This window comes from Sceloporus occidentalis, unplaced genomic scaffold (assembly GCF_023333645.1).
Source record: "Sceloporus occidentalis isolate IW3139 unplaced genomic scaffold, rSceOcc1.0.p SCAF_2, whole genome shotgun sequence".
Classification (NCBI taxonomy): domain Eukaryota; kingdom Metazoa; phylum Chordata; class Lepidosauria; order Squamata; family Phrynosomatidae; genus Sceloporus; species Sceloporus occidentalis.
In genome coordinates this window covers 266,039,979-267,119,910 of record NW_028316982.1, presented here as the reverse complement: position 1 = coordinate 267,119,910, position 1,079,932 = coordinate 266,039,979, and the positions used below count along the sequence as shown (strand labels likewise).

The following is a 1,079,932-nucleotide window of genomic DNA, read 5'->3' as shown; positions in this document are numbered from 1 at the left end:
ATTCACTGCCTGGGATCCTGGGGCTCAAGGAGACCCACAGGCTCAGCAAGGGTTGCAAAAGGGGAAAGTGCACAGAAACTAACTGGCTTGGAAGGAAATGAAAGTGTCTGGACAGGGAGCCTCATCATCAGGATCTTGCCTGGATCCCCTGCTTTCTTGATGGATTGCATTCACTGGCTGGGCTCCTATGGCTAAAGGAGACCCATAGAGTCAGCAGGTTTTGCAATGGGGAAAAACTCCTGCAAGCTGGCTGGCTGGCTGGCAAATAAATAGAAGTGTTTGGAATAAAGACAGGGAGCCTCCCCAGGACTTTGCATGGAGCCCCTGGTTTCTGGACAGATTGAATCCACAGGCAAGGATCCGGGCTAAAGGAGACCCATTGCAAAGGGCAGAAATGCACACAAGGCGGCTGGCTGGCTTGGAAATAAATAAGGTTTTTGGAAGGGTGACAGGAGGCCTTATCAGGATCTTGTTTGGACCTCTGGTTTCTGGAGAGATTCAATTCCCAGGCTGGGATCCTACGGATAAGGAGACTCCGCAGGATTTGCAAAGGCCAGACAGAGGCACAGGAGGCTGGCTTGGAAAGATGATTGTTTAGCATTCTTACTACTAGTAGTATCATCATCATCATCACATACCCCCAGCCTGTTCTGATGAATCCAGCCTCCTCCCACTTTTCCACCAGCTTATAAAATTGTATCCCCCCTTTCTCAGCAGCTTCCTTCGGTTGCTGCAAACTGGACTCAGAATCCAAGAATACTCTACTTTGCATCCAGTTAACTCATGGCAAGGGGAAGAGGGGGAAGTTTTGCCCTTTCCATGAGGCTCAGGCAAAGCAAACTGCTGCACCCTCTCTTGGCTTGGAAGTTAAATAACTTCCATTAACTGAAAGAAAGAAGTTGGAGTGGACTCAAGGCTACTTCCCCAGATGCATTTGGTGAATCCAAATGCTGGCTGAGTCCAGAAGCATCTGAGGAAGTAGACTGAAGTCTAGGAAAGCTCATGCTGCCAACTTGTTTCTTTCATTTAGTCTCAAAGGTGCTACTAGGTCTCTCTAAATACGGATTCCACAGACTGACACAGCAATCTCTTTGAATTCTAATTTTCATGAAATAACTTGTCATCTTGGCCGCTCTCTGATCTTGCCTGGACAATATTATTATATTGATTTAAGTCCCACTTCCTCCCCGAAAATTGGGACACAAAGTGGCTTACAATTTAAAAGAACAATATGATTAAAAACATAGAAAAGTGAGCACAAAACAGAGTTATCTAATACAGTAGAATGCAATTATCTTGCATTAATAAGTGATAGACTCATTCAATTCACAGGAGCAAATCCTATTACTAGACTACTACAACAGGCCTGTTCAATCCACAGCATTAGGCTGGTTTCCAAAACCCAAATATGGACATGATATACCTTGCTCAGAAAGAAATTTTGTGTAGAATAAAACCTAAATTGTAAAGGGTTCTTTAGTTCAGGATTCCCTGATACTTGTAAAGCATGTATTTATACCATTTTCCAGACATTTTAAAAAAATAAATATAATATTTATTATCTGAAGTCGAAGGCTTTCATGGCCAGCATCCATAGATTTTTGTGGGTTTTTCAAGAGTTTATTCCTGACGTTTCGCCAGCATCTGTGGCTGGCATCTTTAGAGAAGATTTTACCAGCATCTGTGGATACTGGCAAACGTCAGGAATAAACTCTTCTAGAAAAGTGAAATGAGGGTGGATTCATCAGAACAGGCTGGGGGTATGTGATGATGATACTACTAGTAGTTCCTGCATGGCAGGGGGTTGGACTGGATGGCCCTTGGGGTCTCTTCCAACTCTACGATTCTATGATTCTATGGCCATATAGCCCGAAAAACCCACAAAAATCTAATATTTATTATTATTCAGTCATTCATCCATTTTACAATCTTATCTTTTACAGCATTATTATCACCATCACCACACTTCCACCTCCTGTCACCATCACCAATAGTAAAACCTAACCTACCAAGCGCTAATAATCTTAATATAATAAGTGTTTTAATTTATAAAATACATACTTCTCCTTGAGCCTATACCTCCATCTTAAACCACTACCTAACTCCATCTATAATAAAAACTCTCCTAACACACAGGCCTATCTATCTATTTATCCCATACATACTCCTTCTCTACATTCATTCCTTCTCTATTACTATTCTACCCATCTTCTCCCTAATCTCTCCTATCTCTTTCTGTTTTCATCTCTTCCCACTTTCCTCCTCCTCCTCCTCATCCATCTCTCTCTCCTATCCACTCTCTCCTTCATCTCTTCTCCTTAGTGTCAGCCCTCCTCCTACCATTCAGATATTTTGGAATATTCTATTATCTTCTAAGCAGCGCCATTTTTGTAACCTTGCTATTGTGATCCTGTCTATGATGATTTAATTTGTATGTTTCAACAGACCATTTGGAATTGCTCCCCAGTAGTATTGGAACCACAGTTGTTTTCTTCTCCCAGAGGTCCTGCATCTCAATTTGAAAATAATAATAATAATAATAATAATAATAATAATTTCTAAAGTGACCATCAATATATTAGGAAGGACGTGCTCTACATGCCAAGGAGCAGAGAGCTTGGAACATTGCGCTCTGCAACTCTCAGAATCCTCTATGTTGGTTGGGAGATTCTGGGATCTGTAGTCCAAAGCCAACTTTTCGACACACAGACTGGGGCCATTTTCACACTCATGTGCACACAGAAAAAGCCTGTTGCAGACTTATTTCCCACAGCAGGTCTACAGAGGAAGTTCTGATGTGTGCTGGCTCTCTCTCACCTCATTTCCCCATCTTGGTCCTGTCTCTTCCTGACAGTTCAGCAACCCACCAATTGCTCAAGTTTCAAGAAGTCAGTCTTCTGAGTATAGTAGTTTCCTCTCATCAAATCACTGATACATGGAACAGCCTTGGGAATCAGGATGTCTGAGGATTCACTTGCCAACCCCTTAGTTTAGCCAAAGGCTAAACGGCCTTGTAGATCATAGAAGCAAAGAGTTGGAAGAGACCTGAAAGATCATCCTGGTGGTGCAGGAGTTGAATGCTTGTACTGCAAGCCGCAAGTTTGTGAGTTCGATCCCAGGCAGGGCTCCAGGGTCCACTCAGCCTTGCATCCTTCCGTAGGTTGCTAAAATGAGTACCCACCTTGTTGGGGGCAATTGGCTTACACATTATAAACCGCTTAGGGAGTGCTTAGTTCACTGATAAGCGGTATAGAAATGTAAAGTGCCATTGCCAAGTGCTATCCAGTTTAGCATCATTCTGCTTTGCAGGATTACACACTCAAAGCACTCCCGCGAGATGGCTGTCCAGCCTGTTTAAAAACCTCCAAAGAGGGAGACTCCACCACACTCTAAGGGAGCGTATTCCATTGTTGGAACAGCTCTTACTGTCAAGAAGTTCTTCCTAAGGTTTAAGTGGAATCTCTTTTTCTAGATGTCGCTGGACTACAACTTCCAGCAATCTTGGGTAGCATAGTCAGTGGTGAAGGATGAAGAGAGTTGCAGCTCAGTCACATCTAGATGGCCATAAATTTTCCATCCTTGTTTTACATCCTGCCTGTAAAGTGCCATTGGGGTACTAGAACTTTGAAGTGGCTTTTTGGGGATGGGGAACTACAAGGGTTTTTTTTTTGGGGGGGGGGGGCTGCTGCCTGCTGAATTCTGGGAGCTGTAGTCCTTTTGCAAGCCCTGGTGAGTACTTTGTGTACACAATCTGTGCAGTCTATTTTAAGCAGGATTGATACTGGATTGATTGATTTTGATACTGTGCCTTCAACATCCATTTCAAGGACAGTTTACAGACTGAAAGCATCCATCTGACCAAAATGACTAACAAGCCAAATCTAAATCTTAGAAAAAGCTTTTTCTCAGGATGATGATGATGATGATGCTAGGAAGACAGAATAGCAGCAGTTGCTGCTATGCTGGCATATCACCCAACATTTCCCAGATGAAAACCAGGATGTGTGTAGCCAAATGGTAACAGTTATTGTTGTGTCTCTTCAAACCGTTTTCACTTATGGTGACCTTAAGGTAAACTTCTCACGGGGTTTTCTTGGCAAGATTTGTGCAGAGGAATCAGAGTTGGAAGAGATCGCAAGGGCCACCCAGTCCAACCCCCTGCCATGCAGGAAATCTCAATCAAAGCATCCTCAACAGATGGCCATCCAGCCTCTGCTTAAAGACCTCAAAGGAAGGAGACTCCACTACACTCCAAGGAAGTGTGTTCCACTGTCAGACAGCCCTGACTGTCAGGAAGTTCCTCCTAATGTTGAGGTGGAATCTCTCTTCCTGGAGCTTGCATCCATTTTCCGGGTCCTGTTCTCTGGAGCAGCAGAAAACAAGCTTGCTCCCTCCTCAATATGACATCCCTTCAAATATTTAAACAGGGCTACCATATCACCTCTTAACCTTCTTTTCTCCAGGCTAAACATCCCCAGCTCCCTAAGTCGTTCCTCATGGTTTCCAGAACATTCACCATTTTAGTTGCTCTCCTTTGGACATGCTCCAGTTTCTCAACATCCTTTTTAAATTGTGGTGCCCAGAACTGGACCCACTATTCCAGGTGGGGCCTGACCAAAGCAGAATAGAGTGGCACTATTACTTCCCTTGATCTAGTTACTATACTTTTATTGATGCAGCCTAAAATTGCATTGACCTTGCTAGCTGCCGCATCGCACTGTTGACTCATGTTCAACTTATGGTCTACTTGGACTCCTAGGCCCGTTACAAATGGGCATAAAGTACGGACTAGGTCCACATTAGGATTGGAACGCCCCTAACCCTAATACGGATCGAGTCCGTACAAAATGGCGGCGCCCGTTCCACACGGGGCCGCCATCTTTATGTAGCGGATGCGCTGCGTCTGCACATCGCACAGCGCATATGATGCTGCGAGTGCGCCATTGGCGCCTAGCGGCGTCATATCCGCACCGCAAAGAGAAGTGCCATTTTGACGCTGCTTATTTGCAGCGCGGAGGAGCCTTGCGGTTTGGACGCTGGGGCTCGTCCGCACTGCAAATGAAGGCGGTGGCAGACCGCCCCTTCTGGGCGGTCTGTAACGTGCCCTAGATCCCTTTCACACATAGTTTCATTCAGCCAGGTCTCCCCCATCCTATATCTGTGCTTTTCATTTTTCTGCCCTAAGTGCAGTACCTTACATTTCTCCGTGCTGGATTTCATTTTGTTAGCTTTGGCCCAGCTTTCTAGTCTATTCAGGTCATTTTGAATTTTAATCCTGCCCTCTGGGGTGTTAGCTACTAATTTGGTGTTATCTGCAAATTTGATAACTATGCTCCCAATTCTGTCATCCAAATCATTGATAAAGATGTTGAATAGCACTGGGCCCAGGACAGACCCCTGTGGGACCCCACTGGAGGTTTCCCATAGTCTTCCTCTGAGGCTGAGAGCATGTGACTTGCCCATGGTCATCCAATGGGTTTCCATGGCTGAGTGGGTGTTCGAACCCTGGTCTCCAGAGTTGTAGTCCAATGCCTAAACCGCTACACCATGCTGAATTATCTGCCTGAAATGTCAAGTAAAAAGCAACATGGGGCGCAACAGACAGGCAGATCCGTGCCATCCTTGTTTGCCTCACATTGTTATTGCAGCCACCAAATGGTGCAGCAATGATGCGCTCCCTCCTGGGAACAAAAAGAAGCTGCCTAAAGCAGATTCCTGGAAGGGGTGCAATTCGTGCCAGCGCCATTTGTACTGGGCCTAAAAGTGCCCATTTGTACCAGGCCAAAATGCCCATTTGTACCGGGCCTAAAAGTGCTTAATGAGAAAATTAAGACTCTGGAAATGTGCAGAAGTAAAAAATAGTTTGCATTACAAAGCTAAATCACAGAGATCCAAGCTGGTCCTTTGTTGCCACCAGGTTGGCTTTGTCTTATGGTAACCGTATGAATAAGAAATCTCAAAGAAATGCCTATCATCAACAGCCCTATTTGGGTTTCTGGCTTCCTTGGTTGAGTCTCTTTATCTGTAATATGGTCGATTTATGTCATACCTTAGAAATTTTGTTTGATATTTTGGAAAAGGCCACTCTGAGTCACCAAGACAACATCTACCACACCTGTTAACATTCCTAACAGATTACGCCACATGATCTCATAATCATAAGGGATGATCGAGCAAAAAATTAATTGCATACCTGCGTGTATCAGTGTGAAGACTGTAATGAATATGGCAGAAAGAGCTTGCTGGAGAAAAAGTCCCATGGCATTTTACATCCAGCTGAGTCAGCTAATGAAGCAATATGGGCAAGCAGAACAATCTTATAAGCATATTAAGGACTGATTCTTGTACCTTTTTTGAAAAATGTAGTTGTGCCATCTACTGGAGGAAGGCAGGCATTTCACAAGCAAAATCGTGTTAGAGTAAAATAAAAAAACATTATAAAACACAAAAGCAACTGTTAAAATACAATACTATAAATCTATTAAAATATACTTATATAATACAGTCTTTAAAATGGACCAATTAAAAGAATCATAATTATTTTAATCTCTGATTTAAAGGGCCCTGCCTAGTTTCTACAGCTAGTGAAACAAAGATTTTTAAAATGTTCAAAATAACAAAGCAAGAACCCATTTTGCAGAATACGAAGATTGTGTACAGTTGCTTAAGTATCAAATGAAAGATTTGTTGTTGTGCACCTTGAAGTCGTTACTGAATTATGGCAACCCTAAGGTGAATCTTGGCATGATTTGTTCAGGAAGGGATGGCCATTGCCTTCCTGTTAGGCTGAGAGAGTGTGACTTGCCCAAGGTATGGGATTTCCATGTCCAAGGGGGGATTCAAACCCTGGACTCCCAGAGTCCTAGTCCAACACTTGAGACCATACCAGCTCTCTATGCAAGTAGTGTGTTGTGTGTCTTCAAGTCATTTTCAACTTATGGCAACTCTAAAGCGAACCTATCATGGGGTATTCTTGGCAAGATTTGTTCAGAAGCGGTTTGCCATTGCCTTCCCCTGAGGCTGAGAGCATGTGACTTGCCCAGTGTGATTCATGGTAGAGTGGGAATTGAACCCTGGTCTCCAGAGTTGTAGTCCAGCCCTCAAACCACTATGCCACGCTGGCTTTTTTATCCAAGTAGTAACACTTAATTATTTTAATTCCAGCTCACAATCTGAATTACCTTGTTGGAGACACTCACATCTCCAACATTCCCAAACACAGAATACACAGAAACACAGAATCCTATAGTTGAAAGAGACCACAAGGGCCATCCAGTGCTACCCCATTCTGCCACACAGGAATACACAATTAAAGCACTCCTGGCAGATGGCCAATGGATTCCTGCAGCTTGAATCCATTGCTCCAGGTCCTATTCTCTGGAGCAGCAGAAAACAAGCTTGCTCCATCCTCAATGTGATATCCCTTATTCCACCTCTTAACCCTTCCTTCCCCAGGCTAAATATACGCAGCTTCCTAAACTACTCCTCATAGGGCATACTTTCCAGACTTTTCACCCTTTTGGTTGCCCTCCTCTACACATACACATAGGACTTTGATTGAGTGTTGCTAGGATGAAGCCCTCGTTGAATGAAACTTTTAGCACTACCAAAGTCAGGTCACTTATCTTTCCAACAAACCTCCATTTTTAGTTTTTTGTGGGGTTTTGGGGCTATGTGGCCATGTTGTAGAAGAGTTTATTCCTGATGTTTCATCAGCATCTGTGGCTGGCATCTTCAGAGAAGGAAACATCAGGAATAAACTCTTCTAGAACATGGCCACATAGTCCACAAAAAACTATGGATACCGGCCATGAAAGCCTTCAACTTCACAAATCCTCCATGTTCCTTTTCCATAGCCTGCCCTTTCCCTCCCAACTTCACATGGGAGTCCTGCTTGGGATGGATGGGGAAGAACATGGCAGATGTCAACGTTCCATTATTTCCTACCTCATTTTTTAAAACAATGCAAATGAATCACATTTATTGAATCACAGCATTGGAAGAGACCACAAGGGCCATCCAGTCCAACTCCATTCTGCCATGCAGGAATCAAAACATCCAGCCATCCAGCCTCTGTTTAAAGACCTCAAAAAAAAAAAAAAACAAACAAAAAAAGAGGATGAAAGAGACAGGAATATAAAATACATAAACATGGGATTTTCTGTATGAACATGGAAATTTCTCTCCCTGCCTCATCTTTCACCACCAGATCATAATATTGGCATGCCTTGGCAATTAAGGTGGTTGGCATCTCTTCCTCATCAAGAAATTATTATTTTTTATTTTATGAGAAAAGAACGGAGAGAGGTCATTTACTGAGCTGCGTTCCAGGAACATGGTCCTTTCCTTCTTCCAACTGTAGTATGAAACGAAAGGCTTTGCTTGCCAAAATTCTCTCTTAATTAAAAGTTCTACCAACAATGACTTACATCATGGTTTTATATCTTTATCTTCCCAATGCAAATGAGGAAACTAAGGGAGAGGACAATTAAGCAATCATCTTAATTTAACAGCATGATGGAAAAAAACAACAACTGAGGCCTAGGACAACTCCTCAATTGCTCATGGCAGTATCGTCTATGAGTCAAGAGGCACCTGTTGTTGTTCAGGGCGCAACGTAGCCACTAAGGGATTTGGACCATCTGACTGGTAAACTCAATGGCAGATGCTCTGGAATTGAAGGAACCGAGTTCTCATTTCCAACCGTACCTGCCAACTCATATTTATGTTTTTAAATTCCAAATGGGATTGACTGTTCTGATACCTAAATTTTTACCACAGGAGGAAAAACACATTATGGTGCTGCACAGAATGCCAAATTGTTTGTGGCATTTAATCAATTTCTATATCTTGATTTTGTTGGCTTTTGTTGAAGCATTCAGTGGGTTTTCAAAAGACCATCCTGTTATATACAGTGATTGGCATGTGATGGGGACTTAATATTAGAAGTCTAATTAAGCAAACTGGATGGTGTTCAAAGGCTGCAGCCTCAAAGAAGCAACAATAATACGTACGTCTTTTGCAGGTGTCATGGTTGACTATCCCTATTCCTTTACCTTCAAAATGAAATCCTATTGTTGATTACTCAGAAATGTGCAACCAAAATAATCAGGGGACTGGAGCAAGTATCCTGTGAAAAAAGGTTACAACATTTGGGGCTTTTAAGCATACAGCAGGAGGAGGAGGAGGAGGAGTTAATAGGGTGGGACATGACAGAGGTGAATAAAACCCTGTATACTGTGGAAAAGTTGGGGAGGACGTTTTCCCCCTTTCTCAATATAATAACCCAGTGGGATCATCTGCTGAAGCTGGATGCGGGCAATTTCAAGACAGATAATTACACTGTGCAATTTGAAAGTGTAATTTAGTGCCACAAGATGAGTGTTAAATTACACTGGCCTCTTTCAAGGGCAAATGATCCTCACTTTCACATCTATTCTATCTGAAAAGCCAAATTGCATGAGACACTACTAATGTAATTAAGCAATTGCATGAACATCTTTTTTTTAAATTGTGGAGGACCAAACCCATTATGAGGACTCTGGCCTGGGAGGGTGTTGTAGGAGGGACTTTACACCCTTTGCCTCTCCTGCTGAGATCCCAATCTGGATTAGGAAACTCCATGTCTAATATCCTGACTGGAGAAATTACCTGATGCAGTGAACAGACATATGTAAATGGAAAAAAAATGGATTAAATCTGGATTGGGCTTGCAGTATGTATGCATGGAGTGTGGAGGAATATTATGGGTTGAAGCCTTACCCACATTTATACCACAACCCTGACCCAAATTTGTCCATCTGTAATTTACTTGGTGCAAAATGAAGAATCTCATGTTCTCACTGTTTGGAACAACACTGTCCTAAATCTTTCTGGTGTGTAGCAAATGAGTCTCACTTCCAATACCCATTTAAGCTTGAGCTGAATTTGGGTGTGTGTGTATATATATGGGAAAGGGATTTCCCCTTGTTATGTTGTTAACCAAGCAAGCATATAAGAAACATAGTAATAGTATGTAATTATTTCACTGCAATTCAAATCATGCAATATTGCATGATTGTCTCATTACGTTTCTGATCATACCTGTTTCAGAGTCATGAAAGCAAAAAACCCCATCTTGCAGATGAATAAATTTCCAGGGAAGTTTATTGATTGTAATTATGGCCAGGATTTGGCCAGATGATTTTCAGAGGGAACAAAGATCTCTGCAGGTGTTGAAAACTTTGTACATGAATATAATACAAAATTAGTCCCAGCTTCAAAACTTCAGTCAATCTGAACAAAGCTGAGCGCAACATTATCCAATCCTGAAACATGGAATGGGGAGAATCTGATCGTCTTCCCAATGGTGCAGTATTTCTGCCATCCAACCATGTCTTGACTTTTTAAAAAAAGTAACACAGCAGAGTCACATCCTCAGGAGACAAGAGAATGTACTACAAGATGCATGAATGGGGAAATCGTGGGAATGGGATGACATCTTTGATGTTTTCAACTCCCAAGATGCACCGGAGGTAACGCTCAAACCCCATTCCAAATCCTCCATGAGGTGTTGATCCAAACTGACGCAGCTCTAGATACCTGGAGGGTGAAAAAGCAGATCTGTTACATCTAATAATGTTTTCCATTTGGGGATAAATCCCTTTTCATTGAACCTCCACTATCAGACCTTCTTGTATTTCTGCAAAGCCTAGTCCCTATCAAACTTTTAACATTCATCACTGTCTTCTTAATGTGCTTTACATTCTGCCACCAAACCAGGACTGGCCTAAGGATGTAATTCTTTGCTGATTTTCATCTTGAAGGAAGCAATGAATAATTTGAGCAATTTCTTCCTGTCAAGAGAAAAATCTTTAAAAACTGAGCAGTTTTTGAATACTGTCTGATGTTTGGGACCTAATTAATTCTGTGCAAAAACCACACCTGTGTGCTTGTTTTTTGCAGGAAACAGCATTTCTTGCACAGTAAATATTTACTGTACTTGCTTGCTGAGTCACTGATAGATGTGCAGATATCACAGAACACACAGCAATGCCTGCTGAAATGGAGACAAAATGGTGGGCTCCCATCTCTGAAAACATCAGAAAGGCATGTAGCTCAGCTATTGCTTCCCTGGTCTTGTAATGTATCTCACATACCTATGGAAATTTGACAGACATTGTCATAGATACACAACAGAGCAATTCTGAGCAGATTCACCTTTGTAGATTTGGAAAGCAGGGGCTTTCCTGTGTTAGTGGGGGCAGGATTCTTCTCTGGGTTTTAGCTTCATTTTTAAAAATAGCTATCCAAGGTGCTGGTTCTATTCTTGGGGGTAGGGTTTGGCCCCGTGACACACCCCATTTAAAGTTCACACTAAAACCCACAATGGATTCAATGCCCCACTGACATGGGAGCCACCAGCTTCCACTGTTAGAAAGCAAGGAAAAATTAAGTCATGGGGTCATAAAGCAAGATAAAACCATACAAAATATTGAACATGATGATGCGGATTTTTTTGTTTAAATCTAGTTGGTTCTCTAGTCTTGCTTCTGAGCTTTTCAGCCAACATTTCCAACACATTTCCAACACAAGTTTTCTTGCCAGGAGGAATGAAACAAAGGCAAGGAACATGCCACATGCTGATCCCTGCCCATTTCTATGACCTTCTATCCCCACCTGCTACCAAAATTCAGCAGTATTGCTGTAGTAAGAGGGGAGATAATACTATTTGGTTAGGCCAGGGTGGGGAAAGTGAAGTTCTGTGGTCCCATGCACCCCTACAAGACTGCTTTTACAGTCTTCAAACACTCTCAACCAACCATTGTTGTTGTGTACCTTCAAGTTGTTTCTGACTTAAGGCAACCCTAAGGTGTACCTATCACAAAGTTTTTTTTAGCATGTTTCTTTAAAGGGGGAAGGATGCCTTTGCCATCCTCTGAGGCTGAGACAGTGTGACTTGCCCAAGGTCACCCAGTGGGTTTCCATGGCCAAGCCAGGATTTAAACCTAGGTCTCCAGAGACATAGTCACAGTGCTCAAACCACTCTAACATAATGGCTCCCAACCAACCATTGTCTAACCAAAAATAGAAGGTGAACTGCTTCATTTAGAAGATGGGTTTCAGCCCTCCCCTTATTATTTAACATGACAAATAAGTAAATAAGTGCCCATTTTTCAAAACCAGAAGTCTATTTCCAGCCACTTTCTGCTTTTCATTCTGGGGGTAGTTTTTGGCAATCCATGTGACCCCTTGAGTAGATCTCAGCACAGAAAATTGTGCACCAGATCTATTGCAGTAGGTCCAGATCCCATCCTAGGGTTAACTTGCTAGCCAACCAGCCGAAAAAGTTGTTTAATGCCTGCAAGTGTTTACAAATATGGACAGTGGATAAGGGTCGATCATATATACAAATCTAAAAATATAACATGGCGATGAAATGTATGTAGGAGAGGCCTTAAGAACTTCTTCAAAAGGTTTGGTGAAATTTAGCTCAGCTGAGTTGTAGCAACTTTCTGTAAACGAGACAAATCCAAATGGTGCTACTGCCACCTTGAAGTTTGACTTTCAGTGTTATGAAGAGAAGGAAATCAAGTGGAACAAAGTTGTCTGATGAGATCTAATGTATAATGGAGTTCTCTAACAGCAGCTGAGCTCTGATTTAAAAAACAAACAAACAGAAAAACTCCTAGCTCACCAAAACTGAAGAGCAATATTGGATTCTCCTTCAAACAACCTAGGCTGTTTTTTCTTGCCTCTTGGACTACGGCAATTTCAAAAAACCAAACCAGACACAAGAAAACTCATCAGTTTTGAGTGCTTGATGATGCTTGAAAGAGCTGCTTTCTCCAAAATGTATTCAACTTGGCAAAGAAGTCAAGATTTTTTAAACAAGTTCACAGACCATCCATAAGATAAAGGCTGGAATCCTGCTGTTAGACCCTACTGTTACTAAATCAATGGGATTTACATTAGCTGTTGAATGGTGTGTCAACACTTGATTCAATTGGGAGTACTAAGAGGACTTCAGCCAGTGGCTGGACTCCTGTTGGTTAGTCCCAACTACAGTAGCCCCATAAAATCAACTGAATTTATTTATAATGTTGACCCACCGTCTCCCCATTCAATGGGTCAATCGTAGCTGAGACTAACCAATCCTACTGGTGGTCCCAATGAATGCAGACCCATTGAATCAACTGTTGCGAATAGTGAAACAATGCTTATGCAAACCATATGGATTTAATGAGTCTACTCCTGTTGGGATTATCTATGGGATTCAAGCCAATGTTTGCTGGGAGGGTTCACAATAAACATGACAGCACCATCACCATTAACCATACATTGTATAGGCTGGGAAAAATGCAAAAAAAAATTGCTGTGCCCCAAATTGGGATTGGAAAGTCTTGACATTTCACAATCATTTATTTATTTTTAAAACTTTTTCTGTCCTGAAGGTGAAATTATGAATTTTGGTAAGCTCATGAAAAATGAACCAAAGCCATATTCTCCCCCATTTGTGTTACTGATATCCAACAGTCACAGTGATTTCCAGCATGGATAAGCCATACTGTACCTGCATGCCAATAAGTATTTAAGATGAACAGCCTGTCAAAGAGAGAGAGAGAGAGAGAGAGAGAGAGAGAGAGAGAGAGAGAGATAGAGAGAGAGATGGCAACCCTTCTTCAGCATCACATACAAGGGTGAATTTACACGGGGAATCAAAGCCAGATATCTAAGAGTTAAATGCTCAAAGCCCTGACCTTGGATGGATGAATCTGAGGCTTTCAGTTTCTGTTTCAAGTTCTTTTCATCTTCTGGATGAAGTTAGTAATTAAAAAAAAATACTTATGACAAACAAAACTTCAATGAAATGTACATCCATACCTGGCCTCTACTGGTGCAAAATATAAGAGGAACTACCAAAAACTTAACTGTTACCCCCTCAAGACTTCAAGAAGTATCTGTTCCCTCTCTACCATCTTGTTGCCACCAACAGTTAGGCAAATCCATTCGATATTGATGATCCCCTAAACATGTCAACATAATCACAAGTGGTACTTTAGTGTGTCTTACCATTGATAGGTGTCTTCAAGTCCCAACCTGTGGAAATCAACAAAAGAAACTCTTCTCAGTAGATCTGCAGTGCTGGAAGATTCTAGAGAGGTAGTCCTGTTCACTTATTGCAAGATAAAATGGCAAGAGTCTTGTGGTAATAATAATAATAGGTTTTATTTATATACCGCCCAATCACTGGGTATCTGAGCGGTTTACAACAGAGGGGATAATAGACATTACATTATGTAATGTAATGGTACATTACAACTGGGGGGGGGGTGTCTCAAGGTGGAAATGCACATGGACAGCAGCTGGGATGCCCTATTGTGCCATGTTCCACCATCAGATGGCTTGTTTTTATCCAAGTTCATTTAGTCCTGTGCTCCCCACAACAGTCTGAAGTGCTGCAGCTCAAGTATAGGCTTAACATTTCTAGTCTGAGATCTGCAAGCACACCTATGCTACACCTGTGCTCTCAATACTCACTGGACTCAGCTATGTGTCCGAAGCCATACACAGAATATGAAGTTGAAGGCTTTCATAGCTAACATCCATAGTTTTTTGTGGGTTTTTTGGGCTATGTGGCCGTGTTCTGGAAGAGTTTGTTCCTGACGTTTAACAAGCATCTATGGCCGGCACATGCCAGTATTCTCTGAAGATGCCAGCCACAGATGCTGGCAAAATGTCAGGAATAAATTCTTCCAGAGCACAGCCACATAGCCCAAAAAACCCACTAAAAAACTATACATACACAGAATGATTACACTGTTCGCTGAGATTTGCTGAGGTCCTCCAGAGGTCTTAGTGAACGCTGAAAGCATTCTGCATCTTGCTACAGGGGCATAGATGTTTATTTAATCCCCTTGCTTACTACCAGAATGGCTGTGAGTGGAAGACTGCGATAGCTAAATGGTAAATCGGTGGGGGGAAGAAGCCTGGGTTGTTGCAGAGAGAGGAAGAGAACATCAACTTCCCTAACAACCAAAAAAGACATTTACATGTGTTAAAGTGGACTTAGCCATTTTATGCCACTAACATGATGCCATTCACAATGAGAATGGAGCCCTGCATTGGAACGATAATTTTAGTCAACACTAAGGCAGAGGAGTAGCATAATTACACACTTTGGGAATTACTGGAATAAGGAGTTAGAGATGGCCATCTGTCAGGGATGCTTTGATTGGGAGTTTCTGCATGGCAGGGCATTGGATTGGATGGCCCTTGTGGTCTTTTCCAATTCTATGATTCTATAAACTCTATTCAGGCAGGAATAGCTCATCTTTCCACCCTCTCAGTGCACTCTGTCTCTTCTGTTATGCCACAACTCCCTATATTTTCCCCCTGGTGACAATATTGCTAGTCTTTTGCTTTCTCACTCACTCCAACAAAACCAATAGCCGGTGTTTCTTTAGGCAGATATTTCTGTTTTTATGTGTGAGAGTTTGGGTTTTTTTTCCTGCACATAGTACCAAAGTGAACTGAGAACCAGCCTTTTTAAAATGGCATGCTAAGATTTCCCAATCCACTCTGACAAAGTAGCTCCCCACTCCATAATCCAAACTTATGTGAGAAAGGAATGTTTTAAGATTCTTTTGGATCCTTGTTTTATAAGAGAATTGAGGAAATATCTAGGAGGAGGAGACAGATTACATACAGGAGACTGGAACACCATGAAACACATCTCCAAACAAGCATCTGTTCTGTCTGAGTGCCCTCCCTCCCCTCCCCTCCAATTATTGGTGTCCTTAGCAAACCTCTCTTGACCAACTGTCAAAATGTCCTCCCCCTCAAATCACCCACAAAGCAGCAGACATTCTTTTGACCTCTGTAGGCGGGACTGAAGAAAATCCAGTCGGTCTTCTCTCAAGCTGCCTCCACAAAGTTCCCCAACTCCTGATACCAGAAGATCAACGGCTGCAACCTTAAAGGAAAGGGGAAAATACTTGGAAGCACTGCTCCAGTCAAGTGTTCCTTTTACATTCATGTCTCCTTTTTACAATTAGAGTAAAGGCTTAGACCAGCCTTCCTCAACCATTTTACCTTGGAGGAACCCTCGAAATAATACCCAGGTCTCAGGGGATCCCTGCATAAAAATATTATATCTACAGCTAAAAAAGTTTCTATTTCTTAATCACACTCTCTTGTGGAACCCTAGCATTCCAGAAAATCTGGGTTGAGAAATCTTGGCTTAGACATTATAAAGCTTCCTGCAGGCCTCTAACCATATTGCTAGTTGATATCAACTGAGGCTCAGGGAAGACTTCTTTCATCCAGGAACATTTTAAAAGCAAGAAGCCAAGGGCCAACATGTTACATCCCACAGGGATTTTATCTGAAGCTCTTACCGTGTGATGGACACTATCTTCATTGTCCCGCATATAGAATGGTTTAAGGTCATAAGGGTAGTTAAAAATAAATACAGGGATTTCACCACAGTGTTTCACCAAGTATCTCTCATGTTCACTTTGGAGATCGTGACCCCACTGGTGGAAAAAAAAGACAAAACAAATTGCAAAACAATTATCATAATCACTGATGGAACATCCTAAAATTCAAGTTAGAAGGTAAGAGTAGGACCCAGAATGCCTGGTTCAAATCCCTGTTGCGCCACAAAATTCATTGGATGTCCTTGGGCTTGAAACTATTACTTAAGTCTAACCTACTTCATAAAAAGAGCATAAAAAAGCAAGCCAGGGTGAGCGGAGAGATCCAGGCATGCTACTGTGAACTCCATGAAGAAAATGGGAGTGAGGGAAAGAGAGACAGAAAAGCAACATCAGAGAGATATCTGTTTGCACACTCCTAAGGTGAAAAACATGTACATGGACTGGTGTCATGTGTGAACAGATCCTAGCTTGAAACTGTGAAAATTGGATCTCTATAGGTTGTGTTGTTTAAATGTAAAGTTTCTGGTAGAGGTTTTGACTGGCTAATGTACAAACAGGGTTTGAATCCCGGCTGAGCCATGGCAACCCACTGGGTGATCTTGGCCAAGCCTCAGGGGAAGGCAATGGCAAATCCCCTCTGAACAACTCTTGCTAAGAAAATCCCATGACAAGGTTGCCTTAGGGTCGCCATAAGTCAGAAATGACTTGAAGGCACCCAACAACAACAACATTGCGCTTGAAATATCTTAAAATCATCTATGAAGTGAGTTGGGTTTCTGCCATCAGGCAGATGGGTTTTGGAGTCTTTGTTAACATCATGGTGAAACATAAAAGCTCTCCACTGGTGCAGAAAATGTTAATTTGTACAAATGACACTGTTCCATTTTTTTTAGCATTAGTTTTCTGCTGGAAGAAGATCTGAAGGCTGAGAATAGTCTAGGGGAGTGAATCGTCCTCTGTTGGTAACCTACTCAAATATTTTTCATTGCAGGGGAAGATGTGTTGTCCGTGTACACTTGAATTTTCTTTGTTTCTGCAATGTACAAAAAGCTTCCACCAGCCATGCCTGGGGTAGGGGTTTGCATGTTCCCCAACCATGGGGAATTGGAATGAATCAGTTGTTTAGGGACCCAGTTCTGCCAGTGGCTGTGAGGGGATGCTGCACTCCATCAGCAAAAGGACTGGAATGCTTCTCTGCTACATGCCACCTCCTGCATCATTTACCAAATAAAGCTTATCTTGTGTGTAGAGCTCAATAATAAAAGTTTTGGGGAGGTCTGGAACGACACCCAGCACCAGCACAGAACAACCTGTCTGTGACAGAATCTATTTTTCAACACTTTAAACGGGGGGTGGGAATTTTGTAGACCTTGGGATGAATGTGGCCCCGAGGGGCTTTTGTAGGACCCTTAGGGACCCCACTGACCACTCTAAGCACCCAAACCCCCTTCAAATCAATCCCTTCAGTGATTTTTGTTTGAAATGAACACTTTAAAACAGTCAATATTATTTAAATATGATGTTTTGGGAGTTCCCATACCCTCTAACTGTCCTGATTTTGCAGGAAAAGTCCTGATGAATCCTCTGTCATCCTCTTCTTTCAGTTCTTGCAAAGTTAAAAGTGCAAAAGCAATCTGCACTCAGTTAACTCAGTAGTAGCAAGAAAAGGGGGCATAATCTTGCCCTTTCCAGTAGACTCAGGCAAAAGCAAGCAGCTGCAGCCTCTCCTAGGTTGTGTGCTCTTCTTCATTAATAACATTTGCCATCTTGACCATACTCTGATGTTGCTTGGCCCCAATTTTCATCTGTGAAATGTTGGAGGGTATGGAGTCTTCTACCCTGAAACATTAAACAACTCCCCCATAACTTGAAAGATGATTTGGAGTGATGCAACATCACATCCAGTTGCCAAAATGGAAGCTGCAAAGTTCGAACTGTGGCCTCCAGAGCTTCCAAAGTCAATGGTTGAGCCCACCAGGCTCTGGCACATGCTCACCTCTGTTCCAAATGCTTGAGGTCTGCAACTCACACCCACCCTCAAATACCACCACACAGGGGGAAAAAAAACACCTCTCTCCCCCAAACACTCGCAAATGACTTCAGTAAAGCCCTCACAAATACTCACCTCTGGTTTGTAAGTGAAGACTTCACGAGCTTGTTTTAAAACTTCTATGGCTTCAGTGTATGGCATTCTAGAAGAGGAGTAAAAAAGCCACTTTGGATTCATTTACAAACACATTATTTTAGGACATAACATGTGTTTATTTTAAATATTTGTACCCTCTGCTTTAGGAGAGCAACCTCCATCTGATCACTAAGGTCAGAAATAATCCAGTTTGAGACAGCTTTAACTGCCCTGGCTCAGTGCTAGGGAATCCTGGGAATTGTAGTTTATTGTGACACCAGAGCTCTCTAACAGAGAAGGCTAATTGTTGCACAAAACTACAGTTCCCAGAATTCCCCACCATTGAGCCAGGGCAGTTAAGTGGTCTAAAATTGTATTAGTTCTGCAGTGTGTTTTGGACCTAAGTTATTTATTCGGAGAGGGACTTTAGCTCAATGTCTGAGCATATAATTTTCCTGCAGAAGTGTCCAGGTTTGGTATCTGGCATCTCTAGTCAAAAAGGACAAGGCAATGGAAGAGACAGCAAGCATCCTTGTCCCAGTTCCTGGAGACCTTGTTGGCAGTCGAAACAAACAAGAAGAGGCCTTGAAGTCTGAACAGATATAAGGCAGCTTTGTAATCTTAGATAAACTGAAATGGCTGCCCCAAATTAGCCACACTATTTGCAAAGGGTGAGTTGGGTCCAGAGCTTGGAAAAGGCACTTTTTTGTACTACAGCTTCCAGAATCAACTTATTCGCATGGCCAACTACTGACTGGGGGTTCCTGGTAACTGTAGTCTAAAAAAGCAACTTTCCCTAAACCAAATCAAACTTTATTTGCATCAAGCCAGTGGCTATTGGAATTATAACAAATACAGTACATAGCAGCAAACATGCTTGGCCCCTGTTTTCAATGGTGAAGTGTTGGAGGGTGTGGGATCTTCTCATAAGTCAGAATCGACTTGAAAACACATCACAACAACAACAACAACAACAACAACAACAATGAGTGTGGTTGGGGAAGGCCTCTCCATGCAGAACTACAGCTCCCATGATTTTTTTTGAAAAGGGGAAGCTGTAGAAATGAAGACAACAAAAGTTCATTTATGCTGCCCTGAGAAACCTTTCATGGTGCTTTTAAGAGATAGAGAGCTAAAGACTTTCTTTCCTCAGAGGCTTTTAAAGTAGTGTTGGATAGCTAGTTGTGAGGAATACATTGACAGGAGGTTGGACTAGCTAATCCTTGGGGTTTCTGCCACATCACAGAAAAACAATTTGATGGGTGGTGACAGGGAAGAAAAAAAAAAAACTTACTGAGCCACATACTACAATGAAAAGGACCCGTACATGTTAGACCTGATAAATTATTACAATTGATTCCTGTACTTGTCAGTGCATAATGTTCCTTCACAGCCCATTACATATTACATGCAAATGTATGGAAAAGAACTAAAAGTGTGTACAGTTTTTGTTTTGTTTGTAAGAGAAAAGTGTTTGAATGGGCCAGGAGACGCTTAATCAGCCTCACTGTTGCTGCCTCTTTGCTCTAAATTACCCATTCTGAAGCAGTCTCTGTTTTTCCACCAAAAAAAGCTGCTTTGATAATTCTGTTACATATTTGCATGTAAATGTTTATTCTGTTAGGTCCTCTTTCATCTCACAAGAGATCTGCAATGACAAGACACCACTCAGTATGGGAGAAAATGCTTCCTGCTCATATTTGTTATTGAACAGAAGCAACAAATAAGAAGATTGCAGAGATGTGTGGGCTGGCTTGGGAAATTATGCAGATTTTGTTTTAGAGTACCACTTCCAGTATCCCTGCATCAGCATGTTAGCTGGCTATGTTAGCTGGGGGATTGTGGGAGTTGTAGTCCAAAACAGAAACTTCCCCAAGCTCCGGACTAGTCCCGATCCTGATAATGTGCTATAAATGTATAAGACAACTTTTCTGAACTTCATTCTCCATCTAAGGCTGAATCTGCACTACAGAAATAATGCACTTTGACACCACTTTATCCATCATGGCTCAATGCTAGGGAATTCTGGGATTTGCAGTTTTCTGAGATATTTAGACTTCTCTGTCAGTGTGCTCTGATGCCAAAAAACCACACAAATCCTAGCATTTCATTGAGCCACGGCAGTTACTGCAGTGTCAAACTGCATTAATTCTGCAGTGTAGATTAGACCAAAGTTTGATGGTTACATTAGGCAGGAATAACTTAACAACAGTAGTCCATGTACTGGTAACTTCTTAATTAGATTACTGTGATACACTTTAGGTGGGGCTGCCCTTGAAGAAGACTTGGAAACTACAGCTAGTGCAAATGTGGCAATAAGACTGCTGAGCAGCATACCATACAAACAGCACATAATTCTGTCTTAAAGAAGCTGCATTGGATGGCAATTTGCTGCTGGTTTGAATTCAATTGATGGATGACTTCTAAAGCCGTAAATGGTTTAGGAACTTGACACTTGAAGGAGTGTCTCATCACGGACTTGGAAATCCACGGAGTGGCGACCGCCATTAATATGAATGGGCACAGGCCCATGGCACACACACCGCATGCACACGCCCCATTCAAGCCTATGGGGCTTAAATATATGTGCATTTTGGAACTCACGGGGTTTGTGTGTGTCCGGAATGAATCCCCCACAAGTTCCAATGGCCAACTGTATTTCTTTCAATTTTATAAATCACTGTGAGTCCCAGTTTTAGGCAGGACATAAACAAATTGATAACTACTACAACAACACATGTACATAAACAAATCTGAAAAATACTTGCTTACGTTATAAATTGATTATTCAGCATCTTTTCTAACTTGGCCTTAATGGGGAGGAGAGAAGGGAGAGAAGAGAAAAACACACACATTATTCTCAGTTGCTACTAGAAAGATCTTGTTTGCATGTTTTTCATAACAACAACAACAACAACGATGATGATGCTGTTCCACTCCACCCCCCCAGAACTAGGACTCAAAAGTGGTTCACAATTTAAAAGAACAATACAATTAAAAACATAAAAAGAGAACATTAAATAGAATTAAACTATTTGCAGTAATAAAACACTTCAACTGCAATAAAATAATAAAATGCAATTAACAGGATTTAAACACTCTTTAAAACAGTTCAGTTAAAACAATGAAGCACCCCCTTTAAAAACTTTCTATGTCAAAAGCTTGTCTGAATATCTAAGCCTGAAGATGGAAGGACAATAAAGAGGGGGACATTCTGGCTTCCCCGAGAAGGGAGTTCCAGAGACTAAGGACAGCCACCAAGAAGGCCCTCTCTTGCATCCCCACCAACTAGACTGAGAGAACAGCTTTTCCTACTGATCTTAGTGGCTGGGAGCTCAGACAGGGAGATACACTCTGGGAAATAGCCTGCACCTGAACCATACAGGGGTATGGCAGCCAGATTAGTCACCAGTTAATCAAGAGCTGACCATATAACACCCATCTTAAAATCTCTTCACTGGCTGCCAATCAGTTTCCAGGCACAGTACAAGGTTCAAGATGTTGGTTATCACCTTTAAAAAGCCCTACATGGCTTGGGCCCAGCTTACTTATGGGAGTGCCTTCCTCCTTATAGTACACCCCACACAGGTCCTCTTGGAGGAACTTATTGCACACAATGAAGATCAGATTGGTGGCTGCTTCCCAGAGGGCCTTCTTATCTGCCGCTCCTAAAGTGTGGAATGACCTGCCGGAGGAGATCAGTCATATTACCACCATAAAAGCTTTTTAAAAGACTATAAAGATGGAGCACTTCCGACAGGCCTTCCCAAAGTGACCCCCCCACTCCAGTATTGATTGCCCTCCTTACCCTAAACTATCTTTTTTTCAATCTGCCTTTTTAATTATTTTAGTCAGGATTTTTATGTGTTATTGTTTTTCCCTTGGTGGGAGGGAATGGGAGATTATGCTTTGTTGATTCTGTTGTTTATTTTATTGCATTATATATGTTATGATTTATTGCATTGTATTCTGTAACCCACCTCGAACTGTAGGGAGAGGTGGGATATAAATTATTCTTGGGATGACAATGCCCAGAATCCCACCCCAGTCACTGGGGAACTCTTGGGAGTTGTAGCGTCAAAAGTAACCTTTCCAAATTTTGGATGAGACCAAAGGTCCTCCTAGTCTCACACCCCATCTCTACAAGTAGCCAATAAGATTCCCGGAATTAAGACATGAGAAGTGGAACCCCCCACGCTGTTCCTTCTCAGTAGCTAGTATTCAATGGAGCAATGCCTCAACAAAATAGGGGTTTCCATTTAGCCATTGTTACTACCTGCCACTGATGAATCTCTCCTTCCTTCCATGAATTTTTCCAGCCACTTTGCCCTTTAAAGCCATCCAAGCCAGTAGCAATTATAGTTTGAAAAAGTTACCAGTGGCCACAATTCCTGGGAGGATTCTAGGAATAACAACTCAAAAAAGTAACTGTTCAGAGTTCACCAATCTCCCCATAAAATTATGTGCTCTGTGAAAAAGGACTTCACACAAAACGATGTGCACACATACACAAAGTCAGATAAGAAAGTAGACTCAGGAACAGCACAGTGGTTGTGGCTCAGTCTGTTCCCTGGTCATAATGGCCCCAGCCACTTGGTCACACTTGAAATGTGACAATATGCCAAGAAATTTACCACTTTCAAAAGGCAAATAATAGGAAATATTTTAAAGGGATTATGGGAAGAAGAATTAGGATGTAAAATAAATGACAAGGAATGGGATAGAATTTGAGAACAAAGACATCTGAAAAAGTTATCAGTTCGGATAAAAGAAAATTATTATAAGTTGATTTGGAAATGGTATCTGACTCCAGTGAGATTACAGAATATTAATAAGAATAATTCAAAAAATTGTTGGAGAGGTTGTCGAGAAGTAGGGTCATAGATGCATCTGTGGTGGCAAGGTAAATATGGACAAAATTTTTGGGAAAAAGTGATACTAGAAATAGAAAATGTTATGAATATAAAAATAGATAGAAGACTGAGTATAGTTTTATTATTGTTATATAACTCAGAGAAATGGAAAAAAGAAGAAAAAGATTTGGTAACAAGTTTGCTTACAGCAGCGAGATTAATAATAGCAAGGTGTTGGAAAATGAAAATAGATATAGAAGTGGAGGATTGGTACAAAGAGGTATGGAGATTAGCCATCAATGATAAATTGACATGTAAACTCAAAGTAAAAAAGGACTATGGAAAAGAAATGACTTTGAAGGGATTTGGAAAGAATTTATTGAGAAAGTATTGAGGTGGAACATTACCTCCACAAGACAAACTGAAATTTTGGATGCAATATAAGGATGCAAATGGCTCCAGGGAAGGGGGGCACTGAGGGGAATATAAAATAATCTGTTAAAATGTAATAGAATAGAATGTAGGGACATATTTGCATATGGAAATATTATAAAAAATTAAATAAATAAAAAAATCAAAAGGCAAATAAGCTATTATCTTTTTTTACCTCTTGTCCAGGGGCTATGTGTTTATGAAAAAGTTCAACATCCCGAGGGCATTTGGAGAGAACCATGTCTGTCACTCTCTTGAAAAGGTCTTCCATAACCTAAGCAAAGTTGGTGGGAAAAAGACAGATCTGTAGGAGCACACTATACTAATACAGATAAGCATGCCATTCTTATTAACCATATCTCCCACCTTAGGCTGAAGATAATTTACAATAAATAGCAGCATTCACCATTCATTGTTATTGTCTGCTTTCACATTGTTTTCAACTTATGGTGACCCTAAGGCAAACCTATGATGGGGTTTTCTTGGCAAGCTGTTCAGAGGATTGCCATTACTTTCCCCTGAAGCTGAGAGCATATGGCTTGCCCAGGGTCACCTAGTGGGTTTCATGGTTGAGCTGGGAATCAATCCCTGGTCTCCAGAGTTGTAGTCAAACACTCAAACCATTCTGCCATGCTCACTCTCTTATCATTCATAAACCTTTTAAAATACTCTAGAACTCTTAACATACATTCCGTTATGACATCCTCCCAAACTGTTTGAAAGGTAGGGCATACATCTGAACACAGCTCTTTCAGATAAGTATGCATTATTACTTTCATAGTGCATTTTAATGCGATAGTCCATCTCCTGTGTTTTAAATGGATACATTTGCTTTTTAATCGATATAGAGTATCCCTTATCTGAAATGCTTGGGACAGGAAGTGTTTGAATTTGTTGTTGTTATTGTTGTTATTTTTATTAATCTTGTTTGGATTTTGGAAAACAGCACGTCCAGGCCATAGGTGAGCTTCCGCGCACGACAAGCCTGGGGAATTAAAATTAAAACTATGCAGAAGCAGAGTTAAGAAGAATAAACTCTTCTAGAACATGGTCCAAAAAACCCACAAAAAAACTATGGATGCCAGCCGTGGAAGCCTTCAACTTCACATTGAAACTAGGATGGATTAAAATTTTTGGGCAACATGGTATCCATTTAGTCAGCATGTAAATACAATATATAGAAATAATAGGACTACCACCAAGTCAGGTTACTCATCTTTGGTTAAGATATTTTTTGTAATATATAAAAATAGTTGTAATGAGCCCAAGATCTAGAGAAGAAATAAGAGTCAGAAAAGAAGAGGATTGGTAAATTATAATGAATTGCGCACAAGATTCAGATGCAATGTCATAATGTTTTTATGGTTCTTTTTTGTGCCTTTGTTGTTTCCTTGTGTTTGTCTTGGTTGAAATGTGATATTGTTTATCTTTTGTTTTATTCATGTAAAATGAAAGTACAATAATTAGATAGAAAAAACAGACGCTGCCTCTCTGAGGTTTTGTTAAGTGATAGCTCTCCCGGAGCGTGGAAAAAATATGCATCTCATGCCACCCACTTTTTTCCCATGCAAGAGAAAGCTGTTTTACTGTTGCGTATTGTGGGAACTTAATGGTTAGTTCATGGCTAAGATGTGGTGACACAAGCAGGCTTGAAAACCAGGACAATGCTTTCGTTTCCTCGAAAGAGGAAGCTTTCCCCTATGTAACAAAGCTTGTGCAAGAGTGATGACTACACAGTGTGGTGACTGCAACCAAGCATTTCGACTTCTGCTTATTCCAAGTAACTTTATTTTTTTTAAAAAAGAGACTATTAAATTGCAATGTCTGAAACCCTCACTTCAGATATCCTATCTGATATTATTGTGGTGGGCAGAAGTTATATTTGGATCCCTTTATTGATCTATGAGTGATGTGCAGTAGGCTGGTAAACGTTTCTCATTCCTAATTGTTTAATAATAATAGTAGCAACAAATAATTCTTCATCTTTACTTAAATTATGATATTGAGATAAATGAAGTTGGGATAAATAGGAATGGGCTTTGGTGCAGTAGGGGCCCTGTTCGTCATTCAAGTTCTGGTGTTTTAAATTATCTCAACTTCTATCATTCAAAATTTGAGATCCTATTAACGTGGGCAAAGAAGGAAGTCCTGCCAACATAATTATGCAGATGCTTCTGCAATTCTGGGAGCTGTAGCCCCCAGACATACTTTTTCCAAACTCTGATTGGAAAGCAGACACTATTCCCACATATTTACTAATGGAAATAAAGAATGAATGAATGGCCCCAAACACCCTTTCCACCATGTTTTTGAGCCTCTATGAATCATTTTACGCCTAGGATATATTTTTAATGACAAGAAAGGAGTCAAAGTCACTTCTTCTTTCAAAAAAGGCCTCTCCTGGGCCAAAACATAGTGGAAATGTCTCCCACGCTCCATTGAAGGACATTTGGTGTTTGTGTGTGTGTGTGTTTGTAATTCTTTAATCCCTGACCCACACCTCCTATAGGGTGTTTTGGAGCATTTTTAAATCCCGGGGGCCATAAAAATGGCACTGGAGGTTGTATGGCCATTTCTTGGGGGGAGGGGTGCTTTGATTGTGAGTTCCTGCATGTCAGGGGGGTTGGACTGGATGGCCCTTGTGGTCTCTTCCAACTCTTATGATTCTATGATCCTATGTTGCCCACAGGCTGCACTTTGCCTATCCCTGATGTATTTGGACTGGCAGCAGATCTTCAAAGTCTCAGGCAAGGAAAGACATTTCACATTACCTATTCATTTTTCCATCTAGAGATGCTGTAGACAGCCAGTGTGGTCTAGTGTTTGGGGTGCTGAGACTTGAGCTCTGAGAGACCATGATTTGAATTCCTGCTTGATCATGGAAACTCACCTTGGGCAAGTCACGCTCTCAGCCTCAAAGGGAGGCAATGGCAAATCCCCTCTGAAAAAATCTTGCCAAGAAAAAAACTTGATAGGTTCACTGAACCTGTCAGAAATTATTCAAAGGCACACAACAACAACACAACAGAAATGGTGGGCATTGAACCCAGGACCTTTAGCTTGCAAAGGTGGTGCTCTATCACTAAGTTATAGTTCCTACCCATTGAAGAGACTCATAGAATCATAGGCCTGTTACAGACTGCCAAAATAAAGCTGCTTCGGGTCTCTTTGGAGGTATGCTGTTTAAATGATGCATGCATCCTAAGAATCCAGAAGCTGCACCAAAGCTGCCCTCCAGTGCTTAGGAATGGAGTGTGGCTTTGGTGCGACCTCTGGACTCTTAAGACCCATGCATCATTTAAACAGCATACCTCCAAAGAGACCCGAAGCAGCTTTATTTTGGCGGTCTGTAACAGGCCAGAGAGTTGGAAGAGACCACAAGGGCCATCCAGTCCAACCCCCTGCCATGCAGGAAATCCAAATCAAAGCACCCCTGACAGATGGCCATCCAGCCTCTGCTTAAAGACCTCCAAGGAGGGAAACTCCACTCCACTCCGAGGGAGTGTGTTCCACTGTCGAACAGCCCTTACTGTCAGGAAGTTCCTCCTAATGTTGAGGTGGAATCTCTTTTCCTGTAGCTTGCACTCTTCCAAGGTGACCATATGTCATAATTACAAACGAGGACAAAGCACTGTAAAATGTAAGACATTCAAGAAAAATGTAGGACATGACCAAATAAAAGTTAAAAACACCAATATAAACATAAATGTATGCTTCTTAGTCATGGTCAGAATGGAGGGCATTTTGGAATTCCTCCTGGACAGAAGGGTGAAAAGGAGGATGTCTGGTCACCCTGGACTCTTGCCGTATCTCTCCGTCCCGACCTCTGCAGAAAACCTGCCCTTAGTTCTGCATCTCTTTGCAACGCTTTTGTCCTTCCAAAGTCCCTATTTTGGAAGAGGCCAAGTTTCTGTTTGTCAAAATGGTTGAGCAATTCATATAAAAATAGAATCAGAGCTGTGCTTAACATCTCAATCAAATTAACAGTGACACAAACCGCACTCTCCCATTCATACAAAATGTAGTTGGTAGCTCAGTACTCTCATTCCATCCTCTGCACAGCTTGACCCTTCCCCCATCCCAAATACCACTGCCCTGGCCTGGGAGGGAAAGAAGAACCAGCAGACTCTGCTGGACCTAATCTCTTCCCACACTGCCATTCCTTTTTCCTTGTGTGCTGTGACTTTTTTAGATTTAGCCTTAGGGCATGGAACGGTCAAATTGGCATTGTACAAGCCTCTATGAGAGCCTTTGTGGCTGAAAAGCAGGGTATAAATATGTGTGTGTGTGCCTTCAAGTCACCTGTGACTTATGGCAACTCCATTAATTTCATAGGGTTTTCTCAGGCAAGGAATACTCAGAGTTCCCAGTTCTTTCCTCCAAAATCTAGCCTACAGCACCTGGTATTCGTTGGCAGTCTCCCTCCCAAGTACTAACCAGTTGACCTTGCTTAGCTTCCCAGATCAGGCAGGATCTGGTGCCTTTAAATAAACAAATTAATAAATAAAGCTACTTGATCTTTTTCCCCCTTTTTTTTTGGCTACAATTTCAAGAATTCCCCCAGCCAGTGTGAGCAATTTGAAAATACAGGAGCTATAGTTTTAAAAATAACTTTTCCAGGTTTTGACAGGAGAGTTTTAAGAAATATCCCATACTGGAGTCTCACATGCACTTACAATGAGGAAATCTTACTTACATGCTATCTCAAAAGCTGATAGAGTAGGTTTATTTAATCAGTTGTAAAATGGCAAGTCAATAAAAGATAAATCCCACTGATTCAAAGTGGCTGTTCTAATCAGGTCTAACAACAGTATTTACACAGTGGTTGGTTTGGGATAGTGGTTTGAGTGTTGGACTATTACTCTGGAGACCAGGGTTTGATCCCCAGCTCAGCCATAAAACTCTCAGCCTCAGAGGATGGCAATGGGAACCCCCTTCTGATGCAACTTGCCAAGAAAACTCCTTAGGATCACCATAAGTTGGAAATGACTTGAAAGCACACAACACACACACACACACAGTTTAACAAAACATCCAGCATCATACATACACTTGATGGCAATCAAGTTAGGGAAGTAAAACTGCAATGAGAGGATCATTCACTTGAATATACAGTGCATCCTGCTGGTGGAAAATCTGTAGCCCATAATGTAGACTCGAAGGCCAATTTTCAGACCTTCTCCCAGATCCTACACACCCACACATAAAGCCTGCAAAAAAGCAGAAGGGCATTGTTGTTCTTGGAGGCTTCTAGGAACTGGACTTGAAAATGCGCTGCATATACTTTTAACACCAAAAAGTATCTGCTTTTTACAATTAGAAGTGGACCTTCAGATACCTCTGGTTGGTCTATGTGGCCTAGGAAGGTCTCAAGGACCTACAACTGGCCCCCAGACACACCAAAGTTGTCCATTCTTGCTATAATGGTAGGATAGGCTTCATTGCACAGGTGTAAAATATGAATAGCTGAGATGCCAAAAACAGAAAACCATGCCAACTTTCCATTCTCATTGCTTACCTGCATGATATCCTGTAGGCTTTCAACAAAGGCCAGCTCTGCCTCCACCATGTAAAATTCTGCCAAGTGCTTACGACTTTGCGAATTGTCTGCTCGGAAGGTTGGACCAAAAGTATATACTTTGGTAAATGCCCTATAATGAAAGCAAGGGAAAGTTATAGTCTTAAGACAAATCAGCTGTGATGAACAGGGCTTTCTCAGTAGAGGCACTCCTGTTAAGGAACTCCATTCCATTAGAGATCAACCTATTCTCCTCCCTTCTTTCTTTCAGGGGCCACTTAAATCTCATCCTATAAATGGAATATTTTACTTCCTCAGTTTCATGGTCTGATGCAGAATTCACATTGTAGACCTACAGAGTAGGAACTTTGTGACGCTATCACCTCAGGAGCTTAAAACAATGTCCTCAAGTTTGAGTGTTTTTAACAGACAAAAGAAAAAACAAAATTGTACAAACAAATCTACTGGCTTTTGCCATTAAGGGCACTTTTTTATCCAACACAGTGTAACACACTGGGCACTAGCATCTTGTGGTTTGGCGGGCCAGGATGGTGCAGTGGTTTAAGCATTGGACCATGACTCTGGAAATCAGGGTTCAATTCCTGGCTCAGCCATGAAAACCACTGGGTGACTCTGGGCAAGTCACACCCTCTCAGCCTCAGTCGATGGCAATGGCAAACCCCTTCTGAAGAAACTTGCCAAGAAAACCCCATGATAGGTTCACGTTAGGGTCACCATAAGTCAAAAATGACTTGGAGCCATACAACAACATCAAAAACAACAACAGTCTTGTGATTCCCATGTCCCTGGAGTGGTGAATCCACTCTGGGTTTTAATCCAGACTTTGAAGAAGCAATTCATGTATCCGAAGCACTGAACCTATTTTGGGAATAGGCTTCAGGATGCTAAGACCAGTCATGGCTAGTGGCATTCATGTCAATAGGATCACCAGATCATTTAAAGTTCATTCTAAAATGCCAGGAACCCATTGACATGGATGCCACCAGCTATACCTGATGTGTGTGTTGTGTGCCTTCAAGTTAGTTCCGAGTTATGGAGATCCAAAGGTGACCCTATGATGAGGTTTTCTTGGCAAGATTTCTTCAGAGGTTTGCCATTACCTTCCCCTGAGGCTGAGAGCATGTGACTTGCCTAAGGTCACCCAGTAGGTTTCATGACCAAGCTATGAATCGAACTCCTGTCTCCAGGGTCATAGTCCAACACTCAAACCACTACACAACACTAGCTCTCTACTGGGACAAAAATAATGTCCCATGAGTTTTGTGGTTGGAACATGATGTGGAAAAACACATCATGCTTACGTGAAAAACAACTTAAAGGTTTTTTCATGCTTAAAGGTGGGAGGGAAAAAAAAGTCCTATCCACAAATGATCCAAAAAGGACGGTTTTATAAATTCAGTCTGCTTGACCTGTGAATGGGGAAAGTACTGAAAACAAGAAGGCATTCTGAGCGTATGGACATGAGATTTTTAAATCAATGTTCTGACTAAAATTTATGCAATTAATCCACTCGCTTTAAGTCTGCTGACAGGAAAACAAAGTCTCCTTGAGCCAACAAGACATGCTAAATTCATTCAATTTGGGTAATCCCGCACTGCTGCTGATGGCAGTACTTGTTAGCGGCTAATAATGCTAATGGCATATTGAGGGATGAACTGGGGGTAAGTGGGAGAAACCACAACAGAATACACACACACACACACACACACACCCTCCCTTAACTTCTCTGAGAGTTACATTTCCTTGGTTTGCCCCCCAAGCACAACAAGAGCATGAAATCACTCCTCAATGTAGATTCCTATTTGCTTCAGCCTCCAAGCCAGCCTTTCCATGTTCTGAAACAGAGGACAAAGAATAAAGGAAAGACAGGGTGCCAAAAAAAGAATAGAGGTTGTGCCCACCCAAACTGTTCCCCAGGCTAGCCTGGCACAGAATTAGGTAACACACTGCCCTAATCCAAGTCGCATTGTTAAAGGCTTAGCTTCCACCCGCTGAAGCCACGAATGCTCAGATACGCAAACAGTATTTAAGCCTAAAAGATTCTTGTGTATCTGTATGTTACAGATAAGAAAAATTAAGGAAGAAGGTTTTTTTTTGGGGGGGGGGGTGAGTGAGGGTGGGTTAGGGGTTCAGGCAGCAGCATTTTATGCCCAGTCTTTTCAAAGTCAAAAAATACAGAATCATGGCTGTTAACACTCCACTCCTGAAGAATCCACATCTAGGCAGATAGGGCATAAAATAATAGAGTTCCAGTTATGTTTTGTTGCAGGATTTACACAAACATACAAGGCAAGCATTTTATGGCATTGTCGCCTAAAGATAACACTGTCCCAAACATCAAACATCTGTCACACAAGAGGGTGTTTTTTTTGGTCTTGGACAAAAAATGTCTAAGTAATGTTCCAGCAAATTGACCTCACTCAGAATTTTTGTGTGTGTGCAAATAAGAACAGGAGTCGTTATGTGTATGTGCGCTCACACACACACAAACACACCCCTCTCTCTTCTATGCCAGCATTATCTGAAGATGCCAGTCATAGATGCTGGCGAAACATCAGGAATAAACTCTTCTAGAACATGGCTACATAGCCCAAAAAACCCACAAAAAACTATGGATGCCAGCCATGAAAGCCTTTGACTTCACATCATCCAGAGTTTTCATGGCCAAGTGGGGATTTGAACCCTGGTTTCCCAGACTCAAAACAAATATCTCACTTCATTTGAACATGCATTTTTTTTTTTTTTTTTTTGCCTCCAGAGATTTGGCTATCAGGGAATGCCCTCAATTCTACATTCCTAATCATAGGGTGGTTTTATACACCACCATATGTGGAATTCTCATTGGTGCCATAAAAATACCCAGATTAAGGGACTCCATGGAGGGTTTTTTTTGTTTTTTTTTAAAAACCTGCCTGGATGAGGATTAAGCAAAAATCACACAAACACATCACACACCACACCAATTTAAGGCATTGATTCAAATCTTCTTTCCCACGTCCTTGAGCAAACTGTAATTTTCCACAAGAGAGTGAAGCTGAATGCCCTGCTGATGTTAATTAAAAACCAGTAGCAATCTTATTAAGCCAAATAACATACACTCTGTCTGCCAAGTAACTCCAGAACTGTTGCTGTGACAAAGGAGACTGCAACAGTATATTAGACCTTAGTCTACACAGGTGGGGAGTACTATGTATTGCTTTAGTAGAGCTTGGAAAAGCTTCTTTTGCTGTTGTTTTTCTTTGTAGTGCAGTCTTCCTCTTTTCCTACTGCAGCATTGTCGCCTTTTCCAAGCATTATCATCTTTTCCAATGAGCCATGTCAGCTGCATTTAACCTGCAGAAATAATGCAGTTTCATACCACTTAAATTGCCATTACTCCATTCTACAGAATCCTGGGATTTGTAGTTTTGCAAGGCACCAGCCCTCTTTGGCAGAGAAGGCTAAAGACCTTGTGCCTTGTACAAATTCCAGGATTCCATAGGATGGAGCTACAGCACTTAAACTGTACTTACAGCACTTATAGTAATGCTAAACTGCACTATTTCTACAGAGTAAATGCACCACCCATCATGTCATGTTATGTCCCATGTATGACAGCCTCACTTTAGTTATCTTCACGTCTAGCAAGAAACCATGTCTGATTTGCTCTAAAACTCATTCATTTGTCTTTTTTTCAGTAGCTATCTGTAGAACTCTCCTCCAACACCGCATTTCAAATAAATTTATTCTCTTCCTATCAACTTTCTTCACTATCCAGCTTTCACAACCATACATAAAAACTGCAAATGCTATGGCCTGAATAATTCTAACTTGGAGTCATAAATCCAACTCTTAGTTCAAGTTAGAGTAGACAAACTGAATCAATAAAACATAAATAAATGTTGATTTTCCACTGATTCAAACGGTCTAGTGTAATGTGGATCAACTGTTATACAGTATTGGACTAAAACTCTCAAAGCCACTGACCCCACTTCCAGACCAGGATAATTAATTACACTGACTGAAAGATTCTGAGAATTGTCATCTGAAAAGTAACTTTTCCAGGTTGTGACTGTTAGTAATCTGAGACAACAGAATGAGCCATACCACTTCAGATTACAGATGGGAATGGGGTGTTCATATGAGATGTTCCAGAGGGAAGGAAGGAAGATACAACAAGAAAAAAGTACTACATTTTGGGATACAGAATCTCTTTGGCTTATCCTCTGCATTTTGTTCTTCTTTTACATTTTCATTCACTTAATTCAGTTTTCCAGCATCTGATTCCACTGCATGATTAGATCTGACCTTTTTTCATATGAGACACCAGTTAGGCCTGCTGGACATTACTATTCCCTTTTTAAAGAATTTATGGGACATTATAAAATGCCATGACAATCTGTAATTTTACGGAATTTTGGCTTACTGTGAATAAACCAGTGTACTGGTGCATGCAAGCAAACAGCTTCAATGCAAGCAGAAGCAACCAAAGTATAAATCGGAAGCATGTGGTCCGTCAGATGTTGTTGGACTAGAAGTCCCAGCATTCTATACCACTGTCTAGGGTTACTGGGAGTGGCAACTCAACATCTGGAGGACTGCATGATTCCCACACCTAAAGAAATCACAGGTGTTTCTTCTGTGAAATACAGTTGTCCCTCCATATTTGCTAGGGTTAGGGGAACAAGACCCCCATGAATATGGAAAAACCGCAAATAACAAAAACACTGGCGGGGTACATACCGCCACTTTGCGGCGCTCTGCCGCCGCCGCCAGTAGGTCCGCGGGGGAGCCGGAGCCTTCACACGGCCCGACTCCCGCGCGGACCGAAAAAGAAGCTCCAAAATGGAGCTTCTTTTTTCGTCGTGTTTGCGACGTAGCGAGGCGCCAGGGGCGCGCTCGCTACGTCACAAGCGGCGCGACGCGTACGGACGCTCAGCGTCCGATACGCAAAGATGGCGGCGCCCATGTGGAAGGGGCGCCGCCATCTTGTACGTATTCTATACGTACTAGGGTTAGGGGGGTGCGGAAGCACCGCCCCTTCCTAACCCTAGTACGTATAGAAGACGTACTAAATGGCGGTATGTATCCCGCCACTGTTTTTACCTGAAGGACACCTCTCTAGGAATCTCTATGTCCTCCAGTGCAACTCTGTGGTCAATGTCCAACATACCCTGACCATAGAATGGCACTGGAGTAGCTACAAATGGTCTTTCAGTGCAACTTTTAGTTAAAGTTGACCACAGAGTTGAACTGGAGGACCTAGATAGTCCTAGAGAGAACATATTAATGAAATCCGTGAATAATCAAATTCGCAAATATCAAAGCCGCAAATATGGAGGGCTGACTGTATATTCAGGGGTAGCTGTGTTGGCCATGCAGTAAAATACAAGAAGACCCAATATCCACAAAAGAGTGATACCCATATTGGCCAACCAAAATGCAGAAAATACATCAAGTAAGAAGTAGTATCTGCCTCCACTGAGTTCCTTCTTGAGCATCTCATGGAAGGAAACAACCATTGCTACAACATTGCGAAGGACCAAATATCACTTTCATTGCATGAGTGGCTATCACATCTATTTTTTACAAAATTGTAAACAGGAAGGTTTCACTGAGAAGATAAGATCTGTCTCTAAACCCTTCTGCAGCTGTGATCTCAAAGGAATCCTGGGGTTTGTAGTCTGAGAAGTCAGTGGAGCTCTCTGGCAGTGAATTCTAAACATCCTCTCTAAACATCCTCTCTAAACTGCAAATCCCAGCATCCCCTGAGATGTTGCCATGACAGTTAAAGTGGAATGTATAATTGTATAATGTGAGCAGACCTCTGGATAAAGGTTCTGCAGCAGTAAAAAAACAAAAACCTTATGGATCTCTCTTAAAGAAATGGATGTGCCACAACATTTGATTGTGCTGGTGTGTAACCTGTGCTCAGGACATCAGGCTACTACCATCAGGACAGAATACAGAGAAACAGAAGGGGTTTCAGTTGGCAAGAGGGTCAGGCAAGGCTGCATCTTATCACCCTGGAAAAGTTACCCAAATGAGCCTGTCGTACTTTGGCCACATCATGAGAATGCTTAATATAATGGTTAGTAAGGAAAAAGCTAGTAGGAAAAGAGGAAGACTGCATTCCAGATGGAAAGACTCAGTTAAGGAAGCCATGGACCTGAGTCTGCAAGACCTGAGCAAGGCTGTTGATGGCATGGGGTCTTGGAGATCTCTCATTCATAGGATCACCATGAGTTGATGTCAACTCAAAGGCAGCCAACAGCAACAACAGCAATGTTTCCTTGCTACTTTTCATAATTACAGTGGGCCCTTGGTATCCACTGGGATTTGATTCCAGGACCCTTTGTGGATACCAAAATCTGTCGATGGTCAAGTCCCATTAAATACAGTGGTGTAAAATGGTGTCCCTATATAAAATGGCAAAATCAAGGTGTGTTTTTTTTATTTATAAATTTTTGAATATTTTCAAGCTGTGGATGCTTGAATCCATGGATAAAGAATCCATGGACGCAGAGGGCCAACTGTACTTCTAAAGAGAACTTTTTCAGGTTTAATGCCTTGCTCTTATCAGTCCTAAAGATCCCTCCACCACAGAAAAGTAATGTAAAAGTAACAGGCAATGCAATAATCAATGTTACAAGTTTCTTGTTCAATGCAGCATCCAATAACAACAAGAAAACAAGTTTTAAAAACACAATAAATAACAGGACTAGACTACTTTCTTAAAGTAACGTTCAAAGTTCTGTTCTACTGGGAGAGCTTGAAAAACATATTTATTCTTCATCAACCACCTTTAAAACCTCATTTAAGCAACACAGTTATTGAAAATGGCTGCCAATGTCAACTGAAAGACACAGTTTTAAAACTCAGATTTTTTTTTAAAGGAAGCATTGTTGGAAGCAAAGCCCCTGACGTTTTGCTGTAATCCGTTTAAGATCTGGTTATCAAGCCCTTTTGAAGGCTGAAAGTTTGGAATTCCATTTTGGCTTAGAGAACAAAAATTTCTTTACAAGGATAAATATAGCTCGTCTAAACTTAGTTTGCATTTGATCCACTTAAAATGCCTGGTGTTTTTTTTAAAAAAAACAACAAATAAAAAAGAACATGTTATTGAAGAACAAAGTGTAAAGCAGTAACATTCTGTCCTGTACAAGGAGAGGCCTGGCTGTTTATTTTGCAGGCTGATGGGCGAGGGAACAAAACAGAGCTAAATGACATCATAACAATACTGTAATTATTTTGAAGACACGACCCTGCCTTTTCCAAATTTATACTTATGCATGGTTCCAACATACAGTACTTTAAGCTCTTAAGAAATAAGGTCCTATTTAAGAGAGCAGGGTATCATTTTAATGCATTCTCCCTGTTTGGTTTACCCCTGCATGGGCAGTGGGCATTATAATATTTTTATAAGGATCATAGAATTTATACAGTTGGAAGGGGATCAAGACTCCACCTGTTAGAGTATCCCCAGCAGGTTGCTGTCCGGCATCTTTTTGTAGACATCCAGAGAAGGAGACCTTCCAATGACTAAACCCTTGGAGGTCTCACACTGCTGAAAGTTGAAGCTGATGTGACAGGAAAAAGCATCAATAAATCTAGTTCTACAGTGGAAAAGGCTACCTGCTAGCCATTTAGTGCTCCTTTTGTTGTTGTGTGCCTTTAAGTCATTTGAGACTTACAACATCCCTAAGGCAAATCTATCTTGGCACGTTTCTTGGCATGTTTGTTCAGAGGAGCTTTGCCATTGCCATCCTCTGAGGCTGAGAGTGTGTGACTTGCCCAGATTTATGCAGTGGGTTTCTGTGGCCATGTGGTCATTGAAACTCTGTTCTCCAGAGCTGTAGCTCAAACCACTATACCACACTGGTTCTCATTTAGTGCCCTTCCTAGCTATAAAATCAGCTGCTTGTTACAAAAATGGACACAACACAAATCTACTGCTGCATCTTGTACAGGATGTCAGCCAACTGTTGAAGATTGTGCAGTTGCATTGCCACCCCACTGGGACTTTGAAAGGTCATCACCTCCATCACAGCCAATGAAAAAAAAAGTTTGCCCCCAAATGCCCCCAGGATACATAGGGAGCAATTTCACTATACAGTGGGCCTTTGGTATCTGCTGGGGTTTGGTTCCAGGAACACCCTTGGATACCAAAATCTGTGGATGCTCAAATCCTATTAAATCCAGTGGCATAGTGAAATGGTGTCCCTTATATAAAATGCCAAAATCAAGGTTTGCTTTTTGGATTTTTTGGGGGGAGGAACACTTTAAAGCGATGGATGGTTAAATCCAGGGATGCAGAAAACGAAGGCTACGAAGGACCAAATGTATTATTGTCCCTCCCTTGTATTTCAGGACTATTTTTCCAACAGGAAGGGATCTGGAAGATTACTTCCAGGTCACTTCCTGTTGGACAAATGGCCTCCTTTGAACTAAAACAGTCCTGAAGGAGTGCACCAAAATTACTTCCCATACTCCCTTTGGGTCATTTTAGGGCAATGCCTTTGGTCCTGCACTAGCCATTTTTAGATAATTTTTAAGGATTACAGTCGACCCTCCATATCCACAGATTTTTTATCCACAGATCCAACCATCCACGGTTTGAAAATATTCCAAAAAGATATAAATTCCCAAAAAAGCAAACCTTACTTCTGATATTTTATAAAAGGGACATCATTCACTATGCCATTACTCTCATGGGATTTGAGAATCCATGGATTTTAATATCCATGAAAAGAGGGTCCAGAAACCATACCTCTGTCGATACTAAGGGGCTGCTGTATTAGTATGTTTTAAAAGTTGAAAAGCTTTTATTTTATACATGGCAACTCCCAGCAAGAAGTGCAAGAGAAATTATTCTATTATTAAGGCTACAGTTTCTGGTCCCATAACTACAAAAAGCAGCTGGTCCAGTCTTCACCGATAAGGAAATCCCATGTCAGTGGGCAGAGCTGCACAAAGAAAGGTGCAGTGAATAGAAACATATTCACAAGTTACATAAGTGTAAGCATGGAGGACAGGAAAGGATACATACATATTAAATGTGTGACTTTCATCCTTATTTCTTTCAAGTAAGAGGGAACGTTTACAGCCAGGAAACAATTGCATTCATGTAAACCTGAAAATCAGAGTTCCAAATCCTCCAATAGTTCTGATTTGGCAAGGAATGTCTTTATTAATCCTCTGTCTTCCCGCTTTTTCAGATGCTTTAAAAATGCCTCAGTTTATCTCTCCTCCTCCCACCTTCATCCTCTCTTAATTCAATAACTGCTAACTGAGTTCAAAGTGCAAAAGTAATTTGCACTCAGTTAACTCACAGAAGGGAGAGGATCACTGTATCTTAGCTGCATCAGCACTACAGAAATAATCCAGTGTGACACCACTTTAACTGCCATAGCTCAGTGTTATCGAATCCTGGTATCTGTAGTTTGTTGTGGCACCAGAGCTCTCTGCTAGAGAAGGCTAAATGTCTTATAAAACTACAGTTCCGAGAATTACATAGCGTTGAACCATGGCAGCTACAGTGGTGTATATATATATTCTCAGCATCCCAGTACTGTCCTTTGTTTCTTTATACACCCTTCAAAATTGAGACCATCCCAGCTCATTTCTTCATTTCTTTTTTCTTCCAAGGTCCCTGCTCTCCTTTCTTGGTACAATTTCACCTGTAACTGGGTTTCTAGCCCCATCTATAGGCTGCCTCCTATGGTTACTTTCAGCAATTCAGTTCCAATTTTCCTATGGTGTCTACTTAAACAAACAAACAAATACGCACACACTTGAACTATAAAATAAACTAATAAATACATACCCAGCCATCACTTCCAAGTGGAGTTGCCCCGAGACTGTGAGAAATGCAGGAACATTGAAAAAATAAGGGTTTTCTCCAGATTCTCCAGCTTCCTTTGGGGGCTGCAAAAGGTCAGGAAAGAAAATTATGGATTTTGGTGTTGTTATATGTCTTTAAGTCTACTCTGATTTATGGGACCCTATCCTAGAGGTTTTCTTTTTAGCAAGATTTCTTAGAGGAGGCTTATGACTGCCTTCCTCTCAGGCTGAGAAAGTGTGATTTGCCCAAGGTCACCCAGTGGATTTCCATGGCTGAGTCTCCCAGAGTCCTAATACAACATTCAAACAGTGGATTCAAATGTCTTAACAAGAGAGACATTAGCAACCTTTAATAAGTGTGCCATTAGCTATTATTGTTCAATATTTCTGTAAATGAGCCAGTGTGGTTTAGTGGTTTGAGCATTGGACTACAACTCTGGAGACCAGGGTTTGAATCCTGGCTCAGCTATGGAAACCCACTGAGTGACCTTGGGCAAGTCACAATATCTCAGCCTCAGAGGATGGAAATGGAAAAACCCCTATGAAGAATCTTTCCAAGAAAATCCCATGACAGGTTTGCCTTAAGGACTCACCAAAAGTCAGAAACAACTTGAAGGCACACAACAACAACAAAGTAACATATAGGTTTTGCTGTTCTTTGCAATGCCTGAAGAGATCTTGAGGGAAAAATATATATATTGAGTGGAGAGATGTTTGGACTCTTAAGAATGGAGAAAAGAATGTTCATATGAACCTGCCAACAGTATTATGGTCTGACAAACACTTTGTATAAAGCAAGTCCCAGGTTCCATCCCTGACATTTCCAGTTACCGTATCTCAGCCAGCAGAGGGGGGAAAAACCTCTACCTCAAGCCCCACGGAGCTACTCCTATGAGAGTATTAGGACAGATGGACCAACTACATGGTTTTGGATATGGCAGCTTTATATGCTAACTTGACTTGCCCAAGGTCAGCCAGTGGATTTCATGGCTGAGCAGGAATCGAACCCTGGTCTCCAGAGTTGTACCCAACATTCAAACCACTATGTCACATTGGCACTAATTCAATCATAATAAAGATAAGGATGATGCCCAACAACATATCCATAAAGGTATAGCTGTTTATATACGCAGTGTCCTACAGCTTATGGAAGTTACTTTTGTCCCCCTCACAGCTCTTTGAATCCACAGCCTAAATGCTGGGGACTCTGCTCTTTGGGGGAGTCTGAGAGTTGTGTTCCCCCAAGAAGCTTTTCCAAGTGTCCATATTTCCTAGTTCATAATTACAAGGTCTGTACAGATTCCAGAAGAGACACGCAACAACTGTTAGCCCAGGAAGCTATGTAACAAAGAAATAGCTAGAAGGAAAACCACTACTGTGGTGTGCATTGTCCTCTCTCCCTGCTGCTCCACATCTGAATTTCCTTTTGAACCGCTCCCATACTAAGCACCCAAACTGAATTTAAACTCAGACTTTAAACACACTGTTGGGAAGGGAGCGGGAGGAAGTCTCTGGAAACACCTGATGATAAAGAAATAGCTCTTTGAAAATCCACAGGTGCAGTTCATAGGCACTGAAGATGGAATCTATTTATAGGCAAAGCTGGAAGTCAGTTTGGCAAGGAATAAGAGGCTTTGAGGCAACATCAAAACATCTGGCATGCCAGAAAATGCATCAATTGTCATTAGAAACACACACACACACACACACCCAGAAGCAACATCTTCAACAGCTCCTGTTCTAGAAGGAGATTTATTTTATTTTTGCAATAGCCTCAGGTAGAGATTTCAAACGTCTATTCAATTTCTTCAACAAAGCAAAGGAAAACAAAGACAGGACCAGAATGGACACATAAAAATTGCTTGGGTTCTTTTACTTTGACTAAAAAGGAGCAAGACAATATAATAGAGTTATAGAATTGAAAGAGACCACAAGGGCCATCCAGTCTAACCCCCTGCCATGCAGGAATATAATGAAGTTTCAAGAGTCTATATTAAAGGAATTTGCTCTTTCTCCAGTGGTGTGGGGATAGAAGAAGGCATTAAAATGAGAGCATTGCCTCCAAATAAGAATTCTGCCCCCCAACCTAGTGAAATTTACATTCAGTCCCCAAATTTCTAGCATTACAATAACATAAAACTTCAGCTGAGCATTTGGAAACACATTTTAGGCATCCAAAAAAAAAAAAAAAGGGGGGGGGGAGAGAACAATTTCTAAAGGAATACAAGAATACAGTAAGTGTTTTAGGAGGGGAACTTGCATAGAGAGAAAGACATTGGTAGCACAAGTTGTTTCTGACTTATGCCAACCCTTGGATGACCTTTCTTGGCAAGATTTATTCAGAGGAGGTTTGCCACTGCCTTTCCATGAGGCTGAGAGAATGTGACTTGCCAAAGGTCACCCAGGTGGTTTACATGAGTAAGCTGAGAATCAAACTCTGGTCTCCAGAGTCACAGTCCAACACTCAAACCACTACGCCATGCTGGCTCCCTCTCTCTGGTAGCTACACCCCTGCATTTCTCCTATTATGCATTTGAACAAAACCTTACATTCAGTGATAACCCTTAATCTTCTGGGGCTTTGTCTACATGGGTGACTTACCCCAAGTTTCCCCACACTTGGGCTCATTGAGTCCTGCTTACACAATGTGGGGCAAAACCCTGAATCATGTCTGGACTGTCTTCACAATGCCTGCACCCAATTCAGGGCTTCTTACCCCTGACCCATATTTAAATAATTCACCGTGTGTTGTAGGTTTTCGTCAGGTTTTCAGCAGCAGCAGTGGCTGCCTTTTCACTCTAGGTCCCTGCCAGTTGCCCAGGGATCTGAGGTCAGAACAGGTGCCCAGCAGTGATAGCATGGATTGGCACCTCTTTCTGACCTCAGCAGAGGCAATGGACGATAAGTGGGGACTGTGGGACAAGACATCTGCTTGTCACTGGGGAAGAGAACCAAAAACCCACAAGGTAAGGGGCAAATTCAGGGCTAGAATACTCCAGGAGAAACCCAGAGTATTCTGGCAAGTGTAGATAAGCTCTGAGATACCTACAGAGAAAATAGTCAAGGGAGTACTGTCCAGACCCCTTTCACTTTCTCTATGAGAGATTTATAGCCAACCAGGAAAGGTAAAGGAGCCAGCATGACGTATGGTTTGGGTTTTGGACTAGAATAACTAGCAGACCAAGGTTTGAATCCTGCTTGGTCATCCACTGGGTGGCCTTCGGCAAGTCGCACTTTCTCAACCTCAGAGGAAGGCAAGGGCAAGCCCCCTCTGAAGAAACTTGTAAAGAAAATCCCATGATAGAGTTGCCATAAGTTAAAAATGACTTGAAGGCACACAACAACAACAAAGGAAGGTTACAAAGCATTGTCTTGCTGTGGCCTCAGAGGGAGAGAAGAATAGGTAGGCACAGCTTCATCATACCTAGGTTTAGTCTGTCTAGCTCCTGTCTTGCTGGAAGTTTCTTTTAGCTGCATTACTATTGTAAGGATAGCAAAACAGTGCTGGAGAAGCACAGGCTTTCAGTGCCAGGTTGCTGAAGCAAGTCTGCAGAAAACAATGCAATAGAGCTTGAGCTGGGAAAGAATGCTGTGTGTGCCTGCTTACAACACACAAGGTAAACTGCAGTTACCTCCAGGATCCCTTAGTAAAAAGGTTTGAATAGCAAAATAGAGAAAAATAGGGAGAGCAGATAAACCAGCCTCACCAGCTATCATCAGCATGTTTTAAAGAACATAACAGCTGCTCCAGAAAATAGGACTCACAGCAATAGATATAAACTATAGGAAAAGAGATTCAACCTCAATATTAGGAAGAACTTCCTGAGGATAAGAGCTGTTCAACAGTGGAAAACGCCCCCTCTGAGTGTGATGGAGCCTCCTTCTTTGGAGGAGAGAGGATAGATGGCCATTTGTCAGGAATGATTTGATTGTCTGTTCCTGAATGACAGAATGGGGTTGGATTGGATGACCCTTGTGGTCTCTTCCAACTCTGCGAGTCTATGATTTGGCCACCAAAATGGAAATCATAACAAGGGTAGAAGCTGAGGAAAATTATTGTCATCCCTGGATCCCTCTTGGAAGAAGCTTTCCAGTGGTCTCTAGAAGGTTTCTGTTAACTTACGAAAAATTTATCTGACCTGGTAGTTTCATTTCAGATGCGGCTATTGTGGGCCTATTGTTAGTTCTGAATAAAACTTTTGCTGAAACAGGTTGAGTGGCTATCTCCTTTTATTCTCCTAGATTCTATTTCTATTCTTTGCATGTTATCTCTGCCTCTGGTACCAAATCTCCTGTTAAAGAAATAATGTCAAATTTCACTACCTGTATGTTGCTATGATTCCACTTTTGCTTTCGTAGCTGAATCCTACAGAATCATGGCTTTAGTAGCATGGCAAGGCACCAGAGCTCTCTGGCAAAGAATTGTAAGTGCTGTGTATACTCATGTATAAGTCTAGAAATTCAGGGTAAAAAACTGACCCAAAAACCTAAATTGACTTGTCCATGGGTCAATGTCAGTACTGTATTTTAACTCATATTATATATATATATGGTGAAAAGCAAGTGTTTAGTCTGCCCTGGAAGCACTGACCCCCCTCTACTCTCTCATCCATCCAGCCTTTAGGATGACCACAAATAGTTATGCGCTGCTGGAATTTTGTAAGTTCTTTGGCATTTGCATCGGCCTTTACATCCTTCATTACCTGCCCCCTAAGTTTTACTCCCGACTTACCTATGGGTCATATCGAAATCTATAATTTTTGCCCCAAAAACTGCCCTCGACTTATATATGAGGTCGACTTATAGTCAAGTATATACGGTACGCCAAAAAATACAAATCACAGTTTTCCACAGGAAGGAGTCGTCAAAAAATACAAATCACAGGATTCCACATGGCAGCTGAAGTAATACCAAAGTAATACCAAAGTACCATTATAATACTTTGTGACTATTCTGATTATGTATATTACTTATATCCCTTTTTCACTATGTGAAAAAAGACTATGCTCCAAAAGAGTACATTTTTTTCAAGCTCTGCATTTTGGGGGTGAAAGCATCTTCAATACACAGAGGCTAAAGAGTCTTTGTAGCCTAACCTTGAATGTAAAGAGCAAATGGACTCAATACCTGTTTTGTTCTTCCTTTTAAGGGATGTAACAAAGCTTCCTTTTGATGGCACGCCTCACTGTTCTCTCCTTTAAGCTCTCGGAAGTCATTTGGCTTTAGGGCTAACAGAATACACCATTTGCTACTAAACAGTTGTATTTACTGCCGGAACTGTGTCCGGAACTGTACAGCGGAGCTGCCAACAGAAGCACACGATTGCAATTCACACAGAGACACATAAAAGGTGCCTGCAACAAAATGCAGCCAGGGTAACAACAGTTTACTTTTGGGAAGACCAAATACTTTTGTGCACCAAGGGCGATTCTGGAAAAGAAGGTCATCCTAGTGACGCAGAATGGGGGCCTCTTGTTCAAACTATTCTGAAGCTTGCTTAGGTTTCAAAACCAATTGTAAAAGGAACAAAATAAAACTTGAAGAAAATAATTAGGCAGTTTGCTTAAAAGCCTTTGGAGAGACAAATGAGTTAAATGGTTCTTTGAACCCTAGCCAGGATCAACTGTTTGAGAGTAGAAAGAAAAAGTTAAACCACTTGCTGTGTTTTTGTTTTTGAATAAAATGGCAACTAACATGATAGGCATATGATAAAAGAATTATGACATTATAAACATATGGAAAATATTGGGGGGGGGGGGGGAGAATCACAGATCAGGTTTGATCGATGCCTGAAACTGGTCAATAATGAGATTTAGACAGACAAAATGAAATCTCTCTCTCTCACACACACAGTGCGGGTTTAAATACAGGGTTTGCTGCCAAAAGATGTTGCAACAGATGCTACATTAAAAAGAGGATTAGATAAATTCACAGGAGGTAAGCCACTCTTTGTTGGTTTATTAATTAAAATTTCTAGTGCGTCTTTCTGCACTAAGTGCCCAGAGGTGTCTCATGGCAACTGCAAAATTATAATAGAAATCCAATTACAATACGATAAAAGAGATGAAACAGACCGAAAAACAGCAGGCACGTAAATTAAAACCGCCAACCAGCAAAAAAAGAAGAAATAATAAACAAGTTGACAGGCCCAAAGTCCTATCTGAAGCAACAAGGCCTGCTGGGAAAGAGATGACTAGAAAGGTCTCCTTTTTGGAAGAAGTTTCTATATGCAGTTCCCACCCAATATTCCTCTGATGTTGGGAGGACTTTGGCTGCATCTGCACTGCAGAAATAATGTCGTTTGACACCACTTTAACTGCTATAGCTCCATGCTATGGAATCCTGGGATTTGGAGTTTGTTGTGGCACCAAAGTTCTCTGACAGAGAAGGCTAAATGTCTCACAAAACTACAAATCCAAAATTCCATAGCATGGAGTCATGGCAGTGAAAGTGATGTCAAACTGCATTAATTCTGCAGTGCAGATGCAGTCTCAGAGTGTACCTTTACCCACTTTTATATCTGTTTGATACCACTCTGTCATGGCTGCATCCAATAGGACCTGGGATTTATAGTTTTATAGGGTACTTTGCATTCTCTACCAAGGCCCTCTCCAAACTACAAATCCCTAGATGGCATAGGGCAGTTGAAGAGGTATGGAACAACTATACTTGTGCAATGTAGACACAGGCTCAGAGGAAGACAGGACACCTCAACAAAACCATTGCACTGAGAGGTAACATGTAACTGAATACTAGTTGTAGGTTAAATTATGTATTTAAATGATAAATTTTAAAGGTACAGTCGGCCCTCCACATTTGCTGCTTTGGCTTTTGCGGTTTCGAATATTTGCAGATTTGATTAATATGTCCTCTCTAGGAATCCCTAGGTCCTCCAGAGAGATTCTGCTGGAAAATGACCATAGACTTGTGCTGGAGGATCTAGAGATTACTAGAGAAAACATTTCTCTAGGCATTTCTAGGTCCTCCAGCATTCTATGGTCTATATTTGGCAGATGTTGACCAGAGTTGTGCTGGAGGACCTAGTGATTCCTAGATAGGTGGTCTCTCAGGTTTAAAAAGTAGTGTTTTCTTATTGTCTGTTTTTCTACTTTCATGGGGGCCTGTGCCCCTAACCCCAGTGAATGTGAAGGGCCCACTGCATATTGTTTTAATATGTGTATATCTTGTCCTTAAAACTGTATACATGTCCATTTAAACTGATGTGCATTTTAATTAAAATGTGTTTTAACTGACAAGGTGTTTCTGTTAATTGTAGTTGTTCTCTGCCTCGATCCATGCGGAGAGGCATGTAAGAAATAATGGTGATGAAGATGATGATGTATTATTATTACATTTCAGATTTGTGATCAATCTGTGATAGGTTACTTTTAAAAACTAAGTTTGCAGTTATCAAGGAGCTTACCTCTACTTGAAAGATTTCGCCAGCGCCTTCACAATCATTTGAGGTAATTATTGGCGTATGAATATGCGTGTATCCATGATCCTAACAGAAATTGGGGGGGGGGGGGAGATGACAAATCGTGAATAGATGACAGAGGGCATTTCAGACTAGCAAATATTATCATTAATGGGTTTTTCCCCTCCTGAGGGAAGGCAAAAGATGGAGGAAGCTGGGGGGGGGGGGGGAGAGCATTGCAAAATAAGAGAATATTGCATAAAGTTGTCACCACCCCAATTCAGCAAAGGAGCTGAGTGAGGACGTGAGAAAAGCTTCATCCCCAAACCACTCAAAGGTCTAATCTGCATTGCAGAAATAATACAATTTAATACTGCTTTAACTGCCACGGCTTGATGCTATGGAATTCTGGCATCCAGAGCATGAGAGACTCTGGACAGGAATATTTTGTTGTTAACTGCCCTTGAGTTGAAGCTGCTGATGAGACATCTCCAAGACCCTCTACCCTCCACTGCTCTGCTCAACTCTTGGAAACTCACACTTGTGATCTCTTTGGTAGAGTCCATCCATCTTGCATGTGGCCTTCCTCGCTTTCTACTTCCCTCTACCTTCCTAGCGTTACTGTTTTTCCCAATGATTCATGCCTTCTCATGATGAGTCTAAAGTATGGCAACCTGAGTTTTGTCATCTTGGCTTCTAGGGAGATTTCTGGCTTGATCTGCTCCAGGACCCATTTGTTGGTCTTTTTGGTTGCCTGTGGAATCCTTAGCACTCTTCTCCAGCACCACATTTCAAATAAGTGGATTTCCCCCCCATCTTCCTTCTTAACTGTCCAGCTCTCAGATCCATACATGTCAATAGGGAATGCAATGGTTTTGCAACTTTTGTGCTCAGTTGTATATCCACGCATTTTAGGATCTCCTCTTGTTATTTCATAGCTGTCTTTCCTATTCTTAATCATCTTCTGATTTCCTGGCTGCAGTCTCCATTTCTATCAATATTTGATCCCAGGTATGAAAATTCTTTTACTATTTCTATTTCTTCATTGTCTAATTCAAATTTGTGTAGGTTCTCTGTGGTCATTCTTTCTGTTTCGTTTATGTTCAACAATGAGCCTGCCTTTGCCCTTTCTTCCTTGATCTTTCTTAATAGTTGAAATTACAACTAAAATTGCAACAGAGAAAATTTAAGTTTGCTTATTAGGGCAAACTCCCTAACAGCAACAGCGGTGGAGCAGAAGTGCCTCAGAAAGTGGCTGGTTATTCACTTGTGGTAGTTATGAAGAAGTTGAATGGCCACCTCTGTTAACTGCAAGGCACTGCCAATGAACAAATGTTTATCTAGATTTTGGGAGTAGGAAAGAGTGTGGACTATAGGATTCATGTGGTCCCCTTCAGACCTTGGCGGAAAATAAAACAGGGTCGGCAATGGGGGCATTTTCAGTACTCAAACTCTCCAGGAATAGCAGTTTGGACCTTCAACAGGTCAACATTGCCTCAGGTTTCCCCTTCAAATCCTTAAATTCCCATCAGCCAAAATCAGAAATAGACTCACAGGCATGGTTTTTTGTGAGTTTTTCGGGCTATGTGGCCATGTCCTAGAAGAGTTTATTCCTGAAGTTTCGCCAGCATTTGTGACTAGCATCTCCAGAAGATGCCAGTCACAGATGCTGGCCAAATGTCAAGAATAAACTCTTCTAGAACATGGCCACACAGCCCGAAAAACCCACAAAAAACTATGGATGCCGGCCATGAAAGCCTTTGACTTCACATCTGATCCCCAGGTAATTCTAGGTTTGATTTTTTTTCCCTGGATGATCTTCAAGGTTTCTTCCAAGATGGACCTATTAATCTTCAATTTATCTTGGTTCATCTCATCTCTGAGACAGTATGGCTTCAGGGGTAGGACTTTCTGACTGATGAGATACAAAAGAGACCTGTAGCACCTTGGAAACTAACTGAGGAAAGGAAATTTTATGGCGTCCACAAAACCTAATGTCAGAAATGTAATTGAGTGCCTCTACACTGTAGAAATAATGCACTGTAGAAAAAATGGTGCAGCTACACCATAGAAATAATGTAGTTTGACACCCCTTTAGCTGCCATGGCTCCATCCTACAGACGCCTGAGATTTGTAGTACTGTGAGGCACCAACACTCTTGGGCAAAGAAGGCTAAAGACCATGTGAAACTAAAGATCCCAGGATTCCATAGGAAGGAACCACAGCACTCAAAGTGGTGTCGCACTACATTGTTTCTATGGTGCAAATGCACCAAACAAACATGGCCGTGGAATACTGACAAACTAATCTTAAAGAGACTTGGGCTGAAATGGAAACTCATCCAGGAGACTCCCTCAGTAATCTAGTACGGTTGCCAGACGGAAACCTAGAAAAGGCTCTTGTGCATTTAATGGCTGTGCAGAAGAGGGAGCTTCAGCAGGTTTTGCTCTGTTGAAATTCCCTTTTCTACACAACTACAAAAGTTACAAGAGCCCTATCCAGTTTTTATTTGGATAACTCTATGGTCTTGCTGACCTGACAGGAGTATTGTCAGGTTAAAATGACAGAATGGACCATATAAACTACCAGGAGCTCCTTGTAGAAAGGGCAGGATACAAACGCCATCAAATAAATTAATCAGTTTTTCATCTAGTTAGATTTATAGGCATGCAAATATTGCCACCTAGTGGTCACAACCTAAATGTTCTGAATTGTGTGCATTCAAGCAATTTCTAATTTATAGTGACCTATCACAAGGTTTTCTTGGCAAGGTTCCTTCAGAGGTTTGCCATTGTCTTCCCTGATAAACTTCTCCTCCATGAATGTGTCTAATTTCCTTTTATAAAGGCATCTAAGTATGATGGCCATCACTCAAGATATCTTATGGGTGCCATTCCACAAATATTGGGGTACCTTGAAAAAGGAGTGGATCGCTCCAGTAGCTTCGCTGCGTATCCTCAGAAGGGCACCCAGAGAATTACTTCGGCATCGCATATGGGGAAACTGCCTGAGGTATTCTAGAGACTGACGTGTTTTGTACTTCACAGGGAATGCCTGGATGAGAACAGGGTGAAAGGAGAGGAAAAAGAATACAATACATGTTTAGTCAAAAATACAGCCTAGTGAGGTTAACTGAGCTGCATTCAGACTATATAGTTACAGTAGACCCTCCCAATTTGCAGGGATCCGTTCCGGACCCCCTTGTGAAAATGGCAACTTGCAAATATTCAAGTCAGATTGAAAATAATGGCACACGTGCCCGAGGTGTACATGCAGGGCCGCACGGTGGCGCACATTGCCATTTTATCCTTCCCCACTTGTCCTTCCTGTGAAGAGTGAGACTGTGGACTCGAAGTCCGTGAAATGGGAGGGACAAGTGTACATTGCTTTCATACCACTTTAACTGCTCTGGCTCAGTACTGTGAAATCCTGGGTCTGATTGTTTCATGAGCTACATGAGAATTCAAAGCCCAACACTATGACTTCATCCAGTTTGACACCAGTTTTACTGCCATGGCTCAGTGCTTGCTATAGCCCTAGAGCTCTCTGATAGAGAAGGCTAAATGCCTTCCCAGAATTCCATAGCACTGAGTCACGGCAGTTAAAGTGGTGTCAAACTGGATTATTTCTGCTCTGTGGATGCAGCCTAAAAGTTAAGTGCTATCAAATTGCTGTTATTGCGCAGTATGGATATACCTTCATATGAAATACATTTGAGACTTTGTTGTTCTTATCTACTGTCAATTTGACTTATGGCAACTGTATATGAGTAAGAGATCTCCAAGTTCACCTGTTAGCAACAGCTCTTCTCAGGTCTTGCAAACTCAAGGATGTGGCTTCCTTGATTGAATAATGTGGTCTTCCTTGTTTCCTGTTGCTTCTATCTTGCCAAGCATTACTGTCTTTTCTAAGGATATGTCAAAAGTATGACAGCCTTATGTTCTAGGAAGAATGATTCTATGATTTGCTCTTAGGACCCATTTATTTGTCTTTTCAGCAGTCCACGGAATTTGTAAACCTCTCCTTTAGGAACATATTTCAAATGGGTTGGTTCTCTTTCCATCAGCTTTCTTCAATGTCCAACTTTCACAAACACACACAGAAATGGAAAATACAAAGCCATGTGTGAGACTACAGCCCTAATATCTTACAAAACTCAGGTACAGTGGTGTAGAGATATGTTTTATCATGTATTGCTTTTATTTTATTGTTTTAAAGTTCTGTCTGTTTGAAATGCATGACATTTTAAATCTTTTTAAAAAGAAAAGCATGATGGTGGTAGTAGCAATGATGCTGATAACACAAAATGGGTGCTGCCCTTACCACAGCATCACAAGGTCCCACGACACGAATATTTTCCGCTTTCAGCTCCACATTCTGCTTTTTGTGAGGGCTTTTGATCAGTTTCCCCTGCACTTCCACAGAACTTCCAAAAGTCAGTTCCCTGGAATATAAAGCACTGGTCAGTTTTAGTTTCCTATAAGAATCCCTTCGCTGAAGTAAAACAGATGTAGATCCATACCTGTATGTACATTACAAGTTTTGTGGACTGAAAGCAGCATTTTCTACAGTGAAATCAGCATTATTGCATGGAAAATAACTTTTCTGTCCAGAAAATACTGTTTTTAGGTGAGAAAACTGCACAAAACAGACCAATTAGAAATTCCAGCATCAGGGTGCATGCCGCACACTCCGACTCTGTCCCAATGCCAGCGTCACACTGAGCAGCTGACCATATGGCAGGAGGCATCATGGCGCTCCTTTGGCACAGCATTTATACACGCTGTGCCAAAGAAATGCTGAAAAACTGGCGCTGCGGCGGCAAGGGCAGATTTTGCCAGCTCTAACAGAAGAGGCATTTTGCATTTCTTTTTAAGAGCTGCCAAAGTGCTGGATCGAGGTGCGGCATGCAGTTGCCATGGCCCTGATCCGCCACTGAAAGGGGTGGTGGAAAGCCACTCCTTTGGGGCCGTCTGTCGAGCCCCTAAGTCCCCAACTGCAGTCTCTGAAAAGTACACCATTCACCCTCCTCTGCACATGCTCCAGCTTGTCAATTTTTTTGAACTGTGGCAGCCAGAACCAGATACAGTTCACCTGCATACCCTGAATGTCAACCCACTGCCACATATAACTCTCACAGGGTTAAAAAAAAAAAAAGACTGCCCAAACCTTGTGTAGCTAAGTCTCACTTCAATATGCTTCAAGCACCATTGGTGGGGATGCAAGAGAGGGCCTTCTCGGTGGCTGCCCCTAGATTCTAGAACTCGCTTCTCAGGGAGGCCAGAAAGGTCCCCTCCTATTATTATTGTTGTTGTTGTTGTTGTTGTTGTTGTATAAAGCATGGGATGAGTCCTTCCTGAATCTACGTTCACGAAGAAAAGCCAGAGAGATGATGATGATGATTATTCAGACAGACTTTTAAAACATAAAGCATTTAAGTATGTGCTAGGGGATGCTGTATTGTTTTAATTGAAGTGTTTAAGACCGTTTTATCTTTTCAATTGCATTTTAATTTTTTAACTTGAGACCGAATTGTTTTAATACTGAACAGTTTAATTTGTTTTTAATTGTACTGGTTTTTTTTTAAAAAAATTATACTGTGTATAATCATGTATGCATCTAGAAATATAGGTTAAAATATTGACCCCATAAACCTGAGTCAACTTATCCACAGGTCAATGTAAGTACTGTACTTTAAATCACACACACACACACACACACACACCCATCCCCTGATGAAAGGCAAAAGTTTAATCTGCCCTGGAAGCTCTGACCCCCTTCTATGCTCTCATCCATCCAAGCTTTCATATGAGCACAAATAGTATCCCTGTTGGAATTTTATAAGTTCGTTGGCATTGTTTTCCTTTACTTCATCCTTTACATCCCTCATTACATGCCCCTAAGTTTTACCCTTGACTTATCCATGGGTCATATAAAAATAAACACCTACCCTTGACATATACATGAGGTCGATTTATATTCGAGTATATACAGTATATACTTTTTATTAAATCTAAACACAACCACAAAGAAATTTGATACATATATCTAAAACAAGTATAAGCAAACAATAACAAAACAAACTACTAAACAAAAGCAAGCATACAAAACTGACCCACACCACAACTGATGAATATATACCACTATTACTTTGCTACCTCATATATGTATGAAACTATGGCCCGAGATAGATGGGCGGGAAGCGCCGTCGTCCGGCTGAAACTTGGGTTCAGGAGCGTGCAGTGTCTGCATGCTCCTGAACCCTATAGCACATGGCGGCGGCACCATCATGGCAGCCACCCATCCACATGGGGGCAGCCATGATGATGTAAGTAAGGGGCAGCGTCCGCACGTCACACCGCTGTGCTTGCATCATGGATGCACCACAGTGCGCTAATGCCACACTGATGGTGGCGTTCGCGCATGCCAAAAAGAACCCGGTTTTAAAGGGTTCTTTTTGGTGCAGAGGGAGCCTGCATGGTTTGGTTGCTGTGGGCTCCCTTGGGAGCAAAAATGGGCAGCTCCAGACCACCCGTTTTGGGCGGTCTGTCGAGCCCCTATATTTATGCTTTTACGACATGCAAGCTCTATCTGTTTTACAAAAACCACACCTATTCATATCTCCAAGGAGATTACAAATGTGTGATAAACAATTTGCAGTCTTTCTTAAAATTATTTGAAGATTTTTCTTTAAATGACGTTGTCAATTTACCCACATCAGCTTGTTCTTTTAAACTGTGAGCTGCTTTATGTCCTGATTTAGTGGGGAAATAAGGATACAAATGAACCTAACAACAACAACATGAATTACCAACCTGGGCTCGAGTCTTGGGTCTGCAACTACTTGGAGGCTTTCCAAAGAGGAGCCATCATTGACGTGTATAAAAAGAACTTCTTTCTGCGAACGGACAGAACGGACCCAACCCTGAAAGACAGAAAAGGTCTCATCAGAAGCTTGCATTGACCTTACTATCAGCTGGTGAGGGACTGAGATACAGACCTAGAGCAGAAGACAAGAGGTTGGACACATTCCTTTTTTAGCAACCTGCTGGGTGTGGGAATTATAGGAGTTGTGAGCCAGTGTAGTATAGTGATTTGAACATTGGACTACAGGTCTGGAGAACGGGGTTCACACCACTCCATTTGGCCATGAAAACCCACTGGGTTGCCTTGGGCAAGTCACACACTTTCAGGCTTAGAAAACGAATCTCTGAACAAATCTTTCCAAGAAAACCTTCTGATAGGGTTGGCATTAAACAGAAACAACTTGAAGGCACACAACAGCAATAACAATCCAATGAAGAAAGATTTCCAAGCTCTGCAAAAGACAGCTCTAGGAGACCAGTTAGGCCAATTACTGTATAGTTTTTGCCACACTGGCTGGTAAATTCTGCAAGGCATTAAATGTTTGAAACTGCTGTTTTAACTGTATCAAAACTAGATACTAGGATTGTTTTTAGACTGCTTTTAGAAGTTTTTAAAGAGTACAGCACGCCCACACCACAGGCGGGTTTGCCATACACTGATTTAAGCTTCTGCGCATGGCAAGCCGGAGCACATACCCATAGTAATCAACAGGACTTGAGGTCCTGCGTTTTTTGCCATACGCAGGAAGGTCTGGAATGGATCTTCCACATATACAAAGGGTCCATTGTATTTTAATGTGTTTTAAACATGGTTTTATCTTTGTATTGTTTTAATAGGTTTTATTTATTTATTTTTTACATTTGGTTGGTGTTTATTTAACACAAATGTTCAGAAATACTCTTCTGAATCATATGAGCAAGCTAATGATCTATGTAAGAGCCTTAATCCTGCTCCTAACAGTACAGAATAGAAGTGCTTTTTCTATTTTTTTCTCCCTAAAATCATATGAAGATTTCTACAACCATAAGAAATCATACAATGGATCAGTAACAATCCACAGAACAAAATGAAAACCAAAAGCAGTAACAGTTTTAACAGTCCATTCTGTTCAGCCTACAGTTTGAATGTTGCGGAGGTCTGTGACATGCCATTGTAAATGCAGGTGTTATTAAAAATGATGAATTGTTTTGTAATGATTTTCACAACTTCCTGAGCAGCAGCTCCTCCCAAAAATGCTGCAGTAGTATGTGGCTCAGCAGCTCCATAACAACAGAATTCATAGACATAATCATCCTTTCCAGTTACAGGCAATCCATATTCCTGAAGAAAACTATTGAGGCACGATTTAAGTTTTCCAATATCATCCTCCACTTGGTAGTTATAAATACCTGGGTATCTACCATGGTGTTTAAAGAATCTATCCAGAGCTTGTAACATTAAGTACAGCACCATCTTGCTATCTGGATTATCCATATGAGAAACAATCTCATCTTTGTTTGCAGTATTCGCTCCATACTCTTCAGAAAGAGATCTACACCACACTACTTGAAGAAATGCTGAATTACTACAAAGCAGTTTCAATTCTTTCTGAGAAATGAATTCTGGTGCCTTGTCCACTGACTGCAGTAGCTTGGCAGCATAGTTGGCCACAGCTTCAGCATCTTTCTTGGCTTTAATAGGTTTTATTTGTTCATCATTTTGGAAGCCCTTGGGACCAAGGAGGGGATACAGAAATATTTAAAACAAACAAACAAATCTGGTTGCTGGCCATTCCTGGAGATGTCTGATCTGGCTAAGGTAACACATGCCTTGAATGCATCCCATCTGGATATACTGTAAGGTTCTCTGCCTTTAAAAAGTGTTTGCAAACTGGTTTATCTAATTAATTTTTGCCTCACTTTTTCCCCAGCACAGGACCCAAAGAAGCTTACAACAATTTAAAGCAAAATCTTATTTGACAAAAGTTAAAAATCAATTAAAACAAACACTTATATTTTTAAAAGCACATGGATAAAAATGGTAAAAAACATATTTCAAACATACGAAAAAGTACAGCACACCACTTTCAACCACCCTTCTGTCACATAAGAAAATCCTACTAGCTGAAAGATAGCACAGAGGGAGGCACCTGAATCTCCCATGAAAGGCAGTTCCACAGACTGGGATCAACCACTGAGAAGGCTCTCTTTCTTCGTGGCTGCTCCCAGCCTGTGGATCTCCCTTTCATAGGAAACTAAGCTGCCCCCCTCTCTATTTACCTGCTATTCATTCAGTTTATTCAAGCAGATTTTTGGCCATTAACTGGCTGTTGACTTTTAATGGAATGGGAAGGTTCTGCACTCCTCCTATTAGTTATGATGATCCATTTATAAACTGTTTTAACTGTATTAATCTGATGGATAATTTAATTGTTAGTTACTGTTATGATTGAGTTTGTAGCTGTCTGGAGTCCCACACTGGGAGAAAAGTGGGCTATAAAGAAAGTTAATCAATCAATCAATCAATCAATCAATCCTCCAAAGGTAATATATCAATGCTCAGCAAGAGACACCTCTTGTGAACTGGATAAGACAATTATGGTTTTGCCAGACTTCTAGAAAAGAACAGCACAGGCCATCAGTCAGCATCTCCCTAGGTACTGTAGATACTCATGTATACATCTAGAAATTTTGGTCACAAAAATGATTTTAAAAATCTGGGTCAACTTATCCACGGGTCAATGCAAGTAATATACTTTAACTCTTATAATGAAAAAGGAACCATCTCCTGGTGAAAGGCAAGAGTATAATCTGTCCTGGTAGCACTGACCCCTCTTTATTTTCTCATCCATCCAGCCTTTAGTATGAGCATAAACAGTTATGCCTGCTGGAATTTTGTAAGTTATTTGGCATTGTTTTCCTTTGCTTTTGGATTCTTTGTTACATGCCCATAAATTTTGCTCTTGACTTATCCACAGGTCATATCAAAATCCATAATTTTGACCCTCAAACCTGCCCTCGATTTATACATGAGATCAAATGGTGAAGGGTCTGGAAGCCATGCCCCTATGAGGAACGACTTAGAGAGCTGGGGCTGGTTAGCTTGGAGAAGAAAAGGTTAAGAGGTGATATGACAGCCCTGTTAAAATACTTGAAGGTGTGTCATATTGAGGAGGGAGCTAGCTTGTTTTCTGCTGCTCCAGAGAACAGGACCTGGAATAATGGATGCAAACTACAGGAAAAGAGATTCCATCACAACATTAGGAGGAATTTCCTGACAGTAAGGGCTGTTTGACAGTGGAACAAACTCCTTCCTTGGAGTGTAATGGAGTCTCCTTCCTTAGAAGTCTTTAAGTAGAGGCTGGATGGCCATCTGTCGGGGATGTTTTGATTGAGATTTCCTGCATGGCAGAATGGGGTTGGACTGGATGGCCCTTGCGGTCTCTTCCAACTCTATGATTCTATGACTTATAGTCAAGTATATACAGTAACTCTCCCAAGTTGCTTTGTATAGGGTTTGGAATTTCTAGAATTGGTGAGGTGTAAGTTAGCACCCATGGAGGTGTTTCGTACGCTTGAGGAATGCATTATAGTAACTAGGCATTTGCTAGTTAATCAAGCATACCTATAGCAAAAATAGTAGTATGAATGTGGCTTTAAGCAATTGCATTTTCTCTAGCAGGCTGAACAAGATTAGCTAATGCTGAAGGGACAGATAAGAATATTTAGATCTTTGTATGCCCAGAAAGATATTTCTTTGTTAACTGGGATGGGATGATTTCCCCCTTCCTCCCTTGAAAAATGTCAGCACTTTCTCTAGAATGAGAAAGGAAGGGTATTTAAAGATTAGGAGAGATCAGATAATTGGTCTGGTCTTATGTGTGTGTCTCTGTGTGTGTGAGAGAGAAGAGAGCAGTACTCCAGCCTAGAAAACTAGTCCATTCTGTCAGGAGTTGCAGATGCATCATTCCTGCCATAAAATATTGGGAAGTTGGTATGATGCATTAGCTTTGCCTTGGGATTTATTGCTGCATCCCTTTTGATATCTGCAGGTGATCAATAAACCATTGTTTTGGTGCATGTGTGACTACATTTTATTTTACCACACCCTCAAGCCTAAGTTGGCCTAGGACTGAATGGATCTGGACCCTGGAACATCCTCTCTTCTCTCTGGACTACCCACCTGAACTTTAATGCAATTCCCAGTTGGGTCCTGGACTTCCAGAGCTTCCTGAACACGGAGTAACTTGGGAGCCACAACAGGCTTAAGACCTGGAGCAGAGGAACAGCAACGAAGCACCAGGCGCATGCAACGTGCCCCAAACATCTTTGGTCAATGCCTTATTGAAACTGCATAACCTGTGGACAAGAGACAAAGACGTAAATCCAGGAGGTGGAAGTTAAATTGGTTATGCAAATATGGATGTACCCAAGAACAGTGCCCAAAATGAAATTTTTACATATCCTATTGCAAGAGAATGAAACACTTTCATTACGAGCATGGAAATAAAAATCTATTGCTAGAGTAAATGGATGCTGGTAGACATAAAAGAGCTAATGGAAATTGATATGCTTATGAATTGCACCAGAAATGCTATCTATTAAAAATATAATAGCAGCTTTGCATGTCTGTACTAAAAGATCCAGGTAGTTTAGTATCTACTGGGATATACTGTAGTAGGCTCTATTTCAGAGGAAAGAACTGGCAAAACTGCCTCTGAGTATTCCTTGCCTAAGAAAACCCTGTGAAAGTCATAGGGTTGTCATATGTTGACAGGTGACTTGAAAACACACACACACACACACACCCATGTGATGTGTGCTACTGGTTAGCATGCTGAATTAGGACTGAGCGAACCTGCGTTCAAGTTCCAGGTTGGCCCTGAGATTCACAAAGTGGCCTTGGTCCAATCCCTATTCTCATCCATGCTAGCTCACAGGGACATTAAAAATTGAGAAGATCACCATGTACACTGCCTTGAGATCCTTGTTGAACCCAGGCTTGCTTAATCCCAATGCAGAATGCTAACCAATAGTGCATCACATGTGTGGGTGCGTGCCTTCAAGTCGTCTGTCGATTTATGACAACCCTATGAATTTCACAGGGGTTTCTGAGGCAAGGAATATTCAGAGACAGTTTTGCCGGTTCTTTCCTCTGAAATAGAGCCTACTACTACTACTACTAAATTTATTTAGGGCCCGCCTCTCCCAAAGGATCGAGGCAGGTTACAATCAGAAAATACATCAATAACAATATCAATATAATATATATATATATATATATATATATAAGATAAAACAACACAATCCCTATTTCAACTAACCGACAACAATTATAAAATACAATTAAATTAATAAATTATACATACTATTTTACTACCATGTAAACTTACAGCGCTTTATAAATAAAGTTTAATAATTATAATAATAAAGTATATCCCAGTAGATACTAACTACCTGGATCTTTTAATCCAGACACACAAAGCTGCTATTATATTCTTAATAGCAGTTCTGGTGCAATTTGTGAGCATATCCATTTCCATTAGATCTTTTATGTCTACCTGCATCCATTTACTCTAGCAGTGGATTTTTATTATTTTTGTCCTGGTGAGAAAAGAGTCCCATTCTCTTCCCAACAGGAGATGCAAACAATGCATTTTGGGGTACTTTTCTTGAGTAAAACAAGTTTGTAAAACAGGTTCAGGGGGCTCTGGGTGATAAGGTGGGCTGCATCTACTGCTGCATTTGTGGGCAGCTTGGGCTGATCTGGAGGTGAACAACTGCCTGGAAGTTGTCATGCACAGAGGTGTCAGCTTCCAGAGCTGCTGTTGCACATTTTAGCATCTCTACCCCCCCAATGGCCACCCACCAACCCACTTTTCCTGACCCCCAACTCACCTCTTTTTACTACCTTGCAGCAGAGCAATCCTATGCATCCCAAATCACAGAGAAGCCGAGGAAGAGGAATCTGCTGCAAGCATGCATGGCAATGCAATGCAAGCCTTTGCGATGGAGCAAAACCTAGACACCAGTTCCTTCTCCACCCCCAGCACGTGTCTCTGCGCAAGCAAGGCTTAGCCAATCAGAAAAGGAAGTGCCAGTTCTGTAATCCAAATGCATTATGGGACTTGTAGTTCAGGAACAAACAGAGTGACTCCTATGAAGATCCTGCACCGCATGACTTTTTAAATCTTTGGTGCACTTGATTGCAAGGGAAGAGAGGTCACTTGCTGTTTTGGTATTCCTAATGGCTCTCTTGCACCCTATGGAGGGTTTCTTTATTTTTGGACTATACATCCCACAATTTGCTGAAGAATTCTTGGTTGCTGTAATCCAGATAACTTTCCTATAATAATTTTTTAAAGGACTAACTTCCAGTGCAGTCGTTGATTTTGTTTGTATTTGTTTTGGTATGGTATAGCTGCGTGTGCCAAATACCTGTAAAGTAAAACGTTTTTGGAAATGCAAAATGTATTGGCTGAATCAGAGAATCTTGGAGTGTAACCGCACTGCAAAAATAATCTGATTGACACCACATTAATGCTATGGGATCTTGGGATTTCTAGTTTGTTGTGGCACCAGAGCTCTCTGACAGAGAGGGCTAAATGTCTCACAAAATTCCACAACCCATAATTCCATAGCATTCAGCAAAAGCAATTAAAGTGGTGTCAAACTGGATTATTTCTGCAGCCATAGAGTCATAGGATGCATCCGCATTCCAGAAACAACCTGGTTTGACACCACTTTAACTGCCATGGCTCAAAGCTATGGAATACTCCTCTGCAAAGCTATGATGCCCCACCAAACTGCTCTTCACAGTATTCCCTATGAAATCCTGGGATTTGTAGTTTCTTCTTATATCAGTGTTCACTGATAGAGAAAGCTAAATATCTCACAAAGCTACTAAGCCCAGAAGTCCATAGCATGGAGCCATGACAGTTAAAAGGGTGGCTACCTACTGTACATTGTTTCTGCAGTGCAGGTTAGGCCTAGGACTTCATAGGATGCCACAATGGCAGATAAAGTGGAATTTGAATTTATAAAACTAAATCCACACATGAGGATGTGTGTGTGTGTATGGTGGTGGTGTTATTTATTTGTTTACTTTTTAAAAAATCAGTTTCCGTGCCACAAATCCCAGAATAGGCCACAGAGATGCCGAAAGGAGAATGGGTTTTGGGAACTGTCCAGGGTCCCAGCCACCTTAAATGTAGCCATGCTCTGAGGATGCTTGGGGTCTACCAGGCTGTTATTATGGTCCCTGAGCCTTTCATTTACTCTGGACCATCCTTTTTCTACCTAACCTATACTTCTTGGAAACTTTCAGGACAAGCAATCTATTCATCCTTTTATTTATATCCCATCTTTGTTCTCTCCGCCTAAATCTATGAGGAGAGGCAAGAAACATAATATTTCTTACCTGCCTCTCCCCATCATGGATTGAGGTGGGGAATGACAATTAACAGAAACACCGCATCAGTTAAAACACATCCGTTAAAATAACATCAATTTAAAAGGACACACATACAATTTAAAAGGCCATACTTACAATTTATATTGTGTGTATGACCTTTTACAATGTAAAAGGACAAGATATACACATATTAAAACAATCCATATTTAAAATTCATCATTTAACATTCACAAGATGATGATGATGATGATGATGATGATGATGATGATGATGATGATGATGATTTTAAAGAGGAATGGTGACTAGAGGGGGCCATTCCCAAGTGTCATCACTTCACTTTCTGTTCTGAGTTTTGACTTTTTACATTTTTGGGATGGGGAGCTTGGGAGCTTCTGGGGTGAAGGGGATCCAAACCGCTATATTATTTGTATAATTTGGATCATTTTTAGGCTGAAAAAATCAAGAAACAAAAATAATAAAATTGAGGGTGGTTTGTTTTTTTTTTGGGGGGGGGGGTGTTAAGGTTTCCTGACAGGGGCCATCTGGGTGCTGGGGTATACTTATTCCACCTCTGCTTTAAAGCTGCATCTCATGGACACATTCGTGTATAAGTCAAAAAATTAATCCAAGAAACCTGATTAGACTTATCCATGGGTCAGTGTAAGTATGGTACTTTAACTCTTATGTATATATAAAAGAACCATTCCTAGGTGAAAGGCATGAGCGTAATCTGTCCTGGAAGCACTGATCCTCCTCTACTCTCTCATTCATCCAGCCTTTAGGATGAGCAGAAGCATTTATGCCTGATGGAATTTGGTAAGTTTTTTGGCATTGTGTTCCTTTGCTACATCCTTTAAATCAGTGGTTGTCGCCAAACTGTGCCCTTTAAGAGATTTTGGACTTCAGCTCCCAGAAGCCTCAGCCATGTTGGCCAATAGTCTGGGATTCTGGGAGCTTGAGTACACTTAAGCACTCCCTAAGCAGTTTACAAAGTGTAAGCTAATTGCCCCTAATAATCTGGGTACTCATTTTAGCAACTTCAGAAGGATGCAAGCCTGAGTCGAGCTTGAGCTCGCAACCTTATGGTTTGTGAGTGGCTGCAGTAAAGGCATTTAACCAATGCGCCACCGGGGTTCTTCTGTTTTAGATCCTTTGTTGTAACATGCTATTAAGTTTTGCCCTCGGCTTACCCACGGGTCATACCAAAATTCATAATTTTGGCCACAAAACCTGCCCTTGACTTATACATGAGGTCGACCTATTGTTGTGTAATCAAATGGTAATCAAATGTTGTGCTTCTCTTCCAGCACCGCTCAGTGCGAGATTTACCTCCCTGCCTGGAGGTAGCCTTGCCATTCCCTGGCATCTCCGATGGCACCCCGAGACTTGGCAGCTCACATTAAATGCAGGAGACCAGCTCTATCCGTTGATGACACAACCACGATTCCATGGTGGGGATCCATCTTTTGCTGATGGAGCAAGCATGAAATACTATTATGAACAAGGCAAGGAGAGAGTGGAATTAAAGACTGGGGGAATAATAGTAATCACCTTTATGGAAAAAGGGAACAGAAGAACAAAATGTGTTCGTTTCAAGCTTTCATTGCTAGCAGGGAAGCTTTTAGACGAGCAGAATAGGTTCAGAGATTAAAAGCACAGGGTGCGCCCTCGAGCGAATAGGAAAACAGTGGCATCGTATTTTAGCTGTCTTCCCAAACTTAGGAAATGTAAAAAAAAATGTATGTGTGTGTATGTATGTGTGCCTTCAAGTTGTATGTCCACCTATGGCATCCTCTTGAATTTCATAGGGTTTTCTTAAGTAAGGAATGCTCAGAGGTGGCTTTTGCTAGATCCTTTTGCTGAAAGAGCACTTGGTATTCATTGATGGTCTCATCCAAGTACTAAGCAGGGCTGACTCTGCTCTAAGAGAATGTTTTCATCTGGCTAATTTTAAAACAAAATGTGCGGGGACTGGAATTAGATTAGATGTCACCTGTTTCTCTCAGTTATGGAAGGCAAGTTCTTCCCTCTAACATTTCCTAACTAAGAGCCAGTGTAGAGTAGCGGCTAGAGTATGGAACTGGGACTTGGGAGATCTGGATTCTAGTCTCCACTCTTCCTTGAAGGCAGTGTTGGCTGGTGGCTTCTGTTTCGATGGCATATTGAATCTATCATGGGATTTAGTATAGTCTCCAACATTCAGCACTTTCAATAGCTCATTTAAAGCTATAAACCCAGCATCCATCCATGGCATGGGACTGCAATCTGGCACTGATTCTTCAGCAAGATACTTGTGTCATCTGTTACAGCATTACCTGCAAAAAAGTACTTTTGGAATGTAACAAAGACACTACAGTGCTCCTTTGGTAAATGCAATACGACCCTTGTATCCGCAGGAAATATGTTCCTGGACTTGCTGTGGAAACACAAAACCATGGAAAATAGCGAACCCTATTGAAATAAAGGAGAGCCAGCATGGCATGGTGGTTTGAATGTTGGACTACAATTCGGGAGACCAGGGTTCAATTCCCTGTTAGGCCATGAAACCCACCTTGGACAAGTCACACTCTCTCAGCCTCAGGGGAAGGCAATGGCACCCCCCACTGAACAAATCTTTTCAAGAAAACCCCTTGATAGGTTCTTCTTATGTTCGCGCTAAGTTGGAAATGACTTGAAGCCACACAACAATAACAATTGTAATAATGTCTTCCAGCAGACTTTGATCACAGAGTCGCACTTGAGGTTGTAGAGATTCCCAGAGAGAACACCTCTCTAGGAATTTCTAGGTCCTCCAGTGCAACTCTATGGTAAACTTGTACCAGAAGCATAGCCTGGAATTACAATGGAGGACCCAGAAAATGCTTAGAGAGAATGTATATTTTTTGGCCAAGGATAAGTGAAACTGTGGATACCAGTCCCATGGATACACAGGTCATACTGTAATAATAAGTTTTATTTATATCCCACCTCTCCAGAAGAATTGATGTAATGTAATGACTGATAACACTGTTATTTATTTATTTTTTCCTATGCAAGGAGTAATTTTTCCTTGGGACATTCTGAGGGATTCCTCCTCTCCATTTTTAGCTCCTTTTCTTACATTTTAAAAGAAAGATTTGGCTTCTTTTTACAACATCCATTGTTCTTTCCAATTGGCTATTCTGGCTGGGGCTGCTGGGAGCTAGAGTCTGGCGGGCCAAAAGTCCCCCATCCCCATCTGCTCAAGTGAACAGAGGAGACTTGACTGCTTTTTTAAAAAATGTACAACTGTTTATAATTTTCATGACATGAGATACTGGAAGAGATCCGTGCCATCGAAATGCACCTGCTGCCTTTTGAGCAACATCATAAAGCATTCACTGGTATTTTTAAACATTTACAACAGACTTACTTATTCGTAGGTAGGCATTTCATTAGATAGCTCTGCTTGAGTTTTTCTGAAATGATGTCTCCTGACACAAAAAATATACAATCGGATGCTATATATTGTGACTGCTCCATATTGAGTTGTGTCAACAGAGCATCGATAACTATCTTCTTTTCCTCTTGGTTCTGAATGTTAGAGAAATACAATGGAAGCTGAAGTGCTAATATCCTCGGCAAGATGTTGTTATCTCTTTGCTCTTTTCTTGATTTGCACAGGTTGTTTTGGGTGAAGCACCACCTTTCACTTTTGTATCAGCCACACGGCTACAAATTCATCAATTTCTTTTCTCTGTGCCACACACAATTAAGTCAAAGTGGAAGCACCAGGCAGTTTCCCTTTAGAAACAGAAACAATGACATGTACTCTCACCATCAAATCATTCTTATTTTATTTTACTTTACTAGAGATTTTTCTAAAAAATAAAAATCACTCCATCCTCATAGTTCCCAGGGTTGTTGTTGTTGTTGTTGTTGTGTGCTTTCAAGTCATTTCTGACTTATGGCAACCTTATCACAGGGTTTTCTTAGCAAGATTTGTTCAGAGGAGATTTGCAGTTGCCTTCCTGAGGTTGAGAGAGTGCAACTTGCCCGTGGTCACCCAGTGGGTTTGATGACCAAGCTCAGAATCGAACCCTAGTCTCCAGAGACATATCCAACACTCAAACCACTACGCTACACTGACACTGAAGTTCTCAGGGTAGTGACTAACATAGGCCCGTTACAGACCGCCCAAAAGGGGCAGTCTCAGGCCGCTGCCGGTTGCAGTGTGGAGGAGCCGCAGCAGCCAAACCGCGCGACTCCTCCGCGCTGCAAAAAAGGAGCGCGAAAATCGCGCTCCTTCCGGCAACCCAGAAGAGACGTCGTAAGTGCCAAAGCGCGCACTCGCGACGTCTCTTCCAGGTTGGGACGTGCGGATGCAGAGCGTCCGCTATGTCAAGATGGCAGTGCCCATCTGTATAGGGCGCCGCTATCTTGACGTATCGGTTACGCGCGAGGGGCAAGGCGCGTCTGGAAGCGCTGCCCCTCGCGCGTAATCGTGGCGCAAGGACGGCACCTCTTAGGCCCGTCTGTAACACGCCATAGTCAGACAATGCCATGGCTAAAGTCCTGGTTGGAGAGATGTAGTGTTAAGTAGTGCCCACTCCAAATGACCCCACGGGGGTGCATCTACACTGTAGAAATAATGCAGTTTTACACCACTTTAAATGCTGTAGCTCCAACCTATGGAATTCTGGGATCTGTAGTTTAACAAGGTCTTTAGCCCTCTCTGCCAAAGAGTGCTGGTGCCTCACAAAATTACAAATCCCAGGCTGGATGACCAGGTGTCCTACCCACAAAGGAGGACAAGGCACTGTAAAATGTCGCGCATTCAAGAAAAATGTAGGACATGGCACAATAAAAGCTAAAAACACTCACTGAAATACAAACTCATGCTTCATAGGCACGTTCAAAATGAAAGATTTTTTGTAATGCCTCATGGACAGAAGGCTGAATTGTAGGGCATGTCTGGAAAAAGGACATCTGGTCATCTTGATCTCAGGATTCTTTGGTTGAAGTGGTGTCAAACTGCTTTATTTCTACAGTGTTGATGTGCCCCATGTCTTCCCTCTTTCAGTACTCACCTTTGTCCTGTAGGTAGCCACCATCCACATGTGAGAGGTTTGGTTGGCTCCTCTATCTCCTTTCCTTTCACACAATAGGCAAAGATCTTTTTATTCAAACAGGCCTTTGGCTTAGAATTTATGTGTCAAAGGCTGCATTTACATAGACGAAATAATCCAGTTTGACACCACTTTAACTGCCATGGCTCAATGCTATGGAATTCTGGGGAACTGTAGTTTTGTGAGACATTTAGTCTTCTCTGTCCGAGAGCTCTGGTATTCCAACAAACTACAGTCCCCAGAATTCCACAGCACTGAGTCATGACAGAGATGAGTTGGAATCTGGAAGCATCTTTAGGGCACAAGGCCCAGGAAATCTGTTGGTGCTATGAATCTCAGTCTGTTCCCAACATGCATGGGCTATGTGTGCTTCATTTAAAAGTAGAGTTGCAGTTCTGCCATGCATCCACAGTTTCCTTGTTGGGGTTGCGGTGAGTAGGTCTCTGGCTTTCTTTGTTTTGGTGATGCCATATTACCAAAATTTGGTTGCATGATGGAAAATATGGCAGGTGGGAAAAGGAGTAGAGACCACAGATAGCCCAATCCTGATTGAAATAAACAAAAGCATATCATTAAAATATGTCCTTAACCTCCCATACTTTAACCTAAGGAAATGGAAGTCTTGCATCTCTTTTCACTATTTGGAGAATCAAACAATCAGGGTGTATCTTTATAGGAAGCCATATGCATCAAATGAGAGCCAGTGTGACATAGTGGTTTGAGTGTTGGACTATGACTCTCAAGACCAGGGTTTGATTCCCAGCTCAGCCATGAAACCCACTGAGTGACCTTGGGCAATGTCATGCTCTCAGCCTCAGGGGAAGCCAATGGCAAACTTCCACTGAACAAATCTTGCTGAGAAAACCTCATGATAGGTTCGCTTTAGGGTCACTAAAAGCTGGCTGCTGCATGAATATGCAAGAGGGAGAGGACCAAGGGGGAAAGGAGAAGAATCACAGTCACTCATACTATACAACTGCCTGAGAAAAGAAGCAGAGTGACAGTCGAAGGCGCCTATTGCCTGAAAGCAGTAATAGAATCGCAGCAAGATTTAGACTAGAGCCTGTTAATGGGTTTTGCTTTCAATGAAAAGGTGCACTATAGTAACGAATGGCATGCAAGGTAGTAGTAGGACGGACACAATGTTGTGTGATAAGTACTGGCCAAAGATGCTCTTACCCTGTTAAAATCCCACCTTTTAACCTTATGTGATAAAGTCCTAAGATGAGGCTGTCATATTTTGGGCATATCATGTGAGGATGTGACTCACTGAAAAGTGAGTTATATATATTTTAACCATGTTTTTACTATTTAATTTTATACTTGGGAGTGAGGGTTGGTTTAAGGTCTTGTGGGTTTTGTTGTTTTTATCACTGTGTATTGTATACATTTACTGTTACCCGCTTCAGTCCCCAAAACGGAAGACGCGGCATATAAATAAATATTTCATTCATTCATTCATCCATTCATTCATTCAAAAGGACAATAATTCTCAGTAAAAATAGTAGGAAAAGAGGATGTATCAAATTGATCAAGGAAGCTACAGCCCTGAGTTTGCAAGGACTGGACAAGACAACTGAAGACTCTTGCAGGTCTTTTGTTCATGGGGTTGCCATAAATCAAAGTCAACTTGATGGCAAATAACACCAACAACAATGAAGAAAAGCAACACCTAAAGTTTTGAATGTCAAAAGGTGGAAGTCAGGTGCATTATGTGCAGGATAAAGTATGTGCTTAAAATGCATATAGTTATGAATTACCTTGCTAATCAAGACCAGCCATTTGTGTACATTGGATGTGGGCACTGGCTGTTTAGAACTGGAGCAGGTGGAATCATAAGCTACTTAGTGAGATGTGTTTGCACTTTGCGACTAATCCCATCCTGTCTAGGGCTCCATTAACACCATATCTGGTCAACTGATAACACAACATTGTTTTGATGATGGATTTAAAAAAAAAAAAAGCCACCAAAAGGGAGATTAGCCCAATGACTTTCCAAAAACGAAATTTTGTCAGTGCATTCTTTGGGTCTCTATTTATCTGCTATTTCTTGTGGAAAATCTTGCTATTTCCCTATCCAAGGAAATGGAAGTCGTGCACCTCTGGAGTTCTCATTGTTTGGAGGATCAAACTGTTGGAAGTGAACTGGCATCAATGCTTGTTTCTGCAGGAAATAGGTGTATTTAGGGCCATGAATAAGGAACCAAAATGAAGCCGCAGTTTATGGCAGAACTAATTTAAACTTGGATTTTAGTCACATTTCTCAACAATGAAGTGGCATAGATATTGTGTGGTGTTTATCCAAAGAAAGTTAGATCAGTTAGTGGGCAGGAATCTTCTGGATGTCTTGTTGGACTGCCACACCCAGCATTCTTCAGTATAGATTGTGCCGGCTGGGTCTGCTGGGATTTGTAGTCTAATATCTGCTAGCCCCAGTATTTCCACTCCTGGATTAAGACAAATGGGGGGGAGGGTTACCACAAGAAGAGCGAGAACTTTTCCTGGAATGTGTTGGTCTATGCATAGCAATATCCAGTCATCATCTAGATTTAAGCATAATTAAAATTAATTGAATGTATGAATGAGTTGCCTTTATTTCAGTTAACAACAGATTTTCTACCATTACCAATAGAGTAATGGCAAGAGTAGTGAAAAAATTAATTGCAACTGATACTAGTCATGGAGTTAGCTGTGTTGTTGTTGTTGTTGTGTTCCTTCAAGTCATTTCTGACTGGAAATGGGGCTTTCTTGACAAGTTTCTTCACAGGGCATTTGTCACTATTATCCTCTGAGGCTGAGAGAGTGTGACTTGCCCAAGGTCACCCAGCGGGGTTTATGTTGCTGAGTTGGGATTCAAAGCCTGGCCTCCAGAGGCATAGTCGAACATTCAAACTGTGAATCTAAGGGAATTGATCAAAAACTCAATTTAGGAAACACTAGCCTAAATCATATTGTTCACCTCAAGTGGAGTAGATCCATTAAATCAATGGAATTTACCTATGTGCTGGAACACCATTCAACAATTGATTCAGTAGGTCTACTCTAGTTGACACTAACCTATAGGATACAGGCCATCTTCAACTTCTCCGATGCAACTACTAGGGATTTCAGATGCAGCGTTAGCAACGTATCCTCAGATCTAATCTTTCTAAGTGCTCTGCCCTGTCTTTGGCATGAGCGTTGAAGTCTTGAGCTATCCATCTTACTTCTTTTGTTTTATAAATATACTTTCCAATGAACTGAACCATGTGTGCTTTGTTAATCCTCAAAGAGTGGACTGATAATCCAGACTTTATAGATTGTTTGGTTAACATGTCACTGAGGAGTAATGGAGCTGCTACTCTTGCTGGAAATTTTTTCAGTAAGTATGTTAGCCATTACACTTTCAATATCACAGAAGGTTAATTGATTGGAAATTGCCTATCTAGGGATAGCGAAGAGAGTGAGAATGTAAAAGGGGCCTCCAGGTAGAAGGACCATAAGGGAATAGTGATGCTTGATGCATGAGCCTTATGGATCCAGTGTTACCCAAAGGTTCTTAGGACCAATACTTGAGAACTATATTTACACCTGAATGGAAGCTATAATAATATCCCTGTGAACCAAAGGATCTGCATTTGTGACTCAGGCGAAGTGGAGGACCCAAAGTACTATCTTTGGAAATGCTCTTTCTATATATTCCCCAAACAAAAGTTCTTAGGTTATATCCTCCATTCCTTTGCTAATTGCCCAAAATTGAACAAATTTGTGTTTTATTAGTGGGCAATATATATATTACTGAGATGTTGGCCAAATCAAAATAATTAATAAAGGATTTTATCATGTGGTAAACATAATAATGCTTTAAATTTGTTAAATTTCTATACTCCTGGATTTTTTCTTCCTTGTTTCATTACATGCTTCTGTGCTAAATTTTAACTGTTAATGTACTATCTGGTGCTTTATTTAAAGTATATGGAATTGTGATATCTTACAGCTGTTAGCAGTAAAGTTTCACTCAGAGGCTGTACAGACTGGCCATTAAGGTTGGCATGGGAGTGGATGCCATGCCTCGACTCCGCTCCTAGGCTGGTGTGATGCCACGTGCCACACCACACGGCCGGTGGCATCGTGGTGCTCCTGTGGCAATGTGTCTAGATAAAAAGCTGAAAAGCTGTGGGGCCGGCGGCTATGGTGCCCTTTCCATGGTGCAGAAAGGATCCACTTTTTGCACTATGGAAAGGTGAGATTGCGGAAAGGCTTTTTTTATCTGGCATTAAAAAGGGCAGTCTGTACAGCCCCTCACTCACTAACAGCATACAGATCTGGGAATGGGGCTATCTTGCAAGGTAACAAAGGCTTGATGCTTCTCCCAGGAAGTGACAATGGAATTCCCGACGGATTGATGGCTTCAATTTTAATGTGACAAAAACAATGACTGGATTAGGATAACCCCAGGATGGATGGATAGGGAAGTTTAGGGTGTCAGGGATGCGGTGAATCAACTTAGGGGTTTATTTGAAGGAGAATTTATCCAGTTTTGGGTTCAAGAATGGAAGCATAATGAATTGAAGACAGCAGTTTGGAGACACAGTGCTGGTCCTGATGTCAGCACCACAGTTGAGCAATCTTCCACCAACACAAATATACACCTTATCATTTATAACAATTTGGGAAAATAGGCCTAGCAGCAGCATATAACAATGTATAGTCATTTATAGGTAGGTGTGTGTGTGTGTGTGTGTGTGTATTTGCCTTCAGGTCTTCTGTCAATATATGGTGATTATATAGAGGTGGCTTTGCCATTTCCTTTCTCTGAAATATAGGCCACAGCACCTTGTATTTGCAGCAGTTTCCCATCCAAGTACTAACTAGAACTGGCGCTGCTTAGTTTCCAAGATCAAAGGGGATCTGATGTCTATAGGGGACAGAGTTGTGTTAGCCAAAAAATGAAACTGCGGTCATTAAGCCATGATGGATAATTACAATGCAAGCACCACGTAAAAACTATTCATGTTGAACCCTTTCCTTACATTTCAGATTGTTATTAGTAGAAAGTACAATTTAGTCAGTGATAGGATCAGAATGCTTTAGAAGTGCTTAATCTGCTTTTCTTTGATATTCTTAAGTATTTTACAGTTCTGTAGCTTCTAAATTTTTTCCTTGATGTAGAATACTATTCCTTTAGTATTATATTCAGATGTTTTGGCCTAATGGTCAAATGGTCTCTGACCTTTCCCTTCATATTCTATAAACTGGGAATCTAGCAGCCCTCCAGATATGCTCAAGCCCCAGCTCCCATCATCCCCAGACAACATAGCCAATGGCGAGGAACAGGAGCTCATCCAACCACATCTGGAGGGATTCAGTTTCCATTCCTATTTAAGGACTTTATTATACAGGTTTGTAAGGCATCACAATTGCATCAAAACCATTCCATTTGTCAAAATGCCGAAGCATTAGAGAAAACTACCTAAAGATGGCCTATAGATGGCACTTGACTCTGTTAAAACTGTCAAAGGGGATGTTCTCACTTAAGATTTGAAACGGTTTAAGATAAAACGGTTTTAATAAAATCGATTCAAAAAAACATTGTTCTTATCCCGCTTTCCGAACCGCTTTTTTTATCGTGCCCATCTGGCAATTTAAATCGATGTATTTACCTGCAAGCGTTCCTACTTGGCATGAAATCGGTGTTTAAATAAAGTGGTTTTTCTCCTCCATACCTTATTTGGAGATGTCAATCAATAGTACGTCAGAATGACGTAACCTTAAACCGGATTATTTGGAAGCGATTTATCTTTTGGCATCGTTTCCACATGTTTTGACCGTTTGTAAATCGATTTATTTTTGGCGTTTTTTTTTTAAAAAGTGGACCAATCAGGGCGCTTAATCGATCAAACGTCATAAGCGCTGTTAGCCTTATATACATTTCCCTCCTTCCCCTCCCACTGGTACCTGATTTACCTTTGCTCGACATCTCAGCAATCATGGATCGTCGTCAGAAATTTGAGTATATGTTTTCCTTGATCATATTGCTTATAGAGAAACTTATGGTCCAATGCGGAGCTGTTTTGACATTGTGTGACAGCGGAAAGCATGCTGCAGAAATGAGAAGTTATCTTTTAATTTTGGATGAAATGCTTCCTTTCTTTCGGCAAGGCGCCCAGATCTGCTTTCAGCCGATGGCTAGAAGGTGGTGGATATACCCCAAGACTGATGTGCACTGGAACGTCTATGCTAGAACTGTCTGGTCTGACTCTAATTGGAAGCAGTTCTGCAGAATGCCACGCGCGGTTTTCAAAATGATTGCTGACGAGCTGCGTCCCCATCTTTCCCGGCAAAACACATGGTTCCGTAAGGCAGTTCCTGTAGAAAAGCAAATTGCCATGGCGATAATGTACCTGGCTCATGGTGGCTCATATGCCACAGTTGGAACTTTTTTCGGTGTTGGAAAGTCAACAGCATACAAGGCTATCATTGAGGTGTTCCTGTGTATGGAAATGGTTCTACTGCGGAGGGCTGTCTATCTGGGAGACTATAGAAAGGTTTGTCTATCTATCTATCTATCTATCTATCTATCTATCTATCTATCTATATCAGTCTGTCATTGTCTCAGCTAGTTTGTCATTGTCTCAGCTAGTATCTCTGACTGTCTGCCTGCCTGTCGTTATGTCTTTTTATCCATCCATCTATCTATCCATCTATCTATCTGCTTAAATATTTTATTTTAGATGAGTTAAAACATGTACTGTGATTATTATATTACTAATGTTATATTTATGGTCTCTTTTGCAATCACAGAATATGTCTGGCTTTGAAGCGCTGGGGTTTCCCCAGGTGATTGGAGCAATTGATGGATGCCACATCACGATTAAGGCACCTGCTCACGAGGGACCGCAGTACATAAATCGTAAACAGCAACACTCTATGATTCTACAGGCAACATGTGATCACACTGGAAGATTTATTGATCTTTTCTGTGGACATGCAGGAATAAATCACGACAGTCATGTCCTGCAGGAATCCCCTATCTACCACGCATTAAAAGCTGGACTGTATGTTCCCGGTTGTCCGACATTGACAATTAAAGGGCAACAGGTCGGGCCGCTTCTTTTGGGCGATGGTGGATATCCCATAAAGCCTTTCTTGCTCATTCCGTTTAAGATCGAGCATTCCAGGAGGGAGGGAGTTTATAATAAGAGATTATCTCGAGCTAGGATCGTGGTTGAAAGATCATTTGGGCGTTTGAAATCTAGATTTCAAGCACTGCTTAAAGGTCTAGACCTGTCTCTTGAAAATTTACCTTCTGCCATTTTAACTTGCTGTATTCTGCATAACATAATAGAGAGCAATGGAGATGTCCTACTGGGACAAAACACTTCTCCTGAGACATATGTCATTGACCCAACTACTTATATGACTGATCAACAGGAGAGGGAAAAGGGGGAAAGGATTAGAGATGCCTTTGTGGAGTATTTTAATTCATAACATCGTTTAAAGTATTAAAAATGTTTCATTACAGTTTAATTAAACTGATAATCTCCTCGTATAGTGCATTTTCACATATTTCTGGTCATGAAAATAATGTTATGTTCGTAATCGCAAGTTGTCTGAAGAATTAAATATCTTATATTTAAATTTACTTAAGCAAAAAAATATTTCAGGTGCTGCCTATGATAATCTCCTTGTATAGTCCATTTTCACATATTTCTGGTCATGAAAATAATGTTATGTTCGTAATCGCAAGTTGTCTGAAGAATTAAATATCTTATATTTAAATTTACTTAAGCAAAAAAATATTTCAGGTGCTGCCTATGATAATCTCCTTGTATAGTCCATTTTCACATATTTGTGGTCATGAAAATAAAGTTATGTTCGTAATTGCAAGTTGTCTAACTTCATTGAACTATACATTTAGTTACAGCTGTTACACATTGCAGTAAGAGTTATCCATACTTTCTCCATAGTTTTAATAAGGACTAGTAGACCACATGTACACGTCAACATATATCTATCCAACCACCCATCCATGCTTGCAGCCCACCTCTCCTCTCCTTTCAAAAGCATCATGTCCCTCGCGGCAAAGCCAGCAAGCGCCGCGCTTTACTATTGGTTACACACACTATCTGTTGGAATGCAACGGGTCAATGGTCGCTTAATCTCTTATGGGATGAAGCACCTCATACATATTGCTTTGTACTTTCATGAACCCTATGTTAACAACAGCACACCTGTTAGCACCATTCCAATATGTGCTTTATAGCTTCATATTCTGCACTTTCAAGAGCCTTTATAATCTGTTTTGCAGCAATTAATTCTCCTGGAACTAGGAGCACCAACATCATAACAATTCTTTCCTCCCAGGCAGCGCTGCAAGGCGAAGTTGACCCATTACACATTAAGTATTGCCTTTTCGGCTACCTCCTGCTGTTTTCCCTGGGGAGTATATAAGGGGCTGTTTCCAGGGTCTGGACTTGTGGGTAGTGAAGATGGCGGCGGAAGGAGTGAGGAGGTTGATGTACTGGAGGACGGAGGAGGTAGAATTGATGCTTGGTATCCTTAGGGATACCCCAGCAGTGGTTCCTCAGCTCATGCAGTCCACTCCACGGAAAAATATACATATTTTCCGGAGAGTGGCTGCTGGGCTGAGGACACAGGGAGGGTATGTGCGGGACGCGCACATGGCCCGACGAAAATTTAAATATTTAAAAGGGGCATTTTATGCCCTTATAGATCGGTTTGGGCAAGACTCTCCACCCTCTGAGCTTCAAAAATTCCCTCATTTTCAAAAGATGAGGGAATTGTGGGAAATTGCGGGGAGACCTCATCCAAGGGAGAGATTTCCTGTAGGTAATTTTTTATAATAATATTTACAGTTAATTAATAATGATTAATAAGATTAGATTGATTAATAACTTTTTCTAAATTGAAGTAGAAGTTCAAATTTAATTTAATTACTTCTACTTCAACTAATTTCATTTCTTTTAGTACATTGAAATAATTTTCCTTGGGGCTTTAAATTTGCACTGATATAGTAATGTAGATATATATATATATATATATATATATCATCACATACACATGGTTTGGATCAATATTGTTTACAGAAAACAATTATTATATCATTATTGATAATTGAATGTGCTTTTACCAAGCACATGATTTAAGCTCATCTACTTAATATTATTATTAATATTTTCATTACTAATAATGAAAATCAAGTTACTATCCTTATTGATATCTTCAATTATAATTATTTCTGTACTAAAGACATCACTAGATTACAGTATTTTTTTAAAACCACAGACCATTAAATACATTTCACATGCTGTCCCTACATTTATTAGGAAACATAGCCATGTTATTCGCTGTCTGTTCCTCCAATTAGAGGACTACATATCATCAGGGTCACATAGTCACGGCCTATGCAGATTTATTTTAATTTATAAAAATTGCATTACATGAAAACCATATATAACCTCTACAAAATTTCTTACAATGCAGGGAGGAATGCATCTCCACCTCCTCCCAGGGCTCCTGAGGAAATTCCTGAGGGAGACTTGGGTAAGTTATCCTTCTCTTTAAATTGTTAAATTTACAAATAATCCAAAAGTTAAATCCTACATTATAAATTAGAAATAAAATATACATTCATTGCAATATTAACAGACAACAATGTTCCTGTATTCAGAACTTTAACATTTACATATGTGTGAGTGTATTTGTGAGTGTATATTAATTTTCCAAAAAAAGAGGTGAAATATATATTAGGTTATGCTAAATTACATTGGCTGTTTGAAATATAAGTTAGGAATCATACTCACCTTACAGAACTTATAATGTTGTTTACTAACTTGTAGATAGCATTCATTATTGATTTAAAAAATGTGAAGTTATTTCCTTTTGATCAAACTCATGATTATCATTCCTATGTAGAAATGAGTGATGAGCAGCATCCTTCTCCCGCCCCATCATCCATCCCAGCTTTGGAGGATGATAATGGTATGTTTTTTAATTGATATTTCACATAGACCATGCATTAATGGTATTGGATTTTAATGCATATATACATACTCCTATCATTAAAAATATTGGTTAGTAGTGTTGTTTCATTACTTTGTAGAACATAATGCAGTAGTTCATATTTTAAGCAAGGACTGTCTTGGTAACATTTCATTTTAATGCATATATGCATATTGCTATTTATATAAATATTGTTTAGTACTGTTGTCTCATTATTTTCCATTACATTATACATGTAGGCCTGATAGGATCACTTTACATTGTTATTTTATTTTCCAATCCTTCAATTCCTGATAAAGGTCAGATTAGGGCCAACATGACATTACTAAATTGAAATATGCCTAAGGCAGGGATTGCAAGAATCAACATTTAAACCATTACTAATTGCTTAAATGGCATGACTCCTGACCTTTGCAGGCTTACCTATGCAGTGGACAAAGGTGACCATTGTTTTGTGTAACTTCTCCACAATGATACATTGTAGTGTGAATATATGCCATTGTAACATGTAATAAACATTGCATATTATACATCAACATGGGTTAAATTGTTTTCATTGTTATCTAATTGCTTTCTGGTTATCATTGGCATGGAGTCCAGCAAGCATGCTACCTCTTTTGTCATCTCATTGCTGCCAGAGGGAGGAATGCCTTGCTTGGCCATTAATTGGGGAAAATATCCATTGGAAAATGTTGATACTACCAACCTGCTTGACCTTCTGTGGCTTCCATTTCACAAAAAAACAAGGCCAGCATGACCTGTTGCATGACTTACAGAATGTTCACTTGTTCAGTTTTGCTAGTCAGACATCTATCAATGTTGTTAATAAAAAACTGAATTATTTTTTTATTTTGTTTAATATGTGTAGGCTTAATCATAACATTGTATGCTTTCTTCAGATTTGGAGAGAAGAGTTGCAGTGATGGAGACTCAGGTTTCCAGTCCGGGAAATAGCCGTGAGTATCAATCTGCACAGGATATTAATGAATGAAATATTGCTGATTCAAATGTAGTAGACTTACTTATATATCATTGCCACAGATATGACATTGGAGCAAAGAGTCCAGGCACTGGAGCAACATATTGCGATGTTGCCTTCCCCTGAAACTTGTACGTATTGTTTACTCATAGCCATTTTTACATGTAGAATATAACACGATGGGTTGGCGAGTACTTAATTGTTAAATTTGTACTGTTCTCCACAGTCAGAAAGTTACAGGAGGAAGTAGACAACCTGAAGACCTGGTTTGCTGCCCACACCCTGGCCAGTCTTGCTAATTGAAAATGTTGTCATGTTACCAAAAGTTTTTTAATGTTAACGTTGTTACTGTTGATAGTTGTTTATAGGTTTTATGGTTTGCAATGTTATTTCACTTACAAAAAGTTAGCTGTTGTACTAGTTTTATGCCAAGCCAATGTTTAAAAGCTATGCTGCACTATGTCTACCAGAGGTGGTAGATTTCTTGTTCTGATCAAACTGTGTCAATGTCTGGTTAGGACATGTCACAGACCTTGTTTCAACAGCAAGGTTTCATTTAGTTAGTTTGCTATCAGTGTAAGATTTGTGGAGCACTTTGGATAGTGTTCACAGTGACTGCACTACCTCTATGCCAAGCCAATGTTAAAAAGCACTGTTGCACTATGTCTACCAGAGGTGGTAGATTTCTTGTTCTGATCAAAATGTGGCAATGTCTGATTAAGACATTTCACAGACCTTGTTTCAATAGCAAGGTTTCATTTAGTTACTTTGCTATCAACGTATGATTTGTGGAGCATTTCGGATAGTGCACACAATGACAGCACTACCTCTATGCCAAGCCATTGTTTAAAAGCACTATTGCACTATGTCTACCAGAGGTGGTAGATTTCTTGTTCTTATCAAAATGTGGCAATGTCTGGTTAAGACATGTCACACACCTTGCTTTTAACAGCAAGGTTTTAGTTAGTAGATTTGCTATCAGCGTAAGACTTGTGGAGCACTTTGGATAGTGCTCACAGTGACTGCACTACCTGTATTCCAAGCCAATGTTAAAAAGCACTATTGCACTATGTCTACCAGAGGTGGTAGATTTCTTGTTCTGTTCAAACTGTGCCAATGTCTGGTGAAGACATGTCAGACACCTTGTTTCAAGAACAAGGTTTTAGTAAGTTATTTTGCTATCAACGTAAGAACTGTGAGCACTTTGGATAGTGCTCACAGTGACTGCACTACCTCTATGCCAAGCTACTGTTTACATATGTCTATCATAGATGGTAGATTTCTTGATCTGATCAAACTGTGGCAATGTCTGGTGAAGACAAGTCACAGACCTTGTTTCAACAGCAAGGTTTAAGTAATGTTGCTATTAAAGCAACATTTGTGTAGCACTTTGGATAGTGCACACAGTGACAAAACTACTTCTATGCCAAGCCAATTTTTAAAAGCACTATTGCACTTTGTCTACCAGAGGCGGTAGATTTCTTGTTCTAATCAAACTGTGGCAATGTCTGGTGAAGACATTTTTTCAACAGCAAGGTTTTAGTTAGTTATTTTGCTATAAACGTAAGATTTGTGGAGCACTTTGGATAGTGCACACAGTGACAGCACTACCTCTATGCCAAGCCAATGTTTACATATGTCTACCAGAGGTGGTAGATTTCTTCTTATGATCAAACTGTGTCAATGTCTGGTTAAGACATGTCACAGACCTTGTTTCAACCACAAGGTTTGAGTTCTTTCTCCTATCATAGTAAGATTAGTGGAACACTATTATGTATAACAGTCTATGTCAATCTCAGGTAAAGACATGTCACAGCCCTTGTTACATTACAGATGCTTGTTGTTATGTATATGTCTCCATCTTTCTTCCTAAAACTATATCAATGGTTTGACAGGGTAAAACATGTTAAGAATATGATATAAACTTGTACACATTTTACTGCGCTGAACCATTGTTACTTCCTTGGTGCCAATACAAATGTATATTCTAATTGTTTCTTTAAAAATCTTACTGATGCAGTTGTTTAATAAAGTTAATACTTTGTTCCTGTAACATTTTCACCAACATTGTGATTTATTTTTAGTGCACAACAAATGGTACAACTGTTGTCTCTACATTCCGCTTCTTTGGCTCTAAATGAAGTGTTCATAAAACCAAACATAAAACATCTAAATCCTACAGCACACAAACTAACACAAAACTCTAACACCTCTGCTATTACCTATGCACTAGTAATTTTTAAACTTAAATCCAAAAATAACTGACATGCATTTCCTAATCGTAATGTTAACAGTTAAATCATGGTGAAAAAGGTACAGGCTTCTTAATAACTCTAGGAGCCCGGAATTTTCTAGAAATTTCCAAGGCATTACTTGGCCCGGGGTTGATTGATTGATCTTGTGAACACTGTGATGTTTTGTTTTCTATTGGGCCTGCATCTAATTCATTCATAGGAAGCTGTTGCTCTTTGCTTTGTACATTTTGAGCAACCTTTCTCTTCACACGCCTAACAATCCTGACTGGCTTTGACTCTCTCTTTGCACACTCCTCCTTGTATGTATTGGTAAACGCCTTTAAAACTCCAATTAACTCCTTGAAATTTGACCTCGTTTCCTCTAGATATAATTTTTTCCATTGCATTTCTTCCTTAAAATGCTCATTACTGTTTTCCAGTAGACTCTCCACATTTTTCCTAGAGGTTTCCATCAATTCGCGCCCCAACAATTCATAATTCGATCTCTCCTTTCTCTCTCTCTCCTGAGGCCGAGATGACAGTTGAGGAGGGAGGGGCCTCTTCCTTCAGGCAGTCCCCGATGTTGCTGGGTCTGCATGATGGCTCCCTCTGAGGCCGAGATGACAGTTGAGGAGGGAGGGGCCTCTTCCTTCAGGCAGTCCAAGATGTTGCTGGGTCTGCCTGATGACTCCCTCTGAGGCCGAGATGACAGTTGAGGAGGGAGGGGCCTCTTCCTTCAGGCAGTCCCCGATGTTGCTGGGTCTGCATGATGGCTCCCTCTGAGGCCGAGATGACAGTTGAGGAGGGAGGGGCCTCTTCCTTCAGGCAGTCCAAGATGTTGCTGGGTCTGCCTGATGGCTCCCTCTGAGGCCGAGATGACAGTTGAGGAGGGAGGGGCCTCTTCCTTCAGGCAGTCCCTGATGTTGCTGGGTCTGCCTGATCTCTCCCTCTGAGGCCAAGATGACAGTAGAGGAGGGAGGGGCCTCTTCCTTCAGGCAGTCCCTGATGTTGCTGGGTCTGCCTGATGGCTCCCTCTGAGGCCGAGATGACAGTTGAGGAGGGAGGGGCCTCTTCCTTCAGGCAGTCCCTGATGTTGCTGGGTCTGCCTGATGGCTCCCTCTGAGGCCGAGATGACAGTTGAGGAGGGAGGGGCCTCTTCCTTCAGGCAGTCCAAGATGTTGCTGGTCTGCCTGATGGCTCCCTCTGAGGCCGAGATGACAGTTGAGGAGGGAGGGGCCTCTTCCTTCAGGCAGTCCCTGATGTTGCTGGGTCTGCCTGATCTCTCCCTCTGAGGCCAAGATGACAGTAGAGGAGGGAGGGGCCTCTTCCTTCAGGCAGTCCCTGATGTTGCTGGGTCTGCCTGATGTCTCCCTCTGAGGCCGAGATGACAGTTGAGGAGGGAGGGGCCTTTTCCTTCAGGCAGTCCCTGATGTTGCTGGTCTGCCTGATGGCTCCCTCTGAGGCCGAGATGACAGTTGAGGAGGGAGGGGCCTCTTCCTTCAGGCAGTCCAAGATGTTGCTGGTCTGCCTGATGGCTCCCTCTGAGGCCGAGATGACAGTTGAGGAGGGAGGGGCCTCTTCCTTCAGGCAGTCCCTGATGTTGCTGGGTCTGCCTGATCTCTCCCTCTGAGGCCAAGATGACAGTAGAGGAGGGAGGGGCCTCTTCCTTCAGGCAGTCCCTGATGTTGCTGGGTCTGCCTGATGTCTCCCTCTGAGGCCGAGATGACAGTTGAGGAGGGAGGGGCCTCTTCCTTCAGGCAGTCCCTGATGTTGCTGGTCTGCCTGATGGCTCCCTCTGAGGCCGAGATGACAGTTGAGGAGGGAGGGGCCTCTTCCTTCAGGCAGTCCAAGATGTTGCTGGTCTGCCTGATGGCTCCCTCTGAGGCCGAGATGACAGTTGAGGAGGGAGGGGCCTCTTCCTTCAGGCAGTCCAAGATGTTGCTGGGTCTGCCTGATGGCTCCCTCTGAGGCCGAGATGGCAGTTGAGGAGGGAGGGGCCTCTTTCTTCAGGCAGTCCAAGATGTTGCTGGGTCTGCCTGATGACTCCCTCTGAGGCCAAGATGACAGTTGAGGAGGGAGGGGCCTCTTCCTTCAGGCAGTCCAAGATGTTGCTGGTCTGCCTGATGGCTCCCTCTGAGGCCGAGATGACAGTTGAGGAGGGAGGGGCCTCTTCCTTCAGGCAGTCCCTGATGTTGCTGGGTCTGCCTGATCTCTCCCTCTGAGGCCAAGATGACAGTAGAGGAGGGAGGGGCCTCTTCCTTCAGGCAGTCCCTGATGTTGCTGGGTCTGCCTGATGTCTCCCTCTGAGGCCGAGATGACAGTTGAGGAGGGAGGGGCCTCTTCCTTCAGGCAGTCCAAGATGTTGTAGGGCAGATTACTACCACCTCAAGAGCACCTTGGTGAGATGGGATACCAGACTTTCCAACATGGAATCCGGAAATGCTGTACTCATGATATCAAATGCGACAGAAGGGAGGAGATGTGTAGCGGCCTTTGAAAGCGATGTAAACAGCAGGCCGGGAGAAAGCGCCAGCGACGGCCAGCAGAACGTAGCGGCCTTTGAAAGCTATGTAAACAGCAGGCCGGGAGAAAGCGCCAGCGACGGCCAGCAGAACGTAGCGGCCTTTGAAAGCGATGTAAACAGCAGGCCGGGAGAAAGCGCCAGCGACGGCCAGCAGAACGTAGCGGCCTTTGAAAGCGATGTAAACAGCAGGCCGGGAGAAAGCGCCAGCGACGGCCAGCAGAACGTAGCGGCCTTTGAAAGCGATGTAAACAGCAGGCCGGGAGAAAGCGCCAGCGACGGCCAGCAGAACGTAGCGGCCTTTGAAAGCTATGTAAACAGCAGGCAGAAGGCAGGGAGAAAGGCGCAGTTCTTTTTGAAGCCGTAACGCAATAAAGCCCTTAACCAGATGATCTGTGTATGTCCTTATTTAAAAACCCACTTCCTTAGGTACATGTGTTTTAGAAGCTAAATAAAAAAATAAAAATTTGGAGCGAAGAACCGTATTGTTAAAAGATTATGGAAGGCCACAACAACTGGGAACACTAGCGAAAATTTACGCCGTGGACCCACTCCTCGAGGCTCTTTAGGTAGGCCTCGTTACCATAGCAACGGTCGAGCGAGGCAAATCGACCAATAGGAAAAAGGCATAGCCTTTGACCGAATTCGAGAGAGTGTTGCGAAAAAGGGGCGGGGCTAGGGAAATAACCCTACATTTCCCCCCCTCCCTTCCACAGTTTGTGTGTTTGCAAACGTCAACCAAATAAAGAAGGGCGGGACCTGAGCGGGGCGCAACCAATCAGCGCAAGCCTCACCGCCACGCCAACCAATCGTAACAAAGCGTGTCGTAACAGTGACGCAAGCGGCGGCAGGGGACCAATCAGGACGCGGATTGGGGGGACGTGTAACCAATGGCGGCTCGCCCAGCGAACAAAAGGGTCCCTTGCTAAGCCCCTCCCTTGAAGACCAATTTCATATGACGCAGCGGTTGGAGCCGGAGAGGAAGGAGGAGGAGGAGGAACCCGCCAGCCGTGGCCGCCATTTTGTGCGTGTCTGTTCTGCGAGGAAGCGGCGTCCGGAGAGAAGCCGCGACGAAGACGACGGCAACAGGGGCCAGAGGATGAGCTCCGGCGGGAACTAAGCGCAGCACCGGCGGCGGCGGAGGAGGAGGCTATTGCAACGACAGCCGGGGGCGGGAGGAGCAAGGAGGAGGCAGGAAGGAGGCAGGAGGGTGGTTCTGGTTCGGTGCCTTCTCCCTCTCCTCGGCGGGAGCCCAGGATGTCGGGCGGCGGCAGCACTTCTTGATATATCTGTCAAAGATATACAAGAATAAAGATAGCAAATGGTGCGAAAGCGACTGGTAACTGGCTTCATATGTGGTGGACCTGCAGTAAGATTAAAAAATAAATGGGAAAAAGATTCACATGAAGATTAAAGATATACTAGAGGCAAATTTCAATATGCTCCCAGAAATTTGCCTTTTAAACATGATGAATAAAATTATGGATCATAATGCAAAGAAGTCCCCATCTTCAAAAAGGGGGAAAAAAGAGGATCCCAACAATTATCGTCCAGTTAGTCTGACATCAATACCATGAAAGATTCTAGAGCAGATCATTAAACAGAGAGTCTGTGAACATCTAGAAAGCAATGCCATAATCACAAAAAGTCAACATGGGTTTCAGAGAAAGAAGTCATGCCAAACGAATCTGATATCTTTCTTTGATAATATTACCAGCTTGTTAGATGAAGGGAATGCTGTGGATATAGTATATCTTGATTTCAGTAAGGCTTTTGACAAAGTTCCCCATGATGTTCTTGTAAACAAGCTTGTAAAATGTGGGCTAGACAAAGTAACTGTTACATGGATTTGTAATTGGTTGACTGGCCGAACCCAAAGGGTGCTCAACAATGGCTCCTTTTCATCCTGGAGAGAAGTGACCAGTGGGGTCCCACAGGGCTCTGTCCTGGGCCCATTGCTGTTCAACATCTTTATCAATGACTTGGATGACAGAATTGGGGCATAGTTATCAAATTTGCAGATGACAACAAATTAGGAAGAATAGCTAATACTCCAGAGGACAGGATGAAAATTCAAGATGACCTGAACAGACTAGAAAGCTGGGCCAAAGCTAACAAAATGAAATTCAACACAGAGAAATGTAAGGTACTGCACTTAGGGCAGAAGAATAAAATGCATAGATATAGGATGGGGGACACCTGGCTGAATGAAACTACATGTGAAAGGGATCTAGGAGTCCAAGTAGACCACAAGTTGAACATGAGTCAACAGTGTGATGCAGCAGCTAAAAAGGCCAATGCAATTTTAGGCTGCATCAATAAAAGTATAGTGTCTAGATCAGGAGAAGCAATAGTGCCATTGTACTCTGCTTTGGTCAGGCCCCACCTGGAATATTGTGTCCAGTTCTGGGCACCACAATTCAAAAAAGACATTGAGAAACTGGAGTGTGTGCAAAGGAGGGTGACTAAAATGATGAAGGGTCTGGAAACTAAGCCTTATGAGGAAAGATTTAGGGAGCTGGGGATGTTTAGCCTGGAGAAAAGAAGGGTAAGAGGTGATATGATAGCCCTGTTTAAATGTTTGAAGGAATGTCATATTGAGGAGGGAGCAAGCTTGTTTTCTGCTGCTCCAGAGAACAGGACCCGGAACAATGGATGCAAGCTCCAGGAAAAAAGATTCCACCTCAACATTAAGAGGAACTTCCTGACAGTAAGGGCTGTTCGACAGTGGAACAAACTCCCCCAGAGTGTAGTGGAGTCTCCTTCCTTGGAGGTCTTTAAGCAGAGGCTGGATGGACATCTGTCAGGGATGCTTTGATTGTGATTTCCTGCATGGCAGGGGTCAGACTGGATGGCCCTTGTGGTCTTTTCCAATTCTACGATTCTATGATTCTAAGCAGTGGAAAATAATACTGTATATGATTACCGCCGCTAGAACTCTAACAGTGCAAAACTGAAAATTAATTGATTTACTCACAATAGACAATTGGCTATTAAGAATCTTAGACAACATAGAAATGGATAAATTAACCAACTGGGCAGAAAGGAAATCATTTAAAACAACCAGTTAAGATTGGGATTCTATAATGGAGTATTGCAAGAAAAGGTGGTCATAGATAACACACCATCCAGAATACAAGATAACCCCAAAACAATTCAAAGAAAACATGAAGCTTTATGTTTGACTGAGGTCACCGAGAAACAAAGTACAACAATAAGGAACTGTTTTCTTTTGCATTTTTATTGCTTGACTCTTCAGATTAGACAAAAGGAAGTCAACTTATTTTTTAGAAATTACAAAACCTGTAAGAATATGAGTCCAAAACTAAAGAAAATATACAGAAAGAAAATTCTTATAAGCTAATATATCATGTACATAACACAAGGAAAAATTTGAAAAATGTAACAATATTCATGAACAAACCGTACTAATCTTTTTATATGAATTTTAAAAAAAGTACGGCCACAGATGCTACTATCCTGTTATAATTCCTCTGTTCAAACCTCATGTGATAAAGTCCTTAGACTTTCAAGGAATATCCCAGGTGCTAGATGGCAATTTGAAAGCCTGGAATAAAACCCAAAGTGGATTTGTCACTCCACTGACATGGGAACCATCAGCTGCCCATGCTAAAGGACATACAGCCTTCCACATTTGTTGTCCAAAAAATAACTTCTTCCCATGTTCTTTTCTAGGACAGTGCCTCTCAAAGAGACAATCCGTAGACTGATGGCAGTCTCTGAACCACTCTTTGCTGATCCCTGTAAAGCATTGGTTCCCAAACTTTGGTCCTCCAGATGGTTTGGACATCAGCTTGCAGAATTCCTGACTGTTGTCCAAGCTGGCTGGGGCTTCTGGGAGCCCAAAACACCTGGAGGACCAAAATTTGGGAATCATTGCTGTAAGTTTCTAGGACAGGAAAAACAAAACAATTGCAGCCAACTGGAAGAAACATGATACCAGTCCCTGGCATATTAGGGGACAACATTGCCAGTCCCTGACATTTGACAGATCAGGAAGCATTGCTTTTGAACACTCCGCAAACCTAAAAGCCAGCTTGGTGTGTGTGCAGACCACAGGTGTGTGTGAATGTGTGTGTGTGTGGAATGGAAACATCACTTTGTATGACTTGTTTCCTTGAAGAAGAAACAGGGAGGGGGAACCAGCAAATGTGAGCACTGAAAATGGCCCTTGCTTTTACCCTGTTATTGATTAACCCGAGGAACTAGCCGAGTGCATTAGATTGCCAGCATTCAGCCCTGCGTATGGTTCGTGAAAGGTACACACTGCATGGCCTTGCCCGCATTGTGCAGCTAATGACACCAGTAATCAGAAAGTGTTATATTTAGGACTGAATTACTGTAAGAGGTATGGCAGCCGTACGTCATATGCTTTCTGCCAGCTCCTTGGAGTGCCATGTTGCTAATACCCAAAATGGGTCTGTTAGCAACAAAACGTACACAGGGTGCTTTATGCCTTCCAGAAAGTGAAGGAAACAATGGGGCTATTGATCAGCAGCAAGGTACCACCAGAGAGTAGATGGAGGGAGGGGGAAGGAGGGATGGCATTGAGTCGGAGGATAAATCAACCTTCCATCAGCTGAATGTAGGGTGAGAAGTATCTTCTTCCATCTATAGAGATGAAGACAGAACGAAAGAAAGTTATGATGGATGGACAAGTGTCTATCCACCCCCCTTGGTAAGTAACTAAAAGGTTTGTTTTGAAGTAATGTTACAGTTCTTCTTGATCTCACACATGCCATAAGAGAAGTAAGACAGTGGTTGTGGAACTCTTTTGTGAGTTGTCGGCAACACTGCCAATTTCAAATAGGCTTTTCCAACAAGAGTTCCCTGGAAGTCTAGGGTTCTCTGAGAGGGTTCTGGGTGTTCCACGAGAAATCGTAATTGAAAACAACATGTACAAACATTTTCTTTGGGCCAGAGATATAATAATTTTTATGCAGGGGTTCCCTAAGTCTTGAAAATTATTTCAAAGGTTCCTCCAGGGTAAAAAGACTGAGACAGGTTGGTCTAGACTCTAGGGACTCTAACAGCAATCAGTTATGAATCCTGGATTGTAGTCCCATCTAGAGTAGAGCTGTGAGCTAGCATGGTGGAGAGATTTGAGCATTGGACTATGATGCTGGAGAACAGGTTTCAAATCCTTGCTCAGCCATGGAAACCCACTGGGTGACCTTCGGCAAGTCACACTTTCTCAGCTTCAGAGGATGGCAATAGCAAAAACCCCTCTGAAGAAACTTGTCAAGAAACCCCATGATAGATTCAATTTAGGGTTGCCATAAGTCAGAAATAACTTGAAGGCACACAACAAAAGAGAAAGAGCCGTTTGAGCTGTTGTTGAGTGGTGAATCAACTAGAATAATAAAATCATAGAATCATAGAATTGGAAGAGACTCCAAGGGTCATCAAGTCCAACCCCCTTGTCATGCAGGAACACAAAATCAAAGCACTCCCGACAGATGGTCATTCAGCCTCTGTTTAAAAACCTCCAAAGAAAGAGACTTCACCACTCTCCAAGACAGCATCTTCTATTGTCAAAAAGACCTTATCATTGGAAAGTTCTTCCTAATGTCCAGGTGGAATTTCTTTTGATGTAATTTGAATCCACTGCTCCATGACTTGTCTCTGGAGAAGCAGAAACCCAGTTTACTCTTTCTTCCACCTGAAACTCTTTTGAATATTTAAACATAGTTATCAGGTCACCTATTAACTTTTTCTTCCCCAGGATAAACATACTCTGTTCCCTAAGTCCCTCCTCTGGGGCATTGTTTCCAGACCTTTCACCAACATGCTCTCAACATGCTCTAGTCCTTCTTGAACTGTAGTGCCCAGACCTGGACACAGTATTCCAGGTGGACACAATAAAGTGCCGCTATTACTTTCTCAATCTAGACACTATATTCCTATTGATGCAGAGTGGTATCACATTGGCTTTTCTAGCTACTGCATCACACTGCTGACTCATCTTCAGTTTGTGGTCCCCTTTTGCATGCACTGCTGAGAAGTCACCTCCTAGAGTTGAATGGGGGCAACAAGGCCACCTAGTTAATAGTAATCAAAAATGACCATTAAAAATGGTGACAAACCTAGAGTATGTGTCTGTACACAAAACATGTCACAGTTAAGAAAAAACAGCCAGTATCCTGTTGGGTACTTACATCTGTGGGGATTAGAATCTGGCAGTTCCATAGCATACGTATCTACTAAAGGGCTGCTATTACAATACTATGCAGGGAAGCCAACAAAGTGACTGATGGACATTGCGACCAAGGTACAATGGGATCAAGGGACATGGCGACTTTGGTGAGTGAGTGCTGGTGCATCACTAGAGACCAATGTGCCTTAAGCCACTCTCGCCAGTACATTGTTGTTGTTAGCCCTTAAGTCAAGCTGAAGTAATGGTGACCCTGTGTATCAGACATCTCCAACCCCCCCCCCCCTCGCCAATCATCCACTGCTCTACTTAGGTCTTCTAGATTCAGGCCCATGGCCTCCCTGATTGAGTCTAACCATCTGGCATGTGTTTTGCCTCTCTTTTTGCTGCCCTTTACATATCCTAGCATTATTGTCTTGTCCAGTAAGTCATGCCTTCTCATGGTGTGGCCAATGTATGACAACCTCAATTTAATCATTTTGGCTTCTGGCAAGAGTTCAGGCTTGATCTGTTCAAGGACACATTTGTTTGTCCTTTTGGTTGTCCATGGTATTCTCAGTACTCTTCTCCAGCATCCCATCTCAAAGGAATTAATTTTCTTCCTATCTGCTTTCTTCACTGTCCATCTCTCACATCCCTACATGGTGATGGGGAATACAATGAACTGGATGATTCTAACTGTAGTGCTCAGTTCAATATCTTTACTCTTTAGGTTTTTGTCTAGTTCTTACATTGTTGCCCTTTCCAATCCTATTCTTATTCTTATTTCTTGACTGCAGTCTCCATTTCATTATGCATTGTTGCAATTCACTAACACGGTTTCTTAGGGTCTCTGCTGTGTTGTTAAGTATGCATAAAGTCAAGTAATGTGCAGTGTGCTAGTGGATTCAGACCACGCTCCTTAAATAAACTCTGTGGGTGTATAAAATGTTCTGTGTCTTGAAGTCCCATTATGTCAGAGGTGCACTGTTCAAATGTGCCCAACAGATGGAAGCACAGCACAATAAAAGAGAGAGAGTTGTGTCATTCAAACGGCTCTGAAAGGACATTTTCTCTGTGAAAAGGTTTGTTTTGACTTTTTGAAACTATTTCCACCCCTATTTGAAAGCCGATATTTGCCCAGCCAAATCTCTTTGCAGAATTGTTTCAGAAACATAATGCGCTCATTTATGTTTCCTTTTATTCTCTTAAATAAAGCATCGCTGGACATGTCAGAAATTCTCTTCTTTGCCAATCCTTACCCATACAAATATACTGCAGTTTCCACAATTTAAACAACAACAGCAGCAGCAGCAGATTTTGATTTTCATGAAATAGAAAATACAATGGAATTAAACTTTCTTGGGCCAATCGCTTCATGCAGCAAATTATGTTGTTGCCAGTCTTAAAATTGGAAGCAGAACCTTCCATTACAAGAAATACAAACACCAAGCGTGTTCACTTAACATCTGAGCCAGGACTGTCTGAAGAATATAATTTGTAGGTTTAATTCTAGGGCTATTTGCCATTTGAGGATAAAAGGTCATCTTTGTTTCATCTCCTTAAATGACAGCAGGACTCACAGTTACATCATGAAATCAACATATTTCTTTACTTTAGGGGTGCAGTTACTTTGGCTAAAGGGATTGGAGGAATATTAATTGGAAAAACTGAATCGAAAGGCAAGTGACAGAATAGGACCAACATGTCTGAAAGGGTCAACATTAGAAGGATCTGGGTTCAGGACAAAATAACAGGGCAGAAACAAAGGGAAAAAACTCCAGAAGATTATGATGCCAAAGTAAAATCTGGGAGAACTCCTGTACCTTTAATGGTTGTGTAGAAGAGGGGAATTCATCAGCTATTGCTTGTTACCTGGATGCATAGCAAGGGACACATGATTAAAATAAATCTTCAACATAAACATTAAAACATAGCCGTGCTAATCTGTAGAATCAGTATGTAGAGAGATCTTGTAGCAACTTTGAGACTAAAGAAAGAAGTTTTTATTCTATTGTACCTATTTTATATGCTGTACACCGCTTTGATCATAGGAAAAACGGTCTATAAATAAACAATTTATTATTATTATTATTATTATTATTATTATTATGTTGTCAGCATGAGTTTTAATTGACTTCAGTCTACTTCCTCAAATGCATCTGAAGAAGTAGACTTAAGTCTATGAAAACTCATGCTGACAACTTCTTTCTTTAGTAAGTCTCAAAGGTGCTACAAGATCTCTCTACATAACTATTAGAGGTATAGATGCCCTGTCCAGCAGTGGCGTCACTAGGGTTGGCGTCACCAGGTATGGTAGCACATGGTGTCACACACCCTTCTCCATTGACCTCCTCCCATACAACACCATACAGAATCCTTAGTACCTTTTTTCTTACTAATGTTACTCAGAAATCTTAATTCCTGTACACTGCTGGAGATAATGGGAACAGTCATGGCATACACAACTAGCAAAAATAAAATTATACAGTACCTTTAAATTTCAATATCATATGCACAGCCAAAATGTATTTACACATTGTTTCATGTGGATAAAATGAAAATTTGGTAAGATGTGATCCCTCCTGCCTTATCTCAACTCCATTGTGGCTTAGCCAAAGCTACTGTCAGTGGTTTCCAATTGTGAGTGGTACAAATTGTGAGTGGCATGCCAAAATTTCACGGATGAAAACTGACACATATGGCCAAGCAATATCAGTATGGTCAAAATTATAAAGGTTATTAATGAGAATGAACACACAAACTAGGAGAGGCTGCAGCTGTTTGTACTTCCCTTATCCATCTGAGGAGTATGATTCTCCCCCTTCTCTCCTCCAGTTTTTTTTAAAATGTACAATCCTTGCCAGTGATATCATGTATAGTACTGTATTATTTTCTTATGTTTTTCTTCTGACATTTTACCTGTTTCCCAGCTGCTTTTGAAATGTCCCAGTTTCCATTTCCTCCTCCATTTGCCTCCTTTGTCCTGCACTTTCTTCATTTGCTGCAAACTGAGGGCCCAAACAGACAGGCCAAAATAAAGCTTTGGGTCACTTTGGAGGTATGCTGTTTAAATGATGCATGAGTCCTAAGAGGCTGGAAGCTGCACCACAAAAAGGACTGGAGCGCAATTTTGGCACAGCTTCTGGCCTCTTAAGATAGGTGTGTCATTTGTACAGCATACTTCCAAAATGGCCCAAAGCAGCTTTATTTTGGCCTGTCTGTTCAGGCCCTGAGTTCAAAATGTAAAAGTAGTTTGCACCCATCCCCTCCACCATTCTAAAGATGGAAACTGGGACACATGTGGCCAAACAATGCCAGTGTGTGATCAAGATGACAAAAGTGATTAATGAGGAAGAGCATACAAGCTAGGAGAGGCTGCAGCAGGTTGATTTTCCGGAGCTTTCTGGGAAGGGCAAGATTCTGTCCTCTCTGTCCTCTCCCCTCTGCTGAGTTTATTGTGTGAAAGCCACTTTGCACACTGAACTCAGTTTGCAGCAGCTGAAATAAGCTGAGGTCAAAGGGAGAAAGTAGGAGGAGGAAAGAGAATCAAACATTTTAAAAACAGCTTAAGAAGTGGGAAGACAGGATTAATTGGAACGTTCCCTGACAGATTGGGATAGTTGGAGGGTATGGAGATCCTGAATCATCAACACAATGGCAGAGCTCCATCATCATAGTTACCTCTGATGATGCCACTTCCCAAAGAACTATCTTTTGGTCTGGCAGCATCTTGATCAAACTATTTCCAAGGTGCTGGAGCCTGGGGCACTAGTGAATGATGTTTTCAGCACTCTCTCAGTTGTAGGGCACATTGAGAACAGGCAGCTGTAGAGACCCCTCGGGGTCATGCCACAACCGCTTATCTCACGGCACCCTGCAACAGGAGGAACATTGTAGATGCAATTTCCTCAATCTCCAGCAGTTCAGAAATGTTTTGGTTGGGGTGCTGCCATACTGCAAAGGCAGGTTTTGGAGGTTGTGACAGTACATGCCGCCCTGATTGTGCTAAGAGAGGTGGGATAAAAATATATTATTATTATTATTATTATTATTATTATTATTATTATTATTATTAAATCCCCAGCATTTATGAGACTGTAAGTCTATTTTAGGATCTTACAGCTGCTGAACAGGATACCGTCCTATGTGTATCTGTTTAGAATGTATGTTTCAATGTAACCATTAAGATGTGAAGCCGAAGGCTTTCACAACCAGAATCCATAGATTTTTGTGGGGTTTTCAGGCCATGTGGGGGCTTTGGGCTATGTCTGCCAGTCACAATGCTGGTGAAACGTCAGGAATAAACTCTTCCAGAATGCGGCGACATAGCCCCAAAACTAAAAATAAAATAAAATAAAAAATAAAATAAATCATCATCATCAATTATCTTGTTTTTTCTCAGCACTGGAACTCAAGGTGGTTTATACATTTAAAAGATTATAATTAAAACAAAAAAATCAACATTAAAACTGAATTAAGGGTATTAACCATGTTAAAAACATATACTTTTAATAAGATTTTTTGTGGGGATTTTCGGGCTATGTGGCCATGTTCTAGAACTCTTCTTGAACATGGTCACATAGCCTGAAAAACCCCACAAAAAAACTACAGATGCAGGCCATGAAAGCCTTTGACTCCACATTTTAAAAAGATTGTTGGGTAATTGGGGATCTTTAGGACGGGGAAGAGAAAACCGAGAGGTGGCCTAATAGCCACTTTCAAATATCTAAAGGGCTGTCATGTATGAGTAAGATGGTCTGAACTTGTTTTCTGGAGATCCAGAGGGTAGGATCAGAGCTGAAAAGAGATTCTGACTAAAGTTTAGGAATAACTTCCTGATAGTAAGAGCTGTTTGACAGTGGCTTAGACTTCTTCAGCAAGTGGAGGCATCTCTTTCTTTGGAGGGCTTTCAACAAAGATTGGATGGCTGTCTCTCACTGTTTTCCTTCATAATGGGGGATTGGACTAGTTGAACCTTGCAGTCCCTTCCAACTCTATGGTTTTATGATTCTAAGAATGTACAAAATCGCCTTGCAAGGCTATAGTATGCTATTTTGGGGGCCTCCATGCACTAAAATTAACCTGTTCAACATCATCATCAACAACACATCAGTTTAAAAGAAAAACTCAGACACATAATGTACATATTAAAATAATCCAAATTTAAAATTCATCATTTAAAATTCACATTTTAAAAATGATCTGGATAAGCCTGATAGAAGAGATTGGTCTTCACTGCTGTTTTAAATCTGGGCAGTATATTCAGCAGCCAAACTTCTTTTAGCAGGTCATGCCACAGTCTAGGGGTGGCTGAAGAAAAGGTCCTCTGGCTGACAGTTGGCAGACAGGTTCTGGCTGGTTGAAGTAAATATTCCCCCAGAGGATTTGAGTGTTTGGGGCTGATTATATGGGAGAAGGCAATCCTGTAGGTAAACTGGACCCAAACCATGTAGGATTTTAAATGAACACTTTGTACTTTGCTCAGAAACAGACAGCCAGTGGAGTGATTTTAATAATAGTGTAATATGATCACTCCTAAAAGTATCAGGAACCAATCTGGCTGCCATGTTTCGAACTAACTGAGGTTTTTCAACTTGGTACAGAGGTAGCCCAATGTGCAGTGCATTGTACAAGCCTAGCCTTGAGGTTACCAGCATGTGCACTACCGTCTTTAGGTCCTACAGCTCTGGAAGGTCACAAGAGTGTGTGAGACAAAAGTAAATGACTGAGTGTAACTTCCAGTTGCACAAAATGGTGGCTTCAGTGCCTTCAGGAGTTCCAGACAAACCAAAAAATTGGGCCTTGTAACCCTCTAGGCTCTGGAATATGACCATCCCTATGCTGAACAGAAGTCCTTCTTCTGCAATATCCTCACCTTTCTCACTCTGTAAAATGGGAATGACAATATGTGATTTTATACATAAAACACCAAAGACCTTTACTCAGTGGGAGCTTTTAACTTTGCAGAGGCCTTTGGTTCCATTCCTTATGCATTCCTGGGCACATTCAAGAGACAGCATCTAATGTGTAGCTAGTCTATAATGCTCAACGTACCATGAAGCCATCATGAGTTGGTTCCTAAGAGTTAATTCATACATCCATTATTAATGTGTGCCTGGAAATTCAATTTACTCTCATTAAAGAGTGATTAATAGTAAAGATTCGGCAGATTACGGTCATGCTGCCACAGCTCTTCCAGTACACTCAACTTGACAAATGCAGCTTTAAAAAAAAAGAAATCTAGCAAGTTCTAGTCATTTTGAGGTTGCCTGGATTTTATCTTCGGGCTGAAAATATGGCATTCCCATTAGGAATATTTTATGACCGAAAGGAAGGAAGAGGGGTAGGATTTTAAATCATTAACATGTCACCCTTTTTCTTGTACCTTTTTGGCATTTGCTCCTTCAAAAGTAAGCACAGATGGCACAACTGAGCAGGAACTTGGGAAAATACAAAAAGTTGGATCGTCATTGCTTTGGTTATGATTTTGGGTAAGAAACTAGAATTTCTCTACATGTGGAGTTACACCTTGACTGCACTACCCAAGCTGTGTGTTGAATGGCTATACCTTTATCTGTCCCAATTTGACAGGGACAGTCCCAATTCATCTTCTATCATCCCACTTTTCTAGCTGCTTTTAAAATGTCCCAGTTTCTCTTTTCTCCTCCATTAACCCCTTTGTCCTCAGCTTACTTCAGTTGCTGCAGATTGAGTTCAAACCGCAAAAGCAGTTTGTACTCATACCTCCCAACATTTTACAGAGGAAAACCAAGACACAAGTAGCCAAGCAATATCAGTGTGTGTTCAAGATGACAAAAGGTACTAATGAAGGAAAACACACCAAGGCCCCATTCCCACTTACAGATAAATCGGTGTGCGATCTGAATCGATGGATCGATTCGACAGCAGAGTGTGGTTCCTACTACATTTGCCCTGCTTGCATTTTTCCCCTCCAAAATAATCCAGTTGTGGTTCCCATTCACAAATGAATCGATTCAAAATTATTTGCTTCCAGCTGGCTGAATGGGAAATTTAAATCGATTCCGATCCACATGCGGTTCACACTTGCGCAGATTTATCAAAAAAGAAGCAGAAAAAAATCAGAGTCAAAAAGACTTGGGTTAAATGGGTCTAGTGCATGTAGGGTTGCCATACCTGAGGACCTCCAAACCGGGACAAATGTAGGACAAGGTTTGAAAATGTAGGATTTTTTTTTTAATTTCCTGGCCAGGAAATTAAAAAAAAAGGTCCTACATTTTTAAACCTTGTCCCCCTCCTCCTCCTCTCTGCCTTGGGAGGAAGCCTTGGCCTCCTCTTAGGCCGAGAAGGGGCGCGGGGGCCGCTTGGCATCACGGCGATCGCCGCGGTGCCAAGCGGCCTCCTCCTCCTCCCGGCTTGGGAGGAAGCCTAGGCCTGCTCCCAGGCCGGGAAGGGGCATGGGGGCCGTTTGGCATCGCAGCGATCGCCGCGGTGCCAAGTGGCCTCCTCCTCCACGGCCTCGTGGAGGCCTTGGAGAACCCCGCGATTGCAGAGCCGCCTCCAAGGCCTCGCTGGGGCCTGGGAGGGAGCGTCTCCATGGCCGGAGCTCCGACCGCGGAGAGCGCTCCCAGGCCTCAGCGAGGCCTTGGAGGACCCCGCAGCGCACGCGGGGGCGGAGGTGGCCGCAGGTGGTGCCATCCCGGTCTTCGCGCCAAACCGGACCGGGACCGGGACGGCATCGCCCAAAGCGGGATTGCCCCGCCTACAGGCGGGATATGGCATCCCTAAGCGCATGCCCCCCCCCCCCCCCCCCAGAATTGCTTCAACGATTCAGATTAAGTGGGAACCTGAGTTGTTTGAACCGGTTCAAACTGATTCACGATCCGGTTTGCAAGGTAGTGGGAATGTGGTCTTGCTAGGAGATGCTGCAGTGGTATGCTTTATCCTGAGCCTACTGGGAAGGCCAAGATTCTGCCCCCTCCTCTCCTTTTCTCCCACTTTTGCACTTTGCACTCACTTTGTAGCAACTGAAGTAAGCTGAGGACAAAGGAGGGAAATGAGAGGAGAGAGAAACTGGGACATTTTAAAAGCAACTGAAAAAAATGGAGGCAATAATTAGAGGCTGCCCCTTGTAAAATCAATCTGATGGCATCACAAAAGGTCACACCTAGGCCTCAAGTTTTGCACCCAAATCTCTGGTTCTTGGATAGTTCAGACTGGCAAGTGTAACTAAAGATCTCCTTATGCAAGTCGGTAAAGCATACAGTTGGCCATCTGCGTCTATGGATTACTCATCTGTGGATCCCATGGCTTGAAAATATTTTAAATATATATATTTAAATTCTAAAAAGCCATTTTGCCATTTTATATAAGGGGCACCATTTTACTATGCTACTGTATTTAATGGGCCTTGAGCACCCTCCTATTTTGGTATCCACACATTCAAATTCAAATCAGTGGATACCAAGGGCCAGCTGTACAACCACTTGCACAACTGGGCATTTTTATAAGTGTATAGCCAGAATGGGAGTGTGGTATCTGTCACAAGTGCCCAAATAATTTAACTAGTTCTGAGTACTCATTTCCACTGAGTCTTTAAAATTATTATTTAGGAGTTACAGTCAAAGTGCTTAAGTGTTTTAGCATTACAATGGGCCCTTTCTATACATGGGAGATCGATTCCAGACCCCCCCCCCCCCCGCGTATGGGAAAAAATGCCTATGCTGGAATCCTATGTATTCCTATGGCGGTGCGGTCCAATGTATGGCAGCATGTGCTCACCTGCGACAACCACACTATTTTGTCTACCGGGGCTTGCCGTCCTTGTGAGCTCAAGTCCGTGGATGGCAAGCCTGCGTAGGGCACGGGCAGACTGTATTATACTAGTAATGCATTAGGATCATTTTGTTTTAGTTCTAACATTTGTCTTTCCCTCACTTGACTGCTGTAGAATGTGTCTCCTGGAAACAATTGCTGTGTTTACTGGCCTTCTTTACTGCTTCTGAAATAGTGCTAACACACAGGCAGGTAAGGATATGGTTCATTTGGGAAAGTATTGGACTACAGTTAGCCCTCCACATTTGTGGCTTTGACTTTTGCAGATTTGTTTTTTCATGAATTTGATTAATATGTTCTCTCTCGGAATCTCTGGGTCCTCCAGCTTGACTCTATGGTCCATGTCCAGCAGACGTTGCGCTGGAGAACCTAGAAATTCCTAGAGAGAACACTTCTCTAGGCATTTGTAGGTCTCCCAGCACAATACTATGGTCATCTTCTGGCAGATGTTGGCCACAGATGTGTGCTGGAGGACCTAGAGCCATGGTGGCAAACCTATGGCATTTATGCCCTCTCTGTCATGCAAAGCCATTTCTGAGGGCACATGGAGAGAAGGTGGGGCAGGGAAAGAATAGGAATGGGAGCATGCCTCAACCTCCCATGCCTTTAGCTGCTTCTCTGGAGGCAACTTAGAGCCCAGGAGGGTGGGGAAGAGGAGTAACAGGCTTAGGGAATGAAAATGAAAACTCCTTGGTAATGGTAGGAGCTCCCAGGAAATACTTCAGGATGAAGAAAATGTCACGTAAATCTCCAAAATGAATCCAGTTTGTAAAGGAACAAAACCTGGGCCTTCCAGGGATTTCTCTTCCCCCCCATCTTCTGGAGGTGCTCTTTGTTCTTCTGTAAGCTATGACCTTTTGTTTTGTCCTGACTCTCTCACCATTCAGTTTCATTGAGCAACCCTGGTTTCTAGTATTCTCAGAATGGACGAACGAGGAAGAAACAACATGTTACATAAAGGAGTTTCTGATATGAACTTGTTGAATTAGAAGTTGCAAGGAAGGAGTTTGTCACTTGAGGCTAGTAAAGTGCAATTGCAGTAGGATAATATAATCTTTGGCAGACACTTATTACATGGCGTTGCGTCTCTCCTGTTGCTTCTTTGCATTTCAGTCCTGCCTCTCTACATCCAGAGCCTGAAAAAGTTATTTCTGAAACACAAAAAAATGGCCACAGAGGTGTTCTGCTGAGAGTTGTATCAGAGTTTAGAAACATTCGCCTAAATTCTGTTGTAAGCCTTGAATAGATTAAACCCATTGAAACAACTGTGTTTTTATCACCATTAAAAAAATACAGTTGTCCCTCCATATTCGCTATGGTTAGGGGAACAAAAACCCTGTGAATATGGAAAAACCGCAAATAACAAAAACACTGTTTTTACCTGAGAGGACACCTCTCTAGGAATCTCTAGGTCCTCCAGTGCAACTCTGTGGTCAATGTCCAACATACCCTGACCATAGAATGGCACTGGAGTAGCTACAAATGGTCTTTCAGTGCAACTTTTAGTTAAAGTTGACCAGAGAATTGCACTGGAGGATCTAGACAGTCCTAGAGAGAACATATTAATGAAATCCATGAATAATCAAATCCCCAAATATCAAATCCGCAAATATGGAAGGATGACTATAATTTATATATATATATATATATTTCAGTTTCACAGAGAATACTAAATCAACAACAACAAGGAAATGTTCAAACAGGTCTAGGATATGAGTTAACAGAAAAACACATATAAGGCTGCTTAACAGACAATTCATTAGGGTGGTTATCTGGATGGCATTTTACTGTTAGTATGAACACGTTTAATTTTTTTTTTAACAATTGATCATTTTTATTAACCTAACAGTTTAATCCTATTTTAATGGTCAATTTTGTAAAATGTTTTTAAGCTGTAAGCCACTCTGAATCCCAATTTTTTGGGGAAAGTAGGATATAAATAAATATAATAATAATACGTATAATAACACAAAAGTTCACTGAGGGAGGCTTTGACGATGGGGTTGCGTTCAAGCAGAAAGTGTCTCTCCATTAGTCGGCAGTTCCTGATGGTGGTTTGTGCAAATGTGAGGTCGCACTAACATAATCAATAAGAGTTGATCAGTTCTCCCGTCTTCCAGAGGGCAGCTATTTAAGTTCTTGCAGCAGCTAGAAGAAAGGCGAGAAGGTTTCTATGTTTCAGAGAAATGCCAGCCACAAATGCTGGCGAAACATCAGGAATAAACTCTTCTAGAAAATGGCCACATGGCCCCCAAAAGCCACAAAAAACTATAGATGCTGGTCATGAAAGCCTTCAACCTCACATTAAACAAACTGCCTTTGCCTTATCCTGCTGCTGGCTCTTAAGGGAGCCTGGAGTGGCATTTATGTAGTCTTAAATTAAAACTGTGGTTGCATCCACATTGTGGAAATAATGCAGTTTGACACCACTTTAGCTGCCCTGGCCCCATTCTACAGAATCTTGGAATTTGTAGTTTTGTGAGGCACCAGGCCTCTTGGGCAGAGGAGGCTAAAGACCTTGTAAAACGACAAATTCTGGGTTCCCATAGGATGGAAACACAGTGGGGTCAAGCTGCATTATTTCTGCAGTGTAGATGCACTCTGTGTAGTGTTGCTGTAATACAGACCAATTAAGAATTTGTAACTCTAGGGCTGCATCCGCACTGTAGAAATAATACAGTTTGACACCACTTTAACTGCCATGGCTCAGTGCTATGGAATTCTGAGTTGCAGTTTTGTGAGTCATTTAGCCATGTCTGTCAGAGTGCTCTTGTGCCATGACAAACTACAGTTCCCAGAACTCCACAGCACTGAACCATGGCAGTTAAAGTGGTATCAAACTGGATTATTTCAGCAATGTGGATGCTGCCTGGCATACAAAGCCATAAGTGTAATACTGAATGCCAGCCAAAATCTTTAAGTTACCCAAATATTCTTGGGTGTTTTTGTTCTCTAACCTTGTGTCCTCTAGACTGTCCAAGAATGAGAGTTGTCGTCGGCTAACTCTAAATGACATTAAGTTGAAGACGGCTGTTCTAGTGAAGTTCTCATATTTTGAAGTCAAGGATATTAACCTGTGAGTGGGGAGGTCCCTTTTGAAATGAAGGCCATCTGTGGAAACACCACTGTGCCCTCTATGGCAGCTGTTTTCCTTTTGGTTAGGAAGAAAAGCCCCTTTCCACCAGCAAGACTTGTTGCTTTAGTTACACACACATGTGGGGAAACACCATTGCAAATCATGCTGAAAATCAGAGTTGGCAGGATGGCTCAGAAACTTCTTTGAAAGGTTATTGAGAGCAGAATGAAACATTTACGTCAGTCCCCAGGGTGAGAAAGGGCGGCCGAGTCCCAGAATACCTTTGCCTTTGGGGTTTTCTCACCTGTTCTTTCTTGAACCCATTCATGCTCTTTTTATTATGATTATTATTTTTAAAAAGTAGTAATAATAATAATGATGATGATGATACGGCACTTAGATCTCCCAGGTAACTCATGCCATATGTCTACTGCCCTTCAAACTGAAGCGAGACCAGAAAGTTCACATTACTCTCGCCTGTTTTCCCAGCGTGCAGGGGTTTGTTAGAAGTAATTTCAGGTGCTTTCATAATTTCCAAAAGCGGCAATTAGATCACGGTCCCAGACTGGCTCTGGCAGCGAAAATAAGCCCATATTTCCTTTACTTCACCTAATGCTAATAGCTTGGAATCTGTGATGGCTGCTATCATTCTCCTTGCCTTATCCCTCAAGGGTAATTATAGCATTTTGCAGGCTAGGTCAATATAATCACATTTACAGGAGCCAGGGTGAGATTTAACTGTTCCTTTTCCTAGCCAAAACCTAACCCACCGTATATGCCCAGTTTCTGTCTTGCAGTGTTTTAAATGCTTTTGAGTACAGTCATTCCTTAGTATCCATGAATTCTTTATCCATGAATTCAAGCATCCACAGCTTGAAAATATTAATATATATATAAAAATTCCAAATAGCAACGCTTGATTTTGCCATTTTATATAAGGGACACCATTATATTCATATAAGGGACACCACTGGGTTCAAGGACCCCAAGTAGATACCAAAATCTCTGGATGCTCAAGTCCCGTTATATACAATGGCCTAGTAAGATGGTGTCCCTTATGTAGAATAGCAAAATCAAGGCTTGCAAAACCAAGGTTTGCTTTTTCAATTTCTTGTAAAAATATATATTTTCAGGCCACGCATGGTTGAATCCCTGGAGACAGAATCTGTGGATACAGAGGTCCGATGGTAGTGTGTATCTCTGTGTGCGACTAGATGATTTAAAAGCAAATATAACTTCTTATAAGTTTGTTCTTTAACTGCATCCCACTGAGATAAAGAAATCTCTGTCTGTCTATGAGAGATTAACAAACAGAACGAAATAGTTCAATTAATTAGAAAAGTGTTTTGGTTTGCATACATCCTCAGTTGCTTAAAATAAACCTTTTGAAAAGTGTGTGTGTGCATGTGTGTCTGCATTTACTTCCCCATTACTTGGACTTGCTATTTTTCTTTAAAAAACCAATCAAACAATGAGTGATATACTTCATGTACATGTAATTGAGGCTTCATTTATTGTGCTTAGAAACATCACCAGGGACTGCCCCTTGTAGCATCACTGTCATATCATCATCAGGGCCTCATCTCTTGTGCCACTGCAAGACGTCTGCCTTCGGTTTCAGGTTTTGGCCCTGACTTGGCAACCCTTGTACCAGGGCTAGGCAGTAGTTGCCCCTCCGAACTCACGGATCTGAGGTCTGCAACCTTGAATATCTGCGGAGGGGCGACTTCTGCTATCTTCAATGGCGCATGTGCCCAGCACACAGGGGCGCACCCCATTCAAGCCTATGGGGCTTGAATATGCGCTAGCTTCTATTTTCATGCATGGGGGAGGGGTTGCTACCACCAAACCGAGACAAAACGTAGACAAATGTAGGACAAAATGTAGGGCCAAATGTAGGACAAATGTAGGACAAAATTTGCCTGAAAATGTAGGCCATTCAAGAAAAATGGAGGACCCAACCAACTAGAAGCCAAAAACATTAATTATTTAAAAATACAACAACATAAATCCTTATTTACAAAAAAAAAAAAACAAAAACCAATCAAAATGGAGGAGATTTTCACATTCTTCCTAGACAGAAGGCACACAACTAGGGTTGCCATAACCCGGCTGCAACCGGGCTTTTCCCAGTTTTGGCGGCACCTGCCCGCTCACGTCACGGGTGCTGCCAAAAACCTGGAAAAGCCCAGTTGCAGCGGGGTTGCGCTGCAACCCGTGGGGCCTTGCTGCCCTCCTCCTCTTCCACCTCGCATGGCCGCGCGGAGGAAGAGGAGAACAGCGAGGCCTTGGGCGGAGGAGGCGAAAGGGGAGGCGGCGCCTCCTGCGCGCGGCCGCACCACCCTCCCCGCCTCCCTGTGGCCCCGCGCCCTCCTTCTCGGTCTTCTCGGAGGCCAAGAAGGAGGGCAGGCCCTGGCGATTGCCAGAGGCTCCGTGCCCTCCTTCTCGGTCTCCTCGGAGGCCGAGAAGGAGGGCAGGCCCTGGCGATCGGCAGAGGCTCCGCGCCCTCCTTCTCGGTCCCCGAGTAGACCGAGGCCGCTGCAGAGGCCGGGAAGGAGCGTGTGGGGCCACCAGCGATTGCATTATGAAATATAGGACACGTTTTTTTTTAAATGGAGGCTCCATTAAAAAAAAAAAGTGTCCTCCATTTCATAATTTTGTCCTACACTTTTCCCGGTTTGGAGGTCCTGAGTTATGGCAACCCTACACACAACAACAAACATAATGCATCTCAGGAAGTAGAATTCAAAGATACCGAGATCGTACCCGTGACTGTGAGACTAATGCATCCAAGGAAGTGGACTTTAGTCTAGGAAAGCTCATGCTACCAACTTCTTTCTTCGTGCTGCGGTGCCCCTGCTGCCGCCGGAGGAGGCCTTGCCATGGCGGCCTCCTTTTTTGTGACCTAGCCGGTGGGCCAGGCCCTTTGCGACTCTCCAGAGGCTCCGGAGAAGGATGTTGCTGCAGCAGTGGCCTCCTCTGGGGTCTAGCCAGCTGGCCAGGCCCCTCGTGGCTCTCTGGAGCTGCCAGAGAAGGCTTCCTCCTTTGGGGCCTAGCCCCGAGCCCTGCTCTGCCCCGAAGCCCTCCTCCCAGCAAGCCCTAGCATGACAGCTAGGCCTTGCCAGTGGGAACCGGGGCTGATGCCAACTCAGGACGGGACACTCCAAATGGTTGAAAAACTGGGAATGTCCTGCCAAAAAGCAGGATATGGCAACCCTATTCGGAATGGATCCCCCTGTGAAAATGGAAGGCCAACTGTATTTGGGAAAGTGTGGGATATACAGTGGACCCTTGCTTTACGGGGAGGATCCGTTCCGGATGCCCCTGCATAAGGTGAATTCTGCCTATGCTTGAGCCCCATTCATTTGAATGGGGCTCGTGTGTGTGGCAGTGCAGCGGTGTGCGCGCGCCATGGGTGCGCGCCCTTTCATCTGAATGGGACGCGACGCCCCTTGTGACCTGTGTGCTCCCCGCGGCTTAAGCGCATGTGCTCAAAGCCGTGTATAGCGTGCCCACATGTAACACGGGCACACTGTACAGTGGTCCCTTGGTATTTGCTGGGGTTTTGTTCCAGGACTCCCTGTGGACACCAAAATCTGTGGATGCTCAAGTCCCACTAAATACAATGGCATAGTACAATGGCAAAATCAAGGTTTGCTATTTGGAATTTATACTCTGTGTGTGTGTGTGTGTGTGTGTGTGTGTGTGTGTGTGTGTGTGTATTCAAGCCATAGATGGTTGAATCTGTGGATAAGGAATCCATGAATACGGATGGTTGACTGTAAGCTTTACTGACTCTTTAATTAAACTTTCCAAACCCTGAGATTTTGGGGACAAACCCTAAGGCCAAGGGATGACCTCCTGTGATATGACCCGGGACAAACTTTAGTGCTGCCAATAGGATGATGTTAGAAGGGGCAAAGCTCTAATGCCACAACAAATTACAATTCCCAAAATTCCACAGCATGGAGCCATAGCAGTTAAAGTGCCGTCAAACCTGATTATTTCTGCTGTGAGGATATAGTTATATAAATCTTCCAGACCTAAGGTCCAAGACTGAAGAGAACAAACCATTTATTCAGAAGGTGGCACGTGCTAGTTAGAAGAGAGGCTGCGGGGCAAAGAAAACATGTTTGGCAAGAGATTGCAGGCTATATCATCACAGGTAAAAAATTGACCACCTGCCTGTGGATTTTAAGATTAGACAGCTTGATCCCTAATGTTGTTCTCTCAGCTAGGAAGGAGGAAACGAATTTTTCAAATTAGGAAGCAGACAGCCACAAAACAGGTAAGGATTTAGGTTGTTGCGTATGAACACACAAAGGCTTCCCAGCCCTGCTACCTGTTCTGGTTTGACAGAAAACATAATTTCACATCCCTTGTGGATATTTTATCTCGGTTGGTGCCATTCTGTAGCTGGTCCACACGACGCAGCAAAACTAATTCTTGTATCATCAGAAGCAGAAGAAAATCTGCGGACAGCAAAAGAGAGGAGAAGAGTCCCCTATCTGAACGATTTCTTAATCCCCTGTCGCTGCAATCCCTGCTATCGCCAAATTCGTGACGTCCCTGCCATATTGCAGAACAGAAGATAACATAATTCTAAATCCCTGTTACAGTTTGGGCTTGGCAGCACGATGTTTGCTTTTCCACTTTTTTATTTCAAGCCGAGCCTATTGCATCAAACAAATTGCAGCTGGTGCGTCTGTTTCATAACGCTGTATCAAACCAAATCCTCCAAGGTTTCCCTCTTGTGTTATTTTCTAAGGCAAAGCTATTTTTACCCCCCCCCCCCTCACTTTCCCTTGCAAAGTAATGCGCCATTTTTAACATTGCCATGTGCACAGGCCTGGCTGTTAACAGGCACCCATAAATACTGAGATGTGTTTTCCCTCTTACTAAATATTTCTGATTTATTGGTAGGAAAGAACTACACATAATGGTTCCAATATGTCGTTACATGCTTATATAATGTAAAACGGTTGCCAGACTCAAGATAGCTGATTGTTTAATGCTTTGGACCCTTCAGCTCTTATCTGAAGCCACAAATACAATGGTAGTAACTCTGTCCTACATCAACACATTGGATTTGTGGGAAATCTGCGTTTTTATTTTCCTGGGAAATGTGGAGGATTCCCCCACCCTGGGATTTTACCATTTCAAACTATTCTATAGATGATTTGCTAGGTAATGCACTCCCATCTCAAGCAAATCCATCATACATGGATAATACAGTTGGCCCTCCACAGATTCACTCATCCATGATTTGCAAATACAGTAGACCATCCACATTTGCTGAGGTTGGGGGTACAGGACCCCCCATGAAAGTGGAAAAACTACAAATAAAAAACACTATTTTTTTATCTGAGAGGTCACCTCTCTAGGAATCTCAAGGTGCTTTAGCACAACTCTGTGGTCAACATCTGCCAAAGATTGGCCATAGAATCATGTTGGAGGACCTAGAAATGCCTAGAGAAGTGTTTTCTCTAGTAATCTCTAGATCCTCCAGCACAACTCTATGGTCAATTTCCAGCCGAATTTCTCTGGAGGGCCTAGACAGAACATATTAATCAAATCTGCAGGTAATCAAAACCATAAAAATCAAAGCCGCAAATGTGGAGGGCTGACTGGATTCCACAAAGTTATAAATTCCAAAAAGCATACCTTGATTTTGCTGTTTTATTTAAGGAACTCCATTTCACCGCACCACTGTATTTAATGGGACTTGAGCAACCATGGGGAGTTGGTATCTATGGCGGGTCCCGGAACCAAACCCAAGCAGATACCAAGGGCCCACTGTATAAGCATGGGTGGGATAGTGTTGTGGTGTTGGCTTAGGATTTGGGAGACCTGAGGCCCTTTCACACTAAACCATTATAGCACCGTGACTCTACTCTAACTACCATAGTTTCTTCCTATGGAATCCTGGGATTTGCATTTTTTGGTGTTGTTGTGTGCCTTCAAATCATTGTTGGCTTAAGGTTACTCAAAACCAAATCTATCATGGGGTTTTCTTGGCAAGATATGTGCAGAGGGGGTTTGCCATTGACTTTCTCTGATGCTGAGAGACTGTAACTTGTGTATGGTTATCCAGTGCGTCCCCACGGCTGAGTGGGGATTTGGATCCTGGTCTGTAGAGTTGTAGTCCAATGCTCAAACCATTACACCAGTTTAGGGAGGGGCATGTAGGATTACCAGGCAGAAAAATCATGTGCTTTCCCCACTTACAAACCCCAAGTGCCCATAGGATGCTACCATGACAGTTGAAGTGTGAAGTGGCATCATACAGTCCACCCTTCGTATCCAGAGATTCTTTATTAACAGATTCAAGCTTCCACGGTTTGAAAATATTAAAATATATATATCAAGAAACCTCAATTTTTCCATTTTATATAAGGGACATCATTTTACTATCCATTGTATTCAATAGGACTTGAACATCCACAGATTTTGGTATCCACAGGGGGCCCTGTGAGTCATATTAGTCTCATCATATGAGAGCCACTGTTTCATCATCTTGGCTTATAGTGAGGGTTTAAGCTTGATTTACTCTAGGACCCATTCATTTGCTTTTTTAGTGATTCATAGTATCTCCAAAATCCAGCACCAAATTTCAAACATTTCTTCTTGACAGCTTTCACAACTGTCCATAGGAATCAGAAATAATATGATGTGCTTGATACTGCCTTTGGTATTTAATTATATTTCTTTACACATGAGTATCTAATCAAGCTCCTTCATAGCTGCTTTTCCAGGTTGTTTCTAGTCTGTTGTTGTTGTTTTCTTTTTGGTTGGCAGACTTTTAAAAGAATTTTAACCTAAGGGTGACTCCCCACTGTAGAAATAATGCAGTTTGACACCACTTTAAGTGCTGTAGCGCCATTCTACCAAAGACCCTACTATCCTATTCTACCAAAGAGTGCTAGTGCCTCACAAAACTACAAATTCCAGGATTCTGTGGCTGCTGTCTGTTAAAAGGGGATTGCAAGACTTTCACAGCCCCTATGTATTCCCTAAACTAAGGACTAGGTGGGGATCCTGAATACAAAACTGTCATAAGCATGTAACTCTAGGTTACACATTTGTAGCTGCCCAACAGGATTATGGCCAATGTTTCCAAATTCTGCAGATGGAGATTCAAACTATGGCTGCTGTATATTTAATGCAGTTTGACTCGCATGGCTCCATTGTACTGAATCTTGGGGTTTGCAGTTTGTTGTGGCACCAGAACACTCTGACAGAGAAGGCAAAATCTCTCACAAAACTACAAATCCCTGAATTCCATTGTAATCAACTCTGAAAAAGTATTTCAAGCATTTAGGAATTTTAAAATTTCTGGGTATCTTAGCCATTCAACAGAGCCAATGTGGCTTAGTGGTTTGAGTGCTGGACTGCAACTCTGGAATCCAGGGTTCAAATCCCTGCTCAGCCATGGAAACCCACTGGTTGACATTGGGCAAGTCACATTCTCTCATCCTTAGCGGAAGGCAATGGCAAATCTTTGAAAAAACATTGCCAAGAAAACCTGTGATAGGTTCGCCTAATGGTTGCCTTATGTCAGAAATGACTTGAAGACACACAGCAACAGCAACAACAACAACAATGCCATTCAAAATGAAATCACTCTCTGGGTTAAAATCTTTGAATCCATTTTTGAGTCTGTCTCACTGGCTTTCTGCAAACTGCTCTAACTGCAACAACTGTATTCAGGTTCAATGTCACAAATAAGGTAATAAGAACAATTTTGAAACGGACTGTCCTGCCCTAAGAACATCCATTCAGTCACAGAAATTGTGATGTTACAAAAAACTCTGTTCTCTTTAGAGATAAGAAATGACACACATGCAATAAAGTGAAAACATTAGGTTTGTTCATGTGCATTTTCATCCTGTTCGCGTAACTCTCAAGCCTGTATAATAAGCTTCTTTGAATTAAAGTTTATGTATCAAAGGCATTACTATAAATAAATTGAACTGAAAGCAGTTTTGTTTTTCTGTGGATCCTTTGGTTAAAGGCTTTATGTGGTACCTTCCTATCCAGGTTCAGAGCTTAATCCAGCCAGGGCGAACAGACATCCTCCTTTTCCAAGACATGCCCTCCTTTTCAACCTTCTGTCCAGGTGGAATTCCAAAAAGTCCTCCATTTTGAGCATGATGAAGGAAGATGAATTTACATTTGTGAGAGTGCTTTAGATTTTATTTTGCATTCTCCTGCATTTTTCTTGCATGTCCTACATTTTGTGATGCCTTGTCCTCTTTTTTAGTTAGGACATCTGGTTACCATGAATCCAACTCTGTGTCCTACTCAAAAGATACGGTAAGGCTAATTATCCATGGACAAATAACATTCTCTCAGCCTCATGATAGGTTCGCTTTAGGGTTGCCATAAGTCATAAACAACATGAAGATACACAACAACAACAACACCTTAGTCCAAGCCAACAGAACCATGACAGTTAAAGTGGTGTCAAGCTGCATTACTTCTGCAGTGTAGTGCACTTTAAGTCTTAATGCCACCTCCTAGAGAGGAGTTTTTCCATCAGAGGTATCTTCCATTTCAGCTAGGGAGAAGGGCTTCTCAAAATGTCAAATGGAGCCCTGGTGGCGTAGTGGTCAAATGCCTGTACTGCAGCCGTTCACTCGAAACCAGAAGGTTGCGAGTTCAAGACCAGCAAAAGGGCCCAAGCTCGACTCAGGCTTGCATCCTTCTGAGGAGGTCGCTAAAATGAGTACCCAGACTGTTGGGGGCAAATTAGCTTACTTGCTAATTAGCTTACTTGCTGTTCACCGCTATGATTTTTGGAATAGCGGTATATAAATAAAACATATTATTATTATTATTATTATTATTATTATTATTATAAACCATCAAAGCAAAAGAAAACACTTTGGGGGGAGTTGTGATGTGAAGTGATGTGAAATGACAAGATCTCTCCGGGAAAAGGGGAAAGGTAGCAATCTACTTCTCTCTTTCAGAGGCCCTTTGGTTTCAACACAGGTCACTGATTTCTGGTCCTGTGGGATTTTCAGTTGGTGCCAAGGAGATCGATACTTCTCCTTTGATCAGTTTCTTTTAAGAGAGGATCGCTAGGTTTGAAAATCACATCCTATTTCTGCTAATAAAATGATTCCCAAGAGCTATTGCATTGACATGAACCTCGCTCAAGTTTTGAACATTTGTCTAGATTTGTGGGAAACCACCCTTTGTTCACACTGAGGACAGCACTGAATATAGCTAAAGCAAGACAAGAAGCAGCCTTATGGTGCAGTCTGAGCCTGATCTACATGGACCTTTCTTGCTCATGCAAAGTCAGTACACATACAATGCCATTTTACAATTCTCTAAGGGCTAGGTGGCTTGAACATTACCAATAGGGTGGAATCTTGAATCAATAACAATGCATTCCTAAACTCAGGTGCAGATGGGAGAGCGATCTGAACCACGTCTGCCTTGGGTTAGCTTTGCAGTAGCAAAAAGGCCATTGTTGTTGTTGTTGTTATGTGCCCTCAAGTCATTTCTGACTTATGGCTACCCGATAATGGGGTTTGGTAGGCAACTTTCTTCAGTGGGGGTTTGCCGTTGCCTTCACAGGCTTAGCACATGTGACTTGCCCAATGTCTTTCATGGACAATCTGGGAATCGAAGCCTGGTTTCCAAAATCATAGCCCAACACTCAAACCACTATACTACATAAAGACATATGGCTCTCATAAAGGCCATAGAATCATGGAATAATAGGACATTATCACACAAGGGACTTACCGCTGTCCAAACATTGCTGAAGCGCCAGAGGTGGGATCATCTGTCATGCTTCTCTAACGCCATTGAGACTTCCCGCTTTCCTTCCGTTGTGGAATTATTCACAGAGAAGCCTCGGAGAAGCCATTTTTTAATAATGGGATCTTCAGTTATTAAAAAATGGCTTCTCCAAGGCTTCTCTACGCACAATTCCACAACGGAAGGAAAGCGGGAAGCCTCAATTACGTTAGAGAAGCACAACGAATGATCCCACCTTCGGCGCTTCGGCAACATTTGGGCAGTGGTAAGTCCCTTGTGTGATAAGGTCTATAAAGTTGGAAAAGATCCCAAGGGCCATGCAGTCCAACCTCTTGCTATGCAGGAACTCACTATCAAAGCACCCAATAGATGGCCACCCAGCCTTTGCCAACAACTATCAGGTCAGAATGCACAGAGAAGCGATTGAAATCCATAAACACCTGGACAACTTCAACAGGAAAGAAGAAACTCTTAAAGTAAACAAAGTTAGGCTACCGGTCCTGAAAAACACCAAAATCAAGACTCAGCAAATGCAAATGAAAACTGTCCAGGGAGAGGGGGATTCCTAGCAGACAATGGATCATTAAGTCAATAGACACCTTGAGGCCTTGCCATTCAACAGCAGAACAATACACAGGTTAATATGCAAACTGGTTCCTCTCAACCAACAGTATATATACCCCACTCTCTTCAATGCCAGCATTCTCTGAAGATGCCAGTCACAGCTGCTGGTGAAACGTCAGGAATAAACTATTCCAGAACATGGCCTCATTGTTAAGGAAAATGCAACATGGGATATACAGTGAATGAAATAAAACATGTATGTGAGAGTCAGGATGACTCAGCAGAAGCAATTAGGAGCCACACAGGTGTAAAAGGTAATGGAATTAACAAGTCCTAAATGCCAAGGACAGAAATGCAAAGTGGATAATTGAACACACCTGAGAATTGTTAAGTGGTCAAGGCTGAAATGATGAAATCATTAATTGTGGGTTGAACCAAGAGAACCAATGAAAGTGGTTGTACACGCCCACTGGGTGGAAACAGACAACAGTGGGTGGTATTTTCCAATGACTATAATAATGGCTATGAATCCCAATGTATTTTGTGGGTAGTAGTGGATAGTAGTGAGGAGTTGTATTGGATAGTTTTGGAGCTGTATATAGTAGAATAAAGTAGATCTTTTATATAAGACTACTGAGTTGTCTGGTGTCTTGGGTGAAGATACAAGAGCCAGCTGGATCCTGAAGAAGTGGGAAGACTTCTGTGGAAGCAAGAGTGAGAAGGCTTGGAGAGTTTGTCAGGGTCTTCAGCCTATTCTCTGTAACTCTGCTGCTTTAGAGCAAAGCTTTAACCACTGGCCAAAACTGGTCAGCGCCGGTGCGTAACAAGGTGGTGAGTTTGAGCCTGAGGTGAAGAGCTACAACTCCCATCATCCCTGACACTCATAGCCTGAAAAACCCACAAAAAACCATTCAGCTTCTGTTTAAAAATATCGAAAGAAGCAGCCTCTACCACTTGCTAAGGGAGTGTGTTCCACTGCCAAACAGCTCTTACTGTCATGAAGTTCCTCCTAATGTTGCACTGGAATCCCTTTGCCTGTAGCTTGCATCCATTGTTCTGGGTCCTATTCTCTGAAAACAAGCTTGCTCTATCCTCAGTGTGACATCTCTTCAAATATTTAAACAGGGCTATCATATTACATCTTAACCTTATCTTCTCCAGGCTAAAAATAATAATATGGCCTGGCTGCCATATTTTGCACTAGTTGAAGTTTCCGGACTAGACACAAGGGTAGCCCCATGTAGAGCACATTACAGAAATCAAGTTGTGAAGTTACCAGTGAATGTACAACAGTTTCTAGGTCCTTTACTTCCATGAAAGGGCGCAGCTGGCGTATCAGCCAAAGGTGATAACAGGTGCTCCTGATCGTCGTATTCACCTGATTTCTCATGTGAAGCGACGGATCTAGGAGCACCCTCAGACTGCGAACACAGTCCTTTGTGGAGAGTGTGACCCCATCCAGGACTGGAGGTTGCAACCCTATACCTGGTTTGGGGGGCCCTACTGTAAGTACCTCCGTTTTGTCTGGATTCAGCCTGAGTTTGCTTTTCTTCATCCAGCCCATTACCGCTTCAAGACACTGAGGGGAGAAATGCCATCTGTTGTCATAGCTGCTGATCGGGACATGGAGAAATATATTTGGGTGTCATCAGCATACTGATAACACCCTGCCCCATGTCTGCAAATGGTTTCTCCCAGCGGCTTCATATAAATGTTGAATAGCATCGGGGACAGTATGGAGCCTTGAGGGATGCCACATTTAAGCTCCGTTTTCGAGGAGCGAGTGTCCCTGAGCATCACCCTCTGGAATCTACCCGAGAGGAAGGACCGGAACCACTGGAGTCCTGTGCCACCGATTCCTAACTCTCCCAGGCGTTCCAAGAGGATGTGTGATCTATTGTGTCGAAGGCCGTTGAGAGGTCTAGAAGCACCAACAGGGTCACGCTTGCTCTGTCAATGCCTAGACGAAGATTGTCAGTTAGAGCAACCATGGCCGTCTCCACCCCATATCCTGTCCTGAAGCCGGTTTGAAATGCGTCTAGATAATCGGTTTCATCCAAGATGACTTGGAGTTGAAGGGCAACAGCCCTCTCGATCACCTTGCTCAAAAATGGAAGATGGGATACAGGCCTGTAGTTCTTCATATCCAGAGGGTACAGGGAAGGTTTTTTCAGGAGCTGTCTAACAACCGCCTCTTTTAAGCAAGTTGGAACACAACCTTCCCATCTCTAAGAAATGCCATCAAGGCATCACCCCCCTGGACAGCCAGCCATGATGCGCAGTGATCGAGGGGACATGTCGTCTTCTTCACATTTCCAAGGATCTTGTCTATGTTATCGGTATTCACAAGCTCAAACTGATCCAGTTTAACCTCAACAACGGGTTCACTGGACACCTCATCAGTTGATTCTGCTGCAGTCCCGGCATCCAGGTCGGCTCTTATCTGAGAGATTTTATCTGTGAAGTAGTTGTTAAAAACATCACAGCAGGCCGTTGTCGGGTTAAGCAAAGGGTTCTGCACAGGTGGAACCCGTGTCAGTTCCCTTACCACCCTAAACAGCTCTGCTGGACAGGACTCCGCAGATGCGATATGTGCAGAGGAGAAAGATCTCTGCGCTGCCTGTATCACCTCTCTATAGGTAAGAAGAAATTTACTATGATGAGTTCTGTCAGATAAGAGTTGAGTGTCACGCCAGTCATGCTCTAGTCATTGTCCAACCCGCCTGCTTCATTTTCCTCAGATCTTCAGTGTATCATGATTTACGATTAGGAGCGGGTTGGAAAGGACGCTTGGGAGCAATTGTGTTGATGGCCTTGGTGAGATCGCTGTTCCAGGTATTAACCAAAGCTTCAACAGAATCACCGGCATTACCAACCAAGGAACCCTCTAAGGCTTTCTGGAATCCAGTTGGTTCCATTAACCTTCGAGGGCGGATCATTCTACATACCCATCTCCCTAAGCCTCTGCTCATAAGGCATAGTTTCCAGACCCTTCACCATTTTGGGTGCCCTCCTTTGGACACACTCCAACTTCTCAACATCCTTTTTGAATTATGGTGCCTAGAACTGGACACAGGTTATTCCAGATGGGGCCTGACCAAAGCAAAATAGAGCGGCACTATTACTTCTCTTCATCTAGACACTACACTCTTATTGATGCAGCGTAGTTATTTTATTTATTCTTGTTTATTTGTTATATTTACAACTTATTTTTCCTCCAATGAGCTCACAGTGGGTGCAGCTTGTGAATGTAGTCGGCCCTCCATATCCACTAATTTTTTATCCACACATTTCAGCTTCCATGTCTTGAAAATTTTTTGTAAAATATATAAATTCCAAAAAGCACACCTTGGTTTTTCTGTTTTATATAAGGGACACCAATTTACTATCCACTGTATTTAATGGAACTTGAACATCAACAGATTTTGGTATCCACTGGAGATCCTGGTACCAAACTCCAGTGGATATCGAGGCTCAATTATTTACATAAAGGCTTCTAACAATATTCTGGCTCTTAAAAATAGGAGGTTTCCCTTGAGAGTGGAATATATATGGATCTGCAATTCTGAGTTTTTGCTTCTGATGAGAATGGGGAAGACCTGGCATGGTAGAAGCTTCTATCTTCTGCCAACTCTAAAGGAAGGGTTAATCCTTGTGTACTAGCCAAGGATGAAGACTGAATGTGTTGAAACAAGTTTGGCTTGTGGAATACATTTGCATCTGTCATAAAGGTGTTTTTTGAGGGGTAACCTATGAAATGTCTATATGCCTCTTTTGTATGTTTGTCTTGAGCATCCATATTTGTACTAATTTATGTAAAGTTGTTTTAAATGTTTGCATTTCTCTTTTTGGCAACATGAGCCATGCAAGCTTTGTAGGAATGATTTTAAAGCGTATGTATATAGCTGCTCCAGTTTATGATAATTTGGTTTGGATTAATGATGATTCACGTTTAGCTATTTTTATCCTGTTGTTAGTTCCTACTAAAATAACCCTTTTGAAATCAATGGGCTTTACCTATGTTTTGACCCACCATTCAACAATGGATTAAACAGGATTACTCTCTGGAAGCTAATCAATGGGATTCAGGATGCAGGATTCATTGTTATTTTCCTGACTATTTTTGTTTTGTCGGCTGCTAATTTTGGAAGCAGATTTTATTCCTCTTTTGGCTGCGTCTGCACTGCAAAAATAATGCATTTTGACACCGCTTTAACTGCCATGGTGCCGTCCTATGGAATCCTAGGATTTATAGTTTGTTGCAGCAGCGGAGCTCTCTGACAGAGAAGGCTAAATATCTCACAAAATGATAAATCCAGAATTCCATAGCATGGAGCCATGACAGTTAAACTGCATTATTTCTGCAATATGGATGCAGCCCTTTGTTGCCCTTGACATACTTTGTGGACACAGAGTGGAAGCTGGTGACTTCCATGTCAGTAGGGCAGTGAACCCATCTCAGGATTTAGTTCAGTTTTTAAAGGAGAGAGCCAAAGTGCTGAACCTTGTCCCCAACGTAGGTACAGATTCTTTAAAAAATTGTTCTAAAATTTGAGGAGGATTCCTTCTCCCACTGACATGGAAACCATTAGCCACTGCTGGAACCACAGCCAGAAAAGAAATGTACAGTACCAGTCCTGCCATTGGATAAGTGTGGCAGCTATCTTGAGCAGCAGCTTATGGGTTAAATTAAAGGGCAGCAGTTTTTTTTTTTAAAAAAGATCTTTTTTTAAAATTGCAGTTTTACTGTGAGAGATGAAGAGAGATGCTTGGGGGATTATCTGCTCATCTACCAAAATAATGTGATTGGTTTTGGGTATCATGCCTGTTGAGCTGAGTTGAGTGGTAGAGCGGCTGGAATGAGATGCTATTTGTCTAGTCTTTTTTTTGTGTGTGTGTGTGGCAAAAAGTCCTGGGGCAGCCCTGGAGGTGCAACATGCAACGAAGTGCATGGTGACTGCAGCATTCCCATGCGTCCTTAGCATTTAGCAATAGCATTTCCACTTCTGTATTACGTATCAGTGAACTCAGCACTTTCTAAGTAGTTTACAATCTGTAAGCCAATTGCCCCCCAACAAGCTGGGGACTCCTTTTACTACAAAAGGATGGAAGGCTGAGTCAACTTCAGAGCCCTGCGATCAAACTCACAACTTTGTGGCTGCAGTATCAGCATTGAACCACTGTGCCACCAGGACTCTTGCCCATTGCACTGCAGAACTCCGCCTGTGCTGATACTTTGTTGTTGGTTGTTGTGTGTCTTCAAGTCATTTTCAACTCATGGCTACCCTAAAGCGAACCTATCACGGGGTTTTCTTGGCATGTTTCTTCAGAGAGGGTTTTCCATTGCCTTCCCCTGATGATCAAGCAAGCTCACATACATACATCTGCCTGTCTTCCTGGGATGTGAAGGACCAGACACACCTCCATCACCAACTTCATCCACAGCAAGACACACACACCTTTAAGATCTCATCAGTGCATGTGTACACTTTCATACACGCCCATACCCATGAGACAAGACAGAAAACACATGGCATACCCTGTAATGCATGCAAAAGTGCACAAAAAGAGTACTGAGCAGAGAGGCTTCCAAGCACAGAGGTTTATCTACGGCTGCAGAGCACCAATTCCAAAATCCTGGAACATTTCTGATGTTTCCTACCATCCAGCAAATGGCATGTATGACCTATATACATCTGCACTTCAAACTCAGTTTGCAATACTGAGAGCGTGTGACTTGCCCAGGGGGTTTCTGTTCTTCAGTGAGGACTTGAATATTGGGTCCAAAACACACGGCAGAAGTAATCCAGTTTGAGACTGCTTTAACTGCCATGGCTCACTGCTAGGGAATTCTGAGAACTGTAGTTTTATGAGACATTTTACCATTTTTGTCAGAGAGCACTGGTGCCACAATCAACTACAATTCCCAGGATTCCCTAGCACTGAGCCAGGGCAGTTAAAGCAGTCTCAAACTGCAGTATGTTTAGTGCAATCCTGGGACCTTGGTCTGCAGAGTTGTAGTCCAAAGCTCCTGCCTCCTGCCAATGCCACCAGCTTGAGTCCCTACATTGGGAGAAAGGTGGGGTATGTATAAATAAATAAATAAATAAATAAATAAATAATGCTCAAACCACTACACACACTGGCACTGTCCCTGCCAAACTGGGATAGTTGAGGGATATGATAGCTACTTCTCCCAATCTTGGCATTAGACTCTAAATTTTGCAGCATTTTGTTTTCTTCTGGCTTGCTGGGAGGTGGTGCATTAACTTGGTACAGTTGTCCCTTCATATCCATGGATTCTGCATCCACAGATTCAGCAATCCCTGGCTTGAATATATATATATATATATATATATATATATATATATATTCCAAAAAGCAAAGCTTGATTTTACCATTTTATACAAAGGAGACTGTTTTACTATCTCATTGTATATAATAGGATTAGAGCATTCATGGATTTTGGTATCAACCGGGGGCGGCGCGCGGGGGGGGGGGGGGCTGGAATCAAAACCCAGTGAATACCAATGGCTCACTGTATAAGATTAATTTTTTGGAAGAAAGCAAGTAGAATTTTCCATTAAAGAGGTTGTTTAACTTGTTCGGTCAAAACCTATCATAGTCTAGAGTTCTATTTAGCCCTTCAGGCCTCCTGAGTTTCCTACTTATTGGGAACAATTAGAGTTGGTTATGTAAAATATACCAGAGGCTCTGCAAACACTGTCCTTTAGTTTAAAGATAATAATGCAGTGTTGGGTGAACATTCTCATTTCCTTTATTTAAAAAGATCAGGGCCCATGGTACTAGCTTCATTTGTTGAGACTTTTTATATTGAGAAATGTTTTAGATTAAAAAAAATACCACAAGAGTACTCCAGTAAGGGTCTCAAGGTAAGATTCCCAGAAATCAAGGCCTTAGGGCAAGGGGGAGGAAGTCGGGGCAAGGGTCCTGGCTTGGAAAGTGTGTGTGTGTGTGTTTCTCAAGCATTAGACTTGTTTTTTATTGAATACATATGCCATAAAACTATGGATGATGCTTAATGCAGTGTGTTCAATAGCATCACCAGGACCCCCTCCTGGTAATATGACCTCTGCAGCTTCACCAGGACCCAACCATTCACTAATTGGTACCCCAGGATCAGGCCCTCAATTTCCCTTCTCATATTTGATATCAACGTAATATTAAAAGGGAAATTGTAAAGGCAATCCCAAGACGGAAACATGGCCACAATCTGGTTGGGTGCAGTAAGGGAGTAAGCAAGGAACACATCAAAATGAGATCACCCAAGATATCAGCATAATCCTTTTATCTATGGATGATGATAATGGGATTCTGGCCGAAGGAGATGGCTGTGCATACACAGACAAAGGACACTTTTTCACCAGGAAGGGATTCGCTTTGTCTGAGATATTCACACCAATTGTCCAAACATTTACAACAGCTTCCAACCATTCTTATCCACCTGGAAAACCATTTGGCAGAAAGTTAATCTATTCATCCTGGAGAACACTGCCCCAGGACATGATTTTCAGTGTACAGTGCGCCCGCATTATATGCGGGCGTGCTATACGCAGACTTGAGCATATGCACTCAAGCCACGGGGAGCGCGTGGGGTGCAAGGGGTGGTGCATCCCATTCAAACAAATGGGGCACGTGCCCGTGGCGCCCAGCGTGCTCTTGTGCCACCGCACCGCCGTGCACATGAGCTCCATTCAAATGAATGGTGCTCAAGCATATGCGGAATTAGCCTTACGTGGCGGGGGGGCAGAACGGATCCCCCGCGTAAGGCAAGGGTCCACTGTATATACAGTGCCTGGACTCTAGCAATGCAGTCTAGTTTGTAACCAGGCAGACACTGTCAGTTTCACTAGGCTCCTCAACAAGCGAGCCACCCCACTTGCCTTGGGATTATGGATACCCATTGATTTGTTTGTAATTTAACTTTTGTAGTTTGTGAATCACATTTCCAAATTCCTTTCCTTGGCATTATTGTTTGCCTTAGTACTTCAGTATTCCCACCTGGAAATATTAGTTCAGGTATGGTTGTGTGTGTTGTGTGCCTTCAAGTTGTTTCCAGTTTATGGTGACTCCAAGGCGAACCTATGATGGGGCTTTCTTGGCAAGTTTTGTTCCGAGGAGGTTTGTCATTGCCTTCCCTTGAGGCTGAGAGAGTGTGACTTACCAAAGTTGAACCCTGGTCTCCAGAGTCATAGCCCAACACTCAAACCACTATGCCATGCTGGCGCCTTCCCTTATATATGCAGCAGTGAAAAAAGATGTAAAGCATTCTGTTTGACTGCAATCTCCTTATCTGCCTCCAGAATTCCTTTAATGGTATGGTACTCCAATGGTTTCAACTACCTCATTGGGTGGCTTTTGCTCCTGAAATATCTAGACCCTGAATAAAAGGCATACTCCCGGCAAAGTTGCGCGATTGCATTGAAGATTTTCAGACACATTGTACTTATTCAGGACTTCTCCCATGAAGATCCAGGAATGCTCCAGCAACAAACCATTCACAGGGAAGTCCTGGAAATGGTTTTGTTGCTGGAGCACTCATGGTTCTTCCCAGGATATGTCCTGGATAAGTGCGACGTTGTCTGAAAATTTTCAGTGCGATCATGCAATTATCCCAGGAGTATGCCTTTTTGTTCCCTGATTTTCCCCTGTCTGATAATCTTCTTCATCTTCACTGAATTGAAGTAGGTTGAAGAAGTGGATTAGCAATTTTGGAGATTCTATGCCTAAAACTTAGTGGGAGATCCAATATACATCCATAAAAATTGCTTGCCTTAGTAATACACCAATGTTAAGAGATCAAGTTAAACACTTGTAGGATAATCATTTTGGTATGTAGGTTGTTTTTTTTTTTTTTTTTTTTTTGCTATCCCTTTGTTAAAAACAACACCGCTAGTAACTCATTTCTTCCAGTGCACCCTTTACAAAAATCTAAACTACTCAGATACAGGTTTGAGCAGTTCCTCTCTTTTTATCATTGGTAGACTGCACCTGGATCTAGAGGCAACTTGAACAAATCTTGGCTTATCCCAAGGCACCAAAAACCTTCTCCACTCTGCTTAAACACAAAATATTCTTTTTATTTGTCACCGAAGGCTACACATGGTCACTTCTGTTCTGAGATATTTTTTTTACCGTTTTGATTTTTGTTTTCTAGAAGGTATCTACATCTGCACGTATTTACAGGCTCGTCTTATTTACACAGTCAAGAATACAGTGTTAGAAACACAAAGTGTCAAGAGAGAGGGAGGAGGGGGGAACCTTTAAAAAAATTAGTTCCAGACATCAGGAAATTACACACAGTAATGAGAACGAAATTTTGCAGTGCTGGGATAACATGTGTGGTTTTGACAGCAAGTCCTTCTCAAATGGGTAGCTGTGTTCAGAACTTTTCATGTCATATAAAGCATTTTTTTTTGTTTGCCATAGGGGAAAAAGTGTTTGGCTATTTTGCAAACCCCGGTAGCACTGTGGTGGTTTGGAGAACTTGCTTTCTTTGGAATAACAATTCCCAGAACCCTCAAGCTAGCATGGTTGGCTGGGGATTCTGGGAGTTGTCATCCAAATAAATAACACTTTTCTGCTCTAGAACAGACTGTTCACTCCATGTGGAAAAATGACACAAAGGGTTACCAATGATTTGAGGTCCAATATAAGGACTGGATCAATTCTTCTAACTCCTTGCACTCTGGAGTACCATTTAGGAAACGTCTATTGCGGGTCAGCCCAACTGAAATGAAGGGAACCTATATGTTTAACCATTCACTATAGTTTAACTGATTCCAAAGCTATGCAATTATGGCTAACTCTTTCAAGATCAAGGGATAGTTTTCTATCATTCTGTCTTTGGTGGGGCAGAAGAGAGGCCATAGTACTGAGGATATCTTGCTATACTTCTGGATATTGAACCAAATTAAGAAAGGCTTGGAGGAGAACAAAGGCAGTAATGAAATCTTCTGTCTACATTTTAAAGATCCTAGTTGTGCTATAATGGTTGCACTATGTTTCCATTCACCATCCCCTGATGATCCTTTATTACCATTTTCTCATTTAATACCTCTCACCAAGTCACCATTCTCTCCTTTGCTCTGGGCTCTCATGTCAGAAAACTTGGGCCATATACATAAAATTATGCCCTCCAAAATAATGATAAAAAGTTGGATATAAACAATCTCCATGCATCTAAAGAAGTAGACCAGGTCTACGAAAGCTTAGGGTACAACTTCTTTCACACAGTTCGGCCTCAAAGGTGCTACAAGATCCCTTTGTATAATGCAAGTAAGGCATGCTAATTTAGCACATCCCATTATCATGTGAAAAAGTTGTACATGTATGGCTTCCCATCTTCTTGCTTTGGTGTTGCCCCTATTTTGAAAATCTTCCCGTGACAATCCTAGGTCCTGCATGCATTAATGTATGTTACCGGGTGCTGAGGGCATACTCTTGAAAGACACACAGCTGAGACTTCCTAGTGGCAGGTTCTCACTGCTCCACAACACATGTGCATCAATATGTGGAATTATCTCACAGACATATAGAAAATTCCACCCCATTTTAAAATTCATTAACCAATACAGGATTAAAAAAAGGAAAGAAAACCCACAATAATCTTTTCAATCACACACACACAAAAAATCTGTTCGGATGTATTCCAGAAGTTAAACACCCCGGCCAATGTTCCGTTGCTATAAATTTGTAAGTCTGTGAGTGTAGTTGTGTGCTATTTAACACTTTTAAAAACTGCGTAGTATAATCAAGGAATGGAGTAGTGAAAAACCTTTTAGTTCTAAAAAACAAGCATCTGATCAAGTAGACTTTATGTCTATAAAAGCTTATGCTACAAACTCAGTCTCAAAAGGTGCTACAAGATTCCTTTGTATCCTAAAAACAAGGCTGTTATAATACTCAGTAAAAAATTCAATGGATGAATTTAGCTGTTGGACATTCCTAATCGAAGTACTGGAGATACTTTGCCTGTTATCAAAGCCATCAAAATATTGACAAACACACTGTTGGGTAGCATTCCCATACACATTTATCTGTGACTAAATCCTATTGTGAATTCAGTGGGCTTACATCTGAGTAGACATGTATAACCAAGTTATATTAAGAGTATTTTTCAAATTATGTTCAAGGAAACCCTCTTGTTCTTTGGAAGCACACTGTGAATTCCTCAATAAAAAGTATCACTCAAAGACAACTTGCCCACCACTAATACTGAATTTTTCGTGCCATATTATAAGGACAGTGTTTGGGTATGCTCCAGGGTTCTGCATCCAATTTAGTTGTGAGGCCTAACAGATCTGACCAGAATCCTGACTGAATTAAGATTATCCTTTGGCGTAGAATGTGACCCAGAAACCTGTGTATACCACAGGTTTCTGTGATGGTGGCACAGATATTCCCTAGCACATGGCTGTATGTGAACATTACTAATCTGTAAGAGGTGTGAAAAACAATAAATCAAAATAACCCATTTGATTCTACTATTGAGAGGCTGCAGTAGACACCGTACTAGATGATAATTCGATGGTTTTCCTTAGCTCCTTAATACAGTTATCTTATATTCTCACCTATGATTGCAACTATATAAGACACCAAATAGAAATAGTCTAGCTCTCAACAACTACCATGTTTAATTCAGTCTTCTGTTACATTTCCATCCTGCTCTTCCTACTGCTCAGTATCTGATTTGAAGCCATGTATAGATGTATCTCTAATTCCATGAATATGTGTGATATGTGATGCCACCAAAGTCCCAAGTCAGCAGTTAAAACCCCAATTTTAAACCTTCTTTTTCTCTCTTAAAAAAGAATTTAAAAAATAAAAGAAATGGCCAAGGACAAACGAACAGTATGGCATTTGAGTCCATGAAAGTTGCCAGGCCAAATTTATCTTGTTTCTTGGGACAGCTTTGCATGAATATTTAATAGCCTGCACATTTCTGCCTATATGTAGGTGGCTCCAACACATGTCAGTGAGACATGACACATTATTGGCAATGATAATGTCATTCTAACACCCTACAAGCGCTGCCTTTGGGTCATTTGGGATTTGGAGGCAAGAGAGACTTATCTGGTAGTACAATTGCCCTGCTGTGCCCTGATCACAATGTCAGAATGCACACATTAATGAACAAACACCAACTATATGTTGGAGGAACTGTGTTCTGGGTGAATTGCAGCTTGGATATCTTTCTCTCACCCTCCCCAGCAAACATAACCAGGTTGGCTCACTTTGCTAGAGAACATGGTGTTAGTATCTGCCTGTGCTGCTATCCTGAGTATCAAGAACAGCCAGGAACGAGGTTCAGCAGTGCCCAGGAGTTCCTAGGGTAAGGACTACTAGCACAGATAGAATTTATTTCTGTTTATTTCTGATTTCTGTGAGCAGTTCCAACTGGAGTAGGCCCAGTGAATCAACATGTATGTAAATCCCACGGATATTATGAGTCTGCTTTAGTTGGGATTACCAGTAGAATTCAAGCCCCAAGAACTCTGGAACCAGCTTGTGCCCTGCTTTCTTCTGGGACACTATAGTGGTGCCATCTTCTTACTTTCTTGGCTGCACAGTCATAGTGCATCCAGCACTTGTCCCTCTCTGGCTCTTCTAGAGTAGAGCAGATGTAGCCAACTACTGGGTGTAGGGGCCATATCGGCCCACCAGGAGAGCTTCGAGGGCTTCATCCCTCCCACTGAATCACACTGCGAAAAAGATTTAGTCTCCCATACATCTTCTAGGTCCAGGAGGAACCTTATCTTTTTACAACACCTCTGAATAGCCACCCTTTGGCCTGGAGGGAATGTGTGGGGGCATAAAACAGCACAAGACCAGTCACAAACATGAGAAAAAATGTCCCCCCCCCCCACTCACAGGCATGGGTAGCAATTGTTTGGTAGCAATTTTTAATTATTTTTCTTTAAAAAGATTGGACCATTGGGTGTCACAAAAACAGTGTGGGACTACATCTGGCTATAGAGCGCATTTTCTTCACCCGTGCTGTAGACCCTGGCCAATTACAAAAAGCCTTCATGCACACCCAGCAGTTATCATGAAGGGCTATCCTGATCTCTCACTATGATGGTGTGGCATTGCAGGAACACATCAACAGAGAAGAAATATGGAGCAATGTGGTCACATTAATCTTCTGCTCACCTCATGCACATGTTATGCAAGTCAGCACTTGGAACAGACCCTATGGCTAAGGTTCCTGCCCCTCAAGGCTGATGTCCAATTGCTTCATCCTCGCTCTTTGGGACAAATTCTATTTGCCTTCAAATTCACATGGTTACCCATATTTAGAAGTGTGTGTTTTATTTAATTTGACTTTGAGTTAGATTTGGTCCCATAATCTGACAACAGAATAATTTGCTCAAAAGCTTGCGTGTATTCCATATACAGATTCTGTCTTTCACAAATTGTGGTGAGCAATGTGAAAATATGATACTGAGATGCTTCAGTGGGTTTGTAAATTTAAGGAGATGAGTTTCCTTGTCTTGTTTAAGAGGCTAATACACTAAGAAGCGTATTGCACAAGGAAAGCAGAAGTTCAGCTGGATAGTAGCACTTTTCTAAGTGCCTTACCGCATGAACTTTTGTCTTTTGTCAAACTGATTTTTCCAGCTAGAAAAAAATTCTTGCTTTTACAATCATCTCTTGCGGGAGAAAACCAGAGCACTACAACATCACATGGTAAGGCACATAGAAAGGTGCTACTATCCACCTGAACTTCCGCTTTCTTTTCTTGTGCGATAAACTCCTTAGTTCTCAGTTACAATTTCCCTGGGGTCTGTTCCTTCAATTCACCTGCTGTCAATCTCCACAACTTTCTATTCTGCCACCCTTTCCAAAATATAGCTAGTTCTCTGGAAAACTCAGTCTTGGGAGGAGAATGTGCTGCGTAAAAGAAACAAATGTAGGCAAATTTGCATAACACTATTTGATAGAAGAATCTGGATTTCCATTGCACAGAAATGGGCTATACTAGTGGGACTTCTTTGTACAAAGCACTTATTAATAGCTTTCTAAGACTGGACATTATGTTACTCATAGCTTTTCTTATTAATTACTTTCTAAGACTGGGCATTATGTTACTCAGTGGAACTTTGTATTTTCTCAGCTTCCTGCTCTAAATTTGATTTTTGGCAGTGCCAATGGCAAAATCACATAAATTCCAAAGAAACCGTTTCCCCCATGACTAAGACTTCTTCCTGTGAGCTAGAATAGATTGCCCAGGGTTAGATAAAGTAATGTTTTGGCTTAGTATAATCACCAAGTAGATGCGATTTTGTCGACATGTGGAGTGTCTTTTCATGGTTTTGTTTTTACTGCAATATGACCACAGGAGGTTCTGAGATTGATCTGGGCAGTGGTTGTGATATGTATCTTTCTTTTCTATCAGGAAAAAGACACAAAGGCCTGATATCTTTACAGTTTGAGGAAGAAAAAACAAATAGGGAGATTGGAATTAGGAAAATGGCCCAATAAGAAAGAGTTAAGAACCCTATTTCCCTTGCTGTATATAACCAAATTCTGCACCTCACCAAATCCCATTTCCTGCATCTTCAAGAATCTGCCCCTGCCCCCGCAAGAAAAACCACTGTAAGATGCTCCATCTGTATTCCACATCAACATCTACTTTAGTTATCAGGTACGTTATTCTTAGGAGGAACTGGGAACTTTTCACCATTAATGGTGAGCCTATTGCTAGAAAGTTCTCACTTTCTCTTCTTTTAAGCTATGAGTTTGTATCTTCAAAAGAAGATTGTTAAGACACTTGACCTGGTGTACAGAAATACTATATATTTAAGGAGGTTTACCATTGACAAATTTACATCATTGGTGCTTTCCATCGAACAGCATGTGCAAGAAACGTTATTCTAATAGAGTGTGAATCTCCCCTACCCTGACCCCACCCCAGATAGCTGTAAGGGGGTTTCAAACTAAAAGAGAGAGAGAAGTTTTTGCAGCGATACGTACTCTGTCGCACTCACACACACAAAAAAACAAAAATCAAACCGGTGAACAAAATAGCCTATTGTAGTAAAAAAGACTCCTTTTAAAAAAAAATAAAAAAGATTATTCCATCTCAGAAAGGGAAAGACTCATCATCTCACAAGTCTATAAGATGCAGCTATTTTGCCTCGTTCTGCCACTTCTGAGCCACAGGATTGCCCAGAAACTGTGAAATGTGACAAATGACCTGCAAGTTCTCCTTTAGAGGCTCGCAATTCGTTAGAAGGATCCCGTTAAAAAGATTTAAAACAGTCTCCAGCTTCTTCTCCTGTTTTTTTTCACTTTGTCCTTTGTGTGCACTGCAGGATGTCGTGAACTTGCTTTCCCCTCCGGCTTCCTTCTCAGAAATCCTTTTTTTCTTTTCCTTTTCCAACCCAAGTACGAAGGGTTGGCACAAACTTAATACAGAGACCTTTTCCTCACCACATAAAGAAACCTATGGATTTATATGGACAATGCCCTGATTTTCTTTGAATGTTGCACAAGTGGGGGTGGGGCGGGGCGGAGAGAAAGGAAGGACAAAAGAGACACAAGATTTCACTGTACTAGCGCAGCAGTGAAATAGACTTTTTTGGTCCCATGGGATGGGGGTGTGTGATAACAGGTGAGAAAGCCAGATTTTTTTTTGTAAAACAAGAAAAGGATGTTGCATGAGTTACAGTGCAACCGTATTATCACTCCACCCCAACCTTGTTCCTTATAATTTCTGTTCTTGTTGTGTGTATGTGTGTGTGTTTTAAAAAAAGGATTGAATACAACATAGTCTGTTAGGCGGCCACAAAAGAGTAGCTGTCTTTGGCAAAGAAGTCAACGCATCGACCCTCTCTGTCACCTTCTGCCCATCTCACTCTGTCTCATAAAATGGATGTTGTTTGTGTTGTCTGAGAGTTCGGGATACTGCTCCACTGAGATCACAAAGTAGCCATCATAGCCCTGCACCCGCCCTGTGTTAAGCAGTTGTTGCTTCTCCCCTTCTGTCCAGGAGCGGGTGCCCTCCTCCCCATCCCGCAGTCTCTGCTGCTCCCGTGACCAGGCTTGTGCCACGGCACGTTGCCTGGCTAACTCCAGCACACGTGTCTTCTCCTCATCCAAAGTGGTCCCATAGCGGGTGTTCAAACATAGTGCCCCATGCTGGAGTTGGATGTCTGTGTAACGTCTAGTCCTTCCATTGAGCACTGTGTTGATTTGTGAGACAGTGACATTGACGCCATTTTCCAAGGTTCTCCTCCCACCGCTGAGGCCCAGGATGGACAAGTCACTGTCTGAAGGTCCTTGCTTGACAAAATAGTGGGTGTCCATGCCTTCAATAGTGAAGTGTAAGTTCTCCAGGTAATGAGCATTGTTCAATATGGCTGCAATCCTCCGTCCGTCCTCATTAGCTGTGCTGATGATATCAGTGGCCACCCTTCCGTCTTTCATGGCGAATTTGACCCCTTTGCCGATGACGGAGCCTCCTGAAGCAAAGTTATTGCTCTCCTTGACTTCATGGCATCCAGCAATACTGGAGCTGTAGATCTGCTCAAAGCGCTCCAGGGTGACAAAAGCCTTCAGCTGTTTCTGGACTTCACACTGCACTCCTAAGATTGACTGAGCAGCAAGAAAGATAAGGAAAGAGAAACTCATGTTAGCAAAAGAGGCAGGTTGAAATAAAAGAACCAACTCAATGACACCTTAAAGACTGACAGATTTAATCTCTCTGGCATAGGCTAATTTTGTTACGCTGTTAATTTAACTTAAATCTTGCCGTTCTCCCAGCACAAGAAGATCCCATTCCAAAGAAGCATCTCAGAAGGATACATTGATTGATGGTCTCGAAAGTCGCTGAGAGGTCCAGCAGAACAAACAAGGAAACAATCCCACCCTGTTAATTTCCCAACACTGGTAATCCACCAAGGCAATCAAGGCTGCCTCTGTCCCAAAGTCAGTTTGGAATGTATCTAGATAATCTGTTTAATCCAGGAATCTATTCAGCTGGGAAGCTCTAAAAATCCTGCCTGTTTTTTTGTGACACAGCCTAACACAGCTACCGTTCTGGAACATACTGAATGAACAATAACAGTACTATCTCAGCACAATGGAGAAATATCTATAAGTAATCAGCCCCAGACCTTTGGGAAGGATAGGTAACATATTTGATTAACTTTTAAGTACATTTTTGGTTTGCTTTACATTGTTGCTATAGGATGTTGTACCTAAATGACCCTTGGGTGAGTTTGTACATAATGCAAAACCATAAATGAAAGGATGAACAGGAATGTGCCTGTGCAAAGCCTTGTGATCAAACACTCTCCACTTCCATTACTGTATTCCACAAGGAGGAATTAAACCAGAATTTTGTTTTACTTCAGTTAGGGGCTGTACTTAGAATGTTATGTACCTACGTACTTCAGTTAGCAGCCTTTCCTAGCTGGATCGGGCTGCGGCAACCTCAAGCTGCAGCCACAATCTGGCCTTTCCATGGTGCAAAAAGGAGCCGCAAAAAGTGGCTCCTTTTTGTACTGCGGAAAGGGCACCACAGCTGCCATGGCTTTTTGGTGCTCCTTTAGTGCAGCATGTGTACATGCCACATCAAGGGAGCACTGTGATGCCTCCCACTGTGCAGTGGGATGCGTGGTGTCATGCTAGCATGGCTGCCCGGATGCCAGCCTTTATCTCCAGCCTGTACAGCCTCTTAGAATGTTATGTACCTAAATCTTATTGTTAGTCCCAACTAGCTGGATTTATCTCTTTACTGACCCATGAGTCAATGATTGAGTGGGCCTGCTCTAGCTGGGACTGACAAACAGGATTCCAGGCCTGGAATTAAACAGAGTAATAGAACTGTAGAATCTTAGAGCTGGAAGGGGCTTCTAGGATAATCTAGTCCAGTGAGTCCCAAACTCTGGTCTTCCAGGTATTTTGGACTCCAGCTCCTGGAATCACAGACTATTGGCCAGCATAGCTGTGGCTTCTGGGAGTTGAAGTCCATAACACCTGGAGGACCGAAGTTTGGGAATCACTGAGCTAGTCCAACTCCATGTCATGCAGGAATATAGAATTAAAGCATTCATAGAATCATAGAATTGGAAGAGATCTCAAGGGTCATCAAGTCCAAACCTCTGACATGCAGGAATACACATGCAACCTCTTTTTAAAGTCCTACAAAGAAGGGTTCACCCCCCTCTGAGGTAGCCTATTCCACATTTGAGCAGTTCTTGCAGTAAAAAAAAATCTTCCTAATGTTTTGATGGAAACTCTTTTCTTGGTTTCTGTGTCTCTGGAGTGGCAGAAAACAAGCTTACTCCATCTTGTTGTTGCTGGTGCCTTCAAGCCATTTCCAACTTATGGCAATCCTAAAGCAACCCTATCTTAAGATTTTCTTGGCAGGATTTGTTCAGAAGAAGATTGCCATTGCCTTCCCCGGAGCCATGTGACTTGCCCAAGTTCACCCAGTGGGTTTTACGGTGGAGTAGGGAAATTGAACCCTGGTATCCAAAGTCGTAGTCCAACACTCAAACCACTACACCACGCTACTCCATCTTCTACAACAGTGCTATTTAAAGTAATGGTCATTGGACTATCTTCTATTCCTGGCAAATTTTCAGGAAACAAAAAACTGTAGACTTTGGGTACAACTTTAGAGCTGGTTCCTGGCACATAGAGGGTGAAAATTGCCAGTCAGCCATATCTGATATCTTGAGAAGCACTGTTCTACCTGACATCCTTTCAGATATTTAAAGATGGCTATCAAAGTCACTTTTTAATTGTTTCAAATAAACTCAGTTCAAGAACTATACCACCCTCCTTCAACCTATGGCTTGTTTAGCAAACTATAGCTTGTCTTTAATGACAGCATCTACATATACCTTTGAAATATTTCCCGATTCATTCATTGACATATTTAGTGCAGGGTTTCTAAGGGCCAAACTAAATATAATATGGACAGATCCATGAACAGGATGAAAAATCCACATTGAGATGATGCTGTATGTTTTCTGTGTGCATAGTGAACAAGAGTGTTTGCTTGTTTGGTTTGGCAGTAGTAGTGGAGGACCTTTTTCAGTCCAGAAAATGGTGGAAGGGGAAAGGGTTAACCCAGCCACCTGACCTCAAGCAATAATCCTGACCAGAATTCAGATTCTGTTTATCTTCTCTTTCATGAATGCTAAAAGGCAACCACATTTTCTACAAGACACAAAGTGTGACATCCCTGGAGTGTTCCTAGCCCCACTGCGAAGGGCTTCGGTACGTACGGTGCAATGTTATCAACAAGAACCGCATAATCATAATTAAAAAAAAACCCTTCTCCATTATCTCAAAATAGGTCCTGTGCCTTTGAAAAGCTGCTTAATTTTAAGATCTAACGACCTTGAATACACCCTTTCAATAATCAAGTAATGCATTTGGGAAGACTGCTTTCTTCTGAGGAAGAAAAACAACTTGTGGACTCTGTGGCTGTGAAAATAAAAGGAAGGGACGCCAACCAGATTATGCAGAGTTCAAAGAGACTGAGCATCCTGCCTTTGAAATTTGCTATCCATTCTGTTTCATCTTCCATCGCACATTTTCTACCCTAGATGAACCAGCAAAAAAGAGAAATAGGAAATGCCATTTGAGCAGAGGAGGTAGGCCTCTGATAACGCCAAAGCTTTCCGCAAACTGGTGAGATAGAGGAATGGCTGAAAATCCAAAGAACTATAGATAGAGGAGAGAGAATTCATATAGTCCAGGAGATAAGAATGCTGGACTTAAACCTGAGATATTGGAGTCCCAGCTGATTATTGGACTGAGAATGGCTTTGCTTGATTCAAAAGCACCTCTGCCAGGAAAACACTAACCACCTGCGTGTGGATTGTCAAATGTGACTACCACATCCCATGAGGAAGGATTTCAGACCTAAGAAAGGGTAAGAAAGAAAAAGTTTCCCTCACTTTGTGTGTGTGTGTGAACTTTTACCTCCATCTATTTTATGGGTTATATCCCTGTACCAGTGAAGGGAAAGGGTATGTGCATGTGTGCGTGTGCAAGCACACATTTGTGCCCTTTTATATAACCCTTCTTGGTTTGGAAATCTTGGCTAAGATCCAATAGTTATGCTGCTAGTGTAATTCTCTGCTAGTGCAGCAGTGCTGGTGATTTGGGGGATGGTGTTTCCTTTTCCTAGGTGTGCAAGAGCAGCCAGAAGCAGCTGGCTTAGCCTTGCTGGTTGGACAGTGAGCCTGGGAATTGTCTGCCTGCTCCTGTGTAGCCAGGGAAAAACAAGAAGCTGGTGTTGTCCCCAACCAGACAAGAGACTTTTTTGGTCCTGGGTGTGCAAGGTCAGCCAAATGGGTTCTGGACACACCCTCAAGACCAATCAGTGTGGGCTTTTGCAAGGAGGTACAGGATCTCATCCTACAATGGCTGTGTTATTGCTGTTGTTGTGTGCTTTCCAGTTGTTTTTGACTTACGGCTACCCTAAGACAAACCTAGCACAAGGTTTTCTTGACAAGTTTCTTCAGTGGGGGATTGCCACTGCCATCCTCTGAGGCTGAGAGTGTGTGACTTGCTCAAAGTCACACAGATGGGTTTCATGACTCAGCTGGGATTTGAACTCAGGTAACCAGAGTCATAGTCCAACATTCAAACCACTATGCCACAATGGCCATAATGCCAATGTGTGTTATACCAGGGTAAGTCAACTAAAGAATTCTGATCTTTGGTCTGAATCCTACTTATTCCCCCACTACTGTGTATGCACTGATTAAATGGGACTGCCATAAGTCAGGGTGGTCAACAGTTAGTATGTAAGTGGTTGCATTAGCTCTGCAGGAGACACTGAAGGCCTACAGTCCCCATACAAAAAGAATTACAAACATTCTTCACCTAAAGGACTAAGTGCTCTCTGGGAGACATTTTCACCACAATTTGCCCCTACTTGGCCATTTGAGAATCCTTTTTTTGCAACAGGAGGTTGACTCAGAAGATCACTTCCTATTCACTTTCTGTTTGTTTTTTAAAAAAGGCCTCTATTATTATTATTATTATTATTATTATTTAGATGTCTAAAGTGTTGGGAGGAAAATTTGTGAAAGCAACCACTGCTCCTTCTGGTTGGGGAAAAAGAAGTGCAGTACTCAGAAAGTTGGAAAGCCGTAGAGAGGATTTAGGAATAGATGCTGATGCTATAGACTGGGATACCAAGCTTGATAGACTACTACTTCTATTAGCCATAAAAGGGTAGCATTAAAAATGCTACATCAGATTAAAGCAGTGATTGGGAAAGTTTCTTGTTGGGTTTACAGCTCCCAGAATCCCCAGCCAGCGTGGCCAGTGGCCATTCTTACTGGGGGATACTGGGAATTGTCCAGACTTTTCCAATCAGTGGCTCACTGTCCAGGAATGGAAACTGTTCTGGCCAGGGAGTAAGTAAGCAATGCATCCATGGGAGGCAATTATGACTAGCTATGGAGAAGCAGATCACTATCTCCTCTGCACCTTGAATAAATGGGCCCTATAATCATTTAGTGAAAGCCTTGACAGATGATCTTCTAAAATGCACAGAAGTAGAAAGTGCATCAAGGTCTGATGAACTACCTTGCTGTTGTCCCATTCTTGGGTTTTTAGCTGGGTGTGGATGAGTTCATAGGAAGGTTCCACAGCATCCATGTCAGGCTTAGGATAACCAGGGATGACATTGTGCAGTTGAAAACCAAAGGTAAGCAACCAGCTGTTGACATCTGGAACAGAGAAAACCAAAAGGTTAGAAAATGAATCCAGGCAGACAACTGAAAACACAGCCCAGCAACTTGCATTTTGGTGCTAGTTACGAAGATCACATAACTTGTTGAAACAGCTTCACTGGTTACCAGTCCATTTCCAGGTAGAATTTGAAGTGCTGGTTATGACCTTTAAAATGCTATACAGCTAGGATGCAGACTAAAAGACCATGTCTCCCCATAACAAACAGCCTAAGATCCACAGGGGAGGGATTTTGCTTGGACCCACCACCTTCATAGGCACGGTTGGAGAAGACACAGGACAGAGCTTTCTCAGCGGCTGCTCCCATACTGTGGAATTCCTTTCCAAGGAAGGTCTGCTTAGCTCCCCCTTCCTTGTGCTCTTTTCACCCACAAGTTAAGACTTCTCTATTCAAGCAGGATTTTGACATATTTTAATCATATTGTAGAATCATATTCAAGTGATATGTTATATTTTTATTTTATATGTTTTTAATTATGCTCTAAATCCATGTCAAAATTGTTTTTAACAGAACTAGTTTTTAATATTTTTAAACATGTGTACTAGTATGCTTTTTAAGTACAATATTTTCATTTTTAATTCTGCAAGCTGCCAGTGTGGCATAGTGTTTTGAGTGTTGGAGACTCTGGAGATCAGAGTTCAATTCTTCACTCGGCCATAAAACCCCTGGGCGACCATGGGCAAGTCACATGCTCTCAGCCTCAGGCAAAGGCAATGGCGAACCTCCATGATAGTTTCGCCTTAGAGTTGTCCTATAATGGAAACAACTTGAAGGTACACAACAACAAGCAACAAGCTGCCTTGGGTGCCTTGAGAAATGGAAGTTGGGATATAAACTGAATAAATAATATTAATAAACAAATAAAGGAGGAAGATGCCACATTCTTCTAAAATGAAATGTGGGGGCACTGGAGATATGCATACATTTATTCATGTAATAAGGTCCAGCATTCAGGGTCAGCATGGTTGCCATCTGCTGAGAGCATCTGCTGCAATGTCCTCTTCACCACTTCTCTCTCAGAAAACCATGGTAGTGTGAAGGTAGGCAACAGAAGGGCCTGCTCACAGCTTCTATGCCAGGTGAACCAAGCAGAAGAAGAAGAGAAGGAGCTAGGAACTGTGCCACTGAGAAGATAAGCTCACCTAGTGAGGGAGGCACAAAAGCTGTTTTGCTCAAGTAGGCAACACTGCAGGAATTGAGATAAATTAAAAACTATTCATTGTCTAGAATCATAGAATCACAGAGTTGGAAGACACCACAAGGGCCATCCAGTCCAACCCCCTGCCATGCAGGAAATCTAAATCAAAGCATCCCTGACAGATGTCCATCCAGCCTCTGCTTAAAGATCTCCGAGACCCCACTACACTCCGAGAGAGTTTGTTTCACTGTCGAACAGCCCTTACTCTCAGGAAGTTCCTCCTAATGTTGAGGTGGAATCTCTTTTCCTGCAGTTTGTATGTGGCAGTAGGTAGGCCAAAATTAAAACAGGCTAAACTTCTTTGGGCTGCAGAAAGATTTTAATCAAAAATTAAACTTCTTTGGACTGCAGAAAAATTTTAATCAAAAATTAATTAATTAATAATATTAATCAATAATATTATTTAGAATTAATATTAATTCCACTCTCCTCTTCCTCTACCTGGTCCTCTCTTCTGGAGAAAGCTGAGTTGCAGAGGAGCCTTGCCTGTCCTTCTCCTGAGTACAAGGCTGAGCAACGGAGGAGCCTTAAGCATTTGCCCATCTTGCTCTTCTGCCACCTGGCCTTCTCAGGAGAAACCTGGGTGGAGGAGATGCCTTGCAGATTGAGTGTTTGCCTGTCCTCCGCCTTCTCTTCCTTTACCCATTCTTCTCAGGAGAAAGCCAGGCAGCGGAGGAGCCTTGAGGGGCAAGCTTTTGTCTGTCCTCCTCCTCCTCCACCACCACCTGTCCTTCTCCTTGAGAGAAATCAAAGTAGTGGAGGAAACTTGGAGGGTGAATATTTGCCCATCCTCTTCCTCCTCCTCCGCCACCCATCCTTCTCCTCAGGAGAAAGCCAGGTAGCGGAGGAGCCTTGCAGGGCCAGCGTTCACCCTTCCACCTCCTACTCCGCATGGACCTCTCCTCAGGAGGAGGCCAAGCAGCAGAGGAGCCTTGAAATCATTCCACATTCTTACAGGCCACTCAAAATCCTTTGGTGGGCCGCATGCGGCCCCTGGGCCAAATGTTGTGCAGGCCTGGTCTAACACGCCTTGGAAAGAAGCCATGTGGTAACTCCACTGTGCCAGCACTGGTTTTTCCTTGTGAGATTTGTTTTGCCAAAGAGGAAAGAAATTCGTTTTAAACCAATGAATGGGTGGAATAACCAGTTAAGTCAGTTTATGATCCACAAGATCAAGAATTGGCTTCTAGGAAAATGTGAGCCCAAATCACACAGCAAACCATTCACTATAGAGCTTTGGGTAAATTACTTATCCACCAAGGCCTCCATTTATAAAAGAATGGAAATGGTTGGCTTTTTATTAATGTCTATTAACAAGCGAAGGTATTCTTCTCCTTGCTATATTCAGCCGAACTCCATGTTATCCACTAATGAGCCGAGATAAGAAAGATGTTCCAAATCCATATCCATTTGCTGGTATTCAGGGCACGGAAAAACAGTCCATTCTGCACCTTTGAGAATTTGAAAGACAGACGGCAGTGCTTTTTTATTATTTTATAAAAACTTGGCTTTAAAATAAAAAGCACCTTGCTCTCATTAGTGATTCATCCACTATACTAATAGGAGCAATGATCAGATTCCTCTTGGCTTCACGACATGATCTTTTAGTTAGGGAAAAAAATCTGCTGTGTCTCTGAATAACAGAAAGCTTAGTCTTTCATAGCACCAAAATAATCTAGTAGAACTTGCTGCCTCAAGGAAAAATTCTTCACACAGAGGTCCCTCTTTAGACATCACTCTCCAACACTAATCACCCTATAAGTTAAAACACATTAGCCTGAAAATTGTTGCTAGTCCCAGTCGGAATAAACACAATGAATCACTGAGATTTATCAATATGTTGAGTTGACTCACCATTCAACAGTTGACTCATTGGTGCTACTCTAGCTCAGATGAACCAACTGGGTTCAGGCCTTTATGTTTGGTTTCTCCCACTGGTCCAAATAAATGAATATCTGGATGTACAGTAGAAGATGCAGTTTGCCCACTTCTGTCCAAAAAAAGACTACTCTTTCGAATTTATGTATTTTTAAAAAATATTATGGGTGGGTGACAAAAAGGCCCTTTGGGTGATTAGAGAAGGACAAACCCTGGGACTACATGAACACAGCCCACAAGCTGTTTTTACCATCCCTGAGCAAACCTTGATTTTACCATTTTATATAAGGGACATCATTTTACTATGCCACTGTATTTAATGGGACTAGAACATCCATGAATTTTGATATCTACGGTTGGTCCTCCAGTGGAAACCAAGGACCCACTCTACCATGCTCCTGGCTCCTTGCAACATTTCCCATCCATTCAAGTTTCTAGTACTTCCTTTTAACACACTTTCCCCCCTTCCACTTGCTTGGTTTCACTCAAACTCGTTTCCTTTTCTTCTTCATATAAAAAACAAAACAAAACATAAAACTGCTTTTGATGTAGTTAGAAAGATCAACCTGGCTTGGTACTTTGCCTTCATCACTCAAAGAGCTATCCCAAGTCTTCTGCATGAGTTCTTTTAACCATTTGAGCCTAAGATCAGCATGTAAAATATACACTCTACCACTGTGTTATGGCTTCTGTGTGCTTTCATGGCCCACTCTGTTCCCCCTGCCTCTTCTTTAGCATGTCATTCTCTTTCTCCATGGATGCTTCCACACTGCACAATTGTAGCACTATGATTCCCTTTAAGTGTCATAGCAATATCCTATGGAAGTCTTGGGCTTCTAGTTTGAGGAGGCAGTAGAGCTCTCTGGACAAGTCTTCTAAATATGCACCCTCAACTGGAAATCCCAGGATTCCATAGGACATGCTGCCATGACAGTTAAAGTGGAATCACAGTGCTATAATTGCGTTGTGTGAAAGGGCCCCAAGTTCTTAAAGAGCCAGCAGTCTGACACCAATGGACTCACCCTACCTCATTTCTCCTACTGTTCTGCCTATCATTGGGCAATGATACCCTTTTCTCCCCAACACACACTTCTTTGACCTTCAAAAACACATACTCCAAGTAATTCTGTTGATTCCAGTGGAGTTTAGTTTGCTCAGTCAAAGGCTGTGGTCTCTCTGGTCCAGCCTATATTGAAGGCACGCAATACTTGTTTTCACTAGCCCTTAAATAGCAATTTACAGGGATGAATTAACACTTAATCGCATTGTTATTTTTAAAAGGCTGGATAAAAAGGTCATGATTAGAAGGGATTTGGTTTTTACTCTCTTGGAGCAAAGATCCTTAATGCGGTTTATTTAGATGCAATTTAGAATCTGGGCTGCCAGCTGATGCACACAGTGATACCTCTGTGCAACCGATAGGGAATCAGAAGGACATTAATCACCCTTTAATCAGCAGGAAGAGATGTGTGAGGGAGTAGGAAAAGGCGAAGAGGGGAGAGGAATCATTCCCAAACAAGCTATTTAGCTTACAGCAGTGGCTCTCAAATGGTGGGGCAGGAACCCTCAGGGGGAGCATGAGAGATGTTCAAAGAGGGGTGCAAGACTTGGAAACCCGGATCTCTCTTTCTCCTCTTCCCAAACTTTTTTATGTGTACAATGTATACATGAGTCGAGTTATATACTGAATTTACTTAAATAAAACTGTTCTAATTTGAACAATTTTGTTGCAAAATGTTAAAATATGAATATACACGAATGAGCAAATGTAAATTTGCACCACAAATAAACACATGTTAATTCATATACTATGTCAAGTGGGGAGAGGGTGCAAAGTCTGCATGTAGATGTAAAAAGGGGTCCCAAGGGTAAAAAGTTTGAATACCACTTATAGTATTGTGGTGCATTAGAAAGATAATATGGTAGGTGATATGACTAGGACACAGGAAGCTGCATTATACCAGATTTCTTGTCCATGCAGCCTAGTGAAGGGGACATGTCAGAAAAACTGCATTCACACTGCAGAAATAATGCAGTTTGACATTGGTTTAACTGCCATGACTCTGTTCTATAGAATTCTGAGAAATGTATTTTGTTGTAGCACCAGAGTTCTCTGACAGAAAAGGCTAAATATCTCACAAAACTACAGTTCCCAGAATTCCATAGTATTGAACCATGGCAGTTAAAGTGGTGTCCACCTGAATTATTTCTGCAGTACGGATGCAGCCAAGGTGACCATAAGGCCTACGTGCGATGGAGCCATGTTGAAGAAAACGGTATGAATATTTTAAGGTTCTAATGATTTCAAATTAATTTAAACATGTACAAAACATTCTTAGCCATGTCTCAAAACATCCTGACATGTTCTGCTGATACAATAACATCTAAGACACTGAGATAAGCTATAAAGCACAACTGTGATGTACATCATTGAAACAGTGCTGGTTCCTTATTGGTGAAAATGTATGTCATAGTTTTTTGTTGGTATTCAAAGACATAGCTGTATTAGCCTGGATCAGTATGCAAAGTGATTTTGTCACACCTTTGAGACTGACTGAGAGAAAGAAGTTGGGAGCATAAGCTTTTGTAGATGAAAAGACCTTACCACGCGAGCCCAGTTATCATTATAATTTTGTTAGTTAACAAAAATGGAAATATACGGGTTTGAGAGCAGTCATTATCACACATCTCTGCAATTGCACAACTGGGGCTGTTTCTGCCATTGCAGTCTCTTCTGCACTCCCCTCAATCATGCCTCCCAGCCCTAGCTCAGGCCGCTTTTGGGTTTTAAAATTTTTTGTTTGCATTTCTTTTTATTTTCACTTTTTTTTTTTTTTTTTTTTTTTGCAATTTTGGAGTTCTGCTACTGTGATGATCAAGCCTGAAATCTCCCTGGAAGCCAAGATGATCTAGTTGAGGCTGTTGTTCTTTGGACATATCATGGGAAGCATTAGAAAAGATAATAAAGCCAGGAAAGGTGGAAAGACGTAGAAAGAAAGGAAGACCACATGCCAGATGGATAGACTCTATTAGGGAGGTCACGGGTATGAATTTGCAGGACCTAAGCAGAGCAGTGGAGGACAAGGAACTTTGGGGATGTTTTATCCACAGGGTTGTCAAAAGCTGGGATCGACTCGAGGGTGGTTAACAACAACAACAACCTACTGTGATTTAAATTAAAAAAAATAGAAAAAACGTAAATAGAATCAGCCTGCTTGGAAATAGCAAGGGGGAAGGGAGACAAAGGGAGAGAAGGAGACAGCAGTGACATTTTGCAGCTGAGGACTAATGGGACTGCAGCACAGTTGGGAGTTTATTGATGGGTTTTCCGTGTCAATGAAAATGAAAGATTTATGGCGCTTTATAAAAAAATAATAATAAAGCTCTAACCATGCTTCGGAGACACAGGAGCTATGGGTCGGAGGTGACATAGTGCAATAAGTATTGCCAAAGGCACTTTCCCTCCCAATTCTAATTGCTGTTTAAAAGCTGCATGTAGTAATCTCCTAAATCCACTTCATCTGATCATCTGATGCAGCAGATTTAGTCTCCAAATGCTTATGCTATCACTTTCTTTCTCTCAGTTTCAAAGGTGCTACAAGAACCCTTTGCATCGTTTTATCCTGGCCAGTTCCTGCCACTGTATGTTTCTGTAAGCATTCTATATAAAGTTGACTTAACTGCTTATTCTATACAAAGCTGGTTTAATCACTTTGGCTTTTAAGCCAAGGTCCACTCAACACTGCATCATTAAATAAGTTGTTGCTTTCAATCTATTATCAGGCTCCATTTGTGAACCTTAAAATAGTTAAACATTTCCCCTTCTGTAGAATGTCTACTCTGAGTGGCAGTGGCTCTTGAGGTTACAGGCAGAAAGAGGTCTTTCTCAACAGTTGATCTCTGCTGCTTTTAACTGGAAATGCCAGAGATGGGACTCAGAAACTCAGTCATGCAATGCATGTAAACAAAAAAACAAACAAGCTTCATTTATATACCGCTTCATACCGCCTAAGCAGTGTCTAAGCGGTTTACAACTGTAAGCTAATTGTACTGAAATGTAGTTCCCATTCTAAAGATAAGCAATAAAACTCAGTGGTGAAGCACATGCTTTACATGCAAAAGATCCCTTGTATCAATGTGGTGTAGTGGTTTGAGTACTGGACTATGAATCTGGAGATCAGGTTAGAGTCCCCACTCAACCATAGAAACCTACTGGGTGACCCTGGATAAGTCACTCTCAGCCCCAGAAAATCTTGTGATAGGTTCACCCTAGGGCTGTCATGGGTCGGAGACAACTTGAAGGCATATAACAACAACAATCAATGTCTGACAGATGGACAATTGTCCAATAATGTATGTTACCTGTCATATAGCACTTGATATCCTGAGAGTTACTAATAGGGTTGTTATTCTTGAACATGTAAAGATTGAAAGGCATTATGTTGTTGCTGCTTAGACGTTTCCAAATGTCATGGTCTGGGCTGGTCCATCGGCCGGCTAGAACATCATAGTCTCTTTTCCCCATATGTATGAGCTTGGTGAGGGGGTCATACAGGCCTCCATGGTAGCCAATTATGATTTGAAAGTTTGGGTTAGTGTCCATATAGATCTCTCCATAAGCGGTGTACAGGATCTGCTTGATCATCAAGCCTGTTCCACTGAAGACAGCCAAAGGAGTCCCAATATTGTCACAAGCAATGTAAAATTCATCTCCACTGCTTAACTCCATGGCAAAGAGATGGCCTTGAAGGTCATAATAGAGGGATGTTATCTCAGAACTGGAGTGATTGTACAGATGGGTGACTTTGGTGGGGTTGGTGAGATCTGCATAAAAAAACTGCAAATGATGGCCATGGATGGTTTTGCTTGAAACCCTTCTTCCAAGTCCATCATAACGATATTTTACACTCCAGCTGCTGGCTTTGTTGTATGCCTTGATGAGCAGCCCGGCAGAATTGTACTCAAAAATGTCATTTCCCCTTTGTCTCAAGAAGCCATCTTCATCCATTTTATACTGCACATCACCTAATCTTGTAATCCTGTCCCTGAGATCATATCTCAGTGGAGTGAGGCGGGCACTGTTGCCAGGACTCAGCAAATGGAGATTCCCATTGAGGTCATAACTGTACCGCCAAAGGGGCTTCTCATTGATTGACACAGTCTGCAGCTGACCATCAGCATCATACTCATATGAATATCTTGTGGTGTTTGCATAGGGGCCAACCTTCAATTCTTTTTTCACTACTCTCCCCATGTTGTCATACTGTACAGTCATCCAATACATGAGAGACCTGAATATCTCATACTGCACTTCCTTCATCCTACCGTAGGCATCAAAATGCTTAGTGTGGGTCATAACAGCTGTAGTGATGATTTGATTGATGTCATAATAGATAACCCCAAATTTGCCAAATTGTTCTGTTTTACCTGATACATCATCATACCGGTAGAGGTCAATGGGTAATGGGGTCTCATTGATCACGGCTTGCATGCTGGTTACCCGGAAGCTGTTATCATAATTGTAGTCAAAGCGGGCATTCACCATGCCTTCTTCTGTGAAACGGAAGATCTGCCGATCAATGAGAGGTCCAATCTGCCGGTAACGGATGGTGCAGGTGAACCCTTCATTTTGCAGGTTTATGGTCTTCAGCATGCCTGCAGTTTCATCATAGGTGAAGCTGATTTTGGTTGTGTCATAAAGCATTTCAGCCAGTTTTGACAGTTTGCCATACTTATAGATGACACGCCGCCCCGTTCCCAAATGATAAGTATGCAGGAGCTGCCGTTCCTCATTGAAATCCTCAACGACCGAAGCATTACCCTCTGGGGGACGATAGATGTTTCTATAATAGCCAATGGAGCGGATGGTTTCCAATGTCTGTCGGGCTACGTTGGGCATGGTCACGGATGACAAGCGGTCATTCTTATCAAATTCAAAAATATACTGCCGCTGGCTGTGAAGGAGCAGTACCATGGACTGTAATCAGGAGAGAAAAAAATAGTTAGAAATGGTCATTTTATATTGATTAGAAATCTGACCCTTTTCAGGCAGGAACATTTTAAAAACACTGCATGAGATCACTGATCGTTACATAGGTGCGGAGCAAATGGCTGGGAAGGAGTGGTCTCTGGCTGCTTCGGACATGATTAAGTTGGAACTGCAGCGAGTGCATGGCCTGCTCACAAAGCTGGCTACTGCCGCAGGTTCCAAGCATCATGGCCAGGAGCTGGTTTTTTTTCTGCTCCTTTGGACCAGAGCGCAGCATCAGGGCAACCTCTGTCTACTTTGGAGGCATGCGCTGTTTGAACACCACACACCCAAAGCGGCTTATTTGGCCAATGTTTTGGGCCTTAATTAAATATAATATCTCCTGGCATGACCCATCCACCATCCTGCTTTACTTGCCATCAAACAATAGATCTCTTTTCTCCTGTCAGTTGAGACACAGCAGACTGACATCCAACATAGCAAACAATTTCTGGTGCGACAATCAAAAGCAAGTTTCCTGTTGCAATTCCTCTTCACACTGGAGATTGCTGGCAGGACTATATGGAAATATCCGAATGCTGTGCCCTGTTTGCCAAGAGAACAGACCTCCACCATTCACAGCAGCTGTAAAGCAGGATTGCAATTGTACCAATCATGGCACAATCATAAATACTCAGGACATTATCACACAAGGCTAAAAGATGAATTTTTAACAGGATAAAAGTATCTTTGGCCAGTACATCTCACATGACATAGTGTCTGTCCTGCTGTTGCCTTGCACCTTCTAATGGACAGGCAAAACCCATCAATAGGCTCTCAGTCTTACTGCTATTCCATTACTGCTTTTCTCCAATAGGTTCCTTCCGCTGTGCTGCAGTTCCACTTCTCAGGCAGTCACATGGTGTGGCTGTATTCTGCTCCCCCTCTCCTCCTTCCCACACAGCAGCTACAGCCCACAACAGCTTCCCAAAGCAACCGGCTTCAGGAGGTGGTCAGTGACCATGATTGCTTGTGTGGGACTGCTGCATGAACCTCCATACTTTGGGAGGGGTGGAGGAGGAATGATCGCAGCTGGCAATTGCCTCTCAAAGCCAGTTGTGTGCATATTCACACGGGAGAAAGCTGGTGGCTGCAATCGCTTCCCCCCCACTTCCTCCTGGAAAGTGGCATTTGGCCAAATTTGGCATTTGGAAAATTTCACATGACCACAGAGCATTGTGGGGAAAAGTGTGATAAGAATTGGTGCCAAACTGGTAAGCTTCCATTCTTAAACTAGCAATATTGTGGTGGGACAAAGTCCTCACAGACCATGAATACAAATTAGTTAGGAGTCCATAACTTTGGGATATACATTTGTAACTACAAAAGTGACTTCCAGTCATTACAACATCTTGTAATCTTTGACAATTTCCATTTCCCCCCGGTTTATGGAACTAAAAAGGGTGGAAACATATCCAGGGAGGGGGCAAAATGAGGGCACTTGCTTTCCATATAGTGATTGTATCCCCCCATGAAATTTTTCTTCAGTTCCCAAATTTCCAGCATTTCCGAGATGCTGAAAAGCATTCACACCTGAAACTCTTCTCTGTGCTGTGTCAGCATTCCCTTGGTCACTCTGCTTGACCCTTTTCTTTGGATGCCTAAACTGTACAGTTGGCCCTTCCCTTACGTGGGAGATCCATTCCAGACCCCGCCACGTAATGGAAGTTCTGAGTAAGCTCAAGCTTCATTGGAAACAATGGGGCTCATGCCCGTGGCTCGCACCCGGCATGCTGTGGGGTGTGCGCCACTGGCGTGCACTCCATTGTTCCTTCCGGGGCGTTGAAGAAGCTTTTCCGGAGCGGCTCCCAGCTGGAAGCCGAGTACAGCGCGGCCGCGTATAACGTGGGCACACTATATTTCTAAATGCTACATTTTACATTACTCCTATGTCTTAAATTGGGAGACTGAAGGCAAATTTCATTTTGCAGGACAGAATTCTTGTTTGGGTGGGGAATGCCCTCTTTTTGCCCCCTCCTGTAGTTACACAGCTAGAAATATCTCCTGGTTTTTTGAGCACTGAAAAATGTCTTCTAGACTCTGGCATTTTTATTCTCCTTCCTATGCTCTTGCCTTAAAATTTCACTGAAGCAATAAATCTAGATTCTGAAACAAGCACATTTTCCCAGATTCATATTAACTCAATGAATGTGCAGTTGACTGATAATCTATTGGTGACAATGAATTATCCAAAAAGCTAGAAGAAGGGGGAAATTATTCCACTCAAAATTAAGAATACACGGATTTACTGGCAGACAAATTCTATCTTTCTAGCTTGTGCAGGATATGACTGATGCTCACTACACTCATGACCAGAATCCTCTTGATACTATTACAAATCAACTCTGAGATTAAAGTGCTGGTTATGGCCAATAAAGTCCTATATGGCTTAGGTCTAGACTATTGGAAAGCTTTTCTCTCCCCATATGAACCTGTCTGAATCTTCTAATCTTTACATGTGTGGGGGGCTTTCTCTCCATCCCACTACCCTCTCACCAACTCAGCTGATGAGAACACAGGAAAAAGCCTTCTCAGTACTTCAGTAACTCTCTCCCAAGGGAGTCTCAGCTGACCCCCTCTCTTCTCTCTTTTCACCAGCAAGCAAAGACCTTTCTATTTAGTCTTCAGCCGTTAAATGGTTGAGTTAGAAGATTATGCAATGGATGTGTTTTTTTAAAAAAAATATGTGCTTAAGGTATTTTTAATTGTTTTAAATTAATATTTCATTTGAATTACAGTGGGTGCCCTTATTATCCGCTGGGTTTTGGTTTCAGGACCCCCGTAGATACCGAAATCCATGCATACTCAAGTCCTATTAAATACAGTACAGTGGCATAGTAAAATGGTGTCCTTTAAATAAAATGGCAAAACCAAGCTTTGTTATTTGGAATTTATACTTTTTTGAAATATTTTCAAGCTGTAGATGCTTGAATCTTTGGATAAAGGATCCATGGATACAGAAGGCCGACTGTAATTATTTAATACGTTTAAACTTTTGTACTGTCTACTGTTTTAGCTGTTTTGCTTTAACCTATATTGCAAAGTACTCTAGGTCCCATAGTGGGAGAATATTTCATGGATGAAAACTGAGACGCATGAGGCCAAGCAACATTAAGAAGGCAGAGGTTATTAATGAGGAAGAATACATATGCTAGAAGAGGCTGCAGCAGTTTGCTTTTGCTTGGGTCTACAGGGAAGGGAAAGATTCTGCTCCCCTCCTGTGTTTCCCCCTTGCTGAATAAATGGAGTACAAATTACTTTTGAACCTGAACTTACTTTGCAGCAACTGAAGTAAGCTGAGGACACAGGAGAAAGTGGGAGGAGGAGACAGAAACTGGGACATTTTAAAAGCAGCTAGAAAAATGAGATGACAAAGGATTAATTGGGACTATCTCTGCCAAACTGGAACAGATGGAGCATAAGCACCAGTTTTTCAGAATATTTTTCAGAAGTGCCATTCACCTTCTCTAAATAGGTGTAGCTCCACGATTTGCCATCAGCAAAAATTCGGGATGTAATCCTTCCAGATTGGTCATATTCCATCCTTTCTGACATGGTTCCCCTTTGGATCCCAGCAATATGCCCACCAGAGGAATATGTGACATTCACACCATTCAGCCGGCTGCTCGGAGACCAAAGACTGGGCCGGCCAGCCTGGTCATACAGGATCCTCAGGGTGAATTTACGATGGTCATCATAGATCTTCTCTGTCCTTGTCACACGATCAAAGTCAAGGGACAGCAAATTTCTGTTGTGAACCTTCAACAGAAACAGGACAAGAATAAGAACGTGAAAGCCTGAGAGGGTAAAATATTAGTCACATTTTAAAACAGCTAACCAGTTTTTCTGAGGAAGGTGATAAATACTGTAGATTTTTAGGAAGAAAATAATAAATGAAGAAGAAAAGTAAAACAGTAATTAAAACACACAGCTCAGTCCTCCAGATAGATTCATTAAGTGGTTTATAACAATTACACAAATAGATTCAGTAAGTGGTTTATAACACGTGCAACAATGGCTTGAACAGTACACACACAGAGCGAGAGATAAAGGTGCATCTACACTGACACCACTTTAAGCCCCGTAGCTCCATACTATGGAATCCTGGGATTCAGTTTTATAAGGACTTTAGTGTTTTCTGCCAAAGAATGCTGGTGCCTCAAAAAAAAAAAAAAATAAAAAAAAAAAAAAATAAAACCTAGAAAAACCCAGGATTCTGTAGGATGGAGCCATTGCAGTTATAGTGGTGTCAAACAGCACTATTTCTACAGTGTAGATGCATCCTTAAAAATAATCTAAAATTCTAAAAATTCCTCTTTTGCACTATAACACTATAACTCTTTTCTTTTTAAGGAGAAGAAAATTGCCCTTCACACTATCAGTTTGTCTCAGCAAACTTTAAGAAATCTTTTGGAAGAGCCCTAGTGCTGATCAAAAAAACCTCTACAAACTGACACCCAAAAGAATGGGACAAATTGATGTGGAGGCAATAACAACCAGGAAAACCTGGCAAAACTCTACAAGCTATTTTGTGAGAACTCACACATTTAAAGACAGCTTGGAAGAACCCAGTGCTGTATCACACTCTCCCTCACCATGAAGGTTTCCAGACAGGAAAATAAAAACATTATTTCCCTTTTTATTGCCTTATGCATTTCCTTTTGCACTCAGCTGCTGAAAGGACCTATGGCTTAGTCTGCATGTGCACTGCAGAAATAATCCCCATTTTAACTGCCATGGCTCAGGGCTACAGAATCCTTGTTGTGGCACCGGAGCTCTCTGACAGAGACGGCTAAAAGTCTCAAAAAACAACCACTCCTGGAATTCTGTAGCACTGAACCATGGCAGTTAAAGTGGGGTCAAACTGGATTATTTCTGCAGTATGAATGTAGCTGTAGTGCAACACAAAGAATGGCCCACTTGGGCAGCAATGCAAGCTATCATGCCTGAGAGGGGGAAAATGGAGATTTGTACCACAGAATCTACACTGAGAGCCCAAAAACATCTTGTAGTAAGTGCTTATGCTTTAGGAGTAATGAACCACAACTGCCTGGCTAAATAAACACCACAAGGCCTGTGGTGTGGTTATATTTTTGTGGCAAAAGAAACTAAATAAGTTGCTTGAAGCCTGGCTTTGGAGGTGCAGAGCGATAAGGTTAGGATGCTCCAATTAGCCAAGCAGTGGCTTAACAGTTGGCAATGAATCTCTGTGGGCACAATGGTACAATCTGTCATTGTGACAACCATGGCGGCTCTCTTGCTGGCAGACGCTGGACGAAATATTGAGGCAAGCCTTCGCTTGCATGTCCCAGGTTAAATAAACAAAAGTAATGACTCTGGCAGCTCCATAACTGTGAAGGCATCATTTGCGCTCCCCAAGTGAGAGGTGGCTTTATCCATCATGCACTTAGAGGTCTGCATTTGCGTGAAGGAGCTGGCGTTATCTAAAGCAGGGTTAAGAGCAAGCGGTTTTTGATACAGAGAAGGCCCAAAGCAGAACTGCTCATTATGGATTTTTAACCCAGCTGAAGAGCAAGGCGATCAATCTGTAACAGGCAGAGGACCAATTAGAGGTACAGAAATATAGGAAAGCTGGCAAGGCTATTTCAAGGTGTTTGCAAGCCTGCAAAATGGTGGGACTGGGTGCATTAAAGCCCAAAGAAGTGTGTCAAGAAGTCTGGGGAAATTATGGAAAGAGTGAAGACAATTGTGAGGGGCAATGCTACCTCCTTATGTCTATTTTTGTGAGCCTTCCATGTCAGCCTGGTCCTATTCATATTGTGCAAACACTACTTTTTTGGGTGACAATTCTGTAGTTTCTCTGCTCATGCTAGCTTAGAGATTCTGGGAGTTGTAGTCTAAACAAAAGAGCTAGTTTTCTTAGCTCTGGTCTTATTGATCCTGTCTGCCCAGATGAGAAATCCCTGCCCTCTTTGGCCAAGAATAGCTTGTGATACCTGGGCTTAATGCTCAGTTACAGAACAAGAGATAATTCTCATGAAGTTCCTGTGTGTCCAAAGGAAGCTATAAAAACAGCATCAAGAGGAATTTGGAAGAGGACATTCTCCCCAATCACTCTAATGCCAGTTGTGTTGAAAAAGTGTCAATTATCTGGATGTACGTCTAGCTGAGGATGGACATTATGCAGATAAGCAGAGAGCAGAGTCATTACAGCAGTTGCTCTCTGCAGTTTTTATCTGTCACCCATGGTTGTATGAATTCACTCTTTTGTTGGCATCCTGTTAGTGGCATATGCAAATGTAATTCATCTGTCTGTGGGTCTGTGTGTATCACTGCAGAGACTGGCATTCCTTTCCTCCCTCTGCAATAAACAAACTCTCTTCAGTACCTACCGTGTCACTGTGATAGCTGCCTCTGACAGCCATTACACTACTGGTGGAGATTTGTGAAGCATCTGGCTATGTTTCTGTAGTGAGGCGCAGAGTGATAACACCATCTGTTGAGGCCTCTTGGTGTAAGAAGTCCTTAGTCTGTGCCTCACTAGCCATATGCTTCTTGAATCTCCCGCAAGGAAAAGTCCCTGTGCTCTCTATCCCATATATGCTAGAGAAATCAAATTTATAGTTCTGTCAGCCTGAATATTGCTTCCCCAAAAGGCCAGATCACCCATGAACTCACTATGTCTTGTGCAGTTTAGCCCACAAGTCTTCAAATTCTTGTTCTTGAAGGACACTTCAAGACATGGCCCCATTTCTCACCTTACTTTGCTATAGTAAAGTCCTCATGGAGGGTTGTTTTCTCATCAGAAAGAAGATTCCATTTCAGTCCACCCTTGTGCAATTCCCAGGGTGACTAAAATAGTTGTAAGATACTGGATGGAGAGATGTAGTGGAAAGTTCTGCTCAAGTGGAACTACACCACATCTCCCATCTAATAGGACTCCATTTTATCCTGTGGGCAGTCAAGATCCACAGCAATAGATCTTGCAATGCAATGGCTGGCAGAAGGTAGGCAGTATTTGAGAAGCTGCTGGCTGTGTCCCTATAGCCAGACATGCAATGATGACAACATCCTTGGAGTACAGCGTCCAGATAGAGAGAAGTCATGGTACCATTCCATTCTGCATTGGTTAGACCTGATGTGGAATACTGTGTCCAGTTCTGGGAACCATGTTACAATAATGGTATTGACAAGTTGGAAAGAGGGTGATCGAGATGATTAAAAAAAAAAAATCAAGACCTGTGAGGAGCAGCTCAGTGAGCTGGCCATATTTAGCTTGGAGAAGAGAAGATGGTGTGGTAACTATCTTTAAGTAGCTAAAGGAATTTTACAAAGAAGATGGAGTGAGATTCCGATAAGAAACAATGGATTCAAATTACCAGAAAGGAGATTTCATCTGAATATTAAAAACAATTTCCTCACAGCAGAGATATTGACTCAGACTCCAGTTGGATTCAACTCACTTCAATGAATCGACTTGGCTTGACTTGGGAATAAATGTACTGCCTTGACTCGACTCATAACTTCTCAGTTTTTAGCGACTGATTTTGCTGGACTAACTTCATCCAGAAACAGCAAAAATGTTAAGCAATGGGTTTGAGGTGGGGGTTCAGTTCTACTCCGCAGCCTGTCCCCATTGATGATTGGAGGAGCCTTCTAAAGCTTTTCAAGAACTTTAGAAGGATTCTTCTGCCTCAAGCTCATTGCCTAATGCATTTGCTATTCCCCTCTGGGATTGTTTTACCTAGCTTTGTACACAAATTTGTGATTTTCTAGTTACTAACCCCCCCCCCCCCCCCCCCCAATATACATCTCTCCATCACTTCCTTCTTTGCTGTTTAATTTGGCTCCTAGACTTGAGACTCAACTTGAGATTTGACTTGAAAGTATTTTGCAAGGGCTTGAGGCTTGACTTGAGACTTGAAGGTAGAGACATGGAGTAAAAGACTTGAATACATTACTGCTTGATAGTATGAGCTGTTCAACAGCTGCCTTGGTCTTTGAAGATCTTTACGCAGAGATTAGATGGATCTCTCAAGACTACTTTAGCTGTCTGTTCCTGCATAGTAGGGAATTGGACTTGGAATCCCTTCCAACTTTATGATTCTGTAAGTACCAAATAAAATGGTAACAACAGCAGAACTTGGTAATAGTCACTTTTTGGGACTACAGTTCTTAGAACTATAGGCCAGAATTATGGGAATCTGAGGCAGGCACAGCTTGATTTTTCCACTCACCCTCAGCCTGCGTCCAAATACTGTGATCTGGCCCCTTGCTTGTTCTTTGCGCTGCCTCCACTCAACCAGGTTAAGACCGTTGTCAATGGGAAGGGTAACATTCCTCTTCCCCACAGTAGGGTTAACTGTGCCAGCCAGCAGGTGAGGTTCGGTCTGCAGTGCTACTTCCATGCCATTCGCCAGCATGAGCCGGAGGGAGCCATCCGCACCGATGTAATAGCTGTTTCGCACTTGGTCTGTAAGAAGAGGAAAAAAATGGCTCAGAGGGCAAAATTCTGTAGCTAAAATAATTTCTGCAAATTAGATATAAGGTAGGAGAGGCCCACAAAGAAAAATATCTTAGCATCAACAACACAGTAATAGGGTTTTTTTTGTGTTTTTTGGGCTATGTGGCCATGTTTTAGAAGAGTTTCTTCCTGACATTTCGCCAACATCTGTGGCTGGCATCTTCAGAGAAAGATGCCAGCCACAGATGCTGGTGAAATGTCAGGAAGAAACTCTTCTAGAACATGGCCACATAGCCCGAAAAACCCCCAAAAAACTATGGATGCTGGCCATGAAAGCCTTTGACTTCACAGTAATAGTCTTTTGTCTCTGGCAATTACTAGGTTGAGTTTATATTGATAACAGTGGTTATTTGAACTGTTATAACTGATTTGTGTTTTCTCCCTCCTTGCCATTTTAGAAGGACTACAGGGGGAAAGCAGAGATGTCCACTTAGGGCTCATTCACACTTCCTTTTTTGTAATGATAAGATCTGCATCTCTGCACCCATTCAGAATCGGTTCAGTGTTCCCACTATGTTTTATGCCACAGATTCTCTCTGGGGTATTTAAACTCGGTTGCTGTTCCCACTTGCCACCATTTTGGATCAAAACCGAGGTGCCTCCATTTCTGGAACGGTGGCAGTACAATCCAAATCGATCTGATAGCTTATTCACACTATTAGAGATGCAGATCATTGCAGTTCTTAAAAAAAGAACTGGTAATGGACCCGGTGTCAAATGCACCAGTCGCCCCCTGCAAACTGCACCAAGTGCAGTTGGGGCAAGTGCGAACTTTGTGGAAATAAACTGGTTCCACATTGGTTTATTTCTGTAGTGTGAATGACCCCCTAAACAGTTACATGTCATCTCATGATTAAATCTGATCAGCGCTAAATGAAGATGGTAGTTTTGATTAACCAGAAACTTTACTTTTTAATAAGGCAGAGATCATCTCTCTTTTCTGTTCTGCACAGAGCCTTCCATGGCACTGCTAGTACGATAAGAGAGGGGAAAAAACACTTTAACTAGAAGAATAACCTCTCTTCCTTTTTGAGTGTGTCTACTTGTCAAGTCATCAAAACCTGGATACACACAGGTTTTATAAGGTGGTGTTGGTGGGAAGTGCATTGACACATGGTCCTAGTGCTGGGGTGGGCAAAGTGTGCCCCACATACATTTCAGCACTTTCACTTCTAGTATGCTTAGCATGGCTATGTTGGCTTGGGTTGATGGGAGCTGCAATCCAACAACATCTGAAAGGCCACACATTTCCCCAGTCCTGCCCTAACACACCGTGAAACATGATGGTGCATGATATGGCAATGTTGCTGAAATTATGCTGGCTTGTTGTTAGGCTTTTTTCTGTCACTGTTTGGATAGCAACCCACTTGGGGACCCCAATTATGCTTCCTTGTGTTCTGTTGTGCAAGAGAGGTGCTTGGAATATAAATCAACTGTACAGAAGAGCTAACTTGCCAGGAAGTTTTAAGCAAAGTTCTCTGTCTTGTTTAATTAGATGTGCTAATTAAAAAAATAAGAGGGGGGGGGGGAGGAGAAAAGGAAAAGAAACTGGCCGTAACTTAAAAGCTTTCTATTAGGAGATGAATTTGAAACAGGGCTGGCTTCAGAAGCTGTTAATAATGCTGGGTGTTTGCATGGGCAGCCAATGAAGAGGTTATCACCTGAAAAATGCTATCAATAGCACTTGGTATGTGAGATAAGGAATCCTGGTTTGTGTATTTTTCTCTTATAGGTTAAAACAGGTCCACCACCAATGCCTTACTTCTCCCCTCTCTGACTCTGGATTTGGAATGACGCACCCCATGCAGCTTTGTTGATCGGCTGAATATTGAAATGCTTGACCATAAGACAATGATTAGAGACCCTTCCTCTCTGGCTGCAGAAATCGCAGCAGTCAATTAATTCCCTTGCGAAGCCCCGACCGGCAGTTGCTGCAGCTTAATTAGACTCCCGAGGTGGGGCCAAAACTCCCATCCCAGCATTTGCCAGACAATTTAATGTTCCTTAAATCCAGCTGGGCCAATTAGGAATGGGCTTTGGCTTGGAAATAAAAGCACTTCCTTCAACTCCTTCTGCAAAATCCACCTTCCCCACCCCTTTTTTGTTACCAAGGCTAAATGTGTATAGCTGAAACAAATAAATACAAATGCTTTCTTTCCTCATTGGCCCTGCTTCCATTTTCTTCTGCAGGTGCTGTCTCCCCTTGCGCAAATCTGTGAGCTCTGCATCCTGACATCAAATGGTAACAACAAAAGCAACACAGCCAGCCATAATTGCAATAATTTCTGACCTTTAGGTCATTTATAGGGTCGCCAGATGGAAAACAGGAGAGGGCTTCTGTATCTTTAATGGTTGGAATTTCAGCAAGTATAGCTTGTTGTTACACTGATGTCAACTTGAGTCAAGTTGCTTCGACTTGAACTCGACTTGGCAATAAATGACAAACTGACTCTACTCGACCCGTGATTTATATATATATTTAGTGATCGACTTGCTGGCCTTGGTTCAGTAGTGTAACACATTCACAGGCAATGAGCTTGAGGTGGAAGGATCCTTCTAAAGCTTTCGAAAAGCCTGCTGCTGCTTCTAGGTAAAGCTTTAAAAGGCTCATTCAATGTGTGGAGGGGACAGGCTGCTTAGTAGATCTCATTTTTCTAAAATGCAGTCTTGACAGATTTCCTACGATAATTTATTCTTTTTTACTTAGTTGTGCATGTCAAAATAAAAATCTTGATTTTCCATTTATTGAAAGTTATCCCCCACCATCTCCTTTCCCCCCATTAAAGTTGGCTCCCAGACTTGAGACTTGACTGGAAAGTATTTTGCAAGGACTTGAGACTCAACTTGAGGCTTACAGTAAAAGATTTGAATACATTGCTGTAAATAGGTAACAGGCAGTACCTGATGGAATTCCCTCTTCTATACAACCATTAAAGATACAGGAGCCCTCTCCAGCTTTCAAGGATTGTGAGCTGTTAGCCAATTCACTGTATCTCTCAGTGCTTGTGTAAGTAAGAAATAATACTCAACCCAACTGTAAGTCCAGATAGAAACCTTGGACCCTGGGGCTACACTGAGGGCCAAGTTTGGCCCAAGGGTATGTCTCAGAGGGCTGTCCCACTTTCATGAAACCTCAGCTGCATCTGCACTGCAGAAATCATGCAGTTTGACACCGCTTTAAGTGCCATGGCTCAGAGTTAAGGAATCCTGAGATTTGTAGTTTTGGTGTAGCACCAGAGCTTGGACAGAGAAAGCTAGCTGTCTCATAAAATTACAGATCCCAGAATTCCATAGCACTGACCCATTGCAGTTAAAGTGGTGTCAAATTGCATGATTTCTGCAGTGCAGATGCAGCCACCATCATCTGATGGTATCACAGCTTGGTACATTTGTCTTTCCATTCTAATAGCTGGGAATATCTCTGCTAAGGCTTAGTTACTGCCAGTTAGAACATCACTATTCAGGGCAGTTCTCAGGGTGAACCTTCTTATGGAAACTCCTTGACTGTGAGCTTCTACAGGAGAGTAGGCTGGCCTCCAGACAGGACTATTGGTCACTAAGGTCCCTTTCATACTACATATTATAGCATTATCATTCTATTTCAATTGCCATGGATGCATCCTATGCAATTTTGGGGTTTTTAGTTTGGTGAGGCATTAGAGCTGTCTGGCTGACAATTCTAAGTATCTTGCCCTAAAATGAAGAGGGAGCTCAGTCAAACTCAAAGTAGACATAATTCAATAAATGAGGCTTAAATCAATTGTTAAGTATCATAAGTAATTTGATGAGTCCTTCTCCTCCACCTCTATTTATTACTAACCCTTCCCCAAGATTGGGACTCTGTCCTGAGTCACTAGAGCAATTTGGTTGGGAAATCTAAGGCCTGTTACAGACTGCCAAAATAAAGCTGCTTCGGGTCTCTTTGGAGGTATGCTGTTTAAATGATGCATGCATCCTAAGAATCCGGAAGCTGCACCAAAGCTGCCCTCCAGTGCTTAGGAATGGAGTGTGGCTTTGGCGCAACCTCCAGACTCTTAGGACCCGTGCATCATTTAAAATAGCATACCTCCAAAGAGGCCCGAAGCAGCTTTATTTTGGCAGTCTGTAACAGGCCTAAATATCCCTCACTAAACTGCAAATCCTAGGATTCCAGAGGATGGAACCATGGCAGTTACAGTGGAATCATAGTGCTATAATTGCATCATGTGAAAGGACATTAACAGGTTGATGCGGAGTGGTCTTTCATGGAGGTTGTTGTCATTTCCTTCCCTGATTATATTTTGAATGCTTCTGAACTGTTTTAATTCCATGCTTGTTTTCAAAATCATTCTTCATGATTCCTTTTTTCACTCTGCTCTCTTTTAATTTATGTTGTTAAGATGCTTTGGTTCCTCAACAGAGAGAAAGGCGGGATATATATTGCTGGCTAAATTATGTAACTTTACACATACTTACTTACATAGCAGAGGCGCTACAGAACTATCCTAGTGAATTGTGAAGATGCATATCAGGGCACTGGCAAGAGTCATCAGATGTGCACTGGGTTCTGCCAATGCGCATCAGCACTTCCTAGACAGTATCCTGATGCGCGCTGGGCTCTACTGATGCATGATGAAAGTCCCTAGTCCTTGTCCAGGACTGAAGCACAACAGTCACTTCATTGGCTCCTTACATAGCAACATCACGGCAGCCCCTTACTGAATACAGTCAGCTCTCCATATTTGCGGCTTTGACTATTCACAGATTCATTAATATATTGTCTCTAGGAATCTCTAGTTCCTCCAACACAACTCTATCGTGAACATCAGCCAGAAATTGTGCTGGAGGACCTAGAGCAGTGGTTCTCAACCTTCCTAATGCTGCGACCCTTTAATACAGTTCCTCATGTTGTGGTGACCCTCAACCATAAAATTATTTTTGTTGCTACTTCATAATATGTGTTTTCTGATGGTCTTAGGCGACCCCTGTGAAAGGGTTGCTCGATCCCCAAAGGTGTTGCAATTCACAGGTTGAGAACCGCTGACCTAGAGCTTCCTAGAGATAACACTCTAGGCATTTGTAGGCCCTCCAGTGCAATTCTACAGTCAATGTCTGGCAGACATTGACCATAGAGTTGTGCTGGAGAACCTACAGATTCTTAAAGAGGTTTTCTCTCTCTCAAAAATCAGTCAGTAATGGGCTGGATGAGGGAAAACAGACTCAGTTTGAATCCAGAGAAAACGGAAGTACTCGTGATAGGTTCTCCAGGCCCGGGGAAGGAGATTTTTCCACCTGTCCCGAATGAGGTCACGCTCCCTGTGAAGTATTCAGTTCGCAGTCTGGGGGTGCTTCTGAATTCGTCGCTCCACCTCACATCTCAGGTGGATGCGACAGTCAGAGGCGCCTGTTATCAGCTTCGGCTGATACGCCAGTTGCGGCCCTACCTGGACCAGGGGGACCTTGAAACAGTAGTACACGCTCTGGTAACCTCTCGGCTGGATTTCTGTAATGTGCTCTACACGGGGCAACCCTTGTACCAAACTTGGAAGCTACAATTGGTTCAGAATATGGCAGCAAGGCTGGTCACTGGATGTTCCAGGACCAGTCATATAACACCTATCTTACAAGATCTACACTGGCTGCCGATGCGCTTTCGGGCACAATACAAGGTGTTGGTTATAACCTATAAAGCCCTAAATGGCTTGGGCCCAGGGTACTTGGAGGACCGCCTCTCCCCATATAATCCGCCCCGCACTCTCAGATCGGGTGAGAAACATCTACTAAGAGTTTCTAAATTTAGATACATGTCATCTCAGAGGGCTTTCTCGATCACAGCCCCACAGCTCTGGAACTTTTTGCCCAATGAGCTCCGCACTGTCATCTCTCTAGATATGTTTAAGAGGAATTTGAAGACCTTCCTATTCCGCCAGGCTTTCCACCCATGAGCTCTGATGTTATTCTAATCCCCCTTCCAGTGACGTAGCTAGGATTTTGGGAAGGGGGGGGGGTCCAGACTAAGTGCCACCATTATAATGGGGTTTGGGTGTGGTGGCGCAGCAGCACACACCATTCATTTTTCTAATGGAAGGGGGGGTTCGGACCCCAAGAACCCCCCCCCCCCAGCTACGTCCCTGCTCCTTCGATGATGTATACTGTCAATCCAGCTATTGCATAGTTTTTTTATGGTTTTAATCTGTTGTGGTTGTTGTACAGTTTTGGCTTGTTCATGTTGGTTTTCTTTGATTGTATGGAGGGTGGGTTTGTACACTGTCGGGATATTGTTGTAATTCATTGTTTTGTTGAATTTTAATGTTGGAAACCGCTGTGATCTGTATAGGAATAGCGGTATACAAATAAATTTTATTTTTATTATTATTATTATTATTTTAAAAAGAGGTTTTTTTATTAGCAGTTTTCCCACTTTCACGGGGGTCCTGTGCTCCTAACCCCAGTGAATTTGGAGGGCCCATTGTACCAACATTGCAAAGGTGTTCAGTTTTATTTCCTGTAGATGTAAGTCCAATTGTGTAGACTGAGTCTCATGCAGAATCCCAGCTGTGGAATTCTTCCTTGGTGCAGAATGCATCTGCTTGTCATGTGCAAAGCAAGCTACCCTAATTGCATTCCCTGCCCCTACCTGGGTTTTCAGTTGTTTGAGATAACAGAATGTCATGGCCAGCCAAGATCAGCTCTCGGAGGATGAGGAGGAGGATGAGCCTCCTCCAGAGCAAGGGCTGATTGAGGCAACGCCAGGTGTTAGTTCTGCTCTGCCAGGTCCCAGCTGTGATCCTCCAGCCCCAGAGCAGGAGATTCAACCAGGTCCTAGTGCCGAAGAAAGGCCTTCTAGGGTGCCACAGCCTAGTGGTGATTCAGGAGACGAGGCGTGCCTGCAAGTGCCTTCTTATCAAGAGAGAAGGGCCGAGAGTGCTTGCAGGCGCAGATCCAGGAGGATTGCAGAAAGACAATCGGCAAACCAGCCTCAGGTGGCTCGAGGGAGAGCTTCCCTGATTTAAGTGGGAGAGAGGCTTGAGTTTGTTGCTAGAGTTTATTGCATGAGCCCTTGGTGTGATTGCTGTCGCTCTAGCTCCTGACATCTTGTTACCTTGCTACCTTGACCTCGGACGGGACCTTTGTTATCTCTTGGCTATTGTGACCTTGGACTGTTTTGACCACGCTGCTTTCTGGCTTCCTGACTTCGGCTCGTCTTTCGGCTTGTTTTCTCGGCTTGCTCCTTGACTGCTTCTCCACAAGGTTTGTTTTGCCTACACGTGTTGGTTGCAGGCCTGGTTATCAGCATAAGTCAGAGATTGCTGGCAGCAATCCCGGACACAGAACCAATAAGAGAGGAAAACTGTACTACCAAGGAAACAGACTGAATCCCAAACAGCAAACAGCTGCGCTATGAAGAACTAACTGGCCAGGCCAAAGTTCTGCCGGTTAATTAGGTGCGAGTGTGCACGCGTCAACAAAGGAAAACGTTAGAAGGCGCCAGGATATAGGTGTCTCATGGTGCAGGGATTACCGTGATGATGTCTGTTTCCTGCTGCATAATCCAGTGCGTGCCGCTCAACCCTTCTCACCCCTTGCCAATAGCTGCAGAGGAGAGGTTGATTCGTTGTTTGAACGTATTTATATTAATGGCCTGACTTATCTCCAAGACTCTGGGGAAGTTATGGAAATATTTTCAATTTTGCATTAACTGCTCCCCTGTCCCAAATGGAATGGATATCTTGCCTCAAGGCAAGTTCATAGTTGTAGAAAGGAAGAAGTGGGAAGAAAGCAGATGGTTTCTCTCTCTTCCCCACCTCTTCCATGCCCACATGGGCACATATATGAAAATAATATATACTTTAATTTTCCCTTTCCCTTTTGCAGATCTGGTTTGTGTTATACTGGGCTCGGGTTGTGACAAGAAGTTGCAGCTGGAAGGCTCCTCCAGACAGGGCAAGTGTGTTGGGAGGTTGTGATGTTTGCTGCTGTGGTTTAGGTGTTTTTGCTTTTTTAAAAAAAGTCCAGTAACAATTCTATGGTCTACTGGACTATTTTCTAGTAATTCCCAGCTCCACCTGCAATGTTTTGTTCTCACTCTTGAGTGGGTTTCTTTTTAATTCTTAGACTTATTGGAACGAACAAACCAACCAAAGTCATCTTCTTAAAATAGATAATTGCAAATTAAAATTTAAAAATAATCAACTTTTCTCTTCTTCTTCTCTCTTTCCCCCAAAAATATTTGTTTTACAGTTATAGTACATCAGTGAAATAACACTTCAGCACTTTAATGTCTTGGCTAGCGTTGTGTTAGTGAAATGTTGTTTGCTGTTGTGTGCCTTCAAGTTGTTTCCAACTTATGACGACCCTAAGGCACACCTATCATGGCAGGTTGCTTCAGAGGGAGTTTGCCATTACCATCCTCTGAAGCTGAGAGAGTGTAACTTGCTCAACGTCACCCAATGGGTTTCATGGAAGAGTTGAGATTTGAACCTTAGTCTCCAGAGTCCTAGTCCAGGGCTAAAGTCACTACACCATCCTGGCTCTCTGTTAGTGACATACACAAGCATAAGTCCACTGTATACCTGTGTGTGTCTTTTTGTTGTTGTTGCAGAGGTTGGTATTTTCTTCTTTTCTCATCATAGGGACCAAAGCCCTGCCCAGACTCACCATTTAGATACTGTCCCCGACCTATGGCCATTCAATGGCAGGTGGAGAATAGGGGTTAACTGGAGAAGGATCTGGTTATGTCCCCATAGCAAGACATAGACCAATTACATAATCTGCTAGGAGTTCTGGAGGCCTCTGGAAGATCTCAGTGAATGACGGCACTGGTCTGCACCAGGCTATGGGGAAATAACAATGTGCCTTTCCAATACCCCTACTCTCTATCAGACACTGACTGGCTGTATGGTGGCGATTGTAGCAGCTTTTCTTTTTAATGTAAAGAACAAATCTTGCCATGAAACCCTGTAATAGGTCCACCTTAGGGTAACCTAAGTCAGAAATGACTTTGAGGCACACAACAACAATAAGGGTTTAAATTTTGTATGGTGTGACTTTTTTCTGTATTTATTTTACACTTTTCCAAGCCACCTTGAATCCCAAACTGGGAAAAAGGTGGATTAACAACATCACCATCATCAACAACATGGTGAGACTGCGAGGAATGAGAGGGGAAATAAAACATCATCCCATCTGCAGAACTTTTATGCTAACCTCTGGAAAAAGGATCTCAGCCTCTAACTGTTATGCTTTATTTAAAAATCAGGAAAGAGCAGACAAAATTTGCCATGTAAACCCCAGGACCATCTCAGCAAATCACACCTCCCTCGAAATCCCTACATACAACAACCCCCAAATCCCCAAAATAATTGGACTCATGAATGTGACAGTAACAACAACTAGCAAAATCTGAGTCTGTATTAGAATAACTCACATTTCTTAGCATTACAGATCCAAAAGTATTTATAGAACATATAGAATATATAAAATGATGATGATGATAATAATAATGTACTATTTTAAACTGTTTTTAAGTGTTTTTGTCTTTTAAAAATTCTTTTATATTCTTTTAACAAGTGATCTGTTTTAAAATTATAATGGTTTAATTCTGTTTTAATGCTCTTTTTTGTATGTTTTTAATTCTACTGGGTTTTTTTTATTGTAAGCCTCTCTGAGTCCCAGTTTTGGGGGAAAAGCAAGATATAAATAAAAATAGTAAATAATAATATATTGAGTTGTACTATGTAGTCATGATTGTGGTACTATTGCCATGAGTGTAAATACCCCCAAATATACCTTAACAGCCAGCAGCCACTCTGAGTGATGGAGATGGGTTCAACTGGTGACTGGGGCACACCAGGATGATATTCCCACACACGCCCAGCCCTTCGTCCTCTGCCGGGGCGCCATCTTGCCGTGTGCCTGTTTACAAGGGGTGCACCACGATGATGTCCCTCCTGCGCAGTGCGCAATTGGCACTGTGCACAAAGGGCATCCTAAGGCTGTGCTGTGGCCCTTATGGCATCCCTACTAGGGTGCAAATAGGAGCCGTGTTTCGTGGCCTCCATTGCATTGGGTTGGAGGTATGGCGTGCAGCTGCCGCATCCCCAACCCAGCACATCCAGGGGCAGCACAGAGCTGCCCCTGAACACGCTGTCTGTTGAGCCCCTAAGTTGGCAACGTAAGACCTTGGCCAATTTGTTTTTCTTCTGCATACCTGGGGCTCCCTCTACCCTCTTTTCTTCTTAGGGAAGGAACACAAGCTTCTAAATGTTAGTTTCAATACTTGCCTTGTGCTCCTTGGTTGGCCCAACTAGAGCAAACCCTTTGAATCAATTAATGCAGATTGAGGCCACTTTAACTGTCATGACTCCATCTTATAGAATCTTGGGATTTGTAGTTTGTTGTGGCATCAGAGCTCTCTGATAGGAAAGGCTAAATATCCCACAAAACTACAGCTCCCAGAATAACAAAACACTGAGCCATGGCAGTTAAAGTGGTGTCAAAGTGCATTATTTTTGCAGTGCAGAGGCAGCCTCAGTCAGCAAATGTGAGACTCACCTTGCAGGAGGGTGTAGAAGGCACCTGATGCTGAAAGGTTGGTTGTTATGGTGACATCATCTTTGCTGGAGGTTTGAACCTGGACATGGACTGAGCTGTCTGTGTCACTCCGGAAGCTGCTGACCTGACCAGTAGGGAAAGTGATGTTGGTGAGGCGGCCAAAGCTGTCATATCTGGAAGGCAAAGAGATGTGTGAGAAGAAAGGTGAAGCTGCAGAGTTGAGTAGACAGATAGAGATGCACGGGCCAAGAATCCTTGTGGCACAGCTTTTGCTTTGTTTCAGCAAATGCGTTTGGGAGATCCATCTTTGCCCACAGAAAACAGTTTCTTTAACTCTGGGCCCAATGTACACAACTCTAGTTTATTTCAAAACCAGTATGACTTGGCTATCCTGACAAAGCATGGTTAATATAAAGCAGAAGTGAAAGTTTCCCATATTTCATGGCTATGCTGGAAGAGAAGGGAGGAGTCCCCTTTGAGAGGCAAGCAGGATATAAAGCAAATAAATAAATAGTCCGAGATATGCTGACTCAGCAATGTCTTTATTTAACTCCACTCTTTCCTCGACTCTTGACCGCTTTACCCTTGTCTCTGTACGCACTTCTTCCTCTTAGACTAGGCCTCAGCCCTGGCTTACCCCCATCATCAAGTTTCTCCGGTCCTGCTCTAGAGCGGCTGAACAGTGGGCAGATTTTATTCATTACGAATTTGTTCTTTCTTCCTTCTCACATGCCCTGTCTATGGCTAAACAAACTTATTACAAATCATTGATCTCCGCCAATGAGAGGCGCCTGCAGAGTTTGTTCTCCATCTTCAACTCTTTGCTTAAACCTCCCTCTCCTCCTGTCTCTTCATCATTCTCTCCTAATGACTTTGCTAATTATTTCGTCTCAAAGATTACCACTATTCGCTCTGAGATAGTCCCTCCAGATTCTTCTTCTGCTCATAATCTTCTTTCGCCCTCCCTTAAAAATTTTTCTGTGTTTCCTCCTGCTTTGGATGAACTATCTACACTTCTGAACTCTTGCAAACCTGCAACCTGTTCTCTTGATCCAATTCCTATTCGTCTTCTCATTTCTATAGCTCCCTTTTTTCTGCCCTCGCTTCTCCATATCTTCAATCTCTCTCTCTCTACAGGCTCCTTCCCTTCAGACTTCAAACATGCTCTCATTTCCTCAATTCTGAAAAAAACTTCTCTTGACCCCTCCTCTTTGTCTAGCTATCGTCTGATTTCTCTTCTTCCCTTTCTTTCTAAGGTTTTGGAACGGGTTGTTTATTCTCGCTGTCTTGAGTTTCTTGAAGTCAACTCCATCCTCGATCCCTTTCAGTCTGGTTTCCGCCCAAGGCATTCCACAGAGACAGCTGTCACTAAGATCTCAAATGACCTTTTACAGGCCAAGGCTAATGGCCTTTACTGTGTTCTCATCCTTCTTGATCTGTCTGCAGCGTCTGACACCGTTGATCACTGTCTCCTAGTTGACATACTCTCTGACCTTGGGCTCTCAGACCCTGTTCTTGACTGGTTTAGATCTTATTTGTCAGACAGATCTTTTGCAGTGGTTGCAGGTGGACAGACTTCTTCTCCTGTTCCCTTATCTGTTGGAGTTCCCCAGGGCTCTGTTCTGGGTCCCCTTCTGTTTTCTCTCTACACACTGTCCTTAGGAAAACTCATCAGCTCTTTTGGTTTTTCCTACCATCTGTATGCCGATGACACCCAGTTGTATCTTTCCACCCCTGACCTTTCTCCAAGGCTTGAACAGCAAGTCTCGTCTTGCCTCACAGCTGTCTCACAGTGGATGCGCCATCGGCGTTTGAAGCTCAACATGTCCAAGACGGAGCTTCTTGTCTTTCCTCCTAAGCCCACCCTTCAACACTCCTTTTCTGTCTCTGTGGACAACATTTCTATTCGACCAATCCAGCAAGCCTGCAGTCTTGGTTTCATCTTTGATTCTTCTCTGTCGTGTATCCCTCAGATCCAGACCGCAGCCGAGGCTTGTAGATTCTTCTTATATAATATTGCCAAAATCCGACCATATCTCTCTGCCTCTTCTGCCAAGATCCTGGTCCATGCCCTAGTGATCTCATGACTGGATTATTATAACGTCCTCCTGGCTGGGCTTCCTCTTTCTCACCTCCGTCCTTTAATATCTGTCCAGCATTCAGCTGCACGCATTATCACATCCACCCACCGCTCTGACCACATCTCTCCTGTCTTGGCATCCCTTCACTGGCTCCCCCTCCCTTTCCGCATTCAGTATAAGCTCCTGCTGTCGATGTTTAAAGCCCTCCATGGGCTGGCCCCTCCTTACTTATCAGACCTTCTTTCTCCTCACCTTCCCACTAGGGCCCTCCGTTCTGGTAGTCAAGGTCTGTTGTCCCAGCCCAGGATTTCTTCTGCCCCATCTCGGCTTCGCCCCTTTTCACTTGCTGCCCCTCACTCCTGGAACCTTCTTCCCCCGCGAGCAAGAGCCATCACTTCTTTAACCAGCTTCAAAACAGAGTTGAAGACCATCCTGTTCAGGGCAGCGTTCCCAGGCATTGCATAATTGTCACTTGCTATTTGATGTTCTTTTGTTGTCTGTTTTATCGAATCATTTCCTGTATTGCTATGTATTTTATATGTATTATCCTACTAGAGAGGCCCCTTCCCCACCACCACTCCCTTTGTGTCGTGTCTTTTTAGATTGTAAGGCTGAGGGCAGGGAACTGTCCAATTAAAAAGATTGTATGTACAGCGCTGTGTAAATTTACAGTGCTTTATAAATAAAGGTTAATAATAATAATAATAATAGTAATAAATATGGCTAGGCTCATTCTCATCATGACATGTTTTACTGTGCATAGTAGGGCATTACTTTTATTAGAGCCAAGCAAAATGACACAAATTTGTGCAAGCTCCTGAATTTTGTGTACTTCTGTGGCAATTTGGTCCAAATATACATATTGCCCACCTGTGGATTTTGGATTTTGTTCTTATGGATTAGTGTGGATATCTTAGCAAGGTTTTTTTTTTCCTTTTCTTTTTGGCATGGTTCATCATGATGTCCAAATACACTCATTTTTTGAGAGTGTGGGATCTATCTACACATATATCCCTAAGAAACAGCCAGGTTTACATCTACCCAGCTCCATTCCTCCAAACAGAAACCCATCACACTCCTCACTGTTCTGTTTGTCTGTGTGCTTTTTCATAAGTGAGGAGTTGCAAGGAAGCAGTAAGTCAGGCAACCTGCTGACAACTTCTGAAGGACAATGGATGTACAAGACCAACTTGTCAACTGCATCATTTAAAATAAACTAAACAAAACAAAAATCCCCCAAAACATCCTGTTTAAAACTAGGTAGAACCAATGGCACGGTACATCTCGGCCTCTATGAAAGTACTTAGATACCACACAGTTCAATGGGAATAATAGGCAGGCTAGCAGAATGCCACTTGTGTCACTGCAGGAATATCCTAGTATATGTAGGGAGGCAAATCCTTCCCAAGTCAATTCATTTCACAGTTAATCCAGCTAGGCCCTGTTTCCACGGCCAAGGGATTTAAAGGTAGGCTGGTCTCCACTGCTTCCTAATATCCTCATGTTCTTTTAATGCTCTGACTTGCACCAGAATTAAGGACAAATACTGAAATGAAGGAAGGCTCCAAGTAGCCAGTGCAAGCAATGAATTCATCACCTGCTAATGTAACCCACTGCCGATCTGATCAAGCAACCCTGCCTTTCACAATCACAGTGGCAATTATGAGGCTGACAAAGGAAACCACAGCCATCCATCCCCAAGCAGAAAGGCATTTAGCCAAGGTTCACTGCACAGAATTAAAGCAGCATTTGGTACTTATGAGACCTAATTGTTTGCTTGTGAACATCCAACACCATCATTTGTCACATTACTAGCATGGGAAGAAAGCAGTGATTCCAGAAATGCCTCTTTGGAAGGGCCAATCATTCCATTGACCCAAATTCTATACCTTCAGCCACAGCTGTGGAGTCAGTTGGAAGCAATTTTTGGTGGAGTTGGTGTCAGGAGCTGATAGAAATACACCAACACCAACTTCAAAATAAAAACCTAATGCATTATATCAACATGTGTATGTGTTCCTTCCAACTCTTAATATTCTGTGAATCTATGGGGCTGTACAGACCGCCCCTAAGGGGCAGCCTGCAGCTGCCTTTCTCTGCGCCAGATCAGGGCTGCGGTGTGTAAAAAGCAGTTCCTTTCTGTGCTGCGGAAAGGGCGCTGCAGGCTCTGGCACCACAGCTTTTTGGTGCGTCTTTGGCACTACATCATCTAGATGCAGTCCCAGAAAAGCGCCAAGACACCACGCGCCGTGTGGTGCAGCGCGTGGCATCATGCTGGCCTGAGGGTGGAGTTGGAGCATGCGTTGTATGGATGTCACACCCAACTCTGCCCTCAGGCCAGCCTTAATGGCCAGTCTGTACAGCCCCTATGTTCTGTTAGTCTTAATTTTATGGGGTTTTTTGTTTTTGTTTAAGGTATATCCTATGTTACTGTTAAAACCATTTAAAATTTATTAAATGCACACACACACACACACACACACACACACACACTAGTGTGTGTAGTGGTTTGAACGTTGGACTATGACTCTGGAGACCAGAGTTCTAATCCCCACTCAGCCATGGGCAAGGACATTCTCTCAGCCTCAAAGGAAGGCAAAGCCAAACCCTCTCTGAACAAGTCTTGCCAAGACAATCCTGTGATAGGTTTGTTTTAGGATTGCCGTAAGTTGGAAATGATTTGAAGGCAACAACAACAATAACAGTAACAACAATAACTGTTGTATATTTACCTTCATAAGAATTTGGTAAAGTTTTCCTGTATGGAAATTTTAATCAAACAAAAATATATTTTATATTCTGTCAATCTGAATAGCCTGATGATTCATGTAATGATGAAATGCCTTGTGGTACCATTTCACGACAGTGAATTTGTTATTACTAATTCATATACCTCTGACATTTCTGAAGGAATCAGTAGAAAAATAGGGGAGTTGGAATTGAAGGTTTGGTCTGTTGCCCTGCTTTCAGCAACTTTTGACTGATGAACAATCACTGGGAAATGATTATATATAGTTATTTAATGATTACATAGTATTGTTATAATTTGTGGCTCACACTGAAATATGCTCCAAGTGACAGTATTATTTTAAATTCATTGCCACAAGTTGTGGAAACCACCATAGGATTGGACAGATTTAGAAAAGGGATCAGTGCAGAGCCTGGAAAGTAATTTAGAAGAAGAAATCATATAATGACATGCTGAGGTCATCCATAACTGAGTAGTGGCAGCATGATCCTCTGTGCCCCAGAGCATCATGCGAGTACTGCTAAGTTGTGAAAGGGTTCTGCATGTCCTTAGATTCATTCTTCTTTAAAGCCAAGTTCTAGGCTCTGGGTTGGATTCAAAGGAGAAGGTAGGCTGTTCCGGGCCTACTGGCCAGGAAGATAGCTGCATCAAAGGTCATTATTAGCCCATGTACAACCTGCAGGTTCAGAAAAGACAATACACCATATTAGTTGTGTGTGTGAGCGGGACAATGGAGGAGGACTACTGCCTTCATGCTTTACTTGAGGGTATTCCGGAAGCAGCTGCTTAATTTATGTGTAAACCAGGATGCTGGACTCAATGTACCTTTGCAGTTTGTTGTTGTGTGCAAGTTGTTTCAGAGTTACGGCGATCCTATCAAGGGGTTTTCTGAGGCAAAGTGTGTTTGATTCATCCAAGATCATCCAGTGAGTTTCCATGGCTGAGTGGGGAATCAAACTGTGATGTCCCGAGTTGTAGTGTGGTGGAAATATTCCTTGTTGAAATAAAAAACTATAGAAAGATGGAGTCACCTTTGTCAGCCAGAGAGATGGTTTTTGAAATAAAGGCTTGGAGTTTAGAGAAACTAGAGCAAAGGAATAAAGAGTGCATCTTGACCTGGATGGAAGCTGGCACCAGTAAAAAGACATAACATAAACTACTGAGATAAGGACATTCAGGAGCAAGGTTAGGAGGAAAGCCACTGAATTCCTACAGGAGGGGGTAAGGAGTGAAGATGCAGTTTTAATGTATGCATGTATTTCTGTTCTGATTGTAAGAATTCTGTATGTTTAAATTGTAATTAGCCAATCAGGTGTATAGAAGAAGCTTCTTTGTCTTGAATAATATAAAAAGAGCCATTTTGTCTTGTTCGGGGTCTCAGCTTTTGGAACTTGAATTCCACTGAGTTCATTGTTTTCCTTTGTCGACAATTGGAAATAAACTTATGGATTTTCAATTACTAGGTCCTCTTGCCAATCCTTGCCAATCCTATTGCTCTGTCAGTCCTAGAAATTTAAGTTTCCTGAAATTTCTGTTACAGTAGTCCAGCACTCAAACCACTACACCACAGTGGCTCTACCTTTACAGTAGTGGTAGGTAAACTGTGTCCTACAGGCTGCAAATGGCTTTCCGGGGGCCCAAATATGGTAACCGAAGCCCCTTCTCAAGTTTCCCAACACTCCAAAATGCAGAAAAATATGGCTGACAATCAGCCACAATGGCATCTGGAAATGATGTTACATCATTTTCAATGTGTCAAAATACGCTGATGCAGACAGCCGGTCAGTTGTGTGTGCATGGAGTGCCTCTCAGTCCTTTCACATTTGCCCAACCCTCCTCTCCTCATGTTCTTAGTGCAATCTGTGATATGATTCAGAAATATCAAGCCCAGAAATACTTACTCATAAAATGTAGTCCACCCATTTTCATTACTCTTGGTAGCAAGGAGGCCAGAATTGCCGTGATAGGTCATCATGGCCACCTCATGGCCTTGTGCTGTCACACTCTTGAGGGCACTGTTTGTGCCGATGGTTAGCCAATAGACCTGGCCATCTGGCACCACTATCCAGAGCGGCATCCCCGTAGAATCCCTCCGGATGTTGACCAAGTTTCCATTGTTGTCGGTAATCAGGGTTATGTCACCATCTCCCGTGTAGGTAAAATTGTAAAGGTAATCTCCAGTGGGAAGGCTTTGGGTATAAAGATGTTTGCCACTGGTGTCAAACAAGTAGAGCTCCTGATCAATGGGTGAAGATAATTCATACAAGTTCTGCGTATTGAGGAATGGCTTATTTTTCCGGATGAACCGGATCCGAATGTTCCCAAGATCAGCCACATACAACTCGCCATCTGCACACACTGCAAGGGATGAAGGGGCATTGAGCTTGGCGTCCTTGGCATAGCCATCGTCCCCAGAAAAACAATCACAGTTGGCATCATTTTTACAATCACAGCCACTGGGAGCACCAGCTACCAGTGAGATTTCCCCATTGGTAGTGACCTGCCGGATGCGGTTGATCTTCTTCTCATCTGTCTCTGCAATGTACAGAACCCCACTGTGAGAGACTGCCAGGGCTGTGGCAGATTCCAAGGTGGCATGAATGGCCACCTTACTCAGAAGGAAGTGATCAATACCCGGGACCTGGCAATGCATTGGCCTCCCTGCAACAATGCGTACTTGGTGGTTTTCAGAGATCTGTAACACGACGTTATTGTCAAGGACATACAGAGAATTGTCCATTGGGTTGACTGCTAGGTCTGTAGGCCACTCTAGACGGACCTAATATAATGGAAAAGAAGAAGGAAATGGTTGATAGGATATATTATGCTAATAGATATTGCCATGATTTATATAGCAAAGCGTGCCTTGGCATGCTCCCGGATGGATTGTTGCTACTGTTAACGAAAGAAACTGTGTAGCTTTTCTACTTTAATGCATTTTTGTGGGCTGAAGTAGATGCATTGGGAAAATACAAAAGGCTTATAAATGGCAGAAGTCATCATTGCCTGGGCATGCCCACCTGTGGATAAAAGCTCATGACTGAGATAGCTTGAAACCTAATAAAAGCTTAAACAGGATGTCTTGGGTGCTGTATAGTATATGCAAATATTACAACTAAAACAACAATATAAAATAATAAAGCAGGTGTTGGAGGCACGCACTAATGTTAGGCTTCTGATCCAAACAGTAGCTCCTGAGACCAAGTCATTGCATAGTTGATGTTTGAGCAGGGTATTTAATTTATTTTATTGGATTTTTATCCCACCTTTCTCCCAAACTGAGATTCAAAGATAGGGAAGGGTTTATTAAGGATCATGATACAGACAGATGACACTGTGCTGCAATTTTAGTTCAAGATCATTTTATAATTTGGGCTCTGTACAAGATGAGACGTCTTTGTACAAGGAGATACAGAATGTCTGGCCCTTGACAAACAGGAATCAACTCTGATTGAAATAATTACACATCGTAGACTCTTGTTTGGGGATGAGCCTGCAAAGTATCATCTCCCTTTTTTGTGTATGAACTGAAGGATACCCCAGGAAAGTCTGCTAATCGCATACAGGAATACTTTCTAGCCTGTGACACTATGGTACAGTAATGAAGATAGAGGCAGTTACCTGGTGCCCTAACTCCTGCCAAAAAGGTGTTTTTAAAGCATAGGTGGGCAACATATGGCCCACTGACCCCAGATACCACCCCTGTGGGTCCTGGTTTGCCTGTACTGGAAAAAAGTGGGTTTTAGGTCAAAAAGGAAAACCACTGCTCCTAGAAACTTGCATGAGTAGTGATCATCATGTAATGCAATAAATACCCCAAAGGCACTAGATCCTGTCTGATCTTGGAAGCAAAGCAGGGTCAGGCCTGGTTAGTACTTGCCTGGTTAGTACTTAGATGCCAGACCCCCAACGAATACCAGATGCTGTGTAGGCTATATTTCATAGGAAGGAACTGGCAAAACCAGCTCTGAGGATTCCTTGCCTAAGAAAGCCCTATGAAATTCATAGGGTCACCATAAGCTGATAGGTGACTTGAAGGCACATAGACACATGGAGAGCACCTTTCTTCAGTGTAGAATTCAAAGCTATAGCCATGTTAGTCTGAAGAATCTCTCTACGTATTGCGTCAGTGTGTATGTGTGTATATATTACATTTTAATTTATAATTGTTTTAATCTTTAAAATTGTTTAATTGTTTTTAAATTGTATATTTATGTATTTTAATGTTTTGTATTGTTTTTGAATTGTATTGTTTTATACTTGTTCACTGCCTTGAGTCCCTATATTGGGAGAAAGATGGGATATAAGAAAATAATAATAATAATAATAATAATAATAAGTGTGTGCATGTGAGTGTGTGTGAAAGAAAGAGTCTGCAGCCACACTGCAGAACTGATGCAGTTTCATGCTGATTTAAATTCCACGGTGCCATCCTATGGAATCCTGGGGTTTGTAGGATGGAGACACGTGAGTTAAATCAGCATCAAACTATATCAGTTCTGCAGTGTGGCAGCAGACTCGCTTTCCTTCACACACACTCACATGCACATACACACATTGAAGCAAGGTTATCTCTGGGTGTATGTGCCTCCCAGTTTGTTGTGCTACCAGGACTCTCTAACAGAGAAGGTGAAATCTTTCCCAAATCTGCAGATCCCAGGCTTCCACACCACTGAGCTAGGGCAGTTAAAGTGGTGTCAAAATGCATTATATTCTGCAGTGTAGATGCAGCCTAGATGGAGGGTTCTCTTTGTTTGTAGGGGGAGAGTGTAGCACCATGTACCAACATTGCAGAGCAATACCACCCAGACACAGATTTGCCACCTCAGTGAGAACTAGACAGCTGGAGCTAAGCTTGTGCCTGTTTTTTCCTTTTGTTTTTTTGGCTCCTGGCCCTCTTTAACCCTTCCTGTGGTAAAACATGACAGCCTGTGGTTTCCCCTTTAATAATGCATGCCTTTCTGCCTTCCCCACGGTCTTCCAAGTGACTGCTACTACGCTTGCAGCCTCGAGTTAGCATCAAGAATGTAAGTTTATTCAGAGACACCAAGGGAATTCCCCTCCCTCCACCTCTTAAAACCAATTTCTTGTCAACAACGGCAGCTAAATATTTTATGGCTCCTGGTCCCTCACTGCCTGAGGGGGCCTGACTGAAGAGACCTCTCGAGTTGCTTTATATGATGAAAAGATAGTTCCCGAGTTGAAGTTCTTTTAAAGAGACCTCACGGCAGTATTTGTCTTTGTCAGATGGTAATGCAGAAATGGGTCCTGCACATGGAGAAGAAGGGAGTGTGGCAACATGAGAGGCAGCTGATAGACTGGCAGTGGGTTTTATTTCTTTTAAAATACAGTGGTCTCTCCACATTCACTGGGGTTAGGAGAGCAGGACCCCTGTGAAAGTGAAAACTGACAATGGAAGCAATCCACTTTTTTTAACCTGAGAGAACACCTCTCTATGACTCTCTAAGTCCTCCAGTGCAGCTTTATGGTCAACATCTGCCAGAAGTGGACCATAGAAACATACTGGAGAACCTACAAATGCCTAGGGAAGTATTTTCTTGAGGAATCTTTGGGTCCTCCAGCACGATTCTATGGCCAACCTCCAGCAGAGTTGCACTGGAGGATCTAGAGATTCCTAGAGAGAGCATATTGCTCAAATCCACGAATACTGAAATCCGCAAAAGTCAAAGCCATAAATGTGGAGGGCTGATTGTAAGCTTCCAAAGAAGTAGCACCTTTGAGACTAACTGAAAGAAAGAAGATGGCAGCATGAGCTTTCGTAGATGAATGTCTATTTCCTCAAATCCAGCAATACTACAATATCTCTCTATATATTTATTCTATAGACTAAGACGGATATATCTTTGATTTTTTCAAAGAAGGAGGTGTAGTCTTTTTTTTTTGTTGTTGTTCTCACAGTATGTCCAAAGATGAGCTGGAATTGGAAGAAGTGAGGCCAGAGAGGGAAGGGATGCTGAAATCCACTGCTGGATGGGGAGAGGGAAGAATATGGCAGCACATACCCTCCTCTTCTGCTTAGAAATGGAAAGAATCTTCACAAGGTTGAAAAATGGGATTTTTTGGGCTCACACATTTCTTCTGGTATTGGAAAACCCAAATTGTTGTGTAGGAATTATACTGTGTGTGAGAAAAATCATTTTTGTTCTTCCCAAACTCCTGACATCTGAAACTTCTGACAAAATGAATTTCCTACACAGACAACTGGTTTTCTGCAAAGAAAATGTGTTTTTTTTTGGGGGGGGGCAAGAAAATACTGTTTTTCTCAGCAGACTAGTGCCTATGCAACACTGTGGGACATTTAAATATGGGGAGAATTGTTGCTGTTAATGATCAAGATCATAATTCAAAGGGGAACTATATGATTAAAAAGGAATGAGAAAGCATGACTTGAATTTGTGTTACAGGGTATAAAGGCAAAATGATGTAGTGGTTTGAGAATGGAAACCAGGGTTCAAATCCCAGGTTGGCCATGTAAATCCAGTTGAACTTGGGCAAGTCACACTTCTTTAATCTCAGAGGATGGCAATGGCAACCCCCCTTTTGAAGAAATTTGCCAAGAAAACCCCATGATAGGGTCACCATTAGTTGGAAACTACTTGAAAGCACACAAGAACAACAAATTTGAATTTAAGGTAGGAGTTTAGCGCACAGGGTTTTTCCTGTGCAGAAACGGGATTTAAAACAGGGGAATCCTGCAAAAGCGGGATCATTTTCACACAACGTCGAGTAAAACGTGTACAGAAAGTGAAAAGTGAGCATTAATGTGAAAATAAACTGCACAGAAAGTGGACAAAATAGGCTGCTTTTTACTTTTGGGATTTTCCCAAAAGTAAAAAATGGCCCATTTTGTCCACTTTCTGGGTGGTTTATTTTTGCTCAGTGCCCCTCGTGGATGTGAAAACAATCCCACTTTTGTGGGATTTTTCCTGGATTTAAATCCTGTTTTGGCACAGGATTTAGGCACTCAGCCTCCCGTGTGACAAACTCCGTAGAGTCAGACATGTAGTATAGTTTATATTTATTTATTTTTGTGTGCTTTCTTCCTTTGTTGATCGTAAACAGCATTCTAAAGCATTCTTGATGGTCGGGGAAAAAATGAATTAAAAAGTAACATTCTGCAATCTAAATAAAATACTAATCCAGATTTAGAAAAACAGTCTCCACGAAGTTCCTGCTTGTAAGAATGGAAGCCACCATGTGCCAAGATGGTTTTAACAAACAAAGTTTACCTCTGGTCCACCAGGCAGGTGACCTTTGTAGCCTGTAATTTTTATCCTGCTCATAAATGCCAGACAGTGGGGTAGCTGCCACAAAAAAACCAAAGAAGCAATCTTTTCAAATTAGGAAATGAAAGAACCAAGGAACAGGTGCCAGGTGGAAGCATGGAAATTACATGGGTGGTTACAAAAGGAGGGGAAAAAACAACCATACAACCCATTGGTTTCTATTGTGCCCAACTAACAGCATTCAAGCTTTCCAGCCAGGAACTGAGGTTTTGCAGAACAAAGCTCAATTCCTGAAGCTATTCAAATGGCATTTTGAGGCACACAACTCTGCCAGACTTGGAGGTCATGCCTCCAGTCTGGTAGCAATTATCTGGATGGACAGTGGCCCCCAAAATGTGGACTCTAGGCAGCACCAGTTATGTCTACCTAATCCTATGAAATGCATGTGTTAAAATAAGTTTTTGTTTTTTAAAAAAAGATTCTGAATAGCAAGACTTTTAAAAGCCCAGCGTGATAGCAGTCACGACCCATTTGCAATCTGACACTATTCAAGATTCTTCATCTTCCTGCTGTTGATAATTGGGCCAGCACTGACTTCAGCTACTGTTTCCAAGATATTAATTTGAACTAGTCCTCCAAAATGCACTGTGTCAAATGTATAAAGCCTTCTGCACCAATAGAAAGAAAAAAAATTAGTTGCAATGGGGAAATGAATCGTACAAGTATTTCGAGTTTTGACTGCATTGTAACGTATGCTTGCTCTTACTGTCAGACATACAGTATATATCAGGGATAAAAACTGTCTCCTGCAATTTTGTCCAAGCCACTGGCTGAGCTTCAGTTAGAGGCATCTGAACTTCTGAAGGAGATCCCCAATGACACATTGCTGACAAACGTGTGGTTTCAATAAAGGTGAGATCATAGTTTGGCCAAGGAGAAAACCCTCATGGAGCCTCTATAGATGAGGAAAAAAGTATCTGAAAGTCTGAGGTTTCGCTCTTGCACAAACTGATTTTATTTTGGAGAGCCACATGATGTTTTCTTTTATTTTGAAGTATTTCCTGGGAACTCCTGGCACTACTAAGGACTTATCATCCCTACTTCCTAGGTCAGTTTAAATTAACCTAGTATTTTCTAAAATGAAATGTACTTCTACTTCGCTGTCTCTTTGTATTACTCCAGGACTAGCTAAAATGGCTGATTCCTGTAAACACAGCTATGCTTCCCAGGGCACAAATTTAACAGAGATCAAGTAAGGGCAAGAAGAATGTTTTGCAAGAAAACAAAATGATCCTAATGTTTGTTGTTAATTGCCATCAAGTCCACTTTGACTCATGGTGACCCTATGAATGAGAGACCTCAAAGGCTGCATCCACACTGCAAAAATAATCCAGGTTGCTATTTTAACTGCCATGATTCAATATGATGGAATTCTGGGAATTGTTGTTTGTTGTGGCATCAGAGGTCTCTGACAGAGAAGGTTAAATGTCTTACAAAACTAGGATTCCCAGAATTCCACAGCACTGAGCCATGGCAGTTAAAGAGGTGTCAACATGGATTATTTCTACAGGCGGATGCAGCCCAAGTCATCCTATCTTCAATGGTGCTGCTCAGGTCTTGCCAATTCAGGGTTGTAGCTTCCTTGACTGAGTCTATACATCAGTGGTCTCTTTCTTTTCCTACTGCCTTCTACCTTACCAAGCATTACTGTCATTTCTAGTGAGTCATGTCTTCTTTTGATATATCCAAACTATGACAGTCTCAGTCTCCTAATGTTTAACTGGGGTAATCTTTCTCAAGCACTTTCGCACTTTGACTGTAACTCCTGAGTAATAATAATAAAGAAGGCTCAGTGGAAATTGGTGAACATAAATTTTTGAAATGTTCCATGAGTTTCGATGTGCCATGCAATCAGTGATCAGTGGAAAAGGGAGAGGGAAGGACATGGGGTATGTGTGAGAGAGAAACCTGAGGTATTTCAAGAAAGAGTTTGGATGCTTACCTGGGAATATGCAGATAAAAACGAAACAAAAACATAAAATCATCCCCCAATGGGGTCATACATATGCAAAATTCTGTGACATAACCAACCAAAAATATTTATGTTTCCTATATAGTAGCAGTACAGGGTGATTTAAAAGGAATGGTGCAAAACAGAATAAGAACAGCTTTACTTTTGCACAATTCCTTTTGAATCACCTGGTGTGTGCGCCTGCCTTCAAATTGCCTGTTGGAGACCCCATGAATTTCGTAGGGTTTTCTTAGGGAAGAATCCCAAGGCTGGTTTAGGCAGTTCCTTCCTCTGAAATACAATCTACAGCACATGGTATTCATTGGCAGTCTCCCATCCAAGAACTAACCTTGCTTAGCTGACCTTGCTTAGCTTCCAAGATCAGACAGGATCTGGTGCCTTTATGCATGTATTTTATTTATACCCTCCCTTTCTCTCAATATAGGACCCAAGGCAATATAACTTGAAACAAAATACAAAATTGTTAAAACAGTGGATAATACCACGATTTAAGAAACAGTAAGCAATTGTATTAAAATTTTAATTTTAAACAATTAAAATATAGCAATAAAGCATGTTGTGGCAACAGCCTCCCTAGCTTTAGTATAGCAGTGCATTGGCAATAATGACACATATTTTCTCCCAAAAGGCATCTGCAGGATAACCTTGGGGTCATTCAGATGTCTTTTATTTTAGCCGAACAAAGCAAATGACCTCACTCAGACATTCTGGGTTTGTTATTCATACTATGGAACCACATCTATACTCATCTCTGGAGTTCGGTTGCTCACACATGTCACCCTCGAAAAAACATGGGACTTGATGATGTGAATGCATTTGAAACATGTTTAAGGTATGCAGAGTTTAATCCTGAATCATCCTGGGTCTATTCACATCTCTTTTTCACATTGCCAATGATGCAAATCTTAAAAAACAACAACACCTCAGTATCGATTATCCCAGGTTAAGTGGGGTTTTTTTGGCAGGAATAATCATCCTGGATTATTTTCACTGTCTGAATAGGGCCCTAGTTCTACAGACTCTACTAGCAGTGCTGAATGTGTTGAGGATGCTGGTTGAGTTGGAAAATAACCTGACCCCCTGCCCCTTTTCAAAAGACACTGAAGGTATGAATGTCTGGAATTCCACTGGACTTTCTTTCAACATTGATTTCACCAAGCCAGCCAGATATGAAGAGGGCCACTAGTTGACATATTCCAAACCTAGAGGAGCTATGGTAGACTGAACTGCAGCAATGTCACAGGACATTCAGAAATATTGTAACTACTGAGTGGGAATGCGCAGACATAGAATGCTTACTGACAGCATAGCTCATGGGGGGGAAAGTGTTTGAAAGGGAAGATAATGGGCTAAAATTATCAAAAGAGATGGGGAAATTTCACCATAAGAAGTATGAAAACTGTTTTGTGAAAGACTGAGTACCTGAGAGATATCCATGACTGAGTCACAACTCAGAGGCCTGGCAGATGTCAGGTCATTGGAACCCAGCACAGTTGAGATGATCCCATTCTGGTCAATGCGCCGGATCATAGTGCCATCCACGAAATAAATGAACCCAAATTTGTCCACTGTGATGCCTGCAAGGAGGAAACAAACCCAGAGTAGATAACCAAGCAAAAGAAACTTGGTTGCATCGCTGTCTGGTGATTAAAAGACAAATGCAGGTTGAATCTCTCTTATCCAAAATACTTGGGACCAGAGGTGTTTGGGATTTTTTTGGATTTTGGAGTATCTGTATTTACATCTATGTACATCTTAGAGTTGGGACCCAAGACTAAACATGAAATTTGTTTTGGTTACAAATGCACCTTATTATACACACAGCCTGAAGGTAATTTTTTACACTATTTTAAATAATTTTGTGCATGAAACAATGTTTGTATACACTGAACTATCAGATATCTCAGCCACCCATGAAAAAAGTTTTGTTACTTGGAATATTTCAGATTTAGGAATCTAGATAAAAGAGACTCAACCTGTATTTACTTTAAGGCTGGAAACCTACTGCAGTGCTTCTCACAGAAGTGACCATTTAAGATAGCTTCTCAGACTATATGGAAAGCATTGTTGGAAAAAATGCAGCCTACTAGACATTTTGGATCAGAAGCTCTCATCATGCCTCACCATTGCCTATGCTGGCTAAAGCTCCTGGGAACTGCTACCCAACATCCTCTGGAGGCTTGTGCAAATCCTTCTAATGAAGATGACTCAACAGATCCATTCCAGACATGCTGTTAGCAGTTCTTGGCCTGCCTGAATCAGAGTTTGGAAAAGTTACAATTATGGACTAGGAAAGTGGCTGAGGGATTTTGGAAACTGTATTCCAGAAAAGCAACCTTTCCAAGCTCTGTTCTCACATAAAAAGTGGGAATGAGATATCGTTGGCTTCAGTTTTTTAGTAACTGCCCTTTGGCAATATGCCATCAGCAGTCATACCTCTTCCCTATCACAGTTATGGCTACCCATCTGCTTACTCTGCTTCTTCTGGGCCACAATTCACACAGCTACCCAGAGGGCATATAAATCTACACTCTGCACATGCTCACCCGCTCTGAAAGGGCAGGTGAAAAAGCAACAGTAGCAACAAGAAAGACAAGGTTTGGCAGAGGTTTTCCTCCCAAATGTTGTCATTATTCCAAATCCTGGGTATTCTTTTGGTTGGGTACATTTTTGCAATCAAAAGGGAGGTTATTGTGCATGTATGTCTGCAGGTGTCTTTTCTCCTTGGCTGGGCTTCAATGCCAGACCTAAAATTAACCAGGAGTCAGAGAGAAAATCTGGGAAGGGGGAGAGGAAGAGTATGGAGAGGAAAGTAACAGGGAAGATTCACCTCCCAGTTTTATGCATGACTGGTATGTGTGTATGTGCCTTCAAGACACCTGCTGATTTATGGCAACCCCATGAAATTCATAGGGTTTTCTTATGCAAGGAATATCCAGAGATGGTTTTGTCAGGAGTGCTCATCAGAACTGGAAAGATCTATTACCTTGATAAGCACAGTTGTGAGTCCTTAATAAGTGCACATAACACTATGTAGATCTCACGCACATGATTTAAGTTCTGAAATGAGCACTGGATGAATAATGAGCCACATGCAACATCATGAAACACTGCACATATGAGCCCAACATGTACTTCTTTCCATAGAACCTGAGCTCTTGAGTTGGCTGAATGAATAAGTTCTTGACTTTTCTCTTTTATTTCATTCTGTCACAATAAATAAAAACACTAACGGAACAGACTAGGCTCTAACAAAATGAATTCAGCCCTGGGTTCTCATAAGACATAGCCTCCTGTTTTAAAATAAAGGCTATGCTTTGTGTTTTAATTTTTCAGTACCGCAGTGTGAGCTGTGACAGTCAGGAGTTCTCCATTTTCTCACCTCTTGCTTGCTCACAGGAGAAGAACATTAATGAGAAGACAAAAACTGGAAAGTGATAGTGCTTTAATTTAGTGGCAATGTGAAATCTCATTAGAGCTTTTTGGGATTCTGCAGTTCTCTGGGTGAAATAAGCCAGAAGAATTGCTCTCAGGTAGAGAGCATTGTGACATGGTCTGTGTGACAGATCAACATATTTCCTTTAGCACAACAGTTTCACAATCAGTTATTTGGAGTCTTTGCTTTCAGTAGGAGCAAAATAAGTTCCTGACCAACAGCAGATGGTTTGAAAGGGATGGTACCTCACTAGCATGTTCCCTCCCAACATTTCACATTTGAGTTACCAGCACAAATTTCAGTGGATGTTGTCCAGACCAAGGCTGCTGCCACACTGCAGAATTAATGCAGTCTGACACTGCTTTATCAGTCATGGTTCCATCCTATGGAATCCTGGGATTTGTAGTTTGTTGTGGCACCAGAGCTCTCAGACAAAGAAAGTGAAATAGCTCACAAATCTACAAATCCCAGAATTTATTAGCATTGAGCCATGGCAGTCAATATGGTCTCAAACTGCATTAATTCTGCAGGGTGGCAGCAGCTCAAGAGATCAGTTAAAGGTGGTGGAAAGACAGCAGGGAGGAGGCCAACCATACTTCCCAAAGAAAGGAGTTGCATAATTTGGGAGCAGCCCCAAGAAGGCTCTCTCCTGTCCTCACTAGGTATGCCTGTGATAGTGGTGGGACTGAGTGAAAGCTTTGGCCCAAAGATCTTAGAGCTTGGGCTGGCTCATACAGGGAGATATGTTTTTTGAAACAGTATGGACCCAAGCTGTGTAGGACTTTAAAGATCAAAAGCAGCACTTACCCCTGGGACTTGTGAGTGTTGCCTCCGTTGCTTTTCCTCCATCTCCACAGTGAGTGTCATCAAATGGAAGGCACTGGTCCCCGGTCCCAGCCACCACCTCCGAGTTCTTCACCACATCCTTCACCACAATGGTTGACTTGATTTTAAAGACACGGCGGCTGCTGGTATCTGAGAGGTAAATGGATCCGGCAATGGGGTCTGTTGTCAAGTAGTACTTGTGAGCGGGGCTGTGGCTGCGAAAATGAACAAGATAGAGACATTAGAAGTGGGTATACGAATCGTCTTGTGAATATATAGCATGTTGAAGTTGTCAAGCTAGCAAAAAGGAACTTAGGACCTTATCACATGGGGGGAAATTGAGGGTTTAAACAGCGATTATCCTGTGAAAATGACCGCGATTAAGATTTTCACACACATTACAATTAATGCATCCTCATCTAGGGAATAACCAGCAACAAATCATTCATGGGATCTGAAGAAAAAGAATGAAGTAGATTCACCTGTTCCTTCACTTCTGGTTATGATGTATGTTTTCTAAATGTTTTAGATGTTTTAGCTATTTTACTGAATTAATAATAATGTCAGTGTTTTATTGGTTGTTATTTTATATCTGTACTGTGTTAATTTGTTGATGTAATCACACCTTGATCTGCAGGGAGAGGTGGGAAAATACAAATAATATAAAAAAATTATTATAAGCTGCCAGGATGGAAATGAGGACAGCTTGTAGCAGAAAGAGTGACCAGCTGAAGCAGGGATGGGGAAAGGGGGACTGACCCACTTTTGGAACCACTGTAGCCCCCTGCCAGTCCTCCAAATTCCCCAAACTTCTACCCTATTTGTTTTCTTTGGGGAGCAGATTTAGCACAAGTATTCCCCAAGTGAACAAAAATATTTTCCAAAATGCACAAAAGCCACCAACTTTTCCACAACCTCCCAGAACCTTTTACAACCTCCAAATAGCTCAATTTTCATTAGCTTCTTTTTCAAAATGTCAACAGGCCCAATTGAACACCCCCCAAATGCACAAATACACTCCAGCCATTGACATTACTTCTAGTCCCCATTTTGAGAGGGACTCTGAAGAAAAACTGAGAATTTTTTGGACTTTTGGGTGATGCCCAGAGGGGAGTTGGGATGGGGATTGGCCCTGATTCCTATGCAGTTGCCCACCTCGAGAGTCTACTCCCAGCAAATGCTGCACCTAACTTTAAGCCAACGTCTAGGGCTGGATGGATATCTAGATGTACCATCATGGCCACCATAAACCATCCCAAGCACAGAGGTAGAACTGAGGAGAAGAAAGAAGGAGGAACCATGTATGCTGCTTTGAATTCACTGGAGGAAAGGCAGGATATAAATGGAATGAATGAACAAATTAATCTAAAAAACCAAATCCTCCAAACACTGATCACAGACAAGAAAGAAGCAGCATTGCGTGTTGTCCGTACACTTTGAAAATCCCTGGGTTCTGGGGTTCGTCCAACACAATGGCTTCACTTTTCAAAGTACAGTTCAGCTCCTCAACATTAGGAGGAAATTCCTGACAGTAAGGGCTGTTTGACAGTGGAACACACTCCCTCGGAGTATAGTGGAGTCTCCTTCCCTGGAGGTCTTTAAACAGAGGATGGCCATCTGTCGGGGATGCATTCAGAGTTCCTGCATGGCAGGGAGTTAGACTGGATGACCCTTGTGGTCTCTTCCAACTCTACAATTCTATGATTCCCCTCCTGCAACACAGTTTGAGCATCCCTTCTGTCCCACACTGCTCATCCCTCTCTAATTGGAGCTGGTGTCATGCATATTGCCAGAAATAGTAATTTTATGAGGTCTCATATAATTATCACTCTTCTTTCAATTACTCCACATTTCCCAGTGCTGGAAATATGAAAATGTACCCTGCATATTGTTCTTTATTTGAATTAATGCTTACTTAATGGGGTAGAGGGTGGGAGCTGGGACAAAGGGTTAGGAAAAAGGCATTTCTGACTTATCCCAGACTATCCCCTGTGATTTACCCTATTAAAGTTTGAGCAGATTCCATCTGCACAAAATGACACTGAGTCTTGCTAAATAAAATACTTTGACCTTCAGCGACTCAAGCCTGGCAGGTTGGGCTCCATCTGTATTCCTTCCCAATGACAGCTAAACTGGCAGGGTGTTATTTCATTTGCGTGCCCGTCACTCAACCTGAGCAAGTGGCATCCACTTTGGTGGTGGTGGGTGTGGGGGAAAGTGCCCTGTGGGAATCCTCCATCCATTTTACCAGGCCCCAGGGTTTGCTGCTGTCTTCGGTGAGGCTAGGCTGAATGTCAGTCAGATGCTGAGCTGCTCATAATCACTGGAGGTGGGCTGGGGAGTCATTAATAACCATAGGCTGACATTCCCCAGTACCTTGTTTGCCTTAGGATGTTCAAAGCACTTTTAACTCAGCCGCTCTTCAACAGGGTAACAGTTGCAAGAGTGAAAAACTGGAGAAGGCACCTGGAACTTTAATGTTGCTTGTGGCACCACCAGGTAAGATGCTTCACCTGCTAAAATTCCCTCTTCTACGCCACCGTAAAAGGGACAGCAGTCCTCTTCATTGTCTTAATATATAGGTGTTTATATATATGCATATATATGTACTTTTATAATTTTTAACACAATTATTATTTTAAAAAGTCAGTGGAACACACTCCCTCTGTGGGTAGTGGAGTCTCCTTCTTTGGAGGTTTTTAAACAGAGGCTGGATGGTCATCTGTCAGGGATACTTTGTGAATTCTGCATGGCAGAATGGGGTTGGTGGCCCTTGAGGTCTCTTTCCTCTCTATGGTTTTATGATTCTCTATACAGTTGGGCCTTCTAGATTCTCTAGGACTAGGGGCAGAGGACCCCCATAAATGTGGAAAAACTGCAAATAAAAAACCACATTATTTTTTAAACCTAAAAGAACATTAATATAGGAATCTTTAGGTCCTCCAGCGCAACTCTATCATCCATTTTCACCAGACGCTGACTACAGAATTGTGCTGGAGGAGCTACAAATACCTACAGAAGTGTTCTCTCTATGAATCTCTAGGTTCTCCATCATAGTCATATTGGAGGACCTAGAGATCCCTAGAGAGAACATATTCATTTCATAAGGTCCATAGCCATATTAGTTTGAAATATCAGTATGCAAAGGGATCTTGTAGCACTTTTGAGACTAAATGTGCGAGAGAAGTTGTAGCAGGAGTTTTCGTAGACTTGATCTATGAGTCTATAGTGTATTTGAGGATGTAGACTGACATCTATGAAAGCTCATGCTGCCAATTTCTTTCTTTCAGCTAGTCTCAAAGGTGCTGCAAGATCTTTCTACGTACTTCTTTTGCACAGTTAGTCTTAAAGGTGTAAGAGCCCTTTGCATACTGATATCCACTTTCACTTAGGGATGAAAATAATTTTCAAAAATTGATGAAAAATGATTGAAAGATGTGTTTTGCTAGTGTCAGTAAACTCTGAGAATCCTGGTCTAATGAGAATCTTCTATACAAAGGATGGAATCTACTTGGGCACTTACAAATATGTAACCAACCATCATTATGCAGCCACATTTTGACACGTGGCCTGGTCCATCCCAATCCTCACTTACTAAGAAGCAGCTGCTGTGATTGATGGGGATATGTTCTCCTGATGCTTGGGAAGCAGTTGACTGATGTTCTAACTCTTTCCCAAAAGCAATCTCTTTTACGACAGGCAGAAGTGGGGTCCCTGCCAAAATGCCATGTTGCACCAGAGATTTCTTGTGTGGAATGGTAGTGGAAACCTACAGTTACTCATTCATGGATGTTTGGTAATCATGATCCCTACATATGTCCTACATCAGGGGATACATTGGGACCATAAAAGTTTCCCAGTTCCCATTTACTGGGCAGCAGCTGCTGCAATCGATGGGGATCTGTTTCCCTGCCGCTTGGAAAGCAGGTAATTGATGTTACATAGTCCTAATGGCCCAAGAGGGTTCTGGCCAAGATATACGCATGGGGACAATTGCATAAAAAGAGCACTTTCTGCACAGCAGGCAGCATTAGCAGAAAAGGGTGGTTTCTGTGCGGAAAAAAAAGCCACATGTGATTTTTTCACAATTAAGTCCTGTACTGCTAAAACATTTTGAAAGCTGTGCAGTTTTAGGAGACTTCTTAGCAGCAGGAATAACTAAAATTACTTGTTGCTTCTAGCGAGAAAGAAATTAGCAAAGAAATACATCTCTAACTCCCAGTAGGAAAAAGATGGTGGTAAGAAAAGGTCACATATTTACAAATCTTACATTTGCTATCTTGAAAAGTGTGTTTTCATCTCAAAATGGCCAGCTAGTGGCCCATGGACAAGATCTGGCTCCTGAGACAATTTTATCTTTCCTTGCTCTAAGTCAAGCTGTTGTTTAAAATATGCAGTAGCTTGGCCCAAAAGAAAATGGCATATAAAAGGTCGAGTTCAGTGATCCCCTTTCTAAAGATACGTAGGCCTGTTACAGACTGCCAAAATAAAGCTGCTTCGGGTCTCTTTGGAGGTATGCTATTTAAATGATACATGGGTCCTAAGAGTCCGGCGGTTGTGCCAAAGCCACACTCCATTCCTAAGCACTGGAGTGCAGCTTTGGTGCAGCTTCCGGATTCTTAGGATGCATGCATCATTTAAATAGCATACCTCCAAAGAGACCCGAAGCAGCTTTATTTTGGCAGTCTGTAACAGGCCAAAGCATCCTTCTTTGCAGTAGTATTTGACTCAGTGGAGGCTTCAGCTGATGGAGGAGGAGACAAGACAGTTTTTGCTGTTTTTTCTTCCTTTCTCCCCAACCCACTTGCATCACTTTTCATACTGTTTTGGATTTTCTCCAGCCTTTTGGAGCACACTCTCCAACATTTTACAGATGGAAACTGCGACATGTGTTGCCCAGTTACATCACAATGTGGTCAATGGCCAGGCAACAAGCAAGCAAAGATTACTAAGTAGATTCTACTATTTTAAGCAGAAAAACCCTGGAATTTATATATTGAGTTTAGGAAGGGCAAGACTTAGGTATCTCTGCTGAGATACCTGAGTGCAAACTACTTTTGCACCTTGATCTCAGTTTGCAGCAACTGAAGAAAATCAATGATGAAGGGGGAAAGTGGGAGGAAGAGAGGGAAACTGGGACATTTTAAAAGCAGTTGAGAATGGGACAGCAGGATAGTTAACTTAATCAGGATAGTTGGAGAGAATGCTGTAGATTTTGAGGGAGTGCAGGAAACACCAGAGAAAATGTGAGTAGATGAATGCCCTTCCCACCCTCTTTAATATTCATCGTGTATTAAGTGTTGACTAACCAAGTTGCTCTTACTTTAGCAGGAACTGTATGCAAAGGGAACTTTGCATACTAATTTTCCAGGCTAACACAGCAATATCTTTGAATTCTAGTAAGGACTAAGAAAGGTTGATGTGGGCTTCTAGGCACTGAGTCCTACTGACTAGTGCTGCTGGTCTACAATTTTTTCCTCACACTGTTGTCTAAACACCTCACCCCCCCCCCCCCCCATAGCTTCATTCAAAGTAAAAACTTGCATCCCTAGGACATTTTTTCCCATACTCTTGTAGGGTGACCTCACCAGCGGATAGGACAAAATGACTTGGATTGAAAGTATAGTGCAATGTTGATGTTACAGTGAGACCTTGGTATCCATTAGTATTTTATTCCAGCCCCCCCCCCCCCCCCCCCCCGGATACTAAAGTGCATGGATGCTCAAGCCCCATTAAATAAAATGGCATAATGAAATGGTGTCCCTTATATAAAATAGCAAAATCAAGGTTTACTTTTTGGAATTTATCTTTTTGGGATATTTTCAAGCTGTGGATGGATGAATCCACAGATAAAGAATTTGTGGATATGGAGGGTCAACTGTACTTCTTAGTGTTATTTCCTGTTCTCTTTGAGCAGGAGGAATTGAATGGGCAAGATAGTAGAGAATGATCTTGGTAGATGCCCCATATTTACAAACCATCCCAATCGTCAGGGGCAGTCTCAACTAATCCTTCAACTACCTTTAAAATGTTGCCGTTTCTCTCTCCTCCCACTTTCCCTCTTTGTCCTTGGCTTGTTTCAGTTGCTGCTTTTTTGCTCCTTGGCACTTTACTGGTCACCCTATGTAGTAAAATTATGGCAGTCTCATTCTGAATACAGAAGTTGTGAAACTGCTCAATTCTATTTCCTGCAGACACAAGTCCATTTATGTAGATGTACATCCCACAATAAATCCCAGCCAATGTGTTTGAGGCATTTCTAAATAGGACAAAATGAGCACACAAGTGTCACAAAGAATCACATTCCTCCCTTCCCAACCTAAGTAACACAAAATTCTGTATGCTGAGAAACTGAAATTTTCCTTTCCAATGAAAATGCTTCATTAAGGGAAGACATCCAGATCTCCTGTGACAACTTAAATTAATGCAACAAAATGCCACCAAAGTGCACGAAGCATTCCATAAGGACAAGTCCTTAATTAAAACCACCTCCATTTGATAGGTTACATGGGAAAGGCTTGTTTTCTCTGTAATTTTTGCAGGGCGCCTAGTGATTTTAGGTACTTTTTAAATAATCGAAGAAAAATATTAATCATCTACAAATGGCCCAAGAGACAAGACATTTTTTAAAAGAGAGAGCATGCAGTAAAGACAAGGAAAAAGAGTGAAAATTCTCTGTTTGTTGGCTTACCTATGTCTGAAATCTTTATTTCTGACAGAAGAACAGGAGCGCAGAAGGAAGACAAAAAGAAAGGCGGAGGAAGAGAAGAAAGAGAGAAGGGGAGGGAGAGAGAGGGTTAGTGGGTGAACTCCAAGTATTATTAGAAGACTGAACACTTGACAGTAACAACCACACTCAACAAGGCAATAATAAATAAAGATGTAGCAAGACTGACACTGATACATTTCATAACGGAGATTACTTGTCAGTAAGCTGACTTATACGTTGCTACCCATCACCGAGAATGTAATTGCTTGGCAGCTTTTAGTTACCTGTGAAGTGGGGCAGAGCATAGCAACCATGGGGTATGATGCTCTGTTTATTTCTGTTTCTTTTGGATGATATGTATTTCCACCCACCATGTATATGTGGAGGTAGAAAGCCAAGTTAAGTTTAAACTGCAGTGAGGAAATCATGCAGTTAAACAACACTTTATCTGCCATGGCTCAATGCTATGAAATTATAGGATTTGTAGTTTTGTGAGATATTTCACGTTCTTTGTCAGAGAGTTCTGGTGCCGCTTGCTGTTGTTGTTGTTGTTAACTGCCTTCGAGTTGATTCCGACTCATGGTGACCCTGTGGATGAGCTATCTCCAAAACTCCCCATCTTTCCCAACAAACTACAAATCCCTTAACTCCATAGCAATGAACTATTGTAGTTAAAGTACCGGTAGTGTCAAACTGCATTCTTAGAATTCAGCCCAGCTTTTGCTTTCTGTATTAGCTTTATAGGTGCCATTTCTCAGTTCCAGCTGTCTTGCCTTCTTATTGATTCTGGTGGTCTGGGCAACCCTCCTTAGCTATGAGTTTCTGCTGAGATTTGGACAGGCAATCCCATTCTTTTCGGCTTCCTTCATTAAACTGATAATTCACTCCCATTCTGAAGGGATGTGTGTGTGTATTTTCCCATGTCTCTATGTAAATTATCATTCGGCTTCTCCTTCCCTTTCCAACTCCTTTTGAAATGAGCATTTTCCTCCTTTCTCTAAAGCTGCACCTTCTGCCCCGGAATGTGACTCTTCAATTATTTTTAGCTTGCCACCTTCCCTTCCACTTTAAGTAAAGAGACCTGCTTCTTCCTTTCTCGTAGGATTGAGAACACTTGTGAAAGGTCTTCTTCTGGCAGGTCCTCACATCTCATTTAATCCCATCCCCATCTTCAAAAACCCCAACACCTATCTGACCTCATTGTAATCGTCTCCTTCTAGAGTTGTTAGGTTTTGGAAAAATCAATTCAGGACAACCCTCTCTCTTGAGACACCAGCATTAGACTGGCTGGTACATGTGGTTTTTGTGTACTTTCAAGGCATTTCTGATTTATGGTGACTCTAGGGTGAACCTATCTTGGAGTCTCTTCCAACTCTATGATTCTATGACTTATGTATGTGTATGTGCATTCATGTCACCTGTTGACGTATGACGACCCCACGGATTTCATATGATTTTCTTAGGCAAGGAAAAGGTGTTTTTTTCCAGTTCTTTCCTCTGAAATATAGCTGATAGCACCCAGTATTCCTTGGCTAACTAGGACAGATCCTGCTTAGCTTTTAAGATCAGACAGGATCTGATCCCTTAAAGGTATTCAGGCCTGACTTAAGGAGCTGGATATGTTTAGCTATGGGTAAAGAAGACAGAGAAGTGAAATGAGGGCTATCTTTAAATATCTGAAGGGATGCCATATAGAAGATGGAATAAATTTGTTTGCAAAGAGAGGTCGGATGGCCATCTTTTAGGAATGCTTCATGTTTTTTGATGCTTTAAGGTTTTAATACAGAAAGCCTTTTTAATGAGATAGGGGGTGCTTATTGTTTTAAACTGTACTGTTTTTAATGGCTTTTTAAAAGGTTTGCATTTATTCTTTTAAGTAGTGATTTGAAGTGTTTTAATATTGTGACTAGTTTAATTCTATTTCAATGTTTACTTTTTGCAAGTTTTTAACTGTACTGTCACCTTGAGTCCCAATTCTGGGAGGAAGTCAGGATACAAATAAATGATGATGATGATGATGATGATGATGTATTCCTGTATGGGCAGGTGGGGATTGAACTAGTTGACCCTTGTGGAGCCCTCCAGCTCTTTAGATTCTATGATTTGATGTGGTTTCCTGGGTTCAACCATGCCCCAACAGTCTATATATGTGGCACTGATTCAGAATGGCCTGCTTCCTTTATGTTAGGAGCCAGAAATGGGATAAGAAGAGGGGAAGAGAAGGGGCAAAACAGGCTGGATGAGATCTGTGGTGGGAACTGGCATGAAAATTTTAATAAAACAAACACTGTTTGTACCACTAGTCAGTGAGCTTCTGTTTTATAGAAAGGTAATTTTGCAGCTGCAGAGTTACATGGTGTGTCGTTTGATGTTTTACTGTGCAAGACTCACAAAGTGGTCACAGGAGAGAGCCAAACCAATGTTTTAGGCTGCTTTCAAGATTCCTGAACAAAAGTTACAAACCTTTCCCTGCTGCAATCTTTTTTTCCCCCTTTCCGAAACCCCATTTTACAGCTGCCATTTCCCCTTCTGGAACACAACCCCCCATGAGTTCCAATAAAGAAACCACTCTGAATGGCATTCATCTCCAAGGGAAAGTACTTCGAAAAGGCCCAGATAAAAGCTGTCTGTGCCCCTAAAGCCACTGTTTCCCTGGGTGGCTGTTAGCCAAGGCCAGCCAGGCAAACAGCCTGTGGGTCTTTTTATCATTTCTTGATCCTTGGAAGTTAAGCATAAAAGCAACAGAAATGGCTGAGGCTGTTTTCAGACTGGAGTGACTTTATAGCTTCTTTGTTGGCAGAACTATGGTTGCTCTTTTCGGACTCTAGGATAGGGTATCTCTCTCTGTGTGTGTTCCTTATTTTGACTGAGATAATTGACCCATCCAGGCTACTATTGTCTACTTTGAGTGGCAGGATTGTCCAGATTCACAACTGGAGAGCCCTACTCAGTTTTGCCATCCTTTAATGTGAAGATGCCAGAGGTTGAACGCAAATCCTTTTGCCAGTAAAGGGTACACTATTTTGCACTGAGCAATGGCTCCTCCCTGACCTAATCTAATTCAGTTTAGCAAATCATTAGCAATGAGGCATAGCCTGCTGTGGTGTATATTGTGGGTGTGGGTGTATTGTATGCCTTCAAGTTGTTTCTGACTTATGGCGACCGTAAGGCAACCCTATCATAGGGTTTTCTTGGCAAGGTTTGTTTAGCGGAGGTTTGCCACTGCTGACCCCTGAGTCTGAGAGCATGTACTTGACCAAGGTCACCGAGTTGGTTTCATGGCCAAGCAGGAATCGAACCCTGGTTTCCAGATTCGTTGCCCAATGATCAAACCAGAACACCACACTGGCTCTCTTTATTGTAGAAAATGTGTTTTTTTTAATCTATTCCTTGTACTGTTAGTGCTGCCTGTGCATTTGTCCAAAAAATTACAATCCTACAGTGTTATACCATTTTCCTAGAGCGGAAGTTTGCAATGTCTTCCACTTTAGCTCTATTCTACAGGGAGTTGGTAGGACAGGTTGGAAGAAGGCAACTTCAGGAAGAGTTTGGAGATATAAATCACTGTGTCCTAGTTATGAATGACCCGCTAATGCCCTGAATATCCTCTATATATCGTCATTAGTCCAAGATTAGATCTTTCCCCAGGCTTGCCTGTTAATTTTCAACACTCCTGGAAGACAAACTGCAAAGGAGATATTTCACTTGTTAGATCCAAGCCTTCATCTCACTATATTTCAGGGGATGGCCAAGTGTGATTCTATGATCACATGAGAACCCCAGGTTGTTTTTATAGTCCTCGATCTTGCTAGACTCCCTGGATTGTTCTGTCTCTGGCTGGAAAAAAAATCATTTTTTGCAAGCTTCCAGGAGCAGCAGCTCACCATTTAAATATGGACTTCCCACACTGTTTAATACCAGCAAATACCTGCTTTTTGGAACAGAAAGAAAATGTCTGTCCAGTTCTGGTTTTGTTCCACCTGGCTGGCATTTTGGGCAGTGCACATGACTTTTGGATGGTCTGAAGGCTGAAAAAACATGCTAAGGGCATTGAATTTGCCCTGCCAATTTTTTTTTTTGGGGGGGGTGTTACTCATCTTGGGAGATAAAGGTTTTGGAGCTTGTAATGGTCACTGTGCATGATTAGCCTTCAGAGAACTGGGGCCCGTTCACACTATACAATTACAGTGCTATGATTTCACTTTAACAGCTATGGTTCCATCCTATGGAATCTTGGTATCTGTAGTTTGGAGGGGCACTAGAGTTCTATGGCTGAAAAGTCTAAACACCTCTTCCTAAACTGCCAACCCCAGGAATCCATAGGATGTTGCCATGGCAGCTGAAGTGTAATACCAGCACTGTAATTGTCTATTTATTATTTATTTTATTAAAATATTTATAGCCTGTGTTATTTCCGAAGATCTCAAGACAGCTTATAATAAAAGCAATTCAGAACAATAAGAACAATGATTTGAGAAAATATTAAAAATATGTTAAGTGGTTTATCAATTAAAACACCAGACAATTTAAAACTGCTTAAAATTTTAAATACAGGTTGAGTGTCCCTTATCTGGAATTCTGAAATATTTCAAAAACCAGAACTATTTTCATGGGTGGCTGAGATAACGACATCTTTACTTTCTGATGGTTCAGTGCACACAAACTTTGCTTCATGCAAAAAATATTTAAAATATTATATAATATTGCCCTCTCAGAATATCCATATAAAGTGTATATGGAACATAAATGAATTTCATGTTTAGACTTGTCCATATCCATGATTTCTCATTATGTACATATATGACATACAAATATTGCAAATGAAAACATAAAAATAAAAAGATGAAAATCTGAAATCCAAAACACCTTAGATCGAAAGCATTTCAGAGAAGGGAAACTCAACCTGTAGTGCAATCATAGCACATGCATAGTCTGGGTAAAATCAGTGGCAAAATGATACCAATGTTGGTGCCAATTGGGCCCCAAAGGGAGGGCATTGCACAACTGCTGGTGCCACCTATGTCTCTCCTATGTCTTCCGACAGGTATCTCTCCTGCTGATAGGGCACAGAGGAGAGCCCTTCCAAATCTTAGATCTTGGGGCAGATATATATACAGAATGCTGCTCCCTCAGGTATTGAGATCCAATACATGTGTAGTTTAAATGGGTTCCAGATTTCACTGGGCAGCCTGGCATACCTTAACTCCAGTATGTTGGTGACGTTTCCAGATGGAAAGATTCTTCTGATGTAGTTGAAATCTCCGACATAAAGGCTTCCATCCGATCCACAGGTCAAGGCAACAGGAGCCAGGAGCTTGTTCCCATCAGCTAGGCCATTACAACTAGGGCAAGAGATGCTTCTCCTCCTTCCGTTTCCCATGATGCTCCCTATGACTGGAGGCTGCTGAGAAATGAACTGGTTTTCTCCATTTCCTTTATGCAAGATGCCTGGAATGCAAGAAAAGGAGAATAAATGAAAATGGGACCAGCTTTTAGTTCAGCGGGTGGGCAACTGTGGCAATTCCAGGGGCCAACTTTCTGCTTCCCACAACCTCCCGGGGCCATAAACTGCCCAAAACCCTTCCCCCTCAAACAAGCAAGCAAGCAAACAAACAAAAAACACAAACAGGAAGCGGCTGGAAATTCTTGCTTAGAAAAATGGGTATTTGGGGATGTGAAGAGAGAGGCTGGGCAACAGTGGTTAGAGCCAGTCAACCATAGCCTTTGAAATACTGTTAAGGAGGACTATGGGGGAAAGGCTGGAGAAACACAGACTTTCAGTGTTAAGTTGCAGCAGTGTGTCTGCATTAAACAATACAATGAAAGCCGATGCTGGGAAAGAATGCTGTAGCTGTGTGTGTGCCTGCGTCCAGCAGCTGTCTCCAGAATCCTTTACTGAGCATCAGTGTATAGCAAAGCACAGAGAAAAGAGGGAAGCAGATAAGCTTGCATCACAAGCCACTTCTCAGAACAGCAGCGTCATTGGGGGGTGGGTGCAGGGTGTATGGGCCACACTGGGTTACATCACAGAAGAGGGGTAACACCTGGTTGGGCCCTTCAGTGCAGGAGAGGCAAACACGGCCCTTTCCAGCTGTTCCATCCCCAAGCTTCCTTCCAGGGGAGAAAGCCTGGGGATGGAGGAGCAGGAGGGGCGAATGCACACTATTCCTGCATTGGGTGACACCATAGTTAATGACGCCTCTGCCTTGGGATATTAAGTGTAGATCTCTATGTTTGATCCTGAAAACATTTTGGTAGAAACTTTCAAGTGGTTTCTGGAAGGTTCAGAACATCTGTTGCTTATTTGTAAGAGGCTTATCTTGATCTTGTTGTTTCATTTCACATGTGTATTTGTTGATTTCAGATAAGAAAATATGATGAAACATGTTAAACTGCTCTTCTGTTTTGTGGTACAGGGACTTCTCTCTAATCTTTCCATGTTATTTTGGTTTCTGGTACTAAATTTTCTGCTAAAGCAGTAATGCCCAGGAACATACCTACCTTGTCAACTGAGGTCTACCTGTACCTCCTAAGGCATTCAAAGATGGCTAGATTAAGGATAAGCTCTGCCAAAAATAAATGCCCATGGTAGATTTTGAGTGGGTGTTTTTTCTCCAGCTCCGTAGATTCACATTTTTTAAAAAAATGTTGGCACAATATGTAGGTTACAATAAATAATTTGTTAGCAATCTACGTGCATGTGTGTGTGTTCCCTTCCCATTTTGGTTGAATTATTAATGGTGAAAATGCTCCTACGCATTGTGTAACTGTGTCAGACTCATTTTGTTATTTTTTTTATTTTTGCTGTTACAAACCAGGGGAAAGGGGAAGAAGCCATTACTTAAAGCTGACATACCACTCTGGATGTTCAGTGCATGGTGCTTGTCCAAAGACCACCCTCCCAGTTTGGACCCATCGATTTCGTAACCTTGGAGCACTGCTGTCCGCTTCTCCCACAGGATCAAGTCAGGACACGATTCGTATTCATAGCCAACTGAAACTGGGAACAAGAACAAGAGAACAAGAGAAAAGAAAACCGCAACTTAATCATCTGAGAAGTGCAAACTCAGCACACAGCGGGGACTTATAATTGGGTGCCTGGGTTGGGCAGAAGGGCATTTCTGCAGGCTAGAACCAATTCTTATTTAAAACCCTCTCACGTCCGTACAGAGCTTTCCTCTTTAAAGGCTACTGTGCATTTAAAAAAAGGTCAGTGCAGTAATAGGTGTTGAACAAATGTGCTAATTATTTAAAAATTGCTGGATCAGGGACATGTTTATTAGGCCAGGAACAGTCAAGGTCTTCCACTTTACATTTTGCCCCCTTATGCTATTTTTTCCTCTGCTCAGAGATGTCCACCAAATCAGGACAAAAACAGGAAGATCAAATTTGGGGATGTAGTACTTCACTAGTTTTGTTCTTTCAGAAAGGAACAAGAATTTTAGTAATTTTCTTCCTGCTGTGTGAAAATCTATGAAAACGGTTCAGTTTTCAAAGATTCTTCACAGTTCAGGACATTTTCTGCACAAAATTTCCATGTAGCTTTTTTTGCGCAACAAACCAGATGTTCTGTGCAGAAAATGTGATTTACTGTGTGAAAAAGTGCTACGTTTATCCCTAACTATAGTATTTTCTGTATAGGAAACAGCATTTTCTGTGCAGAAAATAATATTTTCCCTCACAAATGTTATTTTCTACATAGAAAATACTGTTTCCTGCACAGAAAAAGCTGTTCTCTGAAAAAACAAACTCATCCCCTGAAAAAGAAAACCCACATGCAAATTTTGCACAGAAAAAAAAATATCCTGAACTGTGAAGATTTTCATGAACTTGAGTTTCTTCCTGATAGGGCTTCCTGACAATTGAGAAACATGTTTTTGAACAATTATTGAATATTTTTGACTATTCTGTCCTTCCCTAATCAAAATGCTCAAAGATTCACCATTTGAATAGAACTAAATTGGATTAGTAATAGGATAATCTACATTGCCCTTTCAGAATGGCAAGCCATGAGTTACTGGTTCAGCAGTGTGTAGGGAAATGTTCCTTCATTAATTTCGCAGGGTCTGGAGGTTGACATTTACCCAGATCAACAAAAAGCAGAACCAGTTTTGGAAGAGGCAGGTGTTGTATTGCTCCTTGCTCTGTCCATGGTGATGGTCTCAGTGAGAAATATCTAGTGACAGTTGAAAGTACAGGTTGGGCCTCCCTTATCCAAAATGTCTGGGGCCAGGATTGTTCTGGATTTTGGAATTTATTTATTTATTTAAGAACACAAAAAAGGCCTCCTCAGCCTGGCTGTGGTCCATTAGCTACTCAAAGTGGTAGTCCCTGGACCAGTGTCAGTCCACAAGCCATTGACTGTTGATCCATGGCAAGTTTCCAGTAAAGAAAGAAACAACTGTAGCCAATGGACACAAATACGGTGCTATTTCCTGGCACACTGGGAAAATGTAGCTGATCCTCGACATCTGACAGATTGAGAAGCACTGTTTTAGACACTCAGGGGACATCTTACCAAAGACTTCAGACAATCCATACACTTTCTGATTGTAGACGTCAGTCTTGTCCCACACGAAGTAGTAAGAGAGGTCTGGAGCTGCAGCAAACCATTTCCTGAAAAGGCGTCCCTCAACTGCTACCATGAGGTGGACTTTCATCAGGTTGAATGGTATGGTAGGATGGGTCAGGCTGATCCTCAACACTGATCTATAGCCAGATGTCCGGCTGCTCAGGTAACTCAACTTGATTTTACTGCCTGAAATTTTTATCTCTTCTTGCAGTGCCTGCAAAATATAACCACCATCACATAGAAAGAAGCGTAATTAAACTACATGCAAACCAGGCTACGTAACACCAGGAGAATTACTGTTTATGAGTTGCTGCCATTTTAAATTTAAAAATAATAATAATAATGGCATTAATAAATTCCATTTTTATAAAGGTAAAGGTTTCCCCTTTGACATGATTGTCTAGTTGCATCCAATTGTAGGTGGTGGTGCTCATCTCCATTACTAAGCTGAAGGAGCCAGCGTTGTCAAAGACGACTTCGTGGTCATGAGGCCAGCATGATTAATGCCAAGGCACATGGAAAGCTGTTACCTTCCCACTAAAGTGGTATCTATTTATCTACTTTTACATACGTTCGAACTGCTAGGTTGGCAGAAGCTGGGACTAGTGACAGGAGCTCACTCTGTAATGCAGCACTTGGGTCTCAAACTGCCAACCTGGAGACTGTGCGGTCATCAGAGTAGGCGTCTTAATCACTAAGCCACCACTTCTGTTCTTATACACCCACATAAAATTCATGCAGCTAGTATTATTCATAGACGTTGTGGGACAATTCTAATATGAATTTGCAGTTTTCATTTTGAAAACTGAGTTTCACATGACCACCAATCTTAGGCTTGAATCCAATTCCTAGTCCTAATTAGAAAAGACCCACGGAGTCAGTGTCCAGACAGGCCATAAAGGTCCGTATTCCCTCCGGCTTTGCCAGGATGACGCAAGTCAAAACCACAGGGCCACATCCTGGGACATCGGATGCTGATCCAGTGGATCCAGCCTGATCCTGGGGTAAACAGCCCTTAACACAGGTCAAAATGAACCTTGGTTTGCCACTGAGTTGCCTGGAAACTCCATGGCAAACCCAACTGTTTAAAGGTCCCCTGCGTGTTCCTCACTTTTCTGTGCTGTCATTCCTATTGGGAAGTCCCCCATCACTGCATCTGATGGAGAAACGGGGCATATGGCCAAGTGGGTGCATCCAGCTACCCCCTTTCCACATCAGACATGGCGATGAGGAGGTACTTCTCAGTAGGAGCGATGACTCAGAAAGGCATGGAGCACATGCCAGTAGCGGGTCTCCAGGCTGGTGCGAGGATGAGTGCGTAAACACCTGTCCGTCCCTGAACTGGCCTGGGGACCAACCTGGATGAACACCTGAGCCACAATAGTATGGGTTCAGCCTGTGCTTTCCTGGCCCATCTGCTCAGGGCCTCAGTCAATAAAAAAGATAAATAATGAAACCTGATCTCTTGCTAGAAGCCAAAACGACTACAAGGAGGCTATCGTACTTTGGACATATAATGAGTGAACAAGATTTATGGGAAAAGACAAGAAGACTAGGAAAAGCTGAAGGGAGTAGAAAAAGAGGAAGAACACTGTACAGATGTTCTTTGGCCACACCATGAGAAGGCATGCCTCAATGGAAAAGACAATGCTAGAAAAGATGGAGGGTAGTAGAAAGAGAGGAAGACAACATATTAGATGGATAGACTCAGTCAAGGAGGCCATGGCCCTGAGCCTGCAGGGCCTCAGCCAAGCAGTTGATAACAGGGGTGCTTGGAAGTGTCTCATTCAGAGGGCAGATATGAGTTCAAGCCAATTAGCAACAAGAACAAGGTTCAATCAAGGAAGTCTTGAGTTTTTGGATTATACCAGTCCATGGTCATCAGTGCCACCACACACTGAGAAGACAACACAGAAAAGTTCCCCACACCTTTGAAAAGAAGAACACTTTTTTTTTCTTCTGAAACTCATCTGGAAACTGAGCACTAGATCAGCAACTCCAGAAATGCTTTGTTGTGTGGACAGTACTAATGATTTGCAAGATGTATAAGCTGGGAAACAAACTGATACAAATGCACTCAGTCTTTCTGGTTCATCTGTGAACATATAGGTTGAGTATCTCTTATCCAGAATTCCAAAATGCAAAATTTTCCAGTATCAAAATTGTCCCCATGGTGGCTAAGATAGTGACAACGTTGCTTTCTGAAATGGTTCTGTGTATAAAATTACCTTTAGGTTATGTGCATAAATGTATATGAAATATAAATGAATTTCATGTCTAGGCCAAGATGTCTCTTTATGTATATGCAAATATTACAAAATCCGGGGGGGGGGGATCCAAAATTGAAAACACTTCTGGTCCCAAGCATTTCAGATAAGGGATACTCAACATGTGTTCCCATTTTTGCCATCAGCTGAGAGCAGGCTTTAGACTATACTTAAAATCAAGCTACTTGCTTGATTATTATTCTAACCTCAACTAGGGAATTTTACATTGGCTTCAATGTTGGCATGTGCCATTTGTAAATTCCCCTCCTCTCCCGTGCTGCATTTCCCTGTAGTTTTCTTTCTTACTACCCAAAAAAATCCATTAAGAAAAAGAAGAGTGAATAGCTGCACAATGTCTCCTAACAGTCAGTGCTGGGAACCCTCTTATTGGAACCTTAATATTTTCTAATTATATTCCTTCCCCCCCTTTTTAAAAAAAAACCATGATTAAAGCTTTAAAATCATGATTAAAGTTTTATATCTTTAAAAAAAATCTTTTAATTGGGGAGTGATGTATTTGTATTTCTATTTTTATCATTATATTTTAACACCCTTAGAAAACTCTCTTAAATTAATATTTTAATTATGATCGTTTAATTAGTTTTTAACTTCTGTACTATCCATAGTTTTAAACTGTACTTTGTTCTAATTCAAACTGCAAGGCACCATAGGTACCATATTGGGAAAAAGGAGAAATATAAATAGAATATTAACTGTTGTTCACCCCCCCCTTTTTTTTTTTAGTTAGAACAGGAGTAGGCATTTGTCAGAGATGGAGGGGCCACATTGGTCCTCTGTGAGACCTTGTGGGTCCTACAAATGCTGGTTCCCCTTCCAGTTTCCATCCCAGGTGTATCCATCATTGTGACTGAGCACCCCAAGTACTTTCTGTTTCTATTGTTGCTGCTGTTACTGTGTGCCTTCACTTTGTTTTGGACTTATGGTGATCCTAAGGCAACCCCCATTATGGGGTTTTCTTGGCAAGATTTGTTCACAGGAGGTTTACTTTTGCCTTCCTCTGAGGTTTAGAGAGTGTGACTTGCCTAAGATCACCCAAAGGGGTTCACTGGCTGAGCAGGAATTCGAACTCTGGTCTCCAGGATTGTAGCCCAACACAGAACACTGAAAGGGCCCTGAATGGTAGGACAATAGTATCATCTCCTTAATTACAAATGGAGGTGGAGAAAATAGTGGCCTGTTTGCAGTAGGGTAGTCCTGAACCTTCAAGCAGAGGAGCAAAGACAGCAGTGCCACTATGTTCTGCACTACTCATGTTTCATCTGGGAGTACTGGCTTCAGTTTTGGGTGCCTCGTTTTAAGAAGTACGTAGACAAGTTGGAGCAGGCTCAGAGAATGGCAACAATGAGAAGAGTCATGGAGAACAAAACATATGAGGAAAGGTTGAAGGAGCTGGGCATGTTCAGCTTGGTGAAGAGATGATTGATGGTTGAAATGATTGCACTCTTTAAATATTTAAAGGGCTGTCACAGAGAGGACAGGACAGGGCTATCCTTTGCTGCCCCAGATGGTAAGACCAAATCTAATGGTTTGAAATTACAGGAAAGAAGATTTCAATTGAACATTAGAAGGAACTTCTTGACAATAAGAGTGGTTCAGCATTGGAACCAATTGCCTAGAGAACAACTGAGGTCTCCTTCTCTGGACATCTTCCAAAAGAGTCTGGACAGCTACCAGCATAAAGTGCCCTGGAGATCCTGCACTGAGCAAGGGGTTGAACCTGATGGCCCATAAGGCCCCTTCCAACAATATGCTCCTAAGGTTTTTCCTGGGCCTAAAACAATTAGGGGGAAGCACGGGACACACCAAAAATATCAATCAGTTTGCCCAGGCTGTCCCTTTCTCTTTATTGAAGAGGGAAAATAAAAGAAGTGGCCATAAAGTCTAAACACGCTAGAGCCATATTGAAGAAAACCATTTGGTAAGACAAAGAAAATGTTGTAAGCTGCTAGTGATTTCAGCTTAAATAAAACATATACAAAACATTCAGAGCCACATTCCAAAACATCTTGATACATTCTGTTGTTATGATCACAGCCTGAACACAGGGACAAGATACAAAGAACAAGTGTGACATATGTAGGCTGCTATCCAACCTCTCCGTAGCATAGTGTAAGTATCCACATGCAGAGATATGTGATGTTGTCACTATGTGACTCCCTTGCAGAATAGCAACAGGATATAATGCATGTCAATTTCAAACTGCAATAAGTCACTGCAAGGCACAACACCCAATTGCAATATGCAGTGTTAAACTGCAATGTGCAACACTGTTGTATATGCAACTCTGCTGCCAGCAGTGGACTTTGTTGTGGATGGTGAATAATTCACCCCACAAGTCTGGTGTGATTTATGCATTTGTATGTTACTAACAGGATGGCAGCTGTAGCTTGAAAATAGAACTTGCTCTTTATTGATGGGTTTGCATGAATGTCATAGGCTTTTGTTGTTCAGCTACTGTCGCTTCATATTTTTGGAAGAATCTTAAATAAAGTTGGTGAAGTGCTTGTTACAGGTGGAACTCGGGGCTACCAAACTGAGACCACTGACGCTGTCATTGAATAAACTGCTGAGTTCAATCTACTATCAGACTCTATTCAAGAGCCTTAAAGGGTTGGAAAAATTCCCCTTCAATATGTGTTTCATTTTAGTGATTAAAAATAAATAAATAAAAATAAAATGGGAAGCTGGGGTATCACAGAGACCTCATGTGGCCCATGGTCCACACTTTCTCCATCCCATATTAGAGATCAAAGGTCCAAGAGGGAGACTCCACCAAACTCCGAGGAAGTGTGTTCCACTGCCGATGTTCTCAGATGTTTTCTTATGGAAAGGTGGGATAATTTAATTAAGGAAGATATGTTTAACTGGATAAAAGAAACAATTTTATATAATAATAAATAATAAATTGTTTATGTATATATCGCTTTTCCTTGTAGATCAAAGCAGTGAACAGCAGATAAAATATGACCAATGTCATAATACAATAAAAGCAAATTAAGAACAATAATACAATTTTCAATCCAGCATAATTATCTAAAAACATGCAATTCAACAATATTAAAATCGAACAATATATATACAACATTGTCAATTGGGGAATATTTTCAGTACAGGGAGTTGGGAGGCTAAGCTTGTAGGAAGAGGTAGGTTTTTAATGCCTTTTTAAAGGCTTCCACTGTTCCACTGAGGCGGATCTCTTCGGGAAGAGCATTCCAGAGGGTAGGCGCTACTGCTGTATAAGCTCTTTGATAGGTAGTCGCCAGTCTCACTTTAGGGTGTTTGAGTAATAATTTACCTGTTGTTCTGAGAGTGCGGGGTGGATTATGCAGGGAGAGGCGTTCCCTCAAGTAACCCGGGCCCAAGCCATTTAGGGCTTTATCCCCTCCCCAAGCTAATTCTAATGGTAAGATATCAGTAAAAGGGATGCTTTGAACTACTGCGCCCATTCAAATCACACAGACTGCCCAAAATATTTGTGCAAGAAATAATTTATTAGCCATGACCCTTGGCAAATTTGGAGAAACTGACAGATCAGGAAAGATAAAGTGCCCTTTTCTTACCTTCATACATATTTAGCATCTGTAATGCAGCTTTTCCTATTTATATAGATTGGAAGATATGAGAGTGAGAAACAATAGAAATGGGGGGAATGAAAACCAGGATTTTTGTTTTTAAAGTATTGTACAAGCTCATCTAATAGTCATGCTGGGATATGACACAGACTGCTACAAGCTGAGCAGTGTTGGGGCAAAGGGAGAAGCCTTTTAATGCAATCTGTCTTCACAGCCAGCTTACATGGGAAAGAATCTGGCAAAAAATAACTACAGAGGAAACAGGGGCTTTTTTGGCGACTTTTTGTCCAATGCCTGTGCTAAGAAATGATTGCTTCTCTCCGCTGTGGCCTGTCTTTATCGACTGACTGCTGTTTCACAGGAAAGGTCAACGATGGGAAGAAACCATGTTCAGCAAATGTGATGGAAGGCTTCGGAAAGGATTTGTCATAAAACGATTGTTAAAAAAAGAAGAAAAGGAAACACCAAAGTGACACTTTTTTGGATATAGAGGGTGTACCTAAACTACAGATGGCTGTCGTTTTAACGGTCTCAGCATCGGCTGGACAATTTTTGCATTTGTGCCATACAAGAATGACGTTACCAGGTATTAAATCAGACAAAATGCTCTCTCTCCTCATTGAAATTAGGTGGGCTCCCAGTATTGGATATTTCTGTGGTCAGCCGAGGACTTGTTTCTTTACCCAGGCATTTTTCTGTTCATTTTCCTAATGGTTAACAAAGGCTGCATCTGCACTGCTGAAATAATCCATTTTGATACTGCTTAACCATCATGGCTTGATGTTACAGAATTCTGAGATTTGTAGTTTAGTGAGACACTTTGTCTTCTCTGTGAGACAGTTCTGGTGCCACAATAAACTACAAATCCCAGGATTCCATAGGATGGAGCCATGTCAGTTAAAGCACTGTCAAACTGAATTATTTCTACAGTGCAGATGTAGCCTCTGTCTGCCACTCCAGGTTTTTAATGAAAGTTCTTATAAGGTAAAGGTAGTCCCTTGACATGAATGTTTAGCCATAATTGACTGAAAGGGTGTGTGTGCTCATCTCTGTTACTAAACCAAAGAACCACTGTTGTCCAAGGACTGCTCTGGTGATCATGTGGCCAGCATGACTGCACTGAACACTGTTACCTTCCCACTGAGAAGTGGTACCTACCTATCTACTTGCATTTGCATGCTTTCGAACTGATAGGATGGCAGAAGCTGGGACTAGTGACAGGAGTTCACACCATCATGCGGCACTTGGGCCTCAAACTGCCAACCTTCCGATCATCAGAATTGGCGTCTTAACCACTAAGCAACCGCATCCCTCTTATAAATTACAATGTTTATATTGTTGTATCATTTTATCTCTTTAGCCACTGTTTTATTGCACCCAGTTTTATTGTAAACTGCTTTGGGATTTTAAATAATGAAGTGATATATACATGTTTGAAAATAAAATAAAATTGGACATTTGAGTGTTCTCACTAAACACATGATATTGCTCAATGGATAGCAGCTGGAATTTTCCATCAATATGTACGTTATGTATCTTTATGTATAGTTAGCTATATGTAGCAGAGGTGCTGAGAAACCCTATTAGTGAACTGTGAAGATGCAAAGTGATTTGAGTGTTGGACTAGGACTCTGTAGACCAGGGATTGATGCCCAACTCAACCATGAAACACACTGGCTGACTTTGGGCAAGTCGCACTATCTCAGCCTGAGAGGAAGGCAATGGCAAATTTCCTCTGAACAACTCTTGCCAAGAAAACTCCATAATAGGTTCGTGTTAGGCCTGCCATAAGTTGGAAATGACTTGAAGGCACACAACAACAACAACAACAACAACAGTGTCCTGATGCACACTGACACTGAAAAGTGCATATGCTCTTGCCCCACTGAAAACAATGAGGTGCGTGTGCATGTGGTGCATTATTCATTTAATTGTAGTGTGGCTTCAGCGTAAGCTGAAAGCTGACTGTATATGCAAAAAATATCACATGAAGAGCAGGGCTAGACTCAGCAGAAGGTGGAGTGAAGATAGAAGGAAGGAATATCAACACTCTAAGATATGCAGAAGACACTATACCACTAGTGGAAAATATCACAGACTTGGAACAGTTACTAAGGAAGGTAAAACAAGAAATTGCAAAGGGAAGCTTGCTACTAAAGAAAACAAAAATAATATCCATGGAGGATCTAATAAGTTCAACCTAGATAATGAAGAAATCGAAATAACTAAAGAGCTCCTATACTATGGATCAGACATTGACAAGAATGGAGATTGTAGTCAGTAAATAAGAAGACTGAGAATGGGAAGGGCAGCCATGGAAGAACTAGACAAGATTCTAAAGTGTAAATCATTCAAGCCATTCTATTTCCCATCGCCATATACAGAGCTCGACAGTGAAGAAAGCTGACAGACAGAAAGTCAACTCATTTGAGATGTGGTGTCAGAAGAGTGCTGAGGGTACTAAGAACAGCCAAAATGGACAAGCAAACAGATCAAGCTTGAGCTCTCTCTGGAAGCAAAGATGATGAAATGGAGACCGTTGTAGTTTGGCAATATCATGAGTAGGCATGACTCACTGGAAACAACAGTAATGCTAGGTAAATTAGGAAGATGTTCATACCTGGCTCTAATGTTGCTCCAACGTAGCTCAATTGTCGCTCAAAGCTGTCTGAACGCCAGGCACGCTTCCTCCATCATTATTCAATCGTCACTCCCTCCTTTGCATCCCTGAATCATTCATTCCTGGGGAGCGGATTTCCTCTGAACGCAAAGTTTGTGTTCATACGAAATCTGCTCCCCTTGCGACAATTCAGGGCTGCTAGAGGGAGCCACGTTTCTGTAACGATTAAGGAAGCGTGCCTGGCATTCAGACTCATGCGTTTCCACCACCTTTGAGCGACGGTTGAGCCATGTTGGAGCGATGTTGGAGCCAGGTATGAAAATTTTCTAGAAGGCAAGCAGAAAGAGAGGAAGACCCCCCTCCAGATGGCTAGACTCAATGAAAGAGTTCATTTGCAGGACCTAAACAGAGCAGTGGAGAACAGGGGTGGGGTGGGGTTTGGAGATCTCTCATCCACAGGGTCGCCATGAGTCCAGATCAACTTGAGGGCAGTTAACAACAACACTACCTGGCTCCATCAGCCTGCTTCGCCAGGTCTAGCCTCTTTTGGCTGCTGGCTTTCGAGCGACCCACCCACTGACTGCTTCAGTTCAAGTATCACTGGGCAATTTATTTTGTGCCACTGTGGCATGTTTTCTGCCTTCCCTGGGGACTACCAAGTGAAAGCAGAGCATAGAGAGGGTCAGCCTAGCCTCCTGTGCGAGAGAATTTCATCACCTGGAGGCAGCCACTGAAAAGGCTCTCTCCTATGTCCTCATCAACCACACCTGGGATGGAGGTGGGAATGAAAGAAAGCCTTTCAATGAAGGTTTTAAGACTCTGGCAAGTTCACAGAGGGAGACAGGATCTTTCAGTCGGAGCCTAAGCTATACCTCCACTTCTACTTTCAACTACTGGCAATAAAGAGTCAGAAGAAACAGTGTAAGATAACCAGTCTCTTGATTCCTTTTGCCTGCTTCCCCTCCTGCTTTCTACAAAGCCTCCAGCAATAAATCTCCAACCCCCCCCCTTTTTTTTTGTTTTCCCTACTATCAAACTGTAAATAACATCCCTCTGAGAGTTAAAGGGCTCCCCCTGCTTTTTTTCCAGCAGAGACAACTGCAGATTTTCTCTGTTGGTGACTGTTGTTAACCAGCACTCCTCTGTCAGTCTATCAGATATGGGTTGAAACAAATAATGGGAATGTGAGCCATAAGCTTTAAATATCAAAAAGTATGCAAAAATCCATGTAAATTAGCCCAGGAGCAGAGGGAGAGAAGCTTTTGCACAGAGCTCTGTGTGTTTGGAAAAGGCCCTTTGGATTCTTGCCTGACTACCTAGGAAGCTGCCTTGTACAAGTCAAAACCACAGGTCTTTCTTGTGCAATACTACCTGTAAATGACTGTGCTTCAAATGGGAGTCTTTTGCAACCCTGGTTTAAGATGCCAAAGATTGAACCTGGGACTTTTTTCATGCAGGCCATGTATTCTTCTAGACAACTCTGGTGCATCCGTTAGAAAATACTGACATGTTCTGCAGCCCCCCCCCCCCCCTTGAACATACTGGCTGAGAAATAGAAGTGTCATTCCCTCAAATGCAAACCACAGGATTCCATAGGATGTAACATGCCAATTAGAGGGGAATTATAGTATTATAATTGTGGAGTGTGAAAGTACCCTAGCAAATTCTTTTGCTTCCATTTCGTACCTGGATTTCTGGCACAATGGGACCTCTCTCTGAGCAGGAGCTGGCAAATGCTGTCATTGGGGAAGGTGATACCACTGGATTGGGCCGGGCAAAGTTGCTCAGGTCACAGCTGGGAATATCGTTCTCTTCATGCCTCATGATGATGGTCTCCATAACAAAGAAGTGATCCCACGGCAGCCACAAGGTGTGGTCTTGGGTAATGAAGGGCGCCCGCTCAAAATGCAAGATGATGGCAATCCCGCCATTCGTGACAAGGTCAAAACTGTAGAGGGAAAGACAAAATGGTTTTGAAAAGGGGGAAGAAAGGTCAATACTACAAGAGTTGTTAAGAAAAACTGAAGGAAAAACCAACCCTTCACCAGCTAGCTCAGAACATGCACAGAATGATGGACTATCTTTATAATGAGTAAATAAATATAATAATATATTTTAGAGTGGTTCTGATTTGAGATGGAAAGAATATTCATTAGCTTTTATTTTCTGAATGAAAAATTGGTTTCCTAACATCTTGGAAATGCTATAAAAAATAGAGCAGCCACATGATTTACAGTTTGAAATGTCTTTTGGAGCAATTGGTTTATAAGGAAAGATACAGGTTTCTACACAAAAAATGTGTGTGTCTTAGCACACCCCCCCCCCCGGCATGTTTTCTCCACAGGAAACTGTATTTATGTTGTTGTTTTTCCATGCAGGAAACATTTTTGGTGGTAGAAAACCATGTGTATTTCTGTGGACAATTTTGTTTGTCTCCTCCTCACCATGCATGTGCACCATTGCACAAACACACCACCTGTGACTTCCAAGTACCTCACATGTCTGCCCAGATGCCATCCCATTGCATGCTCACCCCTTTGATCAGCCACACAGTTGCCTGTGTGATGGTTCGCCAGTGCAGAGCACCAGTGAATTGGCATGCAGTACACTGGCACAATCCTGGAGGCCCCCCATACATGCCCCTCTTCATCTCATGTCCCTCTGTTGGACTGTCTGGTTTGTGTATACTGTAATTACAGTGGACCCTCATCTCACGCGGGGGAACCGTTCTGGACACACCCACCCCACGTAAGGCAAATTCTGTGAATGATTAAGTGCCATTTATTTGAATGGGGTGTGCTGCCACGGCATATGTGCCCATTCACTATATTAGGGCTCCATGTGACTTCAAGTCCGCATATTGCAAGCCAGTGTATGGGGCGTGCGTGCTATTCATCCATTATTAGAGTTGTCATACTTTCATTTTTTTGCTTTGCCACAGCCATGCACTTCTGTTTATATTCAGGCGTGAAGATACACATTTTCTGGGCTAAGACGGAATATCCCAGCTTCTTTTTGCTCTGGTTATTAGCCCTGGAGCACAGCTTCATTCTGGTTTCCACCTCCTTTGGAAGCATGTGTCATATAAATGCCCTGCCTTCAAAGTGTCTGGAAGCCACTTTATTTTGCCCATATTTTTCACCCCTCTGATTCAAGATCTCAGCCAGTAACATCAAGAACAACAACAACTACAACAGAATATTTCAGTCCATGAATCAGAAACAAAACATCTCAATTTTAAAGCAGGAACCAGAAAACAACAAGGTGTTTACTCTGCAATTCAAGCAGAGACACTAAATTCCCAGAGCCAAGCTGCTTGCCGACTTTTAAAAGCCTTGTTTCTAGCTCGCCAGCAAGCTGAACAGCATTTAAGCCTCGATGAGGGCATTTTTAACAGTTAGTGTTTGGCAAAGCCTTCAAAGCAGCCTCAGGCCAAGGTTGAGTACTAAACAAGGAGTGCTTGGAAAGGGGAGGCTATAGAAAGAGTTGCAGTGGTTTCTTTTTAAATACCTTTTAAAAAATCGCACCCAGCAAACTACTGGAAAATGAGAAGACCTTTATTTATGGAAGTATCACTTCTTCACATTGGTGAATGGAGATGCCCGGAGGATTGAACTCTAATGAGCTGTGGTAAGGCATGTGAACTGGGGTTGGTGAGGGAATAAGTTGGACCAGCCGGGAAGCATCGCTCTCATGTCAAGGGAGGCTTAACAGCAGCAAATAGACAGAGGGCCCATTGTATTCAGGGCAATCTAACAGCTCATCAGCTCCTGGTCTTGCCTTGAAGTTACTTTGATGGAGATGAGCAGTGATGATGGTAAAATAAAAGAACAGAAAAAAGAGTGCGGGAGAGAAAAAGAGACACCCTCGACAGCTGAGTCAAAATTAATACTAGCAAAATTTTCTTCTTGTTGAGCATCAAGTGTTCCCTTTGATGAGAGACAGTGATGCTCTGGCCTTTGTAAAAACTGGTGTTTTTTTTCCTCCATCCTGTTTTTGGGCCTGCTCAGTCCATCATTCAAAGCAAGAATGTGCTGTTTAAAAGGAGTCATGCTGACCTCTGAGTGCGCTTGGGCATTTTGACCTATGAATCAGCACTGAACTCCATATCCAGAGCCAAACCTTTGCTCTAGGCCAGTGGTTCCCAAATTTTGGTCCTCCAGATGTTTTGAACTTCGGCTCCCAGAATTCCTGATTGCTGGCCAAGCTGTCTGGGGCTTCTGGTAATTGAAGTTCAACACATTTGGAGGACCAAAGTTTGGGAATCACTGCACTAAACCAAGCCCAAAAGCATAGAATCACTGCATTATATAGAATTAGGCTTCTAGCTCCTCCTCAGCTACAGAAATGGCTCACATTTTAAAAGGTTTGAGAACTCACCCCAGCAAAATGAACACAGAGAACCAGCCTTCCCTTTTCTGAGAGAATGGTCTAGAAATCCTCTGCCAGGAGTTATATAGAATTAGGCTTCTAGCTCCTCCTCCCAGCCACAGAATGAACACAGCAACTCACCCCAGCAAAATGAACACAGAGAACCAGTCTTCCTTTTTCCAAGAGAAAATCAGATGGTGTCTTCTTACCTGCCATCTTGCCTGCTGATGGTGTAGCCATAGAGGGGGTTGTTGGCAAAGCTGATGTTCACGCCGACAAGTGGAGTACCATCTGATGTCATCACCTGTCCACGAATCACACAAGGGTGGCTGGAAGAAGGTAAAAAAAATAGAAGCTGTTTCAGAAAGTTCACTGATAGTGAAGAGGCTGCCTTCTGATGTAGAGACCATGACTGAGTGCAATAGTAATAACAGCTACATTTCTATACAGCTTCATACTGAACTAAGCAGTTGACAAATGAAAGCTAATTGCCCCCAACAAGCTGAGTAACCTCAGAAGGATGCCAGGCTGACCCTGGAGCCCCCTGGCTGGGACTGAACTCACAACCTTGTGGCTGTGAGTGAGTGACTGCTGTACTGGCATTTAACCATTGTGCCACCAGGGCTTCCTACCAGTGGCAGGCTAGGTCAAGGAAACCCAGCGGTCTTTCAGCACAGTATCCTTGAAATTCCATCAAGGAAGCAATGATACTAAAAGTTCCTGTAGACCATCTCATCCAACACTAACAGTCTTCACCTTTTTCAGCGAAAAACCCTTCCAAACATACATTTGAAAATCTACTTATTTTTTAGCCATATATTTGTCTGATGGTGGTGGTGGTACCACAAACCAACTTCAACCAAGCTGTGAGCAGCTAGAGCAATGATTCTAAACTAGGGTGCAGTGGGGATGGGTCATAGTCCTTTTGGAGAACCTGTTGAAAACAATGGGCCCCCTGTCCAGAAAAATCAACTTACACACAATTTTCAAAGCATCAGGAAAGAAATGAAAGGGGAAAAGTTCTGTTTTTTTGCTCCCAGTTCATGGACTCTCTGAAGCTTAGGGTCCCATGGACTGCAAAATCAGAACTTACTCACCAGCTGAAGACAAAGGAGATTACCGCACTAGGGTAAAAGCGTTCCCCAATGCGTTCTCATGGGTGCGAGCCTGGAACGTGATGAGGGCCAGAACGCTAGTTTACCACACAGTGGAATGCCGCCGTCGCCGCCGGGCGTTCCAAATGTGTTCCCAATGTGTTCCAGGGAGGCCATTTCTGGGAACGGTTTTGAAACCGTTCCCAGAAATGGCCTCCCTGGAACACATTGGGAACACATTTGGAACACATTTGGAACGCCCGGCGGCGATGGCGGCATTCTGCTGTGCGGTAAACTAGCGTTCTGGCCCTCATCACGTTCCAGGCTCGCGCCCGTGAGAACGCATTGTTGGGAAGCTTTTACCCTAGTGCGGTAATCTCCAAAGACTAGTCCTGACTAAATCCAATTGCTAGTCCTTGCTAAAGCACATCTGGTGACTCAGTGGAGCTTATGTAAGTGTTGACTTAACCATTTCTATTGATTCAGTGGGTCTGCTTGAGTCAGAACTAGCAACTGGATTTAGGTCCAAGATTAATAAAGTGAAACAGACTCTACAGCCACTATCTGCAGCTCTCTGAAGTTATAGGCAAGATTCTCCCCAATCCTACCCAAAGATTCCAGGAAATGAAAAAAGGAAAAAAATTTTTTGCATGTAAAGCATGCATTGCCCATCTTATCTTCCAAGTGATGACTGAAACATTAAAATGTTTCTTTATTAAATGTGGAGACACTTCTTCTGTAAAGAAGCAGAGAAACTCTGGATGCCTGAAGTTCCCTCTTAAAGCCACCAAAAAGAACACCTGTTTGAACTGGCCAGTCAAAACCCTCACAAGGGGAAGATGCTATGTTTCGACTGGTCACAGTCATTCAGGATCTATCAATTAAAATTAATTATCTTTAAAAGCATTTCCTCATCACCCCTTTTCATGCCAGGATTTCTGAGTTGATGCACAACCAAGACAAACAGAAAATATTCCTCAATAACAGACTAAAAGGGCATCCAATGCTGACCCCAGCTCTCTGAGACTCTAACAAACCCTTCATTTATGCCCCCCAAAATCAACTGGGAGGAGAGTCACAATTTGTCAGATGAGGTGATTTCTCCCATGTCTGTTTTATGCTTTAAACCATCCAAGAGAAAGTGATTGGTTGGTTATTTCCAGACCTGCCCAGAATAGAAGCAGAATTATGCTTAAATTTCATTTCAAAGCTTGCAGAAGCTCCAGGAAATACAGTTTGCTTTTCTGGGGCAAGGAGGTTGCGATTGGGTTGGAAGTGTGACCAACCAAGACTAGGGGCAAAACAAAAATGGCATCAGGGTTTTAAAATTTTCTGACTCAACTGCTAGACAATCTGTCCCCAAAGGCCTTAGAGCTTTCCAAAAGTAAATGAGCTCCTTTCTCTTGAGCTTGTGTTTATGCTAATTTGTCGGAGACTATGGGTGCATCTACACTGTAGGAATAATACAGTTAGGCACGACATTAAGTGCTGTTGCTCCATCCTATGGGATCCTGGGATCTGTAGTTTTACCAGGTCTTTAGCTTTTTCTGCCAAAGAGTGCTGGAGTGAGGAAGAGGCATTTTAGACAAACTTGCAGCTGGCTAGAGGGAGCTAAGCAGGATTGGAAGAGGGGAAATGATGACAGTTTAAACCCTACCCTACCATTTCCCCAAGTGGTACAGTTTGCCCCATTTGGGAAAATCAATTAACACCATGCCTTGCAAGCATCTGGCCTCTCTTGGGTCAACTTGTCCTTTCTGGAGGCAACCACAATGTCCTGAGCCCCACAGGAACCTGGTTAATGCTAATTTAGTCAGCCATTTCCTTCAGAAGACCTTGGTCTAAATGCAATTACACTGCAAATAAGCTAAGTGGTACTGCAAAGACTCTCTCAGCTCTTCCCAGGAAATTCTCCAGATATATGTACATAAAATTATCTCTGCTGTTAATAGGTGGAATTTTCTTTCAATCACTCTGTCCTTGCTGATATGGAATTTATATCGAGCAATTTAGGGAAACTGATCCCCCCCTTGAAGACGGAGACTCAGCAACACGCTGAATTATTAACATATTTCCTCTTATGAATCTGACTGCGTTTTAAAGTCATCCTGGAAACTGTTGAGATGAAATAACTATATAATCGCTAGTTATAATTAGTCTTTCCCAGGAGCCTCCTCACAATTAACAAGACCTTTTGGAGTTTTTTTAATATTTGGTAATGAGACTTCACCACTAACATTCAAGAAAATGGATGCTAATTTAGGCATGCTATAATTTTAGTTTGTCATATTACCAAGGAATGCATAATTCACCAAGAGATTAAATTAATGTTTCTGAGTTCCCTTAGTGATAGGGTTGCTGAGTGAAAACTGGAGAAGCTCCTATACCTTCAATGGTTCTATAGGGTGGTGTAGTGGTTTGAATGCTGGACTACGACTCTGGAGACTAGGGTTCAAATCCCCGCTTGGGCATGAAAACACACTGGGTGACCGTGGGCAAGTCACACTCTCTCAACCTCAGAGGATGGCAATGGCAAACCCCCTCTGAAGAAAGGTGCTAAGAAAACCCCATGAGAAGTTCATTTTAGGGTTGCTGTAAGTCAGAAACGACTTGAAGGCACACAACAACAACGAATGTGAATTTCAGTAGGGGTTCCTTGTTACCTAGCTGCATCACTAGCAATATCTGCTCAAATTTCCTCTCTTGCACAACCATTAAAAGGATAGGAGCCCTTCTTAGTGAAATGTAAAATTCTGTGAGAAGCAAAGGCAGTGTTGATTTCATTGTCCACAAACACCAAAAGGGGTGTGTGTGTGGAGGAGATGCTTGTGTTCTGCACAACCTTGCACAATCACTCGTAAACATGCATTGATCTTGGTGGTTAGGTACTAATCGAAAGCTAATAAGGAGTGTTTGCTGAGATAACACTCAACCTCTGGGTTCTAGATTTCCTTTTTCATGTAAAAGTGTTTCAGGGTGCCTAAACTTTGACCTCTGAATATTCCTTGCCTAAGAAAGTCAACAGGCAACTTGCACATACACACACACAAGCTTTGACTCTTAGTTGTTGCTATACCATGTTTGGGATGTTTCAAAGGTGCTTTGCAATTTCTAAATAAGACATCTCCACACAATTATGTGAGACACAGCTCAGAACTTGTTCTGTACAAAATCACAAGTAGTGTTTTTGAGCAGAAAACTGAATTTTCTGTGCTGGCAAAAGCATTTTCTATTTTTTTTAAATTTTTACTTTTATTTTGGCTTTGCATGACATACAAATATATAAAGCCGTACAAATTAATACATGAGAAGGAAAAGAAAAATATATACATATGTACTTATATATATGTAAATTTATAAGCTAAGTACTTCTGTTGTAAGGGCATAATACCTTTTAACGGATATTTGACAATTCTTTCTGTCACCATTCGTTAGTAAATTCTTTACGCATGATAGAGTCTTTTTCTGTTGGATCACATGATTACTTTAGTTTAAGTAATCGGGTGGGTAAGGGATTTTAAAAGCATTTTCTATTTTGTGTGCAGGAAATGCTGTTTTCTATTAATCTGACTATGGATTCATGGTGCAAGAGTAGTGGAGGACCTCACCACATCAGTTCAAGGTGAGGGATGAAGAACATCATTGCTCAGACCATGGGAAATTCCATATTGATCCTACTTCCCTGATTCACCAACTTCTACCCCTTGTCTTGACAACCATTTGGAAATGACCTGTTACAACTCTACTCCCAGTCAGCAAAACCTGACATTGGCTCCACTGGCTAACTCTGTAAAATCCCATGTTGACAACATGGAAACTTAGTCCTTGAACAAGGGGGTGTCATTCAGCTGACCCTAGCCTACAAGGACTGCTATGTCGCCACAAGTAAAGTAACATGCAAATAATGAATGTTTCTGCACAGTAAAAGAGGCCAGTTATATCTCTACTCAACCCATTAATCACTGACAGCACTCCAGTGGCTGCTCTGTTACCCAAATTAATAGAAGAGGTAGTACAACACAGCAGCAGTGACATTTGGTTTTGTGATGCTTTCTCATCATGACTAGTAGGACACTGTGCTCAAATCCATCTCCAGTTAATTTGGGGGCCAAGAAAGGGAAAAGAAGCTTAATAGGCAGCAAACATTTGAGCCTGCCTCCTAATGATCTGGACTGTGAGTAAATCTGGTCCAGTATTGTCCAATTAGGATGGTGATGGTCCTCTAGGTGAAGGGCAGGGTTTGTAACTAGGATGGTTTCCAAAAAATGATCCCAAAGCACTGAAAGGAGGACCGATGTTGTAGAAAGAATGCACATTATCAAAGACTGATGGGTCCCTGGAAAAATTTTATGCATTCTTTGCCCTTCTCACTTTCATACATTAACATACAAAATGCTTCAGTAGTATGGAGATTCACCAGCTCACTGACCTGATCCCCACTGACAACAACTTTATTAAGTTGTTGTCAGTGGGGATCAGGTCAGTGAGCTGGTGAATCCAGGTTTTAGCCCAAACTTTAAAACACCTTGAGTAGTTTGTTTAAAGTTCAGGCTAAAAGCTGGTTTGGATTCACCATCCAACTGACATGAGAGCTACCAGCTGCCAGTAGTTGCTTTAAGAGCTAAAACAAGAACATTCACTTCATATTTTAGTCCTTGTAACATGTCTGTATGGAAAGAGTACCATTATACCTAAGCATCTAGAAAATCTCTCATTTTTTCTATTCCAATTGTAATTGCATTTTTTTCCGAAAAAGTACTACAACATTTGTTGGGGTTAGGTTCCAGGACATGTCGCGTATACATCCATATCCACAGATGGTGAAGTCCCATTATAGACAATGGTACCGTAAAATGGTGTCACTTATATAAAATGGTGAACAGCAAGGTTTGCTTTTTGCAAACAAAAGTTCTGAATGTTTTCAAGCCATGGTGGGTTGAATCGGTGGACGGCGGATCTATGGATACTGAGGGCTGACTGTATAGAGAATGAATGATTACATACATGAGGCCAAAATTGTTTTCGAAGAGTCAGGTTTGCTCTTCATTTTTTTGCTCCCAAGTGCTAAATAAAAATTTAAAAGACATTATGGGAAAGTGCAACCAAGGGAAGCTAGATTTTAAAAGTAGCCATCCAGAAATGCTCCCAAGGCCACCTGTGTATACTGCAAGGGTGTTTTTTTTTCAAGAATCTGGCATATATCAGGCAGCTGGGAGACAAGACAAAACAAGCAATGACACTCAGCAGAAAACCCTGACAACCAACAGAGCACCAGAAAGCTGCTGTCAGACTGAGTGTGGGGACTGAAAGTCTTGACACTCAACTGACAGTCTGCCTCAGGGTTTGTGGAAATGTCACCGACAGACTAGGACCCATGTTCCAGGCATATATTTGCCAAGGAACTGATGGAGTACAAGAAGGAGGTGATGTAGAACTAAGTAAGAGTAACTAAATGATAATGGCTAGCATCCTGTGAGAAAGTTGCAATAATCAAAGTCCAACCTCTGCGATCATTAGCTACTTCTTTGGGCTACAGCACAGGTCCAACTTACAATAGTGTAAGTCTATCTTCTGCTACCGTAACCTACTTTTTTGATAATTGCAAAGTTCATAATTCTTTACCGACCATGCAGTGAACAAAATCTAACCAAACCCAACCTCTCAAGCACAATCATTTCCATGTTGATGCCTCCTTGGCATTTTCCTGTAACTAAAAGGACATCATTGGCAAGGACCTCCCAATAACTCCCAGTGGTGTCTGTGGATAGAAAATAGTTGGATGCATCTCTGCTGATCCTTCCACTCTCTAATGGCATGGAAAAGGCAATGTTGAGGAAAGCTGAGTTTGGGTAGCACCAGGAGATGAAGCTATGGAAATGGAGCCCCATGCACCTCTCTCAGGGTTCCAGCCCAAAAAGAATAATAGTAGTAGGCTTGGTAGAACAGGATCATTCTGCAAACTGTAACCCTAATCCTAACCCACCTTTCTTTCAAGAAGCACAAGGTAGTATGCATCTCCCCTGTTTTATCCACACAACAACACAATGAGGTAGCAAAGAGAACAGCGTGTTATGGCACCTTAAAGACTAACAAGATTTAGTTGACATAAGTCTTGACGTGGAGTGGTGCCTCATTTAATAGATAATTGTACACATGGTTTGTGTATATGCGTGTGGTTAGTGAAACAACAATGCAAAAAATATCAGCAGATGCTGTTAACAGCAGTTGTTTATGAGTCACTGAGGCCGAAAGCAGACAGGCAGCAAGGAGCGAAGCAGGCCATGGGTTTGCCATGGTTCTGGAGCTGGCAGCCGGCAGCTGGCAGGAGCAGATTAAATCTGCTCCTTTTTCTGGTGGATTTGGGCCACCTTTGGTGGCCTCAAAGCAGTTTCTAGCTACTTTGAGGATGTATGTCATCCAATGCCATGTCCCTGAAGGGGCTGAAAGCCACTTCTTTTGGCCCAACTGTTTCTGGCAAGAGAGGTGAGGATAATAGCCAAGCACAGATATGCAGATTAATTCCAAGGCATTGCGTGACTATTATTTGTTATTTGACGTTTTTAATTTGTTGCCTGTTTTACTTTATCGAACTCTTTCCTGTATTGTTGTGTATTATTTATATGTATTATGCTATTATTTCTTAAATTGTACACCATGGGCAAGTTTACTTTATCTATTTTATTATTTGTATGTACAGCGCTGTGTACGCTGTGTCTACAAGAAAGAATTGCTTGCAAGGCTAAATGAATAACACTGCTGCTTCTTTTTAAGAATATTTGTGATCCACATTCTTTTCTGTAATATATACTATGTATATAGCTTATTCTGTAATAGGATTTTTTTTTGGGGGGGGGTACAATGTCATGTTAAATTTCAATCTTTTAAGACTCCCTCGCATACACACAAAAAAGCACTGTGGTTTTCACAGGATGCAGGAAAAAACTCCTGCATCTTAAGTAGCAAACTATTGCCGTCCTGTTGCTGTTGTTGTTGGACTGCAACTCCCATCATCCCTTAGGGCTGATGAAATTTGCTAAAGAGCCACACAGCCTCTGTCTTCACCAGCTGTTGTTATCCACATCAATCCAATACAGGGAGAGACAGGATACAAATAAATATTATTATTGTTATTATTATTAATAAATCTACAGCTCAATATAAATAATAATAATGATAATAATAATAATAATAATAAAATTTTATTTTTATACCGCTATTCCAGCGATCACAGCGATGTACATCAAAGAGTAAGACAATTAAAACATCAGCATGACAATAATACAAAGTTAACAATTAAGAACAGTAAAAACCAACAACACCCTATACAAGTGGCTGTGTAGAATGGAATACACAAAAACATTGCCAAGGGGAAGAGAATGACCACAAGGCTCACGGGGGGAAAGCCTGGTGGAACAAAAAAGTCTTCAAGTTCTTCTTGAAAGCATTGAGGGAGGTGGAAGTACGGAGCTCATTGGGGAGGGAGTTCCAAAGCTGAGGGGCTGAAATAGAGAAAGCCCTCTGAGCTGATACATATCGAGCGTCTGGAACTCTTAAAAGATGTCTTTCACCCGACCTGAGAGTGCGGGGCGGATTGTATGGGGAGAGGCGGTCCTCCAAGTACCCTGGGCCCAAGCCATTGATGATGATGATGATGATGATAATATGTACGGCTATGAATAGCCTTTATCCAATCCAATCCTAAATGATATAGGCCTAAATCTTATTCTTAGTCCCAACTAGAACAGAACCATTGAATCAATGGGATTTCCCTACACAGTCTTCAGCAACTGATTCAATCCATCTGTTCTAGGTGGGATTAACCAACATGATTCCAGCCACAGATTAACTGCTTAGCATCTACTTGTGATGTAGGTGAGGCTAAGACATAGCGATTCGTTCACAATAATTTAGTGAAAACTTCATGGCTGCTTTTCTGCATTGGGATACCTTTTTTGTCCTACTCAGTATAATGTATTAGGACACACAGGCTGAGAGAAGAAGAAAAAATGACATTGTGCTCTCAAATGGATTGCGCCTGCCTTTTGCTTCCCCAGGAGCTGAGAGCAGCCAGAGCCTTCATGGTCTGAATTACCTCCCATTTCCCTCCTGTTTCCTCTGGTAATAAGGAGCTGCAGTAGCTCTTCACATTGCAGTCACTCTTCACACTGCAGGGCATGGGGAGTTTTTGGACACAGGTCAAGGGTAAGACAATAGCTTCCTGCACTCAATCCAAAAAGGGATTGATGCATGCACGAGTCACTAGCTGGGTGCTGGCCAAAATGCCCCATTTCTTGACAAACCATGATGATGTCAAACAGCAGTAGGGGTTGGGATTGGACCCTAATCCTAACTCTGGAGAGTGTCCAGAGGAGGACTACCAAAATGGGGATAGGTCTGGAAACCATGGCCCATGAGGAGTGTAGCAACAAAACAAAACAACATCTTGGTGCATGAATGTTAAATATGAATGGTGTGAGGATTACCACTCTTCCACTGCCTGTTACAGATGGACATATATCCGGATGCTACCCCAACCCTCTCAAATTGTTGTCTTAATAAGGGCTTGAAGACTGAAGGAAGAACACAGATCAAGGGGATAGATGGGATTTAGTTTTGATGGCTCCCTGGAGAGGGCTAGTTATTAAGGAAGTCTGAGTGGAGGTAAACAGAGAGAAATGGACAGGAGCCAGTGGCTGGCTGTCATTCACACTGACAGTCTGTGGAAACTCTTCTGTGATGCTTCTGCAGTGCAGGAACGCCTTAAAAGGAGTGCAGCCACAGCACATTTTTCAACTATGTGTTAGAATTGCTCTGCAGAGCCATAAAGAGTGAATATAGCCAAATTTTGAGGGGTGGGGAAGTAAAATCTGATTTTTCTTTAAAAAGAATAAATACAAGTTGAGTGTCCTTTACCCAAAATGCTTGGGACCAGAAGTGGTTAGGATTTTGGAATCCCCCTCCCCCCCATATTGAATATGTGCATGTACACAATGAGAGATCTTGGAGATGGGACTCAAGTCTGGACAGTGTTTCATTTAGATCTTATACACATGGTATGAATATTTTATACATAATATTGTTAATAATTTTGTGAATGAAACAAAGCTTGTATACACCGAACCATCACAAAACAGAGACGTCACTATCTCAGCCAGCTATGTGGACAACTGTGGATTTTGAAGTATTTAGGAATTCCAGAAAAAAAGGGATAGTAGTTTTGGACAGAGCTGTTTAGTTACCAACCACTATCTAAATCCAAAGTATACACTGGGATGATTCCTTTATTTTTGTTATGTGCCTTCAAGTCTTTTCCAATTTATGGCAATTCTATCATGGAGTTTTCTTGGTGAAATTTGTCCAGAGGAGGTTTTGCATGTTTTCCTTTAAGCATGCACTTGCCTAGGGTCATCCAGTGTGATTCCATGAGCAAGCAGGCATTTGAATCCTGGTCTCCTAGATTCGTAGTTTAACACTGGAGCCAGAATACCACACTGGCTCTCTACACCTTTACAAGGTTAACCAAAAGCAGGAGAAACAACCAGGCTAGTTTTCAAAGCTCACCGTCTTCTTCATCACTCAAAGGTGGCAAAAGGTTCATGCAATAGAAGAAATGTTATGGTACTATGGTGCAACTATAGCTACCGTAATTACTTTTACTCATGGGGAGGTAACAAAGGTGCAAATAAGTCACGCTGTAAAAGTAATGTAGAGTGATGACACTTTAATGGGGGTAAAGAGTAAGAGTTTCTAGTTACTGTAAAAAATTATTTTAAATTGCATTTTAGAGTCATTTTGACACAACTTCTTCACATTTTATCCCCTTCATCTGTATTTGTTACTAAGTACCAGATAATAAAAGACCATTCTGTTATTCCTTTAAGAATTTTTCTCTCTCAAAAAACTGAAAATGGCTGAGATCCAGAATGCCACAGCACAGCATAACAGTTCCACATGTTGAACTATTCTCTACTCTCAGTTTTCCTGTTTAGCTTCTTCAGCTCTACCTATCCAACAGTCATTCTATGGCTGGTGAAAAGCAGGAAGGGACTGTAGAGAAGCATCTGGCTATGGGTGCGTCTACAACAAGGACAAAACTCTGAATGGACATCCAACTATTCTGGCCCTGGAGTCCTCCTGTTACCTAGGCACTCTGCAGTAACATTGAGCAGATGTCTACATGTGTCACAGGTGTGTTGCTGTCATCGCTGGTGCTCTGCCAGTTAATCTGAGCTCAAAAATGAGATGTCCAGTTCTACCTCCTCCTCACCATTGAGCACATGGCCAGGCACCTCCTTTCTGAGAACAAATGGTGACGAGAAAAAGCTTTCCATGTCACCATTCTGGACTGGGGATTGGCCCTTATATCAAGGGAAATGGCGGTGGTAAACACCAGAGTTTGTGATTTGGTGATGATGGGGACCGTATGTTGTCTGATCGCTCCAGATTCAGGGTTAGTGTTAGCTTGCTGTGAAAATGAGGGGAAATGTTTTATTTGGCCCATGTAGACAAACCCAAAATCCCTATAGCCAGATACAGAACAATTAAATTATTTGCTGAGATCTTCTGGGGTCCTCTGAAAGTTTCATTCTGTTACAGGAATATAGCCAGATGCTTTTCTGATCCTCCCCATTTTCACCAGTGGGAATTCCCCAGGATTAGCCTTCTCTGTCAGAGAGCTCTGGTGTCACCACAAACTACAAATCCTAGGATTCCATAGCATAGAGATATGGCAGTTAAGGCAGTATCAAACTGCATTATTTCGGCAGTGCAGATGCACCCTAAGGCCCCATACAGACAGGACAAAACAAAGCTGCTTCAGGTCACTTTGGAGGTATGCTGTTTAAATGACTCATGCATCTTAAGAGGCCAGAAGCTGCGCCAAAGCTGTGCTTGGGTCCTTAGGGCTGGAGCATGGCTTTAGTGAAGCCTCCAGCCTCTTAGGACACATGGATCATTTAAACAGCATACTTCCAAAGTGACCTGAGGCAGCTTTATTTTGGCCTGTCTGTTCGGGCCCAAAGTCTCCAGGATCTATACTAGAGCCAATGCGGTGCATTGTTTTGAATGTTGGACTAGTACTCTGGTAAACCAGTTTGAATCCCCACTGGGTGACCATGGGCAGGTCACACTTTCTCAGCCTTAAGGGAAAATGGAGGACCTCTCCTGAATAAGTTGTGCCAAGGAAATCCTATGAGAAGGGGGTCACAAGTCAGAATGGATTTGAAAGAACAACAGGCTGTAATGACTCAGCCAGTGTTTTAAGTGGCCTCTACCAAAAACTGTGATTTTGTAAGCAAACAGATTTTCACATTTTCAGTCTAGGGTTCCTCGTCTTCCAAAGGAAACTGACCATACTAAGACTGCCCTTCTTCTCACAGCTTGGGACAAGCAGATCAAGCCAGAGTTAGTAACATTTTTATAAAGACATGCCAAATAAAACAGGCTGTTCTGGTGTTTTCTGAATGCTTCAAGGATTCTTTTTTCGGGGGTGGGGGTGAAAGTGATCTTTAGTTGTTAAGGAATTTGATTAGGGAGAAGGAAGTGGAGGAAATCTGAAATTCCTCGGGAAGTCATAAAATAGATGGAGCGAAAGCTTTGTGTATATCTTGGCTTCAAACACACAGATGTCATCCTTTCTCTAAGGCCGCTGAGAGGAAGACATTAAAATGTTTCTTAAGCCACTAATGAAAATGTGGAGCATTTTATACACTCAGCTTGATACATTTCTGTTTTATGATACCACTCCAAATGGCACTGTGGTTTTGAGTTATTTTTTCAAGAAGGGCAGGAAGTAGCCATCTGAATCGAGGTATTTGCACACTGTCTGATTTCGTACTGGATCATTCTGTCAATCAGCTCCTGTGCTCCATTCAAGGCTAGTCATAGATGGGATGTATGCGCCAGCATAGTGGCATCACTAGGGTTGGTGTCACACCAGTGTGGTAACTCATTCTGTCACCACCAGGCTTGGAGCCACCAGGTCAATGGGCCCTCAGGAATAGATCAAGACACTATGGAAGAGAAAGGCTCTAGTCTACTTGTTGCTGATGGCTGATGGACTGGGGCACCCTATGTCCATGTCTCGGGTGTTCCAGTCTACTGTTCTTGTTTGCAAGTCCCAAAGGGGTTCAGGTGCCATTTAGAGATGGGAGAGATTTCCTGTCTTGCTCTGCCTTCCTGGATCCAGACATGTCTTCTGAATCTGAAGGCTCTGATGAGAGGCTGAGAGCCCAGGGGCCATGCCACGGTTGCAGCAATCCCAGCAGCCCCAGGAGGTGAAACTGTAGCCAGGGACCGGGTTCCCAGCAGCCACAAGAGCAAAGTTCACTACCATTATGGCCCTCCAATGAAGAGTTGGACTTACCAGTGCCTACCCCTACAGAGAGAAGCCAGAAAAGGGAGAGATGCCCCATTCTCAACATTTAAATAAGAAGCAATGAGCTATCAGGGAGAATCTGCAAGAACTGAATGGCTATAAATATCCCAGCACCTTCCTCGGTCCAGTATGGCTGACAGCCATCCATCTTCCTTGAGAGAAAGTCACGCTGGTGCCTCATTTCTTGATTGTCTGTTGCTTAGAACCCAGTCTGGACTCTGACTATTCTTTGGACTGCTTTACTGGACTGACTGCTGACTTGTCAAAGCTCTGGACTGGATTAAATGACCACTGCCTTTGCTACAGACCCCTTAGTGAACCAAATTCTCTCTCCGTCGCACTGCTTAAGATGCTGAGGTTTTGAGCTGGCACTTTGGCTAGCTTTCCAAGGCCAGCTAGTCTCCTTGTTGTCACCAGGCACTTTCCTTGGACCTTCAGTCTCCAAGAGTCCTGATCTACCCATGGAGAAGCACAGCGGTACACTCTACACCAGAAGGCAGATACTGCCTTCTGAGATGTCACCTGGTATGAACTGCACCCCGTACTCCCTTACTGACACATGTGAGTCAGATCTCACATACAGCTGTTTTATTGCCTGGGAGTGTTCGTTGTCTCTATGGCCTGTGCTTATCCATTAAATATGGAAATATGTTTTATTTTCTTCTGTAGCAAAAATGGTAGACCACTATTGTTGTCTTGTTAACCTAAACACTGATGATAAACCTTCCCACCCATGCCCTCTGTTCTGGTACTCAAGATCTGCTGTCTCAGCCTAGGATTTCCACTGCCCCGTCCTGGATTCGTCCCTTCTGACTTGCTGCCCCTCACTCCTGGAACCTTCTTCCCCCACGAGCCTCACAGGTCATCACTTCTTTAACCAGTTTCAAAACTGAGTTGAAGATGATCCTATTCAGGGAAGCATTTCCAGGCATTGCGTGACTATTATTTGCTATTTGACGTTTTTAATTTGTTGCCTGCTTTATTTTATCGCATTCCTTCCTGTATAGTTATATATTATTTATATGTATTATGCTATTATTTCTTAGAATATACGCCATGGGCAGGTTTACTTTTATGTATTTTATTGTTTGTATGTACAGCGCTGTGTAAATATACAGTGCTATATAAATAAAGCATAACAACAACAACAACAACAACAACAACAACAGCATTTAGCAAATATTTGAATGGGTGATAACAGCCCAGGTCACATACCCCTTCACATACCTTCAAACAGGCAGACCATATTCAACAGAGAACCATCTTGTCATCACATGGGATCTGGGAATCCCTTCTGAGAATGTCAAAACACTGTGTTCTTTTGCTGTGGTTTTCTCGCTAAAATGTTCTAATCTTATCTTCCATCCCTTAATTCTGTGGGATAGTATTGCTTGAATGTGATCTTTGTTATTCAGGGATGGATCCTTGCCCCCGAAAGCTCAACTGACTGGTGCTTTACATAATAGTTGTAGGGAGGCTAGCACATATGGCAATCTGGAGGCAGAGGGAACATTTGCTGGGTTGTGCTGGACAACTCATGGAGAAGAGGCAGCCACTGTAGCTATTGTGGATGTGTAATCTTGTGGCTTTTTGGTTTATGTCTTGTCCACCATGTGTTCCCAAAGGCAGGAAGAAAAGGGCAAGAATTAACCAGGAAAAATTGGATGTTCTGAAGAATGGAGAAAGCAGGAGGTGTTTCATTTTGGTAGAAGCATAACAGTGAGACTAGAGCATACAGTATACTCCTGTAGGTGCAGAAGAGTTAGTGTTATGAAATGGATGGCTCAGGGACTATATAATATGCCCTGAAGGTTTAAAAGATGCATCTCCATTCCTCTTTGCAAGGGAACAGCAGTTGCTCAGTCGTCTGATGGAGTATGGGTAAACCAATGACCTGTGACAGCTCGCTTTTGGGGTGAATTTATTACTGAATTACAGGCAAACAAGTGGAGCTGACAAGCTACTCTGATGCTAGAGTAGGAGGGAGAGAAGAAGAAAGAGCTCCTACGGATGATAAAGAAAAGGAAGAGAGATATAAAAAGGACATTGATGAATCACCTCAATGTATAAAGCCTTTGCCTTCTCCCCAAATTCTGCCATTATGCATTATTCATATGCAAGGGGGGAGGAATGACAAAATTCAGAATGAACGTCCATATTGAATTGAGCATTTATGATGATAAAACAAGCCACCGAGTTAAATTCCAGATGCAAAGGACGTCTTTCCCCATCATCTTGATGAACAGATAACAAGTGCTCTTGTGCCATTTGCTCATTCTCTTATTGATTTCCCAGCCACTTACTCTTGCTGTTTGCTTTGTATCTTTAAACCATTTTTAGCTGTCCATCACCATAAGGACTGGCATGAGAAACATTGTATTATCAAGCTACTGGCTTTTGAGAGTGATATCTCAGCGCCCAGTTCTCTCTCTCTGGAATGACAAAGGGTCACTGTGTTGCAAAAGAGGGCAAAACACTTGACTTGCCAAAAAAAGGATACAGGGATAAGGGCATTTTCAGACAGAACTGACTTTGAGAACACAGAATCATAGTGTTGGAAGAGACCCCAAGGGTCATCCAGCCATGCAGGAACACAGTATCAACACCCCCCCCCCCCGACAGATGACCATCCAGCCCTCTATTTAAGGCAAAGCTGTTTCAGTGCTTCTGTTCTCCACAGTCCAGATCAGATAGTGGGACAGCCGGTGGACAGTAAGTTGGACATAAATGGGGAGAAAACTGGGAGGAGACTCCTCAGACTTTATGAGAAATGCCAGGCAACTAGGAATCAGCTGTACTAGAAATTGCTGAAGATAAAAGTCTGGGAAGAATGCCTGAACTTTTGTCAGGGGTTAAATGACTTCCCTGGTGAAAACATCCTTGTCAGAGACTCTCTTGTTGCTTGGTTTCCTTGATTGGACCCTGTGGATTTTGAAATTATGATTCTGCTTGTTGAAACCCTGGATTCTTGGACTGGTTGACTATTCTGATTACTCAAACCCTGACATTTGGACTGGCTAAACAACCTTGCTTTTTTAACCCTTGGTATGCTCTGGTTTCTGGCTGTCTGATACTCAGGACTTGACTGTATTTTGTTATTCTTTTGCTTTGCCATTATCTTTGTTTGTCTTGCTGCTATCGACTGTTGGATGCTTTCCTGGACATTGTCAGCTTTCTTCACTCTCCAGCTTTTGGAACCATACACAGAAATTAGAGATACTCTACCATGGAAGCTCCTGTCTTTCTCCTCTTTTTTAAACCAGTCATTACCATTTTGGCTAAATAACTGACAGCACTCAGAGAACTGAATCTGAATCTGAGGTGATAATATTCAACAAGGCTAGGCATGGGCGATGGAGAGATTTCCTAGATAACCTGGTTGCTACAGAATTTAGAACAGCCTCTATAACGGAGAACATTAATAGAATTGTGGTAGGGTTACAGATGTCTGGTTGTCAAGGGAGAGAGCTCATTAAACATGGACATGATGTAGAATCTATATGTAACAAACCTACCTGTCAAAACCCACACAGCCCCCAAACATAACCTCATTATGTATGGCACTGACATAATCTTCACTTATAACAACATTTCGAGCAGACAGCAAAGCTCCAAGAAGTGTGGTTCTCCTAAAAAAACAGCCTAGGGTGGAGGGAGTATGACAATTCCAGCAATTGCCTGGTATTGCAAGTGATTCTAGGCAGCAGATGAAGTCTGTTTTTATTTACTCCATGAAGATTCAGAGATCACTACTACAGGGTTAGTCCCATGATCAGAAAGAATGAGTCTTCGGTAACTCTTGAGTTGTGTAAAATATGTATGAAGCTTATAGTAAGGAAGAGAGCCCCCTGGGGGGGGGGGGAATCACATGATTAAATAAAGTCTTTCTGAGTAGTGATTTAAATCATCATTTACTGTATGTACTCATGTATAAGTCTAGAAATTTAGGTCAACAAATTGCCCCCCCCCCAAAACTGAGTCGTCTTATCCACGGATCAATGTAGGTACAGTGGGCTCTCCCCCATGCGGGGATCCGTTCTGGATCCCTCCGCGTAAGGGGAAATCAGCATATGCTGGAGCCCCATAGGAAGTAATGGGGCTTGCGTCCGCAGTGCACAACCCATTCGTTCTTCTGGGGGCACGAGGGGCTCTTCCGGTGCGGCTTTCAGAGTATGCTTAAAGCTGCGTATGGCGCACCCACATAAAATGCAGGCGCACTGTACTGTATTTTAACTCTCATTAAAAAGGAACCATCCCCTGGTGAAAGGCAAGAGTGTCATGTGTCATGGAAGAACTGAACCCCCTGTATTTTCTCATCCAACCATCCTTTAGTATGAGCACAAACAGTTTTGCCTGCTGGAATTGTGTAAATTCTTTGGCATTGTTTTCCTTTGCTTTGTCCTTTACATCCTTTGTTAGATGCCCCTAAGTTTTACCCTCAACTTATCCATGGGTCATATCAAAATCCATAATTTTCGTCCCAAAACCTGCCCTTGACTTATACACAAGGTTGACCTATAGTTGAATATATACAGTAAATCAAATTGATTTAACTGCTAGAGGCTCAAGGAATTCCATGGTGTATTTAGAAACACCTATTCAGTTCTGGAATACAGACAGGCTCATAGGAAGTCATCTCAGTAAAAGTTGAGTCTCCCTTATTTTGGAATTCTGAATTCCAAAATATTCCAATACCCCAAATTGTTCACATGGATGGCTGAGATACTGACACCTTTGCTTTCTGATGGTTCAGTATACACAAGCTTTGCTTCATGCAGAAAATTATTTAAAATATTGTGTATAAGATGAATCCTAGAATCATAGAGTTGGAAGAGACCGCAAGGGCCATCCAGTCCAACCCCCTGCCATGCAGGAAATCAAAATCAAAGCATCCCCAACAGATGGCCATCTAGCCTCTGCTTAAAGACCTCCAAGGAGGAAGGAGATGACCTTCAGTCTATGTGTATAAGGCAGTGATTCCCAAACTTTGGTACTCTACATGTTTTGGACTTCATCTTCCAGAATTCCTGAATGTTGGCCAAGCTGGCTGGGGCTTCTCGGAGCTGATGTCCAAAATTCCAGAAGAACTAAAGTTTGAGAATCACTGGTTTAAGGCATCTATGAAACATAAATAAATTTCATTTTGAGACTTGGGTCCCATCTCCAAGATATCTCATTATGTATATACAAATATTCCAAAATCCGAAAAACTCCACAATCCAAAACACTTCCCCAAATCCCCAAGCATTTTAGATAAAGGAGGCTCAGCCTTTACTGAGTTAGACTACTGGTCCCCTGAGGCCAGTTGTGGCAGCATTGACTGGCAGGAGCTTCCCAGGATTTCAGATAAGACTCTCGCCTAGCTGTAGTTGGAAGTTCCTGGTATTCTCTTGCTAGTCTCCCAACCAGGTATCCATCAGGCCTGATCCTGCTTTGCTTCCAAAATCAGATATGAATGGATGCATTCAGGGTGGTATAGCAGTTTGCATATGCAACAGAGTGAGCTGGCAGAATGGAGAGGCAGTAGAATCAACACTTGAGGGGTAGACAACTGTAGGAAGCTGAGGTCACATTAGTCCCAAAAGAGAGCGTGGAGGGCTCCACTTGTTGTTGTTGTGTGCCTTCAAGTCATTTTCAACTTATGATGAACCTAAGACAAATCCATCATGGTGTCTTCTTGGCAAGATTTCTTCAGAGGAAGTTTGCCATTGCCATTCCCTGAGGCAAACCTCCTCTGAAGAAATCTTGCCATGAAAACACCATGAAAGGTTCGTCTTAGGGTTGCCATAAGCCGGAAACAGAAAAAGAGATTCCACCTCAACATTAGGAAGAACTTCCTGACAGTAAGGGCTGTTTGACAGTGGAACAAACTCCCTCGGAGTGTAGTGGAGTCTCCTTCCTTGGAGGTCTTTAAAAAGAGGCTGGATGGCTATCAGTTGGGGATGCTTTGATTGAGATTTCCTGCATGGCAGAATGGGGTTGGACTGGATGGCCCTTGCAGTCTCTTCCAACTCTATGATTCTATGGAAATTACTTGAAAGTACACAACAACATGAAAACCTCAGAATGATTCAGGGGGCTAAAAATGTGACAAAATTGCACATCACTTCCTCTAGAGGGCATCTGGGAGCAAAACAATAGCAAAAAACAACATGCAAGAAACCATGCTGCCGACCTCTGAGGCTAAGGAATTCTGAGTTTTGTAGTTTTGTTGTGGCATCTGACAGAAAAGGCGAAATACCTCACAAAACAGAATTCCTTAGCACTGAGCCATGACAGTTAAAGCAGTGTTAAACTGCATTAATTCTGAAGTATGGCAGCAGCCTGAGTTAAAGTAACATAGTAATAGGTGTGAAGGTGGGAGCGTACTGTTTCTGAATGGTTTTTTTAAAAAAACTCCTTTGAATTTTTAAAAAACTCTTCTCATTCTATTTTTCTTGTTGGAGGCAGTTTTTCACATAGGCAAGATGATCAGAAAGCAATTATGCAGACTAAAAGTGGTATGATACAGTTCATGGCCGCTATTTAATTTTCCCCAAAGCATATTCACTTTGCTGTTGTCTGAAAGTCAGCTAGTGATGCCAAACTTTAGGGGGGAAACTCGCTAGAAACATCACTTGATATGGGATATTTTCTACTTTTAGTTCTTCAGATTGCAATCCAGTTTAATACTGCAAGACTCTCCAAAATCATCCATATTATGTGGACCTTCATTTATAAAACCACATCTTCCTTTTTTTTAAAAAACATGATGGTGCTTCATATTCTTCTGTTGCAGATGGTTCATATATCATGTAGGCATACTAATGGTATAACAAACTGCTTGGTTCTTGCTGAAAGAAACAAAACAAAAAGGACTTACCCTCCAGTGAATGGATTCTCTCCTGGAATGACATGTGTGCTGTCCTTCCCAACTAGAAACTTGATCCGATCATAGAATGAATAAAGATTTTGTTGGGTCACAGGAGGCTGCGTTTCTTGTATTATATCAAGGGGATCCGGAGAGCCTAAGCAGAGTGAATTGGTATGGCAAAGCGTCTGAAGGCAGCAGTCTGGGTCCATACAATCCACCAGTCCATCTGTGGATCAGACAGCAAAGGGAAGGTACAGATTGTGCAGGCATTATGAGAGTGTAAATATCTGCTTATTGCATTTTTGCATCCTGAAACAATGAATTTCAGAACTTTTCTCCCTGCTGGGCATGACTGCAATTTTTTTTGTGAATTTTTCTGCTACTGTGTTTTTGGATTTGAAAAATTCATGAATGAAAAATTCATTTGTGCAAGAAACATTTTTTGTGTCTGTACATTTTCAATATTTTGGAGCAAAAAACACTGCTCGAGATCCTGAAACAGAGGCTACAATGCATAACTTTACAATAATGGAGCTATATTGCTGGCATAATGCACAACCATGCTAATGAATTTCAACAAAGCACAATAGGGCATCCCATAAGACTTCCTGTTGCTGGAGTTCCCATTGAGCAATGGTGTGCATTGTGCATCAGGATGCACTGTGCTTTAGGACATGTTGTACATCAGGACAGTTTGTACATTGAGACCAAGGCTATGCTGCTCAATTTGCTTGTGCAATGGTCCCAGTGGTATAGCTACGACTGTGCTCCTTCCACAAATATTATGCAATAGCACAATTCAGCTTTATGCAATTGTAATTCAGTTTACAATGATTTAATTTACCAACAGGATTCCAGCCACTGTTTTGATGCACAAAGGAATTCTTTTCAAAAAGTTGCAAAAATGTGAAAAATCTTGTGGTGGTTGAGAATAGTTTGGACGGGGTGTTTTGATGTGTTGAGACACTCACTGTACCCAGACACACACTCTCAAGAAAAAAGAATATTCTTCACAACCCTAGCTTTGTCAAGCAATATCAAATTCAAAATAGCCTTAATCAGGTCTCTTAAAATCCAAATGAATTCTCTCTCACTCTGATAGACTCCAAATAACTGCTAATCCAACCCCCCTGTATTTTCCCAACAATTCCTCTCCACTATCATCTGACTGGGTAAAAAATTTTCATAGTCTCTTTCTATGCAGTAGGTAGGAGTTACTCAATGTGCCATCTTCTAAGACTGCTCTCGATAAAGAGCAGCTTAATTACTGAACAGTTTGTTACTGAAATAATGGCCATAGGCAGCTTTATTCCTGGCCATTACCCTATATTACAAACTGGCTCAATATCAGGAAAGGATTAACATCATGAGATTGAGGGTCAACAGTTAAAAAATGAATGGATTTCCATCTAATGATGTCAACCCTTTCCTAGCACTGAGATTTCCCCCCTTAATTCAGCACATTTTTCAAAAACTTCATTTTTACAAATCCCCAAATTTTTGCACAGAAAGTACTGAATTTTGCACAAAATATACTATTATACAGAGAAAATGCTGTTTTTTCTCTTTTTGTACAAAAAAATCCTGAAATATGAGAAATTTTAAAAATACACGAAAGCTCCTGTAATATCACCCAGTAGCAACAAAACATTTCATAGAATCATAGAATCGTAGAGTTGGAAGAGACCACTAGGGCCATCCAGTCCAACCCCCTGCCATGCAGGAAATCCAGATCAAAGCATCCCTGACAGATGGCCATCCAGCCTATGTTTAAAGACCTCCAAGGAAGGAGACTCCACTTTTTTTTTTTCAAATTAGTTGTCCTTGTACCCAAAAAATAAATATGCAAATATTCAGCTCTAGTTATGGCTGGAGTCAGGATAAGGTAGTTTCCTATGGCTGAGATCCAACAAATGCGCTAGCAGAGTGCAAGTCTCTGCTGGTATACTTACACCATCTTTTGGAGTGCAGAGTCTGGTCCCTCTTTCCCACTTCATTCCCAGGTGTACAATGGGGAAGAGGTAATCATGGCTATAGTTCTGTTCCTTTGCCACTATCTGGCTTGTAAATTTACCAGATTAAAAACTGGAGACAGTTCCTATCCTTTTAATAGTTGTGTACCCATCATACCCAATGGTTGTGTAGCTTGGCGTTGTCATAAAATGGAAATGACCTGAATGCACAGCACACAACACAAACAAGAAGAGGACATTTTAGCAGGCATTGTTTGTCATATAACCAGGTGACAAACAACACTTGCTGAAATTCTCTCTTGTATACAACTATTAAAGGGACAGGAGCCATGTCACTTTTCAATCTGGTAACTCTATTGGGTGCACAGTTGCACACCCAGGGAAGAAGTAACCTCTGTCTCCAGCATAAAGTTATTCCTTCTTCCACAAGTATGCAAGAGCGGCTGGAATAGTTTTTGGTGCATTCCCACATCTGATTAGTGACTGAGGAGAATGAGCTGAACCCATGAGCTTTCCAGCTGATATTGTACACTCAGGATAAAGGAGTACAAAGATATCCAAGGAGGTACAGAACATCTTTAACTGCAGGATCACTCCAAAATACATTCATAGGAATAACGGGGGATCAGGGGTCTTTGACAGCAAGTAGACCAGAGCCTTTCTCTTTCACAACAGCCCAATGTACTCATGAAGGGCATTGGCCTGGCAGCTCTGAGCCTGGGGGTGAGCATGAGTTACTGTACTGGAGTGACACTGATCCTAGTGACGCCACTGCTGGGGATTACACCTGAGAATGTAACCAAGAGGATGGTAAGAATATATGCTGCATTTGTTTTTGGCTCCTCTTTTGTTTTCCTGACTCAGATTAAGTCTGCAAAGATGGAAAGAAAACTGCAAGTGGCAGCAGGGAGTGTGCTTCATGGGAAAATTAACAGCAGAGCATTTGGGATGAGGCATGGACTCAACTGAACTAACCTTTCACTTAATATTTCTTTCTCCCCTTGAGTAGCAGACGTTTTATCCTCCTTTCGTTATCCTGATCAGGTGTAAGTATGACAAAGGGTCTTTGCCATTGACATGTTTAAAGCTCTTAAACTCTGAAAATGGATCTGGGATTCAGCTTTTCAGCTCCCTTTGACTTTTAATGGGTGTTATAGGATTATGTGCCCTTCAGCTCAGGAAAATTTAGGATCTGCTTCAGCTGTGCAGATTCAAAACACACACTCATGTGCACAAACAGAAATCAGCTCACAAGAACCAGGCAGAAACAAAGCTTCATATGAAGCAGCACCTTCTAAAGTAATGTTTTCCTAATAAAATAAAAATAAGGGGGAAAAACTTTATTGGTCGAGTCTTCCTTATCTGACATGCTTAGGACCAGAAGTATTTAGGTTTTCAGATTTTTGAATATTTGCATATATATGTATAATGGGATATCTTGGAGATGGGACTCCAAATTCATTCATGTTGTATATACACCTTATACACATACCCCAAAGGTAATTTTATACAGTATTTTCAATAATTTTGTGCATGCAACAAATTTTGTGCACACTGAACCATCAGAATACAAAGATGTCACTATCTCAGCCACCCATGAATATATATATATGAACATTTTGGATTTTTGAATAAGGAAAACTCCAACATGTAGTAATTGAATTTCAGTATTAGTCATTTGGTATGTTGAAATTGGCATGTCCGTTAAAAAATAAAGCCAAGAATCAAGCTCAAGACTTGAGACAAAACAAGCTTTTTTAAACATTCAGGATCCAAACTAACTTAATACATTTATTTCTGCACCTGCTCCAAAAGGTCTGCATGGTGCTAGGTAGAAATATAAACTTTCCAGAATTTTGAAGCTTTTTTTCCAGGGGGAAAAATGACATCTTCATAAAATTTGGGATGGAATCCTGGGATTTGTAGCTTGTTGTGGCACCTGAGCTCTCTAAAACAGAAAGCTAAATGTCTCACAAAAATACAAATCTCAGAATTCCCTAACATGGAGCCATGACAGTTAAAGCGGTATCAAACTGCATTAATTCTGCAGTGCAGATGCCGTCTATGACATGGCTCAAATGCTGCTTTGTGTTTTGCAATAGGTGCTAAGGTTAAACTGGCTTGAAATATTCAGATGATCTTTTTTAAAAAAAAGTAAGGAAAAAAATTATTTCAGTTGTTTTTTGAGAAATGGAGAAGTGAATGGTTGGTTTTTAAGAGTTGTAACTCCAGTGATAACCAGCTACTTTTTGGGAAGCCTTGGAAATACAACTGTAACAACTCTTTAGGAAATCACATTTAAAGCTCTGGATGAATTATGTTAACTGTAGTTTTATGAGACATTTAGCATTCTTTGTCAGAGAGCTCTGGTGCCACAAAAACTACAATTCCCAGAATATCCTAACACTGAGCCAGGGCAGTTACAGTGGTCTCAAACTGGATTATTTCTGCAGTGTGTTTTGGACCTGAGATAGTGACACTTTTGCTTACAGACTGCCCAAAAGGGCGGTCTGCCGGTGCTGGTGTTTGTTGCGAGAAGGAGCTGCAGCGGACAAACCACATGGCTCCTCCACGCAGCAAAAAGAAGCTGCAAAAAGTGGCTTCTTTTTGCGGTGCCGTTATGATGCCACAAAGCACCATTGGTGCATTTGCGGTGTCATAATGGCACAGAGACATGCGAACGCTAAGCATCCACTACGTCAAAATGGCGGCACCCATGTAGAATGGGCGCTGCCATTTTGTACGTGCTCGGCATGTACTAGGGTTAGGGGCATCCGGAAAGGACATGCCTTCCTAACCCTAGTACATGCCAAACACGTACTTTTGGGCGGTGTGGAACTCACCTTTGTTTCATGCAGAAAATTGTTGAAAATATTGTATAAAAATTACCTTTAGGCTATGTGTATAAAGTATGTATGAAACATACATGCATTTTGTGTTCAGATTTGGGACTCATCTCTAAGATATCTCATCATGTATATGCATATCTTCCAGTATCTGAAAAAATCCAAAATCCAAATCCCTTCTGGTCCCAAGCATTTCTGATAAGAGATACTCAACCTGTATACACTTTTATTTTAAATTACTGTAAGCTCCCTTGGGTCACATGGTGGAAGAAAGGTGAGGTATAAATTGAAGAATAAATAAATAAAAGAAAAAATTGAAAAGTTTTCTTTTCCTCGCTGGTTAAGATTAGGAGAGTTTTTGCACATTTTTCTTCTGTGCTTTTGGTGAAAAAAATTGCAAACAACACATTTGTATAGAAAACACTGTATTTTGTACAAAATGCACTATTGTCCATGCCAAAAAAATGGGCCACACTATCCTACCTTGTCAGAGGATGGGAAAATGTGTGAGTGTTCTTTATATCCCTACCAAATACATAAATGACACTGACAGGAGATTGGAAATGTTACTTTTAGAGGGACTAAAGTCCCTTAAATCTCCCAGGTGGGTACATTCTGAATATCCCCCCAAAAGTAAAATTTCCAAGCTCTGATTGTGACCAGCAGGCACCAAAACCTTGAATAATGCTATTTCAAGGTAGCAATGGCAGTTTCCTTTCTGCTTCTGGTGCAGAAAACACGTCCTTCCCCAACTCTAAATATGGCAATTTCTGTTCCCATTCACAGAAGCAGAGATTACAGTCTAAATCCTTATATTTGACACATCTGGTGCGGGTAAACGGTATTGCCGCCTGGAGTCTGTTGCAAACAGAAACAAAGACGGAGGTATCTAGTTTCATGGGAGAGAAGAAAGTGCCCTTTGTTTTATAGTTTGTATTTTTTTAAAAAACAGCATGTAGGGAGGGAGTGTGACTTCTGGTAGCCCCTTTCTTTTCTTTTCTAAATCTTTTTTCATGGGAAGTAATTTGGGCCATTTACCACACCAGATGTGCAAAACTATCCAAAGCATCCAGGGATATATATATATATATATATATATATATATATATATATAGAAATCACATTCTCTGCTCCTTCTGGAACAGATAATCTCTGACCCGGTTGTAGCTTTCTCCCCTCTTCTTGAAACAGTCTTGTTTGTGAAACAAGACACACTCAAGGCTGACACTTCACTCTTGCCTTGAAAGGTTGTGTGTGTGTCTGTGTGTGTCGGGAGGAGAGGCACCATGATTTACAGAATCAAATTATGTCTCCTTCCGTCCCTCTTACAATGAGACATCTCCTACCCTCTAATCCAAACCTTAACAGTCTACCGGAGCTTTCTCAGTAACAAGATAAGCTGCTGTTAATAGCCAATTATAAGAACCTGACTGACATTACTCAATAGAAAAAATATTAAGAGGAAAAAAGGAGAGAGCATTTTGCCAGAGCAGCATTGGTTTAGCCTTACAAATCTCTGTCAACAACTTTTCCCATCATGGGCAAATGCTTTGGTGAGGCATGGAAGGGTCTTCCATTCATGGTCATAATCCAGATCTTGATCGGTGAAGTCGTTCTTTGCAAAAGTTTTGAAAAGAGATGCAGATCCAGCAAGACACTATAATGCCTACAGGCTTCCAGAAATGGTGGGGATGGGCTTTAAATGGTTGTGCTGTTTTTCAGTTTGTATATAGTCTTTTACTTATTTTAGTGGTTTTAACTTTATAAATTCTATGGCTTTTAAATAACATTTTCATTTACACTTATTATAGATGTTTAGTGTAGTTTTAATCTGTATTGTTTTTAAAATGTTGGCGGGATACAAACCGCCGCTTTGCGGCGCTCCCCCCGCCGCCGCCGTTTGCTCCGCGCAGGAGCTGCAGCAGCCAAACCGCGCGGCTCCCGCGCGGAGCAAAAAAGAAGCTCCAAAATGGAGCTTCTTTTGGAGTCGCGTTTGCGACGTAGCGAGGCGCCGCCATCTTGTACGTATTCAATACGTATTAGGGTTAGGGGGGTGCGGAAGCACCGCCCCTTCCTAACCCTAGTACGTATTGATGATGTACTATTTGGCGGTTTGTATCCCGCCGTTGTAAACCTTGTTGAGTTTCATTACTGGGAAAATCTGGATATAAATGAACAAAATCTATCTATCTATCTAGCTAACTAGCTAGCTAGCTATCATCTCACATGCCGTTTAGCTCTGGTAATTCTTTCCGCAGCGTAAACCTCTAATCTAATTTTTCTTAGCTGGAGCTTCCCAGCTGTGCTTGACTAGAACTCCCATCTGCAGCTAGCATATCCAATGGACATACTGGTTGGGGACAATGGAAGTCAAAAGGTAACACTCCTGGAACATGCCATTTTGAGAGATTATTTATTTGCATTAATCCAGGTTACTGGTCTATTTAGCCCAATATTGTCTATGAGGTTGTCTGCATAGGCCAAATGTCCTGGCTTTCCTCTAGTGTTACCTGCATCAGTAGGCAAAACCCCTGGGGACATATCTGTCCAGATGTGCCTCCTAAGGATCTGGTCTGATCCTGGAGTAAACAGCATTTACCCCAGGATAATTAATCCCTGGTTTTGCACATAATTTCTAGGAGACTCAGACAGCCTCCCCATGCTCCTCACCTTGCCGGCCATCAATCTGACTGAGAAGCCCCCCTCAGTTGCTATGTCTGATGTGGAAACAGAGCACCTAGCCATGTGGGTGCAGCCAGGCACCCCATTTCCATGTCAGACATGCTGACTGGGGGGCTTCTCAGTTGGTTCAATAGCCAGCAAGTTAAGGAGCGATGTACTGGTTCTGGGCTGGCACAGGAACAGGTGTGTGAACACCAACCTGGGTGAACATCAGGGCCAGGAAAATATGGGCTCAGTCCGTGCTTTCCTGGCCTGTCTACTCAGGCCTTACTTTTGTGTCTCAAGTAAGAGTTCTTCTGTATGCAAAACGGAATCACAGAATGACAGAGTTGTAAGGGATTCCAAAGACCATCTAATCCAAAGCCCTGTCAGTGCAGAAATCCACTGGTGAAGCAGCCCTGAGAGTGTTTTAGCATGTATAGAAAGGTAAAGGCAGTCCCTTGACATGAATGTCTAGTTGTAACCGACTGTAGGGGGAGGTCTCCATTATTAAGCCAAAGAGCCAGCACTGTCTGAGGATGATTCTGGTGGTCATGTGGCAAACATGACTGCACCAAATGCTGTTACCTTCCCACTGAAGTGGTACCTATTTATCTGCTTGCATTTCCATGCTTTCAAACTGCTAGGTTGGCAGAAGCTGGGACTAGTGACAGGAGCTCACTCCATCATGTAGCACTTGGGTCTCGCACTGCCAACCTTCCAATCTTTCAACCATCAGAATTGGCATCTTAACCACCAAGCCATTGCATCCCTTGGTTACCATGTATATAGCCATGCGTATTACCATGGAGTTTTCACCCTAAAAACACATGAAGCTCTCACACAGGTACAGATGACTGGTTCAAACAGATAGCTTAGTAGTATATACTCTGTGGTTCTCCAGAATCTCAGACATCCTTCCTTCTGTGATTTACTGTGATCTTTCAGCCGGGAATGTGGAGTAATGGATGTGGGACGATCAAAATGTAATGTACTTTCCATGTGTGGTGACCTTAATTCCATCTGTTGGCCAAAAATCAGGCTGGTTTAATGGAGAGGTTGGAAAAGTTATTATGTGTATATTGCTGTGGTTGTTGTTGTTATTAAGAACCTGAAAATCAATTTAGAATGTACAATTCAAAATAATAAAAAGCTGTTTAAAAACAGGACAATTAGAACACTATAATACCATATGAAAAGCCCTTTCTTTGCCAAACGTAGATCTCAAAAGCCTGTTAGAATAATAAAAACAACCTTTGCTTGCTGACATAAGAAAATTAAGCCGGGAAAAATTGTAGGGGCCCTAGGAAGTGATTTCTAAAGCAACCACCAAGAAGCCCTACCTCCATCGTTGTCTTTTCCATCGCCACATGCTGTCTCCATGGAAGTGTCGCATCCTGCTCCTCTCCAGCCCAGCTGGCAGACACAGTGCCACCCATTCATGTCCAAAGTACACCTGCCATTGCCGTTACACAAACCAGGGCATCCTTCTGGAAGAGGTGAAAGGGAAGTGAAAGTTCTGTTGCAACAAGATGGCATTTGAAAATTAAAATTAAGGACAGAGAAAATGAGAGCAACATGTTTGTTATGTCTAGACCAACAGGTATTTGCAGAACCCTGGGTTGATGACTTCACTTAGTTGCATGTCCCCTGTCTCCTAAAGTCATTTTTCAAAACAATTCAGCCCAAGCTGAACCAAAATGATGAATGATTTGACATACACCCCCCGTGCAACAAACCCAGCCATATTTTTCTTTTAAAAAAACACACACATTGGCTGGCATCTTAAGGAAGTACAATGTATGCTGGGTTTGAGAGCCAGTGCGGTGTAGTGGTTTGAGGTTTGCACTATGACTCTGGAGACTAGGGTTCGAATCCTGACTCGGCCATGTAAACCCACTGGATGATGCTTGCCAAGTTCCACTGTTTCAGCTAGAGAAGATGGCAATGGCAAACCCCCTCTGAGGAAGCTTGCCAAGAAAACCCCAAGATAAGTTCACCTTAGGGTTACCTTAAGTTGGGAAATGCTTGAAGGCACACAACAACAACAAAGCTGGATTTATGCCATCGTAACATTGTAACTCACTTTTTGGGTCAGTGAAGAGGCCAGAACTCTATTCAAAACATGCAGTGACCAAATCTCCCCCAACCACCTTGTAACCTACAGACCCACCCAGTACAGCAATATCCACATTGTTGGAGAATGGTGTGATTAGTCAGGATGCATCCAGATATTTGATCAATGCATGCTGTAAGGATGTTATATGCAAGGGCCTCCCAAAGGTCTCTGTTGATAGCTGTTGCAAAGTGTCCAGCTAGAGAAAAATAGCTGAAACTTTCCCACTGATCCTCCTGCTCTCTGACAGCATGGAAATGACCGTGGTTTTTTGGGTGTGTGTGTGTGTGCATTGCTTATAATGTGGAATTTGGGGGGAGTGGCACTGGGGAGACATAGCTCCAAATATATAACTACATGATACATGCATGTTTCCCAATGCAGGATCTCAGACCTAGTCTTCATTTCTTTTCTCCCCCCCCCCCCCTCACTTATAATTTTTATTGGTTTCCATATTTCCATATTTTTCATTCCATATTTACAAAATGTATACTACATATTTATCATCAATATGTCTTCATTTCAGTATGGAATAATTTGCAGGTTTTTCAACAAATTATAAAATAAAAACTGCTCTGTCTAAATTATTCCTCAATTGTTCTGCCTTCAAAAGCATGCTGAGAACGTTTTTGAATTAATAACAAATATTTGGATTTGCTTGGCTCCTTTACTTGTATGTGTATGTGCCTTCATGTTGACTGATAATTTATGGCAAGAAAGACTGAGAGGGGGTTCTGCCAGTTCTTTCTTCTGAAATATAGCCTACAGTATCTGGTATTAGTTAGTGGTCTCCCATCCGAGTGCTAACCAAGAGAGACCCTGCTTAGCTTCCAAGATCTGACAGGATCTGATGCGATTACGGTATCTAGGTCTGGCTCCACATTAAACATGCATTAAAAACCCATATACTGTATACTATTCCATGGCCTCCCTTTTTACCAAAAAATAAAATAAAATAAAATAATAAATGTATTACTGTATATACTCATGTACAAGTCTCGAAATTTAGGTAAAAAAACTGACCCAAAAAACCTGAGTTGACTTACCCATGGATCAATGTAAGCACTATACTTTAACTCTTATTTAAAAGAATGAACCATCCTCTGTTGAAAAGTAAGAGTATAATCTGTCCTGGAAGCACTGAACCCCTCTAGTCTCTCATCCATCCAGCCTTAAGAGTGAGCACAAAGAGTTATGTCTGCTGGACATTTGTAAGTTCTTTGACATTGTTTTGCAAATGACATTGTTTTGCTTTGCTTCATCCTTTAGATCCTTTGCTATATGTCCCAAAGTTTTACCCTCCACTTATCCACAGGTCATAGCAAAATCCATAATTCTGACCCCAAAACTTATACATGAGGTCGACTTATAGTCAAGTATATCCGGTATTTATCTTTTAAACCAATGCTAGAATATTCTATTTTTGCATCTATCAAATGCATAAACATTTTCACATCTTCTATCAATAATAATACCTTTTGAATGAGCTAGCTGGAAACCAAAAGGACAACAACTGAGAAGAAATGTCTTCACTTTATTTACTAAAACCTGGGGATTTCATCATGGCACTGCACACTGTATTTGCATTAATGAATTAATTATTGAGCTTTTCCAATTTGCTGTTTCATTTCTAGCATTGTACACTTTTTAACAGAGCAAAATAGAATAAACCTAATAATGTTAAATCAGAGTCTGAAGGTGAATAGTAGCTATGAATAATTTTAACAGTCACAATTCTCATATTTTATCACTTTTTCCATCAAACAATGATACCAATTATGTTGTCCTAATTTCATCTGTCCAGCATTATGTAGCTCTCTGATAAATGTCCTGCATTTATTAGAAGCAAATTTTAGCCTTAACACAACAGGGGAAAAAACCATATTACCATACAATTTGATTGGTGACCTTATCTTCTAATGATTTTTAATAACATTATGAATATGATGGGACATGTTTAATGTATATTCCTACCTAGCCTGTAAAATTTCAAATCTTTTAATTTCCCCTTTAAACCTATTACCTAGATGTTCTTGGGTACCATTTGACCTTCAATGTAATTATTAAATATTTTCTGGATGGGAACTAGACATTTCCTTGTACCAGATGAAGACTAGTGGGGAAATTTGCCCATCCAGAAGTTGTAGGACTATATATCCTAGTATCCCTAGAGACTTAGCCATTGGTGAAATATGATGAGAGTTGTAATCCAACAGCATCTCCAAGGCAACAAGTTTACCCAAATTGGAGAAGATTGATGTGTATGAATTCGCAGAACAAGGTAAACTCATTTTGACTTCAGTGGGTGCTCATTAGTTGCTAGTATCATTTTCCAGAAGTGATCATATCACACCAACATTAAATCACTCCACTGGCCACCAATTATTTTCTGGTAACAAAGTGCTGGTTATTACCTTTAAAGCCTTAAATGGCTTGCTCCTGAGACCAATGAGATGTATTAGAGGGTCCCTTTGTTTGAACCCCTATAAAAGTAGCCATTTTCCTTTGGTCTGCGTCCCAGAATTTTTGGAATACTAATTCCTTTTGGAACTGCCGGCATAATAAAGAACTCTGTGTTTTCAACTGACTTTGGTCCCCACTCATTCCTCTGTCAAGCCAAACGTTTGCTGTGGGCTGCTGAGAGAAGTTCACAGGTGGCTGTTTTCTACAACATTGTCCCCTTGTGTATAATCTGCCCCGCACACTCAGGTTCTCTTGGAGACATTTAGTCCAGTTAAATAGAACTATGGTGGCAACTTTCAACCAGAGGGCATTTTCATCAGCTGCCCCTAGACTGTGGAATGACCTGCGGGATGAGATTTGACAGCTGAACACACTGTCCAAATTTAAAACAGCATTATAGACAGTCTCTTCCAGCAGGTCTATGCTGCTGATTTTTAAATTGGTCAATTTTATAATGTGGATTATTTTAATATGTATGTGTTTTACTTGTTCTTTTAAATTGATGCATGTTTTAACTGATGTTGTGTTTTTAAATTGATGTTATGTATTTTTTGTTGTTCTCTGCCTTAATCCATGAGTAGAGGCAGGAAATAAATATGATGATGATGATGATGATGATGATGATGATGATCCATCAGCATCACTACCATGTGCTTGGATTGACTGAGTGGGAACATAGTAAGCCAACACTTGCACACATCACATTGATTCGGTAGTCCTACTCTGGTTAGGAGCAGCAATGGGATCTAGGCCAGTGTGATGCTCTGGTATACTTTACTATCTGGAGTCACACTTTTACACTTAACCATCCCAAGAAAATCCAAGCAGAGAGGCACTTTTTGTATTAAGGAGAGATATTAGTATATCAATTCTGTGTACATGGCATTCTTACAAGCATGCCATCAACATTTGGAAAACCTGGAGGTGTGGATGGGAAAAAACCAAACACCTTTTCTCAGTTTTGCTAACATTCTCTGGGGAAGTTGCATTTTTGCACCTCCCGTAACTTGTTGCAAGAAAATTCCCACCATGATTTGCCTCTTTGCAAAGTCTGTAGGACATTTCTGGGAAATAAAGTGGTGCATAAAGCAGTATGCATATTTTAAATCATGAATGGCTAAAATACACATAACTGACAAAAAATGTATATGCAGAAACATGCTTTAGTTCGTCCATGGAGGTTGTTGTATAAATTAAGTCAATTATGAAGATAAATGTGCAAATTAGGAATATACTTTTGGAGGGGGCAAGTTTTAGTGTGGGATGAAGCCACAAAGCCTCTCAACCAAATCTGAAACAAGATCTAGAAAAAATATAGATGGGATTGGGACTTACCAAATGAAATTGAGACCAAGCATTTCTAGATCCCCAATTAACGTTTCTGCTATTAGGAATGATGTTAACAACTCACTTAGTCTGGTGCAATGTGAGACACAGGACAAATGGTGAGCACAAAATCAGTGGTGGTTTGTGAGCCTGCTTTTGCTGCGCTGCTTCTAATCTTCAGAAACTGGTTGAAACCAGTGGAATGTGGGCTGAGCAATTAGAAAAATAATACTTGCTGCATATATAGCACAGCTAATATTACTATTTAAGCCAATTTTAAATGTTTCTTTTAGTGGAAGCACAGAACATGAATTCAACAAATAAATATGCTTTTAATGGATTGTTATCATGGATGATCTAGAGCCAGTGTCTGAAAAAGGAGTAAGGGGATATCACTACCCTTATTTTCTTTAGTGCCTCCAATACCTGTTATTCTCAGGTGATTACACAAGGGTCATGATTTAGCTAAAAATGGCATTCTTGTAGATTTCATTAAGAGCATCTCTATCATTCCCTTTGAAATTCACGCCTAGGCCATAACTGTGTCAGGATAACATGTTTTGCATGTATAAGATTTGATATGCAAAATCTGTAATTAAAAGGACTTAAGTTAGGAGAGCTACTGCTTGTCCAAGACAATACTGCTCTATTTGGACAAATTATATATGTTAACTTTATTTACTGTTGTGTTTTTTTCCTATCTTGCTGTCTGATTGTCTCATTACATCACCATCAGCATCTACTGCATCAATAAAAGTATAGTGTCTAGATCACTCTATTCTGCTTTGGTCAGGCCCCACCTAGAATATTGTGTCCAGTTCTGGGCACCACAATTCAAAAAGGACATTGAGAAACTGGAGCGTGTCCAAATGAGGGCGACTAAAATGGTGAAGGGTTTGGAAACCATGTCCTATGAAGAATGACTTAGGGAGCTGGGGATGTTTAGCTTGGAGAAAAGAAGGTCAAGAGGTGATATGATAGCCCTGTTTAAATATTTGAAGGGGTGTCATATTGAGGAGGGAACAAGCTTGTTTTCTGCTGCTCCAGAGACTAGGACCGGAGCAATGGATGCAAGCTGCAGGAAAAGAGATTCCACCTCAACATTAGGAGGAACCTCCTGACAGTAAGGGCTGTTCGACAGTGGAACACACTCCTTCGGAGTGTGGTAGAGTCTCCTTCTTTGGAGGTCTTTAAACAGAAGCTGGATGGCCATCTGTCAGGGATGCTTTTATTGTGTGTTCCTGCATGGCAGAATGGAGTTGGACTTGATGGCCCTTGTGGTCTCTTCCAACTCTACGATTCTATGATTCTATATAGCACAAGTGAGAATTATATGATAGTCCAGATGTCAGCCAGCATATCTGCCTTGAATCCCAGTTTCAATAATAACAATAAATAAATACCCACTGGTGAAGAACACTGGGACTTGTTATCGAAGAACATCCGGATATCTAGATGAGTCCCATTCCAATATATATTGCACTTTACAGCTTTTGTAACACTACATGTTTTTGCCCTAAGATTACAACCTACTTTTAATTCTGGATAGGGTAGAAGAGGGTAATTAATGATGAGCAAAAAGAATATTTAGATTGTTGTTACCTGGGAAGACATTTAACAAGAGTTTTTGCTGGGTGAAAACAGGAAATCTAAGAAAAGAAAAGGCTCTCCACTTGTACAGCTCACATCACATGCAATTATAATTTTTAAAACTGATTCAAAGAAATTAAGTCCTTGATTCTCCCCTTGAAAAAGTGGGGACTGGAAGTATCTACTTCTTGGTTTAAGCTAACCAGCTCATCTTTACATTAAACTGGAGACCACAGTTAAATTGTGATTTACCGTAACAAGCCAGGATCAGAAACTATGGTTTCATCTTGGCTTGTTTAAAAAAAATCGTAACTCAGACTAACTATAATTTGTTCTTGTTGGATATTAACAATGAATAATTTAGTTTAACAATGGAAATACTTGGTTGTGATCTCCTCTTCCATTATAGTAGAGGATTTTGTTTTTAGCATATTAGTACATTATTTTAATATTTTAGCATTTTACAGTGTTGTGTTTTATCATTCGTTTTTGATTGTATATGTTTGATGTACTGCCCTTTTGTGAAAAAGGTGTTATCATCATCATCATCATCGTTAGAGGCAAAAAGATTAAACAGACTCATTCGTGTAGCTGCATGGCAGGTAAAAAGTATTCAACAGCAAGACTGAAGTCATGATTGACTTCCTACACATATTCCTTTGCCAACCTTTCAGGAAGAAATAATGAGAAAAGTTGTGTGTGGAGAGTGGAAGAAAACAAAGCCAGTTGTCTTGTATACAGTGGCATTTCCTTGTCTAGCAAGGCTGTTTACTCAGATTAGCAAGTGATTACCTTGCAATTTTTCAAGACTGGTAGCTGAAATAATCTGCTGCTAATGATCTGGGCAATTAAAGCTCCTTAATTAGTCCCAGTCATAACCCTCACTTGGAAGGCTTATTCTACAGAGTTGTATTTCCAATTGTGATTTGATTGAGAGATTAGGGATGGAGCCTGGAAGAATAGGGTGTGTGTGGCGGAGGGGGAGAGAATTTTACATTACATTTCTTTTGCCCTTGCCTTTCCTCAGTAAAAGAAAGGAAGGGAAAGGCCTACTTGGCAAGATTTTGATAGGAAAGGAAAAGATTCCTGATGAGCATGAATGTGTAAAACAAGGTCTGCATCTACATTGTAGAAATAATGCAGTTTTCAGGACCACCCTTAGTTCCCTAGCTGGTCCCACACCTTAGTTTCAAAACCAGTGACACTGATGAGCTCCAAGTGACCTGGATGCCTTCAAGTTGTTTCTGTCTTATGGGGACTCAAAGGCGAAACTATCATGGGGTTTTATTGGCAAGATTGTTCAGAAAGGTTTTTTGTGGGTTTTTCGGGCTATGTGGCCATGTTCTAGCAGAGTTTCTTCCTGACGTTTCGCCAGCATCTGTGGCTGGCATCTTCAGAGAATGTTTGCCTGGAAAGAACTTGGCAAACATTCTCTGAAGATGCCAGCCACAGATGCTGGTGAAACGTCAGGAAGAAACTCTGCTAGAACATGGCCACATAGTCTGAAAAACCCACAAAAAACTATGGATGCCGGCCATGAAAGCCTTCGACTTCACATCTTCAGAAAGGGTTTGCTATTGCCATCCTCTGAGGCTGAGATACTGTGACTAGCCTAAGATCACCTGGTAGGTTTACATGACCAAGCAGGGGTTTCAACCCTGGTCTTCAGAGTCATAATCCAGTACTCAAACCACTACACCATGCTGGCTCTCACCAACTGACCTAAGCAGGCACACTGATGCACCTGTAATATATAATATTATAATATGGAACTATAATATGTATAAAGGTAAAGGTAGTCCCTTTACATGAATGTCTAGTAGCAACTGACTGTATGGGGCAGTGCTCATCTCTGTTTCTAAGCCGAAGAGCCAGAGTTGTCCGAAGACTGCTTTGTTGGTCATATGGCCAGCATGACTACATCAAATGCTGGCACGGGACAGACCGTCCAAAAAGGATGGTCTCCGGTGCCTATTTTCGCTCTGTGGGGAAGCTGCAGCCTCCAAACTGTGGAGCTTCCCTGCGGAGCAAAAAAGAACCCGCGAAAAGCGGGTTCTTCTCGCACCGCCATTATGATGTCACTGTGTGCCAATGGCGCACTTGCAACATCATAATGGCACCGCGATGTGCAGACGCTATGTGTCCGGCACATAACAATGGCGGCTCCCATCTGTACAGGGCACTGCCATTTTGCCGCCCTTGTCATGTGCCAGGGTTGCGGGGCATCTGGAAGCGCCGCTCTGAGGCACCCCTCGCATGTGACGAGGGCGTCCTTTCCGGCCAATCTGGACCAGGCTGCTGTTGCCTTCTCACTTAAGTGGTACCTATTAATCTACTTCCATTTGCTTGCTTTCCAACTGCTAAGTTGGCAGAAGCTGGGACGAGTGACGGGAGCTCACACCATCATGCAGTACTTGGGCCTCTCACTGCCAACTTTCTGATCTTCTGATCATCAGAATTGGCATCTTAACCACTATGGATGGATATAAAATATTATATATATGAAAAACTGCAATATGATGCACCAGGGAAAATGGATCATGTGCTGGGAAATCTACATTTTTTGTCCTTAGCAAACTGACTCATTGGGTTGCCAAAGTAATAATGATATGGTGAACTACACTATGCTTCCTTGGAAGCATTAAAAACAAAAAGCAAACTCAAGTGTTAGCTAAACTAAATCACAGGTGTAAATGCTTTCTAGCACTAGAGAAAATAATTGAGTGATTTTCACATGCTGTCTTGCTCTTAAGCACCATATTTTAACAGTCTTTCTTCTGGGTGAGGCCAGAAGATGTGAACTGAATTGACCGGTTTCTTTTCCAGCAGTGAAGTAGCTGCACAAGGGCCGTGCCATCTACTTAACTCATCTTTCACCAAGCAATGAGGTTCCTATCTAGTTTCAGCTCATTCTTTTTGTCTTCTGACAAGCGGAACAGAATGAGTGATGAAGCCCTTATGGAGATTATGTGTACAAAGTGCTCTGTACTTGTTACATAGTGTGCTTACTATTGCACATTATTTCCACTGTGCAATCAGGTTGGGCAAAAATTTACTAAAACACTTTTTGATGGTGTTCGAGTGGAGGTGGGTAGCCACACTAGGTTTGGGGGCTGTATAGACTATAGAAAAATAAAGCATAAAAATCCTAACGTGGGCTGAAGTCTCAAAAATTGGTATTTTTATATTAAACTGAGCAGGGAGGATTTGCAATTTTTAAAAAAGTAACTCGTTGCACCTGAAGGCTTCCAGGAGTAGCAATTCATTATTTTTTGTCCAGGAAAAGGTTGGAATGCACCACACGCTTTGATCCTCGGGTAAAAACTTGTTGCAGCCAATAAAAACTAGGCTTACTACGGTCCCTCAAAGGAACTTTACTTCTATTGCCCCTAAGTTATGGAATGATCTCCCAGAGGAGATCCAGAATATTACCAATCTTGATGGCTTCAAAAAAGTGATCAAGAAAGACTTCTCTGGGCAGGCCTCCCCAGATTAATTTGCTCCATCAACTACCTACTTGCTTGACCTTGTTTATTGGTATTTGGTCTGAAATGTCATTTTAAATTTGATGGTGGGTGGGTTTTTAGGTGATATGGCTTTTATGATATTAATCATTACAGTTTTTGGTATTTTAATGTATTTTAATGTTTTAATGGCCCTTATGGTCTCTTCCAGCTCTATGATTCTAATGCTGTAAGCAGTCTCAATTCAATTAGAGAGGTGGGATATAAATAATAATAATAATAATAATAATTATTATTATTATTATTATTATTATTTTGTGACCCCAGGGCACACTTTGCCCACTCTCGGTGTAGAGAAAGGAGTGGACAAAGAGTGGGCATGGGGTTCCCGGGGTGTTTTTGTGGCCCCAGGAATCAAACATTTTTGTTCATGTGTTTTCAAAATTGTTCAAAACTTTATTATGCTCTGAAAGACTAAAAATGATCTCGAAGGGGTGTGGAAGGCATTTCCACCAGATCTGGATCTTCTCTGGAGCCCCAGGTTCAAAATGAAAATTTTGCAGGTTGTACAAAATGCAATTTAGGAGCTCAGGATGGCCCCGAAACATGCTACCATGTCCCTTAGAGGGCATTTTGGGGCATTCAGGCAAACTATTTTTGTGGGAGCAGCTATGGTGGTGGTTGTAGTGCTCCAAGCTCTCCTGGAGGGCTAATGTGGCCCACTAGTCTTCCATAGCTGCTCACCCCTGGCCTAGAGGTTAATGGAAACTGTCTCTATTATGATGGCACTCTGGGGAAAAGAGGCTCCCCCCCCCCCCATTTTCTGGCGACTGTAGATCTTAGTCACATGGCTGAATGATCTAAAGGTGTTGAATCAAGGTCCCTGTCTTTGTAGGGGGATGAGTTTGAATCCCACTGCTGCCAGTATAGGCACAAATTTTTGTGCCTCACAAAAACAAATCCCAGGATCGTGTAGGATGGAGTCATTGGCAGGTAAAATGGTGTCCAACTGCATTATTTCTACAGTAAATTGGCAAATCATTCTCTCAACCTCAGAGAAAGGCAAAGGCAAACCCACTCTGAACAAATCTTGCCAAGAAAACCCCATGATAGACTCGCCATAAATTGGAAACAACTTGAAGGCACATATCACCATCACAATGACCAAGTTCTGAGAAGGTGCTGACAAGGTTTTGGAAGCCATAATCCCTCATGCATCAGTTCCCACAGTTCTCCTGAGAAGGGAATGGCTTTTCTATTCAATAAAAATCTTGGTATAGATATGGCTTGAAGATGTTGACTATTTTCTGGCTTGGATCAGAGCAGAACAAAACCCATGCATCTTTCCAAGTCAGAATGACTGATTTGGAGATTTCCAACGAGAAAGATGTTAATAATTAAGGAAGCCTAAATGAATCATGCAACGTTCATTTCAAACCATGCATTCTGCCCACATAACCAAAGGAGAATTATGCAAGTTGGAAGTTATAGTGAGTGCTGATTCTCTGCCATGTGTCATAAATGCAAAGGTTTACTGCAAGTATGTTCACTTGAACCTGAAGAAAACTTTATGGAGTACAATTTACCCTTTTCAGCTCCTGGCTCTTAATGGTCATCTGAAGAAGATAAAGCAGGCATTTTTATAGAAGGTATATTGGCAGACAAAAAAGAAAAGCAAGGAGCCGCGAAAAGTGGAAATGCTTGGCAGCTCACATCCTAAGATGATTTTCTAATCTTTTCTTCCCATTCCTTTTAGGTACATCTCTGTTGCCTTTTGATTTATCCCACCCCTTCTTCCACCTCACAACTGGAGATGAAAAACAGAAACTAGGAATGATCTTGAAAGATACTGTACCAACAGATACCATATTATTAGCAGGAGGTTCTGATCACACCGCCTTGCAATGACCTACCTATTCTCTGCAAGAATTGCCACCAATCTAGTGCCAGAAATGGGAGACAAAGGCAGCCTGTCATTCTTTGATCTCACAAAGAAGACGTTAAAAATAATATAAAGCAGTCTGGGGGCATTTCATTCCCCCTGGGCAATTAAAACAAAAACAACCTCTTGCCACCGAACAGACAGGACTTCTGAAGACACAGAGATTTGGCTACAAGTGAGGATCTTTTGTTCCAGGTTTCTTAAAGGGCTAATAACAGGTTGGAAAAAGTGGCTTTGTTGGTTCTTTTGGATTAATAGCTCCCCCCCCCCCCGGACTCTTTGTTTGCAGCCCCGTTTTATCCTCTTCCTTACAGATGCCCAAGGTCAAAAAAAAATGATTTGGAGGGTTGGAGCCATTAAGATGAGTGTTCATCCTCACAAAGTGGAAAGCATCTACCACTATCAACCTGCCTTACTTTTCAGTTATTCAGGGAAGGCTTTCTTGCCCTTCTACCACTATTACAGCTGCACCTGGTGACAACACACAAATCTTCTTAGTGGCTGCTCCCAAGTTGTGCACCTCCCTCACATTGGAGGTTTGGTTGGCCCCATATCTTTATTTTTAGGTAGGCTTTTGGCTCTTAAATTACTATGGCAGAAGGGTCTTTTAAGGGGGGGTGTGCTGTGTTTTTATCTTTTTTACCATATTTCAATACGTTTTAAGCTGTTTTAATTTAGTGTTTTCAACAGTATTATTTTATGACTTTTGAATTTTTGTGTCAAACAGGTTTAGCTTTACAGGCATACCTCAATTAATAAAGCTTCTGACTGTGAAATTCCTATTTGCAAAATATTTTTAACATCCACAAAACAGCATTTTCCCACTTCATTCTCTGTCTAGCTAAAAGATGTTTAGCAACATCAGAACTAGGAGAACACTAAATTAAAGATGGAAAAGCAGGGTTATGGTATTGGATTGCAGCAGTGCTTGTAAAGCAAACAATGAAATTCACTCTAGCTGAACTATGTGTGTCCACCTGCAACAGGCATGGTAAAAAGTAACTGGCTCCAGAATCCCTTACTGACTATGCATGAGCAGCAAAACAGAGAAAAGGGGAGAATAGATAAGCCTGCCTTATTAGCTACCCCAACATGTTAAAAAGCAGAGAGCTACAAGCTTGACCATCAAAATGGAAACCATAAGAAATGTGGATGCAGGTGAAAGAAAAAGTTATCCCTGGATGCATTACAAAAGAAGCCTTCAAGAAATAGAAGGTTCAAAATGTTTTGGTTAGCTTTGCAAGGTATACGTGACCTGGTTGTTTCACATTACATGTGCATATTGTTGGATTTGGATAAAAAGTTTCCTGAAACCTGTTCAACTGTTCTTCTTTTATGGGGTCTAGGAATCTCGCCCTATTTTTTCCACACCATTTCTGCCTTTGATACCAGGAACACATCTACTTCATTAACTGAAATATACACATATTTTGTTTTAATTTGTTGCAAGTTGCTTTGGGTCCTTTCTCCTCCTCATCTCAGCAAATCACATGATCAATTGCAGAAAAGCAAGTCAAGATTACTTTTTGACTTTTTTAGCCAGTCAAAAGATTATCAATACATCAATCTAACCCATGAGTAGGCCAAGTGTGGCCTCCCAGATGTTGTTACAACACAACTCTTAGCAGTCCTAGCCAGCATAGCCAAAAGTGAGGGATGCTCAGATGTGCAGTTCTAACAAAGAACTTTATTGCACTGTCCCTAGAATGCTCCTGTGGCATTCCAAAAAGGGGGCGTGACGAGAACGGGATGGGGCTAAGAACGGATCTTACTGCACAGGGGAACGCCGCCACTACTGCCGGACATTCCTATTGTGTTTTACATCCATTCCAGAGGGTGCGATTTTTGAGAACTGTTCAAAAGCATTCTCAAAAATCGTGCCCTCTGGAAGGATGCAGAACGCGATGGGAATGTCTGGCAGTAGCGGCAGCGTTCCCCTGTGTGGTAAGATTCGTTCTTAGTCTCATCCCGTTCTCGTCATGCCCCCTTTTTGGAACACAACAGGACCGTTCTAGGGACAGTGCAATAAAGTTCAAAATCTGAAGGCCACACTATTCAACTACTTCTGCTCCCACCAATTCATCAATAGACTGTTTACTCGGAAGTAAGCTACAATAGATTCAATGTGAGATTAGCTGCTGCCACATTGCAGAATTAATGCAGTTTGACACTGCTTTTACTTGTCATAGCTCCATCCTAGAGAATTCTGGGATTTGTAGTTGGTTGTAGCACCAGAGCTCTCTGACAGAGAAGACTAAATAGTTCACAAAATGACAAATCCCAACAGTCCATATCATTGAGCCATGGCAGTTAGAGTGGTGTCAAAATGTATTAATTCTGCAATGTAGATACAGCCTAGTATACAGAAGTTTTCAGGCTTAAAGACCATTGCCAGGCTAAAGGCTTAACCATGGATTAAAAGCAACCTGGAGCCCTGTTCTTTTTTGCACCCATTCTCTTTTCTTTCCTACTGGTGGAAGGTTAAAATAAACATTGGCATGGTATCCAATTCTTTTCAATGGGGAAAGCGTGCTTTTACCAACCTCGTCCTCCTCCAGGGTCTCAACAACATATAGTTGAGCCCACACAATTTCCAATGGATTGGCATGTGCCTCCAACTCAATCAAATTTATTGTCAGGTTGTCAGACACATCACAAAAACATTATAGAGTCTGTAGCTTCTTTATATAATGTATATAATTAGAAAACACTTTTCAAAATGGCAGGCAATCACTTCCAGCTTCCAAATTCCCCACCCTAAAACGCAGCCCCCCCAACAACCTACTCTATTTCCCTACTACAGCTCTAATTTCATAAATGAAATTAATAAAATGCAGCTTCAGCCGAGGAGGTTGCTAAGAGGAAGACTATTCCAGAGCAAGATTAATGGCTTTCTTTTTGGTGAGGCCCTATAGAAAGTGTGTGGTTTTGAGGATTGAAAACAAAACCTTGCTTAAAAGCACTGAGGTCTGAATACCACATAGCTTTGACAGATTTATCTGAAATATATCTTGCAAGAGCAGAGCCAAGCTTGGTTCTGTGCCAAGTTTTTAAAATCACAAGATGAGGGTGAGCTCTCTGTGTACGTATGCAAAAGAGAGGCACAAGCAACCGTGGCATAAAAGAATCCTCCCAAATGACGGGGAGTTCTGACGATACAGTCAAAAGTATTAGTGGGCTGAAGCAGATTCCCCTAAAAATGAACAACATTATGGTGCTTCTTAGTTTACCAAAAAAGGAGTTTCATCACACATTTTGTAGAGTACAGGTGGGCAAACGTGGGAGGCTAGGGGACTGCATTTGGTCTCTAGGAGACTTTGGGGGCTGAACCCTTTCATTATAACCTTCTTCCTCCACAAGCAAGAGCCATCACTTCTTTAACCAGCTTCAAAACGGAGCTGAAAACCATCCTATTCAGAGAAGCCTTCCCAGGCATCGCATAATTGTCGCTTACTATCTGATGTTCTGTTGTTGGCTGTTTATCGATCCATTTCCTGTATTGCTATGTACTGTATATGTATTATCCTACTTGTGAGTATGTATTTTCCCTGGATAATGATTAACCTTCCATTTTGGAGCCAAGCCCTCCCTCCAGTCCATCTGCCTTGGTCCAGGCCTCGGAGGTAGAGAGGAACTGCTGGACCTCTTACCCTTTCCCGTCACCACTCCCTTCTCCTTCTGTGTCATGTCTTTTTAGATTGTAAGCCTGAGGGCAGGGAACCGTCTAACTAAAAAGATTGCATGTACAGCGCTGTGTAAATTTACAGCGCTTCATAAATAAAGGTTAATAATAATAATAATAATAATATACCCACCACAGATAAAAATTTCTCCAAGTGTCTCCATGGGGGACATTTTCCCCATAATTTTAGGCCCTCTTGGGCCATTTTAGGTCCAGGAGAGGCCTTTTCACCCCCCAAAACAAGAAGTGACTTGAAGTCATGTCCACCTTGCTTTCAGCTTTAAAAACGGTCCTTAAAATGTGGCAAAAATGCCACCATGCTCCCCAGAGGACATTTGTGTAACTTGTGAAAAATGAGTTAAAGTAATGCAAATTAGTAATTTTTTTTTAATTGACGATTGATCCAGAAACAGGATGGAACAGAACTACGAAGAAATACATGCAAAACTGACAGGAAATAGAATGACTGTCCATCCATTGTTTCATTATATTCTCAACTACTGGCAAAAGTGTACTTTGTTCAGCTTGCCTACCAGCCATATACAGTGGGACTTCGCTATCTGCAGACTTGCCACTCGTAGATTTAAGCATCTGTGGATGACAAGCCCCCAATGCCCCCAGTGGCAGCCTGTGTATGGGGCTTTGCTGCCATTAGAGACAATCCCCATTGTCCCCAGTGATGGTATATGCACATGGCCACGCCACCATTAGGGACAACACAACTTCACCCGAATGTCCTGTTGTCCCTAATGGTGGCACGGTTGTGTGCATGCACCATCACTGGAGACAATGGGACTAGGTCCTGCAGATTTTGGTATTAGTGAGGGATCCTCTGCAGATACCAAGGTCCCACTATACTTCTCAAAAATACTAAAAAGCCTCTATAATTTAAACTATGGGTGGGAAAAATGCAGTGCATGGGCGGTATGTGTGCCCTCCTCCAGGAATTTTGGAGCTTCTCAGAGCCTCCCAGACTTCACCAAGCCTCAAAACCTTTGAACTCCCCCACTCAAAATTGGAGTGAGATGAAATCACCTCCTGCCAAAGAGTAGTTTCTTCTTCTGGCAACCTGGATGGCACAAATCCTGAACTCTTCCCCACCCCAACCTCTGAAATTAAGCAGCAAGCAGAAACCATAAGTCAGTTCCATTGTTGGTTCTCTTTATATGGTGACTGATTGTATTCTTGCTAAAATATATATCTTTAGATTGTAAGCCTGAGGGCAGGGAACCGTCCAATTAAAAAGACTGTATGTACAGCGCTGTGTAAATTTACAGCGCTTTATAAATAAAGGTTAATAATAATAATAATAATAATAATATATTGTGAAGTAAAGTGTGATTGTTTTCAATTGCAGTTGACCTCACATAACCTAGAAAGAGATTCATATACACTTATATTAATTTATTAACCATTAATGATAAAATGCCATACTTTGATGTAGCCCAAATGGAAATACCAGGGCATTCAGCAACACCATCTCTACATAGTTTAGAATCTTTCTAGTCACTGACAATCATGTCGAGAATTCTTTACTGTGGTCTAGGTTGCACACCTTTATGCACACTTAGCTATGAAGCAGAGGCACTAGGGAACTCTGATTGTGAATTGTGAAGATGCATAATAGAACATCATCAAGAGTGTCCTCATAACCTTGCACTCTACTGATGTGCATCAGTACTCCTAAGTGTCCCGTGCCAGGTTGAGTCCCATCCAACATCAGTCTCAATGTGCAATAGACCTGTGCTGAATTGCAAAATTGCTCAATTCTATTTTCTAAAGATATATCTACTTATGACCCCAAGTGAATTTCAAGCAGTACTTATTAGTTATCTGTGCCTGGAAATTCAACTTGCTACACCAGCATGCAAAAATAACGTCCATGGTCTAGATTCTTTGTTTTAATCTGGAAACAAGGAACCTTCATATAGTCAAATGCACTCACCTGTTAATCACCTGTTGGGTCATTACTTGTTTTAAAAACACACATTGCTCAAATAATTTAATTCCCCTACCCCACATCCTGAATAACTTGGCCAGGTGGGAATAAATTATGAGAAAAGGAGGATTGAGTAAATATGGACATGATGGTGGTGGCAAGGTGGCAGCACTTACAAAAGGATGACATTGCAAATACATTTTCTCAGCCTAAATTCCTGGAAAACTCGCCTGTTTGGACTTTTAGGCATGAGTATTGTGACCATGGAAAAAGGATGTAATCTAAGTTGACATTTGTGCACTCTTTAGGGATGTGGGGTGTGTGCTAGTGTCTTTCGGCTGCGTTTGTAACACAAAGACAAACGGTGGGGAAGAAAAGAGGAAGGAAGACCACCATACCTTTCACTACCTTATCCAGATAGTGAGCTTGGGAGATAAAAGACAGGACATGTAAAGTAGGATTGAATCAAGTGCAATACAGCTTAGTACAAGACAGTGCAGATGCAAGGGAGGCAGAGGAGAGGGAGTGTCAGGGATCAAAAGGGCAAGGGAAGGAATGGCAGACAACAATAACAGCAGCAGCAGCAGGAACAACAGCAACGACAGCAACAACAACACAAGCCTTGAGGGAAAAGGGGGGGGGGGGGCAGCAACACTTTCAGCCATGGAAATAAGAAAAATATACTTTCTGAAAAAATTAGGAAAAAAAGTGAGCATAAAAGGTCACAGATTTTAAGTTTCTTTTCGCAACTTTAGCAACTGCTCAGCATGTCCATCAGCAATATATTTTCTCTCTTTTCTTTCCCCCCACCTATCATTCATTGATCACCAACAATGCATATGGCTCTTTATGGCTTAGCAAAGGAAAGAATGCAGATCCCTGCTCCAAGTAGACTACAGCCCTAATTACTTCCTCTCTGCTCCCTTCTTCCACCATTATTAGTTTAAAAAGTGCCTTCATTGTATGTAGTACAACATCAGCAAAAAATGCCAGGTTATGACCTAAATTTCTACCTGCCTACTGTCATGGCCTAGTCTGCGATGTTGTATGGGTAATGGAACTAGTCTGTAAACTGATTAGATCCTTACTAGGGACAGAAAAATGTTCATCACTCTTTGTTCCCCAGTGGAGAAAGCAATGTCCTGATTAGCGATGAGAAAAAAAAAATGAAAAATGATCAAGAAACCCTTATGAGAAGCAACCCTGTTTGTTGAGAATCTTTGCAGTCTGAGACTGATTTTGCATAAAATTAGCATGTGATCATTTTGCACAGAAAGCAGTGTTTTCTGCACAGGAACAAGCTTTTTCTGTGTGGAAAATATATTTGTATGGAAATACTGGTTTTTTGTGTGTCAAAAAAGTTTGTTCCCTGGGCAGAAAATGCTGCAATTGGGGACATTCCATGCAAATTTACCATGTGGTTGGATCTGCACTTAAAACAGCTTTTTCAATGCAGAAAATAGAGATATTTTCTCGCAAAACAGCCACATGTGAAAATTGTGCAAAATAAGTCCCAAATTGCAAATAGGCTTAGAAAATGATGCAGTTTTCAAAGACTTTCTTGCAATGGGAAGAAAATTGCTAACATTACTCATGCTTCTTTTGAGAATAAAATTAGTGACAAATTACATCCTTAGTCTTGTCAGGAACAACAGAGGCAGCAGCAAGGCTGTTGTGAGATTCTTTGTGTTCTGGTAAGCATTCGTCTGTGCAGAAATACACGAGTCGTGCCACATCATGATATGTCCAAAGGTATTACAGTCTTGGTTTAGTCATCTTGGTTTCCAGGGAGAGATAAGGCTCTTGAATGCACTTATTTCACTTTCTCAGAGTCTATGGTATCTGTTAAACTACCACCTATGGTGGTAGAAGTTGGTTAAATCTGGCATGTGTCTGTTTGATTCTGTAACTGAAATGGGATGAAGGCAGCATAGAATGAATGATATTTGTTTCCCCCTAAATAAAGGTTAAGATACATTTAGGAGGCATCGTGTAGCTTTAGATCCTTTTCTGTTTTGCTTTCTAAATAAGTAAACACAACCCTACCTAGAAAAGGTCAGTATCACTGGACAAGACCCAAACCTCTCCTGCATCTAGCTCTGGTGGTGCAGTGGTTAAATTCCTGTACTGCAGCCACTTACCAGCCCAGTTCAATACCAGCCAGGGGCTCAGGCTCAATTTAGGCTTGCATCCTTCTGAGGTCACAAAAATGGGTGCCCAGCTCGCTGGGAGTGATTAACTTACACGTTGCAAACTGCTTAGGGAGTGGTTAAGTGCACTGAAAAGCAGTATAGAAGTATATTTGCTATTGCTATCTATTTCTTAATTTTTTAATTTGCCCACATATGCAAGCTGTTTTTAGAAAACATAATGAATTCTTTATATTTTACCCACCACAGGGTGATGCAGGAACATTTTAAAATGACTAACACAGAATGGTTTGGTGCTGATTTGGACTGATGATCACAGTGGACACAACTGAGGATGCCACCTCACAACCTGGGCACACCATTTCAAGGGTGCCACTAGAAGAATGCACCATAAGGAGGGGTGACACCACTACTCCCCAAATATCTGCCTTTGGTCAGAAATGGGCTGTGGTGTTTGCACATGACCCTTTACAACACTGGAGCTCAGCAGAAGAGATGGCATGAGGTGAGGCTCAGTGGGTGGAGAAAGGAGAGGCCTCAGTGTTTTTATTCATTTTTTTCTCTTTTTAATTGTTTTTCTTTAAAACATCACATCTTACAAAATTTTCACTTTAACCACACAAAACACGTGAATGCATTTAGGCTGTGTGTAAGCTATTGTAATTAAAAGGTATAATTTTAATTTTGCAAGTTATGTCACAAGTATTGCCATCACATTCAGTGATATATGGGAATTAAGATTTATGAGTAATATTAGTACAAAACTTTTTACTAAGGATTCTGTATTGTGTGGTATGGGAGGAGGCCAATTGGGGGTGGCATCGTGAGTTACACACTGGGTGACACCAATCACAGTGACACCACGGCACCTTTTTAATCTCCACTAAGCCAAGAGACAAAGCAGAGAAAGCTTTTCCTGACCATTCCCATCATAGACGGGATTGTGTCATCCAGGGATCAGTTGCAAGGTGTTATCTCTAGAATTGTGACCACTTAAGGTGGTGGTGATAGATTAATTCAAAGAGAGAGGAACTTAATTGACTATAAGACTGATATGCAGCAGAGCAAAGGGCCTTCTGTAGATCATACAGGGCCTTCTTTGGAATGGAAGAAAGTTTTTCTTTTGCTTGCTCTTGTTGGTACTTTTTTTCAACTGCAGAGATGAACCAATGCCCCTGTATAACTGCCTCCAATGGACCGCTTTGACACAATGAATTAACCTCACAAAAGGAGGAGGCCAAGTACGCTGATGATATGGATTCAACAGAAGAAAAGAAAGTTTAAGTGGTTGGCTTGAGGTCAGAGAGAGAGAAAGAGAGAAAGCAACAAAGAGAGAGAAAATGAGACAGAGAGAGCAAAGGGGGGGGGGGGGGGAGAATATGAAAGGAACCTAGAAATTTTAGTTCTCAGTGGTGTGACTGAACAGCTCCTTTTCTTTAGAGCAGCTGACAACTTCAGATGCAGGAATAATGCTTTTAGGCAGAAGTTGTGTGTGATTTTCAGATAAAGCTCTCATTTGCTCTCTTCCTGCCAAGTGCCTTGCTCTTATTTATAATGTTGCCGAGTAAGGATAGGGGAGGGTTGTTTCTCCAGTTTGGGCACCATTCCCACGGTCCTTTCAATCTGCCTCTTAGATGACTCCTTGTATTTTCCATTTCTTTCTCCCTACCCCTCCCAAATTGGGCTCCGGAGAAGACCACCCAACTAGAAGGGTCATGACCTTTTGCAAGAATTTTGGGGCCTCCTCCCCTTTCCAGTCTCAACTCCACTAGGGCTAGAATGGGTAGGTCTAATGCACAAGATTCATATTTTTAAGCAAGGAGGAGAGAAGATTGATTAGTAAAGTTTGGCATTACCATGGGAGGTTGTCAACTTTCTTGGCAGGTCCAAATATTCAGTTGCACTCAAGGAGAAAGGCCTGACTACGGTTCCCAGAAAGGCTGTCCCACCATCCAAGGAGAGGAGATGGGAAAGATTATACAAACCATCTGGTGGAGTATCACAATTCTGGGAGCTGTCATCATTTTGGGGGGAGCCTGTCAAGATGCACAGTCTACAGAATCATATGTTGTAGGTTTTTTCTGGATTATTCTACTTCAAACTGTAGGTTTGAGGCACCCTTATTTCAAATCCAAACCAAATCTAAGTAGAAAGAACTAGTGTGGCACCTTCTTCCTGACATGCTGCTCTTCTATATCCTGATTTTATTTTTAAAATTAAACGGGGGGCCAGGGTGGTGTAGCGGTTTGAGTGTTGGACAAAGAAACCAGGGTTCAAATCTCCACTTGGTCACTGAAACTCATGTGGAAAATCTCTGGATAAAGTCTGGAGAGCCCGCATAGTACAGTGGTCTGAATATTAAACTAGGACTCCAGGACACAAGGGTCAGAATGCTCTCTCGGGTATGAAAATCTACTGTGTGCCCTTGGGCAAGTCACATACTCTCAGCCTTAGAGGAAGGCAATGCCAAACCTGCTCAGAATAAAACTTAGGGTTGCTATTAGTTGGAAATGGCTTGAAGGCATATAAAAGAACACATATTTAAGAAGAAAATGTGTGTGTGTGTGTGTGTGTGTGTGTGAGAATCTAGTAGCACCTTTAACTGGTCAGTATTTTAGCATGAGTTTTCCTGGATATCAATTCATTTCCCCAGATACACTAATATTTAAATATGCAACTTTTAACCTGCAACCTGAAACAGTCTAGCTGTGCCATCTGATTTGGATGATCACGTAGCAGGGCTCTGAAGTATCCCAACGATTCTGAACAAACTGCAAAAGGGATGATGGATTTTAAAAATGGAGCAGGGATGAATTACTTCTCCAGCATGGTTTAAGGACACTGTGCACAGTAAAAAGTCTTAGCTGTACCTTTTTCTTCAGTTTTTTGTCCCCCTCCCCCAATTCAATGAAGTCATTTAGTGGCAACAACACTACACTTGGCAGTGATGTTCTACTAATACTTATTGTCTGCATGGGCTAATAACTCCAGAATACTAATGCTGGTCTCAATGTCCTGAAATAATTTCCTGTTCTGCTAAATTCAGGGGCAGCCAACCTGTCTGACAAGAGAAACTGGAGGTCATTTGCAGCATGTCTCAACAAGGACAGTTGGGTCTAAATGTGTACCTGGATATTACACTTTCATTTGTGATCCAGAAAGCAATATACAGTCATCCCTCCATATTTGTGGCTTTGATATTTGCAGATTTGATTATTCACGGATTTAATTAATATGTTGTCTCTAGGACTATCTAGGTCCTCCAGTGCAACTCTGTGGTCAACTTTAACTAAAAGTTGCACATTGACCACAGAGTTGCACTGGAAGACATAGAGATCCCTAGAGAGGTGTCCTTTAGGTAAAAACAGTGTATTTGTTATTTGCGGTTTTTCCATATTCACGGGGGTCTTGTTCCCCTAACCCTAGCAAATATGGAGGGACAACTGTAATTTGTAATTGGATATTGCCTAGAAACAAACCTGCTCTTCCACCTGCTTCTACAGCAGGTGATCTCTAGTTCAGCAAAATAATAGGTTACAAACTTAGACCAAGATGCTGGGGGGTGTAGTTTTACTATATGTTATCTTTGACTTCAGTTTGACCTGTTTCTGAAAAAGGGTGGCCATGAAACTGGAGAGCATGAACTTACCCAGCTAATGCAGGGCAGAATTGGATGGTATGACACAACTATGGTTGTCACTCAAAGCAGCCACCAAGCTGCACAAGAACAGAAAAAAATCTTTTTGAATCCATAGAACTCTTGTAGTCTAGTATCCCGTTTTATGCACAGATAGCCAGTTTCCTATGGGAAGCTCAGTGGTAGGATACAAAGGCAGTAAGTCTCCTTAGTTACTACCAGCAACGTATATTTAGAAATAGAATGTTTCTGAACTTGGAAGCTCTATTTTGCTACTGTGGCCAATAATAACCATTGATTGACCTCCTATGCATTAATTTATCTGATCTCCCTTCCAAGCCACTTGAAATTACAGTCTTCATCACATTCTTTAGAAGTGACTCCAACAAAAAACTAAGATTTCGGTTTCTTCTACCTGTCCAATCACTTTCACCAGATTCAAGATAAACAAAACAAAGTACAGCTCTAATAACAACTTTTTAAAAAACATATGGACATCGTATCACCAGATTATGGGTTTTCTCAGCCTAAGTAATAGCAGTGAAGCTGAGGTGGGCAAACTTGCAATTCTGATGATTTAGCATAATACGTTTTCCACCACTATATATGACAGAGAGGAAAGGAGAGAAGAGCTTGGAGGTGGCACACAACTGCCACTAATGTCAACATGAATGCCCTAGAACCTAGTTCTACACACACTCTACCATCTGAACCTTGTTAAGCAAAGAAAAGCTAAGGTTGCAGCACCACAAGGACCTGAGGATGTGCATTCTGTTTAGTCAGAAAGCATGCAACTCAACAAGGGTTTTTTACTTTATGATCTACAGGGAGCAAACTTTCAGAGAAACTTGCTTAACTTCTGCCAACCATTCCTAGCCATGTTACTTGTACACACAATTACAGATAGGAATTTGGGTCCAGCCACTGGAATACCAGGTTTCTGAGGCAAAAGCAGGCAGGGAGACAAGACACAATGAAAATTACCATCCACAATGCAGGTGACCATGCGGGAAGATCACACCAGAATGAGGGAGATGCTTGCTACACACAATGTAGTACCATATCAATGTCCTTTCACCTGTGACAATACTACAACTGTTTTTGGCTTTCTAAACTTCTTGGGTTTTATAGCTTTGCAAAAACTCCTTGATAGACTGAGTATTCATTGTAGTCTATGTACCGACTGTCTAGGAAATGGATTCTTCTCAAAGCTTTTTCATGTGAGGCTGAGTTTGTGACAACTTTCCTTTCTGATGGTTCAGCGTACACCAACTTTGTTTCCTGCACAAATTATTAAAAAATACTGTGTACAAAATTACCTTCTGGCTATGTGTATAAGATATATATGAAACACACATTAATTTCATGTTTAGACTTGAGTCCCATTTCTAAGATATCTCATTGTGTATATAGGGAAGGGCAAGATTCTGTCATGACAGAAGGCAAGAAGGGGGAAAGAACAGTTTGTTTACTTGTGAGATGGGAGTTTTCCGCGTAGAGGGGCTGAACATTCTTGTGATGCATCTGATTTAAGCTTCTGTTTAAGAAGTTTCTCCTGGGATTTGTAGTTTGTTGTGACACCAGTGCTCTCCAACAGAGAAGGCTAAATATCTCACAAAATTACAAATCCCAGAATTCCATAGCAGAGCCATGGGAGTTAAGGTGGTAGCAAACTGCATTCATTCTGTAGTGTAGAGGCAGCCTTAGATTTATGATATCAGTTAGTTTGCAAATGATTGATGTACAGTGCGTGTAAAGCAGCACTATTTGCTCATGCAACTGCCCTAATTTATTTGACATCACCTGAAAAGACTCTTATTTTAACTCTTGTTTTACATCTCTGTCTTTGTTTCATTCAAAAACTGCCTGCCTGTCCCCCTCCGCCTGGCACCAACAGTGAAAGTGAACTGGACTGAAATAAAAGGTATAGAAAAAAGTACAGATTTTTTTCACCCACGAGGACCCATCTCTCACTTTATAGTGCAGTGGAGAAGACACATGGCTGAACAAATATGACTGCCGGGATTACCCAGTTTCTCACACCAGGAATGACAATGGCTGGAGCCATGGCACAGTGAGTAGCCATTTGAAATGTCAAATTGGGCAACTTAGGTTTCGCAGCACTGGCCAGGCATTACAACAACCTGCGAATTGTGCAGTCCTACTTGTTTGGCGTTATGATTTACTGTGAATAAGAATCGCATATGGAATTCATCGGCATTGGGGCAGAAAAAAATATTTCAATGGTGGTGGAGGGAAATGGGCAAAGTATGTGTGAATAAGGAATGGAAAGAATATTCAAAAAATGGTAAAACAACAAGAACCATCTGAGTGTCCTGAGCGTTAGGGAATCCTGATGAGGAGAATCCTAGATGGGTGACAGTCTCCATAGTTTGGGATGTCTTTGAAAAATATACATTTTATTTTGGCACAGAAACAGCATTTTTCATGTTTCCTGCATGGAAAACACATTTTTTCTATTCAGAAAATACTGCTTTCTGTTCAAGAATGCCAAGAAAACTATTTTCTGCACATAATTGTTGGGGTTTTGCACAGGAAATGCTGGGTTATTTTTTTCTTGCAGGGTGTTTGTTTCCTTGCCAGAAAATGCCAAGTCACAAACTTTGAGTAGTCTGAGTAGTTTTATATGATTTTCTCTCTACAAGGAGAAAAATCGCAAAATCCTTCATTCTTACCTGCAAGGACAAAACGTATACATTTTTCCCTACTGAAAATTCTCAAAAAAGAATTTGACACTGACTCCACGCATTAAACCATTATAGGCTGGAATCCTGCTGGTGACATACTTGCAAGCCTCTTGCAAATTCTCCAAAACTCACTCTCAGCTGCTGTTAATCCTTGTGGGATGTTGACTTTTTTGTTAAATGGCAAGGGGCAGAAGGGAGATAGGGGTGGTCAAGTACCAGGGACTGAAGCTTGTCCTGATGGCACTTCTCCAGCTGAAGGAAGGAAAGTAAGAGCATGTACAGATAGGCCAAAATAAAACTGCTTCGAGTCACTTTGGAAGTATGCTGTTTAAATGATGCATGTGTCCTAAGAGGCCAGAAGGACTGGAGCACAGCTTTTGGCCCCTTGAGATGCATATGTCATTTAAACAGAATACCTCCAAAGTGACCTGAAGCAGCTTTATTTTATCCTGTCTGTACGGGCCCTAAAATCACTCAGTATCTGGGAAATTCCTGGGGCTTAACAGATGCTTTCAGGGAATGGAACTGTGTATGCAGACCTTAAATCTTAAACTGTCTAATGTTGGCCATTCCCCCCCCCCCCCAACAAGCTCCAAAACATGGTTCATTTTTTTGAAATGGGGAAATGGCATTTCAATATAACAGGGATGGCCAATTGTGGAAGGCTAGGGGGGCACATTAGATCTCCGGGACCCCACTATATCCCCTGCTAAAAGAAAAATATAATTTTTTGCCACCAAATACTCTCTTGGAGGTGTGAGGAGCAATTTCACCATGATTTTAGGGCCCATAGCCATTTTAGGCCAAGGAGATAATTTCTTTAACAACATGAAATGAATGGAAGTCACTTCCAGTTCACTTTCTATTTTTTAAAAGAGGCGTTTCCTAAATTGGCCCAAGTTGACAAAAATGTGGTGAAAATGCCCCCCCCCCCAATGGTTCTTAGAGGACATTTAGGGACAATGATTTTTGGAAATTGGGGGGGGGGGATAGATACCTGGGGGGAGGACACATGCAACCTGTGGACCACACTTTGTTCACTACTACAATATATTTTGTGGTAACTGACTTCAAGTAGAAAGCAACACCAAAGTAATTTCATTGCTTCCTGCCCCATGTGTGTTCAGTTCCTTAAAAGCTTTAGGGAAGTTTTCAGTACTGAGGTGTCAGCAGTGTTTCTACGTGACATTTTGTTTCTTAACCTATTCTGCTAAAAAGGAGGAGGAGGTGGAAAAATTGCTGTGTTCCTCTTTGGGGTTACAAAAACAGATGAGCCCTTATTACACTCCAAATTATGCCAACAAAAGACAACATATCACCCCATCATGGCTTCCTCAGCTCAGCTCCAAGAAAACTGGAGTCCTGCAACTGGAATACATCATGCAAACAAAGCAAATATTCACCCATTTTGCGCAACACATTGTGGAACTACAGAATGCTATAGAAGCCCTGCTCCTTGGAAACATCATCCAGACTTCCCACATCTGCGCTGCTGTGGCCATTGGGCATGTCCCCCACACTTTGAGGGAACTACCTTCATAAACGGGGAAACCAGAAACTTGTTTCAAGTTATTTAAAGTAAGTCAAAGACTCTTTGCCTTGTACCTCCTTTGGCAACAACATGGGACAGTTGGAGATTATACACGACCCTTGCCTTAGCCTGTATATAATGTGTATGTTTGATCATATTGACAAACGAAAGGACATTGCTGGTTTCTGGAAAGAGGGAGGGGGAAATCGCTGCATGGAAATGTATGACACCAGAACATGACTATCCAGTAACATATAAAAAGAAAAAGATGTGCATGCTATGGTAATGCCATGCCAATTCAATCAAGCATGCTTCTTTCATCCCCTTTCCCCTTTCCCCTTCCCCCATCCATTATTCCTTTACAATTGGGATTTCTTTCTTTCTTTCTTTTAAAATGTTTTCCCCTACCAATGGTGCAGTGTTCTCCATTCCAGCCTGGGCTGCATTCACACTTGCCATCCCGGCATGTCCCATGCTCATTGCAGCGTGGGTGACACGCTCGCTGATCACAGGCTGCTCCCATCCAGCCCTCCTCGCAGCGGCAGGTGCCTCCGACACAGACGCCGTGTCCTCCACAATCCGCGGCACAAATCTCTGTGGAAGAGAAGAAAGGAAAGAGGCCAGGGGTGGGCAAAGGGTAAGATGTAGAGGGGACAGGGAGAAGGGGAGGGTCGGGGAAAAAAGAGAAATCCAGAATGTTATTGTTATGAAAAAAGCAGCCACACTCCAGTACCTCTCCTGACAGGGAAATGAAAGGAATTCCTACGGCTCATAACACTAATCCTTTCTGACAATAAGAATCTAATAAGCAGATTACAAAAGAGAGAGAGAGAAGACGGACATGAATTGGTGAGGTCTGGTGGTGATTGAACCTCCCTATTTGCTTTCTAATACTATCACGCTCCTATGGCTTTTTGTTGAGCTGGCCAAATCCAAAGAGGGAAGGTTCCCCCAAAGTAAAGGAACAAAAGTCACTTTTTAATTAAAAACTGGTTAAGTGTGAAAACAATGAGTCGCTAAATCGCCCGAAAATAAAGTTAAGTGTCACCCGCAAAGTCTATTTACAGCTTGTTAGTCCTGTGTTTTTTGGAGCTGCGGCTTATGAAACTTCGCTCTTTTGTTCTCACTGTTGTTAACACTGACAAAGAATGTTTTATTTCTCCCCAATGTTTTGGAAGACTTTGAAATCTTTTGTTTGTTCTGGGATATAAGCCCAGTTGTTCCAAAGACCTTGTGGCTTCAAATTGGCCTCCACATCTTGAGATCAAGAAAAAAGGACTACCTGCCAACAATGTGGTGTAGTACAGTGGTTACAGTAGTAGACTCAGACAGGGGAAATCAAATACCCACTCAACTATAAAGCTTAATAACTACCTTCATATATTGCAATGATGACAAGTTATGCATTAAGTAACAGATTTTGGTCTACCAAATAATAGACTCCACTCCCAGCTTGGAATCCAGATATACAAGTTCAACAAAGTGGTCATTAGGAGTTCTAGTCCTGCAAGTGTCCATACTTGGTCTGACAAGGACTGAGAAATGAGTCCCTTCTTTGCAAACAACCATCTTGTGAAAAAAAGTTAGACTGAGACATGATGGATTACAGAGGGAGGATTTGTTTGTTGAAGAAGCATAGACTTAACTAAGCCTCTCTAACATTTACATTCAACATATTACAGCATATGGAAATTGGCATGTAACACATGTATGTACTCGACAAAGAAAATGCCCAGCCCACTCCACAGATGGTCCTTTCATCCTACAGAATTATGCCACTAAGATTCTATCTTAACCGCATGGCTGAATCCTATGAAATCCTGGGTTTTGTATTTTCATGAAGTATTAGAGCTCTCTGGATGAGAATGCTAAGTCTGTTATTGGTGTTTACCTTCAAGTCACTTCTGACATATGGCGACCTTATTGTGGGCTTTTCCTGGCGAGTTTTCTTCAGAGTTTGCCTTTTACTTCCCCTGAGGTGGAGAGACAGTGACTAAGGTCACTCAGTGGGTATTCATGGCTGAGTGGGGATTCAAACCCTTGTCCTCCAGAGCTGTTATCCCTCTCTAAACTGCAAATCCACAAGACAGAACCATGGCAGTTTAAGTGGAATTGTGGTGATTTTATAATATAGTGTGAAAGGGCCCTGGGATAATAGGATGTTCAATTAAAAGAAGTTCAAATGATGGGCAAGCTGGAGCATTTGTCAAATCTAGGATGGCAATTTTAAAGTTTTAACTTCTTGCTAAAATCAGTAACACATTGGCCAAGATCCTGCCTACCAAATGCCCTAGCTTACAGTTATTCAATTGTAAGTATGTTAAAGTTCTAGATTACACAGTTGTACATCTGACTGTGCAGTGGGTGAAACGGATGCATGCTCTACCATTGTGCAACAGTTTATCCAACTCCCTAATGGGCTGTAAGGACTCTACTTAATCTCTTAGGCAGCACAAACATTAATGCAATGGTATAAACCTGTATACTTGGAAGGCTGGATGATAGTTTCCTCCCTGGAAGCTAAGATGACAAAACTGAGGCTGTTGTACTTTGGTCACATCATGACATTATTAGAAAAGACAATAATGCTAGAAGGCAGCAGAAAGACAAGAAGACCACATGCCAGATGAATAGACTCAATAAGAGAGGCCACAGGTCTGAATCTACAGGACCTAAGCAGAACAGTGGTGGATAAGGGGTCTTGGAGAAGTCTTATCCACAGGGTCACCATGAGTCAAGATTGACTTGAGGACAGTTAACAACAATAAACCAGCATAACGGGCCGAGCAACCCTGAATAGAATAACACCCTTGCACAAACTTGGAGAAAGTGAAATTGCTTTTGTAATAGGATTCAAACCAGCATAAAGCCCTAACAGGATTCCAGACATTATTGACCAGTATAATCAAGAATCAATAAAACCACAATCCACAACTTAAAAACTTTAAAACCTTATGATATTACATGGATTTTCTTTCTCCTCCCATAATTCAGACAGGCTCACAGGAATGACAGCAAGCAATGCTTACTTGGCTGAAATAGAGGAGGTGGACACATTCACATGCATCCCAGGGCATGGTTGGGGAGGTCAGGGATGGATATAGGTACTCTGTGTCTCTGGTGTCATTTGCAATGACCAACATACAGTACTTTAGGGGGCAGCTCTGAGTATCCTGCATCACGAACTGATCTGACCACCCCCCTTTACCAGGCAGCAGTCAAAGCACATGTGCCGAATGGGGGGCTCCAGATCTTCTGAGAACATGTGGAGCAACTGGGGACCTTCACAAATCTGCAGTAAGAGGGGTATGACCCAGACATTGTGTGGATTGTTTGTGCCAGATTCAAAAATTGGCCCCCGGGTCATCCGGTCTCTCCACCAAGAGGATGGGGTGAGCCCGATTTATCTGTCTCAAATGACCCTGGAGACACTACTTTTTAAGAATCAGCCATGCTTCTTAAATTTCTGGATGCTGTCTTTCGACACCTTTGTACCAGAGAAAGTTACTTTAAAAAAAATAATTAGTTCCCGTTGCTTATTAAACTACTGAAAAATTCACTGTCATTACTCACTAATAATAATACGTCACAATGCTCACTGTATGCTGCTTTTTACTTTTGAGGAGGAGCCTTGCATGTCTAATCTAGGATGACAATTTTAAGAGAGTGGCACAATTGCTTTCAAAATAACTATGCAAATAAAAAAGTAATTAGAAAACAAAGCTTTTTACACCAGTAAAGAGCCACTGTTTTCAATCTCTGCATTAATTTTGGATCACAGTTTTTTAACACCCTTGTTAATCCACAAAGCAGCACGTTACAAGTAACTATGTTATTTACAACCCATTACTTGCAAACTCTGTTTGGCTCTAGTTGACAGGTGGGCATGTTTGACTAGCCAGAAGGCTGTTTTGGCATTTTGGAATACTACATGGGCTGCACTGCCACCCGTTTTGGTAACTGGAGGTGACATTCTGGAAATTCAAAGTTCCTTCCAGATGATGTGGGGAGTGATTTTTTGTCATTTTGGTATAGATGGAATTAAAAAGAGCAGTAGAATGAAAATTATATCTCCTGGAGTAATCTTTGGCCTAAAATTGCATTTTTGGGAGGAGGCAATTTTAATATTTGAACTGAAAGTTTTGGCAGACCAGTGGGGTGTGCAGATGCCTATTAGGAATCTCCAGTGCGTCCTGCAAAGGTACAGCCAAGGGTCTGATTTACTATTGGCAATTCCACTCCAACTGTACCAAAGCATTATGGGAGGTATTCCTCACATCCTTAAGTGATGCTACTAATATATTTTGCCATGATCTTTTTCTGTTCCTCTCTGTAGTAAGTATGCACACATAACTGGGGGTAGGAAACTTTAAATGTTCCCCCACCTGGTTTTCATTTCAAAATGAACATATCCTGGATTTTAAAAAAGGAAACACAAAACATTTCATTGGCACTTAAAAACAACCTTTTAATCTGGAGGTGAATTTTTGAATTAAAATGATTCCCCCCCACGTTTTAAGTGAGGGGAAGGTTTAAAGTCTCTCATACTGATGTGCTGATCCTTATTAGGATAAAGGTCTCCCATGTTACCTCAGAATAAAACAGAAAAGGATCTTAAATGGCATAATGCATACTTAACCTATCATGTAGTTTAACTCTAAGACACTGGTGATACCCCATTAAGGAATATTTTGCTCAAGCTGTGCAAATCACTTTTCCTTCTTCACCTTTTTAAAATATTGATATTCCAGAGCCAAACTCCCACAGTGGAGCAATGAATCTGCTGTGTTAAGAACTTTGTCTCTAAAGACTTTTTAAAATGTAACACTCACCTACCCCAGTGCTGGGGTTTGGCAGAATATTATGAACAAACACTGGAGAGCTTAGAAAAGTTAAGTTTGGATTACAACTTCCAGAACCTCTCAGCTAGCATGGCCACTTGGATTTCGGAAACTAGAGTCCAAAATAGTAACTTTTCCAGTCTCTCTGGCAGTCTTGCTGTCACCTATCCACAATGCAAAGGCCTTCACAATGCACAGCTGCCCTATAATTCAGTTCGGTTAAAGTCCTTTTCCTGCAGGATGGGCTATGATCAAAAAATGCTTTCTACAAGCTTGTGTGCAACTTACTATATTAAGGGCAGGGCTAGACCCCTGGAAGAGTGAGGCAGGGACATGTTGTTATACCAGACATTTGCTTCAGGTCACTGCCTCCAGGATGGGTAGGAAAAGCCATCTCACTGCTTGTGCTAACCTGGCTGAAATTTGGGTTTATGTAATTCCACTCTCCTCATCCCCCTCCCCATACACAGGTAGGATCCTCTGACTGCTGAAAAGCTCATCCATGATGGATTTGTATACATTTGACCTTCCATTATGATATTTTATTGGCATCGCCCCAGCATGTTGTTTTTATTTTGTTGTTATTCTATTCTATTCCATTTGTTCTGGGAAAGGCTACATAGTGTTACCCAAAAAGGTAGGAGGGACTTGGGGGTCCCACCAACTGTGTTGGTGTCTCCTTAAATGTTGGGCAAAGACATTTTTGTTCAAGCATGTTTTTAAGAGATAATCATTGTCAGGGAGGTTTTATTTGGGGTGTGTGTCTTATTGATGTCTTTTTATTGTTTGCATTTTTCAAAACATAACTTTATACTGTCTAAATGAAATGATTTTGTTTTTCAAGTTCAGAATTGCTAGGTTTTTAACCAGTTTTATCTGTGAGAGGTTTTGGATCCCATAAAAGGTAAAGGTTTCCCCTTTAACAAGGCTGTCAAGTCATGTCTGACTGTAGGGAGTGCTGCTCATCTCCGTTACTAAGGTGGAGAGCCAGCATTGTCAGACAAGTCTGTGATCATGTGGCTGCACAGAAAGTTGATACCTTCCCACAGAAGTGGTACCTATTTATCTACTTGCACAATTATATGCTTTCAAACTGCTAGTTTGGCAAAATCTGGGACTAGTGATGGGAGCTCACTCCATCATGCAGGGCTTGGGCCTTGAACTACTGACCTGCTGATCTTGTAATTGTCAGAGTCAGCATCTTAACCACTGAGTCACCATGTCATAATAATAATAATAATAATAATAATAATAAATGTTACTATTGCAGTCCGCAATCTCACTGCTGCATTTTCAACTAGCTGTAGCTTCCAAGTCATCATTCTATCTGAACTGGTCTGGCTGTTACCCCTCTTTTCAACCCAAAGCTTTCCGAGGTATGCATGCATCCTAACTTCCAACATCTGCTTCTCCTCCCCACCTAGAGTGGGGATGGAGAAATGAAGAATGCGTTTATTTAAGCCCTTAGTAGCAAATGAGAAGTGTGGGCTGGAAAAAAAGAGGGTTTAATACAGTACTCCTATGTTAGCCTCTGGAGCAGCTGCTTTATGCCCAAACTACCTTTTAAATAAGCAGATCTAAAAATGTGGGCATGGAAGTCCTTCATTAATAAATATTTTCACACCAGCTGTTCCCCCTGCTCCAGGTGGTTAAATATTTCCTTTAATCTTTAATCTCTTTTACTGTTTGTGAGAACAACTCAGTCCTCCTCCTGAGGTATACTGTGAGCTCCTGCCATCCTTACTTTGCGATTCATTTGCTCTGCTGCTCAAACACCCTCACATAGGAGTGAATTTGATCAAGCTTTAAGACCTAAGCTTTTCTCTTTAAGAAATCAGGATGGGTTTTGACCTTGGACTCACATGGGCTGGTCTCCTTCAGCAGAAGGGAACAGCTGAGAAGTGCCTTGTGGAAAATCACTGGGTTTGCAAGAAATGTAATTCTTGCTGTCTCATGGTAGAGGAAACTGAAGTTCCGTCAAAAAAGCATGGAATTCGTTGTAGCAGACTGCTGACCAGAACATCATATAGAAACACAGTCAGCCCTGCTTATCCATGGATTCTTCATCCATGCATTCAAGCAATCACGGATTGTGTGTGTGTGTGTATTCTAAATAGCAAAGCTTGATTTTAACATTTTACATGAGGGATACCATTTTACTATCCATTGTATATAATGGGATTGGAATATCCACAAATGTTGGTATCCATGGGGAGGGGGGGGGGGTTTCCTGGAACCAAACCCCAGGGGATATCAAGGGCCCATTGTAACCGGTCTATGACTTGAATAGACTAGAAAACTGGGCCAAAGATAACAAAATGAAATTCAACACGGAGAAATGTAAGGTACTGCACTTAGGGAGGAAAAATGAAATGCACAGATATAGGATGGGGGACACCTGGCTGAATGAAACTACATGGGAAAGGGATCTAGGAGTCCAAGTAGACCACAAGTTGAACATGAGTCAAAAGTGCAATGCGGCAGCTAAAAAGGCCAATGCAATTTTAGGCTGCATCAATAGAAGTATAGTGTCTAGATCAAGAGAAGTAATCATGCCACTCTATTCTGCTCTGGTCAGGCCCTACCTGGAATATTGTGTCCAGTTCTGGGCACCACAATGTAAAAAGGATGTGGAGAAACTGGAGCGTGCCCAAAGGAGGGCGACTAAAATGGTGAAGGGTCTGGAAACCTTGCCCTATGAGGAACGACTTGGGGAGCTGGGGATGTTTAGCCTGGAGAAGAGAAGGTTAAAGGTGATATGGCAGCCCTGTTTAAATACTTGAAGGGATGTCATATTGAGGAGGGAGCAAGCTTGTTTTCTGCTGCTCCAGAGAACAGGACCCGGAACAATGGATGCAAGCTACAGGAAAAGAGATTCCACCTCAACATTAGGAGGAACTTCCTGACAGTAAGGGCTGTCTAACAGTGGAAAACACTTCCTTGGAGTGTAGTAGAGTCTCCTTCCTTGGAGGCTTTTAAGCAGAGGCTGGATGGCCATCTGTTGGGGGTGCTTTGATTTAGATTTCCTGCATGGCAGGGGGTTGTAATGGGTGGCCCTTTTGGTCTCTTACAACTCTGATTCTATGATCAGTTTTGAAGAAACTGTACTGGTTGCAACTACACTTCTACTCTGAATTCATAGAATAATATATATTGTGTGACCTGCAAAGGCAGGAGTGAGTAAACCCTTAAAGAAAACAAGGTTTGGCTACCAGTCCTGAAGGATAGCAAGATAAAGACTCAACAAATGCATATGAGAACTCTCCCAGCAGACAATGAGCACCATCAAGCAGACATTAATCCTCTTGTGCAGACCCTCACACCCTGAGGCCTGCCATTAGCAACAAACACTATACATGCAAATCACTCCAGGTCACACGATATATATAGCCAAGTCCTTTCCAGGCAAACATTCTCTGAAGATGCCAGCCATAGATGCTGGCGAAACGTCAGGGAGAAACTCTTCTAGAACATGGCCACATAGCCCGAAAAACCCACAAAAAACTATGGATGTCAGCCATGAAAGCCTTCGACTTCACAAACAAACTTTTTCCAGGCTGTATGAAGGGAGTCACATTCTCTCAGCTTCAGAGAAAGGCAAAGACAAACCCCCCTCTGAATAAATCTTGCCAAGAAAGCCCCATGGTACGTTTATCTTAAGGTCATCGTAAGCTGGAAATGACTAGAAGGCACACAACCATGTTGGGTCCCCCCCCACTGTATCATATTATTGTATTTTATATTACTGAATACTTATAAATGCTTTATTCTGTAACAGTTTGTAAAATACCATGTACATGGATGGAGCTATATAAATAAATGATAATAATAATAACATTTATTACTATTATTATTGTTATTTTAAAAAGTAAGCTACACTTGCCAACCAAATGCTCTTCCTTGGCTGTTGAAAACAAACCAATTTTGGCTTAAGGCAAGCAGCTTCAGCAAAGTTGCCAATTCTTCTTCCCTTGATTTTTCGGGGGATTGGAGCTGTTTTGGCTTGATCAACATATGGCCAGGCTTAAGATACTTGCTCTTTGTCTGTCAGCCAAATCCTGGATGTCTGTAAATGTGAAATACCCCAAATTATTTTCCCCAGCATGGCCAAAAGCAAAACACCTAAGGGTGCACTCTTCAGAGTTGAATTTCAGGCTTGCAAATGGCCAATTTTCTGGGTGCCTAGGGTGAGTATAAATGGCACCCGGTGTGACTCAAGTTGAGCATAGATCTGCCCTCTCCTGCTTATCTTCAATGGGACACTGGAAAAAGAAATGCATTCATGCACATGGTTCATTACACATATATAGTACTATGGGTGAATCAAGGAAAATCCTGTTCATTCATTCATGCAGCCTATGTCAGTTTCAGGGGGAGGGAAGGAATTATCTTTCCTTTGTGGGGTTTTCTTTTTAAAGAAAGAAAGAATTGCATTGCAGGTGTTCATCTGAAACCTGGCAGGCTTAATCCCTTCGGAAGGAGCAACTACCCATGCAAAGTTTATCCAATTCTGCTAAGCAATGAATTTGAAGAAGTGACTGGTGTTTCTTTCCCCACCCCAAGTTCTTTTTGTTTAAAATAACAGTGTAAAGGTTTGTGGTATGTAAACAAACACTCAGCATTTCTTTTTCTGACATATGGCAAGTATTTTAACCCACTCAGAAAGGGATACTAAGTTTGTAAATTTCAGACAATTCTTATAACAGGGGGAAAAGGAGTAGTTATTTCTTGATTTGTAATCAACAGTATTAGAATCTCCCACTGAAATTAAGTAAGCAAGCTTTGGATTTCTAAATCCCAGCCAGATTAAAACTGAGCAGCTTCCAAAGTGACCATCTGAACAGATGAATACAAAGCTTGTATTTGGTGCAAACCTAATAAACCAATAATCCCAGTTGCTGCCTAATTTTTCATATCTGAAAAACTCCAACATCCCAAAGACTTCTGGTCCCAAACATTTCAGATAAGGGAGACTCAACTGGTTTAGGTTTTATTTGGAGATAGAGACTGTATTTTAACTTGTCTGCTTTTAAAGTAGATAAAATGACTTACAGTTTGACTTTACAAGGAGGTACCTTTCCTTCTGATTAACAGGACTTGAAAGTTAAGATTGGATATTCTAGCCAGGGCAAGATATGTTTTTTTTTTAAAAAACAACTCTTGCAATGCATTAACAATCCTTCACTTTCCGGTTCCAGAAAATCAGAGCGTAGTGAGACGAAAGCTTTAATCAAGCATACTTAAAACTAGAAAATCCAACTTAAGACACTTTGTAATTATTAAATTTTCTAAGAACAGTTTGAAGGTCAGTAGAACGATTCTCATTATTAAGCAGCTCTGGGCAATTTTACTAAATCCTTAATAAATGATTCACATTTATTAAGGATTTAGTCGGGGCAACAGAAATGGCTAGTTTTCATTTGCATACAAATGTCTTTTCCTCTGGCCCCTTTGCAGGCCAGCAAGCATCTTGGAAGGGCGATTCTCTTCTACCAATAGTAGTAGTAGTAGTAGTAGTAGCAATAATATTATTACTGTGTATTATAATATACCAATGTGGCTTACAATTTAAAACAAGAACCACACAGCTAAAAACATACAAGAAATGAACATTAAAATGGAATTAAATTATTCACAATATTAAAACAATTTTAAACATTCACTTAAAAATACGAAAAGCAATTAAAAACAGTTCAATTTAAAATAAAACAGTACCTTCTGGAAAGTCTATTATTTAATAAACGTTCTGTTTTAAAAGTTTGTTGGGATTTTTCCTTTTCCTGTTAAAGCAATTTTTTTTTTATATTTGGTGAGGTTCAAGCTATATGACAAACTATATGGAATCATACAGTTGGAAGAGACCCCCAAGAGCAGCACAGAATCAAAGCACCTCCGACAGATGGACCTCCTCCAGCCTCTATTTAAAAACTTCCCAAACTCCTTCAATCTCCAAGGCAGTGTGTTCCAGTGGCAAACAGAATTCACCATCAGGTAGTTTTTCTAGTGTTTAGGTGGAATCTACATTCTCTGTATGAACTTGCCTAAGGTCTGAGATCCTCAGGAGAGGCTCTTCTCTCAGTCCCACCACCTTCATGGACATGGCTGATGGTCACCTGAAATAGGATCTTCTTGGTGGCTGCCCCAAGACTCTGGGACTCCTTTCCTGGGAAGATCAGAATGGTCCTCAATTTACTGTCCTTTTTATTGCTGTCTTACATGTACTGTATAACTGTAAAGTACTTTTGTGTGTATTACTCAGAAGGTGTAATATTTGCACCTACTGGTACATCATGAGATATCTTGAAGATGGGACCCAAGTCTAAACATGACATTCAATTATGTTTCCTGAACCAGCGTGGTGTAGTTGTCTGAGCATTGGACTGACTTGGGTCCGAAACCAAGCTTGGCCATGTAAACCCACTGGGTGACATTGGGCAAGTCACACTCTCTCAGTCTCAGGGGTTGGCAATGGCAAACCCCCTTTGAAGAAACTTGCCAAGAAAACCCCATTTGCCAGGGTTGCCATAAGAAAGAAATAACTTTGAAGTTACACAACAACAACACTTATGCACATAGCCTATAAGTCATTTTATACACAATATTTTAAATAATTTTGTGCATGCAGCAAAGTTTATGTACACTGAACCATCAGAAACCAAAGGTGTCACTATGTGGACAATTTTGGGTTTTGGAATAGTGGCAATACTTCCATTTTGGATCCACTCTTTCTCATACAACTCTATATTCTCAGATGTTCTCCCTCCACACTCTCAAACCATTCATCTCACTGTGACTTTACTTCTCATCAAAAGCTTTACCTGGCCTTCACAACACCTCACCAGGTGAGTTCTACCTTTCCCTGTTTGGTTTCCTCCAGATCTTCTGGATGATTACTCCCACTATCCATGACCAATGGCCATGCTGGAGAGAGTTGAGGGAAGCTATTCTATACAGAGTTATTATTATTATTATTATTAAACTTTATTTGTGAAGTGCTGTATATGTACACAATATATACAGAATATATAAAAAAAGCCTGCCCATGGCATACAATCTAAAAATAATAACAGATAAAATAATAGATAATATTATAAAATAGAATTGAATAAAAAGAAAGCAAGTTAAAAACATCAAATATCAAATCAAGTATCAAATGGCAAATGGCCCTGTCCCATTCTTCTCAATGGCATGCACACAACTGCACCAACTCAGATTTGCACATATCATGCCATTCCTTGGGTGTGTTTATGCATTCAAGTCACCTGTTGACCTATGGTGGCCCCCATGAATTTCCTAGGGTTTTCTTAGACAAGGAATACTCAGTACTTCTGCTAGTTCCTTCCTCTGAAATACAGCCTACTGCACCTACAATCATAGAGTTGGAGGAGAGCACAAGGGCCATCTAGTGAAAGTTTAATCCACTGCTGAGCAGGAATACACAATCAAAACATCCCCAATAGATGGCCATCTAGCCTCAGCTTAAAAACCTCCACTCATGGAGGCAGTGTATTCCACTGTCAAACAGCTCTTACTGTCAGGAAGTTCTTCTTATTGTTTAGGTTGAATCTCTTTTCCTATAGCTTGAATCCATTGCTCTATGTCCTAGTCTCTAGAGCAGCAGAAAAAAAGCTTCCTTGATCACCACTTGGACATCCCTTCAAATATTTAAACAGGGCTATCATATCACCCCCCTTAATCTTCTCTTCTCCAGGCTAAACATACCCAGCTCCCTAAGCCACTCCTCATAGGGCAGTGATAGCGAACCTATGGCATGTGTGCCAGAGGTGGCACTCTGAGTCCTCTCTGTGGGCACATGTGCCGTTGGCCCAGCACAGAGTTTGCCAGAGTTTGTTACTAGAAAGCCAGAGGGTTACGGCACTTTGCAATAAATAAGTGGGTTTTGGGTTGCAGTTTGGGCACTCGGCCTCTAAAAGGTTCACCGACACTGTCATAGGGCGTGGTTTCCAGACCTTTTACCAGTTTGGTCATTCTCCTCTGGACATGCTCCAGCTTGTCAACATCCTTCGTGAATTGTGGTGACCAGAACCGGACACAGTATTCTAGGTAACTTCTGCCCCAATCTGAATAGAGTAGCAGTATTACTTCCCTCGATCCAGACACTATGTTCCTATTTCTGCAACCTAGAATTGCATTGACTTTCTTGGCTGCTGTATCACATTGCTGTTCAGCCTGTGATCCACTAACACTCCTAGATCCTTTTTGCATGTATGCTGTCAATCCAGGTGTCACTCATCCTACATATGTGCATTTAATTTTTAATGTCCAAGAGTAGTATCCTACATTTCTCCCTGTGGAAAGTCAATTTTTTTTAACCTTGGCCCAGCTTTCTAAACTGTTAAGATCATTTTGAATTTTGATTATGCCCTCTGGGGTATTGGCTACTCCTTCTAATTTAGTGCCATCTGCAAAATTGATAAGTATGCCCTCTGTTCCATCATCCAAGTCAATGTTAAAGATGTTGAATAGCACTAGGTCCAAATCAAAACTGTGTGGCACCCCACTAATCACTTCTCTCCATGGTGAGAAGGAACCATTGTTGAATATCCTTTGGGTTCAGTTGTTCAGCCAATTACAAATCCACCTAACAGTTGCATTGTCTAGCCCATATTTTACTAGGTTTTTGGCAAGGATATCATGGTGATCTTGTCAAAGGCCTTATTGAAAGCAAAATATGTTACATCCAATCCATTCCCTTCATCTACCAAGTTTGTGACTTTATCAAAAAAGAGGTAAGATTAGTCTTCCATTACTTGTTTTAGAGAAACCCATGCTGCCTTTTAGTAATCAAAGCATTCCTTTCTAAATGCTTACAGACTGTCTGTTTCATGAGCTGCTCTAGAATCTTGCCTGGTATTGATGTCAGGCTCACTGGATGGTAGTTTGGGTCCTCCCTCCCCCCTTTTAAAGATGAGACAACATTTGCCCTTCTCCAGTCTTCGGGGGCCTCGCCTGTTTTCTCAAAAATTATTGACAGCGGTTCTGAGATTACTTCTGCCAGTTCTTTTGATACCCTTGGATGTAGTTCATTAGGCCTTGGAGACCTGAATTAATTTAGAATATCTCTACTACCTCTTTACCTATTCTGTGCTGCATTTCTCCTACAGCCTCATCTGCTCCATTTTTCCAAGGGTAAAAGAAGAAGACCAAGGCAAATAAATTGTTGAGTAGTTCTGTCTTTTCTTTTTCCCCTGTTAGCATTTCACCATCTTATCCATGCAGCAGCCCCACTGTATCCTTGTTCTTCCTTTTGTGGTGGACATAACCAAAAAGCCCTTTTTATTGTTTTTAACCTCTCTAGATGTGAATTCCATCTTCAAATACCTGAAGGGATGTCAGGTAGAAGATTGAGAAAGCTAGAACACAAACTGATGGATTCAACTTACAAGAAAAGAGATTCCACCTAAACATTAGGAAGAACTCCTTGACTAAGAGTGCTATTCAACAATGAAACAGACCGCCTCAGAGGATGGTGAACTCTTCTTCTTTGGAGGTCTTTAAACTCCTCTTGCAAATATTTTAGTTGCGTGACAGGGGGATGGACTGCATAGCCCTTGTGGCCTCGTTAAATCTGTGATTCAATGATTTGAAGACAGTTTTTCCTCTTCTTTTATTATTGTGTATAACCTCTCCAAGCAATGCTCACACAACTATCTCAGTCCTGCAGAAAACCACCAACACCACCTCAGGTTGCACATCAAAACATAACCTTTTTCTTTCTGCATCTGTAAAACGCACCTCAAGCCACTTTCTTAGACAGTACAAAATTACACACAGATCTCCCTCCCAGCCTTCATTCCACAGAGCGGTTTCCAAAGTTAAAGTTATTATTGTTTTAGGCCTCATGGCAAGAAATCTCTGCTAAGGTAGTTTGTAAACACCCATTTGTTACCCACACTTCTCAAGTCTAACCAGGCTTCAGCTGTGAAAAATTGATTTATTTGCTCTGCACATATTGCATTCCTGAAGCACATGCAGTTGGTCATACAATCCTGAATTACAGGGGGTCATTTATGCAGACTGGGGTCTATGTTTGCATTGCAGTACATGTGGAGGTCAGCAAGTGCAGCAAGAAGGACCACATGCCCTTTTGTATGTTCACAATAGCTAGAGGAATTCCTTGTGCCTTTTTGCCTTCATGTAAAGCAGAGGTAGTAACTATGGCAGGTCTAGAGGCCACATTTGCACTCCTGGTATTCCATAAGAGGCCAGGGGGACTGGATACAGGGGTGGGAGGAGATCAGAGATCATCTCTCCATAAAAAATGCTAATAATAATAAATACAATTTGTATTTCTATCCCACTTTTTGCCAGGCAATCAAAGCGGCGTACAACAAGTTAAAATACATCCATATATACATAGTGCCCCCTTTAAGACAAGATTAAACAGTATAAGATTAAAAACTACATACTAAAATCTGAATAATCCAAATAATGCTGTCCCCTTGTGAAATTTTGCTTCATTCCTTAGATATCTAGCATTGCAGTAACTTGAAACTTCCATACAGAATTTAGAAATGTAACTAGGCATCCAAAGGAAAGGGGGCAGACAAAGTTACCAAGGCAAAGCAAACATGCCAAACAGAAGAGTTCTAGGTGTGAACCATTTTCAGCCTCTCAGTCTCTGGGATTAGGGTTGCCATAATTCCCTACTTCATAACTGGGAAATTGTAGGGCAAAATGTAGGACATTCAAAAAATGAAGGACACACCCAATTAAAGGCCAAATACATCAAATAAATTTAAAAAGCCATTCAGCCCCCACCCCAAAGCCCCCAGGGAGACCTGCCAGGCCCTAGGCCTCCCTGCTGCTCATTTGCCATGCTGAAAATGCAGCAAGGGAGGTGGAGGCGGCAGCAGAAGACCCAGCACCCACCACCCCAAGCCCCTTTACCTTATCTAATGGGGCCTCTGCCAAGGCCCTGAGCGTGGTGCCGCCTCCAAGGCCTCCCCACTCGGCCCAGGCCTCGTGCACAGCACCAACTCTTAGGCCTCCCCTGGGCTGGATGCCATGCTGGTTGAGGCTGGAGGAGGTGGTACTGCACTTGGGGCCTTGGCCTTAGCCCCAGAAGATCTAGCGCATCCGGCTAGCCTCCCCAGGGCTGGTGGAGGCCGTGGCCTCGAGTGGAGTGCCGCCTCTTCCAGTGCCGGAGAGGCCTAGCTGGCCATATGGGCTGCAGCTGGAGGAGGCAGCGCTGCGCTCAGGGCCCCAGCCTTGGCCCCCTCCAGCCCCAGGGCAGGGAGGACCATCTTGGAGGGGGAGGGAGGAGGAGGAGCTGGGCCTGGAGGAGGCTTTCTGCCTTGTTCCAGCACATTTTCTCCAGTACACTGGAGATTTACAAAAAGTGAGCCTGGAACAAGGCAGAAATCCGGGACTGGAGGGTCAAAAATGCCCAACCGGGACGGTACATTTTTGAACCCTCAAATCCGGGATTGTCCCACCCAAAACCAGGATATGGCAACCCTATCTGGAATGCTAGAAATTTGGGAACTGAAGGAAAATTTCATTATGAGTGAGGGCAACATTTTTACTGGGAAAATGTTCTTATTTTGCTTCCCTGTTGGGGGCTGTATGGACTACCAAGAAAACCCCCAACCCGATAAACAGGACAGGACATTCATTTATGATTGTGAAAAATTAGACTTTTAATGTTGTATAGTGCACCAAGGCTTTGGAATCTTTTCAAATGGTGAATTGCACTTCTGGAGGCTTCCAAAAGAAATCATTAAACTTTTTTTGCTTTTAAAATAAAAACAGCAGTCCATAGACTCTGAGGCAAAACCAGCCTGGAGTTTGCTTGTGATCCTGGGGGTAAAATTTGCCCACCTCCCACATAAAAATTGTTAGTGAAGGTCTGGAGAGCAGTAGAAATGTGCACAGTCTCATTGAATCTGCAGTCTGTACATAAACCACATAAACTAGAAGTAATATATTGCAGACAGAAGTCCAAGATGAATGCCTTGAGGTCATGACTCCCAATATCAGGAAGTTCTGTTATGTATTGGGCCTTAAAATAAGAGTGTGGGAAGAATAACCACCAAGTGTGTTTCTTTCTAAGCATGAAGCACGCCATATGCTATGCAGAAAATACACCAATGAACAGTTATTTTTTAATATATATATATTCCATTTCATAAAGCAAAACTACCACTTATAATTGCAAACTACATACCTGTGGGTCAGAATGCTACCAAGGCAACTGAGATGCATCAGTCCAATGAATACAAAATTAATAGAAATATTCACTTGGGAATTCACAGACTTTTTAAAGAATGGGTAAACCAAGGGAAAGCAACAGATACATTACCAATTGAGCAGTCATGTCCAGTCCAGCTGGGATCGCAATTACACAGGCCAGTCTCAGGCAGAAAGGTGCCATGGCCGGAGCACTGGTCCAGACAGGTCGCTCTCGGCGTCTCACAGTTTGTTCCTCCCCAGCCAACAGAGCAGTGGCATTCTCCTCTCACACATACACCGCGTCCTGAGCAGGTGGGGTCCATGCAATCCACTGTAGGGGAAAGAAAAAAGGATGTATGCAAACATAAACCTGATTTCAAATGTATGACTCCAACAACATTGTGAACCATTCACCTTCATCCCATAAATCTCATCCAACTAATTGAAGCAAGAGTGGAAATCACATCCCTCACCCACCAGATCAAGAGTGAGCAACTGCAGAGGATTGGAGAGGCCTTCTTCCCCTGTAGCCCCAAATGGACTGCTCCCAGCAGGACTGGAAGTGATGCAGCAACACTTCCAGTTCTAGTTAGCAGATGAAATATTAGAAGGGGAATCGGGGAGGTCTGGGACTATAGGAATCCAATTGTCATGGTCTGCAGAAGTTTCATTGTTCCTCTGCACCCCCCCCCAAATAAATTTGGGAGGTGGTCTGCAGGACTATAGAACAGTTGGGGGAGGGCTACAAGTTGGGGTCCCAGCAGTTGTATGCCACCTGTGGACCACACTTTTCCCAACTCACTCTAGAAGTTGTGGGACTTGCAATCCCCGGTATTCTCCATCATTGACTATGCTAGCTTAGGCTGTTGGGATTTGCAGCCTCTCAATGTCGGTGGGTGGGGGACAGGTTCCTTTTTATCAACCCAACCTAAGACTATATTTTCTCTTGTTGTTATGAGTCTTCAAGTAGACTCTGGCTTATGGCAATCCTACTATACAATTGTCATGCTGTTGCCTAACTCTTGGTCTGAGGGAATATGTCACTCAGTGGGTTACCATGACTAAATGAGGATTTGAATTCTGGTCTCCTACAGTTTCTAGAGAGTGCAGTCAGGAAATCAGAAGAAGGCTAGGGACCTTACCGCACAGGCTCCAGGCATAGGATGAGAACGGTCCAAAAGGGGCTGGGAAGGGAACGGAATGAGTGGGGGACACATTTTACTGCACACAGGAAATCCCTCACTCGTTCCGTTCCCTTCCATTCCCAATCCATCCCAGAGGAGGCGATTTTTGAGAACTGTTCTGAACAGTTCTCAAAAATCACATCCTCTGGGACAGATTGGGAAGGAAAGGGAAGGGAATGGAGACTTCTGTGTATAGTAAAATATGCCCCCCACTTGTTACTCATTCGTTCCCAGCCCCTTTCGTTCCGTTCTTGTCCCATGCCTGGAGCTCCTGTGCAATAAGGTCCTAGGACTGGGATGGGGAGCTGTGAAAGAACTAGGCAAGATCCTAAAGATATGGCAATAGCAATTGCACTTACATTTCTATATCACTTTATAGTGCTAAGCACACTTTACAATATGTTAGCCAATTGCCACCAACAAGCTGGGTACTCATTTTACCAACTGAACATCATATGTACAATGAACATTAAAATTAGGATTGTTCAAGCCATCGTATTGCCCATCACTACGTATGGGTGTGAGAACTGGATGGTGAAGATGGTGAAGAAAGAAAGACTAATGGATGGTGATAAAATAAGCTCATCTGAGATGTGGTGCCAGAGTGCTGAGCAGACTGTGGATGGCCAAAAACACAAACAAATCAAGTCTGAACTCTCTCTAGAAGTCAAGATGATTAAATTGCAGCTGCAGTTTGGTCACATCATGAGAGGGCATGACTCATAAAACATTAATGCTAGGAAAAGTGGAAGGCAGTAGAAAAAGAGCAAGACAACATATCAGATGAATAGAATCAATCAAGGAGACCACGGCCCTGACCCTGCAGGACCTGAGCAGAGCAGTTGAGGATGAGGGCCTTGGAAGTGACTCATTCATGGGGTCACTATGACTCAGAGTCAACTTGAAGATAGTTAACAACTCCTATGCTAGCTTTCAAAAACTATGGTCACTTGACAGCATCTACAGAGAAATCTCTGTACAATGTATCTGTCTCAGCTTTTCTCATCTTCTGCTCTTTCTTTCCCCTAAAGTGGGTGAATGATAGATTTTCAGGTTAAGAATTTGTCTAACTGTACTGTATAAAAGGCAGTGCATTTCAGTGACAGTCAGATTGGGCAAATCTTTCTGTGGCTGCCTCTGTGAAGGGGGTCTGTTAGATGGACCAGCTGCCTGTCATGATACGGAAACAACCACATTCCAAACAAACGGGTGTTTACACTGGTGAAAACCACATTATGTGAATTAGCACCCCCCACCATGTTACAAGCTGGGTATTCAGCACTCCTCAGATGTGCACGAGGGTACATTTCTTTTGCATAAATAGAAGCCGCAAAGAGAGAAGAAAAGCTTTGCTTAAAAGTTCTTCAGTGATATTAAAGTGCTAGGAATGAGGGCACCAATTTTAGAACTCGGGTCCTTGCAGGCCAGCTATGAAAGAGAGACAGAGCTGCCTGGGAGCAAGTGGCCAACACTGTAAGTCTTCAGCAGATGGTTGAACCGTGGAGAACAAAGATTGCCTGCTAACTGACAAGGGGCTACGGCTAGGCAATTAATCATCCCGCTCTGAAGCCCAATGGGAAGAAAAAGAACGTAAGTTGTATGGCTATCTCCATCACAGAAGGCAGAGTGCTCTGCTACCTCAGCACTAACACAGGAAGATAGAAGTGGATGTGTGCATGCGAGGACACCCCATTCATCCTAATCCTAGGGCAATTTTTCATGTCAAAACGAGCCCTTTCAAAAAGATGCCATGCACAATGGCTACTTTAATCTTGCCCTCATTGGCCACATTGCTTTAGACACTTGGCACCGTGGCAAGGGTCCTGGGATAGGATTACAGAAACTGGCTCCTTGCTTTGTTGTAAAGACTTCAATATGTCTCCCCATCCTTGTCTTTCCCATTTTTTTTTTAAAATAAGAAGATAATGGTGTATTTTCTAGGATGTTCTGTTCAGCAAATTAAATTGCTCAACTGCAGGAAAGCACATGGTAGCTTTCAATATCCAGTTTTTGGAATCTGCCTGTAGACAGTCCACACCTGTACAATAGCAGAAGCTATGATTTAGGAAGAGCCAGCAGGGTGCAGTGGTTTGAATATTGGACTAGGATTCCAGGATACCAGGGTTCAAATCCTTGCTCATCTATGGAAATAACACTCTCTCAGCCTCACTGGAAGTCAGTGGCAAACTGCCCCTGAATCAATTTTGCCAATAAAATCCTGCAGCACACAACAACTGTAACAATAAGTGACTCGGAGCATATGTTTTTACCTCTGATTTTGTAATGGTTTTGACTTTGGTGAGGTTCTTATAATTCTCTACACACTCTACTGAACTATAGTATGTGAATTCTCTAACCAGGAATTCTAAGGAATTGGACAAATTTGTAAAGTAGTTTGATTAATGCAAATTTCTTTTCCATCCTTAACTTTAAGTCCTGATGTACAAGGCACAATACGCAGGATATCTATACAGGGCTGCCATTTGCAACAGCAGTCTTGTCTGTTTTATAACCTGCCATAATTGCTGACAGCTGACTGATGGGTTGCCGATGCTAGCTCATTTGTTTGCCCGAAGTGCTGTTTATACTTTCCTTTGCAATAATGAAGAGCTGGCATTAAAAACAGTTATGTTCACTCACAAAAGTAATAGGGATGCCATCCCTATATATACATGAAGAAAGAAAGAAAAATACTCCACCACCTAAAAGACATGGAAATGAATACAGAACAAGGAGAAATACTACAATATTTCCATTTCAGGCCCAATGAAGAACTAAAACTGATCTAACGCAGGGCATTTGAAAAGATGTATTAGATCCCAAAGTGGCACTGAATTCAGGTCACAAGTATGGTAAAGCATCCCGGTTTCTTAAGGAAAAGCATCCAGCTCCTTTATTTCTTTCATGCTTCCTCTTCACAGAAGTTGGCACTCATAAATTGCTTACTACGGTACACCAGAAGAAAAAATAAATGGAATGGAGAAGATTCTAATAATAACATTTTGAGCCCTTGCTTACAAGATGTCTCTCTGAGCATCTCTGTCTCACAGAGGCAATAGAGAGATTTCTCACCCAATTATGACAGAAAAATATCAAGAACATGCAGCTATTAAAAGAGGAGTATATTTTGGGATAAAAGTCCTATCCATCTGCTTTACAAGGGGCCTTTAGTACTGATATATGGGCTGCTGGGCTCCTTTGTCTCCAGCAGGGAAGTGGCAAGCAAAGGAAAAAGTTTGAACTGAATGGTATGCATGAATACCTTCTTCACAGCTCTCTCCCTTGTACCCTGGATTGCATATGCAGGTCCCCATGATGCAAGTGCCATGGCTACTGCAAGAGATGTCGATGCACTGGTTGGTTGGAACATCACATTCAGCCCCTTTCCATCCACTGTGGCATAAACACCGTCCTTTCATGTACTGCCCATTTCCACTACACAACACAGGGCACGATGCTGCAAAGGAAAGTAAGGAGAGAAAAGAATGTGAAATCTTGACCTACTGGGATCTGGAATTGTGAACTGAATTGTTGTTAATGCTAATTAAAAAAATATATTTCTTTATTAAAATAGTTTTCTTTTCCCCTCTGCCTAAAGGTTTTAGAGTGGAATAGAATAAAAATCCATTTAAATTTAAGCAACTTAAAACAATTTGAAGGAACTCACACTTGATCATTTTAAAGCACTTTGAGCAATTTAAAACAGTAAAAATACCATTTAAACCAACTGAAAGCATATTAAACAAACTGAGAAGTTAAAACAATAAAAATAAAATAAAATAAAAATTTTATTTATATACCGCCCTTCCACAGATCAGGGCGGTTTACAACACTTTAAAAACAATACATTAAAAACATCGATATCATTACAATAAAAACACAGAAAAGCCCCGAGTTAGCCAGTCCCCTTGCCAGTGAAGAGGAAGGAGGTCCATAGGACATCTTAATCGGGGAATGCATTACCAAAAAGGAAGGTCTTCAAATCCCTTTTAAATTGGGCCAGGGAGGTGGCCGAGCGGAGCTCTATGCGCAGCGTGTTCCAAAAGGCCGGGGCGGCGATGGAAAATGTCTTCCTGGTAGTGGAGACAAGCCTAGCCCCGGGAACCCTAAGTAGTTGCTGCCCAGATGTTCTGAGGGTGCGGGACGGAATGTATGGGGAGAGGCGGTCCTTCAGGTATCCTGGGCCCAAGCCATTTAGGGCTTTATAGGTCATCACCAACACCTTATATTGCGCCCGGAAGCGAATCGGCAGCCAATGCAGATCTTTTAACACCGGTGTAATGTGGCTGGCCCTGGAAGTACCAGTGACCAGCCTGGCTGCCATATTTTGTACCATTTGTAGCTTCCGGGTTTGGTATAAGGGTTGCCCCATGTAGAGTGCATTGCAGAAATCCAGTCTCGAGGTTACCAGAGCGTGTACCACAGTTTCAAGGTCCTCCTGGGCCAGGTATGGACGCAGCTGGCAAATAAGCCGAAGCTGATGACAGGTGTTCTTGACCGTCACATTCACCTGAGCAGTCAGGTGAAGGGACGAGTCAACAAGCACCCCCAGACTGTGCACGGAGTCCTTCACAGGGAGCGTGACCCCGTTCAGGACAGGTGGAACCACCGCCATTCCTGGACCAGGGGAACCTATCACGAGTACCTCCGTTTTCTCTGGATTCAGCTTGAGTCGGTTTTCCCTCATCCAGCCCATTACTGACTCCAGACAGGCCACGAGAGGAGAGACGCTATCCTCGGTCACTGCATCAGTCGGAGACATAGAGAAAATTATTTGGGTGTCATCAGCGTACTGATAACCCCGCGCCCCATGTCTCCGGATGATCTCTCCCAGCGGTTTCATGTAAATGTTAAATAGCATGGGAGACAGAATGGCTCCTTGAGGGACCCCAGTTTTAAGGGCCCTCTCGTCGGAGCACACGTCTCCCAGCTGCACCATCTGGGACCTCCCGGAGAGGTAGGACCGGAACCACTGGAGCGCAGTGCCCCCGATTCCCACCTCTGCCAGGCGCCCCAGAAGGATACCATGGTCTATGGTATCGAAAGCCGCTGAGATGTCCAAGAGCACCAACAGGGACACGCTTCCCCTGTCGATGCCCAGACGGAGGTCATCGACCAAGGCGACCATGGCCGTCTCAACCCCGTAACCCGCCCGAAAGCCAGTTTGAAATGGGTCCAGATAATCCGTTTCATCCAAGACCGCCTGAAGCTGGATTGCAACCGCCCTCTCGATCACCTTACCCAGAAATGGCAGCAGCGAGACTGGCCGATAATTATTATGTACCAGGGGGTCGAGGGAGGGCTTTTTTAATAAAGGTTTTACAGTGGCCAATTTGAGATCAGATGGAAATTGCCCTTCCCTCAAGGATGTATTAATGATCCGGCGTAACAGTGAAGTTACTGCCGGTCCCCCCTGGGCTGCTAGCCATGAGGGACAGGGATCGAGAGAGCAGGTCATTTTCCGAACACTTCCGAGGATCTTGTCCACATCATCGGTACTTACCAACTCAAACCGATCCAGTTTAACAGAGTCCACGGAGGCTCTGGATGCCTCTACCCTAGGTTCTGCTTGAATGTCGGCGTCAAGACCTTCGCTTATCCGAAAAGTTTTATCCGCGAAGAAGTTGTTAAATTGGTCACAGCAGGCCTTAGAAGGTTCAAGGATCTGGTTCGGGGCAGGAGGGAGCTGAGTTAGCTCCCTGACTACCCTGAACAACTCTGCTGGACGCGACTCCGCGGACGCGACACGAGCACCATAGAACGAATTCTTAGCTGCTCGTATCGCCTCTCCGTAGTCCACTAACAGTTGGTCTAGGAGAGTCTTGTCGTCTAAGCGAAGGTGTTTCCGCCAATGGTACTCTAGCCATCGCAGTTCCCGCTTCCTCGCCCGGAGACCATTTAAAATCAGTTAGGATGGTTTAGGACAATGTAGAACCATGTGCAATTGCAGATGTGGATAAAATAACATTAGGACCCAAAGGACTTTGGTGAAAAGCCTTGATTTTTACTTGGCACTGGAATGACACCAGCATTCATGGCAACTGTTGCTCTAAGGCAGTGATCCCCAACCTTTGGTCTTTCAGGTGTTTTGTACTTCAGCTCTCAGAAGCACCCACCTGCTTGACATACAGTCATGAATTCTGGGAGCTGAAGTCCAAAACATCTGGAGGACCAAATTTTGAGAGTGTATTCCATAACAAGAGTGCCACAGTATTTATTTATTTATTTAACAATAAATTTATTTAATAATAAGAGTAACAACAACAACAACAGTGAAGGCCCTCTCGCATGTCCTCTGACAGCATATTGCCCTGAGTGGGAGGGCCACTCCAGCAAACATCAAACACATACATATATAGGAAGGCTATCGACTCTGTCATAAACTCATAATATGAAGATGAATCAAGTTTTTGCATTCCATTGCTATCTATTCAAAATGGGTTAGAAGCATAGAATCAAAGAACTGGAAGGAACTGCAAAGACCACCTAGTCTGACCCCTTGCCATTCAGGAATATTTAACTAAAGTACTCGTAGAAGACAGCCATCTAAGCAATGTGTAAAAATCTCCAGAGATGGAATAGGCTTCCAAGGAAGCCTATGGCATTTTTGAACAGCTTCTACAATCAAAAGGTTCTTCCTAATGTTTAGGTGGAATCTCTTTTCTTGTAATTTGAATCCACTGGATCTGCGGAAAAACTGGAGCAACAGAAACCAAGCTGGCCCATCTTCTACTTGACATCCCTTCAGATATTTGAAGGTGGGTATCATGTGACCTTCTAGTCTTCTCTTCTCAAAGCTAAACATACCCAACTCCCTAAGTCATTCCTCCTGAGGCTTGGTTTTCAGATCTTTGATATAGAATCTACCATCTGTGAGTGGAAAGGCTTTGTTCATAGAATTATGGGGAAGGGATCCTTTCTCTCCTCCATGCACCATAGTTCACTTCCCTCTCTACAGAATTTACAGGTCCCCCGTCCCCCCCCCCCCCATCCTGGTTGCATACATGTAGATTTGGATACAATCCCTTATATCTGGAACTAAGTGTCCATATAACCTTCTGATTTTTCTGCACTTCATCCAAATCTTAAGCTGTGGTTTGTCTTAAATATAGGTCATTGAACATTGCCAGAATCACAACCTATAGTTTGAAGTTGGGCCTGGTTTCTTCTTTTTCTTTTACAAGTGTAGATCATGGGTATGCAATCCACAGGTTAACTGAAGTTCTCCAGGCTGGTTATTGTGGACCCAATGTTCTGTGCCTGTTTATTGTTGTTGTGTGCCTTCACATGGTTTTCCAAATTATGGAGATCCTAAGCGGTTTTCTAGGGCTGAGAGTGTGGAACCTGCTTAAGGTCACATAATGGGTTTCCATGGCTGAGCAGGGAATTGAATCCCGATCTCCAGAGTCCAAGTCTTATGTTCAAACCACAACACCACACTGGCTCACCGCTGAAGCTGTTGCTTCTAAATTTCCTATTGCCCCGGTTTACATGCCAGTTTTTGGTGCCACCATGTTCTCCCCTTTTCTGATGACATTGCCACAGAAGATTTTGTTCTCTCTTATTGTGCCGTTTGATCCTCCAACTCACTTCGTGCAACATATTACTGTTGCTTACTTCCTGGAAGGCATTCTGGAAACTGATTTTTATACTATATTGGATTAGCAGTTTGTCCAGGCTCTGACATAATGACAAGCTGCAGCTAATAAAAAATGGATTTGAAAGCTTCTGTTCTCCTCCCTGTGGTTGTGCCAATTGAGAGGAGGGGACAGCATGGGCTGGTGGGATATGCAAGAGCCCAAGGCTCCAAACAGCTTGTTTCTGTGATGACAAAACGTATCATGTCCAAATGCAACCAATTTGTTAAACTAGATTATCATACACTTTCCAGAAACACTGTGGTCCTGATGATCACTGTTTCAGAAACCAGAAAATTTCTTGGAAAAGCACACTGAACATGAAAGTAGCTGCTGTATTAATTTTTGGAAAGAAACATCTCCAAGTTTTTACTACACCAGCTTCTTTGGTCAGCATGGAATGTGCAAATTTCTTGGTCAGAAGAATGTTAATCAGTTGCAAAAAAATTATATTCATTGTTACCTATGCTGCTTTATTCCCTGCTAGCTCATATATGAGATTTTAAAATTCAGAACTTCAGAGTGGACTATTTTTGGTATGATTATATAACAATGTGGGAAATACAGATCTACCATGCTAATCCTGACCTCTTTTCTAATCCCTAAAGTGAAGAGTTCTAAATCACTGGTAGCATAGTGTGGTCTGTGGGCTCACATGTGGTTCCTGAGACCACCCACCACATCCCCCCCAAAACCCAACCTCCACAATTTTTTTTTTTAAAAAATCAGGTAATTTTAGTCCTAGTATTCAAGGCCATATGCTTTAACCTCCCCCCATATTTGACAGCTCGGTTAGCATAATATGTACAATCTAGAAATTTAAGATGTGCAGTCAAAGGGTTATTGGTGTCTCCACCAACTTGTACGCCTCTGTCAAAGCTGCAAGCCTTTCAGGATCTGGCTCCATGTTTCTGGAACAGTCCGCCTTTGCGACTCTGGCGGGAGGAGGATCTGATCCACTTTCATAAAGGGTAGAAGGCCAGATTAAGTGGCTGAACATGCCAAAGGTGCTGAGGTGGGTAGTGACTGATGAGGAATTTGTTTGTTTTTGTTTTTAGCAAGTTAATATATTATTTTAGTATTTTAGCATTTTATACTGTGGTGTTTTATCATTCGTTTTTGATTCTATATATTCTGAGGTATCACATTATAAATAATTTTAGGGCAATTATGGCCCAAAATCATGCAAAAAGTTAACTAATGCATGAAAATACATGAAATACCCCCAATGAAACCTCAGAGCCCTGTACACCCCCCCCCCCCCCCAATACTTCTGTTTTCCTTTGCAGTGCGTCCCAAAATTGCTGCAAGATGTAACAGAACATCACATTAGGTAGCCTTTTTGAGAGAGACTGCAGAGAAATAGAGGTATTTGGGCTTGCCTTAGGGGATGTGGCCCATGGAGGGGCTGCGGGGGGAATTGCCCCCTGGCCCCCATGACATTGCCTTCATAATTCTAATTAAGTAACTGAAATGAATCTGTTCCATTTGAAACCATGGTGCTTGTCTGGATGAGAAGGAAACCTGTACTTATGGCTAGCAAGCATGGGACCCTGGATTTTGAGAACAAGCATCATTCCAGCCTTTGCAACTTGTAGCATGGTTTTGCGATCTTATGGAAAGACTTCCCTGTTCAAAGCACAGTGTACTGCTAGATTGCTGTGCAATCACTCTGCCTTGAACAAGAATTTTAGGAGTGCATGTGTGTTTCCAGATGCTATTCTCTTTCAGATGCTATTTGGTGCTATAATCATAGGCCCTATACAGACAGCCAAAATAAAGTTGCTTCGAGTCACTTTGGAGGTATGTTGTTTCAATGATGCATGCATCCTAAGAGTCTGGAAGCTGCATCAAAGCTGCACTCCAGTCCTTAGGATGATGGGACACACAATAGGGCTTATACCAAGGATCTTAGATTTAGATCTTAGTCTTCTATAAAAAAATGTATATGAGAACCAGCATGGCGTAGTGGTTTGGGCATTGGACTAAGACTCTGGAGACCAGGGTTTGATTCCCCACTCAGCCATGAAACCCATTGGGTAACCTTGAACAAGTTGCATGCTCTCACCCTCAGGGAAAGGCAATGGCAAAGTCCTCTGAACAAATCTTGCTAAGAAAACACCATGATAGGGTCACCTTCAGGTAACCATAAGTCATAAATGACTTGAAGGCACACAACAATGCCTGGGCTTGTGGGAGAACATGCGGGCTACAGAGGTCAGGTTGGCCAATGGGCTCATGCATCTTCTGGCTATTCAGCTATAGTCTGAACATTGAGTAAGGCCAACTGAGGAACAATTTAAGTTTCTTAGGGGCAAAATACACAGCCTGATTGCTCCGGGGTCACGGTGAACACACACCATGGCCCCGAAGGCGCATACTCCCACATCCCAAATAGGAGTGGAAAATATCCTCCCCTTTTGGGGCTGGTTTTGGGCCAGCTTCAGCAACCTTGGTGCTACCCTGAGGCAGCTTCAGGGTGCTCCACGGGTGTGCTGTGTAAATAACATGACCTTGGAGTGACCGGAAGCCACTGTTGTCTGCCCATCTGTTTTGGGCCTTAATTTCTCAATATATGATTTGGAAAAAGTTATTAATAACCAATAAATTCATACATTTCTTTACCAAAAAGCCTTCATACCAATGTAACCAGGCTGCTGTTTATGTGTTTGCTATTTTAAGTCTGTACACTTATGTGTTCTCAGCAGAACTTGGAAAGAATTGATTTTGGGGACTGTAAATCCCAGAGATTCTGAGAATCTGTCTGAGAGATTCTGGGAACTGTATTAAAAAAAGAAAAGGAGAAAGAGAAAGCAGTCATAAGATTTCTAAGCTCTGTTTTTGCACAGTTCTTGTGCCTTCATTTCGGTGAGTCCCTTTAATGGAATGGTGCACTATTGTGGTTGTGTGACTTTAAGTCAGGTCTGAATTATGGCAACCCTAAGACTGTCATGGGTTTTTTTTCCTGCAAGATTTCCTCAGAGAGCAATGGTCAGCCCATTACTGTCCTTTGAAGCTGAGAGTTTATGTCTTACCCAGTGGGTTTCCATGGCTGAGTGGGATTTGAACCCTGTCTCCCAAAGTCATAGCCCAATACTCCCTGGCGTAAATAAATTAATAAATAAATCTTGGATTAGCTGTCTCTTTGGAGACCTCAAGTAAGACAAGGTTAGGGTGAAAGGTTGCCTGAATTAGTGCTAAGTAGAGCTGTAAAGAATACTTGCACATTTTCTTGCCCTTGCTGAGAAAGGACAATGCTCAGTTGCAAGTTGTTGCTTTTTTTTGCCATTACAAGAGATCTTTGGGAGAAAAAGTTTTGATGAAAGCAGTATCTTCCCCTCCCCATCAAAAGTTGGTGTTTACTGCAAAAGGTTTCTTTTTCATGCAACAAAGGTTTTGCACAAAAACAAGAGTTTTGGGCATAAGTGGATTTTTCACTAAAAGAAGTCCAGAAATGTGAAAAATCATTTTTAAAAATGCACATTCTCTCCCTTCATTCTTGCATGTGAAAATGGTATAAGAGAAGATTTACATCTGTAATGTTCAGTGACCTCCCTTCCAGACTGTGGCCTGACTGGTTCTGGACAAAGCAGGGATAACCTCTCAGGCTCAAAGCAAGGCAAAAAGTTGCTTAGAGACCACCTTATGGATGGCTGAGGACAAAAGGTCAGCCTAAGCTCCACCAAGCTATTGACAGAAGAGTTGCTGAAGAAACAATCAAATACAGAGATTTCTAAGGCCCTTTGCTTAATTCTTTCCCAAAGGGACACTTGCTCTTGATGGGTTATTGTTCTCATTGTTTATCCACATGCTGCAACCAAAAGGAAGGGTAGCGTGAAAAGCAAGGGGCGTGGTGGGGGTTATGCCCGTAAAGTCACAGCAAGTAATAAACAAGACCACAGAGTCAATTGGTTTTCACTGAATTGCCATGTTGTTCTTGCTCCTTTAACTTCAGATCATTGGATCTACAGTTATATACATCTCTCATGCACTAGAATAGAGTGATGTAGTGGTTTGAATGTTGGTCTATAATGCTGGAGACTATGGTTTGATTCCCCGGCTTGGCCATGAAACCCTACTGGGTGACCTTGGGAAAGTCACACTCTCAGCCTCAGGGGAAGGGCATGGCAAACCTCCTATAAACTAAGAATACTAATACTAATAATTTCTTTCCCACCTCTCTCAAGGCTTGAGGCGGGGTACAACATGTTAAAACAGAATTAAGAATACCCAAATCCAGTGTTAAAATACAATACTATAGCGTGTGTTTTTTTTGGTGGGATTTTTTGGACTATGTGGCAATATTATGGAAAAGTTTATTCTGGCATCTTCTCAGAGAATACCGGCAAGGAAGTGAGTGGGGTATATATACTGTGTGACCCTTGGTTGAGAGGAAGTGATTTACACGTTATACAATACTATAAAATCATTAGAATACACGCCATCCAATTTTTGTGGAGGCTGGATTACCTGATAACCTCCCAAGGCAGATCACCAACAAGATACACCAACTCCACCTGTAAACTCAGAAATGGTAATAACAACAGAAGCCCTACCTCGGCCACAGTCTGGACCCAGAAAACCAAGGAAACAATGGCAGGTTCCAGAAATACAATCGCCATTCCCATAGCAGTTGCTGGGGCAGTTATCCACCGATTCTAAGGAAAGAAGCAGAGAAAGGGAATCCATGTAATTGGCCTGAAGAGGGATGATGGAAAGGTCAAAACACAACAACTGTGGGTATGAAAGAACAGGGCTTAAGACATACATAAACAAGGTGTGATTTGCAATTGTGGTTCTTTTGCAAAGCCACTCAGTTAGAATTTATTGGAACGCTTGAACCGACAAGAATGGGAACAACAACAAATACTGATGGCTTTTATTTATTTAAATTCTAAAATATTTTTATCCCATGCCTTATAATAAGCTTGCTGGGAGGCTTACATAATTTTTCTGACAACATTGATCATTGTTCTTCTATAGATGTTTACTGACCTATTTCTTATTTATTTATTTTGTTATTTGCTGTCAAGTCAATGTCAAGTTATGACAACCCTATGAATGAGACACATCCAAAATCCGCAGTCAACAACTACCCAGCTCAGGTCTTGTAAATTCAAGGCTTCCTTGATTGAATCAATCCATCTGCGAATACGCTCTTCCTCATTTCCTACCACCTTCCACTTTACCAACCTTTTATCATCTTTTCCAGTGAGTCACATCATCTCACAGAATGTCCAAATAAGACAGCCTCAGTTTAGTAATCTTTGCTTCTAGTGAGAATTTATTTATTTAAAAGTTTGTATCCTAATCTGCATCCAAAGATCTCAGGTAGAAATACGACAAAATCAAGTTGAACAACTTTAAAAAAATTAAAAGACCAGTAGTAAAACATTAAGAATAACTGAAAACATATAAAAGCAACTGCCAACTTAAAACAGAATAGTTCTCTTCCAAACAGCTTTCTCATTGTCTAGTTTTCAAATCCATACATAGAAACTGGAAATACTATGTCCTGGATAATCCAAACTTTAGTATTGAATGATTTGTCTTTACACTAGTGTATACTTCCTTCATAGTGGCCCTTCCAAGTCTTAGGCGGGTTACAGACTGCCCGTTTGGGGCGGGCTGCACCCGCCTCTTTCCCCGGGGTATCAGGGCCTCAGTGTCCAGAGTGGCAGCCGCTGAGGCCCCGATCCGCCGCTTTTCAGGCTGCGGGGAAGCGGCAAAAGGCCCCTTCCACGCAGCCTGGAAAGGTGTGTCCTTGGGGCTTCAAGCCCCAAGGACACCCCGTGGCAGCGGGGAGGAGGAGAAAGGGGCCGCTTGGTCCCTTTCTCCTTTGATCTGCTGGGCGCAGCCGTGTGAAGGCTGCGCCCAGCGGACCAAACCAGGAAGGAGCTCCAAAACGGAGCTCCTTCCTGCTCTGCGCTAAGGGCACACTAAGTGCCCTGGCGTGGAGCGAGGACGTCACGTCTGCGCCGCCCCGTATAGAGGTGGCGCGGTTGTGACGTCGTCATGGTGGCGGCCGTGTGGAACGGCCACTGCCATTTTGTGCGCGCAGAGCACGCACTAGGATTAGGGGGGTGCGGAAGCACCACCCCTTTCTAACCCTAGTACGCGCTCCGCGCGTACTTTCTGGCCTGTTTGTAACGGGCCTTAGTCTTTTTCTGATTTTTTGACTACAGGATCCCTTTTAGTTTATTGACCCAAGGTATGTAAAAACTTTTAACTATTTCAATATCTTCATTGTCATCACTTTAAACATTGTCATAACTTTATAAAGTTATGTGGTCATATTTATTTTCTTAATGTTTAGCAGCGAGTCTGCCTTTGCATTTTCTTTCTTGACTTTCTTCATCCTCACATCTACTGTCCGCTAAAGAAATATGGAGTTAAACACCCTATTCATCTTTTTTTGGTTCCATCAATCATTGATGGAACCATTGATATATTTATCTATAGCCCAATTACCCACCTGGGCCTCTTAAGTGATGTCGAGGAGATAAAAACCTTTTAAAACAATGAATACACAAATAAATAAAACATTAAAAATAGACTAAACTAATACTTTTACCACCAAACACAGTTAAAATAGCCAAAGCAACTGTTTTAAGGACTGAAAATCATGCAAAACAACACAGTCTTATTAGCTCCCTGCTGGAAAGGAATGGAGCCAACCTGACTTTCCATAGGAGAGAGGTGGTAGTGCTACAGAGAAAGCCCTGTCTTAGGTACACATCATCCTAGCCTTCATATGGCCTGGAAACTTTTTGGGTACAAAAAATAGTTGCACAAGTAGTTGTGCTTTCTCAGAGGTTGCATCAGTGTGTGCACAGCCAAACACACACTTTCAATTTTTACTTGGAGGTTGGAAAATAATTCACCCATCATGGAACAAGTGAGCTGAAAGCATTAGCGCAAGGCTGCACAACTGTAGGAACCAGTGTAACTATGCCAAGATATTTATGAGTTGAATGTCCCTTATCTGAAATGCTTGGGATGAGTGATTTGGATTTTGTTTTTTAGGGGTGTCCCCCCTCCCACAGATTTGGAATGGTTGCATGCACATAATGAGAAATCTTGGAGATGGGGCCTAAGTCCAAACATGAAATTCATTATGTCTAATATACAGATTATATTAAACATAGCTTGAAAATAATTTTATACGTACACTTGGGCCTCCTTATCCACTGACTTTTTATCCACAGATCCAAGCATCCAGTTTGAAAATGTTCAAAAAAAGTATAAATTCCAAATATCAAACCTTGATTTTCCATTTTATATAAGGGACGCCATTTTACTGTGCCATTGTATTTAATGGGACTTGAGCATCCATGGATTTTGTTATCCACGGGGGACCCTGGAACCAAACCCCAGTGGATAACAAGGGCCCACTGTAATATTTTTAATAATTTTGTGCATGAAACAAAGTTTGTATACACTGAACCATCAGAAAGCAAAGGTGTCACTACCTCAGCCACCCATGTGGAAAATTTTGGATTTTGGACTATTTTGGATTTCGGAATTCAAGATAAGGGATACTCAAACTGTGCTTTAAAGAGTACAAGACCTTATCCATTTGCTTTTCACTTTCGCTCATATCACAGGAGCCTAAAATGCAAGGCGAAATTTTCTGAATGTAGCATCCAATGCCAAGTCATGACACTTCATTTGGAGAAACAATGTACATTTCCTGATACATGCACTTCTTCTGAGAGCATATTCAGGTAAATCTGGATTCTCTTCTGTCCGAACTATCTTACACAGAGAGAAAAATATTCCTAGTGGAGCAGTTCTTGGGTTCTTTTTGGGAAAGGCTGCAATCTGTAAGAATGGTGGGGATCCCAGAATTCATCTCATTTTAGAATATCCTCCTTGTCATGAAGGTGAAAAGCATTTTTCCACCAATGAAAGTTAAGGTGTTCAGAATTTTGAACACGTTAGCTATTTTCATGCCAGAAAGCCAGATCCAATCATTAATCACAGCTCTATAATATATACAGAGATTTCTTAAATAGAGAATCCCCATTTACTTCTAGATATGAGGAAGTATGTGACAGTCTTTCACATACACATTATTACTCCCCTCAGTGAAATGAGAAGGAAAACCATAGGGATGGAAAATGAAAAAATGTTTGAACAACACTATATATATATATATATATATATATATATATATATATATATATATATATATTAGCATTGGAAACCAATGAGAATTCTGGACTGATAAGAAATTTTGCAGTTAAGGACTTATTCTGTGCAAACTTACATGTGGGTTTCTTTCGAGGATTTTGCACAGAAAACAGTGTTTTCTGCACAGGAAACATTTCCTGAACAGACATTATTTTATGTGCTGAAAGTGCTATTTTCAGGATAGAAATTGCTATCCTTTGGGGGAGGGGGGGAATGTGAATTTTGCACGCAATAAAAGTCCCACCCTCTAAATAGTTTTTCAAAAAGTGCATATTTTAAAGACTTTTGTGCAGCAGAAAGAAAGTTGATTAAACCTGATAAAATAACAAAGAATTACAGCCCTAGTGGAAAACCAGATCTTCCATTCTTCGAAGAAACCAACAGATTAGGATGCTTTTCTATTACATATTTTTATGTTTTTAGTATACTGCACCTTTCTGTTTAAAGTCACCAAAGCTGGCTAACAACATTAAATCAAAATAGAGTAGCAGAAAAATGAAGGAACAATATTGAAAAGCACAGCATTATTAAGCTGTGAAATTCAGCATATAAAACTACATATCTAAAAATAATGTAATTTTTCCTTCTTGAGAGGATGGCGGATATATATACACCACACACACACACACACTAAATAATTCCAGAAAAATTCAAGCTTTGCCAAAACACCAGTGATTTCTCGTTTTTAAAAGCTAGACAAAGGGAAATTGTATCTGGCATTTTCTGCTTCATTTTCATGACAGTTCAAACCATTAATGTTTACCATTTTCTTTTCATAAACTACATGGCTTATTAAATGTTAAATTCTCCCCAAAGAGAGCATAACAATAATTTGTGGTTATTTCAAAGAATATGTTCATAGCATAAAGACAGGGTACAATTGTTCATGGGGGGCTTGGCGAAATGACAAAATAGCATGGTTCGTTTGAGGCTATTGTTTCTGATCCTCAGTAAATGTAATGTGTGTCATATTAAAATGGAATTTAATTATACAGGGCTGGCCTTAACTTACCGTAGATGGATTCATTTTTCACTGAGACAGGTAAGAATGGGGATGGTGCTGAGGAAACAACTTCTTATTTTTAAAAACCTTGATTCAAGACCTTCCAGCAAATGTAACATTTCTAACCTTTCTCTTACTTCTTTTCAAGGAGGGACACTAAATGGTTGACCACCTATGCAGAGATGGCATCCAAGGACCTTTCCAGAAGATTAAAGAGATGGGTGGAATGGGAGTGACCATTATACTCTTTATGTGACGGCTATGCCCAAGACCACACTGGTCAGCAAAAGTATCCTGGTGGAAGAGGAGAAAGAGGAGGCATGGTGGAAGCTACTGTGGCTGTAGGCACTGCGATGATGGAGAACTTGGCAAAACCCATCTCCATGTTGAGATCAAGTTGACCTGCCAACCTAGAATCCTGAGATGGCTGTTGCTACTTTTGTCCTACCAGCACTATATTCCACTTTAGACTGGAATAGGTTACTCACAGGATTTCAGACTATCTTGACTATGCCCCACTCACTACCAGCAACACAATACTCCATAATACTCCATCCTCAAGAAAAGGAGGCATGGTAGTGGCCCCAAAGAAAGAAAGATGAGGAAAACAACTGTGGTGGAAAGCAGCTTCCATGTTAGTGAAAAGTGAATATGCTCTGTTTCCTGAACACAAGGCAAGTTTCCTGACATAAAACAGCATTTTTGTGTACAAAACGTGTTTTCTGTGCAAGAAGCTTTCTGGTGGAAAAATCACGTGGTTGGTGGAAAGTTCTAATTGTAGGCTTGTTGGTGGCTTCAGCAAGTTAGCCACATTTAGCTAGCAAATATATAGTTTTCAGTTGAAAGACCAACAAAGACCTAGCAGAAGGGTTTTGGAGCTGCAAACCCATGTACCTAGCAAACCCATGAGGTGATAAACAAGTGTTGTAACTACCCTAAAGGCACCAGATCTAGTCAGAGTTCTTGTAACTAGGATCAAATATTGATCAGAATGGAAACTGCAGTTTGAAGATCAGAAGAAGACAAGGAATGGGAAGGACAGCTATGAAAGAACTAGAAAAGATCATAAAGAATAAGGATATACAAATGGACATTAAAGTTAGAATTGCACAAGCCACTGTATTCTCCATCACCATGTACGGATGTGAAGGCTGGACAATGAAGAAAGTAGGTAAGAAGAATATCATTTCATTTGAGATGTGGTGCTGCAGAAGAGTGCTGAGAATACCGTGAATGGCCAAAAAAGACAAAGAAATGGGTCCTAGAACAGATCAAGCCAGAAATCTCTCTGAAAGTCAAGATGATCAAACTGAAGCTTTCATACTTTCGCCACATCATGAGAAGGCATGACTTATTAGAAAAGACAATAATGCTAGGAAAGATGGATGTAGCAGAGAGAGAGGAAGACCATATGCCAGATGGATAAACGCAACCAGAAAGGTCATGGGTCTGGATTTGCAGGACCTAAGCAGATCAGGGGAGGCTTGGACATGTTTCATCAGAAGGGTCACCATGAGTCAGGGTTGACTTGAGGGCAGTTAACAACAACAAAATCAGATCTTGGAAGCTAAGCAAGGTCAGCCCTGGTTAGTGCTTGTATGGGAGACCAACAATGAACACCAGGTGCTGTAGGCCATATTTCAAAGGAAGGAATCAGCAAAAACACCTCTTAGTATTCTTTGCCTTAGAAAACCTTACAAAGTTCACCAGGTTACCATAAGTCAACAAGCGACTTGAAGTCACAGATTCACAAAGAGAGAGAAAACAGGGTAATGATCTCCAAGGCATTGCTACTAAGGAGATAATTGCACTTCAATTTTTGCCTGATTGGGGCACAGGCTGGGAAAGGGTTTGAACGGGTGAAAATGGGTGTTATCACACAGCAAAACGCCACAGAGAGACTACAAGCTGTCTTCCAGCTACACTTAGCCCACTGATTTTGCAAGGACAGAAAGCTTCCATACTTCAAAATCATGTTACTGTGCAATAACATATGTTTTTTCACCTGTTCAAGCCCGTTCCCAACCCATGCCCGTATCAGGTGGAAAATGAAGTGTTATAATCTCCTAAGATTTTTGCTGCAAAAAAATGAGGGGGGAAGCAAGCAAGGAGAGTGGGAAGATAATGTTAATATGATTCTTCAGGTTAAAAAAAGGACAGAAAATGAGAAAGAGCTATCTCTTGGATACTGCTAATAAGACTGCGAGTGTAAAGAAGAGGAGTGGGAAAACAGGTTATTAGGTACAGACTCAGACAGCTCTGGATATATTGCTGCTAAATTATAATAATGATAAAAGTAAAGCAATAAAACCTCACATTAGTGCGATGAATCAACAGGCAGAGGTCAGGCCAGGAGTTAGAGAACAAGTCAAGGGCCAAGAAGTCATTGCCCAGGCAAAATCCTAGCCTGAAGCTTTTATAGGCCTTCTTTTTTAGGGGAAGAACCAACAACTGCCCATAGTTGGATGGAGTCACTCAAGAACATGGCAAGTCTTTATCCCCCAGGGAGATAAGTGCCCAAGGAACTGTAAGTTCCCATTTCCAGCCTCAGCAGCTCTTGTTGCTCCAAAAGCAAAGCGTGCAGTCCAGAATTATTCTTACCATCTTCCAAGCAGAGACTGGAAGAGGCCAGAGATTACTGCAGGGAAGTTTTAAAAATCAGGCCTCACTCTGACTTGCAATTACCTATGTGAATTACTTTTTCTTTGGACAAAATGCAATTATATATATTAAAGAGATGGACAAATTGGCTGGACTCCCAATAGGTCTTTCTTTTTTCCCTGGTTTTGGATTAATTATCTACCCTCCGGCAAGCTGGGTTGGCTAGCAGAACACTGACTTTTGCAGTATTTCTTCCGTATTTATCTACTTGGTAGCATTGAGCTTAATTACTCAGGGCCTTTCTCTCTTGGGCTACAGGCCAAGGCAATCTCTGCCCGATACAAGGCCTTATTAGAGGCTATAGTAATGCAACTGCATGTTAAATGTTACATATTTTATAGCCTCAATGGCTCCCTCACTACTTACCGGGCATTGGATAAAGAAGAAAACGAATGCCAAGAATAAGAAAGCAAAACAAAAACAGAGATGCTATGCATTCAGCAGGGTATGAGGAATATCAGGAATGGCAGAGAGCAATAGCTTGTCATTAATTAGGATTAGCACCAGACAACTAATTAAATATAACAACATTTTCTGCTGCTAAAATAGCCATTGATTGTTGCATGACATGGCTAGATCTAGGGTTTAATGTAAGAAAGAATGATGCTCTGCAGTAATGTTGATTTCACATTGAAACCAGGGACATTTTCACTTGAGCCCAGCCCTGACAGCAAGTGTGTCATTTTTTTGGAAATATAAACATAAGTTTCAGAGCAGCCATTATTTCACATCTTTGCAATTCTGTGATTGGGGCTTCTGCTGCCATCACACTGTATTCCTGACTCCCCATCACTCCTGCTCTATGCCATACCCAGCATGCCTTTTGGTTATTTTATTTTAATTTTTATTTATGTATACAGTGGACCCTTGTTATCCACCGGGGTTTGGTTCCAAGATCCCCTGTGGATAACAAAATCCATGTATGCTCAAGTCCCATTAAATACAATCACCTAGCAAAATTGTGTCCCTTATAAAAATTGGAAAATCAAGGTTTGATATTTGAAATTTATACTTTTTTTGAACATTTTCAAACCGTGTATGCTTGAATCCGTGTATAAAAAATCCGTGTACAAGAAGGGCCAACTGTATTTTAATTTTTCATGCAATTCTAGAGCTCTGCTACTGCAATATAAGTTTGAAAAATAAATAAATAGAAAATAAATAAATAAACAGAATCACCCTGCTTGGGGACAGAGAGGAGGGAGAGGAACAGAGGGAGAGGAGGGGACATTGATATTGCACCAATATTGCAGATGCCCCAGCAGTGGGAGTTGGCACAATTGGGTGGTCATTGATGGGTTTCCCCGATTAATGAAAAGGGATGGTACATGAAAAGTATCACCAAAGCTATTTTTTTCTGGTTGTAATCACAGTTTAAAAGCTGTGTGTAGTAATCTCCCAAGAGTCCTGGATTTAAGAATAGTTAAAACAGGCTTCTAGAGGAGATGGGCAACTTCCCATCTGGGAAATAATGGCAGTGTTTTACAGATCATCTACAAGAAAGCTTGCATTCTGGGCTAGAATCATACTTCTTGAGCAACGGCATCCCTGAGGAAAATGACAGTTCTTGGGCTGTGCTTGAATGACAAGCTGTGAGCAAGTGTGGTTTCACATTTGTACAAAATAAGTACCTGCACGCATTACGTAAATGTTGGAATAATGGACCTATCCCCCCTTCTCCCAACTTCTCCACAGATAATGTTCCAAAATTCAGTAATACTGATTGATGAAGGTAAGGGAAAGCCAGCAAATGATCATTTTTCAAGAATTATGAGTATACATTCTCAAAATTCTTGCTCTGTCTTATTCCTTGGACGTACTTTTCTAATGTTAGTCATTTATCAAACATGTCAGCAGGCTGGTTGGTGGAGATGCATTCTGCAAATGGAAGTTTTGCAGCCTTAAAATACTCTTCCTGGAATATAGATGGGCAAAAAATTGAGAACTGCCTTAAATTTGCCCTTGTTTGATGTTTTCTGGTATTGGCTGAGCTTTCTTCTGGCTCTCCCTGGGCTAAGCTTTCTCAGAGATCTTGTGCCTCAAGCCACCTATACAAGAGCACAGGGCATCAAATATGGGCATACACCTCTTGTTGTTGTTGTTCATTGTTAACTGCCCTCAAGTCGATCTCGACTCATGGTGACCCTATGGATGAGACATCTCCAAGACCCTCTGTCCTCCACTGCTCTGCTTAATTCCTGCAACCGTATACCCGTAACCTCCTTAATAGAGCCCCATCCATCTACCATGTGACCTTCCTCTCTTCCTACTTCCCTCCATCTTTCCCAGAATTATTGTCTTATGAGTCCTTCCTTCTCATGTATGACAGCCTCAGTTTGGTCATTTTGGCTTCCAGGGGAGGTTTCCGGCTTAATCTGCTCTAGGACCTATTTGTTTGTCCTTTTGGCTGTCCATGGAATTTTCAGCACTTTTCTCCAGCACATCTGAAATGAATGGATTTTCTTCCTATCTTCTTTCTTAACTGTCCAGCTCTCACATACATACATGGTAATAGGGAATATTGTATGATTCTGACTTTTGGGCTCAGTTGTATATCTTTGCATTTTAGAGTCTTTTCTAGTTCTTGTTCTTTTGTAGCCGCTCTCCCCATTCTTGATCTTCTTCTGAATTCCTCACTGCAGTCCCCATTTCTATCTATGTTTGATCCCAGGTATGGGAATTCTTTTACTATTTCTATTTCTTCATTGTCTAGGTTGAACGTGTGAAGGTCCTCAGTGGTCATTATTTTGGTTTTCTTTATGTTCAACATTAAGCCTGCCTTTGCACTTTCTTCTTTCATCTTCCTTAGTAGGTGTTGCAGGTCTGTGCGGTTTTCTGCTAGTACTATGGTGCCATAGCCTCTAGAGAGAACCAAACACATATGAAAACACTTGACCACTTGAATAGAAAGAGTGAAGGGTGGGTACGGAGCTACAAGTGTAGTGTATGGGGCTCATTGATCTCTGAAGTGTATGGCATGTTGACATGTTCTTTCTAAAGTCCACATTACCTGTCTTTCAGGAGTGCTTTAGTTTTCTATTCCTGCATGCTGGGGGTTATGTCTAGGTGGTCTTGTGCCTGCTTCATTCCAATCCAAGGCAGCTGTTTGGATGAATCCCACTTTCTTGTTTGATGTGGCCACACTTCATTCACTCTGAGGTCAGACAAGGTGTCGAGTGTTGGTCATATGGCTGGAAGCCCTGGTGGTGCAGTGCTGAAATGCTGGTCCTGCAGCCACAATGTTGTGAGTTCGATCCCAGGGCTCCAAGGTTGACTCAGCCTTCTATCCTTTTGTAGGTCTATAAAATGAATGCCCAACTTGTTGGGGGCAATTGGCTTACAGATTGTAAATTTCTTAGAGAGTGCTGAGTTTACTGTTAAGCAGTATAGAAACATAAAAGCTATTGCTAAATGCTATTGCTACCTCATGCTGACCCTGAGTAATGCATGGCAGCGGTGGCTGTGCCAGGTGATAACAAGTGGGGGATGTTTAAAATAGCTGCCTGGAGTCAGGACTGAGAGCTTTGGATCTTTCAGGAAGATCTGGAGCAAACAGGTTTTGCTATAACTCTGGAGGTTAGGGTTCAATTATCCACTTGAGCATATAATAATAATAATAATAATAATAATAATAATAATAATAACAATAATAATAATAATAATAAATTATTTATATCCTGCCTCTATTTGCAACACAACTGGGGCGGCTTAAACACGTCAAAATACACAATGTCGTATCCCAATACTGCACCCCCCCAAAATACAATTAAACAGTTTACAGATTAAAACATACCTTAAAATAATAACAAATCAACAATGGCTGTCACAGAAATCAGGGAATAACAGGTTCAACTTATTTGGTGGCCAGTTATCTATTCAGAAAAGGCCTGCCAGAAGAGATCAATCTTAACAGCTTGTTTTTTTTGAAGCTGTTTAAGGTGATAATGTGACGGATCTCATCTGGCAGGCCATTCCATAAAAAACCTATTGGGTGACCTTGGGCAAGTCACACTGTTTCAGTCTCAGAGGATGGCAATGGCAACCCCCCCCCCCCCCGAAGAAACTTGCCAATAAACCCATGATAGAGTTGCCTTAGGGTCGCCATAAGTCAGAAATCACTTAAAGGCTCCCAACAACAAGGAAAACATACACTGGGTTTGGTGCTGAATGGGCCAGATGTTGTTGTCCAGTTTGTTTGCATCACATTCAGAGACTGGGCCCTGCTGAAAGGATGGGGGCAAGGGGGGAGGGCAATTTAATTTGCCCATGCAGACAGGACCTAAGAAGACCCATTGTTTGAGGGAGAGACATAGAAGTTTTATATCTAGGTGCCAAAATATACAAACAGCTCAGTACAACTCCTGCTCCCTCCCAACTTAATTTCTGCTCTTCACTCACATCGAAATATGACCCAAGGAACTCTATAATGTGAAACAGGAACAAAACAGGCTGTGCTTACATTATCCTAGAATCCAAGAACATTATACATCTAATAGCGAATGCTCCCTCTGAAAAAGGGCAGAAACTCAAACCATACTGGCTGGAGTTTCCAGGTTTGCAAGGGCAGCTTTTGCTAGAAACAACTTTGGATAACACTGGAAGCCTTGTCAGGAAGGTTGAATTTAGGTCTTTAGAGAAATATAAGAGCAACAGTCCCCCCCATCCCACCCCACCCTCCATGAATGTGAATTAACTCTAAAATTATGTAAACCTTTTCTTGACCCTGAAGCAAAAGTAATTATGCTAGTCAATGAACCTTTTGTAGAAAATCTGAGATCAAGCAAAGGTACCTATATTGAGAGAATTGACAAGCTGTGGCCGACAGAGAGAGATCTCAAAGCAACTGGGCCTCGGGGAATAACAGATGCTCTTTGGCTACATTTTTTTTTAAAGAAAAAGGTAGTAGTGGTGGGAAATAGAAGGAAAACATTTGCTTCAACCCATTTGGGGCAATGCAAGAGGCTGAAGAAAAAGGAGCCCCTTGTGTATTAATGAGCATGATGTTTTAATGCCTGGAGTAACAATCCCATACCCTCCAACATTACACAGATTAAAAACAGAATAGCTATGGCTGAGTGACATCAGCTGTGGTCAAGACAGCAAAAGTGCTTAATGAGGAAGAACTCATTAAATGCAAGAGGCTATAGCAGTTTGCTTTGCCTGAGCCTACTGGGGATGACAAGATTCTGCCCCTTCTCTCTCTCCAAATCAATTGAGTGACAATGATTCTTGTGCTTTCAACTCAGTTTGCAAAAAGTGAACCAAACTGAGGACAAGAGGGAGACCGGGAGGAGAGAGAAACTGGGATAATTTAAAAGCAGCTAAAAAAGTGGGATGACAGAGGATGGATTAGGGCTGTCCCTGTTGTGTTGGAACAATTGGGGGGTATGCAACCCACCCTGAATATTCATCGATTTCAGAATCTAAATAGGATCAGGCCTGGTTAGCAATTTGATGGGAGGCCACTAGGTAACAACAAAGGATCTCCAGACAGGCCTAGTAAAGTATTGCCTGAGAACATGCAGCGTCACTGCCAGCCAGAACTGATACTATTGGGCTAGATGAATTAATGACTCAGTAAAAGGCAGCTTCTCAACAGCAACACTGCAGCAGCAAGTGAAACAAGAATGCATTTAAAAATACGTAACTCTGCTGAATGTTGCATTCCAAATTAGAGACCTGAACCAGGAATAGCCTGTATCTTTGCTGGATTCTCAGTACATACTGTATTCCTATCAGGTCCCTAGCTGATAAACACAGAAATTGGAAAAAAGCAGAAGCTACACTGGGGGGTTCTGGGAAATAACTTGTTCAACCTCTGACAAGACAGGTTCTCTCTCCATATGCAAAAGAGATTTTCTTTGCTCACTGCAGGTGTGTGGTCCATGAGCAGCAGAATTCCTTGTAAGTCTAGTCCATATTTGTCAGTGTATGCACTGGATGGGAGGGCTCCAGCCTGCCTCAACATGGATCAGCCTCTCGACCAGAGAAGCTATATCCACCTACTGGGAAAGGCAAGATTCTGCTTCTCCTTCCTCCCTCCTAAGTTGAGTGGAGGAGCTTTTCTAGGAGGTGTGGGGGGTGCAGATTGCATCGGGTGACATTTCACAAGAAGATGTCTGCTTCCAGTGTGGGGTGTACCTCTCTGCCTTTCCATGGGTAGATTGGGACTCCCAGAGACTGGGAAGGACCTGTCCATACACCTGGAGGTGGTTAGGAGACCAACCACAACACTGTCAGCACACCACAATGAACTCCTGAAGGCCTCTCCCTTTGCTGAATGGCACCTGGACTCCCTTGGGACTTTCTCTCCCACAGCAGCACTACCTTCTCCTGCAGATCATTGGCCTGGCTGGGGGCATGTCAGGAAGCCTGGGGGTAACAGCATGAGTTACCATACTGGTGTGGCACTAACCCTTGTGACACCATTGGTTGAGAGCAAACTACTATTCCACTTTGAGCTTGGTTTGCAGCAACTGAAGGAAGCTGAGGACAAAGGGGGAAAGTGGAAAGACAAAGAAACTGGGACACTTGAAAAGCAGCTGAAAAAGTGGGGTGACAGAGGATTAAATGGGAATGTCTGTGCCAAACTGGAGCAGTTGGGACTGCATCCTCTTCATTGGTGTCAGACTGATCCTTTTTAGCTTCACCAGCTGTATGTGTAGAATCTAGTCATGTGCTTTCACTTCTGAAAACAGAAGTACTGAAGCTGTGCGTCTGACCCATAACCACCTGGTCCATTTGGGTGACCTCTCTGAACTGATGCTACACCAGCCATCACCTCCAGTAGACATGGCTATCACTTGACATAATAAGGGCACCGTGGTATGTATGTCTTTTTGTTTTATGCCTTGCCCCCTCCTCTTTGGGCTCCCTGATCCTTCAAGCTTGACAGCCACAGCTGCTGGAAGATTTTGTAGATGCCTGGAGCCAGGCACTTGGCTGTTCCTTGCCATCTCTGAACAGGTTTTTGGCCAACATCTGTCCCAGATGTGCTGACTCCAGCTCCCCCACGGCTTGCTATTTTGTTCTACTTAAGACCAGATTGTCCCAAATAAATCACTGTTATCTGGGAGAGGTGAATCCACCAGGCACTTTGCTGAGGAGCATCTGTGTTAGAATAATGCTGCCAAAGTCATTTACAAGAAGGTTAATTTATTATAGAGTGAAAGAGACCTTGGTCTTTCCCTGCTATAATTTGTAAGGACAAGGGATGAAAAAGGCTTATTATGAGGAGAGGCTGTTATTCTGTAGCTTCTTCCTTTCTTCCCTTGCCAAGTAGCTATCATGAGCCTATTTGTGACAGTTTGGGCAGGGATTAAAACCACATATTATCCAAAGGTTCTTAGGAGATTGGTGGAAGCTTCAGTAAGAAAAGCTTTCAAGAAATATGGGCCTTCACAGTTTTCATTTTCCTATATCAAAAATGTTCGCCATGAGCAAGAGGTGGAGGAAGATGAAATAAGCTTGTAAAGTCATGTATGACTGGGGTCTTATCTGCACTGCAGAAGAAATGTGGTTTTTTGCCAGGATGACACAGCTCTAGACAAGTTGCTGTCTCTTGACATTCAGTTTTGCTTCTACGAAACAGGAATAAGTATATTCTGACCCATGGGCATTTTATTTAGAGGAGTGGTAGCTGGTGGCTTCCATGTCAGCGAGAGGCACTTAATCTGCCCTGGCTTGATTAAAACCTGGTGCAGATTCACTGCCCTAGTGACACGAGAGCCACCAGTTGCAATTATTTTAGGTGAATGTGGTAAGAGTAAGAATCCGCTTTATTTTTCAGTAAAATGACTCCTTTTAAAATCACCTATAAAGCAGCTTTAATTTTCAGAGAACCTTACACTTTTACTGTGTTTTTCTCTCAAAGCCAGGGCCAAGCCTTGGGAACACCAATTCTTTTCCTCACTTCTCTCCTTACCAAAACAAAACAAAACAGACAAAATTATAGGCCACTTATGAATTTTTTAAGAGTGAGTTTGATAAATAGTGGTTTTAACATGTTAAATTGGTTTAGTTCTCTCCTTGTTCTTTGATTAACCTTGGTTTTTTCTCCTATCTCTCCCTATTCTACAATATGGTTATGGATAAAGAAAGAGGAAAGTGAGATCTTATCACCCTGAGCTCAACCAACAAACCATCCTGAAGCTCTCAATTACAGTGACTTTTTATTTTTATTATTATTCATTCATTTAATTTTTTTGTTGCATGGGCCAAATTGTTGTTGTGCGCCTCCACATCATTTCCAACTTATGGTGACCCTACAGCAGGAGTTCCCAACCTGGGCTGCCCAAGTCCTACTGATGGAATTTCAGGGGGTGCAACAAAGATACTTGTGCAAATCTGGATTCAATTTTCTTTTGTCAATCAAGACGAAATAAAGGAATCGCCCAAATTCATAGTCAGACCTGCAGATCGGTGTCAGCAAGAAAGGTCTACATTTTGACAAAATCATAAACGAGAAGCAAGAGCAAAAAAGTGATTGAATTTTGTGTTCACAGATGGGACTGGCTTAACTGTTTACAATTTTTCTTAATAAATTAAAATCTAATTGCTTAATTTAGACTTGCAATTTATGCATTGCATTAAAAGCTTATTTTTTTAAAGTTAAATTTGTTCCCTTGCATGTGGTTCAGTTTGTGGTTCAAAAATTTGAAATTAGGTTTCTTTATCTTCCAATATGATATTACTTTTGTAGGGGGTGCAAACATTGATTAAACATTTCCTAGGGATGTGGCATAGAAAAAGTTGGGAACCACCAAAGAAACCCTCTCACAGGGTTTTCTTGGCAAGATTTGCTCAGAGGGGGTTTGCCTCTGCCTTCCTCTGAGACAGAAAGAGGGTGGCCTGCCCAAGATCTACTACTGCCTAGTGGTTTCCAGGGATTTGAACCCTGGTTTCCCAGAATCCTACTCCAACCATGACACTATCCTGGCTGAATGCTGGGCCACGTAATGTCACCAGTTTCCTATATTTCTAATTTATTTTCTTTAATCAGTTGACTCAGCCACTATGCTTTTACAAGCCAGTACAAATCAAGCCTTAGAAGAGACAGGTGTTGACACATGCATACCAGTCTCAAAATGGCTCACTTTCAGACACAAGCACCATGGTCCTTTTTTGACAGTTCCTATTCCTCAAACATATACATCTTGTCTTTATTTCCTCTTTATAAACTGAATTTTTTTAACAGCCAGTCACCCGTCTAACAAACTTGTCTAACAGCACCCATATAAACTGAAAGATCACGTTGAAAGTAGACGTCTTTGAACTAGTCTCTCACACCCAAACTTGCCTTGCCATCCCGCATCAATCTATCTCTTCCCCTTCTGCACTGAACTTGCCTCCCATCTGCCTGGAACATCACACCCTAGTTCATAAATACAGTGTGTGACACTGTTATATCCTTATTCCTATTGCATCAACAAAACTCAGAAAACAAGACAAGATGCTAAAGTGTTTATAGAAGGTATGCAAAGTACCAGTACTTTTCCCGTGTAAATGCTGCTTTTTAGCTCCATCCCAAAGGGATTTCAACATTGTCTGTCAGTTTTTAAAAGTCTTTCTTTCTTTCTAAAAGTAGATCAGGGCAGGGTACAGTCAGCAAAACAACTCTTTAAAAAACACCTAGAATACTTCAAGGACTTTAAAATAATTTACACTAGAAGAGGCCAATCCTCAGCCTGTGAATGTCAGAAATTGGCTATAAAGCCAAAATGAGGCATAGCCATGTTGAAGAAAAAGTTTGCTTAGACAATGAAAAGGTTTCAAGCTGCTAGCCATTTCAAGTTAAATTAAAATTCAACCAAACTTTCTGAGCCATGTTGCAAAACATCTTGATATGTTCTGCTGATACATTGATATCTAGAACAGAAGAAGAATATACAACAAACAAGGAGACACAGCCGTGTTAATATGGAATATGAGTATGCAAAAAGATCTTGTAGCACCTTTGAAACTAATTATGGTTCAAAATCCAGTCTCAGCTGCTTTGATTGCCCTGGGTCAGTGCTAGGGAATCCTGGGAACTGCAGTTTGCAGAGAGCACCAGAGCTCTCTGACAGAGAAGGCTCAATGGCTCACAAAATTATAGTTCCCAGAATTACCTAGCATTGAGCCAGGGCAGCTCAAGCAGTCTGTTTCTGCAGTGTTTTTTGGACATATGTGAAATAAGTTGTAGCATAAGCTTTTGTAAGGTAGGTTTACTTCCTCAGATGCATGTAATGAATTGTTGCCCAGAAAGGGCCTTTATAATCTGACTGTATGAATAGTCATTGAAATGCAAAACTTGTGGTTATGGCAATGAGGTGACAAGTTTAGTTTTACCTATGGTCACTGAGGGACAAAGGTAGGTAGTCACCCATTCACTCTGGCCTTAGGCACCATCTTTTCATCTATCTTTGTATCTCAATGACCAGAGTTAAAACTGAACTTCATTCTTAAACTACAAATCCTCCTGGGGTTAAGTAAATGTTAGCTTAGGCCCTGTACACACTGGCCATTAAAGCTGGCATGGGGGCAGAGTTGGGGTGTAGCATCCTCACAATGCATGCCTTGGCTCCACCCTCATGGCACCATGACACCGTGCGCTGCACCACACAGCACATGCTGTCACTGAACTCCTCTGGTGCTGCGTCCACATGATGCAGTGCCAAAGGAGCACCGTGCAGCCACACTGCCACGGCAATCACACCCTGGAAAGGCCGGATCAGGACTGCGGTGTGTGGTTGCTGCAGCCCCAATTTGGCTGAAAAGGGGGCTGCTGGAGGCTGCCCTTTTGGGACTGTTTGTACAGCCCCTTAGTTCTTATATTTTGCATCAGTGAGATTCTTTACAGGCCAACACAGAATTAGGCCAACTCAGAAGGTTTTGTACATTTAAAACATAATGTCTTACTCTGGAAGCAGCCCAGGGTATTCTGGATAGAGTAAACCCACCGAAAGAGAGGTCTTTCTCAACATTTACTACTTGGATTTTTTAAAATTGAATCTGAGGCTTTCTGCATGCCAAATATGCACTCTACTAGTGAGCCATGGTCCCTTCATGGAGCTCCTGAACATGTAGATGACAGTTCAGTACACACCTATGTGAATACACTTCCATCTGAAAGAAAGGACTCCATGAATAGAGGAGTTCCATGGTTACTGGATGTAGAGTTTTGCCTTAACGAGAAAAAGAAGAGGAAAAAATCAAGGAAGAGGAGATTTTCTTGAGAGCAAATCTTGCAGGAAAACACCTTGAAGAATCCTTTGGCGGGAAGGATGCTCTGCAGAGGTAAAAGTCCAACTCATTTCCAATCACATGATTTCAGAGAAACACACTGTACTCCATATGATCAGATTACAACTTGGTAAATTAAAGTGTAATTATTCTCAGCACTGTTAATGAATGAACAAATCCAAGCACAAGTAAGTGTGAGTGCATCTGAGACTTGTGTGTATGTGTTCTTGACAGCAAAGAGTTCCACCATTTGTACCCAAAAAGCAGAATGTTGCTGTTGCCGTTCAACCTGTAATTAAATAAACTTTCAAGGTAATAAATAAATAAATTGTATATTGCAGCCTTAATGACTTTGCCTTAATAAGACCTAAACTCTTAATTAACCTGCCAAGACAAATTACAGCCAATAGCTCTCAGGTAAGTACTGTAGACAGCTGAGACTCAATGCCATGGTCTCTTTGGGGAGAAGGATTAATGGCAAGCTCAGAACGAGTTTTCATTTTTGCAGTCAAGGAAAAAAAATAGACCATTAAATAATCATTGTGGTTAGGAGAATGCTAAGTGTTAATTTCTATGGGAGGGCTTGTGAATTACAAGAAGATGGATTGGGTGGTTATAGTTGGCTAGATTTAGTAAATTCTAAAATATAGCTGAAAGTATGCCCCCCCCACCCAAAGATTTTGTGTAGAGACTCCTGAACTTACATAGGGCATTTAGCAAGAACAAATACTGACTCCTGAAATAATGGCCTGGTACACACGGGCGCTTTGTGGCATGGCAGCGGGATTTTAAGGTTTGGGAGTGCACAGCAACCGCACACTGCCGAACCCTAATACGTGCAGACGCCTGCATCATGGTGGCCTCCCATCCATATGGGGGCCGCCATGATGCTGCTGCTGCCATACAGCGACCAGATGTTGCTGACAGGAAGTGGTGTCATGCTTCTGGCATCCCAAAAAAAGAAACTGCTCTAGGCGGCTCTTTTTTTGTGGCACATCTGTGTTGTAGCATGGGGATGCTGCAGCACAGACATGGGGCAAACACGGGCGGCACGGAGCTGTCCATCTGTACTGCCCCAATGTCATACATAGATTTTGACAGAGCAAAAAAACAAAAAGCCCTGGATGAATTAGTAAACCCATGCAGCATGCAGCTGTAAGATGTCCTGGACCAGGTTTCCCATTAGTCATGACTTCCCTGCATGACGATTAACAAGATATTCCATCTCAGCCTCACCCCACCACAGGAATATGAAGACACACAATACTGGTTTACTCTACAGGACAGCTATAAAATCTGCTGAAATATATGAAGACCTTCAAATAGTTAAAACCATGACAATAATGAGATTGAGAAGCAAGTGTCAAAACATGGTCATCATAAAAATCACCCTACACTAGAAAAAAAAAGACAATCACAATGGTGATGTCTGCATGGGCCAAGATACTCCAGAGCACCCTGGCCCCAGGACTGCCCCAAATGTTAGCATACCCAACTATATATGGGGCTTCCATATTTTCATATCTGGAGCCAGGCATGTTCTTAAGAGGTCACAGTGACCTTTGCAACAGCAGGAAATATTTCCAGGGGAAGGAAATGTAGACCTGAAGACATGTAAAGAACCCAGGTATAAAACTAACTGGGTTTGCTGATCGCACCATCTCCCCCCCCCCCCGGGGCCAGGCTTTCCGCATATCCTCTTGCACTAAAGACAAAAGAGGTCCCATTGCATTAAGGTGAGTAAGACGATATGTTCTCAGCAAACTTCCCTATCCATCTATTTTGGGGGGTATCCTAAATCCAAGCAGTGTTTTTTTCACTATGAAAAATTAAAGCCATCAGTTTTTCCAGAATTTCATGGCTGATACCCTGGGAAGACCATCAGGTCTTTGTTACATTGCAAAATAGTGCTGAGGCTAAGATAGCAGATATAAATATCAGTCCCAGAAATATAGCCTCCTCACATACAGTTTGTGCTCACAGTCTGCCCCTGACCATGAAAGCACAGAGAGTCTCTTCCACTCACTGTGTCACCCTCAGACACCATCTGAGCTATACCCCACTTCCCGTGGTCTTCTCTTCAGGACAGGTAAATATCACTCCTTCTACAACCCTAAGCCTCCACTACCCAATTGCCATACCTCTATTTTGGTTAGGTCTGAATGGTGCTTCTGCTTGAACTGCTATTTCATATTTCAAAATAAAAATCTTCTTATATTCACCAAACCTGGAGTCCTTGAGCTAATCAATTCCCCCAACAATTAAGGAGATCCTGACACAACTGGTGGGGACCCCAAGTCCCCTGCCCCCATTTTTGAGTAGCACAACATTCCCCCATTACCTGGGCCCTTTGTTCTGATGTCACATTCACATGTGCAAACTGCTGTGACTTCCAATGCCACTGAGGTCAGATCACGTATCTGAGCGCCTCATTCTGACCTCAGAGTGAACATCGCACAGCAGTGGGCAGTGCAAGGTGACAGGTCTCAAAAAGCTACCTGGCATTGGAATGGAGGGCTCCAGATCTTCTAGGAAGATTTAAAAGAAACCGAGGGCCAGAACAGATGAGTGGGAAGGAGTGGCCTGAGGCCACTCCAGCTGCAGGACCCAACTTGCACCACTGCTGCAGGACCCAACTTGCACCACCAGGAGCTGGATTATCCTGGCATCTTTTTGCTCTGGTCCAAAGGACTGGAGTACAACGTTGGAGCAGCTTAGGGCCATCATATAAACATCATGCCCTCAAAGCGGCCAGAAGCTGCTTCATTTGGCCTGTCTGTTCCTGTTCTGCATTTTTAAAATACATTTTAAGAGATGTACCCTGGGGTTTGCAGCTAAACTGTTTGGACATTGTTTGTGCCAGACTCGGGGTTTGGCCCTGTGTCATCTGGTCTCCCTGCATAGGAGACTGGGGAGGTTGTTTTATTTGGCCTGTGTAGACATAGCCATTGTCTCATCCAGGCTTTGTCTGCAACATGTGAGAACATATAAGGTCACGGGCAACAAATCCCCTGGGGTTATGACTGATTGGAGCTTCTGGGTAATTCTTTGGGGGCTTTCTGAATCATTTTCGTTCCAGAAGAAGCCTGTTTTAACTACAGAAAGTAACCAGAAGTCATTTCCTGTTTATTTCCTCTTTCATAAAAGACCTGTCCTGAGCCAAAAGTTGGTCCAGGAAAAGTACAGCATGTGATAGAAATGCACCTCATTCCCTGGGAGGATACTTTGGGGCAATTAAAAAAAAAGGTTTTGCAAAAATTGTTTTTAACATCAGAATTATTCAGGGGAGTACCAAATGTAGTGGAATTGCCCTCCACATCCCTTAAGAGTGCATTGGCGGGCATTTTGGAACAATGGGTATATATTTTGACCCATGGGGAAAACAAAACAACCTCTGGGGGCTACAACCAGTATGCAGGTTGCACTGCATAAGGCGAAGTCAACCATGCCATAAGGTGAAGTCAACTTGACAAAATATAACAACATGAAGAGCATACAGTCTGAGTCAGCACTGTATATTATCAGAAAATACTGTTGAATTTGAGTAGGGGTAAAAGGGTAAATGGGGTAAACAGGGCAGTGATTGTTCAGCACTAACAATAACTGGAAATTTTTTAAAGCGAATCACCCTCAGCTGCTGATGGGCTTACCAATGGCACTGGTGAGAAAGGAGACCACTTCAGACTCTTTCCCATCGTTGTAGAAAGCGAGGTGCCACATTCCTGAATCCAAATACTGAATAAATCCCGTCTCATGGCTGGCCAAAGGCACAAAGCCCTTGTGTTGCCGCTGAGGACCTTCCAGGCTTCTGGCCTCCTGAGTGAGTAGTCGCCGCCCGTCAAGCAATTCCACAAAGTCAAACTGGAACACAAAGAAAACATGTGGGAACTGACATGTCAAAAGCAAGATGGCTTTTGGTAATTTGGGTTCCTGAATTTGGTTCATTTATTCAAGGCTACTGAAATCTGTGACTAAGTTATAGGTCTTGGATGGAAATAAATAATTCTCTGTTTTTCATTCACTGCACTAATAAAACTCTTGGATTTGAACTCCCTGCATCCAAATGTTCTGCCATGTTCTATGATCCTGCTGAAAATAGATGCATGGGATGGGGTGCTAATGGGAGTCTGAAGTCCTTCTGAATTCTTAAAGGGCAGTAAATTGAGAAATATTTTCTTCCAAAAACAAAAACAAAATCATGCTCATATTTGAATGCTTATAACATATTAGGAGCCACCTCATACTGCCATCAAAGTTGTGGGGATGAACATGCAAGAAAGGGCCTTCTCAGTGGTGGCACACCTCCTTTGGAACTCCAGTCTGAAACCTCCTATATTTCTGAATGAATAGGTCAAGATAAGGCAGGGGAACACTGAGTCCTCCAGATGTTGGAACTACTGTTCCCATCATACTTCATCAATGGTTGTCCTAATTAAGACTGATGAAAATTGGAGTCCCCCCCCCCCCCCAAAAAAAAAAGTACAGAAAACCACAATTCTCCAGTTATGACCTAAATATTCAAAGGTAGAGGTTTGGTCAGAGTACCTCTTGTTAAATTATTTCTGTTTTATCTTGTTTGTTTTTGCCTGAAGGAACATTTTTACTACATTTACATTATGTCTTGTTTTAATTCTGTACGCCTTCAGTTAAAAAGAAAGTACCACATGATAGGACAAATGCTTAATGTGCTTTCACTGGGAGTTACTTCAGATCAAAGGACACAAAACGGGTCAAAATGGAACAATGTCTGATAGTTCATATGATCCCCACAACATGCGCTCTGATTCCATTGCTCACAGACCCCTGACCTATTCAGCTTTAGGCGTGTAACTGCACATCCTTCAAAGTCTGAAAAAGTTACTTTCTTGGACTATAAAAAAGTGACTGGACATGCTGTCTAGGGATTCTAGAGGGTGCAGTCTTTAATCTGGTAAAGTTCCTCCAGACAGTTCTCTGAACTTCATTTTTGGAAGAAGTTACCATTAGATCCATTCACCTTACCTGTGTGTGTGAAGGAGGGAGGCCCTTCCTGCCATAGATCCCAACCAGAGCAGACTTTCCTAATGACACGTTGAACTTCAGATGCACTGGGTGGTCAATGAACACCTGAGATCTCCAAAAGATTCCGGGAGGGATCTTCTGCGTAGCTCGCCTGCCAACATCAATCTCTCCAGTGTCTATAAAACTGTCTTCTGGAAAGAAACTACTGGGTTTTCCTGCTGAGATACAGGAAAAGAAAAAGGAAATCTTGGATTAGGTTCATACACTGTTGCTGCCAATCATAACAGCTTGGGAGATTTATCATTACTCCATCCAAGAAGCTGAATAAATTGCCTTTCTGGACTGCATCTACAAGTGGCCAGACGGGCTGAAGGGCTTTCCCAAGCTCTGCTTGCTTTCAGAATTAACAAGGTCAAAGGGACAGTTTAAGCTATATGATCCATTCTTATATGCAAATAAATGCAACTTGCTGAATGCATGGACAGATTTGCTTGGAAGACCTTCCTGCTTAGAAGACACAACTAGTGTAATAAATTTCAAGGGAAGGACAGCATTATTCCAGTTCAGTTTTGTGCTATTTATCAAGATAATCCTAACCACCTTTTTAGTACGGGTACACTCAAACCATTATTTCAGATGGTTTTCTCAAGATGGGCTGTTATTGGTCCTTCCCCTCATCAACTGGGAAATATATGGCATCTGAAAGCACTTCCCACATGGCAGGCCAGGCATGGGGATTGTGGCCCTCCAGGTGTACTTGGCACTGCAACTCCAATAGTCAAACCAGCGAGTCAAGAATGCTGGGAGCTGCAGTCCAAAAACTTCTGAAGGGCTATGTGCTCAAAAACCTCAGTTCACCAAAAGAGCTACAGTCAAGTTGTTAACTGGAGCTGGTTAATCTGGACATATCAGTCCCTAGTTGCAACAGCTCCAGTGGCTGCCATTCTGTTTCTAGGCAGAATTCAAAGTGCTGGTTTTGACCTATACAGCTTGGCTCCAGATTATATGAAGGACTGTATTTCCATTTGTGAGCCCATTAGAATGCTAAGAGCATCCAAAGAGGCCCTTCTCTGTCCCACTACCATCTCAGGTTTGTTTAATGGGAACAAGGGAGAGGGCCTTCTTGGTGGCTGCTCCCAGGCTCTGGAACTCCCTCCCCAGAGAGGTCAGTATGACCCCATCCCTACTTTCTTTTCAGCAGCAGGTAAAAACATTTTTGTGTCATCAGGCTTTTTAAAACTGACAAGGGTTGGGCTTTTAAATGCTGAGCAATTCAGATGTCCTGGTTTGTATATAGTTTTTAAAACATTTTAACATTAATATTAAAACATTTTAATATTTTAATGTGTATCATTTTAAACTTTTAAAATTGTTTAATTGACTTTTAAGCTTTATATCTATATGTTTAATGCTTCTGTATTGTTTTTAACTTGTATTCTTTTAAATGTGATGTTAGCCAACTAGAGTCCCTACACTAGTTGGCTAGTGGACCCTTGTTATCCTCTGGGGTTTGGTTCCAAGATCCCCTGTGTGTAACATAATCCGTGGATGCTCAATTCCCATTAAATATAATGACATAGCAAAATCGTGTCTTTTATAAAAAATGGAAAATCAAGGTTTGATATTTGAAATTTATACTTTTTTTGAACATTTTCAAACCGTGGATGCTTGAATCTGTGTATAAAAATCTGTGTATAAGAAGGGCCGACTGTAAATACAGTTGGCTCTCCATTTTTGCGGTGGAATCCATTGCGGATCCCCCCACAAAAACGGAGGCTTGTGCATATTCAAACCCCATAGGCTAGAATGGGGTGCACCCCCAAGTGTGCACCCCACTGAAAATAGCTGAGGTCACCCCGCCACAGATATTCAAGGTTGCAGATCTCAGATCTGCAAGTTAGGAGGGGCGACTGTATACCACCACCACTATTACTACTACTAATAACAACAACAACAATACAGTCGTCACCAGATCAGTGGCATCACTAGATGCAGTGTCACCCGGTGCAGAGGGTGTCACTCGGGAAGGGTGTGCGTTTGCCCCTCCTCTCCTCTGTCACTGGCCCTTTCCCCAGGGATAAACCTTGGTGATGAAGGGCATGTGCTGGCTTTTCCTGCTCTTCCCTTGCTGGGCTTCCTCCCCAGGGAGAAAGCCCAGTGACAGAGCAGCTGGAAAGGGTGAGAGTTTGCCCTTCTTGCAGCGAAGGGGGAGGAATGCCCAAACAGGTGTCACTCTTCCTCTGGGGTGTCATCCGGTGTGCTCTGTACCCCCGCACCTCCCTCATGAGGTCACTGCACTGGATTAATCTGAAACAACCTAAGAAATGCAGGCAGCTTCCTGTCATGGAGTCAGACTACTGGTCCAGATGGCTAGTGTTGCCTATTCTGAGTGGCAGTGTTTGTCCAGGTCTCAAGCAAGGATCTTTCCCAATCCTTATCTGGAGATTCTGACAACCTTTCACCTTTCTCCCAAAGCATCTAAGGAACGTCAAAGCAAAACATCACAGCAGGAAAGGATGGCAAAATGGGAAGTTGATCAATGGAACAGCTAGAAAAGTTCTAATATTCTTTTTCCTGCTGTGATGGCTTTCTATCTGCAATACGTTTGTCTTTTTAAAACTATGACAGAGTATTCAAAATTGTGAGAGGATATTCAAAGCGGTAGGGAAGGTTCTGCCATGTCAACTTGCTCTCCTCTAACTCTGGGCTTTTGCAATGCTGTCTGAAATGAGAAGCACATTGTCATCATATAGCAGCTTTTGGCTATAAAAAGGACAATTAAAATCCAGGAGCCAGGAGGTCAGCTTTTGCTTACTCTTAGAAATAAAGATCTGTTACCCTTGTCATCTTCCTGAGCCATTAAAGAAGGTTGTGGTGTGTCTAACCCAAAAAAGTGACACTAAACAGAAAAATAAAATAAAATAAAATAAAATAAGTGGAGCTCTTGGGAAGATACGCTAAATTAATCTCAGGAGTAACACCACTTTTGTGAGGACTCTGCCTTTCCTCCTTTCTTTAATTTAAAACATTTAAAACAAAGGGTATTTCGGGAATAAGGAATTAAAATACCTTTTCCAGCCACTGCTTTTTTACACAGCCAAATTCCCTGACAATGCATGTTTAATGGCAAGATCGTGATTGGTAGCACATTCTTGCAGCTATAAAATAAAATATTTTACTGTTCTAGATAGTAAAAGTCTACTTAAAACGTTAAGTGATTCCATCTGTTATCAAGTCAGCATAAACTCCCTCTGTGGTCCCATCAGGTTAGATGCTTTGGTGTGACTTTATTTAAAGCAAGTGTGTGGTATTTGTGTATGTCTGGAAAGGAGTGGGGAGTTGGCTTCTAGATTATAACTATGGTTTCAGATAAGCACTGGCAATGAAGAAAGGACAAGCTACTTGTCAGCTGCTTTGGAAACATTTAATGGTAGAAGCACTCCCTTACCCCTGCCAGCACCATAAAAATACTAGAGGTACCCCAATTTTTCATCTTTTCAAGTTTAATATTCAGTTAGTGAACATTATCTAGACTGATTGTTAGATGGCTTTCAGTTATTTAGGCCCAACAACATGGACAAGGTGATTGAAGGGGGTGCTTCCTTGCAGTTGCATTCATGTCCTCAGTTTACAATACCTAGCAGGAGAGGAATGACAGACCTTTTGATCTAGGGGCCCTTTCGCACCACTGGTTCTACTTTACCATGGCAATGTTAAATGCAATCCTATGGAACCATGGGATTTGTCATTTTTAGGGAAGTTACTTATAATTCTAGGAAACGAGGGAAGACTGCATTACAGGTGGATAGATTCAATCAATGAAGTCACCACCCTGAGTTTGCAGACCTGAGCAGGACTGTCGATAACGGGGGACTTGGAAGTCTTTGATTCAGGGGGTCATCATAAGTCGAAGTGAACTTGACAGCAATTAACAATAACAACTTAGACTTCTAAGTCAGAGTGCTCTAGTGCCCCACCAGATTAAACATCCCAGAATTTCATAGGATGCAGTCATGGGTGTTAAAGTGGAACTATAATGCTACAATAGTGTAGTGTGAAAGGTCCCAAAGAGGTAATCTATATAAGCACGGGAGATTCTCCTGGTTGCTAGTCATTGTTTAGTCCAAAATCTTCCTTTTGGGGATAAGTACATTAGCAAGTGGTGGCTTGAAACCAACTATCTGGATCTGTTTCAATTCCAGTTTGTGTACCTGAATAATCTGATGGATGATCTTTCAAGGGAGATGAACAGGAGAAGTGTAACTGCAGGGCTATCTACACCAGAGAGAATACTCCAGGTTGCTCCTGGTGTATTCTGGCCCCAGAGCTGCCCCAAATTTCCTCCATTACCTCTGAGCTCCGGAGTGACATTGGGTGGCTGTCTGTGCACACATTTCCACTGTTGCCCAGCACCAGCGCTACTGGAATGAATTGCTCCCTCTGAGGTCAGAAACGAGGCACCCAGGATCAATCGCATGGCTGGGCACCTCATTGTGACCTCGGAGGGAACGAATCATGCCAGTGGTGGTGGCACTGAGTGATACAATGGGACACATACTTAAACAGCCATTTGATGTCACTCTGGATGCTCTAGATTTTCCTGGAAAATCGATAGCAAACAGTACAGTAATTCTTTTAAATCCATATTATGGCAGAGATGGGGCAAATTTGGTGGGGAACTGGCCATATGTCATGATGACAGTCTACATTCAAACTGGGGATTTTGTCCTGCGTTGTGAAGAAAGGGTGCCATGAGGACAGCGGAAAACTGGTTTAAAGGACCTATGCAGACATACCCTGCATTAACTCTCTTTGATGTTTCTATGATTTTTATATCCCTGACTACAGAGTCCACTCCTTGTAGTTTAACTCCAATCTGAATGGCCAATTCCAAGGGAAACTTCAGTTCTGATAAAACTTTATAGCATCAGCAAATTAAACATCTTTCAACAAAGCTAATCTGTGTAAATGGTTAGGGAGGGTACCCTGCATTCTCATCTGTTATTAGGGATCAATACTTATCTTGCATCTTGATAATTTTTGTCACCTTTACAAAGTTCTCTCCCTCAATCCCTAGTTCTTGCTGCACTATTTCCATAGTTCCTCCATAGTTCCTCCATGCTTGATCATATACTGGCTAGACTTTTTTAAAAAAATAAAAATGGCACACAGCCACACACATGAGATTAAATATAAAAATGGTAGACTTGACTGGAACACCAGCATTTACCATGAGCAGAAGAGATCAGGAATAGGGCAATAAGCACGGCTGAAAGAGAGACACATACTCTCAGGATTTTAATGTAAATTAAAATAGAAATACTGAAAACAGCAAATCTAGATTACTTGGAGTGGATTGTATGTGGGAGTACGAAGACCTCTTTTAGAGCCAACTATAGGCTATTTTACATATGAAGGCTTGAACTGACTTGTTGCTGAGTCCTTTGCTTTTCAAATATGATGAAGTCCATATGGAAAATAGAGAGATGATTTTGATTCAATTGGTATTTAAGTTTGGAAACATGTTGTTTTCATCAGCAAAATATCTGATTTGGAGTGGGGGGGGGGGGAAACCCTACCACTTTCCTACTGAGAGCCAAATCCTGACTCACCACCAAGGTGGATAGTCATCGGTTTTTAAAAAGTCAGGACTTCACTTCTTCCAGGTATTTCTCCCATGGATTACTCATTAGATGCTATCTCAGAGGCTGTCAAGCTGTCAATGTTTTTCCCTGACTGAAGGCTGGTTTCTTGTAGGCCTGAATGGCTGAAGCTTACAAATTCCAGTAAGTGACAATGCCTCTTGGCATCTTGAGAAAGCCAGATATGCTGTACAAGACATACATACACCTTGCTTAAGACAATTAAGAAACAAAATAGACAGCATCTAGATATTAAATGGACATTCCTAAGCAATCTTATGCAGAATTAATTAACCACTCCTTTCTCCTTCCAAATAAAATATTTTGGATGAGGACCAAACAATGCAACAACAGGAGGTACAGTATCTGAATGTCATCATTTGTGAGATTTTATGAGGAAAGGAGAGGCAGAAAGTCTGCATTTTTATGAACTGGATTTCTTTTTTAGTATCCAGATTACTGGGTGCATTTCTCTATTTTTGATTTCTGAAACTCTTAGGGCTGAATCCAGATTTAGTAAGACTGGAACCAGTGAAATCTGTGGGGACAGAAACTAGCTAATAATAACTTCTGTATCAGTTATTTCATTGAGAATACGCTACATATGTCTAAATCTGCACCATCTCTGATACTTAATTTTCACTAACAGATTAAACTAATTCTCAAGCAGGAAACTTTGCCTTTAGGACACAGGGCAGAAAGAAAATAACCTTTATATTTTACATACAAAAAAGTTTTATCAGAAAAAAGTTGGAGTGATGTCACACAGGATAAAGCTTGGGAATATTGTCAGTCAAGTTAGAATTATGTTGTAACCATTCAGGTTTATTTCCAAAATGGATTAACTCAGTACAATGAAGATAGCAGATTAAGGCTTATGGTTCTTGTGGAATTATTATGAATATTTTGTATAAGGCATGCTTCCCAATAGCAACAACCCCGTGCCATAAAGCTGAATAAGTCAACATTATCAGCATTCTGCAACCCTGTGAAAGAAAGAATGTTGTTGCAACATTTTAAATGAGCAAAGCATTTAATAGAGGAAATGATGGCAGGGTAATTCTGGTGGAGAAATATCCTTCAAGTATTTATGAAAGAGATATTTCACTTTATGGATGGCTCCAGATGGATCACTGTACATTTGAGAGCTTGCACTGAACACTGAAAATGGGAGAGAGGCAGACAAGGATGGACAACTATTGACTCTAGAATATGAGGAAGCGGGAACAGTTCCAAGATGTGGTGGCACTGGAGAAAAAAGAGCGATGAAGCTATGAGGGTGGATGTCTGGAATTCAGAGGCAGACATAAAGGACTCACAACAAGGACAACACACCAACCATACCTTCGCCGGCTCCTTTGCCTTTCCTGTCAGGTACCTCTAACCCCGTGCCCCCTGAGGAATATAAGGTGACGTCCGTTGGCACTGGCCAACTGCTGGCTGTGTCTTCCGTGATCTCATACATCTGCCCATCCATCGGCTGCAGGTGCCAGTTTAGGCCAAACAGGTGCATGGCTGTGGTGAGCAATGAGAAAAGTCATCTTTTTAAGGGGGGGTTGCTTTTTTCGAAATTTAAAAACTGGGCTTTTGCTTGATTCCCCAGTGCACCGAGGCTAGCTCTGGGTTCCCTATCAAAAACATTTCAAGTGGAGGATTCTGACTGTGTCAGACTTTATTATTATTGTTATACTTTATTTATATAGCGCTGTAGATTTACACTTTCACTTTTAATCTATGACTAAGGGCCTGAACAGACAGGCCAAAATAAAGCTGCTTTGGGCCACTTTGGAGGTATGCTGTTTAAATGATGCATGCATCCTAAGAGGCCAGAAGCCGCGCCAAAGCCACACTCCAGTCCTAAGGCCTGTCTGTTTGGGCCCTAAGTTTCCAATTACTTGGGCTTATCCTTCCCTACTCCCAGACTGTCCTACTCCTAGGACACTCCTACATTGACTGCCTAATCCGGGACTGGGCTGGAGCATTATGTCCCAGATTGGCCCCAGACCAACCACGATAGTAACCACATGCAACAGGCTGAATCAAATGAAATGCTGTGTAGTGTACACGGCCCAACTGTGCCAGCATCAACACTACTGGACCTTCCTGTTTTTGGAGCTGCTGCCATCACTGCTCTCTCATGGGCAGGAGTTCTGTGTAAACCCTGCCCAGTATGCTGCCACAGGTCAGAAACAGCTGTCTATACATGTGATCAACAAGGAATCCAAGCAGCAATTTTTGACATCAGTACAAGTGGTGGCACACTAAGAAGGTTTTATTTATATGGAGCTCTTGTTTGTTAGGAAGTGGTGGTGGCTCAGCATGGTGAAGGGAGACGGCACAGCTCTTGGGAAGTGGACAACTGGATTGAGCCAAATTGTACCCTGTCCAGCTATCCACATGCCAAAAGAACTCGAAGTCATTCTGAAGTTTCCTGGAAACACAGTTTTTTCCTTGACTTTGCATAGTTCAGAGGAAAGTCATGTTAAGGGAGGCGGGATCCTCTCTGGAAGCAGTCGTATGTCATCAGGGCCACCAGCACCAGCTTCAGGATGAGTATGGCATTTATTACAAGTAGAGACAAGCCCTAGATCACATACAGGAGCATAATCTATGACCGTAAATCTGTCCATCCCTGTTCATGGGCTGAGTTAGAACAATCTTAAGTGGTTGAATAACATATGCTTGTTTGATTTGGTTTTTGAGGTGGAGTATGAGGGCAGAACACATGATTAGGCAAATATTTTCAATGAACACATAAAGGTATCTACTTACATTACAGCAAGGGTAAATTTCAGCAATCCCATTCTACCAGTTTTCTCCCTCAAAATGCCTCTACTCCTGCATATTGGATTATAGCAGTGGAACGAGAACCCTCTATTTACTTTGAAACACATACTTCCATCCTAAGCCAGCCAGGAGTGAAGTTTGTTAGCATTAGGCGCAGTACAGACCGCCCGAAAACAGCGATCTGTAGGCACCCATTTTAACTCCAGAGGAATGCCGCAGCCACTAGACTGCGTGATGTTCCTCCGGAGTGAAAATAACCAATTTTTTTCTGGGTTCTTTTATCAGTGCCCGGGTTACGTTGAGTGTGCGCCAAAGGGACCGTAGCAGGAATGCGCCAGTGCCATTTGTGCTGGGACCACAGCAACTGCACATGCTCGACCCCATTCTGGGCCACCACTGCAGTCCTGAACTGTAGTTCTGGAAGGAAGCAGCTTTTTGGCTTGGTTCTTTCGGGTTGGGGCGGCCATGGTGCAGCTTTCAGCCATGTTCAGGATATGTGGCATCTAAATGCCACACCCTCAACACAGCCCAATGGCTGTCCTTTTGGCCTGTCTGTTTGAAGCCTTTGTTGCCCATCCACTAGTTATCATTTAGGCAGGAAAATCGTTTTGAAATAAATGTCAATTACATACCATTTTTGTTATACTGCAAAAATGGTTTGAAGAACCCTGTTTGAAATTGTGGTTATCAAAAAAAATGTGTCATGGAGTGTGAGAAGTTTTATGATAAGGTGTCAAAAGACCAAAATTTGCTGCATAAGATTCATGGTACGATTGTGGTGAAATACGATCTACCTAATTTTTTGTATGAGTTCTGTCACTGAATAACTCATTAGCTCAATATGTTCATGTTATAAAACTTTTGTTATTGTCTTACTTTTTTATGAATACAGAATATTACACAACCCCGTTCTGTTTTTGCTATCCCAATGTCCCATTTTTGTCTCAAGGAAATATGGTCAGCTTAGGCCAGGAAGATTCTTTGTTATTGCTGAAAACAGTGGATAAAATATTTTTCAAATGTTTCCTGGTTCAGTCTATTTCTCATGCCTCTCATAGACAATGATGTAGGATAGGAGGTGGGGATGACTCTTTAACTATTACCATACTTCTAATAACATTATAAAGAAATCACTAGGTCCACAACTCAGACTGGGACCATGTTTCAGTGAGCTGTTGTAAACTAGGAGCCAATCTTGACTGAAAAGTAGGACACAAAGATTATTTTATAAATAAAACAAGTGGGGCTTGCTCCAAACTGAGTTGGATCCAACTAAACCACATTTTGACCTGAGGTCAAAAAGTGGGAAACCTTACCCATCTCTACCTCTGGATGAAAGTGTTAAAGAAGAAAAGTCAGACAGTGACCATAAGGTGTAAATGCAATACAGCCAGGCTGAAGAAAACAGTTTGCTAAGATATAAAAATGTTGTTAATCTTCAATTAATTTCAAGTTAAGTTAAACACAAGCAAAACATTCTGAGTCATATTTCAAAATATCTTGACATGTTCTGCTGGTTATGAAAATAGCTAGCACGCTGAAATAAGCATTAATTTTTTGCCATTGTATCTTTTGTAAGTATTCTATATAAAGTTGGTTTAATTGCTTGTTTAGGGTGGAATACTGGAATACCAAGCCAGAGTCCACCTGGCTCTGTGTCAAATAAAATGCTGAGTTCACTCTACTATCAGACTCTACTCAAGAGCCTTGTTGTTGATTGCCTTCAAGTCACTTCTGACTTATGGTGACCCTAAGATGAATCTAACATGGAATCTTCTGGGGTTGAGAGTGAATTACTCACCCAAGTTTGCCCAATGGGTTTTAAGGTTTTTTAAAAATCACTTTGAGTTTACACAGCATAATATGAAAATTCATGGCATTTGTTGGGACAGAAATTCCATCCACCTTGTTTCTCCTTTCCTAATATGAAGGAAGAAAAATGTTAAGCTTTCTCCAAATCAGGTCAAGGATACATGGATTGGTTGGAAAAGCACGGATGAAAACACCAATTCAATTGGTCAATACCAAGATCTGGCATTTGGCACTTTCCACTTTGCCTGTTCCTGTACATTTTGCAAAAACAAAACAGGGTATAATCAATTCCATTAAATAGCCTGGCAAAAGCCAAAACCCCCCAAACCAAACCAAAAATTAGAATAAAGCTGCGCACAAGCACAGTACATATAGAGGAACATGTTTATATGATTAGCTATCGTCTTCTAAAAGCACAGAGGAAAACCAAAACAGCTCCCTGTATCATTTCTCTTTTCCCCAATGTAAACATTTCATATTTAATCATGCTCCAAATTTCCCTTTGGGCTCTCTGCAGCTCTCTGATTTGCCATCCCCTACACTCAAAATGGCATTTCTTGACGAAGGGGGCACACGTAGGCAACCTCCCCCCCAATTTGACACTGCACATCCTCCAGGAAAGTGTACGGTGGCATTAGCATCAAGTCTACTCAATGTAATTAAGAGCAGAAAAATAGAAAGAGAGTCACCCCTAAGACTGCAGTTCTGTTTATAACAACATGTCAGAATTTGTCTAGGACTTCTCGAAAGGAACTTAAGGGAGAAGGTCAAAGCTACAAAATCTCACGATAGGATCTGAGCTTTCTGAACTCTACTCGCAAAGAAAAACTAACTTGTAACTGAATGCATTCTCTTAACTGCCAGTTGTAAAATCTAACTTCCCCAGACTCTCAGTAGCGCAGGCATCACACCATGCCATGCTTTTGCCCCTACTAATCATCAGAAGGCCAATAAACCAAAGTTCAGAGATGGTTCAATTTGCTCTCCAGCTTCAGAGGTTTTGCTCTTTGGCTTCCTTGATGAAGGTGGTTATGATGTTTGCCAGTTAAGACAAAACGGCCAACCAGTTAGTAGAAAAACATGGTTCGTAAACGCTTCTAAAATATGATTTCCATTTTTGGTCTGCTGCCATCAAATGGTGATATCAGTTCAGATGTCATTTTGAACCACAATTAAGCTTGCTTACTTGCTTTTTTGCTTTAGGAAAAATCCTTTTGGTTGAAAGCAAGGGAGATACAGTGGATCCTTGTTATACGCTGGGGTTTGGTTCCAAGATCCCCCGTGTATAACAAAATCCGTGTATGCTAAAGTCCCATTACATATAATGACATAGCAAAATGGTGTCCCTTATAAAACATGGAAAATCAAGGTAAATTTATACTTTTTTGGAACATTTTCAATCCGTGTATGCTTAAATCCGTGTATAAAAAATCCGTGTATAAGAAGGGCCGACTGTATATCGCATGCATGTCTCAATCGGAAATAAGCTGACTGTGCCACGGGATGCCTTGCTTTTTTTCAGTTGGGGATAGAGAATACATAATTCCATAAATCTGTGTCGGAGTTTGAGGAATTAAATAACATCAGAAAAATTGTTGTTAAAATAGGGAAATCAAGCCCCTTTGAAATGATCTAATACATTTACGTTTGTAAGGTCTTTTACTTGGGCTGTTAGTTTTTCTAGAAGTGCAATATTCCAGATAGACGTACGCATGTGGATTATACATTTGTTAGTCAATTTTTAGAATTATTATTAATTCTAAGACTATATTTGATGCATTTTTATTTTATTGTATTTCATATTTATCATGTAATTGTTGTTGTAAAGTAAGCTGAAAATGGAGCCAGGTTGGTTAGGGCAGTTTGAGTGTTGGACTAGGGAGTCTATTTACACAGGCCAATTGCACCGGTTTTCCCCTGCCCTCACCAAGACCAGTCTACACAATGCAGGGTTAAAGCCCTTATTTGCGTGTGGACTGATGTCATGAGAGAAGTTGAGTTCTGCATTGAATCCACCTTATCCCTGGCTAAACCAGTATAAAAATATCATATTTTGTTCTGGATTTTGCAGGAAAATCTAGACCACTCTGGACCAAGGCCAGGTGTCTGTTTACACATGCATCCCACTGTGCTGCCCAGCACTGCCACTACTCATGCGAGTTGTTCCCTCTGAAATCACAACAAGGCGGATAGGCATGTGATCAACACTGAGCGCCTTGTTTCTAACCTCAGATGGAACAACTTGTGCCAGTGGCTGTGGCACCAGGCAGCACAGTGAGACACATGTGTGAACAGTTGTCCAGTGCTGCCCCAGAGTGTGAAGGTAACAGGGGGAATCCAGGGCAGCACTAGAGCTGGAATACTCTGGGAGCAACCCAGAATATTTTGGCCGACATAGATGAGCCCCCTCATCTCTGGAAGACCAGGGTGCAAATTCTGACTAAGCCACAGAAACCCACTGGCTGCCCTTGGGCAAACCATAGCCTCTTAGCCTCAGAGGAAGGCAATAACAACTTCTCTTTGAACATATCTTGCAAAGAAAATCCTGTGACAGAATTGTCTTAGGGTCATCATAAATCAGAAATGACTTGAAGGCAGACAGCAGCAACAACAACAACAACAACAACAACAACAGCTGAATATGAGCACAGTTTTCATTCTGCCATGTAAAAAAGGGCTGATCATGTTTGTTAGCAAAAAGGCTAAGGGATATTTAGAAAATTCCACATCGATTATAAGGCAGACTAGGAAGAAGCAGGCTCAGGTGGGAAAGATTTCCAACATGTCTTAGCCACAGAGCTTCCAGACTTCCAGAGTCAGACCACTTCTTTTAACAGTGAACTGCTTTTACATTTTGGCAGTTCCTTCTAACATTTTAACTTTTATCTCCCTCTGTGTGGTATGTAAGGAACAAAAGACCTGCAACTGAGGATAGAATATTTTTTTAGCAGGGGACACTGTTTGAAATATTAGCAGTTCCTAAAAGAAAAATGAACAGTTTTTTTTAAAAAAAAAGAAAGAAGATGAAGTGTCCTGATGATCTCAAATGAAATATTCTCAAACTGGGCCAACTGGTGACAACTCTTCGGTCATTTTTTCTACCCAGCAAGGCATGAAGGAAGGCATGGAGAAAAAACCCCACCTTCTTAACAATACTTCTCACCTCATTTGAAATATTAAATACAGTATGTTTTCAACAAACCATTAATAGCTCCCATCTATTAAAAAAGCACAATGCAATTAACAGACATTTTAAAAACAATCCTACACGAGTGATGGGCCATGGATGGACCACCAGGATCATTTTTGTGACTTCCAGAGCCCCACAGGGACCAAAAATCATTATTATCATTCTCCACAATGTCCCAAAATGCCGTCTAAGACAGGTGTGGGTGCATTTCCACAACACTTTGGGGGGTGGGGGTACCTGGGGGTCAATTTAGCTCAGGGCAAGGACTTTTTTGAACCAGGAATTGAACATGAAGTGACTTCCATTCACTTCTTCCTGCTAACAAAAGGTCCCAAAACATCAAGAAAATGTCCCCTTTGTCTCCTAGATGGCATTTGATGGGGTTAGGGACATAGGACTGTCATTAAAGTGGAAAAATCACAAATAAAAAAATCACAGTTTTTACCTGAGAGGACACCTCTCTAGGAATCTCTAAGTCCTCCTGTGCAACTCTGTGGACAACTTCTGCCAGGCGGTGACTACAGAATCATGATGCAGGTTTTACAAATGCATAGAGAAGTGTTTTCTCTAGGAATCTCTAGATCAGTGATGGTGAACCTATGGCACATGTGCCAGAGGTGGCACTCAGAGCCCTCTCTGTGGGCACATGTGCCGCCACCCCAGCACAGAGTTTGTCACTAGAAAGCCAGAGGGACATGGCACTTTGCAATAAATAAATGGGTTTTGGGTTGCAGTTTGGGCACTCAGCCTCTAAAAGGTTCACCATCACTGCTCTAGATCCTCCAGTGTGAATCTATGGTCAATTTCCAGCAGAGTTGCATAAGAGCATCTAGAAATTCCTAGAGTAACATGTATGTAGAGAGCTCTTGTAGCAGCTCCGAGTCTAACTAAAAGAAAGAAGTTGGCAGCATGAGTTTTCTGGCCCAAACTATATGAGGTGTTCAATAGGAGTCATAGCCCCAGAAGTAAGAGGGATATCTAAAGTTTGCTTACTTTGGCTGTATAGTTTTAATACATATTTTACACACACACACATACACACACACACACACAATATTTATAAGATATATATAGACCATACATATTATATATTTTAATCAGATTTGTTTTGTCACAAATTTTAAACATATTTTATTAAGTCATTTTAAATACATTTATTTGCACTTAATTATACCCCACCATTCTATTTTCATATGGTTTGTTCTTATTTTCAACATAGAGTACCTATATTTTTGTGTAAAGGGTATAAGGACAGGTTGCTTACCTGTAACAGTATTTCTTCGAGTGGTCATCTGTGAATACATACAAATGGGTTTTACTGCGCCTGCGCAGTACTGTTCGGAAACTTCTTGAATCACTGGGCAAAGTTTACTTTGCAACATATAGAAACTTTTTGGCGGTAACCCCGCCCACCCGTTATAAGGCCCCTGCCTTCCCGCTCTTTCCCCAGTTCCGCAATTTTTTCCGCCAAGCAGGCGATGGAAAGAGCCAATAAGAGCAGGACACTGAGGGGATGGACGGGTGGGATTTGTACGTATTCGCAGATGACCACTCGAAGAAATACTGTTACAGGTAAGCAACCTGTCCTTCTTCTTCGTGGTCTCTGCGAATCATACAAATGGGTTTAGACTGACAAGCTTAGGTATGCGGCGGAGGGAGTGTCCTGAAACCAAAGCTGTGGTAAACCAAGGTATATTTATTGAACAATAAACACCTTGAACCATAAAAAGAGTCAGTCTTTTTGTTGATGCACAGACCAAACATAGCAATAACATTGCTAAACCTGAGAAGGGAACAAGAGGTCGTGCAAGACCAGTCCCATAGAAATTGTGCAAACCATCATTCAACAAATTGAAAACAGTGGCATATGTACATAAGTGGTGAAATACAAATCATCAGTAGTGCAATCAATGCAACCCTGAAACCAACACAGCCCTCCCGAAGGCTGCATCTCGGATGGCTCTGGTGTCCAACCTATAATGCTTAATAAAAGTCAGAGGTTGGGACCAGACAGCAGCCTTGCAGACATCCTCCAAGGGAATCCCCGACAGGAATGCAGAGGATGCTGACACTGCCCTTGTGGAATGAGACCGAACCCTGCCCGGGAGAGGTTTGCCCAAAAGTTCATAGCAGAGGTGGATGGTACCGGCCACCCATTTGGAAAGCCTCTGCGCAGACACAGGCAATCCTTTCTTCGGCTCCGAGTAGCACTGAAAGAGTCTTTCGGAGCGACTGGTGGCAGCAGTTCTGTCCAAATAAAAAGCCAGCGCTCTCCTGACATCAAGAGAGTGCAGGCTTCGCTCCGCATCCGAAGTCGGGTTGGATGCGAGAGTAGGCAACACAATGTCCTGGCACATGTGGAAAGCAGACACAACCTTCGGCAAGAAAGTAATGTCTGTCCGAAGGACCACCTTGTCCTTGTGAAACCTCAGGAAGGGCTGGTCCCTCCGCAAGGCACAGAGTTCGCCCGCACGGCGGGCAGAGGTGATGGCCACAAGAAAGGCGGTTTTCCAAGTCAGTAGTCTCAAGTCCGCTGTGGCCATTGGCTCGAAAGGCTTGGACTGGAGCGCGAACAGTACCGCCTCCAAGCTCCAAGCCGGCGCCGGTATCGACACAGGAGGATGCAAGTTGGCACATCCCTTAAGGAACCCCTTCACCAAGGGGTCCCTAAAAAAGGAAGCCCTCCCCCCGAATTGGTACTTGGCACAAATGGCAGACAAATAGCACTTGATGGATGCGAGGCGCAGCCCCTCATCCAAAAGCGCCATCAAAAATTCCAGCACCACTGGAGTGGACACTTGAGCAGGAGACAAGCCCTTTCGATCAAGGAAGAGGCTAAACCGCTTCCATTTCAGGGCATAGGAACGCTGGGTAGAAGGTTTCCTTGCAGCCAGGATCACCGTCCTCACCGACTCCGGCAGGGCGGTTAGGGCTGTATCTTCCAGGCCACCAGCGGCAGGTTCACGATGTCCGGGTGCAAGATCTGGCCGTCCTGGATCGACAACAGGTCGGGACGGAAGTCGAGGCGGAGGAAGCATCTCCTGGAGAGGTGGAGAAGGGATGCGAACCAAGGCTGTCTGGGCCACCACGGGGTGATCAGGATCGCATGCGAATGGTCCGTTGTCATCTTGGACACCACCCTGGTGATGAGAGGGAAGGGAGGAAAGGCGTAAAGCAGCTCTCCCATCCAAAGGAAGGCGAACGCGTCTCCGAGGGATCTGTCCATTAGCCTTCTGGAGCAGAACTGGGGACAGTGGCTGTTCCACTCGGTCGCGAAGAGGTCGATCCGGGGGGTTCCCCACCGCTCGAACAGGTCGCTGACCGTCTCTGGATGGAGCCTCCACTCGTGGCACACCGAAGAGGATCTGCTTAGGCGATCTGCCAACTCGTTGTCCTCTCCTGGGAGGTGAATTGCCTGGAGGAGCACCTGTCTTTGGATGCACCAGTCCCAGATGCGAAGAGTGATCTTGAGCAGAGTCCTGGACTTGGTGCCTCCTTGCTTGTTGATGTAATACATCACGGTAGTATTGTCCGTCCTGAGGAGGACCACGTTGCCTGTGACAGTGAGCTCGAATGCCCTCAGAGCCTTCTCGACTGCGAGCATCTCCAAAGCATTGATGTGGAGATGTTTGTCCTGGGCCGACCACTTGTCCTTGACAACCAGGTCGAGCAGGTGGGCGCCCCAGCCTTCCAGAGAGGCATCGGTTGTCAAAGTCAATTGAGGTTGAGGCTGATGGAAGGGCATCCCGATACAGACGTTGCGATCGTCCAACCACCATCTCAGGGAGGCGGCCACCGGCCTCGGTACCGTGAGCCACTTTGACGAAGGGTCCTCCATCGGGGAGAAGACTGAGAGGAACCAGGACTGTAGCGCGCGTAGGCGAAGCCGTGCCCACGGTGTCACGAAGGTCTTGACGCCATGTGTCCCAGCGCAACTTGGACGTCCTTGGCCCTCACCCTTCTGTGGGAAATGCAAGGCTTCAGTGATGCTACTAACGCCTGGAAGCGGTCCGTAGGAAGGAAGGCGGAGCATCTTTCGGAGTCGAGGATGGCTCCGATGAACTTGGCCTGCCTGGCTGGAGTGAAGTGAGACTTCTCCTTGTTGACGACCAGTCCGAGAGAGTCCAACAGATGCAAGGCGAACGAGATTGCCTCTCGGAGGTCCTGTTGTGAGTCGGCGACAAACAGCCAGTCGTCTAGGTAAGGGAAGACCCTGTAGCCTTTCTGGTGGAGGTATGCTACCACTGGAGCCATGCACTTTGTAAAGACCCGTGGAGCTGTGGCAAGGCCAAAGGGAAGCACGTTGTAGTGGTACGTGGTGGAGCTGACGGCGAAGGCAAGGAATCTCCTGTGGGACTCCCGAATTCCAATGTGGAAGTAGGCATCCTTCAAGTCGACCGTTGCAAACCACAGGCCCTGGTATAGGAGAGGCAAAATAGAAGCCAAGGTTACCATCCGGAACCGGCGGTATTCGAGGAAGAGGTTCAATTCTCTTAAGTCCAAAATGGGCCTGATGCCGCCATCTGCCTTCGGTACCGTGAAGTACCTGGAGAAAAAGGCCCTGGAGCAATGTTCGGGGGGTAACGGAGAGATTGCCCCTTTGAGAAGCAAAGCACGCACTTTGTCGAGAAGGGTGTCCGAGGGGGGGGGGGTGGAAATAAAAGCTCCGGTGGGCGGGAGCTCTTCGAACTCGAGGGAATAGCCCCTACAGACAATGTCTAGTACCCAGGAGTCGGAAGAAATAGAGGCCCAAACGTTGGCAAAGGGCCTAAGGATGTCCAAAAAGCACAGAGGAGAGGCGAAGTACGCGGGAAGTTTTCATGCCCTCTTTTTGCCTTGATCGGGGTCTTGCCAGCGGTTTTTACGGTACCGGGAAGACTGATTACGGCGGCCAGAAGACGAAGAGGACTGGGACGGGTACCTCTGGCGCTGAGAGCCCTGCTGATGAAACTGGCAGTCCTGATAGGAGGACCTATGAAATTGACCTTGTTGCTGTTGCCAAGGGCGAAATCGCTTGCGGAAAGGGGATGGAACGGGGGCCGACATACCATGTTTTCTCGCCGCCGCCTTCATCCTGAACTTTCGATTAAGCCTATCGTCAGTCTCGGCATGGAACAGGCCCGAGTCATCGATGGGCATGTCTTCAATGGTGGCTCTGACGCTAGAATTGAGGTCCGAGTCCCTTAGCCAGGCGTGCCTCCTTAGGGCGAGGGATGCTGCCATGGCCCTGCCCGAACACTCCACAACATTCCTGGACGCCGTGATGAGCCAGGCGCCAATGGAATGGGCCTCATCTCTGATTTCAGTCAGTGTCCGTTGCACCCCATCCGGGACGTCCGGCACGATCGGGGAGATGCCCTCCATCAGGGTTTGGACATAGGCGCCCATACAGGCAGTGTAGTTGGTCGCCTTCACCGCCAACGCAGCCGCTGCATAAGCTTTTCTAGCCAAGGCATCAATCTTCTTGGCCTCCTTGTCCATTGGTGACGCCGCCTGACGCTGCGTGGAGACCTGCTGGGCGCCCTCAACGATAGCCGAATTCTGACGAGGGTGTGAGGTCAACCATGGTGAGTTTGGAGCCGAAACCCTGTAGAGGGACTCGATCTTGTGTGGCGGGCCAAGGAGTGAAGAAGGGGCGTCCCAGGAGCGCTTGACCAAAGTCTCTAGAGACGGCAGGAACGGCACGGAGGGTGTCGTGTGGACCCGACCGCGAACCCTGCGCTCAACTGGGTCCTTGGCTTCCTCCTCAGGATATGAGAGCTCGATGTCCAGAGCCCTGGACATCTTAATAACATGTTCTGCAAACGACCTCACATCATCCGTCGGGGAGGCTATCTCTGGGTGGTGAAGGAATTGAGGGGAATCCCGAGCAAGCTCCTCTTCACCCGAGGCGTCATCAGAACCGATGGGATCTGGTTCAGAATCCGAAGAGACCAGCTCAACAGCAGCCACAGGCCTGGTGCGTTCAGTCGGTCGGGTCACGGGCAGCAAGGAAGGCGCTGAAGACGGCACTGGCCGGTCGGTGCGTTCCTCGGGTCGGTGTCGATCCTGGCCATGAGCACGGTCTTGTTCACGAACGCGGTCCCGAACCGAAGTTGGCTTAGCCAAGGCGACCTCTCTCGGAACTGGCAAAAAGAACTGGTCAGTTTCCGAGTTGTAGAAATATGTAGCATCATCGAGTTCCCGAGCCGGTGAACGCGGAGCAGGTGAAGGGGACCTCGCTGGAAGGTCACAAGGGTCCTCATCATCTGAAAGGAGAAAGGGAAGCACTGTCGAAGCCGACGGAGCCGGAACCGAAGATGATTGGACGGCGGCCCCACGGTCACGATCCCTTACAGGAGAGTGGACCTCGACAGACGGTGTGGCGAGGGAAGCAACCATCACCGGGGAGTCGGGACGAGGACAGTCTCGATGATGGGCCTTGCGGGACCCAGCAGCCTCCTTGGGTGCGGCCAGTCTCTTGGATGGAGACCCTGACTGAGAACTTGGGTGACCACTAGATGACTTGGCCTTCTTAGCAGAAGAAGAAGATGTTGAGACCGGGGCCGATGATTGCCTCTTTTTGCCAGACTTAGGGCGAGCAGGTGCATCCGGGGGAAAGAAGAGGATCGGTGACTCCGAGATCCTAGAAACCTGTCCGGCTCCATCTCTTTTCCCGGAGGCGGACTCCTTCGGGCCCGAGGCATCGGGTTCGGAGGCGGCCCTTCTCGAGACGGAGTCATCAGGTTTGGAGGGCTTGGAATGGTCCGACGATCCCGACTTGGCTTTGGCCTTCTTGGAGCTGGAAGATGTCGCCGAAGCCGCCTTATGGGACCTCTGGTCGGAGGCCGCTCGCTGGGATGACCCTGATGTTTCGGAGGGAGCTCCCTCTTCGCGAGGTGGAGCAGAGGCGGCAGCAGAACCCAATGACCCTGATTTATGAGGGTGCTTAGTGGGTTTGGAGGTGGCACTGGGCTTAGTGGAGCCGCGGGCCACAGGGGGTGCGGCGTCAGAAGCCCCCGAATCCAGCACCAGCGAAGTAGAGGGAGGTGCGCTGACCGGGCCATCACGGGCCGGGAGAGAAGGAGTCACAGCAGAAGCCGAGGGGGCCGAGGCAGGGCGAGAATCCCCCTCCCGAATCTTGCCCTGGGCTATTGCGGACGTCAGCCGCGATTCCCGGTTCTTCCGGGCTTGGGAAGACATAGACTTACAGAGGCTGCAAGCCCTGGGGTCGTGGTCCCGGCCGAGACACAGCAGGCAAGAGGAATGCGGGTCCTGTACAGGAACTTTTCCTCCACAGACGTCGCATTTCTTGAAAGGAGGAGACATCCTTTATCGAAGTCGACAAGCCAAAACGAGATCCGAGATCCAAATCGAAGTACACGGTCCGAGGTCAAAAAACACGGGGGAAGAAGAGAAGCCAAAGTCCAGAAAAAACAGTCCGAGTCAAATAAAACCAGTGATCCAAACAAGCTAGCAAGAGCGAAGTTCCAAACAGCAACCAGCACGGCGGAAAAAAGGAACTGGGGAAAGAGCGGGAAGGCAGGGGCCTTATAACGGGTGGGCGGGGTTACCACCAAAAAGTGTCTATATGTTGCAAAGTAAACTTTGCCCATTGATTCTAGAAGTTTCCGAACAGTACTGCGCAGGCGCAGTAATACCCATTTGTATGATTCGCAGAGACCACGAAGAAGAAGATGTATATAACTGATGGAATGTTTTCGCTGATTTTGTTGTAGCTGCCTTATGGTTTGTTAACTGTAATAAAGGCTTTGATTGATTGATTGATTGATTGATTGACTAAAGTCTACTTCCTGTGCATATGGGGAGAGAGAACATACAGTGGTGCCTCGGGTTACGAAATTAATTCGTTCCGCTGTCAATTTCGTAACCCGAAAGGCTTTCGCAAGCCGAATTCCCATAGGCGCTAATGGGGAAAAGCCGCGATTCCGTGTGAAATCGCGCAGAAAAGCACCAAAAGTTTTTTCGTAACCCGAAAAAACTTTCGCAACCCGGAACAATAATTTCCTATGGGTTTTTTTCGTATCCTGAAAATTTCGTAACCTGGGTATTTCGTATCCCGAGGTACCACTGTATTAATCAAATCCGTAAATAATCAAATCCACAAAAGTGAACGCTGCAAATGTGGAGGGCTGACTGTATTTCGATTTCTGTGACAGCCAGTATCCTGAGGAGTGTGTCACTCTCAGGTCTCCTAGGGGACTAGTGCTGCCCACTAGCCTTCCACAGTTGCCCACTCCTGTAGTAACTAATGTGTAGCTTCCAGTGTCTTCTGGGAAGAACTTTGAAAATAATACCTTTGAATTCTCTCCCAGAATCCACCAACCACGTGGCTAATGATGTAGGATTGTGGAAGCTGTAGTGAAAACAATCTAAGATACGTGGATGATACCGTACTACTGTGGACCCTTGTTATACGCTGGGGTTTAGTTCCAAGATCCCCTGTGGATAACAAAATCTGTGGCTGCTCAAGTCCCATTAAATATGACATAGCAAAATGGTATCCCTTATAAAAAATGGAAAATCAAGGTTTAATATTTGAAATTTATACTTTTTTTGAACATTTTCAAACCGTGGATGCTTGAATCCGTGTATAAAAATCAGTGTATAAGAAGGGCTGACTGTACTAGCAGAAAACATCACAGACTTACAACAATTACTAAGGAAGGTCAAGGAAGAATGTGCAAAGGCAGGCTTGCTGCCGAACATAAAAAAAACAAAAATAATAACCATGGAGATGTCTATACATTCAACCTAGATAATGATGAAACTGAAATAGTTAAAGAGTTCCCATATCTTGGATCAAACATTGCAGCTAAGAAACCAGAAGAAGACTAGGAATGGGAAGGGCAGCTATGAAAGAACTAGAAAAGAACTCTTCAAGAGTAAATATATACAACTGAGCACTACAGTTAGAATAGACCAAGTCACAAACAGCCTCAACAGATTGGCGATAAAGGTCGGCATCAGGGCAGAATAGGGCCGTGGTATCCGCACGACCTGACTCCACCCCCATGCCGGCGTAATGCTGTGCGCCACACCACATAGCAGGCATCGTCACGGTGCTTCTCTGGCATTGCGTCCAGATGACACAGTGCCAAAGGAGTACCGAAAAGCCATGGTGCCGCCGGCTATAGAGTGCTGAGGATACCATGGACAGCCAAAACAACAAACAAATGGGTCCTTGAACAGATCAAGCTTGAAATCTCCCTGGAAGCCATGATGATCAAACTGAGGCTATTGTAGTTTGGCCACATCATGAGAAGGCATGACTCATTAGAAAAGACAATAATTCTAGGAAATGTGCAGGGTAGCAGAAAGAGAGGAAGGCCACACGCTAGATGCCTAGATTCAATTAGGGAGGTTATGAACCTGAGTGTACAAGACCTGAGCAGAACAGTGGAGGATAGTGGATCTTGGAAATTTCTCATCCACAGGGTCACCACGAACGCAGGCCAACTTGAGGGCAGCCAACAACAACAAAGTTGGGAAAAAAGTAATTTTTCCAAGCTCTGCTTCTATATGCATTGATTTGTTTTGCCTGCACCCCACACAATTAACTGAATTGATTTTATTTCTCTTCAGCTCCTTTTTAGCACTAGTTACAACAGACGTTTTTAAACAGAATTTTAATGTGGTTTCAACTGTATTTATTTTTATGCAAAGGGCCTCGATTGCACCCTTACGAAGAGGAAATAGTGTTATGTCATCACAATTATTATTATAATGTGCACAATCCACCACATTAATTCCTGCAAGGGAGTGTGTTAATAACCAGTGCCTCTGATTAGCCCTGATGGAATGCTAATGCTGGCCATCTTTTTCTTCAGTAACTAGGTTCTTCCTTTTTTAAAATGTATTTTGAGGGCAGGACCATTATCTTTTAATACTACCAGATTCTCAGTGCTGTGTGTTTCTGCTTTTCTACTGCTGTTTGGTAGCATAGTGTGTCTTTTCTCCATTTTCTATATAGAATCTTCTATACTCTTGAAATCCAGGTTGTTATGCTCCATGTGAGGTGCAGTGGTTTGAGTGTTGAATCACGACTCTGGTGACCTGTCCTAATACAGACTAGCCTACAAGCCCTCAAATATGGGATTTTCTGTACAAAACAGGACACCTAGGAACCCTATTCACAACTCACAGGACTGAAATATTTACCAAGAACAGTGGGAAGAAATTCAGTTTGTTACACAATAGAATACAGTATCCAGAGATAGGTATTACAGATGCTTAGTGGTATGCATTTTTAACTGTCTCTCCCTTCTTACTCTCATTTTTCACATTTCATTTTACAAAACAACAAAGTGTTCCAAAAGTTGTGAAGAAACTTTTCCAAAAAGATCTAAAAGAGAGAGAAAAAGAGAGCAGACTATGTTCCTATCATGAGCAGATGGAGGTACCAGGTCAATGAAAACTGGTTGACTGTAAGCTCCCTTTTCTTTAAAAAATGAGTGTTGTGGAGAGTTAACATTTCTGTTATCTGCTGTCGTCAATCGGTCCAGGCTCAGGATTACACTTCCAGGAACTGACTTTGTATCACCAGGGCTTTGTCTGCAAAAAAGGCCTGTTTTCCCCTTCCCCCATTCTGGTGTTGCCCTGTTTGGATGATGCACAGCCCAAGCCCTGGTTCTGGTATGGGCTACCTGGACGAGATCCGGCACATCCCACACCAGAACCAGGACACATAACAAGGTTAATACAAACTAAAATTGAGGTGCCCAGCATATGATCTAGAGGTGGCAGTGGAAGACATACCTGGTGGCCCAATGGGACACTCATGCAGACAGCCGTGGCAGTGTAAAAACTCAGGCCAAGGTAATGGGGCAAAACACAGCAGCAGCAAAGCCAGAATACTCTGGGCTGCCCCTGGAGCATCCTGGCCAGTGCAGACAAAGCTCAAAAGCGACTTATGGTTGAACATTAACAAGGACATTGACAGGCTGGAGTGTGTCCAAAGAAGGGCAAGAAAATTGTGCAAGGTCTGGAAACCATGCCCTATGAGGAGTGACTTAGGGAGCTGGGTATGTTTAGCCTGGAGAAAAGAAGGCTAAGGGTGATATGATTGCCCTGTTCAGCTATCTGAAAGGATGTCATGTTGAGGATGGAGCAAGCTTGTTGTTGCAGCTCTAGAGAACAGGACTCAGAGAAATGGATTCAAACTACAGGAGAAGAGATTTCACATCAACATTAGGAAGAACTTTCTGACAATAAGAGCTGTTTGACAGTAGAAGTATGGTGGAGTTTCCTTCTTTGGAGGTTTTTAAACAGAATCTGGATGGCCATCTGTCAAGAGAGCTTTGATCGTGTATTCCTGCATGGCAGGGAAGTCATATTGGATGGCCCTTGAGGTCTCTTCCAACTCTATGATTCTATGAACGGAACAAAGAAGGGAGAATATCACAGTCAGCAGAAGAGAGAAGGAGAGTGGAAGGAGGCTACCAGGAAAGGAAGGAAGTTGGGGGAACAAAGATCCTGACTGATTTGGTAAACAAAATGGACTCCTCTTAGGACAAGATGATGGAGTGAGGGAGCTGGCCAGGGCAGGCCTATGATTGTGATGGATGGCTGGGAGAAGTAAAGACCAGACATGCTTAGTGAGGCATAAGAACACATTTTGTGTGTGTGTCGGGAGGGGCACACAAGGAAAAATGCACAAAAGTCAGCAGGGGGGGAAATGGTGGAGTTGGGGGAGAGCCGCAAGAAAACCTCACACATTGCTGGCTTTTCATTAGCTTGTTGACTTGCTTGAGCCATAAAGGAAATGTAATAAATAACCAAAGTGATCAATTACTGCTTTTTAAATGAAGGCCTAAGTAAAAGCCCTCAGGCTGAAAGCACTAATTGATTTCTAAGTTGGTGTTGAAAGGGGAGTCCAGGGGGGAAGAAACTCAGAAACAAAATACCTTGATGTTGCTGGACAGGTCACCAGCCTTTCCGCCTTACTTCTTGTTTAATCTTGCTGGGGGCAAAGCCCTCAGGCCAATGTTTTTGTCTACACTTTTCATCTATTAACCTTTAAGTGAAGTAAATATCCCAGTGAAGGCAATTTTCTCAAAGGAAGTCTGTCTTATGTGTGCTGTGTAGGCTGTATCTTTCAAACCCTTTATTCTTTGCAGGACACAATAGCTGAAAAAAAAAAAGCCGATCCATCTCTCTCCACTAGTCAGAGCATTGCAACCAGCCAACAAAACATTAAAAAAAGTAATTCTCCCTGCCACACACACACACACACACACACGTAATGGTTAGTTAGCATTTTTCAAATTGTTAGGGTGCAATAATCTTTTTCTTCCGTGTATTCATCAGGCAGAAAGGTGAAACAGGATTATTGTATAAAGATGCAGTCTTCACATTATATAATGGTTTTAAAGGTTGAGAGCTTCATTTTCTATCTATTGGCAGCACAGAAATCTGTCTGGAAAAACAAGTGGATGGGGAAAAGCTAATGTAAGTCCTCCATCAGTGCCTCTTTCTCAGCAACCCCAGAGTTGCCTTCTGAGAGAAATAGCTTTTCTTTGCACCATGTAGTTCTATTTCAGAAATAAACAAAAGCCTGCTATCTTTCACCAGCGCCTTTTCTTTCAGGCTCATTTAACCTCAAGGAACATTTTGCTTACACTTTTCTCAGCAATAAACGTAACGGCAATTACCAAGGTAAGGACCTCACATCCTTGTCTCAGGTTACATCTGCACTGCAGAAATAATGCAGTTTGACACCACTTTAATGGTTCTGGTTCAATGCCATGGAATTCTGGGACTTGTAGTTTTGTGATCTATTTAGCCTTCTCTGTCACAGAATTCTGATGCTACAACAAACTACAAATACCAGGATTCCATAGGATGGAGACATGGAAGTTAAAGTGGTGTCAGACTGGTTTAATTCTTCAGTGAAGATTCACTCTCAGTCTCCCACAAAGAAATGTCATGATTTTTGGACCATCTGCTGGAGATGATATTCAATGCTGTTTATATAAGGCAGGTTTTTAAGGATGAAAAAGGCACCAAATGATCTTTCAGCAATTTGCTGTGAGCATTTTGCTACTGAGGTATTGTTTTTAGCATGACTAAAACATAACGTTGCCAGATTAGCACTATCTCAGGCCCTTAGATTTTAGGGCTGAAACCTGAGATTAGAAACAGCCCCTTGGTCACAGGGCTCAACCTTGGATAATATCATTAAGCATGATACATTAAACATCAACCTTAGTTGCACAGAGAATGGCATTCAAATAATAAATATCAAATTAAAACAAATTAAGAAAATACACACACACACACACACAATTTTCAAGTCAGTGCTTTCACTCTGAGATTCATCCTCTTCAGCGTTTGGACTAGAGGAAAGAATGCCATTTTTGAAATCTGGGAACTGTAATAAAAACTAATTGTTTCAGAAAATGTGCCCTTTCTTTTTTGCACTGAAGTATCTCAGGGGTTTTCGGTGGAGTTGGAGCATAACGTCTCCATGATGCATGCCCTGGCTCCATTCCTAGGGCAGCGTAATGCCGCATGCCACACCTCATGGTGCGTGGCATCACAGCACTCCTCCGGCGCTGTGTACAGAGGATGCGATCCCGTGAATTTCATAGGGTTTTTTAAGGCAAGGAATACTCAGAATTGGTTTTGTTAATTCTTTCCTCTAAAATGTAGCCTGCAGCACCTTGGATTCCATTGGTGGTCTCTTTCAAAGTACTAACCAGGACCTGGCTTGGCTTCCAAGATAGTCCCTTAGTTACTATCCTTTTTAAAATAAAACATGGAGGTCAGATGAAGCCCAAGAAGGTCATATGCGGGGTATGAAGGTAACAGCCCTTCCTAATATTTTTCCTCTATTTAGTGGCATATTGCCCCATAACACACATATGTATATGTATGTAAGGTGTTATCTGAGGTTATATGTTTTTATTTTCTTCATGGGGAATCCTGAACCCCTAACTCCAGTGTAAGTGGAGGACCCACTGCATTAGCTTTCAGAAAGGAACCTGCATACATAGGAGTAGCTCTCCTCTCCAGAAAGTCACTCTTCATGTAAGGGAATTGATAGAAACATGCATGGAGGGAGCAGGAGCAGAACACTTCCCTCCTTTCTATTTTTAACTTATAATGTCTACTGAACAGGGATTTTAACAAAAGGTTATTTTTATGTTAAGTGGTGGAATCATGGAGAAGTTACATCAGAAATGATTATCCTAGCATTTTCCCTTGGTTTTAGAGTTCAAAACAGGATCTTAGCATCCTGCTTAGACATGAGGTCCTAGAAAACAGCACATATAATTGGTTCTACCCATTTAAAAGAAAAGGAAGTTACACTCATTTTTCAAAAAGAAAATGCTTTCCCTAGTTATTGCACAGCCTTTTGAAATTTTCCAAGAAAGAAGTGAGCAGAAGATACTCTGATGCTAAGCAGTTTATCTTTGTTTTGTTTTGGCTTTTCTGTATCCCAAGAGTCAGCTCTTCCTATTCAAGAGACTCCCTAAATTACTCCTGGAGGACAAAGTATTTAAAGGGTCTGTTTGTCCAAAAGGAATGAGAATCACCTACTCCTCCCACTTGCCTATCCCATCCCATCTTTGCATAGGCATATCAGCACTTTTGCTAGGAAGGAAAGATGTATTATTATTTAACAAGCATTATGTATTGCTTGCTAAGTCGTAAATAAGATATATGAATGACTGATAAATCAGGGAATGCTGTAGTAGATCAGGGAATATAATGTATCTTCATTTCAATCAGGCTTTCAAGATAGTCTCCTATAATATTCTTGCAGACAATTTTGTAAAATAGGAGCTTCTTAACCTATCTGATGTGAAGAACCAACAGTTTTTCCCCTTCAGTGTGCCAGTGACTGGTGCCATATCTGAGCCCATATAGACTATAATTGTTTATTTCCTGGAAACTGTCCCCCACCGGTCCATGGCTCATGAACTGGCATTGGTCCATGGAGTACCACTTAAGTAATGCTTGGCTAAGTAATAAGGAAGATGTCTAGGTGGATGACATACAAACCCAAAGACATTCTAGGTGGATGACATACAAACCCATTGTCCTGGAGAGATGGGACAAATAGAGGACTACAGGGTTCTGTCCTGGGACCAGTGTTGGTCAACACCTTTATTATATATTATTTGGATGAGAAACAGAAGCAATGCTAATCAATTATTAATATGAAACCACACTAGGAACTAAACCAAACTATATGTTTCCATGTATGCATTCACAAAAACTGTTCTAAAGATCATAAAATCATAGCTTGAACTGGCTCCATAGGCCACTGAGTCCAATCCACTTCACAATGCAAGAAATCCAACTAGGGTAATCTCAGCATATAGCTGTCTACTCTCTTCTTGAAGAGAAGAGAAAGAGACCTCACCGCCTCTCTAAGTAATTGTTTCCATTTCCTAACCACTCTTACTGTCAAGAAGTTCCTTCTAATGGTCAATCAAAATCTATCCTCCTGTAACTTAAAACTGTTAGACTTCGTCCTATCCTCTGGGGCTGCAGAGAACAAACCTACACCCTCCTCTCTGTGACAGCCTTTTACAATCATGCCAACCCCTCAGTCTTGACTTCACCAAGCTAAATATGTCCAGCTCCTTTAACCTTTCCTCATATGTTTTGTTCTCTATACCTCTTTATCATTCTTAGAATCATAGAATCATAGAATCACAGAGTTGGAAGAGACCGCAAGGGCCATCCAGTCCAACCCCCTGCCATGAACTCACTCCAACTTTTGTCTGTAACCTTGTTAAAATGAAGTGCCCAGAACTGAAATATTCCTGATAAAACCTAACTAGTGCAGAATATAGTGGGACTATTACTTCCCTTGTCTTGGGAATGATGGTTCTAGTAATGCAGGCTAAAGGCTTGTTTGCCTTCTTTACTGTAGTGTCACACTGCTGTGTCATATTTATAATCAACAATAATCCCAAGACCCTTTTCACATGTACTGCTCCTAAGCCAAGTATTCCCCATCCTATATATGTACATTTTTGTTTTTATGGCCCAAATGTAAATTTTTGTACTCGTCAGATATAAATTCAATAAATTAACAGCCGCAACAATAACAAATAGAAGAATAAGAAGACTGCTGGGTTGCAATTCCCAGTTTCCCTCACCATTGGCTATGTTGGTGAGGGTTGATGGGGTTGTGGTATCACAACCTATAGAGAACCTCATGATTCCCACCTCTGTGAGATGGTCTTGAAATGTTCAGAATCATAGAATGTTAGAGTTGGAAAGGGCTGCAGAAGCCATCTAATCTAACCCCTGACATGCAGGAATGCACAAGTAAAACACTCCTGGAAGGTGCCCATCCAACCTCTGTTTAAAGATCTCCAAAGATGGATAGTCCACCACCCTCTGAGGCAATCTATCCCATTGTCAAACAGCTCTTACAGAGGGGGGAAAAGTTCTTCCTATTGTTTAGGTGGAATCTCTTCTCTTGTAATTTGAATCTATTGCTTCATTTTCTAGTCTCTTGTACAGCAAAAAGAAAACAAAACAAAACACACTAAAACAAGCTTGATCAATCTTCTATGTGACATCAGATATTTGGAGATGGCTATCATATCAACTCCCAGTCTTCTCTTCTCCAAGCTAAACTACACAGCTTTCCAAGCCATTCCTCAAAAGGCTTGGTGTTTCCAGGCCTTTGATAATCTTGTAGGCAAAGGAACCTTTGAGACTAACTGAAAGAAATGAGCTGGTAGCATGAGCCTTTGTAGACCTGAGTTTGCTTCCTAAGATGCATGAAGTGGAGGGTCCATGGACAGACTTGTATAAGCATGTGGTGTGTGAGAATAGCAATAGAAATGCAAAACTTGTGGGTGTGGAGATGAGGTGACAAATTCAGTTTAAATTATGGGTGTTGGGTAACAAGGCAGGAGGAAGGATGTTGCCTAAAACCAAGGTGAGTAGATAACCACCATTTGTATGGTTATCTATTCACCTTGGCTTTAGGCAACATCCTTCCTCCTCCCTTGTCCCCCAACACCCATAATTTTGGAGTGTGGTGTCCAAATATTGGAATGTAGTGTGGGAACCACTACATGTGATAAGCTGGCCCATAGAGCCCTCATGAGGATGGGGCTTAGCTAATGTTATAATGTGTGTAGTGTAGCGGGAAACCATTGTTCAGCCCAATGTTGATGGATTGCAGTTTTTGGATATATTCCAGTTCTGCTGTCTCTCTTTCCAATCTTCTTTGTAGTCTTTTTCTTCAAGGGCCACAGTTCTAGGTCATGTTGCCAGCATTCTTTCTTTCAGTTAGTCTCAAAGGTGCTACAAGATCCCTTTATATACTAATTTTCCAGACTAATATGGCTATGTCTTTGAATTTGATCATCTAGATCACCCTTCTCTGGATAGAGGAGGACACAATATTGTGTCCTTCTCTGAATTTTCTCCACCTCTGTTGTACTTTTTTTTTGAGAGAGATGGGAGGGGTAGTCCAGAGAGGGCTAAAAGAGCTGACATACGTGTGAAGTTTGTCACTATAGCTTACACTAATAAAGCCGCAGCACCTTGAGACACCAGAAGACACAGCACACTACTATATGCCAGCTTTCAGCCATCTTAATTTTCACGGAATGTCCCATCAAGGCCACTCAATTTTGGATTATTCCTAGTAAAATAACATTTTTTCCAAGTAGATCCTTTTACGACATGAACCATATTATTTCTTAATCTATATTGCGGCATGTTTCTATGTGATCAAAGTCAATTACTGCTCAGTCCCAGCACACCTCTAAATGGAGTTTTAATTTGTGTATATTAAAGAGGTTTCTTCCCATTGGGGTATTCACCATAATTAGAGAAACCAGGGCAGGAAGATTTCACGAACAGCCTCCCACCTTGCTTTGTAATTGTTCAAGTGAAGGGCTAGTCTGTTATGGTCAGTATAACTTTATGCACACTACCTCATTAGACAGTCTGTAATTTGGGGAGGGGAGTGTTTAATTAAAGAAGCATGATTAATTAAGGAAGCATGATTCAGGTGCTTAATTCAACTTCTTGCTTGTTCCCCAGATTCTATCAATGTATCTATCAGAATGCATTCTCTGAGCCCATCTCAGTCCATTTACCAAGGTTAATTTATTTATTACATGTATTACTGATCTCACCACAGGAACCTCAGAGTAGCAGACATGGAACTACTTTTCTTATATCTAGGCAATGCTTTGCTTTCAAAACGTAACCATCAACCCATTCACACCAACACAATTCCAGCGCTATTATGCCACTTTAAATGCCACAGTTTCATCCTATAGAATCCTGGGCTTAGTAGTTTGCTGGGGCATTAGAGCTCTCTGGCTGTGAGTTCTAAATGTCCTTGCCTAAACTGCAAATCCCAAGAAGCCATGGGATGTCACTATGGCAGTTAAAGTAAAATATAGATCCTGTCTGCACAAGTCAAATAAAACAACTGTGGAAATGTTTTCATTCAGCAGTACAACAACATACCGGCCTGAACATGTTTACAGCCCATTCCTCTACACAATTATATTCCAATTCAGTTGCCATCACAACATCCTATGGAACCCAGGGATTTGTAGTTTGGAGAAACACTACAATTCTATGGCTGAGAGTTCTAAATGTCCCTTTCTAAACTGCAAATCCTGGGACACCATGGAAGTTGCCATGATAAACTGGAATATACCATATATATTCGACTATAAGTCGAACTCATATGTAAGTCGAGGGCAGGTTTTGGGGCCAAAATTATGGTTTTTGATATAACCCGTGGATAAGTCAAGGGTAAAACTTAGCAGCATGTAACAAAGAATTTAAAGGATGAAGCAAATGAAAAGGACGCTAAAGATCTTTAAAATTTTTGACAGACATAACTCTTTGTGCTCACCCTAAAGACTGGATGGATGAGATAGTAGAGGGGGCTGATGCTTCTTTTTGGTGCTCTGAGAAGAGATTAAACTCTGACCTTTCACCAGGGCATGGTTCCTTTTTTGATTAAAGTACAATACTTACATTGACCCATGGATCAGTTGACCCAGGTTTTTTGGGTCAATTTCTTGGCTAAAATTTCTAGAGTTATACATGAGTATATACAGTAAGCCCTGCCTGCACAAACCAAATGAAACAACCATCACCCTCTGTCATCCAGATGACGCAGGGAATCCAGATGATGCAGAGTCCAATCCCTGTCTGGCACAAAGAGTCCGGATTATGATCATCTCATTCAGTGCCAAACCCTGGGTATACCCCTCTTAAAATGGAGTAAAGTCACTCCCTGTTTGCTCTAGATCTTCCGAGAAGATCTGGAACCCTCCGTTTTGATGCCAGGTAGCAGTTTCAAACAGGTGCCATTGTGCCACACAGATGATGGTGGTGAATCACCTGAGGTCAGAACAAGGCATCCAGTCGTGTGATTGATGCTGGGCACCTTGTTCTGACTTAAGAAGCAAATGACTGTGCCAGGTGGCAGAGTGGATACCTATGTAAACACCTCAGATAATGTGTGTGTGTGAGGGGGGGAGTCAGGGCCATTTTGGGGTCAGGATACTCCAGGCTGCCCGCAGGGTATCCTACCCAGTGTAGACAGGACAATAGTGATAGAACTATGTTGTGTGGATGGGCCCAATGTCATAGGACCTTTTCACACGAGGCACTTACTGCATGGATATTGTTGCCCAAACGCTCCAGAAGTGCGGAGGTGGGATTGTCAGTCGTGCTTCTGAAGCATCACTAAAGTGCATCCCGCTCTTCTCCCACTGACGAATCATTCGCAGAGCAGCCATTTTTGTAATAACGGGTTCTTCTGTCATTACAAAAATGACAGAACAGCAAAATGCCTCAATGACACTTCAGAAGTGTGACTGGCGATCCCACATCCGCACTTCTGGAGTGTTTGGGTAACAATATCCGCAAGGTAAGTGCCTCGTGTGAAAAGGGCCATAGAACCTCATATTATCCTGTGTTCCAGTGGTACCCTAATTAGGATTGAAGAGGAGCAAAAAACACTTTTCAAAAATATTTGCTGACAACGCTGAAAAATGTCTCCCCTCCCTGGTGATTATTCTTTGAGGGAAAAATGTTTATTTTGTAAATTGCCACCATTTGTTCTCACTTTTGATGTTCCTCGCTGACATAGCTCACACAGCCAAACCTGACTGGTTTCCAAATCAATCATTCCTATCTTACTGAGCTTCAGCCTTATGTTTTTTTCATTATCCCATGCATTACACAGAAGATTAATCCCATGTGGCTAAAATTTAAAATAGTGCAAATATTCACCAGGAAAAAAATGGCTGGCATCCTGTTTGTGTTTGTTAGTTCTAACTAGAATAGACCTATTCACTCAGTTGTGGAATGGGAAGATAGCACATAGGTAAAGAGGAAGGTTAGGGGACAAAAAGCACTGCATAGGATTATAATCATTGGTCTACATCAGTGATGGCGAACCTATGGCACGTGTGCCAGAGGTGGCACTCAGAGCTCTCTCTGTGGGCACATGTGCCATCATCCCAGCACAGAGTTTGCCAGAGTTTGTTACTAGAAAGCCAGAGGGACATGGCACTTCGCAGTAAATAAGTGGGTTTTGGGTTGCAATTTGAGCACTCGGCCTCCAAAAGGTTCACCATCACTGGCCTACATCCTGCTATTAGTCCTGACTATTAATTTATTTGGGATTTACCTATATGTTAACTTACCATTCCACCATGGAGTGAATAGGTCTACCCTAGTTAGAACTAACAAACAGGATGCCAGTCATTATTTTTAGGTAAATATTTGAACTATTTTAAATATTAAATACATAAGCAGAACCCTGACTGAGACAAGGAACAACAGAAACATAGGATTTTAGGGATTGGACAGACCGCCCCCTAAGAGGCGGCTCTGTGCCGCCCCTAGAAGCGCTGGGTTAGGGACGTGGCTACTGCATGTTACACCCCCAACCTAGTAGGTCCACGGCACAAAAAGAAGCCTCCCAAAGCAGGTACCATGGAAGGGGTGCCATAGCTGCCGTCACTGCGGTTCTTCCGTGGCTCTTTGGCACAGTGCATCTACATGCTGCACCAAAGATACAGTGTGAAGCTGCCTGCAGTGCGGTGCATGGAATGATGCCAGCATGATGCCGGCATGACGCCAGCATGCAGACGTGTGCCATGTGGCCGTGACTCCCCCACTCTGCCCTCACGCTGGTGTTTCTTGCCAGCCTGTTGAGGATCTTAGTCTTGGAAGTGGCTGTCAGGATCGTCTAATCCAGTGGTTCCCAGACTTCAGTCCTCCAGGCATTTTGGACTTTAATAATAATAATAATAATAATAATAATAATAAATGCTTATTTATTAACCGCTTTTCCAACAATCAAAGCGGTGTACATGTCGTTAGCTGAGCAATAAAAAAGATTGAAAATCTACATCATAAGATACATATTAAAATAGAATTAAATTCTGATGACATTAAAAACATACATTAAAAAACTGTTAAAAGCATAACAATCCATAAAAACAGAGCTACAAAGACAATAGGGGAGGTAAAATCCTCCATGGGGCCCTTTCCTAGCGAGCCAAGGCCGAGGAGGAGGCGGCTGGGATGCGTGCCGAGCCGCCGCCACCTCCTTCCGGCTTGCCTTGGCTCCCCGGGAAAGGGCTCTGCGGGGCCCTTTCCCGGCAAGCCAAGGCCAAGGAGGAGGCGGCTGGGACGTGTGCCCAGCCGCCGCCTCCTCCTACCGGCTTGTCTTTTTCCAGCGAGCCAAGGAAGGGCGAGGGCCCTTTTGCCGGCCTCTGACGGCCCCAGGAGGGACCCTCAGGGGCCGGCAAATGCTGGGGGAGGAGCCAGAGGCTCCCTCCCTCTGAAAAGGTGGTGGGAGCCCCGCCCCCTGGTGGGCAGGAGCCCCGCCCCAGCACCCAGCCCCATCCTGGGGGTAGAAGCCCCGCCCCCGGCACACGACCTTAAAAAGGTTCGCCATCACTGCTCTAGGTCTTTCAGTGCAACTTTTAGTTAATGTTGACCATAGAGTTGTACTGGAGGAGCTAGATATTTCTAGAGAGAACATATTAATCAAATCAGTGAATAATCAAATCTGCAAATATCAAAGCTGCAAAAATATCCTTCAGATATTTAAAGACAGATATCCAGTATCACCTCTCAGTCTTTTCTGAGAAACTGAAGGAAGGGTGTGTGTGGGTTGCAGGACTATTTAAGAGACGACAATCAAACCGTGGGACCCACAACTGTCAGTAAAAGTGGGCAAGACTCAGCCTGGCCTGCAATAAAACAAAGCAGAGTAATTTGAGAGAAGTTGGCCTGCCACAGAAATGGCTGGAACGATGCCAGGGATGAAGGGTAACCCCAGGAGCTGGAAGGAAAAATTCAGCGTGGAAATAAATTCCCCATAAGGAGTCAGAGGGTTTCGGTTATACATGGCAAGGGAATACGCATCACTCCTTGTCTTTAGCCTGAGACATCCTCAAGTCTGAATGAGAGGTTTACTGTATTAAAATCATTAATCATTTCTGGATTTGATGATTAAAGAATTGGTTGTTAACCATGAGAGGAAAGAATATGTGGTGGATTCTCCTTCTTTGGAGGTCTTTAAACAGAGGCTGGAGGGCCATCTGTCGGGGGCTGGTTTGATTATGAGTTCCTACATGGCAGAATGGGGTTGGACTGGATGGCCCTTGCGGTTTCTTCCAACTCTACGATTCTATTATTCGATGTATCAGATAACCTTTTTCACTCTTTTTTTTTTTCTTTTTCAAGACTGAAAAGTAATTATGGGGATAAATTACCTGAAACTCTTAATTTCATATTATTTTTCTGGAGAGAGGTTTACATAATCTGTTTTTCTTTTTTACATAGCTGCCATCGTGAGACTCAGGAAGTCTTTTAGTCAAATGTCTAGGTTGCGTGGTTAGGCATGTGTGTTCAAGTTGAATTTAAAATTGTGTCCGTTATTTTTGTAATGTTATTAACATATGTAGTATATGTAATATAAGTAATGTAATGTTTGTATTGCATCAGTTTGGGTGGATATATTTCATAGTGGATATCATGTGGTTGGCATTATGTGTTAATACAGTGGGCCCTTGGTGTCCACTGGGGTTTGGTGCCAGGATTCCCCATGGATAAAAAGAACCATGGATGGTCAAGTCCCATTAAATGCAATGGAATCACAAAATGGTGTCCCTTACATAAAATGGAAAACCAAAGTTTGTTATTTGGAATTTATACTTTTTAAAAAAATATTTTCAAGCCGTGGATACTTGAATCCATGGATAAAAAATTTGTGGATAAGGAGGGTCGACTATAATCAATAAATATATTATTTAAAAATGAGTAGTAAACTGTAGTAAAATGACAGACTGGCAGAGGAAAGTGGACAAAACGCTCAAGCAGATGTTCCTGACATGGGAAACACTTCATCAAGACGAGAAACGTCTGTGTGAGATGGATCTAGAATTTTATTTGCACAAAGAAAGTCGTAAGGATGTTTTATTCTAACCCAGTCGTCATCTTTTCCAGAACAAGCTTCAACTATAAAAACCCTACTGGGGGAAAATGAAGTTAGAGTGGTGGATGGGAGACAGGAGGGTGGAGAGGAGAAAAGCGTTTTTCTCTTCTCCACAAAAGGCTGGCAAATTGTTACAAATGGGCCCAAGTCTGGGAGGGCTGATTAAGCAGCTGACATGGTGAAATTAATGACATTCTCCCCTCCAGAGAACCTGAGTAAAAATCCAGCAGAGTGCATGGAGAGAAGCATAAATCTAAGGGAATGGGACAGATCGGTGTTAAGAGCCCTATCAATAACGAAATTTAACACAGCCTGGCAGCTGGTTCAGACCGACTTCGGAAAAGAAAGAGGAAGGGAACATGGGGGCTCATTCACACACTGGATATACCCCCTAAGCACATTCCCATGATTTGGCCATGGCAAGTTCAACTGTCCACATTATCAAAAGACAAGATCTTTGAACGGCTAGACAAATTGGCACCTTGGGCCAGCTAATGCGGCTAAGCTCTCCCAGGATAACCATTTCAGTACTAGTCAATTCCACCGCCAATGTATTTAATATGTTAAAAAAAGAGGGGGGTGAATAAGAGGTTGAAGAGATTAAGGGAGTTTGATCCCTCTTTTGGGATCAGTGATCATATGAAGGAACAACGGGAGCATAACTTCCTAGTAAAAGAACTTCACTGTCCCATCGAGACACGTAGCTGTCGGTTTATAGATGAGCCAAGATTAGTCCAGCGTAAAGGACTGGTCTTCCAGAGCATCAAACTACAATATAACAGACTGATACATATATGACATGAAAGAAAAAATAATACCCGTGTATCTCCATATCCATGGATTTATTTATTTTTTGATCCATGGGGTCAACCATCCAAGGCTTGAAAATATTTTTAAAAATATGTAAATTCCAAAAAGCAAACCCTGATTGTGCCATTTTATATACGGGATGCCGTTTTCCTATGCTATTGTATATAATGGGATTTAAACATCCATGGATTTTAGTATCCACAGGGATCCTGGGACCACATCCCAGTGGATACCAAAGGCCCACTGTATGCCAAACCCAGCAGCAGAACATTTCAACTTCTCAAGATATTGTGTGTTTCACTTAAGGTGACAACTCTTGAACTACGAAATCTCAGAGGGAGGTAAACTGGGTAAAATGCTCAATTCTATGTCTTGTGGCTAGAATCGAGATAATAAGTTTTTAATCTCATCCAAGTGATATTTAGGATACCAATGCCAGGCTCAGAATCAATACTATTTTGTGAAGGTAACAATACTTTCTCCATTTAAGTTTTAATGTCACCCTGTTTTCTGCCTTACTGCTTGCAATTTTCTTCCCCTTCTAATTAGAGATAATATAATCTGAGAAAATATATGCTGTGATATTATTTTTTCTCCAACTTTTAAGTTTGAGAAACTACAAAACAATATTATTGTTGTAGGTTAGGGCAAAGGCAAACCCTATCTGAACAACTCTTGCCCCGAAAACCTCATGATAGGGTCGCCATAAGGTGGAAATGATTTAAAGGCAGATAACAATAGGTTTCTAAGGCCAAGCAGAGATTTCAACCCTGTTCTTCCAGTCCAGCACTCAAACCACTACACCATGCTGGATCAAGAAAATATACAACACAATATATCTTCTAGTTTTTAAGTCAGAAACATTTTGTTGTTTTTGTTCTCACAAAAAAGACCCAACATTGTTATTTGTTGGGATATAGCATTATCTCTGTCAAACAAATTGTTCAACTTTTCACAATGCTAGAAAAAGCCGCAAAACCTGAGGCAACAAAGGGATGACTATGTGTATACTCCAGAGACAATGATGCCTCCTTTATACCATATTCCACTCTCAGCAATAACTATCATTTGACTGCAAGTAAAAGAGAGTAGAGTCAAAACACCCCAAAACAACTTGGCTCCCACAACCCAAGAGTGTTAAAATCTCTCATGTCTCAGTTTCATTGTGTTTGTCTTGCTCTCCCCAGCGTTTTCTTTCATTGCTTGTTTTGTATTGGATTGCAAGACTTTGATTTTCCTTCCCATTTGGAAATTTTGGTACATATTTCCCCTAACATATTTTTATTTTAAAACGTATTTCTTCATGCTTGCATTTTACTTATTTCCCCCATTGGCTTAAGTGTTATTGTGTGTATTTTTCAAAGATTCACATTTTAGTTGTGCACATTTATTTCTATATAGTTCAAAAGGGGGAAGGGGAAGAATAGCCGTTTCCTCCACATATGCGGAAACCAAAAGATATGTGTATTCTTTTGTTAATAGTCACATAGTGCATGGATTAGATAAAGCTCTTTAAAAATTCACTTAATGTTATTTTCTTTTCCATCCCTGATGCAGCCATGGGTTAAAATTAGCTACAGTTAGCTCAGGATACACTGTTTATCCAAGTTGGTTGTGCCACATGATCCAAGAAGCATATCAGTGTGTCTTTCAACACACTAATAAATGTGGTCTTCCAAATAAACAGGCCAAATATAAGGAACTATAGCATCCAAAACACTATTATTTGTAGAACAAACTGCTATAAAAGCACATGCTCTTCCGGTTATATTGCAAAATGTTGTTGTATGCCTTCAAGCCGTTTCCGTTTCCAACTTAAGGCAAACCTATCATGGGGTATTCTTGGCAAGATCTGTACAGAGGGCGTTTGCCTTTGCTTTCCTCTGCAGCCGAGACAGTGTGATTTGCCCAAGGTTACACAGTGGGTTTTAAATGGCTGAATGAGGATTTGAACCCTGTTCTCCAGAGTCCTAGTCCAATGCTCAAACCATTACACCATGTTGGCCTATATGTTGCAGAATTCTGCTACTAAATGCAAACATGGCACACGTTGGAGAGTGTAGTGGTTTGAGTGTTAGACCTCTGGAAGACTGGAGATCAAAACCTCACTCTGCCATGGAAATACGCTGACTGACCTCGGGCAAGTCACACGCTCCCAGCCTAACAGGAAGGTAATGACAACTCTCCTCTGAACAAAACTTGCCAAAAAATCACCACGGGTTTAAGTGGGTTTAAGAAATGACCATGGGCTTCAGCTAAGTGGGAAATGACTTGAAGGCACAGAACAACATTTGGTAAACAAACAGTACTTCTGCCACAGCATAATATTTTTTTCTATGCGAGAATGGAACTGAACAAACTTTCCCCCCAAGAAACGAATCCTTAAATGCAAAAACCTCTTTAAAACTTGCACAAAATCTCTTATAATTTCATCCAACAGGGAGAAAACTTTCAAAGTTATTCATTCCTACACACATAAAGAAAAGAAGTTAAGTTTTGCACCCCTTCACATGTGATGAGTTTCCTTGCAGTGAATATACAGTTGTGTCTCCCATCAGGAGAACATATAAACAGTGAGGGTGGTCCCCTACCTGCTGCTTGCACCTTGGAAGTCTATTTTGGATATCCATCAAATCTCTTCAGGTATTTTTTTTACAATAAAAACAGGATATAGAAAAGAAGATGGATGACCTTAATTTGACATTATGGTTTCCCCAACTCCATCCCCATACAAATAGCAGACAACTCAGGGCAAGCCTATCATTATGTCTGGTTACCCTGCACAAATGAGTGGTATTTGAAAACAGTGAAAGCCATCATTATGGGAAATATTTCTCCCTCCTTCTCCTGCATTTAATGGCAATTAAAATACACTAGTTCCCAGCAATTAAGATGAGATAAAAAGACTTCAGGAGACCGCTTTTCAGAAGTTATTAAGGTCTAAACAAAACCAACAACAACAAAAACTCCAAATCCTCAATCCTTTTTCTGTGCTTGTGAGCCAACTCCAAAGCAAACTGTGAAGCAAAAGATATGTCTGGAAATCTAGGCTACCCTTGGTAAAGCCTTCACCAATTCCCAGCCACCATCACGCACCCCCAGCCTTCCCTTCTCAGTGGTAGCTGGGACTTTACAACCAGGGATTTATCAGGATTGTTAAAACAAATCCCTCATGACAACTGAATTTAAGACAAGAGGCATAAATGTTCTCAGCGTATCAGAGTGGAAATAGCTTGGCTTCATCGCCTCACTCCCTGCCATCAAAAGAAGACAGGACTTGGACAGCAAAGATATCTATTCTGCCAGGTTCTCCACATGATAGAGGCGTTGTCTCCCCTCTCCATCTCCATCAACAGTTTCTGAGCAAAAGAAGTCACGGCTTCCTATGGTGTTGAGAACTAGCGTAGTGTAGAGCCCGAAAAACCAAGCTGTGACTCCAAAGGCTGCAACCCCCCAGTAGTCTTCAACAAGCCGCCTTTAAGAGTTGTGTTACAGGTTATGGAAGCACTGTTTTGCAAACAACTAATAGAAACACATGCATTGTAAGTTCCATTTTGTTTGCTGATATGTGAACCTGCTGGATCACTGATTTGCCTACTCTGGTCTTGTTTATTTTGACTGGCATTGGATCTTTGGGGTCTTGGATACAGAAAGATATTCCTTGTCACCTGCTACCTGATCTTTCAAATGAGAAAGCTGGATTTGGGGCCCTTTTACATTCAAAACACAGGAAAACAAGAATCTTTCCTATACTGTGTGTAAGACCACCAGTCCATATAGTCCAGTATTATCAACTCTGACAGGCAGCTATGGTTCTCCGGAGTTTCAGCTGGGATTGTTTCCTAGTCCTACCTGGAGATCTTTGATATTACTCCTTGGGTGTTTATTCCACCATTTCCATTCTCCCCACAATTGCATTAATGAAGGGAAGTGCATACATACCAGTTTGGGAGCACTCCCCTATCATGTGCCCTTCCATTAGCACAACCAGGTTGTTGATGGCCCCTGGCATTCTTTCCTGCCCTAGTCTTCAATCTCACTTCCCCAACCTCTAAGTGTAATGCTGGAGTCATGAAGATTCATGACCATGATTTCTTTGATTGAGTCTATCCATCTGGAATGTGGTCTTCCTTTTTTCCTATTGCCCTCCACCTTCCCAAGCATTATAGTCTTTTCTAGTGAATCCTTACTTCTTATGACGTGGCCAAAATATGACAACCTAAATTTAGTCATTGTTGCTTCCAGGGAGAGTTTGGGCCTAATCTGCTTTAGAACCCATGCACTGGTCTTTTTAGTGGTCAATGGTATTCCCAGAACTCTTCTCCAGCACCATGTCTCAAATGCATTGGTTTTCTTCCTATGAGCTTCACTGTCCAATTCTCACAACCGTACACAGAAATGGGAAATATGATGGTATGGACAATCCTAACTTTAGCATTTTTTTGTTTAGTATTTAATCAATTATTCCCTGTAATGTACTTCACGCTCAAAAGGAAAAGGGCAGCAATGTTCAGAGTCTCACCATAGGTTACCCAAAACGTTTTTAGACTATCAGTAGGCAAAGGGATCTTGTAGCACTTTTGAGACTAATGGACCAAAGGAAGTTGTGACATAAGCTTACGTAGACTTAGTTTACTGCCTCAGATGCATGGAATGAACTGGTGCTCGGGAATTCCCTCAACCAGCATGGTCACAAAAAGCATTTCTCCTATTTCACTGAAAAAAGCAAAGGATGGGAAATGAGAATCAAAGATGGAGCAAGAACGTTGCCTGCTGTATCTAGTCTGTTAATTGATGATATTTCCAGTTAGCATCACAATGCCTTTTAAAAGAAATTCATCCCATGAATTACCTTGGCCTCAGAGAAGAAGCATCCTCCTCAATGCTATTTAGGGCCTGGAGATAAGATGGCTGGAGAGCTGTGACCTGATCTCCTTCAGATTTTTAGTAATTAAAAATAGCAGCCGGGGCAGAAGAGAAAACAGACAAGAACTATACTGATGGGGGAGAAGAAGCAGGATTAATTACAACATCATCTCATTGAAGCTGCTAGGGGTGATGATCTGGATATACAGTGGGACCTCACCATTCAAGGGCTTGCCCTCCGTGAATATGAGCATCCACAGATGGCAAACCCCATTGTCCCAAGTGGTGGCGCATGCACGTAGCTGCATTAGTGACTGTCTGCATATCGTGTTGCCATTAGAGACAACAGGACTTAAGGTCCCATGTTTTTTCATATCCACAGAGGTGTGTGTCTGGAACAGAACCCCTATGATACAAAGGTTTGACTGTACAGATTCTTCTGCTTTCAAGCAGGCAAAGTCCTATTGCTCTGTCAATGATACAAGGTCCTCCAGCTATTCGGTTCTATTGTTATTGTTATTACAGTTACTCCATATCCAGATTCCTTTTCCACAGATTCAACCATACATAATTCAAAAACATATATATTCCAAAAACCAAACCTTGATTTTTCCATTTTATATGAGGGGCATCATTTTACTATGCCATTATATTTAATGGGACTTGAACATCTATGGATTTTGGTATCAACTAGAGGGGGGTGTCCTGGAACCAAACCTCAGCAAATATAAAAGGCCCTTTGTAATTATATTTATTTACATCCCGCCTTTCTCCCACTTCACCATTCACAGCATCCGAAGTTAAAAAGGTAATTAAAAAAGAATCAGAAAATTAAAAAGAGTTAAAAACAAACAATTAAAAGGAAATCAATAAATGCCAATCTAAAAAGACAGCACAAGGGGTGGCAGTCCAAACTCTCTTGGAAGGGATTTCCAAAGCTTGGGAGCAGCCACTGAGAAGGTGCTTTCCCATGTTCCCATCAAGTGTACTTGCGAGAGAGCTGGGACAAAGAGAAGGACCTCCACAGAAGATCTCAAATATGGAAGACTATAGCTCTTCAGATACCCCAGACAGGGATCAGTTTCTTATCCAGAAAAGGCATGTTGGCGGCGGTCAGAGTCACAGGGAAAAAGTAAAAGGAAAGCTAATTCCTATTAGGCAGCCAAGTTTTTTTTGATCAGGGACCATCAAGTCAAACCATCCAAGGTCAGCAAGCCAGCATGGAAGAACAATAGCAGAAGAAGAGGATTGCATGGCAAAACAAGACATTGTCCAACAGCCGGAAGACATCAGGAATGCAAACAGTTGCCAAAAGGTCCACGCAGCATTAAATTCCTGTCCATAACACTAAGATTTGGTCAAACAGAAGTGTACATCTAGTTTGCTGCTAGAAATTAAAGAAAAAAATTCAGAGTCCTTGTCTTTTTCCTGCTTTATTTATATAATTGATTTTAAGGATTTCGGTATTGCCTCCCAGCCCACAATTGTTTTAATTGTTTTAAAACAGTTAAAACGAATACAGAGTTTAAAAAACATTTAAAAATGTAAATGATCTATGTGTGTGTATGGTCGCCTGACAACATATGGTGATCCCATGAATTTAATAAGGTTTTCTTAGGCAATGAATATGCCGAGGTGGTTTTGCCAGTTTCTTTCTCTTAATATAATCTATTTGTTGGCAGTCTCCCATTCAAGTATTAACTGGGGATGATCCTGCTTGGCTTCCAAGATCAGATGGGATCTTTACAAACTCCTAAAAACAATCCCGAAAAACAGTTTTAAAAGAGTAAAAACAGCATTTGCAAACATTAAGTGCCATGTGGAACAGCACTGTTTTGGTTTCCTGCCAGAAGCTTAAAATGGATGGGGCCAGCCTAACTTTCATATATCCTGGCACCAAGCTGTTTAGGGCTTTATAAGGCAAACTCAGCATATTGAACTGAGCTTGGAAGCAAAGTAGAAGGTAGTTTTTTACTCTTGTGGACACTCATGTGCACCGCCATCTTGTCTGAGGCTGCATCTACACTCAGAACTAATGCAGTTTGACACTGCTTTAAATAACATGATTCAATGCTATGGAATTCTGGGATTTGTAGATTTGTGAGATATTTAGCCTTTTTGTCAGAGTGGCTCTGGTGCCACAGCAAACTACAAAACCCAGGATTCCATAGGATGGACTCATGACAGTTAAACAGTGTCAAATTGCATTAATTCTGCAGCGTGGCAGCAAGCTGAGAGCCCTTTCACACTACAGTTATAGCACTATGATTCTAGTGTAACTGCCATGTTTCCATTCCTGGAATTTGCAGTATAGGGAAGGTCATTTAGAATTCTCAGTTAGAGCATTTCAGTACCTCAACCATACTACAGACCCCAGGATACCATAAGATGCAGCCATGGAAATTAAAGTGCAACCACAGTGCTATAACGTGAAAGGGCCTTGAATCAGGAACCAGGCATTCTTCTGCACACGGTGAAATACCCTGCGCTCCAGAATACCAAGGGTTTGCATGGTTTATGGCATCTTTGTCACTTTTCGCAGGGCATGAAAGATTTAAGCATATGGGCCAAATAATACAGTGATCTGAAAATATATATCCATTGCTAATTCTAAACGCAAAAATTACTAGCCAGAAAGAGTACAGTAAATGTCTAAACAAATGTAAAATGTATGTAACTGAGAGTCTGTACAGACACGCCAAAATAAAGCTGCTTCGGGTCACTTTGGAGGTATGCTGTTTAAATGATGCATGTGTCCTAAGAGGCCAGAAGCCGTGGCAAAGCCATGCTCCAGTACAGCTTTGGCACAGTTACTAGCCTCTTAAGATGCATGTGTCATTTAAACAGCATACCTCCAAAGTGACCCAAAGCAGCTTTATTTTGGCCTGTCTATACGGGCTCTTATCTGGAAGGCTGTGTTCTCCCTATATGTGTCTGCCCACATTTCTTAGGAGAGCCATCATAGTGTTGTGGTTTGAGCATTGGACTCTGGAGATCAGGATTTGATTCCCCACTCGAGCATAAAAAAACATGGGTGACCTTGGGCAAGTCACACACTCTAAGCCTCAGAGGATGGCAATGGCAAATCTCCTCTGAAGAAACTTATCAAGAAAACCCAATGATAGTTTTGACTTCATGTCAGTGTAGTAAAAAATGACTTGGAGGTACACAACAACAAACAAACAACATTTCTTAATCTTCTTTGGAGACCCTTCTTTCTCTCTTTCAATTCCTACATACACATCTGGTGGGAAGACAGGAGAGGACCTCCTTGGTGACTTTTTGTTTTGTCTCTGCTGCCTTTGAGGGCTGATGGATCAGGAGGAATGAGCCTTTTAGAATATACTGTGCTGTTCATATGAGCTTGTTAACTACCTTTTCTTAACTACTTTTCAGCCCATCAATAGTTTATATTTTTAAATTTTGCATGATGTATTTTGTTTTTTTAGTTACATCTGTTTAAATCCCAGACTGGGGAAAAGATAGGATGATGATAATAATAAAACCCAGAAAACTGACTCAAAAGGCTAATAATAGTGCAGACGGCATTGTTCCTCATAAGGAGGAATCCCAGCACATCTAATAAGCATCTATTCAAAACCAAGGTAAAAATGCCTAAGCAATTCTTTTGCCCTCTCTCCAGGAAAAAAATTACTACAGTTTCTTCTTCTCTCTCTGCAACATCTCTTCCTCACGTTCAAGTCTTTGTTTGGGTGTTTGTTTGATGTCTTAATCAGCCTTTTTCTGGAAGGAAGGAAGGAAGGAAGGAAGGAAGGAAGGAAGGAAGGAAGGAGCCAGTTGAACCAATGTATTGGAGAATGGAAAGTCAGAAGAAGGAGAGATGCTGAAGAAAGCAAGCTCTACCTTCTTCCACCCTGCTCATCAAATTACAGAGCAAATCTTCATGTTGTACGTTAAAAATCTTCCTGCAATTGGAATGAAAGGGAGGAAGCTGGCTGACTGAGAGGAACGGAAAATGAAGATATTCTTAGGACTTCCTGGATGATGATGATGATGATGATGATGATGATGATGATACTGTATTGATACCATGGCATTTCATGCCATTTTGCAGACCACCCTTCACTGCCCAAAGCTAGCCGCCTTGAGTTTCTATATCAGAAGGTGAGATATAATAATAATAATTATGAAATGCCAGTACTTCAGCCATTCACAGGCACAAGGTTGTGAGTTCAATCCTAGGAAGCACTCCAGGGTCCACTCAGCCTTGCATCCTTCTGTATGTTGCTAAAATAGGTACCCAGCTTGTTGGGAGCAATTAGCTTGCACATTGTAAACCGCTTAGGGCAGTGGTTCTCAACCTTCCTAATGCTGTGACCCTTTAATATAGTTCCTCAAGTTGTGGTGACCCCCACCATAAAATTATTTTCATTGCTATATGAAAATATGTGTTTTCCGATGGTCTTAGGCAACCCTTGTGAAAGGGTCATTCGACCCCCAAAGGGGTCCCGACCCGCAGGTTGGGAACCACTGGCTTAGGGAGTGCTTAAGTGCACTGATAAGCAGTATAGAAATGTACTTGCTATTGCTATTGCTATTATTATATCCCACCTTTTGATATAGGGACTCAAAGCAGCTAGCTTTGGGCAGTGGATATGTTCTGCAAAATGGAAGGAAATGCCATAGTCTCCATACAACAATGACAGGTGCTCCAGGAATGACATCTTCTCCATGAATGTGTTTTACATTTGCTCTTTTGTTGTGGGCAGGATCTTCTTACCACCAGTTGTTGTTTGCCTTCACATTGTTTCTGACACATGGTAACTCCAAGGCAAACCTATCATGTGGTTTTCTTGGCAAGGTTTCTTTGCCATTGCCTTTACCTGAGGCAGAAAGCATGTGACTTGGAAGCACCACACTGAGAGTTAGGTACAAAGCCCAATCTCATGGTTGTTGAAGAGGCAGACAGTTTCTGGATAAAGGAGTCAGGAGGGCAAAACTGAGAGATAATCTAGGAGGTTATTGCACTGCTTTCATCCCTGATCTGGGCACAGGCTGAGACCGAGTTGGGACCATTTGTTATCGCACAGATCGGAGTCATTCCGTACCCGATCAGAACATCTCCCATTACTTTGCTAAGAACAGAAAAGAAGCGTTTTTAGGTAAGTAAAGGAGAAGTCTTGATCTGGCACGGGATGGCAACAATCTGGGCATGGAGCTGTGTGATAAGACATGATCCCAGCCTGGTCTCAGTCTGTGCCCATATTGGGAAAAGATAGTCAGTGTGATAATCTCCCTAGTGGCAAAAACCTGCCCCAAATCACAGGCTGTAGTAGATCTGGGACCTATATGGAAGAAGAGGTGGCATGTGACTGCTAAATACCTAAATAAATAAATAAATGTGACTGGCTCTCTGTTGTGTCCTGATTCCAAGGACTGCAAAGGATGCTCATCTGCTTGGCACCCCATTTGAACTGCCTGACGTTTCCTCTTTCTGTCAAAGGTCACAAAACTGCATCAAGCAAAAAATTGGAAGCTGATCCACAAAGCTCCTTCAGTCCCTGACACAAATATCAGCATGAAAGTGAACATGTAAAGTTACCATGGTGTGATGTGTCCTGGTCTCTTGAGGCTGGAAAGGAAAGATATCTTAATAAAACCAACGGATGAAAGAAAGCTTGCCTTTCCCTTTAACAGTCTTGCATCCCATTTTTCGTATTAAGAGACACTTGATTTTTTGGTTTGCTTGCCTTAAAAAAAGACCCAACTACTAAACCTGCACTGTTCTTTGCTTTCGGCTGCTTGCTGAACTGGAAGATCATGCTTAAGATTTAAAAAACAAAGCAAAACAATTAGTTCCTGGCACAGAAAGATGCTTGTTTTCAGCTGTTCCTCTAGGACGGCACATCTCCCTTACTCCACAGCTTTTAAATGTCAGGCTAGAGGTCTTGGTCAGGTTTGGAACAGAAAGACCAATCCATTATAGTGTTTTCCAGGCTCACTTTCCACTCTAGTTGAAGGTGGGTGGGAGAGTGAATCGATCTTGAGACAAACAGCTCTAATGCAAGATCTTGTATCTTTAACACCACTACTTTTAGAGCTGCTGTTAAATCATTGCAAGTTCTGCAGTCCCAAGGCTACAAAGTTATCCATGGCTGCCGTCCAAACGTATAATGCCAATCCAAAAATCTCCCCACTAAAATACAGAGAGAGAGAGGGAGGGAGGGAGAGGATCTGTTCTCCCACAACAAAAGAAAGAGGGCTTCCAACAGCATCACAGATTTAGAGAACAAAGAAAATATTATTTAGTTATATGTCGGCTTGAAGAAGCAATAGAAATGGGAGTGAAGAGGGATGAGAGAGACAGAGTAGGGCTCAAAGCCATTTCCCCATCTTGCTGTTGTTTTGGGGTCTTTCACTTGCATCTTGACTCAAAATACAGCTGCTTGTCTCGCAGGCCTGGAGCTAACATGAAACTCAAAGGCTGCGAAGCCAGTGGTGCTCTGAACTGCACACTTGGCATTGTTATACGGATTTGATAAAGTTACTGGAGGAAATCTAGTTTGCTTTAAACACACATACACAGCTGGCTTGCGAGTCATTCACAGGGAGGCCTGTCCTTCATCTGCACAGACTCTGTTCCAGCTCAACAACAGAACTCAACCAGGACTTGGCAGTGCTTTGTTCTTCTACAACAGCTGGCTCAAGAATCCAGGCTCCTTAATGAGAGAAAGGGTATTAATTAGTCTAGACAACCATCGGGAAGACTTCCTTTCCCTCCCCAGGTTCCCATCATCCTCACTGTAAGAGAGAAATACCCGAGACAGCCATGTCCCCAGACACCTTTTTATGGTCCCTATGGGTATATTCTATCTATCTGTTTATTTACACGGCACTCTTTTATGGATCAAGTTCCCAGAAATCTTTAAAAAGAGGGTATTGTAGAACTCAGGGGAGAATAAACAGAGAGATTATTAACCAACAGGTTCCAAAGTAAGGTCCGTGTACAGTTAAAGCTTCGGTTGGGTCATGTTCAAGAACAGTAAAAGAAAATCTGTGTTAGCTACTAGAGGAAGCAGTTAACAGATTTAAAAACAAAGTTGAACCAGTTTCCCTCTCCCAGTCCCTTGGAATGAATTCCACCTTTCCTGATTTACATTCTTTTTCTGTTGTAATACAGAGGCACACCACTTTTACTTTAGACTGGGGTAGGCAGTTGTTAGTTAGGGAGTACATGGCTGCATTCTCTGTATGGGACCCAGGCGGGCTGCATCCATTTACTCTTTCCCATTCCAATCTAGAGGTCCAATTTCTGTCCTGAAATCGTACAACAGCACCCCTGAAAGCTTCTGGCAGTTACTAATGGTCATTTTGCTTAATTTATGACCCTTTTCGCACACTCCTTACTTATTCTGGGCCTGGCTGGATCTCCACTCCCCCAACCCCTCTAAAATGCAGCAAAACAGCCAACAATCATAGAATCATAGAGTTGGAAGAGACTGCAAGGGCCATCCAGTCCAACTCCCTGCCATGCAGGAAATCTAAATCAAAGCATCCCCAACCATAAGCTTTAAGGTTGGTCACTAATCACAATTTTTATGCTGGAAAAAATGAATCTCAAATTTTTTGGAGAAGGATTGCATGGTAACCCTTGACTGGTCTACAAAATGGTTTTGGGGGCTGCACATATCTCAGAATACAGAATTCTACCAGTTTGTGCATAGTAGGCTATTCACTTTATCACTATTGGCTGGCATTTTTACTTTCTGCTACACATGTGGGGCAAACTGAGTGTCAAAGTACAATAGATGTATTTTGCTGAAAGTGGTAGAAGCTGAGTTGGGCATACAGAGCAAATGTGCATTGCGGTTGTTCACTGTCCCTTGCAGTTCTGCACTGCAGTTTCACACTGGTATTGCACAATGGCACCCAGACATTGACATGTGTTGCACAGTGTTGCTATTCTGCCAAGGCAAGATGTGGTGCTGGTGCAACTTTTCAACCCCTGGATATTTGCACTATGCAGAGGGGATGTAGCCTTGGTGTTGGTGAATGGACTCACATTCAGTAAGGTAGTGCAATCCACTGCAAGTTTTCATTTGAACTTCACAGGAGTGAGCCAAATGGCTGAACCCTTTCATCACAATAGTTCCATACCTTCTACAACTCCTTTAGAGTTTGGACTAAAATCCTAAGCAGATCCATCAGCCACTGATGGGATCATTGTTCTCCTTTGCCTTCTTTGCCTAAACCAGTGGCACTTGCATGGAGTGCACTGAAAACATGGATGTACTTTGTTTCTTTCTGCCTCTGTACACAAAGCTGTGAATATCTGGAAAGGGAATAACTGGTGAATCACAGCTTGACTGTTTCCAATGAGGATGTAATAGCTTCCTCAAGTTAATGCACCTTTATCCCTTTTGTTTGCCCATTATTTTTCTAGCACAGTGAGTCAGCCTTGTGAAACCTTCCACTAAATCTCAATGTTTACACATCACACCCATTATACAGTTTCTACAGGATCCTATTTTTCTCTTCTCCCCATTCACTTCAAGAAAAAGAATTGTACCAAGCTACTTTAGATTATTTTAAAAAAAACAGAATAGAACAAGAGGATAAATAAAGTCTCTGCAGTTTGCTGAAGATTATGAAGATTTCAGTAAACACTGGAAACAGAAATGGAGCATTGATACAAAATGAATTTCACTCCAAAATGGATGCTTTAATCAAATGATGTAGATGAGCGCGGCTTATATAACAGGGGTGGGAACTGTGTAGCCCATGAGTTGCATGGAGCTATTGTAGGAGTGGGGAATGTGTGGCTTTTAGCACCCTTGGAGCTCTGCAACCCTCTCTTCACCCCAGGCATTTTTCATCTGAAAATCCTTCAAGGGTAGCTAGAAATAACTGGGAGGTTTAAAATACTGCCACCCAAACAATAATAAGCTGCTCCTCTAAACTACCCACAGGTGATTCCAGGAGAGGCTGGCAGTCCTACCATGGCACTGACCACCCTATCTTAGGGAGCAGTTGCAGATTAGGAGGAGATAGTTGTTTGTTGCTAACTACCTTCAAGTTGCCCTCAACTTATGGTGACCTTGTGGATGGGACATCTCCCTCTATCCTCTACCTCCCTGTTCATGTCCTGCAGGTTCAGGTCCATGGCCTCCCTGATTGATCTGCCATGTGGTCTTCCTCTCTTTCTACTGCCTTCCACCTTTCCTAGCATTATTACCTTTTCTAATGAGTCATACATTCTTATAATGTAGCCAAAGCATGACAGCCTCAATTTAGTCATCTTTGGCCCAGTACAGACGGGCCCTGAAGGACGCCCTCGTCACATACAAGGGGCACCCCGCCCACACTCCCCTCGCACGTGACGAGGGCGTCCTTGCTGCACGGCGCCAAATAGAATCAAGAATCATATATTAAAATCACAAATGTAAGGCTGATTAAAAATAAAAAGTTAGGGAAAGAATATGTAACTTCCATAGAGAAAAGAAAAAGAGGGGTAATTATTCATGTGAAAAATCATATAGAATCAAAAGAAATATTAAAAGACAAAAAAGGATACTATTTATGAGTAGAAATATGCTGGAGTGGGAGAAGCATCTTGCTGGTAGGTATATATTGCCCCCAAGAAAATAAAGGTGCTAGCTATACACACACACACACACACACACAAGAAAACTTGATGGAATATGATTATGAAAACATAGTAGTGATGGGTGATTTTAATGGAGTGATTAAGCCTAAATTAGATAGAGCCTCAGAAAATAAAATAAAAGAGGGTCAAGGGAAACTGCCCAGAATATTTTTTGACCTAATAGATAATCTATAACTGATAGAGAAATATGGAGACATCTGTACAATAATGAGAAATGTTATACTTTTTATTCGGAGAGACATGAATCCATGTCAAGGATAGACATGTTTTTGGTATCAAAAACAATGATTAAAGATGTTAAAGAAATGATTACTTTAAATAGAGAAATCTCCGACCATAATCCTATAATTCTGTCTTTAAGAGAACCATACAGAAAAAATAACTGGTAGGTAATAATAATTCTCCCAGCCTGGCCATAATAATTGGTTTTATTGAATGTATTTTATATCTGTACTGTGTTATTTTATTGATGTAATCCCGCCTTGATCTGCAGGGAGAGGCGGGAAAATACAAATAAAATTATTATTAAATGAAGAGTTGCTAAAAGACAAAAATATAATAGAAAAGGGTAGGGAAATGATCCAATAGTTTTTCAGGGAAAATATGAACAAAGAACTATCAACAGTATGGGACACAGGAAAGGCAGTTATAAGAGATTTCTTTATGCAACAGAATATTATATTGCAAAGACAAAGGAAACAAAAAGTAACCTCGCTAAATAATCTTCTGAAAAATAAGGAGGATGGATTAAAGAAATGTCCAAAAAATACAAAATGAGATAAAAACTCTACTGAAACAATTAGAATTAGAAGCAGTAACAGAAATAGGGGGGGAAATTAAAATTAACAAAGCAGAAACATTTCGAACATGCAAATAAGGCGGGCAAATGGCTTTCATATAAACTAGGAAAAGAGAAAGAGAAAAAGTCTATTAACAGAATAAGAAGAGGAGGCACGATATTTACACAACAAAAAGACATACAAGAAATATTTACCAATTTCTACCAAAATTTATATTCAGAACGTCCAACCGATAAAGGGAAAAGCAAAGAATATATGGATAAGCATAATACTGGAAGCTTTACAGAAGAACAGCAACAACTTTTGAACCAACCAATAACGATTGCTGAAGTGTTGGAAACAATTAAAATTGTAAAGGAGGACAGGCACCAGGTAATGATGGCTTAATAGCCCTATTTTACAAAACGTTTAGTGAAGAATTAGGAAACATATTGCAATTAGTAATGAATGAGGCTCTGGAAGGAAACATCCCCGATTCATGGAATGAAGCAGAAATTATCTTGATACCAAAAGATGATAAAGATATGCAAGATCCAGCAAATTATCGGCCAATATCGCTTCTCAATAATGATTACAAAATTTTCACAATTATTTTAGCTAATCGGTTAAAAATGTTTAGATAATTGGATAGAGGAGGAACAAAGGTTTTTTTTTTTTTTTTTTTTGCCAAATCACCACATGAGAGAAAATTGAAGGATCATAATTGATATTTTAGAATATTAAGAACGGCATAGTGACAAAAAATTGGGTTTAGTTCTTTCGGATTTTGAAAATAATAATAATTGGGACACATTCTTGGAGTTGTTAAAAAAAATCAAGGTAGGAAATAATTTTATCAATTGGCTGGGAAAGATCTATAATAACCAAAAAGCTCAAATAAGAACTAACAGAGAAAGAACTAGATACATAAAGGTCCAGAGAGGCATATGGCAAGGCTGCCTTCTCTCGCCACTCTTATTTTTGTTAATAAAAGATATTAATAAAAGATATAAAATCAAATGCTGGTGTAAGAGGAGCCAAGATTAAGAAACATAATTACAAGATCAGAGCCTTTGTTTATGATTATTATGATTATTATAGTTTATTTCTATAGCGCTGTAAATTTACATGTAATAATATTTGTAATAATTATTATGGAAGATCCAATGGAAAATATAGAATTTTTTTTGGAAATACTAGATCGATTTGGTTTAATAACACGATGTAGAAGCAATAAGAATTCAGATTACAAAAAACCCTGGAGAATTATTTGAAAACAATTATAAATGTTTATGGAGTAAAATAAAAAAATATTTGATTAATTGGAACAAATTAAACTCATCCCTAATGGGGAGAATATCCATGACAAAAATGACCATATTACCAAAGTTCCTCTTCTTATTCCAAATGGTAACAATCATAATTTCTGACTAGGTGTTTAAAGAGTGGAATAAAGATTTGCCACAATAATACCAAAATTGGAGGGATGGATATCCCCACACGAGGCACTTTATAGAAAAGAAATTATTAAAGAAGGGAAATGGTACAAATATAAAGATATATTGGAAATGAAAAAGGTTAAGTGGGAAATGAAATCAAGAGAAAATTGAATAAAGAAGGTTGGAATATTAATTGGTTTGCACAACGACAAATTTAAGAAAGATATATAATGGATTTAATAACGTTTGGGTTCGAATTGATAGTGGAAAATCTGAATTGGGGGAAAAATAAACTGATTGGAAAGTTAAATAAAGTTCTTCTAAGAAATGAGATGAAAGACGAAACAGTTAAAGAACAAATGATTAAATGGGCCAAAAATATCAGGCACCCCATTCTAATGTCCCAATGGGGGAAAGTGTGGGAAAATGGTATTAAATTCACAGTCACTCAGAATTTAAGAGAAAATTTTTATAAGATGTTTTTTCAGTGGTACCTTTCACCAGATAAAATTGCAAAAATTTATAAAACAAAAAAGTTGGAAGTGTAAAAAAGAAATCGGTACTTTCTACCATTGTTGGTGGGCATGCAAATCGGCAACAAAGTATTGGAAGATGATCATGATCAAATTTCTGAGATATTGCGGGGGGGGGGGGGAATAAAGTTAAAATCAGTTTGCTTAGACCTAATTATGTAGTTTGTCTAAAGGGAAACAAGTGACAGCTGGCTCCCTGTTGGGCTCACAGGTCATACTAACGAAACCGTAGATATGTCCAGAGTTTGTTTAGTTGCTCCTACCCCAAGAAGGAAGTGAATGAGCCATGCTCCCCAGTACACTACACATCCCCAGTTGTCCTCTGGGTCCTCAGCTTATAACGATATGCTCACCAGGCAAGCCTTTGTTACAATTAAGGGAACATCAGAAGCATTGCCCTGAAAACATGGCACATTCCCCAAGACCTGGATGACAACAGGGCAAATGGGAAAGCAGGAGGCTAGATGGCAATGCTATCCTGGCATTGCTTGGAGAATGCTAGCCCACTGTTCTTCTAGACTACAGGTTTGCAACAAATGGCAGCTGGTGGCTTCCATGTCAGTGGAACAGTAAATTTGCACAAGAAAAACTATCCCTGGTGGTATTCCTGTCAGTGGTAGCTGCCAAATTGTAGGGATAGGAGCATCAGGTGCTGGGTGCAAAGTCCCATGGGTTTCATAAAGGGGCATCTTGCTTCATTCTTCCCGTATCCCATTTTGAATGTTTTTGCCCTTTTTTTGGTTGATGGATTAACAAGAGAAAGAAGAAGAGAGTCCAAACCCCCCCCCCCCACAACTATATAATTCGGCTCATCTCAAGATCACAAAGTTAATTAAAGCAAGGGATGTTTATATCAGAATGACTGATCTAAGTTTCGAAAACTATTCTGCAGGCTCTTTAACATAACAAATGGAAACTAACTGAGTTGATATATATTATCAAAGCCACCATAAAATAAATTTTGTCAGCCTTATTTAAAATTAAATACTGAGCCATAAATGAATTAGCAGTATAAAAACAGGGCTGAAACATCATCTAAGAAGTGTACATTTTTGAAGTCTAACAATGAACTCAAAAGTTCAGAAAATAAGTTCTGAAAAATGCATCAGGAATAAAGTACCATCGTTGAAACTCCATTCATTAAAAGGAAGTTGTGAAGGAAAGGGTTGTAGGTATGTTTTTTTTAAAGGTAATACAATTTTTATCCTCTGCTTGACAGGATGTAGAAAATAATTACAAATGAAAAGGTTATTCATAATTTTTAAATGAGTTAATTAGTAAGCCCAGTCAGACTCACTCATTACATTAATTAATAATTGATTATACTTGAAATTAAACACAATTTTTCATTAAATCTAATTAAATATCTGCATTTTTCCCACCTGCTGATTAGATCAGTGGGCCTGATAGCAGAACTCCTCATTAAATATGTTTACGGTGAGCAGAACCAATTAATTTTGATCCAAATAGTTCTTTTGGAAATTAATAATTATTACTCATGATTGCCAGCAGTACAACATGACCAGGATTTTCCGCCCAACATTTTCTCAATCTATTATGACATGTGGAAGTTAGAACCGTTAGATATAGCATGAAAAAGATCTGTGGGTGGATATAGACCAGGAGTTCCTAACCTTTTTGTAACCTTTTTTATTTATTTCATTTTTATGCCGCCTTTCTCCCAGCTCATAAATAAAAATATTTTTAAAGACTTTACAATAAAAGTTTTTAAAAAACAATTAAAAACATCTAATTAAAATGATATAAAATTGTATATTAGCAGCAGGTGTAATGATGCGCTTAAACAGCATTTTACAAAATCTCCAACAACTGTCATGTTATGTGAAACTAATTGTGCTTTCTATTGGTGACAAAGTCACATGTACTGATAATACTACTATGGTTATGTAACCCCCGTGAATTATTAGCCGTTGAATTAATAAAATGAAACAGAGACAAATGCAAAAAACAAATCTACAAATAGTTCACAAAAACAAACCCACAAGTATAGGATGGGGGATACTTGCCTCAACAATGCTACATGTGAAAAGGACCTTGGGATTATTGTTGATTACAAACTGAACATGAGCCAGACGTGTGATGCTGCAGCTAAGAAGGCAAATAATATTTTAGCCTGCATTAATAGAAGACAATGAAAGTAACAGTACCACTATATTCTGCACTGGTTATGCCTCTTCCAGAGTACTGTGTTCAGTTCTGGGCACCACATTTTAAGAAGGATATGGACAAGTTTGAAGTTCAGAGAAGGGCAACAAGGATGATAGGAGGTATAGAGACCAAACATATGAGAACTTGAAGGAGGTGCGCATGTTAAGCTTGGTGAATAGAAGACTTAGGGGTGACATGACTGCACTCTTTATATACCTCAAAGATTGGCAGAAAGAGGAGTGTGCTGATTTATTCTCTGCTATCTAAGAGGGTAGAACTAAGTTTAATGGTTTTAAATTACAGAAAGGTAGATTTTGACTGAACATTGGAATGAAATTCTTTATCCTCTGCCAGTATTGAACAAGATGTTGCCAAATTAGCAGAATTTCTTCCCTTTGAATTCAATTGGACTTAAGCCTTGATTTACTCTTCCACTGATTATAGCAGGACTTAGCCTGGATCAAATTGCTTCCAAATAAAGTTGATTTGTGTGCTGAAAGTTAAAAACATTATCAAACAGGCTAAAGACTGGACTACGTCGCTACAGAACCAATAGCTTTGTCACCTGGCAAATTGGGGCCTCTAATGGCCAAATTATGCCCTTCTATTCATAGGTTTGGCAAAAGAAGAAAGGCATCCAAGATTTGAATGTGCAAAGAGACATTTTTAAAACTTTTTTTTAAAGGAAAATGTAAATTTAGGTATATTAATATCAAAGTTCACATGCACCTTTTCTGGCTTATGTATATTCTATTGATAATTTAATGTGGCATCGCAGTTTGAACATTTCACTATGGAGACCAGGGCTTGAATCCCGTTCCAGACCCCCTGAGGATAGCAAAAAACATGGATGCTCAAACCAATTGTTTTCAATGAGCATGTACCTGGGTGCCCATTTAAAAAGCCCTATCCATGAAAGCTCAGATTCATAAATGGCATGTCTGTGGTTGGTGCAGGCACACTGTATGCAACATGAAAATACCACGTCACATTTTCTTTATGAAACTTACAGTGGCGGGATACAGACTGCCCCTTTGGGGCGACCTTCACCCGCCCCTTTCCCCGACGGATCGGGGCTTCAGCGACAGCTCCAGAGGCCCCGATCTGCCACTTTTCCAGGCCGCGGGGAAGCAGCAAAAAGCCGCTTCCCCACGGCCTGGAAAGGGGTGTCCTTGGGGCTTCATGCATCAGTGGTGGGGAAAGAGAGAAAGGGCCCCTTTCTATTTTGTGTCGCTGGCGCAGCCGTGTAAAGGCTGCGCCAGCAACACAAATGGCGAAAGGAGCTCCAAAATGGAGCTCCTTCTGGCGCCGCTGAAAGGGTGCCACAAGCGCCCTGCAGCGGAGCGCATGCATCATGCCCGCGCCGCTCCGTTTGGAGGTGGCACGGCCGTGACATCGTAATGGCGGCGCTCATGTAGACTGGGCACCACCATTACAATGCTGTGGTTACGTGCTAGGGTTGCGGGGCATCTGGAAAGGACACCCCGAGGCAACCCTAGCACGTATCCAGGCCAGTGCAAAGCACCGGTCTGGATACCGCCAGTGTTTCTCAGCAACAACCATGGGATCAACATTGCATCCGGTTCTGCCCCAGGGTTTGGTCTATCCTCTGAACAATGGACACACATATCTGCCCCCCCCCCCCCCCCCGCAACCATGAAGGTTAGAAACTTTTCTGAAAAGGCAGAGACCTAAGAAGAATACCAAAGGCCTTAAGAATAATCACACTTTTAGACTTGCTTGACAAAATGAAACATATACAGAGAGAGAGAGAGAGAGAGTCATACACACCTGCCTATTTTTGATAGATGCCAAAACTCCACATGAACTAGGAATAAATTCCTGTGACATGCAAAGGTAATGTCTATTTGGCACATAAAGATAATGCAACATAAATGGGGTGTCATGGCTGAACCTACATGGCAAATGATGAAAGGTGACTGCATATTCCATCAAGCTGCTACCAATCTAATCCTAGCTGATTAATCATTTTTGATCTCATTACAGTGCACACTAATAAGGTGACCGAAAGTAAGATTCTAATCTGGGAGTGGAGAAGAGGGGGATGGAGGACAAGAGAGGAAGAATGAGCCTTTTTTTAAAATTAAAAATCTACAAAAGAAAACAGCAGCAGGACAGATCATCTGTGTTAGTCACAAATTGCACACATCTTGATTTCTGTAACGTGCTCTACATGGGGCTACCTTTGTACCAAGTTCAAAAGCTTAAATTGATCCAAAACGCTGCAGCCAGATTGGTCACAGGAACATCACGATTTGACCATATTACTCCAATATTAAGATCTCTTTATTGGCTGCTGATCAGCTTCTGGGCCCAATACAAAGTGTTGTTTATTACCTTTAAAGTCCTATATGGCTTGGGCCCGAGTTACTTAAGGGAACGCCTCTCCATAAACAATCCGCCCCACACTCTTAGAACATCAGGGAAGAAACTATTGGAACATATGAAAACTAGACTAACTACAACTTCCCATAAAGCGTTTACAGCCGCGGCCCCTAAACTTTGGAACAACATACTGGAAGAGATCCGTCTCATTACCACCTTAGACACCTTTAAAAAGGCACTTAAGACAGAGCTCTTCCGGTAGGCCTATCCACCTGATCTTTTATAGCTGATTTTATGGAATATTCCCATGCTGACTTGATAGCATGGAAAATTGATGACGATTTGGCCTTTTAAGTGATTGGTAGTAATATTACTGTTGTTTTACTAACTGTATTTTTAGATAATATTGTATTTTGTATTGTATTGTGGTTTTTATTCTTTCCTGTAATCCCGCCTCAATCCGCAGGGAGAGGTGGGAAATACAAACAAAATTTATTATTATTATTATTATTATTATGAATGCAGGCAACAATCGCTCATTCCAACTCTTATGTGCAACCTGTAGCATGCTATAACACTAACATTTTATGAAGCTATGGCCCTGGTGGAAGCATAATAAAACAGGCAGCCGGACTGTGACATTCAAATTCATCTTCCCTCATCAGTGCTTAGAGTCCTAGATGCACAATTAGAGTAAAGTCTTTTACCCTCTTTACTCTTCATATATATGTGTGTGTGTGTGTGTATACTTTTAAAATATTATGCCCACCTGTTTTCCCAAAGTGAGACTCAAGTCAGCTCACAGTAAGATTAACTATAAAAGTAAAGATAATAATGCAAAGGTTATAATACTAAAGCAAAATTAAAGTGTAATACGATAGCACAACTGAATTAAAAGCACATCAACTAAGAAACAATCTTAGCACAGGCGTAGAGCAAAACAGCATACTCTAATTTATTCTTTAGAACAAAAGGGCTTTATTTATTCCTTTACTGTATATCCCAACCTTCTCTCCAAAGTTGGGAGTTAGATCACGACAATATTAACTCAGGAAGTTAGTACATGCCGCTTTTAAACCGTGATTACACCAGGAAAGAAGCAACACACAACAACACCTCTGACACATAGCTGCTCTGTCCCTAACCCATCCCTTTTCATTGATGGGGAAAACCCATCAATAACCTAAGAAGTGCACAAGTCCCCAGGTGCAAAATGTCACTCCTGGGACAGTTGTGTGACTGCCAGTCATGTGGTGTCAGTGTCCCCATCCCTCCTCCTGCTTGCTCTTCCCAACAACCCTGATTACCTTTATTTTTTTCTATTTTTCTTTCTTTTTTAAAAAATGCCAATCACGATAGTAGAGCAGAGCAAAGGAAAATGGGATTAAAAAAAACCCTAAAGGGATTCTGGGCAAAGAGGCAGGGTTAAAGGACAGCCCCTATCACGATTGAGAAGAGATACAATGATGAGTTCCTTACAAGCCCCCCCCCCCCCCGCCCATTTTTGTTTAGTAGTGTGACTGCTACAAGAACAGGGCTTGGGTGGTAAAGTCCTTAAAAAGGTAAAGATTAAAAACACTGAAAAATTATGACACTGAATTACAATTGAACAAATTGTATTATATAATACTGACATTTAAAGTCCTAAATAGCTGGGACCTCAATACCCGAAGAAGTGCCCCTCTATATATGCACCTGCCCAAGCTTTAAGGTTGGTTGGAGGAACCCTCCTCTGTGTCCCATCAATTAGAGCAATATTCTGTAAAAGGAGATGAGAAAGGGTCTTTGGTACTGTGCAGCTAGGGAACAGTCTCCCTGTGGATGCCCAAATTGGTGCCAATATTGCTGTTGATCAGGTGTCAAGCAAAAATAAGGATGCCCACAAATGCCCTGGGGGCCTAGATGATTTTACTAAAATCCCCACATGGACATGGTTTTAGTTTGTTTTAACCCATTTTAACTCTTTTAATCTGTCTTTTAATAGTTATATTACTTAATAGGTTTTCAGCCTTTTAAATTATTTTAGTATTTATATTGCTCAAATTGGTCAGACTGGTTCTATTGTACACCACCTTGAGAACTGAACTGAAAGTAATTTAAAAGTGCATGAGTTTTTGCACCAGCAACCCCCCCTCCCTTGAGATGTTCTGGACTACAGCTACCATTGCTAATCCATGGACATAAATGTCACTGGGAGTGGAATAGAATCATAGAGTTGGAAGAAACCACAAGGGCCATCCAGTCCAACCCATTGCCATGCAGGTAGACACAATCAAAACACTCCCGACAGATGGCTAGCCACTCTCTGCTGAGTAACCTCCCAAGGAGGAAACTCCACCACTCTCCAAAGAAGCTTTTACCATCAGGAAGTTCTTCCTAATGTTTAAGTGAAATGTGTTTATGCTTGTTTGTTTGTTTGTGTTGGCAAGTAGAATAATAGAATCGTAGAGTTGGAAGAGACCACAAGGACCATCCAGTCCAAACCCATTCTGCCATGCAGGAACTCTCAATCAAAGCATCCCTGACAGATGGCCATCCAGCCTCTGTTTAAAGACCTCCAAGGAAGCTCCACTACACTCCGAGGAAGTGTGTTCCACTGTCGAACAGCCCTTACTGTCAGGAAGTTCCTCCTAATGTTGAGGTGGAATCTCTTTTCCTGTAACTTACATCCATTGCTCTGGGTCCTAGTCTCTGGAGCAGCAGAAAACAAGCTTGTTCCCTCCTCAATATGACATCCCTTCAAGTATTTAAACAGGGTTATCATATCACCTCTTAACCTTCTTTTCTCCAGACTAAACATCCCCAGCTCCCTAAGTCGTTCCTCATAGGACACGGTTTCCAGACCCTTCACCATTTTAGTCACCCTCCTTTGGACATGCTCCAGTTTCTCAATGTCCTTTTTGAATTGTGGTGCTCAGAACTGGACACAATATTCCAGGTGGGGCCTGACCAAAGCAGAATAGAGTGGGACTATTACTTCCCTTGATCTAGACACTATACTTCTATTGATGCTGCCTAAAATTGCATTGGCCTTTTTAGCTGCTGCATCGTACTGTTGACTCATGTTCAACTTATGGTTTACTTGGACTCCTATATCCCTTTCACATGTAGTCTTGTTCAGCCAGGTTTCACCCATCCTATATCTGTGCATTTCACTTTTCTGCCCTAAGTGCAGTACCTTACATTTCTCCCTGTTGAAGTTCATTTTGTTAGCTTTGGCCCAGTTTTCTAGTCTATTCAGGTCATCTTGAATTTTGATCCTGTCCTCTGGGGTATTAGGCACTCTTTCTAATTTGGTGTCATCAGCAAATTTGATAACTATGCCCCCAATTCTGTCATCCAAGTCATTGATAAAGATGTTGAATAGCACTGGGACCCCACTGGTCACTTCTCTCCAGTAAGAAAAAGTATGCAAAAGAAAGGAATAATGCTACAGTACAAACTCATCCACTTTGGGTACCCTGACTCCAAACAGAATTGTCTATCAGCCTCATGGTCTCCACCAGTAATTATATCTCTGCTGAAAAGCAGAAATCACAAAATTGCTATAATTAATTGCAACCACAATAGGTTGGCACTTGATATTTTCTTAGTTTGCTCCAGGGCATTTGGAGATGCCTCAGTTTCTACTGTAAGACCAACATATGTATTTACCTAAAGCATATAACACAACAAAGTTTTCAGAGCACACTAGGGGCCAGAACATTCTAACCACAAGGCAGTGATGACCTGATATGGATAGAGTTACTCCAAATACAATACAACTTTGGTTATGATGGGACTCTTGGTAACAGAGAGCATAAATGAGTAAGTATTCCTAAGCCATGGTTGAGTCAGCCAAAGGACAGGATAGATTTGGCCAGAGATAAGAACAGTAAGTGGGCATTCAAAAAGTTAGGTCTTGGTTTGTAAACCATGGTTTATAGGCAGTCACCTTTACAATGGTAAAAGACTACAATATTACACATATCTTGACAATATCATCCTGCTATTAGAGATGTAGACTAGGGTTACTTAATACATGGACATCTATTTGGTTCTTGTTTATTGGCTCTTTTTCCATGGTCATTTGGAGAAGATGAAGTAGATCTGTCCAACAAATTCCCTTCGGCCGAACATTGAAACTTATTTAGGCCAGCATAGCACAGAAAACAAAGCTTGTCCTTGGATAATTCAACAGAGGTAGCAGAACTTCCCACCCCCAACAATGGTATTTCAATGGCATTGGACCCCCCTCTCCAGTATTTTCAAGGAATACCCAAAAAGGTCAAGGGATACTGAAGGCTAAAAGGAAAGAAAGGCTTACCGATAAAATATGCCAGCAGTATCACCAGTGCGACTGAGATGATAATGGCACTCAAGGCAGCACATTTCCAGGTACAGTACTTATAGGGCTTCTTCAGGTTAAAGGCCGGCCTAGAAAAGGTACTTCTGGGAAGGGGCCTAGGGGGAGGTGAGTACACAGTGCTGGACGTCAAGGGATATCCTGGGGATGTCGTACAAAAGAGAGGAGAGGTGCCACCAGGTTTGAAGAGGAAGTGCCTGTAGAAAGAGAGAAAGGTCATAGGTAATTGACTCTCCAACCAAACAGCAACAATGAGTATCTCAGGCAGAGTAACCTTGGTTTAAAAAAGAAAGAAAACACATAGACACACACGGCCCCATGCACTGAAGAGAAAGGATTTGTCGCAGTTCAAAGAAGGAACAAAGAATGGAAAGAGGAAGAAAAATGAAATACTTCTATTAGAAATCATAGACTTTTAGAATCAAAGAGTTGGAAGGGACCTTAAGAAGCATCAAATCCAACTCCACTCTGCCATGCAGGAAGGCACAATCAAAACACCCCCAACAGGTGGCCAGCCAGCCTCTGTTTAAACACTTCCAAAGTAAGACACTATAATAAAAAGTTTCACTGCAGTCCTATACATGTCTGCTCAGATGTTCAGTGGGATTTACTGCCTGATAAGTGTGTACAAGATTGCTGCCTGGAACCAGCAACAAATGCTGAAGGTAGTCACTTCTATCTCCACAAGGAAGCTGCAAGTGAAATGAGATACTTCAAGCACAGGTTAGACACATGTGTACCCCCAAATGTTATCATACTCCGAAGGCACCGGTACCCTTTTATTATGGGATTTTGCTTCCATTGGTCTTTGCAGTGTTCCTGGGGCTGAACTTTATGTATTTCCTGTACATAAAATCTCCATGAAGAGAATGATAACATCAACAACTCCCCGATGTGGAAGAGGTTAGAAGGAATGGCTAGCAGCAATTATGCCATGAATTATCCCCATGAGTGGAAGTATGCATGGCAGAGAAAATGTAGCGATTTCCAACACTATGTTTTCCCCCAAAAGTGGAGCTGGGCACAATCAGTGAATAAGAGGGGGTTGCTTACTGATTGCTTACAAATGCCAACAACATATGCCAAATTTGAAGTTGAAGGCTTTAATAGCTGGCATCTATAGTTTTCTATGGTTTTTACAGGTTGTGTGGCCATATTCTGGAGGACTTTATTCTTGATATTTCACCTGCAACTGTGGCAGAGGAGATGACATGGAAGCGTGTGCAGTATATATACCCGTGGAACCCTTGTTTGGGAGAAAGTGTTTTAACAGGTTAATGGTGGAGTCAGTTTGTGTGCTGTACTGTGTCTATTTCGTTGGTAATCCATTGTCTTGTGGGGGAAACCCTTTAAACCTGGGTGGTATTCATTTGCTTGTCTTGAGTCTTGATTTTGTGTTTTTCAGTACTGGTAGCCAAACCTTGTTTTCTTTCAGTTTCTTCTTTTCTGTTGAAGTTGTCTAGGTGTTTGTGGATTTCTGTGGCCTCCCTGTGCATTCTGACCTGGTAAGTGTTGGCATGGTCCAGAATTTCAGTGTTTTCAAATAGCATTTCATACCCCAGTTGGTTTATAATGTGTTCTGCTAGTGCTGATTTTTCTGGCTCGCCCATTTTGCAGTGCCTCTCATGTTGAACACTGTATTTGGTGGTCCCTATGTAGACTTGTCCACAGCTGCACTGTATGTCAACATCTGGAGTTGCCAGCCACAGTTGCAGGTAAAACGTCAGGGATAAATTCTTCCAGAACACAGCCACACAGCTTGAAAAACTCACAGCAAACTATGTGCCAAATTATTTCCCTCTTCAAGTGCCCCATGCCATCCTTCCATTCATGTGACCTCCAGGTTGCTATTATCATCTCCTTGCTGAAGAAAAGATCTGGCTGGCCAATTTGAACAATCATGAAATAGTCCCAAATGGACCAGTTGCACACAAGCTAAGAGGCAAAGTTTTATGTCTTTACACAATTTGCACTGCAAAACGGCATCATGAGAACAATTTAACAAACCCGGTATCTAGTAACAGTTTGTTACTTACTGGTATTTTGTTTTCATCCTGCCTTTATTTTTTGGGACCCAAGAGAGAAATCACAGAATTTGAAAGCCCAGAATCTGAAGCTCAGCTTCAGGAAAACTGATCCAGCCTGTGCATTCAAAATCACGGCTCCAAGAGCAGACAAGAAATAAGCTCTTTGAGACAGAATGGGTCTCATATAGTATCTGTCTGTTATTACTATGTTGAAAAGGGTGTCTCTCCCTCAGAGGCATAAAGCATTGCAATCCCTACAATCCCAAGTTCTGTCTGCTCAGATCAAAATATTGGCTATCTTCTCTAGGTAAAGATAAAGATATTACAAAACAAAAGAAGGTGAAGATAATAATCACAACTGACCGAAAAGAAAATCAACACACATACACATAAAGAAGCATTTCCTCCCATAATCCACACAACAAACCTGGAAAACATAAGATTAGGACACTGAAGCCTTCTCAGAAGAAACTCAATGCAAACATGTAAAGGCCTACACAACCACTACTACAGCTGGCCTCAGTGTTAGTGAAATGAATACCATGGTGTCAGGAGGGAGCCAATGAGATGCCATGAATCAGCATATTAACGAGGCTGCCATTAATATGTTACAGGACAATTTATGTTCCGTATACTTAAGTTCCTCATTGTTTTTCTTAACCTCTTTGCCAGAGGTAGGAGGGCAAGTGAAAAGAGAGGAAAACGGGGACGGGATCAGGTTAGGCAAGACAAAAAGTGATTTTTTCTTTAAAAAAAGAAAGGAAAAGAAGATAATTTATCATGCAAGGATCAGAAAATGACTGCACAATCAGAAGAGGAAAGACCATGTTAAGCGTCAACGTACCCATCATTGTAAGCACCATCATGTCGGGAAGAGGTGAGAATGTCCATCTCAATGAGGTTGTCCTGCAATGTCTCTAGGAATGTCTGCTTTGCTATGTTTCTACATACATATGGAAACATGAATGAAGCCAAGTGAGACATGCATATATGAAGTGTGACCTTATAAACCCACAATGGTTATAGTGCAGCTGTGCATGAAATTAGAACGATGGGCCACTTACTCATATGTATAGCATCTTACAACATATACATATACAGCATCTGCGGATGTTCACTGCCATATATACACACATTTGCTATACCAATGCATATGCACAACAATATATACGTACAAGTACATGTGCTATAGTGAATAGCTAACTTTTCGCAAACTTTTGACATTCACATCTCGGTGCTGACAACCTTAAACAAATGTTGTGAATACATGGAAATTTTCGCTTTGACAGGCTAATACTGCCGAATGATGTTAACTGCACTCTGGTAACTTTAAACACTCCGTAGCGTTATTTCTTTTTGAGTTTTCAAATATTCACAGAATTGATCTGGCATTACCAACAGTCACAGGGAAATGCCAACATTCATCAGATTCTGGACATATCTGTACCTACCAATGCACACTTGTTATGTGCGCATATAGCTATACATGAAAAGTAATGTTATTTGATTTTTAGTCACAATTTTATGGCATTCCTGCCAGCTTAGCTGTCCAGAGACATCATGGTTGAAACTATCTGATCTACCAGACATCTTAATTTCACACAGCAAGCATCCCTAGTAATGAGTCTGTCTCAGTGGGTGCTCCAGCGAGAAGACAGAATATGCCAGTCAATAATCTTCCTCGAAACCATGTCTTCAGAGATCCTCCGATAAGAATTCAATCAGGATAAATCTCATTCACTGACTTCTTTTGGTTTGTTTGAGATTGCTGTTTCAAGAAGAATGGTTAACCACAATGAAAATCCCACAGTATTCTTACCTTATATCACCGGCACACATAATTTGAGAAATCTTTGCAAGTAACAATTCATTTTATTCAGAACAAAAGGTAGACAACATAATTGGACCTTATGTATCTTATCTTTAGGATAACCATCCATAAATTCACAGCAAGCTCTGATTTCCTTACAAATTCAAAGTCTGAATGAAAAACTACAGCCAACTGAAAACAAGTCAACTGCCACCTCTGGCAAGGTCAGGAGCTCTTGGAACATTCTTCTTTCATCCAAGAACTAATGTCTGCAGAATTAGGGTTATCATTTCTTATATGAGGGTAGGGTTGCAGTAGGAATATTCCCCAGAGCAATAGTTTTCAAACATTCTAACTTTAGAGAACAAATATTCTGTTGTCAGAAAGCTATCAGAAAGTCTCTGTAGTCCCTTTGCACCTATTATGGGAACAAATTGATTAAATTCAATTAAATTAACAAGCTGGGGCGTGTCTAGAGAAGGGTGACCAAAATGGTGAAAGGTCTGGAAATCATGCCCTACGAGTAGCGACTTAGGGAGCTGGGTAGGTTAAGCGGTGACATGACAGCTATGTTTAAATATTTGAAAGGTTGTTATATTGAAGATGGTGCAAGATCTCTACTGCTCCAGAGACTAGGACACAGAGCAATGGGTTCAAGATACAGAAAAGAGATTCCATCTAATCTTTAAGAAGAATTTCCTGGCTTTAAGAGCTGTTTGACAGTGGAATGAATACATTGCCTCACAGTGTGGTGGAGTCTCTTTCTTTGGGAGTCTTTAAACATAGGCTGGATGGCCACCTGTCGGGGATGCTTTGGTTCTGTGTTTCTGCATGGCAAGGGGTTGGACTGCATGACCCTTGGGGTCTCTTCCAACCCTATGATTCTAAGTTATGAATTAAATTTCCTGGCACAAGTCAAAGTGCTGGTAATCAGCCATAAAGACCTACATGGCTCAGGTCCAAGTTGTTTGAAGAGCCATATGCTCCCATATGAACCTGACCATGCTTTGAGGTCTTCTGAGGAAGCCCTTCTCTCTGTGTCTCCATCTTTAGTGAGATTTTCTTGGAACAAAGGAGAGGGCACTCTAGATGGCTACTCCCAGGCTCTGGAACTCCCTTTCCAAAGAGGTAAGACTGAAACCCTCCGTACTATGTTTCTGCCAGTACATAAACCCTTTTTTATTCTCTTAATGATTTTTTAGAGGAAAACTATGTTGGACTTTTAGTTATTCTTCTCCCCCATGTCCTGGTTTATATTTTTAACTGGCTTTAATGTGATGATAGTTTAATTGCTTTTTAACTTTTGTGAGCCATGACAAAATTATTTTTTAAATCATTCAGTGCAGTATTTAGTATTGTTATGTTGTTACGTGCCTTCACATCAACTCTGATTTATGGACCCCACTGTAGGGTTTTCTTGGAAAGATTTATTCAGTGTAGGATTGCCATTGCTTTCATTTTAAGCTGAGAGAGTGTGACTTGGCCTGTCATGCCATGAAATTCCATGACTAAGCGGGGATCTGAACCCTGGCCTGCTGGAACTTTAGTTCAACAGTGAAAGCACTAACTACATCAAGGGATCTTGCAGCACCTTTGAGACTAACTGTACAAAAGAAGTTGTATCATGAGATTTTGTAGACTTGGGCTACATCCGCACTGCAGGAACAATTCAGTTTGTCAACACTTTAACTGCCGATGCTGGACTTCTCAAAAAAAGGTCTGCTTCTTAACCTAAACGGTTGAATTTGAACCAAAACTTCTGTAGTTGGCTCTCTGTATCCACAGATTCTTTATCCATGGATTCAAGCATCCATGGGTTAAAAATATTCCAAATTATATAAATTCCAAATAGTAAACCATGATTTTGCCATTTTATATAAGGGACACCATTTACCATGCCAGTGTACTTAATGGGATGAGAATATCCACAGATTTTGGTATTCATGGAGGGGCCTGGTACCAAACCCAAGTGGATATCAAGGGCCACTGTATTTAATATTTCAAGAAGAGAACAGATAAGGAAAACAGTATCCTGCAGATAATCTCGTTATTTTAAGTTTACAGGTAACGATATGGGAATCTCCAACAACAGTCTCTATTTGCCAAAGAAGGTGCAGCAGCTTGTATCAAAGAAACCTTAGGCTGAAGCCTGATTAAGTATGTCTGAAAATGCAAAGTGCCATTTTATTTTTTTAGGGCAAGGAGTTTCCATTTATCCTTGCAAAAGAGAGGAGTAAAAATTTCATTTGATCTCCCATATTCTCCCCCAGCCTTTGTTGGTAAAGGGAGTCTCTGACAGCCTAAACACTCTTGCTTGATCCCAGGAAGGAAAACAAGATTCATATTTCTTAGCTTTGAAGTCTTGCAGATCAACCTGCATGAGCTAAAACACAGGGCACTAAAAAAGCTGTTTAAAAGCAAACCCTGCCTTCTTCCTTGTTTTGTAGCATTTCCCAAGAATGCAAGAAGAGTCCTATGTCAGGATGAAAAGCAATAAAGGAGAGCTTTCTGATGGATAAGCCGTCGAGTGCGGTAGCAGTGAGGATATAAATACAAATTTATCAGTAGTTAAAAACCCATGTAAAATTGGTTTTTACAACGGAGCTGTGCATTTTAGTGGAAAATTGCCAATATAAAATAAGATAGGATGCTAGGTTATATAAAATATAATGCAAATATCAATAGGAGGATAAAAAAAACATGATGGGGAATTGCCACGGAGAAAAGATGGGAGGAAGGCTCAGAAAAGGAGGGGAAGGTGACAAAAAGTGCTAAGAATAATGGTTTTATTTTTGAAATTCTGCCCTACCCAGAAGTCTGGTGTGTGTGTGTGTAAATATTTCTTCTATGTAACTTTTCAGAAATCTGTCTATTAAGAGAAGATCAGGATGTGATAAAGAGTAAGAGGTCTGATGCTAAAACCACAGCCCCATTCTGGTTGCTCCTCTTTTTCCACATCACATGCAACAGAAGGAAAATATTAAAAGATTTTTTTGAACATACGAAAAATCTGTTGGGAACTGTAGCCGCGGAGTCTTCAAAAAAAATTTCCCCCTCCCATACAGTATGCTTGTCCTTCTAAAGATGCAGAGGCACGCATGTGCACCAAGAAGATAAGACTGGGGGAAGTTTCAAACTTGAATTATATGTGCAGTTGGAAGGAAATATTGTTAAGGCAGTGTCTAGGGAAGAATAATCCCATGGGATATCAAAGTGAGCTCTTCATATTTTCAGATAGCAAACCCTGTTCCATCAACCTAACACCTGGAGATTACTCAAGATATGGGATATTTGACTAGCAATTACAGATGGCAAGTGAACGGCCACTTCGTTTGGACTGATCTGTTTGTTGACCAACTGACTGGCAGAATAAGGATGGGGAGTAGAGATTAAAGATAAGTCTTTTTCTGAACTTTTTACTTACTTTTTTCTGAATTTTAAGAGTTTTCTAGTGTGAGCTGAATTTCATAGATAGTACCGGATCCACCTGATCTTGGAAGCTATTCTAGTATGGCTAGAATGAAATATGCTAAAAGGTGCCCGATTTTGGAAGCTTATCAGAATCAGCCTTGGTTAGTACAGTTTGCCCTTGCCTTACACGGGGGATCCGTTCCAGACCGCCCCACGTAAGGCAAAAAGTGCATATGCTTGAGCCCCATTAGATATAATGGGGCTTGTACATGCCGTGCGGCCATGCATGTGTACCATGGGTGCACGTGCCACTCTCCCACTCTCCCGGCAGCTTCTGCGTAAGCTGGAAGCCGCCTATAACGAGCCCACGTATGGTGCAGGCTCACTGTACTTAGATGGGAGACCACCAAGGAATACCAAGTGTTATAGGCTATATTTCAGAAGAAGGCAATCGCAAAGCAGCTCTGAGTATTCATTGCCTAAGAAAACCCTATTAAATTAATGGAGTCACCATATGTCAACAGGCAACTTGAAGGTATAGACACAGACAGACAGACAAAGCAGCCAAAAATAAACTAGCTAGACACAATAGTTCTGACCTGATATGTTGCTGGTTTTAAATGATTTGTGGGTTGCAGGTTGGGAGGCAGAAGCAGTTAAATTGGTAAACCCCTCATCAGAGCTCTTCAGGTGTGCCCACATACTCAATGCAAATCAGTAGGAAAATCTGATGACATTTTGCTTGATTTTAAAAGTGATGGAGTTCCTTAGAAGCAATAAAGACCAACCGGTGGCATGCAATTATCCAAAGACAGAAGGAGGTAAGAGAGATGTAGTAAGGAAACACATGGGGAACGACTAATGGAAAGTGATACTAATTGACAGATATGGTGCTTTGCAAGGTCCCAGACTTGCTGGAGCAATATTTTAGGAAGAGCAAAATGCATCTTAAGACATCTTCCCCATTATATCTTAACAAGATCAGGTTATCCTGCACGGAAGGCTACAGTTATACTGGTTGTGATAGGCACATCTGGGAAGCTAAATCTTTTCAATATATTGACTGGTTTCAGTTTTTTAAATAGGATATTGATTCATTTCGCTTTAGGAGAAGGAGCTATACAGAAAAGCATACACACGCGCTAATCCATTTGGAATTTATGTTTCTCATTCCCATTTTAAATGGGGAAAATAGCCTTACAAGCTACACTAATGCCGATGATATTTTTAAACTGTGGGAAGACAACTGCAAGGCAATTTCCCCTTTTCTTCACCCAAGCAAAAAAATGCATCATGAATAAGCTATGGTATTACTGGGGGGGGGGGGGGGTGTGTGAAAAAGAAGGCAAAAGAAAACTCTGTCCCCACTGGAAAGAAGATTCGCTGCTCAGGAACAAAACACCAATTTTTTATGCAGTAGGTCTAAGGTTGAGTCTCCAAGACCAGAGAGACCAGGTATAGGGAAAGCATCCTCATGTCCTGTTCAGCCTGAAAAGACAACATAGGCCTACATGGAATGGCAATCTGATTGTATTCACTGTGGGTTTTTGCAGAGGGACTTAGTGCTAGGGCATACCTAAGAGCACATGTTCAAGATCCACTATCTTTACTCTATTCTGCTTTGGTCAGGCCTCACCTGGAATACTGTATCCAGTTCTGGACAGCACAATTCAAAAAGGATGTTGACAAGCTGGTGCATGTCCAGAGGTGGACGACTAAAATGGTGAAAGGTCTGGAAACCACCAAGCCCTATAAGGAGTGGGTTAGGGAGATGGGTATGTTTAGCCTGGAGAAGAGAAGGTTAAGACATGACATGATAGCTCTGTTCAAGCATTTGAAGGGATGTCATATTGAGGATGGAGCAAGCTTGTTTTCTGCTGCTACAGAGACTAGAAAATGGAACAATGAATTGAAACTCCAGGAAAAGAGATTCCACCTAAATTCCTGACAGTAAGAGCTGTTTGATAGTGGAGCACACTGCCTTGGAGTGTGTTGGACTCTTCTTCTTTGGAAGTTTTTAAACAAAGGCTGGATGGCCATCTGTTGGGTGTGCTTTGGTTGTGTATTCTTGTATGGCAGGAGTGTTAAACTGGTTGGCCCTTGTGGTCTCCTCCAACTCTATGATTCTGTTCCACTTGAAATGTCTTCAGTAGCAGGGATGAGAAAGTTCTTACTCAGAATTTGTGGCTAGCTGCTGCCACTAAGATAACTGAGCTAGAGCAAGTGTTGTTCTCCCTGTCAGACAGCTTTGTAGGTTCATAACTCAAGTAGCAATAATAGTGGATAAATCAGATGGCCTAGCTAAGGTAATCCAAGCTTGAGCAACCTCCAAATTAGACTGTTGGGCCATGATGTCTGTGAAGCCTCTCTTGAAGAGGGTTCCTAAGCTTAAATCAGTGCAGAATTCAGTGGCTAGGATTTCAATTCATCTATCTAGGTGGAGCCAAGTTTCTGAAAGAATTGCAGTGGTTGCCTGTTGATGTGTGACTTGAATTCAAAATGCTGGAGTGTGTCAGTAAAGCCTTTAAAAAACTGGAGACTCAGGTATCTGAAGGACAGCTTACTTTGATACCAATTTACTCATGCATGAAGATCATCAGATGGGGCCCTTTTCAGAGTTCCATGCCATTTGTTTATTTGTTGCGTGACTTCAGCATAAGTGTATAGTGTAACCGCGCATGGCACGGGCGCACTATACTGTGTTTCTATTTTATTGTTCTGACGCTTAACCTTATATAGTTATTTTACAATTGGCATTTCTCTGTATATCACCTTGGAACCAAGTTTCTGGGTAGAGGTGTGGTGTGTAATTTTTTAAAACATAAATAAATAGGAGAGAAATGTTTGCTCCTCTAAGTTGGTTTAAGCATTCTGGATGTGTCTCATAACCAACTATTTATCACAGAGAACCCTAGTTGTTTACATTCAATATGTGTGAATGTAAACAATGTGAAGTTCTGCATTATGGAAAATCCAAATGTTATGGCAAAACATGCTTTACCAATGAATTTAATTTGCCACTTTCTTGTCCCTTATATCCCAAGGATCTACTTCTAAGTACTGGGACAATGTACCATTGCAATGTATCAAACATTGAAATTTTCAGCTGGTGGGACAGGAAAGCCAAAGGGACAGAAACACAGACTGTCAAAGGGTTGAGAGTATGACAAGAAAATATATCTCTGGACAAAGAAAATTTAAGGGCTCGGCAGAGCAGAGATTCTTGCTTGTTTGATTATAGTAATGCCCATACAGATTTACTCTGCATTTGGAGGAATCACCAGCTACCCCTGATATATTTCCAGGTTTTTCTATGCATTTATTTATATTTATTATTTATTTCAAGAATTTATGTCCTGCCTTTCTCCCAAAATGGGATTCATGGTGGGTTACAATAATTTAAAAAGATATTCATGAGTACTAGATACCAAGCTTATCTGCAACAGGAGGATACTTTAAGAAGAGGGAAGGAAAGGGTTGAGACTTAACTCTTTGAAGTTTCTACCTCCAACAAAGATAAACCTTTTCATTTGGGCCTCCCCACTCCACTTCTCTCCTCTTTTCTCCATCCCCTTTTCCATCGTATCTGGACCCCGGCTATACATTTCTTTTTTTCCTTTTTTTACAAATCTTCTACTGATTTTAACTGTGATTTTATACTATTGTTTTAATATAGCTCTGGTTTAATCTCTTTTTAGTATTACTATGTTTTTATACTGGGGGGAGGGACAGGGTTTTTTTAGAATTTTAACTGTATCTTGATTTATTGTTGTAATCCGCTTGGATTCCAAGTGATTAAGTGGATTATAAATAATAATAATAATAATAATAATAAACTAAAATTTTTCCCAGATGTAACAATAAAGAGATGTCTTCACAAATTCAGTGCTCATTGCCTAAGAAAAGGGTAGTTAGCCTCACATGGGACAGAGATCTCAGTGGAAGTTACTTTATTTTATTTCCCATATTTTACTGTTCTTTATGCTTGGTCCCCACATTGCCAAGAAGGGGGTGGCCTCTGCTTGCATTGAAATCCCTCCAGACCATCTTAACTGGCCATAGAAGAAACACCTGTGACAAAATGTCAGCCTGTGATTCCAACATTGTTGCTTTTCTTCTTCTATATGAATTTTTAAGATCTTTGCCTGATGAAGAAGCCAGTGTAGCTTTGAAAGGTTGCATGAGGTATTCTGTGCTTTTCATTTGGCTCAATAAAAGTATCACTGTTTTGTGGATTTTTAATTTTGCTGAATTTTGCTGCATGGCCAACAAAGCTGAAAATATTAGTGCAAACAGTGTATCTCATACAAATGGAACAAGATAGGCATTACCTTGTCTCGAGGGGGATGTTACTGTTAAGTAACCAGTTGTCCTGAGCATGTGTAGACTCCTGCGTTCCGGGCTGTTGCTCTCCGGAAAGGGAATGGTCAGTGGGAGCAGGGCTAGGATTGCTGCGTGGGGTGAAGTTCCCTCGGTTTAGGGAGTTGATGGAGGCCGCATGATGCTGGTTTGGTGTGTGAGCATGTGAAAGTGGAGGTGGGGGAGTTCGAAGCCTTGAATGGTTCTGGAGACTTGGAGGATGATCTGTAGGGAAAACAAAACCATCCAAGTATGAGTCATGAGAATCGACCTATGTGACACTTTTTGTAGGATCATCTTCTTTTCATTAAATGCAAGCTTGGGGATAACACAGAACAGTTAGCAGTTAGCACTATACAACCATTTGCAATGTTATAGTTTTAGAAACTAAGTACAGTCAGCCCATTTTATACACTGATTTTTTATACATGGATTCAAGAATCCACGGTTTGAAAATGTTCCAAAAAAGTATAAATTTCAAATATCAAACCTTGATTTTCCATTTTTTATAAGGGATACCATTTTGCTATGTCATTATATTTAATGGGACTTGAGCATCCACGGATTTTGTTATCCACTGGGGATCTTGGAACCAAACCCCAGCGGATAACAAGGGTCCACTGTATTTCTGTTAGAGTTTGAGCCTCCCTTATCCGGAATTCCAAAATCCAAAATATTCCAAAGACCAACATTGTCTGCATGGGTGGCTGACATAGTGACACCATTGCTTTCTGATGGTTCAGTATACACAAACCTGGTTTCATGCACACAATTATTTAAAATATTGTGTATAAAATTACCTTTAGGCTATGCGTATAAGGTATATATGAAACATAATTGAATTTCATGTTTAGACTTGGGTCCCATCTCCAAGTTATGTATATACTAATATTCCAAAATAAAATAAAATAAAAAGTCCAAAACCCCAAACACTTCTGGTCCCAAGCATTTCAGATAAGAGAAACTCTCAACCTGTACTACTTTATATCCCATTGTCAAACATCTAGCAAAGACATTTTGGTTGTTAATGGATCCTAGGGGACTCATATAGCTACATGGTGGCTATGGTACACCACCTTTCTGCTAGCTATCAACATTGTGCAACTAACTGTATTTCTGCCAAGTCGCTTGCTTATTGTCCCGTTGTGCAATGGGAAAGGCGCAGTGGCTGTTTCTGTAATCCTGTTGAACCAAGTGATACACTGAAGGCACTGGTAAATAGCTGAGCACCATCCAAAAACACAACTGCACAGCTGCAACCCTGTTTAGTCACAACTAGGGTAGACCCACTTAATGCATTGTCGGATGATGAGTGAACACATAGGTAAGTATCTCCAGTTAATTCAACAGGCCTTCTCTAGTTGGAACTAACAACAGGATATACTGTATATACTCTACTCTCTCATCCATCCAGCCTTAGGAGTGAGCACAAAGAGCTATGTCTACTGGAATTTTGTAAGTTCTTTGATATTGTTTTGCTTTAGATCCTTTGCTATATGCCCCTAAGTTTTATCCTTGACTTATCTACGGGTCATAGAAAAATCCATAATTTTGGCCTCCAAACTTGCCCTTGAGGACGACTTATAGTCGAGTATACTGTATACGGTAAGCTCATGTGAAATAGTTACAGTTGTGGAAGTCCATGCATACAATCATGAATTGTGTGAGTCCATTCCACAGTTTCTATACAAACAAACCGACAAACAAACAAAAACTACAAGCACATTCTTAAGGTAATTTACACAGTTGCATGACACCAAAAGGATTCTAGCCCATATGGCAGAAATAATATTCTTAAGAGTCAACATAAGCAATTACTAACATACATTTGTTACATCATCATCACCATCATTATTGACTCATCACTAATTTTCTTCTCAAAGGAAGCAACAAGAAATTTTAGCAATTTTATTCCTGATGTGAAAAACACTGCAAAAATGACAGTTTTTGAAGACTATTTGCAATTTAGGACTTATTCTGCATAAAACGTGCTCATGATGCTTTGCACAGAAAAATCTATGTCCATTGCAGAACCAGCTTTTTTTCCAGCGCAAATCAACCACTAGATAATTTTGCATAAAATGTCCCCAACTGAAGCATTTTCTGAATGGGAAACAGTTTTTTGTTCTTAACAGGAAATAATATTTACACACACTAGCTTATCACACGAAGGAGATCGGGAGTTTATACTGTAAATATCCCAGAAAAATCTGGTAATTACATGCGATGATTTCACATGACATCATACAAAATCTGTCATTATAATGGTCAAAAAGAAGCATTAATGCACATCTTTTTACTTTGGGGATTTCAGCGACAGTGCGTTTCTGATATCATTGTATTTGCACAACTGCGTGTGAAAATCATTTGTGCAATTACTTGCTATTTCTACTACATTTCCGGGTTGCTTTAAATACTCTTTAATCTCTCTTTAATGTTGAAATCAGCCCCAGTGTGATAAACTCCACAGAAATGTTATTTCCTGCACAGAAAATGCAAATTTGGCACATAATAACTCTGAGACTGCGAAGATTCTTCAGTCCAGCATTTCTTCTTGTCAGGGCTTCTTTTTAAAATTACTTTAAAAACATGAGCCTTTAGTACTCAAGAATTGCTACTAACATATTTTCTGATAAGTTTTTCTTCTTTTTTTAAAAAAGGAAGAACCATTAAAATAGTTTCAGTAGCAGCACCAAACAGAGACCGCAAAAATGCATCTGTTGTGAAATACTGGGTAAGTATCCTGAAATTCTTCACTGAGATCAGTTGAATTTCATCCCTTACCAGAGCAAGTAATACCAAGAAACTGCAGTATACACTCATTCTAATTATAATTATTTCACTTGTTGGGTCTTTAACACCTCGGAATGTATTAACAGCATCTGTTTGACTTGTGTCATGGATCTCAGACCAAGACCCCTGTTATTTTTGGGTAAGTGATTCAATGAATTACAGTACTTCATTTCCTGGCAAACAGATTGGAGTAGTTATAAAAGACAGTGAGAACAAGTTACATTTATAGATGTCCTCAGCTTTAGATGATGTAATTACCTCCAATATTGCTCAGCATGCCTGCCTGGCTTGAAACTTTGCGCCAGTCATTCTCTCTCAGCCTAATCTACTTCACAGGGTTGTTGCGTGCAAACATGTGATCCACAAGTGCATCACGGCATAATCCTTGGATAACAAAGGGGATATAAACACGACTATAGGATCTGACTAAAAACCGTGTGAGTGTGTTTGCCTTCAAGTCTCTGTGAACTTATGTTGGCCCTATGAATTTTTCATAAGGTTTTTTTTAGGGAAGGAATACTCAAAGATGGTTTTGCCGGTTCCTTCCTCTGAAATCTAGCCTCCAGTACCTGGTATTGAAAACAGCTTAAAACAGGTACAGCAACTGAAAACCATGGGCATGGACATGAAACCACAAAGGCTTTAAGAAAAAGCTATGTAACTTGGAAATAAACCAATATTGGGAGTGCTTGGACATCCAAGAGGAGGTCATTCCTCAATTAAGGCACAAAAGCCAAGAAGTCCCTCTCTCATCTTCCCACTGCCCCTTGGCTTCAATTTTCAGGAACAAACACACAAACACACACAGGTGTATATGTGATAGCCAACATGATGTCGTGGCTTGAGTGTTGAACAAGGGTTCGAATCCCCGCTTGACTATGGAAAACTACAGCATAACCTTGACCAAATAGATTATCACACAGGGTTATAAAATGGGAGAAAAAAGGAATGTTCCTGTCCTTATAGCACAATTGCTTAAAGGTGTTCACCAGATGTTGAGCTCATCCACTACTTCCCAATGATAAAAATTCAGTGACCAGTCTGAAGACAGTAGTAATGTCCTGCTATTATACACTGGGTCAATTTGAAATTTTTCTTTTGTTGAGTTACTGGCATTGGGACCATCATCTCTTATCGCATAGTACACAGAAGATTTATCCCTTACAGCATGGCATATTTGTGAATGTTTATTTCTGGACTTTTTTATTACTGTTGGAGTTATTATTTACTCTCTCTCTCTCTCTCTCTCTCTCTCTATATATATATATATATATATATATATATATATAAAATGAAAGAAATGTTTCAGCCTTTATGTGTTTTTGAAATTGGTACTTAGGATTTATAGTATACCTAATTGTTTCCTCCCATTCTGCATTAGTTACGGTGTAAGCCTCCTGCTCTGCTTGTTTAACCTAGAATTGTCCCATAACTTCTTGTTAATGGGGAAACCCAGTGAATGGTTTGTCAATAGTGCTTCATTTGCGCTATTGTGAAGGTGTGCAAACTAATAATGATGCATTTGCGTTATCGTGGAGCACTACCATGGAGCTTTTCCCAGGCTGCACTTAGGAACAGGCAATTCGCTCTCATTGCTAGGATCATTTTGGAGTAGATTTCTCTCTTATTTTGAGGTCTCTATTTTATTTGAACTGGATATATATCATGTTGTTAAATACAGATTTTTTTATTTTATTCTGTTTGGGATGGAATCACATTTTTTGGACATGCACAGTAACATGATAATGATGCATGCACATAACATCCAATCACAGTATACTAACGATACAACAATGTGATCGGCATTTGTATGCGGAACGTGACCATTTTTGTTTCACTTTTATTTCGTTGTTATAGCGCGATTGCACAAATGTGCAGAACTAAAGATCACTATAGTATAGTGCTATGCTTCCATTATTTTCCAGTAGTGTGATTGTTGTGGAATTGGTCCTCATGTGATAATTTCCCAAGTCATACTTTCTCAGTGTCAGAGGAAGGTAAGGATAAAAAAAAACTGAACAAATTCTGGCAAGAAAACCCTGTGATAAATACACTTTAAGGCTGCCATAAGTCGGGCATGACTTGAAGGTACAAGACAACAACTACGCAGTGTACAACTCATCTGGCTGCCAAAATGGAAATCATAAGAAAAGTAGAGGTAGGGGAAAGAAAAAGTCATTCTCATCCCTAAATGCATTTTGGAATAAGCACTCAAGTTGTCTCTGAGGCTGTTGTCACACCACAGAATTAATGCAAATTGACACTGCTTTAACTGTCACGGCTCCATCCTATGAAGCCCTAGGATTTGTAGTTTGTTGTGGCATCAGAGCTCTCTGACAGAGAAAGCTAAAGATTTCACAAAGCCACAAATCCCAGAATGCCATAGCACTGAACCATGGCAGTTAAAGCAGTGTCAAACTGCATTAATTCTGCAGTGCAGATGCAGCCTTGAAGAGTCAAAAATGTTTTTGATTGTTTATGCAAGGGTTACCTGACCTGGTTGTTTCATTTCACATGTGCATAGTGTTATTTTGGAGGAAAGGTTTGCCCAAATTTGTTGAACTGCTCTTCATTTTGGTAGTATGCTAGGAACCTGTCCCTATTCTTTCTATGTTGTTTCTGCTTCATGCTGTTGTGTGTATTCAACTCCTTTCCGACTTCTGGTGACCCTCTTGTGAACATATCACAGAGTGTTCTTGGCAAGATTTATTCTGAGGTGGTTTGCCATTGACTTTCTCTGAAGCTGAGAGATTGTGACTTGATCAAGGTCACCCAGTGGGCTTCCACGGCCGAGTGGGGATTTAAACCCTGGTCTCCCTGAGTCATAATCCAACACTCAGACCATTTTACACTGGCACTCATATGGGGAGCATATGTGGCAACATATATTCACAATAATGCTTTATCCGTTTACTAGCTGACTATTCCTATTATCCAACCCCAAATCAGACTTTGCTCACTTTAAAAAAAGAAAATGCTGTGTAAATCCAATGTTTACATCCTTGCATCATGGCTGCTGTTACAAATAATACCTTTTGAATTAAAGGAGAGAAAAAACCCTATCATTTCTGCTCTCTGTTTACATATGTTCTCCAATTTCTCCACTAAATGTAAAACAGCACATTTGTCCAACTCCTGCCAGTGTGACTTCGTGCCTCCAACCGGGACTTATAATGTGCATTCCTTTCTGGAGAGTCATTTACCATTCCACACTTCCCCCTTCAACCTGAGCCCTCCAGCCTTTTGACTGTATTCATATACACTTATGTCATGTTTCAGCATTGCAAATGTAATATTCCTTGACTAGGATTAAAACAGATTTCTCCAGCTTTCCTCCCCATCTCCCGCTCCCTTCTTTTAAAGGTCCCAGACAGGGAGCCCTTAAGGAAAAGAAAAAACCCAAACCCTATGAAATCTGAGTACTGGAGTAGAGCAAGGCTTTTTGAAAATGCATAAACTAACATCTTTATTTATTTAATTTATATTCTGTCTTTCTATCAGAAATGTGATCCAATCTAGCTTGCAACATCATAATAATTTTAAACAGAACAGATTTTTTAAAAATGCAGAAAGTTATACAGTTGGTCCACTGTATCCACAGAGTCTTTATCTGAGGACTCAAGCATTTATGGCTTGAAAAATATTCAACAATAGATAAATTCCAAAAAAGCAAACTTTAATCTTGCCATTTTATATAAGGGCCACCATTTTACTATGTCATTGTATTTAATAGGACTTGAGCATCCAAGGATTTTGGTATCCACAGGGGATCCTGGAACCAAACCCAGTGGATGTCAAGGGCCCACTGTATTAAGAACACAGTGACAGAAATTATAATATTAGGACACAATCTAGTTTATGAGCTTTATCGCATTTGGCTCCTTCCATTCCGTTCTGAGCACAGAATGGAAGGAGCAGGGACGAGTGCGGAACGAGTCGGGTACGGATTTTACCGCACACACCTGTCCCTCATTCGTTCCGTTCCCCCTCTCTTCCGTTCTTAATCCATTCCAGAGGGGGAAATTTTTGAGAACTGTTTTCAACAGTTCTCAAAAAGCACTCGTTCCATTTCCTGCTGGGCCGTTCTCAGAGCGGCCCTAAAGTCCAATGCGATAAAGCTCAAAGTGTTTAACTGCACGCCATTTAAAATAATGAAATCATACAGGTTGAGTATCCCCTATCTGAAATGCTTGGGACCAGGGCTGTTTTGGATTTCAGATTACATTGGATTTTGAAATATTTAGATATACATGATAGGAGATGGGACCCAAGTCTAAGCACAAAATTCATGTATGTTTAATGAACATGAACATACAAAATTTCAATCTAGCTAAAATAATGTCATTATAATGTGTTATTGCATTATACACATAGCCTGAAAGTAATTTTATATAATATTTTGCATCATTTTGTGCATGAAACAAAGTTGGTGTAGATTAAACCACCAGAAAGCAAAGGTGCACTGTCTCAGCCATTCATGAAAAAAGTTTTGGGTTGTGGAAAATTTTGGATTCTGAGGTTCAGGACAAAGGAGACTGAACCTGTATAATTAAAAATTGAAAACTAGAGCACATCTCTTCCAAGTCCGCCCTTCAAGTTGCCTAACAAAATTAAAAGGGCTTTGCCTACAAGGAGAAAAATGACAAGACTGGGTCAGTCTAACCACCCACTCTCTCTCAGAAGGGAATTACACAACCTGGGTACAATTCTCAGTTTCCGTTTTCGGAGGGGGGGGGGAATGATTTACAGAAATACTTTGAAAGAAATACTTTGGTGGATTCAGAGCTTGGAGAAATTAATTGGGCATGCTGGGTGAAGATTCTGGGACTTGCAGACCATATATATATCTTTTCTAAGTGATGGGAGGATTGGATTAAGAATCTAGCATTGTGTAAATCTCCCCTCAGTATAGTGTACTGTAAGTCTCTGCATTTGGAAAGATGCTGCTCCAACATGACGCAGCCCCATGAAGAACTGCACAAAAATGCAAAACCCATGTTAAGGACTGGGTGCGGTTGAGCAGTCAGCAGTGCACAATGCGCAACCACAATGCACATTCGGTAAACACAATGCACAATGTTACTGAATATACTATTCAGTTTCTGTTGCTGTTGGACACATCCCTGGTGCTGCAGTGAATAATGTGCTACACATCGTACATATCTTACTAACGCAAAGCCAGTCTGAAGAGATTACTGCTCGAGGCACTAGGGATGGAATTCAAGTGGAATTGCAACCTATGATTCTTCTCCTTTTCACACACTGTCACTCATCAATTGCTGATCTGCTATTATACTGTTATTATTGTGCAGTTTCACATTAATGAGAGATACCTGTCAATGACCACCAATATTGCTACATTCACAAGAGGTGTGGGTGCAGGTGCAGTTTATTCTAGTGCTACAGTACTGTTATTGTGAAGTCAAAGTGGTGCAAGTGGGCATGTCATCAACCCCTCTCCTTCTTTCTGTTACATCAACTGGTTGAGTAAAGAACAAGCCTGGTTTTGCCATATTCTTGATATTTACTTACTTGTGTATACAGTATATTTCTGGTAATTATCACAGTCCACAAAACAGAGTTTGGGTTGTATTAACTGGATTTGCTATTTAGCTTTTTCTTTTGTTCTGTGTTGTCTTGGTGAATTATACATTAATCCAAGACTCTCTGCCAGCATATGGAATTCAAAGATGTTTCAACAACCTGTTTGGTTTTCAATCTTCATTAAAATAAAATTTAAAAACCGCATGCGCAAAACAGGAAGAAAAGAGGTTGGAGGCTGGGATCATGTGCGTTGGATAGAAAACAGAAACTGGAAACATTTGTCACAAAACAAAGACCGTTGTGCTTTTGAAAGTTAATGCAGAAATAAGTGCATTAATAGCGTTATTGTTACTGTTGTAATTGTGTTAAAGAAACTGTGCAATTCCAATGGAAAAGCACCCTCATGCGCTAAACTCCTGAGTCTCCATGTACATTCTATATCCAATGACATCCATCCAGATTACTACAGGTAGCTCAAAGGGAAACCCTCCGCATACTGTTCAACAGATGGTTGCTGTACTTTTTATTTGCTTGCAGGCTTTAAAATTGTTTCTCTTAACAAAATATTGCAATCTGTTTAATTGTATTTTAGCATTCAACTTTTTCTTTATTCTGTTTACCTCTACTTGCTTTTATCTGTACATATTTTAATCTTGCTTTGAGTGCCCCAAGTAAAAAAACAAAACAAAACAACAACAACAATATTTTTTAAAGAGCCCAACTGTTCCATATTATGTTCTCCCTTCATCAGGTATACTTCTTCTGAACATGCATGCTTTGCGCAAGTACCCTAGTTCACAGCCACTGCTAGATCTCCCATGACAGAATCTGTCACAAACCACTGGTTTTGTAAATTAAAAGCTCATCAACAAAATAAACATGCATTGCCACAACTTCCAGCATTGAAACTTTAACAGCAAACTGCTTTCTCATAAACATTTTGGAAGAGAGAGGATATCTTTAAACAGAGACATACAGTAAGCCCTTGGTATCCGCTGGTGTTTGGTTCCAGGATCCCCTCCCCCACATGGATACCAAAATCCATGGATGCTCAAGCACCATTAAATACAGTCACATTGTAAAATGGTGCCCCTTTTAAAAAATGGCAAAACCAATATTTGTTTATTGGTTGTTTTTTTACAAAAACATTTTCAAGCCATGGATGGTTGACTCCATGGATAAAAAAATCTGTGGATACGGAGAGTCGACAGTACATACAGCCTTCACTACCACCTAAGAATCCTGTTGGGAACCGATCTTGAAAGCAAAGGTTTTGCCCTTTTATTGTTGTTGTGAGTCTCCAAATTATTTTTGACTTATGGCGAACCTAAGGTGACCCTATCATAGGCTTTTCTTGGCAAATTTCTTGAGAGGGGGTTTGCCATTGCCATCCTGAGAGAGTGTGACTTGCCTAAGGTCACCTAGTGGGTTTTTATGCTCAAGCAGGGAATTGAACCCTCATCTCCAAAGTTGTAGTCCAGCTCCTAAACCACCACATCACTAGAATATCTTCTCCCACTGCCTCCCTTCTAGTGCTTGCCATCAGGGGCCATTTCACATGCATTCATTCATTCATTTTATTTTATTAATTATTTGATTTCTGCCATATTGCAATCTGGACCCAAAGCAGCTTACACTGTACAGGTTGACTCTCCCTTATCTGAAATGCTTGGAACCAGAAGTCTTTGAGATTTTGATTGTTTGGCTATTGGAATACCTGTATTTATATATACTGTACATGCATAATGAGATATCTTGGAGATGGGAACCAAATCTAAACACAAAATTTATCTATGTTTCATATATACCTTAGACACATAACCTGAAGGTAACTGTATATAATAATTGCACTTCCCCGGCCAGTTAAAAGCTGAAAGCTTATTTAAATAAAATAGTCATAGCCTGCTGGAAAAAGAGAGCAGAGAGGGAGTCAACCGAGCCTGTCTTGGAAGCAAGTTTTATAGCCTGGTAGCAGCCACACTACAGAATTATAGCACTATGATTCCACTCTAACTGCCATGGTAATGTCCTATGGATCCTCCAATTTGTAGCTTGGGGATGCACTAGTGCTCTCTGGCATAGAATACTCTTCCATAAACTGCAAATCCTAGGATCCTACAGGAGGTTGACATGGCAGTTAGAGTGGAAACACAGTGCTATAATTATATGGTGTGGAAGAACGTCACTTTCAAGAGGCTACCTCTTTTCTTTTTTCTGCCCAGATTGCCTTTTTCTGGCCACGCTTTTAAGAAGCAAAACGTCAATATAATATTAGCTTCCCTGCCACCAGAAAGCAACAACTGAGGAGCAATAATTTTCTCTCTCACACACACATGCAAACTTTTATCTTTTCCATCTTGAGCAGTGATTAGACCATAATGCAACTCACATATTTTGCAATAAGAAAATAACATTTGTGCTGTATTAACTTTCCTGATGGTCTCGGATGAAATGGGCCTCTTCTGAGTTATATAGGAAATCAGATTAACAACCTACTTAGGCCTCCATTAAAGTAATGAATCAACACGGAGAGGTTACTTTTTATGTCAGCAATCCACTTCCCGTCCTTTATTTTTACAACTACAAATAATTACACGGAACAGCTAGCACAACCTTTAGGGGCTTTTCTGGAGAGACTGGCTCTCCTGTATATTTTTGACAGAGCTTTCAAATACAGGAAAGATCACTCTGGCAGCACTGTGGGGACACAAATAGTGCATCCGACCCTTCCTGACAGACAAATCCCACCCCACTGCGAATGTGCTCTGCTATTCTGCTGTCTGCTCCCCTTGAGACATGCGACAGAAATTCAGTCGGGAAAACAAGAATTACGTCTGTGCTTCAAAGAAAGTAGAAAATGCCATGTATGTGGAGCGATAGGAAGGACCTCCTAGGATACTGATACAGTGGTGGTGAAGGGGGCACATGAAAGTGGCACAACCTCCAACATTTCCCAGATGAAAACCAGGACACTTGTGACCGAACAACACCAGAGTGTGGTCAAAATGGAAAAAGTTATTGAGGAAGAACACACAAGCTAGGAGTAGCTGCAGCAGTTTGCTTTTGCATCAGCCTTATGGGAAGGCCAAGAGCCAGTGTGATATACAGTCACCCCTCCACATTTGTGAGTGTTAGGGGCCAAGGACCCCCACTGAAGAAGACAGATTAAAATTGAAATGTTTACTATGCTCAAGAGCAGAGAATTATAGTGCTGAAATATTGAGAGCAGGGGTCGCCTGGACGAGAGATATTAGGTCAGGTCAAATCATCTGTTCTGGAATATAAAAAAACCTGAAATGGCTCCTGATTCAAGTAGTGATCCCAAATAAGAGGATATAATGCAGGAAAGTTAGAGACAGTAAAAGGAAAACACAGAGATAACCGTTTGATTGATGGGTACCCACGAGGGATGGAAAAATGTATATTCGGTATCCAATGAGTGTAAAGGGGTGTATATATTTAACTTATGTATAACCAATGAATATAATTTGTAGTTTTCTTTGTTCAAAGTACTATAAAAGACTTGTCCACTGGTAACTCTGGTCTCCAGAATTTGGATGTTTTCCTCTGGAGACTGCTGCAGCAAATAAACTGTGGGGCTTGATAGACAGCAACCAAATCGTGTGGGCTCTCTCTACACCAAAAAGAACGTGCTAAAAGCAGGTTCTTTTTGGCACATGCGCTGCCACCAGTGTGCCATTGTGCACTGTGCCGCCCTGATGTGCAGACGTGGCGCCATGCTTGCATCATCATGGTGGCCCCTGTATGGACAGACTAGGGTTCGGGAACGTGTGGTTGCGGCGCGCTCTCTAACCCTAGAATCACTGTGGACACGCCCCTTCCCGCCCATCTGTCTTGGGTCTCTGTTTCCTTTTCAATTGTGCTCCTGATCTCCCTGGTTCTAAAAGAAATCCACAACATCATGAAAGTGGAAAAACTGCAAATATGTTAGATCCCTCCAACATGAATGATAAAGAGCCCTCTCTCACCATGAGCACCACTCATAACTCTCTTTGCAACCTTGCAACACATAGCCTCCCCCACATTTCCAAAGTGCTTCCACTTTCAGTCTGATGTTAGCAGCTATGGGTGCGAAGGATCTACCTTCTCCCCTCTTCCTCCCCTTCCCTCCTCGCCAGAGAAAGGCAACACCGTATAGTTCCCACTTTAACAAACTTTGCATTCTCCTCATTCCCAAAGTTTTTCCACTCTGAATCCGATGTCTGCAGCCATCACCACAATGAAATGTTGCTTTTGTCTGGCTGGGAGAGGAGGAACAGGAGAAGGAAGGGAGAGAAGTTAAACCCTCCTTGGGGTTGGCTGCAAACATTGGATTCAAAGGAAAGAACTTTGGAAATGAAGAGGATGCAAAGTTTGGCAAAGAAAGAAAATGAATGGTGTTGTTTTTTGGCTGGTGGGAGGAAGGGTGCAGAGGAGGGGTGTGTGAAGAGGTTGACTTTGGGGCTGTACAGATGGGTGGCATGCAGCTGCCCCTTTACTGGCCAGATCGTGACTGCAGCAACCGCATGCCATGGCCCAAATCCAGCTTCCAGAGAGCACAAAAAGGAGCCGCAAAAAGCAGATTTTTTTCCACTCTCCAAGGGGCACCACAGCTGCAGTGGCGCAGCTTAATGATGCCTTTTTTGCGCTGCATTGTGTAATAATAATAATAATAATAATAAATTTTATTTGTATACCGCTATTCCAACATTAGATCATAGCGGTTAACAACATTAATACAATAAAAAACATAATACATATCCCCAACAACAAATATCCCCATCCCCCCAAAAAACCCACACTATACAGCACATCGTTAAAAACATTACTATTTACAAGACAACAAAATTAGCTGGATAGAAACAGTTGTGTATTGGGGGGAGAACAAGATGGAATTAGGACACATGAGGGAAAGCTTGTCGGAAAAGGAAGGTCTTGAGATTTTTCCTGAATAGATCTACAGAGGAGACAGAGCGGAGCTCTTCGGGAAGCGAGTTCCAAATCTGAGGGGCTGAGGTAGAAAATGCCCTTTGCGCGGACGAGACATATCTCGTCTTAGGAACCCTCAAAAAATGCTGCTCGGTTGATCTGAGAGTGCGGGGCGGACTATATGGGGAGAGGCAGTCCTCCAAGTACCCTGGGCCCAAGCCATTTAAGGGCTTTATAGGTTAAAACCAACACCTTGTATTGCGCCCAGAAGTGAATAGGCAGCCAACGTAGATCTTGCAAAATGGGTGTTATATGGCAGGTCCTGGAGCATCCAGTGACCAGCCTTGCTGCCATATTCTGTACCAATTGAAGCTTCCGGGTTTGACACAAGGGTTGCCCCATGTAGAGCGCATTGCAGAAATCTAATCGAGAGGTTACCAGAGCATGTACCACCGTTTCAAGGTCCCCCCGGCTCAGGTAGGGTCGCAGCTGGCGCATCAGCCGAAGCTGGTAACAGGTGCTCCTGATCGTCGCATCCACCTGAGATGTAAGGTGAAGCAACGAATCCAGAAGCACCCCCAGACTGCGAACTGAGTCCTTCAAGAGGAGCGTGACCCCTTTCAGGACAGGTGGACAAACCTCCTTCCCCGGGCCAGGGGAACCTATCACAAGCACTTCCGTTTTCTCTGGATTCAGGCTGAATCTGTTTTCCCTCATCCAGCCCATTACCGACTCCAAGCAGGCATTTAGAGGAGAGATGCCATCTCTAGTTACTGTATCAGTCGGAGACACAGAGAAACATATTTGGGTGTCATCAGCGTACTGATAACACTGCGTCCCGTGTCTCCGGATGATCTCTCCCAGCGGCTTCATGTAAATGTTGAATAGCATGGGGGACAAAATCGCTCCCTGAGGGACACCAGATGTAAGGGCCCTCTTATTGGAGTGACAGTCCCCCAGCTGCACCATCTGGAATCTACCCGAGAAGTAGGAACGGAACCACTGGAGCGCAGTGCCCCAGATACCTAACTCCCTCAGGCGTTCCAGAAGGATACTATGGTCGATGGTATCAAAGGCCGCTGAGATGTCCAAAAGCACTAACAGGGACACGCTACCCCTGTCCATGCCCAGACGGAGATCATCGACTAGGGTGACCATGGCAGTCTCAACTCCATAGCCCGCCCGGAAGCTGGTTTGAAATGGGTCTAGAAAATCCGTATCATCCAAGATCCCTTGAAGCTGGAAGGCAACCGCCCTCTTGATCACCTTCCCTAAAAAAGGCAGCAGCGAAACAGGCCAATAATTATTCCTAATCAGGGGGTCTAGGGAGGGCTTTTTTAGCAGTGGTTTGACAACTGCAGATTTTAAACTAGATGGAAAACGCCCTTCCCTGAAGGATGAATTAATTATATGGCGTAGCATAGAAGTTACAGCCGTTCTCCCCTGAGCTGCCAACCATGAAGGACAGGGATCAAGAGAGCATGTCGTCTTCCTAACACTTTGAAGAATCTTGTCCACATCCTCGGTACTTACAGACTCAAAGTGATCCAGTCTAACAAAGTCCACGGAAGCTCTGGATGGCTCTACTCTAGATTCTGGAGAAATACTGGCATTGAGATCAGCCCTTATCCGAGAGATTTTATCCGCGAAGAAGTTGTTAAACTCGTCACAGCAGGCTTTAGATGGTTCCAAGATAGGGTTCAGGGAGGGGGGCAATTGAGTAAGGTCCCTCACTACCCTGAACAGCTCTGCCGGATGCAACTCCGCGGATGCAATACGTGCAGCATAGAACAAGTGTTTTGTTGCTCTTATTGCCACTCCGTAGGCTCTCAAAAGGGAGTCCAGGAGTGCCTTGTCAGCTAAGTGCTGGTGTCTTCGCCAGTTGCGCTCTAGTCATTGCACAGCCCACTTCCTTTCCCTGAGATCTTCAGTATACCAGGGTTTTTATTGGAAGCAGGCCGGAAAGGACACTTGGGAGCGATACTGTGTATAGTCCTGGAGAGATCTGTATCCCAGGTGTTAGTCAGGGCATCAACAGAATCGCCGTCAGTTCCAACCATATACCCCTCTAGGGCTTCTTGGAACCTTTTGGGTTCCATCAGCCTTCGAGGGTGGACCATCCTAATAGGTCCACCACTGCTGGGAGGGATTTGGGTAGATGCCTTGATTCTTGCCTCAACCAGGAAATGGTCCATCCATGACAGGGCAGAGATATTAGTCACCTCTGCCCACGGAGTCTCCACGTCCGTACAAAAGACAACATCAAGTGTATTACCAGCAGAGTGCGTGGGCCCTGATACCAATTGGGACAGGCCCATGGCAGTCATGGTAGCCATGAACTCCCGAGCTGCACCAGTTGGACCTTGGCTGGCCTTGAAAGGGATGTTGAGGTCCCCCAGGACCAAAAGCCTAGGGAACTGCAACACCAGTTCCGAGACCAGCTGTGTCAGCTCGGTCAGGGAGTCTGTTAGCGCACGGGGTGGTCGGTAGACCAACAGAATCCCTAAACTGTCCCTGGCCTTCAGGGTCAGGTAGATACACTCAATAAAGCCAGTTTTCCGGACATGGTTCCTGGTTAAGGAAAGGATGTTCTTATGTATCAAGGCAACACCACCACCCCGCCCACCTAACCTTATCTGGTCCTTAACTGAGTACCCGGCTGGTAGGGCCTGCGCCCACACTGCTTCACTCTTAGGCCCAAGCCAGGTCTCAGTAATGCAAGCCATGTAGATGCAGCACCGGAGTTGCGTAATCATGGTGTGCAGTGTGTAGACCAGCGCATGCCAAAATAGTGCCCTGGTGCAGTCCATGGTATCCAGAAAACTCTTCTGCAGCACCACATTTCAAATAACTTGCTTTTCCTCCTCTCCGTTTTCTTTACTGTCCAGCTTTTGCAACCTTACATAGAAATGGGAAATACAATGGCACAGACAATCCTAACGTTATGTTAACCTTAAATATAATAAATAAATACCTTAGTATTCAATGATATATCTTTACACTTAGGGATCTTGTCTAGTTCCTTCACAGCTACTCTTCCAAGGCCTACTAGGGAATAGATATAAAATACCTATTTCTTAAGAAATCAAATCAATTAACCAAATCACTCTATTTTCCCACCTCTCAACCTGTCTTTCTATATTTCTTTAGTTACCTGCTACTGGAACAAACTGGTACCACAGAGTAAAAAAACCACAGCAAATCTGTACAATTTTAGAACACAGAATAAACATATATTATCTATAACGCCAGAAGCACATTTCCATTTCTTTCTCTTTTTATACAGAGAGTGAACTGCCTTCTGGAGGGGAGGGCACTCCTTCATAAAAGCCTATAAATTAAGCAATAGAATGAATATCTTGACTGGAAGGTTTTATTAGGTCTAATGTAATACATGCAATTCAGTCTGCTGTAGGGGAAAAACCTGTTCAAGATTTCATTTCGAAAGGGAAGTGTACTGCAACAACATCATAAAAATGAATTAAATGAAGAAGGACTGGATTTCAGTACACCTTGGAAGGCTGAATTTCATGGCACACAATGAATAGTTGCTGACGGCAGTCAAATTGGTTTTACACTGGTTGTAACCAAGAGAGGTTCTAAATAGCCTCAGAAAGCATCAAGCTGGATTGGTCTCAGAGCATCTTCAGGGTGTAAGGAGGATGCAGAGGAACTGAAAGTCTGTGGACCTCATGCTTTGGTTCATCTACATCTCTGGCTCACTTGACATGGTATGTATCCATCATAGATGAGAGCATTCCATCAATGATTCATAGAGTTGGAAGTGACCCCATGCCATGCAGGAAATCACAACTAAAGCACTCTTGAAAGAGGGTCATCCAACCTCAGATGGTCATCTCTATTTGCACACAAATTTTATACACAAAACTATGGTGTTGATACAAGAAGGATGAATGCAGCTCCCTAATAGATGCATTGTTCCCAGTTCTGGGGAACATCGATGGGAAAACCAATGCAGAATTTGTCATTTAATTGCTAAGCAGCAAGAAACCACGCTCTATAGGTATTTCAACTCTTGTGGGCTGACATTTCAAGAACAATCTCTTCTATAGCCACAGGAGCTTTGACCTTTTAGGACAAGCAGGAGACGCGTATTGCGATTATCCGATGACTTCCATCTTACAGTCTCAGATTTCTTTGTGAGCCACAGTAAAGAAGTAAGAAGAGTAAGAGGGAAATTTATCCTTTGAATGTTGGCTATGGAAGCCCACTAGATAACCTTGAGTAAGCCACACTCTCTCAGCCACAGAGGAAGGCAACAACCTCTGAAAAAACTTTATCAAGAAAACTATGTGGGCCCTTGTTATACGCTGGGGTTTGGTTCCAAGATCCCCCGTGTATAACAAAATCCGCGTATGCTCAAGTCTCATTAAATATAATGACATAGCAAAATGGTGTCCCTTATAACAAATGGAAAATCAAGGTTTGATATTTGAAATTTATACCTTTTTTTAGCATTTTCAAACCATGTATGCTTGAATCCGTGTATAAAAAATCCATGTATAAGAAGGAACAAGTTGGAACTGATTTGAAGGAGATTATCACAAAAGAGTTTTACTGCGGGAATAAACTGTACGAAATCTGATATTGCCATTTTTTAAATCAAACAATACAGTTCCTATCACATAGGAAAGCTGTAGTTCTCCTGCTTGCCTAGCAGATCTTTTCATTCAGGAACCTATGAAATAGTGCAATGCCACTGCTTTTCCAGTAAAAGTTGCTGGTGTGATCATTCAACACATTGCAATTGTGATATAACAGTGAGCACATGGTCCCGGTGGGCATGGATTTCTTTCCCTTTCCCTGTCCTTCCCAATCTAGATGAAATCCCATTTCTGGTCCCAAGATTGAACAAAAGATGGTTTACAGCAGGAACTTTGCAAGTTATCCCTTTTCCAGTAATTTGTTTTTTAAACGGATTTAAAAAACAAACTTGTGCAATTGTGCAAATTCATTCAATCAATATTTCTCAATTTCTCATCCTTTGTTCTTCATGTGGGCACAATTCAAGTTGTTTAAAAAAGTTAAAAAACAAAACAAAAACCTACTGCCCCTGTGCATCATACAGAAATGGGAGGCACTATTGTGAAATGCTGGTTTTGCATAATAGCAAATAAAGTGTGATATTATGCAATGGTATACTGGAACATTTCCGTGATCCTCTATATCGGAGGAGCCACAAGTTACTCTCAGGTGAAGAACGCAGTGTGATAATCTCCAAAGGCACACAAAAACAATGGCATACATACAAATGCATCTTGTAATCAATGCTGTGTGACTTTTACGGGGAGAAAAAAAGAATCCAGGAGCTGGAACAATTTAACCACATCCCCATCGTCGGGAATCAGCAAATGCTGTTTCACATTTATGTTGCCAAAGTTGTCAAGAAGAAACTTGGGTTGGGAGGGAAATTATTATTTGGCATTTTAAATGACTGTAAAGGAACAGTTGAAAACACACAGCACATACATCTAGCTGGACTCAGCATTTCAAGGATATTAAATGACTCCAGAACTGGAAACAATATCCATGAGGGATTACACCTCTGAGTACATATCATAAAGTTGGTACATTTGTTTTCAGGTGCAAAGTACACTTTTCATTAATTTTGTTTTTTATTCTGGTTTCCTGTGGAAAGTAAATTAAAAAATTCTGCTGCTTGCATGACTGTGCACATTACAGATCTCTCTTTATAAATAAAACTACCTTCCCGAGGCGGTCTACCCCATTCTGTGCCAGTTAAATTGCCTGCTTTTTTTGTTGCTGAGCCCAATTTAAGGTGCTGTTATTAACTTTTAAAGCTCTAAATGGTCTGGGACTAAGGTATTTGAAGGTTTGCCTATGCTCATAGGTACCTGTCCAAGCCTAAGATTGACATCCGAGACCCTGCTCTTTGGACCACCCATAAAAGCAGTTAATCTGGTGAATTCCAGAAACAGGGTCTTGCCCTCTGGCATTTTATTTCTGAAATACTCTCTGCAAGGAATTACATCTGGACTCTTCCTTGCTAACCTTTGCACAGGCTCTAATGACCTTTACTTTCCCCACCAGCTTCTGATTGACTGCAATGTTGTACTTCTTTTATCTTCTGCTATTTCATCTGCAGCACTGTCATGTATCCCCCCCCCCCCATTATTTTATAATCTGATGTTTCAATTATGTTTTGTGTTGTGCTTTTTCTATGTGACTTTACCATACCCTACAACTTTACAGATGTGGCAGGGGCTGTCTCATTTTTTAAACTACTTTTAAAATGTCCCAATTTCTCTCTCCTCCTCCCACTTTTCTTGAGTTCAAAGTGCAAAGGTAGTTTGCATTCAATTAACTCAGCAGGAGGGAGAGGAGAGGGAAATGCAGAATCTTACCCTTCCCAGTAGGCTCAGGCAAAAGCAAATTGTTGCAGCCTCTCCTAGCTTGTGCATTCTTTCTTTTTAATAACATCTTTCATCTTGACCACACACTGATGTTCCTTAGCCACATATGGTGCATATGCCTTACTAAGTTTTAATATTTTTAATGTTTTTTTAGAAGATCATATGATATAGACATACTGATTTTAACTGCCCTGGGAGTACAGTCTATCCTTAAATATCTATTAAACAGCCTCCATCCTCTGGGATACATCCATTCTTTACAACAAAAGGGCTCATTCTCATATAGGTCTACCTGGTATTTTATCTAGAGATAAAATCTGCCACCTTGAGTACCAATATGGGGGAAACAGGTGGGATATAAATGAACAACTGACAGAAGCAAAAATAACAAATCATTGTCTATAGTTCAATGGATTATTCAAAGTCAGAAAAGCAAGAGATCCTGAATACTATAATATTTAGCCATACTATTTCCATGAAAGCTGGGCAGTGAGAGGCGTCACTGGAGAAGTATTCTACAGACACTATGGAGAAGCGAACGGATCCTAAATAAAAACTAAATAAAACTTTTATTTTTATCCCGCTTTTCTGTAACAAGACAATCAAAGCGGCTCACAACACATTAAAATCCACATTCAACATTATGTCCCAAATTCCCCCCCTTAAAACAGGATTAAACATGATACAATTAAAATTAGAGATTAAAATAGCTAACAATGATACAGTAACAATATAATGAGGACAGAGCGGTGGCCTAATATATGATGCCTAATATATCCCAGAGCAAACCAAGCCCGAATTCTCCCTAGAAGTGGAGATCATTAAACTGAAGCTGTCGTACTTTGGACATATGATATGATATGACTTAATAGAAAAGACAATGACGCTGGCCAAAGTGGAAGACAGTAGGGAAAGAGGAATACACATTACCAATGAACTGACTTTGCAACACCTGAGCAGGTCAAGTAAGGACAAGGGCTCTTGGAGGTCTCTCATTCATAGGGTCACCATAAGTCAAAGTTAACAACAAAAGACAACAACAACTTGATTGCCCTCTTGAGACATAAAAGAGTGGCGCAGATCACAGTTTCACGGATTGCCCTAAGTTTAGTTCAGAGACATAGCCATGTTCGTCTGGAATATCAGTACGCAATGGGATCTTGTGGCACCTTTGAGACTGACCATCCAAAAGAAGTTGTAGCATAAGCTTTTGTAGATTTGGAGTCTATGAAAGCTTATGCTACAACTTTTTCCATGGTTAGTCTCAAAGGTGCTCCAAGATCCCTTTGTATTCTAACTTTAGCTCAGTGCAACTGAGAAGTGGCCAAAAACTCAAGACTTTCATAGGAATAAAGAAATGAAATTTGCTACCTACTTAGATTATACAGAAATGTTCTGGACAGAAAGAACAAAAGATCCTGCAACAACAGGGGTGCAAACCTGTTTGATGGCCAACAAAGAATATCTCAGGTTTATGTTGATTGCCTCTTATGCCTTAAGAGGCTTAAACTACATGTCCATGGCAGCACAAGGGAAGTGTGACACAAAGGGACAAATACAGATGCTGGATTACTTCCAGAATGTGGGGAGGGTGCCAGGTTTTGTGGTGGAGGAGGAAAGAGATGGTGAATGAGAACAGCAGGCAAACAACAGAAGAGAGTAATGAAAGGGAAGACAACTAGTAGGAGTGGGAGGGACATGGGAAGAACAAAAGGAAGGAACAATGATTGTAAGGCAGATGAGAGGGAGGTCTTTGGCAAAAAGTGGACTAATCCCCTGTGGGATTCCTTGCCCATGAAAGTAAGATGATGCTCACTCCAAACAACAGCTGTTGAAACAATCTGGGAATATCCCTGAGCACACCCAAGGGATTCTGAAGGTAATCCCTTGCCAAATCTTTTCATGCTGCTCTGCTAGTATCCAATAATGGATACTCAATAGTGGCAATAAATTAACCTACTGTTTCTGTAAACCATCCCCAACATGGCACTTTCAAAGATTTTGGACCACAACTCCTATCACCCACGATCATTGCTCATGCTGAATCACAGATTTGGAAGGGACCAAAAGAGCTACCTTGTCCACTCCTCACCATGGAGGAATACACAGTGAAAATATTTCCAAGAGATGACCACCCACCCTCTAGCTTTTTGTGGGTTACCTGGACTCTCCTTTCTTGTAATTTAAATTCATTGATTTGTATTCTAATCTCTGGAGAATCAGATAACAAGATCACTCCATCTTCTACATGACAACTCTTCAGATATTTAACCCTTCAGATATTTAAAGATGGCTATCATATCATCTTTCAGTCTTCTCTACTCCAAGCTAAACATACCCAGCTCCCCTGATAAGGTTTGTTTTCCAGAGTTTTGATCATCTTGAGCCCCTTCTCTGGATACATTCCAGTTTGGCAGCATCCTTCGCATACTGTGGTTCCCAGAATTAGACACAATATTCCAGGTCAAATCTGATCAAAGCAGAATAGAATGGCACTACTACTTCCTTTGATTTGGACATTATATTTTTGTTCATGCAGCATAGAATTGCATTGATTTTTTTGGCTGCCATATCACACTGTTGCCTTAAGTTTAGCCTATGGTCTACTAAGACCCCTAGATTGATCCATCAATCCATTGATCCATCTATCGCCCTTATACCCCTCCTTTCTCCCAAAATGGGACCCAAAGCCACTTACAATAATTTTAAAAATATCCAACTACTTCACATGCTTTCAAGTCACCAATCCTATATTTGGCCATTTCATTTTTTCCTCCCTTGTTGTAGTATCTTGCATTTGTTGTTGTTCTTGTGTATCTTCAAACCATTTCTGACTTATGGTGACAGGGTTTTCTTGGCAAGCTACTTCAGAGGGGGTTGTCGTTGCCTTCCTCTGAGGCTGAGAGAGTGTGACTTGCCCAAGGTCTGTTTCCATGGCCAAGCAGGGATTCAAACCCTGGTCTTCAGAGTCACTATCCAACTCCCCCCCCCCACCCAACTACTACCAATATCCCTGCTGAAATTCATTTTGATAATCATTATTTTCAGTGGCTTCAGACCAAAAATAAAGGAAGTAACCAGAACAGTTTCATGCTACAGTCAGTGATGTGTGTTTGCCACTGGGAGAGATGCAGGGTGACCAGGCATCCTCCTTTTCCAGGACATGTCCTCCACTTCAGCCTTCTGTCCAAGGGGAATTCCAAAATGTCCTCCATTTTGAGCATGGCTAAGAAGTATTAAGTTATATTTATATGAGTATTTTTAGCTTTAATTGTACTAGTTTTGTCTTGAATGCCCTAGATTTTGTGGTGCTTTGCCCTCCTTTATGGTTATGGCATCTGGTCACCCTAGAGAGGTGACACCCAAGCATCTTCTACTCTATTCAACTGGTTACGTATTCCTTTGAAATCCACTGCACTACACTGCTCTATTGCTGCCTTAATTCAATTGCATTAGAGTCTATTAGAATTCTCAGCAGATAAGAGAAAAAATCCATAGCATCTTTGGAGAAAGCCTAAATAATCTGATTATAAAAGCTGTAAGGTAGTCAAAATGCATTAAGGCCAACACAGTCCACCATGGACTGTCTTCCTTCCTGCCTTCCAACATTCTGTCTCTGTGGCATTGACTTACTTGGAGCAAATATGGTTAATTACACGGACTTGCATTGATTTCTTCCTACCTGCCCCAAGAGGATGGATGACTGTGTCCTCCCAGACTCTTAATGATTTAGATTAGAATAAAACTGCCATCTGATAACAGCCTAAGAGTCACCTTTGAGAAAGACATCAAACACTGCATCGCTACATCTCCTTTTTCTCGTTCCAAAGCACACTTTCAGAGTAGAGTTCCACACTGGATAGATACTGATTTGTGTGTGCCAAATTAGGCATAGTGATCGTCCTACTGCAAACCTTTAGGAAAGATGGGAACAGCCAGGGTGACCAGATGTCATAACTGCAAAGGAGGACAAAGCATCAGAAAATCTAGGACATACCATAAAAAATCTAGGCATTACCAAATAAAAGCTAAAAACACTAACTTAAATTCATTCATATGGTTTATTTGCAGCTATATTCCATATACTGTATTTTATTATGCCGTTAGCTGTATTTTTCTGATGAATTTATCTTTCTTCAAATGCCTTGTTGGCTTGCAATACACTTATAGAACTCTAAGAAGGACAAATGGTTAAAATCATATTTTACTAGCAAAAAAACCCTCAACTCACGCTACTTTTAAATTATTCCTTCATTTTGTCCATCGTGCTGAAATAAAAGGGGGGGGGGGGTTCACCATGTGTACTGTGTCCTCAAATATCCCATTGCCTAACATGTTTGCTGTCCTTTCCCCCTCCAAGAAACAAATGTGCCCTGTTTTCTGGGTGAGAGTCTTGTCTGTTGTTGCTCATAGGAAAAAAGGAAGTTTAGAAGGATCCATCTTATTTGCAATGAGGACAGGCTCCAAGTAGACACATTTCTCAAAGGGGAACAGCAAATGTGGTGTTACTCAATAGGCTTCTAACTCATGCTCAAAATGGAGGACATTTTGGCATTCATCCTGGGCAGAAGGTTGAAAAGGAAGACATCTGGTCACCCTGGGATCAGCAGAACAGCAGACCCAACTTTGTGCATGCCTCTGCCCAGGCCATAATGCATTTATCAAGTCCAGGCTACTTGAGAGGACTGTATCTCCCATTATGAGCCCTTTAGAGCTCTTAAGATCTTCTGGAGATCCTCTGTCCAACCTGGTTTACCTTCTCCAGCTGATTTTGTGGAAACAAGGGAGAGGACATATCTTGGTGCTGGATCTCCAAATATTAAACTACAATGGGACCTTGTTATCAACTGGGGTTTGGTTCATGGACCCCCCCCCCCCCCATGGATACCAAAATCCATGGATGCTCAAGTCCCATTAAATACAGTGGCATAGTAAAATGGTGTCCCTTATAAAAAATGGCAAAACCAAGGCTCGCTTTTTGGAATGAATGAATATATATATATATATATGTATGTATGTATGGAGGCCTAACTGTAAATATATATTAAATTGTGTGTGTGTGTGTGTGTGCATTAAATATATATTAAAATATATATTACAGGATAAATTTGAAAGCAATATTGTATTTGTTGACTATAGCAAGAATGATATATGCAAAACACTGGAAAGAATCAGAGACCCCAAATATAGATGAATGGCTCTTGAAAACCCTAGACATAATTGAGATGGATAAACTAACAATGATGAGAGGTGAATTAGTTAAAGAAGAACAGACAGAGGATCCATTATTGAAGTACTGTAGTAAGAGATGGTCTAATAACTGATTATAAAATAAATGGATAAATATAGTACTGTATGTAAAACGATGGAATAAGAGTTTCTTACAAATGAAGAAGAATAGAGTATAGAAATGTACATAGTCAAAAAAAAGAATAAATATGTATATAGATCAGTGAGGTGGAGATGAAAAGAGAAAAAGGAAGAGGAATATATTAGTAAATGCTGTAAAGGATGTTACAACTATGTGAATTAATAATGTAAGGGTTAGGGAGGGTTAATTTTTTTATAAACTATCTATAGGGAACTGTGCACTTAATGATTATTAAGCCACTCTGGCAGAAGAGCATGTATAAAAATTCTGAATAAATGGATTAACGAATGAATATTTATTTATTTAATAATTTATATTAATATATATTTAATACCTGTGTGTGTGTGTGTGTTTGTATCTGTGAATGTTCAAGTCCCATTAAATGCACATTAATAAAATATAAAAAATAAATAAAAATAAGTATGAAACTAAATTCTAAAATTTTGGGTAGATAGGCACCTATGTACAACATGAAGCTGTCACATCCCATTTCCTTTACCAACATTAGAGGCGTTTGTCAGCAGCAACCAGCCCAAGCTAGGGACTTGCTTTTTTAGAAATGGAGTCCAAAAAAGGAACTTTCCCCCAAGCCTTGTTTCAAGGCATTACCAGAACAGCATGGGAAGAGCTATTGTACCAGCAGGCCTCAGGACTCCAAGGCAACAAATTACTTGGTCCTATGGAGAAAATGTCCACTGCAAGGCAAGCAGCCCAGAGCTGACAAAATTAGAAATCAGATCAATACAAAGAGGGCACAGGCTGGCAGAAAAGGACCCTGGCAGCTCCTGGCACCATTTGGCGAGAGATTTTTCTCATTAGTTAACTGTTTCAGATCCTGTCTGTACTATGATTTCTGTCCTTTCCCATCTTATTCTCACCTCTTGTCAGCATTTCCATAAATTGTATTTTATTACAATTTATTTTCAGTCGCAATCAAGCAATCACAAGTTATAAAGGATGCTATTTTTATCTTAAAAAAAACTTAAGATAGCAGAGTTGCATTCAGTTTTAGCCTAGAAAAGTACAGGCATCACTCAGTAAAATAAATTAGTATTTGTTCCATGATAGAAATGGTATAATTTCCATTTTTTAATAGAAGTGCACGAGACAGACTTCTCTGCTAAAGCATACATAATAATGACTTAACTCTCTTTTAAAAACAGAAGAATTAACTTTCCCCCCCCAACACAGTTCTGCATATAAGGTCTGACTTCTCAAACAATCTTAATTTTTAAAAATTGTTGCAAGTACAATAGTATTGTGCAAGAGAAAAACCACGGCTGGCTACTAAACCCAACCAACCAAAATATTCTGACTCACATTTCTCACTTACTGAAACTAGTTGCAGTTGGAAGGCAGCTGCAAGAAGGCTGTTGGACTCTCCATAATAAAACAATGCCACCACATAAAAAGTTTTTATTTTATTCTTTTGCTGCTAACATCCATTAGGCAATAAACATTTTCAAAATGATATCGTCATGGTACGGAATTCATCTGGGCATTACAATTGCATTTTGCCACTTCTGTGTTGCAGCTGCCCAATGTGCAGACTGTCCTCTTGAGGCAAAACTGAAATAAAATTAACCATTACATGGATGCAGGCATATCCTAGTTAACAAAAATGTAGAAACGATGCAGTTTGACACCACTTTAAGTGCTATAGCTCCATCCTATGGAATCCCAGGATTTGTAGTTTTACAAAGTCTTAAACCTTCTCTGCCAAAGAGTGCTGGTACATCAAAAAACTACAAATCCCAGGATTGTACAGGATGGAGCCATGGTGTAGCAACTTCGGGTTTTTGGCTGACTGTGGGAGTAATGTGATCTTGTTGCTGCTGCGCGCCTTTAAATTGATTCTGACTTATAGTGACCCCCCTAAGACAAACCTATTGTGCGGTTTTCTTGGCAAGATTTGTTCAGCAGACGTTTGCCTTTGGCTTCTCCTGAGGCTGAGAGAGTGTGACTTCCCACTGTGCCACCATGCGTTTCCTGGAATCCTGTATGGATGCTAATTAAACAGGAGCATCACAGTTTGGAGCCTTACTGCAAAAACACCATCCACAATACAAACAGCAAAAGATGGGTGCTTGAAAAATGGTAATATTTGTGACGTATCCAAAATGGGAGCCATAAGCAAGCTGGGGAAAAAAGAAATTAATCTGGTAGGATCTGGAGGCAAGAAGAGCAGATTTCCACTGGGGAACCATGTTGGAAATAGAAGACATCAAACAACCAGGGGGAAAAAATCTTATTGGGACACCATCCCAAAACCCATAAGTCGGAAATGACTTGAAAGCACAAAACAACCAACATTGCTTTTCAGGCTTTTAAATGTCTTTTTAGTCGCCTTCTCTTCTCCCGTAGGCCCAATCCAGATGGGCCTATAGTGCGCCCTCATCACGTGCTAGGGGTTGGCCGAGGGTGCACCGTCCATATGTGCCTCACTCACCCCTAGCACATGACGAGGGTGTCAAAATGGCAGCGACCTGTACAAATGGGTGCCGCCATTTTGACGTGATGGATGCCTAGTGTCCACATGTCGCAGCGCCATAATGATGTTGCAAGTGGACCATTAGCACACTGCAGCATCATTATGGCGCCACAACCCCCCCCCCACTTTTTGCGGGTTCTTTTTGCTCTGCAAGGGAGCCACACGGTTTGTCCACTGCAGCTTCCTTGTGGAGCAAAACAAGGCGTGGGCAGACCGCCCTTTTTGGGCTGTCTGTACTCTGCCTAAGTCTCTCATGAGGCATGGTTTGCAGACCGTTCACCATTTTGGTTGCCCTCCTCTGGACACGCTCCAGTTTTTCAGCATCCTTTTTGAATTGTGGTGCCCAGAACAGGACATACGATATTCCAGGTGAGGCCAGAGAAAAGCAGAATAGAGTGTGATACTATCTCTTTCCTCGATCTGGACACTATACTTCTATTGATGCAGCCTAGTATTGCATTGGCTTTTTTAGCTGCAACATCACACTATTGGCTCATGTTCAACTTGTGGCCTACTAGAGTCGAAGCCAGATTACTCGTCCCTAAATGCAGCAAAGCAGGGATGCTTTCTTTTTGCATGGAACTGCCTCCTGGCTTCATCTGCAGTCTGAAAGAGCCCATCTCTAGATGAGAAAACTAGGCTCATGTTTGTGCACAAACACAGTTCAACATTTTCCCCCTCTTGTTTTGGAAACCTCCAAAGCCAGATTGCAACTGAGACCACCACGGTACAAGTTCCCTGGTATGCAGGCCATTCATCTTGGTTTTCCATTCATCCCGTCACTCGGAATAAGATCCGACAAAGAAGCAGCATTTTCCATGCAAGGCAGGTAATTAGGGAATCTGTTAAATTATAGTGATCTGGCATCAAGTTCCTCCAAAAAGAGCACAAAGAACTTTCCAAGGAACTTAGGAATTGGGGAGGAAGGAGGGAAAGGGAGGGGGAAAGTTTTAATTAAAAGAGCTGCATGCCTCCCTTTTGCAATTTGATTTGATCCATTCCCAATCCACAGCCTTCCTTTTGGAATAAAAGCAAGCAGGTTAACAAGAGACAAAAGGCAGAGGAGGGAGTCTAAGTGGATCAAGGGGAGCCTTGGGAAATCCTCCCACAATAGGTCTGACTGTGGCATTAAATGGTTCATTTGGGGGAAAGTGATTAAATGGGAGAGATTTTGCCTTTCGTATGGAAATGGGAGCCTGTTGTGTTCTGTTGGACCAATGCTAATGACCTGAAACAATCCCAGAGCCAAAAAGGAAGGCAAGCTTCAAATGGGATATAATAGACTGCTTTGCCACCAGGGCTCCTGGGGTCATTTGCATGAATACAGTCATGCAAAATAATTCAAACACCAGCAGATTCAGGGGGCAGGAATCACTGGGAATGGAGGTAAAACATTCACAATGCAGAAATCTGGGAAGATCTCCAGGGTTATATTGGTTTAAAAGCAACCTTTCAGTTTGATTTTTTTAATTCTGTTGTTATGTTGCCTCAAGCCTAGTCTGACATCACATCCAAAGATTTTCTTGGCACAAAGGTTTGCCATTCCCTTCCTCAGAGGCTGAGAGAATGTGGCTTGCTCAAGGCCATCCAGTGGGTTTCCATGGCCAGGTTTCTTCAAAGGGGGTTTGCCATTGCCATCCTGGGAGACAGAGAGAGTGTGACTTGCCCAAGTGAGGATTCAAACCCGTGTCTTCCAGAGTCCTAATCCAATACTCAAACCACTATACCACACTGTTTATTTTCGAAAGCCCCTTTGACAACCTTATTCTACAGTTTTCTTAGCAAGATTTCTTCTGAAGAGATTTTCCATTACATTCTTCTAAGAGTGCAATTTGCCCGGTGGGTTTCGGTGTCTGAGTGTGGATTCGAACTTTGGTCTCCCAGAGTCCCAGTCCAGCACTCAAACCACTACACCATGTTGTCTGTGTGTGTTGTTTGCCTTCAAGTCATTTCCGATTTAAGGCAACCCCAAGGCGAACCTATCACAGGGTTTTCTTCAGTTTCTTCAGAGGAGCTGGCCATTGCCATCCTCTGAGGCTGAGAAAGTGTGACTTGCCCAAGATCACGCAGTGGGTTTTCATGGCCAAGCAGCGATTCGAACTCTGCTCTCCAGAGTCAATAGATGAACGCTACAAATGCTGGCACTCACTCTGTACTTTGAAACAAATAGAATGCGTGTGGAAAGTGATATTCAAAGATTATGTGAAATCAGCTTAGTGCCAAGCGGCAGGCAAATAAGTTACATTTTCTGGGAGAAATGAGAAACTTTTTTAAGACAAATGAAAGTTCTTTTATTTGAAACCAATGAAATCCAAAATTAAAGTTGAAATGTAAAAGATTCTGCTGCCACACTGCAAAGTTGACACCGCTTTAACTGTCACAGCTCCATCCTATGGAATCTTAATATTTGTAGTTCATTGTGGCACCAGAACTCATTGACCCTCTCAGAAAACTAGAATTCCCAGAATTCCATAGCACTGAGCCATGACAGTCAAAGTGGTGTCAAACTGCATTAATTCTGCAGTGCAAATGCAGCTCTAGTTAGGCTGTTGTTTATGAAAACTCATGCCAAGTCTCTTAGCATGGTTTGGTGGTTTGAGTGCTGGACTATGACTCTGGAGAGCAGGGTTCAATTCCACTGGGTGACCTTGGGCAAGTCACACTCTCTCAGCCACTGGGGATGGCAATGGCAAACCTCCTATGAGGAAACTTGCCAAGAAAACACTGCCATAGGTTTGCCTAAGTTGGAAAGGACTTGAAGGCACACAACACACACACATTCCTCTTTAGAATGAATAATACTGAACATGATATTGAAACATCTTGATTTCAGTTTTGTATAAATGCTTTTTAACTGATGAATTTATTGTATAAAAATAAAGGGGGGGGGAAGCACAGGGCTCTTTGTATTTCGACATCTACTGTCATAACATCAGTATCTCTTCAAGATTGCAAAAGGAAGGGCAGAGTTGGCAAAGGAGTGAGAAGCATCCCTTGGAAAGGTTTCTGGGAAGATCTTAAGTTGCCTGTTTGCAAGTGGCTCTCATTCAAGCCTTCATCACCTTCACATCCTAACTAACACTTGGTTGTTTCCCTGTTAAAAAAGCTAAACAGTGGAAGTGGGATGTTTCACAGGGAGGAAAAAAGCAGGAGACCTTGGGACCAAATTGCTGTGAATTTCACTGACATCAATTCAGACTTGTAAAAGTTAACAGCAATTGGACAGAAAAGTAATGGTAAGAGCAAAGGAACTTACACTGTCATCCTAAATGTCCAGGCAGTATATTACACCTCCCAGAATCTTCCCCCCACAATTGCAATGGCTGTGCTGCTTGAATTTGAAGATTTAGGGCCCGAACAGACAGACCAAAATAAATCCTAAGGACTGGAGCACAGCTTTGGCACAGCTTCTGGCTTAAGACGTGTGTGTCATTTAAACAGCATACCTCCAAAGTGATCCGAAGCAGCTTTATTTTGGCCTGTCTGTTCGGGTCCCCAAACCTAATGCGGTCTTTGAATGCATCAGCACACATCTGGGTTCAACTGGACTTCTTGTTATTGTGAATAAGAGAGGAACCAAACTGCACTCTGTTTGCCTTAAAAAGCAAAATGTCTTCTCCTTTCATGGAAATTGCACTCAGAAATTAGAAGGAAAAGATTTACAAGTGTGACATCTGTTGTTGTTGTTGTTGTGTGCCTTCAAGTCGATTCCAACCAATGGCAACCCTAAGGTGAAGCTATCATGGGGTTTTCTTGGACGGTTTGCCGCTGCCATCCTCTAAGGCTGAGAGAGTGTAGCTTGCTCAAGGTCATCCAGTGGGCTTCCATGGCTGAGCTGGGATTCGAATCCAAACCACTGGCTCTCACAGTATCTATTTGACACCTACTTGATCTTAAGAATCTAAAATATTTTCCTAAGTTTTTCCTTCTCCTGATGTAGTGGTTTCAGTGTTGAGCTATGACTCTAGAGACCAGGATTCAGTTCCCAGCTCAGCCATGTAAACCCACCGGGTGACCTTGGAAAGTTGCACACTCTCAGCCTCAGGTGAAGCCATTGGCAAACCTTCTCTGAGCAAATCTTGCCAAGAAAACCCATGATAGATTCACCTAAAGGTCACCATAAGTTGAAAACGTATGTGACAACAAGTCACTGTACAGATTCACTTCTTTGCCTCTCTCCTCCTTTGTCTTTTCTTTTTTCACAAAGCTGAGACATAGCCTCCAACCTGTGGAATCCTGGAATTTGTAGTTCATTGTGACAACAGAGCTCTCTGGCACAGAAGGCTAAATATCTCACAAAACTACAAATCCCAGAATCCCATCATATTGAGCCATGGCAGTTAAAGCAGTCTCAAACTGCATTAATTCTGCAGCCTCTGTCTTAGTTACCGCCTGGGTTCTCATGATCAAAACCAGAAAGAAATGCTTATGTATTCAAAGACTTTCAATTGTTTGCCCTTTAATGGATTGGTCAACTAATCAAAATGATCTATATTAAAGTTCTCAAAACTTCACTTCAGCAGAATTTTAAAACATAAGAAATATTTATAGGCAGGAACAAGCTACTTAAAATGAATGAAATTAGGAATTAAAAGGGGCAACCCAATTAAATTTATATTTTTCATTAAAATGACTGACCAGATGGAACACCAGAATGAACTTAATTTCAACATTCAGTTACTAATTAAATTATTAATTATTTAAATTAGTGAGACTGCTAAAGAACCAACAGATCAAATGACAGTTTATTTCATTCTACGATTATAATGCAGTCTGTCCTTGGTATCATTTGGGGTTTGGTTCCAGAACTTGCTGTGGATACCAAAATCCATGGATGCTCAACCACCATTAAATACAGTGGTATTGTAAAATGGAGTGCCTTATATAAAATGGCAAAAACAAAGTTTGCTTTTGGGGGGGAACCAACTGTATCTTAAACCAACAAGTAGTAAATTTGAAAATTGGTGGTTCTTCATCTCCCCAAGGAAATTGGCCTTTGAAGCTCATAAGCTTTGTGCAACGTAATAAATCAGTAATAACTGCAGATGGTGTCTTTCAGAGAGTGGAAAATGGGATTGATACCGGTTCAGCTTTCAGGATGGCATTTATCACAACTTTAAAATGGCAATTTACAGTAAATTGTTAATTGCTCCCCAAATAAAGTAAACACAATCCTGTTTACTTATGAACCAAAATGCATTCTTCCATTCCTGCTGACTTTCCTATCTCTTTAATAAACCAAGACTACAACACCTTCTGAGAAGGAATGGTCATCTTTAGCATCTTTCTGTTTACACCCTGCAACTTTAACAGACCAGAAACAAACCAATTTCCAAAATACACATGTGCCATCAATTCTTGGCACCCGCTTAATTGAAATAGACTTTCACCAATCAATGGCGCAAAGTGGCAAATCTCCTGTTTAAACTATGCAACTCTAGCTAAAACAGATCATGCTGAGACTCCTCTTACTAGGAAACCACAGACTTGTTTTTTTGCACAGCTTGGGCATTTACTTCTAAGAACAGTTATCATTTGATCATCTTGGTTGCACTTCTCTGGATACGTTCTACCTTGTTGGTATCTTTCTTCAACTGTGGTACCCAGAACTGGACACAGGTGAGACTGACCAGAACAGAGTGGCACCATCCTATAAAATATATAATATAAAGTGTAACATTGGGCAAGTCACACTCTCTCAGCCTCAGAGGATGGCACTGGCAAACCCCATCTGAAGAAATTTACCAAGAAAACCCCAAGATAGTGTTGCCTCACTGTTGGCATAACTAAAAAATGATTTGGAGGCACCCAACAAATATTGGTAGAGAGAGCTAGCATGGTGTAGTGGTTTGAACACAGCACTAGAACTCTTGAGATCGGGTTTTGATTCCCCACTCGGTGATGGAAACCTGCTGGGTTACCTTTGGCACGTCACACCTTCTCATCCCCAGAAAAACCCATGGTTTGAGCATATGACTGGGACTCTGGAGATGAGGTTTGATTCCCTGCTTGGCCAAGGAAACCTGCTGGTTGACCTTGGGTAAATCACACCCTCTCAGCCCCAGGATACCCAGGATAGGTTTGCCTTAGGGTAGCCATAAGTCAGAAACCACTTGAAGGCACACAACAACAATAATTGTAGGGTGATGATATGAGACACAGCTTCATTCAATTCCTCATTAACAGATGGCTTTCAGTGTATCTTTGTATCCATTCTTCTCAAAAGTAACATTCCAACTTTGCTTGAAACAAAAACAATACCTTGTATCACAGTGGACCCTTGATATCAGCTGAGGTTTGGTTCCAGCCCCCCCCCCCCCCCCCCATGGATACCAAAATCTGTGGATGCTCAAGTCCCATTAAATACAGTGGCATTGAAAAATGATATCCTTTATACAAAATAGCAAAATCAAGATTTGCTTTTTGGAATTTTTATATGCTTTTTGAATATTTTCAAAATATTAGATGCTTGAATCCATGGACAAAGAATCCGTGGATATTGTAATTGTCCTTTTAAGGAAAATCCCATACTCTCTCCATTGGAATTTCTCATCTTGATGAAATACCCCACAACACTGCAAGGATTAGAGATTTCTACCAAGCAATATGGCAACAGCAGAACTATTTCCTGAGGCCAGGTTTTGCATCATTATGTTATGTAGGCAACACTGGTTGTCTAGGTCATGTAACTGTCATTTTTTACTGTCCATGTGGCCCCTGAATAGTCCCAGGGGCATCTTGCCAACTGGGCCCACCCTTGTTGCCCAGCCTTAGACAAAAAGGCCAGTCTGTTATCATCCAAACCTGAATAATGGAGAGAAAGTTGGCCTAACTTACAGGACCGAGATGCAGTATTGTGAATTGTTATAGACAATGCCATCATCATGAATCAGTATTAATATTAAAGCTAACTGTGCCCTAAATTTAGAGGACAACATGTCAAATAAATGGGTGGCCTTCATATGGTTGCTATCTCTCCACCCAACCTGCCTTACAAGATTGTTGTGAGAATAAAATGGCTGGGTGGAGAGACATAACTGGATACCCAAATCCATGGATGTTCAATTCCCATTAAATACAATGGTACAGTGAAACAGTGGCCTGTTACAGACTGCCAAAATAAAGCTGCTTCGGGTCTCTTTGGAGGTATGCTGTTTAAATGATGCATGCACCCTAAGAATCCAGAAGCTGCACCAAAGCTGCACTCCAGTGCTTAGGAATAGAGTGTGGCTTTGGCGCAACCTCCAGACTCTTAGGACCCATGCATCATTTAAATAGCATACCTCCAAAGAGATCCGAAGCAGCTTTATTTTGGCAGTCTGTAACAGGCCAGTGTCTCTTGTATAAAATGGCAAAATCAAGGTTTGTTTTTTTGGAATTTCTATTTTTAAAAAATATTTGTCAGACTGTGGATGCTTGAATCTGTGGATAAAAAAACCTGTGGCTATGTAGGGCTGACTGTATTTTTAAAAGCCCCAATACTAAGCACCAACCCCACTTCCCTCGTTTCCCATGCCTTCTGTATGCTGGTCCTGGTGCCTAGAAATATCTATTACTGTTTATACACCTTCTTCCTACATACTGGCTAGGGATGATGGGAGCTGTAGTCCAACACCTCCACAGACTACCAGATGGGAAAGGACTGACCTAGGATCAATGCAGAGTGGAAAGCATTTACAAGTCAAGTGGCTCTTGCTCTGTTTGGAAATGGTCCACAGACTCAGGAGTTATACAAAAGCTTTATATCTGAGCTGGCTTTAGGATATGTCAGCTGAGCTGGAAAAGCGGCTGGTTGTTTTAGCTTGTGTTATCTTTTAGTGGTTTTAATTGAATTTTAACTGGATATACTTCCAGCCCATTGCAGAATTTAATACATAAAAAAAAACCCCTTCAGGACAGAAATTTTATAGTCTGTGCTTTCTCTCGTTTTAACCGAGAAAGGAGACATTTTAACTTTTCCATATGGGAACGCAAATTATCTTCTGCATAGATATTTTCTTTTTTAAGTGGTTGAGTATTCCACCGCAGATAAAGATCCAACAACTCAGGCTCTACAAGATCTTTTCCAGGCCTTGGACAAAATACACAAAGCTAAGAATATCATCATAGGCATGTTCCTGATGGAGGGCCAGCAATTGGAGATCACTGAGATAAATCTGACTCCTGCTGGAGTCCTCCCTAGTCAGGTTTTTGTTCAAGCTAGAGGTCTGCATGAAGGGTGTATAGTCACTGTGGCAAAAGGAATTTCTAGGCAACTCCTTAGGACTTCCAGGAACAAGTTCTAGTTCAAAATCTGGAGAAACTCTAGAAAGAAATGTGCCATCAGCGCAGAGTCACCACCAAGAACACCTTGTGTTTACTACACAGTAAAAATAATGCAGCTTGACACCACTGTAACTGCAATGGCTCCATCCTACAGACTCCTGGGATTTTTGGGTCTGTAATTTTGGGTAGTTTTGGGAGGCACCAGCACTCATTGGCAGAGAAGGCTAATGACCTTGCAGAACTGCAGATCCCAGAATTCCATAGAACGGAGCTACAACATTTAAAGTGGGGGTCAATCTATATCTTTTCTACAGTGTAGATGCATCCTGTGTCCAGAATGGTATAGTCAAATATTCTGAGGCAAAGACAGGATTTTGTGTTAAAGAACATGATGAGATTTAAAGGAGATGATGTTTCCTAAGTCACAGCCAGTGTGGTACAGTGATCTGGGACAAGGACCAGATAGAATGGTAAAGTACAATAACATCCCTAATCCACAAAACAGTGATATCTTTATGGGGTCAAGCAAAATGTACAGCATACGTGTTGCAAGCTTTCTAAGCTCCACTGGCTTCTTCTCCAGGCAAAGGTGTTAAAAATCATACACACGACCAACAAAACTCCCTGGGAGATTCCAAGTTGGCCACTATTTTTAACCTTTTTTTAAAAAAAAAATTCTGGTTTTTAAAAGTATGATGACAAAGAAAAGAAAGGGGCAGGAAAGAGAAAAAAGGAAGAGAAAAAAGGGGAAGGTAAATACTATGATATGGATACGGCCTAGGAATACACATTCATATAAGGTATCACAATTCCAAAAATACATTTTCTTGAAACTACTCTTAATCTAACCTACTTTGCTAGTTTGTTATGAGAATAAAATGGTGGAGTGGGAGACGTATGCAGAGTGGAATAAAACATGGAATAGAAATGAAATGAAATAAAGGTGTCTATTAATCCTGGTTTTGGATTCCTGTGGGCATTCTGCTTTTAAGGTTTACCTAAGAGCAGTCAGTTTTTGATGGATCAGAAATGAATGACAATTCAGAACAACAAAGTGATATCTGGGATGCTTATGACTTGCTTCCTGTGAGAATTTTCTGAATGCAAAGTCTCACAATTAAGAAGCCTCTTTGAATGGTGCAACCCATCTTTTTTTTTTTTAAATTAAACCATCTTTCTTTAACAACAACACATGCTGTATTTATTCTTCTGCCAATTTATGGAGAAAGGGAATCCATTTGTTCAAAGTATTAGTTTAATACCAGTTTAATATCCCATCTTTTCCCTACCATCATGTGCCAAACCATTCCGAAAAAGCCACAGACATTTGGCTCAGCGGATAGATTTCTTTCACTGACAGGCAGTAAAAGCCTGAGTTAGAATTGTGCTAATACAGCTGGGTCCTCAATAGCCACAGACTCCTTATCCGTGGAATCAACTATCCATGACTTGAAAATATTAAAATTATATATATATATAAATTCCAAAAGCAAACCTTGTTTTTGCCATTTTATATAAGGGACACCATTTCATGATGTCATTATATTAAATTGGATTTTCACATCCATGGATTTTGGTATCAAAGGAGAGTCCTTGAACCAAACCCCAGTAGATACCAAAGGCCCATTCTATAGGCTGTCCTGCCCTTTTTGACAATTCCCTGTCAAAATACCCCAGTTATATCGTAGAAATGCAGAGACCTAGCATAGAGAAGGAATGGTCCAAATCTGTCTCATGTTACCCTGGCCTTGGTTTCCAAACTCTTTACCTTCTTGGTAAAGAAGGTTAAGAGGTGATATAAAGAGAAGGTGATATGAAGAGAAGGTTAAGAGATGATAGCCAGGTGTAAATATTTGAAGGGATGTCATATTGAGGGTGGAGCAAGCTTGTTTTCTGCTGCTCCAGAGAATAGGACACAATGAAGCAATGGATGGAAGCTACAGGAAAAGAGATTCCACCTCAACGTTAGAAAGAACTTTTTGACAATAAGAGTTGTTCAAGAGTGGAACACACTCCCTCTGAGGGTGGTGGAGTCTCCTTCTTTGGAGGTTTTTGAACAGAGGCTGGATGGCCATCTGTTGGGAGTTGCTTCGATTGAGAGTTCCTGCATGGCAGGGGACTGGACTGGATGGCCCTTGGGGTTTCTTCCAGCTCTGTGATTCTATTATTTGTTCACCATCATGTGGACACACTTCAGTTTGCACATCCTCTGGACACACTCCTCTCTCAAATTGTGGTACCCAGAAATAGACACAGAACTCAATACAAGGTCTGACAACCCTGAGGTGAACCTACAATAGGGTTTTTAGGCAAGTTTCTTCAGATGAGGTTTACCACTTCCATCCTTTGAGGCTGAGAGAGTGTGAGTTGCCTGAGGTCACCCAGTTGGGTTCCAAGGCCAAACTGGGATTCCAACCACTACACCACACCAGCTCTGGTTAGTGGCTTCTGTGTTATTGGGGTGGTGAATCTATTCTGGGTTTTCATTTGAACTTTAAAGCAGCTGTACCCTTTCCCCAAAATGCATTCAGTAGCTCAGATAACCCTTTAAAGTTCACACTGCGTATCTGTGCAGATTCACCATCACAGCCCTTTAGCTCCATTGTTGTCCTTTAGTTGCAAAAGCCACAATCCAAGGGGAGGGATGCTGAACATTCTGTGTTCAATGTTCTGTGAAGATATTAATTACGAGGGTAATGAGCCCTTTACTTTTGAGTAAACCAGGTTGAAGGGTTTCACCTGACATACTTTTGTATATACAGCTAATTCTTCATCGGGGACCAATTCAGCAAGTTAGAGCTGTTAAAGAGGTGGGCCAGCAGGAGGTCAGTCAAATGAGCCAGGCAGGATGCAAACAAGAGATGGGAGAATTTGAAAGGATGGAGTATAATTTAAGGAAAAATAATTAGAAAATGGGTGACTGTTCAGCTTCCAGAAATGCACTAGCCAGCAGCAAACATTCAATTCCATGTTCAGTCTCCATGCACAAGGGCAAACATGGACAAGGGCAAACTGTGGACCATTGAAATACTATTGGTGAAGATCTATCCACTCCTATTCAGAACAATTGTGCAAACACACACACTTGCAATTTCCTCCTCTCACCAGCATCATCAGAATGCACTTAACTGTCTTAGGCTGTAGTTTCAGGGCCAGTACCACTCAACTGCCATCCACACTAAGACTCTGTGCAAGCTAATATTATGTTTTTCACCTGCATTCTGAAAAATCAGACCCAACTGCATTATCATCCCTGCCCTTTCCTCCATATCGCCTATTGCACAGAATGCTACTGAACATATCCTTACCACTGCAAGGTTTTGGACAGAAGCTACTCCTTGAGATGGAATTTATTCCAATATTTTTCAGCATGAACAGAGTACTAGATGGAGTGCAAAGGAAACACACCCACACTGGCAGCTACTTGCAGGTTGTGAGTAGACAATGTAAAGCAAATCCAAAAAACTGGTCACATTTCAAAATGATTGATCAACAATTTTGGATAATTTCATGCCTCAGGAAACATAAAAGGCCATTGCCTAAGCAATAAAATATATTGGAAGCAAAGCTGTTTTCTATCTATGTATGTTTATTTATGGTCTTTCAGCAAAACATCTCAAAGATGTACACTCATCCCTCCATATCCACAGATTGTTCATCCATGGATTCAAGCATCCACAGCTTGAAAATATTCAAATACATATATATAACTGTCACTTGCTATTTGATGTTCTTTTGTTGCCTGTTTTATTGAATTATTTCCAGTATTGGTATGTATTTTATATGTATTATCCTACTAGAGAGGCAGGCTGACTCCAACAGGCCTCCCTGGAAGAAGTTTACCCATCCATTAAGAAGCCAAGCCCTCCCTCCAGTCCATCTGCCTTGGTCCAGACCTCAGAGGTAGAGAAGAACTGCTGGACCTCATCCCCTTCCCCTCCCTTCTCCTTTTGTGTCGTGTCTTTTTAGATTGTAAGCCTGAGGGCAGGGAACCATCTAATTAAAAAGATTGTATGTACAGTGCTGTGTAAATTTACAGTATTTATAAATAAAGGTTAATAACAACAACAATAATAATAATAATATGTAAAGGATAATAATAATAATAATAATAATAATAATAATAATATGTAAATTTTCAAAAAAGCAAATCTTGATTTTGCCATTTTATATAAGGAACACCATTTTGCTATCCATTGTATTTAATGGGACTGGAACATCCACGGATTTTGGTATACAGAGGAGCTTGGAACCAAACACCTGCAGATACCAAGGGCCCACTGTATATGGATCTCGTCTGGTATGTTGTTGTTGTTGTTGTTGTTGTATGCCTTCAAGTATTTTCTTCTCTTCCTTTCACTCTCTCTCTTTCTCCCCCCCCCCCCCAACAGTAAAAGGAGTAGGATTCATGTTCTTTTAATATATTACTGTACATATATTTTACCAATGCTTTTATTGTTAGCTGCTTCAATCTGTCTGGTGAAGCAGGATAAAAAATCATCCTCCTCCTCCTCCTCCCTGAAAGCTAACTGGCACTGAAAAGAGCATTCCACGATGGCAGATTATTCTGTACCAAATGGGTGATATGCTTTCAAAATCCACAGGCATTCAAATCTGCATTTTCCTTCACTCTTGACTTTCCCACTCGTCGGCCACATCGTGAAGTGAAAGGATTCTCCCTCAGCTTACACCATTCTGGGTTTTCCAGCTGTAAGAAAATTCCTGTTTCCATTAAAGCCAAGGGGAACTTTGCCACAGGGCCGTGCACATGGACTTTGCTTTCTGGGTGGTTTAACATACAAGGCATGACCATGTGCATAATGCAGAGCATGCTGCAATTCAATAAAAGTGCCTGTTTGTCCCATGGATCAAAACCCCAGGAATAAAGGAGTGTGTGCGTGTGTGAAGAAAGAGACCTCCTCTAGGCCATAATCATTGCTTGAATAATAGTAGAGGCAGAACTGAATTTTATTGGTGCAGAAGTTGGAAGGAGGGGTGAGAGGTTACATTTCCCTTGAAAAGAGTAGCAGATGTGAACCAAAGAGAAAAACAGCTTGAGAAATTGGGCTGGGCATCAAGTTTCAAAGTTCAGGTTATTATTCCTTCCTTCCTTTCTCTCTCTCTCTCTCTCTCTCTCTCTCGCTCATACACATGCAATCTTTCTCTTCTCCTCTTCTTTCTTTTCGCTCCATTAAAATTCCACCTTAGAAAACACGGTCAAAGCAAAGGAACAAACCGGTATTGTTCAGCCCTCCAAATCCACAGGAACCCATGTGGACACCGATAATGCAAGCCTGGAACTTGAGCTGGAGAGAAGAAAAGGAGAAAACTGCTCAGGCGATGGATGCATCAAGGATATGCTAGGGGGACAGATTAAGCCCATCATGGCTAATCCTCGTGTTGTGTTCCTGCCGCACACAGGTGTGTCCGGGGATTACCTTTCTGACAAGTGCAGTGCTGGTGCCAGCCTTTAAACAAAAGAAAACATCCCTCCACCCAAACCTGATCTCCCCCCCTTTCACTTCTTCCCATAAATTAGAAGCAAAGGCCCTGTAGCTATTTAGAACCTAAACAGGAAAGAACTCTCAACATAAATGTTTCTCTGAGTCAAATTCTGCATAATTCTGAGCAACTGAAGTCATTTCTGAAATACGATCAGTTCAGTGTGCAAAGAGAGCAGGCTGTTTTGTTGTCACAGGATTCCCCCCCACACTCTTCTCATAATTATATTGAGGAACTAAGACAGAAATACAACTACAGATATTAGCTAAGACAGAAATATAAAGCCAATGATACTTTTAGGGGGATGAAACTGTGATTCTGGTGCTGGATGTCATCTGAGGATATTTTGGAAGATTAAATGAGGAAGAATTTTAAGGTCTTGTCTCACCTGGCACTGAGATGACAAAGAAAGACAAGAAGTACTGTAATGGGGAAATGACAGAAGCGAAAAGGAAGTAAACTTTATTTTATTTTATTTCTTTATTAAAATATTTAGCTCCTGCTTTATAACTATGAAGTCTCAGGTATTAGCATGCTGTATACAGGATTATATATTTTCACATCTAGAACCAGGTATGTTTTAAGAAGTCACAATGATCTCTGGGACACTAGAAAGTTTCCCATGGGAAAGGCATATAGACTGGAAGAAATATGAAGGATTTAGGTAATACTAAAATAAAGGTTAAATGGATTTGCTGGACACTCCATTCTCCTTCCAGGCTTTCTGAACATCCTCTTGCACCGGAAACAAAGACAGTCCCATTATACTGAGTAAGGGGCTCGACAGACCGCCCTTTTGGAGTGGTGTCCTGCTCCCCTTTCAGCATTGGATCAGACTGTGGCAACCACACACTGCAGCCCTGATCCGGCACTTTGCTGACACTAAAAGGAACGACAAAATGCAGCTCCTTTTAGTGCCAGCAAAAAGGCACCCTTGCTGCTGTGGCAACGGAGGACCATGACACCCCTCCACCATGTGGTTGAGTGTGGAGTGTAACACCAGCATGGAGGTGGCTGGTGTGCATATGTCACACCCCCACATTGGCATATAACACCAGTCTGTTGAGCCCCGGAGACCATCACTCTTACCTACCCCCTGCTGTGTTCCCAACCAACTTCCCTATCTATCTATCTATCTTGGGGTTGTCATACATCCCATCATTTCTTTGTTAATCTGGAGTTAAAACCACCTACCAAAATTGCCCTTTTTGTCAATTCCACTGAAAGCAATCAAGCTCTTTGTACTATGTGTGGGGACATGTAAGTCAGGTGTAAGTCATTGCAGGATGGGATTTCTGGCTGCTGTGGTCCTATTGCCAAAGTCTTTGCAGGACCAGGCCTGAGCTGCCAGAGTCCTGGAAGTATTAGGGCTATCCAGCAGGCACAGCTGGCTCTACTCATGCAGGGCAGCTGGAGGTACAGTTGCACTGACCTCTCAACTCTTTCCACAGCAATATGGTCTTCTGTGCTGCCTGTAGCTGGTCTGATTGTATTTTGCGTAATTAGCTTTGCTGTGTTTAGACCTGGTCTGCCTCCTGCCTCTTTAATTCCTAGAACTTTGCTAAACCAGGTCAGTTTCCTACCTCTGCCTCTTACCTCTCTGCTATTTCATGACTTCCCTTCTGCCTCTGGCACATAGACTCTCTGAAGTTGCTATCCATGGCCCTGGCCCCAGAAGCCTGCCTTGGAATCTAGGCTGCCCATGCCTCAGACTCTGACAAAACATTAACTATCCTTTGAGGGCACCAAACAGTATATAAATATCCACTCCTCACATGTCCAGTTTGCAAATGTGGTGAGCAAACACTGGAGCTCTGCCCAACCATCCAGAGACTCCTCATATTGCCTTCAGAAGCTGTTTCAGCCACACCCTTCTTTCTCTGCATCCATCAACAGGACTGGCAAATAAAAGCCTCTCTACAACCCTAAGCAGCTGCTATCCAATTTCCATACCTTTATTTTGGTTAGTCTTGTATGGTGTCTTGTATGGTGAATTTTTACCGTGTGTTTGTGTGCTCTTTTGCATATTTCTAAATAAAACCTTTATTTGCCAAACTTGGAGTCCCCCCCCCCCAGTTAGTTCTGGTATGCACAGGTGAAATGGTCCCATAAGTTACCCAACCTCTCACAAGCCTCTGATTGAGCTTATAATTATTCCAAAGACCAAGGCGATGCAGACACTGTTGGTGGGGACCCCCAAGTCCCCCCCCCATGTCTTTTTGGTAACACAGGGTTATAAGACCAATCATCCCTTTTCCCGTAATGATAAAAACAAAGATTTTTTATGGTGTTAATGCATGCACAAGCAACTGGAAGGTGTGCAAGAAAAAAGAGGTCATGCACAGCAGCATCACCAACATAGTACAACCCCCATATCTGCATGACCAGTAAGAGAACATATTTTCTCATCTCCATGACTAAAAAACAATCACCCCAAGTAGCTTTAAATACTTTTGTAATAACCCTACACACACACACATATATATATATGGTTATTGCACAATAACTCTATACTGCATAATATACTGCATAAAAGAGTTATTGCATAATAACCCTATACCGCTTGCCTTCCCAATACTGCCCCAGTCCCAGCTCCCTGTTTGGGGGCTAGAAAAGGTAGAAACATGAAGATGATACACACTTTTGGTCATTTCCACAGATGATACTGGGCTAATTTCTGGTCAAAAATCAAAAAGTGTGGCCCACTCTGGGAGTAAAAAATGCCATAGAATCGTAGAGTTGAAAGAGACCACAAGGGCCATTCAGGAACATAGAATCAAAGCATCCCTGACAGGTAGCCATCCAGCCTCTGTTTAAAAACCTCCAAAGAAGGAATCTCCACCACATTCTGAGGCAGCGTATTCAACTGTCAAGCAGCTCTTAAAGCCAGGAAATTCTTCCTAAGGATCAGGTGGAATCTCTTTTCCTGTAGTTTGCATGGTTTCCAGATCCTTCATCATTTTGGTCACCCTCCTCTGGACACACTCCAGCTTCTCAACATCCTTTTTGAATTGTGGTGCCCAGAACTGGACACAGGATTATTCCAGGTGAGGCCTGACCAATGCAGACCAGAGTGGTACTATTAATTCCCTTAATCTAGACACTATACTTCTATTAATGCAGCCTAGAATTGTATTGGCCATTTCAGCTGCCACATCACAGTGTTAAATTATGTTCAGTCTGTGGTCTTCTGACATTTTTTAGAAGTGGGGAAATTGAAGCAAAGAGTATTTTAACCAAGACGACAAGTGAGAATAATAAGTGGGTCCCAGAGATCCACTGGCTAATACACACAGCCACCTAACCCTACTTTGTCCTTCCTTATCAGTGAGTCACAAAGGAATGTGTGAAGTGCTTTTCACTGGTTTCTGCTCTCGTACGGCAGCTGGGGGCTTCCATGTGAGAAGTGCAGTGAGTCTGCTTTCAGTTCTATTACAGACTGGTGCTTAAGCATGTCAGTACTAAAGGTGCTGTCCATGGTGCTGAACCTCATTATCCTATTATCCATATTCAGGACAGCTGCTTAAGAGTGCCTGTGAGTAAAAGTAGCTGACTTAAAGAGCTTTGTTGCTGTTATTTGCCATCAAACTGACTTCAACTTATAGCACCCCTATGAATGAGAGGTCTCCAAGATCCCCTGTTATTCCCTGCCCTGGTCTTGCAAACTCATGACTGTGTTTCTTTGACTGAATCAATCCACCTATTTTGCCATCTCCCTTATTTCCAATTTAGCTGTTTATGGGCCTTCCACTTTAGCAAGCATTGTCGGGTTGCCATAACTGTCCACTATTACCAGGGACAAAATGTAGGGCAAATTGTAGACCAAACTGTAGGACAACTGCAGGACAAAACTCAGCCCAAAATGTAGGACATTTAAGGTCCTCCATTTTTCTTAAATGTCCTACATTTTGGGCTGAGTTTTGTCCTGCAGTTGTCCTACAGTTTGGTCTAGAATTTGTTCCACATTTTGTCCCTGGTAATAGTGTACAATTATGGCAACCCTCCAGCATCACATTTCCAATGAGTTGATTTTCTTCCTACCAGCTTTCTTCATTTTACATTTCATATTACTTTATCTTTTACCTTTTACATTTTACAATTCATTTTACTTTTCACACCTATACATAGAAATCAGAGATACTATGGCTTGAATGATTCTGACTTTGTTACTTAATGATAAAGACTGTATGTGCACACATTTTTTTGACAGCTGCAATATTTCCCAGTTGTCCTATTGCCCATTTGCACATGCAAACACCTCTCTCAGTTTGCTATCTCTCAGTGCTTGCATTGTTGCTGCAAGATGTTTCTGAGTCAAACATGCCACTGGACAGCCCCCCCCCCCCAAAAAAAAAAAAAAACTTACACAGTGAATCCCAAAGTTAATTGCACTGGAATTTTTTTACTGGCTATTTGCTCTTACAAATGTGCCTTCCCCCTGTAGGCAGAAAATATGGATACAATCACAGAAAACTCAGCATGACTTTGTTCATGTTGATGATTGTGCGGTTTTGCTTTTTCATCATGGCAAGATGCATTTGAAAGAAAAAAAAACAATCATGAGTGAATCAGAGAAAAATGGGCACATGCCTTTCTAAGAACTGATTACACAAACATTGGCCGGAATCATCCCAAATGTTCTTTCCTACCATGGTTAGTGATTTGAGCATTACACTACAATTCTGGAAACCAGGGTTTAAATCTCCCTTCAGCCATGGAAAACCACTGGATAGGCTTGGGTAAGTCACACTCTCTCAGCCTCAGTGGAGGGCAAAAGCAAATCTCCTCTGAACAAACCTTGCCAAGAAAACCCCATGATAGGTTTGCTTTGGGGTTGCCATAAATTGGTAATGACTTCAAGGCACACAAGAACAATTAAATCCCCTTGATTCATATTGGTGCCCACCTAGTGCGGCTCATTCTCCTATGACAAGTGTAGGTAAATAGGGAATGCTGAGGGGCCACATTAGCCTCCCAGGAGCCTTCGGAAGGCTGCACTCCTGTGTGCGTGTTTGTATACCTCCTGTTGATTTATGGCAACCCCATAAATATCAGAGGGTTTTCAACAAGGAATATTTAAAGGTGGTTTTTCTACCTCCTTCCTCTGAAATACAGCCTACAGCACCTGTATTCATTGGGGGTCTCTCATTCAAGTACTAACCAGGGCTGACTCTGTTTGGCTATCAAGATCACATGGGATCTGGTGCCTTTAGGGTAGAGTGGGCCTTTTGTATCCACTGAGGTTTGATTCTAGGACTCCTTGTGGATACCAAAATCCATGATGCCCAAGTTCTATTAAATACAAAGGCATAATGAAATTATAATCAAGACGGATCTCTTCCGACAGGCCTTCTTTGAGTATACTAGTGGTCTCCTGCGGACATAGATCAGCACACAGGATACCCAAGCCACCCGTCTCCCTGTCTCTAACTTCTTAATGATTTAAATGATATTTGATTTAATTATTGTTATGTAAAAATTATTATGATGTTGTTTTAGGAGGGAGGGGATAATGAGATTTATTTTTACAATGTATGTATTTTATTACTGTTGTAAGATGCCTTGATCCTGCGGGAGAGGTTGGATACAAATAACATTTTATTATTATTATTAAATTGCAAAAACAAGTTTTTCTTTCTGGGATGCACACACACACTGGAATACTTCCAAAATCCATGGTTAAATCCATGGACAAAGAATCCTTGAATATGAACGGCCAAGTATATTTAGCCCCTGTTTTCCCCCTCCTTACCCCACTGGAAAAAAATTGTCCCTATAAAGAGCAAGGGAACATTTTTATCATGTCTTAAGCCCTCTGGGCAATTTTATAGCAAATGAAGAGACATTACTTCTGGTTTCAAATAAAGATCTCTCTTGGGCCTAAAAGGGCCACCAGCGATGCTCCCATGCTCCTAAAGGGCATTAGGGGTCAAAATATTTTCTCAGTTTCTTAACCCCCTTGAGGGCCTTAGTAGCAACAAAAACAGCCCTGATGTTGCTTGTAGCCCATGGGCTGTAATATACTCACCCCTTTCTTATGCGAATCCTGCTCTGTTGCTGAGGATGGGGAGGAAAATGATATTAATGCATTTTTTTTTTCATTTAAAAAAAGGGAAGAAACTGTGGCTAATAACAAGCAGTTTTATATTGGAATGGATTGCCACACTGTCTATTACATGTTGCTTAATTTTACAGGGCTTTCTCTTAACAAAAATATTGGAAATTGATCCAACAGAAAACTGTTTAAAAGAAAAGTAGCCAATAATCGCTTATAATGATTAAATGCAAATGCACACACACATGCACACACACAAATCTTGGCACTGTATTGCTTTCCAAAAGCACTCACTTGGGCCTGTATATCCCTTCATTGCATTTCCCAAGTTTTCAGCTCTACTCCCAATCGTCTCAGCTATGCCTAGCAGGTTCTAGCGCCGTATCATTTCCCATTAGCTACCGACCGCTTCAAAAACTATTGATTTCACGACAGAGAGCTCTGCCCATGAACTGCACCAAGTCCCTGGGCTCTTCATTTATTCCTGCTACTCTGGGCCACTCTCTCCCAGGTAGCGGCTGCACTAATGAGCCAAGCTTTGGCCCTTTGGCTTCTCTGAACTATATCGCCGCTCTTGGTTCTCAGCTGGTGAGATATTGGGTTGAAATCCAGTTCTTGAGCCTGCTGTGGCAGAATGATTCAAGTGCACTAGACACAATGCTACAGGGAACCAAGGGCAGATGGGAAGAGAAGGCACTACAGTTATCAACAGCATACTAAAATCAAAGGCACTGAGAAACCCCCATCCATCGAAAAGTCTTGCACTGCAGGAACAGCGTTCACATAAACAAAAACAGTAGGCCCTTCTTATCTGCTGGGGTTTGATTCCATCCGTGGATGCTTGGGTCCTATTAAATATAATGGCATAGCAAAATGACATCCCTTATATAAAATGGAAAATCAAGGTTTGATATTTGGAATTCATACTTTTTAAAAACATTTTCAAGCTGTGTATAAAAAACCCATGGATAAGGAGGGGCAACTGTAATTCTTATAAGCCCTATTAATGGGGGAGTAGGGAGGTGTTTATTTTAAAGAAACAAACAGATATCAAGTAGTGTAAGCAGGCTGCAACCTACTTTTATTTATTTCAAGGATTTATATTCCCCTTTCTCCCACAATGGGATTCAAGGTGAGTACACAAAATATGTTGTTGTTGTAACTTTACATTCCCAGGTGGAGCAAGAGATAGTTTTGTCATTGTTCTTCTTGTTGTTATTTGTTGTCAAGTTAACGTCGTCGACTTATGGTCACCCTAAGAATGAGAGACCTCCAAAAGTTCTGGGTATCAACTGCACTGCCAAGATCTTGCAAAATAGCCGTTTTCAACATTTGAAGGACTGTCATATTGAGGATGGAGCAAGCTTGTTTTCTGCTGCTCCAGAGTCTTGGACCAGGAGCAATGGATTCAAACCAGAGGAAAAGAGATTCCACTTCAACATTAGAAAGGATTTCCTGACAGTAAGAGCTGCTTGACAGTGGAATACGCTTCCTTGGAGTGTGGTGGAGTCTCCTCCTTTGGAGGTTTTTAAACAAAAGGCTGATGGCCATTTGTCAGGGGTGCTTTGAATTCTGTTTTCCTGGATGGCATGGGGTTGGACTGGGTGCCCCTTGGGGTCTCCTTCAGCTCTAGGATTCTACGATTCTTTCCACTAGATCATAGTCTGAGTATCTTTTTACAAGAGCTGCAAGCTACCAGAACCTGTTCTAGATTCAATGGTTAACTCAGCCTTGCCTGCGGCCAAACTAAAATCAACAGCAGAGAAGGGGGAAAGAGAGATTGTTTGAAATAGGCCAGTTGCCAAATTTTATCCCATACCAAAAAAAAAAAAAAAAAAAAAAAAAAAAAAGATATGACAATGTCATGTGTGCCCTTTGAGGAAGGTCTCAGATCAGACAAGGATAGGGCAAATCTGGGTGCCCACATAAAGGCCTGATCATTCCCTCCCCAGCAGTGCCTGGTTTACTCTTGCAGAAAATGCCGCCGTTTATTTAATATTCACTTTTAATGAGAAACTGTTACTTGAATGTGTTTAGTTTCCCTGACAGACGATATAGGCTTTAAAGTACGTTACGGGGCACGTATAAACATTCCAATGGAAAGTAGGCTAAAATTTAAAACACAGCCTATGAAATTTTCCACCACTGTTCATCAGAAGCCAAAAATCACAGTCAAACCCCCATTTACATTTATTGCAAAAGAAAAGGGAAAAAAGAAAAGGGGGGGGGAAGGATTATACCAGAAATGTGCCCTGTTCTTTTCTTTTCTCTTTTCCATTTTTTATGGGGGTTTGTGTGTGGTTCTGCATTTAACTCTGCTCTCCAGCAAGAGGAAGTAAAGCTGCTAGTTATTTCCAAGAGAAGGACTTGGAAGTATTTGAAGGGGAACCTTCTGTGACGGGGTCCAGGATTCAATTGCATCCAGTGCAATCCCCTAAGGCTAGCCATGGCTTAAAGTTTTATTTCAGCCAAGATGGGCTGGAAATTTAAGTCACACCTCTCTCAACAACAAACCCTCCACTTACTGGAAGCTGGCTCCACTGTGTGTCTCGGTGTGCATCTACCCCACTGACTCCCAAGGCTCCATTTTGAGGTGTCGTGGGATTTGCAGATTGGTACAGTACTTAGATCTCTGCGAGAGAGATGTAGTGCACTTCTCTGAACTACAGTGCTTTCTCTAGCAGGAAATTCTCACAAAATACAAATCTCAAATATCCCCAAACTATAAGTCACCCCTCCCCCAAAAACACCTCTGCATCCAAACTACATACAGTATATGCTCAACTATGAAGTCAACCTCAGAATAAGTTGAGGGCACGGTTTGGAGTGAAAATTATGGATTTCAACATGACCTGTGGATAAGTCGAGGGTAAAACTTAGGAGCCTGTAACAAAAGATGTAAAGGGTAAGCAAAGGAAAACGATGCCAAAGAACTTAGAAAATTCTGGCAGGCATAACTGTTTGTGTTCACACTAAAGACTGGATGGATAAGAGACTAGAGCGGAGTGCTTCTTTTAGGTTCCCCCAGGACAGACTAACTTCTCACCTTTTGCCACTTTACTCAGAGAATGGAATAGGTGTGTGTATGTGTGTGTGTGTGTGTGTATGAATTAAAGTACAGTACTTAAATACATATACACTTCTATACATTGACCCATGGACAAGTCAACCCAGGTTTTTGGGGTCATTTTTAAAACTAAAATGTCTAGACTTATACATGTGTATGTACAGTATTCGCCAGATAATACTGTAACAGGTGGAGAGATGCCCATTTTTAATAAGAGAATTTAGGTGTAACCCCCATTTAAACCTCCATATGTCTACATATTTGGCAGATGATCCTGAAAAAGGGGTGTAAAGGCACTTATTTTTATTTGGAGATTAGCTGTATCAGATAGTTACAACTTTAATAAATTGATCATTTCCACTGAATCAACATGCTGCGCAAGCCTAACCTCTCCATACTGTTAGAATTCAAAGATATAGCCGTGTTCGTCTGTAGAGAGAGATCTTGTAGCACAGCTGAGACTAACTGAAAGAAATCCAAATTTCTTTCAGCTAGTTTTAAAGGTGCTACAAGGTCTCTCTACATTATTTACTGTGGAGATGATAATAACACTTCTTGTTGTTGTTGTTATTTCTTCCTGACTCTCCTCAAGGCTTGAGGTGTGGTACAGCATATTAAAATAATAAAAACACAATTACAAAATGCCACCGACTTCTAGGTAAGTGCACACAGATAAAACTGCAGCCTAGCTGAAACAACTGAAGATTACTTATCCAAATGATAGGGCATTTGTCCTTTATTTTCAAATATAGATTATTATAAAAGGTATAGATGCATCTTCCTCCCCCATTCTATTGGAGTACACCACCTTCCAGACCAAAATGCAAATAAATTCTTCATCATCAGGTGAATGCGACGGTCAAGAGTACCTGTTATCAGCTTCGGCTGATTCGCCAGCTGCGCCCATACCTGGCTCAGAGGGACCTTGAAACTGTTGTACACGCTCTGGTAACTTCGAGACTGGATTTCTGTAATGTACTCTACATGGGGCAACCCTTATACCAAACTCGGAAGCTGCAACTGGTGCAGAACATGGCAGCGCGGCTGGTCACTGGTGCTCCCAGGACCAGCCATATAACACCCGTGCTTAAAGATCTCCATTGGCTGCCCATTCGCTTCCGAGCGCAATATAAGGCGTTGGTTATCACCTATAAAGCCCTAAATGGCTTGGGCCCAGGATTCCTGAAGGACCGCCTCTCCCCGTACATTCCGCCTCGCACCCTCAGAACATCTGGGCAGCAAATCCTGAAGGTGCCTGGGGCTAGGTTGGCTGCTACTGCCAGAAGATCTTTTTCCACAGCTGCCCCAGCCCTCTGGAATACGTTGCCCACGGAGCTCCGCTCATCTACCACCCTGGCCCAATTTAGGAAGGGCCTAAAAACCTTCCTATTTAATCAGGCATTCCCCGACTAAACATCCTGTGGGCCTCCCTCCTCTCTCGTGGCCGTGAGGTTGGGCTAAGGGTTTTTTTTATTGTTTTTAAGGATTGTTATTGTTAATGTATGTTTTTAATCTTGTATCTTGTTTGCGCTTCGGTGCATTTTGTTAGCCGCCCTGATCACCCGGAAGGGCGGGGTACAAATAAAAATTTTATTATTTATTATCATCATCATCATCATCATCTCTTATTATTATTATTATTCCTCTCTCTATGGATCAAGGCAGGGAACGCAAACAAATCAATTCATATAAGTTAAAAGGACATATAAAACCAATGCAGGTTGCATCTCTCTTACTTACCCAAAATGCTTGGGACCTGAAGTGTTGTGGATTTTGGGGTGTTTTTTTTTTTGGGGGGGGGTGTAATACCTGTATTTGCATATACATACATAATGAGACATCTTGGAGATGGAACCCAAGTCTAAAGACAAAATCCATTTCATATACACTGCCTTAAGGTAACTTTATACAATATTCTTAATCACTTTATGTCTGAAACAAAGTTTGTGTACACTGAACCATCAAAAAAGCAAAGGTGACACTTTCTCAGCCACCAATGAAAAAAGTTTTGGCTTTTGGAATATTTCAGATTTCGGAATTCCAGATAAGGGAGACTCAATCTGTAAACTTGAGAGCCTTTGTGGCCAAAGAGTGGGGCATAAATACTCTAAATACCTGAATAAATATGAAAACAATAATGCATAATTTAAAATTCAATTTAAAATCATAAGTTTGGGGCAGCTGGAAGAGACTGTCTTTATTGCTGTATCAAAACCAGAAAGCGCATCCCCTCTGGATCCTCTCTGGCAGGCCATTTTACTAATAAATTAAAATAAATTAAAATAAATAAAATAAAAGTCTTCTCACATGGGAAAGAATGCTTGTTCTAACACAATTCATACTGCAAAAAGAAGCACACACTCTCTCTTTCTACTTTGGATTTACTCATATGCAAATACCTACAGATTTAACCCATTAAAACCCATGGGATTAAATCAACTATGATTTCTTTAAATTAGGTGACAGCCCTCATAACAGAGGCTCTTAATCCCCTTTAATGGCTAGAAGACAGCCACAAGAGGACTGTTCCCCGCTCCCCACCATCTGCCCCCTCCAAAGAGAAACTTTCTCGATTCTCGTCCTGTGACCCCTGAATGCCAACAGCCTCAGCTTAAAGGGTTAATCCCCTGCCAAGACCTTGTTTTATCCAGATTATTGTGTAGGGGAACACTAAGACATGTCCCAATGCTCCCAGGCTAGACCCGCCATGCTCATTTGGGAGTTAACGTGACCTAAGAGCTGAGAATAAAATTCACAAGTGGCTCCTCTTAAGGATGTATTCAGCCCCATCACTTTTTCTAGCCATGGAAAATAGATGCTGCATCACACTTGGGACACGTTCTATCGTTTAGGTTTCTGGGTCCATTAATGCAAGGCACGGTTTAAGAATTCCAGCTTTTGGAGCCTAGAAGGATCACAAAACTGAGTATGACTAACTATGCTTTTGAGAGAGGAAAACAAGATGAAAAGATTCATTTCCAACTTCATTTAGTGCAAATGTTATACAGTGGACCCTTGGTATCCACTGAGGTTTGGCTGCACAACTCCTCTGAGATACCAAAATTGGTGGATGCTCAAATCCCATCAAATACAATGGCATTATATAAAATGGTAAGATCAAGGTATTCTTTCTGTTTCATTTCCCAGGTCCATATTGCAAGTTTTGAGTAAAATGATTCCCACAACATATTCAATTGCTCTTCTTTTTTTGTGGTGCAGGAACCTATCCTTATTCTGTCCATGTTATTTCTGACCTGATACCAAAATTAGAATGTATCTACACTGTAGAAATAATGCAGTTTGACACCACTTGAAGTGCTGTAGCTCCATCCAATGGAATCCTGGGATTTGTAGATTTACAAGATCTTTAGCCTTTGAGTGCTTGTGCCTCAAGAAATTACAATTCCCAGGATTCTATCTGATGGAATGGTGTCAAACTGTGTTATTTCTTCAGCATACATGCACCCTCTGTTAAAGAAATAGAATGGACCCTTGTAGAAACTCAAAAGTCATGGTGGAAAACATATAAATACCAAAAAGTTGTGGTGGAAAAAAATGGGGAAAATTAAAAAAACCATTTCTTGTCTCTCACCATTTTAGACCTTTCTTTTGAACCTGAACACACAAATGCAGACACCCCTGGCTCACTTCAGAAAGCCTACAAGTCAATCTCATTTAAAAGAATGCTCCATTGTATCTTCAGCAAAGGAGGCTATACCCACAATTCCACGTGGATTACATTTGCAATTTACATGGGGATTTGCAATGGCGGCCCTTCTCCTTGGGTGTTACTTACTTTGGATGGGCTCTTGGCTCTAGGCAGAGTTTACACAGCTGTGGAAGGAAAATCTAGCAGGGATCAATTAAAAAAGAAGGTAGAATGCAACACAAATCTTGTGCAAAAAAGGAGGAGGAGGAAGGCAAAAGAGAAAATTCTCAGCCAGCCCTGCTTTTGAAACAACTCTTCTACCCAGAGAGAAAATGAGATCACTAACTGTAGTAAGTGTAGCCCCAACCCAAATAAGCTTTAGCTCATTTTCACCATTTAGAGAGCATAAAGACTCCCTTTTGTCATCCAGAATCTAAGCTGTGTAAAGCCTTTACAGAAACAGAATTTTAAGGAAGGAAAGCAATTAAATCCATTCAGAAAGGTCAGGGAAAAGCCTTTGGTATTTTTCCCCTAGTAGCCAAGACAGGATCCTCTGGATCAGATTTATGGATCACTCTGAGCCAGGATGGCTTGGGCTATGCCTCTGGAGACCAGGGTTCAAATTCCGACTGGGCCATGGAAACCCACTGGGTGACACTCGGAGAGTGGTCGAGTTTCCTTCTTTGGAGGATTTTAAACAGAGGCTGGATGGCCATATGTGGGGGGTGCTTTGATTGTGAATTCCTGCATGGCAGGGGTTGGACTAGATAGTCATTGGTGGTCTCTTCCAATTCTATGATTCTATGACCCTGGCCAAATCACACTCTCTCAGCCTCAGATATGGCAATGGCAACACCTGCTCTGAAGAATACTTGCCAAGAAAAACCTTAGGACTGTAATAAGTCAGGACTTGAAGACACCCAACAACAACAGCCAAGAAGGGCTCCTATTGATCACATTTACAGATCACTCTGAGCCAGCATGGCATAATGGTTTCAGCCTTGGACTATGACTCTGGAGACCAGGGTTTGAATCCCAGTTCAGCCATGGAAACCCACTGAGTGATCCTGGGCAAGTCATTCTCTGCAATGACAAACCCCTCCGAACTAAACCTGCCAAGAAACTGTAAGGTATGTTTGCTGTAAGTCGGAAATGACTTGAAGGCACCTAGCAACAACAACAGCTAAGATGGGCTCCTATGGATCACATTTACAGGTCACTCTGAGCCAGTGTGGCATAATGGTTTGAGCCGTGGACTATGACTCTAGAGGCCAGGGTTCGAATCCCAGCTCAGCCACGGAAACCCACTGGATGACCCTGGGCAAGTCATACTCTTCAATGGCAAAACCCCTTCTGAGCAAAACTTGACAAGAAAACCCCATGATAGGTTTGTCTTAGGGTTGCCATAAGTCAGAAATGACTTGAAGGCACACAACAACAACAGCCAAGACAAGTTCCTATGGATCAGATATACAGATCACTCTGAGCCATTCAAATTTACTTTTTTAAGAAGCTCACCTTTGTTAGCAGCTTTGTGCTCATAGGAGACATGGATCTAAGGAGCTCTTCCCTTTCCAAACTTTGGAAGAGATCTGAGGAAAATGCACACTGCCCCTTAGGCACAATGTCTCGATGCAGGGTGTATCTATTAACCAACTTGCAAATTTTCTTTTTTTGCATAAAGAATGCTTGTGTGTGTGTGGTGTGTGTGTATGTGTGCAAAATTTCCCCAAAGGCTTAGGAGCCAGGAGGCTGGATAGCAGGCAGCTGAAGAGGCCAAAGCCTCAGCAGGCCATCAATAATACAATAATGTCATCAACCCACCGTAGAGCCTGAACAATGCTTTCCCTAGGCATTGCTTAATTAGGAAACTGGAGAGATTAAAGCCTTTAATCTCTTGCTTACTCTCACTCTCACTCTTTTCTTTTCATTTTTATTTTTTTAAAAAAAGCAAAATATAAAACCTGAAAAACAGAATTGGAGGCTGCAGCTAACTTTCTGATATAGAAAAATTGTGGAGGGAGTAAAAGGTAAATATAAAATTAATTAATGCTGCAAAATTTCTCAAGTAAAAATAAGTGTGGCTGTTTAAGGAAACCTCTTGAGTTGTTCATTTTATACCAGCAGAGAAAATTCCCATGACCTGATTTTCAGGGCTAGGCTAGGGTTGGTTGGTTTAAATTGTGGTTAAAACAAAGTTAGTGTAAACCATGGTTGAAAACTTGTTAGTTTAAACTATGGTTGAAACCAATTTGTTTTAAATCATGGTTGAAAATTTGGTTTAAACCAAATGACTTTAAAAAAAACCCATTCTTAGGCTGCATCCACACTGCAAAAATAATCCAGGTTGATACCACTTTAACTGCCAGGGCTCAATGCTGTAGAGTTCTGGGCACTGTAATTCTATGAGACATTCAGCATACCTTTTCAGAGAGTTCTAATGTCACAACAAACTACAAATCCCAGGATTCCATACCATTGCGCCATGGCAGTTAAAGAAGCATCAAACTGGATTATTTCTGCAGTGTGGATGCTGCACAAGTTTTTAAAATTATTATTTTTTTTAAAAAGTCTGGCTGTTATTACTGTTTTGCAACCCTCTCAATGGAAGAATGATTTTGAATTTGAACATTTTAACTTTTAACAATTTATCAGCTGTTGTTCATTGTTAAGACCAGTTTGCAGTGTGCTCTGCTTTTCAGTCTCTTTATTTTATAGTGCAAGAAATATCATTCAGAAACAAATCCATCAATTAACCTGAGTTCAACCAAAACAACTTGCTTTAAGAGAGTACTTTTAGAAGAACAATTATTATTTAATCCATTGGCCATAGCATCTCAACTGCACATTGATACTTTATTTTCTGATTTAGTCCTATATTGATGTAGTCTTACACTTTAATGCAAAACAAACAAACCTCAAAACTGGTTAAAACAACAACAAAAATAGCAATGGTTTAGACAAACACACCAGCCAGTTTCTTTAAAAAACTGTTTCCACCCTAACCCTGGTTAGACCATATACTGTGTTCACCAGAGGGAATAGCAACCCCCAATATGGGTTTATTTTCAGGATACAGTGGGCACTTGCTATCTATTTACATTTGGTTTCACCAATAGTAAAATGGAATAGTAAAATGGTGTCCTTTATATAAAATGGCAAAATCAAGGTTAGAATTTTGGAGTATATGTATATGTATATATATTCAAGCCAAGGATGCTTGAAGGGCCAACTGTATAAGGTACAGAAGCGCTTGCAAAGAAAAATAGTATTAAAGCCATGCCAGCGGCCTTTCTCTCACCAATTGCTGCAACTGGCATGGATAAAGATACCCATAAAGTGGGAACATTTAAGTCATACAGTATGAATTTGTACACATTAAAGCTGGAGAAAAGAGGTGAGATTTCACTGCCTCGGGAAGTATGAGCTATAAATGTCGGTTACCCATCGCCACCATGATTTTTTAAAAGCCAAACTGCAGTGTTACACGAGGGCTTGTCTTGTCTGGAGTCACCGGCCACAAAACCATTTAAATTTAATGTTTAGGATTAGCAGGTTTTGTTCCCAAGAAATATTGGTACCTAAGGTATTGGCTACCTCTGAGCATGTACAGAGTAATCCTACCAGTGTACCAGAATATCTTCTTCCTCTCAAGTTGTTACGAAATATATTGTACAGCATAAATATATATGCAAAATGCAGGTTTTTAATAGGATTATTAGTTTAATTCAGTTTTAATACTGACTTTTTCTAGGTTTTTAATCGTAATCTTTTCAATGGGTAAACTGTCTTGAGTCTCCGTCTTGGGGAAAAGGCAGGGTACCGATAAAGTTAATAATAACAGTAATAAGAATAACCAAATATTTTTAAAATTACTGGAGGGCAAAATATTTTTTCTTTCTAAAAAAACTAAAGTCTTTTTCAAAGTTCAGTGGAAGAAGAGGCTGCCTTCTCTGAACATGGAAATAAGAAATAATAATGCAAAAAATGAGAAGCACGGAAATAAGATACAAGAAACAAATTCTGACCACACCATCTTCTCTAGCTTTCATATCTCCCCAGTGCAGCAACTGGTAAGAAACAAGAGATTCTGGCCAACTGGCAATCCAAGGAACTTTGACGTGGTGCTCATGATGCCTTGGGTTCCCATCTTATTACAGTAAATCTGTTATTCCCATTTATAAAAGAGCTGGGAGTCAGAGCTGAGGTCAGACAAAAATAGAGGAGTTGAAGGTTTGGTGCACCAATTCCACAGCACTGACTTGAGGGATCCAGGTTCAAATCCTTCCTTAGCCCTGAGCTACCTTCTCTCAGCTTAGTTTACTGGACTATTGTGACATTAGGATGGGGCAGGCTGTTACATAGGCATCTCAGAAATCTGGCAGAAACACATTATATAGACCTAGTATCTAAATACAACTGGAGGTCATGATTCAATGAACGCTGTACAATTGGAACTACAGTGGACCCTTGTTATATGCTGGGGTTTGGTTCCAAGATTCCCCTGGATAACAAAATCCGTGTATGCTCAAGTCACATTAAATATAATCACATAGCAAAATGGTATCCCTTATAAAAAATGGAAAATCAAGGTTTGATATTTGAAATTTATACTTTTTTTGAACATTTTCAAACCGTGGATGCTTGAATCCGTGTATAAAAAATCTGTGTATAAGAACAGCCAACTGTAGTACGCAAAGTGAGAAAACAGACACCACTTAATAGTCATCATCATTTCAGTGAGCTTCTCCAGATAATCATTCTAAACTGATTTTATGCTCCTTTTCCTTGTTAGCCTTTCGAATGGATTATGTTGCTATTTGTTTTTATTATTATGTAGTTTATATTTATTTCATTTTTATTTCAAGCAGCCTAAAATATTTAATAGGAAAGCTGGCAAGGCACTTTGACAACAAACACGCCTCCCCACCAAACACACACAACCTATTAGCTGAATACCATTTCAGGACTGGCTTAGTAGGATGACCCAAACTGACATCCCAGCTCTGATTTTTAATAATCTAGCTAAGTGTATCGACAAACACATACAAATTGTATTCCAGGCTGCATCTGCATGGGCCAGAATATTCCAGGAGTAGCCCAGAGTATTCTTGCCCTGAAGCTGCCCTGTCATCCCTGTTCCCTGTAGGCACTCCAGAACAATATTGTTACTGATAAGCAGGTTACCTGTAGCCAGGTACCTATATCATTATCTGTAGGCACTCCAAAGCAGTATTGTTACCTGTAGGTATGTTACCTGTAGGTAACCTGCAGGTGGGTACTTGTATCATTGCCTGTAGGTACTCGAGAGCAATAGTCTTACCTGTGGGCATGTTACCTGTAAGCAGGTTATGTTGGGAGGTTACATGTATTGTTACCTGTAGGCATTCCAGAGCAATATCATTACCTATAGTCAGGTTACATGTAGGTAACCTATAGGCAGGTACCTGTATTACTACTTGTAGGGAGTCCAAAGCAATATTGTTACCTGTACGCAGGTTACCTGTAGGTAACCTGCAGGCAATTACCTGTATCATTACCTGTAGCCAGATACCTTCATCGTCACCTGTAGGCAGGCTACATAAAGATAACTTGTAGACAGGTACCTGTAGGCACTCCAGAGCAATATGCATGTCCTAATGTACCACCTACCACCGCTGCCACAAGTCACTTGAAGTGAGGAATGACAGTTCCAGCAGCAATGACATGGCTGCATGCCATGTTCTGACTGGAGAGAAAGCAACTTGCACCAGCAGCAGAAAGCTGCAACATGAGACTTGTTAACAGCCACTTGGCATTGGAACAGTGCTCTCTGGATTTTCCTTTAACAAAGGAACATAAGATTACTTCCATTAATCCCTTTTAAGAGTGGGATACCACATGTTTGGTGCTGAACTGGCCATAAATCTTCCAGATAGTTTGCACCAGAAATGGGGATTGGTTGTTCGGACTCACTGCAGTGAGAACAAGGGGGGAGATGTGGTATTTGACCCGTCCACTCTCCAACAATAATAACAACAATAATACAGTTGTCCCTCCTTTCTTGTGGACCTGAGGTCCGTGGTCTTGAATATTCACGGAGGGGTGACCTCTGCTATTTTCAATGCGGCCATGAATGCTCTGCGCACACTCACAGGCAAACTGCCCATTCAAGCCTATGGGGCTTGAATATAGGTGAGTCTCCGTTTTCATGGGGGGGGGGGCAGAACAGAGGGTGGACTGTATATAATAATAGGCCAAAGCACTCCCAACAGATGGCCATCCAGCCTCTGTTTAAAGACCTCCAAAGAAGGAGACGCCACCACACTCTGAGGCAGCACAGTCTTCCACTGTCAAACAGCTATTACTGTTAGGAGGTTCTTCCTAATGTTTAGGTAGAATCTCTTTTCCTGGAGCTTGCATCCATTATTCCAGGTCCAGTTCTCTGAAACAGCAAAAAACAAGTTTGATCCCTCCTCAACATGACACCCCTTCAAATATTTAAACAGGGTTATTTCACCTCTTAACCTCTCTTCTCCAGACTAAACATCCCCAGCTCTCTAAGTCGTTCCTCATAGGACATGGTTTCCAGACCCTTCACCATTTTAGTCATCCTCCTTTGGACACGTTCCAGTTTCTCAACATCTTTTTTGAATGGTGGTGCCCAGAACTGGACACAGTATTCCAGGTAGGGCCTGACCAATAGAGTGGCACTATTACTTTCCTCAATCCAGATACTATACTTCTGTTGATGGAGCCTAGAATTGCATTGGCCTTTTTAGCTGCCGCATCACACTGTTGGCTCATGTTCAACTTGTGGTTTACTAGGACTCCTGGATCTCTTTCACATGTAGTTTCCTTAATCCAGGTGTCTCCCCATCCTGTATCTATACATTTCATTTTCCCACTCTAACTGCAGTACCTTACATTTCTCCATGCTGAAATTCATTTTGTTAGCTTTGGCCCTACTTTCTAATCTATTCAGGTCATTTTGAATTTTGATTCTCTCCTCTGGGATATTAGGTACTTCTTCTCCAATCCTATGACTCCCAGCCTGAGCCTTTATTGCAACTGGAAAAATTGGGGTTCCTGTCACAATTCTTCCTTGTACTAGAAGTCACTCACAGGAGGGGGGGGGGGTGGAAACATCAGTCAGCTGCTTCCCTAGTGAAAAGTGAATGGTCCCCCATCAATCACAGGGTTTTTTCCTAGTAAGTAGGGATGGGGAGACTTTCACAGACCCTACATGTCTCCTAGACAAGGGGATGCATATTGATCATAAGCACAAAACACTTCACTTACGAATGAGTAACCCTAGGTTATATATATATATTTGCTCTCCAACTGGCCATTATTATTTATAGCCCGCATTTCTCCCAAAACTGGGGCTCAAGGGGGCTTACAATTTTTTAAAAAAGAACAATTTTTTAATGTTTATTGGTACTGCATTTTTCTATTTTGTTGTTGTTTTTCTTTTTTCTATGATTCCTAGCTTTGATTTTTTATACATATAATTGTTAATGAAAATATTATTAAAACAATTAAAAAAAAGAACAGTACAGCTGGAGACACAACCAAAAGTGAACATTAAGAGGGAATTAAACTCTTCACAATATTAAAACAATTTAAACCAATATTTTAAAAAATTAAATTAAGTTAAAAAGATATAGAGCAGTTTTTTTAAAAGCAATTAAAATACAATACAAAGAGGTTGCAATTACTGGATTGCTAAGAAAGGGTTCCAGGCCGATGTTGGTACATTTTCAACCAATTTTTATTTTATCACACACCATCACTTTTATTTAGAGAGCCCTGAGTTGCTTGTTTTTTAAATTGCCAAAGAGCAATGGTGCCAGCATGTTGCAGTGGCTTGAGTGTTCAACTTATGATTCTGGAGATCAGGGTTCGAATCTTGGCTCAGCTATGTAAACCCACTGGGTGACCTTGGGCAAGTCACATTCTCTCAGCCTCAGAGGATGGCAATGATAAACCCTCTCTGAGGAAACTTGCCAAGAAAACCCCATTACAGAAGGGGCTCCATTAGCAAGTTTCTTCAAAGGGGGTTTGCTGAGAGAGTGTGACTTGCCCAAGGTTACCCAGTGAACTTTCATGGCCAAGCCAGGATTTGAACCCTAGTCTCCAGAGTTGTAGTTCAGTGGTCAAAGCATGCTACCCTTCTTAAAATGAGATGCCCAAAACTGAACACAGTACTCCAGAAAAGAACTGACAAGTGCAAAATATAGCAGGACTATTGTTTCCTTTAACTTGGAAATTAGGCTACAATATTATTTGCCTTCATTGCTGCAGCATCACGCTTCTAGGTCATGCTCAACTTATGATCAATGATCATATCTAAATTAGGAATTCAGTGTTGCTATTCTATTCAGCTAAACAAAACAACATTTGTGGAGTAAACCTGCTTAGGATACTTGAACCAACAGTCCAATGAAAAACCCAGAGATAAATGCTTGGAAGGTTCGCTACAACTTTCCAACAGGAAGACAACAATTTTGTGGCAAAATAAATAAATAAATAAATAAAATACAAAGTAGCAAAAGAGCCAACATGGTGTAGTAGTTTGAGCACTGGACTATGACTCTGGAGACCAGGGTTCGTATCCCACTGAGTGACCTTGGGCAAGTCACACTCTCTCAGCCTCAGAGGATGGCAATGGCAAACCCGCTCCGAAGAAGCCTGTCGAGAAACCATATGATAGCTTTGCTTTAGGGCCGCCATAAGTAAAAAATGACTTGGAGGCACACAACAACAACAACAAGGAAGGGTCACCTTAGGGTTTCCGTAAGTTGGAAACAACATGAGTGCACACAATAACAAAAGATGCACAAAAGATGTGCATGCCTGTTCAAACTAATTAACTTGTACATCGATGCAGGAACCTTTGGAATCAAATCAATGTGCAAAAAAAAAAAAAAAAAAGAGTGGTTTGGACAGGTTTTTAGAACAGAATGCTTTGAAAGGACCGGCTTGGGGTATTGTATTGCTTTAAAGTGTATTAAGCAATATATTTTACTATTGTAATAAATTATTTCCCTGTTAACGTACCACTTTTCTATGTTTTTAATTGTGTTATGTGAGCTGCTCTGAGGCCCAGTTTATTTGCGGTATGCAAATAATAATAATATACAAAAAAGTAGGAAGAAAAACAAGTAAAGAAAATGAGACACACCTTTGATTTCTGCAGCCTGCAAGGTTACAGACAGATCTATTAATGCAAACCTTTGGGACTGGAGGGGACATAAATCTTGGGAGATTCCAGCAATGAATGTGAGTTTCTGTCTTTGGCGTCTGGCAAGTATCCTTCACACCTCCAGCAAACATTCACCTTCCTCTCTGAGATGACAAGAACTGCAGCCAGCCACTTTCAATACTTGTTATCTGAGCTGTGTCAGATAGCACGAACCCTTGAGGAATTTACCGCCTCTTTGTCAATGACCATCTCCCCACTTAGGGCTCATTGAGTTGAGGATGCGAATCTAGCAGAATAAACCCATTTCCCTTTGGGATTTTCAAGCCACTTAGTCAAGGAGGCTGGGGCTTGGCGGATCAGAGGCTGTGACCTAACCTGAAGGGCTCCAAATCCCTGACTTTATTGTGTTGGGATTTATATACCTGGCATGTTTCGTTCTCACCTTGTCTACTTGGCCAGCATCTTAGTAGGTAGACCTACTTACCATCTATCTACTAAGCATCTTAGTAGGATGACTTTTCATCAGGCAAAGAACCCTATTCAGAGGGAGCAGTGTTGGCCCTATAGCAAAGTACAATTACATCCCAAATCTACAAAACAGTGATACAGTGGGCCCTTGGTATCCACTGGAGTTTGGTTCCAGGACCCCCCATGGATACCAAAGTCCCAATATATACAGTGGCATAGTCCAATGGTGTCCCTTGTCTTAAAAGGCACAATCAAGGTTTTGTTCTTGGCATTCATATTTTTAAAAATATTTGCAAGTCATGGATGCTTGAATCTATGGATAAAAAAATCCGTTAATAAAGTGGGCTGATGGTATCTTTGATCAGCCAGCCAATATGCACACAGGACATGATGCAAACTTTCGAAGCGCCAACATGGCTCCCCCTGAAGAGTGTTCTTTGCTGATGAAACGTCATCCTACTGAGATGGCTGTAAGGTTTTGTTGGCAAAACATGTGGAGAAGGGTTTTTTGCCTTTGTTTCCCTCTGAGGCTGAGAGAGTGTGACTTGCCCAAGGTGATCCAGTGGGTTTCCATGGCTGAGTGGAGAGATTTGAACTTTGGTCTCCAGAATGATAGTCTAATGTTCAAACCACTACAATATGCTGGCTACCAACAAAATACATCTCTGTCTGTGTCTCTGTCTCTAGTTATCTTTTAAAGTATATTATCTGTCCATATGTAAATTGCCTCTCCATCTATACTGGATATGAGGAGTCTTGTATTTTAATTTCATTTCACGTGGCCATTGCCAATGCTCCTGAAAATTTAAAATAGAAGCCACTGTGGCATCATTTCTCAGAAGCAGGAAACAGGATTGGAATTTTTTAAAAAACCTTTTTGGTTTAAACCATGTATTTATTTATTTATTTTGCATTAATGTTTTAAAAAATCTGACTGCTGCTTATTATATTAATACTGTGAAACATTGTTTTATCAAGCTTCATCAACCATGTTTGAATGTTTTCTAACATTAACAATCCAGCGTTAATATGATTTACAGCTTTCAGTAAAACTTTAGGAATTATGTAGACAAGTTGGTAGCCTATAGTATAGGACTACACCAATATAGGACTAAATCTGAAAATTAAGTACCAAAGCGGAGTTCAGATGTTATGGGCACCAGTTTAAATAATTGGTCTTTAAAGCAAATTATTTTGGTTGAACTTGTGTTAATGGAAGGATTTGTTTCTGAATGGCATTTCTCACTCTATAAAATAAAGCAATTAAAAAGAAGCAACTGGATACTGGTATAACAATGAACTGCAGCCAATAAACTGTTAAAGTGATGTTCAAATTCATACAGTTACTGTTGTTCCAGGCTGTATTCACACTGCAGAAATAATCCAGTTTGACACTGCTTTAACTGCCATGGCTCTGTGCTATGGAATGCCTGGATTTGTAGTTTTGTGAGAGATTTAGCCTTCTCTGTCAGAGAACAACAAACTACAAATCCCAGAATTCCATAGCTTTGAGCCATTGTAGTTAAAGTGGTGTCAAACCCGATTACTTCTGCAGTGTGAATGCAGCCTCAGCAAGAGAGTTGGGAAATCATAACAATAGCCAGACTATATCTATCTCTATCTCTCTCTCTCTCTCTCTCTCTCTCTATATATATATATATATATATATATGAATAATCAATTTTAAAAAACAGGGATGCTTTTGAAAGTAATTTGGTTTAAATCATGGTATAAACTGACCTGGCTTAAACCATGGAACTTGTTCTAACACTTTAAATGTAATTTCCACTGCTTCAATGGGTCTACTCAGGTTGGAATTAACCATTGGATTCAAATTAAGGGAATCACATCATTTTCTAGATGTTGTTGCCCAGCAGTTTTCACCAGCCCTAGCCAACATTGCCAATGGAGAAGAAATGTTCTTGAGTAGCAGCCTGACAACATCTGCATGGCTACATGATACCCAATCTGTGATTTAGACCTCTGTTTCCAGCCATTAATGGTTTGGAACCATTTTGCTATTCATTGCAACAAGCAATCTTCATTAATGGTTTGGAATTATGAATTAAGATGACATGATGCAACGAATGACAAACTGGTCTCTTATGCTTATGAGAGTGTTTAGCTTCGTTGTTGTTGTTGTGTGATTGCAAGTTTAAACCAGTGGTTCCCAAACCTTAAGTCCTCCAGAAGTTTTGGACTTCAGCTCCCAGAATTCGTGACTGCTGTCCAAGTGGTTCCCAAACTTGGGTCCTCCAGAGGTTTTGGACTTTGGTTCCCAGAATTCTTGACTGTTGGCCAAGTGGTTCCCAAACTTAGGTCCTCCAAAGGTTTTGGACTTCGGTTCCCAGAATTCTTGACTGCTGGCCAAGTTGGATGGGGATTCTGTGAGATGAAGTCCAAAACACCTGGAGGAACAAGGTTTGGGAACCATTGCTTCCATTGTTATATGTTTGCCTGAGGCTGACTCAGCCCAGCTGGTAGGAGTTCTGCAGACTGGCTTGTTTGTTGTGATCTCAGGTCATCCTCACTGGTGCCAGCAAACGTTAACAGAGCTGGTGCCAGCTTGTTGCTGAGACAGCTCCTTACCTATTCACTCATTAGGGCCCTCAGTACACGAGGAAGGGTGGGCAACAGCTGGTGTTGGCACAGGAGGCAGCCCTGTGCCTGAAAACAGCAAGAAAAGAGCCTTAGAACCTAGGAACAAAGCCAGCATCCTTTATGCGTGCGTGTGCATAACAGAGAAAATGTGTGTTCTGTGTACAGTCATTTCTCCATATCCATGGATTCAGCCACCAACAACTTGAAAATGTTTAAAAAAACAGTAATTCCAAAATGCAAACTTTGATTCTGCCATTTTATATAAGGGACACCATTTTGCTCGGATATAAAGCTTTAGTGTATGGTAATTCTTGAGTCTGACTTGAGCTGTGGCCAATTTCCAAACAGAGAATGAACAGCTTGATTTGTGAATGGTTCTCACTCTGCACTGATCCTAGATCAGTCCTTTCTAATCTGGTAGTCTATGGGGGCATTGGACTACATCTCCCATCATCCCTAGCCAGCATGTAGGAAAAAGGCATGTCATGTGGTGTATAAACAGTAATAAATATTTCTAGGCACCAGGACCAGCATACCAAAGGCATGAGAGAGAAGGGATTGGTGCTTTTAAAAATACAGTCAGCCCTCCATAGCCACAGACTTGTCTATGGATTCAGCCATCCACAACTTGAATATATATATTCCAAAAAGCATATCTTGATTTTGCAGTTTCATATAAGGGACACCATTTCACTATGACACTGTAGTTAATGGAACTTAAGCATCCATGGATTTTGGAATCCTTGGGGGATCCTGGAACCAAACCCCAGTGGATACCAAGGGCCCACTGTATTTCCTTTCCATGTAGATGGAGATTAGTAAGAACAAGAAGGTGCTGCTATCTTCCATGTGTGTACATCCAAGGCTATGAAGGACAGGTTGAGTCTCCTTTATGCAGAACTCAGAAATCCAAAATACTCCAAAATCCAAAATCATCCACATGGGTGGCTGAGACAATGACTCCTTTGCTTTCTGATGGTTCACTGTACACAAACTTGGTTTGATGCACAAAATTATTTTAAAATATTGTATAAAATTGCCTTCAGGCTATGTGCATAAGGTGCTCATGAGACATAAATGCATTTTATATTTCAACTTGGGTCCTGTCTCCAAGTTATCTTATTTATATATTTGCTGTCACTGTCTCAGCCACCCATGAATAGGGATGCCATAACCCGGTGGCCGCCGGGAAAAACCTGCTTTTGGGGGCCCCTCCCGGTCCCGGAACGGTTTGGCCCTCAGCCATGCCTTGGTCCTGGTTTGGGGCCCGCTCCTGTGGCCATTGCCGCTGCCGTTAATGCGGCCGGCCACGGCGCCAACCCACCTCCTCCTGCTCTTCCTGGAGTGGTGGGGGACCATGGGCAGCGCCAACCACCTCCTCCTCCAGCTCCGCCTTCCTCCTCCTCCTCAGCAGCAGTCGTACCTCCGCTGCCGCGCCTCCTGCGCCAAGGCCAGGGCTTTCCTGCCCGCGCGTGCAGGGGGCTCTAAAGCAGGAGCTCGTCCCCTGCTTTGGCCAGCCGGCCAATGGCCAGCTGGCCAAAGGGGACGGGCTCCTCGGCGCGCACTGCCCGGGCCTCAGCAAGGGCCAGCGGCAGCGCGCGCGCCTGCCCCACTTCCCTCCGCATGCGTGCGCCTGCCTTGCTTCTCACTGCGTGCGCGCCTGTCCTGTTTTTCACTGCGCGCGCCAGCGCCAACCTGATAAAAAGGAGGAGGAGGAGGAGGAAGGAGCTGGAGGAAGGGTTCCTTGAAGGGCAGATTAGGGGCAGAGGAGAAGGAGGAGGAAAGCTGAGTCAGTGGCCATTAGGTCTGCCTTGTTTTTTTGGTTTTTTAAATTATTTTTTAAAAATATAAAATACTTATTTTATTTTATTTTATTAATTTTTTATTATTTCGTGTTTTTATTTTATTAATTTTTATTATTTCTTGGTTTTATTTTATTAATTTTTATTATATCTTGGTTTTATTTTATTAATTTTTATTATTTCTTGGTTTTATTTTATTAATTTTTTATTTCTTGTTTTTATTTTATTAATTTTTATTATTTTGGTTTTTTATTTTATTAATTTTTATTATTGCTTTTTTTCTCATTATTTTTATTATTAAATATATACACCCCCGTCTTGATTTTTATTTATTTTTTCATTATTTTTATTTTTAAATATATACACCCCTGTCTTGATTTTTATTTTTTTGTCTAGGAATAATGCTAAAATGTCCTCCATTTTGATCATGTCTTAGAAACATGCATTTAGATTAACATTTTTTAAAAATCATCAATTTTTTCGCGTGTCCTCCATTTTTATAAAATCGTGTCCTACATTTGAAGTTGTTGTCCTACATTTGTCCTATATTGGTCCTGGTTTAGAGGTCCTGCCTTATGGCAACCCTACCCATGAAAAAAGTTTTGGGTTTTGGAATATTTGGATTTCAGAATTCCAGATAAGAGAGACTCAATTTGTATAAATAATAAATAATAATTTTATTTATATTTCCTGCCTCTCCCTGCGGATCGAGGTGGGATTACAACAATAAAAACAGCATTACAACAATAAAAGCTACAATATCATATAAAATACACTCAGTAAAACAATAATACCACTATCTATACAATGCATAAATTAAATTGTTATCTAAAATACATACCATTATGAATGAAGGTGGAGCATTTTTGAATCTCTTATAACAGATTGGGTGGATAGGCCAATAAACAGCTTGAAAAGACATAGCCCTGTTTTCTGGATCACTATTCAAAGGCATCTTGTAGCATCTTTGAGACTAATGGAGAGAAAGAAGTCAGTAGCTTAAATGTGTATAGATTAAAGTCTATTTCATCAGATGCATGGAGTGACGTGCCTTGGATGCAGACATTAGAACAGATAGGTATAAATGTCAACTTCTAGGGACTTCACTCCATGCATCCAATAAAGCAGACCTAGTCTATGAAACCTTACTCTACTAAGTTCTTTCTCTCCATTAGCCTGAAAGGTGCTGCAAGATCCCTTTGCATCAACAGCTTGCATTAATCTCTTTTCTTCCATCCAGCATCTCAGTCACTATGGGCTGCAGTGGTGCAAACAGCTCTACCTTTCACAGAACTGCCATGTCAGTTAAAAGCCACTGTTTTCACATCATCCATCTTCCCGACATGGTCAGAGCAGCTGTCTCAGCCACAAGCTGAAGAAACAACAGGCAGCACCCACCCACCCCTTTTAAAGTTTCTGAGTCAAAAGGCTGCGGTCTCCTGACCTGCCATGACCCCATCCCAAAACCCAGGATTTCTCCAAAAGGATAAACATCCTCTGTTTTTTTCTGAAATGAGCCAAAATGAACATCATGGGAAACCTCTCCTCATTGCAAGAAGACTCCATGCAGTTGCTACTAGAAAGGTTGACAAGTTTTCATGGCACAAAACTTGGGATTTTGCTTTTAGTTGTGAAACAGTCCAGGGCTATGTTTCTCTCCTGAGACTGAAATACATTCAAGAGCAACACTTCAGGATCTGCTTTACTGAGAGTTTCTTGAGCTGTTTAAAAAGTAAATATCCTTCATTGAGGAAAGGAGGGATCCAAGATATTCAGCAGTGTTTAGAGTTCATTTTAAGGGACTGCTCCCACTGTCAAACTTCTGTGAAATGCATAAATGAACTGAAGGATCTATGTTCATCTATTTTATCCTCAAATTGTGTCAAAGCCAGAAGTACTTTTGCAAAATGCAGCAAGGAACTATATTCATCTATCTTATCCTGAAATTGTGTCAAAGCCAGGAGTACTTTTACAAAATGCAACAAGGAACTGAAGGGTCTATATTAGTCTATCCAGTCCTCAAATTGTGTCAAAGCCAAGGAGCACTTTTGCAAAATGCACCAAGGAAATGAATTACCAATGTTAGTCTATCCTAGGTTGCCTCAAATTGTGTCAAAACAAGCAGTACATTTGGAAAATACTTCAATGAACTGAAGGATCGGTGTTAGATTATCCTGTCCTCAAACTGTGTCAAAGCCAGGAGTATGCCTGCAAAACACACCAAGGAGCTAGAGAATCTATGTTGATCTAAGCCAGCAGCACTTTTGCAAAATGCAATAGGGAAGTATGTTAGTCTATTGTGTCAAAACTAAGAGTACTTTTGCAAAATGAAACAAGGAACAGAAAGATCAATGCTAGCCCAGCCTATCTTCAAATTATGTCAAAGCCAAAAAGTTTTAAAAAATAAAAGTGATTAAAAAAACAACCATGAAAGGATAAGGTAATATAAAGTCATGCTTTCCCGACTGCAGATCCTTCTGCAAAATACCCCCCCCCCAAAAAAAAAAAACCCAATTCAAACATATGAAGTCGAAGGCTTTCATGGCCAACATCCATAGTTTTTTGTGGGTTTTTCGGGCTATGAGGCCATGTTCTAGAAGAGTTTATGGCCACATAACCCAAAAAACCCACAATAAAAAACCCCCACAACAACAACAATTCAAACAAGGCTCTTCAAACACACAGTACCAGGTCAACTGTTCTTTCTGCACGTTTTATCAATACATCCTGAAAGGAAGGCAACCCACATTCACACACCATCCCCATGCCATTCAGCAAGGGACTCAAGTGCGCCTTGAAAGCTGCAACACTTTGCCAACTCATCCCCCCCCCCCTTGGCAAACAAAAATCCTTGTTTGCAAAATTTTGAAAACAAAGTATCTTTTTTTTGCAAACAAAGAGGCAAATTGCAATGCAAACCTTTTCAGGTTTGGGCTGAAAGTGCAACAAAAACAACAACAGTGCAATGTCAAATCTCCATGCAATGCAACATCGAGACAGAGAGTAAATGAAGGTAGAGAGAGTGAACTCACCGTTAGCAGGGGGAGAGAGGTTCCCAGAGTCACTTTTAACTAAGAATGAATTGGGGACAAACTCTTCCTCAGACTCAGAGTCCTGAGTTGGCTGGGCCACCCCATTGCCTAGCAACCTTCTCTGGCTCTCATTTGCTGGAGGGGAAGGGGGTGGGGAGGGGGACTGCTCAATTGGGGTGGATGAAGCAGATGAACAATGCAGGGGAGGACCTGTGAACCACAAAACACAAACACAAGACAGCAAAAGATAAATCAAAACTGAAAATTGCACCAAAAGGCACGGCACGCACATACACAAAATACAAAACACAGATCATCCAAAAAAAAATTAATGCCAAGAGAGGAGGAGAGGGGGGACACAAGGATTGTGGGGAGGGGGAGGATACAGAGAGAAATAGAGAGACATCAAACACACATGGCATGCACAAAAGGGGATTTTTGTAATAACAAGAAGAGAACAGGAGACGATTCGCTGTAGTGGGAGCTCGGCAAACAATAGTGCAAAAACAGGTTTGCAAAGGTGCAATCAAAAGCCTGGAGGAAAGTGCATCAAACTCACTGAAGGTAACTTCTGAGTCGACAGGCATAGGACTGTGCTGCAAAGGTACAGAAGACATTCAGGTGGAGCTGTGATTAAGCTGGTATTAATTTTAGAAAATCCGGTTGTTCTCAGTAACTGGTTGAAGAGGGTTGAGTTCCCCTTCTTAGAAAGGAGACATTCTTGTCTTTTGAAACTGCACACCCATTCACAATATAAAGAATTTCTCTTTTCTTATTTTTTCCAAAGCAGACCTGAGGATGGTTTTAATCCTACTGCTGTAGGATTTCTAAGCAAAATGAACTAGTCCCTCCAAGGAGAGCCTGAAGGTTGCACCAGCATGCAATTGCATGATGAAACTGAGCCGTAACAGGCCAGAAACAAAAGTCAATAGAAAGGTAATGCACATCCACCCGAACTATTCAAGAGCAATGCTGTTTTAAAACGATGCTAGGACAAGAGATTCCTTCCCACTAAGAACTGAAAGACATAGCCATGTTAGTCTGGAAAATCAGTTTGCAAAGGGATCTTGTAACACCTTTGAGACTAACTGAAAGAAAGAGGTTGGTAGCATGAGCTTTCTTAGATTTGAGCCTACTTCCTCAGAAGCAAGGTGCTACAAGATCTTTTCTTACTAAGGACAGTGATGATAATCTTTGTCCCTTGCTTGAGAACACACACACACAGGGGGCAGCAAATGTGCAAGACAAGATTGTGTGGCTTTGATAATGTGCATGTCACTCCTCTTCACCAGAGTTTAAAAAATTATCTTTTGGACTACAGCTTTCAGAATCCCCCTGCTGATGCTGGCTGCAGGAGTCTGGGATTTGTAGTTCAAAAGCATAGCTTGACCATCCTGGGCTCCTGTCCATACTACCAAGGCCACGTGGATCACTTTTGTTGTTCATCTGTACCTTCAAATCCTTCTCGACTTATGGTGAGCTTAAGGCAAACCAATCACAAAGTTTTCTGGGGCTGAGAGTGTGTAACTCACCCAAAGTCATCCAGTGGGTTTCCATGGCTGAACAGGAAATTGAACACTGATCTTGAGCCCAATAATCAAACCACTACACCATAGTGGCTCTCATAAAGCACTCTTATGCCTTTACATATAAAATCTACGACCAAAGCGGATGCCTCTGACCCTGTGGATTAACAAGTGTGGGACCAAAGCACCTTCCCAAAGGACTGGGCACCAGCTGTGAGGCTTTAAAACTAGTGCCCTCTATGATCTCAGAAGCTGGAAGTCCTGATTAATCCTCTGCTGTCCCACTTTTTCAGCTGCTCTTAAGACGTCCTGGTTTCTTTCCCCTCTTTTCACTTTCCCCATTTCTCCTCAACTTATTTCAATTGCTGCAAACTGAACTCAGAGTGCAAAAGTCATTTGCAGAAGGAGGAGAGGCGGTGGAATCTTGCCCTTCTGAGGAAGCTTGGGCAAATGCAAACTGCTGCAGCCTCTCCTAACTCTCCATGGGGATTCTCAGCTTTGGGCCAGAAGTACTGTAGCTACTCCTGGAAGCAATAATTCCAGATCTTTAACCATCTGTTTTTATCTCTGCTTGCAGTGCTACCTTACACAGCTCTTTTAGGATGGTCCTGCTTTTAGTATGTTGTGCTTTAACATATTTGTTTTTGGAATTGCCTGGGACCTCTGTGGTTCAAAACACACTGCAGAAATAATCCAGTCGGAGGCTTCTTTAACAGTTCTGGCTCAATGCTAGGGAACTGTCGTTTTGTGAGATATTAAGCTCTGGTGCCAAAGTAAACTGGAATTCCCATGATACTCTAGCATTGAGCCAGGGCAGTTAAAGCAGTCTCAAACTGGATTACTTCTGCAGTGTGTTTTAGACCGATGATGATGAAGATGGCTTTTACCACATTGCAGAATCAGTGCATTTTGACACCACTTTATCTGTCATGGCTCCGTCCTACGGAATCCTGGGATTTGTAGTTTGTTGTGGCACCAACACTCTCTGTCCGAAAAGGCTACCATATCTCACAAAACTACAAATCCCAGAATTCCATAGCATCGAGTCATAGCAGTTAAAGCAGTGTCATATGGCATTAATTTTACAGATGCAGATGCAGATGATGATGATGATGCGTAGTCCTTTGTCCAGATTTGAGTGTATCCTGTACCAGACTGCCATGATAAGGAGACATATTAAAGTGATATACACCAAAGTAAAGACAACATAAAGATGGATCCCTTTTCACAGGTCCCTGGGGTGTGATCAAATGGGTATGTGTTTGCACAGATCACCAAATCAGGATTACAAGTGGGTTAGGCAGTGCCTTCTAAGCAACATCTCCCCAAATTACTAAGAATGTTCCCTAATGCCAGCTGCCCTTGTTTTGCAAAATTGCAGAGAAGGATTTCAGAAGGAAGCATGATTCCAGGAAACTCATCACACTTTTTCTGTGAAGTGTAAAGACAACAAACCATCCAGAGAAATTTGTGCCAGACTTTGCAACAACAACAACAAAACTTTAAAATGCTTTCTAACATGCTGTATAAAAGTTATAGGATCACATAAAGTGAAACTATATGCTGACTGCACAGTATCTATGCGACACCGCTAGACCCGTGCCCCCACAAAAATCTTGACAGGAACCCACCAAGTTTTTTTTAAATATCTGCTTAGTTCTCTCTCTGTCTCTCTCTTTTTCTGGGGAAAAATGGATTTGTTAATGTTCAAAGAACTGAAAGCTCACCTCACCTCAATCCTTGCCTCCTTTTCTTGGTTTTGGTTGCTGGACCATGTCATGACAGGCAGAGAGAGGGCCTCCCTCCTGTACATTCCCTCCCTGGTTTATGTCTAGCTTGCCTTCTCTGTTGTAAAAATTGGCATCGGCCCCTTTTGTTTGTCAGTGCTCAGAGAGGCCTCTTCCAAGCAAAGCCCCCTTGTAATTCAGACTCCCCTCCCCTTGAGACCCAAATCTTACTATATAGCTAAGAAATGGAGGATTTGATCACACCCCAGGGACCTGTATATCATTTCTAAATGCAGCTAGCTTAATGGAACAGTGTTGATGCTGCTCTGCTGATGTTAGTGCCACGGATGGACAAAGGATAACAGCAGTGAAAAAGTAAAAAGGGGCTAAATGTGTTGGATTCATGTACTAGCCAGAGGGGAGAGTCCCTGGCCTCCCTACAGCTTGGGCAAAGTTTTGTGAAAACTCAAACTGGTTTAAAATGGTACAATCAGTCCTCTGTATCCATGGACTTTTTTTTCAATCTACGGATTCAAGCATCCATGGCTTGAAACTAGCAAACCTCTGAAAAGCAAACCTTGATTTTGCCATTTCACATTTTATAATGCCATTGTATTTAATGGGACTTGAACATCCATGGATTTTGCTGTCCACAAGGAGTCCTGGAACCAAACCAGCAGATACCAAATGTTCACTGTATATGAAATTTAAGTTATTGTTCTTGTTGTGTGCCTTCGAGTCGTTTCCAGCTTCAGGTGACCCCAAGGCAACCCCATCACAATGTTTCCTCTGAGGCTGAGAGAGTGTGCTTTAGCCAAGGACACCCAGTGGGTTTGTATGGCAATACAGGGAATCGAACCCTGGTCTCCACAGGCATAGTCCAATGCTCTAACCACTGCAGCATGCTGGCTCCTATATACATATCACAGTCTCCTTCCATCTATGGCTGCAATCCGCACTGCAGAAATAAACCCACCACTCTGCCCACATCTCTCCTGTGTTGGCATCCCTTCACTGGCTCCCCCTCCCTTTCCGCATTCAGTATAAGCTCCTGCTGTCAACGTTTAAAGCCCTCCATGGGCTGGCCCCTCCTTACTTATCAGACCTTATTTCCCCTCACCTTCCCACTAGGGCCCTCTGTTCTGGTAGTCAAGGTCTGCTGTCCCAGCCCAGGATTTCCTCTGCCCCATCTCGGATTCGTCCCTTTTCACTCGCTGCCTCTCACTCCTGGAACCTTCTTCCCCCGCGAGCAAGAGCCATCACTTCTTTAACCAGCTTCAAAACAGAGCTGAAGACCATCCTGTTCAGAGAAGCATTCCCAGGCACTGCATAATTGTCACTGTCTATTTAATGTTCTTTTGTTGTCTCTTTTATTCAATCATTTCCTGTATTGCTATGTATGTTATATGTATTATCTTACTAGACAGGCCCCTTCCCCCCCCCCCCCCCACCACTCCCTTCTCCTTCTGTGTCGTGTCTTTTTAGATTGTAAGCCTGAGGGCAGGGAACCGTCCAATTAAAAAGATTGTATGTACAGCGCTGTGTAAATTTACAGCGCTTTATAAATAAAGGTTAATAATAATAATGTTTGATGCCCCTTTAACTGCCATGGCTCAATGCTATGGAATTATGGGAAATGTAGTTTGCTGTGGCTCCAGAGTTCTCTGACAGTGAAGGCTAAATGTCTCACAAAGCTGCAATTTCCAGAATTCCATAGCCCTGAACCATGGCAGTTAAATAATTATTTCTGCAGTGCAGATGAAGCCCGTATCTCCCTGGACATCAGGTGTACAGAATCCAAAACACAACCTGTAAGATGTTGTAAAAAAACCAACAGATGTAGCTGTATTTCCACTCTAATTCCACAATGTTGTGTCTTTATTCAGCTAAACCTAAACCTACTTTGCCTCACATCAACCCTATATCATTCTGCTCTGATTTCTCCCAGTCCTTTGCAACTTCCCAGAGCTTGAAAGACTTACCTCTTTGGATTACAACTCCCAGAATTGGGAGATTCTGAGAATTTACAATGGTAGCTGGTGGTTTGTGTGTTGAAGATACAGGGAATCCACCTCATGTGAAGTTGAAAGCTTTCATGGTCAGCACCCATAGTTTTTTTTTTTTTTGGGGGGGGGGGGGTTGGGCTATGTGACCATGTTCTAGAAGAGTCTATTCCTAATGTTTCACCAGCATCTGTGGCTGACCTCTTAAGAGAATCTGAAGGTGCCAGCCACACAGATGCTGGCAAAACATCAGGAATAAACTCTTCTAGAACATGGTCACATAGCCCAAAAACCCACCTGGCCTTTATTCCAGAAAGTGTCCCAAGTGCTCATGTTATTTTGAGGATAGGGTTTAGGCTCATGGATAGCATCTACACATTTAATATAAAACCCAGAGTAGATTGGCTGCATCCCTGGCATGGAAGCCACAGGTGGCTACCAAAAAACTAAAACCTCATCTTCCTCTAGAACAAGCATCTATAGAAGATACAGTGCCAGCAGAGGTAGATGTCCACCTCTAGAATAACTTATCCTAAAATATGAACGGTTCCAACTGTTACAGTATTCCTGAAAATTCTTGGTCAGGAAGATGAATGAGGAGCAAATAGAGATTGCTTCTGCTTGTAGATATTAAGCAAAGCAAGTGATGGAAAAACCACAGAGGGCCCAGTGGCTGTGTCTCCCGTCATGTAATTTGGGTTTCAGCTGATCCAGTTCTGTGTTTTTACTATTTTCTCCTTTTCTTTCTTTGCTCCCATTTCATGCTCCCTCGACCTCCCATTTTGCTTATGTTTTCAAGAACTAACCTATTCCAGCTCAAAATGGGACTAAACCTGCCCCCCTTCCAAAACTGTTGACAACTATCCACCAACCTCTTTGACACCTTCTTCTGAAAGGCCTTCACAGGGAATGTGTGAAAGATGGAAGAATGAAAGGCAACTAGCCACAAGCACCTGGAAGTGATAAATGAATGGAAGTTGCCAAAATTGTCTCTGGTTGTGAGCCCAGGTTGTGTGTGTGTATGGAACGGTTAAGCTTGGCACATCATCTTCCACTTCATTTAGAAATTTTAAAAAATTGCAAATAGAGTAGGGACAAGACCTTGCTCGCAACATGCTGTGCACCAGGTACATTTCTTTTTCTTAATGTCAGATTGAAGGAAAGGACTCTGGTGTAACTAGTACATTGCAACTAGTAAATAGTTATTCTTCATGCTCATTTACTTATTAGTAAATACTTATCAGTAGATTGTAAATGAGACCCAACGGGGTATAGTGGGGTTTGAGCACTGGAACTACAACCTCAGAGACCAATGTTCAATTCCTGCTCGGTTGTAGGGTCACACAATCTCAGCCGCAGAAAACCCTGTGAAAGGTTCACCTTAGAGTTGCCATAAGTCAGAAACAACTCGAAGGCACACAACAACAAACAACAACAACAAATGAAATGCACAGATACAGGATGGGGGATACCTGGCTGAATGAAACTATGTGTGAAAGGGATCAGGGAGTCCAAGTAGACCACAAGTTGAACATGAGTGAACAGTGCGATGCGGCAGCTAAAAAGGCCAATGAAATTTTAGGCTGCATCAATAGAAGTATAGTGTTTACATCAAGAGAAGTAATAGTGTCACTATATTATGCTCTGGTCAGGCCCCACCTGGACTATTGTGTCCAGTTCTAGCCAACACAATTTAAAAAGGATGTTGAAAAACTGGAGCGTGTCCAAAGGAGAGCGACTAAAATAGTGAAGGGTCTGGAAACTTTGCCCTATGAGGAACGACTTAGGGAGCTGGGGATGTTTAGCCTGGAGAAAAGAAGGTTAAGTGGTGATATGATAGCCCTGTTTAAATACTCGAAGGGATACAGGGACGTAGCCAAGGGGGGGTTCTTGGGGTCCAGACCCCCCCTTCCGTTAGAAAAATGAATGGTGCATGCAGCTGCGCCGCCGCACCCAAGCCCCAATATAATGGTGGCACTTAGTCTGGACCCCCCCCTTCCTAAAATCCTGGCTACGTACCTGAGTATATTGGTTTCCATGTCAAAGGAGTGGTGAATCTCCTACAGGTTTTAGCTTGAAGTTTAACTAAGTTCTTCATTATGTTGAATCACATTCACAGAACAGGTCACTATCAGTCAGTCAGTCAGTCAGTCAACTGCTTTATTTCTTGGCTTCGCCCCAGGAGTGGGGCTCAAGGTGGCTTACGGGATAATAAGAAAGACCATATGTAGCTGAAGCCATGCCAAAGTTAAAATTAAAATATTAAAGGGCCTTAACAGACAGGCCAAAATAAAGCTGCTTTGGGTCACTTTGTTGGTATGCTGCTTAAATGACACAAGCATCTTAAGAGGCCAGAAGCTGCACCAAAGCTTCTGGCTTAGGCACGGCTTCTGGCCTCTTAGGACACATGCGTCATTTAAACAGCACACTTCCAAAGTGACCCGAAGCAGCTTTATTTTGGACCCAAAGGCCCATTCTGCACAGGCGTAATAGTAAGGACTGGGTCCGTACTGGGGTTAGTACGGATCGAGTCCGTACAAAATGGCGGCGCCCATTCCACACGGGGGCCGGCATGACTACGTCACCACCGTGCCGCCTCTAAACGAGGTGGCGCGGTTGTGACGTCATCGCGCCGCGCAAGGGCGCCTAGAGTGCCCTTTCCGCGGCATGAGAAGGAGCTCCAAAACGGAGCTCTTTCTGCGGTTTGTGTCGCTGGTGCAGCCACCAAGTGGCCCCTTTCTCCTCCTCCTCACTGCCATCGGGTGTCCTCGGGGCATGAAGCCCCAAGGACACCCATTTCCAGGCCGCGGGGAAGCGGCCTTTTGCCGCTTCCCCGTGGCCTGGAAAGTGGCAGATCGGGGCCTCAGAGGCTGCTGTTCTGGCAGCTGAGGCCCCGATCTGGCGGGACAAGGTCTGTAACACGCCAAAGTCTCTATGGAAGCCAATATGATGTAGTGGTTTGAGTGTTGGACTACGACTCTGGAGACCAAGGTTCAACTCCGGGTTTGGCCATGAAACCCACTGAGTGAACTTGGGTGAGTCACACTCTCTCAGCCTCAGAGGATGGCAATGGCAAAGGTCCTCTGAACAAATCTTGCCACAAAAACTCCATGATAGGGACACCATGAGTCAGAAACAACCTGATGGCACAGTACAACAGCTACAGAATTAAAATAATACAAAACATTAATTTAAAAACATATATTAAAAACAATACAGCTCTGGAACATAAAACATACTGCAGGCATAACTCACTTAACAAAGCAGATGTGTTTCCACGCATCAGTACTCTGCCAAAGAGAGCTAGTGCCTCACAAAACTACAAATCCCAGAATTCTGTAGGATGTTGAGGATTATGATTATGATTATTATTTTTATGGTTATCCTGCTCTTTTCCCAGAACTGGGACTCAGAGCGGCTTCACAATATTAAAAGAACAATACAGTTAAAAACACAGAAGAGAGGTGCATTAAAAGGAATTAAATTATGACAATGTTAAAATAGATAGCTATTAAAAGAATAAAATGCATTTAAAAAAAAGATAAAACTGAAAAAAAAACCCACTTTCAAATGAAACTACATCCCAAGCCAGTCCTTTACAAACATCCCACACTTAAAAGTGGTGTCAAACTGCATTATTTCTACAGAGTAGATGTACCCTAATCCTGGGTGGGGAAAGTATGGCTTTTGAGATTTTGCTGAACTAAAAGTCCCTTTAACCCACATCACTGGCTATGCTGGCTCATGGAAGTTGCAGTTCCACAAGATCTTGAGGGTCGGTCATTCTCTAGTTGTCCTGTATGGTTTTGAAAAATTAATTTGGAAAGGACTTCAGTTCAGAGTAAAACCTGAAAAATGCCCAGAAAATAGTGAATGATGCTGGGAGTTGGAGTTGCAACAATATCTGGAGATCCTACATTGTCTGCCCCATTCTAGGTTACAGCTCCAACTGTGCTACTGTTTTAATACTTTGGGCCACTTGTTGAAAAGGCTTTCCAACAGATTAAGAATACAGAAAGGGAAGTATTTCTTTGCAATGATGCATAATGCACCAACAGCATTCATTGCCACAAGATGGGGTTGTAGCCAATAGCTTAGATGGCTTTGTAAAACATAAATAAGCAAATTCACAGGTAAATCCAATAACTGAGGATAGCTGACTTAAACAACAGGAGACAGTGACTGTTCTCAAGCCCTGCACTGAATCTTACTTTGCTCTGGCTGACCTTGACTAGTACTGTGGGGGACTGAAGTGCTCTAGCAGATCATTCAAACTACAAATCCCAGTCATTTCAGATTTTAGCTATTTCAATTCCTATGGCTTCTTTCTATTTTTAACTACTGCTTTCTTTGATGCTTGGTTTTAGCTCCACATTTTGCACCATAATTTAGTGTGTTGGTTTTATATGGCATTTTCATCATCTTGGTTTGGTCTTTGTGCCCAAATGATTTTTGATGTAGCATTACTGCATTTTTAGATTTATTCATTTATTTTAAATAGAACCCTTATATATCATTCTATTTTTTGGTTAAATGTAAGGTAATTGTACAGTGCCCAAAGAACCTGCCCAATGTTCAAACCACTATACCACGCTGTAATGACATTATAGATTCAAATTAGCACCATCACCATGCCATGTCTTCTTTTAATATGTTCAAAGTACAACAGTTTAGTTATCTGCAGATAACATACAGCTGTCATGACTAGGAGACCTTTATAGCCTTGCTGCTAGTCTTGCTTTTGTTGTTAAAAGTCTACAAGTACAGTCTAATGAATGGCACACCTGTTGTATGGTTTTCTTGGTAAAATTTCTTCAGATAAGGTTTTCCATCCCTTCCCCTGAGGCTCAGTGAGTCTGACACACCTGAGATCACCCATTGGGTGATCACTTCTGGAGATGACAGTTCAAATCCCTGCTATTTCCATGGAAGTCTCCAGATGTTCCAGTCCAACAGTCCAGCCACTACATTACACTGGCTTGTCTGTTCCAATCATTTTTTGGTGATTCGATTGTTTTTGTAATTAAAGACCCCTCTTAATTTTGAGTTTAAAAATTTCTAATGGATGCTTGATTCAAGCTAATTCTTTTCTAACTATATCTGGATATATCAGGGACTGAACCAGAGATCTTTTGCAAGCAATGTATGCACTTTGGCACTGAAATGCACACACACACCCCCCCCCAGTCCTAAAGCGACACTCTTTAACCACTGCATCACATTGTTGCTCATGAGCAATGGCATGCAAGCTGTTTTCTGCTAGGGAATCTTATCCACTATAATGCTTCCAAAAGATGTACAGGTATTAGAATCATAGAATCATAGGGTTGGAAGGGACTACAAGGACCAACCCCTGCCATGCAAGAATACACAACTGAAGCACTCCTCATAGATGCCCACCTAACCTCTGTTCAAAGACCTCCAAAGACAGAGAGTGCACGATCCCCCAAGACAATCTGTTCCTCTGTTGAACAGCTCTTACTGTCAGAAAGTACTTTCTAATGTTGAGATGGAATCTCTTTTCCTGCGTCTTGAATCCATTGTTCCATATCCTAATTTCTGGAGCAGCAGAAAATAAGCTTGCTCCATCATCAATGTGACATCCCTTCAAAGATTTAAACAGGGCTATCATGTCCCCTCTTAACTTTCTCTTCTTCAGGCTAAATATACCCAGCTCCCCAAGGTTCTTCTCCTAGGGCATGGTTTCCAGATATTTCATCATTTTTGGTCACCTTCCTCTGGATACGCTTCAGCTTGTCCACATCTTTCTTGAACTGTGGAGACCAGAACTGGACACAGAATTTCTGCTGAGGTCTGACCAAAAAGTAAAAGAGATGTACTCTTCTGCACTCACTTTGAAAACCAGTGTTCTATACTCATAGAATTCAAGCTTATATAGATATCCTAAACAGATGATGATGATGATGATGATTATTATTATCAGATCAAAACTTTATACAGTACAGAAGCACTCTCAATTTAATATGCTCATGGCTGCTTGCTGTGGGAAGGCTTGCAGGGCTGCTATTCAGAAGCTATTTACTTAGGTTGACTCTTGAGATTTTGTACTTGAGATCCATCTTCCCACCAAGGCCTCCAGGAGTTTCTCCTTTCTTCCCTTGAGTCAAGCAGCCTGGTCCCAGGCATTGTTAATTCAAGTGGAATTATGCACTTTGCTGTTTCACACAGCAATTCAAGAGCAATCTCTGAACACTCATTGTTTTTAACTACATGTTGAGCTATTGTTTCTCAGGATGATGAGTGCACAAAAGCAATGCATCAGCATTCAGCAGAATTTGTTACTTAGCAGCATTAATGCAAAGCGTTCAAGGGTTCATAAACAAGACATTGCCCAGTCTCTATGAGGGACAGTGGCTCATCCTCATGTCTGAATCTGCTTTGACCCAAGATAGACATAAGTAGAAGATCTCCTCATCCAGCCCAGAAGAAACAACAGATCTTTTGTACGTAATTGATGGTGGAAGAACGTATCCTCAAAATAGGTTCAGCACTTTGGATAGCTTCTTTACAATGTAAATGAAAACCCACTATCCCACCAACATGCTGTTGTTGTTGTTAAGTGCCTTTAGGAGATACTAAGGCAAACCTATCATGGGATTTTCTTGGCAAGTTTCTTCAGAGGGGGTTTGGCATAGCCATCCTCTGAGGCCAAGAGTGTGTGACTTGCCCAAGGTCATCCAGTGGGTTTACATAGCTGAGCCAGGATTCGAACCCTGGTCTCCAGAGTTGTAGTCCAATGCTCGAACTGCTACACTGACACGGGAGCCTCTAACTCCTACAATGCAGATGGCATGAAGTGTCCACTGAGTCTTTGGTGGCATTTGAGTGCTGGTTATGATCCATAAGATCCTACAGGATTCAGCTCCAGGATATCTGACAGATTACATCTCCCCATAAGAGATGGCCCAAACATTTGGTTCCACAGGGGATACCCTTCTATCAGTCCCACTGCCTTCATAGGTAAGGCTGTTGAAAACATGCCGAGGGACTTCTCCTGTCTTCCCCCAGCCTTTGGAACTCCCTCCCTAGGGAGATGAGAATGCTCCCCTCCTTGCTGTCCTTTTGTTGGCAGGCAAAGAACTCTTTTTAAAATTCATATAGGTTTTTTTAGAACCAAAGGTTTTAGACAAAAGTTCTGCAAGTTTTCTATTGTTTTTAGATTGTATCGACTTTTAAAAACATTTTTTCAGAATAAATGTTTTCAATATGATTAAATAATAATTTTTATATGTGGATTGTTTTAATATGTGCCCATCTTATTTGCCCTTTTAAACTGATATGTGTTTTTTCACTGGTGTGTCTTACCTGATATTGTTTGTTTGTTAATAGTTGTTGCCTCCTGCCTTGATCCATGGGGAAAGGTAGGTAAAAAATAAATATTATTATTACACTGGGCTCTTGCCACCTGCAGGCTTGCCATCTGCAGTTCTGGGCATCTGTGGATGGCAAACTGCATTGTTCTGAATGGTGGCATGTGCACGAAGCTGTGCTAGGGGCCAGACACGTCACACCACCATTAGGGACAACAGGACTTGAGGTACCATATTTTTTTCTTATTCATGGGTGGTGGGGGGGTTTAGATCCCAATGGACATGAAGGGCTAACAGCCACAGATTCAACCATCCATGTAATTTCAGAGCTAATTTTTGGGACTATAGCTTTGCTGGCCGAAATGATCATTGGCCAAGCTGACTAAGGAATTCTGGGAGCTGTACTTAAAAACAAACATCTTTTCCAAGATATGGTAACATCCCTGCATGAATAGGGCTATTTACATGACCCCAGATGCATTTATACTGTAGACATAATGCCATTTGACACCACTTGAAGTGCCATAGCTCCTTCCTATGGAATCCTGGGATTTGTAGTTTTATAAGATAGCTCACCTTCTCTGCCAAAGTGTGCTGGTGCCTCACCAAACTACAAATCTTAAGATTCTGTAGGATGGAGCCATGGCAGTTAAAGTGGTGTCAAACTGTATTATTTCTACAGTGTGGATGCACCCTCCTTCATGCATCTGGTGAAGTGGGTTCTGACCAAAGCTAGGAGCATGGAAATTGTAGGATGTGGGCTACATTTAACCCCTAACTCCATTGCTGTGATGCTCTGAGCCCCTCCGATAATCCTCTATTTAATAAATAAATAAACAAATAATCCAGGCTCGTTTTCAGGTGATTTTAAATCTGAAAATAGCCCCAAATGCAAGAAATCTGGTTGCAAGCCCAGGTTTCTGGCTTCTTACTGCCCAGAACCATAAACCCCTCAAAAGCAGTTTTCTGCCCCAAAATAATATGCAATAGTGGAATGGTATTACTTCCTGGATGCTGTGATGTGCCCAAGGGGTCTATACTACACTAATCAGAGTGATTGACATCTGTCATTTTTATCTTTCCTTTATACTGCAGACAGTATCCTTTATACAGCAGAGTGTGCCAACAAATCAAGATGAAGGCTTTGAACCACGGATTATAAACCCAAATCTTACATTTAACGGAATGCAAACCAACCATTTTTGGAAACAGGAGTCCCATTCACCTTATAAGAACTGTTTATGCATTTGCTGTATGAGACACTGATGGGCAAAGCTTCCCCTTAAGCAAATTCCTTTGAAATCAGCAGGACCTGCCTTCATGTGATATCCCTGCTGTGCAGGAACGTATACTAACATCGCTTAATTAAAAAACCTTGAGGCAACAAAAGTACAAACAGACAAACCTTTAGGTTTAGGCTTTTGAAACCAAACAAGGAAACAGGTTGAGTTTAAAAAAAAAAAAAAAAAAAAAAAAGCTTAATTCACTTAAAAAACATAATAAAAATAGTACAGGATGTAAGAAGTTCACAAAATTCTACTTTCACCTTATATCCATTACAATTTAATATGTTATCCTCTCCCGGACAAACCATGGTTCAGATTAGTGGAAACAAGCCAACACTAAATTCGTAGTTTATGATGCTGGGTTGTTTCCACCAAACATGGTTAAGTTTCCATGGTGTGAAGAAATTAGATGAGGGAAAATTGTTCTCCATCCCTCATAATATAATAATACTCATAATAATGGGGATCAGAGATTTAGGACAGACAAACAGAGGTACTTCTTAACTAAACAGAGTTAAACTTGGAACTCACTGCCACAAGGTATAGTGACGGCTGTCATTATGAATGCTTTTAAAATAAATTGCATACATTTATGAAGAATGGGACCATCAATAGCTACTAGTTAAGATGTTTTTGTTGTCTGCACTATCAATTTCAGAGGTAGTATATCTCTGCCCATTGCAATATGAAAGGTTCAATTGCATTTATATTCTCCTGGCAAACTTGTCATGGAGTGTTTCCACACTGCAGAAATAAAACATTTGGTCATCACTTTAACTGTCATGGCACCATCTTGTGGAATCATGAGTTTTTTAGTTTGGTGCGGTATTTAGCTAGTTCTGCCAGAGAGCTCGGTGCATCACCAAACTACAAATCCTAGGATTCTGTAGGATAGAGTCATGACAGTTAAAGTGGTTTCAGACAGCTTTATTTCTGCAGTGTGGATACACCGATGGACGAAGATTAGCCACTGTATGAACAGAATGTTGGACCAGATAGAATGTTGCTGATTCAATATGGCTGTTCTTATGATTCAGACAATGCTGTGGCTAACCAAAAAGAAAAGTGGCACTTGAAGAGCATCGGGAAGTGAGAATGAAAGTCCAACAGCATCTTGAAGACCAAGGCTAGCCCACAATTTAGGAGATTATCGCACACCAAACTGCTGCTGGGATAGACGAGTGTTGTAACCGTCACCAAAGGATCTTATTATACTGCCCTGTAGTCGGGCAGGAGGCAGCCTGTATCCAACCCAGGCTTCTCCTGCAGCTTTCCAAGAACAGGGCAGTGTGATAAGATCTGTCTGTGACAGTTAAAATGTGTGTCTATCCCGATGAAGAAATTGGTGTGCGATAATCTCTTTGTCTTGTGACTAAAAAAGGCACCTAAAGAGAGATCCTACATCATGCACATGAAGAGTATATCTACACCAACATAGCTCTAGAAACCATGGAGCATCTTAGGGAGCTGGTTATGTTTAGCCTGGAGAAGAGAAGGTTAAGAGGTGATATGATAGCCCTGTTTAAATATTTGAAGGGATTTCATGTTGAGGATGTAGCAACCTTGTTTTCTGCTGATCCAGAGACTAGAATATGGTACAATGGATTCAAACTACAGGGAAAGAGATTCCACTTGAACATTAGGAAGAATCTCCTAAGGATAAGATCTGTTTGACAGTGGAACATGCTCCCTGGGAGAGTGGTGGAGTCTTCTTTGGAGGTTTTAAAACCACTTTGAATGGTCATCTGTCAGGAGTGATTTGGTTGTGTCTTCCTGCATGGCAGGGGATTGGGTGGACCTTGGGCTCTCTTCCATCTGTATGATTCTATGATGGTGTGAAATGCTGGTAGGGCCTCTAGTGAATATCAGCATTGTGAAATTGATTGTGTATTTGCCAATGCATATGCTTACTGTCCCATTATGCAATGGGGAATAATGCATGGTGGCTCATTTGGCAATCCCAAAGAGGATAGTGGTATGTAGAAGGCAATGGCAAATAGTTACACTCTGTCTAAGAATGCACAATTGAATGGTTGAAATCTAGTGGCTTAGTCCCAACTTGAATAGACCCATTCAATTCAGCTGGTGAGCCAAAGTTGGGTCTACTCTAGTTGGGATGAACAATGGGATTTAGGTCTACATGATATGGGTTACACATCTGGGATGCCGCCTACGCAACCATGAACTGAATACAGCCACAGCACCACCGCCACATATGTAAGGAACTTGTATAGATGTATGTACTTGTATAGGTGTATGATAACAGGATTCTGGTGCAAGCTCAGTTGGCACTTTAATAGGATCTTGAAGTGGAAGCCAATGTTTTCCACATGAAGCAGGGAGGTTGTAATCTTAGGAGTGAAAAAACAAGATAGATGCGCTTCCCCTGGGGACCATGCCAAGGAGAAACCATCAGACCAGAACAAACCAAAGGGGTATCTAATCTGCTACCATTTCCTCAAAGGCCACCAACTGTGCATGTATTATTTAACGGAAAAGACCTCAATAAAAGAACTTCATTATATGGCTGTGTACCTTGGGGAGAAAATGTCCTCCAGACACCACCTGGTGATAAGTTGATGTGCTGAAGGCATAATGACTGACAGCCTTTCTCACTGTTAAACTACCCGAGTAATTCCCAAACGGTGTATCACCATGGCCATGCTAGACTGGCTGCTGTGCTGTGAGAAGCAGAAAAATTAAACACTTAACGTTCCCTGTGAGCCAATGAAGAATCTACTCAGAGGAGGATTTTCTTCCCTTTGTCTTTAGCATCCCTTGCTCTCAGCTAGGTGTGCAGTGGGCAGAGGGCAGAAATAATAAGACAGGTTGGATTCAAAGACACAGACGTGTTAGCCTGGAAAAACAGTAGGCAAAAGGGATCTTGTAGCACCTTTGAGACTGACTGAAAATAAGAAGTTAGAACCATGAGCTTTCATATACTTGAGCTACTTCCTCAGGTGCATCTGTGGAACCTTACATTTCCACCCAAAAAGGATTTGAGGAAGTAGGCTCAAGTCTACAAAAACTCATGCTACCAACACCTTCTTTTCCGTTAGTTTCAAAGGAGCTACAAGATCTGTTTGGATGCAGTGTGAGTCTTTCTTATTTGGAATTCTGTAAACTGAAATATTTCCAAAACCCAATTTTTTTTCATGGGTGGCTGAAATAGTGACACTTTTGCTTTCTGATGGTTCAGTGTACACAAACTTTTATTCATGCACAAAACTATCTAAAATATTATTATTATTATTATTATTATTATTATTATTATTATTAACCTTTACTTATAAAGCACTGTAAATTTACACAGCGCTGAACATGCAATCTTTTTAATTGGACGGTTCCCTGCCCTCAGGCTTACAATCTAAAAAGACACGACACAAAAGGAGAAGGGAGTGGTGGTGGGGAAGGGCCTTTCTAGTAGGATAATATATATAAAATACATAGCAATACAGGAAATGATTCAATAAAACAGACATCAAAAGAACATCAAATAGCAAGTGACAATTATGCAATGCCTGGGAACGCTGCCCTGAACAGGATGGTCTTCAACTCTGTTTTGAAGCTGGTTAAAGAAGTGATGGCTCTTGTTCGCGGGGGAAGAAGGTTCCAGGAGTGAGGGGCAGCGAGTGAAAAGGGACGAATCCGAGATGGGGCAGAGGAAATCCTGGGCTGAGACAGCAGACCTTGACTACCAGAACGGAGGGCCCTAGTGGGAAGGTGAGGAGAAAGAAGGTCTGATAAGTAAGGAGGGGCCAGCCCATGGAGGGCTTTAAACGTCGACAGCAGGAGCTTATACTGAATGCAGAAAGGGAGGGGGAGCCAGTGAAGGGATGCCAGCAAAGGAGAGATATGGTCAGAGCGGTGGGCGGATGTGATAATGCGTGCAGCTGAATGCTGGACAGAAATTAAAGGACGGAGATGAGAAAGAGGAAGCCCAGCCAGGAGGATGTTACAGTAATCAAGTTGTGAGACCACTAGAGCATGGACCAGGATCTTGGCAGTAGAGGCGGAGAGATACGGTCGGATTTTGGCAATATTGTACAAAAAGAATCTACAAGCCTTGGCTGTGGTCTGGATCTGAGGGATACACGACAGAGAAGAATCAAAGATAAAACCAAGACTGCGGGCTTGCTGGACTGGCTGAATAGAAATGTTGTCCACAGAGACAGAAAAGGAGTGTTGAAGGGCGGACTTAGGAGGAAAGACAAGAAGCTCCATCTTGGACATGTTGAGCTTCAAACGCCGATGGCACATCCACTGCGAGACAGCTGTGAGGCAAGATGAGACTTGCTGTTCAAGCCTTGGAGAAAGGTCAGGGGTGGAAAGATACAACTGGGTGTCATCAACATACAGATGGTAGGAAAAACCAAAAGAGCTGATGAGTTTTCCTAAGGACAGTGTGTAGAGAGAAAACAGAAGGGGACCCAGAACAGAGCCCTGAGGAACTCCAACAGATAAGGGAACAGGAGAAGAAGTCTGTCCACCTGCAACCACTGCAAAAGATCTGCCAGACAAATAAGATCTAAACTAGTCAAGAACAGAGTCTGAGAACCCAAGGTCAGAAAGTATATCAACTAGAAGAGAGTGATCAACAGTGTCAAAGGCTGCAGACAAATCAAGAAGGATGAGAACAGAGTAAAGGCCATTAGCCTTGGCACGTAAAAGGTCATTTGAGATCTTAGTGACAGCTGTCTCTGTAGAATGCCTTGGGCGGAAACGAGACTGAAAGGGATCGAGGATGGAGTTGGCTTCATGAAACTCAAGACAGCGAGAATAAACAACCCGTTCCAAAACCTCAGAAAGAAAGGGAAGAAGAGAAATCGGATGATAGCTAGTCAAAGAGGAGGGGTCAAGAGAAGTTTTTTTCAGAATTGGAGAATTGAGAGCATGTTTGAAGTCTGAAGGGAAGGAGCCTGTAGAGAGAGAGAGATTGAAGATATGGAGAAGCGAGGGCAGAAAAGAGGGAGCTCTAGAAATTAGAAGACAAGTAGGAATTGGATCAAGAGGAGAGGTTGCAGGTTTGCAAGAATTCAGAAGTGTAGAGAGTTCATCCAAAGAAGCAGGAGGAAACACAGAAAAATTTTTAGGCGAGGGGGAAAGAAGATTATGAGCAGAAGAAGAATTGGGAGGGACTATCCCAGAGCGAATGGTGGTAATCTTAGAGATGAAATAATTAGCAAAGTCATTAGGAGAGAATGATGAAGAGACAGGAGGAGAGGGAGGTTTAAGCAAAGAGTTGAAGATGGAGAACAAACTCTGCAGGCGCCTCTCATTGGCGGAGATCAATGATTTGTAATAAGTTTGTTTAGCCATAGACAGGGCCTGTGAGAAGGAAGAAAGAACAAATTTGTAATGAATAAAATCTGCCCACTGTTCAGCCGCTCTAGAGCAGGACCGGAGAAATTTGATAATGGGAGTAAGCCAGGGCTGAGGCCTAGTCTTAGAGGAAGAAGTGCATACAGAGACAGGGGCAAAGCGGTCAAGAGGCGAGGAAAGAGTGGAGTTAAATAAAGACATTGCTCAGTCAGCAGAATCCCCAAGATTTAGGGAAGAAACACACAGGGACGTAGCCAAGGGGGGGGGGTTCTTGGGGTCCGGACCCCCCCTTCCATTAGAAAAATGAATGGTGTGTGCTGCTTCGCCGCCATACACAAGCCTCATTATAATGGTGGCACTTAGTCTGGACCTCCCCCCCTTCCTAAAATCCTAGCTACGTCCCTGAGAGAGATGAATCCAGGGTCTGACCAAGATGGTTAGAGTAAACAGATTGAAGGTTAAGAAAATGGTGTTGAACATACCACGAGGAGGTGGAGTATAAGTGAGAGCAAAGGAGATTAAATGTTGCGTATAAAATTAGATATTATACACTGCTTTAGGTTATATGGATAAGGTATATATTAAACATAAGTGAATTTTGTGTTTAGACTTAGATCCCATCTGCAAGGTATCTCATTATGTATGTATATATAAGCATAGATATTACACAATCCTCTCTCTCTCTCTCTCTCTCTCTCTCTCTCTCTCTATATATATATATATATATATATATATATATCCAAAATTCAAAACAACTCTGGTCTCAAGCATTTTGGATTAGGGAGACTCAATCTGTAGTAGTAGTAGCAGCAATAGTAATAGTAATACCCTGGCTTTTCCCTAGGTATTTCAAAATAAGTTACAACAGATTTAAAAAGTACTGGAGTTAAAAATTCACAAAAGAGGAAAGTTAAAAAGTGATTAAACTATATAAAAAAGATGAAAAGCACTTAAAAACATAAATCACACTGTGTACAAGAGCCACTTCGCCTAAACAATTAGTTAGATCAACAACTTGCTTATGGATGTAGAGTAAGGACAGTTCCCTCCGGGAAATGAGTTCCAGAGGTTGGGCACATTTGTAAGAAAGGTCAGATTTGGATTATATAACCCATGATCCCCCATACAGCATGGCCAGCAGCCATCCTGGCTAGACGATTCTGGAAACAGTAGTCCAAAAGGTAATTTTTCTAAGCTGTGGCTGTCGGCCAAAAGTTTTGATCTGTCTGTGTCGTGAAGTGGGATTAGATCATAGAAACACATCTAAATTAGAAGACACAAGATTGCATATTATTTTTTATTACTGTATTTGTTTAGTTTACATTTCACTGTTCTCCCAGAAAAGACCCCACGGTATCTTACTAACAGATTGAACACAGGCTCAAAATTCTTTCCAATTAATTAATTAATTAATTAATAGATATATTTGACCTTACCTTCCTACCCATAAAGGATCCCTGAGACAGTCAAGGAACATCTGTAATTATCCATGTATCAAGAGTATAAAAATCAAATAGCAAAAGAGCTTCAAAGGGAGGGAAAATCCATTCTCAGCTACATTAATAATATGCCTAAGAAGGAAGATAATGCCTTACTTAATGAAATTCTTGGGCTCGCTTTGCATCTTATTTCAGAGTGTGGCCAACCTTGTGGAATGATTGTGTCTCAGATTTAAACTTTAGAAGATCTTAAATGGCTAGTATGCAGTTTATAAATTATTGCTTTTCTACTCTTAAGAACATGTGTGGTGCCCCACCTTGGATTCAAGCCATTCCATGTGGATGCAGGTGTCTTAATCTTTTCCTCATATCTATGAGTGTAGCTACACACAAGGTGGGGGAAGAGGCAACGCTCACCCTAAATAATATGCTAGCTTGGAGTATGATGGAGGTTTTTAAACAGAAGCTAAATGGCCATCTGTCAGGAGTGCTTTATTGTATCTTCCTTCATGACAAGGGGTTGGATGAGATGGCCCTTGGGGTCTCTTCCAACTCTATGATTCTACAGTTCTAAGGTGCTGCTATTCACAGATGTTGCTATCCTGCTTTAATTCTACTTTTGAAGCCTTAGTGTGGAGTTTAGTCTTCAGTGGTAGGGTTGCTAGATCTCAGAACCCGGCCCTGGGTCCCTAGTTTTTATGGGCCATCTCCAGGCAGAAGACAAATGTACAAACTGTCCAGTTTTGCTGGGTTCCGGGCTTTGTAAAAATCTCCACTCAGATAGTAGAGCAGCAGCTTGATCCCATTTTCAAGGATGAATTGATACTTTGCTGCATCTTGTAAAGACTGAGAGAGGGGGTTATAGAATCAAAATCATAGAATCATAGAGTTGGAAGAGACCCCAAGAGCCAGCCACTCCAACCCCTTGCCATGCAAGAATTCACAACCAAAGCATTCCCGGCAGATAGCCATCCAGCTTCTGCTTATGTTATATACTGACTTAGCTTCCTCCTTCCCTCCCAGTCCCTGTAGCCCCAGTGCTTACCCTCTACTCTGCTCTACATCTACCTTCTGGCTAGATTAAATGTTCCTTATCTTGTTTCCCTAAGTAAGAAGGAATAATCCTCTGGTTTCACCGTGACTTGGGAACAACCGCTTTAAATAAGGGTTCTACCTTAATTTCCAAACAGGAAAATATGTTCTCTATGCATGTGAGTGTGTGTTTCAGTGACAAGCTATGAACAACTGTGGTTGGTAGCCAATTGATTGTCATTGTGTACCTTCAAGTCATTTCCGACTTATGGTGACCCTAAGGCGACCATATCATAGAGATTTCTGGGGCTGAGAGCATGCTACTCACCCAAGGTCACCCAGTGGGTTTCAAAGGCCAAACAGGGAATCACACTCTGAACTCCAGTATCATAGCCCAACATTCAAACCACTACATCACACTGGCTCTCTCGTAGATAATGCATAACACTTACTGATAATACATAACACTAGGGGCTTTCCTAGGTCTTCGATTTTGTCCTGGAAACCTTAAGAACCCCAAGAACCACTGCCAGTCCATGTAGACAACACAAAACACAAAACTTGGTATATGGAAATTTCCTATGCCTACAGACACAGCCCTTTTACTCTTCTCTTGATAATGTGGGGGAACCAGGGAGTTCATTAACCAACTTTAGAGTATGCCGTGATCTTAACTTTTTAAACCATGATCTAATTAGACAGCTTTCGAAGATGCCGTGATCAAACCATGATTTGAAGTAATTTTAAACATCATGCTTTCCTACTCTGTTATCTTTCCCAGAGCCTGGAACATTACATGCAAAGATAATTAGTTACAGTTAGCATTCCAAGACACACCAACAGTTAATTGTTAACTATTGCTATTGTTAACTCTTGCTATTCTTGCTGTTTTGTACATGCAACTGTTTAATTTCCATGTGACTCAAAAAATAATTTGAATTCTTATTTTTAGTTACATAAAATACAGATCTGAACTCTACAAGCTGTGGGCCTGGGGTATAGGACACGTTCCCATCCATCACATCATCATCTTAGCACCCAAAACACTCAGAATGGAGTTTATCACACGGGAGGAATTTCTCTTAATTTCGAAAGAAAAGAAAGTGGGGCCAGAATGCATTCACGTGAATTCACTAGTTCAGCGAATTTACGTGAATTCGAATTGCATTCAAACTGACTTGCCATTGCCTGAAAATAGCATGCCATTGTCCGAAATTGCATGTGGTAGTCTATCACGCAATAATGTGAAACCCCATGATTACGTTCGGATTGCCATTGGATTATACTTCTAATTTCCCTTGTCTGATAAACTCCAATGAGTCAGAACTGAAGACTATGTAGTAATTGTTCCTACCACCATTGCTATAAAAGTAACTACATTGGGCCCTCCACATTTGTTGGGGCTAGGGGCAGAAGACCTCCATGAAAGTAAAACAACAACAACAATAACAAAACACGAAGAAGAAGAAAAAACCCTTTTCAACCTGAGAGAGCACCTCTCTAGGACTCTCTACACCTGCCAGGGTGCAAAAGACCATAGAAAATTGCACTAGAGGACGTACAAATGCCTAGATAATTGTTTTCTCTAGGAATCACTGGGTCTTCCAGTATGACTCTATGGTCTGGTAGCATCATGCTGGAGGACCTAGAGATTCCTAGAGAGAAAATACAGTATGAATCAAATCAGTAAATAATCAAATCTACAAAAGTCACAATGGCAAGTGTGGAGAGCCAAATGTACAAACTTACAGTTGTGCCACAAAGCTATTCCTTACTGAGTTACAGCCATAATCCAATGCAATTATACCTTGGTTACTAGAGAAAGAAAGCAACTAAAAGTAACTAATTGTTTATACAGTGGGCCCTTGGTATACGTGGGCGATCCGTTCCAGACCCCCCCGCGTATGCCAAAATCCTCGCATACTCAAGTCCCTTTTGTCCCCAATGGTGGCGCGCATGCATGCGTGTCGCCATTGGGGACAAAAGTCCCTCTCCTCCCTCCCTCCCTCCCTGCTTACCTGCTCCTTCGCCGTGCCACCACCTCCTCGCCTTCTCCTCCTCCGTCGCCGCGGGAAAGGCCAGGTGCTGCTCATGGAGGCCAAGAGGCTTCCAAGCTGCTCCTGGCCCTTCTTCCGCGGCGGGGGTGAAGAGGACGAGGCCTGGCTTTGTCCTCCTCGCTCCTGCTGCTGGTCTTAAAGGGCCAGGGGCAGCTTGGGGGCCAGGAGGCCTCCAGGCTGCCCCCGGCCCTTCTTCCAAGGTGGCGGCGGTGAGGAGGATGAGGGTAAGCTTTGTCCTCCTCACCGCTGCCGCGGAAGAAGGGCCGGGGGCAGCCTGGAGGCTTCTTGGCCTCCATGAGCAGCACCCAGCCTTTCCTGCGGCGATGGAGGAGGCGGCGGTGAGGAGGAGGTGGCGCGGCGACGGAGCAGGTAAGCAGGGAGGGGAAGGGGGAGGGAGGAAGGGTAAGTAGATATATAGGTAGGTAGATAGGTAGGAGGGAGGGAGGGAGGGAGGAGAGGGACTTTTGTCCCCAATGGCGGCGCGCGTGCACACGCACCACCATTGGGGACAATTTGCCCGGATTTGCCATGCGCGTATGCTCAAATCCGCGCATGGCAAATCTGCGTATAAGGAGGGCCGACTGTAATTAGTTTCTTCCAAACTTATCAGAGAAAGAAAGTAACTAAAAGCAATTAGTTGTTTGTAATTAGTTTCTTCCAAAACTTACTTTTACTTACATATACGTAATTAGATGTAAGTAAAAGGTCCTTATACCTTTCCCCACTCTGTAAAAAACTGGCGTGGAGGATAAGGATACACACACACACACATGGACTCCATCCTAACCCTTGGTCACTCTCACAGCATTTAGCTGCAGCTTCCAATGTTCTTTTTGAGTAGGAGGGAAAAAATCAAATAAAAGTCAAGAGACTGTTCACACACATCTCCCATGTATCCTCTCATTTGGCCTTCAGACAACTATGGATTTTCCCTGAATCTGAAAGACAGGATGTTATTAGCTCCCACAGCAAATTCATGAAAGAGAATCTATTCTAAATGAATTCAATTACCCAACACGGCCTCAAGCCAGCAAGTAACAAGAGGAGTTATTGCTGGACCCTTTCTGTAATGTGGCTATTATTCAGCTCCGTCTTTGCCATGTGCAAATCCCAGGGAGACTCAGGGGCATGCGCCTGTGTATGTGGATCACACTTTTTGCTGTCAGGTTTGTCTTGTCATAAACGTCAGCTATATAGAGTTTTGGGTTTTGTTTTTTTAAAAAAGAAAAACTACATATTACTTGAACTCATCCCTTTATCTTCTCATTTAATCTGTCCTACTAGAACGAAGTAACTGTTGTTTAATTTTTTATTTTGCTCTTTCCTAATTGCTAGGAGAATTGGATCTTAAATCTAATAAATGGTAGTATCTGATGGCGATAAAAGATACAGTGAGAGAGAGATCATGGTATAATGGTTTGAGGAATGATCTGAGGATTCTGGGAGATTCGAATCCTGACTAAGACTTGGAAGCCCGCTGGGTGAACTTGGGCAAGTCATACTCCCTAAATACCTAAATAAATAAATAAAATACTCCCTCAGCCTCAGAGGAAAGCAAAGGCAAACCTAAGGTCTGGAGTGTTGGACTAAGACTTCAGGAGACCAGGGTCTGAATCACCTCTCAACCATGGAAACCCATTGGGTGACCTTGGCCAAGTCACAGTCTCTCAGCCTAAGAGGAAGACAAGGACAAGCCTCCTCTGAATAGATCTTTCCAAGAAAACCCTGTGATAGGGTCACTATAAGTTGGAGTTTCCTTGAAGGCACAAAACAACAACAACCCTGATGGTGATCCATAATTTCTCAGTCCCTCTCAAATCTTGACTTGAAGTGTGTAATAATCCTTAGCATAAGAGTTTGCAAAGTTCCTTTTAAAAGTGATTAGTTACAATGCTGAAGCCTGAAAAAGTGGCCAGTTACCATTCTAGTTAACAACAGTACATCTTGATCTTGCCACCTTCGTAAGTACATCTGATGGACACATGGTGATGGGAAATACAATTGCATGGACTATCCTCACATTAGTTTTCAAAGTTATGTCTTTATATTTTATGATCTTGTCCAGTTCTTTCATAGCTATCTTTCACTGATTTCTTGACTGCAATCACCATTCTGATCAATATTTGAACCAAGGTATGGGAACTCTTTGCTTATGTCAATCTTCTCATTGCCTAGGATGAATCTTGCACATCTCCTGTGGTCAGTAAAATTTTGGGTTTTGAATGTTCAGCATTAATCCAATCTTGGCATTTTCTTCCTTGACCTTCTTCAGTAATTGCTCAAGGGACAGTGATTACCAAATTGTGCCAGGTGTTTTGGACTTCAGCTCCCAGAATCCCAGACCGTTGGCCAAGATGACTGAGGCTTCTCGGAGCTGAAGTACAAAGCACCTGGGGGATCAGAGTTTGGGAACCACAGCTCTGAGACATACGTATGAGGAAATGCATGCAAGAGTGATGTGGAATGGATTTGCTCATCCCTACTTACGTTGTTGTTGTCGTTGTTGTTGTAGGCCTTGAAGTCGCTTCTCGCTTATGGTGACCCTATCATGGGGTTTTCTAGGACAGAGAGAGTGTGACTCACTCAATGTCACCCAGTGGGTTTTCATGACTAAGCAGGAAATTGAACCCTGATCTCTAGAGTCGTAGTCCAACATGGAAGCCACTGCACCACACTGTCTGTCCCTAGTTACACACCCTTGGAAAAAACACAAAACTTTTCACTGATATACTAGTTTGGATGAACTGTCTGATTGCAGTCCTTCAGATACATGCAACATTCTCAGGAACATCTTTTCTCTCTTTTATCCTAGCTGCTACCAAATTACAGGCAGAGCGACTCTGATGTAGCTGTCAAAAAATACGAAGCGGCACCATATCTCCAAAGTCCATCAGGGCTAAATTACTGGGCAGATAAAGCCTTTTGTTCTGTACTTCCATTTTGAAAAGCTTCCTGGTGGAAGAAGAAAGGAATAATATCTGGTCTTCTGTAGATACAAGTTCTTAGAATAAAAAAATAAAGAAAATATTGATTAAAATCATGTGTTGCCTTTTCTCCTGTTGGGACAGTGAAGCTAAAGCTTACACAATTCTTCCATAAAATGACCTTCAAAAATTGTTCGTTCAAGGACAGTTGTGGCGGACCAGTAGCTGCAGGCTCATAGTCTAGTCCACATAGATCTCATAGGAAAAGATCCTCTCTGTCTCTTTTATCAAAAAGAGCTAGCATGGTATAATGATTTGAGTGTTTGCTAGGACTCTGGGAGACATGGGTTTGAATCCTTGGAAAGCCACTGGATGACCTTGAGTCACACTCTCTCAGCCTCAGAGGAAGGCCATGGCCAATTTCCTCTGAATCAATCTTGCCAAAAAAATCCCATGACAGCTTTGCCTTACAGTCTCCATAAGTCAGAAGCAAGTTGAAGGCAACCAAACACACCAGTCTCTTTCAGTTTGGATTAAGTACAGTGGAGCCATGTCCCTCCCCAGACCCTCCATGCAGCCTCACCCCACTTCACCACCTCAACCCTGGAAACAAAACTGGTGAGAAAATGGCCAACTGCACTCTGAGGGTGCATCTGCAGTGTAGAAATAATGCAGTTCGACACCACTTTAACCACTATGGCTACATCCTACAGAATCCTGGGATTTGTAGTTTGATAAAGCATCAGCACTCTTTGTGGGAGAAGGCAAAAGTTCTGTAAGACTTCAAATGCCTGAAGTCTACAGGATGGAGGTACAGCACTTAAAGCAGTGTCAAACTGGATTATTTCTACAGTATGTCTCCAGCGACATAGCTGTGTTCATCTGGAATATCAGTAGGCAAAGGGATCTGTAGCACCTTTGAGACTCACTGTGCAGAAGAAGTTGTAGCATAAGCTTTCATGGACTTGGTCTAATTTCTCAGATGCAACAAGTATACAAAAGCTTATGCTACAACTTCTTTTGCATAATGACTCTCAAAGGTCGTACAAGATCCTTTGCACACTGATATGGCAGACTAACACGGCTGTGTCTCTGGAGTCTCAGTTTAATCATTTTGGTTCCTAGGGAGAATTCACACTTGATTTGCTGTAGGAAAAAAATATTTATTTTTTAGCAGTCAAAAGCTATATCACGTTCAACAACAACATCATCATCATCAACAACAACAGAACCTTGTCCCAATGACAGAGCTCATCACATAAGCTTTGTGCTCAAAATTTCGCACAACCCAGATGTTACTAAATATCCCAAAGGTACCAGATCCTAATTCTGTCTGATCTTGGAAGCTAAGCAGGGTCAGCTCTGGCTACTAATTGGATAGGGGACCACCAACAACAAGGGCTGTAGGCTATATTTCAGAGTAACGAACTAGCAAAATCCCTTCTTAGTATATCTTGCCTAAGAAAATCCCATGAAATTAATGTGCTAACCATAAATCAGCAGATAACTTAATGGCATATGCACACACATGCATGCATTCAGGCTCAATGGATGTCTTACAATTGTAAGTGATGTTCTGGCTTTATAGTGAAAAACCATTGTGTGCCATTCCTCTTTTGTGATTATACCTCATGGGTGGGCATCAGCCACTCTTTCATTGCAACAACAACAACAACAACGATGATGATGATGATGTCTTTCAAATTAATAGTTCCATTTGTGGGCCTGTGCAAGCCACTGACCATTTTTCAGCTTGGTCTTGTGCTGGGATAATATATTGATTTATACAGTCTGCGGGATAACATATGTCTTAAATTGAACATGAGAACAATGCCCAGCCGAATGCTTCCTTGTATAGAATTTCATGGGAAGTAACTTACACAATTAGAAAAGAAATTACAAACGAAATCACAACAGACATCGCTTTGCATGAAGAGAAGCAAGCAATTTATTCACAATAGGCACCGTGGTTTGGGGTTTTTTTTATTGCTTGCTAAAATCCAATGAAGCCAGCTGTCAATTTGATTCAGGAGACCAAACCCTGATCAAAGTTTCTTTCTGTTTTCCCTCCCCCAACCAGCTTTCTTTTCTTTCCCAATGAGAGACAATATCTCCTATCCTCCCCACCCCACCATCTTCAATACACTGGTTGCTCTATCTGTCTGCCAACTCTATTACATTATGCAAAATTTTGCAGATAGTGCGAGGTGGGGAGTGCATTGGAGACTTCTTGATTAACATTAGGGTCAACCCACTAGCAAATGGAAGCTCAACACAGAAACACAAAGGACAATTAATTCAAAAAATACAAACTTAAACGGATCTGCATTGTCAGCTCAGCATCATGAGCACGAAGACAGAACATCAGAGGAGCGGGGAGAAAAGTATAGCATGATTATTCCATTTTCACTTTTTTCTTAGTCTTTTGAGACCAATGAAGATAGAACTCCTCTTGAGAGGGAGAGGATGCCACTCAGCTGTAGGGTTGCCATAAGTCCGGACCTCCAAAACGGGACAAATGTAGGACAAAATTTTCAAATGTAGGACACAATTTTTTTTGTGCCCTACATTTGAATAGGAGCCCCGGACCTGGGCCCCGCCCTCGCTGCTGTGGCGACGGGGGCGGGGCTAAGGCGGGGAGGGAATACTCCCCTCAGCCCGGGGGCGGGCGAAATCCCGGGGGCGGGGCCAAACCGGGGTGGGACCGTGCGGCCCCGCCCAAAAACGGGAAAGTCCCACCCACCAGCGGGATATGGCAAGCCTACTCAGCTGCCAATCTGACTTAGCTCTAATCTGCTCCAAAGAAATAATGCAGTTTGACACCACTTTAACTGGCATGGCTAAATGCTATGGAATTCTGAGATTCATAGTTTTGTGAGATATTTAGCCTTTTCTGTCATAGAGCTCTGGTGCCACAACAAACTACACATCCCTGGATTCCATAGCATTGAGCCATGGCAGCTCAAGATGGGTCAAACTGCATTATCTCTGCAGTGCAGGTTAAACCTTAAAACTCAATTGCTCCTTGAACTCCAGCCATTTTACATATCTATATTTGTGTAGTGGCCATGAGTCCCTGTACTGGGAGGAAAGTGGGATATAAATAAACATAATAAACATTATTATTATTATTATTATTATTATTATTATTATTATTCTCAGGGAGGCAGTGTGGTGCAGTGGTCTGAGAGTTAGGGTAGGACTCTGAGAGGCCACGGTTCGAATACCTGCTTGGACACAGAAACTAGATGCCCTTCAGCAAGACACACTCTCTGCCTCAGTGGAAGGTGATGGCAAATCCCCTCTGCTCAAAGGTTGCCAAGAAAACCCTATGATAGGGTGGCCTTAGAATCGCCATAAATCAGAAATTACTCCAGGGAACAAAACAACAGATAATTCCCTTGCTGCAAGTACTTTGTGGGTTTCTTGTATACCAAATGGCTTGCCACTATCACCAAGTAAAGAAGTCATTCCCTGCCCCCTTTTTTGGTACATGGGAAGAGTTGCTATTAAAATGAACAATGCCTGAAGGTAAAAGTGAATGATCACAGAAACCAGAAACAGGAGAAATACAAAGACCTCTTTGAGAGCAACTCTGATTGTTCCCCATAATATATTCCCAAGTACTTGATTCCAGAACGGTTTCAATGGCATGAATGATGAGTTTCACAATGCCTGATGAAACGTAATTTCTGCATTCTTCACCATGAACGTTTCTGCTCCCAAGCAGTTGCTAATCAGAGTATTAATGATAAGAAGTTGAAGGGGGAGGGACGAAGTGCAGGCTTGGCTTGTTATGAGACTTGCTGGAGACTTGACCCCCAACAGGATGAAAACTAAATCCTTTCCAGATTTATTTTTGATAATAATGGGAGAGATCCTTCCCAACTGACCATATCATCTATGAAAACGTTAGCAAAACACTTACAGTATATACTCCTGTATAAGTCGATCTCATGTATAAGTCAAGGGCAGGTTTGAGGGTCAAAAAGAAGGATTTTGATATGACCTATGGATAAGTTGAGGTTAAAATTTAGGAGTATACAACCAAGCATATAAAAGACAAAGCAAAGGAAAATGATGCCAAAGAAGTTACAAAATTCCAGGAGGCATAACCACTCGTGCTCATCCTAAAGGCTGGATGGATGAGGAGGGAACTACATTAAATGGTGGCTATGCAATATGTGACGTGGGGGCAACCAAGCATAAGCAGGGCTAAGAAAAGGCACATATGTCAAAATGAATGAAAAGGCAAAGCAAAGAATATGATGACTGCATTAGCAGTGATTATAGCCTCTAACCTTAACTAGAAACTAATTTTGACTAGAAAGCTGGGCCAAAGGTAACAAAATGAAATTCAACACAGCAAAATGTAAGGTACTGCACTTAGGGTGGAAAAATAAAATGCATAGATATAGGATGGAGGACACCTGGCTGAACGAGACTACATGTAAAAGGGATCTGGGAGTCCTAGTAGACCACAAATTGAACATGAGTCAACAGTGTGATGCAGCAGCTAAAAAGGCCAATGCCATTTTAGTCTACATCAATAGATGTATAGTCTAGATCAAGGGAATAGTGCCACTCTATTCTGCTTTGGTCAGGCTCCACCTGGAATACTGCGTCCAGTTCTGGGCACCGCAATTCAGAAAGGATGTCAAGAAACTGGAGCATATCCAATGGTGGGCAACTAAAATGGTGAAGGGTCTGGAAATCATGCCCTATGAGGAATGGTTTAGGGAGCTAGGGATGTTTAGCCTGGAGAAGAGAAAGATAAAAGGTGATATGATAGCCCTGCTCAAATATTTGAAGGGATGTCATATTGAAGAAGGAACAAGCTTGTTTTCTGCTGCTCCAGAGACTAGGACTTAGAACAATGGATGCAAGCTACAGAAAAAGAGATTCCACCTCAACATTAGGAAGAACTTCCTGACAGTAAGGGCTGTTAGACAGTGGAACAAACTCCCTCAGAGTATAGTGGAGTCTCCTTCTTTGGAGGTCTTTAAACAGAGGCTGGATGGCCATCTGTTAGGGATGCTTTGATGATTTGGATTTCCTGCATGGCAGGGGGTTGGACTAGATGGCCCTTGCGGTCTCTTCCAACTCTATTATTCTTTGATTCTATGAACTCAAATTTAGGAGGAACGTTCTGACAGTAAGGGCTGCTTGACAGTGGAACACACTTCTTCCTCAGAGAGTGGTGGAATCTCCTACCTTGCATGTCTTTAAACAGAAGTTGGATGACCATCTGTCGGGTATACTTTGACTGAGAGTTCTTGCATGGCAGGGGGTTGGACTGGATGGTCCTTGTGGTCTCTTCCAACTCTATGATTCTACGATTCTAATGTGATACCTTTGCCTGATTTTAACCTAGGAAAGCTGACATACACAAATGTCTTATTCAGATGCTTCAAGAGTCTGATTGCTCTCAACACTCCCTTAAAAAACTGCGCTGCCATTTTCCCACTCAGGTGTTCCAAAAGGTCAGAAACTGAGCTGCAGTGGAGAGAATAGAGGGGGTTGGTGCTTCTTTTATGGTATCCTGGGATGGACTAAGCTATCACCTTTTGCCACTCTACTCAGAGAAAGAGATTATTTCATTTTTGATAAGGTACAGCATGGCATAGTGGTTTGATTGTTGGATTACAACACTGGTGACCAGGGTTTGATGCCCAGCAATGCCAGGAAACCCACTGGGTGACCTTTGGCAAGTCACACACTCTCAGCCTCAGAGGAAGTTAATGACAAACGTCCTCTGAAAAAATCTTGGCAAGAAAGCCCCATGACAGGTTTGTCTTAGGGTCGCTACAAGTAGGAAATGACTTAAAGACACACAACAACAAAAAATACTTACAATAACCATGGATAAGTCAATCCAGGTTTTTAAAGTCATTTTTAACTAAAATTTCTAGAGTTAATACATGAATATATACATTAAGTACCGGCATATATCAGGCGCGATACAGATGGGCACTTTATGGCCTGGCAGCGGCAATACTAAGGTTAGGGACTGCGCACCAACCACATGGTCCCTAACCCTAGTACAGAGTGCTGGCATAGAAATGGTGGTGTCCCGTGTACACGGGCACCGACATTGTGATGTAAGCACCTCACAGCATCCACACGTCACTCCAACACAGTAAAAAGAGCCCAGTAATATTGCGCCCCAGTTAACAAAAGCTTTGGCAAAGAAGTTCCTTTTTACAAGGTGTTTTTATGTCCCTAGCTCCCCTAGGGTCCCCTGGGAAATGGAGAAACACAGACTTTTGCTACTGGATTTGACACAGTAGGCTAGGGTTGCCATAACCCCGCTGGGGCCGTGACAAACCCGATTTTTGGCCACTTGGCACGGTCACGGCCCGGTTTGGCTTTTTGCCCCGGGTTGAGCTGGTTGCCACCGCCGCCGCAACAACCGCGGCTGTTCTGCAGCCGCCGCCGCAGCCATTGCTGCTGCGGCTGCTGCTGCAGCCTTTTCGCCGCCTGCCTCGCTTTGCCCTGGCCCTGCGTGCTCTTGCGCGGCCACGCGCAGGGCTGAGCAGGAGCTCCTGCCCTTCAGGGTGGCTGGCCAATGGCTGGACAGCCCTCCCCTGCTGCAGGAGCCTGTGACTGCTAGCAGGAGGCAGGGCTGTCCCAGCTCCACTCTCCCCATTGGCCAGCCAGCCTCAAGAGGAGGAGTGTCTCCTCTTTGGTCCCTTGCGCGGGCCGAGGGCAGAAAAGAGCCTTGCCGGCAAGCTATCTCTCTTCCTTCCCCTTCCCCTATTTCTTCTTCTTCTTCTTCTTCTTCTTCTTCTTCTTCTTCTTCTTCTTCTTCTTCTTCTTTTTCCTCCTCCTCCTCCTCCTCCTCCTCTTTGTTTTCTTCCCCTCCTTCTCTTCTTTCTCTTCCCCCTCCTCTTCTTCTTTTTCTTCCCCTTTTTTCTGTTCTTCCCCTCTTCCTCCTCCTCCTCTTCTTTTTATATTGTTCCCTATTCTTCTTTCTCCTCCTTTTCTTCTTTCTCCTTCCCTTTCCTTTTTCTCCTCCTTCCCCCTTCCTCCTCGGCTGCTGCTTGGGGGACGCTGTCTCCCAGGCCCCAGGGAGGCCTTGGACAAGGTTTTAAAATGTAGGACCTTTTTTTTTAATTTCCTGGCAAGGAAATTAAAAAAAAAGGTCCTACATTTTAAAACCATGTCCTACATTTTCCCGGTTTGGAGGCCCTCAGGGATGGCAACCCTACAGTAGGCCTGCAATAAACAATGCAATAAAACCGGGAAAGAATAGGATTCTACTCTACCAATTCTACTGCAGTTTTGTATGCCTGGCAACAACAGGCAAGGTAAACAGTAGCTGCCTCCAGAATCCCTAACCAAGCATGTGTGAACAGAAACGTATGAAGCAATGGGGAGAGCAGATAAGCCCTTCTGATCGGATATGTCCTGCATGTATTTTTTAAAAAAGCATAAAAGCGTGGCCACCAAAATGGAAATCAAATGAAAAGCAGAAGCCATCCCTGGATGTATTTTAGATGTCTACAGGCGCTCTCAAGAAGGTCCAACATGTTCAACAGGGCTTTCCAGACTTGGTTATTTCATTTTGCATATCACAGAATCATAGAGTTGGAAGAGACCACAAGGGCCATCCAGTCCAACCCACTGCCATGCAGGAACTCTCAATCAAAGCATCCCTGACAAGATGGCCATCCAGCCTCTGTTTAAAGGCCTCCAAGGAACTCCACCAAACTTCGAGGGAGTGTGTTCCACTGTCGAACAGCCCTTAACTAGATTCAATGCCCCCCTGGACCATGGAAATCCACTGGGTGACTCTGTTACCCTTCTAAACAATCCTTGCCAAGAAAAACCCATGATAGGCCTTAGGGTTGCCATAAGACAGAGATGACTTGAAGGCACATGTCAACAAATACTTTAACTCCATCTGCCATATTGTTTAAAACTATACTGTGTATCTGTTAAACTTGTAAGCCGCCTTGAGTCCCAATTTTAGAAAAGGTGGGATATAAATAATGTTAATATGATTATCGTCACCATCATCATCAACACCACATCAACAAGGCTTCCAGTAATATGACAATCCTAGAACTCAGGGTTACAATCTACATTTAAGACAAAACAAATAAGAAAAAGAGGAAGAGGAAGGAATTGAATTAAAAATTGCTAGTCCCACTTTGGTGGCCATGCTCCAAGTCCTTAACCCACTTCCCTGCCAGAATAGCACCTTTCCCCTTTCTAAACAGGAATTTCATCCCCGACTGGCAAAGGCTCCCATGGCTGGAACATCAGTATAGACTATAGAGCCTCTGAGGGTTCCAGACCATGTGCAGAAGGCTATACGCACACAGATGTTGTGAGAAACATGGAAAGGTTGGGCACAGCGGCTGCTACTCTCCTCTGCCCCCTTTGTTTATATTCATTGCACTTACCCTACATGCCTAAAAAGGACGTAAAAATTAAATTCTCACGTTTTGGGAGGAGTGATGAGGAGCAAAGTGATTTCCTGGGGGTCCTTTGTATTTTGGAGATGACTGGGGATTTCATGCATATTTTAATTTTGAAGAAAAGGTTATAAGACCATGATTCTATGATTCTGTGAAATTCATCAGAAAAATACAGTTGAGTCCATAAGAAAATACAATATACATAATATAGCTGGAAATAAACCATATGAAATTACTTTTTAAAAAAATCTTAGGGGTTGAATAGACCTCCCCTGACTATATGCTGTGGCCCCAATCTGGCCTTTCTGCGGTGCAAAAAGGAGCTATAACATAAGCTTTCCTTTTGTAGCATGCCTCAGAGGAGGCAACCCAAGTCTACTTAGGCTACAACATCCTTCATACATCTCAAAAGTGTTACAAGATCCTTTTGCATTCTGAGATATGCCTGCAAACAATAAAACGGGGTGGCAGTTGGAGGGAGAGATCTTTTTAGCACTCGGCCAAGTGGCTGCTTTAACCACTCCAATCTTTTCTTTGTGTCATGGTAGCTAAAGGCAATAGACTTTTTCTAACCTTTTTGGTTCACACTTAAGAGTGAAATCCAGCATGGAATCAGCATTAGCAGTTGAGAGTGTGAAGCAAAGCCTGTGATATTCATTGTTAGCACAAGGACACATTCGGAAGACACAGTCACAGTAGCTTTTGCCTTCCCACAATGATGGCTCCACAATGATGTCACACCTGTCTGCATTATTTATGCTTCAGTGTCAATCTTTTTGCACTCTTAATTATACCCCCTTGGGCCATTATTTAGTTAGACTTGCCACTTGTACCCAGGAGAAAGTCCAGAAAGCAATGTTCCTTGGGGCAAAAATATAGCAGCTGATGACCAATAATGAAGCCAAACGTATTCCCCAGGAGGGGAAAATGTGTCCACCCATTAATGCAAATTAAATAGCCCCATTTCAGAGGAAGGTATATGCCAAAAATAATAGCCTTTAACCCTTCTAAGAAGGGCATATAGCACACACTGGCAGTGCAGTAGCCTGGAAGTTTCCACCCTCTGAAGGGGAGTTCTTAGAAATGAAGGATTATTGGAAAACACAATGAAGTATTATGGTACTTTTTGTACATTACAACCTTTTGACTGGAGACTACAGTAGGCCCTTAGTATCCACTAGGGTTTGGTTCCAGGACCCCCAATGGATACCAAAATCTGTAGATGATCAAGTCCCATTAAATACAATGAATAGTAAAATGGTGTCCCTGATATAAAATGGCAAAATCAAGATTTGCTTTTTGGAATTTACATTTTGGGGGGGAATATTTTCAACCAGTGGATGCTTCAATCAGTGGATAAAGAATCTGTGGATAAAGAGAGTTGATTACATTACATGGTCAAAGATGAAGGTCTTATTTTGCATGTATGATCTGTTTAGGATTGCCAAGAATGAAAATTGGAAGGGTCCATACTATTGGTTGTGCAGAAGAGGGAATTTTAGAAGGTGTTGCTTGTCATGAAAAATGACAAGCAACATCTGTTGAAATTCCTTCTTCTATAGAGCCATTAAAGGTCCAAGAGCCTTCTCCGGTTTTCACTCTGGTAATCCTATTTGGGATATATTTAGAATTCTCTGACAGAGAGCTCTAGTACCTCATCAAACTGGAAATCTCGGGATTCTATAAGATGAGGTCATGGCAGTTAAAGTAGCATCCAATTGCTATAATTAAGCCATGTCCTGTGTTCTTCTTCCTCTATACAGTCAGTCTTCTTCATTTGCAGCTTTGACTTTTGTGGATATGATTATCTTTGAAGTTGATTACCGTATATACTCAACTATAAGTTGACTTCAGTCAAGGTCTGCTGTCTCAGCCCAGGATTTCCTCTGCCCCATCCCAGATTCACCCCTTTTCACTTGCTGCCCCTCACTCCTGGAACCTTCTTCCCCCACAAGCAAGAGCCATCACTTCTTTAACCAGCTTCAAAATGGAGTTGAAAACCATCCTGTTCAGAGTAGCCTTCCCAGGCATTGCATAATTGTCGCTTGCTATTTGGTGTTCTTTTGTTGTCTGTTTATCAAACCATTTCCTGTATTGCTATGTACTGTATATGCATTATCCTACTTGAGAGTATGTATTTTCCCTGGATAATGATTAACCTTCCATTTTGAAGCCAAGCCCTCCCTCCTGTCCATCTGCCTTGGTCCAGGCCTTGGAGGTAGAGAAGAACTGCTGGACCTCTTACCCTTTCCCTCCACCACTCCCTTCTCCTTCTGTGTCATGTCTTTTTAGATTGTAAGCCTGAGGGCAGGGAACCGTCTAACTAAAAAGATTGTATGTACAGCGCTGTATAAATTTACAGCGCTTCATAAATAAAGGTTAATAATAATAATAATAATAATAATAATAATAATAATTCATGTATAAGTCAAGGGCAAGTTTTGGGGCCAAAATTGTGGATTTTGCTATGACCCGTGGATAAGCCAAAATTTAGGGCATATAGCAAAGGGTCTAAAGGATGAAGCAAAGCAAAACAATGTCAAAGAACTTACAAAATTCCAACAGACATAACTCTTTGTGCTTATTCTTAAGACTGGATGGACGAGAGGGTAGAGGGGGTCAATGTTTCACATATTATACTCTTGCTTTTCACCAGGAGATGGTTTCTTCTTTAAAAGAAGAGTTAAGATACAGTATTTACATTGACCTGTAGATAAGTTGTCTCAGGTTTTTTGGGTCAATTTTTTAACCTAAATTTTTAGACCTATACATGAGTATATACAGGAATCGCTAGGTTGTCCAGAGAAATTCTGGGAGAAATTGACCACAGAGTTGCAGGGGAGGAACTAGAAATTCCTTTAGGCATTTTTAGGTCCTCCAACATGATTCTATGGGCAGATTCTGGCAAATTCAGATATTGACCATAGAGCTACACTGGAGGACTTGGATATTCCTAGAAAAGCATTCCCTTAGGAAAAAAGAATAGTGTTTTTTATTGGTGTTTTTTCCACATTCATGGCGGTCATTCATCCAGTGAATGTGGAGGCACCACTATACAACCAACCATTTAAGGTACAGGAGCCCTCACCACTTTTGTCTTGCAAACCTGTGGAGAACTCATTTAAAGTTTGGAATGAAACTCAGCATGGATTCGCACTGTCCTGATGACATGGAAGTCACCACTTTCCAATGGTTACTCCTTCCAGTGTCCTCTGGTCTCTCCAGCACTAAATTACAGGCTACAAACAGGGGCAGCAAATATTCAGGCTCAATAGCTAATAATGCACTGCATGAACATATACGCTTCTTTGTGAATACTGGGAAATCAGTGTTTGTTTGTTTTCTACCTGGGCACAGGTAAAAAAGGGCACAGCTAATAGCTTTTCCAGAGGAGGAATTGGAGCAGAGGAACACTGCAGTTCCCTGACTCTTGCATGTTACCAAAATAATCCTCACAGTGTCTCTGAACCCATCTCTTCTTTCTTCCTGAGCATGCAGCTTTCTTTCTACCATTTATTAGCATTGCTAATGTGGAACAGCTCCTTCACAATGCTGCCAGCGGTGGTAATGGGGAAAGCTGTACTGAACTTTCTAATCCATTTATCTATTAATTTATTATCTAATTAAGGCACACAATGACAGTGCTATTTGTTTAAGCAAGCCCTCCAACTAAACAAATATGAAGAAACACATGCATTCAAATCAATTAGAAGTGATCCTTAGCAAAGTTTTCTTTAATCAGCTGGTAACTCTTTTTTGTAAAAGGAAAGAAAGGAATGAAGGAAGGACAGACAGATCCGGCTTTCTTGGAATATACAATTGAGGCTGATTGCATGGGGAAAAGACAATTTAAAATACATGCATGGCACTTCACTAGGAACACATTGATATGCAAGTGCTCATCCTTTAGGAAGAGAGAGACAGGCATAATATCATGTTCCGTCCAAATGTGTCTTTTTTAATCTTCCAGAGCAAAGCTGGAAAAAAAAAAATCAGAGTTGTACCATTTAAGTGATGAAATGGTTACAAATGATTGATTAAACAACTGAAGTTTCATTAACCAGATGGCCTCTGGGATAGGATGGGTAAGAGATACTTATTGTTCAACTGGCATAATTTTAGTCTGCCTGGGGAACAAACCATGTGTAGGTGGCATGGACTGGCTAGTGCAAATACCATCACCAATCCTTAAAGCAGTTTTGCAACAGTGTCTGCCTAGTTAAAAAGAAAAGAAACAGTAAGGTGAAGAAACAGAAAGCTTGGTAATAGGATCAGAATAGACGATTACTGGAATACAGCAAACAAAGACTACGCCTGATTCAAAAGGAAAAGGCCCTACAGAAAGGGAAGGGAAGAACCATTATACATAAAGAATGAAAATACCTGCATAGGAATCCATGAACCTGTGAACTGAAACCCTGTTGAAACTGAGTAATGACAGGAGAAGTAGAACAAAGCAGATAATGTTGTGGTGGTATACTACAAGTCATCGACCCAACAATAAGATATGGATTAATGCAGCTTTCTCAGAAGCAGGACCTCTCAGTAATGAAAAATTACAACTGTCCTGACATCTGGAAACCACTATGAGGGAGCTGGGTTTGCTTAGCCTGCAGAAGAGAAAGTTAAGGGGTGACATGATCACCATGCTTAAATATTTGAAAGGATGCCATATTGAGGATGGAGCAAGGTTGTTTTCTGCTGCTCCAGAGAATAGGACCAGGAGCAATAGATTCAAACTATAAGAAAAGAGATTCCACTTCAACATTAGGAAGAACTATCAGATGGTACCAGCTATTTGACAGTGGAATATATTGCCTCAGAGTTTAATGGGGTCTCTTTTTTTGGAGGTTTTTAACAAATGCTGGATGGCCATATTTCAAGAGTGTTTTGATTGTGTGTTCCTGCATGGCTGAACGGGGTTGGATTGTATGACCCTTGTGGTCTCTTCCACCTCTAAGATGCTATGATCTGCTGGCATTCCACCTCTGCTAAGAATAAAAGTATCTAATTTTTTTAGTCATGTTGCTGATAATGTCACCTCTCCAAATGTAGACATAGGAACAAGGAGGATAGATTGTTCAGTTTGGGTTTAATCCTGACCAAGTGTAAACAAGTGGTTGATGAAGTGATGGATGAAGGAACACTGAAAACAGCAGCCATGTTATCTTAGGATTTATGATAGCAAGGTCTGTGAAAATTCAGCTTCATTGGATGTTTACAAAGAACTCCAGGAAAGCTGGTTTCAAAAAGCTCAGGGAGAAGCCAGGTAGACTCCTAAAAATTCTAGGCTAGAAATTCTGGTGGGGAAAAAAGTGTTAACTAGATTTACAGTTAGAGTAGTTGTTAAGTCTATGATAAATTGACAATCTGACTCATGTCATGGGGAGTTTCCATAAGAAAGGCAATGTGTGTGAAGATTAGAACAGCCATGGAAATTACTCTCTAAATTAACTAGGAGGTGTGTAGAGCAGCCTTGAGTTGACTCAGATTCTGCAAATCACCCTTTTTTTTTGCTTTTAAATGTAATAACCAAAATAATGTGAATTGGATGTAATATATATTGTGATCCATGAGAAATTTACAGGTAAGAAAGTGGAGTGTAGTTCTCATCAGCATGGGAATGCATGCACCAGACCACACAAGCATTCAAACAGAAGGCCAATACATCTTCTAATTACTGCCTAAAACTGATCTACTTGTTTCATTTGTGGCTCAAAACTCCATGTCTAGATACTGGGGGCCCCTTTGAAATAACAGTCCGCCTTGGCCTAAAAATACACAGGGAAATCCACACTCATTATTAATATTTATTATGGCAGAACATGATTCAATACAAACCACAGATGCTTTCTTTCCCTCCTCAGCATGACGCCTCGCTTTCCTTTCAAATGAGATATTTATAGCTCAATCAGAGATATTTTTCAGATGAAGGAAAACACTGAAAGAACTGTCACAGCCAAAGCAAACGTTGTGTTGGGTAGGACTACACCTTCTGCCTCCACTTAGCACCTTCAGAGCAAAGCCAACACTTTTCTTTGCCCAAGCAAGGCTAGGAGTATTGTGATCCCCAGCACAGAAGGAGCAATTTGGAGGCCAGGGCTTAATCCGTCCCTTGCTTGCCAAATTTCCCTTTTACCTTTCCATCCCATCTCAGTTATTCCCCCACCGTACTCCAAGAAGACTCTCTGGATCACTGTTCCCATCATAAGACCAGTTCACATGACACAATTATTACTGCAGTTGCCAGTCCAGGATCATCCCAGGCCTTCAGATTTCTGGAGCAGATGTCATAATCACAAAGGAGGACAAGGCATCACAAAATGTAGGACATTTAGGGAAAACATAGAATGTTACAAAATAAAAGCTAGCAGCACTAAATTAAAAACTGTCAACTTATCAGACTAAGATTTTTAAAAAGTCATTTCATATGGTTTATTTCCAGCTATACTACATATACTGTATTTTATTATGGACTCAGCTGTATTTTTCTGATAAATTTCATAGAATCATGGAATCACAGAGTTGGAAGAGACCACAAGGGCCATCCAGTCCAACCCCTGCCATGCAGGAATTTATCCTTGTTAAAATGCCTTGTTGGCTTGCAATGTACTGTGGTCTCTCTACATTCGCTGGGGTTAAGGGTGAATGACCCTGCAAACGTGGAAAAACTGCAAATAAAAACAACAACACCGTTCTTTTTACCTAATAGAACACCTCTTTAGGAATCTCCAGATCCTCCAGTGCAATTCTATGCTCAACATCTGCCAGAAGCTGATCATAGAATCACGCTGGAGGACCTACAAATGCCCAGAGAAGTGTTTTCTCTAGAACTTCTAGGTTCTCCAGCACAACTCTATGGTCAATTTTCAACAGAATTGTGCTGGAGGACTTAGAGATTCCTAGAGAGAACATATTAATCAAAACAGCAAATAATTGAATCTGCAAAAGATAAAGCCACAAATGTGGAGGGCCAGCTCTACTTATAGAACTCTGAGCCAGACAAATGCTTAAAACTGTACTTTATTACCAAAAAAGCCTTGATGGAATCTACATTTATTCTTGTCATTTGTCCACTGTCAACACTTGCATTGTGTCCTCAAGCAGCCCATTGCCTAACACATTTGCTCCTTTCCCCTCTCATTCAGACACATAGGTACATGAACACACACACATAGAGAAATGATAAAATTATTTTTATTTTATTGCTTAGCTGTAATTACACAAGCAGAGTAAAAATAAAAATAAAAAACTGCAATGAATGGGATTAGTGTGGGGGGGAGCAGGTAGAGGAGGAGACTCATGCAACCTCATGCCTCAGGACTGCTATTGTATTGTAACTGCAGTGGAGTGCACTGGGGAATAGTGCAATAGCAATGATATTGTGGGCCATTGATGGGTTTTCTCCATCAATGAAAAGGTGTACTCCATGAACAATTTAGATTCAAGGCAGCATCAGGAGAGACCCGCTGTTGTGTGAGAGGTACCACCCAAAGATGCTTTTATTCTGTTGAAACTGCACTTTGCTAACCTCATGTGATGAAGTCCCTAGAACATGTGGTCTAAGAAATTGTAACTTTCCTGCTATGCTGGCCTCAGTATCTGCCACCAAACTCACAACTGTTTTCTTTCATATCAGATATTCCTAATAATAAACAAGTCCTCCCCATGCCATCTGGGAACAGAAAGAGCAGAGGAGACTGAACAAAAAAAAAAAGTGCACTGCCTTTCTGGAAAAGGCCATTACGAATCCAAATCTATTATTCAACGTCCATAAAACTCTATGATGCATAAAGAAGGCAAAAGTAATCACTACTGATATCAATGTTTTATGTGTGCTTTTCTAGCATGCCCTTTCAGGCATAGGAATTGGAGGGAAAGTGACAAATTGTATTTCCTCTGCTCGGCTCCTGTCAAACTGTGGATGAAGTGAGGGAAGAGCGATGAGAAGAAGGCCACCTGCAACTGGGAAGAGTTTCATGGGACCTATGTGTTCGTAAGAGATCTGGAAGCTTTTACAGAGCTCAAGGACCCTTTCTGCCATATTCTGTGAGCCAGCATGATATAGTGATTTGAGCATTGGACTATGAGTCTGACCAGGGTTCGAATCCCCATTCGGACATGGAAACCCACTGGGTAACCTTGGGCAAGTCACACTCTTTCAGCCTCAGAGGCTGGACATGACAAACCCCCTCTGAAGGAACTTGCCAAGAAAACCCAGTGATAGGTTTACCTTAGAGGTGCCATAAGTCAAAACAACTTGAAGGCACACAACAACACATTTATGTGGTTCTTCACTGTATGTAAGAGAGTTTCTGCCTTTATTAAGCATCAATGAACTAGCATGGTGTAGCTGTTCAAATATTGGACAAGGAATCTCAGAGACCAGGGTTTGACTCCCCACTCAGCCATGCAAACCCATGGGGATTGCTGCCACATTGCAGAATTAATGCAGTTTGACACCTTTTTCACTGTCATAGCTCCATCCTATGGAAGCCTTGGATTTGTAGTTTGTTGCAACACCAACACTCTCTTCCAGAAGGCAAAATTTCTCACAAAGCAACAAATCCCAGCATTCCATAGCATTGAGCCATGACAGTTAAAGTAGTATCAAAATGCATTAATTCTGCAGTGTAGATGCAGCCCAGATGACCTTATGCATGTCACAGTCTCTCAAAGGAAGGCAAAGGCAAACCTCTGCAGGCACAGTTCATGGGGACATGTAGAATAAGGCCTTCTCAGTGACTGCTCCTAGACTCTGGAATTTCCTTCCCAGGGAGGATAAAAAGGCTCCCTCTTTACTGTTCTTTTGTTGGCAAACAAAACCCTTTCTATTCTGAGAGGCTTTTAAAAAGTTTTTACACCTTTTAAGAAAGTGCTATATTGTTTTTAACTGTATTGTTATAATAATTAAAAAAATATTTAAAGTCCACATTAAAACTGTTTTACTTTTGTGACTACTTTGATTTCATTTTAATGTTCACTTTTGTATGTTTTAGCTGTATTATTCTTGTTTTGGAGAAAAAGGTATTATAAACGCTGTTGTTTTAAATCGTAATTTTGAAGAAAAGGTAGGATAACAACAACAACAAAAATAATAATAATAGGAGAGGTTTTTTTTTTTTAATAGAAAGGACTGAAATTATCTAATTAAAGCCACATACACTTTAGAGCTAGTGTGCCATAATGATCCAAGAGTTGGACTACAATGCTGGAGAACAGGATTTGAATTCCCCACTCAGCTGTGGAATCCCACTGGGTGACCTTGGGCAAGTCACACTCTCTCAACCTCAGTACGCAAAGGCAAACCTCCCTTTGAACAAATTGTGACAAGAAAACCCAATGATAGCATTGCCTTGAGGTAGGCATAAATCAGAAACAACATAAGGGCACATAACAGTTATGTACTTAATATCTCACTCGTGGGCAGGCAAATGTGAAGTTCAGCCCTCCAGCTATTGCTGGACTACAACTGGCATCAGCCCTAGCTATCATAGCTAATAGGGGGAGATGTTAGGATTGGTAGTCCAGAACATAACCAATCATTCAGCTCTGCTCTAGACCCTATATTACTTGAAGCAACCTGGCATCAGTTGTATGAGTTTTTACATCATCCTGCCCAGATAGGCAGAGAACAATGCTATGCAGAACCTTCTTTGTCACCTTTATAGTTTTGCAGAAAGGTTGGTACAAAAATAGAAGAAAGAGTAGAGATAAGCCACCAAATCTGCTGGTTTTTATTTTCTTAAGAAGGCCAACAGCAGCAGAGGGCAAATCCTGCAGTTAGGAATACAGAAATGTCTATCAGCATCAAATGTCTCGGGCAGCTGCTTTTAGAAGGCACAGAAAGGTCACAACTTGAGAGTTACTGGTTTTATTATAAAACATATCCAGGATAGCTGTCTTAGCCATTTAGCAAAGTACAATAACATCAAAAATCCACAAAGCAGCACAAAATGCATAAAATGCACAAAACACATGATGCAGGCTTTCGAAGCTCCACCAGCTTCTTTATCAGGCATAGGTGTTAAAAATCATACAGAAGAAATCAAAACATGATGATTTTATCAAGTTGTTGTTGTTCTCAATTAATATGGTATGGAGGGATATCCATGCAGGCAAGCTATTCCTTCGTCTGGCCATGTGGGTTCTGGAAGACAATGTTTTGCAGTCCAGAAAATGAAATTTAAACTCCATTAGCAACGCAAAAAGAGAACCCACATGGTCAAAAGGAATGGCCTTGCTCATGCATTTATGAAACAATGGCACAATTTGCTGTTCCGTCCCAAATGTCTTGCAGTTTTCATCAAGACAATAACACTGGGGGAATTTCCATAATCTTGTCCACTCTGGCACTGCATCTCCTAAATCTGGTCACTACACTGAGATCTGTAACTCACTTTTTCAGTTTTTCATTAATGAACTCCAGGAAAACAGGGTGCACAGAAAGTGCACGGTGGAACAGGGCCAATGTCTACACAAACTAGATTTCTCAGCCAAGACCATTGAACAAGTCAGTCAGTATCACAGTCAATTTCAGTCCCCCTTGGTGCAGTTTGATCCCTTTGCTCCATGTTTGTTTTGGATCTGGGAAGCAAATTCTTACATCACCTCTTTTGGATAATTAAGCAAAATGGAAATGTCCCATGGTTAGAATACATTTTTCATTACTGGCCATTGGATAACTTTTGTGAGAAAACTGAAATAGCCGTCATTTTTAATCGTTGTTGTCTGGGGTGTTTCTGTTATTTAAAGTATAGTTCTATATCCTAGGATATGACTGACTCAAATATTCCTAGAAGAGTGTTTTTGATAGGGAGAGGTCTTCTCCTGCCCACACAGATAGATAGATAGTTGAATGGATACATTGAACTCCTAAGTTAAGTCTCTGCTGTCTTCCATGTAAAAGAACCTGAAGCATTAAAGTAAGAGGCATCCTGTCTGGTCTTGGGAGCTAAGCAGGATTAGTTAGTACTTGGATGGGCAACTGGTTAGTACTTGGATGGAAGATCGCCAACAATTACCAGGTGCTGTAGCCTATATTTCAGAGGAAGGAACTGGCAAAGCCTCCTCTCACTATTCCCTGCCTATGAAAACCTATGAAATTCATGGGGTTGCCATAAGCTAACTGCTGACTTGAAGGCACACACATACACAATGTACCAATAATGTTGGAGGGGGGGGGGTGCTCTGCCTCATACTTAGAAGGTTCATTCTCAGTCTGAGAAAACAGTGCAGGTCGTTGTGGCCATAGTATAAGGCAGCTCCATAGTCTCACAGATCAATTAATCAATGTGGAATTTGTCCAAAAGGCACCCATGATGTACCAAAATAGTGATGTATAAGAAGGACACATCCTTACACACCATAAAGGTAAACTATGGAATTTTCTTCTACAAGATGTGCTCAGAAATAGACTGGCAACAAGTAGAGCTATTGCAACAAGGAGAATACACAATTCTCTTGTTGCAACAGCTCAGTTGGCTATCATTCTGTTTTTGGGCACAATTGAAAGTGCTGGATATGACCTATAAAGCTCTATCAAGCTTGAGTCCAGGTTAGCTGAAGCACCATGTTCTCCCATATGAGCCTGCCCGTGTCTTGAGATCTTCTCTTTGTCCCTCTCCCCAGTTACATCTGGCAGGAAAAAGCCTTCTAAGGGGCTGCTCACAGGCTTTGGAACCTCTCCATCCTAAAAAGGTTAGATTCGTGGCCTCCCTACTATCCCTCCATAGGTAGGTGGAGGCTTTTTGTTTGTTTCGGCAAGCCTTTGAGAGCTGATTGCCCAGCAGTGAAAGGGCCTTTCAGAAAGTGCTGTTGTGTTTATTTTATATTTCTTTTTAATTGTTATCCTTTCAACTGCTTTTAGTTCATTGTCAGATACTTAATCTAAGGAGCTTTTCACTCCATTTAAATAACTCGCCTTTGCAAATTGGAAGGCTCCCAGCTTAAAAATAAGGTCTCCGGAGCTCACCTAGGATCCAGGCTGCAGCTAGGCTGTACTCACCTGGCGATTTCAGTGGCAAAATCCTTGTGATAGGACCCAGCTGCCTCCTGATTTAGGCTTGAATGAGGTAAAGTGGGTTATTTAAGTGGAGCGATAAGCTCTTACCTGTACCTTGCTGTATAATCTCAAGAATCAATCAGTTACTGAGTGTGTGTCCTTTTCCTAATACTGAGCGTATAGAATTTTGCTGCCACCATCATATAATTCCACTATGGTCTTTCTCAAATTCATCATGTCATTCCTAGTAGATAGATTTCTGCTTTCATTGGTACATTAATCTTAAGGATACTCTCTATCAGCTGATTTCCAATGTTTCTTGGCTTCTACACATGACCACCAAGTAGCAAGTTCTGGTCTCTTTTCCACATTTCCAACATGTATTGTCTTCGCTCATATACATCTTTGATAGTTTGAGTATTTTCTGTTTGTGTGCTTTTTGATGTCTATAAACTAACTTGGATTGTGAACTGGGAAAATGTAGGAGGGTAGTGATGATGACGACGATGACAGTGATGATAATCAGGGCTGATGACCACAAACTTGGATGGCTGGAAACATCCAATGGCTGCTTGTCATGATGGACATATTCTGTCTTTAGGGTCAGAAGCATTATGACTCTGTATAACAATTCTGGGTAACAAAAGTGGGACGATACTATTGCATTTATTTTGTGCTGTGGATTTCCTATGGGCATTCTAGTTGAATGCCGCACAATCCTCCACATATACGCATGCCTACAGCCTGACAAACCATGTGGGCTTTTGACTGTATAGCTCAGGGTGACTTAACCTGAGCCAGTGTGTTATAGTAGTTTGAGTGTTGGAATCAGAGTCTGGTAGACCAAGTTTCAAATCCACGTTTCATCATGGAAACCCACTGGGTGACCTTGGGCAAGTCACTTTCCTTCTTCAGCTTCAGAGGAAGGCAATGGCAAACCTCCTCTGAACAAACCCTGCCAAGAAAACTCTGTGATAAGTTTGCCTTGGAATCATCATAAGTCAGAAATGAAATGTAAGCACACAACAACAACAAACAGCTCAGCTTGGGCAGCTAGTGAAGGCAAAATTACCAAAATTGCTACTTGTGCATTCAAATAGTTTCTGGCTTATGCTGATCTTAAGGCGACCTGATCACAGGGTTTTCTTGCCAAGATTTGTTCAGAGAGGGTTTGCCATTAACTTCTTCGAAATCCGAGAGAACGTGACTTGTCCAAGGTTGCTAAAAGATACATCATGTATAATTTTGAAGAAATTAATGAGCTGTCTTGTTCTAACAATAATGAAAACACCCCCCATAAACATATATATGCAAAGGAAAAAAAAAAACCCCACAACCATTCCCACCTTCCCTTGCATGTAAATAATTCTTGAGTCACATGTGTAAAAAAATGGGAAATGCTTCTAATAAACTACATTAATAAAGTCAAAACTGCTGAATTATTCAGTTCTTTCCATTAGTAGCGGAAACAATCAGAAAACATTAATTTCTCAGCAAGGCAAAAATCGCGCTTTAGATCTGAGAGGTTTTTCTTGGAGCAAAAGTGTATATTATATATCAACTTATTGATTAAGGATGTGTCCCAGAACATACACGTAATTCATGTTAGATCTTGAGTGCTATCCCTGACTTTCCAATTTGGGGTTGCTGTTTTTTTTAAATTAAATCCGTCTTGCATTTTAGAGGGGATAAGGTTGAAGAATGGCATAGGAACAGCAAGTAAGTTAAATGCAGTGTTAACCCTTTGTGTACAGTTCGTATCATGGACAGACCAAACAGCAAGTTAAATACTGGATCACCATCATTCTGGCACTCGGCTATCAGGAGGTTAATTTATAATTATTTTTATTGGATGATATATTGGTATCTCCCTTCAGCTATGCACAATGAATGTGGCTCCACAGAATCTCCCCAGAGTACTCTGGAGCTTTGAAATATGGGGAGAATTCAATGGGGAAATATTCATTTTCTCCCATAGCAGGGAGAAAACCATGTTAATTATTCATGTGAAATTCAAATAATTGTAAATGGGGCTCTCTACAGTTGGCTTTTTCTCATTCAAACCAAACCACTCTGAAAAGCAACAGAATTGGAGTTCTCCACACTAGGAAAAATTAGGTTGTTGTTCTTGGAGTTTATCAGACAAGGGAAATTGGAAGTATAATCCAATGGCAATCAGAACGCAATCATGGGGTTTAATGTTATTGCATGATAACCCACTACATGCAAATTCGGGCAAACGCAATCATGTGGTTTCACGTTATTGCATGATAGACTGCCACATGTAAATTTGTGCAATGGCATGCTATTTTTGGGCAATGGGAAGCCAGTTCGAATGCAATGCGCATTCATGTAATTGCATGAAACTAGCGACTTTAAGTGAATTCGTTCTGGCCCCACTTTCTTTTCATTCAAATTTAAGAGAAATTCCTGCCATTTGATAAATTCCCATGTTGTTGTTGTTGATGTTGTGTGCCTTCAAGTCATTTCTGACTAAAGTGAACATATCTTGGGTTTTTTAGGCAAGATTTATTCAGAGGAAGTTTGCCAGTGCCTTCCCCTGAAGCTGAGAGCATGTGACTTGCCCAAGATCACCCATTCGGTTTCATGACCAAGCAAGGAATCGAATCCTGGTCTCCAGAGTCATAGTCCAACACTCAAACTACTGTGCCATGCTGGCTCAACAACAGTTTAGGTTTCATTATTTACAGAAGAGAAACAGCATTGTACAATGGTGTGAGTGTTGGACTACAGCTCCAAGAGCCATGAGTTTGAGTCCCTGCTCAGCCACAGAAAGCCACTGGGTGACCTTGGGCAAGTCACAGTTTCTTAGCCTTTGATGAAAGCAATGGCAATCCTCCCCTGAAGAAATCTTGCTAATAAAACTCCATGACTGTTGTTGTGCACCTTCAAGTTGTTTCTAATTTATGGTGACCCTACTGTAGAGTTTTCTTGGCAGTATGTGTTCAGAGGGGTTTCCCTTTGTTTTCCTCTGAGGCTGAGAGTGTATGACCTGCCCAATGTCACCCCAGTGGATTTCCATGGCTAAATTGAAGGTTTGAAACTTGGTCTCCAGAGTCATAGTCAATGATCAAACCATTACACCATGCTGGGTCTCCCCATGATAGGGTTGTCATAACTCAAAGTTGGCTTGAAGACACATAACAACAAAGTCGACAACAAGTTTACAGAACAGCTGTGTATCTATCAAACCACCACGGTCACTCGCACACCATTATATCTGCCTTGCAATGTTTGTCATGAGCGTTCCAACAGATTCTTGCTGTATTTTAACTTCCCAAGCCATTGTTTCTTGAGAAATAAAAACAAAACTACCTTTCCAAATCCATGATGGAGCATGGATATATTTTAAATCAAGCTTTTCACTGCTCTTTTGACAAACGTACATTGTTCTCTTTCAAAAAGCATATAGTCAGCAGCAATTTAGCATGGGTTCTGGATGCTTTGATGTGGTGGCCAAAACCAGAGCAGAAAGGAAAGAAAGAGGGCCAGAAGGAAACCCTTGCAGCACTATGGAAGTGAAGCCAACGGAACTGTAATAAATAATGTTGCTGCCTTCCTGTACATAGCTCCATATTCCATACCATCATTCAATGCCTATCAACACTGCAATGATATGTGCACCTCCTTGGGATATGTCTCATTGAACTAAATAAGGTTGCCAGGTCAGTACTATCCCAGATTCTGAGATTTCAGGGCCAAATCCTGAGACTTAGGGATAACATTTTCTGATAGAAGGGGCAGCCTTGGTGATACCACAGTTACACAGTTGTGTATGTGTATGTGCCTTCAAGTCACCTGTCGAATGGTGATGACTCTGAATTTCACAGGGTTTTCATAGGCAAGGAATACTCAGTGGTGGTTTTGCCAGTTTCTTCCTCTGAAATATAGCCTACAGCACATGGTACTCCTTGGCAGTCGCCCATCCAAATACTAACTAGGTCAACCCTGCTTAGATTCCCAGATCAGACAGGATCTGTTGCCTTTAGGGTATTCAGGCATCTTTCCAACCTGCAAGAATGGAAATTCATAATGAGAAAGGCACGTGAGACTCTTTATTTTCTCTCCTTCTGTCAAGGCTAATAAATAAAGCCATGGAGAAAGGAAGGAAGAAAAGAAAGAAGGAAAAAATAACGTTGTTGTCTTATTTTAAAACCCAAGCCCTCTATATGTTAAAGCATCCACCCGCACAGAGGAGATGATTTAGGAATGCTTTAAAACATTTCCTGAAATCAAGCATGTCATACCTATTGTTCATTCTATTGTTTAGCACAGACAAGAAACAGAGTTCCAGAGTTTGTTCAGGGCTGATAAATAGGGTGTTCGCGTGATGGAGAGGAACAGTAATTCATTGCAGGCAGGGAGATAATTCAATACAGAGATTGGAAGGAGAAGTAAAAATGACAGATGACTTGGAGAATAGTTTAGAATGGTCTTCTCTCTCTCTTGTGAGCCCCTCCTTGACGGTGGAGCTGGTAATTCTAGGAAATAGACAGCTAGCTCAAAGAATAGCCATTGGCAGTTAGCATTCAAGAGCCAGGTATTTTTTAAGCACCTGGACCTTATTAGAAGAGAGGAGGCAAGAAAAAGGCAGCAGCAATTGAAAGTATTCAAACGCTCCCCCTACTTTCCCATAACACAGTTAACGTTTCACGCCCGTTAATGGAAAGGAAATCAATACAATTCTGTTAAAAATAACTTTGGGCAAGAAGCAAAGGCAAGAATGAATGAAATCCATTTCTTATTTTTAACAACTCCCCATTAGATTTCATCAGATCGCTCGCAACATTCGGCGAACAAAAGCATGGCTGGTTTCCTTCCACAGTTGCGGCTGTATTCTAGTCTCTGACTTTTTCATTAGCGAAAAAGGCCGGCTGTGTTAGTTGCTGCATCGTATTGGTGCATGCCTGCTGTTCTATAATAAAATGGGAATACTAGGGTAGAAAAGAAGAAGAAGAAGAAGAAGAAGAAGAAGAAGAAGAAGAAGAAGAAGAGGAAAACACATGCTTAGAAGAATTTACAAACTATAAAAGGCATGCAGCAGGCCACTAACTGGAAAAGAAAAAACAAAGGAACAGGCATGGGAAAAATGAGAAGCCAAATGTACTTTTTTGGGCAGCCAACTAGGCCAATGGATGCCTTGTAAAGTCTTTGTCAGAAATCTGGTTGTAAACCACATTGTGAGGAGAAAGGCATCCATTTCACAGTTGAAATGACAACTGCTTTGTCAAAAGGAGCAGGTATTGTGGAGTTTTTAAAGAACTGAAACAGTGGCTCTTTAGCACCAGAGGAAAAAGAAGGTGAATAAGGAAAGAAATGATGGATGGGTATAAGATTATGTATGGAAATGGATGGGGAGAAGCTTTTCTATTGCTCTCATTATATTGGAAACTGAATTCAAGGGAAAAAGCTGCAAGGTGGGAGATTCAAGACTCTTCTTCATATAATACACAAACAGTAGCATTTGTTACCACAAAATGTAGTGATGGCCACCAACCTGAAAAGCTTGAAAGGGAGACCAATGAAATGTAGGCAAGGCAAGGGTGCCAATGGCTACTGAACAAAATGGCTAGAAATCACCTCCAGTGTCAGAGTCATAGGGCACAACATGGTGTAGTGGGCTGAGCGTTGGACTATGATTTTGGGGACTGGGGTTGAAATCCCTGCTCAGCCATGGACACCCACTGGGTGACCTTAGGCAAGTCACACTCTCTCAGCCTCAGAAGAAGGCAAAGGCAAATCCCTTCTGTACAAATCTTGCCAAGAAAACTCCTGATTTCAGTTGGAAGTTGGATTGCATTTTGTAGAGAGGTGGGATATAAATAATAATAATAATAATAATAATAATAATAATAATAATATGACTTGAAAGCACACAACAACAAATCAGAGGCATTTTGCTGTGAATCACAAGTGGAAGAGCACCCTTCTCCTCATGTCGTCCTTGTGGCAATCCCAAAAGAACACTGGGAAACAGAATGGGGAAACAGATAGGCTTCTGGTCTGATCCAGCATTAGGGCTGCTTGGTCTCAGGGCACTAGTTGAAGCCTCAGATATTGCTATGGTTCCTTAGGTCTATAGCAGAGGAGCAAATCTCAGAGTGAGCAGCAGTGGATGATGAGAAAGTTTGATCTTGTGCATGAAATAGTTTTCAAATCTGGGCATCCATCCTTACCCAACCCCAGCTGGTTCCAAGGTTCAGTCGCTCAGTTTGAAGGCATTGGCATGTGTGTTGTTTTTGTATAGCCTGGACACACAGAAAGCCAGGAACAAGGTGACTGGAAAGAGAGCCAATAGTTTTTGATCAGTGTTGCCAGATTGTATAGGGAATGAGGCCCTTGTAACTTTAATCCTTAACAGACTGTGGAGCAGGACAAGTTACTTTAAAGCTCCATCAGGGTGAAGATACCTGTCCTCCCTTACATTCTAAATGTGTATATTCAGCTTCATCCCCTCTCAAAGTGGTTATCGCTTTCCCATTGGAGAGTGAGGTCACATTTGCATAGGCCAGTTAACCTGTCCTGCTCCCACATTCTCGTGGCGATCAGTCCAGAAACTGCAAAGCCCAATCCCTGATTCTGGTGTGAACTGTCCTGATAACATATGGTCAGTTCAGCACCGAACCAACATTTTACCACCCTTACAATGGATTTTAAAAATTCACCTTTTGCTTAAGATTTTCCTAAATAATCCAGAGCCCTCCAGAGCAACCCTGTTCAGCTGTTCACACATGCATCCTACTGTCCATCCACCACTGCCACTGGCATGAGTTATTCTCTTTCATGACAGAATGAGATGCCTAGCCATGTGACCAACATTAGGCACCTTGTTTTCAGCCTCAGGGAAAGCAATTTGTGCCACTGCCACTGCTAGATGACACAGTGGAATGTGTATGTGAGAAAAGCCACCCGGTGTTGTTCTGAAGTGCTCAGATAATGGGGGGACTTTAGGGCAGCTTTGGGGCCAGATACTCTGGGATGATTCTGGAGTATTCTGGCCCATGAGGCTGCAGGAGAAGCCATGGAGGAGAGCCCAGCTCTGTTCTTGTTGCAGTGACAAAAACAGAACTTGGTGCTCCTTTGTGACTTTTTCTCCCTCTTTCCACTAGAAAAGCAACAGTTGTGTTGGGAGGGCATAATTTAGGTTTGGAAGGTAAGGGAGGGTAGGTACACAGGGTCCAATGGTTCTACGCTTGTTGGGACCAACAATAGAATACTGGCCATAGTACTGATATATTTATGTATATATACGCACACACAAACACACATGTGTTGATTTCACAGACACAGAAAGCAGATAGGACAAGAAAAGAATAAATTTTATCTGCCAAGGCTGAACTGCCACCCAAAGCCTTTGGCCAGAACTAAGCGGCTTCATCTCAATGGGGAGTGGATTAAACACGAGGATAAACTCAGCTTGGGAATTCAACTACAATGAGAATTCTAGCTCTTCTTTTGCTGTCCAGCTGTTCCAGGACTGGAAAGCAATCACTTGGCAGCTAGAATTGGCAAGAAATCAAGCATTTGGGAAGGGTCTCCCTGCACCCCCTCCAAACATGGAGCCGTGCTTTGTATAACTGCAATAAGACATGAAAATATACCCCCACACACACACCACCACCACCAAAAAAAAAAAAAAAAAAAAAAAAAGAGAGAGAGAGAGAGAGAGAGAGAGAAAAGCTTCCAGCCTTTGCCTTGTAAAGTGAAAATCCTCCCAGGAGGCTCTAATTATTGTGCTGGAAGCTAAATGGCAAAATCAGCATGGGATCCAAGCAACGCCTGCTTGAGTGTGAGTGGTTTTTGCCCTTTCTTTCGGTCTATCTAACTGTCTTAATATACATTCATTATTGGAAGAGGACGGAAAGGAGATGGGGCCATTCATTCCATGGTATTACTGAGCAGAAATCAGCTATGAGGCACCTTTGCACTTTAACACAGGATGGGTTGACACTGGTCTGAATACTCCAAAGTATTCTGGTCCTGAAGCTGCCCTGAACCCACCCACCCCTCCATTACCTCTGCACTCCAGAGCGATGCCAGGTAGTTGTCTATACACATGTCCCCCTATAGCACCTGGTGCAAATCACTCCCTTTGAGGTTGAAAACAAGGCACCCAACATTGATCACATGGCTGGGCATCTTGTTGTGACCTCAGAGAGACTCGTGCCAATTGTGGTGCTAGGCAGCACAGTGGGATGCTGTGTAAACAGCTGCCTGGCATCACTCTAGAGTGCTCTAGATTTTCCTAGATGATCTGGAGGAAATGGTAAGTTTTAAAAAACAGCTCCCAGAATTCCTAACTGTTGGCCAAGCTGTTTGGGGCTTCTGGGAGTTGAAGTCCAAAACACCTGGCGGACCGGAGTTGGGAATCACTGAACTAGATTAAGGCATGGAAAGCCCAGATTTGGTGTGGAACTGACCTTCCCATGTGGAGACAGTATGCACTTGAACTGGGCCTTTGGCGGAGACATGAGAGGGGCAGAAACTGATGTAAATTTCCCATGTAGACATGCCCACAGTTGTGTGTGCAAGGGCAAGTGTGCTATGCAATGAAAGACACAACGCGGAAGTTGGAGGTAAAAGGCCACAAGCATTTATTGCTTACAGCTGCAGTTAGTTGGCACCTGCATGGGATAGGATCCAGGCATTGGCCAGCCTACTGTCTGATGAAACCAAATCTCTGGCCTCTCCTGGAGAATGGAAGTAGAGCAACGGGGTCCCACCTGTCCCAGATGAGAAATCCTGCACCTCCACTCAAGTGGGGGTTCCAAAAATGCCATCAGGCCACCACCTGGGTTGGCCATTTTTGGAGCACTCCCTTCCTCAAGTCCCATTAGGGAACCCTCCCGCCTCTGTACCTCTTTCAGGGTACCGATACCCTACCTGGACCTTGATCCCATGTTCCGCACCAGGTTGTGACTAATAAACAGACATGAAATAGGGAGAGAGGGAAGGTAGGATGATGCCAAAGAGTGACTGGCTTAGGAGGCTAGCTGCATAGCTCAACCAGTGTACCTGACTAAAGACTCTCAGCAGAAATCCTCAATCAGGTCCATTCCAGTTGCCCCTGAATGGCCAACTACTACAAGCAGGAGAGTGAAGGGTCTTCTGGAAAGAAGAGGGCCCTACCAGCAGTGACAATGACAGCTGGACCTGCTAGGCTCCTGCCCTGGCCCCACAAATCAAGGAGTGGGTAAGTTCTGCAGCTGTACTTGCCAAGCCAAAAGACGAATTTTATATGTGTTGGGAGGAGATGCTAGTTGAAGATTCTGGGTGTCACAGAATCTTTTTAACAGCTCAGAGAAGAGTTCAAACTGGATTGTTTCTGCAGTATGTTTTGGACCAAAGTAAACCTGGAATTATGGCAGTCTAGCCATCTACTCAAGCCTGAGCTTCTTTTTACTCCTGTAGCATCCTATATAGATGTAAGCAAGACTTGGTATATTGGACTCAGGGTTCAGGAATAATTTTTTTTAAAATCAATTTGTAATCCCTAATTCATCAACGTTTTCAATTGTAACATGAAATCATTAAACATGATGAATGTCATTTTTCAGTAAAGGTTAACTGCAAATTAACTGTCAGATTAATTTTATTGGATTTGCCTCACATTATAATGTTGACAAATAAACTGCGTTTAATGATTTAATGACAAGTCGTTAGTATTAATGCTTTCAAGGGTTACACTAAGACTGGTGTCAGCTGGTTCAATGGACTTTCCAGTCCCTGAATCTTCTTTGCTGACAGCACAAAATCTAAGAACGTGGAAAGGAAATCTCATGGTGTTTTTCCTCACCTCAGTACAAACTAATGATGCAAGGCAGTTCCATTAGTTTACAAACAGCTTGGAGGGAAAAACAACAACAACAGAAGGGACTGGGGAGGAAAAATCCAACCAGTGAAAGAAACAAATGGTGGTCAAGGCTCCCATATCCACCCCCATTTTGCCCTTATAGCAAAGTCCCAAACTTTGGTCCTCCAGATGTTTTAGAACAGTAGCCCCAGCCACCATGACCTCGAGTCAGGAATTCTGGGAGCTGATGTCCAAAATGCCTGGAAGACCAAAGTTTGGGATCCGCTGCCCTATATTGTTTTCCCTAGCCACTGAAGGGTGAATAGGGGAGAGGAGAGGACATCCTTGCTGAAGATCTCCATCAGCTGGGACAAATCACCCATTTTTCTCTTTCTGTCTTTGTCTTGCCCTCCTTGTTCATTTATGGACTGCTTCTTCCATCACTATTTTAAAATCTGAATTAAAACCTTTTTTGTTTACAGATATTCTCTTGCACTAGAGACAAAGCAGGTCCCATTGACTATATATCCCACCTATCGCCTGCTGTATTCCCAGACAACTTCCCTATCCATCTATTTTGGGATTATATGTCCAATCACTGTTTTGTTAATCTGAAGTTAAGGTCATCAACCAGGATTGCCTTTTCTGTCAGTTCCATGAGAAAGCACTCAAATGTGTGGGTACATTAAGTATCCCTTGAGGACACCAAACAAAATATAAATATCCAACCCACACATGGTCACTCTACACACACAGCAGCCACTTTCTGGAGCTCTGCTTCCTCTTCTTGTATCACCCTCAGATGCAACCTGAGCCACATCCCTCTTTGTGCCTTGTAAATATCATCTCCTTTACACCACTAAGCCTTCACTATCCATTTTCCATACCTCTATTTCAGCCAGCCTTGTGTGGTGTTTCTGTTTTAATTGTTACTGTGTGTTTGCATCCTCTCTTGTATATTTCTAAATAAAACTTTATTTATTACATTTGGAATCCTCCCATGGTTAAATAATAATAATAATAATAATAATAATAATAATAACAACAATAATAATAATAATAATAAAGATTTATTTCTAGCCCATCCAATCATGAAGAATCCGGATGGGTTACAACAATAAAATACATCAAATTGCAATAGAGTTTAAAAAAAAAAATCAAACCCTAGACTTACCCCCCCCCCCCATTCCCAGTACTAAAACAGAATTAAACAATAATAGTATAAAAAACATTAAAAACATTAAAAGCATTTTTAAAAAAGGCAGAAACATAGGCGGGGAAGAATTAGAGAGATGAGGGGACAAATATCTCTATATCTGGGGAGGGTAACTAAGTTGGAAAGGCCTGCCGGAAGAGATCTGTCTTGAGTGCTTTCTTAAAAGCTGTCAGAGTGGAAATATGACGGATCTCCTCCGGCAGGTTGTTCCATAGTTTAGGAGCAGTAATAGAAAAGGCCCTCTGGGAGACTGATGTTAGCCTAGATTTTTTTGGCTGTAGTAGATTTCTTCCAGAGGATCTTAGTGAGCGGGACGGACAATAGGGAAGAAGGCGTTCCCTCAAGTATTCTGGGCCCAAGCCATGTAGGGTTTTAAAGGTAATCACCAACACCTTGTATTTTGCCCGGAAACTAATAGGCAGCCAATGCAGGGACTTCAAGACCGGAGTTATATGGTCATTCCTAGAAGTTCCCGTGATCAATCTGGCTGCCATATTTTGTACCAACTGAAGTTTCCGAACTTGGCACAAGGGTAGCCCCAAGTAGAATGCATTACAGAAGTCCAATCGAGAGGTTACCAGTGCATGTACTACTGTTTCGAGGTCCCTCGGCTCCAAGAAGGGGCGCATTTGGCGTATCAGACGAAGCTGATAGCAGGTGCTCTTGACTGTCGCATCCACCTGAGCTGTCAGTTGGAGTGACGAGTCAAGGAGCACCCCCAAACTGCGAACAGAATCCTTCAGGGGAAGTGTGACCCCATCCAGAACTGGCTGACACAACTCCATTCTTGGATTTGGGGTTCCAATAGCAAGTACCTCCGTCCTACCTGGATTCAGCTTGAGTTGGTTTTCCCTCATCCAGTCCATTACTGCTGCAAGACAGGCATTTAGAGGAGAGATGCCATCCTTAGTCACTGCTTCAGTCCGAGACATAGAGAAGAATATTTGGGTGTCATCAGCATACTGATAACACCCCGGCCCATGTCTCCGGATGATCTCACCCAGTGGCTTCATGTAAATGTTAAACAGCATTGGGGACAGAATTGCGCCTTGAGGGACACCTGATTTGAGCTCCCTTTTGGCCGAACAACTGTCCCCAAGCGACACCATCTGGAACCTGCCCGAGAGGTAGGACCGGAACCACTGCAATGCAGTTCCTCCAATACCCAACTCTCTCAGGCGTTCCAGAAGGACACCATGGTCAATGGTATCGAAGGCCGCTGAGAGGTCCAAGAGCACCAACAGGCTACTGCTCAACAACAACAATGGTGCTTTTGTTCAGGATATCAGTAAGTCAGCAATTAGGTTCCTTTCCAGGATATTCCATTACCAGAGCTTTAACCAGACTGTTAACTGGCATTGGCAATAGAGAGCACACAATTCCCTTGTGGCAACAACTCCACTGGTTGCTAGTCTGTTTCTGGGCACAGTTCAAAGGCTTGGATACAGGATATTTTGAGAAGTGTATCTCCCTTTATGAACCTGTTAGAGCTTCAAGATCTTTTGGAGAAAACCTTCTCTCTGTCTCTGTTCTCAGGGTTATTTGGTGGAAACAAAGGAGATGGCCTTCTTGATGGTTGTCCCAAACTTTGGAACACCCTCCATCCATGATCTCTTTTTGCTGGCAACATTCCTATACCATCATGCTTTTAGAAACTGACTCGGATGGGCTTTGAGCAGTGTGATCAGCTGTTTCATAGGAGATTACCGCACTAGGGTAAAAGCGTTCCCCAATGTGTTCTCACGGGCGCGAGCCTGGAACGTGATGAGGGCCAGAACGCTAGTTTACCGCACAGCGGAATGCTGCCGTTGCCGCCGGGCGTTCCAAATGTGTTCCAAATGTGTTCCAGGGAGGCCATTTCTGGGAACGGTTTTGAAACCATTCCCAGAAATGGCCTCCCTGGAACACGTTGGGAACACATTTGGAACACCCGGCGGCGACGGCAGCGTTCCGCTGTGCGGTAAACTAGCGTTCTGGCCCTCATCACGTTCCAGGCTTGCGCCCGTGAGAACGCATTGGGGAACGCTTTTACCCTAGTGCGGTAATCTCCATAGTTTGTATATAAAGGTAAAAGGTAAAGGTTTCCTCTTGACATGAATGTCTAGTTGTAACCAGCTGTACGGGGTGGTACTCATCTCTATTACTAAGTCAAAGAGCCAGCATTATCTGAAGACAACTCTGTAGTCATATGGCCACATGATTGCACTAAATGCTGTTACCATCTCAGCAAAGTGGTACCTATTTATCTACTTGCATTTGCATGCTTTCAAACTGCTAGGTTGGCAGAAGCTCGGACTAGTGACAGGAGTTCACCCCATCACACAGCACTTGAGCCTTGAGCTGCCAGCTTTCTGACCTTAGGATCATCAGAGTTGGTGTCTTAGCCACTAAGATACCACGTCCCTAGTTTGTATATAGTTTGTATTTAATGAATTTTAATGTTTTTAACTTTCTAAATTGTTTATTTGCCTTTCAAATAACTATTATATTTATACTTTTATTGAACTCATTGCAGAGTCTTTAATCTATATTGTTTCTAATACGGTGTAAGTCACCTTGATTTCCATTATTGGGAAAATGGAAGGATATAAATGAAAATAATAGTAGTAATAATAATAATAATAATAATACCTCCTCACCTCACAATTGCGCTGGGAAAGATACCCTCTAGGATGGGACTGGAGTGGGGCTAGCAGTCCCTCCTTGCTTCTAAACTGAGAGTGATTGTGGAGAGGTAAATTTCAGCTCAAAAGAGGTCTTTCTTTTCCCCTCTCTGTCTTGTTGTCTCTCTCACACACAGGGCTATTAAATGCTGACTGGGCAGAAACTCTGGCCCTCGGCTAGGGGGATCTGTTCTGAACAGATGCCAAGTGTTAACAGCTTTTCAGCAACTCTCTACTTTCACTCAATCTCATACTCTGGAGGGGAACGTTTCTGTAAGCCTTGGGTAAATCCCCTAAGCTCTTCTATTCTATTGTGTCTGTTTAAAAAAAAAAAACCAGGCTCAGAAGGAAGGCTTTTGCAAAGGAAATTTTGCACAGTAAGCAAAAAACAAACAACAAAAGGGGGAATAGTGGAGGGAGGGGAGAGAGATACTGAAGGTGTCTCCTGTGCCCACATGCTATATGCCATTCTGGGGACCATGAAATGTGCATAAAGCCTGACTTGAGTAGCTTGATCTATGGAAATCCAGCACCCATGACAGGTAGGGATGATAACTATGACAATGAAGACACTACACACTCCAGATGGCACCCTGGGCTGCAACTGCACTGCAGAATTAATGCAGTTTGACACTGCCTTAACTGTCATGGCTCCATGCTATGGAATTCTGGGATTTGTAGTTTTGAGAGATATTTAGCCTTCTCTGTCTGGTGCCACAACAAAGCAGGCCTCTCCACCTGCTTGTTTCATAGTGCCCCCCAACCAGGAGAGAGCTGAAGTTATATAAACAACAATCCCCAACCACAACATGAGATGACATGACTTATTTGAGAAAATGATAAGGCTGGGAAAAGTGGAAGGAAGAAGGACGAGAGAAAGATGGTTACAGGTGGATCGATTCAGTCAAGGAAGCCAGAGCTGCTGTAAGTTTGCAAGACCTTATTAAGGTTGCTGATGACCAGGACTGTCTCATTCATAGGGTCACCATAAATCAAGGCTGACTCAATGAGAAACAACAACAACAACAACAACAACCATAAGCTTTCCTTCTGGGCTTGTGCATGAGAGAAGTTTGACTTCTCTCACATGCACTCTGTTGCTTGCAGAGATTAGCAAAGTTACTTGCTCATTTCTATATTTCCATAGTCCCTGAGGCCATACTTGCCAGGGGATTCTCGCACTTGCAGTCCAAATAAGTAATTTTTTTCCAAGCTTTGGATGATCCTTGCCCTCTTCTCATGCACGGGGATGGGAATAATGGAAATATTTGGGGTGGGGTGGAGAGATTTACATCCAACTCCCCTGGCGTGTGTTTGATGCATGGAGGACAGATGGAGAACTGGTGGTATGGAAGAGGAAAGCAAATGGAGAAAGAAGCAGAAACAGGGAGGATGGAAAGAGGGTCGAAACTGCATTTGATCTTTCGCCTAGCATCCTGTCACATCTTTCATTTAGTTCAGCAGATGGAGGAGGAGGAGAGAGTAAGGAAGGAAGAACAGATGCTGTGGAATCAGGAAGATGGAGGGTTGTGAAACAGTTGGTTTGTCTCACTAGGGTTAGCCAACTAGCTAACTATAATCTCTTTGTTGTTGGTGTTGTTTTTAACTGCCCTTGAGTCATCCCTGACTCATGGGCCTTATTCCCACTACATTTTAAACCATTTTGCAAAGTGGTTTGAAGTGGTTTAAATAGTTTGCACTTGAACTGAATCGCTGAAGTGATTTGGAGAGGGGAGCCATGTGCTAGACTCACTGAACATGCGTCTTTTTGACGCTGATTTTTTCCATGTCTTTTTTGATAAATCGATTCCACTCAAGCGTGAATGAGATACAGATCGGAATCGATTTAAATTTGCCTTTCGGCTGGCTGAAGCAGGTCTATTTTGAATCGATTAATTTATCAATGTGAATGATAAGTGAGTTATTTTACATGAAAAATGCAATTGGGGCAAATGTAGTGTGAACTGCTGTTGAATCGATCCATCAGTTCGGATCAGAAACCAATTATTTGTAAGTGGGAATGAGGCCATGGTGACCCTGTAGCTGAGACATCTCCAAGCCCCCTGTCCTCAACTTCTCTGCTAAGATCTTGTAGATTCAGGCCTGTAAGCAACCTGACTGAGTCTAACCATCTGGCATGTGGTCTTCCTTTCTTTTTATTGTGCTCCACCTTTCCCAGCATTATTGTCTTCTCCAATGAGTCATGCCTTCTGAATCTCTACTTTCTTAGAAAAGCTACAGCAGAGTAACTGAAGCTGGTTACAGGGTCCATGCAACTCCCTGGTGCTTCAGTAGCTCCACTGGCTACCAATCTGTTTTGGGAACAGTGCTGTTTCTTGTGACATATAAAGTCCTACATGGCTTAGGTCCAGAGTATCTGACAGACCATAGTACAAGCCTGTCCAGAACACGAGATCCTCTTTCAGCTCTTCTGTCAGTCCCACCTCTTTAATAAATGTGGTTGTTGGGAAAATGAGATAGTGGTTGCCCCTAGGATTTCCAGTTCCCTCCCTAGGGAAGTGTGAATGGTCCCCTTCTTGTTGTCCTTCTATTTGCAAGTAAAGACTTTTAAAAAATCTTAGAACTTTTAGAACTGAAGAATTTTAAGAAAACAGATTGTAAGGGGTTACTGTATAGTTTTAAATTGTACTGTTTTAACTGCTTTTTAAGTGGCTGTCTTACATCGTTTTAATATTGTTGATAGTTTTATTCATTTATTGTACTTCCATTTGTTTGTTTGTTTGTTTGTTTGTTTATTGCACTTCTATCCTGCTTTTGTCCCAATTGCAAAGTTAACTTTTTGCCTTTGCCTTTTAACTAGATAGTCAGCCCTCCACATTTGAGACTTTGACTTTTGCATATTTGATTATTCAAGGATTTGGTTATTATGTTCTCTCTTGCAATCTCCAGGTTCTTCAGGACTTTTCTGTGGTTAACTTCCACTGAAAGTTGACCTTAGAGATGTGCTGGAGGACCTAGAGATTCCTAGCAAGAACATTTCTCTAGGTGTTTGTCCGTCCGCCAGTTCAATTCTATGGTTAACGTCTCCCAGACGGCAACCACAGAGTTGTTCTGGAGGACCTAGAAATTGCTACACAGGTGTTCTCCCAATTAAAATAAAGAGTGTTGGGTTTTTTGTTTGTTTGTTTGCTGTTTTTCCACTTTCACAGGGGTCCTGCACTCTAACCCCATCAAATGTGAAGGGCCCACGGTATTGAAAAGTTTTAATTTGTAAGCCACCTTAGGTCCCAGCCAGGGTATGAATAAAGTTAACAACAACAACAACAACAGTCTTTTTCCTGACAGTGGTAGAAGTGGTAGCAGAAGAGGAGGAATGAAGTGTCCACTAGCCAGTGCTTCACCTGTGTTTGTTTTAGCTAACGTAGGTAACACAAAACCATGGTTTAGCATTATGCGTGTTGTCTGACAGTTGTGTGCAGCCTTATCATTTTAGGGTTACTGCACTGAGATGATCAGAAAGCTTCTGTACCTTTAAAAATGTACAGAAAGTACAGCCATCTGGAAAGCATATATGTACTACCCAAGAATTCATAACCGCAGGGCTAGAATTCCATGGGTCAATTTGAGTAGATCCACTGAAACAGCTGTTGAACACAAAGGCAAATTCTCCAGTCCAGACTAACAGTAGGATTTTGTTCTGTGCGAAATGGTCACTCTTGTGGAACCCAGCCTGTACAATCATGAAATGAATATGTACATTACAAAATGGTTAAAAGCTGCATGTGTAAGGGATGTTTCACAGATGTATGACACCAACAGGATTCTGGACTTAATTCAGATGCTTGAAAATGTTTATTTGCATAAGATGGCATGGCACATGACTTAAGAAAGAAGAGAAAGGTATGTTCAGTATAAGGAAAATTCCAAAATGTATTTGAAAGTATCTGCCTTGTGTTGATTTTGGAGGACATCCGTGACATGACTCATTAGAAATGTTGATAATGCTAGGTAAATTTGAAAGTGATAGGAAAAGAGGAAGAACAAATCCTTCTCAATTTGTCTGCAGCCTTTGACAACGTTGATCACTGTCTCTTAATTGACATACTCTCTGACCTTGGGTTCTCAGACCCTGTTCTTGACTGGTTTAGATCTTATTTGTCTGGCAGATCTTTTGCAGTGGTTGCTGGTGGTCAGACTTCTTCTCCTGTTCCCTTATCTGTTGGAGTTCCCCAGGGCTCTGTTCTGGGTCCCCTTCTGTTTTCTCTCTACACACTGTCCTTAGGAAAACTCATCAGCGATTTTGGCTTTTCCTACCATCTGTATGCCAATGACACCCAGCTGTATCTTTCTGCCCCTCCAAGGCTTGAACAGCAAGTCTCATCTTGCCTCACAGCTGTCTCACAGTGAATGCGGCATCGGCGTTTGAAGCTCAACATGTCCAAGACGGAGCTTCTTGTCTTTCCTCCTAAGCACACCCTTCAACACTCCTTTTCTGTCTCTGTGGACAACATTTCTATTCAACCAGTCCAGCAAGCCTGCAGTCTTGGTTTTATCTTTGATTCTTCTCTGTCATGTATCCCTCAGATCCAGACCACAGCCAAGGCTTGTAGATTCTTCTTATACAATATTTCCAAAATCCGACCGTATCTCTCCACCTCTACTGCCAAGATCCTGGTCCATGCTCTAGTGGTCTCACGACTGGATTACTGTAACGTCCTCCTGGCTGGGCTTCCTCTTTCTCACCTCCGTCCTTTAATCTCTGTCCAGCATTCAGCTGCACGCATTATCACTTCCACCCACCGCTCTGCCCACATCTCTCCTGTGTTGGCATCCCTTCACTGGCTCCCCCTCCCTTTCCACATTCAGTATAAGCTCCTGCTGTCGACGTTTAAAGACCTCCATGGGCTGGCCCCTCCTTACTTATCAGACCTTATTTCTCCTCACCTTCCCACTAGGGCCCTCCGTTCTGGTAGTCAAGGTTTGCTGTCTCAGCCCAGGATTTCCTCTGCCTCATCCCGGATTCGCCCCTTTTCACTTGCTCCTGGAACCTTCTTCCCCTGTGAGCAAGAGCCATCACATCTTTAACCAGCTTCAAAACGGAGTTGAAGACCATCCTGTTCAGAGAAGCCTTCCCAGGCATTGCATAATTGTCACTTACTATTTGATGTTCTTTTGGTGCCTGTTTATCGAACCATTTCCTGTATTCCTATGTACTGTATATGTATTATCCTACTTGAGAGTATGTATTTTCCCTGGAAGAAGATTAACCATCCATTATGAAGCCAAGCCCTCCCTCCAGTCCATCTGCCTTGGTCCAGGCCTCGGAGGTAGAGAGGAATTGCTGGACCTCTTACCCTTTCCCTTCACCACTCCCTTCTCCTTTTGTGTCATGTCTTTTTAGATTGTAAGCCCGAGGGCAGGGAACCGTCTAATTAAAAAGATTGTATGTCCAGTGCTGTGTAAATTTACAACGCTTCATAAATAAAGGTTAATAATAATATGGTGGCCAACAATAACAACAACAAGAAGGTATTTTGTATTGTTATTATATTACATCCTGCTGTTATAGAAAACTACGCAGAATTATTAAAAAGTATTACCTAAATCCCATTGCTAGTAGCAGCTAGCTAGCTGAATCATTTGAACTTATATACTAACTCATTTAGCAAGGTCACATTGATTTAATGGGTCTACTCTACTTGGTACTAGCAATTATATTCATATCTTTTCAGAAGAAGGTGGATCCTTTGGAATACAAATAGCATCAGAACAAATTGGGATACTTATTTCGGAAAGCATATTGATAAAGAGCTGCTTGGTACATTTATGGTCCAAATTGGATAATCCTGTGTGTGTGTGTGTGTGTGTGTGTGTATGATAGAATCATAGAATTGTAGAGTTGGAAGAGACCACAAGGGCCATTCAGTCCAGCCCCATTCTGCCATGCAGCAACTCTCGATCAAAGCATCCCTGACAGATGGCCATTCAGCCTGTTTAAAGACCTCCAAGGAAGGAGTGTGTTCTGCTCTCGAACAGTCCTTACTGTCAGGAAGTTCCTCCTAATGTTGAGGTGGAATCTCTTTTCCCGGAGCTTGCATCCATTGCTCTGGGTCCTGTTCTCTGGATCAGCAGAAAACAAGCTTGCTCCCTCCTCAATATGATACCCCTTCAAATATTTAAACAGGGTTATCATATCACCTCTTAACCTTCTCTTCTCCAGACTAAACATTCCCAGCTCCACAAGCCATTCCTCATAAGGCATGGTTTCCAGACCCTTTTAGTTGCCCTCCTTTGGACACACTCCACAACATCCTTTTTGAATTGTGGTGCCTGGAATTGGCACAGGATTATTCCAGGTGGGGCCTGACCAAAGCAGAGTAGAGTGGCACCATTACTTCCCTTGATGTAGACACTATACTTCTATTGATGCAGCTTAAAATTGCATTGGCCTTGTTAGCTGCCGCATTACACTGCATAGTTCCAACTATCCCTATTTGGCAGGAAAGGAAGTCAGCAGAAAAATATCCTCCAGGGATTTGGTAGGGAGAGTCCCAATTAATCCTCTGCCATCCCACTTTTTTCAGTTGCTTTAAAATGTCCCAGTTTCTCTCTCCTCTTTTCAATTCCCCCCTTTGTCCTCAGCTTACTTCAGTTGCTGGAAACTGTGCTCAAAGTGCAAACACAGTTAACACAGCAAGTGAGAAGAGAACCATGCCCTTTCTAGTAGACTCAGTAAAAAGCAAACAGCTACAACTTCTCCTAGCTTGTGCATTCTTCCTTATTAATAACGTTTGCCATCTTGAGCACATTCTGATGTTGCTTGCTGGCATGTTCTGGTTTTCATCTGTGAAATGTTGGAGGGGAGGCTTTAAATTCCAGGTACTCCCAGGTGAAGGGTGATAGGAATGAAGCCTAGGAATATAAATGCTTTGTTTTAGACAACTGGTTTTTCATTATACCGCTGAAGAGCAACTCTCTGTGGAACATGTCAGATTTATGAACAGGAAAATAAAACATATGAATTGTTTTGCACTAGCAGCTCTTCCAATTTTGCATCTGAAGAATGCTCTTCAACATGTTGCAGACAGAAATGGGTAAACTACTTCTGCATTAAGTAACAGAGTAGCTTTTCACAGTAGGGAAGCGAGTAATCGAGAAGATCTGTGTACAGCCCTTCTCCGCGGGGACTTGAGGAGCGTATGACTCATAAAAAATTGTGACAGAATTCAAAATGTGCTTTTGCACTGTTCAGAAAGCCTATCGTTATATCCACAAATCTGAAGCGGGAATTTATTTGTTCTCTACATTACTTAAAATGGTCATAGAGAGAAAATGAGGGTAAAAACCTACATGTTGCGGAATAGAACTAAAATTGATCTACCAACTTAAAAAAAAACAAATCAGAATTCAGTGCCAAAGGGAAAGGATGTCAGTTTGTTCAAAAGCGAACAGAGCCGGAGGAAAGTGACTTTTTTGATTATAGCTCTAAGAATGTCTCAGGCAGCAAGGTGACAGTGGATTCTGGGAACTGTAGTCTAAAAAAGTAACTTTTCCAAGCTCTGAAACACCATCTATATAAGTATGTGAATATATGTGTTATTGGTTTCTCCTATACAATTTCTCCAGCTAAAATAGAACTTCCACCTAGCAACTGGTTACCCTGAGGGGGAAAATATTGTAAGAAAATGGTATGGGTAGTAACTATTAAACACCACTTCTCTGATTGTGAACAAGTTGACAACAGCCCTTGCCTGCATTTCTTGAGGAGGCAGGAGAACATACTAAGGTAAAGTGTAGTTCTGCTCTAGAGAAGCAAATTAAAGCAGATTTGCAGAGCCATGGGAGAGACGGATGTGGAGAGTGGTTGTACAACCAACATCACAGTAATGTGATCCCTCCAAAGAAAAGACAACACACTGAGATAAAGACAGCCTGCCTTCTGAAACCGTTGCAGGTATTGTCTATGGGAGGTCTAGGCTGAGTTCAGCTGGCTGAGGGGATGTTCATCAACATTTCAACTTCTTGGTTTTACTTTATGGATTTGCACACAACACACATGAAGAGAAAAGATGAGAAAGAGAAAGAGAAAGAGAAGAAGCAGGAGGATAAAATACAGATACCACACCGTACCTACCACCAGCAGCTCCAGGATGAATGCCTTGTATCTGACTGCTCTCAAATTTGCTGCCTCTCCAATGCAGCCAGCAAAATTGGTAGTTCCAACCAGAAATCATATAGGATTTTTAAAAACTCTAGTTTAGTTTCTGTTAGTAGAGAGACTAGGACATGGAGCAATGGACTCAAACAACAGGAAAAGAGATTCCACCTAAACATTAAGAAGACCTTCCTGACAGTAAGAGCTGTCTAACAGTGGAATGCATTGCCTCAGTATGTGGTTGAGTCTCCTCCTTGGGAGGATTTTGGACAGATGGACATCGGTTGGGAGTGCTTTGATAGTGTCTTCCTATAGCAGAAGGGTTGGATTGGATAGTCCTTGTGGTGTCCTCCAACTCTATGATTCTATGAATGGGGTGAAGAAAACTATTAGAATGACCCAATTGCCTCCCAATGAAAGCACCTTGGCTTTCCAGAAAGACTAACTCCCTGTACAATCATATGGAGGTTGTTTTATAAAACATAGCAGAAAATATAAATAGTGGCAACATATGCTGAGTGATTGTGTTGCAGACATATTCTATGTACATTTTGCTCATACTTCACAGTAAAATACCAGCTTCACACAATGCATTCCAGTTATGCTCTGATACAGTCTTATCCACAATGGAGATTTACGCTAAGTATGTATCAGGAGTAAAGTGGATTAGAAGCATTCATGACTATTGCAGGTATAGCTAACTTTTGTTTTACTGCCTATTGTAAGGGTAATCTAGAAGCTTAGTGCTACTGCAGTGAAAGAATCTTATCTCCCATTGCTATTGTTACTATTCATTTTCATGTTGGCTTTGACTTATGGCAATCCTATAAATGAAAGACCTTTAAGAACCCCAGTCATCAATTGAAAATAGTTGTAGGAAGGAGATATGGTACAAAGCTTGGATTGAAATTTATCTGCTTGCCAAACTGTTCCTTTTGAAAGGACACATTTCACATACCACAGTTTAGCTAACAGTTGTTGTTGTTGTTATTGTTATTGTTATTATTATTATTGTCCAAGTGAGTCTCAAAGTTGCACATTTCCCTCTTCCCATCTGGCACAACCATAAGGAGATGTTGGGAATTGTCTATTCTGTTTGAGACTAAGCATGACCACATAAGATTTCATCTTAGATGACGAGGAAAGTGAAATAGTCAAAAAATTTCCATATCTTGGATCAAACATTGATCAGAACAAAGACTTCAGTCAAGAAATCAGACGAAAACTAGGGCTGGGGAAGGCAGATATGGAAGAATTAGACAAGATCCTAAAATACAAAGATATAACACTGAGCACTAAAGTTAGGATCATCCAGACCATGGTATTCTCACTCAACATGTGCGGATGTGAGAGGTGGACAGTGAAGAAAGCAGATAGAAAGAAAATCAAATCAACTGAGGTGTAGTGCTGGAGAAGAATGCTGAAGACACCATGGATGGCCAAAACACAAACAAATGGGTCCTAGAACAGATCAAGCCTGAACTCTCACAAGGTTTTCTTGGCATGATTTGTTCAGCCTTCCCCTGAGGCTGAGAGCATGTGACTTGCCCAAGGTCACCCAGTGGTTTTATAGCCAAGCTGGGAATCAAATCCTGGTCTCCAGAGTCATAGTCCAACAATCAAATCACTATACTATGCTGGCTAAATTTAACTACTGTATAGTGAAATCCAGTTAATGTAGCCAACATATGGTTAAAGCCAATGCACAATCCCAATGAAAGAGATGAATCCACTCCTATTTCCAATGTGTGTTTGGAATATTTATTTCCTGTGTATTAAAAAACTAAGCAGAGAGAAGTTTGGTTTGGTGAATATTGTTTCCTACTGTGTCTGTCAGTAGCCTAAATGTGTCATTGTTTTCACATGAATCTATTTAATGTAAGGCAGTCAGTAGGGGATTTTGTTGCCTCTTCATGTCTAGGCATGGATACCCTCCAGCTGTCCTGATTTGGTAGCGACAGTTCTGATTAATCCTCTTCCATCCCACTTTTTCTGATCCTTTTTAAATGTCCCAGTTTCTATGTCTTCCTCCCACTCTCTCCCTTTTTATTTTATTTTTATAAAATTGCATTCACAATTGTTTCTCAAATCAATACATTTTGCAGTATCCACTGGTTTAACATAACATCTAGCCTACAGAAAAAATACTGTCAATTTTCATTATTCGTAGCTTCTTTCCCACATCTTATTTTCAATCTAGCCACTTACTTCTCATACAACAGTATCTTGGTATTTGAGTTATAGTTACCTTCCAATTTTCCAGTTGTTCCAGTTTGGCAGGGACAGTCCCTGTTAGTTCTCTGTTGTCTCACTTTCTCAGATGCTTTTACAATGTTCTAGTTTCTCTCTCATCTTCCTTTGCTGTCCTATTTCCCCCTTATCATTTGATTACTTTAACTGCTACAAACTAAGTTCAAAGTGCAAATGTAGTTTGCATTCAATTAATTAAGAAAAGGGGACAGGAGAGGCAAGGGGAGAATTTTGCCCTTCCTAGTAGGTTCAGGTAAAAGCAAACTGCTAAGCTTCTCCTAGCTTGTATATTCTTCTTCATTTAGATCTTTTGTTATCTGGACCACAGTCTGATGTTGCTTGACCACAGGTTTTTCATCTATAAAATATTGGAGGGCATGGGTATATCATTTGCTGAGAACAGAACTTGGGAAATCTCCAGTGGCCATGCTATCTGGAAGATTATGGGAGTTTCCGAAGTCCATTTTTGAAAGCTCTGATTAAGAGGCATTTTTGAAAAGGGAGAGGGGGAGATGGATCCATCAAACCTGGGGTGTGTCTGTGTGTGGGGTATGTTGGAAGTAAAGCAATGGTGTGTGTCTTTCTCTGTCTGCGCATGTGCCTTTAATTTGCTTGTCAACCTATGGCAATCCCATGAATTTTGTAGGGTTTTCTTAGGCAAAATCAGGGGTGGTTTTGCCTAAGAAAACCCTACGAAATATAGCCCAGAGCATCTGGTATTCACTGGCAGTCTCCCATCCACGTACAAACCAGGGCTGATCCTGCTTAGCTTCCAAGATTAGAGAGGATCAGGTGCCTTTAGGGTATTTTGCTCACTTACATTGGCGAAAGAACTTGAGGCATTTTAGCAGAACAATCCAGCACACACAGACAGAGGTCACAGGCATTTTACATTTTCTTTTGCTAAAGGCTTGAAAGAGGTAAATGAAGCCGGATCAGGATATCAAGACAATACACTGATCCTGTCTTTGTAGGAGTGCTGTGCTTTCAAATCCCTTGAGAGGTTAAAAACTCTTCTGCATTAAGAAAACATCATGGGCAAAGTCTACCTTTAAAAGAAAATAAGGCTCTGTATGAGTGACAGCCTCAAGCAAAATTAAGGGAACAGACTTACAGGGTATAAGGGATTGGTAGATGTGATGACAAGCTGATAATAAATGCAGGTCTGCCTGTTTTATGTGGGGCTCGGTGGATAACAATAGGGAGCGTGCCTTTCTCAACCCTTGTTCAGCTTCATCAAAAGCCTTTGAGGAGTCTCACATCTTAGTAATCCCACAATGGCAGCCCGGGACAAGTCTGACATCTTAGGATAAAGGTGTGTGAGGTAAGAGAGGCCTTTGAGTCACGCACAAGAACAAAAGGAAGGAGAATTCCAATGGCACCCCTTTTGAGATAACAGAAAGAACCTTGAAAAGCTCATGGCTATGAATGAAAACAAAACAAAAACTCAAGAGTTTCTACATCATTATGGATAGAAACCCAGACATCTAATGGAAATTGCCCTTGTCTAGCAGGAAACTCATGTTCCGAGAGTTAGCAGGCTCAAACTTGGCTAAAGAATTCTACTTCTGTTCCAGAGTTCCCTGACACACTCTGAAGCCCACCAGGCATAAAGTCATGGGAGTTTATCACACTACTTACCTCCTGCTTTGCTCCCGTCGCCCCAGCATCACCGATCTGTGACGGGAGCCTCCTGGTGGGATTGTGGATGGCGCTATTAAGATGGAACGCTTCCGTTTTTGTCATGGAAGCGTTATCATAAGTGTTTAAAAAAGGGCCCTTTTTAATAACAGATTAAATCGTTATTTAAAAAGGGCCCTTTTAAAAACAATTATGAGAACGCTTCCATGACGAAAATAGAAGCATTCCGCTTTAAAAGCGCCATCCACGATCCCACCAGGAGGCTCCCGTCGCAGATCGGTGATGCTGGGGCGATGAGAGCAGAGTGGGAGGTAAGTAGTGTGATAAACTCATCAAGTTGGATGGGGCTTCATGGATCACCAAGTCCAACCCCCTTCTCAATGCAGGATCTCTATCTAGAGTAGTGGTTCCCAAATTTTAATCCTCCAGATATTTTGGACTATCCTTCACAGAATTCCTGACTGTTGGCCATGTTGGCTGGGTCTTTTGAGCGTTGAAGTCCAAAACACTTGGTGGACCAAAGTTTGGGAACCACTGATCTAGAGCATTCCCCTGGAAGATAATTGTTAATCCTCTTTTTGAAGACATCCAGAAAATGAGACCCTTTTTAACTTTCTAGGCATTTGGCTCCACTGTCAAATTGCTCTTATTGTCAAGAAATGTCTTCTAATGTTCAATCTAAATCTAACTCTTGTAACATAAAACCATTAGACTTAGCCCTACCCTCTGAGTCAGCAGAGGACAAGTCTCCACCTTCTTCTCTGTGACAGCCATTGAGGTATTTAAAAGTCATGTCACCCATCCATCTTGTGGTCACCAAGCTGAACATGTCCAGCTCCTTCAACCTTTCTTAATATGTTTAGTTCTCCATATCTCTTATCATCCATATTGCTCTTTTCTGTATCTGCTCCAACTTGTTTGTATTCTTCTAAAACAAGGTACCCAGAACTGAGCAAAGTACTCCAGATGCATAATTCCATGGAATGACTTTGTGTCCTGAGCTTGAAAACATTACTTTGGACTATAGCTACCACACACATTCAAATATCCGCCGTTATACAAAAATGTTGTTTCTTCTGCTACCTCTTTTCTCAGCCTCTGATGAAAGGAAGCAGCAGCAGCAGCAGCAGCAGTGCAGCTTCAACCTGTTGGCCAAGTCCTAACAAAGCTCACAAAGTTTAAGCAGGGTCTCAAATGTGAAACTTCCTTTTTGCCGCCACTTCTCTCCTGCCACCATGTGCTCTAACTCCAGTCTCTCCAAAATTGCACCATTCCAAGCCACAGAAGCAAAGCCCTGTACCCAAGCCTCACAAGGATTTCCCAACCACCACTAATAGTGGAAGACGTGGCTAATGGAGTGAACTCCTCTGGGGAGGTGAAGAGCGAGAGACATTGCCACATAAAGTGATCAGCAAGGCTGTGTGGTGATTTTAAGGAACCTGAAAAATTAGTTTCATGCAACCCTCATCCCCACCATGGTCCCAAAGGCTGCTGGTTCCCCTTGACTTTTTTGAACACCAATACTTTGACTGAAGGCTCCCCTGCTGCTCCTGTTTTCCTCCCTGCCCCCCTGGATCCTTCCACTGCTCTGGGTGTGTGTGTATCACCCACTTTTGGAATCACTGCATCTATAGCATGAGAATACAGTCACACATTCAGTTTTGTTTGGGGGACCTTTCAGACTGCACAATTATAGGGCTTCCTAACCGTAAGGGTTACATCCTAGGGGAGCCTGGGAGTGGCAGTTTAGCCAGGGGCATTCAGAATCCTCAGCCAGAGAGCTCTAGCACCTCACCAAACGACAATCCCAGGACTCCACAGGATGTAGCCATGGAAATTAAAGTGGAATCATAGCACTAAACTGTGTAGTGCAAAAGACTCTTGTGGGTCTTGCTGATCACTTACATCATGTTGTTCCTTCCAAGGTAAACAACACAGTTAGAATATCAAATTGCATCTCATCACAAATTGTAAAAATGTAACCATGTGCATCACTAGAAAATGTGGGAGGTGCAGCCCACACCAGGTGACACCCTAAGGGAGGGGACACCACTGCTCCCTGAATATCTGTCTTTTTGAGGAATATCTGTCTTTTTGCAGTATTCATCTGCGTCCCTTTAAAATGCTGGAGTTCAGTGGCAGTGATCATGTAAGTGGGGCAAGCCTCAGTGGGAGGACATGGAGAAGTCCCAGGTTTTAAAAAATATTTTTTTTAAATATTAATTTTATATTTTGAAAATTTAAATTATATTTTTAAATTTAATTTTTAAAATGATCTTAAGATTTTCTTTAAAAGCATCCCATTTTACCAAATTTTCATGTTAACCACACAAAACTATCTGCATGTAAATACATTTAAGCTGTGTGTATGATGTTCTAATTTAAAGGTATAATTTTAATTTTGCTAATTGTTTGTGTCAGAACTATTGCCATTATATTCAGTGATATGTGGGAATTATGATTTATGAGCAACATTAGTATAAACAAAAACAAAACATTACTAAGGATTCTTTATGGTGTGGTATGGGAGGAAGTAAATTTTGCAGGGGGTGACACCATGAGTTACTGCACTGGGTGATGCCAGCTCTAGTGATGGGACTGCAGTGAACCATAGGTCTGCCCACCAGTTTCCTGAAGCTAAGTACAAATCTGCTTGTTAGCATGTACAAGCCGTGGATCATTAAACGTCAGGTAATGACCAGCCTCTTAACTGATTTCCCCCTCCAATCTATTATGGCTGGTTCTAGAGAACTGCATGGTACAAGCAATCCCACTGCAAGGAACTGTTACCAAATGATTGATTCGAGTGGCAACCGCTGCTGCCATTGCCTTCACAGAGATGATTTCTTAATTAACAATCACTAACTAGGCAATGTTTGCTTTTTTAAAAAAAAACTTTAAAAACAGAAATGGTGATACAGTCCCTTTACTTCTTCAGCCAACAAATGTACTGCAGGTTTTATGTGGATAGTGGTCAAGAATTTAAGAACTGCCTCTCTGGATCATATGTGGAAATGCATTTACAGTATTTCAATCCAAAACTCAAATGATGACATTTGTGGAAAAAAGGAGCAGAAAGGCTGCAGTTAAATGACAGAATAGACAGTCTTCATGCTAAAGCTCCCATGTTGTTCAGTATCTCCAGGTAGGACTAAGGAGCTTATCCCAGTACCAAATAACTGGGCTTACCTCTTCTGGCTTGAATTCAGGATCAGGGATACCTCCAGATGTTATCATACCTAAATCACTGCCGTAGCCAGGAAGTTGGGTAGCTTCTGACTTAAAAAATTGGCCAGCTGATCGAGGCATCGACCCAGGATGCATCCAGGCGGTAGCATCCCAGCTAGATTGGCAGCAATTTGGGTATGATGACATCAGGGGGTATCCCGTTTCCTGAATTCAAGCTGGAAGAGGTAAGCCGGCATATTTGTTAATGTGATAAGCTCCTAGGAAAGACAGCTATCTGAAACATTGGAGAACTATATCTAGTCAGAGCTGACAGTATAGACTGACCAATCATCTGATTCAGTAGGACATTTTCTAATGTTTCTATGAAAGTTTCCCATCCCTTCTCCCCCTCTGAGGCAATTGCAACTCCCTAAGCATCCATAATAGATTTGGAAGTCCTTCTTGTACAGCAAAATATGGGAAGAAGCATGCCCTCCAACCTATTGGTAGCTGCGGTTGGTGTCACCCGTTGTGGGGGGCACAGGCAAACTGCCTTGTTCCCCCCCACTGGCTGGCCACCTGCATGGACTGCTGCTGAGGGAGGTGGCACTGCAACATACTGAGTGCCCATTCAGGCCTGGCATGACCATTCTCTGAACAGTCGCAGTGGACCCAAGCAGCCACCACTACTGGTGTGTGTGTGTGTGTGTGTGTGTGTGTGTGTGTGTGTGTGTGTGTCACTGCAGCCTCCAGAAGGCCCATTTAAGGTCCGATGGGGCTCCTGGGTGAGGAAGGAAGGGAGATGACACCCAGTAGCCATGCTAGTCCCTCCAGGTATACCACCCACTGGGTGACATCCTCTTCTGGAAAAAGAAAAACTCTGAAGATCAGGGTTTGAATCCCTGCTTGGATACTAAAAGATTTAATTTAGATTTAATTTAGGCAAAAACATTTAAAATAACAGTTGACAGTTTGAGCAACAGAAACCACCCAAAACCATGTATGTCTATAATAGGGTTAAAACAGGGAACGTGATTTAGGGTTAAAACAGGGGACATGATTTAGAAGGGAAACTACTTAACATGTACTGTATATTTACAAATAAATAGTTACTGAAGATTGATAAAGTTTCAGCACACTGTGAGCACTTAGGCTCCATCTGCACTGCAGAAATAATGCAGTTTGATGATGCTTTAACTGCCATGACTCAGTGCTATGGAATTCTAGGTTTTGTAGTTTTGTGAGCTATATTGCCTTCTCTGTCAGAGAGCTCTAGTCTCACAACAAAGTATAAATCCCACGATTCCACAAGATGGAAATATGGAAGTTAAAGTGGTGTCAAGCTGTATTAATTATGCAGTGCAGATACAGCCTTAGAGTCATGAGACTGTGATGTTCAGTGGTTAAACAGTTATCAGCGCTCCCTGCTAAAGAAATTTGTTTTTTTTATATGGATCTTGGTGCTGCTGTAATGTATTTGTGTGATTTTATTTATATCTTTTATCATCATCATCATCATCATCATCATCATCATCATCATCATCATCATCATCATTCCTTCTCCCCTCCCAATTGTTTACAATTTAAAACAAACAGAGCTAAAATATAGAAAAAGTGAGTGAACATTAGAATAGAATTAAACCTTTATTCCACTACCAGTGCTCACGGCAGCCCACATTCTTGAAAAATACATAGATAAAAGGATGGAGATTATAATATAAAAACAGAATTAAGGAAATTATAATATTAAAACAAGACTGAATTAAAGGGGATTAGAAATACAGCAACTACAGCACACACCATTCAAAGTATTTTAAAAAGCATTAAAGAGGTCTCTTCCAACAGGTCTACCTAACTGATCTTAAACTATGGATTTTAAATTGGTATATTTTTAATTTAAGCCTGAATGATTTTAATGTGTAATGGTTAGCTTAATCTTATTTTTTGTGTGTGTTTTCATTGATGCATTTCATTGGTTTTATGCGTTATATATTGTATTTTAGTCTGTGTTGCACCCTGCCTCCAGCCTTGGGGAGAGGAGGGTAAGAAATAATTCATCATCATCATCATCATCATCATCATCATCATCATCATCATCATCATCATCATCCTTCTAAGGCACTAGTTGACTGCAAGAAGCCACCTCCATTAGAAAGTCTTTGTCTACTTTCTCTCAGAGGAAAGGCATTCTGTACATCCTCAGAGAATGCTGATTTCCATGCCAAGGTGTTATTGTTTTTAAAGTCATTCTTCCTCACACTTAGGCTTAAAGTCTCTTAAATTTCAGAATAAAGTGCTAATTTTAATGTATAGTTTTAATTATTATTGTGTTTAATTGATGTTTTAAGGGGGGAGAGGGAATAATTGGGTTACTATGTATGTATCATATGGATTTTTAACTGTAAGCTGCTTCGATTGCCCTTGACAGAGAAGTGGGGTATAAATAAAGCTTTTATTTATTATTGTTACGAATTATTAGAATGGAGGCAAAACAAAAAGTCTCTGGACCAGGTTCACAAGGCAAGAGCAATTGTCCCTCTGAAGCTTAACAACAGCTATTAATTCCAACACCCAAATCTTGTTGTCACAAGCAGAGAAACTGACAAAGTATGTGTCCACTTTGTCACTCCGCAGCACAACCACTTTGTTGTGTTTTGCAGAGGAGGTGACCTGACTCACACCTCCATCTATCAGTTTGTCGGAATAAAACTAAGTTGCCACCTTGTTAGTGATAGAGAAATGGTGTCCAGGCTCTGTTGCTGCAAAGTTTGCAGTCTAGATTTTAAAACAGAGTCAGATATAGATGTTTGAAATACATAACACAGATCTGCAATGAATTCCTCCCCCCTAATATTGTCTCCACGACTCTGTTTTTAATGAATTTTTGATGTGCTGAATTCTGGAAACACAATAAAAAGGTCATACCACACACAGTTCTTTCACAAATTCAATATTTTCTTTTTATCAATTCAGTTGTTACCCAGCTTTGATTAAACGCGGATGCTGATGTTCCTCTGTGATTCCTTTTAGTGCTTTTGGATGGATTTTTGTCCTTTATGGTATCAAATTAAGATGTTTTGAAATTCTATCTCAGAAGACTTTAACCCTTTTCTTACTCTTTGCAGATTATTATAACATAGAAGCGTCAAAGCAAGTTAAAAAAAACACTATGTGATTGAAGAAATCTGAGGACATTTTTTGGATTTCGTAGAATCATAGAATCATAGAGTTGGAAGAGACCACAAAGGCCATCTAGTCCAACCCCCTGCCATGCAAGAATTCACAATCAAAGCATCCCCGACAGATGGCCATTCAGCCTCTGTTTAAAGACCTCCAGAGAAGGAGACTCCACCACACTCTAAGGAAGTGTGTTCCACTGTCGGACAGCCCTTACTGTCAGGAAGTTCTTCCTAATGTTGAGGTGGAATCTCTTTTCCTGTAGCTTGCATCCATTGTTCCGGGTCCTGTTCTCTGGAGCAGCAGAAAACAAGCTTGTTCCCTCCTCAATGTGACACCCCTTCTAATATTTAAACAGTGCTATCATATCACCTCTTAACTGTCTCTCCTTCAGGCTAAACATACCCAGCTCCCTAAGTCCCTCCTCATAATGCATGGTTTCTACATCCTTCACCATTTTGGTTGCCCTCCTTTGGACATGCTCCAGTTTCTCCACATCCTTTTTGAATTATGGTGCCCAGAACTGGACACAGGTGGGGCCTGAACAAGGCAGAATAGAGTGGCACTATTATGTTCCTTGATCTAGACACTATACTTCTATTGATGCAGCCTAAAATCGCATTGGCCTTGTTAGCTGCCGCATTGCACTGTTGACTCATGTTCAACTTGTGCTCTACTTGGACTCCTAGATCCCTTTCACATGTTGTCTCCTTAAGCCAGGTGTCCCCCATCCTATATCTGTGCATTTCATTTTTTCACCCTAAGTGCAATACCTTACATTTCTGTGTTGAATTTCATTTTGTTAGCTTTGGCACAGCTTTCTAGTCTATTCAGGTCATTTTGAATTTTGATCCTGTACTCTGGAGTATTAGCTACTCCTCCTAATTTGGTGTCATCTGCAAATTTGATAAGCATGCCCCCTATTCTTTCATCTAAGTCATTGATAAAGATGTTGAATAGCCCTGGGCCCAGGACAGACCCCTGGTGGACCCCACTGGTCACTTCTCTCCAGGAGCCATTGGGTTTGTCTGGTCAACCAATTAGAAATCCATGTAACAGTTACCTTGTCTAGCCCACATTTCATTAGCTTGTTTGCAAGAATGTCATCGGGAACCCTGTCAAAACCCTTACTGAAATCAAGAAATGTAATATTCACAGCATCCCCTTCATCTACCAAACCGGATAATTTTATCAAGGGAAAAAGAGAGAGAGAGAGAGAGAGAGACAGACAGACAGACAGATCAGATCAGATCAGATCAGATCAGATCAGATCAGATCAGATTAATCTGGCATGACTTGTTTTTCAGAAAACCATATTTTTGGACCCAAGTCTTTGGAGATTAGGGTCCAATTTCCAGCTTGGCCATGGATACTGACTGGGTGATCTTGGGCAAGTCACACACTCTCAGTCCCAGAAAACCTCCATGAAAGGTTCGTCTTAGGGTTGCCATAAGTCAGAAATGACTTGAAGGCACACAACAACAACAACAACAACAACAACAAAAATGCACCCTAAGAAAGGAGGTTGTGTGGCTCTCTAGATGTTGTTGGAATTACATCTCCCTGAATTCTTCACTACTGATGATCGCTTGCTATTTCTATGATGGCTTGGGGCTGATGGGCTCTAATATCCAAAGCCAGCTTTGAGCATCATGGATGTGTTGGAGTTTGAACCCTGATCTCCCCAGTCCAGGGTGACCAGATGTCCTCTTTCTCCAGGACATGCCTTATATTTCAACCTTCATGGAGGAAGAATTTCAAAATTGAGCCATTCTAAGAAGCATGAATTATATTAATGTTTTTAGCTTTTATTTTGTTATGTCCTATATTTTTTCTTGAATGCCCTACATTTTGCATGGCCTTGTCCTCCTTTGTGGTTAAGACAACTGGTCACCCTGCGCCAGTCCAAGAACACCCCTATATTTCCTATAAAAAACCATTGTGCTCCCCACCTCAGGATCTCCAGGGATGGGGTAGGAGAGAGGCTTAACTTGTGATTTACACTTTAAAAACGCAGTCCAGCATACAAATGTTAACTTCACAGTGTTACACATTTAGTTTGGCCCTTAAAAGCTAACATGCATATATATTTTGGAAACAGAACAGAAATGTTTAAGCATTGATCCATTGAAGGATAAAGTTCTAGCTTGAAGTTTTCATCTGCCACCAATTATAATCCTTTGGCAGCAATAAACATATTAGGAATGAGTGTACTGTGTGTTATGTGTGTGTGTTTGATGGGGAGGGGTTGGCTATTGTTTGTAAATCACAAGAGGCATAAAAGATCAAAGGGAATAAAGTTTGTGACAGGTAGGGACCCTTTTAATGCTCAGCCCACTGTACTTGACACCACTTTGTGACAATTTACACTCCACTTTGCTAACTCTTCTGAAGTGGAAAAGATAGCTGCTTAAGCATAATTAAAGATCTAAGGATTTTTGGGTTGGTTACACACATTTTGGACAACCTCAGGATAAAAAGCTGTACAAAGAGGTAGGGATATGGGATGCAAGTATTACTGATGCTGAGACTCCAGTTTATCGGGGAGTTAGACAGTTATGATTACAGCTAAATACAGTCAGCCCTCCACATTTGTGGTTTTGACTTTTGCAGATTTGTTTACTTGTGGATTTGATAAATGCATTCTCTCTAGGAATCTCTAGGTCTTCCAGCACAACTCTGATGTATATTGACCATAGGGTTGTGGTGGAGGACGTAGAGGTTACTAAAGAAAACACTTCTGCAGGCATTGGTAGGTCCTCCACCTGTCTTTGCTTCTTGGTGGGTCTCCAAAATGAGAACACTGGCCTCCCAACATTTCACAGATGAAAACCAGGACATGTGTGGCCATACAACATTGGAGTGCAGTCATGGTGGCAAACATATGTTAAAGAAGAACACACAAGTTAATAGAGGCTGAAGCAGTTTGCTTTTGCCTCACTCTACAGGGAAAGGCAAGATACCTGCTGAGATATCTGAGTGCAAACTACTTTTCCACTTTAAACTCAGGGGCTAAACAGACCGGCTTGAAGCACTGGCGTGGGGGTGGTATGGGGGCATGGTGTTTAGATAACGTATGCCCCCATGCCGGCATCACGTTGCCCACCCAACTACACGGCGGGGGGAGTCACAGTGCTCCTTTGGCATGGCATTCAGATGATGCACGCCGAAAGGAGTGCCAGAAAGTGCCACCATGGCAGCAAGGGTGCCTTTTTGCTGGATGTAAAAGAACCTGCATTTTGCAGTTTCTTTTAGAGCCAGCGAAGTACTGGACTAGGATTGCAGCATGCGGTTGCCGCAACCTCAATCCAGCGCTGAAAGGGGCAACACAAAGCCGCTCCTTTGGGGCAGTCTGTTTTGCCCCTCAGTTTTCAGCAATTGAAGCAAAGGACAAAGGAGGGGGGAGTGGGAAGAGGCGAGAGAAACTGGGACATTTTAAAAGCAGCTGGAAAAGTGGGATGACAGGATTAATCATGACTGTCCCTACCAAATTGGGACACTTGAAGGGTACAGTATTAATTGGTCAAGAACCCAGTATCTGTCACAAAAAATTGGGATCCAAAATACATCTGAATATATACAGTGGGCACTTGTTATCCGCTGGGGTTTGGTTTCAGGGCCCCCTGTGGATACCAAAATCCATGGTTGCTCAAGTCCCGTTACATACAATGGCATCATGAAACTGCACCCCTTATATAAAATGGCAAAATCAAAGTTTGCTTCCTGAATTTTCAAAAAAATGTATTTTCAAGCTGTGGATAGTTGAATCTGTGGATGCAGAATCCGTGGGTATGGAGAGCCGACTATATTGTAATACAAAAATATTCTAATACAGATATATATTCTAATACAAAAATGGGTTGTGTTGCATATAGTACAAAGGTCCCACTTTACTTGGCACCTCTTCTTCTCAGAGTTCTTTGCTGATGCAAATATGAAGGACAGACAAGGCTTTATCCTACAACTTCCAGGGGAATTATGGCACCTGGAAAGGTTTGTGTGCAATCTACTGGCTATCATTAAAACTAAGACACAAATCCCTACAATTTCCAAGATCATAGGCATAGTTTGCATCTGAAAAGGGTGAAGGGAATGGATGTGGACTGTCCACATGGATGAGGTGAAGGCCACTCTGGCTAAACCTCTTTGAAAATCTGGCCTTATTCCTTCTGACTCCAGGGAGAAAAAAAAATATTTCACCTGAATGATGTTCATTGTTGTGGCTTTGGGGGAAAATTAAAATTACAGGCCTGAAACTCAAACCAGCTTTGTCCAAAAGAAAACAACGTCTCTACAAGAGCTGAGAAACCTGGGCCGAATTTAGACCAAAGCTTGCTTTGCCCATATTTGTGGCTTTGGGTGCAAAAGCCAGCCTGGATATCACATGGTTTTAACTAGGGATGGTTTAACCTTGAATTCCGAGCCAAACCTGCCAAACAAGGAAGAAGTTCACAAAGCCTGTAATTGCCAGATCCACAGATGGTAAAAATTGAGCAGGCTCAGCGGAATTTCAAGGGCAAGTCCATTAAAACATACACAAGGGGGGATGGCTCATTTTCCATCATCCTGTATTACATGCAATTATTTATATCACTGTTTATTTTAAGGAAGCCCTAATAAGGACAACCTTGATGAGATACTTATATTGAACAAACTGGAAGTTCTTTAAGACTACCATTAAAAAAATCTAAACAAAGAAGGTAAAGTTACTACTGGTAGGCTCCTTTGTTTTTGATAGAAGTGCCAAAACATGCACTTAACTTTCTCCCAGTTAAACCAATATGCAGCAATACTTACATGCCCTATTGATTTGACTGAGAGAAAGTGAAGGACTTGCTTAACACTGGTTGAATCCTGTTCACAGTGCTGAAACTATCTGAAGTGATGTATCAACTTTAAAAATAGTCAGATGTATATACAGTCACCCCTCCTTTCTTGCGGACTTGACGTCAGCGGTCTCGAATATTCATGGAGGGGTGGCCTCTGTTACTTTCAATGGGGAGCGCCTCATGGCACGTGCCCTGCGGGCACTCACAGGCACGTGCCCCATTCAAGCCTATGGGGCTTGAATATTGGGAAGTCTCTGTTTTCACGGAGGGGGGGTTCGGAACAGATCCCCTGTGAAAATGGAAGGCCAACTGTATTATTTGTATTTATAATCTGCCAATGCATCTCTTGAAGTTAGGTTGGTGGGTACATGTAGCAGGGCTTTCTCTGTAGCAGTGCCTTCACTGTGGCAAGTGGCCCATCTCTTTTAAGCTTTTGCAAGGCAGCCAAAATTGGTAGTTAATCTTTGAAATTGCTGTTTTAACTATTTTAACAATAGATTCTAGTATCGTTTGTACTTCACTGACTCAGCTGGAAGGAGCAGAGTGGAGAAGACTGAATAATGCTCTTCCCAATAGGCCCAGGCACAAGCAAATGGCTGCAGCCTCTTCTAATGTGTGTGTTCTTCTTCATAATAACATTTGGCATAGAACTTTGTGGGTTTTTCAGGCTATGTGTCCATGTTCTACAAGAGCTTATTCCTGACATTTCACCAGCAACTGTGGCTGGCATCTTCAGTGAATGCATTCTCTGAAGATGCCAGCCACAGATGCTGGTGAAACATCAGGAATAAACTTTTCTTGAACATGCTCGCATAGCCCGAAAAACCCACAAAAAATCTATGGATGCCAGCCATGAAAGCCTTCGACTTCACAACTTTTGGCATCTTGACCACACTCTGATGTTGCTTGATCACTTGTGTCCTAGTTTTCTTCTATGACATTTGGAGGATATGTGAGATCTCACTGCATGGGGGCCATAAATTAGAAAAACCCTTTAAAAATGATATAGGGGCACAGAATAGTCTATTGGGGCCTTGCTACTTGAAGGAGTTGTTGTTTTTGTTTTTATCTGCCCTCAAACTGACCTCAACCCATGGTGACCCTTAGGATGAGTCATTTCCAAGCCCCACTATATTCCAATGTATAGGTCTTGCAGATTCAGGCTCATGACCTCCCTGGTTGAGTCTCTCCATCTGGTATGTGGTCTTCCACTCTTTCTTCTGCCTTCTAGCTTTCCTAGCATTATTGTCTTCTCCAATGAGTCATGCCTTCTCATGATAAACCCAAAGTATGGCAGTCTCAATTTGATCATCTTGGCTTCCAGGGAGAATTCAGGCTTGATCTGTTCAAGGACCCATCTGGTTGTCTTTTTGGCCACCCATGATATTCTCAGCACTCTTGTCTAGCACTATGTCTCATATGACTTTATTTTCTTTTTATCTGATTTTTAAACTGTCCAGCTGTCACATTCATACTTGGTGATGGTGGATACAATGAATTGGATAATTGTAACTTTAGTGCTCTGTTACATACCTGTACTCTTTCGGATCTTGTCTAGTTCTTTCATTGCTGCCCTTCTCAATCCTAGTCTTCTTTTTTCAGTTTCCATTGTGATCAATGTTTGATCCAAGACATGGGAAATATTTAACTATTTCGATTTCCTCTTGAAAGAGTTCCTCTCTATATATTCTTGGTTGATAACTGAGGTCTGCAGGAGGGACTCTCCTTTTGTCCCATCAATAGGGGCAATACAATGGGGCAGGAGATAGGAGACAACTTTGTTGGCTGTGTCTCTCCACTTGTAGAATATCCCCCTCATGGAGGCCTGACTGGTGCCAACACTGATTTCTTTTCCTTGCCAGGTCAAGACATGAGTGGCTTTTTCTTAAAGCCTTTGGTTTTAACTCTTCTATCCTTTTAAAGATCTTTTAACTTGTTGGAAACTTGCTTTCATCTTGTTTAAATTGTTTATTGATTTTAATTTGGGATGGTTCAAATTGTTTTATATTGTTTTATCTGTTTGCTGCTCTGAGAGCTCATGATAACAAGGAAGGGCAATGATATTTAAATAAATAAATATTGGGAGGAGGCTATCCTGTCTTCTAATATCCTGGTGACAGACTATTTAGGGCAGACTAAAAGGTTAAAGTCAGCACTTAGAAAATAAATTTTAAAAGATGAGATGGAGGCAGAGCTGTGGCTCACCCAAGGTCGCAACGGAAACATGTTGCAAATATAAAGATTGCCCTTAGGACTCCAAAAAAGATCTTAGCCATAAAACCATCCTTCCTCCTGCTTGTCACATAACGCCTCTGCCTACCCTTTTATTGCTTCTCAGGTAATGTTTATTGCTTGGAAAGTAACTAATCATTGGTTGATAGGAGCTTGGATGCAATTAAAAGGATACCTTTCCCTTCTTAAAATGCAAAACATTCCCAAGCTTCATAATCATCTAGGTTTTTATAACTCAGCTTTATTACTTTGCAAATATACAACAGCCATAAAAAGGGGTAATTGTCTCTTTACAATAATGCTGCCTTCTAATGTTCGCCAACAATGCTGGATGATCAACCACATCACACAGGTATTAGTGTGGTTACACTGGTTTGATTCCAACATGCCAAGAAAACCCCATGACAGGTTCACCTTAGGGTTGCCATATGTTGGAAACTACTTAAAGATGCACAACAACCAACTATTTCAAAGCTGTATGAAACAGGAGGATGGTGGATCATCTTGATTTACATGAGGAGGAACAAGACACCCGGGTTGGCTGGTTTGGTTTAAACCTAAAACCAAATCACCTTAATAAAAAAAAAAAACCCTCCTATTTTTAAATTGATTATTCATATATACATACGTGTGTGTGTGTGTGTGTGTGTGTGTGGCTATTATTACTATTTTCCAACCCTCTTTCTGCAACAGCAATGACTGAATTTAAATATTTTAACTTTTAACAGTTTATTGAGACTTGTTCATTATTAGATTATTATTCAGTGTCAGTTGCTTCTTTTTAATCACTTTATATTGTAGCACAAGAAATGCCATTCAGAAACAAATCCTCCCATTAGCATAAATTCAACCAAAACAACTTTTTTTTAAAAAAAAACCAGCATTTTTAAAAAGAACAATTATCATTTTAGGTAGTGGCCGTAATATCCGAAGTGCACTTTGCTACTTAATTTTCTGATTTATGTCTATAGTGGTGTAGTCCCAAACTCCTATATATAGGGATCTAACTTGCCAATAACATTCCCAAAGTTTTATTGAAAGATGTAAATTATATCAAAGCCTTTTAACACTGGATTGTTAATGTTGGAAAGTATTAAAACAAGGCTGATTTCTAATACATAAAATAATGTTTCACGGTATTACTATAATATGCAGAATTCAAACAAATCCCCCCAAACAAATCAGGTAGGCTGCATGACTCTGACCTTTAAAAGTGACATATTATTTTATCAATATGCCTCCTTTCTCCTAGAGTAGGACTGACTCTGATGTTTAGATTTGGTTCTCAAAAGGGAGGACCAAATAATTTTAGCAATTTTCTTCCTGCTGAAAGAGTCTTGCAGACTATCAGCAATCTGAGACGTATTTAGTCCAAAATTCATGGGTGTTTTTCCGCACAGAAAGCAGCATATTCTGCACAAATATATTATTTTCTATGCAGAAAATGCTGTTTCTTGTTTATATTGTTTTCATTGTATCCTGAGATATCACGAAAGAGGGCAAGACAGAAATATTTTTATAAACAAATAGCACTGCAGTATGGAAAAGGCAGCAGCAGATCCTGTCTTTCCTTTGGATTTTGTATACAGCCTCTGATTGCTGTAGGTGATTTAGAAAGATAACAATTTAACAACAACAATGTCTATGGCACATGAGTCCAAGTGTGCCCCATCAGAAGGGAACATTTGCTGTTGCATCAGTTCTGTGAGGTAGTCTGCAAGTCTCCTTCAATTTCCCAGAGAAATTGGATTCCTATAGGAAGGCTGCCTTGACATATTAATATGCACTCAGAGCAAATGTCGTCTAAATTAGCTCCAGCCCAACTTCCTCTGATTTGCCACAGAGATAAGTGTGAAAGTTACATCAAAGGTCAATGACAGTCCATGCTATCATTGGCCAGCTCCCAGCTTTGGAGCCCTTGATATTGAACATGTCTAAGAAATCACCTCCGAACAAGGTAGGGCTAATCAATAACCTACTGCTCCTTTTGGATCATATTGATAAGGCAAGCTTTAAAGAATGCAGAACTGTGAGGAAGCAACCGCTGAGCTGGCCGTGTTGTTGAAGTATATATTTCTTATTTCAAATAATGTCAGCACCCTCTATTGCTTATCCTGGCTTAACACTACCTCCCTAAAAACCACAGTTCAGTATTTACCTGCTAGAAAGAGACAGCTCATGCACCTGCTTTTTTGTTTTTGTTTGGTTGGCTGGGGTGTCTACTCTCCCCATTATTCCTTCCTTTAGTAAAACCTGGATAATGAATCCCATGGCTAGGATATTTTACCCCACTTGACATGCTTTAGGATCAAAAGTTCAACATCCATTGTGGAGTCAAGTCCTACCACAACGTGGAAAAGCTCTCACACTTGCCTTGGCTGCCTTATAATCACACTATCTTTCTGGATCAGTGGGTGTCAAGTGTACAATGGAGCATGCATGGTATCACAGAAGCAATTCAGCTATGACATAAGGTCGCCAAATGGTCTTCACTAGAGATCTATGCTAGCATTTTCTGTTACTTCACTGTTTGCGCTTAGGATTCCAGATGCTCCATTACTAATACATCACTGTCACTTTTTCACAGAGCCAAAACAAGAATTCGCTGAAATTCACCAGCCTATTTCAGTCAGGCTGGGGGTACTCAATGTCAGAAGAAGATCCATTTTAAATTATAAAGTTCCATAAAAGATCCAGTTTTCTTTTAAAAGAAGGAAAGATTTGATTTGATGAGTCTACACAGTATCCATGCCCAGCAATGTAAGAGCTTCCAGGCTATTCCTCTGTTTCAAAAAGTACATTGTGGTAAGATGACAGAATGGGAGCCATCATGTTCCAGGCTGTCTATCCCCCAGTAGAAAAACACCTCTTTATTCAGGTGGGCTTTGAACAATTGACTGCTTGGTGAAAACGGGGACTTTTAACAAGTGAGGAGCTATACTTTCTGGTGATTTTGTTTCCATTGCTTTTAACTGAATTCTGTTTTAATAATACTATTTAATTTCATTTTAATACTGTGGCTTTCTATGTTTTTAATCTCTATGTTTTTCAAATAATCTTTTAGATGTTGCCTTGAACATCAGTTTTGGCAGGAAGATAGGACCAAAATCAAATAAATAAACAAATCAATGTGAAAAAGTCAGATTATTGAAAGTTAAGGACAAGACAGGATAACTAGCAGATGTAGCTAACCTTTTTGCACATGAAAGAGCCTTATCTATGTAGGAAACAGCAGTTAGCGCTCAGAAAATATTATATAGTGTATGCTATTATCTGCACAGAAAATGCTATTTTTAGTGTTAAAAATTGCAAATTTTGTTAAGACTGAGCCCTCAATTTAGCTGTTTTTTTTTTTGCACAAAAATCCTCTATACAAATTTTCACAGAGTAAGTCCTGAATTGTGGATAGTCTTCAAAAATGGTGTGGGTGTTTTTTTTACAGTGGGAATAAAATTGCTACAATGATTCCTCCCTTCCTTCAGGAAAGGAATTAGTGAACAACTACATCCCTAGAACTTGTGTGAGACATAGTAAAAGAGTGCTGAGTACAAACCCATACAATTTCTTGTGGTTTTCATTCAAGTCCTTAGCTGAAAAGTCTTTAAGAACTAAAAGCCAAAGACTTGGACGGAGCAGAGTGGTTGTGTGGGTTTCAGACCTTACAATAAAAATCTACACCAACCTTGTCTTTATATAGAAGCAGAGTGGTCTCAGTTGTGGTTTGTACAGAAATGCGATTCCATCCAGTGTGTGCATATACACATATAAGTATGTGTGAACATATGTGCCCAGCCTATGAAACAAGAGATGCTTGAAACCAGATGGCTCAGGGTATAAAATCATGCTCAGGTTTATGTCTGAGAGCAGACTAACAGATGTACAACATTATCCTGCCCTTTTAAGAAGATGTACGGTTTGGTGTCAGTTTGCTTTTGAAGGCTAATGAACTATCTTTCAGAGGAACCATATGTCTGAGTACAGACTGGCCCAAATCATAATTGTTATTATACTCATCTCCAGCCTTTGTCTTCAGAGATCTTCATTGTGCCGAGGCGACATTTACGGAAGAATAAAAAGGAGAGGGAGCCAGCCTCCAAACTGTGATCAATGGGTGAAAGAACATCTTCTGTCTAGGATCGAATGCATAGTTGTGCCACTTGATGGCAGATTTCTTCATGAGTGTTTTTTTTTTAATCCTGACATGTGGATAAAGGCCCTTGGCATCTCTCATGCTCCACTGAACCCGGTATTTTAATGTTCATTTAATACTGAAATGCTGGAGGGGTGGGCGGGCTGACTCCTCACTTAGATGAAACTATCAGTAATTTTCCTTATGCTGGAAAGTAAGGCTTTTGTTGTCATTTCTGGCAGTGGCTACTCTGCAGGCTATATCTTTACTAGGCACCTGGGAGGTGATGGCAGAGAGTAACCTGGTTTGCTATTACAAATAGCTGTCCATTTATTTATTTTTTCCTTAACATAGAACACAGTTGGAAGGGAATGGCTATTTATGTCATTCACCACTCAGATCACCAAAGCAATCTAGGAATGTCTTCCAAATAGTGCTGGGAAGAATATTCAAAAACAGACAAAAGCTGTAAAAAAACAAATCAACCCTTCTCCCCTCAAAAAATCCCTAAAACAATTCCTGAGTGTCAGAAAACCCTGAAGTGAAAGAATTGATGATGGGTGAGAATCTGTCATTCAGGACCCATTCTGTGTGAAACAGGAACATGATTTTTAGTGTGTGCAGAAAAATTCCTGCATAGAAAATGCTGGTGCATCCACCAACATGACTATTTACTGGCTGGTTGAAAGGAGAGAGGGGCATGACAGAGAAGAATCCCACTCTGTTTTGAAGCTAGATGCACAGTATCTTCTAGGACCTCCCAGGGTCCTTCAAGAGATCCTGGAGAATGATATCATTGCTATGCATCAGGCTACAGGAACAGAGCCGGACACTTACCTGGTGCTACCCCACTCTTTCAACTAGTAGACTTTACGATAAACCCTCCCAGATGAGGATGAGCTAAACAGTAAAACAACCGGAGTCCTCTCCCATACTCCATCTGGCACCCCTACTTGGTATGGGTTACTGATTTGAGCATTGGACTAGGGCTTTCGTAGAGCAGGATTTGAATCGTCACTAAACCATGGAACCCTACTGAGTGATCTTAACAAGTCATCTTAATGGCAAAGTCCCCTGAAAAAATCTTCCCAAGAAAAATCCATGATAAAGTTGCTTGAGGATTGCCATAAGTTGGAAATTACTTGAAGGCACACAACAAAAACAGCTCTACCAGCTTGTGGAATTTCTGTAGAAATCTAAGAAGACCATGTGAGGAAAAACAACAACAACAACCCTAGACTACAAGGCCCTTTGGTCTGATCCAGAATGGCTCTTGTGTTCTTACAACACTGAAAATGCATGCATTTTTAACTGAGTCAGTTCATCCATTTAATCACTGATCAATATCTGAGTAAGCAAGCCATGGATATGTGTCTACAAACCACCCCTGAGGGGGAAAGACCACTGGGAAGAACCAAGACTGTTTTAAAGCTAAGGACACAAGAATCAGTTTTTTTTCTTTTAAAATGAACAAACAAGTAGAAACTTCAACAGAACCAAGCCATAAAATTATCCCGAAGTCTATGGATGTGGAGAGAATCAGAATTCAATACTGATTATTTATTTTGCATAATTAATGAAGAAACGTAAGGAAAATGCTGATGCCAGCATGTGGTGGGAGAAAAATGGGATTTAATGGTCCCATAAACTCTACTATTGATGGCAGCTTTATACAGCTCCATACTGACTAGAGCTAAAGGCTGTAAGTTCTATCAATATAGTTAGCAATTAATATTGACTGATAAACATATCCGGTAACTTCACTCGCTCCACTGTATTCCTCTGCATTTACTCATAGCAAAATTCATGTCTGCTCACACTTTTCCCTGATAGAAAAATCCTCAAAGTCACTTTGGTAGAGGTCTTTGGAATCTGTAGTAATGTTGCTTCACTGCAAGAAAGCTCCTCTTCCCTATTTATTTTCTGAGTGGTCTCTGTCTTGCTTAGGGAAGAGAAGGATATTTAAAAAATATCTCCTAAATAAATAAATAAATAAATAAATATTCTCTTAAGATGCCAGCCACAGATGCTGGTTAAATGTCAGGAATAAACCCTTCCAGAACTTAAGGATTAAGAACTGTTTAATTTTTTTTGGGGGGGGGGGGTATTTTGTATATATGGTGTATTCTTTTAACATTGTAAGCTGCTTTGATGGTTTTCACAAAAATTGGGGTATAATTAAAAGTTTTATTTATTTATTATTTAGAACATGGCCATATAGCCTGAAAACCCCACAAAAACTAAGGATGCCAGCTGTGAAAGCCTTCGACTTCACAAATAAATAAAGGTTTCTTGAGTGTTGGGAAATCCTCATGAGGAAAATCACAGTCATGCAAGAATTTTCACAGTTTAGCACTTATCCTGCCTGAAAAATAGACACAATTTTGGCCAGAAAATTGCATTTTCTGAGCAGAAAAATGGCCTTTCTCTGCAGAAAACAAGTTTCCTGCACATAAAAGGCTGTTTTCTGTGCAGGAAACTACTTTTCTATACATAAAGGTTTTCTCTTTAGTAAATTCAGTTTTCTGCAGAAAAACACCATGTGCATTTACTGAGCTGAAAATAGTCTTTGAAAATGGTAGTTTTCCATGACTTTCTGGCAGTGATAACATTATTCCATCTTGCTTGCAAGAATAAAATTTATGGATTTATGACAATCCTATTTTCACTTGCCCCATGTCACTTGCAGAGGTATATGATATTTGAATTCCTTTTCATGGAGAAGTGGGAGTCAACATGATGAATGCAACCAGAAGCCAACACACACAAAAAATAGGGGTTGTATTTTATAACAAGGGACGCTTGCCAGCCCTATAAGGAACAAGTTTTCTTGACCTCCAATAAGGGACATCCCTTACAATAAGGGACACTTGCTAGCCCTATAAGGCTTTCTGGCCTTCATATAGGGGATATCCCTTGTAATAATGGTAATAATAGCCCCAAAGGAGCTTAATGGACCCCATTTACTAAAACTACAACAGAAAACATGAGATGGATGTATAAAAAAATAAATCTTTGTATACAAATCCAAAATTTAAAAAAATACATGAAAAATAATCCTTATGTCACACAATTAAAGTGTAGGAAGCCGCAGAAGGGGACATCACTCCCGTTATTCTATGCGACTCCGATAGACAACACCTTAGTCCCTCAGTGGTCAACTTAATACATCTATATTAAGAAACTGGCAATTCAGCAATTCAATGAAAGGTGTAAAGTCAACACATCACTTATGGCTGCTAATATTACTTAGGCCTGCTCTTCATCCCCCCCAGCCCCCTCTTAGACACACTGGGGTCAAACCACAGTTGTGTATTACGGTTCACTTTAATTTCCTTAAACAACTACCAGCTCCAAAACTATAGCCATCGCAGAGTCTACAACTGCAAGATCTTTGAACAACCAGAAAGACAAAAGCCAAGGAGAGAAAAATATTTTAAAGAGGGAGGGGGGACTTTCAAGGTTTCATAAAGGATGGATATATATATTCCTGTCACCCTCTACAGAGAAACCAGGGCTAATTGCACAAATTGTGGTAGTCAATCAGAGTGGCTTTAGGAATTATCTGAGAGAATATCAGTTCAGGAGATAAAAGAAAGCCAAGAAGGAGAAAGGAAGGAAGGAAGGATGGGAGGAAGGAAGGGAATTGGGGGGAGAACGAGCTCTGAAGAGGTCTTGTGAGGAACACATAGGCAACTTCAAAGTTTTCATTTTTTCTTGGTGAATAGATCATAAATATCTTTAGCAGTTTGTTACTGACTATTCTGAACAAGGGCAGATGCCACTCCACTAAAAATACCATCCCTCCATTCTATTCTTCCATCTCTTTATGCTCAGACCAAAATATCCAAGGAAATTACCAACAGAGCAGAACTGGTGGACAACAACAAAAAGAATAAGAAAGGGATGGAAGCATCCTAAGAAACAGTAGTGGAAGAACTGGGTGGCACGCTCTCTTACCAGTTTCGGTGTTATCATGTTCCGTATCCGTGAGGGTAAGGTTGGAGTTGGCTCGACTGGACAAGCAGGAACTGCGGCCAGACTTGGTGTTGCGTCCCCAGAGCCGGACTGGGTGCTCCGGTGACAGGACTGCATCCGCTTCAGTATCGGCATCAGATCCAGCACTGATGGAATAGCCACAGTGGGGCAGCCCTATATCGGTCCGGTATAAAGTCCCATGGGGTGGAGAGACATCTTCCAGGCCCAGCTCTCTCAAAGAAAAGTTTGGTCCTGAAGTAGAGAAGGTTTTAGGGGGGAAAGGGTGGGAAGAAGAAGAATACAAAGCATTGGAGAATGCTCAAAGAATAATTGAGACACTTTCAGAGTTATCAGTTACTGTTGTTATTGGTGGTGGCATTACAGCTGGTCCTCCATATCCGTGGATTGTTTATCCACGGATTCAACCATCTATGGCTTGAAAATAATTTACAAAAAATATATTCCAAAAAGCAAACCTTGATTTTGCCATTTTATATAACAGACACCATTCCAGTACACACCAATGTATTTAATGGGACAAGAGTATTCACAGAGTGTCCTGAAGCCAAAACCCAGCAGATACCACGGGCCCTTTATTATTATTTTTATTATTATTATTAGGATGAGTATCATTGTTACTTTACAGCTTCCTTTCCTACAGTGCTGGGACTGAAGCCAGTTCACAAAAGTTAAAACAAATACAAATTAAAATACATACAAAGGCATCAATGGAAGCACAAACAACTAGCTGAGATCCTGTTTCATCACCATCAACACCATCATAACCATAATCACCACCACCACCACCACTAGGATGATGGCACTCCATCATCATAGTTATGACTGACAATACTCCTCCACCCCAAATGGGTCTTTGCAGCCTGTCAGCACCCCAATTGAAACATTTCTGAAACACTGGTGACTGGGGCACTGGGAAATGACATCTGCAGCATGCTCATGGTCACAGGGTGCCTTGAGAACAGGCAGGTGGGGAAATCCCTTGGGATCCTGTCAACTGCTTGGCTCAATGAAATCTGTGATCAGGAGTGAGCTGCAGATGACATTTCTTAGTGACCTGAGTTCCAGAGCCATACAAAGACTTTGTTTGGGCACTGCCAGGCTGTAAAAGTAGTTTGGGGGGCCATGTTCAGTTGCAAACAAGAACATCCTGCAGTATTATAACTGCTGTACAAGATGCTGTTGCTGACTTGAGTCCCTAAGGTGGGAGAAAGGTGGGACACAAGTGAATAATAATAATAATAATAATAATAGATATTTTTAAATGGAACTGAATAATCTATAGAATTATACAGAATAGTCGGAAAGCCGGGGGGGGGGGGGGGATCAGCAAAACAGTACATCATTAAAATCCAATCCTAAAAGATTGTATGAACAGGAAAGATTTTACTAGCCAGTGGAAGGACAAGAAAGGGCCCATCACAGAGAAGGGGTATCAATAGCTGGGAGCAAACACCAACAAGGTCCTCTCTTTTGTATTCACTAAATAGTTGTTTCCAAGGCCAGGATAAACATGGGCTAAGCCCTCGGTCAGTGCAGGGACAGGCAGGTGTTTACACACTCATCCCTACACTGACCTGGGACTGGGACAGGTGCGTGTTCATTACCTCGCTGCACCATCACTCTGACTGAAAAGCTCATCCATAAGCACATCTGATGCAGAAATGGGGCTCCTGGCTCTATCCAAGTGGCTAGGTGCCCTGTTTCTGCACCAGATGTGGTGACAGAGGGCCTTCTCAGTCAGAGCAACAAGGTAATGAATATTGGGGGGGGGGGGATGTAAACAGCTAGGGTTTGCTTCAGAGGAAACTCTTTGGCGAACGAGGAGTAAATTACAATGTGGCATAGTGGGATGAGTGTTGGACTATGATTCTGGAGACCAGGGGCCAATTCCTCACTTGGCAATGAAACCTAGTGAGTCACCTTGGGCAAGTTACACTCTCTCAGCCTCAGGGGAAGGTACTGGCAAATCTCCTCTAAACAAATCTTGCCAAGAAAACCCCATGATAGGGTAGCCTTAGGGCTGCCATAAGTGAGAAATGAATTGAATGATCCTTCAGATCCATGTCTGGTCTGGCAGGATCAGGCCCGATCATGCCTCTGGGGTTTTGGCCTGCATTGTCTGAATTAGACAACATGGGGATGGGGGGAACCCGGGTGTCTTGGTCCATGCGGACATCCCCTCTGTTGAATCCACAACCTGCAAATTATGGAAAGTTATTACAAGAGAAACCAAATGAAGTTCTTGTTCATCGTTAGTGAGTGAGCGTACAGCTGGAAATTGTTTGTTTGGCAAAATCCAAAAGATTCATTGGTCACCATTGATCTCTAAATGGATCTTTTTGAGCCAGGTAGAAGACTGTAACTGATACATATACATGAGATATGCAAATGTGTGGGATAAGGGTGCCATGTGACTGTTTTGATTTGTTCATGATTTGCCTGTGCCCTTTTCCCTCCACTCATGTGGCCTCTAATCCTATTTACATATTCATTTATTTTAGGGATTTTGTACACTGTCTTTCAAAGCAAAAGCCAGGAAACAGTGGAAATGGATAACTATCAAAAAATAATTTTCGAGGCTTTGGGGTCTCCCTAGATAATTTATTTTCTGAGGAATGTAATCCCTTCCAAAATCAGTTGTGTATACAGCTATCCATTCAACTTTTATCATTTGTCTTGTTTGGATTAAGTTTTAGGTTTAAAATCTAAACCCTTATCTATCTTAAAATTGCTCAGAAACACCTGTTCAAGAGTTCTACAGCATCCCTGGGATTAGTAGACACAAACAAAGGGCACAAATGTATCACCCATATACTGTTGATGTCTGAGCCCAGGAGGTGGAGAACGTGATGCCTGTGGACCATGTGCAGCCCTATGGCTGTATCTGAAGATCCCAGGACTCTTAAAATAGTCTTCCACATTTCTTTGGGCTCACTCACAGTACAGAATTATAGCACTACTATTCCACTTTAATGTTCATGGTTCCATTTTATGAAATCCTGGAATCTGTAGTTTAGTGAGATCCTTGGGCACTCTGGCGGAGAATTCTAAATGAATTTCCCTAAACTGTTAATCCCAGGATACCATGTGCTTGAACCATGTCAGTTAAAGTGGAATAAAAGTGCTATGACTCTGTAGTATGAATGGGCCCTTAGTTTTACTATGGTTTGCTTATCTCAGTCATTTTAGGCCCAGGAGAGGCATTTAAAACAAAAACAAAAAAACAGAAAGTGAACTGGAAGTTGCATTCTGCATACCCACCAACGTTTCACAGATGCAAACTGCACATGGCCAAGCACCATCAAACCATCCAGATGCATGGGGCCAAACACCATCAAATTGTGGTCAAGACATCAAAAAGTTTTTAATGTGGAAGGACAGACAAGCTAGGAGATGCTGCAGCTGTCTGCTTTTGCCTGATCCTACTAGTAAGAGCAAGATTCTGCCCCCATCTTTCTCTCCTGTTGAATTATTTCAGTGTAAAATACTTTTGCCCTTTGAATGCAGGTTATAGCAACTGAAGCAAGATGAGGACAAAGAAAGAAAGTGAGAGGATGAGAGAAAAACTGGGATTATTTTAAAAGCAGCTGAAAAACTGGAATGGCAGAGGATTAATTGGAACTATACCTGCCAAATCCCTGGAGGGCAAGCTTCTGTTGGCTTCCTATTAAAAAAAATAATGACTCTTTGGAACCTAAAACAGCCTTCCCTCCACAACCTGATGAAATTAGTCTTCAAACCGCCTAGCGGGAGTGGAAGACTTTGGGAGCAGTTTTTAAAAAATGTCAAAAATTAAGAAGTAGGTATAGTGGAGGTGATGTTGTCCTCCAAGGTCCAAAGGGGGAGCTATGCATCTGGCAGGTGCTCACTCTGCTTCAGCTTGAACATCTGGATTATTTCTCCCAGCTGCTCCATATACATGTTTGGGGGGAAATGGAGACAAGATGGAATTATCAGCTTACATTCATGGAAATGTCGTGGAGAGGGCTGTATCATACCTCCTGATCCAGCCCTCCCAACCTCCATGCGTGCACCAAAACCATGCAACAAAGCCTACTCAGGTAGAAAATCTTGCATCTCATGAATTTCTTGCCTGCATGCACAGAACTATACATGTTAAGTTCTCTTCTAACCATTTAAAGATCTTGTGGAAATTTGGGAGCCATGCAGCCAGCACTAATTCCTTTCCACATGGCTCAATATCCATAGAAGGAGGGACATATCTGGGTTTTTTGAGGTATCATAGTGGAGTACTGTTTCAAGTTCAACACGGCATGTCATCAGCAACTTCTGCTTCATACAAAATTGTTCTCCTGCCCAGCCAACTACCCAGGTGACATTTTCTACTCTGATAAGGTCACAGCAGTGACTGTTCAGTGGCAGAACAGATGCAATTGTTTACCTGGCTAAAAATATTACCTGGAGAAAAAGGAGGCTCTTGGATTCATGTCTAGTTACCTGCAGAGTGACATAATCAGTTCAAGGAAGAGTGAACATACATTCAAATATTAGCCTTTTCTCTTCAAAAGATTTGTGCAGGAAAATCTGTCTAGATTACTTAGTAGTTCTATTCCAACCCTTTTTAATGTATTGAATTTATAGCATTATTCCTTTGTGTGTGTCTGATTTAATCACCTCACTTCAACAGAATTATAATAGTAACAGCATGCACCCAGGATATAAATATTCCAAATAAATCACTCCCCGAGTATTCATGGGATGATCCTGTGTTTTAGATTACAGATGGCAACACGAACCATATTTTGGCCGCAAAACAATTTTGCTGGACTGTAATAAATATTGCTCAAAGGTCCCTCAACCATTTTCCAACAAGCAGCAAGGGAGGAAAATATGTCCCTAAATGATGATGATGATGATGATGATAATTTATATCCCGTCTCTCCATCAGGATCGAGGTGGCATTCAATATGCATAAAAATACAACAATATAAAATAAACCCACTGCTCCTCCCAACAACACAACAGTTAAAATTCCCTTGTAACAATAAATAACATCCCATTATTAAAACGATCAATGCACAAATGTGATATATTTGCACCTTCAAGTTCCATCTCATCACCTTTCTAGGGGTGTACATGCACTACAAAATTGTAGCACTTTATTACCACTCTGCATTGAACTCAGCTGTCACAAGAGACTGTAGTCTCATACAGGACAGAGAAAAATCCAGATCTCATGGGGAGACACTCTACATTTGCAAGTGGAGAAAGAAAATTAACATGTCAGGAGGATGAAAGTGTGGTTGAGAATGTGTCTGGCTATGTTCTGAAAGGTTATGTTTTATAGACTCTAGCCAAGCCTTTGACTGCATAGAATAGATCATGAAAAACTATGGCATGCTCTTAAAGACATGGGAGGGCCAACACATCTGATAGTCCTGATGTGGAATCTGTACTTAGGACAAAAGGCTACTGTTAGAACAGAATATGGGTAAACAAAATGGTTCCCAAATGGCAAAGAGGTCAGGCAAGGCTGCATCTTTCCACATTATCTGTTCAACCTCTGTACAGAAAGTATGGTTTAGAGTTAGAAGATGGAGGAGTGAACATGGGAAGAAGTCCATGGGAGTGACACCATGAGTTACTGCACTGGGTGACACCAACTCTAGTGATGCCACTGGTCACATGATGATGCAAGTATCTTCTGAGAACTCCTGGATGGTCTTCCAGAGGTTCCTAAGAGGATTTTGTCAGCATGCATCAAGACAGTCCTTGGCTGCTTCTGCTCTCCCCGTCCACTCCAAAGCCCTAAGAGGGAGCAGGGGACAGGAAAACAGTGAATTCTCATGTTGGGGACTTTCTCCTCCCTGCCTGATAGGTGAAATTGTTCACTGAGGCCCTTTTCAGACTGGCCATTAAAGCTGGCCTGGGGGTAGTGTCAGGGCATCGTGTCCAGATGGCGCATGCCCAGACTCTGCTCCCAGGGCACCATGACATTGTGTGCCACTCCACATGGCATACGGAGTCATGGCACTCTTCTGGCACTACATTCATACAACATAGAGCTGAAGGAATGCTGCCAGGCCATGGCAGTACAGCTATGGTGCCCTTTCCAGGGTACATAAAGCAGTCGCTTTTTGCGGCTCCTTTTTGTGCAGTAGAAAAGCTGGATCAGGGGCGCAGCATGCGGTTGCCGTGACCCCACTCTAGCTAGGAAAGGGGCAGCATCACGCTGCCCCTTTGTGGCGGTCTGTTGAGCCCCTGAGTTTCTTCTCAAAAGAAGCAACAAGTCATTTTAGCAATTTTCTACATGTTGCAAGAAAGTCTTTGAAAACCATGGCGTTTTTGAAGCCTGTTTGCAATTTGGGACATTTTCTGCATGAAATTCATACCTGGTGGTTTTGCATGGAAAACATTTTTGGTGCAGTTATTTCTACACAGAAATATCATTTTCTGGTTCTTGCACAGAAAATGCTTTTCTTTCTGTGCAAATCAACCATGTGTGAATTTTACACAGAATAAGTCCCCAATTCCAACAGTTTTTTGCACATGAGACAGCATTTTTTTTGTAGCGGAAATAAGATTTCTATGCAGATACTGTATATTGTTTTATCTGCAGAAAATGCTGCTTCTTATGCAGAAAATGCTGTTTCCTGCAAAAAAAAAAATAAAAAATAACTACATGAACTTTGTGCAGAGTAAGTCCCAACCTGCAAAAATTCTCATCAATTAGGATTTTTCTTTTCAAAGTTTCTTGACACTAAAACAAAATGGGTTGGGTTTTTTTTTTTTTTACAATTTTTCAAACATTCTTCTATCCTCAGTACAATAATAACTTCAAAAGCTATACAGTAATTGAAGTTGTTATTGGAACAGGGAAGCATGGAATAAATTAATTTTTATTCCCCTGAACCAATAATTTTAATAAAAGGGCACATCTCTAGTTTCCAGTTTTCTCAAGGCCAGTTAGAGAGGGCTTGAGCTTTCTGCATGTATCGATCCTCTCTAATATCTCAAGCAAGGCAGAATTAAAGCAGTTTGACACTGCTTTAACAACCGTGGTCCAATGCTATTGAATCCTGGGATTGTAATTTGTTGCGGCACCAGAGCCTCTGACAAAGGCTTATATCTCACAAAGCTACAAATCCCAGAATTCCATAGCATTGAACCATGGCAGTTAAAGCGGTGTCAAACTGGATTAGTTCTGCAGTGCAGATGCAGCCCAAGATACAAACATATGACTTTAACAACATGGCATTCTTCCCATGCATGATTGTTTTACAGCCTTTGCCTGGTGAAGAAACTGATGGGCTTTGAAAGACTTTGTGATGAGTTTTGCACCTTCTGGTTTGAAACTCTAACAGGAATGGTTCCATCGAATGGAATCCTAGGATTTGCTGAGGTACTTAGAATTCTCTGCTAAAGAACTCAAGTTCAGTGAAATACTCCAGATGCCTTTGCCAGATATATCAGTTCAAAAGGAACAGATTGCGTCAGATGGTGGTGGACTCTCCATCTTTGGAGGTCTTTAAGCAGAATTTGGATTGCCATCTTTCAGGAGTGCTTTAGTTGTGTATTGCTGCATGGAAGTAGGTTGGTCTAAATGACCCTTGTGGTCCCTTCCAGCTCTAAGCTTCTATGGTTCTACCTATACCACCAGATTACAAATCCCAGGATTCTGTAAAATGGAGCTATTGCAGTTATAGAACAATGATATATTTCAAATCTGTGGGATGACAATGATGACAATGGTTATATTTATTTATATTCTACCTTTCTCCCAAAATTGAGAGTGGCACACAAGGAGAATTTGAATTTAGAACAAACAATATAGCTAAAATATACATTAAATGGAATTTTCACAATATTAAAATGATTTAACCTACACCTAAAAAGAGAAAAAGAGAAAATGCCACTAGCAAGGGGGAAAGTATTGAAAAGAGTTCAGTTTAAAACATATAACACCCTCAGCTCATTCTTGAACAAACTTTCTTCTTTAAAAGCCTGTTGAAATGCAAAGTTATCTGCCTGCTGACAGAAAGACAGCAATGAAGGGGTCATGCTGATCTCTCTAGGGAGGGAGTTCCAGTGGCAGTGGGCAGCCACAGAGAAGGACTACACCTTCCATCATCTCTGACCATTGGCTGTGCTCAGGGGTGTCACTTGCAGAGTGAGAGGGGTGTGAGCCACACTCTAAGGGGGTGACACCTCTGCTCCCCAAAAATCTGCCTTTTGGCAGAAATGGGCTGTAGTGTTTACCTGCATCCCTTTAAAATGCTGAAGAGATTATGTGAGTGCGATGAGCCTCAATGGAAGGAGAAAGGAAAGGCCCCAGGGTTTTTTTTAAATTAAAATTTTCCTCTTAAAAATTTCTTTTGAAATATCACGTCTTACCAAATTTTCACTTTATCCGCATGAAATTTTGTACATGTAAATACATTTAGGCTGTGCATGTGATGCATGAGCATGTGCTGTGTACCTTCAAATCATTCCCAACTTATGGTGAGCCTAAGGCAAACCGATCATAGGGTTTTCTTGGCAAGATTTGTTCCAAGGAGTTTGCCGTTGCCTTCCCCTGCGGCTAAGAGCATGTGACTTGTCCCAGGTCACTCAGTGGGTTTCATGGCCAAGAGAGAATCAAAGTCATAGTCCAATGCTCAAATCACTATACCATGCTAGCTCTCATGCATATGAGACTGTAATTGTATTTGCATTGTACTGTATTGCAATGTAAAGATATAATTTAATTTTGTTTGTTGTTTATGTCTCAACTATTAGCATCACAGGCACTGATATATATAGGAATTACAATTTGTGAGTAACTTTAGTATGAAAAACATTACTAAGGATTCTGTATGATGTGGTATAGGGGGGTGACACTTTGAGTTACCACACCAGGTGATACCAACCCTAATGATACCACTGGCTATGCTGCCTAGAATCCAGTGGGAGGTTGTTTGTTCTCTGTGCATTGAAGCACTAGAGAAACAAAAAGAAAGGACATGTGAAAAGACCCCAATAAAAAGAACAGCGGGAATATGATAGGTTAGAGCAAACTACATTGCCCTTTTTTCGGAGCTGCAGCCCAGTACTGGAAGGGTAAAAGGAAGCTGTGGGTGAACTCCACACCTTTTTAATTAACTAAAACAGATTAAGCTTCTTGACAGCATTGACAGGCTGGGGATATTTGGAGCTCCTCTGCTCTGCCAATCCTGCAGAGCTGGTTGAGAGAGCAAGGAGTGAGCCTATGATAAATTAATCCACATAATACCGCTGGGTCTCCTTGCAGAGAAACAGTCATCTCCCTTCCACCACCTCACAGCTGTGAGTGGCTTCAGACAGGCTAATGAAACACAGAAAACTGCATTGCCCTTGAGATGTGGATCACAGGGCAACTTGACGGGGTTCTCCTTCAGCCGTTTACAACCGCATTACAGATAAACTGTATCACACCAGAGCTGGTGGTGCAAGCCACAATAAATTGTGACTAGGGATGGGTGAGAAATCCACTAGATTAACATTTTAATGTGAGATGATCTGGTTTACAACCTCTAGACCAAAATGTGAATGGAGACCCAGTTTGAGCTGAGGAATCAATCCTTTTCTAAGCCTGTGATGCAAGTCACAAAAATGTGGACTGTTTTAACAAAACAACAACACCTGGGCACCACTGAAAGACATGCATGGAAAAATCTATACATATGGGGGGACGCATTCAAAGGTGTGTCCTTCTGAATGACGCACAGAACAGTGTATCCATTTTGAAAAGATACGTATCGTTCCTTCCCATGTGAAGGAAAAAGGAAATCACAAACCATGCTTGTTCTTCAGACTCATGGCAAATTTCTTCAAAAGCAAAGCTTTCAGTGTGTAGAAAGAAAGAGAGAAGGGAAAAGACCTGGCAGTGCTTAGAAACTATTTGTTCATATGAATACTAGATTGAGGGACACCTTTTCTCTTCCATTTGACTGATACAGACATCAGCAGAGTGTATGTGCATGTGTGTGTGTGTGCGCACACACACAAGGTGTTGTATTCATGCATGTCAATGTTAGCATTGCCAGTTTACAATGCGTTATCTGAAGTTTCATGGAATTGCTGTGCATCTCCAGATGGGAAGATAAATCCAGGTAGGCAAAGTGTAGCTTTCAGGGTCATATTGTGACCTCTAAGCCCTCCAGGTCTCATTTACTTCCCCCAAAAATACTTTCCTTGCCCCCAACAACTCCCACATGCCCTTTAGGGGCATGGAGAAATTTAATTTTCCCCCCTCCCTGGGTCCATTTTAGGAGATGCATTTGGGAGATTTATTTCTTATAAGAGGACGTCACTTACAACCCAGAGGTCACTTCTAGGTCATGTTCTTTTTTTTTAAGGGCTCAAATGGCCCAGAATCCCCAAAATGGCTCCCTGCAAGTCCAGAAGGTCTTTGGGGGCATGATTTTGATTTTTTGGAGGGTGGAAGAAAAGCGTGCATGAGAAATGGACACAGCCATCTAAGGTCTCCTTTGTGGCCCCTTATGTCCCCTCAGTTGCCAATCTCTAACTTTGGCCAAGGCCACAATGGATAAGTACAAATTTTGGCTTTTGTATGTCAAGTGGCTTTAAAGTCTGGGCACTCATCACTACCTGTTCCCAGCTGGTGACACTTTCTCTGGCTCATAATTAAGATGTTTGTACATGTACACTTGTGGAACATCAGGGTGTCAAAAAGCCTGGAGCGAGGGGAGAGAACTGGGGAGAGAGAGAGAGGGGGGGGGGGGCAACATTGGGATGAGAGTGCCAACACTGTGACTAGTGAGCTGTTTTGGTGTGGAAGCCAAGACAGCAGTGGGGTAGGACCTTGGGGGAAAAACTCCCTCAAAGCTAGTAGTGAACCTTCCAGAAGCCCTAGCTGCAAAAATCCCTGGAATATTCCCCACAAGTCAATACAGTCGGCCCTCCATATCCATGATTCTTTCCCCATAGATTCAACCGTCTGTGGCTTGAAAATATTTTTATTTTATTTTATTTTAAATATTTTTTAAAAAATATAAATTCCAAATCTTGATTTTGCCATTTTATATAAGGGACACCATGTCACTATGCCATTGTGTATAATGGGACTTCAGCATCCACAGATTTTGGTGTCTATGGGAGGTCCTGGATCCAAACTCCAGTGGATACCAAGGGCCCACTGTACTCCCCACATGTGTCTAGAGTGAACCCTAGAGCAGCTCTTGTTGTTTCAAAGATTTGGTAGAAGAGGGAATTTTAGCAGGCTTGTCACCTAGTTGCATGAGAAGCAATCCCTGCAACATGCTGCTTTCAAACTGCTTTTCATTGTTTTTAATTGCATGTTTTACATTGTTTTGAAGGTCACTGATTGATTAATTCCCTTTTAATGCTGACCTTTGTCTGTTTCAATCATATTGTATCTATCTGAATTTGTAAGCCACTTAGAGTTCTAAGGGAGGGTTTAATAATAATGAGTTGAAAATTGTAAGATAACAACCACAGCGACAACATCAATAGCAACACCCACCTGCTCAAGCTTCCAAAACATGAGGTGAGCTCTGAGGAACACCTGCATTAACCTGTAGAAACATCAGATGAATCTGATGAAGTAGACTTAGTCTATGAAAGCTTATGCTCCCAACTTCTTTCTCTCAGTTACTCTCAAAGGTGCTACAAGATCCCTTTGCATACTGATTCAGACTGATATGGCTATGTCTTTGAGTTCTACCAACAAAGGACTGCTGTTGTGTGGAAGATGTGTGCCACTTTGTCCTTCCAAAGTTACATGGAAATTAAAACCATGTGGTGTCCTGTCCTTCCACCCAACCAAAATCTCATCCAGGTCCTACCTGTTCGACAGTATTCGTCTGCCTCTTGGTGCACCATTTCTTTAACCCGATTGCCATAGGTCAGCCTGGAGTCCTGATCATAAGCCTTCAGAGTCTCACTAGAACTGTATGACTTCTGGGGTATTTTGTTATCTTCACTCTCTGCTGAGGAGCTGGTGTAGCGGCGCTCAGCGTCACGGCGCCTAGTCAGAGAACGGTAGGGCTTCCTTTCTTTCACATCCATGGCCCTCTTGTCTGTTTCTTCAACATCAAAGAAACGGTGTTTGTCAGGCGATTAGAGAAGAATGTTCTGGAAGGAAGAATCAACAAGGTACTTTAGCACCGGGGCTCCTTCAGTGCAAAAACACTGGCCTGAAATCTAGATATAGTCCCAACCAGAATCATCGAGTTGGGAGAGAGAGAATCATAGAGTTGGAAGTAACCTCAAGGGCCATCTAGTTCAGTGATTCCCAACCTTTGGTCCTCTGTTTGTTTTGGACCTCAGCTCCCAGATGCTCCAGCTAACTTGGCCAGCATTCTGAAATTATGGGAGCTGAATTCCAAAACATCTGGAAGACTAAAGTTTGGGAATCATTGATCTAGTTCAATCTCTTGCTATGCAGGACTACACAGTTAAAGCACTCGTGAGAAATGGCAATCCAAGCTTTGCTTAAACCTCCTTCCAAGAGTCCACCATCCTCGGAGGCAGTATATTCCACTATAAAACAGATGACTAATTGAAACAATTGACTATCCAGAAATACAGAGGGAATTGACACAAACAGACACTGGGTGTATCTACACTGTAGAAATAATACAGTTTCACGCCGGTATATCCCCATTCTATGGAATCCTGGGAATTGCAGTTTTATATGGTCTTTAGCCTTCTTTGCCAAAGAGTGCTGGTGCCTCACAAAACTGCAAAGCCCAGGATTCTGTAGGATAGAGTGATGGCAGTTAAAGTGGTGTGAAACTGCATTATTTCTACAATGCACCCATTGTTATCCTGCTTGTCTTGTTAACTCTTAGGCAGGGACAAAAACAAAATTCTGGTCAGGGTTTGAAAAATTGCATCTGATGCAAAAATTCATGGAGAATAAACCAGGACAGGAGGTACATCATTTGTGTGTACAGTGTGCCCGCGCCATGCACGGACACATTTTACGTAGCTTCCAGCTTACGCGGAAGCCACATAGGGAGAAGAACAATGGTGTGCATGCCTGTGGTGCACGCACGCCGCACTGCCACATGCACGTGCCCCATTATCTCCTATGGGCTCGAGCATAGGCAGATTTTCCCTTACGTGGGGGGATCTGGAATGGATCCCCCACGTAAGGAGAGGGCCCACTGTATGTGTGTGTATCTTAATCAGAATAGGTAGAAATCCCACCAAATCCTGAGACTTTTTGACAATCTGAATTAATCCATAATGTGCATGATGAGAACAGGTGTGGTGTAGAGGTTTGATTGTTGGACTATGACTCTGGAAACCAAGCTTTAAATCCCAGCTTGGCCATATAAACCCAGTCGGTGATTCACTCAGACTCAGAGGATGGCAATGGTAAACTCCATGTGAAGAAACATGACAAGAAAATCATTTTAGAGTTGCCATAAATTGGGAAATGACTTGAAGGCACACAACAACAACAACAACAACAACAACAACAACAACAACAACTTATGTCTTTAGACTATAATAGGAAGACACCCTATGCTCATCAGGCCATAGGTCAGCCACAGTGGTCCTGAAACATTTGGGAACAAGAAAGGGAATAAAAGCTGAGCAAATACAATTTGGTTCTCCATTTGAGAATACAAAAGACACCCCCTCCCTTGGAATCTCAAACCTGTTTTTATCTGGCAAGAAGTGCAGGGGCCCCCTTTGTAGGAAAAGACCAGTGAGTTCTTTTCTTTTTTGAAAGTGTGTACAGGGATTTCTGTGCTGTTTTGATGAGCCTTCTAAAAGTATTGCCGCAATATGGACTTTGGAGTTTAGGAGTTTTATTGTGGTGGCAGTGGAGGGGAGGAAGAAACTCACCCTGCAAAGATTGTTTGTTTGTATCCAGACTCACCCACAAAGCCCAAGAATCTTTGTTTTCTTACAGAATACAAAAGAGGAAAGAGCAAGCATGTTACCATCCCAAAAGCTTTCTCGTGATCTTTACTGATAAAAAGAAAATCTTTAATTGCCTATGCCGCAGGCCACAACTTGTATCCTTTGTATCTTGGAGCAATACATGTCCACTAAATAGTCCTAATAGCTGCACACTGAGATTGTGTACACAACTCAAGATACCTGCAGTTGATTCAGAAGCTGCTGATTCACCCTGGCTTTTCTTAATCAAGGACCCATCACTATGTGGTTCGGATCTGCAGCATAATTTACCAACATTCACAAGCCTGTTACAATCAGTTTTCAGATCATAGAGTGCTCACGGGTCAAGTTTTAGGAACAATATTTGTTCCACAACACAAGGAACACAGGTTTCTCCCAGACAGCAAGAGTGGCCAATGTTGGGTAAACTTCCAAATCATAAAAGAATGCGGGTCAAGTTTGTTGGAGTATGTAAAGAGAATTTGTAGCACCTCTGAGACCAACTGAAAGAAAGAAATAAGCAGCATGAGTTTTCATAGACTTAAGTCTATGAAAACTTATGCTGCTTACTTCTTTCTTTCAGTTGGTCTATGAAAGTTCATGCTGCTAACTTATTTCTTTCAGTTTGTGGCTCAGCAGACCGCCATTAAGAGGTGCCACTGCGCTGCCCCTTGAAGCCCTGGATTGGGGGACATGGCAACTGCATGCCATGCCCAAACCAGACAGAAAAAGAAGCTGCAAAAAATGGCTTCTTTTTGCACTGTGGAAACAGCACCCTTTCCAGTGCCATCATGGCTTTTTTGTGGCTCTTTGATGCAGCGTGTCTACATGCAGCACCAAAGACGCAGAATGATGCTGCCTGCTATGTGATTGGTCGGGTGGCGTAATGCCAGGATGGGGGCATGTGGCATGTGGTCGCCATGCCACCACTCTGTCCTCATGCCGGTCTTTTCTGCCAGTCTGTTGAGGGCCTTAGCCTCAAAAGTGCTACAAGATCTCTTTACATACTGATTTTACAGACTAACACAACTATATCTTTGAATTCTGCTGTTGTTGGAGTAGTTAACAAAACAGAGACTTCTGTTTGCATCCAATTTGGACTACATTTTCTAGAATTCAGAATACAGTGAGACCATTATTGGCCAACCAAAATGCATGTGGCAAGCTTTCAAAGCTCCCCTGGCTTTTTCATCAGGCAAACATGTTAAAAATCATACAGGAGGGGAAAAAATTACGACGTTGATAGCCACAAGCCTGCATATGCAGTGGAGCTTCCAAAGCTTGCAATATTTATGTCGCACATTTTGGTTGGTCAATAAAGGTATCACTGTTTTGTGGATTTTGGGTGTTATTGTACTTTGCTACATGGCCAAAATGGCTACCCCTGAATTCATTTTTTGGGTTCTGGGGAAATATGTCATAAAGGGCTCCCAACTTAATGAACTTTTCATAGATTAACCATCAGTGATTGCTGTGCTTCTCTAGATACTGTAGGAAGAGGAAGAATAGGAGGAGGAAGGAGGAGAAGGAGAACATGAAGAGAAGGAGGAGGAAGAGAAAGTCCATTTGGATTAGGACCACAGTACAGGACAGCCAGCTTGATGTAGCTGTCTGAGTTTGGACCAGGGCTGCTGGCACACTGCAAAATTAATGCAGTTTGAAACCAATTTAACCAACATGGCTCCATCCTATAGAATCCTGGGATTTGTACTTTTGGGGGGCACCAGAGCTCTCTGACAGAGAAGACTAAATATCTCACAAAACTACGAATAACAGAATTCCATAAAATTGAGCCATGGCAGTTAAAGTAGTGTCAAAGTGCACCATGTTTGCAATGTAGATGCAGCCTAAGATTCTGGGGTATCAGGGTTCAAAAGCGCACTCAAACACGGAAACCTCTTTGGCTAAGGCACACTCTCTCAGCCTCAGAGGAAAGCAATGACAACCTGTCCTGACCAAATCTTGTCAAGAATACCCATTGATTGGTTTGTCATAAGACAGACATAACTTGAAAGCACACAACAAGAAGACAGGAGGCAGATTTACTCCTCCCATGGCAGTGTCGTGGCATATCATCCCCCCTCCACCTTCCATAAGTTGTTCTTGCCCTATGGGAAAGAATTTATTAGACATAAACCTTCAAGCATCCATTATGATACTGATAGCAGAGTAGGAAAGTGGTACCAAGGCAAGGGTGAACCCACTGCCCCAGCACCCCAATCTTAATGTGAATGTGCCATTCTTTCTAAAAAATGGTTTAACACCAAAATAAAACAGTACAATCTTATTGACATGCACCCAGAGGTTCAATGGGTTTACTCCCAGGAATGTAGGGACAGGATTGCAGTATAAATGCAAGAACATTTTTATGGCATTTCCTATTAATCTACTGCAGCCACATGAGCTGTTAATTGCAGAGTCTCTGGTTTAAATATTGCTTCAGGCACAATGAATGTATCCACATTACACAGTTATAGCAGCACGACACCACTTCAGTTGTCATACTCTATCTTGAAGAATCCTACAACTTGTAGATTGCAGAGCTACTCAGAATTAGTCTATCTTCCTAAATGACATAACTAGAAGTATCTAGCAGAAATCTAAGCACCCCACTGAACTATAAATCCCAAGATTGCTCAGGATTAAGGCATGACAGCTAAAGTCACACCAAACTGCTATTAAATGGTAGTGAAGACACATTCAGATTCTTAGCTTGGCCTCTGATGGTCAAGGCAATGTCTGTCAGCCTTCCTCTACTCTGCTACCTTATAAGGTTGTTGTAAGTTTTACAAGATGAAAATTAGTATGTAGAAAGATCTTGTAGCACCTTTGAGACTAAGTGAAATAAAAAAGTTGGCAGCCTGAGCTTTCATAGGCTTCAGTCTACTTCCTCAGATGTTTTTCCAAAAGTTGACAAAATAGACTAAAGTCTATAAAAGCTCTTGCCAATTTCTTTATTGCAGTTAGTCTCAAAGGTGCTACAAGATCTATCTCTACATACTGATTCCACTGACTAACATGGCTATGTCTTTGAAGATGAAAATTACTTCGAATACTAAGAATCATATGAAGGCCAAGCTTTTACATTTCCTATGATAAGAGCCTAACAAATAAAGTAAGTGTGCCTCTAATTTACAACCCCAGTAATTGTCCCTACTTGATAAAATCTGCTGATCCACCTTAATTACACAAATAATGAATTTATTATTCTATTATTAATATCTGAAAGTTGCAACATTTCAACACTTCTTTGGAGGGGCAGAGCATACTACTACATCTTATGAAATTGGCTTGTGTCTCTATTACAATTACTATTATGATAAAAGCACTGATTTTCTATTTTCAAGTACCAGGGAATAAACTAGAAAAAAGGAAAAGTCTGATTTCATTCGTGCCAAGAAGGTTGCACAAATATTTCCCCTTCTTATGCCTGGTTTTTTGACCCTCATTCTATAGGAAGATTTAACATGGCATGCAAACTCTTCAGTCATGCCAGTATCCACAAAGCCCTGCACTGATCTGCAATTGCTATTAGGAACTCTGTAATGAACGAAGCAGCAACAAAGAAAAACGTAAAAAACCCTACCAGGAAATTGAGAGCATTCCTTCTAAATGAGTTATATAAACTTTCTCCCATAAAAAGTGTTCAGAAGCATAAGGTTTCTGATCTGGAACACTTTGTGTTGTGGATTATATAGAATCCAATAATCTGAAGAGAGGCCTTTGGCTCTCCACCCCTTTCATTATTTTCCCAAGTGGTGTTTCAGCTAAACACCCGGAAAAGATGTTAACAGATCTGACTGTAGAACTAGAGAGGGCTCTGGTCAGCAGCGGTTGGTGAGCATTGTGGCTTGTGCAGTGGAAGACACAATGGTCAAAGGTAGCTGGAGCCTATGGCTGCCAGTTGAAATTTGGGACAGGGGATAGTCCTTTAATGATTGTCTAGAAAAGGTCATTCTAGCAGGTGCTGTCAAGCAAACACCTCTCCTATATCTACAGGCAGTAAATATTCAGACAGACTGGTTATTGTAGGGGAAACAGCTACAGGTAAGTGAAGCCACTTGAGGTCATGCACAAGAAAATCCACAAACTACATGCAATTTGATGGGAGGCAAAAGGACTCTTAGCCAGCTCAGGAGTCATTCCCCAAAACCAGTAGTCAAACTAACCAGAGTTAAAGTAGTAAGATAAGGAACTATGCTACTGAAAGAAAGGTGGGGGAACTGGGGGGTCCCCATCAACTGTGACCGCATCTCCAAAAGTTTGGAGAAATGGTCAGCTGAAGGATTCGTTGCAAGAGGCAGTTTATCACATGAGGGGTGAGATGTCATTGTCCTGTCCCTGTCCCATCCTTCCCACCCAATCGCTCAAAGGACTTTCACACGTGACCCACATTTGACCCAGCAGGGAAGAGCGAGTGAGAGTGATTGTGCAAATCACTTTCACATTGCAGCCAGCTGAAAAGCACTTTCAGCTGTCATTTGCAGTCTTTTGTATTAATGGAAGAACCCGTTAATACCGTAACGGCTGAAAGTGCTTTTCCGCTGGCTGCAGTGTGAAAGTGATTTGCACAATCACTTTTACTTGGGTCATGGACAGAATAAGGATGGGGGAGCGATCCTGTACCTATCCGGTCCCCCTTGTGATGATCTCTGAAGCTTGGTAACTTTGGCGGGATACAGACCACCCCTTTCCCTAACAGATTGGGGCCTCAGTGGGCACAGCAGCAGCCCCAGAGGCCTTGATCTGCCGTTTTTCCAGGCCTCGGGGAAGCGGCAAAACTCCGCTTCCCCGCGGCCTGGAAAGGGGTGTCCTTGGGGCGGGGAAGGGAGAAAGGGGCCGCTTGGCCCTTAATCTGTGTATTGCTGGTGCAGCCATTTAAAGGCCGCACTAGCGATATGCGTGGCAGAAGGAGCTCCGAAATGGAGCTCCTTTCAGCACTGCTGAAAGGGTGCCACAAGCGCCCTTCAGTGGCGCCAAGACATAACGGCTGCATCGCACCATTTAGACACGACGCAGCCATTACGTCAAAATGGCAGTGCTCGTGTGTACAGGGCGCCGCCATTTTGCCCCCCCCGTCATGTACTGTGTTTTAACTTGGCTGTCAACTTCCTTGAATTCCATGTTGGGAGAAAGGTGTGATATAAATTAAACAAGCAAACAATATACCTGTTTGCATGCCCCATGCCTATGTGCCGTCTTGCTCCAATATGAAGCTGTTTTTCTTTTAAAGATGCATGTGTGTGTGTGTATTAAATGTTAGGCTCTCATATTATTTTCTTCGTGCATGTTGTGTCTTGACCACACTTCTTTTCCAGCTATTGGATACCTAAGGTGATGTACTGCCAAATTTTGAAGCATAACTGAAATTTTAGTTTTGGGCACATCAGGGGTTATGCTAATTAATCAATAGCTATCATCTTACGGTGCACTTTGATTATCTCTCTCCAGAGAAGGTCTAAAGGTAACACGCAAAGAATATCAAAAATCCATCTCTGGACCATGCACAGATCATACAGATCGGTTTAGCTGTAGCAAGTATGGCTTGAACTTTGGTTCTTTCTCTTGCTTTCTCTTGGATGGATGTTTAATTCTTTTCCTGCTGAGATATGAAATATAGACTTTGAGTATCCCTTATCTGAAATGCCTGGAACCAAAGTGTTTTGGGTTTTTTGGGGAAAGGAATTCCTCCAAGCCCTGAGAGAGGGCAGGAAACCTTTTGCCAAGAAGGTTCAGTGGCTAAGGTTAAATGTTCTTTACATAAACAGTTTGTAGAAAGACTCTTTGAGTAGTCTGGGATATTTAAGCAACCATTTGTTTCTTGTATTCAAGGCTATCATATCCTCCAACTCCCCCAATGTGGATCAGGTTGATCCTCTACTGTGCTACTTTATAATCTGATTTTAAAATGTCCTAGTTTCTCTCTCTTCCAGTGGAGTTACTAGGGGATGGGGGTGTGGACCACACCAGGTGACACTCTAAAGGGGGGGGGGTGACACTGCTGCTCCTCAAACACCTACCTTTTGGCAGAAACAGGCTGTGGTATTCGCCTGCTTCCCTTTAAAATGCTTTAAGAGATGGTGGGAGTGGGGTGACGCTCAGTGGGAGGAGAAAGGAGAGGCCCCAGAATTTTTAAAATTAAAATTTCAGATTTCAGATTTCAAAATTTTAATTTTTTAAAATATATATATTCTTTTTGAATTTTCTTTAAAAACATCACATTTTAGCCAAAGCTTCACTGTGTATATGTAAATATATTTAGGTTGTGCATATTGAAGGTATAATTTTAATTTTCATAGTTGTTTATGTCACAAAAGACATTAGGGAGGGAGCTAGTTGGATTTCCCAAGGAAGGAAATTTCACAACTTGGAAGCAGCCACCTCACTGACTGCCTGTTATGATAGACCAAATTCTTATGTACACCCAGCCCAGTCCTGTTGCAAAACTGCTTTTTAAAGATTTTTATCTGATTTAAGAGAACCCATCGTTTACTGCAAAGTTTCCAGGAAACTCCAGAATGCTTCTGGTTCTCTTGGCAGAATGGACAGCTGGATTGCATCTAATTCAGCCCAGAGCTCCATCATTCCAGACTGCTCTCTGGCATTTCAGATAGATATCAGGTGAGGAATTCAAGCATACTATCATATTTTGAGAGCCAGTGTCAACAGTGAATGGTTTGAGTGTTGGGTTATGACTCTGAAGAACAGGATTCGAATTTCCACTCATGGAGATCTATTTGGGCAAGTCACACACTCTGAGCCTCAGAGGAAGGCAAAGGCAAACTCTCTCTGAACAAAATTTGCCCTGTGATGTGAGAAACAACTTGAAGGCACACAACAGTGGACAACACTGCAGCTATGTTTTCCAAGCCCAATTTTGACCAATGTTATTTGCACAGAAAACTTTTTTTTTCTTACAGAAAATTTTTTTTCTACCCTGGAAAAGCCATACGTACTTCTTTGCTAAATCATTCCTCCACAACACTTTGGGACATTCAAAAACCGGGATGTGGGTGGAACAAGACTGCAGAGCAGTCTTTCTGTTCTAATATTCCTCCTGATGGACTTTCCCAAATGTTGGGGACCCAATTTTCCAACTTGGAATAAAATAATTATAAATATTATTTCCCTTCATACTGTGAGATCTGTATCAAATAAGCAAATAGCACTGGATCGCTATTCCACCTGTCAGCACTTCTTTTATGGCATTGCACACAGTCTTGGAAATCAGCCAAACAACTTGAGTACTACTGAACAGTATTTAAGAAAGAAACCATTCTTGGATTAACAGCCTTGCATGTTGTCTACCTTGGCTCTCAGGAAAGAGAAAATTGAAATCTTACAGCATTGTCAAATCAAACATTCCCACAGCTCTCCTCTGGGCTTTGCTCTCCCATTCCACTCCTCCTTTTGCAACCGTGTTAACATTTCCAAAGCATCTCTGATGTGTCTGGAGAGAGCTCCGATTTTATTACAGACTGCTATACATCTCCCTCCCCGCCTTTAAAGGTTTGTGCCCCTAAGGACTAGAGATAGCCCTTTGACTTGGAGTGCCTGGTTCAAGACGCAGGGAGGGCAGTACAGAGGAGGAGCAACAACATTTGAGGTCTTGGTACACAAATCATACAGAATGCTAGGCCCAGAAGGAAATCTAAGAATTTATAAGAATGCACAACCTGATGCAGTATCAGCTGATGACTCCTATATCACTGAAGCATGTTCAGCAATTTGGACAGAAAACTGGGATTAAAACTCAAAGGAGATACATTGCTCCATTGCCTTTTGACCTCCTATTTGCCATGGTGCCATGGTGCCATGGTGCTGGTTGCATCTAGACTAGATTACTGTGATGTGCAATATACAGGGCTGGCTTGAAAGACAAGCCAAATATTTCAGCTGGATCAGAATGCAGCTGCCAGAATACCAGGTGTGACCATGGGTACATCTACACTGGCCAGAATACTCGAAGTATTGAGGTGCAGCCTGGCAATGCCACCACTGGCATGGGTTGCTCCTTCTGAGACCAGAAATAGGGCATCCAGTGTTGATCATAGGCTGGGCACCTTCTTGTGACCTCTGAAGGAGTGTCTTGTGCCAGGGGCAGTGGTGCCAGGCAGCACAGTGGGGTGTGTGTGTAGACAGCAGGCTGACATTACTCCGTAGTGCTATAGATTTTCCTGAAAAATATGGAGGAAAAGTAAGTCTTTTAAATCTGTTTTAAGATAGGGATGGGGCAGATTTGGTGGAAAACTGGCCTTCTGTTGTGAATACAATCTGCACTCAAAGATGATCATACTTTGTAATGTTGGAGACTGTAGTAAAAGAGGAAGACTTCACTACAGGTGGATGGAGTCAATCAAGAAAGCCACAGTGGTCCTGAATTTGGAAGACCTGAGTGGGGCTTTTGGTGACCAGGGCTCTTGGAGCTCTCATTCATAGGGTTAAGTCAACTTTGACTGGTCAACAAAATACAACAAACAATTAATTCTTTACCAAGCTGACTTTATCTTAACATAGGAATTAACACACTTTTAAGTCAGTAGTAGCAACCCTGTTTCTTATTTGTAATGTTCTTATGGAGAGAGAAAAAACTATTAGGATATATTGGACTCGATATCTCGATATCCTGTTTTATGGGAATAGCTGAATTTTTTCCTACTGTTCTGGAATTTTCATTGCCAAAAAAATGGGGAAGGCGTGTCTTTATGTGAGTTTGGAAAATATATAAAAGTTGTAAATTGACATATGAGATTTACTAAGGCTACTTTAAAACGCCTTCCTACGTTTCAGTATTTTCTCCCATCTTTTATTTAACCTAGACTGCATGTTAGAATACGGATAAATAAAAGGAGATAATCATTCAAATAGTTTTCAGAGATGGTGATGTTTCAGAACAAGGAATCTAATGGCACCTTAAAGATGAACTAATTTATTTTAGCTTCAGTTTTTATGGACTATAACTACTTTTTCAGAGGCCAGTATCACTCCAACTGTGTCCCTGTTTGGTAGTCATGTAGACAGTCATGATTCTCTGTCGTACCGTTTTTTCAGCTACTTTTTAAATTTCCTGGTTTTTCTTTCCTCCTATTTTCCTCATTTGTCCCCAGCTTACTTCCTTTGCCGCAAACTGAGGGAAAGAGCAAAAATGATTTGCACTGGATTAACAGGGGAGAGAGGAGAGGGTGAAATCTTGCCCTTCCCAGAAGACTCAGGCCTGGTATACACGAGCGATAAGCGGCGTGCTGGCACCAATTCTAGGGTTCGGGAGCATGCAGAAACCGCACGTTCCCAAACCCTAACACATCACAGCCATCTTTACGCAGCACCATCCCCATGGTGCTCACGTTGATGACATCACACATGCATCGCATCCAAATGGATGCATGACGTCACTGTGACGCCCCAGTGCACTAATGGTGCCTTGGCAGCATTGCTGGAAGAAGCTGCATTTTGCAGCTCCTTTTTGGGGTGGAGCATTGTCGCAGTTGTGCCGTTGCCACGGCAATGATCCGGAGGAGAAATGGGTAGCCTCTGGCCACCCCTTTCTTCTAATCTGTACAGCCCCTCAGACAAAAGCAAACTGCTGCAACCTCTCCTAGTGCGTCTGTTCTTCCTCAATAATAACTGTTGTCATCTTGAGCACAATCTGATGTTGCTTGCCCCCCCCCCCCCCCCCATGTCATGGTTATCATCTGTGAAATTATGGAGAGTATACAGCCTTCCTGAAACGGAAAGCCTCCTGAAGTTTTGGACTCCATCTCCCATAGCCTTCTAAACTTGAATGTAACACTATGGGAGCTGAAGTCCAATATACTTGGAGACTCTTGAGTTGGGGAAGCCTTCGCTAGATCAGTGGCATCACTAGGATTGGCGACACACAGGTAAATTAACTCATGGTTTCACCCCCATTGACCTCCTCCCATACCACACCAGACAGAATCCGTAGTACAGTAATGTTTTTTACTAATGTGAGATTTGATGTTTTTAAAGAAAATTTTACAAGAATAATTTTCAAAAATCTTTTAGAAAATTTAAATTTGAATTTAAAAAAAACTGAGGCCTCTCCTTTCTCCTCCCACTGAGCTGTGCCCTACTTACACGATGTCTTCAATGTTTTAAAGGGATGCAGGTGAACACTACAACCCATTTCTGCCCAATGGTAGATGTTTGGGAGCAGTGGTGTCACCCCTGCTTAGGGTGTCACCTGGTGTGATCCATACTCCCCGCATCCCCTAACGACACCCATGCTCTAGACCAATATGGAGGAAGAGGCAGCAGTGTCTTCACCAGTTTGAGGAAGTTTGCTCTAGGGTCCTGACTGGACTGCTAGCATATTCCAGGGCACTCTGGAGTATCCTGGCCCCACAGTTGCCCCGACTTCCCCTCTTTACTTCTGCCCTCTCTTCCAACACTGAGTGGCTGTTTGCATGTGCATCCTGCTGTGCCACCCGTTGCTGTGGGTTGCTTCACTCTGAGATCAGAATGCGGTACCCATTGATCATCACATGGCTGGACACTTCTTTCTGACCTCAGAGCGAGGTCAGTGGTCCTGGGTGGCACAACAGGACATATTGTAAACAGTCACCTGGTGATGGAAGAGAGGTCTCTGGATCTTCTGGGATGATGGAACAAACAGTTATTTAAATATGCTTTAAGTGAGGTATATCCTGCTTCTGGTGCTCAATGGCCTGGACATCACCTGATCTGTTTGCACCAAAACAGGGATTTGGACTGTGTATTGCCCAGTCTCCCCACTGAGATGATGGCAAGTGGGGGAGAGGCCCCTTTATTTCGCTTTTGCAGACAGGGCCTAGAACATCTCCCCACAAGAGACAGCAATGGAGTGGTGTGGAATGGTGATTTCACACCAAATTTCATTGAAATTTTCTTTGATCTGATATTTCTCTGAAAAAATCTGGAAAAAATTTCTCTGACCCTTTTTTATGCTTGTGTGTGCAATTGCAGCTCCCTTAAATGACAGAAAAATAAGTCCACACATGATGTCTATAAAGAAACATAAAGGGCAAAGCCTCCCAGCTATTTTGGGAACATCCGTTTTTGTAGGGGCTATGACTCGGTGATTTATCCAAGAGCCATGTTAGTTAGGGGATTCTGGAAGTTGTAGTCCAAACAGAAACATTTTCAGGTTCAAATCTTGGGTTACTGGTGATGCTTCCAACGTGCCATATTTTGTTCCTAGCTGTCCTTGTTGTGAAAATAGCTTTTGTTTTCATGGTGATTCACCTTCTCATCTATTTTTTTAAATTCTCTCAACCAGTTCTGCTATTATAAAGACTTAGAATGCATGACAACAGACTGTGGACACACATCTCTCCTGTGGTTTTCACAGTACTGTAATCATTTTCCTTGAAGCAGTACTAATGGTAACATAGGGGCTATACAGATGGGCAGCATTTAGCCGCCCCTTTTTGCCCTGGATCGGTGCTGCAGGAATCACATGCAGTGGCACCGATCTGCTCCCTGGAGGGAGCAAAAAGAAGCCACCCCAAGCAGTTCCCTGAAAGGGGTGTCATAAGCGCCGTGCCCTGGCGTTATAACGCCCCTCCTGAGCTGTGCCATTTGGGTGCTGTGGCGGAGGTGTGTTATGATGGCATGCACCATCTAGAAGGGTGAGTGCCAAAATGGTGCCTGGGTGGCACCTTAAGTGCTTGGAGTGTGCAGATGCTAATCCCTCACCCGTCGCACAGGCCAGCACAAACTGCCAGTCTGTATAGCCCCTTACTCCCCAACATTTCCCAGATGAAAACCAGGAAACTTCAGAGTAGCCAAGCAACATCAGACTGTGGTCAGGAGTGCAAAAATTTTATTAATGAAGAAAAACACATCAGCTAAGAGAGTGTGCAGCAGGTTTTTTTTTGCCTGATTCTACAGGAAGAAGCAAGTTTCTGCCTCCTTTTCTGCTGCCCGCCCTGCAAGCTACTCTTGTACTTTGAACTCAGTTTTGCAGCAGTTCGGATAAGCTGAAGACAAAGGGCTCAATTGAGAGGAGCAGAAACATTTTAAAAGCTGCTGAAAAAGTGGGATGACAGAGGATTAATTGGGAGTGTCCCTGCGAAATCAGGACAGTTGGAGTGTACATTGTACACATGTAATATATTATTATCTGCAGTCTGTTTACACTAGTATTCATTTATACAATACATCTAATATGACAGAGGTAAAGCTAATTTCTTTCTCCCTCTCTTCTCTGTCTCTATTTTGCTCCCTCCTCCTTCTTTTCATTTTGTATGAAAGCCTTCAGGGAGCGCGTAGCTTTTGATCCTTCTCAACTTTGATGTAAGCAAATGTTTTAAGTTCTGCTCGAGCGGAATGTTTCCAACTCACATTCATTAATGATGCAAGTTCTTTCCTCCTTCCCTGGTAATGCTATTTATAGTTTTGTATGTATTTTATCTTCCATGTACTCATGACAGATAAAAAAGGTCAGGACAAAGGAAGACGAATCATCACAGCTCTTCTGTTGTCTAATCTTAACTAATCATGTTCTGATTTTTTTTTCTCCCAATGTCTCCCCCCATCCATGCCATTTTAGATTTGGCAAGACTGTTACTGTTTTAAACTGTTCCCGTTGTTGGAGAAATGGCTGCTCCACGAACACTTTGATGATGGGAGAGGATCGGGATGCCTCAATGGCGATTGAATCACGGGAGACAAGCGTGATTGGCTATCACACCCGCACGCTTTACAGAAGATTTAGCCACGTTTCAGGGATGGTAAGGCTCCATGTGATCATCCCCTAGGACAGGGGTAGGCAATCTTTTTGAGCCGGGGGCCGGGTTGCTGTCCCTCAGACAACTGGGGGGCCGAAGCCAAAAAATAAATAATTAAAAATTTAAATAAATAAATAAAAAATAATTCCTACATACACTGCACACATCATATTTTGAAGTAAAAAACAAAATGGGAACATATACAATACAGGCCTGCTGCGGACGCTGGAGCCCTGCTGGAGGGCTCCGGCGACCACAGCGGGCCTCCTACAGGCCCACCACTGTGTTCTAAAATGGCGGCGAAGTCTCGCGTGACCTTTCCCGTCCTGCCCCGCGATGGGAAAGGTCACGTGAGACTTCGGCCGCAATTTTAGAACACAAAATGGCGCCCGGAGTGGCGTGGAAGCTGCAGCAGGGGCGTAGGGTTGCCATAAGTCAGGACCTCCAAACCGGGACAAATGTAGGACAAAATTTTCAAATGGAGGACACTTTTTTTAAAAATGGAGGGCACACGAAAAAAATTGCTGATTTTTTTTAAAAAAATGTTAATATAAATGCATGTTTCTTAGGCTTCTATAGACAATTGCCCCCCTTGCCCCCCTTGCCCCCGCTTGCTCCCTCTTGCCCGCCGCTTGCCCCCCCTGCCCCCCTTTCCCCTGCTTGCCCCCCTTGCCCGCCTCTTGCCCCCGCTTGCTCCCCCTTGCCCCCCTTTCCCGCCGCTTGCCCCCATTGCCTGCCGCTTGCCCTCCGCTTGCCCCCCTTGCCCTCCGCTTGCCCCGGATCCGGCCCGCGGGCTGTAGTTTGCCGACCCCTGCCCTAGGACATGGAGCAATGGATTCTGGTATCACAGAATCATAGAATCGCAATAATAATAATAATAATAATAATAATAATAATTTTATTATATACTGCCTTTCCAACAGATCAAGGTGGTTTACAAAAATGCATAAACAATTACATAACAAATACACAAGTAAAAATTCATCCCCTTACCTTAACTAAATACATTTAAATTAATCAAAATACGGTTAAATTAAATACATTAAATTATATTAAAATATACCCTCCCCTACCAGCCAAATGAACTGACCCTTGTCCTTGTTCCCCCTTGGTGTCATCTCCCTTTGGTGGTGGGGCCAGTGGTGGGCCCGCCACAACAGGCACCCAGCCTTTATCCAAGGGGAACAAGTGTTCCTGGCTAGGTATCTGGGGCCTGGTCCTGGCAGGAAGTAGTCTGAGGCCAGCAGTCCACCAGCTGAGATGGAGCATGCGGATAGCAAGCAGCAAGTCCACACAGCAGCAGTAGGTACTACACATCTCTTTCCTGGGGTGGTGGGCTGGCCTGTTGTTCTCTCCTCTTCTCCCACTTTGTGCTGGCTCTCCTCCAGTTGGAAGAGACCACAAGAGTCATCCAGTCCAACTCATGCTAAACAAAACATACACAGCCCCAAACATTCCCAACTGATGACTATCCAGCTTCTGTTTGAAAACCTTCAAAGAAGGAGACTCCACCACTCTCTGAGGCAGTGTCTTCCACTGCCAGACAGCTCTTACTATCAGGAAGATCTTCCTAACGTTTACAGTAGGAGGAATGTCTTTTCCAGTGTTTCTCAGTGTTCTGCATAGATAAAATAAATGTAAAACCATTTTTGCTGGGATCCTATTGGTTTATCCCAGATAGAGAAGACCCATTGAGCCAACTGTTGAGTGGCAAATCAAACTCAAAGGTATATAACATTAATTCAATGGGTGCCCTAGTTCTAAGAACAGGGTTTGGGTCGTCATTGTGAAACAAGTGGGAAAAACTGAAAAAGGCCGAAATGTATTGAACCATTTAACAACTGAAACAATTTAACAATTAAAACAGATGAAAAAAATTCATAACCTATACAGTTTTGGGCAAAATCATTGTCACTCCCTAGAGGCTTTGATTAAAAAACAAAAAACAAACCCACATTTAAACCTAGGTAAAGAGGTTCAAGAGAGAGAAGAATTGGTGCCAACCAGGCCACCATGGGGAAGGAGGGTGCCAGCACAGAACAGGCCCTTCCCCATGTCCTCAAGCAGTCCATGTTACCAGTGGTATACTCCCTCTGTGTACCAATTGCTAAGAACATCAGTGGGAGGATTTTTTTAAAAAAAATTTAGACCATGTCTTGCTTGTGATTTTTCCATTGCTTCATTCGCTTAGCCACTGTTAAGAGAGAGTGCTGAAACTGACTGGCCTTTCCATCAGAGCCTTTCTTGGGCCTGTTACAGACTGCCAAAATAAAGCTGCTTTGGGTCTCTTTGGAGGTATGCTGTTTAAATGATGCATGCACCCTAAGAATCTGGAAACTGCACCAAAGCTGCACTCGAGAGCTTAGGAATGGAGTGTGGCTTTGGCATGACCTCCGGACTCTTAGGACCCATGCATCATTTAAATAGCATACCTCCAAAGAGACCCGAAGCATCTTTATTTTGGCAGTCTGTAACAGGCCTTCTGTTCTTAAAGAAACGACTGCATATTACCAGTGTCAAAAGGGCTTCCAGCAGCAGATTCTGGCTGGTGATTGTTCTAATCAAGACAAGAACCTGGAAATACAGATCAACAGAACTGATGAGCACAACTGCTTTCCCCCCTACCTGCTCTATGTCTTTCTGCCTTTAACTATAGTCACAGTTAAGGTACAGTTAAATACAGTACCATCGAAGACATCCAGCAACTACAGTAATTAAGGCTGGATAATTACACATGATAAGGAAAAAGAGGATGGGAAATACTCCAGGAAGAAAAACACAGAAATCTGATGGTGAAGACAAAGCTGATCTGACAGTCGCCCAGTAGCCTTACTGATTATTAATAAATAAATAAAAACACAGAGCAAGGTAGGGAAGCATCTCAGCATTTAAACTGAGAGAACTGGAGGCATTTGTAGTCTGAAACAGCTGAAACAATGCTGTTGGAAATATGGAACTCCAGAAACAAAAACAAAAAAAGGTTCTGTTTGACTTGAAAGCTAAGCAAACAAGACCTCTGATCGCTGGAGTAGCAAATAAGAGGGAATACAATGGAGACCCTCTAGATCAAACAATGGTAAAGCTTGGGAATAGGTTTTGCCTTGAATAAGGGGGGTGGGATTTAACCCCTTCAGGTCAACAGGAGTTGTTTTCTCATCAGCCAAGGGTTTGTTTAGAAGTTTGCTCTTCTCTTGTGCAGCTTGTCTGCTTGTCTGCAATGTCCCCTTGCATTAATATAAGTGCAGCCCTGTTGGTTTAAGCAAAAAGACTAATGAAGCAAGCCTGCTCTCAAGTCTCAATAGTGGGTGCACACAGATGTATACCCTCCAACTGTTCCTATCTGGCAGGGGCACTCCTGAGTCCTGATCAATCCTCTGTCAGTTTTTAGCTGCTTTTAAAATAGCCCTATTTCTCCTTCCTCCTCTTCCTTCCTTCCTTCCTTCCTTCCTTCCTTCCTTCCTTCCTTCCTTCCTTCCTCCTGACTTATTTTGATTGCTGTACACTGAGCTCAAAGTACACAAGTAGTTTGCACTGTGTTAACACAACAGGAGGAGAGGAAAGGAAGGGGTGGAGTGTTGTCCTCCCCAAGAGGCTTAGGCAAAAGCAAACTGCTGCAGCCTCTCCTAGCCTGTATGTTCTTCCTCATTTATAACTTTTGCCACCTTGACCACACTCTATTATTGCTTGACCACAATATGTCCCAGGTTTCATCTGAGCAATGTTATTGGGAATGCAGATGTATGCATACACACAATATCCCTGCATTCATTCTTGTAATAACATCTATTGGGTTCTTAATCTGGCATCTAATTTCCCCATGTTTTGGACAAACTGTAAGGACAGGGAGGTGAAAGAAATCACTTGAGAGTTGATACGTTATCTATTTTCAAATACATTAAGGGCCATTATGTGAAATAATATTATTATTATTATTATTATTATTATTATTATTACCTCACTTTCCTTCCAAAACTGGGACTCAAAATGGCTCACAGTTTAGAGGAACAATACAATTACAGTGAGCATTGGTATCCACTGGTTCCAGCCCCCCCGCCCCCATAGATGCCAAAATCTGTGGATGCAATCAGCCATCTTTGAAGGGGACTTTCAACACAACAGTCCCTGTTTACCTCTCCCACCTCCCCTATTTGTCCTCAGCTTACTTCAGTTGCTGCAAACTGAGGTCCAAGTAATAATAATAATAATAATAATAATAAATAACGATTTTATTTATATCCTGCTTTTTGTTACAAAACAATCAAAGCGGCTTACATAATTAAAATCATCCAATATACATATAATGTCTCAGTATCCCCCTAAAAAAGAATTAAACATCCCCCTAAAAAAGAATTAATTCATGCAGTTAAAATTAATTGTAAGATAAACTGTTAAAACAAGATAAGATAAACAGTGGGCAGAGTGATAGCATAATATAAGATATAAGGGAGTATTCATTTATGGCCGAGGTTCCTATTTAGGAAAGGCCTGCCAGAAGAGATCCGCCTTGCTAGTAATTTGACGGATCTCCTCCAGCAGGCCATTCCACAGTCTAGGAGCGGTTGCAAGTCCTCTGGGAGGTTGCAGTTAATCTGGTCTTTATAGGCTGCAATAAGTTCCTCCCAAAGGATCTGAGAGTGCAGGGGGGATCATACGGAAACAGGTGATCCCTTAAATAGGTTGGACCAAGCCATGTAGAACTTTAAAGGTAATAACCAACATTTTGTACTGTGCCCAGAAACCAATTGGCAGCCAGTGGTGTGATTTCAAAATGGGTATTATATGGTCACTCCTAGTTTTTCCAGTGACCAACCTGGCTGCCATATTTTGTACTAATTGTAGTTTCCAGACTAAGCACAAGAGTAGCCCCACGTAGTTTGTGTGTAAGTATGAGTGTGTGTGTGTGTTGTGTGCCTTCAAGTCATTTCTGACTTATGGTGAACTTGGAAAACCTATTGCTGGATTTTCTTGGCAACATTTGTTCAGAGGAGGTTTGCCATTGCCTTCCCCTGAGGAGGAGAGCATATGACTTGCCCAAGGTAACCCATTAGGTTTCCATGATGGAAAGGAGAATCAACCCTTGGTCTCCAGAGTTGTAGTCCAGCACCCAAACCCTGTACTAAATTAATTCAAGTAAGGATGGAGAGGAGTGGAGGAGGTGGAATCTTGCCTTTCCCTTCAGACTCAGGCAAAAGCAAACTGATGCAGCATCTCCTAGCTTGTATGTTCTTCATTCATAACTTCTGCCATTTTGTCCACATTCTGATGACACCTAGCCACTTGTGTCCCAGTTTTCATCTGTGAAATGTTGAAGGGTTTGTAGGTGGGAGTTGCATGATAATGCACATGTATTTCCTAAGAAATAAAACAACCCTCTCTTTGATGGGAATCTCACCCTCCAGGCAGAGAGTTTATTTTTTTCTTCTTCTTCCAGTGTGTGTGCTTCTCTTTGTGTTATTTGCCATAGGATTCACCAGAACAGACAACCCAAAGCTGAAAAAAACCCTTGGAGTTTGCACCATGGCTAATTATTTCCCAGTGCTGACTCTCCCTCCCTTCTCTCTTTTAAATCAAAATATTGCACATTGTAATAGGAAAAGTGTGTCACACGGGGAATAATCATGTCTTGACATTTATTTTAATTTGTTATTTCTGTCTGGGATTCTGCTTGCTATACCACTTTCAAATCTTCATAGTGAGAAAATGTCAAGCCTATTAACACCCCAAATGCATCTACCAGAGTGCCAACAAGCAAAATTATTTTCCTTATTTTGCTTTAGTCATCATAGAGAGGAGGCTGGGGGAGCTGGGGAGGGGAGACCATCCCAACATGGCCGAAGGAAATAGTGGCAAATCCAGTCCTATGAACCGCTAAAGAAAATCAAGGTGCATAGAGCTGCATCTGCATTGCAGAAACAATCCAGTTTGACACTACTTTAACTGCCATGGCACAATGGTATGAAATTCAGGGAACTGTATTTTTGTGACACATTTCTCTGTCAGAGTGCTCTGGTGTCACAACAAACTACAAGTCCCAAGACTGCATAAGATGGAACCCTGATTATCAAAGCACTGTCAGACTGCATTATTCTGCAATATGGAAGCAGCCCTGGTCCAAACTCAAACTATGACAAATCCTTGGATTTCATAGCATTGAACCATGGCAGAGAAAGTGGTGTCAAATAGCATTAATTCTTTGGTGCAGCAGGAGAGTATAATTGTGTAGTGTGAAAGGGTTCCTGTTTTCTCCCTGAGCTGATAGTCAGACTTTATGTCCACTATACGTACCCAATTCTCAATGAGCTGCTGTCTTTGATAACCACTCCCTTTAATCCTTTTTACAGCTTTTTGGTATTTCTGGAAATTGTGGGTGTTCCCCAAGATTGGGGAACCCTCCATCTGGTACACATGTAGTTCTGTTTTAACTAAAATATCCCCATTTGGAGAATGACGCTGCTCTGCTTTCCAGAATTATTTATTGGCTGATTTTCAGGCATGGTTTTTACAACCATTTACAATAAGAACACAATGCAGTTATGCTTTAAAATAATCCTGAATCCAACCCAGCATATGGGAAACTCTTAAAAATTGAGCCTAAATGCAGATATAATTCGGTTGGCTCTCTGTATCCATGGATTTTTTATCTGTGGATTCAACTATCCACAGCTTGAAAACATTCCAAAAATATACAAATTCCCAAAAGCAAGCGTTGAGTTTGCCATTTTATATAAGGGTCACTATTTTATTATCCATTGTATATAATGGGACTTTAGCATCAACGGATTTTGGTAGCCACGAGGGGTCCTGGTACCAAATCCCAACAGATACCAAGGTACCAAGATACCAGAATACCCAGTAATGACAAAACTAGGTAAATTAAAAGGTGCCAAAAAGAGAATAGCAATGGCCCCAGACACCTGGGAAGGGAATTGTGAAGGTGAGTTGCTAAAACTCTGGTCATCACTACAATTGCTTTACATGTTGAGGCAAGGAGATGTGGAACATAGCTTCTCAGGCCAATCTTAAAAGCCAGTAGTAACAGCTGGACACACACTAGAGATCTAAGGTTCTTGTTTATCTAGGGGTTAAAAATCAGGATAAGAGCAGAAAAGGCAGATCTGGAGTACTTCTACAAGGTTTTCTGAGAGCGTCCTTTTGAAGGGGTGCTGGTTGGTACATTGAACGGATTTTTGATAAATCTCCCTGTATCATGCACATAAGCCAGAAATGGTGTAGCAGATTGGGTGTTGGAGTAGGAACCTGGAGACTAGGATTCAGTTCTCTCCTCAGCCATGAAAACCCAGTGGGTGACCTCCAGCAAGTCATACTTTCTCAGAGGAAGGCAAAGGAAAAACCCCTCTTGCCAAGAAAACCATGTGATAGTTTCACCTTTTGTTGCTGCTGTGTGACTTCAAGTTGTTTCCGACTTACGGAAACCCTAAGGTGAAGCTATCATGGGGTTTTCTTGGCATGAATTGTTCAGAGGGGCTTTACTATTGCCTTCCTCTGAGAGTACGTGATCACCCAATGCGCTTCATAGCCAAGCTGAGAATCAAACTCTGATCTCCGGAGTCATAGGCCAACACTCAACCCACTACCCCATGCTTGCTCAGGGTCACCTTAAGGTTGCCATAAATTGGAAATGGCTTGAAGACACACAACATCATGATACACATCTTCCCAAGCGTTCCCAGCCCTTGCATAATTGTCGCTTACCTCCCTGGATGAAGATTAACCATCCATTATGAAGCCAAGCCCCCCCCCCTCCAGTCCATCTGCCTTGGCCAGCTTTGAAAGCCTTCGACTTCACAATTTTAAAATGGTTTCAGTTCTATAAATTCTTTAATTAATTTTAAAAATAACTTTTAGATATATTTTACCTATGTTATTCAGTAAGGCTGCTGCCACACTGCAGAAATAACTTTAACATCCATGGCTCATTGAAATGGAATTTTGGGATCTGTAGTCCCCCATATCTCAGCATTTTCTACTCAACTAATTATATCTTACGTTTGGGGATTTGTTATGTGATGGGGCACCAGAGCTCTGTGACAGGGAACGTTAAATATCTCACAAGACTACAAATTCCAGAATTCCATAACACTGAGGCTTTAAAAGTTAAAGTGGTGTCAAACTGCTTTATTTCTGCAGTGTGGCAGCAGCCAAAGTTGCCTTGAGCCCAATATTGGGGAAAAGAAAGTATATTTATTTTTTATTTATTTCAAGGATTTATACTCCGCCTTTCTCCCACAATGGAATTTAAGGCAGGTATACAAAAGAATAAAATGGTAATGATGGTGATGCCAGATGCAAAGAAAAATGAAAGCTGAAAAAATGTTATATGTTGTCACTTTCTATCATTTTACACACTGATGGACACGCACAGAGTTTCATGCAGCCATTATTTTTTCAAGAGCTCTCCTTTTCAAAACCACAAAATCAATGACATCTGTTCCTAAAACCAAGTCACTTAACATATGACACTCTCTTAGACCAAACTATGCCTTTGGTCCCATCCGGCCCAAGGTAATTTCACCTAGACGTAGTTCTCGAAAGAAAGTGCTGCTTCCCAGCCTTGCCACTGGTGGTTTTTCTTTTAAAACACGCACATATGCATAGATCACAGACAGGAAAAACCACTCTAGTTTGGTCTATAGCTTCCAGAATACCCCCAGCTAGCATGACTACGGGCATGTAGTCTAAAACAGCAAAAGGTTCTAGAGAACTAGTCCTAAGGTGCATCTTCTTGTTGTCGTTGTCATTGCATGCCTCCAGGTTGTTTCTGACTTACAGTGACTCTAAAGCAAATTTGTCATAGGGTTTTCTTGGCATGTTTCTTCAGAGGGAGTTTGCCATTGCCATCCTCTGAGGCTGAGAGAGTGTGACTTGCCCAAAGTCACCCAGTGGCTTTCCATGGCCAAGCTAGTATTTGAACCCTGGCCTCCCAGTGTCCTAGTCCAGTGCCCAAACCATTACACCACACTGTAGAAATAATGTAGTTTGACACCACTTTCAGTATTGTAGTGCCTTCCTATGGCATCCTAGGATTTGTACTTTTACTTTCTCTGCCAAGGAGTGCTGGACCCTCACAAAATGACTACCCCCAGGATTCTGTAGGATGGAGCCATGATAGTTAAAGTGCTATCAAACTGCATTATTTCTACAGTGTAGATGCACCCCTAAACAGCTATGTGTAGGGAGCCAGTTTAAAAACAAAGAGCAACTTTCCCAGGCCCCAAGATGTAGAGTACTGAACCAAGGACCTGCAATAATGCCAAGCATTCAATTGGCCACAACCCCCCCAAAATATGCCACATATTCCCTAAAACATACAAATATCTGCTTGATTCTCATGGGATTACACAATTCTCTATGCAGCCAGAGTGTTCAAATACATGCACAGCTGTGTGTGTGTTGTGTGCCTTCAAGTAGTTTCTAACTTATGGTGGCATCCTTATCTTGTGGTTTTCTTTTTTGCCACTGACTTCCCCTGAGGCTGAAAGCATTTGACTTGCCCAAGGTTACTCAGTGGGTTTTTGGTACACATTCCATGCGCCCCAATGACCACTAGGAACCAGTAAGCAAGTGCTTTTAAGCATCTTCAACGGAAATCTGGCTTTCCAAAATAAATTGCAGACTTACCTCTTCCTGAGGCTTTTGAATAGTAAATCCCAGCAGCTTTAGGCTCACCTAGGAACTCTTACTCAGCCTGAGATGGATTTAGAACAAGCTGCTCTTTCCACATTGCAGAGCTGTTTAATCAGTCACCTTTCCAACAAGCCATGCACGCAAGAGGATGGGAATTTTTATGGCCCCTCTGGAAAAACCCGACAAGGCCAGCCAGGGGTGTAGGGGGCCTAAGATGCAAAGGCACACCGACCCCCATTCCCTGCCTTCCTCCACTTTTGTGGGGAAGTCAGTGCCGGCTGTGTTTCTCTCCTAAGCCCCTGCCGACCTTCGCAAAGAGAGGGCTGGAATGGAATGCCAAAGCATGCTCCTGGGGTCTGCCCTCCAGCTTCCAGCCTCCAGCCTTTTCATTATTTACACTTTTCTATCTGAATGCTTGAATGAGGGGGGAGACAAAGAGGGGGGTCTTTCTTTGGAGACCCTCCCATCAGGCATCCCCCCTCCTTTTCTTCAACAGGAGCCTGTTGTGTTGGACAAGTTCCTTGCATTGCAGTGAGAGGGAAGCCATCCTCAATAGCATGGCCAGGTGCTGGAAAGAAGGGGAGACAGGAGGTCTCTTTCAGTCTGGGAAGACTTGAAAGCCTGGCTCACTCTTTGTCTTTTCCAATTTGGTAAAAAAGTTGTTTCTTTAATGACTTGGTCTACCTTAATTCAAATATTGGCCCTCTCTTCCCACCCTGCCACCACAACTGATGGCTCTTATAAAGGGAGGGAAAAGAACTTGCAAACCAAATATAGGAATTAAAAACAAGATGTGAACCTCATACTCGTGGTGCGTAGGAGGTTGTGCCACAGAATAAAAATTGTCAGGAGCTCGGTTCAATTTTAAAATCTTCCCCAGGGGCGATTCAAAGAGACCCCCCCCCCCCCCGAAATGCTTTTGCTAGGAGGCCACTTTTCTCTCTCTTTCCTTCTTTCTTCCAATTATCCCAGGGAAAAAGCTCAAAATCCAAATGTGTTTCTCTCCTAATGATTATTGGAATAAACTTTTTTTTAATGGTTTGCCCCAGAAACCAGAGACGTCTCTGTTTCCCCCCCTGAAACGTTCCTTGCCTTGAACTCACCCACCCCCACCCCATCCTGCTTTTTAATGCCATTTTCCAAACAAAAATCTCCGTTTGTTGGTGCCTGAATGAAGAGGAAAAGAGGATTACTACCATCTTAACAAAAACAGCCAGGATATCATGGCGAGAAGAAAACGGCATTATTAAAAAAGAGCCCTTGGCTGGGATACTTTGTTCTTACTGGCAGACAGCAATTGCGTTTGCCTGTTCTGAATTTTGTTTAAAAAATGCTCCCTGCTCTCCTGCTTCCCCAAAAAAGGGTTAAATCAACAAGTTCCAAACAGTTTGTTTCCTCTTAACAAAAAGAATAAGGCTGTCTTTTGGGCCTAGCTGTGGGTAACATATTGAAAAACACATTGAAAAAATTGGGATTGTTGTTTTCTTTTCCACAAAGCGGAAACTTTTCTCTGCTGGTCATTTGTCAAAAGGAAAAATTCAGAGCTAAGCATCCCTGCTTCCATTTTTGCATCCATGGCTTGACTCTTAGCCTCTCCTATGAGCATAATTAGGTTGGGTTCAGCAATGTGCTTAATTAGTGTGTCTGCCAATACGATTAAGCTATTTGTAAACATACGACTTAAGTAATTATTTGACAGTTTCTTTTATATATATATATATATATATATATATATATATATATAAAAAAACAAAATAAAACACCCAGCCTTGGATCCCTTGAACTCCGAATACTGCCTACTATGTTGTTGTTGCTGTTGTTGTTGTTGCTTCTGCTGCCCTTGTTACAACAAAAGAGGAATTGTGAAAAATTTCACGGGTGATTAGCCTCTTTCCTTCAACACACACACACAGACTCCCCAAACTATCCCTTATTCCTTTCAGTGTGCTAGAGGGCTTCAGAAAAGTGTTGTGAGGGGGACTGGATTTGGCTCAAAGCATTTGCACCAAGACAAAGGCCTGGAAAGGCAGCCATAATAATAATAATAATAATAATAATAATAATGATGATGATGATGATGATGATGATGTTTATTTATATACCGCTTTTCCAAATTAGATCAAAGTTCCATGAAGGAACCAGATGAGATCCTCAAGTGTAAAGACATAATATGAAATCCCAAAGTCAAAATCTACCAGGCCATCATATTTACATTTTCTATGTATGGTTGTGAAACTGTGACAGTGCAAAATGCTGACAGGATGAAAATCAACTCATTTGAAATGTGATGTGGGAGGAGAATCTTCGGAATACTATGCTAAAAAGACAAATAAATGTGTCTTAACTCTGAATAAATCTTGCCAAGAAATCCTTCTGATAGAAAACATGTCCAGGAGTAGCCATGATGTATCCAGGGTTAGGGTTACCAGAAGTTGGAAATGACTTGAAGGCACACGACAACGACAACAACAACAACTAGCAAGAACTAAGAGCAACTCAAGTCTTAACTATCTTGAGAAGCCAAGATGATATATGGCCAGAACTCGCTCCCAGCCCAATTATCCTAAACCACAGTAAACACATGCCATGGTTCCAAGGGCACCTCCTGCTGTGGTTCCAAATAGATTGTGGCAAGGAGTGGAAAAAGCTGCTCCATTTGGGGCCAGTTTTGGGCTGCCTTAGGGGGCCCTGGCGCAGCTCCAGGGTGGCCTCTGGGCACTCCAGAGGTGTGCATCATGTAAACACGATGCCCCCAGATTGGCTGGAAGCCACCTGTCTGCCTGTCTGTTTTGGACCTAACTTGAGGTTGTAGTACATTGGACATATCACGAGTCAAGTGACTCACTGGAAAAGAATTGGACTAGTCTACATTTACCATAAAATCTGGGTGGACTCCAGGTTTACCAGATTCATAGAGAACCCGGGTTTTTCTACACTATTACTAAGGACATTGAGGCAGATCATGGCAAATTCGGCTTAAGTAGTCACACGTTCAGGTTGCTTTGTAGTAAAATAGCAGAACACAAGCCAGTTTTCCCAAATCATTTTTGGCCACATATATATGTCTGCTCTGCTTTATTCCCCCCCCCCCCCCCATCCATCAAGCATGTGAACATATGCATTTCTGCCTTGGCCCAGGTCACTCCTCTGCCTACTTTTTTTTAACCACAGGAGGACTGGACTTTGGCCATCACTAAAGCAAAGCAAAACAGTTAATTGGACCTGCACAGATATAGGTATAAATATCTACGAAACAGATATGCTGATCCTCAGTTACGGGCACAAGTGCAGTACCCTTTTAAAAAATGGCAAACAAGGCACTCGAACTTCATACCTTTTGAGAATCATTACTTCCTGGGGAAAACAATAATGTGATTGCTATTCCCTGTCTGTCCCACCCCAACCACCAGACATTCCTCCCTCTGCCCCCAATTTTTATGTATGTTTATGAAAGCGTGACAGTGCAGAAAGCTGACAGGATGAAAATCAACGCATTTGAAATGTGTTGATGGAGGAATGTCTTCTAAATACTAAGCTAAAAACACAAACAAAATGTGTCTTAACTTTGAACAAGCCTTGCCAAGAAACCCCTGCGATAGATAACATATCCAGGGGAAGCTGGATACATATATGTACTTTGTATAGCAAAGTACAATAACATCCAAGATCCACATTAACAGGGATACCTTTATTGGGCCAACCAAAAGGCACAAAAGACATGCCACAAGCTTTCAAAGTTCCACTGGCTTCTTCATCAGATAAAGACTTCAAAAATCATACAGGAGGAATACACACACACACACACACACACACACACACACACACACCTAGTTAAAGGCCTGCATTTTGTCAAGATTTTGTTGTTGTTAAGATGATATAGAAGGGTTTACTGTGCAGGCAAGCCACTCCATCTTCTGGCCATGTGGGTACTGGGAGACAAAGCATCTTAAAGTCCAGGAAAATAAAATTTAAATTCACTTAGCAACCCAAAAAAGATACTTCCTTTGAGATCCAGGTTGTCTCTGTGATGCTACAAGCTCTTTGTTAGACAGAGAAAGCAGAATTTCTCGAGAAGCCTCCATGCTTTTGCATTATTGTACTTGTATTGTACTGCTGTATGGCCAACACGGCTACCACTAAAGACGTTTTCTGGATGTGAAGATACTGCATTTTAGCCACAGCAGGGGAATCCTATAGAGGGAGTCAATAGACTGGGGCTTCACTATTTGAGGTTTCTACCTCCAACAAAGTTAAAAAAAATTTTTTTTAAAAGTGGGACCGCATTTGGCATATTTTACTTCAACAGAACCTATATGTTTTCCTAATGTAAAAAGCACAGAGGCTTCTTGAAAAATTCAATGGTCTGTGCCCGTTATATGCAAGAAAATCTGGAGCACTCCAGAGTGATGCCAGTTGACATTTTACACACATGTCCCATTGTGTTGGCTGCTGCCACCATTGCAAGTTGCTCCCTTTGAGGTCACAATGAAGCACCTAACCATGTGATCTATGCTGGGTGTCATGTTTCTGACCCAAAGGGAGTGATTTGTGCCAGTGGCACCAATAGGACACATGGGTAGACATGTGTCACCCTAATGTCACTCTGGAGTGCGAAGGTAATGGAGTGAATCCAGGGCAGCTCCAGGACCAGAATATGCTTGGAGCAGCCTGGAATATACTGCCTGGTGTGGATGAGCTCTATGACTGTAATTTTGCAGGGGTGCACTAGTTTATAGTCTCTATAACTGCAGGAGTCATAACTGCTTTCCAACCCACATTTATTCTCCATCATTTTTTTAAAAGTAAGTCTTATAATCTAAGGTGCAGCCTCTTTCTCTGGATGAAAATCTTTGGTGAGGGACTGACTCCTTTATCAGGTCAAGCAGAGTTGCCTTTATTTGATTCCCCAACCTCATCTCTTAAGTGTACTTTGTTTTTTTGTAAAGCTCAGCAAGAAAGAGGCAGCTGAGTTATCTTGATAGGTGACTCTGCAGAGAGGAAAATAGGGCTGGACATTAGTAAAGTCTGATAAAGGAGACAGGAGAGGATTCTGCCAAGCCATCTGGGTGCCAGCATGCCTGATAATGTGATAATAAATGTTACTTATTAGGTGTTGTCTCAGGTCTGTGCTTTCATGCAGGGTCAAGGGCTTAAGGAGCTATTTGTTCTCAGCATCAGGAAAACAACTTGCAAAGCCTGCTGTGAAGGCCGACTCTGGCTTCATCCCTGGGAAAGATTTATATATTTATTTTTCTCAAGGTGTGTGTGTGTGTGTGTGTGTGTGTGCCTTCCCAGCTATATAAGTTATTCTCAACTCTCATCAAAGCAAATATTCTAGAGCTGAGAGCAGGGCGAAAAGCTTGAAGGCTTTCCAAATACCACAACATAAGATTAAGTATGAGAGATACCATCTATCAGAAATGATGACAACATAATACTAGTAATCATCACTGCCATCATCAGACAAGAAAAGACACTGTGGGCTAGTCATTAAAATAAGTGGAAGAGGCAAGGACCATCCTAACATTAGGCAAAGTGTGACATTCACATCAGGCAGCAGATGTTAACAGTGCCTTCCCCCTTGGCTGTTTTCCCAAATCCTTGGGCACTTCCCTCCATTGGAGGCCAGGGCTATGTTTAGGTTAAGACTAGGGTTGCCAGATATGAGGGCATTTACTTAGTCCATAACTTTCATGGGGCATATCTGGGTAACAGGTAGGGCTTAAAATTCTCCAAGTTTTATGAGATCAGCTCCAGACATGAGACTAGGCTGCCTGCAAACCTCCAGTCAGGCAAGGGAGCCTTCCGACTGTGCAGTATGCACAACTTAATAGTTATAAATCAAGTGTTGTAATTTGGAAACTCACTTAATTTTCAGCTAGAAAAGCATGTTCTCCATCTCTCTGTCTTTCTGGATTTATAAGCTGGGAACAACTGTGTTTGCTGCTTAGCTTGTGGTTAACTGCCCTTGAGTCAATCTCGACTCATGGTGACCCTATGGTATGGATGAGACATCTCCAAAACCCTCTGTTTTCCACTGTTCTTCTCAATTCCTGCAACCCCATAAAACCTGTGACCTCCTTAAAAGAGTCCATCCATCTAGCATGTGGCCTTCCTCTCTTCCTCCACCTTCCCCAACATTCCCCCCCCCCCCCATGAGTCCTTCCTACTCATGATGTGTCTGAAGTACGGCAGCCTCAGTTTGGTCATCTTGGCTTCCAGGGATGTTTGTGACTTGATCTGCTCTAGGACCCATTTGTTTGTCCTTTTGGCTGTCCATGGGATCCTCAGCACTCTTCTCCAGCACCACATCTCAAATGAATGGATTTTCTTCCTCTCATCTTTTTTAACTGTCCAGCTCTCACATCCATATATGGTAATAGGGAATACAATGGCTTGAATGAGTCTAACTTTTGTGCTCAGTTGTGTATCTTTGCATTTTAGAATCTTTTCTATTTCATTCATAGCCAAACTCTCCATTCTTAAACTTGGCTTCTGATTTTCTGACTACAGTTCCCATTTCCAACAATGTTTGATCACAAGTATGGGAATTCTTTTACCATTTCTATTTCTTCATTGTCTAGATTGAACTTGTGAAGGTCCTCAGTGGTCATTATTTTTGTTTTCTTTAGTACATGTAGTACATAATGATTAATGCCATCATTAATGACCCCAGCCCCCACACCATGAATTACACTGAGGGCCATCCATTGGTCTCAGGTTTTGGCACAGAAATGTCAGGGTCTGGGATGATCCTGAGTGGCAACCCCAGTTAAGACTGCATGTGGCAGCCACATAATATTCAATATTATTGAATATGAGACAAAAGGCATCATTATACAAGCAACTGAACATTGAATATCTGAAAGGCTAGCAGGCAGAAAATGAGGCAGACTTGTCCTTTATTGCTCAAGGATCAGGACTAGAGCCAAAGGATAGCTAAAGATGCAGTACTTCAGCAGTTTCATTCTTGAAGGAAGCAAGGAGTAATTTTAACAATTTTTCTTCCTGCTGTTAAAAAAACGACTTAAAAAAAATTGAAAAGTGTGCTGTTTTGCAAGACTGTTCTTGGTTCAGAACTTATTCTGTGCAAAATTTGAACATGTGCCATTTCCCAAGCTCAACAGAGTTGAAAATGCTGGCATTACGCAGTGATTCTATGTAAAATGAGCATTTGGTGTGTGTGTGTGTGTTGCACAGAAAAATACCATCATCTTCACTTTCTGCATAGAAAATTCCCCTTCATCTGAAGAAAATGCTATTTTCTGCAGAAAAATGTGCAAATTTTGAGCAGATTAAGTCTTGGAGTACAAAGATTCTTGCCAGTCCAAGATTCTCCTTGTTAGAATTCCCTGGCATTTGAGAAACACATTTTTTGATCATTTTCCAAGTATTCTCAAATCTTCTTTCCCTACAGACAACTTAGACTAAAAGCGCCTAACCCTAACTCCACTGGGGCTATTGATGCTTCCATTGTTTTAGTCAGAATAAGACCAATTCAAGGAGAGCTGGTATTGTGGCTCACTTTGCATATCCTTTATTGCCCTCTTAATTGGCATTATGCTCAAGATGCCTGTCTAGAAAACCATGGGAACTAAAAGGCAGATTCCAAGTCCAACCAATACACTTGTGTTGTGGTTTCCCCCCCAAACCAAGCAAGATCCCATTAAAACATCATTATTCTCCTCCCTACCCTACCTTCACTGTGACTAGCCTCATTTGACAGCCAATACAGAAAAGGAGATGTGTCCTTAGTCTTGAGAGCCTGGTCACCTTTTCTCATGAAAATTAATTGGTTTTTTCCCCCCAAGGGAAGATAAAAATGGAGAGATAAATAGCAAAGGCAAAACAACATAAGTGGCCTAGACTTTGGGGAGCAAAAGTGGATTCTTGCATAAATTGTACAAGCCAGCACTCCAGAAGAGTAGCTCCTTTCTCTGAAGAGGCCAATGACCTAAGCTATACAACTCATTTGTAAGGTCTAGTAGAAGGGCTAGAAATGGGGAGCGGGTGGCTGCAAGGAGAGAAGAGAAGCAGGGAGAAAGGCACCGAGGGAATTATGCAAATCAAAAGTAGTTGTGTGGTTCATGCCTAGAAACAGTGGCATCACCAGGGTTGGTGTCTCCCAGTGCAATAACTCATGGTGTCATCCCCCCTCCCGACCTCCCATATCACACCATACAGAATCCTTAGTAATGTTTTTTGGACAAAAGTAACTTGCGAATTGTAATTCCCGTATATCACTGGATGTAATGGCAGTAGTTGTGACATAAACACCAACCAAAGTTAAAATTATACCTTTAAATTAAAATATCATAAACACAGCCTAATCTATTTACATTTACGTAGTTTCATGTGATTAAAAAAATTGGGTCAGATGTGATCTTACCAAATTTAAGAAAATGTGCTCCTGAAATCCCTTTCTTGCAGAACTTGGTGCTCGTAGGACACATCTTTTCTGGCCCATTGTTCAGTCCCCAAATCACCAAAAAGTGGGCCAGAACAACTTGCAAAACAAAATGGCTTTCCTTTCTGATATTCCCAGATTCCTGTACAGTTGAAAAATTAAATAATGGGTTTAACTGAACACCGCATGCACTTAGGGATTTCATTATTTGATAGTTTTCTTCATAAAGGAAGCAACAACTAATTTTAACATTCTTTCTTCCTGCCAAAAGAAAGTCTTCCAAAACTACATTATTTGCTGTTAAGGACTCATTTTGTGCAAAATTCACACTTGGTAATTTTGCAAAGAAAACAACATTTTATCTAGTATTACAATATGAAAATGCTATTTTCTGTGCAGAAATGCTATTTTCTAGGCAAAATAACCATGTGCAAATTTTGCATAGAAATCTCTTAACCTTTTTTTGCAGGATACGGCATTTTTCTGTATGGAAAATACAAATTTTGTATAGATTTTTTCCAATATTTTCATTAGTCCAGGATTCTTCTCATAATGTTTTCTTGATAGTCAACACATTTTTGAACCGTTTCCCCAATATTTTTAAATATTCTTTCCAGCCCTATCTGCACTGCATGCTATCTCTCATATTATTGAAATTGCTGTACATTTACTTGTCATTGGCTTGAATGATTTTGCTATTACCAAAGTATGAGTTTCCTGTACACTTATCTTCCTCCAAAGAGCAATTAATGCAAAGTACATGATAACAATCTCAAATTTTAAATAAGTTTATGCCTCAGTCTCAGTACAGTCTTCAGATTTTACACATAACTGTTATCAAATTCAAATGAGGTACCTAATTAAATTCCCCTTCAGATTATTGTGTCCAGACATATGAGAACAATAGAACACTTTATGCTTTATGAGCTGCTGAAAACGTTGTATTACATTAAAGGCATACATATAAATACACATTGTTGGAATGATAAATAGTACAGCACAATCCTATGCATGCTTCTGTTGTAATGACATCTAAGGAAATTTAAGGTATAAGGAAATATTCATACAATTGTCCCAGAAGGTGGAAATATTACTTGCTTGGGCTGTGCTGGTCTATGACCATAATAAAGATTCTACTACTACTTATTTGGGCTACAACGCCTCTACTCCTCCAGCCGGCATGCTGTGGGGATATTTGGAGCTATAGTCCCAAAACCTTTTCCGAAGCACAGCACTGTTTACTTCCTTCCTTCCCGCCATGGTTTCCTTTCCTCTGTGTCAATGTTAAGTTCTTTGGGGCACAGACATGTCTTCAAATACTCTCCACCCCAACACTCTGTAAAGTACCCTGCACAATGCAGTTGTACAGACTGACAAGGCACCCTAGTCCATTAAGGAGATTTCCTTTGGGATTCCACATATTTACACATATGTATTCATAATACTCAACTCACTGATCACTGGGTGCTGTCTGGGCAACTGCATCTTTCAGCAGACTGAAGGATGTGCACAGTTGTTACACAGAACTACATCAGGCACGTGGTAGATCAGGATATGAGTGGGTTTTTGTTTAAATACCAACAGAATAATATTTCTGCTTACATGCAAAAGTCAACTGTCTGGGAGGTTCTTAGAGCTGTAGTTAAAAAGTAATTGTCCATGTTCTTTGCCAGAGGCAGGGGAATAGCCATGGGACAGATAGATTGAACTTCTTTTTTGCTGCTCCAGGGGATAAGGCTCTGTCCAATGGATTCAAACTACAAAAAAGAATATTGATGTCCTGTGTGCACTGACCATAGGCAGTCCAGATAATCCTGGCCTTGCAGCTGCCCTGACCCTCTACTCCTACAAAGGCCCTTCCTTCCAACACTGGGTGACTGATCACACACAGGTCTTGCCATCGTGGGTCGCTTCACTCTGAGGTCAGAATGAGGTACCCAGCCTTGATGCCCATGGCTGGGCACCTTGTTTTGACTTCAGAGCAAGCAGCTTGCAGCAGAGACAGATGTGCTGGATGCATTTTAAACAGTTGTTCGGCATCAAAAGAAAGGGCTCCAGATCTTCCAGGAAGATTCAAAGTAAAATGCAAGTTTTAAAAATGTGTTTCAAAGGTATATACCCTGATTCTGTCACTGAATGGGCCAAAAATTATCTAGTTTGTTTGTACCTTAATTGGGCTTTGGGTCATGCATTGTCCAGTCTCACTGCTAAGAAGAACTGGGGGGGGGGGGGTGGACAGCCATTTTATTTGGCCCATGGAGACAGGGCCTAGGGAGAACATGTGGCTTGTTGTTGTGTGCCTTCAAGTTGTTTCTGATTTATGGTGACTCTAAGGTGAACATGTCACAGGGTTTTCTTGGCAAGTTTATTCAGAGGTGGTTTGTCATTGTCATCCTCTGAGGCTGAGAGTGTGACTTGCACAAAGTCACCCAGTATGTTTTTATGCTCAAGTGGGGTATCAAATCCTGATCTCCAGAGACATAGTCTAATGCTCAAACCACTACACGACTAGAAGGATGGTGTGTTCTCTTTCATTGGAGGCATTTCAACATAGGATGGATGGATGGCCATCTGTCAATGATGCTTTAGTTGTTGATTCCTGTACTGTCCAGGAATAGGATGAGATGACCCTTGGGATTCCTTCCAACTCTATGATTCAATGGCAATAACAAGAAAGCATATCTCTTACTTGAGGTAACTTCAGTAGACTAGGAGTACCACACTCTGCTGACTCAGGCAAGTGTTGTTGCCCTAAAAGTAACTTTCCTAAGCTCTGATTAATCAAGCAAGTTTTTCAGTAGAGACAGAGGACCCATAGAACAGAAAGAAAGATGCATAATTTGGAAAACTATCTTCTTTGGACTATTAGGCCCATGCTTGCTGTGGGATTTTGGAGAGAAGTCAAAACACCTAAGATATGAAAAAAAAAAAATGCCGGGTTTGGAGTGCAGAACAGACCCTTATCCATCTGTCTTTTTCAGGGTGGAAAAAAACCCCTTAAAGCAAAAGTGTATTAGTGGTATGTCACTGGAAAACTCAGAAAGTGACTCTGTTGGGCATCTTGGCTTCTTTCTAATAATTCATCCAAGTACAACATTTCACCAAGCACTGTCTGGAATCTCTCAGTGGGACAATCAGAAGTGGACTTTCCTTTATTGTGACAATAGGAATCAAGATAATAATCCCCAGGGAAGATGTTCTTGTCTCTTCATTCCCACTGATTATTTTTTAAAATAAAAACAGTATGTTCTTTGGTTATTAAAGAGAAAGAGAACTCCTGCCCAGTCACTGCCCTTAAGAAATTGGCAAGCCAATGTGGATCAAGCAGAGGCGAGTGTTGTGAAAATGACTTAAATGGATTTCAATGGAGGAAACCATATAATTCTGTTCCAGCACACAATGACAGTGTTTACTAGTAAATTAAAAGTCCAAGAGACATTTAATACAACAGCCCTAAAAAGAAAAATGACACTATTTCCCATTGTCAACCCAAGTGGCAATGTGTAACATTCCAGACATCTACATGCATCCTTGTGACTTAAAATTGGGGGTACCAACACAATGCCAAGTAATCCTTTACAGCAATGGTCCTGTAGCAGACTGGGCCACTGTGGCTGCATCCGCACCCCTGAGTTAATCCTGGGATTTTTTAGTTTCTTGTGGCCCCAGAGCTTTCTGCCAGAGAAAGCTAAATGTCTCACTAAACTACAAATCCCAGAATGCCATAGCATTCAGCAATGGCAGTTAAAGCAGTGTCAAACTGGATTATTTCTGCAGTGTGGATGCAGCGCTAGCAAAGGACATATTTGACTACTAAATATAGAAAGATGCTGTACATTTACTTGTCATTGGCTTGAATGATTTTGCTACTACTTATCTTCTTCCAAAGGGCGACTAAAATGGTGAAAGGTCTGGAAACCATGCCCTATGAGGAATGCCTTAGGGAGCTGGGGATGTTTAGCCTGGAGAAGAGAAGGTTAAGAGGTGATATGATAGCCCTTTTTAAATATTTGAAGGGATGTCATATTGAGGAGGGAGCAAACTTGTTTTCTGTTGCTCCAGAGACTAGGACCTGTAGCAATGGATGCAAGTTCCAGGAAAAGAGATTCCAGCTCAACATTAGGAAGAACTTCCTGACTGTAAGGGCTGTTTGACAGTGGAACAAACTCCCTCGGAGTGTAGTGGGGTCTCCCTCCTTGGAGGTCTTAAAACAGAGGCTGGATGGCCATCTGCTGGGGATGCTTTGATTTGGATTTCTTGCATGGCAGGGGGTTGGACTGGATGGCCCTTGCGATCTCTTCCAACTCTATGATTCTATGATTCTATGATTTTATGTAGCTGACATACACATGGTACATAGATGCTTTGGTCAACTTGTCAAAGCAGTCAGTCACTCAATCCCACTTTCTCCTTGTCTCTCTTTGCCAAAATAGTTGTTCTACATATAAAACCTCAGACATGCAGAGGAACACTTTCCTCCTCTAAACTGTCTCTCTCAGCTCAGACCAAGCCATCCTGTCCAAGTGCACACCCATGTCACTGTTTGGAGCAGTCACAAAGGCAATTCTGTCTTCCCTATACATCTCTGCACTCACAGTTTTCTGTTTCTGTTTAGCAGCTGCAGCAGCCTTTTTCATTAGGGACAGAGCAGAGTGGAGGAAGTAGGTATAGAAAAAGCATGTTAACTTTAAAACTGACTTTTTGGGGGCATTTCAAAATTTCCAGCTAACCTGAGTCTCTAGTGCAGTTCAGTGTGTCTTTTCCTTCTCCAATTTACTTCCCTCCTGCCCTCCTTCTCTTTAGCCTTCTTTGTTGCTGGTTTCTCTGCTCCTCACTAGATGCGCCACACTCCTGCAAAGCAACCGCCCATGTGATCCTTCCTCTTCTCTCTCCCGTTGCTCAGACTGAGCCAGAATATACTCATCGCTTCTTTATTCAGTGATGAGTAAAAGTTAGAAACCCTATTACTTTACACTGAAAAGTAATGAATCACAGCTCTGCCCATTATGGGCAGAAAAAGTAACAGTATTTTGACTCATTCTTGAAAAAGGTAACTAGTTACAAATAACTAGTTACTTCTAAGCTCTGAACTTGCTAGGAGTGCTGCTTGTCATAATAAAAGGCACTGGTCACTGTCCCTTACTGATAGGCTCTGTTCTGCAGGAAACACATGCTCATAATGACTCTAGATTTGGAAATACGGGAAAGCCATAGTAAAGCTTCACATGCAAGAACGCTCTTGCTGACTTCACAATGTCATTGAATTTTGCTAGGTTAGGAAAAGCTCCTTTACTTATAGCAATGCTCAAAGCACTTGCTTGATTTAAGGAGTGAGAGAACTCTTTTGGCTTCAGTGCAAGCTCATGAATGGGTTACACACAACATCCTTAAATATATTTCTGCTGAGCTGTTCCTGGGGAGACTTGTCTAAATCTATCTCTGATGAGACCCGTCTCTTTCTTTCCATTAAGCTCTGGATGCTTTCCATTTCCAAATTTAAGATGAGCATCCTTTTGCAGTTGATCAATGTTTGCTAAATAAATTCCTAGATATTCACCACCAATTGAAAATGGAATACTATATAAAGAACAGAGCTGTTGAAATAAATAGCCAAGACGGGTGATCTGAGGTTGTGAAACATTGAATCCCGAGAGATCATGGAAAATTCTACAGAACTTGACAGCTCATAGCTTCTGAGACTATCCTTCTCTGACCTGTGAATTCAGGTGTGGTGGACTACAACTCCCATTTTTCCAGCCACAGGGGGAAGACAGCTAGGAAAATGCAGGAGATCATAACCTGCTAAGTCATCACTTGTGATGGGTGGCCAACAACAAAATGGCAGGGTCTCAGCCACAAATCTAAAAACACACAAGACTATCTCATCAACAAAACAGATACAGTTTGTCCTCCATGCCCACAGATTCTGCATCCACAGATTCCACCATCCATTACTTGAAAATATTCAATAATAATAGTAATAATTATAATAATGCATCCAAAAAGCAAACCTTGAGTTTTTGTGTAGGGGACAACAATGGGATTTGAACATTACGGATTTTGGTACCATGGGGGGGGGGGGGGGGGTTCCAGAACCAAATGGCAGCAGATAACATGGGCCCACTGTACATAACAAATGCTCTCCCCCAAGATATTTATAACAAATAAATATTATAATAGCAGATATGGATATTGTTCATTCCTCTATCTTCAAATTTGCTATAAATATATTTATTGGTTGTTGGTATTTGTTATATAGTTGTTTTGTTTATGTGATGGTCTTCTGTCTTTTGGGGATCTGAAAATGAACACAATGAGTCACCATACTCATACTGCACATGACTTTATGGTATTGATGGGAAGCATCCTTAATTGATTTCCTTTAAAGAGGCCATTCATGAACTGGATACGGTGGAGGTTTGGGTGGAGGCACATGTCTCTATTCTATGTTCTCTGAGGTCTCATAACCCCTGTCCAAGAATTGCTGCTTAATCCATCTCACTTACTGTGAGGAAGATAGGTCCAAGTAGTGCTTTGACTGTGTTTTCCTGCATGACAGGAGGTTGGACTGGATGGCCCTTGGGGTCTCTTCCAACTCTATGGTTATAAGGGTTAGTGTATTTTGGGGTGGGCAAGTGACTGGAGTTGTGAGGGCCCCAGTGGTCTCTCAATGGACTTTCTAGAGCAGGAGTCTGAATTCTCACAGTCCAAATGGTACACTGCCCCATTTACAGTTTCTCCAGAGCTCTAGAAGTCTGCATGGCTAACATACAGTAGCTGCCATTTTGGTGACCAGAACTGACTACATACTTGGTGCTTCCATTTGCTTCTTGCTTCTGTTGTATTTGGGGGTGGAGGTAGTTTGCAGGTCCTCTGGAATGGGGAGAGCCTGAGAACAGAATGTACTAGCCCCTCAATGCATGTAGTAGCCCCCCAACAGGGAATGTGCACTTTGGGCAAAAACAAACCCTGTCTGCCTGTCTGTCTATTTTCATATGGGAGGAGGGGGGGGAATCCTACCATTAAATGCCCAATTCTTTATTAAACATTATCAAAGATGGATGAAAATGTTGTTTGTTTTAATAAAATGTTTCCAAAATGAAAAGATTTAGTCATAAATGGGATAGAAACAATTTCATATGTGTGTGTGTGTGTGTGTGTGTGAAATTGTTTCTATCCCGTTTATGCACATGCACACACACACATCTCCAAGTGTGAATGTGCATATATGTATGTATGGATGGATGGATACATATTTTGTGTGTGTGTATGTATCAGATTGTTTCCATCGCTTTTGCGACTAAATCTGTCAGCTTTGGAAACTGTGATCATGCTAAATTGTGAACTGCTAAAAATGGGATCATTCTGCTACAATTGTGCAGTGTGAAAGGGGATACACTGATCTGTCAGGCTTCCTTTCTTGTTTTCTCCCAGGTTTCAGCTGTGTGTGTGTGTGTGTGTGTAACTGTAGCAGTATGAACCCAGTTTAACTGTCAGGCTGCAACTAATGGAATCCTTTAATTTGTAATTTGGGAGGTACCGGAAGCTCTCTAGCAGAGAATTCCAAGTTCCCCACCAAACTATAAATCCAGGATGCCATAGATTATTGCTATGGTAATCAAAGTAGGATCATAGCACTATAATCGTGGCACGCAAAAGGGCCCCAATGCTGACAGGAAGACAAGACCGCCATGCAAACAAATATTAGGTGTAGGGCTGTCAAGTCAACAACATTCCCTGAGAAGCGGCATGTAAAGTGGAATGAAAGTGCTATAAACAAGTAGTGCGAAAGATGGTGCCCTACTCACAGTCTCTTGGAAAAACAAAGACATGTTGAGAACTGATGGAGTGGATGCAGATAGCAGAACTCTTCATGCAAGCAATAAATGAAAGGGGTAAGAAGGTCTATGCCCCTGTTTTTCCCCTCTCCTTCTCTCTTAGAACAAATGCAGATAGAATCCAGGCCGTCTTTTCACAGTGTTTAAAAGATAGGGAGCAGCTTGTATGTTTTCAGAGTCCCTTGCCTCCTCTGGAAAGCTTTTGGCTTCCCTGCAAGGTTGGACGCTCTGCTGAATGTGCCCCAAAGCCTACTTCCCCTCCATTAGTATCTAATTAGAAACTGCAAATTTAATCAAATTCATGTCTGGGATGGCTCCAGCATTTGTATACTGCACTGTGAAGAGGATAGCTTTGCTCTCTTGCATGCCAGAGAAGACCATCTGAAATACTCCCTGGTTCCATGCACCAATTCTCCTGCTGGAGGCCCAGAATGCGTTCAATGGTCCATTCCATGACTATTTACTCTCTGCCATGATTTTGCCATTGCTGTGCTTCTCTGACTGACAGATAGGGGAGAAAAGCAAATCATTTTTCTATCAGGAATCTTAAAGGGATGCATTCTTTGCCTATCTCATGATTGAATTCTAAACAGTTTGGCCATTACAATTGCTATTTTAGAACATGCAGCATACAAATAAAACCTATATGCACCAAGTCAATCAAACAAGATGCACATATTGGTTAAGTTATGACTGGTGACTTTCAGGTCAGTGGGGTGACGAATCTGCTCCAAGTTTTAACCTGAACTTTAAAGGATGTATTTAGGTTTCTGAATCAAGGCTCTGAACCACTTTGGAGGATAGAACCTAACTGAAGATTGGTGTCTTGGGTATCATATTGGGAGAAATGTAGGATATTAAATAAACAGATAGAAAAATAAATACATAAATCCCATTGTGGATTCACCACTCCATTGATATGGGTACCACCAGCCTTCACTGCCTGGAACAACTAACATTCCTTGTGAACCTGACACAATATGCTGAAAGTTCAAATAACTTATTTGATGCATCCATATTCATTTGTACAATTAAAGTATTACTTTTGGGGGATTAGAGCATGTCCTGGAGGGCTTCAAGGGCCACTGAAAAGGGGCTGGGGGATGCATGCAGTTTACGGGTTACATTTATCTCATTCTATACATGTGCGTGTGAGTTCGCACACATAAATCTATTGTATTTATGTCTTATTCTACCATGGAGTTCCCATATCATATTACTAATCTGCTTTGCATCTGGGGACTATAGGGTTATAGTGCTGCAATTCCACTTTAATTGCCATGGTTACATCCTATGAGATTTGTAGTGTAGGCAGGGGTGTATAGAATTCACAGCCAGAGAGCTCTAGTGCCTCCCCCAACTAAAAACCCCAGGAGTCCATAGGGTGGAACCATGACAATTAAAGTTGAGTCATAATGCTAAAGAGAGCCAGTATGGTGTAGTGGTTTAAGCAGTGGACTATGTCTCTAGAGATTAGGATTCTGTTCCCTGTTTGGCCATAGAAATCCACTGGGTGAGCTTGGGTGAGACACCTACTCTCAGCCCCAGAAAACCTTGGGCCTTAGGGTCACCATAAGTCGGAAATGACTTGAAAGTGCACAACTACAACATAGTGCTATAACTGCATAACCTCCAGCTGTCCCAATTTTTCATGTGAGAGTGTTTTCATGTTGTCAATTTGTCCCAATTAATCTATCTTTTCAGCTGCTTTTAAAATTTCCTATTTTCTTTCTCTTCCTCCCACTTTCCTCTTTTTTTCCTTGGCTTAATTCATTTGGTGCAAACTGAGTTCAGTAGCAAAAAGAGTTGGCTCTCAATTAAGGCAGCAGGGAGAAGACGGAGCACAAACTTGCCCTTCCCTGTAGGCTCATGTAAGAGCAAACTGCTGCAGCCTCTCTTAGTTTATATGTTCTTCCCCATTAATAACTTTTGCCATCTTGAACGCACTCAGATGCTGCTTGGCCACATATGACCTGGTTTCCATCTCTTAAATACTGAATGACATGTAAATGTATAGTGTGAAAGTGCCCCTGGTTAGCCTCAGCTCCTCTGCACCATCAGTTCGTTCACTGGGCCCAACCCTGGCTCAAGTTAGCAAGTACCTGTGCCTTAGCATTGAAGTTTACTAAACTGCGGAAGTAATAGTTAGCTATTTTTGAAGGGCGTGAGGCAAGGTGCTAATTCACTAACATTTGTCAAAATACTGAGATTCTCTTCAGAGGGATGGTGCTATAAGAACTGTGGCACGTTATTATACCTAAAGAAAAGCAGGGGGAAAATACTGTTTTGTCGCAGAGATCCGACTCCGATAACCACCACTGCACTTTTCATTAATATCTGGTGACAGATGTAGTTTGCTGAGGAAAAGTCTATTACCTACACTCTAACATGAAGTTATCTCTTTTCTTCCAAACAGCATAATGACTGGATCTTTGCCCCTGCGTCATTCACATACATCAATTCTTTGCAGGGTGTGAAATCATATCCTCTACTTATTGTAACTATATGAAGGGATTCGCTGGGGAATGTGGCAAAAGAAAAACAACATCAGAAATGGCTAGGAGATACAGATAAAATGCAGTTAGAGACATGCTGGCAGGCCTGGCTTGCTCTGTGTATGTTTGTGTATGTATGTATGTGTGTAAACATAACACCATTGTTGCCCCAGTTCTGTTTGCTATGTTGCACAGGGTATTTTGCAGAATGTATTCTACTCCTGTAACAGAAGGTCACAAAGCCCCTGTATATGAGAATTCAATACTACATACAGGTTCTTATCTATATTATTCATGAGATATCCTGCTTAGATCCCTTATGGCAACAGTTATAAAGTGCTAGTTATGACCTATAAAACCTTATATGGCTTAGGTCCAGGTTTAGGATTAGGCTCAGAAGAAGGTGGCATGAAAATTGGAGGAAAGAACGACAACAATTTAAGATATGCAGATGACACCTTACTACCAGCAGAAATACCATTTTTAAGGGGGAACTGGCTGCACATCATCCAGAAAGTTTGCGCCAGAACTGGTGTTTGGGTGCTGCATCATCTGAAATTGTCACTGTGGGAACAGCAGGGAGGGCACTTTATTTGGCCTGTGGAAACAGTGAGGCCTAGTCATAAATGGGGCAAAATAGCCAAGGAACGGGCACATCTGGAGAGCAGCATATAAAAGTCCAAGAAGAGATAGTCTACTGACTCCTCACATCTCAAGGATTGGGGGAGATCAAGGACAGAAGGAAATGGGGTGAGAGTAACACATTTGCTTCCAGTGGAGGCCAAAGCAGGGTGGTCAGATGTCTTCATTTGCCAGAACATGTCTTACCTGTCAGCCCAGGAGGAACTCCAAAATGTCCTCCATGTTGAGCATGACTAAGAAGCATGAATTTATATTAGTGTTTTTAGCTTTTATTCTGTAATGTCTTACAGTTTTATTGCATGTTCTACATTTTACAATGCCTTATCCTCCTTTGCAGTTATGACATCTGCTCACCCTGGGCCAAAGGGATTCGAGAGGGGTCACCTTCCTTCTCATCCAGTGAGAAAGCCCAGTATTATACTTCCTTCTTTGCAGCTGGGGTAGTGAGGTTGTGCTGAAGAAAACAGTGGGACTTGCCGGAGGCCACCTAGAAATTCAGAGGCGGAGGCAAGAGTTGAACTGTGGAATCTCACATCTCACACTCTTCGTTCCTATGCTCCGCCAACCATAACCAAGTTCTTTTTTAAAAAAGAACCCTTGCACAAACCTGACCTTATTAACCAGGAGGAACAGGAGACAAAGAGGAGTCTGTGCACAAAAGATTTCTGTCTCTTCAGTCATTGACTGGCTGGAATGAGGGAAATAAAGGCCATTTCCAAACCAACTAAGAAGCTGCTATCAATAAGAGAAAGAACAGATGTTTACCCAGATCATCGAGGGAAGGGGAGGATGCAATGAGCCATACAGATTCTTAGAGGCCTACACCTTACAACGTTTGACAGATGTAAAGCATCAGAATTATGTTACATTAAGTGACCAAACCTCTCCTCTTAAGACCCTGAGCCAGTAAGCATGTCTTTCTGGCTAGTGGTTTGTCAAGAGAGAGGCTTCCCACCAGGGAATTGGTGAAATGCTAAATTGAAAGTAGCCAGCTTGTTAGCTATGTCCAGAAATGCTGATTTTAAGGCTTAGAGATACTGCTAGGATGGAAGAAATAACATAAAAGGGAACTGTGGGTGGAGGAAAGCCTTCACTTTGGTTGATTCTGCACTATTTGTTTGATTTTAATATCTTAAATTCCCATCTATTTCCCTCGCAGGGAATGTAAGAGACAAAATCAGTTGAACAAACTCAAACAGCTCTTTAATAAATAATATTAATAACACTTTTTAACAAAAACAGCTAATCAGAAGGACTAAAAATATTAATTATTTAATTTGTTACAATGTATTCTGCCCTATCTGTGATGATCTCAGTGTGGCTTACAACAAAATCAATTTTAACCCCCCCAAATAATAAAATAAATATAGGGAATTATTTATCAATTAAAGTCAAGCAATTTAAAATAATGTGAATCAAGGCACATGTGCAAACTGGAGAAAATCAATTAGGTCCAAAGGCTCAAATAAAAAGTCAAGTTTAGGCTTGGTTCCAGAATGACACCAGAGTTGGAGCCAATTGGATCTCCAAGAGGAGCGTATTCCACAATGGGGGTACCACCACAGAGAAGGCCCTACTCCAGTGATGGTGAACCTTTTACAGACCGAGTGCCCAAAATGCAACCCAGACCCCACTTATTTATTGCAAAGTGCCATGTCCCTCTGGCTTTCTAGTAAGAAACTCTGGCAAACTCTGTGCTAGGGCGACAGCATGTGTGCCCACAGAGAGGGCTCCGAGTGCCACCTCTGGCATGTGTGCCACAGGTTCACCATCACTGCCCTACTCCATGTCCTCCTACAATGTATTACAGGTTGAGTCTCCCTTATCCAGAATTCCAAACTCCAAAATATTCCTAAATCCTAAATTGTCTACATGGGTGGCTTTCTGATGGTTCAGTGTACACAAACTTTGGGGTTCGACAGACCACCCCAAAAGGGTGGTCTGGAGCCGCTCGTTTTCCCTCCAGAAGGAGCCCGCACCTACCAAACCATGCGGACTCCTTCTGCACCAAAAAGAACCCCCTAAAAGCGGGTTCTTTTTGGCACGTATGGGCACTGGGTGTACTGTGTCACGTCAATGACACAAGCATGGGGCCCCAGTGTGCGGACCCGGTGCCGTGCTGGCATCATCATGACGGTCCCCGTATGGACAGGAGGCCGCCATATGGACTAGGGTTCGGGAGCATGTGGTTGCTGCGCACTCCCAAACCCTAGAATTGGTGCGGGCATGCTCCTTGTCGCTTGTCTGTCTTGGGCCTAAGTTTCATGCAAAAATAACAAAAACAAAACCCTATTAAAATATTTTGTATAAAATTACTTTCAGGCTATTTGTATAAGATTTAAACGTCTAGTCATAACCGACTATAGGAGGCGGTGCTCATCTCTGTTATTAAGCCAAAGAGCCAGCGTTGTCAGAGACTACTCTGTGATCATGCGGCCAGCATGACTGTATGGAACACGGTTACCTTCCCACTGAAGTGGTACCTATTTATCTACTTGCATTTGCATCCTTTCGAACTACTAGGTTGGCAGAAGCTGGGACTAGTGACTGGAGCTCACCCCATACTTCGGCCTCAAATTGCCAACCATCTAACTTTATGATTGTCAGAATTACTAATCCACCACATCCCTATGTATCCCTTGTGTATATCCCTTGTGTATGTCCATAAGATATACAAAAACATAAATGAATTTCACATTTAGACTTGGATCTCATCTCCAAGATATCTCATTATGCATACGCAAATATTTCAAGATCCAAAAAAAATCTGAAATCCTAAACACTTCTGGTCCCAAGCATTTTGGATAAGGGAGACTCTACCTGTACACCCCTACTAGTGAGACACAGGGAAGGGCCCCTCCAATAGAATTCAAAATTGGGGGGGGGGGGTGTGTGTGTTTGCATTTTAATGCAAACTGACCTAATTTGCACCCCCCACATGGAAACACAACTAGCTTTCAGTGTTTGTGTTTCTGCAAATTCTGTAAAGCAGTTCTTTTTCTTTTTTCTTTACTGTCACAATGTGTACACTAGCTTTGAGTACAGACAGCCACATCTTGGGTAATATTGCTTGCAAAAATGCCTCTTGTAGGGTGAAAATGTAGACTAAAATATATATTAACTTTTGAATATACACATTTTTAACATTTTTGGCGTGGAGCCTAAGCATTTTAAATTCATAAGAATTATCCAGGTAGAGCACAGAATGTAATTGAGTGTTAAGTTAACAACACCAGAGAGGCAGACATTTGTGTGTGAGAGAGAACTTAAAAAGTGAAGCATGCAGGCAATATGTTTGTACTCTTATTTCCTTGCAACATCTGGAAGTCAGAGGTATACTGTTATTCTATATGGAGGTTCCATCTAGCAAATTTCCCATTGCGTAACATTCTCTCTATATTGTTGGAACTGAATGGCCCCTATGCAACTATCTCATTTCTTACACATTTCATATCTAACGGCATGTTTGCACATTCACATTAACAAGGCCAAGTTCAAGGGCGGGATATAAATACCTAAATAAATAATAAATAAATAAGTTCAGAATTCATGCCACGGAAAAATGAACAAGAGCATCACTGGGCACATTAGAATGACATTAAAAATCAACCATGTGCATTTATTTACCTGTTGGAAATATCTAGGAATAATCCATCAAATGAGTCTTGAAGTATGCAGCCTTAATCTGGTCATGGGTTAATTGCAGTTTACCTGATGAAAAAGAGATAACCAAGAGGTCAGCCTTTTAAAGTTATTTTTTTCTTGTGAGAAACAGTAACATACCAAAAATAGTAACAGCAGAAATAACAACGGGCTGCTGTCTTGGCAGAAAAAGATTTCAGAATAGTTACTGATCTAGTTTGGTTATATAACAACAATCTTATATGTGTAAAGACCACACTGGGGATTATTTTGCATCATATCTTCATTACAGTCCCAAGGCAATGAGCAGATGAATTAAATCTGTAGTCATCAAAGAAGCAAAGAAACGCAGAATTTAGCTGAGCATTCAAAATCTTGCACTGAGTTTACAAGGAATGTCAACACTACCAAGTCAGTAGGGCAGTGAGTCTGCTCTGGGTTTTAATCTGAATTTAAAATGAGCTATCCATGGTGCTTAACCAAGATGGTGGACCCAAGTTCAGAACCAAACAAATTGGTTTGTTGTTGCTGTGTGCCTTCAGGTCATCGGGGATGTAGACAGGATTTTGGGAAGGGGGGGTCCAGACTAAGTGCCACCATTATAATGGGGCTTGGGCGCAGCAGCATGCACCATTCATTGTATCTAACAGAAGGGGGGGTCTGGGCCCTATGGACCCCCCCCCCCCCCCCCGGCTACATCCCTGAAGTCATTTCTGATTTATGGTGACTCTAATGTGAACCTATAATGGGGTTTTCTTGACAAGATTTGTTTGGAGGTCCCCTATCAATAAAAGAGGTCCAGAGCCTGTAGCCATGGAGCAATGGGAAATGCACAGTTCCTGCCATTACAATAAATCAAATGAAACACTGAAGCCAGCTGCAAATAGCTATGCACCATTCTAAAATAATATTTATTTATTTACAGGTTGAGTATCCTTATTTGGGATATTCCATAATCTGTAATACTCCAAAATCATTTTTAGGGACCTGGATATGGTTAGCTTAAGATGAGAAGACTGAGAGGTGACATAATGGCCATCTTTAAATATCTGAAGGGATGTCATGGAGAAGATGGAACGAGCTTGTTTTCTGTTGCTCCAGAGGCTAGACCATGAACCATTAGATTCAAATTACAGAAAAGAGATTCCATCTAAACATTAGGAAGAACCTTTTTTAAAAAACTATAAGAACAGTTTGACAGTGGAATAGATTGCCTTTGATGGTGGTGGACTCTCCATCCTTGGAGTCTTTAAATAGAGTTTGGATGGGCATCTTTCAGAAGTGCTTACGTTTTAAGTCCAAGTGAGGTTCGAACTCTATCTCTACCAGATAGTTTTTGCCTAGCACCTACAGTTTAAGTCCTGTAACTGAGGTTGGGACCCTTTTCTCTTCTTTTTTCTTTCTTTCTTTGTTTCTTTTGGGAATGTCTACAAATACGCATGAAAAAACCTCATTTCAAATCCATTGCCAGTGCAATTTGCACTACACAGAACTTGGGTACAATATTAGTAACAAAATCCATTCCAATAATTTATTTTTGGCTTAAGAGGCTGAAAAGTCACAGCCCCTGCTGTTCTTATTAATTCAGTCACTCTACCTTTGGTGCACATTTACTGAGTCATGCAGTGTGAATGCTCCACCGAGAAAGGTGTTGAATATGGAGCCCTTTTTTCCCCTCCTTCCTTTTTGGCTTGCCACAAAATGGCTGAACCTGAAATGACATGGATGCTTCTATATTTGCATTATGATAATTAACACTCCCTTAAACAGATAAGCATCCAGCAATATTAATTACAGGAACGGCAAGATTCAAATAGTAATAAATCATTAGACGGCATAATATAAACTCCCTGAAACCTTATCAAAAATTAATTTTGCATGACTTTGGGAGTTTGTCTTCCTGGCTACTGCTTTTCTACCTCATTTATATGGTGACTTTTGTCATAACAGTTGGGTGGTCTGTGCATGATTGAGAAGCACAGAAAACAACCCAGCAGGTAAAATTGATGCTTTTTTTCTCTCTCTGAAGAGCTTATGTTGGGTAACACTGAACTCCTAGAGAGTGGAAAGATTTTAGACTGGAATGATAGCTAATTCATGCACACAGAAACTCAATATAAAGAACTAGTTGAACAAGTAGGGAGCTTTTATATCATAGATACCCTTGGTCTGTATTATTTACAATATGTTGTTACTTTATCTCCTATTACATACTTTAATATGTGGTGAAGGCTCGTGGTTATATTGAAAGGTAATCATTCCCTGCATGGCAAGTGACATCAGGTGGGAAAGGCATTTATTGGCCAATATTGTACACTGGAGTTATACAGCATAACTGCACATGTAGAGTTACATGCTAACGATGCCTCACAACCCACTGAGCAAAGACAAAACAAAGACACCCAATGTGCAACCAAATACAGAACCAAATGATCATAGATGTCAACATGCAGTGAGAATCCATATAAAGTGTGCTACATGTATAGCTTTGTTTCTGTGAATGTGAACTTAATGGAACAGTTCTACATTCAACAAAAAGGTCCAACTGTTTCCATAGGGGAGAATTTATATATGTATCATAGAATTCTGGCTACTGCATATGGAAGGGATGAACAAAAAGCAGCAAATGACTCACATACGGGGCTAAGGGCTCCCTGGGGTCAGAAATGTAATTTCACCCCAATAGGTAGCATGGTAACATTTTTACCACATATTGGACACCCTACCAAGTAATTTTTGGTGCATTAAAGGCCTTTTTATAAACCAGAGACTGCGCAGAAAGTGAATTTCAGGTTATTTCCTCCTGGGTGCATCTACACTATGGAAATAATGTATTTTGAAAACACTTTAACTACCATGGCTCCATCCTCCAGAAACCTGGGATTTGTAGTTTTGTGAGCCACCAGCACTCTTTGGCAGAGAAGGCTAAAGACCTTGTAAAACTACAAATCCCAGGATGCCACAGAATGGCACTACAGCACTTAAAGTGGTGCCAAACTGTGTTATTTCTACAAGGCAGATGCACTGCCAGAGAGACCAAAAATGTGGCACACCACTAGAAGGCCTGGGAAGGGGGATTTTTTGGTCATTTTGTGGGGCTGGTGGGTTGGGAATCCAGTCTTCCAAGCTCTTTTGTGGGGCCAAAGAATCCCCTATCCCTCCCTTCTGAAAGCTACCCACCCCGAAACCTTGTCTTTACAATATTGACTGAGACAGTTGCATTCTCCCCTGCAATAGTGCTTCTCAGCCTGTCTTCTCTGCCTTCACTACATAGTTTTTCTGTTTCAGAATCTCAGAGTTATATATCTGTATGTATACTGCCCCCCCCTCTGTGTGTGTGTGTGTGTTGGTATGTGTTTCTATGCGGGCATGGCCATTTTTTATTCTAAGTGATGTTTATGCATTTGTGGGGAATCAAATTTGTGATTTTTTATAAAAAAATTATTCCTCTACATTTTGGCATGTTTTCACAGCAACAGCTTTTTATGTGCAAACAAACATGATATCCAGTTTATTGCAGACACAGGAAACTATTTCTTCTTTGAGTATATTGGGCTAAAATCGAAAGATGCAGGGAAGGGGATTCAAAGTCTTGCTCAAGCTAACAACAACAACAGTCAGATCGCCTTCAAAATTTCACAGATTAAAACTGGGACACATGTGGCCAAGAAACATCAGAGTGTGATCAAGATGGCAAAAAATATGAATGAAGAAGAACAAACAAGATAGGGGAGGCTGAGGCAGTTTGCTTTTGCTCGGGCCTCTTGCCAAGTTCATTGAACGTAGACTACTTTTGCACTTTGGACTCGGTTTGCAGCAGTTGAAATAACCTGTGGACAAAATGGGAAATGTAGGGAAGAGAAAGAACCTGGGATGGATAGACTAGATCACCGTTGTCACCAACTCTATAACTACAGAAGAGTCACAAAATCTCTGGCCTGTTACAGACTGCCAAAATAAAGCTGCTTCGGGTCTCTTTGGAGGTATGCTATTTAAATGATGCATGCATCCTAAGAATCCAGAAGCTGCACCAAAAGCTGCACTCCGGTGCTTAGGAATGGAGTGTGGCTTTGGCGCGACCTCCGGACTCTTAGGACCCATGCATCATTTAAATAGCATACCTCCAAAGAGACCCGAAGCAGCTTTATTTTGGCAGTCTGTAACAGGCCTCTGATTCTTATAGCCCTTTCTCTATTCGAGCTATTATTATTATTATTATTATTATTATTATTATTATTATTAACCTTTATTTATAAAGCGTTGTAAATTTACACAGCACTGTACATACAATCTTTTTAATTGGATGGTTCCCTGCCCTCAGGCTTACAATTATTATTATTATTATTATTATTATTATTATTATTATTATTATGCTTTATTAATATAGCACTGTAGAGCTCCCTCGACAACCACCACCGAGGCATCCCTGTCAGCTCCAGCATGCTATACAAACAACATTACCGTTTGACTTGGAGTGATTTCTCCCTCATTTCATTATTTAATGTGAGATGAAAGCTAACAGTCTAATCCTCAGTAAATTGACAGGATCTTTATTCAGGGAGAGATGCAAATTGAATTAAAACAGAAGGGTCCTTCCTTGATTTCTCCTTCCTAGTGTCCCTCCTCCTTCCACCAATTGATTCCCTACTGGAAAAGAAGAGAGGGGGGAATCCATGTAACACTGCTTTGCCATTGGTTGTTGATCAATACACATACACACACTCTCTCTCTATATATAATATATGGATGTATAGAAGGCCCAAGTCTCTTTTCAGACCCAAATTGTGCATATCCGACCCAACCAAAGAACCAATTAAACTCCCGCTGTGAGTTTAGACATTCCAGCCACTATGCTGCTGTTCTGCTTTGCTAGCACTATATTTCCCTCAGTAGTAGATCAACGTGTTTTAACACTTTGATCTTTCTTATCTTAGCAGAGAGATTTAAAAGCCTACTCTGGGAAACAAGCTTTCATTTGGGCTCAACTCTTTTTTATCTAACCTGAAACTCTGGCTTTCTTTCTTTCTTTCTTTCTTTCTTTCTTTCTTTCTTTCTTTCTTATAGCTCATTGTCTTTTAAAATAGCTTTCCCCCCTGTGCACACAGACGCTTGCATTTTCTTTCTCTCTTTCCAGAGAGAGAGGAGGAAAATGAGATTTAACCAATGGCACTTCCTTTGAAGTATCATTTCTTTATGCAGTAATTCCATATCATCTTAATATCTGGCACACGCTTTCAGATTCCTACTTAATCTTCTTCAACTCAGTGAATAGGCAGTCACAATGGAGAGCCTATTACCAAATATTAAGTGAAGAATGGGGCTTTAACAAGGGCTGTGCCTGTTTTCCACCCCTGAAGAATATCCTGAGTTCAGCATAACCCAAAACATGGCCAAGGTTGCATGTTTGTCATGTTTCGGCTTAAAATATAATTGTTGCACACATTATTTTTTTTAGAATGAACAATGATTTTTCATCATCTTCAGTAAAAGGCTTTGCTGTAATTTACAATACAGTTTTAAATTACAGATTTACATTTTTTTGTGGATTTTTCAGGCTATGTGGCCATGTTCTAGAAGAGTTTCTTCCTGACGTTTCACCAGCATCTGTGGCTGGCATCTTCAGAGAATGCTTGCCTGGAAAAAGTTGGGTATCTATAACCTGTGTGAGCCCTTATGTAGGCTTGTCCGCAGCTGCATGGTATGCAGTAAACTCCTGTGGCTGTGAGAGGGTCTCTCTGGTCCTTGGCTGAGCGAAGCATTTGCTGGATTTTCTTCATCGGTTTGTAAACTATTTGCAGATTGTGCTTCCTCACCACTTTGCCTATTCTGTCTGTGACTCCTCTGATGTATGGTAAAAATACCTTCCCTTTGGCCCGGTCCAAGTGCTTCAGTTCATCTTCCAAGAAGTGGGGTTCACACCTGAAGCAGCTGGACTGAGGTCTACAGGTTAATGGTTATTCCAGCTCAGACATCAGAAGGGCTGCCAGGTCCAGGAAAACCCAGAGAAGTGAAGACAAGCAGCCACCAAAAGGGAAGGTATTTTTTTTTTTACCATACATCAATTCAGCTCTATGAAAGCCCTTGTGGGCCTCCATAATTTATTTTCAAATGTATGTGCAGGGTGCGCATCCCTTATCTGAAATGTTTGGGACCAGAAGTGTTTTTAGATTTTGGATTTATTTATTTATTTGGTTTTTGTAATACTTGTATTTGCATATGTGTACATAATGAGATATCTGGGAGATGGAACCTAAGTCTAGATACAAAATTAATTTGTTTTTAATATATCCCTTATACAGATAGCCTAAAGGTAATTTTATATACAATATTTTAAATAATTTTGTACTTGAAGCAAAGTGTGTATACACTGAACCATCAAAAAGCAAAACTGTCACTGGCGCGTTACAGACCACCTAAAAGCGGCGGTCTGCCGCTGCTGGTTGCTGTGTCTGGGAACTGCAGCGGCCAAACTGCACTCGCAGCATCACTTCTGCCACGCGACATCTGGACGTTACACGTCCATGATGTCAAAATGGCGGTGCCCATGTAGAATGAGTGCTGCCATTTTGTATGGACTCAGTCCATACTAGGATTAGGGGCGTCAGGAAGTGAGGCCCCTTCCTAACCCTAGTACGTCCTGGGGATGTACTATATGCCCGCCCGGACGGGCCACTATCTCACCCACCCATGAAAAAAGTTTTAGTTTTTGGAGTTTTTCTGATTTTGGAATTCCGTATAAAGGAGACTATGGAGTTTATCGCATCGCGTTCCGAGAACATTTTTGGAACCCGATTGGAACGGAACACTTTCAACTTTACCGCACGTTTTTGTCCCCATCGGGTTCCCATCGGGTTCTACATACCCCTCAAAGTGTTCCATATGTGTTCCTCGGAGGGAACGGATGAGAAAGTGATCCAAGCTTGTGGAAACGTTTTTAAAACGGTCCAAGAAATGTCAGAGCGGTAATGTAATCCGTTCTTACTTCCGTTCCCATGTTCTGCCTTGTTGTGATTGGCTGAAAGGACTTCCCTCTCTGCATTCTGTCTCCCCAGCTCTAGCCTGGCCCTGGATGGGGCTCCTCGACTGCAGAGTCCTCCAAAGCTTGGCTGGAGCTTGAGAGAGGCTGTCTCCCCAGCTCTAGCCTGGCCCTGGATGGGGCTCCTCGACTGCAGAGTCCTCCAAAGCCTGGCTGGAGCTTGAGAGAGGCTGTCTCCCCAGCTCTAGCCTGGCCCTGGACAAGGTTTAAAAATGTAGGACCTTCTTTTTAAAATTTCCTGGCCAGGAATTTTTTTTTAAAAAAAGTCCTACATTTTAAAACATTGTCCTACATTTTTCCTAGTTTGGAGGTCCCCAGGGATGGCAACCCTATGTTTATGTATATGTATAACATATATATATGTGTGTGTGTGTGTGTGTGTGTGTGTGTGTCTGTCTGTCTAAAAGTATACATACAATATATATACAATATACATATTTTAAATATGTAATATATACAAAATATATATTATATATAATATAAATATATTACACACAATATATACATATATATGCATTATATATATATATATATATATATATATATATATATAAATTTTTGTATATATAGATTGCGGACTATATGTGTGTATACATGTGTGTGTGTGTGTGTGTGTGTGTGTGTGTGTGTCTATATGTATCTTGTATATAAAAAGATTAGGTTGTGTTTGCACAAATATCTCCCTGTAAAAGCCTTTTGTTCTGTGTATATGGTACTCATGAACAAGAATACACAGTTACAAATACGCATGTGCAAATATTGAAACGTTCTCATACTTATCACGCTTCCTATAAGGACAAATGCAGTAAATTGTGTTCCCGTTACGTTCTCGGAATGCTTTACATTTTCGAATGCGATAATATCCGTTCCCATAACGTTACATCTTGAAACGTTTTCGGAACAGAATAGAAACGTTTCAGGCACTGATGCGATAACCTTCTAAATTTATATACATAATTTAAAACCATGTTAACTTCTTCAGAAATGAGAAATTGTTTTGCATGTGTTTAGTCCTTTCAAATTATTTTCTGTTGTTTTAAATTTTAAATGGTTTTAACCTGATTAAATTGGGTTTGCCTGAATGTTGTCCCAAGATCCTGTGATATACTGGAAGATATAGATATTTTAATGCATACATTAATAACATTGCCCAGTCATTTCTTTTGCTGCAATATCATGGTCACAACTCAGTGCAGATTTAAGCATGGAATGAATGAGTTTAAAGACCCTTATCCCCATGTTGGATTGTGGCCCTTGTGGGTTGTAATGGAGTGTACAAAGGTGAAATAAAGTCACACAGTTCTGAGATGTTATTTCAAGAACAGGTAGTAAATCACTGACAACTCTTGCACCACTGGACACAAATTAGAGCCAGACTTTGGGCAACAGGATTAGGAGGGTGAGGGGTTGTCATAAGTAAGCCTAGGAATTTGGGGGTGGTGGTGGTGGTTCATAAGCAGACACTGGACTGGCCAGTGTCATAACACACATGGGTGGAAAAAGCTCTACTCCATTTCCTAAGGAACCCCACAGCCCTCATAAATCAGTCAGCAGGTACCTTGAGCCTACCATTATTAGCAAAGCTGTCGCAAGAAAATGAAAAATGAAAGACGTTTTATTTGATGGCTCTGATCATTATTGCACAGGGCAAAAGGAAGTGCAAAAGCACTGGGGATGGAGGAGGCTGTTCAAGGAAAGGAGGTGGAAAACAGAAGGAAAGTGTCCTGTTATGTCCCCAGGCTTTGGCACCTCAGACAGTGAATTCAAGTGAATTCACATTTATAGCAGTTTGATGTCACTTTAACTATCCATGGCTCCATGCTAGGGAATTCTGGGATTTGTAGCTTGGTGGATTTAGAATTCTCCGCTAGAGATTGCTAGTGCTAGAGTTGAAAGGAGGGGAAAAGAACTTTCCAGCAGAGAAATACAAATCTCAGGATTACATAGTATGCAGCTATAAAAGGTAAAGTGGTATCAAACTCCTTTAATTGTGCAGTGTGGATATATCTAGAGTGGGATCATAGAATGACGGAACTGGCAGTTCAGGAAAACACAACTAAAGCACCTCTGCAAGGTAGTCATTCAACTTCTGTTTAAAAAACCTCAATTAAAGGAAAGTCTCTGAGTGCTACAGCTTCAATAAGACCTTTAAAGGTCCGCTCCAAACATATCTCCATGGCCACATTGAGTGAAAAGATGCTGCAGTTCCCCTTGATGTAAGTCAGACATGAGCACCAGAATACAATGCTTAGTTAGGTGAGGGTTTTCTCTCAGTCCTACCATCATCACAGGTACATTGCGTGAGGCCATGTGAGAAGGTCTTCTTGGTGACTGCTGCCAGGAAGTCCTTTCTACAGTATTATTTATTATTATTATTATTATTATTTATATAGCGCTGTAGATTTGCACAGTGCTGTACATAAAAACAACAAATATAAAAGAGTAAACCTGCCTATGGCATACGATCTAAGAAATGATAGGATAATACAAATAAAACACATAGCAATACAGGAAATGGTTCAATAAAACAGGCAACAAAAGAACATCAGATAGCAAGTGACAATCACGCAATGTCTGGGAACGCTTCTCTGAACAGGATGGTCTTCAGCTCCGTTTTGAAGCTGGTTAAAGAAGTGATGGCTCTTGCTCGTGAGGGAAGAAGGATCCAGGAGTGAGGGGCAGCAAGTGAAAAAGGGCGAATGGGGCAGAGGAAATCCTGGGTTGGGACAGCCGACTTTGACTACCAGAACAGAGGGCCCTAGTGGGAAAGTGAGGAGAAAGAAGGTCTGATAAATAAGGGGGGGGGCAGCGCATGGAGGGCTTTAAACGTCAACAGCAGGAGCTTGTACTGAATACGGAAAGGGAGGGGGAGCCAGTGCAGGGATGCCAACAAAGGAGAGATATGGTCAGAGCAGTGGGTGGATGTGATAATGCGTGCAGCTGAATGCTGGACAGAAATTAAAGGGTGGAGGTGAGAAAGAGGAAGCCCAGCCAGGAGGATGTTACAGCAATCAAGTCATGAGACTACTAGGGCATGGACCAGGATCTTGGCAGTAGAGGCAGAGGGATATGGTCGGATTTTGGAAATATTGTATAAGAAGAATCTACAAGCCTTGGCTGTGGTCTGGATCTGAGGGATACATGACACAGAAGAATCAAAGATAAAACCAAGACTACGGGCTTGCTGGACTGGTTGAATAGAAATGTTGTCCACAGAGACAGAAAAGGAGTGTTGAAGGGTAGACTTAGGAGGAAAGACAAGAAGCTCCGTCTTGGACATGTTGAGCTTCAAACGCCGATGGCGCATCCACTGCGAGACAGCTGTGAGACAAGACGTACAAATGTACAAATGAGATGAAGAAGGGGGACAAATTGGGCAGAGTTTTTTTCAATGTGCAAAATACTTCAGTGCCCTGACAACTAGATTATTACATTGTGCAAGAATAGGAATTGTGCAGCCAGATGTTCTTGAACTGCAACTCCCAGCATTGTTTACCCTTGGTAGTGCTGTCTACAGCTTCTGGAACTTGCAGTTCAACATCTGGAGGGCCTCAGTCACAAGGACCTTCAGTCTACTTCATCAGATGTATTTGGAAGTATGTGCATCTGAAAAAGTAGACTTAAGTCTACAAAAGCTCATGCTGCCAACTTCTTTCTTTCGGTTAGTCTCAAAGCTGCTACAAGATCTTTACATACTGATTTTACAGACTTACACAGATATACCTCTGATTACAACAACAACAGTGACTCTTCGGAAAGGTGCAAGCCAGTGCCTGCTGTGAGCGTATGCATGTACAGCATCCCCTGTGGGGGAGCACCTGTTTAGATAAATGCTTTCATCAGAGCGCATAATGTAGAACAGCTCACACATTTATCCATATGGCACTAAAAGCTGTGGACACTCATCCAATATGCTTCCTCACCTGCTAATGACATCTAAAACTGTACAGAATCATCCATTTGGAAGAAAAGATTTCCAGACAGGAGGTAGGTAGGTTGGTAAGTTGGTCGTTCAGTTAGAGTTTCTCTCTCTCTCTTTCTCATTTACTCACACACTCTGTCTCTCAACTATATCAGCTTTAGCACTGCTGGAATGAAAACTGGAGGAGGCTCCTCTCCCTTTAATGTATTAGAGGAAATTTCAGGAGATGTTGCTTGTTATCTTGTTGCATGACACACAAATCTGGCTGGAATGTCCTCTTCTGTACAACCATTCCGTACTCTCCAACTTTCCCAATTTGGCAGGTAGGGTCCTGAATAATCTTCTGTTCTTCACTTTTCCAGCTACTTTCAAAACAGTGGCATCACTTGGGTTGGCATACAGACTGCCAATGGGGTGTCACCTGCCTTGTTGATCTCCTCCCATAGCATACCATACAGAATGCTTAGTAACATAGGGGCTGAACAGAGTGTCCTTAAGGCGCAGCCGACATCCTGCAGTCGCCTCTTTCAGCGCCAAATCGGGGCTGCAGCAACTATATACTGCGGCCCTCATCTGGCATTTCTGCAGCGCAAAAAGAAGCTGCAAAAAGCGGCTCCTTTTTGCGCTGCAGAAAGGGAACCTTTGCTGCTGCAGTGGCACCTTCTGGCACTCCTTTTGGCACTGCATCATCTGGACGCAGCGCCAAAGGAGTGCTATGAGGCTGATGCCGATGTGCAGTTGAGTGCACAGCATGACGGTGGCACCAGGGCAGCATTACGGCATGCGTTGTGCAGATGCCACACTCCACTCTGCACTGAGGCTGGTGTATAATGCTGGTCTGTACAGCCTGTTAGAGGATGAATAGATTGGTGTTATACGCTGGCCTCGGGGCAGAGTGGGGCATGGTGTCCACATGACGCACACTCTGACACTGCTCTCAGCGTCAGGATGTCCTGGGGGAAATCGGACATGTGTTGTGAGGATGCTATGCCCCGACTCTGTCCCTATGTCAGCCTTTTAGGCTAGTCTGTACAGTGCCTTAGTCTGGGAGGACAGAGAGAAGGAATACATTCTTGCCGATTCCAGTAGGCTCAGGCAAAAGCAAACTGCTGTAACTTGTATGTTCTTCCACATTTACCATTGATCACACTTCACCACATGGGTCCTAAGTTTCATCTGTGACATGTTGCAACATATGGCATTAAAGGGACAGGAGCACTCTTCTGTTTTCAATCTGTTGCTGATAGAGAAATTGGAATCATAACATTGGAAGGAACCGCAAGGGCCAGTCACCTACAATGCAAGATTATATGCAAGAATAAAGCACTCTCAAATGATGGCCATCCAACCTCTTTTTAAAAATCTCAGAAGAAGGAGAAAATTATATTTCCTTTATTGCTTTTGGTCTGCTTTTGGAGAGAAAGAATGTTTTCCACCATCTTAAAGAATCACATGAAGGACCTTCTCTGATTTTCAACCATTTATCAAAATGTTCCTGCTAAAAACCACAGCCTTTTATCTATAAGATTAACCTCAGCCTGGGTTGATTAACCTATTGCAGCTGGATTGTTTCTCCTTCACAGGACTCAATGATGACTTGATTATTGTGTGCATAAATGGCATATTTTCTTGGAGCAGGGAATGAAACTAAACAGAGTGAAACTAAGACTGAATGAGTGATTGGGTACATATTACAACCCTATCACCTGGCTTGAGATCAAGTGGAGCAGTTTGTGTAAGAGTGCCTGAAGCTGCATCCAAAATGGACAAAGCCAGATCATGGTTGCCATCTTTCTATCTGACTGGCAGGGGTAGATAGAAGTGCAATTTCTGTGCTTTTTTTTTTTTTTTAAATCATATGAGCGTGAGATAATTGTAAGTGTTTTGATTATTTAATTGGATTGATCATTTAATGCTTTTTAAACTTTCATACCATATATTGTTTTAGCTGTTTTTATTTTAAATTCTATTGTATGCTGCTTTGGATTCCATATTTGGAGAAAGGTGGGATGTAAATACAACTAAACAAAGGCTGACTCTCCCTTATCTGAAAGGCTTGTGACCAGAAGTGTTTTGGATTTTGGAAAACCTATATCTGCAAATAAGTACATAAGGTTTTGCCTAAAGGTTGCCATAAGTTGGAAATTATTTGAAGGCATGAAACAACAAACATAATGAGATATCTTTGGGATGGGACCCAAGTCTAAACACAGAAGGTCGTGTCACTACCTTAGCCTCCCATGAAAAAATGTTTTGGCTTTTGGAATAGTTTGGATTTCGGGATTCTGGATAAGGGAGACTCATCCTGTATGGGAGAGGTGCCAGAAATTCAGCTCTTGAAACTTTTCTGATTACTCAATCTCTATTCAAAAACCAAACAAAACCCAGAGTGAGGGAGACGTATCTTGGACTACAGCTCCCAGAATTCCATTGGCCTTGCTGGATGAAGGATTCTGGGATTTGTATACTTCCTCAACTGCAAAACAAACAAACAAAAAACAAGACAAGACAAAACTTCCCAGGCTGTGATATAACAGCCCCAAGCAGGTCAACTCACAGACTTCATCAAATGACATCCTTAACTACTTGCAAATATTTTATGTAGTTGGAGGAAAACAATGATACTAGGTTTTTGAAGAATACATGAAAGAGGTGCTAAAATTAGTTTAGCAAGATGGTGTCACCATACATAGTTATAACAGAAGGAGAAATTGGGCATAGTATGGAAATGAATTTATATAGTTATGTAGAAGAGCCTTTAAAATTTCAGGAATAGCCCATTTCAAATAAGTGAAAGAAGCCATTACATTTTAGGGTAAGATGTGTTTGTGTGTATTTTGTGTATTTATGTATTATATGTTTGCTTCCCCCCACCCCTTTTGTGATGTTATGATGTCTTTTCTGTGTTTTCCCTATTTTCATCCTGATTATTTGTATGTTACAATAAAAAGATTTTTTAAAAACCGAAAACAAATATTTTATGTGGTTGTTGTCCCTTATCTGTAGGAGTGGCCACACAGCTAAATGATGTAAAGCTTACAGTTCTTTCTTTGAAAGCTCTACAGCTATAGTTTGGGGAGATCCCTCTCAGACAGAGACTTCTCTCCCCATACTTGAAATCCCAGCATTCTGTGAGAGGCAGATCTGATGGTTAAAGTGGTGACAAAGTGTCATAATTGGGTACTGTGGAGATATCCCATATCAAATTGTTCTTCTTGTGTATATTTGGGGTGGCAACCAAGTTTGAAGGGGGGCATGTCCTCCTCTGCTGTACAGAATCTGAGTGTATGTGAGGTCAAGTGTGTGTAAACTAAATTTGTTACCTGGAGGTCAGACAGGCTTCTAAGGACAATGAAGTATATATAGTATGAGATCATAAAAGGCCTACGTTGAGAGTTGGGTTGCTATTGACTGCATTAAGCAGAGCCTTAGGACAATCCAACCAAAGGGTCATTCAGACTTTTTTCTGGCAGAATAATGTGAATAATCTCACTCATGCATTTTGGGTTTGTTATTCATACCAAGCGAGTTCGGTTGCAAGCACTCAAACATGGACTCGATGATGCGAATGTATTCAAAATGATTTCATGGCATGCAGAGTTTAATCCTGATCTATTCACATCACTGCCAATGATGTGAATCTATTTAAAAAATCCAGAAATCTCCCCCCCCCCCCCGGTATCAATTATTCTGGGTTATGTGGGTTTTTTTTGGCACTCCCCCACCACCTTAATCGGCTACATTCAGGACACATGGAAACAATGGAAATTCAGTCAGGACTCATCATGGATTATTTTCATCGTATGAATAACGTATGAGAAACCAATTCAAGTCTGATACTATAAGAGAAGCCTGCTAGCCAAGAATCACCAGGATTAGGGACATTTTCCAACATTGAGCCTGAATTGTTGGATGTATGGGGCAAGACGATACAGGCATACCATCTGACATTTCACAGATGAAAACTGGGACACCTGTGGCCCAGTAACATCAGATTGTGGTCAAGACGGCAAAAAGTTATTAATGAGGAATAACACACAAGCTAGGAGAAGCTGCAGCAGTTTGCTTTTGTTGAAGTCTAATAGGAAGAAAAAGACTCTACCCTCTTCACTCCCCTGTTAGGTTGTTTTGAGTGCATACTACTTTGGCCTTTTTGCAGAAGGTGGAATAAACTATGGGCAAAGAGGAAAAGTGGAAGGAGGAGGAGAGAAAAATCAGGATATTTTAAATGCTGCTGAGAAAGCGGAACAGCAGAGGATAAACTGGGACTCTATGTTCATGGAAGAACTCTTAGGAAAGAGGATTAAGTGTAGTTTACTGTGAGTTTTTACGGCTATGAGGCCATGTTCTAGAAGAGTTTGTTTCTGATGTTTTGCCAGCATCTATGGCTGGCATCTTTCTCTGAACTCTTCTAAAACATGGCCAAATAGCTCAAAAACCCAGAAAAAAACTATGGATACCAGCCATGAAAAATACTATCTGATGTTCTGCTGTTGACTGTTTATCGATCCATTTCCTGTATTGCTATGTACTGTATATGTATTATCCTACTTGTGAGTATGTATTTTCCCTGGATAATGATTAACCTTCCATTTTGAAGCCAAGCCCTCCCTCCAGTCCATCTGCCTTGGTCCAGGCCTTGGAGGTAGAGAGGAACTGCTGGACCTCTTACCCTTTCCCTCCACCACTCCCTTCTCCTTTTGTGTCATGTCTTTTTAGATTGTAAGCCTGAGGGCAGGGAACCGTCTAACTAAAAAGATTGCATGTGTAAATTTACAGCGCTTCATAAATAAAGGTTAATAATAATAATAATAATAATAATAATAATAATAATGAAAGCCTTCAACTTCAGAATTAAGTGTGTTTGGAAAATTCTGTTTCATATGTTCTGATGCAAACTGATTTTACTGACGACTCTTGTAACAAGGATGGAATCATGTGGCACTCCAGATGTTGTTGGACTGAGACTCCCACCAGCCCTCACGCACCAAGTAGAAAACCCAAAGGGCTCCATGATTCCTACCCACTGGCTTTCATATGCCATAAATGGCCCCATATTGTTCTCAGCTGTCCATATATCTGTTTTTCACTTATAAATATGCATTTGGACAGAAAATATATTTCAAAACATGTATTTAAATACAAATTTTCATGCTGTTTTTTTTTAAAAAAGTAGCAACTTAATATAGAAATGGAATTAATGTGGAGGTCGTATAAGGTAGATTGATTTAACCATCTGAGAACAGATTTTCTGAATGTTTTGCATATTTCTGCACATCTATAGAACTTTGCTAAAGTGGAAAAATATTTATGCAAAAAGAAAAGTTGACTAATACACCCCCACACCCGTGTGTGTGTGTGTGTGTGTATAATCCTTTCAAAATCACAATTTTCAACCCATAATCAAACCCAATGAATATATTATTTAAGATCTCACTATCTGATTATCTCCTTGCCACAAAAGTTACTAATTGTCTGGAAAGGACATGTAACTAAATCCAGAACATCTTTCTCTACTTGATCTGCTGGAAATAGCAACAACTTTGTTATGTTTCTAGTGTCTCTTTGTGAACCATGAGAAGGCTGTAGTAAGTAATATGAGCTTCCTCAAGGGACAATTTCTTTGTCTTGTGTTGTAACACTCTCCTGGATCTAGTTTTTCCATTCCAGATGATGGGAACAGAACAAGGGAAAGAGATACTTGAAAGAGGATGAGACCAATAATTAACCACAAGTGATCAAGGAACAAGGCTGGGTTAGAAATGTGAAGCCATGTCAAACAGCAAAACATGGGTACTTAGTGGTTTATGAAACGAGAAGGTGGAACTTCATCACTGAATATATACATGCACATGCACATGCACACACACACACACACACACACACACATATGCATGTATGTATATCCATATTAGCCATGATACATGGCTCAGCATCCTGGCAAGACTCATGGCTCATGATAATTATGCCACCATCCCCAATGCCTTCAACTAGCCTGGCACTCTGAGCAGCATCAAATGCCAGGATCTAGTTAGCCTTTCAGTTTCCCACAATATTTCATGAACTAGCATTATTCTGCAGTTTTTTCCATACATCCACAAAGGGGAGGATACCACATCTTCCAATATTGCACAGATGAAAACTGAGACACATGTGACTAAGCAATATCAGAATGCACTGAAGGTGGCAGAAGCAATTCACAATACACAAGTTAGGAGAGTCTGCAGCTGTTTGCTATTGCCTGAGCCTACTGGGAAGGGCAAGATTCTGCCCCTTCCTCTCCCTTTGGATGAGTTAATCAAGTGAAAACTACTTTTGCATTTTGTTTTAGCAACTAAAGTAAACTGAGAAGAAAGAGGGAAAGTAGGAGGAAGAGAGAGAAATAGGTACATTTTAAAAGCAGCTGGAAAAGCATGACAGTAGCAGACTAATTGGGACTGTCTCTCCCAAAACATTGAAGGGTACAGGATAATCTTTACCAGGGGCTAGAAGTTCAGAGGAGACTCTCTTGGCTGCCATCTACATCTCTATGGGTTGAGCATCCCTTATCCAGAAATCTGAAGTCCTGAAAATCCAAAATTGTCCACGTTTGTAGCTGGGATAGTGACACCTTTGCTTTCAGATGTTTCCATTTACACAAATTTTATTTCACACACAAAATTGTTAAAAATATTATATATAAAATTACCTTCAGGCTATGCGTATAAGGTATATATGAATCACAAATGAATTTCATGTTTAGACTTGGGTCCCATCTCCAAGATAATTCATGATATACAGTTTGCCCTCGGCATATGCGCCAGAAATCAATGGGACTCCAGCAGACACAAAGTTTGCCTTACGTGGGGGTGGGTGTCTAGAACAGATCCCCGCATATGGCAAAGGTAGACTGTATATGCAAATGCACCAAATAAATAAATATCCATATTCCAAAACACTTCTAGTCCTAAGCATTTTGGATAAGGGACACTCAATGTGCATTAAGAAAAAAAAATAGGGACAAACTTTCTATTGTGCCTCTGGATATTTATAGAAATGTATTTCTCTGTATCTATGGTCCATATCTTGTTAGAGTTAGCAACATCTGCATGTCTGTGCTAATTGCTAATTTGCATGTTCATTGACCTCCTGTTTGATTGCTTTACCACAGCCTCTCCCTTTCTGCATCATTTTAACCTGCAGCTATTTTCTCTTTCCTCTTTCTTCTCTGTAAGACTCCCTGATTGATTTTGTACAAGTGGCCTGTAAGTAAGGCTACTTTTTGTTTCCAAAGTGAAAGTTTGCACTGGTAGTTTGTAAATGCAGTGGAGTCTTTGTATTATCTGGTGACCCATGGATTTCTCTGCCTGCTGATCACCACCCCTCATATTATTCAACAGCAGTACATGCATGCGGACATGCTGACATGTCTGTGTGCACATCACCACCATTGAATAATATGGGATGTGACCATATTTTTTGCTATCTGCTGGGGCCCCTGGACCTGAACCTCCATTGATGGGGAAGGCCCACTGTAAAGTTACTGTAATATGTTTCTACAAAGAAACCCCAAACATCTACCTTTTGGCAGAAATGGGCTCTGGCATTTGCCTGCATCCCATTAAAATGCTGGAGCTCAGTGGAAATGAATGGGGAGAGGCCCAGTGGGAGAAGAAAGGAGAGACCCTAGGTTTTCTTTTAAAATTACAATTAAACTTTTTAATTTAAAAATATTGTTTTGAATTTTTTTCCCAAAAATTATATCTTACCAAATTTTCACTTTAACCACAAGGAACTATGTACATGCAAATATATTGGGCTGAATGTATGGCACTGTAATTTAAAGGTATGATTTTAATTTTGCTAGTTGTTTATAGCACAACTCTTGCCATTGCATTCAGCGATATACGGGAATCACGATCCATGAGTAACATAGTACAAAATGTTTTATGAAGGATTCTGTGTGTTTTGGGAGGAGGTCAATGGGGGCATGTGACGCCATGAGTTACTACATCAGGTGACGCCAACCGTATGATGCCACTGGTATAGTGGGGTGGTTCTCAAAATTTTAATCCTTCTGACCTCCTTTACATCTACATGCAAACATTACTACCCTCTACTTGATGCTGTATATGAATAAAAATATTTTCATATTTACACATTAATGTATTTTCACATTTGAACATTTTATAAGGAAATAACTTGATATTAGAACAGTTCTATTTAAAATGTTTTGGAAGAGGGGGGAAAGAAAGAGAAGGAGAAAGAAGAGAGGAGTTCAGTGCCTTCAAGTCTGGTGTCTCCCTTGAGCAACTCTCACTGGTTTGAGAACTACTGGTGTAGTTTGGGTTTTGATCCAGGACTAGGATTCTGGAGACCAGAGTTTGAATCCTCGCTGAGCCATGGAAATCCATTAGGTGATCTTGGGCAAGTCATATTCTCTCAGCCTCAGAGGAAGGTAAAGGCAAACCCCCTCTAAACAAATATTGACAAGAATACCCCAGGATAGGTTCACCTTAGGGTCTCCATAAACCAGAAACAGCTTGAAGGCACAGAGCAACAGCAACAGCCTCTACAGTTTTTATTTTGCACACTGAAAGTGACTGTTGCAGAAGCTGAAAGAAGTTTTACAGAGTTGTGTTCATGCATGTGCCTTCAAGTCACCTGTCAGCTCCATAAATTTCACTGAGTTTTCTTAGCCAAGGAATACTCAGAGATGGTTTTGCCAGTTCCTAGCACTCACCAAAATCAGTGAGAGGATGTAACTAATTAAAACCAATAGTTATCAATTATGTTACATACCTTTATCAAAAAGGGGGCAACTTAACTAAGTTGACGCTTTAAAAATGGATTTATTTAAGTTGGATTTCCAGCATTAATTAATTAACTTTAATTCTGGAATGAATTAATTAATTGACAAATTTTGGAATTAAGGTAGTTCAATTAGATTATACATTGGTTAAGTTATTAATTAATAAGTTATTAATTGATTGAACATAATTAATTTATTAATTAATTAAATGAGATTTAGTTAAAGTGAATAAAGGAAAAAACAAGTTTTATATTTCCCAGGTGGTTTTGGAAAGTACTTATAGGAACATTTGTTGGATTTTGTTCATAATAATTTAGTTAATTCCATGGTAAAAAACTTCAAGAAGTAGTGAAGGCGCCTTGGAAGAGGGCTGGAATTCTTTGAATCCAAATGGTTTTACACTGGATACTACTTAAGCTGCTGCCACACTGTGGACTTAATACAGTTTGACACTGCTTTAACTGCCATGGCTCCATCTATGGAACCCTGGGATTTGTAGTTTGTTGTAGCAGAGCTCTCAGAAGACAGAAGGCTAAATATCTCATGAAACAACCAGTCCCACAATTCCCTAGTATTGAGCCATGACAGCTAAAGTGGTTTCAAACTGCATTAATTCTGCAGTGTAAATGCAGCCTAAGATAGTTTTTTATGGGTTTTTCGGGCTATGGGGCCATGTTCTAGAAGAGTTTCTTCCTGACGTTTTGCCAGCATCTGTGGCAGCCTAAGATGTCCCATTCTCTTGCAAAAGAGTTAATGCGTAACACTGAGCTAAGTGGAAGTTCCAAATAAATTTGAGTGGACAGGTTCATTTAACTGAGCAAGAACTCTGCCATTAGCACATCTATTATGAAAAGTCATGGGATTCTTGGAATTATGTTGCTTGTTTTCCCTGGAATAGACTAAAATCATCTCTGTGTGATAGCATTCAATGAAAGAGTGCAAGGAGTTTGGGGAGATGTGAGATGGATGTGAAAAACGGATGCAGATGTTCACAACAAAAATGAGACTGCGGTGACATCAGTTTGATCACACAGAAGACTCTCTTGTGGAAGTGAAATTCTTCTGGGGAAGAAAAACAACAACCGAAAAGGCCACCGAAAGAAAAGCAACAGTATATATCATAGGACAGGAGATTATTTTAAAAAAAGCTTGTGATAAGTACTTCTGTAAAGCGATAAAAATAAATAAACACTTCTTTCCAGGAGTTACGGAGTTATTTTTATTAATGGCAGATGGAGAGAACATCTCTTTCTCTCTCTAGAACATAAAAGAATGATGTATGTTAGCATCTACACATTATTGCCATACTATTCTGAATTCTATCCTGAAAATATCTGATCTAATCTGATTCTGGAATCTAAGTTAAGTTGGGTCTCATGAGCACTTGGATGGAATACCAATAGAGATCTCTGGGTTGTTGTGTGCCTTCAAGTTGTTTGTCACATATGGAGACCCGGCCTAAGGCAAACCTATCATGGAGGTTTCTTGGTAAAATAAGTTTAAAGGAAGGTTGCCATGACCTTTTTCTGAGGCTGAGAGAATTTGACCTGTCTCAGGTCATCCAATGGCTCTCCATGGCCAAACGGGGATTTCAACCCTGGTCTCCATAGTCCTAATCCAATATTCAAACCACTACCCCATTGCCTCCCTCTCTGGTGAAGTCTAGGAATTAACCTTTCCTGAAACCCTGGAGAGCTGCCACAAGTCAGAGTTGACAGCACCAGGCTTTGATGGAATGATGTTCTGTCTCATTTAAGGCAAGTTCCTATGTTTTTTTTTTTTTTGGGGGGGGGGGGGATCCAGTTGTCTAAGCAAGTTAGTCCTTTTAATCTGTTGCAGCAATAACCTTAAACAGTCTCATGGCACTGTAGAGATTAAAAGTGCATCTACACTGAAGAAATAATGCAGTTTGACACCATTTTAATTGCCACGACTCCATCCTACAGAATCCTGGGATATGTAGCTTTGTGAGGTGCTAGCACTCTTTGGCAGAGAAGGCTAAAGACCTTGCAAAACTACAGACTCCAAGACTCCATAGGAAGGAGATGCAGCCCTTAAAGTGGTGTCAAATTGCACATCTATCAGCCCTTTGCACCTGTGGAGGATCCTGTCTTGGATAAGAAAAAGTATGGGACCTCAAGTCACATTATCCTCAATGGCAGTGTAACATGTGTGAGGCCGATAGCGCAGTCACGTTTAGCAGCATTTTTGCTATCACAACCAAATACAGTGGTCCCTCCACATTTTTTGGGGTTACGAGTGAAGGACTCCCGCGAATGTGGAAAAACTGCAAATAAAAAACCGTATTCGTTTTACCTGACCAAATACCTCTCTAGGAATCTTTGGGCCCTCCAGGGCAACTCTATGGTCAATATTTGCCTGAGGTTGATTATAGAATGATACTGGAGGACCTACAAATCCCTAGAGAAGTGTTTTCTCTAGGACGTTCTAGGTTTTCCAGCACAACTCTATGGTCAACAGTTGCAATGGAGGACCTAGAGATTCCTAGAGAGAACATATTAATCAAAAATGCAAAAGTCAAAGCCGCAAATGTGGAGGGCCAACTGTATTTAAAACCCTTCTGTGCAGATCAGTTTTTTCCAATTTGTCATCAGGGTCTCTGGTTCCCGAACTGGTTTTCTGCCTTCATTTACATGATGAAAATTTATCCTAGCAGGAAATCTAAGTGTTTTCTACATGTTTTTAAAGCTGGAGGAAGGGAAGGCAGGAAACATCCTTGTCTATATGAATAATACAAAACAGTGTGCTGAATGATGCAGAAAATGTACACAAAGAAAGGTTTCCCCTTTTCTTTTCAATAATGCAAATCTAAGGCACAAGTCCAAGTCTGATGTCTACTGTTAACCCTGGCATTACTATCCACATCCATACTATCCCACCTTGCTCTTCTATTATCTACATATGCTGGAGAACATCTTTCCTTCCTTACCTTTCGTGTTGGTCTCTACAGTCAAGTGAGATTTACATTTTTCAGTATATTATCTTCATGCTGAACAAGAAGGGAATTGGGGGGAAATTTAGAATCTTTGGCTGCATCCACACTGGAGAAATAACCCAGCTCTGCTCCACACTGGGCCCCACAACAAACTCCAACTCCCAGAATTCCATAGCCTTGAGCCAGACAAATTAAAGCGGTGCCAAACTCGGTTACTTCTCCAGTGTGGATGCAGCCATAGGATCACAGAATGCCAGAGAATTAAGGGCATTAGCAATCACAGTTTGGTTGGGTCAGTTTCCTGGAATCTGGAGACTTTGCGCAATTTGCAGTCAGAAATAGAATAGAACCACTGAACGAACTGTTCTATGTTGAGTCAATATGTAACAGTTAGACTTAGGGTGCCAAGCAACTTTACTTGGCTCCCTAAGCCATTCTTCATAGATTTGGTTTCCAGACCTTTACCATTCTAGAGGGTGACCAAAATGATGCCATATGAGGAGCAGCTTAGGGAGCTGGGTATGTCTGATTTGGGGAAAAGAAGGTTAAGAGGTGACATGACAGCCATGTTTAAATATATGAAAAGGGGTCATATGGAAGAAGGAGCTAAGTTGTTTTCTGCTGCCCCAGAAACTAGGCCATAGAGCAATGGATTCAAACTATGGAAAAAGAGATTCCACCTCAATATTAGGAAGAATTTCCTGATGGTAAGAGCTGTTTGAGAGTAGAATATGCTACTATGGAGCATGGTGGAGTTTCCTTCTTTGCAGGTTTTTAAACTGAGGCTGGATGGCCATCTATTGGAGGTTCTTTGATTGCGTCTTTCTGCATGGCAGGGGGTTAGACTGGATGGCCCTGATGGTCTCTTCCAACTCTATGATTCTATTATTGCTTTCTTCTGAATATGTGTCAGCTGATGATGAACATGTCCATCAATTTCTTTGATTAGAAACAGAATGTTCCATTTCCAGCTGAACATTATGTCAAAGATTGAGGCTATGAATACTGCACCGAGTTTGTATACTACTGCATGCAGTGATTGTGGCAATCATGGCAACTGTATTGTGCAATAATATTAAATGAGCATTTAGCATGAGGGTTGCATAGCTCAAGTCAATATGTAACTATCCACATGGAAATGTATGTTAAATACCCCTGATGTAGGCTAGTGGCTAATGTGTGATACAATCACCACTGTTCCCATGGTACCAGTGTGGCAGGTGGCTTCCACTTCATTGAGTTGGTGCATCTGCTCTTGGCTTTGGTCTGAACTTCTTCATGGTACTGACTGCCCTCCTCAGCAGAGCTTCAGCACCCTGGATAGCTCCTTTAATGTCTGGTCTAAAACTTGGAGTGGATTCACTGGCCCGCTAACATGGGAGCAGCCAGTTACCACTGTATGCTCTTCATCTTTTATATTGATGCATATTGCCAATAAAATTGTGGACCCCTAAACACAACTGCCCTTGCCCATCCACAACCCACAGTAATGAAACTTACACATCGTATACCACATGCCTATTCTTCCTCACCATCTAGTGCCAAATTCATCTTCCCATTTGGCATTTCATTTTGATGTTCTGAGCATAAAAGGTGGATAGTTCCCTCAAGCCATTTCCTCTCTGTGAAACTGTAAATAGCTAGGCAATTGGGAAGCAGTTTAAAATGCATTGTTAGGTTGGGGAAGACAGATGGGGAGAAAGTGGGGTGGGGGACTGATGAAAACAGTGCCTCTTCTAAGGTTTGAGTGCTGAATGCCATCAAAGAAAAACCTGATCTGAATTCTCCAAACACGGCTTTTTCATAACCAGTGCAGAAGCAAGGCAGACGCTTTTCTCCATTTCCATAAAGCCATCTCCATAAAAGAAATGAAACTCAATAGCTTTATGATAATTAGAGAATTTGGAGGGCTTTTTGTGTTAATAAGTCTATTGTTATCGTCTCTTCCTTTAGGAAAAAAAATTGAAACGTTTCTCTGTGAAATTTAAAAAGTGGGACTGGATTTTGAAGACATAATAATTGAAAAGTGCCATTCCAAATCCCTTCTGATTGATTCTCTGGACTAAGCAATGCCACCAAAGACTGTATTTTATAGTTGTGCTGACTGGGTTAGCTGTGAGGATACAGATGTGTGTACCAGCTTCCTTAGAGACTAATGTGATAAGTACATAAAGAGGTAGATGTGGTGAGGGCCATGATCCATGGAGGTATGTGGAGAGGCAAGGCTGAAATCACATATGCATGTGAACCAAACAGTCAGTCCTTTGGCTGTAGGTGATGGATGTCTATGTATATCAGCAAAGGCTTTGTTGAAAGAGGACTGCAAACAGATTGACGTAGTGTGTCCAGACACCTCAAAGATATAGTCTTTTGATGGGGTCTTCTTCCATTTGCATGCATTTTGCCTCCTCTGGGGTCTGGAACCTGTTCTAGAGATTTCATCTGACAGCCTTAAGTAATTTGTTTTGTTCTGCTATTCTAATGTTTAATCCCAGTCCAGGGGGCCCATGGATTTCCTACTTGAAGGGACACATTCAAGATTTGATACTTGGTTAGTAAAATGTGAAATGACAAGCACTTCTGGTGTTGTTAAATATAATTATAAGGTTCTTTTTATGAGAATGAAGGAATGAAATATATGTTGCTTGACTATATCTGTATCAATACCCAAGAAGGGATTTTATTTTCCTTAGTTTCATGGTATCTCTTGGCTACTGTGCTTTCCATTAAAACCAGATTGAGCCTGATGCTTAGATATGCCAGATTTTGAAAAATAGCCTTTCTTAACATGACTGTTTCTTTTCAAATTCACACATGGGTTCTTGAAAACTGCAGGTCTGAGCTGATTTGAAAATATCCAGTGTTTGGGAAAGTTATATTTTGGGGAGTACACCTCCCAGAATCTCCAATGGAAGACATAATTGCTGTGATATTGAATATATAATATTCCCATAGTTTGCTCCACAGAATGCTTACTTATTTTTATTTTTCATATCTAGGAAAAAGCTTAAAGTAAATCAATTCTTGCATGAATGTAGACATTTAATATGTGGAAACATGGAAACAAATGCTAGAATCTGACAGTTTATAGCTGTCCCCATTTGCATTATGACTACTCTTTATGCCAAATCAAATGGGACATCCTTTCAGGGACTGGAACTGGTGGCCAGCATCCTGCTTCAGAGGATATGATGTGTTTATGATGATGGAGCTAAATTGCTACCCAATAAATAAACCATACTAGTGAATTGCAATGATGCACAAAGGGGCAAGCCCAGTATTAAACACCAAAGAAACAATTGTCTATACCACTGTATTTCCAATTTCTATGTATGGTTGTAAGAGCTGGACAATGAGAAATTAACCTGGCTAAGAAATCCAACTTTTATCCTGTGCGTGGGTTTAAGGAATTACTCTGGATTCAAACGATAAGAACAGAGATTCCACCAAAATATTAGGAATAACTTCTGAACTGTAAGAGGTCCTTGGCAGTGGAATAGACTGCCTCAGAGGTAGTAGTTGCTCTCTTTCCTTGAGGGTATTTAAACTGAGATCCATAGCTACCTTTTTGGAATGTTTTAGTAGCAAATTTCAGAATGTCAGGGGATTGGATTAGATAGCCCTGGTAGTCTGTTATCATTCTTTGAAAGAAAGTTTTTTCTGTTCCCTGTTCCCCTACCCAAGAGATTCCCTCTCACAATTCTCTAGAGCTCTTCTTGCTTCTCCAGAGGGGTTTGAATGGCCAGGTCGCAGGTGGCTATATTCAGTAAATGACCAGACTAAAAGCCACTTCAGAGATTCTCCTGCTACATAAGGACACAGGAAGCACAAGTCCCCAATGCTCCCTATTCACATGCACCAATGCCACATTGAAAATACATGGGAATTACAGCAAAAACCACTTGCATGTCTCCAGGGTCAGGAGATATCAGAGCTGTATTTCCAGCATAACAATGTTGTTCAGGAATAGGGAGCACAGAGGAATTACAATCCCTGTTCTTGCAAGTCAGCAGGACATTGAAAGATATTTCATGTCTGCTTTTCATGTCTCACGGTACAATTCTATATGGAGGACAACCCTGCCCTGCTCTCCATGCCTTCTTCCAGCCTTCTTCTGCATAAAACCATTGCTATTGCAATATGCTGAAGGGAACTGCAAACAGTCTTCCATAGCAATGTCATAAATAATTAAAGCTGAACCATACATGTCAAAATAAATTAGAACACTGTCTCTTCCTATGCTGGATTGTTGATTCTTACCAAACTGCCCCTCACCCACTTCTCAATTTTTGCTGCATTTCTTTCCTTGCACAGATTGGTATGGGGTAGCCCTTTGAAAGTGCTGTAAAGGGAGACAGAAGGGTTACAGGTGTGTTACAGTTAACTAAGTAGACATGTTCCTAGCCGCTGCTTTTTTGACTGAAACTTTCATACCAGAGGCAGCACTAACATGGAAAGAACGGGAATTGGTTCCTGCAACATAAAAAAGGAGAACTGCTGTTTCAGCAATGGTTTTTCTCAGACTAAAAATATGCATATGTGAAAGGACAGGTAAACAAAAGTATAAGCATAGTTTTCTGGATTGTGAGATACCACATTGTAGTGGCAACAGGGGAACCCTGAAGAGTGAGCCAGCAGACTGGGACCTTCAACCAAGGTAAAACAATTTCTTCTTCTTCTTAAATTTGGACCGGATTGCATGTTTTACCCCAACACTTACCAAACTGTTCCTGATGCAAAAACATGGAGATTTCTTGAGGAATCCATTGTCCTTTCCCTACAAAGAAGCCGGTGGCCTCACAGGAATAGAGACATATTGGACCACAAAAGAGGAATCCTTGTTGAGATGCAAATGGACTTTACATTCCCTGGACTTTGCCCAGTTGCCGCATGGCCAGAGGAGGAGGGGCCAGCCTGCTAAAGATACCCTCTCCACACTATTGTAACTAAGGACAGAAACAGCGAAATGCAGATATCTTACTAACATCTCTAATTTTTCTCCTGTTTGGTATGTAACATCTTCCTGATGAAGAAACCAGTGGAGCTTCAAAAGCTTGCAACAAGTATATTGTGAATATTGGTTGGCCAATAAAGGTATCATGGTTTGTTGGATTTTTGTTTGAATTTACTAAATGGCCAATAGAGCTACCCCAGCATGTTTTCATAAGTAATCCTTGTAAACCTTCTAGAGACCCCTTGAAAGCTACTTCCAAAATAAACCAAGTAGATCTATGCTTTTTAAAAAAACATGCTGTGTGCAAACTGTGAGACAGGCTTATCTGCTCTCTTTTTCTTTTCATTTGCTCTTCACACATGCTAAGTGAAAAAATCTGCTCTTTACCTTGATTGTTGTAGGGTGGCACACACAGCTACAGTAGGATTGGATAAAGTAGAATCCCTTTCTTCTCCAAATCAAACTTTATTGCATTGTTTGCTGCAGACACATAGCTGCAACCTGACATTTAAAGTCTCTGTGTCTCTAGCTCTTCTTCAGTCACCATTTTCCCAGTGCTGATGAGGCTAAAAATGTCCAGCTATACAGAGGATGAGGAAGAAAGGAAGACCAAGTAGGTGGAAAAATACTTTGTAAGAGGGACTTCATAGGAGATTATCAAATGGGGGGCAAGAAATAGGCATACTCCAGGGATTGTTGCACAATCTCGTTGAAGATTTTCAGATGATGTTGTGCTTATCCAAGACATATCACAGGAAGAACCGGGAATGCTCCAGCAAAAAACCATTTTTGCTTCCCTGTGAATGGTTTGTTCCTGGAGCATTCCTGGATCTTCATGGGAGAAGTCCTGGATACGCACAATGTGTCTGAAAGTCTTCAGGGTGATCACGTGACTTTGCCAGGATTCCCGACTTTTTTTCCAGGTCTAAAAATCTCCATTGTCAGCAGCTTTATTAACAAAGGTATGCCTCTGAATGGACGCTGCAAGAGATGGGCAGCTTCCATGTATAAACAACAGGATGTTATGGTTATTTGTTGCAAAAGGCTACCAGAAAGAGCCCAACTATGCTACTGTCCATGTCCTTCCACTTGAAGAATTCATATAGGAGGGATAATTTAACTGGGTGCTATATGAACAAACACCTCCTTTTATGTGTCCTGCAATTTTCCCACTATCCAGCTTCAATAGATAGTTCCTTTGGGTTCTGGAATTATGAGAGAAGCAATAAAGCTTCCCCATCTAATTTCTTCACACCATGTATAATGGGGCCAAGAGAGTGTGACTTGCAAAGATCATACAATCATAGAGATGGAAGAGACCACAAGGACCATCCAGTCCAACACCCTGCCATGTAGGAACCCAGTATCAAAGCACCCCCAAGAGATGGGAATCCAGCCTCTGTTCAAAAACTTCAAAAAAGGAGACTCCACCACACTCCAAGGGAATGTGTTCCACTGTGGAACAGCTCCTGCTGTCAGGTTGTTCTTCGTAATGTTGAGCTGGAACCTTTTTTTTCCTGTAGCTTGCATTAATTGCTCTGGGTCCTAGTCTCTGGAACAGCAGAAAACAAGCTTGCTTCCCCTCAAATATTTAAACATGGATATCATGTCACCTCTTACCCTTCTCTTCTCCAGGCTAAACATACCTAGCTCCCTAAGCTGCTCTTCATAGGCCATGGTTTCCAGACCTTTCATCATTTTGGCTTTCATATAATACCCCATGGGTTTTCATGGCCAAATGGGGATTCCAACACTGGCCCCTCCGAGTTGTAGTGCAACATTCAGACCACTACATCACACTGGATACTTAATGCCTAACATTTATGACACCACCGGGGGCCTTCAGGTTTTAGGTTTTGGCTCAGAATCCTCCAGGCCTGAGATGATCCTAAACTACCAACCTTAGATACCCCCTAGTTTCTATTTCTTCAGTGGTGTATGAAAGCGCTGGCTTTTTTACTTTCAGATAAAGCATGTGGTGAGCAAGCACTCTTATTTTTTTTTCACCTTTCAAGTTCGATTTATATTATGTCTGCATATAAAAAAACACAAGTATGAGCTTTGATTTAAATGTTACAAGGCACAAAGTATTATTCAACACATGGCAATGCCCGATGATACTAGCACATGAAAGAGGAAAGAGCCACTCTATATGTATACACTTGACTAATAATAATAATAATAATAATAATAATATAAACAAATATAGAGCAGCCTTCATAAATGGGATTAAGGTGCTATAGTTGCAAGAGATGCAGCCAGATTACCGATTTTTAAAATGAAAATTTATCAGAAGCTCCATTTAAGGTAAGCAAGGACAGAATTAATCATCCACCATCTTGAGGGAGAGAGAGGCAGGCTAGCTCCAAGAAGCCAAGTCCTCCCTCCAGTCCATCTGCCTTGGTCCAGGCCTCGGAGTTGCTCCAGGACAACCACCATATACAGCCAAGCACTCTTATTTTCAAGTATTTAGTCCAGCTAGGATTGCTACTGCCAGTACTTTCCCCCCTGCAAAATGAATTTTTAAAACACCAGAGACAGGATCCAGTAACTTATAAAACAGCACTGTATGTGAACATGAAAAACTGCCAACTTGAGGTTGTGAATTCTCTGGGAGTTAAAAGCTTATCTCAGGCTTGGTTCACACAGAGACAATGTTTGTCTCAACTGGCCTCTGTGCAGCTTGAACAGTTACAGAGGTTTGGGGAAAAAATTGGCTCTAGTTGCACAGGTCATGGAGGCTGCCTAAACAGTTCCCTACCCCCAATGGAAGTATCCATTCAAACAAATTATTCCCCTTGTGGACTGATGTTTTATTCTCGCCTTATTCTGCTATCTGATGCCAGTGGAAATATTTGTCGATAAAGCAGTTCTGCATATTGATAACTGTAGTATGGAGTCCTGACAGGCTCAGACTGCAATAGCGAATCCCTTTCCTGTGTGAGTGGCTTTTCCTACAGACCCTACAACTCATAATTGGTCTTTTTTTCTCTCTCGAAAGCTTGGGGTGCCCACATATCCATGGATGAAATTTCAAGGGGTATGACATAGTGTGATTTGTGTCCTTGAGTTATGAGTCATAAATCATCACTCATTTTTTCCTAAACAAATTAGAATCTAATTGCTCAATTTTATGCACTGAATTAAAGGCTTATTTTTAAAGGCCAATTTATTCACCTGCAATATTGTATGTGGTTCAATTTGTGGTTCAAAAATTAGAACTTAGCCTTCTTCATCTTCAAATGGGATATTACTTATTGGAGTGGATGTAAACATTAATCAAACATTTCCTAAAGGTGCACGGTATAGAAAAGATTGGGAACCAATGAGTTGGAAGGGACCACAGAACCGCTTGCCATGAATGAATACACAAGTAAACAATCCCAAAAGATGGCTATACAACCTCTGTTTAAAGATCTCAAAAGGAGAATCAACCACCCTCTGAGACAGTCTTTTCCACTGTTGAACTCACAACAGACTTTTTTTTAGTGAGTCATGTCTTTTCATGATGTGTCCAAAATATGACAGCCTCAATCTAGACATCCTGGCCTTCAAGGGAAGTTCAGGCTTGATCTGTTGTAGGACCTATTTATTTGTCTTTTTGGCTGTCCACAGTATCCTCAGCACTCTTCTCCAGCACCACATCTCAGATGACTTGATTTTCCTTCTATGAAATATCTTTTCCTTCCAGCTTTCACATCCATATATAGTGATACATTCTTCATATGACATTATAAAGAAACATAGGAAGCAGGAGTTACTATTAGCATTTTCTGTTTCCCCTTCTCCTCCAGATATTCACATGCATTCTTACTCTCTTCTGTAAAGTAAGAGTTTGCTGCCCAGCACCAGAAACTAAAAGATCCTTTTGAAAGTTCCTTGCTCACACTATCAGTGCAAAAGATTGTAAACCTAGGTTTACTCAACCCATTTAGGATGTAGGTGGTTGATTGACTGCCACAGGCAACAGAGAGATGAAAGAGGGAAAACATTATTTCCAGAGTATAGTCCTTGAAGAGGAATTACTCTTCAGCGGCACAGTGGGGAGACTTGAACAAAACCAATCTAAAAACACAACATCCACACGTATAGAACATTCTCTTCAATAAAGAACCAGCACAGCAAATCATGGACTCATTGAATCATAGAATTGAAAGAGGCCCCAGGAGCCATCTAGTCCAAATTCTTGTCATGCAGGAATACACAGTCAAAGCACTCCTGACAGATGGTCATCCAGACACTGTTTAAATATCATAAAGAAGGAAATGTCACCATTTTCTGAGGTACTGTCCAATAGCTCCTACCATTAGGAAGCTCTTCTTAACGTTTAGGTGAAATCTCTTTTCCTGTAGTTTGCATCCATTGCTTTGCATCCTAGTCTCTGGAGCAACAGAAAACAAGCTTGCTCCATCTTCAATACAACACCCTTTCAAATATTTAAACATGGCTATCATGTCAACTCAACCTTCTCTTCCCTAGGTCAAACGTATTCAGCTCCCTAAACTGAGTCTCACAGGGCATGGTTTTCACCATTCTGGTTCCCCTCCTCTGAAGACGTTCCAGCTTGTCCACATCCTTGAATTGTGGTGCCCAGAACTTGACACCGTATTCTGACCAAATGAGGTCTAATGAGGTCTGACCAAAGCAGAAAAATTTCAGTGATATTCAACATCCACTACTTAATTATGTATGCATAACTAAGTAATATCTCCTGGGCCAGCTCCCCAAAGCCCACCTTAATAGCCGGCAGCTGCATTGGGTGAAGGAGATACATTCAGTTCTGATGGTGGGGGGCAAGGAGGAGGATGTTTCTATTTCCCCTTCACCAGCAATCAAGGCTGAGACAAGGACTTGTCACTTGCTTCTGTTTATCACAACCCTGCTTGCTGGTGGGAGACGTCTGGAATCATCATCCGCCTTCTGCCTTGATCAACAGCTGAACATCATTTGATGTGGCTGCTGGTTGTTAAGGTGGATGGTGGAAGCATTTATGATTGTGATAATAGCACCACAATTGTGACTATGTACTCTTACAGAATACAGAGCAGTTATAGATCCAGAACTCTAGATTACAAATCTATAACTACAGTACAGAATGCCAACCAATAACTCTTCCTGGAGCCTTGATTGGCAAAGCCCGGCTGACCAAGAAAGCTTTTGACAGCATGTAATATGAATCCAGAGTAGTTTTAATAGTGTACTTTGCAATTGTAAACAGGTCAAAAAAATTAAAAGGATGATGAAACCCAGTGCAGTTCCCACTGAAATCATGCCCCCCCCCCCAAAAAAAAAATCATCAGTTTCCCAGATGCCTTAAAAGAAAAAGGTCTCCGGGTATTTTCCTGAAAAAATATACAAAAGTTAAGAAAGGTGAAAGCAATAATACAATATGAAATGATACCTGCCCCCAAAGCACAATTTATAGACATAAGAAATTGGCAGAAATCCACTGTTAAACATTGGTCCATAACCTCTCATCAAATGCTTGCCTTAAACTGACACTAATAAGTTGACAACAAAAGGAATATTACTGAAAGAAATGCAGGGGCCATTCCCTCTGGGAATATAACGTGATGTATATCACTGCGATTCTGACTCGGTTTTTCCCCCCGAGTCATAATCGAATCTGACCCATCGTTCCCATTAAAAATGGGTGCAAACAGACCCGTTTTTTTTATCCCTGTTTTTGTTCCCATTGGTATTTTCCCTGTGGTAATTTGAAGTGAGTTATTTTGCTCCACATTCCTATTGCCCTTCCGGAAACTTTTTTTTTAAAGTAGTTGTCAATCAAGCGCCTAAGCGCTTGACATCACAGCCAATCAGTCGCTTAAGCGCTTTTCCCCTCCGGGAAAGGGAAAAGGGAGCCTCTATTCCCCTCAAATCCCTTTGCCTCCCTGGCTCTTCTGTGTCTTCCCATAGTCCCTCTGGGAAAGAGAGGAGCCTCTATTCACCCCAAATCCCTTTGGGTCCCAGATTCTTCTGTGTCTTCCCATAGTTCCTCTGGGAAAGAGAGAAGGAGACTCTATTCCCCCCAAATCCCTTTGCCTCCCCCTTGCTCCCTGGGCTGTCTGGGGGGGGGGGGCGATCAAGCAGGCATGTAATGCAAAGCCGATCTGCTGCTCAGGCGCTCAGGCAGAGGCAAAAAAGGGGGGAAAGAAAAATAATAGTTAAAATGGTGTTCAATGGGTCTCCTAACACGTCGGTCTATGAATGTGGAGCAGGGGGAAGGTTGCAGGGGGAGTAATGTGTTTACTGTGTTTGGAGGTCAATGTAGCGCAATTGCCTTACCCTGCTTCCCACTCCACCGGGGGAAAGGCTATGCGAATGGGGGAAATGGCGCCGGTAATGCAGGAAAGGCAACAAAGTGGGTGACACCTCCAGGCCAGCCCCTTGAGCACTGCTCCTCCCATCCCCAAGTTCCAGAATCAGACACCCTTGTCGTTCCCATTCGTATGCTGCGAATCAGACTCGGGAGGCACAGGAAAACTCACTAAAAATGCGCTGTTAAATTAAACCGCTTTATCAACCATTGATTCGGTTTTTTTTCAGGATAATTCGATCACATGGGAGTCAGATCCGAATTCCAATGGGAACGATATCAGAGCAATGTGGATCGAATGCACGCTCAAATGGGAACGCTGCACCAATGATTCACATCCTGATCCGTGTTATAAGCCAGTGGGAATGGGGCCGTTGGCATTATAATTGTAGCCTGCAACTCCATCCTTCCCCTGCAGAGGTCCAATATCACATCACAGGCTCTGCTAGTCAAGCATTGGAGTAGGCAGGGGTTGTTTTAAGGGAAGGAGTCAGGCTGAAGTGTAACTTTTGTGATGGGATGAATGCACAATCATTTGGGAGCTAGGTGCATCTTTGTTTCCAAGAAAGTTGACCCAAACATGCAGGGTGGAGCTGAGAAGAATCAGTAAGATGGGATGCAGAAGGAGTGCAAAGTTTGGAAAGGCAATGGGGCAAATGAAGCAGGAACAAGATGGAGTCGAGGCTGCTGGTAGGAGGTTTGCTAACAAGAAGAAGAAGCTTATATATCAGTGCACAGAAAAAGTGCTAACCAGTCTTTGAGAAGAGAGGGGTGGAAACAAGGGAAAAGGCTGAGAAAGGTCTGCTTGAATTTACAGAAGTCCTTTTTCTGAAACCTACCCACTATCAAGTGGACATCTTGCTACAGAAAACGAACAGATAAAGGTCACCACTGAATGGCATCAACCATCTAATGAAGCCACCAGAGTGTCCCAATTTATGGGGAGCTCTTACTCTGTGCAGTGTTTAGTGCAAAGGTTAATTCAGCCTTGAGTCTAAGGGATTTAAGGTTTCAAACACAGGTCTCCAAAATAATGGCTCTCCAGTGTCCAAAAATATAAAAGCTACTCATCCCATTCCATTGGGAATGGTGCAACCATTTTTCAGGTTTGGAGTCAAACTGCTGAACTTTCTTTTCCTATTTGCCTTAGGATGATGAACCAGGTTTGCTTGTAACTCTCTTATCTGCATGTCCCAATTGTAGACTAATCCAGCTGGATGCCTGAGAAAGGGCTGGGTGTACCTCAGACATGAGATCTGGGAGGCAGCAGCAATTCAGAGAGTATATAAGCGCTTATCCTGTACTTTCTAACATAGACTTCATCTGCAGTGCAGAATTAATGCACTTTGACACTGCTTTAATGGGTAAGTGCTATGGAATTCTGGGATTTGTAGTTTGGTGCTATTCTGGTGCCACAACAAACAACAAATCCTGGGATTGCATAGCACTGAGCCATGGCAATTAATGTGGTGTCAAACTGCATTAATTTTGCAACGCAGGTGCATCCATAGCAAGAACTTGGAAGTAAGAAATTGTAGGTAACACTTTTGTCTGCAACTAGTTATCTCAGGGGGCAGCAAAGATACAATCAAGTTCCGTTGTAAAAGCAATGCAACATGTAGGAGCAAAGTCACTTTAATCAGTTCCTACTTATTCTCAAAGGTTACTCTTAAAGACATTTCAATAGGAATTTCTAAGTTTTATGTTCTTCTCTTGCCAAGCCTAAGGTTTTCCCCACTTTAAAAAGAAGAAGAAGAAGAAGAAGAAGAAGCAGCAGCAGCAGCAGGAGGGATGGAAAGGTAATGAGCAGGTTAACAAATAATTCAACAGGGTTACTTTTCATCATCATAAAGAGTAACGGGAAGCTGTTGCCTTCTAAACTCTGTACACAAGTAATGGAACACATTACATGCTTGTGAAAAGTAACTTTCCAAGTTCTGAGTCTAGCCTGCTGGATTCAGGCAGTTTTAAGGATACTCTAGAGAGCCAGCATGATATAGTGGTTAGAGAGATGAGTTAAAACCAAGAAACCAGGGTTCAAATCACCGCTCAGTCATGGAAATCCACTGGATGACCTTGGACAAGTAATGCTCTCTCAGCTGTGAAAGAAGGCAAGGGCAAACCTCCTTAGAATAAATCTTGGCAAGAAAACCCTATGATAAGGTTGCTATAAGTTGGAGTTGACGTGAAGGCACAGAACAACAAGAGGATAGTCACACACTTCAGTGTAGACAATGATTCAACCTATAGTCCAAATGACTGTAGTATACGCAGTGGGATGGCTACCATCTTCACCTCAGTGAGCAGTGTATCTGGGGCAAGATCTGTCCAAGCACCCTAAACTGAATAGAGGGAACCAAATTTCTTCAACCACTGCTTGTTAATGGCTTTCAAAATCAGATTTTAGCTGAGCAAACACTGATATTTGGTCATGTAGATGGAGTGTAAACATAATGTCTTAAAAAGAGTTCACAGAAGGCTAGATCCAATTATTCTCAAATGGAGTGGGCCCATTACATTGATGGAAATGTCGGCTTAATAGGTTTCTCTTGATTCAGTAGCCCTGCTCTAACTGGGACTATTAATTATTTCCATCTAAGTATGCATAAGGCTGTAACTATGATACTGAAACTGCATATAAAGCTGCCTTGTGTTGAATCAGAAGCTTGGCACATCCTGCCCAGTTGTCTGACGCTGAGGTTATGGCTCAGCATCTGCTCTCTTATAGCTTAATATCTTGTATGCTAGAGGTGCCAGAGAATGAAAGTTTGGCCATTTGTATGCAAAGTGTGTGGCATGCAAAGCTATGGCCCTTGCTCCTTTATTGGAAGCTTCCGAAAGAAAGGAAGAGAGATGTTTTACAAATGTTTGCTGCTATGGACATCCTGGAGAGTTGTTTTGCATGAAAAATAGGATGTCTGATATTTTTGCATGAACAAGCTCCAGTTTAAAAATCAGTTTAAGTGAAGGACATCTTTCTGCTGAATAATCTCCACCTTTGCTGTGAAGCTCCAGCAACAGTTTGCAACTCACAAAAATACAATTCCCTAGAGATGACTGTTTGCCAAAATGGCAACTCACCTCAGCATATAAATAGGCACTTGGTTATCTGAATGGATTTATCTATTGGTCAGAAAGATCTTGGCTGGAATCCTGTTTGTGTCATACACAGTTGTTCCTTGTGCAACTGAGACACTCAGTTCATGGTTACGTAAGCAGAGTTCTACAAATGTAACCATTTCACATATGCCTAAATCCTCTTGTACAGTACCACCAACTTGACTTTAGCCAAAAGGCTGAGAACCAATGAGCATGTCGGTCTTTGAAGATCTTCAGGAGAAGGCTTTATCTCCATCCCATCCCATTTGTAAGTATTATCACCTGTGTAGAAAATACTACTTCTTGTGCACAAAATGCTGTTTTCTGTGCAAATCAACAACTTACAAATTTTGTGGAGAATAAGTCCCCTGCAGTTAGAAGGAACATAGGATGAAATCAAGAGTGCGCTTTCATGTCATATGAGCTTATGGTGAGAGCCTAAAAGGAACTTGGACTCAGAATCTCCCATAGTAGGCAGTGGTACCATGGCATACACTGAGAAACTGATATGGAGAAAATCAGAGGTAAAGAATGGAACCCCTAAAGGTACAGCCTGAAGCTCCATCTAAGAGATACAGAGAGACAGTAGTGGATTAGGTAAATACAGGTCTGGTGAACTTCAGAGTTACAAACTTTCATCCCTAGACATTCTCATCAGAATTCCTTCTTTACCTTTCGAAATGTTCTTCTGCATTATTTTCACAAGTCCTTTGTGTGTTAGCTTTGTCTAAACCCATCAGGGAAAACTGAAGATCAAACAGAAAAGTGATGGATTTGATTTTGCATGAAGTCACTGCCTGTGGATTTGGGAGATGTCATAAAGCCCCCAAGAGTGAAACCCTGGGGGCTCGTGGATGTGTCACCAAATTTTTGTTATAAAATAAAAGTGACAGCAGTCACACATAAGCCTATCTAGAGAGAGATGAAAGTTTCACTTTGAAGTGGAAGCAAATCTATGGGGGGTGCGGGATGGCAGAGAGGTATTCAAAGAAAAGTTCAGGAAAAAATGTAGGTCTTGCTCACTTGTAACATGGGGATAAAACCAGGTTTCATGGGATTTCGAGATGGAAGAAAAGAGATCTCTCCTTCCAGGTAAGCAGGAGCCAAACATCTTCCCCTCTCCGCTCAAAGGGGCAGGAACTCTATACTTTTGACTGGTCTATGAGCAAAGCTACCCAGTCAGTGGATCGTACAATGTTTTGGCTCTGTTGTTTTGCTTCAGAACACAGGGGAAACATCCAATAGTCAGGCTCTTCTTATGCTTTAGAGTACTTCAGAAAGACAGTACAGACCAAGCAATAGGAAGAAACTTTTCTGGAACATGGCCACATAGCCTGAAAAACCCACAAAAAACTATGGATGCCGGCCATGAAAGCCTTCGACTTTACAAGCAATAGGCTCTTCATGGTTGTGTTATTCAAATTAGAATCTTTATTTTGATCTGCTTTGCATAATTGGAATGGGTTCTGAAAGATGGTGATGAGCAGTGATGATGGCCTGGATCCTATCCTTTAGTCCCAACTACAATAGATCCTGGAATCTATTACTGAGCGGTGAGCCACTAGGTAAGGAAATCCCATTGATTGAATGAATCTACATTAGTTGGAATGAACAGCAGGAGGCAGATCAACAATTATTACCACTGGCATAGCCACATAGAAACCCTATAGGAATAAGCCTTGGTGTAAAGGAATTTGACTTATAGCCTAGCATACATCTGTGCTTGCAGGCAGTAGTTTTTGAGCAGCTACAAAAGAAAAACCCAGCCCAGCTGTGTTGCAATGCAACATTTGCAATTGCAATGCATGCTATTCAGCTGTCTCAGGACACCAGTTAAAATTCAGCAGAATTTGAGATCATACACTATGCAGGTGGACCATAATGTTGTGCCCACACAGATTCATGTCCTCCACCCAAAGCCCCAGGAGAGGCCTCTGCTGCTTACTGATGGAGAATGGATAGGTGGAGGAGAGACAATTCAAACAATGAAGAAGTAGCTGTTCTTGACCGGTCGGGTTGAACTAGGGTGAACTCACAGAGTGCAACCTCTTTCCCCTTCCCCTAAAAGCCCATACCCCCTACATTTGTATCGTCTGAATTCCCTCTCCCATGTACTTCCTACCAGTATGTAGCAGCAATGGTGGTGGTGAAGCTTCTCCAGCCATGACAGATGCAGGGGAAGTGGCGAGTTTTGGACAGGATACATTGGGCTAGAGAACATCCCATTCAAAAAGAGCATAAATGACACTTGCATACCTGTCACTAACAGGATCTTAGAAGTTTTGTTTTGTGAGGGTTTTGTTTTTGCAAATAAATGGCTGGTGTTCCGCCCTTTGGTGAAAGGCTGTTATAAATAAACATTGTTGTTGTTTCATGAGATGTGGTTCCCATTTATTGTCTTGATAAATGCCGGTTCAGTCTCCCTTATCTGAAATGCTTGGGACCAGAAGTGTTTGGGAACTGGGATTTGGGGGGATTTTGGAATACCTGTCCAGTGAGTTCTTGTTATCTGCAGGTTTGCCAGTCATGGATTTGAGCTTCTGAGGATGGCAAGCCCTGCTGGTTTTAATGGAGATGCATTCACATGCCCAGACCAGTGGCTGCACACACATTGCACCCCCATAGAAAACAACAGGACTTAAGTCCCTATGTTTTTTCTTATTCATGGGGGATGGGGGTCAGGATCAGAGCCCCCATGGATATGAAAGGACTACTGTATTTGCATATAAGCACATAATGAAGTATTTTGGAGATGAACTAAACAGAAAATGCACTTATGTTTCATATACAACTTATACATATAGACTGAAGTTAATTTTAATACAATGTTTTTTTCATGAAACAGAGTTTGTGTACATTGAAACACCAGAAAGCAAAGGTGTCACTATCTCAGCCACCCATGGAAGATGTTTTGGTTTGTGGAATATTTCAAAATTCTAAATGAGGGAGATTCAACCTGTATTATCCTTATCAAGATTATCATTTTACAAAAATGTAATCCTTTCCCCCTCACCGTATGTCTCTAGTTGCATCCACGCTGCAGAAATAATCTAGGCTGATACCACTTTAACTGTCATGGCTCGATACAATGGAATTCTGAGATTTGTAGTTAGTTGTGGCACCAGAGCTCTTTGTCTGAAAACGCTAAATGGCTCACAAAAATTACATAGTATTGCATCATGATAGTGAAACCTGGTGTTAAACTGGATTATTTCTGAAACGTGGGTGAAGCATCTGGGGGTGTTTAGGGTAGACTGTATCACCCAATATAAACCTACCTGGAGAGGTCCTTCCCACAGTTCTACTACCTTCACAGGTATGGTTGGTGGGAACACAAGAGAGGGCCTTCTTGGTGACTGCCACTATACTCTGAAATTCCCTCCCATGGGAGGCTAGAATGGCCCCCTCCTTGCTGTCCTTTTATGGGCAGACAAATACTTTTTCATTCAGGTGGGCTTTTAGAACTGAAGGCTTTTAACAAAAGATTAGAATCACAGAATCATAGAATTGGAAGAGATCCCAAGGGCCATCCAGGCCAACTCCCTAGCATGCAGGAACACAGTATCAAAGCACCTCTGACAGATGGCCATCCAGCCTCTGTTTAAAAACTTCCAAAGAAGGAGACTCCACCACACTCCAAGGGATTGTTAAGTGTGGGACTATTTTAAATGTATACTTTAACTTTAAAAATCTTTTTGAGTGTATGTTTTTTTTTAATAAGCTTAATAGTTTAATTCTGTTTTAACGTTGACTTTTTGTATGCTTTTAATTGTAATCGTTTTAATGTGTAAGATCCCTTGAGTCTCAATTTTGGGGGAAAGGCTGGATATAAATAAACTTGTTGTTGTTATTAATGATTAAAAGACTTGTCTGCCTCTGAAACTCAGAGATGTTGTGAACACACAGATAAGAAAATTTAGAGCAATTAGTCCTGATGTGTGAAGGTTCACACTGACCATCTAAGACTGGAATTTGAAGAAATCATTGCATGCAGATCCTTTCTCCATCTCTCTTTACCATTTTACAAGAGACTTCGTTTCCTTAGACACCCTTTAAATACCAGAACCATTTAAGAGGAAAACAAAAGGCCAATTTTCACTGTTAAAAGACCAGCGTTATTGGCGACATTACAGAAGACGTAGGCTTCAATTCTGTTTGCAAACAACAACATAAAGAAAACCCTCTCACAAAGCAAAACCCAAAATAAACAGAGACACACAAAATAACAATCTTATGCAGAGCTAGATGTGATTAAGAAGAAAGCAGTAAAGCACTGCAATTGTACAGGATTTAGTAATTGAATCCTCCAAGGATAATGACGTTGACCTTCCCATTTGGAAATAAACTAGGCATTCAGTTTATAAGTGCTGTTCACATTAATTCTAATTGCCCATACATAGCTATGCTGCACAACACTGCTGGGAGGACAAGGAACAGGTAAATAATGATTACCATTAGCTTGTTTTACTAACAACATCAACAAAGGACAGAGCATTTATGACAACAGTTTCTGGACCATGCAACATCCAGCTTTCAACATCTGGATACCATTGCTCCAATATTTGCATTTTCACCCGTGTGCCAGAGCATATTGTAAGTGCATCAAACTGGCCTTGCTGAGACAATGCAAGGTGACCCAGTTCAGAATGGTGCTTTCCTTTTAAAGCAGGGAGTGAGAAGCATACAGCCCTCCACAGGTTGATAAACTGCAATTCCCAGTAGCCCTAGACAGCATAGCCTATGGAAGGGAATGTTGGGAATTGCAGTCCAACAACATATGGGTAGCTGCATAATTCTCCCTGGTGGCAAAGTGGATAAATGCCAGTACTGCAGCCACAACGTTGTGAGTTTGATCCCAGAGGGCTCCAGGTTGACTCAGACTTCCATCCTTTCGTAGGTCAGTAAAATGAGTACCCAGCTTGTCAGGGGCAATTGGCTTACAGATTGTAATTCACTTAGAGAGTGCTGAGTTCACTATGAAGCAATATAGAAACATAAATGCTATTGGTATTGCTATGATTCCCCATGATGTAGTTGTTTCAACAACTCTGGAAACCAGGGTTCCAATCCCTGCTCAGCCATAGATCCCCACTGGATGCTCTTGGCAATTCACACTCACTCAGCCTCAGAGGATGAAAACGACAAAACCCCTCTGAAGAAACTTGGCATGAAAACCTGGTGATAGCTTCACTTTACGGTCACCACAAGTCAGAAATCACTTGAAGGCACACAACAACAATAATAGCATGATTCCCCACCCCTCTTCTCAGATATCAGAGGCTGGGGAACTGGGGAAAAGTTACTTTAAAGCAAGTATACCCCAAACCGTCAACCAACATGTGGGATTGGGGGGGGAGTTGTAATCTGAAAAAGTAACTTTTGCAAAGCTTTGTAAAGAGATTGTGAAACAGCTCCCTGTTGTCTCTGTCTCCTGTTTGTGGTATTCTTGCTACACATTGTTGGCTTTTTAATTTGTCATTCCCTGCCTCGATTTATAGGGAGGGGAGATAAGAAACAACAAGAACAAGACACATGGACAAACCAGGCTGCCAATACCAGATTTTGAACATTTTATTTTCATTTTGGAGATCCACATGATGTGTACTTGACTCTGGAATATTTCCTGGAATCCCTCAGCATTTTGTTGATGGCTTTAATTTATTTTGAGAGTTAATCACTTTTTACCTTTTGTATTTTTTTCCAAATTTTAACTATGGTTTTTAATCTGCCGTAAAATGCCTTGAGTCCAGAACTGGGGAAAGGATGGAGTATAATAACAATGAATGATCATCATCATCATCATCATCATCATCATCATCATCACCACCCCCCTGGTCTTCACCAGAAACAGAACAGCCATTGGAAAGAGGCTATTGAATTGATAAGATGATCCTTGGGCTGGAGACAGTGGAGTCACAGCAGAGTTCCATGTGCAGAACTACAGTGCTAAGCATGGCCATCTAGGATCTCATTGCTTAGGTCCATTTGATCTGTTCTTTCCCAAAGCTCCCCACAAAATGTGTACTTACATATGTATTTCACAACTAATTTTCTCTCATATGACCTACTTCTAAATATATTTTAACGCCAAATTTAAAAATATAGAAACGGGATTATTTTCGAGCTGTCACACAACAGCCAGAGCTTTGGAAATCTTAGTAGATAAACATGCTCCAACTCACACATTAGTCCAAGAGGTGCCGAATGTGTCAGTTCATATTGGAATTCACACAAATAAAACACCCCTACTCTTAATGGAAGGTTTCCAGTTGCTGTCATTGGAGCCAGAGCTTGGAAATGTGACTTCTTTGGAAACTATGACACCCCCAAACTCCCTCTTGGTGATAGGGTTTTGAGAACTGTAATCCAAACATTTAAATTTCCTACATTCTCACATAATTTATATAGATCCCTTAATGCATGACCCTTTGATTCTTCTAAATATTATTTTGATTTTCCAGGTTCTCCACCAAAAAAGGTGTTTCCCATCAGATGCAATGGGGATAAACTATAGGTCAAACGTTTTGCACCAGGAGGTCTCAGGTTCAATCTCTATCATTTCCAAGAGTGAAGTTGAAGGCTTTCATAGCCGGCATCCATAGTTTTTTGTGGTTTTTTCGGGATATGTGGCCATGTTCTAGAAAAGTTTATTCCTGATGTTTTGCCAGCATCTGTGGCTGGCATCTTCAGAGTATGCTGAATGCTGAATGGCATTCTCTGAACATGCCATCCACAGATGCTGAAAATACATCCATAATCAATTCTTCTAGAACATGGTCACATAGCCCCCAAAACCCACAAAAGACTACTGCAACTATAGTCCAATACACATACAAGAGCAGGCCCTTTAAAACTACACACAGGATCATTTCACAGTACAAAATTATAGGATGAAGGTTTCAGGGAGTGGTCTTCAGAAATTTCAGCCAGAGAGCTCAAGTCCCTCACCAAACTAGAAACTCCATGATTCAATTGGATGGAGTCATGAAAATCAATGTACTATAGTTGTATACAGTGCTACCTCGGGTTACGAAATTAATTCGTTCCGCGGCGCCGTTCGTAACCCGATACATTTCGCAACCCGAAAAGGCTTTCCGTTAGCGCTGGAAAGCCGCTAGCCGCGCTTCGCATTTAAATTTCGCGCCGAAATGAATTTCGTAACCCGAAAAATCTTTCGTTACCCGGAACAGTTTTTTCCAATCTAACTTTTTCGTACCCCGGAAATTTCTTAACGCGATCAATTCGTATCCCGGGGTACCACTGTACTGTGAAAGGGCCCCTGCACACAGATCCAATCCCCTTTATAGAAATATCAGATATCAGGTGCTACAAAATATATTTACCTAGTGAAGTAGTGGACTAGAAGTAAGGCATTGAACAAGTTAAAAGATATCATCATCTTTGGCTGGGGGTGGGTGGGCTGTTTCCATTACACAATTATAGTACTGTGTTTCCACTTTAACAGTTGTTGCTGCATCCTGTGGAATCCTGGGGTTTCTAGTCTGAGAAAGCAGTCAAGCTCTTTTGCTGAGAATTCCAAATGCCTTCCTCTAAACTGCAAGCATTCCTTGGGATGCGAACATGGCAGCTAAAGTGAAATGGTAATAGTATAATTATATAGTGTGAAAGGGCTTCTGGGAGCTGCATTTGGTTAGAAATCATATCCTCCTTTTTCATTCAGTCAGTCCTCTTTATTCATGGATTCTTTATTCACAGTTTTAACCATCCATGGCATTAAAATATTCATTGATACCAATTTACTATGCCATTGTATTTAATAGAACTTGATCATCCATAGATTTTGGTATCCACATGGGGGCCTGGAACCAAACCTCAGCAGATACTAAGGGACCACTGAATTGCAAATGGATCCTAAGTACAGTCATCCCATCATATTTTGGGGTTAAGCATTCATGATTGATTATTCACAGATTATTGTATTTGCTTCTGCCTCCAGTGCTGTCTCTAGGCATTTGTAGGTCCTCCAGCACAATTCTATGGTCAACCTTCACCAGACGTTGACCATAAAATCATGATGGAGAACCTAGGAATGCCTAGAGACATGTACTCTTGGGGTTGGGGGAAGTGCACCACTTTTGCAGGGTTACTATGCCCCTAACTGCTGTAGAAGTTGAGAGCTGACTGGTAATCTCCTAATACTCCACTCTAAAATGAAACTGCTATAATTTCACATTACTCCTGAATGCTACTCAGAGATGTATACAAATCCGAAGCTTCTTATAGCAAAGAAATGTCTATTGCAATGCAGATTCAAGAAAAATTTTGATACCTGGCTCCATTACAGTGGACTCAGGAACAGAAGTGAGCCTCAATTCTACAGATCCTTTCTTGGTATCATTTGATCTTCCTTTTTCAAAGGAAGCATGGAACACCACTCTGAAAAAGAAAACCAATAATCATGTCATGTGCATTTGGCCACCAGATGTAGAGAAGTACATCTTCACTTATTCCCCCCCCCCCCCTCCCAATTACAAGACAAAAAAATCAGCAATTTGCTTCAGAGGTTTTCTGTGAAGGTTTTCAGCACCACTGTCAACTGCACTTTATCAGGGGAAATTTATTGTTTGAAGATATATGTGTCTTCTTTGCACAGAAAACATGTTTTTGGCAGAACATTTGTATTTTACAGAAAATATACTGATCCTTGTGCAAAGTTATGGGGTAGTTTTTGCACACAAAATACTTGCAGAAAAATGGTGGGGTTTTTTTTTTCTATGCAAGGATCTCTGTGTTTATGCAAATTAAACTGAATGAATGTAGATTGAATGAATCATTTAATAAATCATTCAATTTACATAAGAGTTACACAAACTGTGTAGAGACATGGATTCCTACAGAGTAAATACAATACGCCTGCTATTTATATTTGGTTTTTTTTCTGCACGCGCGCACACACACAGAGTGTTCCAATGCACATTAGAAACATTTTATGTGCACCAGACACGTCTGATGCATATTGGGATTTCTGGTGTATCCTAGGCACTTCTGATGCACACTGGACACTTCTGATTACAATCATGCATGTCTGGTGTGCATTAGGCCCTTCTGATGTAAGTGGACAGCTTCAGATGTACACTGGACACTTGTACATCAGGGCAGTCCTGTTGTACTCTGGCACTTCCTATCCCATGGAAAAAATTCAGGTAGGGATAACCATATGCCTAAGTGTGCCTTATATGTGTGGATGTCTTTTTTCAGTGCTACAGAAGTTGGTATTCGTGTCCCCTCTTCCAACCCTTCTAACCTACATTAAAGCCATGAAACTATCTATACAGGCTTTCCATGCTGCAATGTGAACAGGCACAATTAGAGAAATGTCTGGCAATCTCTTCTTCCCTCTGCCAGAGGTATGATGATTACAGAAATGCTGAGGTCTTCAGAGGAACCCAGCAGATCTCAGCACTTATGTCACTATTGTGCATTCAGGTATGGGAGTGTTGCCAGACCTTCTCTGATCCTGCCTGCTTCGTTGGAACAAGAATGCCTATGTAAAGCAGCTTCAGGTCTTCCAAGTAGATGGGTCAGCCTAGCATAAGGTCCACATGTGGATCATTACACTACACTAAGCGGGTGTTGAATTAAGGCCAGTTTATGTATCCCTAATTGGTGTTCACTGCACATTCAGGCAGTCACTTTAGTAGCTATTAGTGAACAACAGGTGGCCTAATATTGCCATGCCATGACAATCTCTTGGTCAATATGGATGTTGCCAAACTCACCAATTCAATTTTGCGTACATGTAAGATCATTTATGAAGACATACGTTCCAAGCAGAAGGCAGCCATATTAAAATATGTATTTATTTTGCAAAGGAAAGTACTTTTTCTGCAAATGAACTTGCCTCAGTATACACCCGAAGGGCAAAGAATCTTAAGGCTGTTCTTCTCATTTTCCACTGGAACCCCTCTTTTTTTTGGACAAAAAATATTAACAAGTATTTCTCACACCTCTAACCAAAACCAACAATAATGTCTCTTGGTAAATCTTTTTCCGAGGAGGTTAAAACATGTACAAAATTTACACATTAATTAGGAGGAAGGAAGGAAGGAAGGAAGGACTGACTCCTTCCTGGCTGTGGAGAAGAAACACACAGCCATTTTCAGATACTGTACTGGTTAAAGTGTATCATTATCATCATTATTATTACTATCGTTTTCAAACAGAGAAATGCAGAGATCAGCATAAACTGGAGGCTTTTGGGCCAAGCAGGAGAACTTGACCTTGATCTAAAAAAAAAGTGCAAGGGAGCAAATCATTAGAGGCAGCTGACTAAGAATAAGTGAGAGGCTCCAGCTGTCTGAAGGAACATCCATGCCTTAGAGCAGAAAGCCGTAGATTTTCTTTCTATAACCTAGGAGTGCCTCAGCATTAAGCTTGCCCTAGGAGCAGCGACAGGGTCCCTGTCTTCCTAAATCAGTCCAAATTCCCTCCTTTATTTTCTTGTGGGGGATTTTCTTTTTTTGAGAAGACAGTAGTTCAGTTGTTTGACTAGCGAAGATATAATGGGAGTGAGAGCTTTGCCTTATTATCCTTAATAAGGATGAGGTGAGGACACTGGATAGAACTGGATGGAAGGATGCCACTGAGGTCAAAGGTTTAGCTGAAGAAAGGATTTCCAAGGATGAATGATAAAGGAGAAAGCAAATGTGTACAACAGGGTCATAAAGTTTGCCCCAAGCCACAACACACACACCCAGGACATGTTTGTCATCAAGTCAACTTTGGTATTTGGCAACCCTTTCAATGAATGACCTCCAAAAGCCCAGATCATCAACTGTCTATTTCAGGTCTTTAAAACTTATAGTTATGGTCTCCTTGATTGAATCAATCCACCTGTTTTATGATCTCTCTCTTTTCCTACTGCCCTCCACTGTACTGAGCCTTATTTTCTTTTCCAATGAGTCATCTGGTCTAAGAAGATGTCCAGAGTACAATAGCCTCAATTTAGTGATCTTGGCTTCTAAAAAGAGTTCAGGTTTGATTTGCTGCAAGATCCATTCATTTGTCTTTTTATTAGTCCATGATGTCAATACTACTCTCCTCCAGCACCACATTTCAACAATGTCCTTTGTGTCAGTTTTCTCCACTCTCCAGCTTTCCCACACATACACAGAAATCAGAAATACCCTGGCCTGAACAATTTAGATTTTAAGTAATTAATGTTATATCTTTATGCTCAGTGACATAGCCGGGGTGTGTGTGTGTCCGTGGGGTCCGGAACCCCCTTCCGTTAAATATAATGAATGGCGTGTGCCAAGACCCATTATAATGGTGGCACTGAGTCTGGACACCCCCCTTTGCCAAAATCCTGGCTATGTCCCTGTTACATTTGAAGATCTTATCTAGGTCCTTCACAGCTGCCCTTCCAAGTCTTAGGGTGTTTTCACACTGGTGAAATAAAAGATTAAGATTGCGAGACAAGCTATTAAGAACATACCATTCGAGCATACAATTACAAAATGAAAAAGAAATTTTTAAAATGAAGGGTTTTGGATGTTGCGGAAGGAAATATTCAGTACCTCTTCCCTCAGTCTCTCATCCACAAATATGCTGACAGAGTCTGCCAGCTTGTTAAAGGGTTTCAGCCTATGGTTGCAGGAAACCTAAGCCAGAGCACAGACATTCCAGATCTCTTAAGCTAAAGATGCTTTGGCTTTGTGCTCATTAGAGCTACCAGATCTCAGGGCTTGGCCTTGTATCTCCAGTATTCAAGGGTCATCTCTAGCCAGGAGACGAGGGCGAAATTTCTCCAGTTTTGGGGGCTCAGCCCCAGACAAGACGAAAAGGCTGTATATACATTTCTTGCTCAGCTACAAGAATTCCACCTTGCTGTAATTTGCAAGGCTTCACTGATTTATTGCTGCAGCTTGCAGAGTCTCTCCAAGAGGTCTTTGTATTTACAGTGGTCCCTCCACATTCACTGCGGTTAGGGGTGAAGGACCCCTTTGAGTGTGGGAAAACCACAAATTAAAAAAATATTCTTTTTAGCTAAGGGAACACCCATCTAGGAATCTCCAGGTCCTCCAGTGCAGCTCTGTGCTCAACATGTGCCAGAGTTGGGTTGTAGAATCATCCTGGAGGACCTACAAGTGCCAAGAGAAGTGTATACCCAGGAACTTCTAAGTTCTCCAGCACAATTCTATGGTCAGCCTCTGGCAGAGTTGCACTGGTGGACCTAGAGATTCCTAGAGAGAACATATTAATGAAACCCACAAACAAATCCACAAAAGTTAAAATCTCAAATATGGAGGGCCCACTGTACTTAGGGGGGATACAGATTGGCACCTTGTGCCGCCCTGTGGGCGGGGTCATGGCATAGCATCTGCATGCTTGATACCATGACCCTGCCCCCATGGCGCCACTTTGGTGCATGCCCATTTAAATGGCCTACGTCATGATGATGCCACCGTGGTGCAGTGGCCAAACGGCGCAGCACAGAAGGAATGTTATCATGGCGTGCCGGCGTGCCTATGACGCCCCTTCCAGGACACTGAAAAGAAGCTGCTTTTCGTGGCTTCTTTTTGTGTCCTCTGGAGGCCATGGCATGAGGTTGCCATGGCCTCAATTCAGAGAGAAAAGGGATGGCGTCCCACCTCCCATCTGTACAACCCCATAGTTAGCGTCTTTCTCCCCTCCCACCCTCTGCTCTGCAGTCAACTTCTGAACCTCTGACAAGAAGCAAATAGACTAGATTAAATGTTCCTTATCCCATTTTCCTAACCAGGTGAGAAGCAATTATCCTCATATTTCACTTTGCCCTGGGAATAGCCCCTTTAACTAATATTTCTTTTTAAATTTCCACACAAGAAAATATATGCTCTGTGTGTGTTCTTGAATGACAAGCTGTGAGCAACTATGGCTAGTAGTGAATGTCTTGCACTTAATGATATCACCAGGGTCCATCCCTAGGTCCCAGGTTTTGGCCCAGAAGCCTCAGGGCTAAGGACGATCCTCAACTGGCAAGCCTTGTGCTCCTAGAAGTTAATATTTTAAAGTCCAACTAGCAGCAGCAGCAGTCAGGAGGGGGTGTAGGTATGGAAGCACATGATTATTGCAAAAACAGGTACAAATCCAGTACATTAGGGCTTTTCCCAGCAGGCCATCTCTTTCCTCATACAATAAAAAGCTTGATTCACTTAATGATACCGCTGTTTCAAAGAAGCATCAAATAAATGCTGTGCTTAAAAAAACACTTTTCCTTCCCACCTTTCCTTGTCGTGAACCGTGGAGTCCAGACCTCAAGCCCCATAGGCTAATGGAAAATCTAATGCCGAGCAGCTGTACATTTTTAATGCAAAACTAGGGAGGCAAGGGTGGGAATAGATCGGCAACATATGGTTTTATGTAATCCTGCAATGAATTTTTAAACAGAGCATCCTAATTCATGTCGGACTGAAAGAGCTTTTTTAACCTGGTCCTCTGTGGTTAGACCTCCGCCTGTGTGGCATGTGCCACAGTGTTTGCTGGAGAGCAAGACTGTGACAGGAGAGGCCTGTTTTCTCCCTAAAGGTTTCACTAGCCAGTGATGAAACATGTCACGTCATTGCATGTGACCACACTATACTTTCATGTCTTGAGCAGCATAGGGCTTGAGATTTCAGGGCCAAAATCTGAGACCTAGGGATGTTCCCTGTCAATGGGACCTGGCAATGTACTTCAGTGCGGCACATTAAAGATCAATCACACATGCTCAGAGCATGTGAGGCAAGCAATAAGCAGCAGGTCTAGTGAAGGAGAAAATATTCCTCTGGTTGAAAAGTAAAATTTCCAACCTTTGTAGGAAACATACTGTCAGCCCTCCATATCCATAGATTTTTTTATCCACAGATTTAAGCATCCACGGCTTTAAAATATTTTAAAACTATATACATTCCAAAAAGCAAACCTTGACTTAACCCGTGTAAGGCAAGGGACCACTGTATAAGCAAACGTTGATTTGGATATTGAATGGTACCTGAATATCCACGGGTGGGGGGTGGGGGTGGGTGGGTCCTGGCACCAAATCCAAGTGGATGCCAAAGGCTTTCCTCAACCCTGTTTCAAACGTGTTTGCAGACACTGCTTTTAGGAGCACAGTTTCCCAAACTCTGCTTTTAACTTATCGCAGGTGCTCCCAAGCAACCAAGAAAACAACAGTGACAGCAACAACAACCCATGCAGCCTGCAACAGCCAGGAGCTCAGATCACACAGAAATGGATGGACAGGTGGCTGGGTGGGTGAACTGACACAGGAGATTAGAGCATTGGCTTTAAAGTGTCTTATCCCTGATGGGATAAAGGCACATTTAATTTTCAACATGGGTGTTATCCCATTCAACTGTGCTGGGGCAAATGCAACCTGTATACTGCATGGACGTTGGCCAGGCTTATCTTGTGCCTTTTCAAAACCTGTTCTTGAAAAAGTGCAGGAAAAGCCCAGCTGGCATCTGGGCTGTATACAGGCTGCATTTGCCCCGGGACAAGTGAATGCAATAACACCCGTTTTGAAAATTAAATGCATCTTTATCCCATCAAAGATAAGGCACTTTAACACTAATGTGCTAATCTCTATAGACAGATATTTAGGGAGATAGGCAGATACACAGATAGGTAACTTGCAATATGCTGCTCTCACCCTGAGATTCTTCTGCTTTGCCTGAGGCCCAGAGGAGAAGGTCCTGAGATGTGGGAACTCTACCATGTGGTATCAAATCTCAACTGATTTTGGAAGGGAAGCAGGGTCAGGCCTAATTAATAAATTGGGTGGGAGATTATCCTCTGATAAACCTCTGTTGGACAAACCTTGATCACGCTAAAGCCAAGTTTTGGGATTACTGCTGCAAGTCAGCACTAATGAGAGTCAAAGTTTTGCCTCAGAGAAAGATAAACCTTGAAGAGAGATGAATAGATTGTACCAATTATGCAAATCTAAATTTGAAAAATGTATATAATTTAAATTGGATAATGGAAAGGATGTAGGACCCAAGCATCACATTAAAGCCTTACTGCTGACCAGAGCTTGGCAAAGGTACAGTTGGAAGCTATAGTTTCCAGAATCCCCCAGCCATTAGAAGATTCTGGGAGCTGTAGTCCCCAAAGGGGAAATTTCCTATCTCTGTCTTTGATAACCTAAAATCTTCTACAACAACCTCCCTCTTCAAAGATTTCACCTACGATGGCAGTTGAGACATGGAAAACTTGCTTGTTTATTTTAAAAAGAGATCTTCAGGGAGCCAAATTCTAAACACTACCAGATTATCAATTTTTCCTCCCCATATCAAACACTGAATCACACCAAGAACTCCTTAGTTTAGTCCTTCAGTTCTTTATTCACCAGACTCTAGACAGAGAACATATTCTGGTTTCCTAGGCTCCCTAAGCGAGACATAGTCAGGAGCTGAAAGGGAATTGAAGGCAGATGGGTTACAGAAGCCTTGAAAGGATCATGGCTGCATGCTAAAAGGGATCAACTATCCACGGCTTGAAAATATACCTCTGTGCCAAACAGATAGATGGATAGACAGACAGATAGATTGATTCCAAAAAGCAAGCCCTGATTTTGTCATTCTATAAAAGGGCCACCATTTTACTAACACATTGTATATAATGGGACTTGAGTATCCACGGATTTTGGTATCCACAGGGGGTCCTGAAAGCAAACTCTGGTGGATACCAAGGACCAACAGTTCAAGGCAAGGAAAAGTCTGGCAAGTGAGAATAGAGCAGGGGAGTAAACTTTTCATTTATCAACCTGTTTGCATTCTTGATAGTGAATGGGCCACCTCTGTGCATTCTGATTTCCTTTGTTGGCCTCTACCCTATACAAACCTTAGGTGTCCATCTTCCAGTGATTTCACCCAGGGGAAGAGTGAACGCCAGCCCAGAAATCCATTAGCTAGCCATAGGAATCTAGCACTCCAGTCCTGGGGTAATATGGGTAGAATTAGTTGCTACCACATGTTATGAGAGATTGCTAGAATCCTGCAGCAAAGGACATTAATGCTTCTTTCTCTACTGTGGAGCTTCTGCTGCTTCAATTGCCACCAATAACGCTGATCTTACAGCTATGTTGTGTATCAGATTTTGGTGTCGAACAAGGCTTGGGGAGGTATAGAAGAAAGGGTTAGGGGAGCAGTCAGCAGAAACAACCACCAAGTATATGGATATGCAGCTCTAATAGAAACGGTGCCTTTAAGAAAACATATTTCAAGAGCTGGCACCTACTGAAGTGCCTGTCCATGGCAGTTAGCTTCAGAACGTGCACACTGAGTGGCATGAAAGGAAGACAGACAGGAACGAACAGTCCACTGGGACTGGGGTTATTTTTAGAGGAGGAAAAAGCTTCTCAAGTCGGCATTTAATAAATAAGTAATGGAGAAGACCTGGAAAGGCGGTAACAGCAGCGACTGCTGCCGCGTGATCCAGCTTCTTAGCCATGCATCCCAAATGCATTCAATCTTGCATCTTGCTCTGCAAACAGTTGCTGGATGTGGATCCCGGAGGCTGGGATTAGTCTCCCTTTTAAAGCATACTGCAAATGTAGGGGCTCACCATCTGTAGCAAGCAGAACTGGTCTCCCTCTCTTTTTTTTCTCATCTGTAGCTTTGGCAATGAAAGTGCCTCAAAGGTTATTCAAAATCCCAGAGCGGATTCACAACTCTGCTGATGTGGGTGCTATCAGCAACGGTTGCCCCTATGGTTACTAGAGAATGCCAGTGTAGACATCATCTCTGTACTTGGGTCAGGATAATAATGCTCTGATAAAGAGGACTAGGACCCTAGTGACTGTATTTTGGACAGGGTTGTGCTTCTCCAGTGTCAAAGAAGGGCTGTGCAATCAATTTAATATCTAAGTGTAGTGGTTTGAGTGTTGGACTATGACTCTGGAGATCAGGGTTCAATTCCCTTGCTCAGCCATGAAACCCACTGGGTGACCTTGGGCAGGTCACATGCTCTTAGCCTCAGGAAATGACAATGGCAAACCTCCTCTGAACAAAATCTTGTCAAGAAAACCTCATGAAAAGCCAGAAAGGACATGAATGCTCACAACATTCAATTGCAACAATCTGTTGCAACAATCATTCTCTCCCCACCACATTCATACAATGGAGAACATTTGTTTTGTATCTATATATTCATAAAAAACATAATCTGCCCACCGAATCCAATTAATTTAAGGGAAAGAAACCTTTGAAATGCATGCACCTTTCAGGAATGAATGAGTGAGGGAGGCACTGAACAAGACACTGCATTCCATATAATTCCATGTTCTAGGTCAAGGTTTCTAAGATCCCCCCCCCTTACTTTAAAGAAAAGGGTTCCTGCTTTAAAAAACCACAGCAGGGAAAACAATCAAAGGAACACAAAAACAGAACAAGGGATTTCTGGCATTGAGTCCTTCAGCATGCAAATTCAGAGAAAGGCACAAAAGAAGGTGAAACCCATTGTACTGACCTCCAACGTGGGGAGGAGAAGTGGCATTGGCAGAAAGCATACACCGTTCTTGTATTGTGAGCTAGCACTCAGAAGGAGAACAGGACACTGAATGGAACTCTTTGCTTAAATGTCAAGGGTGGTGGTTTATTATTCATGTTTGCAAAGGTTCAAAGGCAGAGATGTTGCTGGAAGGAAATCACAGACAAAAACAGCTCAGAGAATGTATCACTGTCATGGAACATGATGCCCGTGTTTGCTTGTTTTTCAAAATAAGAAAACTACAACAACAACTGTCCCAAACTGGCAAGAGCAGTCTACATTAAAGTATACCACTATTCCCTATCCTAAAGAGCAGGAATCACAGCTGTTTCGTCTCCTCAATTTCCTAATTCAGTTTAACCAACAATAGATCACAACTCATTACTGTGGATAACATAGTTGAAACTACACCCTAATTTGCACAACAAAACTGCCTCTTCAAAGGCTGTTGGTGACAGGACTTTACTTAGCTACAGTGTCCGAATCACATACAGTTACTTACTTACAGGACGATGCACAACACAGATGGGGAGACAGGTAACAAGACCTTGCCACAAGCCCAGATGCCAACTTTGCCCATGCTTCTACTCAATGAATGTCATCATATGACCTAATCACATAAACCAAAATACTAGAGGCACTTTCACTTGCTCATTCTCTAATATGATATATACCACCCTCTGCACTCTTTTAATGCCTCTTATAAATTTTAAAATTATTTTTTACATTCTTTTAAAGTTTTCTTTAAAAACAATCATATCTTATCAAAATTTCATTTTAACTACATGAAACTATGTGCATGTACACACATTTAGGCTGCAGGTATGACATTGTACAGTGGGCCCTTGGTATCCGTTGGAGTTTGGTTCCAGGACCGTCCATAGATAACAAAATCCATGGATGCCCAAGCCCCATTAAATACAATGGCATAACAAAATGGTGGCCCTTAGATAAATTGGCAAAATCAAGGTTTTCTATTTGGAATTTAATTATTTTAAAAATATTTTCACATCATGGATGCTTGAATCCATGGATACAGAGGGCTGACTATAATTTAAAGGTATAATTTTAAGTGTGTAGCCTGACAGTAAGAAGTGCAATAACTCGGATGAAAGGAATGATGTTTTCTGTATTCTATTCCCAGCTAGGGTTGCTTACTAAATCTTGCCTTGTACTGCATTTTGTTTTTAATTGTATAAGAAGGGGAGACATGTTTAGTCTCAGATTGATCCCTACCTAAATAAATGTATGCTTGTCCCCTGATGGAAAATTTTGTTCTTTTTTGGCAGTGGCCTTGTGTGGTGAGGAGATTTGAATATGCAAAGTTACTGCCCTACTCAAGGCTGGGAAAAACAAAAAAAGAAAGCTGCAGAAAAGATATTTTTGAGGGAGAGTCTGAACTAAGGCCTCTGGTGTCATTTGTCACATGCTGCTGTTTGTAATTAATTGCTGCTTTTCATGGATTTATGTTTATGTTTATTTTTGTGGTTTTGATTATTCTATATTTGCAAGTTAAACTTGTAACACAATCTTCCACTGTGGAGTGGTTCAGCCATACAGCCTCTGTGTGTGTGTGTGTGTGTGCGTGGTTACACACACACACACACACACACACACACACCCCTCTGTTATTTTAGGAGAGATGTAGTTCTAAAAATCTTGGAGCTGTTATAAACCTATTCATACATCTTTTTTGTTCATCACCAGATTTGTCTGCATTTAAATGTACAAGTCATCCCATGGTGCCTGATGTCTTTGGCTGCAGATCACACAAGCATGACCTTGCTGTGAAGTGATAAGTAGAGATGAGAAGCATAATCATAGTTATTTACTCCCAGATTTTTTTTAAATGGGCTTCCCAACAGTCAGGAAACCTTTGTCAAGAAGAATAACAAACCAGTGAGAATTTTGTGCATAACTTCTTGCACTGTCCTTAGGAAAACTCATTAGCTCTTTTGGTTTTTCCTACCATCTGTATGCCGATGACACCCAGTTGTATCTTTCCACCCCCGACCTTTCTCCAAGGCTTGAACAGCAAGTCTCATCTTGTCTCACAGCTGTCTCACAGTGGATGCGCCATCGGCGTTTGAAGCTCAACATGTCCAAGACGGAGCTTCTTGTCTTTCCTCCTAAGCACACCCTTCAACACTCCTTTTCTGTCTCTGTGGACAACATTTCTATTCAGCCAGTCCAGCAAGCCGGCAGTGTTGGTTTCATCTTTGATTCTTCTCTGTCGTGTATCCCTCAGATCCAGACCACAGCCAAGGCTTGTAGATTCTTCTTATACAATATTTCCAAAATCCAACCATATCTCTCTGCCTCTACTGCCAAGATCCTGGTCCATGCCCTAGTGGTCTCACGACTTGATTACTGCAACGTCCTCCTGGCTGGGCTTCCTCTTTCTCACCTCCGTCCTTTAATCTCTGTCCAGCATTCAGCTGCACGCATTATCACTTCCACCCACCGCCCTGCCCACATCTCTCCTGTGTTGGCATCCCTTCACTGGCTCCCCCTCCCTTTCCGCATTCAGTATAAGCTCCTGCTGTTGACGTTTAAAGCCCTCCATGGGCTGGCCCCTCCTTACTTATCAGACCTTATTTCTCCTCACTTTCCCACTAGGGCCCTCCGTTCTGGTAGTCAAGGTCTGCTGTCTCAGCCCAGGATTTCCTCTACCCCATCTAGGATTCGCCCCTTTTCACTCGCTGCCCCTTCTTCCCCCGCAAGCAAGAGCCATCACTTCTTTAACCAGCTTCAAAACGGAGTTGAAGACCATCCTGTTCAGGGCAGCGTTCCCAGGCATTGCATAATTGTCATTTGCTATTTGATGTTCTTTTGTTGTCTGTTTTATTGAATCATTTCCTGTATTGCTATGTATTTTATATGTATTATCCTACTAGAGAGGCCACTTCCCCACCACCACTCCCTTTGTGTCGTGTCTTTTTAGATTGTAAGCCTGAGGGCAGGGAACTGTCCAATTAAAAAGATTGTATGTACAGCGCTGTGTAAATTTACAGCGCTTTATAAATAAAGGTTAATAATAATAATAATAATAATAATTAGAACATCCCAAGATGTTCTGGAGGAATTATTCTGCAGAGAAAAATACATTGGTTTTTGGCACAACTGCCTCTATTTTCTGTTCAAGAAACCAGATTCAATTATTTGTTGAATGCTAAGTGAACTTATATGTAAAATCAGTTGAAGAACTCTGCTTCTATAACTGTAGGCTGAATATGAACATTACCTCATGGCCAGAAATATTATATATATATATAGAACTATATGCATAAGGGAACTCACATACTCGTAAAATAATAATACCTTCCAAGTGAGCCCTGGACTTGGAAGGGATCCCAAAGGGCCATTTAGTTTAACCCAATATTAAACTTAACAGCTGTTCAGATATTTACTGTATATACTACAGGATAAGTTTAGAAATTTTTGTCAGAGAATTGTCTAAAAATTCTGAGTTGACTTATCTATGAGCCAAGATAAGTACTGTACTTTAACTCTTCTTTAAAAAGGAACCATCATCTGGTGAAAGGCAAGAGCATAATCTGTCCTGGAAGCACTGACCCCTCATCCATCCAGCCTTTAGTGTGAGCAGTTATGCCCACTGGAAATTTGTATGTTTTTTGACATGTTTTCCTTTTCTTCATTCTTTAGTTCCTTTGCTACATATCCCTAGATTTTACTATTGATGTATCCATAGGTCATACCAAAATCCATAATTTTGGCCCCCAAATCTTCCCTGACTTATAGATGAGGTTGACTTATAGTCGAGTATATATGGTAAGTATCACTCTCATTATCACTTCTTGGTCTTATGTTCTCCAGGCTAAATATACCCATTTTCTTCAACCATTCCACATAGTTCTAACTTCCAGACATTTTACCACTTTGACCGACCACCTCTGAGCATGTTCAAGCTTGTCAATATCCTTCTAGAATCGCAGTGCCCAGAACTAGACACAGTAGTCCAGGAGAGGTCTGAGAATACAGTGTCACTGTTATTTCCTTTAATCCGCACACTACAGTTCTAGAATTACACTGGCTACTACATCACACTGAGAACTTATGTTTAGCTTGTGGCCCACTAAGATCTTTTGATCTTTTGCACATGTACTGCTATCAAGCCAGGTACAACATTAGGAGGAACTTCCTGACAGTAAGGGCTGTTCGACAGTGGAATAAACTCCCTCGGAGTGTAGTGGAGTCTCCTTCCTTGGAGGTCTTTAAACAAAGGCTGGATGGCCATCTGTCAGAGATGCTTTGATTTCCTGCATGGCAGGGGGTTGGACTGGATGGCCCTTGGGGTCTCTTCCAACTCTATGATTCTATGATTCTATGATTCAGGTGCCACTCATCATATATTTGTGCATCTGAATGTATGCTCCTCAATGGGCCAAGGCTAATGGCCTTACTTTGTTCTCATTCTTTTTTATTTGTCTGTGGCCTTTGACATCGTTGATCACTGCCTTCTAGTTGATATACTTTCTGACCTTGGGTTCTCAGACTCTGTTCTTGACTAGTTTAGATTTTATTTGTCAGATAGATCTTTTGCAGTGGTCACAGGTGGTATGATTATTACTGTTATTATTAGCTTTATTTATAAAGTGCCGTAAATCTACACGGCGCTGTACAAAACCAAGTAAAATCAAGAATATAAAAGCCTGCCTATGGCGTACAATGGTAGAGCTTTGTCTTCTGTTCCATTATCTGTTGGAGTTCTCCAGGGCTCTGTTTTGGGGCCCCTTTTGTTTTCTCTCTACACATTGTCCCTAGGAAAACTCATTAGTTCTTTTGGCGTTTCCTATCATTTGTACCCAATGATACTCAGCTGTATCTTTCCACCCCTTTCTCTGGGTCTTGAACAGCAAGTTTCATCTTGTCTTACAGCTGTCTCTCAGTGGATGTGTCATTGATGCTTGAAGCTCAATATGTCCAAAACAGCTTCTTGTTTCTCCACCTAAGTCTACTCTTCAATGCTCCTTTTCTGTTTCTGTTAATGACATCTCTACTCAACTGGTCCAGGAAGCCTGCAGTCTTGGCTTCATTTTTTATTCTTCTCTGTCATGTATTCCCCAGATCCAGGCCACAGCCAAGGCCGGTAGATTCTTTCTCTACAATATTGCTAAATTGCTAAAATTTGTCCATTTCTCTCAGCCTCTACTGCCAAAACTCTGGTCCATGCCCTGGTGGTCTCGCAATTAGATTATTGTAACCTCCTTCCGGCAGGGTTTCCTCTCTCTTACCTCTTTCCGTCAATTTCTATCCAGCATTCAGCTGCATGCATTATTACATCTGCTCGCCATTTTGACCATGTTTCTCCTCTATTATCATCCCTTCACTGACTTCCCTTCCTCTTCCATATTCAGTATAAGCTCCTGTTGTTGACTTTTAAAGCCCTGCATGGGTTGGCCGCTCCTTATCTATCTGAACTTCTTTCTCCTCACCTTCCCACTCATATCCTCCATTCTGGTAGTCAAGGCTAGGATTTCCACTGCCCTGTCCTGGATTCATCCCGTTTCACTTGCTGCCCCTCACTCCTGGAACCTTCTTCCCCCCTGAACCTCACCGGTCATCACTTCTTTAACCAGTTTCAAAACTGAGTTGAAGACTATATTGTTCAGCGTTCCCAGACATTATGTGATAGTTTATCCAATATTTGTTATCTAATATTTGATTTGATCTTTGATCTTTGATCTTTTAAATTTGTTGTCTGCTTATTTGTATCTAATTCTATCTTGTATTATTATTTATTGTTTTATATGTATTTTGTAGAATATACGCCATTGGCAGGTTTCATTTTTATCGATTTTATTGTTTGTATGTACAGCGCTGTGTAAATCTACAGCGCTATATAAATAAAGTATAATAATAATAATCATCATCATCATCATCATCATCATCATCATCCCTGGTGAAATGTATTTATTTCATTAGTATTGCATTTGCAACCTATTGGAGATTCTATTGGAGATTATTCTAAATTGTGATTCTGTCTTTTTTAGTATTAGCTTGTTGGTGCAGTGTGCCTTCACATCATTTCCAAATTATAGAGACCTTAAGGCAAACTCATCATGGAGTTTTCTTGGCAAGATTTATTCAGAGGACTTTGCCATTGCTTTCCCCTGAGGCTGAGAGCATGTAACTTACCCAAGGTCACCAAGTGGGTTTCACGGCTGAGTGAAGAATTGAACTCTAGTCTGCAGAGTTGAAGACCAACACTTGAACCTTTAAGTCAATCAGCTACTTTGTCCAATTTAATGTTATCTTCAAATCTGGCAAGCATATTTTCTCTTCCTTTATCCAAGTCATTTTTAAACATATTGAACAACACTGAGCCCAGGTCCAATCCTCAAAGCACCCCCTTGTCATCTATAATATGATGTACATCATCTCCTAGGATAGGAAATTTGTCATTGTCATTCAGGAAAAGACAGAGCAGGAGAAATAATCCAATACCCTCCCCTGTGCCACACACCCAATGAGCCACAGTTTCCTCTGTTTTGAATTGCCAAATCATGCATTTCCCATTAATGGCCCAGACACAGAGAGTTTTCAATTAAGTCAGAAAGCACTGTTGTAGTAATTACATTATGATATTAGCCCCCACAGATTAATACATTGGCAGTTGCTCGCAGGTTGCCTTCTGCAATTGTGTCACGCTCTGCTCATTCCGTTTGGTAATGAATCCAAAACACAGGAATGTCGCACATAAAATTGCATCGGCCATCTGGAGGGCTGTGTCAGTAGCTTTGATATAGTAAGCTTGGGTACAGAAGGTAAGCATTTCCAGAGATCGGAACGTGCTAACAAGACCGCATGCCTGTTTTACTTCCTCTTGCTTCTGCTGACAATATTAGCATATAATTACCCAGAATCCTTCCCCCCCACTGGGTACTAAGTTTTCCTCACTATAACAGCCAAGCTTCTTCACTGTGGGTCTGATCAGCGTCTGCCTTTCCATCCTTTGCGAACTTTCAGGGCCCAAGGGTGACACTTACAACAACTTTTGAAACATAAAGTTACTAATGATAGTGAGGTGCCTAGCACTAGGGAGCTATACAGACCACCCCAAAGGTCTGCAACTGCCCCTTTACTGGCCAGATGGGGGCTGCGACAAGCTCATGTCACGGCCCAGATCCAGCCTCTGGAGAGCACAAAAAGGAGCCACAAAAGCAGCTCCTTTTTGTGCTCTCCAAGGGGTGCCATAGCCACAGCTGTGCGGCTTTATGACGCCCCATTGGTGCTGCATCATGTAGGTGCAGCGCCAGAGTTGCGCCATCATGGTGCATGCCATGTGGAATGGTGTGCACCCAAATGGTGACCTGGGGGTGGAGTTAGGGCAGCCAGCATGAAGACGCTATGCTCTGATTCCGCCATCAGCGGAGACAATACGCCCCAACTCTGCCTGCAAACTGGCCTTTAAAGCTGGTGTGTGCAGGGCCTGAGTCTCTTTTGGGGACAGTTGAGAATAATGGTCAGCTGAGGGAGATTTACCCTATAAAATGAGATGGAAGTAACAGGCTGGAAAATTCCAGGACCAATCTGGATTCTGGCCTCAAAGCTGTCCCAGACCCCCCCCCCCAATTATCTGGGTCCCCTCCACTGTGACACTGGGTGACTGTTCATATTCATGTTCTGTTGTTCCACCTGGTGCTACTACCACTGGTATGAGTTGTTCGCTCTGAGTTTAGAACAAGTCATCCAGCATCAATCACATAGCTGGGCACCTGACCTCAGAGTGAGGAACTTGCTATGGCAGCGGTGGGGCTGGGTGGACACGATGTAAACAGCCACAACAAAGGGTTCTCGACCTTCTGGGAAGATCCAGAGCAAAAGCTGAATTTTTAAAAAATGTTTTAAGGGATGTATATGGCAGGTTTGGTGCCGAACTGAGTGGATATCCTCTGGACAGTTTGCACAAGAACTAGGTCCTGCATTGCTTGGACTCATGCCCATGGGAATGGGTGGAGGAAGCTATATTTGACCCATGTAGACAGGGACACAGTGAGATTTGTGCTAGATCTAGGTATAACTTGTTAAACAGATGTGTTTTTCTTTTTTAAATTAGAATATTCTCTTTGTTTGTTTATTTATGAGAGCCAGCATGGTGTAGGGGTTTGAATGTTGGAGACCAGTATTCGAGTTCTGGGTCAGCCATGAAAACTCATTGAGTGACCTTGGACAAGTCATAGTTTCTCAGACTCAGAAGATGGCAATGGCAAACTTGCTCTGAAAAAAATTGCCATGAAAACCCCATGATAGGTTCATTTTAGGGTTGCCATGAGTCAGAAACAATTTGAAGGCACACAACAACAACAAACAAACTCTATTTATTGCTGCTTCTTTACTTGGGAATAATTATCTGGTGACAAGGATACCTGTACCTTTTACCTGTACCTTTTCTGAAAAATCATCCAACATGCTCAGTTAAGGACTTCTAAAGTATGCCCTCCTCTTTTCCTCAGCCTCTTTGTGCATCTTGTCATCTCTTATAAGCTTTGTTGCATTGAATGTGGCCAACGGCTGATGGGGAAAGACCTCAAAGGTACAGAAATGGCAGGTTCTGATTGACTGAAATGGTAGTTATTCCATCCTGCCAGAGTGCTGCAAAAATGAAAGAGGATTAGCCTTGACATCTTTAAAAATGCTCCTCACCATTTATACCACCAAATGTAAGGCTTCTGAATGAGGGAGGCCTTCACCAAAGGCTATGGATGGAAAAATATTCAAAATCATTCCAAAAATGTAGAGAAAAACTTATTTCTTGTGTGTTGGAAATCTTTGCCAAGGAGAATCCTGGACTGATGGGAAACTTCACAGTTTGAGATTTATTCTTTGCAAAATTCATGCATGGCTTTTTGGCACAGAAAACAGTATTTTCTGCCCAGGAAACAGCCACTGAAATTTCTCAGTGTGTCAAGGCTCCCCTTAAAAAAAAAAAAATCCTGGATGGGAAAATTTACAATCGTCTTTTCAACACTACCAGAGACTAACTGGTCTGATCTGGCGCAAGGCAGCTTCTTGTGTATCATGGAGCCACATACTTTCAATTAAAATATGGTAAGTTACTTTTTAAAGACTGCAACTCCAAGAATCCCTAAGTCAGTAAGTACTGTATGTTTCTTGAAAATTGTGGGGAGCTGTAACCTAATAAGTAACATTTCTAAGTTCTGCTCTCAGCTATTGCCTAGAATCTTAGTTGTGGGAGAAAGGAAAAGTGTAATGCATTGCAATTGCCAACATCCTACATTGTGCTTGCCTAATATAAATAGAAACTAATACATGCTGTGTCCAAATGGAGGAAAAGAAATGTTCTCACCCAGTTCTGCATGGGGCCAAGGTGGGTGAAATGCAGGTCCAATCCATGCTCCAGGGCAATTCTCTGGAGTAAAAAGAGTCTCAATTTGCTCAGAATAAGGATGGAAACTTCAGAGAATCTCCTGAACATGTAGACTGCATGTTTGTGTAGGAATGGTGGGAGCATCGGCAAACAGGTAAGCAGGTGACTTCTTCCTGTTCAGAAGTTCCAACTTCCTGCCACAGCACTTTCACTTTCAAGACTGCCAACAAAAAGCTTGTGTTGAGGGCTGACTTTCAATAGATCGCAGTGATGGCGCTGCTCTGCTATGTACAAAACCCTGACCCAGAATCAGGTCTACGAATGATTTAGCATTCTCCACAAACATGCATTGTGCTATGGGCAAGAGGTGGCCCCCTTCCGGCTATGTTCTGTCCCCAAGATGGATGTCTCTCCCTACTGGGCTGGCAGGTCTGGCCTGACTTTGAAGTCTGCAAAGTTCAGGCACCATTCCTTTTGCAGCCATGAAAATTGAAATGTCGGAGTACGACCCTGAAGACCAGGTTTTGAAGCCCAGCTTGGCCATGGGAACCCACTGAGAGACCTTGGGAAAGTCACACTTTCTCTGCCTGAGATGATGGCAATGGCAAACCCCCTCTGAAGAAACCTGCCAAGAAAATCCCATGATAGGTTTGCCTTGGGATTGCCGTAAATTGGAAATGACTTGAAGGCATACAACAACAACAACAACAACAACAACAACAACAACAACAACATTACTTTCTTACCTGCCTCTCCCCAAGGATCGAGGCAGGGAACAACAACAGACAACAAATACATAATATAATTTACTGTGTCATCACATTAATGTAACAATACAGTACACCGATGCTAAATACAGTGCACTGTACCATGGGGCACCATCAGTACAGCGCAGTGACATTCAATATAATGGCTGTTGCCTAGGGAGAGTGCAGACAATGCTGCTGGTATTGGCTCATTCTAACCACTGGTTGTGAAGACAGCAGATCCAGAAGTCCAGACAGTAAGCTAGTACAGTGGGCCCTTGTTATCCGCTAGGGTTTGGTTTCAAGATCCTCCATGGATAACAAAATCCATGGATGCTCAAGTCTAATTAAATATAACGACATAGCAAAATGGTGTCCCTTATAAAAAATGGAAAATCAAGGTTTGATATTTGAAATTTATACTTTTTTTTAACATTTGCAAACCGTGGATGCTTGAATCCGTGTATAAAAAATCAGTGTCTAAGAAGGGCCGACTGTATTTTCCATCAGTGTGGAAACAGTCATAGTTATGCAATGCTAAACCTGAACACTGGGTGACTGCATCTGCCAATGTGCTTCTTATTGTCTCATTGTGCAACTGGGAGTGCACAGTGGTTGTTTCAGCAGTCCTAGTGAAGGAAGTGGTCACTGTCAAATAGTTACACACCACCCAAGAATACACAGTTGCATAGCTAGAATCTTGTTGGTTAGTCTCAGCTAGAGTAGCTCTTTTGAATCAATTGCTGAATAATGGATTAGCATATAAATAAATTCAGTTGACTCAGTGGCTCTATTCCAGAGTTCGAATAGGATTTAGGCCCAAATGAAAGGGTTGCATTTGTAGAAATCTACTGACACAACCATGAACTGAATGCACTTATTCCACAACAGCCCTAAAAGTGCAAACCTATGTCTTGGAGAACTTATGCAGACAGAATAAATAAACAAATATCTCTAAGACCTTGACAACCAGCTAGATCTTGTCTTCTGTCCCCAGAAGTTACAGGCACACCAACAATTCCAGACAAATGTTGCATCCATGGTAGTTTAAAAAGTTTTGGCCCATTTCAATTATAATTGGTTAGAAGTCAATTTCACAGCTGTTGGTTTTTAAGATCTCACAAAAATGATAATTTACTGCTAAGGTGATAATTTATATCATCACATTCCCTCCCAGGCAAAGTCTTACACATTTTAAATATTATTCTTCCCCTTCCCTCTCTCTTCAGTCCCCAGATCATATGCAGCTGAAGGAAACTGACTGTTTTTAAGTAAAAGTATAAAAAAATGAAAGAAGGAAAAGGAACAGAGCGTGGTGGCAACATCTACTGACCATCTTTACATGATAACCAAAGTATTAAGGAGGCCTAGGAAGTCACCTCCTCTTTTAAAACCCTGAGCTACTGCATGTGATTACAGAAATGTGCAAATTAACTGCAAGGACATTGGATCTGTGTTCCTTTTGTTTCTACATGGGATATAATTTGAAAATAGTGTTGTGATGTGGCATTATCAGGCAACTGTCAAACACTACTAGAGTCCATAACTAATGTGCATTCCCCAGTCATTACTCCATTCAACACTAGATGCCAGGCAGAGCCATTTAGATTTCCCATGGTGTCTCTCTTGTCAAGTCACTCCTAGGCATTCTGCAAAGCAATGATGGTGGACATCAGTGGAAAAACACAAGGGAAAGGCTAATAATAATAATAATAATAATAATAATAATAATATAGGAGCAAGAGATCAACAAGTTATGAAGTGAAAATATGTATGTATAATAAATCACTTACATAAGCAAAGTATGCTGAATGGCAAGAACTATAGCCTGTAAATGATTCAAGGCTTCTAGCCATCACTGCTTCAACGACTGAGGGATATAACTTATGACTCTGTCACACCAGACTGCTGTCCTGCCACAGTCACACCAGTTTAAGAATGGAAGCATTCCAGTTTGGTATACAGTGGGCCTTTGGGGTTTGGTTGCAGGATTCCCTGTGGATACCAAAATCCATGGATGTTCAAGTCTCATTAAATACAATGACATAATAAAATGGTGTCCCTTATATAAAATGGCAAAATCAAAGCTTGCTTTTTGTAATTTATATATTTTTTAAAATACATTCAAGCCATGGATGCTTGAATCTGTGGATAAAGAATCCATGGATATAGAGGGCCAATGTTAATTTCTTATCACATTTCCCCCCACAATAGTGCTTTGGTTATCTATGATTGTGTGATCTGCTTTCCACACTTTCACATGCATGTTAGCACCCGTGATTGCTGCTCTCCTCTACTGACTGCTATGTGCACATTCACACAGCACGCCCCCCCCCCCCCCCGTGCTTCAGGGGGGACACAAGCAATTGTGGCTTTCAACAGCCTCCCAAAGCTTGATGCTGTGTAAATGTCTACACAGTAACCAGCTTTGGGAAGGGGTTTGTGGCCAGATTCTCTCCTCCTCCCTACCCCTGAAGTATGGAATTCTGCATGCACATTCACACTGCAGCCCCGTGCTTCAGGAGAAAGAGGGGGAAGCAACTGCAGCTGCAAATCACCTCCTGACACTACCTGCTTTGTGAATGTGCACACAGTAGCTATCTTCGGTAAGCTGTTGGAAGCTGCAATTGCTGGGAGGGGGGAAGGAGCATAATAATGTCCACTCACTTAACGTGAGTGGATTAGAAAGCTGGGCCAAAACTAACAAAATGAATTTCAACATGAAGAAATGTAAGGTACTGCACTTAGGCCAAAATTTTTTAAATGAATAGATATAGGATGGGCGACACCTGGCTTAACAAGACTACATTTGAAAGGGATCTAGGGGGCTCAACAGACTGCCCCAAAAGGGCAGGCTAGAGCCGTCCATTTTAGTTCCCAAGGGAGCCCGCAGCAGCTAAACCGTTGGGCTCTCTCAGCACCAAAAAGAACCCGGAAAAAACAGGGGTTTTTTGGCACGCATGGGCGCCACCATCATTGTGCTATTAGTGCACTATGGTGCGTCCGTGACACAAGTGTGGCGCCCCAACGTATGGACACAGCACAATGCTTGTGTCATCATGGTTGTCCTAGTAGGCCACAAGTTGAACATGAGTCAACTGTCTGATGCAGTCGCTAAAAAGACCAATGTGATTCTAAGCTACATCAATAGAAGTGTCTAGACTGAGGGAAGTAATAGTACTACTCTATTTTGCTTTGGTCAGGCTTCACTTGGAATACCTGTCCAGTTCTGGGCACCACAATTCAAAAAGGATGTTGACAAGCTGGAGAATGTCCAGAGGAGGGTAACCAAAATGGCGATGTTCTGGAAACCATGCCTTATGAGAGAGGGCTAGGTCAGGGTTTTGTGAGTTTTATTGTTTTTATATTGTATCATAAACTCTGTTGTTACCCACCTCGATCCCCAAACGGAAGAGGCGGGATATAAATAAATATTTTATTATTTTATTTTTATTATGAGGAGAGACTTAGGGAGCTGGGTATGTTTAGCCTGGAGAAGAGATGGTTAAGAGATGATATGATAGCCCTGCGTAATACTGAAGCTGAAGCAAGCTTGTTTTCTGCTGCTTCAGAAAAGAAGACACAGAACAATGGATGCAAGCTACAAGAAAAGATAATTCCACCTCAATATTAGGACAAAATTCCTGACAGTAAGAGCTGTTCTACAGTGGAACACATTCCCTCGGAGAGTGGTGGAATCTCCTTCTTTTGCGGTCTTTAAACAGAGACTGGATGGCCATCTGTCGGGGGTGCTTTGACTGTGTATTCCTGCATGTCAGAGGGTTGGGTTGAATGGCCCTTGTGGTCTCTTCCAATTCTATGATTCTGGGACTGCCTGAGAAACAGAAATTCAATGAAAAGGACCTACTGTAGCAAGACAGTAATGGAATAGCAACAAGACTGAGAGCCTATTGACAGGATTTGCCTAACCATGAAAAGGTGCAGTAGTAACTGACAGAATGTAAGACAGCAGCAATTTGGATAGTTGTGATAAGTAATGTTAAATACACTTCTATCATGTTTAAATTCTACCCTCTGGACTTCATGGGAGAAAGTCCCTACTGTAAAGCCCTTGAAGCCCCCTATGCATCCATTTGATGCTTTGCAGCAGGCAAGCAGAATTGGAGAAGTGTCTGGCTACATTCTCATAGCCAGGTACGCCAGGAACACAATGATTACAGTAGGATTGAGACCCCTGGAGGACCACGGTAGATCTCAGTGCAGATGTCACTGTGCGGGAGGTAACCATGCACATCTTTAATCCTGCCTGCTTAATGCAAAGCATGGAACAACCATGCAAAGCAGCTTTGGTGCTTTAGGAATTTGAGGGGCATGCATGGCTTTGGGTACTATGGAGGGAGGAAGTGAGTATTGACTCCCACAACATCTGAAAAAGGGCATCCACATGCATAAGGGATGCTTGCACATGAAGGTCTCCTTTACTGAATTCCACCTTACAAGCACATAAGCCCGATTGAGATTCACTGAATAATATGGAATATAAACAGTTCAAATCTTCACATCAAATGGGGTGTGCTTCTATTTGATGATCACAATGGCTCAAACAATCACCAGATAGGATCTGCTTGGGTTGTCACAACTGGAGTTCAGTGTTCAGTGATGAGTCAGCATGTAGGTGAAGTCCACTGGTTCTATGGTCTACCCTAGTTGGGACTCACAACAGGATATTGTGGGCATTGTGAAAAATTTAAATGGAACTACCAATCGAGAGATGATTCAGAGCAGTACTGCCAGGCACCTACCTCCAAGTTGGGAGTGGCACATAAGAGTTCACTCAGAACTGGGAGTTGGCCCTATTTGAAAACTCCCACGTTACTGTGGCAAAGTGGAATAAAGCAATGGAAAAGCAGATCCATTTCCATAAGAGACGAGCAAGCCCAGGGCACATTCATCAAATCACTGAATGGGATCTCCAAATGCTGCTTGCCTTCAATGCGGTGCTCCATTACCTTATTTTGACATGGGCTGCACTGAGAGGCTTTAAACCTATAATTAGTACATTTGAGGCAATCTGACAGGGCCTGATGTTGCCTTTCTCTCATTGTGTGCAATGGAGTATGTTTGGACGTAAATTGCTAATTACGATATCCCAAAGCCTCACTTTTGGAAAGCACTTTTGAGGTGGCTAGATGTAAATGGCACTACAGAAACATACTTTCTTCCTCGTGCATCTCTGGGCTTGATGTGGATGAAACAGAGTTTGATTACAGCGCCGTACTGAAGTAAGTGGGAAAAAGCAAACAAACTAAGATGGAGAAAAAGAGTGTGTGTGAGAGGGAGAGATGCAAAAAAGAATGAACAATATAGCCCCTTGGCTTCAAAGAGTCAAAATATCTGCCCCACTCTATGAGACAGCCTCAAAGAGCACTTAAACAGAAAACTGTGTGGAATTTAATGTTCATGAGAAAGCTGAAAAGAAAGGGGATTTTGGACAGGCAAGGTTAGATTTAGTCCTTTTCAGCCCCCAAAATAAAAGGGTCAGCAGGAGTGAGAGGTCACCATTTCATGGGTTAAGAGAGACAAACAAAAGGATCTTTGCTCTTCTCTGTTTTTCAATGTTCAGAAATGTCCCGTTAGGAGTTTCTCCACCCTCTCTTCTGCCCACCTTGAAGAGGACAACACAACAAAGTCCTTGAGCTTCAACCTCCCAGACAGTTCCCCTTCCCCACAATCACAATCCTTTCTGTTCACAAGGCTTGAGATGGCTTGTGGTGAGCTGGAGGAAAAACAGAGACAGAGAGGGGGGGGGGGGGCTGACCCCTCCTCACCGTAGTTTAAAACCAGTCTTAATGAACTTAGACCAATTCATCCCTCTGGCAAAGCTTATACTTCAGGGCAGGACCTCACTGGTGGGCTCAGAGGCCTCCAATGTTAAGTCTTTGTTATTTTCTGCCCTCTAATCCTCTCCCTACCCTCAGGGTCAGATCATCTTTGCTGATGAATGGAAGAAGTTGCACTGTTCTGAAGCCCGGAGTCCAAGAGCCTTAAATCTTTCCCCATCTCCTGTCAGAATAGCTGAAATAAGAGATGCATTTCTTTCAGCCAAACCATCCCTATACATTTGTGTGTGTCCATGTGCCTTTAAGTGACCTGTTGAGTTATGGTGACTCTATACATTTATTTGCCACCAAATGTAACAATGAACTTTTAAAAATATATACGGAATATCATAGTGAAAAGAAAACTTCCAAAGACTTTTGAAGAAAAGAAATATGAACAGTTGTGGAATTCTGCTGAAAACCAAACTAGCATACATTCATATCCACTATTTCATTCACTGATTTGAGCATTTCTTTACTTTTTTAAGCTGTACCTTTACTGTTGGAATGGTATGAGCCAGCTAATGCTGTCCCCCCAAAGCACAACCACCAAGAATCTGAAGCAACTGAGATTTATCATGAGTTAGCTCTCCAGTTTTGTATCATCTCCTTTTTAAAGTTAAAATTAATGTTAATGTTAACTACATGTCTTCAGTTTCTACTCAAAATCCAGTACCAAATATATTGTTTACAACTAAGCCCTCTGATATAACTACATCTGCACAGACCCACAAGACAGAGAAACAAAACTATTGGATTTATATCAGACTTTTCTCAAACTATAGTACCCGTCTAAAGAAGTGAAAATACAAATCAACAAAGCAAGATTAATAATACTCAGGAACCCTTTACTACAAGATGGATCAAAACCACAAAATGACAGAACGCACCTAGGAGCTTATTGCATTAGCAAATTCAGGATCTGGGATGCCCCCGGATGTTATCATATCCAAATCACCGCTGATCTAGCCAAGATGCCACCACCTGGATGCATCACAGGTTGAAGCCTTGCTCAGTCAGCCAATTTTTGAAGTTGAAAGCTCCCTGACTTTGAAAAAAATGCTGGCTGAGCAAGGCTTCGACCCGGGATGCATCCAGGTGGTGACATCTTAGTTAGATTGGCAGCGATTTAGGTATGATAACATCCAGGGGCATCCCGGATCCTGAATTCAAGACAAAAGAGGTATGCTGGTTTATTTGTTAAGGCGATAAGCTCCATACAGTCCCCAGCTAAGATCACTCAAGTGCATCATCAACCAGTTACAGCCAATTCTGGAGAATAATGCAACCCTCTCACAAGCTCTGGAAAGCAGGGCAATACACTACTCACTTATAACAGGACACATAACATAGATGGTAAATCAGCTGGCCCTCCATATTCCTTATCCATGGACTCGGCCACGTACCAATTGAAAATATCTCATATATATATATATATATATATATATAGTCCAAAAAGCAAACCTTGATTTGCCATTTTATATAAGGGACACCATTTTACTATGCCACTGTATTTAATGGGTCTTGAGCATCCATGTAATTTGGTATCCATGGCGGGGTGGGTCCTGTAACTAAAACCCAGTGGATACCAAGGGCCCACTGTACAGGGGCAAGACTTTGCCAGAAGCCCAAGGGATAGTGTGTCCCCACATCTACTTTAAGCAATATTAAAAGGGCCAATAATATCACCTACAACATCAGAGGTTCATTCACCTGTTCTTCCTCCAATGTGCTATATGCCATCCTATGCCAGCAATGCCTACACTTTACATTGAACAAACAGGGCAGTCTCTATGCAAGAAGATTAATGGACACAAATCTGACATTAAAATGGCATGTCCTTGAACAAGGAAATTACAAAGGAAGGAGACATTCTGGCCTTCACTAACCCTTAATGTGAGGTATTTTATGGCTCCAATGAGTGTTCCAGTGTATTGCGGGGTATAAAGATGCCTTGTGTTCACTGGTATCTCAGAGGCTGCCGAATCATGGGTATCCCACAATACCCAAATACCCACAGCTTGAATGTAAACATTTATTTTGCTTAGCTGTCAGCCTTCCTTGTTTACAAAGAATGTAACTAATACATATGCAATAAATTTGTTGTGACCATTTTCGTTCCAGCTGTTGTTTGTTTAGGGGGAGGGAAGCTTGACACGACTGCAGGCAGCTGAAACTCAGAGACATTGGCTAGCATCCTGCTACTGATATACGCAAGTGTAATTCCAACGTATGACTGTGTAGGCTTGGTTTGGGTCAGTGCAGAGACTGGTATTCTTTTCCTCCCTCCACAATGACCAAAACTACCTCTAGACTCACTGTTTCGTCATTCCAGCCCCTTTTCATCCAATCAATGGCTAGTGAAGAGTGGGGCAGGGATCAGAGAAGCATCTGGCGGTGTCCCTTTAACTTGTTATAGAATTATTACATCATATACTGAGACCTCTGGAGGACTCCATCAGATCTCAGTAGATAATGTTATCAATTTGCACCTAGCTACAGGGACATAGCCAGATGCTTCTCTGATTCCTCCCAGTCTCCATCAGCTACTGGATGGTAAGGGAAGATGTAGTAGCTAAATGGTGAGGCTGGGGAAAGTTGAGAAGCGAGACATTGCATAATTCTGCCTGCAGAACAGTTTTGCTATGCTCTGGTGTACAGGATATTGGCCATTGTTTAAAATATTGTTTAAAAGGTGACAATGTCATAACAATGCCTACCTTGTATTTCAAGTTCAGTATAAATATTGCAATGAATCATGACATTTGCCTGTACATGGGTTTAAAAAACCATACACAACAGTTGCATGGAAACAACCACCAAATGTAGAAAGATGAAACACTGCTTATAAGAAAGTTAGCTATGCTTGAGCCCTGCTGAAAATTAGTCAGTTCTTCAACAGCAAATGTCCAAGGTGCTCTACACATATTTCTCATTTAAATGTATCACAAGCCTGAGTAGTATGTGACATCATTTAGGAGATTATTGTACTGTCCCTTTCTGTCTTTCTGTCCTGACTTCAGCGCAAGATAAACATTTTTAAACACAGATGTTATCACATGCCTCCATGCCCAGGTTGGGGGCATACTGTACCCGATCATGGCATCCTGTACCTGACCTGGACTTCTCCCGCACTTTTTGAAAGAATAGGACTTTCCTGTGCTTTGCAAAGTACAGGAGATGTCCAGACTCCTAGATCCCTTTCACATTTAGTCTCATTAAACAAGGTGTTCGCCATCCTATATCTATGTATTTCATTTTTTCTGCCTAAGTGCAGAACTTTACATTTTTCTGCGTTAAAAATCATTTTGTTAGTTTTGGCTCAGCTTTCTAGTCTATTCAGGTCATTTTGAATTTTGATCCTGTCCTCTGGGGTATTAGCTACTCCTCCTAATTTGGTGTCATCTGCAAATTTGATAAGTATGCTCCCAATTCTGTCATCCAAGTCATTGATAAAGATGTTGAATAGCACTGGGCCCAGGACACAGCCCTGTGGGACCCCACTGGTCACTTCTCTCCAGGATGAAAAGGAGCCATTGTTGAGCACCCTTTGACTTCGGCCGGTCAACCAGTTACAAATCCATGTAACAGTTGCCTTGTCTAGCCCACATTTTACAAGCTTGTTTGCAAGAATGTCATGGGGAACCCTGTCAAATGCCTTATTGAAATCAAGATATGCTATATCCACATCATTCCCTACATCTCATTTAGATATTAGAAGCCAGGTTATATATACCCATTTCCCCCTATCTATTTCCTTTCAGGAATGACACATGCTCCACTTGCAACCAGATTCTTTGAATTCAATCATAGGACCATAGAATCACTGAAGTGGGAGGGATCCCTAGGTCCATGTAGTCCAACTCCCTGTAAGTGCCACTAACATATTCCTGAGAGATGGTGATCCAACATTTGCTTAACAGGTTCCAGCCAAAGCAAAGTCTGCCATCTTGCTATCCCATCTTTCTATTCCACTGTAAACATCCTCAAAATGTAAAAAAATAGCAAAAGATAAGCTTGATGAGTTTTCTGAGAAGGGGAAACTCAAACTGTGATTGCTCTAACCCATGCACCACAATGTCCTAAACACAACAGTCAGTGAATAAAGACCAAGACATAGGGCAGGTGTTCTTAAGCTAGGATTCCATGGACCCTTAAGATGGTTCATGGATGTGCTTCAGGAGGCCTCTGATTTTCTTTGGTTATTTTAAATGATTTTCTACTCCATGTAAGGAAACATTACTCCCTTTTCATGCAATTTTTCATTCAAGACAAGTCAATTTCCAATGCAATAAAATAACTTCTAAGATCCACAAAACAGTGATTTTTTTTTTTTTGGCTAATCAAAATGTACAAAATACATGATGCAAGCTTTCAAAATTCCATTGGCTTCTTCATCAGGAAAAGGTGTTACAAATGATACAGGGGGAAAATGTTCCTATTGTTCCCAGTTGAGATGGTATGGAGGGATATTCATGTAGGCAGAGACCATTACTCCCTTTTGGCCATGTGCGCTCTGGGATAAAATGAGTTGTAAAGTCCAGGCCAGAGGCACCCTGGATCTCAAAGGAAATTGCTTTTTGCATTGCTAATTGAGTTTAAATTTTATTTTCTGGACTTTAGAATTCTTTGACTCACTTAACCCACATGTCATAGAATCATAGAATCATAGAATCATAGAGTTGGAAGAGACCACAAGGGCCATCCAGTCCAACCCCATTCTGCCTTGCAGGAAATCCAAATCAAAGCATCCCCGACAGATGGCCATCTAACCTCTGCTTAAGGACCTCCAAGGAAAGAGACTCCACTCCACTCCGAGGGAGTTTGTTCCACTGTTGAACAGCCCTTACTGTCAGGAAGTTCTTCCTAATGTCATTTGGGCTGACCTAATAACAGTATTGCTGTTTTGTGGATTTTGGATGCTATTGTACTTTATGGTATGGCCAACTTGGTTACACCTAGATATGGTGAAGGGTCTGGAAACCATGCCCTTTGAGGAACACCTTAGGGAGCTGGGATGTTTAGCCTGGAGAAGGGAAGGTTAAGAAGTGATATGATAGCCCTGTTTAAATAGTTGAAGGGATGTCATACTGAGGAAGGAGGAAGCTTGTTTTCTGCTGCTCCAGAGATTAGGACCTGGAACAATGGATGCAAGCTCCAGGAAAAGAGATTCCAGATCAACATTAGGAGGAACTTTCTCACAGTAAGGGCTGTTTGACAATGGAACACACTCCTTCCTTGGAGTGTGATGGAGTCTCCTTCTTTGGAGGCCTGTAAGCAGAGGCTGGATGGCTATCTCTCGGGGATGCTTTGATTGAGAGTTATTGCATGGCAGGGGGTTGGATTGGATGGCCCTTGCAGTCTCTTCCAATTCTGTGATTCTATTATTCTATGTTGTATAAAATAACTTGTGTAATTTGTAAAATACCACATATCTTGAATAACTTGTAAAATAACATAATATTTTTTGCACATTTTCTCTAATGCACTCATATTTTATTTGTCTTTCCTAGTGTACATATTTTTTGCAAGAGTTTTACCTCTAGTATAATGTATGCTCCATAATATAATGTATACATGGCCACATATCCATGTCAGGAGCACATGTTTTCTTAATACAGAAATTTGTTTTCAAATCAGGCTGCCAGTTTTTCAAAAGCAAGGATTTCAATCCATCCTGGTTTCTTTATAATCCTACAGATCAGCCTTTAGCAAGTTCATTTTAAATTTTTGATGCCACAATTTTTGGTGTGTATCTCTAGTAGAACAACTAAACCTATCCTTTTCCATTTTGAGACAGAGACAATCTCCTCAAGATGATAAGGTCATCTTGAAGGTCATCCAAAATGGAAGAAGAGCAAGATCCATCATCTTCATCTAAATGGAGTTCTTGTCATAAAACGTATTCTTCAGCCACTCAATACCGAGAATCAATATTAACAAAATCTGTTCAAGAATCCTTCTCACTCAGGAAGAGATGGGTGATTACATTCATTGGGAAATTAGCCAGTCATTTGGCGCATTTCAGATCCGGCATGGGCTTCCTTTTGCTAACTAACTATCCTAGTCCTTTGTGGCCTGTTCGTGTAGGCCAAGAAATCTTGATGGAACATACTTATTTGCCTCCAATGAATTTTTCTGTACTTCCCCTGTTCTAGCTAGGGGAAAAACATAAGCAGTTGGCATGAAGGGTTTGTTGGCACATAACCATCTTCAGATGCAATCTGGAAGTGTTGAAAGACACCAGAAAGGTGTTGCTGCAAAGAGAGCAGGCACACAAGAAAGACATTAAACTGGGAAGGGTGAAAAGAAGGAATTCAGGATAGATGCGGTAAGTAAGGAAGCATTCTTAACTAGCAGGATCATTCGATTAATTATATATGGTAAAAAGGAAGAACTATAGAACCAGATAAAGACACCTGCAGACCTTGGGTCTAATTCATGAAGATTTTGTATTGGATCTGAGCAGCCAAGGACTGATGGTTTTTAGACATAACACCTGTCTTTTCTTGGAATATAATAGGTTCCAGATCTGGAGTATGATCAGGACTACATCACAGGACTTGAGGTTTGACCCAGAACCTTTGATGCTGATGTTCTTAAGGTCCCCTGTTCCACACAGCCCTGGGAACAGGGATTGTGAGAAGGGACACTGATGCTGCTGCCACACTGCAAAATTAATGCAGTCTGACACTGCTTTAACTGGCATTGCTCCATCCTATGGAATCCTGGGATTTGTAGTTTGTTGTGGCACCAGAGCTCTCTGACAAAGAAGGCTAAATCTCTCACAAAACTAAATGTCCCAGAATTCCATAGCATTGACCCATGGTAGTTAGTGTGGTGTCCAACTGCATTAATTCTGCAGTGCAGATGTAGCCCTTGTCTGTTTCCATGGCCCTGCAGGGCCCCCATAATCTACTCTACTTTTCCCCCTTCACCTAATTGCTGTTGCCATCAAGTCACATAACATGGTGACCCTATGAATAGCAGACCTGGTCACCAATCACCTTCCTCAGGTTTTGCACACTTAGACTAAACTAAGCCATCAGCACTGTGGTCTTCCTCTCTTCCTACAGCTTTTATCTTTCCCAGTGAGTCAAAATACACTACATTCAGTCACATTTTGGCTTCTAGTGAGAGTTCAGGCTTGATCTGCTCATTTGTTTTGGTGATCCAGCTACCAACACCGTGTCCTAGAGCCTCTAGGGGTACACTACAGAAGTAATGCAGTTTTGACATCACTATAAGTGCTATGGCTCCATCCTATGGAAGCTTGTGATTTTTAGTTTTAGAATGACTTCACTACCAAAGTGTGCTGGTGCCTCACAAAAATACAAATCCAAAGGTTTTGTAGAATGGACCAATAGCAGTTAACGTGGTATCGAATTGCATTATTTCTATGGTTTTGATGCACCCTAGGAGTGTGGGAATCAGTTTATTATCTCCTTTCTCCCAAACTGTTTTATGATAAGGGTGGCCTTTTTGCAAAATCAGAAGTGACCTATGAGAACTTCTCCCACACTGCCTAGAAGTTACAAAAAGGGATTTTTGAATTGAAAATGGGATATTTGTGGTACCATAGGTGTTGGCAGAGGGGTGGCTTTCTGACCGCTAGAGGTTGCCCATCCCTGGTGTTGGGACTCCTTGGAGTTCCTGTTCAGTCAAGCTGATCCTTGCTACTACATCCTACCATCCTTCCTCTTCAGAAGAAATCTTTCTTTGGCCTCATCCCACTTACAAATAAATCACTTTGTGATCCAGATCTGTGGATCGGTTTGGCAGTGGAGTGTGGTTCACACTACATTTGCCCTGATCGCATTTTCTTGCTGTAAAACAAAATAAAATAACCCACTTGTGGTTCACATTGATGAATGAATCGATTCAATTTAAACGGTTTCCTGCAGGAGACTCTCAAAATAACCCATTTGTAGTTCACATTGGCAAATGAATTGGTACAATTTGGAGCGTTTTCAGCAGGGTTTTTCCCACTGTGCATCAATGCAATTGCACGAGGGTCAAAGGGCGGGCAAACACAGGTTGTTAATTTCCGCTTCCCCACTTGGTGACCCCTTATCACGTCATAGTAAATCGATTCCGATTCGCATCTTGTTCACACTGACACTGAATCGATTCGTGAATTTGATTCTATAAATCAATTCTTGAAATCTATTCCGATCTGCCTCTGGTTCATACTTGCACGGAATCGATTTATCCAAAAAGACATGAAAAAAACAGCATCAAAAAGACGCGGATTAAATGGGTCTAGCGCATGGCCCCCCTCTCTGAATCACTTCGCTTCAGCAATTCGGTTCAAGTGCGAACCAGGGTAATTTAAACCACTTCAAACCAATTTGCAAACCAGTTTAAAACGTAGTGGGAATGAGGCCTTTGAGTGTAAGGCTGAAGTACTAGCAGACCCTATGTTATCTGCGCGAGAGGTTCCGCCAGTGTGAACCAGATCACAAGATCATTTTGCATTGCCTCTTCTCTCCAGCCACAAAATCCCCTTCAAAGAGCTCATCAAAACATATTATGCAAATACCTGATGCTCACAAAACCCTGCAGTAACAGTAATACTAATCTTAGAGCACAAGGGAGAAGTGGTGCTTTTTTATATATTTTGGAGGCTCCTTGCTGGTTTCCATGGTAATTAATGGTGTTAAGAGCTGTTTGTAATTCGGAAGGCTTCAAGTTCAAAAAAGAAGAGGAAGAAATGAGGAGAAAAGGAAGCTTTTATTAGCATGTTAACAAATAAAGGGTTCCATCTGCAATTTCTTCCATACACATCCTGTCTCCAATGCAGCCAGAAAAAAACATCATCCTCAAAAGGCCACGTGTGTGTGTGTGTGTGTGTGTGTGTGTGTGAGAGAGAGAGAGAGAGAGAGAGATTGCTGTAGTTTATCTTACTCCTTTCTCTTTTTTTCTTGGTCTCCTGCGCCACTACCAGAAATTTAATTAATTAAAGCCTTCCCACTCTGGGGTAGCAAACAAATGCATTTAGTTAATTATTGGAAAGTTTGCTTCTAAAAGAGCTATTAATCTTCAAAGACTGTCAAGTGTTTTGCAGACCATTAAAGCCCCCTTTTGCAACACGGGCTCTTTAATCAGATGCCCAAGGCTTACATTTGGCTGCTCCAGTCAACCCTGATGTAAGCAACCTTTGTTCCCTAATGAAAATGAATTATCATTGCTCTGAACTTAAGGCAGATGTTAAGACAATTCCCCAAGAGGTCCTCAAGGACCTACAGAACAGTAGAGCGGGATTATTATAACCATGGCCTTTCATCGCTTATTTATTTCTGAGAAGCTTTCAAAGTAGCTTTCACAGGATTCTGAGAAGGTCTGCGATCCAAGCAATGTATGTTGTCCTTAGAGGTTCAGCTCACATCTGGACCATCCGGAAACTACAAATTTATTGTTTTGTTGTGTGCCTTCAAGTTATTTTCAACTCATCCCAACCTTAAGGCAAATCTATCACAGGGTTTTCTTTGCAAGATTTTTTTCAGAAGGAGTTTGCCATTGCTTTCCTCAATAGGATTTCCAGAGTGAAAACTGAAGACATCTCCATAAACTGCTTGTGGAGAAGAGGGGGTTTAAGAAGGTGTTGCTTTCTACCAGGTGCATAACAATCAACACCTCCTAAAATTCCCTCTTCTATACAACCTTTAAAGGTACAGGGGCCCTCTCCAGATTTTGATTTAGCAATCCGGTGAAAGAGCGTGACCCACTCAAGGTCACCCAGTGGGCTTCCATGGTCAAGCAAAGATTGAACCCTGATCTCCCAGAGCCCTAAACCAACACTCAAACCACTACATTACACTGGATCTCTGAAGTTACAATTACACTTGTTGAAAAACAAAGGAAATTACCATCTTGACCTCCACGTTAGAACCTCAAGAATCAAATGGACCTTTAACTGCAGAGACAACCTCTATCACTTTGTCTCTCATAAATGCTTATCTTAAAATTTTCTTGTCACTAGATGATTTGTGTTGCTAGACCAAACTTTTTTTGGACCACCATGCTAGACTAATCTTTTACATTCCTCTAGAATAGAGATGGCAATCAGTTAGCTCTCCAGATGTTAGGCTGCAAAGTCAAGCAAAATGTGAAGGTCCCCATAATTCAAACCTTTGCATAATCCCCCACCTTTGGTCTTCCATTTGTTTTGCACTTCAAATCCCAGGAGGTCCAGACAACCTGGCCAGCAGCCAGGAATTATGGGAATAATTCTAAATCATCTGGAGATCCTAAGGTGCAGAACCACTGTTCTAGAAATATACAATCACAGCAACCTCCCACCACTCAATACTGTCTACTCAACTATATGGACTTCATTCCAATGACACAATGCAATGATCAGTGAGATCCTTCATCATGCTTAGTTCCATGGCAGTTGAGCTATACCACTCTTTTGCTGAACACTGTACATTGTACACCCTTCTACTGACATTGTACAACTAGCTTTTCATCTGCCAGTGTGCCTACTTACTTGCCCATTAGCACACTTTGTCAGCCCAGTCTGAACTAATCTTGCCAAAAAACCCCATGATAGGTTAGGGTTGCCATAAGTAAAAAAATCATTTGAAGGCACACAAAGTGCAAATAAGGCCTGAGTTCTCACTAGAAGCCATGATGACTAAACTGAGGCCATTGTACTTGAACATATCATGAAATCATGTGTCGCATCAGAAATCATGTGTCTCACTAGAAAAAACAATAATGTTCAGTAAAGTGGAAGACAGTAGCAAAAGAAACACATCTAGGGATTTAAGATCTACGGACAAAGGATTTTTATTGGTGGTGTACAACTCTTTCAAGGCTATGACCCTTTCAATATCTGGCTCAACATCTGTGGAATAGTCTTGCCTTGCACCTCTGGTTGGAGGAGGATTTTATCCATTTTTACAAAGAGTTGAAGACCTTACTCTTTAATTTGCCAGGTTAAACTACTGGGTGTGCCTAAGGTGGCTGATGAGAATTTTGCTTTTAATACATTATTATATTATTTTAGTATTTTAGTATATTATAGTGTTGTGTTTTATTATTTTGTTCTTGATTATATATGTCTGATGTTCCACCCTCTGGTGTAATGGGCATTAAAAATAAACATTTTCATCATCATCATCATCACCACCACCACCACCACCACATGATAGGTGGATACTCAATCCAGCAAAATACAGCCATGAGTTTAGTTTTGCAAGACCTAAGTAGGGCAGTTGCTGACTAGGTTTCTTGGAGGTCCTTCAGTCATCTAGTCACCAATGCTATTTTAGGCTGCATCAATAGAAGTATAGTGTCTAGATCAAGAGAAGTAATAGTGCCACTGTATTCTGCTTTGGTCAGGCCCCACCTAGAATATTGTGTCCAGTTCTGGGTGCCACAATTCAAAAAGGACATTGAGAAACTGGAGCGTGTCCAAAGGAGGGCGACAAAAATGGTGAAGGGTCTGGAGACCATGCCCTATGAGGAACGACTTAGGGAGCTGGGGATGTTTAGCCTGGAGAAAAGAAGGTTAAGAGGTGATATGATAGTCCTGTTTAAATATTTGAAAGGATGTCATATTGAGGAGGGAGCAAGCTTGTTTTCTGCTGCTCCAGAGAACAGGACCCGGAACAATGGATGCAAGCTACAGGAAAAGAGATTCCACCTGAACATTAGGAGGAACTTCCTAACAGTAAGGGCTGTTCGGCAGTGGAATGCACTTCCTCGGAAGGTGATAGAGTCTCCTTCCTTGGAGGTCTTTAAACAGAGGCTGGATGGCCATCTGTCAGGGATGCTTTGATTTGGATTTCCTGCATGGCAGGGGGTTGGACTGGATGGCCCTAGTGGTCTCTTCCAACTCTACGATTCTATGATTCTATGATTCTATATCAAAATTGATTTGACAACAAATAACAACAAACCACAATTGTTTGCATAGTTTTGTGCTAGCATAGTCCACCAACAGGGCTCCAGCCTTATATTTGTTATTTTCCTCTAGTCACCTTTGTACGTTTAGCCAGACCAAATGCTTTTTCATAACACACTTTGAAATGTTGTTCTTATGTCCATGCTGTCTGCACAAAGCCCACTGAAGAGGATGGAGGGACGTTGCCTAGCAGAAGGGAGACAGAAGATTGCACTCCAAGATAGGTTATCAAGCCATCTCCCATCTATTAGATTTAATTAAAAATGCCTGTCGAAAATGGTTGGATTTTGCTGTACTCGCAGCAGTGAGAACACGCTGTTTTCAACAAGGTGATAATTATTTTCTTCTACAAGTAGCTTTTGAGAACATTTCCACACCAGGGTATTTCTATAACTAAGATGACTCAGGTTGGCATAAGATGTTGATTTGAATTTGAGATGCACTACTTTTGGGGGGGGAGGGCAAATTATAGAGAGAATCATTTTCTTTCCTTTTAAAAAAATCATCATCATCGTCGTCGTCATCATCATAATCCATGGCTTATTGTATCTATGAAATAACAACTGGCATCCCATGAGGCCATTATGAAATCCTAAGCTAGACTTCACAACTTTGTAACTGGTTCATATTCAGATTTGTGGCAGTGGCACCACTGACACAACCACAAATGCCCCTGAAAACCACCTTAAAAGCCAGTCAGTAATGGAGTTCTGTGGTGCTGGTGAGTGGGATGCTGCACGATGACATGCCCAATCCCCTTTCACCAGTGATGCCATGAGAAGAAGGAGCAATTATAGGGAGAATCATTATAGTTGTACCGTTGTTTGCTGGCAGGAAGGGACTGGTCATGCCTGCAATTGTAGTAATAGTAAGTAATAGTGCCGTTCTATTCTGCTTTAGTCAGACCTCACCTGGAACACTGTGTCCAGTTTTGGGCACCACAATTCAAGAGGGATATCGACAAGCTGGAGTCCAGAGGAGGGTGACCAAAATGGTGAATGGTTTGGAAACCACCAAGCCTTATGAGGAGTGGCTAAGGGAGCTGGGTATTTTAGTCTGGAGAAGAGAAGGTTAAGAGGGGACAGGATAGCCATGTTTAGATATTTGAAGGGTCCAAAACAAGGATGGAGTAAGCTTGTTTTCTGTTGCTCCAGAAACAAGGACATGGAGCAATGGATTCAAGCTTCAGGAAAAGAGATTCCACCTAAACATTAGGAAAAAAACGTCTTGAGGGTAAGAGCTGTTCAACGATGGAACACGCTGCCTTGGGGATTGGTGAAGTCTCCTTCTTTGGAGGTTTTTAAATAGAGGTTGGATGGCCATCTCTCAGTAATGCTTTGATTGTGTCTTCTTACATGACTGGGGGTTGGGCTGGATGGCCCTTGCAGTTTCTTCCAACTCTTTGATTCTGTGTTATTCTACAGGGCACCAGTCACCAGCATCACATAGCTCCACTGCTCAGGATGACTGACTGGTTTTTAAAGTGGGTTTCAGCATTTGCATTAGGTGTGGGAGCACAGCTACTCTAACTATGTCCCTGATGCAGGATCTTACCCTAACATCTTTGATTATTTTTGCAATATGCCAGAGAAAACCATGAAACGTAGGTCACCTACTAGAACAACTGACACAATGTTTTGGTTACCTTGGAATCAGCCTCTTAAATTTATCACTAACAAAATACAGGTTGAGTCTCTTTATTCAAAATACTTGGGACCAGATTTTGGTCCCCTCCCCTTTTTTTTGCACATTTGCATATACATAATGAGATATCTAGAGCAGGTTACAGGCCGCCAGAAAGAAGCAGCTGGGAGCCGCCTCTCTTTTTCGTGTAGCGGCGCCACAACAACCAAATTGCACAGTGCGGTTGCACGAAAAAAGGAGCGCTGAAAAGCGGCTCCTTTTTCCGCTGCCGTAAACAGCTGGCGGTGGCACAAGCACGTCACTGCCGTGCAGCTCTATCTGGACACCGCACAGCAGTGACATCATAGCTGTGTGCACTGTCTGGACGGTGTTGCACAGCTATGGCATCATGGAGACATGCTAGGGTTGTGGGGCATGTGCACGCACCGCCCCAAGGCAACCCTAGTACGTCGCCATGACACTGCAAAGGGCCTGTCTGTACAGGGCCCAAAAGACCCAAATATAAATATTAAATTCTTACATGTTTCATATATACCCTATACACATTCTTATAAGCTTTCATAGAGTTGCTTCATCTCCTCAGATAAATGCATCTGAAGAAGTAGACCAAGTCTACAAAAACGTATGCTATAACATCTTTTGCGCAATTAGCCTCAAAGGTGCTACAAGATCCCTTCACATACTGATATTCAAGACTAACATGGCTATTTCTTTGTTTCATTGTTGTTGGCCTTCATCAGGAATCAAAAAAGTTGGGATTTCCCATGTCTAATTCACACAGAGTTTCAAATCCAGCTTGCAAAACTTCCCCCTGATTTTCATGGTTTCCAAGCATGAGACAACTTTGGAAAGATGCCAAGCTTGAATATCTGAGAAATATTCATAAAGTTGGGAACTCATTAGAAATATGAAGACTTCAAAAGCGCAAAACAACAAGACCATCAACAGCGATTCTTGCGAAGAACTGCCATAAAAACCCACTGAGGGCAGAACCTGCAGGGCTGGCACAGAATGCTGGCAGGTGATTGACAATGGGGATGGACAAAAATAGAATGTCTTGAAAATGGGGCTGGCTGGCTTTGAACCTCGCCTAGAGCTTAACGGCACAAGGCTTGCCTACAAGTGGGGTCTTAGAGCCCTGATGGCGCAGTGGTTAAATGCCTGTACTGCAGCCACTCACTCACAAACCACAAGGTTGCGAGTTCAATACCAGCCAAAGGGCTCAAGCTTGACTCAGGCTTGCATACTTCCAAGGTTGCTAAAATGAGTACCCAGATTTTTGGGGGCAATTAGCTTACACATAGGGAATGCTTAAGTGCACTAATAAGTGGTATAGAAACGTACTTGCTATTGCTATTAGGTCACATACTGTCCCTGTAATCCAGGATTACAGTCCCCAAAGCCTCTAGTGGTCGAGTGATGTGACTATAAATTGTGTACATTAGGATGTCCTGGTATGACTCATAAAGGTTCAAACTGCCATCCCACATTTTCCAGGCCTTCTGTTATTGAATTTGGTGATGTTTACATGGGCCAGTCTGAACTATCTTGGCCCCAGAACTATCCTGATCTTCCCCCTCTTTCCTGGAACTTTCTGTTGCACTTCCATGCTGCTGTTTGCATACAGGTCCCTCTGTTCCACCTGGTGCCAATGCCACAGCAGTGTGTTGCTCACTGAGGTCAGAATAAGGCATCCATGTCAATTACTTGGCTGGGCACCATGTTTTGACCACAGAGTGAGTGGTATGCCACAGTGGTGGCCACACCAGGTGGCACAATGGGATGCATGTGTGAACATCCACCCAGCATTGTAATGGAGAGCTCCAGATCTTCTGGAAAGATCCAGAGAAAATAGTAAGTATTTTGTGCTGTTTAAAGAGGAGTATACACCAAGTCTGGTGCTGAAAAGGCTTGATGCCATTTGGATGATTTGCACCGGACTCAGAGATTGGGCCCTATATCATTTGGATTCTCTACGAAGAGGATGGGGTGGTGGTGGTGGCTCTTTTATTTGGCCCATGAAAACAAGGCCTTTATATCTCACTGGTTGTCTATATAATCTTGGTACCAATGAGAAGTAGAGATACAGCTAGAAGCATCTGTGAGGACCATCCTTCATTGGAAGATAAGTGGCTGCATTCTACTGAAGGCAAACCACTGGTTCCTTCTACTCTAACTCTGCTTATTTCAGCAAAAGCTCTCCAGGCATGGCTACTGTCCATTCTAGCGGTTCTATTTGAGGAAATGTAGTTTTAAATAAGTACTACAAAACCTCTGGGATTTTGATATCAGACCATGTTTCCAGGAAAGAAAGAAACAATTGTAGCCAATGACAAAAATTTGGTAAAATTTGCAGATGACACCAAATTAGAAGGAATAGCTAATACCCCAGAGGATAGGATCAGAATTCAAAATGACCTTAATAGATTAGAAAGCTGGGCCAAAACTAACAAAATGAATTTCAACATGGAAAAATGTAAGGTACTGCACTTAGGTAGAAAATGAAATGCATAGATATAGGATGGGGGGACACCTGGCTTAACAAGACTACATGTGAAAGTAATCTAGAAGTCCTAGTAGTTCACAAGTTGAACATGAATCAACATTGTGATGCAGCAGCTAAAAATGCCAATGCAATTTTAGGCTGCATCAATAGAAGTATAGTGTCTAGAGCAAGGGAGGTAATAGCGCCACTGTATTCTGCTTTGGTCAGGCCTCACCTGGAATACTGGGTCCAGTTCGGGGCACCAAAGTTAAAAAAAGATGTCGACAAGTTGGAGGGTCTCCAGAGGAGGGTGACCAAAATGGTGAAGGATCTGGAAACCATGACATTGAGATAAAAAGGACGGAGGTAGAAATGTCCCAGATTTAGAACTTGACCATCAAGCAAATACTCTAAATTGGTTACTGGATTGGATTACATTAAAGAACAAGAAAATACTTCAAATAGAAGGATTCAACAGTAGATTTGGGTGGCATGCGTATTTGAAATACAAAAAGACAATGGTACACAAAGAATTTTGCCACCACGTGATTAGAAGATCACTGTGGTCAGCATGGAAAGAAACTAAAAAGAAACTGTATAGGAAAATACCACTCTGGATCACCCCACAGGAAGCATTTCTCAGCAAATGGACAGCATTAGATACATGGCTTAAATATAAAGACATCCTGAAGAGAACGGAAAGCAACAAATACGAATTTAAATCTATTGAGAAACTAGAACAATTAGACCTAAAGATCCATTGGTTGTTGTATTTACAACTCAAAGAGAGACTTAGAATGGATGTCAATAGAGAAGGCATTGAAGAAGAGGAGAATTAATTTAATGACATTATTAAGAATGTAGAGAAAAAGAAAACAACACGCATATATATATATATATATATATATATATATAAAAAAATTGTTGCTATCAAGAAAACAAGAAGGGGAACTGATTTCAGATAATATGATTAAGTGGGCAACAGACATAGGGAAGGTTATCGATATCCAAAGCTGGGAATATGCAAGGAAAAAAACAGCAAATTTTCAAAGTCACAAGACTTGAAAGAAAATCAATGGAAAATGGAAATGAGATGGTATCTGACACCAGCCAAAGTTGCAAAAATTTACAAACCAGACTCGAATAGCTATTGGAAATGTAAGATAAATGTTGGCTCTTGGTTCCACATGTGATGGCGTTGTTCTAGTATAAATACATTTTGGAAGAAAATTCATGAGGCAATACAGCAAATTCTGAAAGTTAAAATTGAATTTAAACCCAAAGTTTACCTACTAAATATGACAAACAGAATGGATCCAGTGGTAGAGAGGAAATATTGGAGAATTTTATTATACATGGTTTCTGCAGCAAGGCTTTTATTAGCTAGAAAGTGGAAAGATCCTGAAATACCTAAAATCGAGTACTGGCTTTTGAAACAGTTAGAAGTGGAAGAAATGGATAAATTGACGGCTCTTTTAAACCAAAAATGATATGGAATTAATTAGTAGAGAGTGGTCAGCCATAACTGCATTTTGCAATAATTTGTGGAATTGAGAGCAAGATGGATGTAAAGAATATAAATTGATTAATAACTAAGAAGAAGTTAAAGTCTAAGTTAAAGTAGTTAAAATATGAGTTAAGTGCTATCTATTTGCTTTAGAAAGAGAGCAATAATAAAGGGACCAAGTAGAATAAGACATTAATATTAACATGAGGCTCTAATATGTTTTATTTTTAAGGGTACTTTGGAAGTGAATTATTTGAATATGATAACAATTCAAGATATGACTATGACGGCGATTTTTAATTGTATGTAAATGTATTTTATAAATAAAATTATTAAAAACAAAACAAAACAAAATAAAAGGATCTGGAAACCATGCCCTAGTTCCCGTTACTGAAGACATGGCTGCTCTGCAAACACTTTGTCAACAGGAGATGAGAGGGTGTGCTTCAGTGACACTTCAGAAGCATGACTAGCTACCACACCTTCGTGCTTCTGGAGCAGTTTGCCGGCAATTTAACAACGGTAAGCCTTGTGTGAAAATCCCCTATGATTCTATGGCAGTTATGGTGGAATTACAGCCTCAGTACAAGGTATTGCTTATTACCTATAAAACCCTACATGGCCTGGGTCCAGACTACTTGAGGGAACACCTCCCCCCATACAATCCTTCCCACACACTCAGGTCCTCTGGGAGGAACCTACTACAGCCTAAGAAAACCAGGCTGGTGGCGACTTCCCAGAGGACCTTTTCAGCTGCCGCACCAAAAATGTGGAACGATCTGCCAGAGGAGATCCGCCAAATTACATCTTTAGAGGTCTTTAAACAGGCGGGAAAGACGGATCTCTTCTGGCGAGCCTTCCCAGACTAACCTCCAAAATGAGAACCTGAACTGCTCACCTACCCACTGTCTCTCCCTATGTCCACTCCTGTAAATATTTTTCTGTGCTCCTAATGGAATTCTGGGATTTGTGGTTTTGTGAGCTATTTAGCCTTCTCTGTCAGAGAACTTGGTGCCACTATAAACTACAAATCCCAGGATTCCACAGGCTGGAGCTATGACAGTTAAAGCGGTGTCAAACTGCATTAATTCTGCAGTGTAGCAGCAGCCCTAGATGGGATAAGGATGGGATAAGGACAGGATAAATATGTAGAACATTGAGGTATTTCAGTGGAATAACACTTTTGCAGATAATACAATAATTGTGAGGGGGAGGATTTAAAATAAACTAAGAGAAAATTTGTTCTTTAAACCACACAACTGTCATGGCCGGCCAAGATCAGCTCTTGGAGGATGAGGAGGAGGATGAGCCTCCTCCAGAGCAAGAGCTGATTGAGGCAACGCCAGGTGCTGTTCCTGCCCTGCCAGGTCCCAGCTGTGATCCTCCAGCCCCAGAGGAAGAGGTTCAACCAGGTCCTAGTGCCGAAAAGAGGCCTCCTATGGTACCACAGCCTAGTGGTGACTCTGGAGACGAAGCTTGCCTGCAGGTGCCTTCTTACAAAGAGAGAAGGGCCGAGAGTGCTTGAAGGCGCAGATCACAGAGGATTGCCGAGAGGCAATTAGCCAACCAGTCTCAGGTGGCACGAGGGAGAGTTTCCCTTACTTAAGTGGGAGAGAGACTAATGCTGGTTGCTAGAGTTTATTGCATGATCCCTCGGCGTGATTGCTGCTAGCACTAGCTCCTAGTATCTGGATTCTTTGTTACCTTGACCTCGGACCGGACTTCGTTATCTCTTGGCTGTTTTGACCTCGGACTGTTTGACCACACTGTTTCCCGGTATCCTGACTTCAGCTTGATTTTCGGAACGTTGGAATCTCTGGAATCCTGCCCTCAGCTCGTATTCTTGACCTGCCCTCAGACTGCTTCTTTACAAGGTCTGCTTTACTTTCACTGGGCTAAAGGCTCTGTTATCAGCTACTGTCAGTGTTTGCTGGCAGCATTCCCGGACAGCAACCGCTTGACCACAAGACACTCTTGGTTATTAGAAGTCTTCAAAAGATCCCTGATGCAGATTCAAGGAACTGTTACAAACATCCACTCAAAAGAGTAGGAAAAATTGGAGTGCAGAGATGGCATCAACTGGCTAAACACAGTAAAACCTAAGGAGTTATATTGCAAGAACTCACACCACTTTAGACCAGCCCTTGCAGACAGTGCTGCCAACAATAAAACAATGATTATACTACATTTGAGCCATCCCATCACTAGAAGTTTACAAATACATCACTGTTATAAAGCACTATGCATTCCCCAAAGAAATGCTTAACTTTATTGACAGCACAGGCATGCATTTGTACTTCTCAGATCAACATAGAGAACTCATAAAGGGAACCCAATTTTCAACCATTTTACTTTCCTTCCCTGCTATTTGTGCTTGCTTTCATTTCATAAGCTACCTTGAGCCCTAGCACTGGGGAAAAGGTGATATACATAAATAGTTCCAAGCAAACTGACAGAACATCTCACTAAAATTGCTACAGATGGACATTATCAAATTACAAAAAAAGAGAAGATGTTTTATGGAGCATGCCACATTGTCTGACAATACTGCACCGGCTCATGGATTTGGGGGCAAAATCTGATTCACTCATGCCCAGAATTCCAGTCAGTGACACCTGGTAGACTGTGAAACTGGGGGTGCACCTACATTGTACAAATAATACAGTTTGACATCACTTTAACTGTCATGGCTCTATCCTACAAAATCCAGGGATTTGTAGTTTTGTGACTCACCAGCACACACTTTGGCAGAGAAGGCTACAGACTTTGTAGAAGTAGAAATCCCAGAATTCCATAGGATGGCACTACAATATTTAAAGTAGTGCCAAACTACATTATTTCTACAGTGTAGATGCACTGTCATCCCACCACCAGAGATAAAGTGCCTACGGATGATATGATAATGATAATGTTGTTGTTGTTGTTGTTAAGTGCCTTCAAGTTGACCCCCACATTTGGTATGTTGTCTTTTATTCTGTTGGAGGATTGCAATGTTTAAGTTATAAGAGACAAATCTCTTACTCAGGAATATTTTCAGGGGGATGCATTTTCCTTGAGTTTGTTAGGTATAGTTATCTTTTTGAGACCCTCCTGTAGTTTCTTCCATGTTACCGAAACCATACTTTTCTTTATTATCTATAAAACCTTGAGGGCCTCAGGAAGCTGCAGAAACACTGAAAACCGATGTGAACTAAAGACCAAATATATTTCTCCTCTGCTTTACAAAACATTTTTTGCCTAAAATACAGTGGATAGAGTAGACCCAGTTAGAGTACCATACATATTTGACTATAAGTTGAGCTCATGTATAAGTCGAGGGCAGATTGGGGGCCAAAAGTATGAATTTTGATATGAGCTGTGGATAAGTCGAGGGTAAAACTTAAGTATGTCGATAAGTTGAGGGTAAAACTTATGCATGTAACAAAGGATGGAAAGGATGAAGCAAAGGAAAACAGTGCCAAAGAACTTACAAAATTCCAGCAGGCATAACTGCTTGTGCTCATCCTAAAGGCTGGATGCATGAGAAAAGTTGTGAAAAGTTAAAGTACAGTACTTAAAATGACCCGAGGATAAGTCAATCCAGGTTTTTTTGGATCAATAATTTGTCAAAAAATTCTAGACTTATACATGAGTATAAACAGTAGGTCTATCGAATAGTAGGTGAGCATATATGTAAGTCTCATTGATTCAGTAGATCTGCTCTAGCTTGGGTGCTGTCTATGCTAGCCAGGATATTCCAGGGGTAGCCAGACCCAGAGCTGCCCTGACCTCCCTTTACCTTGGTCCTCTGTTCTGGTGCTGGGCGGCTATTTGCACAGATGTCTTTCTGTGCTACCTGGCAGCGCCAGCATACATCACTCACAGAGTGAGCAAAGCACAGCAACAGCAGCAATGGTGGGCAGTGGAGCGGGACACATGCTGGGCAATGGAGCACAAATCAGAAATCTTTAAAAGATTTAAAATCAACAACTAGTAAGTCTTCTTTGTAACCAGGTGGTCTTCCTGGTTTCTGCACCAGAGGGCATATAAAAGCTCCTCATCTGTTCCAGGAAACTGATTTTTGGAGTTACATTACAATTGTGTTACATTACTATTCCAATTACATTACAATGTAATGCAAGAGAAAGGGTTTGAGTGGAGTGAATGAGAAATAGAGACAAGCTTAGTTGATATAAAATCAGAGATGGCATTTCCCCATTAGTTTCACCTAACATTTTTAATTTTTAACTTTAATGGCAATTTAACAGAAACACACCAGTGATATGTCCTCCTTCTAATATACATGTATTTAAAATCTAAAATGCAATTCTATTTTAAACTTATTAATGGTTAAAGAAACACTAATTCTTCCCTAACAAACCTATTTAGCTTTGAATACATGTGCTAAATTTGCACGAATGTTATACCCACTTATAAGAAATCTTATTTGGCTTTCCTGATGGGGGAAAAATATTGCATATCTACAGTTGGATAATGGAAAATGTTTCCATTTTCTCCCAATTTACTGTATATATTTACTTTTTAAAATACCAAATTATCGCTTTTAAGCACACTTAAAAATACACACTTGAAAAATCTAAAAATCAAACCTTGCAAACTTCCATGGTGGCCTTAAAAATATTCCAGCTCAGACAAATTTTTCAGTTCTTTTCATATGTTTTCAATGGAGAAATAGTTGGGAAATTTCCAAAGCAATGATATGTCTGATTCATATTCTGCTCTTTATTTTATCTATCACTATTTAATTTTATTATTTTTAAACTGTAGGTATTGATTTTATCTCTTGGGCTTTTTTAGTCTGTAGCATCTCATTTTGGCATCAATTTATGATTATTTTGGTTACACAATCTGCACACAAAAAAAGTTTTCATCTTTTTATTCATTCCCCCCCCCCCCCCACTACCTACAAAATTGGGCACATTCTATCTATTTCTCCAAATGTGCCCATTTTTGTAGGCAGATTTCCACATTCTAGGCATTTTTGTAAACATTCCTCCAAATAGCAGCATTATTGTGCATGCTTTCTCCATTACTGTACACACTTCTTCTATGCACTCTCCACTAATAGGGCATTTCTGTGTGCATTACTTAATTAGAAAATGGCATCACAGAATTTGGAGGGGTGTGAAAGCCAAAGGATAATTGCATTCCCATAGTTCAGGAACTATGAATTAGGTCAGTTTAAATTAGAAGGCAAGCCAAATTAATTTCTCCACCATCTCTATTAGAAAGATCCTCACCAACAAACAGTGATGGTGAGTAGCACCGAGGTCAGTGGGGCACTCAGTCCTTTCTGGGTTATAGTACAAAACTGAAAGCACCTAATCAAAGTGCTGCATCCTATCCTAATATTTTCAACACCTTTCAAGCTTGCTTCAGAGGCCAGAATATATTCACTGTCTCAATAACCTGGGTACCACCTACTGCTGTGACCCCAAACTATGATCTTTGGTCCTTAGATAAGTTCATCCAAAATGGCATCACATACGCAAAGCTAGATCAAATGTGTTCCATGCCAACATTCTCTGAAGATGCCAGCCACAGCTGTTGCTGAAACATCAGGAATAAACTCTCCTAGAACATGGCCTCATAGCCAGAACAACCCACAAAAAACTATGGATGCCGGCCATGAAAGCCGTCAACTTCACACTGGATCAAATACTTATTGAAACTCATCACAAAGAAAAAATAGCATGGCATATGAGGGACACAGATGGAAAATAAATGTAAACATTGTCCACTTTTTAAATAGGCTATGCAGTCTCTTGCACTGTTTAACACATACACGTTTTTCAAACTTTTTTTAAAAAAAAATTCATCCCTCCTTTCCCCTATTTTTGTGGTATTTTGGAAGTCTGTACAGCCCCCAGAAGACCCCTGAGAAAAAAAACTGACTCCTGGTCCAGCTGTAGCTGTGCACCTTGCCATGGTTTATGGTGTCTAATTTACTCAGCTTCAATTCTTGAAAGCATATCTCATCTGATTTAGAATAAAAAGGAATAACTCAAACTTCTGAGTTCTTTCTATGGCCTGATATATACAGGCACTTTGTGGTGTGGCGGTGATGATTCTAGAGCTCGGTAGTGCGCACCAACCGCACACTCCCAAGCCCTAGTACACCATTTTTGAGCAGCAACGCCCACACGAGGCACATATTGATAACGTGTGGGTGTCTCAGTGCCCACACATCTCTAAAAGGAAGTGGCATCATAAGGGCTGCAACGTAGCTCTTATGACATCGTAAAAAAGGAGCTGCTCCAAGTGACTCCTCTTGTACTGCGCAGCTGTGCCACATGGTCTGGTTGCCACAACAATGTTGCGCACTACAATGGGCTGGCATTTCCTTGCTGGTTTGTACTGCGCCTGTATATTAAGGACATATGTTGACACTGTGTTAAATCATCTGCAACCAACAGTGCACTACGCAATCAACAGGTGAGCATTTAATTTAAGCAAAGGCAGAGGTTTAGAGAAAATGGACTGTAAGAATGTCTCTTTTTTCTCAAAATATCTAAAGCGTATTGAAGATGTAAATACAGAAAGACTTGAAATTATTACTGATGAAATTTAAGGGGGAAAGTACAAAAACATGGATACAAGTGAATATGAAGAAAACCAAGATAATGATTGCAGAAGATGTACATAACGTTAAAACAGGTGATGAAGACATCAACATTGTTAAAACTTTTCTATACCTTGACTCAATCATCACTCAAAAGGGACTATAGTCAAGCAATCAAAGGAAGACTGTGGAGCTTATTGCATTATTACTAAACCCAATTTAGTTCTTCCAAGTTACATTTGAATTCGGGATGCAGCCCAGTATTATCATATGGATTTTTGCCACTGTTGCCACCTCCTGACTGCATCCAGGCAAAAATCAGGCTAAAATCCACTCTCAACCAGCCACTTTTTACTTTCAGGAGCTTCCTGGCTTTGCAAATCAGCCAGCTGAGGGCAGATTTTAGCCGGATTTTTGCCTGGATCAGTTGGGATGTCACAACAGCCGCAAAATCCATGTGATAATACATGGCTGCATTCGGAATTCAAATGTGGCTTGGAAAAGGTAAATTGGGTTTATTAGTAATGTGATAAAAGATGGAAAGGCAGCTATGAAGGAACTAGAACTAGAACTAGATTCTCAAGTGGAAAGATAGATAATTCAATACCAAGGTTAGGGAGAATTCAAAGGCATAGTTATGTAAGTCTGGAACGTCAGTAGGCAAAAGGATGCTGGTGATGAATACCATTCATATGCTCATCCACCCACCCTGGCCTTAGGCAACATCTTTCCTCCTACCTTTTCGCCACAATAGTTAAAAACTGAACTTGTCATCTCATCATACCCACACATTTTGCATTTTTATGGCTATTCATACAGTCTGATTATAAAGTTCCTTCCTGAGCAACAGATCTCTCCATTGTTGAACAACTCTTATCGTCAGCAAGTTCTTTCTAATGTTTAGGTGGAATTTCTTTTCATGTAGCTTGATTCTATTGCTCCATGACCTAGTCTCTGGAGCAGCAGAAAACAAACTTGCTCTATCCTCAATATGACATCTGTTTAAATATTTAAACATGACTTCTCTTCTCCAGGCTAAACATACCCAGCTCCCTCAGCTGCTTCTCATAGGGCTGGGTGGTTTCCAGAACTTTCACCATTTTGTTTGCCTTCCTCTGGACAAGTTCCAGCTTGTCCACCTCAACATCCTTCTTGAATTGTGGTCCCCAGAAATGAACCCAATAGTTGATGCTAGTTATGATTAATAATGTCACAAAGAACTGTAAATCAGAAGTACAATATATGCTTTGCAAGCAGAAGGTTCAGTCCTGGCATCTTCTGGTAGGCTTTGGATAGATTCCTGCCTGGACCTCCATTGGAAGTCAATGCTATACTGAATGAGCAATGGTTTATTCCTCTGTGCAGAAGATCAGAAATCAAAGATGCTGGTTTTACTTATTTGACCTCCTGTTCCCTGCAGTTATTATCTGTAAGTGGCTTAAACATGCATCATCTTGCACACCCAGAAACTTTTATTCCCCTCATGGGCCTGATGAAGATATTACCATAACCGTTGCATCTTTGGCATACTTAGCAGTAATAGTGAAGGTGCTATTCTTTGTACCACAGGAGATCACAGATATTCAAGGCTTTGCCTGTGCTTTTCAATGTAAAATACAACACACACTTAAAACCACTGATGGATCACATTATGCATGCAACTCTCACTAATTATTCAGAGGTGCATTTATTTATTTGCATGGGTTTTGCAGGCTGGAAATCCTGAACGTGAAATGTCCTTTGGGTAGGAAGGCAAACACATCCATGGGGGGAAAAGGGACAAATTCTACAAGGGAAGGAAGGGACCCTTTGTTCCACTTTCAAAGCCCAGGATCAAGATAGATAATGCTAGTCAGATAATGCTAATCCCAGAACTGATCTGCCTGGGAGGATTGTTATGAAACAACTTTGAGAACCCCTGCCCTGAATGATTTAAATGTGATTCAGATTACGCTTGCCCTCTCTCTCCTTTTATATATATAAAAAACGCAACTTTCTCTTAAAAAAAAATAACCTTCAGAAGTTTTTTAAAAATGGAGACACTTCAACCAATGTGTTGCCATTTCAGTGCATCAGAATAATGGGTTGCCTCCAGCAAGAGACAGGTTCTCCTTTTGCTTCACTGGGTGGCATTGTGTGAATGGGACAGCTTTGCTCTTTTCCCCCTCTTCTTTTGCAAAGGAAGGTTCAGAAATTCTGCTGTGAAGGGCATTTGGAATCACTCATTCATCTGCTCAGATTGTAAAGTGAATACTATCCTAAGGACTGGGTGTGCAAGCAGTGAAATGGAATTGAGAAGCAGACAGAAGCAGTAGTGAGACCTAAAAAGGGGGGGCAGCTTTCTTCAAGCACAGAGGCCTGAATTTTAACCCCCCCCCCGGCAAAGTATTAATCTAGCAATTTGCCTCCTCCCATTTCATCATTTTCCTCTCCTTTTTTGGGTCTAGTGTGGTTTTTTTGTGTGTGTGATGAACAACAGATATCAGTCTCCAGTCCCTCTTAAGGTCTTAAAATAAGCCTTTAGAAAGCAGTGACTAAAGGCACGAAAATGAAATGAAGACTTCCTCCAGGAAGAGCTCTGGCCCCTCAAAAACAAACCAAAACATGATTTCACACTGGTGACTGTTTATTTCAGAATCAACAACCAATTCTGTGAGATTTGGGTGTTAATCTATTCAAACTCATTACTGAAGAAAATAAAAAGGTATTATCCTTGGCAAATATATTTTGACTGTATTGACTATTGAGATGATTTTAATGGTTTTAATAGATTATGTTGGTTTTATTAATTGGTGGTAATATTTTAATGGTTGGATATTTTGGTGGTGTGGTTACCCAACCTGAATGCTATTCTTTTTAGTGGAAAGGCAGGAGATGTGTGTGTGTGTTTGTGTGTGTGATGTATCTGTGAGTTGTGTACCTTCAAGTAGTTTCTGAGGTATGGTGACCCTAAAGTGAACCTATCATGAGATTTTCTGGAATGAGAGTTTGTGTCACTCAAGATGTATCCATATTGCAGAAATAAAGCAATTTGACTCCACTTTAACTGTCATGACTCATTGCTATGGAACTCTGGGATTTGTACTTTGGGGCAATATTTAGTCTTCCCTGTCAGAAAGCTCTGAGGCCCCAGCAAACTACAAATCCCAGAACTCTATGGGAATTTAACTTCCACTTCAACTTCCATGGAAGTTAAAGTGTGTCAAACTGCTTTATTTCTGAAGTATGGCAGCAGCCCCAGTAGATTTCCATGGCAGAGTAGGGAATCGAGCCCTGATCTTCAGAGCTGAGTTGTAGTTCAATGCTCCACTCCAACCCCCTGCCATGCAGGAATACACAATGAAAGCATCCCTGACAGATGGCCATCCAGCTTCTGTCTGCAAAGCTCCAAAGAAGGAGACTCCATCATTCTCTGAGGCACTGCATTGCACTGTCAAACAGCTCTTATCGTCAGGACATTCTTCCTAATGTTGAGGTGGAATCCCTTTTCCTGTACTTTGAATCCATTACTCTGTGTCCTAGTCTCTGGTGCTGCAGGAAAAAAAATTGCATAATCCTCAATATGATGTCCCTTCAAATATTTAAACATGGCTTCTCTTCTCCAAACTAAACATACCCAGCTCCCAAAGCAACTCCTCATAAGACTTGATGGTTTCCTGCCCTTTCACCATTTTTGTTGCCCTCCTCTGGACATGCTGCAACTTGTCAATATCCTCCTTGCATTGTGGTGTCCAGAACTGGGTACAGTATTCCAGGTGCGATCACAGATTAAAATAAAATAATAAAATCCCCCCAAACAGGCTGGCCATGAGAAAACTTTTGTCTATATTTTGATTGGTGGCTGTTTTCTTTTTCTCAAAGCAGGTTTATGTTCTGGAGCTGCGTCATGAGCATGTCACATGTCTCCATCCAGCTGCTTGCTAAATTGGCACTTAGTGGAAGACTATACTTCCCACATGGTCCTCTCCTGTGTTGCCAAGATGGAGGCAAGCGGGAGGCTTGCAGGATAAGCAAGCCAAAGAGGGTCAAGGAGGCTATCCACAACTTGATAGCAGAGTCTTAATAGCTTTCTAAAAACAGTGGGCCGTCAAGTGCCCAGACAATTTAATTTTGCTTCCCAGCTGGAATGTTAAGTACAGTAAGAGAATCTATTCTGAAAACAAAAGCGTGACAAAAAGAGAGCTCATTTGCTTTGTTTATCTTGACATCCCAGAAACCTTCAAAGGATGCATAGAGCAAAGTACATACTAATAGCCTTTTGGAACAAGTCCATTAGACATTAGGAATCCTTAAGAGATCTACAGTATTCTTCTCTGTCTCCCCCATTCCTCCTCTACACTGTTAAACCAAGACTGAGTACTGGCGGCCTCCCAAATCTTGACCCCAAAGACAACCCCAGTCTTCAATACTAGTAGTAATGATGATGGCAGTGGAAGTAGTAATAGTGGTAGTGGTGGTGGTGGTAATAGTAGTGGCTAGGGATGCCAGTTTTTGTGAAGTACCTGAATACAATCAGGTATTGACAATCTGCCATAGGGAACACCTGTTTCTGCAATTCCTGTGAATGAATTGGTACACTGCAGGTACCAACATATAGTTCCACATTATCCCCGAATGTGAAACTGCATGACTAGAATGCTGCTGGCTGATCCCAAATAGAGCTGACCCATGATGCAGGTCAATCCACCTGATTCAATAGCTCTGCTCTAGTAGGAACCTGCCATGGGATTTAGATCCACGTGAAATGGTCACAATTGTGGAAGTTTGCTTATGCAGTCATGAGTTGAATACAGTGTTATTTGCTGGGGTTTGGTTCCAGAACTCCTTGTGGATACCAAAATCCATGGATGCTCAAGTCCCATTATATGTAATGGCATAGTCAAAGGGTGTCCCTTATAGAAAATTTAAAAAATCAAGGTTTGCTTTGTGTGTGTGTGTGTGTGTATAAAATTTTGTATATATATGTTTTGTGTGTGTGTGTGTGTGTATTATTTTGAAGAAGTGGATGCTTGATTCTGTGAATAAAAAAAATCTGTGGATATGGAGGGCCAACTGTACATCTATTGCACAGCAACCAACAAAATTCCTAGAAACAGTTGCATCTGGAGGTCTGTTGTGCCAAAAGACATGTATTTTTCACCCCCGAAGAAGTAGATAACTTTAAGAACAGGCCCAAAATTGTTCTCACTGGGTTACATTTTTCAAGAGTCCCAAAATATACCCCTTTGGACTGATGGCTTCTCATTTATCTGGGGTGCCACTTTAACTGTTGTGGTTCCATCCAGTGGAATCCTGGAATTAACAATTTAGGGAGGGGGATTTAGCATTCTCAGCTCTAGTGCCTCATCAAACCACATATCCCAGGGTTCCACAGGATGTCACTATAGCAGTTAAAGTGGAATTATCATGTTAGAATTGTGTAGTGTGAAAGGGCCTCAGGTCACTGTGGAGATGGTAGGAGATGCACAACACCTGTGTGTTGTGCAGCTGGCCCATTCCACACACAGGTCTCCTCCACATGCCCAATCTTTCACTTCAGTCCCTAGAGCAGTATCTGTACTTACTGTATATCACTTCAATGAAAGAAATTAGGGAGAACTTCTAGGAGTATGGACTGTCTGTCGGTTATCAGTCTCTTAAAAGGATAGGCTGTTGGGAGAGATGGATGCATCAGTGTGCATAACCCACTGTGCAGAATTATATGCAAATTTATTCAACTCTAACGATATTTATACTTGCCTGCCCTGCCGTGCAGGAGCGCCTGCATTTCATTAATTCAGTCTGAAGTGCTTTGAGGATTTAGAATACTGCCTAAGTGCTAGCATTATTAAGTATTATTGCTACCGCTGTTATTGTTATTAAGATGCATTTCAGAAGCTATTCATAAAAATGAGGTTTCAAGGTTACCTGGGGAACCCAATCAAGAACGGTAGAAAAAAATGTGTGTTCCATGTAAATATGCAAGTATGACGTTTTACTCTGAAGTCTCTCCCCAGAGGAAAACAGGTGAGGGAGGGAATGGGCAGCCTTTCCCCTGGAAGATCTGTGGTGCAAGCCAATCTGTGGACTCATAGACAGGGGCTATAATCCTGTATTGTAGTTCCAACTTAGGGTTGTACTTCTGGAACTACACTACACATGACTATTCATTGTCCCTTGGACATGTCAGCTTATCACACCAGTTGACAATCATGGTTGTTTAAGAATGGAAGCATACCAGTTTCGCATCATTTCCTTTCACACTTTCCTTCATGATAATGCTTTGACGATCCAGGCTGCCAACCACCTCCCAAAGCCAACTGCTGTGTGAATGGGCACACATCAGCTGGCTTCAGGAAGGTGGTGGTGGCACAATCGCTGCAAGAGGGAGGGGGAGAGTAGTAGAATCACACCTATTCACATTGTGTGACTGCCTGAGAAAGAGAACTGCAGCAGAAGGGACCTATCGTGTGAAGGCAATGATACAATAGCTGTGAGACTGAAAACCTATTGCGCCAGCCTGGGGCCGAAATTAGGGTTCTGTAGGGCTGGGTGTCCACACGTGCCCAGCCCTACTATTGACATGTGGGTGCCATGATTGTGTGCGCCCATCCATACGGGGTGCACAACGATGATCTCTGTGCAGTGCAGCATCCAAACAGCGCTGCGCCACGTGGATGTCATCGTTGTGCATGAGCACACCAATGGCACTCCGTGTGTGGCGTAGAAAGAACCCACCAGGAGTAGGTTGATTGCTGCGGCCTCCATCCAGGGCAGAAAGGGGCGGTGTTTGGCCACCCTTTTCTGCCAATCTCTATCAGGTATATGTTCCCATGACTAGATGTGAAATGATCACATCATCTGCAGAGTTCCACCAGGGTCTTCAGGAGCTCTCAGTGAATGATATAATCCTCTGACTCCATTCTCCACTGGGGATGGAATGGTCATGGTGGGGATGAAGCAGCAATACAGTAACTGTGGATGGAGGGGGACTTTGGTTGTTGGGGAGGGATGAAGAAAATACCAACCATTGAATCATCATCATCATCATCATCATCATCATCATCATCATCATCACCACCACCAACACCACCACCACCACCACCACCATAATAGATATAAGTTTGTGTTTCTGTTCACTAACAGGTTGCTAGCCAAAAAGCTTCACTGAACTTGCTGGGGCAGATTTATGAAATATACTCAAGCTTTAATATGGGTGAAAGGAAGGGTCAGAATCTAGCCAAGTAGGAAGTAGGCGGTAATGTCATTGTATACATCCCCAGATTTATTTAAAAACCAGTCTTGGGACCTGTCAGATGTAAAGCAAACAAAAATTAGAGGTTACACTCTGTGCCCTGTATTAAAACACGATACTGAGTTTTCATTCATTTTGAGAGCAGCCACTGAGAAAGCCCTCTCCCATGAACCCACCAACCATGCCTGTGAAGGCAGTGAGGTAGAGCGAAGTGCCTCCTCTGCAGATCTTAAATTTCAAGCAGGCTGGTATGGGAAGATGTGTGTCTTTCTACTTATGGTAACTTTATGCATTTCATAGGTTTCTTAGGCAAGGAATACTCAGAAGTGGTTTTGTCAGTTTCTTCCTCTCAAATATAGCCCAGAGCATTTGGTATTTATTGGTAGTCTCCCATCCAGGAACTAATCAGAGCTGGCCCCATTTAGCTTCCAGGATTCCTGTGTCTTTAGGGTATTTAGGCCATATGGGAAGATAGTATTGTATATACTGGACTATAAGTCGACCTCATGTTTAAGTCAAGGGCAGGTTTGGGGGCCAAAATTATGGATTTTGCCATGACCCATGGATAAGTCAAGGGTAAAACATAGAGGCACCTTCAGTGTGTGTATGTGTGCATATGGCAAGAGAGACTCTCATTGAGGCCTTTTGCTTCAGGGCTCAGTTTTCGTTTCAGCCTTCAGACAGTGAGGTGTGCGGGTAGGAGAGGGACTCTTAAACAAACAGCAATATCAGTCAATCACTCAGGACTCTTCCTGCTTGGCTCAAGAGAGAAAGAAACTGCATGGGGAAATCTGAAAGAGCTGCTATTACATTACCATAGCTATCTGTAAATAAGTCGACCTGGGATTTGGGACCAATTTTTGGGCATAAATTTTCAGACTTATAGACGAGTATATACAGTATTCTTCAAATAGCCTTAGCCTAAACTGTACATCTGAACTGGGCTGTATCACATTCCCTCCCACTCCAACTGATTTTTTAAAACAAAAAGTCCATTAGCACAAAACATTTCACAGTAGCTGGCCAGTTCTTTGGCAGGATCTGCTGATGTGTTGAGACACCATTTCTTTTCAAGAATGAGAATTTTTTTTCCTGTTTGCATCCCTAATATGCAGCAACATCATAATTATCAGCAAAAGTTTCAGTGACTTAATTGCATGTGCCCTTTAGTGCTATGGAACTATGGATCCCTATTCAAGCATATAGAGTATGACTGCATCCAAAAGCAAAAGAACTGTCATTCAAGTGCTCTGCAGCTCACTAAAAAGTAAATAATAATAATAATGGGGGAACTCTAGCAAATTTAATTTTGTTTCTTAGGTATGGATAGGTAAATAATACAGTAATAATGTAAGAAATGAAAGGCAGCTTTTTCAAACCTGGTGGCCTCCAGGTATATCTGACTATAACTCCCACCATTCCTAGCACTTTTCCCAATTGGGGAGATCTGTGCAAGAACACAAATGAGGCGCAGGGCAGTTGTGATCCAACAGTGTTAAATTAAAGATCGTACAAGGATGAGCCATCCGTGGCGTATGCAACAGAGACGCCAAGATCCCTGTTGCTTATTAAAGTTTTATTTGCCTCCCTCCCTCCCATGCTGTGAACATGGCAATTAATTATTTAGAGTAACTAATCAATCGGGGACTAGATGTACTAATCAAACACGTTTCAACTGCTAAGTATCACTCACTTGAAGACATTGATCAGCTGAAAGATGCTCTGGAGATGGTTCCAAGGTGGAGTCTTACAGACAATGGCGGCACCTTTGGAACTCCCTAGGGTTGAATTCTTGACACCGTCTGCTGGACCATGCAGAAAGTTTAACACCAAACCACCAGACAGACAGCAATTATTTTCCATTCTGGTGCCCTTCATGGACTCTCAGTAGGGAATCAGATTTCAAGGGAAGTCTAGAAATTTTGCTGCTGGCTAAGAGATTGAAAAAAAAATGGTGTTGGATTTCCCATTTTTTTTTTATTACCTAGCTGCCTGAAGTGATAAGTTTAATTCTAGTTATCAACACTGGAGTCTAAAGTCTAAAGGCATAATTAATCTGCCAAGTGCTTTAAAATCAACTGTTTGTTTGGGCAGCAAGGGAGAGTTGCAGCCTCCTTGAAAACAAGAATTCCTTTAAAGGAGAAGTTTGTACTTTTTTTGGGGTGGGGGGGGGGTGGGGAGAGTTTTGTATCAAAAAACAAAACAAGAATTCCAGATGGGTCTTAGCAGGATGGGAAAATCAGTATAATGTCTGTTACCTATATTCCATATAGAATCCTAGAATCCTAGAGATGGAAGAGATGCCACCCAGTCCAACCCACTGACATGCAGGAATACAGAATGCACTCACGACAGATGACTATCCAACCTCTGCTTAAAAAACTCCAAAGAAGGAGACTCTACCACACTCCAAGGCAGAATGTTCCACTGTCAAACAACTCTTATAGGCGGGATACAAACCGCCGCTTTGCGGCGCTTCCCCGCCGCCGCCGTTTGCTCCGCGCAGGAGCTGCAGCAGCCAAACCGCGCGGCTCCCGCGCGGAGCAAAAAAGAAGCTCAATTTCGGAGCTTCTTTTTGCGGCGCCTCTATGACGTCGCGAGGCGCCTGGCGCGGACTCGTGATGTCATAGGTGCCGCGACACGTCTGGACGCTATGCGTCCAGTACGTAAAGATGGCGGCGCCCATGTAGAAGGGGCGCCGCCATCTTGTACGTATAGGATACGTACTAGGGTTAGGGGGGTGCGGAAGCACCGCCCCTTCCTAACCCTAGTACGTATCCTATACGTACTATATGGCGGTTTGTATCCCGCCATAGTCAGGAATTTCTTCCCAATGTTTTGGTGCCATCTCTTTTCCTGTAGTTTAAATGCATTGCCCCATGTCCTAGTCTCTGGAGCAGCAGAAAAGAAGCTTGCTTCATCCTCAATATGACATTCATTCAAATTTTTAAACATGACTGTCATGTCACCCACTAACATTTTCTTCCCCAGGATAAACATACCCAGCTCCCTAAGCCGCTCCTCACAGGGCATGGTTTCCAGACATTTCACCATTTTGGTTGCCCTCCTTTGGATACATTCCAGCTTGTCAGTATCCTTCTTGAACTGTAGTGCCAAGAACCGGACACAGTATCCCAGATGCCGTCTGACCAAAGCAGAACAGAGTGGCAGTATTACTTCCCTTGATCTAGATATTACACTCCTATTGATGCAGCCTAGGATCATATTGGTTTCTAAGCTGCTGCATCACACTGTTGACTCATGTTCAGCTTGTGGTCCACTAAGACTCCTTGATCCCTTTCACATGTACAGTTGTCAAGCCACATGTCACCCATCCTATATCTGTGCATTTTAGTTTTACTACCCAAGTGTAGTATCCTATACTTCTCCCTGTTGAAATTCATGTTGTTAATTTGGGCTCAGCTCTCTAATCGGTTATGGTCATTTTGAATTCTGCCCCTGTCCTCTGAAGTATTCGCTACTCCATTTAGTGTCCTCTGCAAAATTTAATCCACATCACTCTTCATTTTTATTTTAAAAAATTGCATTTATACTCACATTTATTTCTGAAAGCAATTTTCTCTCTAATATAATATTTTATACATAGTTTGTCATTTGGGTGAAAATCCAATGGTTATTCCCAGAGTAGACCTATTTGGTAATTCAAAACTTACATAAATGCTATTGATTCATTGTGTGTACTCTATCTGGGTCTAAGATTCAATTTTACAAGTCCCAATACACAAATTAACATAATCTGTGTATTATGTATACAATTTTGCCTGAACGATACATTTTTTTCATTTTACACTTTCCCTCAAATGTATTATTTGTAATGCAATTTCCTCTAATGTATGCATTTTTGCATGTAATTTTTGAATCAAAAACTGCACGGGACAATTTCAAGAACTACATGTTCCAAAGGAAGAATTGTGTTCCAATTTGCATATTCATCTGTGAACCAGAAATTGGGTCAGTTTGCTTGAAAATGTAGGCCAAAATATATTCCCTCACATCCATAGTTAATAAATAATGACACAGAAGAAATGAAACAAGCAATATTCTGCATTGAAAGTGCAGGCTGTGGGATGGGCAAAATGTTTAGATTGAACGTGACATGATCACATTCTTTAAATATGTCAATGGCTCCCAGAAAGGAGAGGGTGCAAGCTTGTTCTCTGCTGCCTTAGAGAACAGAACTAGGTCTAATGGTTTTAAGTTAAAGGAGGATAGATTTTGATTGGACATTAGAAGGAGCTTCTTGACAGTGAGAGCAGTTCAATGTAACCAATAGCTAGGAGAGGTGGTGGGAGGTCTTCTTCTCTGGATGTCTTCCAAAAGAGGCTGGACAGATAGTGCTATGGATGATCTAGCTGGAGATCCTGCAATGAGCCAATAGGGCTCCTTCCAACCCTATGATTTTATAAACCATACAACCTCCTGAATGCACCACACTAAACAATGAAGTAGCATGTATGCTCCTCGTTGTGGTCTCTGTGGTCTAAATGCAGAATTTTGCATTGGTCTCTACTGAATTTCACTTTATGGATTTCAGCACAGTTTTCTTGCTTATCAAGGTTCTTTTGAAATCTGTTCCTATCTTCCAATGTGTTAGCTACCCCTCTCAGACTTGTATCATCCACAAATCTGATAAGGATTCCCTCCACTCATCATCTAAATTATTGATAAAAACATTGAAGAGCCCTGGCCCCAGGACAGAACCTGCAGCACTCCACTTGAGACCTCCTTCCAATCTGAAGTGCAGCCACTGATGACAACTCTTGCAGCACAGTTTTCCAACCAATTAGGGATCCATCTGACAGTGTTTCAATCTGTTTCATATTAGTTTGCTTATCAAAATATCATGGGGGACCTTATCACATGCTCTGCTGAAATCCAGATAAATGACATCCACAGTGTTCCAACCATCTACTAAATTACTGATCTTATTTTTTTAAAAAGAAGATATCAAGTTAGTTTGCCAGAATTTGCTCTTGACAAACCCATGCTGGCTCCCACTGCATTGTCATCAGCCTTGCAAACAGGCTCCTATATAATCTGTTCTAATATTTTTCCTGATATTGAGGTCAGGCTGACTAGCATGTAGTTCTTTGGATGTCCTTTTTTTTTTTTTTTTTTTTTTTTTTTGAGGAGAGACATTGTTTCATGCATCTTGTATTGCTCAAAAACACCCTGTAAATCTCTCACATCTGCAGTGCCTTGAGTCAAGGTACACATCAGTGCAACTTTTGCCAAGACTGTAAAATCCAATAAAATTTATTTCTAGCCATAACTATCACTTTTCCTGGTCTATTGGTCTGTTGCCATCAGATCGTGGAAATATTACTGATGGGGAGTACAACTCCCAGAATCCAGTGGCCATGTTGGCTGGCAGATTCTAGAAGGTTTAGTCCAAAAGTAACTTTTCCAAACTGTGGTTATCACTCTGACATAGCAATAGCAATCTAGGAATAGCAAGTACATTTCCATACTGCTTATCAGTGAACTAGCACTCCCTAAGTGGTTTACAATGTGTAAGCCATTTGCCCCCCAAAAGAAGGGTACTCATTTTACCAACCTACAAAAGAATGGAAGGCTGAGTGGACCTTTGAGCCCTTCCCTTAAATCAAACTCACAACCTTGTGGCTGCAGTACTGGCATTTAAACTCTGCTCCACCAGGGCTCCCTGTCTAGACATTTTTTGTGCATTTCTCAGAAGCCTCTCTTTGACCACCTCTGAGAATAGAAAATAGATGAGACCAGCGACTCTCAGCCTTTAATCCACATTGTTGTTGTTGTTGTTGTTGTTGTTGTGTGCCTCCAAGTCATCTGCACTGCAGAAATAATGCAGTTCGACACCACTGTAACTGCCATTGCTCGGTGAAATTGAATTCTTGGATTCAGTTAGAAAATCTGGTGCCCCAACAAACTACAAATCACAGGATTCCATAGGATTGAGCCTTGGCAATTAAAGCAGTGTCAAATTGAATTAATTTTGCAGCGACAAATCATGGGATTCTTTAGAATGGAGGCTTGGCAGTTAAAGCAATGTCAAACTGCATTAATTTTGCAGCATAGATGCAGCCCAGGGAACAGAATTGGAATGTTTTGCCCCATTTCTCTCTCTTCATAACCTGTTTTAGACCTGCAAAGGAACCTTTTTTTAAAATCAGACATCACCAATGTCTTCCAGTTTTGATGAAAGGCTTCTTTGGGCCCACAACTGATTATTTTTCTGGTTGCTTTCTCTTTCAACATAGCAAAAATATATTAAAAGCATTCATAGCTTCTTTTATCTGTTAGCAATATTTAACATCCAAGGTCCCAATATTTAACATCATTTGGAAGAATCTCTAGTAAGTAACCTCCTTCTATGAGTTAATATTAAGTCCCCCCCCAAAAAAGCAACAACAACAAATAGGCTGTTTGAGAAAATACAAAGGAGAGTGTAAATTGAAAGACTCCACTTGCAGTAAATAATTGAAAGGCTTTTTTTCTTTTGTCATCCTAAGATTTTTTTTTTTCCTTTTTGACTGCTGCTTGGCAAGTTGTTCTATGGCTTCCCCTTAGGTTGACCCCTACAGTAATTGGAATTTCAATTATTCATTTTCAATTATCAGCATGACAGAATGATCACAAACGTCATTAAGTATTAAATTGCCCCTAATGATGGATGGACAGAGAAACAGATGCTTCTTCAGGACAACTATCCACATCATCTTCCTTTTGTATTACTCAGATCTGCACACTTGTGGTAGAGCTTATGAAATATTTCACGTATATGCCTAAATACCCTAAAGGCACCAGAGCGCATCTTATTTTGGAAGGTAAGTAGGGTATTCTTGGTTAATACTAGGATGGGAGACCACCAATGAATATTGGGTACCCAGAGGAAGGAACTGGCAAAACCACCTCTGAGTATTCCTTGCCTAAGAAAACCCTATAAAATTAATGGGGTTGCCATAGGTCAGCAGATAGTTAGAAGACGCATACACGCACACATACACAAAATCTCTATACACTATGTACACATTTTAAAAAGAGTATAAGACCTAAGGATTTGTGTTATACTGGGTGATGCTTATGAGTAACTGATGTAAAAAAATAAATCCGCATCAACATTAGGAAAAATGTCTTGACAGTAAGAGCTGGTCAATAGTGGAATATGCTGTCATGGAGAGTGGTGGAATCTCCTTCTTTAGAGGTTGAGTCTGGAAGGTCATTTGTGGAGGTGCTTTGATTCTTGCATGGCAGCAGGTAGAATCTTCCAACGCTATGATTCTGTGATTCTGTGGCTGCCTAGATCAATTCTGTCCTCCAATGACAGAGGCCTGAAACCTATTGGTTAATCCCAACTAGAGTAGATTCGTTGAATTTATTACTGAATAATGAATCCAAAAATAAGTAAATCCCATTGGCTCAACAGACCTCCTCTACTCTGGATCAACTACAGGATTTGGGCCAACCATACTTTCCCTAATCTTGATGTGCAGTAAATCTCTTTACAAGTAGAAATCCAAAGTTAAACCTCATGATTAACCCATTTTTCTTTTTGATACAGTTTAAGGATGAACAGTCCTTTCACATATCTGATGATATCACTGAGAGTAGGCCTGGGGAACTGGGTGGGCAAGGGCCCAGTTTTCTAGCTCTGAGACCCTGATAGGGCCACATGAAGTGCCTGAAAAGCAGGGGGAGATCTTAAAAGAAGGAGTAAAAACAGTTCATCAATGAGACCAATTGCCTAAGGAGGTGGTTGAGGTCTCCTTCTCTGTATCTCTTGAAAAAGAGGCTGGGCAGCTACCTGCTGGAGATGCTTTCATTTACTGGTTCCCAAACTTTGGTCGTCCAGATGTTTTGGACTTCAGCTCCCAGAATTCCTGCTGGCCAAACTGGTTAGGAAGCTGAAGTCCAAAACACCTGGAGAACCAATGTTTGGGAATTGCTGCTTTAGCGGGAGATGGCCCATAAAGCCTATTCCAATTCTATGATTCTAAACAGGGCTGTTGGATAGTGTCATAGATTTAAAAAAAAACATTGGAAAAGGACAAATAATGTAACATGAAAAGGAGTGAGTTACTGGCAAAACAATACAAAATGAAACTGTTTTTTTTTTAAAGCTAAGTTCCCCAGGATTCCACTAAGCATTCCCCATTCCCATTCTAAAATCCATTTTTCACAAGTCTGAATTTTGCGTTGGCCACAGCATGGTTTGCAACATGTTTAAAAACAATAACAGTCCTGTTCGTATAAGAAAATAATTGCCAGTGGAATAAATTATGCAAATGGGAGGGGGAGAGTATGCAAATCTGATCCATTCAAATTTCCCTCACAGCATGCAATGGCATCCAGAAACAATATTCTCTTTTCAACTGTCATTCCACCATCCCGGGAACTGTCTGAGACCTCCACTCAGCATATGGAGAATCCCACATGCTTATGAATTGTCAAAAGGCCACCTTGTGAGAGGAGCGACGGTAGGGTGCAATTCTTATCCACTGTCCCAGTGGAATTTAAATGGATTTTATGTGAAAGGATACTTGTGGACACACACGGTCCATTTAACTGCTCCTCAGGGGCCTCTGTATAAACTAAAGACAAATCCTGACATAAGACAAGTCAATCATTGACCATATTTTCACTCACAACAGGGATATGGAAAAGTTACTTAGCATTACTTCAGAATTTCTCATGCATTAAAGGAACTTTTTTTGGTCCCAGTTTTGATTAGTAGAGGGACACAACTGTATTACAGATCTGCCACCTTTTTACAAAAGTAGATGAGCAGCAAGTAGTCCTGGTGCCAGAAGGCTATTTTACTGGTAATCTATGGCACATCTAGATTCTCCAGATTATGCTTTTTCAGCTTTCAGGGGAGACAATTCACCTCTTTACATAGGTTGCAGGGTCCCTTCTGCGCTGTGTAATGTGAACAATTACAACATTTAAGAAGTAAACCTGGGACAAACAGAGCTATAAAGATCACTTTTATGTGTAGGAGCAAAACAGGATCTCGCACAGGTAAATCTGAAAAATATTAAAGTACAATGAAGTAACTTCACCTACCTTTCCCCTTCACCATGTTGAACAAGTCCTTTGACTTGTTCAACATGGTGAAGAGGAAAGGTCCGTGCTACTACAAGGAAGGAGGGCCTCATATAGCCCACATTCTATTTCAGAAAAGTTTGAGATAGGTAGAATGGGGGGGGGGGGGGGGAAATCACCATATTTTACTATGAAGATGTTACTGCCATTAATGAAACCTTGTAGGAAGGGAAAGCATTTCAGACATTTAGAGTTGGGGGAAAAAGCTGGAAAACTTCTAAACAAAAGAGCCAGAGTGGAAAGCAATGTGGCCAATGGTGAAGTCAAGAGTGATGGACTAGGCTCTCAAGAGGTTCTATAGCCTTGCCTGACAGGTAACATATTGGTAATTGGCTCTTTCTGATCACTGGAATTTTCTTCTTGAGATTTCTGCTTTCTAGCTCAAACAACCTGCTCTTCCCAATTGTTTCCAACACTTCCATCAACCCCTGCCCTGCTGAGTAAGGACTGCTAGATTTTGAGGGTTCATGGAAGTAGAGGCATTGCTACTGGTGTTCAGACCACACCATCTGACACCCTAAGTGAAGGTAACACCACTGCTCCCCAAACATCTGCCTTTTGGAAGAACTGGGCTGTGGTATTTGTCTGCATCCCTTTAAAATGATGAAGAAATTATGTGAGTGGGGCAAGGCTCAGTGGGAGGAGAAAGGAGAGGCTCCAGTTTTTTAAAAAAATAATTAAAATTTGATTTATTATTTTTAAAAAATATTATTTTAAAATTTTCTTTAAAAACACCACATCTTACCAAATGTTCACTTAAACCACATGAAACTATGTGCGTGAAAGTACATTTAGGCTTTGCATATGATGCTGTAATTTAAAGGTATAATTTTAATTTTGCTACTTGTTTATGTCACAACTATCATATTCAGCGATAGATGGGAATTATGATTTATGAGTAACGTTAGTATAGAAACATTACTAAAGGTTCTGTATGGTGTGGTATGGGAGGAAGTCAATTGAGAGGGTGACACCATGCATTGCCACATCAGGTGACACCAACCCTAATGATGCCAGTCCTGGAAGAAGCTTGCTATTTTCTGACCACACCTTAAACAAGGAAACTCAGGGCATGTCTACGAAATGAAGTGGTTTCCCCTCATTCTCATGGCAACCTGTTGTCAAAGTGCAGGGCCACGAATCGAGTGTGGACCATCTTCATGATGTAAGGCCAGTTCTGCACTGAATCAGCCCCTTTCCTTTTTTAAACCACTTGAAATAACCTGCTCCAGGTACTGCAGGAAACTCTGGAGCACGCCAAAGCGATGCTGGGTAGCTGTTTACACACATGTCCCTGTTTTGTCACCCAGTGCCACTGCTCTGGTTACAAGTTGCTCCCTCTGAGGTCACAATGAGGTGCCTAGCCATGAGATTGATACTGGACACCTTGATTCTGACCTCAGAGGGAGCAACTCATGCCGGCAGCAGTGCCATTGGGCACTATAGTGGGATGCATGTGTAAACAGCCACTTGGCACTGTTACAGAGTGTGGTTGTAACGGGGGAATCCAGGAGAGCTCCAAGGCCAGGATACTCCAGAAACAGCCCAAAGTATTCTGGCCAGTGTAGACCTGCCGTTAGATGAAATGCTGGGCACCTTCCTTGGGTAGCTCTGGATTTATTTATTGCCTCATTTTTTTGGCTTGATATCAAAGGTCCTTAACAGGGGCAATGGACTGCTTTGCCCTTGTAGCTTTCCTTGATGCTCTGTAGGCATAAAAGGTGAAATTAGATTTGGTACTGTCTTGCTGCTTTTAAGTGCTCTTTGGTCAATGCTGCAATGTTGCCCGTGGAGGGTCATCAGGTCACCATTATTAGCATACAGTTTATACATCTCATCACCATTGACGTGTAGTAGCAGGGGGGAAAGCATTCCCCTGGGAGGCTTTTAAAACAAACCCAATTTTGTTCAGCTTGTGGAATTTGATTGTCATTATCTCTGCTCCCAACCAGAGCTCTTGTTGTGTTTACACAAGAGGAGGCCAAAGGCCAAACATGGAGAGCAGGTGCCCAGACACTGGAAATCAATATTTCACAGCTTATTGTCTCTTCTTTTTAAAAATGCTGTCTTCTTGGATCCACAGTTTATACAAAGCATAGCTACTGTCAATCTAAAGTTCACATATGGCCAAGATCCTGTATCGTGTTTGCACTGGGCAAACTACTCACATATAATTACACCATGGTTATGCTTTACCTTTTTTCCTTGAATACTGACAATATGCAACCAATTGTGGATCTGTCCTTGTCATCTGCAAACCGAACCTACGCTTGGGTCACACAGTATACTGAAAACCCACACATACAGACCGATACCTGCACAAGAACTCCAACCATCACCCAGGACAAAAAAGAAGCACAATCAAAACACTGGTAGACCGAGCAAAACACATCTGTGAACCCCACTTCTTGGAAGATGAACTGAAGCACTTGGACTGGGCTCTACAGGCCAATGGTTATTCCAGCGCAGACATCAGATGGGCTACCAGGCCCAGGAATACCCAGAGAAGTGAAGACAAGCAGCCACCCAAAGGGAAGGTATTTTTACCATACATCAAAGGAGTCACAGACAGAATAGGCAAAATGGCAATGAAGAACAACCTTCAAATGGTTTACAAACCGACAAAGAAAATCCAGCAAATGCTTCACTCAGCCAAGGACCAGAGAAACCCTCTCACAGCCGCAGGAGTTTACCGCATACCATGAAGCTGCGGAAAAGTCTACATAGGGACCACCAAATGCAGTGTGCAAACAAGAATCAAGGAAGACGAGAGACACTGCAGACTGGGTCAGCCAGAAAAATCAGCAGTAGCAGAACATGCCACAAACCATCCTGGGCATAAAATACTGTTTGAAAACACCGAAGTTCTGGACCATGCCAACCACTACCATGTCAGGATGCACAGGGAAGCCATTGAGATCCACAAACATCTGGATAATTTCAACCAGAAAGAAGAAACCCTTAAAGTGAACAAAATTTGGCTACCAGTCCTGAAGAATAGCAAAATAAGGACTCAGCAAATGCAAATGGGAAACCATTCAGAGTCAAGGGCTTTCCCAGCAGATAATTGATCACCAATTAGCAGACATTAATCCTCCTTTGCATTAGCCTCCCAGGCTGAGACCAGCCATCAACACAGAACAATACACATGCAAATCATTCCTGCATTCCCAGGCTCACACAGTATATATATATATATACCCAATTTTTCCAGGCAAAGCATTCTCTGAAGATGCCAGCCACAGATGCTGGCAAAACGTCAGAAAGAAACTCTGCTAGAACATGTCCACATAGCCTGAAAAACCCATAAAAAAACTATCCAACTTTTGTTTAAAGACTCCCAAAGAAGGATACTCTACCATCATCCAAGGCAGTCTGTTCCACTGTCAAACAGCTCTTTACTATCAGGAAGTGCTTCTTAATGTGAAGGTGGAATCTCTTTCCTTGTAATGGAACAATGCCAAGTAAAGGCAACCTGAGAAAATCTGGTGCTCTTTTGCCTGGCAACGTGGGTGGGCTACAGAAAAAAAAAAGTGACCTCTCTTCACAATGGGGAAAACAACTGCTTCTGTAACACAAGAGTAAGGGGATGGGGAAGGCTGGATTTTAATCAAAATCCGGAGCTTTATTAATGCAGTTGCAGAACAAGCACTTGAAGGATTCCTCTCTGGACACCTGTGGTTCAGTTGCTTAGTTCACAGAAACTGCCTTGCCTCTATGTCTCCAAGACAGATTTCCATATCAGCACTTGTCCTCATTGAAGTAATACTCACTTAGGGAACTCTTCACTCTCTGGACTCTTAATTCGGCCAATACCCCTTCACAGTGGAATCTTTAGACTCCATGAGTATATTAAATGCATATAGATCATCTACCTTCTGGGAGGATTATCATAAGCCTAGCCTGATAACACAGTCTAGGAATTATTAAAAAATTCAATTTTTTAGAGTATTCAAGCTTACAAAAAGCCCTTTCCCTCAACACCCATATATTTCATTCACTTCAAAACCCTCTAGCCTTGCTTCATAATATTTAACCTTTCAATTGCTTTCCCTCTTGCTTTTGAAAAATATGGTTTATTTTATTTTGCTTACTAACTGCAGTATAGAAATCTCACAAAGAGTATTAAGGAAATATTCTTTTACATCTGTTTCTACACCCATTGGGATTTAAAGCCAAGAGGATGAACTTGGTGGAAGTTCAGGTATCACATTTTTCTAGCTTACTTCAAGCGCACCCATGAGGGCTAGAAACCTAAAAGCAAAACCTGTGGTCCTCATGAATCAAACAAGCTGATGCACCATGTCCTCCCTTTTCCTTAAACTGATGAAGCTGCTAGAAGATTCAAGAATGCTGCCAGGTCTCTCTAAAGGTTTAAGTGCAGAAAACATTTTGGTGCACAAAATATATAACAGTGATGTTCTCTCCCTTACGCTATGCTACCTGAGCTGTTTTTGCCAATGTACACTATGCTACCTGCACAGTTTTTGCTCAGGTTCCACATGGTGAAAGGTCTGGAAGAAATGCCTTATGGGGAATAGCTAGGGAGTTGGGCATGTGTAGCCTGAAGAAGAGAAGGTTAAGAGGTGACATGATAGCCATGTTTAAATATTTGAAGGGATGTCATATTGAGGATGGATCAAACTTGTTTTCTGCTGCTCCAGAGAGTGGGACATGGAGCAATGGGTTTTAACTGCAGGAAAAGAGGTTCCACCTAAACAATAAGAACAACATTCTAATGGCAAGATCTGTTTGGCAGTGGAAGACACTGTGGGGTCATTAGATAGGGTGCCACCCAGTGTGGAAGGTATCATCTGGGAAGGGCGTGCATTTGCCCCTCCTCTCCTCCATTGCTGGGATTCCTCCCCAGGGAGGAAGCTGGTGATGGAACAGCTAGGAAGGGCACACATTTGCCCATCCTTCACTGAAAAGGGAAGGAGGCCCAACCAGGTGTCATTCCTTCTCTGAGGTGTCACCTGGTGCTGTTTGCACCCCCCTACACACACACACACTCACACACCCTCCATTAACACCACTAGGAAGACACTGCTTTGGAGTGTGGTGGAGTCTCCTTCTTTGGAGGTTTCTAAACAGAGGCTGGATGGCCATCCGTCAGGAGTCTCTTGATTGAGAGTTCCTGCATGGCAGAATGGAGTTGGATTGGATGGCCCTTGGAGTCTTTTCCAACTCTATGGTTTGCAGGTTTCAGCTACATTGACCCTGCATTTCTGAATTATGGAAAGTATCCGTTTAGCACAATCCTAAATGTTGCCTACGATCAACCTGACAAAGAAATAATAATTGCTGAGTTGGCATGTGAATCCACATACCTTAGACTCGTCCTTCTAAAATTTTCATGACAAGGCTTTCTTCTAGTCCTACCACCATGATAGGCACACTTGGTGAGGACACAAGAGAGAAGAAGAGGGAACATGTAAAGTGAGCCCTTGGTATTCACTGGGCTTTGGCTCTAGGACCCCTAATACATACCAAAATATGTGGATGCTCCAGATCCATTATATATATCTGCTCATGTGTCTGCTTATTATTGTGCAACAAGTGAAGTACAGTGACTTTTTTCTGCAATCCCAGGGAATCAAAAAGTCCACCAATGGCTGAAAATAGTGACAAATATGCACCGTCCAAGAATGGGCAACTGAGAGGCTAAGATCCTGTTGGCTAGGTCCAACTAGAGCAGACCAACGGAATCAATTGTTGGCTGGGGAATCAGCATGTAGGCTAATCCCAATGATTCAATGGCTCTAACTCTAGTTGGAACTGAGAACAGGATTTAAACCCACGAGAAATGGTTACACTTATGAAGCTCTATTTACACAGCCATGCAGTGCTGTCACTAAGGAGGTGCAGGGGTTTAAACCGCACCAGGTGACACCAGGTGACACTTGTGATTGTAGGAACGGCGGTATAGAAATAAAATTTCAATTCAATTCAATTGTGTGTGTGTGTGTGTGTGTGTGACACCACTGCTCCCCAAACATCTGACTTTGGACAAGAAACAGGCAGTAGCCATCGCCTATTTCTGTTTAAAATGTTGTGAGTGGGGGTGAGACTCAGTCAGAGGAGAAAGGATCTTTTAAAATTAAAATTTCAAAATTATATTTATTTATTTATTCTTTTAAAATTTCCTTTTAAAAACATTGCCTTTTACCAATTTTTCCCTTTAACCATATGAAACTATGCATAAATAAATACATCTGTTACAACTATTACCATTAGATTCAGTGATGTTTGGGAATTGTTATTTATGAGTAACATTAGTACAAAAACATGGCTAAGGATTCTGTATGGTGTCGCAGGGGAGAAAGTTAAAGGCGAGGGGGTGACACCAATCCTAGTGAAGCCACAGCAGCCATGAACTTAATACAGTGCCCCCCCCCACACACACACACATTCACTGGTGTTAGGGATGCTAGGCTTCCATGAAAGTGGAAACACCACAAATAAAAAAAAAATACTTTTTTTTAACCTGAGGGAACACCTCTCTGGGAGTCTTTAGGTCTTCTAGCACAACTTTATGGTTATCACCCACCCCAAGCTGACCACAGATTTGTGCTAGAGGAGACTCAAATACCCAGAGGAGTGTTCTCTCTAGATATCTCCAGGTCCTGCAGTGCAACCTCTGGCAAAAGTTGGCTATAGAACTCTACAGGATGCTGGAGGAACTAGAGAGTCATAGGGAGAACATATTAATTAAATCTGCAAATAAAAAAATCCGCAAAAGTCAAGGCTGCCAATGTGGAGGGCTGATTGTATATCCATTGAACACTGGTCCCCAAAAATACAGCCACATATATAACAGACCTTCCACAGGTGCATGACTTCTACAGGATGACAGCCACCATAATTCTGACTTTCCAGCTCCACCAACAACTGCCCAGAGAGTATTTCAGAGTGCTATGTGGGAGTTTTGCTTGCTATATCAGCCTTTAACTTCTTTAAACATTACTTTTTAATTCTGGTGTGTGTGTGTGTGTGTGTGTGTGTAGGTTTTTCTTCTTCTCAAAAGTGTACATGCCAGCCAAATCTAGGAAGGACAATTCAATTTACTATTCAGCAAGGTTCAAAGCCACTGTAATTGAATGATAATTTGCCATGAAGCCCAGATGTCAGTCCTCATGTTTGCCTCTTGACCTGACAGGATATGGAGAGCAAAAAATGTCTAACAGATAATTACTGTTCAAGTAACCCTGATGTCTTGATTATTATTTGTAGGCTAGTCGTTCCAAGACAATTCCCAGGGCTATATTGTCAAGAGGAGGAGGGAGAAACATGCCCTCTCCTGAATAATGCAACGCTCACCTCTGTCATGTGTTCTCTTTGCTGGCAAGTCACAATTTCCATTATTGTAGATTTCTACATTCAGGGAAGCTTTTCTGTACTGACCTGTCTCCCAAGGAACTCCCAAATGGCTGTTTAAAAAAAAAATCCCCATGCATTGCATATTTAGATGCTTTAGGATGAGCAGTCAAGGCCAAACTAAACCATCTGAAAAATATGTGATCAACCAGTTGCCTAGAGGAGTGGTAAGGTCTCCTCCTTTAGATGTGTTCTCTCTCATCCTGGAGAGAAGAGACCATTGGGGTCCCACAAGGCTCTGTCCTGGATAAAGTTGGCAGATGTAACACAGAGCAGCCATTATGGAAGTCTTGGAATGGCCAGTGCTTGGAAAATGACCAGCATTATTTTTTGACTAAAAGTCCTAGGCTGAGATCTTACATTCAGCTTACATCATGTAAATCTATACTCAAGTAGTTACACAGTAGTTGTGCTACATCAACCTTCTGCTGAATACTGGCATTGTGGAATTGACTGTGTATCTGCCAATGGGCCACCTTATTCTCCCAGAACCACTAGACAACACCATATTAGTGACATGCCCAGTCATAAGTTGCACTATGAATGCAGTGGTTTTTTTGAACAATGTACAAGTCATATGGTTGTATAAGTAGAGCTGTACATGAGGGATTATTGCACATTTGGTAAGCACATTAAAATACACAGAGTAGAATGTGACCACAACTGCCTCTATGCTTTGTCATCTCGACCTTGATGGAAACACTGTACTATCTGGAAACAAGTGTTGTGGATGCTATCTGGCCAGAGCAAAAATGTGAATCCCATGTAAGGCCACCGGATTCTCATTGCAAGGCAAAGAGGTAGCCATGTTCTCAAGGGCAGGATGGATATGGTATCATTCACAATAATACAGGGAATAATATTTTTACGATATTCCCCTTTAGGGGGGAAAAACATCTGCAAGTGGAAAATTAGGATAGAAGGGAGTAGGCTGGGATAAAGCCTTTGGCCCCACTGATCTATATCGGTGGGTTTTAAAACAGATCTTATACTATCTGATTTAAGATTTAAATCCTTTTTTTAAAAAAAAACCCTGTCTTTTACTGCAAGCAGACAAGAGGAGGCTTGACATAACACAATAAAAACAACATACCAAGAAAAGAATAGTAATGAACGAGCCAACCATTAAATTAATACAGAGAAGTCACTAGCAATAAAACAAGGAATATTACACAGATTTGACATGCCATCTTCCACTTGCTATTTAAACTGTTGCAAAAAAATTGACCTCTTCCAGAACGTCCTTCCTCCTTCTGCTATACGTGAAGACTGGGGGGATGGGAGAAATCCTTTCAGGTTTTGCATTTGTCTGAATACTGCGATGCTGCTGTCCAATAACAATATAATACAAAAGTGAGTCCCCTAGGCAAAACTACATACAAAAAAGATGTGCATTAAAGAAAGCAGTATACAAATATGAAGGGACTGCTTGCAAACATGCCTGTTAGAGAAAATTGGTAGGGGGAAAAAAACCCACATAAATGTTCATGAAGATAAAAATGCACATAAACAGGAAAATGGATTTTCATGCGGAGTTTTTTTTAAGGGCACAGATGTAGAAATAAGAGAGTGCAAAACTCTGCTTTTAAAAAATGGACAGCATACAAAATAAAACAGAGGCATTTGTCCATTTCTAGTAAGGATTAGGCCTGGCATGAACTCTGTGGAGTGGGTTAGATGTCTTCAGCTCAGTGTCCCCTAGATTTATGCCCTCCGAGTGTCCTGATTTGGCAGGGCCAATCCTGGTTAATTCTCTGGCATCCTGTTTTTCTAGATTCTTTAAAAATGTCCCAGTTTCTCCCTCCTCTTCCCCTTTTGTCCCCAGCCTCCTTCAGTTGCTGCAAATGGAGTTCAAAGTGCAAGAGTAGTTTGCACTCAGTCAACAACAACAATAACAAGGACAACAACAAGAACAACAGTGAGCCTTTGGTATCTGGTGGGGTTTGATTCCAGGATTCTTTATAGATCCCAAAATCTGGGGATGCTCAAGTCCCATTATATACAATGTCATAATAAAATGGTGTCCCTTATTTAAAATGGCAATGCCTTTTGGAATATATATAAACATTTTCTTGCCATGGATGGTTGAATCCATGGATAAAGAATCTGTAGATGGAAGGCCAACTGTTGTTGTTGTTGTTGCTATTATTATTATTATTATTATTATTATTATTATTTTATGTCCCATGTTCTTCCCAATATAGGGGGTCAAGTTGGTTAACAGTTAACTCAGGAGAGGGGGAGAGGAATGAAGGAGTTGGAATCTTGCTCTCCACTGTAGATTCAGACAAATGCAAATTGCTGCAGCTTCTCCTAGCTTGTGTGTTCCTCCTCATTAATGACTTCTACCATTTTGACCATACTCTGATGTTGCTTGGCCACATCTGTCCTCGTTTTCATCTGTGAAATGTTGGTGGCTATGGAGATGTTTTAGATTGTGTAGCCTGTGAACAGATGCTGCAGTCCAAACGCTGGATGGATACCAAGTTGGGGTGGTGGTGAACAGAGTCTTCCAGGTGTTTCTGTACTCAAAGCATGCATATTCAACCTCTCTCCTCACCAGATGGCACCAATGCAGGTTATGGCCGGGGGAAAGAAACTCTTCAAACACACACTTTGCTACTGAAGTACCATGATCTTCAACTAAAATAGATTTATGGGCATACTTGGGTAACTTATTATGTTCTGCCAGGTCTTTGAAGCCAAAATCTTCCTCTCTTGTTTGGCAAGAATGCACACATGTGTTTTTCTGATAAAGACATCCATCCATAAAATAAAGACTTCAAGAGCAGCCTTGAAATTTTTGGAAGGCAAAATATGTAACATACAACCTGTTTATAAGCACCTATGCTAAATGACAGGCCTCATAAGTTTGGAGAAGACATGCAAGCCAGAATTTATTTACCCCAGGATTAGGTAGCATGAAGGTAATGGAAAACAGTTGGCCAGAGAAATACATGCTAAATTGGAACCACTTTCCTTCTGCTTTTTACCAGCAGTCATTTGGAAAGAAACAGGTAACCAATTTTATTTTTTTCAAAGGAGGCCATAGTGATCTCCAACTGTATCTTGATCAAGTTGGAAGTAGATATTTCAATTGATTAACAGCCTATCTAGGGTGGAGAATGAAGGCTGGGGTTGATCTCAACAGCATCTCTGAGATCAGCACTTTTAACATGCTGTGTTGACCTCTCTAGATTTGGCACAGTCTAGCAGCTAACTGACTCAACAGATGTCATAGTATCACTTGCGGGCAGCAAATTGGAGAAGAACATTTTCCCCCACTGGGGGAATCTTCATTCTTGGGGAAGTTAAACTCATTCTAGCTAGACCTGCAGTGATGGGATGTCATTCCAACATATATTTGGGGGAAATCATGGGGGTTGCCAGGATGAGAACGGATGGCTTTGATGACTTTTTACCACTCCTATATTTCACCAGCCCTTCCTCCAAAAAGTGCAAGGAGGGTTCACCCTGCCCTACTTCCTGAGCCCACAGGGAAGGGCAAGATCCCATCCCCAGTTCTCTCCCTCTCCATATTAACTGAGTGAAAACCACTTTTGCACTCTGAATGCAGTTTGCAGTAATTGAAGGAAGCTGATGGAAGGTAATTGGTTCTCCATTTTGGCAATCAATAACCAATAATTTCATTTGGTGATTACAATGACAATTCTCTTTTGTGAGTATTATCATCTAATTGCTTTGAGTACTTCTTTGTTTGGCAAAACCTCTGCTGACAGAGTAGGCATCTGCCCACTATTCACTTTCCCTTGTTGTTGTTGTGTGCCTCTAAGTCACTTTAGACTTATGATGAACATATAATAATAAAATAATAATAATAATAAAATTTTATTTATATACCGCTATTCCTGTGTAGATCATAGCGGTTTCCAACAAAGAAAATTGCAACAAAAAACAATTATAAACAACATATATCCCCAACAATGTGCAAACCAACCACTCATAGCAATTAAAAACTATACAGCATCTAAAACCAATTATCTTACAAAACATTAAAACTATAACAAATAGCTGGATTGAACAGTATACATCATCAAGGGGAGATAAAAGATAACATTAAGGCACATGGGGAAAAGCCTGGCGGAATAGGAAGGTCTTCAAATTTCTCTTGAATACATCTAGGGAGGTGACAATGTGGAGCTCGTCGGGCAGGGAGTTCCAAAGCTGTGGGGCTGAGATGGAAAATGCCCTCCGAGATGAAGTATATCTTGCTTTAGGAACTCTTAATGAATGTTTTCCGCCCGATCTGAGAGTGCGAGGCGGACTGTATGGGGAGAGGTGGTCCTCCAAGTACCCTGGGCCCAAGCCATTTAGGGTTTTATAGGTAATAACCAACACCTTGTATTGCGCCTGGAAGCGAACAGGCAGCCAATGTAGATCTTGCAAAACTGGTGTTATATGGCTGGACCTGGAGGATCCAGTAACCAACCTTGCTGCCATATTCTGTACTAATTGAAGCTTCCGGGTTTGGTACAAGGGTTGCCCCATGTAGAGCGCATTACAGAAATCCAACCGTGAGGTTACCAGGGTGTGTACCACCGTTTCAAGGTCCCCCCGGCTCAGGTAGGGTCGCAGCTGGCGTATCAGCCGAAGCTGATAACAGGTGCTCCTGACCGTCTCATCCACCTGAGATGTTAAGTGGAGCGACGCGTCCAGAAGCACCCCCAGACTGCGAACTGAGTCCTTCACGGGGAGCGTGACCCCATTTAGGACAGGTGGAAAATTTCCTTCCCCGGGCCAGGAGAACCTATCACGAGTACTTCCGTTTTCTCTGGATTCAGGCTGAGTCTGTTTCCCCTCATCCAGCCCATTACCGACTCCAGACAGGCATTTAGAGGAGAGATGCCATCCCTAGTTACTGCATCAGTCGGAGACACAGAGAAACATATTTGGGTATCATCAGCATACTGATAACACCGTGCCCCGTGTCTCCGGATGATCTCTCCCAGCGGCTTCATGTAAATGTTAAATAGCATGGGGGACAAAATCGCTCCCTGAGGGACACCAGATGTAAGGCCCTATTGTCGGAGCGACAGTCCCCCAGCTGCACCATCTGGAATCTACCTGAGAGGTAGGAACGAAACCACTGGAGCGCAGTGCCCCCGATACCTAACTCCCTCAGGCGTTCCAGAAGGATACCATGGTCAATGGTATTGAAGGCCGCTGAGATGTCCAAAAGCACTAACAGGGACACGCTACCCCTGTCCATGCCCAGACAGAGATCATCGACTAAGGCGACCATGGCAGTCTCAACTCCATAGCCTGCCCGAAAGCCGGTTTGAAATGGGTCTAGAAAATCCGTTTCATCCAAGATCCCTTGAAGCTGGAAGGCAACTGCCCTCTCGATCACCTTCCCTAAAAAAGGCAGCAGTGAGACAGGCCGATAATTGTTCCGAATTAGGGGGTCTAGGGAGGGCTTTTTTAACAAAGGTTTTACAACGGCTGTTTTTAAACTAGATGGAAACCGCCCTTCCCTGAAGGATGAATTGATAATACGGTGCAACATATCCGTTACGGCCGTTCCCCTCTGATCTGCCAGCCATGAAGGACAGGGATCGAGAGAGCATGTCGTCTTCCTAACACTACGAAGAATCTTGTCCACATCCTCGGTACTTACAGACTCAAAATGATCCAGTATAACAGAGTCTACGGAAGCTCTGGACACCTCTGCTCTAGATTCTGAACAAATACTGGCGTCGAGATCAGCCCTTATCCGAGAGATTTTATCCGCAAAGAAGTTGTTAAACTCGTCACAGCAGGCCTTAGATGGTTCAAGAATGGGGTTAGAAGAGGGAGGCAGTTGGGTGAGCTCCCTCACCACCCTAAACAGCTCTGCCAGACGCGACTCTGCGGACACAATACGTACAGCATAGAACAAATGCTTTGCTGCACTTATCGCCACTCCGTAGGCCTTCAAAAGGGACTCTAGGAGTGTCTTGTCGGCTAAGCGCTGATGTCTTCGCCAGTTGCGCTCTAGTCATTGCACAGCCCGCTTCCTTTCCCTTAGGTCTTACGTGTACCAAGGCTTTTTATTGGAAGCAGGCCGGAAAGGACGCTTGGGAGCGATGCTGTGTATAGCCCTGGAGAGATCTGTGTCCCAGGTGTTAGACAGGGCATCAACAGAATCGCCGTCAGTTCCAACCATATACCCCTCTAGGGCTTCTTGGAACCTTTTGAGTTCCATCAGTCTTCAAGGGTGGACCATCCTAATAGCTCCTCCACTCCCGGGAGGGATCTTGGTAGAAGCCTTGATACTAGCCTCGACCAAGAAATGGTCCATCCATGATAGGGCAGAGATACTGGTTACCTCTGCCCACGGAACATCCATGTCTGTACAAAAGACGACATCAAGCGTATTACCAGTAGAATGCGTAGGCTCTGAGACCAGTTGGGACAGGCCCATGGCAGTCATGGTAGCCATGAACTCCCGAGCTGCATCAGTTGGACCATTGCCGGCCTCGAAGGGGATGTTGAGGTCCCCCAGGACAAGAAGCCTAGGGGATTCCAGCACCAGCTCCGAGACCAGCTGTGTCAGCTCTGCCAGGGAGTCTGTTAGCGCACGGGGTGGCCGGTAGACCAACAGAATCCCTAAACTGTCCCTGGCCTTCAGGGTCAGGTAAATACACTCGATAAAGTCAGTTTGTCGGACATGGTTCCTGGTCAAGGAAAGGGTTTTCTTATGGATCAAGGCAACACCCCCCCCCCCCCGCCCACCTAACCTGGTCTGGTCCTTAACTGAGTACCCGGCTGGGAGGGCCTATGCCCACACCGCTTCACTCTCAGGCCCAAGCCAGGTCTCAGTAATGCAAGCCAGGTCACAGTTCTTATCCTCTATTAGATCGTATATGATGTGGGACTTATTTCTAACTGACCTGGCATTGCACAGGAGCAGAGACAGGGTTTGTGGTACAGTTGGACTGACCCTCAGATCTCTTTGGTTAGGAGAGTGGATGGAAGGAGAGATAGATATTACGCATCGATCTCGCCTTCCCTTCTGATATAACTCCACCCTCCTACCGCTATATCTCCCCCTGCCCCACACTACTCCAATAGGAGCTCCGCTTAACGCAACACAATCACCCGTCCCCTCACCAAGCTGTGCACATCCCATGACCATATAATCTCCCCACAACAATGCAACAATTATGCATCAGAGGATGACTACCACACAAGTCATTCCTCTGCTGCAGACACAGATATTAGGAACCTGCCCCGGCCCTCCTGCAGTGCTGGAATGGAGTCTGTCGGCGGCAACCCTTGGGTCGATGCGCAGCCGCGCAGGTCTTACACACAAGCGTCCCAAGGAGCCGCTCCGGCAACAACAGCAGCAGCAAACCGTCCCTTGGGGGCCTTAGAGGGGGGCAGGCTGAAAGAGTGGGACTTGCTCAAGACCACCCAGTGGGTTTTTCTGCTTGAGCAGGGAATCAAACCCTCCAGAGTCATAGTCTGACACTCAAACCATTACACAACACTGGCTCTATTTATTTATGCCTAGTTGGGGTTTTGATTGGCAAGGGTAAGCAAACTATGCCTCCCCCCTCTCAAGGACTTAATTTGGCTAATTATCTTTAACACATAGTGAATTATGTGCTGTATGTAAGACCCAACATGCTGTGATGGTTTGAGTGTTGTACTACAACTTTGGAGATCAGGGTTTCCTTCCCTGCTCCAGCATAAAAACCCATTAGATGACCTTAGGCAAGTCACACATTCTTAGCCTCAGAGGATGGCAATGGCAAACCCTCTCTGTAGAAACATGCCAAGAAAACCCTATGATAGCTTCACCTTGGGATCACCATAAGTAAAAAATCACTTGGATGCACACAACAACAACAACTGCTCTAGGTTGAGAGCCAGCATGGTGTAGAGGTTTCAATGTTGGACTACAACTCTGGAAACCACAGTTCAAATCCCTACTTGCCCAAGGCCACTAGGTGACCTTGGGCAAGTCACACTCTCAGCCTCAGAGGAAGGCACATCTTGCTATGAAAACCCCGTGATAGTTTCACCTTAGGGTCATCATAAATCAGAAACAACTTGAAGGCACACAACAACAAAAACAAAGCCACTCTAGAAGTCCTTTTGGATGAAAAATGGAGCATTAAAGATTTAGATTTTCTTTAAAATGAGAGTTTGGCAGGCTATATTAGAGGGCACAAGGCAGGTTATATGACATAAATAATTCTGTCCTCTATAGTTACACCTCTTTGCCTCCTGGTAGCTTCCACCTGCTTAACAGTAGGTCCAGTGCTGCATTTACCCATCACTATCATGCATACCTATCTATTTTGGACTTTGAAGGCCAGCCCTCAGAAAACCTGATGAAGCTGCAATAATTCTAAACAGCTGGGAATGTTTACTCTCTTGCTTAACAATTTTTATGTTTATAGGCCTGTTGGATGTGAGACCATTTTCCTATTCCCCCAAATCTTTATATTCCCCAGATCTGCAATTAAATTTCAAGAACTGGTCAGCCTCTGGGTAATTAATCTGAGCCCTTGGTGCAGAGGAAATGGTTTGAAATCAATTTAGCCTCTTTGTGTTTACTCTACAACTGTCACTAAGGTTTATCTTTTTAATGTTTTCTCGTCTGGAGTGTCACCCGCTTCTAGATACCCAATAATATTTGCTAATGCAAACCAGGAACTGGTCTAACACAGGCAGCAGAGAGATACAATCAAATTCAGGTCTCAGCCACTCCTGAATGTCCTGTCTACAGCCAGGGGGGCTACTTTAATGCCACCCCATATACAAAGAAAATTGTACCCATGTGTTTCCTCCCTCTGGAGATTGCAGTCAGGAAATCAGAGAAAGACTAGGAATGGGAAGGGCAGCAATGAAAGAACTAGACAAGATCCCAAAGAGTAAAGATATACAACGAAACACTAAAGTTAGAACCATTCAATCCATTGTATTTCCAATCACCACATATGGATGTGAGAGCTAGACAGTGAAAAAAGCAGATAAAAATAACATCAACTAATTTGAGTAGAGAGCAAAGCCAGGGAGGATAGGAGGGCTTGGAGACGTCATAGGGTCACCATGAGTTGGACCCAACTTGAGGGCAGTTAACATCAAATCCCCTCTCAAAAAAAAAAAACAGCTCTGTGTATGTGTGCAAATAGTTGGAGAGAAAAGTTTTTAAAAAATCCTACTCTTTCCAGCATCATGTTCATTTGCTCCTTCTGCTGTGGCTAATTTTATGAGAAACTGAAAGGAATGGGGAAAGTAGCCAGAGATCTCTGACATGGTCTGGTCTAGTTCATCCCTTTAGTGCCTGTGTGTGTGTGTGTGTGTGTGTGTGTGTGTAAAAAAGGTGATCTAGATGGTCTACAATCTGTTTCTCCAAGGCATTTCTCTTGTTATTAAGCATGAGCATATTTTCTATATGGTTTGGGTCCAGACTATATATAAAAAAACATTCCAACCCATATATCCCCCTATGTCAGCCTGCCTGAGCTTTAAGACCTACAGGGGACGGCTTTCTCTTGGATCCACAACCATCATAGGCACTTTCAATGAGGACATGTTACAATGTCTTCTAAGTGGTTGCTCCACATTGTGGAACTTGGCACTGCTTTAAATGTCATGGCTCAATGTTTGTGAATCATGGGACCTATTTAGCTTCCTCTGTATGAGAGCTATGTTATCACAGCAAACTACAGATCCCAGCATTCCATAGGATAGAGCCATGAGAGTTAAAGTGGTATCAAACTGCATGGATTCTGCAGGATGGCACCAGCTTCTGTATCCTTTAAGTAGGATCTGAGCCACAGAATTGGATTAATTTTGCTGCTGAACTGTTTGGATGACAGATTATGCCAGTTGCGGGATAGGCTACCCAGTTGTACACTGGAAGAGGAACAGGGGAAGGAGAGTCAATAAGGAGATCAGTTGCTTCTCCAGTAGATGTGTGCCCCCTCTTACCAAGGCCCAATCCTGCTGTTTGTGCACCATGGCTTTCGAAGCCCTTCCAATCTGACAGTACACATTCTCCATTCCCATTCCCTTTGCTATGCTCCCTTTCATCATTGACATCAAAGGAATCTTTATCAGCTGCTGCCTCAGTTGTGCATCAAAGCCTCCAAGTGTCAGCTCAAGAATGCAAGGTAAGTAATGACACTGGATTTATAGAGCATGATAAGGCGGATTTCAAGGAAGGGAAGTAAACATGCTCTCCTCATTTATTGGTGTGGAGAAGCTAATGACAGCAACAAAAAAGCAACACACAAAAGGGAATGTAAATTCCATTGTGTACCAGGATCCAGTCAAAATGGAGAGAAGGGAAGGTGTAGGAGAGAGAAAGAAAAGGTGAGAGGAAAAACTAGCCTAGATTTTGCTTGTAGCCATTTTGAAATGGATTGATACAGTAGGCTCCCTATATTCATGGATTCTTTATCCACAGATTCAACCATTCATGAATTGAAAATATTTTTATTTATATATATATATATATATATATATATATATATATATCTCCAAAAAAGCAAACCTTGATTTTGCCATTTTATATAAGGGACACCATTTTACTATGCTATTGTATTTAATGGGACATGAGCATCTGTGGACTTGGTATCCACGGGGAGTCCTGGAACCAAACCAGGTTGTATTAGTGCCATATTTAACTGTATTAGCATAATATTTGAACCAAAAGGGCATAAAAATGCAAGGTTTTGAAATCTGTAGACTCTGTCTCAGATGAAATGTTACCAAAGACAGGCTAGAATGAGGACTGAGGGAAGGCAAAGGCTCACTACACAGCAAAGTCATGGTATCTACAAGATCAGTCCTAAGACGGAATGTGGGAAACAGGAGGTACAGGATGCAAAACTGAATTATGAAGTGTGGAACATATCACAGCAAGACAGTTATGTGCGTTAAAGATTTCTGTACTATACCTGGTACATCTGTGCCAAAGTGCAAAAGAAACATAGATAAGCTGCCCCTTCCCGCTGCAAAATTAATAGTTGTCAGTAGAGCCTTATTCTCTATCAGAAACAGCAACAAACACATCCGCCAAAGAGCAAAGGTTGGAAGACAGTTCTCGTTAAAATGCCATCCTGGTGTTCGCCAGTGTCTTGCCAGACCCAATTAAAAATAACAATAAAATAACAATAACCCCAGATTGATTGATGCACACTTTCATGCCAAGAATCCTTTTCTTGAAGCCTTTTTATAAAAAAAGCCAAAGACATTGCCTTAAATTTCATTACCTATTTTTTTAAAAAATCCACCCCCTACTGAAGATCCTCTATTAATCTCAGAGGGTTTGGCTGCTTCTGTCCTTCCAATCATGTACCCAAATGTAAAGTTTACCTGCATCATTTCCCACCACGTCTAGATTTATTCATATCTGGAAGGCAGTCTTAACAGTGCCATTTAATAGTCTGGCATGTCCACAGGTATTTTACTATTACACTTGTTTCCTGTTAGGAAATAAGAGCATTCCTCTATTACTACATTCACACCTCAAGTGACTATTCAGAGCAACCATTCCCCTTTATAAACACAATGGGCACATTTCATGTTTCAAGCCCACTTTGTTTAGAGTACCACCTCTGGGGATACAAAGAAAGCACTGGAACACAAAGATCACAACTACCTTGCAATATTCTGTTCCAGGTTTTCACCTAGACTCCACGCCTGGGCCAAAACAAACATGCAGCACTTGTCCATGTACTGACAGACCCATGAACTAATGGGAAATGTGCATACCATATAGTCTATCCCATTCAAGTGGGTAATTGTATAATTAGTGAAATAACATTACAAGCAAATTGTCCAACTCATATGGCAAGTGGATATAGGAACTGGCATCACTAGGGTTGGCATCATGCATTGTGGCAACCCATGGTGTCACCTCCCCACTGATCTCCTCACATCCCACACCATACAGATTCCTTAGCAATGTTTTTTTGCACTGATGTTACTCGCAAATAATAATTCCCTATATCACTAAATGTAATGGTGATAGTTGTGACATAAACAATTACCAAAATTAAAACTACACTTTTAAATATCATATGCACCGCCTCAATGTATCTGCATGTATATAGTGTCACGTAGTTAAAGTGAAAATTTCTCCAGGCTAAATGTCCCCAGTTCCCTCAGTCTCTCCTCATAGGGCATGGTCTCCCTCCTTTGAACATGGTCCAGCTTGTCCACAACCTTTTTGAATTGTGGTGCCCAGAACTGGACACAGTATTCAAGATGAGGCCTGACCAAAGCAGAGTAGAGTGGCACTATTGCTTCCCTTGATCTAGACACTATACTTCTATTGATGCAGGCTAGAATCACATTGGCTTTTTAGCTGCTACATCACACGGTTGACTCAGGTTCAACTTATAGTCTATTAGGACTCCTAGATCCCTTTTACACGTAGTCTCTTTAGCCAGGTGTACCCCATCCTATATCTATGCATTTCATTATTTCTGCCTAAGTGCAGTACCTTACATTTCTCCCTGTTGAAGTCCATGTGATGATGGAGAAAAGTGCTGAGGATTCCACAGAGAGCCAAAAAGTCAAAGAATTGGGTCCTTGAACAAATCAAGTCTGAGCTCTCCTAGAAAGCCAAGATGACCAATCTGAGGCGGTCATGCTTTGGCCGCATCATGAGAAAGCATGACTCACTAGAAAAGGCAATAATGCTAGGAAAAGTAGATGGCAGAAAAAGGAAAGGAAGGCCACATGCTAAATGGATGGATTCAATCAGAGAGGTCATGGGCATGAATTTGTAGGACCTGAGCAGAGCAGTGGAGGATAGGGGCTCCTAGAGATATTGCCACAGGGTCACCATCAGTCAGAGGCAGACATCAACAAAAAAGGCATCCAGTACCTAAAGTAATATAGAAGGTAAATTTACAATGAGTTTTTCAAAAAAGAAGAAGTCTATATACCTAGTATGAACACCTCTCATTGTCTTCATGCCTAGATCTTCAAGTGGTTTTTAAAACAGCTCTAAGGTATTCCAGCTGCGCTTTGTTATGTGTTTTCCCTTCTCCAACTGAGTTTTGTTTCTCCTGTTATTGCACCACCTTTCAAAAGTGTTTTGCTTTTGCTAATGATTCTGTTAATGTGCTATTTCTCTCTAAATACACATTGCTTCCATTGTTCATGGCTTCTTTGTGGGGTTCATTGCTCATTATCTGTTTGGTTTTGCATATTTGCATTTTCTGTCTGTCTATCAAATAAGTTATCTATATATTTAACTATTGTCTGTCAATCAAATGAGTGAATGATTTTTGTACATGCAATATGTTTAATTATATTGATCTTTATTCTACTTTGCCTGCTTAGTTACAAATGTTTACCAAAGTAATGTCTCTTTGCCTAAACCTACTTTTAACAGCCTGCAGCCACACCAAGAGATGGAAGTCTATTCTGCTGGTGATCAGGGCACAGCAGGATAATGTTTCCAACTTCTCTTGCTAGTAAGTGAGGCTGCAACAAGGAATTAGGACAGGAATCCTGTTTCTGACTGACACAGCCTGGATTGCTGGTGGGACGGGGAAGAAATGTCATCTTGCTGTATCCTGAACACCAGCAAAATAGATCTCCATCTTTCAGTGTGGATGCTGCCTGTTAAAAGTAGGATAACGGAATCATAGTTTGAAGAGATCCCAAGGGCCATCCAATCCAACCCCATCCTGCTTACAGGAATGCACAACCAAAGCATTCCTGACAGATGGCCATCCAGATTCTGTTTAAAGACCTCCAATGGAGACTCCACCACTCTCTGAGGGAGTGTCTTCCACTGTTGAACAGCTCTTACCATCAGGAAGTTCTTCTTAATGTTTAGTTGGAATCTCTTTTCCTGTAGCTTGAATGTATTGCTGCCCTAATCTCTACAGCAGCAGAAAGCAAGCTTGCTCCTTCTTCCATATTCCATCCTTTCAAACATTTAAATGTGGCTATCATGGTCGTAGTGCCATGATTGTGTCTACGAGGTGTAACTGATTACAGAACAGTTATAGATCAATAACCACAATACAGAATCAGTACATAGAGAGATCATGTAGCACCTTTGAGACTAACTCAAAGAAAGAAGTTGGCAACGTGAGCTTTCGTAGACTTCAGTCTACTTCCTCAGCTTTTGGGAAAACATCTGAGGAAGTAGACTAAAGTCTACGAAAGCTCATGCTGCCATCTTCTTTCTTTCAGTTAGTCTAAAAGGTGCTACAAGGTCTCTCTACATACTGATTCTACAGACTAACATGGCTATATATCTTTGAATTCTGCAGTACAGAATAGCGGTCTTGATTTATGTATTTCTTAGCATGTGTTTGCTTAGGTTTCCCCTCTCCTTTTCAGTTGTTGCCTTTATTTTGTGTTGCACGGATATGTTTTCATTGCTCATGAAACCACAGAATTGGAAGTAGTAGTAGCTAGTCATTCAGTGGCACATTGATACCATTTTGGACTTGTACAATACACAACCACATGCAATGGTGCTGCATACACACCTCGGCTTCCACAGCCTTGACTGTGGTTGTTCTGTGCTGGACAAAGATGCTCATCCACTTCCATAGGGCAATGTATGCATGCATAAGGAACCAAGAATATAATTGTTGCACAACAAAAGCATGTCTTCCACCACTACTCCAGTTGGTCTGACATTAAAAAGGAAAGAGGTCATGAAGAGAAGCTCATCCAGGAAGGAGATTATGAGTGACAGCTTCACAGTGCTTCTTTGAATCCCATGACAACTGTATACTGAAAATGTTGCTTTATTTGCTCTCGCTAAGCACTGGTCCTCTTTCAAAATTAATCTTATTGATTTGGGGGAAATAAACATCTGACTGCAACAAGCCGCTGGACTGTGGTACCAAATACATCCTCTTCAATTACTCTAATGCCTGCAACTAAACACATCAGGGGAATCCAAAAGGAGTGGCAATTGATGGCATAGTTCTTGCTAATCAAAAAAGACTACCTGGAAGATTATAACCCCTGAGATGAGCCTGCCAAAGTGCTAAGATCCTCAAGGGAAGACTTTCTCTCAGATCCACCACCATCACAGGCACATTTGGTGAGCCCATGGGACAGAGCCTTCCTGGTGACTGCTCCCAGGTTGTTAGAACTGCCTCTCATGTGAGGCTAGGTTGGTCTCTTTCTGTACTCTCTTCACTAGCATGCACCCAGGCCTCTGACTGTGAACTGGCTGTTGCAAATGGTCTTTCAGCTGGGTGGTGCTGTATTTTTAATCATCCTTAGGATGCCTTATCTGCTTTTTAAATTCTTTTAAATTAGAATTTTAACATGATTGTTCATTGCACTATTTTAAACTTTGTACCACAACTTGCTTTAACCTTGCCAACATTTGACAAAAGATGACAAAAGGTGAGGAGGGAAGAACAAGCTAAGAGAAGCTGCAGCAGTTTGCTTTTGCCTAAGCATACTGGGTAGGACATGCTTCTGGTCCTCTTTTCCTCCTTATTGAGATATTGAGTGCAAACTACTTTTGCACTTTGGATTCAGTTTACAGCAACAGAAGTAAGCCAGGAAGGAGGAAACTAGAAATTTTAAAAGCAGTTGAAAAAGTATTATGACAGAGGAATAATTGGGACTGCCTTTGCCAAATTGAGAAAGTTGAAGAGTATGACTTTTTATTTATATTGTAATCTGCCTTACGTCTCATCTTGAGACAAAGGTAGGATACAAATTTAGTTCGACATTGGAAGCCTTTAAAAAGGCATTGAAAACTTATCTCTTCCGGGTAGTATATCCTCCCGGTTTGCTATAGGGAAACCAGTCCCTAATGGATCAAATTTTCATCTGATGACTGATTGTTGTTATATATGTTTTTAATTGCTAATTGTATTCTTAGCATTTATATTAGATTGTACTATGACACAGATCATCGAGTTTTTAATGACTATAAACCGCTTTGATCTGCAGGAAAAGCAGTATAAAAATAAAAGTTTTATTATTTATTTATTATTAAATTAAAAATTCCCAAAATGTCAACCCTGTGAGCATTGATTCCACTATATCACTGTCCACAACAGAGCAGAAGGAAGACGCATGAGTGAGCACCTGCTAATGTGTTACTCCATCCACACCGCAAGATAACACTCTCATAACTATAAGTATCCATTACTCCATAAAAAGGAGAGTGAGCTTGATAATGTCATGTTTATATTGTCATGTCAAAATGTCATATTCTTTCAAAGGAAGTAACAGCACCACTCTGTTCTGCTTTGTCCAGTTTGGGGCAGCCCAAATGAAGAGGGATATGGACATGTTGGAGCATGTCCAGAGAAGGGCAACTAAAATGGTGAAAGGTCTGAAAACCATGCCCTTTGAGGTGCAGCTTAGGGAGCTGGGTATGTTTAGCCTGGAGAAGAGAAGGTTAGTGGGTGACATTATCCTTTGTTTAAATATTTGAAGGGATGACATACTGAGGATGAAGCAAGCTTCTTTTCTGCTGCTCCAGAGACTAGGACATGGGGAAATGCATTTAAACTACAGGAAAAGAGATTGCACCTATTGACAGTGGAACATGCTGCCTTGGAGTGTGGTAAAGTCTCCTTCTTTGGAAGTTTTTCAAGCAAAGGCTGGATTGTCAACTCTCAGGAGTGCTTTGGCTGTGTATTCCTCTATGGTAGGGGGTTGGTCTGGATGGTCCTTGGGGGCCTCTTCCAACTCTATGAATCAATGTACTTGTATCTTCATTATTGAGGGGAAGGAATTAATTGCAAGTAGCATGTTATTTGTAACCAGTTATTTCCAGACTCCTATAGCATTCAGGTCTGGGCTTTTTCAATCTGGACAGCATCTCCTTATTTTCGTACTGTGGCAGACAGTAGAAGTGAGCATTGGCTGACATGCAGAACTTCCTTTAAGAAACACGTGGACAGAGTTTATAATCCAAAGGATCTAGGCTTCTAAGATCTTCAATGCACTGAGCATATTTAGATGCGAGTGGCTGCTCAAAATCTGTGAGGTTCTTTATGCCAAAGTTTGGAGGACCCACTAGTGCAGGGGTAGGCAACCTTTTTGAGCCGGGGGCCGGGTTGGTGTCCCTCAGGCGACTGGGGGGCCGAAGCCGGGGGTGGAGCTTCAACCCTCCGGGGTGGGGCCACGTGCGGGGGTGGAGCTTCCACCCTCCGGGGCGGGGCCACGTGCGGGGGGGTGGAGCTTCCACCCTCCGGGCAGGGCTGCGTGCCGGGGGCGGAGCTTCCACCCTCCAGGGGCCAGGCCTCCCCACCTTTGCTGGCCCCTGATGGGGCCCCAGGCCCCGTCAGAGACCGGCAAAAAAGCTGGTGGGGGCCACCAGTGCTGGAGGGCCCCCTGGAGGGCCCCAGCGACAGCACCGGGCCTCCCAGAGGCCCCCTGACGTCCCTCGGAGCCCTCCTGGAGGGCCCCAGGGATGGCAAAGGGCCCCCCAGAGGCCCCCTGCCGCCCTCGGAGCCCTCCTGGAGGGCCCCAGGGATGGCAGCAGGCCCCCCAGAGGCCCCCTGCCGCCCTCGGAGCCCTCCTGGAGGGCCCCAGGGACGGCAAAGGGTCCCCCAGAGGCCCCCTGCCACCCTCGGAGCCCTCCTGGAGGGCCCCAGGGACGGCAAAGGGTCCCCCAGAGGCCCCCTGCCGCCCTCGGAGCCCTCCTGGAGGGCCCCAGGGACGGCAAAGGGTCCCCCAGAGGCCCCCTGCCGCCCTCGGAGCCCTCTTGGAGGGCCCCAGGGACGGCAGCGGGCCCCCCAGAGGCCCCCTGCCGCCCTTGGAGCCCTCCTGGAGGGCCCCAGGGACGGCAGCAGGCCCCCTGCCGCCCTCGGAGCCCTCCTGGAGGGCCCCAAGGACGGCAAAGGGTCCCCCAGAGGCCCCTGCCGCCCTCGGAGCCCTCCTTGGAGGGCCCCAGGGACGGAAAAGGGTCCCCCAGAGGCCCCCTGCTGCCCTTGGAGCCCTCCTGGAGGGCCCCAGGGACGGCAGCAGGCCCCCTGCCGCCCTCGGAGCCCTCCTGGAGGGCCCCAGGGATGGCAAAGGGCCCCCCAGAGGCCCCCTGCCACCCTCGGAGCCCTCCTGGAGGGCCCCAGGGACGGCAGCGGGCCACCCAGAGGCCCCCTGCCGCCCTCGGAGCCCTCCTGGAGGGCCCCAGGGACGGCAGCGGGTCCCCCAGAGGCCCCCTGCCACCCTTGGAGCCCTCCTGGAGGGCCCCAAGCATGGCAGCGGGCCTCCCAGAGGCCCACTGCCGCCTTCGGAGCCCTGCTGGAGGGCCCCAGAGATGGTAGCGGGCCTCTCAAAGGCCCGCCGCCGCCGCCGCCGCGGCTGCCCATCGTGGCTTTTCGCCGCTCTGGGCGCCGCCATTTTGGGTGAAAAAATGGCGGCGCCCATAGCCCCAGAGGCCGCTCTGGGTGCCGCCATTTTTTCACCTAAAATGGCCGCGAGGTCGCGCAAGACTTCGCCGCCATTTTGCCGCCCAAAATGGCGGCGCCCAGAGCAGCGAAACGCCACGACGGGTGGCCGCGGCGGCGGCGGCAACGGGAGGTAGGTGCCAGCCGCCAGGCCTCCGCGGGCCGCATCCGGCCCGCGGGCCGGAGGTTGCCGACCCCTGGACTAGTGGCACAAGAAGTCAAGTATAGCTAAGTATGGTGGCCCTTGATGGCTTTGATAAACCTTTTGCTTTCGCCAGTTGGCTGATACAGCATAAATCAGAGGCGAGGAAAGTATGGCACTCTAGATAAAGTGATACTACAGTTCCCTGAGAAATGATAGAATTGGGGGTGGGTAAGTTGACTTACTGAATTATGGCATGTAGGCATGAAAAACATCTCCCCATCAGGTGTGTTTTCCAACATTTTTGGTGCTTTTTAGCATTTTGGGACTTTTTTCACTTTTTGTGCACAAAACATTGCGTTAAGGACAAAGTAGAAGGGAAACACCAGTGGTTTTGCACAAAATGTTGTGGATATTTTTTCATGAAAGACAATGACTGGCATGCTGTTAGTCTGTTACAGGGTTGTCAGTTAGACATTCAAACTTGTAACAGTTTCCTATTCAGAGTTAAGATTATGGTACCATGAAAACCCACTGGGTGTCCTTGGGCAGTTTCTCAACCTCAGAGAATGGTAAAGTCAACCCCCCTCTGAAGAAACTTGCCAAGAAAACCCTGTGATGGGATTGCCTTAGGGTCGCCATAAGTCGAAGTGACTTGAAGGCACACAACAACTACAACAACCATTGTCACAATTGTAAATGCCTTTAAAACCAAGCCAAAAATCAATCCAGCTGTACTGAAGGTTGCATGCTGCAGTGCTGGTGAGCAGGGTGCTGAAGGATGACACTTCCAGCCTCCTCCTGGTAGTGAATGGTAGTGTGATGCCAGAAGCAGAGGTTTCCTCTGCACACTGTAGCTCACTGGCAGGAGGGGCTAGACGTGTTATCCTTCGGTTCTCTGCTCACTAGCTGTGATGAATGGGGTCCCCTCATTCAACTGAGAAGTCTCCCAGACAACAAAAGGTTAATGGTTGGGGACGGGAGGTCCATGCTAATGAGGGTTTACATCACATTCTAAGGATTGCATCACAGCCAATGAAATGCCAACTGATTAATCAGTTGGGCAGAACCAGGAGTTTCGAGAATCTTCCAAACAGAGGTTTTAAACCTTTTTGGACCTTGTGGTTTTGAGTCTTTCCTTTGTTTGCCTCAGGCTGTTTGCCTGAGATAGATGACCCGGACGCTAGGTCAAGCTGGGCACTGCAGCCCAGGCGCCCAGCATCCAGAAACATCAAGGATTACAAATCCCATCGGATTGTGAGTAGTTTAGGAATTTGTGCTAGCTAGTGGCGTTAGCTGTTTTTGATGGTTTATTTGGCTTGGCTGCAATGGCTGTAAATTCTGTAACTTACATAAAGCTTTTCTTTTAAAAGTACCTTCTTCTTACATTCCTACTACACATGCCTTGACTCAGCTACATTTAAGTGTACATTTAAGTTAGCAAGGGAAGGAACTCTATAGCTCACTTAGCAAGTCCTGGTTCGTGCTAAGACAAGTCATTGTAATTCACCAGGTGGTGGCAGCTTGGATAAATAATCTCAAGGGGTCCCATTCAACTGAGCAGGAGTGGGAAGGGGATCCAGAAGACTGGGATTAATGATCTTCTGTGTGCAAGGGAGCCAGAACCCAGTTGCATCGGGGGCTCTGAACTACAGGAGATCATCACACTAGCATTTGTAGAACGCTCTCTCTTGGGGCAGCTGGCTAAATTTTAAGGTACAATTTGGGGCAGGAGACAGATGGGGAGACTAATTGTAGTCATGACATTGTTGCTGCATGTTTGCAGCAGTATCTTAGCCAAATTGTTTTGTGCAAAAGGCCCTTTGAAAAAGTCCTGAAATGCAAAGAGAAAGAGAGAGAGAGAGAGAGAGAGAGAGAGAGAGAGAGAATCTATCAACAGTTGATATGTTTTTCTAGCAGGACATTTCTTCAACGGGATGTCTAATGTCTCAAAGACAAGAACATTTTGACAATATTCTTTACAATCTTACATGGGAATGGCAGTCCGACAAGATATACGGCTGCCTGAAGGGTTTTCATTATGTACACCAGTAGTAGTTTGCCAGCAAAAGTGCACATTAAAAAGGGTAAAAAAGAAGAAGATTAAATAACCAGTAGAAATAACCGGGAAAGGGCTATTTCACCCTGGAGGAGACCATTCTCTAGCACTGAAAAGTGCTAGAATATATCAAAAGCAACCGAATTCATACATGTAAACATGTACCTGAGTAGCACATAATTTTGTCAACTACAGAGCAAGGGAGGAAAAATCACCCATGTATGATACTACAATAGATTCTTTCGTTACTTAAAGCCTTCTTGACTTACTAAACAGATTAATCCCTTCTGTTTTCTCATGGTTCCCCATGAACACTGAATTCTTTTTTTAATGGATAATACATAGGCAGCTGCTTGCATTATGCATGGATGCTTAAAAGGGTTACTGTTGTACTGTCAAATTACAACCTCAGCAACCAGAATTTCAAGCTATTTTATAACCGCTCAGGAGCAATCCAAGTCAAACATGCATAATTGACCTTTGCAATTTTTTCCCCAATCCTCCCCCACAAAAAAACCCTCCTTTCCTAGCCAGCTTTCAGCAACATGTCACTATTTACCAACTCCATCTTCTGCAAAGAATTGATGATGCTACATAGCAGCAGGGATGCAAGGTACTTGAAACTCTTGGGTTTATACACAAATGATTATGTAATGCTGCAGGCGCCATGCCAGACGGCCCGACAACTGGACTATTTATCATTAGTTAGCAACAGGCGCATTCATCGGCTCCAGTATCAGCACCATCCTACAGCACTGTCAAAGCCCTTGTTGATTCCGAATGCACCGCCAGAACATTTTATTAAATGAGATGAATAATACTAAGGCCAAAGGTTGTTCGGCTTCAGCTAAGAGGACTCAATTATTTATGGATTCCTCTGTCATTAAGACATCTCTTGTTTGGCAGATCCATTACTGATTTCACTCCTTTAGCACACTATGTCAACTGTTGGTGCAATGGTGTTGGCTTGTATTTCCCTGTAGTTTTACGTATGCTGAATTGAACACTCAACTATTAGGCCATGGGAAAACCTGGTTTACCATCAGGGTTTCCAGATCTAGATGGACTGTCTACACAACCGGCACCAACAATGGGCCAATATCAGCAAGATACTCCTCTCCCTCTCTTCCAATGGCTTGTGGGGGCAATGGCTAGCATACTTAGTGACAGTGTGTTGTACTGATGGTATTGTTGTGCTAATGTATGCTTGTGCAATCAATTTGCATGTCTGAAAAAGGAGTGGTGCCAGAGAAACAATGCAAACTTGAAAGTGAAAGTGCTATGATAGAAAGTTGGAAGTTCCAGGCAATAGTATCCCTGCCCCCGGTCTCACCTGGTGAAGGAGGCGTGTTGCTGGGGTATGTGTGTAGTGGCCAAAAAGGAACACTCGGGCCCCAACCTCTCTGTGTAGGCTGAACCCCCTGCACCGCCTAGTAACACAGATGGTTCCAGGAAAGAGATCTGAGGCTTATCCTCCTGCCAACAATTCTCTCCCTGCTCCTGCACAAGTGCATACTCTGTACACCCAATGGATTCTCTGAAGTTTCTGTCTTGGTCTGGAGGAAAAGGGGACTCTTTTTACTCCAGAGAATCACCTGGAGTGCACATTGGGTCTCTGTTTCACCCGTTTTGGCCCCATGTATCATCTAAATAGGTCAATGTGGGACCAGGGCAGGAATGTTCCTCTGTATGGACATCATCTTAGTGAGTGGCACTCTGTGACTGATGACAACTCAATCACATTGTGTCTGTAGCATTGACTGGCTAGGCTAAGGAAGGCTGGTACTGATTGGCTGGACTCATGTGGTGACAATGGAATGTCACTCAACAGTTTTTAATGGACTCAAGAGTTTTTAATCCAACCTCTGTGAAGGAAGCCTCATCGGTCTGCTTGGATGGGAGTAAAACCTTCTGATGGGATAGTGAAGAGATTAGTAAAAGATACTGGAATTTAGAGAAGCCAAGGGATGGGGATGGCTCAGGATGAAGAAAGGGTGACAAATGAGTAAATGATTGAAAAGAGGAATCTAAAGGAAAGATGCAAGTGGAGGTACACATGAGCAAATGCACCTGTGTGCACACATCTTTCACATGGATAACTGAATAGCAAAAGAAAACCTAACCTATTTCTAAATCATTCCCTGAGATGATGCCAGCCACAGATGCAGGCGAAATGTCAGGAACATGGCCACATGCCCCCCCCCCCTTGCGGGAAAAAAAAAACACCTATGGATGCCGGCCATGAAAGCCTTCAACTTCATGTTAATAACAATTAAATATTTTTCCCATAAAGTCAACTCTCAAGAACATTCTCAAGAATACTTGTGATTCCCTCCCTAATGATGCACTATACCAGAGATTAAAGATAATAATATCGCAAATATCACATAACCCAGGAATGCAGACCTTATTAGAACTAACTCAAGAAGTTTCTCAGTTCTTGTGCAGATGTGAACGTACAAATGCCTAACAACTAGAGTGGAAAGTTAAATCTAGATGGGGCACGACAAATTAGATATATCTGTAAGGGAACATCTTCAATCCCCCCCCCCCACACACACACACACAATTTTCAGTATAAAAATATGTATAATTTCAATTTGGCAGCAGTTTTTTTTAAACTGAACAGCATTATGAATGACCACTTGTACATGATACCAATGTGCAGCCTTATATCCCATGCTTACTACTGCTTCACTTTTCTTCCTCCTTCCCCCATAACTGTCAACTTTTTTCAGTCCTATAGAGTGTCTTTCCTGCCTGCCTGCCTTCCTTCTGCAATGTTTCCATATGGATTTATATAGCCCTCACTCTGACTGATGACATTATAATGTTAACCAGCCACACAACTAGTTAGGAATGAGGGCAAGTGAGTGCTATACAGTGGGCCCTTCACATTCACTGGGGTTAGGGGAAAAGGATCCCTGTGAAAGTGGAAAAAACACAAATTAAATAATAATAATAATAATAATAATAATAATTATTTACCTGGGAGAACATATCTCTAGGTCCTTCAGTTCAACTCTATGGTCAACATCCACTGGAATATGACCACAGAATTGCGCTGGAAGACCTACAAATGCCTGGTGAACTGTTTTCTCTGGGAATCTCTAGATTCCTGGCATGACTCTATGGTCAACTTCCAGTAGAGTCACACTGGAGGACCTAGAGATTCCTAGATCAAACATATCAATCAAATCCATGACAATCAAATCTGCAAAATTCAAAGGCACAAATGTGGAGGGTCGACTGGATAAAGCCATACACAAATATTGCAGAAGGCAGGCAGGCAGGCAAGAAGGAAGGATAGTGTTTTAAAGACATTTGTTGGCACTGCATAGTCAAATTTCAGATCTGCTGTACATTTAATTAAAGTTCAGGTAGTTTCAAAAACGAATGCTCAGGTGGCTCCATGACTGTTGACACTGATCTGCACTCATGCACCATATCCTGCTCACTGACATGTGGAGAATTTGCTGTTTTCCTCCAGGAGCTCAGAATACAGCAAAGCTCCTGGAGGTATCTGTCACACATTCTGAAAGAAGCTCCCTCAAACTCTTCACTGAAGTTCAGCTGAAAGGTAGTACTGAGAGGCTGGTCATAGAATCATAGAGTCACAGAATCTTAGAGTTGGAAGAAACCACAAGGGCCATCCAGTCCATCCCCCTGCCATGCAGGAACTCTCAATCAAAGCATCACTGACAGATGGCCATGGATTATGGTGTCCCATAGTCATGCCCACTCCGTCACCATCTGCTCACTCAAGAGGACACACATTTCAAAGTGAACCACAATCTTCTGTACAACCTGATGCATCCAATTGGCCTTCAAGTGTTGAGTCTCTGCTCCTCGAAACACACAAACTGATACCAATTTATGCAGATCCTAAACCACTCCCCGATCAATGAATCCCTCCAACAGGGAGAGGAGAAAATAAGGCTGCATCCACATTGTAGAAATACTGTTTAACCATGCTTTAACTGGCATGGCTCAGTGCTTTGAAATCCTAAGATTTGTAGTTGTGGCACCAGAGCTCTCTGACAGAGAAGGCTAAATGTCTCACCAAACTACAGTTCCCTGAATTCCATAGCACAGAGTTGTTGTTATTGTTATTTTAATTTTTTCCTGACTATTCTCCTGAAACTGGGACCCAAAATGGCTTACAGTCTAAAAACTTACAACAAAAAACTTACAAAAACATATTCAAAAATTACAAAAGCGACAATTAAAATAGAATCAGTTAACGTGGTAGCAAACTGGATTAGTACTGCAGTGCAGCTATACTTCTGCAAGCCACAGAGAGCACTGGTGAAACAACAAACTGAAATTCCCAGAATTCCATACCATGGAGCCATGGCAGTTATAGTGGGGTCACCTGAATTATTTCTGTACTGTGGATGCAGCGTTAGAGGAGGCAGAAAACAAGCACACATTATGCCGGCACACATTTTTTCATGAGAAAAGCATGTTTCACTTTATAAAGTGGGTAGAAAACTATTCACCTTCTGTTTGCTTTGTTTTTGTTTTTATTTTTATTTGCATTTGTTTATCCTTTCATTCCCAAGTGAGCAATTATCATGGACACTGTGTCATGTCGGCAAGTGTGCTTTCTACCTGCATGGCAGTGGAATGGCAGCAGATGGTGGGCGGCAAAGGGAAATCCCAGAGATCCTCGGAATGACATCGAAACAAGGTTGGGAGACCACAGAGCCGCCAAGAGTCAGCATGCAGAGCTAACTAGACTGACAGCATCAGGCCAAAAGGGAGACTGAGTAAGCAGACCTGGACATGTTTGCCTGTAGTGGTCTTTTATCCAAAAAACAGGAAGTAAATCAAAGGCTTTGCTGTCTCTATTAAGGGACATGTGTCTAATTTATGGATTCAGAAGGATGGTATTAACTGCATACCAGCCAACATTTCACAAGTGAATACCGAGACACATGTGGCCAAGCACCATCAGACTGTGGTCAAGGTGGCAGAAGTTATCAGTGAGGAAGAACATACAAGCTAGGACAAATTGCAGCAGTTTGCTTTTGCCTGAGTCTACTGGGAAGGGCAAGATTTTGGGAGCAAGGCAGGATATAAAGCAAATACATTGGGCCCTTGGCATCCATTGGGGTTTGGTTCCAGGACCCCCTGTGGATACCAAAATCCACATTAAATACAATGGCATCATGTAATGTTGCCCCTTATATAAAATGGCAAAATCAAGGTTTGCTTTTTTGAATTTATTTATTTAGTTATATATATTTTAAATATTTTCAATCGGTGTGTGGTTGAATCCGTGAAGAAGGAGTCTGTGAATATGGAGGGCCAACTGTATTACCATCTGTGTTATGTGTCTGTAAATTAAAATAAGATTCAACCCCTCCCCTCTTCTCCTAGTTGCCCTGTTGAGGTAACTGAGTGCAAACTACTTTTACTTTGTACTCAGTTTGCAGCAACTGAAAAAAGCTGAGGACTAAAGGGGAATGCAGCAGTAGGAAAATAGAAACTGGGAGCTTTTAAAAGCAGCGGAAAAAGTGGGATGACAGAGGAATAATCGGGACTGTCCCTGCCAAATTGGGAAAGCTGGAGGGTTTGGAAGTCTTACGTTATAAGGCAGGATATAAGTATCTTTATAAATAAAATAAATGTACATATAGAGAATGAATTTAAATGAACGTCTATGTTTAGACTAATTCCTGGACATAACATCTAAGTAAATACACTCAAGGGGGAGTTTTTAGTTCCAGAGACTACTAGAAAAGGTATATAATGTGCCGAAGTCTAGAGAAAAAAATATCTATGTGTTTTGAGAAACTGCCCTTCTACGTTTGTGGAAATTTCCCAGTGTAGGAAACCCAAGGGTATGCAAAACCTTGCATTAGGGACTCAGCTAACTACCCTCCAAGGACGCTGCCACACTACAGAGTTAATGCTGTTTGACATCACTTTAACTGTCTTGCTTCCATCCTACGGAATCCTGGGATTTGTAGTCTGTTGTCGGACAAGAGCTTCCTGACAGAGAAGACTAAATATCTCACAAAACTACAAATCCCCATAGAAGTGAGCCACTCTAGTTAAAGAGGTCTCAAACTGCATTAATTTTGCAATGTAGATGCAGCCACAGGTTGTGTATCTGCAATGTACCTAGTCAATTTATGGCAACCCCATTATTTTCATACAGATTTCATAGGGTGCAACCACACTGCAGAAATAATGTCGTTTGACACGTCATCATCATTTTTATTTATACACCACCTTTCTCCTAAATTGGACCCAAGGTGGTTCACAAAAGATTATTAAAAAACATTACAACTTTAAAAACAGAATTCAAAATGTCACATCAGTATAGCAAGTTAAAAATACAAAATCATTAAAATACACTAAGCAAAAAGTATACAGCCACTAAAAGCATACAAAAGCAAACACCCCAATAAGAAGCCTCAATGGGTGCAATTACATATTAAAAGCCTGCCTGAAAAGTTTTTGAAAGCACCTTAAGTGCTAGAGCTCCATCCTATGAAATCCTGGGATCTGATGTTTTACAAGGTCTTTAGCCTTCGCTGCCAAAGAGGGCTGCTGCTCCACAAAACTACAAATCCCAGGATTTTGTAGGCTGGAGTCATGGCAGTTCAAGTGGTATCAAACTACATTGTTTCTATAGTGTAGATGTAGCCTTCGGCAAGAAATATTCAAAAGTGGTTTGGCCAGTTCTTTCCGCTGAAATATAGCCTATTGCACCTGATATTCTGTGGCAGACTCCCATTCCAATAATAAGCAGGCCTGACCCCCACTTAGCTTCTAAGAACACATGGGATATGGTGTTTTCAGGGTATTTAGTTTACAGTAAAACAAACAAACAAAAAACATATCTATCATGATGCCATTGTAATCCAAGCTAATGACCCTATTTGCATCTGTGTATACTTAAACATGCCTGTCTGTACTTGCTGCCTGCAGTGGTTTCATATCCAGTTCAGGAACAGAGATGTGAAACAATTATACAGAATGAATAAAGTTGGCCTTCAGGGCAACATTCAGACATTCCCTCTTTGTCCCACTCCATCCCATGAAAAAGGCAAATTCATCTACACTACAGCAGATTTCAAAATGTGAAAGGAGTCAGGCTATAAGAAGTTATACCTGCCTTCTCTTCTCCCTGCCCAACCTTTGTATTTTCAAATATGAAGATGTCACAAAAACACCAGCACTCTCTTATTATTCTTTGCAAGGAAATTGAGCATAAAATATGTGCTACTTAGATCGTACAATTCCTAACAGTAGATTTGAATCAAACAGTCTTCATTCAGTGCTACAGGAAACTTGGTTTGGGATGATGCTAATTTGTTGAACTGATTATAGTATCAACACTGTATCACACTACAATGAGCCACATGACACAGTGGTTTGAGTGTTGGACGATGACTCAATTCCCTGCTCAGCCATGAAACCCACTGGGTGATCTTGGGCAAGTCACACACTCTCATCCTCAGGAGAAGGTAATGGCAAACCTCCTCTGAACAACTCTTGCCAAGAAAATCCCATGATAGGGTCACCATAAGTTGGGAACGACTTGAAGGCCCAGAACAACATCACAATTCTATCCTATCTGTCCAGAGTGCTTTTACTGTATCTTTCTGCATGGCAGGGGGTTGGACTCGATGGCCCTTGGAGTCTCTTCCATCTTTATGATTCTATAACTGTTACGGTACTACATGGCCCTGGCCTAAATACCCTAAAGGCACCAATCCTGTCTGATCTTGGAAAGTAAGCAGAGTCAGCCCTGATTAGTACCTGGATACAAGACCATCAATGAAGATCAGGTGCTGTAGGCTATATAGAAGAAAGAACTGGCAAAACCACCTCTGAGTAATCCTTGTCTAAGAATTCATGGGGTCGCCATAAATCAACAAGCAATCGAAGATACACATACTATAAGTCCTCCAACATTTCACAGGTGAGAACCATGGCATGTGGATAAGCAAAATCAGAGTGTTGTTAAGAGAAGCTGTAGCAGTTTGCTATTGCATGAGTCTTCTGGAAAGGGTAAGATTCACCCCTTTTCTTCTCCCTTCAGAAGAGTCAGAAGACCAAACTCTTTTTGCTCTTTGAACCTGTTTACAGCAGGTGAAATAAGCTGGGGGGAAAGGGGGAAAAGTGGGAGGAGAGAGAAAAGAACATTTTAAAAGCAGCTGAAAAGCCGGGATGACAGGGGATTAATTGGGACTGTCCCTACCAAATCAGGACAACTGGAGGGTATATTACTACTATACCAATACTATAGCACGAGATCCTGTTGTAGTGGCTCTACAGATGCCCCCTTAGGGCCGCCGGAATGCCACCCCTTTCCTGGCCAGATTTGGGCCGTGGAAACCTCACGCTGTGGCCCTGATCCAGTCTCTGGAGAGCACAGAAAGCTGCTGCAAAAACCAGCTCATTTTTGCGCCCTCCAAAGGGTGTCACAGCTGCAGCAATGCAGCTGTATGGCACTCCTTCAGTGCTGCATCATGTGGATGCAGAACCGGAGGCACACCATGATTCCGTGTGCCATCTGGAAGGGCGTGCAGCATCATGACACCCTGGGGGCAGAGTCAGGGCATCCATCGTCAGGATGCTGCACCCTGACTCCACCCACAGGCCGGCCTTTTGGGCTGGTCTGTATAGGGCCATACTGGCCATTTTCTGTTTGTTTAACCATTCTTTTCCATGATCCCACAGACAACAACAAAACTGCTCTCTTCCTTGCTTGTGTACCATTTTATTTTCAGCACAATGGCCTGGATCAAATATCATTTGGATGCATTGTGGAGGGCAACAGCTGCCATCACAGACATTTGGCAGAGATCTGTGGGAGGACTCAGAGTATTTGTGCATTTCATATGTGAATAGAGCAGAGGTTTTAAAAGTTATTTTGTGGACTACAGGTCAGAGAATTCCCCAGCCAGCATGGCCAACAGTAGCTGGAAGATTCTGGGAATTATAGTAAGAAATAACCTTTGGAACAGAGCAACCAATGGGTGTGTGTGTGTTAACTTAGAATTTTATCACACAGGCCCTAGAATAGGCCTGTCGCATTCCAAAAAGGGGACATGACGAGAATGGGATGGGACGAAGAACGCATCTTACCGCACAGGGAAATGCTGCTGCTGCCTCTGGACATTCCCATCACATTCTACATCCATCCCAGAGGGGGCAATTTTTGAGAACGCTTTTGAACAGTGACTGAGAAGCCCTATGGAAAAGGTGACACTAGGGGGCATGGGGTGTATGGACCACAACTCTGAAAGTTCTTTTTTGCAGCCACTTCTCCCCACCACCACTACATGCACTAATGCCTCACTCCAGTCAGTCAATCTGTTCCAAAATGGTGCTGCTCCAAGCCATAAAACAATGCCCTGCACCCAAGTCTTGTGAAGACGCAGCTAAGAGAGTGAATTTGTATGGGGTCAGAAAAGAGACCCCGTACACTAAGCAATCTGTGAGGCTGTACAGTGGTTTTAAGGGACCCTGAAAAGAAGTTTCATGCAATCTGCATTCCCCCCATAGTCCTAAAAGCTCCTAATTCACTTGACCTTCTTGCACACCAACACATACACTGAAAGCTCCCCTGCCACCCCTTTTTCCTCTCACCGCTCCCCTGCTGCCTCCTTTTCCTTCCCCAGCCCTCCCTGGATCTTTCCACTGCCTCTTGGGAGGCATACCACCCACTTTGGGAATCGCTGATCTAGAGACTATTGATGCAGCCTAGAATCACATTGGCTTTTTTAGCTGTTGCATCACACTATTGACTCATGTTTAACTTGTGGTCTACCATTCAATCCCTTTTTCCCCACTTGTTGATGGAAGAACAAGGAGGGAGTGATCCTGGCCTCCCTAGTTCCAAAGTCTTGGGCAGCTACCAAGAATACTCTCTCCCTTGTTGCTGCAAAATGTGCAAGGGATGGTGTTAGATCACAGAGCAGGACTCACTGCAAAGATCTTAGAGCCTGGGCAGTTTCAGCTAGGGAGATACAATCCTCCAGACCTGTTGAAAATTGAATTTAAGACATCTCCAAAGGAACAGACTCATCATGGGGTGCAAAACTGGTGGGGTGGGGTGGGTAGAAATGTATCTGGGGAGATCTCTTTAAATCTCAAATGATCTGGGAGAGCTGAAGAGCCTTTTAAAAAAACACAGATGTATTTAAAAACAACATTAGCCCCAAAGCTAATAAAGCTGTTGGGAATTCCTGGTGGGGATGTGGATGTTGGTGAGCTTCTCCATGCCCTTGTTTTCCTGTTCTAGTTTTCTCTCTTGGCAAGAGGTCCACACAGAGCATCCAGCTTGTTCACATGACAGCATGAAAACATGCTTGTAGACTTCTAGCCCTGTTTCTTCCTGAAACACGCTGCAGGCAAACATTTCAAAGGGACAAAAAAGGCTGTAACAATGGCTTGTATAGAGAGTGTTCCAAAAATTCACTCTGGTAAAGCTGGCTTTCTTTTCAATGCTTCCATTTTGGGCAGTGGAAAAAAGGAGAAATGCTATGTTTTTACACTGGCTACATTGGCTAAGGGCTTTGGGGAGTTTTAAGAATTACACTAGCATCTAAACTTTTTCCAAGGTCATGCCCTGATGGTGTGGGAAGGCAAACAAAATCTGTTGGATAGGAACATCCTATTTCTCCAATGCCTTGGTTCTTTTGCAGATGCTGTGCCTATAGCCCTATTTTTCCTCCTATTATTATTGCCTGCACCGATGTAGTTACACCAGTGTGTACAATAGTACAGTCCCCATATTATGTGAAGGATCCATTCCAGGACTCTTCATATAATACAAAATTTGCATATAATATGCAAAACTATTTTTCTCACCTGAAATGAAGAAGGGTGGGTTCTCTCTAGGCATTTTCTAGGTCCTCCAGCATAATTTTATGGCTTGCTCTTTCCCAAAATTGACTGTAGACTATGCACTGGAGGACGAAGAGATGTATTTATTTATTTATTCGATTTATATCCCACCTTTCTCCCCAAAATGGGATTCCATTTCTAGATCCACTAGCATGACTGTATGGTCAACCTCTGGTAGAAGCATGCTGGAGGACCTAGAAAATGCCCAGAGAAAATATATTTGAATAACTAGGTAAAGAGAATCCAGGTCCATTCCCCCTGCAACCAGGCTGAATGAATTAGCTAGCCCCATTCAAGACATAAGATCCAAAGAAATACCACGGAGGAACAGACTAATGACCCATCTAGTTCTTAGAGCTATACAATGGCTTCTGGGAAGTTCAGAAACAATAGTAGTACCCCTCCTGCATCTGTTCCCCATAAAGAACATTGAGCTTCCTACTGACAATAATAAAGACCAATCAATATTTTGAATTACATGGGCCACCCGATGAGAAAGATGTCATAGATCACAGAGATGAAAGAAACCACAAGGGCTATCTAGGCTAACCCTCAAACCATGCATGAGTCCATAGCAAAAGCACTCTGAAGAGATGGTCATCCAACCTCTGTTAGAAAACCTGTGAAAATAATCCACTACCTTCTGAGGTAGGAGCTATATAGGCCTGCACTTTGTGCCAGCCTGTGCATGGGGTGAGGGCTGAGCGTCTGCACACTCCAGGGCACACTTGATGCGTGCCCTTCTAGATGGCACATGCCATGATGATGCACCTCAGCTGCAGCACCAAAACGGTGTAGCACAGAAGGGGTGTTATAACACCGCACTGTGGGGTTTATGATGCCCCTTCCAGGGAGCCACTTGGGGTGGCTTCTTTTTGCTCCCTCCAGGGAGAGGATCAGTGCTGCTGTGCACAGTTGCTGTGGCACCAATCTGGGGCAAAAGGGGTGGCTGCATGCCACCCATCTGCATAGCCTCATAGTCTCTGCCACAAATAAATGGAGGCAGTTTATTCAGATCTCAGTGAAAAGACTTCTAGAGGGTAAAATAAATGACTGGCCTGTGTGCCCAGACATGAATACCCTGTGTGAAAACGCTGGTGGAGCAAGATCTACCATAGAGGTGAAAAACACTTGAGCTGATGCCAGCTCTCAAAGAGGCAAGGACTGTTGAGATAAAACTGGTGCTATCTTGGATACTGATAGACTGCCGGAACCTGGGCTATGGAGTTACTGAAGGCAAGAGCACCTCTGATTACATTCATAATTTCGATGGCCTGATTGTTCCGTTTCCTGTAGCAATTCATTTCCCTGTCAAAGAGGCAAACTCTTGAACCTGCTGTGTGAGGAAAAGAAGAATGTTGAGAACTGGTTTGCCCTGACAGCCTTGAAGGTCAATGGGAGTAGTATTTCAGTGTCAAATATGCACCTCTAACATGGCTTGACATTGTAGGAGAAACCCATCCTAATACTAAAGAGGAAGGCTGAGATTGGAGGGGAGATCACAGGGATGCACATTTGATCAGAGCCAGGGAACGAAAGAACTCTTTATAAAGATGAGAGGGGGAGACGGGGAAATGTGTGTCTCTTTTTTCCTCTCCAAACCCCATCCAAACAAAGAACCTAATGTTATCACCAGCAGTGATGTAAGAAACACGATCGGTCTCATTCTGCAACTGGCATGAAACCTCAGCAGGCCAGCTTTGGAGAGATCCTAGGCCAAAGTTAAGGAGGGATCAGATAAATGGCATTTGGAAGTGAGGCAGAAAAGCTGGAGACAGGGCCAAAGTGTTTCTCAGATCAATGTCAGAGAAAGAGGCAGGAACATATTTTAGGGTGGAATGAACCAAGAGAGCCAGCTTAGTATAGTGGCTGAGTGTAGAACTAGGACCCTGGAGATCGAGTCCTGGAGATCAGATTGCTGGGTGACCTTGGGTGAGTCAAGCCCCTGGAAAACCCAGGATAGGTTTGCTTTAGGGTTGCCCTAAGTCAGAAGATGACTTGTAGGCACACAACAACAACAACAACAACAACAACAACAACACAAACTAACCACAGAGGCCAAGGAAAAATCGGGGCAATTTAAAACATGTAAAGCTTCCAAGGAGGTGACAGGGATTGGAGGTGGGGAGCAACCCACATTTTGTTGCAAGGGGGGATATCATGCTGATTTTAAAAGCTGCTAATTGCTACCAGGGAGGAGAGATGCCTCTGAGTTGCATTTTGCTTCCCCTTCTTGAAGCAGCAAGCGGCAGGGGCTGGCAGTTCAGGCTTGAAAAGACAAAATCAGGCCAGGTAGACAAAGCCCAGAGCATGCTGGTTAGCAGTCTCAAGCCTCTCATTCAGAGAGTTTGCAGAATCAGTACAAATCTCCCCATTGTTTGCCTAATCAGGCGGTACTATTCTGGTCCCGCTTTCCAAAAATGCTCCACAAATTCAATGGCTTTGGAGAGGCAAAATCAAAGCTCAGTGAGAGAAGAGCCTTGGGCTACAGAAACTACTATAATAATATCTAGAGTTCAGAGTGGGAATGCAGGGCCCATGCTTTGTGTGACCCAAGCATTTTCTATGCATCATGTCAACAGTTCCTACAATTCTATAAGGCAGGCTAGAGACGGTCTCCTCATATTATCCAGATGGACAGACCCCCACATCTGAGGAAGTTGACTCAAATCTACAAAAGCTCATGCTACCAACTTCTCTCTTTCTGTCAGCCTCAAAGGTGCTACAAGATCCCTTTGCATACAGATGGGCAGTAATTTACATAATTTTAATGTATGTACAATTTATGTTCAATGGACAGTAATTTGCATACTGGGCTTTAGGTTGTGTCTGTACTGATGAGAAAACCCGGAGCTAACACGCAAGCAAAGTCTGTTTAGGATGAATGGATCTGAACTGTTATGTCACTAGAGATTAAAGTCTACGTGGCAACACTGTTGACACTGAATTGTGTACTACATTCACTCTAACCATCACAAGTTGTAAGGAACTGTCCTGATAAATCCTCCGCTGTCCCACTCTCTAAACAGTTTTTTAAAAAAATATCCCAGGTTCTGTCTCCTCTTTCTGCTTCCTATTTTTTCCTAAGGTTACTTCAATTGATGCAAACCAAGTTCAAAGTGCAAAAGTAGTTTGCACTCCATTAACTTAGCAAGGAGGAGAGGGGAGGGTGGAATCTTGCCTTTCCCAGAGGTTCAGGCAAAAGCAAACTGCTGCAGCTTTCTCAGCTTGTATGTTTTTCCTCATTAATAACTTTTGTCATCCTGAACACTTTGTAATATTGCTTGGCCACACCTGGTTTTCATCTGTGAAATGTTGTAAGGCATGGTAGAATAATGCAATGGACTCTGGAGGTGATTAGGAAGGGGAGCCTTTTCTATGCCAATGCACCAAACAGGGAGCACACGTATAAAATAACCTGTCTGGTGTTGAGTGCAATTGCTTTGTGTAAGTTTAGTATCTGAAATCCATTGCTTCTTGCCATGAGCAAGGAAATCTGTCATGCAGCCTATTCAAGCGGCAGCACTCACAGTAATAAGTTATTAGGATTTCGATTTGCACAACCCACTCCTGAGGTCAGGGTCAATTGTTCGAAAGCTTGGCTGACCAGTGTTTTTTAATACGTTCTGTTTAACAAACCACACGGGACTTAAAACTGTGTCTGGTGACGGCTAGGCTGAGAGTCGATGGATTGCCACTGGGGGGGATGGAATGGCCTAACTAGGTTTGCTGGGGGAGGCCCTTTTTCACATTGACACATTTCATTAATGCTGTCATTTCACTGATGAGTTATGGCGTTGCTGTCAGACATCTTTTCCCACCCCACCTCCAAATGGCTGTCCAGGGAATAACGGTAGAGGAGAACTTTCTTAAGGTCGAAGAGGAAAACAAGAAGAAAGCAAGGAAAGAGTTCTTTTAAAATGAGATGGTGTGTGTGTGAGAGAATTCTATTATCCCTATGTATGATAGCTGGGATCCTACATTGTGTGTATGTAGTGCAACTCTACGATCACTTGATTCTGCAAAGATTGTGCGACTCCATGCTTCTGCTGAAAATGGGCATTGTGCAGTCAGCTGTGCATCTATTAGAGTGCCTGTTTATTGTCCCATTGTGCAACAGGGAACAGGGAATGGCACATTGTTTCTAAAGAGAGCATTCAAGACACTAATAATTACACACTATGCAAAAGTGCAAAACTGCTGGGAAATGGTTACTCTTCTGGAACTCCACGTACACAATCCTGAGCGCAACACATCCACTGCATGACCTGAATGTGTGTGTAGTGGAAATTTTTACTACTTTCATTGTCCTACACAAGAATGAATAGTTTCAAAAGGTATATCTCCACGTGGAGCAATCAAAAGGTTTTTTTAAAAAATCATTTTGGAATGCTTTGTGCAGAAATTTAGTAGAAAAGGCATAAAAATTGTTTGTGCAAAATGTGTCCTCTTCTGAGCAAAAACCTTGTTCAAGGGAGCAGAACCTCTTATCTTTTGTGGAAAAAAAACCCAAGGGGTTTGTGTGATTGTCTCTGAACATGCATGTATGCAAATGATTATTTGTTTACTAATAAATAAATAAATAAATAAATAAATAAATAAAATTCCCCAAATCAAATCATATAATAATAAAAAATCTCATGAGATTTTTTTCAGTTTGATGAGACACTTTTTCTCCTCAAGGATGAGAAAAATCACAAGTGCTCCTTACATCCCTGTTCAGAGGCACAAAACAAATCTAAAGCGACTGCACTCTTTCATGATAAAACAATAAAATACATTGAATGATATTTATGGAAAAGAGAACTCATGCCGGCTTGGGACCCAGTAGAATTTGTCTTCCATCAAACGCTGAATAATCCCAACTGGGAACGATATTGCTCCAGTGTAGTTTTTGCCGTGGGCAATTGACTGCAACATGAAATACACACACACACACATACACCCTGCATGGAAGTTATTGGAGCAAATTTTGTTCTCCAATATGTGTCACCATAGTCAATAATCCCCAGTGAGGCTGATGAATGAGGGATTTAAATGAACAGCTTTCCTCGCTCCTAGTAGTATACTCACTTCATGTGATTTTCATGGGGCTGACTCTCCCACTCTCTCTGCTTGAATATGCAAAACGATTATTGGTTTAAAAGAGAAGGAAGAGACAGGAAGATCTTTAAAAATGGAAAGTTTTCCACTCTTTAACACAAGCAGTATTTAAAAACCAAGATGGTCACCTAGCATTAACTCATCCATTTTGGTTTACTGTTTGGCCCCATTTCCTCATTTGCATCAATGTCTCATGTTCTTTATTTTCCTAACAATGTTGTATGTGAAAATTGTTGTTGTTGAGACCAGGCAAACCCTTTCTGAAGAAACCTGCCTGGAAAACCCTGTGTTAGGTTCGCTTTAGGGTTGCCATAAATTGGAAATGAGCTGACAGCACACAACAACAGCAAGTGCTTGCTGTAATGCTGTGTCCATTCCTACCTACCATGTTAACAAGGAAGGGTAGAGAACACTAAGAAGAAAGAAAGAAAAGAAGAAAAACCCACACTAATGAGAAATTAATGTTGCCGTCACTACCCATCAATATTAAAGTGGATTAACAGATTACCAGATAAAAAGAGCAAATGGAGCTTTCAGCATCAACGGTTCTAATAGCATTATGGGCCCATTTCCTGCCAACTGTTTTTTAGTTAATTGCCATTAATTTTTTTTAAGAGCTAAATAGCAGAGGCAATGAGATTCATGTATTATGGGCCTATATTGTATACTCAAGACGTGGGAAAAACTTGAAAACCTCACTATGGAATTTGACAGAGCTTCTTAAATCATAGTAGATTCAGGCTGCATCTGCACTGCAGAAATAATCGAGGTTGATGCCACTTTAACTATCATGGCTCAGTGCTAAGGAATTCTGGGAAATTATAGTTTGTTGTGGCCTCAATGCTCTCTGAAAGAAAAGGCTAAATGTCTCACAGAACTACAGTTCCCAAAATTCCATAACAGGGAGCCATGGCAGTTAAAGCAGTGTCAAACGGCATTCATTCTGTAGTGTGGATGTAGCCTCAGGTTCACAATTCTCTCTCTCTCTTGTGTCCCTGTTTGTGTGTGCTTTCCTTGGCGGGTTTCCTTATTTCTGCTCAGCTTTCTTGGTAATGCTCCTCCCATTGCTAGACAGATTTGCTCCTACAATAGGGACTTAGAGCCTTGACAGACTGGCATAAAAGATTGGCATCAGGGCGGAGTGGGGGCATGGCGTTCGCAAGATGCATGCCCTAACTCTGCCTCTTGTTGGTTTGACACTGCATGTGCCACCACCTGACAGGCAGTGTCACAGTGCTCCTCTGGTGTTGCATCCAGATGACAGCTTGGGATTTATTGTGTGCAAAATTCACACTTGCAGAAATGTTATTTTCTATGCAGAAAAAGCTGTTTCATGCACAGAAAATGCTATTTTCTACAGGATTCAACCACGTGCAAATTTTGTATAGAATAAGTCCCCAATTACAGCACTTTTCTGTACAGAAAATAATATTTCAATGTAAGGAAAACAATATTGTTGCATAGAAATATTATTATTGACACAAAACAGACAATTGTTTCGGCAGAACAAGTCCCAAATAAGCTTTTAAAACCATGTGGTTTTTAAAGACTTTCTCTCAATGGGGTAAAATAGCTAAAAATATATACCAATATACCAATTTAAAAAATAGCTAAAATTTCTTGTTGTTGTTATATTTATGTCTATCCTGCCTTTGTTCCCAGTCTGGGACTCAAAGCAGCTTACAATAACTTAAAAACAAACAAATAGATCATTAAAAATCCACAAGATACAAAAGTTAAAATGAGATTAAACAATGAAAAGATTAAAACCAGATTTAAAAATGTATCATTAAAATGCACACACGCCAGCGTAACAGTAAGCCTTATATAGTCAATCATCAAATGTCTGTTTGAACAGAAAAAGTCTTTACTTGCCTGTGGAAAGAAAGAAGGAAAAGTGCCAGTCTAACTTTTCTGGGTAATATAATAACATCTAAAATCGTCTAAACAACTACACCTTTATGGGGGCAACCAAAATGCACAAAATACATGATGCAACCTTTTGAAGCTCCACTGGCTTCTTCATCAGGCAATAATGTTAAAAATCACACAGAAGCCAGTGGAACTTCAAAAGCTTGCATCATGTATTTTGTGCATTTTGGTTAACACCATAAAGATATTTCTGTTTTGTCGAGTTTGGTTATTATTGTATTTTGCTGTATAGCTCTATAGCCAACATGGCTACCCCTAGATATGTTCCTTGGGAAGGAAATCCCAGAGCCGGGAGTTAACTACGAAAAAGGCCTTCTCCTATATTCCCAGCAGATGTATCTGGGAGAATGGTGGGACAGAGATAACCCCCCACCCCCAAAGATCTCAAAATGCAGGCAAGTTCATAAGGTAATTCAGTCCTTCAAATAACTTGGACCTGAGCCACATAGGGCTTTATAGTTCAAAGCCAGCACTTTGAATTGTGCCTAGCAACAAGTAAAACTATTGCAACAAGCATATTGTGTGTTCCCTGTGTCCAGCTCCAGCTGTGGCTACAGTTCTTTGGTCCAGTTGAAGTATCCAAACACTCTTCAATGACAGACCCAAGTAGAGTGCTTTATAGGACTCTAATGGAGGTGTACCTAAGGTGTGCGTCACTGTGGCCAGATCTGACATCTCAAGAAATGGGCACAGCTGGTGTACAAACATTAATTGTGCAAATGCATTCCTAGCCACTGCTGAAATGCCAGGGCTGAATTCAGGAGTGCACACTCAAGCTACAGACCTGTATCTTCAGGGGCAGTCTAACCCTTCCAGCGCAGGCTGAATCTCCATTCCCTAAACATTTTGACTGACCAGGAGCACCTCTGTCTTGTTTGGATTAAGTTTCAATTTGTTCTCCCTCATCCATTCCATTACAGGCACTGGTTTAGGACTAAAACAGCTTACTTGGCTGTGATGGGAAGATGGATTAGAGTGGGTGTCATCCACATACTGGTGGCATCAAACCCCAGAGCTCTAGATAACTTTACCAATGGTTAAGTATCATGAGGGACAGAACTGCACCCTGAGGGACCCCACAGGCCAATGGCTAACCCCAGCACCAACTGTAAAACAGTGTCTTCAAGTTCTATCCCAGCAAGGCAATCCAGGAGGATGTCATGGCCAATGGTATTGAAAGCTACTGAGATGTCCAGCAGAATCAGCAAGGACACATTCTCCTCATCCAGTTCCCAACACAGGTTGTCCAAGGTGACCAAAGTAATCTCTGTCCCATAAACAGGCCTGAAACCAGGTTGAAATGGATCTAAATAATCTGTCTCATAAAAAAAATTGGTATGGGGAGGACATTACATGCTCCAGAACCTTGCCAAAAGATGGAATATTAGAGATGGATTGATAATTATCCAAAATAATAGGATCCTGGGGAGCTTTATAAATAAGGGCTTTATAACAGCCTCCTTCAGACAAAGTGAAACTCTGCCTTCTTTTACTGAGGCAATAACCACTCCTTTTACCCCAGTCCTCGTCTAAATTTTTAAATAAGCCAGGATGATCTAACCTACATGTAGTGGCTCTCATCTCTCCAAGAATCCTGTCCATATTCTCAGGTTGCACAAATTGAAAAGTATCCATTGTCATTGGACAAGAAGGGGCTAAAGTTACACCCAGTGGATCTGTATCAATTGTAGCATCCAAATCACAGGAGATCTGGGCAGTTTTATCTGCAACGTGCTAGGAAAGTTGTTCAGAATGGGCTGTCAAGTGGGCTGGATTTTCTTCTCTTGTTCACAGGGGTGGGACTGGATGCCCCTTGTGGTCTCTTCCAACTCTATTGTTCTATGATTCTGATCACTTCAAGTAGAAAATAAATGAAGTAGTGCATCCCCAGTCTCTACTTTCTAGCTCTGTGCCTCTCCCTTTCCAGTCCTGTTCTGCCAGGCACTATCTGCTGCCTGCCTGCCAGTCTTTACCAGTCTCTTTTTTGACAGAAGGCATGCAGAGAACTGAAACAGACACTCCTGTAGAACTGCTGTAACTTTAGTCCCATTCTTGCTGGGGACTTGCAATTAGGTTCACTCCAAATTTGGCAGCCTGAGGCCCAGGACTGATATTGACGCTTTTGGAGTATAAAGTGGTTGGATTGTAAAGTGATTTTCAAGTCCCTTCCAGTCCTTGGCAGCCTCTCTGGGGAGGCTTTCCTGAACACCAAATTTTGCAACTGGGAGGAAATTTCAGCCCGTTATTATTACCCTGTGAAAGAAGCAATCCAAACACGCCTGTCATTATTGCCTTGAGATACCATCAAAGGCCTCTGGCGTCTTCAGGTCTCTTTGTCCCAGTCCAGATCTTTTCTCCCAGACCAGTAATGATTTTTGCTGCTGTTGGAATCCTCACCAATTTGTCAACATCCATCAGCAGCACCCTAGAGCCATGCTGCCAGGATGGGGGCGGCTGAGAGGGTATCACTTCCCCAGAATGAAGAAGGTGTTTTCGTATGGGCTCATATTGCCTCCGATCACATTTGCCCTTTTTTTGTCATCTTAGAACATTTTAAGCTTATATATATTATATGTGCTGTCTGCAAACCCCCCAAGGTCTCTTTTGCCATTATTCCTTTCCAGGTTGCCTTGTCTGACGGAATATCTGTGTTTTAGATTATTTTCTCTTAGATTTATTAGACTGTGTTCCCCACTCCCCTCAGCTAACTTTCACATCTGCCTCTGTCTTTTGACATTTCTCCTTAAATCTTTTGCACCAGTCTTTGAAGGCTTTTCTTCACACAGCCTAATCTCCACAAGGATGCTCACCTGACCTTCCTATGAATGTGAAAAGAGGAATGGACCTCCTATACTACCATCATTAATAATAAGAACACCTGCCTTTTTAGCCTCTTTGGTTGTATTTTGTTAATATCTTGTTGCAGCTTGTTTTCATTTAGGAGGAAAGTTATTTTATTTAAAAGCGGGTTATCCATTCTTGAAGGTAGTACCAAGATCTGACAGTGAGATTATATATCATGAAAGTCTGCATCCAAATTTGCACATTAGTGAGCCCTTGGTATCCACTTGGGTTTGGTTCCAGGACCTGCTATGGATACTAAAATCTGTCAATGCTCAGGTCCCATTAAATACAATAATATAGTGAAATATTGTCCCTTATATAAAATGGCAAAAGCACAGTTTGTTTATTGTTTATTACAAATAAATATTATTATTATTATTATTGTAATTTATATTTTTAAAAAATATTTTCGAGGTGAGGATGGTTGAATCTGTGAATATGAAAGTCTGACTGCTTTTGTGCCATGCAATCTTTGTGTTGAATGGCAAAGCTGTATACTTGAAGCATGAGCAGGGTGACCAGATGTCATAACCACAAAGGAGGACAAGGCACCTCCAAATGTAGGACATTACCAAATAAAAGCTAAAAAGGCAAAAAGGTAAAGGTAGTCCTTGACATGAATCGTACCATTTCCTGTATTCCTATGTATTTTATATGTATTATCCTATTATTTCTTAGATTGTACACCATAGGCAGGTTTACTCTTATATATTTATTGTTTTATGTACAGCACTGTGCAAATCTACAGCGCTATATAAATAAAGAATAATAATAATAACAAATGTCTAGTCATAACCGACTGTAGGGGATGGTGCTCATCTCTGTTTCAAATTTGAAGAGCCAACGTTGTCCAAGGACTGCTCTGGTGGCCATGTGGCCAGCATGACTACGCCGAATGCTGTTACCTTCCCACTTAAGTGGTATCTATCTATCTGCTTGCATTTGCTTGCTTTCGAACTGCTAGGTTGTATGGCAGAAACTGGGACTAGTGACGGAAGCTCATGCAGCATCCGGGCCTCGAACTGCCAACCTTCTGATCTTCTGATCATCAGAATTGATGTCTTAACCACTAAGCCACTGCATCCCTTAAAAGCTAAAAATGCTAATATAAATATAAATTCATTTCACATGGTTTTTTTAACAGCTATATTACATATACTGTATTTTATTATGTGGTCAACCTTATTTTTTCAGATAAACATATCTTCATTAAAAGTCATTTTTGGCTTGCTGAAGCCTGAGACAAAGAAGGAAATGTTGGCTGCATCTACACTGCAGAATTAATGCAGTCTGACACTGTTTTAACTGCCATGGTGGAATGTTATGTAGTTTAGTGAGATAAGGCTGTATTCTATAACCCTAGTTGTTCTCAGAAAACATCATAAGAACAGCAGATTTAGAACTAGAAGGAGAAGGAATGAAGATAGGAAGAAGGGGCAGCAACAATCAAAGAGATACGGATGACACCATACTACTAGCAGAAAACATTACAGACTTGGAACAATTACTAGGGAACGTCAAAGAAGAAAATACAAAGGCAGCATAAAGGAAACAAAAATAATGACCACAGAAGCTCTACATAAATTCAACCTAGACAATGAGGAAATTGAAATAATCAAAGTATTCCCGTATCTTGGGTCAAATATTAGAATGGAGGCTGCAGTCAAGTAATCAGAAGAAGAGTAGGAATGGGAAAAGCAGCTATAAAAGAACTGGATAAGATCCTAAAGTGCAAAGATATAAACTGAGCATTGAAGTTAGGATTGTCTGAGCCATTGTACTCCTTAACACCATGTATGGATGTGAGATCTGGACAGTGAAGAAAGCAGATAAGACAAAAATTAACTCATTTGAGTTGTGATGCTGGAGAAGAGTGCTGAAAATACCATGGACAGCCAAAAAGACAAACAAAAAGATCAGGCCTGTTCTAGAGGCCAAATGATGAAACTCAGGATGTCTGATTTTGGCCACGAGTCATGCTTTCATGAGAAAATGTGCCTCACTAGAAAAGGCAATAATGCTAGGAAAGGTAGAGTGTAGTAGAAAGGGAGGAAGCCTACATGCCAGATGAACAGATTCAATCAGGGAGGTCATGGGACTGAATTTGCAGAACCTGAGCAGAGCAATGGAGGATAGGGGTCTTGGAGATGTCTCACTTATAGAGTCACCATGAGTTGGGGCCAATGTGAGGGCAGTTAACATCAACAAATGAGATATTTAGACTTCTCTGTCAGAAAGCTCTAGTGCCACAACAAACTATAAATCCTAGGATTCCACAGGATGAAGCCATGACAGTTAAACCAGTGTCAAATTGTACTAGTTCTGTAGTGTGTCAGCAGCTGCTGTCTTCCCCTTAAAATTCCATGTACATACTTCCCAAAGTCAAACGTGTCAGTTGGACACCTGAGGCAGAAAATGATCAAGTTGGACCAATCGGATCATCCACAAATTGTAGAAGGTATCAGAAAACAGGAGAAAGTGGCTTCCCTGGTATATACATTATCCCAGCAGTACATACAACTTCAAAATAAGCTAATGTTTTCTACATAGCTCAGAAAGTAAAATGTGAGGAAGCATATTAGAAACTACTGTGCAGATGATGCATTGAAAGACAATGAGATGTGCAGAATACTATATTATCTGGGAGTTTTATATACTGGCAGTCTAAGCCATCTAAGCTAAGGTTTTGGGTCTATTGGTGTGGTTTGTGTCTGCAGTCTACAAGCTCAAGCTATGGGAGCTATGAAAAACTTCCAAACAGCAAGCTTGCCACAGGTCATGCTGGGGAAAGCACCACACTGGCATGCCTTACAATGCATGTATCCTTTACCCTACATGATGTCACTTGTTTCCTACAAACTATAATTTGGAAAAAATCTGGGAGAGTCATCAGTGTGTCTGTATACATATGTTTGTGTGTGACTGCAAATTTGAATCAATGTCATATCCAGGTCTACAGATTCTCTCACACCTTTCTTGGCATGCTGTAATGTTCCAGCACCCATGGTGCTCAAGGGACATGGCTACATTAGAAGTAAAGTGAGAGGTTAAAAGCTCTTTGCATAGACTTACCCTAGAATATCTGTTCCACAGTGGATATGCTAAAACTATAACACACCCTCCCACATACACATGGCATGCATGCCTTCAGGCTCCCTGTCGATTTACAATAACCCCATGGATTTCATGGGGTTTTCATCAGGCAAGGAATACCTCAAGGAATGTTCAGAGGAAGTTTTGCTCATTTTCTCCTTCCAGGCTGGCATTCGTTGGCAGCCTCCCACCCAAGTTTTAACCAGGGTTGACCTTGTTTAGTTTCCAAGATCAGATGGGATCTGGTGCTTTTGGGGTATTCACGTCCTCACACATTGATGCACATATAATTACTGAGGAAAGAGTCGATATCACCATCTGGTGCTTTTGGTCAGTAGTATTCCACTTTGTGTGATGTTCTCCAGAGGCTTCCCCCTACCTGGTTGATGATGTTCCTGTTTTAAGGAATGCAAGGCATCTAAGTATTACTTGTTGTCAAATGGATTTCAACGTAAGGTGATGCTATGAATGAGAGACCATCAAGAGCAACTAGAGTCTTGCAAATTCAGGTCTTGCAAACTCAGGGCTGTGACTTCTTTGACTGAACAAATCCACCATTATTATCATTATTGGTGTTTATTTATATATTATATAAACATTATATATTATATATTCAAGCTAAAACCACAAAATATAAAATCTATTAAATAGACAATTCATCCCATTAAAATAGCTTTAAACTATAAAAATACATACAAACAATATAACCCAGTCTTTAATTTGGACTTAAAATTAACTAGAGAAGTAGTGTGATCTCCTTTTTTTCCCCTTATCTCAGCCTAGCCACATGTTTAACTTATCATGTCCTATCATTTCTCAGAGACATAACGGGGAATTAAAAGAGCATTTAGACCAAATTTCCCAGAATTCCAAGAAACCTGGCATCTCAGCCATGTAAGCTTGCTTGGGCCCACTGACAGAGGAGGGGGCTAACTACAGGATCCATTGCACAGTTTCTTCCTTGCTTCAAAGTTGGGGCCAGACTTGACTGAGAAAAATCAACACACCCTTTAACATTCAATTGCCGCCTCCATTTATAGCTGTCACAGAAATCCCAAGTAAATTCAGAACCAAGAAACATATTTCAATAGAGTAATATATGAACTTGTTTACTATGTGTTTCAGTAATTTTTCAGTAATATGTTACTCATTATTCATGAATAATCATTACTCATGAATAATGAGCAAAAGGATATGCTCCTAAAATCTTACCACCAAAATCATTCTATTTTTTTAAAGTGCTCATAAAAATTAAAAATAACCGAGCTGCACAGAAATGATGATTACTGTACTTGTCATAAGTTGAGTATCCTTTATTCAAAATGCCTGGGACCAGAAGTGTTTTGGCTTTTTAATTCTTTTTTTTTTTTTTTTTTTTTTGGGGTGGGGGATACCTGTATGTGTATATATGTATATAAATGAGATTCATTTATGTTTCATATACACCTTATACACATAGTATGAAGGTAATTTATACAATATTTCAAAATAATTTTGCTCATGAAACAAAGTTTGTGTACAGAAAGCAAAAACAGTTGTAGCCACCCATGAAGAAAGTTTTGGTTTTTGGAATATTTTGGATTTAGGAATTCCAGAGAAGAGACATTCAACCTGTATCTAAATTATTAGAAAAGTGGAAAGAAAAAAGGAAGAAAAAGAAAAGGGGGGGGGGAAGGAAGCAATGGATTACCAGTAATGCTGTTACTTTTAATGCACTTCTATTAACACATTGTTTTTAAGGCTCTGTTGAAATGAAAAGAAACCTATATTTGGTGTAAGTTTGCAAAATATGGATCTTGGACCAAAACAAGTTTCCTAGGCATATTTTTCAAGCTTTATATTCTCTGACATTAAGGACATCTTTGGTGAACCGTGTTTAATTGCCTCTATTACATGAGGATAATAAATGAATTTCATAAATACGAGGTCTTGAAAGTTCCTGACTAGATGAGCCAATGAATTAATTTTCCCCCTTCCCAAGTCACGAGCCCCCCTGAAGCGATGGGCTAGGGAGAGGAATACATTTAAATAACTAAATAAAATTAAGTGGTAAGCACTGAGTCATGAAAACAAACTGACTTCCAAAAATACAGCACTATTTGTGTGTGTGCCCTTTTCTCAGGGTCAGTCTAGATCTTTGTTCTCGAAGGATGTATCCACACTGCAGAAACAAAGCAGTTTGACACCACTTTAACTGCCCTGGCATCATCCTTTGGAATTCTGGGATTTGTAGTTTGGTTAGTTCTTCAGCATGGTCTGCCAAAGAGCTCTGGTATCTTACCAAATGACAAATCTCAGGATTCTGTAGGATATAGTCATGGCAGTTAAAGTGATGTCAGCAGTGTGGATTCATGCAAAGTCTCATCATTGTGAAATCAGAAAAACCAATCTGTGAAATTGTTTTTTCATCATAGTGAAATTATTATTATTATTATTATTATTAGCTTTATTTATAAAGTGCTGTAAATGTACCCGGCGCTGTACAAAACCAAGTAAAATCCAGAAGGTATAAAAAGCCTGCCTGTGTCGTACAATCTAAAAGTTAAAACAACAAATTAAAAACATCATAAGAAACAAGTTAAAACAGCAAATAGCCAATATTGAGGCAAACATCAGAACAACGAGGACACAATCACAGACTCCCTGGGAGCGCTTCTCTAAACAATATGGTCTTTAACTTGGCTTTGAAGCTGGTTAGAGACATATTGAGTCGTGCTTGTAAGGGAAGGAGGTTCCAGGAGTGAGGGGCAGCAAGCGGGAAGGGAGGAATCCGAGACAGGGCAGTGGACATCCTGGGCTGGGACAGGAGACCTTGGCTACCAGAATGGAGGGAACGAGTGGGGATGTAGGGAGAAAGAAGTTCGGAGAGATAGGGAGGGGCCAGCCCATGGAGGGCTTTAAAGGTGAGCAGGAGAAACTTGTACCGAATGCGGAAGGGAATGGGGAGCCAGTGAAGGGATGACAACAGAGGGGAGACATGGTCATACCGGCGAGCGAGTGAGATAATACGAGCAGCTGTGTGCTGAACAGAAATCAATGGGTGGAGGTGAGAGAGAGGAAGCCCTGCCAAGAGATGGTTGCAGTAGTCAAGTCGCGAGACCACTAGGGCATGGACCAAAGTCTTTGCAGTAGAAGCAGAGAGATATGGATGGATTTTGGAAATATTATAGAGAAAAAATCTACAGACAAAAAACAATTTGTGAAAACTCAAGAGTCAAAATAATAACAAAAATGACACATCACTAAACATATATGCATTTAACCACACATGCGTGCATATTGGTCAAGATGTTGTGCAGTGCTATTCCCCAAATTTTCATGGGGGAGAGGTTGAGGTTAGCAACAGACAAGGGGGCCCAAACTACCATGTTCCTTTGTAAATTAGGGCATCTTCTCCCTTTTTTTTCCTTGCCAATTTGGGGCAATTTTTTTTAAAAAAGGGATTTGATTATTTCAAGGATCTCCAGTGGGAGATTTGGGAACCATGAAATATGGGCTCAGGTCTGTGTGTGGCCATTGGATCTCTGCAGTGAAAGGCATAACCACTAGTGTAACTCAGAGATGTTGTTTTTAACTGCTTTCAAGTTGACTTTGACTGATGGCAGCTTTGTGAATGAGACACCTCTAAGACCCCTGCTGCCCTCAACTGTTCTGCTCAGGTCCTGCAAGCTCAGGCCTGTGGTCTCCTTGGCTGAGTATACCCATCTAGTATGTAGTCTTCCTCTCTTCCTACTACCCTTCACATTTCTTAGCATTATTGTCTTTTCTAGTGAGCCATGCCATCTCATGATGTGGCCAAAGTACAACAGTCAATTTAGCCATCTTGCCTTCTAGGGATGGCTCATGTTTAATCCATTTTAGGATCCATTTGTTTCTCTTTTTGGTATCCTCAACACTCTTCTCCAGAACCACAGCTCAAATGAGAATAATCCAGGGTTAGGCTGACATAATACCACCAAAAGATTCCAGTCTTTGTCTTTAATAGATACATACTTGATAGTGTATCATGCACCACAAACAGCAGGAAAATCCAGGCTGGCTGCTAAATTTTAAAGAGAGGATTTAATGTCCAATGGGAGCTCTGTACACTGATTGACTTCCACATGACTCAATGCAGAGATGAAGGGATAGTCCTCTCTCTTTTTCATAGCATGAGCAGAAATAGGCTTTGACAAAGTTCTTGGGCCTTTTCACACCACACAGTTTTAGCTCTGTCATTCCACTTTAACTGCCATGACAATCTTTTATGGAATCCTGGAATCTGTAGTTGAAGGAGGAGCATTTAGAATTCTTTGTCAGATAACTCTAGTTCAGGGGTAGGCAACCTTTTTGAGCCAGGGGCCGGGTTGCTGTCCCTCAGACAACTGGGGGGCCGAAGCCAAAAAATAAATAATTAATTTTTTTTAAAAAAAATAAATATATAAATAAACCAGGACAAATGAAGGACAAAATTTTCAAATGGAAGACACTTTTTTTAAAAAAATGGAGGACACGCGAAAAAATTTGCTGATTTTTTAAAAAATGTTAATATAAATGCATGTTTCTGAGGCTTCTATAGACAATTGTCCCCCAAAGGCCCTGGCGGCAATCGGCAGCAGGACTGGGCTGGGGCCGGTCCCAAGGCCTCGCCGGGCCGCATCCGGCCCGCGGGCCGCAGGTTGCCTACCCCTGCTCTAGTTCCTCTGCAAACTTCTTTTTTGTGGTGTAGGAACTTATTCCTAGCCTTTCCATGTTATTTCTGCCCTGGGGAGTTCTGAGAAATGTTCCACTTCATAACCTGACTAGCTTGTTCAGAAGGCTAGAGGTGACTTTCCTATTAACTAGTTATGGTTCTGCAAAAGGGTATGTCATAGACCTCAGAGGGGGTGGTTATTAAATGTGCCAGATTTGCAGAGACACAGTCCTTGTATGACACTGTACATTAAGTTTATTGAGTTGAGCAAAATCATTTTATGTTTCGTTACAGAGGTAAGTATCAGTTTTACTGTTTGCTTAACAAAATGGAACATAACCGTAATACTCAGTAATTGAAAATACACTGTCTCTTCTTAACCCCTTGAAGCACATGATAAATTACTTTTAGGGGCATTCCATTTTTAGAATTCTACTTTTAAAAGGAAACATTAATTTTATGCCCTCCAGCTCCTTATCCTCCAGAATTATTAAACATTTTAAGAATCAGTTTCTGATTCAGTGGGCTACAATAAAAGCACCAGAATAAAAATCATGCAGTATCTTTGTAAGCATAACCAACTTTCCATGAAACTACTGAAGGGACCCTTGTTTAACCCTGCATGCATGCCAGCTTTCCATCTGTACAGACTTGGCAGAATCCCTTCTCCAAAGATTGGACATCACTTCAAGGCAGGAATGCAAACAGTGTTTCTGTACACTCACCTATTTGAACTCTTTGGTGAATTTAAAAGAGGTAAACCCAAATTAAGATGGGGAAGGTTATAAATTGTTACTATAGGCTGAGTATCCTTTATTTGAAATGCTTCTGTATTTTGGGTTTTTTTTCCAGATTTTGAAATACCTTTGCATATTCAGAATGAGACAAAACGAGGCTGGAGATCTGTGGATCTATGAAATGGTGGAAGGCATGAATTCCCACCATTTCACAGATCCTTACATCTCTCTCCAGCCATGCCTCTCCACAGCCTCACAAAAACAGAACAGGCATGTACTATGCTGTGATTCATGGGTGTCCCTCCATTTATTACAGCCTTCTTCCCAGACAACAAAAGTTTAAATGTGTGAAGAGGTACTGTTACATTTTAATAAGGAATCATAAGATAGCAATGGTCCGGTGAAATGGATAGTTGGGGAGAAGTGCAACCCTTCAAGATGGTTCTGAGGAGAGGTTTTAAAAATCCTGAACCACCATGAGGTTCTTTGTCTCTTGCTCTCTCTAACCAGACCATGAGGGGCTTCTGACCAAGAGTTCTAGGCTGGTTGAATTTGTACAATGGAATATTGGCTCCCATAAACACCAATGACTACAAATCCCATCTGATCTGTGATTAAGATTAGGAGAGGGTACCAGCTAGTCGTTTTAAGGTGTTTTCATTCTTTTCTTGGTTTGGCTGAATTGATTTGCTCTGTAACTCATACTTTCTCTCTGTGCCTGGAGGATGAGGTGGTTCTTCATGTAGGAGAATATCCTATTGCTATATTGTGTCCTTACTTTGAATTGAGCTTTTTTATTTAAAAATAGTCTATCTCTCTTCCACTCCTTTTCACATGCCTTAGCTTGGCCCAGTTATTCCCTAAGGCCAGAAAGGGACATGCCAGTGGAATTTCTCAGCAATGTCCTGATGTGTTGCTCAAGTTGAATCAGATGATAGCAGTGCGTTCTTTAGATAAATGGTGGACTCAAGCAGTCCCATCCAGCTCAGGCAGGAGAAGGGAAGGGGACCCAGAGAACACTCACATATGCCACTTGTGTTGTAGCTCAAAAAGTTCTTTATTTTGGAGAACTTCAGGTTTCAGAATTCCAGGTAAGGGACATTCAACCTGTATTAATGATGGCTAGATGCATGCTCCAGGTTCAAAACACTTGCTGCTAGGGCACAACACTGAGAAGAACTATTTATTTAATTTATATCTGACTTTTCTGCCAAGGCAATGTACAACCATTTAAAACAAAGTGCAAGTAAAAAAAAGTATTAATACAACCCCCCCTCCCAGTTTAAAATGCATATTAAAATATAAGAAGATACAGACACAACACACCCCATTAAAAATTCCATCTGCTACAACACATTAAAAACCAAAGGCCTTCTGAAATAATCACCAGTGGTTGGTAGGCTTGGAAGTAGTAAAACTTATTTCCTAGTAAGCGAACCAGAATGCAAAGTCTGAGGCGGGGCAGTTGAAACTAGATAGGTTTGCTGAAGACCGTCTTTTCCCTCCTATGATCAAGGATAGCTGCAGGGAAGCAACGCTGAACGAAGTGTGCAATGTAATATTTGCTCTCATTACAAAGATTGATTTTTAATTAAAATGAATTTTAAAATTTTAATTAAAATATGGGCGGAATGTATGCTAGCATTTCCAGGAACACGCTAATGATTTTAATTTATGTGATGCATTTTGATAATGGTGGAGGGGCATCTTATGGTTGTGTAGTCTGTTCCTACACTTTCTTTCTTCAAACTGTACAGAAACTTGTATAGATCACATAAAATGTATTGGTATTAATTAATTAATATATAAGGATGATTAAGATATATCAGGAAGTTATGAAGAAAAGATCCAAATTTAAAGTACATTAAGCAATTTCTTTTGACCTAAGTAAGAAAAGTACTATTTAACATTTGACGAATTTGGTTTTTTAGTATGGTAGTATTTTTAAAAAACTAGTTAGTTTGTCAGTATGTATAGTCTCTGTTTTATGTTGTGTGTTTTTGTTTTGTAATAAACTCGTTAATTAAAAAACAAACTATACAGACCCCAAGCTGGTTTCCCATGTGGTGCCAGATTTGGTTGCCACATTACCTAATTCAGTCAATCAAATGGAAGAGCTACATTAGCAGGAACTTACACTTGATTTAAAAATTGCCCTCTCTTTTTTCTTCCGCAGGGGACACATTTCATACCATAGTGCTCCTAGATTCACTTCCGTTATCTTTCCCAGACAATTAGAGAACATTTTTCCATCTGGAGCTATTCGCTAAAGTCACCCAAACCTATTTACAGCCTGTGTTGCTTCTGCTTGTGCTCATTCATAAATCTATTCTGTCCTGTTTCTGCATTCATCTGGTTCCCACAAAGACCATGCATGAAAATGTGCATTTATAAATGTATCTTTGCCTATAGATTTGCGAATACAGCTACTCTGAAAGTTTACATTTTAAACATATTTTGGCTAGAATCCTGTTGGTGACTTACGTCATCTTGTTGTTGTTGTTGTTATTTCTGATTTATGGCAATTCCAAGGCATATCTATTATGGCAAGATTTGTTCAGAGTGTGTGTGTGTGTGTGTGTGGGGGGGGTGTTGCAGCACAAAAATAAGTTCCAACCTCTCATCAAAATTTCCTCAGTCAATTTCATCTAAATAGTTATTCAGGGGCACAGTGGTTAAATGGCTGTACTGCAGCCACTCATTCACAAAGCACAAGGTTGTGGGTTCAATCCCAGCCAGTGGCTCAGGGCCAACTCAGCCTGGCATCCTTCCAAGGTCACTAAAACGAGTACCCAGCTTGTTGGGGGGAATTGGCTTACACATTGTAAACCACTTAGGGAGTGCACTGATAAGTGATATAGAAATGTACTTGTTCTTGCTATTGCTATTACAGTTTTCACCTTTATAGTTTTAGGTATTTGTAGGTTTATTTACACTAGTCACTTTTTTGCAAAAAGAAGAAGAAGAAGAAAGTTATTGGATAGTACAGGCAGCCCTCCTTATTCACAGATTATTCATCCATGGATTCAAGCATCCACGGCTTGAAAATATTTTTAAAAATGTATAAATTTCAAATAGCAATGCTTGATTTTCCCATTTTATATAAGGGACATAATTTTACTATGCATCGTATTCAATGGGACTTGAACATCTATAGATTTTGGTATCCACGGGAAGTCCTGGAACCAAGATCCACTGTAGTTTTATTTGTTTAAAAAAAATCATCTGGAGATGTTTCATTTTAAGGTTGCTAACACTCCTATGCCTTTCCACCAAAACAATCACTGAAAGAAAGAAATATTTGATAGAAAAGCACAGAAGTGTTAGTAACCTTAAAGTGAAACATGTATCAAATAATTCTATGAATGCTCCCATTTTCACTGAGAAGCACTCAAAAATGTGCAGTTCTAGTTGCAGATAGTGTCCCATCCGACAACCTAGGCATGAAGATATGCACAGAGGTAGCTCCTGTGACATGGAGGCAGATCCTGGGGTGTTGAGGGCTACGCTACTGGAGGACAAGCTCAGGAAGACTCTCTGAAGCTGGTCAGAATTAAAATATGCCCCCCATTTGCAGACCGTCTGCCTGCCTCAGATGCCTACCATCTGAGGACCAGCCTAGCTAGGTCCAGATAGATTCCTCACTACAAAGTGGGCCACCAGTAATAGGGTGAACACAGTGAACATGATGAATGTGTGGAATGTTTGTGCTCCACATCATTGCGCAGGACTGCTCATGCTATGTCCAACTTGTAAGGATCATAGAAATTATGGCGAGGAGTTTATACCATACAAATAGCGTATAATGCTCTGCCTGTGCAATTCTGTCTTCTCCTCTTGCCAGCAACTGCGAAGTGCCAAGAGGGGCTTGCTTTCCAGTAAGCAGTGGAAGGGACAGAGGAGAAGGCAATTCATATGAGGAAGAAGCAGGTGGTCTTGTTTCAGAGGGTGGGAGAAATGAGGGCGTGCTCAGACAGAATGCAGCCTTGTTTTCATTCCTCTTCATACAATTTTCTGGGGAACATGAGTAGGAGAAGGTTGGTGGCTTCATGATATGTCAGCATCCTGGCATCTGGTTGATTCCTATAGGCCTGGGGAATAGCATGTTGGACAAGACGAAACCTAGGTTCTGAACCAGTAGAATCCTTCTAATATTCATAAGGCATATCCTTAGTTTAGCTGTAGCTCCTGAATATTTAAAGCTCCCAATCTAAACAAAGAAAAACTCCTCTTATCTGTGGGACTTTCCTTGTGTTTCTAAGGCTGCATCTACACTGCAGAATTAATGCAGTTTGACATGGCTTTATCTGTCATGGCTCAATGCTATGGAATTCTGGGGTTTATAGTTTTGTGAGAGATTTAACCTTCCCTGTCTGAGAGCTCTGGTGCCCCAACAAGCTAAAAATTCTAGGATTCTGTAGGGTGGAGCTGTGATAGTTATCAGCAACTGCTGGTTTTGCTGCTAAAAAGTTACTTTTCTTGAACTAGGTCAGGAATGAATAACCTGCCTCCTCTTCCACCTAGGCTGCAAATGTATTGCAGAAAAAATAGCAATAGCGAGTACATTTCTACACATTTATCAGTGCACTTAAGCACTACCTAAGTGGTTTACAAAGTGTAAGCTAATTGCCCCAACAAGCTGAGTACTCATTTTAGCAACCTCCTTGGAATGATGTGACCCTGAGTCGAGCTTGAGACCTTTTACTGGCATTGAACTTGCAAACTTGTGGTTTATGAGTGAGTGGCTGCAGTACAGGCATTTAATCACTGCACCACCAGGGTTTGACACCACTTTAACACCCATGGTACAATGCTATGGAATCCCGGGATTTGTAGTTTATTGTGGTACCAGAGCTCTCTGACAGAAAAAGCTAAATAGTTCACAAAATGACAAACCCCAGAATTCCATAGCATTTAAAGTGAGGTCAAACTGTAGTTTTTTGTGGGTTTTTTGGACTATGTGGCCATGTTCTAGAAGAGTTTCTTCCTGATGTTTCACCAGCATCTGTGGCTGGCATCTTCAGAGAATGCTGGCGAAACATCAGGAAGAAACTCTTCTAGAACATGGCCACATATCCCGAAAAACCCACAAAAATTGAGGTCAAACTGCATCATCCCCAGGACTTGGGAACATAACTTTGTTTGGACAACAGCTCCCAGAATTCCCCCATCAGTGGGTACTGCAGACATAACTTTTGTTAACTCGGATGCTTCCCAATATTTTTTTCATGATGGGAGTCAATTTCATTGCCCTATCAAATTGATCATTAGAGTTTTCCTTCCTGTTCAGCAGAACTCCCATTAGCCTGAAGCGATACGGTGGTGGAAGAGACACCGACCCACCATTTAGCTGGGTTTTCAGCTGCTAGCCAGCTGCAGTGTGTGTGTTCCAATTAAAGCTCTTTACCCTTTCAGCACAGACTTGTTTACTTGCATATTGCCAGTGTGTGGGTTTGGTGTCAGCACCATTCGCCTTCCCATCTGTTGGGAGATAAATGCTAGAATATGACAAGAGCCCACACTCCTTTGTCATAGCAACTCCGATTCATTTCATGACCAGGTTCGGTAGAATAAACTCACAAAAGTCTTATGCACATTATATGTATGTTAGAAAGGGCATGCAGCCCCTAAGTTTATTTTGTGGGCCTCCAGACACCCCAAAGCACACTTTTTTTCTGGACAAAAGGCACAATGGCTCTTTGTGAAAGCTTCCAGGAGTGGTGATTCATCTTTTAAAGAGGGTGCAGGGCTCACAGAACTACCGAACATCAAAAAAGTATCATGAGAACAGGATTTCTGAACATATCAATTGGAATCTTATGGCCTAAGAAACCTACAGGTGTTGTAGGCATGTGCAAGTTCCCATAAGAAAGGAACTGGATGTTTTGTTCAAGCCAGAATTGGCTTCATTTAGCTTAAACTTGTAGAAACAAAGTAGAAATTGTGTTCTCATTGCATATGGAAGCATATTGTGGATTTGGTTGTGCATTCACCTGCACATTTGGTGGCTTGGTTCAGTTGTGCAATGTTGCCATTTGACACAAGGGTTGCACAACACAATTAGTTAATCCCAATTACAGTAGCACCATTGAAAAAAACTGGATTTACCTATGGGTTGATTCACAATTCAGCAATTGATTGGATGGATCCATTCTGCTTGAAAGTAAACAATAGGATTCCAGCCTTAGTTTGTAATTCAGCATGCATAGATTTATACTATTCAGACTTGATGTAGTATTTTAGCCATCCAATTTTATTTAGGATTTCTTTTTCAGGGGGTATTTTTTCATAGTCCATGTAGCTCCTGGAGAGTTCCTGGGGCAAAAAAATTGGCTTCTAGGGCCACTACAATTGCCCATTCCTTCTGTACTGGAACACATGAAGTAATGGTCAATACAAAGACCAAGCATTATCATCTTCTCTAATGAGTCATAGGCCCAAAGTATGACAACCTGAGTTTAGTCATCTTTGTTTCTAGTGACTGTTTGGGCTTGATTTGCTCTAAGACTCATTCCTCTGGCAGCCCTTGGTACCTGTAGAACTCTTCCAGCATCAGATTTCAAATGAGTTAATTTTCTTCCTGTCAGCTTTCTTCACTGTCCAGCTTTCACAACCATACATAAAAATTGAAAATACTATTGCCTGCATTATTCTGATTTTGGTGTTAATTATATGCCTTTACACTTGAGGGGCTTATCTAATTCCTTCATAGCTTCCATTCCAAGTCTTAGCCTTCTTCTGTTTTCTTGGCTACTAAGAACACTGTGTTCAGCCTAGGGCACCACAATTCAGGAAGGATATTGACAAGCTGGAGCATGTCCAGATGATGGCAACCAAAATGGTAAACATTTTTTGTGGGATTTTTGGGTTATGTGGCCATGTTCTAGAGGAGTTTATTCCTGATGTTTTGCCAGCATCTGTTGCTGGCATCTTCAGAGAAAAATGGTAAAAGTTTTGGAAACCTTGCCCTATAAGAAGCAGTCTGGGGAACTGGTTATGTTTAACTTGGGGAAGAGAAGGTTAAGTAGTGATATGATAGCCATGTTTAAATATTTGAAGGGATATCATATTTGGAATGGAGCAAGCTTGTTTTCTACTGCTCCAGAGACTTGGGGGATGTTCCCACTAGGTGAAACCCCGCGTTCTGAATCGAATCCAAGGAGTGGCATTCCTATTAGGATCCGATTTAAACCTAGAACGGTTCTAGAGCAACCCGCAATCGTCCCCACTACAAATCGAATCGTAGAGCAGAATAAAATTTTGAATCGAGTTTTTGTCATTTAACGCGCGTTAAAAAAGATGTAGGGTCTGACCTTCGTTTTTCCCTTGATTTGAGTTAGGAACCGGAGCATTTAAATAGGAACGACAGCCTTTGAAATTGCGTTAGATGAATGGGAGGAGCGGAGTGCGATGGGGCTGGCCTTGGGGGAGTTGCCCTTTCTGTCCCCATCCGTCGTGGCTGTCGCCATTTTTGCTTCCCTCACCCCTTTGTTCGCTGTGGTCTTTCAATAAGAGATAAGGTTTATTTTTATTTTTTATTTTAATGGTTTACAGGCACTTAATCTCTTCAGCGCTTTAAGCGCCTGAAGTCCCGGCTGCTCAAGCGCCTGCATCTGCCAAAAGAGTACAAGGCTTCCCCCGGTGGATTGCAACCTCCGCTCTGTGTGGGGAGAGCCCATTTCTAATGGAGGAGAGGCAGGAAGGCAAGCCTCCTCTCGAAGAGGCATTCCCTGCCCGCTTGGGCTCTGATCTCGCCCAGGCAGGGAAGGGCTCTGATCAATGGGGGGGGGGGGGGGATAGAGCCTTTCTCCCTCTCTTTCTCAAACGGAATCTGCCTTCTCCTCCAACCCTAGAAAGAGAATCTTTGGGAAGAGTGCTCCCTCCCTGCTTTTCCAGCAGCCTCCTTCATTGATCTCTGTGCTCTCTGAAGGGATTCTCCCTGGCTGTCTTGGGAGACATCAAGAGGGGATGCTGTCCTGCAAAACCCATCCCATAGTTCCTCTGGAAACAGCTTGGGTTCCCGAAATTCGCTTTGCCAGAAGCCTCTCCCATTGATCTCTGGGCTCTCTGAAGGGATTCTCCCTGGCTGTCTTGGGAGACATCAAGAGGGGATGCTGTCCTGCAAAACCCATCCCATAGTTCCTCTGGAAACAGCTTGGGTTCCCCAAATTCGCTTTGCCAGAAGCCTCTCCCATTGATCTCTGGGCTCTCTGACGGGATTCTCACTGGCTGTCTTGGGAGACATCAAGAGGGGATGCTGTCCTGCAAGACCTATCCCCATAGTTCCCCTGGAAACAGCTTGGGTTCCCCAAATTCGCTTTGCCAGAAGCCTCTCCCATTGATCTCTGGGCTCTCTGAAGGGATTCTCCCTGGCTGTCTTGGGAAATGAAATGGAAACATTGCCAAAAGTTAAATCGCTTCCAAATATTCCAGATTAACGTTACGTCATTCTGACGTACTATTGATTGACAGCCCCAAATAAGGCATGGAGGAGAATAATCGATTTATTTAAACACCGATTTCATGCCAAGTAGGAACGCTTGCAGGTAAAAACTTCGATTTAAATAACCAGATGGGAACGAAGAATAACGCGTTTCGGAACGCGAGATAACACCAGGGTTATTTTGAATCGGTTTTATTAAAAACGTATTTTAAATCGTTTCAAATATTAAGTGGGAACAACCCCTTAGACACAGAGCAATAGATTCAAATGACAGGAGAAGAGATTCCTGATAGTATGAGCTGTTTGATAGTGGAATAGGCTGCCTCTGAGAGAGATGGAGTCTCCTACTTTGGAGATTTTTAAGCAGAGTCTTGATGGCCATCCATTGGGAGTGCTTTGATTATGTATTCCTGCATGGCAGAAGCTTTGACTGGATGGCCCTTGGGGTCTCTTCCAACTCTATGATTCGCTGATAACCTGCTCGCTCAAAACCAGAATTGTCTAACCCATTTCTGGCTGTGATTTCATGCTGATTTGGAGATTTATACCACATCCCCTCCTCTGGCAAAAATCTGGTTAGTATTATCCAAGAGTAATGCTGACAGTGCTTTTCAGAAGTTCTGCAGAACAGATGGTCAAATACTGAAGTCATCAGCAGTCATAGCACAGCATATATGCTTGTTTACTCTTCTTGTTCTGCATGGACATAGATTACTGATGTGCTCCAACATACTTGTGCATTCATTAAATTGCAACACAGGAATCTTGATGGGACTCTAGGATCAAAAATCTCTCTTTTTAAAATACATGTTACTTCTCTAAGGTGAAGTTCATGGTAGCCTTTATGGTTGGTTTCACCTGAAGGACAGCACACTTGGCTTTATTTACATCTGTAAAGGTTGAGTGGATATTGATGCAAAGCAAGGAAGAGCAACTGTGTGATGTAATCCCAGGCATTTACACTCCTCAGAATTAAGTTGTGCTCTCTCCAGCCAGGTTTATGTCCAAGCAAGGCACCTAAGGGTTGGTCCATACTGTAGAAATAATGCAGCTTGACACCACTTTAAGTGCTGTTGCCTCATCCTATGGAGACCAGAATGGCTCCCTCTTTGTTGGCCTTCTGCCAGCAGGCTAAGATCTTCCTGGTCAGACAGGCTTTTAAAACAATTTGTTTTAATCAGAAAATTTTTAAAGAACAGGCTTGGGTGTTGTATTGTTTTGAAGTGTTTTAAACATGTTTATCTTTTTAAACTGTATTTTATTTTTTAAATATGCATTCTGTTTTAATATTGTAATAATTTAATTTGTCTTAACCAATGGCTGTGATCAAGGGTAGTGAGTTATGTGCAGCTGTGTACCACTAGGATTCAGGGATTTCTGCAAGTACAGAAAGGAATAAACATGTGCTTTGGCAGGTCATCTGAAACCTCTCAGTTAACCAAGCCTGCCATAAATATCAGCAGTCTGGCCTTCCACACATAGCTATTCAATAGAGCAATATCTTATTCTCTGCATTTCAGCCGCCTTTATTTCCCAGCTTTCCATTCCAGCAATTGTTTTCACCGATCCTGGTCTGGAAAACTATGATGTGGGGGTGGGGAGGATCTGCCCATGGCCTTATCATAGCCCTGAGAAGTTTTTCATCCTTAGGTCTCTCATAAGACCTTGGTTGATCCATTGAAATTGAATGGGGAGTAGGATTCAGGTGAGACAAAGAAAATATTAAATGTTAGAATCTACTACCCAAAGAGATGATGACCACAAACATAGGGTGAAATCCTGCATTGGGAGATGTATGTGTATCACCCAGATATGTCTCCTGATGCTGTCCCCCAAACCTACCTTATTCCTCCATTTCTGTGTTGTCAGATAATGGGAGGATCGGAGTGGGGGCATGTATCCCACTATTTTCTGGTAGGTAAACTTGATGCAACAGGTATCTACAGGGATCCTTGGAAGATCCCTGCAGATGGCATCTTTGCAGGTTATCCAGCTACTGGGAAATAGCTGGACACATCCCCGCTGATCTCCCTCCTCTCTGACATGTAAGCAGCTGTGTTGGGAGGATTCTGTCCTGGTTACAAGGTGGGTTTGAGGACAGATTTTGGTTACTGTACAGTTGTAACAATGATTAAAAAGTGACTTGCAATGGTGTAAAGTCGGACTTATGTTATTGTAATTCAGCAACAGGATTCTGGCCTTAGATGGCTTAGATATGGATTTGACATATCTAAGATGATTTATGAAAAGGGTATTAGGCCAATTCATGGAAAATTAAGCCTAAGTTTTGGTGGCTAATCCTGACTATTGAAACAATTATTTAATGACCATCGATAAATCCCATTAGAATCATAGAATTGTAGAGTTGGACGAGACCACAAGGGCTATCCAGTCCATCCCTCTGCAATGCAGGAAATCTAAATCAAAGCATCCCCGACAGATGGCCATCCAGACTCTCTTTAAAGACCTCGAAGAAAGGAGACTCCACTACACTCCGAGGGAGTGTGTTCCACTGTCGAACAGCTCTTACTGTCAGGAAGTTCCTCTTAATGTTGAGGTGGAGTCTCTTTTCCTGGAGTTTGCATCCACTGTTCCGGGTCCTGTTCTCTGGAGCAGCAGAAAACAAGCTTGCTCCCTCCTCAATATGACATCTCTTTAAAAAAAGCTATCATAATCTCTTAACCTTCTTTTCTCCAGGCTAAACATCCCCAGCTCCCTAAGCTGTTCCTCATAGGACATGGTTTCCAGACTCTTCACCAGTTTAGTCACCCTCCTTTGGACACGCTTCAGTTTCTCAATGTCCTTTGTGAATTGTGGCGCCCAGAACTGGACACAATATTCCAGGTGAGGCCTGGCCAAAGCAGAATAGAGCAGCACTATTACTTCCCTTGATCTAGACACTATACTTCTATTGATGCAGCCGAAAATCGCACTGGCCTTGTTAGCTGCCGCATCGCACTGTTCACTCATGTTCAGCTTGTGGTCTACTTGGACTCCCAGATCCCTTTCACATGTTGTCTCCTTAAGCCAGGTGTCCCCCATCCTATATCTGTGCATTTCATTTTTCCGCCCTAAGTGCAGTACCTTACATTTCTCCTTGTTGAAGTTCATTTTGTTAGCTGTGGCCCAGCTTTCTAGTCTGTTCAGGTCATTTTGAATTTTGATCCTGTCCTCTGGGGTATTAGCTACTCCTCCTAATTTGGTGTCATCTGAAAATTTGATAAGTATGCCCCCAATTCTGTCATCCAAATCATTGATAAAGATGTTGAATAACACTGGGCCCAGGACAGAGCCCTGTGGAACCCCACTGGTCACTTCTCTCTAGGATGAAAAGGAGCCATTGTTGATCACCCTTTGGCTTCGGCCAGTCAACCAATTACAAATCCATGTAACAGTTGCCTTGTCTAGCCCACATTTTACAAGCTTGTTTGCAAGAATATCATGGGGAACTTTGTCAAAGGCCTTACTGAAATCAAGATATACTATATCCACAGCATTCCCTTCATCTACCAAGCTGATAATTTTATCAAAGAAAGAGATAAGATTTGTCTGGCATGACTTCTTTCTCTGAAACCCGTGTTGACTTTTTGTGATTGTGGCATTGCTTTCTAGATGTTCACAGACTCTTTGTTTAATTATATGCTCCAGAATCTTTCCTGGTATTGATGTCAGACTAACTGGAAGATAATTGTTGGGATCCTCTTTTTCCCCCTTTTTGAAGATGGGAACAATGTTTGCCCTCCTCCAGTCTGCTGGCACTTCTCTTGTTCTCCAGGAGTTCTCAAAGATTATTGCCAATGGCTCCAATATTACATTTGCCAGTTCTTTTAATACCCTTGGATGTAGTTCATCAGGTCCTGGAGACTTATATTCATTTAGATTAATCAAGTATTACTGTACTATCTCTTTACTTCTTCTGTGATGAATTTCCATTTCCATTGATTTGACTGATCTAACCCTAGTTGGGATTAACAATAGACTTTAGGTCTAAGGCTTCCTAAAACTACTTCACATGGCTTTATTATGATATGATATAATGTATAGTATATATATTATTACATTCAGCAGCAGACTATTTCACATGATGATATTATGGTATGATATATGATATATTATGTGATATTATGTTCAGCAACAGAGGCAGTATGTCTCTCAACGCTAGTTTCTGCAGACCAAGGGCAGCTTGGGATCTCAGTATTTGAGTGTCTCTCTTTAAGCCTGCCCAACAACTGAGATCTAGTGGTAGAGGAAATACATTTTAAGAGAACATGGGAGAGGGCCTTCTCTGTGGTAGCACACTAGTTGTGAAATATCATCCCCTCGGAAGCCCAATTGGTGCCCATGTTGGTATCATTCTGCCACCAAGTCATCACTTGGCTTTTTAGTACAGCAAAGCCTTCAGCCCTAGTTGACCTCATCTAGGCTGCACATGTACTAGTTGATCCTATAGTTAGCCCTCTGTATCCACAGATTCAACCATCTACAGCTTGAAAATATTTAAAAATGTATAAATTCCAAAAAGTAAACCTTGATTTTGCTAATTTACATAAGAAGTGCCATTTTACTACACCACTGTATTTATTAGGACTCGAGCATCCACAGATTTTTGTATCCATAGGGGCCCCTGGAACCAAACCCCAACAGATACCAAGGGCTCACAGTATTTTAAATAGTTTTATTGGTTTCAAATTGTCTGGTTTTCAAAATTAGAATTGGTTTAATAGATGTTTAGCCTTTTAAAAGTATTGTCATTTAAATAAGTAAATATAGAGCAGGACGAAAATACTGCCCTCTTGACCAATCAGTGGGCTACCCATAAGCATTTGGTTGGCCACTTTCACTGCTGCCACACTGCAGAATTAATGCAGTTCAACACTGCTTTGACTATCAAGGTAGTTTATTCTGGCACCAGAGCTCTCTGCTAAAGAAGGCTAGCTATCTCGCAAAATTAAAGATCCCAGAATTCCATATCACTGAGCCATGGCAGTTAAAGTGGTGTCACACTTCATTAATTGTGCAGTATAGATGAAACCTGTGAGCAGAATGCTGGACTAGACACATTTTTTGATCTGACCTAGTAGGACTCCTCTTATGTTCTAATCAGTTTTTGCATTCACTTTCAACTCTTTCTTGGCTTTTACAAAACTTTGCAGCAGAAGAGAGCCTCAGTGTTTCTCAAGATCGCAGTTTTACCAAACACAAGAAAAGAAGTGATGAATTCTTCTCTGCCTCCCAGTAGACACTACAAAACAAACAAACAAACAACCTCTTCCCTGGCTTTAATAATAATGAGGAGCCGCTGGTCGCTGTCAGGTCTGCAACGTGACTGTTGAGCTGGAAGCGGCCATAACAAGACGCCTGTTTGAGAGCCAGATATGATCAAATAAAAAGACCTTTCCCATTTGGATTTAAGGGCGGGTAAACAACCTTTGAGCCAAATCCCCAGCTGTTAGAAATTGCACAAGTTTCAAAATGTATGCCGCTGCAGCCAATCCACCACTTTAAGTGCCTTTGCTCGACTTTAAAGAGCGAGCTAATCAGACAAGTCCCTTGTTTTGTGTAGTTTTAAAACACACATCTGCCATTTTGATCAAAGGGAAACGTTGTTCACCACTTCACTTTTTTCATTTCAATGTGGCTGTTGCTTCTCTTAATTGGCAGCAAAGGCACACCAGAGGCCCTCAGTAGGGTGATGTTGTTCTTTTGCTTAGACCAGGGGTGTTGAAAGAATGGCCTGTAGGCTACACACCGCATGTCCACAGATACCCACTATGCAGGCGTTGAAGCCATCCCAAAGCCCCTTGGCCCCCAAAGGCCAAAAATGGCTCAAAGCCACTGCAAAACACAGTGGTTTTGCATTCAGAAATACTAATACTAATACTGTACTACTAATAAATTTCTTACCCACCTCCCCTCATGGATCGAGGCACATTAATTAAAAAGATTAATTAAGAAGATTACATACTATAGTATCTTGAAGGACTTAAGCAGACAGGCAAGAGAGCATGGGCGAAGCCCATACTATCCTGCCCCTGGTTCTGACCTGGGTAAGTCCTGGGGCTGGCATGGCAATTTGCAGGTGTTTACAGACCCACCCACCATAGTGCCATGGATCTGCCACTGCCGCACACTCCTTACCTGCCTTCATTGTCACAAGGCCCCTGCTACAGCCCATAAGGGTAGAAGTAGCAATAGCAATAGCAGCTTCATTTATATACTGTTACATTCTGCACTAAGCAGTCTCTAAGCAGTTTAAAAGCCTGGCCACATCCACATGACCAGACACCCCATCCGATATCATAGGCTGCAATGGGGGCCTTCTGAGAAGATGTTTGAAGTAATATCACTTTTCGTAATAGTGCTACTGTGAGTCAGGAAAAACCAACCTCTAAATAATTTTATATATGCAGATAATACCACAGAGACCCAGTGTGGTGTCGTGGATTGAATGTTGGACTATGACTCTGGAGACCAGCTCGGCCATGAAATAAGTTTCCATGGCCAAGTCACACACACTCATCCATGGGAGAAGGCAATGGCAAGCCTCCTTTGAACAAATCTTGCCATGAAAAACCCATGATAGGTTTGCCTTAGGGCAGTGGTTCCCAACTTGTGGGTCGGGACCCCTTTGGGGTCAAATGACCCTTTCATGGGGGTCACACAAGGCCATAGGAAAACACCTATTTAATTACAGTTATGAAGTAGCAATGAGAATATTTTCATGGGTTTGGGTCACCACAACATGGCAAACTGTATTAAAGGGTCGCGGCATTAGGAAGGTTGGGAACCACTGCCTTAGGGTCACTACAAGTCAGAAACGACTTGAAGGCACAGAGCAACAACATACCATATTACTACCAAAAATAGCATGACATAGAACAACGATTGAAGAAAGTCAAGGAAGAACGTTCAAAAGCAGGGTTTGCAAGACCTGCACAGGGCTATTAATAACAGGATGTCTTTGAAGACTTTCATTCAGTCCCCATAAGTTGAAGCTACCTTGATAGCATATAACAACAACAACAAAAAAGTTACAAAGTGACCTTGAAGCTACAAAGGGTAGTAATATTGCCTTTCTCTCCCATTTTTTCTGGATATTTTTTCCACACACCCGCCTTGTCCAAAATTTTCACAAATTTTATATCTAGGTAAAAGAAGCAAGACTGGGCTTCTCTATTTCCAGCTGTTTGTTTATTCCACAGAAAGAAGTTGATACTTAATTCTTCAGCATTTCTTGCTGATCTTTTACATCAGCTTCTTTGATAAATCATTGGGGACACCGCATGATCAAATGTTGCCATAAAAACCCTTATACACGTCTATAAACAAGATTACATTGCATGGGGAAATCATTGCACATCCAACTCGAAAAGCAGACAGTTTGCATTTAAAAATCAAAACCTCAGGGCTGCACAGCTCAGTGGTAGCAAATTTTATGTTTTCTTCTCTTGAAATGTCAGAAAGCACTGTGAGAAACTATCGATTTGTTATGCCCCTGTTGGCTGGGAGATGCTGGGAGTTCTGGTCCAAATAAGAAACTTTTCCAAGATTTGGCTGAGAGAATAGGAGTGAGGACTAGGGATGGAAAAGATCTGTCAGGATTTTCTTTCCACACTTAAAAAAAATAATCTGAAAATTAAAAAAAAAATCCTTTTAAAAAGGAACTAGAAGGAAATTTCCCCCCATGGTCATCAACTTAATTTAATAGTACAGTTGGCCCTTGGTTGGGTTCCAGACAGTGGTGTTTCTGCATTGGATGTCACCAGATGTCAGTGTGTGGGGGGTATTTCTGAGGGGTGGGACTTCCAGTTGGGTTTTGGGGATGGGACTTCCAGGGATGGTGCCTGCTCCCTCTCCCAAAGCCAACCTGCCCTTTTCCTGATGAGGACACTGTTTCAGGGACAAAGCATGTGTGTGGGAGCAGACCAGCGTGCATGAACGCATAGGGACAGAGAGATGTGCATCGGTGATGGAGAGGTGCATGGGGGATAGAGAGGCGCGTGTGGTGGACAGAGCAGGGGGATGATGTGAGGGGACCTGACTGGGTGTTACCCATCTTTCTGGGTTGTCACCTGGTGAGACCCGCATCCCCCACACTCTTCAGTGATGCTACTGGTTCCAGGACCTCCTGTGGACACCAAAATTTGTAGATGATCAAATATGTGTCAAAACTGACCTCAGGGGGTATTTGAATGCATGAAAAATTCAACCCCCCCCAAAAAAAAATCTTTGTAGAAGGGCTCTTCTGACAACAAAGAGACTCCCTTTGTTGGTTGTGATGTTGGGACATGCCAACATCACACACACACACACACACACACACACACACACACACACACACCATGTCCCATCACTGGGAAATGCTTCCTCCAAAAAACCATTGGTTAAATACTTTTTTAAAAATTACAGGAACACTATTGAGTGCAAGGGAATATGAAGGCCCTAACTGTACATTTACACATCTAGGAACTATCATTTTGTAGATATAAAATCGCAGCCAAAGATATTACCCTAATGCTAAACAAGCAAACATCTGTCAGGGCAGAAGGAAACATCTGGACGTGAATGGATTCACTAGACTGTGAACTCATTTTTGGAAGCCCATATGGGATCGCCAAAATGCAGCTACGTTACAAATCTGGTCCTCTGTATTCAAATGTAATTTGTGCTGGGAGTGCTCAAGTCTAGTCCTAAGGGAGATCTTCTGGAAGTTTGATGTTTAGTGAAGGTTTAATTGTGCTGAGAAGCCTGTCCTCATAAAGCAACAAAAACCTGGGAACTGCTGAGCAAATTATTCCTATTAATACTGCTTATTTCTGCAAAGCTACGGATGTTCACGGTCTCCTGTAAAAAGTAATATAAACTAAAAAAACAGGAACAACATAGATCCATATGGCCAGGAATTTAACAAACATGGATATCCATTTCCTTCACCACTGGCTACTAGAGTTCCAGTCCTGCAACACCTGTAATACCACATGATAACTTACTTCTGGCTTAAACTATAAGGGTGAGAAATGAAAAATAGGAACAAAGAGAGAGGCCAACATTTTGGGATGAATACAACGAAAGCTCAGTTGCACATATAAATACAGTCAGCCCTCCACATTTGCAACTCTGACTTTGACTTTTGCAGATTGGATTATTCACAGATTTGATGTTCTCTCTAGGAATCTCTAGGTCCTCCTGAATGACTCTATGGTCAATGTCTGCCAAAGATCATGCTGGAGGGCCTAGAGAGAGCACTTCTTCAGGCATTTGTAGGTCCTCCAGTGCAATTGTATGGACAACTTCTGGTGGATGTTTATTTATTGACCATAGAGTTGTGCTAGAGGACCTAGAGACTCCTAGAGATGTGTTCTCTCAGGCAAACAAACAAACAAACCCCCCACTTTTTTATATTTGTGTTTTCCCCACTTTCATGGGGGTCCTGCACCCCTAACCCTAGTGAATGTGGAAGGGCCCCTGTAATTAAGCTTATTAGATATGCAGAAGGTAATGGGAGTTATCACAGTTTGACATGGCCTTTTAGAAAAGAGTCCACAGGAGCCCTGGTGGCGCAGTGGATAAATGCCAGTACTACTGCCACAATGTTGTGAGTTCAATCCCAGGACTCCAAGGTTGACTCAGCCTTCCATCTTTTTGTAGGCTGGTAAAATGAGTGCCCATCTTGTTGGGAGCAACTGGCTTACAGATTGGAAACCACTTAAGAGTGCTGAGTTCACTATTAAGTGGTATAGAAATGTAAATGCTATTGTTAGAAAAGGCCATCATGTTTGGTAAAGTGGAAAGCAATTGGAAAAGAGAAACAGCACATTACAATGTAGACACTCAGTCAAGGAGGTGTCATGTCTTACCTGGAGGGGGCCTCCTAAGACAGAGAAGGGGGAAAGGAGACAAGCATGATGGCCCCAATTGGAGTCAGAGGAGACTGGCAGTTCTGCTATGGCACCAGAAGAAGCAGAGCCCAGTTCACCCCAGAGAGCAGGTGCAAGTCAGGAGGAGGAGGAGGAAAAAGAGGCACTTGACTCTCTCAAGTGACATTAGTTAAAGCACAGAGAGCAAAAGCTTAGATCAAGTACTGCTCCACTTTAAGTACAAAATGCTGAACTAATGAAGCCAGCTGGGCTGATTAACTACTGGCTATAAATGAGCTCAGCCCAGGCTGTTCTGTTGCTGCAAAACAACCATTCCCAATCTTTGTGTAATCCCATATGATACCTCTGGCTTCTTGACTCTCTCTTGGTCTAACCGTTTTAGGAAATTTTAGGAGGCACTTCTTGATAGTAAGAGCTGTTTGACAGTGGAACACACTCCCTCAGAGTGTGGTGGAGTCTCTTTCCTTGGAGGCCTTTAAGCAGGGGCTAGATAGCCATCTGTAGGGGATGCTTTGATTGTGATTTCCTGCATGGCAGGGAGTTGGACTGGGTGGCCCTTGGGGGTCTCTATGATTTTTTTCCTTGGCTTTGGACTATGCTCTGTGCTGATTTTACCCTTTGGATTACCTAGACTATACTTCTGTTTGTCACCTTGGGACTGGTCTGGCTTTCCCCTGCCAGTTCTTGTGGACTACAGGTGTGCTTACCTGGGCACTCACCACCTTTACAGAGGACAGATGACCACAGCCCTGAGTTGGCAGGACCTGAGCAGGGCTGTTAATAACAGGGAGTCTTGAGGGTGTCTCCTTCATAGTGGCTCCATATATCAAAGCCAACTGGGCAGCTATTAAAAACAATGGAAATAATCCAGTGGGTTCCAGATCTTTCACCATTTTCATTGCCCTCCTCTGGGCACATTCCAGCTTGTTACTGAAAAAAGGTGGGATGGAATAGAGCAAAATGGCTCTGGAATGAAATTTACAGCTGAATTGCTTCTTGGCTTCTCCTTTACTTTTATGGGCTAGTATCTAATTGCAGCTTCACACCATCAGAAAACATTTCTGCTCATGGAAAGTGGAGCTGACGATTTTGCCAATAACTCCCTACTTTCCACCCTTGAAACTGTAAGCATATTTCTCCCAAGGTACAGAGAACCATCTGGAACAGTATGGATGGGGGCCCAGAGGGCTAGCATAGAACAGGGGATCACCAACAATTGAGTGGCTAGCGTTGTTCTATTAAAGGGGTGGGTGACTGTGAAAGTCTATTTTAGCCCACTGGGACCCTAGAAGGCCAAACATGCCCAAACCCTAAAAGGGCAAGGGATTTGATATTCAACATTTTGAGGAGAAAAATTGGGGTTCAGAGAAGGTAGGGGACTAAGATTTTTGTCTTGATTTCTGCAATGCACTCTAGATGGGGCTACCCTCGTGCTTGGTCCAGAAACTTCAATTAGTTCAGAACATGGCAGCCAGACTGGTCTCTGGTACATCCAGAAGAGACCATATAACACCGATCCTAAGATCACTTCACTGGCTGCCCATCAGTTTCCGGGCCCAGTACAAGGTGTTGGTTATTACCTTTAAAGCCCTAAATGGCTTGGGTCCAACCTATCTTCGGGACCGCCTCCTTCCATATAATCCTCCCCGCACACTTAAATCCTCAGGGAAAATTCTGTTACAGCCCTGTAAAACAAGGCTGTCTGTGACCTCCCAGAGGACCTTCTCAGCTGTTGCTCCCAGACTTTGGAATGGCCTGTGGACGAGATCAGTCATATTACCACTCTAAACAGCTTTAAAAAAGCTATAAAGATGGATCTCTTCTGACAGGCCTTTCCTGAATAGTTCTCCAGCTATCAAAAGAAAAATCTAATTGCTGACTTTTGACTTCACCACAGTTATTGTATTGTTTTTAAGTATGTTTTATGTTTTAAATTCTACATTGTCTAATTGTATTTTAAGGGGGGGTGGATTGAGGGTTCGGACTATATATTTTTAATCTTGTAAGCCACCTCGATTGCATTCTGTAGAGAGGCGGGATATAATTATTATTATTATTATTATTATTATTATTATTATTATTATTATTATTTTGCTGGTGCTTTGGCTGCTTTTTGAAATGTGGAGGTGAGAACAGTCCCCAAATTATTGGAGGGATTCTGTAGGTTTGGGGGGGGGGGGGCTGTGCTGTCCACAGGGCACGAAATGCCACAAAAAGGAGGTTTGGGGGTTATTGCAGCCCGGAGATTGTATTTCACCAAATCTTATTCTAGTGGAAATGATTTCTTACTGGTTAAAATGCGGTAATTGGATAGAACTCATAGCCTTGATTTTTCTTCCCGTTAGTTTATTTATACTTACACTATTTTATGTTTATGTTACCAGCTGTCTCAAATTGGAGAAGTGAGATTAAAAACGTATCCATGCATCAAACAACAACAAATTAAACTTCAGAGTTATTTTTCAAAAACACGGGATACTGTTAGTTATAAACTGGCTGTTTTTATGAATCAGTTTTAAAGATACAATTTACCTCGTCTCTTGCTCAACTGGATTTAGGGAGGGGTGGACTATCACTGGCTAATCATCTGTAGTAGAAAATACCACCAAAAACCAATACAGCCAAATATTAAATATCACTGAATGCCACTTTGTCCCCCCCCCCTTTTTTTTTGTGAATCTGCCTCTCAAATTTGGCACAGTTCTGCTCTGCATTCTGTCTCCAAGAATGAAACAATTAATAGACACATATAGTAGGACTGTTTTCTGTGACAGTGTCCTAACTGCAGAACTCCCCTCTGAAGTAGACAGCCCCACTGACTGTTGTTTTTCAGGTGGTCTTAACATGTGGCAGACAACACAGAGACCATAAGCAGCCTTTTTAGCCATTTGTGCACCCATGAATCCTGTAGAGCCCTGATGAGAAAGATTCTTTATAAAGATGAATTTCCATCCCTTGAAGCCTCTATTGTTTGCTGCCAAGATGACTTATGGGGACCTAGTAGCTGAGATACTCCCAAGAACATTGGGTTTTGGGCTGGAGGGGAACCTGCCCACGTGGTTCCCCCTCCAGCCCACATGGCATAAGAACATAAAGGGAGCCATGCTGGGTCACAGTAGACATAGCCTATTCCACCCTTCTTTATCCAATGAAATGCAGTTGGCATTCAGAGGCCTTCTGACTCCCTGATTCTGATAGCAGCATGTAGTAGCCCCCAGGGGCCATTTCACACTACACTGTTATAGAGCTATGATCCCACTTTAGCTGTCAAGGCAACAGACTATAGACTCTTGGGATCTGCAGTTTAGGAGGGGTATCTAGAATTCTCAGCCAGAGAGCTCTAGTGACTCACCAATTTACAAATCTCAAGATTTCTGCAGGTTGCTGCCATGACAGTTTAAATGAAATCATAGTGCTATTAACTGTGTAGTGTGAAAAGAGCCCCAGGACTAGAAGCCATCAGAACTACTTTTTATTCTGCTGAGCTTTTAGTATATTTTAACCATGTTAATTATATCTTTGTAAAATGGTTGGAAACTTCTGAACAGTTTTACTTCTGCGTATCGTGGCCTCTGCTTTTCAGTGTATTAAGATTTTACCCTTGTAAATTGCCTTATGATATTTATTAGGGCTGAATAGTAGCATGGCTTTTAGAAAAATAAATAGATGTGTAACACGTATTAAATGCTATTGCTTGTTAACTATCAAATAGAATTCAAATACAAAATTCCATTGCATGTCAATTTTCAACTAACCGAAACATAGAATCAGAGTTGGAAGGGACCACAAGTGCAGTCCTCTGCCATACAAAAATACACAATTAAAGCACTCCTAAGAGAAGGACATCCAATCTCTATTTAAAGACTCTAAAGAAGGACTTAAATACTGAACTCAAAGGGATCCAGAGGGATATAAGAAATATCCATTCACCATTTGCCATTAACATTTGCATTTTTTAAAAATGTAATTATTGGTGGGATACAGACCGCCATATAGTACGTCTTCTATACGTACTAGGGTTAGGAAGGGGCGGTGCTTCCGCACCCCCCTAACCCTAGTACGTATAGAATACGTACAACATGGTGGCGCCCCTTCCACATGGGGGCCGCCATGTTTACGTATCGGACGCTGAGCGTCCGTACGTGTCGCGGTGCCTATGACATCGCGAGTCCACGCCAGGTGCCTCGCGACGTCATAAAGGCGCCACAAAAAGAAGCTCCGAAATGGAGCTTCTTTTTTGCTCCGCGCGGGAGCCGCGCGGTTTGGCTGCTGTGGCTCCCTCGCGGAGCAAATGGCGCCGGCGGGAGACCGCCGCAAAGCGGCGGTCTGTATCCCGCCACAAGAAGCTATTTATGGTATAGCCATTTAGGTCCCATCCTGGAAGAAACACAGGGTATAAATTCAAATCAATCAATCAATTGATCAATTGGATTGCAGTGAATTACCAAAAAAGACAACTAGATTACTGCATTTTAAAAAAATGATTCTAGTATGTTTCAAAAACTTTACTCAACAGATGAATAAAAAATATGAAGGAGGGTTAAGAGGACAATGTTTTGGAGGGAAATAATTGATTTTTCTTTTGAGGATTAAATAGTAAACCAGATGACACACTGCACCATTTTTCTTGTTACTGCCTGCCCTGCATTTTTATTTATTGATTAATTTAAATTCCTACATTTAATAAAAATATTCCAACACCAGCCGTGTACAATAACTTTCTTTGTTTATTGGAAATGTTCATAGGTCAACATCACAGTATTTAAGCACCAGATCCTTGTAACAGAGATGAATCAGGCCTAGTCCATTGATTACCAATTTATTGCATCAGTTAACTCTACCCAATTTACTCCTGAGGACCAACCATGTCCAAAGGGATTGGCACATGCACACATTTCTACCCATACTGCTTGGAAAGTAATATGTTGTTTTGGTACTACAAGTCTGTAAAATGGGAAAAACAGCCAAGTAATAAGAAACCTGTTGACTGTGAAAACAGACAAAGAAAGATGGAGACTAGACAGTCAGTTCCACATTGAGGAGTGAGAGTTATTACTTGACACAAAAACCTGTTATAATAACACCCTAACAACATACCCTTCAACTGTCTCAATTTGGCAGGGGCCAAATTAATCCTCTGTTATCTCATATTTTTGTCAGATCCCTTAAAAATGTTCAGATTTCTTTTTCTACCTCCCACTTTCTTGGTGTGTTCTCCATTTACTTTAGTTGCTGCAAACTGAGTTCAAAGTGCAAAAGTAATTTGAACTCAGGGCCAAAACAGACAGCCTTGAAGTAGCGGTGTGATGCTGTCCCTTTCCTGTCCCTTTGGTCATGGGATTGGGGCCATAGCAACCACCCACTGCCGCCCCGATCTGGCTTTTCCCAGCTCAAAAAGAAGCGGCAGAAAGCTGCTCCTTTTTAAGCTGGGAAAAAGCCAGCTTTGCCGTGGCGGCTGCAGCTTTTCAGAATTTCTACGGAATGGTGCATGTAAACGCCATGCAGTGTAAATGCTGTGAAGCCACCAGAAGTGTGGTTAGCCGTGCGGCTTCCCAGCGGTATGGGGGTGTCGTCACAGTATTTGATGTCTAAACGCCACACTCAGATGCTGCCCCCACACTGGCGCAAATGGGCAGTCTGCTTCATCCCTTTGTTAACTCAGAAGGGTGACAGGAGAGGAGGGGGCAGATTTTTACCCTTCCCAGTAGGTTTAGGCAAAAGCAAACTTCTAGCTTGCCTGCTCTTCCTCATTTGTAACATTTTCTGTCTTGACTACACTGTGATGATGTTGAGCCACACGTGTCCTGCTTTCCAGTGGTGAAACATTGGAGGCCATGTGAAAAGAGTTGAACAACCCTCAATACAGGAACTTCTTTGCTCCATGTCATCCTCTTCCTTGCTATTAAATATCACCTAAAGTCTTTTCTTAAAGTCTCTCGGTGCTATTTTTATTTTTATTTCCTTCTATTATATATCTTCTTTTCCATGTTCCCTATACCATCAATCACAAAAATTACAATAAAAATGCAATAAAATCCCATGTCTCAAACTATGGTAAGAAAATGTAAGAACAGCAGCCAACTCAAAATCAAAACCATAAGGTAATAAAAGAATGCAGTAGAGCAGGGAAGTAATTCACATCGCAAGCCCCAAATGTGAAAGAGAAAAGTCTTTGCCTTTCATTGGAAAGCCAATAGAGATACAAGTCTCCCTTATCTGAAAAGCCTGGGACCAGAAGTGTTTTGGATTGTGAATTTTTAAAAATTATTTTGGAATATCTGTATTGGCAGATACATACATAATGTACATCTTGGAGATGAGACCAAGGTCTAAACAGAAAATTCATTTGTTTCGTATAAATCCTGTATACGTTGGCTGAATGTAATTGTATACAATATTTTCTAATAATCTGTGGATGGAACAAACTTTGTTTACTCTGAACCATCAGAAAGCAAACATGTCATTCTCTCAGCCACTCAGGAAAACCAAATAATTTGGTTTTTGGACTATTTTAGATTTTGGAATTCTGGATAAGGGAGACTAAACCTGTAATGCCTAGATGTGCCTTCCTGGGCAGAAAGTTCCTGAGCACAGCCTAAGTCTCCTCCATTTCTGCAATCTCCATTTCAGGAATCCCACCAACTCCTTCATTCCCACTAGCACCTTGGTAGGATGCAGACCAGACCTTCTCCATGGATAGATTTCATATTGGAGAGAGCACACCTTCAGATACCAGGAGTTTCACTTATTAGGTGATCAACTGCTAGTTCTTTTAAAAGTATAGTCACCCCTCTGTTTTCATGGGGCATCCATTCCGGACCCCTCAAAATGGAAACTCGCTGATATTCAAGCTCCATTGGCTTGAATGGAAGTGCATGCCTGTGGGCATGTGCCGTGGGTGCGCCCCCCAATTTTGCCCCCCTCCATTTGAAAATGGGTGAGAGAAGTGGATTTCAAGTCCGCAAAAATTGAGGGGTGACTGTATATTAATTCTGGTATCTTACAGTATCATCTTGCTTCATGTTTCAAATGGCAGACATAGGGGTACAAATGGGAAAGTGATATACACCTTTTCTAGTCAATCAGTCAGTCAATCAATCAGTCAATCAAGCAAGCAAGCAAGCAATCTGCCAATCAAATAATGAAATTTAGGGGCGATGCAGACTGCCCTGAAGGAGCAGCTTCTGGCTGCCCCTTTGAACACCAGGTCAGGGCTGTGGCAACTGCATGCTGTGGTCTTGATCTGGCATTTTCCAAGTACAGAAAGGAGTGGCAGAAAGCCTCTGCTACCTCAGCAGTGGTTTCCCCCCATTTCGGTGGTGTGCAAAATCTAAATGCTGTGCTGCCGAAATGCTTTAATGCCACCACTGTGTGGTTGCTTGCGGCGGCTTCATGTGTTGTGCATACACCATGCCCCCAAGCCGCCAGGAAGCTGGGTCTTTTTGTTACTCAGTACTGACAGTCTGTTAAGAATGTAATGAATGATGCTGGGAAAATTTCTTCATTTGAACTTCAGCATTGTTGTTGCAGGGGCGTAGCCAAGGAGGGGGGATCTGTAGGGTTCTGGACCTCCCCCTTCAGTTAGATACAATGAATGGCACGTGCCGCCGCACCACCATGCCCAAGACCCATTATAATGGTGGCACTTAGTCTGGACCCCCCTTTCCCAAAATCCTGGCTACGTCCCTGGCTGTTGTGTGCCTTCACATCATTTCCAACCTAAGGGACCACAAGATGACTCTATCATGGGGTTTTCTTGCAAGATTTGTTCAGAGGAGGTTTGCCATTGTCTTCCTCTGAGGCTGAGAGCATGTGACTTGCCCAAGGTCCCCAATGTGTTTCATGGCCCAGTAGGGAATTGAACCAAAGTCATAGTCCAATGCTCAAACCATGATCTTCAACATCCTGAAACATTAATCTTTCAAACTGGCTTTTTGTGTGACAGTCCTAGCTATTAGGTTTGTTTGTTTTGTGTTAAAGTATCTATTTTGTGTGAAAAAATTCCTGTTCTGTCCCTGGTGTTTTCATGTAAAAGCTGAAAGACAGCAAGTCTGGAAAAGACTTAGGACCATTTCACCCTACACAATAATAGCATTATGTGTCCACTTAATTGCTATGGCTGCTTCCTGAATCCTGGAGTTTCTAGTTTGATGAGCAACCAGAGCTCTCTGGCCTAAAATTCTAAATGCCCCTCTCCAAACTACAAATCTAAGGATTCCATAGGATGTTGCCATGGCAGTTTAAATGGAATATAGTACTCTAATTGCATAGTATAAAGGGCCCCCTAGATGACTACTTTCAGTCCAATACTGGACTGTATGGATCACTGGCCTATATTGAATTAGCATTATATATTTGTTTCATGTTAACTACTCACTCTTACAGTCCATGGATGCCCAAAGGGGAACCATTGTTGGAGAGAGGCAGATGACAGTCCACAATACAGTTTGAGTAATGTTCTGCAATAATGGTTTCTGCAATTAGGGATATCCAACACCTATCTGGCTTACCTCATTAAATGTTGTTCATTTATTCACTTCTCATAGCCCACATATCTATTTCTCTCTCAGAGTGACTCATTATCCAAAGCACTCCTCTCCTTCAAATTCCTTAGATATTTCACTTGAACCGGCATGCCTCTGTCCCTTTGGAGAAAGCATTCCAGATCCAGGAGACTCAAGGAAAGATTTCCCAATACATTTCAAGATTTCTTTTAAGGCAAAACTGGGTGGCAGTAATTTATTGACTGATTATATTTCTACAATGCCCTTCATCTAAGGAATTTCATGGGAGAAGAGTGGAGACTTGACAAACAAACAAAAAACCCTGAGTTACACAAAAGAAATACAATACTATAATGTCCTTTGTATCAGTTAACGAACTATGGTTTCCTCCAAATAGGGCAAATGTGCTGGGAAGTTGTAGTATTTGCTGCTGTAGTTGTTCTTTTTAAAAATAAATATATAAATACATGTCTAAATGATTTTTTTGTTGTTGTCTTGAACTATTTTCTGGAGATTCCTGCCACCAGTTGTAATGTCTAATTACAAAGCTTGAGTAGTTTTCAGAGAAGTTGCCATGCCAGGCATTTCTACATGGGCCATTTGCATTGGTTTCCCCTTGTCCTCATGTCGCCCTGTTTTCATGACACAGGGCCTAAGGCTTGATTCAACTGCAAACTGTCTTCATGTTTGAAGGTCAGTTCTGCAGTGAATCTGGGCCATCCCTGCATTAAGGTGAATGAAAAAAAAAAACCCTACCTTTTGCTCTGGATCTTCCAAGAAAATCCAGAGCACTCCTAAGTAACATTGGATGGCCTGGAATGATTGGTCCCAGCATGAGTCCTTCCGTCTCAGATCAAAACCAAGATGCAACATTGATGACATGGCAAAGTGACTCATTTTATCTTCAGAGAGTGGGACTCACAGTGGTGGGTGGCACAGTGGAATGTTGTATAAATGGCCACTTGGCATTTCTCTGACTTGCCTAGATAATGGGGGAATTTGGGGCAGCTTTGGAGCAGCCCAATGTATTCTGACTAGTGTAGGCCTGGCCATTTGGCACTGGGAAAAGAGCAAACTGCTTTTCACAGGTGGAAAGACGGAATCAGGGAAGCCACCTCCTTGAGTCTGCAGGACCTGAGCAGGCCTGTTGATAACAGGATGATGCAGAATCACAAAATCCTAGAGCTAGAAGAGACAACAAGGGCCATCCAATCCAACCCCCTGCCATGCAGGAAGACACAATCAAAGCAATAGGTGGTCTCTCATTCATACAAGTGGCCTAAGTCAAAGTTGACAGCAATCAGCAACAACAAACAAGGACCTTGCGTTGGATCTGGAACCAAACTAGCCAGGCAATGTCATTCTTTCCAAAATGGAGCAATATGAATCCATTTGGCTGAACCAGTTGTATGTCTGGCAGTGTTCTGTATGAAGTGAAGCTTCTGGATCATCTTCAAGGACAGCCCCACATTTACAGATTGCATTAATCCAACTGGGATAGTTTCTGAAGCACGAATGACTACGGCCAGTGGATCCCTTGTCCTTGCATGGGCATAGCTATGAAACACGCAAACTTTAGGCTATAAGTCCCAACATTGGATCCAGAACACTCCCAAACTGTGTATCTTTTCAGTAGAATTCAACTTCATTCAGAGCACTCTGGAAGCTGTTCTCTCAGACACCATTTGTCACCAGTAAGGGCAATTTTTTTGACCCCAGTCCTGGCCAGTTTCCTGCCCAGAATGGCTATCATGCAATTGCTTATATCAAGCTGGTAATTTTATATGTCAAGGAAAGCCCTGCAGGAAGTATTGGCTGTATTTATCATGTGCCTATCAAGGCCACTGCTTTCTTACACAGCCTGGCACAAAGCAACTAGGCTGGTGTCATAATACAGGGGTGGGAGGGGAAGGCGTAATGGGACTCTGGAGTTACAGCTTACTCAAGCTGATGGCCTTGATAATATCCCCAGCAAAGCCCAGAAAGCTGCTGCCTGGACGTTCTCTGCTGTCGGTGTCAATACAAATGTGGTGTTCCTGATGGGGCCAGGGGCAAAGTCTGCCTCTTTGCATGCTGAGTGGATGAGAGGGGAGAAGTCTGCTTTTGACACTGAAAGGGACAGACTGGCTCCCGGTGCAAGGTCACTGAGAGATAGACTGCTAAGTTGTTGTACCGGAAAGCCCTTGGAATAAAAAAGAGAGAGAAAGAAAGAATGAGAGCTCAATGAAATAGTAGCCAGATAAAGGTCTGGAACAAAATCCTGTTCTCTATCAATGCCCAGGGTTACTGTAAGGGAGACACATGGGAACGCAAACACGGGGAATGTGATAGGGTTTTTTCTCCCTCTGCTCTGTTGACAACAAATAAGTCCCCCATCCTGCTGGAAAGAAAAAAAGAAAGAAAGAAAGGACTAAAGAAAGAAAGATGGGAAACAAGGGAAACTTGCAGCCTGATAATGGAAGAAAAGTCCATTTGTTACACATGCACAATGAGGAGTCTGTTCCCGACAACAGAGACATCGTCCCAATGCTGAAAATGTGGATTTCACTTTTCGACCTCTTTCAACTGGGTAGATCAAGTCATGCAGAACTGGTATTTCTCTCTTCCAGTGGAACGATCTACCCCTCCATCCCTCCATCTCTCCCTTGCTCCCTCTCTTTCAGTTTTCATGCAGCACAATAATGGTTTGCGGGGGGGGGGGGGAGCCAAATGGCTGTACCTGCATCCATGCACTCATCTCCAGGACTTTGGTGCAAAATATCACCCCTAAATTATGTTGCAGAGGATTTCTGAATTGCTTTTGTGTTTATATCATTATTATATTTTATCGGCCTTTTAAAACTATTTTAAAAGTAGTTGTTTGGTTAAGTGTGTTTTATCTGTCATAGCCATCATTTTAACCAGATTTTGTTTTAACTCATATTATGAGCTACCTAGTGTCCCAAACTGGGAGAAAGGTGGGATATAAATGACATAACTAAATCAAACTCTTTGCCTTCTAAAGCCATATTTTATATTAGGCGGTTGTTTTAGCTAAAGATGTGAAAATCTATTTTGATTGTGTTGAATTTCTATGAATCACACTTCCATATGTCTTCTTATCCTTGTTTTGTATCATCTTATAAGATTTTGCATCTTAGTTCCTGCACTGAAATTCCTGCCTATTTTTACACATTTTTCTTAATGTGCATATTTATTTCTGAAATTTGTCTTGCTTTTGCAATTTTTCACTAAAATGCCTTTGTGTGTATTTTTTTTCCATTTTGACAATGTAATTTTTTAATTTTTAGCACATTTGGTCATTCATACTTAATAATATGTGCATTGATTTGTCTGAATTTTATTTCACAGAAACAGAGAATCTTAGAATCATAGAGTTGGAAGAGACCACAAGGGCCATCCAGTCCAACCCCCCTGCCATGCAGGAACTCTCAGTCAAAGCATCCCCAATAGATGGCCATCCAGCCTTTGTTTAAAGACCTCCAAAGGAGGAGACTCTGCCACTCTCCGAAGGAGTGTGTTCCACTGTCAAACAGCCCTTACTATCAAGAAGTTTCTCCTAATGTTTAGGTGGAATCTCTTTTCCTGTAGCTTGCATCCACTGTTCCATGTTCTAGTCTCTGGAGCAACAGAAAACAAGCTTGCTCCATCCTCAATATGACACCCCTTCAAATACTTAAACCCCTGTGTGAATGCCTGAGGCAAGCATTTTCTTTCATCATATCTTGTGAGACATAAAAATACTACTGTCAAGATTCTCAATTCATACAATGAAATGTATTTCCCTCCTAATTTTAGCGAAGTTATTTGTCTTTGTATTCTAACTAGTGGTTGTTTTAATGTCTGAAGCTCTCTTTCAGAATTATTTGTGTACTTTTGCTAGTCACTTATTCCTTTTTGCTTCATTTTTGCTGTAGTAAGTTTCAGGGCAATAGTTGTGATAGTTCATTTCAGAATAAAGTGACTTGTGGCACAATGAGGGCTAACCAATTTATTTCAGGCTAAGATTTTGTGGACTACAGCTTGCTTCTTCAGATGATTATTATGTTGAAACAGATTAGTTAATGCTTAATGTGCCACCTGCCTATCTCTCTTTGTATTTATTTTTCATGTATCTATCATTCTGTCATTAACTATTATGTAATTTGCACTTTATGCAGAACAGAATTGCCAGGTGTCCCTTTTTCAAGGGTCAGAAAACTTGTCCCTTATAAGGCTGGCAGGTGTACCTTATTGTAAGCTATATCCCTTATTTAAGGGCCAGAAAGTCTGTCCCTTACAGGGATGGCAAGTGTCCCTTATTATATGGGATGTCCCTTATTTGAGGGCCCGTCTGGGATGTCTCAGAGAAACTGATGGTCACAAAAGCAGCTTTTGGCACTTTGCTCACCTCAGTTGTAGATTTAGTTCTGTATAGAATCTGTAAGAAAACATGACTCTGGGGGATACCAGTGCGTGAAAGGTTTTTAAAAAATTCTTAAGGAGTGAGGCTGCTTTGTTCAGGTTTTATTTCCCTGGGTTCCTATCCAATTTCCTTGAATGAGTTGATCAGATACACCAACCTAAATACCCTAAAGGCATCAGATCCCATCTGATCTTGGAAGCTAAGTAGAGTCAGACATGGTTAGTATTTGGATGGGAAACCACCAATGAATACCTCTGAGTATTCCTTGCCTAAGAAAACCCTAAGAATTTCATGGGGTCAGCATAAATCGACGGGCAGTTTGAAGGCACATACACACAAGCATATACACACAAACAACAATAAAGACTACGCATCATCATTATCCAGACCCACTTGGTTTTTCTCTCATGGAAACTGATCCTACAAGCACGTTCTGAAACATCCCCCATTCAGAGCAAAGTGTGAAGCATGAAACAATATAAAATAGGATGCCGGAAGGTTACTTTCCCCTAGGGCTGGTGGATCAAAATTTCATAATAAAGGGACGCTTTTGAGCTGTGGGGCTTGACATCCATTATGCTCTATGAAACAAATGAGGTACATCTATTATGAATAAGAGGCATCTATTAAGTCCCTTGAAAGCACAAAGTGTGGAAATAAGGGACATCCATCCCAGGATGATAAGGAATGCACCTTACAATGAAAGGATGGCGTAATCCCTTATGCCTTTCTACACTTTCCCAAATTGCACCATGTACCTTTCACTCTTTCAATTATCTGTGGTCTGAGAACCATTAAAATACAGAAGCTGAGACCTGACACCAATGAGACAGATTGTAACTTTACACTCACAGCTGTGCAACAGTCATGCAATGCCACTTTGTTACAGAATTGTGACACTCTACAACCAAATATGCACAGCACATCAGTGCATGAGGAGCAGTGACGCACAGTGCAAGACCATATGCAATGTGTGACTATGTGCAGTGGCACTGCATGTGTAACTCAACTTCTGCAACCTTGAACTGAATATGGTCATTCTGCATTGGAAAAAAAATGTCCAACTGTTTCTGTAGGGTGACTTAACACATGCACAAGATACCAACAGAATGCCAGCCAGAATTTCAGAAAAGATTCAAGAAGATTCTCCCAATGCTAAGCCCAGAGACAGTGTATCCAGTCCTCTAAATTAATCAAGGCAAGCATGGTATAGTGGTTTGATCATTGGGCTCCGGAAATCAGGATTCGAGTCCTTGCTTGGCCATGGAAACTCACTGGGTGACTTTGGGCAAGTCACATGCTCTCAGCCTCAGAAGAATGTCAAGGCAACCCCACTCTGAATATATCTAGCCCAGAAAACCCCATGATAGGGTTCCTTAGGGTTGTCATAAGTGGGAAGTGACCTGAAGGCACAAAGGCTGTGTACACAACCAGCTATATTTATAAGTGTTTGGTCTGTAAAAATGTCCAGGATCCTGGTCTTGACACATTTTGGCTCCTTTAGGCTCCACTTATCACAGGACTCCACATGAGACAGGGCTCCTGTGAAATCTTCATAGGTTTATTTCCTTATTTCTGCTTTGAGAGGTAGAGACTCTGAATTGGATGGAACATGAAAACTTAATTTAGTACATACCCTGTCCATAGTTGTGACCAAATCTGCCCTCAATGCTTGCTTTTTACAGAACTGAAAGCAGAGTTGAAGTCATTCCCAATCCCCTAACATACACTGGATGTTCCCTTTTTAAAAATCATGTTGGTTAACTCTGGTGCGTTACAGACTGCCCCTTTGGGGCAGCCTGTAGGCGCTGCTTTCCCCGGTGTATCGGGGCCTCAGCTGCCACAACGGCAGCCTCCGAGGCCCCGATCCACTGCTTTCCAGGCTGCGAGGAAGCTGCAAAAGGCCGCTTCCTCGCGGCCTGGAAAGGGGTGTCCTCGGGGCTTCAAGCCCCGAGGACACCCGATGGCAGCAGGGAGGAGGAGAAAGGGGCCGCTTGGCCCCTTTCTCCTCTGCATTGCTGGGCACAGCCATGTAAAGGCTGCGCCCAGTGACGCAAACCTGGAAGGAGCTCCGAAACTGAGCTCCTTCTGGGGCCGCAGAAAGGGTGCTCTATGCGCCCTCACGCGGCCCCAGTACATCACAACCATGCCGCCCCGTTTAGAGGCGGCACGGTCATGACGTAGTCATGGCAGCGGCCGTGTGGAACGGCCGCCGCCATTTTGTGTACGCTCCGCGCATGCTAGGGTTGGGGGTGTGCGGAAGTGCCGCCGCTTCCTAACCCTAGCACGCGCGGAGCACACACTTTTAGGCCCATCTATAACGGGCCTCTGTTTCCTCTGTCTGTGGCTTCTTCAGTTAAACATCATGAGTCCTCATTGTAGAAAGAGGCACATGGCCAACCCCAGCCAAGCAGAGATCACACAGTTATATCAGGATGCTTCTTAGCTTAGCCAACCAAATTTGGCTCAGACAACATACTCAAGAACTTTTGCATAGTGAACACCAATGCAAAGTACTCAGCCCTCTGTATCCACATTTTTTTTAACTCTTTGGATTCAACTATTCACAAGTTGAAAATATTAATATACCATCCTATGCCAGCATTGCCCTCCCCCCATACTCTGCATTGGAGAAATAGGACATTCGGTATACAAGACACAAATGTGTTTTATGGACACAAATCTGACTTTAAAAATACCCCAGAACTATCGAGAATATTTAAACATTTCTGGACACACAGTACAGGATTTACAGATTGCAGTCCTTGAACAAGGAAATTACAATGACGACTAGAAAGAGAAATGGCTGGATTGAATTATATTTTCAGGTTCCAAACCATTTACAAAGGCATTAACAAAGACAGTGGTTTCATGGCACACTACCTATATTAATACAAGAGTCCTCACTACAGTAGTAAGGTTCTGACAACAAACTGACCACTAGGAAGATCTGAAAGCTCCTTGTCATCCTGGAGAGAAATGACCAGTAGGGTCCCATAGGGCTCTGTCCTGGGCCCAGTACTATTCAACATCTTTATCAATGACTTGGATGACAGAATTGGGGGTATACTTATCAAATTGCAGATGACACCAAATTAGGAGGAATAGCTAATACTCCAGAGGACAGGATCAAAATTCAAAATGACCTGAATAGACTAGAAAGCTGAATCAAAGCTAACAAAATGAAATTCAACAGGGAGAAATGTAAGGTACTGCACTTAAGGCGGAAAAATGAAATGCACAGATATAGGATGGAGGACGACTGGCTGAATGAAACAACATGTGAAAGGGATCTAGGAATCCAAGTAGATCACAAGTTGCACATGAGTTAACAGTATGATGCAGCAGCTAAAAAGGCCAATGCAATTTTAGGCTGCATCAATAAATGTATAGTGTCTAGATCAAGAGAAGCAATAGTGCCACTCTTTTCTGCTTTGGTCAGGCCCCACCTGGAATATTGTGTCCAGTTCTGGGCACCACAATTCAAAAAGGACATAGAGAACCTGGAGCGTGTCCAAAGGAGGGCAACTAAAATGTAAGCCTGAGGGCAGGGATCCGTCCAATTAAAAAGATTGTATGTACAGCGCTGTGTAAATTTACAGCGCTTTATAAATAAAGGTTAATAATAATAATAATAATAATAATAATAATAATAATAAAGTGAAGGGTCTGGAAACCATGCCCTATGAGGAACGACTGAGGGAGCTGGGAACGTTTAGCCTGGAAAAAAGAAGGTTAAGAGGTGATATGATGGCCCTGTTTAAATTACTGAAGGGATGTAATATTGAGGAGGGAGCTAACTTGTTTTCTGCTGGTCCAGAGACTAGGACCCGGAGCAATGGATGCAAGCTGCAGGAAAAGAGATTCAACATTAGGAGGAACTTCCTGACAGTAAGGGCTGTTTGATAGTGGAACACACTCCTTCCTCGGAGTGTAGTGAAGTCTCCTTCCTTGAAGGTCTTTAAGCAGAGGCTGGATGGCCATCTGTCGGGGATGCTTTGATTGAGAGCTCCTGCATGGCAGAATGGGGTTGGACTGGATAGCCCTTGTGGTTTCTTCCAATCCTACGATTCTATGATTCTATGTAACAACCTATGCATTCCTTTGAAAATTTAGCACAAGTGTCAAGATTTGCATACAACAAGCTACAAATCCTAGGATTCCATAGGATGGCATCATGACAGTTAAGGCAGTGTCTAACAGCATTAATTCTGCAGTGTAGATGTAGTCACTAACTCACTGGCCTCAGAGCAACAGCCACCACTATGGAGAAAACATAATTCCCCAGGGTTCATCTCTGCATACTGTGCATAATTCTGGCTTTCTCATATTTCTGCTTTTGTAGAGAAAAGACTCTTGTACGTTGAGGCAAAATGAGATGCATCTTGTTCCTTGCTCAGCAACATAACATTATGGGTATCTTAATTGTAAATGCAGAGGGAGAAAAGTAAGGAGGAGTGCAAATGTATTTGTATTACTGTCAGGAGTAGGACATGCAGCACTATTATGGTGTGTAATTGTATTACCATGCTGCCAAGGAAGTCAAGGATCCAGCTCTTGACATGTTCCATAGCAACTTCTGAGCACGTAAGGCTTCAAATCTGCAGTGCCAGGCAGCAGTTCACGGTGCACTGTGACCAGAAAGCAGAGATGGAAGATTTTTGTTCAGAAGTAGTGTATTCCATTTGGAAAGCATGAAAGGGGAAAAATCAATTCAAGTTTCATATTACATTTTCAAAATTCCTCTTTACAGACTGAGTGCTCCATGCTGAACAGGTTAAATGCAGGAACACATAGGCGGTTTTCAAAACAAAACACTAAAAGTAGGGAACAGCAGCACATGCCCTGCCATTTTGAGGGTTGTTTTTTCCCTTTGCCCCCTCTCTTCATTCTAAAAAAATATATATATTATTTTTGAGAACTAACCATTCCTTCTCAACAGAAACAAAAAAACATTAGCTATATGGCTTAGGTCCAGACTATGTGACAGACTGTAGCTCCCTGCACAAGTCTGCCCTGGCCCAGAGATCATCAGGAGATGCTTGACTGGTGAGGACAGAAGATAGGACCTTCTCAGTAGCTGCCATGCAGAAACACCCCCCCCCCCCAAAACAGATGACCATCTAGACTCTGTTTAAAGACCTCCAAAAAAGAGAGACTACATCATTCTCAATTTTACAGGCATGGTTGGTTGGGACAGAAGATAGGACCTTCTCAGTGGCTGCCCTTAGGCTCTGAAACAAACTCCCTGGTGGGGGGGGGGGGGGGCAAAATGGTCTACCGTTTGCTGTCCTTCCATCAGAAGGCATATATGTAGTTAGCTTATTCCATCAGGATTTTAGAATGGAATGTTTTTAATCAAAGGGTTTATACAAGGGTTTGGGGTTGTTTTTATTCTTATTAAACTGTTACTAACTGCTTTTTGTCCTTTTAAAACTATTTGTTTTAATTTGCATTACTACTGTTTTGTGAATAGTTTGATTTTACTTTAATGTCAACTCTGTAGTTTGTCCTGATTTATTTTTAATGGTGGGGGAACATATCTCATGTTCAATGACAACACCTACAGGAGTACTGGTGCTCAGTGATGGAGGTTGGACTGGATACTTCCAAGCAAGAGATGGCTTAGCAGACAGGGACAGTAACAACCAAACTGCTCAAAAGACAAAAACATGGGTTTTAGGACAGACCAAACCTGATCTATCCCAGGAAGCCAGTATGATGAAACTGAGGCTGTCATATTTTGGCCACATCATGGGAAGGCATGACTCATTAGAAAAATCAATAATGCTAGGGAAGGTCGAGGGTGCTAGATAGAGAGGAGGACCACATGACAGATGGCTGGACTCAATTAAAGAGATCATGGGACTGAATTAACAGGACCCAAGCAGAGCAGTTGAGGACAGGGTGGCTTGGAGATGTCTCATCCCAAGGGTGGCCATGTGTCGAGGTCAACTTGGGGGTAGTTAACACCAACAAAGTATGGGTTGTTCATGAGTCTGGCATGTCACCCCCCTCTAACCTAGCTGACTGTGATCAGGAACAGTGGATGATCCATTCCTCAGTTCCCAACTCCCGGGGCCTTTTCACACTGCATCCTTTTTAACTGCATGACTGTATCCTATGGAATCCTGGGGTTTGGGGAGGCACTAAAAGTCTCTGGAAAAATAAATAGCTAAATCTGAAATGCTTCACTCTAAACTGTAGTTTCCAAACTTCCATAGGATGGAATCATAATAAAATGAAAGGGCTCCCAGTTCAGTTGGGTTTGGTAAATAGAAGGGGGGTTGGTAACATCTTATCTTTTGCCTCATGTAGCAAGATACACTCGGCCCTCCACATCGATGGATTCTGTATCCACAGATTCAATCACCCATGGTTTGAAAATATGGTGGGTCCTTCTTATCCACTGGGGCTGGTTCAAGGCCCCCCAAGTGAATGCTCAATTCTCATTATATACAATGGCATAGTAAAATAGTGCCCCTTATATAAAATGGCAAAATCAAGGTTTGCTTTCTGGAATTTATAAATTTAAAAATATTTTCAAGCTGTGGATGGTTCAATCTGTGGATATGGAGAGCTAATTATTAAAAATAAAAACCCAAAAATCAAACCTTGATTTTGCTCTTTTGGAAAGTTACTTTTTAAAAAAATATGGTGAAAACCAGTAACTTGTGACATTATTTTTGCATGTTCCATGTTGATGGTGATGATGATGATTAACATTTATCTTCCACCCTTTATATGATGACCACAAAGTGGTGTACAGTAAAGCAATATTGTAATAAGAACAATAAAGTTAAAAGACAATTTTTTTTAAAAAAAATCATTCATCACTTAAAAACAGATAGTTTAAAGTCAGCTAAAAACATTACTTTCCCATTACTTTATGTTATGCTTTTCAGAAAAAAGTCCTTAGAACGGAAAAGGAAATATCGGTAGAAATGCCTTATAAGAATTCCCTAAAAAGCAGCTTTTGAAAGTAACCTACAACAAATACTCATTACTCAAAAAGAAGGGAGGGGGGAGAGGAAGAGGAGGAAAAAAGAAGACTGGTTTTTAATACATTCGTTTTAAAAATAAATAAAAAGCAGTTAGTCTTAAAGCTGCTGCCACATTCCTTTTTTTCCTCCCCTTCCCTTCTTTCTTTTTATGCTGCAAGAGACGACAAGTGCATCTACACTGTAGAAGTAATGTAGTTTGATATCTCTTCAACTGCTGCAGCTCCATCCTATGGAATCAGGGGATTTGTAGTTTTACAAGGTCTTTGTCATTCTCTGACAAAGCATGCTAGTGCCTCACCAAACTACAAATCCCCGGATTCTGTAGGATGGAGCCATGGCAGTTAAAGTGGTGTCAAACTGCATTTTTTCCACAGTGTAAATGCAACCTAAGACGGCTGTTTTCTTGCAAGTCATTACTTAAAATAAGTGTGTTGTTTCTCATTTTCTTACTTTTTGAAATGTGACTTTGTTATATTCTTGTTATCCTAAAGTAAATATGTAGAGGTAACTGTGTAATCAGCAACTCATAACTTTCATGCTCTTAAGCATTAGAAATGACACATTTTTTCTTTCAAAAAACCACCAAAACTAAAACTGAAAATCAGCATCCTCCTCCCATCAACTGGAAAAGCCCTTAATGAAGGCACAGTGTTTGCTGGCACTTATGGCAATAATAAATGCAAGAGATTATCAATAATGCATTCGCAAGGCTCCCCGAGTGCTATTTTTAAAGCAAATAATTCACTCTGCCCAGCCCTGAAACTAAACTATCCTGTAAAAATGCTGCAACTCCTCAAGAGGCTGCAACACACATACAGATAGACAGACTGCTGAACGAATGAGGTCAACTGGAGCTGGAAGCCACAATGCGTTTGCTCCAGAGTAATCCCATTAAAGTCAGTCTCCTCTTTTTCTGGAATGAGTGGGTTGTGGAGTCCAGCCAAGCAGCAGGACAAAGTTAAAACATGTGGAGAAATTTATGCAGACAGACAATAGCTATCCTATATGGAAGATCGCCAGGGCACTCAGTCTTCTATGCCAATGCCAAGATCTTTGGGATCGTCTAACACAGAAACATTTACAACAGCTGAACAGGCAGCAGCTGAGTTCATACTGGAAGCCAGCTTCTTAAGTAGTCTGTCCTGGAAACAGGAGATGGAACTGAAATTTGTTTGATTCACATTAAACTTACAGAATTTACTTCCTAAATTAGTAAGCAAACAGAAACACAGCTAGTGTATGCAAACAGAAACTGATAGTTACACTTCCTGAATTTTGTGATACACTTTTCAAAATGCAAAGCGGAAAAAAAAGTCTATGTGTATTTGTGTGTGACTTGGAAGTCTCTCATTCATAGGATCACCATGGTTCAAAGCCGCAAATAACAACACAACATCTAGCTCAACATTGCTTAGACTCACTAAGTGTAGAAGAGATTCTCCATGGTATCAGACAGGAGTCTATAGCCCTATCTAGTAGCATCACAGAGTTTTAGAGTTAAAAGGGACCACAAGGGACTAGTTCAACCCAGTCCCATGTAGGAATACATAACCGAAGTATTTTCAAAAGATGGCAATCAATCTCTTTTACAGACCTCCAAAGAAGGTCTTAAATACTGAATTCAAAGTACTTCTTAGTGATATGAGAAATATCAAGTTATCATGAGAATAACTTAAAATCTGCAAAACAATATTAGCAAACATTTGCAAAATGCATTAATACAGAAATACAGGATGAAAGCACCCCTGAAAGATGCCCATCCACTCTGTGTTTAAAGACTTCGAGAGAGAGAGTCCATTTGAGGCAGTCTATTCACTGTCAAACAGTAAAGACATTACTTCTAATATTCAGATAGAATCTCTTTTCCTGTAGTTTGCAGGAAATTACTGCACGAACTGCTAGTGATGGAATTGAAGTGGAATTACAACTTATGATTCCTCTCTTTTTCATACAACATAATCACTCATCCACTGCTGATCTGTTGTTATACCATTGTTATCACACAATTTTGCATTGACATGTATCTCTCATTAATGCAAAATTGTGTGATAATAACGGTATAACAACGGATCAGCAACAGATGAGTGACAATGTCATGTGAAAAGGAGAGGAATCACAGGTTGTTATTAGACTTCAATTCCATCACTAGCGCTTCATGCGGTAATTTCCTAGGACACAGAGCAATGGATGAAAACTACAGGAAAGGAGAGTCTATCTGAATATTGGAATCTCCCTAGTCTCTGGAGCAACAGAAAAGAAGCTGGCTCCATCTTCTATATGACACCCCTTCAGATATCTAAAGAGGACTATCATATCATCTCTCACTCTTCCCTTCTCCAAGTTAAATATACTTAACTCCCTAAGTCATTTCTCTCAACGCTTGGTTTCCAGACCTTTGATAATCTTAGTTGCCTTCCTCTGGACATGTTCTAGCTTGTCAATATGCCCAAAACTGGACAGAGTATTCCACATAAGGCCTGATCAACCTTCTATGATTAACTGGACCTTGCATGTACCATGCATATGTTCAACCACAAACTACAACCATTCCTTTTCCTGCGCTGACTTTAAAGCAAAGAGGGTATGTCAGTAACAGATTTATGGACAAAGGAAATATGCCACAGTTCAGAGGCACAGATTATGTATTCTCTCTCTCTCTCTCTCTCTCTCTTCATATATATATTTTAAATGCTACATCTCCAGAATACATAATAATACTTATTTTTCTCCCTCCTCCTGCTTTTTGGTAACCCAAGCCAATACTGGGTTACGTATTCTCCGAGTTAAAAAGAGCTACAGAAAAAGACAGCCTACAGGTTGTGCTTGAGAGGTTTTTCCCTTGCTACTTCCCCTGCTTTATGCATTCCCCAGTGAACCACACCATATGTAAAGAATGCTTAGCTATAATACTAAATAAAACAATTAGCAGTAGCTGAGTGTGTTTCTCACACAGCTGAATAACCAAAAACCTGCCTCTTCATGTGAGAATATTCATAAGCAGCATTTACATATCACTGCTTAGATATTTGAAATGGTTCACATTATTATCTCATTAATGTGCACAAAACATCTGCAGGGTGTGGCAATTTCCTTGTCCTCAGATTTTACCTGATGGGTGGGGAAAGAAACCATGGGTCCATAAGACTGAGGGAACAAAATAGAAAATAGTCTGATGGTCAGTGGAGAACAAATAAGGCTCATCTTTTCCATTGTCTCCAGTCTATTTGTCTTATATAGAATTACAGAATCATAGAGTTGGAAGAGACCACAAGGGCCATCCAGTCCAACCCCCTGCCATGCAGGAAATCCAAATCAAAGCATTCCCGACAGATGGCCATCTAGCCTCTGCTTAAAGACCTCCAAGGAAGGAGACTCCACTACACTCCGAGGGAGTGCATTCCACTGTCGAACAGCCCTTTCTGTCAGGAAGTTCTTCCTAATGTTGAGGTGGAATCTCTTTTCCTATAGCTTGCATCCATTGTACCGGGTCCTGTTCTCTGGAGCAGCAGAAAACAAGCTTGCTCCCTCCTCAATATGACATCCCTTCAAATATTTAAACAGGGCTATCATATCACTTCTTAACCTTCTCTTCTCCAGGCTAATCATCCCCAGCTCCCTGAGTCATTCCTCATAGGCAAGGTTTCCAGACCTTTCACCAATTTAGTTGTAAATAAATGTAAGTTTGGGAAGCTAATGGGGAAGTCAGATTATGCTACATAAACCCTCCTACCACAGATTCACCCCAGATAATGCCACCCAGATAATGAGGAAATCGAAATAGTTAAAGACGTTCCATACTTAGGATCAGACATGGATTGGAACAGAGATTGCAGTCAAGGAATAAAAACACTAGGTAGCCATGAAGGAACTAGACAAGATCCTAAAGTGTAAAGATATGCAACTGAGTACTAAAGTTAGAATTGTCTAAACTATTGTAGTCCTCATCACCATGTAAAGATGTAAGATTTGGACAGTGAAGAAAATGGATTAGAAGAAAATCAATTCATTTGAGATGTGGTGCTGGAGAAGAGTACTGAGGATATTGTGGATGGCCAAAAAGACACACAAATGGCTCCTAGAACATTTCTCCCTGGAAGCAAAGATGATGAAACTGAGACTGTCATACTCTAACCACATCATGAGAAGGCACAACTCATTAGAAAAGACTACAGTGCTAGGCAAAGTAGAGGGGAGCAGAAAGAGAGGAAGACCACATGCCAGATGAGAAGACTCAGGAGTTTATCGCACTGCGTTCTGAGACCGTTCTCATCACGTGATGAGAACGGAACGCATTTGAGTATACCGCACAGTATGTGTTCCAATCGGGTTCTCAGAACGCTTAAATGCGTTCCAAATGTGTTCCAGGAGGGTGCAGATATGAATGTGTTCCCAGAGAGCTGGAACGGGATGAGAACGTTCCAACAGAGGTGTGTGCGGTATTCTTATGTGTTCTCAAATCCGTTCTCGCATTCCTCCGTCTCCTGATTGGCTGAAAGAATGACAGGCAGGGAGGGAGGCAGGCAGGCGAGCGACTGCAGTGAGGGAAGGTGTGTGTGTGTGAGGGGGGAAAGAAGGAGGGAGGGAAGGGAGGAAAGTTGGGACAAGTGAGAGAAGAGGAAAGAAGGGAAAGAGAGAGAAAGAGAGAGGGAAACAGGGGGGCCAGAGCAGAGATCAAGAGGGAGAGGGTCTGGCTGCTTCTGCGGGGGGCCTCTAGTGTCATGTCCAGCGGGGCTCCTGTGCTGGCAGCCTGCAGGAGGCAAGGATGGCAGGAATGCCCAGGACCTTCTCCTCCTTCCCTCCAGGAAGGAACCCACAAAAGCTCCTCTGTTTGGAGCAACACACAAAAGCAAGCAAACAACTCCCAGAATTCCATAGCAAAGAGCCAGACAAGAATTAAAGCGGGGAGGGAAGCTCACAGGCCCCACCTGGAATATTGTGTCCAGTTCTGGGCACCACAATTCAAAAAGGAGCGTGTCCAAAGGAGGGCGACTAAAATGGTGAAAGGTCTGGAAACCATGCCCTACAAGGAACGACTTAGGGAGCTGGGGATGTTTAGCCTGGAGAAGAGAAGGCTAAGAGGTGATATGATAGCCCTGTTTAAATATTTGAAGGGATGTCACATTGATGAGGGAGCAAGCTTGTTTTCTGCTGCTCCAGAGACTAGGACCCGGAGCAATGGATGCAAGCTCCAGGAAAAGAGATCCCACTTCAATATTAGGAGGAACTTCCTGAGAGTAAGGGCTGTTTGACAGTGGAACACACTCTTTCCTCAGAGTGTAGTGGAGTCTCCTTCCTTGGAGGTCTTTAAGCAGAGGCTGGATGGCCATCTGTTGGGGATGCTTTGATTGTGATTTCCTGCATGGCAGAATGGGGTTGGACTGGATGGCCCTTGTGGTCTCTTCCAACTCTATGTTTCTATGATTCTATGAAGGCACACATTACATGCGCACACACACAGGAGGCAAAAGGCTGACAAGCAGCCAAAATGGGGAATTGGGATGACAGCAGAGGACTCTTCTTTTCTAACCGGTTTAAAGAGCTTCTTTTCTAACCGGTTTAAAGAGCTGCTATGGCTGCCGGGGCTCTGCCATTGGCCCAGTCCCTCCCTGGCAACTTGCTTTTCTTCGGCTTGAAGAGACCTGCATGGAGCTCCTCCTTCTTCCCAGCCTTGCAAAGGTTTGGGATGTAACTTGCAAGGCTCATCTCTCCTCATTTCTCTTTCTCCCTGCCTTCCTCCCGATCCCTCCTTCTTCCCTCCCTTCCCTCCCTCCTCCTTTCCCCCCTCTCTCTCTCACACCCCCCCCCTTCCCTCACTGCAGTCGCTCGCCTGCTTGCTTTCCTGCCTCCCTGCCTGTCATTCTTTCAGCCAATCAGGAGACGGAGGCGGCCTTGGTGGAATATGTTCTCGGAACGGTTTCAGGAATCGCTGTGCGGTAAAATGCAGTTCTGATCACGGTCTGATCACGTTCTAGTTTACTAATGCAGTAATATCTGTTCCAGGAAAGTTCTCATCACGTGATGATAGGAACGTTCTCAGAACGCAGTGCGATAATCTCCTCAGTCAGGGAGGCTATGCCCTTAGCCTGCACGACCTAAGCAGAGAAGTTGAGGATAGGGAGGAATGGAGATGCCCCATTCACATGGTCACCATGAGTCAAGGCTGACCTGACAGCAATTAACAACAAAAACCACAGATAGGAGAAAATTATTATGTTAAAATTCTGAATTTGAGCTAGCCAGGGTTCAGAGCTCATCAGGAGATGCCATTCTCTCAGTCCCACCACCATCATAAGTACAGTTGAGGGAAATATGAGAGAGAACCTTCTCAGTGGCTATCTCAGACTCTGGAACTCTCTTTTTAGGGAGGCCAGAATAGCCCCTTCCCTGTGATCCTTCTATCACCAGACAAAGACCCCTTTATTCCAGCAAGGTTTTGAAAGAACAAGCTGAAAGCGTTGTGCTATTTCAGACTGAACTGTTTTTGAGGCTTTTTATCTTTTAATGGTATTTTATCCTTTTAACTTTAGTGTTCAATTATTTTAATGCTGGCAAAACTTTACTCTTATTTAAATGCTGACTTTTTTGTGTGTCTGAGGCGCGTTACAGACCACCCAAAACGGGGCGGTCTCGCACCGCTGCCAGTTGCTGTGCTTCTTCCCTTGCCCTGGAAGAGCAAGGCGAGAGGCACGCACTCGCAGTGCCACTTCTGGTGCGCGACGTCTTGATGCTGCGCGTCTGCGACGTCAAAATAGCAGCGCCCATCTGTATGCAGTGCCGCCATTTTGACATAGTCGTTACGCGCGAGGGGCAAGGCGTGTCAGGAAGCGCCGCCCCTCACGCGTAACGATGGCGCCCCATAGGGCCTATCTGGAACACGCCACAGAATCCTAGAATGGGAAGAGACCACAAGGGCCATCCAGTCCAACCCCATTCTGCCATCCTGGAACTCTCAATCAAATCATACCCAACAGATGGCCTTCCAGCGTCTGTTTAAAGACCTCCAAGGAGGGAGACTCCATTACACTCCGAGGGAGTTTGTTCCAATGTTGAACAGCCCTTACTGTCATGTGTTTAGCTGTGATTTTTAAATTGTAAGCCACCTTGAGTCCCACTTTGAGGAGAAAGGCAGGATACAAATAACTATAATAACAAAAGGAATAATATTTGACCTCATTTTTGATTCTAACATTTGGGCAAATGTTAATAATTAGATTGAGTTGTGGATGATCGATGGAATACAGATTCCTTTGATGGGTTTCAACAGAAATGGAGTTGCTTTCTAGGAGTTCGTAATCCTAGATAGCCACAATCTGCTCAGGAATTAACAGAGGCTGGATGCCCATAACCTGGGGTGGTTTTGATACAGTTTATTGCAACTGTTCATCTGGCAGAAAGAGAAAGGCTTTGTTTTGTTTAAAACCAGCCTGTCTGTACAGCTGTGTGATTGGTCATGGTAAAAACATTCAGTACATACTTGGGCAGCACATATGTTCCAGCTTAACTTTGGCTGTCTGGCATATGGAACTGCCTTAGACTAAGGCAAGTGGGGTAGGTCTATGGCCCGGTTTGCTGCCTTTAGGACCTTCCAGAGATTGCACAGATTGCCAAAATGTCAAAACACCCTAAATATGGCTGGGCAACAATTTCTGCTTTTGAAAAAAAAAAGGTATTTGGGGATATTAAAAATACCCTGTAGAGTATTTGAGAGGTTAACTACCTTTCCTACAGGCCACCAGGAAAGGCCACTTCTTTTTTTTCGTGGCAAGAAAAGGGTGACCAAGGCATCTGGAAGGATTGAAGACCATAAACTGAGCTCTGGATGCCACATGTGGCTCCATAACTGTACTTTGGTCACTCCTGAACTGATAGATAGCACTGGTTCACCTCTAACCCAGTCTTCCACAGAATGACACCCACTACAGGTGTTAGATTATAGCCCCCATAAACCCTAGCCTATGTATAGTTGGGAATATCATTGGAGATTATCAGACAGGAGCAAACTCCCATCCTTAAAGCATGCTAATAGCGCGATTGGGGGGAAGATTATCACACTCCCGTGTGCTTATCCTGTTCTTCTCCAATCCAGAAAGAGTAATGGAGTCGTCATTGGGTAATAATGGGAGTTCTTGTTAATACCCAATAACGGCTCCATTATTCTTTATGGATGGGAGAAGAATGGGATAAGCACACGGGGGTGTGATAATCTTCCCCCCAATCATGCTATTAGCATGCTTTAAGGATGGGAGCAAGCCACTTTGCTCCCGTCTGATAATCTCAATTGATTGGAGATAGAGGGAGTTGTATTCCAACTCCTCCAGAAAGTAATGGGTTAAATAACACCCTTTTAGACCACTATTTTTCATTATTAGACTCTCAATGTTCTTCCAAACTTGAATATCCCCCACCCCCCTCTTGTTAACAAGGCAATGTTGGGGCTGATCCTGGAAATATGTACATGTAAAGTGTGTGCTCTGCTCGTGAGATACAACTAATCTTGAAGCATGAATGTCAAGGTAATACCTTCCATTTGCAGTCATGCCCAAAAGCACTTATCTGCAGAGGTTAGAACTGCAATAACATTTAACAGGTACTTAATTTGTATCCCAGCCAATAGCCTGCAAATATAGTGTTTGCATGCCAAAGATGTGTATGTGATGCAGTTTTTGCGTGAACAGCAACTGGCACACTGAATATGATTTTTTTCTTAGGTCTTGGCAACCATATGGAGCTTCACTGGAGCTAGATCTTCATTGACACCTATTAGAAATCGGTAGATCAGGTAGTTTCTGGAAGAGATGGAAAGAATATTCAACAATATGTGGGAAAGAAACTCTGATGAAGACAATCCTGGACTGATGATAATTTTTGTAGTTGAAGACTTATTCTACACAAAATTTGCATGTAGTTTAATTAATAAGGAAAAAAAAACATTTTCTACATAGGAAACAGTGTTTTCTAGTTCACAAGATAAATATTATTCAATGTGTAGAAAATGCTGTATCCTGCACAGAAAATACAGTTTTCGGGGGGGAAGGGGGACTACATGTGCAAAATTTGTACAGAATACATTCGAAATTGCAAATAGTCTTCAAAACTGCAATTTCCAAAAACTATCTTACAGCACAGATAATTGCTAAAGTCACTTTGAAAATCAAATTTATTCAATAATGAAACTAGTGAAGGATTACACTCCTAATTTCTTCTTGTTTTTGTGTGCCTTCAAGTCATTTCTGGCTTGTGACAACCCAAAAGCAAACCTATCACTGGGTTGTCTTATCAAGATCTGTTCAGAGAGGATTTGCTTCTGCCTTCCTCTGAGGCAGAGAGGATGTGACTTTCCCAAGGCCACCCAGTGAGTCTCCATGGTCAAGCAGAGATTTGAACCCTGTTCTTCAGTGTTATAATCCAATGCTCAAACCACTATACCACACTGGCTATTGCCCCTAACTACTAGTTAGTGTCAATTTTACATTTGTTCATTCATAACACTGTTCTGCTTCAGTTTAGATTTAATATGCAAATCTTCCAAATTTGCATGAAAGCTCACATTTAAATGAAGACTTTTTGAACAGACTTCTCACAAAAGGCACAAAACAGTCATTTTAAAATTATTTTAATCTTAGACTATGGACCTAAAATCACAGGCTGATAATGTTTTCAAGTCATAATTTATAAAGTTCAAGGAAGTGGAAAATTCAGAGGATAACTGCATCCTGATGTGTACATTAGTCAGGGAGGCATGGATGAAGTCGATTTCCACTGGATTTGCAAAAATTACATTACTCAGGGATCCCTGGGTACTCGCATGCTGGAGAGTTGCATCTTAATCGCCTGCCTGCACATGCATACTGACTCGTGAGCTGTGGTAGAATTCTGCTATCTTTGGCTTGATTGGAGACAGTAAAATATGGATTTGAAAACTGAGCACATTTGCAAAACAAATAATTTAGCTTAAAGGAAGCAGAGATCAGGATTCACCTGCTAACTATCGGCTGCCAGCATGTCTCCTGCTTTCTGAGCAATAATAACAAAATCCTCCTGAATGGGAGTTTTTCTCTCTCCTCCACATTCACATTTGACTGCAGAATCCAAATGGATTCTCTTTATTGTAATTACCTCTCTAACTGCACTGCGCTTCCAATGCATCAGGTTAATGTTAATGGAATTTGAAGCAGAGGCAACTAACATTTATTCATTCCTTTGCCTCTTCCCTCCGTCATTTACTTCCCTTCACTGTCAAACAAAGTTGGCCCAAGGTGCTTTAGAAGCAATACTCACACCAGCAGTCTAACACGGGGTGAATTCTATTGGGAGTCCCAACTACAGCACACCCACTGAACCAACTGTTGCATGGTGAGTCAACACAGATGAAACCCCTCCTGATTCAATGGATGTACTCCAGTTAGGTCTAACAATAGGATTTAGGGTGATGTCTGCATGGGCCAGGATACTCCTGACCCCAGAGATGCCCTGACTTTCTCCTATTCTGAGGTCAGAATGAAGTGCACAGCATTACATGGCTAGGCATCTTGTTCTGACAGCAGAGTGTGCGACTCACTGCTGTTGGTGGCTGTACTGGGTGAGAGGGGTAAGCACATGTGAATAGTGTCCCAGCATCAGAATTGATGTCTCTGGATCTTCCAGGAAGATCAAGAGCAAACAATGAGTTTTTCAAGTCCAGTTTAAGAGGGGTTTGGTGCTGGATGGACAGATTTCATCTAGACTATTCATGCCTAACTTGAGGATTGGGCTCTGCATTGTCCAGAATCCCTGCTGAGATGATGGGGGAAGGCCAGCTTATTTGGTCTATAGAGCCAGGGTCAAGGCCAAGGGTAGGAATCATGTTGTCCTTTAGATGATTTTACACTGCCACACGCAGAATTTTTAATAATTGGTTATGATGACTAGCACTTCTGGGACTTGAAATCCAATAGCATCTAGAGAATCACATGATTTTTCACCCACTGTTCACCCAATCTAAGCCATACAACTTGGTCCCTCCCTACTGTCCCATTGGTCTAAGCAGCTCTGAATTTCCCTTGCCAGGAAAGCAGCTGACAGCAACAACCCAATATTGTGCCACAGACCATGATAAAACACCAAGGTATTTCTTGCTCTTCTGTGGTCTCTTGAATGTGTGAGATCACCACCCAGTACAGCCACCACAGCAGTGAGTTGCTCATGCTGAGATCAAAACAAGGTGCCCAGCCATGTCCTCAAAACTGGGTACCTCATTCTGACTTCAGAATATGGGAAGGTAGTTCCAGGGTAAGGAGTATCCTGGCCTATGCAGACACCACCCTAAATCTTTAAACTTGTGAGATCACCAAAGCTGTTCCTGGCTGCCATAACAATGGGTGACATCCTTCAGACTCAATTCAGAATCAACTCATATCAACCTACCTCATTTAGACTTAATTCAGACTTATGCACATGGCTCTGACATGCTCTCAGGGAGCAAGAATCAGCCTAGCCACCTTCTTGCTATCAGCCCCATCCTTAAGAACTTCTTTAAGGCTCCCTACAACATGTGTTTCAGATTCACTGTCTTAACATATGTGTGGTTCTATTACATCCATTGGTGCAGTTCTAGCACATCCAATGGTTATTAATTATGGGAGCTGCAGTTCAAAGGTCACTCATGACCATCTAGCAAATGGAATCATTTCTGAAGACCCAGGCATTCACTCTGAATTGTTTCTGCATGCTTAGACCAAATCAAACTCCAGCTATTTCTTCCTGGAGGATGAGACAAAATTGATGATTTTCATTTCAGAAACTGCAGTTCCAATCAATGTTTACTACGTGTGTATCTTGGTTAAGAACAACAACAACATCATATACGAGGGCATGCTTCTTTGAAGGACAGCAATCTGGTTTTGGTTTGTGCTTTTTTATGCATCTTCACACCTATCAATTTTAGTTTAATTAGAGCCTGGCTCTACTCATTTACTTGCAATCTCATGACTTTAAATTAAGTTTTCCCTCCATCCTTTCCTCCTTACTCCCCTCTTTTAATAGAACAGAATTTCCTTTGACCACAAAGTGAGTCCAAGATGAATTCTTCCAATGTTCTCTCTGTCTCTCTTTTTAAGGACTGCTATGAGCATTATGTAAGATTGCGGTAGATCCACATTTCAAGTACTGTGTGCTGTTCTATTTGCCATTACATTGAAAGGCAGCAACCAGAACGGATACAGGAAGTAGCAATTGAACTGATGCAGATAAAAGATCACCTTTTGTACTGAGCTGGGTGTCGGTAGTTCTTCTAGCTTTAGTGAAGATTAAAAGCCTTTTTGCACAGCTATGGGCTTCCAGTGGCTGCTTGTAAGAAAAGTCCTCAGAAAGTTGGTACATTGCTGGCCCTAGCCTGAGATCATGAGCATTTGAGAAGGGACAGGTGCATAAGTCATGTTCCTTGTTCAAATACCTGCAAGTAAAATGTCCTGCTCATATCATGCTGAGAACAAACCTGTGCTTACCTGAATGATGAGAGATGATGTTGTTCCCCCTTGCCCCTAAGCCTCGAAATTTACCATGAGTGATGACACTCAAGAATCTTCTCCATTTTGTGTCCACTGACTGGCAGAGACTCTCAGTGGTTTCATTTCAGGAGCCAATGTTCTACCAGGGTTTTTCAAACATCTGTCCCTACCCACCGCTGTCTCAAACAAGGCATTGGGATCACTATGGGGTGCTGGAAATGCTGCCTGCACCAGATGACATCCTGAGGAGGGTGTACACCCAGTGAAGTGGTACGCCCTGGTAGGTTGCTACACCTGGTGCGGCTGGTGGGGCTGCTGGGCAAGCATGGAAAGGCATCATGCCCCTTTCTCGTCTGCCCAGCATGAGACCCCAAATGGCCCTCTGGAGGCTGCAGTACTTTCCCCAGACCAATGCCTTTCATTTGGAGTCTGGTATGGCTGCTCCTTCGAGCAGCCATGTCAGATCCCAAACAGCCACTGGGAGGTCGCAGCATTGGGAAGTGCTTTTCGTTTGTGTGCCCCCTCATCATCCAGAGGCTGCAGCACACCTCTCCTAACAGGAATCTTGCTAGGCAGTGGAGAGCTGGCTGCAAGGCAGGCAAGGAAGGCATCAAGTAAGGGAGAGCAGTAGGGCACTCCACCCTCTGCCTCCATCCTGTCCCCCCTGCACCAGGTGACACCACCACAGAGACAACGTTGAATCAAAGTAAGCTTATGAGCTTTTGAATAAACTGAAAGAGCTCTGATGTAGAATTCTCTTGAGTTCTTGTGAACCTCCACAAGACCTGGATGTGTTTGGGGGCGAGCAATGCAACACCTGAGCCATGGCCAGTGAAAAATCTGGTGTGAGATTTTAGCAATGTGTCCAGGAGATCCTTATAATGTTGCCCCACTCCCTGTTGGTGCCAGTGTTTCAGTTTTGGCTCTTGACAGGAACAGATGGAAGGAAAGAACAACAGGTTATCTGGATCAAAACTGCAAGGATGAAATGGCTATTAAGGTGCAAGAAGATAATAGCACAAGGAGAGCCATGCTAGATTAGATTTAAGGCTCCTCTAGTCCAAGATTCTATTTCTTGTAGTCATCAATTACATGCCTAAGGGAAACCTATCAATGAGGCATGGCAGCCCTCTGTTGCACAATCTCAGCAATTAATATACAGACTCACTCTGCCTCTGATACTGGAGGAGATATATAACCATCCTGACTATTACGTATTAATGGCCCCATCCCCCATAAATTTATCTAGTACTCTCTTAAGGCTATCCAGGCCATAGCTACTTCTTGTAGCCAGGAGTTCCACAGTTTAACTGTGTGTTGTGTGAAGAAGCAACATCTTTTTATCTGTCCTAACCCTCCCATTATTCAATTTTGAGGGAATGACCCAGTTGGATTACTCTATTATGAATGAGGGTAGAGGGAAAGCTTCTCTCTGTCAACTTTTTCTACATCATTCATTCATATCATGTCTCCTGTTACTGAACTCCCCCCGCATAACCAAATATTAATTAAAATACTGTAATTTTTTTCTCATGGGAAAATTTCTCTTGTCTCTTCACCATGAACAGATTTGACAACTGAATATGCTGTCTGGATATTAGAAGTATGGAAGACATATCTCTTCCAGCAGGCCTATCCAGATGATTTTTATATTGGAAATTTTAAGTGATGAATTTTGAATGCGGATTGTTTTAATATGTGTAAACCTTTTTGTTGTTGTTATCCACCCTCGAGTTGATCTCAATCCATGGCGACCCTGTAGCTGAGACATCTCCAAGATACCCTGTCTTCTACTGCTCTGTTCTGTTCTTGCAAATTCATACCTGTGACCTCTTTTCTAGAGACCATCCATCTAGCATGTAACCTTTCCATCTTTTTGCTTCCCTCCACCTTTCCTAGCATTATTTTTTCACCCCAATGAATCATGCCTTCTCAAGATGTGGCCAAAATAAAACATCCTTTGTCTAGTCACCTTGGCTTCTAGATAAATTATTTGTCCTTTTAAATTGATGTATGTTTTAACTCGTGTTTTTTAACTGATATTGTTTGCCTGTTAATTGTTGTTGTTCCCTGCCTTGAACCATGGGGAGAGGTGGGTAAGAAATAACAATAACAGCAACAACAATAACAATTATAGTGGCCCCGGCACAGGAATGGAAGCTTCCCAGAAGATCTGGAGTAAATGATAATCATAGCATCATAGAATCGTAGAGTTGGAAGAGACCACAAGGGCCATCCAGTCCAACCCCATTCTGCCATGCAGGAAATCTCAATCATGTTTTCAAAGTTTTTAAAATTCGTGTTAAGGGTGCTATACCACAGTTCTGGTGCTGAACTTGCTGGATATTATCCCTACCGCTTGGGCCATGCTTAGTCCAAACAAGATGAAAAGGGGGGAAATGGGTCTTGGTCTCCTGGAGACCTAGTCCAATACTCAAGCCACTATACCATGCTATCTCACCCCAAATAATAAGGGCCAGTTTTCCCCTGACTTAAAATACTGTTTGCAAAATGGACCATAGGCAGACCTGTTCTGCATCCTATTTTAAAACAGGTACATAGCCTGCTATTATGCTACCAAATGGTTGCCAGGAAACCAGGACAGCACTGGAGCATATGCACAAGAGAACGCATGTTTAAAACATTTTAATTAGTTTTCACACACATGTATGAGTCAGCCAACAGCTAAGATGGGTGGGCTGGGTTTCTCTTCTGATTCTTTTTGCTTTAAAAAAATTAATTCCTGGTTGATGACTAAGCGACATCTGTGGGAACCCAAAGAAACTACAGCAGTGTTATCTGTCGAAGGCTAATTGATTTATAAAAATTGCCGACATACAGATGTGAACAAACATTCTTGACAAACATAATTATAAATCGGCTGGTGCTTTTAGCAAGAGGGAGGCTTATGAAGACACACTGTCAGGATAAGTAATGGGGACCTCAGAAGACCATTTTTTATTCCCTATGCAGCCAAGGTGGCTTGGCACTGAACACAACCCACATCCCTCCATTTTCTTGGGATGCACTGATTGAAGTATGCTCAGCCTCTTCTCCCTTTATTTAAAGCAAACCTTTTTTTTTTTAAAGCAAGCTACAGCAGCTGGGGAAAGATTGATCTACCATAAAGAAGGAAAGGTTTGCTGTGTGTGTTAACATTAATCATTTGCACAGCGACACTTCCTTGCTATCAAGACGGTGGTGTATAAAAGGAGATCCCACTTCAAATGCGTAGGAATTGGTGCTGGCAGAAAGAGATGGCTTTGAAGAGATTGGACCTGAGTGGGAAAGGAACTGCTCTATGTGGAGAGGATGCCAGGTCCCGCTCTTTGGCATCTCCTGTTAAAGGGACCTTGGGGAACTATTGCTAGTCTAAGGTTTAAACTGCACTGCAGAAATAATGCAGTTCGACACAGCTTTAACTGCCATGGCTCCAGGCTATGTAATTCTGAGCTTTGTGGTTTGTTGTGGCACCAAAGCTCTCTGACAGAGAAGGCTAAATATCTCACAAAACTACAAATCCCAGAATCCCATTGCACTGAGCCATGGCAGTTAAAGCAGTGGCCTAAGTGGCATATGGGCTGATATGCCTCCATGATAGAGAAGCTGATTTGCATGAAGAAGTTCCCAGATTCAGTTCATTTCCAGGCAACGGTAGGAAAGCATCTTTCCTAAAACCATAGATAGTCAGTGTTGCATCCTAATTTAAAACAGGTACATGGTCAGTAACTGTTAACAATACTGGACAATTGTCTATGAAAAGAGAGAGAGCACAAAACATTGGCTGCATCTGCACTGTAGAATTAATGCAGTTTGACAGTGTCCTATCCAAGGAGACTCCATTTTTCTGCACGTGGACAGCTGTAACAGTACACAAGGAAGACACAGCCTGAGCATGTTGACCTCCACTTCCCTACTTTTTTTTTTGGAACCCTTGAATAGTGGTAAGTTGCCTCTTGACAATGCAACATTGCAGACATGAAACCCGCTAGGTGACGTTGGGCAAGTCATATGCTCTCCGCCTCAGGGGAAAGCAATGGCAAACCTCCTCTAAACAAATCTTGCCAAGAAAACCCCATGATAGGGTCGCCTTAGGGTTACCATAAGTTGGAAACAACTTGAAGGCAAACAACTACAACAACAACAAATTTCATATTCTTAGCCAGAGTGCCCCAGTGCTTCCCAAGTCCAAGGATTCCATAGGATGGATCCATGGCATTTAAACTGAAATAATACCAATATGATTGTGTAGTGTGAATGAGCCCCATTACAAGCTTGCACCAATGTTCTATGATAGTCAAAGCTGGCAAACTAACACAGAAACATTTAGTGCATCCACACATTTGTAGAAGTCTAGCATCAAGACAGTCTTTTTTATGTTTAAATGGGAAGCACACTTTTTATTTCACCAAAGGATTTTAAATTCATGCATAAGTCACTTGCATGATTTCGCTGTAGCCATACTACAGTCACACTTTCTATGCCTCACCCATGTTGTGCAACATAATGATGCCACAGACAACACAATGATGCCATGTAATGTAGCTACAGTAATCTAGGATGGCCCTGCCTAAATAAGGCACTCCCAAGCCATTTTTCTTCTGTGAAACCCCCTTGTCCATTTTACCCAGCTCTCTGAAGGTTGTTTTAGAAATGGTGCTAGGTGTACTGCTTTAAGAAAGCAGGAGCTTATGCTTCAGCATCCATGTTTCTGTCTTCTGTGTTGTGCTCTTTTGAGGAGGAAAAGTTACTGTCAGAATATTTTCCCTATCAATTCATGGGCCGTAAATAATTTTGTCTGTCTCTGATAACTTTTATAGAGCTAATGGGCCTGAGCAAGGCATTTATTTATGCGTAAATGCTAGGTTTCTAAATACATCAGGAATTTTCAATATCTAAAGAGATCGGCTGTTTCTCCTCACATTAGGTAGGGGAAGGCTGGAAATGCTCTAAATGGAACAGAAAGGCCTCTGCATTCAAATGTTAATAGGACAATTACCATACCTAGAGATCTATTTATGGCAACTTTTTTCTGTTACTCATAGTAGCAAGGGAAAGGGAGGAAAGGCCACTGAATCACAATGCCTGCACTCTGGAGACCGTGAGTCAAGGTGAGAATGTATAAAGATCAAGATTAATATGCTTCAATATGCACCTTGGCTTCCCAAACAAAGAGGGCAAATGAATCACAGGAAAAATTCCATCACAATTCCAGTTGATTGACACTTTCGGCTACAATCTACTGGGAATTAATGCCATGCATAAACCCAGTCCTAGGAGCCAACTGGGTCAGGGGATGCTGGGATCTAGGGCATTTGAGTGGCCAAAAACCAGGCAAGCAAACGAAACCTGAACCAAAGTACCCTCTCCCCCATTTTCCCAGTTTCACTGCCTAAATCTCTCTTGAACATCAAATACCTCTTGAACCTGACTTAAGATTGGATCTTAGATTGCTGCTGTTAGAATCATAGACTCATAGAGACCACAGGGGCCACTGAGTCCAACGCTCTGCCATGCAGGAACACTAATCAAAGCACTCCCAACAGATGGCCATCCGGCCTCATTTAAAAACCTCCAAAGAAGGAGACTCCACCACACTCTGAGACAGTGTTTTCCACTGTCAAACAGCTCTGACCATCAGGAAGTTCCTCCTGAGATTTAGTGGAACCTTTTTCTGTAGTTTGAATCCACTGGTCATTGTCCTAATCTTTTGAGCCATGGAAAACAATTCTCTTCCCTCTTCGATATGACATCCCTTCAAATATTTAAACATGACTTTCATGTCCCCTCTTAGCCTTCTTTTCAGCAGGCTAAACAATTCCAGCTCTGTAAGCTCTTCATAAGGCATGATTTCCAGACCTTTCACCATTTGGCTGCCCTTCTCTGGACACATTCCAGTTTGTCGATATCCCTCTTGAACTGTAGTGCCCAGAACCTGAGACAATATTCCAGGTGAAGCCTGACCAAAGCAGAATACAGTGGTACTATCACTTCCCTTGAGCTAGATGCTATATTCCTCTGGATGTAACTTAGAATCACATTGGCCTTCTTGGCTGCCACATCACACTGCTGACTCATGTCCAGGTTGTGGTCTACTAAGACTCCTAGATCTCTTTCACATCAACCATTGCCTAGTCACCTCTCTCCAGGATGAAGAGAAGCCATTGGTGAGCACCCTTTGGTTTCGGCTGGCCAGCCAATTACAAATCCACCCAACAGTAACACTCTCTAGGCCACATTTTATTCGCTTCTTTGAACTTTGTCAAAAGCCTTACTGAAATCAAGATATGCTACATCCACAGCATTCCCTTCATCTATGAAGCCTGTGATCCCATCAGCAAGAAAAGGAAAGAGAGATCAGACTAGTCTGTCATTACTTGATTTTTTTTGAGAAACCCTTGTTGACTATTAGTGATGACAGCATTGTTCTCTAAGTAATTACAAATCGTCTATTTAATGATCTGCTCTAGAATCTTTCCAGGTATAGATATGTGCCTTCAACTCATTTCTGACTTATAGTGGCCTTAAGGCAAACCTATCGTTGGGTCTTCTTGGCAAGATTTGTTCAGAGGAGGACTGTCATTGTGAATTTTAAAATGAAGGATTTTAAATATGGATTGTTCTAACATATGTATATCTTATTTGTCTTTTTAAATGAACGTTATTTTAACTGGTGCATTTAACTTATATTTATCTCTTAATTGTTGTTGTTCCCTGCCTCAGTTCATGGGGAGAGTTGAGTAAGAATTAATAATAATAATAATAATAATAATAATAATAATAAGCCTTCACCTAAGGCTGAGAGCATGTGACTTGCTCAAGGTCACCCAGTGGGTTTCATGGCTGAGCTGAGAATCGAATCTTGGTTTCCAGTTGTAGTCCAACACTCAAAGCACTATGCTATGCTGATTACTAAGTCAAGTATTAAAGGTATTTGTTGATATCCTGTTGGTTAGTTCCAACTACAATGGTTTTTAAGGATTTGTATTTTAGCTTGTTTTTGTTTTTATTTGTTATTGTAAACTGCCTTTTTTTGGTAAGACATAAAATTTATTTTAAAAAGGGTAAATCTTATTGATACAATGAATCTACTCTAATCCGGAGTAACAACAGGATTCATTAGCAATATCATCCCTACCAACACCATTAGGTAAGCTGGAACTCAAAGTGGCTTGCAAATAAAAATGAGTACAATATGGCACTTCCTTGCTGCAATAGCTCCACTGGCTGCCATTCTCTTTGCAAGCACAATTCTAGCTGCTCTTTATGGCTTACAATACCCCACGGGGCTCAGACGCAAGCTATGTGAAGGACTGTATCTTCCCATATGAGCCTATCAGGGCAGGCTTATATTCTAGCAGGTTTTGGGTATTTGGGGCTTTTAAGTATGCTATATCCTTTTATTCTTTTATCCTTTGTTTTAAATGGTTTTCATGATGCTGTTAGTTTAATACTATTTTAATCACAAATTTTATATGCTTAAAACTGTATTTTTTTATTTGCAGTTCTATCTGAGTCTTAGTTTGTGGAAAAGGTGGAATACTAATAAAGGGGAGGATGGAATAGAGCTGATACTGGGATCTTGAATCAGCCAGTACTGGATCTCCTAGTTCAACTCCTTCAAACCTGATGGAACTGACATTCAGCTATACTCTGATTGCTGGCAAAATGGACTCCTTTCTTTTTATGCAGCTGATGCCTGGTAATGTAGGTTTTATGTGGGGGAGAATTACAATAATGACAATAGCGACTAAGTAGCAGTTATGAATACAATATATATTGTTTTGTATTTACAATCACTGCTTAGATTGCATATCCCCCCGCAACCTACTTTATTGGGCTTCAGGTGCATGGGGAAATAGAGATCCATTTGGTTGGTGATGGGAGTATGGGAGAATGATATTTCCATCAGGTTTGTTGGGATCAGGCCAGGAGAGGTTCTTAGGTAAGTATATTTGGTTAAGTAGATGGTACAGGATTTCAGCAATTACCTTCTAATTAGGTTTTTAACTTTAAAAAGTGGATGAGCAAGTATGCTCACTAGTCCCAGGCAGGAGGAGTCCTATGTCAAAAAAACATCTGGCAAAAATTCTACCTTTGTTGGGTTTGTCCACTGTAGATGGAAGAATAAAACAAATTAAATCTTTACAGATTTTCTGTTACACGTTCTAGACAGCCTTCATTTCATACATGGTATTCATAGTATTTGTGAGTCATCATAGCTGATACACAAGTGTGTCAAACTGGTCCCAGAAATCCCTTCCATTTCCCCTCTGCTTTGCAAGCCACCACTGTTAACATGAATCATGTTTAAGCATGCTGCAGCTGTTTCCTGTGAACCAGATCCAAACCAGTTCCAGTGGTGTGTGGAGCCAGTTACTGAGGCTTTATTGGCTTGAACAGGAACTGAACCAGAACAACGTCATTCACAGCCAAGCCTAAATTGGACAGAACGCCAATTTTAGTTGTTTGAATCCCTAAGCCCATACAGTGACAACTGCTACACGCACCCTTGCAGTTTGACAATTCCTAATTTCTAATATGTGCCTCCTGAGTGCCAAAGAAACCTGGCATAAGTGTATTGGACTCTTTTCTCTTCTGCTGTGTTTTGAGTGCTTCTACCCTGCTCTTGTCTATAACTGGATTTTTTTTTTACTTAGCTTTCAGTAGTATACATCAAATATTCCACTGGATGCATAAGAAACATCCTGCCCCTCTGTCTCCTCTCTGCAAAATTCTTGGTGCCACCCAAAACACAGCTTCAGACAGATTTTTTTTCTACCCACAGAATAGGTTTATAATCTTTGCTTTCTTCATTTGCATATGTAAGAATAAAAAAATATCCAAGTTTCTCTCGCTGGGTGATTGTAATTTTTTTTGGTCTATTTTGAACAATCTTTCACATTCTCAGACTTGGCTGTGAAAATTTCAGGAAGGGTATTTTTTTTACTTTCTTTCAAATTTAGATGATTGCTGAGTTTTTGCTTTGCTGAATGAAGGGGGAATGAGGACTTTCCACCTGTTCATTTACTATTGTTTGTCTTTTATATTGATTTTCTTGCATATACTGCTGTAGCATCCTTTATGGATAAATACCTGAATGGCCGCCACATAGAAAATAAAATACAGTACACCCTCCCCATATGTGTGGGATCCATTCCAGACACCCCCCCCCCCCATGTATGGAGAAGGCCCCATAGAAAATAATGGCGCACATGTTTGCAGTGGTGCTCAGACAAGCGGCGCAGGTATGCACCCCATTATTTCTGCCGGGGCTTGCCTTCTACATCAGCTCAAAGCTGCAGAAGTCAAGCCCACTTACAGGGAAGGCTGACTATAAACTTGTTTTCTACTGCTCTGAAAGTTAGAACTCAACCAAAGGATTTAAATTACAAGGAAGGAGACTCCAACTAAGTATTAGCAATATGCAATATGACAATTACCTTAGGCAATATATAAACACCTAGCCGTTTCAGTCTGGAAAAGGCATTTGTAGCACCTTTGAGACAAACTGAAAGAAAGACTCAAGTCTATGAATGATTTTTTTCTTACCGTCAGTCTCAAAGGTGCTGCAAGATCCCTTTGCACTTTGGTAACAAATTTCACACTCCTTACTGCACACAAATATTCTCGTCATTGATAAGAAAAGGTATTCCAATAAAAGTTTCCAGATTTTTAGCAAAAAAAAAAAAAAAAATTGCACAGAATAGTACAAAATATATTACTTTCTTTGCAAAAATGATTAGGTTTTTTTTTTTTTTGGCATGAAAAATAACTTGTTTGCAAAAAGAAAGAAAGAGATTTCCATCACACCATCCCTTTAGAGCATTGGGAAAGAAATTGGAACAAAAGGCTCAAATATACTGTTAGCAACGATTTAAGGGAAAACTATTATAAACTGCAATACCGCTGGTATTTAACTCCAACTAAACTAGCAAAGATTTATGAAGGAATTGACACAAATTGCTGGTAAAACTCCTGGTTCATTAATTCACCTATGGTGGAATTGTGAATATGCTTATAAGTATTGCAAACAAATCCATAGTTGGATACAAAAAATGTTGGGCCTTAAATTTAAAATGGAACCAGAACTCTATCTATTGAACATGGTTATAGATGATTCCTTAGGAAAAAAATATGGGAAATTGTTATTCTACCTGATTACAGCCGCAAGGATAATTTATGCTTCTAACTGGAGAAATAAAGGGCAAATTGATTTGGAGAAATGGTGGACCAAAATTTTGGACATCTCAGAAATGGATAAACTGACATGCCTGTTTAGAGGCTATACATGGGAAATGTGCAAAAAAGTATGGAAACCATTGATTGATTTTCTACATAATGAAAAAAATATAGATGTAAATTTGGAATAACAATTCTGAAAGGTTATAAATATATAAATCGGTTTCTTTAGAAAGCTAGACTTATACTACTCTTCTCTAGGGTTGCAAACAAATACAAATGGGTTAATCACTGACTTTCGTATAAATTTGCTTTGTTTCTAAAGGACAAGATTTTAAGATGGGGAAGAGACTGAAGGGAAAATGATTATCTCGATAATTCTCTATGTAATATGAAAAAATTCTTGGATATAAAGATATGTAAGACTTGAGTTTAAAGTATCAATAGTATAGATTGTTATTTTGTATTTTTCAAATAACAAACCAAAAAAGCAGCAAGTAAGTTGCAGTCAATCAACAATTCAAACTAGCCGTATATTTTCATGTAAAGAAATGAAATGTCAGAGGCTCAGGAAGAATAATTTTATGTATAGTAACTGTCAGTTTTGTTTTTGTGTGTATGTGAGATTGTACCATTGTATATTTGTTTTATTGTTGTAATTTTTAATATAAACTTAATAAAGATTAAATAAAATAAAAAAGAAAGAGAGTCCAGCAGTGTGAAAAATCATTGAAACAATATGCAAAGACTCTTGTAATCTTGCGTGTCAGGGAAATATTTTTGGGAAATTATTTTCTCATGCCTACAAGAAAGAAATAAACAGAATAATTACATCCCTAGTATCTACCTATGCAGTGTCTTAATGCATTGCTTCTTGGATGATTCAACCTTCAGTAAGGACATCAAGTGCAAACTGTGGAGACGCCTTTTCTCTCTGGCTCCCCCCCATCAATAGAAAGTCACTGGGGACACAGCCTATCTCCTGTTGACTTCCAAAGGTCTGAAACTGCAGATGTGCTTTGTGTTATATGGAAATCTAGTCTTCTCACTGTGCCATTAGCAACTGCTTCCACATGAAAGGAATTCATAGCTTATTTGGAATATTTAAACTGAGATGACAAAGCCACAGTTTTGAGGACCTCAGTTGGTTGTTTTTTTTTTTTCCAGAGTAGAGGAGTGTAGGGAGGAAGGCAGCTATGAATTATTTCCATTTAGCAAACCTTTAAAGAAATGTGTTTGCAACCAGAACTGCAGGGACTCTTTTATGCAAGCAAGTGGAAGGATGCACGCTTGGCTCCCACCAGTTTATTATAGAGGTAAGAAACATTGCTTTACTCTGCATTTTTAGAGTCTGTACTGATGGGGATAAGCTAAAAAAAGCACCTCAAGCTCTCCTCTTACAAAGAGAAGGGCAGAAGGTAGATTGTTTTTATTTTTAAAAAGTGTCAACAAAATTGGCACTATGCCGCAAGAAATCAATTAATTAAAGTTTGCTGGGAGTCCAAATACAGAGACATACCTAGGCATGCTTAGCCTGAAGAGGAGAAGGCTTGTAGAGAACATTGCAGGGATCTTCAAATAATTGAAGGACTCTCATACCGAAGAAGGTAAAGCATTGTCCTTCACAGTTTCAGAGGACAAGGACTAGATTTGATGGGCAAAAGCAGTGGTGTGTAGTGGCTTCTACGTCCATAGCACAGGGAATCTTCTCTGGGCTCCAGTCACAATTTCAAAGGAGCAATCCAAACTGCTCAGCTCTATTCTTTAAACAGGTTCAACACCTTGGACAGCTCCCCCCCCCCCCCCCCCAGTAGCTAAAACACCCTGGATAGCTCTTTTCGACTAAAGTTTCGGCTAATGGTTTGAGAAAGGTTTGGACTAAAACTAAAAGACTGATACCTTTTAGGCTGCATCAACAGGAGCATAGTGAAGAAATAGTACCACTCTATTCTGCTTTGGTCAGGTCTCACCTGGAATCCTGTGTCCGGATCTGGCACCACAATTCAAGAGGGACATTGACAAGCTGGAGCATGTCCAGAGGAGGGTGACCAAAATGGTGTAATGTCTGGAAACCATGCCCTATGAGGAGCGACTTAGGGAGCTGGAGGCTGGAGAAGGGGAGGTTAAGAGGAGATATGATAGCCCTGTTTAAATATTTGAAAGGATGTCATACTTAAGATGGAGCAAGCTTGTTTTCTGCTGCTCCAGAGACTAGGACACTGAACAATGGAATCACATTAGAGGAAATGAGATTCCATCTAAACATTAGGAAGAGTTTCCAGACAATAAGCTCTCATTTCATTTCATTCATTTATTTACGTCCTTTCTCCTGATATAGGGACTCAAGAGTAGCGAGCAGCAAACGGAAAACAATATAAAATATAAAATAATAACAACACAAAAACATAAGAAAATATAAATATATAAGAAACAATTTATAAAGCCAAAACATTAAGCATTAAAATAATAAAATGTATTTTTTAAAAAAGAAAACACCTATATACAGATGTAAAACAGCCTGATGACACAAAAATGAAACCTGCTGTCAAAATGAAAGCAGGGATGGGGTCAACCTGGCCTTTCTAGGGAGGGATTTCCAAAGTCTGAAAGCAGCCAAATAAGCCTGACAAGGCGGTGGGACACAGAGAAGGGCCTTAGAGCTCTAATGGGCCCTACATGGCTTGGGCCCGAGTTACTTAAGGGAATGCTTCTCCCTACACAATCCACCCCACACTCTTAAAACATCAGGGAAGAAACTATTGGAACATATGAAAACTAGACTAACTACAACTTTACTACAAGTAAAGTGTTTACTTTAACTGTCATGGCAATATCCTATGGAATTCTGGTGGGGACTGCAGTTTTCTGGGGGCACCGGACCTCTCTGGCTGAGAATTTGAAATGCCCCTTGTCTAAACTGCAAAACCCAGGATTCCGTAGCATGTAGCCATGGCAATTAAAGTGTAATCATAGCACTGCAATTGCATAATGTGAAAGGGCCCCTTGATCCCTCATTGTACAAAGGGACTCAAGTTGACGTAGCGCTGCACCTAGCATCTTCTTGACAAGAGCAACAGGTCTCCTTCCCAAAATTGGTTACTGTTATCACAAGGATAGACACACATAGTCCTCATCACACCAGCAAAGGCTTGCTGAGGCAAGAGCAAAATACAGCCATTCCTTATCTCTCAGCACCAGAAAGGGGAAAGACCTGCTTGTACACTGGTAAGAACTTTAGAGACAGAATTCAAGGCTCCCCTTCTCAAAAGGGGTCAAGCATCAAGCCCTCCACTTGCCCTTCCTCTTAACCACAACAAAACACTTTGCAAAGAGGATTGTTGAGGTTTCCCCCCAGACACCGAAGGCATGTCCTTATTCCCTTTGCCACGCTTTCTGTTACATCTCTGCCAAATCTTCCTTTTAAGCACTCAGCGAATGCCAAACCAGAAAAGGGCTGAGTTTTGATGATGGAAGTTTTGCTTTAAGCAGGTCCCAAATTGAGCTGCCTCGGCAAAAGCCTCTGAGACAGCTGAGGGCCAAAGACCTGAAAAACAATGGAAGACCATTTCAGGAAACAGTTTCACAGAGAGAGCAAAGGCTTGGGCTGAAAACAAAAAAGAAGAAAGGAAGGAAGGAAGAGGGAGAAAAGAATTCATATAGGGACTCAAATTGAATGGTTCTCAATCTGCCCAGGCTCCCATCTGCCAGATAAGAGACTGATGAAATCAGGATGATAATTTCTCCTTTCAGGTATGAAGGCAGGAAAATAGCATCTTGTTCTTGATTAATATTTCTTTTCAGCCTTATTTCCCCAATCCTTTTCCACCACCACCCCAACAATAAATAGGGTACAAAGAAATGGAGAGGAACGGAGACAAGTGCTTCCATAGAACAGCCACTCAAGTGGAATACTGAAAGGACAGATATTCAGGAAGGGGGTGGATTCTTTCTCCCTTCTCTGTTTCCGTCTCTTCCTCTTTTCCTTTCTGTTCCTTCCTTTTTTGAAACCCTCACCCTGCCAGCTTCAAGGAGATACAACATGTGTGGCTCTTGTTGAGAAAGGAAAAGCAGAGAACATCTATTTTTGTTGTTATGTGCCTTCAAATTGATGCCGATTCATGGCAACCTTATCCCAGGGTTTTTGTGGCAAGATTTATTCAGAGGATGTTTGTCATTGCCTTCCTCTTAGCTGGTGCTGTATACCAGTTCAAATGGGTCACATAGGGGAAATCTACCTCTCTGTAGTGGAAAAGGTAGGATAGTACTAATTTGGCACACCCTATTCTAAAACACACACAACATATTTAAAAACAGTTTGTAATTTACTTACAGATATACATGTTTATGCTTAGTACATTTTAGTATGATGGGCTCTTCATTTTATTGGATTCCAGCTTATCACTACCATCATCTTGGCCAAACCAAGATGAAGAAAACTACAGAGAAATTAGCCAGGCTTGCAAAGAGACCTCTTAAACACTATGGAAAGGAGCTGGAGTTAAAGGAACTCCCTGTTTTTTTTTTTCTTTTCCAGATCAGGATTTGTTGTTTGCTAAAGCAATGAGGGGATTCAATCTGTGACAGATTGCTTTTTCCTTATCACACCCCAGATGTGCACACTGTTGAGTGATTCTTAAGTAGTTACTTGAAGGCTGCGCTATACCAGAAGCACAGCCAAGTTCTGCTTCTGCTGAATACCAACACAGTGCAACCAATGGTGTATCTGCCAATATTCCTGCTATTGTCCCATAATGTGATGGATGAGATTCCATGGCTGTTTCTGCAATTCTAGTGGAGATAGTGGTATGCTGAAGGCACTGAAAAATAGTTATGCATCATCTAAGAATGCATATCCATAGGGAGAGTTGGGATATAAATTATTATTATTATTATTATTATTATTATTATTATTATTCCTGCATCCATTTTGTTGGTAGATCCCAACTGGAGTAGAGCCACTGAATCAACTGTTGAATGGTGAGTCAACACATAGGTAATTCCAGTTGATTCAAAACCTTACTCTAGTTAGGACTAACAATAGGATTTAGACTTATGCACAGTGGTTATGCTTGTGGGATGCAGCTTCAGTAACCATAAAATACACACATCTGATGTACAACCACCAAAAACATACAAATGAATGTGCAAGGGAATTTACATAGGGGTATTTCAGCAACAGGATTACGGCCAGTGTCTCACAATCTGTTGCACAGTATGGGTCAAGACTGCAGGTGGGAATCAGAGAAAGACACAAAAAACCTGAGACTGGAGAAAATTAAACAGAAATGGGGGACACCACTTCAGCACAGAGGAAAAGAAGACAACACAGATGCTATTAAACCAGATTCAGCATCAAAAAGTTCGAGGGGAAATCAGATTGAATTATACAGGCCCTATAAATATAAAGCAGTGCAAACTGACATTATCAAATTAGCACCTTTCGTCTCAAATTTGAGGTCCTCTCAAACGCTTCCCTGCAGCACATTTGATTAGCATTAGGTTAAAAATAAGACAAACTTGCCTGGGCCAATCTTTTTTCCTAAACAAAATAATTTGTTTTAGGAAACAGAGACGTTCTTAAAAACCATTTGCACATTATAGATGGACTGATATACAGCTAACTGCTCTGACACTATATAACAATCTGCGCAGGCACACAAAAAAACCTTCCTGGGACAGTAGCCAGCAACCTGAAATGGGCTCTGGAAATCGCACCACTGCCTAAAATCAATGGGAGACTTGCCTTTTTGTGGACCTTTATTTAAAACCGATTACTATCGGAGCAATAAAAGGGGAAAAGATGGGTGTAACATCAGTCATTATACTTTAATAGGAGAACCTTTCGCCTTAATAGAAGTCCAGGGAAGGTAGTACATTTTCAACTATCTAATTAACTTCTTACAAGGAATGATCAGACATGGGAACAGAGGAAACTTTATTATTTTAAACTGGACTGTTGGTCTGTCTTATACTCTCCAAGATTTCACACAGCACTCATTCCTAGCCCTATTTAGAGACTTCTGGAACTCTCTAGACCTTCTGCAGGCAAAATACGTGCTCTGCCACCAAGTTACTTCCCTTCTCTTCCTTGCCAATTGCAAATATGTTATTTCATAGGTCCACTCCATTCCATTTCTCCACTAATCTGTAAATTGTTATGTATTACATTCGCCTCGCCTCAACTCCTTTGAGAAGTGATGCTGGAGAAGACTTTTTTGATACCATGGACTGTCAAAAAGACAAATAAATGCATACTAGAACAAACCAAGCCTAAATTTCCCCTGGAGGTCAGCATGACTAGATTGAGGCTATCCTATTTTGCACACATCTTGAGAAGGCATGGCTCACTAGGAAAGACAATAATGCTAGGTAAGGTAGAAGGCAGCAGGAAAAGAGGAAAAGCACATTACAGGTTGATGGATTCAATAAAGGAAGCCATGGCCCTGAGTCTACAAGACCTAAAGAGAGCTGTTGAGATAAGGGCCCGGAAACCATGCTTTATGAGGAATGATTTAGGGAGCTGCCTGGAAAAGAGATGCTTAAGAGGTGATATGATGGCCCTGTTTAAGTATTTGAAGGGGCGTCACACTGAGGAGGGAGCAAGCTTGCTTTCTGTTGCTCCATAGACTAGAAATGGATGCAAGCTGCAGGAAAAGATTCCAGCTCAACATTAGAAGGAACTTCCTGACAGTAAGAGCTGTTCAACAATGGAAGACACTCCTTCAGTGTGTGGTGGAGTCTCCTTCTTTGGAAGTCTTTAAGCAGAGGCTGGGCATCTCAGAGGGATGCTTTGATTATGAGTTCCTGCATGGCAGAGGAGTTGGAATGGATGTCCCTTGTGGTATCTTCCAACTCTATGCTTCTATTCTATAGGACATCTTGGAGGTATCTCACTCATAGGGTTGCCATAAGTCAAGGTCATCCTGAAAGCATTTAACTACCACACACACACACACATTTGTATATGCATTTGTAGTTCAATGCATACTTTGGACCATATACAGTCATCCCTCTCTGTATCCATGGATCCAACCATTCATGGCTTGAAAATATTCAAAAATTTCCCTCTCCCAAACTCAAACCTTGACTTTGCCACTTTATATAAGGGACTACACCTTTGTGTACAATGGGACTTGAATATTCATGGATTTTGGTACCCATGGGGTGTCATGAAACCAAACCCCAGCAGATACCAAGGGCCCACTGTATTTATTTTATACATAAAATCCAAGATCTTCCTGATTCTGGCAAACTGCAAAGTCTCTATGTTTTACCTCTGACTTATCTACAGGTCATTTCAAAATGCATAATTTTGGCCCCACAACCTGCTGCTGACATACTTATACACGAACTTATACCTGAATGTTGTTGCTGTTCTGCTGTTCTGCTCTGAATCTATGGTTTTAAATTAATGTTATATATGGTTTGAATTCTATAGGCAGTTTCATATTAATTTAATCATAACTTTTTCTACATTTTTAGTTAATATGTAGTTTTACTTATCTTTCTTTTATTGTGCAAGAGGCCCTGAGTGACTTAGGGAAAAGTCATCATAGATATACTTTTGTGTACTTTCTGCAAAACAAAAGCACACTTTTAAAATTGCCTCCATGTAGTGCATGAGGATTCAATTGCATTTTCTTTTATGGTTAATGTGATTTCCCCAAAACACATATTTCTGAATACATTTTTGCCCCTGTTCAACACCTTCTTCAGTCAAGAATTGTGTTGAAACACTGAAGAAATTAAAAAGCTGGCCATTTGCCAAGTTCCCATCTGTGAGTTAGACTGAAAATTGTGGATCGGGTCAGTTTTCATCAGAATCTGAAAGCCTAAATTTCTCAAGAAACCCTTGCAGAAGGGAAGGATGCTCCTAGAAAGATGAACCAAAGTTGTATTATAAGGAAGAGGCCAGCCAGCTGTTTTGGAAAATAGTCGAGCAAATAAATGTGCCTCATTTTATCAAAAGGAAACCTTCTTTTAAGTGTTGCATAGGAAGAAAAATGGTTCAGGACACCATGTGTGTGTTCACCATGTGTGCATGTGTGTTTTTTAATATTTTTGATATTTTAAGAGATTGTATATGTTTTACTTGTTATATTAATGTGGTCTTTTATTGGTGTTCTAAGATTGTTGTTGTTTTAAAGCATCTTTTGTGCCTTGGGTCGAGTGTGGGAGAAAAGTGGCATATTAAATTAATAAATAAAGTTGCCCCTCTGTATCCACCCATTCTTTATCCACAGATTCAACAAGCCATGGTTTGAAAATATTTTTTAAAAATATAATTTTCAAAAAGCAAACTTTGATTTTGCCATTTTATAGAAGGGATACCATTTTATTAGGCTATTTATTGGTCCTTGAGCATCCAAAGATTTTGGTATCCATGGTGGGTCTTGGAACCAAACCCCAATGGATGCCACTGTCTGCGTAATTAAATGGATTTAGAAGACACCCTGTTTAAGTGTTGTTTTTGTTATTTGTTGTCATGTCAATTACTGTTATGACCACCCTATGAGTAAGAGACCTCCAAAAGACCTCAATGGCCCTCCTCAGGTCTAGCAGACTCAGGGCTGTGACTTCCTTTATTGAATCAATCCGCCTGCCAATCAGTCTCCCTCTTTTCCGACTGCTTTCCACTTTACCAAGTATTATCTTTTCCAAAGAATCATGCCATCTCATGATATATCCAAACTACAACAGCCTCACTTTAGTCATTTGGGCTTCTATTGAGAGTTCAGCCTTGATTTGCTCCAGGACCCATTCATTTGCCTTTTCAGCATTCCATGTAATCCACAGAACTCTCTTCTAGCAGCACTATTCAAATGAACTGATATTCTTTCTGTCATCTGCTTTCACTGTCCAGTTTTCAGAAGCCTACAGAGAAATCAGAAACATTATGGCCTGGATGATTCTGACTTTGGTAGTAGTTGTTGTGTGTCTGCAAGTCATTTCTGACTTACAGTGACCCTAAAGCAACCCTATCATGAAGTTTGAAGAGGCCAAGAGTGTATGACATCCCCAGAATCACAGTCCAACCATTAAATCACTATGCTACGCTGGTAATTATGGTCTCAAAATCTAGCTCTCCTTGAAAGATAGAGGATTTATAGTGAATGCACATCCCTCCAAAGCCAGTTGTACCCCATCTGGTCTTGACAAAAAAAAAAGTGTGCATATTGTGGATTTATTTCTTTTTCATCTGCCACAATTGTGGCATCATTCCTCAAATCAGTTCTGCTAATGAGGAATGTGAGACAGGGGAGGTCAAATATTCTAAGGGCATGGTGCATGCAAGACAGATTTATTTTCCATCTTTTCATCCTGCAGATAGCAAACACTAGAGGGAGTGATTAATGAAGGCGCTAATTGATAAAGCTCTGTTTTCTTTCTTTAGTATGTTCCAAATTTGCTTGTATCTCGGTCAAGGGTCATAAATCCAGAAACCCAGAAACAAAGAGGGATGGTGTTGTGGAGCAATCAAAACATGGATTCTTTGCCAGAGATTCAAGAATCCACAGCTTGAAAGCATGTGTGTGTCTGTGTATTCCAAAAAGCAAGCATTGATTTTATATAAGGGATATCATTTTACTAAGCCATTGTATTTAATGGCACTTGAGCATCCATGGATTTTGGTGTCCACAGGGGTATGGGTTTGGTGGGTCCTGGAACCAAATCCTAGAGGATATCAAAGGCCCACTGTATTTTGAATTTAGCCAGAGTTTGGAATGGCAGTGCTCTGAATTTTCTATTTAAGGCTAAGTTTGCAAACAGATTTCAGGGTTGGCTATCTCTGACCATTGATAGAATATGGTCCAGATGTAAATAACAGCAGGATATTAGTAAGACTGATATAGTGTAAAGGCAGCTCTCCATATTTGCGGCTTTGACTTTTGCAAATTTGATTATTTGTGGATTTGGTTGATATGGTCTCTCTAGGAATTGCTAAGTCCAAAAGAGAAATTCTGAGGGAAGTTTATCACAGAATTGTGCTGGAGGACCTAGAGGTTCCAAACTAAAATACTTCTCTAGGCATTTGTAACTCCTCCAGCAAGATTCTGTGGTCAAATTCTATCAGAGATTGACCACAGAATTCTGCTGGAGAACCTAGAGATCCCTAGAAAGGTGTTTTCTCAGGTTAAAAAAAAGTAATGTTTTTTTTATTTGCTGTTTTTCCACTTCCACAGAGGTCCCATGCCTCTAACCCCAGTGAATGTGGAGGGCCTACTGTATTGTTCTCTCTCCAAATTCTAGCAAAACTCAGAAAGGGGGTTTCATGCCTTAGAAAATAGTCTCAAGAACAATCCATTTCAATTGTGTATTTTACTAGCAAGATTCACAGCACATATAATCCGCCCCACACACTCAGAACAGCCGGGAAGAACTTGCTGGAAATTCCACCTTCTAAATATGTTATTACATCCCAGATGGCCTTCTCAGTAGCGGCCCCACAAATCTGGAATAGTCTCCCCGAGGAGCTCCGTCTTATCACCCCCCTGGAAACATTTAAAAAGAGGCTTAAAACCTTCCTCTTCTGTAAAGCCTTCTCCCCTGGAAAATGAAGTTATATACTTGATCCCGTTGACTCTCTGCCTCACCCTATTCAATGATTGTTTTTACAGTCGGCCCTTCTTATACGTGGATTTGCCTTCCGCGGATTTGAGCATCTGCGGAAGGCAAACCCGGAAGTTGTCCCCAATGGCGGCGCACGCGCGCCGCCATTGGGGACAAAAGTTCCTGGCTTACCCTCCCCTTTCCTTCCTTCCTTCCCTCCCTTCCTGCCTCCCTCCCTCCCTCCCTCCCTCCCTTTCCCCACTTACCTTGCTCATCGCTGCCGCCGCCTCCAAATCGCCGTTACCGGCGGCGGCAATAGTGGCGAGGAGGCATGGCCCTTGGCCTCCGTGGGAAGGCTGGGCGGCGCTGGAGGCCAAAGGGCCTCTAGGCAGCCACCCGGCCCTTCTGCGGAGGTGGCGGCCACGAAGACCTTTGGCCTCCAGCGCCGCCCAGCCTTCCCGCGGAGGCCGAGGGCCATGCCTCCTCGCCGCCACCGCCGCCGCCGGTAACAGCGACTTGGAGGCGGCGGTGGCAACGGCGACGAGCAAGGTAAGTGGGGAAAGGGAGGGAGGGAAGGGGGGAGGCAGGGAGGGAGGGAAGGAAAGGGGAGGGTAAGCCAGGGACTTTTGTCCCCAATGGCAGCGCGCATGCACGCGCGCCGCCATTGGGGACAATAGGGACTTGAGCATACATGGATTTTGGTATACGCGGGGGGGTCCGGAACGGATCCCCTGCGTATACCAAGGACCCACTGTATATCTGTATATTGTACATTGTTTTATTGGTTTTTATCTATTTTATGATATGTTTGTAATTTGGTTTTATTCTATGTAAACCGCTTTGATCTTTTGGAAAAGCGGTATATAAATTAAAAATATTATTATTATTATTATTATTATTATTATTATTATTATTATTATTTGTCTGCCCAAGAACTGAGGTCTGCTAGATGGAGGATTCAGGAGTTGGAGGGGCCCCTGAGCCCCCAAACTGCACAAAGCCCACAGCCCGCATGTTTCCCATCCCTGCTCTATGCAGACATGATCCATTGTGACAATGGGAGAGACATATTTCTCAACACCTTCTCTTCATGCTGTTCCCTAGGAGAATATGACCACCGTTTTCTCCCCCACACACATGCTAGTTGGTGATTGTTTCCATACATCCAAGATCTTTCTAAAGATAGCAGCTGACCAATGCTTGTGCTTCCAATCAGCGCAACCTCAGGCAATTTTGTACCCAGAAATGCAAGAATCTGATTGTTTAATTGCATTTCTTAGAATCCCACTATAACATTTGTTTCTTATCCACTGTCTGCATCTGGTTGCAGGTTTTTCCACTCTCTGTACAGAAATTTGTCAGCAATTGGACCTACATTTCCTTGTTTGGTATGTTTTAAATATATGCATTTCTGGCTGTGCACATTTCCTTGTACAGTCAGCCCTCCATATTGACTGATTCTTTATCCACGGATTCAAGCATCCAAGGCTTGAAATTATTCAAAAATATATAAATTCTAAAAAGCAAACCTTGTATAATACTGAAAATCAAACCTTGTATAAAGGACACAATTTTACTAGCCATTGTATTTAATGAGACTTGAATATCTATGGATAGTGGTATCCATGAGGGGGTCCTGAAACCAAACCCCAGGGGATATCAACGTCCCGTTGTATACAACATGAAGAGGGGGGAAAGAGTCTAATTCCTCCTAATGATGGAAAATCAAAAGATATGTACACGTATTTTAGGGGCTGTACATAAGCCCCTAAGTGGCTCCTTTTTGCGCCTTCAAAAATGCACCATAGCCGCAGCAGTGTGGCTATATGTTGCTCCTTTGGTGCTGCATCATATGGACACAGCACTGGAGGAGTGCCATGATGCTGTGCACCATGTGGAGCGGTGTGTGGCATCATGGTGCACTGGGGGCGAAGTCAGGGCGTGTGTCAGCTGGACGTGATGCCCTGACTCTGCCCCCAGGCTGGCCTTTCAGGTTGGTCTGTACAGGACCTTAGTTAACAAAGCCTTTGATAAATAAGGTCATTTTTACAAAGGAGATTACTATACACGGCTTTGAAACCACAATTACAGTAGTAAAATAGGGCCTTTGGTGATACTTATTGCACAATGTTGCCTCCAACCCAAAATTGCTATGTCTCCCGAGGTTGCCTAGGGCATCTCTTTTCAGTGATGGAGGAAACCTGTCCAAGAACACCCAATTGTGCAGGAGTCTCATTAGTCCTCAAGTGTGAAACATCGCTGCCAAGGTAGTTGCAATACTGGCAGTCAAGTGATGTCACAATCTTGTCTTCTCCCCCATCCCACCTCTCCCTCAATATTCCCAAGCAGGCTGTTCCCTCCCCACTGCATTCCTTTCCTAATGTAAATCACATTAGCACAACTCCAAAACTGCATTAAAAAGTAAAAATAAAATAAACCGAAAGGCATGTTGGATAAAGGCAGGGTGCTGAGGTTAAGAAGGAATGGGAAAGAGAATGCAATGGCAGAAACAACCCCAGTCACACGAGTTCAGAGATGTGCAATAAATGGCTGCTTTGAAAATGGTATGTTTGCTTTTCTTTAACCAGCACGATTGCAGCAAGAGGAGGACTTGTGTGGTAATGTCTAAAGTTTTTTAATGCTTGCCCATTTCCCCTCTTCTCCAGCATTATCTGTGTAGCTGGATGCTTTTTAGCTGCATCAGCAGGAAGGATGGTGATGGAGGACTGGAGAAACACAGATGTTCAGGGTTGGGTTGGAGTAAACAGCAATAAAGCTTGAGCTGGGAAACAATATAATTCTGCTAGGTTGATCCGATTGCAATTGTGTATGCTTACCTACAAAAGGCAAAGTAAACAGCAGCTGCCTCCAGAAGAGAGAGGAAAAGGGAAAGCAGATAAGTATGGTTCACTAGCTACCCCCATTATCCTAAAAAAGAATAGATCTCATCACCAAGATGTAAAGCAAATGGAAAGTGGAGACTGGAGAAAGAAAATGTCATCCTTCAGTGCATTTTGGAAGTAGACGTCAAGTGGTCTCCAGATGGCTCAAAATGGGTTTGTTTACTTCTTCAAGGCTTCCCCTACCTATAGGGATGCCATATCCCGGTGGCTGCCGGGAAATTCACGCTTTTGGGGGCCCCTCCCGGTCACGGTCCGGTTTGTCCCCCAGCCATCCATTGGTCCCGGTTCGGGGCCCGCTCCTGCGGCCATTGCCGCTCCCGCTAATGCGGCTGGCCACGGCGCCAACCCACCTCCTCCTCCTCTTCTGGAATGGTGGGCAGCACCAACCCACCTCCTCCTCCGGCTCTGCCTTCCTCTTCCTCGGCGGTGGCAGTGCCGCCACCACCGCCGCTGCACCTCCCGCGCAGGCCTCTGAAGCAGGAGCTCGTCCCCTGCTTTTTTGCCAGCCAGCCATTGGCTGGCTGGCCAAAGGGGATGGGCTCCTCTGCGCGCACTGCCTGGGCGTCAGCAGGGGCCAGGGGTAGCGATCGCGGCAGGCCCCCGCGCGCCTTCCTGGCCTTTAAGGAGGGCTGGGACTCCTTAAAGGCCAGGGAAGAGGGAGGAGGCTGGCCGGGATCGAGGCGATCGCGGCCGGCCCCCGTGCCCCTTCCTGGCTTCTAAGGAGGCCTCAGTCTCCTTAGAAGCCAGGGAAGAGGGAGGAGGCCGGCCGTGATCGCAGCGATCGCGGCCAGCCCCCGCGCCCCTTCCTGGCTTCTAAGGAGGCCTCGGTCTCCTTAGAAGCCAGGGAAGAGGGAGGAGGCCGGCCGTGATCGCAGTGATTGCGGCCAGCCCCCGCGCGCCTTCCTGGCTTCTAAGGGGGCCTCTGTCTCCTCAGAGGCCAGGAAGGAGGGAGACTTTTTTTTTGTAGGACACTTTTTTTATTAAATGGAGGACGCTCCGTGCTCCTTCCTGGCCTTTAAGGAGGCCTCGGTCTCCTTAGAGGCCGGGAAGGGGCGTGGGGTGTCCTCCATTAAAAAAAAGTGTCCTACATTTGAAAATGTTGTCCTGCATTTGTCCTGGTCTGGCGGTCCTGACGTATGGCAACCCTACCTACCTAGCACTTTCATTTTGCTAGTGTCTAGTGTTCATTTTAATTAGAAGACTTATTGAAACATGTTGATCTGTTCTTTTTTGTGGTATAGGAACTTATTCCTATTCTTCCCATGTCATTTCTGCCTCTGGTATCAAATTTTCTATTAAAATAGACATATTCTGCTAAAGTTGAGGTGTTTAACTGCATAGGAACCCATCCACTTTGTTAACTCAGGTATACCTGTACACTACAGTTTTATCAAAAGCTTTGCACACCATGAATGGGACAAATTCAAACATTGGTATTTAGTGAATGCAAATTTCTTCTCTTATTCTAAATATAAAATCACTGACTCTTATTGTTTTATTCATTTTGAAAAAGTGCTGATCAATGGATTTACCCACATTTATCCCATATGTATAGGGATGTGAGAAAACTTTAGCCAGTCCCTCATTTACAGGCATGTAAGGTCATGCTGAGACAGTGTGTCACATTGGCCTTTTCTTAGAAAAAATGGGGGCTTTTGGGAACATGTGGGACATCAAGGGCCAAAAAGTGACATCCAGGGGCCACGTGCAGTCTGAGAATGTCTTTCTATGATCTCATAGGGCATGGTTTCCAGACCTTTCACCATCCTGGTTGACCTCCTCTGGACATGTTCCAGCTTGTCCACATCCCCCTTGAAGAGTGGTGATCAAAACTGGATGCAGTATTCCAGGTAAAGTCTGACCAAAGCAGAACAGAGTGGCACTATTACTTCCTTCCATCTAGACAGTATACCTCTATTGAGTCTAGAACTTCATTGGATTTTTAGCTGCCGCATCACCCTGTTGACTCATATTCAACTTGTGTCACAGAATCAACATCACATCTTGGAGCTGGCAAAAACATCTCCACAATGGAGGACTGCAAATGTTGTTTGCATAACCCAAACTGTGTTTGTAGATCACCTTTTCTACACAGAGTAAGCCAGAACAGCTGAGCTGCAGATATCTTCACCTGGTCCTTGTGAAAATTCACTTCCCAAGCCCTTTGACACTGCCACCATCTTAGCAGGGGCTGGGTTTCCAACTAGCTTATCAAGAAGTGGTGGGGAATAGGGCAAAAAGATTTCCACTGGCAGGCTCCCATAAGGAACTGACTTGTAGGCTGCACAAACATAATGTTGGGCTACCATTCAATTAATCACTTTATTTATATCCTGCCTTTACCCCAAGAAAGGACTCCGGGCCTCTTACAGAATAAAAGGAAGACAAGTAAAACCGCATATGGGGGGGGGGGGGGTTAGCAAATATTCAGATTAAATGCTCTATAGAATTAAAACCATATGAAACATTAATTTAAAAGCACAGATTGAGAACAGTAGAGAACTAAAATATATAACCCATGATATCCAACAATCAGTTCTAAAATCTCTACTGGAATTGAAAGGTCTTCATCTGATGAGCAAAGGGGGAACCAGCCTAGCAACCCTAAGAAGGAAGTTCTAGTATCTAGGAGCAGCCACAGAGAAGGCCTTCTCCCTTGTTTCCACCAAATGTGCTTGTAAAGGTGGTGAGATAGAGAGAAACACATTCCTTAAATATCATAGGCTGCATCTGCATTGCAGAAATAATGCAGTTTGACACCACTTTAAGTGTCACGGCTTAATGCTATTGAACTCTGGGATTTGTAGTTTGGTGGGGCCCCATACTCTCTCTGACAGACTAGGCTAAATATCTCACAAAATTACATATCCCAAAATTCTATATCATGGAGCCATGGCAGTTAAAAAGGTGTCAAACTGCACTATTTCTGCAGTGCAGATGCAGCCATAGAAGCTCAAAGGGAACACCCTGGACCCAAGCCATACAGGGCTACATGGCTCAAAACAAGTACTTTGCATTGTACTCAGAAATGGACCAGCAGCCAGTGGAGCTGTTTCAGCAAGGGAATTGAAACTAGACCTCAGTTAACAAATTTTGGAGCAGCAGACATTGTCAAACATTCTTCAAAGGCATCTCACAAATGTGATGAGGTAGAACTTTGGTCTGATCCAGCAGGGTTCTTCTCATGCTCTTACATAAGATGCTGTTTCTTGTTGCATAAACTCTTCTGCTACCCACTCAACATTTTTTTAAAAAAGAAAGAAAGAGAATGCTTGATGTCCTACGTTTAAAGACAGTCTTTAACTTCTTGTTCTTTCTTTATTTTTTAGCTAAGAGCAAAGTAACACCTGTAGGAGGCCAAGAAAATGACAAATACCATCTCTATTCGAGCCCTAATGAAAAGCTTGATTCACTAGCAACAGACATGCACAGCAACACTTTGGGAACCTGGCTGGAGCTGCATGTATTGTATGATTATTTGGCATCATGTTTTAATATTATAAATTTCCTGGGGGGGGGGACACAAAGTCGGGTGAACGTTTTAAAAATAAACAAATATGCCAGCTAGCTTCCAATTCAGCTGTCTTTCTTGATTTAGGGATCTCAACTCAAGGTGAAACTAGGTTGGGTGGGTAGAGGAGGTTGACATTTGTACACATCACCATTTTCATGGTTTACCTTGCCCAGAACCCCAGGGAATTGAAAGGTTTGCTTTGGAGTTTTTAGTACAGTGATTTCACACAGCACTTAAAGTGCCTTATGTGATCATATAATGCTTTGTCTGGGCGGTAGAGGAGGCAGGAAACATACTTGTTTAACTTTTCTCTAAAAGGAGAGGGGAGAAGAGAACAGATGTATCTACTGGCACAGTTGGGCAGAAGGTCTATTTTATAAACTGCAATGAACTAGAAGGTCTGGCATCTGATTCCTACAGCATCTCACCCCTGCTCTCTAGTAATAACAATAATAAAAATAAATTATATTTGTATTTCCCGCCTCTCCCTGCGCACCAAGGCGGGATTACAGCAAAGAAAAAAAAAACACAATACAATACAAAATACAATACAACGGTTTGTTTAGAAACATCACACTCACTGTATGGCACTTGGAGAAGATGGAAAAGTGACATGACCACCATCCTTAAGTATCTGAAGGGATATGCTCAGTGGCATCACTAGTGGGGTGCGGCCCACACTGGGTGACACCATCAGAAAGGATGACACCAGACATCAGTGAAGCATCCCATAGCCCTTCCCCAGAAAGAAAAGGGAGGCTTTTCTTGACATGCCAATCTTCTTTTGAGGTGAAGAAAGGGTGAAGCCATAGACCTTTTCCTCTGCTCCTCTTCCTAATCTGTTTGGCTCCTTTCTGCAGTTTTCATACCACCTTTTCTGTCTGAGCACGGGTGGGAGGCAGTGGGAGCAGGATGATGGCTGCCCAAGGAAAATATTGTCCTCTCCAGCTGTGCTTCCATCCCAGGAGGTCCATTTGGGTTACACCATGAGTTACCACACTCAGAAAGTGGTGGAGTCACCTTCTTTGGAGATTTTTAAACAGAGGCTAGATGGCCCTCTGTCGGGGGTGCTTTGATTGTGTATTCCTGCATGGCGGGGGTTGGACAGGGTGGCCCTTGGAGTCTCTTCCAACTCTAGGATTCTAACTAACCCATAACAACAACAACAACAACAACAACAACAACAACATTTTTATAACACCCTTTTCACCAAAGGACAGAACATCAAACATATATAATCAAAAACAGATGATAAAACACACTATAAAATGCTAAAATATTATGCTAATATACTAAAACAAAGTCCTTATCAGTCACTGCTCATCTTGGCCACCTCAGGCACACTCAGCAACTCAGCAATCTGGCAAATAGAAGAGGAATGTCTTCAACCCTTTACAAAAGCGGGTAAGATCCTCCTCCAGCTGGAGGTGCAAAGGAAGACTGTTCCACAAATGTCAAGCCAGATGCTGAAAGGCTCGCAGCCTTGATAATGCTGTACATGTTGGTGGAACTGCTAATAATCTTTTGCCTTTAGATCTTAAATTGTTAGATGGTACATACCATGCTAGTGAAGCTAGGAGATATTAAAGTTCAGGGCCTTAAATATCAGGACCAAAAGCTTGTAATGAGCCCTGACCTGAACTGGTGGCCAGTAGAAGGATCTATGAGGGGAAGAGATATGTGAACAAGTCTGCTCTGGATCTTAACTTCAACTTTAAATTATTTATTCCAATGGACTGAACCCTACACCAAAATAATGTTAAACACTTGGATAGTTCCTTCAAAGTTCAGGCTCAAATGCAGAATGGATTCATCACTAACATGGAAGTCACTGGTCCTATTGTATCTGGCTATCCTTTCTTACATCTTTTCAAACTGTGCAGTTTTAAAGATCCTTTTTTTAAAAAAAAGACAAGACTAAAACAATACTGGAATCCTCACTTCTCCTTTTATGCTGACGTTTTTGACGCAAGTATTTGCAGCTGACACTCTTTAAAAGGCAGGTGGTCTTGCAAGATCATTTCCAGCTTAGAAGTGCTATGTTCCCTTGATTATACCGATTTGGGGGTGAAAGTATCATGGAACACAAACATTTATCGCGCCAGTTAATTAAGGAACATCCGCTTTCAAAATTGCTAATGGCCCTTGGTCATTAAAAACAATAGCATGTATTAACAGTATTAAGATAGATTCATTCCCAGTTGGTGAAGGTAATGTGCATTCTGTTAATTAAGAAAAGATTCCTTTGCATCCATTCATTTACTTCTTCCATTCCATCCTGCCTTTCCAGGAACAAACTCAGGTTGGTCTACTGCAGCCTTCTCCAGCCTTGCACCATCTAGATATGTTGGAATACAGTTTCCATAGTCACCAGCCAGCAGAACCACTGGGCACCGGGCAGGGGAGTTATAGTCCAATACATTTGTGGTGTGGCTGCTAGCAGACAGCTGGCCTATAGGAATTTACTTTATTTTAGCCTTATAACTATGCTATGGGTTATCCTAGTGTGTGGAGCAAGCTAAAGAGACCCAGCTAAACATACAGGTTGAGTTTCCTTTATCTGAAATGCTTGGGACCAGAGGTGTTTTCAATGTTGTTTTTTGGGGGGAGATTTTGGAATACCTATATTTGCATACATGTACTGTACATAATGACATATTTTGCAGATGAAACTCAAGTCTAAACACAACATTCATTTATGTTTCATATACACCTTATACACATAGCCTGAAGGTAATTTTATTCAATATGTCTAATAATTTTGAGCATGAAACAGTTTGTTTACACTGAACTATCAGAAAGCAAAGGTGAGACTGTTCCAGTCACCCATGAAAAAAAGTTTTGGTTTTTGAAATATTTCAGATTTGAGAGAGACTCAACCTGTAATTGCACAGCATTGCAATGTAAATGTTTGTTGTTGTTGTTGTTGTTGTTGTTGTTGTTGTTAGTATCATTATATTTATTTATAACATGCTTTTCCCTCCCCAAATTGGGACTCAAAGCACCTTACAACTTAAAAAAACAATACAATTAAAAACATACAAAAGTAATTATGTTTTCTGCCTTTGTTTAACATTACCCATTCCTATTTCCAATGAAATGAATACATAAATTTCTCAGACTATTTTCTAAGTAATCACAATAAGTGACTTTGTGCCACCATTCTCAGCTGGGAACTTTACATGAGTGCAGGGGAATGAAGGATTACAGGAGGGACCATGAAGATACAGCATACAACTAGCAACAAGTTCATGGAAGGGATGGTACTGAGAGTAGCAATTTGCCTTAGCATGCAATATATTTGCAAGACTATATAACAGGTGTGGCGTTCAGTCATGCCAGTGTTACAGAGTCCCCATTTAATTTGAGATTAGGGTCACATAAGGAATGAACCCGTTGACGTTCTTGCTTCAGAACAGAATGTACAGCAGGAACAAGGAGAGAACATACGGGGTATTCTCCTTCCTGATCTCCCTGTTTTCTTGGCAGCAATTCAGATGAACTTGCCACATTACTCATTTATTGCCTGACTAAATGTTTTGTTTTTTCTTTAAAAGGAAAAAAAGAAATGCTCAAGAGCTTAACAAAACAATTCATCAGCAAAACAGTTTACATATACTTTGAAGAAGGGTGTTCAGCCTCTCCTCTGCAGTTTTAATGGGAGCCAATATTGTGTAGTGGCTTGAATGTTTTACCACTACTCTGGGAGAACTGATTCTGGTTCGAACCAGATTTGACTCTGGTTTGAATCCCCACTCAGACATGGAAACCTACTGGGTGAACTTCGGCAAGTTATTCCCGTCAGACTCATAGGAAGGTAATGGCAACCCTCCTCTGAGCAAATCTTACCTAGAAAACAGGACTCGTGGCTTGAGCTCCAGTCAAGAAAAAGGATTGTGAGCAAGACTCCAGCTCAGATAGCAGAGCACCAGCTTGCTACAGTTTGCAAAGATTAATTGATTTGTTGCTGCAACTTGCAAAGACTCTCCAGCGGGTCTCTGCCCTTGTATGAGCCCATGAGGGTTTTAAGATCATCTGGAGAGACCCTCAGGCTCATTTGCGGGGAACAAGGAACACAGCCTTCTTGGTGGCTGCTCCCAGACTTTGGAAATCCTTCCCCAGAGAAGCCAAGCTGGCCCTGTCCTTGCTCTCCTTCCAGCGGCAGATTAACACATTTTTGTGCTGGCAGGCCTTTATAAAGTGTTGAACTGTTATATGGCTATTTAAACAAGACTAATGTTAGGGATGGGAAAAAAGAAGTTTAAGATAACATTAATAGGCTAAGGGATAAAGAAATGGAGTTAAAGAGCTATTAAGCTAAGGAATATTATTTTATATTTTATATTTTATTTAATCTGTAAAGAAATTTATTCTAACCTGGAATAAGGTAGGGATGGTTGTGTATTAGTACCAGACTATGACTTGGTTGATGTTCAGGAAGTTCTGTTTCTGTTCTTATTTATGATTAATGGATGTAGTGTTGGGTCGTTTGTCGAATGTTAAATATTGTTTTATTTTAATGTGTTTGTAACCTGTATTTATTGGTATGTAATGTGTATTTGTGCTTATTTGTTTTCAGGTTTTTTTAATCTAATAAAATGTATTTTAAAAAATAAATGGTTGAAGTTGGTGCTGGTTCTGAAGTTTTTGTTTGTTTGTTTGTTTGTTTGTTCTGCCATGTAAACCATTGCGTGGCCTTGGGCAAAATCAGCCTCTCTCAGCCTCAGGGGAAGGCAATGGCAAACCTCTGAACAAATCTTGCCAAGAAAACCCCATTATAAGTGCACCTTAGGGTTGCCATGAGTCAGAAATGACTTGAAGGTACGCCAGAACAACCATATAGTGGTTTTTTTAATTTGTTATTGTTTTATTGTTTAGTATTCTTAATTGTTTTGATACATGATTGTCTAATTGTATATTTTATTCTTTCATTTAACTGTTTTAGCCTGTATTGTTTAAAATGTTGTTAGCCTCCTTGAGTCCCATTGTTGGGAGAAAGACAGAATATAAATGAATATAATAATAATAATAATAATAATACTTCACTTCCTTCCTCCTTGCCAGTTGTTGCAGTGCCAGGGCTCACCCTCCACTCTGCTCTGCATCCACTTTCTGGCTAAATAAGTAGGGTACATTAAGTGTTCCTTATCCCATCTCCATAACTAAGTGGAGGAATAATCCCCTCATTTCATCTTGATCTGGGAACAGGCCGTTTAGCTAAGATTTATGTCTTAGCTTCTAAACAGGAAGATGTTCTCTTTGCATATGTTTGAATGACAAACTGTGAGCAACTGTGGTTGGTATTTAATTTATAATGCTTAATGATATCTTCAGAGGCTGTCTCTTGGTCTCAGGTTTTGGCCTTGAAACTTCAAGATAATCCTGAATTGGCAACCCAACTTAATACAGTTTGCAAAGCACTCTGTAAATGCCTATATTTTAAAAAACAAAATATCTATATTAAAAAGAGCCAAATGTTGTCAGGGATGATGGGAGTTGTTGCTCTTCACCTCTGGCTCTAACTCACCACCTTGTTATGCAGCAGAGCTGACCAGCTTTGGTCAGTGGCTAGTGCTTTTCTTCCAAGCAGCAGAGTTTCAGAGAATAGGCTGAAGACCCTGACAAACTTTCCAAGCCTTCTCACTCTTCTTCCTCAGATGTCTCCAAACTTCTCCAGGATTCTGCTGACACTTGTATCTTCACCCAAGACACCAGACAACTCAGTAGTCTTATATAAAAGATCTACTTTATTCTACTATATACAAATACTATCACAATCTCCAATACTCCAACCTACTCAACTACCCAACAACTACCCACAAAATACATTGGCAAACATAGCAGTTATTATAGCCATTGTTAATCACCACCCACTAGTCAGTTTCCACCCAGTGGGCATGTACACTCATTTTGATTGGTTCACATAGTTCAACCCATACTTAAGGATTTCATCATTTCACCTTGTACACTTAATGAATCTCAGGTGTTTCCAATTGTACATTCTATAATTCTGTCCTTGACATTCAAGACTTCTAAATTACATTAGCTTTTTCACCTGTGTGGCTTCTTAATTGCTCTTGGTTAGTCATTGTGACTTTCACATACATGTTTTATTTCTTCTACTGTATGTCCCATGTTGCATTTTCCTTAACAAATGTCTCCTTTGGCTTATAGTTCATAGGATGTGGGAAAGGAACTTCTCCCCTGCTCTCTTACAAACAGAAAAGGCATATTATATACGGCAAGTACGTTATTCAAATTCATGCTGTGTTTAGCTTCTCATCCTTGCAATAAAGCAAGGATGCAGCTGTATACATTCCACTAGAAACAAATGTCTTCAGGAATCATGGTTTCATTTATCGCACACCATTTATCAGCGAGGATTAGTTCATGTAACTCTGACCTACTTATGCCAGAATGTCCAAAACCCTTTGCAATGGCAAAACTACATTCCAAATTAATGCACGCAGGTTATTAGAATTCAGCAGGCAGCTAGCGGGGAGTGCCGGAATATGAGAAGGTGAACCAAAGCTGGTGTACATTTGCTCTTCTCTTGAGGGGTCCTAACCTCCCATGTTTTCTCCTTAATAATTACCATAGTATTACATCTGCTTTACACTTGAACTTTTTCCCTTCTAGGCTTGCACAACTTACAATGCAGGATAATGCTGGAGTTTGTTTTCACTTGATTTGGAACACAAGTTTACTCTTTCAGCTCATAATGCCCAGGTAGGACTAGGAAAGAATCCTTTCTGAAAACCTGCAGAACCATTGCTGCCAATCAGAGTGGACAATGCTAGCCTTAATGGATCCATGGAGAAGGATAAAGCAAATTCCTAGGTCCCTGTGTGCCTGTGTAACAGGCACATGGGAGAAAAACACACAAACTATTTTGTGATGTGTTCAAAAATAGCTTAAAGTAGCTGAGCTATTTCTAAAACAAGCTGAGGGGAGTTCACCCATCATTACTCATGACCCATCAAGCTGAACAGCCCATCAGGGACTCCAGAAATCTCCTTTTTTCTCTTTTGCTGGCCTGCCACATGGTAGGTGGGCTGCATTCAGTCTGGGAAATCAAAAATGGTGCAAGCTTGTCTTAAGCAGCAGCCATCTCTGTTGAAGAGAGGAGGAAGTCTATCAAGCTTTCCACACATCCATCCTTCAGTGGAACATACGGCTGTGCCTCCAACTGTACATGGAACAGGGAGCCTCTGCCACTCATTGTCACACTCACTGTGGACAGTTCACACTTGCATGTCCTGATGCCTGCCACATCAAGCTACAACTTGCAAATCTAAATGGGTCTATCACAGATAAAACAACAAGGGATCAAATGCTCATATGATCAACGTAATTTTGGGGGGAATAACTTATAAAAAGTATTTTTTATCCACAATTAATTTTTATCCACACTCAGTTCCAAAACACATTTTCTCATATTGGTCAAACATTCATTCTAAGTTTCCTTCCCTTATGCTCCTTTTACAGGCACTTAAAGAGATAGCTGAGTTTGTTTCAGTATAAAACAAGGAGTGAGGGGGGGGGGGGGAGAAGGGTTTTGTGCAACTTTAAGGTCACAGGAAGGAATCATGTGGTCCGTGAGCCACACACTGTACTTGGGGTGGGCACTAGGGACCCTGGATGACCCCCAAAGCCCTCAACACCTCCATTCATCAGATGTATAGGGCAATATTCAGGATTCAGATATACAGGCATCATCATCATCATTATCATCATCATTTTCTTCTTCTATCTCACCTTTCTCCCAAAATAGGGACTTAACAGCAAATTTAAAACAGTACAATTTAAAAACAATACAAGTGCATGCATGGTTCCATAGTTGTGGGTGTGCCGTGAGAGTGAAAGAGCAAACAGAAAATGACACTTGTGACACTGGTCATATTACAGCCTAAATACGCCTAAGGCACTAGATCTCCTCTCATCATGGAAACTAAGCAGGGTCAGGTCTGCGGATGAGGCATCACCAAGGAACACCAGATGCTGTAAGCTATATTTCAGATGAAGGCAATGGCAAGGAAACTCTGAGTATTCCTTGCCTATGAAAACCCTATGAAACTCATGGGTCAACATACAATTTGAAGGCACATAAATAGATGCAGGTACACACACACACATACACACCACTGGTCACATTTCTCCAAAGTGCTGGTCATTAAACTTTTTGTGTAACCCATTTCACCCTGATTCAACCCAACTACTAAGGAACTGGGCATCAATTGTAATCCACCGACTGAGTGGATTTGCATCCATGAAAGTACATGGTAAAATAAATCTATTAGTCTTAAGAAGCCACAAGAATCTCCCTCCCCCCCTACACACACACACAACTTCTTTCTCTCCTCCTTCTCCTTCTTCTGATAAACCCAGGGCTTTCCAGTGGAATCTTTTCACACAGCCAATCTGCAGCAATCACAAGCCCAATGATTATAGCTAAAAAAATTCAGTGATGGAAATTCATGACCCATCTAGCTGTTTATGATCAGAGAGCTCAGGTTTATTTGTAATTAACAATTTGAATCTCTTGATCAAATGCATCTTCAAAGCCTCTTAGGTGTACACCAAAAACAGTAGACTGGGCAGGTATCCACTGGTCCACTCACCAACTTGCCAACAACAAGTGAGTGTAGCCCTCTGGGAAACAGAACCTCTCACACAAAACAGATCCTTAATCCCTGAAGCTTCTTTACATGGCAGTTAAGAAACAGCAGGATTGCCTTCTGCACAACAAGAAAGATAGGAGAGACACCAACTGTTTTTTATCTTCTCCATCACCCACGCAAATGACAGCAGGCCCTGTCTTTCTCCTTTGCACACACAAGGATGTGGAGAAGTGGGTTTACAGCAATTGCATCTCTGGATCACCAGTGATGTGGGACATTAGCCTATTATTGCTTCAAGGGGAGCATGTTTGCCTTCTCTTTGTTAGGCGATAGCGTGGCCTGTGGATCTGAAGCAAAAAAACAACACTTCTGTCTCACTTTAGAAGGCATAGAGATTGTCACCATGCAGAAAAAAGTAATGGGCAAAAACAGCCTTGATACTATTAACAGAAAGCAGATACAAGAGCTGATCTTTATGTATGCTAGATACATTAAATCTTTTATTACTACTCTCTTCCAGCTAACCATTGCAAGGAGGCACATGTGTATTTCACTCAAACACACACACACACACACACACAGGCTTTGGGACTCTGGCAGAAACAGTCTCCACCATTTCATTGTTCTGCAAATGATTATTTGGCAGCATTTGTGTTTTATCTCAGTTTTTCAGTCACTGTTTACCCATTTGGAAATAACATGCTTCATGATGGTCAAGGCATTTGCAAGACCATGGTGTGAAAAGCCTGTGTGGCAGTGATGCCCATGTATTCCTGGCATCTTCTCAGTTAATTGTCTCCTGACCCATTCTAACTTTCCCCTTAAAATTACAGTTACTGTATTGTACGCCACAAAGACAAGATGCAGTCAACCCTCCATATCGACAAATTCCTTATCCACGGATTCAACCTTCTATGGCTTGAAAATATTTAAAATATATATACATTCCAAAATGTTAACCTTGATTTGGCTTCAACCTCAATTCAAAGTGTTGGCTTGAACTTCAAAGCCCTGAACGATGCAGCTCCTCAGTACCTGAAGGGTGACCTTCTTCAGCCCTTTGATTGTGGACCCAGTAGTAGCTGGTGGCTACCAGGTAAGTAAGACTTTGCATTTTAATCAAGTCTTTGAAGAAGTTGTCCAAGATACTGGAATTCTATCCTTCAAAATGGTTCAGCTCTTTGGATGGCTCATTTAAAGTTGGACTAAGTCTGGGGGCAGTTTCATCACCCCACTAACATGGAAGTCGCCAACCATCACTTCCAGGCCAGGAAACTATCATCGGAATGCCATCTCCAAGTAACTCTAAAATCTTATGTTAGGAAGGGGACTTTTCCAGTGGTAGCTCCCTGTTTGTGGAACACTCTCCCTAGAGAAACTCACTTGGCACATTAAGAACCTTTTCTGCAATGACTTAGACTTAAAACAATTTCTCTCATTTATATTTATATTCCTATTTCAATCCTTGCTTATCATGCAGAGAGAAGGATGTGATTTTAGCCCTCTGAGGTTCCTTTTGGCTCCCCTTTGTAATTGGATTATATGGCTATGACTGGAATGATGTTATTCTCTCCTCTGATATGGTTGTTTTTGCTTTAATGGATTTTTTTTTGGAGGGAGGTGTTGTTATTTAATTATAGTGCATAGGTTTATGCTTTTTAGAAAACTGTTCCTCAGCCGGGGGAATTCAGGCTATGGAGCAGCAAATAACTAACAATTCCAACAAGAGTCAATAAAACATAAAAGCAAAGTAGTTAAATCACCAGAAGTAATTTCCAAAGGGGAGTAGGATAGCCATGTTATCCTGTTGTAGCAAACTCTGGAGAGTGTCTGGAGGAACCTAATAAGCTTAACACTTCTTATCTGGCATATGGTTTGCAGCCCATTTCATCACATCCAATCATCAGGAGGAACAACGTAATAAGCAAAACATAAAAGGTTGGATTAAAATGTTTTTACCTGGTTGCCAAACATGAAATAAAGCATCAGATGAAGCTCTTTGGGAAGGGCACTCCATAAATGGGATCACAGAATCATAGAACTGGAAGGGACCACAGGGACCAACAAGTCCCCCTGTCATGCAGGCGTTCACAATTTAAAAACTCCCCAAACATAGGCATCCAACCTCTGGTTAAGGCTGGAGAAGACTGAGTGATGAGAAATGTCCATGCTCCTCTGATATAGTTTATTCCAATCTCAAACTGCTTACAGTTAAGATGTTCTTCCATATGTTTAGGTGGAATTTATTTTCTTGCAATTTAAAACCACTGGTTCAAGTTCATGGTTCTGGTTGGATGCATTGAGTGGAAATGGTCTGTTACTGGTCATCTCCTGAATTACTTCCGCTGCCATAAGAATGTGCAACAGGAGTCAGTCTTAAAAGGCCTGATCTTAATTGTTGGATAGGTTCCTATCAAAATAATTGCCACTTTGGTATACCATCTCCAAAGCCCTGTGCACATGGACCAAATAAGACATCCTACCCAATCCTCTCAGCAATTGGTCCGAAAGATGCAGAGCCAAATCCTGAGTCTGATATGAAGTGTCTAGACAATGTTTGACTAGTTCAGCACCGAACCCAAGGTATACCCCCCTTAAAATGGTTGTAAATAAATCATGTCTTGCTCCAGATCTTCTAGGAAAACACAGAGCACTTCATTGCAATGAAAGGCTGCTGTTTATAATGCATCCCACTGTGCTGCCTGGCATCACCACCATTGGTACAAATCATTCACCCTGAGGTCAGAACAAGGTGCCTAGCCATGTGATCGATGCTGAGCACCTCATTTTGACAGAGTGAGCAACTCATGCCAGCATCTGTTGTGCCAGGTGGCACAGCAGGACACACATATGAACATTTGCCTGCAATAATAATAATAATAATGATAATAATAATACATTTTATTTATAAACCGCTATTCCAATTAGATCATAGAGGTGTATAAAAAAATATCAATACACATAGCAACACAAAATACAATAAACAATATACAGTGGTACCCCGGGATACGAATGCGCCGCCTTACGAAATTTCCGGGTTACGAAAAAAATCAATGTAATTAAATGTTTCTGGGTTACGAAGGTTATTCCGGGTTACGAAAAATTTTTTGGTGCTTTTCGGCGCGATTTCGCACGAAATCGCGGCTTTCGCTATTAAAGCCTATGGGCTTTTCGGCTAGCGAAAGTTTCCGGGTTACGAAAGCGGCGGCGGAACGAATTAATTTCGTAACCCGGGGTACCACTGTACAATATATAGTTAAAACCACTAAAACATTACACATTAAAACCACTAAAACAAGACCAGGCCAGCTAAAATACTTGAAGATATTGCACATTATAGGGGAAGGATCGCATTAACAAGGGACGTCGGGGAAGGCATGGTGAAATAAAAAGGTCTTCAATCTCTTTTTAAAGAGGTCTAGGGAGGTGGCAGCGCGGAGTTCCTCAGGAAGGGTGTTCCAGATCCCAGGTACCGAGATAGAAAAAGCTCTCTGTGAGGTAGACACATATCTAGACGAAGGAATCCTCAGCAAATTCTTCCCAGATGACCGGAGTGTGCGGGGTGGACTATATGGGGAGAGGCGGTCCTCCAAATACCCTGGGCCCAAGCCATTTAGGGCTTTATAGGTGATAACCAACACCTTGTATTGTGCCCGGAAGCGAACAGGCAACCAATGAAGATCATACAGAACCGGTGTTATATGGTCAGCCCTGGAACATCCAGACACCAACCTAGCTGCCATATTCTGTACTATTTGAAGCTTCCGGGTTTGGTACAAGGGTTGCCCCATGTAGAGCGCATTACAGAAATCCAAGCGAGAGGTTACCAGAGCATGTACCACCATTTCAAGGTCCCTCCGGTCTAGGTAGGGTCGCAGCTGGCGAATCAGCCGAAGCTGATAACAGGTGCTTCTGACCATCGCATCCACCTGAGAAGTCAACTGCAAAAGCACCCCCAGACTGCGAACTGAGTCCTTCAGGGGAAGCATGACCCCATTCAGGACAGCTGGACAAACTGCCCCACCCTGACCGGGAGAGCCTATCACTAGTACTTCCGTTTTCTCTGGATTCAAACTGAGTTTGTTTTCCCTCATCCAGCCTGACTCCAGACAGGCATTTAGAGGAGAGATGCCATCCCTAGTCACTGCATCAGTCGGAGACACAGAGAAACATATTTGAGTGTCATCAGCGTACTGATAACACCGCGCCCCGTGTCTCCTGATGATCTCTCCCAGCGGTTTCATGTAAATGTTGAATAGCATGGGGGACAGAATAGCTCCTTGGGGGACACCAGATGTAAGTGCCCTCTTATCAGAGCAGACGTCCCCCAGCTGCACCATCTGGAATCTACCCAAGAGGTAGGAACAGAACCACTGGAGCGCAGTGCCCCCGATACCCAACTGTCTCAGGCGTTCCAGAAGGATACCATGGTCAATGGTATCGAAAGCTGCTGAGATGTCCAAAAGCACTAACAGGGACACGCTACCCCTGTCCATGCCCAGACGGAGATTGTTGACTAAGGCTGGTTTGAAATGGGTCTAGAAAATCTGTTTCTTCCAAGATCCCTTGAAGCTGGAAAGCAACCGCTCTCTTGATCACCTTCCCCAAAAAAGGCAGCAATGACACCGGCCGATAATTGTTCCGAATCAGGGGGTCAAGGGAGGGCCTTTTTAGCAATGGTTTTACTATTGCTGTCTTTAAACTTGATGGAAATTGTCCCTCCCTGAAAGATGAATTAATTATATGGTGAAGCATGGAGTTAATCGGTATCCCCCCTTGGGCTGCCAGCCATGAAGGGTAGGGATCGAGAGAGCAAGTCGTCTTCCTAACACTTCGAAGAATCTTGCCCACTTCCTTGGTACTAACATGACAGAGTGCCCAAGGTAATGGGATATGTGGGGGCAGCTTCAGGTCCAGAATATTCTGGGTGGACCTGATCTAAGCCACTAAGGTCTGTAGAGAGTAAAGCCAGCCCTTTGAATTGTGTTAAGGTGACAGCTAATGTCACCAGGGGCCCACTCATGATCCAGAATTATAACATTATTTGTTCTGATCACTGACCATAACAAATTTCATGCATTATAGCATTATTATTCCATTGAATTGCCACGGTTGCATGCTATGGAATCCTGGGATTGGTCGCCTGGTAAGGCTGGCTGAGAATCTAAATTCCCCCACCCACAACTGTAAATCCTAGGATTCCATGGGACAGAACCATGGCAGTTAAAGTGGAGTAATGGCACCAAAATTATGTAGTGTGAATGGACCCCAGGTCAGAACTGGTATCATGTGTCCTGTATGGCTGGTCCCAATTAAGAAACACACTGATGTATTTTACACTACTTCCTCCAATCAGTCTTTAAACTTTTGTATATTTGTATGTAATTTTATACTGTTTTAGATGGTTTTAATTGTTTTAAATTTCATCGTAATTTTTTATATGTTTTTAGCTGTGAGCCGCCTTGGGTCCCTTCTGGGAGGAAGGTGTAAATTCAAAGGCGGACGCACATATAGCACATTAACAAGATGTCACTCATGCAAGGATAAATGTACCAAATGCCCCTCTGTCCAGATTCCACTTAAACATTAGTAAGAAATTCTTGACTGTAATAACTGTTTGACAACATGCAGCCTTGGAGAGAGGCTGAGTCTCCTTCTTTGGAGGTTTTTAAACAGAGACTGGATGTGTATTCCTGCATGGTAGAGGGATTTGACTGGATAGCCTTTGTGGTCTCTTCCAACTCTAGGATTCTATGATTCTTGAAGAGCCTCCTCATGTGAAAGGTCCTTGAAGTCGTAAAGATCACTGAATATCCCATTGCTGATGTCATTATTGTGGTGTCTCATTATGGAGATGTAGCCAGATACTTGTACCATCTTGCCTTCTCATTATGAAGCATGAAAAGGCTGTGCAGAGTGGCTTCAAATCAGTGGGGGTGAGGGATGGGCTTTGGGAGCTACAGGTGGAGGAAGGGAATACCAGTCTCCTCAGCAGCCCAAATGGATATCTGCAAAGGTAATGGACATTTATATGTCTCTAACAGAATTCTGGCCAAAATGTGATAAAGGCACAGAATAACATGTATGGAAGCAGTCCATTTTTATAATCCCATTATAGGATCATACAAAAGCACACAATCCCAAAGCACGCACATTCCAAAGTACACAAAACTTTCCCCATTGTTCTGAACCTGATTGAGAACTCTGGGATAAGCCTTCTCACCCGAGGGTGTAAGTATGTAAGTAGCAACACCCATTTTGACTTCCAGTAGATGGTAAAGTGGGTGACAAGGGAATCTGAATGCAGGAAATTGAGAAGCCCAAGTAATGGTACCAAGGATGTAGATATGGGGTGGGGATGATGGGTTGTTTGTTTGTTTTGCACAAACAAATATTTCAGAAACATTCCCAAACTCTTAAAAAATAATGATCCGTAGGGAGAGGCAGGATATAAATAATAATAATAAATAATAATCATAATAATAATAATTTGGGGGGAAAGCACAGAAACATGTGTAATCTCACCCATCAGGGAGAGCTTGTAGAAATCTAATGGTTCATTCTTGCACTATGAGAATGAAGCAAACAAAGATGTAGATTACTAATTTGCACTGAATTGAAAACCAAATGAATTCCCATCCATCCCTACTGGTGAAGAACTCTGTTGCCTTTTTAAAAATGTAGTCACCTCCTACACAAAATCATAGAAAATTCAGCAATGTAAAAGAGAAGGAGAGCAGGAGGGGAGAGAGATGGTGTGTGTGTGTGTGTGTGTGTGTGTGTGTAAGGAAGAATAGTTCTTTAATACATCAAGTGGAGAGAAATGTCCCAGAAATCATCTGCTCTTGGTGAAATTCAATTCATTTTTAAAAGGAACCTGACAAACGGCTTTTCTGCTGAAAAATACCGATCCATGGGAATATGTCTTCACTGCACACAATGGATTAGAAATGAACCACCCTGGATCTCTGACAGCTAAATGGCTAATCTTCCACAAAATGGAGGTACCTATCGCTGCCTAATGCAGAACAATGGGCTAGTAATTTCCTCCATCTGACAAATTTAGGAAGGATTTTGTGCAGGTGCTCAAACCTGTGCTTTTTTTACGGTCCTGTTCTAAAATGGCACGGAGGAGATCAAAGCTACGTCGGGAAGAAATACGATAAGACTAAGCACGCCAAAATGGAAAGTTGACTGGCTTTTACCTACTCTCTCCTAATTGCCAATGCAACTCATGTGGCACTAAATTCTTAAGAAGTAGGATGTTTTGAATTTCTGCAGCATATGTCGTCTGGGAACCGGGAGCCTTCCAATATCAGAGTGATAGATGCATACAAAGTGGGGGGAGAAGTCGCAAGCATACAAAATGTGTTCCTTAAAGTGAATATAAATTAGTCTTTAGAGCAAGGGCCTGCTGCAGATATATTCATTTAAACCCATGCAACGGAAGAATTCACCAAGCCTGTTAATGGGTTACAACTGTTAAAGAGAAAACCTGGGAAGACCTTCACATTACACAGTTATAGTGTTACAGTTACAATTCCACTTTAATTGCCATGCTTCCATCCAATGAAATGGGGGGGGGGGGGATTTGTGGTTTAGACATGGGCATTTCAAATTATCATCTAACAAGCTCACATACTGTGTCCAGTTCTGGGCACCACAATTCAAAAAGGATGTTGAGAAGCTGGAGCATGTCCAGAAAGGGGCAATCAAAATGGTGAAGGGCCTGGAAACCATGCCCTATGAGGAGAGACATAGGGAGCTAGGTATATTTAGCCTGGAGAAGAGAATGTTAAGAGGTGATATGACAGCCTTGTTTAAATATTTGAAGGGATGTCATATTGAGGATGGAGCATGCTTGTTTTCTGCTGCTCCAGAGAATAGGACTCGGAACAATGGATGCAAGCTACAGGAAAAGAGATTCCACCTCAACATTAGGAGGAACTTCCTGATAGGAAGGGCTGTTCAACTGTGGAACACACTCCATCAGAGAGTAGTGGGGTCTCCTTCCTTGGAGGCCTTAAAAAAGAGGTTGGATGGCCATCTGCCAGTTACTTTGATTGTGAGTTCCTCCATAGCAGAATGGGGTTGGATTGGATGGCCCTTGTGGTCTCTTCCAACTCTTTGATTCTATGATTCAAACTACATAACCCAGAGTTCCACAGAACACAATCATGGCTGTTAAAAATGGAATCATAGTGCTATATTTGTGTAGTGCAAAAGGGTCCCAGTTTTCTTCCACAGAATCCCCTCTTAACACTCTCAAAATATATTCAGAGCCCTTCATCCAGCCTTCTAGGGACATTGGTTGACATTCTGTTAATAAGATGCACTTGAATATGTAACTTTTTGAGCTGTTGCAGAGCTGGAAGGGCCCACAGGATGCATTTAGTCTAACCCTGTGCCATGCAGGGGGACAAAACTAAAGCACTCCTGAAAGATGCCCATCCAACCTCTGTTCAAAGACCTCCAAAGATGGAGAGTCCACCAACCTCTGAAGTAGTCTATTCCACTATAGACCAGCTCTTACAGTAAAACAAACAAACAAACATTGCCTAATGCTTGTTATCTGTTTTATTCTAATTTGAATCATGATCATGTTCTAGTTTCTGGAGTAGCTAGCTACTGGGCTGTCCTGTGTGCTTCAATAGCCACTTGATGGCATGGGCCACATACAGGGTGCAGACAAGTAGGTTGAGAGCACAGGGAAGGGGAGCAAGGTATACCTATGCCTGATGGAATTTTCATATACAGATTGAATCTCCCTTATCCAAAATGCTTTGGACAAGAAGTATTTTGGAATTTTTCAGATTTTGGAATATTTGCATATACTGTACATAACGAGATATTTTGGAGATGGGACGCAAGTCTAATTATGAAATTATTTTTATGTTTCATATACTTTTTATGCACATAGCCTGATGGTAATTTTGTACACCACATTTTAAAATATTTTTTTGTACATAAAACAAAATTTGTATTTTGGAATTCTGGATAAGGGAGACTCAACCTGTTTTTATGTACGATTTCACCAGGGTGAAATCAGGACCGTAGCCATTATACAATTACGCTCTTCATTAGGAATGGACACCATTCCCCACAGTCATTCATTGGCCAAAGGAAAATGGAAGTGAACCTTGGTTCAGCTTTATATAAGGGGCACCATTTTGCTACACCATTGTATTTATTGGGACCTGAGCATCTAAAGATTTTGGTATCCACAAGGAGTCGTGAAAGCAAACCCCAGTGGATACCAAGGGCCCACTCTATTGTTGTTTAATGGGTTGAAATGTACATTGTAGCCAACTTCTATTTTAAAATTTGCAAGTTGTTTTAGATAATGTTTGGTTACGTGGAGGGCAATAGGAAATGAAGAAGAGCACATACCAGATGGATAGATTCAATGATGGAAGCCATGGTCACGAGTCTACAAGACTTGAGCAGGGCAGCTGAGGATAGAGGACTCTCATTCATAAGGTTGCCATGAGTCAAAGTTGATTTGAAGGCAGTTACCACCACCACCACCACCAACAACAATGCTGCCTTAGGCCCCTTGGTGGGAGGAAAGAGGGATATAAATATCATAAGAAATAAGTTATGTTATGCCCTCCCCCCAACAAGGATGCTGAAGATGGAGCAAGCTTTTTTTCTGCTGCTCCAACTACTAGAACATGAACCAATGGTTTAAGTTAAAAAAAAAGAGATCCCTCCTAAACATTAGGATTTTTTTTTTTAACTGTAGGAGTTATTTGGCAGTGGAATAGTGGCAGGGATTTGAACTAGATGGCTCTTGTAGCCCCTTCCAGCTCTATGCTTCTATTCATCATAATGGATCTACATAACTAGAGTCAGGATCAAGTTGATATATAAAGCATGTGATGAAACCTCTCTTGCTAAATTTCTTACTGGAGACCGTGCATGGTGCTGTGAATAACAATCTGTTTTAGATTTGAAACCTGGGTTCAAATCTGTCACAGCTACAAACACAGTGGCCCTGGGTCAGCTGTCAGGTCTCAACCTCACTTGCCACACAGGGTTGTTGTAAGGATAATAAAGTACAGAAAAGAAATTAGATTAGCTACCTTGACTTTCTGAAAAGCTTAGTACAGTTGGCCCTCGATATCCATGGATTTAAGCACCCCCAGGTTGAAAATATACAAAAAGTATATAGATTCCAAAAAGCAAGCCTTAATTTCTTTTCCATTTTATGTAAGGGACATTATTTTAATATGCCACTGATATTTAATGGGATTTGATCATCCACAGATTTTGGTATCCACAAGGGGGTCCTGGAACCAAACCCCAGCGGATACCAAGGGCCCACTGTTTGTATGTAAAAAAGGTTTGTTTGGTTATTTAAAATCATTTACCTAGTGCTAGGCAATTACCTGCAACTCCCTGTGGATATTTACAATAGTGCCTGTTGTCTGCACGGAAACACTGAAACTAGTTTAGATAGAGATGGAGGAAGGATGCAGCACTGTGATGCAATGCTATCCAAAATAGTTCCACTATTGTAATCGGAAACAAAATTAGAAACTGGATGGCCCCTCACATTTGGCAAAGAACCTTATTAAAAAGGGAGAGAACATAAAATCAGAGGTTTAATTATGTTTGGTAACCACTCCTGCCAGGGATGCATGAAGTAATCACCAATTATCCTATTCATCCATCAAGTGTCAGAGGATCACACAAGGACAAGAAACAAGAGGACAGAAAAATTACATTCTGAAGGGTATCTCTGTTCGAGGAGGAGGGAGCAGGCACACAGTTTACCTGAACGCTTTCCTCACAGCCCCTAATAAATCTGCCTTTCAAAAACTCCCTCAATGCAAGTCAAGTTCAACCTCATTTATTCAAACGGTCTATGGGGTAGCCAAAACATCTGGATAATTAGGGATTTCAGTTTAGGAAAAACTGAAAGAGGAATATGGACTACATAGTCAAGTGAGTGTGATGAGGTACAAGAATGCAAACTCGTGCGGTTTGCCAGGTTAGAACAAGACCAAACTCTCAGATTTCAGAGTAAAAGCTTTGGATCTAGGTGATCCTTTGTGATGTCATGGAGGTGAGCTCATTAAGCATGGTATGTGAAGCATCAGCCACAGTTGCACAGAGTAAAAAAATGCCCAGTCTAATAAATCAGGGGGAAATAGAGAACACACTTTTCACCCTGAAATTCTTCCCTCTCACCTTGGGGACCAGAGGAGAAGGTCCAGCCCCTGAGACTCAGGGAGAGGCCTTGAGATCTGGGAACCCTAACACACACATGGATAGTAAATTCAAACAATGGCTCGAGACTGACAGGTGGAAAGGGGCGTGTCCGCACCAATTCTAAGGTTTGGGAGCGTGCAGCAACCACATGCTCCTGAACCCTAGTATGTACGGATGTTGCCATCATCCATATAAGGCCACCATGATGACACAAGCACAGTGCCACATCTGCACATCGAGGCACCACACTTGTGTCATTGACATGACACAGTGCGCAATGGCATACTGATGGCAGCACCTGTGTGTGCCAAAAGAAACTGCTTTTAGGGGGTTATTTTTGGCATGAGGGAGCCCATGCGGTTTGGTTGCTACGGGCTCCCTCCGGAGGGAAAATGGGTGGCTCCAGACCACCTCTTTGGGGCAGTCTGTCAAGCCCCTAAGATTACTAAATGGACAGATTCCGCAGACTTGTGAGGATAAAACTTTTTTTTTCAATACTGTAGCTGTTCTTAATGTATTTTAGGGTGCTGAATTTGAAAAACACATAAAAAATGTTGTTGAACACACAGTTCTTTCACAAATCCGATATATTTTTTTAAAATCAATTCTGTTGTTGCTTGGATGAAGCGTGGACACCAATGCTTCAGTGAGATTCCTTTTAGTGCTTTTGAACACATGTTTGTGCTTTCATACCAGCGAATTAAAGTGTTTTGAAAGTCTCTAACCCCTTTCTTTGCCTGCAGGCATTTCCATTTTTGCTGGATCAGGGCCATGGCAACCACATGCCACAGTGCCAATCTGGCCTTTCCAGGGCGCAAAAAGGAGCTGCAAAAAGTGGCTCCTTTTTGTGCCCTGGAAGGGGTGCAATAGCTGTGGCGGTACAGCTTTAAGGAGCTCCTTCAGTGCAGCATCAGCGCCGGATGAATGTCGTGATACAATGCAGCATGCGGTGTCACACCACCTTGGGGGCGCAGCCAGGGCACGTGTCCTGTAGACACTATGCCCTGACTCTGCCCCCAACCCATTAAGGCTAGCGTGTACAAGGAGATACTTTTGGCAAGATAATTCTTTGCAGGATCATTTCATTCAGTCACATATTACCATATAGGAATGATAAAGTGAATTGTTAGAAAAAGAAAAACACTGTATGTGATACAGCAATCTGAGGTATTTTTTGGATTTAGAATGCCAAATTCCTATAAAACTAGCCTACATTAAAAAAAAATTTTTTTTTATAACCCTCAGTGTTATAGCCCTATGTTGTTTATTGTCCCACACAGTAAAGTATGTGCACTCCTGATCAGAACAGCTCCCTTGGCATCTTCTTTGGCAAATGAATGATGGAGGGGAACATTGTGGCTACAGCTGCCAGGTCAGGACTACCCCAGGCCCTAGAACCTGAGAATAAAAGACTTTGGCTGTCATAGAGGGTGATGTTACATGGTTACAAGGAGTGGCCCCAGTATGCATGATAAGTGAACATCAGCCAGTTTCTCAGAACATGCCATTAAAATCAAAACCACCATGTATAACAAATAGATGCATACTTTCCCCTCTCCCTGAGATTCCTTCTCCTTGCCAATTAACTGCAGAAGAAGAGCCAGGCCCTGATATCTGGCAACTCTATTTGTGATAGATTAGCTTAAATTCAAAAAGCATGGAAAAATAGGAAGACAAAGCACAAAGCTCACTGCAGCTGAATGTTTGTTCAGTTACACCAGCTGACTCAACCAAATCAAGCAAAGAGCCAGAGCTTGGAAAAGTTACTTTTTTGAACTACAGCAGCCTAGCAATCTGCCATCCAGCACACCCATGGCTCTTTTCCAAGCTCTGGAAATCAGCTAGCCCAGCCAGGAAGCCTCTTAAATACAACAGACTCCACTTATGTAAATGCATCAACCAACAGAAAGCCTCCATCAGCTCCATTAGACGGTATCTATTTATTTTATTTTACTTATTTAAACAGCTTGTAGTTCTCCTGTTCTTTTGCAAAGAATTCAAACATTTGTTTTCAGAAAATGCATGCAATATTATCGAGCTGCCATAGTGGGACTAGACATCATATATACTCTCATAAGGAAAGGCAGTCATAATTTGTTAACTTCTGACTATGTCCTGTCAAGTAAGTCACATTATTAGAGAGTGAGGAGCAATTAAACAAGTGGGGATGGTGGCTGGCCAGATTCAGCTGAGTTCCACCCAAAACTTGCTTACTTATACAGTGACTCCATCTACTGCCCTGGCTTCATATACTGTGTGGTGCCATATTTTTTAAGGTTATGATTCCCAAACTTTAAGTCCTCCAGGTGTTTTGCACTTCAACTCCCAGAAGTCCCAACCAACTTGGCCAATAGTCAGGAATTCTTGGAGATGAAATCCCAAAATGTCTGGCTGACCAAAGTTTGGGAACCACAAAATGGTGGTCCCTTTCACATTACACTGGGCACTCCACATTCACTGGAGTTTGGGGGCACAGGGCCCCCCATGAAAGCAGAAAAAATACAAATACAAAAATACAATTTTTTTTAACCTGAGAGAATACCTCTCTAGGAATCTCTAGATCCTGCAGAACAAGTCTGTGGCCAACATCTGCCAGAGGTTGACCACTGAATAACCTACAAATGCCTAGAGAAATATTCTGTCTAGGAATCTCTAGGTCCTCCAGTAGAACGTCTAGAAGGCACTGACCATAGTGTCACACTGGAGGACCTAGAGATTCCTAGAGAGAACATATTAATCAAATCCGCGAATAATCAAATCTGCAAAATCAAAGCCTATATAATTACTATATAATTATAGTAATTTGATACCACCATGACTGCCATGGTGATATCCTATGAACTTCTGAGATCTGTAGCTCACTGACAGAGAATTCTAAATACTGCATAGAATCATAGAATTATAGAGTTGGAAGAGACCACAAAGGCCATCCCGTCCAACCCCCTGCCATGCAAGAACTCTTAATCAAAGCATCCCCGACAGAAGGCCATCCAGCCTCCGTTTAAAAACTTCCAAAGGAGGAGACTCCACCACTCTCCGAAGGAGTGTGTTCCACTCTTGAACAGCTCTTACTGTCAGGCAGTTACTCCTAATGTGTAAGTGGAATCTCTTTTCCTGTAGCTTGCATCCATTGTTCTGGGTCCTATTCTCTGGAGCAGGAGAAAACAACCTCACAAAACTATAGATTCCAGTATTCCAGTGTAGCAGATATCAAAGTACTATAATTATATAGTGTGAAAACGACCCAAGTGTCCACATAGATTTCACCTATGACATCGACCAGATTCATCACAGGTTTTAGACTTTGTATTCTGACTACAATCTGCACATTAATTTTCCATTCAGGTTTCTTAAAAGAGAATAGAAATGGAAATGGATGGTGAGCCAATGATGTCAGTGAATTAACAAGGGCACTTGCTTAATCGGGAAAACATGGTCCCATTTACATGCAAGCCACATCTTTATTATACTACTACTAATAAAAACTTCATATGCAATAAAATGTCTGAGCCAAAGCACTCAGAAAACAAAACTGAACCAAGAATATATATAATACCCCAACAACCTCATTTTCAAAGATTTACACATGTTCCTCAATAGCTGTAGCAGGTGGAAATATTTCAAGCCTGGAAAATGTTCACTAACCCAAAATTTAATTAGTGCTATGATCGCACTGTAGTCTGGTGTTTGCATATGTGGAATTAATCTGGGAAGATTTGGGGGCTATTAACACTTGCTAAGAGTCCTTTCACTTCAAGATCCTGGTGCTCAGAGGCATGCCTCTTGTGGAATGAAGTGAAGCTGCGCATGTGTGAATGGAACACCCCAGATCTACCAGTATAGATGGTCATGTTTATATTACATTACATACAGTGCTTTCCAGAGATTCTTTTCCAGAGATGCCAACAACAAAGGTAAGCAAATCTGGCCATTTCCAATGTAAAGTCGAAGGCTTTCATGGCCGGCATCCAAGTTTATTGTGGTTTTTTTGGGCTATGTGGCCATGTTCTAGCAGAGTTTCTTTCTGAAGTTTCGCCAGCATCTGTGAAGATGCCAGCCACAGATGCTGGCAAAAGTCAGAAAGAAACTCTGCCACATAGCCCGAAAAACCCACAAAAAACTGGCCATTTCGCTTTGTAGGAGGTTTATATTTTTCCAGCCCAAGGTCATTCTGTCCTGCTTTGATGCCATTTGCACAAACACAAAAATTAAATTTTGTGCACACAGAAATTGTTATATGTTTTTGTTTAGTTTCCCTACTATGGCCCTGTATAGACGGACCCTTTGCAGCGCACCCATGACGTGCTAGGGTTGCTCGAGGGCAGGGTGTACACACGCCCCACAACCCTAGTACATCATGGGCGCACCGCAGCTGCGCAGCACTGTACAGATGTTGTGCGTGGCGATGACATCACAGCTGCTCCGCATCCAAAAGGTGCGGCGTACCTGCGACATCACTGTGCCCTCTCTGGCGCTTTGCGGTGTCGCAGCCATGCTGCAAAAAGGAGCTGCTTCCGGGCGCTCCTTTTTTGCTGAGCAGCAGTGCCACACAATTTGGTTGCTGCAGTGCTCCTGCAGAGCAAAGAGAGGCGCTGGGGAGGCACCTCTTTTTGGTGCTCTGTACCATGCCTATATGTATTTTTGCAAGCAAATTTTCCAAAGATAAGAAACTGACTTTTTGCTTGTCCTCTTTTCTTTCTTTCTTTCTTTCTTTCCATTATACACAACTTTCCCCAATTAGTTTGAAAAGGGCAAGTCAGAATACTTCACAGGTAAAATCCAAACCAAACTCTTCTTTTTATTTTGCTCATTGATATCCTTCCTTCCCCCCCAAAATGGGACTCAAGGCAGCTTGCAAATGATTAAAAAACAGTACACATTTAAAACATACAAAACAATGTTAATATTATGATTATATAACTTTGGTGAATCTTCAATGATTTTAACTAAATAGAGTATTTGATTGTGTGTGTGTATATAATTAAACCATACACACAGACTTGTATATACAGTTTAAATATTATATATAGTTACAATAATTTAAAATTCAGTGAAAGACAATGTGTGTGTGTGTGTGTGTGTGTGTGTGTATATATATATATATATAATCAGCAAAACAGTACACCAGTGAAAGCCCAACTCAGGGTTTCCTAAACCTTTGACAGATGCAAACATTCACTTAACCTTAGCCACAGAGCAATAACCCTAAAAGCAGGGGTGTAAAAAATCTTCCCAAATTTACTGACCCTCAACCCACTGAGGTTTTTTTTTGTTATTTTTTTTTTTTTGGCATTTTTAGACTTTTTGGGGGGGCGTGGGGAGGGGTCAGATTTTGTACAAAAATCTTGTTTGGACACAAAAGGTAGGCTTTTGCATGCCATACTGTCTTTTTCTCTGAGCAAAACCATTCTCTCTCTCTCTCTTTCTGTGTATGTGTGTGCATATTCATGAAATATTCTATTGAAAAGTTTCAAAATAAAAAAATGCCTTTTATAATCCAAAGGGTTTGCCAGCCACCATTAAATCTATCAGAATTCTGTGAATCATGATAAAGGACATCAATTAAAGAAATGTTAATAAAAAGCTTTCTAACCCACAGGGCAGCAGACAACATTTCAGTCAAGAAATTGTTCTCTTTCAATTGAACATCCAGCTATCCATTTAAAGCCCATGCCATTAATTAAGTAAAGGAACAGATAAGCATTCAATTTATTTTCTTTCTTTCTTTTTTTATCTAACTATTTTAAATCTGTCTGTCTTTCAATATATACATCTATACACTTATATATTTATACCTCTCTCTCTCTCTCTCTGAGATGGAAAGGATATTCAAAAATATTCAAAATAAATGAAAAACATATTTTTGTGTTTTAAGAAACCCTGATGAGAAGAAACCTGCGCGGATGATAATATTTGCAATTTCAGGACTTATTCTGAGCAAACTTCACATGTGCCAGCTTTGTGCAGAAAACAGCATTTTCTGAGATGTTATTTTCTGTGCATGATTATTATCTTCAAATGTTGTTCCTCTATCAGAAAATGCTGTTTTCCATGCAAAATAACTATAGGTGAATTTTGCGCAAAGCAGGTCCTGAACTGTGAATAGTCTTCTAAAACATCAGGAGTAATAGTCCCAATTTATTCTGCTTTGGTTAGACCTCACCTGGAATACTGTGCCTAGTTCTGGGCACACAGTTTCACAAAGGATGTGTACAAGCTGGAGCAAGCCCAGAGGAGGGCGACCGAAATGGTGAAAGTTTTCGAAAACATGCCCTATGAGGAGAGACTTAGGGAACTGGGTATGTTTAGCCTAGAGAGGAGGTTGAGAGGTGATATGATAGCCCTGTTTAAGTATTTGAAAAGGTGTCATACTGAAGATGAAGCAAGTCTGTTTTTTGCTGCTCCAGAGAACAGGACACAGAGCAATGGATTCAAACTACAGGAAAAGAGTTTCCAGCTCAACATTAGGAAGAATTTCCCGACAGTAAGAACTTCTCAATAGTCGAACACACTCCCTCGGAGAGTGATAGAGTCTTTTGTGTTGGAGGTTTTAAACAGAGGCTGGATGGCCATCTGTCATGGGTGCTTTGATTCTGTGTTCCTGCATAGCAGAATGGGGTTGAGCTGGATGACTCTTAAGGTATCTTCCAACTCTGTGATTCTATGGTTCTAAATGTTTTCAGTGGTTTTGTTGCAGCAGAGTGAAATAGCTAAAATAACTCACTCCTTTCTTAAAGAATAAACTTAGTGAAGGCATACTTTTCTAATATTTGGGAGGGAGGGTGCCCCAGTAAAGATAACTCAATCACTAACTCTACTCAAATTGAAAAATAACTTTTACAAAAAATTCCAAAAGCATATATGCCGCACATATGGTTCTAACAGATGTGGTTTTAAATTACCCTTGAGGCCTAATAATGTTTACTGAATGGTCAGAATGCTAAAAAGAATTCTTGCCTGTTTCTCTTGACAGGTTTCAACCTACAGACTCGCTTTGCAATAGCGAAAGCAGCAAAATCCTCCCCACCATCCACCGTCCCCCACTTCACTGGGTCCCTAGCTTGTCTTTGCTTCACTGACCATGTTGGCCAATTACGATTCAACATCTTGACCTACAGTCCCCAGGCTGGCAACCAAGAGGGTCTCAGGATACTGCTTGAAGAAATAAATCAAAATAAACCCATCCTGGTGGAGGGTGAGCAGCTTATCAGTTTTTCTTTTTGCCACAATACTCCCTGCATTGCTTTACAATGGACGCTCGGAGGACAGCCAGGGAAGAGAAAAGAAAAATGCTGAATAATTCAAAGGCACTGTTCCAGAGCTCAAGCCTGACAAAGGTTTAAAAATAGTTGCAAAACATCATGGTCTGCTTCAGCTTTCCCTAACCTGGTGCCCTCCACATGTATTGTGATCCAACAGCCACCTTAATGGGGAAGGAACAAGTGTACAATACATCTGGAAAGTACCAGAATGGGGGAGGGTGATATTGTTGTTGTTGTGTGCTTTGGAATCAACTCTATTTTGGATAAACCAGACATGAGTTTTTCTTTCTTAGAAGTGCAACAACACTTAGCAATGAAAAGTCAATAATGCTGTTAGAGAGGGCAGTAGTAATAGGATTTGCATACCCTCTGAAATTTTATAGGTGGAAACTGGAACACATAGGGCCAAGCAACATCAGAGCATGATAGGGGCATCACTAGAGGGTGAGGGGAGTGCAGACTACCCCAGGTGATATCCTAACAGGGAGTGAGGCGAGGTGTACCCCATCCTATATCTGTGCACTTCATTTTTCTGTCCTTTGTGCAGTACCTTACATTTCTCTGTGTTGGATTTCATTTTGTTAGCTTTGGCCCAGCTTTCTAGTCTGCTCAGGGTGAATCTTGACCCATGGTGACCCTGCTGATGAGACATCTCCAAGACCTTCTGTCCTCCACTGCTCTACTGAACTCCTTAGGATTGCCATAAGTTGGTTAGAAACGGCTTGAAGGCATACAACAACTTATTTATTGTAATTTAAAGGTATAGTTTTAATTTTGCTAGTTGTTTATGTCACCACTCTTGCAATTACACTCAATGATATACGGAAATTATGGTTTCTGAGTAACATCAGGACAAAAAACATTATTAAAGATTCTGTGTGGTGCAGTATGGGAGAAGGTCAATTTGGAGCATAACACCATGAATGACACCAACCCTAATGACATCACTGGAGCAAGATTAAGATGGCAACAGTTATTAATGAAGAAGAAAACATGAATCAGCAGTTTGCTTTTCTCTGAGCCTGAAGGGAAGTTTGAGATTCTGCCCCTTCCTGTTCTCTCTCCCCTGCTGTGTTAACTGAATTCACGCTGCTTCCGCATTTTGAACTCAGTTTCAGTAATTGAGGTAAGATGAAGACAAAGAAGGAAAGTGAGAGGATTCTCTAGAGATTTTTGCTTTGAGAACCAGGTGGTTGAAGAAGGGAACATTATAAAACAAACAAACATGTGCAATTCAGAGATATCAGATTGCAAGATATTTTTCATCTCTTCCCACCCCACCAATATTGAGTATGAAGCCGAACAAATGTTCCATATCACAAAACATACCAAATTTCATTCTGAGATAGTAAAGTACCCAAAGCAGTTGTCTAGCTAAAGTATGCTTGAACACTTTCATGACTCTGCTCATAAAATGTGGGTGGGGAAATAGGTTGTGGCAATGAACACAAAATACAGCATAACATTATTGTTGTTGTTGTTCCCGTGTGCTTTCAAGTTGTTTCTGATGTACGGCAACTCTTAGGCAAATGTATCATGGGGTTTTCTTGGCAAGATTTGTTCAGAGGAGGTTTGCCATTGCCCTCCCTTGGGGCTGAGAGCACGTGACTTGCCCAAGGTCACCCAGTGGGTTTCATGGCCGAACAGGCATTTGAATCCTGCTCTCCAGTGCCCTAGTCCAGCACACAAACCATTACACCATGAGGTCTCTCAAAATATAAGCTTCTGCTGTTGACATTCAAAGCCCTCCATGGACTGGCCCCTCCTTACTTATCAGACCTTCTTTCTCCTCACCTTCCCACCAGGGCCCTCCGTTCTGGTAGTCAAGGGTTCCTGTCCCAGCCCAGGATTTCCTCTGCCCCATCCCGGATTCGCCCCGTTTCACTTGCTGCCCCTCACTCCTGGAACCTTCTTCCCCCACAAGCAAGAGCCATCACTTCTTTAACCAGCTTCAAAACGGAGTTGAAATCCATCCTGTTCAGAGAAGCCTTCCCAGGCATCGCATAATTGTCGCTTACTATCTGATGTTCTGTTGTTGACTGTTTATCGATCCATTTCCTGTATTGCTATGTACTGTATATGTATTATCCTACTTGTGAGTATGTATTTTCCCTGGATAATGATTAACCTTCCATTTTGAAGCCAAGCCCTCCCTCCTGTCCATCTGCCTTGGTCCAGGCCTCGGAGGTTGAGAGGAACTGCTGGACCTCTTACCCTTTCCCGTCACCACTCCCTTCTCCTTCTGTGTCATGTCTTTTTAGATTGTAAGCCCGAGGGCAGGGATCCGTCTAACTAAAAAGATTGCATGTACAGCGCTGTGTAAATTTATAGCGCTTCATAAATAAAGGTTAATAATAATAATAATAATAATAATAAATAACACCCTAGTGAAATACAAATACTAACATTCATTTAAATGCCCATTCATTTAAAAATAGAGGACCTCCCATAGTACTTATTAATTACTTTAAGCTTCCCCTTCTTTCACTATATTTTCAGTGATCACATGTTCTTTTAGATGGAAAGAAAACTCATTTGAGATGTGGTGGTGAAGGGAGTTAAAAATACAATGGATGGCCAAAAACAAAACAAAACAAACAAACAAACAAAAAGCAAAGAAATGAGTTCTAGAACAGGTCTATCCTGAACTCTCCCTAGAAACCAAGATGAACAAATTGAGATTGCCATACTTCAGCCACACTGTGAGAAGAGATGATTCACTAGAAAAGGCAATAATGCTTGTAAAAGTGGAGAGCAGTAGAAAGAGATCAAGACCACATACCAAATGGACAGACTCAATGACAGAGACAATGGATATGAACTTGCAGGACCTGAGCAGGGAAGGTGAGGACAGGGTCACCATGAGTGGAGGCTGACTCAGGGGCAGTTAACAACAGCAACATGTTCTTTTTCTGACAGCTATAACATACAAACAGTCCTCTTTGTCCACAAATTCTTTATCCATGGATTAAACCATCCATAGCTTGAATATATTTTATTTGTATGTATATTTATATTCCAAAAAGTAAACCTTGATTTGGCTGTTTTATATAAAGGTCACCATTTCACTATTCCATTGTATTTAATAAGAGCATCCATGGATTTTGGTATCTACAGCGTGTGTGTGTGTGTGTGTGTGTGTCCTAGAATCAAACCCCAGTGGATGCCAAGGGCCCACTGTATACCAAAATATGTAAAGAGACATGAACCCTCAAGCTACACAAATACTCCATGTTGTACAAAAATCCCAGGATTCCAAGGGTTGTAGCTACTGCACTTAAAGTGATATCAAAAGGCATGGTTTCTACAGTGTAGATGCATCCTCAGGAGGTCCATGTGGGGAGGATAAAAAAGCACAGGGAAGGGTGAGTGTGTGACACTTCTATGCACATTTATTTCAGAATACTTGAAGGGGGAGTACAGCAATCTCCCTGGTGGTCCTCTTTCACATTGTGACAGACTCTATTTTATAACCACCTACCCAGCATGATCGAGCAAACTAACTAAAATGAATAAAATATAGTAATAAGAACTGAGTCCATTATCTTGCAACACATGCACTGAGAAAAAGTATTCGGAAGGTTGGCGATAAGGAAGCCAGATCTCTCTTTTATTCTCTGTTTGATGAAACCTTAGGAGAGCATTAAGTCTTTACCTTCTGTCTTTAGAGAAAATGGTGGGGCATAGAGATGAAATAGGAATATTACGGTGAGAGGTCTTTTGGGTAGCTATGCTTTGAAGTACGCCACAAAAAGGTGAACCGAAAGCCTAGAAATCACTGACTTCTTGTTTGTAAGCCAACATTTGCCTTGTATCTGGTGAGCTGGGTCACAAAGAGTGTTTAGAAGGTTAAAAAGAGGGGCAGAGAGGAAATTAGCAGCTGAGATAGGTTTTAGAAGTATATGGCTGCATTTAAAAAAAGAATGTAGTGGTAGAAAAAAATTCTCCTTTTTTTAAAAGCAGAGTCACAAGGAAAGGGATGGATGAGAGAGTCTTGAGACATCTAAAAATGCAACAGAAGATGCCAGCCACAAATGCAAGATGAAACATCAGGAATAAACTGTTCCAGAACACGGCCACGTAGCCCAAAAAACCCACAAAAAATATAGGTCCATTCATCAGGGTTTGCCAGTCTACCTTCAAAATCTAGTTAAGCTGAGAAACTTGGGTAGCAATAGCATTTGCATTTCTATACCAGTTGTCAGTGAACTAAGTAATTTACAACGTGTAAGCCAATTGCCTCCAACAAGCTGGGTACTCATTTTACTGACCAACAGAAGGATAAAAAACTGAGTGGACCTTGGAGCTCTGCATGAGATTGAACTCACAACCTTGTGGCTGTGAGTGGCTACAGTACCCGCATTTAACCACTGCACCACCAGGGTTCCTAAATACTGACCATGATTGGTGCCTGTGGAGACAGAACACTAAAGGTGCATGCATTTATACTGTAGAGATAATGCAGTTTAACTGCACTTTAACTGCCACGTCTCCAGCCTATAAAGTCTTACAATTTTTGAGGCACCAGCACCCTTTGGCAGAGAAGGCTAAGTACCTTCCAAAACTACAAGGTTTTATGACAATTCTATGGTATCCCAGGATTTCGTAGAGTTAAAATGGTGGCAAACTGCATTATTTCGACAGTGTAGATGCACCCTAAGCTGTGATTAAATACAAAAAGATCACTGTCTCCTCAAAGCTGTCCACAAAGCCTCCTTTCCAAATGCTCAATAGATTCTGAAGAAAATATCTGCCCCTTGTGGGAAGTGTTGGACCAAAGGCCAATGACAACTTAGGAAGGAACTTGGGAAGTGTGTGGAAATGGTTGAAGCGTCCAGCACTTTGCTAATGAAAATAACAATCTTCTTATATAATTCTAAAACCTTTCTCTTCTCAGACTTGCACACTCCTCTTGTTGTTCTATGTTGCATTCATTTTGACAGTTGCCTAGCTTGCACTTGATGCTGACAGAAATGAAATTGCTGTAACAAGTGTACTTCACCATCAGTACTAGAAAATACATAGAACTGTCATAAAACCATGGTGGTATCTGCATGGGCCACAATACTCTGGGAGAAACCCAGAGTATCTGGCCCTGAAACTGTCCTGACCTCCTCCCCTTGCCTGGGTCCCTCCATTGCAACATCAGGAGGCTGTATGCATGGCACAGGTGAGGTGGCACAGTGACATGTACACGTGAATAGCTGCCCAGCAATGCAATTGAGAGCTCTGGAAGAGAGAGCTTCCTGGAAGATCCAGAGCAAATAGTAAGTTTTTAAAGTTTTTAAAATCTGTTATAAGGTAGTTAAAAACATCTTACTGCACAGGATAATGCCGCTGACACTGCCGCCGAAAGTTCCCATCGCATTCTGGATGCATCCCAGAGGGGACGATTTTCAGGAACGGTTTAGAAGTGTTCCTGAAAATTGGCCCCTCTGGGACGCATCTGGAACACAATGGGAACTTCTGGCGGTGGCGGCAGCGTTCTCCTGTGCAGTAAACAGCATTCTTTGCCACCTCCCGTTCCCATCATTACCCCTTTTGTAAGGCAACAGACCCATTCCAGAGGCCTGTGCGATAAACCTCTTTGTTTGATACTGAATTGGTTGGACATCACATGAACTGTTTGCATTAGACTTGGTGACTGGACCCGGTGTCATCTGAACTCCCCACCGAGAGGATGGGGGGGGGGGGGGGAGGAGAGACTTTTCTTTGGTCTGGGAAGACAGCACCTTTATCAATAGCAACTCTTGTTGGATTATCTTTTGAGCTGGACATACGAAGTACCCAACTGTGGCCACCTCCAGATGGTTGGCCCACCAATGCTGCTCTAAGTCAGAGATGGGAAATTTATGGCCCTCCAAATATTTTTGGACAGCAACTCCCATCATTATTAATCAATGACTATACTGCCGATTAGCAACATTGGCTACACTGCTCTCGCAACAGCTGGAGGGCCAGAGGTTCCTACTAGAGAGAATACACATCTACACACTTTGGTTTTGGTGGTATAGTGGTTAAATGCTGGTACTGCAGCCACAAGCTTGTAAATTCAATCCCAGGGGCTCCAAGGTTGACTCTGCCTTCCATCCTTCCACAGGTTGGTAAAATGAGTACCCAGCTTGTTGGGGGCAATAGGTTACAGAATGCAAACTGCTCAGAGAGTGCTGAGTTCATAGATAAGCAATATAGAAATGTACATACTATTATGATCGCTATATTGTTTGTTTTTGGTTTTTTGCATCTGGAGTTAGCAGACATAATAAACCCAGACCTGAGATGCTAGTTGCTGAACCTGCCATAGAACACGTTACCCTTCTACTAAGTTAAAAAAAATGAATTCCACCAACTGCAGTGCATAAAAACAATCCATTTTGAAACACACAGCTTGGCAAGATTGCACACATTTAGAAAGGCCTTCATAAAATATTCAGAGAAATATGATGTAAGGATGACTATGGTAGAGTACATGCCAATTCTTTAAAGCTTACTCAGGGTATTTTGGTTGACAGAAGACCATGGGGGAGGAGAACCAAGCCCAAACAGTGCTTGGAACAAAGCACTCATTACTGCTACTGCTTCTATACTCAGAGAAGTGACTCAGAAAAGCAGGTGAGCATCCTTGGCTACATCATGGCATCATCTGTGGTCCAAAAGATGAGAAATTCCTGCTTTCAGGTCTCAGAGTATAAATTCAGGACTGTGGGTGCTTGCTTTTCTCAGAAAGGGGACAATAATAGTATCAACTGGGAATCACGACTCAAAACAGATAATTAATAAGCATAGCTCTAAAACAGGAGGGGGAAATTTTGCCCCACATGAGATGTTTCTGGACTACAACCTCCAGCATCCCTCACAATTAGCTATACTGGCTAACACTGTTAGAAGTTGCATTTCAACAACATCTGGAGGGCTGCATGATTGCCACCTTTGCTCTAAAGCAATGCATGGATTTTTTATGTCTAGTCTAGTACTCATTGTATAGCCCAAAGCTTGGAAGTAACTAGTTACACATAACTGCATACATTACAAACAGCTTTTTACTTGAAATTATTTGTATACATTACAAATATCTAATAACTTGAAATTGATTCTTTCTCCAGTAACAAGTCATAGCTATGAGCATGAGAAAAATCAAGAAAGAATCCAAACACCTGATCTCTTAATGTTGTCTAATAGCTAAATGACCTGCAGATCAGAAAGTCCTGTGTTCAAATGCCAACTGTTCAATGATTTACTAAGGGCCTGAATGAACAGGCTAAAATAAAGCTGCTTTGGGTCACTTTGGAGGTATGCTGTTTAAATGACACATGCATCTTAAGAGGCCAGAAGCTACATCAAAGCTGTGGTCCAGTCCTTAGGACTGGAGCGTGGCTTTGGTGCAGCTTTCAATCTCTTAGGAGACATGCATCATTTAAACAGCATACCTCCAAAGTTACCCAAAGCAGTTTTAATTTGGCCTATCTGTTCAGGCCCTCAGTCACTTTAAGCTAGCTTCTCAATCTCTGTCTCATCCTCTTCACATTTACAATATGGAGGATAATAATATTGACTTATCCTACAGGTTTATTCTAAAGATTAAAATTAGTTATTGCTATTGGATAATGCATGTGAGGCACTTTGCTCAATCAATATTACTATACACCAGTGTTACAGTAGGCCCACTACATCGGCAGGCTAGCTATCCAGGGATTAGAGCATCCGCAGCTCACCATGTCCAATACTATTAAATGGCAATGCATGCTTGCAGATGCACTGACATAGACACACACATGTTGCCACCCACTGAATAATACAGGGCTTCAGTGTCCATGTTTTTCCCATCCACAGTGGGCCTGGGAACTGAACCGCAGCAAACACTCTTTGTCACTAATCTGAATTTAACCATAGAGGTGAAGGATCCCCTCCCCTCAGTAATTGTAGACTGGATGGCCCTTATGGTTTCTTCCAACTCTATGGTTCTAGTTTTCTTGACCAATAGATTATACTGCCATGTCAAGTCCTATCTGTGAAGTCTAATTGGAATCTCTCCATTACAAAAGACTGTTAAATGCAAATTAATATGGCTTGCTTTGTGAATCAGGCATCATAAGTAGGCTGTCAGCAACGTTTCCTCTTTCTTGTTTTGTACAAAGATACATTCAAACCAAGAAGCAAATCTGCATTTTATGGATTAAAAATCAGAACTACAAATATAATTGCATTTAAGATAAGATATTCATAATGGCTGTTAGAACTTGGTAATCGCTCGCCAACAGATTAATTTGCTTTACGATACATTTCTAAAAAGTATGGTAGGAGTATTCACTCTAATTCTTCTGATCAAATTGAGGTCATAAGGGAATGATTATACTCCCAAGATGCCACCCCCACTTATTCGGAAATATCAGGAAAATGGTCACAATATAGATAATGAAGGAAGAGATATGTGTGGGGGAAATGCTGTTTTGCATTTTTGGCTGGGGGAAAGAATGTAATTTTTTGCTATTTTTTTCTCAAAAGAAGCAATGGATGGTTTTAGCAATTTCCTTTCTCTGCAAGAGAAGTCTTTGACAATTGTAGTTTTGAAAACTATTCACAGTTTGTGATTTATTTTGTGCAAAATTTACATATGGATTTTTTAAATATATTTTTTAAAGAAAGAGCATTTTCCACACAGGAAACAGAATTTTCTGAGTTGAAAGAAATATTCTTACTCAAAAATATTATTTTTTGTGCAACATGCTATAGTTGAGATTCATTCTGCACAATAGTTGCATGTGTTTTGTATGGGCGTGTGTGTATGTGCAGAAATCAGCATGTGGAATTCCCCTCTCCAAAAAACCCCATGTAACACTTTTAGCCAGTGCCAAACTTCCAAGATTCTGGTCAGTCCAGGAATCTCCTCATCAGGGTTTCGTAACATTCAAGAAACTTTTTAAAACCATTTTCCTAATACTTTTGAATATTCTTTCCCTTCTTGGTAGATCTCTCTTATATAAAGTAACACATTCAATGCCCCTATGCAGAATCAAACTATTGTCCCTCTGGCCAAGAGCCAGATCGGGAAAGTTACTTTTTTGGATTGCAGCTCCTAGAAACCTCTGGCCAACACAACCATCAGCAGGGCAAAGCAAACACTTGCCAAAGCATATCTTTTCCATTTGCTCCTTCCTAACAAAAGTTGTCTCCTTCAGTTAGGAATCACAGAATTGTAGAGTTAGAACAGATCCCAAGGGTCATCCAGTCCAACCTACTGCCATGCAGGAATTTACAACCAAAGCACTTCCGACAGAGAGTCATCCAGACTCTTCTTAAAAATTTCCAAAGAAGGAGACACCACCACAAATTTGTCTAAATAAAACCCAAACTCCAAATGGGTTTTCAACCATGGATCTCAGCATATCTTTCACCTTAAACTAACCATCAGTCACTTTTGCTTAGGTGCTTCTAACTAGTAGTACTATAAGAGATGAAAGGCAGTCCTTCAGCTCCATGTTGTTAAGTACAGAGAACACTTTGCAGGGAAATACTTTCTGCTGGATCTTGCTAAATTTACTTGTCAAGACTACAGATCTCACAAATACTGGTCATGATGGCTGGGGAAATTTTAGAAGTTGTATTAAAAAAAAACCCTAATTTCTGACATGGTAGTCATGTGCTCTGTCTATCAGAGCTAGCATGGTGCAGTGGTTTAAGTGCTGGACTAGGTTTAGAGAAGACCAGGGTTCAAATCCCCACTCAGCCATGTAAATCTACTGGGTGACCATGGATAAGCCTCACTCTCTCAGCCTTAAAGAGAGGCCAGGGTCACCATTAGCTAGAGTCAACGTGAACAACAACACGACAAATGGATATGAATAGGCTTTACTCTTTTCTAACAGAGTCAATATAATTTTGAATGGATCATTGTTAGTCTTCCACTCATGGCATACACCAAAGGCAGGGTGAGTAAATCTCTCCAGATTTTGCAAAACCATAGCTCCCTTCAGGCCTAACCTATTATAGCACATGGTGAAGAATACTGGGAGTTGTTGTCCATTAACATTTGAGGAATTTACTTTACCACCCCAGTTGTATATTTTCAACTTATCATAGAATCATAGATAGAGTTGGAAGAGACTGCAAGGGCCATCCGGTCCATCCCCCTGCCATGCAGGAACTCTCAATCAAAGCATCCCCGACAGATGGCCATCCGGCCTCTGTTTAGAAGGTGGCTGACCTACTAACTCATATGCCTGACAGTCAGTTGCTGCAATCCACATGTAGAAACACAATATATACACAGGCCATGCCTACTTTGTAGATGAGGGAAGGAGAAAACACCAGTCGTGTCTGCATATCAAGTTATCCATATTTATGTTAGCAATGTTTCCATGCATTAACCCTGAATTATTTTGCAGATAACTGCAATTTGTTTCCCCCATTTCTGGTCTATTCCCCCTGCCCAACCCCCTTTGTCAGCTAATGGTGGGAGATGAAACAAGCCAAGGACAAGTCACAGTTTAATCAAGTCCCACTAATAAGCCAACAAACCATGGCTTCTAATTATGGTTTGCTTATAAACCATGGATTGTTCATAATACATGATTTGTTTGCAGGGACAAATTGAAAATCAACAACCTGCAACCTGGCATACTATTGTGTATAAACCTACCACTCTGTCCCCTAGATCCTCAGAAGTGTCTGCCCATTATAATATTAGATTTCTTGTTTTCTTGAAGTCCTTAGACATTTGGGGTGAGGAAGAAGATGATCAGAAATAAAGCAAAAGAGAAATCTTTCGAGGAAAATAATTTTGCCTATCGGCACAGTAGCTTTCAAATGACACGCAGGAATGCAAAGCATACAGTTTTCTAGATTTTTTTAAATACAGAAATACTACTCTGGGAACCGTCAGTGAGCTTTCTCCTGCTGAACTAGGGAGATTAAGTGAAGATCAAATTTCATTCTGCTTTCTCCTGTACCCCAACCATCACCCTACTCTTTGACACAGTAAAAATGCACATATATTTTTAGAAGCATTTTATTAGGAGCTTGTTCCTTCTCAAAACATATTGGTCAAGGATCCATGAATACTCAATTCACTGGCAAGAGGGACGTAGGATTCTGTCAAAGAGCCCAGAAATGCCAATCTGTCAGCCCAAAGCAGAAACAAAAATATTTTAGCTTTTGAGTCACAATGAGCTAGCCTGGATTAAAAAAAAAATTAAAAATACAAGAAGGGAAGCAGGTAGCAATCAAGACATTAAAACTGAGCTGATGTTGATTTGAGCATTTCCATCTCACAGAGATTTAATCTGCAGAAAGCAATTTCAAATCCGTTTTTTTCCATTTGAGATATCACACATTTCAACACACAGGCATTTTGCATACAAAGATGGTTAAATGCTAATCACCTCCTCCCTACAATAGGAACTAAAATGATATATGTCCTATTTGAGGCCTAGTTGTGGGCAGAAACTTTTGGGTCATGCCGGTCGATGACCTTCATGCTGGCGACCCTATTGATTAAGCATCTGAAACTGTTTCCCACAGTTCTCAAACTTTGCTCTTCCAGATTTTTCTTCTCCTAGAATTCATCACTGTTGATTGTGTGGAGAACAAAGGCTTCTGGGACTGGGAATCTAAAACATCTGGAGGACCAAAGGTTGAAAGCCATTGTCTAGTTGTAGATGGGGCTAGGCATGGGAGGCACTGCTTTGTTGTGGCTCCATACCTACCCAATGGTACTTAAGGATAAGAGTTTTGCCCATGGGGAAAAATTTGAAGAGCCTCATCTTATTCTTTCTGCTATCTAATATGTACCTAAAGCCACTTGACGGTGTTCTAGGATTCATCTTATTCCTCTCTGATATCTATATGAAGTCAGTTGCTGAGGTTCTGGATGACAACATCATCAATATAGTGAAGACCCCCAATTATAGATCTTCCTTTCTTTTGACTCCAGTAAGAGGGTATGGCTCCTAGAACAGTATGTGCTGTGAGCAGAGAGACAGGTGAGGTGGAAAAAAACTGAAGCCCTACCCAGACAATATCTAAACACTGATAGCGTTCAGTTTAAGATACTCTAAAATTTAGAAATGAAATAATAATGTTTTGGAATTTCACTGAGTCTAAATGGTGTCACACTCTCATGGAAACCAAAAAATTTAACATGAACCCATAGACCCAAACATATGGATGCTTAAATGGCCACTGCAGATGTCAATTCCTCCTGGTTGCACTTCATGTGCCAACTGGATCCTTTTGACCAGAGGAGAAATCATATCTCAGTAGAGCATCCCATGTTTTGCATACATTTGCATTTAAGTTCAGTTCCCAACATCTCCAATTAAAAGGATTAAACAGTTAGGGATGTGAAGACATCTATGTGAGACCCATGAGAACTTTTGCTAGCCACACTAGATAAACACTAGCCTAGATAGATGAAAAGTACAACTTCCTAGAAAGGAGACCTGGCTATAGTGATATATGCATGATGTTTTCTAAACCTGGGTGTTGTGGTGCATAATATATGGAGTTGCCTTTGAAAATTTCAGTCAGTATGAAATACCCTCCAACTTGCCCAATTTGGGAGGGACAGTCTCCATTAATCCTATATGGTTCCAATTTTAGGCCCATTTTAAAATGTTCCAGTTTCTCTTGTCTCTTCCTACTTTCCCCCTTTGTCCTCAGCTTACATCCACTGCTGCAAACTGGGTTCAAAATGCAACTGTAGTTTGCATTCATTTAACTTAGCAGAGGGGAGAGGAGAATAGGTAGCCGAATCTTGCCCTTCCCTGTAGACTCAAACAAAGCAAACTGCTGCAGCCTCTCCTACATTGTGTCTTCTTCTTCATTAATCACTTTTGCCTTTTGGACCAGTCTCTGATGCTGCTTGGCCACATGTGTGCCAGTTTTCATCTTTGAAATCTTGGAGGTTATGGTATGATATGAACCTGGAAGGCTCTTGATATGAACTGCTCACAGCCTTCATATGTACTATCTCCAAAATTAACATGAGTACTGGCTTAACTGTTAAAGCAGAAGATTGTAACGACAGTCCTCTACTGCTGTTCCTGTGATCTTCACCATTTGCTGTGCTGTTTAAGGCTGATGGGATTTGTAGTTGCTACCTTTGCTTTGAAGGCATCAGTTTTCTGAGACCAAGATATCTTGAAGGAACGTCTCATATATTTCCCCAAAGGCTCTTAGATTTTGAAGACACTGATGGGAATGGTTAAATCTCAGGGCTATTTTTGACCTCTCTCTTCAAGAAGTGTGTATTGACATTTCCTCTGTCTTGTAAAACCTTGAATATTCTGGTTTTGTTCTAAAACACTTGAAATTAGTATTTTCAGCTTGTTTGCTTTAGTCAGCACACAGGCTTAGGTTTTGTTCCTAAAATGTAGGGTTTCTTAATTGTTTGTTTGTGTATAAAAAGATATTTATACAATTTTTCTCCCCAGTGTTGCAGTAGCATTTATGTGGGCAGAATATATGCAGAGGAAGTTAAAACACTATTTTTTTTTTAAATATGAGATTCCTTTTTATTTTAGAAAAACACAACCCTGTTAATGTTATTGGCATAGCACATAAGGTACAAAGCAATAATTATTATTGTGAACGAGATGCCCTTAAAAAAAATACTGGTGAGCTTATGTTCCATTGATCAGATAAATACACATAAGTTTATGTTGCAGTTAACCGTGCAATGCTAACATTCAGGTCTTAATTCCCAGCATTTCCCAGGAAAGGTTAGGACAAGGTTAAGCGCTCCTTTCTGCAAGAACAGAACTCCACAGATTGAGGAACATGACCAGCACCCACAGTTATCACACCCTCTAACTGTCCCAATGTAGCAGGGCCAGTCCCAATGAAACACATCACCCCACCTTTTCAGATGCTATTAAAATGATTGAGTTCCTCTCTCCTCTTCCCACTTTCCCCCTTTGTCCTCAGCTTGCATCAATTGCTGAAGTTCCAATTGTAAAAGTAAGCTGTACTTAACTCAGCAAGAGTTAACTGAGTACAGCAGGGGTCAATTGTCCTTCCCAGTAGGCTTAGGCAGAAGCAAACTATTGTTGCCTGTCCTATCTTGTGTTTCCTTCCTCATTACTTTTTGCACTCTTGACCACACTCTGATGCTGCTTGGCCACATGTGTCCTAGTGAAATGTTGGAGAGTATGAGTTATGGCTGTAAAACATTCAGTGGTCACAGGGGTTCCTTCAGATGATAGGTACCAAAGAATGGTGAATTTCAGAATGCTCTAAAGCCACTCCCTCCAAGAGATCTTTGACCAGGAAGAATCCTCAGAATGCCCATTGGGTTGAGGGTTAAACAAGAAACAAATATTCACAGGGCCTATTATAGCCGCCACCATTCCCTTTCTGATCACCTGGCATACACTGTCAGAGCTCTGGACGTGGGAGGCTATTCAGGCATGTTCTTCTCATAGGAACATCTGTATTTAAAAGCAGTATACTGGCCTAAATATCCAAAAGACGCCAGATCCCATCTGATCTTTGATAACAAGCAGGGACAGCTCTGGTTTGTACTTGGATGAGAGACTGCCAAGGAAATTGCTCTGAGTATCCCTTGCCTATGGAAACCGTATGAAATTCATGAATCTGCCATAAGTTGACAAGCAACCTGAAGGGGTGTACATGCACACACAAACACACACACATTTCTGTTGCAGACATAAAATGGTAGGAGCCTCTTGACCCCTATCCTGCTTGCAATCTTCCCCAAGGTATTGTTGGAAAGAGGATACTTGACTAGATAAGTTGGAGTGTATCCACACTATACAATTATAGCCATTTGATACCACTTTAACTGCCCTGGCTTCACTATATCACCCCCATCACCATCATCATCACCTTTTTTCAAAGTCTGGCGCTGGTTTACAAAATTTAAGCTTAAAAAAGGTATTATACAAAGTGAATAAATATCATGAAACTATCCACAGAATGAAAAGCAGTTTGTATGACCATTTAAAAAGGTAACAACAAATATAAACAATATAGCACATTAGGAAAGAGCAATAACAGCCCCCAAAGGCCTGCTGAAACAAAAATGGTCTTCACTATCCTACAGAAGGATAGCAAGCAGGGCAGCCTAACTTTTCCCAGATGGGAGCTCCAAAACCTGGGAGCATCCACCAAGAAGGCCCTCTCCTGTATTCTCACCAGATGTGTCTGTGAGGATTGGAAAGGCAGAAAACAAAGGCAGGCTCAAATGGGAGAGTATGGTCTGTCATGCAACCTGGACCTAAGCCAATGGATAACACAACAATTTCCAGTGGATATGTGTCCTACATGTCCACAGATAGTGGCAAATTAGCATGGGTTCCTAAAACCATAGGATGTATTATGTTATTTGGATTATTACAGTGCACAGAACACTGGGTCTAGATGTACAGCAACAAGGTAGTAGAATTAGGATTCACAAGGTATTGGTCTTGACTCCTTTATCAATATGTGTGTGAGAGAGAGACTCTGTTCTAGATTTTAGTCCAAATTTAAAGAAGCTATCCATGAGGCTGAACCCTATCTCCTAAACAGGTTTAACACAGCATTGCGTAGCTTCCTTACAAGTTTGGACCAAAATCCACAGTGGATTTAGCACCTCACTGAAATGGAAGCCATTGGAGAAGGAAAAGGCTGCTGTCTTCACAGGGAAACATAGAGGCATATTCATCACGAGAAACTCAAAATGACATAGATCATCTTTCTAGTAATTCGATGATACTTAAACTTTTTACCCTTGAGACCCCCTCCCTTTACATCTTTACATGCGGATGTCATACCCCCTCCCCAATCGTCATGCTATAGGAATAAAAATACTTTGTTTATTTGTGCATATTTTCATTCACTCATTCATAAATAATAATAATAAATAATAAAATTTTTATTTCTATCCCACTTTTTTACAGGCAATCAAAGCGGCTTACAACAGGTTAAAATACAGCCATATATACATAATGCCCCCCTTAAAACAAGATTAAACAATGTAAGATTTAAAACTACATATTGATGTAGTTCATGTATATTCATAGTTGAGCATTTTATTAGGAAATCACATGGTTCAAATTAGAATAGTTTTTAAAGTAAATTCAATATGTGCAATGTGTGTGCTGGTAAGGAACTATTCCACCACTTATACAGCCCTTTTTTTTAAAAAAAAAAAAAGCTTAAGAAAAGGAGTAGGGGGAGGAATGCTCAACTTGAAATATGTTGTTCTGTTGACCAGGGAAGAGGAAGATGCCAAGTTCTGGATATCCTGCCCACTGCCAGCCAGTCAATAGTTTGGTTGCCTCTTCTTTGTCTGGAGGGCCTCATTTAGCTAAACAGAGGAAGGTAGAATAGATGGTCTTGGAGGGTGGTGGCTTCTCCAGATTTGGAGGTCATTAAACAGAGGTTGGAAGGGCATCTTTCAGGAATGCTTTAGTTGTGGGTTCCTACATGGCATAGGGTTGGACTAGCTGCCCCTTGTGGTCCCTTCCAGCCCTATGGGGATTATCATATGGAAGAGGCACACATCCTCTTCCCATCATTAAATCATCTCAATTGGGCCATTGGGGGGCAGATTATCACACCCCTGCATGCTTATCCTGTTCTTCTCCCATTGATAAACAGTAATGGATGTGCCATTGGGTGTTAATTGGGTGTGATAATCTTCTCCCTAATAGCGCAAATGAGACGATTCAACAACAGGGGGAGGGCACTTGCCTCCCGTGTGATAATCTCCTATGATTCTATGAATGTCAAAATGGGAAGGTGGAGGCCTGGTGGTGCAGTGGTTAGATTATGGTACTGCAGCTACAAGGTTGTGAGTTTGATCCCAGGGCTCCAAGGTTGACTCAGCCTTCCATCCTTTCATAGGTTGGTAAAATGAGTACTCAGCTTGTTGGGGGCAATTGGCTTACAGATTGTAAACCACTTAGAGAGTGCTGAGTTCACTATGAATCTGTATAAAAATGTAAATAGCTATTGCTGTAAGTATCCCAGATATATAATGCTTAAATGCTGTTATTAGGCTCAACTGGAATAGAGCCATTGGTTCAGTTAGATTGACTTCTGTGTTGACCTGTCATTTAACAATTGATTTTCAGTAGCTTTACTCTACTCAGGATGAACAGGACCCCTACTAGTTGGGAACTAGGGTTGCTAAAACTGGAGTACCCCAGGCTCTGAGATTTCATAGCCAAATGTGAGACCTAAAGTCAACCTCTACTGGTGTCCCAGAGGGTAAGGCCTGGTGATACCATTAAGCATATTCACTAAGCATGTTGCTGCTAATGTGTCATGCAAATGAGAAAAAAAATAATCGCAAAGGCTAACAACTGAGACAAAAGAGGGAGCAAGTGAATTTCTGGAGACTCTATAGGGTTGCTTCAAAGCAGACTGGAATAGTGGAAGATTCTATGATTCTAAGCTGCATCATTCTGAGTCAGATGACTGGTTCACCACTACTGTCTATTCTGACAGGGAACATCTCCCTCCAGAGCTTCAGATAATAATTCCCATCACCTGCCATACAATCCTTTTAAGTGGAGATATGGAGATGGATCCTGAGTCCTACTGCATGCAATAGAAGTATTCTTCAAAGGGAGAATCATCAAACTACACAACTGTTCTCACTAAAGGGAATTTCCAGGCTAGTGGCTCTCAAACACTAGTCCTCTGCCTACTGTATGTTGGACTAAATTCCAGAAACCCCAGCCATCTTGGTCAATGGTCAGGAATTCTGGGAGATGAAGTCCAAAACACCTGAAAAATGGAAATTTGAAAACTACTTGCACTAGGCTATGTCCTACCTTCAGATCTAGTTCATATTCCAAAGATAGTGCCAATAGTAGTTCAAGGGTTTTAAGATTTCAGTGAGACTGCTGGGGTACCTGTGAGTTTGACAAGCTGAAAGACAGAAAGATATAGGAAGGCAAACAATCTCTTCAGACTGATTTCTACCCAAGCGTTCTTGGGATTAAGGACTTAAAACGACATTGATTTGAAATCCCTAATAGGAAACCACTCGTGTTGTATGCTGTTCACCTCGTCAAACACCCTCCCTTGTTTTCTTGACTGTAGTACTACTCACAACGTTAGATCTGGAAACACCAAGTTACGTAAGATCTTAGTTCTGCTCTGTTGTAAAGATGCAATTCTGTCAGAAAATGAACCACCTGAATAGAAATTGGAATAAAACTAGGTTTGACATCCCATGGGTGTGGGAAATAAGCAACAATGAGATAAAATGAGATGGTACATAGCATATATTTATCTATCTTGCCTCTGCCAAAAACAGGAACACAGTTGACCTTACTTTAGCGTTCCTGGACAGGAAAATGGAAGCAAATGCTGGGTTAAAAAGAATGGAAAGAGCAGAAGTTTGTTCTTGTTTTCTAAGTGAACTGCTTCACTGGCTGGAGAAGAAAGGGGGTCTCTTATTAGATGCTCTTGGATGCTAGGGTTATGGACATAAAGAAATTCGGGTACCAGATAGTAACTTCAAATAAGACAAAGACAAGGCAGCATTCTCAATTAGTTGGCCTCCTAACTAAAATAAAGAAAAGAAGTAGCACTTCAAGAATTCTAAAATCCCCCCAACATTCTTAACCTCTCTAAAACCAGACTCCAGACAAGTAATCCCTGCTATGTTTTCATTTTGGCTCAGTGACATAAGAAGCAACCTTTCTGCCTTTTCCAGTAAATATAAACCAGTCACCATTCCCCTCCAAGCAGAGAAAGGATAGAAGGTCTGGAGTTGCCCATTTGCCAGAATGAGTGAGCTTTTTCTCTCATTCCATTTTGCCTGCAGACCCTCCCCCCAAAACAACAGGTCTGGATTTGCAAAGGCGGCAACATTTTAGAAAGATGGTTAAGCAGAAGGAAACCACTGCTGTTTTCCTATCCTGGTTACTTTTAGAGGAAACAGGTTGCAAGCAACACAGTGCAGACAACCACAACATGTACTCTCTCTCATTCTCTCTCGCATTCTCGCACACACAAAATGCTAGTCCCATTCTCTTAGAAATTCAACAAAGCCATGCCTTGCTGGAGGTGTAAGTGACAAAAACTCACATCCCTGCAATCTCAATACATTGTGTTGCTGAACAAACTAAATAAATAAATAAATAAATAATCCAGAGAAGGGTTTACTTGCTCTTTGAGGGAAGGAATCTGTAGAAGCGGGGAACCTAATGGCTCCCAAACAGGCTGCACCAAGGAGAAATTTTTCCGTGGACTTGCAGTAGGTTTTCACCTAGACACCTACCTAGGATGAAGGAAGATGCTTTTAACCAGTCACAAAGCAGGAATGCATGGAGATCCACTTATAGAGAAACAGTGGGCTTGCACACATGTGTGAATTCAAGAATAACCTCTCCAATCTCAGTTTCCAGTCCTCAATCCCTGCCACAATGTTTCAGGGAATGGGGATCTCCTCCCCTCCCTTCTTTAAGTCCTGCCTAGCATGTAGAGAAAAATATTACTACCCAGAGCATGCTGGCTTCTTCTTCCAAGCCTGCAAAGTAGCTACAGGCGGTGAAACAGAAAAACAGACCTTGGGAAAGGTGCCTGGCTCTGGAAAGGCCAATGAAATAAATTAAATGCAGACAAGTTGCTTGTCTTCACAACAAACCAGCCAGCTCCTCCATTCCTCATGGCACCCCAAGAACAAATGCTAAGAATGAGATTATAACCTTGGTTCGATGTGTTTCCTACCTCCAAAGGTAAGTGTGTTGCATTTCTATGTTGTACACATACCCCAGCATCACTCACCATCTGTGACTGAACCTGATCGAGGAAGAATGTATCATTCTGGATGGGCATAATGTCAACTGGATGGAGGACATGATGGGCAATGACGAAGTCTTGTTTGTCCTGCTCTCTCAAAAGTAAATGATGTTCATGAACCAAAGCAAGCAGACCAATATTGGTAACAGGGATTAGTTATGTTCCTGCCATGAGACAGCACTGAATCAAAAAGGAAGGGAAAACTCAATCTAGAAGACAGTCAACTTTCACTCTAGTTCATCATTAGACATTTGCCATCATGACATGACCATGAAAGTTTGTGCAGGTTTTTTTTTTATTTGTTCATAATAACAAGGAGATATGTTTGCTTTCTTGTATAAAAGCCATCATATTAAAAAAATATTTTCAAGAAGACAAGAAAGGTACATAATTCCAGAGAATGAACATCTCATCTACATGGAGAAATCTAGTTTCCTATCAGAAAAAGGGACCATTAAGATCAAGGACGTTGTCCAACCAAACTGGAATGGATTTAATGTTTTGCCACATGCTCTCCTCCACCAGATTCAAAAGACAAAGTACTTCCAAGGAACATCACAGTCAGGGCAACCTTTCACAAATACCATCCCCTCATGCAGTCCTCCTTTCTTTTAAAAACTACAACCCAAGTTCAAAACTGGATACTTTTTCCTCCAGCTTTCCAATTCCAGCTCCTTCCAACCTCCTTCCCTTACAAAAGAGGAGACTGAACGAATCAGGCAACACCATACATGTTATCTGGGCATCTATGGCCAAATCTCACTTTACATTTTTTTAAAAAAATCAGGCTCAACATAGGTCTTTAAAACATCAGTCCTGATACAAAGGCATGGAGATATATATATATATATATGGAAACCTTTCAATGTATCAAACTGGTGATATAGTAGGGGGTGAGAAGAGGTTAAAACAAACATTCACAGGAAGATAGATGGCCTCCCTGCTTCTTCATTTGTAAAAAAAAAAAAAAAAAAATTAAGTGCAGGGAGGACTTCTCCAAATCCTTTTGACAGTAATTTCTTTCCAAAAGCAAATGTTACCACCCGGCCCAATCCTATGGCCCCATTCCCTTGGAATGTCAGCTAAAGCCACCTTAGATCCAGATGTAAACAGACCTCCCCCCCAGAAGACCAAGGAGGACAAGTCAAGGTAAGGAAGGGCAAGGAAGGGCTGGAGGGGCAAAGAAGGGGGACCCCCCTTCATCTTCCCAACATCTCTGATGCTCAGCCACAGAAGATCTCAAAGAACTTCTTGATCTATTTGGACACCCTTTTCCTTTTTAAAAAAATATCCCCTTCCTCCCAACCTTGGGTAGCGAAAGATCTCAGGACTGGATCCCTCTAGGGTCACCCTTGCCAGAGCCAGGATTTGGGGTGCAATCTTCCCAGCACCCAGGAGCTGTGCTTGTCTCCAGTTTATGCATGGAGCTGCTGTAAGCCCAGAGGCTGCATGGATTGGGGGTCAATAAATAATAATAATAATAATAATAATAATAATAATAATAATGAGACTGGGTGAGAGGAAGAGGTAAAGAGGGAAAAAAAAAAAAAGATCCCAGCCATTGCATTGCCTTGCCTTGCTGGGGATGAGTGGGGGTGGCACAGCCTTTTGCATCCCCCTTCCTATAGCCCAATCCCACTATACAATGCATAAGGGACCAAATGCATATCTTTCCCCCCTATATATGGGAAAGAAGCCCCCCCCCCCGATTTGTTTTTTTAAAGAAAAGGATTGCAGCAGAAAAAGGATCCAGGGAGGGGGAAGGGAGCTGGGAGATCGCGAGAGATCTGGGTAGATCTGAAATCCTGGGTTGATTTAATGGGGGGGAGGAGGAGATCTAAAGAGGAGGAAGAGAATGGGGAGGAAGATCAATCCCATACACATACACACACACCTAAAAAATAAAGAAGAAACCCAAGCGTCGAGAGCTTACCATCCCTGCAGAGGTCGACCTCTTTGCTTCCCCCTCTCTCTGGTGGTGATGCTGTGTGTCTGGCTTTGCAAAAAAATTGAAATAAAAATAAATCTGTCCAAAGAGCTCGATTTCCAAGGGGGGTGGATTTAATTTGGGGTTTTGGAGGAGATCAAGCCCCAGCAGTTCAAAAAGGGGAAAAAAGCCAGGCGCGATCAGCCTTAGATTAAACCCCCATCGTGGGAAAAATATAAAATAAAGCCAGCCTCCCTTTTATTTCCCCTCGATCTGATGATGATGAGGATGATGCTGGTGAAGAAAAAAATATTGACTATTCAGGATGGAGGCACAGAAGGTCCAGCTGCAGTCCAAAGAAGCTTGCGCCTGGCTGCTGTTCTCTCTCTCGCCTCCTCCTTCTCCTTCTTCTTCTCTCCTTCGCTCTCTGGGCTTCTGGCTCTCTTATACGTCCACCCATAGGAGGGAGAGGCGAGACACAACCACACACTCACACACCCAGAGACACATACACACAGACAAGGCATGAAGGGAGCCAGAGAAGCAGGTTTGCATGAATGGGAGGCTAGGAGCTGCAAGCCAGAGGCTCCGCTCCCATGCAGGCATTCCAAAACTGGTCTGCACCATTCACACCAGCAGCAGAGGCAGCATGAAAGAAATGCCAAGCCTCAGCCAACTCCTGGCAGAAAAACCTCCCAGACCTGGACACCGACTAAGGAAGATCAAAGAAGAAAGTGCAAAAGCAGGCTTAAGGTTGAATGTCAAGAAAACCATAATAATGACTGCCAAGGACCTTCACACGTTGAGCCCATAGCATCATAGAATCATAGAGTTGGAAGAGACCACAAGGGCCATCCAGTCCAACCCCATTCTGCCATGCAATGACGGAATAGAAACATAGTTTTTTGTGGGGGTTTTGGACTATGTGGCCACGTTCTAGAAATGTTTATTCCTGACGTTTCGCCAGGCTAGCATCTTCAGAGCATGCATTTGCAGATGCAAGAATCAACTCTTCTAGAACATGACCATACAGTCTGAAAATAACCCCAAAAAAACTATGGAAGCCAGCCATGAAAGCTGTCGACTTCACATTGAAACAGAAACAGTAAAAGAATTCCCATACTTGGGATCGAACATGGATAGAAATGGGGACTGCAGAAAATCAGAAGAAGATTAAGAATGAGAAAGGTGGCTATGAAAGAACTAGAAAAGATTTTAAAATGCAAAGATATACAACTCAGTGCAAACGTTAGACTCGTAGAAGCCATCGTATTTCCTATTACCATGTATGGATGCGAGAGCTGGACAGTTAAGAAAGAAGATAGGAAGAAAATCCATTCATTTGAGATGTGGGGCTGGAGAAGAGTGCTGAGGATCCCATGGACAGCCAAAAGGACAAACAAATGGGTCCTAGAGCAGATCAAGCCAGAAACCTCCCTGGGAGCCAAGATGACTAAACTGAAGCTGTCGTACTTCGGACACATCATGATAAGGAAGGACTCGCTGAAAAGTGCTAGGAAAGGTGGAGGGAAGTAGGAAGAGAGGAAGGCCACATGCCAGGTGGATGGACTTTATTAGGGAGGGCACAAGTATGAGTTTGCAGGAACTAAGAAGAGCAGTGGATGATGTCTCATTCACAGGGTCGCCATGAGTCGAGATCAACTTGAGGGCAGTTAACAACAACCATCAGCCAACCAACCAACCAACCAACCAACCAACCAACCAACCAACCATTGCTTCCTTTCAGAGGATCCCTCTGCTGACCAGGATCTTGGAGGAGATTGGACCTCTCCAACTCCACCTATACTGGAGTTTATCAAATGGCACAAATCCTGTGCAGAAAATAAGTTTAAACTGAAAACACCCTGGGTTGTTTTTCATATGACATTCAAGGTTAAACCAAACAGAAAGTTGGGAAAACCCCAAACTTGTGGGATGTTTTCCAGATGATATTTGCAAGAATGAGAAAGCATGCAAAAATAACCAGAATGCAAAGCCATCGAAACCAGCATCTTTTTACTTCACCTAAATTCCGAAAGTACAAAGGAGATTTTGTTTGGATGATTTTCGCGTTATTTCTCTTCCATGCCAACACATCTGACACATGACACCCAGACTTTAAAATCCCATTTCTGCACTGATTTTTACAAATTTGTCCCTCCATATTCACTGGGATCAGGGGCACAGGAGCCCTGTGAATGTGGGAAAACCATGAATAACAAAAACACAATGTTTTACACTTGAGAATAACTGAAAGAAAGAAATTGGCGGTGCAAGCTTTCATAGGCTTGAGTGTACTTCCTCAAATGCAAGTCCATCAGGCCTGGCCTAGAGTAAGTGGATGAGCCCTCACTTTGCCATCTACATCATCAGAGGGAGAGAGAGGCATGGCAGCTCCATTGGGCCTGGCCTGAACTAAGGAGAAGAGCTCTCCAGTCCATCTGCCTTGGTCCAGGCCTCAGAGGGAGGCCTGGACCTGATCCCCTTCCCACTACCATTCCCTTCTCCTTTTGTGTCGTGTCTTTTTAGATTGTAAGCTTGAGGGCAGGGAACCATCTAATTAAAAATAATAATTGTAAGCCACTCAGAGAGCCTTTAGGGCTGAAGAGTGAGGTATAAGTACTCTAATAAAAAAAGTCTACAAAAGCTCATGCTGCCAATTTTTTTCTTTCAGTTAGTTTCAAAGGTGCTACATGATCTCTCTACGTACTGATTCTACAGACTAACATGGCTATATATTTGAATTCTACTACTATGTTTTTATCTGAGAGGACACCTCTCTAGGAATCTCCAGATCCTCCAATGTAACTCTGTGGTTGTTAGACATTGACCACAGAATTGTGCTGGAGAAGTGACAAATGCTTAGTGGAGAGCTACAAAATAACCCAGTTTGGAAACCAGGTTATTTCCCTGTAGTTCAGACTTGTAGTTTGGGGGGGGGGGGGCACCAAAATAACCCCATTTAAACCAGTGCCTTTGCACCGGATCCCTTAGCGGTTTTCTCTCTCTCTTTTTTAAGAACCACAACAATCTACTAGTGTGAGTTAGCTATTGGATCAATTTGGATTGCGCAGCCACCATTCAGGAAAAGTAGGTGCCTCCATTTTGATCTGGAACGGTGGTGAATAGGAGCTTCAGACCAGATTTCAATGCCACAGAGTCATTCGCTGCCTTAAAATGTAGTGGGAATGGTGAATCAATTTTGAATCAATCCACAGATGCAGATCTCTCCATGCAAAAAACTTAAGTGTGACCGGCCCCCATGGGATCTTCAGCACCCTTCTCCAGCACCCCACCTGAAAGGAATTCATTTTCTTCCTATCTCATTTCTTCATAAGTTGAGCCACACTTTTTTGCTGCCAGACTCCAAACATGTTAAGAGATTGCAACCACAATTCCTTGCACAGACACACACAGGCTCTAATTGGTCCTTCTCCAGGAATGAATGGGGGACCAGGGTTAACCTTTTCTATCCTTTCCAGGGTTTGGAAAGAGCAACCTGGACTCTGCCCTTGCTCAGAGACATTTGGGATCTTGTGAAGAAAGCAAATAGGATGCAAATGAATTCCTTTGAGATGGGGTGCTGGAGAAGACTGCTGAGGAGACTGTGGATGGCCAAAAAAGACAAACAAATGGGTCCTGGAACCGATCAAACCAGAAATTTCCCTGGAAGCTAAGATGACTAAATTGAGGCTGTCATACTTTGGAGATATCATGAGAAGGCACGATCCTTTGGAAAAGACAATAATGCTTGGAAAGGTAGAAGGCAGCAGAAAGAGAAGAAGTCCACACACCAGATGGTTAGACTCAGTCGGGGGGGGAGGGGTCATGGGCTCTACAAGACCAAAGCAGAGAGGTTTAGGACAGTGGGGCTTGGAGATGTCATACCCAAGGTTGACTTGAAGGCAGCTAAAACATCAAGACCCCAAAAAGAGTCAACATGGTGTTTTGAGTGCTAGCGTTCAAGGAGACCAGGATTCAAATACCATCTTTGCAATGGAAGCCCTCTGGGTCACCCTATCTCAGCCCCAGTGGAAGTCCACTCTGAACAAATCTAGCTAAGAAAACCTAGTGATCAGGTTGCCTTAAAGTTGCAGTAAGTCAAAGATAACTTGAAGGAATGCAACAACACACAACATCTGTTTATAACACTCTGAACAAATGTAGAGTGATGTACTGTTTTGAGTGCTGGACGACAAACTTGGAGACCAGGGTTTGAATCCCTGGTCATTTATGGAAACCCATAGGATGATCTTGGGCAAGTCACGCTCTCTCATCCTCAGAGGAAGGCAAAGGCAACCCTCCTTCTGAACAAATCATGCCACGAAAACCCTCAGATAGGCTCACCTTAGGGTTGCCATAAGTTGAAAATGACTTGAAGACACACAACAACTGCAGAGTGCCTTCCTCATGTGATTGAGAAACTATGGGATGGGATGAGTTTGGTAGACAGAAGTGGACTTCCATCTGAGGAAAGAAGGCATTCCCAGGCAATATAGATCAGGAGCGAGGAAATTAATTTACAACCCTCCAGATGTTTTTGATTTCAGAATCCCAGTTAATGTTCAGGGATTATAGGATTTGTAGTCCAAAGCGTAGGAAGCATACCCCATCCTTGGTACAGAATGTTAGTCTGTTAGTGTATCCACACTGCACGGTTAAAGCAGTCTGATAACACTTGCACCAGCATGGCTGTATCCTATGGTATCATGGGATTTGTAGTTACACAAAGTACTTAGACTTCATTGTAGAGAGACCTTGTAGCACCTTTGGGACTAACTGAAAGAAAGACATTGGCAGCATGAATTTTCGTAGCCTACAGTCTACTTCCTCAGAGACATTTAGTGGAGTGGAAACCAGGGACAGACATATATGTGCCATTGCTGTGTGAGAATGTCAATTTGAATTCAAAATCCTTTGTGTATGGAAATGAAGTAGTGAGTCCAGTTTTAACAATGGTCATTAGTGAACAAAGACAGTGGAAACTAGCTATTATATATGAAAATGAAGTGACAAGACTAGTTTAGATTTGGAAACCAGCCTGTAAGTGGGAAGAATAGATGAGTGTAGGACACCCCCCTGAGGATGGGGCCAGATAGTGATGAAATGTATGTAGTGAACCAGGAAGCCATTATCCTTGTTCAATCCATAGCTGAACTCCTATTCTGCTGTTTCTCTTTCCAATGTACCTTTGTAGTTCTTTTGTTCAAGGAACACTGTTCTGAGGTGTGAGATGGAATGCCCAGGTAGATTGAAATGTTCTGCCACTGGTTTTTGTGTATTCCCATTCCTAATGTCTGATTTATTTCCATTTATCCTCTGGCACAGGGACTGGCTTGTTTGCCCAATGTAGAATGCATTGGGCATAGATGACATAGTGTGCATAAATCACATTGGAGGATGACCACATGAAAGTCCCCCTAATATTGTGGGTGATGCCATTTGGTCTTGCGATTATATTTCCTGGATGAATGAGCGGGCAGAGTTGGCATCTTGGTTTGTGGCAAGGCTTAGTAACCTGAGGAAGTAGGCTGTAGTCTACAAAAGCTCATGCTGACAACATTTTTCTTTCAGTTGGGAGATTATCATACACGTTTTTCTCCCAAGCTGGGCACGTGCATAAACTGCTTAAAAGTGATGTTTTTCATGCCTCTGTGGCCAGCTCAGAGGTATTGCATACCAAATCCAGACTTCTCCTGGACTTCGCGAAGAACGGGAAAGTCCCATTCTTTGTGAAGTCTGGATTGGGTATGTGATGCCTCTGAGCTGGGAACAGAGACATGCACAAACATCTGTTTTTAAGCAGTTTACAGCCTTGCCCAGCCTGTCCCCAACTTGGGAGAAAAACATGTGCAATAATCTCCACAGTCTCAAAGGTGCTACAAGATCTCTCTACATACTGATTCTACAGAATAACATTGCTATATCTTTGACGTCTACCACTTTAGAATTCCTTGTCAGTGATCTCTTATGCAGGGGAGTATATTAGTAAATTCTAAGTCAACCAAGAACTATAAATCCCAAGATTCTGTAGGATGGCATCATGTCAGTCAAAGTGGTATGAAACTGCTTATAAATGTATAGTGTGGACACACTTTTGTCTAGAAATTCATGACTGGTTATAGAGCTTACTATTATTCATTTTATCTATCTTCTTCCCTTACATAGGCAGTGGGTGAGATTTCTGCCTGCAAAGAGTTTACAATTTGAGTTGCCAACACATTTAAAAAAAGAGAGAGCATGGTTGATTAAACAAACCCTATGATTTCAGGGCCCAAACCTGATAATTAAAGACTTTCAGAATCACAGAAGAAGAACTCAGGTGGTTCTACAAAGATGGTGTTACAAATAATGGTCTCTGGTGATCATGCTCCATTAAGCATCAACTAGAGTTGCTCATAGTAGGCCATTCAAATCAAGAACACCATTCAGCATGGTGTAATGGTTTGAGCATTAGACTATGACGATTTTCATATCACCTCAAGCCTTGGAGAGAAGCAGGTGAGATATAAATTATAGTTATTGTTATTACTACTACTACTTACGTAAGGCTTACTTGATGTAGTAGTTTCACTTCATCTGCGCAGATTGTTAGTTTTGAATAAAATGTTTGCTGAAACATGTTGAAACTGCTATTCTTTTTTGTGGCATAGGAATCATAAATCGGAAATGACCTGAAGGGGCACCACCACCATCACCACAACAAGCAAATCTAGGGCAGTTAACAACAACAAATGGCTCTCAGGTGTTTAGGTACTTTGGGTTTAGCTAAATATGCCATTTGTTGTTGTTAGCTGCCCTTGAGTTGGTTCTGACTCATGATTACCCTGAGACATCTCCAAGAATCCCTATCTTCCACTGCCTTGCCCAGATCCTGCAAGCCCTTGCCCACAACCCCCCTGATTGAGCCTATCCATCTGGTTTGTGGTCTTTCTCTCTTTCTTCTACCCTCTACCTTTCCTAGCATTATTGTTTTTTCTAGTGATCCATGCCTTCCCATTATGTGGCCAAAGGACAATAGTCTCAACTTGATCAACTTGAACAGCTTGTTTTCTGCTGCTCCAGAGAACAGGACCTGAAACAGTGGATGCAAGCTACAGGAAGAGATTCCAGCTCAACATTAGGAGGAACTTCTTGACAGTAAGGGTTGTTCGACAGGGAAACACACTCCCTTGGAGTGTGGTGGAGTCTCCTTCCCTGGAGGTCTTTAAACATAGGCTGGATGGCCATCTGTCGGGGATGCTTTGATTGAGAGTTCCTGCATGGCAGCGGGTTGAACTGGATGGCCCTTGTGGTCTCTTCCAACTCTAGGATTCTATGTTTCTCTGATCTTTGCTTCCAAGGAGACCCCTGGGCTGATCTGTTCAAGAACCCATTTGTTTGTCTTCTTGGCTGTCCTTGGTATCCTACGTACTCTTCTCCAGCCCATTTCAAATGAACTGATTTTCTTTCTATCTACTTCTTTCACTATCCAGCTCTCTCATCCTTACATGGTAACTGGGAATACAATGGCCTGAACAATTCTGACTTTACTGCTCAGTTGTATGTCTTTGGTCTTCAGTATCTTTTCCATTTCTTTCATTGCTGCCCTTCCCATTCCTAGTCTTCTTCTTATGCCATAAGTAATGCCAAGTATCTGTTGGAGTCACTGACAATAAAAGTTTGGGTGCTAGCTAGGTCTAACTGTGGCTCTGTATCTATCACCTGCTCTTTGATGATCACTTTAGCCTTTTCATATCCCATGCTGAGCAAAGGTTTTGGAGAGAAACCCAGAACTACCTAACTACCTAGTTAAATCAGGCATATGTGTGTTTCCCCTTCTGGCTGGCACTTCTGGGTGTCAGGAAGGACAGAGATGGGCCTTTCTCAAGTCTTGTTCTAGAGTCTCAAATCTTCTAATTGCACCACTGTTAATTAGACCTGGCTAACTGGGGGCGGGGGTTGTTAATCAATTTTAGTCAGTGAAAGGTTGCAGCCCTGCTTATAATCTGATACAGACAATGGGAGCACAGAAGGCGGAGGGAGAGACGGTGGAAGAGACGGACCCATGTAGGCAAAGCAGTTATTTTCTCTGACGATAATAGGTGCCCCCAAACCCTGTTTTAATAGCTTGTCTTTATAACTTGTATTGTAAATTACATGGTTGGAACTAAGGGTTAGAGCAGGCAGGAAGCACCCACATTAAGTAAATGGGTGAGTTAGTGGGGGAGGTGGGAGGTATGGTTCCTCCCCTCGTGAAACTGAATTTTCTGAATAAATGTCTCCATGGATTATGCTAAGAAAGACGAAGGGGGAAACTCTGCCAGATGTTGGGATTATCACTTGGAAGGATTTTTGTTGTTGCAGTTGTTGTTGATTCATATTGAGGCTGCATATTAAAGCGCCAGTATTTGTCTTCTCTCTTCCTCTTTTTAATATTTGCAGAAATTGTGGCAGAGCTAGAAGGGATCAAAAAAAGGGCATCAGACTGAGTGAACGGGGATCCTAATGGCAAGACAGGTTTAAGAGATTAACCCCTGTCGTCGACATAGGGTGCTGTCTGTGAGCAAAGAGCAAAAATCCAAACGTGGGTTCACCTAACCAAGAAATAGAAGAATGCAGAGCTCCTGCAAGTCTGCCAGTCCAAACACTAAAGAGAAGGTTAATTAATGATCCATCGGGGCTCTTTCTCTGTTCTTTTGAATCTTTATATTCAAATAGTATTAACTTATTATGACAACATTCTTTTTTCATGACTTTCAGGAAATCACATAGTACAATGGGTTATCTTTTTTCTTTTTAGAAAAAAAGTAATTTTTCTTGTAATTGTTTACAAGCACAACATAAGGTCATCTCACACCCTTGTCTAAATCCATCTGAATTCTTATGCAGCAACTGACTAGAGGAACAGGTATGATCAAGTAAAATAATAGTATCACTCTGTTCTGATCGGTCAGACCTCACATATAGTACTATGTCTAGTTTGGGGCACTACAGTTCAAGAAGGATGTGGACATGCTGGAGGATGATGAACAAAATGGTGAAATGTCTGGAAACTATGCCCTATAAGGAGTGGCTTAGGGAGCTGGGTATGTTTAGCCTGGGCAAAAGGAGGTTAAGGGGGTGACATGTTAGTCATATTAGAAGGACTGTCCTATTGAGAATGGAGCAAGTTTGTTTTCTGCTGCTCCAGAAGGCAGGACATGAAGCAATGGATTCAAATTACAGGAAAAGATTCCACTTCAATATTGGGAAGAATTTCCTGACAGTAAGAGCTGTTCGGCAGTGGAACACGTTGCCTTGGAGTGTGGAAGTTTCCTTCTTTGGAGGTTTTTAAACAGAGGTTGGATGGCCATCTGTTGGAGGAGCTGTGACTGAGCATTCCTGCATTGCAGGGGGTTGGACTTTAAAGCCCTTGAGGTCTCTTCCAACTCTATGATTCTATGATTCTACAAGAAAAGAGATTCCACTTAATCATTAGGAAGAACTTCCTGACAGTAAATGCTCTTCAACAGTGGAATATGTTGCTGCCTCAGATAAGTTTATCACACGAGACTTGGAGAATGGGAACAGAGCAGAATGGAAGGGAAGAGGAAGGGAATGGAACAGGAGGAAAATGTATGTTATTGCACAGGAGAATGCCGCCGATGCCACTGGGAGTCCCCAAACAGTTTCCCATCCGTCCCACAGCAGCCCATTTTGAAGGACGATTCAGAATCATTCTTCAAAATCAGCTGCTGTGGGACAGATGGGGAACTGTTTGGGTACTCCTGGCAGCATCAGCGGTGTTCTCTCATGTGATAATGTATGTCCTCCCCGTTCTTTTCCTTTCCTGTTCCCTTCTGTTCAGTTCTGTTCCCTTTCTCCAAGTCCCATGTGATAAACTTAAGAGTGTGATGGAGTCTCCTTCTTTAGAAGTTTTTAAACAAAGGCTGGATGACCATCTGTTGGGAGTGCTGTGATTGTGTATTCCTGCGTGGAAGGGGGTTGGACAGGATGGACTTTGGCCCAACTCTATGATTCTATGGTTCTAGGACCTCACTTAAAATATTGTTTTTCACGTGATATTGGGAGATGTAGAATTTTGTTTATGACATGGCATAGGAGTTTATCACACTAGTGAGATCCTGTGGGAAAATTAGATTTAAAGGAGTGTTAAATGGAAGAAAACCCGGAAATGCCTGAAGTTTATCACACACCATCACTGTTAAGTTAAACTGGAGAAAAACGGCAGTTTTTTACTTTCAGGAAATTCCGAAAGTAAAAAGGTGGTGTTTTTCTCTGCTTTAACTTTGGTTTAACTTCACCTCATTTCACTTTAGCAGCAATTCGGTGTGATAAACTTCCTGAATTTGTGGGTTCTGTTTACATTTGAATTTAATTTAACTCTCATTTAAATCCTGTTTTCCTGCGGGATCTCACTAGTGTGACAGAAAGATGGGTGACAACTCCTGCCCAAATGATGGTGTGATGCTGCAGTCTTCAGACTGATGCATAGGCTTATGTGAAAGTGTTCGAGAGCCACAGGTTGTTTCTAGAAGGGTTTGCTTCATTTTGCCTTCTCTTTCTCGTGGTTGATAATTGCAGTGCAGCACAACACAGTTGGAAGCCAAGGCAACACAGGCAACTGCAGGCAACACAGCCTACAGATGTTTTGGACTACCTCCCAGAACTCTTCAGCACCACGGTCAACAGTCAGTGGCAGGAACTAATTAAAATCAATTAAGATATCAATTAAGTTAGAAATTTTCTGATGAAAGGGAGGGGACATAATTAAATTTATTTTTTTAACTTAATTGAATGACCTAGGTTGGACTTTCAGCATTAACCTAGTTCCCAAATTAAGTTATTAATTAAGTTATTAATTAATTAAAAGAGCTAGTATGCTGAAAGACAACAAATTTTATATTTCCCAACTGGTTCTTTAGAAAGTGCAATTAGCTGTAGAAATCTTTGTTTGTTTTTGTTCATTAATAGGGTATGATACTTTTAGTAATTCCAAAGATAAAAGATGTTAAACCAGCAAATGGAAAGGGTAGGTTCGAAGGGAGTGGTATTCTTTGCATTCATGTGGTCATTCTGTGTTCTAGAGCACAAAAAGGTACCTCATGTATCCTAAGACACTAGTGTCACTATGGCTGGCTTCATCCAGTGTGGTAACTCATGGTGTCACCTCGCCAATGATTTCTTACCATACCACACCGTATAGAATCCTTACAGATTTGTTTTGTACTAATGTTACTCGTATGTCATAATTCCCATATATCACTGAATGGCAAGAGTTGTGACATAAACAGCGAGCAAAAATAAAATTATACCTTTAAATAAAAAAATTCACATGCACAGCCTAAATGCATTTACATGTACATAGTATCATGTGATTAAAGTGGAAACCTGGTAAAACATGTTGGTTTTCAAGAACATTTTAAAAGAGTAAAATTAAAAAACAAACAAACCCAGAGGTCTCTCTATTCTTCTCCCTATTGAGCTTCATTCTACTCACACCTTTTGCTGAGCTCTAGCTTTTTAATGGGATGCAGGTGAATGCCACAGCCTGCCAAAAGGCAAATATGTGGGGAGCTGTTGTGTCACACACAACTTAGGGTGTCACCTGGTGTGGTCCACAGTGGTTCCCAGTGACATTCCTGTCCTAAGAAACTGGATTTTGAACCGCTTATCCCTGGGATTTCTGTTGGGATCCATAGAGGTATCAGTCATCTTCAGACAAGAGGAAGTGGGAGAAATGAGATTATAAGGGAGGGAATAAGGAAGAGCAAAAGAGGGGTTATTGGTGGGGTTGATGGGAATGGGGTTTTCAAAAACTCCTGCAACTGGTTTTTTTTCTCCCATGCTCACAACAGGAGTAAAATCACCAATGAAAAATTTCATCTTTTGAAGGCTTCAGTGGTAGCTTTTGACACAAACCTAAACCGCAGCAAAAGTAATAATCACATTTCCCCCACTTGTAAGGGAAATGTATTTTATTTTTTGTTCTTTTCAGATACATAGCCATGTTAGTTGAGACTATCAGTATGCAAAGGGATGAACTATGAAATAACTATGAAAAAGAAGTTGTAGCTTCAGCTTTCATAGTCTTGAGTCTACTTGCATCTAAAGGAGTAGACCAAGTCTACGAAAGCTTATGCTACAGCATCTTTCACGCAGTTACTCTCATAGGTGCTACAAAATCCCTTTGCATACTTTTTTTCCATTTTGTTAACTATTCACTAACTGCAAAAGTCCCCATTCATCAATATTTCTATTTCTATCAATAATAACAGTATTCTGGAAGTCCAAGGTATCTGGAGGGACAAAAGGTGTACATTAGTTTTGAAAGTTGGCGTTCATCTTTCTTCTGTTTCCTACCTTTATTGTTATGTCCTATCCATGGTTGAAACATGCCAAAATCTAATTTGAGCTGGCCATTGTCTAAGAGGAGACCAAAAAGGCATGAATTCTCAATCATATCATTCTGGATGATCAAGTCTACCCAGTAAGTCACTTCTGAAAAGGCACAGACCATTTCATTTATTATTGGTAGTATGTGAGTTGTTGTATTGTTGTGTGCCTTTAAGTTGTTTCTGATTTACAGTGACCCTAAGACAACACTATCATGGGGTTTTCCTGGCAAGATTTGTAAAGGGGGGGTTGCCTTTGCATCCCTCTGAGACTGAGAGTGTGACTTGCCTAGGTCACCCGGTTGGGTTTCCATGGTCGAGTAGGGATTCGAACTCTGGCCTCCAGAATTGTAATCCAATGCTCAAACCATTATACTGTGCTGGTGTAGTGGTATGTGAATACTAACTCTTTCAATATCAACATGATCCTTCACTTTGTTTCAGTTTGGGATGGGGACTAAAGGCCAAACTAGAGGTGTGTGTGCACTAGACAATGACAGAATTCTGATGCCACTTTTGTTGCCATAGCTCTGTGTTATGGAGTCCTAGAATCTGTAGTTCATTGATGAATTTTGATATTTTTCACTGAAGATGTCCTAGTATTTGCCTATAAAGAATTCTCAGAATCTCCCAAAAGTGCAATTCTCAGGATTCCATACAACAAGCCACAGCTGCTGCTGTTGTTAACCGCTGTCAAGTTGACTTTGACTTATGGTGACCCTATGAATGAGAGATTTCCAAGTCACTGTGTTATCAACAGCCCTGCTCAAGTCTTGCAGATTCAGAGCTATGGCTTTCTTGATTGAATCTATCCAACTGGAATGTGGTCTTCCTCTTTTCTCCCTTACCAAGCATTATTGTCTTTTCTAGTGAATCATGTCTTGGAGGCTAAAGAAGCATAAATGTGACATAACTGTGTAGCATGGTTACATCCCCCAAAAGGACATGTGATAATTCGTATGTTTCCCCAATCATATGTAAAGCATGGTCAATGGCCTTCTTGGTGGCTGCTCCCAGGGCTTGGAGCTCCCATCCTAAGGAGGTTAAAATGGCTCCCTTCTACTCTTTATGCTGATTAGCAAAAACTTGGTTATTCCAACATGCTGTTTGGTATTGATGGTGTGCTTTGTGATATTTTATATCCTGTCTTTTTGCAATTTTTAAATGGTTTTAATCTTCTAGATAGTTTAGCTTCTTTGAAAAATAATAGGCAAAACCACCTCTGAGAATTCCTAACCTGGTTAGTACTTGGTTGGGATACTGCCAATGAACAATGGATCATAGAATCATAGAATCATAGAATCATAGAATCATAGAATTGGAAGAGACCGCATGGGCCATCCAGTCCAACCCCCTGCCATGCAGGAAATCCAAATCATCAAAGCATCCCTGACAGATGGCCATCCAGCCTCTGCTTAAAGACCTCCAAGGAAGGAGACTCCACTACACTCTGAGGGAGTGTGTTCCACTGTCGAACAGCCCTTACTGTCAGGAAGTTCTTCCTAATGTTGAGGTGGAATCTCTTTTGCTGTAGCTTGCATCCATTGTTCCGGGTCCTGTTCTCTGGAGCAGCAGAAAACAAGCTTGCTCCCTCCTCAATATGACATCCTTTCAAATATTTAAACAGGGCTATCATATCACCTCTTAACCTTCTCTTCTCCAGGATAAATATCCCCAGCTCCCTGAGTCATTCCTCATAGGGCAAGATTTCCAGACCTTTCACCATTTTAATTGCCCTCCTTTGGACACGCTCCAGTTTCTCAACATCCTTTTTAAATTGTGGTGCCCAGAACTGGACAGAATATTCCAGGTGGGGCCTGACCAGAGCAGAATACAGTGGCACTATGACTTCCCTTGATCTAGACACTATACTTTTATTGATGCAGCTTAAAATTGCATTGGCCTTTTTAGCTGCCACATTGCACTGTTGACTCATGTTCAACTTGTGGTCTACTTGGACTCCCAGATCCCTTTCACATGTAGTTTCATTCAGCCAGGTGTCCCCCATCCTATATCTGTGCATTTTATTTTTCCGCCCTAAGTGCAATACCTTACATTTCTCCGTGTTGAATTTCATTTTGTTAGCTTTGGCCCAGATTTCTAGTTTATTCAGGTCATTTTGAATGTTGATCCTGTCCTCTGGGGTATTAGCTATTCCTCCTAATTTGGTGTCATCTTCAAATTTGATAAGTGTGCTCCCAGTTATGTCATCCAGGTCATTGATAAAGATGTTGGATGGGAGACTGCCAGCTACTGTAAGCCATACTTTAGAAGAAGGAACCTTTTCTGAGTATCCCTTAGCTAAGAAAAACTATTGGAATTCATGGAGTTGTCATAAGTCAATAGGCGGCTTGAAAGCACATGCACACATGCATGTATGTATGTAGACAGCATGGTGTAGTGCTTTGAGTGTTGGACTATGATTCTGGAGAATCTGGAGATTAGGGCTTGATTCCCTGCTCAGCCATAAAAAACCACTGGGTGATCTTGAGTGAGTCACACACTCTCAGCCTCAGAAAATCCCATGACAGGTTTGCCTTAGGGTCACCATAAGTAGGAAATGACTTGAAAGCACACAACAACAATAATGTATGTATGGTGATGTATGGCAGTGAAATTATGCTTTCTAAGTCGTGCAAAGTATGAGGATCTGACTCCTGCACCTTCTTCTCTTGCTTTGGCCCAGCCAAATCACTTGGGGCCATATAGAAAGGGCTGGGATTAAATACAGGATTCCTTCTTGACTGTTAAAACCACTGGCAGACCTTGAATGGAGACTTTACTACATGTAAAGCTGGGGTTACACCCTAAGGAGATTTCTACAAGAAATATGGATTTCCCTGAAAAAAACCTTATAACTTGAAACAGTTTGCATAATCCTGGGGATTTAAGTAAATGTTATGTCCAAATATAGGTAATGAAACCTTTCTGGCCTTTAAAAAATGAAACAGAAGCTAGACCAGGAGCAGTCTGAATAAGAGGAAGGAGGGGAGCAGTGGGGTGGCTAGCTTTAAGACTAAAATCGAGAACAGATTCTCTCCTCCATTGATATTTGACTTCACTTTAACTGTCATGGCTGAATGCTATGTAATTCTGGAACCTGTAATTTTGTGAGATATTTAGCCTTCCCTGTCAGGGAGTTCTGGTGCCACACAAACTACAAATCCCAAGATTCCATAGGATGGAGCCATGACATTTGTGTGTGTGTGTGTGCCTTCAAGCCACCTGTTGACTTGTGGTGACCCCATCAATTCCATGGGGTTTTCATAGGCTGTGGGTACTCAGAGGTGGTCTTGCCAGTTCCTTCCACTGAAACATAGCCTACAGCACCTGGTATTCTTTGACAGTCTCCCATACAAGTATTATTATTATTATTATTATTAACCTTTATTTATGAAGCGCTGTAAATTTACACAGCACTGTACATACAATCTTTTTAGTTAGATGGATCCCTGCCCTCGGGCTTACAATCTAAAAAGACATGACACAGAAGGAGAAGGGAGTGGTGGAGGGAAAGGGTAAGAGGTCCAGCAGTTCCTCTCTATCTCCGAGGCCTGGACCAAGGCAGATGGACTGGAGGGAGGGCTTGGCTTCATAATGGATGGTTAATCTTCTTCCAGGGAAAATACATACTCTCAAGTAGGATAATACATATACAGTACATAGCAATACAGGAAATGGTTTGATAAACAGGCACCAAAAGAACATCAAATAGTAAGTGACAATTATGCAATGCCTGGGAAGGCTTCTCTGAACAGGATGGTTTTCAACTCCATTTTGAAGCTGGTTAAAGAAGTGATGGCTCTTGCTTATGGGGGAAGAAGGTTCCAGGAGTGAGGGGCAGCAAGTGAAAAGGGGTGAATCCGAGATGGGGCAGAGGAAATCCTGGGCTGTGACAGCAGACCTTGACTACCAGAACGGAGGGCCCTGGTGGGAAGGTGAGGAGAAAGAAGGTCTGATAAGTAAGGAGGGGCCAGTCCATGGAGTGCTTTAAAGGTTGACAGCAGGAGCTTATACAGAATGCGGAAAGGGAGGGGGAGCCAGTGAAGGGATGCCAACACAGGAGAGATATGGTCAGAGCGGTGGGTGGATGTGATAATGCGTGCAGCTGAATGCTGAACAGAGATTAAAGGACGGAGGTGAGAGAGAGGAAGCCCAGCCAAGAGGATGTTACAGTAATCCAGTCGTGAGATCACTAGAGCATGGACCAGGATCTTGGCAGTCGAGGCTGAGAGATATGGTCGGATTTTGGCAATATTGTACAAAAAGAATCTACAAGCCTTGGCTGTGGTCTGGATCTGAGGGATACACAACAGAGAAGAATCAAAGATAAAACCAAGACTGTGGGCTTGCTGGACTGGTTGAATAGAAATGTTGTCCACAGAGACAGAAAAGGAGTGTTGAAGGGTGGGCTTAGGAGGAAAGACAAGAAGCTCCGTCTTGGACATGTTGAGCTTCAAACGCCGATGGCGCATCCACTGCGAGACAGCTGTGAGGCAAGACGAAACTTGCTGTTCAAGCCTTGGAGAAAGGTCAGGGGCGGAAAGATACAACTGGGTGTCATCGGCATACAGATGGTAGGAAAAACCAAAAGAACTAATGAGTTTACCTAAGGACAGTGTGTAGAGAGAAAACAGAAGGGGACCCAGAACAGAGCCCTGGGGAACTCCAACAGATAAGGGAACAGGTGAAGAAGTCTGACCACCTGCAACTACTGCAAAAGATCTGCCAGACAAGTAAGATCTAAACCAGTCAAGAACAGAGTCTGAGAACCCAAGGTCAGAGAGTATATCAACTAGAAGACAGTGATCAACGGTGTCAAAGGCTGCAGGCAAATCGAGAACAGAGTAAAGGCCATTAGCCTTGGCCTGTAAAAGGTCATTTGAGATCTTAGTGAGAGCAGTCTCTGTAGAGTGCCTTGGGCGGAAACCAGACTGAAAGGGATCGAGGATGGAGTTGGCTTCAAGAAACTCAAGACAGCGCGAAAAAACAACCCGTTCCAAAACCTTAGAAAGAAAGGGAAGAAGAGAAATCGGACGGTAGCTAGACAAAGAGGAGGGGTCAAGAGAAGGTTTTTTCAGAATTGGGGAAATGAGAGCATGTTTGAAGTACTAATCATAGTTGACCCTACTTAGCTCCCAAGATCACGTGGGAACTGGTGCTTTTGGGGGTATTTAGACCAATTTTGCAGTGTGGCAGCAGCCTTAGTGAGATAAATCCATTTTGTATTTAATCTGAACTTGAAGGAGGTATCCAAGAGGTATCCAAGACACATTTTGGGACTCCTTCAAATTTGAACTAAAACCCAGAATGGATTCCTTAATCCATTGATATGTGAGCTACCACTAATAATAACTCATTTTTAAACCAATAATACTCTTGCATCTCTGCAAAGTTATTGACTCTTCTAACAGAAGAGATGGAGAGTTATCAGTTTTTTTCTTCTAGCTTCTTTCCAGTTTAAAATCTCTCCCAGTTATGAAAAAATATACTGAGAATTGAAGAATCAGAGTGCAGCAAGAGTGGAAGCAGTTTGCCATATAGATAAAATGGCCATAGGAGAAAGGGTTAAACATTTTCTTTTCACTACATCTGCTCTAACCAAAATGGCTACCTCCTACAATTGCTTTTCCTTTGAAAAAGATACAGGTTGAGTCTCTCATATCTGGAATTCTGAAAACTGAAATACTCCAAAAAAAAAACCCAAAACTTTTTAATAGGTGGCTGGTGTAGTGACACCTTTGCTTTCTTATGGTTCAATGTACGTAAACTTTGTTTCATGCACAAAATTATTAAAACATTATTGGATTAAATTACGTTCAGGCTATGTGTACCAGGTATATATGAAACATAGATGGATTTTGTGTTTAGACTTGAGTCTCATCTCCATGATATCTTATTATGGCGGTACATACAAATCCAAGTATACCAAAATCAAAATAGATAAATCAATCAATCATAAATCCAAAACACTTCCGGTCCCAAGCATTTCAGATAAGGGAAACTCAACTTGTACTCACGTGATTCTGCAGCCCAAGTAGTTTGCAAGTGAAACAGAAGCTGTGTAACTCCCGTATTCTGCATTCAGCACGGAACACAGTTGGTGCTAAATCAATGTTAACAATCAATAAATATTAGTATAATAAATAACACGACACTTTTGAAGTGGAGGATTTTGCAAAGCCAAGTTATCACTGAAGTGCCAACATTTCATGGCTTCAGAGTAGCTGACACGCTCAATGATGGCCAATCATTTTGGCAAGCGTGCGGCAAAGAAAGTCCAAAGGATGAGATAATGCCCCTTTCAAGTACACTAGAGAATATGTATGAGAGCTTGGGCAACCTTTAAAAGCATCAAACTAAGACTGGGGGCAGTGAAAGAAAGACTGCTGGAAAGTTTTCTTTTCCCTCAGTCCCTATTTTTGAAGCCACTGATATACTACTACTACTACTACAGTTTGTTGATGTTGTGGGTCTTCAAGTCATTTCTGACTTATGGCAACCCTAAGCCATATCATGGTTTTTTTGTAGCAGAATTTGTTCAAAAGGGATTTGCCATTGCCTTCCCCTGAGGCTGAGAGCATGCGACTTGCCCAAGGTCACCCAGTGGGTTTCATAGTCAAGCCAGGAATCAAACCCTGGTCTATTATTATTATTATTATTATTATTATTATTATTATTCTAGTGGACTAGTGTGTTATCCAGCCACACATGGTGGGAATTTGGGCTTCTTTGAGAGGAGAGGTAATTCTTGAAACTGCCAGGCTTCGCGGTTTTTACCAGAAAAAAACCAGTGGAAATAGCATTTTTGTATGTGTAACCATCCATGTGCACTTGGCTAGTGGCTGGTCTACATGTACATTTTTGCATGTGTAGCCGTCCATTCAACATTTTTGGCAGAGGGCAGGTGAATAGATGCTAATAGATGCAAAGTTATGGAGGAAAGTGAAGACAATTAACTGTCAATGCGAATGTGCAAATACCTGCAGAGATTTGAATAATACATTTACATGTCGACCAGCCACTAGACAAATCAGAGCAGTTGGAAGGTATGGTGTAATAGTTTAATTCTTTTTTAATATTGTTCTTTTGTATTTTTTTAAAAAAGCTATGTTGTATTTGTTTTAATTTGCAAGCTACCTTGAGTGCTGGTTTTGGGGAGAAGGTGAGATATAAATAAAGAAGAAGATGACAAAGAGGAGGAAGAGGAAAAAGAAGAAACAATAGCAACAGAAACAGCAAGAACATGTATCTGAGGAAGTAGGCTGAAATCTAAGAAAGCTTATGTTACCAACTTATTTCTTTCAGTTATTCTCAAAGGTGCTACAAGATCCCTTTGCATTCTGAACAACAACAGTAGTTGTCTACTCTTTTGTTTTGTTATCAGTTTGTCTTTTTAAAGTTAACTTCTCATTCTCAGATCATGAGGCTGGCTGTGACTATTTAGAGGGGGGCATAAGTGAAGAATTATTTTTTTTAAAAGTTCTAATTTGCTAACTACTACATTTGGTTAATTCAAAGTGTTTCTGTAAGCAACACAAAGCCAAAAATTGCTGCCTCCCGCATTCACTGTCTCTTTGTGTTTGGCTCACCCGCTCCAGAGATTGTGAACGGGACGTGTGTGTGTATGTGTGTGTGAGGGAGAGTACAAAGTTGCTGTGCCTTAATCCAAATTTTGAAAGCCAAGCAGAAGAGGAATTGCAAATCCAGAGTTTTTACAAATGCAGCAGAATTTTCAAGACGGAATTCTAGAGGGGCAGACTGAGCTGCCACTACTAATTCTGTTAAAATTGAATATATTCAAAATGAACTAAGGCTTCTATTGATGGTATTGATTCTGGGACACATTAAAAACCAAACAAACCCTGGAATTAGTGAGGGGAGGAGACAGTGTGAGTCATTATGAGGGAGATGTTCAAACTGGAAAAATTATGTGGCTTTCAAGACAGACTGATCTGAATTTATAAAGAGCAAAGAGGTCCCTCTGTTACCTGTGAACGCTGTGGATGATTCAGTTTATGCAATGCCATTAATGCTGACCCAGGCTATGCATTAAGTGGGCAGGAGCTGTCTATCATTTAGGCTATGAGAAAGGAACCTTTCTGCTTTGTTTTAGTGGCCAAGGAACAATGAAGGAGGTCAAGAGACTATGGAGTGATACAGCTCTCTCCCAGCTAGCCCTCTCCTTTGTTCTTCGCACAGTGGGAAGAAAAAGGCCTCCATCCATTTTTGTACTCCCTTTGCAAGGTTGTTCACAACTCGGCAGAACAACAATGCTCCTTTTGTCCAACTATAGTGGGGGATGGATTCATGTGGCCTTCCAAATGTAGTTGGACTACAACTCCCAGCATTCTTCACCACTGGTTAGGGCTGATGGGAGTTGCAATTCTGGAGTGCTGCATGCTTCCCATTCCTGGTCTATATTTCCTTCCATTTCTCCAAAGGAACGCACGGAGACACATGAGATTCTTTTCCTCTCTGCTTTATCCTCTCAACACTCTGTAAGGGAGGACAGACCATGAGGGAAGAACACAGTGTCACCAAAAACTAGAATCTAAGGCCCAAACTCCACATCAGCTACTTAGGCTCTGTCCACATGCGCCAAACAAAAAGTCCTCTGACCCTTTCCCACAGTGACCAATCTGGATAGTGCAGGGTCCATTCCCCAGTTCTGGTGCCAGCCGGCTGGCCAATTTAGCACCAAACTTGAGTTATAACACTCTTAAGACAGATTAATAAAAAAAAGCTCACAATTTGCTCCAGATCTTCCTGGAAGATCCAGAGCCCTCAGTCGCAATGCCGAGTGGCTGTTTACAATGCGTCCTGCTGTGCCACTCAGCGCCACTGCCCTGCCACTTTGTTTCACTCACTCTGAGATCAGAACAAAGTGCTGAGTTCCTCGTTCAGTCAGTGACCTGCAGTGACAGTGGTGGTGCCGGGTGGCATGGTGGGATGCATGTGTAAACAGCCACCTGATGTCACAATGGAGTGTTCAAGGTAAGCAGAGTATGTTGGGGCAGCTTCGGGGCCAAAATGCCTGGCTCATGTGAACCCAGGCCTTATTAAGTATACTTAACCAAGTACCAACTCCAAAGAAGGAGAGCCCACCACTTTCTGAGGCAGTCTGATACTCCAACTAATGTTTAGTTGGAATCTCTTTTCTTGCAATTTGGATCCATTGGTTCATATTCTAGTCTCTGGAGCAGCAAAAAGCAAGCTAGTTCCATCCTGTACATGACATCCCTTAAGTATTTAAAGGTAGTGAGCATGTCACCACTCAGTCTTCTTTTTTCCCAACATACCTAGCTGCGTCATTTGTCATAAGACGTGGTTTCCAGAACTTTGATCATCTTGGTCATCCTTCTCTAAACATGATTCAGCTTGTCAATATCCTTCTTGAGAAGTTGTAGTCCAAAAACATACCTCTTCTAATCTCTGGTTAAAGCACTGGCCTATCTAGTATCTGTCTAAAATTTCAAACGGAGTCTTCCCTAGTCCTATCTCAAGATGCAAGAGGTCAAACAGGAGACTTGTGAATGCTCTTAACTAGAGCACTTTTTAAGTGAGGTACTAAGATCCTGAAATGCTTTCCTTCTTCAGTTCTGATTAAGAAATGATTATATGTCCCTTGATTTTATTGCACAACAAGTACATTATTAATAATTATTAAAATTTATTTATTATTAAATTTTATTTATTATTAAATTTTATTTCTAGAGTGCCATAGATTTGCATGGCGCTATACAATATAAGTAGCCAAAATACAGATAAAAGCCTGCCTATGGTGTACAGTCTAAAAACAGAAGAAAATTAATAAAATATTGATATTGTTATCATCCTAAGATCAAAACCAAAATCATAAAACAATAATATCATAAAACAATATACAAGCCTGCAGTTCTGCAGATTCATAATTAGAATTATCAAGACCACAAGGGCCATCCAGTCCAACCTTCTGCCATGCAGGAACTCACAATCAAATCATCCCCGAGAGATGGCCATCCAGTCTCTGCTTAAAGACCTCCAAAGAAGGAAACTCCACCACTCTGATGCAGTGTGTTCCACTGTCAAACAGCTCTTACTGTCAAGAAGTTCCTCCTAACGTCCAGCTGGAATCTCTTTTCCTGTAGCTTGCAGCAGAAAACAAGCTTGCTCCATCCTCAATGTGACACCCCTTCAAATACTTAAACAGGGCTATTGTATCACCTCTTAACCATCTCCTTTCCAGGCTAAACATACTCAGCTCCCTAATTCAAAGAGTGGTGGTCTCTTGATAACATTTAGCCAGTGGGAGGAGGGGGAATAGAAACTCTATGGGGCTTATCACACAGCTTTTAAAATCGACTTACGGCTCCCGAATTGAATTCTATTTCGGGCTGCATCTGGATCCTATCCTATCACATTGATTTTTACCATCGCCTGGTAGCATTGGCAGCAAAAATCCATATGATAGGATCTGGATGCAGCCCGAATTAGAATTCAGTTTGGGAGCGGTAAGTCGATTTTAAAAGCTGTGCAATAAGCTCTCAAGTTTAGATGCAATGTCTCTTTGAACTAGGGCATACGGTAAGGTGTTGGGACATACAGTAAGGAACACTTTTGCCTTCATGTGCTGCTTATGAGTTTCCTAGAGGTATTTTGGAATCCACTGTGAGATCCAGGATGTTGGTTTAAATGAGCCATTTCTATGATCTAGTAACATTCATCTCATACTCTTTTGTATATCATTTGCTTTCTCTGCATTTTATTATATTGCTGAGCATTTTACGGCTAGTAGCTGAATGTGTGAGCTGACTACTGAAAGGCATTGCTGTTGATGTACCATTGATGTGCTCTGCTGAGATGTGATACAATGGGAGAATCATGTCTGTAATGTGGGATCCATGATGAGCCATGCATACAGTGACAGCTGGTAGTTGCCATTTCAGAGGAGCAGTGAATCTACTCTGACATTTAGCCTAAACTTTATCCAGGCTGCTGAACCTTGTCTCTAAATAGGTTTAGCATCCTGGGTAATTCTTTTAAAGTTGACACTAAAACCCAGAGCCAGCCTACTGCTGTGAAAGCCACTGCCCACCACTGCACCTATATGAGCAAGTGAGTGCTTTATTTGCTGTCATATTTATTTATCCATTCATCAATTTAACATGTTGCCAAGGTGGCTCACAAAAGATGCTTAAAACAACAACAAAAACAAAACTACATTTCTAAAACACAATTAGAACACCACATTAATATAATAGTAAAAAATGTAAATAGATGATGTTAAAAATATAAAATCATTAAAAACAGCCTCCCTGGGCACAGTCATGTATTAAAAGCCTGCTTCAAAAGAAAGGTTTTTGCCTGCTGGCAAAAAGAGAACAGGGAAGGGGGCTGAAAGGTCTCCCATCCTTGCATTAGCAATGCCAAAATTTGATCACTGTATTTATTAATCCCTCACTAGCCGGCCCATTTGGAGAAAACACATCACCACAGCAAAAAGGGATACATTTGCACAATATTTGCATTGACTCATTTACATGCGTAGGTGCACATTTGAAACACAAGAATTTAAAAAGAAAAACAATTCATCTTATCCTGGCAGGAAAGATGGTGTGCTTGCTCAGACTGTTGTCCACATGCTAACTGTTGACAGGTAATTTCCTTCTTATCCTTCTTTATCTTAAAAGTAAAGTTGGATGGGATAGCTCTCTAAATAGAGGAAAGCTTCAAGCAGAGGAATATCCTTTGTAAAAGAGGACAGATAGCCACCCTACTCTTCACATGTGCAAGTCATCCCTTGGTAATACCGTCTACATGGGATTCGTGTTAGGGATGGAAAAAAATTATTTGAATGTTCAAAGAGTGGAAAAAACAAAACAAGAATGGTGCTGAACGTGCCTCTTTGGTCACAGGATCAGGTCTGTGACAACTACACACCACGGCCCTAATCTGGCCTTTCTGCAGTGCAAAAAGAAGCTACAAAAAGCAGCTCTTATTTGTGCCATGGAACGGGTGCCATTGCCTCCTGTGCCACAGCTTTTCAGCACTCTTTTTGGCATGCATCATTTGGATGCAGTGCCAAAGGAACGCTGTGTCACTGCCTGCCATGCAGTCAGGCACACGGCATGATTCTGGCATCAGGCCAGCATTGGGGCATGTGTTGTGCAGACACCACACCTCCACTCTGCCCCGAGGCTGGCGTTTAGTGCTGGTCTGTCGAGGCACAAAGGGACTTTTCTGAGACCAGGGTTCAATTCCTTTCTTGGCCATGGAAACCTAGTGGGTAACCTTGGGTGAGTCACATGCTTTTGGCTGCAGAAAACCCTGTGGTAACTTCATCTTATGCACAATGTAGGCATCTTAGGGTCACCACAACTCAGAAAGGACTTGAAGGCACATGAGAACAGCAACAAACCTTACAGATGTTGTACAGTCGGCCCTCTGTACCAGCGGGCTAGCCTTTATTTATTTATTTATTTATTTGCCCCATTTCTCCCAACATGGGACCCAAGGCAGCTTCCAGCACAAGAAATTTAAAATGTTTCTAGAAAGTTTGAAAACCAATTTCAAATTAAAAAAAACAAAAAGTTTTAAAACTAATTTAAAAAACTGAGATAGGAGCATTGTTATCATCAATGGTTGCACATAGATGCAGCCACGCTGACTTGGCCACACACACATTTGTGTCCATTGATGGGACTTGAGGTTCCATGTTTTTTGGTATGCATACCCCCCTCCCCCCCAAAAAAATACTGAACCATTGATATGTATATTTTTGGGGCATTGTGCAGTAGTTCATGGCTGTGTAATCAGAGTTCCACAAGTGTAACTATTTCACATGGGTCTAAAGCTTGTTCTTAGTTTAACTGGAGTACAGCCATTAAATGAATTGGATTTGCTTCTGCATTGACATACCAATCAATGCTTGGTAGAATAGGTCTACTCTAGTTGAGACTAACCCATAGGATTCCAGCAATACAGGAACTTATCACACATCTTAAAATAGCAACTTACTGCTTCCGAACTGAATTCTAATTCAGGCTGCATCTGGATACTATCAGACGCATTTTGCTGCCAACACTGCCAGGTGGATGCATCCCAGGTAAGCTTCTGGGCTTTGCAAATTGGCCGGCTGAACTTGGATTCTAGACAGAAGTTACCTGGGATGTACCCACCTGGCTATTATCAGTGGTAAAACGTGACTGATAGTATCCAGATGCAGCCTGAATTAGGTTTGGCAGCAATAAGGGACTGGACAGACTGGCACTTTGTGCTGGCCTGTGGGTGGGGTTAGGGCACAGCATCTGCATGCTGCATGCCCTAACCCTGCCCCCAGAGCATCATGATGGTGTGCGCCCTTCCAGATGGCACACACCATCATGATGTCCCTCCGGTGCTGCATCCACATGATGCAGCGCCAAAGGGGCATCACCGCACCACCACAGCTATGGCATCCTTTAGAGGATGCAAAAAAGGAGCTGCTTTTTGCGCTCTCCAGAGGCTGGATCGGGGCCGTGGTGTGCAGTTGCCACAGCCAAAGTATGTCAGTGAAGGGGTGGATGCATGCCGCCGATCTGTACAGCCCCTAAGTCACTATCTTAAGTTGTGCAATAAGCTCCATAGTTATTCATAACTATTCTCATCTTCAGTGTTGATACACTGCAGAAACAGGCTCTGTGCATTCCTTTTTTACACAATGGAACAATAAATAGACAGACTGGCAGATACACCATCGGTTGTGCAATGTAGGCATTCAGCACAAGGGTGATGTAGCAGAACCTGGTATAACTATAAGAGTCCTGATGTACACTACCTGAGCATGATGTAATATCTCAGCCAATAGGTTCCGAGGTGATTTTGTTTTTAAATGAAATCCAGCATACACATGACAGGCACACAGCATTTACCCTTCACTGCACGTTTACACTCCAGCTGATAAAGCCAAGCTTAACAGACCAACATTCATGAGAAGATTGACCTTTCCTTGTTAACTGAAGTAGACAATGATGCGTTGGGAAAATTGGACAGTAGTCAATGTAATGGGGAAACTATTTTGCTTGGAAAGATCTCCCACTTCAGTTCACAGCAAATTACTGCAGCTACTGCAGTGGGATGCTGGCAGATTTGGATTATATTTTCTTGAAAACTGTGGAGGTATTTCTGTCCCCCCCCCCCCCCCCCCATATATATATCTGTATTTGTTGGCAAACGGTCATGCCAGTTCACCAACGGTCTATCAGTAGTGTAGCAAGGAAGCAGGTGAGCACACAGGAGATAATTAGATGTTTCTAATGCACTTTATTTCCCCCACTCTGTATAACTTAGTCAACATAGTACATCAGTGACAGTGGAAGGTATTTAGGAAGACTAATGTGTTGGCCTTCAAGACCTCCTGTCCCAGGGCATAGGAAGTTCACATCTTGAAGCCCTTACTGAGATTACCACCTCATGGTCCTGATGCTGCTGCTTCATATTTTGCCTACTGAGCTTTTTCCCTAGCAAACAATGGAGGGCAATAAATCACGAGGGATGAAGGGAGCAACCTCAGATCATGTCAGGGAGCAACATCTGTCACGATCAGAGGGGCTGCATTGATGGAGGCTAGCATTGTGATGCTAAGGACATCTCCTTAATCACCTCAAGACACATTAAGGAGATGCCCTTAGTAAGCCTCACAGTGTGAGGTGACAGACTCCAGAAGGTACATTTGCCAACAGCAATAGCCAACAGCCACACATTTTACAGCCCTCCGTGTCCACAGAATCTTTATCCACAGATTGTGTGTGTGTGTGTGTGTGTGTGTGTGTGTGTGTATATATATATATATATATATATATATATATATATATATATAAAAAGAACAAATTCCAAAAAAGCAAAGCTTGATTTTGTTGTTTATGTATATAAGGGACACCATTCTACTGTGCCATTGTATATAGTGGGATGTAACCATCCACAGATTTTGGTATCCATAGTGGAATCCTGGAACCAAACCCCAGTAGATACCAAGGGTTCACGGTATCATTATTAGGTTCAGCATAGATCACACACCAAACTCACTCACAACTTTCCTAACTTCTCCACAGTATTTATTTAATGAACAAGAAATCTTTGGCTGTGAATCTCAGTCTAGCTCTCCTGCGAGCTAGAATTCTCTGATATCAGGGCCCAGACCTTCTACTCCAGCCCACAGTATAATTATTTTATTTATTACCTTTTATTTTATTTTGTTTTATTTATTTCTATTCCACCTTTCTCCCAATATATAGGGACTCAAGCTAGCTAACAACAAATTTAAAACCCCCCAATACAAATGAAAAACAATACAAAAGTGTTAAAAATATGAAGATAAAGTTTAGAATACAATTAAAAGATGTATAAAATAAAAAAAACATTAAATGTTTTAAATATTAAAATGTATTAAAAGCTTTATACCTTAAAACTTAAAATCCTAGCCCCCATCAGTTTGCAAAAACCTGACAGCTCAAAAATGTTTTTGCCTGCTGCGAGAAAGAAGGCAGGGATGGGGCCATCCTGGCCTTTCTAGGGAGAGAATTCCGAAGTCTAGGAGCAGTCACTGAGAAAGTCTTCTCTCTTGTTCCCATCAAATGAGCTTGATAAAGTGGTGGGACAGAGAGAAGGGCCTCTCCAGATGATCTTACAACTGCTAGGCTCATAAAGGTAGATACAGTCCTTCAAATAACCTGGATCCAAACAGTGGAGGAATCGCAGAGTGGGAGTGCTATCTTGAAAAGTGTGTATCAGTATGTGTGTGTGTGTTCCTTAGTGGTTTTTTGTTTTTTAAAAAATCTGAATGGCATACCCTGTGCAAAGTGATGCTTCAGGTATCTTACCAGACCTGCCCTGGTATCATCACCTTGTATAGGGATGGAAAGAATATTTGAAAATATTTTAAATTTCATTTTGAAAAATTGATTTTATGACTATCTAGACAACCTTATGAGGAGACTCCTGAAAGCTTTGTGGCTTGTGATTTGTATTGTGCAAAATGTGCACGTGACGTTTCTTGCACAGAAAACAGCATTTTCTTTGAATGAAACAGAAATGTTTGTGCAGATGATACTATTTCTTTGCAGAATTCTTTTATATGTGCAAATTTGACACATAAGAAAGTGTGGATAGTATTTGAAAATTGTGTAGGTTAGGGAATTCTGGAGCTGGTAGTTCAAAAAAGGTAAATTATCCATGTTGTGGTTAGGAGGATAGCATTTATATCCTGCTGGTGTCCTTTCCAAAGATATACATTTTCCAAGTTGAGGGAAGTAATAGTCCCCTTATATTCTGTGTTGGTCGGGCCTCATCTGGAGTACTGTGTTCAGTACTGGGTGCTTCATTTTAAGAATAATATAGACAAGCTGGAGTGAGTCCAGAGAAGGACAACGAGGAGGACAAGAGCTACGGAGAACAAAACATATGAAGGAGCTGGGCACATTCAGCTTGGTAAAGAGAAGACATTATTGTTCTCTTTAAATACTTCAGGGGCAGTCACAAAGAGGAGGACACAAGCTTGTTCTCTGATGCCCCAGAGGGTAGAACTAGGTGTAATGAGTTGAAGTTAGGTAGAGTTCAATGGAAGAGTGGAGGTCTATCATTTGTGGATAAACATAAGCTGAAGTTGATTTGAGAGCAAGTAATAAGAACATCAAAGGTGGAATTATGCCATTCTGCAATGTTTGTGTTCTCAGGAAAGGAACAGAGATGTACCTATGCCTTTGGGACCACTGTATAAGTGAAAACACCATAGCACCATGGGTCCCATTTGCAATGAGGTCTTTCATTGCTCATTGGGATACTGTGCAGGGGTTTTCAGCAGGATACGCTTCATCACAATTCACTAGAAGGATTGTGAATCCTCTCAAGCTATGTCATTGTAAAGTTGTCAAAGTACAAGCTACACCACTATAAAGGTACGAATTGTAGCATTTGATCCAGGATCTTGGCCTCAGTTGGATTGTCCTATATCTTTGGACTGAAGGCCTTGGCCAAGATACTACTAAAGCTCTGCCTTTTTTCTTTTTTTTTTTTGCTTTTAGTCTAGCGGAAAAGACTTACAGTACATTGCCAATAAAAATAAAGATACATACGGTAAGCACAGTAAAAAGCAAAGCACAGTTCAAGCCATTTGCAAACAGCAGCTGAGCTCTGCAGCTGACATCCGAAGTTTTATAATTCTGTCAAGGACCATGCTCTCTTATGGGTAATATGTAGCAGACAATTATGTCTAGGCAATTAGATGGAAGCTCCTATTAAGTGTACAGGGTCTCTATTCTCCCTGGCCTGGGCCTTTCATTTTTCTCCCTCCTCCTGAATAATTTATCATTTAACTCTGTAAATGTACCACAGTGTTGTTGTCACGGGTGATTTTTAACTGCTACAGCAATCGTTTGGGTAGTGGGAATGCTGTATGTACCTGAGAGAAAACATGAATAAAGTCATATGGTATTGTGTAGGAACATGTTGCCTTCACAGCTTGGGCAAAGGTGAGAATGAGAGAGGGGTTTGTGTAGATCAACTCTGTGTAGCAAAAGGACTGTGAGTGTTTTTGGAAATTTCATTTGCTTCTTTACTCAACGGAGAATTTCCTGAGAAAGGAAAAAACCATTCCTCTATAACCCTGTAGCCTCTGTGTGCACAGGCTGACAATTAATTTTATGAACTGGCTCTGACCTTTTGCATCTAGGCAGTTGGAATGTGTTGTTGTCTGCCCTCGAGTCATTTCCAGCTTATGGCAACCTTAAGGCAAACCTATCACAGGGGTTTCTTGGCAAGATTTGTTCACAGGGTTTTTTCCCTTGGCCCCCTCTAAGGCTGAGAGAATGTGACTTTCCTAAGGTAACCCAGTGGGTTTCCATGCCTGAGCAGGGATTGGAACCCTGGTCTCCATAATTGCAATCCACGCTCCAACTGCTACACCACACTGTTCTGTTAGTGAACATTTCATGGTCTTGCAGTAGCTGAGCGCATTTACAATCACTTGAGAGCTGATACACAAAAGCAAATATGTTTTGTTTGAGGCTTACCGATAATTAAGAATGCTTTTCCATGTGAGAACTAATGCATACTGAGGATGTGTGGAATAATACTAATGCTGCTGCTGCTGCTGCTGCTGCTGCTGCTGCTACTACTACTACTACTACTATTTTTTTCCTATTACTATTATTAGTACAGATTGAATCTGTCTCCCTTACCCAGAATTCCAAAATCCGAAATAGTCCAAAAGTCAAACCTTTTTTCATGGGTGACTGAGATAGTGATATCTTTGTTTGTTGATCATTCTGTGTACACAAATTATGTTTCATGCACAAAGTTATTTTAAAATATTGTATTACATTAACCCCAGGATAGGTGTGTAAGGTTTAATAAAACAAATGAATTTTGTCTTTAGACCTGGGTCCCATCTCGAAGATATTTCATTACGTATATGCAAATATTCCAAAATCCAAAAAAAGTCCCCTACCCCCCCCCCCCCCAAAAAAAAAAAACTTCTGTTCCCAAGCATTTTAGATAAGGGAAACTCAACCTGTACTACTGCTAGTATTAATAGTAGTAGTAGTAGTAGCAGTAGTAGTACAGGTTGTGTTTCTCTTATCCAAAATGCTTGGGACCAGAAGTGTTTCAGATTTTGGATTTTTTTGGATTTTTTGGATTTTTATTTATTTTATTATTATTTTGGATTTTGGAATATTTGGAATTCTGGATAAGGGAGACTCAATCTGTAGCAGTAATACTAACCGACAGTACACCCACCCCAATTTTTAATGGCTTCTATCACAACAGCAACTACTACTACTGCTTCTTTCTCTCTCCTCCTTCTCCTCTTCATCCCCCTTTTCATTTTACTGCTGTCGCAATACATCCATGCAGGAGAAAAAGTCAGCACAAGACTGATGTGTAGTTTGGTACCCCAAATTAATGTCCATTGAAGTGGTAAAACAGATGCATTCAGTGATGATGGATGGCTGGACTTAAGCGATGCATCCTTTGCCATGCTTTGCTTTGGACAAATTCTTCTTTAAGGCTTTTTTTTTTTTTGACCCATGGATGCATTCTGATGTGATCTGATCAAAACCACCCTTTAGAAACTAATGATACAAGACAGGGTGTCAAACATAAGGCCCAGAAGCCACAGCACACAGTTTAAGAGAGGCCATTGGATCTATAAACTCTTATCAACGAGCATTTCTCAAGCAATTTCAGTGCTCAGAATTTGAGGCCCTGTGTTGGTCCAAAAATAAGTCAGAAACCACCAAGGTGGGATGTTGGTTTGGGTGCAGGTGGCCCATTCTCTGCAATCAGATTTGCGGTCATATTTCTGTGCCAGCCTATAAGAGCAATTATAAGATGGGTTCAAAGAATATAACTTTTTGGGTGGTGGCCTCCACTTCCAAAGGTCTGCCACAAATTTTGCCTGCCAGGTCCCAGCATGTCATGCCTTCAAGCAGACCCTTAAAAATCACCAGTTTATTTAGCCTATAAATTAGATGGATCTCTGGTCTGATACAAACGGGCACCTTGTGGTGCCCTTTTGCCAAACTAGGGCTTGGGAGCACACAGCAACCGCACACTCCCAAGCCCTAGTTCGTGTGGACAGTACCATTGTTATGTAGCGCTATGCACACAGCACACATATCAATGACGTCACATGCATGTTGCGTCCAAATGGCATGGAGCATGCTTGACATCTCTGCGATGCCCCAGAGTGGAAATGATGCCTTGGTGGTGTCACAGCAAGGAGCTCCATTTTGAAGCTCCTTTTTCCTGCGGATCATTGTTACGGCCGTATGGTTGCCACAACGATTTGGAGGAGAAAGGGGAGGCCAGAGGCCGCCCCTTTCTCCTAATCTGTTCCGGGCCTCTGTTAGTATCACTGTGTGGAAGGTACTGTCTAGTTTCAAATTTTGATTTTGATTTTATCAAGTTTTCATTACTGTTTCATTATGTTTTAAGATTCTCTGGCATGCTCTCAGGCTTGCCATGAAAAGTAGCTTATGAACCTTTCAGATACATGAATAAGGAAGCCCTGGTTTGCATGGCATAATTGGCTACAGTACTACTCTTCTAAATTACAGCAAATTATAGATTAGAGCAAAGCCTTTGACTGTGCAGATCATGATAAATTACGGTTTGCTCTAAAAGAAATGAGAGTACCAGAACATCCTGATGTATAATCAATATTCTGGCCAAGGACCATGGTTAGGATGCGATATAAACAGGATGGGTTCCCATTGGGAAAGGGGGTTAGACAAGGTTGTGCTTTATCACCCCATCTCTTTAAATTATATGCAGAATATAGCTACAGAGAGGAGGAGGAGAGAGGTAGCTGGGCAGCCATTGAAATCTACAGCAGAGGCAGCGTTGACTGAGCTCACTGCCACAAATTGTTGAAACATCAGGAGCTTTAACATTGGTGTTTTCTGGAGGATTCTTTTTTTCAAGAGGAAGCCCACAGTCCTGTTCCAGTAATTTCCTAAGACTTTTCAGTATGGACACTGACGGAACCACAGCAGTCACCTGCAACACTTGTGGGATGTTTGTCATCTTGCCTACAGAAGTGGAGAACTTCATATGCCCCAAGTGCAAGTTGGTAGCCCTCTTGGAGGAGAAAGTGCAGCGGTTGGAATCCAGAGTAGCTACACTTCAGCATATTAGGGAGCAGGAGGATTTCCTGGACACAACAGAACTAACAATCCTGGACGAATACCACGCAGAGGAAGATGCTGGAGCCGAGGAGGTCACTTCACATACACAGGAGGCAGACAGCTGGAGGAATGTCACACAGAGAAGTAGGCCAAGAAGGGATTGTTCGGGGAGTTTGCAGCTAGAGAATCGATTCGAAGCTCTTTCCCTTATCAAGGAGGATGAAGAAGAGCAGCATGGACAGACTTCAGGGACAGAGCAGGCAAGCCTGAGAGTCCCACCCAAGGGAACAGCTGCTGCTAAACCTCGTAGGAGGCGTGTGGTCGTAGTGGGGGACTCCTTGCTGAGGGGTACAGAAGCAATGATTTGTAGGCCTGACAAGATGTCTCGAGAGGTGTGTTGTCTTCCAGGGGCAAAGATCCGTGATGTGACAGAGAGGCTGACAAGACTGGTCAAGCCTACTGACCAATATCCCTTCCTTTTGGTCCACGTGGGAACCAACGATACTGCAAGACACAGCCTGCAGAACATCTAAAGGGATTACGAGGTGCTTGGTAGGAAGCTGAAAGGAATGGATGTACAGGCTGTCATCTCGTCTCTTCTGCCAGTTGAAGGGCACGGTCCAGGAAGGAAGAGGAAAATAGCAGATGTGAACAACTGGCTTTGCAGATGGTGCCGCCGAGAACGATTTGGATTCTTTGATCATGGGCTGCGGTTCCATGAGGAGGGACTTCTTGCGACGGATGGGTTGCATTTCACGCCAGTTGGAAGAAATGTTTTTGCCAACAGTCTCAAGAACTTGATCAGGAGGGCTTTAAACTGAGTTCCATGGGGAAGGGAGACAATATAAAGGAAGGCGAAATGGCTGGAGAAAATAGTCAAACAGACATAGAGGAAACAAGAAAAAAAGTGCAAGGACCCAACAGTGGGAGGCAAAAAAACTTGCACAAGCAGCAAGTAAATGGGACCCATGGTCTGCGATGTCTCTACACTAATGCACAGAGCATGGGAAATAAGCAAGATGAACTTGAACTCCTAGTACAACAAAGCAAATATGATATAATAGGCATCACTGAAACCTGGTGGGATGAGTCTCATGATTGGAATGTGGAAATAGAGGGGTATAACCTTTTTAAGAGAAATAGGCCAAACAGGAAAGGAGGAGGAATAGCACTTAGGGCAGAAAAATGAAATGCACAGATATAGGATGGGGGACACCTGGCTGAATGAAACTACATGTGAAAGGGATCTGGGAGTCCAAGTTGACCACAAGTTATAGAATCATAGAATCATAGAGTTGGCAGAGACCACAAGGGCCATCCAGTCAACCCCCTACCATGCAGGAAATCCAAATCAAAGTATACCTGACAGATGGCCATCTAGCCTCCGTTTGAAGACCTCCAAGGAGGGAGACTCCACTACACTCCGAGGGAGTGTGTTCCACTGTCGAACAGCCCTTACTGTCAGGAAGTTCCTCCTAATGTTCAGGTGGAATCTCTTTTCCTGTAGCTTGCATCCATTGTTCCGGGTCCTGTTCTCTGGAGCAGCAGAAAACAAGCTTGCTCCCTCCTCAATATGACATCCCTTTAAATATTTAAACAGAGCTATCATATCCCAGAAAGAGGCGGCTGGGAGCTGCCTCTCTTTTCCGCATAGCTGTGCCACTGCAACCAAATTGGGCAGCGCGGCTACGTGGAAAATAAAGGAGCGCTGAAAGGCGGCTCCTTTTAGCGCTGCCACAAACTGCTGGTGGGGGCGCGAGCACGTCGCTGCTGCACAAGTCCATCTGGACAGCGTGCAGCACTGACGTCATAGCTGTGTGCACTGTCTGGACGGTACCGCACAGCTATGCCGCCCCAAGGCAACTATGATGTAAGGTGGAACGACGAATCAAGGAGCACCCCCAGACTGCGTACCGAGTCCTTCACAGGAAGCGTGATCCCGTTCAGGACAGGTGGAACCACCGCCATCCCCGGGCCAGGAGAACCTATCACGAGCACCTCCGTTTTCTCTGGATTCAGACTGAGTCGGTTTTCCTTCATCCAGCCCATTACCGACTCCAGACAGGCCACGAGAGGAGAGATGCCATCCCCGGTCACTGCATCAGTCGGAGACATAGAGAAGACTATTTGGGTGTCATCAGCGTACTGATAACCCCGCGCCCCATGTCTCCGGATGATCTCTCCCAGCGGTTTCATGTAAATGTTGAAAAGCATGGGAGACAGAATGGCTCCTTGAGGGACCCCAGATGTAAGGGCCCTCTTATTGGAGCACACGTCTCCCAGCTGCACCATCTGGAACCTCCCGGAGAGGTAGGACCGGAACCACTGGAGCGCAGTGCCCCCGATTCCCACCTCTGCCAGGCGCTCCAGAAGGATACCATGGTCTATGGTATTGAAAGCCGCTGAGATGTCCAAGAGCACCAACAGGGACACACTTCCCCTGTCAATGCCCAGACGGAGATCATCGACCAAGGCGACCATGGCAGTCTCAACCTCGTAGCCTGCCCGAAAGCCGGTTTGAAATGGGTCCAGATAATCCGTTTCATCCAAGATCAATTGAAGCTGGATTGCAACCGCCGTCTCGATCACCTTCCCCAAAAATGTCAGTAGCGAAACAGGCCAATAATTATTATGCATCAGGGGGTCGAGGGAGGGCTTTTTAAGCAAAGGTTTTACTATGGCCAATTTTAAGCTTGATGGAAATTGCCCGTCCCTCAATGATGTATTAATGATCCGGTGTAACAATGAAGTTACCACCGGTCCCCCCTGAGCCGCGAGCCATGAGGGACAGGGATCGAGAGAGCAGGTTGTCTTCCGAACACTTCTAAGGATCTTGTCCACATCATCGGTACTAACAGACTCAAACTGATCCAGTTTAATAGAGTCCACGGAGGCTCTGGATACCTCTACTCTAGGTTCTGCCCTAATGCCGGCGTTAAGACCTTTGCTTATCCGAGAGGTTTTATCCGCGAAGAAGTTGTTAAATTGGTCACAGCAGGCCTTAGAAGGTTCAAGGATCTGGTTCGGGGCAGGAGGGAGCTGAATTAGCTCCCTGACCACCCTGAACAACTCTGCTGGACGCGACTCCGCGGACGCAACACGAGCACCATAGAACGAATTCTTAGCTGCTCGTATCGCCTCTCCATAGTCCTCCAAAAGGCGGTCTAGGAGAGCCTTGTCGGCTAAGCGTAGGTGTTTCCGCCAGCGATGCTCTAGCCGTCGCAGAACCCGCTCCCTCGCCCGGAGATCTTCCGTATACCAGGGCTTTCGTTTGGAAGCGGGCCTGAGAGGGCGCTTGGGAGCGATACTGTGTATAGCCCTGGAAAGACCGGTATCCCAGATACCAGTCAGGGCATCAACAGAGTCGCTGTCATTTCCAACCATGTGCAGCCATTCACCAAAGGCACGGGTGCTTTCCCCCCTCCTTTAAAAAAAATCTAGTGGGAATGTTTGCATATTCTGTCATTTTGACAGATTATGTGAATGCTAGATGCTCCATCTAGCGGGAATGTTTTAAATCTAGCGGGAAAGTTTGCATATTCATTTTGACAGATTATGCGAATGCTCCTTGCTCGATCCAGCCATGGCGGAGAGGAGGGGGACTCCCAAGGGTCCCCAAAACACCCCTGCCATGGTTGGATTGAGCAAGGCCAGGTAAAGTAAGACAGCCATCAGGGGAACCAGCAGGAGGAGAAGGAGGAGGAGAGGGAAACGGAGCACCACCATGCCACACAGTGCCGGTTCAAGGCACAATCTCTGGCCAAGTCACACTCTCTCAGCCAGAGGGAGGAGGAGGAGGGCTCAGGACTGCTCTGCCCAGAAAAGAAACAGGAAATACCCTGCTTTCAGAAAACCTGCGCTGAGGGGGATTTGCCCTGGATCTGGTGTGTAAAACTCCAATCCAGGTATGCAAAACCTGGCACCAGTGGGAACTTCCCACTTTTAAACCAGGTTGCAAGTCAGTGCAAAAGGTAGTCTGAAAGGCCCCTGCATGTATGTTGTGTGTTGTTTGCCTTCAAGTTGTTTTCGACTTATGGCAACCCTAAGGTGAACCTATCACCAGGTTTTCTTGGCAGATTTTTTCACAGTAGGTTTGCCACTGCCATCCTCTGAGGCTGAGAGACTATGACCTGCCCATGGTCAGCTAGATTTACTCTAGGACCCATTTATTTGTATTTTTAGCAGTCCAGCGTATCTGCAGAACTCTTCTCCAGCACCACATCTCAAATGAATTGATTCTTTTCTAACACTTTTTTGGCTACATCCTATTATTTATCTCTGTTCTCAGAAATTATGTTCTTTTTAATAGTGTTATTGTGTTGAAAGACATTTTATGTGAGCCGTTACCTGCTCTGGGCTGTTTGTGACGAGAAACAAAATACTAGAGGGAAGCATTTCACAGCAAACAGAAGGAGGGTAAGGACCAACCAGATATTTAAAAAGCATGTAACAGAAATGAATGAACTGAATATGATACTAAGAATGTCACAGCCTCAGCGCTTTCAAAATAATCACTCAAACAAGGCATGTATGATGTTCCTGTTACAGACTGGAGTAAGACTATTTTTCTCAACAACTGCTATTTATTGTTGCACTGAAGAAGGTGTGAAATGATTATATAAACTCAGGGTGATCATCTGTTGCATTTTTCTCGTCAGAAGGCTGTTTGTTATCATATACTCTTGTCCTCCTGGATTGTCTGCTTACATTTCTGGAATATCAGTTTGTCATGTATTTATGTATAACTAGTACTGTGACGGTCATAGTATCTTACACTATCGTTTTGTTTATTTGCGTGTTTGGAATATCAGACTCGTTGTAATTATAATCTTCTTGATTTTCCCTCCCCGCTTCCTACAACAGACACACAAAGACATCTATATTGTTGTACTTTTTGGTGTTAAGCATTTAATTACTTTAATGTTGCATGCACGGGTATTTCCGGCTACATCACTTTAATTCCTATAAAAATTGGCTTGATTTTAGTTGTTATCACTGAAATGTTTTTTTTTTTTTTTCCCAATGCCTGGCTGGACTTTTTCTTGCTTGTCTTGGGACAGGATAATGAATGAATAAGATTAACTCATTGATTCAAGTGCACTGGGATCCACAAACGTTGTAGGTATAAGGGCCCATTTTCAGCCTCTGGAACCATTCATGGGTCGTACAGGCTGCTCCCTTAAAGAAAAAGGGAATAGAAATGAAAATAATCTAAAAGTGACCTGACGTTCCTTTCTAGTATCCACCCACCCACCCCCAAAAAAAATCCCCAGGTATTTTGTGGCATTACAAAGTGTAAGGGTACATGTGCAACCCATTTAAAAACTGAATACAGGGCTGTACACACAGCTGCTAAGGGGGAGTAGGACACCACCCCTTTCCTAGTTGGATTGGGGCCGCAGCAACCTCATGCAGTGGCCCCCGATCTGGCCTTTCAAGGGCGCATAAAGGAACAGCAAAAAGTGACTCCTTTTTGCGCCCTCAAAAGGGTGCCATAGTCTCGTTGCTGCAGCTATACGATGTTTGTTTGGTGCTGTCTTGTATGGACCAGTGCCGAAGGAGCGCCATGATGCCACACACCGTGTGGAGGAGCATGCAGCATCAGGGCACTGTGAAGGAAAGAATAGGGCATGCATTGTATGGATGTGACATCCCAACTCCATCCCCATGTCGGCCTTAATGGCTGTTGTATACAGGGCCTACTATTCCTGGGTCACTGTCAAGTACCCACTTATAGCATTTTGGTCCTCCTTTGGTCCTCAGATGCTCAGAATTATAAATAGAGTCATCCCTCCACATTAGTGGCTCTGCTTTTTGCAGATTTGATTATTCACAGATTTGAGTAAGATGTTCTTTCTAGGAATCTCCAGATCCTGCACCATGATTCTGCCAGAAGTTGACCATAGAGTTCCAATGGAAAACCTAGAGATTCCTAGAGAAAACACTTGTCTAGGCATTTGTAAGTCTTCTAGCATTGCTCAGTGGTTAACTTCCAGTGTTTGTTGACCAGATAGTTGCACTGGAGGACCTAAAGATTCCTAAAGAGGTGTTCTCTCTGGTAAAAAAAATAGCGGGTTTTTTTATTTGCAGTTTTTCCATTTTCACATGGTTCCTATGCCCCTAATCCCAGCAAATGTGGAGGGCCCACTGTTCTTCATGAAACTGCAAATCCCAGATTTCATAGGATGCAGGCATGGGAGCTGATGTGGGATAAAAAGTGCTATAATTGTACAAATGAATTGTGCCAAACCACTATAACTGTGTAAATTGTGAAAAACTAGAGGTTTTTAGCAAAACATTTCACTACGATTTGTGGGGCAGAAAAAAAGGGTGGTCTGGAGAATCAAGGGCCCTACTTTGGAAGGGACAATCCTGAGTTAATCCTTTGGCATCCCACCTTTTCAGCTGCTTCTAAAGTATTCTCATTTCTGTCTCCTGTTTCTCCTTACTTCAAGTGACACAAAGACCAAAGAGTTCAAAGGGCAAAAGTAGTTAGTACTTAATTAACTCAATAGTTGGGGAGAGGAGTAGGTGGCATCTTGCTACTCCCAGCAGACTTCGCAAAAGCAAACTGCTGCAGCTTCTCCTAGCTTGTGGTTTTTTTTTTTTTTTTTTTGCTGTCTTACACACACTTGGATGTTGCTTGGCCACACCTGTGTTTTTATCTTTGAAATGTTGGACAGTATACACAATATTCTTATAGTGTGAAACTAATAACAGAAGTTGAATCTTCCTTGTCTGGAATTCTGAAATCTGAAATATTAAAAAAATCAAAACTTATATCATTGGTGGCTGGGATAGTGACACTTTTGATTTCTCATGTTTCAGTGTACACAGACCTTGTTTTATGGACAATGTTATTTAAAATATTGTATAAAATTTCCTTCAGGGCATGTGTAGTTGTTGTTGTTGTTGTTGTTGTTGTTGTTGTGTGCCTTCAAGACATTTCCGACTTATGGTGACCCTAAGGCAACCCTATCATGGGGTTTTCTTGACAGGTTTCATGGGGGGGGGGGGTTGGCATTGCATTCCTCTAACGCTGAGAGACTATGACTTGGCCAAGGTCACCCAGTGAGGTTACATGGCCAGGATTATGTGTTTAATAAAAGACATACATGAATTTTATGTTAGACTTGGGTACCATCTCCAAGATATTGCATTATGTATATGAAAATATCCAGTAATAATAATAATTTTTTAAAAATCCAAAATCCAAAACACCTCTGAGCCGAAGGATTTCAGGTGAGGGAGACTCAAATGTACAGGGAGGGTTCCTTGGCATGTATAAACTCCCCTGTGGAAGCTGGTGGATATTTTTGCCTGCTATGTAACATCCCCATTCAGTTCTATGTTGTAGAATATTGAGGATGGAGCAAACATGTTTTCTGTTGCTCCAAAGACTGGGACATAGAGCAATGGATTCAAGCTTCAGTAAAAGAGATTCCACCCAAACATTAGGAACAACTTTCTGACAGTAAGAGCTATTTGACAGTGGAATATGCTGTCTCAGAGTGTGGTGGAGTCTCCTTCTTAGGAGGTTTTAAAGCAGAGGCTGGATGGAGTGCTTTGATCTGTATGGCAGGGGGTTGGACTGGATGGCTGTTGTGGCCTCTTCCAAATCTATGATTCTATGAATGAGAGTTATGTATGTGGTGCTGTTGTGGAAACGCCACATCTTGCCTGATGTACTGTATATCCATCTGCCTCTAGCTGTAATACATCCTTGGTTGTGCAACACTGCCATTCAACACAAGGGGCACATACTACAATCAATCCATACCTTACATGCAGAGATTGATCCATTTTTCATCTGTGAAATGCTGGAGGATGCCAACATACCTAATAGTACTGATGAGGAATTTGTACTCAGGACAACTGGTGACTGTGAGAACAGAATATGGAGAAATAAAATGGTTCTCATTTGGCAAAGGGATCAGGCAAGGCTGCATCCTTTCAGCTTATCTGTTCAACTTATATGCAGAAAATATTATACGCAAAGCAGGCTTGGACACAGAAGAGGGAGGCACAAAACAGGAGGAAGGAACATCAACAATCTAAGATATGCTGATGACACTATTCTACTAGCAGAAAACATCATAGACCTAGAGCAACTACTGAAGAAAGTCAAGGAAGAAAGCACAAAAGCAGGCGTACTGTTGAACATAAAGCAAACAAAAATAATGACCACAGAAGATATCCACAAATTCAACCTAGACAGTGAAGAAACAGAAACAGTAAAAGAGTTCCTGTACTTTGGATCAAACATTGATCAGAGTGGAGACTGCAGTAAGAAATCAAAAGACGATTAAGAATGAAAGCCATGAAAGAACTAGAAAAGCTTCTCAAGAGCAAAGACATACAACTAAAGCATGAAAGTCAGAATTGTACGAGTCAGAATTGTGTTCCCCATTGCCATGCATGGATGCAAGAGTAGGACAATAAAGAAAATGGATAAAAAGAAAATCAATTCATTTGATATGTGGTGCTGGAGCAGAGTTCTGAGGTTACTCTGGACAGCCAAAAAGACAAACCAATAGGTCATAGAACAGATTAGGCCTGAGAGCTCCCTGGAAGCCACGATGACTAAACTGACACTGTCACTCTTTGGCCATGTCATGAGAAGACATGGCTCATTAGAAAAGACCATAATGTTAAAAAAGGTGGAAGGGAAAAGAAAGAGAGGAAGACTGCACACTAGGTGGATGGACTTCATCAGGGAGGCCATGAGCATGAATCTGCAAGAACTGAGGACAGTTGTGGAAGACAGGGGATATTGGAGATGTATCATGAATAGGGCAGCCATGAGGCAAGATTGATTTGAGAATAGTAAACAACAACAAAATGAAGGCACGGGCCATATGTGGCCTATCCATGACCCAGGGTGCACTGACACTGTAGAAATAATGCTGTTTGGCACTGCTTTGACTGCCAATGCTCCATCCTACAGAATCCTAAGATCTGTACTTTTGCAAGGCACCAACAATCTTGGGCAGAGAAGGCTAAGGATCTTGTAAAGTTACAAATCCCAGGATTCCATAGGCTAGAGCTACATCACTTAAGGTGGTGTCAAATTGCATTATTTCTACAGTGTAGATGGACCCTCCTGACACCAGTGGGCCAGACCTGTGGCCTCCAGCTCCATATACTCACAGTATATGGTGAAGTGTGAGCCCTGACATAGCTCAAACAATGCCAGCCAAAACTGTACAGTAGCAATGGACTGCGGTTACACCATGGCTGGATGTAGAGAGTTTATTTGTTTGCTCAGAATCCCAGCCACGCTGTCATTCAGCTCAAAGAGCCCTTAAGGCAGCTTACAAAATAAAAGACAACTCCCACAAAAGAACAATAAGAATAAAACCAAACACAAAGCATATTTCTCAAATGTAAGTCTAAAAATAAATAAATAAAAAGTTGAAGAAAGAAACAGAATCAGCACAACAGCCAAAAACAAAACAAACCCATAAAGCATGAAAACAGCAATGAATTCAGGAAATCAGCAGGAACTTATTGGAAAGTTTTAGTTATTTTGTTAAAGGCTCTAGCTATTTGCACCTCTTTCTCTTTCTCTTTCTTCATTCTGTAGGATGACGCCATGACAATGAAGGTCCTGTTTCTAGCAAAATACCTTAGGAATGAAATATATGACATATGCAGGCTTTCTAAAGGACCATATTCTTCCATTCTACAGTTCTGTGAATTGTAGTTTTGTGAGTCATTTAACTTTCACCATCAGACAGCTCTGGTGCCATAGCAAACTACAATTCCCAGAATTTCATAGCATAGAGCCATGGGAGTTAAAGTAGTGTCAGACCGCATTGTTTCTACATTGCTGATGCAGCCAAAGAGCTTGCAAAGACAACCCCAAAAGACAACTGTATCTTGTCCTGAGCCCAGAATGTACCAGTGTTAAATCTTCCTTTCAGAACTGGCATAGTATGCTCTTTACAGTGAGGAATGGAAAAGAATTTTATTGGATGTTTAATTCTCAGTGGAAGTATCCTTTTCATGTCTCCTGAGATGCATTCAGAGACAAAGCTAATCTCTGCACATTTGTGAGACTTGTGCTGTTATTCAGGGAAAGAAAAATCCAGATCTTGTAGGCATTTTTTTAAAAATGTGACTTGTCTAAAACTTCGTCCAATTGAAAAATAGACACACACAGGCTTCAGTCAGTGGGGGAAAGGAGTATAAAAATATTGACAAAAACATGCACTTTTGAAACAAAAATGCAGGAAGAAATAACACGCATTCCCTTGTGAGAACAGCATATATATTTGTTCCCTGAATTGCACATTCATTCTTGTGTTATTTCTGAAATGCATCAGATTATCTATATCTATATCTATAATCTGATGCATTTCGGAAACAACACAAGAATGAATGAGCAATTGAGGGAACAAATGCAACAAAATGGATATAGAGATGTTTACATCCTTCTTGCAGCCAGAAGTCAAGCAGTTACATTCTCAATTATCAGCAACTTTTGAACCATAGCAAAGGGAGCAATAAGTCAATCATGTTACAGTTAACAAGAACTACATACATATTTAATTATTTTCCCAAACAATAAGGCAATCTGGAAGAAGAAAAAAGAGATAACTTCTATGATAGAAGAGGATTTTTGTTGGTCTTAAAGAAGCAGAGAGGGTGAAGGAAAGAGAGATTTGGGCTTGTCCACACTGCAGAAATAATTCAGTTTGACACTATTTTAACTGACGTGGCTCAGTGCTATCAAATCCTGGCATTCCTACATTACAGGATTATCTTTTCCATCATGGATATTAGGATGAGAGAATTTGTTGATGTTGCCACATTAGTAGTGGAAACATAACTATTCCACTGTCCTGTTTTTGTTTTTTTGCTTTCAAATTGCACATGGGGTGTTGGCATAATAATCTTTAGCTCACTATTGAGTTTGCACTGATACTATTATTATTTTGTCTGCAGTTCAACATGTGTGTTGAAGTGCTCCTTTACAACATCATGCAGTCAAATGTAATTGTAAGTTTGTAAGACACTTAGCCTTCTCTGTCAGAGAGCTGTGGTGCCACAACAAACAACAGTTCCCAGAAATCCATAGCATTGAGCCATGGCAGTTAAAGTGGTGTCACACTGGAATATTTTTGCAGTGGAGATGCAGCCTTTGAGAGGTTGAGAGAGATTGAGAGAGAGAGAGAAAGAAAAGGGGGCAGGCTGAAGAGAATTCAACTTTTTTAGGGATGGAAAAAAAATTTCATTGGTCTTTCCTGTTCCATATCTATTGAATTCCCTGATCAGTGTAAAGTTTTTCCAATTAAGTCAGATACTGATATTTGGTAACAGTTTATGTCACAGACCTCCTGGTACTTTAAATCCTGGCCTATACATCAGTTTTGCTACAATACTGTACTGAAATTTATAGAGTTGTTTCATGTCAAATGTATGGTCATCACATCAAAATCACCTTTTCTGGCTAAGTTTTATCCATGTACACATGAAGATTGGGAATGGAGGGGAGGTGCAGAAGATGCACATATACTGAAGGGATCAAAAACTTTTTGCTGTCCAATTCTGGAATTAACTTTAGAAATTCCTTTAGTTAAATTGGGATTGAAGAGAGCTGGAATGGAAAACATGAATATATTTTTAAAGCATTTTAACATCATTTTAATTATTCCGACTGTTTTATATTGTTGGATTTCTTTTATTGTAGTTGCCCAGAGATTTCTGATTAGAGGGTAGGATATGACTATGTATGTTTTAATAAATAACAGAAATAAGGCAGAGGGGACAAGATGAAAAAACAAACAAACCAGGAATGGATTGGAGGAACTCCAGTTGCAAAGGTGGAAACTGACTTAACACTGTGTAGATGGAGAGTTAAAAAATGTGCTACATCGAGTGTGCAGATCCAGGTTGTTGTATCAAAGGTGTGGCAGGACATACCAAAAACCTACCCTAGAACCCATTAGCTTGTTGCCAAACATTCTGGGTAGGGATGCAAGTCTGCACTTACTTCTTCAGTTTCTTCTGTCTGAACAGTTAAGGTGACCCTACCTGGATGTATGGAAATAAAATGCTGCATGGAAATTCAACTCTTAAACCCATAGTTGTCATGGGAATGGGATTATATCCCCTTCATATTCCAGACTTTGCTACTTTATAGAATGCAATGAAAAATAAGCACACAAACATAGAGAAACACACAGACACATAGATGTGATTGTCCTTTCAACTAAAACCCCCAAATTTGCGGAATATTCTTCCATACATTCCATGCAATGCATCCATTTGTCTTGTCTAGGGACAAGAAGATGGATTTGCCTTTATATTCTCTCCAAGATCATGTTCATAGTAAATATCACAAATATCAATACATCAACTCATCCATCCAAACCAAACCAAACAATGTATTTTTCTTCTGCCAGGAATGCATTCCAACTCTGATGCATAAAAAAATTATTCGAAGCCAAACACCTGCACATACACTTGTCAACTGTGTTTTACTTACCCATAGGCAATCTTTTTTTCTGGGTCTTTGGGAATCGTGACACCGCCCCCATCGAGTACAGATATCAAGCCAGCAAACCTGAAATACCGGTTTCAGCGAAACCTGCTTTTTTGTTGTTGTTAATGCTTGGCTTTCAAGAATTAGACCTCAGCTTTTCAGGATGAAAGCATCATTTGAAATCGTGGAGCTCGTGGGCTGAGATCCAAACAGACACCAAGCTATGGGACCGGAAAATAAGCCATAATGAAATAGGCAAAACAGAACAGATGTTATCTGTTTCAGAAATGGTGTGGCAGGTGAAGGCACTGGATTATTGTTATTATGTTTTTTTAAAAAAATCCCAGTGCTAGGGATCAGGGAATGGCTCAACCTGGTGTAATAGCGACCTATGGGTTGCTAGCTGTTGCAGTGTTATTGCAACAGTCTCCCTTCATTTAAAAAAAAAAGCAGAGGCAGAGAGACTGCGTGGTAACAGTTTTCCTACAGGCTAGAATTTCACTATTGCTAGTATGCCGTGGCTGTATTGATTATTAATTTAGAGATTTTGGATTTATGTTTCCCTCTTTCTTTTGGTCGATGTCTGTGGGCAGGTGTTGCTCACACCTCTTCATGTTTTAAATCTCTTACACACACTTCGTGTTTTAAATCTCTTACACATACGTCTTTTTGGCTTGAGATCACAGCTCCTTTGCTGCTCAGTGTTGCTTTTATCAGACCCACTTCCTCAATGATAGTTTTACAGAGAAAGGCCTTCAGTGGGAAGATGGGGAGATGTGATGCTGCTTCCAGTCAACTCCATCCAACAGCAGAGATGACTAAAACATGTCCTGAAAGCTAACTGCAGGTGGGACCCTGTCTTACAGAAAGATACAAATGCGCAGTAGGCAATCTATTGAAGTATATTAAAAATCATCCCTATTAGGGGGGCTTTCTCAGCTGCGGCATCTTTTTTCGGAATGCTTTCTCCAGAAAGGCTTACCTGCTTTCCGTTTTCATGTCTGTTCTGATGTAAGCTGAAGCCTTCCACCTTAACTTTTCTTAGGGCTTTTATAATGTTGACTGAGGGGCTGAGCAGATGGGCCAGGATAGCATGGGCTGAACTCATGCTATGCTGGCCCTGGTGCTACCCTGGGTTGGTCCCTGGGTTGGTGAATGGATGGATGGGTGTTTATACACCTGTCCCCACATTTCACTGTGAACCCAGATAGGTGTGCGCTCCTTACCTTGTCATGCATTGCTCCAACTGAGAAGGCCCCCTATTGCCATGTCTGATGTGAAAATTGGTCGCCTGGCTGCACCCACATGGCCAGGCATCCCATTTCCATATTAGATGCAGTGAAAGGGGTTTTTTTTCTCAATTGGAGCACTGCATGGCAAGATAAGAAGCATGAAGGGTGTGTGTGTGAACAGCCAGAGGTTGTCATGGAGTTTCCAGGAAACACCATGGCAAACCAGGGGTAAATTATCTCCAAGTATTAGCTGTTTATCCTGTGGTCAGACCAGATCCTCCAGATTTGGTCTGGCAGGATTGAGCCCTGTCCCCAGGGTTTTTGACCTGCATCATCTGAACTAGATGATGCAAGGCCAGGGTTAACACAGACATTTTAGTATGTGCAGACAACCCTTCAGTTGTCCTGTGGGTTTATTCTGTAGTTATTTGTTGAGCATTTAAATATCTGCTTTCCAGGATGTCTGAACGTGTGAAACCAAATTTCTACCAATAGTGCTGGCTATTACCGCATACCTTCCAACATTTCACAAACAAAAAAAGGGATGTGTGGGCCAAGCAATATCTGTGTTTTGTCAAGATGGCAAATATGATTAATGATGAAGAATACACAAGCTAAGAAATTCTGCAGCAGTTAGTTTTTGCTTGAGTCTACTGGAAAGGGTAAGATTTTGTCCCCTCCTCTCCTTTCCCCTCGCCTCGGTTCATTGAGTGCAAAGTACAGCTCAGGTTTCAGCAACTGAAATAAGCTAAAATAAAAGGGAGAAAGGTAGGAGAAGACAGAAACTGGGATATCTTAAGAGCTGCTGGAAAAGAAGGATAACATAAGAAGAAACTGATGACGAATGCTGGGATTTACAGTCCAAACAACATCTGGACCGGGCTCTACCGGCTAATGGTTATTCCAGTTCAGACATCAGAAGGGCTGCCAGGCCCAGGAAAACCCAGAGAAATGAAGACAAGCAGCCACCCAAAGGGAAGGTATTTTTTACCATACAGCAAAGGAGTCACAGACAGAATAGGCAAAGTGGTGAGGAAGCATAACCTGCAAATGGTTTACAAACCAACGAAGAAAATCCAGAAAATGCTGTGCTCAGCCAAGGACCAGAGAAACCCTCTCACAGCCGCAGGAGTTTCTCGCATACCATGCAGCTGTGGACAAGTCTACATAGGGACCACCAAATGCAGTGTGCAAACAAGAATCAAGGAACATGAGAGACACTGCAGACTGGGCCAGTCAGAAAAACCAGCAGTAGCAGAACATGCCACAAACCATCCTGGGCATAAAATACTGTTTGAAAACACTGAAATTCTGGACCATACCAACCACTACCATGTCAGGATGCACAGAGAAGCCATTGAGATCCACAAACATCTGGATAATTTCAACCGGAAAGAAGAAACCCTTAAATTGAACAAAATGTGGCTACCAGTCCTGAGGAATAGCAAAATAAGGACTCAGAAAATGCAAATGGGAAACCACTCAGAGTCAGGGGCTTTCTCAGCAGATAATGATCACCATTTAGCAGACATTAATCCTCTTTTGCATTAGCCTCCCAGCCTGAGGCCAGCCATCAACACAGAACAATACACATGCAAATCACTCCTACATTCCCAAGCTCACACAGTATATATACACCCACTTTTTCCAGGCAATCATTCTCTGAAGATGCCAGCCACAGATGCTGGTGAAACGTCAGGAAGAAACTCTTCTAGAACATGGCCACATAGCCTGAAAAACCCTCAAAAAACATCTGGAGGGCTGCACAGTTCCCCAACATTGACAATCAGTTTTCAGAAATGCAGTCCAAATCTGGAATTTTCCATACAGTTCACAACAAAGTACAATAGCAGTCAGCAATAACATACAAAACTAAAACAGCACACAAAAATCTGTGAAATAATAATGTCATAAAACTGTGAAACAGTAGATAAAACAGTGAATGCTGCAACAGATAAAGCTGTAAGAGAAAATACTGCAGAGCAGCAGATTGAAAGAGTAATAAAGCAAGCACAGCATTAATAAAAGGGAAAGAAAAGTTCATGTTTCATAAAGAAAAGCTCAGGTAAATATGAAAGGTCTTTACCTGGAGCCTGAAGGTTAATAGTGAGATTGTGAAGATGACCTCTTTGGTGAGGAGCATTCCACAAAGAGGGTGCCACCACTGAGAAAGCCCTATGTCTTGTCATTGCTCATTCCACTTCTGATGGTGGGGAACATGGAGAATGATCATGGTGAAAACAGAGACTACAAGAACGCTTAATTTCACTACAGATCTTATTGAATGCATAGGCATGACAAAGGCTACATCTGCATTGCAGAAATAATTCAGCTTGACACCACGTTAACTGCTGTGACACAATGCAATGGAATTATAGGATTTGTAGTTTTGTGAGAGATTTAGCCTTCTCTGTCAGAGAGCTCTGGTGCCACAAAAACTACACATCCCAGGATTCCATAGCACTGAGTCATGCGATTTCAAGTGGTGTCAGACTGCATTATTTCTTCAGTGCAAATGCAGGCATAAAATACGTTCAGTAACGTCTACTATTTGAAAAGAGAAGATGATGCAGTCACCATACAAACACTGACCTAAATAGGTGTTTGTTTGTTTTTAAAAGAGAGGCATCTTTTAAATCTCTCCTCACAAAGATGGCAAGATACAACTGGGAAGTTATAAGCAACACAATAAGGTGTAATAATTTATCTCTATTATAATAATATGGGTGTGACAAAGTTGCATTTCAAAATAACGTGATTAGCAGGATGCAAGCTACATTGCCAAAGGAATAATGTCTGAGTTGCTTTAAAAAGTTAACCCAAAAGCAATATTTAGAGGCATTTTAAGAGGAATTTAGAAGTATTTTATACCAGAGATGGGCAACAAAATTATACCATTTTGTCAAGCACTTTAAGCACTCCTCCCCACAAAAAAAAGCTAACAGAAAGTAATGAGTAATTTACTTTTCAAACGCCGCAATGAACAACAGTAACAAATCACTTTCCAGCCATCATAATGAATAACAGGAACAAATTATGTTTTAAAAATAGCTTTCCAAGCTTGCATCAAGTGCTGGTAAATAGGGTTTCTCATGATAAACAGGGATCATGGCATCCTGCAAGCTTGTGGGTAATTCCAGACAAATACAGTACAGGATCAAAGAATGTTGCCAAGGGACAGGCTGTTTATAAATGGGGTTTAAATTAGAGATGGGCTTGATTGTCAGGCACACTTTAGGGATGTAATTCTTCACTAAGTTTCTTCTTGAAGGAAGCAACAAGTAATTTTAGCAATTTTTTTTATCCAGCTATAAGGAAGTCTTTGAAAACCATGCAGGTTCCAAAGCTGGTCTGCAATTCAGGACATATCTTGTGCAAAATTTCAACATGGTTGGTTTGCATATAAAATGGCACTTCCTGCAAATGAAGCAGAATTTTCTGGACAGAAAATAATATTATTTTGTAGAAATAGTATTTTTTGCACTGAAAATACTGTTTCTTGTGCAGAAAATGCCATTTTATATGCAAATCAACCATATAACCATGTTGAAATTTTGCACAGAATATGTCCTGAGCTGCAAAGATTGTTACCAGTCTTCTTGTCGGGGTTTCTTGAATCTTGTAATAATAATAATAATAATAATAATAATAATGGAACAATTGTTTGAATACTTTTGAATATTCTTTACATTATTGCTTGATAGGCACATAGAAGCAAGCAAATGCATGAGGATGTTACTGACATGGCATTTAGAAAGACACAAAAGGGGATTTAAAAAAAACGAGACAGCTGGCACTTCTGGAATACAGCGACATTTCTGGCTCTTTAAGACCTTGCAAAATAGTTCACTGACAAAAATAAATTGGATTTCTTTCCTTCATCTCCCAATGAGACAATGCCCAACTTGTGTAGCACAAGAATAGAGCATTTCTAAAGGGATGTTTTTGATAATATCGTCAAAGAATTAGTGCTATGATTTAGAACCTCCTTTATATATTCATCATTCAGTAGTACTACTAGGTACTTTGCCTTCACTGATAAGATGCCCTGTGGAACCCCATAAACACTTCTGTGAGCTGTTACTGTGACTATATTAGTGAAGGATTCTGGAAATTATTGTTGTTGTTAACTAGCTTCAAGTCAATCCTGACTCCTGGTGACCCTGTGGATGAAACATCTCCAAGACTTCCCGTCTCCCACTGTTCTGCTTATGTCTTGTAAATCCATACTCATGACCTCTCTCATACAGGGGCTGTACAGACAGCTCGTAGGGGGTGGTTGTATGCCACCCCTGAAAGCACTGGGTTGGGGACACAGCAAATGCATGCCACACCCCCAACCCAGTGCAAAAAGAATCTGCCAATGGTGGGTTCTTTTTCTGCCATGGAAAAGATGTCATAGGTGCTACAGCATGGCATTATGATGCCCCTTTGATGCTGCATCAAACAGATGCAACACCAAAGTGGCATCATCATGGTGCATGCTGTGTAAATGGGCATGTGCCAAAATGGCACCATGGAGACAGAATCACAGCATCAAGTGTGTGGATGCTACATTGTAACTCCCCCACAGGCCAACACTTTGCTTGCCTGAAGTCACCCAGTGAGTCTCATGGCTGTGCTGGGAATCAAACTCTGGTCTCCAGAGTCACAGTCAAACACTCAAACCATGTTAGTGACACAAACGGGAACATACTGGTTTGAAAATGTTCCATGTCATGCTTTTTTTTTCTTGTTGCTTTGGCAATCCATGATCCCTTCCACACTGGTCTCATAACCCTGTCAGCACATGTTTACCTTTGCTAAGGCTCTTTTTATTCCGTTCATTTCGTTGTTGTTTTTTAAATTTTTGCTCTTATTAAGCAATCACAGAAAAAATAGAATCACAGTGCGCCCACGCCATACACAGGCATGCCATACGTGGCTTTAATCTTACGTGGAAGGTTAAGTCACCAGAGGATGAATCGCACTGCGCCAAACACAGAAGCGCTCCCTCATTGCAACCAATGGGGTTTGAGCTTACACATTTTTCCCCATATGTGGGAGGTCTGGAACGGATCCCCCCGCATATGGAGAGGGCTCACTGTAATAATAAAAAAGGCATGGAATAAAAATAATCTTGACCCGCTTGGGAATAGCAAGGGAGAGGAAAGGAGGAGAATCCTAGCTTAGGATTTTAATATGTAGTTTTTAATCTTACATTGTTTAATCTTGTTTTAAGGGGGGCATTATGTATATATGGATGTATTTTAACCTGTTGTACGCCACTTTGATTGACTGACAAAAAGTGGGATAGAAATAAAATTTTTATTTTATTTTATTATTTATAGAATCATGCCCCCTCATGCCACATCACTGCCATTACTCATTACTTCTGCAGAAGGAATCTCTCTCAAAAAAGAGCTAATGGAAAAGGAGCAATATTGAGAGTTATTGATAGGTTTTTCCCATCAATAAAAAAGTGCTCAACAAAAACAAAGGAAATGCAAAGCAGCAACTAAATAGACCCTGCATCTTGTGATAAATACTGGCCAAATTGTTGGAATGTGAGTGCGCAGTCTTGTGTTGGAAGCCCTCGGGAGAATAATCACCAAGCAGACTGTCTCGGAGCTGTCTGGCTGTTCAGGAATCTCCTCCTTCCCTCCAGATGCTGATAAAAACACGTTGAAGCAAGCTTCTCTCCAAAAAGGCTCTTTAATCTTTCAGTTGCAATATATACAGAAAGCAAATCTCCAAAGCTACACATCCACCACCGAACAAACACCCAAAACCCCACACTGTACAATGAGGCTTGGGCTTTTTGCCATGTGGCCACCAAGCTCAGCCTCTTCCTTCTGTGTCACCTAAACTGTTGTCCCCCCAACCAAGGTGACCAAGCATATTTACATTAGTTTTCAACACTTCACAGTGCTTTCGGGCACAAGATGACCTTGCAGATACATCACATGTCCTAACCCAGCTGTAACCAATTCCCTGGTTATCAGGCTGCAAGGGACCCATACTTAACTTTGTCACTTCTTCTGGACATTTTACTTCAGGCTTTATTCTCTAACACAAGTACACTAATATCTTGCTTTAATTCTGATTTACTGCCTCGTGTGATAAAGTCCTTAGTTGCTACTACAAACATGGCAATGCAGTTATCATTTTAAATTTATTTATTTATTTTGGTGCTTAGATCTTAGCCAACTATGATAAATCATATTCAGGGCATTTATATACACACAGATACACACACACACACACACACACACACACACACACACACACATATATGCTAATGGTTAAAAGTAATAATAAACAATAAAACAAATATGCAACTGTAGGGGGACAAAATCACCATAAAATCCTTACTAGCAGGCATCAAATTGAAGAGATCTTAATCATTCAATGGTTCATAGGAAATAAATTGCTTCCTTACAAATATGAGATAAACCAAGTGATGGAGATTATGTTGACTGTGAATATATTATTAATATTATTTAATTAAATAAAGAATACCTGAAATGTGATATATTTTATTCTTATCCTTCAAAGGGTACTGATTTAGTGTTGTCAAAGTAAATGGAAACCACCAACCATACCATAGAATCATAGAATCATAGAGCTGGAAGAGACCACAAGGGCCATCCAGTCCAACCCCCTGCCATGCAGGAAATCCAGATCAAAGCATCCACGACAGATGGCCATCCAGCCTCCGTTTGAAGACCTCCAAGGAGGGAGACTCCACTACACTCCGAGGAAGTATGTTCCACCAGAGAATGGTTGTGTACATGGATGAACAAATTTGCATTGTGTGAGTTGAAAATTCCAGAGTAATGTTTGTAAAAAAATCATGTGTCCAGTGCCAGAAAACTCAAGGTGGAATATAATTAAAATGAAATAAGGTTAAATAAACATAATAAAATGAACCCTTCTTTTGTTGTAGGATATTTCCTGACCTCCCCATGAATTCCATGTTCCCCCAGGTGGGGCCAACCTACTGACAACCAAATCCTGTCATTTCAGGAATTCTTCCAGACTGCATGCTTACATCACTATGATTCCACTATAGCTGCCATGGATGCATCCTACAGAATCTTGAGGTTTGTAGTTTGTAATGATACTAGAGTGCTTTGGCTGAGGATTCTAAATACCTCTGTGTTAAGAGCAAATCCCAGGACCCCTATGGTGGAGCCAGGGCAGTTACAGTGGAATTATAATTGTGCAATGCAAAAAAAGTGCCTTGCTTCTCTGTATTGTTCTTCATTGAAAAAATGCTTGGGACTTTTTGGGGTCTCTGTTTATTTAGACTGAGTATTTATACCCCACGCTTCAGTTACAAAGTTTCACAGAGCAGCTTACAACTGACAGTTTCCTGCCTGCAGGCTTACAATCTAAAGATATGACACATAAGGGAAAGAGTTGCTGGGGTGGGAAATAAATTCAGCAGCTCCTGGCTGTTCTTCCTTTCCAGAGAGGGCTTGTCTACATTTGCCAGAATATTCTGGGCTGCCTCCATAGTATTCTGACTTTGAAGTCCATCTGAATTCCCTCCTCTTTCCTGCTATAGTTCTTTGGCGAATGGTGGGTGGTTGCCTCCCCATGTGGTCTCTGTGTGCCAGTCAGCACCATCGCTGTGGGCACAAGTGGCTCTGAAGTCAGAGCCTGTGCAGAATAAATTTCTGCATGCAAACTGCATGATTGTACTACGCAACCCAAACATGGAGTGGCAGTGTTGCAAGCTTTAACATGTAACAGAATGCATAAAGGAGGGACTTAAGTAAAAACAATAAATTCGTTTATATGCTGTATACACTTTACATACATGGCCTGAAGGTTATTTTTTACACATAATATTTTAAAATAACTTTGTGCATGGAACAAAATTTGCATACACTAAACCCTCAGAAAGCAAACATTTCATTATCTCAGCCCCCGCCCCCCCCCCCCATGTGGATGATTTTGATGCCACCCATATTGACAATTTTGGAGTATTTCTCATTTTGGAATTTTGGATTAGGAAAACTTAACCTGTAGTGACATAGGAACACCCATTATTAATATTGTCTGGCATTGCAGTTATGGATCTATAACCTACCTAAGGATCCATAACTGCTCTATATCCAGTAAGACTATGGTCCAAAACACACTGCAGAAATAATCCAGTTCAAGACAATTTTAACTGCCCTGGTTCAGTGCTAGGGAATCCTGGGAATTGTAGTTTATTGTAGCACCAGAGCTCTGACAAAGAAAGATAAATGTCTCACAAAACTACAGTTCCCAGAAATCCCTATCATTGTGAAGGGCAGATAAAGCAGTCTCCAACTGGATTGTTTCCGCAGTGTATTTTGGACCTATGTAATAATGCCCTCTGCCCTCCCCGCTCACCTGAATAGCCAGTAGCCAGATCAGGCAGAAGAGGTCTATTCAGCTATCTATTGGGACACAAGGAGGACCACCCTCCCACTAGCAAGTGAGGCTGTGACAATCAGCAGCAAGACCTTTGTCACAATTTCTCATTGCCGCCCCACTCTCCAGTGGAAGGGGGTTGGCAATTTCATGCTCTTTATGCCCTGAATGGTAGTGTAACAGACCTCCTTTACTTGCTGCTGCTGCTGGTTGTTAAGGTGGGCCAGGGCCAGGAGATGCTGCTTAGTTATGCATATGTATCTAAGTAGCTGATGTAGAATATTGAAGATAATGATGGTGGTGGTGGTGGTGATGATGATGATGATGATGATGATGATGATGATGATGATGATGACGACACAAAGAACAGACCCTTCCAAATGTTCCTTGCTTGCTAATCCAAGGATTTGTATTCACTGTTCTCTAGAGCCCTCTGCAGGCATTCAGTAATAAATGTATGGAAGATCTTCTGAGAATGTGACGAACAGCTCTACCTCCTCATGCCACTGTGCATATTTATGTTTGTATTCACCCTGAAAGACCACAATGTACTCAAGGAACTAAAATATTTCCTTGTTATATATGACGTCAAGGACTTTGCATTGGTTCACATGCAGAAACTGCTGGAATGGGCAAAGAAGAATACTGGACCAAAGCTTCAAGAAGATCTTCCTTTAAAATGGAGTAGATTATGGTCCCCCACCCCCACCCCTGGTGTTATGTTTTTTTTCTCTCTCTCTGAGAAGAAGACTTGAAATGGTGGTGTGTTGATGTTAAACTTTGTTCTTCATTCTGTCTTGGCAAAATTATTTGAACTGTCTCAGTATTTTGTTTTTCAAGAAATTCAAAATAAAAATAAGAATAAACAAACTGCACAGGAAACAAAAGAGGTTTTTAGCAACAAGCAAAAAGTTCATATAGATCTCACAATCTTGTAAGACCTCTTAGTGGGGAGTGGAGCTATTTGGCACATTCTCAGAATGAAACTTGGCCACATGCATGTTTCCAAATAGCTGAAGATATCTATGTCCTAGATATCTATGAATGGAGATTTATGAATTAACAAGTATTGGGAAGGGTCGCTCAGTCCTGGTTAATACAGTGGCCCCTCGCTATCTGCTGGGTCTTGGTTCCAGGAATTCTTCCCCCAGAGCCCTGTGGCTACAAAGTCATGGATGCTCAAGTCCCATTATATACAATGGTGTAGTGTTCCATTTTGGTGTCCCTTATATAAATTGGCAAAATCAAAGTTTGTTTTTAGGAAAATTTTTTGTACACAAATGTCAAGGAAATGCAACATGGGACATGCAGTTATAGAAATAAAATATGTATGTGAGTCAGAATGACTAAGCATGAACAATTAAGAAATCACACAGGTGTAAAGGATGATATAATTTAGAAGTCTTGGGAGCCAAGGACAAAATTAAGGAATGTACATTGGTAACACCTGAGACTTGTTACATGTACAAGGTGATCAGATGATGTTCATGGGTTGGACTTGAGTATGGGATGAACAAAAGTCAACCAATCATTGTGAATGTACACACCCACTGGGTGGTAATTGTCTAGTGGGTGGTAACAAACATTTGCTATAATAATTGCCAGTTTTGCTAATGTAACTTGTGGGTAGTTGAGGAGTATTGGTAGAGTGTAGAGATATTGTGAATTGTTGGGCATATAGAGATAGTAACTGTATATAGTAGAATAAAGTAGATCTTTTATCTAAGACTACTGAGTTGTGTTGGTGTCTTGAGTGAAGATACAAGAACCAGCAGAATCCTGATGGTGTTTGGAGACATCTGAAGAAGAAGAGTGAGAAGGCTTGGAGAAGATTGTCAGGGTCTTCAGCCTATTCTCAGAAAACTCTGCTGCTTTGGGAGAAAGCAATAACCACTGACCAAAGCTGGTCAGCTCAGCTTCATTAACAAGGTGGTGAGTTACAGCCTGAGGTGAAGAGCAACAACTCCCATCATCCCTGACAACAAATTTTAAAGCTGTGGGTGGTTGAATCTGTGGATGCAAAATCTGGGGATACAGAGGGCTGACCATACTTGGATTGGAGATCACCAAGGAATACCAGGTACTATAGGCTGTATTTCAGAGGAAGACAATGGAAAGACACCTTTGAGCACTTGTTCCCTAAGAAATGCATGGAGTTGCCATGTGACTTGACACATAATTTGAAGACACACACACACACACACACACACACACTCATTTTCTGAACAACCACTGCAACAATGATATGCAGAAGATTCTTTTAATGAGGTGTGCATGTGGGCTGTTCTTTTATTCTTATTGTTATGTGAAATGATTTTATACTATTTTGATTTAATATTGTTTTAACAGGATAGTGAATTTTAGAAAAACTTGTTAATAGTTTTCTGTGGGATTTCTGGGCTATGTGGCCACATTTACATGTACATCACTTCCTCCCAACCAAAGGTCACACAATTGTATATACCCCACACACTTCTATGCCACCACCCTCTGAAGATGCCAGCCACAGATGCAGCTGAAATGTCAGGAATAAATTCTTCAGAATGTGGCCACATAGCCTGGAAAACCCACAGAAAACTATGGACTCCGACCATGAAAGCCCTCGACTTTGCAAACTGATTATTATTTAATAATAATAATAAACTCTATTATTACCTTTATTTTTCATTTTCTGTAATTTGTTTTGATCTATGCTTTGATCTAGGCTGTGAGCTGTCTTGGGTATCATGTTGAAAGAAAGACAGGATCAGGATCATCACCATCATCATCACCATCATCATCATTATAATTAATATAGTCATTATCATCAACATCAGCATCAAAGCCATAATCGTCATCATCTGAATTACATGCTAGCTACAGCTTCTCTCCATCCTACTCTTAGCTTAGAATCACTAGTTTGGTGATGTATGAGTAATTCTTTCCTTTCTCGAGGTTTTGTTCCCCTACTGTGTGCCCTTCTTGACCCATCAAACAGCACTCCATGTTCTTTGCCTTATCACACTTGTCTGCTAGAAAATGCTGTTGCAATGCAGGGCTTCTAACCTTAGGCTGTGACTGGCCTGCTGTTGATTTCTTAACCATGTTTTTCTGATCTGCATATTTTTACCTTGCTTATAGCTTATTTTATTTATAACTTTTTTTATAACCAAGTGCCCAGAATGGAGAAGAAGAAGCAACTCTAGAAATGGAATTCAGTTGTTGTGTTAGCCATGATGCCCCCAAAGAGCTCTAACAAAGATCTATTGATACAGTATACCTTCCAACCTGAAGAGCAAGGAAAATTTCTTTCCTCCCTCTTCATGGAGATGCCTAGTACATATCCATAGTCTGTCCCAATTTGGCAGAAACAACCCTGCTTAATCCTCCGTCATTACACTTCTTCAGCTGCTTTTAAAATGTTCTGGTACCTCTCTCCTCTTCCCACTTCCCAACTTCATCCTGAGCTTACTTCAACTGCAAATGAGTTTGAAGTGCAAAAGTCATTTACACACAATTCACTTAGCAGTGAGGAGGAAAGGAGGGGTAGAGTCTTGCCCTTTTGGTATGATCAGGCAAAAGCAAAATGATAGCTTATGTGCTCTCCCTCATTATTTATTTATTTATTTGTTGCCATTTTGATCACACTTTTGTGTTGCTTGGCCAAATGTGACCCAGTTTTCATTTGTGATGCTAGTTTTTTTTATTCCTGGTGGTCTCTCATCCAAGTATTGACAAAATCTGTCCTGCTTAGGTTCTGAGAACAGATGAAAGTGGGTGTGTCATTCATCCATATGGCTTTATTATTCAAATAATTGCATCACAGTTGGAAATGATCTCAAGACCCATCTAGTTTAATCCCTTGCCAATGCAGGAATCTGCTATACCACTGGCCCTCTGTATCCATGGATTCTGCATCCACAGATTCAGTCATCCATGGCTTTAAAATATTTTATAAATATCAAAAAAGAAAATGCTGTCTTTGCCATTTTATATAAGAGGCACCATTTTACTACCCCATTATATATAATGGGTCATGCACATCCATGGACTTTGGTACTCATGGTGTGTGTGTGTGTGTCCTGGAAGCAAACCCCAGTGGATACTAAGAGTGTACATTATTATTATTATTATTATTATTGGGTTATATCTGTTGATTTATGATTTTAATCTGCCTTGGAAATACATATTAATATATTAAATACATTATTAAAATAATGAGAAATGAATAAATTTGGCCAGCCACATATTACACTTCTTTGATTTTTGGGCATTACCTCTTGAATGCTGAACTTTAAGAGCAGACTTCCTTTAAGTATGTAGACCTAGATGAAGTATAACCAGTTGGACAAACTAGTATTTTGACAGGAGAAAGATTTTTATTCTAAAGCCCTTTTTGTATTTGCCTCTAATATTTTAAATCCTTCTCCTCCTAGTTGTTTCATTTGTTCAACAATGAAGACTTATTAAAGGAATTACCCTCCACAGCCTGCCAATTCTCGGCTTCCAATTTAAACTGTTATTCTTTGACATCAGTAATCAGGTGACTAAAAAAAGTTGCGCTTGATGGTCATTTGCCATGCAATGTGCACAGAAAATATTTTATTTCTTGGTAATGGGGAAACTTGCCCCATCAGATGCAATATAACTGCAAAGCAAAAGAAACCAAAGATCTGAATGAGACACTGAGAAAGCAGAGCAGGAAATGAACACGGACTGTTTTTAAAGGGAGCTGTCAGGTTTAGCACAGCATGGAATAGTCTCAGAGTTGTGCAGCCAGGACTGTTTTAACCAAGAGGAGGAAAAGAAGCTGATTGAGGATGAAGTGATGACCTTAATCGGGTTTCCATAGGTGCACTTCTTCCTTAGGCCAATGTGAAGAAGGAAATGAAAACACTGAATTAGCTCTGCTTTTACAAAGTGGCAGCCTGGAATAATACAGTATTCAAGAATGATGGCGTGCTATTCCTGTCCGTGCCTATTAAAACCGCACAGCATGCCTCCTGACACAGATCTGGATAAGCTGTCTTCTTTCTGCTCTACAGAGTCTTCATAGTCTGGAGTCTGGAAGAAAGCCCAGTTTGTACTCCTCTTGGTTACTTATGGGGTTGCACCAGTTCTGTACTCAAAGCTGAGCTCAGATGCCCAGGTTTGGGTGGTGGTCAGGAGTGCACTTGCACAACTAAAACTAATGTTCCAGATGTGCCTGTTCCTGGACATCTTGCTAAATTTGGAGAAGAGAAAGTTAAGAGGTGACATGATTGCCATGTTTAAAAAGTTGAAGGGATGTCATATTGAGGATGGAACAAGCTTGTTTTCTGCTGCTTCAGAGAATAAGACAATGGAGCAATAGATTGAAACTACAAGAAAAGAGATTCTACTTCAACATTAGGAAGACTGTCCTGACGGTAAGAGCTGTTCAACAATGGAACATGCTGACTCAGAGAATGATGGAGTCTCCTTCTTTGGAGGATTTCAAACAGAGGCTGGATGGCCACCTGTTGGGAGTGTTTTGACTGTGTCTTCCTGCATATCAGGGAGTTGGACTGGATGGCCTTTGTAGTCTCTTCCATCTCTATGATCCTAAATAAATAAACATCTTTAAAGACATTGCACAAGGATATATTCAACACCTCCTTGTGCAACCCCTTGCCTCCAGCTGTACAATTGCTGGTGGAAGAGGATGTGGCACAGTCTCATCTGTCAATCCACTGATTGATGAAGGGGTGAGCATGGGCACCATCCAGCTTACGTGGCAAAACTGGGGAAGACAGCAGCCTTCACCTTCCAGCCTAAGCACACTGGCTAATTTCTACACTCTGCCAGCACTCCAGTAGGTTCTCGGCTGCTATATGTTATGAATGTTGGAACTTAAACATCTGCTTTATATCGATGCAAGCTTTTGGTCCATCTAATATTACCCACATCATTAGCTCTGACAACATTTCTTCAGTATTGCAGCCAGGATAATTTCCTAGCTCTTCTTGGTGATCTCTGGTATTTTCCAGTGTCCTCTCATCCAAATATTAATCAGGCTTGGCCCAACTGATTTCAGGAAGCAGATGTGATTGGGTGTTTTCAAGGTGGTACAGTATGGCATTCCTTTGGATGCCTCATAGCTCAGTGGCACAGCATGCAAGAAAAGATCCTATATTTGATTCCTTGGAATCTCTTAGTGGGGTCAAGAATTGGATAGAGAAGAAAAGCTTATACAGTCTGCCCTCCCTATATGCAAGGGATCCATTCCATCCCCCCCTCCCCCACGTATGGGGAAAAGAGTGTATGCTCAAGCCCCATAGGAAATAATGGGGTGCGTGCTCACGGTGATGCATGGGGTGCACGGCGTGAGTACGCACCACATTATTTCTGCCTGGGCTTGCCCTCTGCATGAGCTCAAAGCCCCGGAAGGCAAGCCTGCCTATAAGGAGGGCCGACTATACAGCCAATCCTCCACATATGGTGAGCTAAGGCAGTTATAGTGGAATTACTGGTGGCCCTCCACATTTGCGGCTTTGATTTTTGTTGCTTTGATTATTTGAGGATTTGATTAATATGTTCTCTGTTGGAATCTCTAGGTCCTCCAGCATAACTCTGCCAGAGGCTGACCATATAGCCATGCTGGAGGACCTAGAGATTGGTAGACAAAACATTTCACCAAGCAATTGTAGGTCCTTCAGTGTGATTCTCCTGTTTGTTTTGTTTTAACAATTTTAATTGTATTTAGGTTTATGGTGGAATTTTAATTGTATTTAGGTTTATGGTGAATGGGTGCGTGGGTTTGTGGGAGATTTTATTGTATTGTATTATTATATTATCAATATATCGATCTCATTGGAGAGATAGGGTATAAATTATTATTATTATTATTATTATTATTATTATTATTATTATTATTCCCATGGTCAATATCTGGTGGATGTTAAGTATAGAGTTGTGTTGGAGAACCTGGAGATTCCTGGAGAGGTGTTTTCTTAGGTTAAAAACCAATGAGTTTTTTATTTGCGTTTTTCCCACTTTCATGTGCCCCTATCCCCAGTGAATGTGGAGGGTCCACTGTCCACTGTTATTTGTTTCCTGATTGAAAAAAAAAGAGATTCCTTTTTTTTTATTTTTTTATTTATATACCGCTATTCCAAAGATCATAGCGGTGAACAGCAAGTAAGCTAATTAGCAAGTAAGCTAATTTGCCCCCAACAGTCTGGGTACTCATTTTAGCGACCTCGCAAGGATGCAAGCCTGAGTCGAGCTTGGGCCCTTTTTCTGGTCTTGAACTCGCAACCTTGTGGTTTTGAGTGAATGGCTGCAGTACAGGCATTTAACCACTGCGCCACCAGGGCTCCTTCCTGACACTGGGAAATTTGTTCAGGAAAAATAATCCATCAGCAAGCATTTTGCAAAGGTTTTTTTTTTTTTTTTTTTTTTGCCCTATGGGCCACAATTTGCCAAACTCTGGTGCAGTGGAACCTCCTATGTCAGCTGTTTTGATTTACACTTCAAAAGCAGCCCTGCTGCAGCAGATGAACAAATGAAAAGGGAGGGAAAATCCTTTTGCAGCAAATTCACTTTATTTTTGTTTGTTTGTTTTTGCTGTTCATTGTCTCTTCTTTTAGTGGCTGCCCCAGTTTGTCTGTATTGTTTTTCTCCTTTTCTTTGCTCCATTTGCTATAATTCTCGTTTGCTCACACTCCCATTCACATTGAATTGGCCATGAGAATCCATGTGAGTTTGCATGCAAGGGTCAGTGATGGCATCTTGACAGATGCAGCATTATGACATTACTGTGGCCCATACAGTTAAAAGATGATGTGTCTAAATTAGGCCCATAAAAGTATGGGGAGAGGCAGGAGGAAGAAAAGCCACCTAAAAACACACCACTGAAGTAAACTGAACATTTGTCTGAATGACAATGCTATAGTTGTTTGATACCACTGAACTGTCATGGCTCCATCCTACAGAATCCCGGGAGTTGTAGTTTGGTGAGCAACTTAAAATTCTTTGCAGGGGAACTCTAGTACTGTAGTTCAACGCAGTGGACTAGTACTCCCTGATAATGAATTTCGATTACCTCCCCAACCTACAATTCCAGGATTCTATAGGATGGCGTGAAAGTATTATCAAACTGCTATAGCTGTGTAGTGTAGATGCACTCTTGGTGAGAGGAAAGCAGTAATTTGGAAGCCAGGGAATAGTATTTCTGTTCTGCGACACCACAGATTAACTGTACTGTGGGGAAAAGTGGGTTAGGTTCTTGCAAATGAGTGGACTGCAGAGGGAAGAACCATGGGTGACAGGTCACATCCATCTGCTTTCAGATGGATGAAGGCCATCACTCATCTACTGTGGCCATGCTGGAGAAACCTTTTTGTAGTTACATGAATTCAAGTACCTTGAAGCTAACAATGGTCTGATTCTCAATGAGGTGGGGGAAATACTGTTTCTAGTCTCTCAGCATGTCAGAAAACTACTAGGAGTTGACATTATGGAATATTCTGCTCTCTTGGTGTTAAAAAGAATCCCTGCAAACAGAAACCTAGCAAATCAGGGGAGAGGCTAAATAATAATGCTCTCCCCTAGTTTTTCATATTTTTCAGCACCTACGCTTTCACACTAAACAATTGTACATTTTGATACTATTGTAATTGCCATGGCTGCATCCTATGGAAACATGGGATTGGAATTTGATGAGATCTTTAGTATTATTTTTTTTTGCAACACAGTTCTAGTCTCCTGGTAGACTCCAAATCCCAGAATTCTATAGGATGCAGCCATGTCTATTAAAACAAAATCAAAATGCTATTCAAAATGTTAATAATGTTAGTAGGAAAATCAGTACGCAAAGCAATCTTGTAAGATCTTTGAGACTAAGTGAAAGAAAGAAGTTGGTAGCATGAACTTTCATAGACTTGAGCCTACTTCCTCAGATGCAAAAGCATGCATCAAAATGCTATAACTGTCTTGTATGAATAATACCTTGGTTTTATAGCTGTCTCTGTGTATCTGTGCCTTCAAGTCACTAGTTGACTTATGGTGACCATGGGAAAGAATCTGGTGCCTTTAAGGTATTTGGGGCCTATTAATAAACTAAAAATGCATTTGTGCTTGGAAACTTTCGCTAAATTGAGCTGGACTGATTTCAGGGACCCCAATTCCAATCCATTGGTGCTAAGTATGATGATGGTACAATTATATCTGTGATATAAATGGAATCAATGAATTAAAGCTAACCAGAAATGTGTCCTTCATACATAGAAATGGTTTCCAAAATGCTAAAGATTTATTTCTCCTCCATCATGATCCAGTTTTTATAATGAAGATCTTGTTTTCGGCAACATTACCTCATTGTACTGGCGGGGGAGGTACAATTTAGAAATATGGTTCAAGCATCCCTGAGTTCTCCATCTCTAAAAGCTCTGATTATAACAGCTGCCAGTTCCTGTACTTTGCATCTTATTACTATAGTGTTGTAACCAGCTTCTAAAAATAAATGAAAATGTACATCCAGCAGACCATCTAACCACTGGAGGATTCTAGCCATTTAGGAGATGTGATAATCTCCCCCAACTGCTTTTCTCAATTAAAGGGCACAGTCTATTTCTCCTAAAATACTAACATCGTAATGTATGCTGTTTTCTGTCGCATCTCATTGTAGCTTTTCTCAGCATTGTGAAAAACATTTAGTAAATTATGCATGCAGGGGGAAGGTATATCCACCTTGAAAATTTAAGCTGAAATTGCCCATAAATTGTTCACCAGTTCAGGTTTGCATGCCCTTTGCCATTGTGGTTGGTTTGCCCCTAGTGTCTTATGCATGTTAAATTTCCCTACAGAAGTGGTTGGACATTTTTGTCCAAAGAAGAATGGCTGTGCTCAATTCAAGGATGGTGAACTGGAGCTGTGCATGTGGTACCACTGTTCATGATGTGCATTGGCTTGAATGTCAATTTGACATTGTGTATGGAAGAACATGTACAATTGGTTGCACATTTGGTGGTCTTGGTTAGGTAGTACAATATTGTCAACCAACACAGGAATTGTGTGACTCAATGTATAAATCCACACATGCAGACATATACTGAGTCAGTGTGGTGTGGCGCTTTGAGTGTTGGACTACAACTCTGGGAGTTGTTGTTGTGTCTTTCAAGACATTTCTCACTTATGGCAACCGTAAAGTGAACCTATCTTGGGGTTTTATTGGCAACAGCAACCTGGAGATTCCTAGAGAGGTGTTCTGTTAGGTAAAAAGAATAGATATATTTTTTTTAATTTGCTGTTTTTCCACATTTATAGGTGACCTTCACCCGTAACCTCAGCAAATGTGGAGGAACCATTGTATTTGAAAGCCTATAATTGTTGTTGCTATTGTAACAACACTAAACATGAAGTAACCTACATAAAACACTTACTTTCTTAATGTTATTTGATAAAGTTATGTCAATGAAGTTTTGCCCCAGGCTGTAAAGTGTCTCAGGTGTGTGCAATGTGCTAAAGGGGAAATGCTGACTCAGAGGAAGCTCATGAAACTTCAGCATGGAGTTGTGTCATAACAGTTCAAACTGCACAGTCACTGTTGACACATGGCAGAAAGATCATGAAACACTAGCAGGGGGTTGGATCAGAATCCTAGACTGTGTATATAAGGAAGAATGCTCCAGTAAGTGGATGTCGGTTGGTGGTGGAGCATTATGTCAGATGGTGCAAATATTGCTATATCGTGCTTGTAAATATTTTTCTGCAACTAAAATTAAAAGCCTCCTTGGAAGAACCTCAGCAGTCATGAGTAAAACTGTTCAGAAGCAGGAGTTTTTGTCTCCAGCCACTTTCAGACTCATCAGTGGCATTTGCTTTCCTGCCTGGCACTCTTCTACATATGGATTCAGTTTTTCCCAGCTCTGACAAGTTACTGTTCATTTTTTACAGTATATATCTCTGAGTGATTTCTATAGACTGTAAAGGGAAGTACACTACCTAAACATTGAACTGATTTGTGGGACACATGGGACCCTGCACTTATATACTTCCAAATACTGTTTAAAAGGTGAAAGCAGGTGAAGTGTCAGTGGCTAGGGGCCATCTGTGGATAAGAGGTAAAGGTAACCTAAGGTTTGAGTGAAGATCTCATCACAGCAAGATATCTGGCACACCACCTCCTCCCCTATAAGCCTGGCCAAAGTTTGAGATCCTCCAGGGAAGCCCTGCTGTGTGTCATGGAAATAATAAAATGAGAGAGCTGGAAGAGACCACAAGAGCCATCCAGTCCAACTCCATTCTGCCATGCAGGAAGACATGACCAAAGCAATCCTGATAGATGGTCATCCAGTCTCTGTTTATAAACGTCCAAAGAAGGAGACTTCATTACAATCTGAGGCAGCATATTGTCAAACAGTTCTTTAACATCCCAACACCTCACAAAGTTAAACCAGTATGTACATATAGCAGTGTTTTCCTTGCAGCTGCACCAATTGTAGAACAACCTACATAAGGAAGTTAGGTTGGCTGTATCACTTTTGAGTTTCCACTAGCCATGCCAAACAGTGCTATTCTACATGGCTTTTCTTTGCTCTGTTTTAATTGTTTTAAAATTGTATTTTAGGATTGTTTTTAGACTACTTTTCAAAGTTTTAAAGGTGTACCGTAGTATATTCTACAAATGTCTTATCTTTGTACTGTTTTAATTGCTTTTATTTATTCATTGCCTCGGGAGCCCTTGTGGACTGGGAGGCGATATAGAAATACCGCAAACAAACAAATAAGAAAGACTCAGGTAGTTACAAAATGTCTGATGGAGAGAGGACATGGCATTTCCGACTGCATAATTAGAATATTTTTCATGCTTTAAAAATATCTAGGCTTCCCTCCCTAAATCTGCAGTATAGATACACAAAAGGAATTGTTTTCTGCTTTGTCAAATAGCTTTTAAACAAAGCATGGGGGTGAAGGGAGGATCTGTGAACATACACGGCAGGGCAGCAGCTGCAGGGGGGAAAATGACAGTGGAGAGACGATGATCCATTGACATGAAGCCTGGTGACAACAGAATGAGGCCATTAACAATAAGCAATGATCATTTTTATATTTTGCACTCAGAGAGCTTTTCCGTCCAAGGGTTGGAACTTGGCAGGCAGCTCCAGGTTCCTTGGCTGCAGGTGCACTTCAGCTTCAGAAATGGTTCAGTTTAAAGTGGCTGAAATAAAATTTTCTACCTGTCTGCAGGGATCAGTTAAAGGTGAGCTTAGCCCACACAAGTCAAGCTGAGGAATGCCCACGTGACACAGCCAGTGCCCTTATTATACCAAGGTCATTTTCAGCTTTGCGGGTCTCACATTGTTCACTCACTGACCATCTGAATGTTTAAAAAGTTACTGTTTTGGACAACAACTTCCAGAATCCCCCATCCATCATGGCCCTAGCAGTTGTAATCCACAAACAAGTTTGTTTCTAGCTTTGATCAAGAAATGAAAGAATAAACACCTTTAATTGTCAGATTAATCAACTAAAGTGTTAGTTGATTAATTGGGAGGTACTGACTGTAAGGACATGTCTTTAAATGAAAATGTCAGCAAAGAAGGTAATCAGATTATATTGTGAAATAGGCACAAAAGACTACAAATGAAAGTGTCTCTGCTATGGATTTCATGTCATGTAGATGATGATGATAGGATGATAAGAATAATAATAGGAAAACCAACAGAAGGAGAAGGAGAACCATCAAGAACAGAACTCAGAATTAACTTTGGTGTAGCCACACTGCAGAACTAAAGCACTTTGACACCAGTTTCAGTGCCATGACTCTATCCTGTGGAATCTGGGGATTTGTAGTTTGCTGAGGCATCAAGAGCTCTTTGACAGATCAGGCCAAATACTTCACCAAGCTACAAATCCCAGGATTCTACAGGATGGAGCCATGGAAGTGAAAGTGGTGCCAAACTGCTTTAATTCTGTAGTGTGAATATATCTCTTGACAACTCGGATAAATATAAGGTACTACAGGTATGCTTTGATTGAGATTTCCTGCATGGCAGGGGGTCGGACTGGATGGCCCTTGTGGTCTCTTCCAACTCTACAATTCATAGAATCATAGAATCATAGAGTTGGAAGAGACTGCACAGGCCATCCAGTCCAACCCCCTGCCATGCAGGAAATCCAAATCAAAGCATCCCCAGCAGGGAATTCTATGATTCTATGATATGATACATCTTGGCAGCAAAAATGCAATGTATAGATATGGAATGAATGATACCTGGCTTGAAAGTAGTACATGTGAAAAGAGTCTAGAGATCTTTAGACCACAAGCTAAAACACGAATCAACAGCCAAAAAAGCCAATACAAACTTGGGCTTCATCAACAAGAGTACAGTGTCCAGTTTCAGAGAAATAGTTATGACATACTATTCTGCTTTGGTGAGACATCACCTGCAATACTGTATTCAGTTTTGGACACCACAAGAAGAATCTTGACAAACTGGAATGTGTCCACAGTTGGGCAATCAAGATGATCTAAGGTCTGGAAACAAAGCCTTATGAGGAATGGATTAGTTGACTGAGTATGTTTAGCCTGAAGAAGAGCTGACTGAGAGCTGACATGATAGCCTTCTTTAAATACCTGAAAGGATGTCATGTAGAAGATTGAGCCAGCTTGTTTTCTGCTGCTCCAGAGATTAATAAACAGAGCAATGGACTCAAACTACAGGAAAAGAGATTCCACATTAACATTAGGAAGACCTTTTTTTTTTTTACTGTAAGAGCTGTTCAACAGTGGAATAGATTGCCTGGGAGGGTGGGTGGACTCTCCATTTTTAAACAGAGCCTGAAGAAGAGATGATGGGCATCTTTCAGGGTTGCTTCAGTTGTGTATTTCTATATAACAGGGGGCTGGTCCCCTCCAGCTCTAAGATCCTAGAATTCTATGAGATACAATCCTAAGCATGTTTGTACATCCCATTTTTAGTGGAGTATTCTTGAGCATGTGTGTCTAGAGTTGCAGGTTGGGTAACTTTAATCATAATAATAATAATAATAATAATAATAATTAATAATAATACTGTTTATTTATAGCCCGCTTTTCCAAAGGAGATCAAAGCAGGTTACAACAAGGATATAAAACATTACACAATTTGGACAACAGTATATAAACATCATAAAACATTCCAAAATTAAAAACACAATAAAACCACAGAGAATAAAAACCATAGCCAAAAAACAAAACTAGCTGGAAAGCAGCATATATGATGGGGAACAGATGTCAAGACACCTGGGGGAAAGCCTGTTGAAAGAGATAGGTCTTAAGTTTCTTCCTAAACAGGTCAAGGGAGGTAACAGAGTGGAGCTCGTCGGGAAGAGAGTTCCAAATCTGCGGGGCCGAGACAGAGAATGTCCTTTGCGAGGATGAGGTATATCTCGTTTTAGGAACCCTTAATAATTGCTTCCTGACCGTCCTGAGAGTGCGGGGCGGATTATATAGAGAGATGCGGTCCTCCAAGTACCCCGGGCCCAAGGCATTTAGAGCTTTATAGGTAATAACCAACACCTTGTATTGCGCCCGAAAGTGAATGGGCAGCCAGTGAAGATCTTGCAAAATAGGTGTTATGTGGCTAGTCCTGGAGCATCCAGTGACTAGCCTTGCTGCCATGTTCTGTACTAGTTGAAGCTTCTGGGTTTGGTACAAGGGTTGCCCCATGTAGAGCACATTACAGAAATCCAACCGAGAGGTCACCAGAGCATGCACCACCGTTTCAAGGTCCTCCCGGCCCAGGTAGGGTCGCAGCTGGCGTATCAGCCGAAGCTGGTAAAAGGTGCTCCTGACTGTCGCATCCACCTGAGATGTAAGGTGGAGCGATGAGTCCCAAAGCACCCCCAGACTGCAAACTGAGTCCTTCAGCGGAAGCATGACCCCATTCAGGACAGGTGGATAAATCTCCTTTCCCGGGCCTGGAGAACCTATCATGAGTACTTCTGTTTTCTCTGGATTCAGACTGGGTCTGTTTTCCCTCATCCAGCCCATTACCGACTCCAGACAGTCATTTAGAGGAGAGATGCCATCCCTAGTCACTACATCAGTCGGAGACACAGAGAAACATATTTGGGTGTCATCAGCATACTGATAACACCGCACCGCGTGTCTCCGGATGATCTCTCCCAGCGGTTTCATGTAAATGTTAAATAGCATGGGGGACAAAACTGCTCCTTGAGGGACGCCAGATGTAAGTGCCCTCCTATTGGAACAACAGTCCCCCAGCTGCACCATCTGGAATCTATCCGAGAAGTAGGAACAGAACCACTGGAGCGCAGTGCCCCCGATAACTAACTCCTTCAGGCGTTGCAGAAGGATACCATGGTCAATGGTATCGAAAGCCGCTGAGATGTCCAAAAGCACTAACAGGGACACACTACTCCTGTCCATACTTAGACGGAGATCATCGACCAGGGCGACCATGGCAGTCTCAACTCCATAGCCCACCCAGAAGCCAGTTTGAAATGGGTCTAGAAAATCCGTTTCATCCAAGATGGCTTGAAGCTGGAAGGCAACCACCCTCTCGATCATCTTCCCTAAAACAGGCAGCAGCAAAACAGGCCGAAAGTTATTTCGAATCAGGGGGTCTAGGGAGGGCTTTTTTAACAAAGGTTTTATAGTGGCCAATTTTAGACTGGGTGGAGACCGCCCTTCCCTGAAAGATGAATTAATTATACGGCGTAACGTAATAGTTACAGCCATTCCCCCTGAGCTGCTAGCCATGAAGGACAGGGATCGAGAGAGCATTTAGAAGCCTGTCACACATTCCTTGTACAGTGCGCCTGTGTCATATGCAGGTGCCTTTTATGCAGCTTTTGGCCTATGCTGAAAGCCGTGCAATGGGAAAGAAATGGTGTGCATGCCCATGGCGCACATACCTCACTGCACATCATGCACAAGCCCCATTATTTTTAATGGGGCTCAAGCATACACACGATTTACCTTACGTGGAGGGGTCTGGAACGGATCCTGTGTAAGGCAAGGATTTTTAGAATAACCACGGAAAGTAGCTTGTTATTCTCATTCTTCAAATACAGAAAGGGAGCTGTGCTACATGCCTTGCTTACAGCCAGTAGCACATTTACAGAAGAGAATCAAATCAGATATTGGTTCTTCATCTGTGCTGCACTAGCTGTCTGAACAACACCAACATAAAAATTAGGGCCATGATCCTAGAGCATTTGGTCCCTTGCTGAATGAAGTAGTTTGAAGATAGTTGAATGAAGACAGTTTCTCTTTTTGTGTAAGGAAGCATCAAAAACTCACTTGGAACAAGCGAAGAGTGGTGGCAGCAGCAACAGCAACAACAATGGCAAGAGGCCTTGGGCATCCACATCATCAGAATAATTGCACATTATAGAAAAAAGAGATATTAGTATTAGGTATGAAAGAGGCACCATGGGGGCATTTTTTCCCAAATTTTTCCTTCAGCCACAAATTTTTGGTATTGCAGTAATGTAAAAATTGAGATTAGCTTTTAGAAATATAGTTTAAGCATCCAAAGCAAAGGGGCAGACACAATTACCATGTGAACACACCAAAGAAGAGTTTTAGAATCATAGCAGTAGAGTTGGAAGAGATCACAAGGGCCATTAAAACTTTCAGTGTTTCACTTTCTGATATTTGGGGACAGAGGAAATTTTAATTCTGGGGGACAAAATCCTTATTTGGTGATCAAAGGCATCATTTTGCACCCACCCAGTCCCAGCTACACACCTATGCTGGACCATGCTTTTGTCATGCTAAAGGTTTATCCTGAATTTTGGTGAATCTGAAAGAAAGAAGAGGTCTAAAGAGCTTTCCTTCTTTCAGAGGACAAGGAAGTTTTGCTCACTAATATGCCTCTGATCTTTACCAGCCAGTAACTTAAGACTTCTCCATAAAATAAAAGAATCATGAAGCAGTATTGTTTTGAATTGCATGGATACAGTGAACAGGATAATAGATTGGGACTGTGGTGAAATGGGGACCTCATCCCTGCCCTCCATGAGATGTAGAATGATACAGGGGCATCATTAGGGGTTGTGGGGGATGCAGACTTCACTAGGTGACAGCTTGGGGTGGAGAAACATGGTAGTATCTCCAGTGATATGTAGAATGAAAGTGTGTTAGAATGTGACCCTGCTCCAAAATATTTGAGGAAAAAACTGTAGCTGCCATCAGTAGAGCAGTTCATATCATCCACCGTTTTATAAAAGAAAGCCAGGACAATGTCAGAGTATGGTCAAGATGGCAAGGGTTATTAATGAGGGAGAGCAGCCAAGCTAGGAGATGCTGTAAGATTTTGATTTTACCTAAATTCATGGGATCACCATAAGTTGACAGGTGAAACAAACTCCTGACTAGGCCAAGGTTCCTCTCCCTTCTGTCCCCCCAGCCCTATTTTTGCACTTTAAACTCACTCTGCAGCATTTGAAATCAGCTGAGGACATAGGAGGAAAGTGGGAGGAGGGGAGAGAAACTGGGACAGCCCACCACTCTGTCCTCGCTGTCTTTTTTATTGTGTTTTTAACAGATGTTTTAACTGTAACTTGTTTAATCCTGTTTTAAGGGGGGGAATTTGGGATATAAATTTGTAAATATGGATTTTAACGTGTTGTAAGCTGCTTTGATTGTCCTGTCACAGAAAAGCGGGATATAAATAAAAGTTTTATTATTATTATTTATTATTATTTATTTAAAAGCAGCTGAAACAGTGGGACAACAGAGGGTTAATGGCATCATCCTTGAGAAATATGGACAATTGGAGCATATAGCAGTTGTGAAGCATTACCAAAACTCAACCCACCCCATTTTTTCTCCTAGCTTGGTTTCAAACAAGCCAAATTCCCTGCTTCACAGATCTTGCTAGTCTACAAATAGGTTTATAAAATGAGAAGTGAGGGAGTTCTCAGCACCCCAAGAAGACCAGGTTCTCTTATGTTCCAGTGAAGTGGATCCCTTCCAGTGGTGCTGCAATGCCAGAGAGTCTGGTGCCCACCACCAGCCAGAAGCCAGTTCTTCCTAGAGCAACCAAGTTCTTCCATCGCTGGCTCTTACGAACCCTCAAAGGCAAGACACTATGGAGGGGTCCTTGGGACTCTACTGGTGCCTTTTTGACAGACAGTTTTTCAAGCCATTCCTCCTGTAGTGCCTCTCTCTAAGTGTCTGAAACAGATACTTGAGAAATGGCCATTCTAGAGAGCCTTTGTGTGGTGATGCATTAAGAAATTAGGAAATCACTCATCAAATTAGGAAAACTTTAAAAATACAGTCGGCCTTCCTTATCCATGGATATTCTTTTTTTTAATCTATGGATTCAAGCATCCATGGCTTGAATTTTTTTTAAAAAAAAGCGTAATCAGCAAGCCTTGACTTTCCCTTTTATATAAGGTACACCATTTTGCTCTGCCATTGTATTTAATGGGACTTGAACATCCATAGATTTTGTAATCCACAGGAGGTCCTAGAACCAAATCTCAGCGAATAACAAGGACCCACTTTACAAACACAGAGAGACAATCTCTCTCTTTGAGCTGCATCCTCAGAGGGTGAGAGAATCCATGGATATATTTTCTCCGGTTGCACCTTAAGCATAGTTTAAGCCCCCTTATTACTTGCTTGCACAATATACTTGCTTGCAACAAGTACGTTGTGCATTTCGGTTGGCCAATAAAGGTATCACTGTTTGGTGGATTTTGTTTGAATTGGCTAAATGGCCAACACAGTTACCCCTGCATGTTTGAGAATCTTGAAAAGTGAGCCAGTGAAGGACTAGGACCTTCAACAAAAGTAAAACAATTTGTTTCTTTTTAAAATTGGACTGGTGTGTTTTACCTCTACACCTGCCAAAATATTTCTGATGCAAAAACATGGAAGCTTCTTGAGAAATCCATTATCCTCTGCCTACAAAGAGGCTTGCATTCCCACAGGAAATGAGACATGCTGGATTGCAAGAGGGGAGTCCTTGCTGAGATGCAAATGGATTTTAAATTTCCTGGACTTTGAAAATCTCCCAATTAACACATGGCCAGGAGAAGGAGAGCCCAGCCTGCAAAAGATACCCTCCCCATGCCATCTTAACTAACGATAGAAACAACATAATTCAGGCATCTGACTAACATCTCCAACTGTTTTTCTCCTGTTTGCAACACTTTGCCTGAAGAAGAAACCATGGAGCTTCAAAAGCTTACAACAAGTATATTGTGCATTTTGGTTGGCTAACAAAGGTATCATGGTTTGGTTGATTTTCTTTGAACTCCCTTAGATTGGTTAGGAGAAGGGGTTTTAGATTCCATGTTGTTTTCTCCTTTCCCCTTCTTTTACTTTGAGAAACAGCGTACATTGAGTATAGACTGTTCTATTGGTTCCTGCTGCTTTTTCTGTCTTTTAAATAAAGAAACAATTGTTTTTGCTGCCAAATCAGTTTATCCTTCTACCTCATTTTTACTTGGACTCACTTTCATTAATCATCCACTTTTAAAACTTTCAAGGGTCTGCCTAGAAGAGCTCCCCCCCCCAAAAAAAAAAAATAGTGTACAGCTCTTAACAGGCTTCGCACTGTGGGTAACTCAAATTAAAACCCAGAGCAAAAGCACCACTCCAAAAACATGGAAGGCTCAAGCTGTCATTGTCTCAGCTCACAAAGTATGGGTAGCCATAGAGTGATGAAGAAATGTATAACATAAAAAGAAACTCTCACTCCCACACACAGCACCCTTGTTCATCTTGCAGTGATAAGCTATGCTCAAAAACACCACCAAAAGACATTCAAAAGAAGCTTTAAAGGGCCTTGAGAACAAATGAGAAAAATGGGAGCGTCTTTCATGGCTGGAGAAAACTTCTTAGAAACTGGAGAACCGATTTTGGCACAGCACCAGGAAGCGTTATTGTAATAAGGGATGAAAGGAAAACATTAAAGATGCTTCTCCCATTAAAGAATGAATGGCTGCTTTTGTTTGTTCAGTTCTATGGTATCTCAGAGTTCTTTCGATATCATCAAGAAAAGGGTGCCTACCGTGAGCTTCTGGCAATACGCAAACACATCTAAATATAACGGATTAAAACACAGATGATCAATCCACGGAAACTATTTAATTAACTAATTAAACAATATTTATTTGATGAAATAGCCTGATATTTTACCTATGAAGTAGTACAAAGGCAAGCACAATTCATACCAGTAGGAAAAGGCTTCTGTCTCTTATGTTTATATAATCCGTAATAAGAAGGAAAGTCTGTGACCTAGGCTGGCATGAATACTATCGTGCTGACAGATAGCAAAGAAGCCTGTTCAGTCATATCTTCAGACTGGAAAACCCTCTATGTAGGCCAGTAGGACTTACTCTGTGGTGTTCTAAAACAAGTATTCTTCATTGTTTTGTGAGATGCTCCACGCTTTCATTCTGGCATGGAAATGAGATTCTAAGACTAAGCCATTTCACTCTTTCTCTGTGCCAGCATAGGCATATGGCTTTTCATCAGTATTATTATTATTATTTTTACCACAGTAACTAAGGAAAGTATCAAAGGAAAATGGACATGGGCCAAGAACCTACATTGTGCTTTCATAATGCAAATGCACACTCATGTAGTTTCATAGTGGTTGCACTCTGCCATCCTTCTTCTGAATTGTGCCACTGACTGTGGGCCTGTCAGTGTGTCTACTTGTTATTCCATTGTGCAGCAGGGAGGACACAGCATCTGTTTCTGCAATCCCAGTGAATCAAGCAGTACACAGAAAACATGAATAAATTGTTATACACTATCCAAAAATGTACAGTTGGACATGACTGGAATCTTGTGGGTTAGTCCTAACTAGAGTAGGCTTATTCTTTCAATTGTTGCATGGGAAGTCAACCCATTTGTTGTTCTTGTTCTGTGCCTTCAAGTCATTTCTGATTTATGGTGAAACTAAGGTGAACCTATTGTGGGGGTTTCTTGGTAGACAGAAGGGATCTGACTTTGCCTTTCTCTGAGGCTGAGAGTGCATGACTTACCCAAGGTCATCCAGTGAGTCAGTGCAATTTATTCCATGATTTTACTCTAGTCAGGACTAACAGTGGTATTTAGACCCATTTGAAATGGTCTGAACACTAAAATTAGGCTCATCCAAGCCATTGTATTCCCCATCAGAATGTACAGATAAGAGAGCTAGGCAGTGAAGAAAGCTGATAGAAAGAAAATCAACTCATTGAAGATGTGGTGCTGCTGAAGAGTGCTAAAAGAAAACAAATGGGTCTTACAGCAGATCAAGCCTGAACTGTCCCTGGAAGCTAAGAAACAGATGGGCCAAATGAAGTAGCTTCTGGCCACCTTGGAGGCATGGGAATTAAATGACACATGTATCTAAAGTGGCCAGAAGCCATGCTGAAGTCATGCTCCAGTCTTTAGGACCAGAGCAAAAAGGAACCAGGATAATCTGACTCCTGGTAGCACTGGTTGGCCCCTGGGTCAGACTGGGTACAGGATGTCATGAAAGGGTATGGGATGCCTCCTGCCTGGGCACAGAGGTGTACAATAAAATCTGTGTTTGAAACTTTTCATCCCGCACCTAGCTTGAGAGAAAAGGATGGGAAAGGGCAATGTGATAAACTCCTAGGACTTGCCTAAATAGGGAAAAAAAACCCCATGAGTTGGCTGGGAATCATGTAGTTGGATTGTGAGTTACAGCAGCCCTAGCTGGCATGGATAAGGGTTAGGGATACTGGGATCTGCAATCTGGAGGGTTGCCTTATTCCTACCTCTGTTTTAGAGCTATGCACAGTAACTCTAGTTTTGTGTCTTGATATCCCTCCATGCCCTTGTTCCCTCTTTCTCAGAGAAATGTACAGCCAGTGTCATGGCTTTGTGCTCCAAAATCAGAAAGCAGGGATGTCTTTCCTACTGGGATGCAGAGAGCACAATTAAGTAGCTGAGCGTGCTCCCTGGAGTCCACCCATCTGGGTGGAGAAAAGTCATCTTCGCATTGTCAGCCAGAGACAATAAAGAAGCATTTCTATTCCTTACGCACAAGAGCCCCAATTATAATCTAATTCAATTCGGATTAACAGCACTTTGATGGAATTTCCATTACATAAAAAATAAATTTATTAGCCAAGTGTAATGTGTCTCGACTATCGTACTAATGCTAATAAGGAGGCTAACTGCTTTAATGCCACATTTTAACCACAGTTTGAAGTGGTGTCTTCAAAACCTTTTAATCAGATTGGGTAAATATTACATGGGGAACCCATGCTCTGTGTAAATCATACTGGATTTGCAGGTGCTTTATTCATTTATTTGTAAAGTGAACATTCCACTCAACATTAATGAAGAACTTTAAGCAGCTTATACACACACACACACACACACACACACACACACACACACACATGGTTCCCCAGTTTCCCATTGAGGCATAAAATGCTGTTTGAAAACAGTGAAATTCTGGACCATGCCAACAGCTATCAGGTCAAAATGCACAAAGAAGCCATTGAAATCCACAAACACCTGAACAACTTCAACAGGAAAGAAGAAACCCTGAAGGTAAACAAAGTTGGGCTGGAAGTCCTGAAAAACACCAAAATCAGGACTTTGCACATACAAATGAACATCACTCAGGGTCAGGGGGTTTCCCAGCAGACAATGGACCTCTCTATATAGACACAATCCACAATGCATATCCCCCCACCCTGAGGCCTTGCCATTCACCAAGTCTTGACAAGGTTTGGTTGCAGATGTGTCTGCTAATTCTCACACGTCGGTAGAGCAGGTGCCAAATTTTAGACCATATAAATACTTGGGCCATGCATCAAGAAAACCAAAAATCTCATATGTTTAATGAATAGTAACAAGCTGCCATCACATCTGTGCTGACAGTGTTGATGAAAAACTCAATTGCCTACCCAGTTGACTTTTGCAAACTGAATGAAATGGGCTGCCATCTTGGTTTTATTTTTTTAGCAAAACCTCTTAAGCCAGCCCTAGTGTTGCAAGTTTTCTTCAGCACCAGTTCCTGATGTTCAACCAGTGGCAATTTCCTCAAAGATGGCACCTGTTGTGGGAAACAAGTGATCCTGCACAAGCCAACATTTCCTGCTTTGCTTTGGGATCACGCAAATAATTACAAGTGACAGCACTGTGAAAAATTCTGATGATTCCAAATTTATATCTGTGAAAGCAACGTTTTTAAATTACATTCCACTGTGATAGAAAAAGCAGACCCCTGCTGTATTTATGAATTACAGATGATTCAGATTCATTTCCCTTGGAAGCCATTATTTCATGTGAGCAAAAATGTACCATTTGATTCCAGTAACTTCATTTTACAACACATGGTTTTAACTTGTGTGTGCGTGTCAAATCTGAGATAATATGAGGAGAAAAATACACTGAAGCTGTGTTATTCAAATTATTATAGTGAGAAAATGATACTTTAAGAAGATGCAGAAACTTAGAGACATGTAAGCCATAGGTTACAAATGGGATGAACAGAAAACTGCCTTATTTGAATTGTGATTCCTTGCTTATTCACTCTGGGGGATTAAGAATTGGGTTCTGTTTTGGATTGTTCTATTGTCAAAATATGACACAGAATGCATTTTAGGTTTAGTTACATTATGGGTTATCTTAGGATGACAAGCCCTGTCATTCTTCAGCCTGAGATGATTTTATGAATTCAGGAGAATATGAACTGAAATTAGCTCAGTTTATTTCTCTGGTGACTGGTGGCTTCAAATCTGGTGGGATAGTGAATATGTTCTAGGCCAGTGATTCCCAAACTCTGGTCCTCCAAGTGTTTTGGACTTCAGTTCCAAGAAGCCTCAGCCAACTTGGCCAATGGTCTGGGATACTGGAAGATGAAGTCCAAAATACCCATAAGGACAAAATTTGGGAATCACTCATAGAATCATAGAGTTGGAAGAGACCACAAGGGCCATCCAGTCCAACCCTCTGCCTTGCAGGAACTCACAATCAAAGTATCTCTGACAGATGGCCATTCAGTCTCTGTTTAAAGACTTCTAAGGAAGGAGACTCCACTACACTCTGAGGGAGTGTGTTCCACTGTCAAACAGCCCTTACTGTCAGGAAGTTCCTCCTAATGCTTAAGTGGAATCTCTTTTCCTGTAGCTTGCATCCATTACTCCAAATCCTATTCTCTGGAGCAGCAGAAAACAAGCTTGCTCCCCCCCTCAATATGACATCCCTTCAAATATTTAAACAAGGCTATCATATCACCTCTTCACCTTGGCCAACTTGGCCAATGGTCTGGGATACTGGAAGACAAAGTCCAAAATACCCAGAAGGCCAGAATTTGGGAATCGCTGTTCAAGGTTTTAGTAGGAAACTCAGAAAAAAAACTATCCAAGTGCTTCAGGAGCTTGGCTAGACCTTGATAATGTGGATTTGGAATAGTTGGCTTTTAATATGTAGTTTTTAATCTTATACTGTTTAATCTTGTTTTAAGGGGGGCACTATGTATATATGGATGTATTTTAACTTGTTGTACGCTGCTTTGTTTGCCTGGCAAAAAGCGGGATAGAAATAAAAAATTATTATTATTATTTATTGAAGTCAACCCTTTGAACCCACAGATTCTTTATCTGTGGATTCAACCATTCACACTTTGCAAATAAAAGCAGTTTTGATTTTGCCATTTTATATAAGGGACACCATTTTACTACAGTATTGTATTTAATGGTGCTTGACTATCCATGGACTTTTGTATCTACTGGGGATTCTGGAACCAACCTCCAGTGGATACCAAGGGCCCACTTTACTAAAATTCAAAGCAGTTTCACCATGTCACAAACATGGAAGCCATCAGCTTCTTCCATCCTGTGCTTAGTTATGAGACAAATAAGCTTGTCATGAGACAAATACGTTTGTCATGAGACAAATAGGTTTGTTGAGCTTATCCATACCACATTTTTGTTTGTCCAGCATCTCACTCTCTGTGAGGTCTGTGGACTATTTTCTCTTTCTTTTCTTTTTTTAAAGCAAACACATTTCCCCCCTAGTATGGTAAGTTGTTGAGCCTATCCATACCACATTTTTGTTAGTCCAGCATCTCACTCTTATATTGTAGAAATTTGTATACTGTTTTCTTGTTTTTAAAGAAAGCATATTTCCCCTTGTGTGGAAAGTGTCCAACATTGTCTTCCATCCTCTTCTCTGGCTTCTTTTCATTTCTCATTTTGCTATCTTTTGCTCTTTTTCTGCTCATTTTGTTTATGCTGAATTTGCACCACTGCACCAGGACTCTCATTTTTCACAAACCAAGACTTATTTTTCTCTCCCACTCCCATCTCTCTATAGAAGCCTGACTCTGCTGCTTCATGATCCTAGCACCTGGCTACTTCAAAGTTTTGCAACAATCTCTACCCTGGTTTTCTGTGTATAAATTCTGCAGTGAGGAGGCCAAAGGCAGATAAACATTGCTCAACCTGAAAACCATATATGAAGGCAGCCAATAGTACACCTAATTCTTTCTAATTGTATTGGTTTGGGGACAGTCCAGGCCAAGCTCAATGCATTTTGCTGCCTGAGACAAAGAATAAGATAACACTCCATTCTATTTACAGAAATTGACTGAACTGACAGATGAATATAATATCACTTTCTGTCACCATTTTGAGAGGGAGTGATGAGGGAAATGGAGACAGTGAATGTGAATTGACTCCCATGCAGTTTCCTCTCCCTGATCTTGGATCTTTGGAGGACCACTGAGAGGTTCTGGATGATACTTTCATTAATATGCATCTGAAGCCTTGCCTGCACTGGCCAGGAAACTCCAGGGGCAGCCCAGAGTATTCTGGACACACAGCTGCCCAGGTCTCTTCCTGTTACCTCAGCCTCTGTTCCCATGCCATGGTGGTTCTCTCCATGGGTATCTTGCTGAGCCACTCAGCACATCCATAACTGCCATGAATTACTTGTTTCTGAGGTCAGAATGAGGTGCCCAGCAAGAGTCACATGGCTGGGTGCCTTCTTCTGACTTCTCTGGGTAGCCCAGTAGGACACCTGTGCAGACAACCACCACAGCATAGGAGCTGAGGACTCTGGATATTCCCATAAGATTTTAAACAAGAAGTATATACATTTTTACAGAATTTAAGATATAGACACATTAGTCTATAGAATCAGTATGTAGAGAGATCTTGTAGTACCTTTGAGACTGAAAGAAAGAAGAAAGCTCATGCTGCCAACTTCTTTCTTTCAGCTAGTCTCAAAGGTGCTAGAAGATCTCTCTACATATATTTTACCCTGTTTTAAGGCTGCTATAGCCTGGTTCTGGTGCAGAATGTACTTGAAATTGTCTGGACTCTTCACCCCAGAACCGCGTTTTCCTTTAAAAGTACTTCTCCTCTTCTATACTCCTTTCACGTGCCTTTTTCTTAGTTGCAATTTCCCTGCTGGAGTGTGGGGGGAATAAATCTCTGCAGCTGCAGAGACAAAAAGTACGAGTGGAATCCTGGCAATGTCCCATTGCATTGAAATAAGCAAAAGTTGTCCTGGTACAGTACTATTTTAAACACTAGAGAAAGTGATGGTACCAAAGAAACAGTATTGTGATAATCTCTTACAATTTAGGGGGTACTGGAGAAAACCAAGATTAGTCCTGCCTCTGTTTTTCACACCTTGGTCTATGGCAGGCTTTGCAGACAGGGAGAGAACAGGGTATTTAAACTTTTGACCTAATTCCCAGAGGAAGCATCCCTATTTGTAACTGTGAAGCTTGCCATATTTCTTTGCAGTTTTTCCCACACAGTGTAACAATATTTAAGTATGAATTATGAGAAGCTTGGCAAAAGGGATCCAAATCTAATGTTGTTTCTCATTGAGATTAATGCTGCCTATTTGACTTTTGAAAAAAGTGAAAGGTGGTGATAGAGAGTCAGCTCATAAGGAAAAGCTTAGGATGGAATTGTGGGCATGGAAAACTGCAAGAAAAACAATGAAGAATTTGATTTGTATTCTCTGAAAACATCTGTATTTCCTCTGGTATACAGTGTACTGAATTGGTATGAGGTTTAGACTAGGACATTGGGAGATCAAGGCTCTGATTCCCGCTCAGCCATGGAAACTCACTGGGTGACCTTGGGCAAGTAACACTCTTTCAGTCTCAGAGGAAAGCAATGGCAAATCTGCTCTGAATAAATCTTGTTCATTTAAAAATTAACTCTGGAGTCCTAGATCAGCTACTTAGTTACAAAGACATAAATAAGGAACTTCTCCTGGGCTGACACCTGTCTCAATTTATTTTGAGAGCCAGCTGCCAGATTGGGAATAGGAGATCCATTTGGCTAATGGCTGAATCACAAGGAGGATGGTCTCACCTGGAATATTGTGTCTGTAGGGTAATTCAAGTTTCCTATGACTTCAGCCTTTGTTAAGGAAACAAAAACATTCAAATATCAAAAAATATCAAAGCCAAGTCTATTAGGGTCTAGCTTTAAATCAGCAGAGTAGCAGGAATGTGTCCTTGGCGCAGTACAGGCTGCCCGAAAATGGCACTCTGCAGGTGCCCATTTTAACTTCGGAGGGACGGCGCAGCCCCCAAACCGTGCGTCATCCTTCCGGGTTCTTTTTGTGGCACACTTGCGACATAAGTGACCTGAGGCTATGTGTGGACACTGCACTTCGTTTACATCATAATGGCTGCGCCCATATGGACAGGATGCCGTCATTACTCTGCCGCCGTGCTGTGCTAGGTTTAGGGACGGTGTGGTTGGTGCATGGTCCCTAACCCTAGTATTGGTGCCAGCACGGCACTTTCGGCCCGTCTGTGCCAGGCCTTAGTCTAAATAAGCTTCTCTAAGAACTGCGACTGACTCAAAAACAACAAACAAGAGTAGCTTGCAATTTAAACAAAAGTTTACTAAAGGCTTTAATCTACATATACGTAGAAACTATATCCTAATCTAGCTAATGAATGGTTTAGGTAAAGAAGAGATCTTTATCATGCTGTCTTTCCAAAGAAAGTTTAGAAAGGAGGAAAATGGGGAACCCAACAGAGCAGAAAATAAACCTTTGTGTCTATGAGCACTTCCCAAAAGGGGGAGTGACCTGAATCACATGGTTTGTTTACCAGTTTGCAAAGATATTGCCCTGTGATTCAGTAGTAGCAAATGGGATGTTTGCAAAGAGGGGGGACAGCAGGATTTGCATGCAGGAAAATCTATCTATCGGGGGGGGGGGGGGGGGGGCGGGGGAGAGAATGCAATAAAATAAAATAAAATAAAAATCTTCCAACAGTGTCCATTTCTGGTCACCACCATTCAAGAAGGACATTGACAAGCTGGAGCATGTCCAGAGGAGGGTGACCAAAATGGTGAAAGGTCTGGAAATCATGCTCTATTTTAACTTTTGTTTGCATAGCCCCCCCCCCCCCCCCCCGTATTGTGTTTTTAAAAGAGTTGTATCCCATTTTGCACACTATGGCCTGTTACAGACTGCCAAAATAAAGCTGCTTCGGGTCTCTTTGGAGGTATGCTGTTTAAATGATGCGTGCATCCTAAGAATCCGGAAGCTGCACCAAAGCTGCACTCCAGTGCTTAGGAATGGAGTGTGGCTTTGGCGCGACCTCCGGACTCTTAGGACCCATGCATCATTTAAATAGCATACCTCCAAAGAGACCCGAAGCAGCTTTATTTTGGCAGTCTGTAACAGGCCAATGTTGGGAGAAAGAAGGGATATAAGTGAAATAAATATTCTTGAAGGCATTGCACAAGGAGATATTCAATACCTCCTTGTGTAACCCCTTTCCCCCAACTGTATAAATTGCAGGTGCAAGGTCAACCAAAATGGTGAAATGTTTAGAAAGCATGCTCTATGCAGAGCGTCTTAAATTGCTGGGTGTGTTTAGCCTTGAGAAGAGAAGGTTAAGAGGTGAAATGACAGTCATCTTTAAATATGTGAAGGAATGTTATACTCAAGATGGAGCAAGCTTGTTTTCCATTTCTCCAGAGACTAGGACATGGAGCAACCAATTCAAACTACAAGAGATTCCACCTCAACATTAGGAAGAATGTCCTGATGAGTTGTTTGGCAATGTAACACACTGCCAAACCCTTTTCTGGAGGTTATTATTATTATTATCCACAGTATAAATATAGTACATCTTTACACCTATTCATTTTTTAATATGCAACAGGACTTTTAAATACTTCTTATCCCCATATCCCTCCTCCCGGAGATCAATTGTATTTCATTACTCATACAAATTTTACCTGCTATCTTATTATTTATTCTTCCCTCCATACAAAAGTATAGTTTTTTTTAAACAGAGGCTAAATAGCCATCTGCTGGGAGTGCTTTAATTGTGTCTTCCTGCACGGCAGAATGGGGTTGGACTAGGTGGACCTTGTGGTCTCTTCCAAGTCTTTATGCTCTGATTTCTGACCCACCAGTAAGCAAGGCTGCAAGAAGGAAGTGTGATTGGGCCCTAATTCTGATTATTTCTGCCTCACTTGTTGGCAGGAGGGGGTTGGAAATGTCATCCTTTTTGCATCCCTGCTTACTAGCAAAGCAGACCTCCTGAACCCATTGTGGCTGCTGGCTGTTAAGACAAGCTGTGACTATCTAGGATTAATGACTACAAAGCAGTTACAGATCTGTAACTCCAGGTTACAAATGTGCAGCTCCAATGCAGAATACCAGAATACTTTACTTTCTCACTAGAAATGTGACTGAAACATTCTCTTTCATAACATTAAAACAACAAAGGCCAGCAACAGAGATTGTGTAATCCATAGCTGATGAAATAAACAACATAGAAACTTTATTTCAAATCTATGCCTCATTCATTAATAGTGCTTACAATCAACTGTTATTGTGGTAGCTAGACAACTGTAGGTGACATTCCCAAAGATTAAAATTTACAGTTAATCTACAGTAGGGCTGCACAACTCACAATCTAATGATGCTTCAATTTCTCTGTTCTTTGTCCACACATATTGTATTAAACCAATGACTTGGAGGAAAAAATTGGGGGAATACTTATCAAATTTGCGGATGACACCAAATTAGGAGGAATAGCTAATACTCCAGAGGACATGATCAAAATTCAAAATGACCTGAATAGACTAGAAAGCTGGGCCACAGCTAACAAAATGAACTTCAACAGGGAGAAATGTAAGGTACTGCACTTAGGGCGAAAAAATGAAATGCACAGATATAGGATGGGGGACACCTGGCTTAAGGAGACAACATGTGAAAGGGATCTAGGAGTCCAAGTAGACCACAAGTTGAACATGAGTCAACAGTGTGATGCGGCAGCTAACAAGGCTAATGCGATTCTAGGCTGCATCAATAGAAGTATAGTGTCTAGATCAAGGGAAGTAATAGTGCCACTATATTCTGCTCTGGTCAGGCCCCACCTGGAATATTGTGTCCAGTTCTGGGCGCCACAATTCAAAAAGGACATTGAGAAACTGGAGCATGTCCAAAGGAGGGCAGCTAAAATGGTGAAGAGTCTAGAAACCAAGCCCTATGAGGAATGCCTTAGGGAGCTGGGGATGTTTAACCTGGAGAAAAGAAGGTTAAGAGGTGATATGATAACCCTGTTTAAATATTTGAAGGGATGTCATAATGAGGAAGGAGCAAGCTTGTTTTCTGCTGCTCCAGAGAACAGGACCAGGAACAATGGATCCAAGCTGCAGGAAAAGAGATTCCACCTCAACTTTAGGAGGAACTTCCTGACAGTAAGGGCTGTTTGACAGTGGAACACACTTCCTCGGAGTGTAGTGGAGTCTCCCTCCTTGGAGGTCTTCAAACGGAGGCTGGATGGCCATCTGTCGGGGATGCTTTGATCTGGATTTCCTGCATGGTAGGGGGTTGGATTGGATGGCCCTTGCAGTCTCTTCCAACTCTATGATTCTATGATTGTATGATTCTATAAACCAGGGATAGGCAAAGTAATGTTCTTGGCCTTGGGCCATGTGCAGCCCACAGTGCTATTTTCATGACCTGTGACCCCCTCAGACTTCCCTTTTTAGGCCCATATAGAGGTGAATGGTTTCCCTTGAAAGTTCCAGGAGAGGCAATTCATAATTGAGTCAGCGCAGCTGACTCTCAGTAAGACCTAGGCAATAGGATGCAGATCTTAATTTGTTATGATTGTCTGCCTACAATTGCTACTCATTATCTACTGATAGTCATTCCAGTGTACAATATACATGATAGGTAAAGTAGTCCTGATTAAGGACCATTGAAGCAGAGGGTGAAAGCAAAGTGTTGAGTGTGGTAAAATTGGTACATCTCTTAAGAAGACCTTGTTCAGAAGGCAACTGCCTGGGAGATGGAGAACAGTTTAGTTAGCAGTGACTGATTGCAGGTGGAGTCATTTCCTATTTATATCTCGGTCTGAATTATTTTTTTTTTACCATCTATCAGACACCATCCCTGGAATTATACTTCTTATTTGTTTCTGATTCCGAGTAAGTGATTGCTAGAGTAGGCAGTGAACTCAGTCCCAGAGCAGGAAACTGTTGTAAGGCAAGGAAAGTTAGCATAACTTCATCTGGTCTGAAGAACTGCAGATGATAACTAATGAATGCTGGTAGCACACAACTCCCTTGTTGCAACAGTTCCACTAGCTGCTGGTCTGTTTCCAGGCACAGTTCAAAATTGTGGTTTTAACCTACAAAGCCCTATACTCTATTTGAAGGACCATATTTCCCCATAGGAGCCTGTCCAAGCTCTAAGATCTGCAGAGGAGGCATTTCTCTCTTTCCCATCACCTTCACAGGCATGGCTTATGAACACAGGAGAAGGCCTTCTATGTGGCTGTTCCCACACTTTGGAATTCCCTTTTTAGAGAAGTTAGGATGACCTTTCAGTGCCAGGTCCAGACCTTTCTCTTCCAGTAAACGTCTGGAAACAGATTTTAACAAAAATGAATTTTGTGGTGCTGTCCTCTTTTTAATCTGCTTTAAGGTAACCTTTTATTTGGTTTTAATTCTGCTGTTATTAAATACTGGTTTAATTTTGATTTTGTATGTTTTAACTATTTTTATTGCATTCTGTATATTTTATTATACTTGGTATGTTTTGTTGTATTCGATCATTTTGTGAGCTGTGCTGAGACTTCCACTGCAGAAGGGAAATGGGAAGGATGTACAAACAGGTGAGAATCTGGCTTTGAGCCTGCCTGCATTTTATGGTTTTTAAGAGAAAGTTTTCTCTAAGGCTTTGTCTGCATGGGTCAAAAGTTCTGTTTTCCCTTTGTGGTGTCATCCTGTTTGGATGACGCTTGCCCCAAATTCTGGTTCTGCTGTGGGCAGTCCAAATGATGTTCTGCACCAGAACCAGGGCATAACAAGGTAAAATGAATTTAAGGCCCATTGCTCTCTCCCTTTTTGGCTTCCAGGGAGATTTCAGCCTTGATTTGTTCAAGGACGCATTTGTTTGTCTACAGTATCCCTAGCACACTTCTCCAGCATCAGATCTTGAATGAGTTGGATTTCTTTTTAATTTGCTGCATAATATTGATATTCAGCTTAAATCTGGTATAGCACGACCAGCATGAAAGAAGTACGAGTGTAGATTTACAATTCACAAGCCTTGGCTATAGAATCTTCCAGCCAGTATTTGGGGAGGACTTTAAAAATTGTATGTCAAAGAAGTCTCTTCAACTTTTGCTTTTAAAAATCCTCTAAGAAAATATCACAACACAGGGTCAAAAGACACAGGAAAAATATAAGAGGAGAAGAAAGACCAAGTACCTTAAGGCAAACAAATAAACAAACTCTCAACCATGTACAGCTCTGCCCTATTATGTCTGCATCGTATTTCAATTGCATTTGAAGCAAAATTCCAGCTGGATGAAAGACAATCAATTTAATGAACCAGGGATCTTGTTAAAAGCTCTTGTTTGGCATGCATCTGTCATGATTCACATAACTAGTCATTTTTTTCAAGCCTTGGGAACAGTCTGCCTTGTCAGAGGATGCTTAGGGGCATATTACACACTACACGCAAATGCGAGTAATGAAACCCCAATGCCAAGTTTAGTAAACGAGTTACTGAAACGTTGAGGGTGTGGGAGGGATGTATCTTGGCAAAAAGAGTAGGAGAGGAAAATTGGCAGGCCAGGAAGTGGTTAAGTACCATTCTGCCACTTCTTACAAAAGAAAAGAATAACAACAGTTGCTTTTAAAAACAGGCAGTATGGCAAAAAACAATATGATACCAGAGGTAGAGAAAGAATTGGATGCACCCCCATACACCCAGGTCAAGATATGTAGGGCCTTGTCTGTATGGGCCAGGCTACTCTGATGGCAGATCAGAGTACCCTGGCTCTGCAGCTGCCTTGATCTCCCCCATTACCTGCGCTTTGTTCCCATGCCATTGCAGCCCATTTCATCTGCCACCACCATGGGCCACTTGCTTCTGAGATCAGAACAAGCCAAACCAGCAACAATCACATGCTGGACACCTTGTTCTGACCTCAGAGTGAGTGAGCAATATTGGCAACAGACACACTGGGCAGCTCAGCAGGACATCCATTCAGACAGTCTTCATGGTGTGGGAATGGAGGGCTTTGTATTTTCCCAGAAGATCCCAAAGTAACAGGTGTATTTTAAAAAATCTATTGTAAGGCTGATATGTTAACATTTGTAAGGCTGTTATAGTTCTGTTCTGGTGGGGAATGTGCCAAACATTGTCTGGACTTCTGATACTAGAACTAAAGTTTCAGCCATGCATTGACCAAACAGGACAACACCAAAGCTAGGGGTGTTAGTGGTGATGGTGGTGAAATGAAGGCAGGTTCAAAGCCTAAATCCAATTGCGATTTTCAACTAGAGTTGACTCATTGAATCAATAGAGTAGAATCACAAACTTGGGTGTGTAATGAGCTGCAAGGGGCTTCTTCTCCAAGCCCCTGCTATGCAAGAATACACAATGACAGCACATCTGAGAAATGTCCATCCAAAGTCTATTCAAAGACCCCCAAAGAAGGGGACTCTAGACATTTGATCATCTTGGTCACTCTTCTCTGGACACATTCCAGTTTGTCAATATTCTTCTTGGACTATAATGCCCAGAACTTACATAAGTGTTGGTTGAGCACCTTCCCATTGATTCAACAGGCCTCCTCCATCTGGAGCTAGCAAGGAAGTTCAGGAGTTATGAAGACTGAAAGCTAGCCAAGTAATTTTGCCCGTAAGGGCATCAGAGGAAAAGCACCAGCTTTCTGGCTATAAAAATACAACAATATATTGTTATTGTTAATATACTTAAATCCAGACATCACTTCATTTATATCCCACCGCTTGAGACTCAAAACATCTTACAAAAGTCAGAAAATTACAGTGAAAACCCCAAACCCAGTGGAACTAAAAACATTTAAAAGCTGAGATTAAAACAGGATTAAATTGATGACAAAATTAAAACCAGCTGAAAGATGGTTTTAAAATAAAGATCAAAGGCGGGGTACAGACCACCAGAAAGCGGCGCCGGTGAGGCACCTCTCCTTGCTCTGCAGCAGCGCCACAGCAACCCAACTGTGCGATGCTGCTGCGCAGCAAGAAAGGAGCGCTCAGAAGCGGCTCCTATTTGTAGCACAGTTGCAACGCCGCAAACTTCCAGAGGCGTCCGGATGGCGTCGCAGCTGCGCAGCACTGTTTGGATGCTGTGCAGCTGTGATGTCATAGCTGTGCGCACCGTGTAGATGGTGCTGTGCTGCTGCGATGTCCTCGTCACGTGCGAGGGCCGATGGGTGTCTGGAAGCGCCGCCCCTTGCACGTGACGAGGGTGCCCTATAACACCCATCTGTAGAGCGCCAAAGACAGTTTATTGTTGCTGTGTGCCTTCAAGTCATTTCCAATGTATGGCAAACCTATCTTGGTTTTTCCCCAACAATGGCTTCCTGGCACACTACACATATTATAATAGTTAACACCCTAGGCTCATGAGGACGCTCTTGGCCAGTTCATCACATCTCCTTTCTGGTTCCTAGCCTGCACAAACCACATTCCAACCTCCCTCCACCATTCATGATGCCATTCATCCCCCCGCCCCACCCCCTGGCATCAGGCAACATCTTTCCTCCTGCCTTTGTCCCTCACCAACCATAGTTAAAACTGAACTGGTCACCTCATCACCATACCCAAGTTTTGCATTTCTATGCCTATTCATGCACTTTGATTATAACGGTCCCTCCTGGGTACTAGTTCACTCCATGCCTCTAGGGAAGTAGACCAAGCCTACGAAAGCTTATACAACAATGTATTTCACTAATTTAGTCTCAAAGGTCCTACATGATCCCTTTGCATGAAGATTTACACTGTGCCTGCACAATGTACAGTCTCAGCCATACAGGGATTTTTGGATGTTCCAAAGACTTCACACATATTGTGGAAGCACAGTCTTCTGAGGCCCACAACTCAGAGGACTTCACAAAAACCTTTATGGGATATCAGTGTTAAAACTGTCACATGACAGAGGAGAGGCTAGGACATGGGAATAGCCACTTGTTCAAGCTCCTGGCTCCCCATCTCAGTTCATAACTGCATTGAGATTTGAATCAGGGCCTCTTCATATTCCCTAGCTCCGTGCTTTCTCTTCAATGCTGCACTGCCTCTCCCCACAAGCAATGCTTTTTGGTTACTGATCCAGACTCCACATGACTGGGTGGTAGGATGTTTTTCTCCTGCCATAAAGGAAGCATTGTACTGACTGAGAGAAGTCATTAGGAAAGGTCTTCTGGATAAGTTAAGCATTCAGAAAGGCACTGACATCACAGCATTGCTGAGCGCCTCCTGCTTTTTTTTTCTCAGGACAGCTGCGAGCCCTCCATCCCGCCAAAGCCTGACAGAGATTGATGGGCTCTCTAATGATCAGCAGTGAGATCCTTTTCTTCTCCCTTGTTCTCCCTCCCAGCATGCAACCTGCTCCCTACATTTAATACACCAATGCTGTTTCAAGTTGAGCTTGCCATTGTGTGTGAATGCTTCTTGCCAAAGAATGACAAAGCCTTGGAGAAGCAGTAATGTCACAGAAAGGGATGGGAGCGGCCTACTCCTCATCCCCCCTCCCACAACCCATTTTGTGTTTTTTAGACTGGATCATTTCCCCAGTGAATACTGTCCAATTACTTCTGGTGGCAGCTGAAGTGAAAATGAAAGGAAACATTGGGAGAAATCACCCGCCACAACCTCATTGCCTACCACTATTGTCTGGAGATGTCACCAATCCCATCTGGAAGGCCTCACCTTCTCCAGCAGGGCATGGAGGTTGCTCTTTGGCAAATTGGTGCTAAACAGGAATAATTTAATAAAGTCAAATAGGTAGGTGAGACTTGACCCCATTTTGAAAAAGTCAGCAGATGTATGTCCATTAAAAATTAAATCTTCAAGTCACAAAGGGAATTGTGTTGTCTTCTCACTATCACTGTGATGTGTATTTCTTAATTTTCTCGCAACACAGATGTTAGCCAACTGCCATGCAATATAATGACACATACAAAAACATGTATGCACCTTCTCCTGCACTCCAGAACTAAAAGAGCCTGTTTCTTCAAAATCAGGTGCCCAAGCCTTTGTAGCTTGGACTAAACCCTGGAGCAGACTTACTGACTTTGGATCCACTAACTGCTACTGGCTGAACCTATTCTGAATCAAGGTTAGCTGACTTCAGCCATCACATCCTCAGTCACTTTTCTTCAGGCACTAAGGGAGGAGGGAAGAGCATCAAATACTATTGGCTGGCACTATTAAACCCTTAGACTTTCATAAATTCCTGGAACCTGGTATCTTTGTTGCCTGATCGACAGAGCTACATTAGGCATTAAGAGTGGAAAGAACATTTGATTTTTTTTTGCAGATGGTCAAAATATTTTTTAAGTGTTGAGAAACCCTGATGAGAAAAATCTGTGGACAGATGAGTATCTTGATTTCTTCTGTAAAAAAATCACATGGGATTGTTTTGCATAGAAAACTGACTTTTCTCTTAAAGAAATAGCTTTCTGCACAGAAAATAATATATCTCCACAAAAACATTTTTTTCTGCATGGAAAAAGCTGCAATCAGCACAAAAACTGCTGCAACTGGATACTTCTGCACGAAATTCAGACGTGTTTGATTTACATAGAAAACTACATCTGTACAGAAAACGTTTTTATCTGTTTAAAGAAAAACATTTTTTTGCATAGAAAATAATATTTCTCTTTAGAAATAATGTTTCCTGCACAGAAAATGGTATTTCCTCAGAAATACTATTGCCATGCCATCTTCTATGAAAAATGACTGCATGGGCATTTTGTGCATGAACAGTTCTGAATTGTAAATAGGCTTTGAAAATTGTGCAGTTTGCAAAGGCCTTTTCACAATGGTAAGAAAAGTGCTAAAATTGCCCCTTGATGCCCTCAATAAAAAAAATTAATGAAGAATTATACTGCTAAGGGCAGTGCATCACACCTCCTGTATATGGTTATGCTATCCCACATTCACAACTGAATTGTGAAATAAATTAGACTGAAGGAAAAGGACTGCAAAGGATCACTCCTCAGATCAGAGTTATCAGAGGTTAGGTTGCCACTTTGACCCCCCAGGAGGTCATGGAAGGCTGTAATGCACATTGCACTCCCCCATTTTGCCCCCCCCCCAAACTTTTAAGGGGCATGGGACCATTTGTGCCATGTTTTTGGCCTCCTCTGGACTGTTTCAAGTACAGGAGAAACCATTTTTATAACAGAAAGTGACCCAGAAGTCACATAGTTGCCAACTCTGGCCTGAGGAGTGACCTGGCAAAGTAGTCCTTTTCCTTCAATCTAACTTACTTCACAGGTCACTGGTGAGCATGGGATAAAATAATCCTATTCTGAGTTCCCCAGCAGTAGAGCGCAGTTCAAGTATTACAGATAACATTTCTGGGTTACTCCCTGTTTTCAGAAACAGTCCACCCAAATGTGGTGAAATTGCCCCCATGTCCCCCCAAGAAGGCATTTGGGGGGCATTTTATATCTTGTACGAAACTGGAGGCCACAAAATGGCTACATACATTGTGATCCACATGTCATAAATCTCTGCCTCAAACCCATGGTGAATTTAGTCCTTTCATGGCCCTGTCCTCTTATCCAGTGCTTCAGCTATGCTATCTTTTGCTGGAGTACAGGTTAATTTGAAAGGTAGGAGGGGACAACTGTGCCACCCAAGACGTTTATTTCCTGCACAGTCAATGGTGAAGGATTATGGCATCTCAATCCCAAATCATCTGCAGGGCACCGTTGCCCAAGTCTGAAGCAGGACATGTCGAAAGGAGATTATTCCTCACGGAGCTTCAACTCCTTTCTCTCCCCAAACCTTTGTTCTGTTTTGTGAAAAAGGACTGGAAACCTTTTGGTCAGGTAATTTGGGGTTATGGACCTTATCATACTAGATGAATCCCAGACAGAAACAGGATTTAAAAGTAGAAAAAACCTGCAAATGCAGGATGATTTTAAGATGAAGTTTCTTCCAAACAGCAATAACGTGAAAATAAAGTGAACGGAAAGTTGACAAAAATGAAGTAAAAAGGTGTCGTTCTTGCCAATTTTTCATTTGCTTTATTTTTGTGTTATTGTTCTTTGGCACAAATGTGTCTGAAAAACATCCCACATTTGTGGGTTTTTCCCCCCCTACTTTTAAAATCCCGTTTCTGCCCGGGATTCTCCTAGTGTGATGAAGCTCTATGACAACATAGACTGCATCTGCACTGCAGAATTAATGTAGTTTGACACCACTTTAATTGTCAAGGCTCAGGGCCATGCAATTTGGGGGTTTGTAGTTTTGTGAGATATTTAGCCTTCTCAGTCAGAGAGCTCTGGTGCCACAATGAACTTGAAATTACAGGAAGGAGCCATGACAATGAAAGCAGGGTCTAACTGCAATCATTAATATATAAAGAGCTATACAATACTTTCTTATGCAACCATTTTGATAGTTGCACAGTGGTTGCCAGATGAAACATGGGCACAGCTCTGCAGCAGCCCTCCCTTCCTCTTATGTTACCTCCAGCTGGCCATATTTGTGGGCCTTTGCCTTTAACCTGTGGGTTCTTTGGTGCAACTATGCAGGTGGAACCTTACACTCCACCAGCTTCAAATAAGACGTCATCCTTTAAATCTCAGGAGTTAGTACTGTGCAGCTTGCTCTCTTTTAGTCACTCAGTGGATCTCTAATGATTTATTCTTTAGTGAGTCAGTCAATCATGTTTCGGTGTCCCCTGCAAATCCTCACCATTCAAACATGTTCCACCTTGCAGGAAGCTATAAATCATGAGCAATGCAGTTATTGCATGTTACCTCTAACCACTGTAATTATACAATTAAGTTGTGATGGGAGGTTCTCTTCTTTTTGGCTTCACAATGTAGAGCTTATTGTAGTGATTAAGCTATCTCTGTACAAATGGTGGTAATTGAAAGAAAATGGGTTTTACTGAGGGGCAGCCTCTGTTGTTTGTGCTGGTAAAAGCATTTTTATGAGGGCAACCATTTCTTGTTACTAAGAACAGAGTGTTCCTGTTTCAGAGAAGGAAGCAAGGCCATCTCTAAAATAATCTGAGATGTGGCGTTCTAGGATTTTCATTTAATAATAATAATAAAAAAAAGACTCAGTAACAGGTATCCAGTGTAAGTACCAATTCATCAAATAATTACAGACGTAACATTGAAGGTAGGGATGTAATTCTTTGCTAATTTTCTTCCCGAAGGAAGCAACAGGTCATTTAAGCAATTTTCTTTGCTTATAAGAAAGTCCTTGAAAAACTGTGTGGCTTGCAATATCTATTCACAATTCAGGAATTATTCCATGCAAAATTCACACATGGCAATTTTGTGCAACCCTCCCTTCCCAATTTTGATACAGAGCATAATATTTTTACCACAGAGAAGTAGTACTTTATGCATAGAAAAATATTGTTTCCTGCACGGAAAATGCTATAGTGAGGGACTAGCTCTGTTCAAATGTTACATTTTGTGTGTGTATGGAACACATAGAAGTTTATTGCACAGGGGTTCAGGGAACAGTCGGAGAATGGAATGGAAGGGGCCAGGAACGAGTGTGGAATGAGTGGGAGATGCATTTTATGGCACACACAAGTCCCTCACTCGTTCCATTCCGTTCCCCATCCATTCTCCATCCGTCGTAGAGGGGGTGATTTTTGAGAACTGTTCAAAACAATAAAATGCGTCCCCCACTCAGGGACATAGCCAGGATTTTAGGAAGGGGGGGTCCAGACTAAGTGCCACCATTATAATGGGGCTTGGGTGTGGCAGCGCAGCAGCACACACCATTCATTTTTCTAATGGAAGGGGGAGGTCCGGACCCCAAGATCCCCCCCTTGGCTATGTCCCTGCCCCACTCATTCCGTTCCCTTCCTGGTCCCTTTTAGACCATTCTCCGATGATGCCAGGAGCCTGTGCGATAAACTCCATAGTTTCCATGGGCTTTGCACAGAATAAGTCCTTAATGGCAAAGATACTTGTCTGTCCAGGATTCCTGGACAGGCAATATGGTTATCAACTAGATTTTTCTTTTAAAAAGTTAATAAAATTTTAGCTGAATTTTGTTTTAAATTCTTGGAAACAGCTGTGGGTCCTGTGTCAGGAGAAAGGTGGCATATTAATTAATTAATTTACCAAGTTGCCTGTGTTATTGTTCCATTGTGCAATGGGGAATGAATGAATGAATGAATGAATGAATGATTCTACAGTGCATAATGGGACAATATACAGGCACTTTGGCAGTTAGGTAAACAGTTGTGCAATGGCGATATTCATTATAAGGGGGTGGCATAGCACAACCACTGCATAATTTTGTGAATTTAGATTAACACCAGAGAAGCACTACATAGGATGTCAGCCACTGAGACATATCAGCAGCAATGGTAAACAAAAAGTAATGAACAGCAAAAACAAAAGGTTTTCTAATTTTTCCCCTTTGATGAGAAGAATCTTGGATGGACAGGAATCTTCATAATCTGGAATTTATTCAGTGCAAAGGTTGCATTTAGTTGTTTTGCACAGAAAAACAGCCTACTCTGGTTTCTCTTCAGATTGTATAAATCTTTCGCCTTTTACTAAGGATTGCTGTGGAGAGTTAAAAAGAAAGGAAAAAGAAAAGTAAAACAATATTTTCTGTGCAGAAAACAAACTACAGACTGCCAAAATAAAGCTGCTTCGGGTCTCTTTGGAGGTATGCTATTTAAATGATGCATGGGTCCTAAGAGTCCGGAGGTCGCGCCAAAGCCACACTCCATTCCTAAGCACTGGAGTGCAACTTTGGTGCAGCTTCCAGATTCTTAGGATGCATGCATCATTTAAACAGCATACCTCCAAAGAGACCCGAAGCAGCTTTATTTTGGCAGTCTGTAACAGGCCAAAGTGTTCTCTGAAAAGAGGAGGCTTTTTTTCCTGCACAAAAAACACAATGGCCTGTTACAGACAGCCAAAATAAAGCTGCTTCGAGTCACAGTGGAGGTATGGTGTTTCAATGATGCATGAGTCCTAAGAGTCCAGAAGTCTCACCAAAGCCATGCTCCAGCCCTAAGGACTGGAGCGTGGCTTTGGTGTGGCTTCTGGACTCTTAGGATGCATGCATCATTGAAACACCATACCTCCACTGTGACTCAAAGCAGCTTTATTTTGGCTGTCTGTAACAGGCCAATGTGTGAATTTTGTGTAAAATCTTGCAAGAAGAATATTACCAAAGAATTACGTCCTTATTCTGTAGAGGAATTTATACATGCATAAACAGAATTCTGACCAGGATGCATCACATTTAGGAATTAGGCGGCACCCTTGTTCTGTTCTTGATGCCCTCCTTTGACTTGCAGAGGATAATAGCAAATGCACTGGACCGAGGTCAGTTCTATGCAGTCTGGTACAGCTGAAAGATACCTTTGGTTTGAACAGTGGTGTCACAGAATCAAAGAATCATAGAGTTGGAAGAGCCCACAAAGGCCATCCAGTCCAGCCTCCTGCCATGCAGGAACATAGAATCAAAGAACTCCCCACAGATGGCCATCCAGCCTCTGTTTAAAGCCCTCCAAAGAAGGACTGCACCTCCTGAGTGACACCACTGGCTGCCACTGAAACCACTGCTGCCAATACCTCCCTTTCCTGGCCTGGTCAGCAACCCTGCTAGACCAGTACCCCAACCCTACCGGCAGTTGCAGCTCTGGCTGCAGAAGGAGAGCACTGGGGGTATTTTCGGGACAAATGGTGAGTGATCACCCCACTAAATATTCACCGCCCTTTGAGATATTACCTGGTGCAGTCCACTCCTCATGCCTCCCTAGTGAAGCCCCTGGTTTCAAGACAACCCAATCAGACTAGAAATCAACATCCAGTTCGAGGCAAATTGTCTGAGCCTCTTTACAGATATTTATTTTCCTTAATAAATATTTTTTATTTATTATTATTAAGAATTCTGAGCGAAGGGAGGTTATGACCAACGGCTCCTCATGCAAAGGTACAATAGCAAGGATTTTACATCCTCCTCCACTTTAAATATATACATACTATATGTTCATGCCACTGCTTAGGGCTCCTGATGCCCTTCTGATGTACTCTATAAGTCTCCCTGGTAATCCCTTTTAATACTCCAGATATAGGAGGGATAGACTGTCTATCTCTCAATTTGATCCAGCTTTCAAGAGCATCATAATGTCAGTATTACATTGTTGGTAATCATTTTCTTAAATGGTGGATTTAACACACACACACACACACACACACACACACACACAAAGATGAGGAAGATTGATTGTTGTGCAGTCCTCTTGACAAATCACTTCCAAGGTCCACATCATTTGTGAGTCTAGCACCGCACATCCATGCACTTGCATACAGTGCAGGGAACTGGAGATACCCATTCTGTGCAATTTAGGAAGATGCTTTATACCAGGTGATCCTACTTTTCCATCCAGCCCAGTATTGTCTGCTTTGATTAGAAGCTTCCTGGCTGTTTAAATGGGAGCTATCAGAGGCAGAACTTGGTGATCTTATGGATGCAAACCTTTTGCCTGTGCTGATGAGTCCTGCTGGATCAGGCTAAAGTCCTATGGGCTCTGCTCTCCCACTGTGGAAGTAGTGATCATAGCTTCCATAACAGTTGCATTTATTGTTCCATGGCTCTGTACTGTGTAATCATTATAATTAATGGTTGGTAATAATAATAATAATAATAATAATAATAATAATAATGGCCTTTGTGCATTAGAAACCAACTAGGGAGTGCCAATTGTAAATTTTTTAAAACAAATTTATCTGTGAGTCACTTTGGATCCCTTTCTTCTTATTATTATTATTATGCTTTATTTATATAGCGCTGTAGATTTGCACAGCATTGTACATACAAACAATAAAATTGGTAAGAGGAAACCTGGCCATGGTGTACCATCTAAGAAATAATAGCATAATACATATAAATAATACATAACAATACAGGAAAAGGTTCAATAAAACAGGCAACAAATTAAAAACGTCAAATAGCAAATAATAGTCACGCAATGTCTGGGAATGCTTCTCTGAACAGGATGGTCTTCAACTCAGTTTTGAAACTGTTTTAAAAAGAGATGACCCATGAGGTTCGTGGGGGAAGGAGGTTCCAGGAGTGAGGGGCAGTGAAAATCCTAGGCTGGGACAGCAAACCTTGACTACCAGAACGGAGGGCCTGAGCGGGAAGGTGAGGAGAAAGAAGGTTTGGGAGAAAGGTGTCAAGGAAATGAAATGAATGCACATTGGTACACTCTTGCCAGTGTTCCAATACACATCTTTGCAATAGTACCGCTGCTACATAGCTAAGTATATATGTATGAATGGGACCTGGGGGACATTAAAGAATAAGACATATATTTTGTGACCCAAGGTTGTTGTAGACCATGTTCACTTCATCAGAAGTAACCTTCAGTTGGTGCCTTCATATACGCAGGTTTGTGGGAAAGGAAGAGAATTTGTAAACTGTGATGTTGGAAGAAATTCGTTGCAGAAAGTACTGATGGTGATAATTATCTTAACAGTAGCCATTAAGTGCAGCAAAGTTTATGCTGTCATGAGTATAGATCTCTTTCATTAGGTCCACAGAGAGCAAAATGGTGTTTGTTTCTTTATTGGATTTCTAACCTGCCTTTTTGAGCACAAAAAATCCACACTTATTCATTGTGATCTGTCCTGCAAGGCACAGCCCAGCTTTTTAATTCTGTTCTCCGCAGGGATGTAGCAATGAGGGGTGGGGGAATGAGGACACTGCCCCTCCAAAATGAGGATTCTGTTCTCCTAATGAAATTTTCCTCCAATTCCAAAATTTTAGCACTGCAGTAACTTAAAGCATCAGTTAGAAACACAGTTCTTAGGCACACAGACACAGACGTACATGAATAGGAAAAGTGCCCAATGTATCGTATACACAGCAAATAGCAGAGGCTTTTGTGGGGGCAGTATCTTGGTCAGTCCACATGACTCCTAGAGGGTCTCAGGGACAGAAAACTACTCCCCTTGGTGGGGTTCCCTATGATTGTCCATGCTTGGGAGAAATTCTGCTGCTGTATGCAGTAAATAAATCAAGTGTCACCATTTTAGTGGTCAACAAAACCATGTTCTGGCCTATTGTTAATTCTAGTTAGAGCAGAGCCATTGAATCCTTGGGATTTACTCATGTGCCAATTCACCACCAACTACAGATCGAATATTGTTGTGGCTAACATACAGGATTCCACTCATGGCTAATCCCAACTAGACTAGAGCCACTGTATTAGTGGCATGGTACATACCGCCAACAAGCAGCATACCGGTGCCAATTCTAGGGTTAGGAACTATGCAGCAACTACACAGTCCCTAACCCTAGAACGTACGGGCAACGTAACAATGGCTGTGCCCTGTGTACACGGGCGCTGCCATTGTTATATAAGTGATGAGCGGCATTTGCACATCACCACACATCATTTCCGTAATGAGTGTGCCATTGGCATACTCGTTACGCCCACTCTGTGGCGGAAAAAGAACCCGCTTTTCCTGGGTTCTTTTTCTTCTGGAGGGAAGCTGCATGGTTTGGTGGCTGTGGCTTCCCTCAGAAGGAAAGTAGGCCACCAGCAGGCCACCCTTTTTGAGCGATCTGTCCCAAACCAGTGTTTGCTTATGTGGTGGGTTACCACTTAATAATTGAAGCAATGGATCTACTCTACTTTGGACCAACCTATAAGATTCAACCCTATAACTGTAAATGCGCATTGCAGAGGCAGTTTAAAATCTGGCTATTCTCCAGAAGCCTGTGCGTGCAAGTAAAGAAGCTCCCTGGATTTGGCCTAATGGAGTTAGAAGTAGAGACAAATCTGTGATTTCTTCTCTCATCTCTGTAAGTTACAGAAGGCTGTTTGAATGCTGCTGTGAGATGGGAGACCTTGTCAATGGCTTAGACAGATGATGAAAGATGAACAGCGCACTGCAGATTATCAATTTAATTCTTAAACTGAACAGTTCAGTTTTTTGTTTCTGTTGGCTGACCTTTAATCCCTTTGACATGCATTTGGGCAACTTCACTCCTTATCATGCCTCCCCATGCTGGTCTGTGTCCCTCCAAAAAAGCTCCACCTTCACATTGACAACAACATAAAAAAGAGAGAGGGAGAGAGAGATGACATTGAACGGATGTGGTTCAGCAAAGAGAGATAAAAAAAAAAAACAATGTGAAAATGATGGAGATTCTCAGAGCTTATCAGGCAAATAGGACACCGGATTGAGAAGGGAAAAAAGTAATCAATGTAAAGCTCTTATCAAAATGTCTCCTGGGAGTAAGTTTTTTTTTAAAAAAAAAATTATAAAAAATAAAATCTGTCACTGTTCAAGGGAAAAAAAGAGATTACTGCAAAGCAATTTCATCTGAGACTGATTTGGTATGTCATGATGGCTGCTAAAGAGTTACAGCTAGTGTTATAACAAGTGCAAACCTATCTATCTGTCTAATCTAGGGGTGAGCAATTGTGGCTTTCCAGATGTTCATGGACTACAAGTCCCATCAGCCTTCACCATTGCAAAAGCTGGATTTGACTGATTTTGTTGTGGTTGTTATTGTTGTTAACTGCCCTCAAGTCAATCGCGACTCAACTGTAAGACCTTCTATACTCCACTGCTCTACTTAGGTATTGTAGACTCATGCTCATGACCTCTCTCATTGAGTCTAGCCACCTGGCATGTGATCTTCCTCTCTTTCTTCTACCTTTGCTAACATTATTGTCTTTTCTAATGAATCATACCATCTCATGATTTGACCAAAATTATATGCCCCAAATATCGGGGGGGGGGGGGGCACAGTTGTTAACCTCTGGTCAAGTTCTGTGTGTTTAACATGACCTGAATGCAATATATATCTCTATCTCTATCTCTATCTCTATCTCTATCTCTATCTCTATCTCTATCTCTATCTCTATCTCTATGTCTGTCTATCTATCTATCTATCTATCTATCTATCTATCTATCTATCTATCTATCTATCTATCTGTGTTGGTACTGAAATGAAAGATGTATCCACACTGCAGAATTAAAGCAGTCTGATGAACTACTTTAACTATCATGGTGCCATCCTGTAGAATCTTGAGATTTGTACCTTAGTGAGGTATTCAGCCTTGTCTCACCAACCTACATATCACAGGATTCTGTAGGATAGAGTAATGGCAGTTAAAGTGATGTTAAGCTGCTTTAATTCTTCAGTACAGATACACTATAATGATGCCAATAAAGCTCAAAAGGAGGGCTTTCCACAACAATAGAAGGCCTCCTCCCATGTTTTTCCACAATGTTCATGCTTCTCATGTGAATGCTGGGAGATGTAATGAAGGGAAAGGAGACAATACGACGGCTTCACTTGGGTGAACCAAGAAAATTGTTTGTATTTCTTTAAAATTGTATGCCTTGCTTTCAGGGAGCTCTCCTCCTGAAATGTAAAGACTTCTTATAGAAAGGAGTATGGAAGAAATCTGTGGAAGGTCAGGTTTGACACCTTCCATTGGAAGATGATGCAAAAACCTGTTAGTTGCCATATGCATAATGACCTGGCACTTTCAATATTTGACTGTATGGGTATTGAACTCAGGGCCCCCATTCTGTTCAGTTTCATGTGTCTCAGAGCATGGGATCAAAATCACAGAATCATAGAGTTGGAAGAGACCGCAAGGGCCATCCAGTCCAACCCCCTGCCATGCAGGAAATCCAAATCAAAGCATCCCCAACAGATGGCCATCCAGCCTCTGATTAAAGACCTCCAAGGAAGGAGACTCCACTACACTCCGAGGGCGTGTGTTCCACTGTTGAACAGTCCTTACTGTCAGGAAGTTCCTCCTAATGTTGAGGTGGAATCTCTTTTCCTGGAGCTTGCATCCATTGTTCCGGGTCCTGTTCTCTGGAGCAGCAGAAAACAAGCTTGCTCCCTCTTCAATATGACATCCTTTCAAATATTTAAACAGGGCTATCATATCACCTCTTAACCTTCTCTTCTCCAGGATAAACATCCCTAGCTCCCTGAGTCGTTCCTCATAGGGCATGGTTTCCAGACCCTTCACCATTTTAGTCACCCTCCTCTGGACACACTCCAGTTTCTCCACATCCTTTTTAAATTGTGGTGCCCAGAACTGGACACAATATTCCAGGTGGGGCCTGACCAAAGCAGAATACAGCGGCACTATTATTTCTCTTGATCGAGACACTATACTTTTATTGATGCAGCCTAAAATTGCATTGGTCTTTTTAGCTGCCGCATCACACTGTTCACTCATGTTCAACTTGTGGTCTACTTCGACTCCCAGATCCCTTTCACATGTAGTTTCAATCAGCCAGGTATCCCCCAACCTATATCTGTGCATTTTATTTTTCCACCCTAAGTGCAGTACCTTACATTTCTCCATGTTGAATTTCATTTTGTTAGCTTTGGCCCAGCTTTCAAGTCTATTCAGGTCACTTTGAAGTTTGATCCTGTCCTCTGGAGTATTAGCTGTTCCTCCTAATTTGGTGTCATCTGCAAATTTGATAAGTATGCTCCCAATTCCGACACCCAGGTCATTGATAAAGATGTTGAATAGCACTGGGCCCAGGACAGAGCCCTGTGGGACCCCACTGGTCACTTCTCTCCAGGATGAAAAGGTGCCATAGTTGAGCACAAGCATGTTTGCAAGAATGTCATGGGGAACTTTGTCAAAGGCCTTACTGAAATCAAGATATACTATATGCACAGCATTCCCTTCATCTACCAAGCTAGCAATTTTATCAAAGAAAGAGATCAGATTTGTCTGGCATGACTTCTTTCCCTGAAACCCATGTTGACTTTTTGTGATTATGGCATTGCTTTCTAGATGTTCACAGACTCTCTGTTTAATGATCTGCTCTAGAATCTTTCCTGGTATTGATGTCAGACTAACTGGATGATAATTGTTGGGATCCTTCCCCCCCCCCTTTTTTTTTTTTTGAAGATGGGAACAACATTTGCTCTCCTCCAGTCTTCTGGGATTTTTCCTGTTTTCCAGGAGTTTTCAAAGATTATTGCCAATGGCTCCGGTATTACATTTGCCAGTTCTTTTAATACCCTTGGATGTAGTTCATCTGGTCCTGGAGACTTAAATTCATTTAGATTAACAAGGTATTCCTCTACTATCTCTTTACTTATTCTGTGCTGAAATTCCCCTATTCTGTCCTCTGCTCCATTATCTTCAGGTTGAGCACCCTTTGCCTTTTCTGAGAAGACTGAGGCAAAGAAGGTGTTGAGTAATTCTGCCTTTTCTCTGTCTTCTGTTAGCATTTTGTCATCTTTTCCATGCAATGGCCCTACCGTTTCCTTCTTCTTCCTTTTGCTGCGGACATATCCAAAAAAGCCCTTTTTATTCTTTTTAACTTCTCTAGCAAGCCTGAGTTCATTTTGCGCTTTAGCTTTTCTGACTTTATCCCTACATTGCTTGCTATTTCTTTGAATTCCTCTTTGGTGATTTCCCCCTTTTTCCATTTCTTATACATGTTCCGTTTAAAGGTCAGCTCAGTTGAAAGTTCCTTAGTCATCCATCCTGGTTTCTTGAGACACACCTCCCGTTTTTCTTTCTCACTGGAACTGTTTGAAATTGTTCCTTCAGTATCTCTCTTTTGAGAAACTCCCATCCGTCATGAACTCCCTTATCTTTTAGTATTTCTGACCACGGGATTGCCCTCAATACTTCTCTAAGTTTACTGAAATCCGCTCTCCTAAAATCTAGAATGTGTGTCTGACTATGCCTGGCTTCTCCTTTCCATTGTATAACAAACTCCAGGAGAACATGCATTTATTTAAATAAATCTAGATCCTTGATTCAACAGTATGACTTTCTAATTTTTTTCCTGGAGTTACTGGGGGAAGGAATCCCTCTTCAGCATCAACCACAATTGCACAGAGTATGCCATTCAAATAAAAAGAGCCAAGTCTAACAAGTGAGGAAACACACCTTTCAAGGCAGTGTTCTCTCCCTGAGATTTCTTCCTCTTGTTTTGAGACCCAAAGAAGAGGGGCCAGGGCCTGAGACTCTTGGACAGACCTTGAGATCAGGGACCTTAAGGGTAATTCTGTATGTGTCTTCTCAGATGTTAGAGCTTGTCTAACACTGAGAACTTTACTCCCAGAACTTCAGTATATCCATAAGATTGCCTTGTAAGAGAAATTAAACTTATGTTCCTTTGGAAAGACATCCTGATACTTCTTTCACCTGCAAGCTCTCCTCATGTTGGATCACAAGCTCTCTGGAAAAGAATGAAATGGGCACCCTGCACACCCCAGCAGTTCCCTCAACCGTGAATGCGGCAGTAGGTTTTTCCTCAGTTGTTGAAAGCTCATGAATATTTCAGGATAATAAATGTCAAATTAAATGCTTAATGATCTTGTTTACATTTAAAAGACCTTGAGAAGGATCAGCTGGGGGGGGGGGTTGAACCCAAACAATGCCTGCGTTGGATTCAACAAGAGCACAGAAAACTGGGACTGGAGAGTGGCTGGAGGGATGCTCAGGTTTGGACAGTGTAACCCAGTGGCCAGCATCTTGTTAGTGACATACTTAAACATAGGTCCACCTTAAACCTGCACATGTCTTTGTTATGGTCATTGTAGAGGTTTGTATTGCAGTCTCCACAACATTCAAAGCCCCTTCCCCAGAACTCACAGTTTTGCTGTGATATGGCCCTGAATTGTCTTTTCATGGTTCGTTGATTGGAGATTGTATAGAGCTATAGAGGACTGGAGAAGCATTAGGCTATGCCTGATATCCAGACACAGATTGAGGATATGATTCCTTGGAGTTTGTTTGGCAATGGTACATAGCCACATAATTCCCTTATTCTGCCCTTCCTCTCTGTGACAGACCCAGAATAGCCATTCAAGAGGGTTTTCACAGCAAAATCATGAGGCCTGGAGGTGCTGAGGAAGGAACAGTAGTGGGGTTGTGCTGGTCAGTGTAGGATCTCATCTACCGTTGTATTTGTTCAGAAGTACATCTCAGGATGTTTAATGGAATTTGATCCCTAGAGGAAAGTGGCTGCCTCTCCTTCTTGATAAGCAGGATATAGAACTGAAAACAGTAGAATAATATTATTCTGCAAATTGAGTTGGAACAAAAATATTTCAGAATGCAATGACTAAGAAAGCTGTGGGATCTCAGCTCCAGGAAGTCTGACAACAGGCCTATAGCAGTGTTCTTTAAACATGCTGAATGCAGGAATGAAAGTATGCAGGGAGAGCAGTGGATGCTGGTAGGGACGTAATTCTTCATCAATTTTCTTCTCAAATACAAAGGGATCTTGTAGCACCTTTGAGAATTTTATCATACGCGGCTTTAAAACTGCTTTTAAAATTTGAAAATAGCATCTTTGGCAATACTTGCCACATGATACCATCTTCATCTCATTGCTGCCTTGTCGTCCAAGTGTGGTTAGAGGATGTCTTGTCATTGACAGGGAAAACCTGTCAATAAGCTCCCAAATGCATGGCTGTCCTGTGTGCAGTTCTGATATTGGGCAGTCACGTGGTGTCTCTTCTGTTAAGGAAAATGCAACATGGGATATACAGTGAATGAAATAAAACATGTATGTGAGAGTCAGGGTGACTCAGCAGAAGCAATTAGGAGCCACACAGGTGTATAAGGTAATGTAATGAACAAGTCCTAAATGCCAAGGACAGAAATGCAAAGTGGATAACTGAACACACCTGAGAATTGTTAAGTGGTCAAGGCTGAGATGATGAAATCATTAATTGTGGGTTGAACGAAGAGAACCAATGAGAGTGGATGTACACGCCCACTGGGTGGAAACAGACAACAGTGGGTGGTATTTTGCAATGACTATAATAATGGCTATGAATCCCAATGTATTTTGTGGGTAGGAGTAGTGGGTAGTAGTGAGGAGTTGTGTTGGATAGTTTTGGAGCTGTATATAGTAGAATAAAGTAGATCTTTTATATAAGACTACTGAGTTGTCTGGTGTCTTGAGTCAAGCTACAAGAGCCAGCTGGATCCTGAAGAAGTGTGAAGACTTCTGTGGAAGCAAGAGTGAGAAGGCTTGGAGAGTTTGTCAGGGTCTTCAGCCTATTCTCTGTAACTCTGCTGCTTTAGAGCAAAGCTTTAACCACTGGCCAAAACTGGTCAGCGCCGGTATGTAACAAGGTGGTGAGTTTGAGCCAGAGGTGAGGAGCAACAACTCCCATCATCCCTGACAAGGGTTATGGGCCCAGATACTGCAGCACCCAGCATCCACAGAAGCTGAAAGTTCCAGAGAGTGGAAGACAGTTTTGTGGAAGACAGATCAGAGCAAGCTGTTTGCGCTGCACTGATAAGCTCCATGAGTAACTCCTCCTGTGTTTTGATTAAGCCCAAAAGGGGTCAGCTGTGCATACTCAGAAGGACTGTGTCAGTTGAGTCACTGCACAAATTAAGATGGAGACTTTGAAGTTTAGTAAATTGAACAGAAGCAACTACTCCACCTGGAAGATTTATGCCCAGTCTCTACTAGTCAAAGACAGTTTGTGGGCCACAGTTGAAGCCGGGCTGCCAGCAGATCCTAATGCAGCCACGAAAGAGAAAGATAATAAAGCCAAGGCTTGTCTTTTTCTAATGCTGGAAGAAGACTTGATTAATGACGTAAGGGATAAACAGACCGCGAAAGATGTGTGGGAAACACTTCAAAGACTACACGCTCCTTCAACTGCCTTTGGAAAAATGCTATGGTCTAAGAGAATTTATAGGCAGAAGATGGCAAAAGGGCAGTGTGTGATAGAACATTTAAAAACAATGCAAAACTTGTTTGTGCAGGCTGAGCTAAGAGGAGTAGAAATAAGTAGAGAACAGCAGTGTTATATTTTGATTGAATCCTTAGATCCTTCTTGGGACAACATCACCAATGCTTTGCAGAACTTACCGACAGAAGAACTAACGAGAGACTTAGTTGTGGCCAGAATTCTGGAAGAAAACCAGAGGAGGTTGTCTGAGAGGAATGACGCAGCAACTTCTAAGAGCGTGCCAAGTGAGCAAGCCAAGCCTGATGTGCGTAGGCTGGACCAGGCAGCTTCTTCGAGGGAGCAAAGAAAATGTTTCTACTGCAAGAAGATAGGACATCTGCAGAGGCACTGCAAGCACTTGGCTGCTGATAGAAGCAAGCAAGAGAGCAGATGGCAACCACGACACGACCAGAGGCAGAAGCAGTCCAAGCCGCTATTTTTGAAGGACAATAGAAATAATAATAAGGGGTTTGCAACCATGATAAAAGAAAAACGAAATGCAAACACTAAGTGGCTTGTAGATTCAGGAGCCTCGACCTCCATGTGTAATAACATTAATTTAATTAGTGATAAGAAGCCAGCAAATGTAAATACGGTAGTTTTGGCTGATGGGAATGAGCTCAGTACTGTAAATCAAATGGGGACAGTTTACATTCCAGGGCTAAAAGAAAACTTTAATGATGTTTTGCATGTAAAGGAATTAGAAAACAATTTGTTATCTGTGAGCAGATTAACAGACAGAGACTACATAGTCACATTTGAAAAGAATCTGTGTAAAATAACATTGAATGGGGAACTGCGTGGCATAGGTTTGAAAAAGGATAAGCTTTATTTCTTAGAAGAAAATGTTGATAATTACAAGGTAGAGAATGCTAACAATATTGATAATGTTCCGTTGCACAAAGACTGCATACATGAGCTGCATAGAAAATTTGGCCATGCTAGTTTTAAGTGTTTAAAGAATTTAATAGGCATGTGTCCAGATTTAAAAGTAGCAGAATGTAAAAATCACTTAGACTGTACTGTTTGTAACCAAGTTAAGGTCAGAGCTTTTCCAGTTGCTAAGAAATCTAAGAGAATTGCTCAAAGACCATTTCAATTTGTCCATGCTGATGTAGCCCAAGCAAATTGTTTGTCTTTAGGAGGAAGCAGATATTTCCTAATAATTGTGGACAGATTTTCAAGATATGCTTTTGTAAGAATATTGAAAAATAAGTCTGATGCTGGGCAAAGTTTGAAAGCATGGGTAAGAATGATTGAAAGACAATTTGATAGCAGAGTTGGGACAATTGTTACAGATAGAGGTGGTGAATTTTTAAACAACCAGCTGTATAATTGGTTTCAGAAGGTGGGAATAAGTCATGAAACCACTAACCCTGCTTGTCCTAGTGAGGATGGTTTACCTGAAAGGAAAATCCAAGACATTAAGAGGATATCTGCTTGCTTGATGGCAGATGCCGGAGTAAAAGACAGCTTTTGGGGTGAAGCTACTCTGACTGCCATACACATAAGCAACAGGTTGTTTCATTCAGAGATTGAAGACAATCCCTACAGGGTCTTGTATGGGAGAGTGCCAAATTTTAAATATTTAAGAGTTTTTGGACAATATGCACATGTATACATACCTGCTTGTTTTAGGAGAAAAGGAGAACCCAAGAGTAAAAGACTTATGTTTTTAGGATATTCAGGGAACAGCTACAAGTTTCTTTTGGGAGGAAGAGAAGTACAGTACTCCAGGTCTGCAAATTTTGAAAGACATGCTGGCTGGGACAAGCTGCATGCCAACAAAGAAGTGTTCTTGAGGTTAGGTAGCTCAAGTGAGCAGGAAGCACAGACTGAACCAACTTCAGGAAACGGAGGGGTTTCAGTCAAGCCAGAAGCCTCTACTAGCAGTAGTGGTAGTACCTCTGATGGGGAGACACAATCAAGACCAGTAACCACTAGAATGACAGAAGACAAAAGGTTTAGCTGAAAAACAACCACTTCTAGTGCAGACAGTGATGAAGAGAGAGGCAGAACAACAGAATTCATACCCAGGCGTAGTCACAGAGTTAGAAAGTCACCAGATAGATTTGTTGTGACACAGGCAAGAGCTTGTACAGTTGTAGAAGAGCCTGAGAGTTTTGAAGAGTTAGGCCTGTTACAGACTGCCAAAATAAAGCTGCTTTGGGTCTCTTTAGAGGTATGCTATTTAAATGATGCATGGGTCCTAAGAGTCCAGAGGTCGCGCCAAAGCCACACTCCATTCCTAAGCACTGGAGTTTAGCTTTGGTGCAGCTTCCGGATTCTTAGGATGCATGCATCATTTAAATAGCATACCTAGTCTAAAGAGACCCGAAGCAGCTTTATTTTGGCAGTCTGTAACAGGCCTTAGAAACCTTTTCTAGGGAAGAACAGGAAAGATGGTGTGAAGCAATGGATAGTGAATTTAGTTGCTTGGTGAACAAAAATGTGTTTGAAGTTGTGGATAGACCCAGAGATAAGAAAGTGATTGGTTGTAAATGGGTGTATAAAAGAAAGGAAATGCCTGATGGAAGCATTAAGTACAAAGCAAGATTAGTAGCTAAGGGTTTTGCACAACAGCAGTATGAGAATTTTGACAAGACTTATTCTCCAACAGCAAAGCCAGAAAGTTTGAGAATGGTGTTAGCTGTAGCAGCAAGAAGGAATTTAGTTGTTGAACATTTTGATTTTGAAACAGCTTATTTAAATGCAAATTTGGATGAAGAAATTTTTATGGAACAGCCACAAGGTTTTGAGGAGAATGGAAGTCAGAAAGTTTATAGATTGAAGAAGGCGTTATATGGTTTAAAACAGAGTGCCAGAGCTTGGAATTTGTGCATTAATGACGAGCTAGTTAAGTTAGGATACAAAAGAAGCTTTGCAGATGCTTGTGTTTATACAAAAGGAGACATAGTGCTGGTGATTTATGTGGATGACTTGTGTGTAGCAGCAAAGTCAAAACAGGAAATTGAAACAGTTAAGAGAGAATTGTCTGAAAAATTTGTTTTAAAGGACCTAGGTTTGTTGAAATCTTATTTAGGCATTAATGTTGAATGGACACAAGAAGGTCATTGTTTACTAAGTCAGAGAAAGAAGATTGAGAACTTGATTGAAAAGTGTGGACTACAGAATGCTAAGATAGTTAGAGCTCCAATGACAACTGGTTTTGTATCTGAACCAACAACCAGAGATTTTGAAGACAAGACTTTTTTCAGGAGCATAATAGGATCTCTACAATTCATTTCTTGTCACACTAGACCAGACATTGCGTATGCCGTGAACGTTTTATCTAGAAGACTTTGTGATCCTAAGGTTGAGGATTGGACAGCTGTGAAACATTTACTAAGATATTTGAAAGGGACTCTAGACAAAAAGTTAATCATCAGAAGCAGTAATGCAGATTTAGATTGCTATGTAGACAGTTCATTTGCATCAGAATTAGGAGACAAGAAGTCAGTGACAGGAATGATCATCAAGTATAGTGAAAGTCCCATAGTATGGAGAAGCAGAAAACAAACAAACGTAGCATTAAGCACATCTGAAGCAGAATTTGCAGCTTTGAACGAAATTGTGAACGAGGTACAATGGCTTGAACAATTGTTAAATGACTTAAACGAAAATTTCAGAGTACCTGTAGAAATTCAGGAAGACTCACAATTATGCATAGCGATGGCTGAAACAGAAAGTTTAAAGAACAGAACCAAATATGTGGGTGTAAGATACCAAAATGTAAGAGACATGGTTCAAAAAGGAGAAATAGAGTTGAGGTACATAGAAACACAAAATAACATAGCAGATTTGTTTACAAAAGCTTTAACGGTGGAAAAACATGAAAGGTTGACACAAATGGTTGGAATGACATTGTAAGACACATACAATATTTTATTTCGGAGGGGATTGTTAAGGAAAATGCAACATGGGATATACAGTGAATGAAATAAAACATGTATGTGAGAGTCAGGGTGACTCAGCAGAAGCAATTAAGAGCCACACAGGTGTATAAGGTAATGTAATGACCAAGTCCTAAATGCCAAGGACAGAAATGCAAAGTGGATAATTGAACACACCTGAGAATTGTTAAGTGGTCAAGGCTGAGATGATGAAATCATTAATTGTGGGTTGAACCAAGAGAACCAATGAGAGTGGATGTACACGCCCACTTGGTGGAAACAGACAACAGTGGGTGGTATTTTGCAATGACTATAATAATAGCTATGAATCCCAATGTATTTTGTGGGTAGTAGTAATGAGTTGTGTTGGATAGTTTTGGAGCTGTATATAGTAGAATAAAGTAGATCTTTTATATAAGACTACTGAGTTGTCTGGTGTCTTGGGGTGAAGCTACAAGAGCCAGCTGGATCCTGAAGAAGTGGGAAGACCTCTGTGGAAGCAAGAGTGAGAAGGCTTGGAGAGTTTGTCAGGGTCTTCAGCCTATTCTCTGTAACTCTGCTGCTTTAGAGCAAAGCTTTAACCACTGGCCAAAACTGGTCAGCGCCGGTGCGTAACAAGGTGGTGAGTTTGAGCCAGAGGTGAAGAGCAACAACTCCCATCATCCCTGACATCTTCCTCCCTCCTTTACTATTCCACAACAGGCTCCCCCTATGCCTGCTTTTAAATTTTAATTTATTTATTTATGGGGAAAAGATTATATTTGCCTACTTCTAGAATTGCATGAAAAGTAAAAAAATTAAATTAAATTAAAATTAAAACTCCCTGAAAGGCATGCTGGGTAGAGCTTAGACAAGAGTGCAGAAGAGAGCACAAGATCCCCTTTGCACCATTGCAAAGACATGTGAGAAGGAATGCTTCAAAACTGGTATGTATCGGGTTCCCTTACTAGAGCAATTGCGGTGGAAAAGGGGCTTGTTTGATAAGCTCTTGAGACTACGGGGCAAAACAGACCGGCAGTAAACACTGGGTTGAGGGAGATGTCTGAGCACCGTGTTTAGATGCTGCATGCTCTGACAATGCCCACATGCTGATGGGAGGCTGCATGGCTGACTGCATGTGATGTGGCTTCATGATGTTTTGGTGGCACGGAGTTTCCACACGTTATACTGCCAAAGCATCAAAAAGCCACAACGGCAGTGGCAAAGGTGTCCTTTTTCCACCCTGGATTCTTCTCCTCAAGGTTTCTCATATATATATATATATATATATATATATATATATATATATCATTTTGCTGCTCCTTTTTGTGCAGGAAAAACACTGGATTGGGGATGCAGTATGTGGTTGCTGCAGCCCTGATCCGGCATCTGTTTCAGACCTAACTGAGAGAAAAAAAGAAGTTGGTAGTATAAGTTTTTGAAGTGACATCTGAGGAGGTAGACTTAAGTCTACAAAAGCTTATGCTACCTTCTTTCTTTCTCCAAGTAAATGACAAAGTTTCTACCAGATCCCTTTGCATACTAATCCAGACTAACTGAGGATTTGAAGACCTTCCTTTTTGGCAATGCATTCCCCGATTAAGTTGTCCTACGGACCTCCTTCCGCCGCACTGACAAGAGGATCCGCTAACTCGGGGCTTTTTTGTTTTTATTGTACTGTTTTTAATTGTTATATGTATGATGTTTTTTTATATGATGTAAACCGCCCTGATCTGAGGAAGGGCGGTATATAAATAAAATTTTTATTATTATTATTTATTAGCTATGTCTGATTTATTCTCAAAGGAAGCAATGAGACATTTTAGCAATTTTCTTCCCACTTTGAGAACATCTTCAAAACCCATGAAATTTTCAAAGTGTATTCACAATTCAGGATGCATTCCATGCAAAGTTTTTACCAGGTTGTTTTGCTCAGAAAATAGCATTTTCTGTGCAGAAAACAGTTTTTCCCCCCACAGAATATTTTCTGCCTACAAAAAAACCCCTGCTTCCTTTTCAGTTTAAAACAGTCATGTGCAAATTTTGTGCAGCAGTCCTGAACTGCAAAGATTCTTATCAGTCCCAGATTCTTCTCATCAGGGTTTCTCAACAGTTTTTTAATTTTTTTTTGTCATTTTTAAAAATATATTTTTAATATTCGTTCCACCCACAGAAGCTGATGACACAGTTTGGTCCTTCAAAATTTGAACCAAAACCTTAAGATATCAGAGCCAGCTGCCCCCTGATGGAGGGAGAAGGGAACTATATTAGCCTTATTTCCTCCATCATAATTTTTGTCACCCTCCTATGCTTTGGAGGAGGATACTTAATACTAGAGAATCTCCTGTATCCATGGAGGCTCAGCATGCTATTAGGGGCATGGAAAATCAGGCTGCTCCTATCTCATGAAATACACCAGACAGTTATTTAATTAATGTGATTTCTAAACTTTTTTTGGAAAAAAAACCCCATTGATAATTGCCTTTAATCCATGTTTTGCTCCTGCAAGTTTCCCTCAACTTTCTATGCCTTTTATACATCTATTCTTGTTTTAATTAGGTTGCAAATGGCAAAAGATTTGGAGATCTTAAAAGAAACCATGGGAACGTTAACACAAGGAGTGTTTAGTGGAAGCTATCAAACTTTGAAGAGAAATAGCATGTAGGAAGCTGCTCTTCTTTTGAGAAAAAGTTGGATAGACTGGGAAAAGGATGGACTGAATGCTTTAGTAAAGTTTAGTATATAGGGTTCTATTGCATATTTTACAATCTAGAATTTTAAATGAAGCATTTGTTTTAGAAGTTGCAATCTAACTCAGAAGTGATGATTATGGGCACATCTACATGACAGGAACATCCATCTTACTTCATTTACCCTGATTTGCAGAAACCACAGGCTTGTCTGTATACCCCAAGATGAGTTCAGGAGAACTGTCCATATACAATTCTCCCTTTTGAACTCACTACAGTGTGACAAATTGCAGTAAGTGGCCACACAACCATGGCTGCTCCAGTTTCCCCCTCTCCCCATGCATCCATGCCAAAGTATGTATTTCTGAACCCCTACCTTTGGCCTCACACCCACATCACTATGGAGTACAGTCCACATGGATGCACAAATATCTAGCTTTTTTGCTCAAAATCACAAGAAATCTCCACCTTTTCACCTCTTGATTAAAGCCCTGAGGTGATAAAAAAGGTTTGTATTTAGCCCCAATTGTTCCCATATATCCTTTGGACACCTTGCTGTGAAAACTAGGTAAGACTGTTTTATTTGGCATATTTAGATGTGCCTTGAGAGGCACAAGGGTGCTCCATGGATCCACAGTTTTTGCGGTGGTGGATTCACTTTCAGTTTCAAACCTTCAATCTCTGAAAATGTTCCATTTTTTTTTAAGTGGAGCTACTAGAACTCTACTGGTACTGGGCAGTACTAGTATTCTTGTTGCAATAGTGCTGATTTACAAAAATGCAAACATACTGATTTTTTGTCAGCAGTCATTATCACACATCTTTTCAACTGTGTGACTGGGGTGGCTGCTGTCATCATAGTCTCTTCAAGACTCCCCCTTAATTCCACCTCCTTGCCCTATATTCTACCCACTGTGCCTTTCATTTTCATTTTCATTTTTTACTTTTTAAAATGCTGTTCTGGAGCTCTGCTACTGTATTTTAAGTTAAAAGAAAGGAAAAGAAATACAAATAAAATAAAATAAAGACAACCAGGCTGCTTGGAAATAGTGAGGAGGGACAGAGAAAAAGGAGGAGACTATGCAACCACATGACTGCCAGTATTGTGATTGTCATAGCACCAACATTGCACACATGAGGAGTATTGGGATTGCTGTGCTATTGGCATCTATTAATGGGTTACCTCCACCAATGAACAAGGATGCCCAAATCACACTTGGCAAAGCCACCAGCTATGGGTCAGAGGCGACATTGTGTGACAAAATCACCAAAAGTGGTATTTGACAACTTTAATAGCATTTTAAAAGTTGTGAGTAATAATGTTGTTAGAAAGAGGGCTGATGGAAAGGGAATAATTAATGAAATAAATAGCAAAGTTTATAAATCTGCCCTATCAGTAAACAATTATTTCTTAAATCTCTTTATCTAAGGCCTTCCACCACAGTTTCAGCTGTTTTGAAAAGCACAGTCACATAAGTGAACAAATCAAGCCTCCAATGAGAGGCAGAGTATCTTTCTTTTCTCAAACTGCAACTCATCTCTTCTAGATGACAGATTGCAGCAATATATGAGATGGAACCAATGGTTTCTCTACCTGATAATTTGTTGTACTCTGCTGTTGTCAAAGTATCATAATTTCAGCTCAGCAGTGGCCTTACAGAGTGCACTCTGCTATTACAAATCACAAAGATAGGTGCTTTGGAAGCATCTGTACTAAGAGTAGACTCAAACAACTGGGTTATTCCTGTGATAATTGCAATTATTTTATAACCACCTAGACATTTCATCAACTTTAAGAAACCTCAGAGGACTTAGTTGACACAATCCTTCACCTTAAGGCACCAAATGATTATCCTAAAATACTGGCTGAGAGTGCTTTGAATCCTTTGGGGCTTTGGTTCATCATTCCTTTGGTGGAATTCTACCTCCCTTATATCCAGGTGTCTCTTTCAGTAAGGGTGAACTCAGAATAATAGAATCATATAACTGGATTTAGTCCGTCCCCTGCCAGTGCAGGAACTCGACAGATGGCCTGTTTCAGCTGATCTTATTAGAGATGTTTGGGTCAGTTTTTCCTGCCCATTTTGGTCCCATGCATCATCTAAATAGATCAGTGTGTGAATGGGTTGGGAACTTTGCTTCCCCCCCCCCCCCCCATGTGGACACCACCCAATCCAACAATGGAGCAGCACTGGATAGGAAAGTGTTCACTACACTGTCTGGATGGTGCTGGTTAATTGGGAGATTCTCATAGCTGTACTCAATGAATATAACTTTTCAAAGATTTGCCTCTGGACAGTCCACAAACTGGCTCTCGAGTCCCAGGACAGAGCTGGCATTCAACCAATGTTCTCTTTTTATGGCTTTATTTTCAGACATACAGTTTAAGGAAACAGGAAACTATAAAGAGAAAGATAACTCATGCTAATGAACTTCCCACCCTCCCTACTCGGAGCAGCAATACTGAAGCTTTGCGAGAATTTTAATTAGCCTCCCATTGCCATGTATATCATCCATAATATCTCATGCTGTTCAGAGACCACAGCAGGAAAAAAACTAGTTTGGGGAAAGTGGCACAAAGTGGAAAGTTAACTTGGGCTGCTGCCCTATATTTGGAGAGTGTGGCATCAACAGGAGAGAGTTTGGAACTGTTGGTTTAGAAGTTTTAGCTGTCTTTTCCTTCCTTTCCCCCAATGATTTCACTCCCCTCTTCCTCAATTTAAAGATTGCTACAGGTGGGACCGCACCAGTTTATTATTATTGTTGAAATTTTAGTTAACATAAATATAAAATGGGGAGGGGAGGGAGGATGAGTCTGTTTACGGAGGCTTCAATCCTATTGGGGGAGTACATTATTGATAGCACATTCCCGAAGGGCACAAAATGATGTCGAGGGAGGGTACCAACAGGCAGTATCTTTCTATTTCATTTTTGTGTTCTTTGTGGTTACTCCATACTGCAGGCTGCTGAAGACTAACTTGTAAAATCTGCGCATATATAGTTTGCCATGATAGCCAGCATGGTGTAATGGTTTGAGCATTGGACTCTGACTTTGGAGACCAGGGTTCAAATCTCTGCTCGGCTATTGGAACCCACTGGGTGACCTTGGGCAAGTCACACTTTCTCAGCCTCAGAGGAAGGCAAAGACAGAGAAGCCTCAGTGGAAAGCAAAGGCTGTAAAGACTCTTGTAAGGCCATCAGGGTTTTCCAACACTCGAGAAACACATTTCTGATTATTTTGGGGGGGAAAGTTTTCAAATACTCTTTCCATCCCTACTCTCCAATAAGTAGGGCCAATATGTAGACATACTGCAAGATACACAGTAGGTTGCACTGTCTTGGCATTCATGAGAAGGGTGAGGTAGCCCAACCAGTAAGAAGCCATCTGTCTAAGTACAATGTAGGATCAAACCTGTTGATTCTGGCAGCTTGAGCCCAGTGCTGAATCCCACAATGCTGGCTCAAATGGTGACACATTCCCCCTCTCCCCAAAGGTTGCATTCAGAACAAACAACGTACAGTGAATGATGTACTGAACTGCTTTGAGGCATGTGATGGCTTTGCTTTAAAATAAAACATAAGGACAGCCATGTCTCACCTACCAAAATACCCTCTACTTCATCCTTACTAACTGTCCCAATTTGGCAGGGACAGTCCCAATTAATCTTCTGTCATACAACCTTTTTAGCAGCTTCTAAAATGTCCCGGTTTCTCTCTTCTCCTCCCACTTTCCTCCTATCGACTCAGATTAATTCAAATGCTGCAAATTGAGTTCAAATTGCAAATTTATACTCAGATAACTCAGAGGGGGAAGAGAGGAAAGGAGGGAGCAGATTCTTGCCCTCCCCAGTGGGCTCAGGGAAGAGCATGCTGCTGCAGCTTCTCTTAACTTGTATGTTGTTCATTATTACCTTTTGCCATCTTTACCACCCCCTGACAGTGTTTGACCCCACAGTTTTCATCAGTGAAATGCTGGAGAGATACAAAGTATGCATCATTTCCTGCAGCAAAAAGAGCAACTTTCTATTTATTCTTTACATTACAGCACTGCATCCCAGTTACAAGCAAAAGGAACTTGTTGCAGGTATTTATTTTATTTATGTAAGGCATTTCTGTATTGCCTCCCTGCCTGCATGGCCTTCCAAGGCAAGAAATAACTAAAAGCAAATAAAACTATACAACGATTAAAAAAACAAACAAAACTGAAAACACATTAAAACAAATGTAGTTTAAAAGAATCCTAAAATACAACTGTAAAATAGAATAGTTTCTAACATTAAAAGCTATGCATTAAGAGCTATGCTCTTTGGGCTGCCTGCTGGAAGCATAAAAGAGATACAGTCTGGTAACATTGTCACCTATAAAATATTACTTCACAACAGTCTTTATTTTTTTAATAAAGAAAGAAGAAATGCTTTATTATAGGATTCGCATGAGTTGGACAAACCCCACATTTGCAGCTTCTGCCTACAGCTGAATTCCTCAGCCTGGCTCAGGAAAAGTTTCTAATTAGGAACATTAGACCCACTGCCTTAATTGAAGTGCATTCAGTACGATTTGTCACTGGTGACTTTGAAAACATTGTGGAGGGCGTATCTCAGTGGCTTTTTTTTTCACTTTAGCAGTACTTACAAAGGAAAACCTCTTCCTAGAAAAGAAAATCACAGGACGTTGCTGTGGATCCTGCTCTCACAGTGGCTGCACATCTGAAAATGTTTAAACTTCAGGAGAAGACAAATTATTCCAGAAGCCTGAATCCTTATAGTAATCCCAGTCAGAGGAAACCCAAAGACTCAACTATTAAATGGTGAATCGACACTCATATAAATCCCATTGACATGGTTTATTTTAGTTGACACCAGCAGTTAGATTCAGTACACAGACTACTCCTATTTACCTGGGAACAACCCAACAGCACTACTGAGAACTCCCATCCTACCAGGTGTAGCTGTGGGGTATGGGGGCAAGCTGTAGGGAGATAGTATCTGCGTTGGGAGGGATAAGGTATTAAGTCCCATTTTCCTTCATGGAAAGTATTGACTTTAATAGCACATCCATCTAATTGTGAATTGATACTTGCATTTGGCAAGTGAAGGTCACTGGAGTGAGAGTGAAGGTAACTGGAGTGAACATTTTTCCAAGGTATGCCAGTGTGGTCAAAAACTGAAAGCATTTCTTCACAGTGCTGAAGATTTGTATATAATAATAATAATAATGATTTATTTATAGCCTGCCCAATCACAAGGAATCAGGGCGGGTTACAACAATAAAGAAAGTACAAAGCAAATAAACAATAACAATAAAATAATGAAGCAATTCACAATAGCAATAAATAGCAACAAATGCATAGCAATTCACAGCAGCAATAAAATTAGCAAAGCAAATTACATAGGAATAAATGAACAAAACAAGTAAAATAGAAAATAATTCCCATTCGAAATCCCCCATCCCAATCCTAAAAACTCTATAAATGATACACAAGCTTAAAACATTACAATCTAGGACCATGGGGGGGGGGGGGGGGGAAACAGCTAGGCTCCTGTGCCTCCAGAGTCTCTCTGCTGGTCCCTGGTGTTTCTGGAAGAGGCAGGTGATGGTTCTTGGGGTGGCAAGGCAGCTTTTATATTATACAAATGGATCTTTTAGACTAACTGAGTGAAAGATGTGGTAGCATAAGCTTTCAGAGACTTGATCTGCTTCCTCAGATGGATAGAGTGACTCCACACATCTGAAAAGGTACACAAAGTCTATGGCCCCATACAGACAGGCTAAAATAAAGCTGCTTCAGGTCACTTTGGAGGTATGCTGTTTCAATGATGCATGCATCCTAAGAGTCCAGAAGCTGCGCCAAAGCTGCGCTCTAGTTCTTAGGACTGGATCATGGCTTTGGCACGGCTTCTGGTCTCTTAATACGCATGCATCATTGAAACAGCATACCTCCAAAGTGACTTGAAGCAGCTTTATTTTGGCCTGTCTGTATGGGGCCTATGAATGCTTATGCTGCAGCTACAATGTCTCTTTCACAGTCAGTTTTAAACATACTCAAAATCCCTTTGCATACTAATATCGTCGATCCTCCGTATCGCCATGGGTTTCATTCCCCCCCCCCATGGATACCAAACAATGTCGGACTTACTATATTTGTGTAGCTGTGTGCACACACCACCATTGATGGCCAACTGTATTCCAGACTAACATATCTATTATTATTATCCAATTGTTATCTGAGATCTGATATTCTATTTGATATTTGATCTTTTTAATTTGTTGTCTGCTTTTTTATCTATCTTGTATTATTCTATCTTGTATTATTAACTATTGTTTTATATGTGTTCTGTAGAATGTATGCCTTTGACAGGTTTCATTTTTATCGATTTTATTGTTTGTATGTACAGCGCTATGTAAATCTACAGCGCTATACAAATAAAGTATATTATTATTATGATAATAATAATAATTATTTTATCCCTCATCTGAAGTGCCTGGACCAGAAGTGTTTTGAATTTCAGATCTTTTTTGGATTTTGGAATACATATATGTGTATATACATACACAATGAGATGGAACCCAAGTCTAAACACAAAATTCATTTATGTTTCATATACACCTCATACACATAGCCCTAAGGGAATTTTATACAAAACGTTTTTAATAATGTACATAAAACAAAATTTGTTTAGACTGAATGATTAGAAACCAATTGTGTCTGTATCTCATCCACTAAAAAAAAGTTTGGTTTTTTTTGTTTTTGTTTTTGGTTTTTTTTTGGTTTTTGGAGTGTTTCAGTTTTTGAAATTCAGTAAGGGAGACTCAACCTGTATATTACATTTTGCATAATTTCAGGCCACTCCTAATCATTAACACATGGCCATTTACAAGCAGTTAGTAAACTAATTCCTAAATGAAAATGGCTAGTTGTACAGCTGCTTTGTGAAAATTTAATTCTGCTTTCAGGGCAATGTACTTTTCTTCTAGCCTGACCTAATCCTGGAAAAGTTTTCCTTTTTGCAAGGATAAACATGAGCTATGTATATATTGCCACCTAACCTGAACGCTTGAGAGCACAAAGAAACAAAGTCTAAATAAATAAGGTTGTTTTGTGCAGTTAATAGATGGAGTAGATTATTAGTTGCTTCCATTCATTAATGCCATCATTAGCCAGAACCTTTTTTAAACAATAAAGTTTATTCCTAGAAGCGATAATGAGAAAAATCACTTTGCAATTGTATATCCAGTAATTAGTGTGGGGGGGGAGAGAAGTTCGAGGAGGGTAAATTTTGCCCTTGAATGTACACATATGGCTCCAATCGACATTAATAGGAGCCATACGGATGTCCAAGGAGAGTAATTAACCAGCAGTGGGAAAGACAGGATAAAGGGAAGGAAAACGCAGCAAGTCAGATTGGTTTTAGGCTCTCAGACTAGTCAACACAAAGACACCCTTATTTCTTAAGCCTTGCAGCAATGAGAGGGAATTTATGGAAGTACTGAGTAGAGGAAGGATGGAGGCCATTTTAGGTAATTTGACATATTTTCTTTAGCAAAGTGAGATCATATTCTCCAACATTTCACAGATGAAGACCCAGACATATGTGGCTAAGCAACATCAGAGTGTGACATATGTGGCCAAGTAGCATCAAGTTGGCAAAAGGTATTAATGAGGAAGAATACACAAACTAGGACAAGCTGAAAAAGTTTGCTTGTTCCTCAGCCTACTGGGAAGGGCAAGAGTCTCCTCTTCCTTTTACTAAGTTAATTGAGGCCCTGGACAGATGGGCCTTTTAGCAAATAACGAATATGTGCTAGGGTTGCCTCAGGGTGTCGCTTATAGACGCCCCACAACCCTAGCACTTTTCCATACGTCAAAATGACGGCGCCCTGTACACATGGGCACTGCCATTTTGACATGATGGACGCTTGATGTCTGCACGTCACAGCCCACTTGTGATGCTCTTTTTGTGGGTTCTTTTTGCTGCACAAGGGAGCCACATGGTTTGTCCGCTGTGGCTCCCTCACGCAGCAAAACAAGGCGCTGGCAGATCTATTAAGTCAACATTGACTTGAAAGCACCTATCAACCACCAAACATTATTTAATTATTAGTTACATTCATATGATATCCTTTCTCAAAGGAAATAATCATGGTATATAGAGTCCTTGTTCTTATTTTTGTCTTCACAACAACCCTATGAATGTGGCCAGGCAGAAAAATTGGGGCAGTGTCCCTCAGTGAGCTTCTTGACTTGTGTATGTGTGTGCATATGCCTTCAAGTTGCCTGTTGATTTATGGCAATCCCATGAATTTCACAGGCTTAGTCTACCATGGTGTAGTGATTTGAGCATGGGACTATGACTCTGGAAACCAGAGTTTGAATCCCAGCTCAGCCATGAAACCCACTGGCTGACCTTGGGCAAGTCACACACTCTCAGCTTCAGGGAAGGCAATAGCAATAGCAAGTACATTTCTATACCACCTATATCTAGCACTCCCTAAGTGGTTTACAATGTGTCAGTCAATCACCCCAAACAAGCTGGGTACTCATTTTTCTAATCTACAAAAGGAGGGAATGCTAAGTGGAACTTGGAGCCCTCTAGGATCAGACTTGCAACGTTGTGGCTGTTGTACCAGCATTTATCACTGCGTTACAAGGCAAACTTCCTCTAAACAAATCTTGCCCAGAAAACCCCATGATAGATTTGCTTTAGGGTCGCCGTAAGTCGGAAATGATTTGTAGGCATACAACACACACACACACTGAGGATTAAAACATGCCCCTAGGATAACAGTCTAACTAGTGCACCATGTTGGCTCTCATAAAATCTTGTGTTCATTTAAAAATTAACAGGTGGCTTATGCCATAATCCTGGGGTTTTCTGCATGCAATCATATAGTCTGCCATGATGCTGTACCTACTCCACAACCTCTTTACCGGAATCAATGAATATAAGAAGGGCCATAGTGGGTTCTGACCCAATTTAGTTCAACATTCTACTTATACATCAGCCTATGTTGACTATAGGAAGCCTGTCATCAGGACATGAGCGCAATTACACCCTCCATCTCATGTACCCCTGCTACTGGTATACAAAAGGCCAGGTGAAGGAGCCCAAGCCATTTATCCCATATGGGTGTGTGTCTCCACACTTTGAGAAAATGGGAGAAAGTACACCATTGAAGACAACGTCAGGTCCTGGCACGGTGTATCAGGATTTGGTCCCCTCTTCTCCACTATTCAGGGTGAGGGGAAGAATCTCAGGGGGAGAGCCTGAGAAGATTCTTTTTAAAATATCTTTATTAGTATTTTAAACAAAGCCAACATTATGAAATCAAAACATACTTCCTTGGACAGGCATATGTGTCTAGTTCTTTCATTTGCTAACTGATTGCCTTTTTCTTAGTTTTACACCGACTCTCCTTTTCCCATTTTAATCATCAATTTAAATAACCAGCAATGGTAAACTTTCCTTTTCTATCTGAATTTATTTTGTTGTTCGGTGTTGTTTCCCCCCAATAATCCCTTCACTATTTTACTCTTTCTTCTGCTTTTCATTTGAGCCTACCTCTGCTTTACCAAGGGCTAAGATGGTTATTTACATGTTTATTATTTAAATTCCTCTTTAAGTAGTTCTTCTTTCATTCCCCATATTTCTCTCCAGTATTCTACTATTGGTAGCCATTCTTTTCCAAATTTTTCCATATTTTTAATTTTAATCCTATGTGCTACTGGACCTCTGTTGTTGTTACAGGCTGATTTAGAGTGGTTGCTGTGTAGACTTTCCCTAAGTGGAAAAAAAGGCAATTAAATAAGCAATTCTATTATAGGTGGGATAAAAATAAATAAATAAATAAATAAATAAATAAATAAATAAATAAATAAAAACTTACCACAGTTTAAAAGCATTTAAAATATACAAATGAGAATAAAAGAGCAATTTCTTCTCATTGTTGTGTACCTTCAAGTCATTTCCAACTTATGGCGACCATAATGTAAATCTATTATAGGGTTTTCTTGGCAAGATTTGTTCAGGGGGGCTTTGCCTTCACCTTCCTCTGAGTCTGAGAGTGTGTGACTTGCTCAAGGTTACCCAGTGGGTTTCCATGACCAAGCAGGGATTCAAACCCTGGTCTCTAGAGTCCTAACTGAACACTCAAACCACTACACAATGCCAGGTCTCCAAAAGTACAATGCTCCTTAATAAAAAGACCCTTCTGCAACAACCTGTTCACAGGCAAAAGCCTATCAATATAAAAAGGCATTAACTTTCCAGAGTATAAAGAAATAGGGCTGGATTTCTGGGCAAGATTTCATTCACTCATGCATTCATTTTATTTCCTTCATAGCCCACCTTTTTCTCAAAACTGGATCTGAAAACATTTCACAAAAGGTTTAAGGAAAAGCGTACAGATAATTCCCCCTCCCCATGCTGTGATATTAAAACACAGTTAACCAAATTATAACAAGACAAAATTTTATTGGAAGCATTTGGAAGACACACCACTAAAATGTGTAGCACCACCAAAGCCGATATCACAACAGCAGGTCTGCTGCCATGTTGCTGCTGCTGTTGCCATTATGTGCCTTCAGTCAAAGGTGTTGTTGTTGTTGATGCTGTTGTTAACTGCCCTCGAGTCAACCTTGACTCATGGCGACCCTATGGATGATACATCTCCAAGCCCTCCTATCCTCCACCACTCTGCTTAAGTCTTATAGATTCATGCCCATGACCTCCCTAATAGAGTCTAGCCATCTGGCATGCAGTCTTCCTCTCTAGTATCCGCAACCTTTCCTAGAATTATTGTTTAATAATAATAATGATAATAATAATAATAATAAACTTTTTATTTCTATACCGCTTTTCCTCGAGATCAAAGCGGTTCACATACGGTAAAATTATATGACATATGTCATATTACAGTATAAAAACAGTTACAACAATCTAATAAAACGTGTTTAAAAACAACATATTAAAACTAGCAAGACGATAAAATTTAAAAACATCTTAATCTGATTGGGGAATATTTCTTTAGAGAGAACCAGGAGGATAAGCTTGCCGGAAGAGGTAGGTTTTTACTGCCTTTTTAAAGGCTTCCAGTGTACCACTGAGACGAATCTCTTCCGGGAGTGCGTTCCACAGAGTTGGAGCTATTGCTGTATAAGCTCTTTGGTGAGTTGCTACCAATCTCACCTTGGGGTGTTCAAGTAACAATTTCCCCATTGTTCTGAGAGTGTGGGGCAGATTGTGTAGGGAGAGGCGTTCCCTCAAGTAACTCAGGCCTAAGCCATGTAGGACTTTAAAGGTAATAACCAACACTTTGTATTGGGCCCGGAAGCAAATTGGCAGCCAGTGCAGAGATTTTAACACGGGTGTTATATGGTCCGACTTAGAGGTTCCCGTGACCAATCTGGCTGCAGCATTTTGGACCAACTGAAGCTTCCAAACCTGGTACAAAGGTATCCCCATGTAGAACGCATTACAGAAATCCAAACGGGAGGTTACCAGTGCATGTACTACTGTTTCAAGGTCCTTTTGATCCAGACAGGGACGCAGTTGGCGTATCAGCTGAAGCTGGTACCAAACACTCCTGGCCATCGCATCCACTTGGGATGATAACTGTAGGGATGGGTCCAGGAGTACTCCCAAACTGCGAACTTTAGGGGAAGTGTAACCCCGTCCAGGACTGGATGACAAATTTCCCTGTCTGGATTTGGAGCACCTATCACGAGTACCTCTGTTTTCTCTGGATTCAGCTTGAATTTGTTTTTCCTCATCCAGCCCATTACTGACCCTAGGCAGGCGTCCAGAGGAGAGGTGCCATTCTTAGTCACTGTATCAGTCGGAGACACGGAGAGATAGATCTGGGTGTCATCAGCGTACTGATAACACCATGCCCCATGGTTCCGGATTATCTGTCCCAGCGGCTTCATGTAAATGTTAAACAGCGTGGGGGATAGAATGGTGCCCTGCGGAACACCAGATGTCAGCTCTCTTTTACAAGAGCAACTATCCCCCAGCCTCACCGACTGGAACCTTCCCGAGAGGTAGGATCGGAACCACTGGAGCTCAGTGTCCCCGATACCCAACTCTCTCAGGCGTTTCAGAAGGATACCATGGTTGATGGTATCGAAGGCCACAGAGATGTCCAAGAGCACCAGCAGGGTTACGCTTCCCCTGTCAGTGCACAGATGGAGGTCATCGACTAAGGCGACCATGGCAGTCTCAACTCCGTAACCCGCCCTGAAGCTAGTTTGAAATGGGTCAAGATAATCGGTTTCATCCAAGACAGCTTGGAGCTGAAAGGTGACTGCCTTCTCGATCACCTTGCCCAAGAATGGTAATAAGGAGACCAGTCTGTAGTTACACATCAACAGGGGATCAAGGGAGGGTTTCTTCAAAAGAGGTCTTACAATTGCCTGTTTTAAAGTTGATGGAATTATACCCTCCTGAAGAGATGCATTTATTATAAGATGAAGTGCGATTTTTATGGCATCTCCTCCCTGAGCAGTCAACCAAGAAGGGCAAGGGTCGAGAGGACACGACATCCTTTTCACACAACCAAGGAGCTTGTCTACATCCTCGGTACTCACAAACTCAAAACAATCCAGAATAACCTTGCTTCCAGAGTCACTGGATGCCTCCGTTATAGGTTCTGTCGAAAGACCAGCATCAAGATCAGCCCTTATATGAGAAACTTTATCAGCAAAAAAGTCATTAAAGGCATCACAGCAGGCTATTGTTGGTTCTAGTAAAGGGTTCAGGGTGACCGGGGGTTGGGTTAATTCCCTAACCACACTGAACAGCTCTGCTGGGCGAGACTCTGCTGATGCAATCCATGCAGCACAGAACGAATTCTTAACTGCATCGATTGCCACTCCGTAGGAATGTAACATGTTCTCATGGAGTGTCTTGTCAGATAAGTTCTGATGTTTCCGCCAGTAGCGCTCTCGTCGTTGAGCATGAGTTATGCCTCTCATGATGTGGCCAAAGTACAACAGCCCCAGTTTAACCATATTGGCTTCTAGGGGTATTTCAGGCTTGATCTTTTCAAGGACCCCTTTCTTTGTCTTTTTGACTGTCCATGATATCCTCAGCACTCTTCTCCAGAACCATGTTCAGAGGATATTTGCCATTGTTTTTCTCTATGGCTGAGAGAGTGTGACGTGCCCAAGGTCACCCAGTAGGTTTACATGGCCGAGTGGGGAGTCATACCCTGGTCTCCTAGAAGCTTTCAACAACACTCAAATCACTACACCACACTGTCTCTCCATCTGCCACATCTTACCAAATAAAACGTTCTTTGGGCACCAGCCTTTCTTGGTATGTAGAGAGAGATCTTGTAGCATCTTTGAGACTAACTGAAAAAAAGAAGTTGACAGCTTTCATAGACTTAAGTCTCCATCCTCAGATGCATTTAGTGGAGTGGAAAGCCAGGGACAGACCTATGTATGCCATTAGTGTGTGAGAATGTCAATTCAAATTTAAAATCCATTGTGTATGAAATGAAGTGGCAAGTCTAGTTTTAACATGGTTGTTGGTGAACAAAGACAGAGGAAACTAATCTGTAGGCGAGGAGAATAGACGAGTATGGGAAACAGAGAGTGATGTGATGAACAGGTCAAAGGCACCCCCCCCCCCCATGAGGATGAGAGTTAGATAGTGTTGAAATATGTGTAGTGGACCTTTATCTTTGTTCAACTCCTTGCTGATGGACTGTAGTCTGTGGATGAATTCCAATTCTGCTATTTTCCTTTCCAATCTTCCTTTGTAGTTCTTCAGTTAGTTTCAAGGGTATTACAAGTTCTCTCTACATACTGATTCTACAGATTAACATGACTATATTTTGGGAAAGTGTGTCATAGGGCATGTCTAAATAGGCCAATTGAACCAGATTCCCCCCAGCCTCACCACAACCCACTTTCACGACACAGAGCCAAAGCCCCACTTTGACTTTGAAGTGTTTTCCTGATTTGAGGGCATTTCCACAATCTTGGCCATTAAACCACATTAAAAATACTTACTATTTGCTCTGGGTTTTGACTTCAGAGGGAGCAATTTGTGCCAGTGGTAGTGGTGCCAGGTAGCACAGTGGGATGTGTTTGTAGACAGCCATCTGGTGTTGCTCGAAATGTGGAGATAACAGGGGGAATTTGGAGCAGCTTAGGAGCCATAATACTCCAGGAGTAGCAGGAGTATTCTGGCAGGTGTAGACTGGCCCACAGTCTTTTGCAAAGCCAACTGTCTTAATTGCCCATTAATGGTCATTCTTTATAACAAACTAGCTTACAACAAGGTCCTCTAGGAAGAATTTACTGCCTCCTAGGAAAAAGAGGTTAGCTGCAGTTTCCCAGAGGACCTTTTCGTCAGCCGCTCCAAAAGTGTGCAATGACCTGTCGGAGAAGATCCATCAAATTACCACCCTGGACGCCTTTAAAAAGGTAGTCAAGACAGATCTCTTCTGGCAGACCTTCCCTGACTGATCTCCCATCAAATAGTTTTTTGTGGGTTTCTCGGGCTATGTGAAGATGCCAGCCACAGATGCTGGTGAAACATCAGGAAGAAACTCTTCTAGAACATGGCCACATAGCCTGAAAACCCACAAAAAATGATGGATGCCGGCCATGAAAGCCTTCGACTTCACACTCCCATCAAATGATAGCCTTTCTGCCCCTGGCTGTCCCATTGCCCGCTTTTAACTGTTTTATAATCATTTAATTATTTTAACTATATAATTTGTATATGATTGTTATAATTTTGCTGTTGTTGGGGGGTTGGGGATTGTTTAATTTGATTATGCTGTTAGGTTATGTATTGATTATTATCTTGTGTTTTATTCTTTATTTCGTTTTATTGTAACCTGCCTCGATCCATAGGGATAGGCGGGCTAAAAATAAATATTGTTGTTATTGTTGTTATTGTTTTGTATTGGAAATTCCACCCATTCGCCAATGTCTATGGAGGTGTAACCTAAATGCTGAGTGAATGAGGACACTGGAGAGGGATGGCAGATAATATAATGGCCCCCGCTCATCCAAACAGCCTGAGTCTCCAATGTTAAGGAAAAAGCAACATGGGACATACAGTGATTGAAATAAAACATGTATGTGAGAGTCAGGGTGACTCAGCAGAAGCAAGTAGCAACCACACAGGTGTAAAAGATAATGGAATTAACAAGTCCTGAATGCCAAGGACAGAAATGCAAAGTGCATAATTGAACACACCTGACAATTGTTAAGTGGTCAAGGCTGAGATGATGAAATCATCAAATCTGGATAGAAACAAGAGAGCCAATGAGAGTGGATGTACACGCCCACTGGGTGGATACTGACAAGAGTGGGTGGTATGATCCAAGGACTATAATAATGACTATGAATCCCAATGTATTTTGTGGGTAGTAGTTGGGTAGTAGTGGATAGTAGTGAGGAGTATTGTTGGAGTTGTGTTGGATAGTTTGGAGCTGTATATAGTAGAATAAAGTAGATCTTTTATATAAGACTACTGAGTTGTCTGGTGTCTTGAGTGAAGATACAAGAGCCAGCTGAATCCTGAAGAAGTGGGAAGACTTCTGTGGAAGCAAGAGTGAGAAGGCTTGGAGAGTTTGTCAGGGTCTTCAGCCTATTCTCTGTAACTCTGCTGCTTTAGAGCAAAGCTTTATCCACTGGCCAAAACTGGTCAGCGTCGGTGCGCAACAAGGTGGTGAGTTCGAGCCAGAGGTGAAGAGCTACAACTCCCATCATCCCTGACAAGGGTTATGGGCCCAGTTACTGCAGCACCCAGCATCCACAGAAGCTGAAAGTTCCAGAGAGTGGAAGACAGATCAGAGCAAGCTGTTTACGCTGCACTGATAAGCTCCGTGAGTAACTCCTCCTGTGTTTTGATTAAGCCCGAAAGGGGTCAGCTGTGCATACTCAGAAGGACTGTGTCAATTGAGTCACTGCACAAATTAAAATGGAGATTTTGAAGTTTAGCAAATTGAACAGAAGCAACTACTCCACCTGGAAGATTTATGCCCAGTCTCTACTTGTAAAAGAAAGTTTGTGGGACACTGTTCAAGCCGGGCTGCCTGCCGCTGCAAACGCAGCTACGAAAGAGAGAGATAGTAAAGCCAAAGCCTGTCTTTTCCTAATGCTGGAAGAAGACTTGATTAACGATGTTAGAGATAAGGAAACCGCCAAAGATGTGTGGGACACTCTGCAGAGATTACACACTCCTTCTACTGCCTTTGCAAAAATGTTATGGTCTAAGAGAATTTATAGGCAAAAGATGGAAAAGGGTCAGTGTGTAATACAGCATTTGAAAACGATGCAAGATTTATTTGTGCAGGCTGAGCTGAGAGGTGTTGAAATAAGTAGAGAACAGCAGTGTTATATTCTAATTGAATCATTAGACCCTACTTGGGGCAACATCACTAATGCTCTGCAGAACTTACCAACTGAAGAATTAACGAGAGACTTAGTTGTGGCCAGGATTCTGGAAGAAAACCAGAGGAGACAGTCTGAGAGAGATGACGCAGCAACTTCTAAGACTGTGCCAAGAGAGCAAGCCAAGCCTGATCTGCGTGGGATGGACCAGGCAGCTTCTTCGAGGGAGCAACGGAGATGTCTCTACTGTAAAAAGATTGGACACCTGCAGAGGCACTGTAATCTTTTGGCAGCTGATAGAAGCAAGCAAGAGAGCAGTTGGCAACCACGGCACGACCACAGGCAGAAGCAGTCCAAGCCGCCATTTTTGAAGGACAATAGAAATAATAATAAGGTGTTTGCCACCATGATAAAAGAAAAGCAAAAAGCAAACTCTAAATGGCTTGTAGATTCAGGAGCTTCGTTCTCAATGTGTAATAACATTAACTTAATTAGTGATAAGAAGCCAGCCAATGTAAATGCTGTAGTTTTGGCTGATGGGAATGAGCTTAATACTGTAAATCAAATGGGAACAGTTTACATTCCAGGGTTGAAGGAAAACTTTAATGATGTTTTGCATGTTAAAGAATTAGAAAACAACTTGTTATCAGTGAGCAAATTAACAGACAGAGACTACATAGTCACATTTGAAAAGAACTTGTGTAAAATAACATTTAATGGGGAACTGCGTGGAATAGGCTTAAAAAAGGATAAGCTTTATTTCCTGGAAGAGAATGTTGATAATTACAAAGTAGAGAATGCTAACAATATTGATAATGTGCCAATGCACAAAGACTGCATACATGAGCTGCATAGAAAATTTGGCCATGCAAGTTTTAAGAGTTTAAAGAATTTAATAAGCATGTGTCCAGATTTAAAAGTATCAGAATGTAAAAATCATTTAGACTGTACTGTTTGTAATCAAGTCAAGGTCAGAGCTTTTCCAGTAGCTAAGAGATCCAAAAGAATTGCTCAAAGACCATTTCAATTTGTACATGCTGATGTAGCCCAAGCTAATTGTTTGTCTCTAGGGGGAAGCAAATATTTCCTAGTAATTGTGGACAGATATTCAAGATATGCTTTTGTAAGAATATTGAAAAATAAGTCTGACGCTGGGCAAAGTTTGAAAGCATGGGTAAGAATGGTAGAAAGACAATTTGATAGCCAAGTTGGGACTATTGTTACAGATAGAGGTGGCGAATTTTTAAACAACCAACTGTACAATTGGTTTCAGAAGGTGGGGATAAGACATGAAACCACTAATCCTGCTTGTCCAAGTGAGGATGGTTTAGCAGAAAGAAAAATCCAGGACATCAAAAAGATTTCTGCATGTTTGATGGCAGATGCAGGAGTAGGTGAAAGCTTTTGGGGTGAAGCTACGCTGACTGCAATACATATAAGCAATAGATTGTTTCATTCAGAGATTGAAGACATTCCCTACAGGGTCTTGTATGGGAGAGTGCCAAATTTCAAATATCTAAGAGTGTTTGGACAATTTGCAAATGTTTACACACCTGCTTGTTTTAGAAGGAAAGGAGAACCAAAAAGCAAAAGGCTAAGGTTTCTAGGATATTCAGGAAACAGTTACAAATTTCTTTTGGGAGGAAGAGAAGTACAGTACTCCAGGTCTGCAAATTTTGAAAGACATGCTGGCTGGGACAAGCTACATGCCAACAAAGAAGTGTTCTTGAGGCTAGGAAGCTCAAGTGAGCAGGAAGCACAGACTGAACCAACTTCAGGAAATGGAGGGGTTTCAGTCAAGCCAGAAGCCTCTACTAGCAGTAGTGGTAGTACCTCAGACGAGGAGACACAAACAAGACCAGTAACCACTAGGATGACAGAAGACAAGAGGTTTAGCAAAAAGACAGCAACTTCTAGTGCAGACAGTGATGAGGAGAGAGGCAGAACAACAGAATTTGTACCCAGGCGTAGTCACAGAGCTAGAAAGTCACCAGATAGATTTGTTGTGACACAGGCAAGAGCTTGTACAGTTGTAGAAGAGCCTGAAAGTTTTGAAGAGTTGGAAACCTTTTCTAGGGAAGAACAGGAAAGATGGTGTGAAGCAATGGATAGTGAATTTAGTTGCTTGGTGAACAAAGATGTTTTTGAAGTTGTGGATAGACCCAAAGATAAGAAAGTGATTGGTTGTAAATGGGTATATAAGAGAAAGGAAATGCCTGATGGAAGCATTAAGTACAAGGCAAGACTAGTAGCTAAGGGTTTTGCACAGCAGCAGTATGAGAATTTTGACAAGACTTATTCTCCAACAGCAAAGCCAGAAAGTTTGAGAATGGTGTTAGCTGTAGCAGCAAGAAGGAATCTAGTTGTGGAACATTTTGATTTTGAGACAGCTTATTTAAATGCAAATTTGGATGAAGAAATTTTTATGGAACAGCCACAAGGTTTTGAGGAGAATGGAAGTCAGAAAGTTTATAGATTGAAGAAGGCATTGTATGGTTTGAAACAGAGTGCCAGAGCATGGAATTTGTGTATTAATGATGAATTAGTTAAGCTAGGATACAAAAGAAGCGTGGCAGATGCTTGTGTTTATACAAAAGGAGACATAGTGCTAGTGATTTATGTGGATGACTTGTGCGTGGCAGCAAAGTCAAAACAGGAAATAGAAACAGTGAAGAGAGAATTGTCTGAAAAGTTTGTTTTGAAGGATCTAGGTTTGTTGAAGTCTTATTTAGGCATCAATGTTGAATGGACACAAGAAGGACATTGTTTGCTAAGTCAGAGAAAGAAGATAGAGAATTTGATTGAAAAGTGTGGACTACAGAATGCTAAGATAGTTAGAGCTCCAATGACAACTGGTTTCGTTTCTGAACCAACAACAAGAGATTTTGAGGACAAGACGTTTTTCAGGAGCATCATAGGATCTCTACAATTCATTTCTTGCCACACTAGACCAGACATTGCGTATGCTGTTAACGTTTTATCTAGAAGAGTTTGTAATCCTAAGGTTGAGGATTGGACAGCTGTGAAACACTTGTTGAGATATTTGAAAGGGACTCTAGACAAAAAGTTAATAATTAGAAGCAGTAATGCGGATTTAGATTGTTTTGTAGACAGTTCATTTGCTTCAGAATTAGAAGACAAGAAATCAGTGACAGGAATGATCATCAAGTATAGTGAAAGTCCCATAGTGTGGAGAAGCAGAAAACAAACAAACGTAGCATTAAGCACAACTGAGGCAGAGTTTGCAGCTTTGAACGAAATAGTGAACGAGGTACAATGGGTTGAACAATTGTTAATTGACCTAAACGAAAATTTCAGAGTACCTGTAGAAATTCAAGAAGATTCGCAATCATGCATAGCAATGGCTGAAACAGAAAGTTTGAAAAACAGAACCAAATATGTGGGTGTAAGGTACCAAAATGTAAGAGACATGGTTCAAAAAGGAGAAATAGAATTGAGGTACATAGAAACACAATATAACATAGCAGATCTATTTACAAAAGCACTAACAGTAGAAAAACATGAAAGGTTGACACAAATGGTTGGAATGACATTGTAAGCCACATACAATATTTTATTTCGGAGGGGATTGTTAAGGAAAAAGCAACATGGGACATACAGTGATTGAAATAAAACATGTATGTGAGAGTCAGGGTGACTCAGCAGAAGCAAGTAGCAACCACACAGGTGTAAAAGACAATGGAATTAACAAGTCCTGAATGCCAAGGACAGAAATGCAAAGTGCATAATTGAACACACCTGACAATTGTTAAGTGGTCAAGGCTGAGATGATGAAATCATCAAATCTGGATAGAAACAAGAGAGCCAATGAGAGTGGATGTACACGCCCACTGGGTGGATACTGACAAGAGTGGGTGGTATGATCCAAGGACTATAATAATGACTATGAATCCCAATGTATTTTGTGGGTAGTAGTGGATAGTAGTGAGGAGTATTGTTGGAGTTGTGTTGGATAGTTTGGAGCTGTATATAGTAGAATAAAGTAGATCTTTTATATAAGACTACTGAGTTGTCTGGTGTCTTGAGTGAAGATACAAGAGCCAGCTGGATCCTGAAGAAGTGGGAAGACTTCTGTGGAATCAAGAGTGAGAAGGCTTGGAGAGTTTGTCAGGGTCTTCAGCCTATTCTCTGTAACTCTGCTGCTTTAGAGCAAAGCTTTATCCACTGGCCAAAACTGGTCAGCGTCGGTGCGCAACAAGGTGGTGAGTTTGAGCCAGAGGTGAAGAGCTACAACTCCCATCATCCCTGACATCCAACCCTACAGTTCCCATTTGACACTTGCATAACACTGGCTTGGGAATGGGAACTGCCCAGAAACCCCATTTAAGAAACCATTGATTAGGTGGCAAATTCCTTTTTTAAAAAAAACCCTTTGCTCTCAGAGGATCCCAGTGTACAACATTTCATTGTAAAGGCTGCATTTTAGAAAATCAGGGCACTTATTCAAAATTTCTAAATATGGATGGTAAGATCTAATTTGTTTTGAAAGACTCTTTGTTTAAAATAAAATAAAATAAAAAACCTAGGAACCCAGAATGTGTACATTTGGCGGATGAGCTCAGCAAGTGCCTAAGAAAGAACTGAGAATTTTAGGATATCTCTGAAATGTATTGCCAAACAATCAGCTCTTATAACTAAGCCCTGGGACTTACATAATGTTGTTGTCTGTCCTTGTCTGGATTCTCTTTTTTATTTCATTTTTCATCTCTTTACATAGTCTGCTCAACAAATCAAGTCATGATCACAAACCCAAATATTTGGCATCTTCTCAGTTTTCAGGAAGATCTGCTTAACTCTAATCCATGCAGATAGAACATTTTAGCTCCCCAGAGCCACATATACTTTTGTAGAATTCATACGGAACTAGACCTACAAGGTAAGGATGGAGATGAAGTTTAAAAATATTGGGAGAAATATTTATTTTTAAAAAAACCTGTTTTTTAAGTGTCAGGAAATCTGACAAGGAGAATTTTAAGCTGATGAGACTCTTCACAGTTCAGAAATTATTCTGTGCAAAATTTTCACCTTTTTTGCACACAAAACAGCATTTTCTGCACAAAAATAATGGCTGGAATTCAGCATGGGACTTTTGTAAGTGGACATATGTGTGCACAAATTAGAAATGAGTAGTTTAGCAACTTGCACATTAATCTAGGGGCTATCATGTCACACAGAAGAAGGAGGGGTGAAAATAAGAGGAAGGAATATCAACAGTCTAAGTTATGCAGATGACAACATAGTACTAGCAGAAAACCTCAAAGATCTGAAACACTTACTAAGGAAGATCAAAGAAGAAAGTGCAAAGGACCTTCACAAATTCGGCCTAGACAATGAAGATATAGAGGAAGAACTTCCTGACAGTAAGGGCTGTTCAACAGTGGAACACACTCCTTCCTTGGAGTGTAGTGGAGTCTCCTTCCTTGGAGGTCTTTAAGGAGAGGCTAGATTGCCATCTATTGGTGATGCTTTGATTGGATTTCCTGCATGGCAGGGGGTTGGATTGGATGGCCTGTGCGGTCTCTTCCAACTCTATGATTCTATGATTTTATGATTCTATGAAATAGTAAAAGAATTCCCATACCTGTGATCAAACACTGATAGAAATGGGGGCTGTAGTCAGGAAATCAGAAGAAGATTAAGAATGGGGAGTTTGGCTATGAAAGAACTAGAAAAGATTCTAAAATGCAAAGATATACAACTCAGTAGAAAAGTTAGAATCATACAAACCATCGTATTCCCTATTACCATGTATGGATTTGAGAGCTGGACAGTTAAGAAATATGATAGGAAGAAAATCTCATTTGAGATGTGGTGCTGGAAAAGAGTGCTGAGGATTCCACTTTGTTTGCCAAAATGACAAACAAATTGGTCATAGACCAGATTAACCTGGAAACCTGCCTGGAAGCCAAAATACGACAAACTGTGGTTGTCGTATTTTGGACACATCACGAGAAGGATGGACTCATTGGAAAAGACAATAATGCTGAGAAAGGTGGAGGAAAGTCGGAAGAGAGGAAGGCCACATGCCAGATGGATGGACTCTATTAAGGAGGTCATGGGTTTTATGGGGTTGCAGGAATTGAGCAGAGAAGTGGAGAACAGGGGTTCTTGGAGATGTCTTATCCATAGGGTCGCCATGAATCAAGATCGACTCAAAGGCAATTCACAACAACAATCGTGTCATTGAAGTGTAAAGGTGTCCATTGTGTAATGGTAGCCACTAGAATGATTGATGCACTATTGCCTGATAAGCAATGAACACATCAGAAGTGCCTCATGCTCACCAAGAGTACATGATGCATTTTGGAAGCACCCAGTGTGCAACAGATCATTCTTGCTGGTGCTCAGCTGACTATCTTTGCAATTCACAAAAAAGGTTTTGTTGCTTTTCTGCAATGTAGCTACAGATTTGTAATGTTACAAAACATAGACCACAATGTAGGATCTCAACCATTATCTTCTGCCAAAAAACAAACAAAAAAACCCTGTTTCCTACACACACACACACACACACACACACACACACACACACCTCTTGTGTGAATTTCACAAAGAATAAGCCCTGAACTGTGAATAGTCCCTTGTAAGATCTCTTAATCAAAGGGGGGAAAATTGAGAAGGTAACAAACAATTAACTTTATTTAAATAGAGGTAAAGGATTATAGCAATGCTGAAATTGAATGAAAAGATAAAAAAATAAAATAAAACAAGGGGCTCATTCCCACTTACACTTTAAACCGATTTCCAATTTGCTTTCACTCCGTGTTGGTAATCGATTCCAAAACGTCCGTTGTTCCCACTATGAAAGCACATCTTTTCATTATTCCCTTGTAATCACTTCTTTTTTTTGGCATGATTGTTGTCCCCACTAGTTTGCACCATTTCAAAATGCATGTCAATCATCTGCGTGTCATCAGTGACACAAGCGGCAGCCTGGGCAGCCCAGCTTGGGAACTTATATTTTTTTTAAAAAAATAAAAATAAATAAATTGATAGAAGATGCGATTCAGTGGTTTTGCAACTACTTGCAATCAGTGAGGCAAGTAGTTGCAAACCAATGAATCAAATCTATCATTTTTTAAAAAAAACAATTGTTAGAAAATAAAAAAAAAATGATAGAAGATTCAATCCATTGGTTTTTTAACTACTTGCTTCACTGGATTGTTGCAAAATCAATGAATCAAATCTTATATCAATATTATTTTTCTAAAAGATGTCATGCACCCATAGGTCACACCACAAGCACAAAGGCAGCTCTCAGGGGGGGAAATGGTGGATCTACCAAAAACTGAAGAGGGATGGTAAATACCCCTCTTCTATTAGTCCCTTCCTTCCACAATGATGTGATTCAGACCTGTCGTTCCCTCTTGTTGAACACACTTTGGAACTGATTCTTTTAAAAAGAACCGCTAGGAAACTAGAGTCTGGAAAAACTGTTTTGGGTGTGTGTGTCTGTGTGTGTGTCTGTGTGTGTGTGTGTGTGTGTGTTTGCCTCGCTTTATCACGAAAGAAATCGATGAAAATAGGATCTGAACCGGTTTCAAATGGGAACGACAGTCATATAAACCAATCACTTTAAATTATTGTGGGAACAATAATAACAAGGACTAACACTGATGGAAAAAGGAACTTTTAATTGTTGTAGTTTTTATACTTTTTTGTATTGTGATTATTGTGATTATTGTTTTCTATGTTATTGTCAATGTTATTATTGTTAAATGTATTTTTATTCATGTCAAATGAAACTATTATAAATACATGCATGCATACATACATACATACATACATAAAACAATGTGATTTTTTTAAAGCTTTCATTTGGTGGGAAGAAAATTCCTAAAATTATTCATTGCTTCCTCCACAAATGAAATTAGCAAAGAATTATATTGGTACTACATTTTACAATGTTGTCACATTGAAAGTTGTAAAAAGCATCCCTGAGTTTCAGCCATGAACCCTTGTACAAGTTTATTCTTTTAAAGAAAAAAAAGATGTGCAGAGGACAAAATCAGTCTCCAAAAATCTGTTCTATTTCTGTTGTTTACAGCTATTCAAAACTAAGCTTCCAGCTCAGTTTCCAGGATCTGGGTGTCTGGATATGGAATATAATTCTTTCTGCATCTCCAAAATCACCTGTGGACAGTAGAGTATATTCTTAATATACTGGAATTCTTGCTGAAATCAGAAAATATACCTGATTTAAAGCACCCATTTGGGGGGGGGGGGGGGGGAGATGATCAGCCTGTGTGATTGTGAAAGAATAAAAATAATCCCATGATGCGTTTTGGAAGAAGCCTTGTGGTGCAGAAATAATGCACTTTGACACGATTTTAATGGACATGGATACAAGCTATGGAATCCTGGGACTTGCAGTTTGGTGGGGGCACTAGGGCTCTCTGACAGAGAAAACTAAATATATCACAAAACTACAAATCCTAGAATCCCATAGCATTGAGACATGGCAGTTAAAGCAGTTTAAAACTGCATTTATTCTGCAGTGCAGATTAGACTTGGAAGGCTCCAAATGTTTTCATTTCATTTATGCAAGACTTCCCTGACCTAGGCGTTTCATTTCACATGTACATATTATCAGTTCTGATTAAAAAGTTTGCTGAAACATTTAGGGACCTATCCCCATTCTTTCCATGTTATTCCTACCATAGGTGCCACATTTTCTGTTAGAGAAGTAATGCCCAAGCACACATGTATTCTATTAGCTTATATATCCCTGTAGAGAGTATGACTGCTGAAGTAAGAAATAAATATCTGCCAGGTCAAAATCTGCCATTCCATCATCAGTGGCTTCACATCAGCTAAAGGAACTCTTCTGATCAGTTGACATGCCCTGGTGTGACCTGAATATTCCTAACATTGTCCCCTTTATTGGTGTATGAAATATTAATTCTTTTTTCTCTTCTGTGTAAAGATGACAAGTTAATTTTTCATACTTTTGTTGAATTATTATGGAGCAGGCTTCTATAAGATACAACCAGGCCCCAGGAAAATGGCTCATAACTCACCACAGGTCAAGCTCTGAGTGAGCAATGAGGAGGACAGTGCTCACTGACTTCCCCATCAGGTTTCTGAGGTTCTTTTTTTAAGATCAGGAGAAGTAGGAAATGCAAATCTGAACAGAAAAACTCTAAACCACTGAGTCATCTATAAAATCTGTAACTCACAGAGGTTTCCACTGGCAAGGTACAGTGGGCCCTTGTTATCCACTGGGGTTTGATTCCAGAATCTCCTGTGGATACCAAAATCCATGGATGCTCAAATCCCATTATATGCAATGGTGTATATAAAAATGGTAAAATCAAGGTTTGCTTTTTGGATTTTTTTTTTTTTTTTGAGGGGTGGATGGGTGATATTTTCAAGCCATGGATGGTGGATTCCATAGATACAAAGGGCTGTATTTAGGGACTCTTTCACACGAAGCAACTTACTGTTGCTAAAATGCCAGCAAAAGGTTCTTGGAGCATCCCTGAAGCGTGAAGGTGGGATAGCCGGTCACGCTTCTTAATCGTCATTGAGGGTCCTGCTTCTCTCCTGTTGTCAAAGCATTCACAGAGCAGCCATTTCTTGAATAACAGAAGTTCCTGTTATTCAAAAAATGGCTGCTCTGCAAACCCTTTGACAATGGGAGAGAAGCGGGATGCCTCAATGATAATTAAAAGCATGACCAGTTATCCCTCCTTCGCACTTCAGGAATGCTCCAGGAACCTTTTGCCAATGGTAAGCCTCCATGTGATAAGGGCCTAGGAAGTGCTGGTTATTAAATAATGACCACAGATGATTTACATAATTTTAAAATAGACAGTGAGATAGTGAAAGATATGCCTTGACTTAATCATTAATCAAAATGGAGACTGAAGTCAAGAAATCAGAAGAAGGCTAGGACTTCGAAGAGCAGCTATGAAGGAACTAGACAATATCCTCATGTCTGAAGGTATATCTTTGGATACCAAAGACAGGATTGCCCATGCCATAGTATTTCCAATTTCTATTTTATGGTTGTGAAAGATGGACAATGAAAAAGCTGAGTGGAAGACAAATAAATGTCCCTTAAAGCAAACTGAGCTTGAATTCTTCTTAGAAGCCAAGATGACTAAACTCAGACTGTCGTACTTTGGACACATCATGAAAAGACATAACTCATTAGAAAAGACAGTAAGAGTTGGCAAGGCAGAAGGCAGGAGGGGAACAACAAGAAAAAGACTGTACAGTCGGCCCTTCTTATACATGGATTTTTTATACACGGATTTAAGCATACACGGTTTGAAAATGTTCCAAAAAAGTATAAATTTACCTTGATGTTCCATTTTTTATTAGGGACACCATTTTGCTATGTCATTATACTTGAGCATACACGGATTTTGTTATACACGGGGGATCTTGGAACCAAACCCCAGCGTATAACAAGGATCCACTGTATTCTGGATGGATAGACTTAATCAAGGAAGGCACAGCCTTGACAAGGGCTGTTGATGACAGGGAGACTTGGAGGTCTCACATTCATAGACTTGTCATAAGTCAAAATCCACTTAATGCTATTAACAACACAAAAGTGCAACTGAGTGTAAAGTTGTACTTCATCTCCTCAATACAGGATTTCACACAGTGAGTTGGAAATAGACTGTTTGGGAGAAAGGCAGTTTAGACAGACAGACAGACAGACAGACAGACAGACAGACAGACAGACAGATCTGCTACAGAACAAAGGAAAGCTAGGTGGATTAAAAAGTTATATGACATACTTGTGGCCCATAAGCACTGTGGTATCCTTGTATTGGATTTAATGATAAAGATGTAATTGAGCAAAGCCCAGCTCCTTTGCACACCCCTTCTGTGGCACATCACCTACCATCTACCTTTTAGGGTCTTGTTGGAGACATAATGTCTTCTTTTCCCCTTCCCATTTATCTTTGCCCTCTAGGTTTCTAGATCAGTCATTTATTTATTTATTTATTTTACTTTACTTTATTTCTACGACCCGAGGACCTCGCTGCCACTGTCCATGCTTGCCAAGGCCTCAGCAGACGAACCTCTGGTTTAAAGGGTGAGGCCAGTTCTGTGCACGGTGCGCTCCACCAGAAAAATCCATTGCACAGGCTCAAAGGATACAACCAACTTCCAAAAAAGCCCTGTAGTGATAGGCGAGGGACGAAACGGCAGGTGTAAAGATGCATGCAGGCAGTTCAGGACTTTGGTTGCTTGAGAATGACCCGGGGGATGACAGTCTTGCTTGGCAGCATCCTGAATAACCAAGCAGCCTTTTTTAAGGAGAGCACTGCTTGCTCCATATGGAGAGGGGCCTAGAAAAGGTGGCCTAATGAAAGCTCATCCCCATCTACCCGGTTGGCTAGCTGCGGCCAACAGGCATCTTCTGATGCAGTCAAACAAAGACAGAGAAACAAAGGCATGCACCAGCCTCCAAAGGTGCAAATAGACTAACGCTTGCATGCTGGAACATCAGAACCATGCAAGATTCTGCAGATTATACGGTGAATTTGCCACGGGTCAGCGTAAGAGGGGCACTCCAAAGAAGAGATACAAGGACTCCCTGAAACAACACCTCAAGCTTGGCCAAATTGATCACCAACAATGGTTCGCCCTGGCCTTGCATCGGGAGGCATGGAGACGCACTATCCACAGTACTGCAGCCTTTTTTGAAAGCTCACGCCAAACGAGTCTCGAATAGAAACGACAATGCAGAAAGAACCACAACCCGGAAACATCACCCAAGGAGACTTTCCACTGTGCTTTCTGCAACTGGACCTGTTTGTCCCGGATTGGCCTTTTTAGTCACCAACGTGCTTCTACAAAGCGCGGATGAGTCCTTCCTGAATCTTCGTTTGTGAAGTAAAGCCAGTGATACTTTATTTATATAGTGCTGTAGATTTACATAGTGCTGTACATACAAACAATAAAATCAGTAAAAATGAAACCTGCCAATGGCATACATTCTACAAAATACATATAAGAGAATAGATAATATTACAAGATAGAATTAGATAAAAAATCAGACAACAAATTAAAAAGATCAAAAAAGATCAAATATCAAATCAAATATCGGATCACAGATAACTATCAGATAAACAATCACACAATGCCTGGGAACGCTCTCCTAAACAATATAGTCTTCAACTCAGTTTTGAAACTAGTTAAAAAAATGATGATTCGTGTTCGTGGGTGAAGAAGGTTCCAGAAGTGAGGGGCAGCAAGTGAAAAGGGGCGAATCCTGGATGGGGCAGAGAAAATCCTGGGCTGAGACAGCAGACCTTGACTACCAGAATGGAGGGTACGAGTGGGAAGGTGAGGAGAAAGAAGGTTAGAAAAATAAGGAGGGCCCAGCCCATGCAGGGCTTTAAAGGTCAACATCAGGAGCTTATACTGAATATGGAAAGGGAGGGGGATCCAGTGAAACGATGATAATAAAAGAGAGATATGGTCGGAGTGGTGGGCAGATGTAATAATTTGTACAGCTGAATTCTGGACAGAAATTAAAGAAGAGAGTTGAGAAAGAGGAAGCCCTGCCAGAAAGATGTTACAGAAATCAAGTTGCGAGACCACTAGGGCATGGACCAGAATCTTGGTAGTAGAGGCAGAGAGATATGGTCTGTTTTTGGCAATAATGTATAAAAAGAATCTATATGCCTTAGCTATGGTCTGGATCTGGGGGATACACGACAGAGAAGAATAAAAAATAAAACCAAGACTACGGGCTTCCTGGACTGGTCAAATAGAAATATCATCAACAGAAACAGAAAAGGAGTATTGAAGGGTAGACTTAGGTGGGAAAAGGAGAAGCTCTGTTTTGCACATGTTGAGTTTCAAGCGTCAATGCTGCATCCACTGAGAGATATCTGTTAAGACAAGATGAAACTTGCTGTTCAAGACCTGGAGAAAGGTCAGGGATGGAAAGATACAACTGAGTATCATCGGGTACAAATGATAGAAAAGCCCCCCCCCCCCCAAAAAAAAAAACCTAATGAGTTTTCCTAGGGACAATGTGTAGAGAGAAAACAAAAGGGGACCCAAAACAGATCCCTGGAGAATTCCAACAGATAATGGAACAGAAGACGAAGCTTGACCACCCGTGACCACTGCAAAAGATCTATCTGACAAATAAGATCTAAACCAGTCAAGAACAGAGTCTGAGAACCCAAGGTCAGAAAGTGCTAGAAGGCAGTGATCAACGGTGTCAAAGGCCACAGACAAATCAAGAATAAGAACAGAGTAAAGGCCATTAGCCTCATCTGAGTCAAGAACACTTTTGGGCTGTATCCATTCCACTTCGGCCATTCCAGTCCAATCCAATGTTCATACAGCTCAGTCCCAATAACCTAAATGCATTTCCTTATTTGGAATTCAAATTAGTTGCATAAACTTATTACTTACCTGGTAGAATTCTGGTGTGTGAAATCAAATGCGCACATCTTCTTGGCTGGGCGGTAGCTAAGATAGCTAAGTCTGGCAATGAATAAATATGAGAAATAAAGTTTTCTGTGCAACTGGCTGATTACAGGGAGGAATGAAGGCGGGCAAAGTTGTCCATCCCTCATTGGAAACATTTGTATATTCAAAACACATCAGGAGAAGGAGGGGAGGAGGGTTGGAAAAGCCCTGTAATTGATCAAATGGAAACAAAGGCTCAAATTGGCAGCAAATCGCAAGAAAACTGAAAACCACACATCTGCTGCCATTGCGTTCTAAACACACAGTTGTGCCCCTCATGCTGTGAAAGCCAGTAGCAGCTGGCCCCCTGTTGTGAATAAGGAATGCAAAAATTTATTACAAAGGGACCTCTCTAAATCAATCTAGAAATCAGTACCAGAGGACTGGAAGCAGATGTGGCATGAGCAATGCCAGCCCATCCAAATTGCCACAATTTATTCACCCCTTCTTTAAATGGGGGCTTGGGAGGATGCTAGGATGCACTGAGTAAGCAGCTAATGCTCGATACACACACACACACACACACACACACACACACACACACACACACACCCCTATGGAGACAGCTCTTTCTAGCAGGGCTGGTTGAAGACATTTTGTTGTCTGAGCCAAAGAACAAGATGGTGGCCCACTCATTTCATCCACCAAAGCCAGATAGTTGTATATCTCTTAAACACTGGGGGTGGTACAGCAATCTCCACTATACTCCAAGGCTAGCATGGGGCCATACACCATGCGAAATAGTACACAGCTCTCTCTCTCTTTCAGTGTCCTGTTACTGCCTCCTAACATCACAAATAATCCATACTCCTTAACATCTTCAGAACACATGGCCAAGCAACATCCTTGTGTGGTCAAGATGGTAAAAGGTATTACTGAGCAAGAACACATAACTACAAGGAGCAGCAGCAACAAGTTGCTTTTGGGAATGGCAAGATTCTGCCCCTCTTTTCCTGTCTTTCCTGCTGCATTAATTGAAGTACAAACTCCATTTGCATTTTGAACTCAGTTTGTAGCAACTGAAGTACTCTGAAAACAAAGGGGGAGGGAATGGAAAGAGGAGAGAAAGAAACTGGAACATTTTAAAATTAGTTGAGAAAGTGGGATGACAGAGGATTAATTTGGACTGTCCCTGACAAATCTAAACAGTTTGGGTTGGAAATTTCAGCCTGCCTAATAGTAGGGCCAGTCCTACTTTCAGGTTATAGACTACTGGTCTATGCACTGAGTATTTTTTAACTGGAGACCAGGAAACATATCTGCTCTCAAATATTGTGGAATCACAGCCCTATTCTGTCCTGTGTCTCAAGTAGACATGCCTGTTGCAGCGCTTTCACTGAAGACACTTTGCATTAGGTTTGGGGGCCTGACTGCAATATATCCTCCAGTGTTGGCAGGCTCAGATCAACAGGCAACAGAATCACTAAAATCTTATAAAAATCTACCCAGCAATAAATCTATTAATGTATGAACTGTGTTGCCAAGTTATTAAAAATGAAGACTGGGGAAGCTTATTTATTAAGTAGTGGATTAACACACTAAAATGGCGAGGAAGTCTTGGCAACTGATGGCTTCTCTTAGAATCATAGTGCTGGAAGAGACTTCAAGGGCCATCCAGTCCAACTTGCTGCCATGCAGGAACTCACAACCAAAACACCCCCAACAGATTGCTGTACAGCCTCTGTTTCAAAACCTTCAAAGAAGGAGATTCCACCATTTTCCAAGGAAGTGTCCACTCTGAAAACTTGAGAACTTGAAAAGAACTAATCCAGGGTGCTGGCCCCTATCTCAAAAATAGGTTAAATGCAAAGGATAGCACATTTGAAGTTCAAGCTAAAACCTGGAAAAGTATCTTGACCAGCTGCCAAGGGAATGTGTGCATCTAGCCCTAGGCTTGCTCTCCCACAGACAAAGGTATCTTCTTTTTTACAGGGCAGATTAGTTTTTTCTTGGCATATGTTTGACTTACTATGGGATCATACAGCAGTTGCCATATTGCGAATAGAGGCTATTATATGTTTGATCTGGTAATTATAGATCTCAAGGCCCATTGGTGGTGCTTGTATTAGAGCCCAGCTTCTCAGATGTTGAGACAGCAAGCCTTCTGAAGTCCAGAATAGAAATTGTTTGTGCATTCCGGAGTGGAACAAAAAACAAAATGAAGACAGATGCATTGGTTGGCACCCGACCATCTTGGATGGAGCCTGGAGGAGGTTGGCAAGATGGAAAAGGTAGGGAGCAGAGCAGAAATACATTTGCTTCCAAACAGTCTGCTCCAAGTTCTTCTCAATGAATGTTGCTGTTAAGTATTCTCCAGACAGCCTATAAGTACCAGCGTATTTACTGAACATTTGATATCTGAATTTGATATTTGATTATATCCAGCTCAGAGTTTTAATGTGAGTGCATCCCTTCAAGGTTATGGCCACTCCATTTCACCCATACACACTGAGGAGATTTCTGAACAATTTGATGGGGAGGATTGTGGGTGTCAGTGTGGTGTAGTGGTTTGAATGTTGGACTAAGACTCTGGAAGACCAGCATTCAAATCTTTGCTTGGTAACAGAAACCCACTGGGTGACCTAGGGATGGAAATAATATTTGCAAATATTCAAACAAACAAATTAAAAATGGTGAAACTATACAATTTTTGAGTGTTGAAAAACCCTGATGACAAGAATCCTGGATTGATGAGACTCTTCACAGTGTGAGCCCTATTTTGCACAAAATGTACATCTGGTTGTTTGGCATAGAAAACAGCTTTTTCTATGTTGAAAAAATATTTCAATACTGAAACATTAATTCTTATGCAGAAAATGTTATTATTGTGGATTCATTCTATGCAAAAATCACACATGGGTAATTTATTATTATTATTATTGTTATTTATTATTATGTCCTTTCCCCAAAAGTGGGACTCAGAGCAGCTTACAAGATTAAAAACTATACAGTTAGAAACACAGAAAAGTGTTACATTAAAACAGAATTAAAATAGTAAAACAGATTGCATGTCAAAGAATAAAATATAGTTAAATAAATAAAAGTGTTTAAAATACATTTAAAATAATACAACACCCAAATCACTCTTTAAAAACCTTTTGTTGTAAGGTCTTAGTCTGCCGGCAGAAGGATGACAAAGAAGGGGCCATTCTGGCCTCCCTGGGAAGGTAGGTCCAGAATTTAGGGGCAGCTATAGAAAAGGCCCTCTCTTATGTCCCCACCAACTGTGCTTTTGATGGTCATGGGACAGAGAGAAGGGCCTCTCCTGAAGATCTCAGAGACTGGGCTGGCTCATACAAGGAGATACGGTCTGCCAAACAGCAATGACCCGAGCTATATAGGGCATTATATGTCATAGCCAGCACTTTGAATTGGCGGACCACCTCTTTCCATACAATCCGCCCCGCACACTCAGGTCTGCCGGGAAGCAACTACTACGAGTTCCAGACGCAAAATACTCTACAACAACACAGAGAGCCTTTTCCATCTCGGCCCCACAGCTCTGGAACTCACTTCCCGGCAAACTCTGCTCGGCCACCTCCCTCGACCTTTTCAGGAAGGGGCTAAAAACCTTCCTTTTCCAGCAGGCTTTCCCCTAATGTCCCAGCTGTAGCCCCTGCTCTCCCTTTACTGTTTGCATTCATGCTAGATCGGATGTTATTAATTTGTATCTTTTAATATGTATTAATTTATGTGTTTTTTGATGGCTTTGTAACACTGTTTTTATATTGTAACCCACCTTGATCTTTGGAAAGGCGGGCTATAAATAAAGATTTTATTTATTATTTATTACCCGGAACCTGTCCCCATTAACAGCCTTGGTCACTGATCTTTGAACCAGCTGAGGTTTCTGAACACTTTCCAAAAGCAGCCCCACCTAGAGCGCTTTATGGTAGTCCAAACGGGATGTAACCAAGGCATATACCACTGTGGCCATATCAGATGTCTCAAGGAATGGGCACAGTTGGCACAAAAGCTTTAAATGTGCCAAAGCACTCCTGGTCACCGCACTGATCTAGGCCTCCAGGTTCAAGGATGAATCCAGGAGTACTCCAAACTGCAAACCTGCGTCTTCTAACACAGGCTGAATCCCTATTTCCTACTTGGTCTCAGCTGGATTAAGTTTCAATTTGTTTGCCCTTATCCAGTCCACTTTTTGCACCAAAAACAGCATTTGCTGCAGAGCAACAGGATCTTCTGTAGAGGGACGCCTTGGTCTCCAGAGACTTTAGCCATGTGATTGAGGAGACCCCTGCAATGTGAACAAGGGGTCCCGCTATCTTCTTTACTCATGGCCGAGCCCACCATGAAGAAAAGTGGCAGCATGCTGGGCAGCCTGTCCACAGAGTTGGCAGGTCCTAGTAAAAATGGTACCAAACTGTTTTTTTGTTTTTTTTTTTTTTTTTTGCTTTTGCTTCCTTAACCCACACAAGTCATCTTTACACAAAAGGGATAGATATTTCTACCTACTCTTTCTGTTCACAATATTAGCAGACATGGCAAACAATGACCCCCCCCCCCCACCATTGATAGTTCATTGAATTTTTCTTCTGCTGCCTAATTCATTTTCCATTGATCTAGTTAAAGAGCTTGAAGCCACTAATGTACATGCACTCAAACCAGTCTTGCTTAATTCACTCATTTAGCAAGGGAGGCTAAACTGATTTCAAGAAAGGTTCCAGTGATAGGAGTGCTGGAATGTTATGGATTTGCACCAGTTTATCCAGATCTGATTAACACCCATTTTCTGAGTGTAGTGCACTTTTTTACCTCGAACAGGCAAGGTCTAACTCAGTTTATTAGGAAAATTAATGCAGTTCTTTCTCTGTGTTGTTTTTGTAAAAAAAAAAAAAAAAAAAGATTCAAGCTACAATTTGTTGGAAAGCTCTGTGTAAATGGTGTGATAGTATTCAGTGCAGGACAGCATTCTCCCTCCAAATGAGGACTCATCATGCCTGTAGATAAGTCGAATACATTTTGGAACATTAAGAGGGCTCTAATTCAATTGCTACTCCATTCATTTTTAAAGCACTTAAGGCATTTCTCCTCCTGATTTGTTGTGGCAGCTACGATCCACATGGAATAGATGCATTGTTTGGTTTAGATTCAGAGGTGGAGTGTCAACAGGCCATCAGTGTTGTCAAGGGACCAACCATCTGTTCTGCTGGATGGTGTTTCAGAGTGTTTTCACCACCTGCATTTATTTTACTAAATGGAGTACTTATATGATCACATTAAAACACACAAAACAATCTTGAAAGTAACTTGTTACAAGCAATCAATTACTTCCATAGTTTGGAAAAATTACTTTTTGAGCTACAACTCCCCAAATATCTTAGGTTGTATCCACACTGCAGAAATAAAGCTGTCGGACACCACTTTAACTGCCATGACTCTATCCTATAGAATCCTTGGAGTTGTAGTTTGATGAGGCCTGAGACCTTGCTGACAGATCAGGCCGAATATCTCACCAAACTACAAATCCCAGGATTCCACAGATGGAGCCACGGCATTTAAAGTGGTGTCAAGCTGCTTTATTTCTGCAATGTGGAAGAGCTGCTACCTAGTAAGGGCAATGGGCATAATGGTTGGAGTATTCTAGCAATTACAGGTCAAAAAAGAAACAGGATTTCTTAGGTACTTAATTCCTTTTAATTCCTTTTCCCAATCACATAATAAAATATCATAGTGATTGTAACGTAACAAAGGAAGCTTCCATTAGTGATTACAGGATTGTGGCCTCTTTGAATGGTGGAGGGAGAATGAATGGGGCCTGCACCTCCGGCACACGCCTGCATGCCCCTATGCACCCACACATCCCCATGCACCCGTGCCTATATTCAAACCAATGGGGCTTGAATATAGGCAAAACTCCATTTTCACGAGGGTGTCTGGAATGGATCCCCCGTGAAAAAGGAGGGGTGACTGTATATTTTTAGTGCTCACCTTGCTGGCCTTGGTTCAGTAGTATAACTCATTCATAAAGTTTCTTGGAGGGGAACAGCAAATGTGGTAGACTTGTGGTGGAAGGATTCTTTTAAAGGTTTCAAAAGCTTTATAAGGATCCTCCATTTTGGAGTGGGGGCAAGCTGCTGAGTACATAGCCACATTTTTCTAAAATGTGGTCTTGATAAATTACATACGATAATTTATTTTTAACCTCGCTTTGTGCATGCCTTCTTGATTTTCTAGTTATTCAAACTCCACCCCACCTCCTTTTTCTGTTAAAATTGGTTTCAAGACATGAGTCTTGAATTGAGGCATGACCTGAAAGTATCTTGCAAGGACTTGAGACTTGAAGGTAGAGACTTGAGTCTTAACTTGACACTTGAATATATCACTGGTAGCTTGTAGTAACTGTTTCACTTATTTTACAACTATTGTAGCATGTAATGACTATTTTAGTTACTTTTAAGAAACTGCAAAGAGTTACTTTCTTAAAAGTTTGAAACTACTTTGGAGGCAGCTTTGGATTGTAATTAATTACTTTTGAAAAGTAACCATGTGAGCTCTGAAAAACACACACACAGAGTATGCTTTGATGGCTTTTGTTCTGCTACTTTTCTATTTCCTCAGTTCAGATTTCCCTTGGAGAAAGCCAGAGTTACATATAATACTTCCCTACTGCTACTGAGACAAATAACAACTTTTGCAAAGGGGAAGGAATTAACCACCATTTTATCACTACTGTAACCTGAACTGAGATATCCTCTCCCTTGGCTTCATTTTACATGAGATCCCATCACAGATCTCATCATTTGCTTCCATTGAGACTTTCCTGATGCAATGCACACACCTTTAATATGGGTTAGAGTGCTGGCTCTTTTTAGCACATTTAGAAGAAATGAGGCAGATTTTATTCTCCTCCATGACCACCCTGAAGCTTTGGCGATAAAGGAGAGTTCAGTGTTCCACTAAAATAAATGGATGAAATAATACATGAGATTAAGGAGATTAGCGCACAGCTAAAAGAAGTGATTTACCACTGCCTAATTCAATTCAGATTCAGGATACCTCTGGATTTTATCACATGGATAAAATCCCAGCTTTGAAAACAGGCGGGCTGAACTCGGATTCTAGCAGGTTGTTACCTGGGATGCACCTGCGTGGTGGTGATGGTGGCAAAAATCCATGCAATAAAATCTGGATGTATCCCGAATTTGAGTTGAATTTGGCAGTGGTAAATTGATTTTTTAAGATGTACGCTAATCTCCAAAGACAGTTATAAATAACTAAATAAAATTACAGTAAGAAATATTGTAACAAGGAAGTGAATTCCTCAAAGCAATTTTGAGAATTACTGCAACATTTAACATGGTTGATGTCCAAACATCCCCATTGTTTTGTCGCTGTTCAAAATTATTTTGAGAGTGTTTACTAACTTAGACAAATATATTGTTACTGTGTGATTTCAAATAGTTTTTGGCTTATGGTGACCCAAAGAGGCAAGCCTATTACAGGGTTTTCTTGGCAAGATTTCTTCAGAAGGGGTTTTCCTTTTGCTTTCCTCTGAGGTTTAGAGGGTGTGACTTGCCCAAAGTCACCCAGTGGGTCAGAACGCCTGAACGAGGATTATGACCCTGATTTCCAGAGTCACAATCAAATCATAGTACTCAAACCACTATACCATACTGACTCTCAGGCTAATATATTATCACTGGAGAATTCATGTTCATTAACCCTGCTTTATGGCCAATCTACCATGGGATTTTCTTGACAATATTTTTTTTTCAGAAGGGACTTTTTTCTGAGGCCAAAAGAGTGTGACATGGCTGAGCAGGGATTTCTCTCAGTGTCCTAATCCAACACTCAAACACTCACTTACAGAGGCTCAAATGAAATCCCTGTGTATTTTCCCCTTTCACATTTCAAAGATTGACCCTCCTCCTCCTACTTTCAAATCATGGCATTTTCAGCATTCTTGGACATTTTAGATCTCTTGGATCATATTTCTTCTTAATTCCACTAAGTGAATTTGCTTGAAACCTGAAGAACCTTTGCTTTGCCCCAAATAAAAATTCCTCCAAACCTTCCCTGCTGCTCAGTCAGGCGGCACTGAAGGCTTTGAGAGAACCAGGGAATGGGATTTTTCCTTCTGTGCTTTTCTCACATTAACCTGTATTTCTCCATCATAGCTATACCAAATTGTTTTCAATGATATATCATTAAATACCAAAGTCAGAATCATTAATGTCATGGTAGTTTTATGTACACTTGTGGCAGGTGGACAGTGAAGAAAGTGGAATCGTAGAATCAGAGGTGGAAGAGACCACAGGGGCTATCAAGTCCAACCCCATTCTGCCATGCAGGAATACACAACCAAAGCACCCCAACAGATGGCCATCCAGCCTCTGTTTAAAAACCTCCACCACATACTTAGGCAATGTTTTCTGCTGTCGAACAGCTCTTACTGTCAGGAAGTTCCTCCTAATGTTTAAGTTGAATATCTTCCTGTAGCTTGCATCCACTGTTCCTGGTCCTATTCTCTGCAGCAGCAGAAAACAAGCTTGCTCCATCCTTAATATGACATCCCTTCAAATATTGAAACAGGGCTATCATGTCACCTCTTAACTTTTTCTTCTCCAGGCTAAACATACCCAGCTTCATAAGCCACTCCTGATATGGGATGGAGCCCTGGTGGTTAAATGCTTGTACTGCAACCACTTTTTGCTTATGGCTTATGGTGACCTGAAGATAAGATTATTATAGGGTTTTCTTAACAAGATTTCTTCAGAAGGGGTTTGTGTTTGCCATCCTCTGAGGTTTAGAGTGTGTGACTTGTGAGTTCAATCCCAGCCAGGGGTTCAGGGTTGACAGCCTGGCATACTTCCGAGGTTGCTGAAATGAGTACCCAGCTTGTTGGGGGCAATTAGCTTGCTTATTTATTTATTTATTTATTTATTTATTTATTTATGGCATTTATACCCGCCCTTCAGCCCTAATGGCTATCAGAGCGGCTTACAATTATTATTTTTAATAAGACGGTTCCCTGCTCTCAGGCTTACAATCTAAAAGACACGACACAAAAGGAGAAGGGAATGGTGGTGGGAAAGGGGATGAGGTCCAGTGGTTCTTCTCTCCCTCTGAGGTCTGGACCAAGGCAGATGGATTGGAGGAAGGGCGCTCTATCTTCAGGCTAGCCCTGGTGGACCTAGCCTGCCTCTCTCTCCCTCAAGATGGTGGATGAAGGGAAGAATTGTCTTCTTCGAGGCAGGCCTGTTGGAGGTAGCCTGCCTGTCTCTCCCTCAAGATGGTGGATGAAGTGAGGGCTTGTCTTCTTACAGTTGTAAACTACTTAGAGACTGTTCAGTGTGGTATGAAGTGGTATATAAATGAAACTGCTAGTGCTAATGGTTTCCAGCTCTTTCACCATTTTGGTTGCCCTCCTCTGGACATGCTCCAGCTTGTCAAAACCCTTTTTGAACTGTGGTGCCCAGAAATGGACACAATATTCCAGAAGAGGTCTGACCAAAACAGAATAGAGGGATACTATTACTTCACTTCATCTAGATGCCGTACGTCTATTGATACAGCTTAGAATTGCATTGGTTTTCATAGCTGCTGTATCAAATTGTGACTTATGTTCAGCTTATGGTATACTAAGGCGGGTTACACACCACCAAAAACATGCTTGGCACGTACTAGAGTTAGGAAGGGGCGTCCTTTCCGGACGCTTAGCGTCTGCACGTCACGGTGTGGAAATGATGCTGCAAGTGTGCCATTGGCACCTTGCGGCGTCATAACCTCACCGCAAAATGAACCGGCTTTTTGTGGGTTCTTTTTGCTGTGCCGGGGAACCACACGGTTTATCCGCTGCGGTTCCCTGACGCAGCAAACACGGGTGCCGGCAGAGTGCCCTTTTTGGGCGCTCTGTAAAGCGCCTAAGACTGCCAGATCCCTTTCACATGTACTGCAGTCAAACTAGGTGTTACCCATCCTATATCTATGGGATAAGTACTATCCCAGAAGACAGGATCAGAATTCAAAATGACTTCAACAGATTCTAACACAGAAAATTGATGCATTTGAAATGGGATGTTGGAGGGAACTTCTACAGATACTATTGACCACTCAATGGTCAATGAATGAGTCCTGGAACAATTCAGCCCAAGCTCTTCCTAGAAGCCAAGGTGACTAAACAGAGGCTGCTGAACTTTGGACTTATCATGAGACACTGGAAAAGGGGATAGAGTGGAAGATAGAGTGGGACAGTGCTTGACAGAGTGGGAGGCAGTGGGAAAAGAGACAGACTGCATTATAACTGGATTGATTCCATCAAAGAAGCTGCATCCTGAGTTTCCAACACTTGAATGGGGCTCCTAATGACTAAGGCTCTTGGAGGTCTATTATTCATAGCATCACCATATGTTGAAGTCAACTTGAAACAAGTAACAACATCAAGCTCTGCCCAGTGTAAGCATCCTCCATTACCACATCCTAGACATTGGGTGGGTCAACATTGGTCAGAATACTTTGGGCTGCCCTGGAATATTCTGGCTCCAAAGTTGTCCTCAATTCCTCCCCGTTACCTCTGCATTCCAGAGGTGTTGAGTGGGTGTCTGCACAATCGCTGCTGGCATGGGTCATTCCATCTGAAGTCCAAAACAAGGGGCTCAGAATCAATTCCATGGTGGGGTACCTCACTGTGACCTCAGAGGAGTGAATCACACCAGTGGCATTGGCAGGCAGCACAGCCGGATGATGTGTAAACAGAGTGCTCTGGATTTTCTGGGAAGATCTGGAGTAAAAGGTAGGTTTTTAAAAGTGGATTATGGGAGAGATGGCCTGGATTTACTGCCCTTCCGACATGTAAACAGTCCACAGTCAATAGTGTGGACAGGGTGACAAAAGGGTGGGGAGACACAGCTGCAGATGGCCCATATAAACATGCTTTATGCTTCTAAGAATTTCTTTCAGCAGCAGTCATACTAAGACAAGCAGCTAAAAACAAAGCCAAAAAACAAACAAACCCAACACACACACACACACACACACACACACACACACACACACACACCAACAACAACCTCTAAATCATTATGGCTGGTTGTACACTTTTTTTCTTTCTTTTTGCCAGAGATGATGGACAGCCCATATGCACTGTCTGATATGCCCAGCTAATTACACTGATGTTCAGCCGCACTCTCCTGTTAAGGACCTGTCAGCATTTTCTTATTTGTTGGGTTTTGAGTGTAGTTGTAAGGAAATCAATTCTGGGCTGAGTCCTGACATGCCAGGCTATGCACTCAAGAGGCATCAAACATCTGCTAAATACAGCACATAAACAGCCATTTCTATTACAAAGTGCAGAATGGGAGGGGTGGGAAGGAGGTTTACACTGGGCAGCAACACAATATGCTATCGTCGCTTTTAACAAGTAGGATATTTTAGCAAAGATTGTTCTTTTTTCTTCCTTTTGCTGCTATTGTATAGGGAATGTTTTCAAGATAGCCATCTCTAACTAGATTACCGCACTACACTCTTATAGCACTGCGATTCCACTTTCACTGCTCTGGCTGCCTCCTGTTGCATGCTGGGATTTGCGGTTCAAGGAGGGGGATTTAGAATTCTCAGTCAGAGAGCTTTTGGGCCTCATGGAACTACAAATCCCAAAATGCAACAGGAGGCAGCCAGAGCTGTAAAAGTGGAATAGCAGCACTATAAAAGTGTAGTGCAGTAAGATACCAGGATGGAGCAGATTAGTGTAAGGATAAGTAAGATTATACCCAAAGGAAGGAACTGGCAGAATACTATAGATGTCTTACAGAATTTATATGAGCTCCCACTTTTTTCATGTTTCAGTACTTTGTTGTTATTTGCAATCAAGTTGGCTTTGACTTCTGATGACCCTGGGGTGAATGAGACAACTCCATGAGCCCTTGTCATCAATCGCCTTGCACAGGTCTTGCAAACTCAGGGATGTGGCTTCCTTGACTAAGGGGCAAAACTGACCAGCACAATACGCCATCTTGGGGGCAGCATAGGGGCATGATGTTTAGATGACACATGCCCTGACATCGCCCCAACCTGGTGTCAGCACTGCCCACTTGCCCAGATGGTGGGCAGTGTTGCAGTGCTCTGGTGGTGTGGTGTTTATACACTGCATGCCATAAGAGCGCTAAAAAGCCACCATGGCGGTGGAGCTACTCTTTTTCTGGCACAATGAGGAGCAGCATTTTCTGCTCCATTTTGCGCCGGAAAAAAGCCGGATTGGAGCTGTGGCGTGTAGTTGCTGCAGCCCCGATCTGGCCCCCAAAGGGGCAGCATCAAGCCACCCCTTTCAGCCCTAAGTTTATTCACATAGTATGTTCTCCTTTTCCTACTGTCCTCCACCTTTATGAGTATTGTCACATTTTCCAATGAGTCACATCATCTTATGGTATGTCCACAGTATAACAGGATCAGTTTAATAATCTTTGCTTCTAGTTGAGAGTTCAGGCTTGATTTGCTCTAAGACCTATTCATTTGTCTTTTTGTCTTTTTCACACTCCTCCAGCATGGCATTTTTTTTTTAAAAAAAATCTTCTTTACGAAAACACAACCACATAACTTTTTAAACACATATCTAAAAACAACATACATAACAACAGAACTACAAACCCAACTGGCTGCCCATCCGCTTCCGGGCGCAATATAAGGTGTTGGTAATGACCTATAAAGCCCTAAATGGCTTGGGCCCAGGATACCTGAAGGACCGCCTCTCCCCATACATTCTGTCCCGCACCCTCAGAACATCTGGGCAGCAACTACTTAGGGTTCCCGGGGCTAGGCTTGTCTCCACGACTAGGAAGACTTTTTCCATCGCCGCCCCGGCCCTTTGGAACACGCTGCCCATAGAGCTCCGCTCGGCCACCTCCCTGGCCCAATTCAAAAAGGATTTGAAGACCTTCCTTTTTGGTAACGCATTCCCCGATTAAGTTGTCCTACGGACCTCCTTCCGCCACACCGGCAAGAGGACCGGCTAACTCGGGGCTTTTTGTTTTTATTGTAATGTTTTAATGTTGTATGTATGATGTTTTTAAATGATGTAAACCGCCCTGATCTGAGGAAGGGCGGTATATAAATAAAATTTTTATTATTATTATTTATTTATTAAAAGACAAAACCAAAACCAAAAAAATACTAACACCAAGGACTTCCCACTCCCAAACTAATGACTATATTCCACTGCTACTAAACATTTAAATACGATATTATATTTATGCTTCTGCATGGAAGAAGGAGACTGCACCACTGAAGAAGGAGTTGTGCTCTGTTTAATGTATGAAGCCTAAAACAGATATACAGCCCCAGTGAGAATGCAAAAAAGTAAAGAAATTCCCAATCTTTCTTAAAATTGTTCAAAGATTTCTCCCTAATCCACATTGTCAAGTTACCCATTTCAAGCAAGTTCAATTATCTTCATTAGCCAGTATTCTTTTATTGGGGTCACAACAGCTTTCCATCTTTTACACACACAGTTCTGGCCATGGTAATCCTATATTGTATTTAACATTCCAACAAGAAAAGTACCAATTTCAACTGTATTTCAACTTTAAAAATATAATCCAGAGTTAAGTAAATTTGAGTCCGATATCTTCATCATTCATCACAAGCCTGCCACATGTGGTAAAAAACCTCACATTTCAGATGGGTTGGATCTCTTCCGTTAAGCTTTTTTCACTTTCCCACCAATACGTAGGTATAGAAAATATGGCTAGGATGTTTCTGATTTTTGTATATCTTTCTGTTTAGCACATGTGTATGCACACACACACATTTTAAATGCTGTCTCATCCTGCTTACATGCACAAAGCTACTTTCTATGATATTTCAACAACACACTTTATAGTTCTTATAACACGCCTCCAGCAGACATCAACAGTGGGTTTGTTCATACAAGAATGTCTCTCATGTATGGAAAGTGACATGATAATTATGTACTGCTTTCTCTTATAGGGAATTTTGGAAGAAGATATTAAGAATTCTGCCTATGGAAAAGAAAATATATTTTATCACAACATGATAATAAAAAAATGAGCATCCAAGCATTTGAAGACCTAAAGGTATTTCCATGAAAAAAATAAAATAAAACTGATGACAATTTTTTAGAAAGAGATCTCTGGATTTCTCAAATTCAGTGTAGAGTGATCAGGAAGGAGGTTGTTTATCTGATATTTGTTGTTTATTTGAGGTTGATTATTTGATGATATTGCTATTTGATGGCCGAATCCCACTTCTCAATTGGCTAGCACAACTGTCTTGTAAGGCTATGGTTCCCAACATTTGGTCCTCAGGATATTTTGTACTTCAGCTCCCATAATTCCTGACTGTTGGCTAAGGCGGCTGGGACTTCTGGGATCTGAAATCCAAAACAAACAGAGGACCAAATACTGTGGGAGCCAATGCTGTGAAGGATTGTGCCTGTTTGCCATGTTAATCTGATGGCGAAGATATGTCTTAACATTTTACAATAGTGTTCAAAGAGCTGTAAAATGATGCTTTAAGAAATTATATTAGTCTGGCCTCTTCATGCCTCACTAACATCAGTTTGGGGACAGGAAAATCTAAAATTTCAAAGTAATTGTCCAGACCAAATAACCACCTTTTCAGTGAGTGTAAAAATTATTTAAAGCTTACAATCTGCACAGATGGGAGGGGGGGGGGTTGTAGGAAACACAGAGCCCAATCTTGTGTGTGATTACTCAGAAGTCCCACTGTGTTCAGTGGGGCTTACTCCCAGGCAATAATGAATATGAAATGTACTTACTTCTTATTTTCATATAAAGTGAACTGATTTGCATTTTTCAAACTGAGGATGCAGTTATTCTTTGGCTTCTCTACTTCTTTGAACTTTGCAATGCATGGGGAAGGGTTGGAACCCCACAAAAACACCCAATGAAATGCTTCCATTTAGGGGAATGGATTAAAATCACAAACAATTGGGAAAGCTGTGTACAAAAAAGCCTCTCCTAGGAGGAAGTGTTTGCAAAAAGTAGGCAAAACAGCCTACTACAAATATGTGTGGATTTTCAGCTTGATTTTTTTTAGAAAATCGCAAACAGATGCAGAAAAGGGACAGGATGAAGCTGGCCTTGAAAAGGGTGAATGGTACAGAAAGCAAAACAGATAGATCTGTCTTTTCTTATTCCTTGTGAAGTGTGCAAAGGAATGTAATAGAGAGAGTTGCTGGGAAATGAAGTGGGAATGATATATTTTCCTGTTGGAAAAAAGAGGTAACATTTTAAAATGCTAGAATTTCTGCTTCCAGGGAATGCACTGAAATCTCTACAATCATCATCATCATCATCATCATCATCATCATCATCATCGTCGTCGTCGTCATTTTTGTTATTATTTTTTTAAGTAAAGCTGAACACAATTCCAACGGACGTATATTATTATTGTTGCTGCCTGCCTTCAAGTCATTTCTGACTTATGGGCCCCATACACACAGACCAAAATAAAGCTGCTTCAGGTCACTTTGGAGGTATGCTGTTTAAATGATGCATGTGTCCTAAGATTCCGGAAGCCACACAAAAGCTACATTCCAGTTCTTAGGACTGGAATATGGCTTTGAGACGGTTTCCGGGCTCTTAGGGCACATGCATCATTTAAACAGCATACTTCCAAAGTGACCCGAAGTAGCTTTATTCTGGTCTATCTGTATGGGGCCATGGTGACCCTAAGGTGAATCTATCATGGGAATTTCTTGGCATGTTTCTTCAGAGGGGGGTTGCCATTGCCATCCTCTGAAGGTGAGAGAGTGTGACGGACCCAAGGTCACCGCATGACTTTCCATGGCTGAGCTGGAATTTGATCCCTGGTCTCCAGTCATAGTCCAATGCTCAAGCCACTACACCATGCTGCTGTGTGACCAGGTGTAATAACCTTGTGGGTTGCTTCTTCTTGCTTCTGCCTGAGTAGGAGTGGGACCCCTGTCTTGGGCTTTTATAACTTCTGTTGAGAAAGAGCTCAACTATTTACACTTCTGGACAACTGGCCACCTCACTGGTCAATTGTCTTAACATGCAACTTAACCTCATCACACCATTAACCCTTTGGAAAGAAAACTATCCCTCAGCTGTGTTGACCAAGTAATGGGAGAAACCCCATCATCACAACATGTTTGCCTTTAGGCAGAGTGGGGCAACTACTTCAGACAGCAGGTGATGGAGAATGGCAGTGGAAGTCATTGTTGACTGGTGGCTCCCATGTGATTAGGGTAATAAATCCACTCTGGATTTTAGTCCAAACTGTCAAGGATTTCTTTTGAAGGTGATGAAGCTATTTTAGATAGCTCCATTAATATTCAGAGTAAAACTCAGAGTAGTTATAACGCCCCAGGGACAAAGAAACCACCAGATAACAACCCCCAGATATTTCTCCTGAGCATCTTTGTTTGTATTGGAGGACAACACTATCCATGTCACAGACCTGAACTGGAGTACTCTCTGAAGTACAGTAGAGGGCATTTTATCCCAGAATCGATAATGAAGGGGTCCAGTTAGCTTTAGTTTGTAGGGTGGTCACAGGGTACCATCTTCTCCTTTACCTCCATTAGACAAAATTCTCCGGTCTGCCCTGTGGATGGCTTCTGAAACACAGAGAAAGAGGTTTGCTTTCTGCCCTCTTCAGAAGTGGCCAAAAGGGTAATAAAGTCAAATAAATTCTGTCTATCCGGGCTGGTATCTGACATCCTGCTGTGATATCTAAAGGAAGGGCTCTTCTGAACATTGTGATTTGGGAGTGTACAAAACATCTCTGATGCAGTGGACCAAGTGGGCACCAGGATCATTTTGTAGTAACATTCCAGTCAGCAATTCAATCTGAGAGCTGAGAAACAAAATGAGGCAGCAATTGCAGACCTGGTGACCTGATGCTGAACTGGGGAAATAAGCTGGAACTGAAGGCAGGAGGATTGCAGCTTCATTCTGTTTGTCATAAGGAATGGCTTTGGTATTCATAGAGAAGGCTAGCTCTATCCACTTGTTGGGTTATTTCCTATCTTGCAAGCAAGCCTAAGCCATTGTGCTGCCCGAGGTGAAGAACAAAATGACATCCAATATTATCTGGAGCTGAACCCATTCCTTATGTCCAGTTCTGCAGGTACTTTCAGCCATTTAGAACCATAAAGTATTTCTGGATGTATTGTCCTCTCTAGAAATTGGGGGTACAGTGTGTTCACAAAAGCTAGGGAGCCACTGAGGGGTAGGGCTGTAAATCGTCTTATGTCTTCCTCTTCTATCTTTGATTTCATAGAACCATTTAGACTGGATAAGGATGAACAAACTGAAGCTTAATCCAAACCAGATAGCACTAATGCTGGATGAAGGAACCGATCATACAAACAGATATGTGTCACATGTGCTGAATGAGAAATCACCTGACAGAAGCAAGTGTGTTGGACTGGATGGCCCTTGTGATCTCTTCCAACTCTGTGATTTTATGATGCTATGATTCTAGAGATGGGGATATTGGAAAATGGCGTACAAGCCACCAGTTCCTTCTAGAACACTGAACTGGTCTGTATGGAAGAAAACCTAGCTAAGCAACTTGAGAGTTGGGAGCTGGAGTGGAAAAGGTCTATAAAAGATCAGGTGCTTTATGGCCAATGCAATTAGATTAGCATAGAGCCCATTTGGAGAGGTTTCATGTGTTCTGCCTGTGACACTGCAGCAATTTCCTCTTCTACATTCAAGCTAGGTATCAGGCAAATGATAAATCATTTGCATCCATTTCTCCATGAACGGAAAGGAGGCAAATTACTATGCAAATGCAACTGTTGGCAAGCAGGACCGTGTCAACCCAAACAGTCAAATTAGTTGACGATTTTCCAAGAACAAATTTACATATTGGAGGGAAACACACACACACAAACACATACCCTAGACCTGTCTGTGGAACACAGGTTATCCAAGAGGGAACAGAGCATGTTTCCAAAATGTCTGAAAGAATGAGATTAGGAAGAAAATAGAGGTTCGGTTGATGCATTTGGTCAAATTAAAGGTAAAACTTTTTGTCTGGACTTAGTCACAGTTTGCTGGTCAGTGTCACAGCATGGTGGGGTATTCGAACAGTAGTGAGTATCCCACCTAAGTCCAATCCTGATGCATACCCTGGACCCTCCATTAGTGCTAAATGGCAAGCTGCTGTTTTAATCTCCCTTGAATTGCATTTTGATAGGTTAACCCTATTTCGATGTTTGCCTTTTTGTATGTTTTTAGTTGTATTGTTTATTAAATTATAAACCCCTTTAAGTCCCAATTTTGGGAGAAATGCATTATTATATTCTATTATTATGAATATAATAACAGAATCATAAAACTGGAAGTGACCACAAGGACCAAGTTTATTTTCTCCTGCTCCAGAGAATAGGGACTGGGGCAATGGATTCAAACTATAGGAAAAGATGTGAATTCGAAGGCTTTCATGGCCAACATCCATAGTCTTTTGTGGGTTTTTCAGGCTATGTGGCCATGTTATAGAAGAGTTTCTTCCTGATGTTTCACCATTCTCTGAAGATGCCAGCCACAGATGCTGGCGAAACGTCAGGAAGAAACTCTTCTAGAACATGGCCACATAGCCCGAAAAACCCACAAAAAACTATAGGAAAAGAAATTCCACCTAAAGATTAGGAGAAACTTCCTAACAGTGTGAACTGTTTAACAGTGGAACACAGTCCCTCAGAAAGTGGTGGAGTCTTCTTGTTTAGAGGTCTTTAAAAAGTGGCTGGATGGCCATATGTTGGAAGTGCTTTGATTGTGAGTTCCTGCATGGCAGGTGGTTGGACTGGATGACCCTTGAGGTCTCTTCCAATTCTATGATTCTATGACTTTATGACCATCCAGCCCAGTCCCCTGCCATGCAGGAATACACAAGCAAAGCAAAGCACTCCCAACACATGGCCAATATCATCATCATCATCATCATCATCATCATCATCATCATCATCATCATCGGGGTCAACATAAGTGAACAGGAATCTTAAAGGCTTACACATATACACCCAGAGTTACAAAGTGGTTGCTCCTGAGCATCATGGGATATTCAAATGGCTGCATGCTGCCAGGAAGTAAGCTTAGCATTGCTGATGATGCGCACGCATGCATGTGTACACCATAAACAGGATGCTACCTGCAGTCAGGATTGTTACATGCAGTGGGGGATTTTTCTCATTTGGACATACTAAAATGCTCCCACAGTTTGTGACAGGAATATATTTAACATTTGGTTTTGCTCAGCTTGTAGTCTGCAATGCAAGCAATCCTTGTGGTGTGTATTATAATTAACACTGTGATTTTAGTCACATGTCTGTACTTATATGTACAATCATGGTTTCTTGCTTTCTGTGGATTTCTTTCAAATTAATATAAATGCGAACAAAATTTGCAGTCTTCTAATAAGGGGAATGCAATTCCTATCTCCAGTTCCCTAAACATTATCTTCCTCCTGCATTTCACAGTCATTCACAATGGTTTCTCCATTTCTCCCATACATTTTTGTTTGGGGCATGTTGGAAGTGGCTGTTCTTGGGATATCCTAATCAATTAGGGATCACATACAGATCTAGCAATGTGGCAAGAATTTGGGGGGCAAATTGGATTTTCTTGGCTCTGGTTGCCAAAGCAACCATAGCTGCATCCATACTGCAGAAATAATCCAGGATGCAACCACTTCAGCTGCCATGGCTGAATGCTATGAAATTCTGGGAACTGTAGTTTATTGTGGCACCAGAACAATTTGCCAAAGAAAGCTAAATGTTACACAAAACTACAATTGCCAGAGTTCCATAGCAATGAGCCAAAGCAGTTAAAGTGATGTCAACCTGGATTATTTCTACATTGTGGATGCAGCCCATGTTGCATACATACTAGGTTAGCTTGGTAAAGGGGATGCAACCCTGTCTCACCCTGGCAAGCATTTTAATGCCCCTTGAAGTCCCTGCTGAATAACCACCAGATGCTTATTACGGTTGGGTTACAGTGGAAGACATTTGAAAAGTTCCATAAAAATCAGTCCATCTTCAACTCAGCTCTATTTAATACTAAGAATAAAATAGCCATCCCCTCTCCCCCAATAAACCTCCCATTAGGGTGGTTTCATGAAGAAGGAGGCCTGGATGCAAGTCATTAAAAGGAAAGAATGATGGTAAACCTAAGCTAAAGGAGAGGCCACTTAGGAGCAAACACCATTTTAATGCAAATCGACTAACGTTAGGCAATCTATACGGAGCGTTCTGCAAAGTATTTCCTCTCCAACATACGGTTCCCTTCCAGCACTCTCAAGAAAATTCTTCCTGCCCTGGATGTAAGCAATAAAGCAAATGATTTTACGGCAGAAAGTAATTAGACAGAAGGGCTGCTAGTAAAAATAAATAAATAAATAAATAAGAAATAAAAGAACTCTCCCAATGCTCTCTGCTCGCTGTACTAACCCTCTGCATGGTTTTTATGGCGCTCTGTGGAGTCACCATTTCCTGTCCCTCTTGAACATACCTTGCTCATTTCCCAAAGACAGCCAATCAGAGGCCCACAAACATATTGAGCGGATATTTACAGCACCAGAGCTGTCCTCATAACTCAAGGCCTTTGGGAAGTCCTTGGACTTCTGTCTTCAAATGCGGCAGCTGAACAAAGCCGGTTGGAAAACAAAAGAAAGGTTTCAATGATGCTGACGACAAATAAGCTTTGTCACAGAATGTAAGAAACATGGAATGCAAGCATCCAAATAGTTACGGTCATGAGCGTCAGTACTTTCCAACGTAATGAATGTTCAGTTCTTTTCAGGCAATGCCCAAAGCTGATTCTGTTGTTGTTGTTGTGATGCAACAGTGTGCGTTCTTGCAATTGTAGCCTTGTTATAGGTAATTGTCGGAACATATGGTGTTGCTTTTTATTAAGCCAATCTATTTTTATTGATAGGGTCAACAGTCAATATTAATTAAATCAGATCACAGGCTCACAGATTAGGAAAGGGTGTCAAAAGTCAAGTAGTTTAAACCTCGGCAAGGCAGAAAATGTACTACTACAGCATCACTGATAGGCGGCCATCCAGTTTCTACTAAAAATCTACTAACATAGAAAAGCCTACCATCTTTGTTGTTGTGTGCCTTCAAGTCGTTTCCAACTGATGTAAATTGTCATGGGGTTTTCTTGGCAAAGTTTCTACAGAGGTGTTTTACCACTGCCATCTTCTGAGTCTGAGAATGTGTGACCCAGAGAGTTAAATGGCTGAGCTGGGATTTGAGCCCTAGTCTCCAGAATCATAGCCTATTGCTCAAACCACTACACCACACTGGCTCCTAGCCTACCATCTACCAAGGCAATAGGTATCACAGTCGAAGAGTTCCTACCACCAGGAATTCCTTTCTAATCCTCATTCTAAATCCTGTCTCTTCTAATTTGAACACATTATATGAGTCTCATGCTTTAGGCAGTGGTTCCTAACTTGGTCCTCCAGGTAGTTTGGACTTCAGCTCCCAGAATTCCTGGTTGTTGGCCAAGGTGGCTGGGACCTCGGGGAGCTGAAGTCCAAAACACCTGGAGGACCAAAGTTTGGGAATGGCTGCCTTCAAAGAAAGGAGAAAAAACATAGCCAATTTATTGAATTATCTACAGGGCAACCCTTCAACTATTTTAACTTGTTCACCATGTTGCTTCCTTTTCAAGCTAAATAAACCTGTTTCCTCCAGCCTTTCCATTTGTTAATTTAGCTGAATGCTATCTACTTTGAATGCAATTTGGCCCTTTTCCCAAGAAGCTGAAGACAGCACAGAGAAACAATGTGAGCTTCATGACTTACCATATACTCAACTATGGGGTGAAACAGACCACCCCAAAGGAGTGGCTTCTGGCTGCTCTTTGAGTGCCAGGTTGGGGCCATGGCAACCACATGCCTCAGACCTGATCCAGAATTTTCCCAGCACAAAAAGAAGCAGACCTGCTCTTTTTTGCACCAGAAAAAAGGCACCTTTGCCGCAGCGGCGGTTTTTCCACATTTTGGCAGCACGTGACCTCAAAATGCCATGCTGCCTATGCACTGCCTGCCATGTGGTCAGGAAGGTGCTGTGATGCCAGCTTAGGGGCAGAGTTGGGGCATGCAGAAGCCAGGCCCCCAAGCCACTGGGAAGCCAGCATATGTTTCTGGGGTGTTTAGCCCCTACAAGTAGACGTTGTATATAAGTCAAGGGCAGGTTACAGGGCCAAAATTAGAGATTTTGATATGATTTGAGGATAAGTTGAGGGTATCCATTCCTCCCCCTCTGCAGTGTGGCTGTCCCTTCAGAGGATATCCAGAGGACAGCCAGGCTGAGAAAGGAGGGGAAGCAAATGTTTCCCTCCCAAGCCCTTTCTCAGCCTGACTCGCCCACTGGAAGACAGCCAGGCTGCAGAAGACACTCAAGGGGCTAATCTTAGTATCGTATTGCCCCATGTATACATTGACCCAGGTTTTTTGGGGTCACTTTTGTGGCATAAATTTCTCGACTTATATGGAATGCATAGATATAGGATGGGTGACACCAGGCTGAACGAGACTACATACGAAAGGGATCTAGGAGTCCAAATAGACCACAAGTTGAACATGAGCGAACAATGCGATGCGGCAGCTAAAAAGGCCAATGCAATTTTAGGCTGCATCAAAAAAAGTATAGTGTCTAGATCAAGAGAAGTAATAGTGCCACTGTATTCTGCTTTGGTCAGGCCCCACCTGGAATATTGTGTCCAGTTCTGGGCACCACAATTCAAAAAGGATGTTGAGAAACTTGAGCGTGTCCAAAGGAGGGCGACTAAAATGGTGAAGGGTCTGGAAACCATGCCCTATGAGGAACGACTTAGGGAGCTGGGGATGTTTAGCTTGGGGAAAAGAAGATTAAGAGGTGATATGATAGCCCTGTGTAAATATTTGAAAGGATGTCACATCGAGGAGGGAACAAGCCTTTTTTCTGCTGCTCCAGAGAACAGAACTCGGAACAATGGATCCAAGCTGCAGGAAAAGAGATTCCACCTCAACATTAGGAGGAACTTCCTGATAGTAAGGGCTGTTCAACAGTGGAACAAACTCTCTTGGAGTGTAGTGGGGTCCCCTTTCTTGGAGGTCTTTAAGCAGAGGCTGGATGGCCATCTATCAGGGATACTTTGATTTGGATTTCCTGCATGGCAGGGGGTTGGACTGGATGGCCCTTGTGGTCTCTCCCAACTCTATGATTCTATGATTCTATGATTCTGTGATCTACGTTTAGCCTGAAAGCATTTTTCAGCACATCTGGACCCTCTCTGGATTGCATCAGTGGTGACCATAAGTGGCACTGGGTGACAATAATTGCACCAAGTGCTCTGTACAGCATAGTAGTTCTGGATGCAGACCTATACTAGGCTGAATCATTTGCCATCCTTCCCCTGGACTTACCATACAGCCATTGAAGCTCTCCACATGCTCATTCTATGCTTCATGGGGAGCTGGCAAGATTGGAAAGGTGTCTGGCTGTGCCCCTGTAGCCAGACACAAAATATTTACATCAATGTGGAGATCTGCTGAGGTTCTTGGGAGCCCATAGCCAGATGCTTTTCTGATCCTTCCTACACCCCATGGATCACAGAATGGCTGTAGGGAGACAAGGGCTTCAGAGGATTTATGGTAAATTGGGGGGCTTTGGACACTGTCTAATAATATCCGAAAAGTTGACATCAAATTAATTTGTCAATAAATCCTTTAGCCCTCTTTCTCAATCAGAAAGATGCACACTGAGCTCTCTTCCTCAGTCGGAAGATGTATACCTGAGAATTTTAACTGACAATGGCTCGGGGATTTCTAAGTTCTTTTAGCACTCCAGGGTATGTTTTGTCAGGGGCATCTCACTTAAACTCATACAAATCAGACTGGCTTTGACCCACTTTCCTGACTTAATCTGTATATCCTCCTTATTTTATTTTATTTTATTTTTATTCCTATCTTTAAAAACAAAACTTCTCATGTTTTCCCTACTTCCCCTAGGTTTTTAAGAATTATATTTACTTTTACCCATAGTATTGATGGCTGTAAGTTTTTACACACACACACACACACACACACACACACACACGGACTCCCTGAAACAACATCTCAGGCTCAGCCAAATTGATTACCAGCAATGGTCTGCCCTGCCTCACATCGGGAGGCATGGAGACGCACTATCCACGATGCTGCAGCCTTCTTTGAAAGCTCACACTGAACGAGTCTCGAAGAGAAATGACAACGGAGAAAGAACCACAACCCAGAAACATCACCCAAGGAGACTTTCTGTTGTGCTTTCTGCAACCAGACTTGTTTATCTCGGATTGGCCTTTTTAGTCATCAACGCGCTTGTAGAAAGCGTGGGATGAATCCTTCCTGAATCTTCATTCGCGAAGTAAAGCCATATATATATAGTTTGTATGAAATTAATTTTACTTTGCACTGCAAAGTTAACTGCTTTGGGTATACTGATGATTAGACAGACAGGATATTGATATAAAATGAAAAC

General features: G+C 41.8%; 2 protein-coding genes and 1 pseudogene across 13 annotated transcripts; 1 reads left to right on the top strand and 2 right to left on the bottom strand.

Annotated features, from left to right (window-relative positions):
* Positions 1-10,143: 10,143 nt before the first annotated feature.
* On the bottom strand, positions 10,144-59,487 carry NARS2 (asparaginyl-tRNA synthetase 2, mitochondrial). Of its 7 annotated transcripts, none has more exons than XM_089512948.1 (15): positions 59,353-59,487; positions 57,638-57,813; positions 53,425-53,534; positions 50,933-51,053; positions 49,523-49,663; positions 46,616-46,696; positions 39,176-39,276; positions 29,350-29,482; positions 24,007-24,105; positions 21,319-21,356; positions 18,547-18,613; positions 16,380-16,517; positions 15,858-15,955; positions 14,053-14,148; positions 10,144-10,581 (listed from the first exon to the last, which is right to left on the bottom strand). In XM_089512948.1, the coding sequence occupies exons 2-15, from the start codon at positions 57,779-57,781 to the stop codon at positions 10,437-10,439; spliced, it is 1,512 nt and encodes a 503-aa protein (XP_089369074.1). In that variant the 5' UTR covers positions 57,782-57,813; positions 59,353-59,487; the 3' UTR covers positions 10,144-10,436. The 7 variants fall into 7 exon arrangements, with proteins under 7 accessions (XP_089369074.1, XP_089369075.1, XP_089369077.1 ...); XM_089512949.1 differs by having other exon boundaries at positions 14,053-14,079; XM_089512952.1 differs by having other exon boundaries at positions 10,509-10,581; positions 14,053-14,155.
* Positions 59,488-119,185: 59,698 nt separating this feature from the next.
* On the bottom strand, positions 119,186-912,235 carry LOC149320104 (teneurin-4). Of its 6 annotated transcripts, XM_089512941.1 has the most exons (34): positions 911,734-912,235; positions 662,295-662,401; positions 616,913-616,996; positions 569,454-569,742; positions 557,608-557,877; positions 463,336-463,545; positions 392,157-392,409; positions 383,449-383,547; positions 380,539-380,774; positions 323,742-323,912; positions 316,756-316,973; positions 315,405-315,615; positions 293,228-293,329; positions 284,297-284,491; positions 279,981-280,181; positions 263,223-263,408; positions 253,187-253,213; positions 235,610-235,756; positions 226,796-227,012; positions 206,673-206,792; positions 203,779-204,040; positions 193,559-193,826; positions 191,897-192,040; positions 190,239-190,488; positions 185,023-185,043; positions 178,314-178,546; positions 175,493-175,647; positions 166,693-167,570; positions 159,962-160,134; positions 149,142-149,377; positions 144,406-144,702; positions 139,278-140,892; positions 131,674-131,816; positions 119,186-126,705 (listed from the first exon to the last, which is right to left on the bottom strand). In XM_089512941.1, the coding sequence occupies exons 4-34, from the start codon at positions 569,674-569,676 to the stop codon at positions 125,947-125,949; spliced, it is 8,520 nt and encodes a 2,839-aa protein (XP_089369067.1). In that variant the 5' UTR covers positions 569,677-569,742; positions 616,913-616,996; positions 662,295-662,401; positions 911,734-912,235; the 3' UTR covers positions 119,186-125,946. The 6 variants fall into 6 exon arrangements, with proteins under 6 accessions (XP_089369067.1, XP_089369068.1, XP_089369070.1 ...); XM_089512942.1 differs by lacking the exon at positions 463,336-463,545; XM_089512944.1 differs by lacking the exon at positions 463,336-463,545 and having other exon boundaries at positions 316,756-316,970.
* Positions 912,236-1,007,826: 95,591 nt separating this feature from the next.
* On the top strand, positions 1,007,827-1,007,950 carry LOC149320103 (U5 spliceosomal RNA; annotated as a pseudogene).
* Positions 1,007,951-1,079,932: the final 71,982 nt, after the last annotated feature.

Bases quoted from the DNA above. Each gene is read 5' to 3' on its own strand.
- NARS2 (XM_089512948.1), bottom strand. From the start codon at position 57,781: ATGTTTGGGGCACGTTGCATGCGCCTGGTGCTTCGTTGCTGTTCCTCT. The intron at 39,277-46,615 runs GTAAGCTCCTTG...GACCTTTTGCAG, and splicing joins GCGAAATCTTTCAAGTAGAG to CCCCCAAAGGAAGCTGGAGA. The intron at 16,518-18,546 runs GTGAGTATTTGT...TTTTTCCACCAG, and splicing joins TCTTCACTTACAAACCAGAG to TGGGGTCACGATCTCCAAAG.
- LOC149320104 (XM_089512941.1), bottom strand. From the start codon at position 569,676: ATGGATGTGAAAGAAAGGAAGCCCTACCGTTCTCTGACTAGGCGCCGT. The intron at 557,878-569,453 runs GTAGGACCTGGA...TCTCTACTTCAG, and splicing joins AGACGAATACTGTCGAACAG to GACCAAACTTTTCTTTGAGA. The intron at 206,793-226,795 runs GTAAGTCCTTTT...ACCTTCTTCCAG, and splicing joins GAGAATCCATTCACTGGAGG to CCACCCTTGTGTGATTCGTG.